The 1,153,433-nt window shown below is 45.6% G+C and overlaps 2 protein-coding genes across 2 annotated transcripts; both read left to right on the top strand.

Annotated features, from left to right (window-relative positions):
- The first annotated feature begins 360,063 nt into the window (after positions 1-360,063).
- On the top strand, positions 360,064-927,732 carry SCARB2 (scavenger receptor class B member 2). Its single transcript, XM_086961781.1, has 12 exons — positions 360,064-360,700; positions 474,655-474,812; positions 561,245-561,392; positions 609,700-609,891; positions 633,396-633,487; positions 687,124-687,243; positions 755,935-756,113; positions 812,098-812,216; positions 829,035-829,108; positions 871,960-872,011; positions 920,850-921,017; positions 922,761-927,732. Exons 1-12 carry the CDS (start codon positions 360,584-360,586, stop codon positions 922,800-922,802), a joined length of 1,461 nt encoding a protein of 486 aa, XP_086817907.1. The 5' UTR covers positions 360,064-360,583; the 3' UTR covers positions 922,803-927,732.
- Positions 927,733-1,043,422: 115,690 nt separating this feature from the next.
- On the top strand, positions 1,043,423-1,046,061 carry LOC147727771 (uncharacterized). Its single transcript, XM_086963173.1, has one exon. The coding sequence runs from the start codon at positions 1,043,423-1,043,425 to the stop codon at positions 1,046,036-1,046,038; it is 2,616 nt and encodes an 871-aa protein (XP_086819299.1). The 3' UTR covers positions 1,046,039-1,046,061.
- Positions 1,046,062-1,153,433: the final 107,372 nt, after the last annotated feature.

Raw genomic sequence — 1,153,433 nt, 5'->3', positions numbered from 1 at the left:
TAGTCCACCACATCAGTGCCCTCTTCTTTGGATGGTACGCCTTGAACCCGAATGTTGTTCCAGCGTGACCCGTTTTCCAGGTCCTCGGTATGGGCCTGGAGGTCCAGCTGCTGGTCTTTCAGGCGTATCACCTCCTGCTGCAGCTGCACTATCTCCTCATCTCTGGCGGTGTCCGCTCCCTCCATGGCGGCCACTCTCTCCCCGAGGCTGTCCACTTCCCTCAGCACTTCTCTAACCTCACCCGCCACCTCCTGTTTCAAGGTATGGAAATCCTCCCTAGGGGAGTTGAAAAGGGATTCCAGAAAGGAGCGGGTTATTGGTATTTCACCTGTGTCGGCTTCCTGTTGGGCCTTCGAGTGGCTCAGCGATGGGTGTCCCTTGTCTGCTTTTGCTTGGGTTTTGTTCAACATCTCCGGTAGGGTCTGTTCGCCCTTTTTCCCCCCTCTCTGGACAGCCATTCCGAGAGAAGCTCCTGGTACGCGAGGCTGACTGCAGCCGCGGTGATCCCGTTCCAGGTGCGTGCGGCAACCGTGGGGCCTCGTGGTTAGACTGCGCAGACCTCTGATCCTCAGGCCTCAACCACTCCCTAGGCCGGTCAGCACGGACAGGCAATGTGGACCTGACAGGGGCTGTGCATCTAGTGTCTTGTCTGCAGTGAAAGTGGCAGGCCGTGGGCCGTGACAGTGGGTGCATGGGCAGGAAGGCTGGGCTGTAGTCGCTGACTCAGGATACTCCCGACACACTGGAGTTCACCTGCCCGCACCCCGCTTGTCCCTCGGTGGTGAGGCAAGTCTCCTCACCGCCAATGCTCCTTCACCAGGATCTCCTTCCGATGCAGCCGGGCCTGCCAGAGAGGCCCACGTCCAGGGTCACAGGTGTAGGCGGCTGGTGGGTGTCTGCAGGCGCATGGCGCAGAGCCGCCCCCCGGGTCCAGGGGTGGGCCCCAAGCTTCGGCCTCAGAGCCGCGGGGAGTATCGGCCTGTTCAAGCCGGGCCGCAGTGTTGCTGAATGTCCTCCAGGCCCAGGCGTGCTTGAGTAAGATGACGGCCACGGGCCCCGGCGCAGGCCGCTCCACCAGGCCGCTCCAGGTAGGTCAGGGTTCCCTGCTGCCACTGCCTCTGTGGGGGACCCGGAGTTCAGGCTAGTGTAGGCGGATGAGGTGGCGGGCGGGGTGCTCTGGCGGGCCGCACAGGGCGACCTGGTGTCCGCCGGCAAAGGCCTCACCCGCATAGGCCGCAGGCGCGGCCTCAATTTGGCAGACCGGGCAGCCGTCCCTGCCGCCGCAGGGCCCCACGGCTTCCGCCCCAGTCAGATCACGGGGCCGCTTGGCGCCGCAGGGTCGGGCGCCTCTCCTCTGCTGCTTGCCGGGTGCTAGGCACGGGTTCCGATGAGTTCCGGCCGCCGCTCACCTCGGGAGGGTTCGCTGCTCACTGCTCCCGGCCCTGGCAGCTGCGGCGGGCCGCTGCGGTCACTGCTGCTTCTCCTCGCCACAGGTGCACCAGGGTCCCGATGGGCGAGTTGGCAGTCCCCGTTGGTTGCGTTCGCCTCACCCTTTCCCACTGTGCTGTAGCGGGGGGGAGAACGCTATAATTCAGTCTTGGGCCCAGTCGGATCGGAGGAGCTCCGGGGAGAAGCGTCTCACTCCGACATCTTGGCCACGCCCCAAATGGTGTACTTTTAAACACAAGTCCTCATCTGCATCGCTGAACACCAAATGTAAGAAAGTGGGTTATTAGCCGTGGTATATATGCATCAACCACTGGCAATAAGGGAACTAACACTGTCTAGGGCTCAGAATGGATCTCAGTAAATTATTCCCATGCTTAGCCCTTGGCATCTTGGATGCGAGGACGCAGGATTAACTTAAGAGACAGGTTTGTAAAGTATTTAAAAACACCAATGCAGAAATTAACATAAGATACAACACACAATAAAAATACCACACCATGTTAGAAGAATAGGAAATATTGTTATCTTTATAATGACGCCAAAGGACAAACATCCAATGTAGGGAACCGGAGACAAGAATTTTTAAGATTTTGCATTATATCACAAATAGAAACCTATAGCACCATCTTGGGAGATCTGGTTGCGCTTTACCGGGATGAAGTCAAAGTTTCAGGCTGACCATGATGGAGCCCTGCTTGGATACCACTCACGATAGGCTTTGGTCAAGAACCACTTTCCAAGACGACACCCGAGGAGACCACACGAAAGACAAATCTGGCGAAGGTGAACACTTACATCACCCGTGCGGATGCGTATTTGACATCCCTTTGCGCTGGAACATATTCATCTCTCAAAAATTCGATCAATCTACCACAAAATAAAAGGATAGCTGCCATCCTAGCATCTGGAGACTGGTGCAATCACAGTAGCTGAAGAAATTTGTTCCAACTGATAAAAATTCAGAATATTAAACTACATCTTATCCATTCGCCCTGAAGAAGTCCTTCGGACGAAACGCGTTGGCTACTTTGTGAAGATTGAAAATAAAGAAAGAAAAGAATACATAATGGCTTACTGATATATTTTTTGACCTCTCTGATATTACTCATTGTACATTATATGGTGTGCCGAACTATTTCTTTGAATTGTGTACAAGGCTTTGGTCAAGATATTACCTTCAGACTCAGAAACTTTTCTGGAGCATTTTCTACTGCGGTCAATCAATGCTCTTCACAAGTCTGGGTTTGGTGAGAGTTCGACGGCTTCTTTTCCTGGTAGCTCCCGGTCAAACTGTTGAAGTCGTAACCTAAGTAGCATTTCAATGGGACTAATCATCAAATCAGGACGGCTCGTGGTTAAAGGTGGCCGGCTTGGCTCTTGCCGTTGAGTCGACCCCTTATGGAGCTTTTTCCCAAAGTGGCTCCAAACTTCTGGAACTTCTTCCTGAAGTTCCTCTTGGGTGTCCAAAGTGTCCAAACACACTCCCAAGGGTCTGGAATCTCTAAGATGGTCCATGAAAGGTTGTGACTTCAGTTCCTACAATCCACTTGGACAAAACCCTTACAAATCCACTGGACACACTCCAGGCTGGGGATTCTTGGTGGTTTCAATTCAGTTGAGCTCTGTTAACCTGTAGGTTGCAGGGAGTTAACTCTTTATTCATCTTGAAGTAAGGTACAGCCAAAGGGCAGTAATTCCAGATAATGCAGCACACGCATTCAGTCAGAATGCAGAGACTGATGGCTCATATCAAGTTTACAGCTTGGGAAGCCTTCTTCTCCTTCTAGTTTCAAGCAGAAATCTGAGATACTCTGCAGCTCTCACATATTTATTCAGTGTTCCCTGGCGTCATCCAAGAGATAGGTCCTGCCCAGTGAGGAGCAGGAAAACATCCCAGATCCTAACTACTTCCTACAAATTGTGGCAAAATCTTCTCTCAGAAAGCACTATTCCTCTAAAATTCAGTATGGCTGAAATCCCAGCAGAGGAGCAAGAACTAGTTAACGAACCTCCAGTATTGCTCATTTCTCTATATTCTAGGATAGCAACAATAGCATGTTGTTGGATTTATCAATACCATTCTCCTAAGTCCTTGAATGATATTTTGGGTTAATTCCTAGTGATAGTTATGAGTTCATAAACAATTGCAATGTTATCCTATGAGTCTAGGCATCTACAATGGAGTATTTGAAATGTGCAATTTCTCCCTTATCAGGACATATAATACATATTTTATAAAGCCCTCGCTTATAGCTACAGAACCCCCACCACTGGGAAACCTGGGAAGACTTTAGGGGTCCTAAATATGCCAAAATAGTTTAGATCCTGACTCCACAGTGGTCATAGCACCAAGGGCGATTTTGGGAGGCACTTTACTACAGTGGGTAAAGTTAAATGTGCAATTTCTCTATCCCCAGGGCATATAAGACCTCATTTACAAGAGCCCTCTGTATACATACTTGACCCCCCTGTACACCTGGGATGACTTTTGAGTTACTAATCTGCCAAATTATTGTAGATTATCATTTTGTAAGACCTCCTACCAACAATGTCAAGTTTGAGCACAATTTATATTTAAAAGCAGAACTGCAACATAGGGCTGATTTTAAAATGTCCCCAGGCTCTCAGCAGTGCACACATGCAAGGGCAAAAAGTCCTGATGGCCTCTAAACTGCCATGCCCTATTTTATAATAGGGACTTAAAGGTAATTTTACCCCCCCTGCCCTATTATGTTCTAGAAACTTACAGGATAGAGCATGCCAATGATAACTGTATAACCCACTAGGAGCCCCACACTGGAGCTCACCAAAGTTCAACCTAAAAAATAATGCATCTTGGTCATCCTTCAATACTTATAAGGAAGAAACTATATTCAAAATGATCATGGCTCTGAATCCTACCAATCACTTCACTGACCCTCTCCGAGCAAACTGCATGAAAAAATGCATCCCGTTGATACTGCCTCTTTGGACCAAGATTATAAATATATCCCTCCTTCAAGGAACCATCCTTATATCCTTAAAACCAGGCAGGTATCCCCCATCCTAAAGAAGCCAATGGTTGACCCGGCGGACTTAAATAACTACAGCCCAATATCCAACATCCTTACCCTGGCCAAATTCTTCGCGAAAAGTGCACACCTTCAGCTTGTAAGACACATAAACCATTTCAAACGGCTCAACAAATTCCAATCAGGTTTGCATGCAGGACACAGCACTGAATCAACCATGACCCACATAATTGACAATGCGCTACAAATGTTAGACCAGAACGAAGCCTGCTTACTTATCATTATCGACCTTTCCTCTGCCTTTGATACCATAGAACGCGACAACCTGCTAGACCTTCTGAAACACAGAATGGGTCTATCCGGATTAGTTCTAAACTGGTTTACCTCATTCCCCCAAAACAGATCGCAACGATTCAAAGTTAACCATTCCCTGTCCACACCCATCCCAGTCTCCTTAGGAGTCCCACAAGGATCAACCCTCTCTCCGGCACTTTTCAATTTATTCATGGAACCACTCACTGAAACTCTTCTAACGTACAGTACCATTTGTACGCAGATAATACACAACTATACCTAAAGATCCATTCACTAGAAGACATCAAATCTCTCAACACACCTCTCGGAAAAACTCAGACCTGGCTAGCCAGAAACCATCTAAAACTGAATACCCTCAAAACCGAATTCCTCCTGATTGCTCCTCCTGCCCAAGTACCCATAATTAAAGACTGGATCAAACACTTAACAGCATTCAACTGTCAACCTCTTATCATTGACCCAGCAAAATCGTTGGGAGTAACGCTGAACAGAAATATCAATATGTAGAATCACATCAGCACAGCAACAAAAGGAGCAAACTTTCAGATGAATACCTTGAGAAAACGGAAACCTTTCCTGCCTTGAAAAAGGACTTCAAACTGGCAGTACAAGCTCTGGTTATCCCAAGGTTGGAATATGGGAGTGTCTCCCTCTATGGCCTTCCCAGATCCTCAACTGCCCCTCTTAGACCTTCAATCAATGCAGTAGCGATACTTATTACTGTCTCCAAAAGAAACTCCCACATATCCCCCGACCTAAGATCCCTTAACTGGTTACCCTTTGAAGTCAGAATTCAACTAAAAATAGCATGCATGATACATAAAGGCATTCATCACAACACTCCCAGCTATCTGGTACAGAAACAGGAGCCCTCATGTGGCAACAGAGATTCCAGAAGTGCCAATGCCCTCTTATTGAAACCACAAAGATACAACAAGAAGAAAACATACAACCGAGCCTTCTCGGGGATGGCACCCAGGATCTGGAATGCTTTGCCCCCAGAAACTAGACTTAATCCCTCTACTGCATTCTTCAAGTGAAATCCCGTCTCATGGCTAAGTTCACTTGAACATGGGTTACTGTGATTATTCAACTCTATTCTTGATCTATATGGAACTATATATTATTTACTACCTCTCTATGTATCTTCGTTACTGAGATTATGCTGTTCTTGATTTGTATGGAACTACATATCATTTACCATATGTCTATGTATCTTTGATATGTTGATTCTATTATTCGTGATTTTTATGGAACTATATGTTACCACCAGTATCACTCTGCAAAAAAGAAGGGTACACAGGTAAGACAGGATAATTTTGCAACAAGCAAAATATAAACAATATATATATATATGTATATATATATATATATATATATATATATATATAATTTTTTTTTTGACAAGGAAATCCGCTGGAACAGAGATCAGACGAGCCCACAGATCGATAACGCAGGTAAGGTATTAATTTTGGCAGCCATATTCACTTAAAAAACCATAGGTTTCAGGGACGTTATAGTTAATTGGACATTTTACTCACACAAAACCATAGAAATTCCGCCTCTATAGTTAGTTGAGCTAACTATAACTCACACCCCCACATTGCCCTGCTGATGGTGTCACATATTACATCATTCATGACATGGTCACTGACATCACTGATGACACCACTGATGACATCTCAAATGACATCACTGATGACGTTATCCAGTGAATGTGTTTTTCTTTCAAATGTAAATATGTATTATATATATGCCAATAATTGAAGAATGAGTGGATGTATAAGTGTGTGGATGGAAGATTTAGTAGGTATGTGACTGACTGTTTAAGTGAGTGATTAAATGTGTCTTACTGAATACATAGGTTAGCGACTAAACTGAGTGAATGTCTGTATCAGTCTGTTGTTGTACAACCTGCTGCATCGATTGGTCAGTAGCTACCTGGGTGTCTATATGGGTTATTTATTAGTTGCCTGAGTATTTGTATGGAAGACTGAGTGTGTGTGTGATTGGGTGTGGATGTGTGACTCTGTGCATAGATGTGTGAGTCGTTGATTGACTTGGTGTATGAGTTTAAGAGTAAATGTGGAAACAGTTGTATGGGTGAGTGAGTCTGTGTATGGATGTGTTGGTGAGTGAATGGATGTCTCAGTGGTAGATGTCCTAGTAAGTACAAAAGTAAAAGGCAGTATATGTGCGAGTTGGTGTATAAGAATAACTATAAATGAGAGTCAGTGATTTCAAGAGTGGCTGTATGGATGAGTGTATACTTGTATTAGTGATTATATAACAGAGTAAGTATGCATTAGTATCTGTATGAATAAATGAGGTGGTGTGTGTATAACTATGTAGGTGAGTAAATATAACTGTGATAGATTCTTTGCATGACTGACTAGGATGAGTGGTGGTGTGTGAGTGTCTGTATAGTTGTATGAGTGTATATGATAGTGTTGTGTTGATCAGTGACTACATGTATGAATGGTTGCATGGGTGAATGAGTGGATGTGTTTGTAGACCTAAGAATCAGTGAGTGCGTATGTAGTGACTGGTATTGGTGTGTCGATAGTTTTCAAAATGGTAGTCTGTATTTTACAGAGAGGGTATCAAAGGTTATATTAGAGTGTGAGGAGGTGCATCAGATTTTGGATGATGTCATCAGTGATGTCATTTGAGATGTCATCAGTGATGTCACTGACCATGTCATGAATTATGTAATATGTGACGTCATCAGCAGTGCATCGTGGGGGCGCGAGTTATAGTTAGCTCAACTAACTATAACGGCAGAATTTCTATGGTATTGTATGAGTAAAATGTCCAATTAACTATAACGTCCCTAATACCTATGGTTTTTCAGTGAATTACAAAGGTTTTTTAAATGCTAATTTGTAACTGTAACGTCCCTCAGACCTATGGTTTTGTCAGTGAATTTCAAAGGTTTTTTAAATGCTAATTTCTAACTATATCCTCCCTGAAAGCTACTATTACTAGTGGGAGCGGATACTTGTGTAAGTAGCTAGTCCACTCCATAAGTACATGACTAGTAACTGGAATAATTACAGTGCTGCAAACAGAGTGCATGGTGAATTTATAAGTGCTTACATATTGCCTGGATGGATAATTGGAGAAGTGCATCAGACTCACAGAAGGATTTCTAGACTGCATGGGTAATAACTGTGTATTTAGAGGAGTGTATCAATAGTATGTAGGTGGTTAGAGGTCTGCATGGATAGTGTACAGAATATTGTAGCTGTACTTGTATTAGTAATTTGGCCATTCCATAAGTATGTGACTAGTAACTGGATAATTATAGTGCTGTAAAGAAAGTGCATAATGTATTTATAAGCTCTTGGGTATTAGTGAACAGATTGTATTAGTATATAGTACTGGCTGGGTGACTGACGTTGGGCATGGGGAGTGACAGTGTCTTTGATAGACCGCAAGGGTAATACCTGGGTTAATTAATCTTACCTGTTTTCAAGTAGATGTCAAATTAAGAGCAATGTATATTCATTTCATATTTTAAACTTTAGTAGTAAGGTCTGTAAAAGAGAAGAACAATATTCTGTTATTACATATAATTTTATAGTTTTTGCAACACAGCATAAGTATAGAATTACATCACATATTCAATTTGCCTTTTGCAGTCTTTAGATTGTATTGAATTTCACCATGAACAGTGATTTCAATCTTAATCATCAGATGACAGCAGGCAGAAAAATACAATCAATCAGATTGTTTAAAAAAAACATATTTCTCTTCATAATGTCTATAACAAACGCAGCTTGGTATTTACATTTTCACAAATGAACATCCTTAATAGCATAGTATATAATACAAAGATCAAATATATGACCACCTTCTTTCGAACACAATTTTCCAAATACAATATGAAAGAACAGTATCAATATGTGAATCCGTAATAACCAACATCTTCCCAACTGGCCGAATGATGTTTCTGAAAATATTTCTATTAAGTATATTAAAAATAAACTTTTGAATTCATATACACACCTTCCCAATAGGCTGTCTGATGTTTCTGAAAACATTTGCAATGAGGATATCCAAGATGGACTTCTAAAATCATATTCACATTCTTCCAATAGGGTGAATGATATATCTAAAACAATTTGTAGAGGAAAAATCCAAAATATAGTCAGTAATTCATGCTGATATATTCTCAGAATTTTGGCATCAAAAACATTAAATATGAATTTAGTGATTCATTAGCAAGCAAAATATATACTCTAAGGGGCCGATTCCGATACGGTAAACTAATCCGTACAACAAATCGAATCCGTAGCCCTTTCCGTACAAATGGTACAATTCCATCTGAATCGCGTAGTACGATTTGTAAGGAAAATATACGACCGAATCGTTGTGTACCATTCGAAAAGCAAGGGAAAATCTGTACTATACGGACCCTCCGTCTGACCGGTTCAGGGCTCTCTCCTACCATCTGGGCCCTCCTCAGTAAAAGCTAAGTGGCACCCCTAGTGGTGGTCTTGATGGAATCCCAAATGATGAAGGGCAGTTCCGTGTGGTGACTTATGGGCATCCTTGCCTGACCACTATGTGGGTTTATCGAAGGCATGACCTTAGATAGATATACACATGGTAGGGATATTTAGGTCTTCCTGTTAGTTTACACTTTGCGCATACACTAGTTTTTCCTTGCTAGACCCTCTGATATTTTTGTGTTGTTCTAAATAATGTTGACAACATTTCTGATTTGAGTACATTCCATATTTTGATTAGCTGATTTTACTAGATCGTAAAAAGACACTGTTTTCAAATCTGGCATTGTCAAATATATAAATCGTTCAGTGTCTATTTTATAGTAGATGGAAATGAACAGCTATCGCATGTATGAACCCATCTGTAACGTAGTCCAAACAGATTTATTTGTATACCTTCATCTTCTAACACTGCAAGCATAAACATAGGAAATTCCTGAGCAGTACATTCTGTGTAAATTGTGAAGATCCAGAACATATATCCAGAAGATTCCGCACATCAGAAGCAGTATGGATTTTCGTTTTATCAGTTTTCAACTTATCAAAAATATAATGTAACAAAGAACAAAATCTTTTTTCTCGATTTTCCATAATTGCATGCTGTAGATTTTCTTTAAAAAAACACAAAGTTTACGATTACATTAGCATAGCAGTTGATACCTGAACTATTTTCAAACTGATATCCTACAATATTAGCAACTATGTTGTGGTATTCCGATTGCTATTCTCTATTATCAGAATTGTATGTGTGCTTAAGTTCCATCCTACCATAGTATGGAATGTTCTGATGATTAGGGGTTTGAAGGATGCTGCTCAGATGAAGCTTACTCTGGCAGCTGTTGGATGGGATCCTTTGTACCTGAATAAACTTCTGATGAAGTCTACAATGTTTCCTCATTTTTATGGAAATTCTACAATGGCGTAGTCAGCAGCTTCACCAAAGGATCTCAACTCAGGAACTGTCTTCTATATGATTTTATTACAATTTCATATTTGCATTTAAGGTGAGAATTTTAAAGTTCACCTTTCATTTGACTTTGTGGACACTTATTTTCAAATGATATTAAGCTACTTGAGTTTAGTGGGATTAGAGCTTCGCCACATATTGCTTTATATGGGATGTATGATTTTTAGCATATCGATGTGGGCTCATCCTAGAACTCATCAATTTGATTAAATGATAATAGTGGCTGTATGATTTTCCTTCATTCTCTGAGCTATAAGTTCCATTAAAATTTCTCAGAATGGTTGCTCGAGATTTGGTACTTTTGTGAAAATAAGAAGAATTCAAGGAAAACTACTTGCTGTGACTTTTAGCATTGGAAAGTGATTTGCTGAATGCCTTTATTTCGTCGGAAAGCGGCTTGCTGTGGGCTTTTATTGGCTTGATTCAGCTTTAATACTGTACGTGTTGTGACTCGAACTTTTCAAGGAAAAGATTTATCTTTGCATCAAATACCATTTGCTGGATGCATAGATTTGCTGATTGGTTGGAAATTTATACCTTTGAAGACTTTGTATTCACTCAGCACTGGTAAAGTCAAAGATAAACTCCTGCCTACTTATCAGGGACCATTTAACCAATTTAATTCCTGACTATGGCTGAGTTTTGCATATGTTTCACAATATAAAGGTACAGAGTGCTATTATTTATTTAGTGATTTCAGCAGGATACACTCTGTGGCAAATCATTTTTTTTGTAAGATATCGACAGCGATTTGCACGCTCACATCAATATTTTATTTCATCTACTGTGACTGTGATTTGCATGCTTATCAGAAGATAAAGGTACTGTGGGGCTAATATTACATTTTTTGGTCATAGCGATTTGGTGTCTCTTAGTAAGTACACTCTGTGGCAAATCATTTTTCTACTAAAACATCTCAACAGCGATTTGCACGCTTATTATTGATAGACTGTGAATTGCATATTTTATGAAAAGCACATCATTTTCAACAGCGATTCGCACGCTTACATTACTTGAGCATTCAGTTTTATTGAATTGTGGCCTATATCATTAAACGATGCAGAATGTAACCGTGGCACCTTTCTTCTTGGAGTCACCGGGTGATCCTCCAATTAGATGGAAGAAATGGAATTGTGTTTTTGAGAGATATGCCAAAGTTTGTGGGACATCATTAAGTACTGAAAGGAAGTGTTCGATCATTTACCAGAATTACCATCTTCTGAGGCTAATGGGTTGAATGAATATGAAATTTGAATTTGTAAATTGGATAAACATTATTTGCCTAAGATAAGCACGATACTTGAAAGGTATCATTTTGGGAAACGCACGCAAAAAGATGGGGAAACTGTTGAAACATACATAACAGACTTAAGAAAGTTAGCTTCATCCTGTAAATATGACAATCTAACTGATGTCACTTACGTGATCAATTTATGTTAGGCTGCAACATGGAAAAGGTGAGAGAGGAGTTGTGGCTTCAAGATGAGCCTACTCTAGAGGAGGTTCTTGGAGTTGCGAAGAGAATAGAACACTCGTTGAAGTGTGTTGATGTTCTTAAGAATGGTGATGTAAAAGAGGAAAAGGTTCATTCAGTTAAAAGTAAATTTCACAAATCTAATCCAGTTGTGGAAGTTAAAGCTAATGGAGAGATTAAAAATGAAAGATTTAAAAATAAGGAGCAGTTCACCACATTGAAATGTTTTAGATGCGATAAGTTAGGGCATTTAGCTAATGATAGCAGATGTCCTGCGCTAAATCATATATGCTCCAAATGCAAGAAAAAAGGTCACTTCTCTTAAACATGTAGGACGAAAATATCTCCCATGTTGAAGAAAGTAGAGGTGTATGAAAGTAACTCAGAGTCTTCTCAGGACGACTTTGAGTGTGGGCAGATAGTTGTCCAGATTCAAGATATGTCAAAGAAGAGAAATTGTCCTTTTGACGACATACTCATTGAAGGTGAATCAAAGCGAGTCCTTTTTGACTCTGGGGCAAAGATAACTATAGTTTCTAATGAATTCTATAACTTAAAGCTTAAGAATAAAATCAAACTTTTAAAACCTGATATTATTCCATTAGCTTATGGAAGTGAACCAATTAAGCTTCATGGATACTTCTTGGGTGTGATTGAGTACAAGGACAGAATGATTGCAGGGAAGATTTATATATCTAAGAGAGGAGATAGTTTAATAAGTTGATTACATCAAGGAGATCTAGGTGTGTTTCTGGATCCCAATGCGGATCCTCCTATACAAATCAGAGAAAATGTTTCGGTAATTCAGAAATCTAGTTCTAGTTCTAGTTCAACACTTGAAAGTGATAGCAGGAAGGTTCTAGATTTGAAGCATGAACATACTTCCACACCTGTCTGTATCAAGGGTAAGGAAAATGATTTTGTGTTATCCCTCAATGAAAACTTTCCTAATGTATTCAAACATGAGTTTGGATGCTTGAAAGGGTATCAACATAAAATCAAGCTAAAGAATGGCTCAATTCCCGTATGTTGCATAGTGAGGAGTGTTCATTTGTCTGTAAAAGATGATATGCAAAAAGAATTAAAGAAATTGATGAATGGTGGAATTATTGAGGAGGTTGAGGGACCGGAATGGTTGGCTCCGGTGGTGGCCACAAGAAAACCCAATGGCGATCTTCGTCTATGCATCGATTTGCGCCAACTAAACAAAAATGTGGTGATCGATAAATATCCTTTACCTAATATTAATGAACTGTTAGTGTTATTGGGTGGTGCTAAAGTATTTAGCACCATTGATTTAACATCTGCGTATCACTAGATAGAGTTGGAGCAAAACAGCAGAGACTTAACAGCCTTCATTACGCTTTTTGGCACTTTTAGATTTATAAGGATGCCATTTGGTCTAGTCTCTGCCTCATCAGTATTTCAGAGAGTAATGAAGAGAGTGTTGAAGGGTTTACCTGGTGTGTGTGTTTATCAGGATGACATTTTGGTATTTGCCAACAATATGGTCGAGCATGATAGTAGATTAAGGGCAGTGTTACGCAACCTGAATGAATGTAATCTCACGGTGAAAAAGGAAAAGTTTAAATTTCCTGCGGACTCCATAACTTATTTGGGTCATAGGATTGATGCAAACGGGGTTAGACCAAAATAAGTCATGGCTGACGTTGTTCAGAAAATGAGTCCTCCCAAGAATAAGGAAGAACATAGGCAGTTCTTAGGCATGGTGGAATACTATGCTAAGTTTGTAAAAAACTTTGCTGAGGGGACTGTCAATATGAGATGTTTTTTAAGAAAAGGTGTCAAATATTGTTGGTCTCCTGAATGTAATGCAGAATTTGCTGGTGTCAAGAAATGTTTAAAAAATGCTCCATCCTTACAAAGTTTTGATACCTCTCTCAAAGCTATTCTCACGACGGATGCTAGTGAGAGGGGTTTAGGTGCTGTATTGCAGCAATGCGGTCCATCTGGTACTAAAACCTTAATGTTTTTGTCTCGAAGTCTCAGGGATCCTGAGACTAGATATTCAGTTGTAGTAAGAGAGGCTTTAGCAGTTTTTTTGGGCTGTGAGGAAGTTGAAAAAGTTTATATGGGGAACAGAATTTCAGGTTAGGACTGACCACAAACCCTTGGTGGAAATCTTTGAGAAAAAGGGCCTGGATTTGATTTCTGGCCGAATTACCAAATGGATAATGGGGCTGCAAGAATATTCTTTTCACATTAGATATATTCCTGGGGTGGAGAATAAAATAGCGGATGCTCTTTCTCGCCTTGTTCCTGAGGTCAGTGTTGAAGATTCAGGCGTAGATGAAGAGTTTGAGGGTGTTGACAATGAGTTTGAAGAGTAATGGGTTTGTGCTTTGGATTTGGCAAGTATAACTGAAGAGAGATGGGTTAATGAAGTTGGTTCAGATGAAATGTTGAGTGAAGTTTTGTCTTTATTAAGTGGTAACTGGGTCAGTACTAAGGCAGACACTTTGTCTACAAGTCAGTTTTGGTACGTGAGGCATGAATTATCGGTCAATAGAGGTACACTGTTTCGAGGCACGAGATTAGTTGAAAGTGTGGATGGTCAAGATTCGAATGATAGAGAGGAACATAAGGCTCAGCAGCGGAAAATGAATTTTGATGCAAAAAAATCTGTGAAAAAAACGGTTGTTAAGGTGGAGATTGGGTAGCTATTAGGCGACCTTGTTTATTTGGTGGTGGGAACTCCAAATATCTCAAACCAATGTTAGTCATAAAGGTTTTTAATAACGCTGTGAAAACTCAGGATCACAGGATATGGAATCTTAATAGAGTGGTCATTGTAAGATTTAAATCAAATGGAAATGATGGTTGTGGTGATGGTTCTGGAAAAAAAAGGATGCTCACTCTGGGGAGGGTCAACGTGCTTCTACCAGTGGTATCGAAGGTGAACATTCTTATAATAACAGAGGTGAGCACAATTATCTTCGTCAAAACGTCCATCATATCTAAAGGATTATGTATAATGTTTTGAAGACGTTGGAATCTGTATATAGTTATTATAGTAGGGAGATGTGTGGTATTCCTATTGCTATTCTCTATTATCAGAATTGTATGTGTGCTTAAGTTCCATCCTAGCATAATATGGAATTTTCTGATGATTAGGGGTTTGAAGGATGCTGCTCAGTTGATGCTTACTCTGGCAGCTGTTGGATGGGATCCTTTGTACCTGAATAAACTTCTGATGAAGTCTACAATGTTTCCTAATTTTTATGGAAATTCTACACATGTTCCCTTCTATTTTGTTTCCAGACTCATAATTCTTTTGAATTCTTTTTTTCTTTGCAACCTCAGTAAAATCTTTATCATAGTTTTGTTTTGGACGTATTTAACATTTTTCATAAATTGGATATTCCCCTAAACTAGGAGCATAGATTCTTCTTAACCTATTGCACTTTTTTACACAATTTACATCTGCACTAATCTTTTCTTCATCAAATTCAATCAAATACAATCCAGATAACGTTCTTACTTGAGATGATGCAACATATGCCATAACCTCCTTAAACACAAAACTTCCAATATCTACCAAAGCACTGTTCACACTTAAACCTTTATGAATAGTCACTGCATATGCTAAACAAAAGGAAACTGTTTTCTACGAACATACAAATCTTTTACATGCAAGAAATGAACAGAACAGCATCCAATCTGTTTCACCTCTTTAATGTGATCAAATGTAATCTTCAAAAATCCAATCCCTTCTCTATTTGCATAACTAACAAAGTCAACAACTTTCCCCATGCTCCATTTACTAATCCTTTCTTAACATCTGAATTACGCCACAATAATACCCTGCAGTTTAGAGATACATATAAGGTCTTTTCTAAACCAGAAGTCTTAGATATTGATTTTTCCAAAGAACTGCAACTTATCTGACAAAAGAATACTCCTTCATGTTCTATTTTATCAATAGCTACCCTTTTCATTATCGGTTCATTCTCCAGTTTCAACAGTTCTTCATTGAATGTAGAGCATTCTTTCAGCGTTGGCATAAGGCAAATTGTAGATACTTTTCTGCAATTCTTCAGTAGATTGTTTCAGTGGCAATATTTTCCTTTGGAAACAAGTTTCTTAGTAGCCGAATTTCCAAAGCTTTTTTTCCATCCTTTGTTAAGACACCAATTCTAATATTTTGAAGAATATTTCCATAATCTTTATAATTTTCTTGTCGCATGTTCTTGATAAGTTCCTTATATTCAAAATATCTCAAAATGTTCAAATTTCCAATATTTCCCAAAGATTTTTTAGTGTCTTCATGAAGAAGGGTTTTAAAAACTGGTTGGCCTTTCACAGTTGTCAGTTGCAGTAGATCAACCAAATAAAATGTTATGTTTTCCTCCCAATAAAACATAGTAATTTGTTTTTAAAATCTACTCCATTCTCAAATGTACAAACACAAGCATTAAGTTTGAGACCATGCTTACTTTATCAATTACCAGATGTTTCATTTTCTTTAGTACTTTTGAAACTTCAAAACAAGCTTCCCCAGATAGCTTGTGGTATTCCAACTTATTTTCATGTTCTACTGATAACATAAGTAAACAATGTAATGTAATTGAGCATGGGCGAATTTTGCGAATTTGCGGTTTGCGAATTTGCGTATTTGCGAATTCGCAATCCGCAAAATCCGCGAACTCTCGCGAATTTGCAGAATTGTTATTTTTTTGTGTTCGCAAGGGTTTCTGCCAGTTCGCAAGGGTTTTGTACCAGTTCGCAATTGCGAATTTACTTGTCGGCTTGCAACGGCCGCGACTATGTTGTTTCTACGTCTGGTTCATCATCACAGGTTCACAGCACCTTCTGTTTCACCACTGCCACCCTCTGATCCACCCATGCCACCCTCTGGAACATCACTGCCACCCTCTGGTTCATCCCTGTAGATTATGGGGGTGAAAAGCAAGCACACCTGCCCTGTTTCAACTGACATGAATTAATTTGGGGTTGATTAATGTGTCACTGAATTTAAACTTCCAGTCTGGCACCTGCTTCCTTATCTGTAATTTGCTTTCTGTTGCAGTGCAATTTTTTTTCACAGGACCTTTGTGGCCTACTTGTAGCTATTCTATGAGCCTGCTGTGAGGGTCAGAGCAGGGTCATAGAATAGTTTCAAGTAGGCAACTGAACTCTGGAGGGGCCCCTCAGGAAGCACTACAGGGAATGGTTACTAATGATGAGTTTGAACTTTTGCACCTGCTGATTGCTTTCAGTTTTGCAAAATTCATTATTCTGCAATTTCGCGGGATTCGCAGGGCGCAAATTCGCGCGAGATCGAATTCGGAAGCCGCAAATTCGTGCGAATATGCGATTTGTTTTTTTGCGGCGTGTTAGTTCGCAAGGTTTTGTGCGTTTTAGCGAGCCGCTTGTAGCGCAACAGCGCAAAGTTACCCTCACGGTTGTTCATGGGCACAGCCATCTTGTTTGCATGACGTATTTCCGTTTCCGGGCGTGATGTGGAATCTCACAAAGTGTGCGGCTCGCTAGTACAAGTTTGCGTGTGATCGTGAGGAAAATCTTGCGCGAACTTACCCACGCGGTTGTGAACGGGCGCGGCCATCTTGTTTCTCATTCATTGCTATGGTTCTGGGCATGCTTCTGTATCCTCTTTGAATCTCTGCCATCCTTTGCTTGTTTGAAGTTTTTTTTTATCTATTTTACTTATTATCTATCCCTCTATTTTTCTAGCTCTATATTTTTGTGTCTTCTGCTACTTTTGGTTAATTTTAACCTACTTTTTTAAACTCTTCTCTTTTCTTCTTCCCCATTCTATATCTTCTTTATTATTTACCTTCCTTTCTGCCCAGACCATAATAAAGGGAGCCAGGAAGCATCCTGAGAAGGGGAAGAGTCCCGCACCCTTGCCCGGCTCCCGTGCGGGCGTTTGAGGGGGGAGCAGGTTCCAGCCCGGGAGATCTTCAGCACGGAGGAGGTGGCCGCACTAGTTTTTTATGTTCAGCGCCGCCTCCCCAGGACCATCATGGCAGTCGGCAAGATCGCTAGGGGGTACAGGATCCGGGAGCGCCGGAAGCGGTGGGAGAAGGTGTGCCGGGCCATGTACCAACACTCTTGGGTCCGGCGCACCTACAACTAGGCCACCCACCGTTGGACGGATCTCCTGGACCGGGAATGTGACTTGGGCTTGGTTAGTAGTAGTAGCTATTTCTTCACTACTCTGTTTTCTCCTGCTCTGTGTGTTATTATATTGCAAATTTTTGTTTTTTACCAGGAGCAATAATGCTGCTGATTACATTGTAGGTAAGTTATATTTCAAAATCTTCTGTGCATTTTAGGTGCACTGCTCAACTTCTCAGTAGTGTTGCTACTATGCTTATTTGTTTTCGATTTTGTGTTCATTTCATTGGCCTGAGAAATTATGTATGAGTGTAGTTTAAAGAACTGCGTGATGCTAGACACCAGGGGTCAGATTTTTAATTACCGGCGCTTCCCTGCAAAGTAGCAGGGATGCGCCAGTAATTGTGCGCCACGCACCAGAACCCATGGTACGCCGTATTTACAATGCGGCGCACCATGGGCCCAAAACGTCACCGAAGCGTTACGCATCTGTGCCGTAAAGGCAGCGCATTGCTGGAGCTGCGTCGCAACGATGGCGCAGATCCAGCAATGCTCTGGGGTGCCCTATCTCCCCAATGCTGCGTCACGCCGTACGTCTGCTTCAAGCAGGCGCAGGGTTTGAGTCACGTATCATTGTCCCAAAAGTGACTGATTGAAATCTTGTAGATTTCCCTCAGCCACTTTTAGGATGCGTTCCTGCGCAGGAACGCCCTCCCTTGCGCTGGAACGCCCCCTGATGGCACTGGGCTTTACAAGGTGATGCATCTCCAGTCCCATATGCGTCACGTTGTTAATATGCGCCGCACCATGGTGCCTCTTTTGTTCTGCCGCTGCGTCACAAAAGTCACGCAACAATGGAGCAAAAGAGCTGCAAGGGGCTTGTAAATCTGCCCCTACAGACTCAAGTCCAGTCATTGCTTTGTACACCTGGCAATAAGAAGAAATAGTGGTGGTGGATTGATAGTTTGAGTATTTTAATGACTGGTTAATGTAGTAGGAAACTTTTTAGTGTTGTTGCTGATCTGCAATCAAGATGGACTCTGTCTGTCACTTCGCGTGCTGCGGACTGCTGCCTGCCAGTCCTAGGCGAACCTTTTTAGTAGTTTGTTTAGTGAAATACATAACTTTCCAAGTCGACGGTCTGCAAATCAAGCAATACTAATATCGTAGTAGACCACATGAGATAGGTCAATATATCCCGTGGAATAGTTGTCTATTTGCTATTTCGCCAAAAATGTTTTGTTATTGTTCTTTTGAAATGTTTGTTCTGGTTGACAAATATCATCCATGTTTTCTGGTCTTTCTTTCTTTCATGTTGTACATCAGCTCCCCCCAGGGGCAAGAGGGCATTGGAGGAGGCTGCTGCTAAACAAGGCCAGGATCGGGCAGGCGAGGGCTCCTTTGCTGGCCCCGGTAAGTTAATTTTAATATAGAGTACCTATTTTTTCCTAGCGTTCCTCATTCGATTTTTTTCTACATCGTCTTTGATCTTCTTGTAGACTGTATCTAAATTATTATCCTGCCTCGACTATGACTCCCTGTGGTATTACTAGATTATTCTTATTAGTCTGTCTGTGTAGCTAACTAAGATTGCACATTTGGCAAAAGGTGTAAAACGAAACTCCCTTTCTAGTCAGCAATAGCTCTATGCACTTAGTGCAGTCCTCTGGGATTGTCCATAATGTCTTTTCAAGTCTTGTAAATGTTTATGCTTTGACAATTACCAACAATAAAAAGGTGAATGACCACCAAGAAAGAATAAGATACTACTTTACTTTTGGTTTGGATAGGAGGACAATCCATACTACTACTGTTGCAGGGACAAATCTGCGCAAACAGAACTATGGACACTAAATAGTGCATTGTTTATTAATTATAATAGGCGCAGGTAGACTTTCCACATACCTCAGTGATATCAGACTTTGAAGAGCCCCCAATCTCCTTACTGACTAGATAGTCTGGCAGAGTCATTTAGCTCACGAATTCATCGATGATTGATCCCCAATGATGATTATCCACCGCAGGACAAGAGTACGGAGTCAGAGTCCAGAAGTGACGGAGGCACAAACTCATGCTTGCAAATTGCAAAACCTTTTTGCACATTCACTCATGACCAAAAACCACAGAGTCTATTTAAGTTTTAAAGCTTTATTAAAAGTAAAAATATTTATTAAAATCAACCTTGTCATAAAACATAAACGGTTGATTAAAAATGGAAAAGTGCTTATAGTCATTTTTTATTTCACACATTTATTGTGGGCGAGCCGAGCCCTCACCTGGTTTGAACTTTCATTTTTCTTTTTGGTGCTGAATCAGTGGTCCCTTCGTCCTAATGATGTGTTCTTAGAAGTGAAGCTTCTGTCTGTAATGAGAAAAATGGTGCGTGTTAAAAAGCAAGCAGTCATCAGTTGTGCCAAAAAGTGCAGCAAGACAACACCCTTCCCTGGAAAAAGAGAAATTTTTACTTTAAAGTAGACAGTCACAAATTATTAGATTGGTTTCTGTATTCACATTTCTTCATTCCTAGACAAAATACTAGTGACTGGTGTATGTCTATGACATCTAACATTCTTAAATGTTCTTTGTAGGTGGAACATCTGGTGCTGGGCCCAGCGCGGAGGTGGAGGAGGAAAGCTCTAGGGAGGAGGCGGTGCAAGTGCCGGACCAAACTGCTGTGCGGGTTGCCACTGTAGTGGCGGGCAGGGGTAAGCTCTTATATTCCTTACTTATTGAGATTGCAGACTGCATAGTGTGCTGCTCCCCGTTAGAAAACGTAAGGTTTGTCCAGATGAGAGACATGAAGAAGAATGATTGACATTTAGGAGCCTATTATGATGGCGGACGGACCTGAGTCCGTCCGCCACCGTAGAGTAGGAGGGACCGTCCGCAGGGGCAGCGGCGGTCCCTCTGTGGTAATTAGGATGTGACTGCCACCCTGGCGGTCACAACCTGTATTTTTATCATTGCGGCGGGTGCTGCTTGAAGCAGCACCCGCCGCAATGGTAAAAATGTAGGTTGTGCATTTGCATGCACAAAGCGGCAGGCACCGCGCGGTGCCTGCCGCTTTGTGCAGGCAAATGCAGGGGGGTACGTGCACCCCCCACCCCCCCTTCACCTCTGGAGGCCCGCAACGGGCCCCCAAACTAAAATCCGTATCCCTTTGCACGTCGGAAATGCCGCCGTGAGAGGCATGTTCCTCCAGACATCCTAATATGGCTGGCGGTGTCAGATCTAAGTGTTACCTTGAAGAGCATGTAACACCGCACCCGCACGTCCGTCCCACTGTAGGAAAGGCAAGGAAAAGAAGTTGTAATTTTGTCCGAATACTACCATGAATAGTAGCAGTAGTTTGTATTGCAAGCACAGCCACAGCATATATCCGGCTATTACGATGGCCACTCACTACCTCTGTTAATAAGTTTAGTAGAACTCGGTCATTCATGTGTGGATGTATCACTGTTCACTCAATAAAAAGCAAAGCACCTAAAGTCATCGCATATGTAAGCAAATACATACCATGTACAGTGATAAATAATCAGATTATTTATCTTCTTCATTTTCCTTTTCTAGTATTCATTGGCACTGTAGGGTGAAGGTTAAATTAATTAAGCAGTAGCCCTTGTAACAGAGTATTCTTAGTGCCACCCGTAATAGAAAAGTAAGAGCATCACCACCTGCATGTACTGGACTGGTACAGTAACGCAAGTCTGTCTCACTCATCATGGCGGGCGTCTGTTTTTCTCGGGTGCAAGTTGACTGCGCAGGCATTATGCCGGCTTGCAGAAGTTAACATACCAATTTTGCTAAACAAGAGAGAAGAAGAAGAATAAGACTGGTGTACTGTCATAGTCGACTTTAATGGAGTGAGTCCATAGTGCTCATAGAATTGATTCCTTAAACTCCCAATAATGTTAGAGCAAGGGTGAAGAAGTGGGAGGTTAGGTAGATACTGGCCACAATGGTTATGTACTGCACTTGCAAGTTGCTACTTCTACTGTGACACAACTTTCTGCTGAATCATTTTGTGTTAATCTTAAAGTGCATTGGTTACAGACTATGGGGCAGATTTATGAGGCCCTTGCGCCACGTTTACGCCGCTGTTGCGTCACGCAAGGCGACGTAAACGTGGCGCATCCCTACGAACGATTTACAACGTGATGCATCTAGGCAGATGCGTCACGTTGTAAAGCACTGCGCCGCTTGTGGGCGTTCCGGCGCAGGGTGGGCGTTCCGGGGCAGGTGCGCCTCGCAAAAGTGGCTGAGTGAAATCTATGAGATTTCACTCAGTCACTTTTAAGCCAATGCTGCGTCAAAAGCCTGCGCCTGCTTGAAGCAGGCGTAGGTCTTGACGCAGCATTGTTAAAATGGGGCACCCCCGAGCCTTGCTGGAGCTGCGTCGCGCTTGCGACGCAACTCCAGCAATGCGCCATATTTCCGGCACAGATGCGTCACGCATCTGTGCTGTTTTTGCCCCATGGTGCGCCGCATTATAAATGCGGCGCACCATGGCTGGCGGAGCTGTGGCGCACTGTGGCGCATGTTAACTGGCGCATCCCTGGGGATGCGCCAGTTAACATAAATCTGCCCCTATGTCTTTCTTTCTTCATATAGATGCTCCTTCCAAACCAACCAGGAAGGAGCTGGCTAGACTGGCCCGGCAGCAGAGGCTGGAGGCCACTGTCGCTGAATATCGGCGGCTGGTGGCCCAGGAGGAGGGGGACACGCAGTCTACAACAACATCTACCGGCACAACTGCATCCTCCTCCGAGCTCCCTGGGTCACCCAGTCAGCGCAGCAGGTCTCCAGCGGTACGGAGCCGGGGTACCGCTGCCGCAGCCACCCGCCACCGCCGAGCAGCAAAGAAATCAGCTGCCCCCCACAGCAGTTGCAAAAAACGGATGCACCGCCTTTCCCTGAGGGTTTCCTACCTCGAGCAGGAGCTGCTCAACACGAAAACCCTGCTCGAGACCCTCCGCGAGGAGCATTCAGACCTGGCCCGGAAAGTCAACAGCAGCAGCCAGCAGTAGGAGGAGACTGTCCTTTGCCCCTTTTTTAAAGACTTCTGGGGGGTGGGAATTGGGAGTTGTGTTTTTTCACTTTTTTTGACTTTTCACTGACATTCGTTGGGGTTAGGGAGTGGGGGTGGGTTGGGTCTTGTGGGAGATTATTTTTGTCAGGGGTATAAATATACTTTAAACTTTATCTTAGCATACGTGTTTTTTTTACTGCTTTTGAGGCTGGTGGGGGGGGTTTAACAGTATCTTTGTTTTCCTGAAACTTAGGTGGCATCTTGATTCAAGTTGTGTAATTAATTGCCCAAATGTTTTCAAAACTAAGTGCCTCTCACAGAGTAAGTGATTTCAATAGTTCTAGGACTTTACTAGTACTAGCGTCAGTCTCTCGTCTCTCCTAATACTCCATTATACTTCCTCCCCCCAAACGCTTATCTTACCTGTAATTTGTGTTTGGAAATAGGGCTAGGCACAGGGCTGGCTGCACGGCAAATGGAGATTAAGGTTGGCAATCCTGGGTGGATGAAATGTCATCATTGCGTTGGTACTGGTGGTGTTACACAGTGGCAGTTGCAGCATCTGAAAAAAAAGAAAATGAAACCTTGTTTGTCCTTACCGTAGCATTAGAAAAGTACGATAGAGAATATAGCAGGTGACAGTACACTAGAACAGTGCCACAATGTAGACTAACAAATGGTAAAGTATTGAAAGTATAACTAGTACTTGCGTTGAATTTCTTTGACATTGGCTACTACTACAAGAAATAGTATCGAAGGTGAAGGACACAGCAGCGTAATAATTTGCCACGTCTAGGAGGAGAATGTTTTTGATGACCTATCAAGTTGATGGCGCACATGAAAATCTGCTTTCATTTGCCAATAGTGACTGAGTGTCAAGCTGAGTAAGAATAGAATATATCCTCGGATTCCTTCACCAGCCTGTTGCTATGTCCTTATCCTCCCCAGCAAGTGTGTGGAATTATTGCTGTCATTTAGTCACACATCAATCAAAACCACACAGCCCGGGAGAAGAGGGTTAGGGTTTGGAAAATGGATGGGAATGGGGGATTTTGGGGAAGTTTTGTTGAGAGTAGAAAAAAAAGCACAGCATGGACAAACAATAATTGAAGATAAAGAAATCTTTGGGTACAAAGCTAACCATAAATCTTTTAAGTGACATAAAGGAAGTGCATGCACTACTGCATGCATGGTTACTGAAAAGTAAGTAGTACTTTTACAACCGTGAATGACAGAATGCGACAGTACAGGGCTGCAGCATTTTCACTTGCCTATCTCTGTACTCAGAGAAACACTTTTTACATTAAATTAGGTTTAAAAAATAGCAGAAGTAAATCCTATAGAATGGCTGTAGGGATGAATTTAGAAGCAGAGAGAGATCCAAGAAATGCAGAGTCACACTCATAGAAGTTCACAGCAATAACATTACTTAAAAGATAATTAGAAAAGAACGGATACTGTATCTGTATGTTGTTGTAGTTGTCCTGCTGAATTTGGCAAGTTGCACGCATCAAACCATTCCTCTTATTAGCGGGACTCCTCCATTCCAGCTGACGCTCCGTCCATCAATGTTGGTGACCAGAAGACACCCTGTCCACTGCCTGCCTGGCGGATGCTGAATTGCGGCTCGCTAATGTGAAGCCTGACTTCATCCTTTTTTTTACAATTTCACAAACTGAAACCCGGCCTGTAATTATTGATGGAAAAACAGGAAGTGATATTAGAACACCACTGACAAATAAATATAAGGTATGACCGCTGTGTAGTGCAAAAAGTCACACTTTGAGTTTCCTAATAGAAGACAGTACAATATTTTTGAAAGTGCGTACTCTGTCTGAGTCTCCTTTTGAAGGATAAATAAGTATGGGCAAATTAATTTAGCGGATCTTTCCCCTCAAGCTAGGTGTACTGTAAACTGTGTTTTAGAACAAAATTAGACCTTCCCAGCAGTGCTCCCACCCAGACCCTTACTAAAGCCAGTATCAAAAATGTAGAAGACCCCCAATCAGATCTCAAAAAACGAGGACTAGTAGAAAACTGGTGACAAAACGTACTTTGAAAGTAAAAGTAGGCCCAAATACCCCCTTACCTACCGTAGATTGTATTCAAACCACTTGCAAGCAAGCAAAAGTATCCATACCCAGCATCGCTCCAAGACTCGCAAACCCCCCCACAAACAACCCCCCGACCAAACACATGCAATACAAATACTGCTAACCCTAACGAGCCCATAGTGGCAAACACTTTCTTTAACTATGCCAAGTCCCCCCTTTCCCACCATAGATTTTCTTCAAATCACTTGCAACCAAAATTACACAATCCCACGAGTGCTATAAGACCCCTGAACTCAGTTGCAAAAATCTAGAACACCCCCAAACACATGCAATCCTGCTGCTAGTGCTAACCCTAACGAACCCTAAGTTACAAAAAGTGCCAAAAGGCTTTTCCGCATGGATTTTCTCCAAACCAGTTTTATCCGGTATTAGACCTTCCCAGCAATGCCCCAAGACCCGCCAACCCACCCGCAAAAAAGCACAACACCCCCATACAGCCAAAAAGCAAAAATGGAAAATCTCATACTTACAATATTTTTCGGCCTTCTGTCCAAACGCGCTGTGCAGCTAGGTCATAACTCCTGTTTTCCACCATGGATTTCCTGAAAAGCAAATGCAATCCAATTTTTTTTTTTATAAAACCTTTATTTTCAGATTGCACAGTACACAGCGTCTGCCTACAACCCAATCGGGCCGGCCGCTGTGACAAAAAATCTGGATACCAGACAACACATTATAACATTAAGCCATAAATCGCAACATATCGGTGCACTGGCATCAAACACCATAAAGAAAGGATCGACCAGGTTTCGTTTTTATAATTTTGATGAAAACAAGAACAAACATCACAAACACTCACATGGTAAGAGCAATATCTGGGGTGCGAGGTGGAGAGGAGGAGGAAGTCAATTTCTAACGAATTTAGTGACTACTATCGAGGGGCGGGGGGATGGCAAAAGGGATCACAAAGACATTTTATTAGTCAGTCTTTAGGAACGTCAATTACGGGGACAAAGGAACATCAGCAGTGTACTTGAGTGGAGGGGTGCAGATATCTCCACGGTATTCATTCCACTGTGACCAAATCCTGCCCCACTTCCTGGGACGGCCCGAGCCTCACAGACCGTCTTCTCCCGAAACATGCACCAGTCCATGTTTTCCTTCCAGGCAATTATCCCAGGCGGTCTATGAGAACCCCAGAGTTGCGCTATGTCCCTGTTGGCAACCATGTTGCCAAGAGTTACCCAAAAGGTCTGAGCAGCCGTACAGTCCGTAGGCTCCCAGACATTAAGCAGGCAACGATGCGCCTCAGGTAGAAGAGAGACCCCAGTCACCCGTCCCGTCCAAACCAGTTTTATCCGGTATTAGACCTTCCCAGCAATGGCCACAGAGCCGTCAACCCAGGAGAAAACAAGTAGAAGACCCCCAAACAGCCAAAAAGCAAAAGTACAAAAATGGGGACTTAGTCATTTTCAGGGCAATTTCCAGAATCACTCCGCGCGCGCTCTGCAGCTAGGCCCTAACTCCCCTCTGCCACCATAGATTTGCTTCAAACCTCTTGCAATCAAAAGTATCCATACCCAGCAGTGCTCCCAGACCCCAAAACCCACCCACAAACACCAGGAAGCCCCCCAAACAGGCCCCCGAAAACTTGATAGTGAGCAAAATGGCAAAAACATTTTCAAGTCTGATTTTGTCCAAACCAGTTTTATCTGGTATTAGACCTTCCCAGCAATGCCCCAAGACCCGCCAACCCACCCGCAAAAAAACACAACACCCCCAAACAGGCAAAAAGCAAAAATGGAAAATCTCATACTTACAATGTTTTTCGGCCTTCTGTCCAAACGCGCTGTGCAGCTAGGTCATGACTCCACTTTTCCACCATGGATGTCCTAGAAAACAAATGCAATCAACATTAGACTGTGCCAACAGTGCTCCCAGACCCCGAAACCCACCCACGAACACCAGGAAGCCCCCCAAACAGGCTCCAGAAAACATGATAGTGAGCAAAAAGGCAAAAACGTTTTCAAGTCTAATTTTGTCCAAACCAGCTTTATCCGGTATTAGACCTTCCCAGCAATGCCCCAAGACCCGCCAACTCACCCTCAAAGAAGTAGAACACCCCCACAAGTGCAGAGTCTTTCTTCATTGGGCGTAATCCAGCCCTCTGCTTTGAGGGAAATAGGAGTCTGGAGGAGGAGGATAGAGGAGCATGTTCTTGTGAACTTGTGAACCTGAGGAATGCAGACTGCGGCACCTTCAAATCAATAAGCAAATAAGTGAAGACAGTTCTGCTGATGGGCTTGTTTTTGTGATTAGGTGATTAAAGTTTTAATTATATTAACTGTGCAAAACAAAGAAAGACAGACACACAGGAATAAAAGTGAATAAGGACGAAAAAGAAAGTTATTGATTCATTGGCTCATTTTCAGGGCTCGGTGTCAGGGAATAAGAGTTACTCTGCGAATTCAGGCGGGAAAAGTCACCTAACGGAAAAGAAATTCCCTCATCTAAGTTGCTGTCCTCCTCGTCTTCTTCTGGCGTGTATTCTCGTACTTTGCAATCGGGTGGTATGAGGTGCTGATTCATCTTGATCATTGTTAACCTCTCCACATTTTTGGGCGAGAGGCAGGTCCTTTTGCAAGTTACAATGCCACCAGCAGCACTGAAAACACGTTCAGAAGACACACTTGTGAATGGGCCAGACAAGTAGTTTATAGCCAGGTTGGAGATCTCTGGCCACAATTCTTTTTTCCCATGCCAATACGCCAATGGGTCAGCATGAACATAGACCTCTGTTGAGTCATTCAGATAGTCCTGCACCATCGACTCAAGGTTCTCCACGGTTCCTCCACTTTGCTTACTTTTTGCTGGGACCTTTTGAGAAGCAAACCCAAGCTTAGATAGCCAATCCTCTTCTTCACCCAATGTTACTGTTGTGTCTGGTGCAGATGATCCGGTTGCCGGTGTCTTTAACGGCTGAGAGGTCACTCTGCCACCACCCGGTCTTTTGACTGGGGATGGCCTGCTGATGCTGATGTACTGCCTTTTCCTTAAATTTTCTGCCGTTCTCTTTCAAACCTCATGGCTAACACAGCTAGCCAATGTTTGTACTTTGAAACTTCTGCGTCACCAAAAGGAAAGAATGCTCTGCCTGTCAGTGACTTTTTGTAGCGTGGATCCAGAATAGTAGCACAAATGTAATGCTGTTCTGAGTGGGTCATTTGAAGACGTTCATCGCCAAATAATTTCTCCGCCAAAACAAAAGCTTCTTGCTTTTCTTCATATTTTTCAAACATAGAAGACACCGCCTTCAGTTGGTGCTGTAGAATGCGCAACGATGGGATAGCTTTTCCCAAATTACAGTCCTCCCTGCTGACTGCACGCATGAAGACCTCAAAAGGACGAAGCATGTCTGTCAGGCTTTTAACTAGCTTCCATTGTGCCGCATCTAGCATCAGGTCCTTCAGAGCTGTACCCAGTGTTAAGAAATACTGATCGAGTACCGTAAACTGCTCATACAGATGCTCAAACATGTAGAAGGTTGAATTCCAACGTGTTGGCACCTGCTGGATGAGTGGCATTCAACGTTCATGTAGCAGGCCCCTCAGATGCTTCCGGGCCTTAAAAGAATGGCTGAAATGGTTGCACATTCTTCGGCAGGTGGTCACTAACTCGCACACTGCACTTTCTTCACTCAAGAATTTTTTAACAACCAGGTTTATACAGTGCGCCAAACACGGCACTCTGAAATATTTACCCAGATCCATGGCCTTAACTACATTGGCACCATTATCCGTGGAAACATAACCAATCTTGCGTTTTTTTGGGGGACAGCCATTGAAAGACCTTTGTGTTAAACTCCTTCAAAATGTTTTCTCCTGTATGACTTGTCTCCATGCCAAACATGGCTAGCGTTGCATGTTTCTGAGCAGCTTTAAAAACGTTGTCCGGGTCAACACCTGCGTTTAGCTGTGCTTTAACCCCTGAAAAAGAGACCCAGTGTGCAGTGATGCACATGTAATCAGTGCCTGCGCCACTGGTCCACATGTCTGTTGTCAGATGTATAGTGTGAACAGCACTCTTCTGCAAAGCTGCCCCAATCACCTCCAGCACATCTTCATGTAGTGCTGGAACCGCAACTCTGGCAAAATAGAACCGGCTAGGAACCTTCCATTTAGGGCTGAGCGTTGCCACTAATTCTAGAAAACCAACCCCTTCCACAAAAGAAAAAGGGAGAAGGTCCAGAGCTAGCATTTTAGCCAGCTTTGTGTTATACAGACGCGTCAGTGGGTGGATGCGATCAAATGGCGCTTCTGAAAACAACATGGTTCTAATGGTGGGCTGGACCATTTTACGGGATGATGATGACTTCTTTGACCCAGTTACGCTCGATGATGAACTTTTTCGCATTGGTGTCTCACTCTCTCCCACACTCTTAGTGTGGCTCACAGGGGGTGTGCTCCTGACAGGGGTACTGGCTGTAAGTGAAGTGTTTGACGCTTCTTCCTCCTTGTCATCATCAGATGAAACATCAATGTATACAGTTTGTTGACTTCCAATTCGGGCTTCCTTGATCTCCTTTAGGTGCGCAACCCATTGGACAGTGTGCTGTCTCTCAAGATGACCTCTCTGGCCTCCGCTACCATTGTTGGTACCAAACTTACCACGACTAACTGCAAGCTTACAAATGCTACAAATGGCTATGTTTTCCCTTTTTGGGCAAACACTAAAGTAGTCCCAAACTGCAGACTGGAAACGTCTGTGGGGGGCTGAGGAGGCGATGCTGGTGGTGGTCATGCTGCTAATGCCAGATGAAGTGGAGGATGTGTGTTGCCTCAGAAATGAATTCTGTATCCTTCGCATATTCTTCCAATGATGCATCATTGGAAGAATATGCGAAGGATACAGAATTCATTTCTGAGTCTTACTGATTAATTTGTTTATATTCTTCCATTTGTTTTCCTTGAACGTGTCTCTTTCATTGAGTTGATATACTGATTTTGGTTTATTGAATGTTCCAATATGTGCAGAGATTCATCGTTTGCTACCACTCAATATCCGAAAGGTGTATTATATAATTGTGTGTTTTGTAACTTCTCCTGTGATTTATATTCCCTTTTGTTGCATTGTTGTATAGTAGTTGTTACATGTTGAGTGTCTTTCTCAGGCAATTCGTCTGAGCTTATATGTTAAAATTTCTAAAGTAAAAGGTAAAAATAAATATACCGAACAAATCCGAAATTTAATTTTGATTTGTTTGCTCGCAGTAGAGAGCATTTGAGAAGTGGTGGGGTTGGCATCTATCTTTCCAAAAAACAGCACATGAAGAAAGCACTGGGAGGAGTCTGCTGGACAGGAACAGGAAGTTGGAGACTGTGGGGCCCTCCCTTCCCCCCCCCCCCCCCCCCATGGACTCCTTGCAAAAAAAAGTGCAGGCAAATGTCAACCTGAGGAGGTAATCTGATAAAAATCATCATTTTCAGAAGGTTTATGCTGCTTGCTGGTGGATTTCTTGTGCAGAATTGCAAATTTTGTAATTTCGCGAGTGCGAGATTGTTGCTGTCCGCCGCATCTACATGTTCGCAATTGCGAACTCCCGCGATACGTGATCACAGCGTACTAGCGTTGACAAACTCTCGCTGTGCAAGGTGGCAAGCCGCGATGACGCAATCGCGGTCGCCAAACTCCCTCGGGATCCCGCAGCAAGATCCAAAATGGCACAGCACTCGCAAAATATCGAGAAAAACAACTCGGCAAACGCTGAATGACAGTAAGTGAATGCCGCGCACAGCAATATTGTATCACCAAGCAAAAAAATCCGGCGCATGCGAATTTGCGGATTTTTGGCAAATTCGCGAGAGTTCGCGGATTGCGAATTTACCCAAAATCCGTGAGCGGAACGGATTTGACGCACATGCTTAAATGTAATCCCTTTAATGTTGTGTGCTGCTAACCCAGTTGGAGCAGTTACAACACAAGATAAATATGAATCCGTTGTTTTCAGTAGATGACTTAACAAACATTTAATAAAAAAACTTTTCCCCATTTTAGCTTGTTCACTGATGTACATAAGAATAGGTCTAAATGATGCTCATTGGCAATCATTATTTTCATGCAGTAATCCATGTTGTATCTGTTGTGTAACTTGGTGATATATTTCTTTCTGTACAGTATTCAGACGTTTCTCCAAATTTTCCAAATTAATATTGTCCTGTAGTGCTTGCTGCATCCCCGTTTCCACTTCACTCATTGCTATTGCCGCTTTATTTTCAAGTATGGCTTCTCCTAGTGGATCTTGACTTTGTGGAAGCAGAACTCTGACTACCTTGAGAACTATCTCTAGCAATTTCAGCTGCAATAGTTGTTTCTTGATTAATCTCTTCATTCAACATTTGGAGATAGTTTGGAAAAATTGTACATTCAATGCTATTGTTACATGCATAGAAAGAATCTTCATAGCAGTCAAAATCTCCAAGTAATTCCATGTCAGTCCGCCAAGGTTTGAAGAGATGCAGAAGAGCTAAATAGAAAAACTCTCTTTTTCTGGAGTATCACAACTTAATTTCCTGTGATTAATTACATTTCCTTTGTCAGGCTTTACCAAACATCCTTCAGATCCAATTAGAACATATTTTCCTTCATTTCTATTTTCTGCAATTTAAAAAAAAAACTATAATGTTACAATATTTTAGATAGACATATGTTTTCCAGGTATGGACGTCTATTCGGAAAGTATGTATCTAACATATTTGATTTCAGAATATCTGTACTTTCTGGTTCATTCAGTGCCAAGTATTCAATTTCTTGTACACATTTCAAAACTCGATTTCGTGCTGCAGCAAGGCCTAGACTTATCCAGATGATTCCTCTTGACTTCGAATATAAACTTGCAGATGTCAATCGATCTGAACATTCGTAGGATCCAATTTCTCGATGTGAAAGCATCTTCAAGCTGAAGCTGTATAATATTTTGCAAAGTGTTTTCTCCTGTGACATTTCCTCCCACATTTCTTTCAATTCTGTCTTCTCAGACTTGGTAATATATGACATGACATAGTGATAAGCATGGCTCAAATCCACCCGAGTGACTTACCACACTCACCTATAGTTACTCAGTAAGAAGTCAGCCGGACAGTGGAGAAGAATAAACAAGGTAATTTTATTAGGCCTCAAACTCCCATATGAGAGGGCCCTGTCCGACCTCACCCTAAAGAGTGCGCCAAGAGGACTGACTCATATCATCACAGCAATACATTATAACATGGTACAGTGGAATAAAAACACGCCCCTTCTGGAAAATTACTGAACCCCAGACAGAGGAACAATGGCATCATACAAGAGGCATCTGCACCTGCAGAGGCTACATTAGCTATCTCTGCCCAAGGCCGCGGAGCCGATTCCCAGCGTCTCTGGTGCATGAGAACACTACTGATAAGGAACTTGTTAGTTTCGGCCACAGTTAGCTGAGAAACAAAAACTGCTGCATTAGTAATTTTCTTATTCCTACTGGAGGGGTGGAGGAGCGAGTGTGACTCGCAGGCACAGAGGAATACTCAAAATAGAGGCACACAAGCTAAGCTAAGGAAACCAAGTATCACCACACGTATAAATGAATAATCACATGAGCAGTAAAAAATAACGTGAGAGCATAAGTGTATACTTCATCAGTTAGACACATGATGCTAACTTTGCATATGTAAATGTCAATGGGCGGGGCATCAAAAATGAAACCTATCAGACCCTCCTTTTAGCATCATTTGGCTAACTGGAGCGTAGCCTTTATTAGCTAAAAAGGTAGCGCCTTTACATTCTTCATTCAACATTTGGAGATAATTTGGAAAAATTGTACATTCAATGCTATTGTTACATGCATAGAAATAATCTTCATAGCAGTCAAAATCTCCAAGTAATTCCATGTCAGTCCGCCAAGGTTTGAAGAGATGCAGAAGAGCTAAATAGAAAAACTCTCTTTTTTCTGGAGTATCACAACTTAATTTCCTGTGATTAATTAAATTTCCTTTGTCAGGCTTTACCAAAAATCCTTCAGATCCAATTACAACATATTTTCCTTCATTTCTATTTTCTGCAATTTAAAAAAAAAAACTATAATGTTACAATATTTTATATAGACATATGTTTCCAGGTATGGACGTCTATTCGGAAAGTATGTATCTAACATATTTGATTTCAGAATATCTGTACTTTCTGGTTCATTCAGTGCCAAGTATTCAATTTCTTGTACATATTTCAAAACTCGATTTCGTGCTGCAGCAAGGCCTAAACTTATCCAGATGATTACTCTTGACTTCGAATATAAACTTGCAGATGTCAATCGATCTGAACATTCGTAGGATCCAATTTCTCGATGTGAAAGCATCTTCAAGCTGAAGCTGTATAATATTTTGCGAAGTGTTTTCTCCTGTGACATTTCCTCCCACATTTCTTTCAATTCTGTCTTCTCAGACTTGGTAATATATGACATGACATAGAGAGCAAAAGCAATTGAGTTATCTGCAATATATTGTATGTCCATATTTGCATTCCACATCTTCAAAATCACCGGATTGTAATCATTAATGTACTTCAATTCTTCAGTTCTTTTTATATTATAAGTATTTTTGGGTGATTTTCAATTGATAGTATGCCTCACTGCTGACATAAAACTGTTCACACTTCCTTTGGAAATTACTGGATGTGGAAAGCCAAATTGACATTTTGTGTAACATTTATCCTTTGACTTATATTTCTGTCTGCAATATTTTCCACATCGATGACTCTGAAACCGTAAACTTGCTGTCTTAAGATATTTTCTTCTCCTGTTTTGGAATGGCACATGTAACATACTCTTCAATGAAAGATAAAACAGCCTCATCCGAATCAGTTCCAAATTTGGGTGCATCCTTGATCTATAAAAGCATATGTAGATGAAAAGCACCTCTATCTTGGTATTCTTTTCTCCCCAAAAATCAATAACTTCTCCAACAGGTGGATTTTTTTTATTACAGATGAAAGACATCATAGCTTCAAATCTATGATTAAAATATCTGCAGACATTTACAGGATCTAGTGTATACAGTTCTCCAGGTGTCTTCAATTCAACATTTTTTATATTTGAATTTGCTTCTCGTAGATAATCCAGTAAATCATCCCATGCGTACTCAGCACAGCTAAGTGTAACAAACCACGTAGAGGTTCCTAAGTTTCTTAACATACATTTGAATTCCCCATGACGTCAATACCAATATTCATTAGTGCCATGTTGATATGCCATCAAATTAATTAACTGTGATACTAAATGTTTATCTCTTTCTTCAACTCTGTCCATAAATTCCTTTGCAGAAACATTTGAAAGATGCGTTCCAGTTTTAATATATGGTTGACTGCATATGAAAGTGCAGACAGATCACTCTCAAATAAAAGATGAAACAAGAATAGAATACACTCATGAAATCTTGGTTCTTTTGAGTACAGTCGTAAAGTACGATATTCTGAAGCTGGAATCTGAACTGGTCGTTCATCATATCGTCCACCTTTTCCAGTAGGAAACGGCTGTGGAAAATAACAAGCTTCCAAACTTTTTTCCCACACACTCATGGGAGTTCCTTTTGCTTTTGTCATCTGGAGCAATTCAATAGTATCTCCTATCAGTTCTTTTGAATGTAAAGGATGTATAGCATAATGTTCAAAACATTTTTCTTTTCAGGAATTCTCCACTTTTTCTATTTGTCCACTTGAAATATGTCTTTCATCTTCTAAAGTAATATCTTTATTTACAGTTTTATAGTAAATATTGTTTTGCACCAGACATAATATAGCCTTTTGGACTTTCGTGACATCTACTAACTCTTGCCATATTTTCAGACTCTTTGTGGTACACCATTAACAAGAATGACAGGATCAGTATCCTCTCTTTTTACACCAACAGTTTCAACATTTTTCTTAGTATCTAAAGGTAAATATACAACTCTTCCTTTTTAATCTCTTTGTAGATCTGTTGGAGACAGCTTACCTGTTTTAGGCTCCATACAAATTATAGCCAGAAAAAGGTGCACAGATTGTATAAGGATGGCCTCAAATGTATTTAAATCTTTAAGTTCAGGCGGTATAGATACTAATTCTAAGTCATTATGGACAGCGCTAGGTGGCATTTTCTTTTCTTCTAATTTATTGCAACAATATTTACAAATACATTGTACAGTACCGAACTCAAAACGACCTTCCACAAACAGATAAGCAGCAAATTCTTCCTTCTCATTGCTTTCCTTTTCACTTTTTAAAAGCACATCTACATTCCTAGTTTGAATTCTATAGTGAGTATGTCGATAACAAATACAAACATGGGGGCCGATTCCGATTCGGTAAAATCCCTTACAAATAGCAGTATGGAGCATATTTCCCATACAAATCGTACCCGTAATCGTCCTCGTACGTATGATGAAGTACGATTCAGATCCAAAGCAGATCTCCGTACAAATCGTACTAAACACCGTACGAATAAAAAATATGTGCGGATTGTATCCGGTACACGCATTGCGCGACGTCCGTACGTAATTAAGCATCAGTTTCCGTCCCAGCAAATAGGATTCGTCTCTGCGACACTCCGTACAACCCATTTTCTACGGGAGCTCAAAACGTCCATAAAAGCAGAGTCCTACCTGAACTGCATCCCCGGTAAGCGACATACACGCCATAAACCCCATTGTCCGTGTCATCCCAGTCCTGTACGCCTACGACCTGGTGCACAGAAACTGACGACGGCACATACGGTGAGAACAATGTACCGCAACAACGGAAGTGTACTTGTACGGTGCGTCTTACACGCTCGCGTATAGCATTATTGCAATAGTAATACGAGGCACACACACGCCTGGAATGTAGGGGTACGGTGCGCTCGCATATGGTACCATTACAATAGTGATACGAGGCACACAAATGCCATCAACCCCATCGTCCGTGTCACCCCAGTCCTGTATACCTAGGACGTGGTGCGAGGACAACAACCAGGCTAGGGGGGGGGTGAGGGGGGAAATATTACCCACACCAATGTCCCACCCCATAATCTGTGTGCCATATATCAACACCAATGTCCGGTTACCTGGGGGGCGTGTCCATCAACCCCTGCGTATCGCACAAAAAGGAAGGTTATGCGTAAATCTGGCCCTGCATATTACCTTCACATTCGTATGTGCAGGTCTGGGCCAGCAGTGTCCAGCTACAAGGGGTGGTGTACATCACTACCAGCAGTAGCCAGTCATATGGGGGTGGGTGGATATGACTCCCAGCAGTGGCCAGACATATGAGGGGTGGGTGGATATGACTCCCAGCAGTGGCCAACACTATGGTGGTGGTTACATAGGATTCCCAGCAGTGGCCAGACATATGAGGACTGGGTGGATATGACTCCCTGCAGTGGCCAACAGTATGGGGTGGGTGTACAGGACTCCCAGCAGTGGCCAACAGTATGGGCTGGGTGCACAGGACTCCTAGCAGTGGCCAGTCATATGAGGGGTGGGTGGATATGACTCCCAGCAGTGGCCAACAGTATGGTTGTGGGTGCACAGGACTCCCAGCAGTGGCTAGACTTATGAGGGGTGGGTGGATATGACTCCCAGCAGTAGCTTGCCATATGAGGGGTGGGTGGATATGACTCCCAGCAGTGGCCAGACATATGAGGGGTGGGTGGATATGACTCCCGGCAGTGGCCAACAGCATGGTGGTGGGTGCACAGGACTCCCAGCAGTGGCCAGACATATGAGGGGTGGGTGGAGATGACTCCCAGCAGTGGCCAACAGTATGGGGGTGGGTACACAGGACTCCCAGCAGTGGCCAGCCATATGAGAGGTGGGTGGGTATGACTCCCAGCAGTGGCCAGTCCTATAAGGGGTCGGTGGACATGACTCCCAGCAGTGGCCAACAGTATGGGGGTAGGTGCACAGGACACCCATCAGTGGCCAACAGTATGGGGGTGGGTGTACAGGACTCTCAGCAGTGGCCAGACATGTGAGGGGTGGGTGGATATGACTCCCAGCATTGGCCAACAGTATGGGGGTGGGTGCACAGGACTCCCAGCAGTGGCCAGACATATGAGGGGTGGGTGGATATGACTCTCAGCAGTGGCCAGCCATATGAGGGGTGGGTGGATATGACTCCCAGCAGTAGCCAACAGTATGGGGTAGGTGCACAGGACTCCCAGCAGTGGCCCGACATATGAGGGGTGGTGGATATGACTCCCAGCAGTGGCCAACAGTATCTGGGAGGGTGCACAGGACTCCCAGCAGTGGCCAGACATATGAGGGGTGGGTGGATATGTCTCCCAGCAGTGGCCAGACATATGAGGGATGTGTGGATATGACTCCCAGCAGTGGCCAACAGTATGGGGGTGGGTGCACATGACTCCCAGCAGTGGTCAGACATATGAGGGATGGGTGAATATGACTCCCAGCAGTGGCCATCAGTATGGAGGTGGGTGCACAGGACTCCCATCAGTTGCCAACAGTATGGGGGTGGGTGCAAAGGACTCCCAGAAGTGGCCAACAGTATGGGGGTGGGTGCACAGGACTCCCAACAGTGGCCATACATATGAGGGGTGGGTGGATATGACTCCCAGCAGTGGTCAGACATATGAGGGATGGGTGAATATGACTCCCAGCAGGGGCCAACAGTATGGGGGTGGGTGCACAGGACTCCCATCAGTTGCCAACAGTATGGGGTGTGTGCAAAGGACTCCCAGCAGTGGCCAACAGTATGGGGGTGGGTGCACAGGACTCCCAACAGTGGCCATCCATATGATGGGTGGGTGAATATGACTCCCAGCAGTGGCCAACAGTATGGGGGTGGGTGCACAGGACTCCCAGCATTGGCCAACAGTATGGGGGTGGGTGCACAGGACTCCCAGCAGTGGTCAGACATATGAGGGGTGGGTGGATATGACTCCCAGTAGTGGCCAACAGTATGGTGGTGGGTGCACAGGACTCCCAGCAGTGGCCAGACAAAATACACACCCTACCATAATGACACAATAGTGTATAGTGATGTAACAGCCTACCAAACAAAGAGAGCGAAAGGGAACACACAGTGTCATGCACATCCCAGGACTGATATGAATGTCCAGGTGGTGGTCAGACCACCAAGATGTAGTCTCTCATGGAAGGAACAGGGTTGAAACCCCTTAGATACAATGCACAAAATTGTGAGTAATGTGCCCAAATACCCTGCATAACAATTCCCATCATAGGGGTAGGCTGTGATTACACACATGCATAGTGGTGAAAAGGGTGAATGTGTCCCTGAAAGCATTTGTACATACTCAAAACAGAAGTACAGTGAGTAGCAAGGATGGCACAGATGAATGAGCAGTCGACATCTGTGAGCAGGCATGGCCATTGTTGAAGGGAACCGTCACCAAAAAAGAAAATGTGCACACGTGTCAGCTCAACAGCTCAACAAGTGTGCAACTGTTTGCAGTGAAGATGTCAGGTGCCACAGAGGAAGGAACACTCCTTGGGACAATGTCTCTAGCCAAACCGAACACACACAACCAATGATTAATTGCAGAGACATTATGATGGCACACAGAAACAATGGTCCACCTCATGACCATCAACAAAAAACATCTTTCAGAACCCCAAAACATTACCAGGACACCAATTCCAGGCCTCTCATCACAAACATCAAGTGCATGAAATGCAATAGTGTTGAACGTAAAATAAAAGGCTTTATTCAGCTGGAAAAAATAAGATGTTCAAAAATGAGTCCGTGCTCAAATAAGGCCAATGGCCATGTCACACAAATGTCCTTGGAGGGGACATTGGGTAGGCCTTCTACCCCTAACTTGCCTGCACATGGAGTACCTCATGGGATGTTGACCCTTGGGGGGGCATCATCGGGGGCAGGACCAGTCACCGCAGGGACAGGAGTGGGAAGGGTAGGTGTGGTGGGTGCAGGTGTGGACGTATCCACCTCAGTGGGTTTTACAGCGCCAAAGGTGGACATATACTCTGCGCTGCACACTGCAGCCAGTTCGTCCAGCCCAACCCCTGCACCTGAGGACACTATTGGAGTGGAGGGAGAGGGCTGTGAGGAGTGTGGACTGTGACTCTGGCTGCGTGTATGCTGTCTAAACCCAGCCCCTGTGGGTGTGCCTGCAGCCTCCAGAGTGTGCGTGCCAGTTGGTGTGCTCTTTGCCATATGTGGGGGTGTGCTGCCTGTGTCTGTTGGGGTGCGTGATCGTGTCTTACTGCGTGTGCGTGGAACAGGTATAGGACAGGGGAGTGTGGATGGGTCCGAAGGAGGGGGGACAGACTGCTGCAGGAGGGAAACTGCTGCCATCAGTGATGAGTACACGGACCGCATAATCCGACTTTGGTCAATCATCATTGATGACATGCCCTCCATGAAAGACAACAACTGTGTCAGGATTTGAGTGGGGACATGGAGGACATTCAGCATCGATGTCTGACCAACCTGTAACTGGCGGAGTAAGTCCACAGACTCCGCACTGAGGGCAGCAGGGGTGACAGGGGCAGGGGCTGCGGTGCCGGGGCTGAAGGAGACATGGGAGGCTGCAGGGACAGAAGGGACAGGAGCAACTGGGAGGGTGGGGATGGTGCTGGAGGGTGCGGGGACTGACTCGGTGCTGCTGTCAGGTGTTGCTGAAAATTCCCTCTCCTCATGGGAGTCAGAATCGGATCCATTGACGTGGTAAGTTGTGTCGCCTTCCAACAGGTCCGCTGACTGACTCCCCTCACCCTCCATGCCACTGGCTCCCTCGGACTCCTCCACGCTGGTGGCACTGTGGCTGAGTCCCTCTCCCGGTCCATGCAGCTGTCCCCTCAAGTTTCAGGTGATGATGCTGTGGGCAAGGAGAAGAAACAGAAATGCATCAGTCACCTGTACACACCTGACACAGGAGCTCGTAGGAAACCTCGCTAAACTTACCTGCGCACTTGTTCCGGGGGAGCAGTTACCACCACCGCCGCTGAGAGTCTATGGGGGCCATTGTTGTCAAACGAGGGTGCCGGAGGCAAGGAGAACTACGCCTCCCAGCGTCCCTTGCGGCACGCTCGCCGCACACGCACTCGGAGAGCACCAGGAGGCGCTCAAAAGGACACTTGGGCACCCGTAGCACGGGACACACGCGGGCGTGCCCGGGCCATTCCCGGGCCAACGGCGGGCCCGTCCATGCCCATCGGAGCCAGGAGGAGGCAGGGCAGGGCCAGCCCCCTTTCATCGGACTACAGATTATCACGTTGAACTTGGTCAGTGACTTTAAACTCATTAGTAACTGCTGCCTGTTTTATACTTGTCCATTACCCCTTCACAGCTTGTGATTGTATTGGCTATTTTAAGAATGAGTATGAGTAGGGCCAACCGTAAAGGAGTAGGGGGTCAAGGGGTTGTGGGAACTCTCATCGCTTTCCTCATTAGGACTGAGTTGGTCTTAATTGATGAAATAGAATTGACCGAAAGGAGACTTTCCTTAGACACACGTCAAACCTCCACAGAAGCCCCCATCGGTGGGCCCCTCCTTCATTCAGTTGTTCAGGTTGAATGTGATTTGGGTAGTACGCCTGAATTAATCCCTGAGCCTTTGATAGCAATCCCGGAAGACCTGCCTATTATGGATATGGATCCACCACTTACTCCCTCACCCTCACCTTTATCCCCCATTGTAACCTTGGGCGCAACCCGCCTAACACGACAATCACAGGCAAGGGCTATGAAGGGGACAGTCCCAGTCGCTAGGAAAAGAAAGGCGGGGGTTTATCTCTAACCACACAACAAACTAGCAAAGTAGCCAAAACAAAGGGTCCTCTCCGTGGTAAGAAAGGCCCCCCAGAAGAGATAGTTGCCATTAGTTAAACCAGCCCAAGTGTACCTAAACCCCCATGCCTTTGTAAGCAGCCTCCTGCAGACTAAGAAGACCGCCTTTGGCCAAATTAGAGGGGAAGTTAATGGTCATGTTAAAACCTTTATTAAATAAACTCACAGATATCGATGCTAGATTGAGTAGTGTTAGAATCGGGGATCTCTGGTTGGCACAGGTATGCACTTGTGGCAAACAGGGACCCTCTCCTCTAGTCAGGGTAAGAGAACTACTCCTTTAGAAATAACCCTTGCTTGCCCTCTAGGTAGTGTGGCACGAGCAGACAGGCTAATCTTCAGGGTGATAGTTAGTTAAGCATTTATGAGCACATACAGGAAACCCACTGACCCACCACAGATGGACACCAGTTGTAGGATTGTATCAAAAATACATAAAATGTATGTAAAAATATATGCAGAATTATCACAACACCATATAACGTTTAGCGATTGAAGGCCACCAGATTTAAATAGGCAATTGTTCTTAAGTGTTCTTGGTTAGCAAGGTACGATGACAGGGAAAACAAACGTTGCGGACCCTGGATCCGATGCGAACTCAGGATGGAGTTCATGTGTACCTTGCGATGAGTGTCCGAGGCATTTCAGGCACAGCTACTGGTGAGGGCGGACCCAGGACGAGGCCAACGGTTCTCCAAAGGATCTGTACGGCTCGGAGCACCCTCGAGATGTGAGGCAGGTGAGTGGGATGGTGTGGAGGGTTGTGGCGATCCGGGGTCTGATGCAGCTCACGGGGCGAGGCGCCATTCCGGCCTGCGCAGCGTACTACGTCTTAGCACACCAGATCGTACCTGTGGATCTGTGTGAGGCGTCGCATTCTCGGGCAGACTGGTGCAGCACCCGGCCTTTGGTACCGCAGTACGGAAGGCCTTCATTGAGGTGCGGCACAGCCTTGGTATGCAGGAGGGCAAAGCGAGACAGTCGGTACGTTACGACGTACGGACCGTCTGAGACTATCAGATGCGCTCCATGCAGATTCCGGCGGGAGAAGATGAGAGGCACACAGCATGCTCCGTAACAGGCAAGATGACAGGAGAGCGGGCGGCTCGGCTCTGAAGCAGAGAGCGACTCAAGCTTGAGCTGGGCTCTCTGTGGCGGGGCGACCAGGCTCCGAACTGTCACGACCTTGGAGGGCGAAGGCACCCGAGTCACAACTCTGGCGAGGGAATAAGAACTAAAGGCCCAACAGCAAACAGGCACATACAGAATAGAACCCAATGGTCCTTGGATTCCGTTCAGGGGGCAAGCTCGTGATCAAGCCCTTGGAGATAGTTTCAGGCACAAGTCTTCAAAGTCCTCTCTGGTCTTTTCCTCTCCGTCCTCAGCAAGGCACCACTGCAGGTTTCCTTTCCTCAGCTTCTCTTGGTCCATCTAGTCAGGCAGAGGTTCGTCGTGGTCAAAACTGGATCTCATTTCTTAGGAGCAGGGCTCCTACCTTTATACTCGGTTTCTTTTGTCTTGGCAGGCCAGGGGGCCTGAGCCTGGTTCAACCCGGTTTTGGAGTACTCTGTTGACAGGAAGCGGCCGTCTTCTTTCAGGGTGCAGGGCAGGGACATCAGACGCTCCGCAGGAGGTGGATCCAGTATTGTGGTGTTGGAGCACAACCCTATTCAGAGTCAAGGACTACTCCGCCCACCCATTCTGGTGTAAGCACCCTATTTACCAAGACTGTCCCCGGGAATTCCCCAGCCCTGTCACTCACACAAACCCAGACAACGGATACACATCCTGGCAGAGGCGGACTGAAATAGTCAGGCGAGCAAATGCTAACTCTCTAAAAGTAGCATTTGCAAACACAGGATATTAAAATAAACCTTGCTAAAGGAAGTATTTTATTATTCTGAGTTCAGGCATACCAAACTCGACATGCCACTGTGTTCCCTGAGCCAGCCGGGACTATAGCGTGTAATAGTTCCAGCAGCTCACCTTGGCCTAAGAGGCAGCCCTTCAATAGTGAAGAATAAGCATGGGCGAATTTTGCGAATTCGCGTTTCGCGAATTTGCATATTCACAAATTCGCATTCCACAAAACCCGCGAACTCTCCCGAATATGCAGATTTTTTCTTTTTTTTGTGTTCGCAAGGGTTTCTGCCAGTTCGCAAGCGTTTTGTACCAGTTCGCAATTGCGAACTTACTTGTCGGCTCGCAACGGTCGCGACTATGTTGTTTCTATGTCTGGTTCATCATCACAGGTTCACAGCACCCTCTGTTTCACCACTGCCACCCTCTGGTTCATCACTGTAGATTATGGAGGGGGGGAAGCAAGCACATCTGCCCTGCCTCAACTGACATGAATTAATTTGGGGTTGATTAATGTGTCACTGAATTTAAACTTCCAGTTTGGCACCTGCTTCCTTATCTGTAATTTGCTTTCTGTTGCAATTTTTTTTCACAGACCCTTTGTGGTCTACTTGTAGCTATTCTATGAGCCTGCTGTGAGGGTCAGAGCAGGGTCATAGAATAGTTGCAAGTAGGCAACTGAACTCTGGAGGGGCCCCTCAGGAAGCACTACAGGGAATGGTTACTAATGATGAGTTTGAACTTTTGCACCTGCTGAGTGCTTTCAGTTTGGCAAAACTCGTTTTTCTGCAATTTCGCAGGATTCGCGGGGCGCAAATTTGCGCGAGATCGAATTCGGAAGCCGCAAATTTGTGCCAATATGCGATTTCTTTTTTTGCGGCGTGTTAGTTCGCAAGGTTTTGTGCATTTTAGCGAGCCGCTTGTAGCGCAACTGCGTGAAGTTACCCTCACGGTCGTTCACGGGTGCGGCCATCTTGTTTGCATGACGTATTTCCGTTTCCGGGCGCGATGTGTAATCTCGCAAAGTGTGCGGCTCGCTAGTACAAGTTTGCATGTGATCGCGAGGGAAATCTCGTGCGAACTTACCCACGCAGTCGTGAACGGGCGGGGCCATCTTGTTTCTCATTCATTGCTATGGTTCTGGGCATGCTTTCTGTATCCTCTCTGAATCTCTGCCATCCTTTGCTTGTTTGAAGTTTTTTTTTAATCTATTTTACTTATTATCTATCCCTCTATTTTTCTAGCTCTATATTTTTGTGTTTTCTGCTACTTTTTTAACTCTTTTCTTTTCTTCTTCCCTATTCTATTTCTTCTTTATTATTTAGCTTCCTTTCTGCCCAGACCATGATAAAGGGAGCCGGGAAGCATCCTAAGAAGGGGAAGGGTCCCGCACCCTGTACCCGGCTCCCGTGCGGGCGTTTGAGGGGGGAGCAGGTCACAGCCCGGGAGATCTTCAGCGCGGAGGAGGTGGCCGCACTAGTTTTTTATGTTCAGCGCCGCTTCCCCAGGACCATCATGGCAGGCGGCAAGATCACTAGCGGGTACGGGATCCGGGAGCACCGGAAGCGGTGGGAAAAGGTGTGCCGGGCCATGTACCAACACTATCTGGTCCGGCACACCTACAACCAGGTCACCCACCATTGGACGGATCTCCTGAACTGGGAACGCGACTTGATCGACCTGCTCGGCCTTGAGATCCCCGGGCTTGGTGAGTAGTAGTAGCTATTTCTTCACTACTCTGTTTTCTCCTGCTCTGTGTGTTATTATATTTCAAATTTTTGTTTTTTACCAAGAGCAATAATGCTGCTGATTGCATTGTAGGTAAATTATATTTCAAAATCTTCTGTGCATTTCAGGTGCACTGCTCTCCTTCTCAGTAGCGTTGCTACTATCCTTATTTGTTTTCGATTTTGTGTTAATTTCATTGGCCTGAGAAATTATGTATGAGTGTAGTTTAAAGAACTGCGTAATGCTAGACACTAAGGGTCAGATTTTTAATTACCGGCGCATCCCTGCAAAGTAGCAGGGATGCACCAGTAATTGTGCGCCACGCCACCACCACCCATGGTGCGCCGTATTTACAATGCAGCACACCATGGGCCCAAAACGTAGCCGAAGTATTACGCATCCGTGCCGTAAAGGCGGCGCATTGCTGGAGTTGCGTCGCAATGATGGCGCAGCTCCAGCAATGCTCTGAGTGCCCTATCTCCCCAATGCTGCGTCAAGCCGTACGTCTGCTTCAAGCAGGCGCAGAGTTTGAGTCACGCATCATTGTCCTAAAAGTGACTGATTGAAATCTTGTAGATTTCCCTTAGCCACTTTTAGGATGCGTTCCTGCGCAGGAACGCCCTCCCTTGCGCCGGAACGCCCCCTGATGGCGCAGGGCTTTACAACCTGATGCAGCTCCCATATGCGTCACGCTGTTAATATACGTCGCACCATGTTCTGCCGATGCGTCACAAAAGTCACACAACAATGGAGGAAAAGAACCGCAAGGGGCTTCTAAATCTGCCCCTACAGACTCAAGTCCAGTCCTTCCTTTGTACACCTGGCAATAAGAAGAAAAAGTGGTGGTGGATTGATAGTTTGAGTATTTTAATGACTGGTTAATGTAGTAGGAAACTTTTTAGTGTTGTCGCTGATCTGCAATCACGATGGACTTTGTCTGTCACTTCGCGTGCTGCGGACTGCTGCCTGCCAGTCCTAGGCGAACCATTTTAGTAGTTTGTTTAGTGAGTTACATAACTTTGCAAGTCGACGGTCCGCAAATCAAGCAATACTAATATCGTAGTAGACCACATGAGATAGGTCAATATATCCAGTGGAATAGTTGTCTATTTGCTATTTCGCCAAAATATTTTGTTATTGTTCTTTTGAAATGTTTGATTTGGTTGACAAATATCATCCATGTTTTCTGGTCTTTCTTTCTTTCATGTTGTACATCAGCTCCCCCCAGGGGCAAGAGGGCATTGGAGGAGGCTGCTGCTGCTGCTGAACAAGGCCAGGATTGGTCAGGCGAGGGCTCCTTTGCTGGCCCCGGTAAGTTTTAATTTGAATATAGAGTACCTATTTTTTCCTAGCGTTGCTCATTCGATTTTTTCAAAATCATCTTTGATCTTCTTATAGACTGTATCTAAATTCTTATCCTTCCTCGACTATGACTCCCTGTGGTTTTACTAGATTATTCTTATTAGTCTGTCTGTGTAGCTAACTAAGATTGCACATTTGGCAAAAGGTGTAAAACGAAACTCCCATTCTAGTCAGCAATAGCTCTATGCACTGAGTACAGTCCTCTGGGATAGTCCACAATGTCTTTTCAAGTCTTCTAAATGTTTATGCTTTGACAATTACCAATAATAAAAAGGTGAATGACCACCAAGAAAGAATAAGATACTACTTTACTTTTGGTTTGGATAGGAGGACAATCCATACCACTACTGTTGCAGGGACAAATCTGCACAAACAGAACTATGGACACTAAATAGTGCATTGTTTATCAATTATAATAGGCGCAGGTAGACTTTCCACATACCTCAGTGATATCAGACTTTGAAGAACTCCCAATCTCCTTACTGACTAGATAGTGTGGCAGAGTCATTTAGCTCCCGAATTCATCGATGATTGATCCCCAATGATGATTATCCAAAGCAGGACAAGAGTACGGAGTCAGAGTCCAGAAGTGTCAGAGGCACGGACTCATGCTTGCAAATTGCAAAACCTTTTGCTCATTCACTCATGACCAAAAACCACAGAGTCTATTTAAGTTTTAAAGCTTAATTAAAAGTAAAAATATTTATTAAAATCAAGCTTGTCATAAAGCATAAACAGTTGATTAAAAATGGAAAATTACTTATAGTGATTTATTTCACACATTTATTGTGGGCGAGCCGAGCCCTCACCTGGTTTGAACTTTAATTTTTCTTTTTGGTGCGGAATCGTTGGTCCCTCTGTCCTAGTGGTGATGTTGATTTGTTCTTAGAAGTGAAGCTTCTGTCTGTTATGAGAAAAATGGTGCGTGATAAAAAGCAAGCATTCATCAGTTGTGCCAAAAAGTGCAGCAAGACAACACCCTTCCCTGGAAAAATGGAAATTTTTACTTTAGAGTAAACAGTCACAAATTATTAGATTGGTTTCTGTATTCACATTTCTACATTCCTAGACAAAATACTAGTGAGCGGTGTATGTCTATGACATCTAACATTCTTAAATGTACTTTGTAGGTGGAACATCTGGTGCTGGGCCCAGCGCGGAGGTGGAGGAGGAAAGCTCTGGGGAGGAGGCGGTGCAAGTGCCGGACCAAACTGCTGTGCGGGTTGCCACAGTAGTGGCGGGCAGTGGTAATCTCTTATATTCCTTACTAATTGAGATTGCAGACTGCATAGTGTGCTCCCCGTGAGAAAACGTAAAGTTTGTCCAGATGAGAGACATGAAGAAGAACGATTGACATATAGTTTGAATCGATGGATGCCTGGATCATGGTACTATCTGACTCTTAGATAGCATATGTGTATCTAGAGAGAGTAGACGGTCACTGGATGAACTAAGTGTTACTTTGAAGAGCATGTAACACCGCACCCGCACGTCCGTCCCAGTGTAGGAAGGCAAGGAAAAGAAGTTGTAATTTTGTCCGAATACTACCATGAATAGTAGCAGTAGTTTGTATTGCAAGCACAGCATATATCCGGCTATTACGATGGCCACTCACTACCTCTGTTAATAAGTTTAGTAGAACTCGGTCATTCATGTGTGGATGTATCACTGTTCATTCAATAAAAAGCAAAGCACCTAAAGTCATCCCATATGTAGGCAAATACATACCATGTGCAGTGATAGATAATCAGATTATTTATCTTCTTCATTTTCCTTTTCTAGTATTCATTGGCACTGTAGGGTGAAAGTTAAATTAATTAAGCAGTAGCCCTTGTAACAGAGTATTCTCAGTGCCACCCGTAATAGAAAAGTAAGAGCATCACCACCTGCATGTACTGGACTGGTACAGTAACGCAAGTCTGTCTCACTCAGTATGGCGGGCGTCTGTTTTTCTCGGGTGCAAGTTGACTGCGCTGGCATTATGCCGGCTTGCAGAAGTTAACGTACCAATTTTGATAAACAAGAGAGAAGAAGAAGAAGAAGACTAGTGTACTGTCATAGTCGACTCTAATGGAGTGAGTCCATAGTGCTCGTAGAATTGATTCCTTAAACTCCCACTAATGTTAGAGCAAGGATGAAGAAGTGGGAGGTTAGATAGATACTGGCCAAAATAGTTATGTACTGCGCTTGCAAGTTGCTAGTTCTAGTGTGACACAGCTTCCTGCTGAATCATTTTGTGTTAATCTTAAAGAGCATTGGCTACAGACTATGTCTTTTTCTTTCTTCATATAGATGCTCCTTCCAAACCAACACGGAAGGAGCTGGCTAGACGGGCCCGGCAACAGAGGCTGGAAGCCACTGTCACCGAATATCGGCGGCTGGTGGTCCAGGAGGAGGAAGACACGCAGAGTATGTCTACAACATCTACGGCGACACCTGCATCCTCCTCCGCGCTCCCTGGGTCAGCCAGTCAGCGCAGCAGGTCTCCAGCGGTATGGAGCCGGGGTACCGTAGCCACCCGCCACCGCCGAGCAGAAAAGAAATCAGCTGCCCCCCACAGCAGTTACAAAAAAAGGATGCACCGCCTTTCCCTGAGGGTCTCCTACCTCGAGCAGGAGCTCCTCAACACCAAAACCCTGCTCAAGACCCTCCACAAGGAGCATGCCGATCTGGGCCGGAAAGTCAACAGCAGCAGCCAGCAGTAGGAGGAGACTGTCCCTTGCCCCTTTTTTAAAGACTTCTGGGGGGTGGGAATTGGGAGTTGTGTTTTTTGGACTTTTCACGGACATTCGTTGGGGTTAGGGAGTGGGGGTGGGTTGGGTCTTGCGGGAGATTATTTTTGTTAGGGATATAAATATACTTTAAACTTTATCTTAGCATACGTGTTTTTTTTACTGCTTTCGAGGCTGGTGAGTGGGGGTTTAACAGTAAGTTTGTTTTCCTGAAACTTAGGTGGCATCTTGATTCAAGTTGTGTAATTAATTGCCCAAATGTTTTCAAAACTAAGTGCCTCTCACAGAGTAAGTGAATTCAATAGTCCTTGGACTTCACTAGTACTAGCGTCAGTCTCTCGTCTCTCCTAATACTCCATTATACTTCCTCCCCCAAACGCTTATCTTACCTGTAATTTGTGTTTGGAAATAGGGCTAGGCACAGGGCTGGCTACACGGCAAATGGCGATTAAGGTTGGCAATCCTGGGCGGATGAAATATCATCATTGCGGTGGTACTAGTGGTGTTACACAGTGGCAGTTGCAGCATCTGAAAAAAAAGAAAATGAAACCTTGTTTGTCCTTACCGTAGCATTAGAATGGTACAATAGAGAATAGCAGGTGACAGTACACTAGAACAGTGCCACAATGTAGCCCAACAAATGGTAAAGTATTGAAAGTATAACTAGTACTTGCGTTGAATTTCTTTGACATTGGCTACTACTACAAGAAATAGTACCGAAGGTGAAGGACACAGCAGCGTAATATTTTGCCACGTCTAGGAGGAGGATGTTCTTGATGACCAATCAAGTTGATGGTGCACATGAAAATCTGCTTTCATTTGCCAATAGTGACTGAGTGTCAAGCTGAGTAAGAATAGAATATATCCTCGGATTCCTTCACCAGCCTGTTGCTATGACCTTATCCTCCCCAGCAAATGTGTGGAATTATTGCTGTCATTTAGTCACACATCAATCAAAACCACACTGTTGTAAATTGGCAGAAATGGGTTAGCGTTAGCAGAAGCCATCTTGCATTTAAAAGTTATCTTATCTGCTGTTTAGAAGCCATGTTGTCTTCCTAGCAGCCATCTTGCTGCCATTTGCTCACCATGTGCTTTGTCCTACTTTCCTTTTAGCTGCGCCTGAAGTCTGCCCAGTAACAGGATATATTTAGCCTCCTCCACTTTCACGCATGCTCAGAAATGCCTGGTAGAGTCTGCAGCTGTTACTGATTAGTTTTACATAGGAATGTGTTCCCTACGTTCTGAAACTGTTAGCTCCTCCCACTTGGTTGAACAAAGAGAACTTGTATGTCCATTTTAGGTATTCTTTGCGTGCTCACTGGAGCCAGGACTGCCCCTTTCATTTATGCTTACTGTGTAAGTCTGAAATGTATTTAAGGCGCCAGCTTTCTGAATTCCTCAGACTGTCTCATTCATTTGCCATGGCTTTTGGGCGACGCAGCCTCACCTCATATGAGTGTAATAAACTGTCCTTTGATATTTCAGAGTTCTGTGTCAGTCTCTTACTGCTTCTATGGACTACGTATCAGTGACACCCCTGAGAGGCAGGATTTTTGATTACAACAGTTGGGACTCATCAGAGAGGTGACTATCTGAAGGAGTGTTCACCTTGTCAGGAGACAGAAAACTACTGAGCAGCATGGGACTGGTTTCTGCAAAGAAGGTATGCTGTGCACGGCGCTTCTGGTGATTCCTTGTGTCTGCAGCTCGGTGTGTTTCTGTCCTTCCTGATTTTTGATCCTCCCCATGATGTCACCCCTGACTGAGAACACTTTTGGCGTGAGTATTAAAATGTAACATAAAAAGATAGACTGTTAGGTCATTTAGAACTTGGCAGTTAGAATTTGGACAGCTTATGTTTGGTAGGAGTAATTTTGTGGCGCCTGTTCTAGGTTTTGGATGCCTTTGTATGGTAAGGTAGTCTTAGGAACGCTTACTGTGGCATATTTGTATTTGAGATAGACTTGTCTACTTTGGATTTTGTTTGACTTTTGAAGAATATGATGTGAATATGATTTGATATGATTTGATTTGATATGTATGTGTTGCAACTCATATAGGCAGGTCATGCGAGGATATTTCCTCAACTTTTGATAGTAGTGTATATTTTGCACTATTTTTGGCATGCCTGTTGTTGTCTTTGGTTAAGCTCACATGTTAAAATGTGTTGCTTTTGTGAAAGGTACCATAATGTGATGTGAAGTAAATGAGCCGGCTTCCCTTAGAAGGGATACCTAAATAGGTTTAGGTGTGAAAACGTATTTCTTCCTTGGTGATTTTGTATCCCCAGGGAATTAAAATATGGACATAATACATATAATGGTCCTTTGTTCTGTGCACTTTTATGAATGGGGAATGCAGAGCGATTTTTGGTGCTCTGCCAGTCAAAACTTGTGAATTGAAACACCATTGCCAAACGTTCCTTGTAAATATGACGTACAACTAGCATTTACAATTGGTTTGGTTTAAGTTCCGTTTGTGGGTTGTCTTTTGTTTCAGTCCTATGTGTTGATCTGTGGGTTCAATGTGTGTTTAAATGTGGTTTTTTTTCCTGTTAGTGTAACTTCTGTTTGTGAATAGCGTTGGCGCGAATTTATGAAACACATGCCTTAAGCGCTGTATTGTGTGTCCTGCATGTTTGAAATATTTCCGTTTCTGTGTGAAAGGAGCTCAATGCGTGATTGTGGATTTCTTGATGTTTTCAGTCTTTTAAGAAAAATGTTGGATTAATTGATATTAGGTGGAAATTAAATGAGAATGCAGTAATTTGCCATGTTGCCTGCTAAAATCGCTATTGGTTGCTTTTTAATTTATAGACTAAGCAAAGGCACATATGTGCAAAAATGTTAAATGCTTAAAATAGATAAAGTTAAAATTTACATTCACTAGGACTATGAAAGGCCTCAAAATTAAATTGTGTGTTCTGTAGGAAAACGAATTTGTAGCCTTTTTAACTTACATGCATTTTCATACATGTAAAATGCTAAAACTTCAGCTAAAGTGAATTTTTACTACGTTTAAATGCATCTTGTGGCACACGCATTTCTGAAAATGTCTGTTTTCAGTAAGACTGAAAGTTCTGGGTTTCAGCTTTGTGCAGGCCCTTTCCTGCCTTGTGGTTTTTTGAAAGGCCATAAATAACATCGGAATGTTTATTCAGCCAGAGCCTAGCCGTTAGTTCATCACGGTCTGAATTTAGCATTTCAGACTAAGTATTTTAGAGGGTTACAAAAGTAAGGTTCATTATTTTGTATCACAGGAAGACATTTCAATTGTGGTTTTCCTCTCTTTTTAAATACAGTAAAAAAAAAGGGGGGGTATATTCCTGGTTTTGTTGCTCAATGTCCTTTTAAATTTTAGCGCGAAAATATGTCTTGTTTTCAGTTAGGCTTTTGTGCATAGGCTCATACATGACTGCGTCTAAAAAGATTGGCGAGGGATGCAGTTTGTTTTTATATGGGGATTTCGTATTTCAGATTGGGTTTAGACACAAAAAATTATTAATAATGGAAAAATTATTTGAAAAAAAAATAAGTGCTTTTTAAAATCGTTTTTAGATATTCATAAAGCTTAATACTCATACTATGACCTCCTAAAATTAAAATTTGATTTAAGTAATGTGTGACTGCATAATTAGGACATTTGCATGTTGGGTTTTCACTTGGCGCAGGCGTAACAGCTCATTTTTCTAAGGCATTACATACGTTATGACTCATGTTCGCTCTTTGCAACATGTACAGCGCATTCTGAGGATGATTAATATGTAATACAATTGTAGGATTTTTATTTTCAAGTGCCCCAAAGTCAAAAGTTGAAATTGAGTTAAAATGGACTTTTTTACACAGCATTCTTGTCGTTTACAATAGCTTTGCAGTGTTTCTGGCTTTCAGAAAATGCATATTTGTGTATATTACAAACTTGTGGGTTGTTATTATTTGAGGTTGTTCTTCATAGCTCAGTGAACCACTGTGCCCGGTGCAGAGGTTTATGTTTAATATCAGGGTTGAAGGTTCTACCTTTTGGCAGGGCCCATTTTGTCTTTTATCTTTGTAGGATTGATAAATGAGTACCATTGCATAGGGTGGTAGCAAACATTTAATATAATGCTGGTATGCTATGTTATTATGTTCTGCAAATTGTTCACAGTAAATGTTTTATAATATAGGACTAAATGAATTTTATCCCTAAAAGAAGACATTTATATAACATGTGTTTTTCAACTGGTTTGTTTTTTGTAGCTTAGAATGAGTGGGGAAGAGTTTCTGGCTTTGTCAGTTTGAGTGAGGGAATAAGAAGAAGGGTCTGAAGGAGCGCACGGTTTGCCTGGCAGAGTTTGACCTTAAGGTCAGTGAGATGGGGGTTAACAGTAAGTGAAGACAGATGGAGCAATGACTGCTTGGTGAAAAGCTTCTCTGACTAGCAGAATTTCAAGCTTGCACATTAGACAGCTTGCGTGAGGCTTTTATGTCCACATCTGCAGCTCATTACATCAGGGCTTTGTCTCCGAGAAGTGCATTCTTGACCAGCCTTGAAGAAAAGGGAAACAGCAGGGCCTCGAGGGCCTCAGGGGCCTTGGGGGGGGGGGGCCACGAGGGCCTCACGGGCTCCCAGGGCCGCAAGGATAGACTGGTGCACAGGATGCAGTGTGTGTCTGTGAAAGTACTTTATTTTTGGACAGTCAATATTAAAGTGGGTTAGCATGTTTTAAAAGAAGGATGGTTGGTTAACAGTTGAGATTTAATCTGTTATGTGCTGTGTCAGCAGTATGTTGAAAAGAGATGGGTTTTTATTATGACCTTTTTGACAAGAAATGTTTGTGTGTTTTTTTCATGATTTTACATGTTTTCCCTTATGAATGGTTCTTGCTCATCCTGTGTGTCAGAAGCGACACTGTAAGTTTTTGTTTGCCAGTTGATCCCCAGCGACTGATGATCACCTGGCAAAAGTGGAGTGTGAGTAAATGAAAGCGTAATTTTGGTGTAATTTGGATTTTGATTTTGATCCTGACAAATTAAGCAGGCCTGGATTTTGGGTTTTGGGTTGCATGAATGCATGCGTTACTGCTTGATTACATGTGCCATTGTGCTTTGTCTATGCTTTTTGTGCTTACTATACTGCATGTATATCTGATGGCTTGAGATGTTTTGTTTAATGTTGCTGTTTTTTGTTGTTGATATTGTTACAAATTTGCCTGTGTTGTGAAGAGACATGTATGACGGTATGTGTCGCTCTACACCACGTGGTTAATATTTGCGCTGATACTAAATTTCGTGAATGTTAAAATTTGGCCATAATAGTATTGAAGTAAAATAAAAGAGATATACAGGAAGCCACAATACTGCCCTTCTCCCTTAAGGAACAGGCAGGCCTAGATTTATATACATATCCTTGATTGGACCTAAGGATGAAATTATAGATTTGTGGCTCTTGTTAAAGGTGATCTACACTCTTCATTTTTTTTCCCTTGAAGAAGGAACTGGACCATTAGCTGAGATTACGATATATGGTGTAGCGGCCAGCAGTAGAGTTCACATTTCTGCACTACTGTGACATTTTGTGTGCTGCTCATACTCTTGGTATTATGTCACAAACTTGACTATCACTTGAGTTCGTATTTCTTTTTACCAGTCAACTCATTTTTTTAATGATTAATGTATTGTTCAGGTTCAAACTTTTAGACTGCAGAGATGTAATAGGAATAACCACATTATGCATAATTCCCTTTTGTATGGCCTGACCAGACTGTTTCTTTCTCTTAAGACTTTTCTTTAGGCCTATATTTTTGATGCTTTCCAGTCAGACTGTCAGCTTAGTGATAGACTGGTTAACTGACTTAATAGTATAGTAAGACAAGTTTTCCATATCAATGGGAGATACTGTATGTTCATTCTTGAAATGTGAAAAATGTAATGCCCATTTTAATTAGGTTCTCAGTTCTTTTTTCTGCTGTTTTAATATTTGATAGACCACATGTGTTTTAATAATGGAAACACTAGGAGTTTTGTAGCTCGTGCTTTTTCTCTGCTTTCACATTTTTGATAAATTAGCCTTTTTCTGAATGTCCCTGATCATCTGTTTTATGTGATTTCGCTTTTGAGGTGTTCTAGATGAGGGATTTAGGAACACTTAGATTTTCTCATTGAGGAAAATGTTTACCCAATGAAATCATGCTACTATGTGTAAGGACATCCGTTCAGATAGAATTGAATGATAGTGTATTTTAGATCATGATAGTCCCATGGCGTATGACCACTCTCTTGAACATTGCAGGCCAACTGTTTGCAGTCCCCTTGTTAAATATTGAATTGTTTTTTGTGTGCTAAATTGAAGGAAATTAACAATTGTGTCACATTTCCTACATCACTAGGTTCTGCAGGATATTACAGAGTCAAAGGGTGAGTGACACCCTGCAGAACGAATGACAAAGATGAATTCTAACTCCTATCCTTGACAGCCATAGATGAAAGCAGGAAGTTTTGGTCTATAGTCCCAGCACCCAGTAAGGAATATGCACGCCATCAATGGTATTTCCAAGTCCTTTGTTTGCTTCATTGGCCAGCACTGCACGACAGAGAGAAAAGAGGATTTGGTTTTGCAACAGAATTTGAATTGGAAAAATGGCAAAAGCTACCTGTTATGTACTGGCAACCTCTGGCAGTGTACAGCCCCTGAGCCCCTTGGCCTGAGTTTTGGCCTGAGCCCCTTGAGCCCTTTGGTCTGAGTTTTGGCCTGAGTCTTGGCCTGAGTCTTTGCCTGAGTGTTGGCCACATCGTTCCCTTTTTCCCCTTTTGCCTAACGGAAGAGCAGTGAAATGGAGAATCCAAGATTGGCAAGAGGCACTATCTTATGGTGCCCATGAAAGAGCAGCTTGAGCGTCCTCTGACACTGAATAAGGAGTGTTGGAGTTTGAGAATGTAGTTCTGGTTGGCACGAGATGACCTGTGCTCATGATCAAAGAAGAGCATAATATCTGTAGTGTCTGCCGCAGATGAGAGACAATGTTGCACTGCCTTGAGACATTGAGACTTTCGACTGAACTATGAGTGTTTGCCAAAAGGGCACTCCAACGGATGCTGAGACACATTTCCATGGAAGGCCTGAAATGAAGAGGCCCATGCGGTGATGGAAGAAGAGATTCGATGAACAATAAAAGTCTGCCAGAGAGACTTGGAATTGGACTCTGGGCATAAGTTGTGATCATATAAGCGATTCCTGAACAGTTAATTACTGGGTGTTGTGGGATTAATTTGTATTGTCTTGCTTGCAGTATTTTAGAGTAGTATTCTGTTTAGTACAGGTAGAATAGAATATCATTCTCTGTGGAAGAGTATCCCTATTCAACTTGAGAGCATTGAAGGATTGCATTGCCACTGTTTCAAATGAGTATATAGTGTTTTCTGAAAGATTTTAGGATTTGCTATTGCTTAGGATTGTGAAATTGCTAATTTTCTCTGTAATAGTGGTCATTACTTTCTCCTACTGTTTGTATGTATGTTTATGACCTAATGTCCTCTTCTTTAGTATTTTTGGTCATACCCTTGCTGAAATGTTTAGAATGGAAATGCTTATCTAGCAATGAATTAGGAACTTGACGAAATTATGTGCAAATTAATGAGCACCTGTTTTCTATGTTCCTACTGGATCATATGAATGTCTTCAGCAAATGCTAAAACGGGCGACTGTTGTAAATTGGCAGAAATGGGTTAGCGTTAGCAGAAGCCATCTTGCATTTAGAAGTTATCTTATCTGCTGTTTAGAAGCCATTTTGTCTTCCTAGCAGCCATCTTGCTGCCATGTGCTCACCATGTGCTTTGTCCTACTTTCCTTTTAGCTGCGCCTGAAGTCTGCCTAGTAACAGGATATATTTAGCCTCCTCCACTTTCACGCATGCTCAGAAATGCCTGGTAGAGTCTGCAGCTGTTACTGATTAGTTTTACATAGGAATGTGTTCACTACGTTCTGAAACTGTTAGCTCCTCCCACTTGGTTGAACAAAGAGAACTTGTATGTCCATTTTAGGTATTCTTTGCATGCTCCCAGGAGCCAGGAATGCCCCTTTCATTTATGCTTACTGTGTAAGTCTGAAATGTATTTAAGGCGCCAGCTTTATGAATTCCTCAGACTGTCTCATTCATTTGCCATGGCTTTTGGGCAACGCAGCCTCACCTCATATGAGTGTAATAAACTGTCCTTTGATATTTCAGAGTAATGTGTCAGTCTCTTACTGCTTCTATGGACTATGTATCAGTGACACCCCTGATAGGCAGGATTTTTGATTACAACAACACAGCCCGGGGGAAGAGGGTTAGGGTTTGGAAAATGGATGGGAATGAGGGATTTTGGGAAAGTTTTGTTGAGAGAAAAAAAAAGCACAGCATGGACAAACAATAATTGAAGCTAAAGAAATCTTTAGGTACAAAGCTAACCATTAATCTTTTAAGTGACATAAAGGAAGTGCATGCACTACTGCATGCATGGTTACTGAAAAGTAAGTAGTACTTTCGACAACCGTGAATGAAAGAATGAGACAGTACAGGGCTGCAGTACTAATTATGCTTTTTCACTTGCCTATCTCTGCACTCAGAGAAACACTTCTTACATTAAATTAGGTTTAAAACATAGCTCAAGTAAAACCTATAGAATGGCTGTAGGAATGAATTTAGAAGCAGAGATCAAAGAAATGCAAAGTCACACTCATAGAAGTTCACAGCAATAACATTACTTAAAAGATAATTAGAAATGAACGAATACTGTATCTGTATCTTGTTGTAGTTGTCCTGTGGAATTTGGTAAGTTGCATGCATCAAACCATTCCTCTTATTAGCGGGACTCCTCCATTCCAGCTGACGCTCCGTCCATCAATGTTGGTGACCAGAAGACACGCTGTCCACTGCCTGCCTGGCGGATGCTGAATTGCGGCTCGCTAATGTGAAGCCTGACTTCATCCTTTTTTTCCCATTGCACAGACTGAAACCCGGCCTGTAATTATTTTATTTTTATTTTTTTTTATCTTTTTTTAAAGACCTTTATTGCATTGTTCCACAAGACACAGCTTCCAGCCTACAACCCTTCGGGCCGGCCGCACATTAATCAATTTATGCACTTCTTCTAGTGTACACAGCCCATTGCCGTCAACCCGGGGGTACGGTGGCGTCATTAAGTGCATGTGGTTCAGAGTATAAAGAAGGATAGTGAAGGTCTGGTTTTTATGTTTTAAAGCCATTAACCTAGTGTATATTTCCAAATCTCAGTTGTAAATGAAGGCTAATAACAGAACAAAAAGAGAAACAACCCTCCCCGAACACGGTCATCAAGTTAGGCATAGTAAAGTCCACCTCTGTACCGGTGATGCAGCAACAGCGCCCCACTACTAAATACCTGGAGCCATTGAGTCATTAAGGTTCTTATAAATCCTCTAAGCTGGTTTGCGTGGTGGGTGGAGGCTCGCAAATGTTTCCCCTGAAGTCGTTCCACCTAGTCCATATTTCCACCGATTTCCGGGGACACCCTCTCGCTACATACACGGTCTTTTCCTGCAACATACACCAGTCCATGTCACTGTGCCAGTCTGTCAATTTCGGTGGATTAGGGCTTCCCCATAGTCTGGCAATGTTTCTTTTCGCTACCATTTGCCCAAGCGTCACCCAAAGTCTTCCTTTTGGTGGCAGGTCCGTTGGCTCCCAAATATTGAGGAGACACCTCTTGGCCTCTGGGCGAATCTCCACCTCCCATACCTCCTGCATACACTGCACCACCCCTCTCCAGTACTTTTGTATCTTCGGGCAGCCCCATAATATGTGGAAGAAGGTACCTGTGCCACCACATCCCCTCCTGCAGAGCCCCGATTCGTCCCTCCCCATCAAGTGTAACCTTGTACATGAGATATATATTCTATGTAGTATCTTCAGTTGGATTAGGCGAAGTCTGGCTGAGATCGCAACCTCACGCGGTGAGGCCAAAGCATACATCCATTCTTCCTCATCTATCTCCAACCCATCTACAACCCATTTCTCTCTCAGGGGAAGGAGCATGTCAGGGGGTTATTGATTAGTTTTTTGTATGTAAGAGATATGGCGTGTTCTGTAATGTGTCCATCGAGTAGTCTGTCTTCGAGAGGGGAGGTTTGTGGTAGTTTAGTCTCTGGTGGGATATTAGCCTGTAGGGAGTGACGCACCTGCATGTATCTAAAATATTCGGTTTGCGCCAGTTCGTACGTGTCCTGTAAGTGGGCGAATGAGTGGAAACCTTTAGGGCCCCAAATATCCTTGATTTGGGAGATTCCGATTAAGTCCCAATTACGGAACCCCTTGGTACGTCCCAGATTACCCAGTTTTTCAGAGGCCCAAAGTGGAGTAGCCATTGTAAGGACTCCCGACCAACCGAGTTTCCTCTGAGCAATATGCCATATTTGTACAGAGTGTCCAGTGAGTCGCCGTGTGCCCAGCTTAGAGTAGAGTGCTATCTCATAGTTCCCCCCAGGAAGTAGCCATCTATCCATTCCGTAGTCGGGATCATTCCCATCGCCATACGTCCCTTGATTAATCGCTGAAAGGTGGGCTGCCCAGTAGTATTTTTGAATGCTTGGGAGGGCTATTCCGCCGTCATACCACCCCTACGTGAGTTTATTTAATGCGATTTGGGGCGACCCGGCCCAGAGGAGGTCGCGCTGCGCCGCCTCAATTGCTGTAGATTTTGGCATTAGGTACCAGGTCCGGATAGTTTTGTATCGCATATAGAAACCGCGGTAGCACTAGCATCTTAAATAGGGCTGCTCGGTCCAACAGAGACAGTGGGAGGAGCTGCCAGGATTTAGCCTCCTTTTGAAGCCGGCTTAATGGTGGCTTGAGGTTTCGATCGTACATTAGAGTCTTGTTCGTGGTAATGTATACTCCCAGGTACTTGAACCCGTCCTCCGCCACCGTGATAGGGCATGTGTCAGGGAGCCTAGGGGGGTCGCCCCGTAGGACGTAGAGATACGATTTGCTCCAGTTGACCCGAAAGCCGGAGTTACGACCAAAGCTTTCAAATATGTCCAGTGCCGCCATTAACGACCTGCGCGGCCTGCAGAGGTACAGGAGGATGTCGTCGGCATAAAGAGATATTTTGTCCTCCCACCCTTCCGCCCAGATTATACCTTTCAAGTAAACGTCCTGCCTTATCCAGGCTGCGAGCGGCTCGAGGGAAAGGGCGAATAGAAGGGGAAAGAGAGGGAAACCCTGTCTCGTTCCTCTTTCAAGTGTGAAAACCTCAGACACCTTGTTGTTCACCAGTACCTGCGTCAGGGGTTCTGTATATAGAAGACAAATCCAAGTTATAAAGTGAGGTCCAAAGCCCATTTTACGTAGGACTGCAAACATGTATGGCCACTCTAGGGTGTCGAATGCCATGGTGGCGTCCAGGGAGACCACCGCCGCGTCCTCCTATAGCCTGTGATGTTTCCCCAGTACTCCATTGAGCCGTCTAATCTTAAGTGCCGTGTTGCGGTGGGGCATGAACCCTGATTGGTCAGGGTGGACCAGTATAGGCAGCACCGACTTGAGTCTATTGGCAAGTGTTTTAGCCAGTATTTTGGGCTCCGCATTGAGTAGCGAAATTGGTCTATATGACGCGCATGATTCTCTGGGTTTTCCGTCTTTCGGTATCGCCACTATTGTCGCTATGCGCTGGTCACGTGGCAGCACCCCAGTCTCCCTACTTCTTTCGAACATGAGTTTCAAATATTTACTGATGGCGTCAGGTTTTAGCTTGTGGAGCTCGATTGGGAGGCCATTGGGTCCTATGGCCTTACCCGGGCGGAGTTCCGCTATTGCACGCTGTATTTCTGCCTCGGTTAGCGGGCTATCAATGGCCTCCCAATCTTCATCTGATAGGGAAGGCATTCGAATATCAGTAAGAAGGTCTATAGAGTGCTCCTCCGGACGGTCCGATTCTCGCCTGTAGACATGTTGGTAGTGTCTCGCAAACTCCTCTACTATCTCTCGGGGTTCGGTAACTACAAGCCCAGATTCCGTACTTATTTCTGGCACCACCTTTTTGGCCTGCTGCTTCTTCTCGAGCCAGGCTATGAGTTTTCCGGCTTTGTCGCCCTTGTCATATAGCCTGCCCATCTTATGCCGGGCCAGGGTCTGAGCCTCCTGAGTGACCAGTGCTCTGTACTCTGCTACCTTTATCTGCAGTTTGTGTCGGACTTCCTTAGCCCATTTTTCCAGCGCTTCCCTCTCTAGATCCTCTAGGTCCGCTTCAAGGGATGTGACCTGTCTCTGTTGTTCCTTCCGCCTGACTGAGATGGCTGAGAGCGCCTCCCCCCTGACCACGGTTTTAAACGCCTCCCACAGGGTGACAGGGGAGTTCACTGAGCCAACGTTATTTTCGAAGTACTGTGTGATTGAGTTGGATATCTTCTTCCTAGTGTCCTCGTGTTTTAAGTGCCATGCGTTTATTGGTGCTATGCAGCCTTCACGTCTGCTTCCAAACGTTATGTGCGTAAAGACCGGCGAGTGGTCTGAAATGCCATGAGTAAGGAGTGTTGCTTCCTGTATTGTGGTGTCGTGTTGTAGCAAAGTAAGGATATAATCTAAGCGCAAAAAGGAATGATGTGGCCCAGAGAAGAAAGTAAAGTGACTGTCTGTAGGATGGAGTAGGCGCCATACGTCCGTGAGCCCGAAGGCCTCAAGGAAGTCCGCCAACCACTTCTGCCCCTGGGGTAAGTCTCTTGGGGGTCGTCTCTCCGGTATCCCTGACACAACTGCGTGAAAGTCCCCTCCCAGAACCAACTGACCGTCGGGGAGGGAAATGCGTAATTCGCCCAGGTCCATGTAGGCCCGAGTTTGGAGGCCAGGCGGAATGTAGACAGAGAGTAGGTTAAGTGTGCGGCCCTCCCATCGTCCAGTTATAGCTATAAAGCGGCCCTGCGGGTCAGATTTAGTCAGGTCTATGTGGAGGGGTAGTACGCGACGCAGGAGGAACCCCACCCCCCTAGAGCCAGAGGTGAAGCCGGAGTGAGCTGCAAGAGTGTAGCCCCACCTGTTGAGGGCCTGACAGACATTTCCCATCAGGTGTGTTTCTTGCAGTAGTACTGCGTCCGGCTGGTGCCGCTTGATGAATTGTAGGACTATAGTGCGCTTAAGCCTGTCCCCCAACCCGTTAACATTCCAGCTTAGAATTTTCAGACTCTTCTCCCACCTCCTAGCCATATCCGTTGCTTTGGAAGGTGTTCCATCCCAGCACCCCGGCATCCCGGCAGACTCCATGAAAACATATTTTGTGTAACCGTAAAGAATCCCCAACTCCCCGTCCCTCCCTGGTTCCCACCCAGCCGATGTATTCAGTGCAAGCGTACATGGTTCCGTGAAACAGTTGACTCCACCCTCCCCCCTCACTTGTCCCCAACATCCCTACCCTCCTCTGCAAAAACAAGCCCCCCCTCCCTGCCCCCTGCTCCGTGGGTCCTGAACTACCCACCACCCCAATTAGCAGAACGCCTGTCGCCCAGCCCTACCCCGGGGAGATACCCCCACCGAGGAAACTCTACTTGGGAATAACGTGGACCAGCCCCGTCCCAGGCAGCCTGTCCGTTACACCCCAGTTCACTCGATCCCTCAGGTCATTAATGCATCAGATAAACAGTTAAACCGGTCCAGAGACCCTGGGCCAGCAGTCACGCTGCCTCCCCGGAGCCGCCAAGTCTTACGTTAAACCCAATTTTTATACTTTAGTGTTCGATGGCTTCTCATTCGAGTGTTCGAGGCTTATCTTGCGGTGTTGTCTCTGGCTAAGTCCCAGCGGGGACTATTAGACCTCGAACGCCAGGACCGCTGGCTCTGCTCATCACCTCCCGCTCTCCCTGCCGCCGACCCCGGGGAGGGGTGTTCGGTTTCTCGGCATTGTCCCCCATCTTGCATTGGGTGGGCCTCAGTCTCTGTTGTGTCGAGCCATTCCTGCACCGCCGCCGGCAAAGTGAAGAAGCTGGATTTACCTCCAGTTATGATTTTGAGTTTGGCAGGGAAAAACATCATGTACCGAATTCCGCGGTCTCAGAGCGCCGCCTTGACCCCCTGAAAGGAGCGCCTCTCCTGTTGGACCTGAAGCGTGAAATCCGGGAAGAAGCGGACTGTGGCCCCCTCGTATCGTAGATCTCCTTGTTGTCTAGCAGCTTGGAGGATCGCATTGCGGTCTCGATAGTTAAGTATTTTAGCAATGATAGTTCTCGGTAGGGCCCCCGGTTTGGGTGTCAGGATCGGGGCCCTGTGAGCCCGCTCGATAGTGAAGATCTTTGATAGTCTCTTGGGCTTCAGGTGGTGAAGGATCAGATCCTCAAGGAAGAGCTCCATACTGTCCCCCTCAAGCCCTTCCGGCACAACTACCACACGTATGTTGCTCCTCCGAGCTCTACCTTCCTGGTCCTCGAGCCGTAAGGCCATCTGTCTGTGTTGGTGTACAAGTTCATTGACCCTGCCCTCGAGCCGCTTCTCCGATACCTGCAGGGCTTTAATGGCCACTTCGTTGGTTTTGGACCTGTCCGCAGTTTTCTCCAGGTCAGCCCGGAACAGATTCACCTCGATAGTGATTTGGTCCATTTTTGTCTCAATGTTGGTGCCAAGGGTCTGGATTGCAGCCATTATGGACGTCAGGGAGGGTTCTGCCTGGTCTTTGCCCTCCTTCGCCGCCCCCCCCTGGCTGCGTCGGCGTTTTGGCTACCGCATAGTTGGTTTGGGTCACAAGTCCCCCTTTGGGCCGCATGCTTGATCTGGTGCTCCTGGGACCGGATATGTCTCTGCCCGCCCTTAACCTGGAAAGTTCGCGGGTCGACACCGTCTCCGGTCTCCCCCCTCCATCCGGTGCGCAGTAGCCAGCACCACTTGTCATTTCCATGGTATCACTTGGAGCAGGGCCCCCCCGGGAGTGTCTGGGGCGCTGTAGAACAGCCGTGTTCGTCAACGCACCGGGCCTGTGATCCTCACCCACTGCCGTACATTGGACCCTGCGTCACCAGCAGGTTCATAGATTCCCAGATCGCCTCATTAACCGTGCACGTGTGCCTTCCACCGGGCGGGCGTCCCGGGTCACCTCGTAGAGGCCGCGACGGCCAGTCCATCCACGGGAGTACCGCAAGGGCAATTCGTCTCCTCCCCCCGCTCAGGTGGCGGTTGCACAGGAAAATAGCTACGCCCTTGTAGTTATCGATTTAACAATGAGCCAGAGTACTTGAGATATCTGTGTCCTTTCAATTACTACAGCCCTCCTTCTTCCTAGGGTCGCCGCCCTGTAATACCTGTAGGGCCGATCTACAGGCCCTCCGAGGCTGCAGGCTTATGTTAGTAGCTCCGCTAAGCAGCATCAGGGCAGCGGTCCCGTAGCGCCGCGGGCGCGGCCACACCCTCCACCGAGTGCGCCACACAGGCCGCGCTGAGCATAGGCCGGAAGCCGGGGCCTCGAGTGATGCGGCTGGCGGCTCCGGGGCTCCAGGATCGAGTCGCCGGTCAACCGCCGAGAGCCGCGATCTCCGCGCCGAGCTTTCCCTGGGTCCTCGGACTCTGCGAACTGCTCTGATAACGCACAGAGCCTGAGGGAGCTGGGGGGCCTCTATGGCAAGCCTCCCAGCTAGGATGTTGTGCGGACTTTAGGGGGACACCAACGGTCCCGGCGGAGCTCGGGAATCAGGCGGCCATTTCTTACGGCGCCTGGCCATGCCCCCCGGCCTGTAATTATTGATGGAAAAACAGGAAGTGATATTAGAACACCACTGACAAATACATATAAGGTATGTATGCTGTATAGTGCAAAAAGTCACACTTTGAGTTTCCTAATCGACAGTACAATATTTTTGAAAGTGCGTACTCTGTCTGAGTCTCCTTTTGAAGGATAAATAAGTATGGGCGAATTAATTTAGCGGATCTTTCCCCTCAAGCTAGGTGTACTGTAAACTGTGTTTTAGAACAAAATTTGACCTTCCCAGCAGTGCTCCCAGACCCTTACTAAACCCAGTCGCAAAAATGTAGAAGACCCCCAATCAGATCTCAAAAACACGAGGCCTAGTAGAAAAATGGTGACAAAACATACTTTGAAAGTAAAGTAGGCCCAAATCCCCCCTTACCCACCGTGGATTGTATTCAAACCACTTGCAAGCAAGCAAAAGTATCCATACCCAGCATCGCTCCAAGACTCGCAAACCCCCCCACAAACAGCCCCCCGCCCAAACACATGCAATACAATACTGCTAACCCTAACGAGCCCTAAGTTAAGAATAGTGGCAAACACTTTCTTTAACTAGGCCAAATCCGCCCTTTCCCACCATGGATTTTCTTCAAACCACTTGCAACCAAGATTACACATTCCCACGAGTTCTGTAAGACCCCAGAACCCAGTTGCAAAAATCTAGAACACCCCCAAGCACAAGGAATACTGCTGCTAGTGCTTACCCTAATGAACCCTAAGTTACAAAAAATGCCAAAAGGCTTTTCAGCATGGATTTTGTCAAAACCACTTTTATCCGGTATTAGACCTTCCCAGCAATGCCCCAAGACGCGCCAACCCACCCACAAAAAAGCACAACACCCTCAAGCAGCCAAAAAGCAAAAATGGAAAATCTCATACTTACAATATTTTTCGGCCTTCTTTCAATTCTGTCCAAACGCGCTGTGCAGCTAGGCCATAACTCCCGTTTTCCACCATGGATTTCCTGAAAAACAAATGCAATCAAAATTAGACTGTGTCAGCAGTGCTCCCAGACCCCAAAACCCACCCACAAACACCCGGAACCCCCCCAAAGAGCACCTCAAAGACAAGCAAGCCGGCAAAAAACGCAAAAAAAATTCGCCTCCGATTTTGTCCAAACCACTTTTATCCGGTATTAGACCTTCCCAGCAAAGGCCCCAGAGCCGTCAACCCAGGTGAAAACAAGTAGAAGACCCCCAAACAGCCAAAAAGCAAAAGTACAAAAATGGGGACTTAGTCATTTTCAGGCCAATTTCCAAAAACACTCTGCGCACGCTCTGCAGCTAGGCCCTTACTCCCCTTTGCCACCATGGATTTTCTTCAAACCTCTTGCAATCAAAAGTATCCATACCCAGCAGTGCTCCCAGACCCCGAAACCCACCCACAAACACCAGGAAGCCCCCAAATAGGCCCCCGAAAACATGATAGTGTGCTAAAAGGCGAAAACGTTTTCCAGTCTGATTTTGTCCAAACCACTTTTATCCGGTATTAGACCTTCCCAGCAATTCCCCAAGACCCGCCAACCCACCCGCAAAAAAGCACAACACCCCCAAACAGCCAAAAAGCAAAAATGGAAAATCTCATACTTACAATATATTTCGGCCTTCTGTCCAAACGTGCTGTGCAGTTAGGTCATGACTCCCCTTTTCCACCATGGATGTCCTAGAAAACAAATGCAATCAACATTAGACTGTGCCAGCAGTGCTCCCAGACCCCGAACCCCACCCACAAACACCAGGAAGCCCCCCAAACAGGCCCCCGAAAACATGATAGTGAGCAAAAAGGCAAAAACTTTTTCAAATCTGATTTTGTCCAAACCAATTTTATCCGGTATTAGACCTTCCTAGCAATGCCCCAAGACCCGCCAACCCACCCGCATAAAAGCACAACACCCCCAAACAGGCAAAAAGCAAAAATGGAAAATCTCGTACTTACAATATTTTTCGGCCTTCTGTCCAAACGCGATGTGCAGCTAGGTCATGAATCCACTTTTCCACCATGGATGTCCTAGAAAACAAATGCAATCAACATTAGACTGTGCCAGCAGTGCTCCCAGCCCCCGAAACCCACCCACAAACACCAGGAAGCCCCCCAAACAGGCCCCCGAAAACATGATAGTGAGCAAAAAGGCAAAAACTTTTTCAAGTCTAATTTTGTCCAAACCAGCTTTATCCGGTATTAGACCTTCCCAGCAATGCCCCAAGACCCGCCAACTCACCCTCAAAGAAGTAGAACACCCCCACAAGTGCAGAGTCTTTCTTCATTGGGCGTAATCCAGCCCTCTGCTTTGAGGGAAATAGGAGTCTGGAGGAGGAGGATAGAGGAGCATGTTCTTGTGAACTTGTGAACCTGATGAATGTAGACTGCGGCACCTTCAAATCAATAAGCAAATAAGTGAAGACAGTTCTGCTGATGGGCTTGTTTTTGTGATTAGGTGAGTTTTTATTTATATTGACCTTGCAAAACAAAGAAAGACATACACACAGGAATAAAAGTGAATAAGGACGAAAAAGAAAGTTATTGATTCATTGGCTCATTTTCAGGGCTCGGTGTCAGGGAAGAAGAGTTCGTCCTCATACTCTGCGAATTCAGTCGGGAGTAGGTCACCTAACAGAGAAGAAATTCCCTCATCTAAGTTGGTGCCCTCCTCGTCTTCTTCCGGCGTGTATTCTCGTACTTTGTAATCTGGTGGTATGAGGTGCTGATTCATCTTGATCATTGTTAACCTCTCCACATTTTTGGGCGAGAGGCGGGTCCTTTTGCAAGTTACAATGCCACCAGCAGCACTGAAAACACGTTCAGAAGACACGCTTGCGAGTGGGCAAGACAATTAGTTTATAGCCAGGTTGGAGATCTCTGGCCGCAATTCTTTTTTCCCAAGCCAATACGCCAATGAGTCATCATGAACATAGACCTCTGTTGAGTCATTCAGATATTCCTGCACCATCGACTGAAGGTTCTCCACGGTTCCTCCACTTTGCTTACTTTTTGCTGGGACCTTTTGAGAAGCAAACCCAAGCTGAGTTAGCCAATCCTCTTCTTCACACAATGTTACTTTTGTGTCTGGTGCAGATGATCCGGTTGCTGGTGTCTTTAACGGCTGAGAGGTTACTTCTGCCACAGCCACAGGTGCAGAAGTGGATTCTTTTGACTCCGGATGGCCTGCTGATGCTGATGTACTGCCTTTTCCTTCAATTTCCTGCCATTCTCTTTCAAACCTCATGGCTGACACAACTAGCCAACGTTTGTACATTAAAACTTCTGCGTCACCAAAAGCAAAGAATGCTCTGCCTGCCAGTGCCTTTTTGTAGCGTGGATCCAGAATAGTAGCACAAATGTAATGCTGTTCTGAGTGGATCGTTTGAAGATGTTCATCGCCTAGTAGGCGCTGTAATAATTTCTCCGCCAAATCAAAAGCTTCTTGCTTTTCTTCATCTTTTTGAAACATAGAAGACATCGCCTTCAGTTGGTGCTCTAGCATGTGCAACAATGGGATAGCTTTTCCCAAATTACAGTCCTCCCTGCTGACTGCACGCGTGAAGACCTCAAAAGGACGAAGCATGTCTGTCAGGCTTTTAACTAGCTCCCATTGCTCCGCATCTAGCCTCAGGTCCTTCATAGCTGTACCCAGTGTTAAGAAATACTGATCGACTACCGTAAACTGCTCATACAGACGCTCAAGCATGTAGAAGGTTGAGTTCCAACGTGTTGCCACCTCCTGGATGAGTGCTTTCACTGGCAGTCGACGTTCATGTAGCAGGCCCCTCAGATGCTTCCGGGCCTTAAAAGAATGGCTGAAAGGTGTGCACATTTTTCGGCAGGTGTTCCGTAACTCGCACACTGGACTTTCTTCATTCAAGAATTTTTTAACAACCAGGTTTATACAGTGCGCCAAACATGGCACTCTGAAATATTTACCCACTTCCATGGCCTTAACTACATTGGTGCCATTATCCGTGGAAACATAACCAATCTTGCGTTTTTTTGGGGACAGCCATTGAAAGACCTTTATGTTAAACTCCTTCAAAATGTTTTCTCCTGCATGACTTGTCTCCATGCCAAACATGGCAAGTGTTGCATGTTTCCGAGCAGCTTTAAAAACGTTGTCCGGGTCAACACCTGCCCTTAGCTTTGCTATAACTCCTGAAAAAGAGACCCAGTGTGCAGTGATGCACATGTAATCAGTGCCTGCGCCACTGGTCCACATGTCTGTTGTCAGATGTATAGTGTGAACAGCACTCTTCTGTAAAGCTGCCTCAATCACCTCCAGCACATCTGCATGTAGTGCTGGAACCGCAACTCTGGCAAAATAGAACCGGCTAGGAACCTTCCATTTAGGGCTGAGCGTTGCCACTAATTCAAGAAAACCAACCCCTTCCACAAAAGAAAAAGGAAGAAGGTCCAGAGCTAGCATTTTAGCCAGCTTAGTGTTATACAGACGCGTCATTGTGTGGTTGCGTTCAAATGGCGCTTCTGAAAACAACATGCTTCTAATGGTGGGCTGGACCATGATTTTACGGGATGATGATGATGACTTCTTCGACCCAGTTACGCTCTGTGAGGATGAACTTTTTCGCATTGGTGTCTCACTCTCTCCCACACTCTTAGTGTGGCTCACAGGGGGTGTGCTGCTGACAGGGGTACTGGGTGTGAGTGAAGAAATGTTTGATGCTTCTTCCTCCTCGTCATCATCAGATGATACATCAACGGATACAGTTTGTTGACTTCCAATTTAGGCTTCCTTGATCTCCTTTAGGTGCGCATGCCATTGGACAGTGTGCTGTCTCTCAAGATGACCTCTCTGGCCTCCGGTACCATAGTTGGTACCAAGCTTACCACGACTAACTGCAAGCTTACAAATGCTACAAATGGCTATGTTTTCCCTTGTTGTGCAAACACTAAAGAAGTCCCAAACTGTGGACTTCAAATGTCTGTGGGGGTCGGAAGAGGCGATACTGGTGGTCATGCTGCTAATGCCAGATGTAGTGGAGAATGTGTGTTGCCAAACTTTACTACGTTGTGCACTTGCACCCCCACTAATTGAGGTCGAGGTGGATGGAGGTCCCTTCTGGCGAGAAAAAAATATGGAAGCGGTAGGTGGTGGTGAACTAGTTAACTCCAATGATGGTGTTCCCATTGCCTCCTCGTCGACAACATCACGCTCAGCAGATTTTCGGGCTAGGGTCAAAATGTCTGTTTGCTGCATGCCCGCTGAGGCTGGAGTGGCGTGTATGATGACTGCGTTGTCGTCGTGAGAGTCTTCATCAGCAGGAGTAGTATACGCCACTTCTTCAGCGTCATCATCACACCCCATAACTATAAGTCTTTCGGGGACCTTCCTTTTACGCTTAGCTACCTTTGTCAGATCATGGTATGCCTCATTCTCAGACGGTAGTGGTGGTTCCCAAGTTAGATCCATATCATCAGAAGGAAGGGGGCTTGAAGAAGATGTAGATACCATCCTTGATCTTTTCCTTGCTAGGGATGTGGAAGGCAATGAATGATCAGGAGGAGTGGCTTCCTCAAATGATAGCTCGGCTTGAATGTTGATTTCCTGATGTCTTCCTACTTCGGGAGGAACAACTATTGTGGGCACTTGTGCCCCTTTAATGCACCTCTGCTTGCGCATCTCCTTGCGCTGCCTCTCCTTCCACATGTACTTGGGCTTGTACTTGCACATGTGGTTGTTGTTGCGGCTGTGGTTGTTGAACACTCGTCAGATGAGTTACAACAACCTGTGTTGATTGAGGGACATTGCTGCTACTTTCTTGCGATGAGCCAACATCACTGGTCGATGATGATTGAACAACTAGACTAAGTGCCTCTGCAGAACTCAAGGGCTTGGACTTAAGTTGGCGTGGTGGTGGTGGCACTGAGCCCAATGGAGCGGGTGTGCTGCTCCCAGCCTGGTCCTCAGCAGATCCCGCTGCTGCTGCAGGCTTACTTTTTTTTTTATTCCCCAAAAATGTGGGGTGCTGCACACCAGTCTCCTTGCTAACTTGCTTCTTCTGCTCCTTACTGGCAACTTTCTTGCTAGAGGAGCTACGGGGAACTTTTTTTGGGGCCATCTTCTTCAGATGTCAGAACAGCAGGCCGCAGTTGCACGAGTTGCAGAGTTGTCTTGTCTGTGGCCACACGTGACTTAGCGTGATGTTATGCTGCACACACACCGCTGCAGGACTTCTTCCTGGCACTGGTGGTTCTCTTGTGCACCTAAAAGCAATGGAAGACAGAGGAACATCAGTTATACACCCCAAAAAGTCAAACAACACATAAAAATCAGCACAATCCCATGCCATCCATGCCCTCAATGATGTTTACATTAAAGAGACCCCACAGAAAGACTCAGTCCATGCACCACTCACTACCCCTGGGCATAATGGATGAAAGCTAGGCAAAATGGGTGCAGGCCTGAGAACACTGCCTGCTTTCAAAATGGCCCCTTGCCCCCCAGCACATGGCCAGGGCTTGCCTGTACTAGCACTCAAAATGGTCCCCACCCACATGGCCAGTCCCAAAACCCCCCCCAAAAAGTTGAAAAACACATAAAAATCAGCACAATCCCATGCCATCCATGCCCTCAATTATGTTTAAATTCAAGGCACCCCACAGAAAGACTAGGCCCATGCACCACTCACTACCCCTGGGCAAAAGGCCCCAACAGCAGCCAAAAAAATTGAAAAACACACAAAAATCAGCACAATCCCATGCCATCCATGCCCTCAATGATGTTTAAATTCAAGACACCCCACGGAAAGACTAGGCCCATGCACCACTCAACACCCCTGGGCAAAAGGCCCCAACAGCAGCCCAAAAACTCGAAAAACACACAAAAATCAGCACAATCCCATGCCATCCATGCCCTCCATGATGTTTACATTAAAGAGACCCCACAAAAAGACTCAGTCCATGCACCACTCACTACCCCTGGGCAAAAGGCCCCAACAACAGCCCAAAAATCGAAAATTTCAAAATTGTAGTTGCAGCAACTGTAATGCCCCAAACAAACTTACTTGTGAAATTTCTAATCCAAAAGTGATCCAAAGCAAGTCAAAAAGGCCTCAAATCCGAATATCCAGCAGCATCCACAAAAAGTAATCCTTCCAGGTCAAGATCCGAATGAAAGTGACCAGCACATGAAGAAAGCACTGGGAGTAGCCTGCTGGACAGGAACAGGAAGTTGGAGACTGTGGGGCACTTCCTTCCTCCCCCCCCCCCAAAATGGACTACTTGCAAGAAAAGTGCAGGTAAATGTCAACCTGAGGAGTTATTGTGAAAAAAATCATCATTTTCAGAAGGTCTATGCTGCTTGCTGAGGAATTTCTTGTGCAGAATTGCGAATTTTGCAATTTTGCGAGTGCGAGATTGTTGCTGCCCGCCGCATCTACGTGTTCGCAATTGCGAACACCCGCGATACGTGATCACGGCGTACTCGCGTTCACAAACTCTCGCTGTGCAAGGTGGCAAGCCGCAAGGACGTAATCGCGGTCGGCAAACTCCCGCGGGATCCCGCAGCAAGATCCAAAATGGCGCAGCACACGCAAAATATCAAGAAAAACAACTCGGCAAACGCTGAATGACGGTAAGTGAACGCCGCGCTCCGCAATATTGTATCACCAAGCAAAAAAATCCGCTGCTTGCGAATTTGCGGATTTTCGGCAAATTCGCAAGAGTTTGCGGATTGCAAATTTACTGAAAATCCGCAAATTCCGCGAGTGTAACGGATTTTACGCCCATGCTTAGTGAAGAACGAAAAAGGGCAGTAATTCACTACTAGGACATGCCACACACATCAGGGCTTGTCCTACTTTAAGCTTACAATGCACCCGGCCCGTAGGCCTACCAAAGCGGTGACTTATATGAAGGTTAGGGAAGGTTTAGGGACTGGCAAGTGTGTGCACTTGCACAGTCAGCGTGATAGTACCAGACTGTACACAGGGTCTGCGATGGCGGACCCTAGACATCTTTTATGAGGCCGCTTCGGTGGGCGGCCAACCAGCGCTGCAGGCCCACTAGCGGCATTTGTATCTACAAGCCCCAGCACTTCTTGTGCACGTTACTGGGGACTGACAGTAAACCAAATAAGCCAATCATGGAAATCAATTATGGATACACTTTATATTGGGAGCACTTGCACTGTGGCACGGATTGGCCGTGGTGCAGTGCCCTAAGCATCGAACACCAGCAAAAACATCTGAGGCACATCAGCAAAAAGTGGAAGGGAGAGTCACGCCAAGGTGCCAGGTCTAACACGTGTCCCCTCCAGCTGAAACGTGAGGAGAACTACCCTTCCCCAGGGAGTTCCTGATCACTAAGGCGGAAAAACCTAGACAGACCATCAGCATTAGCGTGGTCTATGCCAGGGAGGTGTTCCACCGTGAAGTCCATACCATGTAGGGAGATGGACCACCTCAACAGTTTCGGATTCTCACCCCTCATCTGCATTAACCATCTGAGGGGCCTGTGGTCTGTCTGAAGTCTGAACTCGGAAGTGAGACCCAAACAAGTAGGGTCTTAGCTTCTTCAATGCCCAGACCACAGCGAACGCTTCTCTCTCAATCGCACTCCACCTTCGTTCCCGTGGAAGTAATCTCAGACTGATGAAGGCTACAGGTTGGTCCCAGCCCTCCTCAGTCATCTGTGAAAGAACAGTCCCTACCCCATGCTCTGAAGCGTCTGTCTGTACTAGGATCTCTTTGGAGAAATCAGGAGCCAGGAGCACGGGCGCACATGGCTGCTTTCAGGGCGTCAGTCCAGTTCTTCGAAGTCAGCTCTGTCAAGGGGGCAACGATGCTGCCATACCCCTTCACAAACCTCGTATAGTACCCGGTGAGTCCGAGGAAGGCCCTCACCTCCGTTTGGGTTTTGGGGGGTTCCCAATTCAGTATGGTCTCAATCTTGGGCTGAAGGGGCGCCACCTGGCCGCTCCCAACTTGGTGCCCCAAGTACACCACGGAACCCTGCCCAATCTGACATTTGCTGGCCTTGATCGTGAGGCCTGCCTTGCGCAGTACCGACAACACTTCCCATAGGTGTCGCAAGTGTTCTCCCCATGTACCGCTGAACAATGCGATGTCATCCAGGTAGGCGGCACTGCACGCCTCCAGTCCAACCAACACCCGGTTGACCAACCTCTGGAAGGTGACAGGGGTGTTCTTCATTCCAAACATAACCCGGAACTGGAAATGCCCGTCTGGGGTTGAGAATGCTGACCTCTCTTTGGCCCCGTCAGTTTAGGCGATCTACCATTACCCAGGCGTTAAGTCAAACGTGCTAAGATACCGGGCAGCCCCCAACCGATCGATGAGCTCATCAGCTCTGGGGATGGGGTGCGCGTCGGTCTTCGTGACCGAATTGAGTCCTCGATAGTCCACACGGAACCGCAGTTCGGGTGTGGTACCCGGCGCTGCAGCCTTTGGGACCAAGACCACTGGGCTGGCACAAGGACTGCTGGAGGACTCAATCACCCCGAGAGCAAACATCTTCGAGACTTCCTCCTTGATGCAGGCTCTTACCCTGCCAGTCATGCGGTAAGCCTTGTGCTTCACAGGCAAACTGTCTCCCGTGTCCACATCATGGACACACCAATCTGTGATACCAGGAACCAGGGAGAACAAGTCAGGGAACTGCCCCAGCAGCTGGCAGCAGTCACTCTGTTGCTCAGGGGTCAGGGAGGGTGAGAGGTTGACTCCGTCCACTGACCCATCATGCTCGGAGGCTACCAAGAGGTCCAGGAGAGGTTCGGTCTCCTCCTCCATTCCGTAATCGGTTGCCAAGAGCATGCCCACTTCGGACCTCTCCAATTGGGGCTTAAGGCGGTTAACATGTAGGACCCTTAAAGGGTTCCTGGGAGTTTGCAAGTTCACCAGGTAGGTGACAGGACTCTTGCGCTCCACAACCTCAAATGGACCTGTCCACTTATCCTGAAGTGCACAAGGCTCCACTGGGGCCAAGACCCACACCTTTTGTCCAGGTTGAAGCTCTACCAGAGTGGCATTCTGGTCGAACCACCGCTTCATCTCTTCCTGGCTGGCTTCCAGATTTGCCTCAGCAAGTTGCCTGAATCACCGGATCTGGTTTCGGAAGGCAAGCATGTAACTGTATACATTCTGGGACGGTTTTCTGGGAGATTGCTCCCAGCCTTTCCTAACCAGACTCAGAGGTCCTCGGACCGGGTGACCATACAAAAGTTCGAAGGCACTGAACCAGAGCGACTTCTGTGGCACCTCTCGGTACGCTAAGAGCAGGCATGGTAAGAGGATGTCCCACTTACGCCTCATTGGTCCTTCTAGGCCCATGATCATGCCTTTTAGGGTTCGGTTGAATCTCTCAACCAACCTGTTTCCTTGGGGGTGGTAAGGGGTGGTGAACTTGTAGGTTACACCACACTCTTGCCAAAGGGATTTCATATATTTCAATATGAAATTGGTGCCCCTGTCAGACACCACCTCTAGAGGGAACCCCACTTGGGAGAAAATTCCCATCAGTGCTCGTCCTACCACGGGGGCCGTCACTGTCCTCAGAGGGATGGCTTCCGGGTGCCGGGTGGCATGGTCCACCAAGACCAGGATGAGCCTGTTGCCCATGGCTGTCTTGGGGTCCAGAGGCCCCACAATGTCAATTCCCACTCGCTGGAATGGGGTACTGACAACGGAGAATGGTTGGAGGGGAGCCTTGTTCTTCCCTCCACACTTACCACTTGCCTGGCAAGCTTGGCAGGTCCTACATTGAGCATCTGAGCTTCTGTGCATTTGGGGCCAATAGAAGTGGGTGAAAAGCCTGTCATAGGTCTTGTCCATCCCCAAATGTCCTGCTAACGGTACATCATGGGCCAGCCCCAGTAGGAAAGCTCTGAACTTCTGGGGTACCACCAGAATACGGGCTGACCCAGATTCAGCAGCCTTAGGCTCTGAATACAGGAGATTGTTCTCCCAGTAGACTAAGTTTTTTCCGGACTGAACACCATTGGCCTGGTCTGCAGCCTGCTGCCGCATACCCACGAGAGAAGGGCATTCTCTCTGCTCCTTGCAGAATTCCTCCCTGGAGGGACCTCCTTCTTGCTGCCAATGGGTCAGCTCAGGCAGGTCTCCCAGTTCGGCAATCTGTTCCCCGGTAGGCTCCAGGGCATCCCCCTCGAGGTCTGCCTCCTCCTGGGCCTGGGGAACAGCGGGACCAGCTGTCCCCGCCCCCTGCGTCTTCTCTCTAAGGCCGGTTCCTGAGCCTCTCCGTCAGGCTCCAGGACTTTTTCAACACCCCTACTGGCTGCCATGGACCGGGTAGTCACGCATGCCCAGTCGGGTAGACCCACCATCCGCAGATGGGTCGTTTTCTCCACCTTTCCCGAAGGGGAGTTCTCCAAATCGTTCACTAGCAGACAATATATAGGCATGGAGGTCCTCACAGCGACTTGCAGAGTACCAGAGACCCCCCCACTCAAAGGGAACCTGAGCCATCGGACACTGGCTCTCAGAATTGTCAGCATTGACAACCCTACAGGCGTGCAGTACCACCTGCTCCTGAGACACCAAGTGCTGCCGGATGGCAGTCACACTGGCTCCTGTGTCTTGAAGAGCCTCTGCCTTCTTACCGTTGATGGTCACTACCTGCTCATATTTTTTAGTTTTACTGGGGAGGTAGTTCTCTAGGACCATCTCACTGTCTCCTAGCGAGACTAGGGTCATCTGTACGGGATCCCCACCCCCTGGAACTGTTACGTCCTCCCCAAAATTAACGCTAGCTATTTGCCGTGGTGGAGCACCAGTGGGTGCGGGTTTTCCAAATAAGCCACACTTAGGATCAGTGGCAATGTGACCCTGGTCGCAGCACCTAAAACTGGCGATGGGCCCTCTTTGAACAGGTTTACCTGTCGGGCCCCGTTCTGCTTCGGGGGTGGAGGAGGCTGAGTACCTTTCCCTTGGTTCCCTTGGGGATTACTTTGGGGGGCCTCTTTGGAACCCTTACTGTTTTCCCCTGTGCCCCCCACTCTTCAGCTGGGGACCCTGCCCACCTTTGGCTGTCTCCCACTGGACCCTTGTGGACCCTGGTGCTGAGCCAGTGGTCCACTTCCTCAGCAAGCTTCCTCGGGTTGGACAGCTTGCTATCGATCAGGTGCTGGCGTAGCTCAGGAAAACAATTAGGGGAAAAGTGCTCCTATGCTACTAAATCAAGAAGCCCTTGAAAATCATCCACTTTGCTACCCTTCACCCAACCATCCAGCGCTCTGCAGAAAAAGGTCACATACTCCACATACGTACCCCCAGAAATCTTAGTACAACCCCTAAACCTCTGTTGGTACATCTCCGGGGTTAACCCAAACCTGGTCGTTAAGGCATCTTTCATGTGTGGGTAGGAATTATATACCTCGGAAGGGAGATCTAGCAGGGTGTCCCGCCCTTCACTCAGGAGCCTCCCCCACAATCCCGCTCCCCAATCCTTCCCAGGGATCCGGTGGGAGGACATGGCTACCTCGTAGGCCTGGAAACCATTGCCCTATGTCATCCCCCTTAACGTACATCTTCACCACATCTTTCAGTACGTAGAACCTTGACTCTACCTGCACTGGAGTTGTGCTGCCACCAGGAGCTGTGTCCAAGCTTTTTGATTTCAGCTCCAATTCTTTGATTGTATCTCATGCTCTAGCTGGAGTTTCTACTCCGCCATTGCCATCTGTCCGGTTAATCTTGCCATCTCAACTTCATGCGCTCTGGTCGCGGCCCTGTCCGCCAGCTCCTCTGGTGACAGGCCTCCGTGCACCTCGACAAGGCTATCTGGTGGATCCACCACCAGCTGATTCTCTGGCTCTCTAGATTCTTTCCAGGCTCTCAGTGCCTTGATGATTTGGGCTTTGTTTTTGCACCCGGTTTGGGCGACTCTGAACTGTAGGCAGACATTTTTCAACTGCTCTACTTTGTAATTTTCAAGCCCTTTCCAGTCGATGTCATCTAGTCCAGAGATGATAGAGGGTGTTCTCAAGGGGAGTGAACCAGGCATGGTTTGGTGATACGAGATCTCTCAGCAAGACAATAAATCTGTGGCTTCGGTATAGGTCTGCTCTCACTACGTGGTGATCAGTAATTTACTGTACATAAATCATAAATGCAAATTCGAAATCCTCACCGCTGCCACCAATGCTAGAATCGGGGGTCTCTGGTTGGCACAGGTATGCACTTGTGGCAAACAGGGACCCTCTCCTCTAGTCAGGGTAAGAGAACTACTCCTTTAGAAATAACCCTTGCTCACCCTCTACGTAGTGTGGCACGAGCAGACAGGCTAATCTTCAGGGCGATAGTTAGTTAAGCATTTATGAGCATATACAGGAAACCCACTGACCCACCACAGACGGACACCAGTCGCAGGATTGTATCAAACATACGTAAACTTTATGTAAAAATATATGCAGAATTATCACAAGACCATATAACATTTAGCGATTGAAGGCCACCAGATTTAAATAGGAGATTGTTCTTAAGTGTTCTTGGTTAGCAAGGTACGATGACAGGGAAAACAAACATTGCGAACCCTGGATCCGATGCAAACTCGGGATGGAGTTCACTTGTACCTTGCGATGAGTGTCCGAGGCGTTTCAGGCGCAGCTACTGGTGAGGGTGGACCCGGGGCGAGGCCAATGGTTCTCCAAAGGATCTGTCCGGCTCGGAGCCCCCTCGAGGTGTGAGGCGGGTGAGCGGGACGGTGTGGAGGGTTGTGGCGATCCGGGGTCTGATGCAGCTCACAGGGCGAGGCGGCGTTCAGGCATGCGCGGCGTACTACGTCTTAGCACACCAAGTTGTACCTGTGGATCTGTGTGGTACGACGCGTTCTCGGGCAGACTGGTGCAGCACCCGGCCTTCGGTACCACAGTACGGAAGGCCTTTCTTGAGGTGCGGCACAGCCTTGGTATGCAGGAGGGCAAAGCGAGACAGTCGGGTACGTTACGAAGTACGGACCGTCCGAGGCTATCAGATGGGCTCCGTGCAGATTCCGTCGGGAGAAGATGAGAGGCACACAGCGTGCACTGTAACAGGTGAGGTGACAGGAGAGCGGGCGGCTCGGCTCTGAAGCGGAGAGCGACTCAAGCTTGAGTGGGGCTCTCTGCGGCGGGGCGACCAGGTTCCGAGCTGTCACGACCTTTGGGGGCGAAGGCACCCGAGTCACAACTCCGGCGAGGGAATAAGAACTAAAGGCCCAACAGCAAACGGGCACAGGCAGAATAGAACCCAATGGTCCTGGGGTTCCGTTCAGGGGCAAGCTTGTGATCAAGCCCTTGGAGATAGTTTCAGGAACAAGTCTTCAAAGTCCTCTCTAGTCTTTTCCTCTCCGTCCTCAGCAAGGCACCACTGCAGGTTTCCTTTCCTCAGCTTCTCTTGGTCCTTCGAGTCAGGCAGAGGTTCGTCGTGTCAAAACTGGATCTAATTTCTTAAGAGCAGGGCTCCTACCTTTATACTCGGTTTCTTTTGTCTTGGCAGGCCAGGGGGCCTGAGCCTGGTTCAACCCGGTTTTGGAGTACTCTGTTGACAGGAAGCGGCCGTCTTTTTTCAGGGTGCAGGGCAGGGACGTCAGATGCTCCGCAGGAGGTGGAGCCAGTATTGTGGTGTTGGAGCACAACCCTATTCAGAGTCAAGGACTACTCCGCCCACCCATCCTGGTGTAAGCACCCTATTCACCACCTGGTACCCCCGACTGTCCCCGGGAATTCCCCAGCCCTGTCACTCACACAAACCCAGACAATGGATACACATCCTGGCAGAGGCGGGCTGAAAAAGTCAGGCGAGCAAATGCTAACTTTCTAAAAGTAGCATTTGCAAACACAGGATATTAAAATAAACCTTGCTAAAGGAAGTATTTTATTATTCTGAGTTCAGGCATACCAAACTCATCATGGCACCGTGTTCCCTGAGCCAGCCGGGACTATAGCGTGTAATAGTTCCAGCAGCTCACCTTGGCCTAAGAGAACAGGCAGCCCTTCAATTGTGTAAAATGAAAAAGGGCGTTAATTCACTACTAGGACATGCCACACACATCAGGGCTTGTCCTTCCTTACGCTTACAATGCCCCCGGCCCGTAGGCCTACCATAGGGGTGAATGATATGAAGGTTAGGGAAGGTTTAGGGACTGGCAAGTGTGTGCACTTGCGCAGTCAGCGTGACAGTACCAGACTGTACGCAGGGTCTGCGATGGCCGACCCGAGACACCTTTTATGAGGCCGCTTCGGTCGGTGGTGCAACCAGCGCTGCAGGCCCACTAGCGGCATTTGTATCTACAAGCCCCGGCACTTCTTGTGCACGTTACTGGGGACTGACAGTAAACCAAATAAGCCAATCATGGAAATCAATTACGGATACACTTTATATTGGGAGCACTTGCACTGTGACACTGATTGGCTTTGGCGCAGTGCCCCAAGCATCGGACACCAGCAAAAACATCTGAGGCACATCAGCAAAAAGTGGAAGGGAGACTCACGCCAAGGTGCCAGGTCTAACACATAGCATCGAACAAAAACTTTTTTCCTCAACTACTTCACTTACAAATAGAGGTACAACAGCCGAGGGGGGCAGGGTACATGTTTGGTTCCTGATTCAAAACGGGCGCTGATGGTGAAATAACTAAAGTAGGTATGCAGGTACCTGTATCTAATACTGCTAACGCTCACTCAGTGCAAATTAATAACCCCCTGGGGATGCACTACCCAGGGAAATTCATAAGGGCCCGAACAGGGAAGGGCGAGCTATTGCTTATGGTAAGGGATATCTCAACTTACCCCCTAAGTCTACGCCTTATACTGTCGTACTCTCTAATGTTCCACCTATAGCACCTAACTCTGAGGAACATTGGACTACACTAAGAAACAAGGTACTTCATTTGCTGGACACCAAAACAGGGCTGGGCAGTTATTTGTTTCAGGACTTCAAGATGATCTGAAGGGTCCCCTGGATAGGGAAATCAAACAAAACCAGCAGGGGTGACTGCATAGTCTTGAATTTTGGGTCCCCTGAGTAAGTAAAAACAATCCTAGAAAGGGCAGGCACAAGGCAATTGGGTAGGGAAGGGATTTTTATCTTACCTTTGGGCTTTTTTTATCGCAATCCTCCCATATTATCTGCACACAGACGCGATTACTGTGCTATTGCACATACCCAGGGGATCTATGAGTACAACGTGCCAACTCATAATCGATTTGAACAGGCCTTTTCAAATCTAGATGCACAAGACTGACAATCATATAGGTTGGCGAACACTAATGAAAGTGAGGGAAACATACCAAAGGACACATTAGTTTCTGGGGTATCAACCTGGAAGAAGAAACCAGACATCCAGGATTCATGGATTATGCAGTCAGGTGAATTAGTCGATCACCAGTCACAGGTAGAGGGTGATATAGGATTTGTACCAACTCCCTGTATAGATATATGTGTCGATACATGTATAACTGCTTTTAATCCCAAGAGAAGTAAAAACTAATTTGATCTCAGTGTCCTGAGCTGGAATGTTGCAGGCCTTGAACCAAGGTTAGCAGACATAGACTGGTTGCATCTAATATGGGATCAGGATGTTATAATGTTTCAGGAAACATGGGCTACACATGACCTGTATGTAGAAAGGTTCCATTGCTTTAGATTAACAGTACCCAAGGCCGACTTTGGTTGCGCATCTCTGGGTTTATTTATAGGGATCAGTATAGCATCTGAAGGGAGTATTAAGGTTATACCCACTAATAGTCCCAACATAAAAATATTGGAATATAAAAGACGGATCTCTTTTTATTTAATTAATTTTTATAATAATGATTACTATTCTTTTCCGAATATTGAGCTTTTTAGAAATACTTCCAATTTAGATAGACAGCAAGGTTCAGATGAATGCATCGGGATCCTTCTAGGGGGAGACTTCAATGCCAAAGTTCCAATTGAACCACGGAGTATGGATATATCATACGCAGATCCAGCTGTACGAAGGGGTTTGGAACTAGATACCTTTTTGAGTGAGTATATTCTCACAAATGTAATGGATTTGGTTGGTACTGAGTCTACTCAATCTCTTACAAATCATTTTTACACATAGATCTTAAGGCAAGAGTCAGGATTAGCATGGGTGGGGAGGTCTCGGGTGCCATCAGGATAGGAAGAGGAGTAAGACAGGGTTGCGTTCAAGCACCCCTGCTTTTTATCATTTACATTAATGGGCTGAGCAATTCCCTGAAACAGTCAACACCAGATGTCCTGATAATGAATGGTAAATCACTACCGGGACTCTTATACGCAGATGATGCGGTCCTTATAGGCCGCATGCCAAACGTTTTGCGTACTTTGGTTAAAACCTTTGTTGAGTACACGAACAGTCTGGATTTACGCGTGAATTTAAAAAAATCGTTTACCATGTCATGTGGACCAGGGAAACGCCAGCTTAACCCTTTCCATGCTCATGACGAGTTCAGCTCGTCATGAGGCACAGTTGAACTGTGCTGATGACGAGCTGAGCTCGTCATGAATAAAGGAAAATAGCAATTTTCAGCAAAGGGGAAAAATAACCACAGCAGCGATGTGGTTAATTCTATATTGGTAGGGAATGATAGATTAATTCCAACTGCTACTTTCCCTTATTTAGGGATGGTCTTTCCTGCAAACGGCTTGTGGACTGGGCATTTGGCCCACTACACTAGCAAGTTCTCAAAGGCCATCAATTCGATTTTAAGTCTCCCTAGCCCAAAGAAAACAGGTGCTATTTCAGCTATTTCAATTTTTTTTAAATTGCAATGCATTCCTGTCGCTACATATGGGGCTGAGATATGGGGTTTGGGCAAGACAAAGTGCATCCAGAAAGAAGAAAATCGTTTCTGTAGGAAGCTATTGGGTGCTCCAATCTCCACCCCCAATACATTTGTCTGTTTATTATGATGTAACAAAGTTTTTATTTTATATAAGGATTTTACAATATTATTACTGTAAATTTACTAATGTGCTTTTATGAATTCTTGGAATTCGAATAAAGATTTTTAAAATGAAATGAAATGACACATGAGCACTTAATCAATAGGTCACACTGCAAATCATGCCATGCATCATGAGTAACAGCCAGATAACTCTGCACATATTTGAGCCTTGTACTGCTCAGTCGGTATAGACACAATGCTACTTGGACACAAGGATCCAAAGAACACAACAGGCCACAACTTGAATGAAAAATACACAGAGAAGCTAGTGTTTGTTTACAGGAGAGCAGATCAATACAATGAAGTAATGCCACTTCTTGTTCACCAAGAAAGAAACAGTAGTGGTGCCCCTCAGGGCAAACTAACCCACCTCACTCCCCAAGGTGTCACCACACTCAGAGCCCTGTAAGTACATTGGGCAAAAAATAAATTTAAATAAATGTTGGTACCTTGGGACTCACAATACTTTACACAATCGACATGTATTGAATGTGGTAAATCGCCATTTTGGGAAAAGAATACTTATGTGTCTGCATGATGTCTCACAAGGAAATGCACACTTAAAAACATTACTGCATTCATTGAAAAAGCTGGCACCCTTCAAAATAGAACACCGTTAGAAACAAATGGCGTTGCAGATTGTCCATATACATGGTACAACAGAGGTCTTGATGTCTTGACACTCCTTAGTTTGTATAATGGACAACAAAAGACTTACAAGACCTCAAGACCACTGTGGGAACATTAATATGGAGATCAAGGCACACCATTTATCGCTAACACTGGCCTCTTTGAAAAGGTGCCAGCGTCTTAAATGAAAGTGGAAATGTCGTTTTGTGTGAGACATCTATCATGCTGGCACATAAGTGTTATTTACACTATTCGCCATATTAACACATTCTAAACATGAATAACTTTTAACAAGTGTTGTGAGTGCCAAGGTACAATCATTTATATGACACAACTTGAAATATGTCAGTCCTCACATGGCATCCATTCCCTGATAACACAGTTGCTTCCACATAAAAGCTACTGGCTGTCATGTGGAGTGGCACACATGTCCCAACTTAGGACAATGCTTAAGCTAATGGGCCTGCAATTGTGATGAACAAAATCATTGATGCATTGTGGACACACCGTTATCCCGAGGCAAAATGTTGACACAGATGTCTGCACACAAAGACAAAACAGCTTTGCATCCGAACTACATACATGTGGCAAAAATGTATGAGCCTGAATCATGTCTGTAACAAAATGACATAGGCTGCAAAGCCCCAACTGAAATCACTGGCCACCATCACAGGGGCAGTGCATGGTGAATCATTGTTCAGCCAATTCTCACCCACAATCAGACCTGGTAAGGCTAAATCAGGCGGGCCCACGTAGACCTCTCCCGCACAACACCCCCATACCTCAGTAAATGTGATTGATACAGCTCAAGAAGTGAGACCTCTGAATCAGGGTAACAAAAACTGTGCATTACCAATTCCAAAATTAACCCAACCTCACCTTGTAGGGCTGGCAATACATATTTGTGAAAAACAACCATCAACAGATTGTTGTGAATAGGCACACAGGCACTGCCCAGTGTGAGTACCAACAAGCCAAATGTTGTATCACTGTCCAGTGGACACATGTAGCAGACACAGGAAAAATACAAACTATGCCAGGACCAATGCCACAGAGGCAGACCCATGCTGAACCCACATAGAATGGGCACAGTGTTGGAAGACACACATGATTAGGAGGCCAGGGTGTCTCAAGGGACTGTAGTGGGCACACTGATCCGTGGGTCTGGAATGAGCTGACTGTACCATGAGCAACCGTCATGGCACTATGCAAATCTCCCTAAGGATGTACATCATGCCTGAGGACACAACATAGGTCATGCATGCTGCAAGGGTGTGTAGTTGAAACCTCACACTCCTATGTTGAGATTCATCATTAGTGCCATCAAATATGGAGCCCCAAAACAGTGCACAGGTCATGATGGTACAGGCAAGGTCCCAACATATGTCACAGACCACCCTCCCACATGGTGCGGAAATCAACGTGCAGTTTGATTTTCTTGCACCCTAGATAAACATGTGAAAATGTGATTACTCACAGACCAGGGGACACATGTTAAGGAGGGGAAGGGATGAAAATGAGTACCAGGTGACTATGGGGAGCCGAAAAGGCACTGCACATATAACCTGTCTGAGCTGACACCCCAACTGTGGGAGTGTAGCCAGGCTTCAGAGCACTTCAAAAAGCAGGTGACACACAACACAACAAACAGCTATGTACCTACCCCCTCCTTGCTGCTGTCTCTCCTGCAACTGCCCATCGAGGTCTGGAAATACCACCGCCAGGACACGGAGCATGTGGGGGGTCAGGCGACGGCGTCCACCATGCTGGCGTGGAGGTGACAACTTCAGCTGGACCCGGGCGATACGCCGGGTCCAGCACTGGATGTCCTGCCACCTCTTTTGCATGTTCCTCAGGTGCCAGCGAGGGCCCCCCGCAGACCTGACAGCCCTGACGATGTCCCGCCAGATTTCCCCCTTCTCGTATGGTGTTACCTGTCAGGAAGACACAGTGAGACAACATCACTACACCTGCTCCATGTCCCAGAGACACACACTTGCACATCTTTGATAAAGTGAACAGGGCGTAGGATGCTGACAGGACTTGCATCATTGTCCATGTGAATTTGGCCTGTGTGCAAGCCCCAATGCACTACATGGCATTGAAAGGGGAAGTACTGATGGTCGGGAGGGTTCCATGGGTTTGGTACATGGTAAAGAAAATAGGGGTGACTGTATCCTTGTAAGCTTTAGGAATTCCCAGATTGTCCCCCATATTTGTAACTGGCTGGGGTGCACGGGGAATACATCCATTGAATTGGTCCCACTGTCGTTTTTCTACCCAAGAAGCGATGATTCGCATCCTGGGGCAAATGACAGCTGGACTAGGGTGGGATTTGCCATTGATGGTTCAAGGTATAGGCCCCCATGCCATGACACAATTACACATAGTAATTATGTTCATGCTAACAGATATAGCTGCCTTGACCAGGTTACTGACTTTCGAGGGCTGTATGCACTGGGCATGGTGAAGGGGTGGTCCCTCACACTGTTCAGCTTGGGACAGGGATAAATGTCACTGACACTGGAAATTGTACCTTTGTCCCTCTATCACCAGAGCGGCCAATTACTATTAGTATGCAGGGCTTCCCTACTGAGCAACCACCAAGAATATTACACCAGAATATTATACTTCAAGAAGTAACTGATTCGGGGCAGGTAATTCTGGATGGGTTTCCAGTGTTATGTACAGATATAGATGGTGAGGGAATGAGGGGAATGGCATCCAAGCCAGGTCCGAAAAGGATGAAGGTCCTTTCATGGAACGTTGCAGGCATCGCCAATAAAGTAGATTCCAGCGACTGGGGGACCCTAGTAGATAGTAATGACATCTGTCTCTTTCAGGAGACTTGGGCAAGGGAAGCTTACCCCCAGGGTGGGTTATGCAACTTTCTTTGTCCATGCTAGGTAGGATGGCAAAGGGAGGCCTTCCGGTGGTCTCGCTATCTGGGTGGCTAGGCACATTGGTTGTATAGCAGAGATAATACCAACCCATTCGGAGGACATACAATGTGTTCTTCTTAAATGGCCAGATGCCTACAACCTGGCGATTGTCAATGTGTACTCGCGTCCAGTAAGTGTTTCCATGGAATCATCCACCCTAGACGATCTATCTTCATTTCTGTGACAACTACCCGTGGATTGCAAGATATTGATGGGTGGGGATTTCAATTGCCACTTTGAACCACTAAAAGGTTTAAAGGAGGGTGCTCTAACAGCTGAGGATGATTACTTGGGGATTCCCCCTGCCAATCTCCCAACCCGAAATCATGGTCCCCCTTAGAGTTGCAGATCACGTCCCTTACCTTGAACCATGCCCTGAGGGCCTGTAAGGGGCGCACACCATCTGATGCCCCTTCAGTGTGCACCTTCAATAGGAGGGACCAGGAATCGCGTTTGGACTACATTTTGGTAGATACAAGCATGTGGCCCACGGTTTTGGACTTCAGGGTGATTGAAAGAGCAGATAGCGATCAGAATGCTCTCTGCTTGGATATGGTACACCCAGGGCCCAAAGAAGGCACGCCACTCAATGACCCAAAGCAAGACACAGGGTCCCTAGTTCTATCTAATAACAGACGTAGGGTGAGATGGGGGAAACTAGTCAATTCATCAGAGTGCATTACGAAAATCTATGACTTGGCGTTCCCAAAGTTAAATGAAATGGATGAACTGATCAATAAACCCAAAGCTAATGACTTTAATGAGAAACTAGGTCAAATTCATGTAGACCTAGTGGGAAGCTTAGGAGAGATTTTCTACCCTGAGACCGTGAGCAGGAAAAAGAGGACACCAACCGCAGCTTGGTATAATTCCACGTGCAAAAAGATAAAAACAGAGTTGATCTCTATGGTCAAGTCTGGCACAGATAAACTTAAAGTATTTGAGATGAGATGGAAATATAGGGAAGCCATCGCCCATGCAAAGTCCGAATGGGATTGGGATAGATGGTATGGCCTATCATTGGCACTGGATACCAAGGACTCAAGAAAATTCTGGTCACTAGTTCATACAGGTACAGGGGAGCCGAAATCAGCTGTGGAGCCAAACATCGCTGTCTCAATATGGGAATCTCACTTCAGTAAACTGTATCAAGATACTTCTGTAATTCCCCCAGAGCCAGTTCTTGATAGCCCCTCTGAGCCCAATGAAAAACTAGAGTTTACACTGGGTGAGGTATTAAATGCTATAGGGAGACTGGCGTCGGGCAAGGCTCCAGGTCTCGATAAACTCCCTGGAGATTTGTTTAGACACTAGCCAGAGATCTGGGGTCCCTATTTGCTTATTATTTTTAACTCTATTTTAGGAGGGATGGAGATCCCCTGTACTTGGCTGGGGGCAGAGATAGTACCGATTTTTAAAAAGGTCTCTCCTCTGCTCCCAGCCAACTACAGGCCAATCAGCCTTATAGATGTACCTCCGAAACTCTTCGCCCGTCTCCTGCTGGACCACCTCCTGGACTGGATGGAGGACAATGTGATCCTTAGTCCGCTCCAGGCGGGATTCAGGAAGAACACGTCCACCATGGACCAGATTTTTTGCCTCCTCATTCTCTACTGGAAAACGGTGGGGATCGAGGGGGGGAGTCTGTACATGGTGTTCGTGGACCTGAGGTCCGCATTTGACTTGGTACCACGCAAGAAACTATGGGCGGTCCTTAGGGAGCTAGGTGTTCCTCCACAGCTACTACAGGCAATAGTTAGGCTCCATGATGGAAATTTTGCCCAGGTCAGGTGCGGGAGGGAGGGGGCGCTGTCATCTAGATTTCCAGTTCGCAGGGGTGTAAGACAGGGTTGTGTCCTCGCACCGACCCTGTTTTGCCTCTTTGTTAATGGTGTAATATCTCACCTTGACAATGTCAGGAACAACGATGCCCCCAGGCTGGCAGGCAGGAGGGTTCCGGCAATTATGTTTGCAGATGATACCCTCCTGCTCTCCAAATCCCTGATGGGGATCCAACGGATACTGGATGGGTTTGGGGATTTCAGCAGGGCGCATGGCCTTGAGATCAAAGCAGAGAAAAACAAATTCATGGTATTCAATCCCTCGTCAACCACTCGGCCTAATCCAACCTTGGAATTTGATAGGCTGGAAAGGGTTAGAACGTTACAGTATCTGGGGGTAACTCTACATGAAAATCTATCTTGGGGTCCACAGATAGCAAGATCCAGTCTAAAGTTATCCCAAATGGTGGGGGCAATTTTGAAGGTCTCGAATTCTTCAACCTTCAAACCAGTTAGTCCAGCCCTGGAGATGTACAAAACCCAAGCCAGAGCAGCTTCATCTTATGGTGGTGAGCTGTGGGGTCATAATGTTGGGACAGAACTTGTCAAGGTGGAAAATAACTTCCTTAGACGTTTGCTGGCTCTACCACAAGGCACACCCCTGCTACCACTGAGACTAGATTTGGGGCTCCCCTCAATAGGGGATGAACTGGCTCTAAAGCCATTGAGGTGTTGGCATAGGCTTTGGTCCACCAGTGAACTCTCCCACTATAGGCAAGATCTGAAGCACGTTCTGAGTCTTTACTGTTGTGACAGAATTCCATGGGTGGCATATGTAAAACGAGAATTCTACCGACCTGGACTGGCTGATCTGTGGGATGATCCCGAAAGAGGCTGTCTAGAGGTGTCCCCCAAAATGCTCACCAAGACTTTCAAGGACAAGAGCCTAACTTTGCTCGTGTGTGCCTCGAAAATCGGCTTACTTACTGAACAATTCCTGGCCACCAAAAGTTCTTTTTACTTTGAAGGATACATGGATATTATATTCTCTATCAGTGCAAGGAAACTTTTTATACAATGGATGTTTGCCACGCTGCCCCTTAAAGCCTTCACAAGTAAATGGGCAACGCTGGACGGCAAAATCTGTCCTGGGTGCAGCAAGAATGTGGAGGATGAACTACATGTGCTGTTTTTTTGCCCTGCTTACAGTAGACCGAGAAAGTACAGGCTAGTGCCACTGTGTACGAATCTGGGCTTTAGAAACTATCTACAATCATACAGCATTCTGAAGACAAGCACCCTGCACTTTATTGTTTTTGCTGTAGCCAAGTATCTAATGGCTACGTGGCAGATAAGGGGAAAAATACTGAAAGGGTAACTTTTACCTTTAAATGTGAAATGAACTGCATTAATTGGGTTTTTAACTTCCCAGATTCTTATATGTATTGAATTAATTAGTCCTTCGCTTCATTGCATTGCTTTTTACATTGTATGTTCGCATGTGTTTTATATGTTTTTATTGCATCTTTTATGGTCTCAAATGGCCGAAATAAAGAATTTTTGGATAAGCATTGAAAGCCAACAGATAGTGTAACGTGTGCAACACACTCACTGATCATGGCACACAGAGGGCAGCACATGCAACTGCAGGGTGTGGGACAGCACGTTTCAAGCAGTCACATAGCCCACTCCACTGAAGAACCCTCAGCAGACCAAACAGACACACCCTGGCACAGATCACTCGCCTGTCACTGACAACAGCGGATACAACCCTCACTTTGCACATGTGCCACTTGCCTGTGGGGTGTCACAGGTGTCGTGCTAGCTTTGCAAGTCAGGCATACAGCACTGATTACTTATCAAATTAGATGGGGAGAGCTGCTACGCCATGCAGCAGTGGTGCAACACATCACATACGCACTCACCCACATGACAAGGCACATTCACACACATCAATGTCCATGAGGTTGTGCACATCATTTGGACAATCTCACCACAGGTCCCCTCAAGTCAGAAACATCTGTGAGTACAGTCACCTGTCACTCAGGGGGGACCACTGTTCTACTTCAGGATATTTGGAAATGAACACAATTAAACAAAGGAGAGAGTGAGGGAATAAATTCACAAAAGTGAACGGAGAGTACTCCTGTTCCCCTGGGTATCAGTAATGAAAAAAACAAGAAAGGAGTACCATCAGAGGTAGCTTAGATAAAGCAATCTGAATGGAATGAGATGAGAAAAAGAAGAGAGTCCTTCCTTTTAAGAAACCCCTCACTCACCGACCTAGTCGGTGACATGCTTCATCATCGGGGTCCCCCCTGACAGCCGAGTGCCATCAGGGTGTGCTGCGACACCTGGACTACAGTGGAGCGGGTATTTTGTGTGTGAAGTGAAAAAAGTGTTAAAAATTGTCCTGGTATACCTGTGTGAAAATTTATTCTCAAGGAACTGGACAATATTAAAAGTAAGTGTGTGGATACGTTTAGGTGTTATGACCGTGTGTATCACTTATGTGTGTGGTCTACATGTTTCAACCCGTAGGATGGAAGGTACCGGGTTTTCGTCAGGACCAAAAAAGGAAAATGGGTGGTCAGGACACACTAACGCCCTGCCGGTCCCTAAATTCCTGTACACAACTGACAAAGGGTCAGAGTGAAAGTAGCTCCGAAACAACAATGGTTGAGCTAAAAGGAAAAAAGACAAAAGACCTGGAGGAGAAAAACGTAAACGGTCACAAGTATAATTAATACAAGCCTGTTACGAAGTGTCATGCTGGTTCTCACGTGTCTTCTGTTGTGTCGTGCATTCCATTCAGGGTTTTAATGTGATCGGTAGTGACTGGCTATCACTAAAGCTGGCACACTCTATTCAAAGTGATGTGCTCGGTGATCACTGGGAACTTAATATCGGCTTTCAATCAAACATGGCACTTACTAGTGCGTGGAAAAAATGCTCGCAATGCCATTAGCGTGCTAAAACAACGATGTGGATCTATACGTGTTTTATCTTTGACTCAGATTAGCACACTCAAGTGATACCGGTGTGCTCGGTGGTCGAGTGATTATTTAATTATACACAGTCGATCGCACTCAGTATTTCCGGGTGCCAGACACAACTACTCACATTTAGAAGTTAAAGTGAGCAGTGAACGGCGCAACATGTTTGTCCCATCAAACATACACTCACACTATGCAAACACACAGACAACTCACATACACAGATTTACAAATTGGAGAGAAAGAAGGCTTACTCCTAATTAGGATCTTTTAGGCTTCACGGGGTGGAGGGAAGGTAAAACACCCAAGCTGCCATATTCTGCAAGGGGAAAAAATCAGAAGGTAGCCATCATGGGTTAAGTTTAGGGGACTCCAAGTTGCCAGATTAGGGCTCAGAGCAGTCTAATTACTTACAGGTCAGTTGGGTACAGATTTCGGAGTACCTACTCGCCTCTCCGTGCCTCCCCGTGAATGATACAGGCGCCGCCGGAGTAGATATAGCGGTAGCCGTACTTCCGGGAAGGGCGTGGTCACGTAAATGCGTGTTGACGCATTCAGATAGTGGCAATTACGAGCGTTGCTAGGTAATGTATCAAGGTTGTTTACATGGGAGTGAAGGCAATGCTGGTATTTACAATTACTGGGTAGGAACAGGGCTATGAAATCGCCATTATTAGGCATTATGTGCAAATTACGGGGCTATGCTACATTTCAAAGGGCGAATTACAGAGATAATTAAGGTAACCTTAAATCTTGGGATTACTGGATTGGCACAGGGTTGTGAAAAGAACCATATGAGGTACCTATTAACTCTACACAGTTTAGTTGGGGATCATAATGTCTCTGGTGGAGTTAAATAATGCTGCCCCAAGGAATGTTATCATTCAGTCCTGTGACATATGTGGATAATCTATATATCCATCTTTGTTCTTTCTCGAACAGCCGTTTCTGCATGTTAGGTCCAGCCTTGACCTGTTCGATGACTGTCCACCTCATGTCATTTGGGGTGTGGTTGAATTCAAGAAAGTGGTCTGTCAATTTTGTAGCATTTTTTCTGCAGCGAATGGTGCTGCGATGTTTGCATATTCTTTGCTTTACTTTTCTTGTTGTCATTCCCACATAACGTTTGTTGCATGTACACTCAATCAGATATACCACATTGCAGCTATTGCAGTTCGTGTGTGATAGCTGCCGCCATGTTTTGCCAGTCTCAATGTTCAGGGTTTTGGTGTTACTCGTTAAATGGCAAACGCTGCAGTTTCCGCAGCGGAAGTGTCCTGTGACATCAGGTAAACCCCAAGTTTTTGTAATGGATTGATTGTCAGAAGGTTCTTTTGCTTTGGGTCTAGTATTGACCAGTGAGTCTTTTAGGCTTGCTGATTTTTTGTAGGAAAAAAGGGGCTTTTCCCAGTGAAGGGTACCAGTACTGAGAATGGACCAATGTTTCTTGATGCATTTAGACACTTGGTTGGAGACACTGTTAAAGGTGGTAACACAGGTCAATGGTATTTCATTAGCTGTGGCTGTTTTTGGTTCCAGCCGAGCCTCTCTTGGTTGGTTTCTGGCTCTTTTTTGACATTTGTTTATGATTTTAGCCGGGTACCCACGAGCTTGGAGTTTTTCCGTTAGATCAGAGGCTTGTTTTTTGTACTCTGTGAGCTTGCAGCAATTGCGCCTAAGTCTCAGAAATTGACCATAGGGAAGGTTCTCTTTGAGAGGGCGCGGATGGAAGCTATCAAATTTGAGCAAGTTATTTTTAGCAGTGGGTTTGTAGAATGTTCTAGTTTCTAGATGGTCATTCTACTTGGAAATCACCACATCGAGAAAAACTATTTCTTTTTCGCTGAAACAGTGTGTGAATTTTAGGTTCTGGTCACATGTGTTGATCCAGGTGATAAATTCTGTGAGTTGTTCCAGAGGTCCTTGCCAAATGGCAAGGACATCGTCAATATAGCGTTTCCAGAATTTCAGGTTGTCTCTGAAAGGGTTGAGGTTACTGAGAATGAACTTGAGTTCGAAGTCATAAACATAAAGACCGGCCACACTAGGGGCAAAAACACTGCCCATAGAGGTACCCCCTGTTTGAAGAAATAGGGTCCCCTCAAACTCAAAATAATTGCGTTTGAGTGCTAGCCTAGCACATTCAATGATGAAGGCTCTTGGTGTGGTATATGTCCAGTTTATGCTCCCTAGTGTTTTCTCCAAAACTCTCAACGTGTCATCTTGCGGTATGCTTGTATATAGACTCTCTATATCAAAGCTTAGTAGGATGGTATTGTTGTCCACAGTGATTTCCTGTAGAAGATTTAGGAGACTTTTTGTGTCCTGGAGGTAAGTGGTTGTTTGTTGCACGATAGTTTTTAAGAAAAAGTCACAGAATCTGGACAGTGGTTCAAGTAGTGACCCGATACCAGAGACAATTGGCCTGCCAGGTGGAGGTAGTTTCCCTTTGTGCATTTTAGGCAGGGTATAGAAATATGGTACCTTGCCTTCAGTGTCACATAAGTATTCTGCCTCCTGTTTGGAAATTCTTCCAATTGCTTCAGCAGTTTCAACTAGTCCTTTTATTTCTGACTGCAGTTCAGCTGTAGGATCTAGAGGAAGGACCTGATAGTTCCTTGTGTCACTTAGTAAGCGTAGACACTCCTCGCGATATGCACTGGTATCCATAACTACGAGTCCGCCCCCCTTATCGGCGGGTTTTATCGTTATGGTGTCACAATTGCGGAGGTCTCGTAGGGCATTGCATTCTGCTCGACTTAGATTTTGGAACTGTGAATCGTTGGTCATCTTTTCTACATCATTGTAGACAGCCTGTTCAAACGTAATCACTTCTACAGGAACTGCATGGGTTGGTGGTGTGAAAGTAGATTTCTTTTTTAGTCCACTCTCATTTGGATTATCACTTGCCACATTTGGTCCTTGTTTCTCGAAGAAAGCTTTAAGTCTAAGTTTCCTAAAGAAGCTTGCTAGTTCGCAGTGTAATTGAAACTTATCAAGGCGTGCGGTTGGGACAAAGCCCAAGCCTTTGTTGAGTACACACATTTCTGTCTCTGAAAGTGTTCTGGAGGATAAGTTAGTGACTAGGTCTTCGTGTTGCTTGGTCCTGCCTTGCTCCTGGTCTGACCGCTCACTGGTTCGTCCTCCTCCCAGTGTACCTGGTTTGTTTGTCTTCTTCTTCCCTTTCCCCGCCTGCCTCTGCCTAAAAAAGGAGGGCGGTATTGGTTTTGCTGGAATGGTGGTGGTGGGAAGTGTGGCTGAAAAGGTGGTTGCCAGCCGTACATGGGGAACTGCGGTGGATGGTTATAAGGGTCATGAAATATAGGTGGATTGAATGATTTCCAATGGTTCTGACCTCTGTAACCTCCCCTGGTTTTCTGTTTAGGAGTGCCTGCATTTGAGCCACTGCTGCTGTTGGATGAAACACTCGAGGCATCTGAATCAGATGTGGGTTTAGTTGTAGGTACAAAGTCTGGGTCAGAGTATGGGTAGGTTTTGACAAAAGAGAAACGCTTCAAGTCTTTTTGGAACTTAGTTACCTTTTGTTGTGTTAGGTTCTCTTTATACTCATTCATTTCCTTATTAATCTCATCTAGCTTCTTTTTGTATCCAGTTATGTTAGTTTTTATATGGGTTTCTGTTTTCTGAATGTCAATAAGAATGACTTCTGATAGTCTTAAAGCTGTCTTCAGGATCAGCATAATCCAGTCATGCGTGCAGTGCCACGCTATTAGGGCCCAGTCTTTTCTAAAGGTAGCATCCTCTAGAAAAATGCGTGGAGCATTGGTCACAAGGAGACCCTTAGGGGCCATGTTGTTTGTCACATATTCCTTCAAAATGGTGCCATGTAGTATAGTTCTGATTCTGTTCCTCTTCATTTCAGTGAGTTTTTCCCAATCTCCCGTCTGGGAGATTGTTTGTGAGATGCTCGCATCAGCGAACCCAGAAATGTCTTCCATGATAGCATCGATTTCCTCCGTGGAGTAGGAGAGCCCTTTATTCTCCGACATCGTGCGTCCGGTACGCGAAAAAATGTGTGAGCTAAGTGTGGTGTTGAGTGGGGAAGGACAACTCTCACAGCTGTACGCTGCCTAGACACAATTAAACAAAGGAGAGAGTGAGGGAATAAATTCACAAAAGTGAACGGAGAGTACTCCTGTTCCCCTGGGTATCAGTAATGAAAAAAACAAGAAAGGAGTACCATCAGAGGTAGCTTAGATAAAGCAATCTGAATGGAATGAGATGAGAAAAAGAAGAGAGTCCTTCCTTTTAAGAAACCCCTCACTCACCGACCTAGTCGGTGACATGCTTCATCATCGGGGTCCACCCTGACAGCCGAGTGCCATCAGGGTGTGCTGCGACACCTGGACTACAGTGGAGCGGGTATTTTGTGTGTGAAGTGAAAAAAGTGTTAAAAATTGTCCTGGTATACCTGTGTGAAAATTTATTCTCAAGGAACTGGACAATATTAAAAGTAAGTGTGTGGATACGTTTAGGTGGTATGACCGTGTGTATCACTTATGTGTGTGGTCTACATGTTTCAACCCGTAGGATGGAAGGTACCGGGTTTTCGTCAGGACCAAAAAAGGAAAATGGGTGGTCAGGACACACTAACGCCCTGCCGGTCCCTAAATTCCTGTACACAACTGACAAATGGTCAGAGTGAAAGTAGCTCTGAAACAACAATGGTTGAGCTAAAAGGAAAAAAGACAAAAGACCTGGAGGAGAAAAACGTAAACGGTCACAAGTATAATTAATACAAGCCTGTTACGAAGTGTCATGCTGGTTCTCACGTGTCTTCTGTTGTGTCGTGCATTCCATTCAGGGTTTTAATGTGATCGGTAGTGACTGGCTATCACTAAAGCTGGCACACTCTATTCAAAGTGATGTGCTCGGTGATCACTGGGAACTTAATATCGGCTTTCAATCAAATATGGCACGTACTAGTGCGTGGAAAAAATGCTCGCAATGCCATTAGCGTGCTAAAACAACGATGTGGATCTATACGTGTTTTATCTTTGACTCAGATTAGCACACTCAAGTGATACCGGTGTGCTCGGTGGTCGAGTGATTATTTAATTATACACAGTCGATCGCACTCAGTATTTCCGGGTGCCAGACACAACTACTCACATTTAGAAGTTAAAGTGAGCAGTGAACGGCGCAACATGTTTGTCCCATCAAACATACACTCACACTATGCAAACACACAGACAACTCACATACACAGATTTACAAATTGGAGAGAAAGAAGGCTTACTCCTAATTAGGATCTTTTAGGCTTCACGGGGTGGAGGGAAGGTAAAACACCCAAGCTGCCATATTCTGCAAGGGGAAAAAATCAGAAGGTAGCCATCATGGGTTAAGTTTAGGGGACTCCAAGTTGCCAGATTAGGGCTCAGAGCAGTCTAATTACTTACAGGTCAGTTGGGTACAGATTTCGGAGTACCTACTCGCCTCTCCGTGCCTCCCCGTGAATGATACAGGCGCCGCCGGAGTAGATATAGCGGTTACCTTCTGATTTTTTCCCCTTGCAGAATATGGCAGCTTGGGTGTTTTACCTTCCCTCCACCCTGTGAAGCCTAAAAGATCCTAATTAGGAGTAAGCCTTCTTTCTCTCCAATTTGTAAATCTGTGTATGTGAGTTGTCTGTGTGTTTGCATAGTGTGAGTGTATGTTTGATGGGACAAACATGTTGCGCCGTTCACTGCTCACTTTAACTTCTAAATGTGAGTAGTTGTGTCTGGCACCCGGAAATACTGAGTGCGATCGACTGTGTATAATTAAATAATCACTCGACCACCGAGCACACCGGTATCACTTGAGTGTGCTAATCTGAGTCAAAGATAAAACACGTATAGATCCACATCGTTGTTTTAGCACGCTAATGGCATTGCGAGCATTTTTTCCACGCACTAGTAAGTGCCATATTTGATTGAAAGCCGATATTAAGTTCCCAGTGATCACCGAGCACATCACTTTGAATAGAGTGTGCCAGCTTTAGTGATAGCCAGTCACTACCGATCACATTAAAACCCTGAATGGAATGCACGACAATACAGAAGACACGTGAGAACCAGCATGACACTTCGTAACAGGCTTGTATTAATTATACTTGTGACCGTTTACGTTTTTCTCCTCCAGGTCTTTTGTCTTTTTTCCTTTTAGCTCAACCATTGTTGTTTCGGAGCTACTTTCACTCTGACCATTTTTCAGTTGTGTACAGGAATTTAGGGACCGGCAGGGCGTTAGTGTGTCCTGACCACCCATTTTCCTTTTTTGGTCCTGACGAAAACCCGGTACCTTCCATCCTACGGGTTGAAACATGTAGACCACACACATAAGTGATACACACGGTCATAACACCTAAACGTATCCACACACTTACTTTTAATATTGTCCAGTTCCTTGAGAATACATTTTCACACAGGTATACCAGGACAATTTTTAACACTTTTTTCACTTCACACACAAAATACCCGCTCCACTGTAGTCCAGGTGTCGCAGCACACCCTGATGGCACTCGGCTGTCAGGGTGGACCCCGATGATGAAGCATGTCACCGACTAGGTCGGTGAGTGAGGGGTTTCTTAAAAGGAAGGACTCTCTTCTTTTTCTCATCTCATTCCATTCAGATTGCTTTATCTAAGCTACCTCTGATGGTACTCCTTTCTTGTTTTTTTCATTATTTGGAAATGAAGCCACCAAGGTCTGGCACAGCTGAATGTGTCATTCACTATGCAGTGAATGTCACAGTAAGCACAATGCAAGTGAGGAGTGAACACACATGAACTACATCATGCTCTGCATGAGAGACATCAGCATTTACACCCCCTGGGACTCACTCCAAACCACATTGCATGTCTCTCCCACCTGGACACAATGCCTGTTGTGACACTCACACAACAGGTGCACAGTCAAAGGTAGTAGAGTCAGCACTCACCTGCTCTTCTGGTCTCCCATACAGCTTCGGGTACTGTGGGTGGAGGCTGTCCAGCAGGGCCTGGTTCTCATCCTCCGTGAATGCCTGGGCCCTCTCCACAGTATGTGCCATGGTAGCCAGAGGATGCAGAGACAGCAGCAGTGTGGTCTACTCCAATGTTGTGCAGGCAAGTGCTCTCTCAGGGTTTCATGCTGCCTTAAATCAGTGCTGCTGAGGGGCATTCGATTCGAGGAGTACAGAGAGATAGGTCAGATTCATTCACATCATACGTTTCCTCCAATCCCTTTAAACATACGGCTCTTGGGGGCGTGGCCAAGATGGCGGGGTAGAAGGACGTGTCTGCTAGAGCTCCCGACCCCATCGGAGGCCCCAAGCCCTGAATTCAGCTGAATTTTCCCCCCGGAGCCACACTGACTGGCTCGATTAATTGGGGAACCGGTGACGGCGTGATCGTCGCAATCGGCGCCCAACAGAGTGCAAAACTCACCGTGTTCCAGGTGCCGAGCTCTGGATTGGCGCGAGCCGAGGCTGACGCGGTACCCCAGCCCAGACAGGATAGCGTGGCGCCGGACGGCAGGGAGGCAAGGTGTGGACACGCCGTAGTGAGTGGGGCTCTCTGGCATCGGCGGACAGCACAGCTGAGCGTGGAGGAGTGGAGCGGTGTGGTGTCCGGTATCAGGCTCCGCTTTCCGTCTTCCTCGGGGCAATGCTGCGAGTCCAATTCCCGCACCCTCTGGACTGCCCCAGAGTCTGAATACAAGAATACAGACAACTGGAACAATACAAACGCCGCGGGAAAGGAAGGGGACAGCGGGGAGGGAGATCTGAAATGACAAAGAACAAGGGATTAGAACACCCTACCTCCCTCACTCTTAAACGCTGTTTTCCTTGATACGTTCTTGAGGTAACCTCCCCCCCCCCCAGGCATTCAAGCTATACCTGTAAAGGAAAATACAACAGGCCACATCCAAATGGAGACAATGGTTCTGAAGAGGTATCGGGAACTTGTACCCAACTGTGAACGGAAAACAAACCACAATCAAGGTCTCTGCTTCGTAACAACAAATCCTAATACAGCGGTGAAAGCATAGAACACATACCCTTGGCTATGCACATATTCTCTTAATATAGGTACTTTTCTGTTCCAATACCCCTCCTGTCTCCTGAAGAAATGAGAATAAAGAAAGAATGATGAATCCTGTACAAACTATGAGAACACAGGAAATTAATGGCTAGTACTTCTCCTTAATGTTATGTAGTCACACCAAGGAATACTTGCCATCCGGAATACATGTACACACCAATGTTCGATACGCACATGTATAATGTTTTCTGATAGAATGCGAGGCTCAGAGATAATATCCCGCAAGTGAGTCCTCTCGCATCTGATGACCGCAATATTCAGTCTGAATAACTCTTGGTTATTCCCAACAAGATGATTGAAAACCGAGTCCCTCTCAGCCGAGAGAAACTCAAAAGCAGACCAGCAAGGGAGGTGCGCGGTTGGGATCGAAACTACCAACGCCTCGCACACCCTATTCCACACAGTACTCACGAGTTCGTAGGACTTGGGGCCAGAACAAGTCAAAGATCCTACCACGGCATCTGTTTGATCCAAACGGAATTATCAGCGTTTTCTCGCCGTTCTCTGCATCCTTTTATTTCCCGGTATGCGTGCGCATCACCTGTTTACGTGATGTCTGCACAGCCTGCCGGGAAATGTAGTTCGAGGTACTGAATGTCCGTGTTTACCGATGGCATCACGCCACCGACGATGCGGATCTTGACATCCGGGGCGAGTCCGCTGCCCCCCGGTGCTCCAAGATGGTGGCGAGCCGAGACGGAGGACCCCCGCCCGAACCCGCTGGAAGTTCACGGATTGCACAGTGAGTGCGCTGCCCGAGACAGACGATCCCCGCTGCCTGGCGAGCGCCCCCGACAGCGAAGCGAGTAGAGCGCCTGGAGCGGCCGCCTCACCGCCGGGACCTGGTGATCTCCACACCCCGAGGTACGGGCTAGACCGGGGGAGGAGTTACGCAACCGCCCGGCTTGGAGGCCTAGCCGGGCTACGTGGGAGACCGGACGCAGCGCTCAGTGGGGTGGCTCCCTTGCAAAGGCGGTCTGCTGCCAACAGGACACGGACACCCCCCAGACGAAGGGCACCCCTGAATCACCGGCACCACCTTGCACGCCCGACGGAGCACCCACGAGGCCCAAGGTGCTCAGGCTGCACGCCCTGAGGTACGCTATCTGCGGAGGGGCACCCCTGGAGGGGCCATAGACCGCGTGGGCACCCAGAACTGCCTGAGGGAAGACTCGACAGAGATCTGGGCGACGGCCCTTGTTGATGGGTACCGCGACTGTCCCCTGACCCAGACGAATGCACAGGCGCACCCGGGATACAGTGAAGGGGGAAAAGCTCAGACCACTGCGGGACGCCTGGCCAATAGAGAGCACCCAGAAATCCACGGTATCGGTTGGACGTCACGACTCATGCGGGGGGCCCCTGATCCAGTGTCCGCCCCTGAGAAGCTACTACTGGAACTCCATGGGGACAACTACGGCAACTCCCCCCTCTTCAACCTGAGGTGGGGCTACTGACCTGGGTCGGTGGTGGTCTTCCGAGTGGACGCGAGCCGACGTCCGCCCTAGACTGGGAGCAGGCTCCTTGGGGCCCAAATTCAACGTGCGGACAGGAGCGGACTGGTGGGGAAACCTGAATCATGGCGGGTCAAAGAGGGGGAAAACGCAACGATCGTACCGACCACACGCTCCCGGAGATGCTAAACAGACAGCAGACCAAAGGGGACAGGGCCTCATCTTCGCCTGGAGCGGCTGGGAGCTCGCAGTCTAGTGCAGCGGCGGAGCCTCCGGTTACCAGATCCTTTTTGGAATCTCTCTTTGGCACGCTGAGGGAAGACTTCCAAGCCCTGAAACAAGAAGTAGCGGGTGAGATGCGTGAAGTCCGTAAGGAAGTAGAAGGCCTAGGGGAGAGAGTGGACACTGTGGAGACCTCCGCGCACAGACAAGATGAAGAGATCACTCTTCTACAGCAGGAAGTACTGACCCTCCGGGAACAACACCTGGACCTTCAATTGCACAACGAAGATTTAGAGAATAGGTCACGAAGGAACAACATTAGGGTCCGGGGTGTGCCATCCTCAGAGGAGAACCCGGGCATTGTTCAATACTTGCAAGAACTCTTCCGCATGGTCTTGGGAGAAGGGGATGACTTCCCCATTAGAATCGACAGAGCGCACAGGGTGGGTCCCACCAGAAGGACTAATGGCCCCCCTCCGGACATCCTGGCGTTCCTCCCGGACTTCCCACTGAAAGAAAAGATCATGGCGGAGGCCCGAAAAGTACGCTCTCTCACTTTCCGGGATCACCCAGTGGCTCTATACCAAGACCTGTCCACGATCACGCTTCAGAAGCGCACATCGTTCAAGATTGTGACGGACTTCCTCAAACAGCATGAAACACCCTACTCGTGGGGACACCCCTTTCGTATTATCTTTAAATGGCAGGGTGAGACACACCATCTATCTACGAAACCTCCAGGACGCCTGCGAAATCTTGGGCATCACCACAGAGGAGGAGGACTCCCAAACACCTAGACGGCGGCGCACGACTGACGGCGGTTGGCATCGTGCTACAAGAAGGAGAAGAAGGACGGCGGAAGTGTCACGGAGGCCGGGGTCTCCAGCAATCAGAGCGGAACAAGAGGCCGCTGTCCGGACAGCGTCCACGGTGCTTGAAGGTCCAGAGGTGGTGGCACTGACCGCTTAACCACGCTCCGGGGGGAGTTCATCATAGCAGTATTTCCACTGCTGGCTTGGAAGGACGGTGGGGGGGAGCGAAGGTTTAACTACGTGTGGCTGGACGTCCACTAAGGTAACATTCCACGGACTGGTCCGTTCGGGCTTGTCCGGGACTATTTCAGGAAGTTTTGGGTACTCTGGTAGGTGGGGGGGAAGCATGACCCGAGGGTCGACGCTGAGGGCAGAGAGGGGGAGGTTGGGGACGTTGTGGTGTGTGTTGAGAGACATGGGAGGGAAGGTTTGTCCGGAGTTGGGAATGGGGAAAGTTGGGGGGGGAGAGTTGGAATTTGCTTTGTCCAGTGCTTCTATGATATCTGTGAATATTAGTTTAGACGCACGAATTTGCTTGGCAGTCATCCTGTTATCATGCACTCTGGTTCGCACACACAGACAGAGTAGTCCGAACCACCCATGGCAGAATTGAAGATAGTGACCCTGAATGTTAAGGGGCTGAACAATCCCACGAAGAGAAGGGCTATCCTATCCTTATTGGAAAACTCTCGGGCAGACATCTGTCTGCTCCAGGAGACCCACTTGTTAGCTAGTGATTGTCACAGAATGAGGTCCCACCATTTCCCTACACAGTTCTTTTCCTCCAATACGACCAAAACGGCGGGGGTGGCTATTCTTTTGTCCAAATCATTTAAGGGTGAGGTGTTGCACAAATTTGTAGAACAAAGGGGTAGACTTCTCGCCTACAGACTTAAAATGGGAGCCCTGGTGTTTACAGTAGGCGCAGTTTACGGCCCGAACGAACAGCAAGATAGATTTCTGCGCGCAGCACTGGAGGATGTCACGGCTTCGCCGGACAAACACATAATACTAGGGGGGGACATTAATTTGGTCTTTGACTCCTCAAAAGATAGATCGGCGCAGCGATATCCGCAAACTGGGGAACTCTCACAAGCAGTTAAGGCGCAGTTAGTTGAATCCGACCTGCACGATCTCTGGCGCGAACTCCACCCGACTGATACAGACTTTTCCTACTACTCGCACGCACACAAGACTTACGCCAGACTTGATTATCTACTGGTCTCTGGACCTGTTCGTAGCCTTGCCACCACCTCGGAAATGGGTGTTATCTCTCTATCGGACCATGCACCGGTCTCGGGGACCTTCCATCTCCAGCCGAGCTCTGCCCGGAGGGGGGTTTGGAGGCTTCGAGACACCCTTTTACATAGGAAAGAAGTGGTGTAAAGCATTACTGATTCGGTCAAGGACTTTCAGCTGCACAACTCTAACGCTGATACTTCCCTGTCGACTCAATGGGGGGCTCTTAAGGCAGTGATACGGGGAGAATTCATTGCGGTCTCGGCCGCGGATAATCGAGATAGGAAACTTAAACGGGACGAACTCACCCAGAAAGTCAGGGAATTGGAGAACGTACACCGTCGCACTGGAGCTCCGAGAGTTTGGAAGCAGTTGAAGGCAACTAGGAAACTCTTGTCCTCACTAGACCTTGATAGGGCGGAATATGCAGCACTGCACCTCAAACACGCATATTACACAGGTGGGGATCGATGTGGCCGCCTGCTGGCAGCCAAACTGAGAGTAGCTCATCAGAGTCGCCAGGTGAGGGAATTGACAGGAAATGCGGGACAAGAGATCACTGGTGACGCCGAAATTGCGGAGACCTTCCGTCGCTTCTATGCTAATCTATATAGAGCGGAAGCCGCCGGCTTGGAAGACTCGGATGTTTACCTTGATTCAGTGACCCTACCATCCCTGACTCAAGAGCAGGCAGATTATCTAGAGAGAGAGATTAAGACTGAGGAGGTGATAGCAGCGATTTCTAGGCTCAAACTAGGGAAAGCCCCAGGCCCAGACGGTTACACAGCCCTCTTCTATAGAACGTTCTGCGGGACGCTAGCCCCTATCTTGACCAAGCTGTTTAATTCTTTCTCTGATCCTGGGACTATCTCTCCGGATCTTCTACAAGCGACGGTGTCTGTCATCCCCCAAACCAGGGAAAGATAGGAAGCAGTGTGGCTCGTACAGACCAATCTCCTTACTAAATTTAGATCTGAAACTCTATACAGGGATTCTAGCGGCGAGATTGGCGCAGTACCTCCCCGGCCTGATTGAACCGGATCAAGCCGGCTTCGTGCCTGGAAGGCAGACTGTGGACAACACTAAGCGAATAGTTCACGTCTTGGAAAAAGCCTCACGTATTCCGGGGGAACGTATGCTGCTCTCGGTCGATGCAGAAAAAGCGTTCGACCGGGTGCATTGGCCCTACCTCAAACGAGTTATGGCGAAGCTGGGAATGGGGGAGAAGTTCCGAACCATGGTCTTTAATTGCTATAAATCCCCCTCTGCCGCAGTGCGAGTGAATGGCTGTGGCTCTCGACGGTTCGATATCGAACGCGGAACAAGACAGGGATGTCCCCTCTCCCCCCTCCTCTTCGCGCTCTACATGGAGCCCTTTGCTCAACGAGTGCGGCAGAACATAGGCGTAACTGGAGTACGAATGGGGGGTTTCACCCATGGAATAAGCCTTTACGCAGACAATGTCATTTTCGTGCTGGAAGACCCAAGGCAGGCCCTACCCGCATGCATGGCGGAACTCAAAGCTTTTGAGAGTGTGGCCGGCTTTCGGATGAATGTGGAGAAATCCACGGCTCTGGACCTCTCCCTGGCTTCAACTACGAGGACCGACCTACAAAGGCTCTTTCCCCTACAATGGTCGAAAGATCAGGTGCAATACCTAGGGATTACGTTAGCCCCGACGTTGCAGGCCATGGTTTCTATTAACTATGAGGCAGTGGGCAAAAAGGTGAGGGACGAACTCGGGAGATGGAACAAAGGGACGATTTCCTGGCTTGGTAGGGTAGCAGCGATCAAAATGACAGTTTTACCCCAAATTCTGTACTTATTCCGAGCGCTGCCCTTACAACCCCCCAAGGGCTGGATTCCACAAATGCAAACTGACGTGTCCCGCTTTGTGTGGCAGGGCCGCAAACCCCGAATGCGCCGCACCCTCACGACATTGACACCAGAATCGGGAGGGCTGGGAGTTCCCGACCTTCGCAAATACTTCCAGGCATCCCAATTGAGATACCTGGTGGAATGGAGCAGGTGGGAGTCCGATAAACACTGGCTCTTCCAGGATCAAGCAGTAGCCGGGCGCCCTTTACAAGAAATACCCTTTCTTCGCCGACCACACCGCCCCCTGAATCTCTATGCTTCTTACATCACGCGGGTTCCGCTGAAAGTGTGGGACGCCACAAATCACACATTCGACCTCACCACGTTTCCCTCGCCTTTCACACCGATTGTAGACAATCCCGACTTCACACCGGGAATGGAGCAAGGGGCCTTCTCACACTGGAGGGACAGGGGCTGTAGGGCACTTTTCCACGTGTACGCGACTGATGGAGTTATCCTCTTCCAGAGCTTTAAAGATACCTATCAGATGACCGAATCAGACCGCATGAGATATTGGCAGGTACGACACTGGGCCTTACAGCCGAGCGTGAGAGAATTTGCGGACAGGAAACTCCTACCGTATGAACGGTGGCTAATCACCCACGCTTCGGACTCCAAACTTATTACTTTTAAAGATATATGTGTTATATCTAAATAAAGATAATTGATTTGATTTATTACTGACCTATACAAGATGCTTCAGCTCCCGTCTTCCCACTTCTACATTACCGGTAGGGAGCGCTGGAGTAGAGAACTGGGAAGAACGCTTAGCCTTAAGGAGTGGGACCGTATTTCATACAGGGCACGACACTCGGCCTATCACGTGGGCCTCACAGAAACCTTCACTAAAATCTCCACCTACTGGTATCACACCCCAGAAAGACTACACGAAATGAACAGGCTCCTTAGCGACAGATGCTGGCGAGAGTGTGGGCAGATTGGTACACTAACACACATCCTCTGGGACTGCCCAGTACTACAAGCCTACTGGTCGACAGTGATAGACGAGATTGATAAAAGCTTTGAGATTGAACTACCTTGATTTCCAGCATATACCCTGCTGGGTCTCCCAAATGACTTAATGTATCCACTAAAATCTAGGAGGGGGAGGCAGATTGCCATTATGCTGGGTTCTGCGGTGCAGAACATACTGATACACTGGCGCACACCTACCATTCCCTCACGCACGGGTTGGCTGCACAGGTTGTGGCATGTTCTAGGGATGGAAAAACTGTCCCTCACGTTAGCAGGGGATGTGACTAGTTTTGAGGAACTGTGGCAACCCTTTCACTCACTACTGGCTTCAGAATTTACAGAAATTACGTGCCCAAGGTACCTCAGACTGCTGAGGCTTACGCCCCCTTCCTGAGGCATTGTTTCATTCAGGGGGGGAAAACCATGGACCCACAGGCAAGAAAAGGGTAGGAAGGATGAAGGATGACAGATTGCTTTCATGATATACAGCACTGGACAGGGAGGGTGGGGGGGGGGGGGGAGTTTGTTGGGGGATGTTGTTTACTTAATAGAGGTACAAGCCCATAGGGCAATGCTTTTTTTTTTTCTCTTTCCTTTCCTGGTGTACGTCTCCGTGCGAGAGGCAGGAAATCGAAGCAGCCTCAGAGCTGGGACATTAGAATTTTGATCTTAGGATGCCTCTCGCAGTAACCATTGCATATTTGTAAATTGCTTTCCACATGCAGCTGTACCTTTCTAATAAAATACTTTAAACATAAACATACGGCTCTGACATGCATTTGCATCGTTTAAAATTTGAGCTTCAGCTCAACAATCATTTTGCAACATTGTATTTTTCTCTTTCCTTTCCTGGTGTACGTCTCCGTGCGAGAGGCAGGACATCGAAGCAGCCTCAGAGCTGGGACATTAGAATTTTGATCTTAGGATGCCTCTCGCAGTAACCATTGCATATTTGTAAATTGCTTTCCACATGCAGCTGTACCTTTCTAATAAAATACTTTAAACATAAACATACGGCTCTGACATGCATTTGCATCGTTTAAAATTTGAGCTTCAGCTCAACAATCATTTTGCAACATTGTATTTTTTGGGCCAACTGACTTTTGCAGGACACCTGTTAGGCACATAGCTACTCAAAACTCAGTATCCATGACACCCAGGATGCATTCAGTGCCTACTACTTGTCACCTATGTGTCCCCTAAGTAATTTTGAGATCATCACAATTGTACGGTGCGTTTCACGTGCTCGCGTATGGCACCAATACAATAGTGATACGATGCGCACACACGCCCGGAAAGTAGGTGTAGGGTGCGTTTCATACGCTGATGTGAATGGAGGGGTTCAGTGCGTTTCATACACTGATGCGAATGCAGGGGTATGGTGCGTTTCACACACTGATGCGAATGGAGGGGTAGGGTGTGTTTCACATGCTGATGCGAATGCAGGGGTACAGTGCGTTTCACATAGTGTGTTTCACACGCTGATGCGAATGCAGGGGTACGGTGCTTTTCACACGCTGATGTGAATGCAGGGGTAGGGTGCGTTTCACACGCTGATGCGAATGCAGGGGTACGGTGCGTTTCACAGGCTGATGGGAATGCAGGGTTAGGGTGTGTTTCACACAATGATGCGAATGAAGTGGTAGGGTACATTTCACAAGCTGATGCGAATGCAGGGGTACGGTGCATTTCACACAGGGTGTTTCACACGCTGATGTGAATGCAGGGGTACGGTGCGTTTCACACGCTGATGGGAATGCAGGGGTATGGTGCGTTTCACACGGTGCTTTTCACACACTGATACGAATGCAGGGGAACGGTGCATTTCACAAGTTGCGTTTCACACGCTGATGCGAATGCAGGGGTCGGGTGTGTTTCACATGCTGATTTGAATGCAGGAGTACGGTGCATTTCACACGGTGCGTTTCACACACTGATGTGAATGCAGGGGTAGGGTGCATTTCACACAGTGCATTTCATACGCTGATGCGAATGCAGGGGTACGGTGTGTTTCACATGCTGATGCAAATGCAGGGGTAGGGTGCATTTCACACTGTGCATTTCACACGCTGATGCGAATGCAGGGGTAGGGTGCTTTTCACACGGTGCGTTTCACACACTGATGCGAATGCAGGGGTACGGTGCGTTTCACACGCTGATGCGAATGCAGGGGTATGGTGCGTTTCACATGGTGCGTTTCACGCGCTTATGAAAATGCAGGGGTAGGGTGTGTTTCACAAGCTGATGTGAATACAGGGGTACGGTGCGTTTCACATGCCTATGGGAATGCAGGGGTAGGGTGTGATCCAGCGGGTCTAAAGAAATTCAGTCGCATATATATAATCTCTACACCATGATACTCACCATTATTCATAAAACTATCACTAGGCCCATTCTTAGCAGTGATTTGTATTTTGACCTACTGAATCATATGACCTAATTAATTAAATCTAACAAACACTTTAATTAAGTCACATTTAAAGGCAATGGATTAACTAATGGTAACGCAAAGAAACGATCAAGACCAGCTTGTCATTTCAAAAATTCCTTTTATTAATTTTATTTCATAAAGAAAGCTTAACTCTTTATTAGCAATTTTATTTCAATGTTAATTCATTAGTGGCACAAACGTTTAACAAATTCAAAGAACCAACATCAGCATAAGAAAAGCTCAAACAGTTATTTATTTAAATTCTCCATAGCCTATTTCCCTAACTTAGCTAAAAGGAAAAATCTGTAAATAAAGAAAAATTCTTAAGTCTTACGTGAAAGGGAAAACTGGCAGCGTCTCTGGAGCACAGGATCGATCGAACCGTGCTCTTAGCAAGGGGGCAATTCTTTTAGTATTTTCTTATCTAAAACTAACTAAAAGAATACAAATATTCGAGCAGAACTGAATTTCATTGGCTGTCAAATGTCTTTCGATGCGGTCATCATCCATTTCTCACATAGCCAGAGTCACTTTTCAAAAGTACTATTGTTCATGAGTATGACACCGGCAGCTTCCGAAGAAAGTAACATTTAACTAAAGCAAAAACTTCCTTCATCCGCTCATGCTTTTCCGTCTTTCCGCTGCCGAACGACAAGTACGGCCTTGACCAAGGAACAAATTGAACCTAATGTCCTAAGCTTCCACACAGCCTTTGTTTGCAAGCCTCTCTCCAAGAATTAATGTAGAAAGATATATCTTTTTTTTCATTCCTGCGTAGCTGTGCAAGGCTCACTCTGGTCAGGCTTTCAATCATCCATTTTAGAAGTAGGCCACAAGCCTTTTTGCATGCAATGCAATGAGGGTGTCTAGTATGCAAAGAAACAAAAGACAATAATTAATTCAAGAAATGATAATTATTCTGTTACCCACCCTCTCTACTAATATTAACCCATTAGCTATGTTACCTAGTTTTGCATACAAACGAATAAACAAACACATACACATGAGATGACAATACATAAACAAAAGCACATTTAAAAGAATGCACATGCTATTATTTTCAAAACAGCTGCGTTTAATAAATAACAAACGAAAGACAAAGTAAATATATTAATCAAAGCTAGACAACAAACATAACAAGAGCACAAATAGTTATACCCACGTGTTCATGAAGGTGTATATTACTCTAGGTTGAATCAGTAAACATGTAAATCGTGCAACACACATTAGTAAAAGAATAAAAATCATGCGAGCTTCATCTGTCACAAACTTTTCAGAAATAAATCTGAAAGTCCGCTCCATCAACTCCCTCCTCTGGTGATTTTAAAATCACCAAACAAAACCCAAAAATGTATACTAAATTTAAAATTTAAAAATGTCATATAATGAGTTCTCTCAGAATTAGTAAATGTAAACTCCTGTCTCATCAGTCAGTCTTTGTCTGGGTCTATCATTTTGAGTCCTACGGAACTCATCCATTTCAATCTCCTTCTCCTGAGCTTTTCTGAGCTTATAAATCCTTTTCTTTTCCCTCACATGCTTCTTTCTTTTGTGAATCATGCAACTGATTTTTAGCAGAAGTGTCACTATAACAATAACTATAACAGGATAGAGTACTTTGCCAATGATTAAACTGCCAATGTCAGCGAACCATTCCTTGATTGCCCCAAATCTCTTTGCCAAACGTTCAGAAAAACTGTCATCTTCTATAGGTTAAATTTCTGTGTGGAATTCTGTAATATTCTTAATTAATGATTCAATATTCTGGCTTTTATCTGGGATATATGTACAGCAATGCTGAACATGCAAAATCCCACAGACTCCTCCCTCTTTTGCTAAAAGGATATCAAGGGCAAGCCGGTTTTGCATAGCCATACTTCTAGTAGCAATAAACTCTGTATTGACCAACTGGAAACCACTTGCAGTATCAGTGGACAACCTGTCAACAATTATGGAAACTTTTCTGATCTTTATTGCATTTAGGGTAATTCCCACCATAGGAATTATTGCACCAAATATATCTCCCATGATTTCTGAAAAACTTTCCCTTTTCAATCTATTCAGGTGTTTGCCAATTTCAAATGATCCTTCATTGTTTCTGTCAACATGGAAAATTTTAAGAAAAACAAGACCAAGGTAACATGTGCCATACCAATGGTCAGGAAGACTGAAATATGCCTTATTTCCACAGACAAAATAAATCCCTGGAAAAATTGGGTCTTTGCCACCTTTAAATCCCCAACCCCCAATAATTCGATAGGTGTCTTCACATTGACTTGCACCAACAAAATAATTATCATATAACGTATTATCTCTTCTGATACAAAGCTTTCCACTAACTGGTTCATCAATATGGATGGCAGCAAATCTGTTTTCTCCATTAAGTTTTTCGTCCTCTATCTGTCAAAACTTTGATTTAGTTTGTTTCAGCATTTCATTCCTCTTATATATTGCTCTCCTCTCCTCAACCTGATCAAGGAAAGATTTTTTTTCATCCCTCATTTTGCAAGTTAAATTATTCTTAAACACATATTCATAGGTTAATTCATTAGTAACCAGGAAAAATTCTCTCATTTGTTTAGCAGGCTTAACTTTGTTCAGACTATTCACAACTTTTAAATTTGCAAATGTCTCATCACAGTCTGAATAATAGTATTCCAGACGTCCAGTTTGATAAAACAAGCTCGATATAAAACTGCGAGTAATCCCATAGGTAAGGGGAAGCATATTATACTTAACCCCTTCAGAAACAGATGTAGGAAGCTTAACACAAACACAACAGTCTTTAACATCCATGACTCTAACATATTCTGAAAGAAGTCTGGAAAACGAATTAGTAGAAAAATCCCCAACTGATCTGTCCTGATGGACATCTGGTTTATGCTCAATGATTCTATTAGTTTTGCCTACAACATCATGATTAACTTGTTTTGATTCAGCTTTACTTGACATATTTGCTCTAAAATGCTCTTTATCAATGCCAAAAGGGAAAATGACTGCTAAAATTAACCAAACTAAAATAATCAGAATGACACAAATAGAAGACATTTTGCAACATCTTCTAAGAATAGCACATCTAGAGTTATCAGCGTTAGGTATTTTGCTCAATAAACAAAAAATGTTAAAAATATGTAAAATATAATATAATATTACCCTCCTCTTAAAGTTTTTTTTCAAAAAGAGAACCTTCTAACAGCTTTTCTTCGACCTTGCGTCCATAAAAAGTATTCAGCTAACACAATTTCTTCGACCTTGTGTCACCTAACACAATTTCTTCAGCCTTATGCCAGAAATAAAATCAACCTATCCTTAACTGAAATTTAAACTTCAATCATTGTCACTCTTTTCTTCCAAATCTTCCTGACTACTGCTGCTAACCTCAACTACTGGTGGTATGATGATATAGGCCCACTCTGGAGATTTATACTTTTGATTAGGCTTCAATGGTCTTTTACTTATCCTGCTTATTACTTCAATTTTCCTTTCAACTTGATCCTTTTTGTCTGTTTCACCTTTTTGAATTGAAATCTCGTTTACTTGCTCTTTCGACTTGTTGATCAATTTGAATTTTAAATCTTCTTTAGGCCAAACATCCCCCTTTCTCAGGAGTTTCTTTTTCGTCTCTACTTCATTACTTTCAGCTTTCCAAGCTCTTTTTCTGAATCTTCTTATTTCTGATTCTTCATCACTGTCTTCTGAGTCAGGTTCAGAGATTTCAATACTGTATTTAGGAACTTCTTTACTCAGCAGTTTCACTCCGTTAGGAACAACATCTCTGTAGCTGGTACTTGGTAATTCGTATTCTTCTTCTTCTTCAGGAATTACTTCTAACTTCCCAGTTTCAGAATTTTCGTTCCTGCTTTCAGAGTTTTCAACTGAATCAACAACAACGATGTCTAGATCTTTCTCATTAGATGCTTGTCTTGCTTCTGATTCCTCCAGATGTCGACTTCTGTGTCGATCTTCAGAATCTGGATTTTCAGGATTTTCTTCTTCTTCAGAATCTGAATCTGATGTAGTTTCGTCACTGTCTTTAGGATTATCTGGTGCAGGTACACGAATGGTATGACTAGGATGCACCCATCTTTTCAAGCCCTTGCATTTGATAGCATTAGTTGTTACCAGAATTACTTGCCTTGCTTTCTGCCACCTGGGTACCAAACAGTTCCTTCTTCGATGAACTTTTGATCTCACCCAATCTCCTGGCAAAAGATCATGAGCTTGTTCCTTTTCCTTTGAAATCACATCTGTTCCCACCTGATGGAATACAGAGGTTACCACGTCAGAGAGTTGCTTACAGTAGTCTAAAATTGCACTGTCATTTATTGCTAGCAACTTTCCAACTGGAACAAGAGCCTGTCTCATTACTCTTCCCATAAGTATATCATGAGGGCTAAGACCTGTTTTCTTATCTGGAGTACTTCTCAATGACATCAAAACAAGTGGAACAGCGTCTGTCCACTTAATTCCTGTAGCTAGACACATTTTTGAAATTCTGTTTTTAATTGTTCCATTTATCTGCTCTACAACACCTGATGCTTCTGGTCCGTATGCACAGTGCAGTTTCTGTTTTATGCCAAATGCTTCACAAATCAGTTCAATTAGTCTGTTTTCAAAATGTCTTCCGCGATCACTTTCAATAGTCACTGGAAAACCATATCTAGGTATGATTTCCCTCAAAAGCAATTTTGCCACAGTGATTAAATCATTGTGACGAGTTGGGAAAGCTTCAACCCATCTTGAAAACAAACAGACAATTACCAACACATATCTGAGCTTATTGTGTTGATGCATGTCAATGAAATCCATTTGCAATCTGGTAAAAGGACCACCTTCCCGACCTATGGTTCCCATGCTGACCACAGTTTTTCTGTTTGGATTGATTTGCTGACAGATCAAACAACGTTGGCAAAGTGACTCTGCAATGACCCTGAATTTTGGATTATACCAAGTCTCTCTGAATTGTCTAATCATTGTATCTCTTCCTAAGTGACCTGGTCCATTGTACATCTGTGCCATTGTCAGCAATCATACAATTAGGCATAACAGGTCTTCAATCTTTGTAAATCCAAATTCCATCTTCCTCTCGCTGTCTGCAATCTTCCCTGAGCCAAGTATTTTTCTCCTCATCTTCAGCCTCATCTTGTAAATCCTTTACTCCCTGCCATGTTTCTACCACAGATATCAGCATGAGAGAATTCATTACATGCTCATTGTTCTTTTCCCGATTCAGTGAAAGATTGTTCTTTGCACAGTAACGTGCAGTCTCATCTGCAAAAGCATTTCCTTTAGTGATGTAATCTTGACCCTTTTTATGCGCACCACATTTAACTACTGCTATTTTCTCTGGTAATTGATTCCATCAATTAATCTTTTAATCAATTTTGCATTCCTAATTGGAGTCCCTGCAGAGGTTAAATAACCTCTTTGAGACCAGAGCTGCTCGTAATCATGGACCACTCCATATCCATACTGACTATCAGTCACTATGGTAACTTTTTTCCCTTTAGCTCGTTCACAGGCACGAATTAAAGCAACCAATTCTGCTATTTGTGCAGAACGAATTCCTTCAAGAGTTGAACCCTCAACTATTTCAGAAACTGTACAGATTGCATATGCTGCTCTAAGGATGCCTTCATGCCTGAGCACTTTTCTCCCTCCTGAGGCGGAAGCCGGGAGGTTCTTAATACTATCCCTTACTTGCCTTGTTTTTAGCGTAACTACCTTGTACCCTGCTTGATCTACTAGGCAGTGGATTTTAACCTGCATTGGGAGCACTTATAATTGTATTTGGAAGCTTCTCCTACCTCCTCCCCTACTCGGGTCGCTCTCAGCTGAGCATTGACGCTGAGAGTTGGTCCCGAGTAGGCAAAGGGAAACGCGGCGGCCATCTTGGGGGTGAGACACGCTGTGACGCGCTCTAGTTCATTATAAAAGGGCTGTCCTGGGCTCGGCGTGTGTTGTAAGCCTGAGCACTTTTCTCCCTCCTGAGGCGGAAGCCGGGAGGTTCTTCATACTACCCCTTACTTGCCTTGTTTTTAGCTTAACTACCTTGTACCCTGCTTGATCTACTAGGCAGTGGATTTTAACCTGCATTAGGAGCACTTGTAATTGTATTTGGAAGCTTCTCCTACCTCCTCCGCTACTCAGGCCGCTCTCAGCTGAGCATTGACGCTGAGAGTTGGTCCCGAGTAGGCAAAGGGAAACGCGGTGGCCATCTTGGGGGTGAGACGCGCTGTGACGTGCTCTAGTTCATTATAAAAGGGCTTTCCTGGGCTCGGCGTTTGTTGTAAGCCTGAGCACTTTTCTCCCTCCTGAGGCGAAAGCCGGGAGGTTCTTCATACTATCCCTTACTTGCCTTGTTTTTAGCGTAACTACCTTGTACCCTGCTTGATCTACTAGGCAGTGGATTTTAACCTGCATTGGGAGCACTTGTAATTGTATTTGGAAGCTTCTCCTACCTCCTCCGCTACTCGGGCCGCTCTCAGCTGAGCATTGACGCTGAGAGTTGGTCCCGAGTAGGCAAAGGGAAACGCGGCGGCCATCTTGGGGGTGAGACGCGCTGTGACGCGCTCTAGTTCATTATAAAAGGGCTGTCCTGGGCTCGGCGTGTGTTGTAAGCCTGAGCACTTTTCTCCCTCCTGAGGCGGAAGCCGGGAGGTTCTTCATACTATCCCTTACTTGCCTTGTTTTTAGCGTAACTACCTTGTACCCTGCTTGATCTACTAGGCAGTGGATTTTAACCTGCATTGGGAGCACTTGTAATTGTATTTGGAAGCTTCTCCTACCTCCTCCGCTACTCGGGCCGCTCTCAGCTGAGCATTGACGCTGAGAGTTGGTCCCGAGTAGGCAAAGGGAAACGCGGCGACCATCTTGGGGGTGAGACGCGCTGTGACGCGCTCTAGTTCATTATAAAAAGGGACATCCACTCTCCGCGTAGCGGACGCGATGGGCGGGCGCGCCGGACTCACGCCGGAGTCATGCCAGAGTCCTGCCCGTCTGCGTCCGTCAGCGCTAAGGAGCAAGGGCCACGGGGAATATCCGAACTAATACAGATCCCGGTATGTCTCGAGCGTTTCTTCTATCCTTGAATAAGCCCTCGCCACATTGCCATGATATTGTTAAACCTGACAAATGGCATGGTCCTATTCATTGCCAACACTGTAAGAAAACTTTCTGGCCAGAGTCAACACACAAAAATAAAACACAATCCACCACTCTACGAGGGGGGCTCATCAACGCCAGATCTATGTGTAAAAATGCACAGCACATCTATGATTTGATTACAGAGATGAATTTGGATTGGCTTTTCATAACTGAAACGTGGTTAAAATCCTGGTGCACCCCAGACATAGTGGTAGCCCTCCCTGAAGGATTTAAAATCCAGCGTCTTGATAGACAAGAACAAAGGGGAGGGGGTCTGGCGATTATTCATCGCGACACCATGACCTGCACTACTTATGAACTATCTGATATAAAGGGAGCAGAGGCCATGGCATTTTGTTTAAATATTCATGACTCCCTGTCATTTTCTGGAGCCTTGGTATATCGCCCCCCGGGGCAACCCCAAGAATTCCTAGAGAGCATAGGAGATGTACTGAGCAATCTCACGCTCAGAGCTGCCCACTTCACTTTATTAGGGGATTTAAATTTCCACCTCGACTCCCCTAGCGACCCAGGAGTAATGTGTATCATGGATATCATTAACGTTCTTGGTCTTACCCTGTTAAACAAAGAATCCACGCATAGCGCGGGACACATATTAGACTGTATTTGCTCAAATCTTAACCTGCTGACCTGTACATCCCCAGTAGTCCAAACTTGGTCTGATCACAAACTTATCCCTTTTGAGGTGACTTTTAACTCACCTCTAAACACTCATAGACACACCAAAATAAGAACAACAGGAGAAAAAAAACCTGATTGGAAAAAAGTCCTCGCCCAACCAAATCTTTTAACCAATGTAATAGAGACTAAACCAATACTATCCGGCCACACCACAATAGACAATCAACATTTCTGTGATTGGATTACATCTCTTAGTAACCAACAAGATCTGCTTAAGGAAATGACCCCTATGAGCAATAAAATCAAAGGAAGTGCCCCCTGGTTCTCTTCCACTCTGAAGAATGAACTAGGCAAAGTAAGATCATTAGAGCGCAGATGGCGCAGAAAATACGCAGAAGAAGATCATAGAATTTGCAAAGTAGCGCGTAGACAGTATCATGCCGCCATTAAATCAGCAAAAAAAGCCCACTTCTCAGAGGCCATTGCATCTTCGGGAAACAATCAGAAAGAAATATTCAAGATTGTAAATAGCTTTACTGATCCTAGAGCGCTTGCCCAGGATATTCCACCCTCGCTACCTCTGTGCAATTCTATAGCAGATTACTTTGACAATACAATTCAAGCTATCGTCAACAATTTTCCACCTCCAACCTTAATTTCAATCTCGCTTGAAAACATATCTACAGAAGCAAATGGAATAAACAATCTACCAAAATCCCATTTTAATGTTTTTGCTCCCATTTCTTTGGAGGAATCACGTCAGGCCATTCTGTCTAGCAAGTCTGGATCACCATTTGATCCATGTTCTCCCATGTTCTTAAGAGCTCTGGTCAATGAGGTAAATGCCATAGTGAATGGAATCATCAATTCATCATTGGCAACGGCAGAGATTCCATCAGACTGGAAATTAGCCGCGGTTAAACCCCTTCAAAAGAAACCATTACCCGACCCCACCACTCTTTCCAACTTAAGGCCCATCTCACTGCTGCCGCTGTTATCCAAACTGACTGAGTCATTTGTCAGCAGCCAACTCACCACTTATCTGGAAGATAACAATGTCCTGCATCCGAATCAGTCGGGTTTCAGGTCTAAACACTCAACCGAATCTGCACTCCTATTCTCCACTGAATCCCTGCGCTCCGCTATGGACTCTAGAAAGAAGGCCGTCTTGATATTACTCGATCTATCGGCGGCCTTCGACACGGTCTCCCACACCATTCTGATTGACCGTCTCCGGAGCGCAGGGATAGGGGGAGCAGTGCTAGAGTGGTTCCAAAATTTCCTGAGCCTTAGACGACAAATCACAGTGCTGGGCCAATACAGATCTGAGGAAAAACCGATTAAAACAGGGGTACCACAGGGCTCTAATTTGAGCCCGCTACTTTTCAATCTTTATATGGTACCCCTGATTGAGCTAATCTCTTCGTATCAGATCAGCACTATTTCCTACGCTGACGATACGCAGCTCATTCTGGTACTCGACAGGGAGTCACCACAAGCTGAAGAAAACCTCAAAACATGCTTAACAGTGACATTGGAATGGATGAAGATCAACCACTTGAAGTGTAATTCTGGTAAAACAGAAATACTTCCATTTGGCTCGCAAAATCTATTCTCCCCTAAGCAGTGGTGGCCTGAAGGCGCTGAAGCTCCCCCAAACACCATTTCCTCTGCCCGTAATCTAGGTGTTAAGTTCGACAATGCCCTATCATTCAAGCAACAAGCCATTGGGGTAGCAAGTTCCTGCTTTCATATCATCAGAATGCTAAGGAAGTTTTTCGATCTCCTTCCTTTGTCCACGAGAAAGACGGTGGCGGTGGCACTTATCACATCAAGACTGGACTACCGTGCTCCACAAGTTGCAGATGGTCCAGCATGCCGCCGCCCGTCTTGTCCTGGGCTGGCCCAGGAAATCATCGGCTTCTGCCGCACTCCGTGCCCTCCACTGGCTTCCCATCCATAAGCGCTTGCTGTTTAAAATCTTGATCATCACCTTTAGAGCCTATCATGCACAAGGACCTAGATATCTTTCCAACAACTTTAAACAACATCTGCAAACCCGAAACCTGAGATCTTCCCACCTCAATTTACTAGTGGTCCCAAAATTCAGATTAGCGGCCAAAGGTGGAAAATCCATCGTAGTGTTAGGCTCCAGAGCCTGGAATAAACTTCCTCCCGCACTTCGTCAAATCTCAACAGAATCTCTGTTTAGGAAAGCCCTAAAGACCTGGGTTTTTACGCTCACCGACGCGGCCTGTAAGGATTTGGTGTAATGATCGATCTCTGAGAGTTGTTCCACCCTACTCACCCTTTTCTATTCTGGGGTGGCTCACAGTGCCAAGATCCTCCCTGGAGTGATAGTATGCGCTATATAAAAGCCATTTTACCTTACATTACATTACATTTCTTAAACAAGAGCCATCCACAAAATAAACAATGTCTGATTCTGGTAAGGGTACATCTTTAATGTCCTTCCTGGGTTTAGTGCAGTATTCTAAAACATCCAGACATTCATGTTCTACATCATCATCATCATCATCATCATCAGGAGTTACATCTGGCAAAAGTGTGGCTGGATTGAGATTCAGACATCTCGCAATAGATACATTATCTGATCCCAGAATAACATTTTCATATTTCGTTAATCTATTGCTAGACAGGTGTTGTGTTTTACTTCTAGTAAGAAGTGTTTCAACAGAATGAGGTACATATACCTTTACAGGAAACCCCATTATGATTCCTTCACTTTGCTCAAGACTTACACTTGTTGCAGCCACTGCTTTTAAGCAACCTGGCAGAGCTTTTGCAACAGGATCAAGGACAGCTGAAAAGTAAGCTATGGGTTTTCTCATGTTTCCATGTTTCTGTATGAGAACTGATAAAGCACAACCTTCTCTTTCACTACAATAAAGTTCAAATTCTTTGTCATAATCTGGCATACCCAGTGCAGGTGCTTCACAAAGGCTTTTCTTTAGCTTTTCAAAAGCCTCTAGTTCTGTTTTTGTCAAAACAATTGGATCTTTAATGTCTGCTTTTGTTAATCTTTGTAATGGTTTTGCAATAACTGAAAACCCACAAATGCATTGGCGACAATAACCAACCATTCCTAGAAACATACTGATCTGTCTCTGAGTTGTTGGTGGCTGTATTGCTCGAATCATTTTTATTCTCTCAATTGTAACTTGTCTGATGCCTTTTGCAATCCTGTGACCTAGGTATTTAACCTCTTGCTTGCAAAACTGAAGTTTTGCAGGCGACACTTTATGCCCTTCATCTGCCAAACGATTCAGAAGTGTAATAGTGTCAGTCACACAATTTTCTCTTGTTTTACCTGCGACAAGAAGGTCATCAATATACTGGACTAATGTTGACTCTCCAGGCAATTTTAGATCTTCAAGAGACTTTTTTAATAACTGATTAAAAATAGATGGACTCTCTGTATACCCTTGAGGGATACGACACCATGCTTATATTCGATCCTGGAACCAAAATGCAAACATTTGCTGGCTATCTGGATGCAATGGAACTGTAAAGAATGCATTGCAGAGGTCAATGACCGTGTACCATTCTGCATCTTGTGGAATCTGATATAGAATTACTGCTGGATTCTGTACAACTGGACAGCAAGGAACAACTATTTTATTAATTCTTCTTAGGTCCTGAACTATTCTATACGTTCCATTTGGCTTTTTAATACCCATAATCGGTGAATTACATGGGCTGCTCTCAATTTCCTTTAAAACTCCTTGCTTAATGAACTTTTCAATAACAGGAATTACACCTTCAATTGTTTCAGGTTTCATTTTGTACTGAGGAACATTTGGAAAATCTATTCCCTGCCTCACAGTAATTTTAACTGGGTCTACAAGTTTCATTAAACCCATTTCATCACCTGTCAAATCCCAAATTTTTGGATTCACTGTTTCTTTCAGTTCTTCTGGCAGATTATTTTTATCAAAAGCAGGAAACATTTTATTTTCTTCATCAACCATTAATAATGTCAATTTATACAGACCCTCTTCTTCTAGAGTCTGAAGCTCAATACCTTCAGGTGAACAGTATATTTTGCAATTCATTTTGTACATTAGATCCCGACCTAATAAGTTAACAGGACTGCTGTCACAGACAATAAATCTGTGTTTGTCTTTGTAGTTTCCTATTTCTACTTCTACAGGATTTGTCAAACTAGTTTTAATATGCTGGTTAGCTACACCAACATCCTGGATTGTGTCACCCGAGAGAGGAAGATTTTCAATTTCCACTGATCTAACAGTAGAACGGGTAGCACTGATGTGTTTTATCTAGGACCTCGATCAATATTGTGACCTCATGCCCCTATACGGCTATAATCAATACATATCCCTATAATGGCATAAGAATCAGAGCCATATTTCAGTAACTCGCCTCTGCAGTCCATGACAGTCCATGACACAGCAGAAGCCACTTCCTTAGATTCCTAGATAGTACACAGAGTTCTTTCGACATACCAAACCCCCAGAAACCTGGGAAAGCCCCGCTTGCTTTGTTTTGATTAGTAATAGAACTCCTGCGAGCACTGTAAGAACGACCAGTTCTTAGTGACATCTTTATTGACGTCTTATGTCCAAAAACTGACGTCAAACTCGGCACCTTTCAGGTATAAATACACCAACGTTGCCTTAAGCAAGCATGCGGTGGTGGTGAATACTGGAGCAGAACAGCTGTCCCCTTGCAGAGAGCCCAGCAGATGAGAGAAGCCCAAGGACGCTGCCCCACCTCCTTGACACGCTGAGAAAGACGCTGTCATTTCTCCAGCCGAGAAAATCCAGCTCCGGCGTTTCCAGCCTACCCTTGCGGGTGACTGGGATATCGGGTCCTGAGAGGAGATACCAGACCTCCTACATTCTATTCCAGAGGTACGGTGCTGACTAAACCCTTAGAGAGAATTCTTGAAACAAACTCTTGGCAAAACCAACTTAACTTAAATTGCTACTTACTTACTCCCTCCCATGTATTAGGCTTAGGTCAGGTACACGGGGGTAGGCGTATTTAGAAGCACCAGTTGAGGTTGTTAGCCAATGTATATATGAATGTATATATATTATTCATTTTAACTATCTCATGGCTAAGAAACCATATCAATGCTTTTACAGTATTATTTCGTAATACTCCTTTTACTGTACGCACTTTTCATAATAACAAGTCTTGCAATTGTGGCAATTCATTTCTCTTGCATGAGAAGGAAGACTGCTCAATAAATAATATCTTTTATTGAAAACGCCCGTCTCTCCATTCTCTGCACTCTGGTGAAAGTAAATCTGCACAACTGACTGAGTGAAATAGCTGTCTATTGTTTCACACGACTCAAGAGATTGACTCTTATTCTGGGGAACAAAGTTGTCATGTTTATGCGGTTGTCGGAAGCTGAATCCCTTCTTGTCTGAGCCAGGGAAGCTGATCACTTCCTATTCAGTCAAGAAAGTTTCCAGTGACATCTGAGCTAGCTGGCGAAACCTAAATTAAGTCTAGCATAGTCAGTAGAGACCTAGAAGACCGCAGTCCTACGTCTACACTGCTGTTTATGTTATTCCAATGCGCAGGGCCTATAGGGAAAATAGGAACTACACTACAGCACCAGTGTCCACAAGAAAAGTGATATCTTTTATCATTCACTTTACCATTTACAAATGGACCTGACTGATCTACCTCAAGAGTGGCTCCAATTACACACTCTTCTTCCCCTCTCAGGCACCGTCATGAGTAATCTTCCGAATCACTGCTCTCATTTTTTTAAACCAAAATTGTTGAGAAACATTTGACACATTTCGTGATCTTTTTACCTGTTCAGCTCCGCAGAAACCTGGTTCCGGATTGTATTTCTGTAAATTGCTGCAGTTTGGCAAAGGTGGCTGTGGAATTTGTCCTTGCTGAATGAATTGATTCTGTTGCTGTTTCACTAACTGTCGCTGTAGCTGTTGCTGCTGACTTATTTCATTTAACTGTCGCTGAAGCTGTTGCTGTTGCTGCTGAGTTATCTCATTCTGCATCTGTGGATTTAATGATGAACTCTTTAAATTTCTGGTCAGATTTTTACATTCTCGCTTCCAGTGTCCAATTTCCCCGCAATTAAAACAGGGTAGCTTTTGTTTCAATTCTTCAATGTTTATATTAAATATTGGCTTATTCGTAAAATTTCCTTTAAACTTGCCAGGATTCTGATTCTGCTGAAAACCTTTATTTTCTAAAGCTGCTATCTGTTGCTCAGCTACCTTCACTTGCGCCCACATTGCCTTTGCCTTGAGTTTCTTCTGCCTAGCATCTATTTCATCGCTGCAGTATTTTGCCTTTCTCAGAATGTCATCAACTGAAAGTGCTTGCCAACCTACAATTCCTGTTCTAATCATGTCCCCTATTTCAGGTCTCAGGCCATAAACAAATCTATAAATGAAGTGGCTCATGTCACTTTCACTTAATTTTTCATAGTCACTATATTGTTTAAATACCAGAAGCAATCTTTCATAATAAGAGTGAACTGATTCTTTTGGTTCCTGGTTAGTTCTGTCAATTTTAACCCAATCCACTTCTTTTGCAGGAATTTTGTTTTTTAACCAAGCAATTACTTTGTCATAATAATCCATGACAGTGTCTGAAGGAGCACCTGTTACTCTATGCCTTTGTGGTTCTTCTTTCGGCCAACCCACAGAAATTTTGCATTCTGTCCAGAGATCTGACGGGACAACAATGTCAAAGAAACCATCAAGATCAATCCACAGAACTTTGGAAACATGTCTACCTGGCGATACCATTCCACTGGCTTTTCTCTGAGTCTGGGAAAATCATTCGTAAATAATAATATATCCTGTCTTGCCCATGGAACATGAACATAACCTCCACCAGCTACTTCTCTCATTGGAAATTCACCAAAAACTTCTCCCCTGTCCTTCTTGTCGTCTTCTCTTTTTTTGTCCATTTAACTCTCCATTTACTTAAGTCGCCTAATCTTTTCAGGAACACAATTAATTATTTTATGTGAGTTATTCTTCCTGTAGTGTTAAGATTTTCTATGTCCCTTTCAGAAAAATCCACTCTGTAATGATTTAGTAATTGTTTTTGACGAGTTAAATCTATTTCCAATTCAGCAGCCACCTCTTCAAACTGATCATATTTATTCTTTGTTTTCCATTGAATACTTTTACATATAAAAAGCAATTCATCCTCCTGATATTGTTTCAAACAATCAGTACCAATTGTGCCAATAATCAATTCCTCTAAATCTGCTTTTAATTTAGCAATATCAAGCTGTCTTGATTCAGAAATTTGTGTTAACTCTGCTCTATTTACAGAGCCAGAATCTGATTCTGCAACAGATGGTGTGACATTTGACAAACCTTGATTTAAAGTTAAATTTGGCATTGTTTTATCTTTATGAATCTCTGTTAATTCAGAATAAAAAATTTCAGCCACCTTCTGAAACTCTGCATTCAAGGGATTTGCTATTAGCGACTGCCTACTTTCATTTTGATCAAAAACTGGTACAACAGGACCGATTGTAACTGGTACTGTCACAGCTTCCATTCCCTTTGTCAATTGTTGAATTAATTCCCCCTTTGCTTTTAAATAATCAATTATATTTGGAATATCAGGCAGAGTCTTTTTATCATTTTTCTGAACATTATTTCTAGAATTAGAATTTTCTCTTGGGGACCTTGTTTTGCTTCTCGACCTTTCTCTATCAGGTAATCTCATGAATCTGGGTGATTCCTCAACTTCCCTTGGTGCAGAAGGAGAAATACCTGAAAAACTCCTTGGAGTAGAGTGTGAACAACCTGGTTGTTGATATGGCGGAGGACTATTTAACATATCCTCTAAAACTGCATCAAATTCTTGATCTAATTCACCTTTCTCTTGAGAATTCTTTTGATCTGTTTCTAAAACCATTTCTAATACTGGATATAATCCTTCCTGCATATCTCCTTTTTTCCAACAACGTACTTTTTCCTGATGAGTTTCTTTATATAAACTCCTTGGTGTTCCCCAATTTTCTCGCTCAAGCTCCATCATTTCAATTTCCCATTCAACTAATGCTTCAAATTGAGTGGGTCTGGGTCTTGGTGAAAGAGCCATCATTTTATCTCTCAAATTTCTTAAAATTTTAACATTAAATGACCCATCCTCCGGCCAGGCTAAAACTCCATCTCCCCTTGTATATTGCATCCAATTTTCAAACCAGAGAACGGTATGATATCCATATTCTCCTTCCATATATGCCGCGGTGTTTTATACTTATGAATCAATTTTCCACTGCGCGCTTTAATTTTCTTGTCGGGACTAAATCAATTTTTAATTTTCTGAACCCATGAAGGCTTTTTCTCTTCTTTATACCAATAACTCATGTTTTAAAATGAATTCGTAAAGCTTAGAAAAGATCGTAAATAATTTTTATGTTGTTCCGCTACTCAGACCAATCCGTGAGCGAAACTCACCAACAAGCCAATGAGGTTAAGCTACATCACCACCTTGCTCAACCAATGAGAAACCAGTTTTCAGAAATGACCAATCAGCTAACAGCTCAATTTGATCACGTGAACCAATCAGTGCGATCGCTGTGACGTATGTTAGCCAATCACAGCGAGAACCCTGTGACGTACACTGCCGCTGCAGAGAAGCTGCACTTGTCAGTGTCACTCCGTGAACTCACCCCTCCCTTACAAAATAATTTTCACAGCGCCATTTTAAACAATCCTTTTCGAAGAGTTTCAATTAATAACTACATAAAACAAACCATTTGTCCGATTCGCTAGCAAAGTGATAGTTTTGCCAAACATTCAGAAATTCCACTCGCATGAAATAGACGACGCTATTTTCATAAAAACAATTTTTCAGCATTCATACAAAAATAAACCTAACCATACATACATGAATTCTTCAGTCGGACTTTAACCAACCAATAGAATCCCTGCTTATGCTAGTAAGAAAAAGCTATCTTACCCTTCACACAAGTTCGGAAAAATCCTTCTACTCTTTTCACCACGAGTTTTAAAACGTGCTCCAAGTCCCTATACTTCAATGTTACGATTTCATAGTTAATCCTCACTATTGATGCAATCTGTCATACCTAAATCCCTAAACTTGTGTTGTACGACCACAACACTTAGTGATGGATGTATGACGTTAAAACGCATACTTTTACCACGCATACCATTACAACGCAATATTTACAACGCAGGATCATTTACAACGAATACCTTTACAACGCATGACATTACATCGCAGATACTATTACAACGCATGCCATTACAACGTAAGTATAGGTAAGTATATTATTTTTTTATATTATTATATTATTATTTTTTAATGTAATTAATAAATATTTAATTAATTTTATTTATTAAATACATTTTTTATTTGTCATTGTAATTTAAAAATTATATATATATACTTTTTTAAATAAATATTACAATTACTAAAATTAATTTATTTAATTTAATTTAAGTATTTTTATAAAACTGAACCCTTAAAATACCCCTGTACCCCATAACACAAACCCAGCCCTGAACCCTAAAAATACCCCTGTACCCCACAACCCAAACCTAGCCCTGAACCCTAAAAATACCCCTGTACCCCAAAACCCAAACCTAGCCCTGAACCCTTAAAATACCTCTGCACCCCAAAACCCAAACCCAGCCCTGAACCCTAAAATACCCCTGTACCCCAAAACCCAAACCCAGCCCTGAACCCTAAAAATACCCCTGTACCCCAAAACCCAAACCCAGCCCTGAACCCTAAAAATACCCCTGTATCCCAAAACCCAAACCCAGCCCTGAACCCTAAAAATACCCCTGTACCCCAAAACCCAAACCTAGCCCTGAACCCTAAAAATGCCGCTGTACCCCAAAACCCAAACCCAGCCCTGAACCCTAAAAATACCCCTGTACCCAAAACCCAAACCCAGCCCTGAACGCTAAAAATACCCCTGTACCCCAAAACCCAAACCTAGCCCTGAACCCTAAAAATACCCCTGTACCCCAAAACCCAAACCCAGCCCTGATCCCTAAAAATACCCCTGTACCCCAAATCCCAAACCCAGCCCTGATCCCTAAAAACACCCCTGTACCCCAAAACCCAAACTATATATAAAATTACTTTAATTTATTTATTTTTAATATTTTGGTAATAAAAAAAAGTTAAATAAAATGATATACTTACCTATACTTACATTGTAATGGCATGCATTGTAATAGCATCTGCGATGTAATGACATGCGTTGTAAAGGCATGCGTTGTAAAGGATCCTGCATTGTAATGGTGTGCGTTGTAACAGTATGCATGGTAAAAGTTGCGTGGTAACGGTTGCATATCGATAATGCAAATAGACCATTAAAATGAAAAACTTGGAAACAAACCGATGAAAATGGAAATGAAAATACACATCAAGAGGCTGTACTTAGTATCTGATTTCATGTATGGCTCATGATTGTCAGCTGTGTTTGAATGATAATGGCAGTTTAAAGGTAACAGCTGTATTCTAGCCATTCATTGAGTCCCTTAGGCTGTACCGTGGATAAGCGATGTATCCAATGTAATTCGCGTCTGAGTAAATGTTGTGTATTGTCTCTTCCAGGTAATGAGGTCACCATCTCCAGGATACAGAAAATTAGTTGGCTAGGATTGTGGTTGAGTTCATTGAAATGTGTCGCCACGGTTGATTTGACTGCTTTCAAGCGTATGTTGCTTTTATGCTCAACGAGTCTTGTTTTAATCTTTCTTGCTGTTTGCCCCACATATGAGAGGCCACATGGGCATTTCAACATGTATATTAGGTTGGAACTGTCACATGTCCCATTGACTCTGAGTTTGATTCTTGTTCCTTGATCTCATTGCCTTTGATAATCGCGTTGCAATTTCCGCAGTTATGACATGGTAATGTACCTCTAAACTCTTTTGTTGGGGATGGTGTTTTTTGTTTCAATAGTTCTTTTATTTTTTTTGTTCTTTCATATGCAAAAATTGGATGGCTTGTGAATAGTCCTTTAAAATCCTCTTCCATCGAGAGTAACAGCCTATGTTTGAGGATTACTCTTTTGATGTGGTGGCTTCTAGTGGAATATTGCGAAACAAATACTGTCCTTCTTTCTTCCTCCTTGGCGGTGGGTATTACCAGTTGGTTCCTGTTTATATCCTGTACTCTGTCGGCCGCCTGTACCAACGTATTCTCAGGGTATCCTCGATTTTTGAATTTCTTCATGGTCACGATTTTCTGTTCTTGGTACGTTTTTTCTGATGATGCTATACGTTCGATGCAGAGTAATTGTGAGAATGGTAAATGTCTTTTCAGGGATGGTTGGTGAAAACTTTGAAAATGAAGTAGGTTGTTCCTGTCTGTTGATTTTTGGTATACAGAGGTTTGTATGGTACCTTGTACATTGGTCACCAAAACATCCAGAAATGGTAGTTGAGTTTCACTGTGGTTGTAAGTAAATTGTATTCGTTCATTCACTTGGTTGAGTTCTTGAATCTCTGTCTGGAGGTCTATGGTTGATCCCCTCCATAAGATGAAGATGTTGTCAATGTACCTCTTGTATAAGAAAATATTGTCTTTCCAAATTTGTTGACTAATGATGTGATCAGTTTCAAATTGGTGCATGAAAATATAAGCGTACGCCGGCGCCGCACAATTTCCCATGGACGTTCCTGAACATTGGGCATAAAATTCATCTTCCCATATAGTCATGTCTGAACTGGGGTGACAGAGTGGGCTAAAGAACGGTGATGGATTAAACCCAGATCTTTTGACTGGGTGTGAGTGTTCGATTGATTCAGGTGCTCCGTCCATCACCACCCCCTTTCAGCTGAAGATGGCTGGAATGCCAGAAACCAGTCCTCGGAAGCTTGTTTCCAGTCCAGGGAAGACATGGCTTGGCAGTTCGGGCTGGACTGTTCCCATGAGGCACAGGGTCAGACTGATTTGCATATAGCCATGTCTGAACTGGGGTGGCAGAGTGGGCTAAAGAACGGTGATGGATTAAACCCAGATCTTTTGACTGGGTGTGAGTGTTTGATTGATTCAGATGCTCTACCCATCACCACCCCCTTTTGTACCGTTTTTGGCCGCCATAAGTGTGGCAGGGTATGCTTAGACGTGAGTCCCTTGCTGACTTTGCCACTGGATTCAAGCAAGCCGGGCTGAAGACGGCTGGAATGCCAGAAACCGGTCCTCAGAAGCCTGTTTCCGGTCCAGGGAAGACATGGCTTGGCAGTTCGGGCTGGACTGTTCCCATGAGGCACAGGGTCAGACTGATTTGCATACAGCCATGTCTGAACTGGGGTGGCAGAGTGGGCTAAAGAACGGTGATGAATTAAACCCAGATCTTTTGACTGGGTATGAGTGTTTGATTGATTCAGATGCTCTATCCATCACCACCCCCTTTTGTACCGCTTTTGGCCGCCATAGGTGTGGCAGGGTATGCTCAGACGTGAGTCCCTTGCTCACTTGCCACTGGATTCAAGCAAGCCGAGCTGAAGACGGCTGGAATGCCAGAAACCGGTCCTCGGAAGCTTGTTTCCGGTCCAGGGAAGACATGGCTTGGCTGTTCAGGCTGGAAATATTCCCATGAGGCTCAGGGTTAGACTGATTTGCATATAGCCATGTCTGAACTGGGGTGGCAGAGTGGGCTAAAGAACGGTGATGGATTAAACCCAGATCTTTTGACTAGGTGTGTGTCAGGATCCGACCTGTGCCTACCCCTGGATAGCCCAGAAACTACAGATCCCAGAAAGCTTAGCATGCATCGGTTAGGAATGAGAACATAAAACTCCGCGAGAATAGGAGTGCGGTGCACGTAATTTTGTCTTTTCGGAGATCGGAGATTGGAAGCGGAACCTTCAGTGACTGTCTTCTGGATTACAAGCGTTCGAAATTGTGTTTCCGTAACCCGCGGCTGCGGGGTTACCTTGTCCTTTGGGTCGAGTCTACCCGACACTAGAGACGTGAGGATTGCACCCTCTCGTGATTTCAGGAACTGTGTTTAGAACTCGTTTTGTGGCATTCGGAGAGACGCCGGATTTCACCCTCTCGAGTGCGGTGTTGAGTAGTGTTTGCACACTGGTGGTGTGGTTTTTGGATTCACGTGAGAGACGCTGGATTTGCACCCTCTCGTGTGACGCATCCGAGTTGATCTGTTTCAGTAAACAGATCGAGTTCCTCTGACGTGAGAGACGCAGGATTTGCCCCCTCTCATGGTCGGTGTGCCATCTCATGGGTGTTGAACAGTAGCGGTCGCTCTAGTGCGGTGTGGCGGTGCTGTGTTAAAGAAGTTGGTTTCATGGGAGAATCCGAAACCAAGAAGGAAGAGGTATTTTCGGAATGACATTTAATTCCTTCTTCTTTTCCTGTGACTGGTAAGAGCAGCATAACTGATGGGGTGTTGTTCAATTAGTTACATCCTTGGTAGCTGGTGAAGAAGGGACTTGGTATCAAACCAGAACAGTCATAACTTTTACAGTTCTTGTTCCCTGAAAAAAACCTGTGGCTTTTGGTCTGTAAATATTAAGCCGAAGTAGAACCTTTTAAAATAAGGGACTGGAAAATATCGGGTAGGTATTGAAACCCACACCAAGGTCTATAGTCAGTGTTACGGGAGGGAAGTGAATTAACCCTGTGTGTGTATTCTTGTATTTTCCAGATAAATATCCGGGTGTTGAGAGACATTATCTCATATGTAGAAGGGAGAGGTCCTGAGAAGAATCAGGTAGGAAGGAATTCAGCAGAGGGATCTAGTGGGGCACAAGGAGAATAGGATTCTCCTCTTACTGTGTGTTCTTTGTGTCTTTACAGAGACCTCGTCTACAATCGGTTCCAGTCCCGGACCTTTTATCCCTCGCCTGCTTACTATCGTGCTCGGTGGTATTTATTCCCAGAGCACGGAGAAAGCTGGAGGTGGAACCCATATAGCATCTTCCGATCCTGAGGAGCCGTTGGACCGTGACAGAATTACGTGCCCACGAAATAGTCTCCTCCTGATCGGGTAGTCCAGTGATGGCTACCTTGGAAGATGTAATGGCCGCATTGTTGCTAGTTCAACAAGAGTTGGTTACTTCACGAGCAGAAGCTGCTGCTCTGAAGGAACAGGTGGAGAGACAGGGCAGGAATCCCTTTAATGCTTGTGCAGGTGTTCAGCAGGTACAGGTTACAGTCCCTCAGCCTATTCCGTTGGCCAGTCCGGAACGATATTCTGGTAGTCCTACATCAGTACAAAACTTTTTGACGCAAATAACATTACATTTCTCATGTCGCCCTGCGTCTTTCCCCACTAATTTATCTAGAGTAGCATTTGCAATCTCGTATTTAACGGGGGATGCAGCAAATTGGGCAGGGCCTCTAGTTAAGAATGACGATCCTCTCCTAACTGATTGGGGTGCCTTTAGGAGAGAATTTGAAAGGATATTCGATAGGAGAGCCACAACCTTAAGTGCAGACAGTGACATTCTTGACTTGAAACAAGGTCGTAATGATTTAATCACATACATGACCGCCTTCAACCGTCTGATCGCAGAAACGGCCTGGCCAGAGGAGAAGAGAATGGCATTATATTATCATGGTCTTTCAGATGAGCTGAAGGATGTTCTGGCTCAGATCGATCCACAGCCAGTTACATGTACAGATCTTATCAATTTGACACTGAGACTTGACCATCGTCGAGCGGATCGCTCGGGTGAACGGAGACGTGGGTATCGTCCTCCTGGGGGTCAGGGGAGAGTTGAAGGTGGTCTTCTCACGGAGAAGGGAGGTGGAGCCGAACCTATGGAAGTAGGAGCGGTTAGGGCTCCTTTATCGAGAGCAGAAAGAGAAAGTCGCCGTACCTTGGGTCTCTGCATGTATTGCGGAAAAAAGGGCCATTATGTCAAAGATTGTACGGTAAAGCCCAAGAAAGGCCGTCCGTATTCGATGGGAAGGACTCAGGCGGTCCCAGCAGCCATGGGGGACTCCGAGAATAAATCATTGTTGCTGGAAGAAAAACCCGAGGAACAAGGATGGCGGTTGCCGTCTCTTGCGGGTGTTTCAGCCACGAATACGGAAGCACACATAGTATTGTCTATGTTGTTACAAGTGCGAGGAAAGCTCCATCCAGTACATAGTATGGTGGACTCTGAGGCCACAGGAAACTTCATAGATGAAGGGTTGGTTGCTCGTTTGGGGTTGGTGAGAGTGGCTATGCACAAACCAGAGAGAGTGCTGGCAGTAGATGGCACTCCGCTGAAGTCCGGACCCATTACAGAACATACTGAAGAAGTGGAGTTGCATCTCCCGGGAGACCCAATGGAGCATGTGGAAACTATTGTGCTGAATATCATCGAAGCACCTCAATATGAGGTTATCCTGGGCATGCCTTGGTTAGGTCTGCACAATCCTACTATGGATTGGAGACAGAAAACCATCAGCTTTCAGTCGGCTGAATGCCAAGCTTCCTGTATGAAAGAAAAAGTCCATCATCTGCTTGCTCTAGCGCAGGGGTATCAGGTAGCTACGGCCGTTGAGAAAGATGTAAGCCTGCCATCGGTTTATGATGAGTATAGTGAGGTGTTTAGTGAAATCAAGGCTGCGTCGTTGCCACCTCACCGTGAATACGACTGTCGTATTGATCTGGTGGAAGGTGCAGTGATACCCTCATGTAGAGTATACGCCCTTTCGGAGCCTGAAACAAAACACCTGCAGGAGTATTTGAGAGAATTTTGTGCCATGGGGTTTATGCGTCCCTCTCGGTCCCCTGCGGCTACACCCCTGTTTTGTATAGCCAAAGCCAATGGGGAGTTGCGAACCTGTATCGATTATCGCCTGTTGAATAGGCAGACAGTCAAGAATCGTTATTCGTTGCCACTCATCCCGGTGTTATTGGATCAAGTAAGGGAGGCCAACATTTACACTCGGTTGGACCTCCGGGGTGCGTACCATCTGGTGAGGATCCGCAGCGGGGATGAGTGGAAAACGGCTTTCAAGACTCGATACAGGTTATTTGAGTACTTGGTAATGCCGTTCGGTCTTTGCAATGCCCCTGTGGCATTCCAGTACTTTTTAAATGACGTGTTGAAGGATTATATAGACCCGTTTGTCATTGTATACATAGATGACATCTTGGTGTATTCCAGGTCTATTCCTCAACATGCTAGTCACGTCATTTTGGTTCTGAAGAGGCTATTGGATAACCGCTTGTATTGCAAACTTAGCAAGTGCGAGTTCGGAGTAGATGAGGTGGAGTTTTTGGGAGTCATATTGAGTCCCTTAGGTTTCCGTATGGCGGATCGTAAGGTGGAGGCAGTTCAGCAGTGGCCAACTCCCAAGAGTGTGAAGGAGGTGCAGTGTTTCTTGGGTTTCTCAAACTATTACCGAAGATTCATAGCACAATTCTCGGCAGTGGCTGCTCCGATTACTCGTTTGCTGAGAAAAGGGACATCATTCGAATGGAGAATTGGTGCGGACGAAGCCTTCAACCGTTTGAAGACTGTGTTCAGTACGGCCCCCATATTGAAACATCCCCAAATGGACGTTCCGTTTGTGGTAGAGGCGGACGCCTCGGATGCCGCGGTCGGAGCTATCCTCTCGCAAAGGGACAAGAATACTGGACAATTACACCCTGTGGCCTTTTTGTCAAAAAAGCTGTCCTCCGCTGAAACCAATTATACCGTGGCGGAGAAGGAATTGTTCGCCATAAAGAAGGCCTTCATGGAGTGGAGGCATTATTTATGGGGAGCAAGACATACCATCACGGTGTATTCGGATCACCGGAATCTTGTCTATATGAAGACAGCTCGCCACTTATCACAGAGACAGATGAGATGGATGTTGTTTTTTGCTGGTTTTGACTTTGTGGTCACGTTCCGTCCAGGGGCGGACAATAAGAAGGCTGACTCACTGTCAAGACAGACAGAAAAAGAAACATCGCTACAAGAAACACAGGCCATCATTCCCTCAGAGAAAGTGCTGTGTGCGAATGCAGTAGAGCAGTTTGTGTCTCAAGTAGTGAAGCAGAAGAGTTCAATACAGTGGTCCGCTTGGGCGAATCAGGATCACAACAGAGTATTGAAACATGGGGTACCCTTGTGTAATGGAAAGTTATATCTACCCACGCATTCCCTTAGGTTGCAAGCCTTTAACTGGTGTCATAATGCAGTAGTGGCCGGCCATCCAGGTAACAAGAAGACCCTTCTCCTAATACAACGTCATTTCTGGTGGGGAGGTATGGGTAAAGACGTGGAGAACTGGGTAGGACAGTGTGAGGTGTGTGCTAGGGCAAAGGGGGAGCAGTTTAGGTCAAAGGGGAAACTGATGCCACTACCAACGCCTTCTCATCCCTGGCATACCATTAGTGTGGACTTTATTGTGGGGCTGCCAAAAGATCAGAACTGCAGCGCCATATTAGTGGTAGTGGATAGCCTTACTAAAATGGCTCATTTTATACCCTGCCATAACCTTCCAACAGCCAAACAAACTGCCCAACTGTTGTTAACCCAAGTGGTGCGTCTGCATGGTATTCCACGAGTCATCGTATCCGACAGAGGACCCCAGTTCATCGCCCGGTTTTGGCACATGTGGTGCAAAGCCCTACAAGTAGAGGATTCATTGTCCACCAGCTTCCATCCTCAATCGGATGGACAAACCGAGAGGATGAATCAAACTCTCAAGAAATATCTAAGGTGTTATGCGAAAGAGGCGGAACAATCATGGGTCTCTATGTTGTGGCTGGCGGAACTCTCATATAATAACACCTGGCATAGCTCCATCAAGGAAACGCCATTCAGGGCTAATAACGGTTTCCATGCAAAGACCTTGCCCATAGTAATACCAAGTGAAGTGCATAACCATCCCTCTGTGGCATCTCATGTGGAGGAATTGACAAAAATCCATAAAGTCATTCGGAAGACCTTGAATCAATCTAAGGCAACTTACAAAGCATGGGCTGACAAACATCGACAGGATGGGCCGGAGTACAAGGCAGGTGACAGAGTATGGCTCTCCACTAAGAATATCCGATTCCGCTATCATAGCGTGTTTCATCCACGTTTTATCGGGCCCTATACCATTCTCCGGAAGATCAATCCAGTGGCATATAAACTGAATTTGCCGGTACACTTGAGGATACATCCGGTATTCCATTGTAGCTTGTTGAAGCCAGCAGGGAGGGCGAAAATGTCGGTGGCTCCTCCTATTCTGAGGGATGATCAGTTGGAGTACGAGGTCCGGAGGATTCTGGACTCGAGATTCCGCCAGGGCACTCTGTGGTTTCTCATATCGTGGAAGGGATATCAGCCTGAAGATGATTCCTGGGAGCCGAGTACAGCTGTTCATGCTCCTAGGGCTGTTCGGGACTTCTATCACCTGCATCCAGGGAAGCCGGGCGCTAGGAGGCACGGGGGAGGGGGGCATACTGTCAGGATCCGACCTGTGCCTACCCAATGATAGCCCAGAAACTACAGATCCCAGAAAGCTTAGCGTGCATCGGTTAGGAATGAGAACATAAAACTCCGCGAGAATAGGAGTGCGGTGCACGTAATTTTGTCTTTTCGGAGATCGGAGATTGGAAGCGGAACCTTCAGTGACTGTCTTCTGGATTACAAGCGTTCAAAATTGTGTTTCCGTAACCCGCGGCTGCGGGGTTACCTTGTCCTTTGGGTCGAGTCTACCCGACACGAGAGACGCGAGGATTGCACCCTCTCGTGATTTCGGGAACTGTGTTTAGAACTCGTTTTGTGGCATTCGGAGAGACGCCGGATTTCACCCTCTCGAGTGCGGTGTTGAGTAGTGTTTGCACACTGGTGGTGTGGTTTTTGGATTCACGTGAGAGACGCTGGATTTGCACCCTCTCGTGTGACGCATCCGAGTTGATCTGTTTCAGTAAACAGATCGAGTTCCTCCAACGTGAGAGACGCAGGATTTGCCCCCTCTCATGGTCGGTGTGCCATCTCATGGGTGTTGAACAGTAGCGGTCGCTCTAGTGCGGTGTGGCGGTGCTGTGTTTAAGAAGTTGGTTTCATGGGAGAATCCGAAACCAAGAAGGAAGAGGTATTTTCGGAATGACATTTAATTCCTTCTTCTTTTCCTGTGACTGGTAAGAGCAGCATAACTGATGGGGTGTTGTTCAATTAGTTACATCCTTGGTAGCTGGTGAAGAAGAGACTTGGTATCAAACCAGAACAGTCATAACTTTTACAGTTCTTGTTCCCTGAAAAAACCCTGTGGCTTTTGGTCTGTAAATATTAAGCCGAAGTAGAACCTTTTAAAATAAGGGACTGGAAAATATCGGGTAGGTATTGAAACCCACACCAAGGTCTATAGTCAGTGTTACGGGAGGGAAGTGAATTAACCCTGTGTGTGTATTCTTGTATTTTCCAGATAAATATCCGGGTGTTGAGAGACATTATCTCATATGTAGAAGGGAGAGGTCCTGAGAAGAATCAGGTAGGAAGGAATTCAGCAGAGGGATCTAGTGGGGCACAAGGAGAATAGGATTCTCCTCTTACTGTGTGTTCTTTGTGTCTTTACAGAGACCTCTTCTACAATCGGTTCCAGTCCCGGACCTTTTATCCCTCGCCTGCTTACTATCGTGCTCGGTGGTATTTATTCCCAGAGCACGGAGAAAGCTGGAGGTGGAACCCATATAGCATCTTCCGATCCTGAGGAGCCGTTGGACCGTGACAGTGTGAGTGTTTGATTGATTCAGATGCTCCGTCCATCACCACCCCCTTTTGTACCACATTACAACACTGTGCATGCTTTAACCAGGCATTAGGATTGACACTGCATTGTGCAGATTGGCCCACCCAGAGCACAGCTGGATCTGTGTGGTGGTTGCGACACAAGCCACAGCAATGGCTCTGCCAGTCACCGTAAACAGTACCCAACATGCCAAGCACCCCTGAGCACATGTTAATCTCATCCCACAACATACCCATACACAAGTGAACAATTACAACAATCCAAAGCAGGTGGAACAGTGCTAACGGCAATGGTTTTTACAATGGATGTTGCATGATAGTGCATAAACAGTGTTTGTCTCTCACACCCACAGGGGAACGTGTGGAAACTACCCCCAACCAGGGGAGAGATGTATCCCAGTCCCAAGCTCAGCAGGACCCTGACCCCACCGACAGCGACGCCTGTCAACACACCGTGGCTGACCCCAACCAACCCGGCCCCTCTGGATCCCAAACACATGCAGCAGCTGGATCAGAGTGAGGAAATAGAAATTTTATGTGGCCAGTGTGTCCCCCACTCGCACCCTATCCATGTACCTATGTCCCATGTATGTCCATGTTATCATGTAATTCCCATCTCGTGCCTGTAATAGTAATGCCCCTGCATTTCCGCCTAATGTTAGCATGTCAGTTATTAAGCCTTCCATGAATGAAACGTTAATTCTGCACTGAGGCCTACGTTGCCAATGCATTTACATGGTACACGTTTAAAAGTCGAGATGCACACGTTTTTGTGGCCCAGCTGAGCCAGGCCCTGAATTCAGGCTCCGAGCCTTTTCTGACTCTGAAAACTGCAGTCTAGGTATGCATCCCTGACCTCTCCCTTACTCCCTGCGCAGCCGAGAGGTGCCCGGCCTGGCCTGCCTGCCAAGATGGTATTTTGCCTACAGTTATCTGCTCCGCTCCACAGAAAACACATTCCAGTCTAGTGAAAGGGGTAAACATATTCTGCCTGCAGAGCATAGGGCCTAGCCATCCTGTCTCCATGCAAGTGATTTACTGAACCCGTTGCCATAGAAGGCCCATGGCACCCACGCAATGCACGAAGAAATATATGCACACACTAGCATTTAGTGATGAACAGCCTTTACTCGAGAGACCTTTACTTCAGACAATACATCCTCCAAACACAAGATATCAGATATGCCAAAGGTGCAGGTCGTTCTGACATCCCAGACTCCTCTACTAGTACTAAAGTCAACTCCCCCCAGCTCTCCCCAGTTACGCGTCGATTCCACGTCATGACTAGTTTCGCGCACAAGTAGGGTAAAGGTTTCTGCTGACCCTGCAGACCTCCTCTATGCATCCACCCACCTATGACACACCTATGACCCATCAAGTGAACACCCACGTGTACGCCTCCTTACACGCCTTCTTTCACGCCCATGTGTTCTTATCTCTCTCTCTTTCACTTGCTCCGCCTGGAGCGTCCCGCCCTCTCTATTCATTGCAATTGTATGGTTTTACTATATATAATGTGTTATGTGAATAAAACGTCAGATGCCGATCCTTCCTGAACCTTAGTGGTTATGGAACCCGATTCTCCATTGACTCGAGTCATTGTATTAAAGCCCTTTTGACTCGGACACCACGGACTCTGCCTCTCATTTTATGATCTATCCTTATTCCTTATTAATGTATAGAAATTATGACAGGGTAATATTTTATTTACCACATTAATCTGGCGCCCGAATAGGGACTAGTCCCCTTCCCCACGCGCCGGCGATGTAAGCGCAGCCCCCTGACCCCTTCTATAGCCATGACGGACTTAATGTGTACACGTCAGCAGGATTTCCTGCCAACTCCCTCAGGCCCACGGAGGAGACGGAGACTGCGACCAGGCATCCACACGAGTTGGTGAGGATTGCGGACCATCCCGACCAGAGCCCAAGCCGAGAGAGCAAGGTCCGAGGTATCCCGAGGCCCACCTGTTCCAAGGCGCATGCGCAGCAAGGAGCAGTAGCAGCAAGAAGCCGTAGCAGTCCAGTCCAGTATCGAGTTTCCGAGGCCTTCAGTTTTGCTTCCCGGTGAGTACCGTTGTTGGGAACGCATATAGATGGGTTCATTTATTGAGCTCGGTCAAGACGGGTCTGGGTACACAGATCCGGTAAAGACGTGTCCATTTAGGTGGATGCGGTAAAGACGTGTCTCTTTATGAGACCGGTATGACTGTATTGTTCTAGCAGTGCATACAGTAAATGAGGTTTATTTAGGATTGTGTGTTTTTTCAATATAACTAATTAGTATCTGTTTCTAATGTTTTAATGTCGTGGTATGAATGATTGTTTTCAGTCCATTGTTGTGCTTACTGTGTTTTCGTTCAAGTTAGTCCAAACATGCCGCTGTTTCCGAAATTGCGTCAGATAGGAACCAGGAAAGGGATACTCGAAGAGGCAGTTCCCGTCCCGCCTAGGGACACTCCTGGACATTTTATGTACCAGAAGCATGGCCTAGATGCCATACTGTTCTTAGACTTATGGGTAGATTACACGAAGGATCTGGAAGAGAAATATAGATGGCCTGTCTCAGGAACATGGGATGCTGATTGCATCATGAGAGTAGAGGAAGCACTGTGGAAAAAGAAAGCTAGACAATCCCAGAAAGATGCCATAGAGTTGTGGCGTAAAGAAGCGCATAGAAGAACAGAGAAAGAAATCCATAAAGCAGAGAGAAGTAGAGAAGCATCAGAAAAAGCCAAAGAAAAAGAGCTAAAGGAAGAAGGTGAACGGGTCAAAGCCGAACAAGTAGAAAGACAAAGAAATGCCCTTATTAAAGGCATGTATCCCATCCTCGCCGAGGGCCTACCTAAAGTGACCCCGGAAGTACCCAGTAACTTGCCGCCACCACTGATCCCGACTAAACTCCGTAGTCATAAACAGACAGCAGCGGACATTTTTCTTTCCTCCTATTTAAACGACGCTGCTCCGGAGTATGTAAATACAGATTTACGTCCTCCTCCTGTCAACATCCCTACCAACCCTTTTCGCCAACCCGTAGCACAAGATCAACCCGCATTAGCAGCAGCACTGGCAACGAAAGACGACTCAAGCCAAGGCGACTCAAGTCTAGGGGCATCAGGAGGGGGGCCCTCTGGAGACATACCATACACACCGCATACCCCACCACCACTAAAACGAACGCTACGAGAATTAGCACTACAACGCACGCCAAAACCAATGACACCAGCATCTCTTAGACAATCACTTTCCGATTGTATATATGATCCAGTACCAGGTGAGGGCGTAATGCTCATATACTCAATACGTTTAAGACGTGTTGCAGACTATTTGGTCATTTTGCCAGGCATGAAGGATCATCTAGACAGAATATACCACTTCATTAGAACTGGGGAGGGACCAGAAAGTATACATGAGGCCATGTCAAATAGAAAGGTAGAGATTCAAGCCATGCTTTTACGATTTTTGATAAATTGTTTGATCAGGGAACAAGACCAGCCAGATAAAGAAGTGACTAAAAAAGGTATGAAGACTTGGAGTGACAATATAGCTATTTGTAAACATGATACACAGAACAGAATAGAATGCATGTACAGGAAAATTCGTAAAGAAATTCTTGATATACACAAGAAAGAACAAGCAGAGAAAGGGGACGACGAAGTCTCAGATGAGGATGATATAGTAACAGAGGAAATAAATAAAAGGAATTACGTAGGCAGGGCAAGACCGTTTGACAGACCCATAGGTCTAGATTACAATAAACGTTCCCTCTCTCCAATACCAGAGAGATATTCTCTCGAACACTTATTCCAAGCTACTGAAAATGCACTGAAAAAACGAGTAGGGAATAGTGAACTTTGTACTATGCATGAACAGGAACTAGCCCGGTCAGCAGTTCAATGGGCTTGTAATTCTAACATCTATAAGGATGACATAGTAGCGCAAACATTTTTAAGTCTTCCTCCGGAAGAGCAGCGTTTAGCTGGTATTTACATGGTTCAACATCTCATCACTTTGTATGAGAGTCAGCATTCTGATCCAGGTCCCTCGTACAAATTACTGGACGATTTACTCTTAGCGAGATGGAGAGGCCTAGGTACCGAATTAATTAATGTCATTCTAGATCAACGACATAAGTACTTGACTTTTCTGACCCCGCACTTGATCCCTGCCACACATCGAGAAAGAAAGACTTTCCATATAGACAGACAGAACCCCCTTCGGGAGGTTCATCCCGTTAGAACTACAGGGGGTGAGCTTCAACGAGTATATGTTTACACACCCTTGACGAAAATGGAATTATTGGAAATGAAACGATTACTGCCCTGTCATGATAAAGACCCAGGGGGGTTCCACCGTGAATTAAAAGACATGCTCCGTATGGTGGATTACACATACGCTGATACCATTAAATTGTTGAAAGTACTATTACCAGCAGGCATTTATGTAAAGCTTAAAGAAAAAGATTGGGAGGTGGGAGAGAAAAAGATTAGCTGGACAGAATTAGAAGACGAAGACAAACTCCGAGGCCCTGGTGTTGGTCTTGGGGACAAAGTTAAAGAACTACCCGAGCTATTAATACAGGTCTTGCCGAGATTATTGACTACTAAAAAGGAAGATTGGGATGCTATTTCTGCCTGCAAACAGAAACAAGATGAAGACACTAGTGATTTTTATTCTAGATTCGAAAAATGTTTTATTATTAACAGTGGCCTGAAGACAAGTAGTGAATCGTACCCACATCTTTTTGTGAGCAAATTAGTAGAGAATTCCTTACCCTCGATCAAAAATAGAGTACTGAAGGTTGAGAGTACCTGGCAAGCAAATAGTCCTTCCCAAATGTTACAAATGTTACAGTACCACCAGAACCGAATTAGAGAAGAACAGGAACACGAAAAGAGACGCATGAAAGATACGAAAATGAAAGTACTAGTTGCCCAATCAGTTCCAGCTGATAGCCATAAAAAGGGCGCAGCACCTGTCAAAGGGAACTGTAACTACTGTAAACAGCCAGGTCACTATATAAATGAATGTGCTGTCCTGAAACACAATATAGCTACAGGCAAGACGAAAGAAAGACCGCGTCCTCCTAGACAGGATAACATCCCACCGAATACGCAAACGCCACAGAACACACAACAGACAGTAGCTATACCCCAACCCATTGCTGCCACACAACATGTCACGCAACAAATGTACCAGTATGCGCAGTCAGACTACCCAGATTATCAACAGTACTCATGAAACAGCCTAGAGAGGGAGGTTGGCTTGCCCCTTATTGAGGTTCCTGTAGATCAAGAGGGTCACTATGTACATAGTCGTGTATTGGGAAAAGATAGAAAATTTCTGATTGATACAGGGGCGAGCAGAACTACCATCAGTCATGACGAGGTTCCAGGGGCACCCCTCTCAGGCTCACAGAATATTTCCCTGGGATTTTCAGGAAACCCTATTGTTAACGAAGTGTCAAAGCCAATTTCCCTAGGAGTTGGTCCATTGTCCCGCACTACAGACTTGTTGCTTACTAAATCATGTCCAGAAAACTTGCTTGGTATAAAGACATTGAAAGAACTAGGAGCAGTGATTTGTTGTTCTCCGGAAGGAGTGAGATTGTTTTTAAGTGATTTTAAAGGACATTATGTGTTGAGAGATTTTGACCCCAGACTCCAGAATGTACCACAGCATTTATGGGCGCAAGGTCCGACTGATGTAGGTTACATGCACATTACACCACACCGTCTCACACTCAAACAAGGAGTTGTGCTGCCACGAATCCGACAATACAAGTTACCACCTGATGCCGTAGTGGCATTACTGGAAATTGTTGACGAACTCATTGCTCAGGGAGTGGTTGTAGAAACTGACTCCAATGTATGTAATTCTCCTATCATTCCGATTCTTAAACGAACTGACCCAAATGCTCCATCAGTCTACAGATTAGTGATTGACCTCCGAGAACTGAACAAATGCATAATACCACAGTACCCTGTGGTCCCAGACATTTCTTCACTATTAACTGCAATTGATTCCGAAGCGACGTTCTTCACTGTCATAGACCTCAAGAACGCCTTCTTTAGTGTTCCAATCCATCCAGAGAGCCACTACCTTTTCGGATTCTGTTTAAATGGACGAAGCTTCAAATTTACGAGGGCTCCTCAAGGGTTCACAGAAAGTCCTAGTATTTACAGTCAAGCATTGAAAAGACAACTAGACAGTATTCACATGCCTACTGACACTGCATTGCTCCAATACGTTGATGATCTTTTGATCACAGCACGAACAGAACGAGACTGCGAACGTGCATCACTGACAGTCTTATATTTCCTGGCAGAAAAGGGGCACAAAGTGTCCCCTTCAAAGTTACAATTCTGTGCCCAGCAAGTGGTGTACCTTGGACACTTGCTGTCCAAGAGGGGTAGACAGCTGACACCAGACCGCATTCAGTTAATTGCACATCTTCCACAGCCCAAGACACAAAAGGAAGTGCGGGCCTTCATTGGCCTCACTTCTTACTGCAGACAATTGATTCCACAGTACGCATATCTAGCCAAACCACTCATACAGTTGACAACACAGGAGGCAGCGACTTCGACTGTCCTCCCTTGGACTCAGGAGCATACACTTGCATTTGATGAATTGAAGAAAGCCCTATGTCAAGCACCAGTTTTAGCGACTCCATGTTACAGCAAACCTTTTACACTTTTTGTCACTGAACGCAAAGGCACAGCATTATCTGTCCTTACACAGGATCAAGCAGGAAAACACAAGCCTTGTGCTTACTTTTCTAGTGCATTGGATCCAGTGGCCCAGGCTCTGCCTGCGTGCCTAAAATCAGTTGCAGCAACAGCTCTAGCAATCAGATAAAGCGATTCCATTGTGTTAGGACATCCCCTGACAGTACAGGTTCCACACTCAGTGGAAGTTCTCTTGAACAGGACACAGACACAACACCTGACTATAGCACGACTGACAGGATATGAACTGACATTGTTCCAGCCACACATAGAGATCAGACGTTGCAATACCCTGAACCCTGCTACACTTTTACCCTCAGTAGACCCTGCACCGCATGACTGTGTGGAAGTAATTAATACAGTGACGAAGCCAAGACAAGACTTGACAGACATCGCAATACCCGACCCAGACCTGACACTTTATGTGGATGGTTCATGCATGAGAACAAGCACAGGAGAGTTAGTGGCCGCATATGCAGTGACCACTGATACTGAAGTCATAGAGACACATCGAATTGACACCTTGTCTGCACAAGCAGCAGAGCTCATCGCTCTGGCCCAAGCCTGTATACGAGCCAAGAACTTGAAAGTGAATATATACACAGATTCACAGTATGCTTTCGGAGTCGTACATGACTTTGGAGTCCTCTGGCAGGAGAGGGGTTTTCTGACCTCTCATGGGGCCAAAATACAGCATGGTTCCCTCATTCAAGCTCTGTTAGATGCAATACACTTACCTACAGCCATAGCCATTATGAAGTGCAAAGCACGTACGAAAGTCACAGACACTATTTCCCAGGGTAAAGAAATGGCAGATCGAACAGCTAAACTTACAGCCCAGACTCAAACAGACATTCCAACTGACACGACAAAGACTGAAGTACCATCACTGATAAATTGCATGACAGTCAGGGATCCCTCACAAGATGTACTCGACATACAGACACATGCCACTCCAGATGAAATCAAGAAATGGACTGAACAAGGAGGGGTCCAGACAGATCAGGGATGGATGACAAAAGGCAAAGCCACATGGTTTCTCCCTGACTCCATGGTTCAAGTTATCATTAATACAGCACATAGTCCAGTACACTTAGGAGAAAAGGCCATGTTAGACAGTTTACAGAATATCTGGTTCAACAAGCACTTACGTGCAGCAGCAAAACAGAAAGTGCGTACCTGCATGATCTGTTGTCAGTTCAATCCAGGCAAAGGCATTACCGTGGTACAAGGTGGATTTCATCCTCCTGACCACCCTTTTGAAGTCCTCCAGATGGATTATATTCAGATGGACAGATGTTGAGGATTCAAGTATGTTCTCGTAATTGTATGTGCCCTATCTAGATGGACAGAAGCGTACCCAGTCCCAGATTACACTGCTGTGACCACTGCCAAGCAGTTGGTCCGAGAATTTTTTCCGCGATACGGCTTGCCCCGTGTCGTGTACTCAGATAACGGGCAGCCATTCTCTTCTGAACTGATGAAACAAGTATCCCTTTTGTTAAGGTACCAGTGGAAATTCCATTGCGTACGACATCCAGAGGCAGCAGGTCTCGTAGAGAGACACAACCAGACTCTCAAAACTAAGTTAGCGAAGGTCTGTGCAGAAAAAGGCGTGGATTGGATGGTAGCCTTACCGGTTGCCCTCTTTTACATGCGTATGGTAGCTCATTCCAGAACCGGACTATCCCCGTACGAGGTGGTTTTTGGTAGACCGCCGAATATGTGGGGTACGCCTATGCCGAGAAAAATTACTGATGTTGACAGTACTATGCTGACAGATTACCTGGCTTCCTTGATGTCTGCACTCCTTTCTTGTCGTTCACAGGTTGCAGCTGCCTTCCCCGACAACACCCAGGTGAAAACTCATGCAATTGTTCCGGGAGACCTGGTGTTTGTCCGCAACTTCAACCGTTCAAGCCCTCTGGAGCCCCGCTGGCGCGCACCCAAATTGGTCCTGTTGACAACGAGAACCGCCGTCAAGGTCGAGGGGAGGAAGGGCTGGCTCCACGCCCATCATGTGAAACGCTTCCATGGACTTGATTCAGTAAAAGACTCTAAGGACTGCCCCGAAAACATTGACTCTAAACTCCCTTTGCTAGAAAAGACTCCGCAACAAGAGTATAGACAAAAACTACGGTCTAGTAAGTCAGACAGCGTTTAATTGCTTAAGTCCCCCTCGGGTGAAGCGGTTAGACAGGTTCCTGACATGTATAAGATCGTAGACCCAAAAAGACAGAGAGATAGGCAGAAAGAGATGAAAAAGAAGTACTGCAAAACCTTACGCAGTAGATGCATAGTAACTCTGATCATTATGTTTTTTCTAAGTGTATCGATTATATGTATTAGCTTGACTCTACATGTTTTCTTTCCTCCTCTTGGTTCACATATACATTCTTCCTTCAATGACACTGTAGAGCACACATTCAGTGACCTGCCACCCCATGAATTGTCATATCGACTAGCACTGCGCAACAACACTTTTATTCGTATGTTACACCATTCTCATCAGACCAGCAATGTAACGAATTGCTGGGTATGTGGCCGACTCCCACCTTATCAGAAAATGAAGGGAGTTCTGCCTCTCTTTCCTTATCCGTTTTCGCACAATGGTTCGTGCGGAGCCTGGTTTGCTTTAATGTCATCAACACAAGACAGACAGTTCACAAATTCCCCGAGTGCATGGATTTGGGGGGATCTAAATATAGTCATGAATAAAGCATGTTTTCCCGATAAAGATGGTTTTCCCCAAAGGAAAGCAACAGACCTAGAAAATGAAGTGTACGAATTAGGGAATGTTTCCCTTAGCCTCATGATTCTGAATGTCCAGTCCGAGACCTATACAAGTTCACCGTTTATAACAGTCTTACCAGTGAAAGGTGAACTATGTGTTAGAAAGAACACATAGTTCAGTACACTTAGGACACAGTGATTGTAATACTGTGGTCGAATTCAATGATAAAGGAAAGTCTACTTTCAAAGCTTTCCGCCATTCCTATTTCATTTGTGGTCAGACAGCCTATGTTTGTCTGCCCTTAGACTGGGGTGGAACGTGTTATATTGCATTCCTACTGCCACCTGTTTTTCTAGCCCCATCCCATTATCATCGAGACTCACACCTAGTACATGTTAGACATAAGAGGGACCTTCCCCCGGTTGTCGATCAGACTGAGACAGCGTGGGAGCAATATACAGATTTCAATAAAGGATTCTTTTTCTTTGTAGGTCCTGTCCAAAACAGTAAATTTATACGCAAACTAACAAGAACACTGGAAGCAGTAGTGAACGAGACTACTTTTGCCTTAGGAAACTTAACCGAAGAACAGTCTGCTATGAGACTTGTTGTTCTTCAGAACCGCCTTGCTCTTGACGTCATCCTGGCCGATAGGGGCGGAGCTTGTAGAGGGATCGGCTCCAGTTGTTGTGTGTTTATTCCTAATAACGCACCATCAGTGTATGCAGCAATAACCAGACTCCATAAGATAGTTCATGAGATACACCAGAATTCAGGCACCTGGACTTGGTCCGGTTGGCTCTGGAGTGTGATATCAGCCTGGGGATGGAAAGTATTGTCATTCCTAGGAATAATACTGCTCGTAGTATTCAGTTGCTGTCTCTGTCTGCAATGTGGCCCAGCGATTTGCGGCTTGTGTGCCACTGCTTGTATTCCCCGTCCACGTTCTCGTTCCCGTGCACAAATGAAAAAAGACGAACAAATGATGCTATATGAACAAATAGATGTTCTCATGAATATAGATGTGTCCTGAAGGGCACAGTAGGGGACAAGGAGGGAATGAGGAAATAGAAATTTTATGTGGCCAGTGTGTCCCCCACTCGCACCCTATCCATGTACCTATGTCCCATGTATGTCCATGTTATCATGTAATTCCCATCTCGTGCCTGTAATAGTAATGCCCCTGCATTTACGCCTAATGTTAGCATGTCAGTTATTAAGCCTTCCATGAATGAAACGTTAATTCTGCACTGAGGCCTACGTTGCCAATGCATTTACATGGTACACGTTTAAAAGTCGAGATGCACACGTTTTTGTGGCCCAGCCGAGCCAGGCCCTGAACTCAGGCTCCGAGCCTTTTCTGACTATGAAAACTGCAGTTTAGGTATGCATCCCTGACCTCTCCCTTACTCCCTGCTCAGCCGAGAGGTGCCCGGCCTGGCCTGCCTGCCAAGACGCTATTTTGCCTACAGTTATCTGCTCCGCTCCACAGAAAACACATTCCAGTCTAGTGAAAGGGGTAAACATATTCCGCCTGCAGAGCATAGGGCCTAGCCATCCTGTCTCCATGCAAGTGATTTACTGAACCCGTTGCCATAGAAGGCCCATGGCACCCACGCAATGCACGAAGAAATATATGCACACACTAGCATTTAGTGATGAACAGCCTTTACTCGAGAGACCTTTACTTCAGACAATACATCCTCCAAACACAAGATATCAGATATGCCAAAGGTGCAGGTCGTTCTGACATCCCAGACTCCTCTACTAGTACTAAAGTCAACTCCCCCCCAGCTCTCCCCAGTTACGCGTCGATTCCACGTCATGACTAGTTTCGCGCACAAGTAGGGTAAAGGTTTCTGCTGACCCTGCAGACCTCCTCACTGCATCCACCCACCTATGACACACCTATGACCCATCAAGTGAACACCCACGTGTACGCCTCCTTACACGCCTTCTTTCACGCCCATGTGTTCTTATCTCTCTCTCTTTCACTTGCTCCGCCTGAGGCGTCCTGCCCTCTCTATTCATTGCAATTGTATGGTTTTACTATATATAATGTGTTATGTGAATAAAACGTCAGATGACGATCCTTCCTGAACCTTAGTGGTGATGGAACCCGATTCTCCATTGACTCGAGTCATTGTATTAAAGCCCTTTTGACTCGGACACCACGGACTCTGCCTCTCATTTTATGAGCTATCCTTATTCCTTATTAATGTATAGAAATTATGACAGGGTAATATTTTATTTACCACAAGAGACATCTGTGCCAACCACAACATCCATTCCCGCCACATCCCAGCAGACATCTGGGAGCCCTGACCATAATCCACAACAGAGCCAGACTGACAATGAGGGACAAGGTTCACCGGGCACCCACGAGGTGGCAGATGACACCACCACTGCCAGCACTCATGGGTCCCGTCGACCTTATGTGCCCAAAAACGCAGGCTGTGCTCATGTGGCCAAGGGTGGTGGGAGTGGCGCAAGGCGGAGGCAAGAACCTGACCAGCCAGCTGCAGGGACCGGTATGTCAGAACTCGGAGACTTCATGGATGTATACCGGCGGGACACCAGGGAGTTCAGCCTGGTAGTGGAGGCCCTCAACAAAATGATAGATCAGCAGGCCCAGCTACATGCCAGTCAAGAACAACACCAGGGTCGGATGGAGGCAAGACTGGATGAGCTCATGACGGTGCATAGGGAAATTAACCAATCACTCCGTCTGATCGCTGCCAACATGCAGCACCCTCCCTGTGTCACAAGGCCAGAAACATCTAGGCAAAGACCAACAACAGGCGGAGGGAGGAGGAGGAGGAAGATTTGTCAGACGGAGCATCCCATACATCATCAAGGCCTGCACGTGAGGTCCCCCAAGGAAGGTGGGTCGTCCATTGACAAGACGTTGAGAGGCATAGGGCCATGCACAACTCCCAGGTCACCTGGTCTGGCATCTTGCCTCCGTGTGCAACAGCATCACCTTATTGACTTTCTGACTCACCCACATGGACTTGCTGGTTGCAGTGTGCCCAATGATGCCAAGCACTGTGGCCGGGACTCTGTTGACTCAACCTGTAAGACATCACTTCTCCAGCTGTGAATTTTGGATTACCCCCCTTTTTGTACAGCAGCTACTCACTTCTCACACACAATATCTGAAAATAAATGTAAATAACATAATACGCAGTGGTGGAGACGTTTTGTACCCAGATGCAAAAACATATGTGTGGGGACATGGAAATAATACAAGAGTTTTGAAAAAACTGCAGCCATCCACACACTGGGATCTGAGTCCGGTTGAGGACACACATAGGTCACAATATTCCAACAACTACATACATGGATAGCAATACACACCTGTGATGGTTACAAAATGCAGAAGGGGGGGGGTTGGATTGCAATACTGCAATTACAGACCAGTACAGAAGAGTCAATTGGAGGTGTACAGATCATGGGTGATATATATGTGTCCACAGAGGGAGTACCAGGATATGTGTACAGAGGTATGAGAACTATCAACCGAATGCAGTTGTACTGTGGATGTCATGAATGGTGTCCAGGCCAAGGGTGGCAGGACGGACTGTGGGCAACGGGGCATTGGATGGTAGACGTCCATATTAGTGTATTGGCCTGGGCCTGTGGAGTGCCTACTGAGTGTGGCTGAGGATCATGAAGGAGAACCTGCAGTTGGACGGTCATGTGGCAGTAGCAGGGGATGTTGAGGATGAGGTGTGTTCATGCACCCTGGAGTTGCACAAGTACTCCTGGAGTCTGGTACTTGTACCTGTGTAGAGGTTCTTGCTGTAGTTAGGCTGGCTGGTGTCATTGACGGCGACCAGGCTGAACACCACCTCGTCAACAGACATCGCCATAGCCATCCCAGAAGACCATAAGATCTCCCGCAGACAACGCACCAGCAGAGTGGGAGGTGGATTCGCCATCATCCACATGAACACTCCCAGAGTCACTACCAACACCAACGACACACTCCACACCGCCTAGCACATGCACCTACAGATAAACACTGACGCCAACAACACCCTCAGAGGAACACTCATCGACAGACCACCTGGACCACGACCAGGATCTATCAACCCCATCCCTGACCTCATCAGCACGCACGGCCTTGGCTACATGGATTCCATATTCCTTGGGGACATGAACTTCCAGCTTGAGAAAAACAACAACGCAAGCTCCACTGCCATGATCGACAACCTCGTCAACCTCTGATTAAAAGTACTCATGACAACACCCACCCACACCGCTGGACACACACAGGACCCCATCTTCTTTGCAACTCAACACGTCTCCTTCAACCACACCACCTTACACCACTGGACAGACCACAAATGCCTCCACTTCATCTTCGGTAAACCCACCACACCACCCCGCACACAGTACATGCCAAGCCGCTGTTGGTGCAAGGCTACCGTGGACTAAGTGACCGCCACCCTTGCCCTGGGACCACCCGCTGACCACACCTACCCCGACTCTGCTGCCATCAACCTCAAACAGTGGATCAACAACTGCGCCGACATCCTCGCCACACTCAAGGCCTCCGCCACCTATCACAACAACAAGATAGCCGCTTGGTTCACCAAAGACCTCAGGACCTACAAGTGCACCTGTTGGAAGCTGTAGAGGAGCTGGCTCTGCAACCAAACACCATACAACTACACTGCACACAAGAGCGCCACATTCAGACACCACCAACTCATCAGGACCGCCAACAGGACAGCCTAGACAGCCTAGACAGCAACGCACATAATAGCAAATAGCACATCAATATCGTGATTGAACTCACAACTCCCACCTACAACACCAATGACATAGCATCATCACAAGACCTGTGAGACTCACTGTCCACCTTCTGACCCTGTAAAATCATCCACATCCACAACAGCTTCCACTCTGCTACCCCTCCCACAAACGAGTACACCCCCCTTTAGACCAACATCCATAAAAACAACCTGACCGCCCGGTACTACGTCAGCAATGAAGACACCATAAGGACTATGGACTCCATCTACTCCGGATCCTCATCTGACACATGGCTTCTCAACATTTTCAACAAATCCAGCTAAGCAAGCGTACCCCTTCTCCCAAAAACAATCCACATCACCTTCCAGACCGCTACCTTCAGTGGGAGCTGGTAGAATGCTGAGTGCAACGTCTTAGTGAATATACAAAATGCGGACCACAAATACCTCAAGAACTTGTGGGCCATCTCCCCTTCACAGAAAAGGTCACATAGAAGATCGTCAACAGACTGCTGACCCGCTACCTCGAAGACAACAACATCATGGGACCATCCCAGTCTAGATTCTGCTGCTGACACAGCACGGACACCGCCCTCATCACCGCCAACAACAACATCAGCATCCTCATGGACAAAGGAAAAACAGCTGCCCTCTTCCTTCTGGACCTATCACCAGCCTTCCACACGGTCTGCCAAGACACCCTAACAGCACGCATCCATGACGCTGGAATCAAAGAGATTGCCCTGGCCTGGGCCACATCCTTCCTCTCCTGCAGGGCCCAGAGCATCTGCCTCCCACACTTCCATTCCAAGACCACTGAGACCATCCGCAGCGTCCCACAGGGACCATCCCTCTGCCCGACGTTGATCAATATTCACATGGCAACACTCACCCATGTTGCACTACAACATATCCTCACCATCATCTCCTACGCCAATTACACATAGCTGATCATATGCCTCACCAAAGAGCCACAGACTGCCAAAGGAAACCTCCACAGAGGAATGAAGGCCGTTGCCAAATGGATGAAGGCAGCAGGCTGAAGCACAATTCTGACTAAACTGAGGACCTCATCCACGGCCCCACCACCTCAGCCTGTGATGACTCGTGTTGGCCAATATCGCTAGGAACTGCCCCAGAACCCACCAACCACGCACGCAACCTGTGGGTCATCCTCAAATCCTCCCTCACCATCAACATGCAGGACAACGCCATCTCATCATCCTGCTTCAACACCCTCTGGATGCCCCGTACAATCTTGAAATAGATCACCTCAAACTCTTGAGAAACAGTCATCTGGGCCCTCTCCACGAGCTCACTGGATTACGGGAACGGCCCCAATGCAGCTACACCAACCAAACACATTAGACGGCTGCAACACATCCAGAACGCCTCGTCACGTATGATTGTCGATTTCCCCAACACGGCCACATCACAACACACCTGAGAGACCTGCACTTTCTCCCTGTCAACAACAGGATCACCTCCAGACTCATCATCCACACACACAAAGCTCCTAACCACGCCAGACCAGCATACCATTGCAACCGACTCAGCTTCTACACACCCACCCGCAGCCTCCGCTCTGCAAACCTCGCACTTGCCACAGTCCCTCACTTCCAGAAAACCACTGTCAGTGACAGATCCTCCTCCTACCTTGCCTCAAAGACCTGGAACACACTCCCTACAAGGCTACAACCGACCCAACACCTGCTGGCCTTCAGAAGACTTCACCAGACTGGGATTTTCGATCTGTAGCAGCCCCCCCCCCTCCCCCAACGCATTGAGACCCTCACGGGAAAGTAGCTTGCTTACAAATTGAATAGATTGATTGCTTGATAGATGGCTTAGCCTAATTGTGTGTGAATGATTGGAGAGCTGTAGATAATAATTACAATGAGGGTGGACAGGCAGTTGGTGTGATCAAGGATGTGCAGATGTTTGACAATGCGGAGTGTGTCCTTGGTGTTGTATGTGACTCTGAGGGTGTACCTCCTTAAGTTGGACCAATCATAATCCTGGTTTTGGTCTCTGGTCCCTGTGGGTTTTGGACTATCCGTCTGTGATGGCTATGTAGAAGTGGTGTTCTGATGTTGCGTACTACTAGGTTACAGTAATGAAGGCGATGTGTGGTGCAGTTGTGTTGACGAGGTAACACAGTACAATGTGGTACTGCTGGAAGTTGTGTGTGTGCTGTACGAGGCCCACATCCTGGTTGCATGTAGACGCACTGTTAGGTGGGGCTGCATCGTGTTGCCAGTATGAGTTGCACACACAGGCTGAGAAGCTGTCATGGGTGTGTTTGTGGTAGCGTGATACCAGGTGGACGATTGTCTGGTGTTCACTGTGTGGAGAGTGGCTGGAGCAAGAGTCTGTTGTGTCACATGAGTCATAAAAAGAGGTGAGAGTCTTGCAGTGTGCTTGTTGCCGGTGCTGACGGACCTGCCTTTCTCATGGAGGTTGTGCAACAGTGGCATAGACACGCTGCGGCATGCTTTAAGAATAGATGGATGGAGGAATGTCTTGTAGGTGTGTGTGATGCAGGATCTGGCCACTCGGTGCTGCGTTGTGCCTGGGGATGCATGCAGCATGAATGAGTGAACACATGACGGCAGAAGGGGTGTGACAACATGCTAAACAAGCAAACAGATCCAAGGATTCTAGCAGGGCACAAACTGACATGTGTATGTGAAGGCTGGAGTGTCTGGTCACCCATGGCTCACCGCAAGCTAAATGTCTGAACAGTCGCCAAAGATCATGGGCACAGGATTAGGCAGCCTAAGGCCAAGCGGGGCACAGGTCACACAGCGTCAGCATGTGTAGCCTGCACGTCGTGTGTAGCAAGCTAAACAACAAATACACAACCATGTACATCAGGCACTAAATGGTACATTTGCCATTCCCAACAGCATGCATGTTGTCACTGTACACGTAATCACTTATGAACAACCTTCGTAAACAATGCCATATTGAACACATGCAGACTGGCAAGAGATGTGCGTTGACAGCAATGAGGCACAATGTACTGTGTTAAACACACTTACTACACAATAGGATAACGTTGTTTGTGAGGCCATGCTGCATTAGCCATTGTACATGCCCAGTGGCATTGCTCTGAAGACAATAACAGTCATGCAATGATGTCACCTGTAATGCGGCTGAAAGATTCTCCACACGACTGCCAGGGACTGGCCGTACCTTTGATCATCAGAGTGGTGCGATGCTGAAATGGTTCCATCTCCAAATAGCCTCTTGGTCTGAGTACAAATGACAGACACAAAAGGGAGATCAGGCGACGGAAGTGAGGTGCAGGGTTTTTAGGAACCCGGTGGTGCCAGGGGATAACACCCGAAGACCTCTGAGTTCTCCCTGTTCCGGACCACAGAAACACAGAGTCTTCTAGGTGAAGTCAAAGATCGAGTTTTATTGGCTGCAACCAAGTAACAAGCGTCCTAGAAGTACAACAGCACGGGTCGTAGATTCTCAGGAGACTGTTCGTTTTTACAGAACCAGCCTTCTCCTTTTATACAAAATATTACACTTCAGGCAAGAATTATTTGTTTTATGATGCAACCATAGACATATTTGTTAAACAAGGTGGTAAGTGGACTGTGGCAGCGTCCCTACCGCTTTTAAAACTAAAGCGCATCTGCGTGTAGCTCGCCTGCTTTGCGGCGCGTGAGCATTTCTATGCTATTTTAAATCTGCTATTTTAAATCTGCACATTATTTCTCCTCACCTGGCAGGGAAGCGCAGCGTGTTGGCAGCGTGTTGTGTGTGCCCCGTGTTTTTAGCTCGGCTGAGCTCTGTCAGACGGATTACGGAGGACTGGACTCGCCCCTCCCTCCCGCCTCGGTCTGACGCCGGTGATTAGCGCCGTTTGAGCAGAGGGCGTGGAGGGTCCGAGCCAGGCACTTCCGGTAGGGAACAGCAGCGCTCTAGTTGTTGGAACGCTGGGGGGGATATAAGGCACTGGATTCAGGAGCCTTGTGTGGTAAGTGGACTGTGGCAGCGTCCCTACCGCTTTTAAAACTAAAGCGCATCTGCGTGTAGCTCGCCTGCTTTGCGGCGCGTGAGCATTTCTATGCTATTTTAAATATGCTATTTTAAATCTGCACATTATTTCTCCTCACCTGGCAGGGAAGCGCAGCGTGTTGGCAGCGTGTTGTGTGTGCCCCGTGTTTTTAGCTCGGCTGAGCTCTGTCAGACGGATTACGGAGGACTGGACTCGCCCCTCCCTCCCGCCTCGGTCTGACGCCGGTGATTAGCGCCGTTTGAGCAGAGGGCGTGGAGGGTCCGAGCCAGGCACTTCCGGTAGGGAACAGCAGCGCTCTAGTTGTTGGAACGCTGGGGGGGATATAAGGCGGATGTGCTGTCGACAGCGCAGCGGGCGAGCGCAGCGGGCGCGACGAAGGCGCGCCGGAGTTGCGCCAGAGTTAAGCCCGTCTGCGCCCGTCTGCGGCCGATTGCGGCCCAGGGCCATAACCCCTGCCTCTCCCTCCTGTCAAGTCTCCTGGAGTCGAGATAATTTACTTCTCCTCCGTAGAGAGCTATGCGGGCTATGCCCCCACAGCATTGACGCAGGGACCAATGCGGGATGCAGCCACTGTGAGTACACCTTCAACACAGGTAAGGCGCTAACCGCAGGCCAACATACTTTGGTATGTGGCCTACTAAATGTTCGCTCCCTACGGAAACACTCCCTCGATATTCATGACCTCCTCACGGGGAAACAATGGGATCTGGTTTTCCTCACGGAAACCTGGCTTGACCAAGATTCCATGCCGGAGATCATTGAGGCCATCCCTGAAGGCTATTGCCTACAAAGGCTAGATAGACCACGTGGGAGAGGGGGCGGCATAGCCATTGTTGTGCGGCAAGATTATCAATGTCAGCTGGATCGCACTATGATCGACGACAGTGAGGCCGGCGCCTTCTCCATTTCTATTAATGGTTGCTTCACCTTGAAAGGCTTGTTAATTTACCGTCCTCCAGGCTCTTCTACAGCCTTTGTGGAAAAGTTAGTGGAAGGTGTCACAGAAGCCGCTCTACGCTCGGACAAATATCTGGTCCTAGGGGATCTTAACTTACACCTAGATACCCCCTCGGACAGAGTGGCGAGCGAGCTATGCCACACGATGGCTAGCTTACAATTTGAGCAGAAGGTACGGCAACCCACCCATAAGCTGGGTCACCTTCTGGACCCAGTTTTTGCTAACTGGAGTCAAGTGGACTCCCAAGCCCCGATTCCCATCGCATGGTCCGATCATTTCCTCGTCCCCTTTACCATCGAAATACAGGGACTTCGCCCCAATGACCCTCCCGCTGATAAACATCCGAGGCGCAGATGGTCAGCGTTCTCCCAGGTCAAATTCAACCTGGCACTTACCGAGAAAGGTCATCCTGGGGGCGACGGGGCTGATGAAATTAATTCCAACCTGGACCAGCGTATCCTGGAAGCCCTGAATCAGGTGGCAACTCTGGGTATGGCGAAATCAGGCGGCCGAATACAACGGTCGGCGCCTTGGTACAATGAGGATTTGCGAACGGCCAAAGCTGCATGTAAACGTGCTGAAAGGCAATGGAGGATTGCATACTCCATGCAGGCCAAAACTGTTTACACTGATTGCAGACGTGCCTATCACATGTTGATTAGGAAGGCCAAATCATCGTACTATTGCAATAAAATTGAGGAAGCTAAGCAGTCCACCAAGGAGCTTTTCTCTATCTACAAATCCATTGCAATAGGAAAATCCGCCGCAGCGCCGAAGAAACTTTGCACCACGGAGGGTTGTAATCGTATTGCGGAGTACTTTGCAACCAAGGTCTCCAACATATACAACTCCTTCCCCCAGAGGACTGACAGCGGCCTTGGCCCTTTGGAACTCCCAAGAAGGGAAGGGGAACATCGGCTAACCATGTTCGTCACTCCTTCCACTACGGAGCTTCTCCGCATTTGTGGATCCATCAAATCCGGTTCCCCCAGAGATCCGACCACCCCCAGCCGGCTCAAGGACAGCTTGCCAGTGCTAGAGCCCTATGTGCGTCAGCTGCTGGATACCTCCTTTGAGTCTCAGGTGGTCCCGAAGGCCTGGAAACAGGCGGTGGTACTTCCCCTGCAAAAAAAGGCCAACGTTAGCTTTGAAAAGCTGGATAACCTCCGTCCCATTTCCCTCCTTCCCTACATGGCGAAGGTGGTGGAAAAAATAGCCAACATACAGCTCATGCAGTTCGTGGAGACGGCTTCGCTACTCCACGACTCGCAATTTGGCTTCCGTCCCCGTCATTCGACGGAGTCTGCTCTCCTCGTGGCGGTAGAAGCACTCAGACAGGGAGTAGACGAGGGCCAGACGATGGCATTGATCCTTCTTGACTTAAGCGCAGCATTCGACACTGTAGCACATTCCACCTTGCTACAGTGTCTGAATGGAGGTGGGGTGACAGGAGCTGCGCTTGGCTGGATCAAGTCCTTCCTCTCTGAGAGGTGCTTTCAAGTCAGACTGGGTGAGTGCTATTCCAGGGAGATTGAGCTGGGCCAGGGCGTACCTCAGGGTTCGTCCCTGAGCCCAACTCTATTCAACATCTACGTCTCCCCCCTGGCGGCCATTGTGGAGGGTCATGGCCTCCGCCTGGTGTCCTACGCCGATGACACGCAGTTGGTCATCTCCCTATCACGCGCGCCAGGTCTTGCAGCAGACATCTTCAGGAACTGCATGAAAGACCTTGCTGCCTGGATGTCTGCCAACTGTTTAAAGTTGAACGGGAGCAAGACCGAGGTGCTCGTGGTGGGGGGTGCACCGTCGGCGTGGTCGTCGGCGTGGTGGCCACCTTGTCTGGGGGAAGTCCCCGCTCCCTGCCGTGAGGCCAGGAACCTGGGCGTGTGGCTCGATAAGGACCTCACCTTTGGCCCACATGTCGGTCGGGTGGCGGGGGTATGCTTCAGTGTTCTGAGAGCCCTCAGGAAAGTCTTAGACCTGCTTCCCATCTCTGCTCGTCAGACGCTGGTGCATGCCTTGGTCACCTCCCGACTTGATTATGGGAATCTGCTCTATTTGGGGGCCACAGGCAGGGTCATCGGCCGCCTGCAGGTTCTTCAAAACGCGGCAGCGCGGTTGGTCCTCAGACTCCCCAGGAGGTCATCTGCCAAGCCAGCCTTGCGAGCGCTCCACTGGCTCCCCATCGAGAGGAGAGTGAAGTTTAAGGCCCTTGCCACTTGCCATCGTATTCTGAACGGCAAGGCACCTCTTCCGCTCCAGAGCCTGGCAGCCTATTACGAGCCCACACGCAGTCTCCGGTCCTCGCAGACCGGGCTGTTAAAAGTTCCAAGAATATCTAAAGCTCGTATGGGAGGCAGATCCTTCAGATACCTTGCTCCCAAGTGCTGGAATAATCTGCCACTGGAACTTCGGCTTGAACCCTCCGAAATCCAGTTTAGGAAAAAACTCAAAACACATCTTTTTCAGTAGATAGCTTGGTTGGGAAGAGGGGGACAGTCACTCCACTTGTCATAGCGCGGGGACACGCCAGTGGCGTACCCAGGCGCTTAATAAATGTCCAATAAAAAAAAAAGAAAAAAAAGAAAAAGCAAAGTCATGACGACCAGCCTACAATTTCGTGTGTATAGTTTGTGATAGATTACCCAGCCCGGCCCAGAACTACCATCAGATATCGATGAAACCCCAATAAAATCGGGCACCTCCTCATCGTAAAACCGGCCATAAACAAGAGACATGGACAGGTGTATGTGTGTAGAAAACATGGTCTGTGTGTAGTGAATGGTTTATGGCATGTTGTGCCTTGATGCTATCTTACTCGGCCACTGGGCGAGGGACTGTCGAACAGGTTTGGCTGGAGGCAGTGGAGTCAGCTCGGCCAGGTCATGGGGGAGTCAGCTAAGGTGGACGTGTCCTTTCAGATCAAGCTCAGCCTTAATCAATTGACTATATGAGGGCAAGCCATAAGATGGATGCCGTTCACAAAATGGAGTCCGAGGGTTCAGAACGGAAACCACGATTTAAGGGTGATAGCATCACTCAATCAAGACGCAAATGCATGGGGATAATGTCCTAATCATTACCGGTCTGCCGATACCAAATTTGTCATGGTACGATGATATTTTGTGACACGAGTGTCGGACCTCGGTACCATATTACAGCAGGGTCCAGAATTTCAGAACCACAGACCCTCCTTTTGCCCTCATATTAGGCAATAACTCATGCTAATCTGAGTCCAAATCTGTATTCATGAAGTCACGGAGATGCTGCTGTAGCATCATTCTGTTGCTCAATTCGTCCCTTGACACATGATGCAGCACAGAGGCCACATATTGCAGGAGCACACTGCACAAACAGGCAGAACACAAACAGAATGGCTAAGATCACCCCAATGAATATCAGAGTTTTCCATCCCCAGGCAGATATCAGTTCCCAGAATCACCCTAGCAAGGACCAATCCCCTTTATCCACGTGAAGGGAGTCAGAGATTTTGTGCAGTTTGGAGATGGCCTGGTACACTGTCGGAGCATTATCAGCACTGTTCCCACTAACCTGCGCGGGTGGGCGCGCGCGCACGACGGTCACCCGGAGCGCGCAGTGTCCTGGATTAAGCGCGCACACACATCACAGACATCCCTACGAGACAGGTCGCGCCGCCGCTTTTAAAACGCGAGCGGCGCGAAATCCAGGCGGGAGGCAGAGTGTTGCAGGCATGCAAAGCCCAATGTGCTCAAAGTGCTTCAGCCCCCCTCCTCACCTCCACCGTCCTGTGTAGACCCCCAGGGTGAGACATCTTCGCGGCAACACAACAGCCGCCCGAGTACTTCACACGTCTTTAAGAGACCATTTGCACGTAAATGAGCTTTGTCTTTTTTTTCACCCCATCCATTGTTCCGCTCATCAGCTGTCACTTCAGCCCCTGCGGCCACATTTGCACACGTGAAATTACAATAAAGAGCAGGAAGGAAATGCCTTTCCAGACGTCCGAAAGAGTGAGTATTAACACTTCGCAGTGGTGTAGCTAGGGTGGGGCGGTGGGGGCGGTCCGCCCCAGGCGGCATTAGCTTGGGGGCGGCGGCCTTTAACTTATTTGGGTACACTCGTGCTCGCGCTGGCAGTAGATCACAGCGCTCCGAGGTGCACAACAGGACACGCTGCGCACCGAGCAATAAGAAACAATTCCTTTCAGCCCCAGTCTCCATAGATTTCAAGGTGCTTAGAAACACGCCAAATGGCACAATTGGTTCTTTGCTAAGGTTAAGGGGTTCTGACATGGTTGTCTCGGGCCTAACCTGCAAAATCATTAGTTTAACAGGTTTTACGCAGAAATAAATTAAGATTTGATTGGGTTTAGCAAGTCATCTCGGCAGCAGGTGCACAATACACTGAGCCATCTAATTGCTGACTTACTCGCGAGCTCCCGTGCCTTTGAGTAATAATTACAAGTAATATTAAGCGGGTGGTTTGATTATGGGCACCCTGGGGTAACAGGATTAGCAGAGGTTTCTCTTTCACTGCCTTGCTGTGGTCACCTGAGAAGCTACCCACCTCCTTCCACTCAAGTTCGGCCCCCTCCACACCGCCCTGGTCTGGCCCTTGTCAATATCAATGCCTCCGTGACACTACTGTAAGCTCGCAGCTTCAAAACTTCTGCCTGTGTGTAGCGCTACCCTTCGGAAGGACAGCTCGAGGAGCTGTGTGTGCGTCATTGACTCGTCACAAAAGTGTGTTGGTTGCAGGCTTTTTTTAGAAGGTGGAGCGGGCAGGTTTACTATGCAGATGCCCCTCCACCACTCACACTAAAACTATCTAGAAAACGAATTTCATTTGAAAATGCAAACACAGAAAATGTTACATCTGTGACGGTTTACTTAACTCTGTGTGATATGTTGCTCCTAAAGCCCACACACACATTTAGGGGCGTCGTGCCACTGTTGCAGATGCAGGGGCGCTGGCCGGGACCCAGGAATTTGAGGGGCACATGTGCCACAATTTTGACTGCTTTTCACTATCCAACTAGGGAGTGTATACGTTCGTCAAACTTGCACTCGGGCCTGTGGTCCCCTACTTTAGTAAGATATTGAACAGTAAGCAGGTGTTAACTGGGTTTCTGGTCATCTGTACAAGTTAAAAAATAATGTAGCTTTTATGCCTTGCAAAATGAGAATAATTGTACAATATTACATTAATTTTCAATAAAAAAGTTGACAGGGCACCTGATTCCACAGACCTAAAAAAGATGTGCGATGGTGGGATTCTAAGCCAGTAGGTGCAGTGGGACAGTAGTAGGTAAACAAAACATGAATGTGGAGTTCTCAGTCTGTGATTAACTGGAAAATGTTGATGTAAGCATAGCACAATAGTTTGATGTATTTATTGCATGGCAAAGTCGTAGATCGCAATTGGTCGTCGGAATCTAATTTTTAGTTAAAAAACCAAAAAAAACGAATCTTCTCTACAACGCTCCAAACGTTTATCTACCTTTTCAAAATTGAAGGCACATCATTGCAACTTTTATAGGCTGAAGTATGCAGACTGCAAACCAACCATTCAAAGCAGGCTGCGGCCCATGATTAGATACATGTACTGATTTTCCCGTTATGTTAACGTTTTGCTTCCCCACTGGCTCTCTTTGTGGTCGCAGAACCACCCATAATGTCTGACAGCAAATATTTCAAATGTTCCGTTAATGGATTGCAACTGCATCATTGTACTGTAGTTCGACGCTTGTTGCAAGAGTCCTTGAATGGGTTGTGTACAAGAATGTGTTAAAACTGTAGTTGTACACCCTCATAGTGTAAACCCCCAGCAGAGGTGCCAAGCATCGAATGGTTTTTTGTCAGCCCTTCAAAAGTTGAAATCAATTGGTTCCTTTCCTTCAGAGGTTGGGCGTCATTCTATTTGAGTGATTGTTTAGATAAGTTGTATTGCAATAAATTGCTTAATGGCAAGTTTACAATGATAATTTGTATGAGGTGACCAGGGCAGGTCCAGGAATACCTGAGCCATTCGAAATGTTCTGGACAATCAAATCTGTTCTTATATAAATGAGTTCCATTAGGGTTCACTGTGTGCAGTTGTAGTTTGTGTGGAACTTCTGAAAATGTGGCATGAATCCGGCCTTCCTGGGCATATGTTGGACCCCCGTCCCCTCCTGCCCACCCGATTTAAATATTTGACCACATTCTTTACTCCCACTAAATATTATTTTTGCATTTGTAGATTCTGATGTCAGAGTTAGTGAGCTGGACTCCCCATTTCCTTGGTCATTGTCCAGCGTCCGATAGTGGGTTAATCCTTTCATGACCGTCTTCTGTTTTTCAACAGCCTACTGACCTGGAATTACATAGCATGGATTTTGAGGAGCAGCCCAACGCATTTAATTTGTGGAGTGCAGTAAGCATTTTTACATGAGAAAAAACCATATACCTTGTCGTCATTTGACATGATCGTTGATCAGTTTCTGTAAGGGAAATTACAGACTGACACGTCTCCCTGTATGGTTTTGTAATTCTTTAACTCTTGTCTAAAGTCTTTAATCGTTTTGACCTAGATCAGGACCCATGTTCCATTATTTCAATACTCTTATTCAGTTGCTAAATGTTGATATTTTGGCGAATAAAAGAAACATCCCTTTTAATATTGACCCATCTCGTTATAATTCGGGTTTGATGACTTGGTGGACTATTTCATCCACTTTATTATTATTATTATTATTATTATGTTTCTTATATAGCGCCTGAATCGACCCCCGAAGGGGTATCTCCGCGCTTGCCTTGGGAACCCGTCCTGGCTTTTCCATGTGAGATAGCCCCTACAGGGTATCCCCAAGGTGAAAGCCAGGCATCCCGCCGCGGGGGGGGGGGCGTTGTGGAGATTAAGCAAGCTTAATGCCCAGAGTTGCAGAGTGTGAACCCATGATTAGGTCAGGCACCGAAGCGAGAATTATCGAGTCCATGGACATTTGAGCTCAAGACCCTGCCGCGTCGGGAATTAAACCCTGGTCCCGGGTCTGACCTCTGCTTCAGGGTCTGCCTGCTCTAACCAGTGAGCCACACTTCTCCACCTTCTCTTTAGCGTCTGTCTTTCACCTGAGTGCCACAGGTTCAACTCCTGGTTGCTCCACTTAGGCTTTCACCCTTCCAGTGTTGATAAAACGCGTACCACTAATTTAGGAATTCATAAACGCACAACGATACCACAGGGGTGAACTCACGCAGCACTTTACAAATGCACCTTATGCCATACTAAACCCTTCTTTGTAGGTTGATGGTGGATACGTAATCCAAACCTGTTTCAAGGATGAATGGATAGATGCCATTCAGGGTTGGTCTCGCCTCTTCGGCAATCAAGCAGTGCCCAACGGGGTGGTCAGTGTGTGAGCCGATTTTCTGGCTTTTTGTGGGCCTATTTTATGGTTTGGTGGGCCGGGTTTTTACTGTTGATTTCCCTGATATTGAAACAAACATTGCCTGCAGCAAGCTCAAATCCATAGTCTTCTGTGCCTTGCAAAACACTTATATAGAGTGTCTTTACAAGTCAAAAACTGCCCCAGTTGGCAGATATGGGCCACTTTTTAGAAATATAATTCATTAATGGGGGGCACTTTTACTTTGGTGCCTAGTTGTCTGTCCCAATCCAACCCTGATGCCATTACAGTGTAAGCAATGTGATGTGGAGGAGTCTGTAACTGTAACAGTGTGCGATTGAGAACAAAGACAGTGGTCCTCGGACCCCCCCACCGCATGGGACAACACCTGGTGGCTAACTGGCCTCAGCAGCCCGCCCACCCCCACGGACCACACACAGGAACCTAGGCATCAAACTCAACTCCTCCCTCTCCATGAGACGACAGGTCAATGCCATCGCCCCACCTGCTTCAACACCCTCCACATCCTTCGCAAGTCCTTCAAATTAATCCTCCCTGAATCAAGAAAGACCGTCACTCACACACTCATAACCAGCAGACTGGACTATAAAAGCGCCCTCTACGACGGAATCAACAAGTGTCTGCTCTGCAAATTCTAAACCATACAGAACACGGCAGCCAGACTCGTCCTCGGCATCCCTCAACAGCAACACATAACCCAACACCTGCGAGAGCTCCACTGGCTCCCCGTCGAGAAGAGAGTAACCTTCAAAACACTCACCCACGCCTACAAATGCCTCAATAACACTGGATCCCAGTACGTCAACTAGAGAATCTCCTTCCACGTACCCAAGAGAAACCTCTGATTCGCCGAACTCACCGAAATTCCACGTATCCGCAGAGCCAGAGTTTACTCGTATAAAGTGACCATACCTGACCAACAGGAATACCTTGGGTGCCTTCATTGGTCAATATCATCTCTGGTACAATGGAACAGTAAATGCAATTGGTTAGCTACCTCATGCAAGTGTCTGTGTTCTCTGTATATCCTCTCTCATGACGTATTACATTGACAGTGATATGTGCAGACCCTTGTGCCAAGTACACACTCTACAAATATTTATCTTGGTGTCTTAAACGAGTTAAGTCCGTCCAACAAGAGGCACCTGGATAGAAAAGAGGAAGAGAGCTTGAGGCTGCTTGAAAGGAAGAGATAAGAGTGAGGGGTCTGGGCATACTGTGGCTCTGAGTGCCAACTGCATCCCCTGCTATCTTTGAAAAGTGAGAAACACAGAGGGAGCTCGTGAAAGATATAAAAGATGTGCCTTCCTACCTACTGTGTAGCCTTGGACCGTGTCCTGTATGTGCCTGTAACTTGCATGATCGAGGTAACTATTAGCGGCGATACTACGTGTCTCTCAGACCTCTGCTCGCAGTCCTTTTTCCCCAGCACCTGCCTGCCCTCCCTGCTACCTGTTACTTTAATCCAGAAGTTGTTACGATGACTTGCTGTAGGGGACTCGTTTTTAGACTGTTGACAAACTATCTCTGATGGGGTATCCAGACATTACTCCGTAGATTGCACGTCTAATTGTAAATATGTTATGTAATTGTGTATATATGTGATCTTGTATAGGCTTCCAACATTCCCCACCCTATGAACAGTCCTTGAGCCGAGGATCTTCAGTAAAATCTTATTTTGATACCACCATTGGAGTCCTGTGTTTTTCTAAACCCAAAGTGTACTCCCCTGTGTAACCAATTCATGTAATTGCATGTATATCTAAATTGAAAACCTGCCATAAGACACTTCATGTGGCGCTACATGTGTGGAAATGCACTCTCTTTTCACTTTTTTAAGAAAAGGTTTGGAGTGATATTTGGCGCTGCGACCACATACGCAGTCTGGTTCCCGGCGCACATAGCCTTAGTTGCAGCGCACAGAGACCTTATACTGCCACACACAGAGGAAAAAAATTTGAGGGAACATTGATTATCAGGGATGAAAATGCAGCAACTGGATTGGATCACTCTACATACACCACCACGGTCTGTAAGTATGACATCTAGGGCAACCCTGTTCTGAAGAGTCATAAGTCGGTCCGACTGGAGCTCAGCTGTCAAGTTACTAAGGGCACCAGCCGTTTCGGTCACGGCGGATTCAACTACCCTTGTCAACTGGCGAATGTTCCTGCTGTTCACCATAGGCCCCCAAAACGGCAGAAAACCCTTTGCGAAGTCTCCAAACTCTTGACCCCCCAGTGTCGTCTTTACTCACGACACCCCTAACTATCCTTGTCCGATGGTAATCTGCCTCAGCTGTGTAGGTGGGCGGCAGCAGAAACGAGATAAAACATGTGCCCGAGAAGTCAGGGGGCAACCATGTATACGCTCTATCGTGGCAGACGAAGTAAGTACCCTTAGCCGCTAGCAATGAAGGGGAGATCTGAGACGAGAAAACGTAAGTCTCAGTGCAGACACTCTTTCCCAACTGAGCTCTAGGGTTTTTGCCATTTCCCTGCAGACATAAGTGACCTTGGTGGGGTACTATCCAGACTGGGGAGGATTTCTTTGCTTTCAGACTCTCAGCCAAAGAAATTCCATATTGCGTTATATTCCATCTGCTGTAAGGCATCAATTCATCTCTGGGGATCGTTTTGTATGTGTCGACATCCCTACTCATATTCCTAATTCCCGCCACTAGTGCCTTGTTGCTTGAGTTTTTCCCTGGAACATATGGTTCGAGGGCAAACAGGAACATTGCTCGAAATGCCCATAGAGAACCATGGTAGCCAAATGGCAGGACAAAATACGGAATACCCTTATCTGTCGTGTGTGGCATAAGTCCACATACCCAACAGTTCGTGGTGTTCATTACAGACTGGTGCTGGTGTAGGAATTGGACGAAAGAGTTATTTACAAATTCTAATCTTCTGGCAGACTTGTGTTCAGGTAGAGGGTGAAAAGAATGTGGGGAGACAGTAGGAGGAGGTGTGGGCTGAGTGTTGTGTACAAAGGTAACTCGAAAGATGAACAGAGCATAGCCCCTTAAAAACATTATTATGCTACACAACATTAAAATGCATACTACTAAAAATCTTTTTCTTGCCATCACAGCGCAAACTCTCTTTTCAAAGTTCGTAGATCTAGCAGGTCTCTCTACCCTTGGAAACTCCATCCTCTAGTTGCTGCCCGCGGTGGGAGATTGATTCTGCCAAGGAGTGCTTTCTGTTCAGCCCAGGGTAATTCCCTTGGACCAACCAGAACTGTTGAACTAAACGTCTCCAGCTGCACTCCCCAGACTGTCAACCGCGACCCTAGCAGCAGAACCGGATGGCGGTTCGAAAATCAAAAATGAGCAAGTTCCCTGGGCGAGAGAGCTGTAATATCAAAAATAGTTCTTGGGGGAAAAGAAAATACTGTAAGTTTGCTTTTATTAGTTCGAGTTTCTTGGCCTCAGATTATACCGTTGTTTCCCAGGTATGGTGTTGTCCTCAAACAAATGTATGTATAGGCATTTATATAGCGCACTACTTACACAGAGGGTCCCAAGGCGCTTCGACCGCTGCGAAACCCTTCCTGGCTTCCCTGAGAGATGGTCCCTTAATGGGTATCTCCAGGGTGAGACCAGGCATCCCCGGCGGTCTGGTGGGGCCGTTAGTGAAGATGAGGCAAGCTAATGCCCAGAGTTGCCGAGTGTGAACGCTGATCAGAGTGGGCACCGAGGCGAGAGAATTATCGAGTCCGCTGACCCTGGTCCAGAAACCTGCCGCGCCGGGAATCGAACCCTGGTCCCGGGCCATCCTCTGCTCTCGGGTCTGCCGCCTCTAACCAGTGGGGGTTCTGTAGTGTCTAACTGCATTGACGGTGGCACAAATCCTTGCAGAACTCGGTCACTCTCCTTTTCCGTACCAGTTCCTTTCACACGTGCATCACTGAAAGGCACGAAGCGTGGCACAGACTCAGTTTCTGAGTCAGCAATTCCCTCCTGGACCCACCGGTAATATGGAAGGGGCAGCGGGACCCATTTACAATGGGCGCCGTGCACCCAATGTTTCTTGCCGTGGACACGTACTGCAGAGCGGGTAGTTAGCAGGACCTGAAAGGGTCCGGTCCAGCGAGGCTCCTCGTTCTTTGTTCGCCTGAAGTTCCGCACCAGGACCCAGGAGCCAGGTTTGATGGCGTGTCCTGGATCGTCAGACCCTGGCGGAGAGGAGCTGTGGACCTGTTGGTGTAAAACACGCAATTTAGCTGTCAAATCGTGCAAATAGTCAAGCAATACAGGGTGCTCTATCTCACTTAGTTTCTTGGGCCTTGGCACTCCCCATATGTTTACTGGGTGCCCGAACACGATTTCGTGGGGGCTAAGTCCCAGTCTAGAATGCACAGTCATTCTTGTAGATAGGAGTGCTAAAGGCAGGGCGTCAGGCCACTTAAGACCTGTGCTGGCTTGGATCTTGGCTAATTTTAACTTCAATGTGCCGTTGTAGCATTTTACTAATCCGGCTGATTGGGGGTGATTTGCGGCGTGGAACTTCTGGTGTATGCCTAGACATTCACACACTCTTTTCATCACGCGTCCCACGAATTCACTTCCATTATCACTCCAGACAATTCTAGGCATACCATACCTAGGGAAGAATTCCTTGACCAGGGCTTTGGCAGTAGACAAGGCAGTGTTGTCTTTAAGGGGATATGCTTCCACCCACCTAGAGAAGGCGCAAACAACAACAAGCACGTATTTCAGATTGTTGCACCTTTCCATGTGGATGAAATCGAGCTGCAAAACCTCGAACGGATACGTTGGAGGCGCAAAATGACCAGCTGGAGTTGGAGTTCCCCTACCGGGATTGTATTTCAAACACACCATACAGTTCTTGACCACATTCTCTGCGCATTTCGGGATACCACTATTCTGCCATACTGGGGCCAACAACTTACAGATTCCTTTCATACTGATGTGAGCCATCCCATGAGCCATCGTCACCACTGCAAGTACATATGCATCGGGTAACAGCCATCTTTGATGCTCTGACAATTCGACCCAACAACCATTCGCATCCAACCTACCCTTGCTTTCTCTCCATTCATTCACCTCTTTCTCAGTCGCCTCGGACTGTATGGACTTCACACTTTCAATAGTGTCCTCACACATACCTACATCAGCAATCCATCTCGCAGGACCTACAATATACATTCGACTCATTGTGTTCCTTGTAGTCTCTTTCGCGACTTCATCTGCAAATGCATTCCCACGACCAACATCATCTTGAATCTTTCTGTGTGCACTGCATTTCACGATCGCAACTTGTAGTCGCAAGGTCAGTGACTCAAGAAGCTCGTTAACTAACTGACCATGTTGTATCTTTGCACCATGCGACGTCAGGAACCCACGTTGACGCCACAATCATCCGAAACTGTGAGCCACGCCAAAGGCGTATTGGCTATCAGTATACACATTCACTCTCTTTCCTTTTGCCAACACACACGCTCTTGTAAGTGCAATTAACTCTGCTGCTTGCGCAGAATTATGGGAATGCACGCCGTTTCTACAATCGTGTGCAATGTTGTCACCGCATATGCTGCAGTCGTATCACCATTTGGCAACTTGAAGCATGAACCATCAACCCAAAAAGCATCAATACATTCGGGAAGGGGAGTGTCCAATAAGTCTACTCTCCCTTTTGTCTCTTCTTCTGTCCTAAAACAGCAATCATGCATTTTGATCTCATCTGTCTCTGTTGGAATGGGCAATAACGTGGTGGAGTTGAGTGTAGCGCACCTCTTTATGTGAATGTGGCTCGCTAATAGTGTCAGTTCATAACTTGACAGTCGAGCACTAGTTCAGTGCTGTGTCTTCGTTCTGTTTAGCAAAACGTCTACTGCATGTGGGACCTTAACGATCAGAGTGTTATTCATTACTAACCCAGCAGACTGTCGAATACAGACAGCTGCTGCAGCAGTGGCCCTCAAGCAACTTGGTAATGCCTTAGCTACAGGATCTAGAGTCGCGGAAAAGTACGCGCATGGGCGCTGTTTGTCCCCAAAGGATTGTGTCAGGACTGATAATGCGCAACCTTCCCTCTCATGGACGTATAGTGTGAAAGGCTTACTGTAGTCGGGGTTGCCCAACACAGGAGCCGAACACAATGCATTACGCAACTCGTGAAAACTCTTCTGACAATCTCCAGACCAAGGCATGGGATTGGGTGTATCCTTACAGATTAGTGCCAGCAAAGGTTTAGCCAACAGCGAGAAGTTCGGTATCCATTGTCTGCAATACGATGTAATGCCCAAGAAAGCACGCACTTCTCTCTGTCACTCAATCTTGCAATTGCCTGTATTCTCTCTGGGGTCAGTCTCCTTCCCTCCTTCGATAAGATGTGACCTAAGTAGGTCACTTCTTGTCGACAAAATTGCAATTTTGAAAGAGAGACGTTGTGCTTCATGTCACATAAATGACGCAACAACGACAATGTGGCTTCCTTGCAAATCTCTTCAGTATCTGCAGCGATCAGCAGATCGTCTACATACTGAATCAGAGTCGCACCATCAGGTAGAACAATCGTGTCAAGTTGTGATTTCAGAGCCTGACTGCATATCAATGGACTTTCACAGTAGCCCTGAGGAGTGCGTTTGAAGCGGATGCTTCGTCCTCCTAAATTGAAGCCAAAAATATCTCTGCTCTCCTCAGCAATCGGGATGCTGAAGAAGGCGTTCTTCAAATCAATCACGAGAACCATTTGGCTGAAGCTGGAATCATAGTCAATAGGGCAGTAATATCGGGAACAACTGGAAACTGTGGCACAACAATCTTATTCACTTCTCTGAGATCGATCACAAATCTGTACACAGGTGGCTGCGAAGGATCAGTACGCTTTAAAACTGGCAGAATAGGACTGTTAAAAATGTTGCCTGTTGTCTCTTCAATGACATCTTTCTCAATCAGATCGTAAACGATCGTTAACAAAGCCTTTTCACATTCGTTGGAGATCTTGTATTGGGGAATACGTGGCAACCTAACATTGGCTCGCAATGTAATGACATATGGCGCTATCTCCAAAAGACCCACATCATTTGATCCACTAGCCCAAAGTATATCTGGAAGAGATGACAATTCAGTTGGAATATTCTCCTTTGCCAAATACATTGGAGAAATCACTTTCTTACCTAGGGTAAGTTGTACTCTCGAAGGAGAACAGTACAAAGTCGCATATAATCTCTTTAACAAATCCAAACCTAACAAATTTTCACCACAACCTGTTGTAAGAATGAGGGGTGCTTCTAATTCACATGGGCCAACAGAAAGGGGCATAGGACTAGAAATCGGGTTCCTAACCGGGGTGCCAGAAAAACCTACTGAGACATTCATTTCGCCAGACAAAGGTGCGCCAGGAAGTTTTGAGTGCATAATCGAACTTTTTGTAGCACCAGTATCCAGCAGAAAAGGTTCTGACACTCCTGATGTAATCACCTCAACATAAGGTCCATTCTGATCTACTGGAACTGAAACAACTCCCTCTCTTTGTCCATGGCTGTCTGTCACGTTTCAAGCCTTTACTGAGAGAACTGCATCTCCCAGAGTGCCTGTGGCTTAGTCTGTTGTTTGTGTTGTGCGTGATTCATTCCGTTTCCTTTATCTGTCCTTTTCCCCCTTCTTCTGGTGCTTGTCACTTTTGATTGCCTGTCTATCTGAAATCCGAGGACTGCTGAAGCCTTACGGGGCCCCTTGCCATTTCCTAGCGGATTATTTGTTGCTCGGAGGAACGGAGACCGAGCAAAGCCGTGCTGCGTGATTCTGCCCTTTGACCTGGAGCCGCGCTGAAGGCTTCAGAGGAGCCGCGCTGGAAAGCTGACGCCGCGGTGGAAAAGCCGAGTCGGCGTTTGTGGAACTGTTGGGTACGTGAGTTCTGCAAGGCGTTCCAACAATAGAAATAGTTATTGAACGCTAACTGTTCAGAGCTTCTTATCCGTACCTTTGTAGAAGCGGCTGCTTCTACTCTTCATTACGTTTTGGTGTTCTATGGACTGTGTTTTTTGAGCACCATTTATTTTTCTTGACAGCGTGTGACTGTTGTCGAAACAGGACGTTTGTTCCAGTGAACTGGCATAATTAAGTACTTTCTGCAGAAGCATATGCCACGGAGATCATTGACAGGCTATTAGATTTACGAGACTTCAGCAGAGAAAGCACATTAGTTAAGGAGATGTGCATTTAAAACTAAGGATTCTGCTTTCTTTCTGGAGCTGAAAACCCTATGGATTCGTTCTCTTTTTCTTCTTTTTACCACTGTCAATCTTGGATGATTGAGGCAGTTTTGACTAGTGAGTATTCATTGTGTATCTCTAACCCTATTTCTATTGGTTTCATATAGGGGAGGGGGTGTGTATTCACACATGTCTTTTTGTGTATCCCTACAGACTAACTACTTTAACTGACGAAGAAAGAACTCCTAACCTGTCTTCGCCAGCTGTAGATGGTTTCTGGCTGCCAGCCTGTTTTCTTTATTTTCTCCATTTTTTCCCCTTCCCTGGGAGGGGTTTCCCTAGACGAGTATTATAGTTATGGCTCGTCGGGGGAACTGTTCCTAGGGAGGAAGGAAATAGGCAACGACATCGCTCCTGCTGCATCTGACTATTAAGGTTAGTCATCCTGCCTCGTTCGTGACAGAGTGACAAGCCCACGTTCTCTTGCGGCCCGAACGATGGATACCAACACTGTATTGCAAACCGTGTTGGATTCTTTAACTGCTTTACGAGTAGAGGTGGACGCAGTGAGAGGGGAGAACCATGATATGCGGAATGAGATGGGGGCTCTTAGACATGAGGTTGAGGGATTGGCCCAAGCTAGGACTGCAGGAAAGCAGTACATTAGAGAGGCTACTTTACCCCCCCCCCCCTGTCCAAACATCTTCCCATTTAGCCCCAGGAGGGCAGGGTCCATCCACCATTCAGGTTATACAACCTGTTCAGCTACCATTGGCACCGCCTGAAAGATTCTTAGGGGATCCTAGGAAATTTAGTACCTTTTTAGGGCAGTGTAAGTTGCACTTCATGTGCAAACCTTCTGTTTTTCTGGATGACCATTCTAAGACCGCCTTTATGTTGTCCTACCTAGGAGGCAACGCTGCAAGCTGGGCCTTTCCTCTAATAAACAAAAACGATCCTGTGCTAGCTAGCTTTGATGATTTCTGTGATGAAATGCGTAAGTTGTTTGACCGCAAGGCTCATATGTTGTCCTTGGATCGAGAACTTATAACGCTCAAACAAGGGTCACTAGATTTGTTAACCTACATCACCCATTTCAACCGTCTTGTTGTCGAGACTGATTGGCCATCTGCCAAATGAGTTTCCTTGTTTTATCAAGGATTGAGAGGGGAACTTAAGGATGTGCTGGCTCAGGTGGTGAACATGCCCACCTGTTGCGAAGAATTGATAGATCTAACCATACAGCTGGATCATCGGTTACAAGAACGTAATGGCGATAAGCACGGCTATGATTTGCGGTTTCCAGTATCCAAACCTAGAGTGGCGACGGAGGGAGCCTCTACTGCTGATACCACGGAACCCATGCAAATAGGGGGAGTTAGAGGCCCATTGAGTACAGAAGAAAGAATGCGTCGACGCAATCAAAAGCTTTGCATGTATTGCGGAAAGCCTGGACACTTCATCAGAGATTGTAAGGCTAAAACGAAGAGTATCAGAAATATCCCTGCGGTTGAATACCCCTCTTCGGATTTGGGAAACGAGAAAGGTCAAACAAACCAGAGGCCCTTGGTTTGAGCTATGATGGAGTGAAAGAGGTCTCTCATGCAATAGCTAATACCATGCAACCGTCTGTGCCCCACATGAATTTGTGTGTTACCCTTACATGGCCTGGAGATATACCTGTAATGGTACATGCCATGCTTGATTCCGGTGCGACGGGTAACTTTATCGATGTACAATATGCTAGGAGGTTGGGAATTCCTTGCATCGAAAAAGAAGTACCTGAAGCGGTGAAAGCCGTTGATGGATTGGATCTGACATCTGGACCAGTGTGTTATCATACCTGTCCATTGGTGATGCAAGTAGGACATGAGCATTATGAACGCATAGCCTTTGATTTAATTGATGCTCCTCAGTTTCGATTGATCTTGGGTATGCCTTGGTTAACTCAACATGACCCGCTAGTTAAGTGGGCTGCTCGTTCCATCACATTGAGTTCAGCATATTGTGCAGTACATTGTATTTCAACGCATCCTCATGAGGAAATCAAAATGGAAACACCTGCTAGCACATTGTCTTCTGGAGGCAGAGAGTTGGGAGTCAACGCAATTACCACCCTTCCAGAGGTATATCAAAGATACCAAGATGTCTTCAGTGAAAGAGAAGCCAGTAAACTACCCCCACACCGGGATTAGGACTGTGTCATCGAGTTGGAACCCGGAGCTAACATACCGTGTAGTAGAGTATATGCTCTCACTGAAGCTGAAAATGTTTATTTACAACAGTACCTGAAGAAATTGTTGGAATCTGGATACATCCATCCATCTACGTCTCCTGCTTCGTCGCCTCTATTCTTTATTCCTAAGAAGGAAGGGGTCCTAAGAACTTGTATAGACTATAGAGCTATTAACAGAGTTACCAGGAAGAACAGGTACCCGTTGCCTTTGATTCCAGTCTTGTTGGACCAGTTAAAAGAGGCTAGAATATTCACCAAGCTGGATCTCCGGGGGGCATATCATTTGGTGCGTGTTCGCAGAGGAGATGAGTGGAAGAATGCTTTCCGCACCAGATACGGGCTCTACGAATACCAAGTGATGCCGTTTGGCCTTTGCAATGCCCCTGCGGCATTTCAATTCTTTATGGATGAAGTTTTGCGAGGCTTATTGGATGTGTCCTGTATAGTCTACATAGATGACATATTGATATATTCATCTACGGAAGAGGAACATGTCCGGCATGTGATGGAAGTTTTGGAACGATTACAACAACATGAGTTGTATGCCAAGCTGGAGAAGTGTTTCTTTCATACACAAGAAGTGGAGTTCTTGGGTTACGACATCGGCCCGAATGGTATTCAGATGGATAAAAAGAAAACGCAAGCTATTATCCAGTGGGAATCTCCTTCAAATGTAAAAGCCTTGCAGAGCTTTTTAGGATTTGCAAACTTCTACAGAAGGTTTATCAAAGACTTCTCTAGGATCATACAACCATTGACCTATTTGTTGAAAAAAGGAGCTACCTTTAAGTGGTCTGATCCAGCGGAAGAAGCCGTCCGGACTCTAAAGACATGTTTTGTTACTGTTCCCATTCTCCGACATCCAGATGCTAGTCAACCCTATATCATGGAGACGGATGCATCATACTATGCTATCATGGTATTTTGTCACAGAGAAATCCGGATACTGGTCAACTACATCCGGTGGCTTATTATTCCCGTAAGCTATCCTCCTGTGAAATCAACTACAGCATCACTGATAAGGAGTTGCTAGCCATCAAAAGGGCTTGTGAGGAGTGGAGACACCATCTCATGGGGGCTAGACATACAGTGGAAATTTTCACCGATCATAGGAATCTCCTCTTTCTGAAAAGTGCACGAGCATTAACACCACGGCAATTACGGTGGTCGTTGTTTTTCTCTGATTTCGATTTTGTAATCAAATATCGTCCAGGTCCACAAAATGGTAAGGTCGATGCACTGTCAAGACCAGAATCAGCAGTGAGAGATCAACCCCCAGATCTCGAGGATCCACCTTCCATTCTCCAGGAGGTTTCCTTTCCTCCGTCGGTTTCAGCTATTACAAGTTCTCTTGATTTCCTGAAACAAGTGGAAGAGGAAGTCAAACTAATGGATGCACAAACATGGATTGCTGTAGAACCACAGCAGAGAACACTTCGAAAAGGACTTCTTTTCAGGGATATCAGTTGTATGTGTTTACAACAGAATTACAAAATCAAGTTCTGAAATGGACTCATGATTCTACACTAGGAGGACACATGGGTGTTCAGAAAACCATGCAAACTGTCATCAGGTATTTCTGGTGGGAATCTATGAGAAAGGACATTGTGGACTATGTGGCTAAGTGTCCTGTATGTACCCAGGCGAAGGCTCAACATCAAAGAAGCAGCGGTTTGTTACGCCCTATACCGATACCCCCAGCGCCATGGCACACAGTCTCTATGGACTTTATCGTGGAGATGCCTCTCAGTCACGGCAACAATACCATCTTAGTGGTTATTGATCATTTAACCAAAATGGGCCATTTTATAGCACTAACTAAATTACCTACCTCTGCGGAGTTGGCCTTAATCTTCCTGCAAAATGTGGTTAGGTTACACGGGGTACCTTCTGTTCTCATCACAGATAGGGGAACACAGTTTACCTCTAAGTTTTGGAAGGCATTGTGTGACATCTTGGATATCGATGCCCGTTTGTCGACAAGTTATCATCCTCAGACAGACGGGAAAACTGAAAGACTTAATCAAACACTCGAACAGTATCTAAGGTGTTTTACTCTGCAACACAGTGAGGAATGGAGAACGTTGTTGTGGATGGCAGAGTTTGCCTACAATAGCGCTACTCATTCATCCTTGGGATGTTCGCCCTTCTATTGTCTTAATGGCTTTCATCCAAATTTCTTGCCTTTTGATCACCCTGGCATATCCTCCCTTCCTTCTATTCAGGAGCACCATGCTCACCTTACCACTATAGCACAGGAGGCCGGAGAGCAGCTGGTGGCAGCCAGGGACCATGACAAAAAGCAGGCTGATAGAAAAAGATCCCCTGAGCCTGAGTATACTATAGGGGACAAGGTATGGCTGAGTACGAAGTACTTGAAATTGAAAGGGAATACAAGATTACAGCCCAAATATGTCGGCCCATATTCCATTCTTGCTGTTATCAATCCAGTGGCCATGAAACTACGTCTTCCCCCGACTTGGCACATACACCCAGTGTTCCATGTGTCTCTTTCAAAGCCGTATGTGCCGGGTACTAGAGTTATGGGGAGACCAAAACCTGTGGAGATTGATGGGGACATTGAGTATGAGGATAGAGCTGTACTTGATTCTAGGAAAGTGAGAGGTGTGCTACAATACCTGATTGACTGGAAAGGGTATGGGCATGAGGAACGTTCTTGGGAACCTCGTTCTAATCTCCACTGTCCTTTCCTTTTGAGACATTTTCACGCTAAGTTCCTATCTAAGCCTGGTGGACCGCCGAGACGTCGGCCTTAGTGAGGGATTCTGTCACGTTTCAAGCTTTTACTGAGAGAACTGCATCTCCCAGAGTGCCTGTGGCTTAGTCTGTTGTTTGTGTTGTGCGTGATTCATTCCGTTTCCTTTATCTGTCCTTTACCCCCTTCTTCCGGTGCTTGTCACTTTTGATTGCCTGCCTATCTGAAATCCGAGGACTGCTGAAGCCTTACGGGGCCCCTTGCCATTTCCTAGCGGATTATTTGTTGCTCGGAGAAGCGGAGACCGAGCGAAGCCGTGCTGCGTGGCTCTGCCCTTTGACCTGGAGCCGCGCTGAAGGCTTCAGAGGAGCCGCGCTGGAAAGCTGACGCCGCAGTGGAAAAGCCGAGTCGGCGTTTGTGGAACTGTTGGGTACGTGAGTTCTGCAATGCGTTCCAACAATAGAAATAGTTATTGAACGCTAACTGTTCAGAGCTTCTTATCCGTACCTTTGTAGAAGCGGCTGCTTCTACTCTTCATTACGTTTTGGTGTTCTATGGACTGTGTTTTTTGAGCACCATTTATTTTTCTTGACAGCGTGTGACTGTTGTCGAGTCAGGACGTTTGTTCCAGTGAACTGGCATAATTAACTACTTTCTGCAGAAGCATATGCCACGGAGATCATTGACAGGCTATTAGATTTACGAGACTTCAGCAGAGAAAGCACATTAGTTAAGGAGATGTGCATTTAAAACTAAGGATTCTGCTTTCTCTCTGGAGATGAAAACCCTATGGATTCGTTCTCTTTTTCTTCTTTTTACCACTGTCTATCTTGGATGATTGAGGCAGTTTAGACTAGTGAGTATTCATTGTGTATCTCTAACCCTATTTCTATTGGTTTCATATAGGGGAGGCGGTGTGTATTCACACATGTCTTTTTGTGTATCCCTACAGACTAACTACTTTAACTGACGAGGAAAGAACTCCTAACCTGTCTTCGCCAGCTGTAGATGGTTTCTGGCTGCCAGCCTGTTTTCTTTATTTTCTCCATTTTTTCCCCTTCCCTGGGAGGGGTTTCCCTAGAGGAGTATTATACTTATGGCTAGTCTGGGGAACTGTTCCTAGGGAGGAAGGAAATAGGCAACGACATCGCTCCTGCTAGATCTGACTATTAAGGTTAGTCATCCTGCCTCGTTCGTTACACTGTCCTAGCAATTATTACCCTCATTCTCATTTTCTGCGTAATAGTCATTAGCATAGTACTGAGCTGACCTGGAGGACGCATTATTCTGCTGGTCAAAGCTGTTCATGGAATTTTGAGGCAGAAAAGAAGTAGTATTCTGGGGGAAATTTCCACGGCCCCTACCCCTAGGAGCCTGTTGAACACCTCTACCTCGTGCACCAGAAGCACCATTTAAACGTCGCAATAAAGCTGGACAACTATTGTTGAAATGACCCTCTTCCTTGCAATATGCACACTGATTCGGACCATACTGTAAACGCTGTTGAGAAGACTCATTTCTTTGTGAGTTTCTTGAATATTGCTGTGGTTGCTGATAATCAGGCTGACTGGCTGTGCGAGGCGGATAGGCTTGCTGGAGAAGGACTTTAGTTTTCAAATCTTTTGTCTTTTTGTCTGCCTTATCTAGCTCGTCTTTGCGTCTATTTTCGTAGTACTGGGCTGTGGCTAAAATCTGCGCTGGCGTGGAAACAGCCCAAGCACTCTCTGAATCTTTCAATTTATTACACAGTTCAGGAGGTAGGGGCCAGATGTAGGTAAATCCCATTTACCGATTTTGAAATACCGAATTTTACCGATTCGGTATTTCAAAATCGGTAAATGGGATGTAGGTCCCAACATCTGGATATGTTACCGAATCCTTAAAAATTCGGTATTTACCGATTTGGTAAATACCGAATCAGTATTTGCTATAGAATCCTATGGGCCTTGAAGCCCATAGTATTCGATTCAAATACCGATTCGGTATTTACCGAATCGGTAAATACCGAATTTGTCAAGGGTGCAGGAGGTGTCACTTTGACACCCTCTAGCACCCCCAAAACGGGCATGTGTGCAATGTGGCACACAGACATGCCCTAAGGGCACATCTGTCTGTCACATGGCACATGTGTACATGCACAGATGTGCATGTACACAGGAATCGGTATTTTACCATGGATTTGTATTCCATGGTAAAATACCGATTCTGTAAGCCATGTGCCAATGGAAAATTGGCTACCCACATAGCATTTTCGGTAATTTTACCGAATCGGTAAATATTACCGAATCGGTAAATATTACTGATTCGGTAATTATTACCGATTCGGTACTTATTACCGATTCGGTAATAATAACGATTTGGTAAAATTACCGAATATGTGCCCCTACATCTCCATAGCCCTTCACCGATCGGAAACGGCTGAAAATCGGTATTTTCGTCCGATTCCGATCGGTAAAGGGCTACCTACATCTGGCCCTAGATTATGTACGAACTTGTCTACAAACAATCTTTAGCCACCCTCGGTAGCCATATCCTGACCACTATGATCGACGAAAGTCTCTTCCAATCTCATGAAAGAGTCAGACACATTCTCATCTTTTTTCTGTTTGCACGCAGATAACTTATCCCAATTTACAGGCAATTCAGGCATTAAAGTCTTCATATAAGTAATAATTCTACCCGGAAGTTCAGCTACTAGAGGTTCAGGCTTAGAGCCACCAATTTGTCGAGCATCAGCAGTAGTGATATTAGCCCACGTGTCACCTACTTCTTGATCATGATCTGTATGACGAATCTTACTCCATAAAGGCTGTGGAACAACATTCCCAAACAACATGTCTACATCTGCTAAATTCATTATACATGAGCTGGCAGTCTGTGATAACTCCTTATAATACCCTGCAGGATTTTTACAGGGATCAGGCAATGTCTGCTTGAGTGCTAAAACTTCGGATCTTTTCCAGGGGACATGTACCCATACACGCTGGAAATGCGGTGGAATGGGTGGATTTGCATTCGCATCACCTTCCCTCCAAACTGGAGGAACCTCTCTCATGGGGTACTGTCGCGCCTTTTTCCTACATGACATGTCATCCTCATATAGTGATCTAGAAACGTTTCCCTTACTCCTATAAGACAACAACAAATCTATTGCTCTTTCAACATCTGCACCTACAATCATGCCTTCATAGAACTTGAAACGCATACGGAATATTTCCTTCATTTTGCGTTTTGGATCATTCGTCTCCAAATCTTCGCAAAGATAGACACACATCTCTTCAAATACATATCTCTGAGTGGGTGCGTCCCACTGGCGAAAGACTTCCATAACAGACTGAACATCATATTTTACAGTGTCGGTAACCCATTTACGTGCTAAATCATTCAGTACTTCTCTTTCCTCGTAATCTGGCAGTTGACTACGCAACTGTCTACGTCCTGTTTTAGGGGTCGTTTTAGGCGACCCAAAGAAAGGTGAGAACAGACCAGTGACAGTACTTGCCACTCTCTGTGGAACAGAAGGAGAAGCTTGCGGAGAGGCAGATGTGCCAGAAAAGACAGGCTGATGCAAAGAGGAAGTCGAGGCAATGGCAGAAGAAGTCGAGGCAGTGGCAGAAGTAGTATCAGGATAAACAGTTGGAGCAGTAGGCAAAGTTGTAGAAGAAGTAGATGGAGTATGTAGCAAAGGCGGCGGCCCTTGAGAGGGCTGCGCCGGAGAAGTAGGAACCAGCTGAAGAGGAGCTGGTGCAAGAGCTGCATTTCGCGCACCGGGGCGTGGTATAACAAAGCGCTTCGGGGGTGCAGTAGCATCTAGCGCATATGGAGGTGGTGAACTCAGTAAATGGGACATTAATGGATCTTTCTCGGATGTCCCCTTTGAACCTTGTCCTTCATGCGGCAACATTGGGTAGCATTTATCTACTGATAATTTCTTGCTTCTGAGCATTTGTTCACTCTCTTGCTCTTCCTCATTATCCCTGTATGCAACGGCAGCTTGTACCATTGACATACCTCGTTTATTTTTCTTTGCTAATTTCATTTCTTTCTGTTTGGCTTCTTTGCGCCACAAGCGAAAAGAGTCAAACATCGCTGGCCGGGCTTTCTTCTTAAACAGTTTAACCTCTAAATTATCTAGTGTTTCTGCGTCAAAGCTACCATATTGGGGCCATTTTAAGTTCCTATCTAAGCCTGGTGGACCGCCGAGACGTCGGCCTTAGTGAGGGGATTCTGTCACGTTTCAAGCCTTTACTGAGAGAACTGCATCTCCCAGAGTGCCTGTGGCTTAGTCTGTTGTTTGTGTTGTGCGTGATTCATTCCGTTTCCTTTATCTGTCCTTTACCCCCTTCTTCCGGTGCTTGTCACTTTTGATTGCCTGCCTATCTGAAATCCGAGGACTGCTGAAGCCTTACGGGGCCCCTTGCCATTTCCTAGCGGATTATTTGTTGCTCGGAGAAGCAGAGACCGAGCGACGCCGTGCTGCGTGGCTCTGCCCTTTGACCTGGAGCCGCGCTGAAGGCTTCAGAGGAGCCGCGCTGGAAAGCTGACGCCGCAGTGGAAAAGCCGAGTCGGCGTTTGTGGAACTGTTGGGTACGTGAGTTCTGCAATGCGTTCCAACAATAGAAATAGTTATTGAACGCTAAATGTTCAGAGCTTCTTATCCGTACCTTTGTAGAAGCGGCTGCTTCTACTCTTCATTACGTTTTGGTGTTCTATGGACTGTGTTTTTTGAGCACCATTTATTTTTCTTGACAGCGTGTGACTGTTGTCGAGTCAGGACGTTTGTTCCAGTGAACTGGCATAATTAACTACTTTCTGCAGAAGCATATGCCACGGAGATCATTGACAGGCTATTAGATTTACGAGACTTCAGCAGAGAAAGCACATTAGTTAAGGAGATGTGCATTTAAAACTAAGGATTCTGCTTTCTCTCTGGAGATGAAAACCCTATGGATTCGTTCTCTTTTTCTTCTTTTTACCACTGTCTATCTTGGATGATTGAGGCAGTTTAGACTAGTGAGTATTCATTGTGTATCTCTAACCCTATTTCTATTGGTTTCATATAGGGGAGGCGGTGTGTATTCACACATGTCTTTTTGTGTATCCCTACAGACTAACTACTTTAACTGACGAGGAAAGAACTCCTAACCTGTCTTCGCCAGCTGTAGATGGTTTCTGGCTGCCAGCCTGTTTTCTTTATTTTCTCCATTTTTTCCCCTTCCCTGGGAGGAGTTTCCCTAGAGGAGTATTATACTTATGGCTAGTCTGGGGAACTGTTCCTAGGGAGGAAGGAAATAGGCAACGACATCGCTCCTGCTAGATCTGACTATTAAGGTTAGTCATCCTGCCTCGTTCGTTACACTGTCCTAGCAATTATTACCCTCATTCTCATTTTCTGCGTAATAGTCATTAGCATAGTACTGAGCTGACCTGGAGGACGCATTATTCTGCTGGTCAAAGCTGTTCATGGAATTTTGAGGCAGAAAAGAAGTAGTATTCTGGGGGAAATTTCCACGGCCCCTACCCCTAGGAGCCTGTTGAACACCTCTACCTCGTGCACCAGAAGCACCATTTAAACGTCGCAATAAAGCTGGACAACTATTGTTGAAATGACCCTCTTCCTTGCAATATGCACACTGATTCGGACCATACTGTAAACGCTGTTGAGAAGACTCATTTCTTTGTGAGTTTCTTGAATATTGCTGTGGTTGCTGATAATCAGGCTGACTGGCTGTGCGAGGCGGATAGGCTTGCTGGAGAAGGACTTTAGTTTTCAAATCTTTTGTCTTTTTGTCTGCCTTATCTAGCTCGTCTTTGCGTCTATTTTCGTAGTACTGGGCTGTGGCTAAAATCTGCGCTGGCGTGGAAACAGCCCAAGCACTCTCTGAATCTTTCAATTTATTACACAGTTCAGGAGGTAGGGGCCAGATGTAGGTAAATCCCATTTACCGATTTTGAAATACCGAATTTTACCGATTCGGTATTTCAAAATCGGTAAATGGGATGTAGGTCCCAACATCTGGATATGTTACTGAATCCTTAAAAATTCGGTATTTACCGATTTGGTAAATACCGAATCAATATTTGCTATAGAATCCTATGGGCCTTGAAGCCCATAGTATTCGATTCAAATACCGTTTCGGTATTTACCGAATCGGTAAATACCGAATTTGTCAAGGGTGCAGGAGGTGTCACTTTGACACCCTCTAGCACCCCCAAAACGGGCATGTGTGCAATGTGGCACACAGACATGCCCTAAGGGCACATCTGTCTGTCACATGGCACATGTGTACATGCACAGATGTGCATGTACACAGGAATCAGTATTTTACCATGGATTTGTATTCCATGGTAAAATACCGATTCTGTAAGCCATGTGCCAATGGAAAATTGGCTACCCACATAGCATTTTCGGTAATTTTACCGAATCGGTAAATATTACCGAATCGGTAAATATTACTGATTCGGTAATTATTACCGATTCGGTACTTATTACTGATTCGGTAATAATAACGATTTGGTAAAATTACCGAATATGTGCCCCTACATCTCCATAGCCCTTCACCGATCGGAAACGGCTGAAAATCGGTATTTTCGGCCGATTCCGATCGGTAAAGGGCTACCTACATCTGGCCCTAGATTATGTACGAACTTGTCTACAAACAATCTTTAGCCACCCTCGGTAGCCATATCCTGACCACTATGATCGACGAAAGTCTCTTCAAATCTCATGAAAGAGTCAGACACATTCTCATCTTTTTTCTGTTTGCACGCAGATAACTTATCCCAATTTACAGGCAATTCAGGCATTAAAGTCTTCATATAAGTAATAATTCTACCCGGAAGTTCAGCTACTAGAGGTTCAGGCTTAGAGCCACCAATTTGTCGAGCATCAGCAGTAGTGATATTAGCCCACGTGTCACCTACTTCTTGATCATGATCTGTATGACGAATCTTACTCCATAAAGGCTATGGAACAACATTCCCAAACAACATGTCTACATCTGCTAAATTCATTATACATGAGCTGGCAGTCTGTGATAACTCCTTATAATACCCTGCAGGATTTTTACAGGGATCAGGCAATGTCTGCTTGAGTGCTAAAACTTCGGATCTTTTCCAGGGGACATGTACCCATACACGCTGGAAATGCGGTGGAATGGGTGGATTTGCATTCGCATCACCGTCCCTCCAAACTGGAGGAACCTCTCTCATGGGGTACTGTCGCACCTTTTTCCTACATGACATGTCATCCTCATATAGTGATCTAGAAACGTTTCCCTTACTCCTATAAGACAACAACAAATCTATTGCTCTTTCAACATCGGCACCTACAATCATGCCTTCATAGAACTTGAAACGCATACGGAATATTTCCTTCATTTTGCGTTTTGGATCATTCGTCTCCAAATCTTCGCTAAGATAGACACACATCTCTTCAAATACATATCTCTGAGTGGGTGCGTCCCACTGGCGAAAGACTTCCATAACAGACTGAACATCATATTTTACAGTGTCGGTAACCCATTTACGTGCTAACTCATTCAGTACTTCTCTTTCCTCGTAATCTGGCAGTTGACTACGCAACTGTCTACGTCCTGTTTTAGGGGTCGTTTTAGGCGACCCAAAGAAAGGTGAGAACAGACCAGTGACAGTACTTGCCACTCTCTGTGGAACAGAAGGAGAAGCTTGCGGAGAGGCAGATGTGCCAGAAAAGACAGGCTGATGCAAAGAGGAAGTCGAGGCAATGGCAGAAGAAGTCGAGGCAGTGGCAGAAGTAGTATCAGGATAAACAGTTGGAGCAGTAGGCAAAGTTGTAGAAGAAGTAGATGGAGTATGTAGCAAAGGCGGCGGCCCTTGAGAGGGCTGCGCCGGAGAAGTAGGAACCAGCTGAAGAGGAGCTGGTGCAAGAGCTGCATTTCGCGCACCGGGGCGTGGTATAACAAAGCGCTTCGGGGGTGCAGTAGCATCTAGCGCATATGGAGGTGGTGAACTCAGTAAATGGGACATTAATGGATCTTTCTCGGATGTCCCCTTTGAACCTTGTCCTTCATGCGGCAACATTGGGTAGCATTTATCTACTGATAATTTCTTGCTTCTGAGCATTTGTTCACTCTCTTGCTCTTCCTCATTATCCCTGTATGCAACGGCAGCTTGTACCATTGACATACCTCGTTTATTTTTCTTTGCTAATTTCATTTCTTTCTGTTTGGCTTCTTTGCGCCACAAGCGAAAAGAGTCAAACATCGCTGGCCGGGCTTTCTTCTTAAACAGTTTAACCTCTAAATTATCTAGTGTTTCTGCGTCAAAGCTACCATATTGGGGCCATTTTAAAACACCATCCTTTCTGGTGTATTTTATCCATACCTCATTATATGTGATAGGGCCTACTCCGTGCTTCACATAGAGTTCATATGTTGGAGTTCCAATCGGAGGAACCGGACACGAATCCTCTAATCGGGAGTCCTTACTACAACCAAGACAATACAAGTTTCCAAGTCTGCTAAGACCAAGCATCTTCGCTCACTAGTCTAGCTTCAAACTTCAAAGGATTATCGAATACGATATTTTCGTGAATACACGAATCCCTTGGTTTTGGCGCTTGCAAGTTCCAAACAAGGTGTATCTCAGGGATACCAAAACTAAGAACCAAACTAAGGACTGGGAGACGCTCCACTTATACTTAACTGAAGTATTGAAGATCGATGACGTCACTAGAAGACTCGTCTATCGTTTCGCTCTACCAAGGATCACTGGGTCCAAAACAGGGCGATAGTCAGGGCAGCAGTCCTTCGTAGCCGTCGGGACGCAGGGAACCTCGCAGCAAAGACCTTCGGAACCACGTCGACATACAGGGGTCGCTGAAGTGGCTGGCCGTCCTCTGGAATTTTCACACGAAGCTCCTCACGAACATCTGGCTTGGACCGATACCGCTTGATACCGCCCTACGTTGGGCGCCAACTGAGGTGCCGGGTTTTTAGGAACCCGGTGGTGCCAGGGGATAACACCTGAAGACCTCTGAGTTCTCCCTGTTCCGGACCACAGAAACACAGAGTCTTCTAGGTGAAGTCAAAGATCGAGTTTTATTGGCTGCAACCAAGTAACAAGTGTCCTAGAAGTACAACAGCACGGGTCGTAGATTTTCAGGAGACTGTTCGTTTTTACAGAACCAGCCTTCTCCTTTTATACAAAATATTACACTTCTGGCAAGAATTCTTTGTTTTATGATGCAACCATAGACATATTTGTTAAACAAAAGAAAAAGCAAAGTCATGACGACCAGCCTACAATTTCGTGTGTATAGTTCGTGATAGATTACCCAGAACTACCATCAGATATCGATGAAACCCCAATAAAATCGGGCACCTCCTCATCGTAAAACCGGCCATAAACAAGAGACATGGACAGGTGTATGTGTGTAGAAAACATGGTCTGTATGTAGTGAATGGTTTATGGCATGTTGAGCCTTGATGCTATCTTACTCGGCCACTGGGCGAGGGACTGTCTGAACAGGTTTGGCTGGAGGCAGTGGAGTCAGCTCGGCCAGGTCATGGGGGAGTCAGTTAAGGTGGACGTGTCCTTTCAGATCAAGCTCGGCCTTAATCAATTGACTATATGAGGGCAAGCCATAAGATGGATGCCGTTCACAAAATGGAGTCCGAGGGTTCAGAATGGAAACCACGATTTAAGGGTGATAGCATCACTCAATCAAGACGCAAATGCATGGGGATAATGTCCTAATCATTACCGGTCTGCCGATACCAAATTCGTCATGGTACGATGATATTTTGTGACACGAGTGTCGGACCTCGGTACCATATTACAGCAGGGTCCAGAATTTCAGAACCACAGAAGGAGAGGATGGGAACTGCATGGAGGGAGATCTGAAACAAAGTTAAACATGCATAAGGATTTAATACGTTTGTCACTGAATCACAGAATACCTTTGGACCTACACTGTACCAGTCACACCTGTGAAGTGTAACCACTGGCACTGTACCCTATGTGTGATCACAGATTTAGCAATGAGACTAGATCAGATGCTTCAACACCGACAGATAAATAGGTAGTACAGTTTCTCACCTGAACAAAGCAAGTGTAACGCTCATGAGGTTGCTACTATGCAATTAGATCCATGCGGCCATCAAATATTTCAGTGTATGATTGAGGGTCCTAATCTCAGAAAATGTAATGTATAGCAGTGCTACTGACACAAGGCCAACAATCTGTATGTAGCCCTGTGAATCTGTAAGGGCCATGACAGGACAGTAGACATCACCCACAAGAGCCGTTAGCAGCTCCTGAAATGAGGAAAGGAATGACCTAAACACAAGGAAGCCCCACAGGAGCCAGTCATTGGCTCTTGCAACTGTGCCCCACTATGCTAAACATGACAAGCAGGTGTGACCAAACTCAACAGCGAGTAATGAGGAACAAAGCCACAAAATTAAGCCTACCGTGACCATGAGATGCTGCATGGCACAAGATAATCCTGTGAATTACCTCACTCGGCTGATGCCACAGAGATTTAACATTTGCTACAGCCTAATGTAGTGATGACATCAGCGCAACATACCTGGCATCATGGGAATGGAAAGTGAACATCAACTCACCTTGAAGGCTAGCGAAGCAGTGTTCTCCACCGGCACTGAGGTAACGACATGACAGTGACATGACATACTGCCACTAGGGGCAATGCATCCACGGAAAAACACTCACGGGACAGTTGACAGAACATGTGGGACATACACTGGCCCATACCTACACAACATTGTTTTTTGGAAATCAAACTGTACTGGCCCACAGGTTGAGTGGATGATTCGGACATATCCTGCTCCACACAGTGAGGCTGCAATTCTCCACGGAGCCTGTGTTTGTGATGTCACACACAATGGCAAGCCGTGTTATCCGCAATGTTTCAGGGTCAATGTTACCACACATTGATGCATTCACCAAAGTCAATACTCAACTACAGATGACTGTCAAGAAAGGTGAGTGTCTTGTCATGGGAGAGGCACAACATGAAATTGATACATGGTAACGTGACAATGTATGTATGGGCCTACAACATGCGCATGAACAGTTTCCACACATTTATGAACAATACCAACAATAAACTGCCTGTTTGTAATCCTTACCCAAACTGACATTTCCACATGTCCGTGCAGGGAACGCAGATTCATCCGACGTTGCCATCATCAAGAGGAATTGCAGGAGGACCAAGATGACACAAACAGACAACAGGCAGGGCGACCTGGAAAGGACAGGCACACAAGGGGTCACTCCTGGATATATTAATTCTGACATGGTCATGTACAGAACACTAACAATGTAGTACACTTGTACATTCAAAGTTCACTCATTGCGCTCATGTGTGTGGCATCACATCGGCACTTGTGTGGCACTGTACCACAAACATCAAAGTGACATTGTAGACAGTCTACTGGACATACAGTATGCTACACATGTCACTCCATGGTAGTAGCATGAACACTATTTTACAGGTACCCACCCTTATGAGAAGAAGTTGCGTATGAGCTGACTCCGGATATCATCATCATCCTCCTCATCGCTAGCATCCTGGCCAAGGCCTTCATCCTCAACGGTTGGATGTTCCTCATCATCAGGATCCAGGATGAGTGGCACGTCCTTCTCCACTGCCATGTTGTGCAGCATGCAGCACACAATGAAGATGTTACACACCTTGAGAGGGGCGTATGGTAGGGATCCGCCTGTCTTGTCGAGACACCTGAACCGGCTCTTCAGGAGTCCAAACGTACGCTCTATCACATGCCTGGTCTGCCCATGTGCATTATTGTACCGCTGGTCTGCAGCAGTTCTGGGGTTGCGTAGTGGAGTCATGAGCCATGGCATGTTTGGATATCCGGCGTCTCCTACAACAATACATCATGGCAATGAGTGTGTAAAGAGAAGCCTTGAGAGAGACAAATCACATTAAGACATACATAAGAAACAGTGTTAACCCACCAACAAGACATGCATGATGGTTGCGCAGCTGCAGCATCATCTGTAGTACCCTGCTCTGCCTCATGATGAATGCATCGTGGCATGATCCTGGAAAACGTGCACAAACATGGGAAATCATCATGTTAGCAAGACACACCACCAGGGCATTTATGGAGTGGTAATGTTTCCTGTTGCGGTAGGCCTGCTCCTGAGCCTGTGGTGGCACCAGTCCAACATGTGTCCCATCAATGGACCCAATTACATGTGGCATGTGTCCCAGGGCATAGAATTCACCCTTGACATTGGTCAACTCTTCTGGAGTAGGGAACTTAATGAATTCATCAATGTGCTCCAACATAGCAGCTAAGACATCACGTAGTACACGACTGAACATGGTCTGGGACATCCCCCCACATCAGCTATGGTGAATTAGAACGTACCAGTGGCAAAGAAATGTAGGGCTGCCATCACCTTTACCTTGGGTGTCAGCGCAGTTGGATACCTGTGTCGCGGTTGGAGATGTGGTTCCAGCCTTTCCGTCAACTTCTGAATCAACTCGCGAGTGAATCTGTAGCAGCGTATGCAATCACGTTCCCTCATGGCATCCAAGTCAGGCAACAGCCCTGGCAGAGGGGGTGCCCTGCAGAACATGTTTGGGGAGGAAGGTGTACAACTATCAGCAAACAACAATTTCAATGTACATAGCACAATCAACACTGCTTCAACACATAAAATCACAAATGATTCTGCCATGAGCTAAACATCATGTACACTTATGCCAGCTAGTTGGCACTCCCACAACAAAACTGATTTACCTGTTGTCAGTGAAATGGACATGACATGCACTGAAATATTCAGCTGGGCTGGTCTGAGTTACCAGAACAATGTATCACGTCAGTGACACACGTCACGTGACCTGCATGAGAAGGTTGTCAACACATCCAGACAGCTGACTGCAAGGAACATACCCACGTCACATGTGCTATATTTGTTACATTTCTGTGATATTGCGCCTGCGTTGTGCATTTGACTAAACTACACCACACCCATCCTCAGAATGCAAATCTGTATGTCTGTGGAAAAATGCTCTATGATGCCATCACACACATGAGCTGTAGAAATGCCCCTGTGGCATGGTGTGCGTACATGTGAGACACTTGCAATCACAACACAGACCCATCACAGACGCAACTAAAGAGGATTACGTTTACCGGATACAAACAGCATGTCCAATCTGTTACATGGCACACACATTACATTGTCACACAGGGTAATGCTGAGCGTCAATTGGTCAAGTGAGACAGTGCCCCTGTCCCTGGCATCATGTGACAGATGCCCGTACTGAAGAGTGTGACATCCCAGTGTTCATGTGAATAACAACATGTTCATGATGTTACTCATGTGACAAGTGTCAAGGTAATGTGAAAGACATAGTGGCCCATCACAAATGTCATGTCTCCACAGCCCATCACATATCAACTGTGCCACTAGATCACATGCCCTCTGCTATAGAACTGTGTGCCAGACCTAGGGCCTGCTCATGTAAGTATGCCATGCCAACACATACATGAACATCCTCATGATGACCCCACACCCACGTCCCTGCCATGTGTTTTCCTGTTCTCACTATAGTAATGGTGCCATGAGTGAGCTTGTTGAATGCACTGTACACATGCATTCACTAGAGCGTGTGAAACATCCAGTACCCCAATAGTACATGCGTGTGTACGGGTCGTTTCCCTATTGCATTGTAGACATACGCAAGCAGAGTGTACCCTAATGGTACGTGCGTGTGTACGGGTCGTTTCACTATTGCATAGTAGACATACGCGAGCAGAGCGTACCCCAATGGTACGTGCGTCTGTACGGGTTGTTTCACTATTGCATTGTAGGCATATGCGAGCAGAGCGTACCCCAATGGTACGTGCGTGTGTACGGGTTGTTTCACTATTGCATTGTAGACATACGCGAGCAGAGCGTACCCCAATGGTACGTGTGTGTGCACGGGTCGTTTCACTATTGCATTGTAGACATACGCGAGCAGAGCGTACCCCAATGGTACGTGCGTGTGTACGGGTCGTTTCACTATTGCATTGTAGACATACGCGAGCAGAGCGCACCCCAATGGTATGTGCGTGTGTACGGGTCGTTTCACTATTACATTGTAGACATACGCGAGCAGAGCGTACCCCAATAGTACGTGCGTGTGTACTGGTCGTTTCACTATTGTATAAGTTGCATTCGCGACGGAAAACGCACCCTATTTGTGTGGGGATTCCAGATAATACATAGGGAACATCTAGGGGACGAGTAGAATGCCCAGAATGAAGGCTAGTTGTCAAGGAAACAGAGATTTGAGTGTGTTCTACAGGTGTTCTGGAAAAGCAGTTGGGCAAAACTATACAATGTTGCAAAATTTGTTGTGGTGCTCAAGCTCAGTTTTTAAACCATGCAAATGTGTGTCATGGCCTTAAGTGGAATGGGATTGGATGAAACATAGGATGCAAAGTTATCTGGTCTATCACACTGTACTCCTTGGGCTGACAGCCCCTCAGCAGCACTGATTTAAGGCTGCATGTGGCTGTGAGAGGGCACTTGCCTGCACAACATTGCAGTGGACAACACTGCTGCTGTCTCTGCATTACCTGGACCCTGATTTTGCTGAGCATGGAGAGGGCACCTGCATTCAGTGAGGAGGAGAACAAGGCCCTGCTGGATGCCCTCCTGCCAAACTACAGCAAGCTGTATGGGAGACCAGGGGAGCAGGTGAGTGATGACTGCACTACCTTGGACTGTGCACCTGTTGTATGTGTGACACTACAGCCATTGTGTATTAATGGAACTGAGATGCAATGTCATTTTGCGTGAGTGCCGGGTGTGTACATTGTGGTATCTCCCATGCAGTAAACGATGTGGTGAAATTGTGTTTACTGCTCACCTGCATTGTGCTAACTGTGACTTTCAATGCAATGTGAATCACACTTTCTGCTGTACCACACCTTGCATGCTTTTGTGGCATGATTTACTGAGGTGTGACAGTGTTCCCCCCAGAGTGACAGATGAATGTACTCACTGTTAATGATTGTTATTCATCACCTGTGTGGATGTTGGACAAATGCATGCTTTGAAGTCATGGACATTGAAGAGTGTGAATGTTCTTTGTCACCTGGCTAATTTTGTATGTGCTATTTAGCCACAGCTGTACCCATCTGATGTGACAAGTATGCAGTGCCGTGTGCATGACTTGGACAGTTAGCATGAGGCCTGTGTCACATCTTCCTAAAGTGTGACATGTGCAAAGAGAGGTTGTATACACTGTTGACAATGACAAGCAAATGATCTGTGCCAGGGTGTGCATGTGTGGTCTGCTGAGGGTTCTTAGGTGTAGTAGGATATGTGACAGCATGTCACGTGCTGTCCAACACCCTGAAGTAGCATATATTGTTCAGTGTGTGCCATGCTCAGTGAGTGGTTTGCAGCCCTTATGGCATCTGCAGCCTTTCTAAGACAAGTAGTGCATTGGTGTTTGCTCACAGGCCACATTAACATGGACCGGTCAGCATCCTATGCCCTGTTGTCATCGTCAATGTGGTGCAAGTGTGTGTCTTTGGGACTTGGACCAGGTGTACTGATGTTGTTTCACTTTATCTTCCTGACAGGTATCTGCCTATGAGAAGGGGGAGGTCTGGCTGGCCATAGCCAGGGCTGTCAGGAGTGAGGGGGGCCCTCGCCGGAGGATACGTAACATCCGCAAGAGGTGGCAGGACATCCGATGCTGGACCCGCCGTATCGCCCGGGTCCAGCTGAAGCTTAAAGCTCCACGCCGGCATGGCGGCACCCATCACCTCACCCCCCACATGCTCCAGGTCCTGGAAGTGGTTTTCCCAGACCTCCATAGGCCGTTGCAGGAGGGACAGCAGCAAGGAGGGGGTAGGTACATGTCTGTTTGTTGTCTTGTGTGTCACATGCTACCTGCAGTGCTCTGAAGCCTGGTAACACTCCCACAGTTGGGGTGGTGTGGTCAGACAGGCCCTTTATGCATTGTCATTTAAATGCCCCATATTCAGCAGATGCTCTTTTACGTCCCTTCCCCTCCTCCACATTTGTCCCCTGCTTTGGGGCTTTCATTTTTGCTCATGTCCTCCTAGGGTGCAATGTATTAGTATGCATATTGCTGTTTGATCACGAGCATCATTGAATATGGCCTGATATGTTTTGCACTATTCCCTGCCTAGTTTGCACATTGCTCATTTGCACTAGTGGCTGTTCTCCTGTACTTATTACAGTCATTGACCTTGCATTGTTGCATATTCAATTTTAAGCTTTGTATACTTTCTGTAATCATCATTTATTGTCTGATATTTGTATTACGTAATGTGTATTTATATGTAACATACAATGAAGGCTGATCATGTCATTTTTTATCAATTTTTTAATGATGTTTTACTGTGTTTCATGGACGATGTTGTGTTTTACATGTACTTTTATGGATGTTTTTTAAATCCGAATAAAGATCTTTGACTTGACTTGACTTAGTATGCATATTGCTTATGACATCATCATGTTGGAGGGAGGTCTGTGACACGTGTTGGTACCTTAACTGTGTTTGCCCTTCATGATATTTTGGCAGTGATCATGAGTATCTACATGGAGTTCAGCAGAAGTCTTTCTCAGTGGCCTTTGTCCCTGGTATATTTTGTACTTCTCATGTGTTAGCTACATGTGCACACTGTCCATGTATACAAAATGTGGCTGGTGCATACTCCCACTGGGCAGTGCGTGTGTGCATATTCACAAGAAATGTTGCAGGTTGTTTGTAAGTAATATTGATGGGCAGCCACACAATGTGACCTTAGCTTACTTGATATAGCTGCCCTGTTAATGATACCCAGAATATGAGTTCTCACTACTTGAGCTGTATCACTCACATTGATGAAGTGATTGGGGTGTTGTGCATGGGAGGTGTGATGGGCCTGCCTGTTTGGCCTTGTCAGTGGTGTGCTGTGTATGTTATTTCTGATGTGACATTGTCACTGTGCACTTAGCATGTGCTGCTGGTCAATGCAGTCATTGTTGGATTTACAGGCAATGTTATTGGCTTCCAGAGATGATTGTTCCACATCGTTTATTGCTACATGTATGGATTGGTGGTGCAACACAGTATTTTCTTGGTGTGCACACTACAGTATTCAGATTTCCCATGTGGTTGCGGGTGTGTCAAGAATGCATCAATGTTTTTCACATTCACAATTGTAGGCACATTATCTTTGTCATTTTCGGAATTTTGGACATGTGTGCCACTTCAATTGACAGCCAGTGTGTGTTCTGTGCTAGCAACTGTATGGTGTGGTGATAGTTGCCCCAGTGAGGAGTGTCACTACAGTGTGTGGGGATGGAGGGAGCCTCTCTACCAATCATATACTCACACAGAGTCAACAGGTCAGTTTTTTATCCATCACCTCTCTGTTGCCCACTCTGCCCCCCTATGTTCAAACATGGTCATCTGCAAATCTGTCTGTCCATGTGCCTCATGGGAACAGTCCATTTTTAGAGAACAAGGAAACCCGAAGGGGGCATTCAGACCATGGGTCATATGCTTATTAAAAGGAACAAGGGGCCTAAGGAGTTGCAGTACAAAAGAGGATGAAGGTATAGACCACAATAAGTACTATACTTTTTAGCTCCAAACCCAGCAGGGCGAGGAGTGTTTTTATTTTGAAGGATAACAAAAAGATTAATTGACCCGGAGGGGGTCAAATAAGAACATTTAGATAGGGCACAATCCTGTACCTATCCCAAGAACATAGAAAAAACCATAGATTTAAGAGAAATAGTAAGTGGAAAGAAAGAAGGTTTAACAGGCAAGTAGAGATTTTTGGAGCCAAGAAGTGGCTTGTGAATTAAATAAACAATTCCGCAAATCACAACCAACAGTGTATACAAATTAATATGTACAATAAGTTACATGTCACACTGTTTTTAGAGCGTCAACGTTTCGATCCCTATTGCTCCTAATGAAACGGGATCATCATCAGGACTGTTTTAAATCACTGCCTGTTTACAATACGAACGCCTGTGAAAGTAAAAGGGGAGAAAAAGAATAGAGGAACAACATAAGGCATCCGCCTGAGATCATAGAGTTAAAAACATTCAGCAAGGTCCATGTATAAAATACAGGCCACTCTTAACTGCATTTTATGGTGCTTTATCTGAGATACCGGTGAGTCGTGATGTCATATCGTGGTTTTATATACATGCGTGCATTTTCTTATAGCACAGTGAAAAAGACGGCGCGGTGACTTGGTGATTGAGTGGTCATTCCTTCCTTGGTTTTGTGCGCTAGTGTATAATAGGTTGGCGGTGATGTCTCTCATTTGAGTAAAGCGAAGACATAAGTTGTCTAAATTGTGGTGCTCGTGGCGGCGGTGAAGCAGTGAATTTCAAAATTGATTCTCCTAATTATGATCCTGCATGCCAGGCGATATTTGGGAGGATCGCAGTTGGCGTGGGCGAGGTGGGGTGGTGGTGAACGGAGGTGAGAGGAGCACTGACCTGCCAAGTCCTTGGGAGGCTTGGTTTGGCGTGAGACTGCCTACGGACGATTGCACGGCCGTCTAAAAACAGAAGATCATAAGTGGGGGGGTAGCTCTAATCATGCATTTGATGTTTTTGCTAGAGCCGGGGATAATTACCTTCACGTGTCCTGGGTCAGGGTCGTGAGGGCACAATTGTTCCTTTGTCAGGGGGATGGTTTTTACTCCTTTTCTATTAAAGTCTGGGAGTCGGGTGCTGTGTGGTAAGAAATTATTTGACCATTAGGGACGGGCACTCCATAGTCTAGGCTGGGGTGACTGGCAGGTGAAAATGGACGCTTACCTTGCTTCATAATAGAAGCTGCGGCGGGTGGGAGACAGGGTCACAAGGGTCTTCTCCCTTGTTATTTAGCGGAGTGGATTAGCTCCTTGGATTTTTTGGTCTGCAAGCTCGATGCTAAATTGTAAAAATGACATTTAGAGCGGCCCCATCATGGTGGGGGTTAGTGAGTCTGGGCGGATTTGGAAACATGCTTACCTAACTGCTCAGTGGAAGCGGCGGTGGGTGGGAGGAAGAAACATGATGGTCTTCTCCCTCTGCGATGGCAGCGCAAATCCGCTGTGCAAGTGTGCCTCGTGGGTTGGTTATTTGAGGCCGGTCAAGTGCCAAAACTGAGGGAGGACTAAATGCAGCTTCCTTGTGTTTGGCGGCCTTGATGGAGTGGTAGAATTGGCTGAGCAGGGGCTGTGCAGCCAGGACATGATAGATTCGGCAGCGGTATTGGGCCAAAAGTGATATACCAACGGTCAGTGGTTATCATAAGTTCTGTAGTGACTTGGAGTGCAGTTATGTGCTCATAACCATGAGGAGTGTGGGCCTTTAGTGCTCTACATTCATACACATTAGGATTATAAAACAATAAAAACAATGATTTACGGCTTGTAGTAGCAAGATTTTCAAAGTTAATCGGTTCTATATCAAATTCTGTTTTCTTCATAGTTCAAGGCTTATGTGGTTACAGAAAGAATATGTACGAGTCTAATGTTACTTGTCATAAATCACTTCATACATGGATATGTATTGCTGCTGGCAGCGCGTTCATGGACATTTTAGATTAGCGAAGTCCAATCCTCTGTCCTGTTCAGTCCGTTTCGAATAGAATCCAGCAGTGTTATGCACTTCAATTCTTCTTTGTTAAGGAGACTGGACATACTGCCCCCTCTTTGGGGAAGTTTCAATGCCTTTAGTACAGTCCACTGAATGTCGTCCTCATCATGATTTGCCTTCAGGAAGTGTTCTACTAGTGGGGCGTTTGGTGTCCGGCACCTGATGCGGCTCCTATGTTGGCAAACACGAGTCTTAATTTTTTGTGAGGTTTGGCCAACATAGTTTTTTTGTTGCACGGGCATTGGATGAGATAAATTACGTTGCTTGTGTTACAATTTGTGAGGGTGTTACATTTAAAGGTGACATTGTTGAACACAAACGTTTTACCCGCAATTGTCAAATTACATACTGTGCATCCACCACATTTGACATGTCCAACTATGGGGGACAGACCCCATGCTGTCTCAAGACTAGAAGAGTGGTTAGGACTGGGGAGCGCTGCGCGAACCAGATGGTCCTTTAGATTCTTACTTTTTTTTAATGCAAAAAGGGGGCGCTCGATTTCTAGAATGCCTGCATTAATCACCGGCCAATGTTTTAGAATCATTTTTCTCAGATTGTTGGAGATGGGTGAGAAAGTTGTGACGCATGCTATTCTGTCCATGTTTTTCTTTGGGTTTGGGACAAGGAGTGTCTCACGTGGGCGGTACCAGGCCCTCTTCAGGGCGTTTTTTACAATTTTCTTTGGGTATCCCCTGTCTTTAAGTTTATTGGCCAGGATTGTACTTTCTCTAAAGTAGTCCTCCCTATGGGAACAGTTTCTCCTGATTCGTAGGAATTGGGAAAATGGTAAGGAGTCCCTCAATGCCCTGGGGTGATTACTCGAGTATTCTAACAAAGTGTTCCTCTCAGTGGGTTTTCTAAAAAGCCTTGTAAGTAGTTCACCTTCCTGATGAAAGATTGTTAAATCCAAGAAATTTATGGAAGTGTTATCAGATGTGGAGGTGAATTGGAGTCCCAAACAATTGTTATTCATCCAGTGTAAAAAGTGGCGCAGTACATTGGTGTCTAATCTCCATATCATGAAGATGTCATCAATGTATCTGCGCCACATGATGATACCGGAGAAGAAGGGATTAGAGGGTAGTAGAATTACCTGCCTTTCTATTTCGTCCATGAACAATATGGCCAGGTTTGGGGCAAAAATCGCACCGGGGGGCGCTAGAGGGCACACTGCGGAATGGCTGGCTGCTGAGTCGGCTCCGCCGGACGGGCGCGCTTACTCGAACCCCTTGGCCCCCAACCTGCCCCAATTCCCACGCAAGTTAGCTGAATGGACGCCTGACGGCCCCGGCTCCGCACTGTGGAGGTATCAGCCAGGAGGTGAACGGCACGCCGGAGAAATCGGCAAATGACCGCGCGACACTGTGAGGCTGGCCAAAATGGCGGAGAGCGGTAGTGGCGACCACAACTGAAAAACGACCGATGTCGCCCCCAGGAGCTCTCAGGGCTGACCTCAACCCGACGCGCTAGCAGCAGGGACTGAGGGCTGGCGAAAATCAGGTACATTATGCCTGTACTGCGGGTGGAACTTACAGCGGACTGTGTGCGTTCCAGGACGGCCAACATGGCGGAGGCGGTGTAACACACGATCGGCGACCCTGCTCCAGACGCTGCCAGCTCCCCGCTTCAGTGAACCAGGGTGAGAAGCAACAATACTCGGCAGCAAAAGCGGGAAAGGGAGCGAGGCGACTGGAGGCGCACCGGCGAGTGTGTAGAAGTGAGGGGCTCCTCGGCGCTGCTCGGCGCTACACATAAAGGCACGAAACAGACCCGCCATCTACTACGGGGCTGTCTCTAACGGACAGGGAGATACCCAGGCGATGGCAAGACCCCATAATAAATGAAATACCACGGGACCCGCCTGCATAGAGCGCCGAGCTACAATAAGCGAATATGTGGCTGAGTGGAACGTCTGATGAGTAGATCCACAGCACAGAGGGCGGTTGGTGCACAGTTACGGCGCACACGGGCGGCGACCAAGCCAATAGCCCCACCAAGCCCGCAAGTTATTAGCCCTGCTATATCTCCGGGGGAGATGGGGAAGCCTGACAAGCAGCAGTTGAAGCTGCCCTTCGAGGCAAGAAAGCAAACGGCGAAAACAGGAGCGGCGCAGGAAGCGGACGGGGACCAGATTCTGGGGGACGGTGCCGGCATGGAGACAGTGCTACGGGCTATCCAGCAGAGTCTGCAAGATATGAATAACAAGATGGACAATGTCATGGCACGAGTGGACTCTCTGTCAACCAAGCTGGAAAACCACGAGGAGAGACTGGTGGAGGCGGAACAGAGGATCTCCTTGGTGGAAGACCACTCCAGAGACCTCACGAAAACACACAGCGCCATCGAGAAGACCCTGGAAACCCTGAAAGCGAAGGTGGAGGACCAGGAAGCGAGGTCCCGCCGCAACAACGTGCGCATCTCGGGCCTGCCGTAATCCACCAACACTGGCAGGATGGAGACGTACGTGGAAAACATGCTGAAGGATATATTCGGTGCTGGAAGCTTCTCCGACGTCTTCCTGGTTGAACGAGCGCATCGTTCCCTGGCCCCCACTCTGAAACCAGGGGCTCTGCCTCGAATAATCATTGCCCGAGTGCTCAACTACAGAGACAGGGATACTATACTTCGCCTGGCGAGGGAAAAAGGCGCCATCACTCACCAGGGCAACTCGCTGGAGTTTTATCCAGACCACACCATGGCGGTGCAGCAGGCTAGAAAGGAGTTTGCTCCAGTGAAGAAGAAACTTTGTGAGCTGGAAATTGGTTACGCGATGCTGTACCCAGCAAAACTTAAAATCCTAACGGATGGCAGGCCGGTGGTTCTCACGACGGTGCAAGCTGCGCAGGACTACGTCAAGACCCTCACCAAACGTAGGTAGGATCGGGAAAATGCGGGCAGAATGAGCGACAACGACTGACAACGCGATGGCTGACCTATGCGTACCATTGGATTGCTTCTTCGAAGTTGGCAGCAGGCGACGGACGCTACAATTGGAACGAGACTATAATTTGCACTCTATGAAGACGTGGTCGTTGCTGCTGGCGAACATTGGAAGGGGGCTGTGCATGGCAGTAACGCAGTGAGTACACTTGGGGAGTGTTGTTGTAGAACCCGCACACGGAATCAGTGGGTCAACTGACTAAAGACATGCGGCTGGCAGGCTGTACAAACTGCAAACTGCGGCCCTGCTTGTTACACAGAAGACTTTAGATAGTCGCCCACGACCACATGCTATTCCTACATCGTTTATTTGCAAATTATTGGAACTCTGCCTCACCAGAAATTTCTTCACGTTTCAAGGCCTCTTCTATCAGCAAATTAAGGGGACCTCCATGGGTGCGATTTTTGCCCCAAACCTGGCCATATTGTTCATGGACGAAATAGAAAGGCAGGTAATTCTACTACCCTCTAATCCCCTCTAATCCCTTCTTCTCCGGTATCATCATGTGGCGCAGATACATTGATGACATCTTCATGATATGGAGATTAGACACCAATGTACTGCGCCACTTTTTACACTGGATGAATAACAATTGTTTGGGACTCCAATTCACCTCCACATCTGATAACACTTCCATAAATTTCTTGGATTTAACAATCTTTCATCAGGAAGGTGAACTACTTACAAGGCTTTTTAGAAAACCCACTGAAAGGAACACTTTGTTAGAATACTCGAGTAATCACCCCAGGGCATTGAGGGACTCCTTACCATTTTCCCAATTCCTACGAATCAGGAGAAACTGTTCCCATAGGGAGGACTACTTTAGAGAAAGTACAATCCTGGCCAATAAACTTAAAGACAGGGGATACCCAAAGAAAATTGTAAAAAACGCCCTGAAGAGGGCCTGGTACCGCCCACGTGAGACACTCCTTGTCCCAAACCCAAAGAAAAACATGGACAGAATAGCATGCGTCACAACTTTCTCACCCATCTCCAACAATCTGAGAAAAATGATTCTAAAACATTGGCCGGTGATTAATGCAGGCATTCTAGAAATCGAGCGCCCCCTTTTTGCATTCAAAGAAGTAAGAATCTAAAGGACCATCTGGTTCGCACAGCGCTCCCCAGTCCTAACCACTTTTCTACTCTTGAGACAGCATGGGGTCTGTCCCCCAAAGTTGGACATGTCAAATGTGGTGGATGCACAGTATGTAATTTGACAATTGCGGGTAAAACGTTTGTGCTCAACAATGTCACCTTTAAATGTAACACCCTCACAAATTGTAACACAAGCAACGTAATTTATCTCATCCAATGCCCGTGCAACAAAAAAACTATGTTGGCCAAACCTCACAAAAAATTAAGACTCGTGTTTGCCAACATAGGAGCCGCATCAGGTGCCGGACACCAAACGCCCCACTAGTAGAACACTTCCTGAAGGCAAATCATGATGAGGACGACATTCAGTGGACTGTACTAAAGGCATTGAAACTTCCCCAAAGAGGGGGCAGTATGTCCAGTCTCCTTAACAAAGAAGAATTGAAGTGCATAACACTGCTGGATTCTATTCGAAACGGACTGAACAGGACAGAGGATTGGACTTCGCTAATCTAAAATGTCCATGAACGCGCTGCCAGCAGCAATACATATCCATGTATGAAGTGATTTATGACAAGTAACATTAGACTCGTACATATTCTTTCTGTAACCACATAAGCCTTGAACTATGAAGAAAACAGAATTTGATATAGAACCGATTAAATTTGAAAATCTTGCTACTACCAAGCCGTAAATCATTGTTTTTATTGTTTTATAATCCTAATGTGTATGAATGTAGAGCACTAAAGGCCCTCACTCCTCACGGTTATGAGCACATAACTGCCCTCCAAGTCACTACAGAACTTATGATAACCACTGACCGTTGGTATATCACTTTTGGCCCAATACCGCTGCCGAATCTATCATGTCCTGGCTGCACAGCCCCTGCTCAGCCAATTCTACCACTCCATCATGGCCGCCAAACACAAGGAAGCTGTATTTAGTCCTACCTCAGTTTTGGCACTTGACCGGCCTCAAATAACCAACCCACGAGGCACACTTGCACAGCGGATTTGCGCTGCCATCGCAGAGGGAGAAGACCATCGAAGACCTCCCACCCACCGCCGCTTCCACTGAGAAGTTAGGTAAGCATGTTTCCAAATCCGCCCAGACTCACTAACCCCCACCATGATGGGGCCGCTCTAAATGTCATTTTTACCATTTAGCATCGAGCTTGCGGACCAAAAAATCCAAGGAGCTAATCCACTCCGCTAAATAACAAGGGAGAAGACCCTCGTGACCCTGTCTCCCACCCGCCGCAGCTTCTATTATGAAGCAAGGTAAGCGTCCATTTTCACCTGCCAGTCACCCCAGCCTAGACTATGGAGTGCCCGTCCCTAATGGTCAAATAATTTCTTACCACACAGCACCCGACTCCCGGACTTTAATAGAAAAGGAGTAAAAACCATCCCCCTGACAAAGGAACAATTGTGCCCTCACGACCCTGACCCAGGACACGTGAAGGTAATTATCCCCGGCTCTAGCAAAAACATCAATTGCATGATTAGAGCTACCCTCCCCCCACTTATGATCTTCTGTTTTTAGACGGCCGTGCAATCGTCCGTAGGCAGTCACACGCCAAACCAAGCCTCCCAAGGACTTGGCAGGTCAGTGCTCCTCTCACCTCCGTTCACCACCACCCCACCTCGCCCACGCCAACTGCGATCCTCCCAAATCTCGCCTGGCATGCAGGATCATAATTAGGAGAATCAATTTTGAAATTCACTGCTTCACCGCCGTCACGAGCACCACAATTTAGACAACTTATGTCTTCGCTTTACTCAAATGAGAGACATCACCGCCAACCTATTATACACTAGCGCACAAAACCAAGGAAGGAATGACCACTCAATCACCAAGTCACCGCGCCGTCTTTTTCACTGTGCTATAAGAAAATGCATGCATGTATATAAAACCACGATATGACATCACGACTCACTGGTATCTCAGATAAAGCACCATAAAATGCAGTTAAGAGTGGCCTGTATTTTATACATGGACTTTGCTGAATGTTTTTAACTCTATGATCTCAGGCGGATGCCTTATGTTGTTCCTCTATTCTTTTTCTCCCCTTTTACTTTCACAGGCGTTCGTATTGTAAACAGGCCGTGATTTAAAACAGTCCTGATGATGATCCCGTTTCATTAGGAGCAATAGGGATCGAAACGTTGACGCTCTAAAAACAGTGTGACATGTAACTTATTGTACATATTAATTTGTACACACTGTTGGTTGTGATTTGCGGAATTGTTCATTTAATTCGCAAAACACTTCTTGGCTCCAAAAATCTCTACCTGCCTGTTAAACCTTCTTTCTTTCCACTTACTATTTATCTTAAATCTATGTTTTTTTCTATGTTCTTGGGATAGGTACAGGATTGTGCCCTATCTAAATGTTCTTATTTGACCCCCTCCGGGTCAATTAATCTTTTTGTTATCCTTCAAAATAAAAACACTCCTCGCCCGGCTGGGTTTGGAGCTAAAAAGTATAGTACTTATTGTGGTCTATACCTTCATCCTCTTTTGTACTGCAACTCCTTAGGACCCTTGTTCCTTTTCATGGGAACAGTCCAGCCATTATTGTCAAGCCATGCCTTCCCTGGACTGGGAACCACTTTCTGGCATTACAGCCCTCTTCAGCCATGCTTGTCTGTATACACATCTGTGTTTCACACAGGCCTGGCTGTAGACAGCTTTGATGCCAGTGAGAGGTGAGTGAAAACTGGTTTCAGGTCCAGGGATGGCATCACATGGCAGTTCGGGCAGGACTGTTCCCATGTGGCACAGGGTCAAACAGATTTGAACATGACCATGTCTGGACTTGGGTGGCAGAGTGGGCAACTGAACGGTGATTGATCAACACCTATCCTGTTGACAGGCAGTGGCTCATCATTGTGACTCTCATACAAGTGGTGGCCTTGTCTGTTACTTGATCTTTGTATACAATGAGCGTTGTGCCAATTACAATTGCACATTATTAGACTTTTATATGTGCTCAGTTATGTGGCATGTGACTCATGATGCATGCCATGATCAGAAATGTCCACAAAAGATTTGTTGCTGATATGTCTGCTGTGTACAGGCGACTGATATATTTGTCTTTTTCTACTTGCCAACAGCATCATCACCACAACCTGGAGGAGACACAGGCAGGGACCGGACAGAAGGACCCAGCAACAGTGCCACCAGCTTTGAGGAGTCGGAGGGAGGCAGTGGCACAGAGGATGAGGGGAGTCAGGCGGCCGGACCTCATGAGCACGACACCTCTTACCATGCGAACAGCTCAGATTCTGACTCCCAGGAGGAGGGGGAATATGCAGCTATGCCATCTACAACAACTTTGCCTGTCCCCTCCTCCTCTGGAACTATCTCCACCCTCCAATTTGTTAGGGTCCCTAGGGTCTGTGCTACCCCTGTGTCTCCTTTGTCCCCGGCACCGCAGCCCCTGCCCCTGTCTCCCCTGCTGCCCTCAGTGCTGAGTCTGTGGACCTGCTCCGGCAGATCCAAGTTGGTCAGACATCGATGCTGACTGTTCTCCATGGCCAAACACACATCATGACCCCGTTGTTGTCATACATAGAGGGCATGTCATCAGCCATGTCTGGCCAAAGTCAGAGTTAGGCAGCCATAGAGTCTTCACTGATGGCAGCACAGTCCATCCTGCAGCGTCAGTCCCCCCCACTCCTTCTGACCCATCCACATCACCCTCTGCCATACCTGTCCAACTTACACGTAGACACCACAGGTCAGACACCACAACAGACACACCCAGCACACCTACACGGCAGTCAAAACGCAAATCTCCATGCACCCAATCTCAATGGGATGTAGGCACACCCACAGGGAGAGGGGACAGACGCCACACACGCATCCACAGACACACAACACCTGACTCACAAATGAAGTCAGATATTGGTCAGTGCTATCCATGCTACTCACTGTGCTTGGGTTTGTAGTATGTAGTAATGCCTTCAGGGAGACCATCATACTTTATCAGACTATGCTTGACAATGTTATCAGCCTTGACGTTATGATTCAGATTGTACATTTCTAATCTTTGGACACACAAAATAGAATTTGTTTCTTTGTATCTAGGGGATTTATACCCTGTTACATTCATGAGGGAGTACATGTTGCACCACCTGGACATTCACATCATGTCCGTGATGTACATGACACTTTATTATTACCTTTGTGCTTCATTTGTTTGGTGGTCTTTTACATGACTGCACACTATTGAGTCAGGATGGAGGGTGGGTGTGCCAGCGAACTAGACGGGTGGATATACATGTGGGATCCGACAATACACCCACATGTGGTGTGTCACACAGTGTGTGACAGGATACCATTCTCCGTGCAGTAGGTCACTGCTGTGTGTGATGTGTTGCTATGCAACTATTATGAGTGTTCCCAGTTAGGGATGTACACATACAGGCATGTACTTAAGGTTTGCTGTTGGATATGCACACCCCTATGACTGGGCACTGCTGGGAGTCCTGTACACACCCCTCTCCTATGTCTGGGCACTGCTGGGGGTCCTGTACACACCCCTTTCCTATGTCCTATGTCTGGGCACTGCTGGGGGTCCTGTACACACCCCACTCCTATGTCTGGGCACTGCTGGGGGTCCTGTGCACACCCCCTCTCCTATGTCTGGGCACTGCTGGGAGTCATATGCACCCACCCCTGTCATGTCTGGGCACTGCTGGGGGTCCTGTGCACACCCCTCTCCTATGTCTGGTCACTGCTGGGGGTCCTGTACACACCCCTCTCCTATGTCTGGGCACTGCTGGGGGTCCTGTACACACCCCTCTCCTATGTCTGGGCACTGCTGGGGGTCCTGTACACACCCCTCTTCTATGTCTGGGCACTGCTGGGGGTCCTGTGCACACCCCCTCTCCTATGTCTGGGCACTGCTCGGAGTCACAATGCACCCACCCCTGTCATGTCCGGGCACTGCTGGGGGTCCTGTACACACCCCTTTCCCATGTCTGGGCACTGCTGAGAGTCATATCCACCCACCCCTGTCATGTCTGGGCACTGCTGGGGGACCTGTGCACACCCCCTCTCCTATGTCTGGGCACTTCTGGGAGTCATATGCACCCACCCCTGTCATGCCCAGGCACTGCTGGAGTCCTGTACACACCCCTCTCCTATGTCTGGTCACTGCTGGGGGTCCTGTACACACCCCTCTCCTATGTCTGGGCACTGCTGGGGGTCCTGTGCACACCCCTCTCCTATGTCTGGGCACTGCTGGGGGTCCTGTACACACCTCTCTCCTATGTCTGGGCACTGCTGGGGGTCCTGTGCACACCCCCTCTCCTATGTCTGGGCACTGCTGTGAGTCATATGCACCCATCCCTGTCATGTCTGGGCACTGCTGGGAGTCCTGTACACACCCCTCTCCTATGTCTGGTCACTGCTGGGGGTCCTGTGCACACCCCCTCTCCTATGTCTGGGCATTGCTGGGGGTCCTGTGCACACCCCTCTCCTATGTCTGGGCACTGCTGGGGGTCCAGTACACACCCCTCTCCAATGTCTGGGCACTGCCGGGGGTCCTGTACACACCACTCTGCTATGTCTGGGTATTGCTGGGGGTACTGTCCCTCTGCTATGTTTGGGCACTGCTGGGGGTCCTGTACACACCCCTCTCCTATGTCTGAGCACTGCTGGGGGTCCTATCCACCCACCCCTGTCATGTCTGGGCACTGCTGGGGGTCCTGTGCACACCCCTCTCCTATGTCTTGGCACTGCTGGGGGTCCTGTGCACACCCCTCTCCAATGTCTGGTCACTGCTGGGGGTCCTGTACACACCCCTCTCCTATGTCTGGGCACTGCTGGGGGTCCTGTACACACCGCTCTCTTATGTCTGGGCACTGCTGGGGGTCCTGTACACACCCCTCTCCTATGTCTGGGCACTGCTGGGGGTCCTGTGCACACCCCCTCTCCTATTTCTGGGCACTGCTGGGAGTCATATGCACCCACCCCTGTCATGTCTGGGCACTGCTGGGGTCCTGTACACACCCCTCTCCTATTTCTGGGCACTGCTGGGGGTCCTGCACACACCCCTCTCCCATGTCTGGGCACTGCTGGGAGTCATATCCACCCACCCCTGTCATGCCTGGGTATTGCTGGGGGTCCTGTGCACACCCCCACTCCTATGTCTGGGCACTGCTGGGAGTCATATGCACCCACCACTGTCATGTCTGGGCACTGCTGGGAGTCCTGTACACACCCCTCTCCTATGTCTAGGCACTGCTGGGGGTCCTGTAAAAACCCCTCTCCTATGTCTGGGCACTGCTGGGGGTCCTGTACACACCCCTCTCCTATGTCTGGGCACTGCTGGGGGTCCTGTACACACCCCTCTCCTATGGGCACTGCTGGGTGTCCTATCCACCCACCCCTGTCATGGCTGGGCACTGCTGGGGGTCCTGTGCACATCCCTCTCCTATGTCTGGGCACTGCTGGGGGTCCTGTTCACACCCCTCTCCTATGTCTGGGCACTGCTGGGGTTCCTGTACACACTCCTCTCCTATGTCTGGGCACTGCTGGGGGTCCTGTACAAACCCCTCTCCTATGTCTGGGCACTGCTGGGGGTCCTATACACACCCCTCTCCTATGGGCACTGCTGGGTGTCCTATCCACCCACCCCTGCCATGGCTGGGCACTGCTGGGTGTCCTGTGCACATCCCTCTCCTATGTCTGGGCACTGCTGGGGGTCCTGTGCACACCCCTCTCCTATATCTGGGCACTGCTGGGGGTCCTGTACACACTCCTCTCCTATGTCTGGGCACTGCTGGGAGTCATATGCACCCAACCCTGTCATGTCTGGGCACTGCTGAGGGTCTTTGCCACCCACCACTCAGATGTGACGCACCGTACCCGACATTTCAGACGTGTGTGCGGCACGTATCACTATTGCAATAGTGATATGCGCTAGCATGTGGCGCACCATGCCACCCCACACGTTGATGGCGTATGTGCGGCACGTATCACTATTGCAATAGTGATATGCGCTAGCGTGTGGCACACCATGCCCCCCCACACGTTGATGGCGTATGTGCGGCACGTATCACTATTGCAATGGTGATATGCGCTAGCGTGTGGTGCACCGTACCCCGACGTTAATGGCGTATGTGCGGCATGTATCACTATTGCAATGGTGTTTTGCGCTAGCGTGTGGTGCATCGTACCCCAACATTAATGGCGTATGTGTGGCACGTATCACTGTAGCAATGGTGATATGCGCTAGTGTGTGGCGGACCGTACAGGTATACTTCAGTTGTTGTGGTACGTTGTGCTCACCGTCTGCGCCATCGTCGATTTCTATATACGAGGTCGTAGGCGTACAGAACTGGGATAGCACGCTCGAGGGGGTTCATGTCGTGTGTGTCGCGTACCGGGCTGCAGTTCGGGCCGGACTCAGGTTTTACGGCTGTTTACAGCTCTCGTAGCAAAAGGGCCGTACGGAGTGTCGTCAACACGGATTGTACTTCCTGGTTCGGAAATGGCTGCCTATTTACATACGGACGTAGCGTACAGCGTCACCCGGAGACAATCCGTATGTAATTTCTAGTTGTACGGTATTTGGTACGAGTTGTACGGAGTGGCGCATTGGGTTCAGATCGTCCTTGCTCGTTCGTATGGGGACGTTGAAGGTGTACAATTCGTACAGGAAAAACGCTCCGTACAGCTAATCGGAACGCTTTTTCCAGATTCGGAATCAACCCCTTAATGTAGATTTTTGGAGATGGCGCCATATACATTGATTAAAATGATAATAGCAACCTTGTATTGCTGTGTGAGGGTATGTTTTCACGATACTGTTTATCATTGCTTTTTCAAAATCAATGATAATTCTTTCAGGGAAATAGTCATTAGCTTGCTGTTTGACTTGGGTTAGGACTTTTTGGGAGGTAGATTGCTGTTTGTTTGGTAGAAGGGCATATAGGAATGGAATATTAGCATTTTGAAAATGACCATGGATGGTACATAATTGGTAAAAAGGTTTAGGACATACTGCAAAAGTACCGTCCATCATCCAAGTTCTGCATTGGTGTAGCTTAGTCATGTTGTCTACAGTAAAACATATTATTACTCTTTTATCTTTAGATTTGTTGTCATATAGGATAAGTGGCTCATTACTGTGAGTTACACAGAGTTCAGGGGGAATTTCTACTTGTTCAAAAGTTGTAGGTGTGGGAGGAGTAGTTGATGTAGCTCTTTTTTGTCTAGCTATTGTTCTTTTTAGTGAATCTATAGATGGTAGTTGGCTAGAGGCATGTTGGGGCAGAACAGTTAAATACTGTTTTAGAATAGCAGTTGTTGTTCGATGAGTACTAGTACTAGCTTCTTTAAGGGAATCAAGTATTTCTCTAATCTCAATTTCTGTTACATTGGGTAGGTGGTTATGTTCCTTCGTATAAGTCACAGTGGTTTCCTCAGTTATAGCTCTACCATAACATTTTGAAGTATAGTATTTAGTGCACTTCCAAAAAACGTTCATATCTTTCTGTTTCTCTTAAGTATAAACATATCCCATGTAACAAAGAAGCATTTTCCCTTTCTGAGAAGTTACAAATTTTGCTCCTTCAATCATGCTTTGTTTTTCAAGCTAGAAGATATTAAACATTATAATATTAGGAAAGTATATACATTATGCATGTTGTATTAAAAAACACTGTTTTGCACATTCATTATTTACCAGTTTCTTTCTTTGTTGAGTTGGGGTCTTTATTTTCTTTTAAGTTTTCTTTTCTGTGTATTTCTTCAGTAACTGTGGAGATGGATAAAATGTGTTAGCATATTTTAAGTTTAAATCATTTTTATTGGTGCAACACAAGTAAAAGGAAACAGAACATACATTGCATAGAAGGTGCGGGACCGTTTTGGCCTGAGGCGCACACAAGACACAAATTCTCTTCAGGGCCTCGATTTTCGCCTCTCCCGGCTCGCGCCCCTCCGGCCTCTCGAGCAGGCGGCGGCAGCGGCCTCCGATTCTCCGTCTCCCCCTGGGACCTCGGCTGTCAACCGCTGGGGTTCCCTGTAGGTCGCCGTGTAGACAGATCGGCCCCCACCTCCAGACCAGTTTGCCGCTCAGGCTTCGACCTTCCGTCCCGGCGAGGCCCAAGACCAGGACCTCGATTTTCGCGGCCCCCCGCCGGCCCTCCTGCTCTCCACCAGTCGGGCGTCAGCGGCGGCAGTCGTAGCTCCTCTCCCTCTCTACTCTTGGGCCAGTGAGCTGCAGGGCCCCCCGGAATTCGCGCTGGTGGCAATCCGGCTCCTCCACCAGCCGGGGCCGTCTAGACGCGGGCTCTCAGTCAGTCACCGCGCCCGGCCGGCCGCCATTACAGAGATCCTGGCCAGATTACACCTCGTTTGTCCGCCGGCTCCGGGGGTCACACCAATCCAGAAACCACTCCCAGGGATCAGCGGCGCTCTCCAGTACCCCACCACCAGGATATGTGACCGTCTGGGGGGGTAAGAATGCTATTTAAGATGCTTTCGGGGAGATCGGGGCAGGAGCCACTGAGACCTGCGTCCGATCAGGTCGCCATCTTGGCCACGCCCTGTTAGCATATTTTAAAAATATTTTTGATTCTTTTGTTGTGCCCTGCTAGCTAGTTTTTACTCTTTTCTTGCATTTATTAGGGTTTTCAGTGATGTTCTAAATTATATACTTACTTTTTAAATTTTTTCTTTGAAGTGTAGATGTTGTGCAGGTCTTCTTTGTTTTATTTCTCTCTGTAGGAAATAGAGTAAAAACAAAAGAGTTGTTTTACTTATTTGTTTTCTAATATAGGTTAGAAGTTTTAGATTTACGTTTTTAAATATATTAAGGTGGTAGTACTTACTTTAGATAGGTGTAGCTGGTTTTCTGATGAAGTTAATCAGTTTTCTCTTAGCAATCCGGCAGAGTATTCCCCTCTTTTTTGTTGGTGGTTTGCAGTGTAATTTTAGCTGGTTTGATTATTCTTTTTATAGCGTTAGTTAAATTGTTTCTGCAAGTTTATTGGTGTTTTAAATTGATAGCGTTTTTTTTATTTGTTAATTTGAATTGTTTTAATTGTTTTGTCAGTTGGTTTTCTTACATGCCTGAAGTCAATTAATTTTTTTTAAAGGGGGAAGGTTTTTTTTCTGTTTTAAAGTGAAAGAATCTTTATAATGTGTATTAAGAAATGTTGTATTATTAGCAATATTGTTTATGTGGTTTAAATTATGTGTTTGATGCAAATGTTTATTTAGAAATTGTTGCAATATTTATTGTATGCTGTATTCATTATTTAAATTGTTTAATGTTTATTTCTAATGTGTATAACATGTTTTATTTAATAGAAACTGAATTTAGCCTGTATTTTGTAAAGTCGATTTTATTTAATTTTTGATATTTATGTATTCTATATTGTGGTGGTCGATATTTTGGCTGTGTTTCTTGTTAAGATTTGAGAGTCGATGTTTTTGACATGCGATATTATTGATGGTCGATATTGTTGTGGTCGATATTTTTTACGCTCGATATTTTGGAATCGATATTTGTGTATTTTCTTGTTTAAGTATAGGTATTCGATATTTGTGTAGTCGATAATTATTCATCGATATTTTTTCTACTCGATATTCGTTCTGTCAAGGTTATGTCCAACTGCTGTCTCCCGGCTGCGTCCTGTGCCGGTGCTGTGCCACCCAAAACCAACGCTGGGCCTGCCTTGCTGTTCCCGCGAGGGCCGGCCTGCTACATCTCTGGGCTGCGGCGGACTTCTGGTGCGGCGCACGGCCGTCTGCCATCGGGGTGCAGCAGACTTCTCCAGGTGAGTGGCGCTGCCCCTGGGGCTTTGCTTGCGGGGTTGGGGGCTTGCAGGCTGTTCTGCCTGGCTCGGTGTGTCATGGCATTGATTACACCATCATTTTGCCTCCTCTGCCGTTTTCTGCCATAGCCGCTGGCACCGAGGCTCGGTGAGGTGAGCAGTGGGCTCCCGCGTCTCCCTGCTAGTGCTGCCTCTGCTCGGCAGCCGTCCCCCCCCTCCATCAGTAGATCCCCTGTCCCACTGTTGCAGGTGCTGCCCTCCACTGACACCATCCTGCCCGGAGCCTTGCCCGCCTTCCAGATGCGTTTCCTCCGTCCCGGACATTCTCCCCGCAGACTGTGTTGCGGGTTAGGCCTTGATCCTGCGGCGCTGTTGACTCTGCCCTCAGCTCGCCTAGTCCGAGCTGTGGGGGGTGCAGCGGAAGCACAGTTGGCTTCCCCCCTACTCTTGGCCTGCACACGTCGGCTCCTGCGCGGAGCGCTCCTCTCCCTCTTCAGGCAGGTACGACGGCCCCTGCTGGTTCCGGAGATGGCATTGGCCCCAGGTCTCCTTGATCATCGCGTCTGTCGCCTGGCCGTGCATCCTCTGCCCGGCCTTGCCCCCTGAGGCCTGTCGGGCGCCGGGGTGCCCCTCTACCCATCAGTGTTTCTTGGCCTGGACTGGTGGCCTGGTTTGGAACGTATGGCCAGCTTTGGTTACCTTGCCTGCGTGTGGACTGCCAACCTCTTAGCTTCCCTCCCAGCTTTCCGCAACCTTGTGTCACTGCTGCTTCACTCGTGGTATGCCGTTCTGTTGCTTGCCTGGGCCCCTGTCGAACTACCTCATCTGCCTGCCGCTATGCCAATAAAGTGTCACTGCACTCTCCACAGACTCACTACCTTTGCCGCCCACCGTCTTTTATGCCGCACCAGGGGGGGTTTTCTTTCTGACTGAGGCAGCCACCTTGGTGGGGGTCCTGTTAGACTTTCATCTGCCTCTGGCCTCCTGCTGCTTGCCGACAGGGTGCCCCTCCCAACTACTTTTGCCTCCTGCTTCCAGCCTCCCGTGGGACTCCTCTTGCCAGCTGGGTCTCTCATTATGGGGAAATCAGACCCAAAACAGCTGAAGATCGCTTTCGAGCTCCGCAAGTCCTCCCAACATAATGGTGCTGGCCCCGAAGGTGGCGATTCAGCTGCCACTATGGTCGCCCCCCCTAACCGGTACGACAACCTCAAGGCCATAATGCTCAATGTCAAGTCGACTGTGACTGGAATTGCGGCCCAGTTGGACCAACTCTCTGCCCGTCTGGACTCGGTGAAGGCCCGTGTGGACTCCCACGATAATCACCTACTCCATGTCAAGACCAGGGTGTCGGACACTGAGGATGCTGCAACCCGGGATCGGCAGAAGTTGCTCCAGATGGATAAAATCTTGGCAGTCATCCTGGAGAAGAATGAAGATTTGGAGGCCCGCTCCCGCCGAAGTAACCTCCGTATCACGGGCCTTCGGGAATCCACCAATATTTCGCGGATGGAGGTATTCGTGGAACAACTAATCAGTGAACTTTTTGGCGATGTCCTCTCATCGGTGTTCATCGTGGAGCAGGCTCATCATTCCCATGGTCTGCCACCTGGTCCCAGGCTCCTCCCATGCCCCATAATTGCAAAAATCTTGAATTACCGGGACGCCATCCTCCATGCGGCACGAGATAAAGGCACCATTAACCACCAAGGTAACGCACTCTACTTCTACCCGGATTATACCCTCGCATTCTAAGTGGCCCGGCGAGAATTCCTTCCCACCAAACGCATCCTTCAAAAGCATGAAGTTTCGTACTCCTTGGCCTACCCAGCGAAGTTGAGGGTGCGTCAGGGGGCAAAAACACTTGTCTTCCTGGATCCGAGAGAGGCACTTGCATTTGCCAAGAAACTTGAGAGGGCAACCCGTTCCTCACCTTCCAAATCGCAGCTTGACGGTGCGGATCGTTTAAGTGACAATGAAAGAAGTTCAGACATTGTGTTATTTTCTCATTTACTCTTGTTCTGAACAATTCCTAACACCACCTTTGCTTGGCCACCCTGCTTAACTGCAGGGGTGTACGCCTAGCCCTGCCATGCCCCCATGGGATGATTCCCTATTCTAAAGCAGTTCTCTCCTTTACCAGTTTGGGGTTCCTGGGGTGGGGTGGATGGGATACTCAGCCAGATTGGGGGGTTGGAGTGGGTGCGGGTGGGTGGGTTTTCTTTGTTTGTGGGGATTGTGTCCTCTATTGAGGAGGTGGCTTCAGTCTTCAGACGAAAGGTTGCTCATTATTGTTTTTACATGTTTTATCATTGACACTGTGCTGTGCTCTTTGCTCTGGCTACTCGCATTTAGTGTCCATCTGCCCCCCTCTCCTTCTGCTCCTTGCGATGGTTGCGCTCTTCTATGAGGCCCGCCACTGCTGCGTATGTTATCAATGTCACGCTTGTCACCTCATGGCTGAGTTGGTGTGTTGGTCCTGGAATATTCGGGGATTGAATGATCATCGCAAAGCCCGCCTGATCCATACCCATTTACAGCGCCATAAAGTTGATCTTTGTCTCCTTCAAGAGACACACCTAATGCCGGGGGACTATTTCCAAGCTTCGATCCAGGTATATGGGGGAATGCCACTCCGCCACCTACTCTTCATACTCTAGGGGCGTCTCTATTCTGCTGCGTTGGGCCTTCCCTGGCAGACGGACAGGGCAATCCTTGACCCGGAGGGTAGATATGTGATTCTACAAGGCTTGCTACTGGCGCAGCCTGTTAGATTGCTGCAGTATATGGCCCCAACTGTGATGATGCAGACTTTTTCACCTATGTTTGGCACCTCATCTCCTCCTGCGGTCCTGCGGCGATTATCTGGGGCGGCGACATTGCAGTTACTCCCTCTGCCGCTTTGGATTGTGCCGGGCTTCCAATCCTTTCACCCACGCGCTGCTGCGGCTCTTTCGTCTATTTGCACCGAAAATGCCCTCTACGACGTTTGGCGACATTCCTTCCCTGAGGTGCAAGAGGGCACCTGCTTCACTGGCGCGCGGGGCTGTTGGTCCCAGATAGACTTTTGGCTGACCTCCCCCGGACGTCCTGTCCTGGCTTTCCGATGTGAGGCACATGGCTCGCACTTTTTCCGACCACCCCCCTGGTCCAGCTCCATCTACGTCCTTCCCGTTTTCTAAAGCAGGATTTTACTTGGCGCCGTTCCCCTACTGCCCTCCTAGACCCCGACTTCTGTGTGGACATCCAGACCGCGATTGCCACTTATTTCGATCTTAATGTGGACTCGGTGGAGTCCGCTTCTACCTTATGGGAAGGGTACAAGGCTGTCATCTGCGGCGTGTGTATATCTAAGCAGGCAGGCGTCCTTCGTTCTATTCGTTCTACTTTAAAGAATCTCGAGGGGGAAATTAGGAATTTAGAGGCCGTGCAGACTGCAAGCCCTAGTCCAGAGACACTGGTGAAACTTCGCCAGAAACACACTGAATTCTCCAACGAGGCTGGTCGTGAATTGTCATTCCTGTGCAGGGAGGGCCGGGTGCCACGTTATGGTTGAGGGGGACCGTCCTGGGCGCACCCTCGCCAACCTTCTGTGCCCACCACGTGCCGCTTCCTATGTCACGGCATTAAGTGATGGCGGTTCGGACAGGACTACCTCCCCGGAAATCATCAAGTCCAGTTTTCTTGACTTTTACTCACAACTCTACTCCGCTGGCAGGTAAACAGACATAATATCGATTCCAAAATATTGAGTAAAAAATATAGACTGGACAAAATATAGACTAGACAAAATATAGACAACAAAAATATTGAGTAATATCGACTAGAATAGCTAAAATATCGAATCAAAAATATAGACTAGACATAATGTAGACTAGATAAAATATAGACAACAAAAATATCGAGAATAAGGTAAGTTATTAATATTGAATAATATTTGTGTAATATAAATCTGTAGAGGGTTGTGGGTTTATAGGGGAATAGGGTGGGAAGTAATTTAATTATAAATAATTAATTATGTAAATTTATTTTCATTGTTAATTAAATAATAATTGGTAATTAATTAAAATATAATTGGTAATTAATTTAAAATGAATAATTGATAAATAAATAATTTTTAGTAATTGATTTTCTGTAGCGGGTTGTGTGTTTACAGGGGAATAGGGTGGGAAGTAATTTAATTATAATTAATTAAGTATGTAAATTTAATCTAATTGTTAATTAAATAATAATTGGTAATTAATTTAAATATAATTGGTAATTAATTTAAATATAATTGGTAATTAATTAAAAATAAATATTTGATAAATAATTAAATTTTTGTAATTTATTTTCTGTAGCAGGTTGTGTGTTTATAGGGGAATAGGGTGGGAAGTAATTTAATTTTAAATAAATAAATATGTAAATTATTAATATTTTCAAATTAATTATTAATTGGTAAATAATTAAAATTTAATTGGTAATTAATTTAAAATAATTAATTGGGAATAGTAATTTTCACCCCTGCGCTATCCAACTCTTTCCCTACTGTTGCACCCACTGGAGTTGGAATAGTAATTTTTACCCCTACGCTATCCAACGCTTTCCCTACTGTAGCACCCACTGGAGTGGGAATAGTAATTTTTACCCCTACGCTATCCAACGCTTTCCCTACTGTTGCACCCACTGCAGTGGGAATAGTAATTTTTACCCCTACGCTATCCAACGCTTTCCATACTGTAGCACCCACTGGAGTGGAAATAGTAATTTTTACCCCTACGCTATCCAACGCTTTCCCTACTGTAGCACCCACTGGAGTGGGAATAGTAATTTTTACCCCTACGCTATCCAGCGCTTTCCCTACTGTTGCACTCTTTGGAGTGGGAATAGTAATTTTTACCCCTACGCTATCCAACGCTTTCCCTACTGTTGCACCCACTGGAGTGGTAATAGTAATTTTTACCCCTACGCTATCCAACGCTTTCCCTACTGTTGCACCCACTGGAGTGGGAATAGTAAATGTTACCCCTACGCTATCCAACGCTTTCCCTACTCTTGTACCCACTGAAGTGGGAATAGTAATTTTTACCCCTACGCTATCCAACCATCTCTTTAATGTAGCACCCACTGGAGTGGTTACATTAAATTTAAACCTTTTGCTATGCTATGGTAAATATATTCTATATGTTTTATTAATAACATGTATTTAAATATATATATGTATTATTATTATTAATTTTTAAAGTTACATTAATTATGTAATAATGTTACATTTATTTAATAATTTTAACAATGTTTATATTAAATATATTTAATATTATAATAGTTTTAACTTATTTTAAATACATAAAAAAACGATATTTTGACAGTCTATATTTTTAACACTCGATATTTTAAACTCGATATTTTTGTACTTACCTTAGTGAAGATAGAAAGTCGATATTATGACCCTCGATATTTTGGCATCGATATTATGGCAACTCGATATTTTGGCAGTAGATATTATTTCAGTGATCCCCGCTGGCACACCTCTGCCATGAGTGGACTTTGACCAATATTTTGACTCCATCGCCCTGGTATGGCTAGAAGACCACGGTCGCAAATTTCTTGATGAACCATTCTCCAGAGAAGAAATATTGGCGGCCATCAACAGTCTGCCCGGGGACAAGGCCCCTGGATTAGATGGTCTACCGGCCTCTTTCTATAAGACGTTTGCCGGTCTTCTGGAGCCACATCTCACTGCAATGTATAATGACTTGTTTGATTCCGGCACCTTTCCGCCCTCCCTGCACAAGGCACTGTTAACCCTCCTTCTTAAACCCAATAAACCCCCGGACCACGGCGATTCCTACCGTCCCCTGTGTCTTATAAACATCTTAACAAAATCTTCGCTAAGTTGATTGCTTCCCGTCTTCTCTTGCTTTGCCTTCCATCGCTCTTCCCGATCAATTGGGTTTCATCCCTGGGAGGGCGACCTCCCACAACCTCCGAACGATTTTCTCGGCATTGCATCAAATTAACCCTGATCTACCGGCAGTGGCTGCCTTGCTTGACGCCACCAAGGCGTTTGACACGCTTGAGTGGCCTTTTTTATTCTACATCTTGCCACGCATGGGTTTTAGTGACCACTTCCTGCGCAATGTCAGACTCCTGTATACTAACCCTACAGCACGTCTCTGCATTAATGGCCAAATTTCGGACCCTATTGCTATCACTCGGGGTACGCGTCAGGGGTGCCCACTATTGCCCATGCTTTTTGCTATAGCATTGGAGCCCCTGGCTGCCAGGCTGCAGCAGCACCATCCCCACAGGGGCCTTGCTTTTTCGTCTCGTGCCTTACTTGTTTCAATGTATGCGGACGACATTATGCTTTATGTTCATCACCCCCCAGAGAACCTTAGCCCCCTCATCCACTAAATCATTCGGTTCGGTGGGCTGTCGGGGGTACCAGGTAAACTGGAGCAAGTCAGTACTCTTCCCCCTGACTGATGCCACGGTGCCTTTTCCCCTTGACTTTCCCTTCGTCTGGGCCTCCAGCCCAACGCGCTATTTGGACGTTTGGCTCAGCAGAGATTTGAACGAACTGTGGAGATCGAACTTTGGATGCATGGTTGACTGGCTAGAATCCAATCATGGAGTAGGCTCCCACTGTCTTTGGTAGGTTGCATCGCCATCGCCAAAATGGTGGTTCTTCCAAAATTCTTTTACTTGTTTTTAAATATTCACATCCCCCTTACCGCGCACTTTTTTCGCAAATTGTGTTCCCTAAATATTTCATTGGTCTGGGCAGGTAAACAACCAAGAGTAGCTTATGATATTCTTACTCTTCCCATGTCTGCTCAAGGAATGGGCGCGCCAGATTTTAAGCTATATGCACTATGCGCACAGGCTAGTTTCCTTCATTTCTGGTTCCACCCGTCTCCCTACCATCCTCATGTTGCCGTTGATTTAGCTTCCCCCTGGCCTCTGTCTATGGCTCTGTTCGCGCCCACAGTGCGCCCTCGAGCTGAGGTCGACACGGTTGCAGCGCTTCGATGGGCCTGGTCTGGCCTGCGCCAGCTGTCTGACGTCCCATTACTCTCCGCTAAATCTGTTCCCATAGCAAACCACCCGGATTTTCCCTCTCTCCAGGCCTCCAGTATGTCCAGGAGTGCGGCGCGCCTGGGCCTTGCAACGGTGGCGGATCTCTATTCAGAGAACACCTTTTTTCGCTCCCTGACGCATCGGGCCACGGGACACTCTTCTGTTCTACCAGCTACATGCCACATGTCAGAAGCTAGAAAACAAGTAGGGAGCCAGGCCCGGATGGACAGGTGAGGAGGCAGGGCCTTCTTTAAACAAACACACAAAAGAGTGCCCCACCACCTACATTAGAATCCACACTTAAGGAGAGTTAACCACGCAAGTTGTCGTAATCAACTGGGTATTTTTATTTATACCAACGTTTTTTATCAATTAATCAAAGTTTGTCGAAAAATCATGAATGAGAAAACACACAAAGACAGTTATCAGCAATACATATTTACACCAAAATTAATGGGCTAGTCATTAAGCAAATGAATTGTGGTCTAATGGAAAGACATTCAAGCATAAATGACAAAATAATTTCAAAAAACAAACAGAATAATTTAAGCATGTGCAGTATAAAACAGTGAATTTACACAAAATGGGAAATGGGTTTAGTGCCCAGAGAAGGTAAGAGAAAGGGAAAGAAATTAGCAATGAAGCAATTACAGTTTGCAACTCTTTTTACAACCAACAAGAGCTGGTGTGAGGGAACAGATCACAATAATTCTTTGCTAACTGGCCGACGCGTTTCGATTCCAGGTAGTGTTTTCCCGGAATCTCAGCAGGGCGAATGAATCTGTCTGTGGGGTGAAAGAGGGTAACCAAATTTAATTTATGGAATGGTAGACACTAGGCCCTATTTAAGAGACACCTCGTTGTTTATAATGAACCTACCAGTGTAGGCGTTGAAATGAATTCGAAAAAGAGCACGTTGGGTCAGAAAGTGCAGGAATGGGCTTTTCGTTATGCAGTCGCAGTGAGGGCGGGGGCCACCTGAAAGAGCGAAAGAGCCATTAGATTGCTGGCTCCAACTTACTGTGAACAGTCGGTGAATGGAAAAGAAAAAAGCCTACCGTCAGCTGGGAAGCTTTAAGGAAAGCTGGCGACTGGCATTGTACTCAATTAGTTTTCCATGACGATATTAGGAAGAGCCGTGCAGGGCGGGTACTAAAGAGGCAAGAGGGCATTCACATCAGGATCACATACGGGAGTCACTCAATTGCGCTTTGTAACCCTCGATTGGAAACGTACCTGACGGAATTAATCCCGGTACCGGGTGGCCTCGTGTTTTTAAATTTTTCTTATCCACGTGAAGTCAGGATATTCAACGGCATCTGCTGCAAGAATCAGCGGAGTCGGTTGGTAAAAAAGTTAAGCCAAGCCGTGAATTCAATGGCACAGTAAGAATGTGGAGGAGTGTATCGTACCTGTGTCTGCCTCAGTCCTGGTAAACGGCGTACTGCACTGGTTTCAGCGTGAAAGTGGGTGTGTGTACCTAATACAAGCCCTCAGATGGAGAGCTAAGCCTTATGGGAGATGTAGTTTTGTATGTGTCTGCACAAAGCAAGTAAATGGCTTGCATCAGTGAAGAGGGGCCCCGTGTATACGGGATTTCTGCAATACATTTTTTGAGGAGGAACGAGGCAAGGCGAACAGCGGGGGCTGCTGCAAACCGCCAAGGCACTATGGAATTAAAGTCTTGCGATTTCTGATAGGCTGTTGAGGCCTTTTTGTACACTGTTAAACTTAAGGATAAGATATGCCTCCTTTCTAAGGAGCATTCTGTCCACGTCTGCGTTGCGGTGTAAAGGTCGGAATGCGTGCAACACAGTCCATTTGAGGTCATTTTCGTTATGTTTGGCTTCCAAAAGGTGTTCAACCATCGGGGCATTCAGGGTTTTGTTTTTAATCCGGGACCTATGCTGGCAGAAGCGGGTGTTGACTTGTTGTCTTGTTTTCCCTATATATATTTTTTTCACAGGGACACAAGACCAGATACACAACATTCTTGGACTTGCAGTTGGAAAATTCGGTGTGTTTCCAGCTGGTCTCTCCATATTGGAACTCATCCCCTTCAATGGTATTGGGGCAGACAACGCAAGTGCCACACTTGTGGTGCCCTGTGACTGGTTTGAGATTCCACTGGGTTAATAAGTCATTTCTCTTTTTAGGTAGTGAAACATCTGCCCTCATGATTTGTTGTCCCAGATTTTGATTTCTCCTGTATGCGAACAACAGGCGGGGAAATGGACATTCCAGGTTACCCAGCAAGTGCCAATTGTTCAGTACAGTTTTCCTCAATTTATGTGTATCTGGTCCAAAAGTGGTGACGCAGACTAGCCTGTCCAGTGCTGGTTTTGGACGCACTTGTAACAGGGTTTCTCGAGGGGTAAAGCGCGCTCTTTTAAGAGAGTGCTTCAAAAGTTGCTTGGGGTACCCCCTTTCTTTCATTTCTAGACAAAATCTTTCGGCATGGGACGAGAAGTCTTCCAAGTGCGAGCAGTTTCTCCTGATGCGCAATAACTGCCCATATGGGATATTTGATTTTAGGTTTCGAGGGTGGGCACTCTTGTGGTGCATGATCGTATTTCTATCCGTGTCCTTTCTGTAGAGGGATGATTTGAGGTGACCGTTCATGCATGTTATTTCAACATCAAGGAATGTCATCCTTTCGTTGCTGTGTGCGATAGAGAATTTGATATCCCCATGCCTATTGTTCGGCCAATCGTGGAACACCAACAGAAGGGTCTGGCTCCCCTGCCACAGGAGCCAGACGTCATCTATGTAACGAAACCACTGCGTGACATGTTGTTCAAAAGGGTTGTTGTTGTAGATGAATTTTTGCTCGTATTGTGCCATATACAATACGGCCATTTCTGGGGCATAAGGGCACCCCATCGCGGTGCCCTTGACCTGCATGAAGAATTCCCCATTGAATGAGAAGTAGTTCTTCTTGAGGGCGATTTCTGCAAGCTTAAGAATGAAAGCAGTGGGTACGCGGTGTGGCCTTTCTCTCATATCGAGGTATATCTCCATCACCTCTAACGCTTCTTCCTGTGGGATCTGCGTGTAGAGTGAGGTGACATCCATTGTCACCATGAGTTGGGTGTCTGGGTTGAATTGGGTACCCTCTACCTTAAGAAGAAAATCCGTAGTGTCTCTTAAGTAGGATTGAACCCTGGTTAGGAATGGTTTAAAAAGAAGTCTACATATTGAGAAAGTGGTTCAAGGCAGGAGTCGCACCCGGAAACAATGGGGCGTCCTGGGGGGTCGTGGAGGCTCTTGTGAATTTTGGGCAAGAGGTAGAGAAACGGAGTTCTGGGGCATTTTTTGAGGAGATATTCATGTTCCTTTTTGCCCAAAAAGCCTTCATCTAGCCCTTTTTGTAAGATGTCAGAGATGAGCCGTTGGATTTCATTCAAGGGGTCATCTTGTAGGCGTCTATACCAGACTTGGTTATTGACGTGTTTTCTCCCTTCTGCCAAATATTTCTCACGTGCCCAGACAACCACTGCCCCGCCTTTATAGGCCTGTTTGATCACAACAGAGGTGTCTTCCTTCAATGCTTTTATGGCTGCGCGTTGTCTTTGGCCCATATTTTGTTGCACAAAATGTTTGCTTTTTTCAAGTTTGTCGATAGATGACAATAAGACCTGCTCAAACGCAAGGCCCTCTTTGGGGATGTTTTGATAAGGAACAAAATTGGACTTGTTTCTAAGACCCGTTACTTCGGTATTGGGTAGTGGCGGATGGTTACAGAAAAAAGTTTTTAGATGAATTTTGCGACAAAATTCAATCGCTTCTAGCTTTAATCTTGTATAGGCAGTCTTTTTACATGGGACAAACTTAAGTCCTAGATTTAAGACAGAAAGCTCGTCTGATGTTAACGTTCTCGCAGATAAATTGACTACAGTGCTCATGCTGTCTATGACTTGTAAGAGCGATTCCTGGTTCGCATCTCCCATGGTGGTTTGTAGCGGGATTTTGGCTGTTGGCCCTGCTCTAAAAAAGACACCTGCTTTTTTGTGGGGTTACGGTTGTCTGATCCAGATGAGTCAGATGAAGAAGTTTCCGAGAACGTTGTGAAGCGGTTTCTCGATGGTCCTTGATATGTAGATAAAGCCCTACGGGACTCTTGTTGGGTATAATAATCCTCTTTCAGAAAAGGATACACCTGCTCAATTTTGAATGACTTGACGTCCCTCTCATATTTGAAACTTTTATCGTTAATGGTGTTGTCTTTGAAAGTTCTAATTTCTTTGTCTATTTTTTCCAATAGTACCTTGGCGTCCGCCACAACCGGACTGCTCTTGATTGCCTCGATTAATTCCTCAATTTCTTTTTCCTCTTGTATACATAATCTTTGAGCGGTTTCTATGGTATGAACCATGAGGTCCCGGCTGCATTTTGTATTTATAAAGCTAAATCCTTTTTTGTACTCTGTGTCCTCAATGAATATAACAGGGACATTTTTGACCTGTAGGCCCCAAGGAATGGTCCCACCCTTGAGGTGCCTAAGGAGAAAATGCCTGTTTAGTTCTGTTCGTACATGCTTTTTCTGTAATCTTATCAGCCTATTTGATTCGTTTTGCTGTTTAGCAGTAGTACTGAGTGTCACATTGGAGAAGGGAGAAGTGTCTATAAGGTTCTGGATATGGTTTTCGCTAAAAGATAGCGTGTCTTTGTCTGCCATTGTGGAGGGAAAATGAGAAGTTTCCCAAGGATTGCTCCGTTAAGTTAAAGAACACGACAAGGGTGTCCTTAGGCTCTCGCGAGTGAAAACCTGCACTTTACTAGAAAACAAGGAGGGAGCCAGGCCCGGATGGACAGGTGAGGAGGCAGGGCCTTCTTTAAACAAACACACAAAAGAGTGCCTCACCACATACATTAGAATCCACACTTAAAGAGAGTTAGCCACGCAAGTTGTCGTAATCAACTGGGTATTTTTATTTATACCAACATTTTTTATCAATTAATCAAAGTTTGTCGAAAAATCATGAATGAGAAAACACACAAAGACAGTTATCAGCAATACATATTTACACCAAAGTTAATGGGCTAGTCATTAAGCAAATGAATTGTGGTCTAATGGAAAGACATTCAAGCATAAATGACAAAATAATTTCAAAAAACAAACAGAATAATTTAAGCATGTGCAGTATAAAACAGTGAATTTACACAAAATGGGAAATGGGTTTAGTGCCCAGAGAAGGTAAGAGAAAGGGAAAGAAATTAGCAATGAAGCAATTACAGTTTGTAACTCTTTTTACAACCAACAAGAGCTGGTGTGAGGGAACAGATCACAATAATTCTTTGCTAACTGGCCGACGCGTTTCGATTCCAGGTAGTGGTTTCCCGGAATCTCATCAGGGCGCAATGAATCTGTCTGTGGGGTGAAAGAGGGTAACCATATTTAATTTATGGAATGGTAGACACTAGGCCCTATTTAAGTGACACCTCGTTGTTTATAATGAACCTACCAGTGTAGGCATTGAAATGAATTGGAAAAAGAGCACGTTGGGTCAGAAAGTGCAGGAATGGGCTTTTCGTTATGCAGTCTCAGTGAGGGCGGGGGCCACCTGAAAGAGCGAAAGAGCCATTAGATTGCTGGCTCCAACTTACTGTGAACAGTCGGTGAATGGAAAAGAAAAAAGCCTACCGTCAGCTGGGAAGCTTTAAGGAAAGCTGGCGACTGGCATTGTACTCAATTAGTTTTCCATGACGATATTAGGAAGAGCCTTGCAGGGCGGGTACTGTAGAGGCAAGAGGGCATTCACATCGGGATCACATACGGGAGTCACTCAATTGCGCTTTGTAACCCTCGATTGGAAACGTACCTGACAGAATCAATCCCGATACCGGGTGGCCTCGTGTTTTTAAATTTGTCTTATCCACGTGAAGTCAGGATATTCGACGGCATCGGCTGCAAGAATTAGCGGAGTTGGTTGGTAAAAGAGGTAAGCCAAGCCGTGAATTCAATGGCACGGTAAGAGTGTTGAGGAGCGTATCGTACCTGTGTCTGCCTCAGTCCTGGTAAACGTCGTACTGCACTGGTTTCAGCGTGAAAGTGGGTGTGTGTACCTAATCCTAATACAAGCCCTCAGATGGAGAGCTAAGCCTTATGGGAGATGTAGTTTTGTATGTGTCTGCACAAAGCAAGTAAATGCCTTGCATCAGTGAAGAGGGGCCCCGTGTATACGGGATTTCTGCAATACATTTTTTGAGGAGGAACGAGGCAAGGCGAACAGCGGGGGCTGCTGCAAACCGCCAAGGCACTATGGAATGAAAGTCTTGCGATTTCTGATAGGCTGTTGAGGAATTAATCGAGGCAATCAAGAGCAGTCCGGTTGTGGCGGACGCCAAGGCACTATTGGAAAAAATAGACAAAGAAATCAGAACTTTCAAAGACAACACCATTAACGATAAAACTTTCAAATATGAGAGGGATGTCAAGTCATTCAAAATTGAGCAGGTGTATCCTTTTCTGAAAGAGGATTATTATACCCAACAAGAATCCCGTAGGGCTTTATCTACATATCAAGGACGATCGAGAAACCGCTTCACAACGTTCTCGGAAACTTCTTCATCTAACTCATCTGGATCAGACAACCGTAACCCCACAAAAAAGCAGGTGTCTTTTTTAGAGCAGGGCCAACAGCCAAAATCCCGCTACAAACCACCATGGGAGATTCGAACCAGGAATCGCTCTTACAAGTCATAGACAGCACGAGCACTGTAGTCAATTTATCTGTGAGAACGTTAACATCAGACGAGCTTTCTGTCTTAAATCTAGGACTTAAGTTTGTCCCATGTAAAAAGACTGACTACACAAGATTTAAGCTAGAAGCGATTGAATTTTGTCGCAAAATTCGTCTAAAAACTTTTTTCTGGAACCATCCGCCACTACCCAATACCGAAGTAACGGGTCTTAGAAACAAGTCCAATTTTGTTCCTTATCAAAACATCCCCAAAGAGGTCCTTGCGTTTGAGCAGGTCTTATTGTCATCTATCGACAAACTTAAAAAAAGCAAACATTTTGTGCAACAAAACATGGGCCAAAGACAACGCGCAGCCATAAAAGCATTGAAGGAAGACACCTCTGTTGTGATCAAGCAGGCCGATAAAGGCGGGGCAGTGGTTGTTTGGGAAAGTGAGAAATATTTGGCAGAAGGGAGTAAACACGTCAATAACCAAGTCTGGTATAGACGCCTACAAGATGACCCCTTGAATGAAATCCAACGGCTCATCTCTGACATCTTACCAAAATGGCTAGATGAAGGCTTTTTGGGCAAAAATGAACATGAATATCTCCTCAAAAAATGCCCCAGAACTCCGGTTCTCTACCTCTTGCCCAAAATTCACAAGAGCCTCCACGACCCCCCAGGACGCCCCATTGTTTCCGGGTGCGACTCCTGCTTTGAACCACTTTCTCAATATGTAGACTTCTTTTTAAAACCATTCCTGACCAGGGTTCAATCCTACTTAAGAGACACTACGGATTTTCTTCTTAAGGTAGAGGGTACCCAATTCAACCCAGACACCCAACTCATGGTGACAATGGATGTCACAATACGAGCAAAAATTCATCTACAACAATAACCCTTTTGAACAACATGTCACGCAGTGGTTTCGTTACATAGATGACGTCTGGCTCCTGTGGCAGGGGAGCCAGACCCATCTGTTGGCGTTCCACGATTGGCTGAACAATAGGCATGGGGATATCAAATTCTCTATCGCACACAGCAACGAAAGGATGACATTCCTTGATGTTGAAATAACATGCATGAACGGTCACCTCAAATCATCCCTCTACAGAAAGGGCACGGATAGAAATACGATCTTGCACCACAAGAGTGCCCACCCTCGAAACCTAAAATCAAATCTCCCATATGGGCAGTTATTGCGCATCAGGAGAAACTGCTCGCACTTAGAAGACTTCTCGTCCCATGCCGAAAGATTTTGTCTAGAAATGAAAGAAAGGGGGTACCCCAAGCAACTTTTGAAGCACTCTCTTAAAAGAGCGCGCTTTACCCCTCGAGAAACCCTGTTACAAGTGCGTCCAAAACCAGCACTGGACAGGCTAGTCTGCGTCACCACTTTTGGACCAGATACCCATAAATTGAGGAAAACTGTACTGAAAAATTGGCACTTGCTGGGTAACCTGGAATGTCCATTTCCCCGCCTGTTGTTCGCATACAGGAGAAATCAAAATCTGGCACAACAAATCATGAGGGCAGATGTTTCACTACCTAAAAAGAGAAATGACTTATTAACCCAGTGGAATCTCAAACCAGTCACAGGGCACCACAAGTGTGGCACTTGCGTTGTCTGCCCCAATACCATTGAAGGGGATGAGTTCCAATATGGAGAGACCAGATGGAAACACACCGAATTTTCCAACTGCAAGACCAAGAATGTTGTGTATCTGGTCTTGTGTCCCTGTGAAAAAAATCTATATAGGGAAAACAAGACAACAAGTCAACACCCGCTTCTGCCAGCAGAGGTCCCGGATTAAAAACAAAACCCTGAATGCCCCGATGGTTGAACACTTTTTGGAAGCCAAACATAACGAAAATGACCTCAAATGGACTGTGTTGCACGCATTCCGACCTTTACACCGCAACGCAGACATGGACAGAATGCTCCTTAGAAACAAGGCATATCTTATCCTTAAGTTTAACAGTGTACAAAAAGGCCTCAACAGCCTATCAGAAATCGCAAGACTTTAATTCCATAGTGCCTTGGCGGTTTGCAGTAGCTCCCGCTGTTCGCCTTGCCTCGTTCCTCCTCAAAAAATGTATTGCAGAAATCCCGTATACACGGGGCCCCTCTTCACTGATGCAAGGCATTTACTTGCTTTGTGCAGACACACACAAAACTACCTCTCCCATAAGGCTTAGCTCTCCATCTGAGGGCTTGTATTAGGTACACACACCCACTTTCACGCTGAAACCAGTGCAGTACGCCGTTTACCAGGACTGAGGCAGACACAGGTACGATACGCTCCTCCACACTCTTACCGTGCCATTGAATTCACGGCTTGGCTTAACTTTTTTACCAACCGACTCAGCTAATTCTTGCAGCGGATGCCGTCGAATATCCTGACTTCACGTGGATAAGAAAAATTTAAAAACACGAGGCCACCCGGTACCGGGATTGATTCCGTCAGGTACGTTTCCAATCGAGGGTTACAAAGCGCAATTGATTGACTCCCGTATGTGATCCTGATGTGAATGCCCTCTTGCCTCTACAGTACCCGCCCTGCACGGCTCTTCCTAATATCGTCATGGAAAACTAATTGAGTACAATGCCAGTCGCCAGCTTTCCTTAAAGCTTCCCAGCTGACGGTAGGCTTTTTTCTTTTCCATTCACCGACTGTTCACAGTAAGTTGGAGCCAGCAATCTAATGGCTTTTTCGCTCTTTCAGGTGGCCCCCGCCCTCACTGCGACTGCATAACGAAAAGCCCATTCCTGCACTTTCTGACCCAACGTGCTCTTTTTCGAATTCATTTCAACGCCTACACTGGTAGGTTCATTATAAACAACGAGGTGTCACTTAAATAGGGCCTAGTGTCTACCATTCCATAAATTAAATTTGGTTACCCTCTTTCACCCCACAGACAGATTCATTGCGCCCTGATGAGATTCCGGGAAACCACTACCTGGAATCGAAACGCGTCGGCCAGTTAGCAAAGAATTATTGTGAACTGTTCCCTCACACCAGCTCTTGTTGGTTGTAAAAAGAGTTACAAACTGTAATTGCTTCATTGCTAATTTCTTTCCCTTTCTCTTACCTTCTCTGGGCACTAAACCCATTTCCCATTTTGTGTAAATTCACTGTTTTATACTGCACATGCTTAAATTATTCTGTCTGTTTTTTGAAATTATTTTGTCATTTATGCTTGAATGTCTTTCCATTAGACCACAATTCATTTGCTTAATGACTAGCCCATTAATTTTGGTGTAAATATGTATTGCTGATAACTGTCTTTGTGTGTTTTCTCATTCATGATTTTTCGACAAACTTTGATTAATTGATAAAAAATGTTGGTATAAATAAAAATACCCAGTTGATTACGACAACTTGCGTGGTTAACATGTCAGAAGCTGCACTCCACCTTCCCTCAGCCCCCAGCCAATATGCCTGCTCTGGATCTTATTTACACTTCCTCGTCCCCACACAAATTGGTCACCAAACGTTATGCTCTCATTCTGGTGTCCATTCCCATCACCTCGGATCATGCTCGGGAGGCATGGGGAATTGATCTTGGAGCCAAGATCTCGCCAGCTGACTGGCTTTATTGCTGTAATCAAACGAGGAAACTGTCACCGAACTACCGGCTTCGCTTGATCCATTTTAAGTATCCGCATAGGTTCTACTGTACCCCGGTGCAACTCCGTAGGCTTGGGCTCATTCCTGGAGACAACTGCATGCGAAGTCCCGCTCCTGCAGCAGACTTCACCCATCTGGCTTGGCTTTGCCCAAAGGTCTCGGAATTCTGGATGGCAGTTTGTTCTGCTATTTCTGACATCACTAGCGTGACAGTGCAGCCTGATCCATCATTGGGCCTCCTAGGGTTTGTTAAGTTCTGCCCGGACGCCTCCTGCCGCTTGATTGCGATGCTTCTGGTCCTCGCTAGGCGTAGAAGTCAGTTCTGTCAGGGAAGCCAGAAGGCTACCATAATTCTGAACAAATATTCTATAATACTGAGTCAGACCAAAGAATGCTCTGACTTGTGTCTGGGTAGTAGGAGCAGTCCAATCCAAAATAGGTAGAATTGTGTCCTGGAAAGCCTGAACTTGGCCTCCATCTACCAGGTGGCCCAGGTACACAACATAACTCTGTCCTCTTAGGCACTTACTGGCCTTAACAGACCTGCCTGCTGCATGACCTGAAGCACTTCCCTCAGGTGGCTTAAGTGTTCCCCCCTAGGTAGACCTGACTAAAGCTATATGATCCAGATAAGCTGCACTGAACAGTTTCAATCCAGAGAGGACCATGTTCACCAATCTTTGGAAGGTGGCAGAGGTATTCTGTAAGCCAAAGAACATTACCTTCAACTGGTAATGTCCTTCTGAGGTGGAGAATGCTGACCTCTCCTTTGCTCCATCTGTGAGGGCAATCTGCCAGTAGCTTGACGTTAAATCAAATGTACTCAGATAATTAGCAGCCCCTTAACCTGTCAATGAACTCATCAGCTCTATTTATAGGGTGGACATTAGTCTTTGTGACTGCAGTAAGTCCTCTGTAGTCAACAAAAACCTTAACTATTGGGTCCCCCATGGGGTTTAGGTTTGGGCACCAGCACCAGTGGACAGTCAGAAGGCTCAATTACCCCCTAGTCCAGCACCTTAGCTACCTCAGGCTTAATGCTGGCTCTGACATGGTCAGACAACCTGTAAAGTTTATTTTTGACATGTGGGCTGTTATCAGTGTCATTGTATTGCACAAACCACTTAGTGATGTCTGGTGTCAAAGAGAACAAACCAGTAAACTGCTCCAGCACCTGCTTGCAGTCTCTCTGCTGCTGATTTGTTAATGTGGGAGAGAGCACAACTCCCTCCATTGACCTATCTTCCACATTGTTGGAGAGGAGGTTGGGCACCTGCTTAGTCTCTTCCTCCAATCCATCATCTGTGACTAGTATTATGGTCATGCCTGCCCTTTCATGGTGGGGTTTCAATCTCTTCACATGCAGGACCTCATGAGGAATCCTAGGTTTGCCAAGGTCGACTAGGTAGGTAACCCCACCCTACATTTCCATGATTGCATAGGCCCACTCACTTTGTCATGGAGGGCCCTGCGACCCACAGGCTCCAACAACCATACCAACTGTGGAGGAGTATACTAAGACATAGTAGCATTTTGATCTAACAGTGATTCATGAGCTCCAGGCAGCCCTCCAGTGTCCTGCCTGCCTTGTACATGCACTCTGCTATTCGAGATCTTAAGCCTAGCACATATTCCAGCACATTGTCCTTTGCTTCTTTGAGTGGCTTCTTCAGAAACACGCTCAGCAAGCATAATGGCCCTCTCACAGGGTGTCCAAACAATAGCTTAAATGGATTAAAGCCAACCACTTTCTGTGGAACCTCCCTGTAGGCAAACAGTAGGTATGGGAGGAGAACATTCCATCTCCTCCCGAGTATGTCATGTACCCCATTGAACATGCTCTTGAGGTGAACTTCGCCACCAGAAATTAGTCTGGGCTGATATGGAGTGGTGAACTTCAGGTTACCTGCACATTCATCCTGGGGCGTGGCCAAGCTGAGTTGTGGAATGGCGGCACATTAGAGCGGCTCCGCTGGCCGGGAAACAATTATAAGGCAATTATCTGTAAATAACACTTCAGAACTCAGCCCACTGAGGGAAACAAAACATACTTTCAGCCTGGAAAGCCACAACAGACTTGATAATGGTGGATGGTGAGGAGCTCCGGGGGAAAATTACATCGCCAACTTGGAAGCCTGCCTGCGGCTCTTCTGGAAGGCACCAGGACCTAATTTGATCACAACGCCCTGCGTGCTCCTCCCTTTCCCTGCCAAAGTCATTGAGAAAGCTGTCAACAGTCAACTATCCGCCTTCCTCGAATCCAACAAATCACTCGACCCATCTCAATTCGGATTCCGAGCCAAACACAGCACCGAGACCGCCCTCATCGCAGCTACAGACGACATCCGAAAACTACTGGACAATGGAGAAACAGTTGCCCTCATCCTTCTCGACCTCTCCGCAGCTTTCGACACAGTCTGTCATAACACCCTTATACATCGTCTCAGCAACATTGGAATACAAGGAAAAGCACTGGACTGGATCATCTCGTTCCTCGCCGGAAGAACCCAAAGAGTCCGCCTCCCCCCTTTCAGATCAGAGGCCACCGAAGTCATCTGCGGTATACCACAAGGTTCTCCACTCAGTCCCACCCTCTTCAATGTCTATATGAGTCCCCTCGCATCCATTGCTCAACAACACAACCTCAACATCATCTCCTACGCAGACGACACCCAGCTGATCCTCTCCCTCAACAAAGGCCCAAACACCGCCAAGACAAACCTACACGAAGGGATGAAAGAAGTGGCCGAATGGATGAGGAACAGCCGCCTAAAACTCAACTCGGATAAAACGGAAGTCCTCATACTAGGATCATCCCCCTCCGCTTGGGATAACTCATGGTAGCCTCCGGCCCTAGGAAACGCCCCCACACCTACGGACCACGCACGTAATCTGGGCTTCATCCTAGACTCCTCCCTATCTATGACCAAACAAGTCAACGCAGTCTCTTCCTCATGCTTCAACATCCTACGTATGCTCAAAAAAATCTTCCGTTGGATCCCCACCGAAACTAGAAAGACGGTTACCCACGCACTGGTCACAAGCCGACTAGACTACTGAAATACCCTGTATGCTGGAACTACAGCCAAACTACAGAAAAAACTCCAACGTATCCAAAACGCCTCTGCCAGACTCATTCTAGATGTCCCCCGCAGAGCTCACATCTCAAATCACCTGAAAGACGTCCACTGGCTTCCCGTCAACAAGAGGATAACGTTCCGTCTCCTCACCCACGCACACAAAGCCCTATACGATCTAGGACCCGAATGCCTCAACACGCGTCTTTCCTTTTACACCCCCACACGCAAGCTTTGATCGTCTAATCAAGCCCTCGCCGCAATACCACGCATCCACAGGTCCACCATGGGGGGAAGATCCTTCTCTTACCTAGCGGCCAAAACCTGGAACTCCCTCCCCACCCACCTCCGCCTTACTCAAAACCACCTCTCCTTCAGAAAACAACTCAAAACCTGGATTTTTGATAAGTAACTTCCCACCTTCCCAAGCGCCTTGAGACCCTATGGGTGAGTAGTGCGCTATATAAATTCCAAACTTGAACTTGAACTTGACTCCGGCGGTCCAGGAGACAAGGGTTACGGAAATGGAAGAAGGACAAATGGATATGGACAAGAAACTGCGAAGGATGGACGGAGTGCTGCAGTTAATAAGACAAAAGTACGAGGATTTGGAAGCTAGATCGAGGAGGAACAACATACGAATCAAAAGAATAGTAGAGTCGACGGACATCCAAAATAGTGAGCAGTACATAGAAGAGATGATGAAAGAGCTTTTTGGACCGGACCTTTCTGCCATGTTTCTAATCAAACTGGCGTACTGCACGTTAGGTCCCAGACCGAAACCAGGTGCACCGGCAAGACCGATCGTTGCAAGAGTCCTCAACTACAGGGACAGAGACACAATCCTAAGGCTTGCAAGAGAAAAAGGAGATATACAATACAAAGGAAATCACATAGCCCTGTACTCAGACTTCACTTTACAAGTTCAGGTCGCCCGCAGGGAATTCATTCCTGCTAAAAAAAGTAATTCAGCAGATCCGAACTAGACACGCCCTGATATACCCTGACAAGCGGAGAATTCAGGGCCACGGAAAGCCCACCTTCCTTACAGATGCCAAGGCTGCTCTTGCCTTTACAAAACACCATAAGCTGGTTGGGGCGGAAATGAGCCGCAGTCCGATAAGAACATGAGTGACAATGATTGAGGACCCGGGTTGCATACGCTGGAAACTCAGATTAGTGAACGCCATGGTAGAATTTACAGTTGTGATATTGGTTGACCTATTAGACTTTGGAAGTAAATGCATGTTAGCCCAAAGTTGAAAGGATTGGATACGTTAATGGGCTGTATCAGCGTAATAAATATAGTTGCTATCTTGGGCTGAGGGAAAGTGTAATATTCTCGGTCACCCCACCAAAAGATTGGGGGTGGTATGCCAGCGACCTCACGTTACCCTATGGGATGATTCCCTTAAGTTTAACATTATGTATTGTATGTTTATGGTTCCTGGGGGAGTGGGTGGGAGATACACAACCTGATTGGAGGTTTGGTGTGGGAGGAAGAAGAGAGGGGTTTTTGTTAAGTTCGACTTGCCTGATATGTCAGTGTTAAAATGTAGATCGCGCCTGGACTGCACAAGAGCATATGTTTTGCTGGATCAGAGGGGTTGCATTACCGTGCTGCAGACTACTGATATTCTACTGTTTGGTACACTCACCAAGAACACGAGGAAGAGACATAAAGATCATATTTATAACTCAACAATGCAGAGATTATGACGAACATCATATGTCTATTATGGAATATTAGGGGCTTAAATGGCAGGAGAAAGGTTAGACTGATCCATTCTTACTTAATTAGGCATGGGGTGGACATTTGCCTGCTTCAATAGACTCACCTAATATCTGCAACCACAAACACGCTCAGGCATACCAGATGGGGAGAGGTGGTGGAAGCTAACTACTCGAATTATTCGAGAGGGGTAGCAATATTAATACGTAGAGGCCTACACTGGAAGACACACCGCTCACTGATTGATAAAGAAGGTAGATATATCCTGCTCCAGGGGATGCTTTGTAATACTCCGGTAGTGATAGTAAACACCTATGGTCCTACCGTAGACTGCCCAACATTCTTCCAGCATGTCTAGCGGCACATCCAATCATTGGGGCTGAAGGCAGTATTATGGGGGGGTAGATAGACAGGGTGCAACTCGTGAGCACCATCCCAAGGCAGCGGCCATGTTGTTGGAAATAGTTGAAGACCTACACTTGGTGGACACATGGAGATCTCTTCACCCGAAAGCTAGAGAGGGCACTTGTGTGACACAGCATAGAAACGCTTGGTCCAGACTGGACTATTGGCTGGTCTCTGGGGACTTACATAATTGGGTCAAGGAAGCTACGCACCAGCCAAGCACATTCTCTGACCATGCACCCACTCAGATAAAACTACAGATTCCACTGCTGTACATTCAACCATTTAGTTGGAGATTCCCATTTAGTTGTGAGGCATTCAAGGTAGTCACTATGGGACATTGCATGGCATTGAAGTTGGGAGTATTGAGGGCTATATAAAATACCCTCCAAACCTTGAGCTAGATAATCAAAACCTGGAAAGGGATATTCTGGTGACTCAGTCTAATGCTGCTAAGGCGAAACTCAGGTCGAAATTGACTGAATATCAGGAGGAGGCAGAGAGAGAAATGGCGTACTTGCACAAATACGCTCAGGCTAGGCGATATGTAGAAGGAGACTGAGCTGGGAAAACTCTGGCCAGCCTACTCCATGCCTCAAGTGGCTCTGAGTACATCACTGAATTGCACACAGAGGCAGGGAAGGTAGTTAGAAATCCACTGGACATTCTTGAGACCATGGCCCAATTCTACCAATCATTATACACATTCACACTGACCTGTCACAATCGGACATCTCCGATTATTTGGATACCATTGCTCTGGCGTGGTTCAATAATAGCGCAAGACAATATATGGAACTGCCTATAATGGTGGAAGATGTGAGACCGGTTATCTCTGGCATGCCAGCTGATAAATCCCCAGGGGCAGATGGACTCATTGCGGCCTTTCATAAGGAATACATGGATATCGTTGCACCAAGTCTACTTCAGGTTTACATGGAGGCGATGGAAACAGGTACACTCCCCCATACCTTAAGAGAGGCCACAATCATAACATTGCTGAAACCCGATAAGGATCCCCCCAAACCAGACTCTTACAGCCCATTGTCTTTGAATAATCTTGACGCCAAAATGTATGCTAAACTTCTGGCTAACTGATTGCAGCAATGCTCCAGCAAATAGCACTACCAGACCAATCCGGATTTATACCGGGTAGGTCGACAGCACATAATTTGAGAGTGAAATTTGGTCAGTTGCATTACTTAGCACCACATGTTCAGGCGGTAGCAGCATTACTAGACGTTACAAAAGCGTATGACTCGTTTGATTGGAAATTCCTATTTGCCCTGCTGTCCAGGATGGGGCTCAATCCCATCTTCATTCGACAAATCCAAGTAATATACACTAACCCATCGGCGAGAGTGAGGGTAAATGGACAGATGTCGGAACAATTTGTCATAACTAGGGGGACGAGGCAGGGTTGCCCACTATCGCACCTACTATTTGCTATCGCTACAGAGCCATTGGCGGCGAGACTTAGACAACATCATAATCAGTAAAGCATCAGTTTCACATCCAGAGGATTATTGATATCTATGTACGCGGCCGACATGACAATTTACTTAGTCAATCCCAAAGATAATTTTGACATAGTCGTGAGAGAATTGATAAGATATGGGGGGCTGACGAGGGTACAGATCAACTGGCCAAAGTCAGTGTTATTACCACTCACGGATAATACCAATCAATGTGAAACTGAGTTCCCTATCCAGTGGGTTGCGGGCAAAACAAAATATCGGGACATTTGGATAAGCAGATCTATACAGGAAATATGGTTGGCTAACTATGGAAAAGTGATAGACTGGTTGGAAAGTAAGATACTGTAGTGGAAGCGCTTGCCGCTTTCCTTAACTGGCCGGACTGCAATAGCCAAAATGGTTATACTTCCTAAACTACTATATCTGTTTGTAAACATACCTATGAATACTCACTTCTTTAGACGTCTCCGTACAGGAATCCTCAACCTGGTCTGGGCGGGCAGACAACCCTGTGTATCATGTAATTTATTAACTCTCCCGTTCTCCCAGGGGGCACTGGGGGCCCCTGACTTCGAGCTGTATGCATATAGTGCACAGTCACAGTACTTGCATTTGTGGCAACATCCCACTCCGTTTCAACTGCATGTGGCGATAGAGTTAGATATGACTGCGCCCACCCCACTCAATACAGCAGTTTATCATCCTTATCTGAGGTTCCATTTGGACATAAATACTGTTGAGACAATGAGATCCGCTTGGAGAAATATAGCAAAAAGGGCAGGGCACAAAGAATTGTACTGAGGGTATTCCACTGATTCGCTCGCTAACGGATAATGCTATCACTAAGCGTGCAAGAGGTCGTAGTCTGCTGGTGGGACGGGATCTATACCCAGATGATGTATTCTTATCTCCACAGCAGCTGTGTGGGCCTGATCCACCGTCAGCCTCAGATATGTTGCTGTATTACCAGCTCAGGGCGGCATGCAGGACGAGATATGATGGATTCCCAAGGGCCCCAGCTCCGCTATCAGCTCTGGAAAACATTATATCCAATCAGTCCTCTGAAAAACTGATTACAAGAATTTATAGTATAACACAAGAATCGTCCCTAATAATTTCAAGCACATCAAAGCTGATTGGGAGAGGAAGGCTGATATAACCATCACGGACAAACAGTGGCAGTTCTGCTGTTCTCAATTAGAGCATCTTTCGCCGAACTATAGGTTACGACTTATACATTTTAATTGCTTACATAGAATATACCGCACACCACCTCAGTTACACCGTATGGGTATACAACAAGATGCGAGATGTTGGAGGTGTGGGGCACAAGATGCTACGTTTATACACTTAGCATGGGTCTGCAAACCAATAGCGCAATTTTGGTCAGATATTATTGGGCACATCGGGAACATTGTCAACATCCCATAGCAGATTACTCCACTGGTGGCATTGCTGGGCTTTATGCTTGACATTCCTAAGGGTCCCCGAAAACTGACATCTATGTTGCTCTTGCTCTCAAAACACCAGGTAGCAACACACTGGAATACTGGAACACTGGAAAAATCACATCCGCACACAATAGCAGAATGGATAAACGCAGCCACATATTGTAAAGATCAGTTATCAACCTATTGGGATCTTATGCCCAGCAGATCAAGACCTTTGGATATATGGGTGCCCTTTGTGACATGGCTAGACCAGGAGGGCTCAGACCTCAGGGCGGTACATGATACGTGAAAAGCCTCTCATCTAGGAAAATGTGGCAATTGATATTCATCATGTAGTGTTACTATGGCTAAGCTGTGGATTCCTGGGCAATACTGCAGACGGGACTCGTGAGACTGGGAATGGGTGAGTGTGTGGCTGTGGTTCACGGACAATTGGGTACAGAATGGAATCCAGGACACCAATATGGTGACATGGTGGGGTGTTGTCAGTTTTTATGAAAATATATGTTTTCCAAAAATGCTATTCGTCTTTACATTGAATCCATACAAGTTAGATTACATGCAATGAATCCTGTACCGCTACCGGTTCCCCGGGATGTCGGCATAAAGGCTGTGTGCTCTGAAGGAACATTATTTGATAACTTGCTACCGGACCCAGGGTTGTAGGCATACAGCTGTGTAACATGTGTGGGGCATAATAAATGTTTTAAACATAAAAAAATAACAAACAAAAAAACTGCACATTCATTCTGCATCACTTTTAGATAGCCGGACAGGAAGCTTGGGCCCTTATCGAAATAACATCAATTGGAAAATCTACCCTGGTACCCTAGCAACAGTAGGAGCAGCTATTGTCCTGACAGATATTGCCTCAGTGTACCTTCTGGTACTACAACCAAGATATACATATTCCCAGATGAGTTGGTGGTTCCAGCGGACAACCAATGTCCTTCCCCACCCTCTCAAAGGGAGACGCAAATACTGACAGTGGTATCAGGGAGCCTTTGACTTGCCCCCCGCCTTGTCATTGGCCTGACAGGGGACACAGGAGCTGCAAAACTCATTCACCTTCTCAGACATATGGAGCCAGCGGAAATGGTTCACCAACAAGCTCCAATTCTTAGTCTGTCTCAAATGTGCTGCCAAGGGGATATCATGACCGAAGGTCAGGATGAACTCTATGTAATTTGCAGGTACCACCAATCTCCTGATGACCCATTCCTTGAGGTTTCTGGCCTCAGTACAAAGCAGTTCATCTTCCCAGTAGATTCTGTGAAATCCACTTTTATTCCCCTTGTCTAGCTTGAAGGCAATCCGCCTCATGCTCTCAAGGGTGGGACAGTCTCTCTGTTCCTACCTCTCTGGAGGGTCCACCTGCTCCTGTCAGTTCTGTCAAATCTGGCAGCTCTGGCAGGGATAGAGTCCCTTCCACAGAGGTCAGATGCTCCCCCTCAGCGTCAAATTCATCCTGCACCTCGGGAGTTCCCTGGGTTGACTCACTAGACCCCGTGCCCTTGTACTTGGGTGCTTGGCCCTTTTTTCCAGGGTCTAGACTTCCAGCCTTCCCCTTCTGGATAGTTTGTGCCCTGGTCACAGACCATACCCAATAAGTGAGCTGCATTACTCTGATATGGGGCCCTCTCTTCACCTCTAACCACTCAGATGGTTCAAGATCAATGCCCAGTAAACACGGGACTGGAGGTACAGGAGACAGAGTTGCCTTCATAAGGCCTGTCACACCTCTCCATTCCAAATCCACCATAGCCCTGGGGTATAGTTTGGTACTAACGTCTGACTAGGTAAGCTGCTGAAACTCGCCAGGTAGCAATCTCTCTTGAGGCACCAGGGTATTTAGGACCATAGTCACAGTAGACCCTGTGCTTCTTAGAGTCTCAATCTTAGTCCCATTGACTTTAGGCCTCTGCATGTACTTATCCATGTGTGGAGTTAACGCAGCCAGGTTTGCAATATTCACGCCACTAAGGGACACTAAGGTTTCTTCTGCCATTTCCCTGCACCTTTCTGGGGTACTCTCCACCCCCACACTTACACTAGCAATCTCACAAGTGGTAGGGCTTCTTTATTGAGACAATATCTCCCTTCAGTGTGCTGGTTGATTACAGTCATAGCACTAGCCCACCTTTCAAAGAGCCTACCATTCTTAACCTGATGCCCCCTTCCTTTGAATTTGGTTTGGGTCGGGCCCCCCTCCTTGTTGGTTTTGTGGGGCTTTGAAGGACTCCTTCTGTTTTTGGGCTTTCCCCTGGGGGGGCTGTCCTCCATTCCTCTGATCACACCCAGCTCTGCCAAGTATCACGCATCAGGCGTGACGCTACCGCATTTCAGTGAGGTGGTCCGCATCACCGCACTGAAATGCGAAGCCAGGCATATAAGGGCCTGTGCCTATCATGTGCTGCTCTTATAAAACACTAGCATCAGTGGTATACAGGCTCGCGCTGCAGGGGAGACTTCTTGGTGGCTGGGTTTTGAGTTGCTGCGCCATGCTTGTTACAATGTAACAACTGTATTGAATCGCCACTGTAGCGTGGTATACTTTCACTTTTCCGAGTTCACAGCCTGGGCAGCAGCTTACTAACCTGAGGAAGGGCTCAAGGCTGGTCTTGATGAGGTCACAGCCGGTACGGTAATCAATCCCACGCCCGCTGCATCAAACGCGCCTGACCCAGCTCTATCACCACGATCCGGGCGGTGGCAGAGTCAATTAAGAAACCCCTGGGGAGACTGCCGCGGTCTGAGTGGTTGCTTCACGGCCCCAGAGCACCAGGAAATGTGCAACTGAGCCAGCCGGCCGGCCGGCCAGAGCAACCCGGATTTGGGCGGCCGGTCACAACACAGGGAGGGGCGAGCTAGGCGGCCGCCATGGCCGCGTGAAATGCAGCCCTGAGTGTTCGACTCTTTTCAAGTAAGTGTGTGTGCCCAGCCCCAAAGTTAGAGAGGGGCGTAAAGTAAGAGTACTTCCCTGTGGCAATAATTAAAAGATCCAAATTAGGTGTGCTCCCGGCTTTGAATTCTGACGTCCTCACCAATTTCAATGCAAACACGCGCCACTCTCCGCACTCGCAGCCACACAAAGACTTTCACATATTGGCCAGTCAGTGACACGCGCGCGCACAGAAAACATACACTGCAAGACACCTTTCGCAGGCCGGCTCAGCCGATGCAACACGATTTCTCTGTGCCGCATAAACACTCACTTGACATCTACTAATGTCACTACATGATCCTTCATATAATTGCCCACTGGCTCGAGGCTCCCATGCCCCAAATGCCCGGCGGGCATTCTGCAGTCTTCCGCAATTAGTTTTCCCTTCGCTGTGGGACGGCCAACAACTCAAACTGTGCTTTACTTTGGTCATGAGGCAATTAAATCCGGCGCTCAGGAGAGGCTGGCGGGTGTCTCTTGAAGGCAGTGCCCTTGCTTGTGAGGCATTTCTTGTTGCTCTAATTTAATTTATTATGTTTCCCTCGCCTTCATTGCTGGATTTCGCTCGCGAGAAGGTGTCACTCCTGGTCGTTGAAATGTCACTCATTATTACACTGACATTATGAAAATGTCACACATAGCCATCTGAAACCTTGGCAGCTATGCACACCCTGGTTCTAATTTGAAACCAGGGTTCTCACCCTCTCATCAGTTGCTTCCCCCACCTCTCTGGGGTTTGTCAGCCTAGAGTCCACTATGTGTTCTTTTGAAAAATAAATTATACAATCCCTCATATGTGTCTCCTTTATTACCAAGAATCCAGAATTCGAGTGCCTTCACTGAAATGTTCACAAAGTCTACCCGGGACTGTGTCCTCACTTTCTGGGTGTCTCTGAACTTCACCCTACAGGTTAAGGAGTCAGACCAAACGTTTTGACTGAGCATTGCTTCATGTGAGAATTACATTTTGCCTCATCCGTCTTCAGGAGCCTATCCCTCCCAGCTATTCAGTAGTAATCAGTTCCCACAAAAGGGAACCCTGGTGCTTGGGACCGACCCCCCACATCTCTAGGTCACTTTCAAATGCAGTCAACCATTTGTCAATGTCATCCTCCTCTGTGTGCCTGGATACTATACCCTTGGAAGGTTTATGGTCAAATCCACGTCTCCTGGACATCTCAATCTCTTCATCATTTTTACTGCCACCATTTCTCTGTGTCTTCTTCTCCTCCCACTGTTCCTTAGCTAGTTCTAGTTTCCTCTGCTCCAAAGCTGCTAAAGCTACTTGGACCTCCCACCACCTGGAATCACATAGCTAACACTGACAACAATGGAGGAGGCTTCATCCTCACCCTCCTCCTTGGTGATGTTGGCCAACCACCCCCCCCCCCCACACCCTTGGATCTCTTCAGCTGCCCCAGCACAGGCCTTTAGGATTTTTAGCAACCCTGTCTTCCTCACCGTGTTAGAGGCTAATCAGACCCCTAAGCCTTCACTGTACCCTTTGCTCAGCCATCTTGAGTACAGTCAGTTATGCTAGGTCCAGTTCCATGGTATTCCTAGTTTTTGATCACTACAACTAGATATCAGATTTAGAACAAATTAGGAAAAAACAAAATAATGGACTAAACATCAGTTTAGTCCAAAGTCCCAAAATTCTGAACTCAAAAGTTTTGTTCTAAGACAATTTAGAGCATTTTTACAATGTTTTCACAATGTTAATTCACTTCACTGAAAGGTGAACTTTTAAACAAAATTCCTCATCCACACCACTGAACACCAAATGTTGGAAAGTGGACTATTAGTAGAGGTAAATATGCATCTACCACTAGGTCTGAGAATTTGTCTCAGTAAATTATTTCCTTGATTAACCCTTAGAAGCTTGGCTACGAGCAGGCAGGCTTAATTTAAGAGACAGGTATTTAAAGCATTTAGATACACCAATTCAGTGAATTATTTAGACACAACACACAATAAAAATCCCACACCATGTTATAAGATTAGGAAATATTTGTATCTTTAAAATTACACTAAAAGTACAAACATCCAATGTAGAGAGCCATCAATATGGATTTTTGAAGACCATTTGAGATTATACCTTCAGAATTAGAAACTTTTCTGATGCATTTTCTACCGGCGGCCCTCAATGCTCTTCACCGGTTTGGCTATGGTGATCGGTGAGGATTTGATGGCTTGCTATCCAGGGAGCTCCGGGTCAAACTGTGGAAGTCGGACCAAAGGAGCATTTCAGCGGGACCAATCAGCAAGGCAGGGCAAGTCGTGGTTAAGTATGGTCGCTTGCCTTTGAAGGTTGAGTCATTCCCCTTATGGAGCTTTTTTCCAAAGTTGCGCCAAACTTCTGCAAACTTCTAGGACCTCTTCATGAAGTTCCCTTTGGGGGTTCAAAGTGTCCAAAACACATTCCCAACGGTCTAGAATCTCCAAGGTGGCCTTTGAAAGGTTGGGACGTCAGTGCCCACAATCCACTTGAACAAAACCCTTACAAATCCACTGGACACACTCCAGGCTATGGAATTACTTGGTGTCGATCCACGTGAGCTCTGGTAACCTGTAGCTTGCAAGGAGTCCACTATTTATTCATCTTGAAGCAAGGTACATCCAAGGGCTGTAATTCCAGATAATGTAGCAGGCGTAATCAGTCAGAATGCAGGGACTGATGGCACAAATCAAGTTTCCAGCTTGGTAAGCCTTCTTCTTCGCTTAGTTTCAAGCAGAAAATTGAGATGTTCTGCAGCTCTCACATATTCATTACATTTTCTCTGGGGTCAAGCAGAAGATAACTCTGTCCAATGAGTTGCAGGGCAACACCCCAGAGCATGACCACTTCCTTCAGATTGTGGCATAATCTTCTCTTGGAAAGCACTATTCCTCCTAAATTCAGAATGGCTGAAATCCCAGCAGAGGAGCAAAAACTAGTTAAACCAACATCCAGTATGGCTCATTTCCATAGATCCACAACTTTGTTGCCAATGCGCACACTAGGTTTGTAGTATTTAAACTTGAAATTTCTTTTGTTCCTATGCTGTGCTGCAACCACTATTACGCCCTGTCCCTTGGCGTCGGTATGGTCAGTCCAAGCTAGTATGCAAGCTGGAATATCCTTCTTGCTAGTGGGAGCACAATTCCATTAATACACAAGTGTTATTAACTGTTTTAAGTTGGACTCTTGTCTCCAATTTTAGTTCAAAAGTTAAAGGGTTTACTGAGTCATTTGATGTATTAAACAGCATACATATTCATTATTAGTAACCATCCAAAATTCGAATCCTTCGTGTGTCTTAATCCATCATGTTTTCACAACCCCAATGCATTTCGGGGCATTGCTTGACCCTTCCTCAGGGGTCATCAGGTAGAGTGCTACAAATAGAACAGAAGGCGATGCGTCATACAGTCCATAAGACTACTTTCTAACTCCTAAAATTGTGCTGTGTGTGTATCAAAACCTCGTGCCACATAAACAGTATTCATGCTACTATGTTATATAGTGAACAAGTCAAAGTCCGACATGAGTGCAGAAAAGTACAGTGAATGGATTAAATAAAAAGAAAGCAAACTGAGATGTGCATAATAATTCAAGTATGGGATTTATGCAAATGTGTCTTTGAGTCGGTACAACGTAGAAACCTTTGACCACTGTGACCATGCAAAGTTAATCTAAACCATAAACCATGATATGTGAAAGTTTGATGCAGTGAACCGTAATCAGCGGTTGCTGCATAGTGTGTCATGAACAATACATGAACATTCCAGAAGTAGTATTACACATGCAGACTTAGAATTAAAATTGTGCTCATCGGACAAAATAAGTGAGTATCAAATTCAACACGTGAACTTACTGGGAATTCTCCAGTTTTTGGTCTACCTCTACAGAGTGAATATGTGATGCGGTGCGGCATGTTTATTAGAATGTGTAGGTAGTGTCTTAAAGACACAGTATATAACTGTAGCGAGGTCTACTGCGCATGTGGTTTTACTCCGCACAGTGCAAGAATGACGCTGTAAGGCTTAGTGATGGCATCTTAAAGAAACCGTGAAAAGCAGTGTTAAGATTCAAAGTGCAATAAAGATACGTGAAAAAAATATGTATGTATAAAAAGAGATAAACGGAGGTGACATGTTTTCATGCTATGGTGAAACATAAAATGGAGCATCTCCATGTGTGGTGGACATATAAAAGGCTATGACAACATTAATCTCAATATTGGCACAACAATAATACTTTGAATATACGATAAAACACAAAATCATATAAAAGATATAAAAGCACAAAAATTAACCTAATTAACCAAATCTGTAAGATAATCAGAGAAAAGTCAAGACACAGTCAGTCCACGAATGACAGATTCACAAAAAGCAATTATATTCAATTCTGTCATTCATCCCTACGGGTTGTAGTGATTTCAATTTCTTAGTCCAATAAAATTCGGATCTGGCCATTGCTTTTTGAGAGTCTAAATCCTGTCTTGGTTTTTGCGCCTCTAAACCTGTGAAACTTAATTGTGCTATGTTATGCTTGGCTTCTATCCAGTGTGTTGCAATTGTAGATTTCTCATTCTTGTGGCGTATATTGCTTTTGTGTTCTACTGTGCGCATTTTGATTTTTCTCTCTGTTCTTCCCACATAAATTTTCCTGCAGGGGAATTTGAGTGCATAGGTAACATTGGTGGTATCACAATTTCTGGAATGTTTTAATTGTATGCTGTTGCCTTTAGTGGGATGAATAAAACGATCTCCAACAATGACGTTGGTGCAATGCATGCAGTTAATGCATTTTTGCATGCCTTTAAAAGTAGTTGGGGTTAACACTGACTTTCTTCCAAGTAGTTATTTGATGTTCTTTTAATTGCTGCATTGCGAAGGTGGGTTGTTGAGAAAACAAAGCTTCCAGGTCAGGTTCTGTACGAATAATTGTCCAATGCTTCATGATTATGGATTTTACCACATGAGAATGTGTTGAGTGTTTAAGAACACAGACCAAAGGGTTAGACTGTTTAGGAGTTGTACATTTTAGTAAGCAAGCCCTGTCTATAGTTGCAATTCTTTGGCTGGCTTGATCTAAGACAGATTGAGGATAACCCCGTTGTCAGAACTTACCAATGAATTTATATGTGATGACCTTTGTTTCTTCAGGATCAGATGTGATTCTTGAGAATCTAATTAATTGTGAATATGGTAAATGTTGTTTAAGCGTGTTTTGATGATAGATGTAAAAGTGAAGAGCGTTATTCCTGTCCATTGGATTTGTGTGTACACTTGTTTTTATAGTAACCAAGTCTATTTGAATTAAAACATCCAAAAAATTGATCTGAGTTTTCTCAATTTGGTGGGCACGAATCAAGTTTCCAGCTTGGGAAGCCTTCTTCTTCGCTTAGTTTCAAGCAGAAAGCTGAGATGCTCTGCAGCTCTCACATATTCATTACATTTTCTCTGGGGTCAAGCGAAAGATAACTCTGTCCAATGAGTTGCAGGGCAACACCCCAGAGCATGACCACTTCCTCCACATTGGGGCATAGTCTTCTCTCAGAAAGCACTATTCCTCAAAATTCAGAATGGCTGAAATCCCAGCAGAGGGGCAAGAACTAGTTAAACCAACCTCCAGTATGGCTCCTTTCTATAGCTCACCTAACCCCTACCAACGGCAAATTCCTGCCTTAGGTCTGTATCTGCCTGGGTCAGGGGAGTCTGTGGCTAAATAGGCCTGACATTCCCTGCCTGTCCTATTCTCCCTTAAAACTCCATGTTAGATGACCCCTCCCTGTGCTTTACCATTCCTGTGTAGCAGAGCTCTCTCTAACAGATATCCTCTCTCTGGGTGAGACACTGATCACTTCATCGAAGCAGCCTGGCTAATCCAGGAATTTCTGATCAATCAGAGGAGACCACATGAAGGCTGACTTTTGGCTTACAGACAAGAACGTCTTATAACTTGTTGTCTGTATGTTTTAGGATAAATGTAACAATAGCATATTGCTGGATTTTACCAATATATTTCTCCTAAGTCCTTAAATTACATTTTGGGTTAATTCCTAACTATAGTTATAAATACTTAAACAAGGTCCTGGTCACAAGATTTTTTACTTATTCAAGATGCATAACAAACTACCCTTACGACTTCAGGAAGCACCAGTTTCATGCAAATGTTGTCAAGAAAATATAGACAAGAGATAGGGGACAATTTATTTTTAGGTAATCCTTTTTTCATTTAATTTTAACCTGCAGGTTACACCGTACTTTTAGCCCTGACGAAAATCCCTTGATTGGTTATTGGGATTGGAAACGCGTTAGCAATTTCCACTTCTTATGCCACTAAGGAGTAACAGAGAAGTTCCTGATCTCTGAAGAGGGTTTTCAGAATTAATGTACCCCACAGAGTAACACTAATCCAGTGTGGCAGCAGTTCCCCAACACAGCCCAAGTTGTAGGGTGGTTTAGGAATTGCCTTGTATAATTATCAGTATCAATAATCTGCTGGTATAATTTTTGTTAAAGTTTTGTCTAATGTTTACAATTTTTGTATGTCACTTTTGATTACACATATGTTTCACTCACTGTGTTTATGCATTGAAATGTATTTGACTCAGACATGATTTAAAATGTCTTCACAAATGTTTTGAAAATGTTTATAAAAATGTGATTAATGACATTCAGAGTATAAGAGCGTTTCAGTCTTAGCTTTGGTCCTCCTAAATAAATAGCAGTACACAATTTGATAGCCAGGTTGCTCTCTCTTTTTTCTACAATTACAATCATACGTCCATACCTGGGGTTGCTTTTTCTGGACGATAAACCCCCCCCTTTTTTGCCTTATAATAGAGCGTGTAACTCCTGTGAGGGTTTAGCACTAACATTGCTTGTTAGAAAAAAGAAGAATCTCATTAATAAAAGCAGGCTTCTTTAGCCTAACAAATATTGTCTGCGAAAGATACGTTACCCTACACAGAGACCCACATACAAAGTCTAATAGAAGCACCGTCCCCTTTCTCACCTATAGCACTTAGCACTACAGCTAAGCAACACAATGAGTCAGAGAAATTAATAGGTTACATAAAAAAAACATCTGGACTGAACTCCATGGCCATTTCCTGCTTGAACACCTAAAAGCAGGTATGTTTCCATGGGGATTGCAAGTGAAAAACATACCTGTCATTTTTACAGAGGACCCAGCATATAAAAAAGGTTTTAGTTTCATATCGACCAAGTGTAGTCGGGACCTTATGGTCCACACCATTGAAACGGCACAAAGGATTTGTCCAAAAGAAGTTGAAGAATTAAATGCTTTGATCCAAGCACTACATTAAAACCATAATGTGACAGAAGCAAAAGGTTTGTTGGATAAGATTGACAAAGAAATACAGACTTTTAAAGACAACACCATAAACTTTAAAACAGCCAAATTCGAAAAAGATACAAAATCTTTCAGGATTGAAACAGTCTATCCGTACTTGGAAGAAGACTATTACACACAGGTCGAGGCATGGAGGGCCCTTACTCAGTATCAAGGTAGATCTAGAAATAGATTTCTCACATTCTCTAAAACTTCGTCCTCAGATTCATCGGGAGAGTCTGACCCCCGTGAAGGAACATCTAAAAAACAGAGTTCTTTTTTAGAAAAGGACGTGCCCTGAAACCGTGTAAGATTCAAACCCCAATCACAACCATGGGAAATGCTAACCTAAAAGAAATAACTATTGTTAATTTGTCTTCTAAACAACTGTCAAAACACAAAGAGACTGTACTTGAACTAGGAATTAAATTTGTACCAACTGCCACCACTGACTTAGTCAACTTAAAGATAGAAGTGTTGAAATTCTGTCGCAAAATCAGATTAAAAGCATTCTTCTATGATAAAGAAGATCAAAAAGTGCCAGAACCATCAGGATTGAAGAAAAAATCAAGCTTCATTCCACCCACACAGAGCATCATTGAAGAAATAATTGCTTATGAACAAGCAGTATTGTCATCAATTACACAACTTGAAAAGAAAAAGGCTTTCTTTAAAAGAACCATCTCTAGGCAACAAAAGGTAGCACTTAAGGATTTACAGAATATTGATACCATAGTGGTATAACCTACGGACAAAGGGGGAGCCCTCCTCTTGTGGTTTAAAGATAAATATCGAGCAGAAGCAAACAGCCAAATACTGAACACAGTGTGGTACAAGAAACTAACGGAAGACCCCATGAAACAAATTGGGAATGAAATAGGTACTAAACTCAAATGGGAATTTTAACAAGTAAATTTTAGCTCCCAAAGAATTTGAATTCCTTAATAAAAAACATCGGAGAATCCCAGTAATATACTTTCTCCCAAAAATACATAAGAATCTGGAACAACCACCAGGGAGGCCGATTGTTTCAGGGTGTGATTCAGTACTTGAACCGGTAGCCAAATACGTCGATGTCTTCCTTAAACCTTTCATGGACCACGCTCCATCATATCTTAGAGACACCACAGATTTCATTACTAAGATTGAAGGCTATCCGTTCAACCTGGTTCAGCAATGGATGGTCACATTTGATGTGAATTCTTTATAAACTCAGATCCCTCAATAATAAGGCCTAGAGACGATAGAGTCTTTTTTTGAAACACGACCTCAAAGGGTTCCAACCGACTATATAGTGGATCTGGCAAGAATATTGCCCAAGAAAAATTACTTCAAATTTGAAGACACGTTCTTCATGCAGGTCAAGGGTACCGCCATGGGGTGTCCCTATGCTCCAGAGATGGCGATGCTCTTCATGGCACTGTTTGAAGAGCGTTTTATCTTCAATAATAATCCATTTGTTGGAAATATTCTATCATGGTACCACTACATTGATGCTGTTTGGTGGCTTTGGGAAGGACTATTGTCAACCTTTTATGAGTCGCTCAACAGCAGACATGCTGACATTAAATTCAGCATGACAAAGGACAGGACCTGCTTAACGTTTTTAGATGTAGAGTTGTTTGCACATGAGCAAAAGTTAACTACTACCCTACACCGCAGGCCTACAGCCAAAAATACTATTTTGCATTATCAGAGCTTTCATCCTAGAAGTCTCAAGGACAATCTGCCGTAAAGTCAATTATAACGAATTAGGAGCAATTGCGCACGTAAAGAGGATTTCTTGATACACCCTGACGTCTTGTGTGAACAACTAAAAGAAAGAGGTTATCCAAAGAAGATGTTGAAACAATCAACAAAGAGAGCATGGCACACATCCAGAGAAGAGTTACTGATTAAGAAAAGTAACAAACCTCTCAACAAACTAGTATTTGTATCCACTTATGGCCCACATACCCGTAAAATTCGAAAGGTAATTTTCAACAACTGGCACCTGCTTAGGGGCCTTGAATGCCCCCATGGAAAGACCACTCTTTGCTATGCGAAAAAACAAGAGCATTGGCCAATGAATCATACGTGCCAACCTTGGAAGTACCAAAGCCAAGACAAACTTAAGAACAATGTGGAATTTAAAACCAGTAAAAGGACACCACAAATGTAGCACTTGTTCTGCATGTATTACCACTGTTCAAGGCACCAAATTCTCGTATAACTCCATCAAATGGGTACACAAAGAGTTTACGAACTGCAAAATAGGAAACTTTATGTATGCCATTATGTGCCCTTGTCCAAAGATGTACATTGGTAAAACAACCCAACAAATCAATATGCGGATTGTCCAACATCGCGTCAGAATAAAGCAAAACGTTCTAACAGCACCTATGGTACCCCATTTTGTCGAAAAAGAACACACTGAAAAAGAATTTGTGTGTACTGTCTTGTCAGGAATCAAACCATCATCTAGAGGTGGCGACACCGAAACATTCTTGCAAAAAAGAGAAGCCTATTTGATAATGAAATATAACTGTGCATTGAAGGTTTAAACGAGATGTCAGAGCTACACCAAATTTTACGCTGAAGTCCTCTGTAGATATCCCAGGTACCACGGAAGGCTCACCTGAGAAGTCAGAGCTACATGAAATCTAACAATGAAATCCACTGTAACAGTTCAAGAATTATGGCACCATCTCCTCTAGTGGATGAGAAACCTAGTTATGGTTTACCAATACATTTAAAATTTCACAGATCCCACACTGGCCAACAAACTGAAGGTTTGAACCGGATTTAAGAATTTGTACACGCTATGAGCAATATCACGCAAAAAGCGATATAAAAATTAATGATAAGACTGCTGACTTTCCTATATCAGCTTTAAATGCACTATGTACATCCAACATCGAGACCTGCAGTCTCAGCCCCCTGTTTAAAAAAGCACAAATCCCAGAATGCACTAAAGAGGAGCCTCCAAACATCTCCTGCTAAACAGGATATAGTTGAATCCGACGCTTTTGACCCTTTCTGATCGATTCAGGCATCGGTTGGATCACTGTTTATGGCGGTGACACTGACAGGACAGCCGGAAGTAAGTGTTTGGTCGTAGTGATAAAGGGGGTCCAAGTCTGGACGTCGCAATCGATGAGGTAACCTGGGTGGGACACTTCTCAAAAATCTTTGAGAAAGGCTTGGTGGACACAGTTGCCCAGGAAGCCATAAACCAGCAATAGCCGGAGGTCACGTACCCAATAGCATTAGAGGCTGACAACAAGGAGGTACTCTTAGCCCTTATGGCTAGCAAAAATAGCAAAGCACCGGACCCCGACGGGGTACCCATAGACCTCTTCAAATCAAATATGGATCTATGGGCCCCAGTATTAACCAGAGTAGTAAACTCAGCTTGTAGGGCGGGCTTATTGCAGTCCTGGTCACAGTCAATTATGGTACCCGTTTTTAAAAAGGGGAACTGAGAGGAGGTATCCTGCTACCGCGCGATCTCACTGCTGGACTCATTGGGGAAAGTGGCGGGGAGGATCATTCTATGCCGCCTCCAGCAGTGGGCGGACGATGGTGGGATCCTCTCGGACCTCCTATTTGGGTTCCGGGAGGGTCTGGGTACAGTTGAGCAGGCTTTAAACTTGACTCTATAGCCGGTAAATATGTGCGTGCCAAGGCAGGTAGTATATATATGGCGTACATAGATTTATCAGCAGCTTTCGACTGTGTGTTGCACGCTAAACTATGGTCCATCCCACTAGAAATGGGGGTCGATCGACCGCTACTCAACTTCATTCGGGAACTATATACAAAAGCATCAGCAAGGGTGAGATACGGGAAAAATGGCGAGCTATCTGCGCCGTTCCGGGTAGAGAGGGGAGTATGCCAGGGATGTGTCCTGGCTCCCTTCCTTTTTACACTCTATACAAATGGCTTAGAAGGAGCCATGTTGGAAGGGAGCCAGGACCTCCCTCAAATTAGACAACGGCGGATCCCCGCTCTGCTCTATGCGGATAACGCAGTGATACTCGCCCGCACCCCCCTAGAGCTCCAGCAGGCTTTGCGTAGATACTCTAAATATATGGGTAATCTGGACCTACACATAAATATAAAAAAGACCTTTGTGATGAATGCGGGCCCGGGTGGAAAAAGGGCAAGGGGCATATATATAAACAAGGAGAAAGTATTAACAACGCCCCAATACCCATATTTAGGTATCATAATAGATCACAAATTTAATTGGAAAGCCGCAATAGAGTCAAGAAAGTCTCACCTTGTCAGGGCAAACACGGCTCTAGTAAAGTTCTCAAAGAAATTGGGAAAGCGACCTCCAGTTGAGCTCACACAGATCTATAGAGCAAAATACCAATCAGTAGCCCTGTATGGGGCAGAAATATGGGGGTATGCGGACACAAAAAATGTACAAATAGCGGAAAATGTCTTCCTGCGATTTCACCTTGCGTTACCTAGGACTGTATCAACATTAGTCTGCCATATGGAATTGGGGTTACCATACATATCAGACCTAGCCAAGATACAGCCATTACTTTTATGGCATCGTGTCTGGACGACGGTTGAAAATGATCTCACCAAACAAATTATATTAGACTGTATGGGCTTGGAATACTCAGAAAAAATTACGTGGTTATCGTATGTAAAAAGTTTCTTTAATGACCTGGGTCTGGAAAAATTGTATCGGGAACCGTCCACGGCTAGTTCCATATCGAGGAAGAAACTAAAAGACATTGCACGTGCTCACTTAGAAGAAGAACTACGTTTGATGGACGAAGTTCATAAACCATCAGTTTAACACTGTATAACTGTACAAACTTCCCTTTCAATTGAGCCCTACTTAACCCCCAACTTTACAACATACAAAAGATTTCTCTTGATCAGGTTTCGATTGAATATGTTCCATCGCCTAGTCTCTTTCCCTGAAAGTAACAACTGGGCCTCGGAGTTAACACCTTGCCCGTGTGATGAGTCTTCTAAACAATCTACGATTCATACACTTTTCTTTTGTAAATATTACAGTGGGCATAGGAAAATGTGGCTGATTCCTTTATTGAAAGTAATGGGATATAGGCGTTGTCGTCCAGCCTTATTAGCACTACAGTTCTTGACCAATGAATGGTCATCGAAGTACAAAGTAACATTTTCGAAATGTGTCCGTCGCCACCGTTTTAATTTGTAATTCCCATAAAGGTCCTTTGCTATGTTAACTATATAACCCTTTATGTTAAGGTGTTCTCCTAGACAATAAGTTGTAATAGACTAAAATGCTCCTAAATGTTATTACATTTATTTTTAACTAAGTAAGGGGATTTGCCCTTTTTTATGCATGTGTTCTTAAGGCTTTTATATCTGGCATTTTTAAATTTGTATTAGGAAATGTATTGATTATTTTACATCCAGAAATGAATTTTGTACTGTAAACTGCTTTTATGGATTTTTCTGCCAAAAACCGAATAAAGAAATACTACTACACTAAAGAGGAGCCGCCAAACATCTCCTGCTAAACTGGATATAGTTGAATCCGACGCTTTTGACCATTTCTGATCGATTCAGGCATCGGTTGGATCACTTTTTATGGCGGTGACACTGACAGGACAGCCAGAAGTAAGTGTTTAGTAGCAATAGAACGAAGCGAAGGAAATACGCAGGCAGTCAAAGTGATTCTTTTCATTTTTCAGAACGATGGCCCGCGTTCTTTGAAAAACGTCAAATCTGAGGATTGGCGCACACATGCGCTCCCGTATTTAAGTAAGTGCATATTCAAACATCTCGTTTTCCATCAATAAAATAAAACGCGTGTATAATTCTTTTTGTTCCAGTCAATGAGGCACAGCTCTGCGTGAGCAAAGTCATTATTTGTTGGAGCGAACGGCGAGTACAATTGAATTCCTCTCCCTTCAGCTTCCTTCACCAGAAACATCCCGTAAGTGAAACGACCATAAATCTTGACATTTGTGGGACACAAAGCATTAAACAGCGTTATGCTTACACTTAAATGTCCTGGTTTTTCAGGTCCTGGACACAAGATTTTTTACATATTCAAGAAGCCCAACAAACTACCCTTAAGACTTCAGGTAACACCAGTCTCATGCAATTGTTGTCAAGAAAACATAGACAAGAGATAGGGGACAATTTATTTTTAGGTAATCCTTTTTTAGGTCTTGACCTGCCAATGCGCGTGCGCATTGCAGCTCGAGACATATAGAGGTTCACCAGGAAAGCTTACCAAAAGGGCTTTGGCAGGCGGATTACGCACCGTGCATGTGCTCCGTGCACGCGCTTGCCATTTGCTCCCCGAGCTTAGGCATGTGCCTCGTATCATCGCATCAGACCTGCCACAGCAATGCCGAGAGCTTCAGATTTCAAAGGAATGCTCTCCCCTGCCCCCTCTGCGCAATGCCAGAGTTTGCCACTTTACGCGCTCCGCATGAAAGGAAGCCGCTCGCACACCACCATTTGGCTGCCACTCCCCCCCCCCCCCACAGCAATGCAGAGATCTTGTTTTTGTTCGGTATTACATACATCTTCTTCGGCCCCACACACATCGACCACCTATCCTATCTCCAAAGTCTTCTATGCACACCCCTCCCTCACTCGTTTCACTATCTCTTCACTATCCTGAGGCGTGCATTTCTTCTATTAGTCCCCGTCTCTGTTCACCCCAGCTTTCATCCTTTCTCTTTCCCAGTTCCTGCGCTGTGCCTTTCAGTCGTGTACAACACGCACAGGCTGCGATCTTAGCAGGTAGGAGGAATCTACGAGCTCTTATTGTTTCTGCCCGGCATTATTGGACCTTAGTAGAAAATATTTAGGAAGGGCGTTTTCTCACAGCTAGCATCAGGTTCACCAATCACGCTATTAGTATTGTCTCTCGTCAAGTGATTTTAGTTTTATTTGACAATTTGTCAAATGTTTTGATATTTCCTCTTTTCATCTTTTAAACGCTTAAGCTAAATGTATTTAGTCCGTCTTAGTGGCAGTTTGGATGTTTTCTCGATCTTAATGTTTATTTATCTTGTAATTTATTATCAAATGATTCTTTTTTTCTATACAGTAAAGTAACTGCTGATACTACACTTCCCTCCCTCGACCATAGTATTCCATAGCAGTCAGTTTATGAGCATGTTGTCGGCTGACAAAAGAGGCCCATAAACAACGAATTCACCATTTCGTGTGGTCTACTTCACCAGCCCACCGGCCCAATGACAGGCCCACTTAAGGTGCTAAATCCCTGCCACAGCTCTAGGGGGTGTTGGGCTGGGCAACGAAGAACAAACTTTCAGAATCTGTTTGGTTGCTGGAAGCCCCTGCGGCACGGATTTGCCTGGGAGCTCGCCCTGGGTCTTGCCAAGCTGGTTACTTCCCGTTTGGAGGTACTTCAGTACAATGCTTTTTCCTAAAAAAATGTTTTTGGGGTCGACATTTTGACCCTTATGGCCGTGACCGAAAACTTCTCCACATTCAGATAAACACAGCATTCATGAAGTGTATCTAATGACCTGTGGCCGGATTAGAAAGAATATTGTCAGACGGTCTTAATCTGAAATCCTTTTATACACTATATATGATTTCATCTGTATCTTGTTTCTTCTCTGATCTATCCAGGAGTGCCCCTATCTACACCTACTTTCCACTCACTGTGGAGCTTCTGTGTTACATGAATATTGTGTCTAATAAAGTGATTTATCTTGTATAAACAACCTTTATATTCATGTCACAGTGTTTTTTCTTTTATTTGTGATATCGGGCACTAAGTTATACCAAACTTGAAGAATTCCTTGGGACCTCCTGTTTTGTTGTATCTTTGTTTTATGGCCCTTCCATACTTTAAAAAATATATATCTTTAATAGAAAGAAAAAGCTCGTCCTTACAAAAGTGAGCACAGCAGATCTCAAATTCATTAGGTCTTGGGTTACAAATGATCTTGCTTGTGCACTCTCTCTCTCACACACTCTTTCTCTCAAACCCTCTCTCTCTCACTCACTCTCTTACACACTCTCACTCTTACACACTCTCTCTCTTACACACTCTCTCTCTTACACACTCTCTCTTACACACTCTCTTACACACTCTCTCTTTCACACACTCTCTCTTACACACTCTCTCTTACACACTCTCTCTTACACACTCTCTCTCTCACACACTCTCACTACCTCTCTTTCTCTCTCCCTCACAACCTCACTTTCTCTTCCTACCTCACAACCTCACTCTCTCTCTCTACCTCACGCACACACTCTCTCACTCACACACTCTCTCTCTTACACTCTCTCACTCACACACTCTCTCTCTTACACTCTCTCTCTCTTACACACTCTCTCTTACACACTCTCTCTTACACACTCTCTCTTACACACTCTGTCTCTTACACACTCTCTCTCTCTTACACTCTCTCTCACTCTCTCTCACACTCTCTCTCTCACACACTCTCTCTCTCACACACTCTCTCTCTCACACACGCTCTCTCTCACACACTCTCTCTCTTACACACTGTCTCTCCCACCCAACTCCACCCTCCAACTCTAACATCCAAATCCACCTTTCAAATCCACCCTCTAAATCCAAATCCAACCTCCAAATCCACCCGCAAACTATAACTACAGACTCCAACTGCACCCTCAAAATCCAACTCCACCATCCAACTCCAACCTCCAAATCCACCCTCCAAATTCACCCTCCAACACAACCCTCCAAATACACACTTCAACTCCACCCTCAAAATCCACCCTCCAACTCCACCCTCCAACTCCACCATCAAACTCCACCATCAAACTCCACCATCAAACTCCACCATCAAACTCCACCATCAAACTCCACCACCAAACTACACCATCAAAGTCCGCCATCCAAATCAAAATCCTACATCCAAATCCACCCTCCAAATCCAACTCCACCATTCAACTCCACCCTCCAACTCCACCCTCCAAATCATCCCTCCAAATCAACCCTCCAACTCCAACCTCCAACTCCAAACCATTGTTGTTTGTAATATCAATACATGTAAGTCACATAAATACAACCCATATTGCATTACAAATGCTATAGGTGTCACATTTGCAAAAGTTATAACTATTAGCGTTGTAAATGACAAAGCAATTAATTTCACTATTTTTCACAACAACACATTAAAATAAAATTGGCCATTTACAATAGCAATAGCTCAAACATTCTGAATGAGAAACATATTGCATTGCATTTCTACTCCCTGTTAACTTCTGCTGATCTGATGCTCACTTTCACCACACCTCCTTCTCTAACTCCCTATTCTATTCTCTTTTCCTGTGCTGATCTGCTGCTCTCTTCCACCCCACCTCCTTCTTTAACTCCCTGTTCTCTTCAGCTGTGCTGATCTGTTCCTCTCTTCTAACAAACTCCTTCTCTAACTCCCTGTTCTCTTCTCTTCTCCCGTGCAGAACTGCTGATCTCTTCCACCCTGCCTCCTTCTCTAACTCCATGTTCTCTTCTATTCTCATGTGCTGATCTGCTGCTCTCTTCCACCCACCTACTTCTCTAACTCCCTGTTCACTTCTCTTCTCCAGAGCTGATCTGCAGATCTCTTCAACCCGCCTCCTTCTCTACCTCCCTGTTATCTTCTCCCGTCCTGTTCTGCTGCTCTCTCCCACCCACCTCCTTCTGTAACTCACTGTTCTCTTCTGCTGTGCTGATCTGCTGCTCTCTTCCACCCACCTCCTTCTCTAACTCCCTGTCCTCTTCTGCTGTGCTGATATGCTGCTATCTTACACCCACCTCGTTCTCTAACTCCCTGTTCTCTTCTTTTAGACCTCTGCTGTTCTCTTATGGTGATCTGCTGCTCTCTTCCAATTTGCATCCTTCTCTAACTCACTGTTCTCTTCTCCTGTGCTAATCTGCCGCTCTCTTCCACCCACCTGCTTCTTTAACTCCCTGTTCTCTTCTCCTGTGCTAATCTGCTGCTCTCTTCCACCGGCATCTTTCTATAACTCCCTGCTGTCTTCTCCTGTGCCGATCTGCTGTTCTCTTCCACCCGCATCCTTCTTTAACTCCATGTTCTCTTCTCCTGTGATAATCTTTAAGCTATCTTCCATCCGCCTACTTCTCTAACTCCCTGTTCTCTTCTCCTGCGCTGATCTGCTGTTCTCTTTCACCCGCCTCCTTCTCTAACCCCCTTTTCTCTTCTCCTGTGCCAATCTGCTGTTCTCTTTCACCCCGACCCTTCTCTAACTCACTGTTCTCTTCTGCTGTGCTGATTTGCTCCTCTCTTCCACCCACCTCCTTCTCTAACTCCCTGTTCTCTTCTCTTCTCCTGTGCTGATCTGCTGCTCTCTTCCACTCTGCCTCCTTCTCGAACTTCCTGTTCTCTTCTCCTGTGCCGATCTGCTGTTCTCTTCCACCTGCATCCCTTTTAACTTCATGTTCTTATCCTGTGCTGATCTGCTGCTCGCTTCCACCCCAACTCCTTCTTTAACTCCCCGTTCTCTTCTGCTGTGCTGATCTTCCCCTCTCTTCCACCCACCTCCTTCTCTAACTCCATGTTCTCTTCTCTTCTCCCGTGCTGATCTGCTGCTCTCTTTCACTCTGCCTCCTTCTCTAACTCACTGTTCTCTTCTCCTGTGCTAATCTGCCGCTCTCTTCCACCCACCTGCTTCTTTAACTCCCTGTTCTCTTCTCCTGTGCTAATCTGCTGCTCTCTTCCACCGGCATCTTTCTATAACTCCCTGCTGTCTTCTCCTGTGCCGATCTGCTGTTCTCTTCCACCCGCATCCTTCTTTAACTCCATGTTCTCTTCTCCTGTGATAATCTTTAAGCTATCTTCCATCCGCCTACTTCTCTAACTCCCTGTTCTCTTCTCCTGCGCTGATCTGCTGTTCTCTTTCACCCGCCTCCTTCTCTAACCCCCTTTTCTCTTCTCCTGTGCCAATCTGCTGTTCTCTTTCACCCCGACCCTTCTCTAACTCACTGTTCTCTTCTGCTGTGCTGATTTGCTCCTCTCTTCCACCCACCTCCTTCTCTAACTCCCTGTTCTCTTCTCTTCTCCTGTGCTGATCTGCTGCTCTCTTCCACTCTGCCTCCTTCTCGAACTTCCTGTTCTCTTCTCCTGTGCCGATCTGCTGTTCTCTTCCACCTGCATCCCTTTTAACTTCATGTTCTTATCCTGTGCTGATCTGCTGCTCGCTTCCACCCCAACTCCTTCTTTAACTCCCCGTTCTCTTCTGCTGTGCTGATCTTCCCCTCTCTTCCACCCACCTCCTTCTCTAACTCCATGTTCTCTTCTCTTCTCCCGTGCTGATCTGCTGCTCTCTTTCACTCTGCCTCCTTCTCTAACTCACTGTTCTCTTCTCCTGTGCTAATCTGCTGCTCTCTTCCACCCGCCTCCTTCTTTAACTCACTGTGTTCTTCTCCTGCGCAAAACTGCGGTTCTCTTCCACCTGCCTCTTTCTCTAACTCCCTGTTCTCTTCTCCTGTGCCGATCTGCTTTTCTCTTCCACCCCACCTCCTCCTTTAACTCCCTTTTGTTTTCTCCTTTGCAGATCTGCTGTTCCTTTCCACAACCTCCTTCTCTAACGCCCTGTTATCTTCTCACATGCGGATCTGCTGCTCTCTTTCTTCCGCATCATTCACTAACTCATTGTTCTATTCTCCTGTCATAATCTTTAAGCTAACTTCCATCCGCCTACTTCTCTAACTCCCTGTTCTTCTCTCCCGTGCTGATCTGCTGTTCTCTTTCACCCGCCTCCTTCTCTAACTCCCTTTTCTCTTCTCCTGTGCTGATATGCTGTTCTCTTTCACCTGCCTCCTTCTCTAATTCCCTTTTCTCTTCTCCGGTGCTAAACTGCTGTTCTCTTTCTCCCGCCCCCTTCTCTAACTCACTGTTCTCTTCTCCTGTGCTAATATGTTGTTCTCTTCCACCCGCTTCCTTACTTAACTCCCTGTTCTCTTCTCATGTGCTAATCTGCTGTTCTCTTCCACCCCGCCTACTTCTTTAACTCAGTTTTCTTCTCCTGAGTTGATCTGCTGTTCTCTTTCACACGCCTCTTTCTCTAACTCCCTTTTCTATTCTCTCGTGCTGATCTGCTGTTCTCTTTCACCCGCCTCCTTCTCTAACTCCCTGTTCTCTTTTCCTGTGCCGATCTGCTGCTCTCTTCTCACGCCTCCTTCTCTAACTCCCTTTTCTCTTCTCCTGTGCTAAACTGCTGCTCTCTTTCACCCTGCCCCCTTCTCTAACTCCCTATTCTCTTCTCCTGTGCTGATCTGCTGCTCTCTTCCACTCGCCTCCTTCTCTAACTCCCTTTTCTCTTCTCCTGTGCTGATCTGCTGTTCTCTTTCACCCGCCTCCTTCTCTAACTCCCTTTTCTCCTCTCTCGTGCTGATCTGCTGTTCTCTTTCACCCGCCTCCTTCTCTAACTCACTTTTCTCTTCTCTCGTGCTGTTCTCTTCTCTTCTCCTGTGCTGATGTGCTGCTCACTTCCACCCCAACTCCTTCTTTAACTCCCTGTTCTCTTCTCGTCTCCTGTGCTGATCTGCTACTCTCTTCCACCCGCCTCCTTCTTTAACTCCATGTTCTGTTCTCACATGCTAATCTGCTGCTCTCTTACAACCCCCTCATTCTCTAACTCCTTGTTGCCTTCTCCTGTGATAATCGTTGCGCTCTCTTCCATCCGCCTCCTTCTCTAACTCCCTTTTCTCTTCTCCGGTACTGATCTGCTGTTCTCTTTCACCCCGCCTCCTTCTCTAACTCCCTGTTCTTTTCTCGTCTACTGATCTGCTGGTTTTCTGCACCGCCTCCTTCTGTAACTTCCTGCTCTCTTCTCCTGTGCTCATCTGCTATTCTATTCCACCCTGCCTCCTTCTTTAACTCACTGTTCTCTTTTGCCGTGCTGATCTGATGCTCTCTTCCACCCACCTCCTTCTCTAATTCCATGTTCTCTTTTGCCGTGCTGATATGATGCTCTCTTCCACCCACCTCCTTCTCTAATTCCCTGTTCTCTTCTATTCTCCTGTACTAATCTACTGCTCTATTACACCGACTCATTCTCTAACTCCCTGTTCTATTCTCTTCTCCTCTACGATCTGCTGTTCTCTTCCACCGCCTCCTTCTTTAACTCCCTGTTCTCTTCTCCTGTGCTGATCTGCTGCTCTCTTCCACCCCACCTCCTTCTTTAACTCCCTGTTCTCTTCACCTGTGCTGATCTGCTGCTCTCTAAAACCCGCCTCCTTCTTTAACTCCCTGTTCATTTCTCCTGTGCTGATCTGCTGCTCTCTTCCACCCGCCGCCTTCTTTAACTCCCTGTTCTCTTCTCCTGTGCTAATCTGCTGCTCTCTTCCACCGGCATCTTTCTCTAACTACCTGCTGTCTTCTCCTGTGCCGATCTGCTGTTCTCTTCCACCCGCATCCTTCTTTAACTCCATGTTCTCTTCTCCTGTGATAATCTTAAAGCTATCTTCCATCCGCATACTTCTCTAACTCCCTGTTCTCTTCTCATGTCCTGATCTGCTGTTCTCTTTCACCCGCCTCCTTCTCTAACTCCATTTTCTCTTCTCCTGCGCTGATCTGCTGTTCTCTTTCACCCGCCTCCTTCTATAACCCCCTTTTCTCTTCTCCTGTGCTAATCTGCTGTTCTCTTTCACCCCGCCCCTTCTCTAACTCACTGTTCTCTTCTCCTGTGCTAATATGTTGTTCTCTTCCACCCGCTTCCTTACTTAACTCCCTGTTCTCTTCCCATGTGCTGATCTGCTCCTCTCTTCCACCCACCTCCTTCTTTAACTACCTGTTCTCTTCTCCTGTGCTGATCTGCTGTTCTCTTCCACCCACCTCCTTCTTTAACTCATGGTTCTCTTACCCTGTGCTGATCTGCTGCTCTCTAAAACCCGCCTCCTTCTTTAACTCCCTGTTCATTTCTCCTGTGCTGATCTGCTGTCCTCTTCCATCCACCTCCTTCTTTAACTCCATGTTCTCTTCTCCTGTGCTGATCTGCTGCTCTCTTCCACCGCTTCCTTATTTAACTCCATGTTCTCTTCACCTGAGCTGATCTGCTGCTCTCTTCCACCCGCCCCTTCTCCAAAACCCTGTTCTCTTCTCCCGTGCTGATCTGCTGTTCCCTTCCACCGTCTACTTCTCTAACTCCCTGTTCTCCTCTCCTGTGCTAATCTGCTGATCTCTTCAACACACATACTTCTTTAAATTCGTTCTCTTATAATATACTGATCTGCTGCTCTCTTCCACATACATCCTTCTGTAACTGCACACACACATACATACCAACCACGCACACACACACACATACAACCACACATACTCTATCTATCGCCCTCACTCTATCTATCGCCCTCACTCTATCTATTGCCCTCACTCTATCTATCACCCTCACTCTATCTATCGCCCTCACTCTATCTATCGCCCTCACTCTATCTATTGCCCTCACTCTATAGATCTATCACCCTCACTCTATAGATCTATCGCCCTCACTCTATAGATCTATCGCCCTCACTCTATCTTTCCCCCTCCCTCTAGCTATCTATCGCCCTCACTCTATCTATCTATCGCACAACAACAGCATCACTCAGGGGCACCACAGCATCACCCAGGGGCACCACAGCATCACTATGCACTACCACAGCATCACTGAATGCCACAGCATCACTTGTCGCCACCACAACATCACTCAGCTGCACCAATGTATCAATCTGTGCAAACATTTAACAACAACTGGTTCAAATATGTTCTCTCAATGTTTCAAGCTTTATTACAAATGTCACAAAAAATGTTGATATTTCCCTTCTGTTCTTATATTTTAGTCACAATAAAATACACTGAACATAATCTTCACAAAAGTTAATTACAAAAGTGTTAAGAAGTAGTCAGCAGGCAGTAATCAGGTGAAGATGGGTTTATTAATACAGCCCCACACAGTGGTCATGCGTGGGTGAACGGAACATGAATAGTGACAGTTGGTGTCAACAGAGTCAGCTGGCGCAAGCCATGGAATGCGGGGAGAACCAATGGGAAGGAGAGCAGCTGGGGAGGGTCACGCGCAGGGGAAGGGGAGGTACCATGCGCATGGGTGCAGGGGGGTGGCAGGGGTAGGATACGACTGTAGGATACAACACATCTTCCTCTCTATAGAGAATTGGCAACAGCGCCTAGAGGAGCAGTGGCAGGTAAACAGGGGGTGCGTAACTGTAGGGTAATTAGTCACATTCATAATCATCCAGACGCTTAGGTCTGCGAATGGTCCTACCAAACCTACCAGAGGTCGCAGGTGCGTGTGGTGCACATTCGGTGTCTGAATGAGGGTCAATGTCAGATCTGCCGAACCTACCACTGAGACTGTGACCATCAGACACCACTTCAGAATCCGAATGAGGGTCATCCTGACAACTCCGATTACAAGTCGAAGTGCTGGGATGGGCACCTGCAGCCCGATCTGTAAAATGGCCGTCATCAGAGTCCGAGTCAGGTTGGAGGTCACGTGTGCTGTTGTTTCTAGACCTATTATACACTTCAATATTGGATTTATCAACATCTACCCACAAGTCATTGTAGACAGTAACATGCTGCTGGTGACTCTGGGCCTTGTCGCTGGGATGATAGTTCGCCAGTCTGCTCATGTGCCAGACTTTCCCATCACTGAGTCTTGCCGCATTGTTAAACAGTTCATCAATGTGGAGTGGAGCGGTGAATCTGCTTTCTCCCTTCTTTACTTTTTTTTCCAAACGAACTTTAACAAGATCGCCAACTTTGAATGAATGATCTTTTGCACTGTGTCTAGAATCATACCAATCTTTGTAGTACTTCTGTGCTTTGATGATGTTTTTCCTTATGTTTTCGGGAGACCATTCGATTTGCTTAGATTCAGACATCCATCCTAGATCGACACTCATAGGCTGCCTGCTTCTCATGAGAATGAATGGAGCAGTGCGAGTGCTTGCACATGGAGCAATTCTGAATGCCCAGATGAGTTTGTATATTTCCTCTTCCCAATTCAAGTTTGCATTTCTAGATAGTTGAATGTGTCCTTTCAAGACACGGTTAAAGCGTTCAGTGAGGCCATTACCTTCAGGGTGATAAACTGAAGTGGTGTGATGGGTGATGCAGTTCCTAGCCAGGAACGATTTGAATGCCTCGGAACAGAATTGCCGGCCGTTGTCGGTGAGGACGGATTTTGGTAAGCCTTCACTGAGGAAGAGCTTGTCCAAGAATTCAATGCATTTGGAACTGTCAATTTCTTCCACAATCTTGATTTCCGGCCACTTGGAGAAGTGATCTATCGCCACCAAGATGTACTTGATTTCTCCCCCATGACCTTCAACAGGCCCCACAATGTCCAGACCCAACTTCTCCCAGGCCATTTGCGGGGGTTGAATCGGAGAGAGACTGACTTTTGACGTCTTGAGTGTTTTGTCTGAGTCACAGCATTCCAAGCAGTTCCTGACCAGGACTTCTATTTGCTTGTCTATACCCGGCCACCAATAACTTGCTCTGACACGCTGCTTGGTTTTGGTGATTCCTAAGTGGCCCACATGACACAAACTTAGGATTTTGTCTCTGAGCGTGGCAGGGGCTATGGCTTTTCCCATTCTGTACAGCACACCGTTTTCCAAACTGAGTTCATTTCTGGTTTCCCAAAACATTTTGACAACGTCTTGTAGGTTGCGCTTGTCGGGCCATGCGGAGTTGATGAATTGGCATACCATTTGCAGAGTGGAGTCGCGCGACATGTGTTGATCCCATTCTTCTGCTGATATTCCATCCAGGTCCGTGTTGAAAAGTAGAGCAACCTTCTCCTCCTCTTCTTGAGCGACTATGCTTTCTGTGTGAGGCAGGGGTAACCTGCTGAGGAAGTCCGCGATTTTGTTTTTCACTCCTGGCCAATATTCTGCAGAGTAGTTGTAATCCAGCAGCTTGATCGACATTTTGCTGAGTCTTGGTGAAGCATTTTGTAGACCTGAGGCTGTCAGAATCTTAACCAACGGTTTGTGGTCTGTGCGGAGATGGATTTTGTACCCCCACACATAAGCTCTGAAGTAGTTGAGCGCCCACGAACAAGCCAACATTTCGCGTTCTATGACAGAATACTTTTCCTCCGCAGAGGTGAGCGACCTGGAGGCAAATGCTACTACCCACTCTTGATTAGATGAGTCCTTCTGTGCTAACACAGCTCCAATGCCTTTGTTGCTTGCGTCTGTGGTGAGGTAGATGTCTGCTTTGGGGTCAAAACCCTTAAGAAAAGGTGCTTCACTGATTTCTTTTTTGATGGTAACAAAGGTGTTCTGACAGTCCGATGACCAGACAAATTTGGTTTTGTTTTTCAATAGTTGCCTTATGCTGTAGGTTTTTTCAGAGAAGTTCCTTATAAATTTTGAGTAATACTCCGTCAAGCCGAGAAAAGCTCGAACATCCTCTTTGCTTGAGGGACATGGGGCATTGAGGATGGCATCCACTAGACCCTGTTTGGGTTTGATCCCCTCACGGCTGATAGTGTGCCCAAGGTAAACCACTTTGTCCTGTGAAATCTTACATTTGTCCAATTCTACTGTCAAACCATGCACTTTAAGTTTGCTAAACACTAGCCTAAGGCGTGTGTCGTGTTCCGATTGGTTGCTGCCCATGACCAGGATATCATCCTGGAAAAACCTGATGCCATCAACACCCTCCAGGATGGATGTCATGACCCTCTGGAAGAGTGCAGCGGCAGAGGCTAATCCGAAAGGTACCCTGGTAAAACGAAAGCAACCAAAGGGTGAGATAAAGGTGGTGAATTTTTTACTATCTGCATGCAGTGGAATTTGGTGATATGCAGATTTTAAGTCAATTATGGAAAATACACTCATATCATTGGTAGCACTGAACATTTCACAAATGCGTGGTAGGGGATATTGGTCAACAATAATGTTCTTATTGAGGTCCCTGAGGTCGATGCAGAGTCTGATTTTCCCATTGGGGCGTTTGACGACAACCAAGGGGGAAACCCACTCCGCAGATTCCACTGCTTCTATGATGCCACTCTTAACCAGCTTGTCGAGTTCTGCTTGTACTTCGCTTCTCACCGATACTGGTAGATGTCTTACCTTGTGAATGCAAGGAATAGCTGAGTCCTTTAATTCAATTTTGTGTTCGAAGCTGTTGAGCAGACCAACTTTTCCTGAGAACACTTCGGGAAATTCTTTTTGGATGGCCAGTTTACAGGAGCTCTCCTTCCCATTGGTTCTCCCCGCATTCCATGGCTTGCGTGCATTATAATTTGATCTCGCACAAACTCCTCTTGCAGCGCCCCGAATCTGCAGGTCAGGGCCAGGTTATTCAGAGCAGCCACATAATCCTCCACACTCTCATCTTTTCCCTGCTTCCTTCTAGAGAACTTGTATCGATCAACAGCGACACACACAATGGGCGTGAAGTGATCGTTGAGATCATCAAGGGCATGTTGGTAAACGTCATCACCTGCTCTCACTTTTTTCTCAATGTTATTGTAGGTCTTAAGGCCCCCAGGACCCAAACAGTATAAAAGCACTTTTTTCTTCTTTTCCGCAGTGAAATCCTCATCCTCAACAGTCTCTATGTAATTGACAAAATACTCTTTCCACTCTTTCCAAGGCATGCACGGTGCACCTTTAAGAGGTAGAAATGCTTGAGGTTGTGAAAGATTCAAGGAACTGAGAGCACACATGTCGGTTGATTGAGTAAGGCCAAAGATGTACCCAGCAGGAATTTCAATGCTTTGAACACAGTCCTTGAGACAGGTGAGCCTTCAGTCAACAGATGGGGTTAATAGACGTGCTGCTTGCAAAGTGTGACACTTATTTATTTGAATGCATGGATATGAGCATGCCCCGTTGTTTGCAACACTTTTGAGACTTTCTTGTAACAGACACAATAACACGAAGGATGGGCCAGGCTCGAACACCAGCTTGCTGAAAACGGGAATTTTTTGTTTTCAAAATGGCACCCTGCGCTGCGTTTCAGTGACGTCACGCGTCACCAGGCATGCGCAGATGCGAAGAGTCAGAGGCGCGAAAACAGCTGACTGAAATATGCGCAATGACAACGCCAGGAAAAGACAGCGCCGTTGACAGGAATCAGAATGCGTCATGGACAGCTCAACCCAGGAGGAGCGTCGACGCGCGAAGAAGGCACACACGAAGAGTAATCCCCACAACACAGCAGCGATCCTACCTCCGTGTGGCGCGGCAACCGGTCGTTGCGAGATATTCAAATCTCGAAGGAAGATGCGCGGCCGCTACACCCAGGGCAGCCGTGCAGTTCAGTCTTCAAGAACCGCGGAGAGAAGGCACAGGGTTCTTCAGGTAAGAAGGTTTGCCTGGATGAATCGTAGAAATACCGGATGCAGCAGAAGAAGAATCAATCAGCTGTGCCACAGTGTGAGGCTGTAGTTCCTCCGCTACTCGTCGCCACTGTTAAGAAGTAGTCAGCAGGCAGTAATCAGGTGAAGATGGGTTTATTAATACAGCCCCACACAGTGGTCATGCGTGGGTGAACGGAACATGAATAGTGACAGTTGGTGTCAACAGAGTCAGCTGGCGCAAGCCATGGAATGCGGGGAGAACCAATGGGAAGGAGAGCAGCTGGGGAGGGTCACGCGCAGGGGAAGGGGAGGTACCATGCGCATGGGTGCAGGGGGGTGGCAGGGGTAGGATACGACTGTAGGATACAACAAAAAGTTTAAGCTATTGCCATTATAATTACAATAACTTGTATTTAAGTATTAATTATTCTTTTTTAAACATTGTTATTTGTAAAATCAATACTTCTAAGTCATGTAAATACAAAACATGTTGCATTAAAAATGCTATAGGTGTCACATTGTCAAAACATAAAAGTATTAGCATTGTAAATGACAAAGATATTAATTTCACAATTTTCAAAAATAACATAAATAACAAATTTGCCATGTACAAGACAAATAACTCAAACTTTCCTAATGCGAGACCTATTGCATTGCAAATGCTTGTTCATTTAATTTTAATCTGCAGGTTATACTGTGCTTTTAGCCCTGATGAAGATCCTTTGATTGATTATTGGGATTGGAAACGCGTCTGCAATTTCCACTTCTTATGCAACAAAGGACTTACAGAGAAGTTCCTGATCTCTGAAGAGGGTTTTTAGAATTAATGTACCCCACAGAGTAACACTAATCCAGTTTGGCAGCAGTTCCCCGACACAGGCCAAGTTGTAGGGCGGTTGAGGAATTGCCTTGTATAATTATCAGTATCAATATTCAGCTGGTGTAATTTTTGTTAAAGTTTTGTCTAATGTTTACAATTTTTGTATGTCACTTTTGAGAACACATATGTTTCACTCACAGTGTTTATGCATTGAAATGTATTTGACTCAGACATGATTTAAAATGTCTTCAAAAATGTTTTGAAAATGTTTAAAAGAATGTGATTAATGACATTCAGAGTATAAGAACTTTTCAGTACCCACCTAAATAAATAGCGGTACACAATTTGACAGCCAGGTTGTTTTCTCTTTTTTTCACAATTACAATCATACGTCCATACCTGGCATTGCTTTTTCTGGACGATAACCCCCCCCTTTTTTGCCTCATCCTATGGGGCTAGGCATCTACAATTTAATAACAGAAATGTAAAATTTCTCCCTCATCAGGGCATATAGTAACAGGGCCCCTGCACCACTGGGACACCTAGAGAGACTTTAAGAGTCCTAAATATGCCAAAATTGTGTAGATCCTCACTCCACAGTGTTCATAGCACCAACGTCGATTTTGGGAGGTACTTTACTACAGTGGGTAAAGTGAAATGTTAAATTTTCTCTATTTCCAGGTCATGTAAAACCCTTTTACAAGCGCCGTCCTTATGGGAATATGACCCCCCTAACCCCTGCGACACCAAAGGGAGAATCCTGGGGGTACCTAATATGCCAACTTATTGTAGCTTATCGCTTTTTGAGTGCCCCTACCACCAAAGTCGAATTTGGGTACAGTTTTCATTTAAAAGCAATGCTGCAACTCAGGGCTGCTTCTAAAATGGCCTCAGGCTCTCAGTGATTTGTGTGACTCTGTGCTGGCCCACGCACCTCCCGTGGATTTGTACCTGTCACGACCAGTGGTGGCTGGTGACCCACAAAAATGGTGGGTCAACATAAATAAAATGAAACAATATTAAGGTAAACATTTAGATTTTTAAATGGAAAAAAGTTTCACTTACCTTCTTAGGCTGCAGTATGTCCTCGGTTATCTCCGGCAGGCTCCCGACTCGAGGTTGAATCACGCATGTCTGTTTGGCTGTAATAATGTAACGGGCCAAACCGACATGCACAATTTACACTGAAAGACGTCGTCATTGCTGCCAATGTTTCACTGGCCCTGCCCTCTCGTTTGGCAGAATGCCGTAAAACTAAAATGGCAATAAGATCCTTTTATTACCATTTTATTTTTCCAGCTTTCTGCAACTGTGTGGGGAAGTGGGCAGTGCTCCTCCGCTCCTATGCAGAAACCTTCACTGGTCACAATGTTGAGATAGCCCCCATTGGAGCTATTACCTTTGAAGTGCTATAATTTTTCCACAATCGTTTTAATAGTGAAATCTTGATTTATGTATGCTGGATTTGTGTAGCTTTGGGCTTGTTTGGATCAGATAAATATTGGCTATTGTCTAAAGTGGTCTGGAGTCCTTTTGTTGTGTTTTCACTGTGGGATTGTATGTGTGCACACTTTCTTTACACATTGCCTCTGTAGTTTAGCCTGACTGTTCTGTGCCAAGCTTCTAGAAGATTAACATGGGCAGACTTATGTGTGTAATTTACTCATCCTGACTAGGTTGAGGGTTTCTGCTTGTACAGTGTGCAAACTGTCTGACAACCAGAACCCCATTTTCTAACAGTCATCATGTGAGAAAGAGCCAGGTTTTGACTAATCTTCTGAAATGGAAATTGTTGTCTGTGGATCTTATGTTTGCAGGTAGGGAGTTCCAAAGTTTAGCTGCTTTGCAAGGTAACTCTCACATTCCTCCTGTGATGGAGGAGGGTGGTGAGACAAAGCCCCTGGTGTGAATCCTTCATCCTGGGAAGGTGTGCAGAATTCCATAGAAGCCCCACTCCTCTCACCAACGACTCTGACTATGTCACACAACTTGCTGGTACTGGTGACCTCCTCTGGCATATGGGGTCACCGTATTCACACGATGCACAGGCTCTGTCCCAATTGACAGCGTAAAGTCCAATGCAGGCTTCTCACGGTGGCTCCTCCTCACATACGGGGTTGCCTCTCCCCACTACTCAGGGGCTACGGCCTGATTGGCGCAGTGATGGACACAGATCAATTCACAGGGGCCCTGCTCTGGCATACAAGGGTTCCTTACTTTGTTCAGCATAAGGGCAACTTCTCAATCAGTGCAGTAATCATCTGCTCATACCTAGCAAAGGGCATTCATTCATCAGAGCTACCCATTCGACTTTGCTCCCTCCAAGGCTCTTTTCTTCCCCACAGGGCACACTGGTCTTAGCAAGCAGGCAGGTGCTGGTGCTCCAGGCTCCAGGGGCAGGTGGTCTTGGATTCCCTGGGTGATGTTCCTTCATCTAGCAGGGAGATTAGCAGGTCTTGGCTCCACGTCTTGGTCACAGTAAGAGATCTCCCAGAGCTTCTTCTCCTCACACCTTCTAGCTGCTTGGCAGATAACAATTTTTTGGGTCTCAAGCTCCTTTTCTTATCGTTCATTTCCAGACACCAACTATGATTTAGCGATTGTGTCTTTGAAGTTTCCTGTTTGGGGTCTGTTTTCTTTATGTACCCAAACCTCTACTTTTTTCTTCATCCTTGAAAGCAGTCTGTCAACACAGGAAAGCGGCTCCCAAGCTGATTGCCCCACAACACTGGCCATGGGAGTGACTAGAGGTCACACCTGAACGTCAGCCATTTTTTATCAGCCTCAACTCCTTCCTGGGATTTGACCCGGCATCTTCCTTCTGACCTTTCACTGAATCAAAGTCCTCTGAAAATCAGTGAGAGGTCACAAGGAAGGGGCCTGGGCACATCTCAGGGAGGAGATGGTGTTCATAGGAGAATAATAGATAGTACCATTTGAAGTGTACAGGGGAAGCCTGGCTCTCTCCCTATCCAGTGTGTATCCCACCCAGCTTACTGAAATGCAGCATTACAGAAATATGTCTGGGGGTTTCTCTACCTCCTCTTCATGTAGGTCGTTAGATGAAACCCAGGACGCTCCATGTATTGTCCCTTCCATGGGCGCACATACACCCAGTTCATGTATACAACCCATATACACTGCAAAGCACTGCACCCTACATGTACTGTACCACTCATTGGCACACATGCATGCAGAACATACATTTAAAATGCATGCACCGCACAGCACTGGATCCCTCATGTACTGTACCCCTCATAGGAACACATACATTCAGCACATGCACTCAACGTTCACGCATTGCACAGCACTATATCCTCCCTAGATTGTACCCTTGCCAGGTACACTTACACCCAGCATAGATACACCACTCCTGTGCAGCACTTCACAACAAACTGGAGTAGGTCAAGGTTAAAAAAAGTACCTGTTCACTCCTATTGATCACTACCCGGTATGCTGTCACTACTGCACTCATGTTGCTGGATTTCTGGTGGAGGCAGTAGCCTACCTCCATTATGGCAGTAGGGATTTGTGTGCCTCTCTTGGTCCAAGAATACCGCAATCCTTGAGACAGGTCTATTTCATGGCACAACTGCATGATATGTGTTTTCCTAGTGCCAGCGTTTGGGATGTAGACATCAGTACAGTTGGGGATTCAGGGCAGGAGTGCATGTCAATTACCATGCCAAGGAATTTTCACGACCCAACAGAAATCGGGTTTTCTTAACATTGTCAAGACAAGGCCTAAACTAGGCCAACTCCCTCTTGTATTTCTTTGTGTCCATTTTTCATTGCTCACTGTTTCGGCATGCTGCAAAATCTACACAAATTAAGGGCTCTGCATACTACAGTTACCCTCACTTTTTGCTGGTGTTTCACTGTTTTTGGACTTTAATCTGGCTGGGGCACTGATATCCAGGACCCCAGCCTAGCTGCTTCCTCTCTAAAATGATTGCATGTACTTTAGGTACACTCCAGTTTGGTTACTGGGGTGCCCATGTGAGTCCCTAGTATATGGTACACTAGGTACTAAGGGCATAGGTACCCCAGAGGCCTACTAGGAGCTGCAGAATGTATTGTGCCACCCCTGGGAAGCCTTCCAAAATTACACCACAGGACTGCTACTGCAGCCTGGGTAAGGTGGTGCACGCACCCCGTACTAAGATGTAGGTTACCCATATCTACCTTTAATCACTGACACATTTGAACCTATCAGTCACTCCTATGGCAGGCCTTATCAATCCTGAAGGCAGAGTGCTTGATTTTGTGTGAGAGGGTGCCCATGCACAAGCAGGACCCTTCTGCAGCATTCAGAGCCTTATCTCTGAGGCTGTTCTGTGATGCAGCCAGAACATATAGTCTTAAGTGCATTATAACCTTGGGGTAAATGCTAACTTTGGAATGGCTGCATGGAAACACGTTGTGTTTGGTTTTATTCACATTGGAATCCTACCCCCCCCCCCCGCCAGGCCTGGCAGTGGGGGAAGAATTCCACCCTTCTAGAGGGAAAGACATGTACACAGTGGTCTGCAAGGTAATAGTTTAAACGAGCCCCAGCATCACAAAATGGATGCTGCAGCCAAAGACACACATGTGACCTTCTGCTGTTCGACGAAGCTCCGGCAGGGGAGGTCTGCACTGGGCGCACATTTGGTGTCCCTGTGCATAGTCCAGTTCAAACTGGTAGCTGGGACATTCAGCCCCTGCTCTGGCGTGAAACTGGAGAAAGGAAACCCTCTTACCAGACCCTCCCATAGGTGGGTCCCCAGAGTATGTCCAACCACTTTTCTTAGTATAAGTAAGGGACCCCTGGCAACAAGACTGAATCCTGGAACTTCAACGCTCTACTAAAGACTAGAGGACAGAAGAATCTCCCTTGCGGTCAAGGAGTGACTCCCCTGCTCAAGCAGGCACCAATGAAACATCTTGCCGGTCTGCATTTCCGAAGCTCCCGCCAGACTCCAAAGTATTTGCGACACAGAATGAGGATTTCCAGATTTCGCAGAGGCCGACCCGAGTACCCAGCAAAGCTGAGACCCGCAGCCCTCGCGAGTGTCATGGATCCTGACCTCCTGGACACCGGCCACATTTGCTTTGGGTTACTTGTAGCTCAAGCCCCGAGCACCTTCTGCATCGAAGATTGTGGGCCTCCACTCCACGAGTGTTCCGTGAGCCCGCTTCTTGCATTTCTGCTTGAGGCTCCTTCGAGATCCCTGGTCCATTGACTGGTGAGTCCCCTTGAAGGTAACTACTTTTCCTTGGGCCTCCCTGGTTGCTCAAGATGTGCCCTGACTCTCCACCATGTGTTGAGTCCCTCGGACCTTGCTGGTCTGCACTGAAGAATTTCTTTGATTCCTGTGTGGGTTGCTGTTGCCAAGGCTTGTTGGGTCCAATTCGGGCACCGACACCACAGTACTCGACATCCTTTGTGAGACAGCTCGAATTCAGATCTTGGTTGTTTTCGATGCCTCCTGGTCCTCGTGGCTGAAGAGTCAAGCTTCACCTTCTTCACCTGAAATCACCTGACATCGGTGGGCATCCGCCTATTGTGCTCCTGGTCACTGGCAAGTGACCCAGACTCTGTCCCCTCTGCTTTCAGGTTCTTCTCATCTTTGATCTAGGCTTGGATCACCCAGGACACTTTCCACTTGGACACCAGCAACACTTTGCAGCAGATCGCCATTGAAAACGACGATGAAACCCAACACCAAAAGACACCTATGCACCCCGCTTCCCTGGGTGAGGTAACTCTAGAACTCTGGTGATCCCTTGGGTGTTGGCTCTAGAACCCCTAGTTCTAAAGGGATTTGCTCCAAGTCCTCTTCTAAGTGTCCTTTATCTTTAAAATTCCAACCGCGACTTTCCCCATAGAAGTTAATGGTGAATCACGGGTGTGTTCACACACTGCACGCATCCCCCGTGGGTCCCCTGTGTCACTATCTTGGGTGGTTCCTGGTGGCCCCAGCGGTTCTACAGGCTCTAGGCCTTGTGTCTATGCAAGTCGTGGTTCTTATACCACTTTCTTAATATATGGTTTGGTACTCCCCTAGGGCTCAACATATATTGTGCTAATTTGCTGTGTGCTATTAAGTTTTCCTTATGTACTTCTCCCACTAGCCTCATAAAGAGACTAGTGGGATGTGTTTAGAATAAATACATATATTTTATATATACCTGGTGTGGTTCTCCTTTCATTTGGTCATTCACAAGATTATAGACTGGTAAAACAAGCTGCTTTACATTCCTCCAAGACTTAGCCTAAAGGCTGCTCTCCACAGCTACCACTAGGATAGCTTTCTATTAAAGTTGTCTTAGCCTACCATCAATAAGGGCTTGCTTGGATTGGTGCAAGGTGCCCACTAGAATAGTGCACAACTTTTGGCAGGCCAACTTCTCACATTGGTGGCAGCAGTGGGATTCCAGCTTGCCATTGTTTTCTATGCCACATAATCCACAATAAATGTTAGACTTATAAAAGAGCAAAATTATTGAACAAAAACATAAATTAATCAAAAACACACTGCTCCCCATAATTGGGGTATGGTGAGCCTGTAACACTCCTCGGCCCCATTGCAACTGCACCTGCTGCAGTAATGATAACTGTAACCCTGGCTAGCAAGAAATCTCCTCCAACTACATTACACAAGGTGAGAGGTTTTTAAGGCTCAAAATTGAGAGAATCCCCAAGAATCACAGGATGTTGAGTGCACTCTGTGACTTGAACATATTTCCCCAGTTCCAAAGTCAGCAGCTCTTATCATTAGGCCACATTTCCTCCCTTTCAGAATAAAATGAGCCCAATGTGTTGCCCCATCCTGTTTTGCAGCATAGGTGACCTCAGCTCTAATGCTACCAAAGAAAATGAGCCCCCGTACTTTGTTTCTTTTTTTTAAAGAAAGACATAATTGAAGTATAGTGAGCCCTCAGACCCCTGGACCCCAGTGCTGCTGAACCTTCTCATCTATGATAGTTACTGCCTTGCCAAGTAGGATGTCTCCTCTGCCCATTGTAAAAAAAACCTCCCAGTTTACCCCAGCCAAGTCACTGTAATCTCTCTGATGCCTAAAGTAAGGTATCTCCTCTGATGCAGTTTTCCCCACCCCTGGACCATTACTCAGAGGCCCAAAGCAATACTGCCAAAGTAAATAGCTACTGGGCCCTAATACAAATTAAGAAGAATAGTAAAATAGACATGGGGTTTAGCTCGCCCCTCATACCACTGCGACCTGGTGCCCCAGCACCGGCCGCACTAATCATACCTGCAATTCTGCGAAGCATGTAGGCTGCTCCGCCTACTCCACTGAGCCATCACTCCTGGGACTGAGATACAAAGCACCCCTAAAACAAGAAATCTCCTTTCACCTACCTGAAAGGTAACTGTGCAATTGGTTAATCACAAAATATAAAGGATGCATGAGAGCTAGTATAGACTTTGACTGGTGGAGTTACTTAAAGTTCCAAGTTGGAAAATATTTGAAGATTGTGGGCCTACACTCCACAAGTGTTCCGTGAGCCCGCTTCTTGCATTTCTGCTTGAGGCTCCTTCGCGATCCCTGGTCCATTGACTGGTGGGTCCCCTTGAAGGTAACTACTTTTCCTTGGGCTTCCCTGGTTGCTCCAGATGTGCCCTGACTCTCCACCATGTGTTGAGTCCCTCGGACCTTGCTGGTCTGCACTGAAGAATTTCTTTGATTCCTGTGTGGGTTGCTGTTGCCAAGGCTTGTTGGGTACAATCCGGGCACCGACACCACAGTACTCGACATCCTTTGTGAGACAGCTCGAATTCAGATCCTGGTTGTTTTCGATGTCTCCTGGTCCTCGTGGCTGAAGAGTCAAGCTTCACCTTCTTCACCTGAAATCACCCGACATTGGTGGGCATCCGTCTATTGTGCTCCTGGTCACTGGCAAGTGACCCAGACTCTGTCCCCTCTGCTTTCAGGTTGTTCTCATCTTTGATCTAGGCTTGGATCACCCAGGACACTTTCCACTTGGACACCAGCAACACTTTGCAGCTGATCGCCATTGAAAACGACGATGAAACCCGACACCAAAAGACACCTATGCACCCCGCTTCCCTGGGTGAGGTAACTCTAGTACTCCGGTGATCCCGTGGGTGTTGGCTCTAGAACCCTTAGTTCTAAAGGGATTTGCTCCAAGTCCTCTTCTAAGTGTCCTTTATCTTTAAAATTCGAACCGCGACTTTCCCCATAGAAGTTAATGGTGAATCACGGGTGTGTTCACACACTGCACGCATCCCCTGTGGGTCCCCTGTGTCACTATCTTGGGTGGTGCCTGGTGGCCCCAGCGGTTCTACAGGCTTTAGGCCTTGTGTCTATGCAAGTTGTGGTTCTTATACCACTATCTTAATATATGGTTTGGTACTCCCCTATGGCTCAATGTATATTGTGCTAATTTACTGTGTGCTATTAAGTTTTCCTTATGTACTTCTCCCACTAGCCTCAAAAAAAGACTAGTGGGATGTGTTTAGAATAAATACATATATTTTATATATACCTGGTGTGGTTCTCCTTTCATTTGGTCATTCACAAGATTATAGACTGGTAAAACAAGCTGCTTTACATTCCTCCAAGACTTAGCCTAAAGGCTGCTCTTCACAGCTACCACTAGGATAGCTTTCTATTAAGGTTGTCTTAACCTACCATCAATAAGGGGTCGCTTGGATTGGTGCAAGGTGCCCACTAGAATAGTGCACAACTTTTGGCAGGCCAACTTCTCACATTGGTGGCAGCAGTGGGATTCCAGCTTGCCATTGTTTTCTATGCCACATAATCCACAATAAATGTGAGACTTATAAAAGAGCAAATTTATTGAACAAAAACATAAATTAACCAAAAACACACTGCTCCCCATAATTGGGGTATTGTGAGCCTGTAACACTCCTCTGCCCCATTGCAACTGCACCTGCTGCAGTAATGATAACTGTAACCCTGGCTATCAAGAAATCTCCTCCAACTACATTACACAAGGTGAGAAGTTTTTAAGGCTCAAAATTTAGAGAATCCCCAAGAATCAAGAATCACAGGATGTTGAGTGCACTCTGTGACTTGAACATATTTCCCCAGTTCCAAAGTCAGCAGCTCTTACCATTTGGCCACATTTCTTCCCTTTCAGAATAAAATGAGCTCCAATGTGTTGCCCCGTCCTGTTTTGCAGCAAAGGTGACCTCAGCTCTAATGCTACCAAAGAAAATGAGCCCCCGTACTTTGTTTCTTTTTTTAAAGAAAGACATAATTGAATTGAATTGAATGGAGATTTATAATGCGCAAGAACAATAACCCGCAGGTATCAAGGCGCCTAGCAAAATGATCAGAAAAAAAGACATGAAACCTTACATATATGCTTGCCGAAAGAGAAGAGTTTTTAAAGCAGTGCGGAAGTTCTGTAAGGACGGGAGAGATCTCAGGTCCAGGGGAAGTTCATTCCACCACTTAGGAGCAAGAGTGGAAAAGGCTCTGCCACCCCATTTGGCTCTTCGTACACGGGGGGCTGTCAGACGCAATTTCCCAGAGGAACGCAGGTTCCTTCCGGGGATATAGTGGGAGATGATGGACCCAATTCCAGTGTCGCTATTTTTGGCGATGGCTCTATAGGTCATGCATAGAACTTTGAACCGGATTCGGTGTTCTACCGGCAGCCAATGCAGGGTTTTCCTGGCTGCAGTGGCCGAGGAGCGTCTGGGAATATCCAGGACAAAGCTGGCTATGGCGTTTTGGACTACCTGTAAGCGCTGCAGCTGGCCTTTGTTAAGCCCAGCATACAGTGCATTACAGTAGTCCAAACGCGAGCCAATGAGAGCAACGGCTATTTGTTTTCTTGCCTGCAAGGAGAGATATTTCCTGATCCTTCGTAGAGTGTGAATCAGACCCCAGCAGGTGGAGACGGTTCTGCTCACCTGGCTGCCTAAGTCAAGGGCAGGGTCTATCAGCACCCCGAGATTCTTGCCAGATGTTGTAGGGGAAGGGCATGTTCCTAGTGAGTCAGGCCACCAATTGGCTGACCAGATGTTTTCTTTCCCCCCAAACACCATCACCTCAGTCTTCTCCCCATTCAATTTAAGAGAGTTCTGGATCATCCATTGACCAACCGCCTCCATACAAGATCTAAACTTGGAGGCGATTAGGCCATCTGAATGGGGAAGAGAGACGAGGATTTGAGTGTCGTCTGCGTACGAGACTACCTCCATCCCGAACGATCTTATTAATTTGGCTAGTGGGGTAACATAGATATTGAAAAGGGTCGGGCTGAGTGCTGACCCTTGAGGAACCCCACATAGCACTGGTCGGGATGGAGATAGGAACTCCCCCAGCTTGACTCTTTGTTCCCTCCCCGTGAGGAAAGAGGTCAAAAGATCCAGAGCTGCATTCTTCACCCCCACCTTCCTCAGCCGAGATGTAAGTACTGAGGGGGAGAGGGTATCGAAAGCCGCAGTTAGATCGAGCAGGACCAGGAGAGAGGTCTGGCCCTCATCTACTGTCGTGCGGATCTTATCGAGCACGATGGTGAGGGCTGACTCGGTGCTAAATTCTCTCCTAAATCCATGCTGGGAGGAGTCTAGGCATCCCAAGCTTTCCACAAAAACGGCGAGATGCTTGTTAAGATGTGCCTCAAGCATCTTCGCTGGGGCAGGGAGCAGGGAGATAGGCCGGAAGTTTTTTAGGACCCCCGGATCCAGGGAGGCCTTTTTCAACAGGGGTTTTACTACCGCCTTCTTCCATTCTATAGGGAAGATACCATCTCTAATGGCTAGATTCATTACCTCTAGCAGCGGTGGTGGGAGGGTCTCCCTACACTGCTTGATGACTTTCAGTGGGCAGGTATCCAGAGGAGAACCAGACTTGGTCTTAGTTAACAGTAACTCAAGATCTTGCAAGACCAGCGGGGGAAAAGAGTCCAGGGTGCATGATGGGGAGATTTCTGTGGTGATCAAACTCATCTCTACCCGAGGTGTAGATGCACTGAGACCAGCTCTTTGTTCCTCGAGGGCCAGGTGGATATCCTGGATTTTAGTGTGGAAGAAGGAGGCAATCTTATCACATAGATCCTGCGAAGGAATGACAGGGTCAGGGGCTTGCAGTTTGACCAGAGAGTCAACAGTTTTAAAGAGCTCCTTCGGAGAGGAGAGCGAGGTGGTCACGGTAACAAAGTATTCTTGTTTAGCCTGCACAATTTCAGCTTTGTATTTTTTAACAAGGAGTTTATGGGCCTCCTTGTTCTTGAGGTCCCAACTAGCATGCCATAGCCTCTCCTTTCTTCTCACTTCTTGCCTAAGAAGCCTGAGGGAGTCGGAGAACCAGGGGGCAGATGGTCTCTTTCTGGCTCGGCGCCGAGGTTGTACTGGGGCCAGTTTATTCAAGGCCTCGGTAGTGACCTGTTCAAAGTGAGCGACTGCAGTCTGTACGCTATCTAGGCCAGTGATAGCAAGGCTTGCAGCCCAGGGCACGAAGGAATCGCTATTAATATTCATAACATAATTATAGTATAGTGAGCCCTCAGACCCCTAGACCCCAGTGCTGCTGAACCTTCTTCACCTATGATAGTTACTGCCTTGCCAAGTAGGATGTCTCCTCTGCCCATTGTAAAAAAAAACTCTCAGTTTGCCCCAGCCAAGTCACTGTAATCTCTCTGATGCCTAAAGTAAGGTGTCTCCTCTGATTCAATTTTCTCCACCCCTGGACCATTACTCAGAGGCCCAAAGCAATACTGCCAAAGCAAATAGCTACTGGGCCCTAATACAAATTAAGAAGAATAGTAAAATAGACATGGGGTTTAGCTCGCCCCTCATACCACTGCGACCTGGTGCCCCAGCACCGGCCGCACTAATCATACCTGCAATTCTGCGAAGCATGTAGGCTGCTCCGCCTACTCCACTGAGCCATCACTCCTGGGACTGAGATACAAAGCACCCCTAAAACAAGAAATCTCCTTTCACCTACCTCAAAGGTAACTGTGCAATTGGTTAATCACAAAATATAAAGGATGCATGAGAGCTAGTATAGACTTTGACTGGTGGAGTTACTTAGTTCCACGTTGGAAAATATTTGTTCTTCTTGGGCCAGATGTATCAAGGTAAATTCGAAGAATTTCAGCGTTTGCTATGTAGGTAGGCAAAAACCTACTCGCAAAATAAGGAATCAGAAAAATTGTGATTCCCTAATTTGCGCATGCATTTAGAGAATCGCAATTTGCAATTCCCCAAATGCTATGCTAGTAGGCATCGCAACTTGCGATATTGCCTTAAGGAATCGCAAATTACCACCAACTTGAAGTTGGTGGTACTTTGCGATTTCTGGGAAAAAAAAACACTTTTTTGCTTTTTTCAAAGTGCCATGTGGCACACATACAGACCCTTAGGGCATGTATGTGCGCAACATTTGTACACATGCACATTTCAGGGGTGCAACAGGGTGTCCTTTTGGAACCCTTGCACCCTTGAAATTGTGTGCGCAATTTGCGAGTACCTTTTGGGGAAATGAATGGGAAGGGATTCCTTAAAATATGACTCACAATTTGCAAGTCGCAATTAAGGAATGCGTAGGAATCACAATCAAAATTGCAATTCCTACATACATAGCAGTTTGCGAGTCCTTAATAGCGATTCCCAAAAAATAGCTATCAAGAACTCGCAAATCTGTTTTTTGATACATATGCCCCCAAGAGAATTAATGTGAATTCTGCAATATGCCCTTTTAATTTAAAAATATAAAAATGTAGAAATCGTGTTTTGATTGTCACTTTTTGGGAAATTGTGCCATTGGTTTTATACCTAATAGGTGAGGTAATTAGGTTGTTCACTGTTTATATTAAAATCCAACGTTTTTGTTGAGAATTCACAACAAGAAATTCTCAAATTCCTTCATAGTTAAATGATCAAAGTTTTATTTGATTTTGTTTTGGTATTCCTCCTATGTGCAGTAAATCTATTGTATGTCGCTATTCACCTTACATCATGTGATTTCTAAGATAAAGACATAATTCTCCTCGGGTTGCAACCTTATGCCTGACATCATGTTTGTAAGTGAAGAAGAAAGTCCTAAAATTTGTCAATAACATTACTTCACCCTTATTTTCTGTTCTCCAAAGGGGCCATGGTGGAGACAAAAAAGAGTAAAAATTCAAAAATAAAGTGCACAAATGTTGCTTCGGAATTAAAATTCCCTAGCAAGAGGGAAGGCAAGAGGTTTATCGGAAACCTGAAGCAAAGCCACAGAAGTTAGATAGGAATCTTCCAATGGAAGGGCTTTGCCACAGATGCCTCTTCAGGAATCACACCTATAAACTAACCAAAAAAAATCTTTATTGCGATCAAAAAAGATCATAAAAGATATATACAAAATAAATTGATCGTTAAAATGCGTGTAAGACACAATAAAAGCAGTATACAAATATACTACATAGAGTACAGTTCTAGAAAAATAACTGTGCCAAATACTATATATAGTACAGGTTTAAAAAAAGATAGCTATGCCAAATACAAGGGAGGTAGAAGAGGTGTTTCACGAAATTGTAGTGTCCTTGATTATTCGTGCACGTGCCCGCCACATTGCAGTCAGGAATTTTGCCATAGCAAACACTGTTGGCGAAGATAGATCCGTCTTTAGGACTCTATAAGCCGGAGCATATGTTCTGAAGCCCAAATTTTTTAGATGAGGAACCAGCCAATGTCTCCTAATTCTGGTATAGGCTCCACAAAACAGAACCACATGCAAGTCGCTCTCCAGTTTATATGCACAAGCCGGGCACGCCCCTGTCTCTGATCCACCTACCCAAGACTTTGTAAAGGACCTTAGGGGGAGAGACCCATACCTCCATTGCAGGAAGATCTTCCGTGTGAACACCGGTGTCATGCCATCCAGAACACATTCATGACTGTATGAGTCTTTGATTTTAATGAAGAGACCAGTTAGGGACCCTTCCCGGGTGGTATCCAGTGTTTTTTTAAGCATAAAGTTGTAAAAGAAAGTGGACAGTGCTTTTCTGGAGATCCTTGCGTACGCACTTTCCAGATCTGACCATAACTCAGGCACTCCGAGAGTCACACACATTCTCCTTATGTACTTTAGCCAAGGAATTTTAGTGGCGTTGGGTAACTTGAGAAATTCCTGAAGCTCCACTCTATAGTTGGCAAGGTCCTGGCTACTCCACAGGCGACGCCAGTAGGTCAGGGGTTTGAGGCCCAGTTCTTCCGTAATAGGTCTCAGAGCCAGGTCTAGTCTTAACGGGAATAGTGGAGTACTTGGGGGGAGGGCAACCAGCTGTCTAATGAATTTGTTTTCTATGATTTGAATAGTGTGTGTCGAGGTGTGACCCCACAGCTCGCTACCATAGATGATTCCCCCCCGAGCCTGAGCTTTGTAAATATGGATGGTAGGTGCCAACGGGCGAAGTGGGGATTTCCTAGCAATTCTCGTGATGCCTCCCGCCCTCTGAGCTAATTTCGTGCTAGCTTTTGTTATGTGGGCCGACCATGTTAAATTCTGGTTTAGGGTTGTTCCAAGATATTCTATTGTATAAACCATTTCCAGACATGTTGTGCCCAGGCGGGGATTTGGGCGATTGTTGGCCTTAGGGTTAAGAATCATACATTTTGTCTTTACAGGGTTGATTTTAAGCCCCCTTTCATTACAGAAGCCTAAGAAGCCATCTAGGACCCTCTGTAACCCCATTGGCGATTTGGACAGCAGCAGGGTGTCGTCCGCAAACATAATCGCGGGCAACCTGCTGCCGTTCAATTTTGGTGCATCAGTGTTGGCAATCCTCCTCATATGTTCTATCACCCCGTTCACAAAGAGGCAAAACAGGGTCGGGGCTAGGACACAACCCTGCCGTACCCCTCTGCGAACGGGGAACCTGTCAGTCAGCTTGCCACCTTTCCCGCATCTAACTCGGGCGTAGTTATCTTTGTGGAGTCTAATTAGGATTTCAAGGATGTCTCCCGGGACGCCCAGCTCGGCCATTACCCCCCTCAGTTTTGCCCTGGGGACCAAATCGAAGGCGGCACGTAGGTCCACGAAGACCGCGTAGAGAGTGCCGCCCTCGATCAGTGCTGTCTTCCAATAAATGATATTTAATCGAAATATTTGGTCGACTGTGGAGACTCCTTTTCTGAATCCTGCTTGTAGTGGACTAAGGGTGTCTGTCTCGTCCAGCCAGGTCTGTAGCCTATTCAGTATTAGCCTGCCAAATAGCTTCTGCGATACATCAATGAGACTTATTGGGCGATAGTTGGCTGGAAGCAGGGGAGATCCCTTTTTAAAAATCGGGACCACCCCCACCCCCAGCCAAGTGTCAGGTAGTTCCATCCCCTCAAGAACTGCATTGAACATCAGCAGAAGGTAGGGCACCCAGATGCCTGGTTCCTGTTTAAATAAATCTCCCGGCACCCCATCCAGCCCCGGTGCCTTACCAGAAGATAACCCTGCAATCGCCACCCTTTCCTCTTTTTCAGTGAAAGGCTCCGGTGCCTGGTTAATTTGCATGATAGGGGGTGGGGATTCCAACATTCCAGCATCCGGGGCGTATAAAGACTGGTAGTGGTTTTGCCACACGCTCGGGGCAATGTTTGGTTCGATTGCCGATGGAAGATTTTCAGAACCATGATTAACTACACGCCAAAATTTGTGGGAGTCCCTAATTTCTAGTGGCTCAGAGAGGTTCTCCCAGTGTTCGAGATCCCACTCTATCTTGGCGTTTGCCACGAGTGTCTTGTACGCCCGCCTTCTAGCACGAATCTCCTCCCGCGATCCTCCCGCTTTAATAGTAAGCGCAAGGTCAAGTTTGGCGTTTCGGCATGAGTTGTTAAACCAGGTATCTTTATGTGTTCCCCTGGTCCTAGAGGGTCCACTACTGAACAGATCCATCTCCAAAGTTTTAATTAATTGTTCATGTAAGCTCCGGAGGTGCTCTCTATTTTCCTGCGTACTCAATGGCGCACACGAGGCGAATGCCTCTGCTAAAATCTGTGTGATCCTAGCGTAGAGGATAGCTAGCTTATTATCTCTAGTAGACAGCTTTTCCCATCTTATTCTCCTTCTGTTATTTTCTAGGAGATGATCTTCCCTGGGCTTTTGTTCGTTTGATACCCTGTCCTCAATACGGGGAATAACGTATTCCAGTTCTAGGACATTGTGGTCGCTGTCTTCTCTGGGTATTACTCTGAAGTCTATAACCCTTTTCCAAGCGGATAATTGTACCAGGAGATAATCTAATCTTGATTCTCTCCCTGTTTTGTTGTATGTACATTTACTCGGGATATCGGATTTGGCACGGCCATTGCAAGCCCTGAGGCCGTGGGTAAGGGTGAGCGTATTTATCTGCACGGCTAGTGGTGTCCAGGCTCTCGGAGGGGGGGCCTCTGTGGGAGGAACCTGCCAACTTGAATCCTCATCTAGGGAGGGTCCATCAAGTAGGCCCGGTAATGGCTCGAAATGCTAATTAAAATCCCCCCCCCCCACTACATATGATGTACCATCCGGAATGGCCTCCAGAAAAGAGGACAATTCTTCTATGGTTTTTGAGATACTGGATATAGGGAGTGTTCTGGAATAGACATTTAATATAAGTAGTTTGAGTGATCTGGGCCATTCAAGGAGGACGGCCAATGTGTCTTCTGAATCCACACTTTGACGTGTAGCTAGGCAACCCAAGTGCGATGCCACCCAGATTGCAAGACTAACCATGCAAAGAGGCAGAGCTGAGGCAATTCCAGTTAATTATGCACCGCATAACTCTGCAGGACCATACAGGTAGATTCATCAAGCATTTTTGCGAGCGCAAACGGTGCGAATCGCAAAATTCGGCCGTTTGCGCCCGCGAAAATGGCATTTGAGATTCATCAATGGTTCATGAACTCGCAATTTGACAATTTGCAAATAATTGCGAATTATCAAATTGCGATCGCATTTAAGGAATCTCAATTTGAGATTCCTTAAATGCTATTCATGAACCTTTTAAAATGTGCGAATTCGCAATTTCTGGCCTATATTTACCGCGAAGTCTGACTTTGTGGTAAATAGCAAAAACTTGGAAAAATGCACTTTAGTGCATTTTTCTAAGTGGTATGTTATACACACACATGTCCTTTGGACATGTGTGTGCGCAACATCAGGCTACATGTCCATTTCAGGGGTGCTACAGGGTGTCCTTTGGACACCCCTGGCACCCTTTAAATCGCATTCTTATTTGCGATTGGCAAATTTTTAATCGCAAATAAGGATTGACTCCCCATTCATTCCTATGGGCCTTTAGGCCCATCTCTTTGCTCCACTTCCCAGCCAAGGTCATCAAGAAGGCTGTGAACACCAAACTCTCTAAGTTCGTTGATGCTAGCCACATACTAGACCCCCTCCCAATCTAGCTGCTTAAGCAACCACAGCACCGAGAATGCCTTCCTTAACACCATAGGTGATGTCCATACCCTTTTCAGCACAGGCGAAATGTCTGCCCTCATCCTCCTGGACCTTTCGGATACCTTCAATACAGTCTCCCACTGAACCCTATGCACAAGACTTCACAATGCTGGCATCTGCACTAAAGCCCTGGAATGGATCCACTCCTTTCTCACCGGCGGAACGCAAAAAGTCAGACAACCACCATTCCGCTCTGAACCCACAGAGATCAGATGCAGAGTGCACCGTCCCTGAACCTAACTCTCTTCAACATCTACATGGCCCCACTCGCAGCCATCGTCAGGAACCACAGATTTAACATTGTCTCATATGCCAACAACACCCAGCTGATCCTCTCCCCCAGAAATTAACCCAAAGTCGCCAGGAGCAACTTCCAGAACAGGAGGAAGGCTGTGGCCACCTGGATGAAGGACAGCTATCTCAAGCTCAACTCAGAGAAGACTGAAGTCCTCATCCTGGGCTCCATCCACTCCCCCTTGGATGAGTCCTTGTGGCATGCATGCTGGAAGCCCCCCCCCTCCCACACCCACGGGCAAAGCACGAAACCTCAGCATCATCTTAGACTCATCGCTCACCATGAACTGCCAGATCAACGCCATCTCTTCATCCTGCTTCCACATGCTAAGCCTACTCCGGAAGACTTTCAAGTGGATCCTGTCACAATTCGCTCTCTGTGCTTTCATACCCACCACCAGGGGACCACATAGTGGGACTTTCCAGTCTTCTAATAAGCTTCCAGACCCTCCCCTGCATGCATATCCTGACTTCCATAGCGCCAAAAATGGGTGACCTCTGCACACCGTGCTGCTGCACTGCTGTAGATGAGTATTCTGACCTCACAAAACAAACCTGATTCACCACTTTTTTCCAAGTAATCCACAGTGCTCTCTGTTAATCCACAACATTAGTCAACAGTTCATGCATTTTTGTAGTAATCACTCTGGTGACAGCAATGATGATTAAGAATGCTTTCATTTTATTTCGCATTTTCAAATATGGTTTGTGGCCATAAGCTTAAACAAAGACATGTGCTTGTAACATTCCATAATCCAGTGTTTTCAAATCAACCCAATGCATTTCGTACAAAAGTTCTTTTTTATTTTGTGAGGTCAGAATCCTCATCTACAGCAGTGCAGCAGCACGGTGTGCAGAGGTCACCCGTTTTTGGCGCTATCTTAGATTAGCTGTGCAGGACATGCGCAGCGCTTTTATGCACGCATACAATTGGCAGTCAAAGCTAATAATTAATACTAAAGAAGAGAAGGTGTGCACTCGCTACTCCTCATATACTGACTTCCAGCCATTTGGACACTTATTGGGAACTGACATCCATTCCCAATCCATGCCGGGTTTTGTGAAAACCAGCCTGCTTATACTTGAAGCCAGCCTACTCATGCCTGTAACTCCATTACCCAGAAATCCCTGCTCACTGCTTTGTCTCCACCCCTGCAGGCCAAGGATGGGTGGAAGAATTCAGCTCACCTGTGGCTGGCTGCTGCTAGCCTGCTCACACCAGCTGCATGTGATTACTGTGAGCTCTTATAAGCCCCAGCTCCCTTCAGGCGGAGGTTGGTCATTGTAGCTGTTTACCGGTAAGACCGATCCTTGTTTCCAGTGCCCCCTGAGCTTTTGCTATTCTTGTTTCCAGTGTTTCCTGAGCATTAGTTATGCCTTGTTCCTGACCTGCTGTGGTTTTTCTTGTTCCTGAATTAGCACTGCCTGCAGTGCTACCTTGATCCCTGAGCCTTAGCATTCCTTGTTCCTGAACTGAAGCAGTTTCCCTTCTCCTGAATTAGCACTGCTTGCAGTGCTACCTTGTTTCCTGAGTTCCTGAGCTATAGCTATTCCTTGTGCCTGAATTAGCACTGCCTGCAGTGCTCTTGTTTCCTGAGTTCTTGAGCTATAGTTATTCTTTGTTCCTGCCCCCCCAGCCAGCTGATCCCATAGTGGAAACCCAGGAGCTGTGTGAAACTTTTTTGTCTTTCTTCCACTTAAAAATTGTGGACATCTACGACACGCTCGAATCACTGAATCTGGAGTTGGGACTTTCTACTACTCCCGCTTTTCCTCCAGTGGGGTGTTTGTCTGATGGACCTTCTACAAGTCTCCTCTACTTCCCCCTCCTTACCCCCGAAAGGATTAATCAGCTGCTTGATAACACCAGGTCGGGCTCCCCCTTGGACCCTTGCCCTCTTAAGGTCTTAAAGGCATGTCGGGAAGTAGTTATTCCCCCACTCATGGAGATTATGAATGCTGCAATTTCGGAGGGAGTTTTTCCTCTCTCATGGAAGATGGCGGTTGTTAAACCTCTTCTTAAGAAGGCCACTTTGGACCCAGGGGTTCTGAAAATGTTTTGACCCATCTCTCTTCTTTCTGCTCCTGCAGAAATGTTGGAATCGTATCTTAATCGACATCTTAGCACTTTTCTTGATGATTCCGGTCTCTTAGATGTTTCACAACATGGCTTTACGAGATCCCGCAGCACTGAATCCGCCTAACATCCGCTCCCAGGTTGATAAGGGCTACACTACCCTTCTAGTCCTACTTGCCCTCACGGCGGCCTTCAATACCCTGTCTCCCTCTATCTTGGTTACCCGTCTTAGGGAGATAGGGGTCAGAGGCCCTGCTCTGAGCCTCTTAGCTTTCTTTCTTAACCAAAGGGAACAAAGGGTGAAGTTGTGCCAGTTTCTTTCTCCCCCTAAGCCTGTGCATTGTGGGGTCCCTCAGGGCTCCTCATTAAGCCCCACATTGTTTAACATCTATGTGGCCCCACTCGCCAGGGTAGTCAGATCCTTCGGGCTTGAGGTGTTGTCCTATGTTGACGACACTCAAATAATGGTCTCCCTAACGCAGCCCGTGACGGATTCTGCCCTGAACTTCAGGAACTGTATGGAGGGGGAGTCTCAATGGATGATACAGAATTTCCTGAAGTTAAATGGGGAGAAAATGGAGGTGTTGATTTTTGGGGGTAATCAGGATATCTGGTCAAATGACTGGTGGCTACCCTCACTTGGGGATTGCCCCCCCGCCAGTTCGCTAGGAACTTAGGAGTGCTAATAGATACCACGCTTTCTTTTGATCGTCAGGTCAGCAGGACGGTCTCTACCTGCTGCGGCATCATCCGGGTTCTTAGAAAGATTGCTCACTATCTTTCCCCTGATGCTCGGAAACAAGCCACTGTGGCATTAGTTTACTCAAGACTGGACTATTGCAACGCCCTCTATGTGGGTATAAATAAGAGCTTTATCCATCGTTTGCAAATGGTCCAGAACGAGGCAGCAAAGATGGTTCTTGACCTCCCCAGGCTTGCCTCTGCCTCGTTAGCAAGAAGAAATTTACACTGGCTCCCCATTCAGTCCAGGATCTCCTTCAAGATTCTTTGTTTGCACATGGGGCTGTTCATGGGACGGGCCCAGAGGGGATTAGATTGCTTTTTCATTCCTACTCCCCCAGTCGAGCTCTTTGCTCCTCTAATAAAAATCTTCTTGTGGTTCCCAGATTTGTAAGAGCATCATGGGGAGGTAGAGATTTTTCCTCGGTTGCACCCAGGTTATGGAACTCGCTCCCTCATAAAATTGCAGGGCAATCTTTCCTTGCCCTGTTTCGTAAAGCTTTAAAGATCTGGCTTTTCTCTGAGGCATATCTGTAATAGTACACATTAGCGGTTTACAGTCTGGACGACCTGTTGGCGCCTTGATGCCCTTGGGCTAAGTTGCACTGTATAAGACTCAATTCATTCATTCATTCTGTTCCTGGGCTTCATCTATTTCTTGTTCCTGATTTGATTTGCTTGCAGTGCTCTCTTGACTCCTTGTTTCCTGAGCTGTAGCTAATTTCCTATTCCTGAACTAGCACTGCCTGCTAGACTCCTGAGCTTTAGCTCAATTCTTGTTCCTGCCCCAGCACTACCTTCGATGCTACTTTGTTTTCTTGATTCCTTAACCTGCACTATTCTAGTATACCCTTGTAGCCTCTCCTTCTGTATATCCCTTTCCAGTCCCTGCCTTTCTTCCCAATTCCTCGGTTCCAGTTCCTAGTTTGCTGTCTTTCTATTCTGCTGTCTTGCTTCTGTTGCCTTGTATGTTTGTTACCTGCTTTCTGCCAAGTTTGCCCTGTGATTTCCTTCCTTTCCTGTTAAGCACTCCTTCTTGCTAGCTCCTTGTCTATTGTGCTTGTATTTAGTTCTACCCTCTTGCTGTTACTGCCTTGCGTGTTCCTGTTTGATCAGCAGGATGCGTGGGCACAGCTGACTACCTAGGTGGTATTTCTTGTTCACTGTGTGTTACATTTATAACATCACCATAGGTATAAGCTCCACAGACCCTGCCTTTGCATGCATATTATACATGTGGATATTTGCAGTCAGTATCTGTAACAGCAATTGTGGGTGAGAAACTTACTGAGCTTCAGACTTACCGTATGGAGCTCCTGAGTGCTTTACCCCACACTCCCCCTTATTGGTATGTTGTATTATATATATGTCCTGCACGTCCGTACTGGGTGTAGTTAGTCTGAATGCTAAATTGCCTTGTGAGTGTCCTTCCTTTTTGAGTCCTACCTATCTCGTTCACTTGTACAAGCTTCACCTTTGGATCCCTTTTCCTCCTCTGACTCCCTGTATTATACTGGGCAGCGCTGTACTCCTCTTTCTGTGTACGTTTTCTACCTAGTTCCCAGTCCTTGCTCAAGTCCCTGACTGTGTTCCCCACATATTCCCGGACAGTCCCTGACAGATCCCCACAGAGTCCAGAATGTCGGTCACCCACACGCTCATCAGCGACAGACTAAACTACGGCAATGCACTCTATGCTGGCATCACACTGAAACTCAGTAAAAAACTTCAGAGCATACAGAACGCCCCAGCCAGACTCGTCCTCAACAACCCTGCCGCAGCCACATATCCAGTCACCAGAGAGACCTCCAATGGCTCTCAGTCACCAAAAGAATCACCTTCCAGCTCCTCATCCACTTCTACAAAGCCCTACATGAAGAAAGACCTGGGTACCTTAACCACCGCCTTGCATTCCACGTACCCACCAGAAACCTCTGCATCTCCCGGCTGGCTCGGGCCACTGTCCCATGCATTAAGAAGACGAACGATGGAGGAAGATCCTTCTCTTGCCTCGCTGCAAATACCTGGAACACCTTGCCTCTCTACCTCAGGCAATCACCATCACTGCCTCAATTCAGGTAGGACCTCAAGACCTGGCTCTTTGACTGAACCACAGGATCCTTGACGGATCAGAAACACACCCCAACCTACCCCATTTCCTTGAGACCCTTTCGGTTGAGTAGTTTTGCTCACCAAGATTCTTATTGATTGATTGGTTGATTGATTGATTGATTGTATATGTGCTGCCAGATTCCTTTATGTTATCTTCACAATGAAGCTGCTGAATAGGGTAGGCCCTTTAGAATTCATGAGACTGACTCTAAAGGGCCTAACCTATTCAGCAGCTTAATTGTGAAGATAACATCGGTTAATGCTCTCTTGAGGATAAGATGAAAGAATTGTTACATGCTATGTTTCATCACTAGGGTGATGTAGGAAGGTGCATACCTGACTATGGTTCCCCAGATTTTTTGCCTAGTGTTTAGCTGGTTTTCGACTTAGTTGGCCTGGGATCCTGCTTATCAGGGCCCCAGGCTATCTGCTCTCTCTTTAAAATGGACACCATGTACCCTAGGTACATCTCCAATTGGATATTGGGTCACCTTATCAGCCCCTGTACAGTGTACTATAGGAACCCAGGGCATAGGTGCATCCAAGGCCTACCAGGGGCAGCAGCATATCTTTTGCCATCCCTGGCTGGCCATCCAAACTGACACCACAAGCTGATCACTCAGCTGGGGCAAGGTGGTGTAATCACCCCTTGCTTAGATATAGTATACCTATGTCTAAAACCTATATCTGGACACATAAGTCACTCCTATAGCAGGCCTTAACAATACTGGAGCAGAGTGCTTGGTTTTATGTGAGATTGTGCTCTAGCATGAGCTGAGCCTGTCTGCAGCTTTCAGAACCATGTCCCTTAGCTGTTCTGGGATAGTGCCATACCATATACTCTTAAGTGCATTATAATCCTCGCGGTTACTTGCTAACTTTGGTTTGGCTTTATCAAAACATGTCGTGTAAGGTGTCATGCGCTTTGCAATACTTCCCCCTCGCCAGTCCTGGCGACGGGGGTAGCATTCCACCCTTCTAGACATGTTACTTTCCTTAAACGCGGTTAAATCTAACCAGAGCCTCAGCATCACCAAATGGATGCTGCTGCCACAGACACGAGTCTGGCCTCCTGCTGCTGACCGTAACTCCGGCAGTGGAGGCCTGGACAATAGGTTTCCTGTCACAGGGAGGTGTTACACCACCCAAGACAGGAGATAGTGGATTGGGGCAGGGAGGACTGAATGAAACGAGACACTGCCTGGGGCACACAAGGTGTCCCATGCAAAGTCCAGTTCAAACCGGTGCTGGGGCACTCCAGCCCCAGCCCTGGCACAAAACTGGACAAAGGGAAAGGGGTGTAACCCCCCCTTCTGGGTCCCACCCATAGGAGGGACCTATCAGGTGATCCAGCCCCTTGGTTTGGAATAAAGGTAGGAGTTGTGCCATGGCACATCAGATCATCCTGATTGAAACTTTCAAACAAAACTCTGGACCCTTCGACATCCTACTTGACGTAGAAGACTGACGAATCTCCCTTGTGGTCAAGGAGTGGCCACCCTGTGCAAGCAGGCACCATCAGCGCTCAAAGGTTTTCTTTGCCGTTGCTCCCACCGGAGCTCGAACAACAGAGACCAACAAGACCTGGACTCCTAGACTTCCAACAGCCAGATCCACAGTCCTAACAAAGCTGAGACCCGTGGAGGCGACGTGAGACGTGGGACCGGCCATCTTGGAAAGCCAGCGAAGTGCTTCCTGTCCAGCTCCCGAGACACTCTCGAGGCTGTGCTTAGGGGATTGAGAAGCCCCAGACCCGAGTAGCTTGTGCTCCGAAGCTCCGAAGCTCACTTCTCCACACTCACCGAGTGCTGCGTGGGGCCCTTTTGCACTTTTCCTGCTCAACGCATTGTCCGGTCACTTGCCCGTTGGCTAGTGGCCTCTGAGACGATGAACCTTCAAATTTAAACTGCTGGTCTGGTTGCTCAAGACTGGCCCTAGTTCCTCTGAAAAGGAGTCACCGATCAGACCTTGCCGGTTCAATCCAGAAGACATCTTCGAGACCTGCATTGGTTGCATTTGCCAAGGCTTGGTGACTTCGATTTGAGAACCGACACCGCCGACAGCAAGAGCCTTCATGGGACAGCTCATGTTCACAAGCTGGTCATCCTAGATTCTTCCTGGTCCACGTGGCAGCAGAGACAAACTACTCAACAGCACCTGATCGCAACCCGACATTGCCTGGTTCCGTCCTGGTTCCATCCTGGTCACTGGCTAGTGACCTAGACTCTGTCCCCTCTGCTTTCAGGTACTCTACATCTTCGATCCACCCTTGGATACAACCGGACTCTTCTCTCCTGGCCGCCTGCAGCATCTTTTCCTTCAGGCTCCATAGAACTCCACGATGAAACCCGACGCACTTTTGGCACCTATGCACCCGCTTCCTGTGGGTGAGGTAACGAGGGTACTCCGGTGCCCCTGTAGTGATTTACATCCCTAGTGTCCTAGTTTCAAGTGGCTAAGTTCTAGTCCAGTGGGAAGTCTCCTAAACTTATAACTTTATGATTTTTATGCACCATTGACTTGTATGGTAAACGCAGTTGCCGTTAGACACTGCACCGGCATTGTGTGGGCCTCCTATGTCCTAACCTTCATTAGTCCAGTGTAGGCCCAGCGATTGCCAAGGCCCTAGGCCATACCATTGTTCGTGACGTGGTACTTATACCACTTTTTTAATATATGGTTTGAGTGGCCACCCGGCCTATCCATAATTGTGCAGCTTATTGTATGTTATATTGAGTTCATTGTTTAACGCTTGTGCTTCTGTGCTCATAAAGAGTATAGGGGATTATTCTAGAAATAAATACATATATTTTGTAATATATAACTTGTGTGGTGTCCTTTAATTTGGTATTTAAAGGATTGCATAAGGTAAAACAGCTGGCTTCACATGCCCTCTTGAGTTTAGCCTAAGACTGCTTTTGTCCATGCTACCCCTAGTATAGCTGGTCTATAAGGTTGACTTACAACCAATAATAATAAGGGTCGTTTGGACTGGTGCAAGGTGCTCACTAGAATTAGTGATCATCATATACCAGGCCAACTTCTCACAGGAGAAATAAATCAAAATGGATTACTACTACCCACCAAGCCTAATTTGTAGTATCCCTGTGGGGCAAATTCTAAAAGACAAACCTGAAAGAGAATTCTGGGAAAAATATGTAGGAGCCACGACCATTCGAAAAAGAATAGGTTCCATTGACTTAACTGTGCCATTACAGAAAAGCAAAGATGATTTACAAAAAAGCACACCTACAGCACACTGCGCTGTAATACCTTTAAAATCTGTAACGAGGGGGAACCGAGAACATTTTGAGAACGGGGCAATTCATTGGATGACTCAATGAGCCCTGCAAGGGTAATTAGGTTACCATGATTATATGTAAGCAAAAAATCTTGGAGTGGGACTACAACCACCAGAACCAGCTGGGTTTCTGATTTTGCAATCACGGTAACAAAATTAGAGGACAGTATCCTAATGATTCTTAGAACAGGGGCATTGGGAAAAATGGCTTTGTCCACTGTGTACATATGCAAGTCTCACCCAGGGAATTTCAGATTGATGGAAGGGGTTGGTATTACCATTCATATTTAAGTAGGCAATCCCTTTGGAAACATCAAATTGCCACCTAAAAGGTCTGTTCGATATTGAGGCAAATTTGTTTGCCATGATAAACTAAATGAGTGGGTAATACCTTATAAACAAATTAGCTTTCATCTTAAAAGTAGATAGGCAATGCAGGCACTTTGTCAATCATAATTCGTGTTCGCATAATACATAAGACGTCAATACTGTGCATACTTCTTAGAGTGCAAAGTGGCATTTGATGTTACTGATAAAGGATTGGTGGGGCATGGCTAAGATGGCGAGTGGGTCGGGCAAGCAGAAAGAGCTCCACATCAGGCCCGCCAATAATCCTGATTCCTCTTCTGCACAATACCAGTTCCTGCACCTAGCTGGTGCTCATGTTGCTGCATGATTGCACCTGACAAAGCCTGGTGCACTACTGCTTCCATGATCACACTCTGGCGGCTTGGAGTAAGTAGTGGGACACCAGTACGTGGATTTCAGTATAGGGACTGGGTGAAATTTAAGGAGCGCATGGGACCGTTCGTGCAATCTGACGTGGCAGATGATGAGAAATAAGTAATAGCCAATCAGACTGCACAGTGGGCTTGTAATCCTATTTTTAGAGTAGAGGATGTCTGGGCGGCTATGAGAGTTTATATACAGCAGCATACCCTTAAACGCATGTCCGCTTCTTTGGCAACAGTATTTTGAAGCAGAAACACCTCCAATGTGTATGACATTAGAGATCGAGTGCATATTAGTGAATTGGGGCCAGAAATGTTTTTGCTAATGTTACGACAATAATAGCTTATAGGGGTAGACTACATGAGAAAAGTTCCAGGTCGGTGTCTCAGTTTTTAATGTGGGAGGTTCATCTATTTATCTTCCAGAGTTGCCGGATTAATGGATGACCGTAGTAATATTACTAGGGCGAGGGTGGAGCCCGTTTTCAGGAGCAATGGTTCATACTCCATTGAAAATAAGTGACATTTTATCTCTAAAGACTCATTTACCTGACCCTAGTATTATCCTGTCGCATATTATAAAGAATTGCTTGAAGCTGCCTCCTCCACTTTAATGACTCTTACTGATATTGAAATGTATTTTGGTCTTCTTGTTCTGGTTGATATTTGGAGACCGGTCCATACCCGAGAACATGTTCCTGAGTTGGGGGGGGGGGTCGGTACTTGGGATCAAAATAAAGCATGGGACCAGGAAAGAAAACCAGGTGATAAGCCCCAAGCGGAAATGTTCACATTGCCTGGCCGCATTATTACATATATTTATCAAAGTAACAAGTGGTCCTTAGCATATAGGGATAAGAAAAGACAAAAATACTGTATAGACCACAGTGGGCTACTATATAGTTCTCAATTCCTTGTCCAGCCGGGCAAGGAATGTTTATTGATTTGATAGATTGTTGGATTTTAGAAATACAACACATAACCCAAAACAGTAGGGTTATGGTAGGGCACAGTCCTGTGCCGTACGTGGGGAAGACGGGAGAGTGGGTGAAAGAAATATCAGGCAAACATGGTGAGCTTGCAGGTCACTGATATAGATTTAAAATGACAGTGTATCCTGGAGTTACTCATATAAACAATAATACAATAGGATCACATGTATGAAATACTCTACAAGGAGTCGACGTTTCGATCCCAAGCTCTGTTATAGAGGGATCATCTTCAGGACATGAACATAAATTTGCCTGAATGGATCTTTTTTTTGTTTTTTTTTTAAATTTTTGAAAACCTTTATTGTGCATGAAGTACATAACAAATACGGGCCTACAACCATCCGGCCGGCCACGAACTCTCATTTAGCACTATAGCTTACATTATGGCGACACAGTAATGCAGCGGAACCGCGGGCATTCAGCAGAAGTAAAAATAGGAAACGTCGCAGTACCGTGACACAGGAGGAATGAAGGTTACATTTTAAGTTTTTATGCAACTATTGAGTTCAGGTCGTGATGTTCCGTACTAATAAAATAAGAAATTAAGAACAAGGTCCATGCAGGTGGGACACGACATTGGCTACAGTGTCGAAGCAATTCACATATCGATAATCGAGTCCCCGCCAGGCAGGATGGCCTCACAATATCCACGCTACAAGGTAGCACCCTACATCCCAATCGTATCTCCACTGCCACCCATCACCCAACATGCCTGAACACGGGCAGGAGAAGGTAAAATCATAGAAGAAGCAAAAACAGGTCCCATAGAAACTAACAAAAAATGAAATATAACCCCCCACCCTACACACATGCAGAGGCTATGGCCTACCCCCCCCCTAGCAGCGTGCCTGTCGCCCTATAAACCCGAAATATAGTAAGAAAGAGAAGCAGGAAGAAAGGGGAAGAGACAGCAAGAGAATGTAGAAAGAAGGAAAAAGAAGACAATAAGAAATGAAAAATTATCACTCTTGAATATAGGGAGGAAGAAAAGAACAAGCTGATCTACCACTCCCAAAAGAAGGAGGCGGGGAGGAGCCCACACAGTAACCGATCTCCCGGACTCCCAGCCACTTGCAACCCCATCACCTTGTGAAATAAATGATCAGCGTCTTGCGGAAGGGGAGAAACAATTCTGATGGAACAGGCAAAGGAAGCCAGGGACAGTCCCCACCCAATCCCCGCCCGCCCATGCATCCATCACATCAAGTAAAGCCTAGCCCTGGCCCGATCTGGGACGTCCCCCTGCGCCCGCCCACCCAGAGAAGCCTGAAACTGCGAGAAGAAGGGGAGAGCCCACCCCCACAAGAACAAAGGGACAAAATGGCCACACTCGGCAATGGAGAAAAGTCCGAGGACTGAGTAAAATTCGCCAGTCCCAACCAAAGTCAATACTTAAGTAAAGCAGCATGATGAAAGCCACAATATCACACATCACGGAAGATAATGAAGTCCCCACAAGAGAAGCACAGTCAGGCAGGATAGGCAGACATCGTAGCAGCAGCCCCTGGAACTCCGTGGGAGGGGTTGCTCTCCGTGTTGGGGAGAGAGACACTGTAGCAATACACATGCGGGAACATTGTAGCTCGTTCTCCTGAACACCGCGAAGCTGTTGATTAGTTCCACACGTCCCCGGCAACAATGTTTCACTGACCGGGATCAGCGGAGGCTGTTTAGCAGAGCAGGGAGAGAGGATGGGCAGGATGTATTCCGATCCAGACAGGCAGCCATCGACCTTCTCCTCCAGCTGTAGCAAGTACGTGCGCCATTCACACCGCAGTTCAGTTAGAGCCAGGAAAACAGAGGCGAGGGTAACTTGAGAGTGTACCTCCATTACCTCCGTGGTATGAGCCTCTTCAGTCAAGTCAGCTCCCCAAGTAGATACAAGCCGGGGCTGTCGGGCAGAAGGCAGGGCGCCACCCGCCATTATCACAGAGGGGCCGACCCTCATAGTCCCACCATCGAGCAAACAGTGATTCCAGGCAGAGCCGGCGCCAGGAGAAAATGATCCGCTCCCCCAAGGCAGGACAGGCCCGCAGTCGCAGGCTGCAAGCAGTGGGGGGGGCTCTTTGCCGACCGACACAGGAGAGGCGAGGCAGTGAGGGAGTTATGGCTGCTGAGGCGCCCTCGGCATGCGATAAACAATGAGTAGGTATCCTACCGCTTTTCTCCGTGGGAAGGAGCAAGTCAGGTTTACCAACGGCCAGCAGTCCCAGTCACCAGAGCGCCTATCGTAGAAGCCAATTCTCCCGTCGGCCAGCCCAGGATATCTGCGCCGCTCCAAGGTAGTCGGTCCCTGTGGCCACGGCAGTAGCAGGCGGCGCTGTGTGAAGCAGGTCCCGGGTCCAGGGCCAGGGTCGTCCCCTGCACGACTATCGACGTTTCTCAGGATGCCGGGCGGGTAGAAACACCGGAGGGACACCTCCGGAATCAGGAAGCTTCCCCCATCAATCCGCCGGTACACAGGTACAGGATAGGGAGCAGGATTGTTGTGCGGGAAGCAAGGGCTCAGGGAGCCGGGAGATCACACGTCCGTCTCCGCGGCCATCTTGGCTCCTCCCCCCTGAATGGAGCTTTTTAAATGCCAAGTTATGGTTATGGTTGTGACCGGCGCATGCAGAGTACCCACGCACTTCCCGTGGACCCGCTAGCACGAAACTCTGAGCTAATTTCGTGCTAGCTTTTGTTATGTGGGCCGACCATGTTAAATTCTGGTTTAGGGTTATTCCAAGATATTCTATTGTATAAACCCTTTCCAGACATGTTGTGCCCAGGCGGGGATTTGGGAGATTGTTGGCCGTAGGGTTAAGAATCATACATTTTGTCTTTACAGGGTTGATTTTAAGCCCCCTTTCATTGCAGAAGCCTAAGAAGCCATCTAGGACCCTCTGTAACCCCATTGGCGATTTGGACAGCAGCAGGGTGTCGTCCGCAAACATAATCGCGGGCACCCTGCTGCCGTTCAATTTTATTGCACCAATGTTGGCAATCCTCCTCATATGTTCTATCACCCCGTTCACAAAGAGGCAAAACAGGGTCGGGGCTAGGACACAACCCTGCCGTACCCCTCTGCGATTGGGGAACCTGTCAGTCAGCTTGCCACCTTTCCCGCATCTAACTCGGGCGTAGTTATCTTTGTGGAGTCTAATTAGGATTTCAAGGATGTCTCCCGGGACGCCCAGCTCGGCCATTACCCCCCTCAGTTTTGCCCTGGGGACCAAATCGAAGGCGGCACGTAGGTCTACGAAGACCGCGAAGAGAGTGCCGCCCTCGATCAGTGCAGTCTTCCAATAAATGATATTTAATCGAAATATTTGGTCGACTGTGGAGACTCCTTTTCTGAATCCTGCTTGTAGTGGACTAAGGGTGTCTGTCTCGTCCAGCCAGGTCTGTAGCCTATTCAGTATTAGCCTGCCAAATAGCTTCTGCGATACATCAATGAGACTTATTGGGCAATAGTTGGCTGGAAGCAGGGGAGATCCCTTTTTAAAAATCGGGACCACCTCCGACCCCAGCCAAGTGTTAGGTAGTTCCATCCCCTCAAGAACTGCATTGAACATCAGCAGAAGGTAGGGCACCCAGATGCCTGGTTCCTGTTTAAATAAATCTCCCGGCACCCCATCCAGCCCCGGTGCCTTACCAGAGGATAACCCTGCAATCGCCACCCTTACCTCTTTTTCAGTGAAAGGCTCCGGTGCCTGGTTACTTTGCATGATATGGGGTGGGGATTCCAACATTCCAGCCTCCGGGGCATATAAATACTGGTAGTGGTTTTGCCACACGCTCGGGGCAATGTTTGGTTCGATTGCCGATGGAAGATTTTCAGAACCATGATTAACTACACGCCAAAATTTGCGGGAGTCCCTCATTTCTAGTGGCTCAGAGTTCTCCCAGTGTTGGAGATCCCACTCTATCTTGGCGTTTGCCACGGGTGTCTTGTACGCCCGCCTTCTAGCACGAATCTCCTCCCGCGATCCTCCCGCTTTAATAGTAAGCTCAAGGTCAAGTTTGGCGTTTCGGCATGAGTTGTTAAACCAGGTATCTTTATGTGTTCCCCTGGTCCTAGAGGGTCCACTACTGAACAGATCCATGCTACAGGGTGTCCTTTGGACACCCCTGGCACCCTTGAAATCGCATTCTTATTTGCGATTGGCAAATTTTTAATCGCAAATAAGGATTGACTCCCCATTCATTCCTATGGGCCTTTAGGCCCATCTCTTTGCTCAACTTCCCAGCCAAGGTCATCAAGAAGGCTGTGAACACCAAACTCTCTAAGTTCGTTGATGCTAGCCACATACTAGACCCCCTCCCAATCTAGCTGCTTAAGCAACCACAGCACCGAGAATGCCTTCCTTAACACCATAGGTGATGTCCATACCCTTTTCAGCACAGGCGAAATGTCTGCCCTCATCCTCCTGGACCTTTCGGATACCTTCAATACAGTCTCCCACTGAACCCTATGCACAAGACTTCACAATGCTGGCATCTGCACTAAAGCCCTGGAATGGATCCACTCCTTCCTCACCGGCGGAACGCAAAAAGTCAGACAACCACCATTCCACTCTGAACCCACAGAGATCAGATGCAGAGTGCACCGTCCCTGAACCTAACTCTCTTCAACATCTATATGGCCCCACTCGCAGCCATAGTCAGGAACCACAGATTTAACATTGTCTCATATGCCAACAACACCCAGCTGATCCTCTCCCCCAGAAATTAACCCAAAGTCGCCAGGAGCAACTTCCAGAACAGGAGGAAGGCTGTGGCCACTTGGATGAAGGACAGCTATCTCAAGCTCAACTCAGAGAAGACTGAAGTCCTCATCCTGGGCTCCATCCACTCCCCCTTGGATGAGTCCTTGTGGCATGCATGCTGGAAGCCCCCCCCCCCCTCCCACACCCACGGGCAAAGCACAAAACCTCAGCATCATCTTAGACTCATCGCTCACCATGAACTGCCAGATCAACGCCATCTCTTCATCCTGCTTCCACATGCTAAGCCTACTCCGGAAGACTTTCAAGTGGATCCTGTCACAATTCGCTCTCTGTGCTTTCATACCCACCACCAGGGGACCACATAGTGGGACTTTCCAGTCTTCTAATAAGCTTCCAGACCCTCCCCTGCATGCATATCCTGACTTCCATAGCGCCAAAAATGGGTGACCTCTGCACACCGTGCTGCTGCACTGCTGTAGATGAGTATTCTGACCTCACAAAACAAACCTGATTCACCACTTTTTTCCAAGTAATCCACAGTGCTCTCTGTTAATCCACAACATTAGTCAACAGTTCATGCATTTTTGTAGTAATCACTCTGGTGACAGCAATGATGATTAAGAATGCTTTCATTTTATTTCGCATTTTCAAATATGGTTTGTGGCCATAAGCTTAAACAAAGACATGTGCTTGTAACATTCCATAATCCAGTGTTTTCAAATCAACCCAATGCATTTCGTACAAAAGTTCTTTTTTATTTTGTGAGGTCAGAATCCTCATCTACAGCAGTGCAGCAGCACGGTGTGCAGAGGTCACCCGTTTTTGGCGCTATCTTAGATTAGCTGTGCAGGACATGCACAGCGCTTTTATGCACGCATACAATTGGCAGTCAAAGCTAATAATTAATACTAAAGAAGAGAAGGTGTGCACTCGCTACTCCTCATATACTGACTTCCAGCCATTTGGACACTTATTGGGAACTGACATCCATTCCCAATCCATGCCGGGTTTTGTGAAAACCAGCCTGCTTATACTTGAAGCCAGCCTACTCATGCCTGTAACTCCATTACCCAGAAATCCCTGCTCACTGCTTTGTCTCCACCCCTGCAGGCCAAGGATGGGTGGAGGAATTCAGCTCACCTGTGGCTGGCTGCTGCTAGCCTGCTCACACCAGCTGCATGTGATTACTGTGAGCTCTTATAAGCCCCAGCTCCCTTCAGGCGGAGGTTGGTCATTGTAGCTGTTTACCGGTAAGACCGATCCTTGTTTCCAGTGCTCCCTGAGCTTTTGCTATTCTTGTTTCCAGTGTTTCCTGAGCATTAGTTATGCCTTGTTCCTGACCTGCTGTGGTTTTTCTTGTTCCTGAATTAGCACTGCCTGCAGTGCTACCTTGATCCCTGAGCCTTAGCATTCCTTCTTCCTGAACTGAAGCAGTTTCCCTTCTCCTGAATTAGCACTGCTTGCAGTGCTACCTTGTTTCCTGAGTTCCTGAGCTATAACTATTCCTTGTGCCTGAATTAGCACTGCCTGCAGTGCTCTTGTTTCCTGAGTTCTTGAGCTATAGTTATTCTTTGTTCCTGTCCCCCCCCCCAGCCAGCTGATCCCATAGTCGAAACCCAGGAGCTGTGTGAATTTTTTTTGTCTTTCTTCCACTTAAAAATTGTGGACATCTACGACACGCTCGAATCACTGAATCTGGAGTTGGGACTTTCTACTACTCCCGCTTTTCCTCCAGTGGGGTGTTTGTCTGATGGACCTTCTACAAGTCTCCTCTACCTCCCCCTCCTTACCCCCGAAAGGATTAATCAGCTGCTTGATAACACCAGGTCGGGCTCCCCCTTGGACGCTTGCCCTCTTAAGGTCTTAAAAGCATGTCGGGAAGTAGTTATTCCCCCACTCATGGAGATTATGAATGCTGCAATTTCGGAGGGAGTTTTTCCTCTCTCATGGAAGATGGCGGTTGTTAAACCTCTTCTTAAGAAGGCCACTTTGGACCCAGGGGTTCTGAAAATGTTTTGACCCATCTCTCTTCTTTCTGCCCCTGCAGAAATGTTGGAATCGCATCTTAATCGACATCTTAGCACTTTTCTTGATGATTCCGGTCTCTTAGATGTTTCACAACATGGCTTTACGAGATCCCGCAGCACCGAATCCGCCTAACATCCGCTCCCAGGTTGATAAGGGCTACACTACCCTTCTAGTCCTACTTGCCCTCACGGCGGCCTTCGATACCCTGTCTCCCTCTATCTTGGTTACCCGTCTTAGGGAGATAGGGGTCAGAGGCCCTGCTCTGAGCCTCTTAGCTTTCTTTCTTAACCAAAGGGAACAAAGGGTGAAGTTGTGCCAGTTTCTTTCTCCCCCTAAGCCTGTGCATTGTGGGGTCCCTCAGGGTTCCTCATTAAGCCCCACATTGTTTACCATCTATGTGGCCCCACTCGCCGGGGTAGTCAGATCCTTCGGGCTTGAGGTGTTGTCGTATGTTGACAACACTCAAATAATGGTCCCCCTCACGCAGCCCGTGACAGATTCTGCCCTGAACTTCAGGAACTGTATGCAGGCGGAGTCTCAATGGATGATACAGAATTTCCTGAAGTTAAATGGGGAGAAAATGGAGGTGTTGATTTTTGGGGGTAATCAGGATATCTGGTCAAATGACTGGTGGCTACCCTCACTTGGGGATTGCCCCCCCGCCAGTTCGCTAGGAACTTAGGAGTGCTAATAGATACCACGCTTTCTTTTGATCGTCAGGTCAGGAGGACCGTCTCTACCTGCTGCGGCATCATCCGGGTTCTTAGAAAGATTGCTCACTATCTTTCCCCTGATGCTCGGAAACAAGCCACTGTGGCATTAGTTTACTCAAGACTGGACTATTGCAACACCCTCTATGTGGGTATAAATAAGAGCTTTATCCATCGTTTGCAAATGGTCCAGAACGAGGCAGCAAAGATGGTTCTTGACCTCCCCAGGCTTGCCTCTGCCTCGTTAGTAAGAAGAAATTTACACTGGCTCCCCATTCAGTCCAGGATCTCCTTCAAGATTCTTTGTTTGCCCATGGGGCTGTTCATGGGACGGGCCCAGAGGGGATTAGATTGCTTGTTCATTCCTACTCCCCCAGTCGAGCTCTTCGCTCCTCTAATAAAAATCTTCTTGTGGTTCCCAGATTTGTAAGAGCATCATGGGGAGGTAGAGATTTTTCCTCGGTTGCACCCAGGTTATGGAACTCGCTCCCTCATAAACTTGCAGGGCAATCTTTCCTTGCCCTGTTTGGTAAAGCTTTAAAGACCAGGCTTTTCTCTGAGGCATATCTGTAATAGTACACATTAGCGGTTTACAGTCTGGACGACCTGTTGGCGCCTTGATGCCCTTGGGCTAAGTTGCACTGTATAAGACTCAATTCATTCATTCTGTTCCTGGGCTTCAGCTATTTCTTGTTCCTGATTTGATTTGCTTGCAGTGCTCTCTTGACTCCTTGTTTCCTGAGCTGTAGCTAATTTCCTATTCCTGAACTAGCACTGCCTGCAGTGCTACTTTGACTCCTAAAGCTTTAGTAATTCCCTATTCCTGTACTAGCACTACCTGCAGTGCTACCGTGACTCCTTAACTATAGTAATTTCCTTTTCCTGAACCAGCACTGCCTGCAGTGCTACCTAGACTCCTGAGCTTAAGCTCAATTCTTGTTCCTGCCCCAGCACTACCTTCCATGCTACTTTGTTTTCTTGATTCCTTAACCTGCACTATTCTAGTATACCCTTGTAGCCTCTCCTTCTGTATATCCCTTTCCAGTCCCTGCCTTTCTTCCCAATTCCTTGGTTCCAGTTCCTAGTTTGCTGTCTTTCTATTCTGCTGTCTTGCTTCTGTTGCCTTGTATGTTTGTTACCTGCTTTCTGCCAAGTGTGCCCTGTGATTTCCTTCCTTTCCTGTTAAGCACTCCTTCTTGCTAGCTCCTTGTCTATTGTGCTTGTATTTAGTTCTACCCTCTTGCTGTTACTGCCTTGCGTGTTCCTGTTTGATCAGCAGGATGCGTGGGCACAGCTGACTACCTAGGTGGTATTTCTTGTTCACTGTGTGTTACATTTATAACATCACCATAGGTATAAGCTCCACAGACCCTGCCTTTGCATGCATATTATACATGTGGGATTTGCAGTCAGTATCTGTAACAGCAATTGTGGGTGAGAAATTTACTGAGCTTCAGACTTACCATATGGAGCTCCTGAGTGCTTTACCCCACACTCCCCCTTATTGGTATGTTGTATTATATATATGTCCTGTACGTCCGTACTGGGTGAAGTTAGTCTGAATGCTAAATTGCCTTGTGAGTGTCCTTCCTTTCTGAGTCTTACCTATCTCGTTCACTTGTACAGGCTTCACCTTTGGATCCCTTTTTCTCCTCTGACTTCCTGTATTATACTGGGCAGCGCTGTACTCCTCTTTCTGTGTACGTTTTCTACCTAGTTCCCAGTCCTTGCTCAAGTCCCTGACGGTGTTCCCCACATATTCCCGGACAGTCCCTGACAGATCCCCACAGAGTCCAGAATGTCGGTCACCCACACGCTCATCAGCGACAGACTAAACTACGGCAATGCACTCTATGCTGGCATCACACAGAAACTCAGTAAAAAACTTCAGAGCATACAGAACGCCCCAGCCAGACTCGTCCTCAACATCCCTGCCGCAGCCACATATCCAGTCACCTGAGAGACCTCCACTGGCTCTCAGTCACCAAAAGAATCACCTTCCAGCTCCTCATCCACATCTACAAAGCCCTACATGAAGAAAGACCTGGGTACCTTAACCACCGCCTTGCATTCCACGTACCCACCAGAAACCCCTGCATCTCCCGGCTGGCCCGGGCCACTGTCCCATGCATTAAGAAGACGTAGGATGGAGGAAGATCCTTCTCTTGCCTCGCTGCAAATACCTGGAACACCTTGCCTCTCTACCTCAGGCAATCACCATCACTGCCTCAATTCAGGTAGGACCTCAAGACCGGGCTCTTTGACTGAACCACAGGATCCTTGACGGATCAGAAACACACCCCAACCTACCCCATTTACTTGAGACCCTTTCGGTTGAGTAGTTTTGCTCATCAAGATTCTTATTGATTGATTGGTTGATTGATTGATTGATTGTATATGTGCTGCCAGATTCCTTTATGTTATCTTCACAATGTAGCTGCTGAATAGGGTAGGCCCTTTAGAATTCATGAGACTGACTCTAAAGGGCCTAACCTATTCAGCAGCTTAATTGTGAAGATAACATCGGTTAATGCTCTCTTGAGGATAAGATGAAAGAATTGTTACATGCTATGTTTCATCACTAGGGTGATGTAGGAAGGTGGATACCTGACTATGGTTCCCCAGATTTTTTGCCTAGTGTTTAGCTGGTTTTCGGCTTAGTTGGCCTGGGGTCCTGCTAATCAGGGCCCCAGGCTATCTGCTCTCTCTTTAAAATGGACACCATGTACCCTAGGTACATCTCCAATTGGATATTGGGTCACCTTATCAGCCCCTGTACAGTGTACTATAGGTACCCAGGGCATAGGTGCATCCAAGGCCTACCAGGGGCAGCAGCATATCTTTTGCCATCCCTGGCTGGCCATCCAAACTGACACCACAAGCTGATCACTCAGCTGGGGCAAGGTGGTGTAATCACCCCTTGCTTAGATATAGTATACCTATGTCTAAAACCTATAACTGGACACATAAGTCACTCCTATAGCAGGCCTTAACAATCCTGGAGGCAGAGTGTTTGGTTTTATGTGAGATTGTGCTTTAGCATGAGCTGAGTCTTTCTGCAGCTTTCAGAACCATGTCCCTTAGCTGTTCTGGGATATTGCCATACCATATACTCTTAAGTGCATTATAATCCTCGCGGTTACTTGCTAACTTTGGTTTGGCTTTATCAAAACATGTCGTGTAAGGTGTCATACGCTTTGCAATACTTCCCCCTCGCCAGTCCTGGCGAAGGGGGTAGCATTCCACCCTTCTAGACATGTTACTTTCCTTAAACGCGGTTAAATCTAACCAGAGCCTCAGCATCACCAAATAGATGCTGCTGCCACAGACCCGAGTCTGGCCTCCTGCTGCTGACCGAAACTTCAGCAGTGGAGGCCTGGACAATAGGTTTCCTGTCACAGGGAGGTGTTACACTACCCAAGACAGGAGATAGTGGATTGGGGCAGGGAGAACTGAATGAAACGAGACACTGCCTGGGGCACACAAGGTGTCCCATGCAAAGTCCAGTTCAAACCGGTGCTGGGGCACTCCAGCCACAGCCCTGGCACGAAACTGGACAAAGGGAAAGGGGTGTAACCCCCCCTTCCTGGGTCCCACCCATAGGACGGACCTATCAGGTGATCCAGCCCCTTGATTTGGAATAAAGGTAGGAGTTGTGCCATGGCACATCAGATCATCTTGACTGAAACTTTCAAACAAAACTCTGGACCCTTCGACATCCTACTTGACGTAGAAGACTGACGAATCTCCCATGTGGTCAAGGAGTGGCCACCCTGTGCAAGCAGGCACCATCTGCGCTCAAAGGTTTTCTTTGCCGGTGCTCCCGCCGGAGCTCTAACAGAGACCAACAAGACCTGGACTCCTAGACTTCCAACAGCCAGATCCACAGTCCTAACAAAGCTGAGACCCGTGGAGGTGATGTGAGACGTGGGACCGGCCATCTTGGAAAGCCAGTGAAGTGCTTCCTGTCCAGCTTCCGAGACACTCTTGAGGCTGTGCTTAGGGGATTGAGAAGCCCCAGCCCCGAGCAGCTTGTGCACCGAAGTTCTCTTCTCCACACTCACCGAGTGCTGCGTGGGGCCCTTTGGCACTTTTCCTGCTCAACGCGTTGTCCGGTCACTTGCCCGTTGGCTAGTGGCCTCTGAGATGATGAACCTTCAAATTTAAACTGCTGGTCTGGTTGCTCAAGACTGACCCTAGTTCCTCTGAAAAGGAGCCACCGATCAGACCTTGCCGGTTCAATCCAGAAGACATCTTCGAGTCCTGCGTTGGTTGCATTTGCCAAGGCTTGGTGACTTCGATTTGAGAACCGACACCGCGGACAGCAAGAGCCTTCATGGGACAGCTCATGTTCACAAGCTGGTCATCCTAGATTCTTCCTGGTCCACGTGGCAGCGGAGACAAACTACTCGACAGCACCTGATCGCAACCCGATATTGCCTGGTTCCGTCCTGGTTCCATCCTGGTCACTGGCTAGTGACCTAGACTCTGTCCCCTCTGCTTTCAGGTACTCTACATCTTCGATCCACCCTTGGATACAACCCGACTCTTCTCTCCTGGCCGCCTGCAGCATCGTTTCCTTCAGGCTCCATAGAACTCCACGATGAAACCTGATGCACTTTTGGCACCTATGCACCCGCTTCCTGTGGGTGAGGTAACGAGGGTACTCCGGTGCCCCTGTAGTGATTTACATCCCTAGTGTCCTAGTTTCAAGTGGCTAAGTTCTAGTCCAGTGGGAAGTCTCCTAAACTTATAACTTTATGATTTTTACGCACCATTGACTTGTATGGTAAACGCAGTTGCCGTTAGACACTGCACCGGCATTGTGTGGGCCTCCTATGTCCTAATCTTCATTAGTCCAGTGTAGGCCCAGCGATTGCCAAGGCCCTAGGCCATACCATTGTTCGTGACGTGGTACTTATACCACTTTTTTAATATATGGTTTGAGTGGCCACCCGGCCTATCCATAATTGTGCAGCTTATTGTATGTTATATTGAGTTCATTGTTTAACGCTTGTGCTTCTGTGCTCATAAAGAGTATAGGGGATTATTCTAGAAATAAATACATATATTTTGTAATATATAACTTGTGTGGTGTCCTTTCATTTTGTATTTAAAAGATTGCATAAGGTAAAACAGCTGGCTTCACATGCCCTCTTGAGTTTAGCCTAAGACTGCTTTTGTCCATGCTACCCCTAGTATAGCTGGTCTATAAGGTTGACTTACAACCAATAATAATAAGGGTCGTTTGGACTGGTGCAAGGTGCTCACTAGAATTAGTGATCATCATATACCAGGCCAACTTCTCACAGGAGAAATAAATCAAAATGGATTACTACTACCCACCAAGCCTAATTTGTAGTATCCCTGTGGGGCAAATTCTAAAAGACAAACCTGAAAGAGAATTCTGGGAAAAATATGTAGGAGCCACGGCCATTCGAAAAAGAATAGGTTCCATTGACTTAACTGTGCCATTACAGAAAAGCAAAGATGATTTACAAAAAAGCACACCTACAGCACACTGCACTGTAATACCTTTAAAATCTGTAACGAGGGGGAACCGAGAACATTTTGAGAACGGGGCAATTCATTGGATGACTCAATGAGCCCTGCAAGGGTAATTAGGTTACCATGATTATATGTAAGCAAAAAATCTTGGAGTGGGACTACAACCACCAGAACCAGCTGGGTTTCTGATTTTGCAATCACGGTAACAAAACTAGAGGACAGTATCGTAATGATTCTTAGAACAGGGGCATTGGGAAAAATGGCTTTGTCCACTGTGTACATATGCAAGTCTCACACAGGGAATTTCAGATTGATGGAAGGGGTTGGTATTACCATTCATATTTAAGAAGGCAATCCCTTTGGAAACATCAAATTGCCACCTAAAAGGTCTGTTCGATATTGAGGCAAATTTGTTTGCCATGATAAACTAAATGAGTGGGTAATACCTTATAAACAAATTAGCTTTCATCTTAAAAGTAGATAGGCAATGCAGGCACTTTGTCAATCATAATTCGTGTTCGCATAATACATAAGACGTCAATACTGTGCATACTTCTTAGAGTACAAAGTGGCATTTGATGTTAGTGATAAAGGATTGGTGGGGCATGGCTAAGATGGCGAGTGGGTCGGGCAAGCAGAAAGAGCTCCACATCAGGCCCGCCAATAATCCTGATTCCTCTTCTGCACACTACCAGTTCCTGCACCTAGCTGGTGCTCATGTTGCTGCATGATTGCACCTGACAAAGCCTGGTACACTACTGCTTCCATGATCACACTCTGGCGGCTTGGAGTAAGTAGTGGGACACCAGTACGTGGATTTGAGTATAGGGACTGGGTGAAATTTAAGGAGCGCATGGGACCGTTAGTGCAATCTGATGTGGCAGATGATGAGAAATAAGTAATAGCCAATCAGACTGCACAGTGGGCTTGTAATCCTATTTTTAGTGTAGAGGATGTCTGGGCGGCTATGAGAGTTTATATACAGCAGCATACCCTTAAACGCATGTCCGCTTCTTTGGCAACAGTATTTTGAAGCAGAAACACCTCCAATGTGTATGACATTAGAGATCGAGTGCATATTAGTGAATTGGGGCCAGAAATGTTTTTGCTAATGTTACGACAATAATAGCTTATAGGGGTAGACTACATGAGAAAAGTTCCAGGTCGGTGTCTCAGTTTTTAATGTGGGAGGTTCATCTATTTATCTTCCAGAGTTGCCGGATTAATAGATGACCGTAGTAATATTACTAGGGCGAGGGTGGAGCCCGTTTTCAGGAGCAATGGTTCATACTCCATTGAAAAGAAGTGACATTTTATCTCTAAAGACTCATTTACCTGACCCTAGTATTATCCTGTCGCATATTATAAAGAATTGCTTGAAGCTGCCTCCTCCACTTTAATGACTCTTGCTGATATTGAAATGTATTTTGGTCTTCTTGTTCTGGTTGATATTTGGAGACCGGTCCATACCCGAGAACATGTTCCTGAGTTGGGGGTTCGGGGGGGTACTTGGGATCAAAATAAAGCATGGGACCAGGAAAGAAAACCAGGTGATAAGCCCCAAGCGGAAATGTTCACATTGCCTGGCCGCATTATTACATATATTTATCAAAGTAACAAGTGGTCCTTAGCATATAGGGATAAGAAAAGACAAAAATACTGTATAGACCACAGTGGGCTACTATATAGTTCTCAATTCCTTGTCCAGCCGGGCAAGGAATGTTTATTGATTTGATAGATTGTTGGATTTTAGAAATACAACACATAACCCAAAACAGTAGGGTTATGGTAGGGCACAGTCCTGTGCCGTACGTGGGGAAGACGGGAGAGTGGGTGAAAGAAATATCAGGCAAACATGGTGAGCTTGAAGGTCACTGATATAGATTTACAATGACAGTGTATACTGGAGTTACTCATATAAACAATAATACAATAGGATCACATGTATGAAGTACTCTACAAGGAGTCGACGTTTCGATCCCAAGCTCTGTTATAGAGGGATCATCTTCAGGACATGAAAATAAATTTGCCTGAATGGACCACTTGTTACTTTGATAAATACTTGATACCCATGGTACCGAGCCATTTACTGGGTTCCCCTTGTCTTCCTTTAATGCATTATTACATATATGCATTCTCTTATTCTGCTGAGAAAAATAGACTGGGATAAACTGACGGCTTGTCGACAAAAGAAAGATGAGAGTGTGTCTTATTTCTTCACCCAATTTGAAGGTACCTTTTTGGATTGCAGTGGGCAGGATTTGTCTATTGAGGGAGGTGTTCAGTTGTTTGTTAACAGATTTGTTTCTAATCTGCTTCCTGAAATTGCGACTAGATTGCAGGCCTCTGAAAGTACTTGGTCCACCTCTTACCCCTCTGTTATTTAGAATATGGCACAGTATTATGAGCATAGGGATAATGAGGAAAAGGAGAGAACAGAGAAAAGGCATAAGTATTTAAAGACAAAGGTGTTGTTACAGCAGGTTTTTAGAGGGAATGGCAGAGAACGTGGTGATCCTGCCTGACAGCTTCCACGCACTAGTAGGCAGCCTAACACTTTTGGGTCTGAAACAGTGTGTATACTGTAAAGAGTAGGCACATAGGCTTAGCGAGTGTCCGGGTTCGCAGAAGGTAGCAGTCCCTAGAGGACGAGGTTCTTGTGACGGGGTTGTGGCGACGGTGGGACAGACCAGGCTCAGTCTCTGCAGCCTCACAGGGTTGTTCTGGCAATAATTACTTCAAAGGCCCTGGGGATGGACAGTACTGCCATGATGATTAGGATATGGAGGAGTGACAGGAATGTTTTACAGCAAGGACACCCAGGGACAGAGTGCGGGGCCAGTTCTGTTACCTGTAGACCAGTGTGGTCCTTATGTAGCAGTGGAACTGCAAGGTTCGACTAAGACATTTTTGGTGGACACAGGTGTGACAAAAAGTTCTGTTTCTTGAAATAGCATCCCTGGGGTTGCTCTGTCTGGAAATAATAATGTTTCTATAGATTTTTCTGGTGTACCGGTTGTAAGCCCCATTTCAAGACCACTTGCATTGACCATTGGTCCTTTCACTGTGGATACGCCATTCTTGCTGACATCCAACTGTGGTGAAAATGTGATGGGTCTGGATTTGTTGAAGAAACTGCATGCTACTATTTATTGTTCCCCGGAAGGTGTTTATAAGACAATGGGAACAGATGTAGTATGTGCTAAACAGTGTTAGTTCAATGATGTGCCTCTTCCTGTTGAATTTGCTGATGTACCACCCACTTTGTGGGCGACAGGTGATACAGGTGTGATACTACTCCAGATACCTCCAGTCTTGATACAAGTTAAGGATTGTGCTATTTTGCCCTGTATCCCTTAGTACAAAATACCACAAGCAGGAGATTGAGTCTTATTGCAAATTATTCAGGGTTTGATTAAGAAGGGCGTGGTTGAAGAGACAAAAGCTAATGTTTGTAATAGCCCTATCCTTTCGATTCTTAAACGGACACCCTCAGGTTCCCTTGATGAACATGAAGATGTTTATCGTTTTGTTATTGATCTGCGAGAAGGTAATAAAATAGTGTTTCCCTAGTTTCCAGTAGTCCCTGACATTACTACTCTTTGGACTAATAGTCATTCTACTGCTAAATTCTTCTCTGTCATCGACTTGAAAAATGCATTCTTCAGTATTCCTATTCATCCAGATAGCAAGTACTTGTTTGGGTTTATACTAGCTGGCAGAAACGTTAGGTTCTGTTGAGCACCTCAAGGCTATACTGAAAGTCCAAGTATTTATAGTCAGGCTTTAAAGGGCTAATTAGATTCCCTTGCACTTTGTACAGGTAATGTATTGGTACAGTATGTTGATGATCTCCATATTGCTTCTGACACAGAGCAAGGTTGTAGAGATAGCACAGTTAAATTATTGTTGCATTTGGCTCACCATGGACATAAGGTTTCTATTTCTAAATTTCAGTATTGTCGACAGGAGGTCACCTATTTAGGTCACCTACTGTCGAAGGAGGGTAGTAGATTGACCCCTGAGAGCATCAGTACCATTGTTAAAATGCCCATCCCACAGACTCAGAAAGATGTGTGCGCTTTCATAGGTATCACTTCCTACTGTAGGCAGTGGATACTTAACTACTCCTTACCAATCAAACACTTGCTAACACTAACCACTAAAGATGTGCATGAACCCCTGCCTTGGACACCTGAATGTCAGAAGTCTTTTGAGCAATTGAAAGCTGCGCTTTGTTCAGCTCCAGTACTTGGCACCCCTGACTATAACAAACCATTTGTGTTGTTCATCCATGAGATGGCTGGTTGCGCGCTTTCTCTTTTAACACAAACATTTGGAAATAACCAACAGCCGTGTGCTTATTTCACTGCTGTTCTTGACCCTGTCATAAGAGCTCTCACAAGCTGTCCAGGGGCAGTCTCGGATGTGGCCACCTTGAAAAGACAATCGGCAGGACTCGTACTTGATACTGATCTCACAGTAATGGTACTCCATGCTGTGGATACACTTTTGAATAGGGTTATGACACAGCACCTCACCAGTGCACGTCTGACTGGCTATGAATTAATGTTGTTCTCTAAACACATCACAATCAAAAGATGTGCCACTCTGAATCCAGCTACGTTACTGCCCCTCCCTTCTGAGAGTGATGAGATTGATTAACATGTCTGTATCTTTTGAACGGAAGAAGAGAAGAAAGGACAGGTAGACTTGACTGATGTTCCCTTATCTGACCCACAAGCGGAACTATATGTCGATGGCTCTTGCTTTAAATCACTAGATGGTACTACAACTGCTGCGTAGGCTATCACCACGCTGCAAACAGTAGTTGAGACATTACGAGTTGCTGAGCTTGTTGCCTTAATAGGAGCTTGCGAATTGAGGGAGGGATTGGTTGTCACTAATTATACTGACAGCCAGTACGCCTTTGGAGTTGCGTATAACTTTGAAGACATACCTTTGGCTGAGAGAGGGTTTCTTACTTAGCATGCCATCAAAATTCAGTATGGGCACCTTATATTGAGGCTTTTGTCTGCTTTGACACTTCCTAAGAAATTGGCTATAGTAAAGTGTAGTGCCCACCGGAAAGTCACTGACAATGTAGGTAGGTGAAATGCTTTTGCAGATCAGACTGCTAAGGAAACAGCCCGAACTACAATGAAAAGAACGTTCATAGCAGGTCCTGATAAGCGGGTGCCTGAAGTTACCATGTTTGAGGATATACTCGAGAATGTGAACAAGATACAAAGTGAGGCCACAATAAAGGAATTAGCAATGTGGCAAGAAAGAACAGCACAATTGATTGATGTGGGATGTTGAATTGATAAGTTAGGGAAGCAGAGATGGATTCTGCCAGATGCACAAGTTCTTCCTGTAGTCAGGATGACTCATGGCCCAGCCCATCTTAGTGCTAAGGGTATTTGCAAGTTGTTATACCCTGTATGGCAGAATGATAACATCGAAAACAGCGGCACATTTAGTGAAGTATTGCATGGTGTGCATGATGCACAATCCTGGAAAAGGTACCCCTACACCACCCAGCACTTTTGCACCACCCACTTTTCCTTTTGATGTCCTTCAGATGGATTGCATAGAATTAGCTAGGTACAATAATTTGAAGTATGTTTTGGTGGTTGTTTGTGCATTCATTAAATGGGTTGAGGCTTATCCCGCTAAAGTAGTAGTAGTAGTAAAAGCTTTTATTCGACATTTTTTGTCATAAAGCCAACACACATATAATACACATGCTTGTCGTTAGAAAATTAATTACAATGAATAAGACTTTACAAACATTCATATTGTGCAAAAAACGCTGATCGGTGCAAAATACAATTATGGGCAAATTCATTAGTCATAAGTTTTAAGGGGAATATACATACCAGGGTTTTTTTACTAGACCAAGTCAATTTTTAAGAACAGTTATATACAATTATAGTTATAAATAGTTAAAAAGCCAGAAAATAAAATCAATTAATCCTAAAATGACATTCCAAGCTTCTTTCTAATTATACAAACACCATGGAGAAACCTACACAGACCAAATACTATTAGCCTACTGTTCGAGGATCTAAGTATACGTTCTGCCTCTTTGTATGAACGTATCCCCCGATTTTTACACAGAGGTATGATCCATTTTTTACGAGATGAACCATACAACGGACAAAAAAAGAGGATATGAGCCTCATCTTCTTTCAGTTTTAAGTCACAAGAAGTACAATAAGGATCTTTACTTGCACCTCCCCACCGGCAAGAATTCGATTTAATCTGTAGAACCCCATACCTGAATTGGAGGAAGACAGATTTAGCCAGGGGTGGCTCAATTTCGTCCATACAAGGTTCAAAGGAGGGTTGATCCTTGAATTGCAAAAATGTGGACGTTAATGTTCCAGTGGCACGTTCGTATACGTGACTGTTCACATAGTTCCAGTAGGCAGATTTTACTTGATTCTTACAGCTATTTGGCAAAGTAATAGATATAGCTGGTGTTTCCCAGAAATGTGATAGACCTATTTCTATAAACCAGTAAGATACATGTCTCAGCCACTTGATTGAGTTAAAAGAATCCAACTCCCTGATTTCCAGTAAACCTGCTCTATAGTCAGCCAGTTCCGGGGTAGACCATAATCGCACCCAGTAGAGCAGTGGTCGCAACCGGCATAAAAAGTCAGTGCGCTTTACACTAATGTCTAGGTAGACAGGCACTAAGGGTGTTCTTAAGGGCAGTCTTAATAGGTGTCTAAAAAACATATTTTCTTCAACGTCAAATGTTTTTTTGGAGTGGGGCCCCCAAATCTCGGCCCCATACAAGGCAGCAGATTGAGCTTTTGCTTTGAACACATCAATCGCAGGAGTTATAGCTTTAGATGTACTCCCACCGTGAATCTTTAAAATAGGGAGTGAGTTCTGTTTAAGTGTTAACCTGCTTTTGTCGAGTTGGTTTGTCCAAGACATTCTGCTATCCAACCTAATGCCCAGATAGTCAAAAGAATCTACATACTCAAGTTTGGTATTATTTAGGGCCAGATTCTTCTTAAAAGATTTGGAGGGATTAATGGCCATATATTTCGTTTTGGATGAGTTAATTTCTAACCCCTTCATTACACAATAGCTGTTAAATTTATTTATTAAGTTTTGCAGGCCTTTAGGAGTTTGGGATATTAGGATGGTGTCATCCGCAAATAGTAGTGCTGTGACTGCCTCGTTGCACAATTTAGGTGAATCATGGTTGCATTGAGCTAAGTAGTGGGGGATGTCATTTGCAAACAGTGAAAAGAGGGTTGGGGCCAATACGCACCCTTGTCTCACCCCCCTTTTCACTGGGATGGATCGAGTAAGTTCTCCATTTCTTCCCCACCTTACTTTAGCAAAGTTATCTGTATGCAGTTTTATAAGATTAACCAACAATTCATCCGGGACACCCATCTTCTTTAAACATTCCCATAATAAGTGGCGGGGAACAAGATCAAACGCTGAGCGTAGGTCCATAAATGCAACATATATGATACTCTTCTTTATCTTAACATATTTCCAGCATATACACATAAATCTTTACACTTGATCCACAGTGCTAGTCTTAGATCTAAACCCTGCTTGGAATTTGGAGAGGATTTCAGAATCATCAATCCATATTAAAAGCCGATTTAAAATGTGTCTGGCAAAAATTTTCTGTAAAATATCGATTAAACTAATCGGTCTGTAATTACCCAGGTTGTAGCGATCCCCTTTTTTAAAGATGGTTATTATTTCTGCCCCTTTCCACGTTTCAGGGATCGGGGTTCCCAGTAAAATTGAGTTGCACAAGTAATTTATATAAGGGCACCATACCTCAATATTATGGGTGAATAGATCACCAGGTAGTTTGTCCGGACCTGGAGCTTTACCTGACTTTATTGCTTTTATTGCACACAGAGTTTCATTGGTGCTAAATTGCACGGGATTAGTGCACTGGGTAAAAAACCCGGAGTCATTATATTCGCCAGGGGACCCTGCTTGATCATACAAAACCACAAAAAGGTCAAACCAGACCTTTTCGTCCAGAAAGAAATCCCTATTGGAGCAGCCTTTTTTGTTGTTTTTGGCTATTAAATTCCAGAAAGTACATTGGTCATGTCTCCTGGCGGCACTCAAAAGGTCTTCCCAGATTCGATCATCCCATTCCCTTTTTGCATTAAGCATAAGGTTTTTGTAAGCTTTTCTACACTCTCTGACCCTCAACTGGTCTTTGGATTTCACGGCAATAATTAAGTTGGTTTTGGCTAGATGACACTGTTTGTTGTACCAGGGCATCTCTAGTTCCAAATGCCTGTTTACATTAACTTTTTTGTTTGTACAACTTTTACTCAGGAGGGGAGTTAGTGATTCCACTAGGTGGTAATGCATTTTCAAAACCTCGTGGGATCCCAGCTTTAGATTTTCATACTGAGGGATGATATCTGAGAAAGTGTTATAAATTCCCATGAGTGTCTCTTCTTTTGTTAGGATATGGGGCCATTTGATTGCCTTTCTATTGTTGGAAACAACAACCTCAGCTACCCCACACACACTTTCCATCCTGCTATCATGGGCCAAGAAAGGATCAGATAGTAATCCTAACTGTAGTGGAAAGTGGTCACTCTCTGGTCTGTTCACAACCTTAAAGGCCAACAGTAAATACCAGAGATTGGTTGAGATTAGCATGAAGTCGATCAGGGATTTAGACAACCCCTTGCTAAAGGTGAAATTGGCCGGTTTATCTGGGTCTAATCGACCGTTACATGCCCGCAATCCATGGGATACAGTCAGTTCGTATATTTGCGATATGGGCTCGAATTGGCAATTGAAATCCCCACCTATATATATTTTAGAATCAGGCTCTATGTTAACTAAATAAGAACTGAGTTGTTCGATAACCATTGATGCCTTATTTTGTGGGGAAGGTCTATTATAGACATTTATCATATGAACGTCTCCCAAATTTCTCGTAGTTAACTTAACACCGAGTAAATCATTAGAAGCAAAGTACAGTGACGATACAACAACATCCAGGGAGATACTTGTCCATATTATTAGGCCCCCGGAGGGTCTACCTCTTACTGATGCAGTTGCCCCCTTGAAAAACGTTTTGAAACCAAGTCTATGTATAATGTTAATAGCCCATGTTTCCTGCAAAAGTATGATGTCATGCTCCTCTATAAAGGAGCTCCAATTTCTATCGCACAGGTTTCTAGACAGCCCTGCGATATTCCATGACAAAATCTTTAAGTCTCGGTTGGGCTTGCAGGGTTCTTGGTTGATTGGTTCTTGGTTATTTGGGTGGCTTGTGATCAAGGGATCTCCCTCGTTGGAAACCTCCGGAGTTGTCAGTGCGGGTACCTGATTCCGATGAACTTGGTTCAGCAAGGAACATGATGATGAACCATAAACCTCGGTACTGCCTTCAGCAGTTAAGACTGGCCCTTGTTGGTCGATTACGTTGCTTCTGGATGTTTTCCTTGTTTGCTTTAACTTAGAGTATTCGTTCCCTACATGCTGGTCCTCACCAAAAGAGTGGGCAGACGGACCTTTAGGTGCATCCTCTTTGTTTGTTTGTCAGTAACCCCACCATGACCAATTCTTGTCCGATCCCGAGATTATCGGTGGTATTCTTTCGATTGGTGTCGGAGGATCAAAAAAGGAATATTTGTTGGCCATCAAGCCTTGCTGTAGTGGTACTCTGCTATCTTGTTTCCATTGCATTGGGTAGAAATAACTAAGATCGCAGGTCCCAATTCCTCGATTGTTACTACGTGGCTGTTGGCTATATACAAGCTGGGCAACAGAGGGATCTTTAAAGTTGACCAGGATGCAATCCCCTTCAATGTCTTTTGATCTTGTTCCTACCCAGCTGACTCTTCGGACTTGGATGACTTGGCAGTTTACTGTATAGGGTAGAGGTCTATTTTCCTTTAGCCAATATAAAGTCTTGTTTTTTAACTCGTCGTAAGACTCCCTTTTATTGGGTTTCAATGGTGGAACCCCAGTGAGAACTACCACATACGGTTGACACCCTGGTGGAAGATGTGCATTATGAACCCTTTTGGGCATCTGCGAAACAGTGCTACAGTCAGATGTTTGAGCATTGGTGTTATTGCTAGTGGCTGTAGAGTACATTCCATTTGTTGGTTTAGTGGGTGCCTTGGTTTCTAGGGTGGTAGTGTTTGATTGTTTTATTTTACGCGGAGCCGGCTTTGGTGGGTCAGCCAGTTTCGATTTATCACTGGTCATTAGGTTTTTCCGGGACTCAGTACTCGGTCCTCCGAATGCAGTATTGGACTTACTCGAATCCACTGCCCTATTTGGATTCACTGCCCTATCTTTCTTGGCTGGACAAGGTTGTTGAGCTGGTCTAGTTGACATTGGGCTTTTCTCAGATCTTACAGTTTCTTGGCCAATCTTTGTATGAAGTTTTACCAGCGTTTTTAGGGCAAAAAAGTTATCCAAAGAGGTTTGTTCAAATTTGTCCAAGCGGTCTATTAACCCATCCAGTTTTTCTGTTACTGGCTGCAATATGGATGTCATGAGGGATTGAATCTGTTCCATCAGCTTTCCTGGTGCCGGTATGTCTACGGAATTGTTAGCTGAATCGATAGTCACAACTGTATCAACAGGATCTTTTGGTTGATTGCATTCCAGGAGTTCACTGTGTTCGTTCCCGTTATTCGTAGGTTCATTTGCTACTGTTTTACTATGGGCTCCCACATTCATATAATTCTTACGAATTCTTTTTAAGGCTTTTAGTCTATAAGCTTTACGTGGAGTGACCAGTCTTTTCCGTTTAACAGCAGCCCGTCCTGTCACCTTGGGGGGTGATTGAAGGGTATGGACTAAGGGAGCATCATGTATCATTACTAGAGGCAAGGCCGGTGGTACTGAGTTTGTGATATTTTTGATTTCGGCATTAATTGGAGTTTTATTTTGAGGTGCCTGATCAGGTGTAATTTCGTAAAGGTCGCTGGCCCGTCTTGTATCTATGACACATGGTTGCGTAACGCTAGGGATAATGGGAATGTTTGACTCAGCTGGCATGACGTTATTTGAGGGCGATTTAGCCTGTGCAAGAGACCCCATGGAGGATCGTTTCTGTGCCAGATATTCACGTGACAGTCTGCGTTCAGCTAGAATAATCTCCTTCTCTACCACTGAAACCGCACGGGTTATAAAATTGTCCATAGTCCCCAACGTGGTGTTTCCCCCTCTTCGTGAGCATCTGCCTGAACGGGTAGCCATAGGGGAATATGTAGACATGTACAACAACTTAGCACAGTTTAATGTGTAGTGTAATCACTCTACGCAATAGTCAGTGGGCTTACCGAGGTTGTTAGGGGGATGGCCCGACCCGGACCCTGCTGGCCCCGGACGGCCACAGACGGCCCGCCCTTTGCCCGGGCTTCGCCCGGCGTCCCGCTTGCGTCCCGCAAGACGGGCTCTCACTTGATGATGTAGGCGAGGCAGTGGTGGGCGGGGCACTCAGGGGGGCGCTGACCAGATGTCAGGTGGTCAAGCAGGGACTCCTGGGATAGTGAGTCCCTGCCGCGCTACCCCTGCAGCCTCCTCTGATGATTCTCCCACTGTGCAGTCAGGGCAAGCAGGCAGGGTCAGCGTTGTTTGAAGTTGGTGGGTCCACCCACAAAAGCGAAGCGGCTCCCGCGCAGCGTGAGCGGCGAGTTGTTGGTTTCAAAATCCGAGGGACAGGGCAATCTTCCACAGCGTCTCTGGCTCGGCAATGGGACACACAAGGCAAGTGAGTCCGCTTCCTTTTACCGGTCTGCCGGTGGTGGGTGGGGCACTCAGGGGGGCGCTGACCAGATGTCAGGTGGTCAAGCAGGGACTCCTGGGATAGTGAGTCCCTGCCGCGCTACCCCTGCAGCCTCCTCTGATGATTCTCCCACTGTGCAGTCACGGCAAGCAGGCAGGGTCAGCGTTGTTTGAAGTTGGTGGGTCCACCCACAAAAGCTAAGCGGCTCCCGCGCAGCGGGAGCGGCGAGTTGTTGGTTTCAAAATCCGAGGGACAGGGCAATCTTCCACAGCGTCTCTGGCTCTGCAATGGGACACACAAGGCAGGTCAGTCCGCTTCCTTTTACCGGTCTGCCGGTGGTGGGCGGGGCACTCAGGGGGGCGCTGACCAGATGTCAGGTGGTCAAGCAGGGACTCCTGGGATAGTGAGTCCCTGCCGCGCTACCCCTGCAGCCTCCTCTGATGATTCTCCCACTGTGCAGTCACGGCAAGCAGGCAGGGTCAGCGTTGTTTGAAGTTGGTGGGTCCACCCACAAAAGCAAAGCGGCTCCCGCGCAGCGGGAGCGGCGAGTTGTTGGTTTCAAAATCCGAGGGACAGGGCAATCTTCCACAGCGTCTCTGGCTCGGCAATGGGACACACAAGGCAGGTGAGTCCGCTTCCTTTTACCGGTCTGCCGGTGGTGGGCGGGGCACTCAGGGGGGCGCTGACCAGATGTCAGGTGGTCAAGCAGGGACTCCTGGGATAGTGAGTCCCTGCCGCGCTACCCCTGCAGCCTCCTCTGATGATTCTCCCACTGTGCAGTCACGGCAAGCAGGCAGGGTCAGCGTTGTTTGAAGTTGGTGGGTCCACCCACAAAAGCGAAGCGGCTCCCGCGCAGCGGGAGCGGCGAGTTGTTGGTTTCAAAATCCGAGGGACAGGGCAATCTTCCACAGCGTCTCTGGCTCGGCAATGGGACTAAAGACAATACAGCCATTACAACTGCAAAGGTATTCCTGAACGACTACTTTCCTCGTTTCGGCTTGCCCCACTTGTTTTGGTATAATATGGAAGTAATTTCAATGCCAAAAGTTATTCAATTGATTTGTGATGGTTTGAGTATCAAGCAGACGTTCCATGCTGCCAAAACCCCACAGTTAGCAGGTCTGGTTGAGAAGTACAATGGTACTCTCAAATAATAAAATTTGGCAAAAATTCAGAAGAAAACAGGGTTACAGTGGACAGATGCTTTACAATTAGCTCTTTTTTTAAAAGAACAACAGCACTGTCTAGGACAGGAGTGTCACCATACGTGGTCGTGTTTGGATACCAGGCAAATGACTGGGGTGTCCAACGCCCTTGGCGATTCCCTGATATTGAGTATCCATTGCTGGTTGAAGACCTTGCTCAGTTCACTGAAAGTTTGATTTCTATTCACCAATAGGTCTGGGAAGCCCTGCCACCTACATCAGAGGGGCCCAGACACGATATTCAGGCTGGCGGTTTCGTGTTGGTAAGGAACTTCCAGCGGAAGAAGAGTTCATAGCTGCAGTGGATGGACTGGAGCAGGTCCTCCTGGCTACGAGAACAGCTATCAAGGTCACTGGCTGAAAGAACTGGGTGCAAGCTACTCACCCTTGCCCTAGGATCAATGGATGAGGGATGGATTAGAGGAATCCGAGTGTGAGACGGTGACTCAGTTTGTCTCCTTCAGCGACGCTGGAGTACATGGATGAGGAAAATGATGATATGTTGAGTGCAGCAGTTCCTCTGGAAATACAGGCTATCCAGGAGCCTTTTATCACTGATCCCTCTATGTCTGGAGTCACTAGGTACAATCTGCGCCCTCGGCTGAGGAACGGTGCACCGAAGGAGAAGTCAGATTAGTTAGGGATGGACTGTGTAAGTTAAGGTGTACTTTGCTATAGTACAAACGGAGTTAGTTTAGGGTGAGGTGAGATTTGTACACTGTTTTAACATTGGACAGGATAAATCAAAAGTATCCCCTTGGGGGTACATTATCCTGGTGTAAGAAAGTGGCTCTATATATACTGGGCCAAAGTAAGGTACAGTGTGTATAGAGTCCTCAATCTCCAGAGGTATAACAGAGGTTAAAGTCAGATATGTCCTTACTATCTAAAGTGGCAGCTTGGTCGAGCAATAAGACAGTATCAAAGGACAGTGTTAAGCATTTGTTGTACACACTCAGTCAGCAAAAGGTTTCACACACTTAAGAACTGAACTCTAAGCCAATTGTTTTTATATCAAAATATATAGTTGTTTTATTTTTAGAACCAACAGGTATCAAAATATACTTTTCTCAACATGAGTGACTTTAGATAATTACTTTGCAGAAAGGCAATAGACTTGGTAAGTACAATAGCTACAGCGGTTGCAATTAGCAACATAATTCTAAACACAATTTAACATTGAGCTCAATGGGTTTTTCTACATAAATGCAGTTGATTACTTTATAGATTACTTTTGGAAGTCCAGGACTGGATCCTAGATTCAGTCCCGGGACCTAAGCTGAAAACAGTCTAGTAAAAGCGTTTTGGGTATTGCAGTGACTTTTAAAGAATATAACTGTATTTTAAAAGTTCACACTTAGAAACTTTTCAGTGAAAATCCAGCACCGTTATCCTATGGGAGGAAATTCAGGTCACAGGTAAAGTACGCTCTCGTTACTTTTGTAATCCAGTACTGGGCTCCTAGGTACAGCACTGGGATCTCGACTTAAGACAGGTATGTAATTACGTTTCAGTAGGTGGTATGAACTTTAAGAAATATTTGAAGTTTGCAGAAATAGACAGTAGAAATTTCACAGAAAAGCAGTCAATGGTTTCCTTGGAGAAAATTCAGGTTACTAGTAAACCACGGTTAGGAGTACTTTTGCGGTTCAGTACTGGGCTAAAAGGTACAGTGCTGGCTTCTCTCCTGATCACAGGTGAGTACTTCAGAATTCGTTATTCGGCTGATTTTAAGTGAATATTTTAAAGTTTCAAATCTTCACACTTAGAAGATTTTTCGAGTCAAACCAGTCAATGTTATCCTATGGAAGGAAGTGAGTTATCGATTTGCAGGTGAGTACTCAACTAGCGAAGTTAAAGTTCTGGGCATAGACTCCGGGATCTCCCAGGGTTGAAAAGGTACATTAGTTACAGACTCAGCGGCACAGGGGTAGCCGGGTGCAGAGAGGGTAAGCACAATGCAATCCAATAGAGGGTAGGGGGTCTGTGGTTGGTGGCTGTGGGAGCTGAGCTCCTGCTCACTTACTCAGGGCAAATGGGGAAGTAGAGTAGGGTAGTAGTTGCACTTCTAGTGGCACTTCGGCGGCTGGATGCAGGGTGCTTTTGAGCCTTCGGGCGCTCAATGTTATCCAACGGGAAAGTTAAAAAGTGAACAAAGGATGCAGACTCGGGACGGAGATTCTTCAGGTGTGACCACCACTTCGAGAGGTAAGTTGGGATCTTGGAGAAAAGGTAGGTACCCCAAAGGAAGGCACAGGGAGCCGCAGGGCGCCAGGAGCAGAGGTGTCTTTTGGTGTCGGGAAATCTTACCCTCAGCTGGGTACGGATGGAGGGGTCCCTGGTTCTGAGGCTGAAGGCATCGTCTGGGTCGTCGAGGATGGTCTTTGGGCACTGGACTTCGGGTCCCAGTCACTGGGGGGACATTCTGGCGGTCTTGGATCACTCAGGCAAGAGCCGGGCTCGGCGGTTGCAGAGTGGGTTGGATTTGCGGGTCCTGGCAGGCACCAGGGGTATTGCTGTTGGAGCAGAGCCTCTGCTCATGGTAGTCCCAGACTGTTAGAGGGTCAAGGCAGGCAGATCCTCCGGGTGTTCCAAGGTTGTTGTCTGCAGGCGTCACCGGTATTCAGCAGGAGCAGGTTCCAGGATCGACAGGCCGGTAGGGCTGGGGCCAATTCAGTTGGTGTTGTCCTGTTGTTAGCAGCTGCACGACGGATGTTCTTCTTCTTGATCTTCTTTCTTGTTTTTCTTATCGGGATCTGAGGAAGGAATGTTGAGGGTGCCCCTAAATACTGAATTTAGCGGCGTTACAGGTAGGGCAAGGGCAGGGACAATGAGGTTCCTGTCCTGGGGTGGGTACACAACCTAGCCTGCTCCTCTCCTGTGGGAGGTGGGCAGGAGACTAACTGTGAATGGGCCGGGCCCCCCATCTGCAAGATGGCCCGAGCCTGAGGTCGTGCTTCACCTCTCCTCCCCCACCTGAGGGGTGGGGTTGGCACAGGCTGGCATACCCCCCTTCCTGACGTAGGGTTTCCCGCCAGTCTTCATCCCAAAGTGGGGGTCAGAACTGGTGGGGGCCAGTTGCTGAGTACAGAAAGGGATTTGGAGAAGCTCACAAGGGCGGTAGGCCTTAGAAGCTTCCCCCTGCCCATCCAGGGGGCTAAGACCTAGCACCTCGCCCAGGATGTGCATTGTTGCAGGCCCAGGAGACCTGGGGGATCCCCACCCAGGGGTCCAGCAACATGTTTGCTATGTGGCAGTCTAGGCAGCCTGTCAGACCAGACGTGGATTGTAGGTTAGGTTTTCAGGGGGCATCTCTAGATGCCCTCTGGTGCATTTTACATTAAATCCCACCCTGGCATCGTGTGGGTTTAATGTGCTGAGAAGTTTGCTATCAAACTTGTCCGTCTTCAGTGGAGCCATTATGGTGCTGTGGAGTTCGTAATGACAACCTCCCAAGACCATATACTCCGAATGGCATCACTGCACTTACAGTGCCCAGAAATGGCCCTGGGTACTGTAGGGGCACAGGACTAGTGTACCTGTGCCCACACCACTGGCATGGGGAACCCAGCTAGATGGGTGACTTAGGTATGCCAGGGCAGTGGGTCTTGTGGACATGGCACACAGGGATGTGTGCATGTCGACTCTTTGTTTAGTTTTGTACTTAGACACTCAGCCTGCAAAGGTAGTGTGTTGGTGTCAGGGTACAGGGCCCCTAAGGGTGGCACAATAAGTGCTGCAGCCCTTAGGGGTCTTCTCTGGCCACCATGCCCTGGGTACCTAGGGTATCATTTACTAGGGGCTGATAGGTGGCCAGAGATGTCAATTAGGGTTTAGTTTCAACACAGTTTTAGAAAAGGAACACAGGCCCTGGGCACCTGGTTGGCAGGAGCCCAGGGCACACTCAGTCAAGGCACATCAGTAGTTCAGCAAAAGGTGGGGGCATACCAACACAATAAAGATGGCACTTTCTCACACAACCCCCCTCCCCCCCAACGAAAGGTGATGAGACTAACCTTGCCCTAGGGAGTTTTAATTGTCTAAGTGGAAGAACCTAGAAAGTCCATCTGCATTGGCATGGGCAGTCCCTGGTCGGTGTAGGGAGATGGACCATCTTAGTAGTTTTGGATTTTCCCCTTTCATTTGCATTAGCCATCTGAGAGGTCTGTGGTCAGTTTGGACCAGGAAGTGAGTTCCAACCAAGTAGGGCCTCAACTTCTTCAGGGACCAAACCACAGCAAAGGCCTCCCTTTCAATGGCACTCCAACGCTGCTCTCTGGGGACTAGCTTCCTGCTTATAAAAGTAACAGGTTGGACTTGGCCTTCCTCGTTAATCTGGGATAGGACCGCTCCTATCCCTAGCTCAAAGGCATCAGTCTGCACTATGAACTGCTTGGAGTAGTCTGGTGCTTTTAGAATTGGTGCTGAGCACATTGCTTCTTTCAGGGTGTCAAAAGCCTTTTGGCAGCTAACAGTCTAGTTCACTTTCTTGGGTATTTTCTTGGAGGTGAGTTCTGTGAGGGGAGTCATAATGGACCCATATCCCTTCACAAACCTCTTTTAGTACCCAATCAAGCCAATGAATGCCCTGACTTGGGTCTGGGTTGTTGGATCTGCCCAGTCCATGATGCTCTGGATCTTGGGTTGTAAGGGTTGTATCTGGCCCCACCCACAAGGTGGCCCAAGTACACCACAGTGCCCTGCCCTATCTGGCATTTGGATGCCTTAATAGTTAGCCCTGCAGGTTGTAGGGCTTGTAAAACCTTCCCAAGGTGGATCATGTGATCCTGCCAAGTGGAGCTAAAGATAGCAATATCATCAAGATAAGCTGCACTAATGGACCCCAACCCAGTCAGGACTTGATTCACCAACCTCTGGAAGGTGGCAGGGGCATTCTTTAACCCAAAAGGCATTACAGTAAACTGACAGTGCCCATCAGGTGTGGAGAATGCTGTTTTCTCTTTTGCTGCTGGGGCCATGCCAATCTGCCAGTACCCTGCAGTTAGGTCAAAGGTACTGAGAAATGTGGCTGCCCCCAATTTGTCTATCAACTCATCTGCTCTTGGAAAGGGGTGAGCATCTGTCTTGGTGACAGAGTTGAGCCCTCTATAGTCCACAAAGAACCTGATCTCTCTCTTTCCACCCTGGGGATGAGGTTTGGGGACCAGGACCACTGGGCTAGCCCTGAGGCTCCCAGGAGGTTCAATAACCCCTAACTCCAGCATCTTGCAGACTTCAGCTCTGATGCTTTACTTAACTTGGTCTGATTGTCAATAGATTTTGTTTTTGACAGGGTTACTGTCACAAGTGTCCACATCATGGGTACACCAGTTGGTCAGACCAGGTGTCAGGGAAAAGAGACTAGCATACTGTTGCAAAACTCGCTTGCAGTCAGTCTACTGTTGGGCAGAGTGGGTGTCTGAAAAGAACAACTCCATCCACTGGACTGATCCATCTTCTGGGCAGCAAGAGAGGAGATCAGGGAGAGGTTCACTCTCTGCTTCCTGATCCTCATCAGTCACCATCAGCATATGTCATGGTAGAGCTTAAGGTGGTTCACAGGGATAACTCTTTTGGGTGTCCTGCTTGTGCCCAGGTCCACTAGGTAAGTGACCTCACTCTTTTTCTCCAAGATAGGGTAAGGGCCACTCCATTTGTCCTGGAGAGCCCTTGGTGCCACTTGCTCCAAAACCCAAACCTGTTGCCCAGGTTGAAATTCAACCAGTGCAACATTTTGGTCATACCAGTGCTTCTGAAGCTCCTGGCTGGCCTCAAGATTCTTGGATGCCTTTTCCATATACTCAGCCATTCTGGACCTTAGGTCAAGCACATAGTTCACAATGTCTTGCTTGGATTTGGAGAGGCCTCTCCCAACCCTCTTTCTCAAGAAAAACCTGTCCCCTTACAGGATGGCCAAACAGAAGTTCAAAGGGGAAAACCCCTACTCCCTTCTGTGGCACTTCCCTATAAGCGAAAAGCAGGCATGGCAACAGGACATCCCATCTCCTTTTGAGTTTTTCAGGGAGTCCCATGATCATACCTTTCAATGTCTTGTTGAATCTCTCAACAAGGCCATTGGTTTGTGGATGGTATGGGGTAGTAAACCTGTACTACACCACACTCCTTCCACATGTGCTTCAGGAAAGCAGACATAAAGTTGGAACCTCTGTCTGAAACGACCTCCTTAGGAAACCCTACCCTGGTGAAGACACCCAGGAGGGCCTTGGCTACTGCAGGAACTGTAGTAACCCTAAGGGGAATTGCTTCAGGGTACCTAGTAGCATGATCCACTACTACTAGAATGAATTTCTTCCCTGAGGCCATGGGAGGCTCAAGTGGACCCACAATGTCCGCCCCTTCCCTTTTAAAGGGGACCCCCACCACTTGCAGTGGTATCAGGGGGCTTTGGGTGGCCACTTGTCTTGCCATAGGCCTGACAGGTAACACAGGAGCTCACAAACTCCTTCACCTTTTGGTGCATCTGGGGCCAGTAGAAGTGACTGACTAGCCTTTCCCAAGTTTTGTTTTGCCCCAGATGTCCAGCTAGGGGGATGTAATGAGTCAAAGTTAGGAAGAACTCTCTGTACTTCTGTGGCACTACCACTCTCCTGGTGGCTCCAGGAGTGGGGTGTCTTGCATCAGCATACAGTAATCGCTCTTCCCAATAAGCTCTGTGGGTATCACTGACATCTCCCTGTGCTTCTGAAACAGCTTGCTGCCTCAGGGTTTCAAGAGTGGGACATTCTTGCTGACCTGGGCACAGCTCTTCTCTAGTGGGTCCCCCTGGGCCCAAGAGTTCAACCTGGTAAGGCTCAAGCTCCATGGGCTCAGTTCCCTCTAGAGTTTCCAAGTCCTCTCCCTGAGGAGAGGGGGCCTTGGGGCTTTTCTGCGTAGCAGCTGGTCCCCCAGTCTTCTGGTTCTTTCTCTTGGTTGGTTGGGCCATACTTTCCGGCTCCAAACCTACTTGTTCACCCTTCTTTTTGCTCTGTGCTCTGGTTTGCACACACACCAGTCTAGGGATACCCAGCATGACTGCTTGGGTTACTTGCTCAACCTCAGCCCAGGATGAAGTTTTCAGGTCATTTCCAAGCAGACAGTCAGCTGGTAACTGTGGAGAGACCACTACTAGTTTCAGGCCAGTAACCTCCCCCCAACCTATTGGGGAAACGTTTCTACTGAGGAAGCTTACTTGGGTGCTGCCGGCTGCCGCTGAAAACGCCAACTCCTTGTCATCCAGCCTCCCCGTATCCCTGGAGGGATTGACTGCCCTGCCGCCCGTCAACAACTTGCCGCACCCGCTTCGCGGGTGCCGCTGCGCGGCGTGAGGCGTGGGGTCGAGGCTACAGAAGGGCTTCTCAGTTGCAGGAAGGAGGAGGGAGCTCCGTGAGACTAACGAGGGCGCGAGCCGCAGGGACTCTGAAGACCAGGAGTCCCTGCGCTGCACAGGTGTGCACGGCCGCGCCCCCAGCAAGACACGCCCCCCGGCTGACCAGGAATCAAAAGCGGGAAGTCTCCCAACCTGCAGTGGGATCCGTTTCTACTGAGGAAGCTTACTTGGGTGCTGCCGGCTGCCGCTGAAAACGCCAACTCCTTGTCATCCAGCCTCCCCGTATCCCTGGAGGGATTGACCGCCCTGCCGCCCGTCAACAACTTGCAGCACCCGCTTCGCGGGTGCCGCTGCGCGGCGTGAGGCGTGGGGTCGAGGCTGCAGGAGGGCTTCTCAGTTGCAGGAAGGAGGAGGGAGCTCCGTGAGGCTAACGAGGGCGCGCGCCGCAGGGACTCTGAAGACCAGGAGTCCCTGCGCTGCACAGGTGTGCACGGCCGCGCCCCCAGCAAGACACGCCCCCCGGCTGACCAGGAATCAAAAGCGGGAAGTCTCCCAACCTGCAGTGGGATCCTTTTCTACTGAGGAAGCTTACTTGGGTGCTGCCGACTGCCGCTGAAAACGCCAACTCCTTGTCATCCAGCCTCCCTGTATCCCTGGAGGGATTGACCGCCCTGCCGCCCGTCAACAACTTGCAGCACCCGCTTCGCGGGTGCCGCTGCGCGGCGTGAGGCGTGGGGTCGAGGCTGCAGGAGGGCTTCTCAGTTGCAGGAAGGAGGAGGGAGCTCCGTGAGGCTAACGGGGGCGCGCGCCGCAGGGACTCTGAAGACCAGGAGTCCCTGCGCTGCACAGGTGTGCACGGCCGCGCCCGAAGCAAGACACGCCCCCCAGCTGCAACGCCCCTTTATAACCAACGGTCTGCCGCTCAGCGGGACGCGAGCGGGACGCCGAGCGAAGCCCGAGCAAAGGGCGGGCAGTCTGTGGCAGTCAGGGGCTGACAGAGGCTGGGCTGGGCCACACCTCTTACATCCATCGTCCTTGGTCCTAGGGTCTGGTCAATAACCGCGGGCCTCGAGGCCACTATGTGAACCCGCTCTGGTAAAGCTCTGAGGGTTGGGGGAGAAAGTGCCACAGGGAACACAATAATTGGCACAATGGACAAATTCATCACTAGGGTAGCTGCGGTTATTGAAAAGGAGATTGTGATGACGGAACGTCGCCTCTCACAAGACTCCTTTCCTTCCAAACACTCCTCCTTGGGAGCAGTTGCACACGCCCTGTCCCCAATCTCCAACTACCCTATCTCCCCTTTGCCAGAGATTTTGTCCGTAGAGCCACGGATTGTAGCTATAGAGGCAGGCATTGACAGGATAGAGAGCCTAATTACTAATTCACCCAATCCGAGTCACAGCCCAGCTGCCGTGGGTCCTAGACCTACATTACCTACGGCTACCCCTCCTGGTTACAACTCCCTACCTCCCAACGAGGCTCCTACTCCAAGCCTCAAATCGTCACCCCCGGCTCGAGTTTCTCGGGCCCACAAGAAAAGGAAAAGGGTTATCAGCAATATGAAAGGAAGCTATTCATCGTTCTACAAGCGCCCAAGGACACAGCCCCATAAAAGTCTTACGCACCTAGAAGCTGGAGGGCCAGCAACTTCAGGGAACACTATCCCTCCGGGGCCAGTAATAGAAATGCCATCGCCCCAGCATCCGGCTACGGCACCACCTACATCCTTAAATGAGGGGTCTTCCCTAGAGCACTTCGAGAAACTGGTTAAGGCTCTGTTGGTACCGCTCATTTACCAAGTTAAGAGTCTGGGGGATAGGCTAGATAGATTTGAACAGACCACCCTGGATAATTTCTTCTCCTTGAAGTCCCTCATTAAATTGCAGTCAAGGCTCAGAGAAGATACTGCAATTGGGATCGAGGGGAAAGTAAATTCAGTAGGCCCTCCACAGGGACACATACCGGCCCCACCCGCTTTTGCACAAGCCAGTGGAACAGCTCCAACACCAGCACCACTGGCAGCTGCAAAACCGGCCAAACAGACCACTACTACCCATGTTGTTCAGGTCCACGCTAGTAACCCCCCAGCAGCGAGAACAGCTAAACCTAACCCCGCTCCCAAGAAGCAGCAAGATGGAGGGGTAGGTCCCATTTCTAAACCACCTCCCGCTCCATCCACTGTTGCCAGGGGAGCAGCCCAGGCTCCAAAGGCAAAAATAATTACAAGCCCACCGAAAAACCCAAATTCAGTGGCTATACCCCAAAAGGCGGTACGCAAGTGTCCCCCAGTCAATCTCCCCCCGAGTGCCAACCATATGTTGTTGTCCTTATTAAGGTCCCTACCCTGAAGGACAACCAGCAGGAAACCCACCAGGCCCTAAAGAATAAGGTCATCCATTGGTTGCAAGCCAACAGACCCCTTCCCGTGGGTGTGGACGGCCTGATTCTTGGTGTGCGCTGGGTGGGATGGATTGGCCAGAGGAAGAAAGTGTTTGAGGGGGATTGTGTGGTGGTCAACTTCCAAGATATAAGAGCTGCCCACTCAATATGTAGTCTAGGACAGGCTATGACCGGTCCCGGAGTTGAAGCAGTAGATTTAACATTCTTCTACCCGCGGCCGGTCTTGAACCCTATAAATAGCTTCCCTGTGATACCAACCCCAAACTATGCTTACGGACATTGGCACCCAGCAACAACCGTTGTGCAATCGCATGCAGCTCTGCCATTGCCAAACTGGGGTGCCATGGGTTGCTGACTTCTAGACCCCCCAGAGGAGGCTCGGATGACTTGGCTCTCTGACGCCCACCCCTTGATAATTGCTAAACCCAAAGATCCTTTGACTATCTTAGATGACCAGGTGGCACTAGCATACTCAGGGGAAACTAGGGTGGGGAGGACTCCACAGGAGCCTGCCACCGTCTGCCCCACTGCGGGAGAGACGGGGTCATCTGGCCTCGTCGAGACCTGCAGCATTTCGGCTGTGGCGGACCCATCCATTAGGGTTCTCAGCTGGAATGTGGCCGGTCTGGACAGGAAGCTGGCCCTGCCTGACTGGAACGCACTGGTGGAGCAATACTCCATTTGTCTGTTCCAGGAAACCTGGAGTAAAGAGCCCCTACATAAGGCAGGATCCTCTACGCATTACCTACCAGCTGTCCATTCTGAGACAGGCAGGGGTCGCCCTTCGGGCGGCCTCCTTGTCTGGGTAGCCTCCGCACTCAATTGCAGGGTGGATGAGCATGATACTCATTGCCAGGATCTTCTTAACATCACACTGAAAAACGCCAAGGGGCATGTTGTCGTTAATATCTTCAACATATATGCCCTTGGTATGAAAGGGGGTAGAGAATCCCCCACCATAGCCTGTCTGGAGGCCTTGCTCCGATCCTCTCCATATAAGAACCGCACCCTGGTTGCGGGTGACTTTAATTGCACCTTCGAGCCTCTTGGCCCTGAAGTATCACAGGACCAAGAGGAAGACGATAATAGGTGGGGGATCCCATCCCTAGAACTCAGACCAATTAAAAAATGGACAGAAGTGGTGCTCCAGGTCAATTCCCTAACAATGGAATTTGACCTGAGGGCTCTTAATGGCAGGACTAGTTCCGATAAAGAGGGAGCCCATACTTACAATAGGCCCGAGCATACGTCAAGAATCGATTATTTCCTCCTTGACGTCCATCTATGGAGCTTGGTAAAGGATATGGTGATTATACCCTCTGTCGAGAGTGACCACAATCTCCTCTCACTTACCCTGACCGATAGATGGTTAGATGGTTTAGGGAGCAGAACTGCTTGTCCCCCCGCCCCGGATATGTCAGTGGTCTCTAACTGTGGTCGACGGCTAAAGTGGTCTAAGCTATCGCTCTCAGTGGAGAAGATATCTTCCATAACACAGCTTCTAGCTACAGCCCTGGAAAATCTTGTCTCTCCTGAGGGTGGGTTGGTGGATGTGCCTGCCAGGTTCTGTAACCTGACACAGGCTCTTAGTGATCTTTTTATTGTCCGAGGAAGTGCTAATAGGAAGAAACCTTGTTCCCGGGCCAGACAAGGGTGGTTTAATTGCAAGTGTAGGGAAGCGAAGAAACTGCTTGTTGAAGCAGTTAAATCCAAATCCCCAACTAGGACCAGGGAGGCCAGAAGGTTATACTCTCACTGCCAAAAAAACGCCAAGAAGGAGTGGGAGGACAATTTTTGGCAGGACCTCTTGGCTGCTAGTCGAGGGAGAGATGCGAAAGGGTTTTGGGACCTGGTGGCCAGTAGGAACCGTCCTGATGACACCTTGAGGACTTGCACAATTACTGCCCAGTCGTGGTTCAATCATTTTATGGCTCTTTATTCCGCCGTAGAAGGAACGCTAAACGACCCCTTTACTCTTCCCCCCTATACCTTGGACAGAGACTTGGACCTCTTCTCTGCACGGGAGGTCACGAACTTGATAAAAACTCTCATACCACTAAAAGCAGCTGGCCCGGATGGGTTACCTGGGGACCTCCTTCGAGCTTATCCAGGCGAATGGGGGGTGCTGATCTCTGCACTTCTGAATGCTATTATTGAGGGAGGATCAGTGCCAGAGTCCTGGAAAGGGGCAGAGGTAGTCCCGGTTTTTAAAAAGGGTAGTCGGGACCTACCAGGGAACTACAGGCCAATAAACCTCATAGACTCCACACAGAAGCTGGCGGGGAAAGCTATTCTGGGGGGGATCCTCCAATGGGTGGATGATAACCACATACTGTCTGAGATGCAAGCTGGGTTCCGCTCAGGCACAGGAACAATCGAACAAGTCTTTAGACTTTTGTTACTATACTGGAAGGTGGTGGAACTGGGCAAGGGCAGACTTTACCTGGCCTTCATAGACTTGAAGACTGCCTTTGACCTGGTTCCCAGGGAGGAACTCTGGAGGGTGTTGTATGGTCTCGGAATGCCCCCTTACATTCTAAATCTCCTCATCAAACTGCATAACGCCAACTATGCCCAGGTCAGATGGGGTTTAAACGGGGAAAAGACCGACAAGATCCCGGTTGAGAGGGGTGTTCGGCAGGGCTGCGTTCTAGCCCCCACCCTATTCTCTCTCTATGTGAATGGGGTGGTAGAGCACTTGCTTGAAGAACCAGCAGACGCCCCCACACTGGGTGGCGTAAAGATCCCAACTCTGTTGTTTGACGACGACACCCTCCTCATTTCGAAAACCCCTCAAGGTCTACAAAAGCTCCTAAACCGTTTCCAGGATTTTTGCGTAAACAGAGGACTTGTCATCAATGTGGTCAAAATGAAGTATTTAATCATGCACCCTCCCCGCAAACTTGGCCGCCCACCCATCCTGAACTCAATCCCCCTTGAAAGAGTGTCAGAATTTGACTATCTGGGAATCCGTTTGAGCGATGCATTGAGCTGGACCCCCCACATTAACAAATTGACTGTGGGCCACAAAAGGGTGGGGGGAGCTCTGTTAAAGGAGTACAACAACTCATTAAAACATTGTGTAGCTCCGATAATAGATATCTACAAAGATCGTGCAGTATCCGCATCACTCTACGGAGCAGAGCTATGGGGCCTAGGCAACATGGAGTCCCTGACCAAGGCAGAAAACAAATTTATCAAGGACCTGTTGACTATCCCGATAAGAACCCCGACAGTTCTGGTGCTCCTGGATGCAGGCTGTAAGCCAATCAAGGACCAGGCCCGCCTCCGACCACTCCTGCTTTGGGCCCGCTTGTGGAGGGTCCCCGAACTAAAATCTTACGCAGACGGGCTGGCAGAGGTGATGCACTCAGATGGTTGGCAAAAGATTAAATGGCTTAGGGACATCAAACATCTGCTTGGGGACCTGGGCTTGGGCTCCTGTTGGTCTACACACTCATCACCCCCAAAGGAGACCCTGAAAAAACTTTACTGGGAATGGGTTTCAGCCAAGCTCATCAGCAACCAGCGTCACTGCAACTCTACCGCAGCTTTTTTGGAAATTAAAGACGTTGCTGCCTTTGAGCCATATTTTGACATTATTACCATCCCCATGGACCGGACTCGCTACATTAAATTTAGACTAGGGACCCTACCCCTTGCCGATCTCCTCTCCAGATGGAACACGCCCAAGCCGGCATCACGCCACTGCGCCTTATGTACTGATAGACCCGAAACTGTGGCACACTTTCTCTTCGAATGCCCGGACTACGTGCGACCTAGATCCCACTGGCTCAAACCAATTTGTAGAGAATTGGGCACTCGAGAGTGTTTGGTGGCTCTACGGATTTTATTAACGGACACTGCCCCTCCTATTGTTTGTGCAGTATCTAAATTTTTTAAATGGGCTTGGTTGATCCGCCTAAAAAGACTGTCTATTTCAATTTAATCCCTTTTTAACTAATTTATTCTGATCAATTGCCATTTTTTACTTGTTGATTTTAATGTTCAGTCTTTTTGCCTTATCGATGTGCTGTTTTAAATTTGTTATGTAAATGCTTTTATGATATACGCATATCGAAATAAAGCTATCAACCAACCAACGAACCAGCTATTGTCACCATAGCCATAGGATGATTAGTGGTAACACTGTCAGCATTGGTGACTGGGTAAGTTTTCCCAATCAAGTATTGCTCTGTGGAAACCAGTATATCTTTCACCATAGTGACACTGGCACCTGTATCCCTCAGGGCTTCTACTCTAGTTCCATTAATAGAGGGGTATTGCAAATACTTTTTCAAGTTGGGTGTTAACCCAGCTACATTGGCAAACTCCACCTCCCCCCCAGGAGACTAGACTAGCTTGAGCGTATTCCCAGATTTGCTCTGGGCAATCCTCTGATCTCATCTTTAGACATGCTGTCCCTGGAATAGCTGTACTGGATGCCTTAGAGCCTTTATTGTAGGGGCAATTTTTGTCTACAGTTACATGTCCCAACTTCTTACAGTTGTTACAATAGGCCTTGTTAGGATCAAAGTTCTTTCCCCTATAGGGCTGAGGCACATAGGGAGTAGTTTGGGACCCACCCACCTGTACAGGTTTTTAGGGTCCTTTGGAAGACTCAGACTATTTATCTTGGGGATTCTCACCACCTTTCCCTGGGGAGGTTTTGTAACCACCTTCTTTTGGTCACCCCCCTTGTCACCCTAGTGTTGACCCAATGGTCTGCCTTATTTCCCAATTCTTGGGGAGAAATTAGACCTAGGTCTACCAAATGCTGATGCATCTTTTCATTTGTGCAATTACTCAAAATGCGTTCCTTCATAAACAAATTGGAAAGTCCAGAAAAATCATGTGCATTGTGTCCAGTTAACCAACCATCCAGTGTGTTTACTGAGTAGTCTACACAATCTATCAGGGATTGGGTCTGGGTTTTGTGAGCCCCCTGAACCTAATTCTGTACTCCTCAGTAGTGAGCCCAAATCCCTCAATCAGAGTCTTCTTCATTAGGTCATAGGACCCTGCATCTGGCCCAGAGAGGGTCAGAAGCCTGACTCTGCAGTTACCAGAGAACAGTTCCCACAGGAGTGCCCCCAGAGAGGTTTCTTAAATCTTCTCATATCACAGGCCCTCTCAAAGGCTGTGAACCACTTGGTGATATCATCACCTTCCTCAAATTTAGGGACAATCCTTTTTGAAGATTTTAGGATCATAAGATTGCTCTTGATCCTTATTATTGGTATTGCTGCCACCGGAGATGGAGACTAAACCCATCTCTTTTCTTTCTTTTTCCAGAGCCAGGAGTCTGGACTCTAGATCTAATCTCTTGGCCAACTTTGCTAAGAAATTGTACTCTTCATTGGGCTCTCCCCAATGTGTTCTCTGGGGCCTAGCCCACCTGTGTTGTTTCCAGGCTCCCAGAAGCTTACTCTTGGAGTTAAGGGTATGGGACCCTTACTTCCCTAGAGATGGGGGGTGGATTATTATCATCCTCCTCCTCCTCCTCCTCCTCCTCCTCCTCTTCTTCCTCTGACTGGGTGTCACCCTGTTTAGAGGGGTGGTCTTTTGCATAGAGCCCTTGTTTGGTTGTATGCAGGTCCATGACTATCTTTTTTATTTTACATAAGGACCTCAATTCCTTGAAGGATAAGTGTAAGTAAGGTGTGAGGTGGAGTTCCTCAACCACCAGGTCCATGATGTTATCTTAACTAATAGCTGGGTTCTGTTGAGACATTCTAACCTGACCGTTCTAACCCTCTACCCTGATTATAGTGACTTTTATTTTTCTAAAATTCTAATGGGACTTAAGCAAGGCCCTACCAGACTTTTAGTATTTTGGAAAATACAATTTCAGAATTCTAAAGGCAATTTATGAGTTCTGTCGTGTGATCAGATTGTAACCAAGTAGTCCAACAAATGCAAGTTGGTATCCCACCGCTGATCCACCAATGTAAGTAAGTGGCTCTATATATACTGGACCAGAATAAGGTACAGTGTGTATGGAGTCCTCATTCTCCAGAGGTATAACAGAGGTTAAAGTCAGATATGACCTTACTCTCTAAAGTGGTAGCTTGGCCAAGCAGTAAGGCAGTATCATAGGACAGTGTAAAGCATTTGTTGTACACACTCAGTCAGCAAAAGGTTTCACACACTCAAGAACTGAACTCTAGGCCAATTGTTTTTATATCAAAATATATAGTTGTTTTATTTTTAGAATCAGCAGGTATCAAAATATACTTTTCTTAACATGAGTGACTTTAGGTTTGCAGAAAGGCAATAGACTTGGTAAGTACAATAGCTACAGTGGTTGCAATTGGCAACACAATTCTAAACACAATTTAACATTGAGCTCAATGGGTTTTCTACATAAATGCAGTTGATTACTTTATAGATTGCTTTTGGTACTCCAAGACTGGATCCTAGATTCAGTCCCGGGACCTAAGCTGAAAACAGTCTAGTAAAAGCGTTTTGGTTATTGCAGTGATTTTTAAAGAATATATCTGTATTTTAAAAGTTCACACTTAGAAACTTTTCATTGAAAATCCAGCAATGTTATCCTATGGGAGGAAAGTACGCTCTTGTTACTTTTGTAATCCAGTACTGGCTCCTGGGATCTCTACTTTAGACAGGTAAGTAATTACGTTTCAGTAGTTGGTACGATTTTTAAGGAATATTTGAAGTTTGCAAAAATAGACAGCAGAAATTTCACAGAAAAGCAGTCAATGGTTTCTTATGGAGAAAATTCAGGTTACTAGTAAACACGGTTAGGATTACGTTTGCGGTTCAGTACTGGGCTAAAAGGTACAGTACTGGCTTCTCTCCTGATCACAGGTGAGTACTTCAGAATTCGTTTTTCGGCTGATTTTAAGTGAACATTTTAAAGTTTCAAATCTTCACACTTAGAATATTTTTTGAGTCAAACCAGTCAATGTTATCCTATGGAAGGAAGCGAGTTATTGGTTTGCAGGTGAGTACTCGACTGGTGAAGTTAAGGTTCTGGGCATAGACTCCGGGATCTCCCAGGGTCGGAAAGGTACAGTAGTTACACCATCAGCGGCACAGGGGCAGCCGGGTGCAGAGAGGGTAGGCCCAATGCAATCCAATGGAGGGTAGGGGGCCTGCAGTAGGTGGCTGCAAGCAGGCAGGCCACACGGCTGTGGGAGCTGAGCTCCTGGTCACTTACTCAGGGCAAGTGGGGAAGTAGAGTAGGGTAGTAGTTGCACTTCTAGCGGCACTCGGGCGGCTGGGTGCAGGGTGCTTTTGAGCCTTCGGGCGCTCAATGTTATCCATCGGGAAGTTAAAAAGTGAACAAAGGCTGCAGACTCGGGCCGGAGATTCTTCAGGTGCGACCACTACTTCGAAAGGTAAGTTGGGATCTTAGAGAAAAGATTGTTACCCCATAGGAAGGCACAGGGAGCCGCAGGGCACCGGGTGCAGGGGTGTCTTTTGGTGTCTGGAAATCTTAACTCATCTGGGCGTGGTTGGAGGGGTCCCTGGTTCTGAGGCTGCAGGCGTCGTCTGGGTTGTCGAGGAGCGTCTTTGGGCATTGGACTTCGGGGACCAGTTCCCGGGGGGACGTCCTCGTGGTCTTGGATCACTCGGGCACAGGCCGGGCTCAGCAGGTGCAGAGTGGGTTGGATTTGCAGTTCCTGGATGGCACCAGGGGTTTTGCTGTTGGAGCAGAGCTTCTGCTCATGGGAGTCCCAGTCTGTTAGAGGGTCAAGGCAGGCAGGTCCTCCGGTTGTTCCAAGATTGCTGTCCACAGGAGTCGCCGAGATTCAGCAGGAGCAGGTTCCAGGATCGACAGGCCGGTAGGGCTGGGGCTAAGTCAGTTGGTGTTGTCCTGTTGTTAGCAGATGCGCAGTGGATCTTTTCTTCTTGATCTTCTTTCTTGTTTTTCTTATTGGAATCTGAGGAAAGAAGGTTCAGGGTGCCCCTAAATACTGAATTTAGGGGTGTTACAGGTAGGAGAAGGGCAGGGACCAATAGGTCCCTGTCCTGGGGTGGGTACACCCCCTAGCCTGCTCCTCTCCTATGGAGGGGGGCAGGAGCCTAACTGTGATTGGGCAGGGCTCCCCATCTGCAAGATGGTCAGTGCCCAGGGTCGTGCTTCACCTCGCCTCCCGCACCTGAGCGGTGGGGTTGGCACAGGCTGGCACACCCCGCTCCCTGACGTAGGGTTTCCTGACAGTCTTCCCACCAATGTGGGGGTCAGAACTGGTGGGGACCAGCAAGTGGTCTGGAGAAGCTCACAAGGGCTGCAGGCCTTTGAAGCTTCCCCCTGCCCATCCTGGGGGAGGAGACCTTGCACCTTGCCCAGGATGTGCATTGTTGCAGGCCCAGGAGAGCGGGGGGCTCCCCACCCAGGGGTCCAGCAACATGTCTGCTGTGTGGCACCCTAGGCAGCCTCTCAGACAAGACGTGATTTGTAGGTTAGATTTTCAGGGTGCATCTCTAGATGCCTTCTGATGCATTTTACATTAAATCCCACACTGGCATCAGTGTGGGTTTATTGTGCTGAGAAGTTTGATATCAAACTTGTCAGTCTTCGAGGAAGCCATTATGGTGCTGTGGAGTTTGTAATGACAACCTCCCAGCACCATATACTCTTAATGGCATCACTGCACTTACAGTGCCCAGGAATGGCCCTGGGTACTGTAGGGGCACAGGGCTCATGCACCTGTGCCCACATCACTGGCATAGGGCACCCAGCTAGAGGGGTGACTGAGGTATGCCAGGGCAGTGTGCATTGTGGACATGGCACAAAGGGATGTGTGCCATGTTGACTCTTTGTTTAGTCCTGTACTTAGACACTCTGCCTTCAAAGGCAGTGTGTGGGTGTCAGGGTACAGGGCCCCTAAGAATGACACAATAAGTGCTGCAGCCATTAGGGGTCTTCTCTGGTCACCATGCCCTGGGTACCTAGGGTACCATTTACTAGGGGCTGATTGGTGGCCAGAGATGTCAATTGGGGGTTTAGTTTCAACACAGTTTTAGGGAAGGAACACTGGCCCTGGGCACCTGGTTGGCAGGAACCCAGGGCAAACTAAGTCCAAGCACATCAGCAGTTCAGCAAAAAGTGGGGGCATACCAATTCATGAAAGATGGCACTTTCTCACACATGGTCGATGTGGGAACACAAGCTTAGGACTGAGCAAGCTCCATCGCTGGTGCTCAAGAGCACCAATATTTTTTTGGGACAATAGGAGTCCATACCTGTTAGGCTCTGACAGACACTGGGATCTTGTACATTCTTTTTGCTAGCATTTCGCCCCCTTGCTTTATCATTTGCTATGGCAGAATGGTTGCTGATGAAGAGCAGCCCGTGATTCCCCATGTTCATACATATATATTTTGGTCAACCAAGAAAAAGATATTATGGGTTATTGTTGTGATTTTACTGCTATTAATTCTGGGTGCGGTGTACTGGGATTTGGAATGTGATCAGGATGCACCTTCATGTACTAAACATAAGGTTGTTTCTCACATCTGCACATAAAGGACAGCCTGAGTAAGTATTTCTAGACACACATAACCGATTTTTGGGTAAAGGTATAGCTTGTTATCCCACCGAATCTGTTACAAGTTCATGGACTGCTTACCCTTTGTCACTTTTCAATTATACGTATACTCGCCCATCCCAATTCATAGAGGTAAGGGGTGATTTTGGAATGAGATATCCCGACCCGTGTTTGTATTATCGAAATCCATGAGGAAAGGTGTATCTGGAGTGTGACAATAACACTAATTGTGATAATTTGTACATGAGAGAGTAGAACATTACCTTAGTGGGTTGGCATTACCACGTTTTAACGGTTACCCGGAAACCTGGTTATTATCCTGCATGTTTTCCGATAGTAAACAGTACTGATGCACTTTTTTATGTCAATTGTTCTGGAATAATATTGTTTAAAAATACGATGTCCCTAATGAAAAGTAGGAATGAACACTAAATATGCTCCAGTATATTATCAAGGTCCAGTCTATGCACACCCAGACTTTTATTTTCTGAATAATGGTACTTATTCAAATGTTTATAATGGTGCAGATGATATTGCTCTAGGAATAGTGCTTCCTTTGGGTGTGCCTTGCAAGTACAGTAAGCCAACTGTAAGGTGGGTAAAAAGAACGTTAACTGCCGAGTTTTGTGATCAGGTCACAGATTTGGACGTCAACAATTACAGTAATGGGATCACTTTTGGGTATATTGTCTCCTCCATCATTACCTTTGGTGGTACTGCTATGGCCAGGAGTGAGAAAGCTAAAGACAATTTTGGAAATAAGCTGCAAATAATGTCTAACTCTACGGTAGCAGCTTTGCTCGATATCACCACCCAATTGGAAAGTATGCAGATCTATTCCAAGCAAACTAGGAATGCCATTAACTTCATCTTGTCAAAAAGTGGTGGTGTGTGCGCTGTAGTAGGAGACCATTGTGTAGTCAGGATCACTAATATGGGAAAGATCATTACCCAACACATTTTAGACATCCTAGAAAACGCTACAGGAATGAAGAGTGGGAACTGTAGTTGGTCACTTTTTGGTGGATGGGGTTAGATCCTTGATAAGGTGATTAATTTCATTGTGATTTTGATTTCTTGCTGTGTTCTGTTCCAGTGTCTTCCCTTATGTTGCTCTTATTGCACCACCCTTATCGCTCCTAAAGAGAATATCGATTCATGATTCTGATGCAACAATTATGATTCAAAAGGAAGTAAAAGACCTCATGCAAATAGATGAGGGTATTTTTGAGACTTCTTCCTGAAGCTGAAAATATGGAGTACTCCTAAAACAATGTATTCATGATTTACATGTCTTTTTACTATTATACAAAATGCATAGCTCATGCTAAAAGGAAGGCCTGTTGGAATAGAAAAATATGCTTTAGCATTGTTTTATGTAAGTTAGCATTTGCAGTGCTATTTTGTGTATGGGAGCCATTTTAAATCATGATCAAAATTAATCCTTTGCCATTTCCAAGAAATGGCCTTCTCTAGGTTATGTTTCTGCGGAGCTGAGTTCTGCTACACTAATGAATGCACTGTTATTAATAGCGCATACCTTTCATGTTTGTTATAGGCCTTCTCCCACTTATCTAGTGGTGGGTACAGGCAGAGTGACCTTGAATAGTAGATCATGTGTGCCCGGCTTCAGAATCGAAACATACTCCTTAGTAATTTACTGTCCAGCTGCATCTCCCTGGAAAATTCCATGGTGTATGTGCTTTCATTGGTTTCGAAGTGTACATAATGTATTGTTATGCTTGCTGATGCCAGTCCCTCTGCAGCACTCCTAGTGACTGGGCAGACAGGACACCGCTCTGAGTGTTCTTTGAATAAACTGTTATTGGTCTGTATTCTCTACTGTCTGACCAACTCTTCAATTGGTACAGAAGGCTGAGAGGTGGTCCTGAGTGACCCGGGTGACCCTAATTGGGCCACTTTCTTCAGAGGCCTCTAGCAGGGGAACCACTTTACTCCCAAAAGGCCCAAAATTATGGACAAAAGGTGTTCATAACAGAGATCCTCACTGAAAACGGATTTGAGGTCTAAAATATGGACAGTCCATGAAATTTATGGACAGTTGGCTACCCTACGCACTCGAAGGGTGGGCTTGATTTGCCTCAGCTGCACAGCTGGGAAACATACTGTGCACAGTGGCGTGCCTGAAGCTGGCAATGCTGTGTAACGAAGTCTATGTGCTGACAAACCTAAGACTCACACTGGGACCATCATAGGCCCAGGTACTCCTTGGGATTAATACTGGGCTGTCCTTCCCTGTCCAAGTCCCCATCGTGCTGATTCTCTGACGCTGGCAAGCACTCTCCTGCATTCCAGACTGTGCTTCCTGGTACAGAGCCCCAGACGCTGCACCCTGGCACCAATTGACCTGATCTTTGCCACGTGGCAGCATGGACTCTCCTGGTGAGTTCTGGGAGCCCCCTCAACCTTCCTCCACCCACCTCTCCCTGTGGGCAAAGTATAATCTGAACGAGGGGCTGGCATTCATGCTTCTTTACTTAAATTGAGCCTATGAACTTTGGCATGAGAGCAGATTTTTCTGGCATAGGGTCATGCTGGGTCCTGCTTTGGTGTAGAGATTGCAGGCTGGCGGATGGGATAACCCCTTCAGTGACTGGACGACACACTAAATTGGGGACCGCAGTGGCCTGGTTGCTGTGTTGTTACCATCATAGATGCCTCATTATGACTAACAAAGGCAAGGGGCCACAGATAATTATTTTCCTCCACTGCGCCTTCTCCACTGAACAGCTCACCCCGATTGTATTTCATAACTTCAGGGTATGGTGCCTCGAGGCTATCTGCACTTTGATTGGAGACCTACCCAGTACTTCCTTACACATGCTGCAGGCACCAGGCAGGCATTGACTAACAGTCTGTACTGCACCTACAAGAAGGTAAACTAGTCTTCCTACTATCTGTTCAGTGTAAACACCCCCCAACTATCGCATACATATGACATGGCTGTTTACTCAACTACACCCACGATGGCGAAGACTAAATCAGATAAGACCCCGAGGATGGGCAGAGACACACAAGGGATGGAGGAGCACCCAAATGTCTGAGACTTTACACATGAAACACCGGCAGCCAGGTTCTAATTAGTAGATAGCAACATGAGCAAAAACCCATATACTACTTTGAGATCTCGGTACGTAAGCAAAAATTAAAAACAATGTCTCAACTGGTATTAATAAAAAAGGCAAATATACATGTATGTACATGACATTACACGAAGGAAGAAGGGAGGCTCGTGTTATTTTGTTCAAAAGTGCTCATGGAATCATGTATTTGGTATAGCAGTTTATACCATATAGTGACATCAGCACTGTGGGCATAAATCACAAAGGTAACGCAAAGAAACTTGGTGCACGTTGTGCTCATAACATAAAAAGTGACAGCGCAAGTGACACATGGAAAAGAACAGCGTAAGGCGCAAGGTGACAATGTGAAGAAAAATATATACAAAGTTATATGGTTCAACATAAAAAGTTTCTGGCATTAATTAGTTTTGTGCAAAGCATTTCAATGAAGCATAAAGGAATATGCGCCGCGAATTGCGAGGAAAGTTTGGTCGACAGTGTTTCGATTCTATTGAGTCAGCATCATCTTCAGGACCGGGTTGCCAATTAACGGGTGCTAAATGCCAACCGAGTGAGGTAGGGTTTGGCAGGTGAAGTGGTCGGAGCCCCAATCCACTGTGGGTGGAATCCACGAGGGGATTCTGCTGTTGATTGGAAAAATTCAAAGGGAGCGGAGTGAATCAAGCCGCTGAGGCATGTGGAGATCAGCGCCGAGCCGACATCATGAGGGGAATCCGGGGTTGTTACGGCGAGTAGTGGGACGCTGAGTAAATTCAGGCAAAAGTCTTAAAGTTAGGATTTTAGAGTTTAGGAGTAGTAAAGTCAGGACTCCTAACTTTAGGACTCCTAAATGCCTTCCGTGAATACCAAAAGTCTTAAAGTTAGGATTTCTCTCAGTTTAGGAGTAGTAAAGTTAGGACTCCTAAATGACTTCTGTGAATACCTAAATGAGTTTGTGCCTTCTGTGAATACCAAAATGAGTAAGTGCCTTCTGTGAATACCAAAATGGTAGTAAGTTTAGGATTTTGTCTTAAGTTAGAGAGATGAATCGGGCCCAGAGATCTGGACATTGGGGTTATAATGAATTTTAACTAAGTGTTCTTTTATCACTGCTTACAATAAACAGACCCATGTTGTGAACATGATTGTTTCTAGTTTATTTATTGCATAGTCATGGCATATAAACTGCTAGTATATAATATACACAACTTCACTGGAAAAGATACCAAGTTAAATTGAATGATTTTTGGAAACATTGCATCAACTCGCTTTTCCCAGACTCACAGGATGTTGAGCCGACGCCAGAACTAAAGCCCCGTTTTCCCGCTCCAAAGTCAGCAGCTCTGACCCCTATGCCAGATCCTCTCCTCACGTTACCATCCATTCAAAGACCATCAAAAGGATAGGACTCAAATGGGAATACACACTAGAGTGTGTGATTGAGCTTGGTATGCCTGTATATAACTTACAAACATAGAGGAGACTGGAAGATTAAGTGATGGTCGTCAGGTGGTGTCAAGAATGTTCAAAATAAACAACATGAAGCTGCTGTGTGAGCAAATGTGATAGTGCCTGTCTGGGTGTCACATGAAGTGCCTATGTGTACAGGCAGCACAGTGCGCCTGGGTGCCACACAAATTCACAGAGTAAGTATTTGTGTGAGTGTAAAGACAACAGAGTCTACTTGGGTGCCACATGATGTGGCCATGCTGACATCGAACAGGGCAATACTATGCACATACACCAAACCAGGGACAGCACAGACAGCAGGGGAGGATAGAAGTGAACGAGAAGGACTGCAGACCATGCACTTTCAAGGAGTGAATGCAGGAAAGAATTTAAAAAACAAGTACCTGCAGGAGCTCCTGGCCAATGGAAGGACACTGGCCACCGAGAGCAGTACTTGGTTCAAGCTCCATGTCATGGACGTAGACGCAAAGCCCAGGAGGAACCCGAGGCAAAGAGGAAGCGCTGACCAACAGGAAGCATGGAAACCAGCGTGATGTAGGAGGCAGCCAATGGTAAATAAAAGTAAGTACTGGGTGGATGCTAAGCCCTTGCAAGATTTCTTTTCCCTTAAAAGAGATTTCACAAGCACTGTTCGGGCAAATCCTAAAATGGTTTGGGTTTCAGTGGAAAAAGACAATGTCTCCATGTTGCATTTTGGGCCCGTTTCCGTTGTGGGGGCAGGTCCACCCAAACAAGTGAGGCACCATTTTAAGCGGGAGCCCTGGGGGAACACTGGGTGGTAGGAAATTTGTGGCTTCCAGAAGATTCCAGAAATTTCAAACTCAGAAATATGAGGAAAATAAGTATTTTTTGCCAAAGTTTGAGATTTACAAGGGCTTCTGGGAAAATTACCTGGTAAGAGCCGAGCAAGTCATGCTACTCTGGGATCCCTTGGTTTTTAGTTTTCAGAAATGTGCAGGTTTGGTAGGTTTCCCTATGTGCCAGCCGAGCTAGGACCAAAAATTCACAGCTATACAAATTGCTAAAAAATAAATAAATTTTTAGTGGAAAAAAGTGTCTTATCTATGTTGAGTGTAATGCCCTTTCCTGTTGTGGGGGCTAGACCCACTTACACAAGTGAAGTGCCACTTCTATTGTGAGACTTGAGGAACCGCTAAGTGGTAGGAAATGTGTGGCTCCTGCAGATTCCAGAACCTTCCATCACAAAAATGTGGGGAAAATCTATGTTTTTGGCTAAAGATTGAGGTTTGCAACGGCTTCTGGGTTAAATTACCTGGATAGAGCCACTAAAGTCATGCTACCTTGCACTCTGTAAGACATCTAGTTTTCAGAAAGGTTCAGGTTAGTTAGATTTCTTTAGGTGCTGGCTGAGCTAGCATCCAAAATCCACAGCTATCCAAATTGCAGGGAAAGGGCAGTTTTTTTTGTGGAAAATAGTGACGTGTCCATGTTATGATGTAGGCCCTATCCTGTTGCGGTGATTAGGTCCACCCACACATGCGAGGTACCATTTGTATTGGGAAACTTAGTGGAATGCTGGGTGTAAGAAATTTGTGGCAGCGAGCAGATTCGATAACTTTACAACTCAAAAATAGGAGGAAAATGTGTGTGTTTTAGCCAAAGTTTGAGATTTGCAAGGACTTCAGGGAAAATTAACGGGGGAAAGCCAAGTAAGTCATGCCACCCTGGACTCTCTTGCTTTTTAGTTTACAGAAATGGGAAGGTTTGGCAGGTTTCACTAGGTGACGGCTTAGCTATTACCCACTATTCACAGCTATTCAAATTGCAAGAAAAGAGACGGTTTTCAGTGGAAAAAAGTGACGTGTGTATGAAGCGATTTAGTCACTATCCTGTTGCGGGGCTTGGCCCATCCACATGAACAAGGTATCAATTTTATTGGGATACTTAGGGAAATGCTGTACGGTAGGTAATATGTAGTTTACCCCTAATTAAAGAACTTCCTGTCATAGAAATTTGAGGACAATATGTGATTTTAATCAACGCATGATGTTTGCAAGGGCTTCTGGGTTAAGTTACCTGGTGAGGGCCATGCAAGTCATGCTACAGTGGACTCTCTTGGGTGACTAGTTTTAAGAAATGTGTGTGTTTGGAAGGTTTCCGTAGGTGCGGGCTGAGTTGGGCCCAAATCCACAGCTACCCATCTGCAAATAAAGGGTCCGCTTTTAGTGGAAAGAGGTGACATGCCCATGTTGTGTTTTAGACACTTTCCTATTTTTTGGGACTAGGCCCATTCACACAAGTGAGGCACCAGCTTTATCCTGAGATTTAGGGGAATAGGAGACATGTGGCACTACAGAATAGTAAATATTTGTTATTGACAATAGTATTTCTTTGAATTGGTGCCTTCCTAATGAAAGTCTGAGTTTAAGAAAGAAGATATTTTCCAAAAAGCCCGCTCAATGACATGCTTGTATGGGCACAAGCACTGCTCCTTAACTCAGCATCTGGTGTATATTTCAGAAATACATAAGTTTCCTTTACATTCATTTGTTGCTGTTTATATTTTCTCAATACTTGGTACACAATGAAAACCATGGTAAGGTGCAGCTCAATGGTTGATTTGGGCAGTAGAGTAACATTGTCCCTTGTGGTGAGGAGGCCCCCTCTGGCACTGTGCACGGGTGGCAGGACCCTGGCCTGAGAGCTTCTGCCTGGGTCCGGGTCATAAGGGCCCCCTCTATGTACTTTATGGGGTGGCCGCCTCAAATATTGTTACACCACTGGATATGGATAACTCGAGTTCTTGGAGAATCTACAAACCCGATATATCCTCGCAGCGAGAAGAGCCTAGCAGATGGACCGGTGTATTGCATTTGTAAATCGACCATCATGACAGTAGGTTACAGAGAAAAGTGTTGTCACAAATGGCTTTGTTTTTCCTATCCATTTTGCATAGTTTTTCATTTCAACGGTTACCTTCATTGGAAAAACATCTATACATCTATACAAAAATCAGCTTGCTGAATTCAAACTAATGTCTACTTTTCAGAAATGTATAGTTCTCAGGCATCAAACATGCGTATCACACCTGTTTCCATCACAAACTGGGAGTAGGTAAAAATTACAAAAACTCTGAAAAATTAGCTACCTCTTTAAAAAATGCCAAAACTGCACTAAACAATTTTCCTATTTTTATACAACTCTGCATGTTCCTGAAATCTGGGAAGATTGAGATTTGAGCACAGCAAACCTTTTCTCGGTGCTATCTGTAGGAAAAAGACACATTTTTGCAGAGCACTTTTTGCCCATTCTTACTAAAAATTACTACCAAGGTTATCTATATATTGGCTATTTCTTGGTCCCCTCCAGGGGAATTCACAAACCCTGGCCTACCTTTAGAATCCACATGGTGTTGGGAAAGAAAGGATACACATTTGGTTTGGATACTTTATGCAGTAAAAAGGTTATGGAGGCTAAGCACACTCCAAATAGCAGATAAAGGGCTCAACAATGTGAGTAGAAAAGCCTCATCAGGGACAAAAAGTTCAGTTGCATACATTTCCTCATAAAATATCTGTTTGCTCTTACAAGTGGACATATTATTCTGCACTGTTCAGCCCAATGAAGGTTTGAGGGGCGTCTCTTGTGCATAGTCATGTTTTACTGGACTGTGACAGAGGTATGCAGTAGTGTAATTTTGGCTCCACCCTCACACATCATAAATATGTCCATAGCTCTATATGCGTTTGTGTCCTAACGTATTCAAGTTATAAGAATAGATAGGATGCGGCCCACCAAAAATAGATACTTTTTGAGGTCAAACACAAATAGGGCAACCCAGGGCAAAGAGACCCATTAGCACAACACCATATTAAGTGCTGAAGCAGGAGTTCTTTTCCAGTGTCTCCCAATGGTAAGCAGACGGTCTTATCAGGCAAGAAGGTGGCGCGTAGGCAACCACTTATAAAAGTACCCAATTGAAACAATGCAGAGGACACCTGTTTCCATAAGTGTATGATCCAATACATCCACCAGAGGATGAGCATATATACATACATCCTAGCTGGTCACGGAGATATATAAAATCAATTCTCTCCACTAACCATCAACGCGTTACATAGCAGTGTCATACCAATAATGGACTGGCTGCTCCACATGTAAAGATATCCAGTCTGTGGTGATCTCTGTATTCCATCAAACAAATTGTAATTGTAGGAGAGTAGGGTCTGCTTCCTAGGGCCAGCTGTTCTTTCTCTAAATTAATACCATGCACTTTAGGTGCATACCAGATTGGTTACTGGGTCACCCTTGTGAGCCCCTGTATGGTGTACCATAGGTATCCAGGGCATAGGTGTACCCTAGGCCTACCAGGGGCTGCAGCATGTATTGTGCCACCCCTGGTTTGTCTTCCAAACTGACACCACAAGTCTGTTCACACAGCCTGGGTAAGGTGGTGTAATCACCCCTTACTTAGATATAGTATACCTCTATCCACCTTAACATATAGACACATATACACCTATAAGCCACTCCTATGGTAGGCCTTGACAATCCTGGAGGCAGAGTGCTTGGTTTTATGTGAGAGGGTGCCCTAGCATGAGCTGAGCCCCTCTGCAGCTTTCGGAACCATCTCCTTATAGCTGTTTTATGATATAGCCACACCATATACTCTTAAGTGCATTATAATCCTCTCAGTTAATGCTACCTTTGGTTTGGCTTTATCAAAACATGTCATGTAAGGTGTCAAACACTTTGGAACACTACCTCCCCTCCCACCAATTCTGGTGGCGGGGGTAGTATTCCACCCTTCTAGAGGGAAAAGACATGCAAGTTACTGCTTTACCCAGTTAAACAGAGCCTCAGCATCATAAAATGGATGCTGCTGCCACAGACACGAGTCTGACCTCCTGTTGCTGGACAAAACTCCGGCAAGGGAGGCCTGGACAATAGCTTTCCTGTCCAGGGAGGTGCCAGCACCTCCCCAGACAGGGAGTTTGTGTATTGGGGCAGGGAGGGCTGCATTCAGTGAATGCATCTAGACACTGCCTGGGGCACACAAGGTGCTCCATGCATAGCCCGGTTCAAACCAGTTGCTGGGGCACTCCAGCCCAGGCTCTAGGGCGAAACTGGACAAAATGGAAAGGGGTGTAACTACCCCCTTCTCAGGTCCACCCATAAGAGGGAACTAGTCAGGTAATCCAGTCCCCATCATTAATATAAGTATAGGAGCTGTGTCCCTAGGACTTTAGATTATCCTGGACGAATCTTTGAAAGACATATCTTGGACCTTCGACATCCCATTCTGACTGGAAGACGGAAGACATTTCCCTTGTGGTCAAGGAGTGACCACCCTGTGCAAACAGGCACCAACAGCAACTTTGCCGGTCTGCAGTTTCAAGGCTCCCGCCGGAACCCGAAAACTCTGCGACTCAAGAACTGGACTTCCACATTTCTTTGACCCTGACCCACATCCACAGCAAAGCTGAGACCTGTGGCGGACACGAGAGACGTGGGACTGGACATCTTGGACATCCTGCATTTTGCTACCTGCACTCCTTTCCTGAAGCCTCAGTAAGTTGTGCATTGGATTACGAGAATCCCCAGCCCCGTGCATCATTTGTGCAGAAGCCCAGGCCCCCACACTCCGCAAGTGTCCCGTGGGCCCCACCTTCACATTTGTGCTCAACACATGTTCCCAGTTCCTTGCCCGTTGGGTAGTGAACCCCCCCAAGACGCAATCTTGAATTTACTTTGCTATCTTGGTTGCTCCAGGCTTGCTCCAGATTCCCTCAAAAGGAGAAGTACCACAAACCTTGCTGGTCTGCAACAGAGCCAATCTCATCATCCTGCGTGGGTTGTAGTTGCCAAGGCTTGTTGGGTCCAATCCGAATACCAACACCGCAGTCATCTAGATCCATTGTAGGACAGCTTGAATCCAGCTTCTGGTCATCGTCGATGCCTCCTGGACCTCGTGGCTGAAGAGACACTGAGGTGTCGGGTTTTTAGGAACCCGGTGGTGCCAGGGGATAACACCGGAAGACCTCTGAGTTCTCCCTGTTCCGGACCACAGAAACACAGAGTCTTCTAGGTGAAGTCAGAGATCGGGTTTTATTGGCTGCAACCAAGTAACAAGTGTCCTAGAAGTACAACAGCACGAGATGTAAGTTCTCAGGAGACTGTTCATTTTTACAGAACTAGCCTTCTTCTTTTATACAAAATATTACACTTCAGGCAAGAATTATTTGTTTTATGATGCAACCATATACATATTTGTACAACAAAGAGTAAGCAAAGTCATGACGGCCAGCCTACAATTTTGTGTGTCCAGTTCGTGATAGATTACCCAGCTCGACCCAGAACTACCATCAGATATCGATGAAACCCCAATAAAATCGGGCACCTCCTCATCGTAAAACCGGCCATAAACAAGAAACATGGACAGGTGTATGTGTGTGGATAACATGGTTTGTGTGTAGTGAATGGTTTATGGCATGTCGTGCCTTGATGCTATCTTACTCGGCTACTGGGCGAGGGACTGCCCGAACAGGTTTTGGCTGGAGGCAGTGGAGTCAGCTCGGCCAGGTCATGGGGAAGTCAGCTAAGGTGGACGTGTCCTTTCAGATCAAACTCGACCTTAATCAATTGACTATATGAGGGCAAGCCACAAGATGGATGCCGTTCACAAAATGGAGTCTGAGGGTTCGGGACGGAAACCATGATTTAAGGGTGATAGCCTCACTCAATCACGACGCAAATGCATAGGGATAATGTCCTAGTCATTACCGGTCTGTAGACACCAAATTCGTCAGGGTACGATGATATTTTGCGACACGAGTGTTGGGCCTGGGTACCATATTATAGCTGGGTCCAGAATTTCAGAACCATAACAAACTCACCTTAAATCACCCAACCCCGCCTGGTTCGTTCCTGGTTCCTTCCTGGTCATGGACTAGTGACCCAGACTCTGTCCCCTCTGCTTTCAGGTTCTTCACATCTCCAATCCACCCTTGGATCCACCCGGACACTTTTCCTCTGGTTGCCTGCAGCACTTCTTTGCAGCTCTCCATAGAAAATGACGACGAAACCCGACACGAAAAGACACCTATGCACCCGGCTTCCCTGGGTGAGGTAACATGAGTGCTCCCATGGGTCTTGACTCTCGAAGTGTCCTAGTTTAAAAGGGTGCCATCCTAGTCCATCCAGAAGTGTCCGTTATTTGTAACTTTGTAAGTTTTACGAACTCCATAGAAAGTCCACTCTAACCTTCCAAATAGGCCTAACAGTGGAAACAGAAGGCGCAGATCACTCTCCAGTGGTTTTGATGATTCTGATTCCTCAGTAGGGTTCAATGCCTCTGCTCTGAGGAGGATGACTTACCCTCAGAGGAGAGAGCACAAAGCTAGAATGAAAGAGGTGAAGCTGAGGATCAAGAGGCAAGAAGTTGCCCTTGCAAAAGAGATCCTAGATCTTGAAAGAGAGAAAAAGTTAAGTGGGCAAGAGCCCACTGGTGGCAGCATAATACCTAGAGATAGGGAATGACCATAGAAACCTGAACAAGACTGTCCCTCCCTATCAAATTGAGGATGACATCCACAAATGGATAACTGCTTTGGAGAGGGCTTGCAAAGTACAGCAGGTACCCCAAAGTCAGTGGGCAGCAATCTTGTGGCTCTCCTTTTCAGATAAAGGCAGAGACACCTCCTGCCAGTTAATGAACAGGATGCTAACAATTACTATGTCCTGAAGAGTGCTCTGGTAGGTGGGTTTGGCCTAAACACTGAGCAGTACAGGTTGCTGTTCAGGAATACCCAAAAGACACAGACTCAGGACTGGACTGATTTTGTAGATTGTTCTACTAAGGCTCTGGAGGGCTGGTTACTGGGCAGTAGCAGTAAAGTCACTGACTACACAGGATTGTATAATTTGATTATAAGAAAACAGATCCTTAACAACTGTCAGAACCAGCTATTGCATCAACACCTGATCGACTCTGATCTGACCTCTCCCCAGGAATTGGGAAAGAAGGCAGAAAAATGGGTCAGAACCAGGGTGAAGCAAAAGGTGCAGAACCAAGGTGGTGATCAGAAGAAGCAAGACCAAAAGGGTGGGGAGAAAGCAAAAGACCAGAAGTCTTCTCAAGGTTCCCAAAAAGCTTCTAATGGGGGGGGGGGGTGTTCCCAACAATCTAAAAAGAAAGAAGGCCCAAAGAAACCATGGTGCAAGATTTGTAAAGTAAATACTCACTGGACCAGTGATTGCACCAAGAAGTAGGCAGCTCCAGCCATTATTGCCCCTAAGGCACCTGTTCCCCCTAGTTCAGCTCCAAATGGTGGTTCTCAACTGAAGAGTGTAGTAGGGGTAACCCTGGGAACTGAGATGGATTCTGGCCTACTCAGAATACCAACTCAAGCTGTTCTTGTCTGTGATGTGGACATGGCTATGTCCTCTACAGTGAGTCCCAATAACTTGGGCAAGTACAGACAGACTCCTTTAATCTATCTATCCTAATATGATAAAGAGAGAGCCCAAACCTTTGAGGCTGGTAATCTCAGGAACCACAGCACCAATCACAACACCCAATACAGCGTTGGAAAGGGCAGTTGCAGCAGAAGGACATAGGCTATGCATACGCCCACCATATACATATGAAAGGTAAAAGAACCGTGCCAGCAAAGTAGTCCCTTGTGGGCGTGTTTGCATTGTGTTGTGGGCGTGTGCTGGGGCATGACAAACACTGGGGGCGTGTGGTACGTTCCGCCCTTCATGCCATGTCTCATATTGTGTGCTGTGGGCGTGTGCTGGGGGCGTGGGCGTGTGCGGGGCGTGGGATTACTGAAAAAAAAGCGAGCGTTGTGCCCAATTTCATTGTTTTTTCTTCCCAGGTTCTGTACATTCGAGCTCCGGGTGTCCACCCTGCTTCCTTTAAATACCCCTGCACCACATAATCAAAACCCACCCTTACTCCTTAAAATACCCCAACACCCTTAAACACTAACCCATCTTAACCCTATAAATATACCCTGTACCCCAAAACCTACACCTGTCCCTAAACCCTAAAAATACCCCTGCACCCCAAAACCCAAACCTAGCCCTGAACCCTAAAAATACCCATGTACCCCAAAACCCAAACCTACCCCTGAACCCACCCCTGTACCCCATAACCCAAACTATATCTGAACCCTTAAAATACCCAAATACCCCAAAACATATACCTCAGTACCCCAAAACATTTCCCCCTATACCCATACTTACCTTATCCACACATTAAAAAAAACATGCTTTTACCATTCATGCATTTACAACGAATTTTGTTGTAAATGTATGCGTGGTAAAAGTATATAAAATGTAATGACATGCATTATAATGGCATTGCGGAGTCATGGTACTTCGTAATGAAAGTATGCGGAGTAATGGTATGCGGAAAGAAAGTTGCGGAATAATGGATGTTTACCCTCCCCTGGTAAGTACATTGGTGGCACGGTGGCCCACATCTCCAGCAACATACTCATATTTTTTCACCACTGATTTGAAAAATGCACAGGTCTCTCTCATTGATGGCCAGCACTGACATACACTTTTAGACATACCTCCCGCCACAAGTTCTAGAATTGCGAACTTTAAAGCTGGGGAGCTACGTTCGAATCTCGGCATCAGCTCAACATCCTGTGATTCCAGGTAAATTGCTTTGTCTCCCCGTGCCTAACACAAATGAATGTGTTCTTCTGTAATGTAAATTGTGCTCATGCCATGTTGTCGAGTTCGCGCTATATAATATTGCTAAGAAATATAAAGTAGGGAAACTCGAGTTCACACCCTACTGAACGCGCACTCTTAAGTGCATCAGCAGTGCACTGTGAATCGGAGCGTTTCACAGGCCTGTCACAGATAAGAAATGCTATCAAAACGAATTCCTACAAAACAAAATACTACTGGCCGGCAGCAATTCATACCCGGACAACGTCGGGACGGGCTGCTAGTACTAAAATAATAAAGAGAGAGCCCAAACCTCTGAGGCGGGTAATCTCAGGAACCACAGCACCAATCACAATACCCAATACAGCGTTGGAAAGGGCAGTTGCAGCAGAAGGACATAGGCTATGCAGACGCCCACCTTATACATTTAAAAGGTAAAAGAACCGTGCCAGCAAAGTAGTCCTTTGTGGGCGTGTCTGCTTTGTGCTGTGGGCGTGTGCTGGGGGCATGACAAATGCTGGGGGCGTGTGGTACGTTCCGCTCTTCATGCCATGTCTCATATCGTGTGCTGTGGGCGTGTGCTGGGGGTGTGGGCGTGTGCGGGGCGCGGGATTACGGAAAAAAGAGCGAGCATTGTGCCCAATATTTCATTGTTTTTTTCTTCCCAGGTTCTGTACATTCCAGCTCCGGGTGTCCACCCTGCTCCCTTTAAATACCCCTGCACCCCATAATCATAACCCACCCTTACTCCTTAAAATACCCCAACACCCTTAAACACTAACCCATCTTAACCCTATAAATATACCCTGTACACCAAAAATCAAAGCTATCCCTAAACCCTAAAAATACCCCTGTACCCCAAAACCAAAACCTAGCCCTGAACCCTATAAATACCCCTGTACCTCAAAACCCAAACCTATCCCTGAACCCTAAAAATACCCCTGTACCCCAAAATCCAAACCTAGCCCTGAGCCCTAAAAATACCCCTGTATCCCAAACCCAAAACTAGCCCTGAACCATAAAAATAACCCTGTACCCCAAAACTCAAACCTACCCCTGTACCCTAAAATACCCCTGTACCCCAAAACCCAAACCTACCCATGAACCCTAAAAATATCCCTATACCCCAAAACCCAAACCTAGCCCTGAACCCTAAAAATACCCCTGTACCCCAAAACCCATACCTATCCCTAAACCCTAAAACTACCCCTGTATCCCATAACCCAAAACTATATCTGAACCCTTAAAATACCCAAACACCCAAAAACATATACCTCAGTACCCCAAAACATATACCCCTATACCCATACTTACCTTATCCAAACATTAAAAAAACATGCTTTTACCATTCATGCATTTACAATGAATTTCGTTGTAAATGTATGCATGGTAAAGCACATAAAATGTAACGCCATGCATTATAATGGCATTGCAGAGTCATGGTACTTTCGTAATGAAAGTATGCAGAGTGATGGTATGCAGAAAGAAAGTTGCGGAATAATGGGTGTTACCCTCCCCCGGTAAGTACATTGGTGGCCACATCTCCAGCAACATACTTATATTTTTTCACCACTGATTTAAAAAATGCACAGGTCTCTCTCATTGATGGCCAGCACTGACATACACTTTTAGACACACCTCCCGCCACAAGTTCTAGAATTGCGAACTTTAGAGTTGGGGAGCTACGTTTGAACCTCAGCATCAGCTCAACATCCTGTGATTCCAGGCAAATCGCTTTGTCTCCCCGTGCCTACCACAAATGAATGTGTTCTTCTGTATTGTAAATTGTGCTTATGTCATGTTGTCGAGTTCGCGCTATATAATATTGCAAGGAAAAATAAAGTAGGGAAACTCGATTTCACACACTATTGAACGCGCACTCTTAAGTGCATCAGCAGTGCACTGTGAATCGGAGCGTTTCACAGGCCTGTCACAGATAAGAAATGCTATCAAAACGAAATCCTAGAAAACAATATACTACTGGCCGGCAGCAATTCATACCCGTACAATGTCGGGAAGGGCTGCTAGTCAATGATAAAGTGGTTCAGGCCTACAGGGACACATGTGCTAGTGTCACAATGGTGACGCCTGGCTTTGTGGACCCTGGACAGATCATACTAGGTGAAAATGTTGCTGCTCCCAATATAAGAAAGGAATAGATAATTGAATAACTGATGGTATGAACCCAGAGGATTTGTGTGGCATGAAATGGGGCTCTCACAGGTTTATATTTGCTCCTTTTCAGTTGGAATTTGAAAGGTACATACTTCTATCTTTAACCCTCTCAATCTTTGCTGAGTGTGTCTTAGGCTAACTCTTATTTCCCTATCCCTAGAAGACTCTTGACCAAGCTTCTGAAATGCTGACTGACACTTTCCCGCACACCTCCTGACATTTTCTCTAATCCTGCATTTCCCCAACTTTTTGAGACTCCTCTAGATTAAATCATTTTTGATAGTCTTGGACTTTAAATTTGATGACGTAAGATATTGCTCATGCTTAAGTGAGAAGACAGAAGACTCTTCTCTGAGTACTATATTCTGCTGTTAATTCTTTGTATTGCTGGGACTGAATTTCTTGTTTGTCTCCTGCTGATGCGTCGGAACTTCTTTAGGAGGTTTGTCTATCCAATTGTTATTCTGCATCTCTACTCTATAATATTGAGATTCATTTACGTTAACCTAACTGCTAACCTATAATAAAACACCTTGACTTTATTTACTGATTCCTAGTTCTTATTGTGTAGATAAATTGGTTACACTGGTAATTAGATGTGTTTAACTAAGTGCTAACTCCCTTCACCTCTAAGTCGACAAAGAAAAATCAGTTGGATACCAATGCTAAGAGGATGGTCCAGTGCTGGAAGAAATGCATGACCAAACTTCTAGAGTGGGGTACATAGCCGTCTTCATGATTAATCTGCAAGTGAGAAACTTTCACGGAGTGTCTGCTGAGCCCACTTACAAGATGGAGGCTTTATATATGTTTATAAAAGGTGTGTGTTTTCGCCAGATGTACCTAAGGACCAGGTTGTGAGCCCACTACTGCACAGCATACCACCAATTTTCCAGGCCAAGATATAGATCCCAAAGTGGTTGGCTATTGCAAAGGTGGGAAACCAGAGCAACAACTGAAGATGTAGAAAGCCCTCTCTTTACAAGTTGAGAACAGCTGCAGAAGAGTTTTCAGTTAAAGGGAGGACTCAATCGACTACATGCCAAATCTAAGCTACTGCTACTTTTTTTTCAAAAAACGGCTTGCATTCAGCTTTCTATCACTTTAAAAAAAATCTCAATTTCAGTGCAAGTCAAAGGTGGAATTAGTTTCCCCGATTTGTTTTTTCAAATCTACCTTTTCTGTTTTCCCATATGTTAACATGCAGGCACTCTGGACTCATCAAAGCTCTGCTGCACTACGGAAAAGGTGGGGGCCGTCATCGGCCCAGCTGCAGGTATGGCGGGGCACCAACCCCCTCCCCCGTCACCTACTCTCCTGGGTGGGGCGCGCCCCGCTGCGTCATCATGACGCGGTGGACGAGCCACATCAGGGATTGGCTCAAAGGGGCTCCCCATTTGGCCCGGAAGCGATTGAGCCTCTTCTGGGTCAAGGGGAAGCAGGGGTCAGGCCGGTTAGAACCGGCCTGGCCAGTATTGAGGTTTAAAAGGCCGGGGAGCGCGGGAGACGGTCTTTTTTTCCCGCGCTCCCAGGTCTGCCTCACCCAGCCTCTAGGAGGCTGTAATCATTTTCCCCACCCACCATCCCCTAAAGCAGAATTGGTTATTGTATTATATGGTTGTCAATATGGTATTTTGTTCCTTAGAACTTTTTCACGATTGCAGGTCATCAATCATCGTATTTATTGCTATTCCTTGGTCAAGCGGTAAGGTCATGATTGGTGAGCAGTAAATTTAAGGTCCTTATGGGGCTGCGCCATTCTTGAATGGGGTCGCCCAGGGGGAGGGACAAGTGGTATCTCCTAGAACTCCAGGGGCGGGACATCCAGTTGGCTGGATGGATGCGGGTGAGGGGGGAGTCAAGCTTTCTTTAGGCTGGTTGGCCACCCCACACAGGCACGATGATGTCACTAAACGGCGCAGAGTGCAAATGCCCCCTTTTTAATGGAGTTCATGGAGCGTACGGGGGTAACGGGGGGGTACCCTCTCGGTAAACGGGCCCTCTGCGCATGCGCACTCCTACGGGAGGGAGTGGTGAATTGATAAGGATCTGACACCAGTTAGCGACCCGTAGGCCCAAAAAGGATACGCAGAAAGTAATTAATGTATGATTATGATTCAACTATTAGACTCGGATAGGAAATACTTTGTGAAACCAACCTTCCTGTCTCCCATCCCCCCAGCAAACAGGGATTTTTCTACATCATGGTTTGTGCACTTCGTTTTTTGGTCAGCAGGGGGAGTAAAGCTTTATTCAAACAGTATTTAGATTTCAAGGTAGTGAGACCCTTTACCTGCTGAAGTCCAAAGTGTGGATTGAGCCTGTCTGTCTCCTATGAGATTTTGAACAGGATAGGCAGCTGCCCAGCTCTCACCCCCAGGCCAGCAGACCATTGGCTATTCAGCTACCAGGCAAGTCTGAGCCCTCCTCTCACACATACCCAGGCCCCTTAAGGCCTTGCTGGGTGCACCCCAAATCATTCTCCTCCATCTTGTGAGTTGCAGCCTACCTGTGCCCCAGATTGCAGAGAGCAGAGTCCAGGAAGTGGTAAGGAGACAGACTAGTGCTGTCTCTTCCCAAGACAAAAAGTTGTTTAAAAAACGATTTTTACTTTCTGTGTTTACTGTCTATGCCTGTGGTTGTTACAGTTAAAAATTGTAGTTTAGCCTGCCTGTAATTGCATATTTTATCACCTGTGTTGTGTTTTAAATTTGTAGTTTTCCCTGCTCATTATTGCCTCCATTAAGTGTGTTGTATTGTGGGATTTGCAGTCCAACCTCTGTAGTTTGTCCCTCTCATTCCTTGGTGACAATTCTGTTTTCCCTCCAAATTTCTCCTTTGCTCTGTGCTAAGACCTACATGTTAAAACAGTGCACTCCCATCCACTAGTTTGTGTTCACAAGCCAGTGAAACCAGCCCCCCCTCCAGCAACAGGGATTTTTCTACATCAGGGCCTGTGCACTTCGTTTTTTGGCCAGCAGGGGGAGTAAAGCTTTATTCAAACAGTATTGTTAGATTTCAAGCTACTGAGGCCCTTTACCTGCTGAAGTCCAAAGTGTGGATTGAGCCTGTCTGTCTCCTAGGAGATTCTGAACAGGACAAGCAGCTTCCAACTCCCTGGCCAGCAAACCTTGTCTGAGGTCGCTGGGACCTTATATGGTCTGCTAGTGGTTGGTACATGTCTACACTGATTGGTGGTTGTATCTGGTGTTTCTATTGGATCAGGGTTAATGTCCTCATTGGTTGGGTATTTGAGGGTTCTGATTGGTTTCTGGGGCTGTGATTCAATCATTGTAGGGTTGGGACTAGGGCTAGGGTTAGGATTTCTATGGAAGTAGGGACTAGGGCTTTCTATGTTATTGGTTGTTGGGAGTAGGGTGGGACTAGGGCTAGGGTTAGAACTTTAATTGGAAGTAGCGATTAGGTCTTCTGGTGTGATTGGTTGCTGGGCTAGGTGTGGGACTTAGAGTAGGGTTAGGCTTTCTATTGGAAGTAGGGGGCTAGGGCTACCTGTGCCATTGGTTGCATGGACTTGTTTTTGGGACTACTGGTAGGGCTAGAGCCTTTATTGGACGTAGAGGTCCGGGTTTTTTAACTGATTGGGTGCTTGGACTAGGGCTAAGATTGGCTGTAAGGTCCTGGTCTCCTATTGGTTCTAGATTTTAGGGCTAGTGTTGTGATTGGATAGTCTTAGGGCTAGGGTTCCCATTGGCTGAAGGGGTCACCTGATTACTAGGGCTATAAAAAAGGCCAGACTTTGGGCGTCTCAGCCAAGGCGTCGAGGCTAAGGGCAGTTTCCTGTTTGAGCCTGTTAAGGGCAGAGAGGACAAGGGCAGTTTCCTGTTTGAGCCTGTTAAGGGCAGAGAGGACAAGGGCAGTTTCCTGTTTGAGCCAGTTCGAGGCTGGGAGGGACAAGGGCCAGAAATACTGCCCAATATACATACCTCCTTTATGTATCTATATACTTTCAATGTACTCATGGATCAATATATTTATCACTTTCTTCTAATTTAGAATTTCCAATGCACTTTCCTATTTCTCAGCCTATACTTCGCTCAATATATCTTCTAGCCCAACCTTCTGACTCGTCTCAAACTTCTTTCTAGTACTCTTTCCAGTGCACTACCCTATCTCTCATCCTATACATCTATCAATATATCCTCTACATGCACTCTCTCATTTATCCCAAACCCCATACCACTACTATGATCCCCAAAATAACCCTTTCTAGACTCTCCCCTACACTACCCCTCATTGCATCATCTGACACCTCTTTTACTATACCGATTCCCCAAAACAAACCTTTCTAAACTCTTCCCTCTTTTCTACCCCTCCCGAACCCTTCTCACTCCAAATAACTGACTAACATATCCACCACTAAAATTACTTTGATGTTTCATCATACTAATTCAACACTAATCCTGATGGGTTCAAGAGTAGCGTGCTACTTGCGCTTCAAAACCCCATCAGGGGTAGCAAGCGCTATATAAATACAAACCTCTTTCCCTTCACTATCCTGCCCCTTACCCTTCTCTACCCAAATAGCTGAAAATCATATCCACTATACTAATTTTCAACACAAATCCTTTATGGGTTCCGGAGTGGCGTGTTACTCGCCGGAAAAGCGCTTCAACATCCGTCAGGGGTAACTAGTGCTATATGAATGCAAACCTTTCTTCCCTTTTATCCCTCCGCTATCCTTCTCACTCCAAATTACTGACTAATATCCACGATTGAAATTAATTTTTATATTTCACCATACTAATTCACCACTAATCCTTTATGGGCTTCCAGAGTAGCGTGCTTCAACACCCCATCAGGGGTAACAAGCGCTATATAAATACAAACCTTTTTTCCTCCTCTATCCTTCTGCTATCATTCCAAATCCAAATAACTGACTAACCTATACACCACTTAAAATGTACTTGCATGTTTCACTATACTAATTCATCACTAATCCTCTATGGGTCCCGGAGTAGCGTGCTACTCCCCGAAAGCGCTTTGACGCCCCGTCAGGGGTAGTAAGCGCTAACTGCAATTACAATACAATACAATACAATATGAATTGTAATCAAATGTCATGCTACGATTTTTACGTAAAAATGTGTAAATATTGTTTATTTAAATTTTTATTTGATTTTATGTTTTTAATAAATAGGGCCGGGGGTTGTACGACACCCGCCTCCAAAGAAATCCACTCTCATGCCCATCTTTAATGAAGGTTGTTTTTACACAAGGCGGGGAGGGGGATGTTCAGTAGTCCTGGTTGGCAAGGTGATCACTCTTTCCCAAATTAATCTGAACGGCTAAGTATCAACCCACATCATCCACTAATTCTGATACATTTTATGTCATTATATGTACCGGTATTCGATTTGTTTTAACTCATTCTGCGCATGTTACTTTCCAGATTGTCAAAAGCACCAAATGTTGTGTGACTCTTCTTTCTTTGTTGTCATTAGATATTGCACTTTCTCATACACAGTCGGGAAAATTGAGAGCGCTGTTTAGCTGAACTGTGAATAACGAGCGTGTAATGATAACAAGCAGCGCATTGTTCTGCATGAACAATGTTCTGGCCCCGCATTTCATTAAATAGTGATATCCCAGCCGTTGGCATTAAAAACCGGAACCATAGAGATGCCACGCGTTATGAACCCACACTTTCATGGCGGATCCCTGCCTGGAAAGATAGGAACAGGACAGCAGGAAGAGACAAACGGAAGGGTGCGTCCCACGCGGGGGTGGCGAGCTATAGTGTATCGGACTCGAAGGAGGGCGTAAGCAGCTCCTGCCTGCCAGTGTGTCAGCTGCAAGAGCAGCTGGCGGCGTAATAGCTCCGACTTCACAACAACCCTCGCGTCACAGTCCTGCGACCGACAGCGGAGCCTGCAACGAGATTCTGTTTTCACTTCTGTGCTCCCTTGCCTCAGCCCAGGCTGCATTCATTGCTTCTCCTCGAGACCTGCGAGGAGACGTAGCACATTCTTACGACGCCAAAAACCAGCAAGCCGAAACGAAACACAGCCCTGGACAGCAGCCACTACTCGCTGGGAGGGATTTATTTTTGGTTCCATCGAAAACGAAACTGACAGCCTTTGCAAGTGAAGGAGTGTTGTGCTCGGGCACTGGTGCTCTGTAGCTGCCGAGGAAGCCTGGGGTGGGAGTCCCCGAGCAACCATGGGCCGCTGGCTGCAGTACACGACAGGGACGGTGTCCGTGTTGCTGCTGATCGCCAGCATCAGCCTTCTCGTAGCACACGTCTTCGAAAACACCGTGTCCCTGCAGGTGAAGGAGGTGAGTTTTTTTTGTGTGCAGTCAGTCTTATATAGCGCGAACTTGACCCGAGGGCATCAGAGCGCTTTACATGAGCACCCTGTGCAAGCAACTAAACTACCTTGCTACTTCCAAACAGCGCCGATGGTTGTGAATCAGTTGGTTAGTAGTTCATGGCTTGGTGGAATGGACGTTGACAGTGGAGGTGAGAGATTCAGGAAGAAGTAGCGCTCTGAGGCGCCTTGAGGCCCTATGCAATCAAACTGCCCTAATTTCTCAAATGTACGCCGACTCTATTAAAGCTGTACTTTACATGGAAATACAGGCGGTGCAGGTACTCACTGTCCCTGCATACTTGTTGCTAAGGAGATCTGCCGGTATTGGAAAACATTTAGTCCGAAACCCCATAAATAGGGTTCAAGGTGTGGCAAGGGGAATGCAGTCTCAAGGCATGATTTTTAGAGCCGGCAGTTGACTTAGAAATGTATTTTTAAGTAAACTCTATCCAAAGAAATTGACAACGAAGACTAAGGTGACCGTAAATCTGTTCTGGCTTAATTGGTTAGAAAGGGTGCATTTTAAAATATCTGATGGAGTTAAGGCACCAGTTGTAGTGATCCTCACAAAAATTTAATCTCTTCATTTAGTGTGATTTCAGTGTTTAAAGTGGTATTTATTTACTATTAAGTTGCAGTATTCATTTAGTATGCATGAAGACTATGTAGTATGCCTACTTGCCGAAATATGCAAATGAGGGAATACTAGTTCTTTTCAACTACCCTTCAAATACATGATGAACATTTCAATTGATTGCTAAATGCAGACTAGTAGTATTCCAGAAGAATAGTATTTGAAGCTTAGGAGGATTATGGTAGAGTTTATTTGCAGCACTGTTATGCTATTTCAAGAGCAAAAAGAAGGCTAGTCTCATTTATTGAGACTTCTAATTAAAGACTAGTGGCATTCTATGTGAGCAGTATCTGAAGACCAACAGCAATGACTGTCAAAGTAAGACTAGCAAAATTTAAAGTGAATGTTAAGTGAACACTAGTTGCATTCATTCTGATTAATTTATAGTAATTTTATTTATTTGGTTACTTGCACAAAAAAGGGTTATTTCAACTATTGCTTTTAAACTACATTTTATTTGTTACATATCTTGGGACTCTGATTATAATACGCCTGTTACAAACTCAGTCATCCATTCAGTAAGCATGTTATGATTGTGGTATGTGAGAAGACCAGAGTAAGAGATCGTAGGAGAGGCACAACCCAAAGGGACTGACCCAGACATATACAGGATTGTACCAGACGACCCCCCCCCTCCTTGCGAGGAGAGAGCCACTGGAATGGTCAAGAACCTGACTGCATTCCCCCATAGTCCATGACAAGACAGGAGATAGCACTTTCATTTGTTTTTGAGATTACCAGAAGTGAAAAACTGTGCAAAATTGAATTAGTTGTCAGATACAAAAAGTAATTGTTCTAATTCCTCCTGTGTTGATTGTCCACCAGACTCTATTAATGTTACAACTTAGAAAAACAATTCGCTAAACCTATTTGAACAAGGCGTTTATGGCATTGACTTGTACAATATTTATTTTTTTAAAGAAAATGCAGTTGGACACAAAAGTGTGTGATATGAAATTTCAATGATATTCACTTATACAAGAGCGAATGGCTTTGCCAATGTGTTTTAGCCATGTTGTGCACTAGCTAGTGGTGTGGAGTGTTGTAGTGTGGAATGGCGAAGAGTGGAATAGAGTGTGGAAAAAGTGGAGTGGTAGAGTGGAGTCGCGTACAGTGGAGTGGCTTAGAGTAGAGTTACTAATCTGTTGCTGCATGGTGGAAGTCCTTACGCAAAGGTTGATGGGTCACCTTCCTATAGCCCAGCATTTCCCAAACTGTGGTCTGCGGATCCCCAGGGGTCCGTGAGACATTCCCAGGGGGTCTGCAGGATTCAAGTGCCTGTCGTTGTAGTGATAAATGAAACGCCCATGCGTCCTCGCTGCACACAAGAGCTGTGAATGTTGGCACAGGGGCGGCGAGACCACAACAATAGAATCGGGAGGCGGGGGCAGCGAATGGGCAGTGGGTAGTCAGGGGGGCGGGGCCGCAGCGGCTGGGGAAACAAGTGGAACAGAAGGCAAAAGGGGCACGAAAACAAGGAAAAAACGAGTGGCACAGAAGGCAGAAGGGCACAAAAAACGAGTGGAATAGAGGGCAGAAGGGCACAAAAAACGAGGGAATAACGAGTGGAACAGAGGGCAGAAGGGCACAAAAAACTAGGGAAAACAAGTGGAACAGAGAGCAGAAAGGCACAAAAAACAAGTGGAACAGAGGGCAGAAGGGCACAAAAAATGAGGGAAAAACGAGTGGCACAGAGGGTAGAAGGGCACAAAAAACGAGTAGAACTGAGGGCAGAAAAGCACAAAAAACGAGTGGACCAGAGAGCAGAAGGGCACAAAAAAAGAGGGAAAATGAGTGGAACAGAGGGCACTAAGGCACAAAATACGAGGGAAAAACGAGTGGAACAGAGGGCAGAAAGGCACAAAAAACGAGTGGAAAAGAGGGCAGAAGGGCACAAAAAACGAGAGAAAAATGAGTGGAACAGAGGGCAGAAAGGTACAAAAAACGAGTGGAACAGAGGGCAGAAGGGCACAAAAAATGAGGGAAAAACAAGTGGAACAGAGGGCAGAAAGGCACAAAAAACGAGTGGAACAGAGGGCAGAAGGGCACAAAAAATGAGAGAAAAACGAGTGGAAAACAGGGCAGAAAGGCACAAAAAACGAGTGGAACAGAGGCAGAAGGGCACAATAAATGAGGGAAAAACGAGTGGCACATAGGGCAGAAGCGCACAAAAAACGAGTGAAACAGAGGGCAGAAGGGCACAAAAAACGAGGGGAAAACGAGTGGAACAGAGGGCAGAAAGGCACAAAAAACGAGTGGAACAGAGTGCAGAAGGGCACAAAAAACAAGTGGAACAGAGGGCAGAAAGGCACAATAAACGAGTGGAACAGAGGGCAGAAAGGCACAAAAAACGAGGGAAAAATGAGTGGAACAGAGGGCAGAAAGGCACAAAAAAATGAGTGGAACAGAGGCCAGAAAGGCAACAAGCATTTGCAATGCAATAGGTCTCGTATTAGGAAAGTTTGAGCTATTGATATTGTAAATGACAAATTTTTTATTTAGGTTTTGTTTTTGAAAATAGCTAAATTGATAGCTTTGTCATTTACCATGCCAATAGTTATAACTTTCGCAAATGTGACATCTATAGCATTTGAAATGCAATATGTGTTGTATTTACGTGACTTACATGTATTGATATTACAAATAACAATGGTTTATCATTTTTTTAAATAATTAATACTTAAATAAAAGTTATTGTAATTTATAATGGCAATAGCTTAAACTTTTGTAAATAACATTTGTGAAGATTATGTTCAGTGTATTTTATTGTGACGAAAATCCAAGAACATATTTCAAATATTTACATCTTTTTCTTACATTTGTAATAAAGCTTGAAACATTGAGATAACATATTTGAACCAGTTGTTGTTGAATGGTTGCACAGATTGATGCTGTGGTGGAGCTCAGTGATGTTGTGATGCCACAGAGTGATGCTGTGGTGGTGCTGAGTGATGCTGTATGCTATGCTATGTTTTGTTTTGCTATCCTATGTTTTGTTTTGTTATGCTATGCTATGTTTTGTTATGCTATGCTATGTTTTGTTATGCTATGCTATGTTTTGTTATGCTATGCTATGTTTAGTTATGCTATGCTATGCTATGCTATGTTTTGCTGTGCTATGCTATGTTTTGCTATGCTATGTTTTGCTATGCTATGCTATGTTATGCTATGCTATCTTTTGTTATGCTATGCTATGTTTTGCTCTGCTATGCTTTGTTATGCTATGCTATGTTTTGCTGTGTTTGGTATGCTATGCTGTGTTTTGCTATGCTATTATATGTTTTGTTATGTTTTGTTAAGCCATGCTATGTTTTGTTGTATTTTGTTATGCTATGCTATGTTTTGTTGTGTTTTGCTAGGCTATGCTTTGTTATGAGATGTTTTGTTATGCTATGCTTTGTTTTGGTATGCTATGTTTTGTTATGCTATGCTTTGTTATGCTATGTTTTGTTATGCTATGTTTTGTTATGCTATGCTAAGCTTTGTTTTGTTATGCTATGCTATGTTGTGTTATGCTATGCTATGTTTTGTTATGTAAGCTATGGTTTGTTGTGTTTTGCTATGTTTTGTTTTGCTATGTTTTGTTACGCTATGCTTTGTTATGCTATGCTTTGTTGTGTTTTGCTATGTTTTGTTTTGCAATGCTATGCTTTGTTTTGCAATGCTATGCTTTGTTATACTATTCTATGTTTTGTTTTGCTATGCTGTGTTTTGTTATGCCATGTTTTGTTATGCTATGGTATGTTTTGTTGTGTTTTATTATGCTATGCTTTGTTATGCTATGCTATGTTTTCCTATTCTATGCTTTGTTTTGTTATGCTATGCTATGTTTTGTTATGCTATGCTGGTGAAGGTGAGTGAGGGTGGGTGGGTGAGTGGGTGAGGGTGAGTGAGGGTGGGTGAGTGAGGGTGGGTGAGTGAGTGGGTGAGGGTGGGTGGGTGAGTGAGGGTGAGTGTGTTAGAGCGAGGGTGAGAGGGTTGTGAGGTTGCGTATCCTATGCTTTTTTTGTTATGCCATGCTATGTTTTGTTATGCTGATGAGGGTGTATGAGGGTGAGTGAGTAAGGGTGAGTGAGGGTGTGTGCGAGGGTGTGATGGTGTGTGAGGGTGAGAGGGTTGGGAGGGTGAGGGGGTGTGAGGGTGAAGGTGTGAGGGTGAGTGAAGGTGTGTGAGGGTGAGGGTGTGTGTGGGTGAGGGGGTGTGAGGGTGAGGGTGAGTGAGGGTGTGTGCGGGTGAGGGTGTGTGCGGGTGAGGGGGGTGAGGGTGTGAGGGTAAGGGTGTGTGAGGGTGTGAGATGGGGTGTGAGGTTGAGTGATGAGGAGGTGTGAGCGTGAGTGAGTGGGTTGAGGGTGTGTTAGGGTGGGTGAGGGTGTGTGAGGGTGAGAGGGTGTGAGGATGTATGAGGGTGAGAGAGTGTGAGGATGTGTGAGGGGAGAGGGGGAGTGAGGGTGAGTGAGGGTGTGAGGGTGAGTGAGGGTGTGTGAGGGTGAAAGGGTGTGTGAGGTGAGGGTGTGTGAGGGGATGTGATGGTGAATCTGCGAAGAAACAGCAAATACCTACAAAACGTACCATTTCTAAATAACAGTTTAGATAAAGGTTGCTCTCCCACACATAAAAAATAACCACACCACCCGAACCAGCTTTAGTATTAACTGCAGACATTTGATTTACAAATGGCCACTGAAGCAACCCTTTATCAGCGCAGCTCAGTCTGCAGCACACATCACATTTGCACCTACACGCTGGCCTGCCGCTTTTCACGAAATCGCTATTCTTGGCACGAAAAGCAGGACATATTGTAGGGTGGAGGGAGTGACTGATGGACTGAGAGCCCCTCCCTGCGAGGAGGAACCAGACCTTCAGCTATTGCAGAAATGCGGTAGTAAATGCAGCACTCACTGCTATGGAGCCCGGCATTGCTTTCCCGCAGATCGCTCGCGGTGCACACGTCCATTTTGGACATTCTGTTTTTGAAGAAATGTATAAGGCACTGCCGCTCACTTAATGTCAGAACAAACCAAAGAAAAGGAATACAATTAGATGGGGTAATACAGACGAGGCCCCTGGAAGTGGAATAGTGTCATGTCAACATGGACACAGTCACAGTGTTGGCGAGTCGCACATTTTTTGTTGTTGTTAGTTATTTATTTATTTTGTTATCTTAACTAAGGCCGACAATTCAAAGTAGAATGGTTTTCTGTTATTCTCGCAAGAAATCACGATGTGATCAAATACCAGATATGCGCCTTCTCCGGTATAAATATTCCAGTTTAAATGGTTTTAAAATAATTTCTGTACATGGCTGTTACAACAATGGCATTTTAGTAGCTAGTCGGATGCTTGAACTAAGTCTTAATTTCTGTCATCTTTTCTCCTACTCAAGTCTCTCCCTTGTCCCTTCCTTATTTATGGAAAACAAGGCAGCGCTGGGAGGGGGGCTGGGCACGAAGGAAGGAGAAATGTGAGTCACGGCGGCCGTGAAGTGTGAAGCAGATCCCTTTGAAGCTCTCGGAGGCAGGAGCAAATGGTAAGGGGAGGAGAAATGCTGCTGGGGTGAATGCCTGAGGCCAAATCCGGATCGTAAAAGTCAGCTTTGTGGATGGACGGCATTAGGTCTCTCTCTACGAGACCTAAAAATGAGGGGAAAAACTAGTGGAACAGAAGGCTAAAGGGGCACAAAAGCGAGTGGCACAGAGGGCAGAAGGGCATAAAAAACGAGGCGAAAACGAGTGGAACAGAGGGCAGAAAGGCACAAAAAACGAGTGGAACCGAGGGCAGAAGAGCACAAAAAACGAGGGGAAAACGAGTGGAAAACAGGGCAGAAAGGCACAAAAAACAAACGAGTGGAACAGAGGGCAGAAGGGCACAATAAATGAGTGGAACAGAGGGCAGAAGGGCACAAAAACGAGGGGGAAAGGAGTGGAACAGAGGGCAGAAAGGCACAAAAACGAGTGGAACAGAGGGCAGAAGCACAAAAAACAAGTGGAACAGAGGGCAGAAAGGCACAAAAAACGAGGGGAAAGTGTGTGGAACAGAGGGCAGAAAGGCACAATAAAGAGGGAAAACGAGTGGAACAGAAGGCTAAAGGGACACAAAAACGAGGGGAAAACAAGTGGCACAGAGGGCAGGCGGGCACAAAAATTGAGTGGCACAGAGGCAAAATACAGAATACAGAAATATAGAGGCAGCTAAAAACAGAAGGCAGAACGGGCAGAGATGCACGGGGGCAGCGAGGGGTACAGAAGGAAAGACCGGGCAGAGGGAGCACAGGGACAGAGAGGGGAACAGAGGGAAGAAAAAGGAGCACGGAGCATGTACAGGCAGCGGGGTAAGACAGACAACAGCAGTCACAGACACAACAGATGCAGCCAGGATCAGCAGTAGGATTTTCGTGCTGCTGTTCGATGGCTCACTTTCCACAAGCCCTTGGGTGAATTATGTGTGCTGTCAAGGTTTAATATTCAGACATATCAATCTTTTATTCTGTGTAGCCTTTACAGTTTGTTGTTGGCAAGGGACTGGGCAGTGGGCATCCTAACAGGAGAGGGTCATGTCAGGTGCCACACAAGGCCTCTCTGAAATATGCCTTAACTGCACTGCTCACCCATTGGTGGTAAAATGTTGTTCTGCTGTCTGTGACTAAAGATTATGTATAACAGGGGTTTATGGTAATTGGCATAGCATTGTTCCATGATCTTGCTGAAACAATATGCCTCCTGTAGAGATACGCTCCTGCCATCTCTTGCACTTCCTTGATGAACTCATAATATAGACCTTGAAATTGCTCTGTACACTGGACTCATCGCTTTGTGCACTATCTTGTTGGAATTTTCACAATATTCGTTGCTCCTTGGGTCATGTCTTCATTATAAAATGTTTCATCATTGTATAATATTTTAGACCTTCTTAAACTGTTAATAGGTAAAAATGCTAATAATTCACAATCATTCAACCTGTTGCTGTAAGGAAAGGTCCCCACTCCAAGGCTCTGGGATGAGAATGTAGAGGTGCTGCTGTGGCTGAGAGCAGACTTGTACCACTAAATAATACACTGCTGTATGCATACATGTCCATGCTAATAGACCCAATTCAGGTTGTCTCCCTCTTGAAATTGTCTCTGCTTCCAAAGGTGTTTTTAAAAATAAATTTACATTGTACAAATTGCTTGGGGATCCCCGGCTTCCAGTAGTGATTCAGTGGGGGTCCTCAGGAGTCAAAAGTTTGGGAGCCACTGCTATAGTCTATTGCTGTATTTGAGTTTTAAAGTAGTACTAATGGAGTTAAGCCTTTTCTAAGACTGTGTCAACATGGATAGAAATATTAAAATAATAAATGCAAAAATGTCACAAAATATGCAGCATTAGTCTACAAAACGTGCATTTTCTTGCAACATAATTTAGTCCACTATACCTCATGATTTGGTCCTCTTCAGCTGCATAATTCCAGTGGCCCAACATAGATTGACAATTTCTTGATGTAATGGAAATACAATTGCCAGTTGATTCTCTAATATTTACAAGCCGCAGCGAATAAGAAGAAAAATGTTTAGTGGTGAGTAGTGTTACTAGGATGTTTTGTGAATGTGAGTGGGTGATGGGCTAGTGAGCAAGAAGCACAGTGGCTTTGAGTAGAGTCTGGTAATACTGAGAAGGATATTGAGTGGTTTTGTTAATGACTGCAGATTAGTGCAAATGTAAATAAAGCATATAATATATACATAGGAACTAGTTCTGTGTGCGTGGAAGGTTGACGAGGTGTAGTGATTAAGAGGCATGTGATGCTGGGGGAAGGAGAACCATGGAGATTGCATCATGTTTATCAGATGAAACTATATTACAGTAATATCTTATGTTGAGTACTAGGCTTCATTTAAGACATCAAAGTATTTTGAGAGTTGTAGTTTTGGATTTATTTTAGCGAACTAATTGAACTTACGAAGTGAATTTGTAAAAGTAAAACCAAGAAACAACAGTGTGTCAAGGTAACATGGTGTTTTATGATGACCTTCTGCAAGTGCTTGGGCTGAGTATGGTTGGCAGTATTAGTGCGGCCACAAACGAGTTGGGTTTTCCTGATGAGGAATACAGAATATCTGGGGATGCTTGGTGTAAGGTTGCTGGGTGGTGTTGGATGCGCTGCTTCTAGTACTCTGGTTGAGTATTACTGTAGGGCTATTGTGTACTGGGCCAGAGGTTAAAGGGTGCAGGCAAAAGGGTTTTCTAGTTGACTGGGGTATAGTAGGCTGGGTGATGGGGATATGGTAGGTTGTAAATAAAGGTTACAGTGATTGCGAGATGCAAGGTATCTAGGGGTGGGTATTGGTATGGCTGTTACAGTGATCTAGCTGAGTGACATGTGTTGTGGGTGACGAGGAGCAAGAAAAACTGGATAGGCTGAGGTGCCACCACTGAATCTCCTGGGGACATGCATGGGGTGTAGGAAGAGTCTAGGTCTAACAGGTTTTAAAATGATATGGACCCTTGAGCTGTGCATGGTGCTGGGGGCAAGAGTGCACTTGGTGAGGCTTGGCGCAACCAATAGATTGCTCCTAGCCAACTCTTCAAAAAATCAAAAACTAGATGACAAGAAGCAACCTCAAACTCAACTCGCTCAAAATGGAATTCCTCTTAATCATCCCACCAAAGGGATCCCTTGACATCAAATGTTGGATGAAACATCTAACAGCCTTCAAGTTGTCGATATCACAGGATCACTAGGAATTGCACTCAACAAGAATCTCAGTATGGAAGAAAACATCAGCACAGCCATCCAAGAAGCCAACCTTCCAAGCAGCATTTTAAGATGAATTAAACCCTTCCTCCGCTTCGACAACCTCAAAACAGCTGCACAAGCACTTGTAATCCCTAGGTTAGAATATGGAAGTACTACCTCATGTGGTCTGCCTAGATTCAAACTGGCTCCACTAAGGGCATCTCTTAATTCTGCTGCAAGACTCATCACTGGATCCAAGAAAAACAACCAAATCACTCCCGATCTGAAGACTATGAACTTGCTCCCTTATGAGGCAAAGATACAGCTGGAAATTGCTTGCTTGATACATGAAGCACTACACTTTAACATACAGAAGTACCTAGCTGTAAAACTGGAACTGTCCGGTGGCTGCAGATCCTCTAGGAGTGCCAGCACCTTACTGTTAAAACCACAGAAATTTCTGGGGGAAAAAAACGACAACCAAACCTTTTCCATAATGGCCCCCAGAATCTGGAACTTCCTTTACCCTGATATTAGACTGAATCCATCAATTGCCGCATTAAAAAGAAGAAGTCAAACTGTTTCTGATGAACAATTATCTACAGTAGAACACTCTGACTCAGCATATGGAATGTAACTGACACAATGTCCCAATCTGGACTCAAAGCTGCCGTTCGGCTGGGTGATTAACTCATGGACCACCTCCCAATTTGCAACGGGTATTGACTGCATCTGTTGCTTGGTTGTCATATTTACGTTTTGTCTAACCAAGTGTAAAGCCCTCTGATACCCTACTCGGGTCAAGTTGTGAGGATAGAGGCGCTAAAGATTTCTGGGTTTTGCAATGCTTGAACATTCTGTGGCTGTGGATGCAGACCTATTGCAATAAAGAGTTGGGGACAGTGTGATGAAGGCTGTGCGAGGCCTAACTATAATGGGTAACTCAGAAGGAACAGAGTAGAGTGAAAAGTTGAGGGTGTCTTTGAGATAAATAGAGGCACTGGAGAGAAAGTGGAAGAGGCAACTCATTTAATAACAGGATGGAAAAATATGATATAAAAGAGAGGGGGAAGAAGAGGACCATGGGGAAATTGGGAGACAGAGGAGAGGAAGGATAATGTGTCATGGAGAATGGGCAAGCAACACTGAGGGAGGAAAAATGGAAAAGATGATGAAAAGGAAATAAAGCCGAGCGGTAGGAAGAAAGCATGGGTGAATGGGGTTCTTACTGTTTATATGTACTAAGTAATTAGAGGTTTGAGCATTGTAAAGAGCAACTGGTGAATAAGTAGTGTACTGTCTGAAGGCAAGCATGCATTGTCAGTCGAGAGTGTATGTCTAGTGTTTTGTAAATAACTGCATAAGATGTTCAGCTAGGAGAAACTGTGAATAGGGTCCGGGTGAATGGTGTAGTGATTGACTGGCTCGAGTGGTGTTACAGATAGTTTTTCTAGTCATTATGGATGTTTGTTGTATATATGATGGCAAATGAGTGCAGCTGTAATTGAGAGGTTTTAGGACTATGGAAAGAGCTGTTGGTTTTGGAGGAACTGGTAAGGGTTAGGTTGCTGTGGGATGAACATTTTGTTGTTGGAATGTCTGGCATGGAGGTGCAGGTTGTGTTGTGCATGGCTGGTGGTGATATATATAACGGTTACGTTAATTTGATGATGTAGATAAACAGTGGAGGGTCTTAGGATGGAATATGGAGAGTTGCAGGGTTGGCGCAAAGTTTTGTGCTGGGTCATGGGAGGGCATTACTAGGGAGCTGAGTTTAAGGTGGAGAATCGCTAGAGGAGCAGAAAAATAGGGTGCTGCACACGAGTGGTACAGGAGAGCTGTGCAGATTGCTGGGGTAGTATGTAGTTGGTTACTGGGGGCTGATGTGTGATGCAGCCAAGATAAAGATTTATGAGCTGGCAAACTGTGGTTGTTTGTAAGTCCGTAAGTAATTTTGAATGAATCTCCTCAGGTAGGTGAGCTAAAAGCTAAAGTTTCAATTTGAGAGGGTGTACTCACCACTATAGCCAAACCTTCCGATGGCTAGACTTTGTAAGAGCCGTTGGAGAAAAGGCTACATGTCTTTCTAAATAATTTATGTGTAGCCATTTCTTGTACTATCCGTCACTACTCTGCAAACCTTGCTGGTGAGGGACTGTACATTTTAAATAATGCTTTGGATTTTCTCTTTTAAAATAAAAAAATAAAACTGATGCACGTATGTGCGATATGGATTGACAGGAACAGATGAGACAACGCTTCCTGCCAAAAGCTTAATACATTACTGCCAGCTTGAACGCCATTTATAAGTCTGTCGGGCGGTCCCTCCACCAGGGACACAGAGTCATTTATTCTGCCCACCTGGGGGAACATGCGGTCCACTGTTATAGAAATTGGCCCAATAGTGACTGAAGAGAAGAGATAAAGAAGGCGGTCTCTTAACTGCTGGCTAGACTACCGAATTATGCCTACAGCTGTTCTATCATCTTTTGCTTATATTTTGCTCACGTAGCGGTCACTGAATGTACTCGCTGCTTTGACACTTTTTTAAAAAACGATGTGGGGGTTTTAAATACAATATTTTACTTCTATTTCCTAACGAGGCCCCCGACTCAAAGGCTCTACTGGATCTTCTGGGCCTGACTCAGCTGACCCAGTGGGTCACCAAGCCCACTCACCTAAGGGGCCACCTGATTTATTTGGTGTGCTCCATCTTTGAATTACATGTCAAAGAACCTCTGCCGGTGATTTGGTCTGATCATGCTTTGATCATTTTTTCTTGGGACTTAGAAAAATCTTCCCGGTGGACATCTTTGTCACCACCTCCTACGGTCCGCAAGATTTATATCCCTGGGCTAACAGAGGCCTTAATTCACTTGCAGGTGGCTCCTGCTGCGGACCTGGAGGGCGAGGTTATCCATTTTAACACCTGGATCAGACGGGTAGTTGAATCTACATGCAAACCTTTACCTAGCATGGTTCCTAGATCAATGCCCTCTCAACCCTGAGTTCCCTGGTGCTAAAGGAATTGAAACTGGGCTGTAAGAAGTTGGAACGCCAATGGAGGGTTATCTACTGCCCATTGGCTAAATCCGAATTGCGCTCGGCTCAGAGAATCTATTATACAGCTGTCAGAAAAGCTAAAAGTGAGCACTATGCGACTAGAATAATGAAAGCTAATAACAACAGTAAAGAAATGTTTGCTATTGTTCAAAGATTTACGTCGCCCCGAGCGGAGCATAAGTCCATCCCTGCTTCCTTGGGGTGGTGTGAGGAGCTGTCATCATTCTTTATTGATAAAATCCAATTAATCCAAGAAAGCTTGGCCTCCTCACTGACTCCTCCGAAGCCACGTCCAGCACCAACCATCTGCACCCCTCCTAACCAGTTATTCTCTCAGTTTGCCTTGGTGGAGATGCTAGACATTCTTATTATTCTTAAATCACTTCAGTCAGGCTCTCCCTCGGATCCATGCCCGGCCAGAGTCTTGGCCGGGCTGGCCGATGTTGCTTTCACGGAAGTAACGTCCTTTGTAAATTGGTCACTTCAGTCGGCGAGGGTGCCAAAACAATGGAAATAAGCTAAGCTTCTACCGCTTCTAATAAAACTGACAGCGTATCCTCTGACACCTGCCAATTACCGTCCCATATCCTTACTCCCAGCATTGGCCAAAGTCTGTGAGAAGGTGGCCTTCCGTCAACTGAATACCTTTGTGGAAACCTCCGGAGCTTTGCTTCCGGCACAGTCAGGCTTCAGATCATCTTATAGCACAGAGACTGCACTAGTGGAGATGACGGAGACAATTAGGCAATGGCTTGATGGAGGCGGCAGAGCGGCTCTGATTTTATTGGACCTCTCTGCCGCCTTCGACACGGTACCCCATCAGCATCTGCTCTCCCGCCTGTCTGCCATCGGCCTCTCGTGCAGTGCTGAACTGGCTGGAATCATTTTTGAACACCCGCTCTCAGCAGGTCTGAATGCCTCCTTTCCCATCCTCGGCCAGGAAGGTCTTGACTGGAGTTCCTCAGGGTTCGACCCTGAGCCCGCTGCTTTTTAACATCTATTTGACTCCACTGATCTCCCTTGCCGAAGAGTTGGGCGCTTAAATTAAGACTTAGGCCAACGACACCCAGCTTCTGTTTACCTGGAATGGCCCTGTTCTATGTACGGAGATGGCACAAAGCTGCCTAGCTGCCGTGTTTACATGGCTTGCACAGGCCAAACTCAAATGTAACGAGGGGAAATCAGAAATTCTACTCTACGGCCAATTTCCCCGTTTCTTTACAGAAGCCTTGTGGCCCTCTGACTTCCCCCGTCCACTCTCTGAGGGTGTCCCGGCTAAGAACCTGGGAATTTGGTTTGGGTAGGATCTCAGGTTCTCGGAACACATCAAGAGACTAACGGGCGTCTGCTTTGGAACTCTTACAGCCTTATTCATGAAGGCTAAATCGGCTCGCAAAGGGCCGGATTCTGAGAATCCGGCCCTTTGCGAGTGCGATTTTTGCTTTTGGGATTCAGCATCCCAAAAGCAAAAATCGCTAATTGCGATGTCGCAAATGTGCGAGGAAATGACATTTAAGGAATCTCTATTTGAGATTCCTTAAATGCTATTCAACATCCTATTTCAATTTGCGATTTCGCTATTTCTAGGCGCAATTTACCGCGAGGTCAGACCTCGCGGTAAATTGCGAAAACTCAGAAAAATGCATTTAAATGCATTTTTCTGAGTTGCATGTTACACACACACACACATGTCCTTTGGACATGTGTGTGTGCAACACCTGTGTCACAGATCATTTGAGGGGTGCTACAGGGTGTCCTGTGGACACCCCTGGCACCCTTCAAATCGCAATCTTATTTGCGATTAGCTAATTGCTAATCGCAAATAAGGAATACTCCCCATTCATTCCTATGGGCCTTTTGGCCCATAGGAATGAATGGCGAGTTATTCCTTATTTGCGATTAGCAATTTGCTAATCGCAAATAAGGAATCAGTAGGAATCGCATTTTATTATGCGATTCCTACATGATTACCGTTTTGCGAGTCCTTAATAGCGAATCGCTATGATTCGCTATTAGGGGCTCGCAAAACGGCCCCTTCATGAATAAGGCTGATAAATCCTTAAGCAGATTTTTCCCTCTACTCCCCCAACCGGCCAAGGAAATGGTGGCTCGGGCGCTCATAATATTCCGCCTGGATTATGCTAATGCGCTTTTTCTTGGCATACCCAGATGTCTGGTCAACAAACTGCAATTAATCCAGAACGCGGCTGCCAGACTCCTATTTAACATCTCTAAGCGTTCTAGTATTAGATCACACTTGCGCGACCTTCACTGGCTGCCCGTGGTGCAGCGGGTGCAGTTCAAGGCTCTCATTTTAGTTCACAGAGCTTTGCACGACTCTGGTCCCTCCTACATTAGGAAAAGGGTGTCTTTTTACACATCTAGAAGATCCTTACGATCTGCTTCCCATCGGTTGATGACCACCCCCCACTTTCGTTGTGCTAGGATGGGTGGCCAGTCACTTTCAGTCAAAGTAGCCTCCCTATGGAATGCCCTCCCTGTTGTGCTTCGTCACACCCAGGATTTCCAGCGTTTCAAGAAGCTTCTCAAAACTCATCTTTTTAACCAGGCTTATTAATTCTTGTTCTAGCCACATGCTTGTGATCACATCGCGCCAGGATACTCAAGAGTAATTGTGGGCGTTACAAACTCCTTATAACATAACATATGAAAAGCACATTAAAGGTTATGTTGGGTATGAACAACTGTGTGTAAAGCGAATTGAAAGAGATGTGGGCTTTTCAAACCACCAAATAGTACATTTTTTTTCAATATATACAATAAATAAGCATGAGGTAAATTTTACCTCAAGAGGACCCTTAAGCCTTTGGCCTATGGGTCCTTTTGAGGGTCATCCTTGGCTTCAGTGGCCTCACTTTCTTGCTCAGGGTCTGCTCTGACTCTCCTGCACTTTGTGAGTCTCTTGCACCTTGTTGGTTCCAACGCTACAACTTTTTAGTTTAACACATCTGTTGCTGCTTGCAAGCCTTTTTGGTTCTCCAGCTGGACACCGAACCCCCTGCTGCTTGACCTCCGACGTGGGACAGCTCGTGAACAGCTCCTGGTCTTCCATAGTGTCACCAGGTCTTCCACAGCTACAGCAACTTGTTTACAGCTATTACTCCTGCATCTTCCGTCATTGGTCTTCCATGCCCCCAGTCACTTCCAAGTAGCATAGATTCTGTCTCCTCTGCTTGCTGGCACTCCTCTTCAAGAATCCATCCTTGGATTCCACCAGACTCTTTCACCTTCTTTGCCAGCTGCATCTTTTCTGAAGTACTCTATTGTGATCTATGGTGGTTTCCGATGGCACTTCACACCTTTGCCCCTGGCTTCCCTGGTGTAGGTATCCTGGTTTCTGGGGTATCCACAGTTACAGTGACTATCCAACCGTCTGTCTTCCACTGTGTTTCTTCAGGGTCCACTGGGAAGGGTCCATCTTAAAAACTGTGACTTTCCCATTGACTTGCATTGAGTGCACTGGTGTGTTTCCACTCTGCACACAACCTCTCTGGGCTTCCTGGGCACTTACCTCGGGTGGTTCCATGTGTTCCCAGCTCTTCTTAGTCTTCTGGTCCAAGTTCCAACTTCGGTCACAGTTTGCATTCCACTTCTTTAGTATATGGTTTGGTCTTCCCCTGTAGACCACTGTGTATTTGTGCTTACATACCTGTTTTACATTTGAAATATTGTGTGTGTTGTGTTGATATCTCCAGGTAAGAGATATAACCATGTGTTATAAATATATTATGAGTGTGCATAATAAATAGAACTATTGTTATAACTACACTATGTGGTTGTTTTTCGTTTAACCTACACTGTATGATTAGTTCTGGTAAAACAAGCTGCTTAACACTCCATCTGGACTAAGCATGAGGGCTGCTCCCCACAGCTACCACTTAGAGAGCTTTCTAACGTTGTCTAAGACCACTAAAATCACCATAAGGGTTGTCTGGATTACTGCAAGGTACTTCACTTAAATAAGTGTGCACCATACACTAAGCCAGCCTTCTACATACACTTTACCAGATACTCGCAAGCCTCTTTTGCACCCAGAAAGGCAACAGAATGCACTAATATAATTATTAAGGCATAAAATGGCACACAAACATATACAAAATGCTCCCCACAGAAATATATGGCTAGTGCGCAATTCAAAATGGTATACAAATCATGCAGGACCACATTGTCTACAATGAGCGTAGAGCTGAGGAATTGGAATCCACTAGCACTCATTTCTGAGGAAATAAGAGCACACAAGGGAAGAAGCAGCATGCCAGCCACAAGTAGGGATCGGCTCTAGCTTCGCCTACCGGGCCAGGAGTACACATTCGATCAACAGAACCTGATGGAGCTGCTGGAAGGGAACACAAGTGCACGTGGTATGATAGGGTATAGGCCCCAAAGTAAACCGGTTTAAAGATACTGCCAGCACATGAACTCAATAGGAGTACAGCCCAGGCAAGTGCCACTCATTTGGTGTAGAGTAACACATTCTTGGAAATTCCTCACATTACTGCAAGGTCCCAAAATGCATATGCATATCAGCTGGTTGAGCTGTAAGAAGTTCTTCTCTCCTATTACAGCCTCTTCCACCTTACTCTTGACACTGCCGCTTGCTGCCTCATAGCCATCTGGGAAAATAGTTAGAGCTCTGTGCTGATGGCCCTGCCTCAGACTGTGCCTGCTATAAAGGCTGAATGTGACATTAGGCTGAATCCCGGGCAGGCAATATGGCTGCTGCTTCTGCTGCGTTGCGGTGCCACCTCCTCCACAGACTGCTTCTGGGTAGGAACACTGGGTCAATGTCATGCCCAATTGGTTGTTGCATGTCTGACACTTGCACAACTTCAAATTCCTCCTCTCCCACAACATGGTCCCAGCTCTGAGCAGCAGTAAGAATGGGACCCATAGAGAAAGCTGCCAAGCTGTGGCAATGGATTACTGTCTGCACAGTTTCTCATTGCGTGCACCTTGACTCAACCCTGATTGTACCAGTGCCGTGTTGAGACCGCAATAAACAGGCTTTCCTGGTGAATTCATTTCTTGGTTAATGCATGCACATGAGGTGTGATTAATCAGACAGACAGAGGCCTGCCATGCTGCACAAGAACCAAAGCGTGGTTTCACTGCATTTTATTTTTAACTAGTACTTTTGGGCCGAGAACCAGGTTCTCTGGGAGCAGATAGAAGAGACAGAGTTTTGGGTGGAGGACAGGGATGCAGGGAAGCATGACTTGGTAGTATACAATTAGAGAACAAAATGTAAGGGAAATGAGTGAGATAGAGAGGAAAGTGGAAAGAAGAAAATAGGGAATTAAACTTTCTCACGTAGTCTGTATGACTGCTGAGACAATATAGCACTGTCCATAGACTGCATGATGTAGCCTGCCAGAGTGAGAAGGGGCTGTGCAGCAAATTGAGGTTCATATGTACAAGGGGATTGTGCCATGGAACACAACTTTTTTTATGTTCCACTAGCGCAATGCCCTGCACCATATTTACAAAGCGGCTTTAAGCCACTGAGCATGGCTTACCGTCACTTAGTAAATATGATAAACTTCCACGCAAGTACCTTTGTGAAAAGGGTGTGCAATGGGTGTTGATGTGGGTGTTCCGCTGAAAAAGCCATTGCTTTTTGGTGCCCCAGATTTACAAGGATGTGTAAATCTGAGGCAGCACCAAAACTAACGCCGTGGAAAAGCAGATATTAGATTGGCGCAAAGCTGCACACAAAGAAAGGGCGATTTGCTTCTTCTATGTGTGATGCAGAATGCAGCCCACATAGAAGTGGAAAATCACCATTATTGATTGTTTATGTGCAGTAAGGGACAACTACCTGCACATAAACAATCATCCCTGCAACGCAGACCCCTTGCACTATGGCACAAGGGTGTCTGTGTTGGCGCTAGGCAGCTATTTGTAATGCCAGCACAGGGGAAAACACAGGGGGGCGCATTATTCCTGAGGTTTTTTAAATGACGCGCCACCGCTGATTTCGCAGCAGCACCACTATGGGCCATTTCCGTGTACATATGCGCCATAGTTTCTCTTTCAGGCAGAGCCTGAGAATGAATGCAATATTTTCCATGACAACGACTATGAATTGTGTTAAATAGTGAATTTCACAATGCCCTGGTTAAGTATGTCGCTAAGGAAGGTTTGGGTTTCCACGAAGACAAACACGTTATAAATGTGTGGTGTTCTTTATACTACAATTATATTTGTTGTTTTCCAGCCCTGATGAAGTCGCAGGGAACACCCTAAACGATGAAACACGTGTTGGCTGGCTGGGAAAAAAAAGAAAGAAAATTAACGATGAAGAGGAACACAAGGAATATGTGTCATATAATTTGACTTGTTTAACTTGATTGAGTGTGTGCTCAGGCAGTGTGTTAATGTTTCAATTTTTACAAAGTCTGAGCTAATAATATCGGTAGGAACCATAATCTGTGTTAATTTATCCTCGCATGCTGTTGAGTGTCGGGCTCTGCGGGGAATGCAGGGGCTCTCTCACTTGCTCCAGTGTCCAAGACGGGGGCATGCGCACCCCCCTGTGCCATCCTCCCACTCCCAGTGATATAATTCAACACCCCCACTGCCCTCCGAGATCTTTCTCTCTGTCCTCCCTCGTGTTGTTCACAGCATGTTTTTAGAAGAAGTGGACATTGAGCTTTTGCTTGCCCCTTCTGCTGTGCTCTGTTAGCAAACACCACACTTGGAAGTCAAGCACCAGACTCCTTTGTTTTTCTTGCTGCTAGTCTGTGGCTTCGCTCCTTCCACTGCCATGCCTGCCCATCTTCACTTCCATGTCCTACAACGGAACGCTCGGAGCTTAAATATCCATATTCCTATATGGGATTCTGTTTTTTATCCTTCCTGATGGAGCAGCCAGCTCTGAGGAAAGTGTGGATGCAGCCTATTGCACGCAGCCTGGAGTACATGGATCCTTAGTCAAAAACATATTCAATGATTGCTGGCTGCTTGTTTCCATTATTGTTGTGTTAAGTGTTTTCCTATTTGATGAAGCAGACTGTCATTCAATTTGGATGTGTGTCGGTTATTTTAACATTTGAGCAGCTCATCTACACTCGGAAGCACTTTGGCTAGCAGCAATATGGATTTTATTTTTCATAACTGAATGAAAAAATTCAAGGCTCACGGACATCTGGCAGATCTCCTGGAGAAAGCAGGAGCGCATGCTCACAACTCATCTTCTCTTTCTGGCACCAAAGCATCACTCAGCATCACCTCAGTATCACTCAGCACTACCTCTATCTAGAGTTCATTCACCATTTCTTGCACAAACTACCTATCCCTCTCTGTCTTCCTTTCTGTCTATTCTGTGCATTCTATTCACCATGTCACGTAATTCCATTACACAAATACGCTTCACACCACTATTCCACCGCACCCAAATCCTCAACAAACAATTCCAATACAACCCACATAATTCCACTCCAAGCCAAAAAACATAGATAAAAGACAGTGTCATTTACAATGTAATAGCTCTAACTCTCGCAAATGCGAGACCTATTGCATTAGAAATGGTTGTTCCTCTGCTGTCCTCGAGACTCAAGTTGAAATTCAGGGGGGAAATATGGCGACGTTTCTGAGTATGTTTGTCTATGGTCTCCAGAACAAAAAAAATGAGGCATCCAGAGCACACATATTATGTATGTATGTATATATATATATATATATATAATATATATATATATATATATATATATATATATATATATATATAACAATCTCAGCTTTCTCTCGCCTGGAGCCCAGTCCTGGATACCGTCGGCGCAGAAGAAGAGAGGAGACCCAAAGTGCAGGTGAGCAGTGTTTTTATTCAATAATGGAAACGGCGCACCTCAGCATATATATATATATATATATATACAATACTTTAACACCTTGGGTGCTAAGGATTTCCCCCCCCCCCGGTGCTGGATTCCCACATTTACCATTGTTTGTGACAAGGTCAACTCGTCATAAGCACAGGGCAGGTAAAGCCCATGACGAGTTGACCTTGTCACTAGCATGGAAGTGGTTAAGCACTCTCACCCAGCGCGTCGGTGCCTGTTTTGTGGATGAGGAACAGGATTGGAGTACACAAATAATATATATATATATATATAGATATATATATATATATATTTATATATATATATATATATATATCACAGCTCCCACATCCCTTCAGGTAATCGTCCCGATAAAGAAAAGAACTTCCAGGGGGGGTTTCCAGTCAGATGTATTCCAAACCAGGAAACCTGGGCACTTCAGACGCGTTTCGGCACTCAGCCTTTGTCAATTGTTGCACGAAAATGCTGTGGCCATTATTGTTTTTTATACCATTTACACATGTTTTCAGCACATCAACCTAAAAAGCGGACTTAAAATCAAGTATTTTCTAATGCCGCCATCTTATAGCGTGCAAAACATAGTCATATAGAATCATCCAATATATTGTACATCTTATGTCAAACATCTTTTTAACAAAGTTAAAGTCAAATGAGATGTCATCAATGATGTCATTTGAGATGTCATCAGTGATGTCATCAGTGATGTCATCAGTGATGTCACTGACCATGTCATGAATGATGCACTATGTGACATCATCAGCAGTGGATTGCGGGTACGCGAAATATAGTTAGTACAACTAACTATATAGGAGCAATTTCAATGGCTTTTTAAATGCTAATTCCTAACTATATAAGGCCTGAAACCTATGGTTTTTTTAAGTGAATTTTCAAGGTTTTTAAAATGCTAATTCCTAACTATATAAGGCCTGAAACCTATGGTTTTTTAAGTGAATTTGCAAGGTTTTTTAAATGTTAATTCCTAACTATATCCGGCGTGAAACCTATATTTTTTTTCAATACATCTCAAAGGTTTTGTAAATGCTAATTCTATTAGCAGATAACGTTTATATATGTTATTATCCTTCTGGGACCACCTGAGCAGCCATCTTGTTTCTCAGGAGAAGTGAGGCACAAGAGAGCACAAAACAAGAGTGGAAAATGCGAAAAGGGGACAGGGTTGAGACCCCTTGACCCCCTAGCCCTTCTCAGGGGGTCCCAGAAGGACCACCAAGTGCAAAAAAATGTTTTTTTAAAATCGCGGGGTACGCGCACGGTATGCGTAGCGTACGTGTACGGTGCGCGTACCCCGCGATATATTAGAATTTTTTATTTTTTTTTGCCCTTGGGGGGTCCTTTTGGGACCCCCTGAGAAGGGTTAGGGGGGTCTCTACCATGCCTCCTTTTCGTGTTTTCCACTCTTGTTTTGGGCTCTCTTGTGCGTCAGTTCTCCTGAAAAACAAGATGGTGGCCAACACTTCCTGGTTTGGAATGTTGACAGTTGACTGCCAGCCAATCAGAAACTCGCTCTCGCACGTAAGGGTACGCGCACGTACGCGTACGGTACGCGTACCGTACGCTTACGGTGTGCGTACGGTGAGCGCATATAGATATATAATTTGCTTAAATTCAATTTTCTCAACAACTACTGGAGGGATTTTCACCAAATATAGAAAAGGCACTACTGCATACCTGTCCCTGCCATTTTGCCAAGTTTGGTGTAATTCCGTTCAGCCGTTCGGGCTGTAGCCGTGCCTGAAGGTCCCATAGAAAATACAATTTGAAAATGTTCAAATTCAATTTTCTCAAGAACTACTGGAGGGATTTTTACCAAACATAGCAAGGGCACATCTGCATACCAGGCCCTACCATTTTGCCAAGTTTGGTGTAAATCCTTTCAGCCGTTCGGGCTGTAGCCGTGTCTAAAGGTCCCTATGGAAATTAACATGGGGAAAACACGTTTTGGGACCCCCCTTTTTTCTCGGCCCCCGCTTGACAAATCCCCCCCGAAACTTTCAGGGAAGGAGCGGAGCAAAGCAATTTTAAAGAAAATTACACGCAGATTCCTCAATCGGCGCCAAAGTTATTCCCAATGGTAACTAGGTCCTAACTATATATACCTACTGGCGACCACCAGTAGGTGTCTTATATTTATATATATATATATATATATATATATATATATATATATATATATATATATATATATATATATATTTTTTTTTTCATTTGCCAATAACTTTGGCGCCGTTTGACCAATCTTCACAAAATTTTCAAAACTAATTGTTCACTCAGGTCAGTTCCTGTCCTGAAAGGTTCAAGGTGATTCGTCAAGCGGGGCTGAGAAAAAAGGGGGGTCCCAAAACGTTTTTTCTCCATGTTAATTTCCATAGGCAACTTTAGACATGGCTACAGCGGAATTACACTACATTTGGCAGAGAGATAGCTCTTGGTCTAGAAAGCACACTTTTTTTGGTGTAATTCTGTTCATTAGTTTTTGAGATATTTATAGATTTAAAGATATCGATATTTGAGAATTGTGAAATCAGATTAGCTGAGCCCTCCCGAGCATGAGCTTGTCTCTGATTGGTTGCCAACACTTCAAAACAGGAACTGTTGGCAGCCATCTTGTGCCTCGGACCGAGGGAGAAGGAATAAGGTGACAGTAAGATTAAAGAACATAAAAGGGGGCAGGGTAGGGACATCCTGACCCGCAGTTCTGCTCATGGGGTTCCACAGGGACCCCCCAGGCCTAAAAAAAGCATTTACAAAAAAAAATTTGGGCCGGGTCGCGCTTGGTACGCAAACCCTGTCGAAAATGGAAAGAAAAATGAAGCGTGGACTCCAGTGCTGTGATTTTAAAGCCCCAGGTGTGACAGGTCCCAGAGGCAATCCTTAATTCTGTAGCAGAGGTCCACGGGGCCCCGAAGCCCCGGGGACCGCTACCTCTCCGGGGCTTTATAATTTATTCGCCGGGGGGCACATGGCCCCCCTGCAGCCCCAGGGACCGCCACCTCCCCAGGGCTTTATTGAATAAGGGTGGGGAGGCCTTGTGGGCCCCCCAAGCCCGGGGACCGTCACCTCCCCGGGGCTAAAATAAATGATGTGTTGCCCTGGGGACAACCACTTCCGCGGGGCACTGTTTATTTAAATACAGGGGTCCGTAATGGACCCCGGGCCTCAGGGAACACCAACTCCCCAGGGCTTTAAACACGTGGGAGGGGTCCCTTGATGGCCCTGGGGACCGCCACCCCCCCAGGGATGGCTCCTGCAATGTCCCGGGGTGCCCACCCCCAGGACATTGCTGTTTGCTATGGCAGGGTCCCCCTCCTGTCATGGCAAACTCTGCTTTGGTTTTTCGACGCGAGCAGGAAACCTGCTCTTGCTTCCAAAAACCAAAGCAGAATTGCTTTTGCACAAGGGGAGATGCATGTCAGCAGCTCCCTGTGTGCAAAAGCAATGCTGGCTTCAGCAGGAGGTGGCAGGAGGTGTGGAGCTGGCGAGACTGTGGGGTCATTGGTGCTCCCCCCACGGTTCCCAACGGTGAGGCCAGGCCCCTGGGGATGGGGTCCCGGAGGCCATAGTTGGCCTGATGAGGGGCCCCACGCGACCCATCTCCAAATTTATAAATAGATTTTTAAAAAAGTCTGGCCATGCCCTTTGGTATGGAATCACTGGGGCCACAATTGGCCTCTGGAGGGGGGGGTGGGGGGGCAGGCGGCCCCATTCCTGTTTTTTTTGTTATAAAAAGGGATCAGGCCCTGGGGACCCAAAAATGTACAAGAAGGGGGCCACACAGCCCCCCTTCTAAAAATAAATATTTTTTAAAAAGCCGGCATCTCACCGGAGGCCCCGCCCCTCCCTCCACCACTCTGCAAACGCACGCCCTGGCACGTTCTAAGTTTGGGAATTAATTCCCCTTGAATACTGAGGTCCCTGGGGGCCAACAAGCCCACCAGATACCTCCAGTAAGCGCCACACAGCTGGATTGCAGAGGGGTGGTCTGAGGCCACGCCCTTTTTTATACCACTCTGCAAACACGACTCTTGGCCACTCACACATCTGTACACAGTCACACACCTCCCACCCACCTATACAGACACTCAGGCACCCATACAGATAATCCGACAACCCATCAATAACCCATATAGGCACTCATGTAGCTACTCACCAACCCATTCAGCCGCTTACATACTAACTGGGAGACTGATACAGACATTTACACAGTTTACTCACTAACCCATGATTCAGTAAGACAAGTTGAATCACTCACTTATACAGTCAGTCATGCACCTACTAAATCATCTATTCAGACACTCTTACACCCACTCATCCTTCAATACACCATGGCATTTATATGTCTAAAACATATTTAAACTTAACAGGAACACACAGTCACTGGATGATGTCATCAGTGATGTCATTTGAGATGTCATCAGTGATATCATCAGTGATGTCACTGAGCATGTCATGAGTGATGTAATATGTGACGTCATCAGCAGTGCATTGTGGTGGCGCAAGTTGTGGTTAGCCCTACTAACTATAACAGCTGAATTTCTCTGGTTTTGTACGAGTAAAATGTCCAACTAACTATAACGTCCCTGAAACCTATGGTTTTGGTCATATATATACACACACATATATATATATATATACATATATACACATACACATATTACCTACTGGCAGTCATAGTTAAAACCTAGTTTCCATAGCAAATCCGCAACATTCTATTTGGAATTACTTTGGCGCCTGGAGTTTTTGAACTTTAAAAAATTCCTCAAAAATCAGCCGAACTACAAATTCCGATTTACTCACCTGTTATCAGTAGAGACCTCAGTGCTGCATCTTTCAGCCCACTATTGATCCTGAAAAGTAATTCTAATCGTAGTTACAGTAACTTGAATTTCCTTCCATAGGTTTTACACATGTTATAGTTACAAATTAGCATTTAAAAAACCTTTGAAATTCACTGAAAAACCATAGGTTTCACACACGTTATAGGTAAAAATTAGCATTTAAAAAACCTTTGAAATTCACTGAAAAAAACATAGGTTTCACACACGTTATAGTTAAAAATTTGCATTTAAAAAACCTTAGAAATTCACTGAAAAAACCATAGGTTTCACACACGTTATAGTTAAAAAATTTGCATTTAAAAAAACTTAGAAATTCACTGAAAAATCATAGGGTTCAGACGTTATAGTTAAAGCTGGACATTTCACTCATACAAAACCATTGTTTTGGATGATGGCATCAGTGATGTCATGGGTGATGTCACTGACCATGTCATGAGTGATTTAATATGTGACGTCATCAGCAGTGCATTGCGGGCGCGCGAGTTATAGTTAACTATAACGGGGGAATTTCAATGGTTTTGTATGAGTGAAATGTCCAGCTAGCTATAACATGTGTGAAACATATGAGTTTTTCAGTGAATTTCTAAGGTTTTTTTAAATGCTATTTTTTAACTATAACGTGTATTAAAAAACCTATGGTTTTTTCAGTGAATATACATATACATACATTTTTTTATTCAGTCATAAAAATTACCATAAAAGTACAGTTTTAAAATTCATCCGACCTCAGTTAAAACATAATTTACAATGAAAGATCATACTTTAAAACAGCGAGAGATTGTGTCATAAGATGATCAGGCACAAATTATTATCTGTTCAAACACATAGAAAAGCTTCAAATCTTTCAAATGGGTTAACACAATCTCACAGAGACTGGGATAACACATTATTATGTAGCATACCTTTTCCTCAACTTACTTGCAGGCAAATGTAATTAAGAACAGAGAAACAAATTATTGGTGTATTAAACATTAAAAATTACAGTCCTTCTTTATGAGATTTAAAGTACATGTGGTTTAAAATCAGTTGTAAAAAACTAACTCTCAAGCAGCTATATAGGGGACAGAAGAGCATAAACTGCACCGCTGATTGATTATTTATTTATTTTTTTGCCATTTATAGAGTGAACTATAACCCTGCAGGCATCCTAGCGCTGGGACAGCAAGAGGACCGGAGTACTAGACTGCTGAGCTAAATGGAAGCGGCTGATATAGAGTTAGAATCAGGGATCAGACTTTGGGAAACAACCAGGTCTTTACTTTCTTACCGAACTAAAGACTCTTCCCCCCTATGGTTGTTCTCTTAATCCTTGGTATCCTTTAAAGAATAAAAAATATTTTTATTCAGCAATTTTACAACATTTATTGACCACCCCCCCACCCCCGCACAGGACATTTTAACACATATACAAATATTTGGACAAGATATATGCATACAATTACTGTGTAATACTGCAGAAAAAAAGAATGTGAAAAAACCTACCCAAACTAATTAAAACAACCAGGGCTACACAACCAGAAAAATAACCCAAAAGGTGCGACAGAGAAAAAAAAGGGCTCAGAATAAGAGAATAAACCTATGTCCTCTCAGTCCTATTTTTCCACTCTATCGGCCTCCATACACGCAAACCTTATGTTCTTCCCTTTTTCCCCTTTCTAGCATATATCGCTTTTTCCAAATTATAAATATATAGCAACCTTGCCTTCCATTGCTGCATAGTAGGTGGGAGTCTGTCCCGCCAGGCAGAGGCTATACATAAACGGAGCACAACCATAGCCACAAACACGAAGTATTCGAATTGCGGTTGAATTATGCTCTGCCCCACTCCTAATAGTATCACATCAGGCGTTAGTCTTAGTTTGCAGCCCAGAGATCTATCAAAGAAAACTTCGATATCTCCTATCAAGGGGAGCAAGTTCGAGCACTCAGCAAAGATGTGCGATATATCTCCTTCTGTGCTATCACACCTTGGGCAGTTAATCCCCTGCGTACCTCCCCACTGCGCAATTCTGGCTGGAGTATAATATAACTTATAGAGGGTTTTATAATGTAGAGCTTGTAGAGATGATGAACAAAGAACCTCCTGCCCTAGCTGTAAAGACTTAGAAAACACCCCCTGTGGTACCCCTAGTTTATCCATCCATTTTAATTCAAACTTTCCTACATCATCCCCTTTATTCACTATGAGCTCTGCATACAATCTTTTTTATCGTACACCTGTGCCCCCCCCTCAACAACTCGTAGTATTACATTATCCTCAAAATCTTGTGGACCTCCGTTCTTACTAGCTAGGAAACTTCTCATCTGCAGGTACTTGTAGAAGCTCCTTGTGTTGATACCAAATTCCCATTGTATTTCCGAGAATTGACGCACCCCTGTTGATCCTATCAAATCTTCCATTTTTTTCACTCAGAGTCGACCCCATTCCTTAAATATCGAATACGTAAAGATCTTTTGCGGTAGTGTAAGATTATTACCTAATCTAGTATATGCATTCCATCTTCCCAGGACGACGCTTTTTTTAAATGCCTTCCAGACCCGATACGCCGCCTCTATTTTTTAAATCTGGTTCTCTTGAAATAACTTAGTTCCGTATATCTCAAAAATACATTCTCATCCTCCACCCCTAGAACCGTTCCGTATATTGCTGTTAATCCTGCGTGCGCCTCTATTTCCATCTCGGCTCCACCCATAAGACCTGTCATTTGCTGTATCGCTGCTGCCCAATAATATAGTCTCAGATCTGGTAGCGCCCAACCCCCCCTATCTCTAGGTAATGACATGAATCTTATCGCTCTTCTTGTGTTACCCTGTGACCAAACAAAACGAATAATCGTGTGCTCTATCGTGCCAAGCCATATGGAACTAAAAAACAGGCGAATTGTTCTAAACGGACACAGGAATTTTGGCAGTAGATTCATTTTAATAACATTTACCCTACCTACTATTGACATATGCAGATTGTGCACCCTATCCAGATCGTTCTTTACTTTCTTAATAATTGGGCATATGTTTATTTCCACCAACTTATCTAAAGCCGCTGTAATAACCACACCCAAGTAAACCCCCTCCACCACCACCCGTGAATCTGTACATACAGCATGCGTATTCTTTATAATTTGCGTCTTTGCTTTATTCAATGCCTATCCTGCCACCCGTCCAAATTGCTCAGCCTCCTGTTCTATTTCTCTAATAACCTCTGTGGGTGAAGGTGTAATGACCGCAATGTCATCGGCATACGCAAGAACTTTTATGGAACCCATTTTTGTGTCTAATGGCCGAATTCGATTATTTTGCTCTAGTTTATAAATCAGTGGATCTATATATATCACAAATAGTAGGGGGGAACACGGACACCCTTGCCGTGTACCACAGGTGATTGCAAAGGGAACAGTACGACCTGTATTCACCCTGACACAAGCAATGGGACTTTTATACAATGTCCGTATCGCCTTTCCAAATCCTGCCCCAAAACCCCCTATCATTAGTACGGCCCATAGGAATTCCCACGACACGCGGTCGAAGGCCTTTTCGGCATCCAATAATATAGCTACCATTGGCTTCCTCTCTACCCCTTGTGCATCAAATAAAGTGATCATCTTCCTAACATGTAGTGTGGTACCCCTTTGCGGAACAAAACCATGTTGGTTTGCGCTCACCAACTTCCCTATTACCTTGGAGAATCTAGCAGCTAATGCTTTTGAAAACAATTTTAAGTCAGCATTTATAAGGGTTATTGGGCGATATGATCCTGGCTCCGTTGGGGATTTTTCTTTTTTAAGAATTATTATAATGTCTGCCCCAGCCCAACTGGCTGGGATAGATGACCCTATCTGTGCCTCCCTGATTGTTCTAACTAGGTCCAGATTGATAGATGTGAAGAAGACTTTATAAAATTCCCCCGGAATCAAATCTGGCCCGGCCGCTTTGGCCGATAGTAAGCTCAGCATAGCCTCCTTAATCTCCTCTACTCCTAGATAGGCATCCAGTGAACTCGCTATCTTCCTCCTCTAATACTTTACTCGGTGTATCCTGTAAATACCTCTGAGTTTCTTCATGATCTCTATCCTGCTCCTCCTCATACAGCTTGCAGTAAAACTCCCTGAAGACTTCCAAAATTCCCCCCCTATCTGAAATCAAATTACCATTACTATCCTGTATTTCTTTAATTTCCCCTTTGGCTTCCCTCTGTCTTGCTCGTACTGCTAACGTGCGACCAACCCTTTCACTGTATTCATAGCATTTCTCCCTCTGGGCAGTGAAAATGTTGGCCGCTTTTGTTGCTATACTTTCCTCTGCATCTGTGCTTAGCTGATCTGTCCTAACCTTCTATTTTTTTTGTTTAGCTACACTGAAACTAAGAGTATCACCACGCACCCTGGCTTTAAAAGTGTCCCAATCATTCCCTGTACTGGTGCTCCCCCTATTTATATCCCAAAACTCTTTTGTCCATGAGTGCATGTGAGTAACATATTCCGCATCCGACAATAACTCCCTTTCAAACGTCCAAGACCTTGTCTGCCATTTAAGTCCACTGCCCATTATTGTTAAAGTCAGAGGGTTTGGTCCGACACAATTCTTGGAAGTCTTTCCACCTTAAGGTTAGCTAGCAGTGATCTAGAGGTAAAAAAGTAATCTAGCCGGACACATTTTTTATGTGGGGCTGAGTAATAGGTAAAACCAGCCTCAACTGGCTTCAGTTCCCCTAAGCATCCCACAGTGCATTATTGCCAGCCTTGCTCAGGATTGCTCTACATACCCTCCTTTTCCTTCCTTGATATTGGCCCTTAAACTCCAAACCTAGGCCTGAAGCCCCATTGATATGAAAATCACCAGCTAAGATAACCCTTGGTGCCCATGTGGCCAGTTCTATATCTAAAAAATCAAGTAACTCCGGGTCATCCTCCGTTGAACCATAGACCGACCCAAGTGTGATCCAATCTTCTCCAATCAGACATTCAATCAGGGCCCATCTCCCCCACTGGTCCACCAGCTTTTTCCTTGTGCTGATATTATACAATTTCGTTAGGATGGCCACCCCCCTGGTTTTTGCCCCTTGTTTTGAGTATGCTAACAAACGCAACCCTAGTTGTTATAATAAAAAGGGTTTATTGCCCTCTATGTGAGTGTCCTGGAGACATATAAAATCAGCATGTGAATTTTTCAATACTAGTGCCACTTTTTGTCTTTTCAGCCTGTCATTGAGCCTGCAGACATTCATCGTCAATATCTTAATGTTTGTATTCATACTGGGTCTTTTTTTATTTTCCTCAACTGGCCCCCCAGGCTTGCACCTACCCTTTCTTGCTTACCCCACAGTTGTTTATCATTGTTCCTAGCCCCGATTTTTTTGTCTATCCCTGGTTGACTTCATTTCCTCCTTTGCTTCCCTTTTTTGCAACCACCCACCTTCCTGTTTTACCTCTCCGTCCTGTAGTGTCCATGTCCTTATTCCCTGTCCTGTGCTTCCCCCATCCCTCCCCTTTAGCCCCCCCCGGCCCCCTTCACAGGCAAATAGGTCAATTCTGACCTATGTGTGACTGCTTCCTAGCCCCTAGAGTGTCGCAACTGTCCCCCTTCCTATTTGTCTGAACCAAAATCCATAAACCTGTGCATTTTCAACCTTACTAGTGCAGAATAAACAGTTTTAGTAATACTTTTAACACAGTAAATAATAAGTGATAAGCCATTGGTTATACAGTAATACATATTTTGATTTAACGTGAAGTTGGTTGTGCATTCCTATGTATTCTGCTTTTAACATGGACTTTATACAAAAAGCCTGGCGTTTCCCCGACTCCTTTTCTCTTTGAGCTCATCCAGGAAACCCTGTGCCTTAACCTCTGAAAAAAACATTCTTGTATGACCGTCTAGTATTACTTTCAGTCTAGCAGGAAACAAAAGATATGCCTCACATCCTATCTTCTGGAAAGGATCAATCAATTGTCTTAACCTCCACCTCCTCTCCACGGTGATGTGACAGAAGTCCGGGCGTGCGAAAAAAGATATTCCTTTAAAAGTTCGACGGTCCTGAGGTTTAGCTTTGTCCATGATCTCCTGTCTAGCCAGATAGTTGCCCACAAACACCAACATTGCTCTTGGTCTATCATTCTGGGAGGCACCGTAAGTTTTCTTTTGAGTCCGCGGGAAGCACTCGCTTGTGTTAACTATGGTGCTATCTTCTGGAAGGGCGGACTACCAGGCCCAGAAGGCACAGGGGCACAGACACTCCTTCCTGCACCGCCCTGCCCCTGGTGCTTTAAATCACCACCTGGACGCACACCGCAGGACGAGCCGGGCGAAGCCCGGGCCAAGGGCGGGCCCGTTCTAGCCCGTTTGAGACCGAGCGAGACTGGACTGTGCCCCCCCCCGAAACAACTCCTGGCATATCGTGCCCTGTTAAACTTTGGACTTCTGATATTGGAGTAAGTGTGCTTTGGTTGTACTTTGGTCACAGAAATGCCTGCCCGGGAGAAAAGGAACAAGACTGTTGACGGGCCACTGTTATTAGGTACCTTAGATAGTTTTATTACTAGAACAAACTCTGTTATAGATCAGGAGATAAATTTGATGGAAAGGCGGGTGTTGCAGGATCTGGCATTTGCAAAAAGGTCTTCTATGGGCCACCTGGTAAATGCACTTACGCCGAAACCCACCAATAGAATGATTACCATTGACATCGAGGTGCTCATGCATAGTCCTCCCAGCTCGCAGGGTTCTTTCTGCTCCCTGCCAGCTCCCAATACACACTCAATAGTGGATCCGCTAATAGATTTAGAAGTTGTGAAAGTGGTAGCAGAGGCAGTAGAGGACAGTCCCCAAAATTCAGGAAATACTAGACAACTACGAGGAAGAAAGGAAGGGGCAATACCAAAAAGGAAACAGCCAGTGCCTGTTGCTGCAAGTAGTAAAACATCTAAATCCATTAAGGGTTTGGATCAAAATGCAACAACATCTGCTGCAAAACTAGTGGCTGTTTTTAACAATCAACATTCCAGCGTTGAAGGCACTGGTCTCGTAGGCTTAAGTCAGGACAAAACACCAAGAATCAGTGCAGACAACTACATAAATAACATACGGGGTAGATCAGGTCCTGAGGGATTTGATGAGAACTCCCTTTTAAATAACTTGGCGTCCTTATTAAAATCCTTACTCGCCCCTTTGGAAGAGAGACTTCTTGGAATAGAAAAATAGTTTACTAAGTTGGAGGTAGAGGTAAAGAGCAATAAGGCGGGTGGGAAGCCCAAAAACAATTCAACGGGTACACAAAAAGTAATTGTGGCACCCGATGTACAGCCTACACAGCAACACACGCGACCAGTGGCGCAATCCAGTTTAAGTCTCCCAAAGGTAGTAAAAGGTCCCATAACCTCTCAACATACTCCTAGTTTTGCGGGCAAAGAATCTACGCCACTTGCATTACAACCTAAAGCTGGTGAAAGGGACACCTTTGATGAAATCCCCAGGCGGGCGAAACCGGTATACCTGCCTCCACAATCAAACCCGTATGTTATAGTTTTAACGGGAGTGCCCGAACTGAAAAACTGTAGCCATGAGCCATTTATCTGTTTAAAAAACAAAGTAGTACACTGGCTCAATACAAATAGACCGCTACCCCCTCAGATGCGAAGTAACATCATGATGGCGCGCAGGGTACCCTGGGTGGGACACACACTGAAAACAGTCGCAGGAGATTGCGTTTTGGTTAATTTTAGAGATCCCCGCACGGTGGAGTACATTTGCTCTTGGGAGCAAAACAACTTCAACCCCAACCAAGGGACAGCGATAGAAGTTAGACCTCTATCGTTCTTTTTTCCACCACCCATTTACTCGGACACCGCAGGAGTATGGTCATATGTGGGGCATGGACAGGGTAGGGTGGCTGGACATAAACAGGGCCCTCCATACTTAGAGAATTACCTACCATTACAAAATAGGTTTAGTCCTTTGGAAATGGTTGACTGACTGAATAAGCCTAAAATCAGTTTCAAGTCTCCAAAAGGGGGGGGATATGGAGCAACACTCCGTCCTCTTGAAGCAAGATCATTACACTAATATGGTCTGCTACCCCCAATGGAATTAATACACTGGATTCTAGTGTCAGTACCAATCCAAGAACTAACTTGTCAGATGCAGTGAACAGTGACAGAGTTCCAATTTCTTTGATTAGTGAAGGGGACCATTTGAGAAATGAGCCTGTTTCACGTTTTATAGTAAATAGGGAGTCCACAGGTCGGGAAGATCTAACTAGGAGCCCCACAGTGGAAAATGGGGCAGTTAATATAGTAGAAACTGATACATTGTAAATAGGGAACCACAACTTCAAGGAATCAAGACCTACTGCGTCTGAGAACAAGTTGGCTATCCTGTCATGGAATATTGCTGGGTTAAGATTAAAAAGGGGGGACACAAACTGGGAGGCTTTTCTTTCAGTCCACCATATCATTGCTCTGCAGGAAACATGGGAAGCTAGAGATAGTTACTACCTGGATGGTTATCAATCATTTATTAAACTTGCAATACCATCCACGATGGGGAGATCCAGGGGTGGCCTTCTGTTGTTATTTAGCATGAAACTCTTATATAAAGCTGTGTTAGTAGTAACAAGTTCCCCAAATATTTTAGCAGTAAGATTGGAGGGGGACAATCTGCCTACAATTCTAGTGGTAGATTTTTATAATTCTTTCACCAGGAGTGACGAATTAGACCATTTAAGAGCATTATTGGGGTTTTTGGATGATTATGATGAACACAACAATAGTTTTTATTATTTGTTAGTGCTTGGTGATTTTAATATTTATGTTTGTCACATGCAATGTTTGCAGAATATGGACTTTGAAAATGACCCACCTGGGAATACTCATTTTGAGCACACTAGGAGTGGGTTGTATCTGGAGAGTTTTTTATCATCATATTATTTGTTTGCCCCAGCGCAAGGGGAAACTCTGCCTTGGCCATTGAACGTTGGGACAGAGCGCAATTAGTCTATTATCGACTATATCTTAGTGTCATGTCTTCTGATGGATAAAATAGATCTTTTTAGAGTCGAACAGAGAGGCTTTAGTGACCACAATCCACTCATGTTGACTATTAATATTAGGGCCCTTAAAAGTGAAATTGTCTCATCTAACATTTTAAATTCTAACATAGCCTCTAAATGTCAAGGCCGCAGACTAAGGTGGGAGGTGAAGTCTTCTATCGACTTCCTGGAAAGCCTGTACAGGAGTAAAAATGAGGATCTGACTATGTGTAGGTGAAAACTCAGACCCAAGGGATATCTTGGATGCTTTTAATCGTATTACAGAGCAGGTAGCAGCTAATTTGACTAGGAAAAGTAAAATAAGGCCTAAGAAATTGAAAAATCAGTTTAATCAAGCCTGTAGTGACACCCACGCGGCACTTTTAGAAGTGCTAAAAGAGTCTGGTAAGGACGCGCAGAAGATAGCGGAGGCAAGAAGGGACTATAAAAAGGCTATTAAGCGGAGGAAAATTGACCTCAAGGACATGGCTTGGGAGGAACTGACCAAAGTGAGTGTTCTGAAAAGTAGCACTCAATTGAAATGTGATTAATAGTCCCTTGTTTAATGAGACAGAAAATACAAATCAGGACTGTCTCATCCCACCTGAAAAGTGGGTGGACCACTATGGTGGTCTTTATGCGGAAATAAATAATTCATCTATTGTGACTCAAGGTGATTTTGCACAGGCAGGAAAGATCAATTTTACCAGAGAAGAAGTCTTGGAGGTTATTGAGACCACAGCACATGGGAAAGCCCCAGGTCCGGACGGGGTCCCGGCAGACCTGTATAGAGCAGATCCCCATTATTGGGCACAGATTTTAACGTCAGACCCACCGCTCTCAGATGAAATACCTGTTTCGTCATTCACAGAAAAAAAGTGCTCATCATTTGGAGAACCTGGTATTGGCAGCCCCTTTTCTATCATAGTCTGCGATTCCTGGGCACTTGAAACCTCTTGTGGGCCTCTCTCTACTAGATCCCCCTCCAAGGCCGGGTCTATTCCACCTTCTTGGTTTGAGTCAGTACCCAGAATGATCTGAGGCCCTCGGGTGGACTGGGCCATGGGAAGGGTTGTCCACCTCCATTTTGCCTGCTATCGCTGCCATTAGAAAAGCCCGTCATGACTTTATGCATATCTTGCCCTTCTGCGGTATTTTCCGCTATTAGAGCGTCTTGCATAATCAAACTTCTGGTTACAGCCTCACTTTCAGCGCGGCTTACCTTGCTGCGCGCATCTGTGCCCCCATTAGAAGTTGCCGCTGCATCTCTGGTATGTTGCTACCCTGCCGGCTGCTCCTTACCCTTCTCCAATGAATCCCCCGGATCTGTCAGGTCTGACGTCTGCCCATCGGGAATCACCCTGCTCTGCGTTCCCTGTGCGCACACCGCCACCTCTGATGCCGATGCAGCTGCCGAAGATGAAGATGCCAGTGTATAAGCGGTGCAGCCATTCTGCTCCAAACTGCTTTGGCTGCCGCTTTGAATCACCAGACTCCCGGTACTTCTAGGCGCCCCTGAGAATACCTCTGTCAAAGTGGGTTGCCTCAGACTGTTCACCCTCGATGCCTTAGGGTTTGCATCTCTCGGTGTAAGTGCCATTGGTTTTACAGTTCTCCTTTCCGCGGCTGCCGCTGCTATTGCCTTTTTTCCCGACCTTTGTGCAGCTTTCAGCTTGGCATCTCTTTCCTTTTCTTTCTTTCTTAGCTCTTTCCTTTACGACGCTGAATCTATGGCTATGTCTGTGCTTTTCGCTGCCGTCTGTTATTCTGGTCACGGCGTGTGTATCTAGTGGTCTCAGGGGCTCGTCTACCTCCTTCACATCCTTTGCATCCTTCTGTTTCGCTCCACGTGGAGGCATCTCGGGTCTGGCACCTCTGGCGTGTCTATACTTCCGAGTGTCTTTTGTGAAGAACCACGCAGTCTGCAGGGCCTTGCTAAGAGTCTTATGCTGCAGCAGTGCTACTGTTTTAAAGAGTATATTTCTAATCCAGATGATTTGCTGCATTATTCCTGAAAGCTGTAGTCATTTTCCTTCATGTCGGGAGAGAGAGCTTGTAGCGACTTACTCCTGCGACTGGTCCGCGGCCATCTTGCCCCGCGTTCACTTAATCCTTGGTATCCTAACAGAGTACGCAGATGCAGAGCGAAGGTTACAAGTGGGTACGTACCATTTGAAATCTGGCTTGGATTGGCTTTGGTCCCTGCCCATGAAATGCTTTGAACGTAACGCACCAGGCTTTGAACAGGATCCTTTGCACCACATGGAGCCAATGTAGCTCCGCTAATGCCTGTGTTGTCGAGGAGCGACGTGGACGGTTCAGGGCAATCTTGGCTGCTGTTGTCTGGAGTTGCAGTAATCCATTGCGGCTTAGAATAATGCTCCTGACTACTGTGGTTCTTGCCTGGACTGGCAGCAAAGGTAATATTTTACGCAGTCCTCGAATGAGATTAAAACAGGCTCCCACTACTTTATTAACGATGGACTCGAAGGTCATTTTCTCATTCCCCCCCGCCCCCCCCCAAAAATGTGTACTGAGCTTACTAGTGTCAGCGAGCCGTTTGTGTTTGTTGGCCAGAAATCATTTGGCAATCCTCGAGAGATCTTACCCACTTTGCAGTGGAGAATATCTGTCTTCTCGCCATTGAATTGAAGCGAGTTACCCTTCAGCTATTTTGCTATTTCGGACATGCAGGAATGAAAGTTTTCCAATGAATCTGCTTGGTCACTATCCAGGGACACCATGAGCTGGGTGTCATCAGCGTAGTTGATTACTCTTAACCCTTGGTTACCCTGCTCCGTAGACTACATGTGGCCACAATTGTTGCCATAAGATTCGGGCCAGGGGGGGAAAAACAAAATCCATCCCCTCAACCGAGGGTGTGCGGCAAGGCTGCATTTTAGCACCTTTTTTGTTTTTAGTATATACTAATGGCCTGGAAAAGTTTTTGTTGGAGCATTGCACGGATTTCCCAAAAGTAAACGGCAAGAAGATACCTATATTTTCTTATGCCGACGATATGGTATTAATGACCCTTACAGCTAATAGTATGCAGACCTGTTTGGATGCATTTAACAACTTTATGCTGGACCTGGACCTAAAGGTAAACTTTGCAAAATCTTTTGCAATGGTCTGTGGTCCCAAAGGGACAAAAACTCGTAGGTTCATGGTAATGAATTCCACCATCGATAAAATCGAAAATTTCAATTACCTGGGAAATTTTATTTAATAATAAACTGAGCTGGGTTCCTTTGATGAAGGTGCGTGTACAAAGCACTAGCCAATCAATTGAGGGTCTATTCCGTTTTTGTAGCAAATTAGGGCAAAAACCAGTTCCACAGTTAAAAACTTTGTATAGAGCAAAGTGCTTATCAGTGGCAACCTATGGGGCAGGGGTATGGGGGACAGAAAACCCAGCTATGATACTGGTCATATAAAATAACATTTTAAAACGCTTGTTAGCAGTCCCACTAGGTTCATCTAACACTTTTTGCCATACTGAGATGGGATTGGAATATGTATCTGACATCATTTGCGTTTCCCCTCTAATATTATGGGGTAAAGTATGGCTATCAGAAGATCTACAGCTCTCAAAAGATATCCTTCGGGATTGTAAAAATCTTGAACAAGCAATGCAGATTCCATGGCTTTCATATGTTAGTGATACTTTGCATAAAATTGGTCTGGGCCATTTGTATGATAATCCCGAAACCATGCAGGGGGGATATAAAAAACTTAATTAAATCAAGTTATCGTAATAGCTTAAATGTGTCACATTTAGACCAGCATACAGAATGCTTGGGTAAATCGAAAGTCCAATTTTATTTAACGTTTACTACCCATGTGCAATGGCGTTTTTATTTGACAAGATTTAGATTAAATGCTCTTCATTTTCTTTTTGCCTTCCCAAAACAAGGGGGTTGGTGTGAGAGGCTGCCCCCTTGTCCTTGTGATGACAAAACCAGACAAAATACCATCCATCTTGTTCTTTTTTGTCCTCTTTATAAGGAACCAAGAATTAGGTTTATTAAGCCTATTCAAAACAATCGGCGTCCATGTAATTATAAAGAGGGTTATGATTATTTGTTGTCATTATCCTCACCTGGAGTATGTTCTGCCATGCTACGTTTTATTGATTGTCATTGCAACTTAGGAAACGGTACTGTTAGTCTGTCTGGTTAATACCTTCCTTTCTCTGCTATCTGCAGAACATGAACTACAACTTCATCCTTTGGTATAGGGTGTGATCAATTGTCAAATGTGTTGGAAATTTTTATTTTTAGCTTTTAAAATGTGTAAACTGTAATATGAATTAGTTTGATTTATTGATGTTAATATGTTCGTTCTTAAACTAAGGTCTGTATACTTTTATGATTCTATTATTTTGAATCGAATAAAGTTTATGAATCGAATCGATTACTCTGATGTTGTGCATTTTAATGATCCCCAGCAATGGTCGCAAGTACACATTGAACAAAATCGAGCTGATGGAAGACCCCTGTGGAACTCCAAATTTATTTTTTGCAAATTGTGATTGATATGGAGGGAGCGCTACTGCTTGCCACCTATCAGATAGATGGGAGAGCATCCATCTCAGTGCCACACCTGTCACTCCTAGGGATTCCAGCCTTGCCAAAAGAATGTCATGGTTGACCGTGTCGAATGCGGCAGATTGTCCAAGACGGTCACCAAGGCTATCTCCATTCCGTGCCCCGGTCTAAACCCAAATTGCTCCCCAGCCAGTTTATTATTTGTCTCCGGAAAAAGAGACAGTGCCCTACTGACCAGACGTTCCACGATATTGGTCAGATAGGATAAGAGGGAGATGGGCCTGTAGTTCTTATAGCACCCAGGATCTAGTGTGGGTTTTTTCAGAAGTGGTGTGATAATGACCTGCATCCAACTGGACGGTACCATTCCATTGTTGAGCGATTGGCAGCACAGTTGATAGCAGTTGATGCAGAAGGGGGAACAGCTCTGATTGAGGTGAGGTTTTGTTACATGGGCAGCCTGGGGAGCTTCAAAGCAAGGGCCAGAAATGGGGAAAGCTACTCAAATGAACTAAATGTAGCCTAAGCCTCGTAAGGCCTTCACTTCCAAGACTGCTTCTCCCGTGAACAACGGATTTCTTCAAACTGCAGCTTCTGGCTCCGGCCGGATACCGTGAATCCAGCCCACCCTGCACCCGCCGAACCCGGCCCAAGCGCGAGTGCAAAAGCACAACTAGAAGGTCCCCCCGGTGATCCTGACCCGAGATCCGGCGACCCCTGATCTTCCTCAAGCCTCCAGCTTAAATCCAGAAGGCCACCTGGACGCGACTCGGAGTTGGTAAGAAGATCCGACCCCAAAAGGCACCCCTGCACCCGACTCCCCAAGGCCTTGTGTGCCCAAACCAATGGAGCCTAACCAACCCTTACCTTTCCAACTTACCTCTCAAAGTGGTGGTCGCACCCAGAAGTCCTTTGTCTCCCTGACTGCAGTGCTTTTGAAAAATGGAGGTTCTCCATTGAAAACAACAGGGAACCCCACCTCAAAATAGCACCCTTCACCTGGCCACCCTAGTGCCGCTGAGGGTGCACCTTTGGTGCTAATTTGGTTCCCAATTTACCCTGACCTAAACCCTAGGAGCTTTGCTCCCCCAGCAGTGTGACCTGTTTGCCAGCAGCCACCAACCGGAGGCCCCTTATCCTCCATTGAATAACAATGGGCCTCAACACTCTGCACCCGGCCACCCTAGTGCCGCTGGGGGAGAAACAAAAGTGCATCACTGGCCTTGGGGGGCCCCTGAGTCTAACCCCAGAACCTTAACTCCCACAGACGATTACTTACCTGTGAACCGATAACCTGTTTTCCTCTATAGGATAACATTGACAATTTTCTTCCAAAATGTTTCTAAGTGTGGACTTTTGAAATCTAAAAATATTCTTAAAAAATCGCCCAAATAACCAAAACTTATTTACTCACCTGTTTACACAAAATGTCCCAGTGCTGAATCCAGGCATCCAGCACGGAGTAAGAAAAGTAATTTACAAAGTAACTTCATTTCAATGTACTGTATTTGCTAAGTGTTGCAACCTGCTGCATCCCCTGTAAATCAAACTAAGTACAAATTTTATTGCATTTTCAAACTGTTCTATATCCAGTAACATATTACTGAAAAGTATTTAATGCTTACCTTTGCCAGGCTTGTTTGGTTCTAAAAATAAAACAGTATATATTTTATCCAAACACAATTGGCCTAGAGTTCAGTTATTGAGTGTGTGAATTCATTTGCTGACTGAGTGTTATGTTATATGTTATGTTATAAGGGTTTTGTAGAGCGCTCGTTCACCGGTTGGTTTCTTGGGACTGGTTGAGGAAGGGGAATCGCTAGACCGTACAGATTAGTTGTATGCGCATGAAAAGAGCCATGTTTTGTGTGACTTTCTGAATTTGGTGAGGTTATTGCTTAATGTGATTTCCAGTGGAATGGAATTCCTAAGTCGTGGGGCCAGGGTTGAGAACCTGCAACACCCTTGTCGCTTCATTTTGAAGGGAGGTATTATGAGGAGGTGAAGGTGGGCTGAGCGTAGGTTGCGTGAGGGTGTGTAACACGAGATTATAACACAATTCTCCTCCTGAGCAAATACTAAAACCTTATCGCAGAATCAATCCATAGGTCAACATCAAAAACAAATTTATAGAAGAAATGGAAGATAAGTCCAATATATTTCAAAACTTCTTCATTTTCTTCTTTTCAGTCACTCTGTACTTTTCATTCTTTTTTTGCTTTGCCAACACGTGTTTCGTCCTAACTTATACAGCTTATGGATTTCATCAGGGCTAGAAGCAAATTAAACAAATTTAAAATTACTAAAAATGTATAGAAATTTAAGTAATTAAAAAACCATAAGTACATAATCTCAACAAGAGGATCAATTATCTATGATTGTAACGCTTGATTGATTAGTCTTAATTAGGAGATGCCATTTTTCAAGCGAATACAAAACACTAATCGTACTGTCAGTTCTAACTTTTGCTCAATTTAGGGCCAGTACATCTTTGAACAGTTTACATTGATCCTATTTACAATTTACAGTACCAATTCCTCTTTTAGCACTTCTTTTCAAAGAAATTCTATGTAGCGAAACTCATTAAAGCGATCAAGGAAGATCTTACAACGCATGGGAGATTAATTTGGGGCTGTGACTGTGTAAAGATTTGAATGCCAGCCAGGCGACTTTGAAGGCACAGCGCTGGGGGATCGGAAGCCAATGCAGTTTTTTTAGGAAGGGGGAAGTATGTTGCCATCTGGGTTGTGGGAAGATAAGTTTGGCTGCTTGATTTTGCACCAGTTGTAGTCGTTTGGTAAGTCCGGTTGGTAGTTCCAGAAAGGTAGCATTTGCATAAACAAGCCGGGATAGGACCAGGGCAATCACGACCTGAATCAGGGTGGTTTGGGATAGAAGCCTACTAATTTTCCTGATCTTGCGGAGTTGCAGGAAGCAGGAGAAAATCACAGTGCCTATGTGCGTTTTGGGGGACAGATAGTTACTTATGGTGACCCCGAGACTATTTACTGAATTGTCGGGCGTGGGGGTAGGACCCAGGTTGCTTTGCCAGTAGTGTGGGCCCCAGTGGATTTGTGCCGTACCTATCGGAATTAGTTCAGTTTTGCTGGGGTTCAATTTTAGGTGATTGTGATCCATCCAAGAGTGGATGAAGGTCATTGTGTCTTTGAAGTCCGAGATTGACTGGGTCGGGGGGTTTTCGATCTGGAATAGGAGTTGGAGATCATCGGCGTAGTTGAACATGGTGATTCTTCTCTCCTTGAGGGCTCTTATTAGTGGATGAAGGTAGATGTTGAACAAGTGGGGGGAGAGGGACGAGCCCTGTGGGACCTCAGAAGTGGTTGTTAGCTTGGGGGCAGTAAATGGACCAGAGCAGACTGCCTGGGAGCGATTGTACAGGAAGGATTTGATCCAGCTGGACTGGGCCTCTGAAGCCAGCCTGTTCCACTCTGTCCCACCCTGTCAGCCAGGATCCCGTGGTCGACCGTGTCAAAGACCGCCGAGAGGTCAAGCAACACCAAGGCCAGTGATGTGCCTGTTTCTGCTTTTTCACGTAGGGAGTCAAGCACGACTAGTATCACTGTTTCAGTTGAGTGTGCTGGGCAAAAGCCGGCTTGACAGGGGTCAAGGAATCCTGTCTGTTCCAGAGAGTTAGATTGGGATCTGGCCACATGAGCTTCCAGTAGCTTGGCCATGAACGGGAGCAGAGAAATGGGGCGGGAGTTGACCGGTAGTTGTGGGTTTGTGCCAGGTTTTTTGAGGAGAGGGACAACGATGGCCTCCTTAAAGGCATAGGGGAGTGTGTACATCAAATGCTTAACACTGTCCTCTGATCTGCCTTACTGCTCCACCACTCTACAACAAATAGAGAGTAAGGTTCTATCTAACTTTAACCTCTGCCTACCTCTGGGGTCACTTGGACTCTACACACTATACCTCCATTTTAGTGTAGTATTTATAGAGCCAGTTTCCTACATTGGTGGATCGGCGATGGGATATACAACTTGCATTTATTGGACTACTTGGTTACCACCTGATCACACAACAGAACTCTAAAATTGCCTTTAAAATTCTCAGATGTTTTCAAATTGGCATTTTCTTTACCAAAACTACTAATAGTCTATTTAGGGCATTGCTTAAGTCCCTTTAGAATTTTAGGGGGAACAAAGTCACTATAGTCGAGGGTAGAGGGGTTAGAGCTTTTTTGTTAGAATGTCTCAAAAACAGAACCCAGCTGTCAGTGAAGATAATCATAATGGTTTAGAGGACATCCAACCAAACAAAGGCTCCAGGAGCTATTGGCTGAGTATGTAAAGGCCCACCCTTCTGAAAATGGTGATGACCAAGCAGAAGAGGAAGGTTGTAAGGAGGATGGAGATAGATACCCACCTCCATCACTTCCTAGGAAAGACAGGGTCCAAGAGTTAACCTCTGGGGACCTAGAGGCCACACAGGTGGTTCAGGTCTTGGTGAGGACATTGAGGGCAGCCTTCAATGAGGACAGCCCTTTAGCAAGGCTGGCCAAAAGATTGGATCTAGAGTCCAGACTCCTGGCTCTTGAAAAAGAAAGAAATGAGATGGGTTTAGCACCCATCAATGGTGGCAGCAATCCAAATAATAAGCACAATGAGCAATCCTAGGATCCTAAGATCCCCCAAGGGATTGTCGCCAAATTTGAGGAGGATGATGGCATCACTAAATGGTTCACAGCCTTTGAGAGGGCGTGTGACATGAGAAAGGTGAAGAAACCTCTCTGGGGGTACTCCTGTGGGAACTGTTATGAAGGAACATATTTTAAGTAATTACATGCATGAAAAGTTACATCAGCATTTGGTAGACCTAGGTCTAATTCCTCCACAAGAATTGGGAAAGAAGGCAGACCACTGGGTCAAGACTAGAGGGACCAAGACTACCACTGGGGGTGACCAAAAGAAAAGGGTTACAAAACCTCCCCAGGGGAAAGGTGGTAAAAAGCCCCAAGATAAAAAGGGGTGGGTCCCAAAACCCTCCCTAAACTCCACAGCCCTATAGGGGAGGAACTTTGATCCTGCAAAGGCCTGGTGTAACAACCGTAAGAAGTTGGGACACTTAATCGGAGACCAGGCTTGCCCCGGCAAGAATGCCCCTATTCCTACAGCTACAGCTACACCTGTTGTAGCCAGTCTCCAGATAGGATCAACAGTGTGCCCAGAGAAAACCAGGTTGCACACTGAAGCAGTTCCAGTTTCAGAGGGGGAAGTTGAGTTTTCCACTGTAGCTGTGTGGCCACCCAACTTAACGAAATACTTACAATACCCTTGGATAAATGGAATTATTATAGAGGCTCTGAGAGATACAGGTGCCAGTGTCACTATGGTGAGAGACACACTAGTTTCCCCTGGGCAATATTTGATTGGGCGTGCTTACCCAGTCACCAATGCTGACAGTGTTATCACTAACCATGCAATGGCTATGGTGACATTATACTGGGGGGAGGTTACTGGCCGGTAACAGGTAGTGGTCTCTCCGAAGCTACCAGCTGCATGTCTGCTTGGCAATGACCTGGAAAACTCAGCCTGGGCTGAGGTTGAACTAAAAACCCATGCAGCAATGTTGGATATCCCTGAATTGGTGTGTGTAAAAATAAGAGCACAGAGCAAAAGGCAGTGTGAAAAATAGTGTTGGAGCCTGAAAGAATGGCCCAACCTACCAAGAGAAAAGGTAAGAAGACCAGGGAACTAACTTCTATTCAGCAAAAGGATCAGGACCCCTCTCCTCAGTGAGAGGACTTGGACACCCCAGAGGGAACTGAGCCTATGGAGCATGACCCTTACCAGGTTGAACTCTTGGGCCCATGCGGACCCTCTAGGGAAGAGCTGCGCCAGGGGCAGCAGGACTGTCCCACTCTTGAAAGCCTGAGGCAGCAAGCTGTTTCAGAAGCAAAGGGAGATGTTGGTGGTACCCACAGAGCTTATTGGGAAGAGGGATTACTGTAGGCAAGAGACTCCAATCCTGGAGCCACCAGGAGACTGGTAGTGCCACAGAAGTAGAGGGAGTTCCTCCTAACTTTAGCTCATGACATCCCCCTTGCTGGACATCTGGGCCAAACCAAGACTTTGGAAAGGCTAGTTAGCCACTTTTACTGGCCCCAGATGCACCAAAAGGTGAAGGAGTTTGTCAGCTCATGTGTTGCCTGTCAGGCCAGTGGCAAGACAGGTGGCCACCCAAAGGCCCCCCTGATATCACTTCCTGTGGTGGGGGTTCCCTTTGAAAGGATAGGTGTGGACATAGTGGGTCCACTTGAACTTCCTACAGCCCCAGGGAACAAATTCATTCTAGTGGTAGTGGATCATGCCACTAGGTACCTTGAAGCAATTCCACTTAGGACTACTACAGCTCCTGCAGTATCCAAGGCCCTCATTGATGTCTACACCTGGGTAGGATTTCCTAAAGAGGCGGTTTCAGACAGTGTCTAACTTTGTGTCTGCTTACCAAAAACACAAGTAGAAAGAGTATGGAGTGCAGTACAAGTTTACTAAACCTCATCACCCACAAACCAATGGCCTTGTTGAGAGATTCAGCAAGACCTTGAAAGGTATGATTATGGGGCTCGCTGAGAAACTCAAAAGGAGATGGGATGTCCTCTTACCATGTCTGCTTTTCACTTACAGAGAAATGCCACAGAAAGAAGTAGGGTTTTCCCCCTTTGAACTTCTGTTTGGCCATACTGTGAGGGCACCACTCGGTCTTGTAAAGGAGGGTTGGGAGAAGCCTCTCCAAGAACCCAAACAAGATATTTTGGACTTTGTGCTTGGACTAAGATCCAGAATTGCTGAGTACATAGACAAGGCATCCAAGAATCTTGAGGCCGGCCATGAGCTTTAGAAGCACTGGTATGACCAAAAAGCTGCACTGGTTGAATTTCAACCTGGGCAAATGGTGTTGGTTTTGGACTCAGTAGCATCAAGGACTCTCTAGGACAGATGGAGTGGCCCTTACCCTATCCTAGAGATAAAGAGTGAGGTCACCTACTTAGTTGACCTGTCTCAAGCAGGACACCCAAAAGGGTTATCCATGTGAACCACTCTACAATGACAGGGCTGACATCACCATGCTGATGGTGACTGATGAGGAACGGGAAGCAGAGAGTGAACGTCTCCCTGACCGCCTCTCCTACAGCCCAAAATGATGGTTCAGGAGACGGAGTTATCTTTTCAGACACCCTCTCTGTCCAACAGCAGACTGATTGCAGTGTGCTTTGCTCTTCTCCTTGACCGCTGGCCTGACAAACTGGTGTACCCGTGATGTGGACACTGGTGACAGTGCACCTGTCAAAAACATAATCTATCGACAGTCAGACCTAGTCAAGGAAAGCCTCAGAGCTGAAGTGGGCAAGATGCTGGAGTTTGAACCCTCTGAGAACCCCTGGGCCAGCCCAGTGGTTCTAGCCCCCAGACCTCATTCACAGGGTGGAAAGAGAGAAAGGAGGTTCTGTGTGGACTACAGAGGGCTCAACTCTGTCACCAAGACAGATGCCTATCCTATCCCAAAAGCAGATGAGTTGATAGACAAATTGGAGGCAGCCACGTTTCTAAGTACCTTTGACTTAACTGCAGAGTACTGGCAGATTGGCATGTCCCCAGGAGCAAAAGAGAAAACGGCATTCTCCACACTGGATGGGCACTATCGGTTCACTGTTATTCCCTTTGGTTTAAAGAATGCCCCGCCACCATCCAGAGGTTGGTTAATCAAGTCCTTGCTGGATTGGAGTCCTTTAGTGCAGCTTATCTTGATGATATTGCTGTCTTTAGTTCCACCTGGCAGGATCCCCTGATCCACCTTGGGAAGGTTTTAAAAGCCCTGTAAACTGCAGGCCTAACTATCAAGGCATCCAAATGCCAGATAGGGGAGGGAACTGTGATGTACTTGGGCCACATTGTGGGTGGAGGCCAGGTACAGCCCTTACAGCCCAAGATCCAGCCCATTCTGGACTGGGCAGCTCCAACCACCCAGATCCAAGTCAGGGCATTTCTTGGCTTGACTGGATACTACAGGAGGGTTGTGAAGGGATATTGGTCCATTGTGACTCCCCTCACAGAACTCACCTCCAAGAAAATTCCTAAAAACGTTAACTGGACAGTTAGTTGCCAAAAGGCTTTTGACACCCTGAAAGAAGCAATGTGCTCAGCCCCAATTCTGAAGGGTCCAGATTATGCCAAGCAGTTCATAGTGCAGCCTGATTTCTCTGAGGTAGGGATAGGAGTGGTCCTATCCCAGACCAATGATGAAGGCCAAGACCAACCTGTTGCTTTTATAGGCAGAAAGCTTCTCCCCAGGGAGCAGCGTTGGAATGCCATTGTGAGGGAGGCGTTTGCTGTGGTTTGGTCCCTGAAGAAGTTGACTGCATACTTGTTTGGTACTCGCTTCCTAGTTCAAACTGATCACAGACCTCTCAGATGGCTAATGCAAATGAAAGGAGAAAATCCTAAACTGCTGAGGTGGTGCATCTCCCTACAGGGAATGGACTTTGAAGTGGAACACACACATGGGACTGCCCATGCCAATACAGATGGACTTTCCAGGTTCTTCCACTTAGACAATGAAGACTCTCTAGGGAAAGGTTAGTCTCATCGTCTTCGTTTTGGGGGTGGGGGTGAGAAAGTGCCCTCTTTCTTGCATGGTATGCCCCACTTTCTGCTGAATTGCTGATGTTCGTTCACTAAAATTGTATTGAATCCTAAAACCCAATTGGCATCTCTGGCCACATGTCAGCCCCTGGTAAATGGTACCACAGGTGCCCAGGGCACTGTGACCAGAGAAGGCCTCTAAGGGCTGCAGCACTTATTGTGGCACCCCTAGAGGTCCTGTACCCAGACTCTCACACACTGACTTTGCAGGCTGCGTGTCTTGATGCAAAACAAAGTGAATAGTCGACATGGCAGACATCCCTGTGTGCCATGCCCACAAACCACTGCCCTGGTATTCTTCAGTCACCCCTCTAGCTGAGTGCTTTTTGCCAGTGGTGAGGGTACAGGTGCATGAGCCCTGTACCCCTACAGTGCCCAAGTCCATTCCTGGGCATTGTAAGTGCAGTGCTGCCATTAAGAGTATATGGTGCTGGGAGTTTGTCATTACGAACTCCACAACACCATTATGGCTACACTGAAAACTGGGAGGTTTGGTATCAAACTTCTCAGCACATTAAACCCACACTGATGCCAGTTAGATTTAATGTAAAATGCAGAACAGAGGGAATCTTAGAGATTCCCCATGAAACTCGACCAACTTCTAGTGACCTGACTGAGTGGCTGCCTAGGCTGCCACCAACAGACATGTTTCTGGACCACTGGGTCGAGAGCTGCTGCTCTCGGGAGCCTAAAACTATGCACATCCTGGGACGAGGTGCCAAGCCTCCTCCACCAGGATGGGTAGGGTTCACAAAGGAGAGGCTTCAAAAGTATGCCGCTTTTGTGAGCCTCTCAGAACCAATTGCTGCTTTCAGCAACTGGTCCCCACTGTTTTTACCCCCAACTTTGGGTGGGAGAATCGTCGTGGAAAAACAAGTGAGGAAGAGAGGTGTGCCCACCTCTGCCAACTCCTCCCCTCAGGTGGGGGAGGTGAGCTGAAGCACAACCTTGAATCCCCACTATCTTGAGAATGGGGGGACCCAGCCAACCAGGGACCGGCTTCTGCCCCTCCTACTGGAGAGTGGCAGAATAGGGGTTTACCCACTTCAGGGAAGGGACCCATTGGTCCCTGCCCTTTACCTACCTGTAACGTCCCTAAAGTTAGTATATAGGGGCGCCCGGAACCTTGCATCCTCAGATCGAGCCTGACAAGAAGAAGAAAAGAACCAGAAGAAGGAACAAACAGCTGTGTAGCCAGCTAACAAGAGGAAGACGGCCACAGACTTGTCCTCAGCCCTACAGGCCTGTCTTCCCTCGAACCTACTCCTGCGAAATCCTGGTGTGTCCTGCAGCCAGCAACCTTGAAAACCCCGGAGGACCTGCCTGACTTCAATTCCAAGACTGCTTCTCCCGTGAACATCAGATTTGTTCAAAGTGCAGCTTCTGGCTCCGGCCGGATTCTGCGAATCCAGCCCACTCTGCACCCACCGAACCCGGCCCGAGCGGAAAAACACAATGAGGAGGTCCCCCTGGCGACCCTGACCTGAGATCCGGTGACCCCTGACCTGCCTCAAGCCTCCAGCCAACGCCTGCAGCCTAAGTCCAGAAGGCCACCCTGAACGCGACCCGGAGCTGGTAAGAGGCTCGATCCCAAAAGGCATTCCTGCACCCAACGCCACACAGCCTTGTGTGCCCAAACAAACGGTGCCTAATCAACCCTTAGCTTTCCAACTTACCTCTTGAAGTGGTGGTCACACCCAGAAGTCCTTCGTCTCCCTGCCTGCAGTGCTTTTGCAAACCGGAGGTTCTCCACTGAAAACAGGGAACCCGACCTCAAAACAGCACCCTGCACCCAGTCGCCCTAGTGCCGCTAAGGGTGTACCTTTGGTTCTAATTTGGTTCCCTATTTGCCCTGACCTAAACCCTAGGAGCTTTGCTCCCACAGCCGTGTGGTCTGCTTGCCAGCAGCCACCAACCGAAGGGCCCCTATCCTCCATTGGATAACATTGGGCCTCAACACTCTGCACCCGGCCGCCCTAGTTCCGCAGGGGGTGAAACAAAAGTGCATCACTGACCCTGGGGGACTCCTGAGTCTAACCCCAGAACCTGAACTCCCACAGACGATAACTTACCTGTGAACTGATAACCTGTTTTTCCTCCATAGGATAACACTGACAATTTTCTTCCAAAAAGTTTTTAAGTGTGGAGTTTTGAAATCTAAAAATATTGTTTAAAAATCGCACAAATACCCAAAACTTATTTACTCACCTGTTTACAGGAATTGTCCCAGTGCTGAATCCAGGCATCCAGCACTGAGTAAGAAAAGTAACGTACAAAGTAACTTACCTGCAATTTACTGAAAAAGCATATTCATTTCAATGCACTGTTTTTCTTCCAAAAACAATTAAGTGTGGAGTTTTGAAATCTAAAGATATTCTTAAAAAATCCTTTGAATACCCAAACCATATTTACTTACCAGTTTCCAGGAAATGTCCCAGTGCTGAATCTATGTATCCATCACTGAGTTAGAAAGGTAACTAGAAAAGCAACTTAACTTCAATTACTGAAAAAGCTTATTGCAACACTTAGCAAATACAGTACACTGAAATTAATAAAAGCGTATTAATTTCAGTGTACTGTATTTGCTAAGTGTTGCAAAATGCTGCATCCACAGGCAAATCAAACAAAGTACAAGTTCTATTGCATTTCCAAACTGTTCTATATCTAGTAACTTATTACTGAAAAGTATTTAATGCTTACCTGTGCCAGGTTTCTTGGTTCTAAAAATAAAAAAAAACAGTATATAATTTAATACAAACACAATTGGCCTAAAGTTCAGTTATTGAGTTTGTGAATTCATTTGCTGACTGAGTGTGTACATTAAATGCTTAACACTGTCCTCTGGTACTGCCTTACTACTCGACCACTCTACCACGAATAGCGAGTAAGGTTCTATCTAACTTTAACTTCTGCCTACCTCTGGGGTCACCTGGACTCTATACACACTATACCTCATTTTGGTGTTGTATATCTGGAGCCAGTTTCCTACAACCACTATGCTACATCCCTTTCGCAGTGACTGCATGCTGACTGATACAGGAAACAAACATGTGGCATGCAAAACGTGGGTATATCATGTGTGCAGTCTACCAAGATTACAGCATAGTGACCAGTACAAGTGAGGGTGTGAAGAGGAGAATGGCGTGCATTACGTTGTTACTGCAGGTCGAGTAGTACACCAAAATCACAGACATACATTGCAGACATGTGTGCCTAGGCATTGTTCTGTTATTACTGTATGCTGATTGGTGAAGAAAAATTAAAACATGAAGCGCAGAAACTGTTTACATTTTTGCTTTACTTTTCTTACAGCATTCTGGCTAGCACACTGCATTTTGTTTCGAAGGGTAGAGCGCTGTGAATTGTAAGGTGTTTTTCTGTATGCCCAGTGACACGAAAGCAAATGCGAATCACTAAGGCTGCCGCCTGATAAGATTCCCAGAACATTATTTGTTACAAATTCAACTCTAAAAGCTCATAAGTCACCAACACGAAGGAGCTACCTCGGTTTGCGATACCGGGGGTCTGTTTCCCTTAATCTGTTTGTGGAGAGCATGTGGGAGCATAATGCTAATCAGTGCAGAAATCATCGCAACACAAATGCAAACATTAAAACTCACCGTGCACTGAAGGGATTTGCGGTACCGGGGGCCTGTTTCGCTTAAACTGATTGTGGAGAGCATTTGGGGACATTATGCTAATCCGTGCTAAAATAATCGCAACACAAATGCAAACATTAAACCTAACCGTTCACCCCCAAACAATACCATGCACAAACAAATTAAGAACAACACCAAAAATAGTTCCAAGACAAATACTTCAGCACATTAGTGGCAGGTTTACAGTAGTTAGGCGGTGCTGCATAGGCGTTTCCATACTATTAAAGGAGGAACTAAAAGACAGATTAACCGGTCAAAAGCAAAAGATTTAAGCGGATAAGCGACCAAGCCAATAAAACGGCAATAGGCGAAGTTTCACCACTGATACGGATTACTGGATGTCTCAGAGGGACCGTGCATGCCCGCTGCCTAGGCGAGACCTAAAAAGGAGCCCATCTCCCCACAGCCCCAGGCGCTTTGCCCCAAGTCACAGTGGCCCAACCTGTACATAAGTGTTCATGAGGAGTAGGATCTATGATCCACAATTGAATGAGGCGGAAGCGGGCCAGGATAACCACCTCCCAGAGACTCTGGAGCACCTCTACCCAGTCGTTCTCCTCAAGCCGCCACACATCACTCTCCCACGCCTCTCTTAGGGGCCCCAGGGAATCCGGTGAATTGTTAAGCTTCTTGTATGTTTATGAGGTGGCTTTAGCTATCATGGGTCCAACAATAATCTGTCGTCTAAGGCTGTGCATTCGGGTATCGGGTACCCCTTGAGCAGATGCCTGCACAGAGCGTGTCTGATTTGTAATTATTTAACCCATTCAGTTTCTAGCATCATGCATTCTGCTCTCAGTTCTTCAAAGGACATCACTGGCTGGCCCCTCCAGATATTGCCCAGGCAGGTTTTGTCTAAACGTCCCAACTTAATGAATCCCTTTAGATTCCCTACCTTATTCAACAGGTCACTGTCCCAAAGGGTGGTTCTCTCAGTCAACTTGCCCTTCCAGCCCAGTAACACAAACTTTTATTGAATATAAAAAGAAAAAAGAAATTAAATAATTGTATACATATTAATTTATTTGAAGTTTTATTTATAATTAGTTTAATATTACTGTAGCTTTTTTACTCTGGTTTTACATGTAAAATGATTAAATAAAAGTATTTGTATTAGTTGTTTATACACAAAATAATTCTACAAACGTTTTACAAGTTTCATAATAGAAGAGTGCACAAGTTTATCCCCATGTCACTCTAACTGGCTGGAAGAAAAAGTTTGGCAAGGGAATTCTTTGCCTTGTCTCCCTTCCTTTGTGTGGTACTTGCCATTGACTACACACACGCACATGGCACTTCAGCCATCTGGACACAAGGCCCAACTTCTCCGCACGAGACACTGCCGGAACTCCATAAACATGTAGGTTATCTGTGGTGCCAAGGGCTTCTTCACTGATGCGTATGCTCAGTTTCTTGGAAGCACACATGACTGTTTCATTTTCTGACAGTCGCTTCTTAAATGCCATTTGGTTGCCACAGATTTGGTGACACATGACTTGGTAAAACATCGTTTTGTACTGGGCCTGCATTTATATCTGGGGTGGCATATCTGAATCAATCATTAACAAGTACAACACAATGCCCAGACATTAACCTGGCACACACTGCACATAGGTGGGCATCATGTAGTACAATTACAAATAGTGTATTTCCCAGACGTTGTGGTCAAGATTGTTGTAGCATGTTGTGTGTTGCACATCGCCATACGACAGGACTTTTACATAGATGTTGACCATGACCTCTGGTCACATCCTTTGACCTGGGGTGGGCTCAGAACACAGGCCAAGACAAGCAGGTGCTGGGTCGGTTAGTCAACTGCTTTTTTAGGTCGAGCCTAGACGAAAGCAAAAGCGAAGCTTTTGCCGTCTAGGGCGACAACTTATGTTATCACTTTTGGGGGAATGTGGACAGCAGACTGTCACACGCTTCTCCTTCCGGAGATTTGACCTCGTGGGCGCGCTTTGGCGTCATGGCTGCTTGTAACGTGCATCGCGGTGCACGCGCTACACTCACGTGCACATACACACGCATACACAGACACACACACACTGCATACACACACGCACCCCCCCTTAAACAGACCCACGCGCACACAGACAGACACACGCACAGACACACTCGAACACACACAGACACACGCGCGTACACCCCCCCCCCCCCCCCAACCCCACTCACCAGGCTCTTTCGGCGTGTTCCGTGTCCCCTCCGCAGCGCTGGTCTTCACCCGGGCCCCCTCCTGGGACCCGGGACTTCAGATGCCGCACTCCGCACCTTCTAACGCTGCCTGCTGCGGGGTGCCGCCCTCCTCCTCCTGCTCCCTCTGGCAGCAGCGTTCCGGGAAGCTCCGGCGCACCCGCAGCTCCCGGTCTACCAGGGTCTTGTCCCAGCTGCGCTGCCGAGCCCAGTTGGAAATGCGTGTGCGGCAAAGCGGGCAGCACAGGCTAGCCAGCTCCACGGTGCGCTGGAAGCACAGCAAGCACATTGAGTGGCGGCACGGCATAGTCACCGGCCGCAGCAGGATGTCCAGGCACACCGGGCACATGGCCTTCTCTCGGGAGAGGGGCTCCAGCCCGCTCTCCGAGGCCTCCCCGCAGGCAGCTGCGATGCTGCCTGGGTCCCCATGGGCGCGACTCACCGCCGCCATTTTACGCCCCGCTCAACGGCCGGCAGACCTCAGCAGGGCTTCAGCGCGCCCGGCTCCGCCCCGTCGTTAAACGCGCGGGAGGTGACACCTGGCTCTCTGAATAGGAAACAGAAAGCACAGTGCGTGACCCGCAGGTCACCCCGCTGCACGCGAGTCAGCCCGAAGCAGCTGACCGTTAAACAAGTATCCGCCGTAGTGATAGAAATATTCCCTGTAACAACATGGGGTAAAAAGTAAATGCAGTATTCATCTTCTGTTTAATACAACTGTTGTTGGTGATACTCAAATGCACGTTATTTTTTGCCCATTTTTTTTTTCATAACCAATTTTATTATGAGTTCAAGCATAGCTCAACACAGCCCTCCACAGTCAGGAGGAGACTGTCAAAGACCGATAAAAAAGAGACATATCATTAGTACAGCATCGAACCCATCGTTATACAGTAAATGGCATCGAACTACCCCACCCACCCAACCCCAAAAACACCAACCAGCCCCGCCCACAGCTACCCACCCCTTATCCCACCCTAACCCAGTGCACGCGATCACAGTCTAGCAACTTGGGACAATCTACAAATGTGGAGCCGGCCAGCGGCCTAGAGTGCGGGATCCACATCCAGCTGTAATGCATCATCAATGTCCACAGGGGGGTCAAGGAGCAGGCCCCGGTAATCCGCCCACCGCTTCCAGATTTTGTAATGTTTGCGGGGACATCCCCGGGCTTCAAAAACAGGCTGTTCTAGACCCATGAGGAAATCCAGTCCCGCCCTCCAAGCCCCGAGGGGGGGGGCGCGCTCGCTCTTCCAGGCCTGCGCCAGGTCCCTCTTCGCCACCACCAGCCCCAGCAACAGCAAATGGCGCTTGTAAATATTGCCTCCAACATTCTCTAGAACATGAAGAAGGCCCAGCCTGGGGGTACGGGGCAGGTCCCAACCCAACACCTCTGATAGGCAGTCCCACACCCCAGCCCAGAATCGAGTCAGTCTCTCACAGGACCATACTGTATGAAACAGGGTGCCCTCTTCAGAACCACACCGCAGACATTCGGGAGACGCGACAAGGCCTGCCCGCCATAGACGGTGTCTAGTATAATACGCCCGGTGGAGGTATTTGAACTGGATGAAGCGAAGGCGGATGGCTATAGCAGTACCTCTGGGAGATTCCAAGGCCTCACGCCAGTCGTCATCATCCAGTGGACCTACATCAGCCTCCCAAGAGGCCCGCAGTGCTGCGAGTGAAGGGGAACAGTGAGTGACCAGAGAGCGATATATCTGCGAGACCTTCTTGTCACCCAGGTCTCCCATAAACAGTTTAGCTTCGATAGGACTAAAATCAGGGAGCTGTTCCAGGCCCACCAGACTTGGGGAGAGTGCGTGGCGGAATTGAAGGTAGCGGAAAAACTGGGTCTTGGGCATGCTAAATTCGGAGCTAAGCTCCCGAAAGGACTTCAGGGTAGTACCAGAGAGGACATGACCTAGGGACGAGATCCCAATCGCATCCCAGCCGTCAAATCCGGACAGGGACGCCAGCTCCGGTAACAGACCATTTCGCCACAACGGGGTCTCGGCTGTAAGCCGACCCCACCAGCCCACCCGATGCAAGGCCCGCCGCCAGACAGTGAAGACCACTTGGGTGACTTGCGGAAGCAGTCGCCTCCGCCTAGCCGAGTACAACAGGGTGTGAAGGGAGGCGCCACCCATCAGGGAATGCTCAAGGGCATAAGCCGGGTCACTACGGTCGCCATACCACCACTCGTTGAGTACAAGAAGATGGGAGGCCTGATAGTACGATAAAATATCCGCGGCCGCCAAGCCGCCGCAGTAGGTAGAGAGGAAGCATGTGCGCAGCGCCACCCTGGCGGCACCGCCAGCCCATAGAAACCGGCCCAGCACAGAATCAACTGTACGGAACCACTGCGGGTCAACCTGGAAGGGATGATTCTGCAGTTGATATAGCAGACGGGGCAAAGCCACCATCTTGAAGATGGCCGACCGGCCGTAGATATTAAGTGGCATGCGCGACCATGTCTTGACGTCCAGTTGGACCCGATCCCATACAGGCAGAATGTTCCGGTCCCATGCCACTGCAGGCGAGGCAGAGAGGAAGACACCCAGGTACTTCACACCCTCAACCGCCATCTGAAGGGATGCAGCCCACGGGCAGTCCACTGCGGCACCCCCCAGCACCCACATGGTCGACTTGCGCGGGTTAAGGAAGAGCCCCGATGCCCGGCCAAACTCCTGCATCAACTCCAGGACACGAGGACCCGTACGCTGCAGGTCGGTCATGAAAAATAGCACATCATCCGCATATAAGGCTATGCGGTCCGAGTGATCCGCACCCCAGACGAAGCCACGGTAGAGCTCATCGCGGCGCACCCTGGCGGCCAGCGGCTCCATGGCCAGTGCGAAGAGGTAAGGGGAGAGCGGACACCCCTGACGCGTGCCCCTGGACACCGGAAAACGAGCAGACGTCGTTCCCGAGATGCGCACCGAGGCCGTGATCCCAGTGTAGAGCAGCCTGATATAGGAGAGGAACACCGGGCCGAGATTCAGCAGCGGCAACAGGGTAAAAAGAAAGGTCCAGCTGACCGAATCGAAGGCACTATCAATATCAGCCAGCAGGAGCGCCGCCGGGTCCTCCGAAGACTCAATCGCCTGTATCGCGGCCTGCGCCCGTCGTATATTGTGTCTCGTTGCCCTGCGCGGCATAAAACCGGCCTGATCTGGGTGGACAAGGGCCGAAATGTGTGGGAGTAAACGGTTCGCCAGCGCCTTTGCCAGGAGCTTGGCCTCGAAGTTGATAAGGGATATGGGGCGATAAGAGTCATGGCGATCGGGGGGCCTACCTGGCTTCAGAAACACCACGATTTCGGCATGACGCCAGTCCGGTGGGAGGCAGCCACGCTCTCGTGCCTTTTCCAGGGCCCGCAAGTAGTGCGGCCCGAGCTGCAGATGGAACTTCTTATAAAATTCGCTGGGGAAACCGCTCGGCCCCGGCGCCTTGCCTACATTTAACTGACCCAGTGCATCACCCAGCTCCTCAGCCGACAGGGGAAGGTCTAGGGCCTCGCGTACCTCATCAGATACAGCAGATGGGGGAACCGAGGCAATATAGTCTGCGATGATGGCAGGGGAGAGAGTCTCCCGAGAGGCATACTGGTGCCCATAATAGCGCGCAAAACTCGTTGCAAGAGCCGCCGGATCTGTGATTGCCACTCCTGCACCATCAACAAGGCCCGGCAGCGTAAGAGGCTGTAGGTTCTGTTGGCACAGCCTATGGAGCATGGTGCAAGACTTGTCGCCCCACTGATAGACCCGACTACGGGTGGCTAGCCACGCCTGACGAGCCTCATCCATCAGGACCGAGGAATAAGACTGTTGCGCCTGTAGGAGTAGCCGCAGTGCCACATCATCGGGTGCCTCGCCGTGCCGAGCCTCGAGCTCCTCCACCCGCTCCGCGGCCGCAGCAATGCCTCCCAGTCGAGTCCGGCGAGCAGCTGCACACCAAGCAATGTCTGTGCCCCGCAGGGTGGGTTTCATAGCCTCCCAAACTGTCACCGCATCCATCCCTTCGGTAAGGTTGTCCCGCCAATAGTGGGCGATCGCGCTGCGCAAATGTTGGGAATAATCAGGGCGTTGCAGATGCCACGCGGACATTCGCCATCGGAAGGGGGAGCGTGCTTTGCACAAGTCAATTTGTACCGCCACTGGGGAATGATCAGAGAGCCCGCGGGGCCGAATTGCTGCCCCCTTCACTCTGTCAAGGAAAGCCCGCGGGACGAACACACAGTCCAAACGTGAAAGGGAGCCATGGACAGCCGAGACAAAGGTGTACTCTCGCCGTCCCGCATGCAAATGCCGCCACACATCCGCCCAGCCCAGACCATCAACCATAGCCCCCAACCATGTAGGGGAGGATACAGGTGCCACTCCTGGCCTCCTCTGCCGGTCCAAAGCCACATCCATCACATCGTTCCAGTCTCCGCCAATCACAGCCATGGAGCGGGGGAGCTCGGCCCATACAGCAAACAAACGTTCAGCTAAGGCCCACTGCAGGGGGGGGGGGGCATACACACAGCCAAATACAACCGGCTCCACCCCGACCTTCCCTTGTACAAAGACAAAACGGCCCTGGGGGTCAAGCCACTGACGCTCATGTACATACGCTAGCCGTCTATGAATGAGAATGGCCACACCTCTGGAGCCCCTGGTAAATCCGGCATGGAACACTTGATGGAAGCCAAAGCGCTGCAAGCTCAGGGCTTTTGTACCTAGCATGTGCGTTTCTTGAAGAAGGAGCACATCTGCCAAGTCCCTCTTAGCCCATCGAAGCACCGCTCCCCGTTTAATCTTGTCCAATAATCCCCGTACATTCCAGCTAAGGACACGCATGGAAGCGCCATTGGGCGCCAAGTGAGGAACATCAACCATTATCACAATGCTCCCAGCCCCACACTCCCCGACCCCCGGCCCACCTCCCAGACCCCACAGTTGCAAAACACACAGAGACCACGTGCACCCCCAGAACCAGAACCCCAGACCCCACAAATCCCGAAGCCCCAAACCCTACTACCCCTCCGATCCCGACCCAACCCACAAGTAACCAAACACCCAGGTTCCCCCCACCCCCACCCCCATACTTCAAAGAACAATGAAGTACCTGTCGCGGTATACGGTACATCAGGCCCAAAACACTGCACCCAAAGCCAGCCATACCAATGGATCCCAACTAGTCCCCCCTTTAACTAATCAGACACACCCAGAACCACCACCCAGTCCCAGCAGGAGGAGGCAGCCCAAAGTACGTGCCCTGAACCCCAACAAACACACATTAGAGTCATAAGCATAGCACCACCAGAAGGTTACAGCCCATGATGGCCCCGGCATTCGCCAAGAAGAAAGCAATACTGCACCAGCCAATGTATGTCCCATCGACCACAGCTCAGCCTTCGCCAGGGATAGTCACATATAGAAGGCAACCAGCAGACAGTCCCCATGACGGGCGATCAGGATCCTCCATCAGATTGGTCCGCATCAGGCTGTGTGTCCCCCAAGAGGGGGTCCCGGGACAGGGACCGCCGCCGGGAGCGGGACTTGCGATGACGTTTTCCTTTGCCAGACGGGTTGCTCCTGTCCTGAGACGAGCTACGCGATGATCCAGAGTGCAGCCCCGGTTGGACGTGAGGTCGAATCCTGACTGTTTCATCGGTCCAGTTGAAGACGGCCTCCGGTGTATCAAAGAAGATGGTCTTGGAGTTGAAAATCACCCGAAGGCGGGCCGGGTAGAGCAGCGAGTATTGAATTTTTAGGCCACGCAGCTTGGCCTTGGCATCCAGGAAGGAGTGCCGCTGTTGGTGGACCAGTTTGGTATAGTCCGGGAAGATCATTATTTTATGATTGTCATACAGCAGGGTGTCCTTCAACCGCGCTTCCCGGAGGATGACGTCCCTGTCGTGGAAGTTGAGGAGCCTGGCGATGATCGGGCGAGGCCGCTCCCCGACTGGCGGCTTCTGTGTCAGGGCGCGGTGGGCACGCTCCACTACGAAGCATCGCGACAGGGAGTCCGGAGGTAGCCAGCTCTCCAGCCACCGGGACAGGAAGGCGTCCATAGGTCCATTCTCGCAGCCCTCCGGAAAGCCAACGAAGCGCAGGTTGTTTCGCCTCGCCCGCCCCTCGGCATCCTCCACACGAGTCGCCAGGCCCCGTTGGATCTGTTCCATGTCGGCAATCTTCTTCTGAAGGGCACCAACATCGCCCTCCACTGCTGTGACCCTGGTCTCAGTTTCAGTAATGCGGGTGACTGCATTGCGAAGATCTTGACGCAGCAGCATCACATCGGCCCCCACCGCGCCGATTTTCGCATCCAGCATGTCGCGGGACTGTGTAATGGCCGCCATCAACGCCGCGTTGTCCGGTCCAGCAGGGTGACTCCCACTAGCCGCCCCGGCTCCTCCACCATGGCCGGTGAACTTGTCAATGGGTCCTGTCTTAGTGGCGGCCGAGCCCCTCGTCATGGCGGCCGTGAGCAGTGACACGCACCTGTATCAGGGCCGCTTCTCGCAATAGTCCACCAGCTAGGTCCCGGCCTAGGCGTCTCGAACACACCAGGCCGCCCGAGAGTCCCTCACCACCGGCCCACAGATCGGGTTGCACCCCAGGCAATGCTGCCCCGCCAAGGTGTAGGAAATCGTCCTCGCGCCCACCGGTGCTCCTGGCACGGCGCAGATATGGGCCACCCCAGTGCGAACTACCAGTTCTCCAGCCACCGCCCCAGGTACTACAGGAGCAGGATAGGGCAATGGAACCGGGCCAGTGACTCCGGGTGGGGACCACCAAACCAGAGGTCCCGGCTGCACCAAGGCCCGGCAGGCCGCAGAGCTTCCGACACCCCCTCCAGTCGCAGCGAGGAAGGGCCGAGGATCCCACTGTAGGTCGTCAGGAGCATGGGACCCCGGATCGTGGCCAGCCCAGGTTGCGAAAATCAAGGTCCCGACTGCGCTCGGGCCACCAGGCCAGCCCTGCTGCTCCGGCCCCTTCGCCGCGTCCACACCACTTGCAGGTCCAGCCAAGCCCTGGGAGGATAATCACTGGTCAAGGGTCCAAGGTATGTCGCGACCCCCTCTGGCACAACTCTTCGCAGTAGCCCCCACTGCGCCGGTCAACAAGAGTGGAGGACACAGTTCTCACCGGTAATGGAGCCGCTGCCAGTCCCAGCGGAGGGTAATGCGCCAGCTAGTAGCGGGGGACAGCAGCAGCAGAGTGTCCGGACACCAGTGCGAACGTCCTCGGGTGTCGCCAAACTCGAGGCCCCGGCTCCAGTAAGGCCAGGTAGGCCGCCGCCCCTCCGAGGGCCCCCACCGGCCCAGGCCCCCGCCACCGGCAATGTAGGGACAGGCAGGGCACTCCGCTGTGAGCCGCCGGTAGCAGACAGCCCCGGAACGCGATCTGGGAGCGGCAGCGCCGGCCCCCGGCCAGGTCCCCCCGTCGGGAACGCCAAAATCGAGGCCCCGGCTCGTCCGGCGGGCACCAGGCCGCTCGCTGCAGTCACTCGCCCCACAGCCGTAGGTGGTCTCGGCGCGGTATCTCCCGCACCGGATGGTTCCCGGTGTCCTCCGCCAACACTACCCTGGATGTGGTGCACTTTCTGGGGTTCAGGGCCAGGATAATGCCAGGATAAACGGCGGGCCGGCGGGAGCTCTTAGGCAGCCACGTCCGCCATGCTCGCCCGCTAAGCCACGCCCCCATTTTTTGCCCATTTTAACTGGCAACTGTATATATTTAATGCTAAATTTTAAGAGTTGCAGATTTTTTTTTTAGAAGTAATTATAAAAGTAACCATATTTTGTGCGGAATGTGGCTGACGATGCTCAGTTTGCAGGCAGCACTTCACATTGTATTGTGGCTATCTCGTTCCTGCACCGGCTGGATGCCACATTTTGGGACACGTCTGACTTCAGACTAGTGAGTTCCGGACCGCTGCCGGTAAAAATAAATACATTTATGTATTTTATTGCGGTTTTATATAGCGCGAACTCTACCCGAAGGTGTTAGAGCGCTAAGCATGAGCAACAGTTATGTTACACAAGGCCACATTTATTTTAATTTGGTAGGAGATTGATTTGCCTAGAATCACAGGCTGTTGATTGCACAATCCACAAATAATACATGTAGCGATAAAAAAAACGAATACGTTCTTGCTTTTTAAGTTCGTTTGAGTCGTTTAGAAAGCAATGGTGATAGAAACGATTATTTCTTTTACGTAATTGACACACTCGTGGTACATTATTAATCCCAACGGAAATTGTTTTATTAGTGCGTTCTTAAAAAGGAGAAAGTGCCCAGTCCCCCACTTCGTTGAACACAGGTCGGTGTTCTAAACGTTCTGTCAATATAGGATTGAACACGACAAGGGTTCCAATTTCCATAAAAAGACAGGGTTGTCCTTTTCTTGTGTGTATTCCCCTCGAAAGTAAACGTGATCTTCATATCAGGTACGTATCCAATATCAACCGAGCATACTGCTAAAAATATTCAGGTAAACAACCTACTACACCCTTTTCTAAGAAAAGTTAAAATGCTTGTTTCTCGATTGGCCTCCCTGGCCCGACGAAAACTCCTTTGAAAGGTTGATGAGCTTCAGCCAATCGCAGTGGTGAGGGATAATTTCAAAGAGACTAACAGTGAAAACGGACAGAGGCCTGGCACGATCAGCCGCCATCTTTGTAAATGAAACCGAGCCCATGGGTTGAAAGGAAAAATTGTTCAGCTATCAATAGAGCGCGATACCGTACGCTCGTATTGCGCACATCTGAGCCGTCAACCATTATATCAAAAACACATCTTTATATGTCTAATATATATGAATAATTAACATCATAACATTGCACCAATATTTCACTTCTGTTCTTGGATTTTCGTCACAACAAAATACACTGAACATAATCTTCACAAAATGTACCTACAAAAATGTAAGCTATTGCCATTATAAATGACAATAACTTTTATTTAAGTATTAATTATTAAAAAAATAAAAGCCATTGTTATTTGTAATTTCAATACTTCTAAATCACGTAAGTACAACACATATTGCATTACAAATGCTATAGGTGTCACATTTGCCAAAGTTAAAACTATTGGCATTGTAAATGACAAAGCTATTAATTTAGCTATTTTCAAAACCAACACATAAATAAAAAATGTGTCATTTAAAATACCAATAGCTCAAACTTTCCTAATGCGAGACCTATTGCATTGCAAATGCTTGTTACATTTTGTTTTCTCTTCAGATGCTGGTTTGGTTACTGCATTTATGTGCTTTGACAGTCTTTTGTCACTGACGAATGGTGGATATCTAACACACTGTAAATACATAGCTTCCTAGAGCAACTCTTAATGATTTTCATAATGTTTCTAGCTAACATGCTGTGCTCAAGTGAAATAAAAGTTGTATTTATATGTTGTCAAACATTTTATCACGTAACACAACCGCATTCAAATTCAATATCTCATTTTCAACACTCATGGTTTAAGGGAAACATTATAAAATCGTACATTATATTAGGTCTAGAAACCACCTCTGCTTAAATCCTATTACTCTTTAACATTTCTGTGTCTTGGCCTGCATGTATGGAGTCTCCCTCCCGCATGTGGAATCTCTGCCCTGTGTTCTAAGGTTCTCCCCTGCACGCATTGTGGTGTCTCAACACCCAGAGCAGAGTTCTCTGTATACTGCAAATAACCTGGAAATGACTGCAGCCCCTACCACCTTGGAGCTGTTATGGCCTCTGAGCATGGGTGCTCCTCCCACTCCCAGAGATAATATAAAAAGTCTGGGAGTGTGGCTGGATAAATCGTTGAATTTTAACACCCAGGCAACCAAGGTTTCGGCGGTCTGTTTCGGCCTCCTTAGGTCGATTAAAAAAATCCTTCCTCTTCTCCCCTTTGAGGCCAGGCAGATAGTGATTCAAGGACTAATTCAATCCCGCCTTGACTTTAGCAACTCACTATACCTTGGGGCCCCGGAGTACAGCCTGCAGAAATTGCAGCGGACACAAAACTGTGCAGCCCGCACTCTGTTGGGACTCCCACGTAGATCCTCGATAAGGCATGGCCTAAGGACTCTACATTGGCTTCCCGTCAGGGATAGAATAAAGTTTAAGACTCTCTGCATCGCCCATAAAGCCTTTTGGAAGACAGGCCCTGAAATCAATCACGCTCTAATCCTCCCTTATCAGCCCAGCAAATCACTTCGTTCATCAAATGCCTTCTTGGCAAAAGTCCCTAGGATCTATAGGGCAAGAGCAGGAGGCCGCTCTTTTACATACAATGCGTCCAGACTGTGGAACACTCTTCCATGTCATCTGAGAAGTAACTCCAACTTGGCAAGTTTCCGCAAACAGCTCAAGACCTTTTTGTTTAACTAACTCGGATCCTTCCTGGACCGTCTCCCTGGAAGACACTGTTCTAGCTTTAGCGCCTGGACGCCTCAGGGCAACTGCTGCGCTCTATAAAATTGCTTTTCATTTCATTTCATTTCATTTCATTCATTTCATTTCATTTCATTTCATTTCATTTCATAAGTTGGCCATTTTGTTTTCATTCCGAGCCATTCGCTCTTCCAAGAAGCATCCTCCGCCATCCTGCTGCTCCTAGCCACATTCTTGCCCCAAAATAGTTAAGGGACTTGAAGAGCAGGCTGCTCCTGATCCTGAATCTGAATTAAACACCATTGTGCAGGGGGTTGTAGACAAGTACCATAAACTTTATGGGGGACCTGAAACACAGCTGAGCTGTGCAGTGCAGGCCAAAATGTGGCAGGACATTTCCATGTGCTGCAGTGCAGCGGGGGTTAACAGCTGGCGGGGAAAACTGTGCCTAGGAGGATCTGCACCGCTGGGCCCGTATTAAGGCTCAGGACAGTATGGGCTTGGCCTTGTCAGTCAAATACATAGCATCACATATGACACAATTGTACCAGAGGGTCCTGAATGTTGCCTGCCCGACCACCCATGCTCGGATGAAGGAGTTTGAGCAACAGAGAAGACAGTAAGTATGTGTATATTAGTCTTTGGCACAAAGGTGTATGTGATTTTTGAGAGTTCATTCCTGTCATGTATTCTCTGTGGGCCAGATGTACAAAAGCATTTCGCATTTTTTAACTGGCCAAATAGCTATTTCGGGGATTTCCTATTTGCTTAGCACACGTATATAAGATGGTACCCATGTGAAATTTAAAAAAAGGACTCCAAGATACTTTTTTAAAAGTGCTGCTTAGGGCACACATACCCCTAGGGCATGTGTGTGCATTACGTGTCAACCACTTTTTTCGGGGTGCAATAAGAGGGGGAGGGGGGGGGGGCTTAGGCCGGCAGTCACCCTTGGTTTAGAATTTGTGATTTTTTTTTTTATTAAAAAAAAAAAAAAACATTTTTAGTAAATTGCAAATTAAGAAACCATTTGTCCTATGGTCCTTTAGGTTATAGAATAGGTATCTTGGGGTAATCGTGTTTTATAAAGCAATATTCCTCCCATTCGAGAATGCGCTTGTCCCTCCAATCAGTCAATTTGCCCAATATGCTGTTAGTGTAACTTTCCTTACTGATGTTGATGTAGTATAAGGGGTCACTGAGTTGTCTGAGCGCCCCCTTTATAAACATTTCTCTGCGGAGCAAGACAACATTGCCTCCCTTGTCTGCCGGACGTATGATAATACTCGTGTCCTCGGCTATTTGATAGCTAGTTTCTGTGTGGTGAAGAGATTATGTTGTAATATTTTTTTTGTTCTTGAACCAGGGTTTGAGTCTGAATCTGGTATGACTTTTGGTCACAGTGTCTTGAAAAGTATCGATGTTCTGGTGAGGCATGTTTGGGAAGAAGGTAGAGCGTGCTTTAAAGTCAGTGGAAGATGTTTTGTCATGCACTATGTCAAGATTATCTAACACGGTGTGCAGATCAGTTACATTCTCAGCCCCCTCACATTCGAGTTTGTGAAGGGTGAGGAGCATATCAATGACTCCAATGTTCAGTTCGCTGTGGAGTCCCACCTTGGAGATATTGCCTCCCTCTCTGGGTGCTGCAGTTCTGAGGCTATGCCATTTTCTTAACTTGAGCTTCCAGATAAATTTAAAACAGCCAGTCCATGTTTCTGCGTAATTAAATGGTTTAGAGGGGGGCAGAATGACAGTCCTAGGCATAAAGTTCATTTATCTAGGTCTGTGAGCTGTCTGTCAGTGAGGTTGATTATGGTTTTATTTACTATGTCATTCTCCAACATTGTAATTTCTTGAAGTTGGGTCAGTTATTTCCCAAGCAGCTCTTTCCTCGTCCTCTTTTCACGTCTTAGCTTGAGTCTCCTCCTCCTCTTCTGAGATCTCCCCAGCCTCGTCCCCTGTCTCTGCCCCGTTCCTCATGTTTTGTTCTTGGGTGTTTGGGTCATTCTTGTGGTTTGGCGGACCTTGCAGAGGCGCCGATACTCATCTAAAAAATGTGTGGATTTGATACTGCCCCCATTGCCAGATGCTGAGCTTCCTGATGTTTCAGCTGTATACTTGTCGACATCATAGGAGGTGGCGAGTTTGGTGCCTGGTATCTTTAGTGCTGTAGTAGTCTTGCCTGTTTCGAGGGTCTGTACATTGTATATGTGATCATACTTATGGCTAATGGTCAGGATGCTGCCGCTCTCGTTGTCAGCCCGGTCTCTGTGCAGCTTTCTTTGTTTCCTTGCCTTTATATCATCTTCCTGTTTCTTTGGACGGTTTCTCATTCTTCCGTAAATTTGGAGATAGTGTCTTGATCACTCCTTTGGCTTAGTTCGTTTTTGATGGTCTTGGTTTCTTTAATGATTGTTTCCCTGTCTTGTCAGGCATATTTAACTAAGATGTCCAACATGCATTTGGAGCTTCTGGCAGAGCTATTTTCCAATTCCTCCAGCATCATTGGGTTGGGTGATTCATAGCACGGTGTAGGGTATATCCGCAGTCCCTTGGATACCATTTCTTTGTCAAGATAGTCTTGGAAGTGAGATGGCTTCCCACCACTTTGAGGCTTCCGCCATGCTTATTTTCTAAAGTTGCTTAAGTTTATCATTGAGAGAGATTTCATTATTGTTAATGCTGGTGGCTGTGTATCCTTTGGTGCCCTTGCTAATAGGGTCTGCGCTGCTGCCCTCCTTTCATTCTCGTCCTCCATATTGGTGATCTTATGGGTGTCCTCTTGCTGTTGAAGTATAGAACTGCCTTTGCTATCTTACCCCCTAACAGAGAGTTCCTCATGCCGTCCATTCAGGTAAAGATGCTTGGTTGCTCAGTGCCGGGAGAGTCTGTACAATTATGCCTGATGTTGTGCGTAATGCTGCAACAGTACATAAAGCAGTTCAAGCTGCGCTGGACGTTGGTGCCTATTGTTGTGTCTCGAGCTGTGCCGCGCGTGTATAGCCGCATGTTAACCTAGTTGCAGTCTCCGTTGACAGCTCGTGTGCAACACTAGGTTGGTATGTTTTGAATGTGTGTGGGGTTCGAGGGTTTAACGTTGTGTTGTAAGGGACACAGTTAATGAGAAGTCTGACGTTCGGCTGCGCCCGCAACCTCTGAATGCTACGTGGATTCAAGCTATTAAATAGATATTACTCTTTAATGATTCCGAATAATTCTTCTCAACAATGGCGACGATGGAGCTTGAATCCTCTTAAAGAACCTGCGCATAATGAATTTGGATTTATCCATTTCTACAATTTCGGGATTTCAGTCCATTTCATGGAACCTCGTACTATTTAGTTTCTACGTTTCTTGGATTGTGACTTTTGTGAACAGCATCCAGCGAGGATATATTTACACCTCCTTAAGGTATTTCGCATTTATTTCAGCTTTTCAAAAAGTAATTCAGACGAACTTGGCAGTGTGATTTTCTTTTCAAAAGTGATTACAGTTTACCGTGGTTTTCTGACACCTGCACATGTTTTAAACGTGATAATTTTAAGCTATTCTATCGCGTTTTACTTACTGTGCATCTTTTAACTTCCACCGGTTCAACGGGAAAGATTCCACTGTCGTCTCACCGCAACTGGAAGCTGCCTAGTACGCACACGCATGGAACTCTCTTATGGCGTGTTAGTCTTCCGTTCTCTGAACACTGCAAGTTTATTCTACGTATGTCGTCTGCACGTTAGGGGTCATGCAGCGTGACTCCATTTTGGAAAATATTTCAAAAGTGGATCTTGAGGTTTTAACCACTCGCATTTGTTTTATTAAAAAGTATTTCATATAAGGATCGGAAGTCAGATTTCATTCTTCTGTGACACGCACACAGTGTGTCATTTAAAGGTACTTTTACGATTAATTCCATTCAATTTCTGATCTGTTCTTCGAATTTATTGGATCTACACTCATTTATTATTATTTTTTTTGAGCTCAGGAAAACGATTTTGTCCTGTATATTCAACGTGTTAAAGGAATTTGGGGCATATTATTTTTTCCTGATTGTCTATTTCAAATTCTTTATTACCAATATGGCAACTACCACCATGAATCTTCCTGCTCCCCAAGCATTTTTCATTAAAGACTGTGAAGTGTCCAGCCAGAGATGGGAGGAATGGAGGGACTACTTAATCAATTACCCGGATACATTCAAAAGTAAGGAATTGCCCCCTGAGAGGAAGAAGAAAATGTTATTACATTTTCTAGGCCCTGGAGGTTTGAGGGTCTATAACAGAATTGAAAAAAGAACAGTAGCTGTTGGTGAAGTAAACGTGTTCACACAAGCCATAGCAGATCTTAATGCTTACTTTGCTCCTACAGTCTGCAAGGCTGTACATCGTTTTAATTTTTACCATACGAAGCAAGAAGCGAACGAGAAAGTTGAAGACTATATTGCTTCACTAAGGAGACTGGCGCTGTCTTGTAAATTTGGTAATATGGAAGAAGAAATGCTACGTGACCAGCTTGTTATGCATTGTAACAACCAGAATTTACAGGACAAGTTGTGGATTAATGGGGACTCTAGCTTAAGGGAAATTTCTGCCATTATATGTAAGGCTGAGCTTACTTTTAGATGTGCTAGAACTGTAGTAGGCAAAGCAAAAACAGAGGCTGGTGATGAAATTGTTAAGATTGTTAGAATTCCTAGTCAACCTAACTTAGAAAAAGGAAAAAACAAACCTGTTTTTAAGCTCAAGAATAAGTTTAAAGAACATGTTACCTCTAAGTTTGTAAAAGGTAATTGTTACAGACGTGGAAGCTCTTCACATCTTGCCAATGACAAGAAATGCCCCGCACTTGGCCAAAAATGTGCTTATTGCAAAATGACTGTTCATTTTGCAAAAGCATGCAGGAATTCTAAGTCTGTCAAGTGTGTTGTTGAGGAGTGTGAAGGCGATGATGAATGTGCTGATTCTGAAAATTTTGAATACAGTGTGTGCACTATTTATGATGATGACGTGATTGAAGTTCATGGTAAAAAGAGGAAGAAACCTGTGTGTGAAATTGTGATGAATGGTGTCCCGGTCAAATTAACAGCTGATTCCGGTTCCCCATATTCTATTGTTAATAAGAATAGATGGGAGGAGGTCCTCTGTCCTAAGTTAGGTTACTCTTTGGATAAGCCAGACATCCGTCCCGTGGGATATACAGGTAAACCGATTGAGCTATTAGGTGTACGTGTACTGGAAATTGTATTTAAAGGAAGGTCTGCTTCCTGCAAACTGTATGTATCTAAAGCTGGTCCATGTGTTTTAGGCTGGTGGGACCAAGGCGAGTTGGGCATACGTTTGGATCCTAACAGTTCAGACCCTGTCCTATGCATTGATTCTTTGAAAACTTTTGATCCTAATGACATTTTCTCTAAATTTCCTAAAGTCTTTTCTTGTGATGTAGGTAAACTCCAAGGTTTTGCACACAAGGCCATTCTTAAAGACAACGCAAAACCTGTGATTCACGAGGTTAGGAGTTTTCCTGTTGGGGTTAAAGATGAGGTCAAGACTGAAATAAATAAGCTAGTTGACAAAGAGATCATAGAATGCATAGAGTCATCTGATTGGGTCGCCCCCTTGGTGGTCGCACGAAAAGCTAATGGCAAAATCCGTTTATGTGTGGACCTCAGGGAGCTTAATAAAAACATTTTTATAGATGTATTTCCATTGCCCAACATTTCGGAGTTATTGTCAGCTACTAAGGACGTGGAGTTATTTTCTAGTATTGATCTAACCTCCGCTTACCACCAGGTTGCTCTTCATGAGGAAAGTAGACACCTGGCGGCTTGTTTGAATTCAAGTGGGTACCTTTTGGGTTAGCCTCAGCAGCTGCCATGTTCCAACGTATAATGTACAAGTTGTTCAGTGATTTCAAAAATGTGCTCTTTTTCCAGGACGACATCCTGGTAATGGGTAAAGAGAATCAGGATCATGATTTATTGCTGTGCAGGGTTTTACAAGTTCTAGAAGACAGAGGTCTCACGGCTGAAAGATCTAAATGTAAGATTGGTAAGAAAAGCGTCACCTATTTAGGTCATGAGATAAGTGCTTGTGGTATCCTTCCTAAATCTGATCTGGTTGATGCCATACTCAAAGCTCCTGTTCCTAAGAGTAAAGATGAGGTCAGGTCATTCTTAGGACTCGCAGAGTACTATTCAAAATTTGTGCACAATTTTGCTGACAAAATGTATCCCATCAGACAGTTATTAAAAAAGGGTTCTACTTTTGAGTGGTCTGATGCTTGTCTTTCTTCACACCATCTAAACTTAGTTGACATCTGTTCAGCTCCAGCTCTTAAAGGATTCGATCCCAAACTCAAGAGTTTCATTACGACTGACGCCAGTGGTAAAGGCCTTGGTGCAGGTTTGTCACAGCTGCAGAGTGACGGTTCAGAGTGTGTAGTAGCTTTTGCTTCAAGAGCTTTGACTGTCACTGAGGAAAACTACTCAGTGATCGACAAAGAGGCCATGGGTTGCCTTTGGGGTCTTAAGCATTTTAGGCAGTATATTTGGGGTTCAAGTGTCACGCTTCGCACAGACCATAAACCGCTCACAAAAGTTTTGACTTCTTTTGGTCTTAGAAATGTTTCACCTAGAATCTCCCGTTTCTCTGAGCAATTGTTAGATTTTATCTATGATGTGGTTTATGTCCCTGGTGTGCGGAACAGGATTGCTGATTTTTTTAAGTAGATGTCCTTTACTTGTACCTGATAGCACTGACTGTAAATGGGATAATTGGTTTGTTGCTAGTATCTCTAGTAATGAGCTAGCTAGTATTCCCCACAGTAAATGGGTCAAGAACATTGGTTTGGATGCTACATTAAAAATTGTTTGTGAATTTGTTTGTCATGGTTGGCCTAACAAGTTAAGACTTGATAGTGTTTTTTTTTTCCATTTTGGGAGATTAGGAACGAATTGTCATGTGAGGATGGTTTGCTACTCAAAGTTGGTAAGCTCATTCCCCCTTGTGTGTTCCATGAGAAAGTTATCAATTTGTGTCATGAAGGCCATCTTGGCATTGTAAAGACTAAAAGGAGGATAAAACAGTTTTATTGGTGGCCTGGAGTCGATAAGGACATTGAAAAAGTTGTAAAGAATTGCGTGGACTGTATTAATTCAGATAAGAGTTTGTCCACCTGTGGCACGACTCTTCATCCTATTGTTGTACCGGGCATGCCTTGGGAGAGGTTAGGTATTGACATTTTTGGTCCAGTTAAGAGCGTGGATTGTGTGCAGAAATATGTGATTGTCATTATAGATCACTTTTCTAAATGGCCTGAGTATGAAATTGTGGATGTAGTAGACTCTGACTGTGTTGTACGATTTATGTAAGATGTGTTTAGCCGTGAGGGTCTCCCTAAGGACATTATTTCTGACAACGGGGGACAGTTCACTAGTGTTCTATTTAAGGATTTTGACACGGAGTCTGGTATTACTCACAGGACCACTTCTGTTTATCATCCCGAGGGTAATGGAAGCGTGGAACGCTTCAACAGGGTGGTCAAAGGATGTATTGAGTTATCCAACAGTAATGGGAGGAATTATGAGGACGAATTGAGGAAGACTGTTGGCGCGTACAGAATCACTAAGTGTGATTCTTTAGGTTTTTCCCCTTTTGAAGTCATGAGAGGGCGCTCTCCACGTACTAAAGACAACATGGGTTGGCTTGCACACACCAGTAAGGTGAATTGGTCTATGGAGGGTGTTAGACAAAATCTGGAAAAAAATCAGCAAGTGTTGTGTAACAAGTTACAGAAAAAGAAGAAGTGCGTACTTTTGAAAGTTGGTGATGTTGTTAAAGTGAAGAAGGGGAGGATGGTGTGTAAGGGTGAAAGTAAGTACTCTACACCCCTCAAAGTTATTAGAGTCCTATGTAATTCTGCTCTTCTCAGTGATGGCAAAGTTTGGAATGCCAACAGGATTGCCTTGTTTAAGGGGCAGCTCAAATCTAATGAGAGCACTGGAAAATTTGATTGGATTGAGGATGTTGATGACAGTGTGGATTCTGAGGATATGGGGGTTTCGGAACAACCTTCTTGTAGCAAGATTCCCACTGAGAACTGTGATTTGGGTGTGTGTGCTGATCCTGCTGTAGTACCATTTAATGGTGCACACAGTGGTGGGACCACAATTTTTAAACGCATTAGTGTCAAACCTAAGAGGTTTGATGATTATGTAACACATATATGCGATATTAAATGTACTAGTTGTATTTCCTTTATTTCACTATATTGTGTTTTCTTCTGTTGTGTATTTTGTAGGAGAGGGGAAGTGTTGTGTCTCGAGCTGTGCCGCGCGTGTATAGCCGCGTGTTAACCTAGTTGCAGTCTCCGTTGACAGCTCGTGTGCAACACTAGGTTGGTATGTTTTGAATGTGTGTGGGGTTCGAGGGTTTATCGTTGTGTTGTAAGGGACACAGTTAATGAGAAGTCTGACTGGCGATTGGGGCCTCAACCTCTGGATGCTATGTGGATTCAAGCTATTAAATAGATATTACTCTTTAATGATTCCGAGTAATTCTTCTCCACACCTATCAGAGACGTGGAATCCCTACCCACAGGTCCGCCAGAGTCGGACACGCCCTGTATCCTCCAATAGCTTTTGTGCCTTCACCTAACTCACACCTGAGCAGCAGATTCCCCTGAGACATGTCTGCAGTGTCAAAACTCCTTCGGCAGGAAATTACCACTGCTGGTGTGGAGGGCCAATCTGTTGAATTTCTCCTTATGTACAATTCACGAGTCGTTCCTTCTGAAATCTCAAACCGCAGAAGGTGGTACCACAGCCGGCGGAGCCTGCTGGTAATCAATATGATTCACAAATCTAATAAGGCACACACTCAGGCAGGTTATCAACTGCAGTGAAGTTAATTTATTATTCTTAAATCTTGTTACGCGTTTCGACTGAACTGGCAGTTTTGATCACAAAAGGGAACAAACAAACCGGTGTTGTTACATAGCCTCTGGAAACATAGTTGAAGGACTACAAGACAAGGTCATTACCTGGAGATACAAACAGTGGTGGCCATCTTAGTATGTACATCAGAATCAAACGAGTAAATCAAAAAGAAGTGTATGGGCTCAGTACCAGAAGTTCATGAGGAGTTTGCATCATGTATAACAAATGTGTATAAACTGTCGCTGAGACAGGTATGTGGGCCTTGTTCCTAGAAAAGGTCTGTGTTGCGCAAGTGCATGTGCATGCTGTAGATTCATGTACCACAGAGGAAAGTGCTCTGTAATCATGCAGAAGAGCCATAATGTGTACAGTACATAAAACGTAGATGTGGCGGTCAGCCAGGGTGGGAGAGAGAGTGGCTGTAGCTTGCTAGGGACAGTTGTGAGAAGCGTGCCAGAGCCACAGTGGAGCAAGAAAACTCTTGGGATAAGTGCTAGCGGCTGTAAGTAGAAAGGCTAGTACTGGTAGCTACGGGAGTCCCAAGTGCCCAGTTGGAAGGATGCGGCATGAATATATCCCAAGTGGCATGTAGGAGGACTGGAAGAGGTCTGGAATTCCCATGTAGACAGATGTTGTGGAAGCCCTTTAAGTAACGGTGCAGTGCAGTCTCCTAAATGAGTAGAAGAGCAGAGAGGGCCTGTGCCAGTGGCACACAGTTGTATGAAATTCATACAACGCCTTTTTGTTTGTTTCCTTGTGTGATCAAGACTGGCAGTTCAGTCGAAATGTGTAACGAGATTTATGAAGCAATACGTCCACTTCACTGCACTTGATCTAGGGTGGGTAAGGGTATTTGGATGCCAAGGGTATTTTTAGGGTGGGTAAAGGTATTCGGGAGGCACATGTATTTATAGGGAGGGTAAGGGTATTTTTTAGGGTTTAAGGTAGGTATGGTTTGGGGTCGCTAAGGTACTATATATGGATATGTATTTTTAAATATATGTATTATAGATACATATCTACACACATACATACATACATCCAAATATATATATATATATATATGTATATATATATATATGTATGTATATGTATATATATGTATGTATGTATGTATATATATATGTATGTATATATGTATGTATGTATGTATATATGTATGTATATATATATATATATATATATATTCACAGAAAAAACCATAGGTTATAGTGGATATATAGTTAGGAATTTGCATTTACAAAACCTTGAAAATTCAATGAAAAAACCATTGGTTTTAGGCCATATATAGTTAGGAATTAGCATTTACAAAACCTTATTTTACTCGCATAAAACCATTGAAATTCCATATATAGTTAGAAGCGCTAACTATATATCGCGCACCCGCAATCCACTGCTGATGATGTCACATATTACATCATTCATGACATGGTCAGTGACATCACTGATGACATCACTGATGACATCTCAAATGACATCACTGATGACATCACTGATCACAACATCCAGTGATTGTATGTGTCTGTAAAGTTTAAATATGTTTCACATATTGAAGAATGAGTGGATGTATAAGTGTCTGGATGAAGAATTTAGTAGGTGCATGACTGACTGTATGAGTGAGTGATTAAATGTGTCTCACTGAGTGCATGGGTTAGTGACTAAACTGTCTTAATTTGTGCATCAGTATGTTTGTTGTTGTGTAAGCTGCTGCATGTGTTGATCAGTAGCTATAAGAGTGGCCATATGGGTTATTGATTGGTTGCCCAAGTATTTGAATGGGAGGCTGAGTGTGTGTGTGGGTGGCTGGGAGGTGCGTGACTCTGTGCATAGATGTGTAAGCAGTTGATTCACTAGGAGTATGAGTTCAAGAGTGCATGTGGAAACAGCTATATGGGCGGTTGACTATGCATGGGTGTGTTGGAGAGTGAATGGATTTCTCATTGCTACATGTGCAAGTAAGTACGTATGTAAAACACAATACATGTGAGAGTTGAGATATATAAATAACTGAACATAAGAGCCAGTGAATGTGTGAGTGGCTGTATCGATCACTGTGAGCTTGTATCAGGGATTATATAAGAGAATAAATATGTGTTATTATATGTTTGAATAAGTAAGATGTGTATAACTTTATAGTTGAGGAAATGGAGGTGTGATTGATTCTTTGCATGACTGACTAGGTGTGTGAGTAACTCCATGGATGAGTGACAGTCTGTGAGTGTCTGTTTATACTGAGTGTATGTAAGGTTATATTAGAGTCTGAAGAGGTTCATTGTATTATCACATGAGTGATGTGATCAGTGATGACAAATGAGATGTCATCAGTGATGTCATTTGAGTTGTCATCAGTGATGTCATCAGTGATGTCATTTGAGATGTCATCAGTGATGTCATTTGAGTTGTCATCAGTGATGTCATTTGAGATGTCATCAGTGATGTCATCAGTGATGTCACTGACCATGTCATGAATGATGTAATATGTGACATCATCAGCAGTGGATTGCGGGTGCGCGATATATAGTTAGCGCTTCTAACTATATATGGAATTTCAATGGTTTTATGCGAGTAAAATAAGGTTTTGTAAATGCTAATTCCTAACTATATATGGCCTAAAACCAATGGTTTTTTCATTGAATTTTCAAGGTTTTGTAAATGCAAATTCCTAACTATATATCCACTATAACCTATGGTTTTTTCTGTGAATTTCATTGGTTTTTTAATAGCAAATATGAAAAGCTTTAAAATGTCAAGTACGTGATAGATAAAAACATTTTCGTATTTATGCACGCTGATGTGCTTTGAACGCTGCACCCCCCCTCCCCCTCCCCTCTTTTGTCTTAGTAGTACTCTCTCTTTGCAGATACTGAAGGGTAGTTAACGCAGGCCTTTACCCCCGTTGTAATCCGTCGTGCCTCCTTGTCTCTCCATTTGATTGATTGTTGTCCAAGCATTTACTGTTTTAGAATTGGTTCTCTTTGGATCATTCTCTATTTACAAACAAGCACAAAGTCGCAATACTCTGTTTAGTCTTTGCAGATAGTGAAAAATCGTGTAAAAAAATAAAAGTAATCGAGCAAAATCAGTAGGCCACTAATTGGATCTCTTTTTGACCTCGCTAAAATAGAAATATTAGGAACAACCCTTCATGAGAAATACGAAAATAGTGAGATGAACTGAGCTCCACACCATGAGGGCTGCAAGACAGCTCGGCTCCATCACCCATCCCGCACAAAATAACGACAAACCCTATGCAAATATTAAAAATATAGACAACACACCAGCAAAGAAACAGGGTAAAACATTTTATTAAAAAACTATTTACATAACGTTGGTTTATAAGATGATGTCAGTAGTGGACCGATGTGTGAATAGATCGAAAACAGCACAAGGCTCCAAGATCCGGATGGCAAGCTCCTGGATGTTGGGTGCCATAGTTTAGAGTTCTGAATTTCAGCCTTTTTCAATGCCTGTGCTTTGTTGAATCAAAATGGCGGCTTGACACAAAGCTGACTCAAGCGTTGCTACTGATGCTATGCAGACCAAAACTGGTTTTCAGTTTGTACATTTTTCTAGATTTTTCAATCCAAGTTTGGTTGACTTTGTAGAACGATGGCTTCAGATTTTCAACATACGGTGTGGTGGCGCTGACTGGGAGGGGGCGCTTCGCTCCTGCCCCCTCCCCAAGTAAGATTTTCATACGTGAAAGTACGTTAATGGTTTTGGTCCCTGAGATGCTTCGATGTCACTACCATTCTCAAATAGCATAAGTTCTGGATGTTGGGTGCCATAGTTAAGAGTTCTGAGCAGTGCTTGTAACACTGTCTGAAGCTTATTTCCACCTACTGCAGCTTCACTATTCTCAAAGTAAGTGAGTGTCGTTTGTGGACCTGACTGCATTAGAAAACAATGTGATATGTTACCTTCCTAAACAGCTTGACGGAGGCCCCTGAGGGGCGGTGTGATGGCCATGGACTCGGAGAAGACGCTTGGCTCCGACACCCTCCCCAAGTCTTATAGCACTGGTGTAGCCTGAGATCGCCCCCGACATAGGCGGCCGGCTCCCGGGGTCCGGCGGAACTTTTTGCCTTTTGATGACTCTTCAATTCTGGACCTTGTCCCACAATCCGTTTGACCTGAAGACAAGCTGTAGTGGGGCGCCCCTTTATCGTTTTAGTTGCCATTCCGCCCGCTTTTGCTACACTGTGCCTCTTCCGCCATTCAGCTGTTTACCGCCCGCTCTTGCGACTACAGCGTCTCGCTCACCATGTAGTTGAGATGCGCCCGCTCTTGCGGTGCAGCGATAGGCGGCTGCCACAGGACTCTCAAAATGGCGGCCGGCTCTTCGGTTTTGGGCCTGGTCCACTAAAATGGCCCTGGGACACCTTGGAACTCGGACGCTTGTCTGCTAGGGCTTGGGTCCCATTCTCGAAAAGCGTCCCCTCAGCCGTGAAGATTCTACAAAAGTCTTGGGGGCCTCCGACTCCCGCAGGCTTCTGGTGGGGAGCGGCTGCCATGATTGCTCGTGGAATGGCCACGACGGAGCTACGAGATGGTAGTGGTCTCATGCTGACGCCAGCTTTAGTCTGAAACATCCAGAAACACTATAGACTACCAATTCGATCAGTTCTGGTAGCGCCCCAACATGACCCGGAAGAGAAGAACTTGCCCTCCCCTCTTTGACTGATGGTTCTTGTTGCCTGTCCCCTCTGTTGTCATTTAACAGAACTTTTTGGACTGCTGAAAGGGGTTGTGTTCTGAACGCTGGTTGGTGGAGACATTTAGACTATATTCTTGACCTACGTTGTCGCGTAATGCGTTTTATGACACGCCGCGTTAGCGCACCCGGAAGTGATCCGAGGCGCGGCGCGCAGCACGTAACGTAAGCATAACAGGTCATGTGACTTGTTAATAAAACTTTTCATTGGTTCATTTTACTTTTGTTAATTTAATGATGAAAAGCTTGGTCATATGACCTAAGAATTACGCTTTTTATTATTTTCGAACAATATTTTTTTTTCAAACATATGTTATAATATTCCAGGCTAATGTACTTTCCCGGAAAATTTACAACTGTCTTGCAAGTAAAATATATTCCTTTTTCGAGAAAAAGGGCGTTTCTTCCTTCCATGACGGAGCCGTTGAGTAAAAGAGATTCGGCCTGCTGTCTTAGTCGCCGATACGCCTGATTATCAGATTCTTATCGATCACTTTATGTTGCAGACATGAAAAACACAACGGCCCTTGACCATTTATCTTTACTGCGTTCCTACATATTATACCTTTTATCCGTCATGTAATTGGACTGCTTTATTTCACTTGCCTTTTACTGATTCGAAAACAGTCACTAAAAGTAAAAACTTTACAAATGTAAATACTACTACCGTGTTTTGTTTTAAAAACCTTTATTGTGAAAATGTCAGTATACAAATACGGGCCTATAACCACGTGGGCCGGCCACGGAGCAAACTGAAATCGTATATGATGAGGAGACATTTACACTGTAGAAGAACGTAACGAGCGGGCCATTAGGTGACAAGAACAAAGGTGTCTAACAGTTGCGGAATCGGTGGACGTACATTTTGTAATTAAAATACGACAGGGCCACTTACAATAACATTTTCTAGATATACATTTGCGGGCAAGGAGTTACGAGTCCCATTTATACCGGCGCCATTTTGGGCGAGGCCGGGCAGGTCCAAGATATAGTCAAAATGTCTCCACCAACCATCGGCCAGACCAGAACCCCTTTCGGCCCTTTATGCTACAAGATGGTGTCTTCCATTCAGAAAATATTGGTGGCAGCATTTTGAAAGGAAACAGAAACAGCCGTTCTCCTAGTGAGTTTCACATTGTTACATTTAGGAAGAATGTTGAAGAGTAGTATGTGGAAAATCTGAAGCCATTTTTCTACAAACTCTCAATCAGACTTGGATGGAAAAAAAAAACCTGAAGAATGTACAAACTGAAAACCAATTTTTGTCTGTATAGCACCAACAGTAACGCTTGAGTCAGCTTTGTGTCAAGCCGCCATTTTCATTCAATCAATAGCGTCCCCCTGCACACATTCAGGGACCTGGTCGTGTCTTCAGATGAAACGCATTGTAGGAAAAGAAGCAGAAAGGAAAAGGAAAAAAGTTCCGCCGGACCTAGTGAAGCTGCAGCAGGTGCAAATAAGCTTCAGACAGTCTTACAAGCACTGCTCAGAACTCTCAACTGAGGCACTCAACATCCAGGACTTGCCATTCGGATCTTGGTGCCTTGTGCTGGTTCCGACCTATTCACACATCGGTCCACTACTGACATCACCTCATAAGCCAACGGGGCACCCCACGCCGACTTTCGGCGCAGCATTGTAGGATGGCCACACCAGTGCGGCAACTTGCTGGACACAACATCGGGGCCATCCAGATCTCGGCGCGTTCGACTCACTGTACCGCAACAGTGACCGCAAATCAGCTGGACACGCCGTCTTTCGGCGCAGCATTGTAGGATGGCCACACCAGTGCGGCAATTTGCTGGACACCACCTCGGTGCCATCCGGATCTCGGCGCGTTCGAGTCACTGTACCGCAACAGTGACCGCAATTCAGCTGGACACGCCGTCTTTCGGCGCAGCATTGTAGGATGGCCACACCAGTGCGGCAATTTGCTGGACACCACCTCGGTGCCATCCGGATCTCGGCGCGTTCGAGTCACTGTACCGCAACAGTGACCGCAATTCAGCTGGACACGCCGTCTTTCGGCGCAGCATTGTAGGATGGCCACACCAGTGCGGCAATTTGCTGGACACCACCTCGGTGCCATCCGGATCTCGGCGCGTTCGAGTCACTGTACCGCAACAGTGACCGCAACTCAGCTGGACACGCCGTCTTTCGGCGCAGCATTGTAGGATGGCCACACCAGTGCGGCAATTTGCTGGACACCACCTCGGTACCATCCGGATCTCGGCCCGTTGTGCTGCCTTCGGCCTATTCGCACATCGGTCCGCTACTGACGCCGCCTCACGTGCCAACGGATTTTCTACGCTTTTTGTAGCCCTATGCCGCATAACAGGTCATGTGACTTGTTTATAAAACTTTTCATTGGTTCATTTTACTTTTGGTTTCCTAAAGATGGAAGGCTTGGTCATATGACCTAAAAATAACACTTTTCATTGGTTTAGAACATTTTTTTTTCCCAAACGATGAAAGCCCCACCTTGTTTCTGGATCATTCAGACTGAAGCTGGCGTCAGCATGAGAGCACCACCATCTCGTGGCTCCGTCGTGGTCATTCCGCGAGCAATCATGGCAGCCGCTCCCCACCGGAAGCCTGCGGGAGTCGGGGGCCCCCAAGACTTTTATACAATCTTCACGGCTGAGGGGACGCTTTTCGAGAATGGAACCCAAGCCCTAGCAGGCAAGCGTCCGAGTTCCAAAGTGTCCCAGGACCATTTCAGTGGACCAGGCCTAAAACCGAGGAGCTGTCCGCCATTTTAAGAGCCATGTGGCAGCCGCCTATCGCTGCACTGCAAGAGTGGGAGCAACTCAACAACATGGTGAGCGAGACGCTGTGGCCGCAAGAGCGAGCGCAACTCAGCTAGATGGCCGCCACCTGGGGAGGCCCGTTCACGCCGGCTCCCCCACGCCCCCCCCCGGGCCGCCGCACGCCAATTTTCGGAGCAGCATTGTAGGATACCAAAACCAGTGCGGCAGTTTACTGGACATCACCTGGGTGCCTGTCGTACATGTTGTGTCAGCCATGTGACACTGGACACAGACCACTACTGACGAGGCCTCCCCCCGCACCACCCGGGACGCCCCACGCTGTTTTTCTGTGCTGCATTGTAGGATCCCTAAACCAGTGCGGCACCCAGGCGACATCACCTGGGTGCCGTCCAGAACTCTGCACGTTGTGCTGCCTTGGGACTATTCGCACAACAGACCGCTACTGACGAGGCCTCCCCCCGCCCCACCCGGGACGCCCCACGCCAATTTTCGGAGCAGCATTGTAGGATCCCTAAACCAGTGCGGCACCCAGGCGACATCACCTGGGTGCCGTCCAGAACTCTGCACGTTGTGCTGCCTTGGGACTATTCGCACAAAAGACAGCTTCTAACCATTGTTGCTTTTTGTGTTGAGAAATGTTTAAATGTTTTTAGTTTTTGTTCCGTTTGTTAAAGTTAGTAGTTAATAAAGTTTTATAACCTTACTTTGTTGGAGTGTTATCTATTTTTTTTAAAACGGGTGAATGGGGCCTTGAATCGGGTTATTGTCATGTGTGGGCTTTGGAAGTGTGCTGCTGCAGGATCGGACATTTCAAACTCAAATGCACGTTCTTTTTCTTACCTTTCCGAAGCATGGAGCGCAATAGCAAGCAGAGAAAGGGTGATGCACGTGTTGAACACTACCTGACCTGGCAAGTTGCTGGCAGTGCCCCCCCGCCCGCTCCTGAAAGAGGGCACACACACACCGCCGCCCCGAGTACTTCACAAATCTTTAAAAGACCATGCGCTTGTTCATGAGGCTTAAATGGTTTATCACCTCTTCTAGAACCCCTGCATCGACCCTCTGACGTTTCATGGAAAAATTACCATGTAACACAATACCAAGCCCTGTCAGCTGAAACCCCCAAGGAATCGTGGGGCATATTATCAAGGGGGTTTATCTCCGCTTTTTTGGCTTTAAAAGCCATGAAAGCGGAGATAAAATTATTTCCCTATTACCAAGCTGTCGCTAACACCAGTTAGTGACAGCTAAAAGGAGATAGCGACCATCTTGGGCCCCGCTTTGCATGTCAGTGATACTTATCACTAATGACATGCAAAGTGGCGTGCCAAGATGTTAGCGACTGGAAACAGTCCCTAACATCGCTACCTTCTATTACCAACTTTTGGAGATATTCGCGCTAAGCGCGAATATCTCCAAAATCTAACACCTGCCCTGAGCAGTTCTTAGCCATGTTATCCAATGGGAGGTGGATAACATGGCTAAGAGCATTAGATCGATAATACATGAATATCGCTGACTTTTCTGCGATAATAGCAAGGTTTATCTGCGATAAAAATCGCCGATGTGCGGCGATAATTTTTGTCTCTAAACAAGTTAGAGACAAAAATTATCGCTAGTTGTTCGTAATATGCCCCCGGGTTTTTGCTTGCATAAATCGGGAGGCGGGAGACTAGCACTGAAATCAGTACTCACACGCCTGAATCAGGAGGATTGGCATGTCTGAATTCTCTACAGCTGGGGCCATAAACTACATCCGCAGGGTTAGGTGATAGCCTGGGACCAGCCTGGCATCTAAAATGGCTGCCGTGCACGACAAAATTGTGGCATTCGAAAAAAGGCAAGATGGCGCAGCCGCTGGAAGAGATGTATCAACATATATCAGCCTCCTCAGCCACCCTCAGGAAACATAGGGGATTAGGATACGTCTCCCGCACCCCCTTATACCTAGTACTTTAATTAACGAAGCACAAAATGGCGAATTCCCGTTTCGCTACCAGTTTGCGGCCCAGTTCGCGGCCCGTGAAGCGCTTCTACCGTGAAAAATCATTTTTTTTTTATTTTCCCCACGGGACCCTTTAATAACCCCAACAACATTCCTAGGGGGTCAAGAGGGGGATACCTTGCCCCCTTTCATTAAATTCCCCCTTAGTTTTTCACCTTTTCTTCTCTCTCGATCCTACCGAGAGACAAGATGGCGGCCGCTCCGGACTGTCACGCAGCAAAAAAAAAAAAAAGCTCACGCACAGCCGCTGGAAGAGATGTATCAACATATATCAGCCTCCTCAGCCACCCTCAGGAAACATAGGGGATTAGGATACGTCTCCCGCACCCACTTATAACTAGTAATTTAATTAACGAAGCACAAAATGGCGAATTCCCGTTTCGCTACCAGTTCGCGGCCGCGCTTCTACCGTGAAAAATCATTTTTTTTTAATTTTCCCCACGGGACCCTTTAATAACCCCAACAACATTCCTAGGGGGTCAAGAGGGGGATACCTTGCCCCCTTTCATTAAATTCCCCTTTCGTTTTCCACCTCTTCTTCTCTCTCGATCCTACCGAGAGACAAGATGGCGTCCGCTCCGGACTGTTTAGAATGTTGACAGACACCGGAGAGCCAATCAGCTTTCTGCGCGCAAAGTTCCGATAAGCGAAAAGTAAGCGGACCGGATCGCTGCCCAGAGCGCTGTTACAGATATATATCTTGGTTTGAACGTTAATTTCTCAAAAACTACTGGAGCACATATATTGAGACCTAGCAAAGGCACATCGGGCTAACAGTCCCTACAATTTTGCCAAGTTTCGTGCAAATCCATTCAGCCGTTCGAGCTAAAAGTGAGTCCAACCGCCCTATGGAAAAATGAATGGAAAAAACGCGTTTTGGGACCCCCCTTTTTTCTCAGCCCCCCCTTGACGAAACCCCCCTAAATTTTCAGGGGCTGCTCAGAATCAAAATGTGCCATTTTCCTGAAAATTTCAGCCGATTCCGTCCACAAACGCCAAAGTTATTAGACATAGAATTTTCAAAAGTCCCATAGAGAAAAAATCCTAACTATATATACCTACTGGCTATCGCCAGTAGGTAATATATATATCTATATATATATATCCTGGCTCACTGCTCCAAAGTCCGGGGCACTCTTACAGCGGGTGCTAGTCCAAGCGCGTCATAGCTTCGCGCTTCAAAATGTGAAGGCTCTCTCCCTCCCGATCCCGGGTGGAAATAAGGACAGCACACACGGGAATTCTCCTTAGAAGCAACTTTACTCGCACAGACGCGTTTCGGAATCCACGCTTCCTTCCTCAATGTTTGTTACACCGCAACGCGCGATTAGGTGCCATTTTATTTCAAAATACACAATCAACTCACGATGGTAAGCATAGACAGAGGACTGACGCGTGAGCGCCATCTTGCTAGTGCATATAATTCTACAGTAGCATGACTGTGATTAAACAACACTCATTCATCTAGTGATTGCTCATATTCATAATCATTTAAAGACCTCACACATTTAAAACGAGGAATTTACAAAGTAATGTTGCCTTTACTTTGTAAATTCCTTGTTTTAAATGTGTGAGGTCTTTAAATGATTATGAATATGAGCAATCACTAGATGAATGAGTGTTGTTTAATCACAGTCATGCTACTGTAGAATTATATGCACTAGCAAGATGGCGCTCACGCGTCAGTCCTCTCTCTATGCCTACCATCGTGAGTTAATTGTGTATTTTGAAATAAAATGGCGCCTAATCGCGCGTTGCGGTGTAACAAACATTGAGGAAGGAAGCGTGGCTTCCGAAACGCGTCTGTGCGAGTAAAGTTGCTTCTGAGGAGAATTCCCGTGTGTGCTGTCCTTATTTCCACCCGGGATCGGGAGGGAGAGAGCCTTCACATATATATATATATATATATATATATATATATATATATATATATATGTGCCTCTGTGGTATCTGAGAGTCGGACCAGAACCCTACGAGTGCTGCCAGTCCCAAGAAAAGAACCACCACCATAATCTTCAGCACCTGGAGGCGCTGCTTTGGACCATAAGGGCGCAGGGCCACCCTTTTCCAATGTGCTCAAAGCACTCCCCGGCCTTCCCTCAGTGAGGACTTCTGTAGTATCTGAGAGTGGGACCACTACCACCAGTAATCCTCAGTATCTTAAGGAACTGGATTGGACCAGAGGGTGGTGGGTCTGCCCTTCCCCAACATGCTCAAAGCGCGCCCTGGCCTTACCACAGCGCTGGACGCACCGGGCCAAGCCTAGGCATGTCGTCTTGGCCTGGGGATCAAAACACACTCTGTAAGAACATTTTCATAATATTTACGGCCATGGCGATTGGGGCTGCAATATAAGGGCGACTTTCATCATGGGCAAACTAAAATTATCCCAAGGCCCCTCTGAGAATTGTGCCAAGATTGTGAAATCCACTAGTGCCATAATTAATTATCTCACTGATGCCATGGGCATAATCTATGATGACATTGTTAGCGCAGAGGTAAGACTGGCTGCTACAAAGAATGCCTTGCACAGTGTGATTGTGGGGGTCACTGACGAGCCCACACTACCAACTTTGGCCTGTGCCACGTGGCAAACAATTGCATGAAATTCATACAATGCCTTTTTGTTTGTTTCCTTGTGTGGTCAAGACTGCCAGTTCTGTCAAAATGTGTAACAAGGTTTATGAAGCAATAAATCCACTTCACTGCACTTGATCTAGGGTGGGTAAGTGTATTTGAATGGCTGCTACAAAGAATGCCTTGCACAGTGTGATTGTGGGGGTCACTGACAAGCCCCCACTACCAACTTTGGGGTCCCATATCCTACCGGATACCCCACAATCTACAACAGACACAACCAATTTAAAATCACCGCCCTCATTTTTCGGTCTCGGTCTAGCGTACACTGCGCAGCAGTGTCGCGCAGCCGAGATTTTATGTTTACAGTATGGGGGGCTTGAACACGCCCCTCTTCTCCATTGGCTGGCTTCCAAAACGGAGGACAGCCATTGGAGAAGAGGGTTGTCACTCCGTTCAAGCCCCGTATTTTTGGGATAGAAGGGTGCGTTTTTACTGTTCTTTCTCTCCCTGACGTCATTGGGGGCGAGCACGCCCCTCATCACGCTGCCTGCACGTTTAAGCCAGCTCTCTGATTGGTGTTCCTTATTAACCAATCAGAGGGCCGACTGGCGCATGCAGTCAGTGTGAGACATGAAATCCCTGACTGTTCTCGTGTTGCTTCGTCATCGTAACAAACACGGGGGGTGGGAGGGCACAACGTGCCCCGGCAGCGCTCTCCCACTCACACGTCCAAGGGTGACGGTGTCTGCCCTGACGGCACCCACAGGATTTGGGCAGCTTCCTACAGAACCATGCGCGCCCTGATAGCACAGCACGCAGTGAATATATACATCCTTTGTCCTACCCGGCCCCCCCTGGGTAGCTGCTGCTTTGCCACACCGTCATGCCCATATACCATGGGTTCCACGATATATGGTCCTTGATGCCGTGATTCTTCGTGCTGAAGGGAAATTGTTACTGATTTGGATTTACTATGATCGTCTCCACCTACTGATAAAAGGACCCACAGCTTATTTCCCTGTGTGGTGCACTTTATCATAAATTACTTTAACTTCGCATGAAAAAATTTGTGTTTTTTGAAGTCCGCTGTGATCGGCTCCAAACCCGGGATAGAGGAGACACTTATATGTACAGGATTGTGAAAAGAATTTAGCCTTTTTTTTAAACGCTTGTTTGGGTACAAGTTTCAAAGATACTGATACGAAAAAAATTGGGACTATTATGTCCATGTCGAACACTCTGGGACAAGTCTAGGAACCCATTTAATGATGGTTTTTTGCCCTGAGGAAGTTCCTAGTGTAGGAACGAAAAGCGTTGGCTTTGTCAAGTTTTTACACTAAGAAGAATAAAGATTTTGTTTCACAAAATGTGACCAAGTTGTGACTTCATCCCTGGTGCTGTCTCCACGTTTTCTTTGCGAAATGTAATTTTGCGTTTGTAATATGGTGTTGCCTATATATTCAATATTGTGTGTGTTGGGCTGTGTGTGTGTATGTGTGTGTAGGGGTGTGTGTGTGTGTGTCTCTGTGTGTGTGTGTGTCTCTGTGTGTGTGTGGCTCGCTGTGTGTGTGTGTGTGTGTGGCTCGCTGTGTGTGTGTGTGTGTGTGGCTCTGTCTGTGTGTGTGTGTGGCTCTGTGTGTGTGTATGTGTGTGTGGCTCTGTGTATGTGTGTGTGGCTCAGTCTGGCTCTGTGTGTGTGGCTCTGTGTGTGTGGCTCTGTGTGTGTGGCTCTGTGTGTGTGGCTAGCTTTTTTTGTAGGTGGCTCTGTGTGAGGGTGGCTCTGTGTGTGTGTGTAGGTGGCTCTGTGTGGGTGGCTCTGTGTGTGTGTGTGTGTGGGTGACTCTATGTGAATGACTGTGTGGGTGGAAAGCGTTGGCTTTGTCAAGTTTTTACACTAAGAAGAATAAAGATTTTGTTTCACAAAAAGTGACCAAGTTGTTACTTCATCCCTGGTGCTGTCTCCACGTTTTCTTTGCGAAATGTAATTTTGTGTTTGTAATACGGTGTTGCCTATATATTCAATATTGTGTGTGTTGGGCTGTGTGTGTGTATGTGTGTGTATGCGTGTATGTGTGTGTGTGTGTGAGTGTGTGTCTCTGTGTGTGTGTGTCTCTGTGTGTGTGTGGCTCGCTGTGTGTGTGTGTGTGTGTGTGTGTGTGTGGCTCGCTGTGTGCGTTTGTATGTGTGTGGCTCGCTGTGTGTGTGTGTGTGGCTCTGTGTGTGACTCTGTGTGTGTGTGTGTGGCTCTGTGTGTGTGTGTGTGGCTCTGTCTGTCTGTGTGTGTGTGGCTCTGTGTGTATGTGTGGCTATGTGTGTGTGGCTCTGTGTGGGTGGCTTTTTTAGTAGGTGGCTCTGTGTGTGTGAGGGTCGCTCTGTGTGGCTCTGTGTGTGTGGCTCTGTGTGGGTAGCTTTTTTTGTAGGTGGCGCTGTGTGAGGGTGGCTGTGTGTGTGTGTAGGTGGCTCTGTGTGGGTGGCTCTGTGTGTGTGTGTGGGTGGCTCTATGTGAATGACTGTGTGGGTGGCTCTGTGTGGGTGGCTCTGTATGTGTGTGTGTGGGTGGCTTTGTGTGTGTGGCTCTGTGTGTGGGTGCAAATGCAATAGGTCTCACATTTGCCAGAGATTAAGCTATTGGCATTGTAAATGACAATGCCATTTATTTATAGGTTTTAAAAGCAAAAACATAAATAAAAATAATGTCATGAGCAATGCCAATAGCTCTAACTTTAACAATGCCGAGACCATTGCATTGTAAATGCTTGTTAACTACTTCCCTCAAGATAACTAAGCTCCCGCTTAGTAATAAGGTAACTTCCCCACCAGTAAAAAAACGCAGACTGCATACAGAAATCATGGGTCTCAAGCCTGAAAAAGCTACTAAACCCACTAAACCATCAGGCACCAGGGAAAAGGGTCACGCCCAACACAGAGTAAGAATCCTCTCTCCCCTGAGGTTTGGAATGGATGGTAGAAGGGGTCCATGCCAAGCTAGACCACATTGCAACAAAATTATTATTGGAGACAAGGAAAATAAAGGCTCAAGTGTCTACAAGACTTTTAGGTACACATAAGACGGCTGACCATATTCAAATGATCCCAATGGCCATGCAAAATAGAAACAAGTTGGAACTGCTGCCCAGTTAACAAGGCACCACCCCATAAACCGCAGACCCCCAATCCTATGGAAAGACCCAAGGAGGGCCCTTGTGCCCCATCTATAACCCAGGAAATTAATTCCTTCAAGTTTTGATTTTGTAGGAGGAAACTCTTGCTTTCTAATTGTTCCAGAAACATTTAGTAAACCTAAAGTTTATTTTCTTAAAGGTAGTTTTGGGAACATGGACCATAATCATTGAAATGAAATAGAGCTAAGGAGGAGAAATCATCATTTTAATAGAGTAGAGATGACCCCACCAAGAGAAAAAAAAGATTCCAAGAATGGAGTAAACTCTCAATTTTAGTAAAGAGTTGCTTAATTGTATTAGATTCTTGCACCGATTTTGTAAACCAAATACCGAGTCATTTAATCTTGGAAGATGATGCCCTCTGTAGTAGTAAATAGCTTTATTTCAATGTATAATTCATATCATAAAAAGCAAAACATTTACATTAAAATAGTAGAAACATCATTTAGTAAAAACATATACAATGTACAAGAATTCTAAAACTTTGTGGTCCTAGGATGCTTCTCAGACAAGATGGGAGAGTCTATTCAGTCTAATACGCCAGGCCCAACCTAAGAATTTAGCCATGCCACTAGCAAACAATGGCTGGGGGTCTGTTTGCAGGATTCTTAGGGCCTCCTTGTGGGATCTAGTTTTGAGTTCTCTGCACAATGGCTTCAGCCATCTTTTGCGAGGGGCTGCATAAGCTGGGCACTCAAACAATAAATGCGGGACTGTCTCTAATCTCTCCACACAGCAGGGACAAAGAGGGGTTGTCTGCATCGGGACCCTCCAGCTAGCAGTCATAATTCCTAGAGGGAGGACCCCTACCCTAAATTTGAAGTAAAGTGCCCTATTCCACGGGGTTCGAATACAATCCAGGTAAGGCTCACGAAAGTGCACCTCCTTAACCTGGAGAAATTCAGCCGTAGCCCTACACAATTTAACATTACTTTTTCTGCCCTCAATCACCCATGCCCAATATAGTTGTTCCAAGGTTAACTTGGGCGGGGTAGATCGAGTGAACCAGGTATCCTCAAGGCACATATCTATTAGGAGGCACTTAACTTCCCGTAGCCACTGGATCTTGGCCCAGGCAGGCATTAGGAGGATCTCTTTCAGCCCCTCTGCGTAGCTGGAGAGTTCGGAACTCTCCAGATACGAGCCCATAAGAGGAGTGGGCGCAGCTTTGCCTGGTCACTGATAGGACGTGTACCCATGTCAATAAGGAGAGGTAAGGTTGGGGTACTATAAGGGAGAATGATGCCCTCTGAAAACCAGCCGCTATTAAGGAATGTTTAACAGTGTATTTATTTAGGGGAAGAATCTCTGTTTTATCTTTGTTGATTTTATAACCAGAGACTCCAGAGAAGAAGGCTATATCATTAAGTAATGCTGGTAAAGATGTTTCTAGGGATGAAAGAAATAGGAGCACATGATTCACATAAGCTGCTTGTTATAGATGACAATCTTCATATCGAAAACCAGATATAGAATAATTCAGGTGGATTTGGGAAAGGAAAGGTTCAAGAGAAAGGACAAATAATAATGGGGAAAGAGGAGATACCTGATGGACACCCCGTTAAGAGAGGAAAATATGGCAAAACCACACCTTTAACAAGTACAAACGTATGTGGGGATTGATATAGATAGGAGATTAGAGCTAGTATTTTAGGGCCAAAACCATGCCAAACTAAATATTATAACATAACCTCCAAATTGATCCTATCAAATGCTTTCTCTGCATCTACTGTTATTGCTGAAAGTGGAATTTTTGAGGAGAGAATTACTAAGTACGTTAAGAAATAATCTAGTGTCATCCACCGCTAATCAACCTTTAATGAATTCCGATTGCTCCTTTCCAATGAGATGTGGAAGAAAAGATTGCAAGTGGCTTGCTAAGAGTTTTGCAACCTATTTGTAGTGTACATTTATTAATGAGATATGCCTATAATTTTTACATATAGTGGGGTTTTTGCCATTCGTATGTATAGGACATATTGTGGCTTTATGAAAAGTACAAGAAGTAGAACCAGAATCAATGAAGTGATTTAAATAAGTGTGACAAGTAAGGAGGAATAATATTTGAAAAATGTAAAAAGAATTGTACAGTAAAGTCATCTGGTCCTGAAGTTTCCCCTTTTTTGTGGTATTTTTAATGCTTTGGAAAAATAGCACTTGTTACAACGCATGCGTTTTCTACGCAAGCCATTACAATGTAAGTCGTTACAACGGTGCTTTGTTACATCGCATGCCATTACAATGCAAGCCATTACAGCGACTTGCTGTAGGGGGCACTGGAGTTTGGAATAGTATAATTTACTATTCCAACTCCAGTGTGTTCAACAATAGGGAAGGTGTTGGATTGAAAATCCAACAAATCCAACACCGTCTGCCCCCTACAGCAAGTTGTTGTAATGACTTGCGTGGTAATGGCAGGCAATGTATCGCATGCATTGTAAACGCTGTTTCCCCTTGGGAATGTCATGGAGGGTAACATTTGTTTCCAAAGAATCAAAGACTGAGAGGGATTGGAGTGAGGGGTTCAATGTAAATAGTCCTCAATGTGAGAATGTTCTACTGGAGTTTCAGGATTATTTTTTAAATGTTATTGAAAGTAACAAATTAATTTAGGATATCCTTGTTTTTAGTTAGTGAGGCTGCCTGTGAGGTACTCAATCTATCTTGAGTCACTGTTTCTTCACTTTCAAATAATTAGCTAATAATTTGCTAACTTTATTCCTTTCACCATAACAATGAGCATTACGTCGGAACAAGATGCATGAGGTATCATTAGTGGATAGAGTGTTGAAATGTAATTCGGCATTTAATTGATTTTGAAGTCAATATTTGATTTAGACAATAAATATTTCAATTCTGAGGTCTTAATGAAAGATAGTAACAATGTGTATTTTTTGTTTCAGGTTTCATTTTTTTTGGACACATAGGGCCCGATGTAGGTCACCAAATACCGGTCGGTAACAGCCGAATTCGGCCGTTACGACCGGTATTTGGTGATTGAGATGTAGGGGGCTATATTTTACAGAATCTGTAAATTTACCGATTCTTTAAGATACCGAATCGGTAATTTTACCGATTCGGAAAATTCCTGATGTAGGTAGCACTGTTTCCAGTGATACAGGCCTTTCAGAATCAGTATTTTATCACCCAATCCAATTGGGTGGTAAAATACCGAATCCAGGTGTGCATGCACATGTGTGCATGCACACCTATGCCATGTGACAGACAGACATGCCCTTAGGGCATGTCTGTGTGCCACATGGCACTCATGCCTGTATTTGGGGTGCTAGAGGGTGTCAAAGTGACACCCCCTGCACCCTTGCTGGAATCAGTATTTACCGAATCGGTAAATACCAATTCGGTAATGCCCATTGATTCCTATGGGCTTCAATGCCCATTGGAATCAATGGGCATTACCGAATCGGTATTTACAGAATCGGTAAATACCGAATCTTAACGATTCAGTATTTACCGATTCTGTATTACCTACACCCCCCCCCCTCTATTTTACCACTTCTTAAATACTGATTCGGTATAATTTGGTATTTAAGAAGTGGTAAAATAAAATTAACTACATCGGGCCCTTAGTCTATGATAAAACCATGTGCAGCTGCTTTAAATCTGTCCCATAATAGAGGAGGGGGCGGTGGGAGAATCATTAATCAAGAACAATTTAGAGGTGAATGAGATAAAGGATGTGGAAAATATTGCATCTTTTAACAATGAATTGTTAAATATGAGAATTGGGTTCGGGGGAACCAAGTCCAAATCTGTGATAACAATGGCGTGATCTGAGACTTCTGTAGGACAGATGGAGGATTGTACTATACGTTGTGACAAAGGCTTAGAATGAAAGATATGCTCTAATCTTGTAACGATACTCTGTGTACCTGAATAAAAAGAGTAGTCTGGGGTAGTATGATGAGAAAATCTGTAAAAGTCAACTAAAGCACCATGGGAGACAGTGGAATTAAATTGCTTATGTATTTTATGTGGAAGCAAACTGAACTGGAGATTGTCTATCCAAAAACAGATCCATAACTTGGTTACATTCACTTCCTGGAATAAAGTATGTGTCATTATATTGCATGCATTTTTGTGCTACTGCGGGCCAAAAAGTGTTGTCAGGCTTGTGCCCTGTCTTGTATATTGTGTGTTATTTATGTTTTACATTGACTGAAAAGTAAATACCAAGACCTCTGCCCGGCTGGGCATGTCGTTTTCAAATATAGCAACAACTTCGTCTTCGTCTATATTTATTGATTAAGCATTATTATTTGTAAGGGACCACTGCTGCCTTAATAATATGGACACCCACTTCTTTGGGTTCCCTTGTAGTTTTCAAAAAGTCAGGTTGTGTTGGGGCATACATATTAAATTAAGTTGAAGGTATTGTATTGATTAAGAGTTTCATAACAAGCCATCTACACATATTGTCTTTTTCTTGTTAGAGTTCAACAAGATTAAGGGGTTTCCCATATAAAATAATACCACCATTCTTTTTATTGGAGGTAGGAGACACAAATACAGAGCCCACCCAACTATGTCTGAGTTTTAAGGCTTCAGATTCGGGAAGGCGAGTTTCTTGAGGTAAGGCTCAATCTGGAGCAAATGTGGCCAAGTAGGATAACACTTGCTGTTGCTTGATAGGATTTTTTTCGATAATCAACTCTATTGGTTTTTGAATAACAGTAAAATTCATCGGTAGCAGATTCAGCATCGTAACAAAACAGCACATCCCATACACTCGACAAGACAATGTAGTTGGCCCATTTGGACCTGGCATGGAGTTCCCGTTGCTTGACAGGATTAATAAATCCTTTTACATTCCATCTAATTACTCCGAATTTTACAACAGTAAATAAGCAATGAGGGCTATCCAATATAAGACAGTTTCGCAATAAGGATATGAACTGTAAATAAGAAATGAAAAATGGGAATCAGGGTATACAGTTGACGCAGAGGGGAGAAGGGAAAAAGGAGGGGGGAGGAAAAGAAGAGGAAGATAAGATGGCAAAATGAGACCATATGTGTCAAAAACGGATGTCTGAAAACACATACCTGAATATTTGACAAGAGGGAGAATGAGGTGGTAACTGACAGAATGATGACACATCCAACAATGGTGCCATGCATCCCAACAGAACCGTATATAAGTAGGAGGAGGATGAAAATGGTGAATAAATACTGAGATCTGTAAGGAAAAGGAGAGAAAATGTTAACATAGATATAACATCAGCAGTGTAAATACTTTATCTGAAAGCACAAAATTAAGAGACAACACAGCATTTCTGAAACTATTAATGTGTAGAGGGACCAGCTGTGTCCATAGTGTCCACCAACTGAGAGATTATACATTATCTAGGATCAGCTGGTTCTTTATACAAGATAGTTGTATTCTGGTAAGTGGGCTTAAAGAGACATGGATGAAAAAGGCCACATCATGCATCCAGATAGAGGACAGAAAGTCATTCTTTCTGGTAGCCGCAGCATTGAACACATCCTGTAAAATAAAAATCATCCTCTCTGACCATGTGATATGTTTTTTCATTTTAAAATATACATTCCATTGAGATGATGGGATTAATATTTTAGACAGTCTAAAACAAGCCCCCACTCTATGTGCTCTTTGAATATTGACATTGGTGAAAGTAGGTAAATCCAGTAGTTGTGGGAAAAAATATTATGTCTGTTCCTGCTTTCCAAGTCCTCAGAGTGTTTCTGTAATTGAGAGACTTCCTTCTCCAAAATGCAATTTTATTGGACTCATCATGTAAGTCATTACCTGTTGCTCCACCAAAGACATTCTTCTTCTTTTTTAAATTATTTATTTATTATTGATTGTTTTTTCAACAAGAAGATTACAGTACTGGAGGCACAGTGGTTTGGTTGTACATTGGTAAGAACGTAAATTAGAACATGCATTGCCTCACAGCACAAAGAACAATTGATGTCGGTCTCTGGGTCCGCACATAATATTTTTAAGTAGTGGCCTTTGAATATGCACGGTGTGATTTTTGGGAATGAGTCCAACACGCCCACTGTGTGTACCTGGTCAGTGTAGAGCAACAATGTATGGAGTCGGGCTATGTGTGCCCATGAACGTTATATGCCTGAGGTCTTGTAGGCAGCCTCTTTGCACCCTTGCAGCTGTTTAATATAGGTGCAATCAGCAGGTTTCTGCATATTCTCTATATGAGTATCAGTCTGGGAATCCTCTCAGATAAGCCAAAAGGGTTTCCAGATGTCTCTTGGGCGGGAGGACACCAGCAAAAACTCTGCATATGTTGTGAACTGGTCCTTACAATATAGAAGGTCATTCAGCCACTCTTTGGGGTCACTACCTCTACCCAGAATCTGTGGATTGCCTCGCACTGCCACACTAGGCACAGAAAGCCCACCTCTTCTTGTTTGTATCTGTCGCAGCTATCACGTGGTCTTAGTTTATACCTGTACAACATCGCTGGTGTGTAATACATACTCGATGTATATGAGTAAAAACACCTAGGACATCAGCATAAATGAGTGACCAAATTAATTTAAGCCAGCAGGTGTGAAGAATAAACAAAAACTAAAATGTATACAATATATAGATTTAATAAGTATTGATTAAAAATCATATAGACAGACAAACTATATGATGGGGCTAAAAATACAATTCATTAAAACCAAAGAATGTCATACTACACTACACTTCCTCAAAATCATACATATAGTGAAAAAGCAATACATTCATATACTTAAATGACATAAAAAATACAGTCTTAAAACAACTCGACGCGCTTTTCGGCAGAAAACCGCCTTCCTCAGGAGTCTCTGCTGATTATCTAGAGAAGCAATTATAAAGAAAAAAATGTGTCACACAAGACTAGATATCTTTTCACATATTTAACATACTGGTTTAACAAATTCTGAAAACTGCTAGTTTCACTATAATCTTCTAACATATGAGTACGTATTCTACATCGTGACTATGTCTAAACTCACACCTTCTAACATTAAAACATTGTACAATTTTGGTCACCCTATGTCAATTGATTGACAGATAATCACAAAAACACATTATACAGTACTTATCCATGTTAGCATACTGTTGTTAATACATAATTTAACATTGTAGAAAAAACTTCATAAGTACATAAAGCCAGAGCCACTTGATTAAATGCTGATACCTGATTAGTGATAGAACCTTTATATAAGCATCTTGGATGGAATAGTGAGAAAAAAGGGGGAGAAAAAATATATTATGAACTCATAATGGTAAAGGGACCAGTCATGAGAAGTGAGATGAATATTTTACCTGATAACATATATTGCTTACTTTGGTACATCTTCACTAGCGGCTTAATTCAACTAGAAAGGTTGCAGACTGATAGCTTTTTTTTAAATTTGTTTCTCTCACATATACATACTCGATGTATACATTTAAAATATATCATGCGTAGATGGCTGCTGGCTGTTACATTTCCCGTTTGTTTACAGCAGTATAGCCATTGTTTGTCAGTGAGTGGAGTATCTAGGTCTTGATCCCATCCTGTTTGTGAGCCACTACGCATGTCGGGGCATTCTATCTGTGAGGCATGGAAAAATCTGGACACTGCATGCGCTGGAACTGTCATTTGTATAAGGGTGTGAAGGACGTCAAGAGTAGGGGGTTTGTAATGATGTTTGTTGCCCCAGTAACCACGCTGCAGTCGCTGTATATTTGAAGCCTTTTATTAACATTAATTATCCCTATAGAGCGCCGAGCCTGTCTTGCTCGTACCGACTCCTTCGCGCCAATCTAGTGCGGGTGCGCGCGCAGCCAAACATGGCCGCCGGCACGTCACGTCAGACCGTGACGTGCAACCACTACATATCTCCCCTTTTTTATCAACAAAACAATTCTTTACTTACAGTCCACTGTTCATATCATAGTCTCTGAATCTGGCTGGCCTGATCACAGCTCTGCCCCTTTGAGTCAGTCTTACCGGGGTCTTGGGGGTGCCTTCTTCGCTCCTTCCTTTACTCACTGGTGTGGCGGGGCCTCTTTCCTCCTCGCTCAAACTTCCTCCCGCCGTCTGCTCCTGATCACCCCTTCCATTTGCTTCAGTCTCTGTCTCTGACTGGCCTTGCAGGCCAATTTCCTGCCCTTCATCTCCTAGGTCCATTTCGCCGTGGTCCCAGTTCAAAACCTTGTTGCATCTCGCCATGCGGTCCTGTGACCATACATTTCCATCGCTTAGTAGGGCCGCTCTGCCCATTATTTCCTGCACCTGCATGGGCTCGCTATATTTGCTTTCTCCTTTTTTCTGCAATGTGGGCAACTTTACTCGTACCCATTCTCCCTTTTCTAATCCGGTGTTCTTCACATTTCTCCTGTTATCGTAGTGTTTGGTGTATATTGCTTGTGCCTTTTCCAAGTTCGCTCTCACCACTGCCGGGGACCACTCACTTGTTATCGTTTTCTCCTTCCACACTCTATTGTCTTGAGTGAATGGTACACGTCCTCTCAGTATCTGGAATGGACTGTATCCTGTGCTCGTTGGGGTGATTCTGTATGCCCACACCATGTGCCATATTTCCACTTCCCAATCCTTGTTGTCTGATATTGTCGCTTGTACCGCCCCCATCACCACTCTGTTAAAACGCTCTACTAGTCCGTTCCCAGCGGGGTGGTATATGGATGTGTGTCTCGCCAGGATGCCATTCCTTTGCATGAAGTTGTTCCATTTCTCTGATCGGAATTGGGGCCCATTATCACTGAGAATGGCCTTTGGAATACCTTCCCTCACAAAAGTATCTGCCAGGAACTTTACAACAGTCTCTGCGTCCATGGTTTCTTCTATTTTCAGTTCCGGCCACTTCGAGTACCTGTCCACCAAGACACATACGTACTTCTGGACCCCTCGGATGTCCAGAATCGGGCCCAATATGTCCACTGACAGCTCTTCCCATGGGTTTTTTGGGTGATCAAATGTTCCCATTGCAGGACGCAAGGGTTTGAGAACTTTGTCGGCGCCTTGGCATCGAGTGCAGCTTCTGACGTGCCTCTCAGCTCTCAGGTCCATTCCTGGCCACCAGTAGTCTTGCCTGGCTCTCAGTCTCAGTTTGCTTATGCCTAGGTGTCCGTCGTGGAGCAGGTCCAAAAGTTTACCAATAATGTTAGCCGGGGGAATCACCTTTTCCCCCCTGTGCACGAATATCCCTCTGTCGTCCATCGACAGCTCTTCTCTTATTTCAAAGTAGGGTCTCAGGTCTCCATTTATCCACCTTTCGTCGGGCCATCCTTGGGTGATGTGTGCTTTTACTTCTTTTAGGGACTGATCGTCCTCGTATGCTTGTTTCCACTCTTGGAGGCTGATGGTGGCCTCTTGGTCAGCTGTGAGCGCCACCCATTCTTCTGTTCCTGTCTTGTCCTCCTCACTCAGTTCCATGGCTGCCGCCCTGCTCAAATAGTCTGCCACTGTGTTCTTGCTTCCGGGGATGTATTCCACATCGTACCTAAATTCCAGGAGTTTCAGCGACATCTTGGAGATCCGGGGCATTGCCTCTGCCTGTCCACTCCACGTCAGCACCTTCAGTAAGGGCTTGTGGTTCGTTCTTAGTTGGAACCTGGTGCCCCATAGGAACTGCCTGAACCTGGTGGTGGCCCACACCACCGCCAACATCTCCTTTTCTATCACGCTGTACTTTTTTTTCGTGTCCCTCAGCGTGCGTGATGCGAAACTAATCGTGTCCAACTGTCCTTGTCCTCGGTCCTGCATGAGGACGGCGCCTAGCCCTTTGTCGCTGGCGTCCGTGGTTAACACCGTCTTCCCTTGCGGGTCGTATCCTTGGAGTGGGATGGCTTCCACTATTTCCTTCTTGACTGCCTCGAACTCTCCTTGCGCCTCTTCCGACCAGTGGAACTCTGTGTTTTCTCGCGTCAGTTGCCTCATATGGTGAGTTTTGGAGGCGAAGTGCTGGACGAATTTGCCGTAGTATTCTGCCATGCCAATGAAAGACCTGACTTCGTCTTTGGTGGTCGGGGGGGCGCTTCACATATCGCCTTCACGTTGTCTGCCTTTGGGGTCACTCCCCGTACTCCGATCTCATGCCCCAGATATGTCACTGACTCCATCCCTATCCGGCATTTGGACCACTCCGCCGTGAGGCCTTTCCGTTCTAGGATCTGCAGCACCTCCCCAAGCTTCACGTCGTGGTCGTGTCTGTCCCGCCCCATTACCAAGATGTCATCCTGGAAGTATTGAACTCCCGTGGTTTTCTGGAAGAGTTGATGCATCAATTTTTGAAATACGGCTGCCGCGGAGGCCAGCCCAAATGGCATGCGGAGGAATTGATAGCATCCGAATGGGGTGATGAACGACGTGAGGCGGCGGCTTTCCGGGTGCAGTGCAATCTGGTGGTATGCGGAGGTCAGGTCAATGGTGGAGTACCATTTGACGCCCCTGGTGCTAGCTAGCATCTCCTCTATCCTGGGAAGGGGGAATCTTTCTACAACAATGTTCTTGTTTAACTCGCGCAGGTCGACGCACAGCCTGACCTTGCCGCTAGGTTTCTTAACCACTACCAAGGGTGCGAGCCACTCGGCACACGTGATGGGCTCGATGATTCCCTTCTTTTCCAGGTCCTGGAGTTCCTCCCGTACTGCATCGCGCACTGCTAATTGAACGTTTCTTGCTTTATGGGCAACTGGTACTGCGTTTTTCTTCAGAATGATCTTGTGCGCGAATTTTTCCAGTTTTCCCACTGTCCCACCAAATACCTTGGGGAATTCATTCTTCCATTTGTCTGTGTCCGGCCAGGTTTCGGGTTCCGTCAGCAGTATTTGTTCTTTGCCTCCCGGGTCCAGCTTGATCCCGAGGTCTCCTTGGTCTAGCCATCCCAGAACTGAGGGACCTTTCTCCGACACATAGAGTTTGCAGAAGGCGGATCGGCCGCGGAATTCAAAGTTTAGCGGCCTGAACCCCGTCATGGGGATGCGGTCCCCATTGTAGGTGACAGGGCGGATGTCGAGCTTTTCTAGTTCTGGGCCTAGGTGTGGTGCAAATTTGTCTTCCCATACGGCTCTCTGGACGATGGTGTAAGGTGATCCGGTGTCTGCCACCACGCTGATTGTGATGCCTCCTATCGTCATTTCCAGGACGGGCTTCATTGTTCTCTTGCCGTTTATGCTTAGGACTTGCCCATTTACGCTCATCATTTGATCGTATATACAAAGTACCGTGACAACCTCCTCTTCCTCTGCTGTTTCTTCATGGTCCTCGTCGTTTTGGCCTACGTATTTTACCATGCTCTTGGAGGCCTTTTTTCTGCAAACCTTCTCGTAGTGTCCAATGATGCCACAGTACAAGCATTTGGCGCGAAATGCTGGGCATTTCCTGTCGTGTGCCTCGTGCGACCAGCTTCCGCATCTGTAGCACGACTTCTTGTTGCCACCTCCTTGCTTCCCTTGGTGACTTGCGTTGCCGTACCCCTTGCCTTGCCCCTTGTCCGTTGTCTTCTTATTCTGGAATTCTCTGCAGGGCTCTTCTGTATCAATCCTATTCACCATGGCGCTAGGCGCAGCCTCTTTCTTTGTCGCATCTGCGCACCTTCTTGCCAACTCTGCCCTTTTAACGATGACCACTACGTCTTTTAGAGTGGTGTCTCCGCTGGCCCATAGTTTGTCTTGCACGGACATGCACGTGGTGTGCATAATCACCTGGTCCTTGATGAACTCTTCCTCCCAGTTGTCGTATTTGCACGTGGCCGCGAGGCGTCTCAGTGCCTCCACATACTCCTCTATCGTCTCTCCCTGGCGCTGCTTCCTTTGTTGGAAGTTGAACCTATCCACTGACACGCACACTGCCGGTCTGAAGTGTTCATTAAGGTCATCTATTGCATGTGCGTATACATCGTCGTCTGTGCTTGCCGTTTGCTTCGGTACCAGGCTTTTATATACGCGCAGCCCTTCGGGGCCTAAGTTCAACAGTAGGATGCGTTTCTTTCTCGAGGGTTTGGAAACTTCTTCATTTTCGTCTTCTAAGACTCCAATGAAATTGTCAATGTATTCCCTCCAGTCTTCCCATTTCATCAATGGTTCTCCCGGTCTGGGTAGGAACTGCACCGGCGCCGTCGCGTATCCTGCCTGCGCACTCATCCTCTCGCTCTTGACCTGGGGTAGCGCACTTGTTTGGCCTCTGGGGCTCCCTGGTGTGCTGTCTTGCTCTTCTTTGCTGATTTTTTTTTTTTTTTTTTTTAAATATATTTTTATTGCAGGAATTAGTAAATCGTTACAGTATCGACCAGCTTTGTATCATAGGCAGTATCAACAGTATAAAACCCATTGGACCCCCACCTTCAATCCCGAACACAGCCATCCGGCCCACAACCCTGGGGTCGGGCGGCGAAATACAGAGGGGGATTCGTAGGATGCTTGAGCTGGTCCGGATGATACACTGTCCGTCATCTGCTTTTCTAAACAAGCCTATAAACCCAAAAGAAAAGGAAAGAAAACCCCCACCCACAAAGAACTACTAAGCAAAGAAACCCCACCCCACCCCACCACCAGCGCTAGGGAGCCACCTATATAGGATCTGCCTTGGGACCCTCGGGGAAAGCAATAGGACCATCAGTACAATTGTTTACTGGGACTCGGGGCGAGTCGCTTCTTCACTTTCCGAGTCGCTGGGGGCACAATAATCCCTGAGGGCCTGAACCAACATTTCCCATTCCAACGCGGCCTCCTGCGCCTTCTCATTACGCTGCCTCCAAGCTAGTTGATATCTCAGCGCGCTCTCCCCCGCCGCCCATTTCAAAAGCTCACTGTGCCATCTGCTGCCTGTCGGACCAACCCGTGCCTTCCAGTTCCTGGTCACCTCTCGCTTAGCCAGGAGGAGCCCTAGGTCGATAAATTTACTAGAAATTTTATTTCTGGGGGTATGGGGGAACCAGTGCAGGAGCCCCACCGCCGAATCGAATGACAAGGCTCTCCCCGTCACCTCCTCCAGGGTCGTCTCTACTTCCCGCCAGTAAGATGACAGACCTGGACAGGCCCATAACATATGTAGGAGGTCCGCTTCCGGAGCCGGACACCTAGGGCATGCCGCCGAATTCGTGGCAAAATATCGCCGGATTTTCACCGGGGTTAGGTACGCTCTATGGAGAACGTAATAGTGTACCAGCTGGAAACGGGCGTTGCGAGTGCCCTTCCAGGCTCGTCTCACCAACTGGGACCAAGTCGTCTCTGGGATCTCCCTACCAATGTCCTCCTCCCAGCGGTTTCTGAGAGTGGTGAGAGGAGCTAACCCTTCGTTGATCAACCTGCCGTAGAGGCAAGTGACCGCCTTCACCGTGCCCGCCGACATCATCACGTACTGGCACACCTGAGATAAGGGGGGTTCCTCCTGCCCGTTCTTCCAGTGTGCCTGGATCGCTCTCATAATGGCCGAGTGTAGCAGAAAGTCACCACGGGGGATCTCGAAGCGGTCAATAAGATCTTGAAAGGACAAAAGCGCTCCGTCCTCGTATAAATCCCCAACCAGCTGTAAACCGGCATCCTCCCAGGCCGCCAAGCGCGACCAATCCCCGCCGTGGGGGAGGGCCGTCAACATCCCCAACGGTATTTCAGGCGCGTACGGGATCCTCAATTGGCCCCGGGCGTGGGCCCGGTTCCAACACAGGCGGATAGTCCGCTCCTCCATCGACAAGTCCCGAAGGGCCAGTCGCTGTCGCAGCGCTATAAAGGATAGAACATGCCTGGCCATGCCCGTTCCCCTCCCGTCTTCCGGGCCCCGGAATTCCCTGGCGACCTCCTGGGTGAAGGTCTGGAGCTGCGCCGCCAGATAATACTTTTCAAAGTCCGGCACCGCGAGCCCCCCCTCGTCTTTCGGTCTCATCAGGGTCTTGAGGGCCACCCGCCGGCGGCCCGATCCCCAGAGGAATCCGACCACCATGGAACGTAGCAGTTGAAACGTGGCCGGTGGGACCCAGATCGGTAGAGTCCGGAAATAGTACAATAGCCGGGGAAGCGCCACCATTTTAAGCAGGGCGATCCGTCCCGCCACCGAAAGCGGCAGCGTGGCCCAAAAGGCCATGCAGCCTCGGAGTGCCCGGATGCTGCGGGCAATGTTCCCATCTAGGAGGTCAGGTTGGTCGTGATAAACAAACACCCCGAGGTACTTAAAACAGTCGGGTTCCCACCTAATCTCCCTACTTAGGGCAGGGGCAGGAGTGCCCCTGCGTACCGGAAAAAGACAGGTCTTGGGCCAATTCACACGGAGACCCGAGACCTCCCCGAACTCTGTAAGCGCCTCCGCCGCTCCACGTAAAGCGTCGATCGGGTCCTCCAGGAAGAGCAACAGGTCGTCCGCATATAGTGAAACATAATGCGGGCCCGCAGGCGTCCACAAGCCCGTATAATGGGCTCCCGATCGAAGGTGCAGCGTGAGTGGCTCCACCGCCAGCGCAAAGAGGAGTGGGGACAGTGAACACCCCTGCCGCGTGCCTCGTTCCACCGGATACCGCGAGGAGACCAGCGGTCCCGCTCGGACCCTGGCCGACGCGGAGGCATATAGAACCGTAGTCCACCTGACAAAGCCCTCCCCGAGGCCGAATCTCCGCAGTACCGTGCAGAGGTAGTCCCACTCCAGGCTATCAAAAGCCTTCTCTAAGTCCACCGACAGGACGACCGGGGATGGGGCATCCACGAATGGTTCCCCTAGCAAACGGAACAACCTGCGGATATTCATAGTCGTGTTCCGTCGTGGGATGAAACCAGCTTGGTCCACATGTACTAGGGAACTCATGTGTCCCAGCAGCCTCGAGGCCAGGATGTTGCTCAATATTTTATAGTCCACCGTCAGCATCGATAGAGGACGGTAAGACCCCGGGTCGGACGAGTCGCGGCCTGGCTTCAGGAGAGGAACCACCAACGCCTCACACATCGAGCACGGGAGTCGCCCCAGCCTCTTCGCCTCCCTGTAGACCACCAATAGCCGAGGGGCTAGGAGGTCAGCGTAAGCTGCATAACACTCCACCGGCAGACCATCTAGGCCCGGGGTCTTGTTTCTCGCCATCCGTTTGATGGCCCCACGGATCTCTCCCAGCTCAATGTCGGATCCCAGGGCTTTCGCCACCTCCTGCTCCACCGTGCGGAGCTCCAGTGGACGTAGATAATCCTCAAGTCGGTCAGGGTCTCGTGCGGAGCGACTACGGTATAAACATTCGTAATAATGCCGGAAGCAGCTAAGAATCTCCGGTTGGGTGTGCACCTCGGTGCCGTCCGCCTGTCGCATACTTGTCATCAAGTGGGATTGGCGCGTAGGGTTCGCCAACCACGCCAACAACGCGCTCGATCTGTCCCCCTCTGCGATGGATCGGACCGTGTAGGCCTTATAGTCAAAACAGCGGAGCCGTTCGACCTCTGCCGCCACCTTTTCCCTCGCCTCCGCCGTTGGTACTTGCAATTCCGGGTGCCCGGGGCGCCGAAGTTCAAGCTCGCGGAGTTTCCGATCCGCTGCATCTAAGTCAGCCAGGATAACCCGCCTCATGCCCACCTTTTTAGAGATACAGTAACCCCTCACCACTACCTTAAAAGCATCCCACTCTAACGCTCTGGTACTCGCGGTGCCGCCGTTGGACGCAAAAAATTCCACCACCTTGTCCCCCAGGTCCGCCCTGAAAACACTGTCCTCAAGGGTCTCGGGTTGCAGCTTCCAGGTGGGCACCGCCGGCCTCCCGGGGAACCAGCGAAGGTCCAGCAGGAGGGGGTTATGGTCCGAGATGGTCCTGGATAGGTACTCGGATCGGAGCGCCGCCGAGACCAGTTTGGGCGACCCCAGAAAGCCATCTAGTCTGACATGTAACTCATGAAGGCTCGAGAAATATGAATAATCCCGAGCTGCGGGGTGGTGCGCTCTCCAGATGTCCGTCAAACCCCAGCGAGTCTGCCAATCCTGACGACCCTTAGCTGTGCGACGAACCGGAGAATCGGGAAGCGGTGGATGCGAGCGATCAATGTCTACGTCCACTACGGAATTGAAGTCTCCGCCAAGCAGAAGGGGCCCGGAGAAGAAGTGGGCCAACGAGCCCGATAACCTGGAAAGGAAGGCAGTCTGGTCCATGTTAGGAGCATACACACAGCAAACGTTCAAGTCCCTCCCTCCCAGTGTTCCCGAGATGGCCACGTATCGCCCCTCCGGATCTACCACTGTTCTCGTGACCTGGAAGGGGACCCCCGCCCTGATCCATATTAGCGCCCCTCTGGCATAGGCGGAGTACGAGGTGGAAAAGACCTGCCCCCGCCATCTACGCTGTAGCGCCGCCCCTTCCGCCTTGTTCAGATGAGTTTCCTGCAGCAGCGCCATTTGCACTCCCCTACGCACTAAATAAGCGTGGACCTTGTGGCGCCTGGACATAGTATGAAGCCCCCGTACGTTCCAAGTAACACATTTCAAATTAGCAACATCAGCCATTGTCCCATAATGTTCTCGCACAGTCTCCCCATCCGGGTCCCCACAAAAAAAAGACATCATTCTTCCCAGCACTGATGGCGGCCATTTCCCCCAACCAAAACCAAACCACCCAAGAACGAACCAAACCCTCGCCCACCCACCCCAGAACAGGACCCAAACTATACCATCTAGATCCCATCCAAACCTCGCCTTCCATCAACCCAATAACCCCAACTAATCCCACGGTCGCCACCGTGGGAAGGCCTTAAGGGCCAGGTGCGGGCTGGGCGGAGGCAGTGGGCCCTCGACGCTTAGGCCACCAGGACCATTGCGAGCCCTGAACAGTGTCGACAACCTCTCCCGGGGCAGAAACAGGGCCCCCCCCCCTCCTCGTTGTCAGCAACTTATGGACGGCAACCGCCTCCCCCCTGCCGGGCCCCCACCCAAAATAAGGCAGCAAACCCCGTTACCCTTGTCCATCCAAAAGGTCCTCCACCGATTTCGGTGTGATCACCGGTGTATGGGCACTATCAGTCACTGAGTCCTCCGAGTCCGATGGTGCCACCTCTTCACCCAGGTTTTCCTCCTCCTCGATGGCTTCGTCCCGTGCACCCGATAACTCCGACAACACTTCCAGCACTCCCCTCCGCTCCGATGATGTCTCCGCAGTGGAGGGCCCTCCCGTGCGGCCGCGGCGATTCCTGATCCTCCTGGATCGCCGCCTCTGTTCCGGCTCATCTGCCTGTTGGGACGAGGAGCTGAAACCATCTTTCCCTGCCCTATAGAGCTCGAGCCAGGCAGACACATCCTCCGGGGTGTCGAAGAACTGAGTTTTGTCGTCGATTATGATGCGGAGCCTTGCAGGGTAGAGAAGTGAGTACTGGATGCCCTCGCTCCTGAGCTCGCGCTTGACCGCCAGGAAGGAGAAACGCTTGCGTTGAGTCTCGTAGGTGTAATCCGGAAAGATGTTCACCTGACTGTTCGCTACTTTGTATGGACCATTACGCCTGGCGGCATTGAGGATTAAATCCCTGTCCCGAAAGTGCAATAATCGCGCCACCACCGGCCTCGGGGGGCGTCCCTGTTGCGGCGGCCGCGCCGGGACTCTGTGGGCACGCTCCAGAGTGTAGAAGGAGGATAGCCCCTCCGGAGCCACCGTGTCGCGGAGCCAGGCCTCCAAGTATGTCACCATGTCGCCATCTTCGATTTTTTCCGGGAGGCCCACGACACGAATGTTGTTCCGCCTGTTGCGGCCTTCCGCATCCTCCGCCCTCTGCTCCAGGGACGCAATTCGGGACAGGGCATCCTTCATCGTCGCAGCCAAGGTTCGCTGCGCCGGCTCCAGGGCCTTCACCGAGCCCTCCACTTCTTTGACCCGGTCCGAAAGTTTGCCATGGTCCGCCCTGAGGAGACCAAGGCTCGTCGCCACCTGGGCAATGTCTTGTTGGAGGGCCGATCTCGTGGTCGTTATCGCCTCTAGGACGCGGTCGAACTGCCGTTGCATCGACGCGCCATCAGAACTCTTTGGGTCCCTAAGCTCTTTTTTGTCCTGGGCTTCCGAGTCCGAGGCGGTCGGGGTGGGCCCCTTGGCTCCTCTAGGTTTCCCCATGTCGCCGGGGGCACTCCGTGAAAGTCCCGGAGTAGGTGTCTCCGGGCGCAGGTGTCGACCACGACCCTCCCGGCTACTGGTCCTCAGATCGAATACAGGAGATCTCCGTCTCCAGGGCCTGTGGAGACTTCTCCGCTTCAACTCACGCCACCGCCACGGCGTCCGAGGGCACCGATGAGGGGGCGGAGACAGCCGTCGCCGTGCCAGGCAGGCCCGCTCACCCGCTAGAGATCCAGGGTGAGGGTCTCCAACTCCACTGGACGATGTGTAGCGCCAAGGTGTCGCGCCTCCCATGGAAGTGGGCTGGCCGGGAAGACGTAGCTAGGTGCGGAGTCGCGAGACAGGCCACCGCCCGGATCACAGGGCGTCCGCTCCCGGGGTCCCCTACAACGTGGGCATCAGCCCGGCCACCCAACCGAGTGCAAAGTCGTCGTGAGAGATCCGATCCAATAGACAGCCAGTGCACAGAGCAGTCGGGGAAGGCGAAGTCGGGCGCAAGTCGCCGCTCGCGACGCTCCTCCAAGTCAGTGGGTCCGGGCAGGGGGACAAAGAAGTCCGGGCGCCATGTTGGGACGCACTCCGCGACTCCGCAAAATTCGGTTGCGCTCCGGAGCAACCCTCGTCCGAGCTCCACCAAGGGCCCCGGCAGGTCTCCGTCGGTCCGCTCAGCCGAATGCGGGGTCTGGGGTGCCCCGCAGCCTCCGATTTACAGGATAAATCCGGGCTCAGTCCCGGAGCCGAGCTCTCAGGCGACCATCGCCATCGGCGCCCAAGCCACGCCCCCTTGCTCTTCTTTGCTGATGTGGGTCTGGGGACTCCCTGCGTCAGCCCCCTCGCGCTTTGGTGAGGTATCCAGCGCGCTCCTCTAGGCTTCAAGGTTGTGCTAGGTTCTGGCGCACTTTCCTTGCCACCCGGGGTCTGTCCCTTCCTGTGGTGGCCTTCCTGCGCCTTAAGGTGTTCTAGTGCTCTGCCGCGCTCTATAGGGTACCTGCTCAGTAAGCGTCGTCTTCCTCGGCCCTCTGGTTCGCTGGGCGCTGTGGTTCTGCTGTGGTTCTGTTTGGCATGTGTTGTACTTGCCCACCGGTGTCTTGCTGGTTCCCTCGGTGTGGTCTCTCATTGTGGGGGGTGGGGGGTCTGGCATCCCACCCTCGTCGCCATTGTAATGATGTATGTTGCCCCAGTAACCACGCTGCAGTCGCTGTATATTTGAAGCCTTTTATTAACATTAATTATCCCTATAGAGCGCCGAGCCGGTCTTGCTCGTACCGACTCCTTCGCGCCAATCTAGCGCGGGTGCGCGCGCAGCCAAACATGGCCGCCGGCAAGTCACGTCAGACCGTGACGTGCAACCACTAGACTGCGTCTCTACAGGGATCTTGAGGAAAGTTCGGGAATTAGCCCATACGTCCTGCCTAATTCTGATGTATTAGAAAACTCCAATTGCATGGTAGACTCCCCTCTGAGAAACGCCTCTTGATCCTTGAACAGCCCTTCATGATATAGATCACCCCAGCTGCTTATTTTCCTCTTACTAAGCATGTTGTGGCATAAGGCTTCATGAGCTACTGGAAGAAGGTGCTGATTTGGCTAGTGGTGCAAGTAGTGAATATAATCGAGATTTATTCATTTTTCTTGCAAGTCGGCGCCATACGAAGTTAGTGCATGGCACTGTGGAGTGTGCTTAGTTCTCTCTGAGAGTTCACGTTCCTAAGGAAGAGGCGGTGGGGAGAGGAGCCAGTTAGCCTTCTTCAATGGCCAAGTGGGGGCATAAAAGGTGATGGTTGGAACCAATAGTACATATAGTGAGCATGTGCACAGAGGCCTAGATCTTTGTACTGGGGTGAATGTAAGACATTGTTCTGCATTCTGTCCATCAACTGTGTTGTTTGCAATTTTCACCCCGAGTGGGCTGGGTATGCTCAGACGTGAGTCCCAGGCTCTCCACATCACTGGAGTCAAGCTATCCAGGCTGAAGAAGGCTGATAGCCTGAAACCGGTCCTTGGATGCTTGATTCCGGACTAGAAAAGACATGGCTTGGTAGTTTGGGCTGGACTGTTCCCATGAGGCACAGGGTCAAGGCTGATTTGCATATAGCCAGTGTCTGACCTAGGGTGATGTGGAGTGCAAAACAACGATGGATTTAGGCCCAGATCTTTGTACTGGGGTGAATGTAAGACATTGTTCTGCATTCTGTCGATCAACTGTGTTTTTTGCAATTGTTATACATTACAGCCAGGATGCTCAGTGTTCTTTTAATAATGTGCTTTTATATATTTTCCACAAACGAGCAAGTTTTATTTAAATTTGGACATGTGCGTACCAGCACAGACACCAGCTTAAATTAAGGACCGGAGAGAAACTGTCTCACGGCGTGGAGACAGGGAGTGCATGCTAAGGAAAGAAGGGGCAGACAAAGGTGCCCATGGGGTTGAGGGGAGAGAAGCCGCGGAAGCCACAAGTGCTTAAAAAAAGGCAAGCTGAGAAAAAAGAAGGCCAGGAGGAGGCCCTGTGGTGTGGAGGAAGAGGGGGCGTAAAAACACAGTTTAGAGACCAAACCCCAGGTTGTGGCGGCAGCAGAAAGGACATTCTCCTGTACCTGTGCATTTCACATTGAGCCATTTTTAGGTCTCGGCCTGATCCAGCGCATCGCTGGTCTCGGCCGAGACATTTAGTAGCTCTGAGAAATGCTACTTTGCCGGCGATCAGCTTGCTAGAACGCGCACAAGAGCGCGCGCATGCGCGTTATAGCAAGCTGATCGCCGGCAAGGTAGCACTTGCGGTGACGTGCGTGCCTCACCAGCGCCTCACAATCGTGGTTTTTTTTTTACGCGCATGTTTACCCGGCGCGGCACACTCGCGTTTTATTTATTTTTCATTTCGCTGCCGCCACTGCTTGTTTGTGTTTCTTCTCCGCAGTTGACACAGTTTTTCATCTTTTGTGAATCTCTAAATAATCAGCAGATTCCATAAGTCGTTTAGCCTCTTGAATTTGGATTCAATAATACAGTTTCAAGTTGGACAAAAACCTTTCATAATGCTTCTTCTTGTCTGTTGCAGACCACCCTTTCGAGCAATAGCTGTAAGCGCAAGCTGTGTAGTTGTTATACTTTTAAAATAACAGACGCTATGAGAGCACAACTAAGTTCCAAGTCATGATCAAAGAAATAAAATAGAAGACTTTGATATTGCTGAGTTCATGCCTGATCTCATTGACACATCTGTTTGTACAGTGAATTCCAGCAGCACTGTTCACTTAACAACTGCATTCTTTCCTTCTCTCTGAGCCCTTTGATAGGAGCAATGTGTGTGTTTTTATTATGGGCAAGCAATTGATAAATGCAAGCCATGACATAGCAGCAAAATCCCCTGCAATAAACAATTATAAACACACTATTTTGAGTATTTTCGGGTGACTTTGTGTTTTTTCCTGAATGATCAAGTCATAGCGGAGATTTGTGACTTAACCCAACATAGAAAAGGCATGCCGTATTCTAGCACGGGGCTTAGGAGAATCATCAGCAATCTCAGGTTTCCGCAGGCTTTTCAACCGAGCAAACAAACCCCACAATTACTTCCCATACCTTGTTCAGAGAGCAGCTGGCAGGTTTTTTCTTGTGCCCCAGCGAGCCAGTTCTGCCGTGCCTACTGAAGGGCTTTTCTCAGACTTTGCAATGATGCCGAAGGCTGCCTAAGCGCCCCTGCAATTCAGCGGATTTTATTGGCAGTCTGATGTTCATTATTGATACAGATTACAGATGAACAGTTAAATGCACAAACGCTACAATTAAACAGCCTGGCGCATGCTTCCCCCTACCTCTCCCACTTGTTTACAGCTGCCATCTTTCAGTGTAATTACATTAACTAAATAGTGAGTACCGGCATGTCTAAATGTCCGCCCCCAACGCCCAATACCTCTGACCACTAGCCACCCCCCCCCAACCCCACCCCAACGAGTACTGAGACTTCCACTTGGCATGGGCGAGTACTGCTACTTTAGAGCAGTGGACACACCTCGGGTTAGGTATGTGCAGCATCGCACGGCAGGTGCTGCAACGTCAACTAGATTGCCACTAAACGAGTATGTTCGCCACTCTCACGCGAAGGCATAGAGCGCCGACTTCTGAGGCGCAGACAAATTGTTCAGCCACAGCTCTTTTGAATTACATCAGGCTTGCCGGGGTACTCTGCCCATTCAACCCCACTTTAGGCGTACGCGGGTCAGGCCCAACCAGTTATCGCAACGCTTTCACCAGGCACACACCACCAGCCGTCAGTGCACGTTTTAACCAGGCACACACACCACCAGCCGTCGCACGCTTCCACCAGGCACACACACCACCAGCTGGCAGTGCACACTTCCACCAGTGCACAATTTCTACAGGCACACACACCACCAGACATCAGTGCATGCATCAATTGTTAACGCAGCCACAATTAACTATTGTAGCAATCGCAGTATGGCGCACTTTACTTTTAACATATTCATCTAACGCGCAGCATGCCACCATTGCTACAAAATAAATGCAAATTTTTTTGGCCTACAATTTATAGACTTTTGTTGCAATTGGTGTTGCAATATTTAGCAATGCCAATAGCTCAAACTTAATTAATGCGAGACCTATTGCATTGCTAATGTTTGTTAATTTGTGCACTAAGGTAATCATTATAGTGCCTGTCCTGCGGGATGGAGATGTTTATTTGTGACGCGAGCCCCCGGGCAATGGATGCTGATAAGAATTCAACTTCCTGTGAAGAAAGCCCAGGAGGATGCCCCGTGATGTGGAAAAAGAGGGGCCATAAAAACACATAAATGTGATGAAGGTTCTGGCGTAAGGCAGAGCTCTTGACTCAGGACGCCATCATAGTTGGCGTCTGAGCCATGCCCCCACATATTGACATTTGTGATTTGGGTACCCAAAATAAGTCCTCTATAGGCTGTTATCAAAAGACGTGGCAGAACACATATTGACATTTCTGATTTGGATAGCAAAAACAAGTCTTGTTTGCTAAGGGACAAACCAGTCTCTGTAGGTGGTTTGCCCAGTGTGTTGTTCTTTTGGGGTGGCATTGATGTCTGCACAGCGGAAGCAATCAATCCGGCTATATAAAGAAAAGTGTTAGAACCCCCTACAGAGGGCCACATGGCAAGCAGGGGTTACTAGGCCCAGGTGTGGGGGTTGAGGTCTTTTACTCCTCATGTATCAGGGCCTGACTTACTATGGATCTTGAGCAAATGGGCCAAGTACCTCTTCTGCACTTGACTGTCAGTTTTAGCATGGTCTGAGCAGTCCTTCCTCCCTCGGGTCGGGGGAGGTAGACACAGGTCCACAGCTCAAAATACTTGCAGCAGCAACAATACATTATTGTCCAGCCAAATACTCAATTTTATAAAGTATTTTTATTTTGCTGCTACTGACACTAAGCTAAATAAAACTGTTATATTTAACCTGTCTTCTTTCTACCTCTGGGGTTTCATGGTCACTCACATGATGTCACCACTAGAACCTTGGGTGACATCATGGAGTGTTTGTGGCTTGGCCTGGTGACAACTGGCAGTTGGAACCAGGCAGGCTGAGTGGCAAGCTAGTCACTCCTGGTGGGTCTTCTCTGTAACTTGACTTATCATCTTGAAGACTTGAATAAAGTAACCTACATGATACCAGGCTCCAGCTCCTATTTACAACAAAAACATTCAGTCACAATAACTTAATCCTCCTGAGGTCAGGGCTCTAGTGTTTCATAGGCAGTTCCCTGTGTCACACTCCCTCCTCTCTCTAGAAATCGTGGTTATTCCTCAATCACTTAAGCAAACATCCAGGGTAAGCCCCACTATTGTAAAGTCAAAAATGTTCTAGTGCTGAAGTGCTATCTAGCAAGCAAGTTTCCCAAGGCCGACATGGCCTGCTTTTAGTTTTACTCCTCTCCTGAGGATAAAAGCATCTGAAGTTCCTAAGTGCACCTCCTTTGCAGGTGCTGGAGCGGCAGCAATTGGTTCAGTTGTGTTTACTGCACGCGTTCCAGGCTGGCAGCAGTTGCCGGTCCTCAAGGACCTCACATGCTATTGCACACTCGCAGTGACCGGAGGCTATTTGCAGCTCTTCCTTGCAGGGTAAGTCTTTGGTCAGTCCCATAGAGTGGGGAAAGCGATGCAAAATTCCTGATGCGGATCCCTCATCATTGTGTATGTGTGCAGTGTTACTCACAACTTTCTGGGCCAGGTCACACTTCTTGCTGGTCCTGATGACACCCCCCTTTGGCATAATGGTCATCTTATCTCCACTGCACACGGGCACCAAGACAATCTGTACAGCAGATACCTGCACGGCTACCCCTCCCCGCATACAGGATTGCTGGCTATTCACAGTTCAAGGGCTATGGCCCACTTCACAAGGCAGTCTGTACACGAGGGACTCCCTTGGCGTACTGGGTTGCTGATCCTACACTGTACACGTGCTCTAACCTGATCAACACCATGTTGGTTACATCTCACTTTCTGGCGGCCCTTCCTGGCATATAGAGTCTCCAACTTCTCACAGCACACAAGCTCTGGCTGATTGACACAGCGATCTTCATGGCTCACTTCACTGCAGCCCTCTCCTGACATACAGGAGTTGTCAATATTGTCTTGCACATGGGCAATGACCCGATCAGCACAGCATCAGTTTCGTCAAACCGTGCTCAGCAAATCAACTCAACAGGATTCCCCACTGAACCTCACCCCCTCCAACACTTACATCTTCCTCACAGCGCACACTGCTCTTGGCAAGCAGGTAGTTGCTGGTGCTTCAGGCTCCAGGGTCGGTGCCCTTGGACTTCCTGGGTGATGTCCCCTCAACTAGCAGGGAGACTAGCAGGCCTTGGCCCCCAGTCCTGGTCACAGGCAGAAGTCTTGCAGAGCTTCTCCTCCTCGTACAGCCCATCTGACTGCTTGACAGTTTTTGGGGTTTCAAGTTCCCCTTCTTATAGTCCATTTCCAGACACCAAATGTGATTTAGGGTCTGACTCTTTGAGGTTTATGTAGGGGGTTTATTTCCTTTGAAGTGCTCACCCATCTGCCCTTTCTTCCTTTAGAAAAAGGTCACAGCAGAAGCATCTCTAAAGCTGGTAGCCCCATAATACAAGCCATGGGGTTGACTAAAATTCACACCTGGATGTTAGTCACATTGATGTGTGCATCAAAAGTTTAGCTCGGGCCTCAGCCCTCCTCTTTATGATCCCTTTTCAACCCAATCTCCCTCCTGAGGTGTACGCAGGCCTCTTTCTTGTGACTACTCTGAATCAAAGAGCACCCTTTGAAGTGTACCGGGGAAGCCAGACTCTCGCTTCTCCAGTGTATCCCACCCAGCTTAAAAGAATGCAGTCATGCACAAATATGGTGGGTAGGGGACAATTCTGTACATCCTCATATTTCACCTCACAGCCCTGGGACTCCCAAAATGGAACTCATAGTCAACCATGTATTGCACCATTCACAAACTCACATACACCTACATATACAAGCTTTGATAGGCCTATACGATCCCATTCCACCAAGTCTCTGGTCTTATCTGAACTTGTTAACCAGTCTCTGTCCCATAGTGAGGTTTATTGTGTTTTTAAAAAAGTATATATTTTTTTATTCCATTTCAAATAATGCAGGCCATTTCTCCATGCTAACAGCATTGTTTTTGTGACCTCAGGTAACCAGGTGGGACCATGGAGCTGAATGTGACATGTAGGACCCTCTGCTCCCTCAATCGCTTACTTCCAGTTGTGGGGCTGGGTCTTCTTTATCTCACCAAATAAACATTCATTAAATACAGTCTTATGTGCAGCCGAATAAGCTTTCATTATCTTGCCATTTTTTTTCTTACTGTCCACCATGGTCTGGGCCTCCCTTTCCAGTGCATTGACTTAGTCAGTCCGCCAGCTCCTGCCATAAGGCTGACCTTTGGGTTCCACCGAATTTGTCCCACTTTTTTCCACCTCATCCTCTTTGAAGCTTCTTGGAAGTGAAATCATTCTTTCTTTTAACCTCATATTCCCTCCCCTAACCTCCGTCCCCACTATCTGGAAAGTTGGCTGTGGAACCAGTGATCATTTGATAATAAATCCCCTTTGTCTTCTTTCTTTCAGGCCGCAGTGTTAAAGAATGGCACAGATTCATTTGACGTGTGGAAGAACCCTCCACCGCCTGTTTACATGCAATTCTATTTTTTCAATGTTATGAATCCACAGGAAGTGCTGGGTGGAGACAGGCCAGTCGTGGAACAAAAAGGTCCCTACACCTACAGGTAACATTTCTTGTACATAAAATGGATTCATTATGTTGTTGTGTTAATGCAAAATAAAGAACAGCACATAAGTCTTAATCTATATGAAGGCCCTCTCACGGTATCAGTTAAAATACACTCACTGAATGATATTTACCCATTCAAAATTGGAATATTAGGACAACCAGTTATTTTCTTGTGTGCTAATATTTGCACCCATTCCAGTGAAGGAAATTAGTTTAGGTATTTATGAATTATTCGAGTAGCATATTGTATAATGTTTAATATTTGGTGATGGATTTAAAACTCTTTCAAATATTCACTGTTTTCTGAGGGGTATTCACTTATAGGTGCCTTTTTAGTGGTCAGCGCAGTGATCCTTCCTCGAACACTGACTTAATGTTTTGTTAAGGGGGATTTCACAACTGTTGATGTTAATTATGCTGAAAATGTGGCTGATGCAAAATAGCCCTATCATCCCTTTTGTGTTCCAAATGGCTGTATGAGCTATGCATATTAAAGTGATTTTCGTGAATTAAATTTTCGTCTTCTGATTATCATCAGATTAACTCTGGAGGAAAAGGAATCCACCCTCAAATACACTGGATGGTCAGATCTAACTGCTGTGAGTTACCAAGTGAAGGGGGCAGCAAGTGACTGCTGAAGGGTACCAGTGAGATTCTGTGGGTAGCATAACATTGAATTAGAAGAAAAATAATGTGTTTGTGCATTGACCAGGAGTTTGAAGTCCGTTAGAGGTATTGACTGCATGGCACTACACCAAAGGAAATGTTACCTACCATCCTCAGGCTGCAAGTAGATGAATCTGAAAAACAATTGTTTAAGCTCCCAGGTATGAAAAAAAAACTTCTAAAAGAAGTCATTATGTCTGAACTTGTGAAGGTATAACGAGGTTGGTCAGTCTGTGTGGTTATTTTACAGTAAGTTCCATGCCAGTGGTGTGCGTGTGCACTGCTCTGAATATGCCACCCTATGTGTGGTACCAGACTAATGTAGTCCGAATAGTGCCTGATATAAAAAAAATGTCTTGATTATAGTTATCCAAAATATTGCCTCATTTGAGTTAATAGTAGAAAAAAAATCTACACTCAGCAGGATGATATTTTTATATCCGATTTTGAAGACAAAATATGTAATGTCGGACCAGGACACACTACCGTTTTTCGTTAGTGTGTTTGAATCATTTCTTTGGGTGCTTAGAAATATTTCAATAATCTGGATAAAGGAAGAGGCCTAGAGGGTATTCTACTAGTTAGGTACTTTCCTAATAGTGTGTTTGTAATGTATGGTAGTTTTATCACAGGAAATGTGGCTTCCAAAATAAATGTGTGGTTCCATGGTTTTGTGCATGGAATTGATAGCTATTCAATGTTAGGGATTCTCCCCTTCGTTTCTGCGAGCACCAGTACACGAAAATGAAGCAGAAATAATTTCAGGGCTTTTGTTAAGGAAAATGTCACTTCTATCAAGGAAAGGTATTCATTCTGAGGCCACGAATAGAAGACTGGCAGTACATCCAAGAGTGTACCTAGGCTCTGGGCACATGAATCAATTTGCACAAAATCAAGTGTTCCTAGATGGGCAATTTGTTATTTTGACAGGTGTCCTGCTGAGTTGGCCTGTTTGAATGTACTGATGGCTATGTTGGTATTGTGATTTGTGTACATGGTCACATTAGTAATTTTGTGTATATTTCTTTCCACCCAATATTTAGGGATTCATGTATTTGTAAATGTGGCATTTGGTATGTACCTAGGTTCCCCTTTCCCTTCTGTCATAGTGCATTCCATTGTGTTCCACCTGGAGAGCCGTGACAGTTAAACAAACTCCGCCTGTAGATTTGTAAGGGGTTGAGGTTGTGTAAGTTTGTGACAATAAGTAACTCTTCTTCCAATACGAGTTCTTTACTTTCATCAACGGCGACAATTTATGGGCGATTAATAGCGGGGTATAGCTGACAACCTCTCCCAGGCATACCACGCCCTAGGGCTGAAAGGGCATCGGCCCCTACCCTCGTCGTGCAACTCAGCCTGGGCTGCTGCAGCTCGAGCAGCTGGGGGCTCGGTTTGGCAGTGTCCGGAGTCTTATCTCCAGCACGCCCAAGTTTTTCACAGGTCTTTAAAGACCATTTAAATATTTCCATACCTTTGTAAACTGGTTACTGAGGCTTAGTTTTTTTCCTGGTTCCAGTGCCCCCTGGTCCTCCACTCTGCCTATTCATTATATTGGTAACTTACATTTACTGCCGTAGTGTTAGAATGATTTTCATTAATTGGAATATAAAGTAGGGTTGCCAAAATAAAAATGCCAGCTATGTGTTGTTTAAAGAGCCTGCAAAGACCTCGTCTTAACACTAAATAGGGTTAAAACATTTTTTTAAAGTATCTATTCATTTTTTTGTGAACGTTTATTCAGAAAGAAACAATAAATTTCAAGGAATAACAGCATGTACAATAAAGTACGTTACATTGAGATAATTTATCAATAAACATTGTATGAAAATGTGAAGAAGGAAAAAAAGGATTACATGGGGGGAAAGGCAGTGAAGGAAATGTATATATTATAATCCTAGCACTATTATCTTGGAAGAAAAAATAACACATGGAAATAATTCCTGTATGCATAAATGACAATTCAAAAAGTGAAAAGAACAAATTGTAATAAAGAAGAACATCAAAGGGAATATTGATGAGAGCTTATTTAAATGAACAAAAGACAGCAAGTGTATCAAGGAGGCTTCCGAACTTCATCAGAAGTTTTGACTGAAAGATCACTGTGTGGGGCCATATAAGTTTAAATATGTGGATATAGGGAGCCATAAAAGATCAATTTTAATAGACACAGGGGTAATGTAATTGGTATCAAGTCTATGATGAAAACAAACGGCATTCCACCACGCTCTAAATGTGACTTTGTCGGCCTGTTTCCAATTAGAAGTTATTAGGTGAAGAGCTATTGCCAATAATAAATGCACTAGTTTAAAATTAGATGAGGATTGAGGCCAGGAAGGTGATAGGGAACCTAGAAAAACGTTAGAATGGGAGAAAGGGACCTTTGTTTTAAAATTTTGTTCATTTGAGACCAAGCTAATTGCCAAAAGCGATGCACGGGAGCACAATCAAAAAGCATGTGTTTTAAATCTGCATTTGTGCAGGGGCAAGATCAGCAAGTAGAAGTAGAATTTGTAGAGAAAGAGGCTAATATTGTGGGAGTAAATAAAAGGCGTTGGTACACAAAATAAAGCGATTGAGAAGTGTTAGCAGCTCTGGAGGTTTTATGTATTTTTAGCCTCGATTTCTTTTCCCAAGCCAATTCAGCCTTTGTTTTGTTCCTATCAGAAGAAAGAAATAAGCATTTAAATAAAGATGAAGCTGAGAAGGACATATTAAGGGAAAAAGCATTGAACATTTAGAGGGGAGAGAAGGCGTGGACAGTAAGGATGTAAGGTACTGGGAAAGGGAAGGATATAAAGATCATATTGCAGTCTACCTGAAGATGGTAGAGAAAATTGTTTTTGAAGATATGAAAAGGATAAAGGGATATTATTAAGTAATAGTTGTGAAATCCAAAGCAGACCCTTATTTCTCCAAGACTTCCAGTAAATGGTGCGATTTTTAATTTATAGTAAATTAGTATGGCAAATGGGCTGTTGATCTAACAAAGAATACGAAGGGTATGAGGAGGGTAAGAGAGGAGCAAGAATTTTACGAGTATGAGAAATGACTGGAGTTTGAAAGGAAGAAATATTGTTGGTAAAAGCAAGAGATTCTATAAATTTGAAAGGAAACATACAAAAAATAGTTTTCTATAGACAACCAGATAGGAGGATGTATAAACTGATCATGAGAAAGCCAACTGGAAGATTGCTTTAAAGAGAAAGCATAGTGATAGTTTTTGAAATTAGGAAAATTAAGACCGCCAGAAGTTTTATACGCCTTCAAAGTGGACAGGGCTATTCGGGGGGATTTGTTCTACCAAAGAAATTTTGTTAAAAGAGAGTCATTTGTTTTTAAAGTAAAAACCAGGAATATGCACAGGAATCATAGAAAGAATATATAAAACCAAAGGAGAAAGCATCATCTTAATGGAATCTTAACGTCCCCACCATGAGAGAAAAGAGGGTGCCAACGATCAATAGAGTCAGATAAAGTTTTAATAATATAGTCAAAATTTAGTTTTAGCATTTCTGGAATGTTTGAAGAAAACCACAGGTCTAGATATTTTATCGTAGAAGTTTGCCAAGGAAAACAGGTAGAAATGAAATCTTGTTTAAGGCAAAACACATTCAGGGGAAGGACTTCACACTTGTCTGAATTGAGATGATAACCGGATAATTGAGAAAATATATCAACCTGATTCATAAAAGACGGAATGGACGTAGAGGGAGAACAATATAAAAGAATGTTGTCTGCATAAACAGACATTTTGACATGAGCAGTATCAAGTTTGAATCCGGTAATCTGAGAATCCTGCCTGATTTTAGTTTAAAAGAGTTCTAACACTATTATAAATAAAAGAGGAGTGATGGGGCAACCTTGACGTACTACCCTAAGAAGAGGAAAATAATACAAGATTTTTCCATTAACAAAAATAGAAGCTTTGGGACCTGAGTACAATAAGGAAATAAGAGATATTAATTTAGGAGGAAATCCTATCCATTTTCGCGCCTGAAACATAAAATCCCATCCAATCCTATCAAATGCTTTTTCTGCGTCCAACGCTATAGCTGCAAAAGGGTAATCAAGAGAGGAAACTTTACTAAGGATATTAAAAAAGACTCTGGAATTAACGGATGATAAACAACCTTTGACAAATCCCGATTATTCGGGGGCAATGAGATTAGGTAAAATGGGATCAATACGAAGAGCAAGAATTTTTGCAAATATCTTATAATCAAGATTAACTAAGGAAATTGGACGGTAATTTTTGCAAAGAGACGGGTCTTTGTTGTCTTTGGGTATTAAATAGATCATGGCTTCCTGAAATTTTCCCGAAGACGCGCCTGTTGTAATAAAAGAATTAAAAAGTAATAAAAGACGTGGGAGAAGTAGATTAGCAAACTGCGCTTAAAATTCAATAGTAAATCTGTCCGGATCTGGAGCTTTCCCCCTTTTTAAGACTGAAACTGCATGAGTAATTTCAGAGTGTTTGATATCAATTTCTAAAGATGTAAAGTCAGTATTATGGGGTGGTCAATAGACTGAAAATAATTAGAAAGATTAGTTGAAGTTGGTTGTTGTTCATGAGTATATAGATTTTTGTAAAAGGTAACAAACTAGTTTAAAATATTGTTATCTTTAAATAAGGAAGTACCAGCATTGTTCCTTATAGACTTTATTTTAGTCCGTTTACACTGTATTTTTCAAGTAATTTTGTTAAAAATTTTACCATCTTATTTTGACCTCCATAATAGCGAGCACTGCTCTTTAAAAGATATGAAGAGGCAGCTTCTGTAGCTATTTTATTAAACTTTTGCTTCAATACTTTTTTTTAATGAAGATTCAGAGTTTGAGTGATAATAAATATACTCAAGATGTTTAATCTCAGCAAGCATTTGGGTATTTTTAGCTTCAAAAGATTTCTTCTGAGAAACACATTTTATATTAAAGCCTCTGGCTGCAGCTTTAAAGGCGTCCCAGATCATAACAGGAGAAGAGTTCGGAGTAGAATTGAGGGAAAATAATTCAGAAGCTAAGGAGGTGAATTGGCTTGTAAAATTAGATAATAAAATATTATTGAAACGCCATCTACGTGCATGAGGAGTAAAGGGTAACAAATCAAAATCAACATAAACTGGAGCATGATCTGATATTAAAATGGGTTAAAAGGGACTAAAGGTATTTGATTTAAGAGAAGCTTGACTATTATCTAACGACCTTCCGAATCACATTCTTGATGAGTAATAGATACATAGTATTTTTTTATGACCGAGAATAGAGACTCAATTTTTCTTACCTAGAGCTTGGGAAGAAAAAACATTACCTACCCAACATCTTTTTAATTTAGACGCCTCAGTATCAGACAATGCATCTCTTGAATGAATGCTATGTCAGTATTTAATTTAGCCAAATGGGTTAATACCCGTTGTCTTTTTATAGGATTGTTTATTCCCTTAACATTCCATGTAACAACTCTAAAAGTAACCAATCATATTTAACTTGAACAGTTATTATGCAAACAATAAGGAAACAGAATTAATTACTGAGATACTGATAGAAAGTAGAACGACAAAGAATGAAATAGAAAATCTGGTTTAGAATACGAAAAGAGTATGGAATGAAAAATGTATCAACAAAAATAAGGAAAAGAAAAGGAAAGGTATGAAAAGAAAAGAAGAAGAAAGGGAAGAGAGAAGGTCAGGCAAGGAGAGAACACTGAACAGGAATACAAAACAAGTCAGACACTTGATGGTGCAAAAGAATGTCATCTCTGCAGGTGTTCAGGAAGTGTTGAAGAAGTGCAGGATCTTCATAATTTGTCGTTTTGTTCTTATAAGTCACTTTGAAGAGGCAAGGATAAAACAATCCATAGCGGGCATTCAGGGTGCGGAGAGCAGGCCTCATGTCTAAAAATTGTTTGCAATGATCTGCAGTAGCTTTGGCATAATCTTGAGCAAAAAAGAGATTTGTAAGTTTTCCCTTCTGTTTGGCAGCCTGGATAGCTTTAATCAGATCTGTGTATTCTAGAAAGTACAAGATGACACCTCTAGGATTCCCTGAAGAGGATGAAAAGTTGGATGAGCGAGAGAGTCGACCTAAACGATAGGCTCGCTGAATATTTACTGGAGGAGAGTTTGGAAGACGAAGGAGTGTTGGCAGGAAGGATTGGAAGAAGGATATAGGATTAGGACCTTCGAGACCTTCCACAAGACCGTAAATACGTAGGTTATTGCGTCTATTGCGGTTTTCTACATTTTCAACCTGTTACTTAAGATATTGTATTTCTCTGTGCATACCTAGAACCTGATCTGAGACTTCCTGCACTGAAGCCACTCTTTTGTCAAGATCTGCAACTTTTTGCTCTGTAAGAGACCAATTAACTTCAAGGCTTTGAAGACGAGCATTTCTTTCTGCCATGTATAGTTTGAGTGAACGTATTTCTTCAAGTAAAAGCTCCATGGAAATGGAAGAGGAAGAGTTAGTTGGAGAAGGAGGATTTGTCTTCACTTGTTTTCCTGATGTGGAAGGTATATTTGAGCTAGCTTTAGAACTTGAACGAGAAGTATGAGGAGAGGAACTTTTTATTCCAACAGAGTCAGTTGTAGTTTCATCCATAATATCCTGTAAAACACTAAATGGATTATTGTCCTCTAACAATGTGCAGTTAGTGTTAATTTGCTGTGCATTACTGCGATTTGAGCGAGCCACTATCGCAGAAAAATATGTATAAATAAAAGAACAGAAAGGTAAGCTCAAAAATCTAAAATGGCGTCCAAGCGTAAACTGAAAGCTGCTAAGGAGAAGTGAAAACCCGACAAATACATGCCAGTAACCAACATACTATCTATATGGATTCAATGAAATAGAAAGCCAAATGAAATTGTTATGTGGAATCCAGTGAGCATATTATAAAAGATCTGGCAGGCAGATTAAAAAAATCTAAAATGGCGTCCAGGAGTGTACCGCTGAGGAGATATGAAAATCCAGTCAATGTGTGCCAAAAACAGACAAATTGTCCATATTACTTGCGTGACAAGAACAAACAAGAAGAGAGTGCTGTTTAAAATTCATTGTTTGACACAAAAATTCCATTGAACATGTTTCAAGGTATATTATTATGCAGAGGGATACAAGGGGAGTGACCAATACTTAAAATGGCGACTGCGACTTAATAGCGAGCCGCGGTCGGTATTTGAAACATCAAAAAGTATCCTTTGCGCTGATCCTGGTTGAGGCAGGAGAGGTTCTGCTGCATGGAAAAGCGGCTCTGAAGACTTCACATCTATGAAGATGTCCGGAGGAGTCCCGCCGCTCTACGCTCTCGTGGAGCTCCTCAGAGTGGCAGCCATTCTCTCTGGCTCCTAAGCCACGCCCCCTATCTATTCATTTGTAATGTGACTTTTCTGTCTTTGTTCCCTTTAATTATCAGTCGTGGATCATTCAGGCAGCCCTAGTGCTAAAAATACATTTGTAGGTGACTGCTTATTTTTGTACCGTCTGGGAGATCAAAATAATGAGCTGGCAACCATAATCATAAGATTATTTATTTCCTCCACCCTCGATCCCTGATGAATGCCATAATAGCAAGGCTATTAATGGGCAGGGTCCTGCTGGTGCAGATCTTAAAAGCAGGTGCCGCGACGGGTCCCTATCAGGCTCTCCATTTTCACCCTCACACTCAAAATGGTTGAAAAAAATCTTGACTCTGCAGCAGTTCACTGTTTTGATGTCATTTTTATTTTTTTTGCAGTTCTGTATTTCTAAGCTCTAAATACTTTACATGAGCACCAACAGGGACATCTTCAAGGCACGGACGATTAAGTGATTCACCCAGAAACACAGGATGTTGAGCCGACGCTGAGATTCCAACCTGCTTCCTCAGCTCCAAAGTTGGCAGCTCTAGCCATTACGCCAAAAACTCTTGCGCAAGAACTAAAGCATTTTCAATGTTCTATACATAATATGCAACTAACAACCTTTGACAATTCTAATAGTCCTGGCTTTTTGTAGGTATAATGTTACTTATGTGGAGGCAATAACAGAAGCAGTGAAATACCAGTCAGGCGGCACATGATGCTGAGCACAGATTTTTTGCATACATGTTTTAAGCCATGCCCTTAATTAAATCGGCCCATCCAACATAAAGCCCTGCATAATAGCAGTAGTTTACCTTGTATCTGAAACCCTACACCGCTGTTGAAAACATGCTGAGGTACTTCAAGTGTCTGGGTATGCGCCCTGCATTCAGACAAGTGACTTCTTATTCTTGCCTTTCACTTTCATGCTCACCCTGCACTCACAGCAATCACAGTGCACTCATGCTGATCACCATGTACTCATAGCATTCACCCGCTCACCCTGCACTCAGTGATCACTCTGCAGTCACAATGCTCTTGCGCTGTTCACCCTGTACATTACCCTGCAGCCACACTAGCACACTACTCACCCTGAACTCATATGACCCTTCAATAACCTTCCCCCCCACTCCTCAATCTGCAATCTCACTCAACCAAGTCCATCACTAACAATGCATTCATTTGTCCCACTCTGCATTTACATCTGCACCCAAATTCATATGGTCATGTCCCTCACCCTGCAGTCACTCCTCTTACCCTACTCTCACACTGTTGCATTGCTTACCGTGCACTCACATGGGCACTCCTGCCACCCACACAGCACAGAGGGTTAATGTGTCTGCTAAAAGGATTGTGTACCATGCAGATCACAGAACCTAAAGTGAGTAAACTGGGAGTAGCCAGGCATAAAGGGTACCTCTTAAGAGACCTATATTGCTTTTGTCACAAGAATATATCCAGAAAACATTTACATAAGAAAGGATGTTATAGACAAAAGCCAAGACTTGTAGATATTACAAAAACATTATTTTATTTTATTTTGTCTTTTTTGAATTTTACTTTTTTAGATATTTATACATGTATACATTTTATTTTATCACATAACAACACAATCAGAAATTGATAAATATTCATTATACATTTTATAGGTTTCAAAAAGTGCAATTGAAAAAAGTACACCCCAAAAAGATCTGGACAATGCACTAAGGATTGGTCAATAATACACAGATCAATGATTAACTGGTGGAATCCCTAATTTCATGTACCAACAGTGAACCACCATATGCACCTTTGGGTTACCGTTTCATTTTGTAAAGTCATGTTTCTATGTATTTTTATAGAGAATAGTGAATGTAGATGTATGACCGGTATGTGTGAGAGTATGTATGTTAGTAAGACACAACACTGTTAGGGGCACACTTTTTTCAATTGCACCCTCCATCTACAAACCTCATCGGCCTTTTAATTTAATTTTCTAACTTTAACTTTCTCAACCATACCATCACCACCACCCACTAGCAGATCAAAAAAAATCTGTTGGGCGACACAGGCAGCTAGAAAGGCTTACGGGCACAGGGAAGGTAACCCTGAGGCTCGTTTGCCAGGAGGAGACAAGCAGGGTGGACAACACGTTAATAGCAATCAACCGCACCAACCACACGGGCCCAAGAAGTCAAAGATAACTCCTGTTTTAAAACCTGCTTCAAAGGTGTATAATTCCTCTCCACCCCCTCCTGCTAATGGATCTTCTTGGTCAAACTGACAGGAGTCTTCATTACATAAGCTACTGCACGAGCGGATGCATCACGTCCCGAGTAATTCCCAACTCCACCGAAGCCACTGATTGAAGCTCATAGTCACACCCTCGAGGTAACTGCCGGACAGAATTCTCCGCAGTCATTAGCACCCAAAAAAGGGTATGAGAAGGGGCAATCAAGCTCTTGCGCAGCAAATCTTGAGCCCTTCCAATTTTGCAACAAAGCCAATCAGGGGTATACGCTCAGCTTGTGGTATAAGCCAAGGTACACACAACGGAGCTGGCATCAAACCATCAAAGACTACCAAAGGGAAGTTCAAGCAACCTGCACATAGGGACTCCTGGCGACTCTCCAGGCAGTCCCTGCCAACAGGATGGTTTTCAGTGGCAGTCCTGGACGAGCCCCACATGTCAGTTTCACAACAGACTAAACTATGCTCTGATGGACGAGGCTCCTGAAGTTTCCACAGTGTGGCGGGAGATGCTTTTAAGTCTGTTTGACCCGTCCAATGAACGTCCCAGTGGTAACCATAGCATATCCCACATCTCTCGATCAGGGCATTATTGTAATACCTTGCTTTCACCAATCAAACTGCCACTTGGTGCTCCAATTGCCCCAATGGTAATAAGTCCGTTTAGCAGGTGGGAGCATCAGAGAAAAATCTTAACTCGCTCTCAACACCACTACAACCCAAGGAGGTGCAAGACAAGACATCCAACATGCTTCACGTTAAGATGGAGACACTCTTCTCAGACAATAAATTCCCCTCCACTTACGACCAATTGGTCCCCTTTGCTTAACACCATGGAGGTGATATCATCGGCCCTAACCTGTCATGCTGCCAAACTGGAAATACAAGTGGACCTCTTAAATGCCCTTGCAGTCCATGTTCAGGGTACTGACCGAAAGTTGCAGGTTTTGAATAACATGAGCAATACAACAAGACCCAGATACAACCTATTATTCCTGCCAATGTGCATCGATGCTTGATCTACACACAATTGTTCCCATAATCCTATTAGAATGAATGGATCAAGTTAAGGATTTAAAACCCTGCCCATTCGCTCATAACTCCCTGGCACCTGACTTTGGGGTAATGCCAGCAAATTGAGTGCTCAATTACAGGCTCACCTATTTTTGTTCTTAGAGAACACAAGCCCATGGAAAGCAATTAACCAGATCTAGAAAAATAGTCCACTCATAGGCTCATCGACTTCCCTTCCTAAAGAACACAAGCTAATGAAAAGGAACTATCAAGATCCAGATAATGAGCCAAAACTATCAAAGAGGACACAACGCAATCAGTGCCCGACTCCTCAGCAGATAAACAGCCATCTCCTCAAAAAGATCAAGATCCAGCTCCTTCTCAACCTGGTCCCAGAAGATTTCTCTCAAAGAGGGAGTGCAAAAGACTCAGAAAAGCAAGGAAAAATTGGGGAGCAAAAGCCATGAAGTGCAATAACAACACGCAACATCGAGCACAAGACAGCCTCCTCAAAGAGAAGAAGAGCTCTTCCTGAGATCAAGAACCAAACTTTAATCCTCTACTGTACTCAATATTTCTGGCTTTGGAAGGCCACATAAAGTGGATCTGACTGTTTGAGGCTCCATCTAGCAATCCAATGCCCATTCCACATGATACAGCATTGCTCAAACCCAGAGAGCTCCCACAGGGGATTTTAGTAGATAAAGATACCTCATCAGCATCTAATCGTGGTAAAGATTCCGCAATTGTATCACCACCATCAGCCAGAGCACCGACCTTACAAAACACTTCCAACTGTGATGCCTGGAATTTTTTTCACCCCAATAATAATCAACACAGCAAGCTATGCTCCACACTGGAAGACGATGACCTTAGCATGGCGGTGTCTGCCATTCCTCACCCTTTCTAACAAAATGTCCATCGGGACACAAACCCAGCCGTAATAGCCTTCCCTCTACAAGCAAAGCCTAATACGGTGACATCACAAATGGCTGTAAATATAGACCAGGCCACAATGGGCTAGTGGCACCCTTCGGGGTACAGTGAGGCTGGATCTGAAACCAGGTTACAAATCCAGAAAGCATCATGACATTTTAAACAGGAGTGCAATACTGAAGCTGACTGGAGCGTTGCAAGGCCTGAACCATATAAGATCGAATAACATAGAAACTGTTGAATTAATGTCAATTCCATTGATATCTGGTAACAAAATCACCATCATCACCAGGTCGGATGCACCAACACATCCCATGTCTGGAAACCTAGGGAGCAATTTTTATCATGTGGCATTGGCATGAGGAAATCTGAACCTGTTTACTATCCAAGCCCAGTGCTCCTGCAATTGCAGGTACCACAGCAGATAAACAGTATAAATCACGGGTTGTTAATGGGGGGCATTGACCCCATCCACCCAGAAGCAGCCCGGGAGGGCCTACAAATAAGACCCCCCACCCCCCCCCCCAGTCAGGCTGCCTCAAAGTACAGTTAACCGCTAGACCTTGAGCACAACAGCTAGCACTGTATTCAAGCCCCAGGGCTCATAGATGCATGAGTCCCACACCACAAGTCTTCCACCTTGGCTCAGCTGTTAAAATTCTTCTCTTGGAATGTGAAGGGCCTTAGTAGTATGATTGGGGAGAATGAGTCCATAAACATCTTACAAACTTCGACCTCCTGTTGGTTATGTGGTCGTTTTCGTTTATCTAAGAAAAATGGAATCACCTCCAATCCTGCTTCTTGTGGAATTTTGGAGTAAAGGCTGACAATGTCGAGTGGAACTAGTAGTTTGAGATCTTCTTCATAAGGTAGACCTTCCAGCAATGTAATTGGTTGAATGGTGTCTCTTTTCAAGCTCAAGGCTTCACATACCAGTGGTTTAAGAAATGTATCCACATATTTCGCGGGTCTTTTTTTCTTGGGTAGTTTCTCTCCAGTAGTTTATTCACCAAAATGTCTGCATTATTAAAATAGTCTTCCTTCTTTGTGCAATTGCATCTTATCCTTAAGAACTGACTGAGTGGTAGATTTTCACGAAGATTTCTTTGGTTAAAGTTTTTGAAATCCAGAAATGTATTTCTATTGGTTTCCTTTGTATACAACGTGGTGTAAAGAAGGCCATCATCATGTCTAATCCATAGGTCTAAGAAGTTTATCTCGGTCTTACTTGAATTTCGGAGGTGCCTCTCCACAGCATAAACACGTCATCGATATATCGATTGCATGTTTTATATGGCCTTCAATGGGGTTACTCTGGTATATCCATTTGTCTTCAAAAAGTACCATAAACATTATGGCCATTTCTGGGGCAAAAGGACACCCCATAGCAGTACCTTTGATTTGTAAATACTGCTTGGTGTTAAAGGTGCAAAAATTGTATTTAAGACAGGCCTCAGCCAGTTCAAGTATAAAGTTCATTGGCACGTTATGTGGTCGTTCTCGTTCATCTAAGAAAAATGGAATCGCCTCCAATCCTGCTTCTTGTGGAATATTGGAGTAAAGGCTGACAATGTCGAGTGTAACTAGTATTTCGTGATCTTCTTCGAAAGGTAGACCTTCCAGCAATGTAATTGCTTGCATGGTGTCTCTTTTAAAGCTCAAGGCTTCACATACTAGTGGTTTAAGAAATGTATCCACATATTTCGCGGGTCTTTCTAGAATGGAGTTCACTCCCAAGATAATTTATCTACCTGGTGGATTAATGGGGTCCTTGTGGATCTAAAGTAGTATGTACATAAGTGGTGTCCTTGGGTTTTTATTTATCATGTATTTGGCTTCCTTTTTTGATAACCAGCCTTCTTCTTCTCCTTTTGCTGATAAAATAGTCAATATTGATTCAATCAATTTGTTCCAGTCTTCATCCGTTCTCCTATAGTACCCTGCATCGAATACGGGGCGTAGGACTTCAGTCTCATACTTGTCACGTTGTAAAATTACAATGGCACCCCCTTTATCTGCAGGCTTTATGATAATTTCTTGGTTGTTAATTAATTTGTCTAAAGCCTGTTTTTCATTTTTTTTCCTTTTTTTAAATTGGCAGGATCCACGCACCCTGCGCGGATTTTGCGGATTAAAAAAAAATAATAATGTTTTGGCATTGGGGGTCCTTGTGGGACACCCTGAGCAGGCCTAGGGGGTTAAGGTGTTTCGCCCCTGCCCCCTTTCTTGTGCCTCGGTTCTACTGAGGCACAAGATGGCTGCCAACACTTCCTGGTTTGAAGTGTTGACAGCCAATTAGCATACAGCTCGTGCTCGGCAGGGTGCGCGGATCCTACGCGGCCATTGATATATCACGGCCTGAGCGAGCCGTACATATCCAAAACAGAAGAGTTGCCCCAACATGAAGAGGCCACACACTTGGAGCTTTCACCTTTTATTTGGAAATTGCAGGAACCTGCCACCAGTCCATCAAAACACAATGAGTGCTAGATGCATTTCGAGCACAACAGCTCTTGTTTACTGGTATGCACTCACAGACAGCAGAAAATGGAAAGCGCGCCACAAACCAAGCTTAAATGTCCTACCCCCGTGGGCGTGTCTGATGTTGCATCTTGGTTATTGTAGTCTGCCTTGTAAGCCATACCCCAGCGGGTTCCTTCTGCCTGTATTTTCCAGAGTGGGGGTGTTCCGATACAAACAGGCACAAGTTCCGCCAATACTGCATCCCCAAAATGGACTCCAAGTTTCAACAGCGTCTAAATGTTCACGACCCTGCGAACCTGCTTGAATCGGCAGTGGGGCTCCTTCACGGCCTGAGCGAGCTGTACATATTCAATACAGAAGAGTTGCCCCAACACGAAGAAGCAACACACTTGGAGCTTTCACCTTTTATTTGGAAATTGCAGGAACCTGCCACCAGTCCATCAAAACACAATGATCGCCAGACGCGTTTCGAGCACAACAGCTCTTTTTCACTGGCATGCACTCACAGACAGCAGAAAATGGAAAGCGCGCCACAAACCAAGCTTAAATGTCCTGCCCCCGTGGGCGTGTCTGATGTTGCAGCTTGGTTATTGTAGTCCGCCTTGTAATCCATCCCCCAGTGGGCTCCGTCTGCCTGTATATTCCCAAGTGGGGGTGTTCCAATACAAACAGGCACAAGTTCCGCCAATACTGGTGGCGGCAACTGCCGGTGATAGTGTGTGGAAACCCTTCCCGAGTGAGATTTCCATTTGGGGCTTCCCTTTGTTTTTGATGTTGAGCGGCTCATCCGGCCGCGGAAAGGTCCCGCTGCTGCATCACAGCGGATCCTGGTGCTCGTGATAATGGGCGCATTTTGGGAGCGGAAGGGGCCTCATCTCTGGATTAAATAGGTGTGCCACACTGCGGTAATCACGCAAGCGCTCACCCACTTGGGCTAACATTGTGACACTATGAGGCACCCAAGCCACTGGGTTATATCTGGAACGTCAGGTCCTTAGCAGATGGACTACATTTACCATGATGCCATGCCTTCTCATGCCCCTTGGGGCGGGACTGTTATCAGCAAATAAAAGTTCCTATGTTTAATGGGTGCCTCTTTGTGTCAATTGCAGGCCGGTGATCAAGGGCTACGGCTTGAAACGTTTGGCATTCTGCAATACGAACGATGCGCTGGCTGTGGTGGCAGCAACTGCCGGTGATGGTGTGTGGAATCCCTTCCCGTGTGACCTTTCCATTTGGGGACTCCCTTTGAGAGAATATATATATATATATATATATATATATATATATATATATACACAAAAAGTTTGTAGCTATTCCCGAGCCTCTGCTTCGGCGGGCTCACGGCCGGGGTAGCCACCCCCAAAAATTTTGCACGTACAATCCGGCGCAATCCTTCCAAGATTGGTCAAAAAGGAATCACACAGGAGCCGTGGCCTCTATTCAAGTGCAGGTTTATTGCAGACACAACGTCCTACGCGTTTCGGAGTGGAACACTCCTTCGTCACGGGCAAACTTTGTGCATTTCATCTTTGTTAATAAAGTAAATCAACATGTCACGTGATACAATCAACATAAACAAAATACTATTTGATATTATAATTCATATGAGTATTTCAGGTTTTAAAAAAAAGGTTTTATAAAGGGAAGGTGAATGACTAGCATATCTTGAACATTGTTTTGAAGTTCCCACTGGGGCGGGACTGTTATCAGCAAATAAAAGTTCCTATGTTTAATGGGTGCCTCTTTGTGTCAATTGCAGGCCGGTGATCAAGGGCTACGGCTTGAAACGTTTGGCATTCTGCAATACGAACGATGCGCTGGCTGTGGTGGCAGCAACTGCCGGTGATGGTGTGTGGGATCCCTTCCCGTGTGACCTTTCCATTTGGGGACTCCCTTTGAGAGATCATATATATATATATATATATATATATATATATATATATATATATATATATATATATATATATATATATATCCCCAAAAAAAACAATTCCACACGATACAAAACAGGAATGTCCAGGCCAGCTTTGCAGTTATCAAAGAGCTTTTATTTTAGCTCCTACTCAACGCGTTTCGAGGTACAACCTCTTGATCACGAGCTCTTTTCGTGTATTCTTTACCATTTTGATACATTGTCACATTAAAAATTCTTTGTCCGGCTGGACATTGAATATATATAGCACCCAACAAGGTCTATATCGAATTTTTCTCTGAATATAATTGTTTACTTAGGACCATTATTTTCTCAAAAAAGTCCAACTGTATCGGGCACAGTGATGAAAGACTTTAACATATAGGTCACGTCCAAGACAGCACAATGCACATAGATGATGGTGCATTTACCACAATGCAAAAACCACCCACTAGCACTAAAACAATTGTTTGAATGACTCCCTGTTTTCCAGTTCTCAATCGCCAAAAGATGCATTGAAAGTACCGGATTAATCAAAAAAGTGGAACTTAGACTAATATCTGTGTCAACCAAACCAGAACCGGTATGTCTATTACACTTAGAGCCTTTGAGCATTAAAAGGTTTCCCACTAAGTTAGTGACGCCATGCTATATTGTTTTCATTAATACAGGCTGTGAAATACTGTCATCAAACATTTCCAGCACAACAAAAAACAAGGAATTGGTACATAAGTTGCAGAACGCCACTGAATTGTAAATAATGACAGCAGAAAGTACAGCTTTTTGAATACATATATCTTTATTTATACAGGCATAATGTCTTACGTGAAAACTTCACCCCCCTGATGAAGACCTCCGCATACCATTGAAAAAATGGGGTCTAACCCAGAGAAAGTCACAGGACCTGGGAATCAAACGGTATAGTGAACAAGGTGGTCCTAGACTTAATTTAGTCAAAACATTAAATGTAGCACTTTCTTGATTTTTTGTTACGTACAGGACTTAATCCTGTAAAAGAAAAAGAAGACATACAACAGCCAAATGCGTATCTGATATTAACAGTACCCAATATAATTTAAACACACAGTAATCTGGGGCAACATAAATTTGCAATTTATTTACATTATATATACAATTTGAGACAGTAAAGGTTTGGGATTGCTGCCAGGTGCAGTAGGAAGTGCAAAGGTAAGTACTAAGTGGAGAAGTGCTCTGTGTAGATCTTGATTTGATCGACTGGCGGTACAATAAGTTATGACCCCCCTTGGTTTTCTCATTCCGGCTTCACAGAGCGGAATCATTTGGAATTCATTTCCTGTCGGGCACTTCTCCGTTAAGGCCTGAGAAAGAGATTAATTTTTTCCTATGGAATATTGTGGCACATCATTGACTGGTTGCCTACCTCATTGCTGAGGCGTTGTCTCACTGCAACCTAGGTTCTCTCACCCCAACCACGTCCTGAGGAAGACCCATAGCTGAGGTGTTGATCCTCCCTACAGCTCAAGGGTCGAAACTTCGACGATCTCCCCCAATTTGGGGCCTGCACCCCTGCTCCCCTCTCCCCTTGATTATCTACACAGATGCTGTGACACTGTGACAAAAATGTTCTGTAAATCCTATGAAAAGACCCGTGGGGCAGGCCTTCCTCTTTGCTAAGAGAGTAGAACCTTAGCTTGTTTAAGAATTATTAGATTCTCCTCTCAAATCTCCTTTCATTCCTTTCCCTTCTCCACTTGAGCACTTACCTTTGCACTTCCTACTGCACCTGGCAGCAAGCCCCAACCTTTACTGTCTTAAATTAAATATATAATGTAAATACATTGCAAATTTATGTTGTCCCAGATTACTGTGTGTTTAGAATTACTTTGGGTACTGTTAATATCAGATACGCATTTGACTGTTGTATGTTTTCTTTTTCTTTTACAGGTTTAAGTCCCGTACGTAACTAAAAATCAAAAAAGTGCTACATTTAATGTTTTGACTAAATTATGTCTAGGACCACCTTGTTCACGAAGAACTTCGCATAAGCACTCTGTTGTGGTCCCCCTCAACGAAGGTCGAAACGCGTTGGTATTCTATAATTGAGAGGTTCAGAGTTAATATGGACGCAAAATACATTCAGTAGAGAATATTTTAAGAACTTAAATTCTAGCCTTTGAGTCTCCAAAATTGAGTATATAAAATTCTCTGACCTCGACAGCACCTCGAGTAAAGTTTCAGCTGAGTGCTTAATAGGAAAGGGTCCAACAATGATTAGAAATGTGTAGGACAAAAATTGTTCTTGTAAAAGAAAAAAAGTAAATCAGTGTATATGTTTCTTTTGTATACAAAATTGAGTGTTGTTTTTTGCACTGTCTGTATTGTACATACGTAAGTATTGTAATTATTGATACATTTGTAACGCAATTCTAAGGGTATGTTCAAAACTTTTTGGTTTAAGGAACAGAAAATTAGATAAAAAAAGACATGAGAAATTACTCAACGCCCATAGTTAATAAAAGGGACTAATGAGGCAAAAGTAATAGCCTGATTTATGGTTTCAGAGGTATCTTGTTCACATTTATTTACTTTGATTCAATCCTCTGAATCCCTCAATAGAACCACTCCCCTATTGTTTAAACTCGGTAAGGTGAGGAGAACCACCAACCTCCCCAAAATAGCGGCCAAAGCCAACAAAATATACAACGAAATCCCCAGCACACGTCATAGGCGCATCAACAATTCTTTAAATGCACAATGTAAGTACAAATAAAACACAAGTGTTCGAAATGGGATTTTTGGCAGGCTAGGGCATGTTCCAAAGCCAGGCAGAAACCACCACTCTAGTCAGGATAAGGGAGTTACACTCCTAAAATAACCCCTGCTCACCCCCTTGGTAGCTTAGCACGAGCAGTCAGGCTTATCTAGGAGGCAGTGTGTAAAACATTTGCACATAACCAACAGTAATACAGTGTAAGCACTACAAAAGGACACCACACCAGTTTAGAAAAATATCCAATATTTTTATATACTCAAGACAAGACCAAAAACGATAAAAGAATCCACAATACAGTACTTAAAAATCTTCACTGATCAAAATATGCTTTAAAAATAGTTCCTTGATGTCCATAGCTCTGTCAGGGGCTATTACAGCGTTGTGAGCAAACAAATCCAAACAGTTCTGGCTGACCGCGGTTTTGCGGGCCAGCTACGGTGTCGGAAAGAAGACCTGCAAACAGCACATTTTAGAAATGCGGGGCGTCGGTGACCTCTCGTTGAGCTTCCAAAAACTCGGCTTGCGCAGGCGTCGGTTCCGGAAGTCGGTGAAGGAGTCGTCGGTGCCCTAGAAGGCACACGCGTTGCAGGTCGATCTCTCTGTTGAAGTCAGGAGCACTGGCGTTGGCAGGCATCGTGTGCTGCCGTACGAAGTTCAGCGGTGTGGCGTGCGGTGCCCTCAGGTCGTGGTGCGAGCAGTTGCTTGGTGGCGTCGTCAGATGGCATTGTCGGTGAGACCAGGGTTGCATTGCGAGATGAAGGCGGTGCTCGTCACGGTGCTGGCAGGTCACAGTGCAAGCAGTCTCATCGTTGCTGAAACACTGTCGTTGGCTGACGAACTGGAGTTGATGGTGCCGGCGTTGGTAGGCCAGGGCTGCGGGTCGAGATGAGGGCGGTGCATCATGTAACTTTACGATCGATGCCTTCGAACCACGGTGCAAGCAGCAGTGTCGATTTCGGTGTGGAACGGCATCGTCGGGGATACCAAAGTGTCGTCGTGAAGCGAGGCGGTGCGGAGCCCACAAGTTGCGGTGCAAGCAGCGGCACGGTGGCGGCGTCAGCAGGCGGCGTCGGTGAGACCGAAGTTGTGGTGCAGCGGTGCCCTCTGCAGTGCCGTCAGGACATGTAGTCGGCAGCGGCGTCATAGACGTCGTCTAGTGGCTTTTCATCTGTTGCAGCACAAAACACACAGTCCCCAGTGCTGCGGGCAGAAGAGCTTGAAGATTTTTTTTGCTGTTTTTTAAAAAGTTTTTATTAAGATTTATGCAAAGTGCAAGTACAAACAATTGGAACAGGTGTTCGAACCAAGAAACCAGCCAGCACGTCGTTACATTAATATACAAAGCTTCATAGGACAAGCCATAAGAGTTACACATATGGAATAATACATCAAGCAATCAGCATGTGCAGGTCAGGTAGCAATATGACCACATATAGCACAGTTTTATTGCTGTCCATTTCGTATATATAAAAAAAACACATGAAACGTCGGAGTCCAACAATAAGCATAATATAGCCATACCCATCAGTTCAAAGGCATGCATGGTGGAAATTATACAAACACATTGCAAACTAAGCTAGTGTATAAAGGCAACCCAGCATTAGGTATCCGCACCGGGACTGGACACAGGGGACTCCGCTCTAGCATGAGCCCAACTCAGGAAGGGCGCCCATATGTCACGCGGTCTTAAAGTCGGGGCATCAGGTCCCTGAATATACCAAGTTGTGTGTGACCATACGTCACATCAGATAGCCAGTCCTTGAACCTGGGTACCCTCTTTCTCCCCCAACGAACAGCAACCTGTCGTCTTGCATATAGTAAAAGAAGTGCATGTAGTTTGCGCTGTTTTGGTCGCGTGTCTTTCACGCAACCCAGGAGGCCCAACGCTGGGGAGGGGGCATCTGTTTTGCTAACAATCTGATTTACTGCAGTAAAGATTTCCTGCCTAAATGCAGTGATTCGTGGGCAGTCCCAGGCTATGTGCAGAAAGGATTCCGATGCATACCCACAGCGCCAGCATCTATCATCCTCCCTCAGCTTCATGCGGTAAAGGCTGATTGGTGTCCTGTAATATCTATGCAAAAATGTTAAATGTATTAGGCGAAGTCTATCCTTTGTGGAAAGCTCAGTTAGCTGCCTGCAGCAGAATTCCCTCTGTTCTTCTGTCAATGGAGAATCAAGTTCACTGTTCCACTGATGTAGGGACTTTGGCTGGACTACTGGTGCAGTATTTTGCATGCTGGTATATAAGCGCGTAACTAGTTTGCGTGGGGAATGTGTTTTCAGGATAAGCTCTAAAGCTGGCAGTATTGGGGGAGCTTCGGGAAAACCTAACCAGAGTGCGCGACATGCAGTTTCAATTTGTGATATAGAAACATCTCTGCAAAGGACACATCGCGATCATCAGTCCTGGCAGGGGGGGCCTAAACTCACCGTTTGGATGCAGGTCTGCAAAGGTGTGCAGCGTGTGTTTAACAAGAGTCTTACTAACCCCACCCTTGATGCAAAGTAACATGGGGTTATGCACCAGTGGTAAATATGGTACATACAGAACCCGGATGTCCGCCCTCTTCTGGAGCGCGTTCCACGCCCAGCGCAGGGTGCCTGCTGTGTCCACAACTTCCCTAGGGCGTTGTGACTTCTGGTACAGCACCACCTCAAGCGGCACTTGGGACACCGCGTCAATCTCCACCGCCACATGAGGCTGATATGGCGTCTCGTGCACCCAAAAATGGAGAAATTGAGCCTGGGCACATAGGGCATAGAGCTGCATGTCAGGGGCGCCTAAATCCGCCCTGTCGCAATGGAAGCGCCAATAGGTCCCATGAAATCCTGGCCTGCCCTCCCGCTCATACCAGGGATAGCAATTGTGATCTTAAGCGTGAGAAAAAGTGTTGTGTAAGGGGGATCGGCACGTTGACAAACAATTATAGAAATTTCGGCAGAATAACCGTTTTTGTCAGTGCCACCTTCCCGGCAATGCATAAGGGCAGTTTAGACCAAATTGCAACCTTACCCTCCAACCACGTGTATGCCTTGCTGAAATTCAAGTTTCAGATCTCCTGTAGGTTACGACTTAGCCATACCCCCAAGTATTTGACTGTCTCAGCCTCCCATCTCAGTGGGAACTCAGATGTCACCATTGGAGTACCATCTGTCAGTGGAAAAATGACTGATTTTGTCCAGTAGAGACACCTGCCAGCCCTCCAAATCTGATGAACTCTCTGAGAATCGGATCTAGATTTTCTATGGGGCTGAGAATGTACAGGGTCACATCGTCCGCATAAAGCGAAATCAGGAGGCTACGTGTAATGAAACCAATTCCCCGTGCGGTATGATGTTGCCGGATTCTGGCTGCCAAGGGCTTCATGACAATGGTAAAGAGTAGGGGTGAAAGGGGGCAACCCTGCCTTGTGCCCCGCGATATATGGAATGGATCAGATAGTAAACCATTGACCCTGATCCCGGCAAGTGACTTAGTATATAACAACCTGATACGATTTATAAACTGAGGGCTCAAACCCATGCGTGTTAATATTGTAAACAAATACGGCCACTCAAGCGTGCCAACCGCTTTTGTCGCATCTAAAAAAATGGCGTCGGCATGGACACTCAGGTGAAGATAGTGCAACACCGAAAACAATGTACGCAAGTTGTGTGACGTCGACCGACCGGGGATAAACCCCGGCTGATCTGGGAGCGCAATCATCGGAAGGAGCGGTTGTAGTCTATTTGCCAGCAATTTAGCATAGATTTTTACGTCTACATTAATCTAGGATAATGGCCTGTAAGAGTCAACCTCCGTTTCTACCTTCTCAGGCTTCAACAGCGTCATTAATACTGCTTCCCTCATAGATGGTGGAAGAATCCCCGCCTCTAGTGCTTCTTCATATACTGCGAGCAATCTAGGGGCCAGTTCCTCTGCGTATGTTTTGTAGAAGGCAGTAGTCAGGCGATCAGGTGTGGGGGCTTTATTAAGCGGCAAACTTTTTATAACCTGTGTTACATCTTCCACCGTAATGGGGAGGTCCATGTAGACCCTGTGTGTATTATTAAACCATACTAGGGCAATAGAGTCTAATAAATCCTGCAGTCCCTCTGGGTTCGATGCCTGGGTGGCCGTATACATGAAAGAATAAAAGCTGGAGAATTTGTTCAGATTCTCTGATTGGCCCCTAATAATATCTCCACTATCAGTGTTTATCTCGTGTACAAAGGCAGTGGACCTGGATGGATGAACCATACCCGCCAGCGTGGGGCCCGGTCTGTCACCTTCGCCATATCGCCTTGCCTCTGCATATTTGCCTAAAAATGTAACCTCTCGCTGCGATTCCTCAGCAAAGTCCAACAGTTTCGCCTTTAGCAGTACAGCTGTAGCAGAGTCATTAATGGAATAGGATTGTCTCTCAAGTTCCTTTATCTGTCCCTCTAAGGCAGCTATAGTGCCCCTGATGGCTTTAAGCACACCAGCCTGCCTTGTTATAGATTGTCCCCTAATCACAACCTTAAAGGCTTTCCACAGTGAAGCTTCAGTGTCCACCGATCCAGTATTGAGAGTAAAATATTCAGAAACGTCCGATCGGATTTCCTCTTAAAAGTCCTCGTCTAGTAGTGCATGGGGGGGGGGGGGGGGGGGGGTAATCGCCAAGTGAAAGCGTGCAGCAGCACACCGGCAAGCGCAGTTTAAGCATACATGGAGCATGATTTGATAGCAAGCGCGCCAGTTGGACCACCTCTAGTGTCCAGGCGGCAACATCCTGCGACACCAACCAATAGTCCAAATGGGACCAGGCCGCATGGTGGCTAGAAATACATGTCCTTTCCCTAAATCCCGGATGACTGACCCGCCAAATATGTAGCAAAACACTGTCAGAAATAATATCCTGTAATGCCGTACTAGCCTGAGGATGTAAGGGACGAGCCGAGCCTTGTCTATCGGAATCATCATTCAGTATGGCATTGAAGTCGCCGCCCCATATTATTGTATGGCAGCCAATTGCTCTAATCCGGGACCAAAGGTCGCAGAAAAAGTCTGGGGAGTCGGCATTTGGGCCATAAACAGCGACTAGTATTATGGATCTGCTGCCCAGCCGCCCATTTAGAATCACACACCTCTCTTCAGGGTCAACATATGCAGTTTCTTCTCGCCAGTCTACCCCTTTTCGAATTAGTACCACCCCTCCCCATGCGTAGTTGGAATAAATAGTGGAGTGTGTTTCTCCCCATCTGCTGTGACCCAGTTGATTTGATGGCTTTATATTAAGCAGGACACTGAAAGTGCAGCAACGAAGTTTGCAGCTGCACAAGGGGGCTTCTGACCTTCTCGAGTCCCTCCTGCCATCACCAAAGACCTGGGGAGCAATTTCGCTGCCATCGGACCTTGCGTGGGGGCCACTGCTGCACGGATACACTCTAGTGGGACTCCTAGTCCCAGAGTGCTTAGGGTGCTCACCCCCACCTGCAGCTGACTGGGCGCCCGCACCTGTGCCTTTTAAGCACCTCTCACTACCTGCGGCGCGGGACGCTGAAAGTGCGGCAGAGAAGTTTGCACCTGTGCCTTTTAAGTGCCCGTCATCGCCAGGAAGAGGCAGGGCAGGGCGACCCCTCTTGGTCGCTCTGACTGGAACCGCAGAAGCATCAGCTGGCAAGACTCGTACCAGTTTTTCTCCCTTGCCGCCATTTCAGCACCTCGACTACCCTCTTGGGATTTCTCCACCACAGACAGCTTACGCTCGTGACTTGAGGGGACATAAGGATCAGCAGACTATAGTGACTATTTTTTATGTGTTAAATGGGTTGCTTGGGTCATAGCGGGAGTGTTTAGAGCTCGCTTTACTACCACTAAGTCTACAACAGCAGATTCTTCCCCAGGCAGCAGAGGCCTACAGGTCTTAAGATTTGGAAGAGCGACGCTGCAATTTTTAAAAAAGAGTCGGATTGGGAACTAACCTGTAAACAGCTAACAAAATGAGAAGGAGGGTAGGCCCCGCTCAAGCAAAAATAACGATAAGTACCGCCCCACACTGGCCAACATCCATAGACAAAATGCTTCAGTGGGCATTAGGGGTGGTGGTTTCTGAAATCGAGCAAACTGAAAGGAAGCTATCAATTACTCCCGATTTGTTTATTCCCCCATCCACACCCGCCCAGAGCATTCAGGCAAATCCGGTCCAAATTCAGGCAGACGTTCACCCCCCACCACCCACTGAGACAGCATCCCACAAAAAAGCGACGGGTCAAAGCAAAAACACTCTGAGCATCCCTAAGAATGGAAAGAGTAAATCAACATCTGAGTCTGGATCTAAGAATAAGAAACACTGTGAGGATATCACTGTTAGCACAGAGGGGCTAGAAGAGCAAGAACTTGGATCAGATAGGTTGAATACAGCCAGTGTAGATATGACATACCCACCCTGGGCAATTAATTTAATGGTAGACTTGCAGAATAATTTGAGGGCTATAATTACAGAAGAACTGGCACCACTTGCTAGCCGCCTAGCCAACTTGGAGAAAACATTAATTTCAGGGTTGGCTAGTCCATCTAACCCCCGAACCATGGAGCCCACACGAGGGACTGACGCATGGTGCCAGGCCGAAAGTGAGGACATAACAACCCTGTTGGGGCGGGAAGGGAAAATAGACAAGGGCCCCAAGCTCAGCCGTGAGACAGGGAACCAAAGTGCCCGTAGGTCACAGAGAGAGAGAGAAACACTAGTCCCTAGATCAGACCCTATAGTAAGACACCAAGACTGAGAAATCGGGATGCTTTTAGCCCCCTAACTTTAGACACTGATAGCAAAGAGAATAGACAAGCAGCACAAGGTCTGAGCGAAGGCAGAAATGTTTGCCCAAGCTCAAACCTTCAAGATATAAATCTCCCTCCTGCCTGCTCCCCGTATGTAGCCATTTTGACACGCATACCGCCCACTGAACCCAGCACCAAAGAAACTCACCTTGAGCTGAGGAACAAATGCCTGTTCTGGCTTGCAAGACACAAACACTTTGACTATGCCAGAGCAGAAGAGATCATAATGGTTCGTAGAGTAAGGTGGGTGGGAAATCGGAAAAAAAAGTGAAAAGTGCGTAGTTATAAACTTTAAAAACCCTCACACTGTGACCAATCTTTTCAAAACTCCCATTAATTGCCGCAAATCTATAACATCCATGAGTTTTCGACCTCTGAACTTTTTTAACTCACATGCACAACCACTTTTAAGAAGCTGTGCTCCACCCTTATGTTTAGAAGCTGGTGCAGGGCCCTCTCTAGATGGTAGCTGGGTTGCCCATAGTAGGCATCCTCTTTTTAATGTACCGGTGAACAAGAGATTTGATGCACTGGAGGAGGTGGACTGACAGAAAGGGACTACCCAAGGTTGGGCTTACACAAGTGGTAGGACACGGACGCATGGATATAGACAGGCGGGGCTCAAAACAGTCCATGGTGGGCACCAGCCTATGCACCCCTCTCATGACTACCCAGAAAGGAGGAAGAATAAAACCACCTGTGGTCCTTGATGCCCAATCGGATGCTCCCCTGGGAGAAGCGAGCATAGAAAGTACATCCAGAGGGGAACTAGGCGAGGGCTGTGTGGTTGACCCTAGTAATCGTTTAACACAAGATGATGTAACCAGAGGGGTCACGAGAAGGGTGAGTGGGCATGCCAATGGGTTGAAGATACTCTCATGGAACGTGGCAGGTCTTAAAAACAAACTGCCATTCACGGAATGGGGCGACTTTGTCGATAAATACGACATTTGTTTATTGCAAGAGACCTGTGCGAGGGAAGACTTCCAACGAGTGGGTTATGCCTCTTACAATACCTTAGCTACCACGGGGGAGAGGGAGACCCTATGGTGGCCTATCCACTTGGGTAGGCACCCACCTCGGTTGCAGGGTGGATCAGTTGCCAACCCCTACAAGTGACATCCAGTGTGTGTTGCTTTTCTCTCCCCCCCCACGGCTGAAAATTGCCCTTTTAAATGTATATTCTCGCCCTGACAATAATAGCCAAGAATCGACCACTATTGTCCTGCTGGGAGATTTTATTCCAACCCTGGATTTGGGGATATGGTTGATTATGGGGGGCAATTTTAACTACCCTTTCGAACCCCTCACCGGTCCTTTAAACTTTGCCCCAACGGAAGAAGACCTTTATTGGTCAGTTCCCAACCCCCTCACTACACCTATTAAAGCATGGTCTCCACTAGCAATGCAACCAAACTCACTCACCATAACCTACTCATTAAGAGTATGCAATGGCCGGATTAAATCTGACCAGCCAGGGCAGTTCACATTTACCAGAGTAGGCCAGGCTTCTCTTATCGACTATATTCTGGTGGAAACAAGACTCTGGGGAAAAGTCCTTGATTTTTGAATTGAACAAAGACAGGATAGTGACCACAACGCCTTGATCTTGACCCTCAAACATTGGGACCTAGGCATTGCCAAACATTCCCCTCTAGTCGTCCATTCCCACAGTGCTCTAGTGGCGACTAACAACAGAAGAAACGTTAGATGGGCCCACATCCAACAGTGTCCTGCGAAGCTAGCAGCGCCATCACGAGTTGGAATGTGGGAGGCAGTCTATGCGGAGGATGACACAACGGATCTAGATAAGATAGGGAAAATACACTCTGAGCTCTCCATGGAACTGGGGGAGGTTTTCTTCCTGGTGGTCTGTGTCAGAGAAAATAGTCATAATAAGTGCCCCTGGTTTAATGACCAGTGCCGCAAGGCATAGAGGGATTTCCTGGAGGCAGTTGAGGGTAACGTCAGGCCGCAAATCAATTCTGCCAGGGCTAGATACAAAAGGTCCATCCAGCTGGGGGAAATGAACTGGGAACAAGAAAGGTGGGAAATGCTCAGGAGTGCTTTGAATGATAAAGATTTGAAAACCTTATGGGCAATAGTGAGCACGGGTGACAGGGAAGGGAGACCGGCTATTGAGCCCAATATAGCCCCAGAAGCTTGGGAGACCCACTTTGGGTCATTATATTCTCATAGGGACACTGGCTCTGATATTAGCTCCACCAGCACGGTATCCGAGGCACCCCCCATGGGGGAAATGGAGATCACTAGCACCGAAGTGAGGAACGCCATTAACAAGCTCCAATGTAACAAAGCCTCAGGTTTAGACAAATTGCCGGGGGATTTGTTCCGCGAAGAACCCTCAATATGGGTTCCATATCGGTGTGCCTTATTTAATGCAGTTCGGAAGGGTTTGAATCCACCCGACACTTGGCGCGGGGCTGTGATTGTTCCCATATTTAAAAAAGGTTGTCCCCTCACACCCTCTAGCTACAGGCCGATTAGCCTAATTGATATCCCCCAAAAACTGTTTGGTCGCGTGCTCCTGGACCGCCTTCAGGGCTGGCTGGAAGAAGAGCAAATATTAAGTCCCTATCAGACCAGCCAACCGTTGACCAGATATTTAGATTACAACTACTCTACTGGAAAACAGTGACTATAGAGGGTGGAAGCCACTTTCTAATATTTGTTGATCTGAAGTCAGCCTTCGACCTTGTACCTAGAGAAAAACTCTGGAGGGTGCTGTGTGACCTAGGGATTCCTCCATACCTTTTAAATGTCATTAAAAGGTTACACCTCGACAACTTTGCACAAGTACGCTCTGGTAGGCATGGGGAACTCACTTCTAGTTTCCCTGTCCAAAAGGGGGTACGGCAGGGATGTGTTTTAGCTTCTACTTTATTTTGCCTTTTTATAAATGGTCTTATCAATTATCATAAAACAATTAAGACAACGATGCCCCAAAGTCCCTGCGCTGATGTTCACAGACGATACTCTGCTACTTTCAAAATCGCCTATGGGCATTCAGCGTATTTTAGAGGGTTTTGAAATTTTTTGTAAGTTAAGAGGGCTGGAGATCAATCTAGCCAAAACAAAATATATGGTTTTTCAACCCTCCCCACACAACTCACCCAAACCCTTCCCTACATGGCACTCCTCTAGAAAGAGTTAAGATATTAGATTACCTGGGAGTTACCTTGGCAGAAAATTTTGAATGGGGTCCACAGTTGGATAAAGCAAGGCTTAGATTAACGCAGACAGTGGGTGGCTTAATGAAATTATACAGATCCTCAACTTTTAAACCAGCCGCCCTGTGGTGGAAATCTACAAAGCCCAAGCAAGGGGTGCCACACTTTATGGGGTGGAGTTGTGGGGGCATTGCCCTTCTGGCAATCTGATAAAGGTGGAGAACAACTTCATGCACCAGCTATTAGGCTTACCCTGCAGCACCCCCCTAATTCCCCTTCGCATGGACCTCAGAATGAGGCTGCTTGATGAGGAAATTGCCCTGAGACATCTAACTTTTTGGCGGAGCTTGTGGGTGACCCCAGAGTTGTCTGATTTTAGGGCTGAGTTAACTGAGCTTTTAAACATCTGTACTACAAAGAAAATCCCAAGGGTATGCCATATAAGGGACCTTGCCTCCAAGTTCGGCAAGCCGCATCTCTGGAGTATGCCCGAGACTTCTTTTACTAAGCTTTCCAGGTTGAACCTAGTTAATTCCTACAGAGCAGCTAACCTAACGTCCATCCGAGAATGCACCTTAAGTGGTCGTTTAACAGCAGAATTTCTAATGGTAAAGGATGTATACAGTAGGGAAAGTTTTTTAGACTTTGTTCAACCCGCACTGGCCAGGAAACTGTACATACAATTGAGACTGGGGACTCTGCTACTGGCTGCATACAAGAGTAAATGGGTGAGAGACCAAACTGGTGAATGTCCTGCATGTAAATTCAAGGCAGAATCTGAATTACATGTTTTAATCCTCTGTCCCGCCTTTTGGCTGCAGCGCAAGCGTTGATTAATCCAATTATGTAACAATTTAGGTTTTGTGCGCGCTATAAAGGCCCACAGAGTCTTAAAGTATGACACTCACCCACCAATTGTTTTTGCTGTTTCGCGCTTCTTAAATTGTATGTCGCACATTCGCCGGGTTTACGTAAAGTAGTTTTCAGGGGGTTCAAGAGTTGTATGAACCGCCGATTGGCGAGCATGCTTGTAGTCAGGCCTTACGCCTAGCATCGTTGTCCCATCGTCCCTTTTTAGTATACATTTTATAATTTGTCTATTTCTATAGGGATGGTTGCTTTTAATAATTTTATCAATGATGGTTCTATTTTAACTGGCTTATGTTACACCATATGATTTCACATCCCTGCTGTACCTATGTATTGTGCGTTGTGTCCCTTTTATTTGTGGGCGGACTATTGTACAGAGGATCCTGGTCAGCACTTACAGTTTTTAACCAGACGTGTATACCATATGTTTTATTGATGCACTTTAATGGCCCCAGAGGCCGAAATAAAGTATTACTGATGACATTCAGGTGTGTTTCCTGCATGGAGAATATTTCAATGTTGTTTCTTTGCTAGATAAGCATGTACCAGTCTGGCCTTCCTCCCATCGTTCAACCCCCTAACGTTCCATGTAAGGACATTCAGTGCGTTAGGTTGTGGTCCCACAAGAAACGTTTACTACCTACTCTTGTGCCTGACCCCCGCAGTGGACTAGTATTCCAGTGTAGCACTCCAAAGTATCCGGCATTGCCATGCTGGCATAAAACCAAATAATCAAGCCCCTTCCTTCACCCCCCACCCACTCCAACCCCAGAATCAGGTTGTAGTAAACCCTCCCCAATTCCAGCTGTGGAAAACTGCAAACATAATATAGGGAGACTTCCGATGAGGGCGATGTAAAACAGGCGAACTTCCCTGTCTGCACAGGGTGGCCAGGAGTAATGCGGACAGGCATTTAGCGGTAACTAGGGTAAATGAAGGATTGATTATATAAGCGCCCCCGGGCTGCCAGGGCCCAGCATTAAGCAGTATGGAACCAATCAAGAGCAAATAACAACAAGGAACTAACCTTGCTCTACAATGTAAAATATCAGCACAACTTCTTAAAAGTGCAACAACTAAGCTAAGCAGAAGTTAAGTAATAGATCAATCATTGTCACTCAGCCGGCCTCTGGAATGTCCCTCCCAAGCTCTGGCATCCTTAGGTTTTTTACCGCCAACATGTTTAGCGAGATTCAGAGCAGATTTGGCATCCGTGAAATAGTGGGCAGTGCCATTGTGCAAGTCCTTTAGTTTAGCAGGGTAAGGCAGGGAGTAAGGGATCAGCGCCTGCATGAGAATGCGCTTAGCTGGGAGAAATTCACTGCGCGCTGCCTGCACCGCCGGGGTGAAATCCGGGTAGAAGGAGATGTTATTTCCTTTGTTATTTATTTGTCTTTTTTCCGTGCAAGACGCAGGATAAAGTGTCTGTCTTGGTAGTTAAGTAGTTTGGCCAGTATTGGTTGCGGCGTTCCTCTGATAGGCGGTTTCGGGCCCAGAGATTTGTTAGCCCTTTCAATCATGAATACAGGGGACAAGTGAGGGTCAAACAGCTCATGCAGGAGATCCAAAACGAAAATTCCATTTTGGATATAGCGGTGGCCTCCGGAATACTAGTAATTCGGAGGTTGTTCCTTCTAGACCCCGCCTCCAAATCATCGTTCTTGGCCCTAATAACACACAACAGTTTATCCATATGTAGTAATTGTTCCTTGGTTTCGGCTTGAAACTCATGGAATTCAGAATGTCGGTTCTCCAAACTGTCCAGTCTGGTCTCGTGTGTGGTCACCTGGTTCCTCACGGAGTCTAACTGCGTGGCCAAATTATCCAGCTTTGTGTCGATGTTTCGCAGGCTGGAACGCATGTCCAGCATTAATATCCGCAGATCTTCCCCCTGATCTTCCACCTGCGATCCCTGGTTCGAGTCACCCTGTGTGTCAGGGTCGGTGTGTCTAATAGAACATTTGTTAACAAAATTTAACTTGGGCTGCTTGGTATCGGGTTTACCCATATCGCCGTCAATCAGCAGTCCGCCCAGTGTTCGCACCACACTTCTGTAACTCCTCCTACCACTCAAGCGGCTGCAGACCCACAGGGCAACCTCAGCTTCAAAGCTCAGGGCACCCCAACTTCAGCTCCGCACTCGGCAGCACCTGGCCCTGATGAACAAGGCGCAACTGATCTGATGGCGAGAATGCCTCAGGATGGGCCTCATCTCAAGCAGAGCCAGTGACCCAAGTGAAATATATCTTCAGTCGTTTGGGCAATTAGACAATTCGTATGCTTGTCAAGTCAGGGCTCCCATCCCTTGCTCGCTCTCAGTCGTCCAGGAACCAGCGCGCAAGCACGTCTCCGACTCTCCCTCCTCCACACCTCCTGTCGTCCCCAGGCGCAGTAAGTGGGTCTTTCACACTTAAACCTGGACTTGTGCACTCCTTTCCCTATGTAGTATGAGGAAGCACCCTGGCCTATGTGAATTGTGCAGGCAGTGTGGCATGAAGGTACATCCACAAATGGCATACATCCCCCAGTGCTGTCACATCTGACTTGTGCTTCCACGTCCGGTGCGATAAAAGCCAACCCAGGGGTCCTGTACGCCTGGCTCAGGCTCCAATCCACAAAGCATTCCCATCCGTGCCTCCTCAATTAGTCGATGCCTCCCGCTATCGCCGCCTGGCTCATCGTACCTGCAGGGGGATGGTGTGCAGATCTCCGCCACTCACGGTCACCAGCACCTCTGTTCGCCGTCTCGCGGTGCGCTTCAAATTCAGCTTGCCGCCGCGGGTCCAGGGCGCCGCACACTCCGACCTCCACACAGATCAGGCCGGAAGGAGTCGGCTGCCACAGAGCGCGACCCCCCGCAGCTGCCGCAATTAGTGCGCTCCACTCACAAATGCGGCTCACCAAAGGATCTGGTTTCCCCGCCACTGGGGAGGGCATTCAGTGGAACCTGCTGCGTGGCCTTGTGATCTCGGCTGCCACTTCGGGGTATCACTCAATCGGAATCAAGTGCCGACCATTAAAATGGCGCCTGCTGTTCTCCGTTCCACAATCCTCCGTGGCACCCTGATGAACCGCCGACTCCCGGTGGCGCCGCCAATCCTCTCGCACCTGAAGGGGTCCCCATGCAGGCGGCAGCCGCCCCCGGCTCCCAGCTCCACCGTCTTCCGCCTCAAGCACCCCAGGCACTTTAGGCCCATGCAGACGCGGGCTCCATTTTCAGGATAGCCCGGCCCTTGCCTGGAACCAGCTGCGGTGAATCAGCTGCCTCACAGCCTATCCGCTCATAACTTCAGCAGTCGGGATGCTATGCTCATAGTAACAGCCTCACCGCATGCACCGGTGTCCCCCCAGCCCGGGAAAGTATTTTGATACCGCTGTAGCTCCTCTGTGTGCAGGATTACAGTAGGATTGTCTCCCGGCCGGCGGAGCTCGCTTACAAAGCAGCCATTCTGCGGCTCGGCTAGCCACGCCCCCCAGAGCTTGAAGATTTGTTGTTCCTGAGACTACTTGAAAAGGGGGGCAAGCTCTACCTCAAGCCCTTGGAGAAACTCAAAAAGCAGATTGCAGAAAGTTCAGTCCAGTCCTTTCACTGCCCAAGACAGAAGCAGCCACTGCAGGCCAACACAACCAAGCACACTGTAGTGGTAGATCCTCCTCACAGACAAAAGGAATTTTATTTATTCATTTATTTATTTTATACATTTGTTAGGCGCACAGCTACCCAAAAAGGGTTTCCCGGCGCCGAGACTTGTTTTTAATTTTGTTTGATTGTAAAAACTGTATTTATTTAATTGTGATTTATGTCAAAACAATTTTTCATCACTGAAGGATTATCTCAAAGTCGTGAATTGCAAATGAATTGTATAGGACACGAAAAGCACTGACCTGAGAATATAAATGTAACATGTGTTGCTAAATATGTATGAATGTATTTTAACCACCACAAATCTTTTTTTTATATAAAAATAAAAATTTGCGAGATATAAGTAATTCCAGTGTCTTGTAAGATCAATAATCTGTGTCACTACGAAGTATGATTAGCGGGTATCTGTGTGTAGGCCTATAGGTCACAAAGGGACTGAATAACACAGAAAGGAATCTTGTTTTTGTCATTGTAAATTTCCCAGTCCTTTCTGTTTTTTTGGGAAACTCTCTTCTTTTGAAGATAGTCAGAGAAAGCTGCCCTGTAATTTTTGGTGTTAGTACCAAACTGGCATGCACGACAGGTTAAACATTTATAAAATCCCTTTCTAGAGGGCAGCCAACTTTCTTTTCTGAAACTCTCTTTACTGTTAATAGGCAGCGCATTTCCCATACTTTTAGATTTTCGGAAAGTTATAGCCGGGTTCGAAGGCATAAGTTCGCCAATCACTGAATCATCCTGGATGAAATGCCAGTTGCGCCTTATAATATTCCTCAACTCCATTTCTGTTTAGAATATGTTAAAATCAAACGAACCGGCTCCGCCTTTAAACTCTCTACTCCTTGACTATATTTGACTATGTATTGGAGGAGTTCTTCCCTGGGTTTTAACACTTTAGCAGCGCCGAACGTTCAGCGCCCAGTGCTGAACGTTCGAATAACGGGTGCTGGCCCGTCGGCCAACGGTCGGGCGCAGCACTGGCAAGGTAGTGCTCGCGACGACCGTTGGCCGACGGCAGCACTTAAAGGGTTAACTGGGATTTCTTCATGGAGGTTTCCACTACTTTATGGCTGTATCCTCTATTTAAAAACCTTTCCAAGCTTTCCATCTGCTTTTCCTTCGCTTCCAGTGGGTCACTACATATACGACGGATGCGAAGCATCTCCCCATAAGGTATACTTCTTATTAAATGTTGGGGTTGTGCACTTGTGGCATGTAATATTGTATTGCCCGCTGTAGGTTTTCTAAAAAGGGTAGTTGTTAAAATTTTATTTTGTATTAAAACCTGTACATCTAAAAATGTTACTGTCCTGAGTACCTACTGATGGTAAAAGTAAAATTTAAATTAAGATCATTGTGATTGATATCCTCCACAAATTTGAGCACATTCTCCTCAGTTCCACGCCAAACAATAAATAAATCGTCAATAAAACGCGGCCAGGAGACTATATTGTGGGTGCAGGTCTGTTCATACTTTCGTTTAAGGACCAGCTCCTCCCACCAGCCCATAAAAAGACAGGCATAGCTGGTGGAGAAACTGGCCCCCATTGCTACACCCTGCACCTGTTGGTAAAATTGGCCATTAAAAAGGAAATAGTTATTCTCTAAACAAAAAGACAACATATAAAGCAACATCCTAGTCTGCTCTGCATATTCCATTGGACTATTGTTCAGAAAATATTCTACAGCTCTAAGCCCATCTCTGTGCTTTATACAAGTATAAAGTGAACTGACATCCAATGTCACTAGTAGTAAATCAGCACGCCACGGAATATCCTTGATTTTGTCAAGGAAATCACAGGTGTCTTGTACATAGGAGTCAAGGTTTTTCATATGTGCATATATATATATATATATATATATATATATAATGTCCTTCCATAATGAATTAGTCAATATGCCGCATGTAAAATGAATTAATTTTAGGTATTTTATATTTTCTATTTTTGTTTAAAATATCTTGGGTTTGGGTGGTGAATACACTATTTTGATATATATCAAGTTGGTGGATGATTAGAAGTATGCCCACTGGGGCTTTATTCAAGAGAAATCACTCTCATGTTCCTGCAGGGGCAGTGGCTAAATACAACCCTCCTCATGTGCCAGTCACGGATGTGACTCATGTTTTCGAGTGAACTAGACCCATTATTTGAAGCAGCCGTGGAGGACTTTTGTAGCATAGATTTTTAATCATGCGTTTATTTTAGAAAGTTCCTTTTATTGTGGTTGTTTTTTAATAATGGGATGCTTTTATCAGAAATAATGAATTTAATTATTTATTGTTTTTTTACTCGATGTAACGAATATTTATTGCAAATGTTTACTCGAATTGCAAATTTGCACATGATTTTGGCACGCTTTGCACTTTATTTGTATTGTATTTAACAGCAATATTTGCACAGGAGGTTAGCACAACAAGCCTAAGCCAATTAGTACTGTATTTTACAGTTATAACTGCATTTAAGCAGGGACTGAGTCTTTCATCCATGTTTAGCACATTGGTAATTGCACTGTCACTTTAAAAGGTGTTGATCTGCCCATGTGATGTGTCATGTGATCAAGGTCCGAGAGGGACCGAAACGCGTCATGGCGGTGGTGTTGGGCGAGTAACTACAATAAAGAAATATTCAGCACGATTTTGGGTCTGCATCGTCTCTTGGGATTCGAATCCTGTGTGCTAGAGGCGAAATCAGGATATATATATATATATATATATATATATATATATATATATATATATATATATATATATATATATATATATATATATATATATATATATATTTTTTTTTTTTTAGTTACACTGACGAAGCCTGCCAAGGCGAAACGCGTCTGTAAGGGGTGAAGGGGGGTTCTGGTGATTAAATTCTTGAAAACGGATACCAGTGTGCCGGCCTTTTCTTTTTCTGGTAACCGTATGGATGCAGAAAACGTGTAGCTATATATATATATATATATATATATATATATATATATATATATATATATATATATATATATATATATATTTTCTCCAATCCTGACGAACACATTAGCAATCAGGCGCTGACTCCGTGGGGTCTTGTTCAGAAACAAATATTTATTTTTCTTAGTGCTTTAGGATTGACGCGTTTCGACGGTCAGAGCCGCCTTGCTCACAACATATATATAGAACATCCCTGTAACCTTTGTTAATTTCAGTGAAAAAATTGTATATATATATATATATATATATATATAATTTTTTCACTGAAATTAACAAAGGTTACAGGGATGTTCTAGTTCGGCTCGAATTATACACACACACGAAACCATAGAAATATGGCAGTTCAAGTTACCTGAGTTAACTTTCCCTTACGCCCCAGCAGTGCACTGCTTATGATCTCACATATTGCATCTTCTCATGACATTGTCAGTGACATCACTGTTGACATCTCAAATTACATCACTGATGACATCATCCAGTGATTGTGAGTGTGTTCTAAAATATAAACATATATACTAAGGTACTACAAAAGATATATTTGTATACTTTGTGTACAAATACTGATTAATACTATTTCTAATACTATTTCTAACATATTATGTGACTGACTGTGTGTCTCCACGTGTGTCTATCACCCTCCTGCCCAATGTTATCAAAGTCCCTACCCCATTCCTTCTGTCCTCTGTGATCCCAGTGTACTATACATGCCAACTTGTTGAACTAGGTAAGAGGGAGATTTTGAAAACAAAAAACCTGAGGAATTGATTTTCCCCATTGACTTACACTGAAAATGAGGAGATTTTAGCCGGGAGACAGATAAAGCCGTTTTGGGTATAAAACATCAGAAGTCCTCTACCTGAATCGGGTCTGTTGGCATGTATTGTTGTCCTGCCACTGCCTCTTCCTTTTGCCCTCAGTGGTCTGGTATATTGCCACAGCCTCTCTAGCTTGTCCTGCATGGTTCGTTTGTTGCCCATGACCTCTTTTCTTCTGCCCTCCATGCTCCATTGTGCTGCCTCTCCTGCCCACCCAGCGTGGGCAACTTGTTGCCTCTGCACCCTCCTGCCCTCCCTCAATTATCCTAGTCATTGATTTGGATAATTCATGTTTGAACCTAAAATGCCAAATATGTCACACATATGGAAAAATTGCCCTCATGTCCTACATTTTCTCACTTGAGAAGTACAATTGAGAACTTTACACAGTGGTATCACAAGCAAGTCTGAACAAAGGCATTGCAGGAGGCTTCCTGAACGGTCTATAGAGTCTTATGCCTTTGTCTGGGAAAAAAAATGAATAAGGTGAAGGTATCTGCATTTGTGCATACATTCCTTCTGCACGGACATCTCCTGTCCTACAGTGTAGTCCTCTCACTGCAAAAGGCATGTGATTCCCGACCAATGGCTGTGAGAGTGCTTGTTTGGCGTTGTATGTTGAAAAGTGTCTTTCTGACTCAGTCCTTGAGGTCTACGATGCTACATTTGAAAGGTTTGCATTCCGACAGGAGCTGGCAAGGTATCGCGCCTTCGAGGGACTCTGGGCTTCAAGGAAACGGCTCTCCCTACAATTCAAAACAGAAATCAAAAAGTCAATATTTGCTAACGCCTGCACATACAATACACGGCATTTTGTAACTTTTACATACGAGTGCTCACACCAGTTTAACAAACACAACTGTCCAATACATGCTGAGCTTTTAAATTGTGCTTTGTCCTTGGGAAATACCACCAGAAAACATCGGATAGGTACTTATTTAATGCTTTATATCAATCATAATGCAGTACTTCGATTCTTCTGAAGTAGACTTTTTTATCTTTTCTGTGCATATGAAGAATTATATTTTATTCGCTGTGAGAGAACAGGGAAGTAAAATAGGTTCACTATCACTTTTATATGTGTAGGATGAGAAGTGCATTATTTCTGTAGCCGGTTACCGTTTTAGGCAGGCCAACACGATGCTCCGCTCATGTCTAGACCCAAGGTCACACTGTGATTAGTCGTTTAAGAAGGCCTTTTTCGAGAAGTGAAAGTCACAGGACAGCTCTAACATGATGAGTTTTCCGGTTAGATAGACCACAACCAACGGGCCGCCCAGGAAGCGACATAGTTTATGGGGGAGATATCCTTAGAACTGGACAAGAGTGCTGCATCGGTCATAATTTTCTTTGTTGGTTAACATTTTTTTTTTTAAAAGTGTCCAGTGTGCTTTCTTCACATTACACATGACTGTTCGTGTTTCCCTTTTTCTCCTCTTTCAACTTTAACACGATTATCTTTTTGCTCCTTTTGTCGTGCCTCAACTGCGCCCCGTGTTTGAGGTTGTCACTTCGATTCTGCTGAAGTGCTGTTCTGAGAACAACAGCTGCAGAAGCGTTTTTTTTGTTGTTGCTGTTTTAGGTGCTTACTCACTCTCGTGTGATAAACTAAAGTGAACATGCGCGCTGAGGGTTTGGACTTTGGGAGGACGAAAAATGGAGGGTGCACGTTGGGCCGGAAGGAACGTGGAGTGCGGCAAGAGACAGGAATGTCTACCTTGTTGGGAGAATGTTATAAATTACTTGTTGCCATTCCTCTTCCCTACTTCTCAGCCAGGATGAGTGTTGGAATGTGTGATGATGTCACGGAATGCTTTGGTGTCTGCTTATGTCTGGAGTGTCAGTTGGTGGATGCAGGCTGAGCAGCAGGGAGGCTGCTCCTGGTGGGGATACACTTCCATCTACCTATCTTCTTCTACTAAACTTACCCTTGGAAATAAGCCTAAATAAACCTATCCTGTTTTATACATCTGGTCAATGGACTTTTATTTACAACAGAGAAGTGCACAGGCGAGGGATAAGAGCATGGTGTGCGGCAGAGAGAATTGTGAGTGAGACTGCCTGAAAACACACCCACTCTCATGGAGTTCTTAAACAAAAAAGAAAACACACATTTGCAAAGCAATAGGTCTCGCATTTACTAGAGTTTGAGCTATTGGCATTGTGAATGACAATGCCTTTTATTTATCTGTGTTTTAAAAAACAGATAAATAAAAGGCATTGCCATTTACAATGCCAGTAGCTTAAACTCTCGCAAGTTTGGGACCTATTGCATTGAAAATGCATTAGGAGAGAGCGTATCCTGCCTTTTTTTGCAGGCAAGAACAAGCAGGACAAAAGCTCTTTTGGAAAATAGTGCTCGGAGGCTGTAATTAAAGCCTACTGAGCAACAACACATGTAACAAGGAATGTCCTCATGGAAGGTTGCAAAATGGGAAAAGGTGTTACTAAGGAGGGACTAATAAGCCTATTTACTAATGAAAAGCCACAATTTACAATGGACAGTGACACAGGCCAATGAAAAAACTGGGCAGTGAGTGGGCGGACCATCCTGCCCATACCTTAATACAGTGTGCCTTGCAGAACAGCGCATTGGCTGCCCGGGCTTGACCTATAAACGTAGTGCGTGGAAAGCAAGCAGTGTAAAAGACACCAGTAATGGGCCCATATTCAACGAAGGTACAAACCCAAGTAGAGGAAGCAAAGCCTACACCAACTGACAAATAAGATTCAAACAAATGAGAATAACAATAAAGTCCACCAGTGAAAACCAATGGGCGGGCTCTTAGGACATTGTAATCAAACAATACATCTTGCAACAGACAGCGCATGTGCTGTGTAGTAGTAGAGACCTAAACATGTGTATCCTATTTTACAGTGTATCAAAGGGGTGAGCAGTTCCTAACTGGATGCGTGGGGAAAGTGAGGTCTTTCTTCGCGATGCCCTCACACACCCCGGAGGATGTCCTGCTTCATCGTTGGGCCTTGCTTCTCCTCGGGCCAGTGCTGCAATGCCTGACTGGCTCCCCTAAATGGGGCACTTTGCCAGAGATCTTTTGAAGAAGCCGTTGGGTGTGAGGGTTGGGTAGTGCACAGATAAGTGAGATAAAATAGGTCTGGAGCAATCCTACTCTGTTCTGGTTTATTGGTTTAGGTAGCTCGAGCCTGTTTAAAAGTGGTGTGGTTGCCCCCTTACTGGATTTAATGTTCCTAAAGAGCTGCCAAATTGAAGTGGGTCAACATGTTTCGAGCCTCATTAGCCCCGAACAAGTCAAGTGACACTTCATCAGGACCGAAAAAAATGAAAATGTGAATGTTACAGTATCGTCTGATACTACAATATTATGACTACTTACCAGACACGGTAGGGGGTTCCCTAGTAGGCTTGTACTTGGGTGTATTGTAGGCTAGTTGCCAGACACAGTAGGGGGTGTCCTAGTAGGCTTGTACTGGGGTGTATTGGAGACCACTAGTACTGAAGCTTAGGGTTGACGGCGGAGGCAGAGCACGTTGTTGCTTTAGAGAACGGGAGGCTGGGACTGACATTCATCGCAGCACGGGTCCGGAGCTAAGTGTAGGATGAACGCCAGTTGTCAACCTCCCATTCTCCAGAGCAACAACGTGCTCTGCCTCCCCTGTCCGCCCTAGGGTTCTGTACTAGGGGTCTACAATACACCCCAGTACAAGCCTCCTAGGGAGTAAGATTGTTCCATACTTATTTTATCTCACTTACCTGTGCACTACCCAGCCCTCAAACCGCATGCACCCAACAGCTTCTTCAAAAGAACGCTGACAAAGATCGCCATTTACGGGAGCCTGTCCGGCATTGCAGCGTCGGCCCGACGAGGAGCAAGGCCCAATGATGAAGCATGACATCATCCGGGGTGTGTGAGGGCATCACGAAGAAAGACCTTCCTTTCCCGAAACGTCCAGTTAGGAACTGCACACCCCTTTGATACACAGTCCCTCTCGGGAGCTAGTATGCAGGACCCCATACATTTAGCTCCCAGTCCCTCTATTTTTGAAATATCCTATTTTACAGACCATAATTTGTTTGTTGCATAGTGAATGCAGCACGCGCGATTGAGGATTCGAGCATGGAGTACAGACTTCTATAGTTGGTTCCTCCACTCACTAAGCTATCTTAGGGACTTGCGCTATGTTACTGGTTTGGAGTAAGGGTGAACCAAAAACATCACAACCTTTTCACTCAACCTTTGGGAGAATTACTTGCCAAAGCTTCAAGTGTCTTATTTGAATGTCAAACCTCCACAGCACTCTGGTTCTTCTGCTTGCAGAGAGCCAGGGAAGAAGACCATGACCTCTGTAGTCACGTGCAGTGACAGCTGTGCTCCTTGGCTTCCTAGCTTTCAGTTTTCTGTTATGATTCCATGAAGATTTTGAAGTCATTTTTCGAAACAAGGAACAACAGAAAAACATACGTTTAGTGCGTGCAGTAAACACGCACAGAAGAGTTGTAAAAACAGCAACTGACCAACCACGTGTTAAGCTGCTGAAAATGTACACAGAGCTAACTGTCAAGATGGGCCAGCTCATTTCTTTTTGTACATTGCAGAAATGAGTCTGTGTATCACACACCCTACCAGAGCGGATTCCAAGAGATTTTGTTTGAGGTCTCTACCCACTCAAGCTTTTCCGTTGACAGTCTGGTGGTGGTGGTCTTGTTCCTAGGAACCTAGAGTCTACATGTCCACTCCAATAGGATATGGCTAGCTGTAATTCAAGTTGATTTTTTTATTTTCAATTCTCTCCCATTTGGGGACACTTTTATAATGAGGTCCTGGGTACAGTATTACCTGGGGCTCAAACCTTTTCCCTTCCTCCTGTATTTTTTCTGACCTGTTTTTGTTGTCCTTTTGACTCTGTGCAGTTTATCACTGTAAATCAGTGCTAAAGGGCATGTGCTCTCTCTCCTTTAAACATGATATGATTGATTAACACCTTTTTGACACATTTAAAGTACCTGTTAGTCCCTTGTACAGGTGCATGACATATACCCAGGACCGGTAAATTGAATGCCACAAGTGGGGTGCAGCGTTGCTTGTGCCACCCTCAGAAGTAGCCTTTTCAACTTGTCACATGTCGTGCCACTGCAGGGCCTGTGTTTGCAGTTTCCTTCCACAGTGACTTGGCATGTAAAGTTACTTGCCAAGCCTGAAAATCCCCTTTTACTACATAAAGTTCACCCCTTAGGTAGGCCCTAGGTAGCCCTGTGGGCAGGGTGCTGTGTAGGTAAATGTTATACATGTGCCTTTATTGTGTGGCATGTCCTGGTAGTGACAAACACCCTATATTGTTATTCACTACCGTGTGTGCTGCTACTCTCATAAGTTTGCATTGGGAATTCCCTTAAAATTCTTTAAGTGGTAATTTCTGATGTGAAAGGAGTAGAGTTGCCAGGTTTGGTATGTTGGAATATTGGTGATAAATCCTGCTCATTGGTGAACGTGGATTTTGTATTACTATTATAGAAATGCCACTGTTAGAAAGTAGTGTTACACACAGGGGTTGGCCCTAAGACATACAGATAGATTATGCCAGTAATATACATAATACAAAAGATTATCTAGCTCACAATTTTCATGCTGCTTCCCATTATCAACCTTAGACCAAACTTCTGAATGTGTTTATCTACATAGTTTATTATGTTTTTTCTTTACACAATTTTTGTAAATTGTTTAAGTAGTTTACTATAGGACAGAGCAAAATTACACCTCTTGCTTACATCAAAACATAAACAAAATAACACGAACCTTGAACATAATTAACAGAATAATTTCATATGACAAAGAATATACAAATAGCAAGACAGTTTTCAAATATTAGACCAGTCAAGTTTTGCAAAGCAACGCTACTCTTGAATTCATTGCCAGAATTAAACAATGTTCGGTGGTTGCCAACCAAAGGGAATAGTGTTCTTGCACAAAGGGTCACTTATTCAGAGATGATTTCCCTGTAAGACTCTCTCTGTTTGTAAAGAAAATCCCTTTTGTTTCCCTTGGGTAATGCGTGCCAACGCGTTTCATGTCCCAATATAATTACGGGACTATTTTCTAACTCCCAAGCACACGTAATCTATGTAAATTATTTCAATTTATTCAAAATAATACATATATCTTAAACACAAAACACAAGTAAATCAATAATTTCAAATTCCAAGTCAGATTCTTGTCTTGTTTTAATTCTGATTTTTCTCCAAACAGCACAACAGCCTGAGTGCCACTTAACCTATAATCAAACCACGTCGCTATTTGTTTAATTACGGGACTATCTTCAGGGCAAGGGCTGGGTGATGTCTAAAGGAACAAAAAATAAGGAGGATTTTTTAGTATTGCCCTTTCGTTTCTGATATATCATGATCACTCAATGGTTAAAACAAAAAGAATACCTGCTGAGGTCGTCTTTTCTTTTTCAACAAGTGCCAAATCACTCGTGTTGCCGACCGTCTGGTCTGAAAACACAAACAATTTATTTAGCAAACAATTTGGGTTTTAAATTAGTATTACATAAGGTGTGGAGGCGCACATTCATAGACTTATTATTATTCTTGGATTAAAGAAGTCTTAAGGGTGGGCCTCAGGTTTACAATGCATGCCTTTGTGAGCGACTTCCTTATTTGAATTATGGAGTTAGTTTGGAATTCTCTGTAACAGGTACACAATTGTTACATTTGTATCCGCTCTGTTACAGTGTTGAACAACAATTAGCAGTTGCGCTCACTTACTTTGTAGTACGGAGCGTGTCACTGCTACAACTCTTGGCTCGCTGCGTGTGGCTGCATCGAGTCAGAAGGTTGCGGTTTCTGTCTTCCTATATACATCCAGTTTCAGAGGGGAGTCCTCTGTCCAACATCTCGCAATGGAGCCTGGTTCTTGTAGCTCCTGTTTATTAAAATTGATGCAATCTTCCTTAGTTTTGAATTCTCTGGGCTATGGCTTTAAACAACACTTAGAAAGTGCCACTGCTACAACTCTTCACTCGCGGAGTGTGGCTGAATCTAGTCAGAAGGTTGCGGAATCTGTCTCCTCATATACATCCGGTTTCAGAGGGGCGTCCTTTGTCCAACATCTCACAATGGAACCTAGGTTCTTGTAGCTCCTTATTATTGAAATTGATCCAATCTTTCTTGTGGCAAATTTCTCGAGGCATTCACACTATTCTCGACAATCCAGCCTGAAGTATTTTATGCCATATACTTAGTTCTGAGGATTATCGGTAATAACAATTAAGGCGCTGTTTATGTTTTAGAAATGTCCGACAGTTCGTTCAGGCCTGTAACACTGTTAAATTTCAAAATCAAGTATGCCTCCTGGTGCAATAATTGAACCTCAATGTTCCCACCCATGGGGCTTTGTTTTATGCCACTCAATACTGTCCATTTGAAGTGTTTCTCATTATGATTGGCCTAAATGAAAAGACTAGCCATTGGAGTGTTCAGGACCCTTGTCCGGATACGTGAACGGTGTTGTACAATTCGCAACCTAACCTCTTTGTTGGTTTTTCCATTATACATTTTTTGACAGGAGCAAAAAATTGTATAAACAACATTCTTAGTTTTGCCATTTGAGAAGGTTTTGTACATCTATTTGACACCATTATGCTCGAATTGTAGTCCTTCCGTGGCGGATTCGCAAAAAACACAGTTTCCATATATGTGGTACCTTGAATAGGTTTTAACTTATTTATTTATTTAATTCATTTATAGAGCGCATGGTTACACCACCGGTGTGAAACCCGCACTGAGAGCTAACTCTGAGAGAATAGATTACAACATGCCAGGTCTGTGGCCATTTCAGCTTCTATCCTTGAATAGGTTGTGTAAACACCCAAGTCTCTGGCTGCCTACGGAAACTGTTTTCACATGGTTCAATTCTTAAGTTCATCAGGAGGCTGTTTGAGATTCTTGCTGCGCGATGTCTAGATGAACGCTCCCCCATTTCTGGCTCTGAGGATTCTTGGTACAATCAGCAGAGCCTTTTCTGATGATCTTAAGCTGCGTCCTAGTGAATATTTGGTGATTAGAGAATGCAGATATGTGGGTCCTTTCGTTTGCAAAATGCAGTGGCAGTGGCACATTGCCTTAAACACTACCCAGTTTTCTACAGGAAGCCAGTGTAGGGCTTCCAAGGCTTTCTTAGTGTTAGATCTTCTCATTAGGCCCAGTACCAGACGTGCTGCTGTATTCTGCACTCTCTGTAATTTGGACAGACCCTTTTTAGTAGCTCCAAGGTACAGGACATTCCAGTAGTCCAATTGAGATGTTCTTATCAAGTGTACAATGGTTTTCCTGACATTTGGTGGTAGGAGATCTATTATTTCCGTAGCGTTTTCATGGCCCCCAAACATTTTCCAGTTATCTTTTGTATTTGATTCTCAAACGTCAACTCTGAGTCAAACCAAACTCCAAGGTTTTTCACTACTGATTTGGGGGTAGGTAGTTGGTCTTATGTGTCGGGCCACCATACAGTTGACCAGATGGAAGATGTTCTACCAACTACCAGTACCTCTGTTTTATTCCCATTTAACTTGAGGCAGTGGTTAGACATCCAATCTGCTAGTTCTTTTAGGTGTTCTGAAAACTGTAAAGCTGCTTGGTCCTTATTCTGTGAGAGCAGCACGATAAGCTGCATATCGTCAGCATAGGAGACAAGGGACACATTGTATTTCTCTACTCTTTCTGCCAGTGGTCCTACATAAATTTTAAATAAGGTAGGGCTCATAATGGAGCCATGTGGGACCCCAGAGACAAAGAAATGCTGTCAGATACAAATTTTTGTTGTGCGACTTGAAAGCTTTGTGCTGAAAGGAACGAGGTCCGCCATCTTAGTGCCCTCTTTCTGACACCACATGTCTCTAACCTGTAGAGGAGCAGTTTATGGGAGATGGTATCGAACGCCGCACTGAGATCTAATAAGATCATTGCGGCCGTTTGTCCTTCATCTGCATACTTTCTCAGGGTTTCTGAGGCCAAAAGTAACAAAGACTCCGTGGAGTGAGCTCTCCTGAATCCTGATTAGGATGGATGCAGGATATTATTCCTATTTATATGGTCTTCTAGCTGTTTGTTTGTTACCTTCTCTGCTATTTTTTAAACAAAACGGTAGCAGTGCGATCGGACGTAGATTTTCTAGCACTGTTTGATCTAGTGATTTTTTTTTTGAGTGGCTTGACAATGGCCTGTTTCCATTTAAAGGGAATAATACCAGTTTGGAAGGAGTGCAGGATCAGCTCTGAGACATAAGGCATAATTACCGTAGCTCCCTCCATCATTATTTTTGGTCTGGCTGGGTCCAGCGGAGATCCCGATTTAATTCCTTTCGCTATGGCGGTAAGTTCCTCTATGTCCAGGATCTTAAGTTCGTCCAGTGTCAGCCCTGCAAACTTGGTCTGGCTGTCGCGGGCTAAGCCTGTTCCTAGTCGTGCTTCCACCGGAAAAGTATCATATATATTAGTGACTTTATTTGCGAAAAATTCTGCCACCTATTACAGCTCTCAGTAGAGGCGATAAAGTCCTCTCTGGTTTCCTGAGTTCTAAGGGTCTTAAGTATGCTGAACATCTCTTTGGAGGAGTTGTTCACCTTTTCGATTCTCTCCATGTAGAAAGTACACCTAGTTTTCTTAATTAATAAATGGTAGTGTTTTAGTTCTCTATTGTAGTTTTTTTTAGAGATACTACAGTATTCCTTCCTCTAAATTCGTGTACGTTTAAAAAAAAATGTTGGGGCCATTTTTAATTCGGCATGAAACCAAGGTGCCATTTCCATTTGTCTACTAGGGATCCTAGTTCTCAACGGTGCAACCTTGTCTAGTGCTTCAGTGATCCATAATTCAAGATTACTGTTTGCTAGGTTAATGTCCCTATCTAGCGTAAGCATTTTTTCCATCAGTGCTTTGGTGAAGGTGGAGGAGTTAAAATTGTTCCACTTCCTACTAGTGAGTTCCTTAGGCTGTTGTTCTGATTTCTTCCTATGAGAGGGTACAGTAAATTGGATAAGGTAGTGGTCTGACCAGGGTACCGGCCATGGAGTGGGTACCTTTATCTCCGTAATGTTTGAGAAAATGCGGTCCAGGATGTGACCTCCTTGATGGGTTTGGGTTTCTACTTTTTGTATTAGTGTCAACAAGTCACTGCATATTGTATTCACTTCTGGGTTATGTTTTTTATCGAAATGTATATTGAGGTCACCTATTACCAAAAGCATTTTTGTGTCGTAGAGCTGTGAGTACTATCTTCTCTTCTAAGCTTTTAATGAATTGAGATGATGGACCTGGCGACCTGTCATTCGCTACTGCTAGAGTGAATAGAAATGCTTCACAGTTTTCAAGGTCTGCTTCTTTTATCTCACACTTCAGTGTTGATTTATATATTATGGCGATACCGCAACCTATTTTACCTATTCCCTATGCGGTCCTGCCTTACTAACTTAGATTCATAGGGAATTGCATCCAGGACATCTGGAGCGGAGTTTTCGTTAAGCCACGTCTCGGTCAGGAAGAGAACGTTCAATGCCTGTTCCCTAAGCAGCGGTATAAAAGGGGGTGGTGATGGACGGAGCATCTGAATCAATCAAACACTTGCACCCAGTCAAAAGATCTTGGTTTAATCCATCACCGTTCTTTAGCCCACTCTGCCACCCCAGTTCAGACATGGCTATATGCAAATCAGTCTGACCCTGCTCCTCATGGGAACAGTCCAGCCGGAACTGCCAAGCCATGTCTTCCCTGGACCGGAAACAAGCTTCCGAGGACCGGTTTCTGGCATTTCAGCCGTCTTCAGCCCCGCTTGCTTGAATCCAGTGGCAAAGTGAGCAAGTGTTGATTTATATATTATGGCGATACCGCCACCTATTTTCCCTATGCGGTCCTGCCTTACTAACTTAGATTCATAGGGAATTGGCTTCTTTCGGCACCGGTGGTTGTCTCCAGCACGGTTTATAAGTTTGATGCTCTGCTCCCTATAAGAAATGGTAGTCCCACAAAATATACAAGTAATCTTGTATTCTCCAAACTGGCGTTGGATGCATGGGATCATCTCTCTAGTTTCAGGACCCGATGGAGTGGGTTGTTTAGAGGTGCTCGGAGAAGATTGGGGAGGGTTTTTGGTCAGTTCTCTGACCTCTGCTGCAGAATAGTTATTGGGGTGCTTTCGTTGCATGTGGCGTAGCATTGTGTGATTCCCAAATGAATATTTTTTGCAGGGTTCCCCCTGGAAAGTTCAGTGCCATAGATGACGGGTCACCTTTGCAGCATTAACTTTTTTGAAACCCCTTGGGATTTAAAAAAACTCCCATATAAAGTGCTCCTTAGGTTTATATGGGGGATTGTCTTCAGGCAGGAACTGCCTTCTCTCCTCCTCCTCCTCCTCCTCTTCTTCTTCACCACCAATGTGATGATGTGGTGGTCCTTGTGGTGGTGGTGGTGCAGATGCTCCAGCTGCTGCTGCTACTGTAGCAATTTCTCTATCAATAGAAGCAGGTCTTCCTCACTCAAAGAATAAATTGAGAATGAGGAAAAAAGGTGGGGGCTTTCATCATTTGGAAAACAAAACTGTTCTGAACCAATGAAAAGTGTTATTTTCAGGTCACATGAGCCGGGCTTTCATCATTTGGAAACCAAAACTGTTCTGAACCAATGAAAAGTGTTATTTTCAGGTCACATGACCCGACGCGCTTACTCTTCGCGCCCCGGTGCGCGCCCCAGGGCGCTTACGTAGCGCGTTCGTATGCGCGTGGGTGCTTTCGGGTGTGCTTACGCCGTGCGTATCACGCGGACGCGGCTACGCGATACGTCACAATGATGTTTTCGTTCGCGGCAATAGCGCTAACGGGACGCTCACCGGTACGCGCCCTGGGGCGCGGCGCAAGACTGCGCTTACCGGTGCGCTCACCGGGACGCGCACCGGGAGTGCTCCAGGGCAAAAAAAAAGAAAAAACAAAATGAAGAATATACATATAAAAAAATTGTATTACATAAATATACAATGTAGGATTCATTAAAAAAATATATTTCATAGTTATAGAAATTTGCTATTAAAAAACCTATGAAATTCACTGAAAAAACCATAGGTTTCACATCAGTTATAGTTATGAATTAGCATTTAAAAACCTATGAAATTCACTGAAAAAAACACAGGTTTCACACCAGTTATAGTTAGGAATTAGCATTTAAAAAACCTTTGAAATTCACTGAAAAAACCACAGGTTTCACACCAGTTATAGTTAGGAATTAGCATTTAAAAAACCTATTAAATTCACTGAAAAAACCATAGGTTTCACACCATTAATAGTTAGCTGGAAATTTTACTGACATAAAACCATTGAAATTCCCACGTTCTAGTTAGTTGGACTCACTATAACTTGCGCGCCTGCAATGCACTGCTGATGACGTAACATATTACATCACTCATGACATGGTCAGTGAGATCACTCATGACATCAGAGTAATTGAAGATAATTACAGTTTGAATCATTTTTTTGTATTAAGTTATTCAGTCTATTTAAAATGAGTCAGTTTCATTTGCCCACTTGGGCTCAATTCACAGACTCGAGAAGTGTGCCGAATTACATTTGGTTCATCATTTGAATAACACTAGTGTTACATGTAAATTAACATGTTAAATTATATTTTTCAAATGCACTGTGTACAGCAATCAACAAACTTTATTGTTTCAAACGCGATTGAAATGGCAACAATGTAACTCTTCTACTTTTATTGATCACGTGCACTTGTAAGAAACACTGTATCTTTAAATCGAATGGCCGCGAATTCCACCTCACCCATGAGCAAGAAGTCCTAGTACTTCGAAACGCGTAGGGTGTTTTCTTTTCTTGTGTGCCATTAAATCTTCGCACTGAGCACTATTTGGGCCTCTGCTCTGGTTTTTTCTTGGGAGAAGGAACGTGTGTACCAGGAGTGTGCATATATATATATATATATCACAATCTAGCCGGTAGCCGTGCCATAGATCCAAGCACAGAACCCAGCGCGTAGACACAGAAATACGCCAGAGCCAGTCTTTAGTTTTTTTCCGCTTTATTAAGCTTTCAAGTGCAGGGTGAAAATGCCGAACAGACGTGTTTCGGACAAGACGTCCTTGCTCACTGTTGGCGGGGGTATGGACCACTATTAACATTTATAGCATACAGAGTGCAAAACGCGCCCAATTCAAAAACATGTCATTGAGATAGAAAAAGGACTCACATATTGCCTAGGCCTATACTTTAACAAGAACGGGCGCCATTTTGAAAGAGTAAATCTACAACGCTTTCAATGCACAATATTAAATCTTAAATAGATATGTCACAACAGGCAAGCATGCCTGATACTATCTAAGCTCCAACAATTTATGTATGTACATGTGTGGGCACTTAGCGCAATTTGTCTCACCAAAAATAAATTGACATACCTTAATAACGATATAAATATCAGTTGCGAGAGAGATGGTGGTAATACAAAATAACCGTTCAAATACATATAAATATATTGTCCACAAGATTACATAAGGGATCATCAATAGGTCTACACTTAAAATTATTGGGTGAGTTGAGCATACGATATATCAAATAATAATTTTAGAAATTAAAAATATAGTCATGTACAAATGTTAAACATCCTGATCAATGAGATTGGTGACACTTGATCATAAAGTGCCTAGTGCAATATGTAAACTTTCATATGTGCAAAATTCTGCAATAATAAAGTGCAAATGTGCCTCTATATCTTACTGTGCAAATACTCATGGGTGCCCGCCTATGCTGTCAAATCAGCTGAACATGATATCATAACGTTCCGATGTACATGGTACAGATTTATGCTCATAATCCCAATTTTTTAGACAGAAATAATAAAGTGAATTCCCTGTAGTCTACACACCATAAAACGCATGAAAGACTGCACGAGTTTATAACTTCCATAATGTACTCTTATTATGTACACCATGCAGCTCACGAAAGCTGCATGTCTGCAATGCACTGGCTCAAACAACATACGAATATTGTGTTTTGTCAGAGCGAATATGTGACAAAGTCTCTATGTATGCTAACGTTATTACGGAAGTGGTCCTTATAAGAATGTAATGCAAAATAAATGGTGCAATAAGGGGAGAAACGCGACACATAAAAAATAATGATAAAGTAAGGTAAATCCTTTACATAATGAATCAAACAAAATCTTGTTACAAGGGAATAAAAAAGAGAAACATTCAAAAAATCTGCTCTCAACAGGACATCTGATACATACGGTAGTGTTCTTTGAATACAAATGTCTATTGATTTCAATAGAGACGCCAAAGAGAATCTATGACATAATTTTACTATCAGAAGTCCCTGTGTTAACAAGGGATAGCAAGTGTTGTAATTTCCAGAGATAACCTCATTTGTCATGTAACATCACGAAGTCAATTGGTCAATGAATTCTCACAGGAAATTACTTAAATCTTCTCCCATGTTCAGGCCCCCCGGTGTTTTACTATTAAGTTGCACAATGTATCTTGATTCAAGCTGCCTTAGTTTTGTCTCATAGTCTCCACCTTTTTTAGAGGTGCTTACAGCATCAGTTACAAAATACTTTAAATGTGCCAGATTTTTATTGTGAAACTGCTGAAAATGTCTGGCTACAGGGTAGCTTTGGTCAGCGTTCACAATGGCCCTCAGATGTTGTAATATACGTTGGTACACAGGTAATTTGGTGCTGCCAACGTATCTCAGGTTGCAACTGCATGTAAGCACATATACTGCCAGTTCTGTCCTGCAAGTATAATGTGCTTTAAGAAAAACAGGTTTTGCACTGAAGGGGGTTATGTATGACTTAGTATTAATTCCAAAAGTGCAGGCCCTGCACAAACTGCATCGGAAAAAGCCTTTACGTGGGGATAACCAGTCAACACTCTTGGAAACCTCTGGACTATTGGTGACTAGCTCATTACGCATATCAAAAGCTCTCCTGTAGGTGATGGTTGGTGTATTGGGCAAAATGTCTTTGAGTATTGGGTCGGTAAGTATAACAGGCCACTGTTTCTTAAACATAGATGCAATCTGTCAGGCTTGACGACTGAATCCAGTGATAAGTCTAATGGTATTGCAGTCTTGGCCCTCACATACTCGTGAATTTGATATCCTAGAGGGATCAAGTAATTCAAGACAATTGAGGCGATTGGCCTTCTGCATCGCCACATCGAGAGTATGTGAGCTATATCCTCTCGCTATTAATCTGGCTTTCGCTTCAAGTTGATGATGGTCCCGGAGTTCAGTGGAACTACAGGCCCTATGAATCCTCAGGAATTCACCATAGGGAATAGCTCGAATAGTGTGCTGAGGATGGAAGCTTTGCGCATGCAGTATGGAATTGCCGGCGGTGCTTTTCCTAAATAAACTGGTAGTAAGAATGTTATCTTTTACTTGCACTTGCACATCAAAGAAGCTTGCTTCTTTTGCACTGATGTTAGCAGTGAAGGTCAGGTTTAAACTGTTGTTATTTATGTTCTCAACAAATTGTTGTGCCAATTCACTGGAGCCCTTCCAGACAATAAATACATCATCGATGTATCTCCAATATCTGACAATGTTGTTCTGCCAGAATGTGGAGTGTAAACTAATACAAAGCTCCCCCCACTCGGGTGGAGACACCCTGTTGCACAGCGTGAAACATAGACTGTTGTCTATAAACAGTTCATCAAAATTTCATCTCATGTTGGGGTTCCAAAATGTTTAATGTTTCATCAAAAGTTCAAAATAATTCAAAGTTCAAGTATTTCATCCATTGTCAACATAATCCAATCATATAACTTCCCCAATGCATTTCGGGCTGATGACTGAGCCCTTCCTCAGGGGGTTACTCTACAAAAAAGGAACAAATCATAGTATCACTATATCAATCTCAACATGTATCTATACAGTTACCCAGTAAAGTCATTAACTGCAAGAAACCAAGATTACACGAACGGCAGTGTGTTCAAAACTGCAATATATCTAACCAATATTATGTACAAACTCTTAAAAAACCGAGTGAACAATTAACTCCATAAGTGAATCCAGAACGTGCCTAAATGATATCCATGCATAACGTGTAAAGACTTGTGTGAAGTTTATCCCGCTCACCAAACCGTGCAGCATCTAAAATACCGGTGTAAAACAATAACGCTCACGTGAGACCCATACTCACGGCTTGTTTAGACAGTGTGCGTCGCGTTATCTAAAAGGGTAAAAGAACGTGTCAAAATTCTAGCAGTGCAGAAGTGCCGAAACTGTATCGCGGTCCCCGATGACGGGGTACTTACATGAACAGAGACTGTAGCGGCGTGTGATCGCCTCGGTGTCGGGAACCCCGCGGGTGTGTTTACTCGTCGGCGCTTATACCACAGTGTGTTAGTATGTGAAAATAAAAAACGGACTCTCATTCAAAAAAGTGAAAACGGGCTGAAATGAAAAAGTGTGGCCATCTTGGATAAGGCAGTGAAGGAAAACGTATGAAAGAGTATATCAAAAAATAGAGTGTCATGATTAGTGTGAATTGCGTGTAAACCCATAACTAGGTACAATCGTTCACCACTAAAGGTACAACAACACTGTTAGAGACATATAGAGTACATGTGAAGTTCAACAATGACATTACAGATAACACAGAAATTCAATCCGGTCATTGAGACCGTGTGGCTGCATCGTTGCCAGGTAGCGAATCCAGAAATTCTCTCTTTTGAGTAGAGTTTGTTTGTTGTTGTGAGTGGGGTTGATTTGTTCTAATACCAAAAATTTTAATTGGGCTACAGAGTGTTTTTGTTCAATGAAATGTGAAGCAACGGTGGATTTCAGGTTTCCCGTCCTGATGTTGCTTTTATGTTCAAGAACACGTGTCCTGATCTTCCTTTCTGTGTGGCCAATGTAACACTTGCCACACGGGCATTTAAGCATGTATATTAGATTAGCTGAGTTGCAGGTGGCATTCACTTTCAATTTAACCGGATGACCTTTCATGGGATGGCTGACAACATTGCCTGCAATACAATTGTTGCAGTTACTGCAATTATAACAAGGTCGCAGACCTTTGTATGTTGTTGGTTCACTTTGCTGGTTAGTGTTCTTCAGGATTTCTTTAAGGTTGCGTCCCCTGGTATACGCAAACATTAGAGGTTCAGTGAAAATTCCTTGGAAGTCCGGCTCCAGACTCAACAATGGCCAGTGTTTGAGAATTATGTTCTTGAACCGGTTGCTCAAAATGCTGTATTTCGAGACCACCACCATTCTGTCATTCACTGGTTTGACTGTAGTTTGCAACAGTTTCTCTCGTGTCATACCTCCAATGAGGTTAACTGCTGCATCCAAAGTTTGTTGTGGGTAACCACGGTTTTTGAACCTTTCAACCATGTTGTTGACTTCCAGTTGACATCTTTCTTCCGAGGACACTATCCGTTTGACTCGCATCAGTTGTGATAATGGTAAATTACGTTTCAATCCAGGTCTGTGGAAACTCTGATGGTGCAAAAGTGAGTTCCTGTCTGTGGGTTTCCGAAAGATAGTAGTATTCCACTTGCCATTGTCAGATTGTATCTCAACATCTAAAAAATGTATACATGCTTTATTCATGTTCCAAGTAAATTGGATTCGGTCGTTGATCCCATTCCAAGAGGTTAGAAAGTCTGTTAGTTCCAACTCTGTTCCTTTCCATAAGATAAAGATATCATCTATGAATCGTAAGAAAAGTTTGCCATGTTCGAGCCACGAACTGTGGTTCAGGATGTGTGTTTCTTCAAACATTTTCATTACAATGTTCGCCTAGGACGGCGCTGCACAATTTCCCATGGCTGTTCCATTCAACTGGTGAAACCATTGATTGAACACCGTGAAATAACTGTGAAACAGTGTGAAAATCATGAGTTCCATGATTAGTGCTTTCATGTCAGAATCCAAATCAGAATTCGCCAATTCATGTTCAATGGCTGCTATGCCCATGTCATGTGGTATTGATGTGTAGAGTGAACAGACGTCCACCGTACACAACAATAAGTTTTCATCCACTGATGTTCTGGTAACCAACAACCAGAACCAACCAGAACCAACACGCTAGAACTAGAGGTGAGCACGTTTAAACTGGTTCGAAACATCAGACTGCGACATTATTTTCAAAACATAGTATCACCACCTAACACAGATGATGACCTGTTATGAGGGCTGAGACCACGCAGCACATTCATGGCTCCAGTAAGCCACAAAATTATTGACATGTTTGAAAATATGGTTAAAATTGATTTGCTGAAGATGCCATTTCAAGCCAAGGCAAGACGTGAGAACCTAACTAATGCTGAGAAGAACACTCTACAAAAGATTGCCAACAATCCTACAATAGTCTGTCAGACAGCGGACAAAGGTGGCGCCCTAGTCATCATGGACGCTAAATTCTACGAAGAAGAAGTCTTGGCACACACCAGTGATACGAACACCTATGCCCCTCTGAGGGCTGACCCAACAGGTGAATTCTTAGCAGTATTACTTGAGATCATTAAACAAGCATTTGAGAATGGGACTATTAACGATCGAACACGACGATACTTAACACCAGAGAATCCTAAACCACCGACCCTGTACATGTTGCCTAAGATGCACAAGCATCCTACCAGACCACCATTCAGGCCGATAGTATCCACCAAGGGATCCATGCATGAACATATTGGCAAATTTCTGGACAGATATCTCCAGCCCTTTGTGCTTAACACCAGATCACACATCCGGGATACAACGGACTTCCTTGTCAAGTTGGAAGAAGTTACCAGAACATCAGTGGATGAAAACTTATTGTTGTGTACGGTGGACGTCTGTTCACTCTCCACATCAATACCACATGACATGGGCATAGCAGCCATTGAACATGAATTGGCGAATTCTGATTTGGATTCTGACATGAAAGCACTAATCATGGAACTCATGATTTTCACACTGTTTCACAGTTATTTCACGGTGTTCAATCAATGGTTTCACCAGTTGAATGGAACAGCCATGGGAAATTGTGCAGCACCGTCCTACGCGAACATTGTAATGAAAATGTTTGAAGAAACACACATCCTGAACCACAGTTCGTGGCTCGAACATGGCAAACTTTTCTTACGATTCATAGATGATATCTTTATCTTATGGAAAGGAACAGAGTTGGAACTAACAGACTTTCTAACCTCTTGGAATGGGACCAACGACCGAATGAAATTTACTTGGAACATGAATAAAGCATGTATACATTTTTTAGATGTTGAGATACAATCTGACAATGGCAAGTGGAATACTACTATCTTTCGGAAACCCACAGACAGGAACTCACTTTTGCACCATCAGAGTTTCCACAGACCTGGATTGAAACGTAATTTACCATTATCACAACTGATGCGAGTCAAACGGATAGTGTCCTCGGAAGAAAGATGTCAACTGGAAGTCAACAACATGGTTGAAAGGTTCAAAAACCGTGGTTACCCACAACAAACTTTGGATGCAGCAGTTAACCTCATTGGAGGTATGACACGAGAGAAACTGTTGCAAACTACAGTCAAACCAGTGAATGACAGAATGGTGGTGGTCTCGAAATACAGCATTTTGAGCAACCGGTTCAAGAACATAATTCTCAAACACTGGCCATTGTTGAGTCTGGAGCCGGACTTCCAAGGAATTTTCACTGAACCTCTAATGTTTGCGTATACCAGGGGACGCAACCTTAAAGAAATCCTGAAGAACACTAACCAGCAAAGTGAACCAACAACATACAAAGGTCTGCGACCTTGTTATAATTGCAGTAACTGCAACAATTGTATTCCAGGCAATGTTGTCAGCCATCCCATGAAAGGTCATCCGGTTAAATTGAAAGTGAATGCCACCTGCAACTCAGCTAATCTAATATACATGCTTAAATGCCCGTGTGGCAAGTGTTACATTGGCCACACAGAAAGGAAGATCAGGACACGTGTTCTTGAACATAAAAGCAACATCAGGACGGGAAACCTGAAATCCACCGTTGCTTCACATTTCATTGAACAAAAACACTCTGTAGCCCAATTAAAATTTTTGGTATTAGAACAAATCAACCCCACTCACAACAACAAACAAACTCTACTCAAAAGAGAGAATTTCTGGATTCGCTACCTGGCAACGATGCAGCCACACAGTCTCAATGACCGGATTGAATTTCTGTGTTATCTGTAATGTCATTGTTGAACTTCACATGTACTCTATATGTCTCTAACAGTGTTGTTGTACCTTTAGTGGTGAACGATTGTACCTAGTTATGGGTTTACACGCAATTCACACTAATCATGACACTCTATTTTTTGATATACTCTTTCATACGTTTTCCTTCACTGCCTTATCCAAGATGGCCACACTTTTTCATTTCAGCCCGTTTTCACTTTTTTGAATGAGAGTCCGTTTTTTATTTTCACATACTAACACACTGTGGTATAAGCGCCGACGAGTAAACACACCCGCGGGGTTCCCGACACCAAGGCGATCACACGCCGCTACAGTCTCTGTTCATGTAAGTACCCCGTCATCGGGGACCGCGATACAGTTTCGGCACTTCTGCACTGCTAGAATTTTGACACGTTCTTTTACCCTTTTAGATAACGCGATGCACACTGTCTAAACAAGCCGTGAGTATGGGTCTCACGTGAGCGTTATTGTTTTACACCGGTATTTTAGATGCTGCACGGTTTGGTGAGCGGGATAAACTTCACACAAGTCTTTATACGTTATGCATGGATATCATTTAGGCACGTTCTGGATTCACTTATGGAGTTAATTGTTCACTCGGTTTTTTAAGAGTTTGTACATAATATTGGTTAGATATATTGCAGTTTTGAACACACTGCCGTTCGTGTAATCTTGGTTTCTTGCAGTTAATGACTTTACTGGGTAACTGTATAGATACATGTTGAGATTGATATAGTGATACTATGATTTGTTCCTTTTTAGGTCTCGCCTGTCGATGCGCATGCGCATCGAGCAAGCGAGACTATAGGGGCTCATCGACTCTTTATCTAACTTGCAAGGAATCGTGGCGATTCCTTGCAGTGCCCGTGACTTTTAAGGTCAATGCGCATGCGCATTGAGCTTATGCGCATGCGCATTGACCTTAAAAGCGCGTGCGCGTGCACGTCCGTCTCCTAACAACACACACACACCCTCTCCCCCGCTCCGCCCCCTCCCGCCGTGTCGCATTTCTCTTTCTCCTCCCCCTCCCCTCTCTCCCCTCCGTCTCGTTTCACACACACCCTCTCCCCCGCTCCGCCCCCTCCCCGCCAACACCGCCTCGCGAGCTCGTCATTCCAAACCCGCCCTCCCCCACCTCCCCCCTCCTCCTCTCCTCCCCTGCCTGCCGCTAGCCTTGCCTACTCTCTCGCACCCTCCCCCAGCTCCGCCCCCTCACTACTTGTTTTCTTTGCCCTTCCTTCCTCTTTCTCTTGCTACTTTCAGTGTTTAATACTCTGCCCCTTTCTTTTTCCCGCTAATCTTCTCCCTCTCCTCTTCCGTGTGCCCCATCTCGTTCCATTCCTCTTGTCCACCCTGGCGCTTTCCTCCGTCACCACCTGCCTTCTCTCTGTGTCCTTCTCCGCTTCCGTGTCTATTTGGAGAAGGACAGACGGAGATCCCACTAGCTCGCGGTACTCCATCCGAGGACGGCGGCCGAAACGGGCTCCAACATTTCCACCAATCATGTGTACCTTCTGGCTTCTGGTAACTCTCTGTTATTCCGTCTATGACAAGAAGTTGATACCGTTTGCTGCAGTTGTGTGATAAATGCTGAGACGGGCCAAGCTCCGGTTCTGCGTGTGTTTCTCTGCCTGTTTGTGAGCGCGAAAGAATTGAGATGGTTCTATGTTCCCTGGCTGCTCTTTTCCTAAGCACCTTGAATGTCGAAACCCGACCAGTTTCCCCATGGCCCGTTGCAAATGAGCAACCGGTATTGCATTTGTTACAGACTTATTTTTTTTTTTTTTTTTCCAATCATATTCCGGTTTTTGGTCGTGCCTGCCAGACATCGTAGCTTTCTGGTTGCAAAAGACTTATTGTTGGTTTGCTATGAAAATACATATCGGATTGAAGCCTGCCCGTTGGTTACCACTTGTTGGCATTCCTGTCACCCTCGTTTTTCAGCGTCTTTGTGTCCCAGCTTGTCATTTGTGTCTTTGTCCCTCTCATGAAGCCAAGTCTCTTTACCATCTCTTTTGATTGGATTTTTTGCCCCCACCCCAATTGCTTTTCAAGCACTATTTTTTTCTTTTTGGTTGAGCACTCCATGAGAGTGTACGTGTTTTCCACCTGTCTCCGTCATGTACCTCTATCCCTCTGCAGTCTTTGTAGTTATCTGTTACCTGTGTGCTTCTCCCTGCCCCGCCTCCATGTTTTTGCACACACTCTTGTGTCCTCCCCGTTGAGCTTTTGCTCGTGTGCTTCTCCCCCATCTACTCCACATTGCTTACTTGCCCCCTGCTTCTCTTTCCCACCACGGCTTTCTGTGTTTGTCACCCGGCCCTTCATGTTGCTTCCCCACCTTGCCCTCCTTTGTTGTCACTTGTTGCTTCTCTTGCCCACCCCCCATTGCTTCCCCTCACCTGCACTCTGTGTTGCCACACCAGCTCCCGCCACCTGCACTTCAAAAAATCACAAAACACTTGCATACGTATTTTCTTTTAACTTGTTGATCCAGCTCGGATCAGTAATAAAAAGAACAACGGAAAAAAAAACCTGAAACTATCTGCGTCATTTTGTAGGCATGCAAGTGTGCGGGCACAGCAACTAAATGATGCAACTGGTCACATCAAGGTATTTTTTTTTATTTAGCCATGCTGCACATTTCATGGTGCCGTTCAGCCTGGCTAAAATCCATTGACAAAGCCAATTGGTCTCCAAGGTTAGACCTATTAGCTTAGCGAATGCTTTGTATCTTGTGCTCTTAAAGGTAGAGTTGCCAGTGTATTATAGGCCATAGCTGCTGCCGATTACCAGGGCAGCCTTTCGTTCAAGTGGAGCATTATGTGATCACTACTTCTGGCCATAAATGCTAATCCATGCACTTTGTTCACAAAACACGTTTTCCCAACTCCTCTCGAGATTTCAGGCTTAGCCTCTGACAGTCATTGTCCCATGTTCCACCCTCTCCCCCACCCCAGCTCAAGAGTCCTCCTCTGGTTCATCCCACCTGTCATTCATCTACTGCCTTACATGCTTCTGCGTCGGAGGGCAACTATTTGGAATCATTTGAACAGGAATGCTTGGTTTTATCTACGTATCGTTTACATCAAAATGAGGTAAATTTGGTACCAGTTAGCCTCTCTGTTAAAAGTCTACCCTTTTTTGATGCGGTGTCTGTTAAAGTGCTGAAAACAACTGCACACCTCACCCTCACTCACCCTCAACCCCTCACCCACCCCCAACCCCTCACCCCCTCACCCTCACTCACTCACCCTCACTCACCCTCACTCACCCTCACTCACCCTCACTCACCCTCACTCACCCTCACTCACCCTCACTCACCCTCACTCACCCTCACTCACCCTCACTCACCCTCACTCACTCACCCTCACTCACCCTCACTCACCCTCACTCACTCACCCTCACTCACTCACCCTCACTCACTCACCCTCACTCACCCTCACTCACTCACCCTCACTCACCCTCACTCACCCTCACTCACCCTCACTCACCCTCAACCCCAACCCCTCAATCACCCTCACTCACCCTCAACCCCTCAGCCTCACCCTCACCCACCCTCAAAAACTCACCCTCACTCACCCTCAACACCTCACCCTCACTCACCCTCAACCCCTCACCCCCTCACCCTCAACCTCGAACACTCCCCCTCAAACCTCACCCTCACTCACCCTCACTCACCCTCACTCACCCTCACTCACCCCCTCACCCTCACTCACCCTCACTCACCCTCACTCACCCTCACTCACCCTCACTCACCCTCACTCACCCTCAACCCCTCACCCTCAACCCCTCACTCACCCTCACTCACCCTCACCCTCAACACCTCAGCCTCACCCTCACTCACCCTCAACCCCTCACCCTCACTCACCCTCAACCTCATGCTAAAGATTTACAAAAAAACCCATAAACAATTCTAAAAGCACTAACTCTAATGCTGCGAGACCTATTGCATTTCTAATGCTTGTTAGTAGAGTAACCCCCTGAGGAAGGGCTCAGTCATCAGCCCGAAATGCATTGGGGAAGTTATATGATTGGATTATGTTGACAATGGATGAAATACTTGAACTTTGAATTATTTTGAACTTTTGATGAAACATTAAACATTTTGGAACCCCAACATGAGATGAAATTTTGATGAACTGTTTATAGACAACAGTCTATGTTTCACGCTGTGCAACAGGGTGTCTCCACCCGAGTGGGGGGAGCTTTGTATTAGTTTACAGTTGACCGCTGTGAGGTACAGACAGCGTTTGATCCTGTTGGCACGCTACAAATCTACACTGCGAGAAAACTATTGAATTATCCAGCTGTGCAGGTCCTTCCCTCATTGTTTAGAATGTGGAGTGTGTCACCCTGAGGACATGTTCCTCCCACCAGCCAACGTGGAGCCCCGCGTAGCTGGGGGAGAAACATGCCCCCATGGCCACCCCGCTCAATTGTTTATATACCTGGTTCTCAAATAAGAAAACATTATTGTTTAAACATTTCTCCACCATGGAAATGAGCATGTTATTATGTTTATTATGTTTATACAATTCAAGTGGTCTTTTACCCAGGTAAAACTTGATGGCATTGATACCATCTATATGAGAGATACTCGTGTATAAAGTGGCTATGTCCATGGTTATCAACAGATAGTCAGCCGACCACATACATTGATTCAGGGAATGCAAAAATTCATTAGTGTCTTTGATATAAGTAGGAAGGGAAGTCACAAAATCCTGTAAATGAAAATCGATGTATTTTGAGGTGTTTTCATATAGGCTGTTAATCGCCGAAACTATGGGCCTGCCAGGTACCGGAGTTTGTCCCTTATGCACCTTAAGAATGAAATAAATATTAGGTAACACCGGGTTCTCCTTGTACAGAAATTTCATTACATCTCTCGATAGCAGTCCTTCCCGTTTCCAGCGATTCAAGTCATTATAATGAGATTGTTGTATGGATTTAGTCGTTTTCACATTGGATAAAGCATAACAGGAATGATCATCAAGATGTCTATGGGCTTCCTCTATATAGGCCTTTTTCCCCCAAAGTACTATGTTGCCTCCTTTATCGGAGTGGTTGATGATTACATTTTGGTTTGTTTTCAGCTTCCTCATTAAGTTATTATATGATCTCATTTTCACATTAGTCAAACCTTGTGATTTCATAACTTTGGTTTGTAGTTGTTTATATATGTATGTATGTATGTATATATATATATATATGAAGAACGCGGCTCCTCTCAAAGAAAGGAGCAGGAACCTCTGCGGGGATTTTCAAGGCAAAACATCTTTATTGCAAAATAAAAGGCGGATGCATTTCGGCCGGTGTGGCCTCTTCAGCGCCTGCGGTAGTGGAAACGGGAGTCCTCACGCTCTGCAGTATAGAGTGCACCCCTCCGCACTGGATTGGTGCAAATGTTAGCTCCGCCCCTCAGCAGGATCCTCAGGTGATAGTGTTCAGGGTCCGAGAAGATCAGCGGACTCCAAAGCCCAGGATGCAACAGTGGCTCCCAGGTGAGTAATGCTGGGGGGCGGTCTGTGTGAGGGGGGCTCTGCAAAACGTTGATGCCCGCAAGATGAAACAAAGAATCTCGCCCTGGATCCTCTTGACCCCAACAACCGAAAGTCCAAGCACAAAGTGTAGCGTGAGCAGGAGGTGCATACAACCCGCCCTGGCTGAGAAAATGTCTCGCAATATCGCTGCAGGTGCTAGGGCTGTCGGCGGGTCTGGAGACATTCAGCAACCTGAAGAAACAACCAGTGCCGGAGCAAAGTCCAGAAGCTCCAGACCACTAGTGAAGAGGGGGCTCCTGAATTGCGCCTCTGGGAAGCGCGAACAATGTGAAGAACGCGGCTCCTCTCAAAGAAAGGAGCAGGAACCTCTGCGGGGATTTTCAAGGCAAAACATCTTTATTGCAAAATAAAAGGCGGATGCATTTCGGCCGGTGTGGCCTCTTCAGCGCCTGCGGTAGTGGAAACGGGAGTCCTCACGCTCTGCAGTATAGAGTGCACCCCTCCGCACTGGATTGGTGCAAATGTTAGCTCCGCCCCTCAGCAGGATCCTCAGGTGATAGTGTTCAGGGTCCGAGAAGATCAGCGGACTCCAAAGCCCAGGATGCAACAGTGGCTCCCAGGTGAGTAATGCTGGGGGGCGGTCTGTGTGAGGGGGGCTCTGCAAAACGTTGATGCCCGCAAGATGAAACAAAGAATCTCGCCCTGGATCCTCTTGACCCCAACAACCGAAAGTCCAAGCACAAAGTGTAGCGTGAGCAGGAGGTGCATACAACCCGCCCTGGCTGAGAAAATGTCTCGCAATATCGCTGCAGGTGCTAGGGCTGTCGGCGGGTCTGGAGACATTCAGCAACCTGAAGAAACAACCAGTGCCGGAGCAAAGTCCAGAAGCTCCAGACCACTAGTGAAGAGGGGGCTCCTGAATTGCGCCTCTGGGAAGCGCGAACAATGTGAAGAACGCGGCTCCTCTCAAAGAAAGGAGCAGGAACCTCTGCGGGGATTTTCAAGGCAAAACATCTTTATTGCAAAATAAAAGGCGGATGCATTTCGGCCGGTGTGGCCTCTTCAGCGCCTGCGGTAGTGGAAACGGGAGTCCTCACGCTCTGCAGTATAGAGTGCACCCCTCCGCACTGGATTGGTGCAAATGTTAGCTCCGCCCCTCAGCAGGATCCTCAGGTGATAGTGTTCAGGGTCCGAGAAGATCAGCGGACTCCAAAGCCCAGGATGCAACAGTGGCTCCCAGGTGAGTAATGCTGGGGGGCGGTCTGTGTGAGGGGGGCTCTGCAAAACGTTGATGCCCGCAAGATGAAACAAAGAATCTCGCCCTGGATCCTCTTGACCCCAACAACCGAAAGTCCAAGCACAAAGTGTAGCGTGAGCAGGAGGTGCATACAACCCGCCCTGGCTGAGAAAATGTCTCGCAATATCGCTGCAGGTGCTAGGGCTGTCGGCGGGTCTGGAGACATTCAGCAACCTGAAGAAACAACCAGTGCCGGAGCAAAGTCCAGAAGCTCCAGACCACTAGTGAAGAGGGGGCTCCTGAATTGCGCCTCTGGGAAGCGCGAACAATGTGAAGAACGCGGCTCCTCTCAAAGAAAGGAGCAGGAACCTCTGCGGGGATTTTCAAGGCAAAACATCTTTATTGCAAAATAAAAGGCGGATGCATTTCGGCCGGTGTGGCCTCTTCAGCGCCTGCGGTAGTGGAAACGGGAGTCCTCACGCTCTGCAGTATAGAGTGCACCCCTCCGCACTGGATTGGTGCAAATGTTAGCTCCGCCCCTCAGCAGGATCCTCAGGTGATAGTGTTCAGGGTCCGAGAAGATCAGCGGACTCCAAAGCCCAGGATGCAACAGTGGCTCCCAGGTGAGTAATGCTGGGGGGCGGTCTGTGTGAGGGGGGCTCTGCAAAACGTTGATGCCCGCAAGATGAAACAAAGAATCTCGCCCTGGATCCTCTTGACCCCAACAACCGAAAGTCCAAGCACAAAGTGTAGCGTGAGCAGGAGGTGCATACAACCCGCCCTGGCTGAGAAAATGTCTCGCAATATCGCTGCAGGTGCTAGGGCTGTCGGCGGGTCTGGAGACATTCAGCAACCTGAAGAAACAACCAGTGCCGGAGCAAAGTCCAGAAGCTCCAGACCACTAGTGAAGAGGGGGCTCCTGAATTGCGCCTCTGGGAAGCGCGAACAATGTGAAGAACGCGGCTCCTCTCAAAGAAAGGAGCAGGAACCTCTGCGGGGATTTTCAAGGCAAAACATCTTTATTGCAAAATAAAAGGCGGATGCATTTCGGCCGGTGTGGCCTCTTCAGCGCCTGCGGTAGTGGAAACGGGAGTCCTCACGCTCTGCAGTATAGAGTGCACCCCTCCGCACTGGATTGGTGCAAATGTTAGCTCCGCCCCTCAGCAGGATCCTCAGGTGATAGTGTTCAGGGTCCGAGAAGATCAGCGGACTCCAAAGCCCAGGATGCAACAGTGGCTCCCAGGTGAGTAATGCTGGGGGGCGGTCTGTGTGAGGGGGGCTCTGCAAAACGTTGATGCCCGCAAGATGAAACAAAGAATCTCGCCCTGGATCCTCTTGACCCCAACAACCGAAAGTCCAAGCACAAAGTGTAGCGTGAGCAGGAGGTGCATACAACCCGCCCTGGCTGAGAAAATGTCTCGCAATATCGCTGCAGGTGCTAGGGCTGTCGGCGGGTCTGGAGACATTCAGCAACCTGAAGAAACAACCAGTGCCGGAGCAAAGTCCAGAAGCTCCAGACCACTAGTGAAGAGGGGGCTCCTGAATTGCGCCTCTGGGAAGCGCGAACAATGTGAAGAACGCGGCTCCTCTCAAAGAAAGGAGCAGGAACCTCTGCGGGGATTTTCAAGGCAAAACATCTTTATTGCAAAATAAAAGGCGGATGCATTTCGGCCGGTGTGGCCTCTTCAGCGCCTGCGGTAGTGGAAACGGGAGTCCTCACGCTCTGCAGTATAGAGTGCACCCCTCCGCACTGGATTGGTGCAAATGTTAGCTCCGCCCCTCAGCAGGATCCTCAGGTGATAGTGTTCAGGGTCCGAGAAGATCAGCGGACTCCAAAGCCCAGGATGCAACAGTGGCTCCCAGGTGAGTAATGCTGGGGGGCGGTCTGTGTGAGGGGGGCTCTGCAAAACGTTGATGCCCGCAAGATGAAACAAAGAATCTCGCCCTGGATCCTCTTGACCCCAACAACCGAAAGTCCAAGCACAAAGTGTAGCGTGAGCAGGAGGTGCATACAACCCGCCCTGGCTGAGAAAATGTCTCGCAATATCGCTGCAGGTGCTAGGGCTGTCGGCGGGTCTGGAGACATTCAGCAACCTGAAGAAACAACCAGTGCCGGAGCAAAGTCCAGAAGCTCCAGACCACTAGTGAAGAGGGGGCTCCTGAATTGCGCCTCTGGGAAGCGCGAACAATGTGAAGAACGCGGCTCCTCTCAAAGAAAGGAGCAGGAACCTCTGCGGGGATTTTCAAGGCAAAACATCTTTATTGCAAAATAAAAGGCGGATGCATTTCGGCCGGTGTGGCCTCTTCAGCGCCTGCGGTAGTGGAAACGGGAGTCCTCACGCTCTGCAGTATAGAGTGCACCCCTCCGCACTGGATTGGTGCAAATGTTAGCTCCGCCCCTCAGCAGGATCCTCAGGTGATAGTGTTCAGGGTCCGAGAAGATCAGCGGACTCCAAAGCCCAGGATGCAACAGTGGCTCCCAGGTGAGTAATGCTGGGGGGCGGTCTGTGTGAGGGGGGCTCTGCAAAACGTTGATGCCCGCAAGATGAAACAAAGAATCTCGCCCTGGATCCTCTTGACCCCAACAACCGAAAGTCCAAGCACAAAGTGTAGCGTGAGCAGGAGGTGCATACAACCCGCCCTGGCTGAGAAAATGTCTCGCAATATCGCTGCAGGTGCTAGGGCTGTCGGCGGGTCTGGAGACATTCAGCAACCTGAAGAAACAACCAGTGCCGGAGCAAAGTCCAGAAGCTCCAGACCACTAGTGAAGAGGGGGCTCCTGAATTGCGCCTCTGGGAAGCGCGAACAATGTGAAGAACGCGGCTCCTCTCAAAGAAAGGAGCAGGAACCTCTGCGGGGATTTTCAAGGCAAAACATCTTTATTGCAAAATAAAAGGCGGATGCATTTCGGCCGGTGTGGCCTCTTCAGCGCCTGCGGTAGTGGAAACGGGAGTCCTCACGCTCTGCAGTATAGAGTGCACCCCTCCGCACTGGATTGGTGCAAATGTTAGCTCCGCCCCTCAGCAGGATCCTCAGGTGATAGTGTTCAGGGTCCGAGAAGATCAGCGGACTCCAAAGCCCAGGATGCAACAGTGGCTCCCAGGTGAGTAATGCTGGGGGGCGGTCTGTGTGAGGGGGGCTCTGCAAAACGTTGATGCCCGCAAGATGAAACAAAGAATCTCGCCCTGGATCCTCTTGACCCCAACAACCGAAAGTCCAAGCACAAAGTGTAGCGTGAGCAGGAGGTGCATACAACCCGCCCTGGCTGAGAAAATGTCTCGCAATATCGCTGCAGGTGCTAGGGCTGTCGGCGGGTCTGGAGACATTCAGCAACCTGAAGAAACAACCAGTGCCGGAGCAAAGTCCAGAAGCTCCAGACCACTAGTGAAGAGGGGGCTCCTGAATTGCGCCTCTGGGAAGCGCGAACAATGTGAAGAACGCGGCTCCTCTCAAAGAAAGGAGCAGGAACCTCTGCGGGGATTTTCAAGGCAAAACATCTTTATTGCAAAATAAAAGGCGGATGCATTTCGGCCGGTGTGGCCTCTTCAGCGCCTGCGGTAGTGGAAACGGGAGTCCTCACGCTCTGCAGTATAGAGTGCACCCCTCCGCACTGGATTGGTGCAAATGTTAGCTCCGCCCCTCAGCAGGATCCTCAGGTGATAGTGTTCAGGGTCCGAGAAGATCAGCGGACTCCAAAGCCCAGGATGCAACAGTGGCTCCCAGGTGAGTAATGCTGGGGGGCGGTCTGTGTGAGGGGGGCTCTGCAAAACGTTGATGCCCGCAAGATGAAACAAAGAATCTCGCCCTGGATCCTCTTGACCCCAACAACCGAAAGTCCAAGCACAAAGTGTAGCGTGAGCAGGAGGTGCATACAACCCGCCCTGGCTGAGAAAATGTCTCGCAATATCGCTGCAGGTGCTAGGGCTGTCGGCGGGTCTGGAGACATTCAGCAACCTGAAGAAACAACCAGTGCCGGAGCAAAGTCCAGAAGCTCCAGACCACTAGTGAAGAGGGGGCTCCTGAATTGCGCCTCTGGGAAGCGCGAACAATGTGAAGAACGCGGCTCCTCTCAAAGAAAGGAGCAGGAACCTCTGCGGGGATTTTCAAGGCAAAACATCTTTATTGCAAAATAAAAGGCGGATGCATTTCGGCCGGTGTGGCCTCTTCAGCGCCTGCGGTAGTGGAAACGGGAGTCCTCACGCTCTGCAGTATAGAGTGCACCCCTCCGCACTGGATTGGTGCAAATGTTAGCTCCGCCCCTCAGCAGGATCCTCAGGTGATAGTGTTCAGGGTCCGAGAAGATCAGCGGACTCCAAAGCCCAGGATGCAACAGTGGCTCCCAGGTGAGTAATGCTGGGGGGCGGTCTGTGTGAGGGGGGCTCTGCAAAACGTTGATGCCCGCAAGATGAAACAAAGAATCTCGCCCTGGATCCTCTTGACCCCAACAACCGAAAGTCCAAGCACAAAGTGTAGCGTGAGCAGGAGGTGCATACAACCCGCCCTGGCTGAGAAAATGTCTCGCAATATCGCTGCAGGTGCTAGGGCTGTCGGCGGGTCTGGAGACATTCAGCAACCTGAAGAAACAACCAGTGCCGGAGCAAAGTCCAGAAGCTCCAGACCACTAGTGAAGAGGGGGCTCCTGAATTGCGCCTCTGGGAAGCGCGAACAATGTGAAGAACGCGGCTCCTCTCAAAGAAAGGAGCAGGAACCTCTGCGGGGATTTTCAAGGCAAAACATCTTTATTGCAAAATAAAAGGCGGATGCATTTCGGCCGGTGTGGCCTCTTCAGCGCCTGCGGTAGTGGAAACGGGAGTCCTCACGCTCTGCAGTATAGAGTGCACCCCTCCGCACTGGATTGGTGCAAATGTTAGCTCCGCCCCTCAGCAGGATCCTCAGGTGATAGTGTTCAGGGTCCGAGAAGATCAGCGGACTCCAAAGCCCAGGATGCAACAGTGGCTCCCAGGTGAGTAATGCTGGGGGGCGGTCTGTGTGAGGGGGGCTCTGCAAAACGTTGATGCCCGCAAGATGAAACAAAGAATCTCGCCCTGGATCCTCTTGACCCCAACAACCGAAAGTCCAAGCACAAAGTGTAGCGTGAGCAGGAGGTGCATACAACCCGCCCTGGCTGAGAAAATGTCTCGCAATATCGCTGCAGGTGCTAGGGCTGTCGGCGGGTCTGGAGACATTCAGCAACCTGAAGAAACAACCAGTGCCGGAGCAAAGTCCAGAAGCTCCAGACCACTAGTGAAGAGGGGGCTCCTGAATTGCGCCTCTGGGAAGCGCGAACAATGTGAAGAACGCGGCTCCTCTCAAAGAAAGGAGCAGGAACCTCTGCGGGGATTTTCAAGGCAAAACATCTTTATTGCAAAATAAAAGGCGGATGCATTTCGGCCGGTGTGGCCTCTTCAGCGCCTGCGGTAGTGGAAACGGGAGTCCTCACGCTCTGCAGTATAGAGTGCACCCCTCCGCACTGGATTGGTGCAAATGTTAGCTCCGCCCCTCAGCAGGATCCTCAGGTGATAGTGTTCAGGGTCCGAGAAGATCAGCGGACTCCAAAGCCCAGGATGCAACAGTGGCTCCCAGGTGAGTAATGCTGGGGGGCGGTCTGTGTGAGGGGGGCTCTGCAAAACGTTGATGCCCGCAAGATGAAACAAAGAATCTCGCCCTGGATCCTCTTGACCCCAACAACCGAAAGTCCAAGCACAAAGTGTAGCGTGAGCAGGAGGTGCATACAACCCGCCCTGGCTGAGAAAATGTCTCGCAATATCGCTGCAGGTGCTAGGGCTGTCGGCGGGTCTGGAGACATTCAGCAACCTGAAGAAACAACCAGTGCCGGAGCAAAGTCCAGAAGCTCCAGACCACTAGTGAAGAGGGGGCTCCTGAATTGCGCCTCTGGGAAGCGCGAACAATGTGAAGAACGCGGCTCCTCTCAAAGAAAGGAGCAGGAACCTCTGCGGGGATTTTCAAGGCAAAACATCTTTATTGCAAAATAAAAGGCGGATGCATTTCGGCCGGTGTGGCCTCTTCAGCGCCTGCGGTAGTGGAAACGGGAGTCCTCACGCTCTGCAGTATAGAGTGCACCCCTCCGCACTGGATTGGTGCAAATGTTAGCTCCGCCCCTCAGCAGGATCCTCAGGTGATAGTGTTCAGGGTCCGAGAAGATCAGCGGACTCCAAAGCCCAGGATGCAACAGTGGCTCCCAGGTGAGTAATGCTGGGGGGCGGTCTGTGTGAGGGGGGCTCTGCAAAACGTTGATGCCCGCAAGATGAAACAAAGAATCTCGCCCTGGATCCTCTTGACCCCAACAACCGAAAGTCCAAGCACAAAGTGTAGCGTGAGCAGGAGGTGCATACAACCCGCCCTGGCTGAGAAAATGTCTCGCAATATCGCTGCAGGTGCTAGGGCTGTCGGCGGGTCTGGAGACATTCAGCAACCTGAAGAAACAACCAGTGCCGGAGCAAAGTCCAGAAGCTCCAGACCACTAGTGAAGAGGGGGCTCCTGAATTGCGCCTCTGGGAAGCGCGAACAATGTGAAGAACGCGGCTCCTCTCAAAGAAAGGAGCAGGAACCTCTGCGGGGATTTTCAAGGCAAAACATCTTTATTGCAAAATAAAAGGCGGATGCATTTCGGCCGGTGTGGCCTCTTCAGCGCCTGCGGTAGTGGAAACGGGAGTCCTCACGCTCTGCAGTATAGAGTGCACCCCTCCGCACTGGATTGGTGCAAATGTTAGCTCCGCCCCTCAGCAGGATCCTCAGGTGATAGTGTTCAGGGTCCGAGAAGATCAGCGGACTCCAAAGCCCAGGATGCAACAGTGGCTCCCAGGTGAGTAATGCTGGGGGGCGGTCTGTGTGAGGGGGGCTCTGCAAAACGTTGATGCCCGCAAGATGAAACAAAGAATCTCGCCCTGGATCCTCTTGACCCCAACAACCGAAAGTCCAAGCACAAAGTGTAGCGTGAGCAGGAGGTGCATACAACCCGCCCTGGCTGAGAAAATGTCTCGCAATATCGCTGCAGGTGCTAGGGCTGTCGGCGGGTCTGGAGACATTCAGCAACCTGAAGAAACAACCAGTGCCGGAGCAAAGTCCAGAAGCTCCAGACCACTAGTGAAGAGGGGGCTCCTGAATTGCGCCTCTGGGAAGCGCGAACAATGTGAAGAACGCGGCTCCTCTCAAAGAAAGGAGCAGGAACCTCTGCGGGGATTTTCAAGGCAAAACATCTTTATTGCAAAATAAAAGGCGGATGCATTTCGGCCGGTGTGGCCTCTTCAGCGCCTGCGGTAGTGGAAACGGGAGTCCTCACGCTCTGCAGTATAGAGTGCACCCCTCCGCACTGGATTGGTGCAAATGTTAGCTCCGCCCCTCAGCAGGATCCTCAGGTGATAGTGTTCAGGGTCCGAGAAGATCAGCGGACTCCAAAGCCCAGGATGCAACAGTGGCTCCCAGGTGAGTAATGCTGGGGGGCGGTCTGTGTGAGGGGGGCTCTGCAAAACGTTGATGCCCGCAAGATGAAACAAAGAATCTCGCCCTGGATCCTCTTGACCCCAACAACCGAAAGTCCAAGCACAAAGTGTAGCGTGAGCAGGAGGTGCATACAACCCGCCCTGGCTGAGAAAATGTCTCGCAATATCGCTGCAGGTGCTAGGGCTGTCGGCGGGTCTGGAGACATTCAGCAACCTGAAGAAACAACCAGTGCCGGAGCAAAGTCCAGAAGCTCCAGACCACTAGTGAAGAGGGGGCTCCTGAATTGCGCCTCTGGGAAGCGCGAACAATGTGAAGAACGCGGCTCCTCTCAAAGAAAGGAGCAGGAACCTCTGCGGGGATTTTCAAGGCAAAACATCTTTATTGCAAAATAAAAGGCGGATGCATTTCGGCCGGTGTGGCCTCTTCAGCGCCTGCGGTAGTGGAAACGGGAGTCCTCACGCTCTGCAGTATAGAGTGCACCCCTCCGCACTGGATTGGTGCAAATGTTAGCTCCGCCCCTCAGCAGGATCCTCAGGTGATAGTGTTCAGGGTCCGAGAAGATCAGCGGACTCCAAAGCCCAGGATGCAACAGTGGCTCCCAGGTGAGTAATGCTGGGGGGCGGTCTGTGTGAGGGGGGCTCTGCAAAACGTTGATGCCCGCAAGATGAAACAAAGAATCTCGCCCTGGATCCTCTTGACCCCAACAACCGAAAGTCCAAGCACAAAGTGTAGCGTGAGCAGGAGGTGCATACAACCCGCCCTGGCTGAGAAAATGTCTCGCAATATCGCTGCAGGTGCTAGGGCTGTCGGCGGGTCTGGAGACATTCAGCAACCTGAAGAAACAACCAGTGCCGGAGCAAAGTCCAGAAGCTCCAGACCACTAGTGAAGAGGGGGCTCCTGAATTGCGCCTCTGGGAAGCGCGAACAATGTGAAGAACGCGGCTCCTCTCAAAGAAAGGAGCAGGAACCTCTGCGGGGATTTTCAAGGCAAAACATCTTTATTGCAAAATAAAAGGCGGATGCATTTCGGCCGGTGTGGCCTCTTCAGCGCCTGCGGTAGTGGAAACGGGAGTCCTCACGCTCTGCAGTATAGAGTGCACCCCTCCGCACTGGATTGGTGCAAATGTTAGCTCCGCCCCTCAGCAGGATCCTCAGGTGATAGTGTTCAGGGTCCGAGAAGATCAGCGGACTCCAAAGCCCAGGATGCAACAGTGGCTCCCAGGTGAGTAATGCTGGGGGGCGGTCTGTGTGAGGGGGGCTCTGCAAAACGTTGATGCCCGCAAGATGAAACAAAGAATCTCGCCCTGGATCCTCTTGACCCCAACAACCGAAAGTCCAAGCACAAAGTGTAGCGTGAGCAGGAGGTGCATACAACCCGCCCTGGCTGAGAAAATGTCTCGCAATATCGCTGCAGGTGCTAGGGCTGTCGGCGGGTCTGGAGACATTCAGCAACCTGAAGAAACAACCAGTGCCGGAGCAAAGTCCAGAAGCTCCAGACCACTAGTGAAGAGGGGGCTCCTGAATTGCGCCTCTGGGAAGCGCGAACAATGTGAAGAACGCGGCTCCTCTCAAAGAAAGGAGCAGGAACCTCTGCGGGGATTTTCAAGGCAAAACATCTTTATTGCAAAATAAAAGGCGGATGCATTTCGGCCGGTGTGGCCTCTTCAGCGCCTGCGGTAGTGGAAACGGGAGTCCTCACGCTCTGCAGTATAGAGTGCACCCCTCCGCACTGGATTGGTGCAAATGTTAGCTCCGCCCCTCAGCAGGATCCTCAGGTGATAGTGTTCAGGGTCCGAGAAGATCAGCGGACTCCAAAGCCCAGGATGCAACAGTGGCTCCCAGGTGAGTAATGCTGGGGGGCGGTCTGTGTGAGGGGGGCTCTGCAAAACGTTGATGCCCGCAAGATGAAACAAAGAATCTCGCCCTGGATCCTCTTGACCCCAACAACCGAAAGTCCAAGCACAAAGTGTAGCGTGAGCAGGAGGTGCATACAACCCGCCCTGGCTGAGAAAATGTCTCGCAATATCGCTGCAGGTGCTAGGGCTGTCGGCGGGTCTGGAGACATTCAGCAACCTGAAGAAACAACCAGTGCCGGAGCAAAGTCCAGAAGCTCCAGACCACTAGTGAAGAGGGGGCTCCTGAATTGCGCCTCTGGGAAGCGCGAACAATGTGAAGAACGCGGCTCCTCTCAAAGAAAGGAGCAGGAACCTCTGCGGGGATTTTCAAGGCAAAACATCTTTATTGCAAAATAAAAGGCGGATGCATTTCGGCCGGTGTGGCCTCTTCAGCGCCTGCGGTAGTGGAAACGGGAGTCCTCACGCTCTGCAGTATAGAGTGCACCCCTCCGCACTGGATTGGTGCAAATGTTAGCTCCGCCCCTCAGCAGGATCCTCAGGTGATAGTGTTCAGGGTCCGAGAAGATCAGCGGACTCCAAAGCCCAGGATGCAACAGTGGCTCCCAGGTGAGTAATGCTGGGGGGCGGTCTGTGTGAGGGGGGCTCTGCAAAACGTTGATGCCCGCAAGATGAAACAAAGAATCTCGCCCTGGATCCTCTTGACCCCAACAACCGAAAGTCCAAGCACAAAGTGTAGCGTGAGCAGGAGGTGCATACAACCCGCCCTGGCTGAGAAAATGTCTCGCAATATCGCTGCAGGTGCTAGGGCTGTCGGCGGGTCTGGAGACATTCAGCAACCTGAAGAAACAACCAGTGCCGGAGCAAAGTCCAGAAGCTCCAGACCACTAGTGAAGAGGGGGCTCCTGAATTGCGCCTCTGGGAAGCGCGAACAATGTGAAGAACGCGGCTCCTCTCAAAGAAAGGAGCAGGAACCTCTGCGGGGATTTTCAAGGCAAAACATCTTTATTGCAAAATAAAAGGCGGATGCATTTCGGCCGGTGTGGCCTCTTCAGCGCCTGCGGTAGTGGAAACGGGAGTCCTCACGCTCTGCAGTATAGAGTGCACCCCTCCGCACTGGATTGGTGCAAATGTTAGCTCCGCCCCTCAGCAGGATCCTCAGGTGATAGTGTTCAGGGTCCGAGAAGATCAGCGGACTCCAAAGCCCAGGATGCAACAGTGGCTCCCAGGTGAGTAATGCTGGGGGGCGGTCTGTGTGAGGGGGGCTCTGCAAAACGTTGATGCCCGCAAGATGAAACAAAGAATCTCGCCCTGGATCCTCTTGACCCCAACAACCGAAAGTCCAAGCACAAAGTGTAGCGTGAGCAGGAGGTGCATACAACCCGCCCTGGCTGAGAAAATGTCTCGCAATATCGCTGCAGGTGCTAGGGCTGTCGGCGGGTCTGGAGACATTCAGCAACCTGAAGAAACAACCAGTGCCGGAGCAAAGTCCAGAAGCTCCAGACCACTAGTGAAGAGGGGGCTCCTGAATTGCGCCTCTGGGAAGCGCGAACAATGTGAAGAACGCGGCTCCTCTCAAAGAAAGGAGCAGGAACCTCTGCGGGGATTTTCAAGGCAAAACATCTTTATTGCAAAATAAAAGGCGGATGCATTTCGGCCGGTGTGGCCTCTTCAGCGCCTGCGGTAGTGGAAACGGGAGTCCTCACGCTCTGCAGTATAGAGTGCACCCCTCCGCACTGGATTGGTGCAAATGTTAGCTCCGCCCCTCAGCAGGATCCTCAGGTGATAGTGTTCAGGGTCCGAGAAGATCAGCGGACTCCAAAGCCCAGGATGCAACAGTGGCTCCCAGGTGAGTAATGCTGGGGGGCGGTCTGTGTGAGGGGGGCTCTGCAAAACGTTGATGCCCGCAAGATGAAACAAAGAATCTCGCCCTGGATCCTCTTGACCCCAACAACCGAAAGTCCAAGCACAAAGTGTAGCGTGAGCAGGAGGTGCATACAACCCGCCCTGGCTGAGAAAATGTCTCGCAATATCGCTGCAGGTGCTAGGGCTGTCGGCGGGTCTGGAGACATTCAGCAACCTGAAGAAACAACCAGTGCCGGAGCAAAGTCCAGAAGCTCCAGACCACTAGTGAAGAGGGGGCTCCTGAATTGCGCCTCTGGGAAGCGCGAACAATGTGAAGAACGCGGCTCCTCTCAAAGAAAGGAGCAGGAACCTCTGCGGGGATTTTCAAGGCAAAACATCTTTATTGCAAAATAAAAGGCGGATGCATTTCGGCCGGTGTGGCCTCTTCAGCGCCTGCGGTAGTGGAAACGGGAGTCCTCACGCTCTGCAGTATAGAGTGCACCCCTCCGCACTGGATTGGTGCAAATGTTAGCTCCGCCCCTCAGCAGGATCCTCAGGTGATAGTGTTCAGGGTCCGAGAAGATCAGCGGACTCCAAAGCCCAGGATGCAACAGTGGCTCCCAGGTGAGTAATGCTGGGGGGCGGTCTGTGTGAGGGGGGCTCTGCAAAACGTTGATGCCCGCAAGATGAAACAAAGAATCTCGCCCTGGATCCTCTTGACCCCAACAACCGAAAGTCCAAGCACAAAGTGTAGCGTGAGCAGGAGGTGCATACAACCCGCCCTGGCTGAGAAAATGTCTCACAATATCGCTGCAGGTGCTAGGGCTGTCGGCGGGTCTGGAGACATTCAGCAACCTGAAGAAACAACCAGTGCCGGAGCAAAGTCCAGAAGCTCCAGACCACTAGTGAAGAGGGGGCTCCTGAATTGCGCCTCTGGGAAGCGCGAACAATGTGAAGAACGCGGCTCCTCTCAAAGAAAGGAGCAGGAACCTCTGCGGGGATTTTCAAGGCAAAACATCTTTATTGCAAAATAAAAGGCGGATGCATTTCGGCCGGTGTGGCCTCTTCAGCGCCTGCGGTAGTGGAAACGGGAGTCCTCACGCTCTGCAGTATAGAGTGCACCCCTCCGCACTGGATTGGTGCAAATGTTAGCTCCGCCCCTCAGCAGGATCCTCAGGTGATAGTGTTCAGGGTCCGAGAAGATCAGCGGACTCCAAAGCCCAGGATGCAACAGTGGCTCCCAGGTGAGTAATGCTGGGGGGCGGTCTGTGTGAGGGGGGCTCTGCAAAACGTTGATGCCCGCAAGATGAAACAAAGAATCTCGCCCTGGATCCTCTTGACCCCAACAACCGAAAGTCCAAGCACAAAGTGTAGCGTGAGCAGGAGGTGCATACAACCCGCCCTGGCTGAGAAAATGTCTCGCAATATCGCTGCAGGTGCTAGGGCTGTCGGCGGGTCTGGAGACATTCAGCAACCTGAAGAAACAACCAGTGCCGGAGCAAAGTCCAGAAGCTCCAGACCACTAGTGAAGAGGGGGCTCCTGAATTGCGCCTCTGGGAAGCGCGAACAATGTGAAGAACGCGGCTCCTCTCAAAGAAAGGAGCAGGAACCTCTGCGGGGATTTTCAAGGCAAAACATCTTTATTGTAAAATAAAAGGCGGATGCATTTCGGCCGGTGTGGCCTCTTCAGCGCCTGCGGTAGTGGAAACGGGAGTCCTCACGCTCTGCAGTATAGAGTGCACCCCTCCGCACTGGATTGGTGCAAATGTTAGCTCCGCCCCTCAGCAGGATCCTCAGGTGATAGTGTTCAGGGTCCGAGAAGATCAGCGGACTCCAAAGCCCAGGATGCAACAGTGGCTCCCAGGTGAGTAATGCTGGGGGGCGGTCTGTGTGAGGGGGGCTCTGCAAAACGTTGATGCCCGCAAGATGAAACAAAGAATCTCGCCCTGGATCCTCTTGACCCCAACAACCGAAAGTCCAAGCACAAAGTGTAGCGTGAGCAGGAGGTGCATACAACCCGCCCTGGCTGAGAAAATGTCTCGCAATATCGCTGCAGGTGCTAGGGCTGTCGGCGGGTCTGGAGACATTCAGCAACCTGAAGAAACAACCAGTGCCGGAGCAAAGTCCAGAAGCTCCAGACCACTAGTGAAGAGGGGGCTCCTGAATTGCGCCTCTGGGAAGCGCGAACAATGTGAAGAACGCGGCTCCTCTCAAAGAAAGGAGCAGGAACCTCTGCGGGGATTTTCAAGGCAAAACATCTTTATTGCAAAATAAAAGGCGGATGCATTTCGGCCGGTGTGGCCTCTTCAGCGCCTGCGGTAGTGGAAACGGGAGTCCTCACGCTCTGCAGTATAGAGTGCACCCCTCCGCACTGGATTGGTGCAAATGTTAGCTCCGCCCCTCAGCAGGATCCTCAGGTGATAGTGTTCAGGGTCCGAGAAGATCAGCGGACTCCAAAGCCCAGGATGCAACAGTGGCTCCCAGGTGAGTAATGCTGGGGGGCGGTCTGTGTGAGGGGGGCTCTGCAAAACGTTGATGCCCGCAAGATGAAACAAAGAATCTCGCCCTGGATCCTCTTGACCCCAACAACCGAAAGTCCAAGCACAAAGTGTAGCGTGAGCAGGAGGTGCATACAACCCGCCCTGGCTGAGAAAATGTCTCGCAATATCGCTGCAGGTGCTAGGGCTGTCGGCGGGTCTGGAGACATTCAGCAACCTGAAGAAACAACCAGTGCCGGAGCAAAGTCCAGAAGCTCCAGACCACTAGTGAAGAGGGGGCTCCTGAATTGCGCCTCTGGGAAGCGCGAACAATGTGAAGAACGCGGCTCCTCTCAAAGAAAGGAGCAGGAACCTCTGCGGGGATTTTCAAGGCAAAACATCTTTATTGCAAAATAAAAGGCGGATGCATTTCGGCCGGTGTGGCCTCTTCAGCGCCTGCGGTAGTGGAAACGGGAGTCCTCACGCTCTGCAGTATAGAGTGCACCCCTCCGCACTGGATTGGTGCAAATGTTAGCTCCGCCCCTCAGCAGGATCCTCAGGTGATAGTGTTCAGGGTCCGAGAAGATCAGCGGACTCCAAAGCCCAGGATGCAACAGTGGCTCCCAGGTGAGTAATGCTGGGGGGCGGTCTGTGTGAGGGGGGCTCTGCAAAACGTTGATGCCCGCAAGATGAAACAAAGAATCTCGCCCTGGATCCTCTTGACCCCAACAACCGAAAGTCCAAGCACAAAGTGTAGCGTGAGCAGGAGGTGCATACAACCCGCCCTGGCTGAGAAAATGTCTCGCAATATCGCTGCAGGTGCTAGGGCTGTCGGCGGGTCTGGAGACATTCAGCAACCTGAAGAAACAACCAGTGCCGGAGCAAAGTCCAGAAGCTCCAGACCACTAGTGAAGAGGGGGCTCCTGAATTGCGCCTCTGGGAAGCGCGAACAATGTGAAGAACGCGGCTCCTCTCAAAGAAAGGAGCAGGAACCTCTGCGGGGATTTTCAAGGCAAAACATCTTTATTGCAAAATAAAAGGCGGATGCATTTCGGCCGGTGTGGCCTCTTCAGCGCCTGCGGTAGTGGAAACGGGAGTCCTCACGCTCTGCAGTATAGAGTGCACCCCTCCGCACTGGATTGGTGCAAATGTTAGCTCCGCCCCTCAGCAGGATCCTCAGGTGATAGTGTTCAGGGTCCGAGAAGATCAGCGGACTCCAAAGCCCAGGATGCAACAGTGGCTCCCAGGTGAGTAATGCTGGGGGGCGGTCTGTGTGAGGGGGGCTCTGCAAAACGTTGATGCCCGCAAGATGAAACAAAGAATCTCGCCCTGGATCCTCTTGACCCCAACAACCGAAAGTCCAAGCACAAAGTGTAGCGTGAGCAGGAGGTGCATACAACCCGCCCTGGCTGAGAAAATGTCTCGCAATATCGCTGCAGGTGCTAGGGCTGTCGGCGGGTCTGGAGACATTCAGCAACCTGAAGAAACAACCAGTGCCGGAGCAAAGTCCAGAAGCTCCAGACCACTAGTGAAGAGGGGGCTCCTGAATTGCGCCTCTGGGAAGCGCGAACAATATATATATACTTGAACACACATCACAATATGTTGGTTTTTTAAATGCTAATTCCTAACTATAACGTGTGTGAAACCTATGGTTTTTACAGTGAATATATATATATTTAACCAAAACCAGCAGTAAAAACCTTGTCCCAATTTTCTAATAGCTTGATTGCTAAAGTGCGGCCTCAGTAAGCCTAGAGTTAGCAGCAGTCAACTTATAAGTCGGTGTGCCTTCCCTGAATGACTGATGTCTGGTCTCTCAGCTCTCGTCGAGTCTCAGTATGTAGAAATCTGCCCTCAAGAGGCCCAGAAAAAAGAACCCCATGCAGTATCTTTGTAGATTAACTATTTTGTAGCCTTGCCTAAGCTCTCCAAAAGTTCATCTGCTTCTTGGACTGTTTTTAGGTTGTACATCTTGTTATACATAATTTTCAGGAGTGCAGGGAACTTTAACTGTCCACCGCACCCAGTTTCTTAAATTTGTCTATTTTCTTGCCCAGCTCCCACTGTCTGTCTAGTGTTGCACAGGCTAAGTCGGAACGAATTTCGTAAGAAAAGTTCCTGGGTTTCAAGGATTTTTGCTTCAGAGCACAGTTTAGAATTTTTATTTCAAGGAGAACGTGAGGAAGTTTATGAGGATCTTCCTTGGTTTGGACCGATTAGGATGTATTCTAAAAGGGTCCCTATGAATTCTGGGAATATCCTTTTTTAAGTCCTTCTCTGTTTCTTCTATCTTCAAAGAGTCTTTTAAAAGAGTCATGATGACGGACTTGATGTCATCTCCTTCTCTCCCCTCTGGGACATTCAGGAGGCGTAGATTGTTTCTCTGTGAATTATTTTCAAGCTTCTCAAGCCTGTCCCGCAGTGATACTTCATCTTTCTTCAGTTGTGTAATTTCTAATCTTGCAAATCTCGGGTCATCCCTTAATTCTCCTACTGAACTTTCTAAGGCCACTGTCGTGGAATTTAGGAGTTCAATTTTCTTCTCCAATGATTCACAGAACACCCGACTCTCCCCTTGATTTGCTTCTGAGATAGAGAACCCCTTCCTGATATCCACAGACAAAGAAGAAAAGAGAGCCTTCATAGAGGCTGCCAACGACCCAGCAATTTCCTGCTCCTTAGAGACCAAGGCTAGCTCTGCGCTGTCCTTGTCACCCTAGTTTGACAGACTGGATTTATTTCTTGCAAGTTGTCGCTATTTATATCCAAGTCCCTACTTTGAGCTGCACCAGAGACTACCAATGCCATTTTAAGAGAAGACTGTAGTGCGGGAGGAGGACTGTTTTGTTCTTCCATCCTACTTTGGGAGGGTGCCAACTCACCCTGCCCCTTTGTGCGCTTTCTTAAATCCTCTCCTTGTTTAGCCACGTCCAACACAAATGGCTGAACTCTGAAATAGGACAGCAGGGATGGAGTTATCTTGAGCCTAGAATCTGAGGAGAAATTGGCTCTAGCGGACCTAACTGCCTTGATATTCCTGCCTTTGACCTCACAGTGCTCGAAAGTAGAGTGGTTACCAACAGAAGCTATATCTGAGGTTACACAATCCCTTATTTCCTCTCCTGATTTGGGCTATTACCTATGCTCAATTAACCTTCTTGAGGATGTTTGTTGCTTCTGCTTCTGCTTCTGCTTGTAAACTTTGCCTTCGTTGACCCACCGCCTCTCCTCCTACCTCTCCTGCTGCCTGTATTTGGAAGCTCATCCCACCCTCTTGGAGCTTGTGGTCAGGGTTAAAACTAGAATGGCATAGGGAGCCAAAAAACTATGGGGCAGATTCACAAGCTCCTTGCTACACTTGTACGCTGCCGTTGCGTCACTTTTGTGATGCAGCGGCGGCGTAAACCATGCTCCACGTTGCAACTTATTTACAACGTGACGCATATAGGCAGTTGCATCACGTTGTAAAGCACTGCGCCACATGAAACCTGTGCCAGGTTTCATGTGGGCGTACCCTCGCAGGAAAGCCCCGTAAAACTGATGCAGTGAAATCTGCAAGATTTCACTGAGTTAGTTTTACGATGCTGCTGTGTCAAATCCTTACGCCGGCTTGAAGCAGGCATAAGGAGTGACGCACCACGTTAAGTATGGGCGGCCCCTGTGCATTGCAGGAGTTGTGTCGCCCTTGCAACGCGACTCCAGCAATGCGAGGCCCGTACGCCACAAGATGCGTCACGCATCTGCCCCTCCTTGCACCATGGTGCGCCTTATTGTAAATGCGATGCATCCGTGGTGGCGCAAGGGGGGATTGCGTGACGCATCTGTTATGGCGCATCCCTGCTGATTTGCAGAGATGCACCAGGAGTTGTAAATCTGCCCCTATGGATTTAGGCCCAGATCGCTGTACTGGTGGGAATGTATGACATTGTTCTGCATTCTGTCCATCAAATGTTCTTTTTGCATTTGTCGCCCAGAGTGGGACAGGTATGCACAGATGTAGGTTCCATGTTCTCCATGCCACTGGAGTCAAGCTATCCAGAAGATGTTATGTTATGCTATGTTAACTGCCATTTATATAGCGCCAAAATCACCAATGATATCTAAGGGCCATATGTATCAACAAACCCTTTTGCGATTACTAAATAGCGATTTTTAAGGAATCGCTATTTAGGAATCGCAAAATGGTATGTATGAAGAAATTCGCTTTTTTTTAGCGATTCCTTAATCTTCCTTATTTGCGAATTCGCAATTAAGGAATAACTTCCAATGCATTCCTATGGGCCAGGAGGCCCATAGGAATGATTGCGAAATAATTCTCAAATTGCGAATTTGCAATTTGCTAATTGCAATTTGAGAATTATTTCAGGGGTGCAGGGGTGTCTCAAAGACACCCTGCTGCACCCCTGAAATGTACATGAGTGTGCATGTGTGTGCATCACATGCCACCTCCAAAAATGCCAAATTGTGCATTTTTTGAAGAATTCGCAAGTTACCATCAACTACAAGTTGGTGGTAATTTGCAAATTCTTAACCATAATTCGCAGCCCAAAAATGCTACATACATAGCATTTAAGGAATCGCAAAATTGTGATTCCTTAAATGCTATGGCAAAATAAGGAATCGCAAATCTTTGCTATTCCTTATTTTGCGAATATTTCATACATCCCAACACAAGCAAAAAGGCCGTTTGCGATTCGCAAAGGCCGAAATTCTGCGAATTTAGGCCTTTGCGATTCGAAAAAGGCTTGATACATAAGCCCTTAGTGATTTTGGTACTAGGGTGAATGCATAACATTGTTCTGCATTATGTCCATCAATTGTTCTTTTTACAGGGTCTCTCTCTCTCTTGCCTAGGTACGATTCAAAATTCGAACCGCCTTTCGATAACAAAGTCCCTCCCAGGGCGTGCTTTAGAACATATTTAGTCTAGCGTCTTCTTACCATTGTAGTACTATGTTCTATCGTCTTCGCATCCGGTTCAAAAGGGCATCTCGATTTCAACCCCCTCTCCATACTACTCTATTTATAGTCCGACCTGATTACATTGTTCTCACCGTTTTGCAGTTTCTAAGCACTGTACTTAACAGATGTTATCATTGCCCAATTTATGGTGCCTCACCAAGCAAAGAGCTGCTACAGCATTACCAGCCTTCCCAACCCATCATGTACATGTGACTGGTGGGTTGGGACACTGCTATTTCGTTTAGCTGTTAGCAACCAATCTTAGTGCTCTAAAACCAGATATCAGTTGTGATATGCTAAAAAGATGGCTATTCATATTGCTGAAACAGCATTCTGTTACAGCTGCTGTGATTAGAAGCCATTCAATTTGTGAGTAAGTCCTTCTCTTTTTTCCCTATTTTAACTGGCTACTTGGCAGCAAATCAAAATAGAAATTAGCTACTGTACCTATTGGGTAATGGCATTTCAAACACGTGAAGTTTTGTGCGTTCAACACATGTCTTCCGCTTTTTTTATATAGTTGTCGGGATGGCAGGGTCCTCTGCATGGTATATAGTTGTATTCTCCTGCCCTAAGTGGTCAACAGCATCTATCTGGTATCCTGTTTTTTTTATTTTATCCGTAGCTTCACTTATCTAGCTTGTATGCAAAGGCATTAGCCTGTTTCTTTGACATGAGTGGATACTCAACAAATCTGTGCCCTGTAGTATCACACCAAGTGTGCCCTCATTGTACAGACAGTGACCTACTGTCCCTATAATGGGTTTTGTACATAGAGTTGTGGTGACAGCATACTATGTTTCCTGAATCCACAGTTGAAACCACACCTTTTTCTGTGTCACTGGAGTTGGTACTTATGTAAAGATCGGACTGTATGTGTTAACTTAGGCCGCAAGTGTGTGTTACATGCATGGTTTATATGAGTGAACCAGAGTAATGGAGATCTGTGGGATCCATTTCAGACCCCGCACTCCCAGCATAGTTCACAAGATGGAGAGAATGTTTCTTTATCAGACAGTGGAATTGCACTACTGGCCTTCCTTAAGCTGGAGGGAGGATACATATACACTGAAGTGGGGCAAGAGGACACAGCTCTTTTAGAAAATCGATTAGACCTGTTACTGAGAGTAGGTACTGATTAATGTTTTTGAAGGACTCCAATTTGACAGATGATGGGGATGAAGGATAGGACAGCGGTGTTTGTTGCTCCTGATGAAAGGGACCCCTTGGGTGAGGCCAGCCTTTTGTCTTTTTTTCTGATCACTCTTAAGTGTGGCTCATGACAGTCAGGTGCAGAAAGCTCACACCACTTTGTGCCTCTGTTGTGGTGCTCCAGACTAGAGACTAGTATGCTGTGAGAGCTGTCTGGATTGGACACTATAAGAAGAACCACTCAAACTATTTCTAAAAGTGCACCTCCCTTCTTCTTTGACTTTGATTACCTGTCCCGAGGCACCTAGAATCCAAATTGCCTGCTGAGAGAGGGAAGCAGCCTGCCCACCATGCAGGACGTTTGACTGTTCAGGAGGACCGAGGTGGAGCATGACCCTAGTGAGGCAAAAGTGGACAGCTTTAGAGAGCAATGTGTATGCACTACTCTTGGGAGGCCCCAGACTCTCAAGTATGATTCCTGGTGGGAATCTTGAAGCGGAAGCATTACTAGAGCCAAAATGCCCACTATGTGAAGCTGAGACTTGACCCAAACAGCAGTGCAAAATAAGCAAAGCTTCAGCGTAATCTGAGCTGCTGTGCCTAATCTGTGAAGTTGCAGTGTTATCTGAGACACTTAACCCAATCTGCATAGTTGCTGTGTGACCTGATCCACTGCGCCCTTATTGTGAAACCGCAGAGTGACCCAAAGCCACTTTACCTGCATCCGGTTGCTGCATGACCCAGAGCTGCTGTGCAACTTGTGATATTACTGTGCCAGAAGTCATTGTCCTCCATCCAGCATTCGAAGTTTGTGCAAGACCTCACCATTTGCTGAGCCCGACCATGCATGTCTGATGCTGACCATGCATGTCTGATCCTATCTGGACCTGACCAGCTCAAGTGAGGCTGCACCAAGCATTTGCAGGACAAGCACTGAGAACATTCAGCACTCCACTGAACATCTGTCCGTGTCCGTAGTGGCATCAAGCAGATGCCACTTGTGTGTGTCTCGCCCAGGAGAATTGAGCTCTCTCTGAGTTCTGACTTGTTGACTTGTATGCTTCCACTGCTGCTTGCATCCAGGAAACTGAAGAAGCTGGGAGGAACTCTAGGCTCACACTTCACCGGGAAGAGGCTGAGCAGGGAATCAGCGAAAGAACCAGGCAGCCACTTGAGAAGCATTGACCTGTTAAGGGACTGAAGGAGTCCAGTTGAGTGAGAACAAGTGAAATGAGTTAACAAGACGCTAACAAAAGAGTACTGGGGTTATCTGCACCTGGGACTAATCACACTAAAACCAAACCTAGGGAGCGGACCGCCTAGACAATGGGGGTGGGAGAGAAGGAGGGGGTTGGGGGCAAGGTCAGAATCAGGATGAGGCGGCATTCTCCTCTAGCCCCTGGACCTTAAATTACATTTTCCTATATTTAGAATTATGTTCCAGGTTGCATTAAAGTAATTTTCTTCTTTAAAGTGAAGCACTAGGTTGGGCAATCATTTAATATACTAATGTGTGTTTAAATACTGCGCTCGCACACGCCTCCCCTACTTCCCTGAGAAACCAGCGATTGCTTACCATTGCCACCACTGAGGGTCAAGTACTGACGGGGTTGTACATAGAAGGACAGACCCCGAGACATCAGAAACAAACGATATTAACCCCACATTTGAGACTCAGTAGATAGTGCTTTCCTTGTGGCCACTAAACAGGGTCCGACACTAGTCCACAAATGGCCCGATTTGTGGCACTCTTCTAAAACAAATTGTATTCAGGAGGCAGGCTAAACAAACATGGCAGATTCATTTTGGTTACAGTTTTGGCCCAAGGTTTGGCCCACCCTAACTGTTAGTAGGTCTCATGTATAATTTGGGTCATTTGTTGACAGGGACCTCCTTGTCCAGTTTTCCATTTGAAACGTTTGAAGTAGATGCATGCAATGAGCACAATTTGTTCTTTTCTTTTGTGTGTGTGTGTAAGGTGAACATGTAAGAGACCTATCAAACGAAGGCAAAGTGTTTTGTGTCAGCAATTTTTAAGAAATATGTCGACATATATTACGAAACTCACTATTATTATAATGTTTTGCTGCTCTTCTTTTCTTAGGGAGTACAGACCAAGGGAAGAGGTCGCATTTTTGGACAATGGCACAAAAATATTTGCTGCTACTACAAAGTCGTACATCTTTGTACCTGAAAAGTCCATTGGAGACCCACACGTTGACATGATCAGAACTGTTAACATACCTGCAGTGGTAAGAATGTGTTGCAATAGTGTGAAGCACTGTCGCTATTGAAGCTTTGGTTTGATATCTAATAACAACAATGCCTTCTAATGATTATTTGACGCAATTTACATCATCTACAGTGGAGTTAATTCATTGTGTCCAGATTTTCTTTTGGGAACACAGCTACATATTTTTAGCTTTTTGTGATTGAACCACAGTGAAGTTGCTAACATAGCACAGAAATTACACCACATTTTTCTCGTTTGAAAGGATGGGGGCATTCCAAGTAATCTCGCTGACTGTGAAGCCTATTCTTTTTATTATTTTGAACGGCCGCTTCCTTAAACATGCAGACACAAGTAACTTGCATCACTGAAAAGAACAAGCATTTACAATGCAATGGTTTCACCTTTGGAAAAGTTTGAGCTATTGGCATTGCTTATGACATTTCTTTTTTTTTTTACTTATAAATAAATGGCATTGTTATTTACATTGCCAACCTCAATGAAGGTCGAAGTCTCACAATGCCTGTCTCTCACAAGGCACACAGATACACAGCAGTCACCTACTTCACAAGGCATAACATACACTCAACTTCCGGCATCACAAGATACACAATGCACTGCAGTACCTTATGCAAAATGCACAAAGTGGGAGGGGGGCGGGAAAGGCACGGACAGCGGGAGGGGGGCGGGCAGGCTCACGGACAGCGGGAAGGGGGCGGGCAGGCACAGGGACAGTGGGAGGGGGGTGGGCAGGCACACGGCAATCTGTCTAACATATAGAGATTTCATATCAAAGTGGTGTGAGGGGGAGAAAAGTGTTGATTGAGACACTGAAGAACATTTCCCCTTCCACAAATATTAGTATTGTTTGTTTCACAGTCTCATATTTTCAGAACAAAAACATGTTCGATTATAATTATCAATAGCAATGTAATTGTGTTTACTCATTCATCTAACACTGCTAACAATGACTGGTGAAGTCAAAAAGTCCTGCATGTTTTAGGCCTATGTTTGTTGTTTTAAGTCTCATCTTTAATTGCGAAGGCCACACCTCTTTGAAAGGATTCCTAGTTATGGGTCCCTGGCCACGCCGCTTTTTAATAAGCCCCTAACATTTTCATTCCACTCCAAGCCCTGAATTTAAAAATATTGTTATGGAACCTCTGCAGGTTTGTGCCATATGTACTAATCTGTGCGGTTATCATAGATTGCCACCGCATACCTAACCATCTCATCGCTATAATGCGGCAAATCCAGTGATATCGACTTCATGAACATGCATTAAGGTGTACATGCCGTTTCGTGGCACACCCTTTAATGTGGTGACATAAGTTGTGTCCAGGCGCTACCGCATGACTAGTGAGATCTCCCTAAAATGTAACTTAGGCTGGACACTTTAGAGCTAGATAAAGGCTTTTCGCATTTGTGAGCTTGTCGTCATTGATCTACATAACCTCTGTGCAAAACCCCCATATGTTGTGCTTTTTATAAAGTATGAACCCCAATATTGAATTTAAGCACTGGGAATACTCCACAACCCTTTTCTAAACGATTTACATGCGGCATACAGGCTTTCATGGCACGGGAGGGGGGCGGGCAGAAACAGGGACAGCGGGAGGGGAGCGGGCAGGCACACGGACAGCGGGAGGGTGTTGCGGGGAGGCACACGGACAGCGGGAAGGGGGCGGGCAGGCACACGGACAGCGGTAGGGGGGCGGGCAGGCACACGGACAGCGGGAGGGTGGAGGGAACGGCAAGAAAGGCACTCACCTGGACTTCCTCCGGCGGCGGTCGGCCGCTGAATGACCAAATGAAACCTCGACGTCGGAAAAAATAAACCCCGCCCACGGCCGCGATGACGATCGGAGAGGGAAGAAATGTTCTCAGTGCTTGTCCTGCAGCCTTCGACGAGGCGAAACCTAAAAATGACATCATAGATTCTATTATTATTAATAATTAATCATTTGCCCACTTCTTTTGCCATTTGTTGAAGACACTACTGGACATGATGGCTGCAATGCTTTGGTAAGAATTAGCAATGCTAAAAACAGTTTTACACTAAAATACACCAGTGATCTTTCCAAACTGCTGTTCAACATTTTCCTGGTGAACTTCAACTCTATGTCAAAAGTGTCGACCATAAAGAACAGGAATATACCCAGTCCCCCAAATTCGAGGTCGACCGCCCTAGCCTTTAGGCCAACTCCTCTCCCCAGTTGATAGGGATATTTGCCATTGGCAGTAAAACCATGCTCCTGCTGGGTTCTTAAATGTTATGAAATCGTGCTTTTCCCTAGCACTTGACATTTAATAGGCATTCCATGTAAATAAGGAGAGTTTTCACAATTCACGCGAGACACACCTCTTTAGAGTCGCCCTAGTCTCTCGTTTAAAATGGTATGAGGTTGGTCGATTTCCTTGAGTGCTGAGCAACAGTGGGGCCGCAAACTACAGACATATCACTTATCAGCTCTCACTGACAAGCCATGCATCCAAAATGCTCCTTATATTGAAGCGGTTTATGGCTAGGAAAAAAACACCTTTTGCGAGGAAGCCTGATTCCCCACTTATTGTGTCTTACTCGACAAAAATCTATCCCTCACATCAATGTCCTCAGACCTGCGACTCAGGGAGTTAAAATACCTCATCTGTACCTACTTTCCAAATATGCCACTGTTTTGAATGTGGCTTCTCGCCAATAACCCACACCCAATCACTGCATTCCCACCTGGGAGGAAAATATATCATTACACCTTTGAATAATATACACTTTTAAGCATGTCTTACCACCCCTGGCACAGCAAGACTGCAACACAAAACAAACAGCACTTTTTGGAAAGGAGTTTATTTAACAAAATGCAAAGACTCTCACATTTAGAATAAGGCTTGGGGTTTATTACATAATACTCTCTAAACAAAGGCTGTCTCAGATACCAAAGGCATTCGATTCAAATATATGTAGAAAACCTATAATCTAAAGGCATGAATCAATAACTGAGCAAATTCATAATCTTAATGGCATGAATCAATAATTATACTGATTAATAAACAAGCAATAACTGATATAAGGTAAGATACACTGGACGTCCTGCGAGAGATCAGAAAGATATATATACAGAGTAGAGGATCACTCTGGATGTGCACCTCCCCACACCACAAAGAAAACACCTCAAACGATCACAGCCACTGGCTCACATCCCAATGGCAATAACCACAAAACTCAATACATCACCTAATGCATACACTGCCCACTTCTGGCCGGGGGAAGTCTTCACACAGCCAGGGATCAGAGCTCAGCAATCAGGGTTCAATCCGAGATAGGCACGCCTGCCCTCACTCTGATTCCAAACTCCCAAACTTCCATTTATTTATTTATTTATTTATTTTATTTATTTCGATTTATATAGCGCGTTATAACCCAGGGGTCTCTAAGCGCTTTATCAGGGTCCAAACATCGAGTACTGTGGAGGATAACTGTTCATAAAAAAGGTTACAGACTACCCCATGCTTGCTGGAAAAGCACTGTTCTTAGTTTCTTTCGGAAGGCCAACAAATTAGTCTCCTTCCGTAATTCGATTGGCAGCTTGTTCCAGGCTGTAGGGAGCAGATATGAAAAGGCACGTCCACCTACTGTGGCCAGTCTGCACCGTGGTTGAACAAGAAGAGAGGCGTCAGCAGATCGAAGTGTCCGTGCTGGACTATAGGGGATGAGGCGAGATTTCATGTACATTGGAGCCTTTCCGTACAGGGCTGTGTGAACAATGCACAATCCTTTAAACATCACCCTTTGCTTAACCGGCAACCAGTGCAGTTCTTGCATAAGGGTAGATGCATGCGTATTCCTAGGTTTTTTAAAGATAAGCCTGGCAGCGTCGTTCATAACAACCTGCAGCTTACGCAAAAGTTTTTGTGGCAGTCCTATATATAGCGAATTGCCATAGTCAAGCCTGGCCAAGATCGTGGCAGAGACCGCTCGCCTCAGAGTGGAAAAGGACAACAAAGGTGAAACTTTCCTCAGTTGTCGAAGGAGGCCGACGCAGGTCCCTACTACCGTCCTCACTTGTTTTTGCATAGACAGCCTGCCGTCCACCTGGATGCCCAAACTCTTGACCACAGTAGCTGGTTCTGGAGGTGACCCTAATTCTCTAGGCCAGAAATCCTCAATCCATGGGTTCCCTGCGATGGTGATTGGCAGTACCTCGGTCTTATCCGGATTGATTTTTAATGAATTCCTGGACATCCAGTTGGCTGTGTGCTTCAGGATGTTCTGTAGTCTTACGAGGCCACCCGGACCCTGATCGAGTTGGATCACTAATTGGGTGTCATCCGCATCGTTGTATACATAGCAGTCCATCTGATTAAGCAGTCTGATCAGGGGTTGTAAATAGATGTTAAAGAGTAGGGGCGACAGGGCAGACCCTTGTGGCACTCCGCAGGCGATCGATGTATTGGTGGAAAGGAGATCACCGAGCTGTACTCTCTGGAACCTCCCTTCAAGAAAGGAAGAGAGCCATGCGTGTGCTGTGCCCTCGATGCCGAAATCCATCATCCGCGACAATAGTTGTTTATGACAGACGGTATCAAATGCCGCGGAGAGGTCAAACAGCACTAGGGCGCTTGGAGTTTTCTTATCTGCCCTGTTCCTCAAATCATCCAGAATAGACAGCATAACGAGTTCCGTGCTGTGATTCGCACGGAACCCAGCTTGGTTTGGCTCAAATAAGTTGTTATTTTCCAGATGTTCCGACAGGATAGTGAGTACGTGTTGCTCTACCACCTTCGTCAGGAACGGCAGCTGAGATATGGGCCTGAAATTTTTTATGCATTTCACATCCGCCCCAGCTTTTTTCAATAGGGGAATCAGCCGGGCTTCCTTAAAAAAAGACGGGACTTGGCCTGTTTGTAACGAAGTATTTAGTAAATTCAACATTTCGTCCTCTATACCTGGCAGTGCCAGTTTAAACACCTCTGGTGGACACGGGTCTGCAGAGGAGCCCGATTTAACCCGACTCAGAAGAGCTGGCAGCCTTTCCTTTGTAATCAAGGAAAAGGCTGTTAACAGACTAGTCACCGATGTCCTGTCAGGTATGTCCAGCAAGGGACAGTCAAACTCAGGGGTTGTGCCAATTTCCGCTACTAAGTCAGAGATTTTGTTGACAAAGAAATCTTGAAATTTTTGGCAGTCCTCTTGAATGAACTCCAAAGTTTGTTCTTTGTTTTTCCTGAGTTCTGTGAGGACATTTCCACCAGACCAGTGGAGGCTCCCCCTTTTAATACAAGTGGAAACGTTGGTCGAAGCTTCTAGCAAGCCTCGCCTCCTTTTCCCATCAGATTCCGTACCACTCCATGCCAAGGACACAGCATCGGCTGATCAGGCCTTTGCTATGACTTTGAGAAGGAGCCTGTACATTCCTCTGATCAGAACGGGGTTCTACTAGCACACAGAGTGCAGAAACAAGTGAAAGCAAAACATTCCCTCTTCAGCTCTGCAGCTCCGTGCAGGACAGAAAGGCCCAAAGCAAGATGGAATTGAAAAGCAAGATGACATGAGAGTATGTCAAAGGCAATAGTCAGAAAGCAAGGTAAAGTCAGAAAACAGAATGGTTAAAGCCAATAGTAAGAACTCCTAATTCTCACCAATGCACACACATTCCTGCACACCTTCAAATACACATCCCACACGCTCTGCTAAGACTGTTCCACTCCGTAATAGCTCTCACTGAACGATAGCAAGATTACAGAACAGAAGAAAAGAAGGCATATGCAGGACCATCCTACATGAAGGAACACACTAAAATCAATTGAAATGGTGGTGGAGAGGGTCATCATAGGTTGCCAAAATCACAAGAGTAGCTCATTTATTACAGCCACTTTTAACAGAAGTTCTGTGCCGGACTGCTCCAAAGGGACATTCACAAGCAGAATTATTTTCACATGGGTGAAGGCTCTCTGAAAAGATACTTCCCCAGGTATCATCGCCCTGCTGGACTAGTCAGGCCAGAATCATTTCAGGAGGGGCACCTTTAGACAGCAGATGGTCTTCGTTTTCCAATGGCTTTTTCTACGCCCCCCCCAGCTGTATTTCCAGTGAAACAATGTATTTGTCTGTTTCCTTTTCATGGCTACCTGACAACCTTTCTGCACCCAGGGTGAAGGTAGAAGAGGGAGTGGCGTACACAATTTCATCACAAGTGACCTAAATAATGAAGGAATTGCTTGTCTGGGGTTTCTTTTCGGTCAGAATCCCAGTTCAGGAGTCAATGGAAGAGAGGCATAATAAGAAAATGGAGTCTCTCCCTTTCCAGCTGTGCTTCTACCATGCAAACTGGGGTCCAGAGAGAAAGGTTCTAGCTCCCGGAGCTGCTGCTTATATGATCCTGTTTTTTTAAGTCGTGGAGGCATTTTTCGCATTACCTGAGGTGAGCTGGGGTCACTGACAGGCCGTGCCAGCCCATGTGGTTATTATTGAGAGCACTTCAGCCACAGCCCTAGGATAAATCCTGGAAGTCCCTGGTGCGAGCATTGCATAATTTCCCTGCTTTTATCCACTCTCCCGCTGTTAGGGCATTTAGGTCTTGTCTTCACCAATACAGAGGACATTCTGCTGGTGTAATGTATCTATTCTTAGCACTGAGAGGGTTAACATCAGAATGCATTTTCAATAGCACAAAGCATTCCATTCTCTGCCCTCTCTACCACAGACATTGCTCTTGACACAATTTCCAATGTTATGCTCATTTCTCTGATGTGGCTGGCTACTTTCTTTTCTAGGATGACCATCAATCAAACTTCCACGATTATTGGAGCCATAACTCAGCCCCTAACTTACAGAATTTCCTATACATTTTTCTATTCCAGGTCACCATACAATATTCTTGTATGATTTACTTGGAATGACCCTCCACTTGTAGAACCTAGCCAAGAAAACTGTTATCATGGGGGGTTTAAATTCAAGGGCTGATGGAAAGAAATCTAAATTGGCAACCAACTTTTTGGAAAACATAGCTGCCCGTTGCTCCAGCCAGATATCGCGGGGTCCAATACTCATAGCCAGACACAATATGGACCTGGTGTTTACGCTCAGCCTTTACCTCACCAGCACAACGGTCTAAGCACAAAAATGGGCAGTTCCAGGTTATGAAATTCCTTAAAATATCTACTTGCCCAAAGGAGGGAATGCGTTATAAATCTACATACCCTGTATAAAAATCCACTTATACTATTTGAGGCTATGCAGTAAGATTATAGCATTATAGACCGCCGTAGCGGGCTATACCGGCTGTTAAAATGGCCCACTACCGCGTTAAAGGCCCGAGCCAAAGGCACAGGACTTTAACAAGGTAGCGGGACTTTAATAGCTGGTAAAGCCCCCTACGAAGGGCTATAAGGCTACTAGAACATTCTGCCACTAGAGGGCTGAATGTTCTAACAAATAAAACAAAGCCTTCAGGGAGCTCAAGGGGATTGAAATCTCCTCAGGCTTCCTGCAGCCTATGTTCACAGCCACAGCTGTGAACAAAGAAGAATTGGAATGTTGGAGCTCCGGACTTATACCAGCCGTTATAAGCCAGGAGCACTGCATTGTTTTCAATGGAGCTTCCAACATTCCAATGTTCTAATACAAATTATGCCAGCATTATCGCATCAGAGCCCTGAAAATATCCTCTCTGGTTATGCCAGGGTTCGTGTTATGCAAGGGTTTGGATGCTGGCTAGTCTCTGATAATGACACATTTCTGATTTGAGCAAACATTGAACGCACCAGCGTTCTCTTTGTCAGTTGTTTCAATAGTCAAAAGCTAGGTTTATGAATAACTGCTGGTGAGAGCAGTGTTTTGATCACAGCAGGGTTGTGAATATGGCAGTGCTTTTATTATTATACAAGATTTCTAATTACATCAGAATTCAGTCTTTGCCATTGTTATAACACTACTATTACTCACTCTCTTGCTTTGTTTTTTGAAGAATCATCTTGTGAAATGCTTTGGAAAATGTACTTTCTAGTATTCCCTCGGATTCCCAAATGCTACTGGAAACGAACCCAGACTATATTTGGAGTCCAGTGCCTGTGTTTCCCTCCGAGAATCAGTGCGACTACTCACAGTCTGAACTTCTCCGCTTGAGTGCAATGTGTAATTTCTTGGGCGATCGCATCATCTCCCTTCTCCTCAGCTCCCTTGTTTGCCATATTTGTGATTATTGACACGATTGAGGTATATGTAAGGATACCCTTATTATAAGAAAGACAGGATGCCTTGGCAGGTTAACTCTGGTTTATTCTCGGAGCGCCGGGACCACGTCTTAACTCTACGCGGTTGGCGCCAGCACAAAATGACCGCCTACCACTTCTGCTTCACCCCTTCCGGTTCCGGTCACCTGAAACACTAGACCGATACCACATATCTCCCCCCCTTAATGCACAACAGAATGTATCAAAATTTTAACACTGGAACAGTCTTACTTGTAGTCCATTTCAAAGTCCTTGAATTGCTCCGGAGTTCTTATAGTTCTTCCTGCTCTCGTCTTTATCGCTCCTTCTCTTCTCACATTTCCTTGTTCATCAGACCCTGGTTCACTTGTCTCTGTTCCTTCATGGGTGCCTCCCGCCTTTTCCTTCACCGACCTACTCTTGCTTCTGTCCTTTGTACCGCTGGTTCCTCTGACTTCTCCGTCCTCCCCGATAGCTCTCTCCTCTACTTGCTGCGTACTTTCATCTACCTGCTCCGTGCTCCTTCCACCACTTTCTTCCTCGTCTCTCTCGACGTTCTCTTTCCCTTCGTCAGTCTCTGCTCCCCATTCCAAGATTTTGCTGCACTTCGCCATTCTGTCTTGCGGCCATACTTTTCCATCGCTGACTAGTGCCGATCTGGCGTATGGCTCTAGGACTTGGAGGGGTGGTGTGAATTTACTCTCCCGCTTTCTCTTCAAGGTCGCCACCTTCACTCTTACCCAATCTCCTTTCTCTAACCACACTCCTTGTACGTTTCGCCTCTTGTTGAATTGTTCAGTGTACGCCTCCTGTGCTCTCTCTAGATTTCTCCTGAACACCGCTGGAGACCACTTGCTTTGCACAACCATCTTCCTCCATGCAGTATTGTTTTTGGTAAATGGTTCTCTCCCTCCAAGTACTTTGAAGGGGCTGTACCCCGTGCTTCCTGGTGTGATTTAGTATGCCCACAACATTTTGGGCACTTCCTTCTCCCAGTCCAATCCATCATTTATGGCTGCCTGTATGGTGCCCATGATCACCCTGTTGAAACGTTCTACTTGTCCGTTGCCGGCTGGGTGATATATGGGGGTATGTTTGACTTCTATGCCGTTTCTGGCTACAAAGGCTTCCCATTTCCCTGATGTGAACTGCGGCCCGTTATCACATATGATGGTTTTTGGAATTCCTTCTTTGACAAATATGTCCCTCAGGAACGCTATCACTGTGTCAGTGTCTACTGCCTCCTTTATGACCACCTCGGGCCACTTGGAGTATTTGTCGATCAATACCATGGCGTACTTTTGAATGCCCTTGATGTTCAGAACCGGTCCCATGATGTCGACTGATACCATTTCCCATGGTCCCTCGGGCACCGGGAACTTTCGTAACGGAGGTCTCATCATGGACTGGGACTTGTCCGCTTTGGCGCACGACTCACACTGTCGTACGAATCGTTCCACTTGTGTGTCGATAGCTGGCCACCAGTAGGCTTGTCGGGCCAAGGCTTTAGTCTTGGTGATCCCCTGGTGTCCCTCATGTAACAAGGTCATTAGATGTTCGATGACTCCCTGGGGAGGAATCACTTCGTCGCCTCTCAGCAGAAACGGGGGATTTTCCCCTAGGGACAACTCGTCCCTCACTTCCCAGTATCTCCTTAATGTCTCCTTAAGATGTCTCTTCTCGGGTCATCCGTGGACCACATACCCTGTTATCGCCTGCAGGTCCTCGTCTGCTTTGTAGGCCTCTTCCCATTCCGGAGCTCCGATCACCTTCTCCATGTCTTCTACTGTGGTCACCACATAGCTGTCCCACTGTGAGGGTTCTTGTCTATCCGCATCTTCCTTTGCTGCCTCTCGGCTCAGGAAGTCTGCTACCTTGTTCTGTGGGCCCGGTATGTGTTCCACGTCATATACAAAATCCAGCAATCGAAGTGTCATCTAGGCTATCATTGGCGTTGCATGGGCATGGCCATTTGATGTTAAGACCTTTACCAGGGGTTTGTGGTCGGTTTTGACTAGAAACTTGGCGCCCCACAGATACTGTCTAAACCTTTCCATCGCCCACACAACCGCCAGCAACTCCTTTTCGATGACGCTGAATTTTTCCTCATTGTGTGCCAGCGATCTCGAGCGAAGCTGATCGTCAACACTTCTCCCTGACCTCTGCATGAGCACCGCCCCAGGCCTCGATCACTTGCATCTGTAGTAAGGATGGATTCGGCGTCCAGGTCAAACCCTTTTAGGGGTATCGTTTCGCTCATTTCCTGTTTCAATTTGACAAATTCCTCCTGCTCCTCCTAGTTCCATTTGAAACCATTCTTTTCTTTGAGTAATTGGCGTAAACAGTGTCTCTTGGTGGCAAAGTGGGGAATGAATTTGCCCTAGTATTCAGCCATTCCCAGGAATGACCGGACGTCCTCCTTTTTTCCTTGGGCTGGCGCGTCTAATATAGCTTGCATGTTGGATTTCTTGGGTTCTATGCCCCTTTCGCTGACTTCATGGCCGAGATATGTAACCGACGGTACCCCAGATTTGCACTTGGACCACTCTGCCGTCAACCCATTCTCTTGCACCGTGCGTAGCACTGTGTGTAGCTTTTCGTTGTGTTCTTGTTTGGACGCACCCATGACCAGGATGTCGTCCTGGAAGAACTGGACGCCTTCCACCTTGCGAAAGTCTGTGCATCAACTTTTGGAATACAGCGGCTGCTGATGCCAGCCCGAAGGGCATCCTGACAAATTTGTAGCACCCAAAGGGTGTGATGAATGATGTGAGGTGGCTGCACGACGGGTGGAGTTTTATTTGGTGGTAGGCAGACGACAGATACACCATCGAGAACCATTTTACGCCCTTGGTCTTGGCCAGGATTTTATTGATGCGAGGAAGGGGAAACTTGTCGATCAGGATATTTTTGTTCAGCTCCCTGAGGTCGACGCACAGCCTCACCTTGCCGTTAGGCTTTTGGGCTACCACTAACGGTGAGAGCTATTCTGCACACTCGATGGCCTTTATCACCTCGCTTTTCTCCAACCTGTCGATTTCCGCCTGCACCGCCTCCCTGCATCGGAAGGGGATGTTCCTTACTTTGTGGATGACCGGGTCGGCTCCCTCCTTTAGCTTGATTAAGTGTGTGTACTTGTTTAATTCACCAATCAACCCGTTGAACACTTTGGGGTATTCCCTCCGCCAGGCCTGAGTACTGACGGTCCTTTCTCCGCGACGTACAGCTTGCACTCCGCCTTGCGTCCTCTGAACTCAAATAGTAGAGGGCAGTAACCCAACATTGGTATTTTCTGTCCTGTGTACGTGACTGGCCTTAGGTCCATGGGACGCAGCTCCTCCTTAATTTCAGCTCAAACTTCCCTTCCCATACCTGTCTTTGTACAATGGTGATGGGGGCTCCTGAGTCGGCAATGATCTCAATGGGCACTCCTCCAATTTGCATGTTGAGCCTGGGCTTGTCCGATTCTGCTCACCCCACGTCCAAGATCTGGGCATCGATGTAGAGGACTTCCTCTAATTCCTCCTCCCCTGTCTGGTTTCCTTCTTCTTCCTAGGCTTCCTGGTCTATGTACCTGACCGTGGCTCCTTTCGATCTCCTACAATACACACCTTTTCATAGTGTCCGAAGACGTGGCAGTACGCACATTTTGCCCTGAACGCTGGGCATACTTTGTCGTTTCCCAAGTGCGACGTGCTTCTGCATCTGTAGCAGCATGGCTGTCCTCCTCTTCCTGTCTTGTTGGCCGTGCTCCCTGGGTGTGTGTTCTGTCTGTGATCTTGCCCTTTTTGTGGTTCTCTCTGCTTGGCCTTCTCATTCTTGCTCTGCGTCACAATCCTACAGACCGTCTGCGTCGCTCCGGCGTCCTTCCGAGCAGCTTGGGCGCATCGCTTAGACAATTCCGCTTTCTTCACCAGAGCCCAAACTTCCTTCAGGGGGGCCTCTCCATTCACCCACAGTTTTTCTTGCACGTGCGTGCTGGACGTGTGCATTATAATCTGGTCCCTTATCAGATCATCGTGTAGCGCGCCAAATTTACATGTTAGCGCCAATTTCTGCAATGCACTATGTACTCATCAATTGTCTCTCGGCCCTCCTGTTTCCTCTTGAAGAAGTTGTGCCTGTCTATGGCTACGCACACTACGGGTCTGTAATGTGCGTCAATGTCCTCAATCGCGTGACTGAAAACGTCTGTGTTGTTCGCATCCATTTCCTTTTTGACGATAGTGTCATATACTCTGAGCCCCTCTGGGACTAAATTGTGTAGCAAGATCTTCCTCCTTCTTGGGCCTGCGCAGGCTGCTCCATTCTCTTCCTCCAATGCGTCCAGGTAATTGATAGAGTACCGTTTCCAGTCTTCCCATGGCATTGTGGGTTCTCCTCTTTTCGGGAGGAATGGTACCAATTGGGTTATGGAGAAGGACTGTGTCGCCATCTTGCGTTCCCTCTGGGGCCTGCTTGTGTTGGGACGGGTCTGCCCGGCGGACTGCCTGGAGCTTGTCTCTCGTCCGCGTCTTCTTCGCTGTGCTCGCTTCTGGCTGGGCCACCTCCCTCCGCACTGTCCGTGTGCTGTAGCATTTGTGGGTCGTCTCGGACCGTGCCGCCAACAGCGTTCGATCCTTCCCCTTTTCCTCGCAGTGCCCCCCAGCGTGGTGCGCGGGGTAACACTACAGTGGGGTGGGGCCTCTCGTGTCCTGGACGGCGAGTCGCTTTTATCTTCGCGTTCTCACGCTGCCGCCTTTACCGCTACCGTCGTAATAATTGGTATCGGCTAGCGGTTTTGCTTACTTTTGCTTAACCACGCCGTTGTGGTGAGGGCGTAGTTGCTTCTTCTTGGGATTCTCCCCCGTCCTCTTCAGCGCTCCGGATTGTTATTTTCACCTTCCGCTGTCTTCGTTGTATATGCACAATGGACTCTCTTTGTCAGATCCCTTGCCTCGTCGCCATTGTAAGGATATCCTTATTATAAGAAAGATAGGAGGCCTTGGCAGGTTAACTCAGGTTTATTCTTCGGAGCGCCGGGACCATGTCTTAACTCTACGCGGTTGGCGCCAGCACAAAATGGCCGCCTACCACTTCCGCTTCACCCCTTCTGGTTCCGGTCACCTGAAACACTAGACCGATACCACAGTATACATTTTACAATCAGATGAATACCACACGAGGTCCTAACTGATTCCAAACATTATTGGCCTGATTCTCAAAGCTATTTATACATGCAACCATGGCTAAAACGTGCAAAAGACATGTTTACACCAATAAAAGCATTTACTCACATGAAGATTTTCCTGAGAGCAAATCTCATAGGGGCTGGAAGCAGTTGAGAAGTGGTACTTGAATGCTTCGCCGCCGAAAAAAATGACGCGTGTGCAGTTTGGACGGCTGCCGGACGTCCTCTGCACACGCCCACTGTGACATCAGGCGGCCGACGGGCGTCCGACGCATAGAAAAGGTTAATGACTGGAATCCACTGTGAGTTTGTGCACAATTTCAAACCTACATATTTAAGGACATTCACCAACTCCTTTTCAATTAAGTCCCACCCTAGAAATGTAGTCGTTACTATTGCAGGAATACAATGATCTTCATGAAATGAAGGGCCATTACCTCCAAAACATATGGTGGGGTGTAGGAAAGCAAGTTTTTCAATTGAGAAAATATATTCCCACTGAAAAGCACAACAAAATGTATTTTAATTTTTGGGTTCTTGTATAGCGCATAGTTACCCTTGGGGTTTCCCAGTGCTTTGTGAACAGGTCGCACAACTAGGAAAGCTAAAAGAGCCAGGTCTTTAGGTCCTTGCGGAAGACAGAGAGGCAAAGCCTCTTAGAGGCTCGGGAAGAATGTTCCATATCCTGGGGGCAAGGAAGGAGTGGCCACCCATTCAGGTGCGTTTAACTCTAGGGACTGAAAAGAGAAGATGGCTACTTGAGCGTAGGGTACGAGAGGAAAGATAAGGAATTATCAAGTCTTGCAGATACAAGGTATCGAGCAGGATCTAATTTGGTGCATAAAGCAAAGTGCTTTAAAATGTATTTGCTTTTCCCCTGGGAGCCAATGAAATTGACTTAGAAGGACAGATGCAGAGGTATGTTTGGGAGGCAGGTCAGGAGCCTGGTGGCAGAGTTCTGAATCATCTGAAGGTACCTTATCACTGTCTTGTCTGTCCATGTGCAGGATGTTACCATAATCAGGTCTTGACGATATCATGGTCTGGATGACTGTTCTTTGAGCAGAAAAAGGAAGTATCTATAGGATCCTCTTAAGTCATTTCTTGATAGCAAAGCATATAGAGGTTATTTTGGCCACCTGTGGTTTCATAGATGAGGTGGAGTAGAGCCAGCAGCCCAGGCACTTCACTTTGTTAGTGGGAGCCGGTGGCGCACCTAGCAATGCAGGCCAGTGTTGAGGGTCCCAAAACTGTGAATTCTTATCCAGGACCATCACCTTGGTCTTGTCACCATTTAATTTCAGGGATTTGGTGTTCATCCAAGTGCAGACAAGGCTGAGGCAGAAGTGAATTTGTTTTGCAGGTTTTCACATGAACAAATGTACATGTGTACATTTTCTCATTCCAACCTCGAATTCATATAGTGTGCTATGGGTATTGTTTCCAGGCGGCTTTTGTAAACTCTTCTGTGAATTCTTGCAAGCCATAAATGTGCACCACTTCTATTCCTCTTTATGCAGCATGGACCAAGCACAGATTGATTCAACTTAATTATTGCCTGCCTTCTGCTCTCCCTGTGACTGATGTGATTGAGGTACTATGTCCTCTTCCCCCTTTCAGCTCTCTCTGCCCCTGTCGGGTGCACTCTCCCTCCTCCCCCGCACATCCCTCGTTTTGCTTCCCCCTTGCACCCTACTCCTACTGTCCATTATTTCTGCTTCTCTCTTGCTTTTTGTCAACATATTGCACAGCAGCATGGGCTGCTTTGTAACATGGGATTAAAAAAAGCGATAAAACGAGGTCAGCGCTGACTGCATTGTTGCGATTTTATTCTTGACCTTAAGATGTGTTGCACAGCAGCTCGCGCTCCTGTGCAACATGTGTAGCAAGAAAAATACCTCCACTGAAAATAACAGTGTATTCATTCTTCTCACGCTAAAGTTACTTTGCCAAAGTTGTTTTCGTTTAATTTGTTTGCTTTACTTTGAACTGTAGATGGTGCTGCACGCCAAATGTAATATGTTTTAAGCTCTACTTGTTCCTGGGGTTCAAGCAAATCGTATTGGTGGGATTCACCAAAGGAGTCTGGTAGTACTGAGGAAAATGTATGCCAGTTGCCTATGCTGGCCCCCGAAATGTGCACACTGGAATCTGCCCATCAGGAAAAGTGTGCCTACGTCAATGGAACGCAATGTTAATTTACGCTTTTAACTTTTATTGTATATCTCCAGCGGGAAATAATTTTCCATGGAGAACCCCCCCCCCCTTTAAATATGGGAGTACTCTGTCCCTGTCTGCTGCCCGCCCCTATCAGCTGGAGCTCCTTGAACGCCCCTTCATTTATGAGGGTGCGGATGATGACCCACTTTTTTCTGGCATGGCCAGCCAGAGCCACCCAGAAACCTGCATCACATGCTATGTCTGTGATTACGTCATTCCGCAATGCTGGCATCATTTCTTTACTTGCCCAGTCATTAGCAGGGGGCACATTTCAGCTGGTCGTGATTCTGGGACACAACATCTACACTTGTAGTTGCAAATACATTTTTGGTGAGCCCTTCTATAATTTAGGCGTTCAAAAAATGGTAATGAATTCAGCCGAAACGTATTTGCAGATCTTTTCATAGTCATTCCAAAGAGGCTACCTTTCTACCTTCCCGGATCCATGTTTAAATAAAATGTGCTTTGATCGTTCAAACTGACATAATGGATTCATTAATGGAAATGGGAGGTAAGGGTTCTCTTCACTTTTTACAGTGAAGGCATGTGCTTTCCCCGTGCTTAAAAAAAAAACACATATTGCACAGGAGCACAGGCTGCTGTGAAACATGGCTTAAAAACACTCTATGACGAGATCACAGCTGTCTGTCATTGAGCTTTTTTTTAAATGTTTACTTTAGCTATATTGCACAAAAGCTCGCGCAGCTATGAAACCTTGCTAAGAAACATTAATAAAAGCAATAGATCGTCCACAGGCAGAAGTACAGGTATTCATTGGATGGGGAGAGCTGCGAGTGGGCAGGTGCTCCCACTTCTCATGGAGGCCATGCAGGGTCATTCTATGAGTAAGTGCCCGACTCCAGGAAAAGTCATATTTGCCATACTTCCATCTACCGCTCCCCACACTTCTGATCCAGCACCGTGCCCATGTTGGAAGAGCACAGGTTTAAAACACTCACTCCTGGTCTATGATAGTCTGTAGACCACGAGTCCATAATAGAGGTTAGCCAATGACTAGTCTATGCATTAGCATAGCTGCATGCACCCACCACCAACTGTGCTATCGAGGCCAGCAGCATAAAGGACTGGGCTTGCCAGACTACATCAACCCCTGACATTAGGAGCATCTTTTCTGCACACCATTGCATAGCCACTTCAGCGAGCCAGAGGGAATACAGCAAGTCCTATTGGCTGGTCAGCCTCTGACCAGAAGCCAGGCAGGTGGAGGCGAAGTGCACCCCAGTCATGCTAGCATCTAAGTGCCTAACCCGGATCCACAGGCCTACATTCATTCCCTGCATTGTGGCCTACAGCAGACTTGCACGTCAACTGGGCTCGGCTGTTAAAAACGTCTTTGACTGGGCAATGGCATGATTGTATGCAATATTTCCGATAAGTACCCGAGTCGAGAGTGTACTAAACTGTGTTAATTATGTATGCATAATGCATAATAATTTTGTGCAAAGCATGAAAGGTAGTATCATAACTCGGGTAAAGATCATTATGCAAATTTGGAATGTTAAAGATGCTTACAATGCAAGTTAGAAGCGGAATATCCTTTTCAACGCAACTTTTACGACGCATGCCTTTACATCGCAAGTTTTACAACGCATGTCATTACAACGCATTGCGCTGGGGGCACTCTAGGATAGGGAATAGATTTAATTTACTATCCAACACCTTCTCTACTATCCATGGGAACTGGAGTTGGAATAGTAAATTAAACTATTCACTATCCAGCACCCCTCAACACTATGCGTTGTAACAGCATGCGTTGTAAAACATGAGATGTAAAGGCATGCGTAGAAAAATCATGCGTTGTAATGTCATACAACCAAGTTAGAAAGATAGTTACGTTACTTATTCATTACAGAGATCAGTTTGAAGTCTACAGTCACATGTTTGAGGCATAGCATAGATGGTTCAGTCATTCCACCTTATGAGATTTAGAAATGAAGTATTGTTGAATACCAATGTCCTCTGTTAGTACAATTTTTGGAAGTAGGAGAACTCTTACATGAAGCATTGTGCAAAAATATTAGGGGAAAAAAAGTGTACTAATCGAGCAAAAAATATAAATAAAAAACAATTGGCATAATTGCTGTGGAATTGTGTATCGTTGCAAGGGAGGCTTAATATTGAGGAAAAGTGTTTTTCTGATCGGCATCATTTGTACCGGGACTACATTGTTTTTTCATTGCCATCTCGTGTTAAACACTTCAACACGACCCACCTGGTCGTTTCTGCTGATGCCTGAGGAAAATCTGAACTGACACGACAGAACCATCTTGCAGCCTGCATTTCTGCCCAGGAACTGTCGCACACCCAACCCCCTGTTCTTTGCAGTTCAACAGAAAGCCATGAGACACCCACGCCCTGTGTAAACAAGCTTGTTTTCCATCTCCTGCTCCCAGCCTGGTAAACATCCTTGACACCGTGATCAGGTTATCTGGACAATGGTCTGACTGTTGGGCCCTGATCAGGGTGATTAACTAATGACTTGAAAGACCAGCTTTGATCAAGCTGAGTGAACAATGATCTGTGTACCAAGTCTTGCCCAGGTCATCAACTACAAACATCATCTGAATCTGGTTATCAACTTCAAACACTGCCCTGATTGAATAATGGACTAACAACCAAAAGACTGGGATGAAAAAATTACAAAAGGCTTGTAAGCTACAGATTGAATTAGCAGCCTCCTCTGTCTTGTCTCTGACTAGCTCGGGACTTTGTTCCATGGCCCGGGCTATTGAAATAAATCTGGGTTCCTCCTGCAGACGAAGGCTCATGTGTCTCCTTTTACTAAGTATGGAAGGTATGGAAGACTTGGGCGGTTCCTCCGCCGCCGAGACCCAGTAAGTCGGTTATCCCGGTTCTTCAATATGACACGATGCAACTTTGGGAATATTGTTAATTCTGGCACTGATGGGTTGAAGTAGAATATTGCATTCTTCTGTATTGCTAGCTGAATTTCCTACTGGCTTGAAATCTTTTAGAGGCAAACATTAACACACCATTGTATTGCCCTGCATTACATGATTAATCCTAAGGGGGTTTACGTACTTTGTAACAAGTCTAGTCTGCTTAGAAATGCACACTTTTCCAGTGCATTTCCCAATTAGTTTTAGGAATGGAGGGGACACCAAATACCCTACATGTGGTCTATAAATTCTACTACTTTGTGTCCAGTGTTACTGGCCTAATGAGCCTAAAATGCACAATTTGACAATTCCTTTGTTAATAATCATCTGGGGAGAACCCACACTCTTACTTTACGATGGTGTTCAATTATTTGGAAATCTTGTTAACATTTATTCTTGTAATGTGTTTACAAATATTTTAGGTGGCACTAAAGTACCCCACAATTCCTTGGGCAAAATTCTGAACAATATTTCTGGCCTAGTTTACTTGAACATGCCAATGTACCATTAAATGTTTTGGATAACACCTTTTAAGTCCTATAAAGTACTTTTTAAATTGTATCAGGTCTGGGCAAATGGTACTGTTCTAATGTGCTTAGAGAATATATATGCACCATTTGCTACATTATTGCTAAAATGTCTAAACTCCCCTAAGTTGTCTTTAAATCCTAGGTGTTTGACTAATGCTACTAAATGTTGTACCATTTGCTAATAAGTACCTCAAAATTCCTTGAAGAGGAACAGTGAGCCCACATGCTCCCTTGCAAACTGATTACGGTTTGGTTCTACAATTTGTTGCCCAGCATTACTCATCTAAAGTACTTAAAATCTGACCTTCTCCACTAAATTGTCGAAGACCCCCTTAGGGTTTCATCCACTCCCACTAGTTGTCTTAATCATAGAATACTATCTCATTTGATTAAAACTTTTTTTATCTATACTTCTGCTTCTGATTAAAATCCAGCCTTAATGACCAATTATGCAAATTTCAATTTGTGTTGTAGTCATCTGTGCACATGCATATTCATTTAGGTTTTCGATGTTGCTCACCAATTTGTTTCATATGCATAGGTTGGTTAGTGGTGACAAAATGTGGGGACCCCTGCCTTAACCCCTTCGCTGCTAGGCCTTTTTTGTGGCTATTTGGGGTAGTAGGCACCTAGGACTCCATAACTTTTTGTCCACCTACGGTATCCATGCTAAATTATCATCTTTATTTTCTAACACACTGGGGATTCTGAGACCGGGATCAAAAATACAAGTGCCCCTGTTGTAAAACCAGGTCATTTTGTGATAGATAATTTTGATGTCCCCACAATACGTTTTGGGCCCAGCCCTGTCGCTGCACCTTAGCCCCCTTTCAACATCAGTGAGGTAAAGCGGATTTCGCAACTTAAAATAGTGTGGTGGCTAAATGCTGGAATCAGCGTCGGTCTCAGAGAGCAGCAAAGAGTTCTGGGCAATAATTAATGCACCATATTTTAAAACAAAAGGTGACCCTACCTTAGACTTACATATATCTGAAGACGACTGGGTGACCCATTATTCAAGTATTTTTTCCACCAACTTACCTGACCTCAGGCCTAACATTGTAGGACCCACGAATCCTGAAGAGAGTTTAGTATTCTCTATGTCGGAGGATAAGTTGTGCCTAGAAGCCTGCAGTAAGGGGAAAGCACCAGGTTCGGACGGAGTCCCAATTGACTTTTTTCAAACTGACCCAGTTCTGTGGATCCTTTTGTTAACAAATGTTTTTAATAAGATAGCGGCATTGGGTCCCTTCCTGTCATGGAAGATGAGCCTAATAGTCCCAATTTTCAAAAAGAGAGATGAGGGAAATCCTAAAAATTGATGGATCGTCTCCTTCTGTGCAGGCTTGAATCTTGGGCGTCTGATAGGAATTTTTTAATGTCAACCCAGTAGGGCTTTCAACAGGGGAAGGGCACCATGGATCAGTGTTTGAACCTTGCTCTTATTACAGAAATAAATGTAAGAGCCAAGGGTGGGAAACTATATTCAGCCTTTATGGATTTAACTGCAGCGTTCAACTGCATTTCCCACCTGAAACTCTGGGATATTATGTCACAAATGGGATTGGACCAGACCCTAATTGATTTCATTGGGCAACTGTACTTAGATGCTTCTGCATCTGTCCGATATGGAAAAAATGGGGAGAGGACCCGCTCGTTTAAGATCCTAAGAGGGGTCAGGCAGGGCTGCGTCCTCGCGCCGTTTTTATTTTCTATTTACACAAATGGTGTGGAGGACACGCTTGGGGGGGGGGGGGTGTCTTTGGATGTCCCCGTGTGTGACTGCCATCGGCTCCCTATCTTGGCATATGCCGATAATGCCGTACTCCTTTCAAGAACTGGGATGGGGCTCCAACGGCTGATAACAGCATATGCAGCTTTTGAGTTCGCTGGACCTAAAGGTAAATGGAACAAAGACATTCATTTAAATTGCAGGGGCAGGGAAAAAACGATAAACCTCCACAGTTTTATATGGACTCCAAGAAAATCAAAGTGGTTAATACTTTCTATTACTTAGGAGTTCTCTTCAATACCAATCAGTCCTGGAAACAGAAGGTGGAAAGTAGAGCATTTACGATGAATAGGAGCTTAATGGCATTAAAAAGTTTTACTAAGCTGTTGGGTGCCAGACTTCTGGGCACTACATAAAGATCTATCAAGCCAAAACAATGTCGGCTGTGACATACGGGGCAGTTGTATGTGTGAGAAGTTGGCCCGATATACAGCGTTCGCTATTCTAGTGACCACTATGTATCGTTCCAAACGACCCTTATGGTGATTGGTTGTAAGTCAACCTTATACCAGCTATCCTAGTAGCGTGGATACGAGCAGTCTTCGGGCTAAACTCTAGAGGGCGTGTTAAGCCAGCTGTAATACCATCACATACCCCTTGAACACCAAGTGAAAGGACACCACACAAGTGTTATGAAAATAAACAGTATATCTATTAGAATCACAACAGCCCTGTACTCTTTATGGGGACAGGGTACTAAGCACAGAACCAAAGCTCTTAGAAAATACTTCAAGTGCACAATTAAAACAAGTGCCCGAGGGCACGGAAAGTTTAGTGGTCTCGGGCGGACCCGATAAGGCAAGTCGGAAGCGAGGGACTCGGGACCCTAGAGTAAGGAGGCTATGCAGGCACCGAAATGCCAAAGTTACCTAGCCACGAGGGCTGCGGCTGCACAAGTCTTACAGGCGTCGGGGGTCTTCGCTGACGAGCCAGGAGCCGGAAGAAAAGGAGTTGCTGGCCGGCGACCAGTGATGAATAGTTCGTAGAGATCCAAGCCTGGATCAGTGATCGTTGATACCTGAAAGCAGAGGGGACCAAGTTCGTACTACTAGCCAGTAGTCAGAGGGTACCAGGAAGGCACCGGATGGCCGTCACCTCGACTAGGTGAGTGGGCGACGCTAGGCTCTGCAGTCTCACGGACCCGGAGGCGTTGTCGGCGACCAGGATGGAGGGGCGAGCTGTCCCACGAAGGTTGATGCTGTCGGCGTCGCTGGGCCCAGGATTGGGGCAACAAGCCTTGGCAGATTTCAGGGCCACGTGGTGGGCCTAAAATGGCGTCTTGAGTGGACCAGGAGGGTCCGGGGTGCTCCTCTCGAAAAAGGGAGCAAGGGCCGATCTGGAGCAACCAGACCAGCAGCGTTGGTTGTCGGATGTCGTCAAAGAAGGGCACAAGCCAGCGGCTAGTGACCAGACAACGTGCTGAGCAGCGAGCAGAAGGGCCCCACGCAGATCGTGGAGATGCTGGGAGACTGCACTTAGGTGCTGGAGCTGCTCAGGGTCGGGGCTTCTCGGACCCCAGAGCACTCACCAGAGAATTGCTTCGATGGTCGTGCTGGTTAAGAAAGCGTGCAGGTTTTGATGATGGCCGGTCCCTCGAGGTCTCGTCGCACCCACAGATCTCAGCTGAGCTGACGACGTGGGTAGAGGTCAGAGGTGCCAGGGAAGCCGGTTCTCGTCGAGCTGGGCCGTCGGATCCTTGAGGGAGGACTTGCAGCAAACCGCAGAGTTCTTAGATGGTGCCTGCGGATGCAGGGTGACTACTCCTTAGTCACAAGGGAGAAATCTTGAGAAGAGTCTCGAAGTCCTTTCGTAGAAAGTATTCTTGATTCAAAGATGATCTAATTTGGAAGGGTCCCCGCTCCGGCCTTTATCCTAAGGAAAGGGATGGGTACATGACTAGGTCCTGCCCTAAGGGTGGGACCAGGAAGGGGGGTAGTTACACCCCTCTCCCCCTGCTGGACTTTCCCCAGGTCAGGGGCTGCGCGCCCCTGGAACTGGTTCTAGCCGGCAGATGCGTAGTGAACACCGGGGTGCCACTCCGCAGTCACCTTCTTGCAAAGCCCTACCTACCCAGAATACACAAACCCTGTCTGGGACGGTGCGAACACCGCCCTCGACAGGAAACCCTTTGTCCAAGCTCTCCTCGCTGGAAGGACTCCCAGCAGCAGGAGGTCAGACTTGTGTCTGTGGTGGCAGCGTCTATTTTGTGGAGCTGAGGCTTCAGTTAACTTTAACCGGGGTTCACAGTTACGTACATGTCGTGTCCCTCTAGAAGGGCGGGATGCTAACCTCGTCGCCAGGGTTGGTGAGAGGGCAGCACCCCGATTCGTATGACACCTTACTCGACATGTCTTGATAACGCGATACCGAAGTTACCGATATGATACGCGTTATCATGGAACAGCCATTGGGTCTTGGTTCCGCAAGCTGCAACCGGGCTCGGCTCGTGCCAGAGCCCAATTCACACGGTTCCATGCACTCTGCCTTCAGGATTGTCAAGGCCTGCCATAGGAGTGACTGAGAGGAACTCGGGTGTCCATTTTAAGGTTAGGTATAGGGATACTACACCTACAGCAACGGGCGAGTACGCCACGTGGCCCCAGCTGTCGTGCAGCCAGTTGTGTCAGATTTAGATGGCCATCCAGGGGTGGCATAATACAGGCTTCAGCCCCTGTTAGGCCCTGGGTACACCGATGCCCTGAGTTACAGGGTCTGACAAGGTGGCCCAGTCCCAATTGGAAATGTACCTAAGGTACATGGAATCCATTTTAGAGAGAGAGCAGCAGGCCTGAGGTCCTGATTGGCAGGGCCCCAGGTCAACTAAGTCGGAAAACCAGCAAAACACCAGGCAAAAAGTCGGGGATAACCATAGTCAGGTATCTACCTTCCTACAGTATGGGGCATGGCTCAGATTGAATTACTTTAGCTAGCTAAAAACGAATTCCTTTAATCTTTGATCTCCCTTCCACAGTCTTACTTAGGCTGTGGGGTTTTAGGTTTAAACCTATAATAACTGATAAAACCTCACTGAAAGAGAAATAGCCCTCACCAGTGAAAACATATAAACACTGAAAAACACCTGCACAACCACAAACTAAATGCCATTCAAAGGAAGGAAAAAGAGAGTGAAAGAGTATTTTTTTTTCATCCTGAATGGGCCAATGCAATGTAGCTTTGTTATACGAGCTAGCAGTAAGAAAGGCTGCTTGAGTTTTGTTGTGTAGGGATTTCACTAAAATATTGTTTCTTCTACCTTTTTCTTTTTTCAGTTTTGTGGTCTTTGGTCTGAAGATGCAGGATTTAGAAGTCTCATTTAATTATTTTATAAACTGTAGAGAATCAAGAATTATCAAAATCATATTTGATATTTTGGCTGCATTTGATTATTAAACTGATAGGTAAAATGGCTGGTTTCATAAGAATCTTTCCTAATATGTGTCATCACATTTACCCACAGAAAATGGGTAAAAACCCTTAATACAGCAGCCCCCATATTTTAGTGGGTCAGTATTGATAGTAGGTGAATTGCCAACTCCTCAGGCTTTAAACATTCAATGCAAGATCTAGTGATGTATGAGAAATGGCTTGCAATGATGCATAGCAATGTCCCTTCACCACCAATGGCATTTGAAGTCAAGGACATCTCACTGTGGTACTCTGTACAAGTTCTAGATCCCATCAGTAAAGGGGAATTTCCTCCATAGCTTTAAAAGTGCTGTTTAATTTTTGAACGCTTCAATAACTGAGGGTATAAGCGCCCAACTTAATGCAAATGTTGCAGAACCTGCCCTGAGAATCGCAATCTTCAAGTGCACTAGTATTGGCACGGAAAGCTATGTCAGTGGCTAGAGTTAACAAATTGTGTACTGGCTGTTTTGGCGATGTCTGTCCCAAGTGCCGCTGATGAGAGGGCCTTTTCTCAGAAGTTTACATGGGAAGGAAAGAGAGAGCACACATGACTGAAGACTCACTGAAGAAGTCTTGTATGGTGTACTAGAATAAGTTTAATTTGCAAAAATCTATTTGGACCTCATATACACGATACGTACACTGTCTATATACCATGTTCTATCAGTGCAGAAAGAAAGCAATAATAAAAGCAAAACGTTTCATAAACACCGGAAAAACACCTTTTCTGTTGTTTTTAGTGGTGCGAAAATGTGTAACCACTGATAACAACTGTTTTTTTAAGGTCTTGAAATCAGTGAAAAAACCCCACCAGAATTTACCAAAAATAGAAACTGAAAACAGGAAAGCCTAGTCATACTCTAATTATATCTCTCACATCAAATCAGATGTCCCATATATACCTGATTCAATTTGTTTGGCCCAACGTATGCTGTGGTTCTCGATCTGGCGTAAGGACACAGTCCCCCTGAATCAAGGGATCATTAGCGACCTCCTCAAGTTGGAGAACCATAGCAAATGTGGCTTGATAAGTTATGTAGAGCAGGAATTTAGCGCCTTAGGCTTGTCGAACCTCTTTAGACTTCGATGACATCAAATCCCCCACCCTGCCGATAAAAATAATAACATTACATAACAACCATATTACACAATATTGCATTTACAAATCCTGCCCTCCAATGACCCAAACCCCTACCTGCATTTGTGCAAATGTAACTACCAAACATCTAGTCTAAACTTAGCCTACCTCCCTACCCTTTCCCTGCCCCTGCTCTCAAACTTCTGCCAATCTTGGCCAATTTTTAACATCCTCGCCACCCAGGAAAAGGTGGGAGATTAGGCGGAAACACCACCTCTCCATTTTCCTGCCCTCCCTATCCTCATAGGAATGCCTTCTTTAGCGCCCCTGGACATTCAACATCCTAGCTAGGACCTTTCTGATTTCCAACAAATGCAAATCCATGCCCATCTGCGACAAGTGAACGCCATCACCCCTGAAGAATTCCACTATGTCAAATCTGATGTCCTTATGTGCAATCCTTGCAAAACCAATCTCCTTACAAAAATGCACCATTTCTAAATGGAGTTTCTTCCGGGCACTGTCCACTGCCTCTGGATTAACAGCGCCTCTCCAAACTCTACAGGGAACAAACTCTGTCCAAATGACCGAACATCCAGACCACTGTCGTTTTATCAAGGCCAGGTCCCGCTTCATGCTCCTCATTAATACAAGCCCCGTTTCCCTGACCATGTCGTTCTCGCCCAGATGTAGCAACAAATGTTGGGGCACCTACCAGCCACCAACACGCCATTCAAAACCTACACCAGCTCTTCCTAGAGCATGCCCCGTCTTCCCCTCCAAGACACTTAAAACAAATCTTTATTGAAACCCACATTTTCTCCTAAGTCACGGGCGCGGGCCTGGGCCTGTGCCCACTTCACAAATGAATATCCCAATAACTAAATTGACATCTCCCTGGCGTGGGGGCCAATCACCGAACCTGAAACAAGAAAAATGATATGAACGTGTGAAAGAAACAGAACCGCGCTACACCCCCCCCCCCGGGATGCTCCGCGAACATATAGCTTGTAATAATCTGAGGACCATCTACCAAGCCTCCTAATGCCCCCCCACTCCCACCCCCTGTTACTTGCTTCCGATGGCACCCCAATCCTGAAAGAATGAGTCCCAAAACCCCTGCCATCAATCCACAACTCTGCAAGCGCTTTCCACAAAACTGCCAATACTTGAAAAGCTGTGGCTTTACGACCATTCACATGCACAAAAACCAACTGTCAGCTAGCCCTGTGGAAATTAGCAAAATTAATGTACCTAAGCGGCGTTCATTTGCCCTCTCCCGTCCCCCTCCCTGTAGGCACCACGTATACCCTGAAATGTTGGCCGCATCATTCTGCCAATAAAAGCCCGTGCCCATATGTACATGACAGCCATTTTAGGCCATGGCCTCTCTGTCCGTTTTTATAAAATCCCCGGCTTCCCTCCTGCGTGCATTTGAGCACCCCCCTCCCACTCTCACATGCATAGACCATGAAACCCAGCACTCTGCGCGACCCTGCTATGAAAGGGGCAACCCTCCTGCTTGACCCAGGTACCCCCCCCCCCATTTCCCTCTTGAAGAAGCATCCTTCGCCTCAGCTGACGTAGCCCCCCCCCCCCCAGCTGTTTCTGACTGCCCCTGTTCTCTCATGTACGGGTCATAAGATCTCTCTCTCTCTCTGCGCGACCCCGGCCCCGCACGCACCCTGGCCCCCTCTTTCTCCTCACATGAACTAGTCATAAACCCTCTTCTTACGCAAAGCCCTGTCCTTGAGGGTCACGGCCGCGCCTGACCCGCACCTCCTTCCCTTCCATGAATGCCCCTCTGTTGACAAGCCTTCCCTCCGCACTCAATTGTCCACGCGGCATTAATACCACTCCTCTGATGACCCTTTCCCCCCCCCCCCCCTGAGTCCAGCTGACCACACATGTCCGAGGCCATCGCCTGAGCCAGGAGATACCCTTTACTGCCCTTATTGTATGAAGTCACTCCTCTTCAATGGATCCTCTATTGGTCTTGGCCACCCCACCCCTTGGGCTATGATTAGGCGTACACATCCTACAAAACACTCAGTTGCGTGATTGCCCTCCCCTCTTATCAGCAGGTCAAGGGTCCCCATTGTGAATGTATATGGGTAGGATCACCACGAGGATTATAGGGATGTCTTTCCTTTTGCGTCACACCGTCCTGATTGTGTTATCCTGTGTTCTGTAAAGTATAAAAAGCCAGAGTCTCAGCTCACTTGTTAGAGCACCTCCCGAAAGACACTGTGTTTCGTGTCCGAAATGACTGGCTCTCCTCATGAGTAATAAACTCTGTTCTTGATTCCTGCTTCCAGCACCCGTCTCTTTATTTTGGTAATTACTCAACATGAGAACTCAGAGGCGGTTTGCGCCAGCAGCCTGGGCATCGATAGGAATATGGTTGCATTTCCCACAATTGGCGTCCCAACGCGGGGCCCATCAGTGACATAGGGTTCGGTAAGAGAGATCCAGACGAAGAAGTGAACGTCTAAATGATCGGGGCATGCCTGCCTTGAGAGGGCCCTCGCCCGGCGGCCGATCAGCAGAACTTCACCAATTCTGAACGGACCTCTCCTCAGTGACCTATTGTCCTGACTGGAATCCCACAGGAATGCTACATGGAGTAAGAGAACGATCGGGCGCTGGAGGAGGAAGTCGAAGAACTATCCGTATGGTCCGATCCGGGTAAGATTAAGTAGGGTGTTTTTACGCCTGATTGGTAGGGTGGCTCTGTCCACCTGATTGATTGATTGTTTGTATTGAAAACCGGTATTTGTATACTGGCATTGTTGGTATTGGTTCATTTAGCTCTGAGGGCTACTTGACATATTGGTTCTCTTTTGAGAACGAGACATTCTCTGTTTGCAAACAGCGGCGAATAGGAACGTCGTCCCTCTTTGCAGATAGAGAAGGGTAGGTAATGTAGACTTTTGTCCCCGGTATTAAGCCGTCATGCCTACCTTTCTCCCCACTGGATTGTTTGAAGTCGATTAATAATCGATTGTTGTTCTTTTGAGATCTTCCCTGTCTACAAACTGAGACGAGTAGAAATATTCTGTCTTCCTTTTTGGATAGCGAAGGGCAGGTAATGCAGACTTTTGTCCCCGTTGTAATCCGTCATGCCTGTTTTTCTCCCCACTGATTGATTGAAAACCTGGACATTGTTGTTCCAGGCATTGTTTCGTTTGAGGTATTTTCCGCCTGCAAACAACGAGGAATAGAGATATTCTATCTAGTCTTTGCAAGCAGAAAAGGGTAGGTTATGCCCCTTTGTGAATTCGTCAGTCCTACCCACTCCCCACTGGTTGGTTATTGTGGGGTAGCTCGCATGGTCCGCCCAGGAGACTACTCTTATGGAGGACATATGCTCTCTACTCATGGGCCATTTAGTAGAAATAGACCGACTGGTCCGTCCAGGAGGCTACCCTGGTAAATGGAAGTACATCGCTCGGTCCGTCCAGGATGATACCCTAATGAAGGAATATATGTTCCCCTTTTGATCGATAATCTCGTTCCACCCCGGACCATTTATTGGAGGGGACTCGTCTGGTCCGTCCAGATGTACCACCCCCCCCCTCAGTGAAAAGGACACATAAAAATATGAAGTGATCACCGTTCCCTACTAACAGAAAGCTTTAGCTCGAAACACGCTAAGGAAGAGAAAGAAAAATAAAAGGAAATCAGGCTAAGTCAGTAACCCCCTGATGAGCTTTTGACTTCACTAAAAATAAGAAACATTAGAAATAGTTCGTAACAAGAAATATAAAATGGCGAAAAGTTTGGCAGCAAAAATAGCCACGAGGTAGCTAGGCTTCACTGCCTGTTCCTGCTCCCAACATGCCTGCCTCATTGCCCGCCACGCCCAAATAACGGTCACATGAAATAGAAACAATCAAATAGGTACCTACCCCCATTCCGGAAACTCCCGAAGTGCAACAGGTCCGCAGTTACGCCCATCCGGAAGGCGAGGCCTCGAGGTACGAGGGGCCCGCCTGACCACGGTCGGGAGGAGATGATGTTGGGCAGGCGGTCCAAAGAATGGCAGAGTCCTCTCCTTCTCTCCTCTTCCGCTGCCCTGCAGGCCACGGGGGGGGGGGGCTGTCTTGCCTCAGCCACCGACCACCCCCCCCCTTTCTGTCTCTCGCCTGGTCCGACCCACGAAGAAGGCAGAAGCCGAAGGCGAGAACGGCGGCGAATCAAGTAGTCCCGCCACATTTCAAATTCGCCGCATGCCATCGCCTGCTTGTTAAAGGCCGAAGCCAAGGCGAAAACGGCGGCAAATCAAGTAGTCCTGCCACATGCCAAATTCACCGCATGCCGCCGCCTGCATAGGCACAGGTAGTCCCGCCACATGTCAAGGGAAAGGGGGGGCTGTCTTGCCTCAGCCGCCGACCACCCCCCCCCCCATCATCAATGGCTGGCATGGCCGATATCGAAGACGACGGAGCCGAGGAACGGCGCGGGGTCGCTGGAAGGGGGAGGCGGCGCGAACGACCCTCCCCCACCTCCCTCCAGGTGGAGGCTTCCAGCGACACCCCAATACTCTTACTTAAAGAGGGTCAACATCATAAAGCGGTCTTCTGCCCAGGACGGGCACTCGCTCCATATCGCCTCTCCTCGACCTTGAAGATTCTATAAGAGCCGGGGGGCCCCCGACCCCCTGCATGGGTGCCCCCGCCCCCTTCACCGGGAACCACGACATCGGTGCAACTCCTGCCGGCACCAGCCTCGGATTAGAAATGGCTAAAATGCAGCCACGGCACAGACTTGTTCAGTTCCGGAGGAACACCAGGATGACCCGGTAGGAAAATTGTTGCCGCCCTTCCCACTCTTTGACTCATGGTCCATATTGTTAGACTGTTAGCCTTATAGCACGAAACTTTTTGAATTCCCAACGGAAGGCTCTGGGCCAACCATGCAAGACTAGAGACATCCTGACTGTGCTGGAACTCGCCTGACCCCACCCAAAATGGCGCCGACACAAAATGAGACTTTTTTTGAATGAACTTTATTGTACCATGACCATGCAACTTTTACCCCGAGATATATATATATATAACGTTTTGGATAATGAAAGTAGATATGAAGGATATTGAGTATGTGTTTGGACAATGAATTGACTTAGGGTGGGTACTGATTAGGAGTGGGAAAATGAATTTGTGTGAATTAGGTAAAGAATGAGTATTGGATAATGAATTATGAATTGATTAAAAATGAATTTTTGACATGCATCATGTTTGCTCTGTAAGGTAATCTCAATGCGATTTTATTTGCACTGCTGCACTTTATGCAATGAACTGCTACCAATTCCGTTTATTAAAAGTATTTTGAAGAAGAAAGCATGGTCGTTGCAGTTGCAATTAATGAGTTTTGTAATGCCTTACTACTGCGAGCGAAGAGTAAGTATGATGAAGGATGTAGATCAAAAGGGATCAGATATTTGGCAGCTACCTTATGTGCCACAAGCAACCGGAAAAGTGTTTCAGATACCCTTAAAAATGACACCACAGAAAATGCCTTCTGACCGTCACCCTTGCACCCGATAAAGACGGTTACGACCAGGTAGCTCATGTAGATACTCAGATCGTCAATGATTATCTATATGACACCACTGGTCCCTCTGGGCTGAAATGCCGAAAGGGCAAGGGAATGCGGTACGAGGAGATAGGGCGAGTATATGGTAGGTAAAAACATTTTCGAACTACTGCATGATGATGTGCTTTGACTGCTGCCCCCCCTACCCCTTCTTTTCCTCCCTTCTGCAGGTCACGTCAGAACGTCGACTGAAGTGCGGAAGAGCGACGGTCGGATCACCGACTAAACAGGAAAAGAGGGAATATGTGTGTGGTCGTTATAACGATAGGTTTCTAAAAGAAAAGACGTAGACTTAACATGACTATTCCTCCTTAGGACATAGCGACTGGGAGGATAGACTGACACAGAAACTGGACAGGTACTGAATGACGAAAAAAAAAAAAAAAAAAAAATTTGACTAGAAATGACGTATTAAATAATGTAACTGGACGTTTGACTAGGTAGGGAAAGGACAAAGAAAAATTATACAGGTAAGGGTTGCCACGGCACCACCCGTCTAGGAAGTTAGAAATATTGCTGATGTTCAAAATGCACTACCCCCTTTCTCACACTCTTATAGATATAGCCAAGCTGTCCGACTGTTCTCCCGATCAATGCTTGCCGTTGCCTCAGCCTGGAGAACTTCCCACCACAGGAGGGAACAGAAAAATGGCTTAAGATCCAACCATGGGTAACTAGCGCGACCAGGTTAATTACTGATCGACCAGCCGAGGTGTGAGTATTGGTAATTGGGAACGTTCACAGGCGTGACAAGCGAGAAGGGAAAGGGGGGAAGGGTAGAAAGAGCTAAGCACATAGATAAATAGGATAGTAAAGATACGTAGGATATATATGTATAAATAGATCTTGTAAACTAACAATTGTTTCCTGTCTTGACGTGAATGTCTTGTATACGTATCATATATGCGTCGTCTTCCCTGTCTGAGTTTGTGTGTGTAAATGTACGAATTTATGTCTTCCCTCTGTCCGTATCTGCATGTTATCCAACCTTTACTGTTCTGTGTTGTGAGCGCACTAAATGACCTATTTTTGTACACGTCTCTCTCTCTCTCTTTCCCTCTCTCTCTCTCTCTCTCTCTCTCACTCTCACTCTCTCTCCTTACATGTCATACGTGTACCGAATGGCTTGTTTAGATTGCGGACGACTCTCACTCTCTATGAGAGTCTCCCTATTTTTCCTCCCTCTTATTGGTAAAATTGTGCCCCACCGGCACCAGTCTGATTTGATACATGTTTGAACGCGAAGGTGTTCAGCGAAATTGACCGAAACTAAAATGACTGTATCTCGCCACGTTACTGCCTCTCCTTTCCGTAAAATGAAATGAACTTGAATTGGCTGAGAAGGAAAGGACAGGTAAGACGACTAAAAGTCCCCCAAATCTGGCCATTTATAGGGGAACTGTATGTCAATGGCATCCTATGTCTGTTCTTCAGAGACGAACGCCAACGTCTAGACTGACATCCAATACCCAGATTGCCCCACCCCTTTACACCCAAGCACAAGCGCCCGAAGCATCCCCGCCCCAATTTTTTTTTTGATAGAACCACTCCTGTTATCCTAGGTATAAACGTAATGATCATGGGTAGCTGCTGACCCTTGAGGAAATCTCGTTTTGCCCGACTCTCGACGATAGCGCCCCCGCCCTGTCTGAAAATGTTAATAAATTCTGGAGGGAAATGCTGCGCTAATGTTGAAAATGATGTAATGAACAGTTGATGGAAATATTATCTTGTAATCAATCGAATCATAAATGGGCCGATGAATGTACCTGCCATAAACTCAGTAGGAATGCTGACACGTGCACTACTTGGCAATGAACATCTGACTGTGACCAATGAGCGTATCTCCCAAATGCGTAGAATTAAGGGAGGAATTCACATGCATAGATATCTTCTTTTGCCATTTCACTGAAACTTTGTCTTGTACCTATTCAAAGATTCGCGATCACCGAAGGAGATGGGTCAGAAGTGGCGTACAGCCTGGCTGTGGATCTTGGGACTCGTGTGACCTCGACCGAAGGTGGAGCCGCAGAGCAACAGGAGGGTACGGGACGAGACCGCAACTTCAGCGTGGAAAATGAAAAACGGCGAGCCACCTTGAAGCCACTCGCCTGCTAAACCCACGTGTGCCTGGAGTCCCCGTCCCCCTTCCTTGAGCCCGATGGATGGGCCTGCCTGCTTGTTATCCTTTGCTCCCTTGGTCCCTTTTGCGTGTCCCAGGAACTCTGACCCAACTCCACCCTCTCCCCTATCGACTATTTTGGACTTCACTCACCCTCTTCTCCACGTGACTTTTTGTCAAAGGAACGAACTGCATTTCACTGAGAATAGGGTGCTGCCATAGAACTGTGGGTGCCGAGCATAAAGCACCGCCAACCGGATTGTTTAGGGAACAGGACTGTGGTCTAATAGCAGAGGACTGACCGCACCCTGCAACGCGTAAGGATAAGACCCGAGCTGGACCTGTAGCTCCACCGCCGGTGCTCAACAGCGCCAACGAAAGGACGCGGACTAGAGCCTACCAGTGATGGCTCACTACTAAGAGACACTGGAACGAAGAAATCTTGTATATTGTACTGAATTCCGCCCTCAACTACTTGGTCAAAATGTTCATTGGTCACACTTTTTAAACATTTATGCTATGTAGTGCTTTTGAAATGATAGGAACTCGACAAATACAATTTCCTATGTGCTGCATTCTGCCCATCGCATCAACTGTTCATGATTTTTATGCAATATGTTAGTATTGACAAAATGCTATTTCATCAACCACATGTTTATATGTACGCCCCGTAACTAGGAAGGATAGGAAAATGAACTCGCTTATGTTAAAAGCGGCGACTGTGGAAATTAGCAAAATTAATGTACCTAAGCGGCGTTCATTTGCCCTCTCCCGTCCCCCTCCCTGTAGGCACCACGTATACCCTGAAATGTTGGCCGCATCATTCTGCCAGTAAAAGCCCGTGCCCATATGTACATGACAGCCATTTTAGGCCATGGCCTCTCTGTCCGTTTTTATAAAATCCCCGGCTTCCCTCCTGCGTGCATTTGAGCACCCCCCTCCCACTCTCACATGCATAGACCATGAAACCCAGCACTCTGCGCGACCCTGCTATGAAAGGGGCAACCCTCCTGCTTGACCCAGGTACCCCCCCCCATTTCCCTCTTGAAGAAGCATCCTTCGCCTCAGCTGACGTAGCCCCCCCCCCCCCCCCCAGCTGTTTCTGACTGCCCCTGTTCTCTCATGTACGGGTCATAAGATCTCTCTCTCTCTCTGCGCGACCCCGGCCCCGCACGCACCCTGGCCCCCTCTTTCTCCTCACATGAACTAGTCATAAACCCTCTTCTTACGCAAAGCCCTGTCCTTGAGGGTCACGGCCGCGCCTGACCCGCACCTCCTTCCCTTCCATGAATGCCCCTCTGTTGACAAGCCTTCCCTCCGCACTCAATTGTCCACGCGGCATTAATACCACTCCTCTGATGACCCTTTCCCCCCCCCCCCCCCCTGAGTCCAGCTGACCACACATGTCCGAGGCCATCGCCTGAGCCAGGAGATACCCTTTACTGCCCTTATTGTATGAAGTCACTCCTCTTCAATGGATCCTCTATTGGTCTTGGCCACCCCACCCCTTGGGCTATGATTAGGCGTACACATCCTACAAAACACTCAGTTGCGTGATTGCCCTCCCCTCTTATCAGCAGGTCAAGGGTCCCCATTGTGAATGTATATGGGTAGGATCACCACGAGGATTATAGGGATGTCTTTCCTTTTGCGTCACACCGTCCTGATTGTGTTATCCTGTGTTCTGTAAAGTATAAAAAGCCAGAGTCTCAGCTCACTTGTTAGAGCACCTCCCGAAAGACACTGTGTTTCGTGTCCGAAATGACTGGCTCTCCTCATGAGTAATAAACTCTGTTCTTGATTCCTGCTTCCAGCACCCGTCTCTTTATTTTGGTAATTACTCAACATGAGAACTCAGAGGCGGTTTGCGCCAGCAGCCTGGGCATCGATAGGAATATGGTTGCATTTCCCACAGCCCCCTGCACTTCGCTTCTCACCTGCAAGGGCAGTCAACTGTGGATCAGAAGCCTGGAGGTACACCCATTTTCCCCCGCCCCTCTGATCCGTTTTAGATTTTCGCAGCCATATGGAAACTCTATCCTTAATCGATACTACATCACCCCATTCAATCCCTCCCCCAATTTTTTACCCAATAATTCTGACACTAGAAAAGCCCAAAAAAACATCAAGACCATCATCGTGGACAAAAGGCACGACTCATAACTGTCTGAACATACCCCTGGCAATACCAGTATCGCTCAGCCCAGTAGAGTCCATGACAGACCTACCTGGCCTTGCTCCCAAGCCCACCCCTCCAACATCTGCAAGCCAATTTCTCTTGCGGACGGAGCATAACCCCATGAGAGCTTACCTACAAATACAATTCCTGCTAGCTTACCCACAATCTTCACCCTAGAAAGCCCTTTGTCAATCAAATCCAGAATGAATTGTATCACATCTTCCCTTCTATGCTCTACTATGGTCCACCGCCGCGCTCCAGGCAGCAGAAATTCATCCCAAGCTAGCCTGTATGCCATCATCATGGCTAGTTACAACATCTTATGTTGCCTAGGTACCATAACCGCTGCGGCATGGGGGTCGGAGTCCTGTCTTCGTCCTTGGCTAGCCCACGGAATCTCCCCCACTGTGAACGAGACAAAGCATCCGCTATGTCATTGTCCACTCCTGGCACATGCAAGGCTCTAAAAGCTATATCATGACGTAAACAGCCCAAAACGAACACCCTCAATAACTTCAAGACCTGTTCATCCCTGGCAGACTGGCAGTTTACAATCTCCAAAACCGCCATATTATCAATCCTGAAATACACCTTTGTGTGTGCCAGTTGTTCCACCCCATAATGGTACTGCCACCACCAGGGGAAAGAACTCCAAAAATGCGATACTCCTACCCCTCCAACGCACTCTAGAGGCCACTGTTCTGCACAACACATTCCTTGCCAATAGAGGCCAAAGCCCTTGCTGTCCGCTGCATCTGAAAACATTTGGACATCTCACACCATGTCACCCTCCCACATCAAAGGAATGCCGTTGAAATCTTGTAAGAAAAACTTCCATATCCGCAAGTCTTCACAGACTCCCTAAGTGTAAATAGGCTGTGGGTAAGTTCGATTTTGTCATTTTTTTATTCCTCCCACAACCCTCATCATCCAATGTTCCCTCCTTGGACCATTGGTCTAATTCATCAACAGAGGCAGATTGTTGCATATCCAGCACCTCTTGCCTGGCATCATGCCAACGTTCAGTCTGTGATTTAACTATATACATAGATGTGGTACTTCGCTGCATTGCGGTCTCCCGGGCTGTGTAATCTGCAAAGGCATTGCCTGCTCCTATTTTATCGGTCACTTTCTTGTGTGCGCCTCATTTAACAACTGCCACTTTCTTAGGATAGGTCAAAGCAGTAAGGAGATTATGTACTAATTCCCTATGCACTATTTGTGTCCCATTTGAAGTGGGAAAGCCTCTTTCTTTCCAAAGCGACCCGAAGTTATGTGCCACTTCAAAGGTGTATTGGCTATCAGTGTAAATGTTAACAAGCAAATCTGTACTAAGCTCACATGCTCTTGACAATGCTATCAACTCGGCTGCTTGAGCTGACTTCTGTGGGATGGGAGCTGTCTCAACTACTGTTTGAAGTGTTGTAATTGCATAAGCAGCAGATGTAGTGCCATCAGGCAACTTCAGGCAAGATCCATCAACCCACAATTCTCTATCAACACTAGAAAGAGGTGTATCTTGTAGGTCAACACAGCCCTTTGGGTGTTCTTCAGTTAGGGATATACAATTGTGTAGCTCTTGTGACTGAGACTGAGTAGCTGGAAGTGGCAATAATGTAGCTGGATTCAAGGTCAAATATATTTTCAACGTAATATGAGGGGCCAAAAGTGGCAATTCATATCCTGTCAAACAGGCACTAGTCAGATGCTGTGTCTGTTTGATTTAACAAGTCATCGACTGAATGAGGTACTAACACAAATAATCTATGTGACAAGACTATTCCCTCACTCCGACGTATGGATACAGCCGCTGCCGCCACTGCTCGGAAAAAAACAAGCAGCGCGAGGGCAACCAAGGACAGCCGAAAAATATGCACAAGGACGTTTTTTTATCACTGTGTGTGTGTGTGTGTGTTAAAACCGAAAGGGCACAACCTTCCCTCTTATGTACATAGAGTGTGAAAGTCTTCGTGGAGTTCCTAATATTGGTGCCGAACAAAGAGCTTGACGTAGCTGTTGGAAGGCATTCTGGCATTCAGTAGTCCATGGGAGAGGCATCGGAGTGTCTTTAGTTAAACGGGCCAACAAGGGTTTAATAATGTATGAGAAGCTAGGGATCCTCTGCCTACAGAAAGAAGGAAGGCCAATCAATGCACGAACATCCTTCTGAATACGGGGCACAGGAGTATCTAAAATGGTCTGAATGCGGTCTGGTGTGAGTGCACGTCCTTTCTTAGACCGGAGGTGACCTAAATAGGTAACCTGCTGTCTACAACATTGCAATTTCTTCTGAGAGACTTAGTGATGATGAGAGGCAATGAATGCTAATAATGACTATGCTCCCTCTTTAAACTGTTCAGCGGTATCGGCAGCCACCAAGATTCCGTCAACATATTGAATAAGAGCCACCCCTTTCGGCATAGGAAAAGAATCAAGCTGCCTTTTTAATGCCGGACTATAAATGCTAGGACACTCTGTATACCCTTGTGGAGCTCTACAGAATCTTTATGATCTATTATTCAAAGTGAAGCGGAACAAATAACTGCTGTCAGGGTGAATAGGTATTGAAAAAAAGAATTCTTCAAATCTATTACACTAAATGTAGTGGAAATAGGGGGAACTATAGTAGTCATTCATAAACTTTTATTCGATTATAAAATTTGCATAATCATAAAAAGTACAACATTATTTAAAAACCATCAGTGTTAAGCTAGAGTTCACATGAAACGTTTTATAAAACAATGTCCTGTCGTATTTTCATTACTTTTTTTAAAAAAGTCACTGTCATTTTGGCTTCATGAGGGTTTAACGGCGGCTGGAGGTAGGCAAGCGCTGGATATGTGTTTCTAAGACCGCTTGAGCGTAAGAGGGGGAGAATCCATTTTTTCCTAGCCGCACTGTAATATTTGCAGAACAATGTGACATGGACCGTTGTTTGCTTGGAGGCCCCGTCACATGGACAACAAATCAAATTCCGTGACCAGTTATTCTGTTCTGGGAATGAGACCAGGCGAAAGAAAAGGTCAAACCGGAATCTTGTCAGTAAAAACTTTTCATAGTTCGATAGAAAGAACGTAAGGTAAGGCTGTATCAATTTCCCTATTTGCAATTGGGAGATTTTTTCATTTTGCGTTTTCACTATCTCCGCCTGGTTGCGGAGTTCTCTCAAGTGGCCTAAGCATAGATCTTTCAGCCGTTTCTTGGATATGTCTTCAATTGAGGGTGGATCAAAAAAGTATTGTTCACAGTTAAGGTCTTTAAAAAATTTGAAGACATAGTTAAGCCAGGGAATTTTTCTCCAATGTGCTAGGCTCAGGCAGTCTGTGATGAGGGAGCGTGTTACGTGACTTTCAGGATTGCACCAAATGCGATGCCATAGAATGAGAGGCTGGCAGCGTATGGTGTCTGTCACGAATTCCATCCCTAGCTCTCGATGTGATGCTAAGATCGGGGAGCTTTGGGGAAGGGCCAGGACATATTTAATGAAGGCGTTCTCGGTTGCCTGTATTTGTTTGATGTTTCCGTGACCCCAGATGCCTGCTCCGTAACTCGCCACACTATGGCATTTTGCGTAATATAGTGTTAGTAGTTCCGACGGAGCTGGTTTTCCTAGTTTCCTGGAGAAAGCGCAAAGCGCTGATGTTGCTCGGCGAAAGTTTAGATTTCTGGCTTCGATGGCTTTTCGCCAGGTCATTGAGTCGTCCACGAGTATACCCAGATACAGGTAAGCTGACGTTTTTTCCAACTTAGTGTTGTTTATATGTATGGATTTTGATTTTCCAGATTTGGGGCCTAAGGACATTGTGAATGTTTTCTTTGTGTTTACTTTTAATCCTAGGGAGTCCATGAACGTCACATATTTATTCAGTTGCCGTTGGAGTTGGTTGGCTGTTCGGGCCAGGATGACCGAGTCATCGGCGTAGAGTAGGATGGGTATAGGCCGCCGATCAATTTGCGGGAGGTCCTGGCTTCCTGCCAACATTGCTTTTTCAATCCCGTTGGTATATAGATTGAATAGGAAGGGAGCCAATACGCACCCTTGCCTTACTCCTCGCGTGATTTTAAAAGGACGTGACAGGTCGCCGCCAATGCCATAGCGCACTCGGCCTTCTGCGTTGGTGTATAGGCCCCTGAGAAAAGCCAGTATCGCCGGATCTACTCCAAGATTCGACATGATTTCCCACAGCTTTGCGTGCTGAACGCAGTCGAAAGCTGCGCTCAAATCAATGTAGACCAGGTGAATTATCCCATCTTTTGCGTGGACATATTTGTCGGTCAAGAGGGTCAAATTTAGGGCTTGCTCCACTGTACCGAGCCCCTTCTGGAAGCCATATTGCAGGTCTGTAAAGATGTTGTTTTCCTGGGCCCAAGATTGTAATCGGTCCAGGAGTAGTCGACCTGCAATTTTTCCCGTGGCATCCAGAAGGGAGATCGGCCGGTAGCACGCTGGGTCGTTTCGGTCCCCCTTCTTGAATATTGGCAAGAGTGTAGATGATGACCATGATGGAAGGAGACCGATCTCAGCAACTGCGGACATTACCCGGGTTATTATTAGCGACCAATAGTCACTGTTGTGTAGGAATATGTCCATGGGCACCCCGTCTGGGCCGGGAGCCTTGCCAGTTTTTGATGCTGCGATTGCTTTTCTAACCTCAGTTACTGTGAAGCGTAGATTAATGGGTAAGTTGATAGGGCGAAGGTGGTTCTCCGCTTCTGCCTCGTGTTCTGGTCGAGACGTGGCAGGTAGTGGGTCAAAAATTTTTGAAAAATGGCGAACCCATTCGCACTCAGTTACTGCTACGTCGAGTGGATTCGGATCGGTATCTTTGTCAAAAAAGGGTGATCTAATGGTCTGCCAAAAAGTTATGCTGTCCTTTTTTAGTGCGCTCTCGTGTAATTGGCACCAAAGATCTCTCTTTATCTGGGACCTGCGGTTTTTCCTGGCTTCGTTGTACGCTTTCCTCCGGGATGAGATTAGTTGGACGTCTCTTGGCTCCTGCCGGAGGGCTTCTTTTAGCAACGAGAGGGCCTTTCTGCAGTCTGAGTTAAACCATCTTTTAGTTTGGGATATTGGTTTGTTTGACCTTTGTTTAACTAGCTCATCTCTTATTGTCCCTTGAATGTTATGGAAGGAAGTAATAATTAATTCAGGCGAAGCCTCTGCGGAGAGACAGTCCCTTAACCAGGGGTACGTTTTTTCAAATATTCTTTGCGAGGTCACCTCAGGATCAACTTTGGCCCATTTGATTGCGAACCCATTTCTTTTCCTCAGTGATATTGTTTGTTGGTCAAGAGGACTGATTTTTGTTATAAAAGGACCTGGTTTCTCCAAAATAATCTCCACACTTAGGGGATAGTGATCACTGATCGGGCAAGACCCTACTTTATAGTTAATTAGCGAGTTCTTACTGGTGATGGAGGCTAGGATAAAGTCAATAGTGGATGTGCTACCTCGCCCATGGAAAGTGGGTCGGAATTCCTGGGCTGGGTGCACTAGCTCATTTACAAAGTCAAGGTCCAGACTGAATACTATTTCGTTCAGTTTATTTCCACTTTGGGTATGAGCGAAATGGGGAATCGGGTTGCCAGTTTCGGATTGTAGGCCACAGGTCCCGTTTTTGTGATTTGGACATATATGATGGTTAAAGTCACCACCCCAAATATATTTTATTGACTCGCTCAAATTCGAGTTTTGGAGTGTTGATATGTGGGCTGCCATTTCGTCCAAGTTTGTACAACAATCCTGTGTGCCTATGTTGTTGTAATAATTTATGAGTATGTGAACGTTCTTTGATGCAGTGTTATGGTGCGTGATCTGAATGACTTGAAAGGTTGGTGTTTCTTTCGTGGTTTTTACCTTAACTGCTAAGGTGTTGGAAATATAAATCAAGAGGCCGCCTTTTGGTCTCCCCATTGTGCTTGGCGTTGCTTGGATAAAGAAGGTTTTGTATCCCGCTAGATGGAGGGGGGATAGGAGCCAAGTCTCTTGTAAGCACAAGATTTGGTGGCTTCGTGCGATTTCCAACCATTGAGGGCATGTTATTTTTCCGGTCAGGCCTGCAACGTTCCAGAAAACTATGCCTATGGTCGTGGCCTTGTTGACTGTCGAGGTTACACGTGCTGTTTTACTGTTGTTCGAGATTTCAGTGGTTGGGGTTTGTACTGTGAGTGATCCATTGTTCGCGGCCAGATTCATTGGAGCCGGAAAGATAGGCAGATTGTTATGTTGGATCATTCGGGTCTCTGATACTTCAGACTGTTTGAAAGGAGTTATCTGGTATGTGTCAGGAACTAACGATTGTAAGACGTCGGCTGGATGTGAGGAGGCAGCTTTGGGTTGTTTAAGGTTAATGGTGGATGGTCAATCGACCATGTCGAGACACTCGTAACGGTTTTGGGTCGGAAAACCCTGCCACCCCTCATATGTTGGGTAAGATCTGTCCTGCCAGTATGGAATTTGGCTATCGACATACCTTTCTCTTGACCCCCCCCTATCAAGGTATTCGGGTGGGAAATCCCTCCGGGTCCATGGTGTTTGACGCCATGGGTCCTGGTTCCGTGGGCCTTTGTGATGATGATGCCATTCCCATGGTGGGGGGTTGTGTTGATGTTTCATTGGGGGATAAAAGAAGGAGAGGTGACGAGTGTCTATTCCCCCTTTTTTCTCGAGTTGTGGCCAGGCACATATATAGTCAACCGTTGCGGGATCTTTGCAAGTTACTATAATGCAGTCACCGCGTGTTGTTTTCCTGGTTTTGCCTATCCAGGCTACCCTACGTGCTGACGTAATTCCTCCTGATAGATGGGATTCAAGAGGTCTATTTATGCTAAGCCACTGCATGGCCTTGTTTTTAAGTGACCAAGCAGTTTCTGGGGTGTCATCTACTAACTCGGGTACTCCTGTTAGAACTATTGTATATGGAGTAGCTTCGGGGGGCAAATGGGCAGGGCGTCTCACTGCTGGGTATTTTTTCTGGGCTGTTTCCGTTACGTTCTTGAGTGTTTTTTGAGGGGGTGGGGAGTTCATGGGCTGGGAATCAGGATTCTCCTGGGGGACCCTACTAGGGTCTGAGGCTTGTGCTGGACATGGGGTTCGTACCGTGGCCTTCCCTTTATTATCTGCCTGCTGCACTTTTTGTGTTGTCTTCTGTTGCGGTGGTTTGTCTTGCTGGGGGTGAGATGTATATTCTGTTGGTTTGGGTATAACAGACAGTGAATTGGGGTTCTTTTGTATTATAGCTGTTGCATTTGTAGGATTTGCTGGTTTCTGAGTATGTTTTTGGGTTTGCTTTTTTGGTGGGTGTATGGTATTTCGCTGGCCCTTTACGTCTATCCTGGTGTTTGTATCTAAAAGAGTAGCTGATATTATTGTTAGTTGGGCCTCGAGATTTCTTACGCTCAACTGGATAGGTTTAAGGTATTGGTAAAGTAAGTCTTTTGTAGTGGTTAGCACTTGTGACGTAATTCTGCAGGTCTTGCATTGCTCGGCTGCGTTGCTGTTGCTGGATATTGGCTTGTGCGGGAGGGTGCAGTCGGGAATGTGCAATATGCTGTTAGAGCATGGAGAATTTGGATTGGTCGTTGGTGCACTTTGTGTTTCACCTCTGAATGAAAGTCGGGTTTCCGATGTTTCCTTTTCTTTCTCACCATATTGGGATAGAGTGTTGGAAATTTGGGTGCCTTCTTGCGTGTGACAACCAACTAGCTCTGGGGTTGCTTCCAAGTCATCTGATGACAATGAGGGATCCGATTCAGAGTGCGTAACTGACAGATCTACTACTGATGGTACGGTGTTAAGTTCAGTGGTTGGAAGGAGCACTAGAAGTGAACTGTTTTGGGAGGTTGGATTAATTGGGGATGCAGCGTTCGCTATGGCGCCGAGAGATGAGCGCTTGGCTTTTGCGCTCATGAGGTCCATAGAGACTCTCTTTTCCATCAAGGCTATGCTTTGGTCTATTGTTTCATGTACCCGCGATATGAATAGGTCGATGGGGCCTGTTACCTGAGCTACCTCCTGCGCGTGTTTGGATTTCGGTTTGGGTTTGGAGGTGCTTCTGGTTTTTGGCGGCATGTTGTTTATTGCCGGTTCGTTGATGTAAGAGAGACGGCCCGGTCCGGTCTCTATCGGGCACTAACGGGCAACAACGGGCCCGCCCTTGGCCCGGGCTTCGCCCCGGGCTGCGTCCCGCGCGCGTCCCGCGCAGCGGGTGCCGCGAGAAGTTATTGCGCTTCGCTGGGGGCGGGGCACTGGAAGGGGGCGCGGCTCTCACAGGAAGAGGACCAGCTGGAGATGGTGAATGCTGGTCCTCGCAGTCCTGGGGCCGGCGCCTCGTCCTCCTCTGCGGCCCCCTTCTCCCAGTCGCGCTGCGGGCTTCTGAAGGTGTGATACGCTACTCCTGTAGCAGGAAACGGGAGCTGGATCAAACAGTAAGTCCTCAGACAGTCGGGCTGATTCCACGAGTGGCACCCGCGCTGCGGGTGCCGCGAGAAGTTATTGCGCTTCGCTGGGGGCGGGGCACTGGAAGGGGGCGCGGCTCTCACAGGAAGAGGACCAGCTGGAGATGGTGAATGCTGGTCCTCGCAGTCCTGGGGCCGACGCCTCGTCCTCCTCTGCGGCCCCCTTCTCCCAGTCGCGCTGCGGGCTTCTGAAGGTGTGATACGCTACTCCTGTAGCAGGAAACGGGAGCTGGATCAAACAGTAAGTCCTCAGACAGTCGGGCTGATTCCACGAGTGGCACCCGCGCTGCGGGTGCCGCGAGAAGTTATTGCGCTTCGCTGGGGGCGGGGCACTGGAAGGGGGCGCGGCTCTCACAGGAAGAGGACCAGCTGGAGATGGTGAATGCTGGTCCTCGCAGTCCTGGGGCCGGCGCCTCGTCCTCCTCTGCGGCCCCCTTCTCCCAGTCGCGCTGCGGGCTTCTGAAGGTGTGATACGCTACTCCTGTAGCAGGAAACGGGAGCTGGATCAAACAGTAAGTCCTCAGACAGTCGGGCTGATTCCACGAGTGGCACCCGCGCTGCGGGTGCCGCGAGAAGTTATTGCGCTTCGCTGGGGGCGGGGCACTGGAAGGGGGCGCGGCTCTCACAGGAAGAGGACCAGCTGGAGATGGTGAATGCTGGTCCTCGCAGTCCTGGGGCCGACGCCTCGTCCTCCTCTGCGGCCCCCTTCTCCCAGTCGCGCTGCGGGCTTCTGAAGGTGTGATACGCTACTCCTGTAGCAGGAAACGGGAGCTGGATCAAACAGTAAGTCCTCAGACAGTCGGGCTGATTCCACGAGGACGTTTTTTTATCACTGTGTGTGTGTGTGTGTGTTAAAACCGAAAGGGCACAACCTTCCCTCTTATGTACATAGAGTGTGAAAGTCTTCGTGGAGTTCCTAATATTGGTGCCGAACAAAGAGCTTGACGTAGCTGTTGGAAGGCATTCTGGCATTCAGTAGTCCATGGGAGAGGCATCGGAGTGTCTTTAGTTAAACGGGCCAACAAGGGTTTAATAATGTATGAGAAGCTAGGGATCCTCTGCCTACAGAAAGAAGGAAGGCCAATCAATGCACGAACATCCTTCTGAATACGGGGCACAGGAGTATCTAAAATGGTCTGAATGCGGTCTGGTGTGAGTGCACGTCCTTTCTTAGACCGGAGGTGACCTAAATAGGTAACCTGCTGTCTACAACATTGCAATTTCTTCTGAGAGACTTAGTGATGATGAGAGGCAATGAATGCTAATAATGACTATGCTCCCTCTTTAAACTGTTCAGCGGTATCGGCAGCCACCAAGATTCCGTCAACATATTGAATAAGAGCCACCCCTTTCGGCATAGGAAAAGAATCAAGCTGCCTTTTTAATGCCGGACTATAAATGCTAGGACACTCTGTATACCCTTGTGGAGCTCTACAGAATCTTTATGATCTATTATTCAAAGTGAAGCGGAACAAATAACTGCTGTCAGGGTGAATAGGTATTGAAAAAAAGAATTCTTCAAATCTATTACACTAAATGTAGTGGAAATAGGGGGAACTATAGTAAGAAGTGTCATAATGTCAGTGACTACCTGGTATTGGGGCACCACAATTTTGTTAACCTCTCGTAAATCAATAATGAATCTATAAATTGTAATATCGGTGTCTCTTTTCAAAATAGGAAGGATAGGGCTGTTACAAATGTTATAAGGAACTACTTCCACACCTCCACCTTGATCAAATCCTAAACAATGTGAGTCAATGCTTCTTCGCCTTGCCGAGATATTTTATATTAAGGCAATTGAGGCAATGAAGCACATTCCTTCTCTTGAATATACACCTGGGAAATAACCATTTGTCCCACATCGATATCTGATGTAGCCCATAAAGTAAGAGGTAATGACGTCAGAACAATATCCTCTTTAATGAGACAAGACCTCTCAAACATTGAATAGTTACCATTTAAGATAATACACACACCTTCTGGGGAACAATCTATTGTAGCGCGAAAATATTTGAACATATCGATACCCACAATGTTATCCGGCATGTTAGAGGAAAGCAAAAATGGACATGCTGCAGTGTCTGTGACAGTGGTCTAGATGTAGGTGTCCCATTGAATCCTATCAATGTTATCATTGTGCCAGATAAGGGAGCCCTAGGAACCAATTTTTTAGAGAGAGCACTACGAGTAGCTCCTGTATCAACCAGAAACCGATCAGGAGGGCCCAAGACATTTGCATCAACATAAGGATCTTTCTGATCTAATTGGACCTCAACCGGTTCCTTGCCCCATCCTAGGCATTCCTATGCATAATCAGAATCCCCAAGACCATCTTCCAAATAATCAGACATTTGATATTGATTTTGTCTATCATAGGTATTAGAATAATGTGGTCCGTGTTCAACTGCCTCAAACTGTGGGCGAGGTCCTATTACTCCCTTATTTCCTGAATTCTCTGGGCATCCTCTCATACTTCCTCTACCCCATTGATACTGCTGACGGATCACTGAAATAATATCGAGGGACAAAATATCGACTTGCAAAAATATCGTGGACAAAATATCGTTTACAATAATATAGTTGTAAAAAATATTGACTTTATTAAAAACAGTGTTAAATTAAATTGATATTCAAATTTAATTACTAAAATATACTTAAAAATAGTTAAATTAACTTATAATAATTAAATAATAAATGAAAATAATAAAAATAATTTTTTACAATCTTATTTGTTAAAACATATATATATAGTAACATACTATAATTAAATAAGATACTATTATATTACCGTACGATACCAGAAGTGTAAAAAATACTATTCCCACTCCAAAGAGTGCAAGCGTAGGGAAAGCATTGGATAGCGTAGGGGTTAAAATTACTATTCCAACTCCAGTGGGTGCAACAGTAGGGAAAGCGTTGGATAGCGTAGAGGTTAAAATTACTATTCCCACTCCAGTGGGTGCAACAGTAGGGAAAGCGTTGGATAGCGTAGGGGTTAAAATTACTATTCCAACTCCAGTGGGTGCAACAGTAGGGAAAGCGTTGGATAGCGTAGGGGTTAAAATTACTATTCCCACTCCAGTGGGTGCAACAGTAGGGAAAACTCACCCTGAACCCAAAAAATACCCCTTTACCCAATAACTGAAAACTGACCCCGAACCCTAAAAATACCCCTTTACCCAAAAACCCAAAACTGACCCTGAACCCTAAAAATACCCCTTTACCCAAAAACTGAAAACTGACCCTGAACCCAAAAAATACCCCTTTACCCAAGAACTGAAAACTGACCCTGAACCCAAAAAATACCCCTTTACCCAAAAACTGAAAACTGACCCTGAACCCTAAAAATACCCCTTTACCCAAAAACTGAAAACTGACCCTGAATCCTAAAAATACCCCTTTACCCAAAAACTGAAAACTGACCCTGAACCCTAAAAATACCCCTTTACACAAAAACTGAAAACTGACCCTGAACCCTAAAAATACCCCTTTACCCAAAAACTGAAAACTGACCCTGAACCCTAAAAATACCCCTTTACCCAAGAACTGAAAACTGACCCTGAACCCTAAAAATACCCCTGTACCCAAAAAACCAAAACTGACCCTGAACCCTGAAAATACCCCTTTACCCAAAATTAATTAATATTATTTAATTACCAATTAATTATTAATTAAAAATAACAATAAAGTAAATATATTAGCACATTAGCTGTAATTAATTTAATTTAATAATTAATAATATGTTTTCCCAATTAATTAATTAACAATAACTAAAAATTATATATATAAATAAATTACTCTAATTAATGTAATTAACTAATATTATTTAATTACCAATTAATTACTAATTAAAGATATGCACAAAATTATATTAATTAATTAACTAATTAATATTAATTAATTACCAATTAATTATTAATAAAAAATATTTACAAACATATAATAATTAATTAATTATTATTAAATTACTCCCCACCCTTATCCCCTATTAACCCAACTTCCCGCTCCTAAACATTAACTACAATTTATATTACTATTAATAATTTTTTTTTTAAACCTTTTTTCTACATATTATCGATATATTTTACTTTGACTATTTATCGATATTTTGTCTTGTCGGTTTCGGCTGCCCCTCAAATCCCACTTCTGTGACAGAGTAGCATACACCTGCAGACCTACTATGGAATGGTTTCAAATTCCCTTCAAATACATCCCGCCTGACTTCAGATGTTCATTCTAGAGATAAATCCTGCGATGAAACTGAATACAAATAATTAACTTCCGAGTACCCGTACAAACACCCCAAACGTGCTCTCACAGGAAAGGTTCAGACTCCGCTGTGAAACGGAAATGTTGGAATGTAGCCTGTAGGCATGGGATCCAGAGAACCCATAAGTGCTGCAACCGCCGCACTGTTGTCAGATTGTGTGCTATTCAAATGTAAGTAGCAAATACATTGTATTGCAATATGCATTTCTGCACGCTCTTCCTTGCATTAATAGTCATGCCGTTTATGCAGTGATTAAACGGCCGCAGTGGTCATTCAGCTTATTTTCCTTGATGTTGTATGTATGCTATACTTCTGATGATGGTGACTGCCTTCTTGGACTTGTGCTTCTTCATATCGGCTTCTCTTCTTCTAGACTTTGATGGAGCGGACTGAAAACTCTGGCTGGAACAGGACAGCGGCGGCGTTAATGCTCATAACCTGCGGAGAAGGAATGTTTCTGACACGCACAGTCCACGAATTGTTGTGGGGATACAAAGACTGCGCCCTCTCATATGCTCACATTTTTGACGCATCCATCGATTCAACTTTTGGATTGTTTTACAAGGTATGCTTGTTTCGCTGCAGTTTGGCGTTTTTTTTTATATTCCTGCTTATTTCTTTCAAATGTCCCTAATTGTTTCATTGTTGAAATAGCATGCAGCACAACTATTTAATTTTTTGTATTTACCTTTCCATCACGGACTGGTAAGGAAAAATGTATTGCGTCATTTTGTAGGCGGGTGGATATGCCATAGCACTTTTGTTTCGTACTGTTTAGCCATGCGGCACAAAAACTGGGATGTTGTACAGCAACTCTAAAAAAAAAAAAAAAAAGTTGCTTAAAGCAATATATATCCTAAAGGATAAGCCATATTGGCTTTACCATTGTTTGTTACATTCTATTTATATTTATAAGAATGTTTGTGGGCATCATGATGACTTTAAATAATACCCGGTCAGCATAACCTGACCGGTTAAGAATCTTCCCTGCTCACTGAATTCAAGGTTTTGTACAGTCTCATTTGGGGTATGTGGTCTTTGTACACTGCGGTGACTTCTGCTCAAGAGCAAGATTGGGAGTTTGCACCAGCATGATCTTTGGTTACCTAAACAAGTTTGTGACTGTTGCATGTAGACACCAGTGGGTTGGTTACTTGTGTACAATGCAGAAGTTTGTTTGCACGTAAGCAACCCTGTCTGTTCGCACTTGCACGAAATGACAGCCTGGACAATTACATCTGCACATTCTAAGCAGCCCTTCTTCCCCCACAACACAGCAACTAAAGTACATCACAAATATACTAGCCTGTCCTCAAAACCGAACACAATTTAATATTGAAACACTATCGCTAGACAGAGAAATCACATATTTGTTACCTGTTAAAACAAGCACTGGCGTTGCCAATAGGTCTCGCAGTAGGAAAGTTTGAGCTATTGGTTGTGTAAATGACAAAGCCCTTTATGTATTCTAAATGATAACAGTGAAAGGCATTGTTATTTGCCATTGTAATAGTTCCACCTGTCGTACTGCACGATCAATTGGCAACGTGAGTGTTGTTCGTGTGTGAGTGGCGTTGTGTGTGTGAGTGGCGTTGCGTGTGTGAGTGGCGTTGCGTGTGTGAGTGGCGTTGCGTGTGTGAGTGGCGTTGCGTGTGTGAGTGGCGTTGCGTGTGTGAGTGGCGTTGCGTGTGTGAGTGGCGTTGCGTGTGTGAGTGGCGTTGCGTGTGTGAGTGGCGTTGCGTGTGTGAGTGGCGTTGCGTGTGTGAGTGGCGTTGCGTGTGTGAGTGGCGTTGCGTGTGTGAGTGGCGTTGCGTGTGTGAGTGGCGTTGCCTGTGTGTGAGGCGTTGGCTGTGTGATTTGTGTTGCCTGTGTGAGTGGCGTTGCCTGTGTGAGTGGCGTTGCCTGTGTGAGTGGCGTTGCATGTGGCAGTGGCGTTGCATGTGGCAGTGGCGTTGCATGTGTGCGTAGTTGAGTGGTGTTGCGTTGTTTAGTGGCGTTGCATGTGTGAGTGGTGTTGCATGTGTGAGTGGCGTTGCATGTGTGAGTGGCGTTGCGTAGTTGAGTGTCGTTGCGTAGTTGAGTGTCGTTGCGTAGTTGAGTGGTGTTGCGTTGTTTAGTGGCGTTGCATGTGTGAGTGGTGTTGCATGTGTGAGTGTCGTTGCGTAGTTGAGTGGCGTTGCGTAGTTGAGTGGCGTTGCATAGTTGAGTGGCGTTGCATAGTTGAGTGGCGTTGCATAGTTGAGTGGCATTGCGTAGTTGAGTGGCGTTGCGTAGTTGAGTGTCTTTTAGTAGATGAGTGGCGTTGCGTAGATGAGGGTGAGGTGTTGAGGGTGAGTAAGGATGAGTGAGAGTGAGGGTGAGTGAGGTGTTGAGGGTGAGTGAGGAGTTGAGGGTGAGTGAGGTGTTGAGGGTGATTGATGGTGAGGTGTTGAGGGTGAGGTGTTGAGGGTGATTGAGGTGTTGAGGGTGAGTGCGGGTGAGGAGTTGAGGTGGAGGCGTTGAGGGTGAGTGAGGGTGAGTGTGAGGTATTGTCATTGAGTGTGAGTGTGAGTGAGGGGGTGTGAGGGTGATGGGGTGTGATGGTGAGGGTGTGTGAGCGTGAGGGTGTGTGAGTCTGAGTGTGAGTTATTGTCATTGAGTGTGTGTGAGTGTGAGTGAGGGGGTGTGAGTGTGTGAGTGTGAGGGTGAGGAGTTGAGGGTGAGTGCGTGTGAGGGTGACTGTGGAGTTGAGGGTGAGTGAGGTGTTTGAGGGTGAGTGAGGATGAGTGAGGAGTGAGTGTGAGTTAGGGTGAGGGGTTGAGGGTGGGTGAGGGTGAGGGGTTGAGGGTGAGTGAGGATGAGTGAGGATGAGTGAGGATGAGTGAGGGTGAGTGAGGGTGAGTGAGGGTGAGTGAGGATGAGTGAGGATGAGTGAGGATGAGTGAGGATGAGTGAGGGTGAGTGAGGGTGAGTGAGGGGTTGAGGGTGCATGCTATTTAGAAAACAAAAATATGCTATTCCCTCAAAGTTATTACTAGCAAAATACTGGTAGTACGTGTGAGTGAAAACCGCAAGTGTAGTTTGCACAAAGCTCTAAAATAGCACTGGAAACAAAGAAAACAAGTGAAAGCAAGTTACGGTACCATAAAGTGGGTTTGAACTTTCATTTAATGTTCTTCCCGAAATGTGCTCCAGGCAACACGTTAATCTCTTTGTACGCCGTGTTTGTGCTGCACATTTGGAGGCTTAACAAAAACATGCTAGTTGGGGCAGAGCAACTCCATCGCTGCCGTACCAAAATGGTTAAAGGGACTGTAAGAAGGGGCGGTGCAAGGAAAACAAACTGCGACGTGCTGAAGGAGACTGTAAATAAAAAAAATTCTAATGAAAAGAAGCGGGACAGGTATAAATTACAACAAACTGTTGTCCAGCACCACAGCATTTATATTGGAAATACTGTGCTTCTGTCAGACGGTGGTCAGAGGGCGGAAACAGCAGGGGTCCCGGACAAAAAAACAAGCGTTAAGAGCGGCCGGGAAACTGAAAGCACGGCCGGCCAGCCATGATTAATTAGGGGAGGAGAAGCCGCTGAGCGCACGCTGGGCGAAGCCCTTTGATGTGCTGGTGGCAAGAAAGTGCATCATTTTCGAAGAACTGCCGCTTTAAATATGTGACTACATAAAGGATGAAGGCGGAAAAGAAAGTTCTCTCTTTCTGACTTCGGCTCCAGGTGGCGTTAGAGTCTTACACTTGTATATGCAACTGTTAAAGTAAATGGCAGAAATAAAACAATTATCTCGCATCTATACAGAGCTGAACTTTCTAATTTGCGAAAAGTCTCCTAGAAGCCAGACGTGCCGTGTAGTACAGATACTTGGAGAGGTCGCTGCCATTGGGAGATAAGAAAAGCTGACTGTATTTATAGACTACAGTGCAGATGATAGCTAGTGCTTAGCTCAAAATAAATGTTTTATTTTTCAAAAAGATCTTTTAAAACTTAGAATGTCGGGATTTACATGGTAATTACGCATGCTTGAAGTTCAAAATGTATTACGGAAAAGTCACGATTTTTATTGTTTATTGAATCAAAAGTTCCACTTTATGCGCCGTGGCCTGAATGATAAAAGGCACGAGACGAGTCGACCTCGCAAGCGTTTTACGCTCTGTGAACTCCAGGTTATATAAAAGTTACCAGCATACACTGCGGTTTCTCAGGATAAACAAACACCAAAACTGTTGTCTGAACATCCAGACACTGTAGAACTCATGAATAAACCTCCCCTCGAAAGCCGCATATCTCAGACATACAACTATTCCAGACCTTTCCGTTAAAATGGAGGGGATTTGTTGAGACAAATATATCAGTAAACAACCTGGGAAGCCAAAACGAGCACTCGGACAGGAGAAACGCGACGTGCACCAGAAACAAACAAAAAAAAAATGAAACGCCGGATGGGGGCGGGAAAGCCTGGTGGGAGGCGTGAATGCGCGAGGGGAGGCAGGCGGATTGGGAGAGAAGCCTGATGGGGCGGGAGAGCCTGGTGGGTGGGCGTGAATGAGGGGAGGACTGGGCTGGGCTTGCATGCGGATTGGGAGAGAAGCCTGATGGGGGCGGGAGAGCCTGGTGGGTGGGCGTGAATGAGGGGAGGACTGGGCTGGGCTTGCATGCGGATTGGGAGAGAAGCCTGATGGGGGCGGGAGAGCCTGGTGGGTGGGCGTGAATGAGGGGAGGACTGGGCTGGGCTTGCATGCGATGCGCATGCATGTTGACGGGCACTGCATGAAAACCGCGGGCTGAAAGCCCTTTGGTTTGACGAGAAAATAGCCGACTTGAATTCTCCCCATTTCCCATTCCTGCGGAATGGTAAAGGCTCGACCTAAAAAACGCAAATGCGTCTCCTCTCAATGTCCTGGAAACACTTAAGCTTAGCACTAGCACATGCTTGAAAGAAAATGTAATTATCCCAAACCTCCTGTCTACTATGAACTCCTAAACAACATTCTCAATCATTCACCCTTCCTTTTAGCAACGCCACTCAAGTAAAAAGCAAACACGACCATTACTTACAGAACAACTCAGTAGTTTCCCTTTTCAAATCCACTACCATAGTTCTATCCCTACCCCAAACTCTACTAAACTCACAGGAAATCATGAGTACAATTTTAACACAACTAATGCACACGAAAAAAATAAAACAGAAAAAAATTGGACTAGCCTACTCATTTTGGCTAATCGCCGAAAACATTCTTCAATGCTTCATCAGGGGTGGTAAGCGCTATATACATATATTTATAATTAGAATTTCCAGAGGGTTTTGTAGAATTAAGGCCTAGGCAGAACTATGGTAATAAATGCTTATTTAGTTTAAAATAACAGTTTCGGTAATAAGGTAGTGAAATGTGTATTCTGTCCTAAAAGGCTGCACTTCCATTTAAACCTGATCTGGGTAACTACAAAACACAAATTTCCATGGTTTTCCAAAGAATGCGTTGTTGGTTTCTATTGTGTTTTATGTGTACTTTCATGATCCTTGGAGATATTAATAAAGATATTATGAGTACGAAAAAGTCAGCGAGGAGTGCACGCATTTTAATAGGAAGTTAAACCAGCATCAGCCATCACTTTGCTGACATCAGGTGCCAAGAAAATACTCGCCTTAACATCCTAAATCGAATTTGGACGTTGGAGTATTACTGTGGATATCTTTGTCATGTGACACAAATGGAGTCCCCGTTATGCTTTTGTAAGGCCTATTGAGTACTCCCAAATCTATCAAGTCAACGAGTTTAAAGTAAAATTCCTTCACCGTGTCTCCTGAAATGTGTAATAGAGTCACAATAATATGCACATACCGATTCATACACCAGAGAGTGCACCAAGCCTTGACATATAACTTTTTATTGTGCTGTGGTGCACAAGACATCGTTGAAAACAGCAGCCCTTTTCAAAGTCCAAGGTTCAGTTCGTGAGCCTTGGAATCAACATGCCCTCTAAAGTGAGGCATACGTAACACTTGGATATCTACCACAATTTGAAAAAAATATATTAACTCAGCTATTAAAAGTTCCAGTAGACCAGTACACTTTGTTTGAGACGTCCACAGAGGTCTGGTCAGCATTAGCTTTGCTCCCCGTCTCCTGATTCTATAAACTTGGATATGTCGCAGTGGGATGAATATATACTTACTCTGACCCCGGTCTTTGCTTGCAAGAGATGTAGTCCCTCTTTCATTAAGTGTCAGTATGTTGGCCAGCCAACAAATGGGTGCATATTGATGACTTCCCTCCTTTCCAATTTTCTGTTGTCCTACATTTATTTTTTGTTTTACAAATCAGATTGCTCACAAAGCCGCTTAGATGAAGGAAAATGACGCTGTTCAGTCTCTTGCATGGTAGTTGAGCCATCACGTTGTCCACCAATTCTCATTCCACCTGGGAAGAAGTGTGGGAGAATGGGCATCATCCTACCACCATGTCCCGAAAAAATCCATCCCGAAGAATCCTGTGAAAATGTATAATCTTTCTGCAGAAATAGGGCCACCCATCCAGCTACTTGAGGGTTTTTCCTCTTTAATTCTATTTCAGTGCCAATGTCCTCGTTAAAGGATACCTGGGGGAGCCTTGGCAATGGCTTGCACAAGTGGGAAGACCATAGCGTCTTCACTGGACAAACTGTCTGGGCCTGACCCTAGAATCCCTTCATGACTCAGTGTCCAGGCTTGGATCATATGAGGATTTTATTGTGCCATTGACCTTGGATACTTTAGAGTATTTATTCATAGCTTTCCTAATCACCTTCCAGTCAAATGGTGCAAACACAGGGTTTGTCTACGGCGGAGAAAAAGCTACTGCCACTTAATTGATTTTAACTGCTTCCTGTTTCCCAAGACTTAGATTTTTGTTTCCAGATGCTCTACCCAAGACATTCCCATATCCCTTAAATGGGATTAATTTGGTCACGAGCCAGGCCTTGTTTTTGTATGCGCCTGACATCGATCCTGCTTTAGAAAATTCCTTCGAAGTTGACATTGATGTTAAAGACTGGTGAGTAGTGTCCTTTATTGTGGGAAACGTTCACTCAGCTCGTCCCTAAAAAGGCAGGACCCTTTTCCTCTTAAATACATTTTCCAAGTCCAAAATCGCGGTGGGTTCAAACTCATCCAGGGATTCTTTTGTCTGGCAGAGACCGTACGCGCATTTTGGGGATGTCCGTTGTCAGGAATGATACTTAACTTAATTCCTTCTGAATGGCATCTAAGTGGCAGTTATAGGGAAAACTTAATTCACAAAAGCCCATGTTTTTTCTATCACATCACACATTTTTCCCGTGGCTCCTTTTTTGACATTGTTGCCATATGTTATTTTTAAATTTCTAAACAAAACTTTTTCAGTACATTTTATGAGCTACTCGGGTGAATTTCTGTTACACAAACAGTTTTTCAAACAGAAAAACTAAACTCCAGCTTTTTGCTTCTATTTCCCAGGCCTTCCACTTAAAATTTGCCTTAGTGCATTGTACAGTGTTATTCTAAGATTTTAATAAATTGAATGCTTCTTCGCCCAGTCAGTAGACCATATTATAGAATCAGTGGTTTTAACCAGAAAACGTGTAAACCTTCTAAAGATCATAACTGATAATGAAAAGTGTGACTCATCTTCCACATCAATTCTAATAATAGGCTCTCCAAAACAACTTCATAGCATCTTTAAAGTGAATTAGGAGCTGACAATCCTCACAGAGAACATTATATCCACTGTAAACGAGCTACAGAATGCCCTTGCAGCCCTCACATACACACAAAGCATAGACTGCTAGATTTAAGTCCTAAAATCAAGCCCCCCCCCTTCCCCAGTGCTCCTCTCTATGGCACTGGGAAGAGAAAGCACAGCAACAGAAAAATTGATGCGGTCAAGGGCTGCCCGTCGCTTGCCGACAATCGCAAAGGTCACTGTGGCCAATGGAGGAAATATCCTATGACGCTGGTCTATCCTAGCATTCTTCCATTCCAATGTAGGTGGATTGGAGTAAGAAGATTCTCTTCCAACCTGCTGCAAATCTGAAAGGCTATCCTGATGTGTGCTTATGAGCCGATAAGTGAATGTGTGTTGCGGTACACCTTTGAGACAGTGTTGTTCATCCTGACTATCGCAGCCTGTCTCAGGAGCTTAGGAGGAAAGAAGAGAGGTATTCTGAAAGTTACAGCATGTCCATCTTGAAATGGATCGTTTTCACTGAAAAAGTGAGTCTTTAAGTTACTTATCCCATATTCTCTAGTACAGTCCTGCACATGATCCTCGACCTTGCTCACCCAACAAATTCCCCCCAACCTTATTTTGAATCAGTTTTAAGATCACTTGTAAAATAGTCTTTTTTTTCAGATGCTTATGGTCAATGATTTTGACCCAGATTGGAGTCTTGTGATGACTGATTCGGAAACTGCGGCATATTCCTGTATGATCTTGAAACCCAAAACATCTGCCCGTTGGCCTGCAGGGACTGGGCAAATGAGAGAGTTGCCCATGTTTGTGGCACAGGGGGGTATCGTCTGGACTGCTTCCCAGCTTCGGACATGGAACAGGAACTTTCATGTGTCCTGGAAGATTCCTACTGTTAGTAACCTTTAATTGGAAGAGGGGATATTTTTCGGTCTTTTGAAATGCTTCCTGTACAACTCCTTTGACCTTTTTTCTGCCCCAGTACATGTGAGCATGTTTGTGGTTTATAAGACATTAGAAGACGTTGTTCATGTTAATTACCATATAACGGTTTACCCTGGATCAGAATCTATAGTAAACCAATCTTCAGCACTTGTTAAGCCTTAGACAAATTGAAATTGACATGGCACGGTCAACAGTTACTTATGTGGTTACTAAAGAGTTTTGCTTAGAGATATTTCAAGAAGCCGCTTCTATAAATCTTGAGTAAACTGGATACATTCCTGCTATAGATGCCAACTATTGACCAATTTAGCTCTTTTTCAGGGACACCTTTACTTTCTTGTTGACCTGATCTGTCACTCCAGCATCTTTTGTTAACTACTGATAAATGGCTTGTGAGGTTAAATTGCATGGGAGCCAGCACCAGAAACCGTGGAAGCTCCACTTCAGAAGAGGATATTGCTTATTCAAGAACTTTTTCAAAGAGTCCTTCTTTCGGTTCTTTTTTCTTGTAACAGCATATTATTTACATTCCAATTAGAGGGCAGTGGAAAGGTAGGGGACAACACTGGCCATCAAGTGGGTGCTACAAACAGTTTGACAATTGCTGCAATATTACTGAAAGTTCAGCTCTTTGAACAAACATCTATGTAGGTAGCAGGTCTTAACTGCTCTTTTGACTTCTTCATAAGACAGGAGGTGGAAATTAAACCAAATAAGGAGCCAGAGACGAAGAAGGGAAGATATAAAGCACATCTTTTTCGAATATCCTTATATTTAGCTCAGTGTAAGGACTTTATGGAGGTTAGGGGTAATTAGTCTGTGAATCAGGGTGTCTGAAACAATAGGTGAGTATTCTAAATATTTCTTATCTCTCTTTTACTTTCTGCCCCGCTACACTTAGATCAATGATGCTTGTGCTCCGTAATATCCAAACCACAACAGGCAAGAAAATTGGCGATGAAGAATGGCCACTTTTTAAAATTCAAGTAATTTGCTTGGACCCATCAAGGCAGCTCAGTCAGTGCCTGTGTCCAATATTTAATTAATAAAGAACGTCAGCATTGTATCTATCATACCATTCCACAAATTAACTACAGATAGGTGTGTACATACATGTAATCCACCTGCATCTTTGTGGCCCAGTGTAGACCTGCCTCTCTTCATCCATGTCCTGGCTGTTGAAACTCAGCAGTGTGAGTAAGCACTATGCATCTCTCTTCTTTAAATCCATACCACAGTTATTTTGAATGGCAAGGACAATTTTTTAACCAATGCAACGGCACATCCATGGGATTTGGGGGGGCCCCCTCATATGCGAATATATTTATGCAGAAATTTGAAATTGATCATATTCTACACAATCCTGATTGGATGGATGGACTGACAATGTTCAAATGTTACATTGATGACATTTTTTTAATTTGGCAAGGTCCGAAAGAACAATTGGAGTCGAATATTCGTACTCTCAACACCAAAAATGCACGCATCAAATTTACCCATACTATTGAAAAAGAATCAATTTCATTTTTGGATGTACAAGTGATGGTAAACAACAACATCATTAGCACCAAAGTGTTCAAAAAAGCTACTGACAGAAATACCAGTCTGCTTTTTCAAAGTTTTCACCCAGATTCTCTGAAGAAACATCTTCCCATGTCGCAATTTATCAGGTTGAAACGCATTACATCTCATGATACAGATTTACAGATTGCCCTAAATGAACAAGCGATGAGATATCAAGAGAGAGGATATCCGGAAAACATTATATCCACAGCTTTGGCAAAAGTAGACAAATTGGAAAGGAAATCATTGTTACAAGCACAAGTAAAAACTGACAGTAACAAGACAGTGTGTGTGTTGAAATTCTCTACTGAATCCAACAAAATCAAGGGCATTATCAATAAACACTGGCACTTAATCCAATCTGAACCTGATCTCAAGGATTTATACAGTGACAAGGTCACATTTGCTTTTCAGAGGTCAAAGAATTTAAAAGAACTCCTCAAAACACGCAAGAAAGACAATGTAAACTGGAAAGGAATGCTTAAGTGCTCTAATTGCATTCATTGCAACAACGTAATGTCAGGAAGAACTTTCACACATCCAACCAAAGGCTATCCCATTGAACTCAATCATACAAGCACTTGCGACACCACCAACTGCATTTATGCTATCAAATGCCCTTGCGGGAAAGTTTACGTTGGCCAAACTGAACGAAAAATAAAAATACGCATTACAGAACATAAGAGCAATATCTGCCAGTTGAACATGAAATCATCCATAGCTAACCATTGGAATGAAGCCAGACATCAGATATCTCAATTAAAATTCACGGTTCTTGAGACCATCCCACAACGCCCTGACTGGGATCCATTGAAACAAAGACTGCGAGCGGAATTTTATTGGATTAAAAAACGTAATTCTACACATCCTTTTGGGATGAACGATCGTGTGGAACATTCATGTTTCCTTTAATGTGGCATGTAGTTTCCCAGCATTGGTCCAGGACCTACTCTGGTCCTAATACATTGTGATATGGCTTAGTTTATTTTTTGTTTGTACGGTATTCCATTAAGTTGTACGTGGTTTCGTATGTACATTCGTTGTCACCCATTTCCTATTATGATGCCTACACACTCATATCACATGACTGGAGCTTTTTGGTTGCACCCGTTTTTCTATACCCTTTCCTGATTGGGCTATTCCATCTCATTTCCGCACTATTTTACTCTACTGTTCACCGATTGGATCATTCTCCGATCACATGACCGCTTTTTAAACGCTTGCTGCACACACCGCTCCCTACTGAGGTTTACCGCGACTTGCTCGAGGTTACGGCGCCTGCCGATTTTCTGTAAGTGTTTGTGGCACTGACGCTTTGGGTTCCGGTTTTTACACATGTACAGGTAACGCGTAGACAGCACTGGGTGTTTTCAAAAACACATTCTTGTGTTTATCTTTTGCATGTCATTCACCGCTGTTAGTTTCGGATTTAACGCATTCATCACTACCCCGATTCCCCATTTGTTACCTTGACTCTGCTGTCAACTCCTTTAGTTTGTTTTCGTTAATTGCTCTAGCAGATTTTTTGAACCATCATCTTTGATTTTACTATAGTTGTGGCAGCAACTAATTTGGTCCTGTCTTATCCCTTGTCCACAGACCCCTGACGAAGGGTCGTGTTTAATGACCCAAAATGCATTGGGTGGATGAGAAATGCAAGTAAAATGATATAATTGCGACATAAGGAGATTATTATGCTCGTATAAGAACAAGATTGATACAATTTGACTCACCAATGAACTTGTAATTGGTTGAATATCATCAATAATAAATGAAAATCTGAGAAGAAACTCACCTGTTTCATTGATAATTGAGCGCATAAACATGAGGATAGTTGATTCTACCCACACCACTCGTTTGATGCTTTAGATAGGGCCATGCTTGAGACTCAAATTAAAACTAAGAGTGATTGGTTAACCAAAAGAAAGGGGTTCTATAAATGCAGCTCGTGTAGAGCGTGCACATTTGGAATTAATATAAGGGAAATTCAAGATGCATTTTCCACTGATTTATTTCAATTGAGAGGTTTATTTTCATGCAAAACAGAGTTTGCTGTTTACGTTCTGGAATGCATGTGTAAACTAAAATATATAGGCAGTACAAAGTTACCTGTATCTACACGCATTTTACAGCACTTGCGTGCTGTTGTCAATTCGGACGCCAGCTACCCTGTGGCCCGCCATTTTAAACTTGTACATAAGAATAATCTTAAAGATTTAACTTATTTTGTACTAGATGCGGTGCCCAAAGAACTAAGAGGAGGTAACAGGGATAAAAAATTAAGACGGCTGGAAAGTCATTATATCATGCAATTTGACACCAAAATGCCCAATGGATTAAATACAGGGGAAGATTTGTACAACTTTTTATAAATAAAATATTTTTTTTAACGGATTCTTTTATAAAATTTATACCTTTATACATCAAATCACAGTCTGCATAGTTGCATTCATTGGGATCAATGGATGGACATTATATCTTTTGGATCCGGAAATTCTTTTGTATGGCTCCCTCCCCCTTTTTTTATTCCTTTTATGTGTGTAGATATTATTTTATGTGAACTTTTAGCTTCATTTATACTAGAATTTAGCTGGTTTTACTAACTAGTTTGGTTTTACTGGTTTTTATCTGGTGTCTTTGGGTGGAATGTTTACAGTTATTTGCTGTTTGCACATATGTGGGGAATATAAATATGACTCATACCCAAGTTCATTTTGTGAGATGATCATCATAACATTTTTGATTTGCACTAGTCACTTTCATTCCAGCACTCACACAATGACATATGCAGGAAGCTTGGTGAATTCATAAGGATGTATATAAGCATTAGTTTACATTGTCAGGTGAAATGAAGTAGTGCGATGGATTAAATATGCTTATTATCTGTTAGAATCGATTTTAATTTTTACAAACACGGTTTTTTGTATAACACAGATCAGGAGAAACAACTGTTCCATTTGTACAGCTACCTAAGGGATAGGGCTAAGCAACAGACTATGTATAATATAATGTCTCTATCGTGATAATGTAATAATGTGGATAATTAGGGCACTTGCCCATTATTTTGTTGAACCTATGGTTTTAAAAAAATGTATTTTAATTTTTTTTTTTTTAAACATCTTAGCCAATGTGGGCACTTGCCCATTACCAATTTCATACTATAAGTCCCTTCAAAGCAAATTTTGTCATTTTTAAAGGTTACATTGTGTAAAGATAATGCAATTGCTTTTATGAATTTGAGACATATACACATAAAAGGGAAAATAAAGCACTTTGATACTGACTTGCCGTGTGGTCCGCATCCTGATTTGGAGCCGTTTTGAAGCGGTGGAATTGGGAGTTTGTTTGCCATATATATATATGTATATATGGTATATATGGCACCGGTAAGCGCAGTCTTGCGGCGCGCCCCAGGGCGCGTACCGGTAAGCGTCCCGTTAGCGCTTTTGCCGCGAACGAAAACATCATTGTGATGTATCGCGTAGTCGCGTCCGCGTGATACGCACGGCGTAAACGCACCCGGAAGCACTCGAGCGCATACGATCGCGCAACGTAAGCATCCGACGTGCTTACGCTACGCGCCCCTGGGCGCTCCCCGGGGCGCTTAGCGTAAGCGCGTCGGGTCATGTGACCTAAAAATAACACTTTTTATTGGTTCAGGACAGTTTTGGTTTCCAAATGATGAAAGCCCTGGTCATGTGACCTGAAAATAACATTTTTCATTGGTTCAGGACAGTTTTTTTTCCTAATGATGAAAGCCCCCACCTTTTTTCCTCATTCTCACTTTGTACTTTGAGTGAAGAAGACCTGTTGAAAGACCTCTGTACCTTTTTGGACTGAAAAATGGCTTCAGTAGCAGCAGCAGCAGGAGCATCTCAGCCACCACCACCACCACCACCACCACCACAAGGACCACCACAACACGGAGGAGGAGGTTCCTGCCTGAAGACACTACTCCATATAAGCCAAAGGAGCACATTATCTGTGAGTTTTTTTCATTCCCAAAGGACCAGAAGAAAGTAAATGCGCCAAAGGTGAATTGTCCAATCTGTGGCATTCAACTTTCAAGGGGGAACCCTAACAAAAAATACTCTTTTGGCAACAACACCATGATTCGCCACATGCAACGCCGGCACCCTAACAATTATGCTGCGGCAGAGGTCCGAGAAATGACCAGGAACCCTCCCCAATCTTCTCCCAGCACCTCCCAAAGTAAGCAACCCACTCCATCGGGTCCAGAGGCAAGGGAGATGGTCCCAAACATACAAACACAGTTTGGACAACACAAAATCGTTTGTATATTTTGTGGTAAAACCATTACCTATGGTGAGCAAAGCATTGACCTCATCAACCTTAATTTTTTCCTGTTTTTTTTTTGCTCCAGTTGAGCCGTTTACAATTCCCTGTTTTTTGTTTTTCCCCATAAAAATAACAAAAGAAATATAAAATTGTTCATAAAAGCCAAAAAATGTACAAAATGTACCAAAAAACAATAAAAAAAATTGTCATAAAAGCCAAAAAAAGTACAAAATGTTCCAAAAAACAATAAAAAAATATAAAACAACAAAAAGAATAAAAAAACAGTTCTTTTTAGAACTACCTTCAATTTATAAAAAAATGCTACATTTTTAAAAAAACATTGTCATTCATTTTTCCCCATGGTAGGCTCCCCGGTACGCTCCCCGGTGCGCGTACCAGGTGCTCCCCCCGCGCAAATTGAAAAAACCTTGGGGGTCAGAGGGGTCTACCCTGCCCCGTTTTGATCATTTCCCCCTTTGTTTTTACCACCTCTTGTGTCTCGATCCAACCGAGACACAAGATGGCGGCCGCTCCGGACTGTTTGGAATGTTGACAGACACTCGAGAGCCAATCAGCTTTCCGCTCGCAAACTCGCGTAGCGCGATGGTGCGCGCCCTGGTGCGCGCCCCGGTGTGCGTACCGGGGCGCGCTTATAGATATATATATATATTTTTTAACCTAAATTACTCAAAATCCACTGGAGCACATATCTTGAGACATAGCAAAGGCACATCGGGCTACCAGTCCCTACAATTTTGCCAAGTTTGGTGGAAAACCATTCAGTCGTTCGGGCTAAAAGTGAGTTCAACCGCCCTATGGAAATTAACATGGGGATAACACGTTTTTGGACCCCCCTTTTATCTTGGCCCCCGCTTGACGAATCGCCCCCAAACTTTCAGGGAAGGAGCGGTGCGCCACGAGGCAAATTTGAGGAAAATTTCAGGCAGATTCGTCAACCGGCGCCAAAGTTATTCTCAATAGAATGTTGCGAATTCCCTATACAAAATAATCCTAACTATAACTACCTACTGGCGACCGCCAGTAGGATATATATATATATATATATATATATATATATATATATATATATATATATATCCATATATATATCCATTACGAATAAGAGCTTTCAGCCAGCCTTCCTCTCCCATTTGACCATTTTATCATTCGCATTTTCCTCCCTCCAGCTATAGCATTGAGCAGTAGATCAGCCCACATCAGCCATTGACTAACCTCCGTGTGTGTGATGACATTCCACTCTTTTACAAGGTGCATATCGACACAAAGGTTTGTACTCTGGAGTATTGAGTATAAGAATATTGTGCTAAAATAATGTCAAGGAGCAAAATACTGAAAGGTAAGTGAATACAAGGAAGTCTACATTTACCATACTTAACTCCACTTCTATGTACTACTACTGCGCCACTCACTCATCATATGTGCACATTGCATTCATAACTCATTTTTAGGTCGAGCAGACCTAAAAAGCATGCGAAGCATGCTTTGTCTGCTCGACATCTTTTGCTGGCGTGTCTGGGGGAATGTGAGACAGCGATCGCCCACGCGCCTCGCTGTCTCAGATTCCTCCTCGAGGGCGCGCACGTCGCCGTGCACATCCCCTGCCTGCCATTCACTCTCAATCACACACAGCCACACTCATGCATGCGCGCACACACACATACACCCACACAGGCACAATGCATACACACACACACGAGCGCCCATGCACGCACGCACATACATACATGCAGAGACACCCCCCGCACACATACACACACGAGAGCACTGAGGCCCCCCCAGCCCTTTGGAACTTACCGGGCCAATCTCGGGGGACTCCACTCGCAGCACGCTCCTTTCCCGGGGCTCCTACTTGGCCAAGGGAGCCCCGCAACACTTCCGCAACCTCCTGCTGGTGGCCCCGGGGCTCTCCACCGCTCACAGGAGCCCCGGGCCGCAAGACGGATTTACGCCTCCTGCCTCCTCTTCCGGTCCGAACGCGGCCACGCCCCCGTCACAAGGCGACCTTGCCTGACTTCCGGTACGGCCGCGCGCAGCGTTTTTGCATAGGATTACGTTGGGCATGCGGCGCTGACAAACAGGCAGGCTTTGCCTCCTCCCGCCCGCTGTCCGTGTCCCGGCCGCTGTCGTGTCCAGGCCGCTGTCCGTGTCTTGTTTTATTAAGCCTTTTACAGTGGTTAAGCAGTAAACTCTAAAAACAGTCCTGCCTATGCCAATCGACATATTTCATCATAAAGTAATGAAAAGGGGGACAGTTTCAGCGGTTTTACCACAACTCGGCTTCCGAGTAAACATCCTCGACCCCAGATATTTTTTTTTGTGTACCTCCCAGAGGCCAAGGTTTGCAGTGCCCTCATGTTTGCGTCTGTTTGCGAGGTACTGTCAAAGAGCTCAGGGACTTGCAAACAAAGATGCTGACGGGGTCAGCGTCGATAATGGGGACGCCGAGCCAACATATTAACAGGGAGCGCCGAGCTGAGGGACTGTCTTGGCTCTGAGAGCCCGTGCTCGATACGAGCCATGAAAATGTTTGTCATCAAACATCAACATAGTGCAACGAGCAGCATACAAACATATTGTTGTCTCCTCATAACTCAAGAGTATTTCTGTAGCATGCAGAAGTGTTTTGTCTGTCCATTCTTTCTCCTATACATTCAACTGACTGACTGCTCACAAACCTAGGGTGACCCCTCAGTGCGACAGTGCTGGAGAGGATACACAACAATCTGAAATGAATGTGTAGTCGCCTGCCCTTGCGAGAAGCTGGGTAACATGAAAGTAGGGGAAGAGGAAGTGCTTTACGCAGTTGAAAGTGTTGCCCCTTTTAAGAGCCACCATGCTGCCTCACATTGTCACCCTCAGAAATGTAAAGCTTAAAGGCCTCTGAAACTGAAAGCTTGAATGCATTTATTCACACAGATGCATTAGGTTTTTAACTCCCAACACGTATTTGCTGAAAGAGAAATGTTTTACTGTATTGTCCATCCTCCTAATGCAAAACATATTTCGCATCTGAATATGATGATAACTAACGTGGTCATGTGACCTCGTATGACAGGAAAAAACGTACATCATGCCGAGCAAGCCAATACAACTTCTAATTTAGCAGCAGCACTTGGATGGGCTTTAAAGTTTGTCATTTACACCTAGTAGATTAAGAAGCTCTGTCTCGCTCTTAATCTTGTTACTTCTCGCTCCCCACTCCTCCCTGCATACTTGTTTTATTGCTGACGAAGCGCGCAGTTTTCAGAAGTCTTTTTTTTTACGTCAACGAAAGTATTGCCTGAACGTAATGTTTATGTACAAATGCCTCATTGCAACAGAACATGTAACGTCACGTAGAAGCAAATGGGGGCTTAGCTTCTCGTCAGGCCGGCTTCCGCCCCAGGCACTCTACCGAATCTGTCGTTGTGTCGGTCCTGGACAACCTCAGGGAGGGTATGGATCATGACAAACACCAGGCGCTGGTGCTCCTCGACCTCTCCGCCGCCTTGGACACGGTGGACCATACCATCCTACTTTCACGTGTCAGGGCGGCGGGAATAGAGGGCTCAGCCCTGGTCTAGCTATCCTCCTTCCTGAGGGACCGCACCCAGGCGGTTCGGTTGGGAGACTTCACAACCACACCCCTACAAGTCACCTGTGGTGTTCCCCAGGGTTCTTCTCTTTCTCCCTTATTGTTTAATCTTTATATCTTCCCTCTTATCTATGCACTTCAGCAGCTGGAGGTCACCGTGTACAATTATGCGGATGACCTCCAGCTCATCTTCAACCTTTCCTCTTCTCCCCTTTCCATCTCAAACTTTCAATCTATTATGATTTTCATCAGGGACTGGATGAACCACAACCATCTCAAACTGAACCCGGACAAAACCGAGTTGGTTCTCACCGGTGGTTCTTCCAGTCCCTGGAATTCTCTCTTCTGGCCCTCTTCTTTTGGTACTCCCCCTGCCCCTTCTTCCACAGTTAAAACCCTGGGTGTCAAAATAAATAACCAACTTACTTTACATTCACAAATCAGTTCTGTTGTCTCTTCTTGTTTCCTCACCCTTCGAACCATCCGCACTGTCTCCCGTTTTTTCTCCCCCCAAGCACTTAAGCTGATCATGTCCGCACTGGTGATTTCGCGGCTGGATTATGCCAATGCCATTTACAACGGCATCCCTGCATACAGCCTGCGGAAGCTCCAGATGATCCAGAACCAAGCGGCCCGGTTGGTGTACGGTCTCCCCCGCTTTCACCATTCCACACCCCTCCTCAAAGAACTACACTGGCTTCCTGTCAAGCAACGCTCCCTTTTTAAAACTGGTTGTACGGTTTTTCAGGCTCGCCAGGGCACTGCCCCCGCCTTTATTTCCTCTCTGATCCACGATTAGGTCCCTACCAGAGAGCTTCGTTCTTCCTCTAAATCCCTCCTGCAAACTCCGCGTTTTAAACGTAAAAAGTGGGGTGGAGCCAATTTTTCAACTCTGGCTCCCACCTTTTGGAACTCCCTCCCGGACCACCTACGTTCGGCCACACAATATACATCCTTCCGCAAAGACTTAAAAACGTTCTTGTTTCAACAGGCTTTCCCCTTGTTATCTGTCCATCCTGTTTTTCGCCTGGCTCACTTCGTCCTCAGTTGCTGGATTTACCACTATAGCGCTAAGAAACCGTACGGTGAACGCTGCGCTCTACAAATATTTTAAATTAGAAATTAGAAATCAAAGGGGTGCATAGGCCCTGTCCGTCTTTCTGCTTTCTCTAAAAACCCAAAACTCACGGTGTCTCCACCACCTACCAACGCAACTACCCCAGACTATGTATCTTTAATGGAGTTTTGGTCTACCACAAACGCTGGCTGACGCTCACAGGCGTTCACTCCCTCACGTGTGGAAAAAGTCATGTTTTTTAACCGTCCCCCCTTTGTAGTTCTATTCACTTCTAATTCTACTCACTCAACACTGATAAATAAATGCCTCAGAGAATGTACGTGCATGTTTCACCCTTTTCTCCCGCCTCTCCGTCCCAAGCTCTTTGTGATCCGCAGCCTTATTGTATAAAGGGTGAACCTCACTTGCATCACAGTGGTGAAAAAAGATGAGGAAGGTGGCAGGAAACGACATATTGCATTTGTTATTGAATATTTGCCATGGGGAGGGTAAGGGTGAAGAATGTGTAGGAAAGTGGCCAGATGACAGGTATATTAATTTGGGTGGTGAAAAGGGGTGATAGTAAGAGCGTGGTAGGAATGGATGGCAGGACACTAGGTATACTTGTTCATGCACGTACAACGGGGGTAGGAGTCCTGAGGGTGGTTGTGGCCGTGTTGTGCATTGCTCTCCCAGGACTCCTCAACCCATGCACTGTGTATCGTAGAAGACAATCTGGGGTGGAAGTGCATAGCTAACGCAAAACTGTAGATACTTTTGATAAAGGAGAAATGTTTTGTTCCGAGAGTCTGAGTGACATCACAGACAACTTGAGCTTTGCTCTTATCTCATTGTCTAGTTGATATCTCTCCCACCGCCTTGATCAAAATAATTCTGTACAGACATTTACCCATCTATTATTCTCTATCTTCTATCACATCAGTATATTTAAACCTGAAATGTGTAGTTTCTTGCTAAACCCCTGACCTGTTCAGTACTGTTTCTCTGGTCCTTGTTAGTCGCACCACCATTGTTCAGAGAATGTACCCTACAGAATTGGCATCACACAGTCAAGTATGTAAAACCAAAAGGATCATTCATTGGAAACCAGAATGCTTTTACTAAGCGGCCAGTATTCCACTTGAATGTGGGTTTAGGTGCAACTCGTATAATTTCCTAAAGTGAAATTATACAAAATACAGAAAAAGTATGCGTGATGCAGCTTGCGTTCAAAAATTACCCGAAGGGTGTGGTGTGTTCAGGTAAAAAATTGAAAATCGAATTTCGAGTTGATTTTCAGTTGCTTGCAGTCAAAACAAGGCTGCTTGTATTCAAATTTGTAGTGTTGCACTCAAAAAAATACCCAAATGGTTCACTCAGGTAAAAATCTACCTGAAGGTTTGTCGACAGCCCACGTTAAAAGAACTGCTGCTAGTGTTCAAAACGCTACTGGTCGCATTCAGATCTGTAGTTCTGATCTAAAAAATTACCCAAATGGTCCACTCACGGAAAAAAATCTTCCTGAAAAGCTGCTCATGCTAAACAATTTACCGAACTGTATATCTTGTGCTAAAATTTAGCCCTGAAACTACGCAATGTGGCATAATCTGTGTAATTTTGTGTAAATGTTGTTATTGCCACTAGGCAGATACACAACGGCAGCTGTCGGTGCATGTTTTAACCAACACACTCCTCCAACCGTCAGTGCACACTTTCACCAGGCATACACACCACCAGCCGTCAGTGCACGATTCCACCAGGCACACACACATCACCAGCCATCAGTGCACGCTTCCACCAGGCACACACACCACTAGCCATTAGTGCACGCTTCCTATAGACACACACACCACTAGCTATCCTCACCAGTCAGTGCATAATTCCATCATGCACACACACCACTAGCCGTTAGTGCACGCTTCCATCAGGCACACATCACCATCCGTTAGTGCCCGCTTTTAGCAGACAGACACACAACGCCAGCTGTCATTGCACGTTTTAACAGGCACACTCCTCCAGCCGTCAGTGCACGTATTCACCAAACATACACACCACCAGCTATAATTACATGCTTCCACCAAGCACACACACCACCAGCCGTCAGTGCACGCTTCCACCAGGCATACACACCACCAGCCGTCAGTGCACACTTTCACCAGGCACACACCACCAGCCGTTAGTGCACGCTTTCACTAGGCACATGCACACCACCAACTGTCAGTGCACGTTTTAACAGGCACACTCCAGCCGTCAGTGCACGCTTTCACTAGGCAAACACACCACCAGCTATAATTGCACGCTTCCACCAGGCACACACACCACCAGTTGTCAGTGCACGCTTCCACCACTCACACACCACCATACGTCACTGCATGCTTTCACCAGGCATACACACCAGCAGTTGTCAGTGCACGCTTCCTCTAGGCACACACACCACCTGCCATCATCACCAGTCGTCAGTGCACACTTCCACCATGCACACACATTACTAGCCGTCAGTGCACGCTTCCACCAGGCAGACACAAACAGCCATCAGTGCACGCTTTATAGGCACACACACACACCATTAGCATCAGGCATCCACAAGCGTCAGGCATTCACAAGCTTCAGGCATCCACAAGTGTAAAAAATCCAAAAGTGTCAGACCTACACAGGCACCCACAAGCGTCAGGCACCCACAAGCGTCAGGCATCCACAAGCGTTCCTTTCATAAGCTCTCTGCCATCCTCGTTAGCTTCAAATGTTTCTGGTTCCTCACAAGGCCCCTCCAGCTCTTGCCTTGCTACATTTTAAATTGCCACAGCACCACTCAATGCCACAGTACCACTGAACGCCACAGCATCACTCAGCATCACTCAACGCCACAGCATCACTCAACGCCACAGCATCACTCAACGCCACAGCATCACTCAGCGCCACAGAATCACTTTGCGCCACAGCATCACTTTGCGCCACCGCATCACTCAGCGCCACAGCATCACTCAGCGCAACAGCATCACTCAGCGCCACTCAATGCCACAGCATCATTCAGCACCACTGAACGCCAGAGCATCACTCAGAACCACTAAATGCCAGAGCATCACTCAGCACCACTAAACGCCACAGCATCACTCAGCACCACTAAACGCCACAGCATCACTCAGCACCACTGAACGCCACAGCATGACTCAGCACCACTAAATGCCACAGCATCACTCTGTGCAACCATTCAACAACAACTGGATCAAATATGTTCTCTCAATGTTTCAAACTTTATTACAAATGTCACAAAAAGATGTTAATATTTCACTTCTGTTCTTGGATTTTCCTCACAATAAAATACACTGAACATAATCTTCATAAAAGTTATTTACAAAAGTTTAAACTATTGCCATATATTACAATAACTTTTATTTAAGTATTAATTATTAAAAAAAATAAAAAGCCATTGTTATTTGTAATATCAATACATCTAAGTCACGTAAATACAACACATATTGCATTACAAATGCTATAGGTGTCACGTTTGCTAAAGTTAAAACTATTGGCATTGTAAATGACAAAGCTATTAATTTCGCTATTTTCAAAACCAACACATAAATAAAAAAATTGTCATTTACAATACCGATAGCTCAAACTTTCTTAATGCGAGACCTATTGCATTGCAAATGCTTGTTTTGGTTGTAATCTAAATTGTCAACAAGAAGAGAGAAGACCCCACATGTTCCAGGGAACAGGGTACTACAGACACTGAAAAGTCTAAAAACAATCCCTGGAGAAGGTGATTCACTCACTCACACTCCCTATTCTGAGTAATTTTTTAAAACACTGGTCACAAACTACTTTATACCGTTCACAGACTTTTTATTAAAAACATACATAAAAGGAAAATTCATTACACATTACAATTTATAATACATGTAAAATCAAAGACATATCATTTTGTGCACGAAATAAAAAGCAACTTTAAAAAGTATTCATTAATATATACAGATAAAGCAGAGAAAGAAAAATTTTAAAAAATAGCGTTCTTTAAAGGGAATCATAGAAATGGTAGACTGTTGACCCCAGCAGGCCATCGTCTCTGGATTTTAGCGATTTCCAGTAGGTCGCAAACCGAGACCTACCTCATTAATAGTCATGAGGTAGGCCTTTTGCCGACCCACTTGGAATCGCAAATGAAACCCAAAAGAGTTTCATACATTTGAGATTCCAATTAATGAGGTAGGTCTCGGTTTTTTTTTAAATGCAGCTAGTTTTCCTTAAGGAGAATGGGATGCGTTTCAAAAACAAAAACGAAAAGTTTACTTGAAATTTTTTAAGAGAAGGCAGTGGTCTTGAAGTCCTCTTAAAAATGCTTTTACAAGCATTCACCAAGTGCAAGGGGTCCCTTGAAGACTCCTTGCCATTTGCAAATGGGTTATGGCCTACTTGAAGTAGGTGGTTAAATGCAAATGTTTTGCAACGGCATTTTGGTCACAAACATTCCTACATACCAATGTGATTCGGTATTAGGAAGGGACAGCATGAATACGCCCTTTACTAATAGCTCATTGCTAACCCATTTTGTGATTTGGTAATAGGGTACCAAATCTCAAAATAGTGTTTGGCACATTGGGAAAACCTTTTTCTGGTCATAAATGGCCTGATTCTGCGAATCGAGCAGTTTGCGACCTTAAAAAAGGTACATACATGCGGCCCTAAATGTTGTTAAATACAAGTTATGCATATTTGGTTTTCTCGATTATCATAAAAATAGCAAAAAAAAGAAGGAATATGAAGTCACATTTGAATCGTTAACATAATTGAGAAGAGCAATGTGAATGAGGAGCTTTGCCACTATTACGGTCACGTCAGTTTGTGCTATGATCGATTTGAAATGCCAGCAACTTGCACTATTAAAATAAAAACCTATTCGTATTCCCCCCTCTGCCAGATGAATGCAACACACGATGAGGAATATGTCGTCTTGAGTGGAGCAGAGAATTACCAGGATGTTTCGAAAATTGTGGAATGGCGAGGGCTGCAGTAAGTACGCCATTCAATCTTGCAGCCTTACGGCTTCTAACCCTCTAGATGGAATGTGAGGGCAGGAAGGAGTCTCCAGGGCTGCTCCCTTTGTCCACAGCCCTGCCTATTGTTAATGTCACAGCCCCTTCTTAGCTTCCTTTAGTAATTGTTCTTTTCTTAATCCTGTTGTTCTTCTGCCTCTGTAGTCACTATTTTTGTCGCACCCACTTCTCATGGAAAGGAATCTTCATTCAAATCATAAGCAGTGAACAAATCTGGAAAAATGTTGGATCTGTGAGCGTTTTTAATAAACCTACACATGAATTACTTTTGTCTTAAACCTTACTCTGTTGAAGGCTTATATTGGCAAGATTTTTGTTTTAAGTAAATAAAAAAAAACAGTGACCAGAAATATGTTCCTTAAACCTTTTTAAAAGGAAACATGCAAGAAAACCTGGACAATATAGCTAGGAAGGCAACGTCCTGTAGTGCCTGAAACCTGGCGTAGATCCTTTAAGGGAGTCCATATCTACAGTTTTGTTTGAGTGGCAGCTACCTCAGTTAATTTCTTTATGTAAGCTTATAATTATGTATAAAGACAAATTATTTTCCTGTTCCATCACCGGCCATCCATGTGAGTGGATCCAGGGACAAGTGTGCAGCATCTTTAAGGTATCATTAGTGCAAAGTCATGGCCGTGTACCAACGGCAAACACTTGTATGAGTATTATTTAGAATTTTAAGGACTTTGGCATTGCACTTGTGATTGGATTTTTTTGTAAAAGCTCCAGGATTCAACAGGTTCACACTAAAATGTTTTGTTTATGATTTCATAAAAGATCATCTCTTGAGATGTGGAAATAGGTGTGAGTAACATTTCCTTCTGCTATGAGATTTTGTACCCTCACTGTGAATTTATTTTTGAATTAGTGACGTCTGATGTTGTGTATCTGTCTACTTCACAACTTCTTGCTCATGGTGCTACCACGAACTCTTTGGGTACACTTTATTTGTATGTTTTCCTCTCCTTTGGGGTTTTCAATATAAATTGTTACCACTCCGATGAAACTTCCTTTTTGGTAACGTGTTAACGTTGCACTGCATTTTCTCACCTGTCTGTTATTTATACTTCACAGAGATCTGCCTTTCTACCATAGTCACTATGATCCTGAGGAGTGAATTGTGCCTACTAGAGAAATGTGCCTCTGTGCTCACTATATGTAGCTTTACCTGAATTTACCCGTTATTGTGTGCAAATTTGATGCTATGTGAACATTTTTGGGCCGACAATAAGTTCTCCTGTAATTTCAATGCAGCCTGCAATGGAAGTTACTGGCCTCATCAGAAATATGAGCTACTCATGAACACAGTACATGTATTTAGTTTCGCTTTGAGATTTTGTGGATGAAACTTCAGTGGAAAATTTGGAATTACTAAGAGAAATAATTTTCGATAAAATTACCAGTTCATCTAATACTTTGTCATTTCTGAGGGGACCTTCAGGACCACTGCCACACTGCGGCACCGTCCGCCGCATTAAGAGTGTGGCAGTCGGACCACTGCAGCCACTGGGGATCTGTGATCCCTTGGTAGTGGCACAGCGGTCAGAGGCAGTAATATGCTGGTGTTGCCGCTGCTGCAGCACAGAGAATATTGCGTTACCTCCCTCCCATCCTTTCAATGGAGGTAAGCCTTCAATGGAAAGGGTGGTAGAGAGGCAACTCAGAGTGCCCGGTGCATGCGAGGGGGGCATATGTTGTGCCCCCCCTTCTATTGCACCCCCAAATCCTGTACAGGGCGCAATGCACAACATGGCGCATTACTTCCCGTGCAGGAATGTGCTGCAGCTGTCCCATGGTGGTGCCTGTCTAGGGCTCTCCTATGAACCTTAGACAGGCACCACTGTGGGACCGTTCTCCTACTATGGACTTTAATCGTAATACGGCTGGCAGCGTGAGAACTGCTTTGCTGGTCCTGGTGCGGAGTGCTGCCAGAGCGCTCCGCAGGAGGACCGCCAAAGTTATATTCAGGCCCTAAGTGAACAATTTATAGAAATACAGTATTCTCACAAATGCACAGCTACATTTATTGAGCTCACGGTTCAGATTTACAGTTGTAATCTACCAGTTGAGGGAGGGTCTGATCTTCTGTGCATATAAGAACAGCAGGTTTGCGCCTGCTGCTCTGACCTGCATTTGTTCCAATATGCCACATAGGTGAAGAGTTTGCAGCCTGTAGATCAGGGCACAAGTCCTAAAATAAGAAGTGGGGGGACTAACCTAATTAATCAGTATTCAAGCGCCATCACAGCGCATTAAATCACGGCACGTGACATCGCGGTGCCTGAGGCGGGTGACATCACAGCATGTGGTATCACAAGAAGTGATATTTCTTGTTCTTTTATGATTCTATGAATCGAATAAAGATGTTTTTGACTGATATCAGATCTTAAGCCCTCACGTATAAGTTTAGCAGGTCTATCAGGAGTACATTTGAGCACATGTCGAGTATACATGCAAACTCTCCTGATTTAGGCAGCAGATTCACACTTTTGTAAGCTTCACAGAAACCAATGTTTCCTTTTGTCAGCGTAAAGCTTCCTCTGCCCATAGTGCTATAAAATAAAAAATAGTGTTAATTAAATTATTACAACGCTTTCTCAGGTTTAGTAAGCGCTTTATAAATGTTATTTATTTTGTGCAAATACTGGGAAAGATCAACATCTGACTTCTTATTGTGCATGCATATCTCCTAAACAGAGTCCTGAACAAAGTAAAAAGCTGCCTCTCTTAGGAATGTTTGAAGTGCTAACAAGGTGTGAGCCTTTGTTTCCCCTCTGCTGCATTTGGTCCTAGGTGTGAGGCTCCTGACTGCTGCCAGCCAGGAGACTAGAACAAAAGGAGGCCTGAGGACCCTTCAGATCTTTGTTCTGCCTACTGTAATAAACTTTATTGTATAGTTAATAAAAACCATTACAAAAGAATAAAAACATTGGTTAAAACTAATCAGTATACATTCCTGATTTGGACTTAGCAACATTAGTGAGGAAAATGATGTCAAAAGTGTCCAGTGCCAAGTCAATTTATTTATACATTGTCCGTTAACTAGTTGTGGAGCGGTGAGTTAAAAACAACTTCCTCCACTGTATCCATTGACTGGCTAGGGAGAATGGTAAATGCAACTTCTAGCATGGCTACAATGAGTAAGACCTATTCTTAGTTTTCAGCTTTGTGCAGTGACACCCCTTTTGTATTCAAACTTCATGACAAATTTAATTAATTTGTAAATGAATTGTGGATCCGCTGCACTCAGGGTTTGTATAGTGGTGGAGCGACAGGTACGTATTCCATATGCAATGAACTTTGCCTTTAACAAGTAACGTCGTTCCTGAGCCAGTGCAGGGCAGATGCAAAGTAGGTGGATAAAGTCTTGTTTTGTGTCGCCACATAGGTCACACTCCTTTGTGTCAGGTTTCCTCCAGTCTGGTATATCAGCGTTTGTCAGCAGATTACCCATCCTTAAGCTGAGGTATTTTGATTTGATATATGAAGAGAAAGAAACCCCGAGATAGGCTGCAGGTTTGAGGACGTTGTATGATTGAATTGTCATCCATGCGTGAGCTCGGTGACTGAAGAGCGATTTGTCGCTAATCAGCGAATGCCTGTTTACTGCCTTTTTAACAGCTAGCTTAAATGATGGTACCAGTAGCTTAGTTTGCCACAACGATGCAAGTTCAGTGGTGTCAAGGGACTGTTTTAAATACTTAGCATACTGGGAGTTAGGATTATTTTGCATTGCTTCCCACGTGGCAAGGTTGATTTCTGTTTCCCTGTTCATCCATATATCATACCAGAATTTAATGGTCTCATACTTTTTTTTGAGTTCTTGAGATTGTAGGCCAAACTCCAGTCGGACCTGCGCAGGTGAGGCATTGGATGGTAAAGTGAAAACCCGCTTCTAGACCCTAATTTGAATTTTGTCAAGAAGCTGCGCACTTCTGCCATGATGTAACACACTGCCATAGCCTATTGTAGGAAGCAGCTTGGCCTTGATGACTGTTAGAAGTGGGTTAAAAAGAGGACCTTTTAGCTGCTTGGAGATACTATTTAATGCGTATAACAGGGCTGTTCCCTTTTTTTCGATGACATCAAAGTGCAAAGAAAAGTTAAGGCGTCTGTCCAGCTGTATTCCCAAATACTTATAATTGTCCACTACTTCAAGCTTCTTGTCGTCTATGATAAAAACTGGCAGAGTGTTACGCCGACATTTCAGTATCATGATCTTTGTTTTTTGACTATTTATTTCAAGACGATTACGTTTTGTGTATTCTGCCAGGCCATGCAGGAGGCGTTGCAGACCTATTTTTGTCTGACTTAAGAGCACCACGTCGTCGGCATAGGAGAGATGTGTCAGGAGTAATGCTCCTAGCCTCGGCGGATGGGCGTTAATCCCGTCCAACCTTATAGTTAGGTCTGCCATGAACAGATTAAAAAGGTGGGGGGCCAGGACGCAACCCTGTTTTAATCCGTCAAATGTGTTGATATTCCATGTTAGACAGTGCCCACTAGCTATTTTTACCTGCATCCAGGTGTCAGGGTATAAGTCCATTATGGGATTCAGAATTGCATCTTGCAGGCCCTGCTGCTTTAATTTGCACCTTCGTAATTGACGGCTGGCACGGTCAAACGCCGCCTTGAAGGCAACAAAACAGGTGTACAATGCTTGGTGGTTTTGCATACTCTTTTTGGCGATTAAACTCATTGCCATGGCGTTAGCCATAGTGCCTGTACCCCTACGAAACCCAGTCTGGTTTACCGGAATCTTCTTATTATCCTCAGACCATTTAAAAAGGTCGATTAGCACCAAAGATGCATAGTATTTAGCTTCGGCATCGATGAGTGCTATCAGACGATAGTTAGATGGGTTTTTACGGTCTCCTCCTTTATAGATCGGATTTATAATCGCCCCTCTCCAGCTTTCTGGAAGCCGACTCATGTTATTTATTGATCTAAATAAGGTGTTTAACTTGCGTGCCCAAAATTGGGGGTCCTCCTTGTAGATAGCCTGGGGAACACCATTTGGTCCTGGAGCACAGTCTTGCCTGCTTCTCTTAATTATTTTCAATATTTCAAATTCTGCAACTGTACTGGATGTCTGATCTCCACAAGGCTGATTGACACTCAGGTTCTTAAATTTTATAGCTGCTTGGGTCCTCAGTTCCACTGTTTTAAATGTGTTATTAGATGTTGTTGTGGGTGGCACCGATGGGTTTACTGAGAAGGTGTCAAGTAAATGTTGAGTCCATGCATTTTCCGTGACACAGGTCTTGCTTATTGTTTGTCCTAATCTATTTAATGAATTTACCTGTGCCCAAAATGCTCTTGAATCTGATTTTTCTGTGTTGTATAAGAACTTGGTCCAGAAATCGGTGACTTGAGTTCTTTTTTCAATCCAAAGTAGTTTTTTTATATTGTTTCCTGATTGATCTGACTGTTTGCCAGATGTGAGAGTTTGAACTGCGGCCCTTTGCTTGCCTCATACACTTCCGCAGGCGCATTTTTTGGAGTTGGATTTAGTGCTCAAGTTGACTCTAGTTTTTGGTAGCTTATTCAGAAAAGCGGTCCATGCTTCTGCACACAGTTCACTTCCATTGGTTGTGGTTTGAAATAGGTGTTTGGCATCTTTGGATATTTGTGGTAGTGAATTAGCCGTCCACCTTAAACACTTCAGGTTGATCGTTGTTAATTCCCCAGCTATCGATTGTGCTTTTGGATGTTTAAAAGGTGCCAAATTAATCTCAATATGTTGCATTGAATGGTCACTATCCACTGTACATTGAATTTGGAAGCTTTTGACTAACCCCAGCAGAGGGAGCGAGACGATGGTATAATCCAGAATTGTGTTTGTACTCGGGCCTATGTAGGTGGTTAAGGGGGGTTTATCCTGTTTAATTCTTCCATTTAATACGCGCAACCCCTGATTTTCCAGGACCCACATCAACTGTTTTCCCACTAGGTCGGTCTTTTTGGCTGGGGGGGATCTCCTGCGTTTCCACCGCCCAGAACTCATTGGCAGCCATGATATTGTCTTTATCTTCTGGGAGCTGTGTAAGGTTGGAATTGAAATCGCCCGTCAGAATTATCTCCCATTCTGGATGTTCGAGGCGGAAACCTGATATTACATTTTTAATGTTGTGAAATAATTCTTTTTTTACATTCATTTTTGGATGGGCGTATATGTTGATTAATATAATGGTGCCAATACCAGCCTGGGACACCCTCTCAAATTTAATTATTTGCATATCTGCCTTGGAGGCTGCCAGTTGGGAGGCCTTGACGTTTAATGCAGTGCTTATATAAACCGACCTGCCCCCCTTTGCTCGACCATGGTGCTGAGTGCGAATTGCACGGACGTGAAAACTGATTCTTCCCGGAACATCAATTGGCTCTATGAGCCATGTTTCCTGCAGGGGGATAATATCATAGCTATTCCATGCGTCCATTTCCTATCGTTATTCAGGATTTCTTTGGCACCGGCGATGTTCCAGGAAAGGACTTTTACTATGCCATATCCGGTGTTACAGTCCCTGCTTTGGATTGAGTCTTCAGTTGGGTGGTCTTGCATTGGTCTGCTCAGTTGGTTGAATTTGGAAATATCTGTGCCCCTTGTCCCTTGCAGTACTGAATATGTATCTCGGCTAGCCCCAGCGTGGTCTCCTAATTTAGCGCGCTTCCTTAACAGGGGCGAGGGATAGCCTGTAATTACCTCTTCCTTGAGCGAGATCCCCCACTCCTCGAATTTCTTAGTTTCATTAAGTAACTGCTTGACAGTTTATATGCTCCTCCAGGTTGTACGGGTGCCTTCCTTGACTGTGTTGTTTCCAAGGGTGATGAATTCAATTGCCAATAGGTCTGCAGACGTTATATGGTTGAGGCTCGAGGTGGCCGATGTTAGATGTAAGATGTTTCCTCGGTTAAGATAGTCTTGTATGTCTTGCATTCTATAATTAGGTATAAAAAGTAACTTTCCAGTTATTGTTGGTTTTGTACCATGGATTATGTCATGCGGCCTTGCTCTCCTTATTTTGTTACTTCCGTTATTCCTTGCCTCATCCGTTGTGTGTTTGACTTGTTGAGTATGATCATCATTCCCTGGTGGTTCTGATTGTATGCTGTCCTTAGTTTTTACTCTCAGGATTGTTCTAATGTGTCCGCCTAGATCTATATTAGGGATGGGGTCGTTAACGATGTTCGCAAAGTTAGGACCTCGCCTTGTAGGTCTCAGCCCAATGTTCTGGTATGAGTCATGTTGCTCTGTAATAATCTTTACTTGTGGTTGATCTGGCTTAATCTGGACAGTTATTGGTGTAAGTTGCATTGCTTTGATTTTATCCCTGTTTGAGGTAACGTTGATACTCATGACCGTTTCTGGGTTTAAAGTGACTTTGTGTACATTGTCTGGACCTTTATGCATGATGTCTGGACCTTTAGTCACTACCCTTTGGCCTCTGTGCTTAATAGATTTGTGTCTACAGCGCTCATGTTTCCTTATACAATAGTTGGTACATTGTTGCTTAGCCCAGTTTTTTTGTCGTGAATTATTCCCATTCTTGTTTGATTCGTCCTTAGGACTTCCTAATGTTTTATTCAATTGAGGCTGATTATACTTCCCAGACTCCAGTCCGCCCCACTTAACCACATCGCTGCGGCGACTATTCCGCCGCAGCGCTAAGTGGGCGGGGCGGCCGCTCGGCGGCCGCATGCTGATGCCGGAACTGCTCCGTCATCAGCCGTGGTTGGGCTGTGCTCATGACGGAGCGGTTCCGTAATGGCCCCGCCCGCTCAATAGAACACGCCGCGCAGGCGCGAAATTAGCGCCGCGCAGGCGCGGCGGCAGGGCCATGACGGAACCGCTCCGTCATCAGCACAGCGCCACCACAGCTGATGACGGAGCGGTTACGTCATCAGCATAGAAAGGGTTAAAGATGTGGCTAGAATTTCCTGTTCGTCCTTATTTGAATGGTCTGTGACTGAGTTTGTTGCATAAACGATCTCCTCAAATTTTGTTGGTGCTCTTGTTCTTTTTGCTTGTGCTACGTTGTTGCAACATTCGTCTTTGGCGGTTAATTGCTGCCCTTTTTCAATAGCTCTGTTTTTCCAAAGGCTGCGTTGGGGGTTTGGTTTTGGTTTTATTGACAACTGACGTAATCCCTCCACATTTTCCTCTGTGGCTTTAGATGATGGTTTTCGACAGTCGAAGATCGGGAAATTAATCAAGGCCTGATTGGTTGCAGGCATGCGGTTTGATGGTTGGTTTCTATTTTTTCTCGCACGTTTTTTCTGCCTTTTGGTTAGGGGTTGTTTGATGTGCGTTTTTTTTTCGCTGTCATGTTCGTGGTGATCTTTTTCTGACGTTTCATGGTTTGCGCTAATCGGGGCTCCTGAATTGTTTCCTGAGATATTTTGTTCTTTCTGTTTATCATCAAGTTTGTTTTTGGGTAGCAAATTGTGCTTCAGTTCTTTATCTGTTATCTGTTGCGTTACTAATGTTGTCAGGTCTACCGTACTCTTTTCACCATTTGATGTTGGTTCTTTATGTGCTTCTTTTTGCCGAGCGATAAGGTCTCTTTCATTTAGTGTACTGTTCGGTCCCAGATTTGCATACTTGCATTCATATAGAATGTCTCTGAGTATTAACGGCATATTTTTTAACTTTCCCAGTATTGGGCTACAGGTGCAGTTTGGGACCTGGGTCCAGGGACGAGACTGCTCCCGAAAAACGTTAAACAGATTTCCCAAAGTATCCATTTTTTTGTTTATACTGAATATGTGTTCCGCTATTGTACTCATTAAATGGATTTGAATGTCAAGTTTATCTGACTGCATGTTCAATGTTTTGATTGTGGTTTCCAAGATATTACCCAATGCATTGCGTAGTGTGATTATGGATTCCAGATTTTGGCTTAGAACATCCATTCCTGCTTGCTTAGATGCATTTGAATAATCGATATTCGTCGTAAGTCTACTGTGTGCATGTTCATCATGACTCGCAGGTTTATGATGTTCCTCATGTTGTGTGTATGGGGGACCTTTGTGTGTTGACCTTTTTGCAGGTGGTGGATAGCTTGGCACTGACAAACTCAAAATTTCTATTATTGTTGGTTCCTGACGATGCTCATTGTCGGGGCCATTGAACGAAGTTGGACGTCCTTTGTTTTCTACATCCTGATTTGACCCACTGGATATCTCAATTAGGTTATTTTTATCTAGCTCCTCGGTTGATAGGTTGCCTTGGTGCGATTTGCTAGAAGTTTTTCCTTGGACCTCTGTTGATACAGCTACTGGCTTTTTGTGTAATTTAATTTGCTTTGAACTAGTTTCACCTGTTTGCTTGTCTTGCTTTACATTACAAGATGTTATGCTTTGATTTTTTTCAAGAAAGATTTGGGAGCCCGACCAGGAATCGCACCTCTCACTCTCTTTGCTGAGTTTTCGGTTTAATTGATTTAAACGGGAGTCCCATCTTGGGGTCGAGTGATTATTTGATTGTACCTTATACGCACCCTCTGTGGTGCTAGCATTATGGCTGCTTTCATCATCTCCAATGACCAGTAAACTGCTGGCCCTTGGTTGGGGTTTATTTGTTCCTTTTGCAGTTTGGGCTGACATTTTTGGTATCGTTGTGGTCCCTTGGTGTCATGTATTTAGTGAGCTCACTTCCAAAAGTTTTTCACGGGGACTATCCGTTATCCACTCTATAACACTTGACGAAATGTGGTTACTTATTTGTTCTTGCGCCGAGTCTTGGACCGAACAATGTGCCCTGTGTGTACTTGAGCTTGTATTTGGAACATTTTGCTTGTTATTTTCCTGAGTTGTTTGTATGCGCCCGCTTTGATCGTCTATTCCAAAGCCCCTTGCTAAAGTGTTGCTTACGCTTGGCGATGGTAGTTGTTGGTCGGCTGGCTGCGTAATCGCCTTGCTCGGGGTCATGGGTTTTTGTAATCCTTTTGAGGTTGCTGGTATGGTATAAATTGCTGTTACAGGATCTTTCAAAAATGTGAATTTTCCATTGGGCTTTATTGGGCCAAAGATTGAGTAATCGGAGTGTAAGGGTGGGCGATCTGCGGGCCGGAAAAGCAGGCGAGGAGGCCGTATATAGTGGGCTATATTGTAGGTTTATTTTACAAGGAGGCAGAATGAATGTCACAACCACAGAAAAACAAGGAGGGGTCCAGGTTCGCTCTCCACTCCGGATCTTGGGTGTAGTCCTGGGTCTCGGATACTCCAACGACAGCTCCGATGTAGGGGAGGTCCACGGAGGGCAGTAAGAGAGGAGAAACAAAAGGACGTTAGATCTATCCTTATGATCCGAAGCTATATACTGAACACCGTCACCCGGGCAGTGAGGGGGGGGGGAAGAAGAGAGGTCGTGAGGAAAGGAAGGTACAGGGAGGTAGGAACACAGGGGGGTTTTTAGAAAGGGTGTCGGGGCTGGGTGTGCGGGGATGGGGAAGCGGTCGTCACTCAAACCGTGCGGATGCTATACATTTATATTTACAGTGTAGGGGTCGTGAAATGCTAAAGAGAAGGGTTTATTTACAGGGCTTTACAGGGACTCCTATTGAGTGGGGTTAGGGAAGGCTTCAGACACTCACCCGGTCCGCCGTAACTCTCCAAGTGAGTTACGGCCGCTCTTCAGCCACCTCCTGTGGGCTCCACCACTCTTCAGTCCACACCTCGTCGTCACACGTCGGTTCTCCGTCTTCAGCTCCAGCCCAAGTCTCCTGCCACGATACTCCGACCTGGTTCTCTTCGCGTGTCCCGGTTTTAACCTGTGCTGACTCTGCCCCTAGGGCGGGACTTCCGGGGTCGGAGGGATATGCTTCCTCCGGGCTCGTGGTTCTGGTTGGTCCCTGTGGGAGAAAGAAGGGCGGGGATCCGTGGATTATGGCTGGATTGTCGATTCCTGTCTTCCTCATGGGGTTTGGCTTGCGCGTTTGAAGTCCCGGTGGAAAAGACGGAGGTATGTGCGGGGGAGGGCGGCCTCCGTTGTGGGGCGGCGGGGACGCGACCTCACATACCCTTCCCCTAGCTGTCCTTCCTGTACAGGATGGAGTATGAGGGTAGCGTGAAAGGAAATCGGCATTGCCCTGGTCAGTCCCTTTTCGGTGTAGTGTTTTGAAATGGAATGGCTGAAGGGAGAGAAACCAGCGGAGGACCCGGTCGTTCTGACCTTTGTTCCGAGCCATCCACTCCAAGGGGGCGTGGTCAGTGTAGAGGACGAAGTCTCTGCCCTCCAAGTAGTATCGCAGGTTGTCGATTGCCCATTTTATGGCCAGGGCTTCCTTTTCCACCACCGCGTAATGTTTTTCTCTGGGAAACAGTTTGCGACTCACATAGAGGATGGGTCTTTCATTCCCTAAGGCATCCTTCTGGGACAGCACTGCCCCCAACCCATGCTCGGAAGCATCAGTTCGTAGAATAAAGGGCAAGGTGTAGTCAGGGGGTACCAATACAGGGCTTGAGGTCAAGGCGTCTTTCAGGTCCGTGAAAGCGTGCCATGCTTCGGGAGAGGGGTTCCGTTACATCTCATCTGAGCGGTTCGTCTTCTTCAGTAGATCCGTCAGGGCTGCGGCTCTCTGTGAGAAATTGGGTACGAACCGCCGATAGTACCCTAGAAGGCCTAAAAATGCTCGAAGGTCTTTTTTTGTTTGGGGAAAGGACAGGGACTGGATAGCCACGGTTTTACTTTCCTGGGGCCTTATTAAACCATCCCCAGTAGATACCCTAGGTATTTGACCGTTTTTGCCGCTAGAGTGGTTTTGGCGAGGTTGATGGCGAATCCAAAGGAGCCCAGGGAAGAGACAACACTACAGAGATGCTTCACATGTTGGGGCCAGCTATCGCTAAAAATGACGATATCGTCCAGATAGGCACCTGCATACAGTGCATGGGGCCTCAGAACATGATTCATAGCACGCTGAAAGGTGGCTGGCGCGCCATGAAGACCAAAGGGCATGACTAGGAATTGGTATAACCCCTCCGGGGTGGAGAAGGCTGTCTTTTTTTTGTCTTGTTCCCGGAGGGGTATCTGCCAAAACCCTTTGCAGAGATCCAAGGTTGAAATATATTTCGCTTTCCCTATCCTCTCAATCATTTCATCCACCCGGGGCAAGGGATAGGTGTCAAAAGTGGACAGTTTATTAACCTCCCGAAAGTCAATGCAGAAGCGGACCGACCCATCTGGTTTTGGGACAAGGACGATAGGGGAGTTCCAGTCACTAACTGAGGGCTCTATTATTCCCATCTTTAGCATGTCTTCTATCTCCTGCATTATTACTGCCCGACGGGCCTCGGGGACTCTATAGGGTCTCAATCGGACAACTTTTCCTGGTTCGGTTTCGATGGCATGTTCAGTGACACTGGTTCGACCAAGAGAAGAAGAGAAGACACTTCTAAGAGGCCCTAGGGCTTTGCGTAGTTCCTGGGCTTGTATAGGGTGCAGTTCAGGGTCAACGCAAGGGTCAAAAGGAAAAGACAGGGGGTTGCTGGTTCCCGAGAACACCGGACGGGGTCCCTCCCACTTTTAAAGCAGATTCACGTGGAATATCTGGGAGGTACCGCGCGTGGCGTCCAGCTCTACCTCATAGGTAACCGGCGTCACCTGCCGGAGAATGGTGTAAGGACCTTGCCACCTACCCAGGAGTTTCTGGTCGGACGAGGGCATCATGAGGAGGACCAGATCGTTGACAGCAAATACCCTGGGACGAGTGCCCTTGTCGTATTGCTTCTTCTGGCTGTTTTGGGCGCTCTCAAGGTTCTGTCGGACTATGTCACGGATCATGGCTAGGTGAGTTTTTAGGTTTTTCAAATATTCCGGAGTGGCCGTGTACGATCCGGCTCTGCTTCCCAGGCCTCCTGTGCCATGTCTAGCAGGGTACGAGGAGGACCCCCATACAGCAGCTCATAAGGGGAGTAGCCTGTGCTGCTCTGCGTCTTACAGCGTATGGCAAACAGGGCTAACGGGAGCATGTCTTCCCCCCTTTTGGCTTCTAGGCCCAAGAGTTTTTTTAGAGTCTGTTTGATGGTGGCGTTATAACGCTCTACCAAACCATCCGTTTGCGGATGGTATGCCGAGGTACGGATTTGCTTTATTCCCAGCTCAGCACAGAGCCGTTTCATAAGTGCTGAAACAAAAGGGGTACCCTGATCAGTCAGGATTTCCCGGGGAAATCCTACCCGAGAGAACAGGGTGATCAGGGCTTTCGCTATAGTCTGGGTAGTGGGTTGGCGTAGGGGTATGGCCTCTGGGAAGCGGGTGGCATAGTCGACTATGACCAACGCATAGCGATACCCGCTGCGGGAGGGCAGGAGGGGCCCTATGATGTCCATACCTATCCTGCTGAAGGGGATGTCAATGAGAGGAAGGGGTTGTAAAGGTACTCTGGGAGGTATGTGACGGCTGTTTTTCTGACAGATCACGCATTCGCGACAGTAGGTTTTGATCCTCTGGTATACGCCCGGCCAATAAAACTTCTCTAAGACTGCTTGACTGGTCTTCTCATCCCCAAAATGGCCTCCTAGAAGGTGGCTATGAGCGAGGAAGAGGACTTTGTCTTGGAAGGGGCCGGGGATGAGCAACTGTGCGTTCTGTTGTGTCCCCCCTCCCCGGTACAGCAACCCGTTTCTCTTGAAGAAGTAAGGACCTACTTGTAAGGGGTCTTCGTGGTCAAGGGCCCTTCCCCAGGCTTCCTGTCGGAGGGGATCCTCCTGTTGTGCCGCCCTGAACTCTCTATCGGTCTGCCAGGGGTGTTCTTTCATTAATGCGGGATATGCGCTGACATACTCCTTCTTTTCTTTTCTCTTCTGGCTTTTGGGTTTATGCGGTTTGGGCAGTATATCCGGATGAGTCTGTCCCTGATAAGGAGCGTCCTTCCACCACTGGGACAGGGAATCAGAGGCGTCCTGGAGTAGCGTAGGCAATCCCGGATAATCACTACCTAGAATGGGCTGCTCAGGTAGTGCGGGTACGAGACCTACGGTGAGGCTGGTTCCGGGATCCCTCTTATGTTGGACTCGCACTTGAGTAGTAGGGTACCGCTTGGTGTCTCCATGTACACATTGGATGGCTACTACTCCCGTAGGGTTACGGACAGGCTGGGCCAGGTCTTGTGGTCTTATTACACTCTGACGGCACCCGGTGTCAGCAAGGGCCATGAGTCGTTGTCCATCCACAGTCACCGGACAGTAGAACGGCGGGGGAGTGGTCCCGGGAGGGTTGCACAGGTAGTTCCTTACAAGGCCGATCTCCATCGGTTCCTCCTTCTGTGGACACATCCGGGCGATGTGTCCGAACCCACCACATGAGTAGCACTGGGGTCCAGGGTTGGGGGGTCGGAACAGGACAGGAGGGGGCAGAAGGGGAGATGGTTCCGGTCTTCGCGCTGGTTGGGGACGAGGGGGACGAGTGGCCATAGTGTTTGAATTCCTGTTTGAATGTTCCTCCTTTCCCCGCTGGAGTTCCTGAGCCCGGCTATAGGCGGAGGCTATCTCTATGGCTGTTTCAAGAGTGAGTCTGGAGTGTTGCCTCACCCAGTGCTGGGTGGCCGGGTGCAAGGAGTTCAGGAATTGCTCCAGATATATTTTCTCTAGGATATTGTCTTTGGTAGACGTCTCGGGTCGGAGCCATCTGTTTGCGAGATCCCTGATCCGAAAGGAGAGGGCCCTTGGATTCTCCTGGGGCCTCTCCTTGGCTTGTCGTAATTTAACCCTATAGGTGTCATCATCAATGCCAAGGTGTTCTAATATGCACTGTTTTATGTCCGCATACGGGGTGTTGCCTTGTATGTTGGCCTGCTGGTAGGCGGCCTGCAAATCGCCGGTTAAAAGGGGACCCAAGTATTGACCCCAACGGTCCACAGGCCAATTGGCAGCTTGGGCTAGCCTTTCAAAGTTAGTGAAGAAGTAGTCCGGATCCTCTCCCGGGACATACTTCTGCAGGACAACTGACGGGAATGAAGTGACCGGCCTTGGTTGTCCCAGGGCCGTAGTTAGCTTTTCCATGGTTTGTTCGTGGGCTACCCCCTGACCCTTTAGGACGTCGTGGAGCTGTCCCCTGTCGGTCTCAGCGGTCTTTAGAAATTGTTCCATAAGTTTACCGAACTGCTCCTGGGATTCCGCCATCTGTTTTACCACGGCCTCCATGCTTCCAGCAGATCCCACTTCTGACACCAGATGTAAGGGTGGGCGATCTGCGGGCCGGAAAAGCAGGCGAGGAGGCCGTATATAGTGGGCTACATTGTAGGTTTATTTTACAAGGAGGCAGAATGAATGTCACAACCACAGAAAAACAAGGAGGGGTCCAGGTTCGCTCTCCACTCCGGATCTTGGGTGTAGTCCTGGGTCTCGGATACTCCAACGACAGCTCCGATGTAGGGGAGGTCCACGGAGGGCAGTAAGAGAGGAGAAACAAAAGGACCGTTAGATCTATCCTTATGATCCGAAGCTATATACCGAACACCGTCACCCGGGCAGTGAGGGGGGGGGGAAAGAAGAGAGGTCGTGAGGAAAGGAAGGTACAGGGAGGTAGGAACACAGGGGGGTTTTTAGAAAGGGTGTCGGGGCTGGGTGTGCGGGGATGGGGAAGCGGTCGTCACTCAAACCGTGCGGATGCTATACATTTATATTTACAGTGTAGGGGTCGTGAAATGCTAAAGAGAAGGGTTTATTTACAGGGCTTTACAGGGACTCCTATTGAGTGGGGTTAGGGAAGGCTTCAGACACTCACCCGGTCCGCCGTAACTCTCCAAGTGAGTTACGGCCGCTCTTCAGCCACCTCCTGTGGGCTCCACCACTCTTCAGTCCACACCTCGTCGTCACACGTCGGTTCTCCTTCTTCAGCTCCAGCCCGAGTCTCCTGCCACGATACTCCGACCTGGTTCTCTTCGCGTGTCCCGGTTTTAACCTGTGCTGACTCTGCCCCTAGGACGGGACTTCCGGGGTCGGAGGGATATGCTTCCTCCGGGCTCGTGGTTCTGGTTGGTCCCTGTGGGAGAAAGAAGGGCGGGGATCCGTGGGTTATGGCTGGATTGTCGATTCCTGTCTTCCTCATGGGGTTTGGCTTGCGCGTTTGAAGTCCCGGTGGAAAAGACGGAGGTATGTGCGGGGGAGGGCGGCCTCCGTTGTGGGGCGGCGGGGACGCGACCTCACACGGAGGAATTAGTGGGGCGGTGGGGGTGTTGGCTACAGTGTCCGCAGTGTCTCCAGAGGGGGTGGGGAGTCCTTTCGTTTTGGATTTCCGTTTTGTGGTCTGCGGGGGGGTTCCTCTGTGTCCTCCCCGACCTCATTATACCAACAGTCTTAGTTCCAACGCTGATCCAAAACTTATTTATTTCCCTTGGAACCTATGCGCTGGGTGTTCGTGGAGTGGTTACTTGTGTGGTGGTGTAATCAGCGTAGGGTGGAGTAAAATGACTTTGTTAAGACCTCCCTTCACACTCCACTATGCTCCTCTCCGAAAAAACCTTCCCAGCCAGTGACTTCCTTTGCTGGTGCTCACCTCTTACGCCGCAGCCACTCAAACCCCTCCACCACTCCTCACCGTATTCTGCTGCTCACTTGCAGGATGGCACAGCTCCTTTGATGCTCTTTTGCTCCTTCGCTGGTCAAATTGCTACCTGAGCTACTGTCAATGTTGCTGTCATAGCCAATGCGCGGCTCTACCCGCCATGGCCTCTCCTCTCCTCTGCTCTGCTCTCTGCTCCTGGCTCCGATTCGTGTGCCACTTCCAAATACTTTAAACTGCTATTGCTTGGGTCTCCTGCACTTTTTTACGGCCAGAAAGTGTGTAGTACTAATGCCTCAGGCTTTCGGGGGACCTTTCTATGCCCTGCGGTGTACCTCCAGCGCTTCGATTATTCTGCCTATTCTGCCTGCCCACCTTCGCACCCGGCCCGCTTCTGCTTTTTTTTTTTTAAGCGGTGTAGTGCGCTATGCCTCGGCTCCTTGCAGTGCTTTGGGGGGGGCTTTTAGGCTCGCGGCGCTTCGGGAGAGCTTCAGGGGCGCATCAGGGGTTTTTAGGGCTTCAGTGCTATCGGCCTGTCCCCGCCCCACCCTGGCCCCATGCACTCGGCACCCGGCTCACCGCTTTCCTACTCGCAATGTGGCACGGTGCGGTGAGCCTCAGGCTGCGTGGGAACTCGGGATGCCAGGAAGTTTTTTGCTGCTTTAGATAGTTAGGAACCTACCAGCTCACAGCCGCCAGCTCACGGGCCGCTTGTTCCGCTCCCAATTCCCGGCTTGCGGCACCCGTTTCAACAGCCGCTTTTCCACCGCTTCAGCCACAGCTCTTACGATGCTCGACTGCTCGTGATGCTCGACTGCTCTGCTCCACAGCGCCACTCCTGTGAATAACCGAATCAGTCCCATCTTTGTTATGGGCCCAGCAAGAGTCAGAAATAAGAGAGCCCCATCCTGTCCCCACGTAGTTGTGGATCGAGAGCAGACAACAACGTGCAGGCGCTACTGAAAGCGCCCCAGTGTTTGGAAAGTAGACCGGGACGAATTCAGCATCTTTTTCAGTGGGTCCCAACTTCTTGGCAGGGAGGACGGCGTCCACTCTGTGAAAAATGTGGGTGGACGCCATCCACCCGCTTGTACCCCAGACTCGTGCCCTGCTGTAGATGATAGATGGCTCCTAAATTTTCATCCTAGTCACCCTTGGAAGCTCACTGACAGTACTGTTTTTACGGAGTTTGGAAATACCAATTCTTGGAAATTCATGTTTTTCCTTCTAATAGAGTGGAAATGTAATTCTGTACTCCTCTGCTCATGAGTTACTTAAGAATTACAGTATGGATCTTGCAATGCTTTCCCAACCTGCAATGCTTTTTTCATTTTGTCAGAATAGTGCCAGCTCAAAACTCTCAGGGGCGGGGGGTGTTGTGTGACAAATTTACCATGTGCTTAAATCTCTCACATCCCTGTTTGGATGAGAGATGGGCTAAGATTTGAGGGCAGATTTTGCTCTGCAGGCAGATCCATGTCTGCATGACCGTTTTGTGAATTAGCACAAGCGCACATGTTTCATTAGTGTTGTCCTGAGAGTAAAGACATTGGAACCCACTTCCCTATCATTCTAACGTTGCCTTATGAATAGAGTCTGGTCACATGCATTGAAGCAACATTCCGTTAGCTCTCTCGTGCTTTGGCCCTAATTCTGTTGTAATGACGTCACTGACTGCATAGCTATAGGGAAACATGATAAGGGCAGAGATATGCACCCAAAGGAATCACACAAAAACGACTGGGTGTTTTTCCGTTCGCTTTGTGTTTGATGGAAAGACCAAACACAGTGGTAACTTGCAGGCTGTGCTGAGGTTCAAAGTGCATTTCAAAAGAATTTAAAACAGGAGAATGGTATACAGACAAATGAGTTCTGAAAGTTACTAGAAAAAATATAGACACCAAACAGTACTGGCGGAGTAAAATGCAATAGTTCAGCAATATCTGAACAGAGCCCAAAAAAGTCAAGTGTTAGGCACATAAAATAAAATAAACTACCGGTAGGCAGTGGGAATGATTTGAGCATTCGACAGACGTCTTTGAAAATGTTCATATATAAAACTTTCAGAAAATACTCCAGTGGGGGAAGTATTTTGGGGATATTCTGGCTCCTCAGACTTTCGCCAGGTATCAGTAGGGGGTGTACACGAACTTCAGTTCAAATTCTGGTGTTTCCAGAACAATACGATGTTGAGCTAAGGCCTAAACTTGAGCTTGGCGCCATAGCTCCAAAGTTAGTCACTGCTAGGCCACATCTCATGCAAGTTAGATATATGTCTTGCTTTTCTATTCAAAAGGGCGAAGACAAAAACACATGCTTTAAAGCAAGCATTGACAATGCCATTGAGTCTGCTTATGATTGAAAGAGTCTTTTGTGTCACTGATGGGTGTACACACTTAGTAAGTCATCATACATGAACTCTGTCGCTCATCTTTCCACTCATGCATCCATTCATCAATCCACTGGCTTATCCTTCCATCCACCCCCTACACAATCTCAATAAAACACACACAGTTAGATTGTATAGTTCTGTGTGTGTTGCTTTTCAATCCAAAAGGACATACGTAAAAACGCACGGATTCCAGCAATCATTGGGAATGCCAAAAGGTCTTAAATAATGAATGAAAGTGTCTTTTGTGTCAAAGAAGAGTGTAGACACTCAGTAGGTCATATACTCGCACTCTGTCACTCACCTTTGCATTGGTGCATCCATTTATCAATCCACTGACTCAGCCTTTAATTCACCTTCTAACACAACCTCACTAAAACACACAAATTCAACAACATTTGCAAGATAATTTAAAAAGATACAGATAGAAAAAAGAGAACATGCTGCCTCGGAAAAACAGACGGGTGCATCTGAGAAGCTGTTCTCCATGCTGTGTCCCGGGTTTTCTTCGGGATCACTACTGATCCTCCGTCCTTACCGTATCTCCTCGAAGGCAACTATCTTACCTCGAGTGAATTGTCCAGTTTCTTGTTTACCCACATGTCTGGAGGGTCGTCTTCTACAAATACCTTTGTCATCTGATTCTTTTGGAACCTTATTTTTATTTAGAATTCTCCGATCACAACATCTTTACTCAGTCCTAGGCCCTGTCGGGTCGGAATTATCACCGACGGAGCGACTCCATAAACGTCACATCATATATCGTTGGCCCTGAAGAGTCGCGGGAAGATTGTTCCACACGCGACGAAACACATGTCGGCTGGTTCTGATGAACATAAAAGTCACACTATCCATCAATTGACTACAAGGAATCTATGTTTTGTTGATGAATACAACGCTTTGTCTCAACTGTTTGAATTTTGTCTACCATGACAACCTTGTTTTACAACTAGAGTGTGCATAGGTTTTTGTCTTTCATTTGTACATAGTGTCAGCACTTGTGGACACTATTTCGAGGGGTTACAGAGCTCATCCCCTCAACCTGTTTTGCACCTCACAACACTCGCTGGACACACCTAATAAATCTTCGCTAATACTTAGCTGTGCGCCCTTTCTCTTGACCCTTACTAAAAACCCTTCCTTTGACGCTTATTACAATTGTAGATACATAGTTGTGATAAAAGATTTACTTATTTATGCAGTCACTTATATAAGATAAGGGCGGAAACGTCATATTGTGGCCCCTTCAGATGTATCTGGATGAGGCAATGGGCCAACTGAATGACCGCACATGTTACCGCAGGGTAGATACCAACGAGATTACTCTGGCCAAAAACCAGGTTTACTCTAAACGTATGGCATGGAGGAGCGCCGGAGTAATAACTATGGACGAATTTAGGTTCATGAAGAATGACAATCCTATCACTCCGGTCATATACTTCATACCCAAAATACACAAAAATAATCAAGTGCCTCCTGGTCGCCCGATTATTTCCGCATGTAACAGCTTACTGGAAAACACCAGCAAATATGTGGACTTCTTTCTTCAAGACTTTGTGAAATCATTACCATCTTTTGTGTTAGACAGTAGCGATTTCCTTAAAAAGGTGTATGATATAAAATGGAAACCGAGCTATTTGTTGATATCTTTGGACGTGTCTGCACTATACACAAGTATACACCACAGGGACGGCTTTAGAGCAGTACAGCATTACCTCAACTCCAGACCAGAGGGATGTAGAGAACACACGCGCATGATCATGGACATGATCAGCCTATGCCTGGAGAACAATTTCTTTCTGTTTGGGAAACAATACTTCCAAAAGATAAGAGGAGTTGCGATGGGGGCCTGCTTCTCTCCCAGTTATGCCTGTTTGCATATGGGTTACTGGGAGGAGCAGGTCCTGTCGCTCAACTTTGCAGACACAATGGCCATTAAAGTTGTGAAATGGTTAAGGTACATAGATGACCTTTTCGTGATTTGGGACGGATCCACACATGAAGCCGAGGAGTTCATCAATATTCTGAATGACAATAGTATGAACCTCCAATTCACTAGTCAGATCAGTGATACATCAATCTGCTTCTTAGATGTGGAGATTTTTGTGAGTGGGGGCAAGCTCGAAACCAAGCTGTTCAGAAAGCGACAGCCGGCAACAGCATCCTCCACTCAGGTAGCCATCATCCTGCCCACCTAATTAGGAGCATACCCTATGAAAAATGCTCCGCATTAGGCGGATATGCAGTACACAAGCAGGTTGCATATCGGCACAGCTAGAATGTGGGGACAGATTCAGGCAGAGAGGCTACAGTAGGGCCGTGATAGAGAGAGCTATGAATCGCGCAAATGCACAAGACAGAACATCTCTGTTAGCAATTACATCTTCTGACCCTACTGAACCACAGGGAACAACAAGCAGTGTAGAGCAGTCCAACGACCGCAAGGTGGAAAGTGAAACTCGCTTGATTTTCACTTTCAGTAACCAGCATCGCACCATAAGAAACATTGTTAAGCGCAACTGGGCACTCATCACAAGAGATCCAGTATTAGGCAATCAAATTAAGGGGGCTCCCAAGATTGCCTACAAGCGAGCTAGAACACTTGGTAATTGTCTGGTATCAAGCAGCCCAGAAATACGTACTAAGATTCCCTGGCTAGAGAAGAGCAAGGGGTTTCTGCGTTGTTCAACTTGCAAAGCTTGCAAAAATGGAGTAAGCAGGAAAGACTATGTCACGCCTTTCAACAACATACCTACTACCATCAGGTACAAACTGACCTGCCGCACCGAGTACGCAGTGTATGTGCTGGAGTGTCCCTGTGGCCTGCGCTATGTTGGTAGCACAAGGCCACAGGTGTTCAAACGTATACTCCAGCACCTACGGGCCATTACCAACGGCGACACTGCGTACCCGGTAGCCAGGCACTTGGCTTGGTTCATGAGAAAAAGGCTTCTGAACTGCGTTACTTTGTAATAGACATGGTGCCACCCCAGAGAAGAGGAGGAGATCGTGATCTATTGCTACGCAGGTTAGAGATACAACATATAATCCTGCTTGACACAAAGAATCCTAATGGACTAAATGCGGGAGAAGACTGCCATACATACCTCTGAACACCAAACATGCTGAGTACTTAATGAGCTAAGAATTTTAGTAACATAGCAGCTGCCTCTGCCAAATATCACATTTTAAATATAACATTTTAATTTGCACTATTTACAGATTGTATTATCACGGGGTTGCACGTAATTGCTCTGAAGCCAATGTTGGTCAGCCTATAGTAGATTCATATGTCCGTGGGGCACACCAGCATAGCTCACTTTGGGCTTTATTAAGTGGAGAAACAGTTCTTCATGCAATAATGATTTTTAAGTATATGGGGAGCCTATAATGAACTATTCAATCTTAATGATGATTGAATATCTATAGTTATATCTATTCCTGATGAACCTAGTTTATATTTATATGCACATATTTATATATTTATATATTTATATGCGATATTATGCCTGGTTTTAAGAATATTTATTGATAGCTTTCCTTGTTGCACTGGATTCTACAATATTGCGAAGTTTTGCACAGTGTTTTTATTTTACCTGTTGCTGCTTTGGATGTATATAGATGAATTTTAAATAAGTATGTATATCAATGTATTTATTTATTTATTTATATTCAGTGCATAGTATGATTCAAACAACTGGGTCATCACAAACTAAACTTTTCTTCATGCAAACAAATTGTCACTGTCGTGTCCACTACGGACATTATTGTATTTCTGCATTTAAGCAGTTAGTTGAATATGTCAGTATTTCTTTCATTTCTATACATTTGGCATGCGACCGTTGGCTCTGAACCCTTTAAATTGAGCACACCCGCCTAGTAACGTTGTCATGTGATCAAAGTGCTGTTTGCACCGAAACGCGTCATGGTGGTATGGTGGTGAGCAATTAAATCACTATTCACGATATCCGAGTTTGCCTCGTCTTTTCTGCTGCTGCATTGCTGCGAGACATCTTTATGTTGAATATATATATATATATATATATATATATATATATATATATATATATATATATATTGATACACGCTCGTTTGTTCTAAAGAAAGCAGACGGCACTCCAAGCTGGTGGTGTTTCGTTCGATTTAATGACAGACCCCCTACCCCATACAAAGACATATATATATATATATATATATATATATATATATATACATATATGTTAAAACATAGAGTAATGTGACTATCAGTAATATGTGGGGCGCTAGAGGGCGCACGGACAGAATGGCCGCCTTCTGGTGAGGCTCCTGTAACCTGGGACTATCATCCTACAGTAATCCTACATAACTGGGTCGCATTTCGGCAGTAATACAACCAGACTGCTAAGTATACTGCCCTCGGCGAAAGTTTGACTCGGATCGGCTGTTGCATGTCCGAGAACGGAGGCGAGGAAGTTCTGCCGGGGACGACACTGGCGCTGTGACCATCAGGCAGAGCGGATTCGAACGTCCGGAATCTCCGAGGTCCCCCACGGGGTCAGTAGGCCTCAACGGGTCGATTTGCACACTGCGGAGGCGGAGGCTACGGACTTCCAGCATAGAACTACCGTAGTTGGTGAACCACCGGTCAGTTGCGACGCTGCAGCGCAGCATTTCACATGTGCACGGTGAGAGAGGGGCGATATCAGGCGTCAACATGGGGACTTGGGCAAGGCGGCTGGTTATCACGGTGTGGGCTTGAAGCGGGACATGCAGGCTGCGACACCGCCGCAAAGCGGGAGAAAGTGAAGTCGGACATAAAGCCCCCCCGCACCGATATAAAGGACTGATCGTTTTAGGCGCCAAGCAGCTCCGTGCAGCACCGTCTACCCCCACTGCGGCGGAGGCTGCCCGTGGTGCTGACTGATCCGGGCCTACACAACGAGACGGGAATATACCACTGCCGGTGTCTGGTGCCTCATAAGTCTGTATTGACTGGGCATGCTGGTGCGCTGGGGCCCTACAACTGTGGTGGGGTAGTGTAGAGTTGCTGATCTAAGCTACTGCCAACAGCGACGCAGGAGCTGCAACCTCATACCAAAGAGCGACTGCACTGGCTCTAATTTGCTTACCTGTGGATATGTTGCAGCTGAGGAGCCACACAGTGAATGAGTGCCCCTGATAAATAGGCTTCCGGTGCTAGCTATTTACAACCAAGGGACTGCTACACGCCCGGATATCATATAGTAACTGCCTGTCTCTTTGATACCTCTACACTGGCGGTGGTGCGCCCACGAGGCCCTGGGACCAGCGACAGGATGGTGAGACAAGATAATTGCCAATTGAAGCTGTCATTTGAAGCAGGGAACAAAAGTTTGAAAACTAATCCAGCGGGTGCCGAGAAGGTCACTGGTGAAATGGCGGGAGGCAGCGACGCATCCTCGGACCTGGATATGCGGCAGCTTCTGCAAGAAATGAGACAGGGGTTCGCCACAGTGGTTGATACGGTGGATAGAATGTCCTCCAGAATGGATGCCATAGTCCACAAATTAGACCAGCATGAAGAGAGACTCGCGGAAACCGAAAGGCGCATCTCTGACAATGATGACACCACTGCAAGACACATAACACAACTAGCGCGTATGGATAACCTGCTCCGCACCATAGCTGCGAAATATGAGGATTTGGAAGCTCGCAGCCGGCGTAATAATATATGCGTTACGGGAATACCAGAGTCCACAGACACAGACCGGATGGAAGAGGCTCCTAAATTACAGAGACCGCGATGTGGCACTGATGGCAGCGCGTACCAAACAACGCGTACCAAACAACACTTGGCATATAACAGAGTGACATTCTCGATTTTCCCGGATTTTACTCCTCTGGTACAAGAAGAAAGGCGCAAGTTCCTAGGCGTTAAAAAGAAACTGCGTGACGCTCAGGTCGATTCATGCGCTGCTATACCCTGCACGATTGCGGGTGACGCACCAAGGGAAACAACGCTTCTTTACAAATCTGCAACAGGTGGAGGACTATCTACGTACTCTGAGGAAGTCGCAACGTGGAGTGAATTATTGTGATCGGACCCAGCGGGGTGCTGCGCGAGACATGGATGAGGAAGCTTGATATGATCTTGCACGTGCTGCATCTTAGTCACACCTGATAGCTTACACGAACTAATGCAGAGCGGAGAGGTGGGGGACTATACAAAGAGGACTTGCTGAGGAATACGTGATGTACCCAGTGGTAATGTATCCCAGGGCCCACTATCCCTCCTCAGGCATGGTCAAGGGCCAGGACAGTTTTGGAGTCTGAGGAGGAGGTAGTGGTTGTGTTGCACTCTAGAAGTTCCCCCAACGGGTAAACCCCTATGTTGAAACGTGTCGCTCGGGGTCTGTTGAATAATGTTTGGGGAGTGGGCGGGTTGTTGGTGGGGATTGTGGGGAAGGGGGTGGGATACTGTTTCTGGCAAGTTGGGGATGCTTCAGTGGGTGGAGGGTAGATAGTGGAAGGGATGGAGGGTGGCGGTTGGGGATACGTGGTAACCATTGCCAATTGCTACGCTCCCAATACTGATACCCCAGATTGTTTCACGCTACTATGGGGTAAAATCCTTGACATGGGTTCTACACACATAATCTTCGGTGGGGACTTCAATGTAGTGGTAACTCCTACGTTGGATAGGGCGGACGGGCTGGCACAATACCACCCAAAGGCGAGGGAAGCCCTAAAGGGTATCATAGAAGAAGGCTCAATGGTGGACGGTTGAAGACATAAACATCCGACACAGCTGGAGGGCACACACTTTACGTCATACACAGGCACATGGGCGCGTCTGGACTACTTTCTATTGACGCAGGGGTTGGCGGCCGGGGTGCTAGCTGCGGGACATCTCGCACGCACTTTTTCTGATCATTGTCCTGTATGGGTCACACTGGTAATACCTGGATTTGAATGCCCGAGGCCGCCCTGGCGGCTACAACCCTCGGTTTTGCTCGATACAGCCTTTAGAGAAGAACTGCGTACAGATATACAGGATTTCTTCCCACGCAACAAGGATACTGTGGATAGCGTGGAAGTAGTTTGGGAGGCTTTTAAAGATACGGTGCGGGGGGCATGGCCAAGATGGCAGAGTGAGAGGACGCTTCTTCTCGCAGCTCCCCGATCCGAATAGGCCCAAGCCCTGAAATATAGCTTTCCCCCCCCCGCCAGAGCTCGGCGGCGCAGGGAGAGGTGGCGGAACCAGGCGGGAAGACCCTGGTCTGGAACTGGTCTCAAATTGGCCTCAGGACAGCCCGTCGGACGGCATTGGAGATCCGGACCGGGAGTCGGAGGAGAAAGAGGCCGGCTCCCGAAGCATGTAGGAAGGCGACGGAATAACCACACGCCGCTCCCACCATCGTTCGGCGTGCACCGCTGAAGGAAAGATTGCCTCACAGCGCCCTGACAGCCCTTGATACTAGCCGAGACCGGCGGGCCTGCTCTACCGGAGCAGCTGTGGGCGGCACTCGGGGTCGTGGCTTCGGCCTGCTCGACTGAGCGCCCGCTGGGAGAGAACTGGAGCGGACGGGGCGAGGGCCCGGGGCTCCGCCTCGAGTCTTGCATGCTGGGTCTCCCCTGGAGCCCCTCCGGCCTGGTAGGCGAGCACAAGACTCAACAGAGACCCCGATTCACCTGGAGGTTCCGGAGCACGAATTGACGCATGCTGACCGACCGCCGGCTGCTGCTTTCGCACCACACGGCACGGCTGGACTGGATTAGACGGCGAGAGGGGCGGCTTGAGAGGCCTCCGTCAGCAAGCGCAACTGAGGGGTTCTAGGGCGATCCGGTAGACCCCTCGGCGCTGACCCCATCCGGGGCGATCGAGGTCTGGCGGAGACGACGGGCGTGGAGGCACCATCGAGAATCGCAGTTGCGGCCCACAAGCCAGTGACCGAGTGGGGTCTCATCGGGGCGACCTGACCTCTCCATGCAGCGGAGTGCCCAACAGAGCTCGCTACAACCGGAGACCAGCGGGGCCTAACGGACGGGTGAGCGGTGTAATGGCGCCCGCCGTCGCAGCCGTGGCTGAAGCCTAGTACGGAAGTGTTGGAGGCGATTTTTTCGGACGTACTCGAGACTGCCGCTGGTGACGACCGACAGTCCCCTACTTAGCCCAGGAAGGCTAAAGAGCCGGGAGTGTCGAGCAGAGGAGATGGGGAGAACTAGTCTACACTCGTTCCAAGATGGCATCCGGCAAAGGCACCAAACGAGGGGATCGCACTCTCCCGAAATGCTTAACAGGCCTCAGCAGAGAGGAGATAGGGGGCAACCGTCTCCAAGCTCCGCCGGGGGAACCGCCTGTCACTAGATCGTTCCTTGAATCTCTGTTTAGCACCCTCAGAGACGATTTCCAGACACTAAAGCAGGAAGTGGCGGGAGAAGTTCGGGAGGTGCACAGAGAGGTGAATGAATTGGGGGAGCGAGTGGCCACAGCGGAGAGCATGAACCACCAACTCGACGAGGACATTGTGCAGCTGCAACAGGAAGTGTTGCGCCTCAGAGACCAGCATCTGGATCTGCAAACGCACAATGAGGACCTTGAAAACAGGTCACGACGAAACAACATCCGAGTCCGGGGAATTCCATCTACAGAAGAGGGCTCGGATGTAGCTAGTTACTTGCGAGACCTGTTTAGGGCTATCTTGGGCGAACCGGCGGAGTTCCCAGTCCGCATTGATAGAGCACACAGGGTAGGACCGCCACGACGAGCATCAGCGCCACCACCGGACACCCTAGCGTTTCTTCCAGACTTTCCGTTGAAGGAACGCATCATGGTAGAGGCGCGGAAGCAACCCGCATTCACTTTCGTGGTCACTCTGTGGCCCTGTATCAGGACTTGTCCGCCATCACCCTCCAGAGGCGGAACTCATTTAAGATAGCAACTGACTTTCTGAAAGAGCATGAAACATCCTATGCCTGGGGACACCCCTTCCGCCTCATCTTCAGATGGAATGGCACGATGCACCAACTGCGATCACTGCAGGAGAGTTGCGAGGTTCTGGGGATCACGGCGGAGGAGGAAGAAACGACTACACCAAGCCAGAGACGCGCCCCCAGAGACAGCTGGCAGAGGGTATCGCGAAAAAGGGTGCCCGCCACCCCCAGAAAACTGGACTCGCCCACCATTAGAACTGGCATGGCGAATGCAGTTTTTCCGAAGCGGCCAGAGACACTGCTTCCAATGGTGATGTAGCGCTGACAGCATAACAACGCTCCGGGGGGAGAATACCACAGCCTTACTGATGTAGCAGGTTTGGGCCCTGGGAAGAGGGGGGCCATGGGGAGGAGTAAGTGGCCGGACGTCCACTTTGGTAAATCACCCCAGACTTGTCCACTGGACATGACTGGGACTAAAAATTGTTGGGGTTTCAGGGGACTGAAGAAGGGAGGGGGAGGAGGGTGCTTGGTTGGTTGCATGAGGGGTTTGTTGGGGGTAGAGGGAGACGGGGAGGGGGGTGGAAGGGGGAAGGCAGTTCGGGGGAAGTTCGGAGGAAGTTCGAGGGGAGTTGGGGGGGGGGGAGGGACAGGGTCCGTCCAGTGCTTTTGATTCATTTGCTCTAGCATTCCGGTGCTCCTACGCACTATCTGCACCAGAGCCGCCCCTCCTGGGCCATGATTCACTGCTTGAACTCTGTTTTCACCCACACAGATGACAGCCCTTAAAGTAGTCACCCTTAATGTGAAAGGGTTAAATAACCCTGTCAAGAGTAGAGCAGTGCTATCCCTACTGGAAAACACACACGCAGACATTTGTCTCCTGCAAGAGACTCATCTCCTAGCCCGAGACTGTAAGAGGATGCGTTCTCACAAATTCCCCACACAATTTTTCTCCTCCAACACTACCAAGACAGCCGGGGTAGCAATCCTAGTGTCCAGAACATTTAAAGGGGAGGTCCTACATAAATTTGCTGAACAGAAAGGTAGACTACTAGCTTATAGGGTTAAGTCGGGAGGTCTGGTATTCACCATCGGGTCGGTATATAGCCCCAACGAACATCAGGAACGATTTCTTAATTCGGCCATAGTGGATATCACCGCCACCCCAGACAGGCACATAATCATAGGGGGGGACCTGAACATGGTCTTCGATTCTTCCTTGGATAGGTCAACACAGAGACACCCGCAGACGGGGGAAATTTCGCAGGTGGGCAGAAGCCAGTTGGAGGAATTAGATCTCCACGATCTCTGGCGCCGTCTCCATCCCACCACCCGAGATTATTCCTATTACTCACACGCACATAAGACCTATGCACGGCTGGACCATCTGTTAGTCACGGGGCCGGTCTGTGACTTAGCCACAGCCTCCGAGATAGGGGTTCTCTCTCTGTCGGACCACTCCCCTGTCACGGGAACGTTCCAATTGCCACCGGTGTCACCCACGCGTGGGGTCTGGCGCCTCAGGGATACTCTTTTGCATAAGAAGACGGTGGTGAAGCACATCCATGACTCGATACGTGATTACCAAACGCACAATGATAATGCTGATACCACCCAGGCGACACAGTGGGCGGCACTGAAAGCAGTGCTCCGAGGGGAATTCATTGCCATTTCCTCGGCGGAGAATAGAGAACGACAGCAAAAGCGGGACGAACTTACCAGTAAAGTGCGAGAGCTGGAACAGGTACACCAGAGGACGGGAGCTCCTAGAATCTGGAAGCAACTTAAAACAGCGAGGAAACTCCTGTCGGCCTTAGATATGGATAGGGCGGAATATACTGCATTAAGCTTGAAGCACGCGTATTACACGGGTGGAGACAAATGCGGCAGGCTTCTGGCGCACAAGCTCCGGGAGGCGCATCAAAGGCATTTGATAAAGGAGCTAGCGATATCTGCTGGGGTGATGGCTACGGAGGATAGCCAGATAGCGGAGGGCTTCCACCGATTCTATGCTGACCTATACACGGGCGAACCCCCTTTGGCACAGGCAGAAGCGGATTATTTGGCCTCGGTTAACCTTCCCTCTCTCACTCCAGAACAAGCGGAATACCTCGAAAGAGACATTCGAGTTGAGGAGGTGATTACAGCCATTTCCAAGCTTAAACATGGGAAGGCTCCGGGCCCGGACGGCTACACATTACTTTTCTATAAAACGTTCTGCCCTGTGCTAGCCCCGATCCTTACGCGCCTCTTTAACTCCTTCTCCACTCCTGGAGCTATCCCTCAAGATCTACTCCGAGCAACAGTGTCGGTCATCCCTAAACCGGGGAAGGACCGGACGCAATGCAGTTCCTACAGACCGATCTCGCTTTTGAATATCGATCTCAAGTTGTACACTGGGATCCTTGCGGCCCGTTTGGCACTTCATCTACCGGGACTGGTGGACCCAGATCAGGCGGGGTTTGTCCCCGGGAGGCAAACAGTGGATAACACCAAGAGGGTGGTCCATATCCTAGAGAAGGCCTCCCGGATACCTGGGGAGAGAATGCTGCTAGCGATTGACGCGGAGAAGGCCTTCAACCGGGTGCATTGGCCATATCTGGAGAAATCCTATCGAAAGCGGGCATAGGTGAGAAATTTCGCGCCCTAGTGTTCAATTGCTACAGATTCCCGTCGGCAGTGGTGCGGGTTAATGGCTGCAGCTCGCAAAAGTTTGCGATAGAGAGGGGCACCAGGCAGGGGTGTCCATTGTCCCCGCTTCTCTTCGCACTTTATATGGAGCCCCTTGCCCAGAGGATACGCCAAAACCCGAATGCGATTGGAACACGGATGGGGAGGTATACCCACACCATTAGCCTCTACGCGGACGACATCATATTGACACTGGCAGATCCAGAGAGGGCACTTCCGGCATGCATCGCTGAATTAGAGACCTTTGCTGCTGTCGCAGGCTTCAAAATGAATATGGGTAAGTCGGCGGCACTTGACGTTTAGTTGACTGCTGCCACTAGAACCGACTTGCAGGACCAGTTCCCCATGCACTGGTCTAAAGATCTGGTGCCGTACCTGTGCATACTTCTGGCACCCACATTACCCGCCATGGTGACCGCTAACTACGCTGCCCTGGGTAAGAAATTAAAGGAGGAACTGGGTTGTTGGAGCAGGGGCACCTTGTCCTGGCTGGGCAGGTTTGCCGCGGTGAAGATGACCATCCTGCCACAGGCGCTATACCTGTTCCGGGTTCTGCCGCTTCAGCCTCCAAAAGGATGGCTCCAGCAGACTCAGGCGGACCTTGCACGCTTCATATGGCAGGGTCGCAAACCCAGGCTCAAGAGGGCTCTGACCACACTGGCACCTGAGGCTGGGGGGCTGGGGGTACCGGACTTATGCAAATACTTTCAGGCAGCACAATTACGCTATCTGGTAGAGTGGAGCAAGTGGGAGTCTGACAAACACTGGCTTTTTCAAGACCAGGCGGTGGCGGGCCGGACTCTACAAGAGGTGCCCTTCCTACGTAGGGCTCATCGTCCATCCAACTTATACGCGTCTTTTATCACACGGGTCCTGATGAGGGTGTGGGACGCCACCAACGCGATGCATGCACTCACTACCTTCCCCTCGCCATTCACGCCATTGGTTGACAACCCGGATTTTCATCCCGGAATGGAACCTGGGGCCTTTGCGCGCTGGCGAGCTGCGGGATGCAGAGCGCTATTTCACATATATTCTCAGGACGGCGTCCTTCCGTTTCCAGACTTCAGGAAGGAATATCAATTGCCCGAAACAGAACGGTTACGATACATGCAGGTGCGCCACTGGGCGCTGCAGCCACAGGTGTGTGAGTCGGCCGACAGGAAACTCCTGCCCTATGAGAAATGGGTTGTGACACGCACCTCAGACACGAAACTCATCTCAGATCTATATAAATTCTTGCAGCCTTCCTCCTGTTGTCTTTATAACCCAGGTAGGCTGCTAATGGTTTTCCCCTCCTGTGCTTAGAGGCTTTGAAAGCCATTGTTCATGACGAGCTCAGCTCGTCATAAGCACAGCTCCACTGTGCCTCATGACGAGCTGAGCTCGTCATGAGCATGGAAGGGTTTAAGTCACACGGAGTGGGACCATATTTCTTACCGAGCACGTCATTCTGCATATCACACTGGGCTTACAGAAACCTTTACTAAAGTGTCCACATATTGGTATTACACACCTCAGAGACTGCATGAGATGAATCGCAACATCGAGAACACTTGTTGGCGGGCCTGTGGGCAGATAGGCACACTCACTCATGTTTTATCGGACTGCCCTCTACTGTGCCCCTATTGGAAGGAAGTCCTGGATGAGATTGACTCAAACTTCAACATTGAACTGCCTCGCTTCCCTGCATATGTATTGTTGGGTGTTACCCAATGGGCTAATGTATCCTCTGAGGTCTCGTAGAGGGAGGCAAATTGCGATAGCACTGGGCTCTGCAGTTCAAAATATACTTATTCACTGGCGCACCACCACACTCCCTTCCACAACAGGTTGGTTGCATAGATTGTGGCATGTCCTGGGGATGGAAAAGTTGTCGCTTATGGTGGCGGGAAAGGTAGAGCAGTTTAATGACCTGTGGCAGCCGTTTCACTCACTACTCGTTAAGGAATTTACAGAACTTACATGCCCCCGATATCTTCGATTGTTGAGCTTGACTTCACAAGCGGATTCAGATAACCAACGAGCCTAGGATTGTGAGCAGCTGAGAGGGAGGGGCGGCTTGGGGAGGTTGATGCGGGAGGGCGACCTTAGCACTGGACGGGAGGGGAGAGGGGGGTTTGAGGGGTTGGGAGGGGGAGTTTTAGGGGGTTTGTTTACTTCTGAAGTTTTTATTGCAGCATATGCGCCAGGCATCACACTTGGATGGACATTACGTTTGCAGAGCCCTTATGCGCTGGTGCGCTACTATATGGTTGTACCATAAGCAATGATTCTTTGTGACAACTGTTCCTTTTTATTTGTGAATGTCTCAATAAAATGCTTTAAACTTAAAGATACGGTGCGTGGATGGGGTATAGCGAAAGGGTTTGGTGTACTACGAGATATCCAACACGCTCTTAAACGATTGGAGGGGGACCTAAGAGATTTAGAGAAAAGAATGCGGAAAGGGGACGAGGGTGAGGTGCATGCCGAGTTCCGGACTAAATTGTCGGAATTTGAGGAGGAAGCAAACCGGGAATTGAAATTTCGACACAAGTATTGGGTCGCTCGTAAATATGGGGAAGGTGAGCGCCCAGGAAAGGCTTTGGCTGGCATCCTCAGGAACACACGGGGCTCCAGCATTATACTTTAGCTTGCTGACGCTAATGGGGGGTTTTGTGGAGATAATGCACGTATCATAGAAACACTTGTTGAACACTATCAGAGACTATACACTTTGCGAGCCTCAGGTAGCAGAGATTTCGATGGCTTTCTCGGTGACGTGGCTTAGTGCTGGCTAAGCGATGTACACAGGCGGTTTTTAAGTGCTCCTCTGAATGTATATAAGATTAGGGATGCGATTATGTCCCTGAGCAACAAGAAAGCACCGGGATTAGACGGTATACCGGCTGAATTCTACAAATGCTATATAGATATTATGGCCCCGGTGCTGCGCGAAGTGTTTGTAGACTCCTTTGAGACGGGCGTTTTACCACAGTCTATGCGGGAGGTGGTGATCACTTCTCTCCTGAAACCAGGTAAAAAAACTCAAGGAATGTGATTCCTACTGCCCCTTGTCTCTGCTAAATTGCGACGTTAAAATACTGGCCAAAGTCTTGGCTACAAGGCTGTCGTTGCGGATGACTCAAATAGTATTACCAGATCAATCCGGATTCGTCCCATCCAGAGCAACCAGTCATAATCTCCGGACCCTCTTGTCTCTCACGCAGACCGTAGCGCTGGAACTCCCCCTGGCTGCTATCTTTTTGGATGCCTCTAAGGCGTTTGACTCCGTGGAGTGGCGATACCTCTTCACCATGCTGAACAAAATGGGCTTTCCGCTTGTGTTAATAGCATGGGTCCAATTATTGTATAATAAACCTACTGCGAAAATCCTGGTTAATGGTCGGCTCTCGACTGCAGTCTCTATATCCAGAGGCACACTACAGGGGTGCCCGCTCTCTCCCCTCCTCTTCGCTATTCCGATAGAGCCACTGGCATGTAGGGTACGGCAATTGCATAGTGATAGTGCCTTCCGTTGTCTTCAAAGACAGATATCGATCTCGCTATACGCGGACGACATGACGCTATATGTCACTGATCAACAGAATAGATTAAATACCCTGTTGAGGGAATTCTTGGTTTTTGGTGGGCTGTCGGGCATTACAGTAAACTGGAACAAATCACAGATCTTCCCACTTACACCAGCGGTGACTGAATTTCCATTAGACTATCCCATTGAATGGTGCCATTCTGATCTCAAATACCTAGGGATCCGAGTATCGAGAGACAAAGATGAGATGCTACGGAATAATTATGACACGGCGATGATGAAATTAACGGACACCATTACCAGGTGGATAGCACTGCCGCTTTCTATGGCGGACAGAGTCTCGCTCATTAAAATGGTTGTACTGCCTCGGCTCCTATATTTCTTCCTTAATATACCGTATTATCCTGGGGCATTCTTTTTCAAAATGCTAAAATCGGAAATGATCAGACTAGTCTGGGGGGGAAAACAGCTGAGCCTGCGATGGGAAGTTATGACACAGTCGTATAGCAAAGGGAGCTTCGATATTCCAGATTTCGAAGCATATTACCTGAACTGTCAGGCGCACTACCTCTATCATTGGGTGCGGCCGACAAAGTATATGCCCCAGATAGCGGTCGAAGATTGGGTTGTCCAGCCACTACCCCTCAGTGGGATTGTTCACGGTCCTGCCACAGCCCTGGAGACACCACCAACCACGGCATCGTGCACAATTGACGCCTGGCAGCGGATCGTGCATAAGTTACAGCTCCCCATGCTGTACGCGCCGAAGCTGCCCCTGACGTATTACCTGACAATGTCTGTTATACAGGAGACTGGCTTCCAAAAACTATGCAAGCGTCTTTGCCTGGCAACGTGGGGAGACTTATTTGTAAATGGAACATTTCGCACTCAGGAACAATTCTTTGGTGATAACGCACAGAGTCCTCTAGACCGTTTTTATTATGTAAGGCTGCGGGAGGGTATGAAGGCCCTCATACCTGACAATCCCCGGGAGCCGGAGGCTACACCATCACTGAAAGTTCTACTGGGTAGCACTGACGGCAAACATCTGGTATCAGGCATGTATAATAGCTTCCAAAGTCACATCCTTATCGTTCAGAGCTCGGCCAGGCGGCACTGGAATACAGACAGGACATTACAGACGACCAGTGGGAGTACTGCTGCGAGACGACGGGGCGCATTACAACTAGCAGTAGATTCAAAATCATACATTACAAATTTCTACATAGAACTTACTATACGCCAGTCCGGAAGTATAGATTTCGGCTCTCAGACACAGATTGTTGCGAGCGATGAAAATGTCCGGGCGCAGGATTCTATCACCTGGCTTGGGACTGTCCACAGATAGCGCTATACTGGGACATTGTGCATACCGCATTGGAGAGTATGCTGGGACTGAGTTTCGAGAAAAGGCCCCTCGCTATGCTACTAGGTTACATGACAAATATACCCAGGAATGACAGGAAATTTATGGACACTGCGTTATTGCTGGCTAAACGGAAAATCGCTTGCAGCTGGGGGGAGGGGGAGAGCTCCTAAATTTAAGGATTGGTTAGAAGATATGACATATTGTCAGGAACAGATTGGCATATATGCTGAAACACAATCAATGTCCTCTAGGCCCAAAGACATATGGGGACCTCTACGAGAATATTTACATCAACAGGCACACACTGATACAGAGGAGGAGGGTGGAGAGAGTGGGGAGAGAGAGGGGTGGCGGCTTCTTCAGATTGTCATTGAGATGCACAGGGTATATATACCCGGAACTCCTGACGGAAAACAGACGCAGGGATCTGATTCATGAAGTTCAGGCACTGACATGAGATAGATGAACCCACTATATGCTTGGTACCATGGATTATATGATGTATCAGGGTCCAAGAATATGTCTATACTGCTGATGATGTTGACAAATTGCCACAAGGCTTACTAGAACATACTACTGCTCAAGTCATGAAGGATTAACAGATGAGCTATTGTGAAGTCTATGTGCTTTTTGTGCTGCTATTTTGTAACGTATTTGATTGAAAAATGCAAAACAAAGTAAAAAAAAAAACTATCAGTAATATGTACATTTGTTAAGCGAACTTATGGATATCTATATTTTTTTTAATCTAGTCATTCTACACATTTATACAAAGCAATACACATATATAGGTACATATCTATAGCACACATAAATGCTTATATAAAGAAGTATATGCTGTATATTTCTGTTTGCGTATGGTGGGTATGTAGGGAAAAGCCAATTCTTGAGTAGTTTTCTGAAGATAAGGTGTTTATCTGTGGATCTTATGTTGAGGGGTAAAGAGTTTGGCTGCTTGAACAGTGAAGGAAGTGCCACCGGTGTTTTTTTCTTGTACGTTGGGATTATGAGACGAGGTCCCACTCTAGAGCGGATGTTCCTTTGTTGAATGTGTTTGGTGATTTTATTCCTGATGAAGAGCGGTCCCATTCCATGTATAGCTTTGTAGGTGATAAAAAGCAGCTTGCACGTGGATCTTCTGTCAACTGATAACCAATGCAGGGCTTTCAAGACAGGGGAGATGTGTTGTGTAGTTTCATATGTAAGAGTAGTCTGGCAGCCGAATTCTGAATCCATTGTAGTCTTTTCATGGCCGTTGAAGGTGATCCATGGCAGAGGCTATTGGCGTAATCTAGTTTGGACAGAACAACGGAGATGGTAGCCAGGATCTTGTTTGGAAATTCCAAATGGGGGAAGATTTGTCGCAGAGTTTTTTTAGTAACAAAGCTTGATCTTGCTAGTTTGTCCACTTGGGCATTCATTGTTAGCTTGGAGTCCATGGTCATTCTGAGGTTTCTTACTTCTTTCGATACTTTAGGCGTTGTTACTAGATCATCAGGCCATGCGGTGAGCGAGTCATAATGTTTCAAATCGCCACATGTGATCAGTGGCAGTAATGACTTCATGTGGATGTTGAAAAGCATGGGTGAGACGATCGTCGTGAGGGACCCCTGCTTTTGGGAAGTATGGTTTAGACGAGAAATGGGGATATGGATGATATTAGTTCTGTTGCTAAGGTATGATGTGATCCAGTCTAGAGCAGTCCCCTCTATGTCGGCTTCGTAGAGTCTTTGTATCACAGTGTCATGGTCCACCTTGTCAAAGGCAGCTGAGAGGTCCATGAGAAGTAACAGAGCAACCCCGTTGCGGTCAACTGTGTTCTTCAGGTCATCCCAGGTGGCAAGGCTGGTAGATTCTGTGCCTCTCAGGGACGGAATCCTGTTTTGAAGTCTGAAAGTATGGCATTAGCTTCAGTGAATTTTAACATCTGGGCGAATGCTGCTGTTTCTATATGTGTGCCCAGGAAATGTCCATTTGTAATTGATCTGTAGTTGTCAGGGTTCAGCGGGTTCAAGTGTTTTTTTCTTCAGTGATGGTGTATGTCGGACTTTGTAAGCTCTTTTCGAAATATTCCTGTAGTTAAGGAATTGATGATGATTCTTCTTACTGGAGTGGCAGCAGAGGTTAGAAGAATTTTCTTGAAGGTTTGCGGTGGACTTGGGTCAGAAGGGCTGCCAGCAGGCCTGCTTGCTTTGACTAGGTCCATAAATACATTGTGTGAAATGTGTTGGAAGGAACGAAGAGGGTGGGATAGAGTATTCTTGTATTGTTGTTTTGGAAAAGGGTCAGGGCTGGTGCTTTGTCTTTGTTTTAAGTATGAGTCCAACATGTCTGCTTTGGCTGTGTAATGATGTGCCAGTTTGACTGTGAAATCTTGAGTAACAGGATGAGCTTCTTCTAGGCAATTTGGTTTTCGAAATTCATTGAGAAGTTTATAGAATCTTTATTTGCACATTTAGCATTTTGATTTCTGTCTGAATAGTGTCTTTTCTTATACTTTTTGATAGCTGACTTGTATAATCTGTTAATTTTCTGTAGATAAGTTTGTCTTGATAGGTGTTTGCTTTGAGCGAGGCATGTTGCAGCTTTCTAATTTGATGTAAATCTCTTAGATCTCTGTATTTCTCCAATGTGCTTGTTTTCTTTTGATCGGTTGTGTGGTTTATAGTGGTATTAGGCTATCAAAAGCTTCCTGTAGCCACTCATATTGTTTTTTCACAGAATGTATTGTGTCTAGATCGGTACTGGATGTTAGTTGTGTTTCAAATTGAGTTTTTGCCCCAGTCGACAGCTTGATGCACGTAAGGTGGTTTTCCGTGCGTCGCTTAGTGTTGTTTTATGTTGGAAAGCAAGCAAATGGTGGTCTGACCATTTGACCGGAGTCATCGTTTCTAAGTTACCTAGTTTTGTATTTGCAAAAATGACATCTAGGATGTGTCCAGAGATGTGTGTGGGTTTTCAGACGATCTTATGCAGGTTCAGTGCGTCTAGGTCAGCATTGATTGTTTTCTGATGGGACATATTGTGTTGTCAAACCAAATATTGAGGTCACTCAGAATGCATAGGTTGGAGTTTAGCGCTATCAGGTTTGAAACCGTGCCTAGAAGTGTGTCTGGGAATGTTGCATTGCTATGTGGAGGTCTGTAAAGGAGCAGGAAGTTACAGGAGGAAGACGGTGTAGGATTGCATCTGTTGAAGAGGGACTCACAATCTTTTATGGAGACTTCGTCAGCTTTAGTGCGTGTATATATGCAGTCAAATGCCTCGTAATTCAAAAGAAAGAGACGGAACCGGTACTCCGAAGGTTTTCAATCTGGCTTTTTTTATTTTTTGAGTGTGATTATCCACGCGTTGGCTGCCAGCCGCAGCCTTGTTTACGATGACTAGCCCAGTTCATTTTTCTCATTAACCCCTTCCATGCTGGTGACGAACCCCAGCCGTCATGCACTACGGTGCTCGTGTGCTGATGACGGCTGGGGTTCGTCACGGCCCGCCCGTGTTCGTCCGGCGGCCGCACACGGGGGAAATTGCGGCCGCACGGAAGGGGTTAAATACACAATAGCTTTCTTAGGAAATACCCATAGAAAGAGTACTAAGCTTTTCAGTACTTAAGAACACTTTATGCAGCAACTGTCACAGCCATTTTGGAACATACAATTATGCCTAAATGTTGCAAGATATTTATCTCAATGTATGTAGTCACCACTCATTAAACCTTTTGTTTAAGACAATTGGAAAGTTCCATTTGTACATACATAGATACGTTAAATACAGTTTATCTGAGAATCCTTATGGACTTTTTTCTTTCAAATTAAACGGACAGTTGCTACGGGTGAAGTATATATTTACCTCGAGATTATAAAGCGCACAAGTGCTTATATTCCATAGCTGCTTTTACTTTATTGCGCTTATTAGATCTTACAGTACTTTATGGCTGTGTGTGTAAAACATACTTTGTATCTACCATTTAATGTGGAAGTGCCTTCTAAGTGCTATGAATATTGTCAAAAGTGCCCAATTCTCAACAGTCATAACATTTTAAATACTTTAACCCACATTAATTCATTTAAATCCCTCTCCCCTAGTTATCTGGAACATTTATTAATACCAGCGTTGTGCGGTATGATGAAATAAATGTGATTCTCCTCCTCCCTCAATTATATTGTTTTAATTTAGGTTAAAGTCCTTATTCTCTGGAAGTTAGTAAAAAAAGGTTGTTATTAAATAGTTCCAAAACTGTTCTCTATGTGAACTAAAGTGCTACCCTTATAAAGTGCTATTTCATGTCTTCCTTGACCTTAGCTCTATTGATAAATGTGCAGGTCTAGATACAAAATTTAGTATAAGAAAGTAAACAATTCTTCATCCATTTTAAAACCCCATGTTAAAAGCAGTAGGTTCCTTACTATCCAGTTCCAGGATGACGTATGTTTCTAAGTTCCTCAACTCCCTTTCTCTGTCTCCACCTCTTCTTCTCCTAGGCCCTTACGCAATACAGCTGTATTTCATTAATAATGGATTACTCTGTTGTTCCTTCACAAAGTGCCTAGCCATGGGGTAGCACCGATCTCTGTTGATAATGACTCTCCTATTCTGCAGTAACTGTGTGTGTGTGTGTGTGTGTGTGTGTGTGTGTGCGTGTGTGTGTGTGTGTGTGTATGCATATGTATTATATGTATGTGTATGTGTAAATATGTATATGTATATATATGTGTATATATGTATGTATAAATATATGTATATATATATATGTGTGTATATATATATATATGTATGTATGTATATATATATGTGTGTGTGTATATATACATAACCGTGAGCAAGTTATCAGGGGATAAAGAAACGAGTTGGTTCTTCTTTGCTGACCTGGGAGTTGCTTTTCGCATGGAATAAGCAATAAAGAAGCTGTTGGGACACATTGTGAAACCTGCGAGTGCGGTATTTATTACTTTGTCTGTGTCAGGGAGTGTTGGTATATATATATATATATATATATATATATATATATATATATATATATATATATATATATATATATATATATATATATATATATATACATAAATATATGTATATAGCTATAGTTAGGACCTAGTGTCCATAGGAATAGCTTTTTTTTTTCCCAATAACTGATGCCCGATGACTTATTTTTGCGAAATTTTCAAAACTTGTGGGGCGCTCTGGTCAGCTCCTATCAGTTTAGGGGTGATTCGGCAAGTGGGCCCGAGAAAAATGGGGTGTCCCAAAACATGTTTTCTCCATGTTATTTTCAATAGGAAACTTTAGACACAGCTACAGCTCGAACTGCTGAACGGAATTACACCAAATTTAGCAAAAAGGTAGCCCTTCAGAAAGAGACCTTTTTGTTAAATGGTGTAAATCCGTCCAGTAGTTCCTGAGAAATTAAAAAAAAGAGGTTGAAAAATCAATGTCCCATAGGAAATTTTAGACACGGCTACAGCTCGAACTGCTGAACGGAATTACACCAAATTTGGCAAAAAGGTAGCATTAGGTTCAGAAAGAGACCTTTTATTGAATGGTGTAAATCCGTTCAGTAGTTGCTGAGAAAATCAAAAAATAAAAGTTTCGATATCTAGAGGCACGGTGGATCCGTGGACCCTCCTCATCACAAGCTTTATTCTAATTGGCTGTCAACACTCCAAACCAGGAAGTGTTGGCAGCCATCTTGTGACTCGATAGAACCGAGTCACAAGAAAACAGAAAAAAAACGTGAAAAAACAGAAAAGGGGGCAGGGTAGAAACACCCTGACCCCTAGGCCTGCTTTGATGGTCCCACAAGGACCCCCAGGGCCAAAAAAAGTATGTTTTTTTTTAAACACAAAAGTTGCGGAGGACCAGCGGATCCTGCCATGAAAATTGAAAAAACTAAGCTTGGGCTCCTGGGCTTCATTATTATTTAGCCCCTGGGTGGGCCAAGTCTCTGGGGCATGCTATATTGTAATTGGAGGGGCCCAGGGGGGCCCTCACAGCCCTGGGGACCGCCACCCCCGGGGATTCCCTTAAATATTAGCGGGGGCACACAGGGAAACCAGCTCTCGCTTCAATGAAGCAAAGCAGAATTGCTTTTCCACAAGGGGAGCTGCATCTCAGCAGCTCCCCATGTGGAGAAGCAATTTCTTCTCCGGCAGGATGCAGGGAGCCTACGGGACCGTGGGGGGCATTGGGGCTTCCCCCACGGTCCCCAACGGATAGGGCCTGCTCTGGGGTCCCAATGGCTAGCAGTGGCCCGGGAGGGGTCCACGCGGTCCCCCTCCCCCAAAAAATTAAATTAAATAAAATCTGGCCCTGGGGGATGGGGTCCCTGTGGCCAATAGAAGCCTCAGGAGGGGGCCATGCAGCCCCCTCCATAAAAAATAAATATATGTGTGCCCATGCCCCAGGGGATGGGGTCCCCGGGACCGGAATTGGCCACGGGAGGGGGACCCACGCGGCCCCCTTCCCGTTCATTTTTTTTTTTAAGTGGTAAGGCCCTGGAGGATGGGGTCCCAAGGGCCCAAAATAAAGGAAACAAGTTGTGATTGTGCCTGAGGCCCCGCCCCTTCCAGCAACACTCTGCAAATGCACCCTGTGGCGTGTTTTAAATTGTGAAATTAATTCCTCTTCAATACTGGGGGTCCTTGGGGCCAACTAGCCCACTAGGTACCTCCAGTAAGCGTCGTAGGGCATTGTTGCAGAGAGGTGGTCCAGGCCACGCCTCTTTTTACACCTCTCTGCTGTGCAGCTCTGTGGCGTTTACTGGAGGTACCTAGTGGGCTAGTTGCACCCCAGGGACCCTCAGGATTCAAGGGGAGTTAATCCCCCAACTAAAAACGTGCCACGGGGTGCGTTTGCTCAGTGGTGAAGGGAGGGGACGGGACCTGAGGTGACCTGTGTGCAAGCACACCCTTTGGCACGTTTTAAGTTGGGAAATTAATTCCTTTTCAATCCTGAGGGTCCCTGGCCGCAAACTAGCCCACCAAGTACCTCTTGTAAGCGCCACAGGCCTGCGTTGCAGAGATGTGCTCCATTCCACTTTCCTTTTTACACCTCTCTCCAATGCAGCTCTGTGGTGCTTACTGGAGGTACCTAGTGGGCTAGTTGGACACCAGGGACCCTCAGGATTCAAGGGGACTTAATCCCCCAACTTACAACATGACAGTGGGCCTGTTTGCAGAGTGGTGAAGAAAGAGGGCACGCCCTCCAATCCCACTGCGTTTGGCTTACTTGAGGTAAAAGGTAGGCTAGTTGGCCTTTATAGGACCCCCAGCAGTGAAGGGGAATTCAATCCCCATCGAAGAGCGTGCCAAGGAGCGCGTTTGTCTAGTGGTGGGCAAATTGGGCGTGGCCTGGTACGAATACCAATGCTGCTGTGTGGGACTCTGACTGGAGACAATAGTTTGGGAATTTGGCCCCCAAAGATGTCCTTGGGGCCAACTACCCCTCTTGTTACCTCCAGTAAGTCCCACACAATGGGATTGCTAAGACGTCTTCAGAGGCCAGGGCCCCCTTTCTATACCACTCTGCAAACGTGCCTCGTGGCAGACTACAGGATGGGGGAGTAAATCCATTTTAGCCCTGAGGGAATTTGGGGGTCAAGAATCCCTGCTGGCACCTCCTGTAAGTCCTATGCAGCGGAATTCCTGAGCGTTTGTTGGACGCCCAGCACCCTTTCTCCACCACTCTGCAAATGCAACTACTAGTTAAAGTAGCATATTTCTGCACCTCTGACTTAGAGGTAGTTTTAATCCCCCTCCCCTATTATGTACTAGTGCCTTACAGAGAAGATCATGCTAATCACAGGGGTACCCCAACGCATAGTGTTCCCTGGTGTATGTAGGTGTTTTCACTGTATTCAAAGTGTCTTTTAGCATAGCACTGGCTCAAGGCCTGGTAAGTCAGAGTCGGTTACCACCAGTACCCGTCTGAAAAAGTTGTGGGCACAGGATAATTTCGCAAGAAGGCCTCCTTCTGCTCTTCTGTTAGTTCTTTCTGCACATCTCTTCTTCTTCCTGCACTTTTCTTCGTCTTTCTGGACTCCTGTTGCCTCTTTCTGCATTTGTCTTGCTTCTTTCTGCACTTTTCTTCCTCTTTCTTCACATGTCCTACCTTTGTTGGCATAGTTGGAAATCAGCATTTAAAAAACCTTTGACATTCACTGTGAAAATCATAGGTTTCAGGCACGTTATAGTTAGAAATTAGAATTTAAAAAACCTTAGAATTTCACTGAAAAAACCATAGGTTTCAGTGACGTTGTAGTTAGTTGGAGATTTCACTTGTATAAAACCATAGAAATTCAGCTGTTATAGTTAGTAGACCTAACTATAACTCGCGCCCCCGCAATGCACTGCTGATGACGTGTCCTATTACATCACTCATGACATGATCAGTGACACTGATGACATCACGGATGACATCTCAAATGACATCACTGATGACATCATCCACGTGATCATCAGATGTGCCTCCTCATACCCTAATGAAACCTTTCATACACCCACTCTAAAATACAGACCACCAGTATTGAAACCATAGACAGACCAATAGCAGTTAGTACACATCCACCCACTAACCCATACAGTCACTCATACACACAGTCATTCATCTATACAGCCACTGATATATCCACTCATAAACCCATATAGACATTCAAGCACTGCCACTCTCCCAAAGAGTCACTCATACACCTGGTCAGTCATGCAAAGAAACTATCACACACCCATGTCCTCGCTTATACAGTCATACACACACACCACCACACTTATTTATAGAGATACTAACACATAATTAGTCTCTTAAACAATCACTCATAGAAACACACACTCATCCATACAGATACTCTTGCAATCACTCACTCCCACATATAGTCATTTATATAACCCAACACTCACATATACTGCTTTAAAACATGTAGTTACTCACACATGTACCACTGAGACATCCATTTACTCACCAACACACCCATACACGCACTCACTCATCCATACTGGTGTTTCCATATGCACTCTTGAACCTATACACCCAGTGAAACAACCATTCATCTATCTATGCACAGAGTCACACCCCACCCATCCACCCACAAAGACACTCAGGCACCCATATAGATACTTAGTCAACCAATAAATAACCCATATAGACACTCGTGTAGCTACTCACCAAGCTATGCAGCCGCTTACACACTAACTAACCGACTAATAAAGACATTCACAGAGTTTAGTCTCTAACCCATGCATTCAGTAAGATGCATTTAATCACTCACTAATACAGTCAGTCACACACATACTAAATCATCTATTCAGACACTCATGCACCCACTCATTCTTCAACAGACCTTGGCATATATATGTATAGAATATTTTTACACTTTATAGAAACACGCATTCACTGGATGATGTCATCAGTGATGTCATTTGAGATGTCATCAGTGATGTCACTGAGCATGTCATGAGTGATGTAATATGTGACGTCATCAGCAGTGCATTGCGGGGGCGCGAGTTATAGTTAGGTCTACTAACTACAACGGCCGAATTTCTATGGTTTTATACTAGTGAAAACTCCAACTAAATATAACGTCCCTGAAACCTATGTTTTTTTTCATTGAAAATGTGTGTGTGTGTGTGTATATATATATATATATATATATATATATATATATATATATATATATATATATATATATTGTATTTCCATTTGGAGGTCATGTAACATTGCGTATTTTAAACCAGCACAACGCACTTTGCTTTTGATTAACTTTCCCACCTGTGACCAAGGCGAGAGCTGAAACGCATAAGGAGAGTGGAAGGAGTGCTGTTGCCACAGCAAATAAATTGTTTCATATCTGGAAAGGGCCTCGGTGTTTGTGTTTCCTGTCGTGCTGACTTTGGTGGGCTGCTCCATGCCCACTGTGCAGAGGCGGCTCTAGGCTCATGGTGGCCCTGGGCAGGGAGCGTAGGTAGGGGGCCCCGGAAGAGGGGGTCCGGGCAGGGCGGAGCGCGGAGGCCAGTGAAGAGGGGGAGTCAGGGTTTTTGGAAGTTGAACAGTGCCAAATCCCTGCCAGGGGCCGCCACAATATGTATCCACCCTCAGAGGATTATTATAGTAAGGATATATAGTGGCGTGGTGGCCCTTGGGGTTTGGTGGCCCTGTGCAGGTGCACAGCTTGCACATGCCTAAGGCCGCCCCTGCACTGTGTAATGAGGCCGCCTTGAAGGGTCGAGGCTCCTTGTAATTGGAGAAATGTGCTTGGATATATATGTATATATATATATATATATATATGTATATATATATATATATATGTATATATATATATATATATATATATGTATATATGTGTGTGTGTATATTTATTATTTTGTTATTTTTTTATTATTACAAGATCCCGGCAGGCATCTAAGAAGAGATTCTAGCAAAAATGATTTCAGCACAAATATTCTCCACTAAGGTTTGTTAGAGGTAGTAACCAACACCAAAAACATTCGATTCAAGGTTTCTTTAACATTTCATGAAACAAAAAACCTGTTATCATTGGCTTGTCACCATAACCAATTCAGGCCTACTGTACTAAGCATAAACTTTCCCAAACGTTGCCATAAGTTATCCATCAGTCACACAGTTTTAGTGTTTTACTTGTATTCAAAATACATCTGGCTAAGCAATCTCACTTCTTTAAGGGCTTTAACACACCTACAGGCTTTAGCACAGTGTAATAACAGTCCATCCTTAAAAGCCTATTGCTTTAATGCATGATTTTTGCAGTAAGTAGGTCAGGTCTATTTGCTTTGTGATAGTGTTTCGTTATAAACAGATCACACCTATGAGATATGGCGTGTTTTTCCCAATGAATTGATGAAGTCTTTAACCTTTAACGCTTTTCCCAACACCGGCCTATTCAGGTGCACATAAACCAGCAGCCGTCATGTATACAGTAATAAAATAAAAAATATGTGGAAAAATGCAACTTGCAAGACAATATACAACCCCTCTCAACAGGGCTTAGTGAGAATATTAACAGCAAAACCCCCCAAGACTTGTCAGCATGGGTTACCAGCGTCTAAACCCATGCCTACTACAGTAATCTTTGAGATTTCACTCAGAAAAATACCTGCCTGCAGGCAATAACAGTCAACACCTAAATGCCTAACAGCTTTTATATATATTTTTTTGCAATACATCAGTGTGATAGTGTGCAGTCTAGTAGTTGGGTGTGGGCGGAGTGAGAGGGGCTGAGGGGAAGAGGAGGAGTCGGGGACAGGATGGAGTTAGAGTAGGGACAGGGTCGAGACAAGTTGTAAGGAATAAAGCTCTGAGATATGAGAACCTGTGTCTGTGGTTCTTTGTAGCAGGATGCTACAACTGGCGACGAGGGTGGGATGAGCATGACTGCAGCCCACAGAACCACCTGAACGTGCCCTGTCCCCTGCAGCGTCGAGAAAAGAGATCCGCTGCCGTGTGGTGCTGATGCCCTGAGAAAGAAGCCAGCAGTAGGTGACCCTGACGCTCCAGCGACGTTGCGGAGCCCTGAGGGAGCCACTGCGGCGAGCGCTGAAACGCTCAAGAAGAAGAAGCTGTTTCGCGCCGAAAGCGCGAGTCCCGCCAGATGCGTGCAACGTGGCATCCTGGAAGAAACAGGAATCGGGAGCCCACTCCGACCCTGTCCAGCACCCCAGAGTAAAATAAAGGTACCTCGGTGTAGAGGACGCTGTCCCCGAGAGCCTACTAGCAAGCGCGGCCGAGAGCACTGAAATCGGAGCCTGGGTGCCGTCGGAGGTCGGAAAACCTCACACCCGATGCGTGAGCTTCAGCACGCTGTCGGCGAAGAAGAGCGGGAACTTGAAAAGTAAGGAGAAATCGGGAGCCCACCCCGATCCTGCCTAGTACCCTGGTGACCAGAAGGTGCCTGGGGCACTGCGGAAGCCCCGTGGGTGTGCCCAGAAGCAAGAGCGCTGTTCGCGCCAAACGGAAGAAAAAGCTCACCCCCGATGCGTGAGACATTGCAGGCGCGCCTACCGAAGAAAGTCGGGAACTCACCCCAATCGTGCCTGGCTGCACCGGTCCCCGAGGAGCGTCTGAAGAATTGCTGAAGGTGAGCTACATGAAGAAAATTGGCTGCCGGTGAGTGCCGAGGGACTTGTGAGCCTGGAGAGTGAATGGCAATCAAATCTCGTGGAGAACGAGATTTCGAGTACGGAGGCCATTTTGAAGTCAGGCTGTCCCCACCAATCCCCTGTCGAGGCCTAGGAGCGGCCATCTTAGAGTCAGGCAACCTCCAGTTTAATAAACAAACATTGGCAACCGTGAAAAGCAAGCATTGGCAACCGTAAGGAAACAAACCTGGGGAAATGTAAAGAACAAGCACTGATAAAGACAAGAAGAGAAATGACAAACAAGCATTGGTACATGCAAAGAAACAAACATTGATACATACAAAGAAACAAGCATTGATATACGCAAAGAACCAAGCATTGGTAGGTACAAACAGACAAGCATTGTTAGGAATCAGTAAGCATTGGCAAAGACAAGCAAATAAGCATTGGTACATGCAAAGAAACGAGCATTGGTACATACAAATAGACAAGCATTGGCACCTGCAAATCAACAAGCATTGGACAAACATTGGCAAAGGAAGAAAAGAAGCATTGGCGAAGACAAAATAAACATTGGAAAAAGAGAAGCAAGAAAGCAAGCATAAGCCAATGCCAGAAGAGTAACTAAGCAAGCACAGTCAAAGGCCAGAAAAGATAATACAACAAGCACGCGAAAGGGATGAGCACTGATAAGAGAAATGGGTGACAAGGAACCAACCTTGGCATACGTAAAGAAACAAACAAACATCAATAATTATAATGAACAAACGCAGGCGAGCATAAATGACCACACCTTGAGAAATACAAGTGAACAAAGAACAAGCATTGACTGAGCTAAGAGAGGAAAAGGCAACAAGTACGTATAAACACAAAGGTGAAGCAGTAATCAAGCACGAGCAAATGCAAGGAGTGAATTAAACAAATAAACAAGCCTAAGCAAATGCAAGAGACAAGTAAACGAAATAAAAGAAACAAAGCACAACACAAGAAGGAAGAACTGACAAACAAGCCACCAGCAAAGGGACAAATCAGCCCATGTAAAGGCAAGAGACTGAATTAGGAATGAAACCGTGGTGACTGAAACAAAGCAAACATTAGCAAACATTAGCAAGTGTGGAAGCGAAAACATTGAGAAGAGCAAGCGAACACGTAGTGGCATAGGTAATGAAGGAACCCATGTTGGAGAAACCAAATAAGCACATACAAACACCAGGACTAAGCAAAGTGAACAGCTCAATGACCCGCGACTACAACAGACCAGAATCTCCCTCTCTCATGGCGGGAGGAGACACAGCACAGCGGTTCACTCCACACGTTGAAGTACCGCCCCCATCGATGCGGACTGATGATTGGATCTCGGATCTCAAACGACACCGGTGGCTGGAAGCATTGGAGGATTTCCTAAAAGCCAATGGTGAGCAAAAAGAGAGAAAATGTCTGATATTACTCCTCCATCTGGTGGGTCCTGAGGGCCGATGCCCAATAAGGACATTCTCCAAAGCGGATACGGAAATATATAAAAGACTCCAAGGGGAGCTCTGTGCCCATCTCAACGCACAGGCAGATGTGGATCATGATCGCATGGTTTTCAACACAGCACGGCAGGAACCAGGCGAACCGTTGCCAAATTTCATCACTCGGTTGCAAAGCCTGGTACGAGGCTGCCACTTCCACACTTTTACAAACGAGGATGCGGTACGACTCCGGATAATTGAAGGCTGCGCGAACCCTGACACAAAGCGCAAGATCCTGCAAGGGCATTGGTCGTTAAAGGAGATCATCAAAAAAGCCGAAATAGGAATGCAAATCAAAGCAAGAAACAGATTAAAGGACGTGCACCTGATAGCAAACCATCAAGGCACCTGGGGGGATAGAACTCTGAAAACAAACACAACTGAAAGGAGAGAGAGAGAAGACAGACCAGCAAAAAGACAACGGGAGAGAGACAGTGACAAGGAAAGTGACAAGGAGTACTCAGAGTCAGATTACTCAGCGTCCGACTACTCAGAATCAACCAAGGATTACTCGGAGTCAGATTACTCAGAGTCAACCATCCAAAAACAACTCCCAGGAGTTATTCATCCCCCAGGAGGCAACCATGACGACTCCAGAAGGCGGAGATGAAGGGACAACCCGGAAGTATCTTAGAGCGGGCCATGAGTTGGTGGACAAGAAGGCCACACGAGAAATCATGCAGTTTCAAAGATGCATCTGTGTTGTCAATGAGACTCTGGTCAGGGTAAAGGGAAACCACACTGCGGAAAAGGATAGGTGTCCCCATGGCTCAAAAAGGGATAACTGCCGACCTGTGTGGCTGACGGTACATTCATACCATGAAGAGACTCTTGACAAGACCATGGAGCATCAGTGTCCTGAGAGGCGTGATCGCACAACTGCAAGGCAAAATTGGAAATTCAAGCAGAGAGTGATCCGAACGACGGAGTTGTGAACCATGACAAAACATTCTGTGATCTACTTGATTGATAGAGCGATGATGATCAAGTTGATTTGTTCATTTTGTTAACGAGGGGGGAGATGTGATAGTGTGCAGTCTAGTAGTTGGGTGTGGGCGGAGTGAGAGGGGCTGAGGGGAAGAGGAGGAGTCGGGGACAGGATGGAGTTAGTTAGAGTAGGGACAGGGTCGAGACAAGTTGTAAGGAATAAAGCTCTGAGATATGAGAACCTGTGTCTGTGGTTCTTTGTAGCAGGATGCTACAATCAGGCCCAGTGCCTTCATTACAAAAGTTCAAATTAAACAGGTCAGGCCTATAACTATAATCATTGGCTTGACATCATAACCAACTAGGTACTCTACATTGAATATAAACATTGCCACAAGCCAAAAAGTGAAGTACATGCAATCTATTTAGTAGAAGCACACAAATTCAAATCAAACAAATCTGTTACTCAGGAGGACCAACATGTGGGTGGAGCCTAAGTTCCTCTCTCACTAGATCTCTGACGGCTCTTTTTTGTTGATCACATAGGGTATGTGAGGGTTGCACTGTCAAGCCAGACCTAATAATCTGTGTTGGTAAATTAGTGCCTTCCTTCTATTGGTCCTGCTACTAGAGAAAAACATAATTAGTATCTAAGACACTTTAACAATATTATAATATCATTTGTGTGCCCCTGAAAGTTGAAGCTTCAGCAGCTGAATAAACAAAATGATCACAGCTGTGTGGAAGGTAAGCACCTTTTTGTGGAACCACACGTTTGCCCACTTGAAACATGTATTCCAGATTCCCAACATGTGGGCAGACCCAAAGCCCCTCTCCAGGTGATTCTTACATAACTGTGACAGCTTCTCTCTAGAAATGCTGGAGAGAGCGATATGGTGCCTGAAGACAGAACAGGCAGAACCTTACCATATATGCCAACAGACCTGATTCGGGCGAAAGACTCCTGATTTTTAAAGTAAAAAAATGACTTTATTTTAGCTGCCTTATGTCTAAAATGACCTCTTTTTCAGTTAAAGTCAGTGGGGAACATACATTTTCCCAATTTGTTTTCAAAAGCTCCAACTTTAATGTTCTAAAATGTTGGCATGTATGCATTATCTAAACTGCTCATCTCTCTCGATGGTGACCCAATAAGGTATGCGTGCTTAAAATGCAGATTTTATGGTAATTCAGAAGGCCACAATAAGTTGAGGGTCAATATCTTGACATAAATTTGAGACAATGCAATATCAGTAACCAGTTGTCTTGAACATTTCTACATTTTGTTGCCTTTTAAAATGAACGGGGAAAATAAAAATACACAAGTAAATAAAAGGCAAGTGGACAGTTAACACATCTTACTGTAGAGCTTTTACAAATTTCAGTGTGTGCAATTAAAAGCTTGCCTTTAAGCTAGAATTGCTAAGACAGCGACATGGGACGCAAAGAGCAGGCTGATTGTAATTTAAATGAAATAACTTGAGGTATGGCAAAAAGCAGATGCTTTTACCAAGCAAGCTGTGTGGTATCTGTCTGTCACCTATGTCACTTGCACTATAGAAATACCAGAACATGGTAGAAGAGACTACAACAGTGGAACCTTGCGGTCACGAAGTTCTACATTGTAAAGTGAGGAACGTTGGCATGCTGTGGCTGAGGTATGTGGAATAAACCTGATGCTTCTCTTCACTCGCTGGTCTGCCTGCTGCATAATCCTTTTATCTTGCATTGGACACAAGCATTTGCTAATAATCCACGCCTAATGCCTAAATTCAACAAAGTTCAAAATGTTTTGAGGTACGGAGGCATCGGCCTGCATGGGCAGACAAAATAAACTGAGCAAGTGGCATCTCTAACTTGCTTACAATGAAATTGGTTCTATTAATTGATCTAGCACCTTCATAAATATGCCTTTTCATTTCTTATCTTCGATTCTCTGAAATATGTTCAAGGAGAGTAAGAAGCGTTCAATACACTTTCCAACTTTCCCTTCCAAGAGGACGGTGGAACCGGCGACTCTGTTGCCCCTCGCTGTATCGTGTGTTGACTTTCACTTGAGCAAACCATTGCTGTATAAGAGGAGAAGATAAGGGGAATGAGTAGGATTCTTAGACAAGACTGTGGGCCTTATTATGAGTCCCTATGAAGTTGGTTACATTCAACCTTACGTGAATTTGTACCCTGAAGAGAAGGCATAATATCAATCAATCAATCAAGGATTTTGCGTCAATCACATGTGAGGGTCTCAAGGCGCTAGAGTTGCTGCTTGCTCCATTGTGATCTTATTGCAGATTGTGTGTGCTTCCTGCAGCAAAATCTTCATGTCTTGGACTTGGTATTCACTGGCCTTCCTCCCCAGGCACATTTTCTGCCGTTTTTCCTCCCAAATTGTCACATGGGTGCGCACTTTGTCGCATCTGATAATTACCTGGTGCTTTAAAGTCCTTACAACTCGTAATTCTAGCCCCTGCGCTCAGTAGTTTGCTCAGGGGCTGACATTTTCTGGGGCACTTTTATCCAGGTCCATACTAAAGATGACATTGCCAGTTTTGGACTATTTGAACAGCAAGGGTCCAGTTCACAAAAAAATGCATATTTCTTGAAAATTCAGTAGTGCTAAAAAAACTCACAACTTACACAAGAACAATTAATGATGTGTGTCTTTTTAACCGTTCGTCGCACCTTTCTCGATTGCACACATACAAAGGGATTTTAGCTGCAAAAGAGTAGTGAGTAAAGGAGTGCTACTTTTTAATGGCCCTGTCTTCGCACATTTAAAAGGGCCATTAAGCGGGGGGCGGGGGGGGGGGGGGGGCAAAGATGGGCAACAGAAATTATGGGCACACCTGTACAAGGCCAACCGCCTTTGCAAATGTGTCTCCAATTTTCTGGTTACTGAACTGCAAACAGAGACATTTTAAGACGTGGGCGATTGCCCAGGACCCCACGTTCCAAGAAACTTTCTCTTTGTTTTGTCTCCATTTAACCTCTACGTATCCTATTCTCTGTAACCCTCTTTCTAAATAATCCTACCTCTATCTCGGTCTCTATTTCTCTAGCCTGTTTCATTTTAAGGACTTTATGGTTTATCAGAAAGACCTATTTCAACGTTTTTGTTTGGCCGTGTTAAAGTATTACATTTAATTTAGTACTGTTTGGTATTATGCAGGCTTGATTTAGCAAGAACTGGGAAATAAAATTAAAATTTGTTCTGGATTTGGGCCCCCCAAATTTGTCTCGCCCTGAGGCCCCTAAATCATAAAGTTGACACTGACTGCAAATCTACCAGAGAGTCACCAAGCGGGTGATTTCACTTGGGAATGGCTCCAGTGTACCGAAGGCGGCTTTTGCAGATGTATTATAATGAATCTTTTTTCTTTTTTCGTTTTTGTTTCTAGAAATATTAAAAACCTATTCCCAATATCACCAACCTATTGTAATTGAGTCTGCTCTTAACACATCATGCACTTTACACTGCAATTGCTCTTGTTAATTCATATACTTTTCTCCTTACACATTACTCTATTCACATTTTTGTTCACATGCATAGGAATGATTGAGAATTAGTGACAATTTACTGTAAAATCTGAATGTCGAAAAAAATATTGCTTTGCATGTTTACTGTGATGACACAGTTTGCTGTAGGCATTTATATTTATTGTTTAAAATGTTTTCCTTTCTTAAGGGGACTTAAATGGTGGACATCAGATACATGCAACAAGATAAACGGAACAGACGGGACCTACTTCCATCCGTTAATAAGCAAAGATGAAACTCTGTACATGTTTTCTTCAGACCTTTGCAGGTAAGGAAGAATTATACAACAATATAAACTATCTTTCAATTGCACAGTTTGTTATGCACCTGAGCCTCTCTCTAATCATAGGTAAATCAATTAACTTTTTTTTAATATATATTTTTATTGAGAGTTCATGAAGACAAAATCAACATTTCAAAACACAGTGATAGAAAAGATCATACAGTACTGGACACATAAATACAGAAACATGTTCAAATTTCATCCGTTCAAAGCTTGATTTTAAAGTGCAATGTGCATAAGTAAAAACAATCAAGCAGACTAGTATTAAAAAAAAATGTAATTCAAATTGGATATTGTCGGAGAACAAACTATGATTCGAATACACTACAGAATTTTTCATATTTCTTAAGAGCCCCTGATCTCAAAACGTATTTTCTTTCCCTGCCCTGGATTCGTAATAATTTTGCCTTCCATGCCTGAAATGTTGGTATCAGATCTGTTTTCTAGGACTGCAAAATAAGGGATTTAGCTATTAGAGAAGTTATGAAGAGGGGCTCGTCGTGTGGGGTGTGAATTGAGGAACAACCTAAGACAGGAATTAAATTATCAAATACTATAGAGTCTTTGAGCTCGATAGAGAGGTATTTTTCAATTTCCTTCCACAGTGGCTGAATTTTTGAGCACTCCCAGACAATATGCTTTCAGGTACCTTTTTCTTCCCACCGAAAGCATTTGTCGGCAATTTGGGGAAAGATATTGTGAAGGAAAGAGGGGGTTCTATAAATTAGCCATTTATTATAAAATTGCATTCGTTTAAAATTGGCACCGCGGGAGATGGTTTTATTAAATTTGTTTATCATATCCCATAACTGCGGGCTAATTTCAATTTCTTCCCTCTTTTTCCACCTTTCAATGATCTTACTGGAGGATTCCTGTCCATTGTTTTCTTTTAGGACTATAATCCAGCTGCTCAACCTCTTCTGTATTTGAGTATTCAAAGCTGTGGAGACATTTTGTTTTTGAAATAGATTCCCTATATCAAGCTCTCTAAGTTTTGGAATAAGGATAAGAAAAAAATAGTTTAGAATTCTGTGGGAGTGTTGTAACTGTCTATAAATTTCATCTCAAGACTTCCACCTGTTTCCCATAAGGAAGTCTCGATTTTCACGAAACCATTCTCCTTCCAGAGATTTATTGTATTATTATCCATACAGCCCTCTTCTCCTAAGCTAAAGTTGGTTAAATCAGTTGTATTCCCTTTTATAGGGATACAGTAGAATTTCAGAAACTGAGATTTCTGTTTAAAAATCCACTGAAGAGATTTATATCGGACTTTTTTGGGATCTTTCGTGATTCTAACTGGGTTGATGATTTTTGATTCTGACAGCATCCTCTTCATGAAAAAACTATCTGCCTCATGAGTTTCTGAAAAAAACAACCTAAAACTGTGGTGTGCAAAAGACGCAAAGTAATATTCTCTAATATTCAGAAGAGATAGCCCTCCTTGTGCGGATGGAAGATATAAAGTGCTAAGTGCGAGCCTGGGAGATTTTTTTGCCCAAAGGAAAGAGGAGATCAAAGCGTCTACTGTTTTAAAAAAGGAGACCTGAATAGCACAGGGTGCGGCGCTGAAGAGAAAGTTAAAAAGAGGCAGAACCGACATACGTACTAGGGCTGCCCGTCCCTTTAAAGACAAGGGTAATAAATTCCAGCGATCTAAAAGGGACCCCACCTTCTTTAACAGAGGTAAATAGTTCAATGAATACAGATCTTCCAAATTATCCGATATGAATATTCCCAGATATCGCTTTGGGGATGTGTTATATATCTGTCTAAATTCTGGAATTAAAGTGTCTATAGTGCAATTGGCTAAAATAATTTCCATTTTGTTAACATTAATCTTGTAGCCCCCTAATCTTTGAAAGTCCGAGAAAATTTTTTAAATTTTCAATTGACTTGCGAGATTAGAATCTAAAAAAAGGGCAATGTCATCTGCGTATAATTGTATATTTGTCATACCAGCTACTGGGGCTGTGTCGGACCTTATGTCCCTGATCGCGATTGCCAAAGGTTCAATGAATAGCGTAAATAAAATTGGCGACAGGGGGCATCCTTGACGGGTGCCTCTAGTGACCCGACACGTCCCAATGTTAGTATTATTAATGATAATTTGTGCCCTAGAATTCATATAAAGTTGTTTTAAAAGAGAAATAAAAATAATCGGGAAATTAAAACTATGCAAAATAGCAAAAAGGCAATCCCATGACACTAGATCAAAGGCTTTTTCTGCGTCTAAAAGCCAAATTGAGCCTTCACCTTGTTGATCTTAAAAAAATCTAGTGCCTCCAATAAAAATTTGGTATTTGAATCAAGATGTCTGCCTGGAATAAAACCACACTGATAATAGCTACTAGAGATCCTACTATTTTGTTCAATCGGTTCGCTAAAAGTTTTGTAAAAATTGTATATTCTGTGTTTAAAAGACTTATGGGTCTATAAGAATTTATGTTTTCCTTGTCCTTTCCTTTTTTTTAAATGCTGACCACCACAGCTGAATGAAAAGAGTCCGGAGGGGACCCTCCTATAATTAAATGGTTAACTAACAGCAGTAATTCTTTATGAAGGGTTCCTCCGAATTTTTTTAAAAATTCGATAGGAAGACCATCCTCACCATTAGCCTTACCGTTGGGGAGGGAGGCAATCACCTCGTCTAATTCTAACATTGTGAAGTCCTCTGTGAGGAATTTCTTGCTCTCATCATCTAATTTAGGTATTGCCAGTGGCTCTAGAAACTCCCTAATGGAATCAGATGTAGCTCCTTCAGTTGATTGGTAAATTCCCTCATAATGTTTCAAAAACAGCTCACCAATGGAGGTGGTGGTCTTAGCATGAAATTTAGTCATAGGGTTAGTTAGTTGATCTATCCTATTTCGGACCTGCTTTTCTTTGGCTTTCCAGGCCAAGAACTTCCCTGTGTATTCACTCTCCTCATATATCCTTTGGGCATAGAGATTGCTAGTAGTTTCACCTAAGTTGTAGTAGAAGTCCTTCATCCTGGACTTAGCCTCAGTCAAGTTTTTCCCAGTGAGCGTTGATCTAACCCTATAATGTTCTTGGGTTGCCTCAGTGAGTTCGATTTGTAGACTGGCTTTCTCCTCCTTACTTGCCTTCTGCTTTGGTATTCCTTTAGATATAATTATCCCTCGCAGTGTAGCCTTAAATGCGTCCCAGGTCGTGTTTAATGGGGCAGTACCTTTATTCTGCTCAAAAAACTGCTCTACACCATTGTTGGTCTAGAAGGTTCAATTTATTAAAAAAACTTCTTCTTAAAGTGCTTGCATCTTGTAATCCCAGTTTTACCTCCATGTAGAGTGCCGCGTGGTCAGGGAAAGCATTTGGTAGGTGGACATAATATTGTGGCTCTAAAATATGGGAAGTTAAAAAAAAAATCTAATCTAGATGCAGAGTTGTATTTAGCTGAATAGCATGAGTATTCTCGTTTGAGGGGATTGGAGACACACCAATAATCAATAACATCAAGGTCAATTTTACAGCTTTGAATGGCCATAGCGACTTGAGGTTTGTTTTGGCGGCGATCTTTTTTGGAAGAATCCAATAAAGGGCTTTGGAGAAGATTGAAATCTCCCCCCCATATTATAGGCCCGGGAAGTCCAGTTATAGCATTCTTTAACTGTAAAATTGGTAGAGGGTCATCAAGAATAGGTGCATAGATTGTGGCAAAAATTATGTTTGCGTATCTTAATTTGCCATGTGCAACTGCCCATCTACCTCTGGGGTCTGTTAGTGTCCCTTCCAGACTAAAGCCTACATGTTTTCCTATTAAAATGCAAACTCCTCGCTGTGCCAGTCCAGCTATTGACGATATCTTGTGGCCAACCCAGCTCTTGAAAATTTTATCTGACTCAGCCTGAACTTTATAATGAGTCTCTTGTAAATAGATAACGTCTGGAATAAGATTTTTTAGCCAGCACTCAATAGCATTTTTTCCCGAACATTATTAAGACCATTTGCATTGAAAGAAATAAACTTCAACATACTACTTGTTCTTTAAAATGTTAAAAGCATCTTATCAGAAACAACTAGTAGTAAATCAATATATTCACTGAAGTCTTAAATCTCAGCATGTGCAAAAAAAGCAATAAGCAGCATATACATAAGCCTCTCTTTGTGCAAATATGCAAAAAAGCAACACATATGTGCATTAGCAGCAAAAGAAGTGGAACTAAACCTCCCCTTGTGCAAATAATCAATATTAAACCTCATCATGTGAAGATGTATATTAAGCAGCATAGGTATATAAAAGCAGCAAGTTGTCAGGGAAAAATAACAGCAGCATTTTTTATGCATAGGGCAGATAAGTACGTAACCAGCACAGTTGTGCAATTCCAGCAGCACTTGTAGTAGTAAACCTCACCTTGTGCCAATATGCAAATAAGCAGCGCAATTGAATATTAGCAGCAAAGCAAAGAAGAGAAGAGCGTAAACATATTACTTGGTCTTTAAAGTGACAAGTGCAAGATAGTGAAATTGAAAAGTCTTTTAAGGATAACATTGTCCGTACCATAGCTGGGTTGAAACAAATAAATCTTCATAATATGAACTCTTTTTTCCCCCTGCGACACCCCCTTCACCTCCCTTCCCCCCCCCCCCCCCCCTAGAGTGGACGAAAACCCCCCATGTCCCGCTTCCGTCCTTCTCTGATATTTCTTCTTTTTGGATGCCATTTCATTGCACCCTTGTGTGCTTCCTGTCTTCACCATGTGTCTGCCAATCAAGAAGATGAAAGCCCAGCTGCGAATTTGTGGGCCAAGACCTTCAAGGAAAGACTGAGCCTCGTGCAGGATTGTAAAAATAAAATGTTTTCCTTTGGGCAACACTTTAAGTTTTGATTGCTGCACCATCATGGCTTGAGCTCCCTTGCTTTTAAAGCATCGATCAATTTAACGAAATCCCTGCGTCTATGTGCAGATGCCACCGACATATCAGAGAAAATCCGAAAGTTATTCGCCCCCTCCACGTTAAATGATCTCTTGGAAAATGCAGTATTTAGAATTTTCTCATTCACCCTAAAGTCTGAAAAATTCAGTAAATTGTACGGGATATTTCAAATTCTTAGGTTGATACGCCGGGACTCTGTGCGCCCTTGTGATCCTTAGATCGCCCTGGAGCTCAGGCATCGCTTTTTTCAAGAGGGACTCTGACCATTTAACTACGTCCTTATATTCCAGCCCCTCTGGTATGCCTACTAGCAGTAGATTGGACCTCCTATTGTAGTTTTCAAGGTCCTCCATTTTTTCCGCTAGTCGAGCCTTCTCTTTGTTAGACTCTGGAAGAACTTTCTGCATTGCCGTTAAGGAGTCCTCTAAGGTCGAAATCCGAGCTTCAGCTTGGGAGACTCTCAAGGGAAGGCTACTGAGGCACTCCTCCATTTTCGTGAGCCTTCTATGCAGCTGTGATATTTCCTTAGCCTGGGAATTCTTAAAATCTCTTAGCTCCTGAAGAATGGTTCCAAGTATGTCTTTAATACCATTCTCTTTTATGGTATTCAGAAGGGAAGACGAGCCGTCCTCTTGGGAGACCTGAGATGTTTGTGGACTAAGGTCTTGTCCGGGAGCTTTCGTTGTTCGCTTGTGGCTAGTAGTCAGCTGAGCCGGTGGTTGTGGTTGTGGTTGTAGGTGGGACTGAGGTAGGGCGGCACGGGGGGGGCGTAGTTGATGTAGATTGTGTAGCTGGGGTTGCATCTTCTGAACCTACTGCCACCCCTTGCGTTGCCACCCCTAGCGCTGTCGCTGGTGTCTCAGGCGTTATGAGGCTATTTATATTCCCTCCGGTATTAGAGACAGCTCGGTCCGGAATGCCATTCCCTCCCTCTCGGTTGATCTCGCCCGGCATGGGGGTGCTCGACAGTTGCCCCTGTTGGAGGAGGGGTTTAGATAAAAGAGGGTATTGCTTAGGGGTTGATTGACTTTGAGAGCCCTTAGCTATAGGTGTTCTATCAGCCTTGGCCCCTCTGTCCACCACTTTGTCCACCACTTTGTCCACTTGACTTATCTCCACTCCCTTGTCCTTTCTCCCTGCCTATCCTTTCTCACCGACAGCCAGCATACTTAATTCTGCTGAGAGCTCCGACAGAGAAAGACTCTCTGCGTCCCCATCCTCCTAGCCCTCCTCCAAGTCATCATCGATATCAAGATCTTCTTCAACCTGCTTTCTCAACACATTATATTTATTCACAGCTCAGCAGCAGTTTCATTTGATTTTTGTTTCAGGGCATTTCTTTGTTGTGTTTTCCTTCTTTTTTTTCTCTCTCCCCTGGTCACCGGTGGAGATTTAATTACCGCTGGAGATTTCAATAACTCCCTTCCCAACTCTGGCTTAGCCTGCTTGCCCTTTGCTCTCGCCGCCATAGTTAATGTAACCCAATAGGAGGATCTAAAACTTGTGCGCCTCACTCCGACCGCACAAGTCCGTTTCACCTCAGGGCGTTTCTCCTCAGGACGTTTCACCTCTGTCCGACACTCTGCCCCTCCCCTTTGTGTGAGAACCCTGCCTCAAGCGACTCTGAGGTTTCAAAAAGTTTCAAAGTTCCAAAGGAGGGGGAGGGGGTCGGTAATGAGGCACTACTCAGCAGCGAGGATCAGCGAGGGACAGTGTATATTGTTACCCCGCCCGTGCTACAGCTGCGTGCTGCTCAGGAGCAGGTGGAGTCAGAGGTTTTGAAAGTTTGAGAAAAAGAATGAGTACCTCACTCGGGCGTCGGACTGGGGTACTGGATTTGAGCTCGGAGTCACGGCGGGAGAACAGGGCGGCAGCTCGAATTTCAAAACTCGGGCCTCGGACCCCGACAGGCAGGGCAAGGCGTCCCTGAGAATCAGCGGCGAGGCAAGGCGTCTGGTGGTTTTCGCGGAGCGGAGGCAGCGTCTATCAGAGAGGCAGCGTTTCGGCTGTGGGCGGAGCCATGTGGGACAGGCAGCACAGCAGCGGCGTGTGCGGGCTCACGTCAGCCGCCCATCAGACCGTAAATCGATGAACTTGTGTTCAGTAAAGGAACATAAGCCTCCATGTCTCTCCAGTGATGCAGTGATGACAGTAAAACAAATCAGTTCAATTGTCACAATTTTATTATTATTTGTTTTTTGCAGGAAAATAATTTTACAGATTCACATGCTTTAAAAACTTCGATCTAAAAGGTAGATCTAGAATAGGTATGTAGAAGATTGAAAAACCATCCATCGAATGATGGTGTGTGTATCCAGACTTTTTGAGGTCCAGCTGAACTTCTGAAAACCTGCTACATGATAGCGCTTTTTCCAATCCTCTTTGTTTGCCACTAAGTTAATCCAGACTTTAATAACTAAGGAATAATTGCTTTGAAACTTTAATGGCCCCTTTCTAAGCACTAGCCTAAAAGGAGGAGAAAGAGTAATTTGGTGATCTGGCCAAAGATTGATCGAGCTATGTCATGAACCATTTTGTGATTGCGAACAAGTCCAATATCCAATAACAGCTTGTCATTATGACTAACGTGAACAATGCTCCTCTATACGAACCAGGCTGCCAGAGTCCGCACAGGGGAAAACCATCCGTGAGTCAGAGGGTGGAGAGAGAAACACAGCAGGGGTGCTCTCTGACCCCCCCTGCTCTTTGCGTTGGCTATGGAGCCTTTAGCCAGCTATGCTTGAATGGGTCGTGGAAATCAGGGCTTAGACATTTGAGGTTCACAACACCACATTGTGTTGTTTGCAGATGACCTCCTGCTTTGCTTTCACTATACTGAGAGGATCGAATGGGGATAGGGATATGCTGGAGAGCTTTGGCCTACCGTCTGGCTTGAAGGTAAACTGGCAGAAGTCCAGGCTTTTCCCTACAGCACGAAATAGAGGCCCACGAGGAGATCTAGAAAACCTACAGTGAGAACTCCGATTCTTGGGGTTAGGACCTTCCTCGACCTGCAGATCTTTTAGAGGGCAACATAGGTAGGGCAATCTGCTTCCTTAACATTCCTGTGGATTTTCGAAAGACACTGCCACTTTTAGTGGCAGGCAGGTGTTTTTTCTGAAGATGGTGGCCTTTCCGCTGCTACTTTACTTTTTTGGTGTGCTCCCTGTCTGAATCCCACGAGCAATGTTTTGAGACTTGGATTCCCTGATTACCTTCTTTATATGGAGGGGCGGGTAGCATACAGGTAGCGTTGACCACGGACCAGCACTCCATGGAGAATGAGGGACTGGCGATCCCTGACTACGAGGTATACTATATAGCGACTCAATTAAACTGGCTGATCCAGTGGTTGGCGACCAGGAGCAACCCGGACAGGGCTCCAAGCCCATTCGCACCAGCGACTTTGGACCTTATTAAAGTACTATTAAGAGTGCAGTGGTGAACCTTATGAAGGTACTACTACTTTCGGCGACACTGGGGAGCTGAGGTTAATTGTTTGATGCTGGACTAGGTGTATGCAAAAAACAAGTGGTACAATCCTATACTCCCCTGATCTGCTTCTCCCCATGCTATACCAGCTGCCCCATGGCGGATGCTGGGCAGGACTTGATGCTTGAACTGCACCGGGAGCAACAAAGGTGAGATAACTATTACAAAATTCTGAACTTCTCTTGTTTGAAGAATTTAGAGCAGAATTTGACTTGCCGCAGGGTCATTTCCTCTTGCAAAGAGCTCTCACCTTGGTGCTAAGGAAGCACTGAGGACCACCGGCACTCAGATGCTGCCAATATGTAGGCTTATCGGTGGGCATCATTAAGACGATCTCATGTCTCTATAAAACAATACGCAGTGACCACCTGTGCCATTTGGAGCGCCTGAGGAGACAGTGTGAGGAAGACTTGTGGATTCCAATCTCTATCGAAGACTGGGACATTATTGTGGAACGGAAGCCAAAAGTCTCAAGCAACGTGTCCTTTAAGTTAATTAACTACTATATCCTGGGTAGATAATATCTTACTCCTCCGAGGATCAGTTGATACTTTCAGGTAGAAAAGGCGGCTTGCCCCCAATGTGGGAAAAGAAAGAGCACGTATTGCATATGTTCTGGGAGTGCTGAGGTGTATCCTTATAAACCAGAAGACACACCAACACGGGGAAATTAGGTGTTTATTCATGTACCTCAGCCCCCAACAACAAGCTCTCCAGCTGCTGAGCCCAACATTTTCCTCAACTGACATCATGGCATTCCTTTACGTGTCCTGTGATGTCAGCTAATATGCCACTCATCTCCCTCTCATAACATGTTTCATTAAACAATTAAAAAAACATATGAATACCATGTATACATTTAACATTTTCTCTCTACCAATAAACTTAATTCAATGAACATAAATGTCAGACTAAAAAAACAAATATTAATATGAACCATAAGTCTGTAAGTATGAATACAACAAATATAGCATGTAAACACCATTTGGTAAATTGAAATATGAATGAAATATAACAATTCAATGTAGTACTTGCTGTAACACCAAAAGGTCTTGTAATATTGATCCACAACATCCTGTAAATAGGAATGTTTTTTACATACTCTGACTTCTTCTAAAACCCTATACTGAGTATCCATTATGTTCATAGTATTTGGAACTTCCTCTCTCCCTTTATTATAACCACATGATCACCATCACCATATAGCTTCCTCTCTTGAGATAAATGTACAACAATACCTCTACTCATGTTCCAGATTATTCCATCATGTGTCTTAACGACATTTTTGAACAGTTCCAAGTTCCTTGTGAACTTGGACCATTCAGCACATCCCTTGGATGCTCTCACTCTTACATAGTCACCAACCTTAACTATCTGTTCTTTCACTTTTTTGTTCCGATTATGCACATTTATCCTTTTATTCTGTAGATCAATCTCTCTTTCTCACCATTTACCTACTGTATTGTTTACACAACCTTTGTCCTCAGTGGATGGGTTGGAACAAACCTTGGTAAAGGGAACTCTGCCCTTGTACAACTAAAATGGAGATTTTCCAGTTGTTGAATGTAGAGACCTACTATACCATAGCTTTCCAAACTTTTTATGTGAGTGACACACCTTTTAGACAATCTTGATCTTGTGACACGCTAATGCGAGTGCTGCGCGCGAGCCTGAACCACCTTAGGGTGGTTCGGCGGGGGTTCTCCCCCTGAGAAAATTTTGAAAAAATAGTGGCCAAATGGTGCATTTCAAGCAAATTTGAGAAAGCTGGATGGCTAATAAAGCAATTGTAAATCTCTTCTAAGAAAGACAGTGACTCGCTAAACTGGGTGTAAGCAAAGTTAAGTTTGTGCCTGAAACAAGAATATAATCATGCACACATTGACACATGCCCACAACCATTGTTCATGCATAATAACGTCCGTGCTGCTGATCCATTGCGGAACTGGTGGCCTCTTGCCACCTGCGCCACTTAGTATCGCTATAATAACATGAACATATAACATGATAAAGTCAATCTTAGAAAACATGTTTCACCTGTAGCCCATATGAATTATTTTCATGCACACCGTACCACAGAAGCGGGTACCTGGGTTATGTAAAAGTGTCTCTCACACCTCCACCTCATACTTTGCTTATAGTGCTGGAGTATGTAAATGTCTCCCATACCGCCCCCTCACACTCTGCCACAAACATGCATAAATATACAAAGGATGACCGACATGTTCAAAAACAATCACGTGCATAGAAATATGTGACATTTCCAGCCTCGAGCACACACTCTCCCACACATATACACACACTCACACACACACAGAGAGGACTCAAAGAAGCACCGGCATGGTGAACGTAAATTCTCAGACACTCACATACACAAAAGCTTGCACTCTCCTAGACACAAAGGGCAATTGACTAGCAAACACACAATGCTGAAACTAGACAAACTCTCCGGGAGCACCCCAAAGCAAAACTAGACGCACCTGCACTTTTGACAGTACACGCTCAAGTAACTGAAACCACGTCTGCCCTGCTAGATGTTTCAAATACAACTGGCTTTAAACTTGCACACAGCTGTGAAAGAAATACGCAAAGTAAATGCAGAAACCATCACAGGCAGTCAAACACACTCAAGAACTCGTACGCAAAGAAAAAGATTCAGAAACAAAAAAAACAGGAAGGCAAACAAAAATGCAAGTTGGAAAGCCTAAACATGAATGTAAACAGACATGGTCCCAGGAGCACACAGTACAAACCGGTGCAAACACACGCAGACAAACTCCGATAAGAAACAAGAACACAAAAAGAAATCGGACCAAATACACCTAGACAGAACAGAGGAACTCACACAGAGAGTGTAAAAATACACAAATCAGTGCACGCACATGGGCAGATGTGCATAAAAAAAACACACAATCACAGACACAAACACACATACAGTGGCCAATGCATCCAGGCAAGTGCAGGGAATAAAGTACCTGACATAAAAATTATAGTCACAAACATGCTCATAAACTGTCAAAGAAATGTCTGGATCAAACAAACCTGAATGAGCAAAAATGAAAAAGTGTGCCGACTTGCTAACACAAACATACAACATGCTAAGAAAACAACATACCACCACAAAAAAACAGGTAGCGTAGGGATGTGCATGTTAAATACTACCAAACCACGCCAGAGGCAATTGGAAGCAAATCTGAAGGTACAAACTCATTGACGCACACACGCACACAAAAGTATGAAAGCACATGTAGGGAAAGACACAGGGATGCGCTCACAGCCATTCATCCCGACCCCACCATCTGTACGTGCAGCAGGTGCCAGTAGATTGCAGGCAGGGTGCGGCTCCCAGAAGCCCGTCCTTGCGATCTCCTGCCACAAGGTGAGTAAAGCCCCTGGCAGCAGTGTCACTTAAATTATGGACAATAATCGGAAATCTTGTCAGCTATGTGGCGTTAATCTTGGAGTTGTAGTTTGTATTCCCTGGTGCTAGGTTAGTGAACTAGTATGGCGTGAATCTCAGAGGTGTAGTTACAACGACACCTCCGAGATTGACCCCATACTAGTTCACTAACTAACACCTCTGTCACTTTATTATAGCAGGCACAGCGTGGGCATAAGCAGAAAGAGAGAAGAGGGAAAAAGAGAAGATGGGAGAGATCAGAGAAAGAGCGAGAGGGAGAAGTAAAAGAGGAGCAAAGTAGAGACAGAAAATGGATGGATGGAAACAGGGCTGCTTGAAACATATTTACCAGTGCTCTTTTTGGTTCTTAGTCTGGCCTGCTAACTAAAAGTGTATGCAAGGGTACAGATATTTGTTTATAGATAGGGATCAACTTAAGACTGCCGACCCTGTGGTTCACTGGTTAAGGACCCCCGCTTCGGTGATCTCCCGCCTGAATCGGGTCTATTGGCATGTATGAATGGGCACTCCAAAATGTAAGCAATGTATGGGTTGTACATGTAATCAATTCCCTGATGTGCCTGTACTTCTTTATGCTTAGAACACCACCTGCAGTTATATATATATACACACAGGCTTTGCTGCTGCGGCATATGTGAAACACCTCAGTGGTGTTCACATTGATCCCGAGAGCGTCAGTGGCATAACAAAGGCCCCCGCAGCCCTCTGCAGTGCACAGTACGCTGGCCTGATATCTTCTGGTGGAGTTTGGAGGGGGGCCCCTCCATGTACTTTGCAGGAGGGCCTCCTCAAATGTAGTTATGTCTCTGAAGAGCATGACATCTAAATAGTTTCTCACTTGTGTATGACTTAATCAACGTATTCTACTGATGTGACAGTGGGTGTGGACCGTATCCTGCTAATTCGGGAAATCTCAGTACCTATTATATTTCAGTTTTTCTTGATTATCCCTGTATCGTACTCCACATGTAGACGTATTATACTCCTGTCCCTGAAATTAAAAGATCGATTGATGTAGAAAATCAGACATTTTGCATCCAAAATAATTTAAATCTGAAATTATGTATCAGGAATTATGAGGGTAGCAGACGTGACCCGACGTGAAAGACTTGCTGTCATCCCTCTAACGTCGCAGAAGGGATTCCAGCAGATACAGTTCTCTATTTCCATAAGCAGAATTGCTTCCATTTTGCAGGCTTTGTCAATAAAATGAAAAAGCATGATTTGCTTACAATGACATAACTACTCTCTCATTTGCTTTGCTTCATATTCAGTGTGAATGAGCAGGGAAAATGAGCTAGGCACAATAGAGGTGGTCTTATAAATGGCAGAATTATATGCGTTATTTGGCAAAGGTTTTTGATTGCAACCTATATTGTCTTCATTTAATATATGAGGGTTGTTTGCTCCTGATTTTAATTACTCCTCCCCCTTTCTTCTCAGGACTCATGCCGCATAACTTATTTTTAGATACTATTTTCGACAAATGCCAGAAGCAATGATCTGCAGGAAGCTGCAACTCAACCGGGAAATTGCACAGGTTATGTCTGAATGAAATTAAAGTATCAGAGTGAATAAATGAATTCCTCCGAATCGATAGATGCATTCCATTCACGATTAAGTTTTCAAAAGGACGACATTGCTACCTGGCACGCCTGCTTTTCTTAACAATAATAGCAGGCACAGCATGGGCATAAGCAGAATGAGAGAAGAGCGCAGACATAACTGAGAGAAGAGAGGAAAAAGAGAGAATTAGAGAGAGCAAGAGGGGGAAGCAAAAGACGAGAAAAGTAGAGCTGGATGCCAACACAGTTTAACAACTTTGAAAATCTCCCTTACCGAGCGCCTGGGATGGGGTGCAGAGGCAGCTCCTCGTCACTGCATCATAAAATAAACAAGGCCACACGCTCGCCTAACACTTCTCCTTCCTCCTCCGTGTACTCAGCCTTTCTGTAGTAGGGGATCTCTGTGTATAGTCATAATCTAGTGAATAGTCCCGTCCATGTGCGTGAACCCCGGAGCAATCAAAAATAATCTCTTAAGGTGTCGAAAAATGCAGAACTGCACAGACACTTAAGAGAGAATTAAAGACAGATAATGCAGCCTATATAAACAGGCTACACTGTCCAGTACTTCAACTAGAAATTCCACCAAAAATCCACAAACAGCAAAGTCTGTCCAGATTTCCCTTGCTTCAACAGCAAAACCCTCTGAAATGATAGAGAGGAAGACATGGACAGACAAGCCCCCTAGGCTGCTATTATGTGGCTCAGAACAGGATACTGTGCCCGTAAGAGAACTTTCTAGAACTTCACAGTATCCCAGAATGCACTGCAGGTCCCTTTTACTTTCAGTTCTTTTTTCCGGCTCCTGCAAGCAGGACCCTGGAGCATTGAGCTCTCCCTTTTCAAGGGTTTATTGGTGATTTTTCACTTTTGTTTCAAGTTCAGTGCTTTCTAAATTACTTTGGTGCCTTTCCTCTAGTTTATTGCACCCTTTTGATGTCAAATATGCCTGCATTATTTGACAAATGTTCGTAGTGCTCCAGGAAGAAGGCCAAATCAGATCCCCATGAGGTGTGTATCCTCTGCCTTCCCTATTCCCATGTCCCAGAGGAGTGTGTGATTTGTCAGGGCTTCTCTTGCAGGACCCTGAAGGACAGAAAGAAGATCAGGCTTCAGGGCCTTGAGGAAAGAAGGTTGAAGGCGCAAGGTGGGTCTGGAGGGGCTTCCTCTGCCCGTGCTGAGGCCTTTGGGGAGCTCTCCAGGGGCAGGAAGACCAGCAAGCGTCTCCATTCTCCGTCTGGGTTGATTGAACCGACTACGGCGTTGGGAGGGATGACTACAGTCTTCCCCCTCGTCTGGGGCGAAGCGACGTCGACGCTCGACGTCGAAGGAACTGAACAGACCGCCGTCAAAGTCTCCTGTGACGATTTCGTCGTCGTCCTTGTCGGAGTCATCATCGAGTGATCGACGTCGAAAGGCCCGGCGTCGGCGCTCGCTGTCAAGGCGACACCGCCGTTCGCCGTCGGCGAAAAGGAGAAGATCGTCATCGAGGGGATCCTCGTCATAGAAGAGAAGATCGCCGTCGAGGTGCAGGTCGCCGTCGAGGCGGAGGAGGTCGCCGTCGAGGCGCAGGAGGTCACCGTCGAGGCGCAGGAAGTCGCCGTCAAGGCAAAGGAGGTCGCCGTCGAGGCGGACGTGGTCGCCGTCGAGGCGAAGGCACTCGCCATCGAGGGTGAGACGGTCGACGCCGAGGAGAAGACGCTCGCCGTTGAGGGACCGACGCTCGCCGTCCGGTCGCCGTTCTTCGAAGCCGAAGAGACGTGGAAGGAGGTCTGGCACCTTGGGAGGTTCGCCAACGTCCCAGGCTGGAAAGGAAGGCGGATCACCGGGCTCGGTGTACTCGGTGGTGTATACCCCGTCACAGAGGCCGGTTACACCCCCGCCTCCGTTACCGAGGGGGCTCCCTCCGAGGGCCCCTACTCCTCCTCCTCTACCACCACTTCCTCAACCTATACCTCGACCTCAGCTGCCAGCAGACAAGCCGCCTCCGGTCCCTCCGAGGTCGTCTCACTGCCCAGACTTCCAACAACTCCCAAGGGGACCCCTAAGCCGAAGGCCCCGGCCAAACAAAAGTCGCCCACTTCGGTGGAACCGGCGGATCGACCGAAGCCGAGGAAGTCATGATCATGCTCCGGACGGAGAGGGAGATCGAGGAGTCGACGTAGATCCTCCAACAGGTCAAGACGTCACCATAGGAGGCGTTGATCTAGGTCTCGCACGGACTCCTCCAGGTCCAGGACCAGGACCTATTCACTGACCTTGTCGGAATCCCCAGGGACAAGGGTGTCTCCGGTGGACAACATCAGCACGTTCCAGGATGTTCTCCTGAGGGGGGCGGCAAAATTGGGAATCACAGTGACGGCTCCAACACCCACGAAGTCCCTGATATTTGAGATGCTTCACAAGAAGCATTTGTCTCGCCCTCTACTGCCACTAGTGCCTGGTTTGGTAGAGGCTGCGGAGGAGCTGTTCCTCACGCCAGCGGTGGTGAAGGCCGCTCCCTCCCGACTTTTGAAGAAGTACAGGGCCCCGGATTCGGACCCGGCATTTCTGCGGATAGACCCGGTGCCTGACTCTGTTATAGTGACGGCGGCCAGGAAGTTACAATCTACCTCCCCGTCCTCAACCGTACCGCCCAATAAGGAGAGTCGATGGATCGACTCAGCTGGTAGGAAGGCTTATGGGACGGCATCCACGGCCATGAAGGCGTCCAGCGATGCGGCGTTGCTAGGGCGCTATGACCGTGCCCCGTGGGAATTCCTGCAACAGTTCACGGAACTTCTGCCACAAGACAAGAGGGAGGACTTCCAAGAGATACTCCAAGAGGGGATGCTGGTTTCAAACCAGGTCATCAGCGCGGCTGCGGATGTCTCTCTTTTGACTGCCCATGGGTACTGTCATGGGATCAACCAGCGGCGCCATGCTTGGCTCAGGCTCACATCACTCAAGCCGGAGGCCCAGCAGCGGGTGGCCAATCTGCCCTTTTCCGGGGAAACCCTGTTTGGAAAGCATGCCGATGATGAGATGGCCCGCATGAAGGCGGAGGCAGAGACCTTGACGGCTGTGGGCTTGGAGAAGCCCAAAGAAAAGAAGGCCTACCGCCCATTCCAGAGACGGTTCGGTGCACAGGGAAGAGGACGAGGGCAGTCTTCGGGACAGCAGCAGCAACAACAGCAGCAGTTCCGGAGACCCGACCCTTCCAGAAGCGCCAGAAGGGTAAAGGGGGACAGCAGTCCCCTACAGCGAACAAGGTCCCGGCCGGGTCTCGACCCTGAGCGGTTACTTCCCCTACATCCGTTACCCGCTCCGGTGGGGGGAAGCATTCAATTTTTTCTGGCAGAGTGGAGAAAAATTACTCAGGACAAGTGTGTGCTGAATATTGTTTGCAATGGATACAGTCTTCGGTTCACCAGCCCGCCTCCATCAATTCCTCCGGTCAGCTTGTAGTTTCAACTGCTTGAGCTGCAGGCAGAGGCCGATATCCTGTTAAGGAAAAGGGGCGATAGAAGACGTACCTCTGTCTCAAAGAGGAAGAGGTCTGTACTCCCGGTTCTTCCTGGTTCGCAAGAAGGACAAGACCGAGTTCAGGCCCATTCTGGACTTGCGACAGGCAAACAAGTGGATTTGCAGAGAAAAGTTTTGCATGCTGTTGTTGCATCAGATTTATCCTCAGTTGCAACAGGGAGACTGGCTATGTGCAATAGACCTACAGGATGCGTACTTCCATGTGCCCATTGCACACAAACACAGGAAGTTCATGCGATTTCAAGTTGGCACCAATCATTATCAGTACACAGTACTGCCGTTCGGACTGAAGTGTGCGCCCAGAACATTCTCAAAGTGCATGGCAGTGGTAGCAGCACACCTAAGGAAGAACAAGGTGTTTGTCTACCCGTACCTGGACGATTGGTTGATCAAGGCCTCCTCCTTCTCGGAAGCTCAGGCACACTTCCAGAAGACGTGCATTCTCTTGAACAAGCTGGGGTTGCACATCAACATGTCCAAGTCTGTCCCGACTCCGGTACAGGGCATTCAGTACTTGGGAGCCAGCATCAATACGCTGTCAGCTAGTGTGTCTCCTTCAGAGGAGCAACGATTATCACTTCTTGAGAAGGCTCAGGCTCTTATGACCACTCCATCTACAACAGTGAGGACGGTGTCTTCTCTAATGGGATCGATGGCCTCTTGTATCTTCCTAACGCCACACGCACGGCTGCACTTGAGACTGTTGCAGGAGTGCTTGGAGGATCAGTGGGATCAGAGGAAAGGGTCTTGGGACGACAAGATACGACTGTCTCTGCATGCTCTTCGGTCTCTGAAGTGGTGGTGTTCAGCGGAGAATCTCCTCAGAGGGGTTCCCTTCCACAAAGACATTCCCACTCAGACTATCGTGACTGATGCTTCTCTCCACGGTTGGGGGGCGCACTCCGGAGACTTACAGATTCAAGGAACGAGGTCCCCGATGGAGTCCACGTATCACATCAATTTCCTGGAACTCAGAGCTGTTCACTTTAGCACTGAAGGCCTTTCATCCGTCCTTCCAGACCAACTCTCTGATTGTACAGAAGGACAATACGACCACAATGTATTACCTCAGCAAGTAGGGGGGCTCGAGAGCATGCACTCTGTCGCAGGAGGCGCAGGCGATCTGGTACTGGCTTCTGGCCAGAGGACTGACGATACCGGCTACCCATCTGCCATGGGTGCAGAATGTTCAGGCGGACGCACTGAGCAGACTGATTCAGGAAAACCACAAATGGATCATAAACGAGGAAGTACTAGGAGAAGTCTTTGCAAGGTGGGGGACTCCAGATGTAGATCTGTTCGCCACCGCCGAAAACAGCAAATGCCGAGACTTCGCCTCCAGGTACTACCAGCAGTGGACGCTGGGGAATGCGTTATGGATCAACTGGTCGAACAGCTTTCTGTACGCTTTTCCACCCATTCCCCTGATTCCGGCGGTGCTCATCAAGCTGTCCCAGTCCAGGGCACGGATGATCCTGATTGCCCCGGAATGGCCCAGGCAGTGGTGGTTCACAGACCTGCTTCACCAGTCTCTCCTTCCGCACATACGGCTGCCGTGTAGGCCGGACCTTCTCACGAAGTTCGGGGGCAGATGTTGACCCAACCTCTCATCTTTGAGTTTGGCGGCATGGCTCCTGAGATAGTGCAATATGGCCATTTGAATCTACCAGAAGATTGCATGGACATTCTGAAGGAGGCTTAGCGACCTTCCACTCGGACTTCCTATGCTTACAAGTGAAAGAGGTTCTGTAACTGGTGCAAGTCCAAGAGCTATGACGCGACGACGTGCAAGAAAGACGTCATCCTTCCTTACCTTCTACATTTGCCGCAGTCTGGCCTTAATGTTCATTCCATTAAGGTTCATCTCGCTGCATTGACTGCCTACTGGAAATGCCCTTCACAGAATTCCTTCTTCCAGATCCCTGTGATCAAAGATTTTTTGGAAGGCTTGTAGAAAGTATTCCCTCCTGTCAGGCTTCCTTCGCCTTCATGGGAATTGAATGTGGTGCTGTCCAGATTGATGAAGGAGCCTTTTGAACCTATTCATAAGGCTTCGTTGCAGGACCTGTCCTGGAAGGCGGCGTTCTTCGTGGCCGTTACATCGGCCCGCAGGGTGAGTGAAATTCAGGCGTTGTGTTGCCAAGAACCTTATACTGTATTTCATGCTGCTAAGGTTGTTATGCGTACTCACCCTAAATTTCTTCCCAAGGTTATTTCTGATGTTCATGTCAACCAGACTATAACTTTGCCTACGTTTTTTCAGAATCCTTCATCTCCAGCGGAAAGGAGGGTGTTAAAATTTTATCTGGATAAGACCAAAGATATTCGTAGGTCAGACCAATTGTTCATCAATTATGGATCAGTCAGGACGGGTCTTGCTACCTCTAAGCAGTCCATCTCTAGGTGGATTGTGTCCTGCATACAACTGTGTTACCAAAAGGCTAATAAGACCTTAGCGGGTAAACCTAAGGCTCATTCCACCAGGGGCAAAGCTGCCACGACGGCTTTGCTCCGTAATGTTCCAATTGCAGAAATCTACAAGGCCGCCACTTGGAAGTCGGTCCATACCTTTGCTAACCATTACTTCCTGGACACTGATGCCAGGGCAAATGCTCAGGTTGGGCAGGCTTCGCTGCAAAATCTGCTCGCACAATAGTGGTGTTAATTTTCGTTTCTCCACCGCCGCTTTGGTGTGGGGATGGGCTTGCCATTCTATTCACTAGATTATGACTATACACAGAGATCCCCTACTACAGAAGGAGTAGTTTCTGTCCTGTAACTCCAGTTCTGTAGTAGGGGTATCGCTGTTATACCAAAACAAAAGGGGAAGTGTAGAGGCAATGATAGAATCACCCTCCTAAAAAATCTTGTATAAACAAAGAGATTCTATCAACGTGTGATGGTTTTTATTTTGATTTTGATATATTTCAGTGAAGGAAGCTCTCTCTTATGCAGTGGAAAGATGAGAGCATTTATGTGCTTTTTAAAATACCCCTCACACACTAAAAAAATCCAATAGTGTCATGCTTCTTCATGGGGGTCTTCCTGTCCCTCTACGGGGCGGGGCGTGCTACGACCTACGGACTACGCGGGAGCACTAGGTATTCGTGACAAAGGCTATGTGATGGTGCGGAAGTGTCAGTGAAGTGTAGGGACCTAACTAGTGAAAGTGATAAAAAGAAAAAATTAAAAATTCCCTGGCTAGTAGAAAAAAATTATTTATTCGCTTCTCTGGCTGGGAATATTAAGAGGAGGGTTTTGTGGTAGAGCAGTTAGCTTGCTACCTGGTCAACATGTTTCGTAGGCAGTCCCCTACTGCCTACTCATCAGGACCTTCTAATGGTCCCTCCTGGAAAATGTTCGGTTATAAATTGGTAAGCCTATTGTCCTACAAACTGGCAGCAAAAATAGGCTGCTAGTTTGGACTATGGGGCATGAGCTGGCCCCATTGAAAACATAGTAGTTTCTCAATTTTTAGTCAAAAATATTGACCTATTGCGGTCTCTGTAAAAGAAAATGGAAAAAGAGACAAAGCACAGTGAATACACTTGTATTGGATACTTATGCACATGATTTAGTATCCAAAATACCACTGTTTGTTGGCAAAATTACACATAGGAAGCACGCACTACAGGCTTCATATGTCAAGGGGTGGAATAATGTCACTCCCCTGATTCTTCAGGTCGTTAGCCTCATTATTATGAGGACTATGTCATCTCTAAATACACACACACACGTCACTCAATGCAGACAGTTAACATCCTTAAAAAGGAAAGGGTCCTAGGAGACCGAATGCACTCTCGGTTTAAAAACAATGCACATCTTAGCTTTGTGCGCAAATTCACCCAGCTAAAGTAAAGATGTTAATACATACTCGTTGAACACAAGTTTCATACCCCATGAGTCGGCAGACAAAGGGTTTTTCTTTCGGTAGACTGTAAAAGAAAAACAAACCCTTTCGTGATTCACCGATCCCTACGTAAATAGTTTGTTGTCTCCAAAGCCAAAAGGATGCAAGGTGTGTTGCTTAACCAAAAAGAGTAAGACACTTACTTTTAACAATGGAACGAAATGGGAACAGAGAGGCTTCAGTAATTTCAATAGTCTCAATGTTGTGTACTTAATCACCTGCCCGTGCAAACTTGAGTATGTCGGCATGACTAGCAGGGCTGTGAAGATCAGAATAGGCGAACACAAGAGTACCATAAAATGCAAGAAAACCAGCACTAAACTGACCAACCACTTCATAGAGAGGGGTCACAAACCTGAGGACATCTCTTGGACTGTCATAGAACAGGTGGATAATGGGAACTACCTTCTCGAAAAAGAACAACGGTGGGTTTTCCGAATCAAATCAAACAAAAATGGTCTGAACGATGAAATACCCTAGGGCCAATTATGATCAAGGTCGCAATCACCCTACAACCAATCGGATGTAAAAAGTCCCTAGTGACTCCATAAGGCCTGTCCCAATGCCCTCCCTGTGCCAAACATATGTGTAACACTTTGCCTTGTTTTATTTTAATTTATTTTTTCTCAATCATTCCACATCTCTCAAAATACATGGGTGCCAGGTCACCTGCCGGCATTAGCATACAAATGCTTTTTTCTCCACCTTTGAAAAACGGATAATGAACCATGTGCATCCACAGACTTTGTAACACAACGCGTTCATCTACCAAGCCACGTTTTTCCAATAGCGGGCATTCAACATTATTTTCTCATTTGGCCCCGTAGTGACATTTATTTTACAGGTTCTTCAAAATAGAAGAAAGACTACCGGGAACCAACTTCCCGTTCGCCCGTTGTCCCATAGAAGGCGGCCATCTTGGGTTAGCGGTTTAGCGTCTCGTTGACACGAGACACACTGGATGACAACGCAACCTGCTTGTTTTTAAAAACCGCGAAGAGCGAGACGCCAGTAATCCACGGAGCGGCACAGGGGTAGGAACGAGGCATTGAACTCGGGCGGTAAATGTAAGTAATAGACTCTGGCCACGAGTCTCTAACAATTTTGGCTTTGGAGACAACAAACTATTTATGTAGGGATCGGTGATTCACGAAAGGGTGCGTTTTTCTTTTACAGTCTACCGAAAGAAAAACCCTTTGTCTGCCGACTCATGGGGCATGAAACTTGTGTTCAACGAGTATGTATTAACATCTTTACTTTAGCCGGGTGAATTTGCGCACAAAGCTAAGATGTGCATTGTTTTTAAACCGAGAGTGCATTCGGTCTCCTAGGACCCTTTCCTTTTTAAGGATGTTAACTGTCAGCATTGAGTGACGTGTGTGTGTGTATTTAGAGATGACATAGTCCTCATAATAATGAGGCTAACGACCTGAAGAATCAGGGGAGTGACATTATTCCACCCCTTGACAAATGAAGCCTGTAGTGCGTGCTTCCTATGTGTAATTTTGGATACTAAATCATGTGCATAAGTATCCAATACGAGTGTATTCACTGTGCTTTGTCTCTTTTTCCATTTTCTTTTACAGAGACCGTAATAGGCCAATATTTTTGACTAAAAATTGAGAAACTACTATGTTTTCAATGGGGCCAGCTCATGCCCCATAGTCCAAACTAGCAGCCTATTTTTGCTGCCAGTTTGTAGGACAATAGGCTTACCAATTTATAACCGAGCATTTTCCAGTAGGGACCATTAGAAGGTCCTGATGAGTAGGCAGTAGGGGACTGCCTACGAAACATGTTGACCAGGTAGCAAGCTAACTGCTCTACCACAAAACCCCCCTCTTAATATTCCCAGCCAGAGAAGCGAATAAATCATTTTTTTCTACTAGCCAGGGAATTTTTAATTTTTTCTTTTTATCACTTTCACTAGTTAGGTCCCTACACTTCACTGACACTTCCGCACCATCACATAGCCTTTGTCACGAATACCTAGTGCTCCCGCGTAGTCAGTAGGTCGTAGCACGCCCCGCCCCGTAGAGGGACGGGAAGACCCCCATGATGAAGCATGACACTATTGGATTTTTTTAGTGTGTGAGGGGTATTTTAAAAAGCACATAAATGCTCTCATCTTTCCACTGCATAAGAGAGAGCTTCCTTCACTGAAATATATCAAAATCAAAATAAAAACCATCACACGTTGATAGAATCTCTTTGTTTATACAGTATCTCTGTTATAGTCATAAGCGCCCGCCCGCCTCCCCGGTGGAGAGAGATATTCATGTAAGGAATGCTACAGGTCTGACGTGTTACGCCTTCAAAAAGAACTGAAAGTAAAAGGAACCTGTAGTGCATTCTGGGATACTGTGAAGTTCTGGAAAGTTCTCTCAAAGGCACAGTATCCTATTCTGAGCCACATAATGGCAGCCTGTGGGGCTTGTCTGTCCATGTTTTCCTCTCTATCATTCCAGAGGGTTTTTGCTGCTGAAGCAAGGGAAATCTGGACAGACTTTGCTGTTTGTGGATTTTTGGTGGAATTTCTAGTTGAAGTACTGGACAGTGTAGCCTGTTTATATAGGCTGCATTATCTGTCTTTAATTTTCTCTTAAGTGTCTGTGCAGTTCTGCATTTTTCAACACCTTAAGAGATTATTTTTGATTGCTCCGGGGTCCACGCACATGGGCGGGACTATTCACTAGATTATGACTATAACAGAGATACCCCTACTACAGAACTGGAGTTACAGGACAGAAACTACTCCTACTGCGTCATCGAATACGTCCGGCCAGCGAGCATTCACTCTAATCTGCAGGGATACGCCCGGAGACGTCATGGTCACGCGACACACCCACAAATTGGAGGCGACACACTAATGTGTCACGACACCCAGTTTGGAAAGCACTATACTATACCCTGCTATCCTCCTGGATAACTCCTCCTTACAGTCAAGACCATTCACTCTTGCTATCTGTATTCCCTCAGAGCTTTGTTTTCTCTTTCCACTGTACCATTGGTTTGAGGGTGATATAGCACTGATATTTTTATGAATTATCCCACACTCCCTCAAATATGTTTCCATCCATGGATAACAAAATTGTTCTCCATTATCAAATATCAAATACAGTGGAAAACCTTCTCTTCTGAATATAATATCAAGAAATCTGATAGCTGCTGTTGAATATATATGTTTCACACATGATACTTCAAACCATCTTGAGTATAAGTCTAATAAAACAATTACATAAGGTGTAGCATGTTCACCTCTGATGGGTTCCAAAATGTCTAAGGCTACCTCTTCCCAGGAATTAGTAGGCAAGTCTCTACACATCACGGGGACATGGCTTGTTCTCAAAACCTTATCAGACACTACACATTCAACACATTCTCAAACCATGAGTTTCACCTCATTATTCAGTGCAGGCCATAACACCCAAATGGCCTTCATGTTCCAAATGTAACAGTTTCTTCTGCAAGCCTTGTGATGGAACCAAATGTGTGCCTCTCAAAGAAAACCCTTGTTAACTGACATTACATGTCGTACCATCTACCAACAACCACCACAATTTATGAATTCCTTGTCACGTGGTATTTCTTTCTTTACCAACTTTATGACTTTCTTTACTTCTGAATCCTTCTCTAGTTCTGAAAACCATTCTTCCTCATTCACAAATCTTTGAGTAACTTCACAGACATTGAGTAATTCATCAAAGATTTCCTCCACTCCATCTCACTTGAATTCTCCACATTCACCAATCTTGATAAGCAATCAGTAGAATAGTCACCTGCTCCTGGTCTATATCATATCAAGAAATTATACACTTGTAGACTCACTACCCATCTGCGTATCCTTGATGAAATCCACTTCAACCCTTTTTGAAAAAACCTCTACTAAAGGTTTGTGATCACTTTCTACTAAAAACATCCATACCCATAATACATTTTTAAACCTAGTTATTGCCCAGAAAACTGCGAAAGACTCCCTCTCAATTACTAGATAATTATATTCAGCACCTTTCAGAGCTGTCGAAATGCATGCAGTCAACTTTTCCTGAGCCCCTACTCCTTTTACGCGTGCATCACAAATTACTTTGGCATTCCATTGTGAATCAAATGACTGCAGTGAAGGAGCTTGACTTAACTCCTTTTTTGCCACTTTGAATTCCTCCATGCACTCTTTACTCTATTGAAATTCAACCACCTTCTTGAGAAGACCCTTCATGTGATATGTTTTACTGGAAAATTTCTGCACAAGTATACTATGGTGCTCCATCATACCCAAACAGTAAGCTAACTCATCTTTGTTAGAAGGTTCTTTTAAGGCCATGATAGTATTACTTAGCTCCTGTTCGGGATGAATACATTCACTTGACAATCTGTAACCAAGATAATCCACCTCACAAAGGCAAAATTTACATGTTTCAGCTTTTAATGTGAGCTCGTTGTTTCGAACCTTTTAAGAACTTCCCTGGACCCTCACATTATGCTCTTCTGTGGATGATCCAAAAACTATAATATTGTCTTGGTAGCATTTGGCCCAAGGGATGCCACTAAGAATCTTTTGCAGAGCCCTCTAAAATACAGCTGCCGCTGAGGTGAGACCAAACTGCATTCTTATAAATGTGTACATCCTCATTGGGGTCACAAATGCCATCAGCTCTTGAGATGACTCTTCCAACTCTACTTAATTGTATGCTGATACCAAATCCGGAGTCATGAAGATCTTTGCATCTGAAAATGTGGAATGATTTCTTCTTTATTAGGTAAGGGAACCCTGTCTACTAATATTTCTTTATTTAAAGCTCTTAGATCAATAAAAAGACAAACATCCCCATTCCTTTTGCGTGCTGTTACAATGGGGGAAAGCTATGTAGTGACCTCTATAGATTCAATGACCCCTTCATTACTCAACTTTTGTAACTCCTTAGGTACTGCATCTTGAATGCATTATGGATCAGGTCTCACTTTTGCTACAACTGGTACTGTTGACTTTCTCAACCTGATTTTATGTTTATATCCAACTAGTTTCCCCTGTCTCTTCTCAAATAAACGGTTACATTCCTCAAAGTGCAAATGTTTTGGGTGAAACATCTTCTGTCTGCACTTGTGGAATCTTGTTGGGGTTTAGACTAACTCCCAAAACACCTTGGTGTGCCCAACCTAATAGATCATCTCCTTCATTTAAAACATAAACTTTTCCTTTTGTGAATTTGTTTCCAATTTCAATATTGGCTTCAAAATACCTGATCATTTTGATCTCTGAACAGCCATACCCTGCAGGTTTTATATCTGTGCTGCAGAGTTTTTTCTCCATAAGAACATTTCTTCCTCAAAGTTTCTTTTGAAATGGGGGGGGCGTGGCCAGCATCATGGCCGGCTAAGATGTGCAGCAGCGGAGCTCCTCGCAGACTGCATCCTGATACGTCGTTTAAACCCGTCCTGCAGCCATGAGAAACCTACTGCAGTGAGGCCAAAGGGGCACTGAGCCGGTACACGAGAGAAGACAGCGAGTCCTGTGCCATAGCTCGAGAAAAACATCCCGGAGTTTCTCCTCCGTGCGCCCGACTGCACCAACATGGCAGCTGTCCCACCCCGAGTGCACGGAGCGCTCTGAGCTCGGCTCCCACACCGGCCCTCATCAGGTGCGTTAAGAGAGCGGACAAGACTGACGGCGGAAAACACCCGAAGCAACCCCCCGGCACCGAGTTTTCCCCCTCCCTTCCCCGCCGCCCTCCCCTGTCCATCTGGAGGATCGGGCCGGAGGGGGAACTGCACCAACATGGCGCCCGGAGCGGCATGAGTGAGCCGACTGCCTTGGAGGGCGTTACAGGGTCGGCGGGCGGCCTAGAGGAGGAAGCTGAGGTCCGCGGAGGACGAGACTGACCGGTGCGGGGGAGAAGAGGTCTACCCACCCGACAGGAGCAGCCCCGAGGAGGTGAGGACCCGGACCCAACCCCAGGCCCTAGTTTGGACCTGAATCCCCGGAGGTCTGGTGGGGGGTGCCAGAGAGTGGCGGAGACCGGACCGGGCCCCGGGAGCAGGAATCCCAGCTGTGGCAGTCCTCCTGCCGCCCCGGGTGAACCACACTGCCAGTGAGGCTACTGCCTGCGCAGACCGCGCCATTTAGAGAGGGAGCCGCCACTGAACCCTGCTGTAGACCTGCCTCGCAGTGGTCCACCGGGAGGCAGGGGATCGCAGTTGACGGACCCTCCGCCAGTGAGAGGGGAGGCCTGGGGTATCCGGAGCCACGCTGTCTGCTCCCGGGTGCCATCCACGCGTGGCCCGGACCAACCAAAAAGCCAACAGGAAAGGAAAGGGAGTGAATATGAGCCAAACAGTTGACGGTGGTGGGAGATAACTGCAGTCACCCCAGGGGCACCCAGAGCCGCGAGAGTCCGCCGCTCCATACCCCCACGGACGTTGCTCCTAGATACTGTGGAAAACCCCAAAGGCCACACCGCCTCGGTGTGAATGCAACAGGAGGACACTTACCTGGGGGCTCGCTCACGGCGGATAGGGGCACGAACACAGACAGCGGTGTGAGATATCGGAAGGCCTTAACTGGCGGGGAACGGGGTGGAGATAGATCCCTAGCGGGCCGGAGAGACAGCCACGGCGTCTGAGGTGGGCCACAAGGGCCGGAAGTGGTGAAAGACCCGGTCATAGAAGCGCCTGGCCAGAGTAACGCTGAGAGAGCCCACGCTCCGACACCGGGACAGACGCACGAAACCAGAGGGGGAGATACTACCGGTGGAGCCTGAGCGGGCGAACACGAGAGACCGCGGCGGCCCAGGTCTTGGAGGGAGCGCCCGGAGACCCCCTTCGGGACCGGCATCCGCTAATCAATACCCAGAGGCGGCTGCTCAAGGGGAGACAACAATGGTGAAAAAGGACAATCCGGCAAAAGGTCCCAAACAGGGTCCAATGGATAACTTTGCTGCACCGCGTCCTGCGGCGGAGGGCCCCCCGGCGGCCCCAGCCGGTCGCTCCGACACAGACCTGCTGATGGCGGCGATCCAGGCCTCCCGCACCGATATCCAGGAGTCCAGGGCAGCATTGGAGGTCAAAATCGGCGAGGTAGGGTCAGATGTGACACTCTTGAGGCAGGATTCCCGAAATCTGTCCGACAGGGTCGCCTCGGCGGAAACGCGCATGGGTGAGGCAGAAGACTCGATCACGACCCTCCGGAGAGACGTGGCGGAGCTGCAAGCCTCTAACCGCCAACTAGCCTGGAAAGTGGATGATGCCGAAAATAGGGCCAGGCGTAACAACCTGCGCTTTGTTGGATTTAGAGAGGGAATTGAAAAGAATGACATGACATCCTTCCTCCACGTGTGGCTTAGAGAAACGTTCCCACAGGCACAATTTTCGCCATGTTTCATAATCGAAAGGGCGCAGCCACCAGAGGGGGCGAGGCCAGAGGGGGCGAGGCCCCGGCCGGTCATCGCTCGTTTCCTGAACTTTGCCGACAGAGACCTCATACTGAGAGAAGCAAGGAAGTTGGGCGAGATTCGTCTGGAAAACTCTCAGATCATGATCTTTCCAGATTACAGTCAAGAGGTGCAAAAACAGCGACGGTCCTTTGATTCGGTAAAAGCGAAACTTAGAGACCTAAAAATATCATACATGCTGTTGTTCCCGGCAAAACTTAAAGTGATCTTCAATGAACAGACTCTTTTTTTCACCCATCCGGAAGACGCTTGGCAATGGCTGGAGGAGCGCCCCATCCTTAACAGTAGGGAGACAGCGAGGCGTGATGCATTGGATAAGTCACTGAGAAACGCGACACGCTGGGAACTCCCGAAACCACAGAGACTGAAACCCAGACGCTCAAGAAGGCCAGCCCCAGCAACACCATACAGAGGTCGTGATGCCGCGAGGACTCGGAAAGGACGTTCAGCCTCCCCAGGAGGGGCAACATCGCAGGGATTGAGATTTACAGTTTTGCGCACCACGGCAAGGTCGGAAGGAGAAGAGGAAGAAATGCCCGACAGCCCCACATCGGGCGGAGACGGAGAGGAGGAAGAGGGGCAATCGGATCACCCGTTGGTGAAGGTGATTAGAGTGCTGGAGCGGGACATGTTGGGACAACACAGTGCTCCGGAGTCAGACACTCAGGACTCTAAATCTTAGCAGTGTCGGGTCCACCATACACAGTACACCAGGCGTGCAACGACAAGGCGACGTGGTTGGATGATCGAGGAATCGATGGATTGCAGGAATGGAACGGCAGTCTATGGCGGGGAAGCACGCAAGTTGACACCTCCCCCCCCTTTTTGGCAGTTTCTGTTTGCCTTGTTTATAGATTTGTTGGGTGTTTACTAGGGTGGGTGTGGCGGGAGGGCGACAGGCCTACTCCTTCGGAAAGCTATGTCTGACAATCGGGCACAACTGGAAGGGGAGGGAGGCGGGGCGGGGGTGGGGGGATTTCGAATCTGTTGGGGTAGGTTAGGGGAATGGTATTGGGTGGGACAAATGAAAACTCGGTTAAGGGAACACTGTAATGAGTTGTGTCTTTGCAACGCCGCTGATAGTGAGAGTTGGGCCATTCATGGTCACTGCACTTTCCCATGGCAGGTACCGTAGTAGCACCACAGGTGACAGGCAAGGGGCTGGACATACTGACCTGGAATGTTAATGGGCTGGGATCCAAAATTAAGAGAGGGCTGGTAACCGCATACATTAAAAAGACGGACCCCGACATCATCTTTCTGCAAGAGACACACCTCAGGGGTACTCAGTGCGCCTTCATTGCTAGGGGCAAATACAGGGTGTTAGCCCATGCAGGCTATACCTCTGATTCCAGGGGAGTAGCAATCATAATTAAAAAATCCCAACCCTTTGCCATTACACGCACGTGGCTCGACCCACAGGGCACATATGCGGGAGTCCAGGGAAATTGGAATAGACGCACATATACCTTGATCTCTGTGTATGCACCACCGAAACTACAGACACGCACGAATGCCGCGGTAGCAAACATCCTCCTAGACACGGCAGATACAACACAGGTGGTAGGGGGGGACTTCAATGATGTAATGGACGCTACCCTTGATAGATCCAGCACCGCAGTCGACGACCAACACAGGACTGCTTTATTTGGCATGATGTCCTCACTGGGGCGGACAGACACGTGGCGGTGGCTCCACCCATCATTTCGCGCCTACTCCTATTATTCCGGGGCGCATCGGACATTCTCACGACTCGACTATATTTTCATGTCTAGACAATGGCTGACAGTAGAAGATCTAGCTGAATACAGAGCCAGGGGTATCTCTGATCACTCACCTTTGCATGTACGAACGGGGCGAGGCAGGGCTAGGGACAGGGGGTGCTGGAGGCTCGCGGCATGGGACCTTCAGAATAAAAAGCTACTGAAAGACGTGAGGACAGACATTAAGATTTATTTGGAAGACAATGTAGGCTCAGTTACCTCGAAAGTCACTTTGTGGGAGGCCCTGAAACCAGTCATAGAATTCGACTTAGGCTGGGGTAAGACAGACGGAGACTTCAGGCGGAGGTGACAGCCCTGGAACAGTCGAACCTCAAGTGTGAAGAAGAATATTTAGCCCTCAGGTCCGAAAGATCCCTGAGGCGACTACTATAGGCTCAAAAACTATATCGGGAATTGGTGACTAATGAGGCCAAGACACAGTCACTGGCCACCCTGCACAGATTGTATGACGTAGGGGATAAGTCAGGGAAACTACTGGCATGGCTCAGCAGGAAAGAAAAAGCTGATAGGTGGATAGATAACATAGACACACCAGGAGGTACAACGGTCAAAACGGACGCAGAGATAGCAGACGCCTTTGCGGCCCATTATGTAGCCTTTTACGCAGCACGTGACCTGGCGACTCACGAGGAGGCCCTTCTATATTTAAACGGTACCACCCTGCCGATTCTCCCCCCGGAAGAAGCGGCTACGCTTGACGCAGACATCACGTTAGAGGACATCGCTAATGCTATAGCCAGGCTCCGGCCTGGTAAAACTCCAGGCCCAAATGGGTTCCCCGCTGAACTATTTAAACGCACATCGGACCTGCTGAACCCCCACCTTCGGGGCCTCCTAATCGATGCCCTTGAAGCGGGAGAACTCCCACCGGATCTTACTATGGCCACGATAATACCAATCTATAAGGAGGGCAAGCCACGGAACGAATGTGCCTCCTACCAACCGATATCTTTACTCAACACGGAAGTAAAAGTGCTGGCGACCATACTGGCGGTCCGCCTAAGGGCGGTCATAACCGGTTTGGTCCATATGGACCAGTCTGGCTTCCTACCCGATAGGGCAACGAAGCTCAACCTCAGAAGAACGCACAACTGGCTCCAGGAGGTAAAGGGGAGGAACGACCCGCACTGGTTCCTCTCACTGGGCGCCGAAAAAGCGTTTGATGCGGTGCATTGGCCCTTCCTGATGGCAGTGCTCCGGAGGTTTGGGTTTGGATCAAAGTTCTCGGCGTGGATCAAATTACTGTACACCGGCCCAAGGGCGAGGGTGAGGGTTAATGGAACGCTCTCCTGTGAATTCCCCATCTGGAGGGGTACTAGGCAGGGTTGCCCCCTGTCCCCGCTTCTCTTTACACTTGTTATAGAAGTACTGGCGGCCAGAATCCGCCATAATGAAAGTATCCACGGCTTCACGGACGGGGCAGGGTCGTTATCTCCCGAAAAGATTTCGCTATATGCGGATGATGTCCTGCTCTATATAACAGAGCCTGAGACAACAGTCCCGGAGCTCTTCAGAGAATTGGAACACTACGGGGAGATGACGGGCCACAAAATCAATTGGCACAAATCGGTATTATATGATCCGAAGGGAAGGGGCTACCGGAGGAACTACCGACAACGACCGAAGGGTTCCAATACCTGGGGGTTTACATCACGACGAATGTCCCTCTTTCGTTCCAAAAAAACGTGGAGCGAGTTGCCGCAAGCGCAGTGGCGGATATGGATCGCTGGAGGCGGCTCCCATTAACGATCCTGGGCAGGGCGGCCATGTATAAAATGGTTATACTGCCAAAATTCCTGTACGCCCTCCAAGACGAGTACTATCCGATACCTACTGCGGTCTTCACTAAGATCCATGCAGATTTACCATCTTTCCTCTGGCTCGGCAAACAGGCAAGGGTGGCGTTGGCCACACTGCAACGACACCAATATAATGGGGGAATCTCGCTTCCCAATTTGGAGGCCTACTATTGGGCGGAACACCTGACTCCAATTAATGACTGGCTTCATGCGGCGGTAGATCACCCGACGTATTCCCTAGAAAGAGCCAAGCTGGCGCCTAGAAACATACTGCGGTATCTCTACGGGGATGTGAGAAGGGCCCATCTTCTCCCTGCAACACTCATAACACTTGGGGCTTGGACGAAGGCCACGAAACGCATGGGCTGGGAACAGAAACCTACACGGCAGACACCACTATGGCACTGGAGCTGGTTAAGTGAACTACACAAACTGCGCAGATTCCAGCGATGGGACGACATTGGCATCCCCACCATTGGAGACGTAGTAGCTAAGGGGGAGCTCAAGTCCTTCAGGGCTCTTCAAACGGAGTTCGGGTTACACAACACGCAACACTTCAAATACTCCCAGCTGCGCCATGCCTGGAGGGCCCAAAATATCTCATTGCTTGGCATCCCAGAATATGCACCACTGGAGGGGAGGCTGCTCCAGGAGCACATGGTGGGACAGGCGGTGTCCCTTACATATAAGACATTGACCAATCATACGTTGGGAGACCTAACAAAACTTAGACAGGCCTGGGAGATGGAGGTAGGGGAAATGGAGGACCTGGACTGTGAAATAGTCTTGACACACCCCCGGGAGGTGGCCATCAAATCCAGACTGCGCCTAATCCAATTTAACTTTCTCCACAGAACATACTTTGACAGGGTACGCCTCTGCAAAATTGGGAAGATAGACGAACCAACTTGCCTTAGGTGTAGACAGGGTGAGGGAGACTTCTTTCACACGGTATGGACCTGCACGGTAATACAGAAGTATTGGGCGCAGATCTTTCGGGAACTCGAAGAGATCCTAGGGGCCCCCATCCCTCTGGACCCCAAGCTGGCGCTGCTGGGTATGACGACAGAGGTGGATCTGACTCACCCATTACTCATTTTCCTTGTACTGGCGCTGGTGGTCGCCAAACGGGATATTGCGAAACATTGGGGGGTGCCAGAACCCCCGGCCCTGGAGGAGTGGAGGAGAGGGCTGGACCTGTACATGGCGGCGGAAAGGGTCACATACAAGGCGAGGGGCTGCCCCCGGAAATTTAGGAAGGTTTGGTCAAAATGGAGACAGTACCATGGATTAGATGGGGGGCTGTAGTGGGTGGTGAACGAGGAAGGGATTGCGTCACAGATCCTGCCTGGATGGGGAACGGGAGGGTCCGAACAGCCATGCCTACGATCATGTGGGAAGGGGAGGCCACTGGTAGCGACAGGCTTCGTTTAAATGTACTTACCTGGCTGAGAGTGGAGGGAGGGGGGGCGGGAATGTAAGCGATCAGGACACGTTCTTAATATCAACTAATGTACTGCTGAAACCTAACTTGAGTTTTCTACGGTTTGACCACCTGGGGATAAGAGTGGGGGGCGGGGGGAGGGGGGGGGTGGTTCCATTACCTACAAATAAAAAAGAAAAGCAGAAACACTGGACGTTTTGCAGCGGATCAGGGTTGACATTCACTGATGTAACTACTATATTGGCAATGCACGCCGCCCGACCTCCGGGGTGTGGGCTAAATGGCCGTGTATCCCTCAGAGTACGAGATATCACCTGCTGTTGTACACAGAGATCCATATACAGTTTCTATCTTGGCCCCGTGTGTATCTGCAATAAAAATAATTTTAAAAAAAAAAGTTTCTTTTGAAATAATGGTGATTTGTTAGCCCCGTCAATCATAGCCATTCCCATTGGATGTCCTGTGGAAAGACTCTTCACTTATAGCACTACTTCTTCACATACCTCAGGGACTTTAGATCTAGAGAACCTCTTGTTTTTACTTCTACAACATTTACTAAAATGCCCTTTTAACCCACACATATTACATGTTTGGTACAATGCCGTACATGTTTTATAATTCGCTTTGTGTCCGTCTAGACCACATCTAAAACGTGACATTTGAACTCGGTGACATTTTCCTCTGACTGTTTTTGGTTTTAACTACACAAACATCAATAAAAGTGTCTTTTGCATCCTTTAAAAACAAACTTCTTCAGTACCAATCAATTTCCTCTCCTTGTTTTACTCCTCAACATATTTTGGCATATGTTCTACTCTTTTTGCCACAATAAGCACCACCTACAAAGGTGGTTCATCCTTCATCTACAGTTCTTCGCAGATTTTGTCCCTGTTACATCTTGATAAAAACTGATCGTAAATTCTTTCTTCTAACTTTCCCCTAAATTTACACATAGATGCTAACTTTCGATGGCTTGTTACAAGTTCTTCTAATCTCTCATTTTTTCCTTGGCACCTAAGGCCGAAGTGATATCTCTCTAATATCGTGCATACTCTTGGTGAGTAATGTGCATCCAATTTTGCTATTAATATTTAATATTCATTCAAGTCTCTAGCTTCATTGGGTGGTAAGTCTGGCAAAAAAAGAATCTCTTGCCTTTCTGCTCCAAGACAATGCAACAGAAGTGCATGTCACCTTTCTGCACTTAGATTTGTGCCACAATCTCTGGAGTAGTTCAATAAAACTATTTTTCCATTTACTCCATTTAAATGCAGGTTCTCCTGATGACTGTAGACAAAATAGTGGCACGTTACATTTTGCATCTTTTCCATCATGCATGGTCTTCTCCTAATTGTTTTGAAAACTAATTTGCCCAAATAGGTAGTATTTGTAATTTACAGTTCAAATATCCAGATTGGTAACTTATCCTCCAAGAAACCGTGCTAATACTACTCTATTTAATCTTTTTGTATTTCCTAATAATTGTTCTTGGCCATAAACGTCTATAAATTATGTGACAAGCACAAAGTTTAAGATGGTAGCCAAAATAAAAACTTCACCTGTGCAGAGACATTGAATTTCTAAATGTCTGATGGGTGACCCTCTTTTATTTCCGCCCACTGTCCAGATATCTCAGATATTTATGTCTCCACCCCTCACAGCTACCAAAATATCTAGCATCGCCTCCCACTGTACATTAACTTGACAAAAAAAAGGCGTAGAGCGTTGTCACGCTGTGAGAAACGAGAAAATATGGCAGGGTAGCAAGTCGCACTGTAGCTGGAAAGCGGAAAACGATTTGCGCTGTGAGGCCCACTGTCTTTACCTACATTTGCAGTAGAACGAACAATGAATTTCTCTGCAGAGAGAGAGAAAGATCGTGCTGAAATATGGAAACTAAGAACGAGTTTGGCTGAGTGAAATCAATTGATTTTCACATAAGGCAGAAAAGTTAAAACAGATCACACTGTGAGAAGCTCGCTATGTCTCAGACACTGACTGAAAATACGGAGAGCAAGTACAACTTTTCCCTGTCACCTGAACAATAGTCTTGGACAGCCTGCTACTGAATGAAAGATGCCCTCCATGTCAATGAAAATACAAACATATGGGGAGTTAAACACGTCTGATCTCAGTAAGAGGGGCATATGCGTGGTTTTTTGAACACTCGGACAAGCTGACCGCCCTCCGATTCCTCCTTGTTGTATATTTACAGATGGCGTCCTCACATCTTGCCCTTCTCCATCTCACAAATTAGGCAAGTAAGTCTTATGTTATTTCTCTTGTTTTCTTTCACAGTAACACACTCCCGCGTATAGCTGATTCCTCACCACCGGCCCAATTTTAACTGAAAAACTCAACACAAAACTGTTGGTCACATGTGTTGAGGTGCCAGATCCCATCCTTGTTGTCCAAATGTGGTGTATCCTTATAAACCAGAAGACATACCAACATAGGGGAAAGTAGGTGTTTATTCATACACCTCTGCCACCAACAACAAACTCCTCAACTGCCAATCCCAACATTCTCCTCAGCTGACATTATGGCATTCCAATACATGATCTTATGATGCCAGCCAATATGTCATAATTGTCCATCCCTGCCTACTTTTTGGGGGTAGGTCGCAACAGCAATGGAGACTGTCATTGAGAGGGAGGTCCCCTTTTCCCTGGGCCACTGTCTTCTAGGGTGGTGTCCACATACAGCTAAAACCAAAGTTACTGGAAAGTTTCAAGACCTGGCCTATGTACTAGCCAAACGCAAAATTTCCAGACACTGGAAGTCAACGAGAAGACCTCAAATAAAAGAAATGGAAAAATTAGCAGGATGTGAGGGAACATTACTACTGAGGGCGGCCTGATGATGCATTAGCAAATTAGAGCCAGCCAGGGATTGGGAAGCGCTGGTGGACGGTTCTGTTGCCCTGGAATCAGACACCGAATGACATCGCCTGCAACTTTGCAACAACTAGACAGAGACAGGATGCATTAGGCCCTCACTGAAGGTCTGGTGAGCCCCCTGCTACTTCTGCACACTGCCAAACATTACTCTGAATACTTGCGTATCAAAATATAGTAACCTCTTAAGTGCACGGATATATTGCCCATACTACTAGTACAGAATGCCGTATTGACTCACCGGGGGAAAGTGAGGGAGGGAGGATGGGAATGTTTGATACACTAAGGGTCCAGAGATACAATCAATACATGCTCTAGTGCTATAATCACTTAAATGCACCAACTGTATCACTGCAATATGATGTATGCTAAGCAAAACTAATAAAGTTTGTTTTGAAAAGAAATAACTTGTCATTATGACTATTGATGTTCAAAGGTTTGAGCTTTGTTCATTTTGGCATCATATGTATTTGATCAAAGATTTCAATCTCGAATGTTTTAATTGAGTATTTTGTCTGCTAAGGTATCCTTTTCATCATGCTTACATGATTTGCCGCTGTTTGGTCGTTAAAAGCCTCTAATACTCAAGAGTACTTTGATTGGGACAGAAAAAAACTGTAGTGAAAGCAGCGATAGTTAGATGTTGAAGACTTTAAATTTCACTCGTGAGATTTCGATTTGAAACAAATTATTTCTTAAAAAGAAAGTCACCAGTCGTGATTTCTGAATTAGGGAAATCAGATCAAAGGTAGAGGAACTTTAGTCATGTTCTGAGCAAAGATTCAATATTATTGGTGACAACATTTCAGAGACTCTTAGGTACTTGAAATGGGCAACCGATTTTACATTAAACACGAATTGTTGTCATAGTGGATTTTGAAAACATGAATCCCTTAAATAAATAGCAGTCAGCTGTAAACACTTTGGTGCCCATGATTTACGCCCCTTTGACACAGATAATTTAGACACCTATAATCGGTATTCCGATGTTGATTGAACATGTTCTTCGAAAGATCTGAAAGATGATCAGTATTCCGGAAGATTATATATTTTCTGTTGTTGTAAATTAGCCTCCGGGTAAAGACTACCATGACAGTGAGCATTTTGCAGACATTAATCCTGACTGCACTTAGTAGAATTATGAAGTTGGTGTGTGATATAAATGAGCAAAAAACATACAGATTAGCTGGATAGAACCAAGTCGAAGTTTACCCATAAACTGACTTTGCCATGTTGGTGATACCTACAAAAAAGACAACCTAGTGTTTAGATGTCTGAGGAAGAAACCTTTGTACCTCTGCACAAATGGCTTAAAGAATAGCAAATGATATGACTCTGTATCGCAATTGACTAGAAATCAAAGAAACAAAGTTCTAAAACTCATTGATGTAAGCAACTTGAAGCATTAGTTATTGTTGGAAAAGTAAAAGTGGCCTCAAATAGGTCTATTATGACAGTACTAGATGTCGATCAGGATGCCCCAGATTAAATGTCCATGGGTTTTAGGCCAAGTAGATGCCTGAGAAATAAAGACTCAGACTTGAAAGCAGAGACACATGTTAAAACAAACCAGCCATGTTGGCTGACCCGGAAATAGAGCCTGCCTGTGTGCAAGGTGAGCTATGCTGCTATCCCACAATGCATGGCTTCAATGAGCACCCTCTGGCTGATTGGAGGAGGCTCAATCAATAGAAAGTGTGCTAACAGAACCTAGGCGGTGGACTCTGAGTGCCCTGCCTGGAGTACAGCATTTTCTTAGGGAGATGAGAGGATGGAGAGGCGCGCTTTGACTTCTGGTCTCAATTTTGGCAGAGCCCTGTAAAAATGACCCCTTTGGGGGTGTAGGCCAGAGGGTCCCCTACAGAGGGCAGCAGCAAGGCCAAAGTGTGAGCACCATCCCCGGCAGGGAGGACCACCGTATTGATGGCATATGGTGGGTTTGCGGTGGCAGGTACGGTGTACAGGAGTGAAGAGACTTAGGCTGGTGCATGGACTGCCAAGAATGGATGCAACGTGAGACCAACTGCCGGACCAATGATGCGACCCCGCCTGTGTCTTCACTGACTGGTGCCACTGGCGCAGATAGTCCTGGCACAGAGAGGGCAGTAGTGGGGCATGCCAGACTTATAAAAAGCCACATATGCCTCCCTAAGTCCTACACTGATAAGTCCTGAACTGGTATATTTGAGGACACAAGGCATTCAACTTGCTATCTGTGTTAGAGAGGCTGCTGTACTGTGGCATTCGCCCCTGATCCTGCCTGGGACCTCAGGGTGGGTGTTGTGAGACTAAGCCTACCGGACAAGTTGATGTCTGAAGAGGGGCCCATTACTTGTCCAGGTTTCAACAGCTCAGCAGGGGCCTCTGGTCACTTGTGGCCTATCAATGGCAACCAGTGAAGGCCTCACTGGGGTACAGACTGCATGAGAGAAGTTATCTTGGACATCCTCATATTTCTTCAATGTGAGCTAGGTGGACTCTTATAAACCTTGACCTTGAACTTGTTTTTTAAACCAGTGCTCCCTCTCAAGCAAACAAGTGTACCTCAGCACCATATCATTTGGCAATTGAATAACACCCTCCATTGCTTTACTGGGGCATAGAAAAGTGGGGGCTGAATCATTGGTTGATCTGCTGCACCTGCTGGTCTTTGCATTTCTTTTTGAAATGCAAAATGGTAGAAATTTGTAAGGCAATAAAGCTTAAAGGGACCCTTTGAAGAAGGAACATGTAACCTCAAAGACTGCCAAGGTGACAATGGAGACGAGCCTAGAGGTTCAGTTGGAGTCTTCTCTAAGGGATCAATAGGTACAAATGTTTTGCCACCCATGTCACAGCAATATATACAGCAGTTCCTGAAAGAAATAAAAGGTGTCTGCACAACTCGGGTGGATCTGAAAACAAGCCTTCATGAATTGCAGCAAACCCAAATTAAGGTCAAAGTGGTTTATTCGTTAGGTCCCCTCAAGATTTCTTTTTCACTGTATATTGTACATCAGCCATAATGCTCCATTCCGATTATGCACGGATCACTTTAACGCATGGGGGTCTCTGTACTCTTGGCCCTGGGAAGACTGGAAGACATTTTGACAACCTTCTTCATAATCCATTGTTTTTCAGAAACATTGGGATTGTATTTGTCATTAACAGTCCAAAAATGACAAAGAGCATGTGATAATACCAGTGATTGGCTTCATGCTTGAAGTTCTTAGTTGCTTCACTATTTCAGCTGTTGGCCACTTGATTAAAGCGATGGTCAAGAGCAGAACAACTGCAGACTTTAGAGATCGACCGCAAACAGACTACCAAGAAATGGCACAAGACATTGCCACTCTTATACCAGGTGCATGCTTTAGACCTTGAGACGGCGGAATGCACCCTTAAAAAAAAACGCAGAAATACTACATCCCTGTAAAATGGTAGTTTTCTTTTTCCCAATCCAACTAAAACAAACATTTCTATACAACGATTGCAAGAAATTTAGGATGACAAAGTTAGTGCTCTAACAGGCGACAAGGCTAGATCAGACTTCTGTGTCTTCTATCAACATCTGTACGATAAAGAGTATCTATTTGCCAACATGGCAGATGCTTAAGGAGATACAACGCTAGGCTGGAGAATCCACGAAGACCAACTAGCTTGTCTACACAGCCTGATATACTTGAAAGAGGTGGATTGTAAGCATGCGAAGACAGAAGATATAGAAATCCCTGGGCCGGATGGTTCAATCAGTCAATCAGGTAGTATTTATAGAGGGCTGCCTGTCACCCCAGAGGGTTTCCAGGCACTTGCTGCTGGTTTCAATAGAGCAGTCAGGTCTTGAGTCGTTTCCTAAATTCGGTCAGTGATGGTGCACTGTGGAGGTGGAGGGATAGGGTGTTCCATGTTTTGGTGGCGCGGTGGGAGAAGGAGTGTCTTCCGGTGTGGCTGCGATGAATGTGCAGAATCTCTGCAAGGGCTAGGTGTGCTGACCATAGGTTCCTGAGTTGCTGGTGGAAGTGTAGGCAGTGTTTCTTGTAGGCAGGTCCTTGGTTATGGAGGACTTTGTAGGCATGGGTCAGGAGCTTGAAATGGCATCTCTTCTGAACAGGGAGCCATTGGAGGTCCTTCAGGTGCTGGCTAATGTGGTTTTTTTTCTGCAGGTTGAGGATCAGTCTGGTCGCCCCATCCTGGATCGACTATAGTCTTTGCATGAGTTTGGTGGTGCTTGTGTAGAGTGCTTTGCCGCAGTCCAGTCGGCTGGTGACGAGGGCCTCTGTTACCTTTTTTCTGGTGTTGATGGGGAGCCACTTGAGGATTTTGTGGAGCTTGCGCAGCGAGTGGAAGCAGGCTGAGGAGGCAGCATTGACTTGATGTTTCATGGGTAGTTCACTGTTGAGAATGATGCCAAGATTGCCGGTGTGATCTTTTGGAGTGGGGGTAGTCCAAGTTCCAATGGTTATATCTTCATCCATACTAATATAATAAAGAGAGAGCCCAAACCTTTGAGGCGGGTAATCTCAGGAACCACAGCACCAATCACAACACCCAATACAGCGTTGGAAAGGGCAGTTGCAGCAGAAGGACATAGGCTATGCAGACGCCCACCATATACATTGAAAAGGTAAAAGAACCGTGCCAGCAAAGTAGTCCCTTGTGGGCGTGTCTGCGTTGGGCTGTGGGCGTGTGCTGGGGGCTTGACAAACGCTGGGGGCATGTGGTACGTTCCGCCCTTCATGCCATGTCTCATATCGTGTGCTAATCCCACCCTGCTCCCTTTAAATACCCCTGCACCCCATAATCATAACCCACCCTTACTCCTTAAAATACCCCAACACCCTTAAACATTAACCCATCTTAACCCTATAAATATATCCTGTACCCCAAAACCCAAACCTATCCCTAAACCCTAAAAATACCCCTGTACCCCAAAACCAACCCTGAACCCTATAAATACCCCTGTACCTCAAAACCCAAACCTACCCCTGAACCCTAAAAATACCCCTGTACCCCAAAACCCAAACCTAGCCATGAACCCTAAATATACCACTGTACCCCAAAACCCAAACCTACCCCTGAACCCTAAAATACCCCTGTACCCCAAAACCCAAACCTACCCCTGAACCTTTAAAATACCCCTGTACCCCAAAGCCCAAACCTACCCAGGAACCCTAAAAATATCCCTGTACCCCAAAACTCAAACCTACCCCTGAACCCTAAAATACCCTGTACCCCAAAACCCAAACCTAGCCCTTGAACCCTAAAAATATCCCTGTACCCCAATACCCAAACCTAGCCCTGGACCCTTAAAATACCCCTGTACCCCAAAACCCACACCTACCCCTGAATCCTAAAAATACCCCTATACCCCAAAACCCAAACCTAGCCCTGAACCCTAAAAATACCCCTATACCCCAAAACCTAAACCTAGCCCTGAACCCTAAAAATACCCCTGTACCCCAAAGCCCATACCTATCCCCAAACCCTAAAACTACCCATGTACCCCTTAACCCAAAACTATATCTGAACCCTTAAAATACCCAAACACCCCAAAACATATACCTCAGTACCCCAAAACATATACCCCTATACCCATACTTACCTTATCCAAACATTTAAAAAAAACATGCTTTTACCATTCATGCATTTACAACGAATTTCGTTGTAAATGTATGCGTGGCAAAAGCATATAAAATGTAATGCCTTTCGTTCGTAATGAAAGTATGCAGAAAGAAAGTTGCGGAATAATGGGTGTTTACCCTTCCCCTTTAAGTACATTGGTGGCACAGCGGCCCACATCTCCAGCAACATACTCATATTTTTTTACCACCCATTTAAAAAATGCACAGGTCTCTCTCATTGATGGCCAGCACCGACATACACTTGTAGACACACCTCCCGCCACAAGTTCTAGAATTGCGAACTTTAGAGCTGGGGAGCTACGTTCGAATTTTGGCATCAGCTCAACATCCTGTGATTCCAGGCAAATTGCTTTGTCTCCCTGTGCCTTCCACAAATGAATGTGTTCTTCTGTAATGTAAATTGTGCTCATGCCATGTTGTCGAGTTCGCGCTATATAATATTGCAAGGAAAAATAAAGTAGGGAAACTCGAGTTCACACACTACTAAACGCGCACTCTTAAGTGCATCAGCAGTGCACTGTGAATCGGAGCATTTCACAGGCCTGTCACAGATAAGAAATGCTATCAAAACGAAATCCTACAAAATAATATACTACTGGCCGTCAGCAATTCATACCCGGACAACGTCAGGACGGGCTGCTAGTCCTCTATAAAAACCCTTTTTCAGATCCTTTCCAACACTGCTACTTTGGCTTCTAAATAACTTCAGGGAATCCATCGATAAGGTTGCATTTATTTTAGACCTGGCAGTGACTGTTATTCCTAAGCCAGATAAAATTCCCAAACTGAATTGTGCTCATATAGACCTACATCACTTCTGATACCAGATATTAAAATATTCACAGACATCCTAACCATGTATGTGGGACCCTAAACCAGAACCAGAGCATTTGGACATTATTTACGGCCTTTGATGCAAAGACAACATGAAGAAAAACCTATATTTTCAAAACTTGAACAAACCATTTCTGTATGAAAGCAGAAGAAAGAGAAATGAGGACAATTATGCTGTTGGTTATATTCTGCTTATCATGAGCTTGTGCTCTGAAGAGAAGGAAGAACATGTAGATTTTTTGAGATTTCTGCACCGAAATCCTCATGTCGGGTCTCCTTTCCTGGGTAAATTGTCAGAGGTTTGACCTCACAAAATGTAACCGGGGTGCGCTCTTTGGTGACACCTGGTATTTGCCTTGTGCTTGAAAGTCTGTGCAATTTGTATATTTTGTTAAACACTCAGAGAACGCTTGAAAATATTTTCCTCTTCACCAAGGAACGCAAGAAGGCATTCTACACATTAGCGAGACATGTATAGCCCTTGTAGTACACATTAAAGGACATGGGCCTAGATGTATCAAGATTCCATTTTGCGAATCTTAAATAGCGATTTTTTGCGAATCGCTATTTAGAATTCGCAAAATGGAATGTATGTAAAAAATTGCATTTTTTTTGCGATTCCTTAATTATCTTTATTTGCGAATTCGCATTTTGCGAATTCGCAAATAAGGAATAATTCCCCATGCATTCCTATGGGCCAAGAGGCCCATAGGAATGATTGTGCAGTAATTCTCAAATTGCGAATTCGCAATTTGCTAATCGCAATTTGAGAATTATTTCAAGGGTGCAGGGGTGTCTCATGGACACCCTGCTGCACCCCTGAAACTTACATGTGTGAGCATATGGCACACATACATGCCCTATGGGCATGTATGTGTGTCACATGCCACCTTCAAAATAGTCATATTTTGTTTTTTAAAAGGATTTCGCAAATTAACACGAACCTCAAATTGGTGTTAATTTGCGATTCCTTAACCCAAATTCGCAATTTTAAAAAGTTTCATACATGCCATTTAAGGAATCGCAAAATTGCGATTCCTTAAATGCATAAGCAAAATAAGGAATCGCAATTTTTTGCGATTCCTTATTTTGCTAATTTCTGATACATCCCAAAAGATGCTAAATGTCCGTTTGCGATTCCTTAAGGCCGAAATTCTGCGAATTTCGGCCTTAACGAATCGCAAAAGGCTTGATACATCTAGGCCATGGTCTTTCCTTGACCAAATGGCTCCTTCCTTAATATGAGACCCAGTGAGCGCATATCAGGGTCAATTCTAAAATCCCAAAACATGTAACTAACAACTACAAAACACAAAAGGGATGCTGACTGTCGTTCCTATTTGTTCTCATGCTGGAATCACGTGCAAATTGCATCCAAAACAGGATAAATATCAAGGATGTATGGAATGGAGGAGACATTGTCAGAAGGGCCATGTGCGCCAGCATCTTTGTATTATCACTCACATATTGCTGTCATCCATCCCTTGCTTATTGAATGAGTAGGACCACTTTCGGAGGATCTCTGGCTTCAAGATGAACAATACAAAACCTGAAGCTCTGCTTCTAAGTTTCGACTTGAGCCAAAGGACTGCCATACACACACTTTTTCTTTTCTGATGGGGACCGAAGGCAGTGACGTTTTTAGGCATACAGAACCTGCCGTCTGTGCCCAAAATCATTGTGCTGAGCAAATACCTCCATCAATGGCATGAGGCTCTTCTCATGGGCTGGTAGGGAGGCAGTGTGAACACGAAAGAGGTTCACCTTGTACACCTCCCCGTTCACTTCCATATTTCCATATGTGATAACTCTGACTTCTCCCCAGCGTGGGAGGAGCTAAATGCTTGATGATGGCATCTTTGTTTACTGAGGGGGAACATTAAAACTTTTGAAGAAATTAAAAAAGACTGGTCTATCTGAAGCAGAATGGTTTTAATGTAACTATTTGTGACACTGAGTCTTGCAGCCCTCGATCATTGACAAGGTGTTACGTACCCTCACCAACTTCCTGAGGTACCTAGAGGATAGTAGTCATGATAAGCACATAATATTGGTATTGTACACGTTAGTATACTAGGCAGTGCCCTTTGACAGATCCATGGGGCAAAGGTGATGGGAGAGGGAGTTTAACAGAGTTCACAAGAAAACACTAACAGCCATACACAACATGAAGTGGAGAAAAACGTGAAAAAAATGCTCGTATTATCGTCCTGTGACAAAAGCAAGAGGAATACCTGCTGGAGATGATGGGGTTTGGGGCGAAGGTAATCTTTTTATACTTACTCTGGAGTTGTCCAGGGCTAGGTAGCTACTGGGATGAGGTCTTTTAGGAGATAAATGTGATGTTTTAAATGAAATCCCATCATAACCCAGAAGTGGTTCTTCTAGTCCTACATTGTCAAGTGAGAAGTCTCTCCTCTCCAACCCCCCATTACCCCCACCCCTCCAAAATCACAGGGTGGCAAACAATTACCCTTGGCTTCACTCTCCATATTACCCAGAATTTGGAACGCCATCCCTATTCATGTCAGGACAAACCCTTCCTTCAAAGAATTCAAATGCCAGCTCAAAGTGCTCCTCCGCAATCGATCTCTCAAGAAATGACGATGGTCACACAAGGGCAGATCTGCCATCTACTGAGGATCTAGGCACCACGACTAGACTGACTTCCTACAGCTTCTTACCCTTTCCCGCATCATTACCTCCTCCTCAATGACTCTGCACTCGTATGCAACAGGTCCTTCACTGATCCCCACCGTTGAATAATGTGTTTAATGTTACCTAACTGTTTTTCGTCAAATGCTGTAAAGCGCTCCGATACCTTTGGGTCTAGCTAGCGCTATAGAAAACTCCAAAATAAAATAATAAATACCCCTCTTGAGAAAGCAGGTGGGGCCACAGTTGAGAACTTAGCTGTTTCGGCTTGTTGATTTCCTTACAATAGAGGTGGTTTCAAGTCATTTGACACAAGTTGGTTCTCTTTTGCCATCATATCAAGAGAGTTTAAGGAACTTGTGTGTCCCCAAAATCTCTGAGTGCTAGGCACACTCCCCTCAGAACTTCCCCGGCTTCCACAAGCCGGAAGATTCCAAAGAAACACAGCTTGCCCAGAATTTGCCCCATTCTATACTTGAGTTTTGAAAGAAGCTGCAAGCACAACCTAAACTATACCCTGATACCGGCTACCAGCTATCTTTCATCTACCAATCATCTGCAGGAGCATTGAAAACGCAGTCTATGATCAACTCTAATATTACATCAATGCTAACCATCTCCTGCACAACTATCAGCCTGTCTTCAGACCATGCTGCAACAGAGAGCCTGCTTTCTTACAGGTCATAGACAATGCCCTTTTAACTGCAGATGAAGATGACCACTGCCTTCTGATATTGCTGGACTTGTCAGCTGCCTTCGACTCATTTGACCATCCCACTCTCGTATGTATACTGGAGTCTTGAACCAAATTCACTGGTGACGTCCTTGTCTTCCTATATTTCTAACTCACACCCATTTATTCACATGCTCACTTCCATGTCTTAAATTATCACTATCACCTATGAGGTCCACCAGGGTTCCATATGGTCTCCTATCATTTTCATTCTCTACATAGAGTCACAATGTGCTTTAATCATAGATAGTACCATCAAGAGTCATCAATATGTCAATGATTCACAACCCTACTGGAAAGTCTGTTTGCTTCAAAGAGCCAACAATTTGAACACTGCCTGCACAACACACAGACCTGAATGTTTCCTACACCTACCTGAAGCTTATCCCACTCAAGACAGAATTCCTCTTATTTTCCAAGAACAACAAATAAGACACAGTACAAACCTAGCTCAAAGGCGTGAGCCTTCCATACACTTTGATTCACCCTGGACACCAACCTGAGCCACAAGGAGCAAATTGCGGGAATAACAAAGACTGCCTGGTACCAGCTCTCTCTTCTCAAGAAAGTGAAACAATTTCTTCCACAAAGCACCTTCAGAACTGCTGATCAAGCCCTCTTACTTTCGCATCTGGGTGATGGTAATATCTTGCTCCATGGCCTCCCATACTCCACACCGGCACCTAATAAGGACATCCTACACTTCACAGCGCATCTCAACCAGGGCCTGAAGAAATATAATAACATCACACCTATCCTGATGGAACGCCATTGTCTCCCCTTGCCAGCCCACATTGTCTCCAAAACTAGCTGCAGCTGGTATAAAATCGTCAAGACAAGCACCCCCGCTTATCTTGCAGGCAAGCTCGTTATCTCTGGTGGTTTTTCACACAGAACACCTTCAAATTGCAGACTGAGAAATGTAAAAAAGAAAAACGACATCAGACTCCAGACTAGAAAATGTAAAAAAGGAAAAAACAAGACAGCAGGCCCTCTTCCATCTAGACGTGATCTGGAGTAACATCCCCCATATATATCAGGGCCGCCCGAGTGCTGTTCCAATTTAGGAAAGATTTGATGCCCCACCTCCTTAAAGAACACTATACCACAATGCATTAACCATCCACAACACAGCTACCCTCCTATGACTTGTTGACTTGGTTTGCCTTCGACCCTGTGTTGTGCTCTGCTGTTTTTTGGTAGGGTTGCTCTGTAGATAATGCCATAGTCGTACATGGACACATGAAATCTATCCTTAAGGTTAACATCTTACTGTGTGTCCCATGTGTGAAAGGGCAGACACAGGCATTTGATTATCCCAGGAATTTCCAGATGTGATTACTCGCCGACTTGTTGAATTTAGGCAACAGTATGTATAACACAAAAATGATTCAAAAAGCTTGGCCCTAAACAAACCATTCAATGGAAATACATTAAGTCTAGCTTTGTGGGTTGAATGTTCATTTCTGGAGGCATTATTCAACTGGCATATCACAGATTCGAACCTCTACAATACTGATTCAATAAGTTCATGATTCTGTGGTTGATGAATTAAATACATTTACACTGAGTAGTGGCTAATTCTAATTAGCATGAGAAGGCTAAATTCAGTATAAATATAAAAACGTGAATTAAGGGAGGATTGTTGTTTTTAATGGCACTGCAATAACTCAGACTTACTCATTGATAGTTATGCTTCCTTCATCAGTTTTAGTAACTGGGAAAGAAAAATATATATCAATTATGTTACAAAGGTCTAATCAGCAGAGAAAAACATTAAAAAGAATAGAGACTGCTTTTCTTCAACACTTAAAAGAAGCACTTGTGGTGCTGCAGGAACCTCTGACGTGAATGGTGAGCTTGTATTATACCACAAACTACTGCAGTATTAAGATTGAGAGGTCATCTGAAAAATTGGGTTTATGTTCTAGAACACAGCAAAATTTGGGTTGAGCTGAGGTCTAGACTATATCAAAAATCCCTTTGTATGTCTTACTGGACTTAAGTTCCTATCCAAACACAAAGTGGTATTTGTGCCAAAAAAAGTCCAACCTCTCTGCTCATGAAGCTTTGCAATTGATAGCACGAACCTAGGTTTTAGTAGCAATGATAAGAGTAAGAGAACACTTTACAAAATTAAATCTGTGTAGACAGGAGTGAAAAAGTTAAAGTACTGCAGTTTTAAGAGTTTTGCTCCCCTCATTTTATTTGTCTTCTTTTACAGAACATAAGAGTAATTTAACAAGCATTGACATTGCCAATTGATCCGGCTTTCTAATGGGCAATTCTTCTCACGTATTTCTCCCCTTATGAACATCTTAGGTACCAGACTGGATGCAGAAATTCTCCAAGCAGTCAAACTCCAGTGTTGTCAAGTAGTGCATGTGGTTGTCATGGCTCCGACCTCCTCAAACATAAAACGTTTATGTGGGTGCAGATTTTTAAGTACCTACCTGCCATGTGTCTGAAACTCTTCTTTGGTTGATACTGATTTTCTTTCCACAATTATTCTTGACATCGGTAGGAGGTTATGTCAAATATCCCCTCCAGGAAGTCAGTGTTTAAATCTTGCTGAAAGTATTGTCTCCTTCCAATGTCCATGACCGCTCCATGTGATGTCTGGAAATGAACCTCAACCCTTTTTCCTGCGAGCTATTTTTATCCATTAACACCAACACCATAAGGGAAATAGGGCCAGGCTGTTGTTGCTCAGGCCCATAAGGAAACTCCAAAACAGTAAGTCACCAGGTTGGGAGAAGCCCAAGTTTCCTCTTACAAAAAACGCAAAAAGAGTCACAGAAAGGATGAGTCCTCTTCTTCCTCCTCATGAAAAGATTTTCCTGGCATCATCACCCGATTCCACCATCCTCTTTCTCCCACTACAGGATTTCCAGTTCTGTCAACTAACCTCTTACAGGTGGAGGGCTTTCATAAAGCCATGTTAGATTTCCTGTGGTCTTCCTCTGCCTGGGCACCCTGTGACATACAAGGGTATGCCAGATACCAAGCGTTGATACATCCAGACTGCTTGCTACATCAAAAACTCGCCTCGGCGCTGTTTCACAGTGCGACTTTCACTCCAGTGGTGAGAGTGCACCCACTGTCGACATTTTCTTTGGCTCAGGTGCTCCTCCTGGGGATTCACCCACAGATGTTCAACTGTGCTTTGAAGGCAATCCATTGGAAGATCATCATCCTAGGGCTCAAAGATTGCCCCACCTAGTGGAGCTTTCTGGCTTTGAGTTCCAGCATACTGATGAACACGAATCAGATCCTGCTGTCAACCTCCTTCCACCACAGTGTACTGATGGAGGGCTTTATTTGGACCTCCAGAATGCCAGTGGCTATTCATGTTACTTCAGAGTTCCATTTGGAAGACATTTCTTTCTTAACTGCTGCGGTGGCCTAGGCTGCGGAGGCTAACATCCTGACATCAATCTTTTGATACTCCGAAGCACCTTCTGCCTTCTAATGAGGCCCCCCCTTGAGCCTGTATTTTCTGCATGGAAAACACTTTCTCACTGGCAGATTGCATGCCACCACAGTCCTTGACATACCAATCAAAGTTTTCTTACGACCCATCCTTCACTGTAAGGCTTGGTTGTCCACGCTTCCACTGCAAAATTGAATGCATTGCATTTCAAGTGCACATCCGGAACATTTGCCCAAGCATTTGGAGGTTAGAGAATAGAACGTGTGTCAGGCAGGATCAACCTGCATCCCTACAACCAACCTACTTCTTGGACAGGTATGTCTATACACTTTGGGAGATAGGTTAGCTGTCTATCATCAGCATACCGCAACAGATGAACCCCATATCAGTGGGTAACTCTTATTGGCATCTCTGTATGTATGGAAATACTACTTTCACATCCCAGTCCAGCCGGCTCTCAGAACTATTTGTCTTTTGTGGTGAGATCCTCAAACTACTCATTTGTGATTCTGCGTTTTAGCCTCATGGTTGTGGATTTCCAGCAAGGTTTTGGTTGTGTTAGCCACCTTTCTCAAGCAGTTTGGCCATCCATTGTTTACATACTAGATGACTGGCTGGTGAAAACAACCTTATTGCTGTTGGTCTTCAACCACTTGGGATGCACTCCTAAGCTCATTCATCAGTTTATATTTTCCCAGCTGCTGAACTCAAAATCAGGCTCTTGGTCGTTTGTCAGTGAAAATTTGTGTTCCTTGACTGAGGAGTTGACATTTGTGATGTTGATGGTGAAGTCGGTGATGATGAGAATAAGTTGGCAGTTGGATGTAGAAGTACTGAAGGGGTTTGGAGAGACTGCAGCTACGAAGAATGAGTAAATGGTTGGCTACTTGAATTTGTCAGTGCGTGGATGGAAATAGCAAAGTTGCCCCAGTTTAAATAACATCACATACAACTTCAGCAATATAGAGGACCACCTTTCGTGTAGCATTGAAGGGTGAGGTGGAGAATCTTTTATTTTTTTTTATTATTTCTTTTAACATCTTTAAGGTGGTTCTCTGGACGGACTTGCCAAATTGCTACATGGAAACAGTTAATGGCTTCTTTCATTGACCATATGTAGCAGCTTGTCAATTCCTCCCTTGCAAAGTGTGTGGTCCCAAATATGAGGCTTAGGGAAGTGGTTTTTCAGCCCCCCTAAAAACTGTTTCCGCAAAGGTGGTAAATTATCATTTACCAGAAAGCATATTGCCTGAAAGCATGCGATCACAGGATCACCAAAGGCAAACAGGCTGCTGGGAGTGCTCCCAGTCCACGACACACCTTCCTTGCTGCAGCTCTAGCCCCCTTGTAAAGAAATGGCGGCCTTTTAATGAAGCTTCCACACACCTCATATGTATATTGTACCTGGGTGCTGCTGCACAAGGGACCACCCACCTGCCCAGTTTAATGCCTCTGAGATCATTCTCATGTCACCCTCTGATGTTTATCTGCACAACGCAGAAGATGAAACCATCTAAAGGCAACGCTGTCCAGTCTCTGTATTACAGTGAAAGCAAACCCTATGCCATCTGCACTAATAGCAGCAACTCTGCAAAGGATGAGGAGCGTGGACATGATCAGGTCAGTGACACTGACGCACCCATAGTCTTTTGCAAACTCACCTTCTTAATTATAATCCTAATTAATGCTTGCACCAGTAGAACAATGGTAAATCTTTCCATATTGAACGGCTTATTGGCACAATGGTTCCCATTCATGGAGTAAAGCTTCAGCTTGCGTAGTGGTGCCAATATATTGTGGTCACTTACCACAATGGTGCCAACCTCTGCAGCTACTGCTCCAATGGTGTAACAGTGGTAATTCTTGGTATATTGTTGTACCCTGGCAGGATCATGTCATGCCTGATATAATGCTTTTGCTGGCTGACCTTGGTAAGTCTCAACACATTGTGGGTGTCCGTAGGCCAGGCCCACCATATTGTGTAATGCTAGGAACGGTCAAAGTGATTATAACTCATACCAAGGTGACCACCCTGCATTAATGTTGGACCTCACTTAATATTTGCCATCCTTGATACATTGTGGGAATTCGTTATATAACTGGGACGGCTAAACAAAGTGGCTCCTTTCTTTAACATGCAGGCATCTGTTTGGTCCGTAATTTTCTCTCTTTAAAAAAAAAAATATTTTTCTTGTCAACAAGTGGGCATAAAACATAATTACATATATAAACCAGATAAAGAAAATGACAGTAAGGAGAAAACTGACTTCACAATACTGATGTAAAAAATTAAATTATCGTTGCCTTAAATAGAACAGAATTACAGATATACATAAATCGAACACCAGATTCAAACCTCATTGCTGTCACAAAAGACAATCTGTAGGATAAAAGCCCCCATATAGCATTTCATGTTGTCATAGAATGAGTGCCTCTAGCATTTTTCAATACATATTCTATCTTGTACGTTTCCCTAACCAACATCCACCAATCACTTATAGAAGGAAGATTCGGACTAATTCATACCCGGGCGATTACTTACCTGGCAACAACAAGTAGTATCAAAAGTAGACAAGCAAGTCTATAACTCAAGTTCTCTGGACCAATCATGATTTCCCTAATCGAAAAAGATGGATCTATCCCCAAGTCTCTGAGAAAATACTTGACCCACTTGCTGCGGGAATATACCCAGTTTTGGACATGTTACGAAAATATGCGTTTTGCTTGCTGCGTACAAATCACGTCTAGGACATTTTGTCCGAGCATTGACTGAACCTGGCAGAGCCCATTTAGCTATTTTCTCTGGCGTGTAATACAGCAGGCATAAAGTACGAAATTGTTGTAATCGCAAATTAATGGAATGAACTGAGTCACCAATAACACTTAGAGCTTGTTCTATAACACCTGCCGTAACAACTATTCCTAGCGTCTTGCTCCACCGTTCCGCCAATCTTTCGCCATCACCTTGTCTATGGCCTATAAAGCATTTATATATATATATGGCTTATAAGAGATTTTGTCTTCTCCTTATACAGATAATCCCAGACCTCTGAGTTAGATGTTTTTGTCAATTTTAGATGTTTCAACAGATGATCCCTTATTTGGAGATACTTAAACAACATATCGTCTGGTAGCTTAAACTGTAACTGTAAGTTCTCAAAAGATGCAAAACCGCTATGATCATAGAGATCCCCAAGGGAGATAATCTCATAGCTGGCCCAGGGTTTGCTAGCAGAATCTTAAAATACTTCTGGAAATATCGGGATTACCCCACAAGCGGAGTTTGTCATGATAAAGTGATAAATTGCATCTTGAAAAAATAGCACGCCATATGTGCGTAGTGCCTTGTATAGTCTTGAACTTGACTCTTTTAAAATAATTTGGATCATTGATTCGAAATACATACATACCACTGTCCTCTGCCAGCAGAAATCGATGAAAAAAGGTTGTAAGTATAGGATATAGAAGGCTACGAAAACGATCCATAAAGCCAGCCCAAAAATAGATTTTGAAATCTGGGAAGTCAACCCCTCCCTGTTTATATGGGAGCTTTAACAAATTACCAGCTCACCAAGCTTTTTTGTAGACCCAAATAAAACTACTTAAGTCACCCTCTAATCTCTTTAAAAAAATAAAGGGAACTTTTTTCGACAAATATGGTCTAGAATTAGAGCGTTGGGGTGTCGAACTGTCATCTGGGGGGGGGACTTTAATGCTGTTCTTTCAGACACTGCTGACAGGCGGGGTACGGCTCGGTCACTTCACCCCCAGGCGCGTACTGCTTTGCATGACATAATGACTGATGGAGAGCTCTTAGACATTTGGTGGGTGAGGCATCCTGGATTGAGTGAGGGTACATGTATCTCCAGCCAACATGCGGCCTGGTCTCGGTTGGACTTCTGGCTGGTATCGCGCAATGTAGCTTCCTGGACTGGGGAGGTATTGCAAATGGCACGTTCATTATCAGATCACGCACCTTGCCTACTGAAGTTGACCCTGCCCTGGATGCCCCGCGCGCATTCGCCTGGAGACTGCCTCCTAACGCACTGCTAGACAAGGCATTCAAAGAGGAAATTAGGTCGGATATTACAATGTATTTTACCACAAATTCGGGATCGGTAAGCACTGAAGCAACGCTATGGGTCGCGTTTAAGGTTGTAATCAGGGGGCAATGTATAGCCAGACTAGGGGGAGTGCTGAAAGCCATTAGAGGCACACTTGCTGAGCTAGAAAAGCAGATTAAAGATTTGGAGGGGCAGTTTTATTCGCAGGCAGATCCCAAATCAGCAGGACTTCTTAAATCTAAACTACCTGAATTTGAGGAGGAGGCGATTCGTGAGGTGAAGTTCCTTGGCAAATATGCAGAGGCGAGGAGGTACGGTGAGGGTGACAGGCCGGGATGCACACTGGCGAACATGATTAGAAGACCTTGAGATGCCACTATTGTGCATGAAATACGAGGTGCAAATGGTGATACTGTCAGTGGTCACAGAGAAGTGTTGAATGAGGTCTACACCTTTTACTCTACACTTTACAGTGCGGCTGAGATGTCAGGATCTTAGAATATGCTTGAATTCCTAGAATCTATTGCACTTGTATGGTTTAATGAAAATCACATGACATATATGGATCTATCCATCACAACAGAAGATGTAGTACAAGTAATAAAGAGTCTCCCGTTAAACAAGGCCCCAGGACCGGACAGCTTAACAACCGCATTTTATAAAGCATATGCGGAAGAGTTGGCTTCCCGGCTACTTGCAGTATACAAGGAGGCACTTGAGACGGAGATTTTGCCCCCATCCATGAGAGAGGCAATGATCATTACCCTGTTAAAGCCGGTAAAGGAGGAAACAGAGTTAGACTCTTATAGACCACTATCTCTAATAAATGTTGATGTAAAGATCTATGCTAAACTGTTGGCTGACCGTCTACAGCCGATGCTTCCAATGATAGCACTTCCTGACCAGTCAGGATTTATTCCAGGGAGATCGACGTCACACAACTTGCGCATGTTATTTTCAGTAATATATTATCTACATCCAAGTGTCCAAGCTGCAGCAATATTCCTTGATGCAACAAAGGCGTTTGATTCCTTGGAATGGCTGGATCTATTCTTAGTTTTACAGCGCATGGGATTAAGCCCTCTATTTATTAAACGGATAAAACTCTTATATGAGAACACCACAGCCCGCATCAGAGTGAATGGCATGGTGTCAGACCCCTTTCAAATCTCGAGAGGCACTAGACCGGGATGCCCGCTGTCACCGTTGCTATTTGCCATAGCAATGGAACCACTAGCAGCCAGAATAGGACAGCACCTCACCGCAAGAGGTATAGGGTTCAGTACTCGAAGCCTTCTGATATCCCTATATGCCGATGATGTAACGCTATACATTCTAAACCCGGAAAAAAATCTCGACCCAGTACTGCGCGAATTCATAAGATTTGGGGGATTTGCTGGTATATCCATAAACTGGGCAAAGTCAGTGATTTTCCCACTAACGGATGGCACAAAGGAGGTGTCCTCTGAGTTCCCCCTACGCTGGGAGGCCACTGAGGTCAAATATCTGGGTGTGTGGTTGAGCAGAAATCTCCAGGACATTTGGAATCTTAATTTCGGAAGAGCTTATTCATGGCTGGAAGTGAAAGTCGCAATATGGTCAAAGCTACCTTTATCTTTAGCTGGAAAGGCGGCGCTAGCAAAAATGGTTATCCTGCCCAAATTTCTTTATTTATTTGTGAATGTGCCGATTCCCCTAACCAGGTAAACAAAGGAGTTAGGTCCTTGTCGGGACTGAGGGGGGGCTGGACCGTTATACTATTTATACAAAGAAGATGCCCGAACCCTCATATCTTGATCTAACAATTATTTGATGCAAACCAAGCACAAATTCATGAAACCTGGTAAGGTACTTTTATTTATACCCATCACTCATATTTTTTAACTTTTTCTTTAAAGAGCTTATTCTTATAGGCAAGAAAAGATATACATTTACACTTATCACAAAATTAAACAATGTTGACAAAACATAAATCAAACAACATTAAATTGGCACAGAACAATGAACATTAAAAATACATTCCATCAATGTTTACAAATCAATTCCTATTTGGAGAAAAACAAAGCGACGTGAAAGCAAGAGCAAAGACAATATGTCTTATATTTTAAGTAAATCACTCAATGATATAATTGGCTCTTGTGGATGTGCCGACGCGTTTCAGGTTCGAATGACCAGTTTTCGAACCCTCATCAGGGCTTTGTAACTTGTCTGTGTAGGACATAAAAACAATTCAGTTTTGTTGAGAATCTGTGTGCCTCGGGGCGTGGCTTGGACGCCGATCGGGATGGCGGCGTGAGCTCGCAGCTCCGCGCGGAATCCCGCTAATTCTCCTGTTTTTCGGGACCCTAGGCGACCCGGAGACGACGCTCCTGCCCTCTGAAGTGTGAGGGGACAGCTGGGCGAAATCGGAGAGTCACTGGGGGACTGCTGGCCCCGAGGAGATCGAGAGAGGAGGCGGCCGAGGTGTAGCCCAGGGTGTGAAGAAAATGGCGGCGAGGAGGTCGGACGGTCCCGAACTTCAGCCCTGAGTCCGGTCGTCGCCAAGTAGCAAGGGACCCTGCGCCTGGCTGCCCGACACACTGGGATTGGCGACGCGATGCCCTGAGACCAGGGGACGCTGACCCGATTCACCCAGAAGATCGGGGGCCCTCGTCGGCCACCGCCCTAAGACTCATCCTTCCCCCCGCAGGCCAAAGGGGGGTGACGGAACGGAGCTCGTCCGCCTGGCCATTGTTCCTGAGAACGTCGGCGGGGACATAGCACTGCCCGGTGCCCGGTGGCCGGCACGGATCCACGGGCATACTCGCAGAACGGGTGACCGGACTTGTGACGCAGCGCCCTGACATGGCGGCGATCGGAGGGCCGATGCCCGGGAGCCGCGAGGGGGACTCGGCGACATCGACTCGGCTGAGTGAAAGTCCCTCCCCGGAGCTTGACCAGGAACAGCGGCTGAACCGGCGTTTGGATGCCATCCTTGAGGCGATCACCTCCACTAAGGAGGCATTGCACAATGACATTGCCCAAGTGGCCACGGGCCTGGGGCTGCTACGTGCGGATCACGCGAAGCTGGCGGATCGGGTCAAGGATCATGACCAACTGTTGCTGGACCTGAAGCCATCGGTGGTGACCGCGGAGCACAGGATCACAGACATTTTGGCCCGACTGGACACACTGGAGCGGAGGGCGGAGGATGCCGAAGGCCGCAATAGGCGGAACAACGTGCGGGTCGTAGGCCTGCCGGAACGGATTGAGGGGGAGGATGCGGTGGCCTACATGGAGAACTGGTTCCGCACTGTGGTGGCGCCGGAGGGGCTTACTCCATTTTTCACTCTGGAGCGAGCTCACCGGGTGCCCGCTCGCCCGCCGGGGCTTGGCCGCCCCCCCCGACCAATGGTGGTGCGGCTCCTCCACTACAAGGACCGTGATCTCCTCATCCAGCGGGCCAGGATGTCGGGCCCCTATGAGGTGGAGAACAGCAAGGTAACGATCTTCCCGGATTATACGCAGGCGGTCCAGAAGGACAGGGCGTCGTTCCTTGCTGTGAAGAAGGAGCTCAGGGAGGAAGGCATCCAGTACTCCTTGCTCTACCCGGCCAAGCTGCGGATTATCATGGATGGCACCACGCACTTTTTCCGGACTCCGGACGAAGTTTGGCAATGGCTTGAGTCGTACAGGGCGGGGACGGACAGGTCGCACCAAAGTCGGCGAGACCAACCCAAGCAGCCCCGGGTGCGGCAGTCACAACGCATCAGATCCCGCAACAGGCGCCAGCGGGAGAAACGGGAGGCTCAAATGGCGGCGGAGAAGAGGGATGCACTCGCAGCGACGGCGGCCATTACAGGGTCGCGACAGAACAGTGAACGGGCCGAAACGGACTCGGGAGGGGAAGGCAGCAGGACAGGAGAGGAACTTTCGGAGGCAGAGAGCCAGAAGGGGCCGATAGTAACCCCACAGACTTCGGATGTTGTTTTCTGCAGCTGAGATAGAACTGGGACTAGATCGGGACTTCATGGTAGGGTGCTATCCTGTTGCTGGGGGGCGGGTTGCCGGGAGGGAGAGCTGTGTGTCTTGGAGGGGATGAAGTGCGGGACGCGGGCTCCGCTAGCTGGGGTCGGCGGCGACTCACCCCCCTTAGGCCCTTAAGGTCGACTGTGGTGGAGACCACAGGGTAAGTGTGTGAGAAGTTGGATCAAGGTTTGGATGGGGGCGGCCATTGGGTTCGTGTGCTCTGTCCTGGGGAGTGGGGTTTGGGGAATGTTTCAGTTTTGGGATTGTTTGGGGGGGGGCAACTGCATTGGGGGGGCCATGGACCGTTGTTATTTGATTCGGACTGTACGGAGTTGGAATGGGGACATTACCTAATTTGAAATGCCTAACGTGGAATGTCCGGGGGCTGCGGACTATGGTGAAACGTCACAAAGTACATGCATACCTGGTACGCAGGGGGGTTCAGATTGCTATGCTCCAGGAGACTCATCTCACCAAAAAAGAGTGCGCTGCCTTGCAGAAAAGATGGCGGGGCCAGGTCTTTGGCACCACTTACTCAGCGTATGCCAGGGGGGTCTTGATCTGGGTGAGGGCGGGGATACCCTTCCAAGTGCTGAATCAGGTAGTAGACCCGGATGGCAGGTTTGTAGCGGTGGAGGGGAGGTTATATGGACGGGATGTGGTTTTCTGTTGTGTCTATGCACCGAACACTGACCAAGGCCGATACTTTGATAGCCTCTCGGGGTCCTTGGCCTCTTTCCTGGCGGGTCCGATAGTGCTAGGGGGGGACTTCAACTCGATTACGGATGTTGCTCTGGATAGGTCCCATCCCCCCCTAGTAGACTCTCCTGTGCGCAGGCTGGCCGCGCACAGGAAGGACTGGCAAGAACGATGGGGGTTGCTGGATGTCTGGAGGGAGAGGCACAGGGGAACCAGGGATTATTCCTTTTATTCCGCTCTCCATGATCTACATGTCAGGATCGATTCGGTGCTTTGCGGGGGATCCCTAGCCCCATTGATTTCCCATGCGGAGTACCTGGCTAGGACTATATCCGATTATAACCCCCTATTGGTGCATATTCAGTGGCAGAGGGAGCGCTCAGTGATACCAACATGGCGGCTTCGGCCGGAGACGCTAGAGGATTCTGTGTTTGACGATGCGGTCCGGCAAGGCATTGATAGTTATTTCGGTGTGAATGAAGGCACGGCTGCGAGTAGATCTACTGAATGGGATGCAATGAAAGTGGTGGTGAGAGGGGTGTGTTTGGGCAGGTTCTCGAATGCTCGTAAGACTGTGCTGAATGACCTAATGAAAGCGGAGGAAACTTTGAGGGACTTGGAGCGCCGCAGGCCAAATAGGCCAGGTCTACAGGCCCAGTTGTTAGAGGCGAAGGAAGTGGTAGCCGCGGAGACGGAACGTTTGAGATGCTATGATTATAGGCAGTACATTGTCAGGGCACACGTGGAAAGGGACAAGGTGGGTACCCTCTTGGCCAGACTAGCTAACCCAGAACTTAGGGGCTGCCCGATCCTCAGCATTGATAATGCGCAGGGAGAGATGGTGTACTCCCAGGCAGCTGTATTGGACCGCTTCAGGGGATATTATGAGGAACTGTACCGGAGTCAGCTGGGAGTGGGGCTTCAGGACATCGCGGAGTACCTGGGGGAGAGGCCGCTTCCGGTCCTGGACGAGGAAGACGCGAAGGAACTGGGTAGCCCGATCACGCTCACGGAAATTCGGGCGGCCATCAAACATATGGCCCGTAACAAGACGCCCGGGGTGGACGGACTGCCAATCGAGTTCTATCAACACTATGTGGACATTCTGGCGCCCAGGCTGCTGGTGGTGTATACGGAAGCCTTCGAGAAGGGGGCATTGCCTGGCTCCATGCGGGAGGCCTTGATAGTACCGCTTCTCAAGCCTGGCCGGGATGCCACGGACGTGAGGTCTTATCGCCCGCTATCCATGCTGACGGTGGACTATAAGATCCTGAGTCGCATCCTGGCCACCAGACTGGCCCCACATATGACGGGCCTGGTGCACAGGGACCAGGCCGGGTTTATACCCACGAGGAGCACGGCGATGAATATCCGCCGCCTGGTGGGAATAATGGACGCCATCTTGGATGGGGAGGGAGTGCCGGCGGTTCTGTCTGTGGACATTGAGAAGGCCTTCGATAGCTTGGAATGGCCTTTCCTGGATGGAGTGCTGGAGAGGTTTGGCATGGGCGACGGGTTTCGAAAGTGGACGAGGGTCTTATATACCTCGGCGACGGCGAGAGTACGATTGGGCGGCCTGGTGTCTGCAGCGTACCCGGTGGGCAGGGGAACACGACAGGGATGCTCTCTCTCCCCTCTGTTGTTTGCCCTGGCGATGGAACCCTTGGCGGTCCATGCGAGGTCAGGCGACCGATACGCGGGGATAGTGAGTGATGGGCAATGGCATTATATATCGCTCTATGCGGATGACTTGCTCCTGTACCTAGCTGACACCTCGGGGGCATTGGTTGGAGCGATGGATCTGTTGTCTGAGTTCGGCCGGCTATCGGGCCTTAAGGTCAATTGGGCGAAGACTTGCGTGTTTCCGCTGAGAGCGGGATCGCCAGCCCCTAGCAGCGATTTGGGTGTGGTATGGGAACCCTCTTGCATCACCTACTTGGGTGTCCGCATTTACCACTCGGCTGCTGACCTTTTGGAGGGTAACATTGGCCGCTGTGTCCGGGCGCTGCGGGGCAGCTTGTCTTTTTGGTCGACCCTCCCGCTGACAGTACTGGGCAGGATAGCACTGTTGAAAATGGTGGCGCTCCCCCGCTTCCTCTATTACTTCCGAACGCTGCCTGTCTGGATCCCCCAGGGGGTGTTTAGGGAACTGCGGTCAATGATAACTGGCTTTCTGTGGGGGCATGGCCGCCGCAGAATAGCCCTGAGCACGCTACTTCGCCCCAAGCTGGAAGGGGGCATGGCCGTGCCCGACCTCGAGCTGTATTATCTAGCGGCACAGTTGCAGGTCCTTACGCAGAACGTAGCCAGGGTGTTCCGGGGACCGGAGGAGGACCGGGATCGGGGGATACAGCGCCACGTGCTGTCATACATCATTATGCAGCAGCGGCTCGAGTTACGGGCCCTCACCATGGAAGAGCGGACGCTCCGGCTGTGCTGGCAGAGGAGTCTTCGGAGAGCGGGGGCATCGCGGCCTTACGCCCCGGAGATCCCGATCGGGATGTTGACGGCATTGCCGCACGGAGGAGATTGGTCCCCGTTGTTGGATTGGGAGGAGGCGGGGTTGCAGGTGGTGGGCGACTTGTACATAGATGGGGCTCTGGCGCCGTTCGAAGTGCTACGGGACCAGTTCGGACTGCCTGAGGGGGGCTTCCTCCTACATGCGGCAGTTGTGGCTGCCGTACAAAAGCACTGGAAAGAGGGGCTCTTGGAACCCGCGACGACTATGGCGTGCCAATATGTGGTAATGGCGGCTGGTACATTCAAAGCTGTGACGTGCCTCCATAATAGGATGCTGAACGAAGGGCTGGAACCACTCCACGGGCTCAAAGCTAAATGGGAGGTGAGCGTTGGCCGGCCCATACCGGATACGGCATGGGGCCATATCCTGCGACGCACGTGGAAGGGCACTAGGAACGCGCGCTTTCAGCAGGTTCATTTCTATGTGCTCCATAGGGCTTATTTAACTCCTGAGAAACTACAGCGGTACTTTCGGGTGCCGGATGCCTGTTGCCCCCGGTGTTCGTCCCTAGGGGCGGACATGGACCATTTGTTTTGGGGGTGCCCACAACTGGGGACCTATTGGGCGGAGGTAGGGGAACTCCTGAATGAAGTGACTGACAGGGAGGTAGAATTCGACATGGCGGCGTGCCTATTGCTCTGGTTCCCGCATACTAAGCACACCAAGGTGACAAGTAAATTCATAGACCTGGGTCTGATATTGGCACAGAGGGAAATATCGTGGCACTGGAAGTCCAGGGGAGGTCCCTCACTGCGTAGATGGAAGAATGAGTTGCTGCGGTGGTCTGACTGCGAGAGTGTGCTCCGGATGAAGCAAGCAGTAAAGTTGGGGAATGAGAAGGCACTGGATGCGGCGCGTGCATGGGAGTTGGTGGTACAGGCTCTGCGTGATTCTTTGGTTGAGGATGAGGAAGGCGAGAACTAAGCCGCTGGACACCGCGGGGCGAACACAGAAGTATGGTATTACGCACTGTAGTGGACCCATCCAACTCGATAGGGCGAAGCACACACCTTAGCAGTTGCCAGGGGAGGGGGGGGATTTGGGGGGGTTGGTTGTGGGGGGTTTGGGGAGGGCCGGAAGCCATTGGAGGGTTGCCTGTTAGGGCCTTGGACCTACTGGGGCGGTGGGCATTGAGTGGGGGGCAGCTGACTGGGTGGAACGGCCAGGTGCGAAGACCCATATAGCCTAGGGCAGGCCCCGGCAAGGGCGATTTCATTGATTATCACGGAGATGGCTGACGGGAGTGTTGTTGTGGGTGGGGGGGTAAAAGCAGATACACAAAACGACCTTCCGCCAGGGTCCCACTGGGACGTACACTGTGATGTGTTCCTCTTGAGCGATGTGATACGCCGCCCGGCCCCCGGGATGCGGGCTGAATGGCTGTGTACAACTGTGAACTGTCATTGGACGGGGGGAGCCCACAAGTGCACTGGCTTTTTAATTGTATCCTGTGGTTTATAACTCTGCAATAAAAATATAATTAAAAAAAAAAAAGAATCTGTGTGCCTCAATTCTACCTCTTTTAGTTTGTAGAATCAACAAAGAGTACCTGTATCTTTCTGGCTGGCGGAATTTTCATTAATGGACCTGGGGGACGATGCCCCAAACTTTACTTCTACAGTGAACTAAGCAAGGACTAGAAGAAGAATTTTAGCGACATTTTGCTAAAATACTCAGATGTACGTATCTTAATTCTAATTCTACCTACCTCCGTGTGCACCGTCCGGCGCCTCGTGGAGGAAGGAGGTTGTGATCACTATGGCAGGAACCCTAATTGAAAAGAGAAGGGGAGTTGTTGTGCGATCATGCTACCCATTTGGAAGGTCAATATGTATTCATTAAAGTGACCCCATACCTTATGTCTTCATCCTGTGTTATGAAGGCATTTCGAATCTCTCTTTCAATAAATGGCAGTTTGCTTTGTGCAAGACGACCTAATGGGAAATGTAGAGCCAATCAGAACGGGGGAACAGCGGGACTAATGATTTAAAGCGCCCGAAATTCGTCATTTTTAAATGCTGAAGCGTACCTGGATATAAGGCTGCGTTTATTCTCCAGGTATCTTTACGCGTGGCCCAATGGATATTCGATGTTTCCCTCTCACCCCAAAGCGCACTATGTGGGGAAGCAATAAAAAAGAGGAAGAGTGTTACAATGGATGTACGGGCCACTTATGGTGCCGGCATCGTTCTATGGAGAGCACCCTCTCATTCGTACCTGAATGCGCTCGCTTCATTGATGCGGTCGCTTCCTCCACCGTCAGGCTCCCACTGGAATGCCTAACCGGTAGTGGCGGCCATCGTGCCTAATTAAAAAATCATGTGCCGCGTGCAGAGGCATTCTGGGACGTGTAGTCCCGGAGCACCGTCACGATTTCAATGGTGCTCTGTTTAATGTCAATAACTCGGGGGTGTCATAAGAACATGTCGGGGATTGTGATGCTGGTGATGCCATACTGTTGAGCTGCTCACCCGGATCGTTTTCCCCATAATGTTAATCACCGTGCTCTTTTGGTAAGGTGTAGTTCATATATAGCCATTGTGAATAACGGATACATTCAGATTCTGGATAATTCAGACATGGTATTCAAGCCTGTCAGTGTGCTGTTGAATTTAAGAATAAGGTAAGCTTCCCTTTGAAGCAACACCCTGTCAACATCCACAGGGCGCTGTACTGTACCCAATGTGAATAATACTGTCCATTTGAAGTCGTGTTCAGTGTGGAATTTCTCTATAAAATGTTCAACCATTGTAGCATTTAGGACCTTCTTTTTGATCCGAGACCTATGTTGGCTGATGCTTAGGTTGACTTGCTGGTTTGTTTTGCCAATGTAGATCTTTTAGCACGGGCAGACGATTACATATATAACATTTTTGGTCTTACAGTTCGAGAAGCCCAAGTGTTTCCACTTGACCCCCTGGTGTTCAAATTCGTTCCCCTCAATTGTGCTCGAGCATGCAACACAATTGCCACATCTATGGTGGCCATCAATCGGCTTTTTGTTTCAACAGGACAAAATGTCATGTTTGGGTTTGGGTTGCGCTACATTGGCCCTCACAATTTGCTGTCCAATGCTTTTATTCTTTTTGTACGCAAAGATTGGACGGGGAAAAGGACATTCCAACCCTTCTAACAAATGCCAATTTTTTAGAATCGTTTGTCTCATTTTGTGTGTATCGGGGCTGAAAGTGGTCACACAAACCAAGCGATCAAGTTCTTTCTTTTCTTTTGTTTGTAGCAGGCACTCCCGTGGCGTGATTCCCCTAACCAAGCACTTTTTCACAATGATACGTACACAACTGCTATCTCTGGTGTGGGCCAGTGGTCAAGCTAGAGTGTCTTGGAACCTACTGACCCTTCCCTTAAGGCAGGGCAGATTGGGCGCCCCGGACATGCATTTATATGCCCTATGTGCACAGGCACAATTTCTTCACTTTTGGGTGCACAAGATGCCATTTCAGCCGCATGTTGTGGTGGAGGTGGATGCGGTAGCCCCAGTGCCCTTTGCTGTTGCTCTATATAAAAAATCGAGGCGCCCGAGAGGGGACGTTGATACCGCTGACACATTGCGCTGGGTATGTCGTGAATTGCAAAAAAAAGCGGGAGACCCGATACTTTACGCACCGTCTATGATGCTGGAGAATAACCCTATGTTGCCGTGCATGGTAGAGGGTGTGGGCAGGGGCTTGGTTGAACACATGAAGTTAAAAACTGTTGCTGATCTCTATCCAGATGATAAATTTAGGCCTCCCCCGCCTGAAACAGAAGAAAGTGAGGTTTTATTTGCTGAAAAATTCCTGTATCACAAACTACGGGCTGCGTGTCGTGCACTCTGCACGGACTTCCCTGAGGCCCCCGACGATGCTGGCGTTAGAAAATATACTTAAGACACAGTCGGCTCGCAAGTTAGTCACACGCCTTTACACAACCATGCAGAATGCCTATCCGATTGTAAAACCCAAATCACTGGAATTATGGAATAGTGAATTAAATCCGCAGATGATAGAGGAACAATGGGAATATTGCTGATTGCTGCGGGCAGTTGACTGCCTTGTCCCCCAATTGTCGCCTGAGATTGATCCATTTCAAAGTCCTACATACATATTACCGGACACCAATTAGTCTGAAACGCATGCGTCTAAGAGAAGATGACAGGTGCTGGAGGTGTGGATATGCGCAGGCCACATTTCTGCATATGGCTTGGGAGTGCCCGAGATTGAGCATATTTTGGCAGGAGGTGTTTGATGCAGTGAATTGCAGTGTTGGCAGGGCTGATTTACCGTCCCCATTATTGGGACTTCTGGGGTTTGTATGTAGCACAATGCCCAAGCGGTGGAAATTGCACGTGCTTCTGTGGCTTTATGCTCGCCGGCAGGTGGCGGTCCGGTGGGGAAGAAAACGGGTTCCAAAATTTACGGATTGGTTATCTGATGTTATTTATGGGCACACCCAACTGGGCTTATTCTGGGACCTAATGCCATCAACTTCCTGGCCGAAAGATATATGGGAACTCTTTCTAGTATGGTCACGGAAAAAGGACGACCAGCCTGTGCAAGACGAAAATCATGGAGATTAGAGGAGCACGGTTGGTGGGAATGTAGAAATGCTGTATATGATGATGTGCAACTGTGTGCTAGATATTCTGAACTGTCCAAAGATTAGACTGGCTTTTGTGTATAATGTTTTTTCCCCCTATGTCATATAGTACTGTATTTCATTTGCTGCCATGTATTTTTACGTCATCTGCTGAACTGTAAACAACATATGTCTAACCTCTACAAGTTGTATGTGCGTGGAATGGATATTGACAGATACCAGGATAATCACACTATGTCATGGTAAAATATATATTTTGTGACTGCGATACTACTGGCTTTTGGTTGGCACTTCGTGCCTTTGTTACGATTTTCATGTTGAATAATCAATAAAGACAATTTTTTGAAAAAAGGAAGCAAGAAAAGAATCTAGACATGGGGATCAACAGGCTGAAGAGCCAAGCATAAGTAGTTCTGCAGGTCCAGTTTCAGCTCCAACAGAATGTAGCCATGATGTTGGTACTCCTGTAAATAAAATTGCATTGTATTTTAATCATCAAAAAAACCTAACAGACGATTTTAAATACAATCTACTAATAAATACGTATACCCCACCAGAAAAGTATGACTTCAAGAAGGATTCAGGTGGACCACGCTGTTTCCGTCATGTTTTGGATTAAACAATATTCAACTTGGCTCAACCACTCTCCCCAACTGAAAAGCGCGATTTGCAAGTATTGCACGGTTTTTCCACAGCCAGTTTTTCATGGGGAACAAAGAGCATTCATAACTATGCCTTTCACAAAATATAAAGACTTCCATGAAAGTACACACAACCATGTTTTATCACTTTGGTATAAAAACGCACAAGTGGATGCCACTCACATTCTGTCAATATGAAAGAATTCAGAGACAAGTATTGTTGGCCAAGGAAACAGTGTTGTGAAAAGGCATGTTGAAGAAAATTGTAAAAAGTTATTTCCAATTTTGTCCACCATGTTATTTTGTGGCACACATGGCAATGTTTTATGTGGGAAAAAACTACAACTGAAACGTGCTAAGACTGTTCCAATTTGGCATTGAAGCAGGAGAAGTGATCCTAAAGAACAATCTGGAAAATACACCAGTTACTGCATGTTATACATCAGTTCGAGTTGAACATGAATTGATTACATTATGTGAAGAAACATTAAGAGAATATCTGGTATCCTTAGTCTATATGTCAAAAGGATTTTCAATCATTGCTGATAAAAGTGCTGATATATCCTGAAAAAAACAATTGTCATTTAGAGTACATTTGGTAGACACAAGTAGCACCGTAGCTGTTGTCAGAGAATAATTCCTTGGATTTGCAACCTTAAAAGAAATGGATGGTATTTCAATTTGAAATATGATTATGGATACCTACACTCAGAAAAACTCCATGGCCAAGGATATGATGGATGCTCTACAATGGCAGGAAAGGAAGGTGATGTTCAAACCATAATAATGAGAAAATATCCTAAAACTGCTTTCGCTCACTGTGCCACACATAACCTTAATTTGGTTGTTATTGACCTGAATTCTGTTCCTGATATACGAAATTCTATTGGCACAATGAAAGCCATCATCTCATTTTTCTGTGACAGTCTAAAAGTATGATATCTTATTCCCAATGTTCCCATGCTGAGTGAAACACAATAGACAGCAAAATACAAGAGCACCAGAATTTTTAGCTCAAACTTTGAAAAGATTTTCAAGCAATTAAGCTTCCTGGTTACTATATCATCAGAAAGAACACGTCAAAATGCGTATCAATTGCAATGTTCCTCAAGCACAGTGAGCTTTCTCTCTTGCTTGAGCATAATTTCAGAATGCTCCCTAAGTTTGGAATCTATAAGCTAGGCTCTCCAAACTGTTCAGCTTGATATTCTCAATGTGTGTATTCATGTTGTGAAACCATCTTACTGTGTGATCACAGGCAAAAAGCAGAAGAGCAATTTCATCAACTTTTTTCAAATGTTTAACCCCTTCGCTGCGGCGGCTATTCCGCTGCAGCGCTAAGGGGGGTGGGGCGGCCGCGCGGCAGCTCCATACTAGTGACGGAACCGCTCCGTCACGGCTCGCAGGTGAGCTTTGCTTGTGACGGAACGAAGGATGAGCAGTTTGACAATGGATTTCTGGATATGCTAAACCACACAGATTTATTTCCATCAGTCTAACAAGCAATTCTCATCGCTCTCACATTACCAGTGACAACTTGAACAGTGAAACCGTATTTCAGCATAATGAGAAGGTGGAAACCTGGTTGAGCTCGACAGTGGCAGATGATCGCTTATCGGGTTTGTGCATGATGAGTATACATCAAGCAAAAATTTAAGAAAACTAACAACAGCTGATTTAGAAAAAAAAAATGATACATTTGCACAGACGTTTACAGTTCCTTTTATGAGATCACTTACCAGTGAACAAAAACTGTATTAAACTACTCATTGATCAATGTGATCGTTAAATTTCAGCAAGATTGTAGATGCCTGCAGTTGCTAACCTGCAACAATTATCCAGGTTAAATTTATATGTTTTATTTTCCAATTTGGATGAGAACAGTTGGTATTTTATTCAAGGTAATACATTTAATTGTATTTATTTGTATATATTTAAGTTAATATGTTTCCACAATAAATACATTTGTCATATATGTTAATTGTCATTTGTTTTCACAGGAACACCAAATGCAAATTCTACATTTGTTTTTAATCATTCAGTTATAGTGCCTTGATCATGTGTGTATGAATAATGTGATGCATTCAATAGTGGTGACATAAAAACAGATTAGAAATTGCTAATCAGACAATGGGAGCTTGATGCTTCTATTAAGGTTTTGCATCAGGTTTCCCAACCCTTTGCATGCCTGAGCCTTTTCACCTTTGGCCAGAAGCCGCTCCTGCCTGCAGCACAGCTTTTTTCTTTGCAAACTGCTAGAAGGTGTGATATCAACCAAATACCACAAAAGGAAGATATGACTGTGGCAAAACAATCTTATGGTGTAAGGGAACATATGCTTCCTGCGCATCAGTGTTTCTTGTACCCTACCTGATGCACATTATGCCTGAGGATGGATGATGTTAAAATATCCTCCCTCCCTGCACCCCCCCCCCCCTCCTCCCTCCCTCAGCCCTTGGAAAAATTGCTCTTTATTGTTAGTTTGATTATTGATGGTTATTCTTGTCCCTGAACCTTGGGATAGCATGCAAGCTGTTTGTGAGGCAGCCAAAGGGAAGTCAGGTTTTTGTGTTTTTACTATCCCAATGTGTGGGTGCTTTTATCTTTACTACTTTATGGTTGTATGATGTTTTCTTCTCTTGGTCTGTCAACGTAATAAAGGGCCTTCTTCTCTTTATTGTCCTTTACAGATCTCTGTATGCGTTATATGAGAGCAACGTGAATGTCAAGGGAGTCTCAGCTTTCCGGTTTGTGCCGCCAGCGAAGGTGTTTGCCAATGCAACAGAAAATCCGGACAATGCAGGATTCTGTGTACCGGCGGGTAATTGCCTCGGTTCCGGTGTTCTGAATGTCAGCAGGTGTAAACAAGGTAATAAGTTACAGAATAATCATTATTTTGTCGGCTCTAACATCTTGCTTTTTTCCAATTTAACTAGAGTTACAATGCTTCTGCAGAATCCAAAAGCATTTATTAGCCCAGCAATGGGAATATGAGTTGGCAGTGATTTGGGGGCTGTGCCTTTTTGACTTCAGGTGTGCAAAGTTAGACAAAATCAAAAGTTTGGAGAAAAAGAAAAATTCTTTCACCAGCTCCAACGACATCCCGCCATCGCAAGCCCTGTGTGACTCCCTCGCCACCTTCTTCCACCACAAGATAGCTGACATCTACGATAGCTTAAAAACCCAAATAGCCCCAAAAGACAGCAACACAACAGACCCTCCGCACACCATGGACCTCAACCCCCTGCTAGTCTGGGCCAGCATGAGCATCGATGACACCTTTAAGACCATGCGCACATCCCACTCTGGCTCTCCGTCAGACCCATTCCCGCACCACGTCTTCAACAGAGCAAGCAGCTCCATTCCACCCCACCTGCACAACGTCATCAATCTCTCTCTCGAGTCCGCGACCTTCCCAGAGATCTGGAAACACGCCGAGATTAACGCCCTACTCAAAAAACCTAAGGCAGGCCCAAGAGACCTCAAGAACTTTCGGCCCATCTCTCTGCTCCCCTTCCCGGCCAAGGTCATAGAGAAAACCGTCAATAGACAGATAACCCAATACCTCGAAGAAAACAGAATCCTGGACCCTTCCCATTCAGGGTTCCGCAGCAAACACAGCACCAAGACTGCCCTCCTCGCCGCCACCGATGACATCAGGACCCTGCTGGACAACGGCAAGACCGCAGCACTCATCCTCCAAGACCTCTCTGCTGCCTTCGACACCGTCTGCCACCACACACTATGGGCACGCCTCCACGCCACAGGGATCCGAGACAAGGCTCTGAATTGGACCACCTCCTTCCTCTCTGGCAGAACCCAGAGCGTCTGCCTCCCCCATTCTGATCCAAAGCCTCCGTGATCATCTGCGGCGTACCCCAGGGATCCTCCCTCAGCCTGACACTGTTCAACATTTACATGGCCCCGCTCGCATACGTAGCTCGACAGCACGACCTCAACATAATCTCCTACGCCGGCGACACTCAGCTGATCCTCTCCCTCACCAAGGATCCCATCACCACCAAAGCCAACCTCCACGAAGAAATGAAGGCCATCGCCGACTGGATGAAGACCAGCCGTCTAAAGCTGAACTCGGACAAGACAGAGGTCCTCATCCTTGGCTCCAACCCTTCAGCCTGGGGCGACTCCTGGTGGCCGACGGCACTGGGGGCAGCCCTGACACCCATCGACTGAGGTAATAGAAATTTTCAGGTAGCTAACGTGTCCCCCACTCGCACCCCATCCAAACACACGTGTTCCATGTATGTCATGTAATTCCTTTTCCGTGCATGCTAGAAAGACGCATATGCATTTGCGTCCAACGTTAACATGTCAGTTATACAGTTCTCCAAGAAAATCACATTAATTAGGCTTCTAGGCCTATGGTGCCAACGTCTTTACATGGTACACTTTTGAATAAAGCACACGTTTTCTCCATGTTTCCTGGCCCAGTCGAGCCAAGCCCTTAATCGAGGCTCCGAGTTCTTTTCTGCCTCTGAAAGCTGCAGTTTAGGTATGCATCCCTGACCTCTACCTTACATCCTGCACAGACGAGCGGTGCCCGGCTCGGCCTGCTTGCCTGCCAAAACGTTATTTTGCCTACAGTTATCTGCTCAGCCTCCGCGAAAACACATTCCAGTCTAGTGAAATAGGTAAACATATTCCCGGCTGCAGAGCAAAGGGCCCTGCCTTCCTGTCTCCATGCAAGTAATTTACTGCTCCCGTTACAATGGTAGGCCCATGGCCCCCGCACTCTACATGAAGATCCATATGCACGCACTAGCATTCAGTGATGAACGGCCTCTGCCTGAGAGACCTTTTACTTCCGACACTACATCCTCCAAACATGAGATACCAGATATGCTATTGGTGCAGGTCGTTCTGACATCCCAGACATTAGTCTCCTCTACTAGTGCAAAAGTCGAAGCCCCACCTCTCCCCAGTTACACGTCATGCTCAGTTGCGCGCGCATCTAGGCCAAAAGTTTCTGCTGATCCTGCAAACTTTCTCTAAGCATCCTCCCACTTGCGACGTTTCATGTGACGTTTCTCTGACATGTCAAGTGCACACCCACGTGTACGCCTTCTTACACGCCTCCTGTTACGCACATGTGTTCTTATCTCTCTCTTTTCACCTGTTACGCCTACTGTATTCGATTCAATTATACTGTTTTACTATATATAATGTGTGATGTTAATAAAATGTTGAATGTCCCTTCCTGAACCTTAGTGGTGATGGAACTCGATGTCCCATGCCTCGAGGCATTTCATTAAAGCCCGTATGACTCAGATACCACGGACTCTGCCTCTCATTTGATTGAGCTATCCTTATTGTCATTTAATGTATAGAAAAATAGTCCGGTAATTTTATTTACCACATAATCTGGCGCCCGAACAGGAACCCCCCCTTCCCCACTCGCCGGCGATGTACCGCAGGCCTTGACCCCTTCTACAGCCGTGACGAAACCAGTGCACTCCTGCGGGTTTTCCTGCTATCTCCCTCAGGCCTACGGAGGAGACGGAGACTGCGACCCGGCATCCAGACGAGGCGGTGAGGAATGCGGAGGATCCCGACCAGAGCCCCAAGTCGAGAGAGCAAGGTCCGAGGTATCCAGAGGCCCACCTGTTCCGAAGCGCATGCGTAGGAGAAACCGTAGCCTGACGAAGTCCAGTCCAGTCCAGTTTCCGAGGCCTTCAGTTTCTGCTTCCCAGTGAGTACCGTTATTGGGAACGCATCTAGACGGGTTCATTAATTTGTGCCCGGTCAAGACAGGTCTGGGTACACAGACCTAGTCCAGACGTGTTTACTTAGGTAAATACGGTATGACGTGTCTCTTTATGGGACCGGTATGTCTGTACTGTTCTAGCAGTGCATCTAGTAATTCAGTATTCTAGAATCTCGAGAATTTTCCAGTATTATGTTTTCCTGTACCAGGTAGTAACTGTTCGAAAATGTTTTAATGTGTTTTTATGTCGTGGTATGAATGATTGTTTGCAATTCATTACTGTGTTTATTGTGTTCACGTTCAAATCAGTCCAAATATGCCACTGTTCTCGAAATTACGTCAGATAGGAACTAGGAAAGGGATACTCGAAGAAGCGGTTCCCGTCCCGCCTAGGGACACTCCTGGACATTTTATGTACCATAAGCATGGCTTAGATGCCATACTGTACCTAGATTTGTGGGTGGATTATACTAAGGATCTGGAAGAGAAGTATAGATGGCCTGTCTCAGGGACATGGGATGCTGATTGCATCATGAGAGTAGAAGAAGCATTATGGAAAAAGAAAGCCAGACAATCCCAGAAAGATGCCATAGATTATGGCGTAAAGAAGCCCATAGAAGAACGGAGAAAGAAATCAGGAAAGCAGAGAGAAGTAGAGAAGAATCTGAAAAAGCTAGAGAAAAAGAGTTACTAGAAGAAGGAGAACGAGTCAGAATAGAACAACAAGACCGACAAAGAAATGCCCTTATTACAGGTCTGTATCCTGTTCTTGCCGAGGGCCTGCCCAAGGCGACCCCGGAAGTATCACGTAACTTGCCACCACCATTGGTCCCGACTAAACTCCGTCATAAACAGACTGCAGCAGACATTTTCCTTTCCTCCTATTTAGATGATGTTGCTCCAGCATATACTAATGTACCCGTACCACCTGCTAATAATGTACAGCAGCCTATTCAGTCTGCTCAAGCCAGGACCCCTCCACGTCTCCAAGACGCGACTCCCGCACCTGTTGTCACTTCCCCTACTGCTACTGTTACTGTTCCTCCTGCTATTGGTCCTACCAATCCTTTTGCGACAGATGCAACCCAGAGTCCGCCTCCATTACATATACCTACTATACCAGCTATGACACCAGTAGTTACAACATAGCCAGTTCATGCCTTCGCTTCCGCTTCAGGAGGCGCAACAGGAGGTCTCCTTCTCACCCCGCCTCAAGTAAAACGAATGACGCTTAGAGAGTTGGCATTACAACGTACACCCAGAGCAGCGACATTCTCATCCCTTAAAAAGTACATTACAGATTGCAGATATGATCCAGTACCAGGCGAAGAAGAGATGATGCTATTCTCACTACGTCTACGACGACTCACAAACTATCTGTCTATTCTACCACATATGGAAGAACATCTAGATAACATATACCATTTCATTAGAACAGGGGAGAGACCAGAATGCATTCACGAGGCCATGGCACACAATAAGGTTGAGACACAGAAAATGATCTTACAGTTTTTGGTAAATTGTTTGATAAGGGAACGAGATCGGCCAGGTACAAGCAAAGAAGAAATGGACATTTTGGTTAAATGGAGTAACAATATAGCTGATGGTAAACATAATACACAAGGTTGTATAGAAGTCATGTACAGAAAAATCTGTAAAGAAATTGTATTAATACACGAAAGGGAAAACGAAGCTAGGGAAGCTGAGAGAGAGAATGAAACTACAGAAGAGGAAGAGTTAGACGATACAGAAGAAAACCGAGAGATGATAGCGTACGTAGGTAGAGCAAGACCTTTTGACAGACCCATACGCCTAGAAAGCAGGAAACGTTTTCTTTCTCCCATACCAGAACAATGTTCTCTTGAGCATTTATTCCAAGCCACTGATAAAGTACTGAAACAACGAATAGGTTACAGTGAACTTAGTACCATGAGTGAACAAGAACTAGCACGGTCAGCAGTACAATGGGCTGATAATAACAATGTATATAAAGATGATTCAGTAGCGCAAACATTTTTGAATCTTTCCCCAACCGAACAGCGTTTAGCTGGTATGTACATGATCCAGCATCTCATTACACTATATGAGAGTCAGCATTCTGATCCAGGTCCCCTATATAATATATTGGACGAGTTACTCCGAGGTAGATGGAGAGGCCTAGGTACCGATTTGATTAATGTCATTCTAGAACAACGACATAAATACAAAACTTTTCTGACTCCACATTTTGTTCCTGTTCCACCCCCAGTAAGGAAAACCTTTTACATTGACAGACAGAATCCCTTACGAGAAGTTCACCCCGTCCAGATCCCAGGGGGTGCGCTTCAATGAGTATTCGTATACACACCCTTAAGCAAAATGGAACTATTGGAAATGAAGAAAATAGTGCCTTGTCATGATAAGGATTCAGCAGGGTTTCACCGTGAATTAAAAGACATGTTACTCATGGGGGATTACACATATCCCGATATTCTTAAAATGTTAAAAGTACTGTTGCCAGCCGGTATTTACGAAAAACTGAAAGAAAAAGAATGGGAGGTGGGAGATAAAAAGATTATCTGGACTGAATTAGAAAACGAAGAAAATACACGAATCCCAGGTACTGGTCTCGGGGACAAAACTAAAGCATTACCAGGATTATTAGTACAGGTCTTGCCGAGGTTAGTGGCAATTAAAAAGGAAGACTGGGATGCAATCTCAGCCTGCAAACAGAAACAAGATGAAGACACTAGTGATTTTTATTCCAGATTTGAGAAATGTTTTATTATCAATAGCGGCCTGAAGACAAGTAGTGAATCATATCCACATCTTTTTGTGACCAAATTAGTCGAGAATTCCTTACCACAAGTTAAAAATAGAGTTCTGAAAGTCGAGAGTACATGGCAAGCAAATACCCCTTCTCAAATGTTACAAATGTTACAGTACCACCAGAACCGAATTAGAGAGGAACATGATCATGAACAAAGACGTATGAAAGATACGAAAATGAAAGTATTAGTGGCTCAGTCTGTTCCAGCAGACGGTCAGAAAAAGGGTACAGCACCGCCAGGTCATTCTGCAGCTCCCGTTAAAGGGAATTGCAACTACTGTAAGCAGCCAGGTAATTATATAAATGAATGTACTGTTCTGAAATTCAATATTGCTACCGGCAGGACGAAAGAAAGACCGCGTCCTCCTAGACAAGAACATGTTCCACAGCATATTCCACAGAACACGCAACCACCACAGCAAGCACAACAGACAGTAGCTGTACCCCAACCCCAACCTATTGCTGCCACACAACATGTCACGCAACAAATGTACCAGTATGCACAGTCAGATTACCCCGATTACCAGCAGTACTCATGAAACAGCCTAGAGAGGGAGGTTGGCTTGCCTCTTATTGAGGTTCCTGTAGATCAAGAGGGTCCCTATGTACATAGTCAGGTATTAGGGAAAGACAGGCCCAAGAGACCTCAAGAACTTTCGGCCCATCTCTCTGCTCCCCTTCCCGGCCAAGGTCATAGAGAAAACCGTCAATAGACAGATAACCCAATACCTCGAAGAAAACAGAATCCTGGACCCTTCCCATTCAGGGTTCCGCAGCAAACACAGCACCAAGACTGCCCTCCTCGCCGCCACCGATGACATCAGTACCCTGCTGGACAACGGCAAGACCGCAGCACTCATCCTCCTAGACCTCTCTGCTGCCTTCGACACCGTCTGCCACCACACACTATGGGCACGCCTCCACGCCACAGGGATCCGAGACAAGGCTCTGAATTGGACCACCTCCTTCCTCTCTGGCAGAACCCAGAGCATCTGCCTTCCCCATTCTGATTCAAAGCCTCCGTGATCATCTGCGGCGTACCCCAGGGATCCTCCCTCAGCCTGACACTGTTCAACATTTACATGGCCCCGCTCGCATACGTAGCTCGACAGCACGACCTCAACATAATCTCCTACGCCGGCGACACTCAGCTGATCCTCTCCCTCACCAAGGATCCCATCACCACCAAAGCCAACCTCCACGAAGAAATGAAGGCCATCGCCGACTGGATGAAGACCAGCCATCTAAAGCTGAACTCGGACAAGACGGAGGTCCTCATCCTTGGCTCCAACCCTTCAGCCTGGGGCGACTCCTGGTGGCCGACGGCACTGGGGGCAGCCCTGACACCCATCGACCACGCACGTAACCTGGGAATCATCCTCAACTCAACACTCTCAATGACCAAGCAAGTCAACGCCGTCTCCTCCTCCTGCTTCAACAGCCTCCGCATGCTCCGCAAGATCTACAGATGGATCCCGACAGATACAAGACAGACAGTCACCCAGGCCCTCTTCAGCAGCAGACTCGACTACGGAAACGCCCTCTACGCGGGAGACCCGACCAAGCTCAACAAACCGACTACAACGCATCCAAAACGCCTCGGCATGAATGATCCTTGACGTACCACGCCACGGCCTCATCACCCCCCACCTGAGAAACCTGCACTGGCTCCCCGTCAACTAGAGGATATCCTTCAAGCTCCTCACCCACGCACACAAGGCACTCCAGAAGACCGACCCAGCCTACCTCAACAGACCGCTCTCCTTCTACATCCCCAACCGCCAGCTACGCTCCGCCGACCTCTCACTCACCACTGTCCCGCGCATCCGAAGAACAACTACCGGTGGGAGATCCTTCTCACAGCTCGCCGCCAAGGCATGGAACACCCTCCCACTGAGCCTACGACAGACCCAAGACCTGCTGACCTTCAGGAGGCTACTGAAGACCTGGCTGTTCGATCAGTAGCGCTCCCCCAGCACCTTGAGACCCTTGTGGGTATGTAGTGCGCTTTACAAATGATTGATTGATAGTAATCATCAGTTCCCCAACAGTACCCATACACTCTAGACTCCACCCAAGCTGTCCTGGGCCAGACCCCTCCCTGCCAAGTCAACAATAACAGCTGTCAGTTTGCACGTAACGCGGGCCATGCTTGGTTACGAAAGTTGGAACATAAAGTAAGATTTGAAAGTGTGGAGTGCCGTCTGCCCTCTGTTTTGATCTCTGCCTCTGGCATCCTGTGTTGTGTGTCCCTGTCTGGAATATGTGGGACCCAAAGAAGGAGGACGGTAGACCCACCCAGCGGAGAGCTTTGCTTATAACTGCCATGAATTGAAAGTTGCTCATAAGGTCTTCGTGCCTGAAGCTTGATCCCTAACCCTAGCTGCAAAGTTTAACTTTTCTAATAAACTGTGCAGTTCCCAGAGCGTAGCTTTTTTGTGCTGCACATGTCCCTTAACTACTTTCTCAACTTATGGGCCTTGTCCTCTGGTATCCTAGATGTGCCTGCTATGGAGTCTAACTCAATCCAGAGAAACACTAGTTTTGTTGTCAGGCACACTGTTTTGTCCGCTGCTAACGGAACGCGTATGTCTGCAGCTAGTTCCTGGAATGGCCTCAATGTGCTCATGCACTCCTCCGTCCCTGCCTGCCCCATGAATAGGAAGTCATCAAGGTAGTGTAGCTTGCCTACTCCGTGTGTCTTTTGTACATTCTCAAAGTGTTCTCTGGAAGGCTCGAAATAGTGCAAGACACAAAGCACCCTATTGGCATCCCTTGGTTAAGTTACGCCTTGCCTGAAACGCAGATTCAGTGTCTGCTTATGCCATGAGGGGCCCTTGCCTGTTGCCCTTACTAAATCATTGACTTTCTCCACTGTTGAGTATCCCACCGAGCATGCCTGTGGGCTGATCCCATCATACATGCAAGCTCCTTCAGGGAAGGATAGATGCTGTATGAGTCTGAACTGGCCTGCCCATTTCTTGGGTACCACCCCAGAAGTCGAATCACCAATCCCCTGGAGAATTGTAGGGATAGAGGGACCTCTATTCGACACCCAGGCCCTCTTCCTTCTTAATCTTTTATTGAACTATCTATGGGTGCTCTTGGGCAGACTTCAGGTTCCTCACTGTGCGTGTGATGATGAAACCTTCAAACAGGATTCTAAAACCTTCCTCAGAACTTTTCACTAGTATAGTGGCATCCTTTCTGTTTTTAGAAATTGTATCTAACCTTCAGGACTGGTGTGTATTAATGGGTGACTTGGCTAGCTGAAAATCCTCAGTTCTCTGCGCCCCCCCCCCCCCCCCCCCCCACCACTCCTGCACCTCCTTATTTTACTTTTCTTTTTTGTCACCATAGCCTATTTTGCACCTGCAGTCTGAGGCCAAGTGGCTACCCCATACATGCCTGAATTTGCATGGCACAACCAATGTGCACTTGTCTGAATGATACTTCCAATATATTGCTTTTTTCCATGTCTGCTGTACCTTTCCAACTGGGGTATTACTTTTTCCTTATAATGTGAGCTCTGCTTATCTTGGCTCCCCTTAAAGGGCATGCTCCAAAATGACGGCTTCCTCTTTCTTGGCAATCTTTTGGTCCCTTTGCAACCAGATTCATCCTCCTCATTCCACTTCATATCAGGGTGTATTTTCATCTTTAATCTAAAGCTCTTGTCATACAGAAGCCATACCTCACAAGGGAATTGTCTGTGTGCCTCTTGTATCTACACCTCATTCTCCCATAGATCTTGTGCATAGTACAGGATTTTTTTTACAATAAAGCACTCCATAATCCTGAGTGCATCAATCCAATTATCAAGAAAAAAAATCTGTCTTTACACTGTTTCTGCCCCTCCTCTTTCTTATTGCACACTGTCAGATCCAAGCCCTCTGGCTGGATTTCCAATAATGTAAAGCTATCAATAAATTCCTTTCTCTAAATTCTTTCCTGTCGCACTAATGCGATGAGACTCGCTAACATGTGACTATTGAGGGCTGCCCTAGCGTGGACCCGGCGTACGCCTTTGGTGCCTTCCCCATCAAGGATGAGTTCCTTCCCCCCTGTGTGCTGCTCCCTTCAGTGCCACCCCAAGCCGCCATGGGTGATGGGAGCCCCCCAAGGATTGCTCTGCTCCTTGTCCACTGTCTCCACCCTGCCAGAAATTCTTACACTAATGCCCCCTCTCCATGCCTTCTATGGGGAGCACCTTTGTCCCCTTCGCTGGCCCCTGGAATGTGTGCCTTTGCTCCATCAAATGCCATGGGAGCCCTGACACCCCCTCCCTAACGCATTAGGACACCTGGTCTGTGTTGCCCTTGTGCTTCACCTGAGCCATTGAATAACAATGGTGTAAATCATTTCAATCATTCTTATATGATAGCACTTATATGCTCACGATTTGCCTCTTTGCTGTTGGCCAATTCCCGCCTTCCTGGCAGGAATTGTGCACCCATTTGGGTTTGAAATCATAACCTATGCCGACGACACCCAATTAGTGGTAGCCCTGAATCAGCCAGGCAGCACTCCCCACAATCTGAGTTGCCGTCTAGAAGCGATAACAAAATAGAAGGCCCTGTCCCACCTGAAGCTAAATGGGGACAAAACAGAGCTAATGTTTCTGGGGAATACAACAGTACCAAGACCTACCATTGACTGGCTGATCTGCATGGGTATTCCACCAGAACCTAAAGATCGGATTAAAAGCCTAGGTGTATGGCTAGATGACACCTTAAGTTTCAATCAACAAGCCACAATACTTTCCGCCACATGCTTTGGCCTGTTAAGGATGCTGAGGCTTTCCTCAGCATCCTCTCCTCCCTTTTCAAGCATGAAAAATAATGGTCCAGGCCATTGTTCTGTCCCGTCTTGATTATGGGAATGCCCTCTACTTGGGCGCACCGTCCAGCACAATAAAAAGACTCCAAGTAACCCAGAATGCGGCAGCCCGCCTTCTTCTTGGACTGCCCCGAAGACACTCAGGAGCCACCGCCTTGAGGAAACTACAGTGGCTGCCTATCCAGAGCAGAGTAAAATTCAAGGCAATGTGCATAATGTACAAGGCCATGTGGAATAAAGCCCCCATAATGATCTGCTCCCTAGCTACTCCCTACCATCCGCCGAGATCACTACGCTCAAGCACAGCTTTTTTGGCCTCAACTAAGAAAATCAAACGGGCTAGATGGGGTGGGCGCTCCTTCTCATGGAACGCGGCCTCAGTCTGGAATTCCCTGCCACCCACACTGCGCAGCGAACCTGACCTACAAAAGTTTAGGAAAAGCCTGAAAACACTTATTTTCCATTAAAGTCAGATAGCAGCCTCCTAACCCTACCGTCCCACAGCGCTACGAAGCCTCCGGGTAGTAACGCGCTTTACAAAACCCAGTTTCTTTTCATTTCATACCACCGTTGTTGGGATGGTGGCAGGTCCCGGTGTTAGAGTCCTTTCTTAGCGATGGCTTTCTTTTCTTTCCTGCTCATGGTCCTCTGGCGCTTCTTGGGGATTTGCACTGCCTCCAGCTCATTGCACACATCCCTGTGTCTCCCCTGCCACATGATGAACCACTGTCTAGCTGGCTGCTGTTTCCCTTGCCTTGATCCTCCCCTAGCTGGCTGGCACTTTACTACTGCTAATTAGTGCTAAAGTGCATGCACTCTCTCCTCTAAACAAGGTATGATTGGTTTACTTTGATTTACTTGCTAGTCTGTTGTAAAGTGGTATCCCATATACCCAGGGCCTGTAAATGAATCCTACTAGTGGGCCTGCAGCACTGCTTGTGCAACCCAGTGAAGTAGCCTTTCAAACGTGTCTCAGGCCTACCACTGAAAGGCCTGTGTGCACAGTTTACTGGCACTGTGACTTGGCATTTAAAATGACTTACCAAGCCTTAATCTCCCCTTTTATTACACGGAGGCTACCCCAAGGTAAGCCCTAGGAAGCACTATGGTCAGGGTGCTGTGTGAGTAAAAGATAGGACATGTGCCCTATGTGTTGCATGTCCTGGTAGCGACAAACAGCCTATTTTGGTTCTCACTTCTGTTAAGCCTACTCCTCCCATAGACTATCATTGGGAATTCCCTTATATACTTTCAAGTGGCAATTCTTGATCAGAAAGAAGTGGCATTGCTTTGTTTGGTATGTTTAGAATAGTGGTGATAAATCCTGCTTAGTGGTGTAGTTGGATTTTACATTACTATTTTATAAATGCAACTTTTAGAAAGTGGACATTTCTCTGTGTGTTTGGCTCTTATTGCTTTGCAGTCTGACTCTAGTACACGTCTGAGCTAAGTGATAGCGTCACTTAGTGTATACTTTCCAGTCAGTCAACACAAAAGAAGGGCTGGGTGTGATTGGGGATACATCCGTATTCATCTGCATATTGTTGGTCCTCATGGGCTGGGAGAGGGAGAGGTGGTTTACACTTGACATTTGTATAGGTTGTGTCCTACCCTCACACAACGGTACTAAAGGGGGTGGTGATGGGCAGAGCATCTGAACCAATCAAACACTCACACCCAGTCAACAGATCTGGGTTTAATCCATCACCGTTCTTTAGCCCACTCTGCCACCCCAGTTCAAACATGGCCATATGAAAATCTTTCTGACCCTGTGCCTCATGGGAACGGTCCAGCCCGAACTGCCAAGCCATGCCTTCCCAGAACCGGAAACAAGCTTCCTAGGACCAGTTTCTGGCATTCCAGCAGTCTTCAGCCAGGCTTGCTTGAATCCAGTGGCAAAGTGAGCAAGGGACTCACGTCTGAGCATACCCTGCCAACGTAACAAAGCGGTACAAAAGGGGGTGGTGATGGATGGAGCATCTGAACCAATCAAACACTCACACCCAGTCAACAGATCTGGGTTTAATCCATCACCGTTCTTTAGCCCACTCTGCCACCCCAGTTTAGACATGGCCATATGCAAATCAGTCTGACCCTGTGCCTCATGGGAACAGTCCAGCCCGAACTGCCAAGCCATGCCTTCGCTGGACCGGGAACAAGCTTCCTAGGACCGGTTTCTGGCATTCCAGCCATCTTCAGCCAGGCTTGCTTGAATCCAGTGGCAAAGTGAGCAAGGGACTCTCGTCTCAGCATACCCTGCCAACTTATGGCGAACAAAGAGGTACAAAAGGGGGTGGTGATGGACAGAGCATCTGAACCAATCAAACACTCACACCCAGTCAACAGATCTGGGTTTAATCCATCACCGTTCTTTAGCCCACTCTGCCACCCCAGTTCAGACATGGCCATATGCAAATCAGTCTGACCCTGTGCCTCATGGGAACAGTCCAGCCCGAACTGACCCTTAAAATGTAGTGGTGAATAATGTCTACTCTTACCTTTCGGAATGTGGCTGACATTTTTTTGTGTGCGAACATCTGGTTAATTCTCACCCCTTTGGCTGGCTGTTAGCCATGAGTTGCTCAACGCAGATTTTTTTTTTTTTATAAATCTTTTTATTGTTTTAAAACAAGAAAAAAGAAATAGACATATCCAGTGCCATACATTCATACATAATAATAGGGAGGACAGGTACAATGACAGGATAGACGTGAAGCAACAGAAGAATCGCTGAGACGCCTGCGGTAGTAAGTACGAAGCGGGATTGGTAGCATTACAATTGACAAACAATTTAAGCGCAGGCCCTCAGAGCCCGCCCACCCATAAAATCAGAATAGTAGAAAAAGCATGGCAGCCAGACACTGGAATTTAAACAAAATCAGGATATTTTGCCAATATTCCTAATAAGAGAGAGAGACTAAAGAGAAGATTGAAGAAAAGAAAACCATAAGAACGAGAACAGAAATAAAACAATAAACCCATCCCCCCACCCTGCACCCCTGCATATGGCTATCGCCTAACCCCAACTAGCAGTGTGCCTGTCGCCCAAACTAACTAGGTTCTAAAAATAGAAAAGAGAAAACATGGGGGACGGCATTTCCGTATGGGCTCCAGGTCCCCTTCCCCCCGCTCGAGAAAAGCACCCCTATGATGAAAATACAATTTTATCAGAGATCACAGATAAAGTAAATTAGGGGGAGCCATGATACACCGCCCAGCCTCTCGTTAGACCAACAGTTACGATTTCCACATCCATTAAAGCCATAGTACCAATGGCGGTCAATCGATCTCAGCCTTGGCCCTCACGAACCATCATGCGAACCCCTCCCGGTAAAACCACTACTTCTACAGGAGAATCAAAGTGCAGAAAGAGTCCGAAAAAATTCAGTCCAAAACAAATCAAAGTCAGTGATTCCTCAAGAACTCCATCAGCACAGAAACGCTCCCTCATGGACGGATAGTCCCAATGTTGTTTTCTCCACGATCGTACGGTCACCAAAGAGGGAAAGGATGAAACATAAGTCCAAGAACAATCACCAACAGGAGTCTCCGGAAAGGGAACGCCAATCGATTCCCCCAAAGTCAGCAATGATGGTGGACGTAGTAACACGTTCGAAACACCGGGTTCAGGATTCTCCAGAGTACCGACCGAGGGCTTCGGCGCCTATTGTTGCACGGGGTCCTCGTCCAGAATCAAAATGGTTGCCTTGTAAATCGTAGCTGGCAGTAGTTCCTGCAGTGGAGCAGGGTCCAGTTCCACAAACTCCTTCTCAGATAGGCCCGCAATCATTTTGTGAATCAGGGCATCCATATGTGAATGAAATGTTAATGTTAGTTGGGATTTGTTAAGCGCTCGTACGCCCGGAGGCTTCATGGCGCTGTAGAAGGAGCCAAACAAGACAGTCAAAGGATAAGCAGTGCCCCGATTGCTGCCAGTACTGTCTTCAACGACGGCTCACGCTCCGTCTGGTCCATTTCTCCCCGCTCAGTACCGATCATATTCACTTTCCCCATAGAGCCCGGTTTATCCGGGGGAGCAGACCCGTCGGAGAGTGACTGATCGGTTTCTGCAGCAGTAGTCTGCATTTTGCTGTCGCGAGCGAAGACCCCGACTCACCGTGCCCCGGCGGTGGCAAACCGGGTCCGCTGGACAGGGACCTCCACCCACAGCCACTGTCGTGCCACGTCACTCCTCCCTTGATGTTAGTCAATCAGAATAACCGCTGTCAAAATCGGGCAAAAAAGACCTCCGCTGCGGTAGACCGGACCCTGCTTGATACTCACGGCCGATGTTGTTCAACTGCAACCCGGCTGGGTCAAAACTCGAGGCCCCGGCTCTCCTGCTTGATTAAGCCGCAAACTTCAACTCGACACTACTCAGTCAATCAAGCTGATTAAGTTTTCGGGATTGCACCATCGGAGTGTGCATCGGTTCATCTACACGGAGGTCGGGCGTAAAAACAAGATTATCGACAGGATCATCTGGCAGGATACGGAGGTCAGCGGAGCCGGGAGCCTAAGCAGCCATCTTGTTTGCTAGCGTAGCTCCTCCTCCAGAACATTTTAAATGATGTGTGGTGAGCCTTGAGGTCGGTGCATAGATTTGTGGCAAGAGAGTGGATGTCATTGAATTGTGGCCTTGTTGAGTGGTTATCTTAGGCAGAGAAGCCGGTGTTTGTTGCGGAAGCCAGCAGCATGATGGGATCATATGCATATGTTCCTACATCATAGTTGGAAGCTAGTGTATGCGTCTCTGTATTGTAGCAGGCAGAAGAGGGGTCAGGGACACACAATGCGTGTGTCACATATGCTCTGTCAAGGCACGATTGAACTGTGTGCACAGTGGACGCACTTTTTCGGCATGTAAGGAGTGCTAGGCAACTCTGCACACTTGTGGCTGACAACAATAACTGATGCATTTTCTTGCTGACATTGTTAACTGTCACATTTTACAAGGAGGAAGAAACATTTTCAAACGGTGAGATAATCTGCCCAAGAGAATGTTTTTTTTGCTTATATTCCAAATCGTATGACACCTTACTCGACATGTTTTGATAAAGTCAAACCATAGTTAGCATCTGACCGCGAGGTACATAATGCACTGAAGAGTATATGGTATGGCAATATCCTAGAACAGCTATAAGGACATGGTTCCGAAAGCTGCAGACAGGCTCAGCTCATGCTAGAGCACCATCTCCATATAACCAAGCACTCTGCCTCCAGGATTGTCAAGGCCTGCCATAGGAGTGACTTATAGGTGTATATGTGTCTAGATATAGGGTTAGATATAGGAATACTATATCTAAGCAAGGGTGATTACACCACCTTGCCCCAGCTGAGTGATCAGCCAGTTGTGTCAATTTGGGTGGCCAGCCAGGGGTGGCAAAAGATATGCTGCAGCCCCTGGTAGGCCTTGGATGCACCTATGCCCTGGGTACCTATAGTACACTGTACAGGGTCTCATAAGGTGACCCAATATCCAATTGGAGATGTACCTAGGTTACATGGAGTCCATTTTAAAGAGAGAGCAGATAGTCTGGCGCCCTGATTAGCAGGATCCCAGGCCATCTAAGTCGAAAACCAGCTAAACACTAGGCAAAAAATCTGGGGTAACCATAGTCAGGTATCCACCTTCCTACAACTTTGTTACTTTCATTTTAGTTGCTGGGATGGTGGCTAACATGAGCCAACCTCCATTGTTCCTGTTAGAGAGTAGTAAGCCATTGTTGCCCTGGAAAAATGGAAACACGCGTTTGATTCATATCTGGTAGCAATCGGGCTGAAAAGTTCTCTATGTCCAGGAAACATGGCATACTACTTCAAAACCTGGATGTGGAGGGTCATATTATCTACGAAAGTTTAGATCTTTTAGCAGTGAGTAACCTCCTAGGTGAACCTGGAGACCTCTATCAAATATCAGCGCTCATGTTACAAATACACTTAGGTGCACATATTAATGTTGTTATGGAACGTCATACACCAAAAGTAAAAGGCTTATGAATTACGTCGTGGCAATGAAGACCCTTGCTCAAACTTGTGATTTTGCTGACTTAACAGACTCCCTCATTTGTGACAAAATTGAGCGGTGTCCAAATTATCCCTAAGTGCAGAAGAAGTTGCTAGCCAAAATCCATCTTTGAAGGAAGCAATTAACATTATTGAAAGCATGGAACATGCTTCTTGTTGGGTTAAGGAGATGTGCAACACTCCAAGTACAACAAATGCAACATCTCTCAGTGTTTCAGAAGTTATTGAATGTGGTGACGAGGATGAGGGTAATGAGGGTGGTACTTACAATGAATGGTACAGAAGGTTAATGCAAAGATTGAGAAACATAAGCCTAGCCCAGGAGGAAGTAAAGAGAGTCCAGGACGAAGGAAATGACGAGGATGAGGGTAATGAGGGTGATAATTACAAGGGAATGGTACAGAAGGTTAATGCAAAGATTGAGAAACATAAGCCTAGCCCAGGAGGAAGTAAAGAGAGTCCAGGACGAAGGAAATGACGAGGATGAGGGTAATGAGGGTGATAATTACAAGGGAATGGTACAGAAGGTTAATGCAAAGATTGAGAAACATAAGCCTAGATCAGGAGGAAGTAAAGAGAGTCCAGGACAAAGACTGACTTGAAGTTTAAGTGTTTAAAATGTGTCAGTCCCAACCATTCATTCAACTATTTGAAGTGTTATGCCAGGAATACCACCTGCAGGAATTGTGGAAAAAAAGAGACACTATAGACGTGTTTGCAAAACTCTAAAAGTGAGCAGTATTGTCTGTGACTCCGAGTTGCATCAGCATGAAATTCTGCATGTAACTGGCAGTATTTGTATACCGGATCCATTTTGCAGGGAAACACATGCAGCAGCTCTACTTCTAACGGGGCCAGTGATGTTCAGCCAGGGCATGGGTGTCACAGTGGGGGAGGTTAGGGTGGCAAGGGGTCCCAAAACAATATACAGACCAGAAGATTAGCATTATTCCACTAACTGTTACTGAGAATAAGGCTCAAGATCACACCTGCTTGATTCCACTCCTACGTGTGATGAATAGGAAAGGGTGGGATCTATGCCTATGAATAAGGAACAGCTGCTCTCACACAGGAATGGAGACTTCAACACCCGAAACCATGACGCTGAATGCGTCACTGGCCTCCAGTGGATACTGCCATAGAATAAAATGGCAAGGATTCATTATGAAGGGCTTTAGAACAGTAAGGCCTGCGTCGTACATCACAGTTCAGAAAGTTGATTGACTGCCTGACTTCCGTCTCCTGCTTCAGAGTAAGGCAGGGCAGGCAGCAAGGGACACACAGCCGGGACTGAAATACATTGACTTGTTCTCTCTAAATAAATCTATCTATTTCATATTTGTACAGGAATGTGAAGAAATTTCAAAGGGGGCCAGACCCAGAGCCCTAATGGAGAATCGGTCCCTGGGTGAGGGGGCTTACTCTTAAAAGAGAGAGTTGCAGATTTAGTGTTGGTATGGTCTCTGCGGTTGATGCCATTAGCCCTAAATGGTAATTGGCAGAAGCCATATCTAAAGCACCGGAGCCATGCAACAAAGACCAAGTTAGATCATTCCTGGGTTTATCTATGTATTACACTAAATTAATGTGCAATGTTGCCAGTAAGGCTCTTGCTTAAGAAGGGTGCTGAATTCATGTGGTCTTTATGAATGTACTGAAGCTGTTGACAAGGTAGAGGAGCAAATAACCCGTATGCCAACCTTGGGACATTTTGATGTCACCAGGAAAACAATTTTGACCATGGACTCCAGTTTGAAGGAATTGGGCACCGTACTCTCCCAGATGGGGGATGGCGAAGAGAGAGTGATAGCTTTTGCCTCACATTCCCTCAAGGGTGCTGAGGAACTCTACTCCATAGTAGAGCCTGAGGCATTCGCCTGCATGTGTGCTGTCAACCATTTCAAATGTTTTCGTAGGATTTACCGTTGAAAGTAAAGACAGATCACAGGGCTTTGGCTTAAATGTTTGCATGTAGATATGTAGAAAACTCCACTCCTAGGATCGAAAGGTGGGTTTAGGGTTTTATGGAGTACAATTTTGTGGTGTAATAACTACCGGGTAACAGGAACATTCCGGCTTATAATTTATCCAGGATGTCATTGGATAAAGAACTGGTTTATATACCTGCGGCACCTATACTTTGGGTCAGAGAACTGGCTCTTAACAAACAAGAATGGGAAGCTGGAGTGTCCAGTGACAAGACAAGGAAACAAGTTTTAGATTTTGTGGTGGGTCGTTGGCCTAACCTAAGCAATGTCCAAGAAGGAGTAAGAGAATTCTGGGATGTAAGAGAAGAATTGAGCATTGTCAAAGATGAACATTTCAGTGGTGAGAGATTGATTCCCCTGAGGATTTGCATGGCAAAATCATTAATTTGGCCCATGAAGGTCACTTAGGACGAACTTTAACCAAAGAACGTGCCCCTAGAAGGCAGTGTACAACATGTACCTTCCTTGGACACCTTGAGCCTCACAATAACTGTAGCCATAACCCTAGCCCCTAGCGGGCACTGCACTGCCAGCTGAAAAGCAGATGCACTTTGGGTGTGTTTGAAAAGGCTCTGGGTGGTTGTGTTTCTGTGGACCCCACAGACGTAAGGCCAGTGCTGCTGAAAAGATCCTTGGGCCATTGGGGGTTTGAGCTCTGGTATTTCTGCAACTCCCTTGTGCTCTTTTTACTTTGTTGGTAGGGGCTTTGATGTCCTGCGGCCACCAAAAGCAGCAGAAGTGCCTTCATCAATATCAAAACCCGCAGTGCATTCTGGGGCTCTCCTCCTGGAGCGTGAAAACCAAATGAAAGGCTCTCCTAATGAGCTGGGGAAAGCCAGTTCCTGTCGGTTTATTTATTTTGCTGCGCTGCTTTTTCTTTTATATTCGAGGTTCCCGGTCCCACTAGGCCACCTTGACAGTCTCTAGCAGCACAGGAAGGCCCCCCCCAGGCAACTCCCCACACATGCAGCACTCATTTGTGCTTCCAGAGAAGCCTGCTGTTCTTTTTCCCTGCCTGCTCTTGTGGCAGGGCGCTTCTTATTGGTGGTGGCCGCTCACAGGCAGGGGAAGCGGGGCAGGTCCTCCACTGAGGGAGTAGTGCGTCAGCACTCTCCTGACTTTTTCCTCTCTGCTGGGGGCCTTGAGTTGGGTATCCCAGGCTTGCCTATTGTTATCTCTCAGGGGAGTATGACGGTGCTCCCCCACCTCTGTGGCACATTGGGGTACCCAGAGTGGGGTCCCACGTCCCCCAAAACAAGGAACTGTCCTAGGGCTAGTGAACCCCAGGCCTCCTGAACTCAAGAGGGTACCCATTTAAATAAGTGGTGGATGCTTCTTGCGGCAACCCCGGGCCCTGGACTACCTTGGGGAATTCAGAACAGCCGGCCAGCAGAGATACATGGGCATTGGGGGACATGCTAGGGGGGGCTGGGTTCAAAGGTCAAATCCTTTTCTTGCTATTGTGTGCCCCGTTGGGCTGTTTGCCTCCATTTTTTACATATTTTGCTCCTGGTGGCAAGCCATAGTTATATGGACCATTTTCCTCAGGTCTCCGGGCATCCAAGGCAACAACGTTTGCAGTGAGCTAGTTTCACTGGCTCTCTATGCCAGCCTTTCTACTGTGTTTCCTCAGAGCTTCTCTCCTCCTTGGTGCAGAAGCCCAGTCTTTCCCCCAACTATTCCTCAGTGAGTCTACGGGGACCAGTTTCCTTGGTTCTGGGGAGAGCCTCACTGTTCCTGGGGGCAACTGAAAGCAGGGTCCATAGTCCAGATGGATCTCAGGAGGTATCCCACTTCCAGTTGTCCATGGCTGCTGCCTCCAGTCCCAGTGTTCAGCAGAAAATCTCAACCAACAGAGAGCTCTCCCCCTTGCACAAGACCTTTTAGACGGAGGAAGAAGCTCCAGAAGCAAAGCACTTTTGGCCTATCCAGTGGTGCCACATCACCTCTCCACCCTTGTCCCAACCCTATTGCACAGCGTGCTGAGGCATTTGAAAATGGTGTCACCAAGTATTCACTAGTAACATCTGCTCTGAGGTCCTCAACTCCGCGTCTCACTGACATCACTGTCAGGGTCTTTCCCACCGAATCTCAAAAAGGAGCCCCCTCCTGTGATGACTCCAGAGATCTGGGCTCCCTTCTTTGTTTATTGGGCTTGCGCTGTACCATCCCTCACACAATTTGACAGCTGATTTAATTATGCCGATTCTTCATCCCCACCCCTTTCCTCCTCAGGAGCTGAGTCTGGCGCACTGTTGATTGCTCCCTTTGTGTAGGAAAGATGTTATTCCTGCTGCTGGAGAGAAACGTAATTAACTTGGTACAGCAGTGACAAAAGGCCTGGACTCCAGCGCTTGGACGCCTCCGGGCAGCAATTTGCGCTCTACAAATGCACATCCATTTCCATTCCATTTCCATTTCCATTTCCATTTCCACTCTAAGCCTGAGCTGAGCCAGAGAAATATGACAATCCTGGATGACCCAAAAGTTGTACAGATATCTTCTTGGAGCTTTCATATTTGGGTCTGGCAATACAGATTCCACCACAGTTTGATACTTCACTGGTCTCTGTAGGCCAAAGGGAAGCAAAGCAGCTTCCTAAGGCAGTCTTCCCCATAGGTGTATAATGGAATGTCACTCCAAACAAGACAGTAAACCACACTTACTTTCCCTATTAATGTACACTAACAGTTAGGCTTACACCAAGTCAGTATCCAATCCTGCTGAGTGCCCTCTGTGTCAGACATTCTGTGTGCAATTACCAGGTGGTGCACAACAGGACTCCCCTACGTGCAGCCCTCACACATATGTATGCGTGTTTATGTGTAGCCAGCCAAGTGTCCCTTACCCATGCTGCTTTGCAGCTCCCTTAACTCAGAAGGCGGACACTGGTGGTAAACACATGCAGTCCGTTTGCCGTGAGTTTAGTGTGGGTTAGTCACTGGTTGTGAGGTTCATCCACAGTAAAAAAGCCAGAAACCTCGCAGTCAAAAAGCAAAACATCTGGGCTGATGAAATGGGCAGAACCCATTTACTTACATTTGTTCACCAATACAGCTCTCATTGTCATTGCCACAGAATTGACTGATTTATCAGTGGGAACAGATACTCTCACCACTTTGGGGTGAAAGTAAAAAAGCTTGTACCCTACAACAATAGCCAGCAACTCTTGGTTGCGTCTTGGCCTGATCATGGAGATGCTAGGTATCAATGTTACATGGGTTTCCAGTTTGGTTTGACCTTTCCACTCCATCAGAGTCCAGAACTCTGCTGGTGAGCAAAATGAAAATTGTGGGACAGACCTGTCAAGAGTAGTACGACATGGGTCATATTCACAGGAAATAATATCTGGCTCCCCGGTAAGATGGAATAAAGAGCATGAGGGTACATTGCTAATGCACCAGGGATTTCAAACCTTCATCACCCATTTTCACTCCAGAGTCTGTAACCTACCTGGTTAGTTTTCAGCACAGGTTTCCCTGGTGTTCCTTAACTTGCATCTGGAGAGGTTGTATTTAGTAATTGGAAACTGAAGGAGGACAGGATACTATACTTTGATTGATTTCCACATCATGTGACCCCATAGTATCATGCTGATATAGCAGCTGGTAGAATTCCTGGAGATATGGTTGCAACTCACTGTTGCAGGCTGTACCTTTCTCCTCTACAATTGTCTGCGGTGTTTTTGGCTTTAGTCCTTGATTAGTGAATAGGATTGCCCTAAGCCAGAAGCCACACTGCTTTTTCTGAGAGCTCATTTATTTAGAGAGATCCTGCTACTGAACTTCTCTCCTCAGACCGATTTCATATTATTGAGAGATGTCAAAAAGATGGCTTGTGCAGGACTTGACCTCCTTGTTTTACAGTGTGCAACCATTCACTTTAATCCTCCTAATCTTGAAAATTAAAGATTTGTTACCTCCGTACTCAACCAAGGCTGCCAGTGCCTGCTGACCCTGCCTCATCATTTCTTCTACAGGAAATGCTGGATGGCACTTCATCTTTCTCCCTTAAGTAGGATTTTCAATTGAAGCATATAATGAGAGACTCCATTAAATGGTTGCTTAAGGGGTGTCGGAAGCAGAGATGTGATCTTTGAGGTAGCACACCACCCCAGTACACTGCAGAGATGAGAAGGCTGCTTTTGAGGGTCTGGTGCCTCTGGAAGCAATGCACTGCTCAACCTAGTTACATTTGAGAAAGGCTGATAAGGTCAGAGCTGCAAAAAGTCCCATCGCCACAAGGTATGCTTGCCTACAGCCCTTGATCAAACAAGTAAAGCAGTCTCTCATTCTGCCAATGGCTACTTTCTGGTAATGTTGGGCTTTGCTGGGTGCACTAAGGTCTGAAGCAGCGATGGCTTGTAAAATAACATCTACTGTGGCATTGCAGCAGAAGCTAGTTGGGGGATTGTGGCTGTTCTGGTTACTTTTTGTGCAGGTAGGCTAATATGTGGTAACAACCGTGGACGGCTGCCTAAACATGAAGATAATGTGCTATGCTGCTCACATTATTCCTGTCCTTGGAAACTGAAGTATCCAACACAGCCACTTGTCTTAAACTAATAAACCAATCCTGTGCAGCACATTGTAAGCGCCCGGTAGAAAGTCCAGCCTGCAGAATTATACACGGCTAACGTTCTGCTGCCTTGGTATGGGTCTAAAACTGTGACGTCGGAAGACAGAAGGCGGCCCTGAAAGCTGCTGTCTAAAACCCAAGGTAAAATTTTGAACCATAGCTTGGTGAGTTTTAGTGGTACTGCACAGAGCCGAAGAACGCTAGTTTTATACACCGGCAGGGCAATAAGGGCCAGATGTATCAACATTAAGAATTGCCATTTCCAAATTGCTTATTCTTACCTATTTGGGGATTTCCGATTCCCATTGTATGAGAGTTGCAATCTTAAAATGGCGGTTCATAATTGTTTGCAAATCGACTTCCCTTATGAATATTGATACGATAGGTTGCAATTTGCGACCCTCTAGGAATCACAGCTATCTCAGGGATGGTGGTCTGCTGGGGTCAGGACACCTCCATGTCTGTGATTGCTTTATAATAAAGCAGGCCTTTAAAAAAAAATGCAGCGTGTTTACTTTAAAGGAAACCGGGCAGCACTTTAAAAGAAACGTTTATTTCTTTTGTATTGCTGTTTATTTAAGAAAGAGGCAGTGGTCCTGTAGACTATTACCTCCTTAAACAAATATTTCATTTTGCATTCACAAAGGTGAAGGGACCCCTTCCCGTTTGTGAATGGATTACCTTTTACTTTTGTAGTCAGTAAAGTAATAATGATCTGCAACCAGAATTCGGTTGCAAAACATTAAAACATACCATGCCAATTCTGTATTTATAAGGTATGCCCTAAACACACCCCTTATAAATGCCGAGTTGGTATGTATTCATAATGCCAAATCGCTGAATCACAATTTGGGATTAATACATACCAAAATGCTTTTTTTGCTATCAAAAACGGCCCGATTCTATGCATCAAGCCGTTTGTGAACACAAATAGGCATTATACATCTGACTCGGAGTCCATTCATTTAACTCACCATTTCTTTGACTTGACTTGTTGCTTTATTTTCAGATAGTACAGCTCAGAAACTGTGAGCAAGGTTTTTGCTTTTTTCAGTTTCTTAATAAAATTCCTTTTATGCAAGGTGGAAATACCGGCATAGAGAGGTGCGAGAAAATAAGTTGGAAGTGAGAACACGAAGTGACTTGCATGCATGTTTTGAGGTGTAAGCGCAGTCATTCACTCTCAACTAGTAGCGACATTTTAGTAGTGCATTTTTGGGGAACTAACAGGCATACATTAGTTTGAGAACATATTTCACGGCACAAGGATTTACATAAGTGAGCCTTGTGTATGCGTGTGAATAACTATCAGTGCAATTATTTGCATAGAAAGGTGCGAGAGGTGAAAAAGCACGGAGCGACTTGCAAACAGGGTTGGCGTGCATTGTGTCAGGGCAGTCATTCACTCTCAATTTTCCTAAGTTAAAATTACGACTCAGGTCAAGGAGTGACATAGAATTTGATCGGCGGAAATAAATGCTGAAGTGCAGGGACGTGAGGAGCGGACAATTGAATAATGACAAGAAGCCGAAAACCTCAACTAATGGGCGAGTGTAGCGTCCAAGGGTTATTGGCGTATACATTAAACCCTAAGAAGGAATGGTGGACGAGACCATTAGCGATGTGCTGGGGATACGGGGGGAAATACAAGAAAAACAAGACTCTGGCTTACCTAATTTGCACGAGTTAAGTTGGGACCCATTTGGAATACTCTTCCCCCAGATACCAGACTGAATTCCTCTACCGTATCTTTCAAAAAGGAAGTAAAAGTGATTCTCATGGCAAAATTTACTTGACTACTCTACCCTGCCCTGGACTTTTTTCAATCAAGACGCTCCTGTTATGTTCTTTGACAACTTTACTGTGTTTTTTGTCCTGTGATCCCATGCTTCTGTACTTTACGACTTTTCCTGTGTATTCGTATTTTCATCCCATGCTTGTTCCTTCCCTCATATTACTGCATGTATAATGTGTCTTTCTATTCATTATGTATAATCAGCTTTGTTCATTGGAAAGCGCTCTGATCTCCGCAAAGATCTTGTTTGCGCTCTATAAAACCTTCAAAATAAATAACATTGAATAACAGCCAAGCCTGTCGGGGGTAGGGTGGTGTCGACGGCGTTCAGGGTAAATAAAAGGCATCTTGCAGCAAAAAAACGAGGTCAAAATTGATGTGGCGTGGGTTGCTGGATGGTAACCGGGAGCCACAGAGGATGTCTTACCGTGAGTTCTGGCAGCAACTATGAAGCGGAATCGCTGGTGCTGGGATTGATGGTGCTTGCGGCTCATGGGAGGGCGGCTACAAATGTGTGCTTATGGTCACGTGACCGTGACCGTGAAGTGGTATGACATAATGCCATAACGTGTTGGACGTTTTGGGCAACAATGTTGGGCGGGTAAAAGGGGACCGTACGTGGTGTAAGGATGCGCAGCTGCAGCAATATTAATCTGCATACTCAGTCATACTCAATGTGCACGGGCGATGTTACATTATAAGGATGCAGACAGGTGAAAAAGAATGGTTTGTGACTTGTGAACACAATGTGTCCTTTGTAACGTCTTATGGATGCAGTAAGGTCAAAAAGGGTGGTATGTGACTTGGAACATATTAGAACCTGTACATATAGGGACACACGTGAATGCTAGCAGTCATACTAAGTGAGGTAGGTCAAGACAAGTGACAAAGTATATTTTAACATGGAATTTAGAAAAAAGTTACTAAGATGCAGTTAAGTGTACACAGGTTAGTTTTGTGTCATAAAAAGGTACATTCAGTGAATTCTTGACGTGCATTTGATCAATCCTTTTGCTGGAGATAAAACCAGGATAAAACGCAATTCGGTCAGTAAGCTTGGAAGCAAGGAAGCCAGGAGGTGGCTAATTTTATCAAAGTTGCCCAATCTTAATTTCTGTTGAGACCATTTCTGATAGTGTCCAAGCGAATAATGAGTTTCAGTTCCTCTTTATTCAGAAGCTGTGCAAGATCAGCGCCTCTTGCTGGCAGTTTCACAGTCCATTTGATGTTATCTTCCTTGTGGCCTGCAAGGTTGAAGTGTTCGACCAGTGGTGCATTGTTTAATTGTCCGCTTCTCACGTCCCTGCAGTTCAGCATTATTTCCGCCGATCAAATTCAATGTCACTCCTTGACCTGAGTCGTAATTTTAACTTAGGATAATTGAGAGTGAATGATTGTCCTTACACAATGCACGCCAACAGTGTATGTAAGTCGCTCCATGCTTTTTCACCTCTCGCACCTTTCTATGCCAATATTTGCAACTGTAGTTATTCACAAGAATACACAAGGCTCACTTATGTAAATCCCTGCGCCGTGAAATATGTTCACACTATTGTATGCCTGTTAGTTCCCCAAAAATGCACTATTAAAATGTCGCTACTAGTTGAGAGTGAATGACTGCGCTTACACCGCGAAACATGCATGCAAGTCACTTCGTGTTCTCACTTCCAACTTGTTTTCTCGCACCTCTCTATGCCGGCATTTCCACCTTGCATAAAAGGAATTTTATAAAGCATATACAAAGCAATACAATGTAAATATTTCCGCCAAGAAATACATTTAGGCACTATGCTTACTAGTTTGTCTAAAACTGGAAATTTTAAATGCATTATTAAGATGCCTATACTAGCCGCTATAAATTGTACCATCTTTAAACATGGTCTTTTCTATGGAGGTCGCACATGTCAAACTTCGTTACGCTTACCCGTGATTATTTCTAATGCCTTGCTTCCTGCCTCCCTCCCCGTTCTTCTAATTACAGGCAGTCACATTTTCAGGCGTGCCAAATACTTTCATCCTGATGATGATCTATGTATCTCGTTCTAGATCGAAACGTCGTCGACTCTTTAGACAAAATGCATGTTAAACCTATGTGTTAAAGCCTGTGCATTATTGTCTACTTCTCAAAAAGCTTGCCCTCACTATTTTGTATCGGTGAAAATCTTCTGTTCTGCCTGAAAAATGTTTGTGAATGTCTTTATGTTCGCTCCTTGAAGGATTACAGGACTGTGTCCCACTCTATCACACTCTGTTTTGATCTTAATATACTCAATTTTTTTTGAGTTTCAAAAATAAGTTTATCAAAAGGAATACAAGGTAATAATACAAAATAGGAACCTAGTATTGTGAGGAAAAACAATAAGGGGATGAGAAGGAAAAGGGAAACATATGATGATTAAGTGAGAAAAAGAAAGAAAAACAATGCAATTTGAAATGAGCAATTCGAAACAAAATGACGCCAACTAGCTCTGACGCCAACCTCGCCAACTCTGAACACCTTCACTTCCAGATCCACATCGATCCCAAGACCACACTCAGAGGCACCCTCCTTTACAGGCCTCCAGGACCCCGCGCACAATTTAGTGAGGACATCACGGACTTCATCACTCCACACGCGCTCCCCTCCAAAGATTACATCCTTCTAGGAGACCTCAACTTTCACCTTGAAAAGAACAACGACAGCAACTCCACCACCCTGCTGGACAACCTCGCCAACCTCGGACTTAAACAACTGGTCACTTCCCCCACCCACATCGCAGGTCACACCCTCGACCCTATCTTCACCTCCAGCAATCATGTCTCCTTCAGCCATACCACGAATCTCCTTTGGACTGACCACAGCTGCGTTCACTTCACCTACAACAAGCCCAAACCCAACAACCACCCCCAACCAACTCTGCAAAGAAACTGGAACAAAATCACCATCGACCAGATCTCCTCATCGCTCCTTCTAAACACCCCAGCCCACTCTTCTAACCCAGACCAAGCCGCCACCAACTTCACCCTATGGTTATCCAACACCGCCGACATCCTAGCACCACTGAAAAAACGTCAACGCAAACCTGGCAGCAAGAAGGCCTCATGGTTCAATGATGATCTTAAGAAGTCCAAGAAACTCTGCCGCTCCCTTGAAAAGGCCTGGAAAAAAGACCCAACCACTAGCACCAAGGACGCCTTCAAAAACGCCACCCGCACACACCACCAACTAATCCGAAAGGCCAAGAAAACAGCATTCAAAGATCGACTAGACAACAACGCCCACAACAGCAAGGAACTTTTCAACATCGTCAAGGAATTTACCAATCCCTCGGCCAACTCCAATGACATCACCCCCTCTCAAGCCCTCTGCGACTCCCTGGCTTTATTCTTCCACAACAAAATTGCAGACATCCACAACAGCTTCGACAACCAACCCGGAGACCAACCCACCCAACAATATGCTGAACATTCTCCCCCCTTGAACACCCTTAACGACTGGAACCCAATCTCCACTGAGGACACCATCCGCCTGATGAACTCCATCCACTCAGGATCCCCCACAGACCCATGTCCTCACCACATCTTCAACAAAGCAGACTCCGCCATAGCACCACACCTCCGAGACGTCATCAACTGCTCCTTCAACTCCGCCACCTTCCCGGAAAGCTGGAAACACGCTGAACTCACCGCCCTTCTGAAAAAACCCACAGCGGACCCCACCGAACTCAAAAATTACCGCCCCATCTCGCTCCTTCTTTTCCCGGCCAAAGTCATCGAGAAAGCTGTCAACAACCAGCTCGCCGCCTTCCTCGAAGCCAACAAATCCCTCGACTCCTCACAGTCCGGCTTCCGAGCAAAACACAGCACTGAGACCGCCCTCATAGCAGCAACAGACGACATTCGAACTCTACTGGACAATGGAGACACAGTCGCCCTCATCCTCCTCGACCTCTCTGCAGCCTTCGACACAGTCTGCCACAGCACCCTTTTACAACACCTCAGAAACATCGGAATACAAGGAAAAGCACTTGAATGGATCACCTCGTTCCTCACCGGAAGAACCCAGAGAGTCCGCCTTCCACCATTCAAGTCCGAGGCCACTGAAGTCATCTGTGGCGTTCCACAAGGATCCTCACTCAGTCCCACCCTCTTCAACGTATACATGAGCCCCCTCGCGGCCATCGCCCGCCAACACAACCTCAACATCATCTCTTACGCGGATGACACGCAACTGATCCTTTCTCTCACCAATGACCCCAGCACCGCCAAAACTAACCTACACGAAGGAATGAAAGAAGTTGCCGAATGGATGAAACATAGCCGTCTGAAACTGAACTCAGATAAAACAGAAGTCCTCATCTTAGGTACATCCCCCTCTGCATGGGACGACTCTTGGTGGCCGGAAGCCCTTGGAAAAGCACCCATCCCGACAGACCACGCACGGAACCTAGGCGTTATCCTAGATTCTTCACTTTCAATGAACAGACAAGTCAGCGCCGTCTCCTCATCCTGCTTCAACATTCTTCGCATGCTCAAAAAAACATTTCGCTGGATCCCCACCGAAACCAGAAAAACAGTCACCCATGCTCTGGTCACGAGCCGACTGGACTACGGAAACACCCTCTACGCAGGTACTACCGCTAAACTCCAGAAGAAACTCCAACGAATCCAAAACGCTTCAGCCAGGCTCATATTAGACATCCCGCGTAACGAACACATCTCTGGTCACCTGAAAGACCTCCACTGGCTACCCGTCAATAAGAGGATCACTTTCCGACTGCTAACCCACGCACACAAATCACTCTACGACATCGGACCAGAATGCCTCAACTACGTTCTTCCAGCCAAGCCCTCGCCACTGTACCTCGCATCAACAAGACCACCATGGGAGGCAGATCCTTCTCATACCTGGCAGCTAAAACATGGAACTCACTCCCCACTCACCTTCGCCTTACCCAGAACCACCTAGCATTCAGAAAGCAACTTAAAACGTGGATATTTGACAAGTAATCCTCCTCCCCTCCCTAAGCGCCTTGAGACCCTCTGGGTATGTAGTGCGCTATATAAATTCTTTGACTTGACTTGACTTGACTTGACTTGACAATTAATCATGGGTATCAAAAGGTAAAAAATAAAGGGTGTAATAAATATGCAATAGAAACAAATGCAATTAGAGCTATGCAGTTAAACAGTTTAGCCGAACATGAGGAAATGGAAAGGGTATCAAGGGGGTTTAGGAACCTCCTGCTGAGCAGGTCGTGGACGAAAGGAGCGGGTTGTACAATTATCTAAATACAACGTAATAGGAAGCCATAACTCAGCACGTTTAGCTGCCAACTGGGCAGGAAAAACAAAAGCATTATCAAGTCTATGGTTGTGACAAACATTATACCACCAAGCTTTGAAAGTGATACTGGACGTAGACTTCCAGTTGATAGTAATTTGTTGAAATGCAACCGCCAATAATAAGTCAACAATGCGAACATTGAGATCATTCTGGTCCCAACAAGGGGAGAGACTTCCCAAAAAGATTCGAGCATGGGAAAATGGAATACTAGTGGAAAAAATAACATTAATTTGAGCCCAAACTTGTAACCAAAAGGCATGTACCTCCTTGCAAAGAAACAACATGTGAAACAAAGTAGCATTAGGGGAAGAGCATGACCAACATGTATCTGGTGTGGTAGGGAAACGTTTGTGAAGGGTGGAAGGAGTATGTAATAAACGATTATAAATAAAAAATATAGATTGCGTTAGAGAAGCAGCTCTGGAAGTTTTACGAATCTTCATCCAAATCTTATCCCAAAAAGAAGTTGGCCAAGACATGGAAAGATCACTCTCCCAATGCTCCTCCGCTTTGCTTTTGAGTCTGGGAAGAGTGTGTTAATGAAAGTGTTTATATAGAACAGAAGCTTTTGGAAGGGTTAGTAAAGTAGAATGAAGTTGAGTAATAGGATCAGGGGAGGATGAAGAGGGGTGGGATTTGGGAAGTTTATTATAGGCCTCCATAACTGATGCTTTAAGGAGGAGATATTGGGGAGCAGAAGAGAGGGGTAAGTCAAAGGTGGAGCGAAGAGTGTGAAAAGGCAAGAAAGTGGATTGTGAAAACAATTGTGAGATCCAAAGCAAACCTTTGGCTCTCCAAGATTTCCAGAGAATAGGCTTACCTCAGAGTAAAAGGTATTTATTGTGCCAAATAGTGGAGGAAAGGAAATCAGTAACACAAACAGGAGGAGGAGGATGAGAGGATAAGAGGAGTTTGAGAGTAAATTTATGTATAGGAGTAAGCCCCACAGTTGCTCATAGCGCTGGTTGCCGCCTCCCACCTCCCATGGTAGCAAAGGGGTGGTAGGCATTTGACGCACTTCCGGTCCCACTAGGAGCGGTTAGCGCTCTAGTGGCTCCACACAGGGCTATATAGGCGGAGCGCCGGAGGAGCTCGCTGCGGGAAGGAGATGGTGGCAGTGTCTCCAACCCGCTTGCCGGTCTGCCTCGCTTCTTAAGGTTTTAAAAAGATCGTGATACTGATGGTATTATTTTAAATGGAAATTGTATTGCAACTTTTAAAGTGTGTATCATTTTTTAAAATTGAACCGCATTTCCCGCACTCACTTTGCAGCAACACCTGCCTCCAGCCACACTCGTGTGCCCCACAGTTGCTCATAGCGCTGGTTGCTGCCTCCCACCTCCCATGGTAGCAAGGGGGTGGTAGGCATTTGACGCACTTCCGGTCCCACTAGGGGCGGTTAGCACTCTAGTGGCTCCACACAGGGCTATATAGGCGGAGCGCCGGAGGAGCTCGCTGCGGGAAGGAGACGGTGGCAGTGTCTCCAACCCGCTTGCCGGTCTGCCTCGCTTCTTAAGGTTTTAAAAAGATCGTGATACTGATGGTATTATTTTAAACGGAAATTGTATTGCAACTTTTAAAGTGTGTATAATTTTTTTAAATTGAACCGCATTTCCCGCACTCACTTTGCAGCAACACCTGCCTCCAGCCACACTTGTGTGCCCCACAGTTGCTCATAGCGCTGGTTGCCGCCTCCCACCTCCCATGGTAGCAAGGGGGTGGTAGGCATTTGACGCACTTCCGGTCCCACTAGGAGCGGTTAGCGCTCTAGTGGCTCCACACAGGGCTATATAGGCGGAGCGCCGGAGGAGCTCGCTGTGGGAAGGAGACGGTGGCAGTGTCTCCAACCCGCTTGCCGGTCTGCCTCACTTCTTAAGGTTTTAAAAAGATCGTGATACTGATGGTATTATTTTAAACGGAAATTTATTGCAACTTTTAAAGTGTGTATCATTTTTTAAAATTGAACCGCATTTCCCGCACTCACTTTGCAGCAACACCTGCCTCCAGCAACACTTGTGTGCCCCACAGTTGCTCATAGCGCTGGTTGCCGCCTCCCACCTCCCATGGTAGCAAGGGGGTGGTAGGCATTTGACGCACTTCCGGTCCCACTAGGAGCGGTTAGCGCTGTAGTGGCTCCACACAGGGCTATATAGGCGGAGCGCCGGAGGAGCTCGCTGTGGGAAGGAGACGGTGGCAGTGTCTCCAACCCGCTTGCCGGTCTGCCTCACTTCTTAAGGTTTTAAAAAGATCGTGATACTGATGGTATTATTTTAAACGGAAATTGTATTGCAACTTTTAAAGTGTGTATCATTTTTTAAAATTGAACCGCATTTCCCGCACTCACTTTGCAGCAACACCTGCCTCCAGCCACACTCGTGTGCCCCACAGTTGCTCATAGCGCTGGTTGCCGCCTCCCACCTCCCATGGTAGCAAGGGGGTGGTAGGCATTTGACGCACTTCCGGTCCCACTAGGAGCGGTTAGCGCTCTAGTGGCTCCACACAGGGCTATATAGCCCTCGCGCCTTCCTGAGCGCGCAGCGATCGCGCGCAGCCCCGCCTAAGACCCGCCTAAGACCCGCCAAAGAGCTGCCCGTCTGCGCCCGTCCGCGACAGGACGGGGCACAGGGGCCATGGACTCTGCCTCATCTCGCCCACTTCCAACAGGTATGAGGAAACAACACATAACATACTCTGCCCAAACCCTATCAGATTTAAAGTCGTCTTTTGTATGCAGCACTAAAATACCATGGCAGACAGTAGAGGGAGGTTTTTCATGTCTAGAGTGCCGCCGTCAAACAATAAGCCGCAATATCCATTCTGAGGTAGACACTCCTTTAGATGGGCTGAAGAGTTTTCTTCTAAATGTGCGATCCCTGCCCAAACATCAGCATCAGGTCTGGGATCTAGTAAATACCATCCAGCCGGACATATGTTTTCTCACTGAAACATGGATGAAGCCCCATACAATTACAGCTATAGCAATGGGGATCCCATCTGGATATAGGTTTAAACACCTAGACAGAGAAGTGAAGACAGCCGGTGGTCTGGCGATAATACACAAGGACGACATAAAGGTCACTATACTCGAGCAACATCGAAGTCTACAACTAGAAATCATGTTTTTTAAAATCGACCTAACCAGCCATACCTCCTGGAAAGGTGCCCTGGTTTATCGTCCACCAGGACCAAACCCTGATTTCCCGCTCACTCTTCAAGAGCTGTTAGCTCCCCGTCTTAAATCTAAAGAAGACTTTATTCTCCTGGGGGATTTTAACATCCATGTAGACCAGCCAACACTACCTGAATCCTATTCCCTTCTTACGGATCTATTAAACTTAGGTCTAGAATTACAAAATAATGGACCTACACATAGGGGTGGCCATACGCTAGACCTAGTTCTTTCCAATTGTACCAAACTAACCTGCCTTCCAGCAAGAGAGATTCTATGGACAGATCACTTCCTCTTAGAATTTAAACTATTGACTCCTAAGAGATCTACCAATAAAGCACCATCCCCTCCTACCTGGCGCCGTCAATGGCATAAAATTTCCATAAGTAATCTACAGGAAATTTGGATACAACCTACCATACTGGCAGGAGACACAGTAGACATAGCGCTGGCCAAACTCAATGACTCAATCAAGCGAGCCATTGATATCCTGGCCTCTCTAAAATTACATAAAGAGTATCCCTCTTCTAAGCAGGAAAGCTGGTACACATTGGAGTTAAGGGAAGAAAAGCAGAAATGTAGGCAAGCAGAGAAAAAATGGAGAAGAAATAAGACTGAGGAGACTCGAGCAGTTTTTCTACATGCTCAACTAAAATACTATAAAAACATTAAGCAGGCTAGGAAAAACCGCTTAATGCAACAGCTAGTGAAAGCGGGTAACTGTCCCAAGGAGCTTTTTAAAATTCTGCAAAATTTTGTTAAACCCGCCGCATGTGAGAGCTCTGATGAGTTTTCACAGACTCTATGCGATGAAATATCGCTTTTCTTTGAGAATAAAATAAACACTATTTATGAAAAAATAGTGGCAGCCAGTAACAGTATGGGTGACACTAATAAGCCTACATCCTCGCCCCTGCTAAAGCATAACACACATCTGCTATCATCCTTTCCTCCAATTGATAGTACAGAGCTCCCTCCTCTTATCACTCACATCAAATCTGGATCTCCGAATGACCTCCTCCCTGCTAAGATGGTTCCCCCTCTGATTTCTCTCCTGGGGCCCTCCATACAGAGTGTTATTAACATCTCCCTCATCAAAGGACAGGTCCCAGCAGATTGGAAAAGAGCGGTGGTAAACCCAATACGGAAAAAAGCAGCATCCCCATGGACCGACCTCTCTAACCTGCGTCCTATTTCACTCTTGCCATACATCGGCAAGATAGCTGAGAAGCACGTAAACACCTATCTATCAGAACATCTTGAAGCGACGGAGGGCCTGGACTACTCACAATCTGGTTTCAGGCCGAACCACAGCACCGAATCAGCCCTTCAAACAGTGACCAATAACATCAAAATGGCACTGGATGAGGGCAGCTCTATGATTCTGGTGCTGTTGGACCTCTCCGCCGCTTTTGATACGGTGTCTCACAAGGTGCTTCTCCATCGCTTAAAGGACGTAGGTCTGGAAGGAGTGGCTCTGTCATGGATGGAAAGCTTTCTATCTGGCCGCTCCCAAGAAGTTAGGCTGGGCTCCCACAAATCCATCCATAGGGAGCTCAATAAGGGAGTGCCACAGGGCTCTTGCTTAAGCCTGACACTATTTAATGTGTATGTGGCCCCCTTAGCCAACTTAGCAAGATCATTTGGGTTTACCCCGGTGTCGTACGCCGACGACACCCAACTCCTCTTTCTTTTTAAAAATCTGACACCTGCAATAAAAAGATCTTTCGCAGATGGTATGAGAGCAATATCTGAATGGATGTCATCAAACTGTCTTCAATGTAACGTAGGAAAAACGGAGGTCATGCTGTTTGGACAAGCAGCAATACACTGGTCACCTGAATGGTGGCCCTTAGAATTAGGCCCTGTTCCCAGCCCTAAGAGCACGGTCAAAAATCTTGGAGTGTTATTAGATCAGACACTCACTTTTAAAGACCACGTAAATCAAGTGGCTAGTACCTGCTTTCGGGCAATTGGGATGTTAAGAAGAGTGTTCCCCTATCTGCCAGACTGTCACAGGAAAACACGTGTGCAGGCGTTAGTCATCAGCAGAGTGGATTATTGTAACGGCCTTCTATTAGGAGCAAATGAAGGGCAGTTAAAAAAGTTACAAGTGATCCAAAATACGGCAGCAAGGACAGTCCTTAATGTTCCCCCTAGGACTCCCTCTCGCCCTCTGCTGACTAGACTCCATTGGTTACCAGTGAAGAAGCGAGTGCAGTTTAAGACCCTATGCACTATTCATAAAAGTGTGATAGGTGAAGGTCAAAAATATCTGGCCAAAATCTTTCAGCCGTATGCCCCTGGGCGATCCCTGCGCTCTGGTAACCTGCAGTTTCTGCAGGTGCCTAGAATAAAGAAGTCCAGACAAGGAGCGCTGGCCCACATTGGACCAAGGCTCTGGAATTCTCTACCTCTCGAGGTGAGATCACTCACCAGCCATCTGACTTTCCGAAAGATCTTAAAAACACACCTATTTTCCAGCAACTGATCTTCCCCTGATAAATTGCACCATCCTCTCTGACTAGGGATCATCTGGAGTTATGTTCTTACTGGCAAAGCGCGGAGATACCCCTTCGGGGGTCTATTCAGGCGCTATATAAGAATATAAAATAAATAAATAAATAAATTGAGGAGGGCTTGCGTGAAAAGGAGATACATTCAGCAAAAGAGAAAGGTGAGAGAAAAAGGCGCTCCAGCTTAGTCCACAAAGGGCAAGGAGAATCAGGATCTTGTAGCCAAAAGGAGGATTGACGCAACAAAAAAGCCCTATGATAGGCCCGGAAATTCGGAAAATTAACACCACCTTCAGAAGCAGGACGAGTGAGTCTAGCAAGGGACATTCTGGGTTTATTCTTATGCCATAAAAAGGAAGATAAGACTGAATTTATTTTTTTTATAAACTTAGCTGGAATAGCGATGGGAATATTGGAGAGAGTATAGAGAACAACAGGGGAGAGCATCATTTTAATAGTATCTAAGCGACCCCACCAAGACAAGTAAAGAGGGTGCCACTTAGCCGTAAGGTCGGATAATTTCTGGATGCACTTGGTTAGGCGAAGGGAAACAGTATCAGGGATGGAGGGGGTAATATGCAATCCTAAATATTTAATATGAGAAGAACTCCAGGTGAAATTTGAGGCGCTGAAGTCATTCTTAAAAGTGAACTTTGTCAGAGGCAGAATTTCGCATTTATCATGGTTAAGTTTATAACCAGAAATTGAGGAATAATGCTGTACTTCTGCTAAAAAAGCGGGGATGGAAACAGTAGGGTTCGAGATGAAAAGTAAAATGTTGTCTGCATACGCAGCGAGTTTTATGGAAAGATCCTTAGTCTGAAAGCCATGAATATCAGGATTTTGACGTAGCCTGGACAAAAAGGGTTCCAGGGCCAGGTTAAATAGAAAAGGTGAAAGAGGGCATCCTTGACGAACACCTCTACCAAGATCAAAATAAGGAGAAATTTGGCCATTAGCAAAAACTGCAGCTCATGGACGGGAGTATAATAACGAAATTAGGGAAATAAATTTAGGGCCAAACCCAAACCAATTAAGAGTATGAAAGAGGTAAGGCCATTCTACCCTGTCAAACGCTTTTTCAGCGTCTAAGGCTATTGCCGCGAGGGGGTATTGGAGATGTGAAGATTTTGTTAAGATGTTAAATAAGAGTCTTGTGTTATCAGTGATGTAACGTCCTTTAACAAAGCCTGATTGTTCATCTCCTAGAAGGTCAGGAAGCAAATGATCTAATCTAATCGCTAATGAATTAGCAAACATTTTGTAGTCTATATTAACTAGGGAAATGGGTCTGTAGTTTTTACAATATTGGACATCTCTCCCGGGTTTAGGTATTAAACAAATGTGTGCATCCGAGAAAGTGCCAGAGGAAGAACCTAATTCAGCAAAAGAGTGGAGAAGGGAATGGAGTTTTGGAATGAGTAATTTTGAAAAGTGAAGATAAAACTCAACAGTAAAACCATCAGGGCCAGGAGCCTTGTTGAGTTTTAAACGTTGAAGGGCAACAAGCAATTCTTTTTGTGAAACGTCAGATTCTAAGGAAGAAAGGTCAAGAGGGAAAGAAGTAGGGGTTTGAATGGTAGAGAAAAAGTGAGCAAGAGATTGAGGAGATGATTGGGTGTCTGAAGTGTATAAGGTCTCATAGAAATGGGAGAAAGTAGCAAGAATGTCAGCATCCTTATGTTGTAAGCGTGCATCATCATCGTAAATCGATTCAATATTTATTTTATTGTGCTTGACCTTTAAGTAGTTAGCAAGAATCTTCCCAGCTTTGTTCCTACCACCATAAAATTTGGCACTGGATCTTTTGGGCACCTGCTCCAGGACCAACACAGGGGCTCATGTGGATAGGATGGTGTGCCGAGGCCATCGCCCGGCCCACCCCTTTTTCCTCTCCCAACACCCTACCCCTGAGAGCTTGGTGGTCCAAGCCTCTGAGTCCCCGAGTGCATTCCCTTCTGCACTTCCGGACAGGGAATCCAAGAAACTAAAGCAGTTTGGGAAGAAGATTTTCTCTTCCGCCAGTTCAGGGTTGCGGTCTGTGAACACTGCATGCCTCTTGGGCCGTTATTCCCACTCTGTGTGGGATACGATGGCGCAGGTGCTGCCTCAGTGTCCGGAGGAGGCCCGGACGGTGTTTTTCAGGCTTTTGCTGAGGGGAGAGATGCAGCCAAGTTCACAATTCCTTGTTGCCTTGACACTGCTGACTTGCTGGGCAGAACGATTTCCACAACAGTGGCGATAGGCCGTCACATCTGGCTGAGAACAACTGGCTTTTCTGGGGATGTCCAGAATACTCTGATGGACATGCCTTTTGATGGCACTCGCCTTTTTGGCGACAAGGCAGACAGTGCGTTGGAGCGTTTTAAGGACTTGCGGGCTACGGCCAAGTCCATGGCCCTTTCGGCCACGTGCACTCCTTCGGCTTCTTCTTTTCGCTCCTTTTGTGGCCAAGGAAGGGGCACCCAGGCACGTTTGTTTCAAAGCCACAGGCCTGTGCAGCACCAGTCTCAGCACAGCCGCGGACGTGGGACCTGCCGAGGTGGACCATAGGCCCAGCGGGCGGGTCAGTCCACCACCTCCACTGCCTCCAAACCTTCCTAGTCCGGTGTTTCAGGCCCACCAAACGCCAGTGGGCGGAAGTATTGGCCATCATCCCCCCCACTGGCACACCATCAGATCGGACAGGTGGGTTTTACAGATAGTCCGAAGGGGCTACTCTCTCCCCTTCTAGACTACCCCTCCAGCCATGCCACCTCAGTACCACCGCATGTCGGGGTTCACTTGGCACTTCTCCAGCAGGAAGTTGCAGCCCTCTTGGCCAAGGGGGCCATCAAGCATGTTCCGACACCAGAAAGAGGTCTTGGTTGTTACTCCCACTACTTCTTGGTTCCAAAGAAGGACAAGGACCTGTGTCCCATCTTAGACCTTCGGAACGTCAATCGCTTCCTCTGGAAGGAGAAGTTCAAGATGCTCACACTTTCTCAGGTCTTGTCTGCCCTAGACCCGCAAGACTGGCTTGTAGCATTGGACTTGCAGGACGCTTATTTTCATATCCCCGTCCTGCCGGCCCACCGGCGTTATCTGCGGTCCACGGTAGGCCACAAGCACTTTCAGTTCACTGTGCTCCCCTTTGGCCTTACCAGCACCCCTCGGGTGTTCACGAAAGTGATGGCTGTGGTCGCAGCTCATCTGTGCAGATCAGGGGTTTCAGTCTTCCTCTATCTCGACAACTGGTTGTTGAAGGCGGGCTCGCCCCAGACAGTCATCTCCCACCACCAGACTATGGCCGACCACCTGCATTCACTGGGGTTCTCCATCAACATGCCGAAGTGGCACCTGATTCCCTCTCAGAAGCTCCTCTTTATTGGAGTGGTTCTGGACACAGCACAGTTTCAGGTTTATCCTCCCGAACAGCGAGTCCGGGACATTTGGGCTATGATTCCGATCTTTCAGCCCTTGTCCTGGGTTTCAGTCAGGATGACCTTGAGGCTGCTGGGCCTCATGGCCTCCTGCTGACCAATCATGCTGGCTCTGCAGTGGGACCTGAAGTTCCAGTGGGCGCAGCATCAAGGGGACCTATCAGAGTACGTCCAGATCTCAGAGAGCACTGCACAACAGTTGCAGTGGTGGCTCATGAACCAGCATTGAGTGAGCAGCAGATCACTCTCCCTTCCCCAACTGGAGCACACTGTGGTGACAGATGCATCTCTCCTGGGATGGGGCGGCCACATGGTAGAGGCGGAGATCAGAGGCCTCTGGCGGAGTCCAGGCTCCATATCAACCTTCTGGCGCTCTGGGCGATCCTCCTTTACTGAAGGTATTCCTTCCCTCTGTCAAGGGGAGCGTAGTGCAGGTGTTCACAGACAACACTCTCGCCATGTGGAACTGTAACAAGCAAGGTGGGGTGGGGTCTTGGACACTATGTCAGGAAGCGTTATGTTTCTGGACATGGCTGGAACGTCAAGGCATTTCCTTGGTGGTTGAACACTTGGCAGGTTCTTTGAACGTCAGGGCGGACAAACTCAGCCTCAGGTGCATGATGGATCACGAATGACGCTTTTGCTCGGAGGTGGCGCAAGGTCTCTTTCAACAGTGGGGAGAGCCTTTGTAAGATCTATAAAGAGAACGCGCAATGTCAGCAGTTCTGCGCGTTGGAATTTCCAAGGCGGCACTCGCTCGGCGACACTTTTCGTCATCAGTGGAGTTGTGGTCTATTGTACACCTTTCCGCCTATACCATTTCTACCCAGAGTGCTGAAGGCGATTATGCACGACCGGGCCCAAGTCATTCTTGTGGCCCCAGACTGGGCTCGAAGAGTTTGGTATCCCGAGCTACTCAGTATGAGCTTTGATCCCCCAATCCGACTGCCTCTTCAGGAGGATCTTCTGTCGCAGCAGCAGGGGACGGTCCTCCACCCGAACCTGTCCAGCCTCCACCCCCATACGTGGAGATTGAGCGGCAACAGTTGATTCCATTTGACTTGCCTCCTGAAGTCTGTGATATAATTCTGGCAGCCAGGTGTCCCACCACTAAATCGGTATACGCCTGCAGGTGGAACAAATTTGTGGCATGGTGCACAGCAAAGGCTGTGGATACCCTTTCTGCCCCTCTCTCAGAAGTCCTTTTGTTCCTTCTTTCTTTGGCCCGGCAGGGCTCTGCTCTGGGCACTATTGAGGGCTACCTTTCGGCAATTTCAGCCTTCCTCAGGCTCCCTGATCAGCCCTCTCTTTTCAAGGCCCCTGTTGTAAATAGATTTCTCAAAGGCATTACTCACCTTTTCCCTCCTATTCCGTTTGTGATGCCGTAGCTTGACTTGAATTCAATCGCTGATACAACGATTCAAACCCCAACACTCGCTTCCAGCGCGAGTGTTCATGCAGTTGATAGGCATGATGGCCTCCTGCATCTCCATAGTCCCGCACGCGAGACTACATATGCGTCTGCTTCAGGAGTGCTTAGCACGTCAGTGGACTCAGGCTCACGGGCAGTTGAAAGGCCTAGTGTTGGTGAGCGGTCGGGCATACAACTCTCTGCATTGGTGGAATCCACGAAACCTTTGCAAGGGACGACCGTTCCAAGAGCCTGTGCCACAGATCATCCTGACAACGGACGCTTCTCTCCAGGGATGCGGAGCTCATGTACTCCATTACACTGTGCAGGGACTATGGACGTCACAGCAAAGGAAGATGCACATCAATGTTCTGAAACTGATGGCAATCTTCATGGCACTAAAGGCCTTCAAGGTCGTGTTGATCCGGACGGAAAACATGACTGCCATGTACTCCATTCAGAAGCAGGGAGGGACACACTCTCCACAGCTCTCATATCTGGCTCAGAGCATGTGGAAGTGGGCCATTCAGAGAAACATCTTCCTCATGGCAGAACACCTCCCAGGCAAGGACAATCAGATGGCGGACCTGCTCAGCAGGTACAGCCACCAAATGCACGAGTGGGAGATGTAGGAGAGTAGGGTCTGCAATCCTATGATCACCCAGATTTTTTGCTTTTGTTTCACTGGTTTACGACTTTCTCTGGCTGTGGGCCTGCCAATCAGACCCACAGCCTAGCTGTTCTCTCACTAAATTGACATGTGTACCTTAGGTGCATTATCCAATTGGAACTGGGCCACCTTATCAGACCCTGTAACTCAGGGCATAGGTGTACCCAGGGCCTACCAGGGGCTGAAGCATGTATTATGCCACCCCTGGATGGCCATCTAAATCTGACACAACTGGCTGCACGACAGCTGGGGCAAGGTGGTGTAATCACCCTTTGCTGTAGATATAGTATACCTATATCTAACCCTAAAAATGGACACACAGATTCCTATCAGTCACTCCTATGGCAGGCCTTGACAATCCTGAAGGCAGAGTGCATGGAATCGTGTGAAATGGTGCTCTGGCATGAGCCTTCGCCCGTTTGCAGCTTGCGGAACCAAGTCCTAATAGCTGTTCCATGGTAACGCATACCATATACTCTTAAGTGCATTATAATCCTCGCGGTTAAATGCTATCTTTGGTATTGCTTTATCAAAACATGTCGAGTAAGGTGTCATACGAATTGGAATACTAACCCCTCGCCAATTCTGGCGACGGGGTTAGCATTCCACCCTTCTAGAGGGACACGACATGTATGTAACTGTGAACCCCGGTTAAAGTTAACTGAAGCCTCAGCTCCACAAAATGGATGCTGCCACCACAGACACGAGTCTGACCTCCTGCTGCTGGGAGTCCTTCCAGCGAGGAGAGCTTGGACAAAGGGTTTCCTGTCAGGGGCGGTGCTAGCACCATCCCAGACAGTGTTTTGTGTATCCTGGGTAGGCTGGGCTTTACAGGAAGGTGACTGCAGAGTGGCACCCCGGTGCTCACTACGCATCTGCCGGCTAGAACCAGTTCCAGGGGCACACCAGCCCCTGGCCTGGGGAAAGTCCGGCATGGGAGAGGGGTGTAACCACTCCCCTTCCTGGTCCCACCCCTAGGGCAGGACCTAGTCGCGTACCCACCCCTTTCTTTAGGATAAAGGCAGGAGCGGGGACCCTTCCAAATTAGATCATCTTTGAATCCTGAAACTACTTTCTGCGAAAGGAACTCAAGACTTCTTCTCAAGATTTCTCCCTTGTGACTAAGGAGTAGTCACCCTGCATCCGCAGGCACCATCTAAGAACTCTGCGGTTTGCTGCACGTCCTTCCTCCGGAATCCGACTGACCAGCTCGGCGAGACCCGGCTTCCCTGGCACCTCTGACCTCTACCTACATCTACAGCTAGGCTGAGAACCGTAGGTGCGACGAGACCTCGAGGGACCGGCCATCATCAGAACTGCACGACTTCTATCCAGCACGACCGCCGAGGGATCCTCTGGTGAGTGCTTTGGGGTCCGAGAAGCCCCGACCCTGAGCAGCTCCAGCACCGAAGTCCAGCCTCCCAGCATCTCCACGATCTGCGTGGGGCCCTTCTGCTTTTTGCTGCTCACCGCGTTGTTTGGCTACTAAGCCCGCTGGCTTGTGGCCTTCTGAACGACGCCCGACGACATCACTGCTGCTGGTCTGGTTGCTCCAGACTGGCCCTTGCTCCCTTCCAAAAGAGGAGCACCCCGGACCCTCCTGGTCCACTCCAGACGCCATTTTGAGTCCACCGCATGGGCTTGAATTTGCCAAGACTTGTTGCCCCAATCCTGGGTCCAGCGACGTTGACAGCATCATCCATCGTGGGACAGCTCGCACCTCCATCCTGGTCGCCGACAATGCCTCCTGGTCCGTGAGACTGCAGAGCACAGCGTCGCCCATTCACCTAGTCGAGGTGACTACCATCCGGTGCCCTCCTGGTGCCACCTGACTACTGGCTAGTAGTCACGAACTTGGTCCCCTCTGCTTTCAGGTGTCATCCATCTTCGATCCAGGCTTGGATCAACTCGAACTATCTTCACTGGTCGCCTGCCAGCAACTCCTTTCTTCAGGCTCCTGGTTAGTCTACGAGGATTCCCGACGTCTTTTGAGACATATGCAGCTGCAGCCCCTGGGCTAGGTAAACTCGGCATATCGGTGCCCCAGCATAGCCTCACTATCCAAGGGTCAGGATCCACTGTCGTTTTTGATCTACCTTATCGGGTTCGCCCGAGAACACTAACTTTGTCTTTACTAGCTTCCATAGACTTTGTCCCGCATCCCGCGTGAGAGTGCACACTCATCACCCGAGTCCCCTAGGCCTCCTACTAGTAATCTGAAGGTTCAGTAACGTAGTCCTAGCGATTCCAAAGCCTATTAGTACAGTACTTACCTGCTAGTAATTTCGCATTCCACTTTCAGAGTATATGGTTTTTCGTGCCCCTCGGGCATTTGTGTAAATTGTGCAACTTAAAGTATTTTCGTAAGAGTTTTGTTGTGTGCTTAGTACCCTGTCCTCATAAAGAGTACAGGGCTGTTGTGATCTAAATAAATACACTGTTTATTTTCATAACACTTGTGTGGTGTCCTTTCACTTGGTGTTCAAGGGGTATATGTGATGGTATAACAGCTGGCTTAACACGCCCTCTAGAGTTTAGCCCGAAGACTGCTCGTATCCACGCTACTAGGATAGCTGGTCTATAAGGTTGACTTACAACCAATCACCATAAGGGTTGTTTGGACTGATACAAAGTGCTCACTAGAATAGTGAACATTATATATCAGGCCAACTTCTCACAGGAGATACATCCATCAGTACTCCACCCGTACTTCCAAAAGTGGGGTCATCCAGAGATAGACCTGTTCGCCACAAAGGAGAACGCAAAATGCCAAAGCTTCGCCGCCAGGTTTCCACACCCACAGTCGCAGGGCAATGCGATATGGATGAACTGGTCAGGCAAATTTGCGTACGCTTTTCCCCCAGCACCTCTGATAAGGCTGGTGGCACGCAAGCTCAGGCAGCACTCGATGACTCTCATCCTGGTTGCTCCAACGTGGGCTCGCCAACCATGGTACACCACATTTCTAGAACTGTCCTTGGTACCGCATCAGAGGCTACGCCTCACACCCAGCCTTCTGACGCAGAGCCATGGCGACATTCAGCATCCAGATCCGCAACAGCTCAACCTGGCGCTCTGGCTCCTGAGGTCTTAGAGTTTGGCTACCTAAACCTGCCTCCTGACTGTATGGACATCATCCGGGAGGCAAGGAAGCCCACCACAAGAGCATGCTATGCGGCTAAGTGGAAGCGGTTTGTCATTTATTGTGCAGACCACAACATTAACCCCCTAGATGCATCTATTCAGAACATCATTTGTTATCTTTTCCATCTATACAAATGTAATTTGGCTTATGCTTCCATTCGCATACATCTGTCCGCAATGGCTGCTTATCTCCAAAACAGGCAGCACCTCTCACTTTTCAGGGTGCCTGCCATTAAAGCCTTTCTAGAAGGACTCAAGCGAGTCATTCCTCCGCGGACTCCGCCAGCTCCGGAGTGGAACCTCAATGTGGTCCTCACCAGGCTGATGGGTCCCCCCTTTGAACCACTGCATTCCTGCGAGATTCAATTCTTGACATGGAAAGTAGCTTTCCTTATAGCGATGACATCGCTGCGACGAGTTAGTGAGCTCCAGGCACTAACTATCTAAGAGCCATTTATTCAAATTCACTCTAACAGGGTGGTGCTTCGCACTAACCCTAAATTCCTTCCTAAAGTAGTGTCTCAATTCCATATTAACCAAACTATTGAATTACCTTTGTTCTTCCAAAATCCTGAGTCATTGGCGGAGAGAATGCTCCACACCCTTGACGTCAAAAGGGCCCTGATGTATTACATTGATAGGACCAAGGATTTTAGGAAAATTAAACAACTCTTTGTTGCCTTTGCGCCACAACACAAAGGTAACCCCATTTCCAAGGCTGGTATAGCTAGGTGGATCGTTAAATGTATTCAGGTCTGCTATCTGAAAGCCAAGCGTACTCTCACCATTCCACCAAGGGCCCACTCCACCAGAAAGTTGGGGGCCTCCATGGCTTTCCTTGGAAATATTCCTTTGGAAGACATATGTAGGGCAGCCACATGGTCTACCACACACACATTTACAAAGCATTATTTTGTTGATGTGCACTCCAAACAGCAGGCAGCTGTAGGGCAGGCTGTTCTAAAAACACTTTTCCAAACTGCTGCAGCTGGCACGGGCGGCCGCCGTTAAAGGAGGGACTGCTATGTATTCTATGCACAGATATGAATTCAGCAGCCCACATGCCTCGAACCGAATATGCTGCTTACCAGTATGCATCTGTTCTTGGCATGTAGGGCTGCTGACATTCATATCGCCCGCCCTCCTCCCCGGCACCTGTAGCAGCAGCAGAATTCACATATACTTCTAGCATGGTCATCATTCACTTAGTTTCACTCCATCTTGGCCACAATGGCTAAAAACAATCTGAGGATGGAGTCGATGCCCATGCGCACTGTAGTCCAGGGGAGGAGCCACCTATCTCGTGATACTTCAAAGACTCTTCCAGGACAACAATGTGCGATCATCCGGACCCAACACTAGGCGGCGATCTATGCACAGATATGAATGTCAGCAGCCCTACATGCCAAGAACAGATCCATACTGGTAAGTAGCATATTCGTTCTACATTGGGCAAACTATCACCTTGCCCACTCTCTTTCCGCCTCCGCACCCTTTTCCGCCTCCGCACCCTTCCAAAGAGGAAGAGAGGCTCCACAGTCTGGACCCAAAACGTGCGCTCTCATTTTACCTGAATCGCACACAACAGTTCCGGGTGGATGACCAGCTCTTTGTTGGTTTCGTGGGCGCCAAGAAAGGCCGGGCTGTACACAAGAGAACTATCTCCCGCTGGGTCGTCTTGTGTATAAAAGCCTGTTATTATCTGGCTAAAAAGGGACCTCCGGAGGGGTTGCGCACCCATTCTACCAGGGCAACAGCAGCTACTACTTCATTGGGACATGGTGTTCCCCTGCAAGACATCTGTCAGGCGGCTACGTGGGCCTCGCTGCACACTTTTACAAAGCATTATTGCCTTGACAGCCAAGTCTGGAGAGATGGCTTCTTTGGCCGTTCTGTTCTCCATGACTTTCTGGTGTGATCTTGGTTCGCAGCCCCACCACCGGAATTGGTATTGCTAGGGTATCTATTCTAAGGTAAGGAATCTATCACTAACGTGTTTTTTTCAGATGCACAAGTTACTTACCTTCGGTAACAATATATCTGTAAGAGACATTAGTTAGTGATAGATTCTCTACCTCCCCAAAGTCATCCCTTTCAAGGCCCTAGTTTCAATGCACCAGTGGTCAGTATCTTGCATGGCTCTGCGTTCCTGGCCCTGAAAGTCGTGTACAGAACTGACGTCAGCGCGCAAGGGTGGCGTAGAAGTATCTGCTGCGACACTTAATCAAAGCGGACAGTCACATCAATGTACCCAAAAGTGACCTTGTTGCGCAGTGGAAGCTCAAACCAATTTGTGGGCACCACAAATGTGGCAACTGTGTGTCATGTTCCAACACGCTAGAAGGCGACACATTCATCAACAATGGTATCAGATGGAAGCATGAATGCTTCACAAATTGCAAAACTCGTAATGTCGTTTATGCGGTGGTATGCCCGTGTAACAGAGTCTATATAGGCAAAACTAATCAGCCCATCAATGCGCGGATTACCCAACATCGATCCCGCCTAAAGAGAAAAGTGCTGACTGCTCCCATGGTGGAACATTTTATCAGCAATGGCCACACTGAGAACGATTTCAAATGGACCACACTAGCATGGATTGATCCTAAACGCTGCCAAGACGTTGACGCGATGTTGTTGCGTAAGGAAGCGTATTTAATCCTCAAGTTTGACAGTGTTACCAAAGGCCTAAATAGTCTCAGCGAAATTAATAGGGCATAAAAACCTTTTCCTGTTCAGAGACTACATGCCCCAGAATGCACTTGCAATTTTTTCAAAAAACTGGAGCGGTCTGTCCTAAACTACATGTCCCATAAAGCATCAAAACGCGGTTGGTTTGTTTGATTGGTCCGCCAAGAACCACATGGTCTGGGATCTCCAAACCGGCTTTTGCCAGGGACATTCACATCTCTCTGTCTGCTGTTCTGTAGCGAGTACGCTCAGCGAAGCACCGGAATAATTGCGGTAAGCAAGGAAACCATAAATTGTGAACTCTGCTGCTCCCAAGCATCGAAAGATAGCGCCCTAATGAGCCCACACGTTCCTCTGTTTTAACCCCACAGATCCACTAAACGGGTCACTATTTTGGATAAAACGTTTGCAGAACTAGAACCCCAACTGCGGTCTTCGCGGACCGATGTCCAAGTAAGTGATCGTAGTCACGTGGTTTTCAGTCTTTAACGCATCAGTGTGTGCAACTGTCTTACACGCGCCTAGTGTGTGCAACCGACTTACACGCGCTCTGTCTACTTGTTGCAGAAAATGAAAAAAAAACCCCAGTGGACTAAGATATCGCACAGATCCATAAAGCTAACAAAGGTAAACAAATAGCAGTTTGACATGCATGCCTTGGGTAGTCTGCCCCGTTTGCACATAGGACTCAATATACCTATTACTCTGTTACATTGCAGACCACTGAGCCTTGACGACATTTCTTCCTAAACAAGACTGACCGTGGGCAGGATAAACATAAGGTATGCTTTATTCTGGCACTCGAGTCGGCCTAAGAGTAGTGGCTAGAGGACCCCCCCTTTTAACAAACATTTTTTGCTTTGTTCTTCATTTTAAACAGTTCCCATGGACTAGACTGACACTGCCCTGAAGAGAATCCTGTAAATCCTCAATCAGGATTCGAAACGCGTCGGCACCCCCTCTTTTCTTGGCCAGGTGGCCATTGCTAGTGACGCAGAAATGGGCTATATTCCTGATATTCTATTGATTATATCTTGTTCAGGCTGTGGGAGTTGAACTAATTTTTGAAAACAATTTGTTCTTTTGTTTTCTCCCCGTGTTTCAGTAATCGGTTGCAAAAAGTGTTCCTTCATTCATAAATGCATAAGGTTATTTATGTCCATCTGTTTGAATTTGTTGTGTTGTTAAGAAGTCAATTTTCGTCAAATGTCAAATATATGTTTGGTTTACTGTCTGTTTTCTCTAAATGTTTGTGAAACAGCATATGGCTAAGACGTAAAGTTGATAGCGATCTTAGTTCTGCATATTTTGAACTTCTCCTTTGTGTTTGTAAAGTAAATGTAAATTGAAAACATCAATTGTTTAGAGTAAACTAATAAATTGTGGTTTACTTGTACCTAAACTTGTGTGTACTTTAACTAAGCTGTGAGGCATAGGCAATTTTTTCTAATTCATAATAGTGTGGCCCTGCCTACCCTCCTTCCCATTGGGCCCAGCCACCCCTGTTTTTTCAGATATGAATGTCAGCAGCCCTACATGCCAAGAACAGATCCATACTGGTAAGTAGCATATTCGTTCTACATTGGGCAAACTATCACCTTGCCCACTCTCTTTCCGCCTCCGCACCCTTTTCCGCCTCCGCACCCTTCCAAAGAGGAAGAGAGGCTCCACAGTCTGGACCCAAAACGTGCGCTCTCATTTTACCTGAATCGCACACAACAGTTCCGGGTGGATGACCAGCTCTTTGTTGGTTTCGTGGGCGCCAAGAAAGGCCGGGCTGTACACAAGAGAACTATCTCCCGCTGGGTCGTCTTGTGTATAAAAGCCTGTTATTATCTGGCTAAAAAGGGACCTCCGGAGGGGTTGCGCACCCATTCTACCAGGGCAACAGCAGCTACTACTTCATTGGGACATGGTGTTCCCCTGCAAGACATCTGTCAGGCGGCTACGTGGGCCTCGCTGCACACTTTTACAAAGCATTATTGCCTTGACAGCCAAGTCTGGAGAGATGGCTTCTTTGGCCGTTCTGTTCTCCATGACTTTCTGGTGTGATCTTGGTTCGCAGCCCCACCACCGGAATTGGTATTGCTAGGGTATCTATTCTAAGGTAAGGAATCTATCACTAACGTGTTTTTTTCAGATGCACAAGTTACTTACCTTCGGTAACAATATATCTGTAAGAGACATTAGTTAGTGATAGATTCTCTACCTCCCCAAAGTCATCCCTTTCAAGGCCCTAGTTTCAATGCACCAGTGGTCAGTATCTTGCATGGCTCTGCGTTCCTGGCCCTGAAAGTCGTGTACAGAACTGACGTCAGCGCGCAAGGGTGGCGTAGAAGTATCTGCTGCGACATCATCCCTGCGATCACGACGCCAACGACGGACGCGGAGCCACACAAGGCCAGCCTCCGACGCGCAGGGGTACTGCTGACGAAAACTTTCCAGATCCAGTCTGACGCCTGGGGGTAATTCTAAGGTAAAGAATCTATCACTAACTAATGTCTCTCACAGATATATCGTTAGCGAAGGTAAGTAACTTGTGCAATTGGCATTGCCACTCTAATGGGTTCCTCGAAACTGCTCTCATTTTTTTTCTGCTCTTCCCCCTTTTTCCGTCGTGATTTTCAGCCGCTTTTAGTTGTTCGCTAAAGCATGTCTCAGCTCTTTCCAAAGTGCAACATGTACATGTCGCAGCCCTTTTCAAAATGCAGCATATCTATTTTGCAGCCCTTTCCGAAATGCAGCATGTCCATTCTGCAGCCCTTCCAAAAATGAACAATCTTGCCAGCTTCAATCTCCTTTCCTGCAGTGGGCTCGGAGATTTCTGCCAGGAAGGGCAGGGCCATACCTCATGCCGTTTGTGTCACAGTGGTAAAAGAGATCCAATTTTTTTTCTGTATGTGTGTTTTTATTAAATATAGATGGGTAACATTAGGATATCAGGAATAATAGCTGTTTGAGTAGGACACAACAAAGATATAACAGCAAGAGTAGCACGCACGTCATTAAGCAGTTTCAGGGTGCTGGGCAAAGTGTCTGCATATTTAAGCCCAAGAAGCACTTTGTGGAACAATTTAAGAGTGCTGTGTACGAGCTTTTTTAATAACAGGAGGAGTGCAGGAAATGCAACAGTGGGGCATTATCTTGAAGAGAGGAGTGCAGAGAGGTAATAGTTTCTGCACCACAGACATGGATCAAGCAATAATTGTCACACAAGAAATACTCACATGTGCGATATTGTTTGCCACTCCCCCTTTAATGCTCTTGCGCTACTAGTACCCTTATCCAGCAGCGCAGGGAGATGCCATGAAGTATGCTTCCAACCAGAAATAGGAAGTGAGTCTTACCTAACAAAGTTATCATTGAATTGACGCTTCTCACTGCTATTAATCTTAATGCCCCTTGAAGGATTATTATTTTTAAACTGGCTTAAACTGGCTTAACCCTCTTTCTCTTCCTATTACCCACATAGTCCTATTTCACCTTTAAATAACAACTTCTACATCCTCGTTCACTTACTAAACATTAGAACTGGAAGGTGGGCCTTATCTAACAAAATTACCCATATAGCCACATTAGTACTGTACAATTACTGTCCATTGCTGGTTTATTAATTTAAAACTGTTGTTATTCTCCACCTCTCCCTTTCCCTAGAAAAGTCCTATTACTTTTTTATATATCCCAACTTGAACACTCTCATTCACTTACTACTCTCTAGTATTGGTTTGAACTTTATAATAGTTTAGCATTTGGGCAATCTGCATGGTACAAATCAAAAGTGTATTGAATGCAAATCAATTAAATCATAACTGGTTTAAAAAAATAAACAATGTTTTGGTATTTTACCATTCAGTGTGGATTGTGTTCCTCTAAGCAAACATCATGGCGCTAAGTGAATGAAATGTACTTATTAGCTAAGTCAGCAGTGGTGAGCCATTTGCTACTGCTAAGAAGGCTGCAGAATTAGGCAGAACTTTTTATAAGTGAAATGAAGTGTTACTTTTCACTAAAGAACCATCGAATAGCAAACATCTGATACTAAATATTGGAGTCTGCCACCAAACCTGCTGATTTGATTTTTATTGACCTACCCACAATAGTATAGCATGTGTGGAACAGTAATCAACTATTTTGTCACAAGAATCTCTCCAAAGTTATGTGTTCCTTCAGGATCCTGCCTTGGAGATGTCGAGTCTACATCCTGTGTTGGATATGTTTCCTCTTAGGCTACATCCCATCTGCATACTATCAAGGAGAAATCCCCTGTTGGATAATTCCTGTCTGGCATATACACCATCTGCAGCCTGTCTTAGGGGTGTTCATGATGCCTGCTTCCTGTCTAGGTTTACATTCTACCCTCTTCCTTATTTTTAATCCATGCTTTCCTTACAGGAGTTAATCCCCTCTGCTTCCTGTTTTGCCTTTTTTAGGCAAGGCCACTGGAGTTATAAGAGTGTTGCAGCGGCTTAATTTTCTGCATGTTTATGAATTTGCCACATGACCCCACCATGTGCTTCATAATCTGAGCATTTTAACAAAATTATGTTCTTACCTCAAACAGATCAAAAGTTACTGAAAAGTCAACAACACATGTTGCAGCACAGTGAAAGGCCTTGCGCAAAGGATGCCTGGTCACCTTTCTATTGCTTATTGCTGTATTTGTGTCCTAAACTGCTACTAATAAGATAAAACCTTTGCTCGGACAGTGTTAATATGTGTAACAAGCATTTGCAATGCAAAGGTCTTACATTAGTGAAAGTTGAGTTATTGACGCTGCAAATGTTAATGTTAGGGGTTTTCTTTGTTTAAAAATATCCAAGCTAAAGCATAAGTAATATAATAAAGTCAATGAAGCAAGAAAAGGGTGCAGTACCACAGGCTGGTACTAAGTGTCCCTGTTGAGTTGTAAAGGGACTTAAATTAACCACCTAAGATACTCCACCCTTATTTGTGCTACTGCTGGGATATTTGTTAACAAAAACAATCTAATAAACATTATTATTTGCAATGCCAATAGCTCAAACTTCCAGTAATGCAAGACCTATTGCATTAAAAATGCTTGTTTATCTGTCTTTCCAGATAAAGTGGGGCTTCGGACAAAACCTTCATTTCTTCCAAAGGTCATCATGCCTTTTAATGCCCGGCAATCTATCAATCTTCCCACCTTTTACCCACCCCTGCATCCCTCCATGGAGGATAAGAGACTCCACCGTCTGGCCTCAAAACGTGCATTGTCTTTTTACCTTGATTGCACAACAGACTTCCCAGTGGATGATCAACTCCCGTTAGCTATGTGGGTACCAAGAAGGTCGGGCTGCTCAAAAACTGACCATGTCACGAGGGGTTGTCCTTTGCATCACAATATGCTATGCTTTGGCGAAGAAGGACCCTCCAATGGGATTGTGTGCTCATTCCGCCAGAGCAACGGCAGCAACCACTGCATTAGCACGTGGAGTCCAAGTCCTTTACACCTGTCAGGCAGCAACGTGGGCCTCCTTGCACACGTTTACGAGACACTACTGCCTGGACAGCCAAGCCTGGAGGGAGAAGTACTTTGACCATTCAGTCCTCTAGGACTTTGTGGTATGATCTTGGTTTGCAGACCCTCCTCCGGGGATGGTATTCCTGGGGTATCTATTCTCAGGTAAGGAATCTACAACTAATAGTGTCTATCAGATGAACAAGTTACTTACCTTCGGTCACAATGTATCTAGTAGATGCATATATTATTTGTTGATTTCTTACTGCCCCACACATCCTCCCGGCTATGCGAACTGATTTATAGAGATAGGGAGTCCCCTATAGGGTCCTAGTTTTGACGCACCAGTGGTCAGTGTCTTTCATGGCTCTGCGCTTATGGCATGGAAAGTTGTTTTAAGAAGTAACGTCGGTGCGAATGGGTGGCATCTATGTAGGTCCCGCAACGTCATAACAACGCCCACGATGACGCAGAGCTGGCCAACGCCACCTAATCACGCGTAGGGGGGACTGCTGAAGAAAGAATCTATGGATTCAGACTGACGCCTGGGGGAAATTCCAGCCTGAGGGAAATTCTAAGGTAAGTAATCTACAACTAATATATGTCTCTACCAGATACATTGTTACCAAAGGTAAATAACTGGTTCTACTGTTACTAGCATGTAGAATGGTAATTTGAGCCTTAAGATCTCTAATTAACTGAAATATGCACATCTCTTATGGTCCAAGTAATAGTGGTGTAAGAGCGAAGACGCCTAGAGTATACAGTCAACATTTAAAGTGGAGTGGTAATGTTGTAAGTGTGCAGGATCAGTATTTTTTGCTTACAACTACATTTACTCTGATTTTCAGAGAGGCATCGTCACATCTTGGAAATGCCATACATGTTTGCTACCAGCCAAGTGCTGATAAATGTGAATAAATGCACTGTCATGTTTAGGACTGTGTTATTGTTGCTTACTGCATCTGTGTCTTACTGCCACTTTTAGTGTGGCACTGTAAATGAGGGGTGTAACTTCCTCTTGCAAAGAAATGGCGAAACTAAGCAAGACTAATAGTAATTCTTTGGCTTAGTCTCTTTTGATCTATTTGTTATATATACGAGAGCACGTCAATAGTAGTATTAAATGCAGAGTGAATTGTAGACAGTGGTTGGGGTAATGTGGTCATATCACTTCAGGCCCTTGATTAAGTCCTCCTGCTACATGCAGGATCCCCTTAAGGGTCTGGGATGTAGTGGGGCAGGACATTGCCACCATCCAGATGCGAGAGTATGAGGCCTGTTCTGAAGTTGCTATCTGTTAGGAATGACTTCAGTTTCTGTAGTAGAGAGATATGTTACCTGGCTGTCTTAGTTTTCATGGGGATGTGTTCCCTGTGGGTGCGGAAGGTGTCCAGGAAGACAAGGGGACTTGGCAATGTCAAGTGTCAACATCAGTTTGAACCTGAATATCACCGACAGCAGTTCCAGTGTGCATAATAACAAGAGCCTATGGAGTCTAGCGGGCATCAATAGTAGGGTGAGACCAGATTTGATGAGGAAGGTAAACAGCGTTAAGAACGCATGCGAAACAACGCATGGCATTACAACGCGGTTGTTACAAGGACTGCGTTGTTGTTAGTTCGCATACCGTTGTAAGGGGCAGAAGGTGTTGGATTTAAAATCCAAAACCTTCCCTACTGTCCACACAGACTGGAGTTGGAATAGTAAATTATACTAGTCCAACATCCAGCGCCCCTTTCAACGCAAGTCGTTGTTCCGACTTGCGTTGTAACAGTATGCAAACTAACAACACAGTTGTTGTAATCGACTGGGTTGTAACGCCATGCGTTATCAACGCATGTGAAATAAGGTGGCATTTTCGATCAAGAACAATGTGAGTCAGGACAAACGGGAGTCTGGATTTTATCTGAAAGTAGTTTCAGTCCGCATATAACAATGGCAGAAGAATTCGTGTCAGATCAATTTTACCGTAAGTCCAACTATGATCATGAGAAGAGTGAATATGGACAGTTTCAAGAGCTGAGTGAGTCTGTGCACTGTATTACATCAGTGATATAGCCAATGCTAGAGTTTAAACATCGTCAAGAGCTGTAGAGCTTGGTGTTTTTAAGAGCTGGATGATTTGGGGTTTTGTCAACTATAAAGAAACTTGTGGCAATATCCACCAATGCCGACTGACCGACTCGAGGCCTGTTCACTTGTGTGCATTTAGAGAGGAGTCTGTCCTGAATTTGGCAATATTGGTGTGCTCAGTTGTTGCATCACCAGTGAAATCTGTGCTGTTGCTCCATCTACAACAGTTGCTCCATCTCTGTTTGTTTCAGGGAAGTCGGGCTCACTTGATGTGCTCTCTCAAAGCAGGGCAAGTGTTGCCCTCACCCCCTTCAGAGACTAGCAGCTGCCAGTGCCACAGACCAAAAGTATCTGCTCTGTGGCTTGCAGTCCATCAAACGCCGTTTTTAAAGTGGTACAGCACAGTACAGCGCTTCTCGCTTGTCACTTCATCATTTACACCCTCTTTGAGGCCATGATAAGTGCTGAACTTTTGCCCCTGGGGTCTCCTCTGCGTGCCCGTCACTGACATACGGTGCCGCGTTTCTGTGGCCATCCTTTACCAATAGGCTCATACTCTGTATATATTCAAAATACTCTTTTAGACAGCATTGATCAAACATAGTATCAGACGGTGGTTCCTCTCTTCAAATAAATGACTTATTCGCTTCTCTCACTCACTCACTCACTCTGTTGGTGACATGGGAGCTGCTCTGAATCCCTGTGCCTTCCCTGGCATCAGTCCTCGCCCCCTTTACAGCTCGTTACAGTGCCACTGCCTCGCCCTGCTGGGCTTGCCCTGCTGCCTCTTACTTTAAACTGAGTGACCGAGCCCTGAGACGGAGATCACACCCCTCCCTCCCTGCCTGCTAACCACTAATCCGTGCCCACATAGGTCTACTGCTGGCAGTCACATCACTCCTACTCTGACTGCGCCGTACTCAATCAATCAATCGGACATTCTTCATTTTTTAGTGGTACACTTTGCTCGTCCCTTCAGGGATGCCCAACTGCACTCTTTATCTTGTTTTTTTGGCTTTTTAGGCATTTGTTATCAAAATTAGACCTGCAAAAAAACCAAAAAAAACAGTAAAGGCGTAACACGTTTTCACGCTTGACAAAATGAAATGTGCAAGACAAAATAGTTGCTGGAAATATATATATTTTTTTATTAAAAGTTTGTATTTTCCTTCTTTTTTTCAACTCTAGGTGCGCCAATTATTTTATCATCTCCGCATTTTTATCAAGCCGATAAGAAGTTTTTGGAAGACATAGATGGCATGCGCCCCAACAAGGAAGATCACGAAACCTTTCTGGACATCAATTCTGTAAGCATATGTATAGCAAACTTTGAAGCATCCGACTTGTGTCTATTTACCTTTGGTTCTCTGTAGATTGTGTTGTTTTAGTATAAGCTAACTAGCAACGGCGAAACATTGTAGAATGGAAACTGAAATATTCCTGTTTGTATGTGATAGGCGTCATTGAAATTGAACATTACTTTTTGCAAGTTGGTCTGAAATCAGACCCCCTCTTCTGGGTCCAGTGGTATAACACGAATGGATGGGGACCCATGCAGAATGGGATGCCCCCCCCTTGAGTATCCCATATCTCAGAGATACTCGTAGGCCTTGGACTTAACAAGTGCCCCTGAATGGAGGCTGCAGGGGCCTGTTTTACGCCTCCTCTGGGGGTGTGACATGAGGCAGTTTCTTTGTACGCCACAAACCAAATGCCGCTATCTAGGTCTGTAGAGTAAATTAACGGTGAGCCTAGCTTGGGTGCTTCTTCCAAACCACAGCTTTCAGCATTGTGAATTTGGAATTGACTGAGCTCCTTAGTTGCGATTCTGGATGGGGGAATCATTGTTTCCTGCTGTCCTCTGGGCCACATCCTCTTGCTTGGATCTGAAGGATGGAGGCCTCCCCATAGCTACTGGGACTGACTTGGGAGTTGTAGCGGACAAAGAGCAGGACAGGGTGTGGAGGCTATTTGGTCTCTGTTTACACATTGCGTTTTAATAATTCACAAGCATTACAACTAGGCTCACAAAGTTATAGACTCCACGTGGCATCTCCTATAAGAAATAGCAGTATACATGTGGCTGCCCTTCATAGAACAAGTGTTCATATGCAACACTAGTTAGGAAGGTAGGAAGGAGAGAATTATATTTAAAAAAAAATTAAAAATCTTCAATGGAGAAAGATTTGTGAGGGTTGGGAGAAGCTTGAAGTGAGTCGCTTCTTAGGTCCTATTGGAGTAGCGGAGGAACTTGACTCAGTGCTTCGTCTGGTTGGAATTCTTTGCCGCTGTCCCTCTTGTCATCCTAAGATAAATGAATGAAGCAACACCTTGTACCAAACATTCTCCCCTATAAGTCCTGCTTCCCCAGTGATCCTGGGTTAGAATGTATATATTCAAATATGCTTAAGACCCGTCTGACAGGTTTTAGTGGGTTGATTATCGATAAGTACCCTTTGCGGGAACAGGTTGTGAATGGCAACACCAAATAGCTGTACAGTTAAAGATAATTTCAGTTCCAAAATGACCAGACAACATGGTTCATGACAGAATTTGACTGCCCTGTGCCCCTGAAGATGCACCCCTCATTCACTCCAGTAAATTGATTCAGGGTAACAAGCAAGTTATCAGTGGGGAGATCTAGAGGATTCTCTTGGTAACCACTTTTAGGCAATTGGGGGAATGAGGCCTCAAACTGGCAAGCTGACTGATTTGTCAGACAGTTCTTCGGGATGTAAAATTCACTTCCTGGGCTCGCCTGACCTAAGAGATATGCAGATGCCTCTGGAAGTGCTCCTGCCTATGATTTTCCTAGAATTCTAAGACTTGAAATGATCTGTGGTAGCCATGTACACTAAAGGCACCTAAATATACTGTATGGTGTATGAGGGGAACTCTGACTTAGTCACTCAATAAATTTAGAGGCCCAAATGGGGTAGCTGAGTAACAGTATGGTTAGCGATCCTTCTTTTGAAATACAACAGAACTATTGGTTATTCTGTGATATTAATATTTGAATGATGCAGCAGCAGAATCTAAATTTATATGCAGCTGCTCAATTGTTTTAGATTCAGAAAAGGGCAATGTAATGTTGCAGAGCGCATGTGATTACTACTTGAAGCTGCTGAATGCATATCCTATTGGATAAGACATAGGCATGGCATGGGACAGTTAGCTCCTCAAGGTAACCTATTTTCCTTGTTCTCATTTTTGGTGCCATCTATAAAGTCTACTGTATAATACCAGAGATATGTTTGAGTATAGGCTGTAAACAACATTTTGCAGCATGAAATTGCTTATAGATTCACATACCTTACAGAATTCCGCCATCTAGTGTTTGGGTCTGGAAGTCTTTGTTTTCCTAAAACTATTTTTTAGGTTGAGCATTCAAGACCACTTGTATATACTTTAGTATGTACTTATATACTTTAGTATATACTTGTATGTACTTTGTGGGCTCTGGAGATCAGCCCTAGCACTTGTCTGCTTCTGCTTAGGCACTTTTTCTGTTCAACTGCCTCTATTTAACTGCCTTTATAGAAAACAACCAGTAGAGTTCAGTATAATACCAGAATTGCTTTCTGCAGAGGGACTTTATTCATTTTTATTTTTTCTGGCAACTGCCTTCATTTAACTGTCTTGATAGAAAACAACCAGCAGAGGTCAGTAAAATACCAGAATCACTTTAGCATTCTCTAGATTCCAGTCCATAGAAATTGTCTTCAAAGAGGACCCGTAGACAATATTTTTTTCAAATCTTGTATTGTCAGTGATGTGAATGACGAACACCCCATATGTATGGTTTGTCACCCACAAGAATATAGGGCTGAGGACTTCCTCCCATGCTTGTACGTTAATTCAAAACTATGGTCCACAGAAATAAAATCCTTCTGGCTCTTTGGGCGAATGTAGACATAGCAAGCCTATCAGAGATGGAAAAGCACGAAAGTGGGGGAGATGGGTTTCTCAGACAATACGGTAGAGCCAGATGAAGCTCAGGGAGGACACCAAAACTTGCCTACATGCAAGGTCAGAAAAGGATTATGTAGTTAGGGCACTTACCCCACAATGCCACATGCCCGAAAGCCACTGGATGTGCTGAAGTAAAATACGTCCAAGCATATGTCCAAGACACTGAAGCACAGGTCTTCAAGCAAAAGCACAATTCAACTGACGGACAATTCCTCAATGGCAAAACACATACATTTTGAACGAGCGCAAAAAACTTTCCATCCTACCGGAAAGAAAAACTCACTGGTAAGTATATTCTGAAAGTCATCGCCTCTGCTTACTATGAGGATCATTCACAGAAAGGGAAAGAGAGATGCACTCTCTCCGGAAAAAACGGTCCATCAGCAGCCTTAAACTTCTGACGTCATCAAGGTTGAGTGGAAGAAGAGGGCATTGGAAGCAGACGTTGAGTACCTGTATAAGAAGAAAACAAGCTTTTGACGAATCCATGTAGCCTCTGCAGGAAACAAGACCATTTGGGATTATGAAGCCAACACAAGAGCTTCTGTTGCCAAAACAGGAAGAATCACTTGCAGTAGGTCAAAATGCAAACATGGGGGAAGAGGAGGAGACCCTGCAGACTTTGGGTTTGACAACCAACAGGTGGAAATGTTGGAAGACCTGCAGGTAGACTCATCTCAAGAGGAAATTGAGGCATATCCCTTGAAGCTATCCTCTCCCGTTGATATCTCGACTTACCACGCAGTCATGAAAAAGGCATAAGAGGCCTTCAGGGTAGAGACAGTGATAGAGAAAGGGAATGATTTTCTCTTGGAACCACAGTTTAGTTTATGAAATAAACAAGGTCCTCCCATTGCTTCCCAACATTGTTGAGCGTAGTAAGGCAGTATTTTAGAAGCTGGTGATGGTGAATGTAGTCACCCCTCATATTGAGAAGAAAAACGTGAGCTTCCAATAAGGATCCAGAATACATCAGGGCCAATTCAATCTCAGCTCTCATGTGTACAGCAGCAAGGAAGCTGACTGCATGTCCCTGGCAGCAATGGAGCCTCCGCCTGACAAAGAAAGCAAAAGGTTGAAAGCTGTTGGGAGGGAAATGGAGAGAGCAGAAGCCATGCAATGCCCTATTAAACAGACATGCCCATCAGTTTTAGGAGGACGTGGAGGATCTTATGGTGTATCTTCTACAGGAATACCACCAAAAGGCAAAAAGTGTAATTGAAGGAATATAAAAACATTGCCAACTCCTGCATCAAGTCTGCTGTAAGCAGACAGGTGGCAACATGTACGATCTTGAGAAGGCATACATGGTTGCACATCTCAAGTTTAAAACCCTAGGTACAATTCAATAATATTGACATGCCCCTGACTATGAATAACCTCTTTGGACTAAAAGTGGACCTAACTCTAGAAGAAATAACAAAGGCTAAGGAAACAGTAACATCAATGGGAGCCCATCCAAGTTTACAGGCCCACATTTAACAGAGGACATCCCATCACCCCATCCGAGGGAGGAGAGGTCAGGGGAGGCATAGTTTTGGTTCACAGGGACAAAGACATGAGTCCACTCAGTTCGCAGATTCTGCTCAATGAAAACAGCATACCAAACCCTTTTTTCGAGGCCTAGGTAGTAGAGAGGCAACAAACGGTAGGGGTTCTGGCTCTAGCTCCTCCAAGTAACTCAAACATATCTCCCTTTCACACACAACACATCAGGGGGGAGAATATCGAAATTCCTAGGAAAATGGGAAGCCCTTTACTCGGGCAAGTGGGTTGTAAATATTATTTGTCAAGTTTACTCCACCAAAGCATCACCATTACAAAAAGTACCAGTTGCAAGTTTTACAAAAAGAGCTGCAGGAACAGTTGTTAAGGAATGAAATAGAGAAGATGCTACAAGAGGAATAAAACACAGGTGTGTACTCTGTTTACTTGCTTGTACCAAAGTAAGACCCAAGTATGCAACATATTCTTAACAGATTCATAAAGAAACAAAAGGTTCAAATGACAGACTTGCAAGATGTTATTACTTTTCTAGACAAGGGGACTATTTAGCAGCAGTTGATTTTCAACGACGTTTACTTCCACATTACCATACACATCACACATAAGTGGTATCTTTAAGATATAAAAGGGGAGCATTACCAATTCATAATCAAAATACTTTATTCTGTTGCCATAACCATCAAAGTGTACAATAAAACATAAATATTAGCAAATTAAGAATCAGTTAGTATAATTATAAAGCAGACAGTCTAAAAATGTTGATTCTCATTTCACTTTTCATCACATACGGATTTGCAGAAAATAGTCACAAAATAGCACAGAACGGTGCATATATAAAGAATAATCCTCAGAAAATGTAAAATCTGATTAAACAGCTGGTTAAAAGTGTGTCATGACAAAACCAACAGCACAGGAACATGTGGGATGCCAAATACCTGGACACTTATGACCCGCCATAAACAATACCAACATATAGCCACCAGCCTAGTACAGCATACCTCAATTTTAGGGAGCTGAGACGATGGCAGGAATAGCAAACTTCTTGTATCTTTGCTTCAAACGTTCTACTTTCTCCCTCTTTCCTCCTTCACACCCCCTACCTAATAAGGGGACAGTTGGATAAGGGGGTCAACCTTGCACGGAAAAATCTGTAAAGTTGCGCCATACAAATCGGCGTGTCTTGGGTGAAACCCTGTAACGAGTTTTCCATGAGAAGTGTATGTTTTATGTTCTATGTGTACGTTTATGTGTATGTAAAACAATAAAAAACTTATTGAAATTAAAAAAAAAACATAAAATGAGAAAATAGGAGATGGATCAGAAGGTCACAGAGGATTCAAACAAAGTGGAGTATATGACACGCACAGTGCAAAAATTGATAAAGTGCGAATATCTACTGAGTTTATAAAAACCAAGATTTATACATTCAAAAGGATCTTTATAACCAGTGCAAAGTAACTGTTCAAGTGAGCCAGCTGGGTCGGAAAAAGAAAGTTTAGCACCACTACATGTTTTTGGGACAAGGACAAGCTGCTATCAACAAATATGGCTAAAAGATTTAAGATTAAATAGGATGGTTTGATCTTTAATTAACCTCTAATTGACAATGTGGTTAGGTCAAGAACTTCGCTCGTTTAAACCAAAAGCTTAATAGGGAAATGACTAACTGAGAATACAATTGGGCCAGAAGTAGCAGTTTTTAAGATTCGCTGGGCAACTGAATAGCAGACGACCCCCAGGTTCAAGAGCACTGGGTATATCCACTTTAGGCGTGAGGCATATACCAGAAAAGAATAACAAAATGGGTTCCTCTGTGTCAGCGGCCGAATTGTAGGCTGGATACATGTCGGAGGCCTGGTCTTTTTCCCACTTACTGCTAAATGCTTTCATGGGCAGGCTGACTAGACGGAACCTCACATAGAAGCTTCTATCTCAAATGTGTGCTTGGTTTGAACACGAGAACCTGTTGTATCAACTAGCCATAGATACCTCTTGTAGCTTGGTGGCCATGCACGTAGACCCAGTATGTTGATTTCAAAAGAGCAATCTGCCTTGCAAATGTTTTCAGGATCCTCCCATCATTTAAGTAAGCCTAGTCTCTTAAACCAGCTAAAAAGAAACCATAGCCAAGAAACCTTCATTGCACCACCCATTTTCATCAGAACCCCTAGGGAGTCCCTATACTCTAGTAGCTTGGGGGTTGACCAAATACGAATCCAGTATGTTAATGGTTTCAGTTGAACCACATACAAAATACGTTTTAAACCTAAATCAAGGCAAAGTGGGATAAGAGAGGTGCTGGTTGGGACCGAGATAAGTGATCTTTAAAACTATTCTCAGCTACAGCCAGCTTCTGGTGTCAGTATAACACCAAACTTTGGTTCCAAAAAGTGCTGCACTTTGGGCTTTAGCGCAATATGCTTTAAGGGCTGGTGAGATGGAACAGGAATAGGTCCTCTTAATGCAGTCGGAGTATGGAATTAGCTCTATGGACTGTCATAAGAGAACTTTTGTTAATTTGAGATTCACATTTAAACTTGTCAGACATTTTGACTCTCAAATAATCAAAACAGAAAACCCTTTCAAGGGGTTTGCTGGCAACCTTTACATTGCTACTTCTAGCTGTGCCTTTACCAAAGGCCATATATATTGTTTTTGTCACATTTACTCCTAGACCACTTACCATGCAGAATTCCAGAAACCCATTAATCAGGTTTTGGAGACCCATAGGGGTTTTCGAGATGAGAAGCGAATCATCTGCAAAAAGGAGTATACAGATATTTTCCCATTTAAAACACAACAATAATTCTTGCATGCTGTTGGTTCCTTCACCACATCATTTATATAGAGGGTAGAATGGGTAGGGGCGAGGGTTCACCCCTGACAAACCCCACAAAGAATTGGAATACGGGTAGTTAGTTCCCCTCCGTTACCCCAGTGGACTTGAGCATAGTTTTTTTCATGTAATCTGGAAATGAGACTGATCAGGCTACTGGGGACCCCCATTTCTACAAGCACTCTCTGGAGATTCGCACAGGGTACCAGATCATATGTGGCCCGCAAGCCTATGAAGGCTTCATATAATCTTTGGTTGCTAAACTATGCTTATTTCCAATATATGAGTGCAAACCTAAGGACTTAATCAGAGGTACTTATTTGAGTTCAAAAGCCCGCTTGGAGTGGCGAAGAAAAACCAAAGGGGATGATGGACGGAGCATTGACAATACAAACACTCACCCCCAGTCAACTGATCTGGGTTTAATCCGCTTGGAGTGGCGACAGAATGTGTTCATTATATATCCAGTTTTGCTGTTTATCCACAATCTGTCTTGAAAAAAAATTCTGGAGGTTTTCTATTAGGCTTATGGGCCTGTAATTGGATGAACTGCAGGCGTCGCCCTTCTTAAAACCTGGAATTCTTTCTTTTCCCTCTCCAAGTGTCTGTGATTTCTCCCACAGCAGCTATTTCATTTGATAAGAGATTAACATAGCTAGCCCATATCTGTGGTTCAGATTTATATGTGTCACTTTGCAAGCTTCGAGCCTCGGCCAACCACTATGGATGCAAGTTGAAGGGCTGCATTGGGAAAGAAGTGTTGGGGTTTACCAGATTGATAAGGTATATCCCATTGCTCATCTTCTTGCTCAGTTAACACACTGATAGATGGGGAGAGCTCATAAGATAGAACTATCAGTATATTTATCTAGAATGGTCAGGACAGGTGATTTATTACAAACAGTTATTGATCTAGCATAAGCATTAAATATTTCCGTAGTCAATCCAGAGGGAAATTTAAGCCACATTAGATCAGCAGGATCTATTTCTTGTATTTTATGTGAACATGCAACACTATGCCTTACCAAAACCACCAGCCGCCGTTGGAAAAAACTGACATTATGCTTCCCTATGTAAGGGAACCATTCAGAATCAATACGTTTGGGAAAAATCCCAGCTAATTCCGAAAAAACATTTAGAAGTCATCCTGTTGATCAAGTGTCAGTTGGAATTCATAATTTTCAACCAGTAGCTCATTAGATGTCGTAGTAATGCAAATGGAATTAGGAGCCACCATTTTCATTTGTGCCTCCTGATTTCCAGTCTCAATAATACTGTTAGAGAACAATCAGTCATTATCTAACAAGCCTGAAAGTGGAGCAAAATGACTAAGACAGGCAGAGGGCTCAGAAGGGGCAGTGAGACAGGGAGGCCATCTCCAGAACTAGATGAACTTGCTGCCAAGGGAAGGTATGGACGGTAGAAAAACCCTAGTGGGAGAACATGGATTCTGCTGTTCGTACGAGGTACAAAGTTAATCCGCTTTAGGAACAGCAGGACTGGGACATTAAAGTTAATAGCAATGCAGACTCCTTGTGTGGTTTTAGGGAAAGGTCCTAACCAGTACACCCTAAGGGCCATTATGAAGTCATCCACTAGGTCTGTAGACCAATTTGAGTTCTTCTTACACCCATGGGATGCCTTGAACCTTAAGCTATCCTAATCTCCTGAGGCGCCTTCATCCATTTGGGGAGTCACTCTCCAGGATGATGACATATGGTGTACAGTCATGGGGGAGATGTAAAATGCTACGGTCGGCACCTGTGTAAAAAATCTTTCATCCGGGGTGGCAGCAAAAATTAGAATGTGGGAAGTCAACATACCCCCTTCTATCAACTGTGCTAGCCAGGCACATATTAGCAGCGAGGAATCGAGGGCTGGCTCCAGCTCTTACCTTAATGGCGGTGGCGGAAGTTTTTTTGAAAGGGGATGTTGGCCCAGGAACCGAGGTTGGCATCTTTGAATACTGCTTAGAGGCAGGAGTGTTGATCTTGCATAGCTCAGCATCAGTGGGCACCAGGCGATTCTATATAGGTTCCAATTTGCTCACCACGGCTTTAATATGACTATTGCAAAGTTCCTGGGCGGGAAACCGCTGAGAATAAGCCCACACTGCAGGATCCTGAATGCCCTTAGTAGCGCACTGTTCCCTTCACTGGCCCTCCTCGCCGTGTGGAAGACTGGTGAGCCTAGTCTCACCCAAGTCAGTAAACAAAGTTCAGTGTTGCTGTATGCTGACTGGGAAACTGCTGAGAAAACGCCTACGCTGCAGGATCCTGAACACGCGTAAGAGCGCGATGTTCCCCTGACTGACCCCACCTTGCCTCTGGGAAGACTTGGGGATTTACACTCACCACTGTCAGTAAACAAAGTTAAGTGTTGCTTGTATGGGGCGATAAACCACTGACAATGAGCCCGCACTGCAGGATTCTGAATGCGCTTGAGAGCGCAGTTCCCATCACTGGCCCCGCCTCACTGCTGGGAAGACTCTTGGACGGAGTCCCACCCCAGTCAGTAATCAGAGTTCAGCACTGTCGGTATGCGGGTCAGGAAGTCGCTGAGAATGAGCCTCAATACATAGTTCTACGGTTCCGACCAAAGTCCTTGCCAAAGTGTCTTTTCCAAGTTGCTGGCAGTGGGAGCAGCACACCTCAGAAGACAGCTCATACATGTTTACTCATACCTGGATAACTGGCTCATGAAAGCAAACACATTCCAACAGTGTTAAGAGAACATGACAACAAACACACTAGAGTTCACAGTAAACTGTGGGAAATCCTCTCATCACAGAAACAAAGAAAGCTTTTCCAGGGGAGAAACTTGATGCACAGTTAGAAATGGCATACCCGACTACATGGAGGGTCTAAGCCATGCTATCCCAGGTTCACCTCTGCCAGACGCCACAATCTCTGGCTGTAAGGACAGTATTGAAACTCTTAGGGATGCATCCACCCCATTCCAAACACTAGTACACATGAGACTAATGCAATAATCAATGGATTAATGCAACTGTAACTTTTGAGGATCTAGTCGTTGCAAAAGATACGGTCAGTAGGGAACTGAGGTGGTGGAAAATGGTGAATATTCTGAAAGGGAGATACTTGAGGACAAGCCTACCACAAGCCAGAATCACCATAGACACCTTACTTGTGGAGTGTGGTGGGTGCACATGGAGACACTCAGGATAAGGGGATTGTGGTCAGCACAAGACACGAGCTGACTCATCAACTTCCTAGAGTTTAAGAAAATCTTTCTAGCACTAAGGGCCTTCCAGAGCCAGGTACAGGGGAACACTGTGCAAATTCTAATGGACCCCATAACAGCAGTGCTTCCCTTTAACAAACAAGGGGGGCAGCATCATGCCCAATTGACTAGAGCAGGACAAGAATCTATGTTGAGGTCCTCAAAGGCACCTATGAGTATTGCATGAGGTATGAGGGGAACTCTGGCATAGTCACTCAATAAATAGGAGGACCAAACGCGGTAGCTGCAGAGCAGTATGAGCACTGATCCCTCTGTTGAAATACAGCAAAACTACTGGTTATTCTGTGATATACATTTTTGAATGATGCAGCAGCATGGCTCCTCCATATTATTTGTTTCAGAAAAGACGGAATGTAATATAGCAGAGCACATGTGGTGGGTACTTGAAGCTGTTGGATGCATAGCTTACTGGCTAAGACCGAGGCACAGCATGGGACAGCCAGGTCCTCAAGGTAACCAATGGCCCTTGTTTTCAGTATCCCGTGGGCAGTATCAATTCACTCAAAACATTTGGAAATGGGATATTTTTAAGGAAATTTTACTAATAGGAAATCGTGTCCCAGGAGTGGAAAACCTACAAACCAGCGAACTAAGCAGACATACAAGTTACACACACAACAGGGAAGTAAAGCAATCTGTAGTAGACACACTTTTCCAGCAGTGGGGGAAGCCAAAGGTAGATCTCTTCGCAACACCAGAAAATGCCATTACTGTGCATCCAGGGCATCAAGTGATGGCTGGGATGCTTGAATTAATCTCAGCAACTGGTGATCTCTCAGGGCTGCATCCCAATCCATAATTTTTCACCCACCATGCTACCTCAATTTAGACCCAGCCATATGCAAATCAGTCTTGATCATGCTCCAATGGGAGCAGTCCAGCCTCACTGCCATGCAAGGTCCTCCCTGAACTGGAACACAAGCAATCCAGGACTGTTTTCGCCCTTATTATGGGCTCATCAGCCAGGCATAGCTTGATTACAATGGTATAGTGAGCATGAGACTCACGCCTGTGCATACCCGCCACATAAAGGGAGTAAAAAAAAAGTGATGGCTGGGGTGCTTGAATTAATCTTAGCCATTGGTGATCACTCGGGGCTGCATCCCAGTCCATCATTTTTAGACCCAGCCAAATGTAAATCACCCTTGGTATGAACTAAGACAGGTAATATTTGCTGCATGGATGGTTCTGACATCTTAATTTCACTAGTGCACATATGGAAGCAGACAAAATAAAACAAGTACATCATATTTGTGTTATGATTTACTGTCAGGGGAAAGTCACATTTACCTACGCCGAAGCCAGGTGTATTGGTTGACCTGAAGTGCAGCAAGCTAGTATGCCTTCCTCAAGATGGGTCTCTGGGATCTTCCTATGGACCCACAACATTTTTGAAAAATTGGATCAAATAGTGCATTTTACAGCACCTTATTGCAACATGTTTTCACGACAGTAGGGCAGTTGTGGCAGTTTCAATTCAGCAGTCGGGACTTCATATATTTCCGCACTTGACCAACTGGCCAGTGAAGACAGGGCCTCCATCTCGGCCAGGAACAAATTCAACTCTTATGACCCTTCTCCTTGGTTTTACCAGGTTGCCTGAAAACTCCTTGCAACCCTACACAGAGACACTACCAGAATGACTGCTTTACTTTCTCCTCAGTGGATTGCGCCTAGCCAGAATGTTATTCCCATGTTTCTGGCTCCATTTCTGCTCACCTTACCCTTGCTGGATTTAATGTTGATCTTGTTATTGCTGCATGTCACATTGCGGATTAGAGCCCTTCAGTGACGTCTAAGAATCCAGTATCTCCAGTACACCATGGGATATTATTAGCTGGGGTTCAGATCTTTACGTAATTCCTCCCAGGTGGGTGTCCTGCACCCCCTAAACTCCCATCCCTATACCCTTCTGCAGGTGCAGACTAGCATGTTTGTGGATGTGACCTCTGCTCACTGGGCTGGGCAACATGTCTGTCATGGAACTTTTGGTCACCATCAGCAACAAGGCACTTTCCCAGCAGCACACACGTCGTAGGCAATTTCAATGGATGAAACCCCTTCAGGTGACTTTCCTTAGAGGACCAAGAGTGTGAACTTCAACCCAAAGTGTGGAGAATGAAATCCAGATGTCCTTCCGCGGAATTCTTCATCACGACCCAGAATGGGTAGTGTCTCCTCGGTTTTGTACAATGCAAAAGCTGGTTTTAATATGCAGATGTCTTAGCACTCAGCACTATACCCCCTCTTTCTCTTCCCCACGAGGGGGGACCTACTTTTGAAACAGGCTGGTCAGATCTTCAACACCATTTCCCAAACACTGGCTGCACGTGTGGTGATTGAGTGGTGCCAACCATAGCCCTTTAGTTACCATCTGAAATCACAGACAGCATCTTGCCTTCCAGGAAACCTGCATTAAAATCCACAAATTTATACTTTTCTACTGACCTTCTGACACCCCGTTGAAGCTAATTGTGGGAAGCTGGCTCTCTATATACTATACCAAAATGAGGTATAGGGTGCACAGAGTCCAGTGGAACCCTAAAGGTAGGCAGAGGGAAAAGTAGATAGCATCTTACTCTCTATTTGTGGTAGTGTAACGAGCAGTAAGGCTTTATCAGAGGGTAGTGTTAAACCTTTGTTGTACACATTCAGGCAGCAAATGATCTCACACACTCAAAGACTGAACTCAGACCAATTTGATTTCTGTAAACATATTTAGTTATATTTATGTTCTAGAACCAAGCAAGCCTTGTACAGGTAAGTGTAAATGGTACTTTTCAAGGCAAGTTGAACAATACAAACATGCTAAATGAAAATTTAGTCGTTACAGGTTTGTAAATGCTATCAATACAGTGGAAATTACTGTGAGATTACTTTTGATTACTTTATGGATTACTTTTTCTACTCTGTGTGATATGCCTAGATATCACACTGAAACTGGGACATTTCCTAGAGAAAAGGTAAGTAAATCAGTTTTTAGATATTTACAGTTTTTCAGGTTCTCATACAAAACAAACTCCACACTTAAAACAATTCTCACAAGAAAGCGGTCAATTCAATCCTACGGGAGGAAAAGGAGTTCTTGGTTTATAGGTAAGTACTTGTTGGTGGGAGTTGGTATTCTGGGGTTACACCCAAGGTTCCCACAGAGTCAAGGGTGCCCTCTCAATGCACCCTCAGTGGCATTAGGGCGGCCGGGTGCAGGGTGCTGATACCCATAGTTCTCCAATGGGCGATAGGGGGCTTCCCGTTGGTGGCGGCTCACGAGCAGGCCACAAGGTTGTGGGAGCAAAGCTCCTCATATTAGGCTCAGGGTAAAGGGGATCCAAGTTTTTCACCCAAAGTACACCCACAGCGGCGCTGGGGCTTCTGGGTGCAGAGTGCTGTTTTGGCCTCGGGTGCCCTGTTGTTTTAAATGGGTATTCTCCGGTTGCATCAAAGACTGCAGGCTCGGTACAAAGATCTTCTGGAGGTGACCACAGGTTGGAGAGGTAAGTTGGGATGCCTGGGGATGCTGGGACACCGTCGGTTGGGCCAACCAAGGCCTTGGGACATCGGGTGCAGGGGTGTCTTTAGACGTTGGGTTTTCTAACCAGCTCTGGTTGTGGTCAGGGGATTCTCCAGAAAGGGGCTGCAGGCCTCGATTGGAGATTCTAGGCAGGTCAGAGATCACCAAATCTCGGGTCAGGACCACTGGGGAGACCTCTTCATGGCGTTGGGCCACTCGGCCGTGGGCGTTCGATGCAGAGTGGTGGAGATTTGCTGATTTAGCCAGAACCAGAGTCTGTTGTTGAGCAAACCCAGTGCTCACAGGAGGCAAAGACTTGGTTTTGGAAGGCAGGGTAGGTCCTTTGGGAGCTTGAGGGCTGCTGGCTGCAGGACACACCAGGATTTTGCTGGAGCAGGTTTGAGTTGTGGACTGGCCGGTAGGGCTGGGGCCAAGTCAGTGGGCGTCCTCTTCTTGTTAGTTCAGCACTTCTTCTTTGGTCCTTCTTCTTTTCTTCTTGGTTGGTTCTTGTCTGAGGAGGCAAGGTTCGGGGTTGCCCCTAACTACTAGATTTAAAGGCTTTAAAGGGAGGTAAAGGTCGGGACCAATCAGTTCCTTCCTTGGGGTGGGTACACCCCCTATTATGCCACACTCCAGTGGGGGGAATATGCCTCTCTCTGGTTGGCTGGGTCCCCCCTCCTCTGCAAGGTGGCGGGGACTGAGAACTGTGCTTCTCCTCACCTCCCCCACCTGAGGGGAGGGGTTGGCAAAGGTGGGCACACCTCCCTTCCTCACTTGGTTTTCCAGCCGATTCTCCAGCCCAAAGTCTGAGTCAGGACCAGTTGCTGGAAACAGCAAATGGCTGGGAAAGCTCACAAAGGTGGCAAGCCTTTGACGCTTCCCCTTCGTGGACCCTGTCCATCCTGGGGGAGGAGGTCTGGCACCTCATCCCAGGATGTTCATTGTTCCAGACCCCCCAAAGCAGCCGGCCCTCGACCCAGGGGTCCATAAACTTGTCTGGTGGTGGCAACTGGTGAGCAGCCACTCAGCCAGGAGTCTAGAATTAGGTCGGTTTTCAGGGGGCATCTCTAAGATGCCCTCTGAGTGCATTTTTCGTAAAAAATCCCAAACTGGCTTCAGTTTGGGTTTAATGTGCTGAGAAGTTTGATACCAAAAATTCCCAGTTTTCAGTAAAGCTATATGGTGCTGTGGAGTTCGTAATGACAAACTTCCAGCACCATATAGTCTTAATGGCATTACTGCACTTACAATGTCTAATAAGTGGCTTAGACGCTGTAGGGGTACAGGGCTCATGCGCTGGTGCCCGCACCACTGGTATAGTGCACCCAGTTAGAGGGGTGGCTGACCTATGCCAAGGCAGTGGGTTGTAGGGGCATGCCACATAGGAATGAGTGCCATTTCGACTCTTCACTTTGTTCTGCACCAAAACATGTAGGCCTGCAAGGGCAGTGTGTGTGTGTGTGTGTGTAAAGGTAAAGGGCTTCTAAGGGTGGGACAATAAGTGCTGCAGCCCTTAATTGCCTTCCCTGGCCACAGTGCCCTTGGTACCTGTGGCACTATTTACAAGGGACTGACGTGGTAAAAGAGTGTCATTTGGGTTTTGTTTTAATGCAGTTTAGGGAAAGAACATAGGCCCTGGGTACCTAGTTGGCAGGAACCGAGGGCATACTCAGTCAAAGTACAGCAACAGTTAGGCAAAAAATGGGGGTGACCATGCAAAAAGAGGGTACTTTCTTATACTAATGGAACGTGTTCCAGTTTGACTTATATGTCTGAAGCTGCCTTTTTGGGGGCAAAGACTTCAGCTCATAGGTTTAACAAACTTCAGCCCACTCAGCTTTGTTGTTTGCGTCTGCCTTTCTTCTTTTTTTTTTTACCAAAAGCAGTAGCTGTTATTTGTATATGAAACAGTCCATCACCCTTCTCTCTCTTCCCTTTTTCTTCTTATTAACCCAAGGAGGAGGAGCAACTACAGGCACTTGTCCAGACCCGGTGCCATTTCCTATATTGACCTCACTGGACAAGACAGAGTTGATGAAGAGCTCTTCCCAGATTTTACTAGTGCAAAGTGCTAACTAAACACACCATTTCACATTAGGTTAACTTTTTGTATTAAGATCTGCTATTCCTCTGCAATTAAAGATCCTCCAGCCAGAATTTGGGGTCTCTCCATTAGTTCCATAGCTGCTCCTGTGGTTCTCATCAGCAGCATCGCCATGGTTGATATCTACTTGGTTGTCACATGGGGATCTTTACATACTATTCTAAACACTACTGCTTCTCAGCACAAGCATGTGTAAATTAATATTTCCATAGCTTTCTTGGTTAATTGGCAACACTCAAGCCGAGCTCTCGTAGAGTATTGCTTTGGAACTCATTCATAAGATTAAGAATCTCATGGAAGGGTCCGTAGAAATTTTGCATTGTATGGAGTAAATGGAGGACCTATAATAGCCTGGATGTTGAGGCGGGAAATGTCTAGATATCCCCAGAGGGGTGCTTCCTTTAAACCTAAAGACAGGTAATGGTTACCTAGCATCCAAGAGAAAGAGGAAGTCCGAGACATTACAATGTGGCTATGTGGTCATTTTGAATTTGATTTCTCAGGAGGCCCGTTGTGGCTATAACACGGTAATGTATGGCCTAAAAATGTATGTTGCTGCATGACTGTAACCGATTTTGTTATGGTTCGTTTTCTTTTGTTTGACAAAATACAAATAAGAACATTTAAAAAAAGAATCTATTGGAAGGTATACTATCAACCAGAAATATTGTTAAGAAAAATAAGTTACTTTTTTAATTGGTTCAGCGAATGGGTTGTAGTGTGTCAATTTGTTTTTTAATTAAAGAAGTGATCTGTGTGTATTTTGTGGAAACAGTAGCGCATGCAAAGGAAAAGGTAAAGAGAAAATTTAATAGTGAACCATTGTCCTTAAACAAAATTATTTAGTTAATACATTCAGATTTTGTGTAAAATGTTAATGCCAAACATTTTGGGATTACAGTTTGTTTCATGATATTCCTTTTGCTTCATAGCTGACCGGGTTTCCTGTACGAATGGCCAAGCGACTTCAGGTTAATGTTTATGTCCGCCAGGTTCATGGTTTCATGTAAGTATCAAGCACAGGGACATCTTAACGATGTTGGGGACCCTGGGCCAAACGTATTAGGGGGGCCTTGTTTGGAACAGATTTGAATTTATGAGCCAGTTACAGCTCTTTCTTGCCCTCTTTGGCCGGGTGAGTGCACAGGCACACTCGTTCAAATTCCAAATGTGGAATAGTGATGTGTGTTTTCAATATTGTAATACAGCAGCAGCTAATATTACTTCATGTAATCTCTGTGACACCCTCCCATTTCTCATATGTCAGGTCCTGTTTTAATCTAAAAGAAACATTTGTATGGATGTTGCATGAAACAAACACAACATTTCTCTGCAAAATGTCTGCAATAGACACTCCCTCAGCACCCACATTAAAAAAAACTATGTGTTTAAGAATTATTCAAAGTTATCAGGACACAGCTCTCTGCAGAACAGAGCTGGCTGTGTCAAGGTACCCCCTGAAAGGCATGGGCCCTGGGCCAGAGCCCACTTTGCCCCTGCCTTAAAACGTCTCTGAATTCAAGCATGAAATTTCACTGCTGAAGGGGGGTTATTTTTACTGATAACGTTTGGAACAGTAATGTGGTGTATGACTTGACAATTGCTTTAAGTCTTTATGATGGGTTAGTAGTAATCAAGATGACAAAAAGTGATACTCGAGAGGTGGCAGAAATGGAAAGAACAAAATGAGATGTTTTGCTAGAATAGCAGGGAAATCAGTGATGCTAATCAATTGGAACTGCTTCTAATTACTTTTTAAGACTATTTCAACGATGGTGGCTTCCATGCTATGAACGTTTTGTGATTAATAATGCATTTCTTATGGAAAGGTACACACGTGGGTGAGCTTGTGTGTTTGGTTTGGGTGTGACTTTAATTTCTAGACTTCTGAAAGTGCCATATAAAGTAAAAACATTGACAAAGCCAATAGGTCTCGGTTTTTGTAGGTGTTAGATGACCATATGGCCTTATCACTGCTTTTTGCGAAAGCTAAACAGCATTGATAGATGAGCATCTGCAAAAAGAGACAAAGAAGTACTTATTGCAGATATTCTCAGAGGCAGGTAAAAAAGCTTTAATGCTTGTGACAGTGTGATGAAGTAGGTGCACGCATACAGGGCCATGCTTGGAACTGCATATGTCATGATGATTCAATTGGCATTGTGGATTTTTTTTATTTATTATTTCAAGATGGCAGATGCCCACGTGGGAGTGGTCAATTTAAAAACAGAAAAGGTGAGTTAAAAGGCATTTTCTAATTACTTAGTTTATTGTGGCAATGAGAAAATACATGGGAAGACATATATGTATGCAGAAGTTGGTTTGCTTCCGGTAACAGACCCCCTTTCTGCAAACTGGTGGCCGCCATCAAACCTTTCTTCGTTACAAATCCGTGGTGGAATCTCCGCGGTCGCCCCTGAACTGCCGAAAGACTACAGAAGCTGACAGAAGGATTACGAAGGACGACTGGGTCGGAGGACCTGCGGACAAATGTTTTCCTATGTGCGGTGAGTGGAATAGGTATACGTTCAGGTGGGAAGGTTTACAGGCAGGCAATAGAAGATGGTAGCTAATCACATTCGAGACTACCGAAAACCCGCTATAATACAGCATGTCAGCAGAAACTGTACTAATGCGAGAGGAGGCAGCAGAGGAGCTGTTTGGCAATACGCCAGTGATGACAAGAAATACTAATAAAGTATCAAACGATAATGATAACGATGGAGGGATACCAAGTATCGAGACACTATTCAAAGATTAATAAAAAAATAAAACAATTGAAATAACCAATTGGTGGGAGCGCCGATCTTTAAGCAAATATGCAGAAGTGAGCAGAGTCCCTCGTGGACTTCGTATTCTTTTGGCCCCCAGCTTTGACAAAACAAATCAAATCCTGCAATGTTGAAGGAATGGGGGGAAAGTAACCTGGCAGCTTCTATGAACTTAGTCCACAGCTTGATTAAATATGCGTCCATTGACCTTGACATGATATTGGAAGTGATTGACACATTGAATAATGAAATTTAGAAAAGAGGAGAAAGTGATGAAACCAAAAGATTGACTGACACTATGAATGAAGGCCTGAAAAAACATGAGGAAAAAATAAAAATTTGAAAGGCACACAAGTTTGCATGTGACCAGGCAGATTACAACAATGGCCAAATCTTTACCTTTGCTCGCAAATATAATGCAACAAAAATACAAGAATACAGCAGAAAAGGTAAAAGCTCCACACTTTTTCAAGCTATATCTACAAGCGCCAGATCAAATGAGAATGAAGAACTTGTAAGTGTTGAATCGGTTTCTCTCACAAGCGAATCTAGCTTTGATTCAGACTCTTCCAAGCAGCAAGCACCAACAAAATAAAATATGGAACAAGAGATGGATTTTTTTAGTGGAGGAGGGACTCCAAATGTTGAGACCGAGACAACAAAAGCAACAAACAGACAAAAAAGGAACAAACGGACACAGGAAAGAAGACGCCACTGCAAACAAAAATCTAAAAAAGAAGAAAAAAAGCATTTGGCAGAACAAACGACAGTAGAAAATAGAACTATTATTAATTTGTCTACAGTTGTCCTAACTAAAGTGGAGGAACAATTGTTATCTTTGGGATTAAACTACTGTCCTATTCAAGGTGTTAACTATGCTATGACTCGCATAGATCTGTTCTGTTTCATCAGAAAAATAAAATTAAAGAAGTATTTTGCAATGAAAACTGCAAAAGATACTATTGAATCCGAAATGGTCATGAATAAAAATGAAACAGGAAGGAATAAACTACTATCCTCAGATGTTTCTACTTTATTGACCATGCATGACCTTAATGAAGCCTCAGGATCTCAACAATCTGGACCAGATTTTAACTTAGCCACACAAGAAAGACTGAGCAAAATTAATATGCATCAGTGTACTGAAGGACCAGAGCCCTAGTATTTATACCCAAAAATGGCTTTGATTTAAGAGGGTGACTTCCGAGGAACTCTCTGAAGTGACAAGGATCCCTTTCAGCCCAGCCCTGTCTCCAGAGAGCCAGTAAGGGGTAAATCAGTTCTTAGTTTGAGGGCAGGACACAACCTATTCAGATATACATGCAAGCCACCTCTCGCCCTTCCTGCACAGGAAGGCTATCAGTATGCAGAATAATCTCCTGTCACACCCAGCCCCTCCTGTGTTGTGGCTGTGAAGAGGAAATGTACAACGTGCAGCTGTCATACAGCACAGATGTGTTTTGGAGACAGGCTGCAAGGCACACAGAGCTGTAGGAGCAGGGAAAAGTCCACTATCTGATAGAGACATCTAGTCGCAGAGTCTGTACCTTTCAACTTCCCTGTCGTCAGACTGGATCCATAAGATCTTTCTTGAGCTGCTCCTCTGCGTGACGGCATCGGTCCATTCCGTGTGACGTTGTGTTCATCCTTATGATATCTGTGTCATCTATGTAGGTGCCGCCTGGGAATGTTGGCATCTGTTCTTTTCTTTGCACACCAGCCAGCATAGATCCGTCAGAGAGAACTACCCCTGTAATTTTTTGGCAGACTTTTTCCAACTTTTTGTCAAACTTTTTTGGTGGTGTGTGGGTTTCCCTATGTCTAAGGGGACCTCTGGATTCAAACCATGCGTCATCGCCATGTCGGTCACGGATCCCAACCTCATAGGTATTTGGTGCCAGGAGTGCGACCATGACCCAAAGTCGCGCTCTGACTGCCTTGGCGCTGAAAGGTTTTAGTGAGTGCTCCCTAAAGGTGCGTTGGGTGCCTCGAAGGTCTTGCTCCTACTCCTGGTATAGAGGAAGGTCCGAGCACCACTCCAGGGGCTCCAAGTCTTCGTTCTTCCACTCCAAAAAGTCAGGTAATAAGCACCATAAGAAGCAAAAGAGGTAGAAGCGTGTTTCCACTTCACCCCGTCTGTCACCCGATGTGACGGAAGAGTCTCAGCGAGCAAGGCCTCATTCGCGGAATGGGTGCCAGTCGGTTCCGTATTTCCCTCCCTTTCCAGGGCCGGGAGTGACCCCACCCAAATGAAGGAATTTTATTACACCATATGCTAAATTTTTAGGGCTCAGCAGAAGGAGAACCATTGGGTTGCATGCAGGGGTCACCGCCGCCCATGGCTCCTCTTGGATCTGTTCATGGATCCGGACTGGTGCCAGCCATACCTCCTGGTCCTTCCCTGATGCCATGTCAGACGCTGGGTCTCCTGGTGGCGCAAGCCTCATTCTTATCCACGATGACATGGAGCTGGTTGGGTGTCCACCAACACCAAAGCTGATGGAGTCTTTGGGCTCTGTTTCCTCAGCCTTTTTCTGAAGGCCTAGGATTGGAGGAAGATTGGGGGGATGCTGGATCCCTTAGAAATTGCGCTTAATAATAAGGAAATGGACTGGTATCAGAAACTAGCTGATGGTAGTGGCTTGGATACCTCTCCAGAGCTATGCATGCTTTACCCTTCTAACCTGGTTATGGAGGAGGGAGCTTACTTTGCCATGGTGATGTGTGGGGCTGCGGAGGTCTTGAACCTGCAGCTTCCCATGGTGGAGATCAAGACCAATATCCTGACGGAGGTCTTGCAGCCTGGCATCTCCACATTAGAACCCTTGCAGCCTTTCAATGAGGCCTTAACAGACGTTCTTTTGGGGACTTGTCCAAACACAGCTCAGGGGCTTCTGTGAATAGACTGATCGCCTGCTGGCACCGCCCTGCTCTGGGTGGCTTAGCCTTCCTTTCATCACATCCAACGTCTGTGATGCATTCCCTTCTCTGCACCCCCTGATAGGGAATCCAAGAGGCTGGATAGTTTCAGAAAGAAAAATGGCTCTTCAATCAACCTACCACTGCAGTCACTAACCACTGCATGCCTATTGGCCCGTTACTCCCATTCCCTATGAGAGTGACGGGAGAGACACAGCAAAGTTTACTACTCTCTATGGTCTCAACACAATAAACTCCCTAGGCAGAGTAATTTCCTCGATAGTGGCCATTTGGCCCCATGCCTGGCTGAGCATGTCTGGCTTCTCTGGGGATGACCAAGCCAACCCTGTGGATTGGGCAGCAAGAAGTCAGGTCAGGCCACAACCCCCCTCACTTCTCCACCCCCAAAGCCTCTTAGTCCAATTCTCCTGGATCATGGGCGTTCAGTTGGCGACAGGATATGTCATCACCCCCACCACTAGCGTGCATTACCCCCACCACTAGCGGGGCATCACCTTAGACAGGTGGGTTCTCCAGATAGCCCCGAGGGACTACTCCCTCCCCTTAGAGACTACCCCTCCCTCCAAGCCTCTTACATACAGTCGGCTAACTGAGGATCACCTTACTTTACTTTGGGAGGAAGTCGCAACTCTCTTGGCCAAGGGAGCCATAGAGAAGATTCCGGTGCCAGAAGTAGGCTGTGGTTGCTATTCCTGTTACTTTCTGGTCAGCAAAAAGGACTGAGGCCTTCGTCCTATCCTAGAGCTCTCAACTACTGCCTCAAAAAAGAGAAGTTCAAGACGCTCACTCTTGCTCAGGTTCTGTCTACTCTAGACCCAGGTGACCAGATGGTAGAGCTAGACTTGCAGGACACTTACATCCATATCCCTTTCCTGCCGTCCCATTGTCACTACCTGTGGTTTACGGTGGACTACAAACATTTTCAATTTGCCATTCACCTCTTCGGCCTCACCAGGGCACCTCGGGTGTTCAACAAGTTGATAACAGTGGTCGCAGCTCATCTGCGGAGGTCAGGGGTTCAAGTCTTCCCCTATCTCTACGACTGGCTGTTAAAGGCGGGCTTGCCCCAGAAGGTCATCTCCCACCTCCAGACAACAGCGAACCTCCTTTATTCACTGAGGTTCACTATAAACGTGCTGAAGACACGCCTATCCCCTTCCCAGATGCTCCCTTTCATCTGAGCTGTTCTGGACACCAGGAGCGTCTCATGTCAGAGAAAAGAGGCTGGAGGGGTGAGGTGGTAGATGGGGGGTGAGGGAGACAAACACAAAAAATGTAATACTTACCTCCCCGCACAGGTTCCCAGACTGCCCTGGGGCCAATCCTGAAGCTGCTCTCATGCATGAGTGCTGATAATTTGTGCTCCAGGACACACGTCATCACCCAGGCTCCACCCCCAAGACTCTGCACAAGAAAAATAAAATGGGTTTAAAGCTCCTTTTAATATAGTTTTATTTTTCATGTTTTAAGGGTGCTATAGGGTGGAGACGCTCCTCCGCCATATTGGAGGAGCCGCTGCTGCTGGACGGAGTGCAGTTTCAGGCATATCCTCGCGAACAGCATGTCCAGGACATTCAGGCTATCATACGGATGTTTCAGCCTCTCCTGGCTTTCAGTGAGACTGACTCTGAAGCTGCTGGGCCTAATGGCCACCTACATCTTGATAGTGACTCATGCCAGATATCACATACTTGCTCTGGAGTGGGACCTAAAGTTCCAGTGAGAGCAGCATCGGGGTAGTCTTACCCACCTGGTCCAGATTTTCGAGAGAACTGCACAAGATCTGCAGTGGTAGCTGACAAACTCCGATTGGGCTAGGGGCATACCCCTCTCCCTTCCCCAACCAGATCTCAGAGTAGTGACAGATGCGTCACTCCCGGGATGGGGTGGCCATATGGGAGTGGTGGAGATCAGAGGATTTTGGTCTCCAGCAGAAGCCACATCACCCGGTCAGAGCTTTGCATGATTTGACTGGCACTGATCACCTTCTTACCATCAAGGGAAGGCCGGTTCAAGTATTCACAGACAACACTACCGCTGTGTTGAACTGCAATAAACACGGCGGAGGGTGGTTGTAGACACACTGTCACGGGGCCTAGCGCCTCTGCATTTGGCTGGAACAACATAGCATATCCCTGGTGGTTCAACAGCTGACCAGTTCACTGAACGCCAGGGCGGACTGTCGTAATTTGACAATGAGCGGCCTCGTGGTCAGCATGCCTTTTAGTCCTTTGTCCGTGCCGCTGACCACTCGAGTTTGCCCAGCAACAGGCTATTGGGAACCCAATACCACAGGACAAACTCAGTCATCAGTCCCTAGTAGTTCACAAGCGGTATCTCCATCCAGAGGTGGTCCAAGGTCTCTTTTATCAGTGGAGACTCCCTTGATTAGATCTTTTCGCCTCCATCAAGAATACGTAATGTCAGCAGTTTCCAAGGCAGCTCTCGCTCTGCAACACTTTTCTTCTCGAGTGAAGCTCAGGCCTCTTGTACGCCTTTCCCCATACCACTCCTGTCCAGAGTGCTCAAGAAGATCAGTAGTGACCGGGCACTAGTCATTCTTGTGGCTCCGGACTGTGCACAGAGAGTTTAGTATCCCGAGCTTCTACAAGTGAGCATCGACCCTCCGATCAGGCTGCCTCATCGGGAAGATCTTCTGTTGCAGCAGAGAGGGTTCTCCACCCAAATCTATCAACTCTCAGCCTCCTTAGATGGAGATTGAGCGGTGACAGTTGACAGCATTTGAGCTTCCTTCCGAAGTATGCAAAGTTATTCTGGCAGTCAGGCGTCCCCCCCCCCACTCAGTCGGTATACGCCTGCCAATGGGAACATTTTTGTAAATATTGTACACAAGAGTCTCACTGAGTTCACAAGAATCCAGCACATAAATCACACTATAAATAAAGCTTTAGAAGCTGTCAATGCATTCAAATGATTTTCGAACAAATTTGAAGGTGAAGCAATAGGTACAACCATCACCGCCATATCAACAAAAACCATCCCAACACTTTTATTTAGTGGTTTGGCTTTTCATCAATAAGGAATAAACAAACTGGAGAAGCAACCCCTGAAAAATGTACGGTTAGTGATCAAATGTAGAACTACTGCTTCTCACTTCCGTGTAAAACCTGACCTTGGAGTAACCTCACTAGTATCTTTGAATGATACAAGCAAAATCAATTAGATTTGTGACTGTTTGGACTTGAAGGAAGACACACTAAAAGATTGAATGGGAAGTAATACAACCTTCAGGAACTTAGTTATATCCGATGAACCTGGATCTAACGTCCCTGCAAACCAAGTATCAACCACCTTCAATGCTGGAATTCTCTACCAAAAACAACCCGGAAAGGAAAGGGCTAATTAAAAAAAGAGTTTGACAATATAATTTTGAGGAGAATATTGCCTGGCTAAAACTATACAAAAACTCTCAATAGCGTATTGATACAGATGCAATGAAACAGCAGGCCTACGCGAACTCCACTCTTGAACCACAAATGAAAATCTCTTTCCTTGGATTCAGATTACTATACATACCACTTTTACAATCTGAAGGTGTATAGGGTGGACGAGAGAACAACAGTAAACTATGCTGTTCATGTGGTTTAACAGAAAAAAACTATTGAGCACATCATCGGTTTATACCCTCATCTGATAGATTGTACTTGAAGCCCATATTTCCAACACTAGGCATTAGAAACATTATGGAAGCTGTACAATCTAGTTTGAACGGCAATAACACTAAACAGATTGGCTCAACATTGACATTTTCAATCTATTTGTACAGTAGACTGAAATCATTTTATTTTTATTGCTACCGTCATATGCTAATATGTTTGGAAAACATCTTTTTACCTCTTCTGTATAAGAAGCTAGACATTTTTATTGTAAATTGTTTAAAGTAACAATGTGCTTACATGTTATTTGCTGTAATATCCAAGTAATATTTAACACTCTACAAACTGACTTGGGTTGTCATGATTCAAAACATTTGCTTGTGCTCATGTAATGGGGCATGGATAATTGTTTTTGCTTTTACTAAAGGCTACACAGTTTTCAGTAGTATGCAATTGCAATGTACTGTGACATTTCAAGACAAATAATACATGCAAAACATTAATAGAACTGTTAAGTCCAGTGCTTCCAGCACCATGACCTGTGCTGATGCCTACTTCAGTGCCTGACAAGTTGGCCCCAATTGTTCTCTCCGATGCCGAGATGATGCCTGTCAGACCTCGACTGATTACGCCGAAATCCACCAGAGGCACCGGTTTCTCCTTCTTGAATTACCAGAAAGTCGACAAGACTGTCTGCATTGACTTCTTGTGACTGATTCGGATAGTGACTTTGACCTGGGTGGTAAGTTCGCTCAGCCTTACCAGGTTGACAGTGGGTATGAGAACATACAGGAAGCTTGTGGCCACAATCCCTCCTTCAAAACCGGTCTTTTTTCTCCCTTTGGTACAGCCACAGATGTATCTGCTACCTGCACCATGGTGATGCTTAGGGCATAGAAGTTTTTGACCTTCAGCTCTTCACCTCGTAGATTAGGACAAATGTTGTGACTGAGGCCCTTCAACCAGGGCAAACATATTTGGACAAAGCCTTGACAGATACTTTTTTGGGCTCTTTGGCTAAACCATGCTAGCCACCCATCAATCGACAAATTGCTAGACGCCATCGCCCTGCTCCAGACGACCCAGCTTTTCTTTCTCAGCACCTCTTACTAGAGAGCCTAGTGGTGCAGACTTTGACCAGCCGCTCTAATCCCCACATATTTCCCTCCACTCCCCCTGATAAGGAATTAAAGTAGAGGGAAACATTCAACAAATGTGTCTTTTCTTCTACCTGTTGGCCCTCTTCTCTGTTAATGCGGGCTGTTTGTTTGGATGCTACTTCCACACCCTTTGAGATTCAGTGGCACAAGTCCTCCTAAGTGTGCCTGAAGACCTTTGCTCCGTTGTCTCTCTGGTGATTCAAGGTGGTTGTGGTGCAGCCAAGATCACGATTTATTATGGCTTGGATAACACTGATTCCAGATGGCAGGCCATAAGCACCAGCATTGCCATTCGCCACCATGTGTAGGTGCGATTGATTGGGTTCCCCAGCGATACCCAGATCTCTTTGATGGTCAAGTTCTTTGTTGGGACTTGAAAGTTTGAGGACTAATCTGATTCTGCCCTTGAGCATTTTCAGTAGAGCGGCACTACTACTCAGTCTCTGGCCTTTGTGTCCGACTGCACTAACTACAACAGTTTCATCTCTCTTTTCGCAGCTTCGGCCAAAGCACCCCTTACCGCCATACTGTCCAGCCCCCACAGGGAACCCAACAGTTTTGTGGTGGAGGCTAAGGTCTATGGGCTGCCCAACCTAACAACCCCCCCCCCTCACACACACACACACTCCACACCCCCCCAAACCTCTTTACCATGCACTTGCAGGGACACAGCCTCCCAGAGGCCGAAGGCAGCGATTTTTATCAGCCCGCAAGTAATCACATCCGACAAGTGGGTCCTTCAGATTATTGGATACGCAGTACCATTTCTTTCGTCCCTGTCGCACCTTCCAACGTCCCACCAGCAATTGATGGAGGACCATCACTTCATTCTGTGGAAGAAAGTGCCAGCCTTTTTGGGAAATGGGGGTTGTAGAGAGTGTGCCAGCACCAGAAGTATAACATTATTCCTGCTATGTTCTGGTGCCTAATAAAGACTGAGGTCTTTGGCCTATTCTAGACCTAATCCTTCTCAATGCTTGTCTCCGGAAGGAGAAATTCAAGATGCCCACCCTGGCCCAGGTCTTGTATGTACTAGTCCCTGGAGACTGGATGGTGGCATTGGACCTTCAGGAAGCCTATTTTAAAATACTTGCCCTGCCGGCCCGTCGTCACTAAATGTGGTTTGTGGTGGGACAGGAGCATTTTCAGTTTATTGAGCTTTCCTTTGGTCTCACGAGCCCCCCCTTAGATGTTCACAAAAGTGATGGCAGCACACCTATGGAGGTTGGGTGACCGTCTTTCCTCTATCTCGACAACTGGCTTTTAGGGTCAATTCTGTTACACAGTCCACATAAAAAGAAAAGAACACAGCATGCTGCCTACAACCCAACATGGCAGACCTCTCTCATTCAGTGGTTTGGATCATTGATAGAAGTACAATACAACAAGTTGCCTACAACGCAACAGGGCTTGTCGCATCTATTCATTGTTTTAGATCGCTGTCAGTAGTATAAATAAGTATCGCGAGGTGGGACAAAAATGTGAATACTGTAACTAAACAAAACACAAAGAAACTCAAACTACCCTACCCCACCCTCCTTCCCTCGAAACTGCTATTAAAGGGGGAGACAAACAGAGGCCTAGTGGCCCCCAACTCAAGACCCTAACAAGGCCACCTCAAACAGCTCCCCTCAACACTCAGTAGGGGAGATCTCTGGAATCAGGCGTAGAATGCAGAGAGGATGGGCAGGTCAACTCCCTAAATTCGCTGGAAAGAATTGAAATGAAGTAGTTCTGAGTAGGAGGAACCTTCAGGAGTGGCAGCCAAGGTTAACTTTCCTATCCCCAAGAAAAGCCACCATCGGTGAAACCACGCATTATGGTCCAGTGTTTTGTCAGTGGCCCAGAATAAGAGTATTACCCTATGAGCTGCATTCAGTGCTAGGGCCATCTGCCTCCCCGGAGGGAATGCAGGGGAAATGTTAATGCATTTTTGGAGGCCGAGAATAGCGCAAGATGGCAATTGTGGAATGGTAGTGTTCAAAGCGATGTCTATGTCATCTCTGAGGCGTTCCCAATATTTAGTGATTTTTGGACAGTGCCATAGGAGATGAAGTAGGGGTCTGGCACCCCTGCAGCCCCTCCACCAATCTGGTGTTTATTATCATGTGTGCTGTGTGATGAACTCTATAAAATAGGTTCTCCCACTCCTTGTCTGAGAATGATCTACCTATTTCGGCCTCCCACCGCTGCTGACCCAGAGTCCGCAGACGGCCTCTGTCCTGCCCAGATAAGCGTAGATCTCCAAAACCAGCCACTTATTGTCAGCTTTAAGAAACAACCACTTGTCAAACCGAGTTATCGGTCACCTGCACCTGGGAGCGTGTTGGGACCCAACACCCAGTGGCGTAGTTGTAAAAATGAGAATCAGTCTTCTTCTGATAAGGAGAAGTCAAGTTTAAGTGGGTTGAACGAAATAAGACCGTCCAGGTCAAATAGGCAGCCAAGGCGCTTACCGCCCCCATCCACCCGTCTTTGAAAGCTACCTTGCTCCATCCCCGGAGGAAAGTCTGGGTTAGCACAAAGAGGTGTCATGGGTGAAGTGAAAGTGGTTAGGCCAGCTTTAACTGCCACTCTGTCACATACTTTCAGGGTTACACTCATCCCCAAGCCCTATGGCGGCGAGGCAGCCATATCTCTTTCCAAATGTGGGTGCCAGCCATTGCCCGGTCAATGAAGACCCAGTGCTTCTCAGAGAGGGGCCTAGTCCACTCAGTGAGGTAGCGGAGCTGTGCAAGTTGGTAGTAACGCGACTACAAGGGCTCCGCCAGTGCCCCCTACTGCTTTGCTCAGTACAATAAGTGTTTCTGGAGTCTGTTTCTTGGCTCCCCATATGAAGTTGTTAATGTCGAATTGGAGGGAGGAAATTGTGCCAGCAGGCGGAGCCAGTGTAAGAGTTTTAAAAATATAGAGGATGTGGGGGAGAGTGGCCATCTAAACCACTGCAATCCGGCCCAACCATGAGGAAGGCAACCAGTGCCATATCGCTAAGTCCTGGCGAGTCTGGGTGGTTAGCGACACGTAGTTTGCCGCCACTGTCCTAGGTAGCATTCGTGCCAGGGAGAGACCAAGCTAAGGAAGGCCCTCAGTCACCCTTTGGAAAGCGAACTGCGCCTTTAGATTCCGCCCGGTCTCCTGGGTAACCGTGAGATTCAGAATCTGTTTTTTTTTTTCATAATGACCCGAAAGCCCGAAATTGAGCCAAATGTCTGGAGTTATGCTGGTAATGGCTGGAAGAGAAATTAAGGGCTGTGTGACCGCCGAAAGAGAAATTAAAGACTGTGTGACCGAGAAGATAATGTCATCTGCATATAGGCTAACCAAATGGTGTCCAGGGCCGAATGGGATCCTAGTGGCTATCAGGTTGTCTCTCAACCTTTGCTCCAGCAGTTCTATGAGGAGCGCAAAAAGCAGCAGGGAGAGTGGTCAACCCTGACATGTGCCCGAGTGGACGGGAAATCATCAGGACTGGATACCGTTAACTCTGACCACTGATTGTGGAGCGCTATAGCTACATTGAACCCACCTTCCAGACCTCTCACCAATGCTGAATCGCAGCAAGGTCTCAAAAAGATAAGGCCAATAAACCCAATCAAACACCTTCTCCACGTCTGTAGAAAGCAGACACGCCTCTTTGCATGAGCTTTCACATCTATGTTGAGCAGCGAGATGGGTCTGCAGGACCCGCATTGAGTTGGATCCTTTCCTGGTTTGGAGATCACAGAATAGGAGGCCTCAAACTTGGACTCCGACAGAGTGCCCGAATCAGAGAAGCAATTGAAAAGTTGCGTAAGCAGGGGCGCCAGGTCGAAGAAGAAAGTTTTGTAGAACACAGTGCTAAAATCATCCGGCCAAGGGGATTTCAGGGGTTTCATTCTGGCAATAGCTGCGATCACCTCCTCCAAGCAGAGGGGCCTATCAAAAGCTTCCCCTTTGGTAGGAGGAAGTGGAGTAACAGCAACACTATTAAGATAATCCCGGCAATCAGTCGAGCCTTCCGCTGAAGAGAACAATGAGGCATAAAATGCCTGAAAAGCTGAAGCGATGCTCTCAGAGTCTCTGATCTCACTCCCAGAAGTCTGTATCGATTGCCCACACCAAGCATGCATATTGTTTACTGTGAAGTCCCCCAGGGTTGTTACCCAGATAGACTCTGTGCTTAAGGCTCAACATAGCATATTCGGCTTGGTCTAGGCCTAGTCACCATAGCTGTGAGCACTCACTCTTCAATTCTCTCCACACCCTGGGGGCACCTGACTTCTTATGAATGGCCTCTAGCTCAGAGACCCTCCTTTCCAGAGTCACCCGCTTATCGCGCTGTCTGTGGTTCTCAGCCCTTCTAGAGCAAAAAGCTCTCCTCGGGTGATCTGCTTAAGGGCCTCCCACACCAAAGCTAGTGAAGTTGCCCCATTATCGTTAAGGCCTAGATAATTCTTAAGCATCACGCAGACTGCATTCACCATAACGGGAGACTGGAGCATGGCGTCCAGAAGGCACCAGCCCAGAGACTGGGAAGCATAAGAACCCATGCAGGGCGTCAAAGTGATAGATGCGTGATTGTAGAGGGAACAGGGTTCAATAGTAGTATTAACCACCCGATCTAACAAAGCAGGTGAGGCCAGGAAGTGCTCAGTATGGGCGTGTGTCTTGTGAGCCACGGAAAAGAAGGTATAGTCCCTATCCCCCAGGTGATGCCAGCATCATAAGTCGCGCAAACCACAATCAGCAACTTAGCGGTGCTTTGGTCTGGTCGGATCTCTGCCCAGAGTGATCGATTCCAGAGTCCATCACCAAATTAAGATCTCTCCTCACCACCACAGCTGCATCCAGGGACTGGAGGACCTTGGCCAGGGAATCAAACGGGAAGGGCTCTTGGCTCTCTTTCAGTGGTTAGATGGTGGTAAGTGTGAAGTGGGACGTGCCCACCTGCATTCGAAGGGCCAAGAGACGACCCTTAATCTCCGTGACCATGCTCGGCACCAACCCAGGGAAGGGTTAGTGAAGAGAATGGCTAGCCCGCCTTTCTTAGTGGTAACTGAAGACTAGTATTGCTGTGGGAAGCGCATAATTTGCATCCTGTGGACATTCTTAGGCAGCAAGTGGGTCTCCTGTAGGAGGCAAGTGTCCCCTCGCACATTTTCAAGCAGGGAAATGATGGCTGATCTCTTTGTGGGGTTGTTTAAGCCTTGAACGTTGAGGCTTCGCAGAGTAAGCGCTATAAAAAGTGTGTGGAGGATATTCACTATCATCAGGCCACTCACTTAGCCTAGCCATTGGTCGGGAATCAATATACCAGCTTGTTACCCTCACCCCAGGCACCCCCCATATGTGTGTACATGCGTATAGGAAGGAAGAGACCCATCTAAACCCAACATACCCAACAGTAAAAAACAATCATCGTGTGTAGGTAAATGGTCCATCAAATGTGGAAATGTAGAGTTGGGGGTGGAACCATTAAGGGTGATCATCAAGGAAACCTACATGGGTCTTGTCGCCCACCCCTGCCCTCTGTAGTCCACCCACTGCATTCTGAATATTCTGTTTTCTCCCTAGAATGAGGATCCAGAGTTGTCCATCCCTTCCCCAGACAGGAAGTGAAGCACATCACAGCTGAATGGTCCAGTGTAATGGTGTCCGAATCAGGATGTTGGCCGTCCGGGGTTGACTGGTGACATGCTCTGCGCCAGCTCCGTCTGGCTGCGTGGTCTCGAATAGGGGCGACCTGTGACCCCTGCTGTGTGAGATCAGTGTCCATGGCTTTGTCAGCCTCTTCCAGTGAGCGTTATTGGTAAGTCCTACCTTCCAAGCAGAATATGAGGCAAAAGTCCTACCTTCGGGGCGTGGCTAGCAGCCGATGATGGCGGCAGCAACCTAGAGAGGCTCCCGTAGCGCGGCGGCTTCCCGCATCAATCCGCATGCCTATCCGCTCAATAATCGACCCAGAAGGGGTGTCCTGGGTTCGGTGACCGAACGACGGTCGCAGGAGAAATTTGGGAGCGTTTACGCCCCGGGAAGAGGAGGAAGGAACTACTTTGACTTCTACAGAACTGCGGCCTGGTGGCACGAGTGCAGCCGCGGTGGTCTAGTCGAGCTCCATCCGGGCGGAAGTGGACCCTCATCGGCGCAGCCGACAGGAAGTGCCCACTGCGAACACAGATCGACACCAGCGGACCTCCGGACTGGCGGGTCCCTCTTGAACACTCAACTTCTAACTCTGACTCTCTGGCGACAAGGCGGAGCAGTGGACTACGGCGACGAATTGCCACGACTGAAGTTCGAAAATCACTGCGCAGTCGCTGCCATCTTGCACCTCGGCTGCCAGTGCTGGTGCAGACCCACTGCCGAAGGGACTAAAATGCCAGTAGCGGTCTCCAAACTGTGCCTAGCAAGACTCTCCGTCAAGACGCCTTGGTGCCACTGGACGTAGGCGGCCTACTTGCCCTTCCACCGAGAGTGCCCTGGCGTCGAGCCAAAATGGTGGGGAAGGGACCCCGACAAACCGCCGCTCAGGCGAAGCTCGACAAATTCGCCTACGACAAACAGGCACTTTCCCAGTCGGAGCAGCGCAAATCTCTGGGCAAAGGTGCAGACAGTGACGGGGCTAAAAAGGCTACCCTGGATGATGTTCTACACGCCCTGGAGCAGGTTCAGGCAACGGTGGGCTCGACTGCTACCGAGGTGACCCTAATACGAGCTGACCTCCAAAAGATGAGCGAGAGAGTAAAGCAAGTGGAGGTGGTAGCCAAATCGCTTGTGGAAGATGTCTCGGATCTACAGGTAGCGATGGAAAAGTTGCAGGCTGACAATAAACTCCTGAAAGACATGCTGGACGATCACGAGGGGCGCTCCAGGCGGAACAACGTCCGCATTTTGGGGGTCCCGGAATCTGAGACTAAAGGGGCCATGGACCTGTACGTGGAGGATTTGATCAAGAATCAGCTAGCCCCTAAGGGGCTCTCCAACTTTTTTACTGTAGAACGAGCCCATAGGGTACCCGGTGGAACACCTAAGCCTGGGGCTCTCCCTCGTCCTATCCTGGCGAGACTTTTCAATTTCAGGGATCGGGACACGATCCTCCAAGCGGCCAGGGTGGCACCACCTATCCAGATCCAAAACTCACGCATTTCCTTTTTCCCGGATTACACAGCGGAGGTCACGAGAAGGAGGAGAACTTTCCTGGAGGTGAAGAAAACGCTCCGCGAACAGGAATTGCCGTACTCCATGCTGTACCCGGCCCAGCTACGAGTGGTGGCCGACAAGAAGGTCTGGTTTTTTGACTCTCCGGAGACAGCAAGGGACTGGCTGGAGAGATGGCGCACAGTGGACCGCACGTCTGGCCGTCAACGCAACAGGCCCCAAAACGACAGCCGGCCCGGCTCACAGACGTCGGCTAGAAGGAGTGCGAGTGCATCGCCAACGCAAGATCGATCTGGGGCTGCCGGGGGCGATTGAGATTCACAGGCCACGGAATAGTTAGACTCTGACTTCCTCCCGCAAGAGTTGCTCAACCTCGTCGTTATTGGACTCCGACCGGGACATCCCGAGGGCGGCAAGGGGGCCGCCTGCTTTGGGGGACACTCTCCCCTGACGCGCAAGTACTCTGTTTGTGGGATGGATTAAGCGCTCTGCTAAGTTGGGGTGGCGGGCAGTTGAAGGTCCCTTAAGCAGGGAGGCAGGGTGGGAAGGGGTGGGGAGGGGTTGGTTCATTTTCATGGGAACTTCACTAAGTCGATCAAGAACTGTAAAGTGTGTTACAACTAGAATTGTGTTATTGCAGGTGCGAATGATTCCTTCTGGACGTTTTGTGTGTTTGATGATTGAAGATGGCGGATGAACGACTCAATGCCGTGAGGATGGATGGGGCGCAGACTAGTGGCTCCGCCCTCCGGATCCTTTCCTGGAACGTGCGGGGCCTAGGAGATAAGGTGAAACGTGGCCTAGTTCTGTCTGAATTAAAGCGCCATAAGCCAGACATAGCACTCCTGCAGGAAACTCATTTGGTGGGTGGGGCTACCAAGGCCCTGGACAGGAGGGGGTATAGGATGATGGTCCATTCCGAATTTTCATCTGGTTCACGGGGCACGGGTGTCCTGATTAAAAAATCCTCCCATTTCATCACACTGAGCACTAAAGCCGACAATCAGGGGTGCTTTGCGGCGGTGGTGGGGCAGTGGGACGGTCGTCCGTTAACAGTGGTCTCGGTGTATGTTCCGCCGTCCCTACACTCAGTGATGCTTCCAGCCCTAGGCGACTTCTTGCTATCTCTCCCGGACGGTGACGTGATCTTGGGTGGGGACTTCAATGCAGCTGCGGACCCGCAGCTTGACAAGTTTCCGGTAGCTGCTTTGCCGGGGGGACCCTCCCGGTTCAGCGGTTCCTAGAGGCACTGGGACTGATAGATATTTGGCGCCATGTTCACCCCCTGGTCAAACAATACACGTTCCACTCCACAGTCCACAACAGTCTCTCCCGCATTGATTACTTCTTAGCATTGGGGGGGGGGGGTTACAGCGAGTGGACGCGGTAGACATACACCCTCGAGGCATTTCTGACCACTCTCCGTTGACCCTCACCCTTTCCACCCAGACACAGTCTCGTCGCCGCATATACCCTATTCAGCCCCCTTGCCTTAAAGTCCCGAAAAATCAGGAGGGCTCTCCAGAGGGCCACGGAGCAATACTTTGTTGAGAACGAATCAACTGTGGCGTCCGCCGAGGTTCTCTGGGAGGCCTATAAAACAGTGTTGAGGGGACAGACTATAAGCTCAATATCGGCGCATAGAAAGGAACAGGCAGCTGAACACTCTGCTCTCGAACTCCAACTGCGCGAAGCCACAACCACCCACGAAGCCGACCCCACAGAGGACACAGCACACAACCTTGCACTCCAACAGCGATTATACAAGGACCATGCACGCCTCACGGTACAGGGACATTTCACTGAGACACAGAATCGGGTGTATGATGTAGGGGACAAGGCGGGGAAGATGCTGGCCTGGCTTGATAAGAGAGGGGGTAGCTCAAAGGGGATCCAGCAGGTGAGGGATGGGAATGGCACGATGCTGACTGACCCCGAGCGGGTGGTGGAGGCGCTGGCGACCCACTTCGAAAAGGTGTATACTTCCGAAAGGGAGGTGACTGCGATTGCGGCCCAGTGTGCGCTGAGCGACATAGATATCCCAACGCTGCAACCGGAGGCTATGGCCGACCTGGATGCGGCACTGACTACCGACGAACTACGGATAGCCATAGGGGCACTCAAACCCGGTAAGGCACTTGGTCCGAACAGCATTCCGGTCGAATGGTTCCAAGCACGCTCTGAGGACCTTTGTCCCTACCTACTTAAGATGTATGAAGAATGTCGAGAGCAGGGGCAACTCCCACTGGACCAGCGAACGGCCACGATCGTGGCTATACCAAAGCCCGGCAAGCCTCCGGAGGAGTGCTCGTCCTACCGCCCCATCTCCCTGCTGAATGCAGAAAGTAAAATTTTGGCGAAGCTTCTGGCCAACCGTCTGCTGCCTCACCTGCCTGATCTTATCCACCCAGATCAATCGGGGTTCATGCCTCATAGAAACACTGCGCTTAATCTTCGTAGGGTTCATGGGGTGTTGGCGAGGGCAGACCAACTTAGCGATAGTGCAGTTATATTGGCACTGGACGCGAAGATGGCTTTTGACTTGGTGGAGTGGGTCTACCTTTCGAAGTTCTGTCTCACATGGGCTTCGGCCCGAACTTCATATCTTGGATAAAGCTACTCTACGCAGCACCAGTGGCGCACGTGGTGGCGAATGGCCACATATCATGCACGTTTCCGCTTGGAAGGGGCACCCGGCAGGGTTGCCCTCTATCTCCCCTGCTCTTTGCGCTTACCCTGGAACCTCTGGCTATTCGCATCAGACAAACTCCCTTACTCAAGGGAATTCAATGGAAGGAGGGATGGGAGGACCGCTTGTCCCTCTATGCGGACGACATGCTGGTGTATCTGACGGATCCCGAGCATGGAGTTCCGGCCCTTTTGCACTTGTGCGACGAGCATTACAAGGTTTCTGGTTACACCATAAATTGGAACAAGTCGGAGATGTACGTGTTGGCGGGTCAAACCCCGACACTCGGGCCAGACTGCCCTCTGAGACTGGCTGGTTCCTCCTTTAAATACTTGGGCATCCATGTCACGAGGGACCCATCTGAATACAAGAGACTAAACCTGATACCACCACTGGGGCGTCTCAAACAGGACGCCAGCTTCTGGGCAGGGTTGCCGTTAACAATGCTGGGGAAAGCAGCGTTGTACAAAATGAAATCGCTGCCCCGCTTTCTGTACATCCTGGATAACACACCATTCCCGGTGGCAGCGGGATACTTCAGGAAGGTTGCAGCGGTGGTTTCCGGGCTGTTGTGGGGCAATCGGCCTGCGCGCATAGCCCAAGCTAAACTTTGCAGAGGCTGGTATGATGGGGGCATTGCACTTCCTAACTTGCACTTGTATTACTGGGCAGCACAACTTAGGCCCATTCATCAGTGGCTACACGCCCCACAGTCTGACCCGGCATTCCAAGCGGACAGGGCACAGTTGGGCACCAATAACATACTTGCCCCACTTTATGATCGGAGAAAGCTGAGGCTGCTCATAGGACCCACTAAACTCACTGTGGGCACCTGGCACGCGGCGACAGCTGCGCTAGGATGGAAGGGTACACTCACTAAGCTCACCCCGCTCTGGGACGCGCGCGCTTTGGGCAATTTGAGGACCAGTAAGGGGTTTTCCCACTGGGACTCCATTGGCATCTCCACAGTGGGGGACATGTGGGAGCGGGGGATGTTATTTCATTCGCCCGCCTGAGAGAAATATATGACCTTGGGCCGCACGAATCATATCGATACGTGCAGATTCGCCATGCTCTGCTCTCGGCCATCCCTTCCGGATCGACTCTCCCTGAGTCATCCCCGCTGGAGGATCGCCTTCTGACCGACTTCATGGTGGAGAGAGCAACCTCCTTGACGTAGCGTAAGCTCCTAAACAATTCACCAGATCCTCTGGCACCCCTCAAGGAAAGGTGGGAGCAGCAGGTGGGCGCCCTAGATGAGTACGAGTGGAATGAGGCTCTGGCTTCCCCAAAAGAGGCGGGCATATCGGCCAGGATGAGGCTAGTCCAGCTAAAAGTCCTCCACAGGGTATATTACACGAGGACACTGCTACACCGCATCCACATAACTCCACACCCTTTTTGCTTGCGTGGCTGTGGGGATGAGGGTACCTTCTTTCACACGTTTTGGGAATGCCCACGCATACAAAATTATTGGCGCCAAGTCTTGCGTACTGTATCCCAGGTGCTAGAGGTCTCGGTTCTCCCGGAGCCAAGGCGGTGTCTCCTCAACATATGGGAACCGACGGATCTGTCTCGGCATGGTCGAATTTGGGTGACACTGGGAATGATGGTAGCGAAGCGGGACATTGCGCAGCGTTGGGGGGCGGCAGACCTTCCAACAACGTCACAGTGGTGCATGAACATGGACAGAACAATGGTAACTGAAAGGGCGGTGTACTTGAGTCGGGCTTGTCCAGGCAAGTGGAATAAGGTGTGGTCCCCATGGAATGTGTACCGAGGCGACATTTGCGATCCACTGCCAGAAGACGATCCGCTAGACTCAGAGGATGAGGGGGGATGGAATGAGGGGTAGCGGTTGAGGTAGGGGGACCTTCGGGAGGGCAGTGGGGGGGTGGCAGTTTCTACACACTCCACATTGGTTCCTAGATAATACACGGCACTTTATCCTGTCCTGGGGTTCTTCCTATGGCTATCCTGCAATGTTCTTTATCAATGATTGCATTGTGATTTCCCAATGTTCTTTTGTTTCCTTTGTTATTTTCCTTCAAAAAATAGAAAACGAAAACCTCATTTACTCTGTATGAAACGTGTGCTAGTGACCTTCATTCATTTCCGTGGCGAGCCTTTCACTACAGTGGCTTTTTCACCACATGGACTTTAACTTCACGAGGCTGTCATTGCTATTTTTTTCATTTAGCGGCCGGCCCCTCGGGGTTGTAGGCGACGTGCTGTGTAACTGTAAGAAGGTACAATAAAGTTTTTTTTTTTTTAAACAAAAAAAAAACAACCAAAAAAAAAAGTCCTACCTTCCAAGCAGAATATGAGGCAAAAGGGATAACCCTAGGAGTAATGAGTGCCTGTGTTCCGCAAGTTAATCATGACTGGGTGGAAGTCCCTTCTTTAGTAATCGCTGCCAATTCTGGATATAGCTGGGGAGTGTGCCCCGAAACTACAGTGGCTGGACATCACCTGCTTTACGTAGGTGAGATTCTTTAGACTTGAAATCATAGACACAGACCAGGATGTCATTTGGAGGTTTCTTCACCGCTCTCGGTGGCCCTACTCAATAGCATCTGTCGAGTTAGATTTCTTCTTCCGCTGAGGAGCCCAGAATCAAGCGAAACAGGGCCTGAAAGTATTCCACCAGATCAGAGCCTTCGGAGACAGTTGGCACCCCCATATAAGAATGTTATTCCTCCTGGACTTGTTTTCAAGGTCTTCCGCACGTGCTTGTAGGTTAAGTCTGCTGTTCTTGGAAATGGATTTCTTCGCTCTCCTTCATCTGAGCCATTCTGGAAATAGACTGGTTTTGTGCCTTTCCCCTGGTAAACAATCTCCAATACATTCAAGCTTTGATCCCGATCTTTAAACCGGGTCCTGGATTTCAGTGAGGTCTGCTCTGAGTTTGCTGAGACACTGCCCCTGCAACCTGCTAGTCAAGCATGACAGGTGGTATATGCAGGCTCTGCAGTGGGATCTGAAGTCCCAATGGACCCAACATCAAGGAGACCTCTCCGACCACATCCAAATCTCAGAGGAGACTGCAAAAGATATGCAGTAGTGGTTACTGAACCATGATTTGCTCAGCAGCAGGCCCTTCTGCCTTCCCCATCCTGAACTGACAGTGGTGACCAATGCATTACTTTTTCGTTTGGGCCGTCACCCGTGAGAGGCAGGGATCAGAGGCTTCTGTTTTATGGCATAGTTCCAGCTCCATATCAACCTTCTGGAGCTGTGGGCCATTCCTTTGGCATTGAAAGCATTCCTTCCTTCCTTCCTTCCTTCCTTCCTTCCTTCCTTCCTTCCTGGAGAGGCTGGTACAGGTGCTCATGGACAACACCACCACTATCTGGGACAGCAACAAACAGGGTGGGGTGGGATTGCATACCCTGTGCTAGAAGACCTTGGATCCCTGGCAATGGCTTCACCACCGGGGAATTTTCCTGGTCGTGAACTACCTGACAGTATCATTGAATGCCAGAGCGGACGAGTTCAGCTGTCGACGCTTAGCAGATCATGAATAGCAGTTACACCAGGTGATAGTGCAAGGTCTCCTCCGCAAATAGTGAGAACCTAGGCTCAGTCGGTTTGCCATCGCCGAGAAAGCGCAATGTCAACATTTCTCCATGTTGGAGTTTCCAAGGAGTCGCTCGATCTGACTCACTTTGGGCACACTTAAAGGTTATCTTTGATCCCTTTGCACCTTCTTATGTTTGCCAGATCAGACATTGTTATTCAAGTCACCAGTTGTTCTATTATTTTTTATTAAAGTGCTGCAACAAATTACCCCTCCCCCTTCTCCCGTTTTTTATGCCCCAATGGGACCTGAATCTTGTCCTGACTTACCATTCAAGCTGCTTCATTTCAGATGTCCTTTAATACTTCTTACTATAAAGACTGTGTTTGTCATCAACATCAACTTTGCATGGCGCGTGAGGGAGCTTTTTCTCATTGTGTCAGCCCACCATACACTTTCCTCTTCTTCACAGACAAACTTGTTCAGCAGACTCGAGCATCCTTCCTGCTGAAAGTTTAGAAGCTGGACCAAGAGAATGCTAAGCTTCAACATAGCTCATAAGAGAGACCACCTGTTTGTAGGTTTCTCTGGATCGAAAAATGACAAGGCAGTACAGAGGAGAACCATCTCCCATTGGATCATGCTCTTCATTAGAGTATGCTACACTTTGGCCAAAAAGCAGCTTCTGGAAAGCGCTGCACGCTCATTCAATCAGGGCCACTGCACTTGCACGTAGAGTCCCTGTCCTAGACATTTGCTAAGTGGCTATGTGGGCACCCCTCCATATGCTCACAAAGCACTATTGCTAGGACAGTCAGGTTTTGAGATGTCATCATGTTATGAGTGATGTAATATGTGAGGTCATAAGTAGTGCATTGCTGAAGCACAAGTTACAGTTATCTCAGGTGACTAACTGCAGAATTTCTATGGTGTTCTGTGTGTAAAATCTAAGCCTAACTATAATGCCCCTGTAACCTTTAGTTACTGCAAATTACTGCAAGTCCCAGCGTGCATTGGGAATGCTGATGGAGCGAGAGAATGCTGATGCAGCTAAATGGCACACGAGAGGCCAATTGTGAATATAAACAGCACGCAGGGGACATGGCAGCCATATGGAAATCGAAGTTGTTCACGCTAGCCTCCGAGGAAGGGGAAGAATTCTCCGAAACGCGTCAGGCTAAAGGACACAAGAAACGGGATGGGAAGCTGCTTGTTTTTATAAATAAAGGTTGTTACCTACCTTGCCAGGGAGTGCGGACTCGTCTCTGAAGCAAACCTTTGAGATATATATATATATATATATCCATCCACGATCCTGAAGCGCCAAAGACACCAAACGGACACAGCCAGGTACAGACCAAGGATTTCAGAAGAAAATAATGTGCTTTATTCCATCAATGGGGATGGCAGCATGACGCGTTTCGTCCGGGGAACCCGGACTTGATCACATGACAAGACCCAGAGACATGAGTGGTTAAGTACTGGTACAATAACGGAACTCCTCCCACATAATAATAGACATGGAAGAAATATTTTCCAGAATATAAAGTGGACCATCTAAATAAACTGTACAGTGCAATTGAGTACATAAATGCAACAATATTAAAAAACACTATACAATGGTATAAACAATTAAAAACTGTTAACCGTATAAAGGGCAAGTGCCCAATGGATGACCACAATGTAATAACTGAACAATACAAAAATTAATGTCCATGGGACATGTTATATGACCAGTAAATAGATGTCAAAAACCACTAATAAATTTGTAGTGCAAAGAAGAAAAGTGCAGGGTGCAAATCCCAAAAATTGGGAACAAACACGATTTACTCAGGTAAAAACCTGGAGCAGAATAGAATCTAAGTGATAAAGTGCAAAATAGCAAAAAAGTGCAAAAGTGCGACAGTGCATATATCTGAGTAGGGGGGAGAGAAAAAGGTAATCACCTCTCATTATATTCATATGTAGCAGCAAAAACTCGGGAATACCTAAATTTCATAATGATACAGCTGGATTAAAAATAGAAAATATATATATAGACACAGTATTGTCAATGAATTGATTTGTCAGAGTAAACAGTGTAAATTTTCATAAACCATCCTCAACATGAATAAATAGATTAAAACCATATAAATAGGTATAAAATACATTATAAAACAGTCATGCAATTGATGGAATAAAATATTTACAAAAAGTTGTTAAGATCTTCTCCCATGTTCAGGCCATTAGGGATCTTACTATTTAACCTCAAAATATATTGACTTTCCAATTGTCTAAGTCTTTTCTCTCTATCACCACCCCTTTTATTCGGGGGGACCGCGTCAATAACAAAGTATTGCAGGTCATTAAGATTATTACTGTGCACCAGCTTAAAGTGACGTGCCACTGGATAGTTGGGGTCAGAATTAACAATGGCACGAAGATGCTGTAAGATTCGATTGATGCTCGAACGGCTGAATGGATTTGCACAAAACTTGGCACAATTGTAGGGACTGTTAGCCCGATGTGCCTTTGCTAGGTCTCAATATATGTGCTCCAGTGGATTTTGAGTAATTTAGGTTCAAAAAAAGATATATATCTGGGCGGAGCCTAACCACACATCTGATCTGATTGGCTGTTAGCACTTCATCCAAGAAGTGTTGGCAGCCATCTTGGGACCAATATACATGATAGCACCTCATTAAAAAGCATTGTAGTTAATAGAGGGTTTTAGGACTTTAGTTACATTATAAATCATTTGTTGATGGTACCATACTCGTTTTAGGAATTGTGGTGGGTTCTAAGGTGATTTTACCATGTGAAAAAACCTTCTGCTGTGATATCATGAATATTGTTTGAAAGAAAACTAATATCTCATGATTTTCCCACAGTGGTTTGGAAGGGGATCTATAAACTAAACTGAAAGCATATTTTCTGTAAATTCACATTATCTTTCTCAGTCATGTGAAAATGAAGTCTGACATTCTCAGTAAAACATGTACATCCAACAAGGACAGAGACTGTCAGTTGATTCCTTTGTGTTCTACTGCAGCCTCCTAGAGTGTTCTAAAGAACAACTAGAGCGCTAACAGTCCTACTTATTACAAAGGTATGGCACACCTGAAGCCATCTTGATTGGAATAAAGTGGTAACTCTTAAAACATTTAATTTAAAAAGAAACAACATGAGGGGGTATATGTTGCCATAGAAAGTATGATTAGTGCTGCAGAATGAAAAATTAGGGCACATTTTGAGTGACTTCTCAAATCCTTTTCTATTTCATTAAAACATTCTGACATGCAGTCTCCCAAAATGGCCACCAGAGACAAAAGAGCCCAAATGTAGCCCAAATATCACCCAGATGTAGCCCAAGTATAGCCCAATGACAGAATGTCCCAGAGTGTTCTAAAGAACAACTAGAGCGCTAACAGTCCTACTGATTACAAAGGCATGGCACACCTGAAGCCATCTTGATTGGAATAAAGTGGTAACTCTTAAAACATTTAATTTAAAAAGGAAGAAAATGAGGGGGTATATTTTTCCATATGAATTATGATTAGTGCTGCAGAAAGAAAAATTAGGGCACATTTTGAGTGACTTCTCAAACCCTCTTCAATTTCATTAAAAAATTCTGACACACAGTCTCTCAAGATGGCCACCACAGACAAAAGAGCCTAAATGTAGCCCAAATATCACCCAGATGTACCCCAAGTATAGCCCAATGACAGAATGTCCCAGAGTGTTCTAAAGAACAACTAGAGCGCTAACAGTCTTACTTATGACAAAAGTATGGCACACCAGAAGCCATCTTGATTGGAATGAAGTGGTAAGTCTGAAAACACTCAATTTAAAAAGGAACAACATGAGGGGGTTAATTTTGCCATAGAAAGTATGATTAGTGCTTCAGAAAGAAAAATTAGGGATCATTTTGAGTGACTTCTCAAATCCTCTTCTATTTCATTAAAAAAATTCTGACATGCAGACTGAAACATGCACTTTGAATACCAGCAGCAGACGTCCCTGGTGAGCAGTAGCTTTACTACAGTGATCTAATGTGCAACTAGAGTGCTAACATTCAGAATTTTTGGCAAATGTGTGACACATCTGAATGCCTTCTTGAAGGAACCAAAGTAAACAAGCATTGAAAATGCAATAGATCTCGCCCTCGTTTAAGTTAAAGCCATTCTGTTTGTAATGAGGTGGCTTTTTAGCTTTGCTTTTATTAGTGTTTTTTCAACTTTCATGTAAATAACATGCATCTGTATGCATATAAGTATATGTATGCATGCATTTATGTTGGTATTTATATAGATATACAGATGATATATGTTTATATATGTATGTATATATATATATTCACTGAAAAAACCATAGGTTATAGACCATATATAGTTAGGAATTAGCATTTACAAAACCTTGAAAATTCGCTGAAAAAACCATAGGTTATAGACCATATATAGTTAGGAATTAGCATTTACAAAACCTTGAAAATTCACTGAAAAAACCATAGGTTATAGACCATATATAGTTAGGAATTCGCATTTACAAAACCTTATTTTACTCACACAAAACCATTGAAATTCCATATATAGTTAGTTGCACTAACTATATATCGCGCACCCGCAATCCACTGCTGATGATGTCACATATTACATCATTCATGACATGGTCAGTGACATCACTGATGACATCACTGATGACATCTCAAATGACATCACTGATGACAACATCCAGTGACTGTATGTTTCTGTAAAGTTAAAATATGTCTTACATATTAAAGAATGAGTGGATGTATAAGTGTCTGGATGAAGGATTTAGTAGGTGCATGACTGACTGTATGAGTGAGTGATTAAATGTGTCTCACTGAGTGCATGGGTTAGTGACTAAACTGTCTTAATTTGTGCATCATTATGTCTGTTGTTCTGTAAACTGTTGCATGTGTTGATAAGTAGCTATATGAGTAACTATATTGGTTATTGATTGGTTGCCCAAGTATTTGTATGGGAGACTGAGTGTGTGTGTGGGTGGCTGGGAGGTGTATGACTCTGTGCATAGATGTGTGAGCAGTTGATTCACTAGATGTATGGTTTCAAAAGTGCATGTCGAAACAGCTGTATGGGCGGTTGACTGTGTGCATGAGTGTATTGGTGAGTGAATGGATATCTCAGTGCTACATGTCAAAGTAAGTACATATGTAAAACACAGTACATGTGAGAGTTGACATATATAAATAACTGTGCATAAGAGCCAGTGAATGTGTGAGTGGCTGTATGGATCATTGTGAACTTGTATCAGGGATTGTATAATAGAGTAAATATTTGTTAGTATATGTTTGAATAAGTAAAGTTTGTATAACTGTATAGTTGAGGAAATGGAGGTGTGATTGATTCTTTGCATGACTGACTCGGTGTGTGAGTAACTCCATGGATGAGTGACAGTCTGTGAGTGTCTGTTTACACTGATTGTATCTAAGGTTATATTAGAGTCTGAAGAGGTTCATCGTATTATCACATGAATGATATCATCAGTGATGTGATCAGTAATGTCAAATGAGATGTCATCAGTGCTGTCATCAGTGATGTCATTTGAGATGTCATCAGTGATGTCATTTGAGATGTCATCAGTGATGTCATCAGTGATGTCACTGACCATGTCATGAATGATGTAATATGTGACATCATCAGCAGTGGATTGCGGGTGCGCGATATATAGTTAGTGCAACTAACTATATATGGAATTTCAATGGTTTTGTGTGAGTAAAATAAGGTTTTGTAAATGCGAATTCCTAACTATATATGGTCTATAACCTATGGTTTTTTCAGTGAATATATATATATATATATATATATATAATTACCTACTGCCAGTCGCCAGTAGGTATATATAGTTAGGATTGTTTTCCATAGGAAATCCCCAACATTCTATTGGGAATAACTTTGGCCCTGGTTGATGAATCTTCGCAAAGTTCTCAAAGAAGATGGCTCGCTCCGCTCCGCTCCTTCCGTGAAAATTTGGGGGAGATTCGTCAAGTGGGGGCTGAGAAAAAAGGGGGGTCCCAAAACGTGTTTTCCCCATGTTAATTTCCATAGGACCTTTAGACTCGGCTCAGCCTTTAGACTCGGCTACAGCCCCGAACGGCTGAACGGAATTATTTGAAATTTGGTAAAATAGAAGAGACTGGTTCGCAGATTACGCTTTTCTTTAAATGGTGTAAATCCGTCCAGTATTTGCTGAGAAAATTGCATTTGAATTCAATTATATATCTATAAGCGCGCACGCGTGCGCGCACTGTCCTCGCCTGCCTGCCTGAAATTGGGCCGCCGCACTGCCCGCGGCGACCCGGAAGTGTTGCGCGGCCGGCTGGAAATGTCCGCTCCCGCCGCAAGGGGGAAGAAGGATGATGGCGGCTGACTCTGCAGGGCTCCCGTGATGGGAGGGAGCCCTCCCATTCGCAAGAAAAGCGGCTCGTTTTTCTCTCCGCCTGCCTAAAATCGGGCCGCCGCGCTGCCCGCGGCGACCCGGAAGTGCTGGGGCCGGCCGGGAATCCCAGCGCGGCCGGCCGGGAACGCCCGCCCCCCGCCGCGAGGGGAGAAGAAGGAAGACGGCGGCTGACTCTGCGGGGCTCCCGAGGCCGGAGCTGCTGAGCTGTCCGTTGCAGCTAGAGCCTTCGGGAGCCTTCGATACACTTGGTCACTTGTGAGCACCCGAAATATATATATATATCCATGGTGTCACTGTGGGAGGTGGTTGTTTGTTTCATTGAGATGCAGCATGAGCGGTCGTCATGCTTTCACGGAACACCAGTTGTGTGTGGCTCTCCCTTCAGACCGGCTTTTTGGAGGAGTACTGGAGTGCTATTGGGGGAGCCCCCAGTTGTGTGATCAGGAAGAGGAACGAGGATGACTGTGGTAGAGAATGTGGGTCTCGTAGCGGGGCGGTTCTTGCAACTGCCAGCATGAGAACTGTGTTTTCATCAGCAATAAATCAGCAATAAATGCCTTACCCGGAATCTGACACCATCTGGTTACAGGGCACTGCAGGGGCAAATGCCGACGTAGTGAGGTGGCTTTGGCGCTATCGATTTTGAGGATGGGTCCGCCTCAACCCCGAGGTTGTGCCGTTTTTTAAGTTATTTTATTTTGACCGTTTTTCAATATGATTTTCGAATAATGATTGCCATTTGCCCCGGTATAAGACGCCTTGGACATTGACCCTGCAATTATAACAGCATTTGGACTGCTTATGGAGTAGATGACTGTGCAGCTGCATTATGGGATTCGAAGTCTCGAGGGGTTTGGAGCACGTGCTCAATTGACTTGGAGGTACAAATTTACACTTTGTTTTAATATGTAACCCCGAGATGAGAGAAGACTTTATCCGGGCCCGTGCCACTTATCAGTAGCAGCGCGATGTCAGTAACACGGCAGAATTCACTGTGACTTTGCTCTTTGGATCAGAGGTCATGTTGATACGGAATTGTTAGCAGCTCTGGAGAGCTTTACCCGGGGCATTGGCAAAGGTTCAGAGACAAGAACAGCAATGAACGGCAAAATTGATGTTTTAATTTTGTTACCAGCTGGACTCGCTCCTCGACGGTCGCTCTCTGCCTCACTTCCCTACCTACCGGCACCCCTCCTGCTGATTTCAGAGTGAATTACAGTTTGCTGCGCCAGACATCGCCTGCAGTTCCATCGCCTCAACGCTGTCTTAGTGCCCACTGCCTGTCCTGTGAGAGCGCCTGGTATAGTTTAATAGGAATTAATATTTTATGTTCATTGCGCTGCATTTATTGTACTTTATTTGTCCCCTCGCGGCTCGATGTGGGTCGGGACTCTGACCCTTTGGGAGCCCGGAGGAGCCGTCCGTCCATCTGGGGACTGTTTGCTGTTTGCTGCTGTTTTGCCCCTGTTTGCTCTTTGTGTCCGGGGAATCGGCGGGTGCGGCGGCCGGGGACTGCGAGTACCAGCATTCCCTTGGACCATCAACAGCTGGTACTCTTCCCCTGCCGGCCCCGCCTCCTGCCTGCCTGCCTGCTACAACCTCTTGCCGCCCCCGCTTCGCGGGAGCGACTCGCGGCTCGAGGTGGGTCGGGACTCTGACCCTTTGGGAGCCCGGAGGAGCCGTCCGTCCATCTGGGGACTGTTTGCTGTTTGCTGCTGTTTTGCCCCTGTTTGCTCTTTGTGTCCGGGGAATCGGCGGGTGCGGCGGCCGGGGACTGCGAGTACCAGCATTCCCTTGGACCATCAACAGCTGGTACTCTTCCCCTGCCGGCCCCGCCTCCTGCCTGCCTGCCTGCTACAACCTCTTGCCGCCCCCGCTTCGCGGGAGCGACTCGCGGCTCGAGGTGGGTCGGGACTCTGACCCTTTGGGAGCCCGGAGGAGCCGTCCATCCATCTGGGGACTGTTTGCTGTTTGCTGCTGTTTTGCCCCTGTTTGCTCTTTGTGTCCGGGGAATCGGCGGGTGCGGCGGCCGGGGACTGCGAGTACCAGCATTCCCTTGGACCATCAACAGCTGGTACTCTTCCCCTGCCGGCCCCGCCTCCTGCCTGCCTGCCTGCTGCAACCTCTTGCCGCCCCCGCTTCGCGGGTGCGACTCGCGGCTCGAGGTGGGTCGGGACTCTGACCCTTTGGGAGCCCGGAGGAGCCGTCCGTCCATCTGGGGACTGTTTGCTGTTTGCTGCTGTTTTGCCCCTGTTTGCTCTTTGTGTCCGGGGAATCGGCGGGTGCGGCGGCCGGGGACTGCGAGTACCAGCATTCCCTTGGACCATCAACAGCTGGTACTCTTCCCCTGCCGGCCCCGCCTCCTGCCTGCCTGCCTGCAGCAACCTCTTGCCGCCCCACTTCGCGGGTGCGACTCGCGGCTCGAGGTGGGTCGGGACTCTGACCCTTTGGGAGCCCGGTGGAGCCGTCCGTCCATCTGGGGACTGTTTGCTGTTTGCTGCTGTTTTGCCCCTGTTTGCTCTTTGTGTCCGGGGAATCGGCGGGTGCGGCGGCCGGGGACTGCGAGTACCAGCATTCCCTTGGACCATCAACAGCTGGTACTCTTCCCCTGCCGGCCCCGCCTCCTGCCTGCCTGCCTGCTACAACCTCTTGCAGCCCCTGCTTCGCGGGTGCGACTCGCGGCTCGAGGTGGGTCGGGACTCTGACCCTTTGGGAGCCCGGAGGAGCAGTCCGTCCATCTGGGGACTGTTTGCTGTTTGCTGCTGTTTTGCCCCTGTTTGCTCTTTGTGTCCGGGGAATCGGCGGGTGCGGCGGCCGGGGACTGCGAGTACCAGCATTCCCTTGGACCATCAACAGCTGGTACTCTTCCCCTGCCGGCCCCGCCTCCTGCCTGCCTGCCTGCTGCAACCTCTTGCCGCCCACGCTTCGCGGGTGCGACTCGCGGCTCGAGGTGGGTCGGGACTCTGACCCTTTGGGAGCCCGGAGGAGCCGTCCGTCCATCTGGGGACTGTTTGCTGTTTGCTGCTGTTTTGCCCCTGTTTGCTCTTTGTGTCCTGGGAAATCGGCGGGTGCGGCGGCCGGGGACTGCGAGTACCAGCATTCCCTTGGACCATCAACAGCTGGTACTCTTCCCCTGCCGGCCCCGCCTACCTGCCTAATAAATACACTCCTTGTTTCCGTCCCGCGGGACGCACGCGGGACGAAGCGCGGGGCTAAGCCCGGGCAAAGGGCGGGCCCTCTGTGGCCCTCCGAGGCCTGTGGAGGCCGGGACGGGCCATCCCACTTGGTTCCATCAGAGACGGAGGTATCGTGCTTTAATATTATTTGTTATTCAGTTATTACATTCACGATGTCCATATGGGAGGAACTCAACGCCCTGTGCGGTACCAAGTACGCCCCTGATCTTATAACCTCCCCAGCTGTGGATTCTTTTTGTCCTAAAGCAAATGGCCCCGCTGATAAAGCTCATAACCAAGAAAATGTCGCTCCCCTGGGTTCCTACAATAGATGGAAGCATGACATCGAAACTAACTTTGGGAACAATTTACCATCACTTGCTAATCCAATAGCATTTATCGAGGACCCGGCCGCGGACAAACTAGAGGACCCTCTTTTGTCACTCAACATGACCCTATTGGACAGAATTGAGCAACTGCTGGTTGCTACCATCTCTCCCTTGGTCATAAAAATGAATGATTTAGGGGATAGGCTGACCAATATCGAGTCAGCAATAAGAAAGCTCCCGCTTCCAGCTACTATTATGGCCACATGCGCCTGTCCTAACCCTACCACCGCCCCCGAAACGCATGATTTTGGCAGTGGGGCCACCCAAATACAACCATCATGCACATCTTCTCAAATAGGCCCCAAAGTTTTTGTCAAACCTGTACCAAAAACCCATACAGTGGCTAGATCCGCCTTGGCAAGAATGCCATATATCAACCTGCCCCCTGAGGCCGCACCGTATGTGTCTGTCCTCTCTGGGGTCCCTGCCCTCACCCAGGGAACACGCGAACTTCAGCAGGATTTGCTAAACAAGGCCATCTATTGGCTAACAAAGAATAGACCGTTGCCGCCGTGGCTAGACGGGGGTATCTTGAGTGTCAGAAGGGTGGGATTTAGGGACGCTGCCCAAATGCATTGCTGGGGACCTGGTACTAATTAAATTTAAAAACACCAATGTTGCCCCCTTTTTACGAGCTTGTACCCCCAATGAAAGACAAGGCACAATTCGCACATGGGATCTACATGATTTTTACCCGTGCTCCTCTCACATTACATAGGTCAAACTGTTAAGTTTTTTTTAATGGTAACTGAATTTTGTACAATAATTGTTGAATGATGGTTTTTTTTTTTTCTTTCTTTTTACTGTGTCTATGAAATGAATTGTTTATGGGTTTTTTTTTTGTTAGTATTTCTGTATTGTCGATGCTTTTATGATTTTTAATTTAAAAATCGAATAAAGCTTATTACTACTACTACTACTTGTTATTTTTTGATAAAATGGCAACACAGGATTTAGGTTTGGCTGCATAAGTTTCAATGCCTGCATTAATCCCACTGTGCTGGATGTCGATATAATTCACATGTACAATTGTTTATGCTGTATTTATTATTGGTATTACGAGCTAAACCAAACATGCGCACTGCGCGCATTATTATGTAAGATATGGCTTACCTGCATTTAATGCTGCTTTTCAGCTGTAGTCAGCATGCATATGAAGTATTTTAGCTGTTAGTGGATTGCACACCTTATAGTATGTTTTCTATGTTTACTCATTAATACAGTGGGAAGGGCTATATAACACAGAGCTATTTTAGTGCCAAACTAGATTGACAAAGGCCCCTTGGAGGCTGAAACGCGTCTTTCCTTGTGCTTGGGATTGAGGGTGACCTGAACAAATAAAGAAGATGCCGAATCCTGAGCCACTTCGTGTCTGTGCCTTCTTCCATGGTGTCACTGTGGGAGGTGGTTGTTTGTTTCATATATATATATATATATATATATATATATATATATATATATATATATATTTTTTTTTTTTTTTTTTTTGACGGAGAGGAAGTGTCAAAAAATTCGACTTTTTATAAATATATATATATATATATATATATCAGCTTTTAAAAAACCAATGAAATTCACTAAAAAAAACATAGGTTTTAGGCCTTATATAGTTAGGAATTAACATATAAAAAAACATTGAAATTCCTCCTATATATATATATATATTGTCCACAACACTGCTCCTGCTGCAACGTGGTGACCCGTGGGCAAGTGGCGTATACTCCGGCGAAGCAACCGGAAATTAATATCCCAAAGAAAAGATGCAATAACATGGACACTTGTCAATAATACCCCGTTCCTATTTTGCCGTCAAAGATTTTATTGACTAGACACTCTTGACCTTTTCAGTGGTCTCGATAGCACTGCATGTGGCACCATAGCACTTGATTGCACATATAGTATGCTCTGGGTACCTTAGGAGGACCTGACCCGCCGATTTACCCTTTTGTTCAAAGATGAATTGTCATTTAGAGTTTGGGACTTTATTCTCCCGGGCGGGGGCAGATGTGCAGCGTGCGTAATGTGGCAAGCGCATATTAGAACGTGGTTTACCGTCCCATTGCCAACTTACAAATTAGATATCATGTTTGGATATGTGTGATGGTCTGGATAACACGAATCTATTCTATTTGAAATGTCATTTTTATTTTATTATGATATGCTGGGGCTGGATAATGTCAATATGATTGTGATACCTGACTTTGATGATAATTGTCGGGTGACATCGTCTGCAGTACCAACATGGCCGACTCTGTATGTTTATGTTTATGCTGCATACTCATTCAATACGGCTGCTATATGCTGGTTTAATTATTGATTTCTCGTTCTTTGGGAGGTTTTTAATTTCACCTATTCAATATGAATTGCATGATAGTATTGCATATGATGGATTGTTATTTCTAACTGTGTCTACATATGTTGACCTTTCCAATATGTCTGACACTTTTTCGTGCTGAGAATGACCTAGTCCTACCTCGATTTTGTTATTGTTTGTAAATAGCACACTTTTTTTCACGAAGATGTCACACGTGATCAAGGCAGGTCGCCGAAACGCGTTGTGTGATTAAAACCAAGGTCTCAATATACTTCTGGTCTGAGCTTGATTCCTGAGAGCGTATGTTATTGCATCTTTTCTTTGGGATATATATATATATATATATTAGCATTTAAAAAACCAATGAAATTCACTGAAAAATCCAAAGGTTATACACTATATATAGTTAGGAATTAGCCTTTAAAAAACCAAGGAAATTCACTAAAAAAAACATAGGTTTTAGGCCTTATATAGTTAGGAATTAACATATAAAAAAACATTGAAATTCCTCCTATATAGTTAGCTGGACATTTTATTGATATAAAACCAATGAAATTCGACATGTAGTTAGGCCACTAACTATATATTTCGCGCATCCGCAATCCAATGCTGATGATGTCACATATTACATCATTCATGACATCACTGATGACATCACTGATGACAGCTCATTTAACATCAATAATTACACCACTAATGATATACTTCATGTGATAATACAATGCACCTCCTTACACTCTAATACACCTAGTGTAAAATACAAAGTATCATTTTTTAAACTATTGACACACCAATACCATTTACTACATACCCACTAACTAATTCCTACGTCTATGTGATAATACAATGCACCTCCTTACACTCTAATACACCTAGTGTAAAATACAAAGTATCATTTTTGAAACTATTGACACACCAATACCATTTACTACATACCCACTAACTAATTCCTACGTCTACATGCACATTCATTCATTCACCCATAAGGTCATTCGTACATACTGTCACTCATCATTGCAACACTATCATATGCACTCATACACCTTTGCAGACACTCACACACTGCCACTCATCCATGGAGTTACTCACACACCTACTCAGTCCTGTAAAGAATCAATCACACTTTGATTTCTTGATCTATACAGTTAAACACAGAACAGCTTACATTTTCACAGATATACAAACACATACTTACTCACTTATACAATCAAATCCTTCATCCATACTCTTATACATCCTCTCATTCTTCAATATGTAAAACATATTTAAACTTTACAAAACCACACAGACACTGGATGATGTCATCAGTGATGTCATCAGTGATGTCACTGACCATGTCATGAATGATGTAATATGTTTCAGAAAAGGGGGTGGTGATGAACAGAGTGTCTGAATTGAGCAGACCACTCTTACTCAGTCAAAAGATCAGGGCTTGAGTCATCACCATTATTTGTCTCACTGCCCCATCCCAGCTCAGAACCTGGCTATATGCAAATCAGTCTGTCCCTGGCCCAGTGCATCATGGGAACAGGGCAGACTAAACTACCAAGCCAATTCTTCACCAGAAAGGAGACAAGCTACCGGGGACCGGTTTCTGGCATTTCAGCCGTCTTCGGCCTGGCTTGCTTGAATCCTGATGGAGCAGTGAGAAAGGGACTCATGTCTGAGTATACCCTGCCACACCTATAGTGGCCAAAAACGATTCAGAAAAGGGGGTGGTGATGAACAGAGTGTCTGAATTGAGCAGACCACTCTTACCCAGTCAAAAGATCAGGGCTTGATCCATCACCATTATTTATCTCACTGCCCCATCCCAGCTCAGAACATGGCTATATGCAAATCAGTCTGTCCCTGGCCCAGTGCATCATGGGAACAGGGCAGACTAAACTACCAAGCCAATTCTTCACCAGAAAGGAGACAAGCTACCGGGGACCGGTTTCTGGCATTACAGCCGTCTTCGGCCCGGCTTGCTTGAATCCTGATGGAGCAGTGAGAAAGGGACTCATGTCTGAGTATACCCTGCCACACCTATAGTGGCCAAAAACGATTCAGAAAAGGGGGTGGTGATGAACAGAGTGTCTGAATTGAGCAGACCACTCTTACCCAGTCAAAAGATCAGGGCTTGATCCATCACCATTATTTATCTCGGGCCCGTGATGAAGGAGTAAGCCTACTCCGAAACGCGTAGGACGTTGTGTCTGCAATAAACCTGCACTTGAATAGAGGCCACGGCTCCTGTGTGATTCCTTTTCGACCATCCTTGGAAGGATTGCGCTGGGTTGTACGTGTGGAATATATATATATATATATATAATACATTTTTTTAAAATATTTTTTTTTTACTGCGGGCGAGGTTTTGTTAGGAGCTTGCTAACAGTTGCCAGGGTTGCTGAATACCAAGGGTGCTTATGTTGCCACTGGGTAATCTATAGTTTGCTTATGTTTCCATAAGAAATTCCTTTTTGTGTTGCACATACCTTTAACACCCTTTGACAAATCTCCACAAAATGTTCCAAAAGCAAGATACTTTTTTCTAGTTAGTGCATGGAAAACTTTGCGCTGATCTCTCAAGAAGGGGTCGAGATCCAGGGGGGTCCCAAAACCCATCTTCCCTACTCATTTTTCCATAATTATGTTAGACAGAGCTAGATACTAAAACGCTAAACGGATTTACACCTTATTTGGTAGAAATCAAGATCTTGTCCCAGAATGAGGACTTTTTTGTGTAAATCCTTTCAGTAGATAAAGGTTCAAAATATTTATCTCCGCAGAGGATCCATGGATCCAACATATCTAAAGATAACATCTGATTGGCTGCCACCACAACACTGTACCCACACCCATTTTAGGCTCAGAGACTCTCCTTTCCTGAGATAAAGGAGTGGGTTATCCTACCTCGCTATCGGGCTCTCGATCTTGTACCTCACCCTCCAGGTGAAACCAAAATCTTAACTCTGCAGCAGTACCACCCTTCACTACCTTTTATGGTACTTCAAAGAGACTCGTTCTTGTTCTTTCATAGTATTATCATGTCAGAACTGAAGCATGTTCCATGTTATGTACAATGAAGCCAAAGTTGCTGCTTATTTATCTTATGCAACTAACAACCATTGACAAAGGCAATAGTCCTGGCTTGTTGTAGGTGTAATGTTAATTGTTGTACCATATATCTGGAAGCAATGATAGAAGCAGCTAAATAGCAGTTGGGCAGCACTCTATGCTAAGCACAGATTTTTAGCTTATGTGTTTTTAAGCAATGTACTTAATTATATCGGGCACGCCACTTAAAGAGGCCCTTCCAGTTTTTTCTTCCCACTTAAAGCCCTGTGTGCGTTCATGTTTGACTGGGCATAGCAGCTAATGACTGCCCCAGGACTCCACAAGTAAACTGACACATGTAAGGCCAGGGAACACTTTATGAGCTACAAAAGGCGCTCAGCAAGTATTCACAAGCCTTGCTTCGGCACTTGGCCCGCGGACGGCCTGGATAGCAGTATAAGTTTTTCATGTTAATGTTTTTGGTGAATGTATTTAGAATAATTATTATACACGTTTGTCCCGGTTTAGACAAGCCCTGACCCGATATGCCCAGTTTATACTGGTCACTTTCAGTGTAGGCCTGGACCTGCGCCTAGTTTGTGGAGTTTTGCTACGCGGAACTCCACGAAGTTACATAAAACTTTGCAAACCTCCACAAGTGGCGGAGTGCAATGCGAACTGAGTTTGTGCTGGTATTCCTACAGCTCGGGTAGAAATTCTCCCCTAGTGGCAGCTCACGCTCGTAAACTTATCGTTCGCGATTGCAAACTTTCTGTTTGTGATTGCGAGCGAGGAAAAGACTTTGCTGAACATCACCAAGCAAAGTTTTCTGCACTTCGTGAGCTCCGCAGAGTGCAGAAAACTCCGCAAACTCCACGAACGGAGTGAAGTTCACCACCCAGGCCTATTCCAGTAGCGCAACAAAGCCTCCCGGAGTGCGGAGCGGCGAGCTCCAAGGGCTTCCCTCAGCACAGTGCTTTGCTTGAGAGCTCCAGAGTGAGTCCAGAGGGGGGCCCCTCCATTTACTCTGCAGGGGGGTCTTCAAGTTTTGTTACGCCGCTGGTCACTCATGGAGTGTGGCCTTTGGCTGTGCCCTGAAGCCAGTCCTTCTGTCCCCAAATGCAGACAGGAGGTTTTCTCTGCCACGTCCAATAGATTCTAGGTTGTCCAGAGCGAGAGAGAGGTGAGGATAATTATAGAACCCGAGGAAGAGAAACATGATTAGAGAGAGAGAGAGGGAGAACGGTAAAGTTAGCAAACATTAATATATATATGGCGAGTGAACAGTAGTACTCTTTTAGGTTAAAAGTGAAAGGAGAGGAAAGTGAAGTATATAAATGAGACGCTCAATCCTGAGGAGGAGTGTGGTAGCAGACGGGAGGGAGCAACCAGAGAAGACTAAGCAAAGAGTTGTAAGAGGTTGAACTAGAAAAAGGGTGCTCGAGAAAAGGGGGAGAACAGGAACATGCGTAGGGTTGTAAAATAGCTGATTGGTTGGTGAGGGCTTAGGGCCGTGATTCTGTGCAGCCTTTCCATTGTGGCACTGGGATTATGAGCCACAGTTTCTGTGGCACTGGGATTATGAGCCACAGTTTCTGTGCTGGCAGCTTCAGAGCTACTTGCATCACATTGGTCGTACCAGTCATTTTGGCTGCAGGAATTCTAGTGAATCGTCTCAGGATTTCTCTTATTTCTTATAGCGATTTGCAATTTTTTTCAGTGCATTTCACAAAGAAAATTGCAAAATTCAGCATCTTTTAAGTGCATTATGAGTGGGTTCTTAGATTAAAGCAAGCCTTGTTTTTTCCAGGTATTTGTTGCCCAGCGCCATTGTAAGGTATGGGTGGTATCATGAACCAGTTTCGCACCTGCGCACATGCTCAGGATGGAGATGTGTACTTTTTTTTTCTTTTTCTAAAGCTATTGTGCTTTCTCTGGTGCATGCTCCAATATGGTAATTCTGCGAGCAGGAGCATGCTCCAGGCACATCTCAGCATGGAACATGGAGATTCAAACATCACCCGCTGTTTCGGAACAGCTATAGCAGCAACACCTGTTGTAACTCCTCTAGTTACCTATGGCCGCATTACCATCTCTCTGTTGGCTCCCCTGGTGATCACGCCCCTTGGAGTTACCCAGGCTGGGACATCTGTAGCTCACCTAGCGAGGACAGAGTTATGATAGATTTACAAGTGGGAACTTGAGGGTGCTATAAGAAATGAAGAATTTCCAGTAGAATTGGTAATTCCATTGCTTGATTTCCCTGTTGACTCCTCCTTTTCCCGTTTTTTCAGTCAGAGACTCCGTCTCCCTTCAGAAAAATTAAGCCTAAAGGTGAAACACCAGATATCAGCAGTTTGCGCGAATCTTGTAATCCCGATTCACCTAGTAGCTCTTGTTATTATTAGTTTAGGTAGGTGTTCTCTTTCCAGTGCAATGTCTTCTAGAAGAAGGTTTCGAAAAGCAAGGTGCATTTTGGTGATTTTTAGCCCCTATTTATATGGACTTTTAGCCTGCCCTCTTCATCCATTGGTCTGTTGTCGTATCATTACATATTACTCGCAACCACTACAGTGTACAGTATTGGGCAGTGCTATAAATGGAAATATAGAAGTGCTGGCCTGATACTCTCTCTTTAGAGTACCTTTTGCTCCTGAGAAGTGCTGGTGCGCTCCCATTAAATCTTTTGCAGCAGTGTTGAGAAGTGCAGGTACTCTCCCTTTCAAATGAAAGAAGTGCAGGAACTCCGTACCCAGGGGCATAGCTCCAGGGGTGTGTTTGGGGTGTTACACCCACCACACCTCTAAAAACTTTGTGTAGTAAATAGTTGGGTGCATGATCTTCCATTCGGGTATGGCGAGGTGTCTGCGAGTGATTTCAGCCGGCCGCACAAGCTCCCATTGAAAATGTGAAGTTTGCGACCGCACCATGTGCTGTCTGATCCTATTGGCAGTGTCTTAACCGCCGACCTGAGGTCGGTCGGTTCCCAATCCACAGAGATGTCAGTCGAAGGCAACTCCTACCAGCGTCGTCATCAGGGCCATTGTGTTTTAAGTACTCCTAACGTACTGCTCCTTTAACCCCTCTCATGACCTGCTTCTCTTTTTTCACAGGTACAGTACCGTGATATTTGGGAAATCTGAAGTCCGCCCCGCACCCCCACCCCCCCACCCCCTCTTGTCTTACTGACCAAGCTATACCCCTGTCTTCACCGGACAGTACCTGCCCACTTTAAGGACTGGTATGGTGGGGCAGTTTGTTAATCTACTTCAATCACTGACTAACTTCACTGTGTGTGAAGGCATTCTGCTGTTTCACAAGTGGCGCATCACACATAAAGTAGTACCCTTAATGCTTGATGCTACTATATCCTTTTTCAGTTCAAAAAAATATTTTTGCTCGTAGGCATTTTTTTATTTCAGCAACAGCCCTGTAGCTCCTCTAACAATTTTTTTTGCAAACCGCTAAACTGCACTCTCGCCTTAATGACAAGCACAAATTCACTACTCGGCCCTATGCCAGTATTACAAAATATTCCAATAGTATTTTAAAAATAGCAGCACATCGTAGCATGACCTATCTAGAGCCCCTAAAGAGGAAATTGTTGGCCCTCAGGCTAGGGGTCTTGCCATCCTTGGCTGCCCAACCAGCATAGAAATCCAAATGTACTAAGTCATGCAGATTACGCGGTGCCCAGAAGGCGGCTATTATACATCTGGTTTGCATATATATGTCAAGCCCTAAGAAGCGACGCATTTCACTGCTAAAGTCTATTTTTAATGAACAGGGGATCCAAACTTGTCATATGGCTATCATAGAGACTCATCACTCCAAACCCCAGATTAATTGTAAAATGTTGAAATTCCTGGTACTACATGGAAGACTTATCTCTGGAACTGGATAAATTATGGAGGCTCTAGTCAATTTTAGCAGCTCAATGGCATTTTAATGGCCAAGTAACTTAGATGATCCTTTTAACATGTTTTGTACTTTAAATATTATTAAGTAGTACAAGACCCGATGTTCAATGCCTAGCATCCATTATACCACTAGAACTAAAGAAAATGGTATTTATTTATTTATTTTATCTTCCTAAGGTTGCCCAGATTTTAGAATCAATTGCTAAATACTTCTTTCAATATAAATGTTATGAATGTTAGTACCTCAACTTCAGAGTATCGGTATAAAAAGTGTAGGATCACTTTTAGGTATAACAGCTGCATGGTTGGTACTTATAAGCAGGAAGTTTGAAATCGTGATAAGCACTTTACTGCTTCCTCCAGGAGCTAAGGCTGAAAGGACTATTAATAAAGCTTGCTCCTGCGGATTTTTTATATTTTGATTAATTTCACTGTTGTATTGAGCTCATCCTGGCTGATCTTGATATGACATTGCTGTAATAGTTGTCAGGTTCAGTGTACATTGATCGCATGTTATTTGGAACTGTTGTAATGTGTTTTAGACATGTGATGGGGTTTTTATTAACTAAGCATGACAAATAAAATAGATAAACCTTCAAATTTTGCAAAAGCAATGATGATAGAAAACAAGCATTGGCAAAGCCAAAAGGCTGGCAGCCACCACCTGCAGTATTGGTTTTGCCAGTGCTTGTTTAATGTAGGTAGTCTAGCCAGTGACTTTAAAATAATCTCAAAATGACAGTGCCTTACTCTTTTTTTTCTTAGCATGCCTGAAAATATAAAGAGTATGGTGTTCCCTGTGATGTATCTGAATGAGGTAAGGCATATTTATTATAATTGTACTTATGCATGCTTTGACTGTATGAGGAAATATAAATTTTTGGTCATGTTATGTTCCCTAGCGCGTACCCCACCGACTCCATGTACCAGCTTAAAGTGCATGTAACTTCCCTCCTGTGCCAGCTATGAAGACGCAAATACATTTGCGTCCAACGTTAACTTGTCCTCTTTCAGATCCACCCTGAATGGACCATATAGTCCGTTCCTAAGTATGCCATGCCACCGTCTTTTTGTAGTACACTTTTCATGTTTTTCCTGCTCTGGCAGAGTAGGCCCTGAATTCCTGCCATCAAACCTCTTTTTGGCTCCTGACTCTGACAGCCTCTGCCCAGGCTACCTCTGTACCCGTGAACTCTGACTTACTTTCAGCGCGGCCCCTCGCGCTCAGCTCAGCCTGCTTTCTGCCAAGACTGACTATAACCTTCGAGTTATCTGCTTAGCTCCTCGAGAATGCATTCCTGCCTACTAGCTCCAGTAAACATCCTCCCCAGCTGCAGAGCCAAAGGGCCGACCTGTCTCAATGCAAGTAATTCATAGCCTCTGTTACCATGCTTCCATGGAGGGCCCTGTGCCCCACGCTTCTCATACAGACACTTAGGCGCTTATACACGCATCCACAGTTAGCATAAAATAGCTTCTGCCCTAGAGACCTTTCCGCCCAGATAGTATGGTTCCTAAACATCAGATATCAGAGACGATAAAAGTACAAGTTGATCTGACATGCCAGACTTCTGTCTCTTTCCGTCAGTGTAAATGTCAAGTCCCCTGCACCCCGTCAATCACACGTCATGCAGCTGCGCGCGCATCCAAGCTTCCGATTTCTGCTGACATTGCAACAATTCTGTTAGCACCACCCCTTGGTGCCACCCACTCACGTCACCTATCAGTGACGTTTCTAGCACACACCTCTAGTTTCACGCCTAGTTCACGCCTCTCAATTACGTACTAGTACCACGTGTATACTGTTATCTTGTCTTCTCTCAGCTGTTACGCCTCTTGCACTATTACTTATGGTATAAATCAAGTATATAAGCTATGAAATGTCAATAAAGTTTGCTCTATCCCTTCTGACACCCCTGTGGTGGTCAGAACATGATATCCTGGTCAAGACCATTCCTTTATGAGGAATAAAACCCTTAGAAACTCTAACACCACGGACTCTGTCTTTTTTCATCCGATCTGAGTTATTATTGATTAAGTACTTACCTGCATAGAAATTAAGAGAGTAAATTAATTATTTACGTCATTTTGGCGCCCGAATAGGGACTCCTCCCCCACCTCACGCGCCGGTTGGTGCGTTGCAAGCTATGTCCCCTGCCATCAGTTAGATGGAGCCTACGCGTACTGGCAGGATTTCCTGCATCTCCCTCTGACCCAAGGAGGTGACGAAGACTGCGATCAGTGCCCAGACGAGGCGGTGAGGAGTGCGGAGGATCCCGACCAGAGCCTAGCCGAAAGAAGCAAGGTCCGAGGTGTCAAGAGGCCCACCAGGTTGCCGAAGTTTTCCGAAGTTTTCCGAAGTTTTCCGAAGTTCTGAGTCGAGTCCAGTCGAGTTCTCCGAGGCCTTCTGTTTTCCGTGCTTCCCGGTGAGTACCATTGCTGGGTCGTATCTAGACGGGTTTGGGTACACAGGTCCGGTCTGCACTGTTTTTAGGCAGTGTATCTGTACTGTTTAGCAGTATATCTAGTATTCCGAATTTCTGCACTGTTACAGCAGTGTATCTGTACTGTTGAGCAGTACATCCAGTATAGGGGGTTAGTCATCTATGTTTTAAATGTCTTCTTATGTGATTAATGTCGTGGTATGAATGTGACTGTTTAATGTGCATTTCTGTGTTTCTTGTATAAAGTAGCTGTAACCAGTATTAAGTAATAAAGATAGAGTATTCAGTAATAAGTAAGCAAAATGCCGTTTTTCAACAAGTTAAAGCAGATAGGAACTAGGAAAGGGATACTGGAGGAAGAAATTCCTATTCCCCCTAGGGACACTCCCGGCAACTTTATGTACCACAAGCATGGCATAGATGCCATATTATACCTAGATCTATGGGCCGATTACACCAAACACCTAGACGAAAGACACAGATGGCCTGTTACCGGAACGTGGGATGCCGAGTGCATCATGAAGGTATAAGAAGCATTATGGAAAAAGAAAGCTAGACAATCCCAGAAACTGGACTAGACATAGAAAGCCTATATACTAGCCTACCACAGGACGCTACACTCCAAGTGTTACATGATGTCCTAATGACAAACCCCTGGGAGTACAACACCCCCCGTAGCTTCATCTTAGACTGCGCGGCTCTGGCTCTCAAAGAGAACTATTTTGAATATGAAGGCACGCACTACTTACAGACGAATGGAACGTCCATGGGCAGTGTTTTTGCCCCTAGTGTGGCAGGATTGTACGTGGCCCACTTTGAAGACACCCACGTACAACAACCCACTAACCCCTTCTCTGCCAACATACGGATGTGGCGTCGGTATATCGACGATATACTCTTAATATGGAAAGGAGACCAAGAATCACTGGACAGCTTAATGCTCTGGGTCAACCAATTGGACCCCTACTTACGCTTCACATGCACCAGCAGTACCACTGAACTACCCTTCCTGGACCTGAACATCAAACCTGACAATGGGAAGCTAACCACCACCACCTACTACAAACCCACAGCAAGGAACTCACTGCTTAGGTTTGACAGTTTTCACCCTCTACACCTGAGGGAAAACTTGCCCTACGGGCAGTTTTTACGCATTAGGCGCAATTGCAGTAACATCCAGGATTATAAACAACAGTCCAATGACCTAGTTCACAAACTGAGAGACCGTGGTTACCCCACCAGGATAATAAACCAAACCCGCAAAAGAGCAAGGAATCAAAATCGAGAAGCCCTCCTGGAAAATTACGACAAACCTGAGGAAGAACCAGTCCTCACCTGTGTAACAACGTACAACACAGCATCGAACCAAGTTTCCAACATTATACAACGGCACTGGAAAATTATCAACTCTGGCACAAGACAATGGGAAAAACCACGCATTGCTTACAAAAGATCGACCAACCTAAGAGACCAGCTAGTCAACACCAGGCCACGCACCACCAACCAGAACAGAGACAACACAATTGTTAACGCATGGGGCCTGCCCAAGATCATCGGACACCAACCCTGTAACAACTGCAGCGTATGCCACCTAACATCTCCGTCCAAAACCCTCAATCTGGAACCGGGCAAAACCTGGACACAACGAAATTTCACTAACTGCAACTCTACCAACCTTGTCTACCTGATAACGTGCAGATGCGGCCTGAGATACATTGGCATGACCACTCGTAAGGTACGCACAAGAATGACCGAACACAGGAGTACAATAAGATGTGGGAAAAATATAAGTAAACTTACAGATCACTTCCTGACCCACAACCACACACCAAATGATTTCTCCTGGACTGTCATTGAGAAATTTGACAATGCCAAAGACGAAAGATTCCTTCTACAAAAAGAGCAACGCTGGATTTACCGCCTAGCCACACACATCCATGGCCTGAACGATGCCATTCCATGGAATAGCCTAACAGTATAACCATATCATGCCCACCCATACAGCTTGGGCTGTGAGCCAGTAATAACCTCCCCGGTCCTACTCAGTAGCACCTAGCACTTCATGTGAGACACTTGTGCCCCTGTCCCCCTGCATGAGCGTCCTCCCTGACCCCTTCTCTCCAACTAGTGATCCCCCCCCTCTACTTAGTATTTCCTAAGCTTGATGGGCATTACCCATTCTCTACACAGTGGCCCCATATTTCGTTCACAATGTCCCTCTAGGTAGCGCATAGTCAGCGCTACACACACCTGTTAAACTCACAGGTTGTTCTCTTTGCCCAGCGCTTGTGTTTATTTACTTGTGCCAGAGCTTAATACTTTGTCTATTACAACGCTCGGGCCAGCGCACATCCAGCGCTATGCACACCTGTTCTCACACAGGCTGCTCATACATCCCAGCGCTTGCAGCGCTCACCCGGCGATGCCCCGCGCATGCGCACCAGAGCCCCGTTTCTTGCGCATGCGCATCGACGCGCCCAGCCTTCCGCGCATGCGCGAGCCCACGCGCTGCTCCCCTGCACATGTGCAGTTGGTCGCAGCATGATAGGGCGTTTTACGCGCATACCGCCTTCTCTTTCTACTCTAACCAGGTGAAATAGATTACGATTAGAGCATAAAAAGACAAACATTGCGGCCCAGTCACTGCATTTCGGGCGCCGCGGATGGATGAATAGGTCCTAGGAGGAACCAGACCGAACTACTCGTGAGTAACCCTCTAAATCCGGCAAATGGGGTAAGAACTTTCTCTCCCTACAGGTTAGAAAGCCTTGTATGTCTCATTTTTATCCCTACAGGGTCTCTTTCTCTGCCAGGCGACCCATGAGGCTTTTTACACTGAAATAACAGAGTGAGGACTTAGTACTATTACTTCCCTGTACCTCACCTTGTGATTTCGTTTTTAGCCCACCACCCCTCACTAACGGTTGAATATACCCTCACAAGCTCTATGGAGTCCCCAATGAGCTCACCTTAGCCGCATATAGGTCGAACACCACCTTACAAGTCGGCTAAAAGTGGTTCTTTTACTCAATGTAAACCTAATATGACTCTTCCTTGTACGTCTTGTCTTTGTCCTATGTGTTCTGTGTAGAAAAGCTTGAGGGAATCCCCCTCTAACAGTTACAGCGCCTTAGCGTGCGCGACACATAGAGAAAACAACAACACTCACTTAATATAGTTTATTATTATTTGCACTTTTCACCCTTTTTGGTCCTGAGGAAAGCCAGCTTATAACAAAGGCACTGGCTGAAACATGTAGACCACACTGGACGCTGGAGGTCATTGTAACTCTCCCTTAAAACGTCCTATTGCCTTTTAACCTGCTAACAGAGGCCCAGTTCATTAAATATTGCTAATACCCTCGGGTGCTGGGACCTCCTGGATAGCATTTTAATTTCTCACCTTCACACCCCTTCACTGCACACTCAGCAACATACCAGCTCCACAGTCACCTGGCGTTGAAGCACACCCGGGGCACATTCGGTGCCACTGTGGTGGGCCCGATGATGAAGCATGCCACCGACTAGGTCGGTGGGTGAGGGCTTTCAAAGGAAAACAGTGTTTTTCCCACATATTGTCACTGCTGACGTACCAGAGTCTCCTTAATACTTCCCTTAAACTAGCTAGCCTTTATTGATTTACATATATAAACTGGGGATACAGGCTAGCTTATCTAGTCCTCTCTCTCTTGTTGTTCTGTATAAAATCCCAGAAAGACGCCATAGAATTTTGGCGTAAGGAATCACATAAGCGTGCTGAGAAAGCACTCCGTAGAGAAGACAGACTTAAAGAATCAGAAAAAGCCCAAGAAAACGAATTAGTTATTGAAGGAATCCGAGTAAAAACAGAACAGATAGACCGTGCCCGAAATAATCTTGTAAACGGTATGTATCTTGCAGCAGATGGCACATCTGAAGCCCTATCAGAAATACCGAAAAACTTACCGCCACCATTAGTTCCAACTAAAGTAATGCATAAAACTACTAAAGACATATTCCTAAACTCATATTTAGAGGATGTAGCACCAGCTTACACCAATCTGCCTGTTCGTGCCCTGCCTACTGACAGGGACGGGGGTGGCACTACACCCCCAGATCATGTTCCGCCGATACCCCGACAGACCTCCCCCGTTCCGCCAGCTCCGCCACTTCCCACACCCAAGATTGACCGACCGAAAGCAGTCCTACCGGATCCTACGAAAAGACAAATTCAAGTACAGATACAGACTCCGCAAGGAGATAATGCCCAAGCTTCCGCTTCAGGAGGTGCGACTGCGGGTCTTCGGACCCCGCCATTGACACGCAGATTCAATTTCAGGGACACGCAGAATCTCCCTACGTTCCAGTCCCCCCGCCTTGACGCATTAAAAGAAAACATGTCAGTTTGCAGATATGATCCAGTACCTGGAAGAAACGATCTAATGATGTTGGCATCCCTACGGTTAAGATCTGCCACTGATATCTTGCTATGCTATGTAGGAATGAAGGAGCGTCTACATAGAATATATGAGTTTGTTCAGACAGGGAAAGACCCTGACAGTATCAAGGATGTCATGCATAAACAGAAGGTTGACATTCAAGCACAGATATTACGATTTTTTATAAATTGTCTAATAAGAGAACGAGACAGGCCTGAGACAGATCAAAGTGAATTAGACGCATTAAACAAGTGGGGTCAAAATATTGCCGAAGGAAAACATGATAGGGGGGCTTGCATAGCCAGTATGTCCCAGAAAATTAGAAAGGCAGTGATAACTGCACACCAGGAAGGGAATGACAAAGTTTCCTCCGAGGAGGAAGAAGAACATGAAGAGCCAGGAAGGTCTACAGATACTATAGCATATGTAGGTAAGGGAAACTACCTTAGGAAAGGCATCCGTCCGGAAAATAAGAGAGTTTTTCTCTCTGCTTTAACAAATCCGAATTCTTCTGAACACCAGTTCCAGGAAACTGATAAAAGGCTTCGAGACCGAATGGGGTACCATGTACTCAATTCTATGGATGAACAGGAACTAGCCCGGTCAGCCGTGTTATGGGCCGAAAACCCAGACATATATAATGATGATACGTTAGCGCAGACATTCTTGAACCTTTCCCCAGACGAGCAGAAATTAGCAGGTGTATACATGATTCAGCACCTCCTCATCAAGTTCAGAAACCACCATTCCGATCCAGGTCCCTTACATGAAACATTGGAAGCACTACTCATGGATAGATGGAGAGGTTTCAGTACCAAGTTAATACAAATAATTCTAGAACAACGACGTAAATATAACACCTTCATAAGCTCCGAATATGTTCCCGCCCCGCCTCCAGAAAGAAAAACGTACCACATGCAATGCGGTAGTGGCATTGAAAGTCAGAACCCCTTACGAGAAGTGCACCCAGTCATGGGTGCAGATCAGGTCTTGAAACGTGTATATGTACACACGCCACTGACTAAGTTAGAACTGTTAGAAATGAAGAAACTAGTTCCGTGCCATGATAAAGACCCTGCAGGTTTTCACAGAGAGCTTAAAGACATGTTGCTGATGGGAGACTATACGTATGATGATATTATGAAAATGTTGAAAGTACTGTTGCCCACGGGCATTTACGAGAAATTAAAGGGAAAGGATTGGGAGGTGGGGGACACAAAGATAGCATGGGCAGAAATAGAAGACGAAGAAAGCAAACGAATCCCAGGGTTAGGCCTTGGGGACAGGACTAAAGCATTACCCGGATTAATAGTACAGGTTTTGCCAAGATTATTGACAACTAGAAAGGAAGATTGGGACGCAATCTCGTCCTGTAAACAGAAACAAGATGAAGATACTAGTGACTTTTATTCAAGATTCGAGAAATGTTTCATTATAAATAGTGGCCTGCAACCAAGCAGCGAGTCATATCCACATCTTTTTGTATCAAAACTAGTCGAGAACTCCCTACCATTAGTGAAAAATAGAGTGTACAAAGTTGAAAGTACTTGGCAGGCAAATACGCCATCCCAGATGTTACAAATGTTACAATATCATCAGAACAGAATTAGAGAAGAACAAGATCAGGAACAGAAACGTATGAAGGACACAAAGATGAAAATGTTAGTAGCTCAGACGGTCCCAGCCGACGGTCAGAGAAAGGGTGGGGCCCAGACAAATCACAATACAGCTCCCGTTAAAGGGACATGTAATTACTGCAAGCAGCCAGGTCATTACGTACATGAATGTCCAGTTCTGAAACATAACATCTCAACAGGTAAAACTAAAGAAAGACCGCATCCGCCTAGACACGATCAGGTCCAGCAACAGACCTCACCAAATGTACAGCCGATGCAGAACACACAGCCTATGCATGCTTCATCCCATACAGCACAGACAGTAGCAGTACCACAGCCACAGCCCATTGCCGCGACTCAGCAAGTCTCACAACAGATGTACCAGTATGCCCAATCGGCATATCCAGATTATCCCCGATATACATGAAACAGCCTAGAGAGGGAAGGTGGTTTGCCTCTTATTGAAATTCCTGTAGATCAAGAAGGTCCTTATGTACACAGTCACGTATTGGGAAAAGACAGAAAGTTTTTAATTGACACAGGGGCAAGTCGCACTACAATCAGTCATAATGAAGTCCCAGGGGCACCCCTCTCAGGCTCACAGAATGTTTCCCTTGGTTTTTCAGGACAGCCTATTGTAAATGAAGTATCGGAACCAGTACCATTGGCTGTGGGCCCATTATCACGAGTTACAGATTTGTTACTTACGAAATCATGTCCAGAAAATCTGTTAGGAATTAAAACACTGAAGGCTCTAGGAGCTATAATATGCTGTTCCCCGGAGGGAGTTAGACTCTTTCTACGGGATTTCAAGGGTCATTATGTTTTACGAGATTTTGATGTCAGATTGAAAAACGTACCAGATCACCTATGGGCAAAAGGCCCAGCTGATGTAGGTTGTATGCATATCACTCCATATTGTGTTACACTCAAGACAGGTGTTGTTCTACCCAGAATCAGACAATACATGTTACCACCCGATGCTGTAGTGGCTTTACTGAAAATCATTGAAGAGCTTATTGCCCAGGGAGTGGTCGTAGAGACCGACTCCAATATCTGTAATTCACCCATCATTCCAATTCTTAAACGTACAGACCCCAATGCACCGCCAGTATATCGGCTGGTGATCGATCTTCGAGAGCTGAACAAATGCATTGTACCACAGTATCCTGTGGTCCCCGATATCTCTTCCCTATTGACTGCTATTGATTCCGAAGCAACGTTCTTTACTGTAATTGATCTCAAGAACGCTTTCTTCAGTGTGCCTATTGATCCGGAGAGCCAATATCTCTTCGGATTTAGTTTAAATGGACGAAGTTTCAAATTTTCCCGCGCACCTCAAGGATTCACGGAAAGCCCCAGCATCTATAGTCAAGCACTGAAAAGACAACTAGATTGTATTCAAATGCCAGTTAACACCGCTTTACTGCAATACGTCGATGATCTACTGATCACCGCACGAAGTGAGCCCGAATGTGAACAAGCATCATTGACAGTTTTACATTTCCTGGCCGACAAGGGACACAAGGTGTCTCCTTCGAAGCTACAATTCTGTGTTCAGCAAGTTGTGTACTTGGGTCACTTGCTGTCCAAAGTGGGGAGACAGCTCACTCCCGATCGTATTCAGTTAATTGTAAATATGCCACGACCCCAGACACAAAAGGAAGTGCGGGCCTTCATAGGCCTCACCTCGTACTGCAGGCAATGGATTCCTCAATATGCATTTCTAGCTAAACCACTCATCCAGTTGACAACACAGGAGGCAGCAACTTCGACTGTCCTCCCTTGGACTCAGGAACACACACAAGCCTTTGAGGAATTAAAGAAAGCATTATGTCAAGCACCAGTTTTAGCGACACCATGTTACAGCAAACCGTTTACACTTTTTGTTACAGAACGTGATGGTACAGCGTTGTCTGTCCTCACTCAAGACCAAGCAGGTTCACATAAGCCTTGCGCTTATTTTTCAAGTACATTGGATTCCGTAGCCCAGGCACTCCCTGCGTGCTTAAAGTCAGTAGCAGCAACAGCGTTAGCAATAAGACAAAGTGATTCAATTGTTTTAGGTCATCAGTTAACAGTACAAGTTCCACATTCTGTAGAGGTTCTGTTAAACAGGACCCAGACTCAACACTTGACTATAGCACGACTGACAGGTTACGAATTGACATTATTCCAGCCACACATAGAAATCAGACGCTGCAGTATCCTGAACCCAGCAACACTGTTACCTACAGTTATGACAGATCCAGCTCCGCATGATTGTATAGAGATCATTAATACAGTAACAAAGCCCCGACGAGATTTAACAGATGTTCCATTGACAAATCCAGACCTGACACTTTATGTAGATGGTTCATGCATGAGAACAAGTACAGGAGAATTAGTGGCCGCGTATGCCGTGACCACTGAAACCGAAGTTAAAGAAACACAGCGCATTGATACACTGTCTGCTCAAGCGGCAGAGCTCATCGCTCTGACCCGAGCCTGTATTCTAGCCAAGAACAGAAATGTTAACATATACACTGATTCCCGTTATGCATTCGGAGTTGTTCACGACTTCGGAGTACTCTGGCAGGAACGAGGTTTTCTGACCTCTCATGGTGCCAAGATACAACATGGTCCCCTCATTCAAGCACTGTTAGAAGCAATACATCTGCCTTCAGCCATATCCGTCATGAAATGTAAAGCACATACTAAAGTCACAGATTCTGTTTCCCAGGGTAACGACCTGGCAGACCAGACAGCAAAGCATACAGCACTGACTCACACTCAGACAACTGATACGACAAAGACAACAGAACAGACAAACTGTATGACAGTCAGGGATCCCACACTAGATGTTATCGACATTCAGACACATGCTACTCCAGAAGAAATAAAGAAATGGATTGAGCAAGGAGGGATCCAGACAGATCAAGGTTGGATGACGAAGGGAAAATCTACATGGTTTCTCCCTGACTCTATGGTTCAAGTCATGATAAATACAGCACATAGCCCAGCACACCTAGGAGAGAAAGCGATGTTAGACAGTTTACAAAATCTCTGGAACAATAAACACTTACGAGCAGCCGCAAAACAGAAAGTGCGTACTTGCATGATCTGTTGTCAGTTCAATCCAGGTAAAAGCGTCCCTGTAGAGCAAGGTGGATTTCATCCTCCCGATCACCCTTTCGAAGTCCTCCAGATGGATTATATCCAGATGGACCGTTGTCGAGGATTTAAGTATGTTCTCGTAGTTGTTTGTGCTCTGTCCCGCTGGACCGAAGCATACCCAGTCCCAGATTACACTGCTCCGACCACTGCCAAGCAGTTGGTTCGTGAATTTTTCCCACGATACGGCTTGCCTCGTGTCGTGTACTCAGATAACGGTCAGCCATTCTCATCTGCATTAATGAAAGAAGTTTCCTTACTACTAGGATACCAGTGGAAGTTCCATTGTGTCCGACATCCAGAAGCCGCAGGCCTTGTTGAAAGGCATAACCAGACACTAAAGATCCGCCTTGCCAAAATATGTCAGGAGAAAGGGGTCGACTGGATAGTCGCCCTGCCAGTGGCACTATTCTACATGAGAATGGTTGCCCATTCGAGATCAGGGCTATCCCCGTACGAGGTGGTCTTTGGCAGACCACCGAATATGTGGGGGACGCCCATTCCGAAAAAGATTACTGATGTTGATTGTAATATGTTGACAGATTACCTTGCCTCCTTGATGTCTGCACTCCAATCATGTCGTTCACAGGTTGCCGCAGCCTTCCCTGACAACACTGATGTAAAGCCACACGACGTCCGTCCTGGTGACATTGTGCTCGTTCGTAATTTCGACAGGAAAAGTCCGCTGGAGCCCCGCTGGAAGTCCCCGAAGACCGTTCTTCTCACAACAAGGACGGCCGTGAAAATCGAAGGGAGAAAGGGGTGGGTTCACACGAGTCATGTGAAGAAATTCTTTGGACTGAAACCTGATCGAGACTCGTCCACCCCCACCAAAGACTGTGTCGAACAAAAAGACTTTACAGAATCCGAACGAGAAAAAACTCCTCAAGAACAATATCGCATGAAACTCCGATCTAGCAAGTCAGACAGTTTAATTGTTTAAGTCCTCCCCTAGGTGAATCGGTTAAATAGTTTCTGACATGTATCCCCTAGATCGAGATAGAGAGAGAGAGAGAGAAGCAAAGAAACGTACATATTGTAAATCACTTCGTAGTCACTGTATAGTGACACTATTAATCATGTTTATTCTAAGCATTTTAATTATTGTTGTCAGCATCGTTTTGCCCATCTATTACCCTATTTTCAAGCGTGAACAATCTGCCTATAATGTCTCTGCTGAACACACTTTTAGTGAGTTACCTCCGCACGAGCTTTCCTACAGACTTGCGCTGCGCAACAATACATTCATTAGTATGCTACATCACTCTCATCAAACTAATAACGCTACAAATTGCTGGATATGTGGCCGACTCCCTCCCTACCAGAATTACAAGGGAGCTCTGCCCCTCTTTCCGTACCCATTCACTCACAATGGCTCCTGTGGAGCATGGTTTAAAATACTTAATTCCTTAGATCCTGATATTGCTGTTTTCGATGGGGGTTGGGTTTGGGGAAACCTGAACTTGGTCCTACTCGACGTCTGTTACCCAGATAAGGAGGGACTTCCCACTAGAATAGGAACTGATCTAGAAAATGAAGTATATGGATTAGGTAATTATACAATTAGCCTTATGATTCTTACTGTTGAGTCCGAAACTACGCCAGTTCTACCCATTATGTCAGTACTGCCAGTTACTGGAGAACTATGTATCAAGAAGAAAGGTTCAGTACACTTAGGTCATAGTAAATGCACTACTGTGGTCGAATTCAGTGATCAAGGTAAATCGTCCTTTAAAGCTATTAGTCATTCTTACTTTGTTTGTGGTCATACCGCATACATACGCCTCCCTCCAGATTGGGATGGTACCTGTTACATTGCATTCCTTCTGCCACCTGTTTTCCTACCTCCCCCTGATTACCATAGAAATACCAATCTAGTAAAGAATAGACCCAGAAGAGATATCCCACTTGTCGACTACACAGAAACGGCATGGCAACAGTACACCGACTTTAATAAAGGATTCTTTTTCTTCTTAGGACCTGTCCAGAATAGTAAATTAATACGCAGATTAACTAGAACACTTGAAGCAGTAGTGAATGAAACTGCCTCCGCCTTAGGTAACTTAACAGAAGAGCAGTCCGCCATGCGGGTTGTTGTCCTTCAGAATCGTCTTGTAATTGACGTCATCTTGGCAGATAGAGGTGGAGCCTGTAAGGTCATCGGGTCAAGTTGCTGTGTTTTCATACCACAAAACGCACCATCTGTATATCAAGCTATCACCCGTCTCCATAAAATTGCAAATCAGATACATCAGAATCCAGGCACCTGGACTTGGTCCGGTTGGTTCTGGACAACGTTAACAGCTTGGGGATGGAAGATCCTATCCTTCCTAGGCATTGGCCTAGTCCTAGTATTCAGTTGCTGCCTGTGCCTGCAGTGTGGGCCAGCGGTTTGTGGACTGTGTGCCACCTCCTGCATTGAACATTCCAGTTTTCTCTCAAAACGTAAACGAAAGAAAGAAGAACAAATGATGTTACAAGAACAGACTGATCGATTCATGAGGATCGATATTTCATGAAGGGTCCGTAGGGAACAAGGAGGGAATGAGGAAATATAAATTTTTGGTCATGTTATGTTCCCTAGCGCGTACCCCACCGACTCCATGTACCAGCTTAAAGTGCATGTAACTTCCCTCCTGTGCCAGCTATGAAGACGCAAATACATTTGCGTCCAACGTTAACTTGTCCTCTTTCAGATCCACCCTGAATGGACCATATAGTCCTTTCCTAAGTATGCCATGCCACCGTCTTTTTGTAGTACACTTTTCATGTTTTTCCTGCTCTGGCAGAGTAGGACCTGAATTCCTGCCATCGAACCTCTTTTTGGCTCCTGACTCTGACAGCCTCTGCCCAGGCTACCTCTGTACCCGTGAACTCTGACTTACTTTCAGCGCGGCCCCTCGCGCTCAGCTCAGCCTGCTTTCTGCCAAGACTGACTATAACCTTCGAGTTATCTGCTTAGCTCCTCGAGAATGCATTCCTGCCTACTAGCTCCAGTAAACATCCTCCCCAGCTGCAGAGCCAAAGGGCCGACCTGTCTCAATGCAAGTAATTCATAGCCTCTGTTACCATGCTTCCATGGAGGGCCCCGTGCCCCACGCTTCTCATACAGACACTTAGGCGCTTATACACGCATCCACAGTTAGCATAAAATAGCTTCTGCCCTAGAGACCTTTCCGCCCAGATAGTATGGTTCCTAAACATCAGATATCAGAGACGATAAAAGTACAAGTTGATCTGACATGCCAGACTTCTGTCTCTTTCCGTCAGTGTAAATGTCAAGTCCCCTGCACCCCGTCAATCACACGTCATGCAGCTGCGCGCGCATCCAAGCTTCCGATTTCTGCTGACATTGCAACAATTCTGTTAGCACCACCCCTTGGTGCCACCCACTCACGTCACCTATCAGTGACGTTTCTAGCACACACCTCTAGTTTCACGCCTAGTTCACGCCTCTCAATTACGTACTAGTACCACGTGTATACTGTTATCTTGTCTTCTCTCAGCTGTTACGCCTCTTGCACTATTACTTATGGTATAAATCAAGTATATAAGCTATGAAATGTCAATAAAGTTTGCTCTATCCCTTCTGACACCCCTGTGGTGGTCAGAACATGATATCCTGGTCAAGACCATTCCTTTATGAGGAATAAAACCCTTAGAAACTCTAACACCACGGACTCTGTCTTTTTTCATCCGATCTGAGTTATTATTGATTATTATTGTAAGTACTTATTATTGATTAAGTACTTACCTGCATAGAAATTAAGAGAGTAAATTAATTATTTACTCGGCGGGGCAATGCATCACAGCTAATAAGGGACATTTTTTTTTTTGCATTGAGTGACAAAGATCAATTGGTTTTGTCAGCAGAACAACGTTTCCCCAGGAATAGCTATTTATTGTACCTGTTCTTTTTTACTGTTGGTGTCTCAATATAACCTTTCTTTGCAGCTGTAGTCAGACTTTTGTACCTTTCAGTTGAGTCATTCTTGGTAATAGTAAACATGACAAACACTTGGACCTTCTGTCTTTGATGTGAACAGTAAAAGTAAGACAACGAGAGACAGCATATCAGCCCTTGCTCTTATACATTTTTTCAAAGTGACTGCACAACAGTAGATGTCACCAATCGTTGGTGCACTGGTATCTCTATCCCCGCTCTGCAAAGGTTGGGTGTAGTAATAAAATACCATGTAACTGGACGTGATGTGTGTTCAAGATGTCTAGACCCCATTAAACTGTGAAATAAAAAAATATCATGATATTAAGCCAGTCAAAAGATATACCTTTTCTATACTTTTTTAGCTTTATTTAACCAAGGGTGTTTGCACACTCCCAAGACTAGAGGCTTTTCAAAATGTTACTGTCGGGTGTTTCAGAGAGGTTATCAGGTTTTTCAGAGATGTCACCTACCTCTGCTTGCTGCACACACAAAAAATATGCATTGTTTCCCCTGCACATGCAGGTCATATTTAGGTGCCTGTTTTTTAAGGTTTGGCCCCACAACATATTTAATTGTCTCACCAGTTACATGTAATAAAAACATCACAAACAAAAACTACTAATGGTCTTCGTGATCTTTCAGGTTGACAGCCATTTTGCCCCTTGATTTTAATAGGACATATTGAAAATGAACCTGAAGAATATTTTCTTCAGGTAGGGAGTTTTCTTTATAATTGTATTTTTAGGTGCGGAGGGATCAAATGTAGCTGGGTTCTGTAATGACTGCACTTCTTCGGGCTGTAGTAAGGGGTCAAATTTCTAGCAAAACGAGGGTCTCCTGAAGACTTTTTCAGGTTTTTCTAGGGTTTGCGCAAGAAGTGGATCTGCAGCAATCTGGCAAACATTGGAACAAAGATGAGTTAGCCGGAGGATCCTGGTGTGTCTAGTACGGGCATGGCATTGATAGAGGCCAAGACAGTGCTGATGCTCCTCATTTGGAAACTGTGGAGCATATGGACAGTGGTTGATAATGATGGCCATGCTTAGAAACTAATTAGAAAGAAAGGAAGGAATCCAGGAAAGCTGCAGCTTAGCTTACCGTAGCAGCAGCACACTCAGTATGTAGTGTTGGTGGTAGTTTGGAAAAGAGTTAGGGGTAACTAGCACGGAAAACAGGTATGTTACATTGAGCTGTCATCCGTGGTAATGCGATGCAGTTCATATGGAGTTCAAGAGCCCCTTGATGATCAGCTGCTTGACGGGCATCACCCAGCAGTGGAAGGAGCAGCACAATAGGAGGCAAAACACCTCTCTGTTTTCAGCACCACAAGCAACAAAGAGACTTTTTAATTTAGACATTCTGGGAGAGGGAGTATTTTGCCTTGTGTCACTCAAGGAGTATGAAATTGGGCATGCCGTGTGCGTGGGTGGGGCAGTGTTTCCTAAAGCACAAGCCCTTGGTAAGTGATAACAAAAGTGAATAAGAAGTACTCAACTCTCGTTTTTTGAAACTTTATTTTTCAATTTTATAACAACTAAGTGGTTGAACACGCCTGAAAAACAGCATTGAATCAGCCAGAGTTCCGGCAGGCTGAATATACCAGTGGCACATTAATTACAAATCTCAGTAAATTACAACATATATGACCATACACTTTCAGAACAATTGGATAGCAAGGAGGCACACACTCAGCAGTATTAGAATTCAACGCCACCCTTACTATTTATCTTGCTGTCACTAGCATTTGATTCACTTAGCACAGTAGCATTCAATTCTGGATTGAGTAGATCTCTACATAGTTCTCTCCAGCTTCTGATGTTCTCTTCCAACTTTTCATCTTTTCTGCTTGCTTTCATGTCTACCTCTTCTGCCGGAGACCACTTGTGTACATCTCTCAACCAGCTCTCAACTCTTGTTTATCTGAAACACACTGAGAGGTCTCATGGAGAAATCTTGCTCATGGCTGCCATGAAGAACCTCAAGTAGGTCTCTTATAATCTTGAGATGAAGGTGATAGCCACGGAAACACAACTTAAGTACATGTTGGTAAGAGTAGCTCTAGTCAAAAAGAATTTGAGGCAGTTTGGAGCAGAGTGGGGCCTTTGATGCAAAATCTAACAAAAATTGAGCGAAACCTGTTGCGCTGCACATCACACCCTTTTCTGGAGATCAAAACTGTGTTTTGGGGGTTATCGTCCAGGTAGAATCAAAGAAAGCAAGAGTGGAAAACCCTGAGGTTAGCATACCTTAGAATACTGGGATTTTCCTAGCTATCAGAGGGTGAGGATTTGAGAGAGCAAGTCCAGTGACTCCTAAAAGAAGAGATCTTTTCAGCTCCAAAATGCTTGGAACAAGACTGACTAGGGCTTTCTGATGGATACGTCTAATCGCAGATTCCTCACCTCAGAATCTTTTCTTCAACAGTGCTCTCGCGCAATGCAAATGGCGCTGTGTGGCTCCATGTTGGCTCCATTCTGCCTCGAGGTGACGTACCATAGCAAAGCTGCGTGTAAGCTCCATTTCTGAATGCTTTCGTCAGTTCCTTTATTTCTGTGTCTTCTGATGCAGATTTGGACTTCCCTTTCCAATCTTATCAGCCTTCCGATGATGTCTAAAATGAATATGAATGTTCTATGGAATGATGTCCCCACCCAAAATAGACACGAACCTGCACGAGGTGTGTCCCATGTGTCTGGGCTCAGGCCACGGCAATCTGGGACTGGGATGTGAACCTGCATGTCGCAAGACACAAGAAGAAGTTGTATCTTTTGTGCAAATCCACCTCCTGGTTAAATGCACAGGCCTGACTCTGCACGCAAGGCTATTCCCACAGTCAACCTCATAGTAAAAGTTCTCCTGTAAGTCAAGTGGAAATCCAAACACAACAAAGCGAAGTAGAACTTGACCCCCTTCTACCACTCTGACCCTGAAGAAAAGGTGCAAGGCTGCTACAATGTCAGGCTTTCACCTTTGAGGTCCCTGTTCATGGAGCTGATTCTTCAGCTGATCTCAGTTCATCATGTGCTCCCCAGATCATCTGTGACACCGCAGCAGATTGAAGACTTTAACTAAGGTGGGCTGCATATTTTTGGTAGTTTTTCAAATTCTCTGGTGTACCTTTGGTCCCCAAGGAACCACAATGGCTCCTAGTAAGGTTACCACCAGCTTATTCATCTTAGCACCGTCTGATCCCTTGGGACCTGATACAGGCCCGCACTGACATTGTGCAGACGTACATTATGGCTACAAGACCTGCACTGGTCTTTTCCACATCAATGCAGTGATACCGATGACGGAAACCGAACCAAATTATTTACATAGGCCAGTGGGCTTGCCACATCTGAGGTGGGGCTTGAATTGCCACTTGGACATTGAACAGTAAAAAGTGCCTCCATTGCCATATTGGTCCGGAGGGCAGCTGAGGTACTGGATTTACAGCTACATTCAGTTGAAACCAAACGTGTCCTGAAAGGAAATTTGCAGCCTGGTACAAATACATGTGAGCCCTTGCTCCCTTTTAACAAGGCCCTCTTTGATACCTTGATGGCCACTTTGTTAAAGTCCTGTTCCTGCCCACCTGTAAATAGGCAAATGGCCAGGCATCTCAGATGCGACCCTGATTTTCTGTCCAAATATCCTACTCCAGAGATCCATATGGTCAAGCCTAAACCAGTAAATAGATTCCCAACTCAGCCTCGCCACTATCCCGGATAAGAATCCAAGAGGATTGAGACATATTTTCCTCTGCCAGTCTAGCATTGTGATGAGTAAATGCTGTCTGGTTACAGGGAAGCTATTCAAATGTCCTGTCTGACATGGCCAGCGAGATCTTGCTGGTGGTTTCGGAGGACCTTAGGACCTCTTTGACTCAGACTATTCATGGTGGAGAAGAAAGAGCCAAATATGGTATCCACACTGGTCTGGGACGCAAGCTGAGTAAGGCGCTGTTTTGCTATGCCTAACGCCTTGCATGCTGTATTTTAACTCTGTTCTTAAAACTAGCCTTGAAAGCCTCACGTTGCTGCTATTTGCCAACTGCCTACCTGTGTTTTAACTTTGCTTTTAACAATAGCTTTTCAAGCCTCACGCTGCCAACTGCCTACCTGTGCCTCAGTTCCTCACTCTCTTCTCCACCGCGGGGCTCCCGTTTGTACGGAAAGAGTGTAGTGTAATCTCACGGTCTATCTTAGGGGTAGGGGGTTGGCGCTCTAGCTTATTCGCCACTTCCGAGGGGAATCACATTTAGCCCTTGCAGAGCCAGATGCGCAGCAGTCACAAGCTGCGTAAGGCACTGATTTGCTTTGCCTAACGTCTTGCATGCTGTATTTTAACTCTGTCATTAAAAAGAGCCTCACGTTGCTGCTATTTGCCAACTGCCTACCTGTGTTTTAACTTTCAACAATAGCTTTTCAAGCCTCACGCAACAAAATTGCCTACCTATGCCTAAGTTCCTCACTCTCTGGTCCGCCGCTGGGGCTCCCGCTTGTGTGGAGAGACTGTAGTGTAATCTCACGGTTGCCATTTTAGGAGAAGGGGGTTAGGAATCACATTTAGCCCATGCAGAGCCGGACGCGAACAGCGGGCGCACCAAAGGCAAGCCCTTCTGCGCCGTGTGACAGAACTCCTGGTCTTTTTTCTATCTTAGCTTACTTAAGAGAATAGTTACTATTTCTCAACAATGGTAGGTGTGGTTCGGTCATGTTTTCGAGTGATCAAATCAACAACAATGCTTGTCCTCATTGCAAGCAAATCCCTGCGTCCTATCCACCACTTAGCTTTTTAGAAGAACTAAGTCTGCAAACCACTATTACTAGGAGCGTTAAGAACAGCAATCTCCTGTGCATATTTTTGCCAAGGTGAGGCTTCCTCCAACAATCTTCCTCAAATTGGGGGCAATGGTCTTAAGGCCATACTACTTAATGCAAGGTCTGCAATCAAGTGCAAATACGAACTGGAATACTTGCTCCAATCTGAAAATCCTGATGTAGTGTTTCTTACGGAAACATGGGCCACCACCTCTTCGGAACCGGACTGGGTGACAGCGCTTCCTTGGGGTTATTCTTTAGCTAGTCTAACCAGACTGGAACAACTGGGAGGTGGAATTGCTATTACTTACAGATCAGAATCCAACATAGTGTTTGCACCTTTTTCGCTGTCAGGTACCGAAGCCATGACGTTTAACATCAAAGTCAAGAATGTGACAGCCTTTTCTGGGTGGCTCCTCTATAGACAGCCAGGCTCTAAATCCCTGTTTGCACCATATTTACAGTCCCGGCTGGAATCATGCTTAGGCTCCCCTACATTCACGATACTGGGGGATTTCAATCATCATCTAGAACTCAGGGATGATGCATATACTGCTGTACTGATTGACACTCTTGAAGCCTTTGGCCTCACGCAGATTGTACCCATAAGGCTCTCCACACGCTAGATAGGATTTTTACTAATAACCCCTCCATCATTATTAATAGAATCCTGCCGATAACTTGGTCCGACCATAGGGCCATCTTCTTCAATTTTAATGCTGATCCTAACAATAATTCCTCGCCCCCTCACCCACCCCCAATGTAGTTGCTGTCTTGGCGCAACGTTAGCTCTGAGATGCTAGCAGAATTACTGGACAGTATGCCCATTTTAACTGCTGATTCCAACGTGGCAGCTGTGAGTTATGATGACTGGATCAGGTCAGCTGTTAATAAATTGGCCCCAAAACGATTAATGAAACAGCGTAGGTAGAAGCTCACTGCCCCATGGTATAGCCTTGAGATGAAAACACTAAAATCTACGTGTCGATGTTTAGAACGAGAATGAAGGAACTACAGTGTGTCAGCCAAAAAGAACCACCATCTAGCATTGACAGACTATAAAGCTGCCACTATAAGATCAAAAAAGAACTTCTTCTCTAGCAAAACTGAGGGGTTCAAAAACTCAGGTAGAGAGCTCTTTAAGTTTGTCAACACACTAGCCAAACTTCAACAGGGCAATGGGTTATCCTCTGATCAAGAGCTTGTTGATAAAATGGCCACCTTCTTCCAGTCTAAGGTCCAAATATTTATACCAGGAGATAGAAAGGCTGAATGTTGGCTATCCTTTACCTCAGCCCTCTGCTTCATAAATTCCCCCACCTACCACCATAACTGTTTCTCCCTACTGACTATTGATGGGGTAAATGATTACAGGTGATCAAGTCAGGCTCTCCAACTGACCCCTGCCCTCCAAACATCATCCATGGGGTCTCGAACAAAGTCAGTACCATACGTGCCCCCCTCTTGAACAGTGTTATCAACACGGGTGTCTTTCCAACATCTTGGAAGAAAACATGCGTCAGACCTATTTTAAAGAAACCCTCCTTGGATCCTCTTGAAGTTACAAATTATCGCCAGATTGCATCTGTGCCTTTAACAGCAAAAGTTCTGGAAAAGCCAATAACTTAGAACTCATGGAATACTTAGATACCAATAATCTTCTCCATCCACACAACATGGCTTTCGCTTCGGCCACTCCACAGAGTCTACCTTAGTTATGGCTCCTGAAGAAATTTGCCAGCAAATCAATGAGGGGGGAAGGGCCATCCTAATCGACCTCCCAGCCGCCTTCAATACGGTAAACCATGCTGTACTTATGCAACGGCTGGAGGCAGTGGGAATTGGGGACTCCGCGCTCACCCTTCTTACTTCCTTTCTCTCAGCTAGAGAACAGAGGGTGTGCTGGGACACCCTAGAATCAGGAAATGTTTACCTTCCTTTGGGAGTCCCACATGGGTCTGCCCTTTCTCCTACTCTGTTCAACATATATATTACTTCCTTAGCCAAACTCATTGAGAACCACAGCTTCTCACTTGTATCGTATGCGGACGATACCCAACTTATTATCTCCATTTCAATGATGACCAACTCGGTAGCAGACAAATTCCATAGCTGTCTAAGCCACATCACGAAATGGATGCATAAGAATTACCTCAAATTGAATACCACCAACACCGAGGTCATGGTATTTGGGAAGAGCCCCCCTATCTGGTCCCCATCTTGTGGAAGAAGTGTGGTTCAGCGGGCAGGGTGACTGATGCCGGACTCTAGGGATCACGGTTCGATCCCCGGCACCGGCGGCAGGGGTCTGCCCAGCACCATGTGACTCTGGGCAATAGCTTGCTTATTCTTCCAGACGGCCCCCAGCGCCGGGAAACCTATGGGGAGCTGTGCGCTTTACAAATACGGGATTATTATTATTATTATTATTATTGGTGGCCAGCATCAGCGGGACCCTGTCCGATCCCAACTTCCAAAGTGAGAAACCTTGGTTTTCTGTATGACATCAAGCTTAATTTCTCAACTCAAATGAACCAGCTTACATCTGCTTTCTACTTTCTTTTAAAGGTGCTGTGTAAAATCCTGCTGTTCTTACCTATGGACCTGAGGAGAACAGTTGTTGTGGCCCAGGTTCTCTCACGCATAGACTACTGTAATGCCATGTACCTAGGCATTGGCAAACGCCAGCTCTCGCAACTTTAATCCTTACAGAATGCAGCGGCGCGCACTCTGTTAAATATTCCTAAATTTGGTCATATATCTTGTGCCATTAGAACACTACATTGGCTCCCCGTCAAACAGAGAACAGAGTTCAAGGCACTCTGCCTGGTCCACGAAGGACAAATTCAAAATACACTGGCCCCAATTCCATCTGCCCTGGGCTTGGGATAGTAGATGGTGTTCTTGGGCCTGCAGGACTCATACTTTCCTACAGCCATCATGCTGTCCCACTGGCATCTACAGTTCAAGCTATTCCAGGTGTATTTTCAGTTTGTTGTACTTTCTGTCGTCCTCACCAACTCCCCTCTGGTGTTCATGAAAGTGATGGCAGGGGTTGTTGGCAACCTTCAGAGGTCTGGGATTCCATTCTTCCCCTACCTCAACAATTGGCTGCCACAGTCTGTTGTAGATCATCTCCAGGTGTTGGTGAGGTTCCTGATATCAGTGGGTTTTTGTATTAACAAGCTGAAGTCGCACCTGACCACTTTGCAGAGACTTCCATTCATTGGCATTGTCTTTGACACAATGCAGTTCCAGGTCTTCTCTCCACAGCAAGTCCATGACATTTGGGTTATGATGTCAATGTTTCAGCCTCTGTCCTGGATCAGGGTGAGAGGAGCTCTAGGGCTTATTGACCCCTTAGCCTCCTGCTTCCTCATTGCAAGCCACACCAAGTGGCACACGTGGGCTATGTAACGGAACCTGAAATTCTATTGGGCCCAGCTTCAAGGAAATCTGACTTAAGTCATCCATGTCTCAGAGGAGGTGTCTCACTATCTGCAGTGATGGGGGTGCAACCAACATTTTTTCTGTGATTCGCCCCTCTCCCATCCCCACCTAGAGCTGAAAGAGGTGACTGATGCATCCATTCTGAACTGAGCATGTCATTTGGGGGAATTGGCGATAAAGAGACTCAGGTCTCCTGTGCATCAGTCTGTTAGAGTTGAGAGTTATACATCAGGCTACAAAGACCTTCCTTCCATCCATCAGGGAGAGGCTGCTGGAAGTTATCACTGCAACAAGCAGGGTGGAGTGGGGTCATGGGTCCTGTACCATAAGGCCTGGCGCCTCTGAGGTTGGTTGGTGAGCCAGAGCATTTCCCAGATCGCAAACTATCTGGTACAGTCCCAAACTGGCAGAGCGGATGAGATGAGAAAGCAGCTTATCCAGTATTATGGGTATCTTTCATAGATTCACATGCCTGAATCATTCCCCGTCGTCGGGGTGGGAGTCCCCGGTATATAAAGAAAGTAATGTCATAAAGACATATACATAACAATAGGCCAGAGGCCTCTCATTAGTAACATATCCATGTCCTTTTGTAAAAAGGACTGAACTTTGGCCAAGAGCCAATCAGATCTCACTACCCTCTAGAACCTTCCTGGAAGGAGCCCTAGTCCCTCAGATTTTCTACCGCACGTCGTGCTAAGGGAGTCTCCTCTGAGCTCTGCTCAGTTTTCTTTATATTCCTGGATTTATCTCCACAATTTTACTCAGAATTTCATTCCTGTGAGGAATCTTCTGCTTTTGTCATGACTGATTCTCCAAAGAAAGGACTTTTCAGACCTTGTGCCTCTTGTAGCAAAAAGAGGCTTCATGTGGATGACAGGCATGAGGACTGCCTGTACTGTTTATATCCTGACCATTCAGCTAAAGACTGTAAAATCTGCCATACTTTTTCGGCCAAAACTCTCAAGGATAGAGAGGGCCAACTGCTGATATGGCTCCAGAAACTTAAGGAAAAAGATCAACCAGTCTCTTCAGGTGAGAGTGAGTGTTCCATGGGGAGTGTACACTCTACTCCTAAAAGGCCTAGAACTTCATCTCCAGGACCATCTGTACAGCCCCCTCAAAAGAAGACGCCCAAGTCTTCAGAGGATCGTTCTAAGGCCACTGCTGTAAAGGTTTCTCTACAGGATCCTACCTTCAAGAAATCTTTGATGACATCTTCAGCCCTGCCGGTAACAATGTCGACAGCCACGATCTCCACTACGGTGGCGTCCTCTATATCATCGACGTCGACGACTACAACATCCTCGTCGTCGACGGGTAGGTCTGTTCCATCTATTATTAGTATTAAAAAGACCTCGAGAGCGCCACCGTCGACGAGTACCTCGTCGTCGACGAAGCCTAAACTGTCATCGTCGACAAAATCATCGACGCCGACGAAACCGCCTTCGACGGCAAGTTCATCGTCGATAAAGTCATCGTCATCGACTCCAGCGTCGACGACAACACCAGTGTCGACTAAGCCGTCGACGACACCAGCGTCGATTAAAGCAGTTGATGACGAAGCCGTCGACGACGACACCAGCGTCGAGAAGCCGTCGACTACGAAGTCGACCACGAAGCAAACATCGTCGACGATCCTATTGTCGACGACGTCGTCGATTAAAAAGACACCGTCGACGACTCAGTCTCAGTCGACTATCGACGATTCCCCGTCGACGACCATTCCGTCGACGACTGAATCACCTCCATTGAAGTGTATCTATTCACACTTCAGGATGACTGCGCGTACACTCACGCCAGAATTAACATCGCCGAGCAGGGTACGACCTTTTCCCCCGGCTAATATCATGGACACTGAGGACTCAGATGAGGGCTCTATGTTTCAGCAAGCGACAAGCCCATCTGAACTGCAAGTCAAACTTCACGAAAGTTCAGACTATGAGGAACAGGAGCAGGAACAGGATGTGGAGTACCAGGAAGAGATCCATCCTCCACCGCTACCACAACAGCCTATGGTGTGTCTTCCTGCTTCTATTGTGACAGACCTGCAGTTTCTCATTGCAGATTATAAACAAAGATTCCCGTCCACTGCTCCGCCTCAGCCAGTGGTGACACAAATACCTGCCACACCTACAGTGGTCACACCGCCTCCTAAATCTCGACCGGCTCCTTTGATTCTCCATTCCGAGCCATCTCGCTCACGCCCTCTGCCGTCCTCTGATGAGGAGGAGGAAGAAGAGGAGGAAGAGCAGCAATGTGAGGAAGGCGAGCTTCAGGAGGACGAATATGATGAATATATATTTTCAGGTCCCGCATCCCCTGTGCAGGCGCAAGCGGATTCTCCCCCGGAAGACATTGGGGGTTTCCACAACATCGTAGAGAGAGCGGCGTTACGCTTCAGCCTCAAAGTCACTGCAACACCACAAGATTGTTTTCTTTACGATTTTAAAGACTCATACCAAAAGGCAGTACGATCTATTCCCATCATTGATCACGTCTGGGACCAAGCGGAGAAGATAATGCAGACCCCTGCATCTCTGATGCCAGTGCTGCCCAGATTGGATAAAAAATATAAAGCTCCGGACACTGCCCCAGCTTGCCTTATCGGCCATCCGAAGTCTGATTCGGTAATAACCCAAGCGGCACAACGCAAGTCAAAAAATTCTTCAGCTGTTTTGACTGCGCAGCCAGATAAGGAGGGCCGGAAGCTAGACAATATAGGAAAAAAGTTTTCGTCCATGTCAGCTTTACAAGTGCGTGCAGCAAACTCTTTGGCTCTACTGGGGCGTTATAACCGCCAAATGTGGGCAGACGTAGCTCCGTACTTGGGTTCACTTCAAGAGGAGCAAAAAGAAGAAGTGAGGAAGATTCTCCTCGAAGGCGAGCGCTCCGCCTCGGAGATGATTGATGTGGCACTGGATATCGCGTCCACAGGTTTCCGACAGCTGGCAGGAGCTGCACTCCTGAGACGCCAAGGTTGGCTTAAGGCAACGTCTTTTCGGCCTGAAGTTCAAGCCAAGGTGTTAGACATGCCTTATGACGGTAAACTTTTGTTTGGACAACACATCGATGACATGCTTCAAGGTATCAAAAAAGATACAGATACCGCAAGGGCTCTAGGTACTCTTCAATATAAAAACCCTTCCTTTCGTGGCTCCAGAGCGAGAGGTCAGTCCTTCAGAGGCAACAATCAAGGATACAAATCCTCTTACAGCTCAGGCCAACAATATAAAACCCAGTACCAGCAAAGGCAACCGCAAAACCAGTCGTCCTACAACAAATCTTCCTTTCACGGACGGGGGGGGGGAAGAAGGACACAGGCAGAAGACAATGACCTTTCTCTGCCACAAGTCTCCAGTTTCTCTCCACCTTATTACGACAGATCAGTGGGTCCTCCAACTTGTTCAATTCGGACATTCTCTGGAGTTTGTGGAACATCCTCCACAAACGCCTCCGATTCCAATGCAACACAAAAATCTAACACAACTACAATTGGAAATCTCCCTCATGCTCAGAAAAGGAGCGATAGAAAAAGTTCCCCGAACTCAGAAAAACAAAGGGTTCTATTCCCGATTCTTTTTAATTCGGAAAAAGGTAAAAAAAATGGAGACCTATATTGGACTTACGAAACCTCAACCAATACCTCAAAAAACTGTCATTTCGCATGGTTTCCATCCAGGAGGTGCTACAACTCCTCAATGCAAACGATTTTATGGTGTCTCTCGACCTGCAAGACGCTTATTTTCATATTCCGATCCACAAGAACCACAAGAAATTTCTCAGGTTCAAGGTGGCGGGCAAGCACTACCAGTTTCGAGTTTTACCCTTCGGTCTAAAATCAGCCCCACGCATTTTCACCAAGTGTCTGTCTCCAGTAGCAGCATACCTTCGCCAACAACATCACCAGGTATTCCCGTACTTAGACAACTGGCTAGTCAAAGAACCTACTCACGCAGGCGTGACCAAGTCCTCCGATGCCTGTCTGCAACTCTTCAATGCTCTGGCACTCACACTCAACGAAGAAAAATCTGTCCTTCAACCGTCCCAATGTATCACGTTCCGCGGAGCTGTCCTAGATACTGCTCAAAGGAAGGCCTTACCTTCAATAGAACGACAAGTGAAACTAAGGACCTTGGCCACCCGGATTCAGTCCAAAAAATCTATCACCGTGCGCCTCTACAAGTCCTTGCTAGGGATGATGTCCTCGAACATCCTCTTGATCCCACACTGCCGCCTTCATATGCGCCCACTTCAGGAGGTGCTATCTGCTCAGTGGACTCAATGCAGAGGATCCTTCGACGACGTCGTCCGGATCACCCCTGCCATAGTCCAGGCTCTGGATTGGTGGCTTCAGTCTCAAAATCTGCGACGAGGCCTATCCTTCATACTTCGAACCTCACCACACGTAATAACGACGGATGCATCCTTGGAAGGATGGGGGCGTTTCTTCAGGACCTCCAAATCAATGGGCAATGGTCCCTAGCAGAGAAGCAACTACACATAAATCTCCTCGAATTGAGAGCGGTATACCTGGCACTAAAAGCGTTTCTACCCAGGATCAGGAATTCCCCAGTGCTTGTGAGAACAGACAACACCACCACAATGCACTATCTAAACAAAACAGGGGGGAACACGCTCTCTGTCGTTGTCTCAAGAAATTTGGAATTGGCTTGTACAACACAACATTTCCCTTCGGGCGGAATACATCCCAGGGACCGACAATGTCCTGGCGGACTCTTTCAGCAGGCAACGTTCCATGTGCCACGAGTGGGAGCTAGATCGTCATCTTCTCAGCTCGGTATTCGCCCGATGGAGCAAGCCATCTGTGGATCTGTTTGGGACTCACCACAACGCAAAATGCCAACATTACGCAAGCTGGCATCCCCAACCAGGATCCCTGGGGAATGCATTTTCGATCAGTTGGTGCAACGTATTTGCTTACGCATTTCCGCCATTTCCCCTGATTCCCAGGGTTCATCGGAAACTGAAGGCGGAGCATTGCACCCTGATCCTAATTGCTCCAGCGTGGCCGCGCCAACACTGGTTCACGGAGCTTCACCTCCTATCACAGGACCCGCCAATCCAATTCAAACCTGGCCCGACTCTCCTGACAATGAATCAAGGTCAAGTCCAGCATCCGGATCCAGCATCTCTCAGTTTGTCGGCTTGGCTCCTGAGTTCAGAGAGTTTCAGAATCTAGACATTTCTCAAGAATGCAGGACCATCTTAGCCCGGGCTCGGGCAGAGAGTACAAACAAAATGTATTCTCTTAAATGGAAAAGGTTCTGTGTATGGTGTAAAGCAAATAAGATACATCTTTTTTCTTCCACTCCAGCACAAATCCTTCCTTACCCGCTCCATTTAGCGCATTCAGGACTGGCGCATGCCTCTATTAAAGTTCACCTGGCTGCGATTTCTCGCTTCAGGCGTTCATCGACTGGCTCTACTCTCTGGTCCGAGAGACAAGTTAAACAGTTTCTAAAAGGCCTTTTCAGGACATTTCCTCCGGTGAGAGCTTTACCACCCACCTGGCAATTGAACATCGTCCTTGCTCAACTCACGAAACATCCATTTGAGCCAATACACAAAGCAGACATCAAATACCTGTCCTGGAAAACCGCTCTCTTGCTGGCGCTCACATCTGCAAGGCGGGTTGGTGAGCTACAAGCTTTCTCCATTCAGGATCCTTTCTTGCAATTCCAACAGGACAGAGTTATTCTACGAACCAATCCTAAATTCATCCCTAAGGTTCCATCTAATTTTCACTTGAATGAGCCTGTAATTTTGCGGACTTTTTTCCCAAATCCAATTTCTGCAGCGGAGAGGTCTATCCACTCTTTAGACCTCAAGCGTTGTCTAAAATTCTACATTCATCGAACAGAACAGTTTCGGAAATCCAACCAACTGTTTGTTGCTTTCAGTATGCCTAGAAAGGGCCTTCCTCTGACAAAACAGAGCATTTCCCGTTGGATCTCGACAGCAATAACTTTCTGCCATCAACAGGCAAATCATCCTCTGCATTCAAGAGTGAGAGCTCATTCTACCAGAGCTGTCTCTACTTCAATGGCACTCTTTGCAGGAGTGCCCATTCTCGACATATGCAGAGCAGCGACGTGGAAGACACCACATACGTTCACCAAGCACTACTGCTTGGATTCTGAACTCATGAAAGAGGCAGCTGTGGGTCAAGCAGTACTTCGTCATCTATTTCACTAGAGGTGAGCCTTCTCTTTCATCCCACCTTCCTACTGCATTCTTGCACATTTCTTTATTTCAATGTTTTGAGGTACTTGTTCTATTTCACTAATGGTATTCTTAAATCGGGTGATTTTACATGTTGTACATTACGAAATGTGCTGGATATTGCTTGTTACTCTGATTCAGCCATGTGAATCTATGAAAGATACCCATAATACTGGATAAGAAATGCGTTACTTACCTGTAACTGCAGTTATCCAGTATTGGTATCTTTCATAGATTCACATGCAACCCACCCACCTCCCCTGGAAGGGCTCACCTTAGTTCTCTCAGTAGGTACTATTTAGCAATGTGCTTACGAAAATCTGAGGGACTAGGGCTCCTTCCAGGAAAGTTCTAGAGGGTGGTGAGATCTGATTGGCTCTTGGACAAAGTTCAGTCCTTTTTACAAAAGGACATGGATATGTTACTAATAAGAGGCCTCTGGCCTATTGTTATGTATATGTCTTTATAAAATTACTGAATTGAATTGAAACAAGCTTTATTTCGATACATTGCACATATCTTGAAAAGCATTACAAAAAATACATATATATATTAAAAAACTCAATACAATGTTAAAATCTTTACAAAGATTACATGCAGCCAAAATGAGCATTAATACGGGGTATACAGCTGGCTATTGGGGTAATGCTGGTAGCCTGAGAGATCGGATCCGCCATGCCCAAGCCAGGAATTTAGCTAAACAGAAAGCAAACAGGGGGCGGGGGTCAGATCTTAAAATACGCAGAGACTCAAGATGGGATCTGGTTCCGAGCCTCCTACACAAAGGCTTTAGCCAGGTGCGACGCGGGGCGAGATAGGCTGGGCACTCGAAAAGTAGGTGGGGCACAGACTCTGGCCTACTGTTACAAAAAGGACAAAATATAGATGAATGCGGCGATGCCCTCCAACTGGCTATCAATCTACCCACTGGTAGTAACCCCAACCTAAATTTAATGTAGAGTGCCCGATCCCAAGATTTGCTAATCAGGTCTAAATATGGTTCACAGTAAGGGACATCCTTGAACAAAAGAAATTCGACAGAGGTTCTACAGAGAATGGGATTACAATTTCTGGTGTCCGTCACCCATGACCAGTATAGCGACTTTAATGTCTGTTTGGGCGGGGCAGATCTGTTAACCCACGCATCCTCAAGGCCCAGTTCGATGAGAAGGCGCTTGACTTCCTTAAGCCAACGGATTTTGGACCAACCTGGTGTTAAAAGAAGTTCCTTTAGCCCATCAGCATAGCTAAACATTTCTGGTACTCTCCAGATACGGGCCCAGGGGAGAAGAGGGCGCAACCTCGCCTGATCCCCTATGGGTCGAGTACCTGCGTCTAGAAGGATTGGAAGGGCAGGAGTGCTATACAGCAGTCCCAAAAGGTCTCTGTGAAATTTGTTTTCCACTCTGGTCAAAAGGTCAGTGTTCTGAATGCCCCATAGTTCGGATCCATAAAGGGCTGCACTCACCCCCCTTGCCCTGTAAATGTCCAACACAGGACTGATAGGTTTGAGGACAGAGGCCCGTTGTTCCTTCAAAAGTGCCCTTACCACCTTCTTGTGGGCCAGCGATGCCTTTTGTTGGTGGGGTTGCCAGCTCATAGAATCGCTGAGGCGAATGCCCAAATAGTCAAACTCCTTCACCCTTTCAAGTGGAACAGAATCCAGAGACGGTGGAATGACAGATTTCTTGCGGGCGTTCAAGACCAGGAACTTGGTTTTGTTCACGTTTATTGATAGACCTCTTGCGTCACAAAAGTCCTTAAAGCCGGAAAGTAGGCGTTGCAGACCTGCTGGTGTTTTTGAGATCAGGAGGGTGTCGTCTGCGAAGAGGAGAGTAGGGATTTTCCTACCAGCCAGGGAAGGTGCGTCAGCAGGATGTTTAAGAAGATGCTCCACCACTCCATTAATGTATAGGGAAAATAGTGTGGGGGCAAGCACGCAACCCTGGCGGACTCCCCTTTTCACAGGGATTCTAGGTGTTTTTTGGCCCTGATCTCCCCACCTGATCTGAGCAAAGTTGTCCTCATGTAGTTTTATGAGCATGTTTAGTAAATACTGGGGAATGCCCATAGTGTCCAATACGCGCCACAGTTGGTCTCGTGGAACTAAGTCGAACGCGGTGCGTAGATCAATAAAGGCAAGGTACAGGCTGCCCTTACCCAGGACTACCACTTTCCAGGCGATCATTAAGAGCTTAAATGTTTGCTTGATGGTGCCAGTGCCTGATCTAAACCCCGCCTGATAGTCCGAGAGGATATTCTCCTCCTCAATCCACTGTTGAATCCTTCCTAGGACTACTTTGCCCACTATCTTCTGCGTGGAATCCAGCAGACTGATTGGGCGATAGTTTGCAGGGTCGTCCCGGGCCCCTTTTTTAAAGATAGGGACGACCTCCGCTCCCTTCCATGAGTCCGGGAGGGACCCACCCTCAGAGCAGTATTCAGAAGTTCGGCGAGTAGACTGCTCCATACACGTGTGTTGACCCTTAAAAGATCGCCTGGGATTCCGTCGGGCCCGCAGCCTTATTCGGGACCAGACACTCAAGGGCTCACCTTAGTTCTCTCAGTAGGTACTATTTAGCACTGTGCTTACGAAAATCTGAGGGACTAGGGCTCCTTCCAGGAAGGTTCTAGAGGGTGGTGAGATCTGATTGGCTCTTGGCCAAAGTTCAGTCCTTTTTACAAAAGGACATGGATATGTTACTAATGAGAGGCCTCTGGCCTATTGTTATGTATATGTCTTTATAACATTACTTTCTTTATATACCGGGGACTCCCACCCCGACAACAGGGAATGATTCAGGCATGTGAATCTATGAAAGATACCAATACTGGATAACTGCAGTTACAGGTAAGTAACGCATTTCATCTGGCAGATAATGAGTGGCATCTACATTCCGATGTGGCTCAGGGCATCTTCCAACAGTGGGAAGAACCCTGGCTAGATGTGCATGCCACTATTGTAAACTTGCAGTGAGAAACATTATGCACTTTAAAGTTTCTGCTTGAGATGTATTCTGGTCAGAATGGAAAACAGGACTTCTGTATGACTTCCCACCTCTGCTCTCCTGTCCTGGGTTCTGAAAAAGATAAAGAACTTTAGTACCCAAGTCATGCAAGTGGCTCCGGATTAGGTCAGGAGAGTGTAGTACCTGGAACTTCTGAGCATGAGCATCTGTCCTCTGCTCAGGTTACCATTTTACATGGATCTTCTGTTGCAACAACAAGGCAGGGGTTGTCCACCCGAATTTGCTCAATCTCCACATTCATAAGTGAAGATTGATCGGCAGCAACTGACTGTGTTTGGTCTGCCATCTGAATTGGTTGATGTCATCCTTGCCTCCAAGCACCTGTTGTTGAAATCCATTTATGCCAGTTGCTGGGACTAATTTGTGGCTTTGTGTATCACTCGTAAGACTGATCGCTTAGAAGCAAAACTGCTGCATTTCCTTGTGTTTGTTTTTTCCCTGTCCACGCAAGGCCTTGTAGTGGGCAGCATTAAAGGTAATCTGTTAGGCCTTTCCACATTAGGCAGACCAACTGGCCTTATCTAAATCACCTGTTGTGATGAGATGTGTTAACGGTTTGATACACATTTCCTCTCAAGCCATTTGTGATGCCACGCTGGAACCTTAACTTGGTCTTGAAGTTTTTTATGTGCACACATTTCAAACCAAAGTATAGTTGCTAACTGCATCTCCTTCCTTAATTTTTTTATCATTGCAATTATGTCAGTTCTTCGCACTTCTGAACTCTAAACACTTTCAGTGCAACCACCATACACCACCTTTTCCCCAGGCAGGTTAGAGCCTTCGGGCGGCATTGTTGCTAAACTTCATGACTCTGTCCCATGTTGGGGAATCCATCACTCTATCATCGTTATTTCCCCCCCTCCCCTCCCCCACTACTCAAAAGATGAGAAACTCCATCAGCAGGACCCTTAAAAGGCTTTGAGTTTTACATTAATAATGCCAAAGAGCAACATGCTTTTTGTGGTGTTCTCGTGAACGAAGAAAGGGAAGGTTTTTCATAAGAGGAACTTATCAAGGTAGATAGTCCTCGGCATCTATATTTGCTGTATACTAGCCAAGAAGGAGCCCCCAGAGGGTCTGAAAGACATTCTACCAGGGCATTGGCTCGTGAGGTGCCTTTCCTTGTCATTTGCCGGGCTTCTGTATGGGCAGCATTGCATACGTTCACAAAGCACTACTGCCTTGACAGCCAGATCTGAAATGAAGGAAATGTTGCCTTCTCGGACCTACAGGGCTTTTTCGTCTGAATCCGCTCAACAGGCCCTTCACCTGGGGTGATACTCTTTTGGCATCTATTCTAAGATGAGGAATCTGAAGCTAAACGTACGTATTCATCAGAAGAACAAGTTACTTACTTTCATTACACTCTTTCTCGTTGATACTCTGTCTAACCGCAGATTCCTAATTACTTTGCCATTTCACTGTTTTGTGGAAAGCCTCTTTTTAACATTTAAAGAGTTCCCAAGTTAGTATTCAGTACACTTGTGCCAGCCTTTGCTCATGCTCCACGTCTGTGTGCACAAAAGAGAAAACTGAGAAACTAGTATCAGCGCATTTGGATGGCGCCTTTATATGATTCTGCTCTGTCACTTCCGGGGCGGTACTGAGCAAACACAGACCCAACTAGGAGTGTGCAGGGAGACTGCTGAAGAAAAAAATTCAGATTCAATCTTGCTCCTGCAGCGTACTTTAAAGTGAGGAATCTGCCGTTAGACACCATGTCTCACAGGGCAAGTGTTGCCACAGGAAAGTTCTTTAGGCTTCCTACCAGAAGTGAACTGATCCTGAAGAAGGCCCAGAGGTAGCAGATATAGCTAATGCCATATACAGAGAAATAATACTGGAAGGGATGACTAAGAAGAGGAACTTCACGTTAGTGTCGCAACAGGGTGTTTATCTTCCCTGATGTCATTTGGGAGACCCATACATGGCTCCATGGCATTCATGCAGTTGGGAATGTGCAACCAGATATCCGTGTGTAAATATCAATTCTATACCTCAGCAGAATCTGAGTCTCTTGAGAGGAGTATAGTTGCGCTGGTAGAGTATCAGCAGAGTTTAATCAGAAGGCAATAAAAAGTGTGACACTCACTTTCACTTTCACTTTCAATCTTTATTTCGGCATGAATACCATAAAAGAACAAATACATCAATACAATAAAACATTTCTTTTAAAAATGCACGGCGTGCTATATAAAAACAATCAATTTTCATGTCGATATTAAGATTACATGCAATTGAGTCAAGATGTTCAAAGCATACATAATACTTGGTGAGAACATTTATGGGCAACATGGATAGAATTTCATTAATTAACCCTCAATTAATACTGGACAGCACTTTTAACATAACCACATTTTACAGTTTATAGCCCATCTTTCTTCTTAGGAAAAAAATACTGTGCAAAAATCTGCTTACGCTAAATACAATAGGTTGGCTGGTATTAGACAAAAGAATCCTTAAAGCCTGGGAACACGATCTTACACCTAATGTTAAACATATAGGTTTAATCCATCTTTTTCTAGCCCGGACATATGCTGGGCAGAAGAAGAGGATATGTGATTCGTTTTCTTTTTGGTTACATCCACATATGGTACACAGTTCGTCTTCTACATAATTCTCCGAGTTTGCACCACCAGACCAACGGACTAGTGTTGAACCAATCTGAAGATTTCCATATCTGAACTTCAGGAATAGGGTCTTTGCTAAGGGTGGTTCTATTTCATCAAGGAAGGTCTCGAAGGATGGATCATCTTTAAAGGTAAGAAACCTTGTTACGAGTGACCCATTTGAAGAAGCGTTTTTGATCATTTCCATAATGTACGACCAAAAACACTTTTTTACCATGGTTTTTGATTGGGACGAAAGTGAATCAGGATGTTCCCAGTAATGCGACAAACCTAGTAAGGTAAGCCAGAATTTAATATGTTTAAACCAGGGTATCACCTTAAAGATGTCAAGCTCCATAATTTCTACTAACCCATCCTTATATGCTTTCAGCTCGGGTACACACCACAACCTAATCCATAACAATAAAGGACGTAGAATGATATGATGGTCCGTTCTACGAAAGTTTAGGTCGAGCTGGAGTGGGACCAACGGAGTACTTCTAGGGACTCTGACCAAACTTCGCAAGAAGTTATTGTCCAAGACCCTAAAGGTATCTTTAGACCCTGGGCCCCAAATTTCCGAGCCATATAGCACTGCAGGTTGGACCTTAAATTTAAAAAGTTCAACTGCAGGGGACACGGCCTTGCTTGTACTTTTGCCCTGCTCCCTAAGAATGGGTTTTACGTTCTGCTTAAACATCATCTTGCATTTTTCCAATTGGGCTTTCCAAGTAAAATTGGAGTCCAGGGTTACGCCTAAATATCCAAAGTGTGGGACTGATTCCAATTTTAGTCCATTCAAAGTTAGGCAGCCCTTATCAGTTTTAGTTGGATTTAAGACCATACATTTTGTTTTCTTCCCATTTATCTCCAATCCTTTCTTGATACAATAATCATTAAAGGAATTTAAAAGGGCTTGGAGACCTTTTTTTGTCTGGGAGATTAAAATAGTATCGTCCGCAAGCAATAGGGAAGTAACTTTTTCGCCATTCAGCTTAGGGGAGTCATTTTTACATCCCTCCAAGTATGTAGGGATGTCATTCACAAATAGCGAGAACAAAGTGGGGGCCAGTACACACCCCTGGCGCACACCACGTTCAATTGGGATTTTTGGAGTTAGTTCGCCTTTAGGGCCCCATCGTACTCTGGCAAAATTGCCTCTATGGAGTTCTTTTATTTGTGCTATCAGGGTGGGTGGCATCCCTACTAGGCTTAATGTTTCCCACAGTAAATTACGTGGGACTAAATCGAACGCCGCCCTTAAGTCGACAAACGCGACATATAGTTGTCCCTTTTTGATCTTGATATACTTCCAATAAAGGCAGCAAAAGCGAAAAATTTGATCAATGGTACTCACTTTAGCTCTAAATCCCGCTTGATATCTAGACAAGATTGCCTTTTCCTCCAACCAATCGTTAACTCGGAATAGGATATGTCTAGAATAGATTTTTTGTAAAATATCCATAAGGCTTATTGGACGATAATTTGAGGGATCCATCCTGTCGCCTTTCTTATATATTAAAACTATTTCAGCCCCCTTCCAACTCTCTGGGAATTCTAGACTCCGGGATAGCTCGTTGCACAGATGGTTGATGTATGGAGCCCAAATTTCTACTTCATGCTTGTATAGGTCTCCCGGAATCTTGTCTAGCCCAGGGGCTTTACCCGACTTAATCTGGGTTATTGCCAGTTCTGTCTCACCTAAAGTAAAATCCAGGGTATCCCCCGGGATAGCCTTGCTTAGAGTTCTATCTAAAATGGGTGCCTCATATTCCTTGTAAAGGTTAGAAAAGTGGTTTACCCATGTCTGTTCGTCTAGGTAGACGTCCTTGACCACTCTGCCTTGGTGGTTTCCATTAGCTATCAGCCTCCAGAACGCTGTGTTATCTCTAGTTTTTGCTGCATGCAGGAGATCTGCCCATTTTGCTTCTTCCCATGCCATTTTACATATTCTTTGGACCAGTTTATAATTATTCCTGGCTGACAGAATGTCTAAACGATCCTTTGATTTTATTGCGGTTAAAAGTGCCCTCTTGGACTCCCTGCAGTCCCTGTTATACCAGGGTTTACTATGGGGCAAATTTTGTAATTTTTGCTGCCCCTTCTTGGGCATCTTAGTGACTAGGGGTTTTAAGGCATCAAAAACATTTTGGTGTAATTTCATGAAAAGACCACCACTCCCCTCCTTTGGGCTGTTATTTAAATATCCTTCAAAGATGCTAGCAAAAAGCTTATAGATTTCTACAATAATTTCACCATTATCCAATATTAGTGACCATTTGAGGGAACGTCTATTGTTGCTAATATGTATCTCATTTTGGTCACAATTGGTTGCTTCTGTAGTCAAAGGAAAAACTGAATCCCCTAATAGGGAGTCCTTGATCTGGAGAGCTAGAGGGAAATGGTCGCTTTCTAGTCTTTCTATTACCTCCATGTCAAGGAGAAATTCCCAAGATGGCACCGAGGCAATAATGAAATCTATATTGCTTTTATAGTTCCCTCTAAAGAAGTAGACTTTTTCTTGGCATCTGAAGGTAACCGCCCGTTACATGCTCTAGTGCAATATTCCGCACATAGCCTGTTCAATTGGAGGGCCTGGGGGCAGCATTTAACTGTTTTAATGTTATCTAATACAGGGATACCATTTGCCTCGTCTTCTTCTAAAAAGATGTCACTGAACCCCACAACAGGCTCAAAATTACAATTAAAATCCCCTGCCATGATCACATAATTCTCTCTAGTGTCTAAATTACCCAGTAGGAGATCTAAATGGGTTAGTAAGGGAGATTCTTTTGATTTAGGAATTGGTCTGTTGTAGACGTTCACCAAATAAAGTTTTTTCCCTCTGGAAGCATTAATTTCCAAGATTAGTATATCAGGGGAATTGGTGTCCACAACTTCTATATTCACTTTTAGATTAACCTTTACCCAAATCAACAACCCTCCCGAGGGTCTTCCACTTCTGGAGGGGATCGCACTGATACCATAGGATTTATAGCCTAGCCTGTGAGTAATTTCAACTGACCAGGTCTCTTGCATCATACAGAAATCAAAGGTATCAATGAAACTTGACCATTCCGGGTCCCTTAGGTTTTTTGTAATCCCGGCTATGTTCCAGGAAACCAATTTGATAGTTTGCCATGGTTCCTGAATTGGTTGCGTCAATACATCTCCCACCACCTCAGGCACTATGATATGACATTCTTGGCTGGTTACATCAGATTCTAAAAGCAAATCATTTTGTGGTAAAACACCTCCCCTTATTGTTAAGCTGTCCCCAGTTATAGGGACCAACACAGGTAATACGATTGCATCCTCCGGAAAAATAGTTTCAACAGTGGTAACATCAGTTCTTTGAATACGTGGTTCACTCCCTATTCCTCCCCCCCCCCAACAGTTTAACATTCAACAATTCATTTCCATCCAACCCCTTAGACCGCTGGCATCAATCACAGTCATCTAGACCGTTGAAAATGTCAAATCTGTTAAAGGTTTCTAAAGGGGTAAAGGGCTTTAGGTGGTCCATTCTTCTGTTGGGGTTATTTTGCCTTTGCGGGACATAGTTCCAACCAAAAGCTCCAGGTGCAGGTGGAGGATTTGGGGGATAAAAGGGCTCCATGGGATTAGGTCTAATAAGTGGTTGCATCATTTGTTGTGTGTTACCAGCCCTCTGCATAACTGGTGGATAAATGCAGGATGTAGTTTGGGGTGTTACATGGGAGGCTAGTTGTTGCTGAGAGGGAAAAACCACAGACCTAGGGTAGAAATATGTCAATGGCCTGGGTATTATGCAATTATTTGTAATTCCCGGGGGCCAATTTAGTACAAATTGTACTGCATTGGGATCCCTGAAATTTACAACCACCACATCTCCCTCAATATTTTTCGATCGGCTTCCCAACCATTGGAGGCGGCGGACATGCACAATTTCTCCATTTATATGAGGTGCTATGGGCCTATATAGACCTAGCCAATGCATGATCTTATTTTTAAGTTGTGCAAAGCCCTCCCTTTTGTTATTTGGTAGCACTGGAACCCCCGTTAGAACTACCACAAAGGGCACTGCCTCTGGTGGTAATTCTGGGTTTGGAATCGATTTGGGCCTTCCCCATCCTGGCTTTTGTCCCCTTGCTTCCATCCGTTGATTTTCATTTGGAATGCTAGCTACTTCATTAGATGAGTTGGTTGTGACGGTAGCTGACTTAGGAGCAGATTTGTTTTGTGGGTTTTTTGGCGGTGGGATTAATTGAACAGTTGTTATAGTGTTCCCTTTGGGCACCAAATTAGGGGGGTTCACCAACGGTGTGAGACTAGCTGATGGAACTGGGGCAACTGTGCTGGGCTTGGTCACGTTAGAAGTTTTGTGCTTTATTATGTTTGGTGTTTTTACAACCAGTTCACCCTTGTTTCCCAGTGCATGTTCAAGTGAGCTTAGTCTAGATTCTACTTCGAGCAACCTCTCCAAGATAGATGCAGAGTAGGTTTTAATTAAGTTTTCTATAGAATCTAAAGTAGCAGAATCGCAGGCTATAATAGGCGCCTTAGACTGCATAGAGACTTCCATAATATCCTCCGTGTCTATGGCCACAGCAATAGGTGGCGGAGAGGCAATTGTAATAGGCCCTTCATTGTCAACAGGTGTAATAACGGGTGTAATGACGGTGCTGACAGCAGGGCCTTTGGCCTTTTTCCCAAAATCTGAGTGACTTAATTTTGATTGAACTTGAGCCCCACCTTTCCGTCGTTTTTTACATGGGGGTGGCCCATGTACCCTTGAAACTAACGACGGTTTCTTAGCTCTACTATGCACTACTTTTGATGGTTTAGGCGTGGACGGTCTTGGGGCATTAGGGGTACTCGTATGTTTAATGCCCTCAAGGCCAATCGTATCCAGTTGGGGAGAGTTAGTTGTACAGGGGGTACTAACTACTGATACCACATGTTGGCTGTCCATTGTGTGGACTATGACGTCGGCTAGCTGGGAATTTACATTGATATTCGCGAGAGGTGTGGATACTGGCGACAATTGCCGACTTTTTAAGCTTTCCACAGAGCGGCCACGCTCTGCACGACGCTCTGCCAAGACTATTTCCAAAGGCATGTCTGGGGAAGCTTTAGAGAAATAATCATCAAGAGTTTTGTTTAACAGGGTTCCCTGTTTTTCAGACATGTCGGCCACGAATATTAAATCACTACGTGAAATCCAAGGGCACAGAGACACAACAATTTAAAAACAAAATGTCACAGGATAAATACCAGGATTATATGTCCAGTCCGGTCTCCTCGGTTCTCGGAGGGTCTCAGAGGGTCCGCCCTTAGTCCGGGCTTTGTCCCGGGATATGTCCCGCACACGCGTCCCGCTAACGCGTTGTGCAACAGTACTTATACCAGCGAGGAGTCTTTAAAGCGCTGGGCGGGAGGCGGAGACACGGGAAGAGGCGGCAGGTGTGCTAGGTGTTGCACGCACAGCCTGTTGGTCCTCGCAGTCCCGTCCTCCTGGTCACGAGCACTCTACTCCCTGGGCAGGTCCTCCTGGATACTCCACAGAGCGCAGGCAGCAGCACAAGGTCCAATCTCCCACACGAGCGGCTCCCGCGGAGCGGGGGCCGCGAGGAGTCTTTAAAGCGCTGGGCGGGAGGCGGAGACACGGGAAGAGGCGGCAGGTGTGCTAGGTGTTGCACGCACAGCCTGTTGGTCCTCGCAGTCCCGTCCTCCTGGTCACGAGCACTCTACTCCCTGGGCAGGTCCTCCTGGATACTCCACAGAGCGCAGGCAGCAGCACAAGGTCCAATCTCCCACACGAGCGGCACCCGCGGAGCGGGGGCCGCGAGGAGTCTTTAAAGCGCTGGGCGGGAGGCGGAGACACGGGAAGAGGCGGCAGGTGTGCTAGGTGTTGCACGCACAGCCTGTTGGTCCTCGCAGTCCCGTCCTCCTGGTCACGAGCACTCTACTCCCTGGGCAGGTCCTCCTGGATACTCCACAGAGCGCAGGCAGCAGCACAAGGTCCAATCTCCCACACGAGCGGCTCCCGCGGAGCGGGGGCCGCGAGGAGTCTTTAAAGCGCTGGGCGGGAGGCGGAGACACGGGAAGAGGCGGCAGGTGTGCTAGGTGTTGCACGCACAGCCTGTTGGTCCTCGCAGTCCCGTCCTCCTGGTCACGAGCACTCTACTCCCTGGGCAGGTCCTCCTGGATACTCCACAGAGCGCAGGCAGCAGCACAAGGTCCAATCTCCCACACGAGCGGCTCCCGCGGAGCGGGGGCCGCGAGGAGTCTTTAAAGCGCTGGGCGGGAGGCGGAGACACGGGAAGAGGCGGCAGGTGTGCTAGGTGCTGATACCAGTTGCTACCGAAAGCGCTGTTGTCTCTAAGGGAAGCAACATATGGATGTTAATTATAAAACATATTTCTGCTGATAATATTTGACATTTTAGAAAGTTGTGAAGATTGTAGGGGAGGATGCATGATTTGTCATTAGTGAGAGCATTTTGCAATTCTGTTATAATCTGACCTTTAATATAGTGTTTTGGATTTTTTGGCTCAACAGTATAGTACATTCCTTCTGTTACCCGTCACGAGGGTAAATTAAAACATTGATGAACACGTTTCTCAGTTAAAACTGCCAGATAATAACAGACGAGAATCCAAAGTAAATCTGTTGAGCAGAGGACAAACTTGTCAATGCAGCTTCATTTGGCGTTGGCTGCAAAGGAAATTTGTGTGTAACAGAGACAAAGTGGCCTTTATCGACAACTGCTTGACTTCTGCGAAAAATTAATACGTTTTAAAGCCATGGTTACTTTTTCTTTGCTGATAAATATTACACAGTGAACACTTCACTGTAGATGTGCTGTCACTGTACTTGATTGAAATACCCCAAACAAAATTTAGTTGAGAGTTAATACTAATGCCTGGTGTGGAGGCTCTCCATAAGCTTTTCCCCAAGCAGCAGCAGATCTGTAGGTGCTGTGGTCATTGTCTTCAGTAATCCTCAATACTTCTAAGTCAAAGACAATTATTCCTAAAGCCATGCTCAAATCTCAAGATATCACGGCATTAGAAGGAGCATTGTCTTCTATGTAAAGTTAATGGATTTCATTGTGAAGTTAACATGTATATAGTGAAAGGGCAAAACGAAAAATCCAATCACACTGAGAGAGAAAGAGGATAAGAACCAAATCATGTCCTCCTAACTTGAAATATATGTCACAAATAGTGCCTGAATAGCCAAAGAACAATGATGTAATTCACAGAGTAAATCACTTAGAAAGTCACCAGAAAGGAGCAAAAAACTAATTTGAGATGTCGCCTTACCCACAACTTAATATGACATGCTTCATTCTTGGTGCTTCCCACCCACACCAGAGTAAGATAATACAAATATGGTGGACTCAATCTTAAAGAAAGTTCTTAAATATTCTTCTTCAGGGCAGACACACTAGTCTAAGTGCAATGAATAAAAATACCTAAGGGTATACCCAAAAGATTTCCTTTTAATCACCTTGATATACTTAAAAACAGATGGGTGTGGTTCAATGGTGAGAAGCAATTGTTCACCTATTCGCATATAACTGCTGGCACGTATCGACCGATGTCTAAGCCTGTACAGGTCAACGGTCTTTTTTTAGGGTTTAGGAACTTCCTGGCAAAATGAAGCGCACATGTTATGCAAATAAATGAGGCATAAAGCTCTGATATATGTCTACTATAGTCCAGCAATGATACCTACAGGTGAGGATTACATGTGAGCCGATGAAAATGTACATTAGGAGTCCTGTTCACCCGTGGTAACTTTATTCAATTCTCGTTGATGATGTGTTCCCCAACTACAGGACTTTCACAACATACTCACCCCACTCGTGGGCACTGCAAGACTCTAAAATAGTGCATGTTTCTTGTGTCTAAATTCATATTGTAAAACATAAAAACAGTGTCTTTCCATGCACAGTGCATAGAGTCCACTCATGCTTTTCAAATACGAGACATACCCTATTCTGCGGTACTTATAGACATCATGTTCATGATAGGGGACACCGCCCTTGTAGTCACACACTAAGGGGCCGAATATGATGTCGGTCAGAAAGTGTCCAACTGGCTTTCCGACCGCAGTTGGAGGGTTTCCCACTGGCACGGTCGGTATGCGGTCTGACTGCTACATTATGTCAGTGGTCAGAGCGTAAACCAGCCGGTCATTCTGATGGGGTTCTGACCAGCTCCCGGAGTCTTCCAGACGGTCGGACCCGCACCGTAATCCCCTATGCACGGGATTACATGTCCATCTTGGACAGCCTTTTTGTGCCGGCGTTTCTGAAATGGAAAAGCTGTCGGAAAACAATTTTGGGGTCCACTAGTAGAGCACCTTTGCTTCCACAGCCTACGGTTGGTGGCCGAAGGGGTACTAGGGGGTCCCCTGTGAATTTCTGCACTTTGTGGCAGGCCCAAGGGAGTGCCTGCCACAGGGTGCAGGGTTTTATACACACACCATTTCTTTATGGTAGCCTGTATTATGGCCAGTTTACGGCCTTAACGCACACAAGCTCCCAGAGAGAAATGGGAGTATGCAACTGAGCAGTGTTCGGTCGCATCGTAATCAGGAGGTCTTGACCGCCTAATGGAGGGTGGTCCGTACCGTTTCCGCCACAGTGTCAGTCGGAAGAAAATCTGACCAACGTCGTAATAGGCCCCTAAGTATATGATAAAAATCATATGAAAAAATAAAGAATAATAACAAACACTTCGGTCCTTCATTGCTGCTCTTTGGCGCTGGTAGTAAGTGTGGTCTAGGAAAGATAAGTAGACTACTTGTGTGAACAGTAACCAAATCAGTAATTACATAATAGTGTCTAAGTATACACAATGCATTCAATATTAAGTCTTGTGACATTGATGCAGTTTGAATAAATTCCCTATGAGGCCAAAATAGTAAGTGACACAAGCTCATGTCCCATATAACATACAACAGTAACAAAAAAGGATCACATTTGTTCAACCACCAACCCATGCACACAGCAAAACAAATTATCATCTTTAATCATCATCATCAATCTTTCTTTATTCAGTCATCCAGTGACCATAAAAGATACAAAATGCAACAAACTCACATAAAATACATACAAGGCATATTCAAATCCATTGTCACATAAGATCAATTAAAAACATGGCAGTAATGGCTAAAAGCATACTGTACAGAAGTGACAATTCATATAACGGTTGCAGAACGCAGTCCTATCGATCACTGTGTATAAGTTGCGGTCGCAAAGCATATTTTTACAGATGGTAAGATTTGTAAGAAACTCCATGGAAGTCCTCACTGTCTATAATTAACTTTTCTCAGGACGGGTAAATTAAGAACTTTTTTTTGTGAAGAATAAAATTGACCAAAAAAAAAGGATCAGGTGCATTGTTCTTTGTCCAAATTGTCCATCACATGGGCAAACAGGCTAATTGTCAGCAAATGTGCCCAGCCTCGGGTACACTACAAGGCAATGGATGGTATCCAGATGCAGTCTCATAAGAAAGATCCTATGACATAGGTTTCCAACCCCGGTCAAATAAGGCTCAATACCGCAATAAGTGCAGCTTTGAGCATGGAGCGTGAGCAACTGTAGGCATTTCAACACTTGTTGGCATTCTTTCATGTGCACATCTGGCAAAAATAATTTCTTCAATGGTCTAGAAAAGCTGGAAGTAAAAACACGGGGATTCAAAAACAGCTCATCTAGATCCAGCCAGTTGCAAATCCTACATAATTATACAATCCACAGGTTTTTTTAAAACTTTTTTCCATTTGCAATCAATCATCTAGAAAAGTGGAGTTCAATACAGTTTCTTCCTTAGACCAAATTTTCAGCCATAGCAAAAGCGGGTGAAGCCTCACTGAGTCACATATGTACTCTGGTCCATAAAGTTGGTGGTGGACTTGGGGACAGCTAACAACCTTTTTATAAAGCCATTCTCACTTTTCCAGACCTGATTGATAGCAAAAGCCCCAGACACCTGCCCTCAATGTGGTGCTTGAGCAACACTTGGCTTTATACATTTTTATCAGTTCATTTGTTGGCTTTCCATGTAGTCTGGTTGCAAAAGCCAAAACTGCTTCTGTACTTCTGGCTAGCGCAGCTGCACTTAGAGGTGGGGAGGGTGCTGTGGTGCTGAGGTTGCGGAAGCAGCTACATAGCTGTGGTGCGGCCTACGACCATTGAAACCATTCAGGAAGAAGATTGACACTCTGTATGGAGAATGAAACGTATTTCTAGGGACTCAACAAGTAAACCACGTTTTGTCAAAACGTCAGTCAAAACTACAAGCAAGCAGCGTAAGGATCAGGAGAGTATGGCAGTCGCCTCACCATTTTCTTCAACATCAGATCCCTTTATGTCTATGAGCTCAGAACAGTCCCTGGGAAGGGGCTCAAGTCCTCCACAAGGAAACCCTGCTGACAAGGGTACGACACCCCCAATATTGGCTTCTAAGTTGTTTAGCTTGATCCTCGACTCTGCAGTTAAGGCTGTGGATTCATGTATTTCGATAGAAGGGGGTATTAAAGCACAGACCTTTCCTCTCTTTGTGGTATCTGGATTAAAAGAACCTTGTAAGGATGCTGTCACCTACTCAGCTGGACAGGCGCTGGGGCAAGGCAAAAATAATGACATAGCTGAGATATTGGGCGAAGTCATGAACTCGCCACCAACTGGTCCTGCTGCTTTGAATTTAGTCTCTACCAGTTGCGCCCCATTTTTATCAACCCTCAAAGCAGGAGCACTACAGCAGGAGGGAGATAATAAAACATGCCCGGAGTCTGATTATGTTTTGCCACAGTCAATTGCAGATTCTCAATTGTCAAGCGTCGGGGAAGAGCATGCTTCTACAACCGAACTACTGCTACATCAAATTTTAAATGAACTTAAACTTATAAAGGTCTCCCAGGTCGAATCGAGCAGAAAGATAGAACTACAAGTAAATTCAATTAATCAGAATATGTTGAATCTAACTGCAAGATTGTCTGAAGTTGAACAGCGGGTTTCGGATATAGAAGACACTAGACCCGGACAGGAAATTCTAGTTTATAAACTCCAAACTGAGTTAGAAGACCTGCAAGTGAAAATTGATGAGGCTGAAAGTATATCAAGGGTGCCTGCGAATAAAATGTTTTTGAGTATACCCTTGGGTATTTTTTATTTCTTGTAGTTGGTCCCTGCGTTTTTCCTGCAAAAGAATATTTTAAAACTCCCTTCTCTGGTGTGGTGGGGTTTCGATGATGAAGCTTGCCATGGTAAGTTGTGGGTTAGCGACCTCTCAAATATTTTGTTTGATTCCTCCAGCTGATTTCATTTAGTGACTTGCTCAGTGATTTACACCATTGGTAATTCACTACTCAAGCACCATTTGTGAAATACAAAGCAAAAACATGACAATTGTATGAAAGTAAATGTGTTTTAAGGATGTGAATTACTTTATTATGTGATGGGCCATGGCCATTTAGTTGTATTTATTACCAGACCTACAAATTGAATTGTGGCTAACCGTGTCTGACTTAGAAAGACACGGTACACAGGCAGCATCTTCTAACTGCATTCCCATGCCTGCTTCTCCCCCTCCCCCAGCCTCTGAAGTGCAGCTTTGAGTAATGAGGTGACTGAGCAAGCTGGGAATAGCTTCAATAGCCCCCCTTTAGCTCTCCTGCTTTGAAAGCACTTCCAGTGTGGGTTCCAGTAGGTTTAACCTCACCTCAAGACGTAAGCTCTACCTCTTTGCATGGCAGGAGTTTAGTTTGTATCTTCACTGGCCGCTTTTTGGATTTCCCGTAAGTTAACCCATTGCCTTATTTAATAAACCTACAAAATAATTTAGTTCCATCAAAAAAACGATGTCCGTGGGCTGCATGTGTTACACGCAGGTATTAGATTGAGTTAATGGGTTTGAGGAGTTACTTGGCTACAGTATATCAAGACAATATTTGCATGGTTTGTTTGTTAACCAATGACAAACTCTGAATTTTTGTATTATCTTTTTATACTACACAAATTTTAAAAGAATAAGGAAAAGTTAAACAGGGTATACTCTACTGAACAGAAGAGTTAAGTGTTAAGTCTTGAAAAAGCAATAATTACATGTAAGACGTTATCCAATTTGTTTTGTTTTTTACTTGAGATTTATCATAGTGAATATAACTTTCGTAGGAAGTCAACTAAGATCCTGTCAAAGACATTACACAGACAGAATTTATTGTGGTGTGTATCTCAAGCATGTCATGCTTTATTGGCTCAGAGATGATATGCCCATGTTGCAGAGTTGGAAATGAGAACTGTCGGAGAAGGGCACCTATTTCAAGTTGAAAGAACACTACTTCCGCTACCAAAAGAACACCAAGGCTTGTAGCTCTGATTTCGTCATATATTTTAGAGTCAAGGAACCGAGCAATAAACCCTAACAAGTTATTTAACTGTTGTCAATGCCCTGAAAACAGAGTTCCTTCTGATCTCACCTCCAGCGAAGATATCCACCACTCAAATTTGGCTTAAACACCTAACCGCACTCAATGTCCAACCCACCATCATGGACTCAGCAAAATCTTTAGGCATAACACTCGACACCAATCTCAACATGCAGCAACATATCAGCAAGGCAACAAAGGGAGCGAACTTCCAGATCAGTACTCTGAGGAAACTTAAACCCTACCTCCCAGCCAAAGACTTCCAAACCGCAGTACAAGCACTAGTCATCCCACAAATTGAATACGGCAGCACCGCCCTCTGCTGACTCCCCCTAACTACAACAGCACCACTAAAAGCTTCTCTAAATGCTGCAGCGAGACTCATCACTGGGTCAAAAAAGCACTCCCACATTACCCCTGACTTGAAATCCCTGAATTGGCTGCCTTTTGAAGCCAGAATACATCTGAAAATCGCCTGCATGACACACAAGGCGGTACACCTAAACTCACCCGGCTACCTCGCTCAGAAATTGACAATCTCTGGGGGAATTAGAAACACGAGAGGCACAAATAATCTTCTGCTGAAACCTCGAAGATTCCGGAAGGAAAAAACATACAAGCGCTCCTTCTCACGAATGGCGCCTAGGATTTGGAACTCACTCCCTCCCGAAACCAGGCTTATCTCTTCCACTACACTCTTTAAAAAAGAAGTAAAAGCTATCCTCATGGCTAAATACACTTGAACTACTATCTTGAACTCTGTTAGCACCCTGCACCGATCTGTACTACATGTTTGACCCCTTTACTTATTTGTATGAGTTGTCTTATTACTCACATGATTGGCTTTGCAGCCACCTATTTGTACTGTGTGATCTATTGATTTACTTGTTTGACTATGTTCCCTCATGTACCCCTCTATGTAAAGCGCTCTGATATCTGCGAAGATCTTGTTTGCGCTATATAAAACTTTGAAAATAAATAAATAAATATTGAAACATTTGTTTTGGCTTATTTAAACCAGTCACTTTTAATAAACCTCATCAGTATGTTAACCGGATTGATTCAGACTTGTATTGGGTGTATTTCGGTGCTTCTGTGGAGTTCAGCCTTCCAGTTGCCAATGCCCCACCTCATGATTCTGGTTCCTTTGCTTTTTGTTCTCGTGCTCTCTACTACCTTGAGTATAATACAATCCTACTCGTTTCAATTTTTTGGGTCCCCTTCTAAGACTTTTTGCTTCCTGAAACTCCTTAATTTTCTTTATTCTGACTCATGTAAACTTTTGTAAGGTAAAAGCACTTTTTGATATTTAAAGGGTTATGATTATAGGCCTGTTTGTTGTCTATTATTAATATTTATTTCATAATTGATATAAGTATATACCACTATATGTATTACTATTCTGTACAAATAACAGCAAGGTAGCTTGTCTTAAATTGTTAACTGTTGTACAGTTAGGATGAATATTCACATTGTAAAGTTTATCATTTTTATTATGTAATTGCCAGAGCGTCGAGATTGACGATGAATCTGCAAGAAAACTAATGTCAATTCTGAGAGAGAGCAGCGTTGTGGTGAACATCCCCTACATGATAATGGCGCTGGGAGTTGTATTTGGCATTATCTTTATTGTGATCTCATGCAAAACACAGAGACTTTACCCTAGAAGGGAAGAGGTTTGTATTTCTCGATTACAGTTTTACTCTTTAGTCAGGGTTAATGTCTTGGTCACAATCAATTTAAAAGGGTTTCCATTGTTTATTTTTCATGTGCCTGCATTTAAACGGTTTCTAAATGTACCAGTCAGGTTTTTCTTCTAGATGTATGGAACAGTTTTTTCCATACTTTTCTAATTTTCACACTCTGGCACTCCTTTTACTTATGCGTTTCTTTTAATTACTGCAATACACCCTCTATTTTGTATTTTTTAATTATCAGCTACTTCTGTCACAACTTTTCCTTCATTTCCATTCAACGTTTCAGCAGTTGATTTCTACTTTTCCATAACTCTCTGCTAAGAAGGAAAAACATGAGAGTGATTTGTGTTAGCCTCAGCTTTGGAAAGTACAGTATAGGTCTGAGATGCTTTTTTTGTGTGCGGTACAGTGTCTGTGTTTAAAACGCCTCATGAAGTGTTTGTTGAATTGGATTGGCAGTAAAATAACTGGTATTTCCAGTCAGTCACTACAGACTTAACCTGGTCAGGTTGTCAGACTTGGGCCTGATTTACAGTTTGGCAGATGTACTTTACTCCAGCAAGAAGGTGTAGGACAATACCTATACTGTCCCAAGAGACCTCCACCCACCAAATTTAGAGTTATCTACAAGCATTGCATATAGCTTTGTACATTGACGGGAACTACTGTCATGGTGGCTCCGGTCAATGTAGGAAAGGTGTGACAGACGGGACCGTCAGCAAAATAATCAGCTATCAAACTTTTTAAAAGTTCTTTGTTTTTAAAACAAAAAGCTAAGAAAGTAGGGGTTTCTTTTTGAAAAACAAATTACCCCCACACTCGAGGATATTCTTCCAGGATGTGGTGGTAATTTTTACTGGCAGGTTTTTCCTGATAGTGACAGACAGATAAAAACAACTTTACACCATCCATCTTAAATAGGGTAGACTGCATAGTCCTTTATCTGACAGCCTTTATTCAGTCAGAGGAAGAATTTCTTTGGCGGAGCCAGCTGGGGCTCCATCAACAATATATTTGCAGTGTACTTGACTTTACATGAGGCAGGGATACCGCACATTTGGCGGATATTTGCTCCGAAATACCATGTCCGCCAAAACATCCAGTTAAGCCCTTCGTCTTTATCAACACAGCTTTGGGGCACTGAATGAATAAAACAATATTGTTTTGTTTTGCATGAATGAATTACATGTTACCTTGTTTAATTTAAATCCTGTCTTTTTCAACATACAGAGTCAAGGGCCCCTTTCTTATTTTAAGACACTGAAGATAATATTATAAAATGTTCTCTAGATATTAAAAGGAATTGCTGGCCCAGATGTACCGTGGGGGTGCTATTGTGTTTAATGCAACCTAGTTTGAACATCCTAATAGTTTATATTTATTTTTCCCGTATATCACCTTGATGGGGAAAACAATATAAACTTTTCATATTAAACCAAAATCAGTTTACTTTGGAGCAGTTCTCCTTATCGCTTACTGGTAGCTAAATTTGGATAACACTTATCTTCTCTAACACAAGGGCCCTGATTACAAGCACCCTTCTAGGGATATTTATCGCACCTGATTTATTTTGAAACTGAGAGTATTTTATACATTTTCTGGGTGAGAATAACCCAGCCTTTTTTAAAGGTGTTCGGGTGTGTTATTTACATTTAGTGTTCATGCTTTATATATATATGTTTTAAAATTCTAATAAGTATCCCATATCTTTTTCCATTTCAGGGCACCCCAGAGGAAGCTGGACCACTCATCCGGACGTCCTAGTTTCTTATCTTTAGCAAAGTCAAAAAAACTATACAGACTGAAAAAAATGTCAACCACTTAGGAGCCTACAGCGATACCTAACCCTTTGCATGCTAAGCGTCATTCATTGTAATCACGGAGTGATGCAAATCAAAAACCGGATCAAAACTAATTTTTTAAACCGTTTTAAACTAACTGAACTTTGACCGTCACATAATTTTGTGTAGGTATAATCATGTGACTCAAAGGAAGTTTTCCAGCCACGATAATATGTTGTTTTTTAATCCCCTAACAATTGTATGAAGCCGTTCAGCTCGGAGTGTCCAGCTGTCCATGACAATTTAGGAGACAAATTTCACTAATAATTTTAATAATAAATTGATATTTAAATGTGAAAATGAAATAAGTGACGGAAGAAGGGAACTTTGCTCATAATGTTTTCATGAGGAGTTTATTTACCTGCAGGTTACATAAATAAGATATATATTTTCTTAAAGAAGTAAGAAAGTCAATACATATGTAACCTTCTGCTTCACGTGTAAGATGCGAGCGATCGGAGTGATTATATGAACTCCCTTGATGTATATGCTTGCATTGACAGTTGTTATAAGTAGAGGTATTTACAAAAATCACACTCTAATTATTAATATTGTTTTGAAAAAAATACAACTATGACAAGATGTACTAATGGACATTAAGCTGGAATAAGTTTAAAACACAATTTACTGGAATGTTTTGTAAACCTCCCAAATGGTTCAGAAGAATGTGAAAGTATGAACCTGGTTGTCGATCAACCTCTGCTATGGCCAATTTAGAAATGATAGTGGCAGTGCATTTCAGTAAATCAGCTGTTTTAACATTAAGCAGCTATTGTGTATGTACAGAAATATTTTACGTCAAGCAAAAGACGAAACATTTCACAATTAGAAATTGATGATTCATAAAATATATGAAACTCTTGAGACCTATGATGAAAGTCCTGCTTGCCAGCAATAATTTGGATGTAGTCAACTTTGAATTAAGCACAGGATCTGCTCAGGTGGGCACATACATATTGTATGGAAGAGAACGTCCCATTTCACTGTTGTGCTTAATTAATATTTTAGCACAGTGCAGCCTACACTAACAGAAACTGCATATTACCTGCACCTGGGTACTGATTTCAGTTGCGATAGATGCCCATGAGTATCCCAAACTTAAATCTGAAATTATGTAATAGATTTTGCTCTGAATTTAAATGTATATACACGTCAGTTCAGCTACGAATACGTTTCTTTTGGCCTAACATGGCTCCAGTATTTGGATGAAAAGGGAAGACCTAATTCTCTCGTTTACCCTGTGTTATGTTTGACAGTTCGAGTGACCTTTAGTCCGAGACGTGCTATTGATTGGTACTTGGTACTAACGCACCATAGCAGGCTTTTTTTTAATGGTACTTTCTACAGCCAGTTTAGATTGAAATAGATATTGTAATCAAGAAAATGTTTAAGTTATATTAAAATTATCCATTTCAGTAGTGAATGGTATGTTATCAGTAGACAAATGAAATGCTCTTGTGTCAAACTGGTCTTTTTCTGATTTCTCCGTGGCTAGTTTCTGCCCAAGATAAAAACTCTCTTTCTCCTTGATAATAGCTCACATTTCCTTCACCGATGTTAACATACGTTTTTTGGGACGACCTCAATAATGACCTAAATTGCCAAGGGATTGGTGGAAAAATTTCGATTGCATAAATTGTAATAGAAAATATGCTCTCCTTCTCAAGCTTTACTTTAAGAGAAGCCAAACTCCTAGATTTCTGTTCTGGAAACTTGGAGGATTTTGAATGTTGAACACTAGTGTTAGCACTAGAGACATGTTAAAGGGACTGTATTCATTCTCAATCTGAGAATCATAAGTACATGCAACAACATCTCCTCCTCTACGTCCATTATAGCCATGATCAAATAGTTTATTTTTATTCTCTTCTATCTTGTAAATAAATTACTGTTTTAGTCTAACTTTAATATGACCATTTTTATACCATTATTCTACACCTCTGTTCCCTTTCACATGTTGCTGCTGTGGATTAGTATTGTTTAGTGACTGAGAAAACAAATTAGTTCATTTGTAAAACTCAAGAAATAGCAAATCTTTGCTTAGCTTGTTGGTCTTCAGAGCAGAAGCCACTTTTGACTATAGTGGTTTAAACTGTTTGACCATATAATGCCCCCACTAAAGCACATTATTTGCCTGTTATTTTTCGATCATGCCTTTGCTCTATTTTTATGCCAGATTAGTTAACCGCTTTAGTTGCTTAACTTTCTTTCAACTGGTTCCGTTAATCTCTTGTTTTACTGACTGCGTGGTATTGCTTCCACGATGCCTGTGCTCTTGTACCTGAGCTTTTGGTATTCTGTAGCTGCTGTTAGCTCCGTCTGATTGTCCCTAGTCTTTTTCTTGTACAATTGGTAACTTTTTGTGCCATGAAAAATGAACTTATACCAACCATGGAATCTTTCTGAACGCCAGAATATAAATTGTGTAACCCATGCAGTTCCCACTTGACCTCAATTTGATTTGCAAATTGGTTCAAACAACAAGCATTTTTTTGGGCGTTAACAAGAGTTTGATAACCTCAGGAAAGCAAATATGCACTTTAAATTTATTTACAGGTAGGGGTTTTAAACCGTTTAGTTAGGTAAGAAAAAATAAAAATGGAGGAGTCTAGTTTGTTTCTGAGAGAACTTGATAATGTCATACATTGTGTGGTACTTCATCCATCTTCAGTAAGATGTGCATTCTTAATGTCAAATACTCGGAGCTTGGTACGTGGAAGCCTTTTAAGAATCATTTGAATGTTTGTGTAGAAAAAGGACTCTATTGTCTCTTATATGGCACAATTTGACTTATATCATATCGGAGTACTGTTGCTTTATCAGACATCTTTTTCTTACTGATTTTATTAGATTTTCAAATGTGAACACTGCAATTCTTTTCCTTTGAAGATCAGTATATGGTCCAGAGATGACTGATATGTTCATATGTATGGGTTGATTTTTGGTTGTTGAAACATCGGAAGATCACAAGAAGATGGAATTCAGATTGGAAAGACTAAATATGTGCAAATGGTTCTCGATTGGATCAAATCTCAATCTGGATTCATTTGGAAATAATTGTTGTTTTACATGGGTAATTGTTATTAGTATTCTATTTTTTAAACACAACACAAAAATGGCTTCTGCTCACTATCAACACACGCACTTGTGATGGTGACTAGAGGGAAGCTGTCTCTTGCAAGCATTTCTTCACTGGAGTTGTTTTCAAATGAGCCAAGCATGCTTTGAGTCAGTAGTCACTGTTGCTGCTGAATTAGACAGATTTTTTTGTATAAAGATTTGACAGCAGAAAGTTAAATATGAAGCCATGACTAATCCAAAATAAGATGGCAAATAATTTTTGGGAACAGTAACGGTTCATGAGAATTCCATGCTTAGACCTTGCACTAAAACAAGAGCAACCCCTATGTAATTCAATGTCTTTCACCTTTACACTCTTTGGTTTCTTTGCTGCACAAACATTTGCATGTGGGATGGTCATTTCATTACGGACACTGTTTCCTGGCCTGCACTTTTATGTGTTAGCCTAATTTTTCTGGGCGTTGTGATCTTGTTTTACTTCAGTTGAAATAATTGGAGTAACACACCTGAAATCAGTGATACGCACGTGAACTCTGGACTCAAGATAGTGTCTATAATGACCTGGAGTGATGTGGTCCATCTATGTGCACAGTTTCAGAGCTCTGAATATTAGTGTCGTACGAGTTAACTAACAGGGTTAACGGATTTCTGTTAGCCATGTCAGTTAACCACTTAAGGAAGAAAAGGTAGGTTTTCCCTCAATGGCAGAACTTAGGAAGTTACCTGCAAGGGCCGTCCAATGCAGTAAACAATTGACATGCTCAATGCTTTACCCACTTTTCTGATTTGTTTTGGAAGGATAGTATAGTGAATTAAGCTGGTGGGTGGGGTTTAAAGTTCATGTCTGAGGTTTGGCTGTCCTGATTCTTCATCACTATTGAATGGCTCATACTTGTGAAACTTCCAGCGTTTAAAAAACATGGGGTTTTGAAACAAAACCTAGTTTCTGATATGAAATCAGTTGTGATTTGTGCACAAGGGCAACTGTCACAAGTATGAGGCACTCTTTGTGTACTAGATTACATGCCAAACAGAAGTGTAACACACTACAGTGCTAGAGAATTTGTTTTCATTGAGACCAAAATTGTTAATGTGAAGCCAGTGTTCAGTAGGAAGGATGGCACCAAGGTATTTTCACTCCTAGTAGCTTGTAGTAAAGTTTTAAATGTTGCCAAGGGCTAGATGAAACAGCTCCTGATTTGTAGCCATCCTTGAATCCGGTTATGTTTTCTTTAAATTTTGTTCTTCATGTGTCGCTTAGCATTGTAATTCCTGCCTGCCAGTTAGCTGTTTCCTCCCAGTTAATTGTTGTATCCTTACACAGTATACTGAAACTGGTCTTCTTTGATTGCCAACAAGGTTTTTTGGTAACCAGGATTTGGAAGTGAAGCTCCTTTCACTCCTACTAGCATCATTTGTTTTGTTAGAAAGGAAACTTCTAACAGTGGTTTGAACAATGATCTACCATTATTGCATTCCTTAAGAAAATGTTACTGTCTAATTTAGAATTTTGAACATCTCTGCCTATGAAACACAATTGAAATTTGAGCATGGTTTTTGAGACTCAGTTTTGATTTGCAATATGTTATGCTGCTTTAAATGGATCATGAATTTTGTTATTACAGGAGACGGTGGTTCTGCTTTTTTCACTGTAAGCATCATTCAGGCTTGTATTTTCTGTGTTGTGTGCACTTTTTTGTAATTTTATTTCAGGTCCTCCTTTGAAAAGAAATGATGCCTTAATAAAACGTTTTTACTTTGTTTTCAACAAATACTGTGTTTGGAGTATTTCCCTTTGTCCTTTAAAGTTACTTTGATGTGATGTAAAGCAACTATATTCCTTTCTTATCATAATTATTTTGGCAAATGTTTGTACATTTTCCCTCAGCTAGCTTCTATCACTTGGATTAGGTAATTTTATGTTATTTTAAATAAAATTGTTAAGTTATTCAGTAATCTAAACTCGACAAGACCTTTAATTGGATATTACCACTGGCATTCTCACAGGAAGATAAAACGTAAATAATTCTATATAATTTTGCAAGTCCATAAATATTATAGATTTTGCCTCCCAAAATATCCCTGCCTTCTCCTTAGTCTTCATTCTCCCTGCTCATCTAAGTCACCACTACTCCTTAAAATTGTATCGATATTGAGTCTCTGACCTAACTGACCAGATCTCAGATCAATGTGTTATGGAACCATATTGTCTGATTGGTGTTTGTCTTCGACAGAGCTTCTCATCCAGCAATGTAGCAGTTGGTCAAACACGGTACATCAAAATCTCCTTGCAATCTTTGACCAGCCAGAGTATTTCCTTTTCCTAATGCCCCCACTTGGATATTTTCCATGTCACTAAGTATTTGATCCAGACTTGGGGTAAGCTAGTTTGCCATTTCGGCTTAAGCTTGCTGCTGTATGCCCAGTAAGGCTGTTCAAGACGAAAATGTAATTGGATACTTCCCTGTCATCTAAATAGTAATCAATTGTAATAAGCCTTCAAAGACATATCCTTTGATTTACTTTATTGCCTTGTGGTGTTCTTCCTAGAACGTACCATTTTGCTGCATTCCTACATCATGTGTATATCAACAGCTCTTGCCCTTAGCATTGTGGGAAGGTCTCCAATACAGAGGTTTTTAGCCTAAGTAATAGTATGCGGGTGAGGAATGTTCTAAGCAGATATTAAACTGTATCCATTTTCAGTTTCATGTTTCTAGAGAACTTTCTTGTGCAGTCACATGACCTCCCCATTCCACAATTGTCAGGGCTATTTCTAGATTTCCTTCCCCAAACTCATTTAAAACAGCTAGTTGAACTGTGCAGACATCTCGCATTACCTTATTGATAGTGGTGATAAGTCTGATATCCTGATTCGCCCATGTTTATGCTGTCAGCACTCCTGTCACCTCTCGCCTTTGTAGCTACACACACATGTCTTTTTGGGTGCACATGATATGCCCTCGTGAGGAGGAACTGCCCATGCTAGTCCACTATTCTTCATTGACTCTGATAACAGTTTTCAGTCTGTCACCTTTAATATTCCCTCATTCAGTATTAATATATTTGTCAATGTCACTTGTTGTATCTTATGTTGCCTTCACTACATTAACTTTCCACAGCTTATTTCCTCTAGGCCGCTGTCACCAGTAAGCAGTTTTATATGTTAGCTTGTTACATCTTACACATTTATTTTATTTATTTATTTATTTTGATAGTTTTATATAGCGCGAACAAGATCTTTGCAGATATCAGAGCGCTTTACAAGGAGGAGATGAAGTAATAGAATGTAAATAGTTGAGGTAGTTAGGTACAAGGTGCATAGTTACATAGGTAGGTCAAAAAAACAGGAGGTAGATCATAGGTGAGGTAGTGTCAGTACAAGGTGCATAGTCAAACCGTTGCGCCAATAATATAAAAGTACAAAAGTAAGCATATACTTATTTAAGCGTGCTGCACGTGTTTTTGGAGATAACATAAAGGTGGGCATAGTTGAGGTAGATGCGTGCAGGATGTATAGTCACACAGGTGCATCAGTAGTACAAAAGTAGGGATGGTTGAGGTGGTGTAGGTACAGTGTGCAAGTCAGACAGGTGCGTCAGTAATACATCAAAATACAAAGAGGGAACATATACAATCAAAATAAGTCATAATACCAGTAGTACAAGTAGTACAAAGAGGGAACATATACAATCAAATAAGTCATAATACAAGTAGTACAAGTAGACCAAGGGGTCAGGCAGGTATTACGGAGCGGATTCATGAGAGCTACAGGATAATAGATCATGTGTATTTAGCCATGAGGATCGCTTTTACTTCTTTCTTAAACAGTTTGTTGGAGGAGATGAGCCTGGTTTCAGGAGGGAGTGAGTTCCAGATCCTGGGTGCCATTCCTGAAAAGGAGCGTTTATAGGTTTTTTCCTTCCTGAATCTTCGAGGTTTCAGCAGAAGATTGTTTGTACTTCTAGTAGTTCTAGAGCCACCCGAGATTGTCAGCTTTTGAGTGAGGTAGCTGGGTGAGTTGTGGTGTACAGCCTTGTGAGTCATGCAGGCGATTTTCAGATGTATTCTGGCTTCAAAAGGCAGCCAGTTCAGGGATTTAAAGTCAGGGGAAATATGCGAGTGTTTTTTTGAGCCAGTGATGAGTCTCGCTGCAGCGTTAAGGGACGCTCTAAGGGGTGCCGTTGTTGTTAGGGGGAGCCCGCAGAGGGCGGTGCTTCCGTATTCTATGTGCGGGATGACTATAGATTGTACTGCAGTTTGGAAGTCTTTGGCTGGAAGGAAGGCTTTAAGTTTCCTCAAGGTATTAATTTGGAAGTTCGCTCCTTTGGTTGCCTTGCTGATGTGCTGCTGCATGTTGAGATTGGCGTCAAGTGTTATGCCTAAGGATTTTGCTGAGTCTACGACGATAGGTTGTACATTTAAAGCTGTTAACTGCTTAAGCCATGTTTGAGCTGTGGAGATTTTTGCGGGAGGTGAGATCAGGAGGAACTCAGTCTTCAGGGCATTGAGTTTGAGGTGATTCTCTGCAAGCCAGGATTGGGTGTTTCTGATCGTGGTGTTCAGTAGCATGATGTCCTTGGGGGATTGTATTTTGAGATAGAGTTGGTTGTCGTCGGCATACATGTGAAAGTTAACATTGGATGTCTGTAGCAAAGTAGTGAGAGGTTCCATAACTAGGTTGAACAGTGTAGGGGAGAGGGAGGATCCTTGTGGGACGCCTAGTGATACAGGTACCGGAGAGGACATCAGGTTGTTGCTTTTGAATCTTTGTGAGCGGTTGTGTAGAAAGGAGGTGAACCACTTGAGAACAGTCCCTGATATGCCCATTCTTGTGTTTAACAGTTTGAGTAAGTTCTCATGTTTAACTGTGTCGAATGCTGAGGAGAGATCCAGAAGGATGAGGAGGCAGGTTTCGTTTTGGTCTAGGATTTGGAGGGCGTCGTCCACTATGTGCGTCATGGCTGTTTCGGTACTGTGCCCTGCACGGAAGCCTGATTGATGAGCGTTGAGGAAATCAAACTTGTCTATGTGTTTAGTCAGTTGTAGCTGTACGCATTTTTCCAACAGTTTGGCGAGGGTGGGAATATTTGTAATAGGGCGGTAGTTGTTTAGATCAGTGGGGTCTGCTGTTGGTTTTTTTTAGTAGAGGTGTGACTTGTCCGACTTTGAGGGCATCAGGGATGGATCCTTGTTGAAGAGAGCTATTGATGATTTTAGTCCAGAGTGGGAGGAGCAAAGGGGTAAAGTCTTTTACAGCGTTTGCAGGAAGGGGGTCAGTTAGGTGATTGGATGGTTTCAGGGTGCTGAGCAATCTGCCAATTTCTTCTTCGGAGTAGGTGCCAAAGGATGACCATGTAGCGTTGTTCTTTGGTTCAGGCGCTGCTGTGAGTTGGGGGTTGGAGTAAAGGATTGCGTCATTGAGGAGATCGCTTCTTATGTTGTCGCTTTTTTGGTTAAAGAAAGCAGAGAATTCTTCACAGGAAGGTGTAATGCCCATGGTGCTGATTGTCTGGGGTTGTCTTTGGATTGTGTTCTGATTAACTCAAACAATTTCCTTGGGCGGTTTTTTGCTTGGGCGAGCTGGAGGCTGAAGAAATTTCTTTTTGAGCGTTTTATTTTCCTGAAGTAGGCGTTTCTCTGCTTCTTCAGGCTTTTTAGGTGCAGTGCAGAGGGGTCTGACCTCCAAGTGCGCTCTGCCATACGCATGGCCCGTCTATCCTCATTGAGGCTCCCGTCATACCATGGGTTGGAGATCTTGGACGAGACTCTTTTCAGTTGCATGGGTGCAGCCTCATTGATTATTGTGGACATAGCATTTAGATAGTGGTCAGTCAGGAGTTGAACGTCCGTAGCGCCGGACGGGGGAAGTAGTAGATTGCAGCTGTTAGGCGGTAAGGAGTTTGGGTTGAGTTTCTTCATGTCCCTTTTCCAGACTTTGGGCTTAGAGGGTTGCAATGGGTTAAGTTTAATTTTTTCATTGATAAGGAAGGAGACAATATGATGATCTGACCAGTCACAAGGTTGAATTGACTCCAGTTGAATAGCGTCCTCTTTGGCGATGATAAGGTCGAGGATAGAACCTTTCTCATGAGTCGGGCTATTGCATATTTGGGTGAGATCAAGGGCATTGAGGAATCTTTTGAGGCTATTTACCACTGTGTCACTGCTGTCGTTCCAATGGAGATTGTAGTCGCCAAGGAAAACTTGGGTGTTTTGCCGTCCTGAATTGGTTGTTATTGTGTCCATGAGTTGTTGGCAGAAGGAGAGCTTGTCTCCAGGTGGGTGGTATATGATGTGAAGTGAGCAGACCGGTTTGCTTTCGCTGATGACATCAAGGCAGAGGTATTCACAGGAAGTAAGAGAAGGGGCGGATGCTTTAGTAACTGAGAGATTGCTTCTGTAGATACAGGCAATTCCACCGCCTGTCTTTATGGGCCTGTCAAGTCTAATTATACAGTAGTTGGGGGGGACTAGTATATCCAAGATAGGTGTAGAAGAATCTGACAACCATGTTTCAGTCAGAATGGCCAGATCCGGTTCCTGAGACATGATGAGCTCGGCGACCCCCGCGGAATGTTTTTGGGCCGATCTGCAGTTGAGAAGTAAGCATTTGAGGCTAGGGGCGCAGAGGGTGGAGGAAGGTTCTATAGTGATGGGCACATTAGTGAGGTTGTTAGGGACGGCGCCTCTGTTATCCTTTTGGTGCCTGAGGGGGTTAGAGATAATCGTTGGGATGGGCAGGTGGTTGGTGGCTAGGCGATTTTGGGGAGCCAGGGCGCAAGATTGGAGAAGGGCGTGTGTCTCATGGTCTGTGATCGTATTGGCAGTGCGTCTGGGGCGGTTGGTGGTATTGCGAGAGGGGATAGAGGTCCAGTGTGGGGGGAGTTGTGTGATAAGGCGAGTAGGCGGTGAGGAGGAAGCGTTGTTAGGTGTAGAGGGAGTATTGCGATTGGTGGTAATGCGATTGTGATTGGTATTGTGATTGTTGGAATTGCGAGAGGGGATTGAAGTCCGGTGTGGGGCGTGTTGTGTGGTAAGGCGAGTAGGAGGCGCGGGGAGAGTGTTATTAGGTGTAGAGGTGGTGGTGGTAGAGGGGTGTCTGGGGTGTGTGATGAGCAACTCTTTGATGGAGTGTAGTTCTTCTTTCAATTGGAGGAGGGAGGACATGATCATGTCGAGCGTGGTGTTCGGCGCGGAGTTGGGGAGGGGTACAGGCGATGAACCGGCAAATAGGTTGTTGGAGACGGGTGAGGATTGGGGTGGGGAGGTGGAGCTGGTGAGGGGGTTGGAAGTGTTAGAGAGAGGATAGATGTTAGGGATGGTGTTGGCGTTATCGGGAGGGGCATCAGTGCTAGGGGGGAAGGGTGAATGAGGGCGGTGTGGAGGCTGGTGGTAGTGGGGGAGGAGGTGGGATAGTGGGGAGTGAGAGTGGGGGGAGAAAGGTTGAAGGAGGGGTGAAGGCCAGTCGGGACGGGAGTGCTAAGAATGTGGGTCGAGATAGGCGGAGAGAGAGCCAAGTTATGTTGGAGCAGTTGGGGGAGGAGGGGTGTTCTGAGAAGATTGGTGTGGAGGACGGGACAGTCATGCAAGGTGTAGGGGGGGATATGGGAAGATGAGCGGAGGGTTGAGGGTAGGTAGGGGGGATGGCGAAGTGGGTGGTGTAAGGGGGGGCAGGGTCTGTCTGAGATTGAGGGGTGGTGAGGGGTAGCTGCAGCAGGTGGGTAAGTGACTATGGTGCTGGGTGTGAGGGTGAGGCGAGTGTCGTTCTGGTGCTGAACTTGGTTGGGGGTGCTAAGGGTGGGTGCTGTGTCGTCAGGGGTGGTAGGACAGGAGGTGATATGAGTGAAAGTCCGAGGATTGGATAGGTGCTCTTTGAAAGTGGGAAACAGGTTGTCAAGTAGTTCCAGGTTCCTGTCTGTCGCTTGAATTAGGACAATCCCGTTATTGTAAATAGTGATGGTGGTTCTGCCTGGGAAGAGTTGGGATGGTGTGATGGAGAATGTTAGGCCATGGGTGGATTTCCTGGTGGTGGAGACGTTGAGTAGAGTGAGGAACGCTTTTTTCCACTGAGCTCTGCGTGTAGTGTGGAAGATGATATCGGTGTTCAAGGGTCCATTGACCGACGAGAAGTAGGTGTCGGCAAAGGGGGTTTCTGGGTGGGACTTAAGGAAGCCGTGTTTGAAGCGTTTGGCGGCTTTTTTGGTGAGCACGGGTGGGTAGTTGATTTTATATGTGTGCTTGCCGATGAGATCCATGTTGCAGGTTAATAAATAAATGTGCTGAATGCACGCTACAAATGCCAACACAGTTTACAAGGCTCCAGAGTGCCCCTAGGGCGCCAACGTGACACTAGTGCGCCTACGTGACTCTAGTGAGCGACCAAAATACTTGAGGTAGCAGTTGGTAAATTACAGGAGAGGAAAGCGAGAAATGGGTGCAGGTTGCAGAGTTTTGCAGAGTAGTGCAGAATACAATTGGAGGTATAATTCTGATAAAAATAAGAGCAGAATACAGATGCAAAGCAATCAGTTACATGAGACAGATAGGTGCAAGTTGCAGAGTTTTGCAGAGTAGTGCAGAATACAATTGGAGGAATAATTCTGATAAAATAAGAGCAGAATACAGATGCAAAGCAATCAGTTACATGGGACAGGTAGGTCCCCTAGGGCGCTAATGTGACACTAGTGCGCCTAGGGCGCCAACGTGACACTAGTGCGCCTACGTGACACTAGTGAGCGACCAGAATACTTGAGGTAGCAGTCGGTAAATTATAGGAGAGGAGAGCGAGAAATGAGTGCAGGTTGCAGAGTCGAGCAGAAGACAATTGGAGGTATAATTCTGATCAAATATAAGAGCAGAATACAGATGCAAAGCAATCAGTAGGGATAAAAGTGAGATGGGTGCAACTTACAAATTATACAATATGCAAATAAGAATGTATTACTATAGATCTACTGGAATAAAATACAAAAGATATACTGGAACCAATATAGGTGCAAACATAAGGCTACAATAGACACATATGACTCTAGTGAGCAACCGGTAAAATATGACGTCGCGAATCTGTGCACTACCGGTGGGGAAAAGTGAAAATGGGTGCAGGTTACACAAAACGTATAAAATACCATGAGGAGTATAATACTGCAGTAAAAGGCAGACACTTAATCACACGAAGATTTAGATACAATGCTATGTTAAGTCTGTGGTGGGAGGGATTGGTATTAAAAAGGCCAGTACTTAGGTTATGTTTAGATGGCCGCCCGAGTAGCACATGCAGAAACAGGCGTCCTTTGTAGTAGTCCTTTGTCTGTTGTTGAAGTTTTTAGAGAGTTAGGTTTCCCTTTCTACTCTAGGGCAGGTCGTGTTAGTCCATCATCTGTGTTAGTTGTTGGGGAGGAGAAGGTCCAGCTCCAGTGTTGCAAGGAGGAGAGGAGCGCGTCTTATCTCTATATTGGTGACCCCTGAGCTCATTGGTATGTAGCCTCATGGTCGTCTGGTGGGCAGTGGAGGCGATTTATGGCTCTTCTTTATGGCCCCCGCCATTTTAGTTAGTGGAGAGTGCAGGGACCGCTTTGTCCACAGAATTAATTCTGCATGCCAGTACCACTGTGATAGTACATTCAGAGCATTCACAGTAGTTATTTGCGTGCATAAAACTTCAGGAGCCTCATGAACATCGTGTTCACCATGCTGCAACAGTGTTTATCAGGATAGGTGATTCACCAACTCCCCTGTGCAGACGCGGCATTTGGGAGCAGACTCACTTAAATATTGGGGGGGGTGGCAGAAGGGCATCCGACTGAGAGACACGGTGTGAGCAATGATCCACAATCTCACCGAGAGTCTCACAGGGGTAGGGTTGCCCTCGCTCACCTGCACTCGTTCAGACCGCTCCCCCCCCCCCATCTGCAAAGTAACATCCCCGATCGCGGCTCAGACAGTGGAGTGGGGGGGACGCAGAGCTCAGCTTGTAGAGTGGGGGGGACACAGAGCTCACCTTGGCAAACAGTGCGCTTGCTTTCACTGGTGTCCAGAGTTGTGTAGATTCCGTCCCGGAGCCCTGGAGCCCCGGTGCAGCAGTCAGGCAGGAGCTCAGCGAGCAGGACAGCCTATGGGGCACCGGGGGTCTCTGCGATGATTGCAGCTCACCTTGGCAGTAGGGTGCTTGCTTCCCCTGGTGTCGCCGCGTTGTGTAGCATCCGAGCCGGAGCCCTGGGGCCCCGGAGCAGCAGTCAGGCAGGAGCTCAGCGAGCAGGACAGCACAGCTCCCAGCGGGGCACCGGGGGTCTTGATGGTGATTGCAGGCAAGCAGGAACACTCCGCAGCGGGGTTCCCGTCATCCGTCCGGCGTCAGCATTGATCCCGGTCAGGCTCTAATTCCACGATGACCGGCGCCAGCGGTAATGATTGCAGGCGGGTCCGGCACCACTTCCTCGTTGACCGGCGCTAGCTGTGGTGATTGCCGTCAAGTCGGATACCTCTGTTGCACAGCCACAGTTCCTCACGCAGGCAACCACTGGCTCACAAGCAGCCACAACGTGCACCAGTCGAGCGCGGCGGGCTCCGGCACTAGGCATCCGTGTCGTGCTCTGCAAAACTGGCCAGGGGGAGCCCAGGGACCGCAGAGGAAGGTGTGATTGGCTCGTCTTCTCCTGCGAGGCTCAGCTTCCAGGCAGGTCGGGGATCCTCAGCAGCTTTCGTCCGCCGCCAGGCTCCTCAGCAGCTTTCGTCCACTGCCAGGCATGTAAGGAAGTTACTGTTACTTCAAATCCAATTACTTGTTCCCGTTACTCTTGCGTTGCTTAGCACAAAACGGAGGGGTGGCAACTGGGTGCTGACGGGGATAAAAACCAAAATTGGGATCCCCAGCACTTGGAGCTCTCAGCAGGAGCTCCTACCCGGCGGCCATCTTGCCCACATTAATTGATTTTTCTCCGCTTCTACCTTTCCCCCTTCCTCAGTCATTCATTTTGCTCAGAATTATTTTGTGAGTGTTACTCCATATCCTACTGATCTACTGTTCCCTTTTTGTAGGGCACATTCAGTGTTTTCATCATAATTCTGACCTAGACTGCCCAATCCCCAAATTTGCGTTATCAGTAGAACATTTGGTGTCTTGAAGAATTTTGCCCCTAGGAACACAAGTATAGTCTAGAAAAGATACAACAGTTGAGTTACCACAACCATCTTATTCATTAGTAACATAACACAGACATCATTAGAGATACACAAGCATGAACTGTCCTTTCTGTGTTATATGGGAAGACAATTGTAGGAAAGTAGGATCTGCTTTCATGGTAACCCACACTTTTTGCTGGTGTTATTCTGTTTTCTTACTAGTCTGACTGGGTTCCTGCTAATCAGGACCCCAGTCAGTGTGCTTCCTTCCTAAATTTGTTATGGTAAATACTTTGGTACCTCCACAATTAGCTTCTAGTAAGTCCCTAGTATATGGTATAGAGATACCCAAAGCATAGGTACCCCAGGGGTCTCTCATGTGCTGCAGCATGGGGAAGAGGTGTGGCGCGCAGCCAGGGCGACTGGCGCTGGGGATCATGGTTCCGTCCCTGGCTCCAGCAGCAGGGGTCTGCCCAGCACCATGCGACTGGGCAATAGCTCGCTTAATCTTCCCAATAGCCCCCAGTGCGGAGATACCCCTTCGGGGGTGATTTATGCTCTATGCAAGTACTGGATTTACTTTACTTATATTTTTTCACATTATGCCACTCATGAGAGACCACTCAAACTGTGACTACAGGCATTGCCATTGCAGCTTTTGTAAGCTGGTGCTAGCACCACTTACGACAGATATAGGTTTCCTTAGATCTGAGGTCCCTGCACTTAAAACCTATAAGTTACCCCGAAGGCAGGCCTTTCAATCCTGAAGGCAGGGTGGTTGGTTATAAGTGTGAGGGTGCCCTGCATGAGCAGGACACCCACTACAAACCCTGGAGTCGATTTTCGAGGCCTTGTAAGTGTGATCAGCCATTTAAAATTATACTGGACATCAAATCAATTACGAGATGTCTAACTATACAGTGGCTGCACCGAAACCAGGCGTATTTGGTATCAAACATGGTGGAATCCTACCCCAACACCGATTCCAGTGTTGGATGTAGGATCCCATATCCTGGGGGGGGCTCCCCTAGGGAACCACCCTGTATTCCTGATACCAGCCTTGCAGGGTTTAACAGCAAGCTATTGCTTGCTGCAGACCACAGACACGATTCTACCGTCCTGCTGCTGAACTGAGCTTGAGCAGGGGAAGGTAGAACAAAATAGGTTTCCTGTCACAGGGAGGGGTAACCACCTCCCAGGCATGACTTAGTGTATGGGGCTGGGTTGGGGACGCTTGCCAGCCCGGTCAGACTGCTTTGAAGGGCACATTTGGTGCCCTCCTTGCATACACTAGTTTGAGCCAGTTCAGGGAGCTGTTGGCTTGCGCTCCAGCGCAATACTGAACAAAGGAAATGGGAGTATTCTCCCCTCTGTCCAGCTCTTCCTATGGGAGGGGACTCTGATTTGTCCCAACCCTTTCCCTGGGCTTACCTGTGGATGGCTCTTCAGATTAATTGTGGGACACAATTCAGATCCGAAACCACTTCCACGTCTACCGTCTGGGCACTTTGAAATTCATTGGACAATTGACTGAGGAACTGAGACTGCACCAAGGAAGACTCCTGCTGCTCCTGGTCTCACCGTCCTGCCAGTCTTCTGCGTCCTCTGTGCCTGTGCATCATTCTGAATCTTCTCCAGGCCTGTGAGCATCAAAGACACTGAAGGAATCTCCCTTTAAGTGAAGGTGTCACTTCCCTGCATCTACAGGCACCGCAACTTAGATGACCTGTCTTATGCTCCTGACATCCCACAGACTACGAAAGGCTCAGCAACACAGTTGGCGTTCTGCAACTCCCTTGAGGCCTGCACTGTCTTCTCAGCAAGTTTGAGGCCTCTATCCCTTGTTCGAACCACTAACACAGCACCCCTGTTCACTGCATCAACTTGCTGTTGCCAAGGCTTGTTGATGCTCCCGCCAGACAACGATCCCCTGGTTCTCGACTTCCAACGTGAGACAGCTCGTGAACAGCTCCTGGTCTTCCACAGTGTCACTTGGCCCTCACATCTGCAGCGATATGGTCAACGCAAACTCTCCTGCATCTTCCATCATCGGTGGACATTTTTCTTCCGTGCTTCCTGGTTAGTTCCGAGTGGCATAGATTCTATCCCCTCTGCTTGCAGGTACTTATCTTCAAGAATCCATCTTTGGATTCCACAGTACTGGTTCACCTTCTTCGCCTGCAGCATCTTTTCTTAAGTCCTCCATTGTGGTGTCATGCGGTTTCCAACATCAATTTGAGCCTATGCACCCAGCTACCTTGGTGTAAATATCCTGGTTCTTGGTGTATCCAACGTTCTATCTTCCATAAGGTTTCTTCAGGGTCTTACCTCGAGTGGTTCTTTGTATTCCCAGCTCTTCTTAGTCTTCTAGTCCAAGTCCCTACTTCGGTCGCAGTGCGCATTCCACTTCCTTAGTATATGGTTTGGTCTCCCCCTAGAGATCACTGTGTATTTGTGCTTACTTACCTGTTTTACATTTAAAGTATTGTGTGTATTATATTAATATCTCTGAATAAGAGATATACCAATGTGTTAGTGTGTGTATAATAAATAGGCTTATTTTTATAACTCAACTTGTGATTCTTTTTCTTTTAATCTTCACTATATGATTTGTTCTGGTAAAGCAATTTGCTTAAAACACTTTCTGGACTAAACCTGAAGGCTGCTATCCACAGCTACCACTTAGAGAGCTTTTCATGGTTGTCTAAGACCACTAAAATAACCATAAGGCTTGTCTGGATTAGTGAGAGGTGCTTCCCTTAAATACGTGTGCATCATATACTAAGCCAGCCTCCCCCAAAAGTTTCCACATCTTTTAGTAACAATTGATAAAAAATGTCAGTGCATTCATGATTGAATTCTTCATTTAACTCATGCATCATATTATAAATACATGCTCATGCCAAATGTTGTAAAGTCTATAAGTAAGCATTATAATGATATTGGAGAAAACATAAACAAATTTATTTTAAAGATATTTCAGGAAACTGTGAAAAAATGATCAGAGATTGAAAGAAAGAAAAACAAAAGTAAATGTGATTGTAATCAAAGTAAAAATTAATTTCTAGACATTCAGTCAACATGTAAGACTTTTGAAACATCTGAAAAACAAATATTAAAAAATACTTTGACAAAACAGAAAATAATTCACAACAATTACCGCATAGCAAAAAGAATGTATTTATAGCTCACAGGTGAATGTATCTCATCAGTGAGGTGTAGCTTGTGTTCTATAACACGGTGAGCACAGGAGCTAGGTCTGAGCATACTCGTCTCACTTAAAGCATAAGCTGCAAACATTCAGTCCATCACCTTGTTGGTGCAATTTATGCCCTAAGTGTGAAAGATTCCATGTTCACTGTGCCATAGTACTCATAAATCACTGATGAGCCTTAAGTAGGTTGAAAACTACAGTTTGTTACACTGCTGTTAACTCTATATTATTATTGAGTCAATATTATAGGATATGAGTAAATCACAGCTTTATGATAAAACAAACTACAATTTGTTATACTATTCTATCTGATAGAGACTATTAGTGGTGGATTCCTTACCTTGGATTTTTTTTACAGGCATACCCCTGAGCATCATTAGGTGGCGTTGGTCAGCTCTGCATCCGTTGTCAGTGTCATGGGCACCTAGATGACGAAATAGGACCTACATGATGCTGTGCATGCTCACTGACGTCAGTTCTTCTTAGTCTTCTAGTCCAAGTCCCTACTTAGGTCGCAGTGCGCATTCCACTTCCTTAGTATATGGTTTGGTCTGCCCCTAGAGACCACTCTGTATTTGTGCTTACTTACCTGTTTTACATTTAAAGTATTGTGTGTATTATATTAATATCTCTGGATAAGAAATATACCAATGTGTTAGTGAGTGTGTATAATAAATATAATTATTTTTATTACTCCACTTGTGATTCTTTTTCTTTTAAGCTACACTGTATGATTTGTTCTGGTAAAGCAATTTGCTTAACACTCTTTCTGTAGTAAGCCTGAAGGCTGCTCTCCACAGCTACCACTTAGAGAGCTTTTTATGGTTGTCTAAGACCACTAAAATAACCATAAGGGTTGTCTGGATTAGTGAGAGGTGCTTCACGTAAATAAGGGTGCAGCATATACTAAGCCAGCCTCCCCAAAAGTTTCCACATCTTTTAGTAACAATTGATAAAAAATGTCAGTTGATTCATGATTAAATTCTTCATTTAACTCATGCATCATAATATAAATACATGCTCATGCCCAATGTTGTAAAGTCTATAAGTAAGCATTATAATGATATTGTAGAAAACATAAAAAATGCATTTTAAAGATATTTCAGGAAACTGTGGAAAGAATTATGAGATTGAAAGAAAAAAAAACAAAAGTAAATTTGATTGTAATCAACGTCAATATTAATTTCTAGACATTCAGTCAACATGTAAGACTTTTGAAACATCTGAAAAACAAATATTAAAAAATACTTTGACAAAACAGAAAATAATTCACAACAATTACCGCATAGCACAAATAATGTATTTATAGCTCACAGGTGAATGTATCTGATCAGTGAGGTGTAGCTTGTGTTCTATAACACGGTGAGCACAGGAGCTAGGTCTGAGCATACTCGTCTCACTTAAGGCATAAGCTGCAAACATTCAGTCCATCACCTTGTTGGTGCAATTTATGCCCTAAGTGTGAAAGGTTCCATGTTCACTGTGCCATAGCACTCATACATCACTGATGAGCCCTATGTAGGTTGAAAGTTACAGTTTGTTACACTACTGTTAACTCTGTGCCATTATTGAGTCAATATTATAGGATAAGAGTAAATCACAGCTTTATGATACACACACTACTATTTGTTATACTATTCTATCTGATAGAGACTATTAGTGGTAGATTCCGTACCTTAAAATTTCTTTTCAGGCATACCCCGGAGCGTCGTTAGGTGGCGTTGGTCATCTTCGCATCCGTTGTTAGCGTCATGGACGCCTGGATGATGTCATAGGACCTACATAGATGCCGCACATGCTCACTGACGTCAGTTCTCTCTTTTTCCATGCCAGCCTAAGCGCAGATCCGTAGAGGGCTACCTCTTAGCCATATTTTTGGTAGTCTTTTTTTTACTTTTGTCAACTTCTTGTTTGAGTTCTCGAACTCCAGGTGATGTTGAGGGATGCCCCGACATCAGACCAGCTTCAAGCCTTGTGGCTCTTGTCATTGGGCAATATCTGTTACGGATCCGCACCTCGTTTGCCTTTGGTGTCTGAAGCACGACCGGAAGTCGTGCTCCAAGAGCTGGGCCATGAACCCGAAGGTTTTGCGGGAGCGGTCCCAAAAGCTACTGGATACCCTGCGCTTGGCTTTGCATCATTCTCATTTGAGAGAAAGGCTTTGAGGATGCTTGCAGAGCACACACTCCTCGCAGTTGAAGTTCTTGGGTAGGTCAGGAAAACAAGAATAAGCACAGGTGTTCTACAACTTCTCCCCATTGGGTGGTCGACGCGATGCGGGATCCCAAGCATCCTCTCTCGAAACTCTGTCTCCTGCACCTACTTCTGAGACGGCTCCGCACTTCCCTGTCTGAACTGGGGTGGCAGAGTGGGCTAAAGAACGGTGATGGATTAAACCCAGATCTCTTGACTGGGTGCGAGTGTTTGATTGATTCAAATGCTCCGTCCATCACCACCCCCTTTTGTACCGTTTCTGGGAGCCAGAGCATCTCCAGCCCAAATTCATACGTTTTATGAGGCCCTGTACCTCATTTTTGGGCAGCCCAGCTCTACTTTCTTCCCTTCAGGCCCAGTGGAGTTGGTTGGGGCCCTGGGTCTTCGCCAGTGACTCTGGAGGGTCCCCCTGGATCCAGATTGTCGCTGATCGATCTCACTCAGCTTTACCCATGTCGACTCTGTCCCCGGTTGGCTCTGATCCCATCCTCATCCATCCTCCTATGAACTGCTTTCGGTTCCAATGCCGGAAGGAACTTTCGTCCCTGTGGTCATTCCTGGCATCCCTTTTGGGGCAGAAGGTGAGGAAGAGGACTGGGAGGGACTGCTGAACCCTTTGACTAACCAGCTTGAGGAAACAGACTGGTGAATGGTGCTCGGTAATGCCTGTGGTCTGGACACATCCCCTGACACTGTCTTGCTTTCCCCCCTTATGGCTAGCTGTAGAGGGTTTTTTAGAATTTCAGAAGGTTAGGGCGCTCTGCCTAGAGTAAACGTTACAAGGTCATTAAAACAAAAAGTAAGGGTGCGGTGCGTGAAGAGCGAGCGGAGAAGCCTTTAACCGTTCAATTTGAAAATCAACAGACTCTCCCAAACTTAAATAAGCAAAGCTCTCGCAACCACAATTTACAGTATAATCAAAAAGTGTCTCAATGAAGTTAGTGACAGTTTAGTAATAAGCAACAGCAGATCTTTGTATCTTTATCCTTTAGGAAGGTTGTTTAATTGGTCCACATTCAGCCGACACGTGTTTCGTCGTGTTAAAGTTGAGTCAACACAACTCTTCACGTCGGTACCTTACAACCATACAATCAACCAAGTTTTCAAGTTCTGTAATATCTCAACGATACTACTTTTCCCAACATGGATTATTGCATTTCTTATATAGCGCCAGAATCGACCCCCGAAGGGGTATCTCCGCGCTTGCCTTGGGAACCCGTCCTGGTTTTTCCCTGTGAGATAGCCCCTACAGGGCATCCCCAAGGTGAAAGCCAGGCATCCCACCGCGGGGGGGCCGTTGTGGAGATTAAGCAAGCTTAATGCCCAGAGTTGCATAGTGTGAACCCACGATTAGGTCAGGCACCGAAGCGAGAATTATCGAGTCCGTGGACATTTTGAGCTCAACACCCTGCCGCGTCGGGAATCGAACCCTGGTCCCGGGTCTGACCTCTGCTTCAGGGTCTGCCTGCTCTAACCAGTGAGCCACACTTCTCCCTGACTAGGAGATGACCCTGATTAGCCAGTGAGCCACACTTCTCCCTGACTAGGAGATGACTAGGAGTCGTCACTCGCGCTCTAGTCTTTCAGGCGAATTTCATATATAGGCACTTCCTGTTTCCGGTCACATGTCCGTCTTTCGAAACACGGTGACCGGGAACACACAGAGGAGGGATACCACAACCTTGGTGAGTCAAGATATGTTTTGACCGGCCTACACGCTTGTAGATTCAAGACCTAGACAGCGGAATTCACTTCGCTCTTGTCTCTTACCGTTTCGCGTTGTCTCATTGTCCCCACAGTTCGCAATCCACAGAGGGATCGAACTTTAACCACTTTTTTGAACTTTTAATTGGATCCCCTCCCGGTACGGCTTGGTACACACACGTATCCAGGTACGTTTCTGTTTTTATTGACATGTGACATCATCACAACTGAGGCTAACCAGCTTTATACAATGTGTTTTAAACCTATCACAATCCTCTTAATACTTAAATCTCCTTTGTTACACAGTATACCTTTGTGTTCATCCACCATACTTGGTTTGGAGAACTTACATATAGATGAAAAACCGTTTGCTCTAAACTCAGAGCGGAGAATCATTACTTATATTCCAACGTTCATTAACATCACATACGGGTAAGCTGAACATCCAAACAATTCTCAAAGCACCCCACCATATTCAATTGCTTGCCCTTTTCTTATGCCTCCCTTTTTCAATACACAGAACTATCCACCTGAAGCTAAAGTGTCCATTATTTCCGACCTACTGACCAGTGGGTCACACCACTAGGTATGCATTTATCTGATTTTGACAGATATATCAAATTTAGGCACAACTTTATCACAAGTAATCAATGCACCTTGAATTATTTGATCATCACGGACTCATTCACACCGTTCACCAACCAATAGTGACACTTGTCCACCCTGAGTCTTTCCAAATGTAGGATCGTCGTGAGCACGATATTTTAGAGAGCACCATAGATTTTGTTCACATCTTTGAATGCGTTCTCACCAATCTACTATGCGCCGCAATTGATTGAATAAGAGTTTTGAAGATGCATGTCTCAACTTTCCGGATAATTGACGCTAGACACTAAGACAATTCGTGGGCAAATAAAGGCTTCACATTCATGCACTTCAAGACCTATCTTCGTCACGTACCGTATAAAATGTTAACATGTTATACATGTGAGAAATGCTATACCCACGTTGTTTTCTGTTTTATCAGCCCTGAAGAGTCGTGTTGACTCAACTTTAACACGACGAAACACGTGTCGGCTGAATGTGGACCAATTAAACAACCTTCCTAAAGAATAAAGATACAAAGATCTGCTGTTACTTATTACTAAACTTCATTGAGACACTTTTTTGATTATACTGTAAATTGTGGTTGCGAGAGCTTTGCTTATTTAAGTTTGCTTTCCCCCCTTATTGTGGCTATGAAGGAGGGTGCTTCCTATCCTGTGGTGGTGAGGAGGGCAGCCGAGGTCCCCGGCCTCGGGCTTCCTACAGTAGCAGTCAGGAATAACCTCCTGACGCAGGTGCCTCAGCCTGCGGCTTCATCTTCTGAGTCCCTTTTGCCGTTCAATGAAGTCCTCACAAACATCCTTCTGGGCACTTTGTCCAAGCCTAGCCCAGGGGCTCCTGTGGATAGGACTATTGCCCGCTGCCACCACCTGCTTCAGGTGACCCAGTGTTCCTGACTCAACACCCCTCCCCTGAGAGCTCGGTAGTCCAAGCCTTATCATCAAAAGGCGCCTTCCCTTCTGCTCCCCCAGATCGGGTATCCAAGAAACTTGACCACCTTGGGATGAAGATGTTTTCTTCCTTCAGCTTGGCATTGCAGTCAGTGAATACTGCATGCCTCTTGGGCCAGTACTCCCATACTATCTGGGATACGGTTGCACAGGTGCTACCTCAGTGCCCGGAGGAGGACCGGGCTGTTCTCTCTCAAGCTTTTGCAGACTGGAGAGACACAGCCAAGTTCACCATAAGATGTGGACTGGATACCACCGACTCACTGGGTATAACAATTGCCATACTGGTAGCTGTTAGACGATACACCTGGTTGAGGATTTCTGGCTTCTTGGGGGATGTCCAGTCTTCTTTGATGGACATGCCCTCTGATTGCACTTGCCTTTTTGGCACCAAGGGAGACTCAGCACTTGAGCGCTTCAAGGATTCTTGAGCTACAGCCAGTTCCTTGTGCCTCTCGTCCTCCTCAGTCGACCTTTCATGGCTGCGGAAGGGGCGTCCAACCAGGTCTAGTCCAGCCTAGTCACCGAGTTATGCAAGCTGTCCTAACTCTGCGTTGCCGCAGACGTGGGACCCAGCATCCTCGTGGCCCAGGGAACCAGCAGGCTGGCTAATCTACCCTTTCCCCCCTGCCGCCACCTCCAAACCTTCCTAGTCGAATGTTCCAGGCCCATCACCAGCCAGTTGAAGCCAGGATCCTCCATCACCTCCTCCACTGGCCATCCATCACGTCGGACAGGTGGGTTCTGCAAATAGTCAGATGGGCTACTCCCTCCCTTTCAAAATTACCCCTCCCTCCACACCACCTTCTTATGATCACATGTCGGAGGATCATTTGGCACTTCTCCGCCAGGATTATTGGCTCTCTTGGCCTAGGAAGCTATAGAGAGGGTCCCTGTGCCAGAAGTATGTTGTGGTTATTATTCACGCTACTTTCTTGTACCCAAGGAGGACAAAGGCCTGCGTCCTATTCTCCGAGCCCTCAACTTCATCCTCTGGAAGGAGAAGATCAAAATGCTCACACTAGCCCAAGTTCTGCTGAACTCAACCCAGCTTCTCGCCCGCCTACGCCCCTCCCCTTGGCTTCCTACCAGTCCGATTCTCCAGCCGTTCACCCCTGCCCACGCTGGCTCCTCCCTTCGTCCCATCATTCCAGGCACCTTATTGATCCACCTATTGGCACCATTTTCACCCTCTGCCGCGCATGTGCATACGCCAAGTCCTTCACGCTCTTTATTGCCCGTTACCCAGTCCCTTCTGGCAATAACTACATCTGGCATTACCACACAATTACCGGCTGGAGACCTCGCATCCCACGGGCAATCCAACTGTCCCCGTCATGGTCTCCATACTCGCCACCTACCTACCCGCTCATCGCACAGTGTTTATTCTGGTTGCCAACTGACATTGGCCTTATTGTCCTTCTTGATTCCGGACTCACCACCTTCCTACCTGCTTAACATGCAGTGTTCTTCCCTGGTTGCCAACTGACATTGGCCCCCGTCCGTTCCTTGTTACGCTAGCGTTTTTCCTTCCCCCTCCTCCACCCCTCACCCTTTTTCCTTCTTTGTACTATACCGTTACCCATTGCAACCTAGTCCTGAGGATGATCCCAAATAATGTGGATCGAAACGTCGTCGACCCGTCAGCGCAATAAGAGGCGCAACACACAATGTGGCCCATCCTAATCACAATCAACTTAACTCAGAATTTAAGCTTTAAGATCCCGCTGGAGCCAAATTGTTTCCAAGACATTTTGTTCACTGTATATATTCCAGCACCATTCACTATGCGCCGTTTATGCTGATCACAATTTTCACTTGCGTCGCCACCCTGTATATGACTTGCACACCCTGAGCACCAAGTACAATTTGGGTTTTGTTGTTATTCAATTATCTACAGTGCTTTTACAACTGTAAATTGCCTAACTATCTCCTTCTAATACATGATGCCATGAGCACATATGAAAAACTTATCGAGTCTCCTTATATCTCTTCTCATAATGCTTTTTGCATATCTTCTCTACTTGTCTTATTAACAATACCAGTTGGGATATTGTATGTTTATTTTGATTACCTACCCCAATCCCAACGTGGATGATGAGTCTTTCTCCTGTAGTATTTTATAGGAGTTTCCAAGATGGCACTTGCTCTGCAATGCTTTTCGTTGTGGGTGGAGCTTCAGCCTCCTGTACGCCTTTCTGCCTGTACCACTTCTGCCCAGAGTGCTCAAGAGGATCAATCATTACCGGGCTCAAGTCATCCTTGTAGCTCCGGATTGGGCACAAAGAGTCTGGTACTCCGACCTTCTGAGCATGGTCATTAATCCTCCGATTAGACTGCCCCTTCGGAAGGATCTTCTGTCGCAGTAACAGGAGGGTGCCCTCCACTTGAACCTGTCCAGTCTTCACCTCCTTGTGTGGAGATTGAGCAGCAGTTGACAGTTTTCGACATTCCTCCCTAAGTCTATGATGTTAACTTGGCAGCCAGGCGTCCCTCCCCTAACATGGTATACGCCTGTAGATGGAACACATTTGTGGCATGGTGCACAGCAAAGGCTGTTGACGCCCTTCCTGCTCCTCTCTCCGAGGTCATTTATTATATTGTATTGTAATTGCATTTGTATAGACCTTACTACCCCTGACGAGGCGCCAAACCGCTTTTTCGGCGAGTAGCACGCTACTCCGGGAGCCATAGAGGATTAGTGTTGAATTAGTACAGTGAAACATGCAAGTACATTTTAAGTAGAAGATGGGTTAGTCACTTATTTGGATTTGGAAGGATAGTAGAAGGATAGAAGAGGAAAAAAGGTTTGTATTTATATAGTGCTTGTTACCCCTGATGCGGTGTTGAAGCACCCTACTCCGGAAACTCATAAAGGATTAGTGGTGAATTAGTATGGTGAAATATGAAAGTAATTTGAATAGTGGATATTAGTCAGTATTTGGAGTGAGAAGGATAGCGAAGGGATAGAAGTGGAAGACCGGTTTTCATTCATATATCCCTGTTACCCTTGATGGGTGTTGAAGCGCTTTTCTGGTGAGTAGCAAGCATCTCCGGAACCCATAAAGGATTGGTGTTGAAAATTAGCATAGTGAAATATGGAGTAATTTGTGTGGTGGATATGTTATTCAGTTATTTGGATAGAGTAGGGTAGGTGACGGGATAGAAAAGGGAAAGAGGTTTGTTATTTATATAGCGCTTGCTACCCCTGATGGGGTTTTGAAGCGCTTTTTGGGTGAGTAGCACGCTACTCTGGAACCCATAAGGATTAGTTTTGAATTAGTATGGTGAAACATGAAATTAATTTGACTGGTGGATATGTTAGTCAGTTATTTGGATTGAGAAGGGTTGGGGAGGGGTAGAAAAGGGAAAAAGGTTTGCATTTATATAGCACTTGTAACCCTGATGGGGTGTTGAAACGCTTTATTGGCGAGTAGCACTCTACTCTTAAACCCATAAAGGATTAGTGGTGAGTTAGTATAGAGAAATATGGAATTTGAGAAGTGAACATGTTAATCTGGTATTTTGATTGAAAGGATAGTGGAGGGATGGAAGAGTGAAGGACTTTTCTTTTTTCTTTCTTTTTTTAGGTCATATCAGTAGGAGGAGGCTTTTGGATGAGTAAAAAGGGTTTTTGGAGGGGAACAGTCAGAGGGAAGAGTTTAGAAAGGTTTGGTTTGGGGGTTCAGTATAGTAAAAGAGGTGTCAGATGATGCAAGGATGGGTAAAGTAGGAGAGAGTCTAGAAAGGGTTATTTTGGGGATTATAGTAGTGGTATGGGGTTTGGGATAAATGAGAGAGTGGATGTAGAAGATCTATTGAGAGAAGTATAGGCTGAGAAATAGGGTAGTGCAATAGAAATGCCAAATTAGAAGAACGTGATAAATATATAGATCCATAAGTACATTTAAAGTATATAGATGCATAAAGGAGGTAAGTGTATGTAGAATGAAGATATTGATAGAGGTACAGGATGAGAAATAGGGTAGTGTATTGGATATGCTTTTTCAGGAGAAAAGTAACAGTCACACAGATCCAAGTACATGGAGGTATATAGATGCACAATGGAAGCAAGTACATGTAGGCCAAAGATGATTTCTTTTTTTATAACATAATTATTCTACATGTTTATACAAAGCAATGCACAAAGATCGGTGAAAATAAATTGTGGGTGGGTATTACTGAATGGGAACATGGGCAGCATTTCTGGTCCTGGCCCCGACCAGTCTCGACCAGGCTGAAACAGGCAACTGCCTTGTCCTCTCTGCTCTTAGCCTCAACGACACCCTAACCCTGGCCCTTTATAGCCCTAGTAATCAGGTGATCCCTCCAGCCAATAGGAACAATAACACTATTCAATCAGAACACTACCCCTAAAATCTGGAGCTAGTAGGAGACCAGGACCTTACCGCCAATCTTAACTCTAGTCCAAGCAACAAATCAGTTTAAAAAAACCCTGATCTCTACCTCTAATAGAGGCCCTAGCTCTACCAGTAATCCCCACACAAGTCCAAGCAACCAATGACACAGGAAGCCCTAGTCCCTATTCCAATAGAAATCCTAACCCTATTCTTAGTCCCACACCTAGTCCAGCAACCAATCACAACAGAAGCCCTAATTGCTACTTCCAAATAATGGCCTAATCCTAGCCCTAGTCCCAACAACCAATAGCACAGGAAGCCTTAGTATCTACTTTCAATAGAAATCCTAACCCTAGCCCTAGTCCCAATTGTACATTGATTGAATATCAGACCCAGAAACCAATCAGAACACTGTGATACCCAACCAATGACAACACTAATCTAATCCAATAGAAACACCAGATACAACCACCAATCACTGTACACATGTACCAAACATTAACAGACTATATAAGGTCCCAGCTACCTCAGACAAGGTTTGCTGGCCAGGGAGTTGGAAGCTGCTGCTCTATTCAGAAATCTCCTAGGAGACAGACAGGCTCAATCCACACTTTGGGCGTCTGCAGGTAAGGCCCTAACAAACTTGTCCATTAACAATAATGTTTGAATAAAACTTTACTCCCTCTCCTGGCCAAAAAACAAAGTGCACAGTCCCCATTAAATACAGTTTAAACAGCACACAGCAGAATACTGCTGTCTCAGAGCACCCTCTGATGTAGAATATCCCTGTTGCTGGGGAGAGGGTGGGCTGATTCCACTGACTTGTTAACACAAAATATTTGCTGGAGGTGCACTGCTTAGCATACAGGTCTTAGCACAGAGCAAAGGAGACATTTGGAGGGCAAAACTGGTAGTCACAGGGAATGAGAGGAAAAAACGACAGAGTTTGGACTGAAAATCCCACAATTCAACAGGTTAATTGGAAGCAGTCATGGGCAGGAAAACACAAAACAGGTGATAATTTAGGCAATCAAAGGCAGGTTAAAACTACATTTTTAAACTGAAACAACAACAGGCAAAGACAGTTAAAGACATTTTAAAAAGATGATGCAAGCACAGGTAGGGAAAAATGTTTTTTAGGGAAGAGATGGAACTAGTCTGCCTCCTTACCACTTCCTGGACTCTGCTCACTGCAATCTGGGGCACTGGTAGGCTGCAGCTCACAAGATGGAGTAGAATTCATTCTTTGGCCTGGCATGGATCTGCCTTGGGCCTTCTTAAAGGATATCTTGCGGCTAACTCTGCTTTTCTTTGGCTACCAGATCAGCCTTCTTTATTCAAATCTCCGATTGTTCACAGGTTCTTTAAGGGCATTGCGTCCCTCCTTCTCCTTTCCCCAATGGGACTTAAATCTGGTTCTCACTTTTTGTATGTGTGCTCCCTTCAAACCTTTTCATAAATGTCCCCTCAGGTTGCAGTTGCTCAAAACTGCCTTCCTAGTTGCCATCAACTCTGCTCGCAGGGTGAGCGAGCTGCAGGCTTTATTTTCTAAGCCCCCTTTTCTATCTGTCTATTTAGATAAAGTGGTGCTACGTACCAAACCTTCATTTCTTCTTACGGTCATCACATCTTTTCATGTGGGACAATCTATCCCTCTGCGTCCCTTTAACCCCCTCCCCCCCACAACCCTCCAAAGAGGAGGAGAGATTCTACCATCTGGACACAAAATGTTCATTGTCTTTTTAACTTGATCGTACAAAAGACTTCCGGGTGGATTATCAACTCTTCGTTGGCTATGTGATATCCAAGAAAGGTCGGGCTGTTCAAAAACGGACCACCTTCCGATGGGTTGTGCTTTGCATCAAAATATGCTGTGCCTTGGCAAAGAAAAGTCCCTCCTGTGGGATTGCATGCTCATTCCACCAGAGCAATGTCAGCAACCACAGCATTAGCACGTAGAGTCCCAGTCCCAGTCCTTTACATCTGTCTGGCAGCAACGTGGGCATCCTTGCTCATGTGTAACAGACACTACTGCCTGGACAGCCAATGCCGGAGGGAAGGGTCCTCTACCTGTTTGGTCCTCCAGGACTTTCTGGTGTGATCTTGCTTCACAGACCCTCCTCTGGGGATGGTATTGCTGGGGTGTCTATTCTTAGGTAAGAAATCTACAACTAACAGTCTCATTTACATGTATCTGGTAGACAGATGTTAGTTGTAGATCCCTTACCACCAACCCATTCTCCCCACTCCGTGAACAGATTTCTTGGGATTGGGACTCTCCTAAAGGGCCTTAGTTTTGACACACCAGTGGTCAGTGCCTTTCATGGCTCTGCGCTTATGGCATGGAAAGTCATGTTAAGAACTGATGTTAGCGTGAATGGGCAGGGTCTAAGTAGGTCCTGTGACATCATCCTGGTGCCGACAATGGACGCGGATCCACCTAATGACGCACATGGGTAGTACTGAAGAAAAATCTCTGGATCCGGACTGATGCCTGGGGTAAATTCTGATGTAAGGAATCTACAACTAACATATGTCTCTACCAGAAACATTGTTCCTGAAGGTGAGTAACTTGTTCATCTGTTACTGATACTGTGAAAGTGCAGATAGAGAAAAAGATAAGGTAAATTAATTGAAATTTACAATGGTGATGGAAAATCAAATCCTGCATTGATCTTTTCATAGATAATAGCTGAATGTACTGTACTATAGTGTCAGTAGGGTGAAATCTGGAGAATTGATGTTTAGGGCTGATTCTTTTAAAACATGGGGAGTGCAGCTGCAGGATATTTGACCTAACAGTGTAAAAACTCACATTGGTGATGCAATTTTTACTATGGAGGGGGCGCTTAGGAGGTAGGTGACAATTGTCAAGTCAAAGTTATAAGTAGCAAATGGGCTATGATTCATAGTTCATGTGAAGAATAATGGTGAAACAATCTTCCTATAATTAGGAAACCTCAAAGTTGGGCTCACAGTATCAAGAAATATTTCTAAATAGAAATTATACATGTTGAAAATTAATGGAATTAAACTCATGGGGTAATACATTGTGGGATCAAGAATATTAATATCTAGATATTTCCAAAGGGAGTGTGCAGGTTGGAGGCAGTCCACAACTGTTTCATAAAATGCAGTCTAGATTCTTGCAATCACAATAAATATGTCATGAAGCATAGAGCCTCTTCATTAAGCGGATTCATAGACCCCTTCTAAAAGCCCACTCCTTTCCCGTGCACCCAGCACGCTACAAAAATCAGTGTGATTGTGTAATGTAACGTTAGATTCATTGGCATTTTCAGCATAATGTATTTTCTGTAATTCTTGATACTCCTTTGTTCTGTTTGCTATTATGATACCTTTGCTTTTCAAGTATCCCTTAGAGGTCGGATAAATCTTCAATATAGAGCTATGAAAGAGAGCCTTTGCCTGTGCGCAGCCTGGGAGTACTAATGCCAGCCTCCATGCAGGTAAGGAGCCCTGAGTTCAGATCCCAGCTTGGTACGCACGCACGTTGTCTGTGCGCGGCTGGGTGCGGTTTCCTATTTAAACCGCACCCAACCTTCCAGAAGACGCTTTGCCTTCCGCCTTGCATTGAGGAAGGATCGCGCTAGGGACCTCGCAAAAGGACTTGACAGATCGGATGGAAAACCGGCAATCAGCAATCACCAAAGCGATTCTTCTTCGAAAAGGAAAGCTAAGTAGAGTTCTTTAATTAGTTACACGGCGCCCTTCGCAATAAAGGTCAAGAATAATTTTTGGACAACACTTTCCCAGAAATTCACAGGAAGGTTACTTTTGGGACTTAAAGCTGAGAACCAGTTGTGTTTTAGAGATTTTCTTATAATACAAATGATATTGTGATATTTAGGTTTTTCCGTTTTGCAAATGTTTTGAGCTTGATGTATCTTAACTCGGTTGTTTAATTTTAAAAGCGCTAATGTTATCTTGTGAAAAGTGCAAAACCTCATTTTAGTTTTCAATTCAAAATTATAATAGAAGTTTGTGATGTTAAAGAAAGATACTTTTGGGAATGTCTTTGTATCTAGCATCAGTACTCTTCAACCTAAAATAGGAGCCCTATTGGAAGGTGAACAACAAGAAACCATACAGTAAGTGAATGTTTAGGGTGCAATTGTTTTGAGGAAAGTAATTGAGAAATACATTCTAATTTAGGTTTCTTTGTTTCAAAACCCTCAACGGTCATCTCCCAAGAAAAGACAGCTCTAGACAGACAATAAGAAGTATCTGACGCCTAGACCATCACGACACAACAAGACAAGACAAAGAAATACTGGACAAAGACAAGACAACACTGATCGCAGGTAGGCGCTTAGGAAGACAAGACACTCACTCCTAAAACTGAGGAAGGGGGTAGGTTAGGAAAGCTAGTGCTTTAAAACTTAGGATAGTTAGGAGAATCAGTGGTTAGCATTTGAGTAATATCTTGGTGCTTGTTGTTTCGCAGGTCGACAGCAAGAACAAAACCAACCACTCAACTTCCAGTACCGGCCCTCCTCCCTAATTTCTAGTTTAAATCTTGCTGTGATTAGATATTCAGTAAGGTTTTAGTTAGTAGTTTGGGAAGTTGGTCCCTTGCGTCTCTGCGAAATCTTCTACGTCATCCAAGAGGCTTCAGCTTCAAGACAAGGTAAGGGACGACGTAGCCAGTCTTGACAAAATATAAACTATAAGAAAATAACTTACTGGTAGCACCAGTTTGAGGCACCCACAAATTGTTTCAAAATAGGAGGTTTGAAAGTTTAATTTAGAATTGATTCAGAAGGTTTAGAAAAGGGTAAATGCTGCACCTGTTTTCACAATGGGGGCTAAACGAAGGTTGGAAATCCTTTCAGCAATTAGATACAAAGGAATGGATATTTGGACAAAATATTGGAAAAAAATATCATGATACCGAAATATCGTGCCAAGAGTATCGGGATATCAAAAGTTTCATAAACAGGAATATCAAAAGTAAAATTATAGGGGCCCATTATGATAGTGGGCAGATCGCCGGCCGGGTGGTGGACACTGAAAAGAAACCCAATATCCATGTTAGGATGCATGCCTTTCCATGTCGGAGACTCCGCCATGGAAAGGCATGCGGGAAATCTCTGCGGGGCCCATTGCGGGCCCCCGGGTGTGGAGGTTGTGGGTGGCTGCACTGGGGGGTACCCATGGTACCCCCCTTCATTGCTATGCACAAGGTGGCAGGCACCGCGCAGTGCCTTTCACATTGTGCATAGTAATGTACTACAAGTGCATTAACATTGCGGCGGGTGCTGCTTACAGCAACGCTCGCCGCAAAGTTAATATCGAGGATGCACCCAGTGTATTGTGGGCGCATCCTAATTGCATGGCGGGACTGCTGCAACTTCGGCGGTCGGTCCTGTGCTCTGTTGCAGTGGAGGGTGGACAAAGTCCACCGGCCATCGTAATAGGTCCCTTTGTTTTAAGTGTTGTTTTTAATATAGATGTAAACATATCAATATAGGAAATAATATTGTATGTAATTTCGTTTGCAAGTGTTAATTAGTATGTAGTTTATTGTAGTTTGAATATGTATGTTTATTATTTTTTTATTTCTGTTTTTAGTACGATAATTTAATACTTATGAAATTGTTAATAATTTGTATTTTTAGTTTTATTATTGTTGATAAATAATGGTTCATAATAATTTTTACCAGAGGGATATTGGGGTTTTAGGGGATAAAGATGGGGAGATTTTTAAAATGTGTATATTTTAAAGTACATTTTCATGTTCATTATTCTATTGATATGAACATTTATGTTTTTCAATTTTTTTTGTGACATTCATATTTTTTAAAACTTTTTATTTTTTTATTAAATGACCAATATAATAATCGTATAACAAAACGTATAAACTTGCAATAGGAAAAAATTATATGATACAAATATTTTCACAATTTGTAGAAATGTATTTTAATAAACTAAAATAACTAGAATGTATTATATAAAAGTTGTACATTTTAGAATTTAAAAAAAAATACATTTAAATACACATTTTTCATTTTTTTCGTTCAAAAAGTTTTATTATATGATTCAATTTTGGAATTTTTTATTTTATGGTTTATAGTTTAGGAATGATAGTAAATTTTCAAAAAATATGTTAATTATTTATAGTCATTTTATATGTTAATGTTTAAATATGAATGCACAGGTTTGTAATTTTGATTAGTGTGGTTTTAGATTCAATTTAGGTTTATTTTATACTTACAAACTTGTTTGAGTATGGAGTATTGATTGTGTGCATACAATGTTTAGTGTAAAATTGTTTAAATTACAATGCAAAATGTAAATTTTACCTCTTCGGCTTCCAACAACTTCTTCAGGTAGGCTTGGATTGGAGTGGGAATAGTAAATGTCACCCCTTTACTGTTAAACACCTTCCTCTAATATGTTTAGATTGGAGTAAGAGTAACACATTTCACTCTTTTAGTGTCCAACACCTTTCTCCAATATGGTTAGATGGGAGTGGGAATAGAAAATGTCACCTCTTTACTGTAGAAAATCTTCCCCCCAATATGGTTAGAATGTAGTGGGAGAAGTAAATTCCACCCTTTTAGTGTCCAACACCATCTTCCAATATAGGTAAATGTGAGTGAGAATAGTTAATGCCACCCCTTTAGTGTCCAATAACTTCCCCCAATATGGTTAGATTGGACTTTGAATAGTAAATGTCACACCTTTATTGTGCAATACCTTATTCAAATTGGTATAGGTTGGAGTGGGAATGGTAAAGGACACCGTTTTAGAGTCCAACACTTTACTCAAATTGGTTTAGTTTGGAGTGGGCATAGTATATTTCACCCTTTTAGTGTCCAACACCTTCAATTTGCTATAGATTGGAGAGGGAATAGTAAATGCTATCCTTTGAGTGTCCATCACCTTCCATAAACTGGCATAGGTTGGAAGGAGCATAGTAAATGACACCTATTTAGTCTCCAACACTTTCCCCTGTTGTGTAGTTTCCACCTTCCAGTAGGAACTGCACGTTTGCAGGGCAACATAAACCCTGAGATGGGGCCAGACTGGTCCCAAGCACTCCCTCAGGATATGTTGTCCTATAGACCAGCTAGCTCACAGTGCCACCATAACACTCCTAAATCTAGACAGGGAGCGAATGGTTTGGGCAACCACAGAATGTGTACAAATACAAGTGGAATCTGGTGGTCAACTAATTACAGTGAAAGAGAAAAAATGCAAATTCCGTAGATCCATTCACAGAAAATGTGTTACATCCAATAACTACTCATTACAATGAACTCCTAATAACACAGAAAAAAGGCTATAGGATTTCCATCAACTGCCCATCATGGCCAGTGTCATCATCTGAAATTCCTGCATGCCTACCACTGCACCACACAATCAGGAGGGGTGCCACTGTAGATTGAATGACATACTAGTCGGACAGCAGTAACTAAGTTATTCACCATACTAGATAGGAAAACACCTACTGACACATGTTCAGGGTAGTCAATGGAATGAAAAATGTGCAGTGCAGAAAAATGTGAAGATTAAAAAGGATATGGAAGCAAACAGACACTTATATTCGCGATTTGTTTCCAAACCTAATAAAACAAGTGCAGGAACAGCTTTTCTCAAATATGCCGCTGTTCTAATCGGTCAACTAGTTTCAGCCTTAAAGGGCCACTCGCCCTGGCTTTCTTCAGGACCTTGTTATATTCAAGCTACTTCAAATTGTGAATAAACTTATAGTGATTGAGCAAATACCTCCATACAGGCAGGGTGATCTTCAAACCTGTAGGGATAGATGACACATAAGAAAAATAGTGAACAATAAAACCAGAAAATGCATTCAACTCATAACTCTGTATGTTCATAAGGACAAGTCCACTCACCTGTCCTCTATGAGGTACCTGGTAACCACTCAGGTATATAGGAGACCCCGCCCTATAAGAAAATTAATGTCCCCTCATTCGGAGGCACCGTTATTCCTACTGAGATGCTTTATGTCAATACGCCAGTATTCATACGTTTACATAAAAAAATACTTTTTCGAATAGCAAAACAACCTCTAAAAACTACTGGACCACCCAATAGTTGCAATAAAGCCCCTCTGATGTACAATGAGCGTTGTTACTGATTCCTGTATTAGTGTTATGCCCTAAGTGCAGGTATAAGACGAACATAACCGTATAGTAAGAGTTTGAGGAAGTGAGTCTCAACCAATCATCTCTGTCATTTGCAAGGTGGAACCAAACTTATCACTGACCAACTTATTGGTGTACTGCCGGTCTACCAGTTAGGACCGATTACCTTTATTACTTCATTGCATATGCGTAATGGACTTGAAAGAGTGGAAACATATGGTGCAGCCTGCTGCGGGTATGACCCAAAGCAAATCGCGATAGTAGGGTATTCCATAACGGTAAAATGCCTTCCCAAGATCTTATCAGCCAATGTTATTAAAACTAAAACTCAATATCAAATATCGTTTATTCACCTATTAAGTGTGCAGGTGCACTGGTTATCTTGGGAAGGGTTTAACTGTAAACTGTAGAACTGCCCACCGCTAGTCTATCTGCTGATATAAAGTAACCACGTGCTGCTGAAAACAGATGGTGCCATATACGTTTTGCAGCCCAACTAACCTTTCAGTCGGTGCCTCGATCCTGACCCAAGTTCGTGAAAGGTACCGAGGCACAGGAAAGGGATGTATTTACGCGGTGAACCTTTAGTACAGGGCACGCCTATTGGTGGCATAGCATCACGTGTAAAAAAACGTGGTGTGCCGGCGTCCTAGATGTATACTACAGAATGACGTGGAGTCAAACAACATTGGTAGTTCTTATTCACAAGTCAGGAACATTGTAAACCGTATACGTAATAAGCACGACCGGAACTACAAAGTGACATCATTTGGGGGCGACCTGTAGTTCTTAAGTCCATCGGCACATAATGTTTTGAATAATTCTTTATTTATACGGTAGGCGATGTATTTTGTAACATAGTCACATTATTCTCGAGGCAGGGAAATGCAGGATAGCAAACATCAAGGAGTGATCATCAGTTTATCAGATCGCTCTGCAATTCTATTTTAACTGCTATTGCCGAAGTGATAACATGTTACATCTAGGTCCTCCTTCATGCTGATAACAGCACGAGATATCCGCTAAAAAAAGGGTAAAATGTCAGAACAAACCTCTGCCCAGTCAGTAACAATGCTTAATCAATCCATTCCCCCCATTTGCAGGAATACTACTCCATCATACAAGTGTACATCAAAGAAAGTGCCACTGTGTCTAGGAGTGCCCTATCATTCTAAACAATGTCGGCACTGGATCTTCATAACTTTATTAAGGCCAAACAGGTTCAAACATTAACCCTTAGAGATGTTCTCTATTACAGGCCATGTATTGAACCAACAGTTGTTCCCTGTCTTGAGACCAAATTCTTAAAACCTCAAAATCTTGGTCAGTGCCCTCCCTTTGTTAACAAGTGTGGACCAGCTTTTTCAAATCCAAGAGCTAAAACAAGTGTACCAAGGATCAGAAAGCTATGTTTGGATGAAAAATATCAGAGCGGTCTTTGCTCTAAGTCCTCATTATAAAACATGATCAATAAGACCAGTATTAATACATATCTATACCTCCACCTAAAGCATAAGGAACAAAAAGGTGCTATAGCGATGTCCAAGGAATAGAATCATTCAGTCCCAATGTGTCGCTGTGCAACTTGAACACCCATTTTTGTTCCATATAAAAAGAGGAATTTAGCTTTATCTTTGACATGAGAGGGTATATATGGTTTTCCAGTACTGTCCACGAGAAATTGTCTGGCAGATGATTCAACTCAGTATAGTGTCTCGTCAGCTTGGTGTTACTCTTTCTACATCGAAATGTGCTTTTATGTTCAAGCATTCGCAAACTCACTTCGCGAGTATACTAGACGACCAGACGACCACATGTTTACGAGACGCTGATACCAGACATATGGCATTTACTTCATCTTTCTGTTTCTGATTGACAACAACCAACTGATGGCATATCTTGAGCATATAATCTGTTTCTTCCACACTTGAAAGCTTTTGCTGAAAATACAATTCACAAGACCAACTGGAAGCTGTGTTTCAAGATATATTTGATTCAAGCCCTGAAGAAGTCCGGTTTTCGGACGAAACACGTTGGCTATTGTTTTAATCCACCAATTTTGAATAAAAGGAAAGAATAACGAAGAAACGTGACTTTGGACTTTCTTGGGAGAACATTTGGATTTCTTTTCTCTTGTGAATAATATGCATACTGAGCATTAATACTATGTTTACTTACTGGTTTTGGTGTGCAGGGTCAATCTGTGAAATTCACTTTGCGAGTTGTCATTCCAACATATTGTTGCCCACATGGATACTCAATTCGATAGATCAAGTTCCCACTATTGCAATTCGAGAAACTCAATTGTATCCATGGTCTTGCTGTCCCAATGTCAATTGTTTTAGCATGTTTAGTCTGGGGAAAGATAGAACAGCCCCCACAAGGCAAATGGCCTTGCACAGGTGGCAAATCCCATAGTGTGTTAGTCCTACTATGATCTATTTGTCGTGGACGTGTGTGTATCAAATTATCCCGTATGTTTCGCCTTCGCTTGAAGGCAAATAATGGCATAGGTAACTTCTCTTTCTTCGTATTCAGAAAACAGCAGTTTTTTCGAATGCACCTCTGTATGCTATTATTAAGGTTACTAAATGTGTTTACAAAGGTCAACCTGCCTATGGGTGGTTTCTCAATTCTGGGTTCTAACAAAGACTCTCTATGATTGTTGGAGGCACGTTTGCAAGCTTGCTTGACCAATTTCCGGGGGTACATTTTATCGAGTAGTTGGTTGGACAGATTCCTCGCATTTTGTTTGTATTTGTCCATAGTGGAACAATTTCTTCTCAACCGTAGAAATTGGCCAAATGGCAAATTGTCTCTCAGCTACTTGGGATGTTGACTATTGTATCGTAAGAGAGAGTTGCATGCCATAGGCTTACGGAATAATTCACTTGCCAGTCCATTTGGTGTAACAAATAGATAGATCTAGAAAAGAGATCCTGGACTGGTTTACTTCCAAAGTGATACTGAGGTAATCATTACAGGTGTTCAGCCCTGTATGAAAAAGTTTAACTGACTCCTCATCCCCATGCCACACCACCAGAATGTCATCAATGTAGCGTTTCCATAGTCTAATAGACTTATTGAAGGGGTTCAGATTTGACAGTATGTATTTCTGCTCGAAGTTATGCACGTACAGGATCGCCAAATTAGGCGCATATACACTCCCCATGCTAATTCCGGACACTTGAAGGAGTACGTGTCCTCGAACTGGAAGAAGTTTTCCTTCATGGCCAGGTATGCTAGCGTCATAATGCAATTCACTGGAGTGATGGAATTTAACTTCGTATTGTTCAAGATATCTGAGATGGTTTCTAAAGTTTCATCTTGAGGTATAGATATATAGAGAGATTCCACATCCAGTGAGACCAAGAGGTCGCACTCGGAATCAAAGTCAACTGTTGGCAACAATCTCAATACATCCTTGGTATCTTGTAAATAAGTTGGCATTTTTTGCACAATTGGCCTAAGGAAAAAATCTACAAAAGTAGATAGTGGCTCGAAACAGGAGCCAATGCCCGATATAAATGGTCTACCCGGTGGTGGCCTTTGTGCTTTATGCACCTTAGGTAGAATATAAAAATAGGGCATCACCGGGTGACTTGTCTATAGGTAGATGGATTCTTGAGATGTTATCCATCCTTCCCGAAAGGCTTCCTCAACTGCTTCCTTAATGACCTTACTGAGTCTGGTAGTAGGGTCCTCTTTCAAGGGACGATAGCTTTTCCTGTCGCTTAGTTGGCGTACACATTCTGCACAATAAACTTCCGTGTCTAAGATGACTGTAGCACCGCCTTTATCTGCGGGCTTGATTGTAATGGAATGATCGTCCATTAATGCTTTCAAGGTGCTTTGTTCCTTCTTCAGCAGATTCTGATAATGGCTCTTCTTGTTCTCACAGAGGGTAGTGATTTCTTGATGTACAGCCCTCTCAAATGCCAAAACCTGTGGAGGTATGCTGTGCAGTGGAGGATTGAAAGTGGAGCGGTTCCTAAGTCCAGTATTAGTAATATCGGACTGGCTCTCAGGCTGGTCCTTCTCTTTGAAAAAATGATGAAGGCAAACCTTCCGGAAAAATTGGGCTAGTTCACATTGAACTGTGAAAGCATCTCCACTCGCTCGATGTTATCACAAAACCAAGGCCCCTATTAAGTACCGCAATCTCGTCTTTAGTCAGAATCTTGTTACTTAGATTGACTATCAGTTCCCATCTTGCTGCACCCTCTGCTCTTGATTCTGGTTCTGTTTGGTCTTGGAGCGAGTGCTTATTTGGTTGGGTGCTAGCGGAGGCTGATTCCAGTGTACCTGTCGGCCTCTGGGTCTTCCTGGGCCTACCCCTAAAAAAGGCTGATTTGAAAAGTCTGGTATGGTTGAAATGACCCTGGTGGTTGAAAATGTGCCGGAGGAAAACCCCATGGTGTGGGTGGCCACCGTTGTTGGAACAGTGCTACTGTGTGCCTTCTCCAAAATCCACAGTGACAACCCTGACCCCCCAGGAATTGTGGTAAGAGATCTAAGAAGCCTTTTGCTCAGTCACTCGTGTTCTCTCAGAGAAGTATACAAGAAATACACAGATGGGCATTTTCAATATTTATTGAACCATTGTGATTCTTGTATAAAATATATGTGATGCAATGATCAATAGACAGAAGCAGATAAAAGTGAATAGCAGTGTAAGGACAGTAAACAGAATTAATAGTCCCACCAACTTGCTAAAATAATGTATATATGTGAGTATACAAGAGCGGTGTATAGTGTACTCCTACTATGTGTCCCCTAACCTAGGTGTCTAGGGAGTATGTGTTCTACAAAGATTCCCCTATTGGATAATCTAATCACCCATAACCTGAAGGGAAAGTATGTAGGTCCCCATCTTGTTCACAGTTTGGGCAACTCTCCTCGCAGTGGAAACAGCAATCAGCGGGCCTGAGATATTAGCGTGCAGCGACCTCCGAATGACAGCAAGTGCCTAAACCCGAAAATGCTTGTTTATTTATAACTAAAAGTATCCTTGCTCCCAAGTTGAGACCTTAGCCAGGCCAGCATTGTTTATGATCTATTGATAGCACCTCGTGGACAAATAAGAAACAACCACATTTGCACAATGTATGTTCAGGCCTTGTATGAGATGTTCATGCTGTCGTGATAGTGTTCATAGAAGTGCACTTTTTAAGCAATGTAGTTTCAGAGAAAACAATCATGCACTGTCATGCTTGCCAATGTGTGTCAAATGTCATTGTGTGGAAGAGAGGGCAACTTAAGAAACCTGTACATGTTAAAATGGCAGTGTTTTTCCCAGGGCCTAACTGAGCCACTTGACACCCCAAATTGGTTTAGATTAGAGGGATGATAGTTAATGTCACCCCTTTCATGTCCAACAGTACCCCCAAATTGATTTAGATTGGAATCAGAAATAGTATTTTTCACACCCTCTTCACATTGTTCTAGATTGAAGTGGGTTTTGTAAACATCACCCCTTTAGTGTCCAACACTTACTTAAAAATGGTTTATGTTGGAGTGTGATTATTTAGTTTTATAATTTTAGTCCAAAATTGTTTCTTGTAATTTTATTTGTATGTAATAGAAATAGTTTGTGTTATTTTATGAGTATTGTTGGTGTTTAGAAATATAACAAAAAAAGGTGTATGTTTGTAAGTGTTAATATCATTACCTTCATGTTTTTATTGAATAAAGACATGACACCTTTCTCATTTTGTTTGTTCTCAAATTTTATTTAATGTATATTTGTAAATTTTAAACATATTTTAACTTAAAAATAAACATTTACGTAGGTAAATAAAACAAACATTTTTTAAGTACGTTTTTAATAGTATACACAAAATGTAAATTATATTTAACTACTATTGGGGGGGCTATCACCATACCTGCGGGCTTTGCTGTATCGCCTGAGGAGGTCCAGAGGCACGGGACCCGCGGTTTCCATTACCGCTTTCCAGCGCCGCAGGAGCGGCTAAAGACTGCACTTCCCAGCGTCCCCTGCTTCTTCCCGGGGACGCCGGGGGCAGCGTCAGCCCACAGCGCACGGAGGCGCATAAGAAGAGGAGGCTCCAGCACAGGAGCGGGGGCTATCACCATACCTAAGGGCTTTGCTGTATCGCCTGAGGAGGTCCAGAGGCACTGGACCCGCGTTTTCCATTACCGCTTTCCAGCGCCGCAGGAGCGGCTAAAGACTACACTTCCCAGCGTCCCCTGCTTCTTCCCGGGGACGCCGGGGGCAGCATCAGCCCACAGCGCACGGAGGCGCATAAGAAGAGGAGGCTCCTACCGCATCGCGGGACGCGCGCGGGCGGCGCCGGGCGAAGCCCGGGCAAAGGGCGGGCCCACTGTGGCCCTCAGAGGCACGAGGAGGACGGGGCCACCCCTCTAACTTTACCCCCATAAGGTACTTTTTCAATACTAGCCTTTGTGCCCAGGCTGCTAAAGCTAAAAGTCATAATCTTCATGAGGACCTTTGGTTATTGACATTGTTCTACACTGCAGCTGGGTGTACCAGCATGTTGGCTTATAACTATTTTGCACTGTACATTGATTGGTAATCCACCTCCCCTCGTAGTTTCCTGTGGTTATATCAGCTCTGTTTACCATTACTGTTTTGTCCATTAGACGCCATCTCATATTGTTCTTGGACCCGTATACGCTTCCTTCATTATGTCTCCAAGAGGTAGTCGCAGCAAAACAGCTGCTGCGGGGGGTGGTTCAGTAATTGGCCCTATAGATAATTTTATCACCAAGGCCAATGATGCTATAAACCAGGGTATTTCGCTCTTAGAGCACAGGGTCTCTCAAGATCTGGCCCACGCTAAACGTTCATCCCTTGGTCTTATTGCTGCTGCCACCACACCTGTTCAGGTCCTGCCAAACAATATCAGACCTTTAGTAAGCGTCTGTGCTGACATTCACACCATCCCAAGTGAGGTAAACTTATCAGCCTCTATCCCTTTCATAGACTCAGAAACAGACTGTAGCAGGGTTTCCGTTCTCCCACAGAACTGTGCATAGAGATCTAGAACCTTAGTGAGTTAGGATGATCCAAAAACTCATCTCAGTGTCAGAAATCTAGTTACCTAGCTAGCTACAGTGTCTCATGGATCATTATGGAATGATACATGTATTAGACAAACCAGAACATGATCTTTAGAATACCTCAGGAGTCGTGGAACACATGAACACTCTTTCGTTCTATAATCATTTCAAACCAAAACTGAGAGTCAGAGAACACAAGTGTAAGTTTGAAATATTTATTATTCAATGCAAAGTTCTCAAACGCAGTATCTTGTATAATACCAAAATGCAGATTATAAAAATCAGAGTCAGCAGCATAGTCACTAATCCATAGTAATCAAAAGGTGCTAGCATGTTATAATGCAATTTCAATAGAAATCTATATCACCTATATTTCGCGCACCCTATCTAGCATATTATATTATATCTAAGAAGGTCTCATTCGGGCTTTAGCAGGGCGACCCCATACCTCTCAATGTCAGTAGGAGCAGTTCACATCAGCATCTACCAGTTCTCTTCATGCGCAGCACCAAGTGTCTGCGTTCATTCCGTGTAACTCTATCTTAAACCCGCGTAGAGCCCAAAATGTTGGCATCAACATTATTTGTGTTATGTCTAATGTCTAATGTGGTGCGAGGATCAGACTTCCCAGCAACCTTGTGTTAGGTTAATCTTAGAGTGTGCAGCTCTCAGTGTGCAGACAGTTGTACCAAGTGTACAAGGCAAAGCTGATAGCTTAGGAATAACATATTTATTCTCAAATAAAACACCTCACCACTTCTAGGCTGAAAGCTACAACAACAAGTACGTGTTGTGTGCAAAACTGAAGCCTGAAGGAAAAACGGCTGTTTAAACATGTAATACACTCATGCTAACTTAACGCAATATATGTAATGAAGTATCCATATGACACCCCCCCATTGGTCCGAGCACCGCCAATCATAAGGGAAAAGGCAATACTAAATCAGATACACAATTTGAAAGCAAAATTCAATAGTTTTGAGCTAAAATAAGCTAAAAATATGTATGAATGAATATGTATGAATGAATATGTATGAATGAATATGTATGAATGCCTACAGTGGCATTAAATCTAAAAAATATCAAAAGTCTTGAACCAAAAGTCTTCCGCCCGGTTCAAAAATTATGAAATGTATGACCAGTTCGCATCCATTCAAATGTTTGTAAGAGAAAAAACCAAGGCACTCATCCGATATCCAAAGTCATGTGCCACTTAGACGTTATCTCCAGCAACATCACGTGAGCGAACTCTCCATCAGCTGAACATAGTCCATCCCTCCAATTCAGCGAGGGGAAAGTCATATTTCACAACAAAGCATTCCTTCCAGGCATCTCACGATTGGAAAGTATATGCAAAGAAAGTTGCAACAGCCTCCAGTATGAAATCACTGCCATCATCCGAAAATAGTTCAGCCATCCAATTTAGCAATGGGAAAGAACATACGTGCTCCTCCAGCATCGGATCCTCTTGCAACGTCAGAGGACAACTCGGTGGGTTCACCAGAACGCTGTGTGTCAGAAAGGCATTCGCCGCTGCAGAGATCTCCCATTGGCCCAGAACTCCATTTATCGCTGCCAAGGCCATAACTCTCTCGCCAGAACAGATCAGCTCGTGAGCCACAACGGGACGCATTAGCTGATCAAAATCGACGTCAGGAGCAGTCCTCAAGCATAGACACAAATCAATGGCCCAATCGAACTCGCAGTTTAGGCAGTGAAACACAGGTTGGACACACGTGAAGTCGGTGAACCGAAATGACAATCTATAGGCCGTGCTTAATGCTGCAAGCGGCAAAGTTCCATAGTAATTGAGCATCCGATTACGGCACAGTGTCAGGAGGCGTTGAACGGCGTCTTGCGCAGGATGGGCATCCATGTTTTATGAAGTAAAACACCAACAGAAAGCCTGCGGCCACAGCCAGCAACACAGGTATTCCACCAAACAAACTCCCAAAAATAGTGTGGAAAAACGTGGGAATGATACCAAAAACTTTTTCAAACGTAGTCACGAGTCCACTGCTTACTAGTTTGAAAAAATGTGCCAGCCCAGTCGTTGAAGAAGCATTAAAAATCTGGTGTACCAGCTCGCAGAAATGAAATGGCAAATCAGTGTTTAAAAGCGCCTGCACCTCTGTGCGGGTGTTAGCTATGTGAAGGACATAAGTTTCCCGGGCCGAACTCAGGGTCACTTGTTTTTGAGACAAAAGAGCCCTTATTCTGCTTAAACCATTGAATTTCGCTTCCAAGGTTGGGATCCGTGGCCAGATGGAGACATCTGAAGAGCCATGCGTGGGTGGGTAAAGCACGTTCTTGCAGCACACTACACGCTCTGATACAGTAACTATATAAGCCACACCAATTAATAAACCACAACATAATTCGTTGTTTAAAAGCAAATAACTACCATTAGCTAATAATGTAAATGTGGGCACTACTGCTGGAACTGGCGTGCCTTTTAAAACACATGCTAAATTTGGGCGGTCCTGATTACAAGAACCGTGTAACTGAATGTGTCTGCATATTAATGAATGGTCAGGTGACTGTGTGCATTCCTCACCATTAAGATTCACTTCTTTTCCATCTTTCAAACATCTGTATGTGTATGGTAAGGACCATGCCTCATGTAGGAATGCATTGCCTAGTGGCTCATATCGTCCTATAGCAATATATCGCATACAGTTAGTAAATTTATATAAAGGAAATGGTAATGTAATTAAACCATGAATAAGCCACGTGGCAGTGGTTGTTTCAGCAACAGAGAAAGGTAAGGATTCTAGTGTCTCAATATGTAACATAGAAAACGATGCATCACGCATTGAAAGCATGCGCTGTTTATCAGTAAGATTAAAAGGTGCAAAAAGTGATGAAACGTTCAATGAGGTCCAGGGAACTCGACCAGCCTTAATTGTCTGTAGAGTCCAGGCAAACTGCATTACAGAACGTAATTGATTTTGACCATGGTATAACGTGGACACTTCATCATGTACAATATCAACAACAGAAGAAACAATATTATCCAATGTGTAAATTCTGGATGAAAGCGTGTTAATACTATTATCGACCACTGCAAGCACTTTTTCCAAATTGGCTTGATCAATAGCCCTCAGGCGTTTAGCTGCTTCGACTCTTGAAAATTTCCAAATTTCATTATAAATAGCATAAATAAAGCGTTTAGACCTACCCATAGTTGGGCCTTTTATAAAATCATTTAACTCTATGTTTTCATTCAACTGGGACAGATGCAGTTTAACTGCAGCTAAAGTGGAATGTTGTAACCAGTTCTGACACAATTTGCCTACTGAATAAGTTGTAATAGTGTGATCTTGGTCAAACCTGGGATCTGGCCTGATGTGTGTAAAACCCTCAGACAAACCCAAAAAACGACTCTGGCAAGAATCAGAGCTTCTTTGCCATAAAAGCCACCCATCCGGATCAAAACTGGAAATATTAAAGGAGGAATTCTGCAAAAGTGTTTGTATCTCACTTATGGACAATGTAGTGAAATTACTCCAACCAGAATATTCTTCCAAATCAGGGATAGTAGGGGTATTTAATTTTTTAGATGTGGCCAATCCAAAACATGTTGTTTGGGAAATAGTCGAATTTAAAAACAACATGTGATTTGGGATGAGACATGCACGATGCAAAGCCTCAGTGCCTTGTACCTGCCAATCTTTGGTACCCCAAACCGATTTAAGGTCAATAACATCCTTCCATAACTCATAGCCATCCACAGATAACCTTTCTAGAAAGGACTTTGAATACAACAATTTTGTGTCAGTCAGTCTAAATTTTGGCATTGATTTTTGTTTCACCTTGAAGTAAAACGACTCAGGATTTGATTGATTAAAATCTGTAAAGTAAGAGTATTTTCCCAAAAAAGTACTTGAGCTCCCCTGTAAAGGAGCAGGGCAATGTTCCCACTGAGTGTAATTCACAGGAACCCGCCTGGAGCTTGTCTTGTGCAAGAAATGATTTCCATAATGTTGGTAACAAAATAAATCACCATAATTGACAGAATCTAAATACAAATCCTCATCATCAAAGGCCGCATAATATTTTAAATCAGAGAACAATGCTTCTACTGCCTGAAGATCCCAATCATCAGAACGAATATTTTGCTTAATCACATCTCCCATGTTTACTCTAAGCACATTAGGAACATTAATAACTTCTGTGGGGCCATGTATCTGAAACCTAACCGCATCCCACACAATCCCATCAAGGACAGGCCAAGCAGTAATTTGTACTGAATGTAAGTCTCTCTTTAGTCTGTGTGCTGAATGCGAGGAGGAGTGTGGGGCCAATGTTCCATTAAGGTACCGAATTCCTGTTCTTTCTTTCACATAATGGCCATCAATCAGGCGGAAAAAATAAAACACAAAACCAATTGACATAAAAAGATAAAACGAAAATAGTATCAGCCAAACGTATGTCCAAGGCGGAATTAAAAAATGTTTTTTAAACAACGTGGCATATTTTGCAATACTTGATGGCTTCTTTGAAAGTTCCGAATCAGAGTCAAAAGAGAATCTGGACTGGTTAGCCAAACGTGCATGTAAATCGGACATGGATAAATCAGCAGGATCTGCATAGGTCACCTCATCAATGTTAGTAACTGGAATAGTATTTAATAAAGGACTTGTGATGGCAGGCATCTCGAGGGACACCTCCTGATCTGCACCGGATGTAATAGCCAGCACAGAGTGCCTCACCATGGAAGGACAGGATACAGCCGGTGTCATGCTATGAAGAATCGGCCACCCTGTGTGTCTTGACATTGTCAATAGAAATAAATCTGTTTTCTTTACGACCTGGAAGTGGTGGTAAAATGACTGTTCTTGTGCCCTTCACTCCAAGGACCCGAACTGGTGCTCGATATGAGGGACCAAATTCCTTTTTGTTATCGATCTTCTCTCGAACCAGTTCTCCAACTTGGGGTAGCCAGCCAACTACCGGGATCTGCAACGCATCATCCGACGTGGAGGGCAAGTGTTCCTTTGCAAGACTGTCTCTGGTCTTTTGTAGATCCTGTAAAACATTGCAATGTTCATCTACGTCAAAGGCCGCGGCCTGGGCCTGGCAGTCTGCACCATCAAGGTCAGGGACGTACATCTTGATACCAAAGAGCATTTCGTATGGGGTCCGCCCACCCAGAGACCTTCTAGGGAGATTATTAAGCGCACGCTGCACGCCATAGAGGTGGGTCAGCCAGTCTCTACCAGTGCCTATAACTCGGGCTGTCAAAGATTGCTTTAAGTCGCGGTTCATTCTTTCTACCACAGAATTGCCCTCAGGCCTGTAGGGGCTTGAAAACTTCACCTGTACTCCCAACGAAACCATAGCATCCTTATACGCCTTAGAGGCGAAAGCCGGACCCTGGTCCGAATGGAAAGCACCACAAGCAAAGATTCCCACAAAGACACGCAAATCCTTAATGACAGTCCGTGAATCAGCGCTGCGATGCGGCCATAACCACACAAAGCGTGTGCATGAGTCAACCGCTACTAAGATGTATTTATACGCAGTATCAGAAGAAAAAGGACCGCAGTGATCCAAATAAACACAACCAAGCGGTTTATTAGAAATGTACAACTTTGTCTGAGGCGGACGCGCAGCAGTAGAAGGCTTAATCTGCTGACAAATGTCACACATAAGGACATAATCGCGCGTCTGTTTGTACAGTCCCCGCCACCAGAACCTCTGTTGTAGCTGAGATACAGTGGCTGAGACGCCCGCATGCGCAGACGCCACACCTTCATGAGCCGCTGTAATCAGAGAAGCTCTGCGATCCGAGTTGGGAATCAGACGCTCTCCAACTTCAGGAATTTTCACATAAGGAACCTTATCGGGACTTAAGTGGTATGTGTATTTCGAAGGGAACCCCGCAGGATATTTACCTCCCTTCGCCGTGGCAGCAACAGCCGCCAAGATGTCGTCATCTATTTTGCTCTTGGACCTCGTGACCGCTGCAACTAAGTATTTTGATACCGCAGACTTCGCTGCCTCATCAGCAAGCGAATTGCCAACAGCGTGGACTCCCACGCGCTGGTGGCCGAGAGTATGAATCACAAACACGAGCGGCAGCTTTTCTTTAAGTTCCGCCACTCGGACCCAGATCATTTTATGTTTTATTGTGCTACCTTTGGAATCACGAAAATCATTCTGAATCCAAAAGAACAAGTTCTCATTGTAAGACTGGACACAGTAGTAAGAATCACTTACGATTAAAGTTGTCACACTAGGATCTGCGTACTCCAATGCAAGCATAAGAGCACGGAGCTCTGCTAATTGTGCGGTGCAGTCTCCAAGTGTCTGCGTGTGCACGACACTGGACTTGAACTCATCGTTCACCATGGCACCGACCACAATGGCGCAAGCGGAAACGTAGGCATGTTTAGAGCCATGCGCAACCTGCGCCGAACCATCCGTGTAAATGATACAGTGGAAATCCTCCAACGGCCGCATTGCTAAAGGAGCAGGATGAACAAATTCATACTGTAAATACTCCTGCGACCGTAAAGCGGCGTCAAAAATAAACGTGACATCCTGAGATGTCAAGGAAGTAGCCCACTGAATCCACCGAGGGTGCAAAGCTTTAGAATTAGGTACACTGGCTTTCGTGACCGCCTCCAAGGCAGGACACGGGGTTACAACCAACATGCGCTTTCCCTGCGACAGGGCACGTTCTTTAAGAATTGCCATCTGCACAGCCGTTAACACTTTCTCCACAGTGGAAAAACGCAGTTCAGCCGAAGTGTACAAGTGTGACTTGTAAGCAATAGGTACAGTATCCCCCTCATTAAAAGTCAGGTACGTGAAACCCACCGTCCCAGGGATTATTCTTATCACCAGGTTGGTCCGGTTATCACGGGTCTGTAAGTAGTCAGAAGTGAGCAAATCAGCCTGCAAAGACTGCAGAATGGCTGAATGCTCAGGCAGCCAGCATGATTTAGAAAAAGATGGTTGTACCAAGGCATATAAAGGCTTGATACGCTGGGCATATTCCGGAATGTATGTCCTCCCGAAATTTAAAAAACCCAGTAAAGACTGTAATTTTTTCAGTGTTGTCGGAGAGCGCAACTGCGCGCACTTCTCCAGGAAGTGAGGAGCCAATCCCTTTCCTTCATGGTTAAGTTCATAACCCAGAAACAACACTGTGTACTCCGCAATGTGTGATTTTGCAAAGTTAAACTTGTAACCCATGTCTGCAAAGTTACAAATTATGCTGTTTACTCGACACAGATGCACCCAAAGCTCGTCGTCTGTGAGATAAATGTCATCCACATACGAACATGCAACTGGGTCGAAACTCTCCAAAAGAGAGACAATGCGAGCGGAAAACACTCCAGGACTATTTTTATATCCCATTGGGAGTCGTTTAAACTTTTTTTGTACGCCGCCGCATGTAAAACTGGTCCATTGGGAACTTAGACCATCTAATCTATGTGCATAAAAACCATTGGAAATGTCAAGCGTGGTTTTGAACCGTTTACGCTCAAGACTATTCACTAGGGCAGAGCCGTGAGTATTCTGTACTGCACAGTTACGGCAATGCGAGTTCAAATGCCGGTAATCCAAAACTAGACGATATGAGCCGTCCGGCTTGTTAACAGTAAAAAGGGGATTATTCATTGGTGACACACACGTTTCAATTACACCTTGATATTCCAATTGTTCAAGGATAGCCGCGACCGAAGCTTTAGCTTCACGCCGTATGGGGTACTGGGGTTGTGGCTGAGGCTGTGACCGTAATGGAATCTCATGGCTAGGGGACAATTTATCCCAGCCACACTGATTTCGGTACACAGCCGGCGCAAGCGCCAGAGCCCACTCTTCTGCAAAATGCAGCGCTTCCACTCTCGGTACAGTGTGCGCGAAACTGGGGAGGATTACCTCCTCCCCTCGCGGAGCTGCGAGAACAAAAGGTGGGGGCCAGTCAGCCTCCGAAAGCAAAATGTCATACGTATCTGAAAGATTTTCCCAAAATACCCCTTTTACAGTTCGCTGCATGTCACCTTCAATTAACAGGACAATTTCAAAAAGTCTTTCAGGGGGAGCAACATGTGTATCAGCTGTTTCGATCACAACATAAGTGTCAGTCGCTGTCACCTTCAACAGTGGACGGAGGGCCTCTCTCACTATGGTAATCTCCGCCGCGCTGTCCAGCAAGGTCAGAGCCCACGTCAGATTCCGAAGCCGCGTTCTCACTATCTGGGGCATATCGATGCGCCGTTAAGGCAGCGACTTTCTTCTTGGCAAACTGCGGTCTCTTTGGCGTAGAGTCGTCCCGCTTGTCCCCTTCACTTCGCGTGCGGGGCTGGCCACGTCCTTGCTGACCACCCCTGCCCCTGCCGCCCCCTCCACCACCGGTTGACGGAGCCGATGAGTCCTGAAAGGAACGAGGAGAGCGTTGGTCAGTTGCCTGATATCTGTCAGGCGATTTAATCGTAGCGCGATCGCGCAATTCATAAACTCGCTCAGACTGCGCAGGTTGCGAAGGTGTCGGACTAGAGACCTGTGTCTGTTGTTGCTGTTGGTTACCCCTATTCTGCTTTTTCGGCCAAGTTTGTTTTTTGGACTTGGGCTGTCCACCTGTTTCCGAAGACTGCCCCTGGGGTTGCTTCTTTTCTTTTTCAAGAAAAACTTTCGCACCCCTTGAATTGCGGCCAACCGTTTTATAAGCCGCCACAATAATTTTTGCCAGCTGACGGGGTTTTTCGGCATCGGGTACTAACGCCAGACCATTGGCCACTTGAAAGTTCATTGCATCCCCTTTTACATTGGCAAGGATAATACCGCAAACTGTCTCAAATGAACCGTTCAGGCGCATACCCAACTCAACCGCCGACTCAGGTCCGTGATCATCCTGAACACGCTTGAGGATCGCAGACAGGTTCGAAACTGACGGTGTGCCAAAGCACCTCGAGTAAACCGCTGCAAAAGTCTTACCCCATGTCTCACAGTCAGCAAGGTCCGGGGCTATTTCCTTCGGTAAACTAAGCGTAAGAATCCGGTGTTTTTCACTCGGAGTCGTATTAGGAAACACAGCCTCTAACTGGTCGAATTTCTCGGCTAGCCAGTAAGGAAATTCATCCGTACTATCTGGCTTTCTGCCCATAACGGAATTCACCAAGACAGGACTGATTTTCAAACCAGCCTGTTCTGCTCGAAGCTGCGCACCTGCGGGGGCTGCGCCTTGAATATTACGACTAATGTAATGAACAAGCGCTCTAATCACTCCAACCGAGACCTCATGTAGACGTCTCAGGTCGGCTACGTTACACGTGGCGCGATTAGGATGAGGAGTAAATCCACCCAAGGCGGGCCAATTTGTGCCCGGAATGGACAAAGGACCTAACCTCGTAGCGTTCAAAGAATGGGGTAGGGCGCCACCAAACCAAACACCGTGCTGCCAAGCGTCAATAGGTACTTCCAGTGCCCTGTACGGAGCATAAGCTGCCGGTACTGCTGAGGCAGTGTATGTGTGATAGACACCCGAATTAGCGTCTACTTCCGGAAATGTCACCCAGGAATAAAACAATTCGTACGGGTACGCATGTTCCGCACTCACAACTAGAACCACAGCTAAGCCTTCAGCGGGTACATTATATCCCCGCAAGTGATCGCGAACCGCGACGCGGCTATGCTGCGCTATTTCCACTGCCATGTTAGCACAGGAAGATGAAAAACCAGACAAAGAACTGTGTGTAGCACAACTGGGTAGTAATTCAAAGAAACCGTTTTTTAGAAGAATTCAAGCTTGAAAACACCTATCACATAAATAGGTAGGTTTTTCCGACACCACCGTTTTCCGGAAACGGGAATGAAGGTGTCAAGGTCTGAATGTTATACTACTCGAGTGTCATGAAATACGGCCAACCAATCCGTTGGGCGCCATGTAGCAGGGTTTCCGTTCTCCCACAGAACTGTGCATAGAGATCTAGAACCTTAGTGAGTTAGGATGATCCAAAAACTCATCTCAGTGTCAGAAATCTAGTTACCTAGCTAGCTACAGTGTCTCATGGATCATTATGGAATGATACATGTATTAGACAAACCAGAACATGATCTTTAGAATACCTCAGGAGTCGTGGAACACATGAACACTCTTTCGTTCTATAATCATTTCAAACCAAAACTGAGAGTCAGAGAACACAAGTGTAAGTTTGAAATATTTATTATTCAATGCAAAGTTCTCAAACGCAGTATCTTGTATAATACCAAAATGCAGATTATAAAAATCAGAGTCAGCAGCATAGTCACTAATCCATAGTAAGCAAAAGGTGCTAGCATGTTATAATGCAATTTCAATAGAAATCTATATCACCTATATTTCGCGCACCCTATCTAGCATATTATATTATATCTAAGAAGGTCTCATTCGGGCTTTAGCAGGGCGACCCCATACCTCTCAATGTCAGTAGGAGCAGTTCACATCAGCATCTACCAGTTCTCTTCATGCGCAGCACCAAGTGTCTGCGTTCATTCCGTGTAACTCTATCTTAAACCCGCGTAGAGCCCAAAATGTTGGCATCAACATTATTTGTGTTATGTCTAATGTCTAATGTGGTGCGAGGATCAGACTTCCCAGCAACCTTGTGTTAGGTTAATCTTAGAGTGTGCAGCTCTCAGTGTGCAGACAGTTGTACCAAATGTACAAGGCAAAGCTGATAGCTTAGGAATAACATATTTATTCTCAAATAAAACACCTCACCACTTCTAGGCTGAAAGCTACAACAACAAGTACGTGTCGTGTGCAAAACTGAAGCCTGAAGGAAAAACGGCTGTTTAAACATGTAATACACTCATGCTAACTTAACGCAATATATGTAATGAAGTATCCATATGACAAGACATTAGTATGGACTTGGAGAAGACCCCATATTTGCTTATTAACCCTACCCCTGAAGAAATATCTGTTGACAATACAAGGCAACTAAGAGGTAGACGTGAGGGAGCTATCCAAAAACATAAACTAAATGTATCAAAGTCCCGGTCCACAAAGGTTAGGAAACATGGTCTGACAAAAAGAAAAACTGGGAAAGGTATTAACTCCAACCTTAACCAAAATATGAGTAGAGTTACGGAGACTATCCAGGAGGATGACAGAGAGAAGGAGCAGGAGGGTGGAATGTTAGTTAACAATGACACTATTAATGATAACACTGAAAATGCTAACGACCGCATGTTGGAAAGGTTGGGTGAACTACTAAGTATCTACTTATCTCCCATTGAGAGTAGGCTTACTCGGATTGAAAAGCAAATAGCCGAACTGAGTATCCCTATCAAGAATCTACTTAAAGAACGTGTTGTAAATGGTGCAACAAATTCTAGCTCCAACAAAACAGTTGGCACCAAACCTAACACTTCTCAAACACAAATCATAAATACTAATGTTGCACCCAAAGTTCCATTAGCTATATCAGCGACACCAAAGGGTCCATCCATCAGCCAGCCAACAGCTACTCTTAGTACCAACAATGTAGCCTCGGATAAAAGGAAGGACCAGAATACCCAAAAATTAAATGCGACTATTACTGGTCAACCCGCAAATCCCGCAAGTAGCTCCTCCGTGGCTCAACCGCCACAAAAACCAATTAAGCAAGTTCTCTCTCGCATTAATCTTCCACCGGAATGCGGAGCGTATGTATTGGTGTTAGTGAATGTCTCTAAACTAAGGAAGGGCCAGGATGAAACCTTTTCATCTCTTAAAAATAAAACCTTGCACTGGTTAATTGCAAATTGCAATTTTCCCATAGATGGTGCAAGCGAGATTATTAACACTCTGCGAGTGGGCTGGATAGGCCCACTCAGGAAAAAGTTTGAGGTTGATTGTGTTACTATAAGTTTTAAAAATCCCCAATGGGCGGAGAAAACACTTGCTAGCGCCCCATCACCCTCTCCCTGGGAATTCAACACCACACTCCTTCCATTAGGCTACTTTTACAGACATCTGATACCTCCCGAACAGGCTATGGTGAGCCACCCTACAATTCCTTACCAAGACTTGAATTTTGGAGCAAGGATTAAATCACCGCTCTTTATTCAGAATCAGAAGCCCAATGCCAATCACATGAAAAGTCACAATTGGCGGAACCAGGCCTCAATGTCAATCCCCACCCCCCACTTTCCGCACTATCCACAATTCCCAACCATGCACCAATACAATTATAGAGAAAGGTCTTATCCAGCTCCTGACCCCTATCAGTTCACACCAACAACTGAAGTTAGGTCAACATTCAACATTCCTACTTATAATCGATTTGAATTCTTTTCTAACTTAGATGAACAGGACTGACTGGGAACACCGGCCAAAAATGAATTGTATGGACAAGCTGCAATCAGTAAATCAGAGGGACCTTCAGTCCCAGTTGCAGCTTGTCATGACTTTCATGACTTGATTGATCTTATAGAAACCATGCCTACCAACAGTATTTTGCCCATTTCCCATAAAACAACCCATCAAAAAACAGGGAATACTGGGAGTAGATCTGGTAAACGTTGTAATACTTATGGTTTGTCAATTTTAAGTTGGAATGTTGCAGGACTGGAAGCTAAGTTGTTGGACCCTGCATGGATTGAGACAATTAATGATGTGGATATTCTTATGTTCCAAGAAACATGGGCCGTGGGGAATTTGTATATAGAGGGATACCACTGTTTTAGTCTAACATCACCCAAACCTAGATTTGGTCGAGCAGTGGGTGGCTTATTGATTGGGATCAGAATTCTGGCAGGTGGTACAATCAGAGACCTGCAGATTGATAACCTTGCTAATCCCAACATCCAAATTCTCGAATATAAACTAAGGTCAAAGACCACGATCTATTTAATCAATTTTTATAATAATGATTTTTATTGTGTACCGAACAAAAATTTTCTGGCATTATCTAAGGTTTTAAGTATGCTTGAATGTTCTTCATTAGTAGACACCAAGACTGGTATTTAATAGGGGGCGATTTCAATGTGAAATTATTAGAGAATTATGGGTCTGATGATCCTATCTGTCCTGACTCAGTAGATCGCAGGGGATTAGAATTGTCTAAAATATTAACTGAATTCGACCTTGCTGATGCCATGAGGGTAGGGCATAATATGAATTTTCCTTATGCAAATTCATTAGCAGGGATTGTAGTTCCATTATTGACTATGTATTTACGTCACCACTCTTAACAGACTGCACAGTAAAAACTTCTGTGGTGCAAACTTCTTTCAGTGATCATAATCCATTGCTGGTGATTTTAAATTTTGCATCCAGCCAAATTTATATGAATTTAAACGGGGCAAGGGATATTACACCCTCAGTTGATGGTCTCCGACTAAAGTGGAGGGGAATTGATTGTGGGGCTATTCTAGACAGTGTACAAATGACACACCCACATCTGATAAAATCTTGCCTGTCCCCCAGTGGAAACCATGAGAAATTAATTGCAGATTTTGAAGTATTATGTCATACCATCAAAACCCTCCTGTCAGTCCCACTCCCCAAAGAATGCAAAGAGCCCAGGTGGTTTGACTCATCCTGCTCCTTGGCCAACAGAGAGTTAAGAAAGGTACTCTCTGCCAAACCAAGGTGCAGAGTTGCGGTTCAAGCCGCCAGGAAAAACTATAAAGAGAAAATATCTGTAAGGAAGGCTAACCTACTTTCCGATCACTGGGACTCCTTGCTAATTAGTGCGAATTAGGGTGGCAGTGGCCCATTTTGGTCCGCTGTCAGGAAAACGAGGGAAATGGGTAAAGAGCTCACCCAAATTAGCTGTAACATAACATGTGCAGCATGGGAGAGCCATTTTTCCAAAATTTATGCAACCCCTTCTGATGAGTATTTTCTCCCTAATCCAGGCCAATTGGATGGCTTAAAGATTTTGGATCATGAAGTTAAAATGGCCATAAAAGAAAGCCTAGGAAACAAAGCACCCGGACCGGATGGTCTCCCCATCGATATCATTAAATATAATGTCGATTTGTGGACACCTATACTTCTCAACATCTTTAATAGTCTTCCACAAGCAGCCATGCCGGCTACTTGGGCTACTAGTATTATTGTCCCAATATACAAAAAGGGAGACAGGTCAGATCCAGCAAACTATCGTCCCATCTCTCTTTTGGACAACACCCTAAAAGTCTTAGGACGTATAATCTACAATAGGGTATTGGAATGGGCGGTTGATACTGACTTCCTAGATCCTTGCCAGATGGGGTTCAGGAGCGGAGTAGGAACAGTGGAGCAATGTTTAAATTTGAAATTGATAATTGATAAATACTGCGTTGCCCGCTCATCTCCCACCTACCTCGCCTTTATGGATCTCTCATCCGCTTTTGATCTTGTGAATAGATCTAAGCTATGGTCAATTCTCTCATCCAACGGTCTTGATGACACTCTTGTCAGATTTCTAGCCTATCTCCATACTGACCTGAAAGCACGGGTACGTCTTGGGATGGGTGGAGAGGTCTCGGGAGCCATCGAGATTGGGAGGGGGGTGAGACAGGGGTGCGTTTTAGCACCCCTGTTGTTCATCATCTATATCAATGGCCTATCCAATTGTCTGAAAAAAGCCACTTTAGATGTTCCAATGATTTTAGGTAATCCCTTACCCGTGGTTTTATATGCAGACGATGCGGTGCTTATGGCCCGCACCCCTAATTCCCTTCGTCTGCTGGTACACAGCTTTGTACATTTTATGGAGGGTTTGGACTTGAAGGTAAATTTTTAAAAATCTTTTATCATGTCCTGTGGCCCGGGCAAAAGGAAACTCAATACAATTCGAATAGGCACAGACAAACTAGAATCTGTTCCTAAATTTCCATATTTAGGGTTGGTTTTCGCTGCGAACAGCTCGTGGCGTGGGCATTTGGCCCACGCCACGAGCAAGTTCTCGAAAGCCAACAATTCTGTGTTGAGCCTCCCTCGCCCAAAGAAAATTGGTGCCACTAAGGCTATTTTAAAGATTTTTAAACTGCAGTGTTCACCTGATGCTACATATGGAGCAGAGGTATGGGGGTCGGGAAACAGTACTTGTATTCAAAGAGAGGAAAATCGCTTTTGTGGAAAAGTGTTGGGTGCACCGATTTCCTCATCTGACTTTATTTGTCATAAAGAACTGAATCTTCCTTACATAAGTGATTTTATTAGAGCAAGACCAGCTCTTTTCTGGATTAGAATCTGGAGGAATGATGCTGCCGTCCTTACACAAAATATCATTAAGGACTGCTTAAATTGCGAACATGGTATGAAGATTCCTTGGTTCACAGAAGTTTCCAAATCACTTAATGAAGTAGATAGAGGTATCCTGTTCACCGACCCAACGTCAATTGAAACAAAGGACAAAGTTGAGGTACAAAATGCACTCAATGCACTTTACAGAAATGGTCGCACAGTAAGAGAATCCCAGAAATCAAGTGTTATGAAATATATAGGAAATGGACTGTGTGGGCAAACTGTCCCGCCCTATCTCTCCCTCCCTATGTCCAGTTGGGAGCGAGCTCTATTGTTTCGTCTAAGGGCAGGAACTGTTAAATTTTTGCTGTCATTTCCTTTGGGGTATCGATATAGTGCTGATCTCACCCCATGTCCCTGTGATGGTGTGAGTACACAAGATGACTGCATTTTTTATTCTTCTGTAAATTTTATCTGAGATTTATCAAATGGGTTTTAACTCCCTATTTTAAAAAATACAGACCTCTCACCCTCAAAGAATCATATATAATGCTGCTTACTTTGGACACTGAAGAATTGACTTTTCGCACTAGCACTTTTTTAAGAACGGCTATTAGAGCGCGTAAGACAATGGAAAACCCCTGAAATTAAAAACTAGCCTAAATGGTGTCACTATGTATAAAACATAATGAAATGGAATTTATTGTGTAGTTATTGCATAATATCATGGAATGTTCTTTTGTATAATTCTTTTTTATCTTTTTGTATGTATTATATTTTAATGTATTATTGCTGTAATCGGTACTTTTATGAATTTTATGAAATTCGAATAAAGGTCTTTTGAACTTGAACTACTATTGTATGTTGTACATTTTCAACTTTTTTCCATTGTGTAACACTTAATTAACATTACTTAAACTGTTTTATATACATATTACCAACGTCATTTTAACATATGTTTTTTCAGGATATTTTAAATAATTGTATATATGTTATACTATTATTTAATTTATACATTAAAAAATATTCATTTTTTGTACAACATATTTTGACATATTTTGCATGTTTATTAATTTTGTACATTTTTCATGCATTTTTCCATTTTTTTCCATTATTTGTCATTAATTTCTATAGGGAGATCGTTTTTTTTGTTTGTTTCATTTAGCAGCCATTTTGTTTTACCGCCACCTTCTAATCTGTTTGTGTTAATTTTACTCTATTTTCCCAGAACAAGGTCGCAATAAGGTGCTGCTGTTCATTGAAACAGGGAAAACCTTTTTTAATCATTATTTTTAGTGATTTGAGTGTATGGGGGACATACAGTGGAGGTCTTGAGGGCAGTTATAGTGTTTTTGTGGGTTTGTTGCATATTTGGATGTTTTACTAGTACTGGTATTCCCTAGTTTGCAGTTTAGGGTTTTCGTACAGTTTTAGTTTTGTATTGTTATGTTAAATTGGGTTATACTTTGATGAATACGTGTGATGAATATGTCATTTTTGTATTGCACTGTGTTTTGCAGGTGGGTCTTATTATTTACTTTATTTGTTTTTGCCTGCAAGCATGTCCAATGTGCATTAGGAGTTTCCGTTTAAAAAAATAAATAAATCAATGTTGGTTTATAATAAATCAATTTGTTTTGCATTAATTACCTTTTTTGGGGGTTTCCTGTACAATTTCAGTTTTTTAAACACTTTTTTGGAGTTTTTGATTCCTAGATACTTTGGATTGCTTCAAGGGATCTTTTGGATTTGTTTGGTTTTTGAATTTTTAGGGTATTATTTTTACCCGTTTTCGTGGAATACTATTTTTGACTAAGTGGATACAGAGGAAGATCTGTAGCTACACAACATTAAGGGCCTGGTAATTAGTTTGCCACTCCGTGGACAGCCAAACTCACAGTGGAAGGGGGTGGTAGTCTGGCCACCGTTGCACCAGAAGTCTGACCGCCGTATGACAACTTTGTGGGTCAGACTGCCGCAACCGGGTGATGCAGCAGACAGGGGTTCTCAATATGCAAGTTTCCTGACCACCAGCAGTCTCATGGATATTCTTACTCCATGAAACTGCTGGCAGTCAGGAAACAAAGGGGGCCCTACAGGGCCCCCCTTGCCCAATACGTGTTGGTGCATGCAGGGGGGACATGTTGTGTCCCCTTGTGTGCTTGCACTTCCAGTTCCAGCATGGCATGGACTTCACACTTCATATCATGCTGGAACACTCTGTGCCAGTCCTGCTTTGATGCAGCATTAAGGCTCACATTTGAGCCTTATTTCCTGCACTGCAGTGGAACCGCCAGACCGCCCCTCCACCAGACCTCGATAATACTCATACTCTAGCAGGCAGGCGGCAGCCCTGTTTGGCAGTCTGAGAGCAGAGAGGTGGCATGGCGGACTGCTCCCAAACCGCCAAACTCATAATTGGGCCTTAACTCTTTTTTATTTCATTTCTTTTCGATGATAAATGTTATAGTTTATTGTTTGTGTAAATATTATATGACTGTTACTTGGAATTGTGTGATTTGTATTGTAATTATCTTATCTGATTTGTTTTTTAGTTGTCGACAGTTACATTTCTTGTTTAAATAATTTATAGATCATGTTATTATCTCAGTCTTCATTAGGATTGGACTTTTATTTAATTTTTAGACTGATCTAGTAAAATATATTTATCATTTAAAAAAATGATTTGTCATGTTGGTTTAGGTTTTGTGATCATTTCTTTGGTCTTTGGTAGATTAATATGATTTTGGCTATTATTTTTAAGCAGTCTACTCCTTTGTTATTTATGAATAGTTTGACTTTAAATTGTGGCATGTTGTACATTCTTTTGGTGTGTTTGCAAAGTTTAGGGGCAATTTTCCTAACAGATTGCTCCATCCGTAGTTGCTGGTAGCTTTGCTCTTTTTCAAATGCTTCTATTCGTTTATAGAGCGTAAATTTGGTTCTGCCTAGTGTGGATTGGAAGGCATTGGGCCATCCTTTCACTGCGTTGTTTGTTTTGGCTTCCTGCGCCAAGGTGCTGTCATAGACATTCCACCATGGTATTTGGAATTTCAATTAGCGTCTGTGTCCCAAATGATTCTGCCTGCCTACCAAGTCTCTTTGAAATAGTCCATTAGAGGGCTTAGTTTGTCTTCATTGTTGGTAGAGCTTTCTATTAGTAAATTGTAATGGTTAGCCTCCTCTGTGAGAGGGACATAGGCTAGTGCTATAATTTATTATTGCAAATTGACTAATTGTAGAATATTCTACACTGAGTGCAGATTTATGGAGGTGTCTCCATTGCTTTGATTTAAATGATAGTAACAGTCTTGTATGCATGTGTGGAGGTAAATTCCTAAAATATTGTAATCATGGCTTGCTCAAAGTCTATGATTATTTTTTGGGAGTAGTAGTTGTTTGTTTTACGTTTAATATGTTCAGGAGGTCATAGTAAGTGCTGCTTTGTTTGTTTGAGTGTATGGCATATATAAAAGGGATATTTGTGTTTTGGTATATCTGAGTAAATGGTTTGGGACACATTTTGAAGGTCCTGTCCATCATCCAAGTTTGACAATGGCTTGGGTTTAGTAAGTTATTTGTTATGTAGAAAATCAAGATCTGTTTCTTATTGTTTACATTATCATTGTGTGTTATTGTTAAATGTTCAGGTATTTCTTTGTCTTGGTAACTGTCAGGGTCAGGAGGAGTATCACTGGTGACTTTTGTAGTTTGTGCAATTAAACATTTTGAAGTGGGTATAGGAGGTAGTTGACCTGTGACGTATTTGGGGACTTTAGGTAGTATATATTTGAGTATTTTTGTTGTGAGCTCGCGGGAGATTGTGCTTGCCTCTCTGATATCCTGCAGTACCACGTGTACTTCTATTTCTGTCACATTTTGGGGGTAGTTGTGCTCTCCTAAGTGAATTATTGAAACAACAAACTGCCAACTGCACACTTCTTTAGATCCTCTATTTTGAGAGGAAAAAACCAAGTGAAACTCCTGGGTTGATTAGGTATATTTCACTCTTACCCTTTTGTTTTATTGTTTTCGATTTTTTAAACTATTTCACGCGTGAAAAGGACACTTGACGTTTTACTTCATTTACACATAAAAACATTTCTACAACAAAGATACACCATTTATATGTACATGACTGTTCTTTTTGATATATATACACAACACAAACATTTGTTTTCTTGCAGAGACAAGAGTCACGCTTTGGACTCAAAGTTTAAATAAACAACAAGTTAATGCAACCAAAAATTCTTTATACAAAATAAACCGTAGGTTAATTCTGTGGTCTATTAGGCAACTAATGTCTATTCTCTTTGTGTGCCGACGCGTTTCGAACCCGGTGTGTTCACTTATCGGGTTCTCCTCAGGGATCTGTCTTTTTAGATTTATCTAAAAGTGTATAAAACAAAAAGATATTTTAGGTTTTTGTCTATGACTTATGTGCTTCCCTCCATCTAGTGCTAATGTCACTATTATTACCTGTTTTCCAGCGTTCGCCGGTCCGCAAGTACTATTTTGTATTCGACTGGGTTTCTTTAGCTTTGGACCTATAAACAAGTAGGGACATAGTGTCATTCTCCATTTTGCTCTGACAGTACAGTGATGGACATACTCTCGCTTGACATACCTCAAAATGTCGAGTTTTAAGTCTTTTAACGATCTTCTGTTTTATGTCCTGTTATTAATAGTATTTATCCTGGCCGGTTGTTCGCAGCCTACAATCAATAAAACACTCATTTAGTTTTCTTTCAAAATGGTTTGAAAGAGACAGCGTTCGCTACTCTCGAAGGTATACCTGGTGTGTTTTAATTTTCACTTGGGCTGCAAACGCTCTGCGTGCGCTCTACGCGTTTTAGTCAGGCTGCTATTCTCCTTCTATGCCAACAGTCGTTCTCCTAAACACATAAGATTACTTTACAAACTGGACTTTCAATGTGGTACAAGACTTATTATTCCAGTATTCCGTATTCAAACCTACTTGATTTCGCGGCGATCCGGTGACTTCCTCGTCAGTCTATGGATGCGGCGGCCATCTTTAGATGGTGATTTTTAACCTAGAAATGCGTGGTGGAGATCCGGGTATTCTATGGCGGCCATCTTTTAGTGGGGTTTGTTTTTAAAAAATATATATATGTTCCTGTTATCTATTTTCGAAGCCTAGGCAATGGAAAAGGATTCGTGTTTGATACAAAAAGAAGGTGAATTGCAGTTCTAAATTCATTGCATTGGAAAACCTTTACAATATTGCACCATGCGCTTGTTTTTCCAACCACTTGCTTTCTAGCTAGTGAAACTGTTTCCGATGGTCATTATTTTTTCTCAATATATGGAGTACAAGTGATTCCCGATTATTACAGCCTTGATACTTCAGATAATGAGTTTAGACCAGTGAGTGCGCTATTAAATTTTAGTATCAAGTACGCCTCTTTTTGTAACAGGATTTTGTCAGGATCCATTGGTCTAGATTGTTGCAACACATACAGGATTGACCACTTAAAGTCATTTTCAGTGTGATTATTTTCTATGAAGTGTTCAACCATGGGAGCGGTTAGAACTTTATTTTTCAATCTTGATTTATGTTGGGTTATACGCATATTGACTTGCTGTGTTGTCTTGCCGATATAGATTTTAGAGTATGGGCAAATAATTACATACACGACATTGCGTGTCTTGCAATTGGAGAAACACAAATGTTTCCACCTCACACTTCCATGTTGGAATTCCTTCCCTTCATTTGTCGTCCCACATGCTGCACAAGAGCCACATTTGTGATGTCCCTCTATGGGTCTCATCCCCCACTGGGACAATAAGTCACTTTTGGGTTTGGGTAACGCAATATCTACCCGTACTATTTGTTGCCCAATACTTTTGTTTTTCCGGTACGCAAAAAGCAGACGTGGAAAAGGGCAATCCAGATTTTCTAATAGGTGCCAGTTTTTTAGGACTACCTGTCTCAATTTGTTAGTGTCAAAATGACAGAGCCCTGAGGAGAACCCGATAAGTGAACACACCGGGTTCGAAACGCGTCGGCACACAAAGAGAATAGACATTAGTTGCCTAATAGACCACAGAATTAACTTACGGTTTATTTTGTATAAAGAATTTTTGGTTGCATTAACTTGTTGTTTATTTAAACTTTGAGTCCAAGCATTAACTTGTTGTTCATTTAAACTTTGAGTCCAAAGCCGGACTCTTGTCTTTGCAGGAAAACAAATGTTTGTGTTGTGTATAAATCAAAAGGAACAGTTGTGTATATATAAATGGTGTATCTTTGTTGTAGAAATGTTTTTATGTGTAAATGAAGTAAAACGTCAAGTGTCCTTTTCACATGTGAAAAAGTTTAAAAAATCGAAAACAATAAAACAAAAGGGTAAGAGTGAAATATACCCAATCAACCCAGGAGTTTCACTTGTTTTCTTCCTCAAAATAGAGGATCTAAAGAAGTGTGCAGTTGGCAGTTTGTTTTTTCTATAACTATAACTTATGGTCCAGCCGACTACACGTCGCAGGACCTGACTGCCCCATTTTCCTCCTAAGTGAATTGGCACATGATCTATTGTAGTTGCCCTTCCATAGCATGCATTACAATAATATTTTGTACATTTCCAACTTGTATTTCCTGTTGATGCCCTGGATTTTGCTGCCTGTCATTTTATCTGAAAGTAGTGTAATAGTATGAATATATACAATATTTTAATGTTTGTACGTTGGTTATTTACATGTCAAATTATGCAACTACCTCTATTGTATATACTTACATATTTCTTTTCTGTTGGTTTAAAAAACATTAGTTTCATTTTTTAATGTTTATTTGTTTGTAGAGGTTGAGGTGGTTAGGTTTATTTTCACTTGCTATTTGGGTGAGTTTATAGTTTTCTATTAATTTATTTGTACTTTCTTTTTTCTCTTTTTGCTGGTTTGTGACAGTATTTTTTTCTGGTAGTTTATCACTTTTCAAGGTTTTAGTGTTTTCTTTTAGGAAGTCTTTGTAGAGAGTTAATAGTTGGGGGTGTTTCATTAATTATTTGCTATTTTACAAGTACATTTTAATTGAAATATGTTTTACTTACTCAGTTAGGTTATTGTTAAGATGTATATATTTCTTCTTTAATGGTCCAGTCGGAGAATCTGTCAATTTCCTCATCTTGCAGCGTTTGTTGTTTTTAATGTACTAAGTTGTCTAAATTAGTATGCCTTTTATATTGTTGATTTGTTTTTCAGATTTTATTGGTCAAAGTTGTTTATACTTTGATTTTATTGGTTGGTTTAGTTTTAGTTTGCATTTTTTCATCAGTTTTGTCCTTCTATGTTAAACCCTAATTTAGGTTTTATTGATAATACATTAAATATGTATATATATATATATATATATATATATATATATATATATATATATATATATATAGAGTGTGATAGATTTGAATATAATGTATTTATGTAAATGTATTTAATAATATTTAGGTTGTTTTCTAAGGGGCCGATTACTATGTTGTTCAGTAAGACTCTGAATAGGATTCGTAATCTCAGAATCTGATTCGGAACCTATATTTCCAACAGAATCGTACACATTTCCAACTGACGGATTATGATGCACGGAAACCGTTCGGGCAGTCCAAATCGGTTCCGAAAGGCATTCAGACAGCCTGAGTCTTTAGTAGCTCATTCGTACACCTCTATGGACACAGTTTCAGAACGTGCGATTACGATGAAGGATTCGGACAGCCGTTCTGATTCGGTATGCCCAACACAAAATGGCTGTTGGAATCGGACTTTGGGGGCCCGTAGGAGGTCCCCTTCACCCTGAGGTCTGTGGTTGGGTCCCGTGGTGGTTCCCAAGGGACCCCCCCTCTTCCCCATGCACTATGTGTGGCAGGCACCATGGGGTGCCCACCACAGGGTGCCCACCACAGGGTGCAGATTTCCCCCAACCACTCCTTTTTTCAATAGAAGCCTGTGTTCATGTTCGGAACACAGGCTCCCATTGAAGTAAATAAGAGTCCGACCGAACGATGTTGGAAAGCATCGTAATCAGTTGGTGGAACTCGCAGTACCCAATTCGGTCGGAAACGATTTCCAAACCGTTTCAATTGAAAGAGTTTCTATATTACATTGTAATCAGCCCCTATGTGTCTATAGTTATTGTTATTATTTTTTGTGGGTGTTTATTGCTATTATCTTAGTTATATAATGTATTGGGGTAAATTGAAAATATTTTGATCATGGAAATAATTTGTATGTTAGCATGTATATTAAATGGTCTAAGGTTTTTTTCTAATAATTGTTTTACACAAAAAGGGTTTTCTAATATTTATTCATGAAAATGTAATAATTTGACAATATTAGTGTAGTTGATATTGTGGAAATCAATATTTTTGCCAATTATGTTAATTTTAATGTGATGGTATTTTTGTTTCCGATATTTGTGTTCCCCGTGTAAGTAAAAACTATATTTTTACCAACGATATTCTCAATATTTGTTTTACAATTTAAGTATAAGAAGTCAATATTTTTGTTAGAGATATTTATTTTCCTATATTTCTGTGTTTCGATACTGTATGTATTGATATTATGTTCGTGATCCAAAGGAAATAATTACATTCAAATTCTGTCTTTATCATTTGCTGAAAGTTTACTATCTTTTTAGCAAATCTGGATCATGTAAATACTGAATGCATGTACACTAAAGAAAATAGTTAGAGAAAGCTATGAGTCAATGATACGAGAAAACTCAAAATGTTGTGCATCTCATTATCTAAATATAAACCGAATGAATATAATCACAGTTTATAGATCCAAAACCTTCTTTCTCATTTAGTGTCTGTTCTCCTTCTCATGATACCGTGAACTGCAGAGAACTTTAACTGTTTGAATTCATGTTTACAGTTTGTATCATGTATGTGGATAGCAGTAGGGTATTTTAGACTGTAAAGTGCTCTTTCCATCATTCCTTGACAGGTTAAATTGTCGATCCAACATATATTTTGGAGCTTGAGCTAATTATGATATAGACACAATAACTGCTGTTGCAGGTAAGGAATTCGTTGATCTAATAGTTTATTCTTTTATGTTTGGCATCACAAAACCTCTGTTGTCTGACTGCAACATAAAGACAGCAAATGCAAATGCTGCGTTTATAGACGCCATGTAGGTCAATCAGAGAACCAGAATGCTGTATTTAGCAGGGTTTTAGAAATATTTAACGTTACCCTATCCTTGTTTGAACTTGTTTTGTTATGTTGTAACTGTATTTATTTCTAAGTAAGACTTGCGGGTGGTAGAGGAAGAAGTGCACCCATTGCAGCGTGTGTATTGTCTCCCCAAGGTCTTCCATTTTATGATATCGAACCAGTTTAATCTATCTTGAATGCCTCCCTCCAATAAGATTTCAGAATCATGTAGATTCTCCTTCTTTCTCCTTACACTGCCTCCCTCTCCTTTCTCAGTTCAATATCATCTTGTTTTCAGTCTTCAAATGGGTCCGCAACTTTGCTTCTCCATATTTCCCCTCTTGTATCCTTGTCTGCTGATTTGTGCCCTCTGCTCTACATCTTAGTTTTCACCATGCTTCTCCCCCCTCAACTTTTCCCTCCTAATTTTTAATACCTCTCAGCATTGGAACTCTGCTCCGTTGGATATATTCTATTCTAACACTACCAATATTTCATACTCTCAAGTTCTCTCTTAGCTTAATCAATCAATCAATCAAAGACATTTATAGAGCGCACTACTTACCCGTAGGGTCTCAAGGCGCTGGGGGGAGGGGTGTGCCGTTACTGCTCGAACAGCCAGGTCTTCAGCTTCTTCCTGAAAGAGAGGTGGTCTTGGGTCAGGCGCAGGTCGGTCGGTCGGGAGTTCCAGGTCTTGGCGGCCAGGTAGGAGAAGGACCTTCCTCCTGTCGTTGCTCTTCGGATGCGGGGGACGGCGGCGAGGGCGTGGTTGGCTGATCGGAGGTGGCGTTTGGGAGCGTAGAAGTTGATTCAGTTGTTGAGGTAGCTCGGGCCTTGGTCGTGTAGGGCTTTGTGTGCGTGGGTGAGGAGGCGGAAGGTGATTCTTTTGTTGACGGGGAGCCAATGCAGGTCTCTCAGATGTCCGGAGATGTGGCTGGTTCGTGGGATGTCGAGGATGAGTCTGGCTGAGGCGTTCTGGATCCGCTGGAGTCTCTTCTGGAGCTTGGCGGTGGTACTGGATAGATTTTTTTTTGCTATATATTTTGTTATTGTGTGTCATATATATTGTGTCAAGTTGCTTCTGTGCCCATCCTCCTCTTCCTATTCATTACATAAGGTGATCCAAACACAACAATTTTTTGACCAGTTACCCACCTGTAGTTTCTGTTTTTTTGCGGGAATCTATACAAGTTCTGTTGTCGATGCTTCAGCCTGTAACCAACCATGCCTGCAAGTCCCAGTCAGCCGCAATGGAAGGCATGGTAGTTTTTAAGTGTTGAGAAAAGGTTGTAGGCCTCTTGTTAATAAAGATTATAGGCAAGTAATTCCCAAAAGTATGTCTTGGTAAGCACTTCCTCATCAGATTCCTAACTCATGTGGGCTGGAGCAGAACAATAAAATTCAAACAGACATATGAAAATGCAGCAGGGTGCATACATCTTATTGTGCAGCAACAGACCCTATACAATAAAGCATATCAAATCATGCCAACAGTACTATCTTAGTATCAAACTCTATCTTCCACTCTCCCTATTATCGCAAAGTATATGAAGAGTCGAAGTGGAGAAAACATTCCAGGAGGTAGTTTTGCAGATATTGGAAAATAAACCCCCTTGAGCTTATGCCTTATTGGAGAACATGGCCTTGCTATCCGCCGCTAAGATCAGGTGTCCAATGCCAGGCAAATGAAATACTGGCCTCCCCCATCGGCTTGAAGTGGCCACTTATGTGAATCCATTTCCAGGTCATCCCAAATTTCTGAAACAGGGAAATGCAATGTCTGAACTCAGCCATTGTAGCCAAATAAGGATTAATAGCTCTAAACATAATGTGATAGAAGAGAAGCCTCAGTAAAGGGGTTTAGGAAGGAGGATCACTATTTTACGATCTTGACTAGAAGCAGAAGCAACTTCGCCAGAAAGTTTGATCCAGAGGAAATACTTTAAAATAAAGGGTGAGCAAACCAGCGAATCTGTATCCCCTTACCATTTACTAAAAATCATTTTTACTACGAATAACATTCAGCAGTAGAAAATTCTATGGAAACAGATTCAAGTGTTTCAAAAGGGGAAGACTGTAAGTCCTGGAGTACTAGGGGAGGATTGAAGGATGGAACCACATTTCTAAGTGAGGGCCTACATAAGGATCAACTCCTGAGGTGATGAGTATATAAGGTTAAATGGAGGACAGCCTGTTCAAGGTTTTCACAAAACAATGCTTTGTCCAGAGTCTGCCACACTCTTAGTTTACCCATTTTGGTGAAATTGAAGAATCACATCACATTTTTAAGAACAAATCTACTTGTCAATGCATCACTACTTGAAGAAGTTAAGTGAAGTGTTTTTAGGCTTTGGCCTGGCTTCTACATTGTTATCCACCTCAGGCTGCTTCATCAGATAATATCAAATGTGGCAGTCCTACCCATGCAAGCGCCAGCATAATTGTCAAAACCTGATGATGGATTACTCCTGGTGCCGCATTTCACAAGCTCGCCATGGTGCAACGGGCATTTGCGACTGCTTTATGTGCCATAGGGCACTTTGGTATTACAGTAGGGTCAGCAGATGCTTGTGCAGCCCATATTGTAATACAGATAACGCTGGCACACATAAAGCACCTGCGCTATCAAAGGGAGGACATGCTCTCATTTGCATGGGGGTGTGCCCATGCACATGTGTGAATCACTTTGCCTCTGAACCCCCACCATCTTACTGACGTGGGCGCAGAGGCAAACATGCCTTTAGAAGATGCACTGAAAGAGTGCCACAAAAGGTGGCACCTTTTCAGTGCGCCTTCTAAATGGAGACCTCTAAATGGATCAAAGCAGGTCCTATGTACTGCCCAGACATCCCCTTGCAGACATGTGAAAAGTGCAGGCAGTGCCGCCTGCACAGAGAAACACGGAGCAGCTTTTAAACAGCTGCTCCGTATTTCTCTTGAGTGAGCTGCCCCAGTTGCAGCGCAAGTTTGCGTCTGCCACTTATAGGGCGCACGTTCCATGTTTGCGCCCAGTGCACCTGCTTTAATATGCGCAGTGATTAAAATTTAATGTGCGCCCTTTCTGTAATAAAGGCCCTGGTAGGCACAAAACCTAACTAGGCACAGGTACTCTGGGACCGATTTCTGTACTCCTCATCAGTAAATGTACCATTGGGAGTCACCGTATCTCTGAGCATAAAGGTGAAAAAAAACTCTTTTAATGCTAACTGCCTCATAAGATTCGTGAGGACGTGCTACATTTCAGAAGTCTTTAATACCTGCTCTCTGAGGCAAGGACAGAAGATAAGAAGAGGAGTTGGCCTAACGGCTAGGGAAGTCGACCTTGAATCTGGGGAGCTGGGTTCCAGTCTCAGCAATGACGCTGAACATCCTGTGATTCTCGGCAAATCACTTAATCTCCCCGTGCCTAACAAAAAATGAATGTGTCCTCATGTAATGCAACTGGTGCTATATAAAACGCTCTGATACACAATTAGGGTGAAGTTCGCACTATATAAAACTCTGTAAAAAAAAAAAAAATTTAAATGGTGTTCACGAGAGGCCCGTCGGACCATTCCCCAGTGCTACTTCATATAGGGGCCCTTCCTCATCCTCCCAACTGCTTTGGCGACTCGATGCTTGGTTCCTCCAAGACAAGGAGTTCAAGGACCGCATTGATGCTGATCTCGGTACCTATTTTACCACTAACCAAGGCTCTGTGAACTCCTCTCGCACCCTCTGGGAGGCTGGTAAGGCCACTATTAGGGGGTTCACCGAGGGCCATTAAAACTCACTCACGCGGAACGTGACTCCCAGCGTACACATTCGGAAGCACAAGCCACCCTGATTGAGGCGCTGGACCCCAAGGAGAGTTCTGAAGTCCAGGAATGGAGACTGGCGTTCCTACGAGATAAGATTAGACAGACCTCCCTGGAAGCTGCGAAACATTAGCCCTCATCCTCCTGGACCTGTTGGTCGCCTTCGACACGGTCTGTCATCGCACTCTAAAGACACACCTCCTAGAAGCCGGAATCCAAGAGAAGGCCCTTAACTGGACCACGTCCTTCCTCTCCGGCAGAACCCAGAGCGTCCGCCTCCCACCCTTTTGATCCGATGCCACCGACATCATCTGCGGGCGTCCCCCAGGGCTCAGCCCGACGCTGTTCAACATCTACATGCCTCCCCTCGCACAAGTGGCCCGCCATCACGACCTCAACATCATCTCCTACGCCGACAACACCCTGCTCATCCTCTCCCTCACCAAGGACCCACACCGCCAAAACCAACCTCCACAAGGGAATGAAGGCCGTCACCAACTGGATGAGGAGCAACCGTCTGAAGGTGAACTCTGACAAGATGGAGGTACTCATCCTCGGACCCACCCCATTAGCATGGGATGACTCCTGGTGACTGACCACACTGGGAACAGCACCAACACCCACCGGCCATGCACGCAACCTAGGATTCATCCTCAACTCCTCCCTCTCCATGGCTAAGCAGGTCAACGCCATCTCCTCCTCCTGCTACAACACCCTTCGCACGCTCCGCAGGATCTACAAGTGGATCCCGACCGAACCAGGAAGAACGGTGACACAGGCCCTCGTCAGCAGCAGACTGGACTACGGCAACGCACTCTATGCAGGAATCCCAGCCAAACACCTACGACAACTACAACGCATCCAAAACGCCTCCGCCCGACTGATCATCAACGTCCACCGCCGCAGCCACATCACCCCTCCACCTGAGAGACCAACACTAGCTCTACGTCGACAAGAGGATCACCTTCAAGCTCCTCACCCACGCACACAAAGCACTCCACAACGCCGGACCAGCCTACCTTAACAGCAGACTCCCCTTCTACACCCCCACCAGCCAGCTCCGCTCCGCCAGCCTCGCCCTCGCCGCTGTCCCCCGCATCCAACGAACAACCTCCGGTGGCAGATCCTTCTCCTACCTCGCCGGCAAGACCTGGAACACCCTCCCTACACACATACGGCAGACCCTAGACCTACTCGCCTTCAGAAGACTCCTCAAGACCTGGCTCTTCGAGCAGTAGCAGCACCCCCTCCCCTCAGCACCTTGAGACCCTCACGGGTAAGTAGCACCCTCTACAAGTACTTTGATTGATTGATTGATTGAAGCTGCAAAGCTTCTTTGGCGTTCCTCTGTGTCCCGAGTGTATGGCTGGGGAGACAAAAATGGGAAGCTCCTCCACCACTTCGCCACTTACCCTATTGCCAACCGTATCATACCCGAAATGGCAGATGTAGATGGAATGCTCCACCGCGCCCCAGTGGCAGTGGCCCAATGCTTTGCCTCCAACTACGCTACTCTCTACTCTGTGCGGTCGCCTGGTCTTTCTCTCTCTGACCTCCTCCAACGGGAGGAGCTCCCTCTTCCCCGCCTTAGTGACTCTGACGCTGCTGCATTGGATCTCCCGCTCACCCCTGCGGAGGTGTCTGACGCTATTTCGTGCCTAGTGGCTGGTAGGACTACTGAGCCGGACGGACTCTCTCTCTGGAGTTTTATTCGTCCTATTGCGATGCCCTGCTTCCACCTCTAGTAGCGATGTACAAGGACGCGGTGGAGTGCGACTCATTTCGGCCGGAGACGGATCTCGCTACCAACGTAGTGATCCCTAAGTCCCAGCCGCCCCTGCAGCGCTGCTCGGACTACCGTCCCATTTCACTCATCAATACGGAGATCAAGATCTTCGCTTCCATATTGGCCAATCACATACGGCCTCATTTAGCCCAACTTTTCCACCCTGACCAATGCTGCTTTATGCCTCTCTGAGGGACTAGACACTGTCTCCAACTCCTTCACCTTGCCCTTGCGAATCGACACCTGCTAACTCAATACTTGTCCCTTCTCCTTATTGATTTTGAGAAGGCTTTCAACTCCGTCGACTGGAGATACTTGGATGCGGCGTTGGACCAGATGGGCTTTGGCACTCCTTTCCCCAATCTGGTTCAACTACTCTATCACTGTCTTTGGGTGCAGGTCCTCGTTAATGGTGCGCTATCCGGCCCCTTCCCCATTGTACAGGATACCCAGTAGGGCTGCCCTCTTTCCTTAATCCTTTTTGCTCTGGCAATGGAGCTGTTCGCTTGCCTTGTCCGCAATGATCACTCCCTGACTGGCTGGAGGTGGCCCAGCCTTGCGGAGGATAAAATCACGTTATACGTGGATGACATGCTGCTGTTCCTGGCAGGCCCAGCCCAATCGGGACCTTGCTGCCTTCGGGTGCTGGCCATTTTTGAACAAGCTTCCGGCCTGCGGCTTAACCCGTCCAAGTCCGTCCTTGTCCCCTTACACTTATCATGCGAGTGCTTCGATTGTCAGTCGTCGATTCCGCTATTGCGGCTGTCTTTCAAGTACTTGGGGATTTGGATCTTCCTTCTCCCTGACCTCGCATGGGAGCTCAATGTCACCCCGCTGGTTAAGTGGATCCGCGCCGACCTCTTTAAATGGTGCACGCTGCCCCTGAACCCTCTGGGCAGGATTGCCCTATACAAAATGATGACCCTACCCCGTTTTTTGTACATGCTCCAGAACACACACCTCTCATTTGATAGATCTTGGTTCCGGGACATGGATGGCATGGCCACTAAATTCCTTTGGGGGGGGTCGGAGGTCCAGGCTGGCCCTGGCCCAATGCCGAAACCCACCTTTTGACGGAGGTCTCGGAATGACGAACCTCTACTACTTAGCGACTCATCTACTCACGATCCACGACTGCTTTTATGGCGGCTGGTCTTACCCGGAGTATCGCTTGGAGCTTCACATCTTGGGCTTCTCCTCTATCCAGGGGATGCTTTATGGGGCTGCGGTTCCTCGAGCTCTCCCCGATGTCACGCGCTGAGTATTCCTGGCTTGGTATGCATCATTACGTCATACTCAAAGGACAGGCAGGCTGCCTTGCTACACTCCCTTGTAATGTGGCACCAGGCTTTGTGAAGTTGCCTCCCTGTCTGGGTTCCGGCAATGGGATCTCATTGGGGTAACCTTGTTGGGTGATGTCTGGAGCGGTACTCATATCCAATCCTTTCAAGACTTACAGGCTAGACACTCAATCCCTCTCAATTCTTTTGCTACTTACAGATGTGCCTCTCCCTTCACTCCCACATTCCAGATGGCACGTCCATGCCCAAATATAGCCCGCCAGAGGCTGGCTCAAGTTCTGACCGGGGATTTGGGGAAGGGTGGAGGCTCTCAGATCTACCGCTCACTCACCAACAATACCCCTAACTCCCTTTCCCTGCTCCGAGAGAAGTGGAAGTGCTGGCTTGGGGCTCTGGAGGCTGAGGATTGAAGGGACGCCCTGATGGCCCCTAGGATTATTGCGGTATCGGCAAGACTTGGCCTGGTCCAAGTCTATGTTCTGCACGTCACCTATCTTATACCCCTGCGTCTCCACCGCGCTGGGCTTTGGCCTGATTCTCACTTCTCCCGCTCCCACCCCCACGCTGACTTCTATCATATAGTGTGGTTATGTACTTCAATTCGGGGGTATTGGGAACCGTTAACACAAGATCTGACAGGGGTCCTGGGCTGGGAGGTGCCTCTTGATCCTATAAGTGTTCTGCTGGGTGTCACTGACGGATTGGATGGCTCCAAGGCTGAGAAGCTCTTCCTCAATACTGCGTTGGTGGTTGCCAAGAGGGACATTGCTGCTTACTGGCTGGACAATGTCCCTCCCACTCTAGGGCACTGGTGCCGGGGGGTGGATTGGTGTGCTGCGCAGCAGTGGCCTCTATACGTAACAAGGGGGTGTCCCAAGAAATGTAGTTGCATGTGGGGGAAATGGGTTGGAATACTCGATAACTGAGATGGTGTGGTCCGCTCTTCAGGTGCACGCGGAGACGCTATTCTTGATTTCTTTATGTAGCCTTGATGTCACTGCTATGTGTTTTACTCCCTATTCTGCCAATGTACAATGTAGCTTCGAATGGTGCTGTTTGTTGTTAAATTCAAAACTCAATAAAATTGATCGTCAAAAAATAAAGATTGGTGTTCTGCCTGGCGGCACAAATGACCAGAATACAATTCCTGAACCATATGCAGGGTTTGCCCAAAGACCGGAGACACGGATTATAGAACTGAGATGTGAGAAATGGCATCCAAGTGTGTCTACCTTTTAGTGGTCTAGACCTTACTATGGCTAGTGCTACTGAGATGATAAAGGTAGTCTTCATTGTAGTACTGTCTATGCAATTGAACTCAGGGATCCCTCTTTACTGATCTTGAAATGCGCACCCTGAACTGTTCTCTTAACCTTCTGAAGAGGTGATTTCAGAGACCACCAGCATCTGAATTTCGCAATATTTGAAGGTTGAACCCCAGTCACAGCTTCTGATAAACCCTTTCAAAATGCTTTATGGAGAAGAAAGAAGTGGCACAGCATTTCAAAGGTTATCAGTTATCAGACTATTCAATATTATTTGTACTTTTTCAGGTATGAGGTGAGATCAGATCAGAAGAACAGGAGCTGGGGGAGCAGGATTTATATGTATAGATTGACCCAGGGTAACAGAGTAGACCATCCTTGACTTGTTCACACTCTCACCCTATGCACTGAAGATGCTGAAGTGAAGATAGGTGGAATGTTTCTCTGTTCAGCAGAAACCTCTTTCCTGTAGCAGCTTGCAGAATTTGGGCCCATACTGTGCCCACTCTTTAAGCCATGCCCCTCTTAACAGTTTTCAGCAGCCAATTAGCCAGAAGATTAAAGGGGACTATGCTAGCAGTGTTCACCAGCTGGTCCATCAACTTGCAGAGGGAGCATGGAGTTTAACACACACATTACATCCAATAACCAATACTGACTCTCTCACTCATCCACATTTGTGTTTGTGAAAGGTAAGGCATTCCAGCTTCCTTAGAGTATTTTGTGATACATTTTTTATTTTTTTATTTTATGGAGTTTTATATAGCGCAAACTTGACTCAAAGGTATCGGGTATCAGAGCGCTTTACATAACACCAGTTGCGTTACATGATGACACATTGTTAGGCACGGGGAGATTAAGTGATTTGCCCAGAATCACAGGATGTTCAGCATCATTGCCGAGACTCGAACACAGTTCCACAGATTCAAGGTCGACCACCTTAGCCGTTAGGCCAACTCTTCTCCCCCAATTGTGTTCTGTTGTCTATCGGCTTGTCTGGTCGACAAGCCCACCCCGACTTTGATCTGGACTTCACATTTGGATTTGTTTTCTGTTCTGGAGGACATTTTCCCAGCACCAGAGCCTGGTTTCATTCTGGCTCTGCCCCCAATTCTGCTGGACCCACTTCTCACTTTTCTTGTGCCTGGTGTTGACCCTGCTGAAAATAGCAGCTTTCACCCAGTACTGGTTGGCAGTCTTCCATCCTCCTGAGGCTCTATCCTGTGCAGCATACAGTCCCAAGTTGTCTATAAGTGCTTCAACCAAGCCTTTACCTGAACTCTATCTTGGCTTTTTGGTTGATGCTTCAGACATCATTTTAACCCAGGCCCCCTTGCCTTGCCTCCACTGTTGTCCCGCATTGGTGCTGGTGTAGATATCATTCATGGTGCTGGTTCTTAGTGCATTGTAATGTATTCCTGGCGCTGTCTCTTTCCGATCAGGTGAGAGGCAGCTATTCCAATATGGCCACCGAAGTGGCCCAAACCGGAAGCAGCGGTGGCAGTAAAGAATCCTCGACTCAATGCGAGGAAACAACGCCCATCGAGGACGGACAAAACCCTGGAAAGGAAGAACACGGGGGTCGCTGGCGAATGGTGGATGAAGCGGCCCAGAACAAAGCGAGAAGTAACACAGCACGGCTGAGGGAGAAGAAAGAAGACGTGATCCACCCAAGGACGCCCCAAGGCTCGAGGACGACTGCGGAGAGATAGAGAAACCCAGGACTCCTGGAGACGACCTCCACAGCACCGCAAAGGAGACCGGCACTTCGAGTAGGCAGGATCTGACTCTACCAGGGCCCCAGAAGGTCGTGGGCTCAGGCAAGTGCCAGCTGCATGCAATTTACTTTAAGGGGCTGGTAGGCAGAGTTAAAGGCCACACCAAGCTCAGCACCTTAAACATCCCTCATTTAGGCACTGCATCAATAGGGACACTGGTGGAGGTGCACTTCCCCCTCCCTCTTTTTGTGTGATAAAGGCAGTAGCCTGAAGTATTTATTTTCTTTTCCCCTCCCGAGTGCCACAACCTGGACCAGAAACCAGTACCAGCAGTGAAGACACGGAAACCAAAGTGGACGAAGAGACTGTCTAGAGGCATCCTGTAACAAGGAGAAGAGAAACTCTATTTCAGTTACCATTTATAAATAAATAGAAACCACTCAACCGTCTGTGTGTCATACCAGTTAGGGGGGGGGGGGGATCGAGAAAGTGTCCCACGGGCACACAACACCATGCATTTTTGTAATTACTCAAGGACTGGGCCAGTTTGTCCAAGGTGAAACGCACACTGAAGGCCTGCTTTGAGGCCCCTGCAGACTTTGTACAAGCTTCAAACAGGGGCTTTTGTTATGAAGGGAACATTAATCAGGTGGACACCCATCTCTTTAATTTGGGATGGGTGGAATTTTGTGGATCCACGCAGATGCCAGATTTTCCATCACAGAAATGTGAGTTAAATGTGTTTTTTTTTTACAAAGTTTGAGGTTTACAAGGGACTCTGTGTAACGGAAACCGAGTGACCCCATCCTGGATTCCCCTGGGTATTTAGTTTAAAAAAATGTATAGGTTAGCTAGCTTTCCCTAGGTGCCGGCAGAGCTAGGGTTTAAAAAGTACAGCTAGGCACTTTGCAAGAAAGGGTCAGTTTTCACTGTAAAAATGTGGTGTGTACACATTGTGTTTTGGGCTGTTTCTTGTTGCATGCACAGGCCTACCCACACAAGTGAGGTATCATTTTTATCGAAACACCTTAGGGAATGTGGCAAGGGAAGAATTTTGTGGATCCACACTGATGCCAGAACTTTCCATCCCAGAAATGTGAGGAAAATGTTTTTTTTTGGTTTTTTTTTTACAAAGTTTGAGGTTTGCATGGGATTCTGGGTAACAGAACCAAGTGAGAGCCACACAAGTCACCACATCCTGGATTCACATGGGTGTGTAGTTTAAAAAAAATTATAGGTTTGCTCCGTTTCCTTGGGTGCCAGCTGATGTAGGACCCAAAGTCCACAGGTAGGCATCTTCTGAAAAAAAAATCTGTTCCTAGTGGGCTTTCTGGCGCCCTAGGGGGGAAATCAGGGGCTATTGCCCCAATATTTTTTGGGTGGGTGGGGACATTAGGATGCCCATTCTGTGAAGCCCCCGCCCCTACGTATAAAAAAGCCAGTATAATCGCTGGTGCCTCTTGGGCTTTTTGCCCCCCCCGGTGGGTAGATCAGGGGCTACTGCCTCCTGGAGGGGCAGTCAGACTGTGGAATATTTTTTAAGGGGATGGGAGCATTGCCATACCCATTTTGGGCAGCATCCACCCCTGAATTTTGAAAATAATTTACCCCTGGTGACTAGTGGGGGGGAGACTGGTAATCTTTTGGGATGGGGGCCTTGGCATGCCCCTTCTGGGCAGCCCCAACCCCTACATATATATGAAAAATCCCAAGTGCCTAGTGGGCTTTCTGACCCCTCCAGAGGGGGGCAGATCAGGGGCTACTGCCTCCTGGGGGGCAGAAAAACTGGCATTTTGTGGGGGTGGGGGAATTGGCATGCCCATTCTGAAGTTTAAAAATAAATCCCTTGTGCCTAGTGGGCTTTCTGCTCCCTGTAGCATTTTAGTTTTTGGGTGGGTGCATTCTGGGCAGCCACAGCCCCTATGAATATATAAAAAAAATCCCTTGGGCCTAGTGGGCTTTCTGCCCCCCCGGGGGACAGATAAAATGTAAATGGGTTTGTATTTATATAGCGCCTTCTACCCAGCGGTCTCGTAGCGCTGTATTCATTCCCCTGTGGAACCCTTCCTGTGAGATGTCCACTCCTTGGCACCCCCAAGGTGAAGCCAGGCATCCAAGCGCTGCTGGGGCCGTTGTGGAGATTAAGCAAGCTATTGCCCAGAGTCACAGAGTGGGACCCATGATTAGACTAGGCACAGAGGCGAGAATTATCAGGTCTGGGGGGGGGTTTGAGTCCAAGAGCCGCCGAGGCGGGAATTGAACTCTGCTCCCGGGCCAGACCTCTGCATCAGGGTCTGCCGCTCTAACCATTGAGCCACGCTTCTCCACAAATCCGGTCAGATCAGGGGCTACTGCCCCCATCTGCCTCCCGGGGCACAGAAAGTCTTATGGCTTCTTTGAGGGGTATGGTGGGGGTTTTGGCATGCCCATTTTGGGCAGCCCCCACCTCTGGCACATAAAAGGATACCTGGCATATAGGGTGCTTTCTACCCCGCCCCCCCCCAAGAGGGGAGCGGAAAGGCTGTCTGGCAAAATGTAATGGGGGAATAAAGGCCATTGCCCAAGGGGCCGCTCCCCCCTCCCTGGTGGCTAGTAGGTGGGTCCCTGCTTTGGGAACACCCTCCTGGGGAATGGTCCCATTGGAAAGGGGAGATTCTCCCCTTTCCATTGATACCTCTACCAAGTCTTTCAGTGGAATTAGATAGCCCCTCGAGCACCGAAATATTGAAACTGAAACATAGTTTCAGTTTTGGTTTCAAGGTAATGACGACACACTACATGCGCATGATTGTCATTACTTTGAAAATCAGCAAAGGGCCTTGGGAGGTTGGGGAAGCTCTTCCCCCAACTCCAGAGGCCCCCCCAAATATGGAAATCCCTCTGCTGTTTGCAGCAGAGGGATTTAGTGCCCCTGTACTTAAGACGGAATGGTTCCGTCATGAGCACAGGAACACTAGTGCTCATGATGGAACCATTCCGTCATAAGCACCTAAGCAGGTAACACCCTCTTACATGCACTAGAATTATTAGGAATACATTGGGCTTGGCAGAACTTACATTCAATGAAACAATTTAAAACTTAAAAATCAATTATGTTAACAATCTTGATTTTAAAGTAAAGCTTGTGGGACTTGTTTGAAATTCATTTATCACACATGGACATTTCACTTATAAAAAACATTGAAATCCCCTGTTATAGTTAGTTCAGCTAACTATAACTCGCGGGCCCGCAATGCACTACTGATGAAGTCACATATTACATCACTCATGACATGGTCAGTGACATCACTGATGACATCTCAAATGGCATCACTGATGACATCAAACTTGTGGCAGATCTCCTCTCACCGTAATATAACCTTTGATACACACATTAAAAAATAGAAACTAACATTTTCAAAAAAAAGGAGATACCAATACCAGTTGCAACAACCTGTTCAATAATTCCAACATCTACATACACATCCGCTCATTCACCAACAATTCTATATAGTCACTCATACATGTACTCACTCATCATATGTACTCATACACCTATACATCCTGTTACACACCTACACTCATACATAGTTACATAGAGTTACTCACACATGCAAATAAACTATCAAACATCCATTTACTTGCATATACAGCTATACACACACCACTACACTTACTTCTACAGAAACGTACACATACTTACTCTCTTAAATAATCACTTATAGAAACACAATTATTTATACAGGAACTCTTCCAATCTCTCACTCGTACTCCCTTATATACATCAATACTCATATATACTAGTTTAAAACATATGTAGTTACTCATAAAGATACTATTGAGACAGTCATTCACTCACTAACACGCCCATACACACACTCATCCACCCATACCGTCTTGCACACATGCTGTCTTCAAAACACATACAGAGTCAATCATTCATGAATCTATGCACTAAGTAATACCCCCCCACCAAACCATACAGACACTCATTCGGATACTCAAAAAAACAACTAATAACCCATATAGACACTCATGTAGCTACTCACTAACCCATGCAGCCACTTATACACAAAGTGAGAAACTTATACAGATATTTACAAATGTAAACATTACTCACTAATACATGTATTCACTAAGATACACTTAATAAGTCAGTTATACAATCAATTTTACAAAAAAAACTACATTTAGACACTTATTTACCCATTTATTCTTCCATCCACCTTTAGATATACATATATAAAAAATATTTATTTTTCAGAAAGACACACATTCACTGGATGATGTCATCAGTGATGTCATCAGTGATGTCATCAGTGATGTCACTGACCATGTCATGAGTGATGTAATATGTGACGTCATCAGTAGTGCATTGCGGGCGCGCAAGTTACAGTTAGCTGAACTAAATATAACGGGGGAATTTCAATGGTTTTGTATGAGTGAAATGTCCAGATAACTATAACATGTGTGAAACCTATGTTTTTTTCAGTGAATTTTTAAGGTTTTTTAAATGCTAATTCCTAACTATAACGTGTGTGAAACCTATGGTTTTTTCAGTGAATTTCCCAGATTTTTTAAATGCTAATTCCTAACTAGAACGTGGCTGAAACCTAGGGTTTTTCCAGTAAATTTCAAAGGGTTTGTAAATGATAATTTTTAAATGTATTAATTATTATATTTCTTTTTTATACTAATTTCCTACATTTTTATAATATTTATTTTTATTTATTTTATTTTTTAAGTTACAATATATATTTTAGTGTAAAATAATAAAAAAAACAAAATTCAAAAATAGTATTACTTTTATTTTTTTTTCAATATATTAAAATTAAATTCTATATATTTTCTTTTTCCATTTTTTTTTGGGTAATCGTACTGTACGAGTACGGTGATCCCGCCATCCTTTGTATGGGTAATCGTACTCTGCCTGTACCCGCACATAAGTTACGAATACAATTTGGCGTTACGTGTCGCTTCAGCGAGTGACGTCATGTACGTTTGTACGGCGCCCGGTACGCGCACTGCGCGAAAGTTTCTAATTGTTTAAAAAGATAAATTTAAGTATTTAATGTAAATATTAAGGGAAGACATTATCTGGGATAATCATGAAAATATAGTTTTTTTAACTTTCAATAAGCGTAGATTACTTTTAAAAGCAATTACGCAAATGGCGGCGGTACGTCGTCCGTATGTGCACCGTAAGTGCACCCTACGCGTACACAAAGACATGTGACTTTAAAAGAACAGATTTGATTGGTTCATAACACTTCCTATTCCAACTGTTGAAAGACCCCACCCCTTTTAATCATTCTTCTTTGACTTTCTCAGGAGAAGCATCTCTTCTGTGGAGCTCTAGTCATTTTAGAAACCAAGTTCAATATGGCTGCACGTGTGGAATCCTCTTCTGAGCACTCATCAGAGAAGGAATTTGTTGCAGAGCAGCCTCAGGGAAAATGGAAAGAGGCTGTCATTTGGACATTCTTCACCTTTCCTGAAGGACAAAAAGAGGTGAATGCCCAAAAAGTCACATGTAAAATCTGTGAAACTACACTTTCCAGAGGCGACCCCAGTAAAAAGTATTCCTTTGGAACAGCAAGTATGGTGTGCCATGTTAAAAATCTCCACCCTCGTAATTACACGAGAGCTTGCTCTCAAAGGCTGTGGGACAACCCTACACCTGCTACTCCCAGCACTTCTACTGCACCACCACCAGAAGCAAGCAGTCCACACCCGGATATCAGACCGGATTTTGCGGATCTTATCATCCATTGCAAATTTTGCAATGAGGTTCTCTGTTATGGGGAACAGTCAATTGACTTGATTATCCGGAGGAAATGGGAGCACTGTTGCTCACGTCGTGAATTTTTTTTTCTTGATTTGTTCCTAATTGGACACTTTTTGTGGTTGCAGTTTCTTTTGTTTCGTAAAAAAAAATTCAAAAAATCAAAACAAAATACAAAACCAAAAAGACAAAAAAACAGCTCTTTTCAGAACTACCTTCACTGGTCTAAAAAAAGAGCTATATTTCTATGATAGTCTGTAAAACTTTGTTTGAATGAATGTGTAGTGCATACATGAATGAATGAATACATTAGTCGTGTATGGAGAAAGTGCAGAACTATAAGGAAGTGCTACAGCATAAATCTGTAAGGTGTTTACTTATAGTATACTGTAGTACTTCCGAAGCACTTGAATGTAACATATGTGCATAAATATGTTACAAGTCTATGCTTCCCTTTGGACTGCTGGTGAAACTGCCTGGGTGAATTTGTAAGTGTTAGGGGCAGATTTACAACCCCCATCTGACTCTTTTACACCGCCATTGCATCACTCCTGTACCAGAAGGAGACATTCCTACGCGGGGGCGCTCCCGCACAGAAACACCACCTAAAAGTGGCTGAGTAAAATCTACAAGATTTCACTTTGTCAGTTTTGGGCTCATACATCAAAACCCTGCACTTGTTTGAAGCAGGCATAAAGATTGACACAGCATTCTGAGCATAGGGCCCCCAGAGCATTTCTGGAGATGCATTGCACTTTCTAGGAGTCTATGGGAGTAGCCTTGCCGTATTTGGACTGCATTGGCTATGTCTTAATATGGGTATGATTCTTATACCTATATACGGATATGATTTGATATAACCACATAAGGGCATGAAATCGGGAATATTTACTAGAGTCCTAGCATCGTCTACAACACCCACTCCACGTATAATGTCCATCATTACTAAATACTAAGCAATGTTTAAGCATGACTAGGCATGTATTTTCCATCCCACCCCGAAATACATAAAATGCATTTGAAATGGTATATACACGAAAATGAGTATTATACTGAGCGTTTCTTTGTAAGCAGTGGTGTCATTCAGATAATGCATATATTTTACATTTAAAATGTTGACTGAATGAATCACGAAATTTACATTTATGAAATGGCTCTTAATACAGAAGAGAAGGTTGAGACCATTTCATCACATAGTTATACAAGACTGTACATGTGCTGGAGACTAAGTACAAATATTGTTTCTAGAGTTTCTAAAAATAGAAATCTTGTTCTCTAAGAATAGTTCTACTTTAAGCAGAGTATCATGTGCCAAAAAAAAGTAAATATTTTGGGAACTGAAAAAAATAAATTTCGCTCTCTGGGGGGAAAAAAAAAAGTTCCAAAGTTTTTTAGGTTCTGTTTACCAAAACTGAAGGCCGAATTCAGATTTCAGGGAACGCCATGTGCTTGCTTTTTCAACAGTTATTCTCGTTGATAGGAGGGAACATTAATTCAGATAGGCTGGCAAAAAAATCGTCTACAACAGTAGGTGAAAGTTGGGCCATTTCCCAAAAAGAGGAAATAGTGCATATATGAGATGCATTACCGTCAGCGTTATCTGGATCAGCAATGTTCACAGGAGGTTGTACCTGTGTGCCGCTTTCATCTCGTACCTCACCGCCACCTAATCGTAATGGTGAGGTCTCAACGAATGCCGTCATCAGAATGGGTAGCCGCTGGGGACAACACGTTGCATGAGCCGTTACTGAACAATTCAAAGTATCGATATCCATAGATACTGCTGATGGAAGTGTGAGACAGATGTCTAACACGCATTCTTCTCCGCATAGCAAGCATCATAGAACAGGTAAGATGCAATCTTGCCAGATTGGTCTGAATGAAAGAAACCAGGTAGTATTCAGATCTCTTAGCCAAGCCAAGCCGAGGACTTTAGTAATCCGCTCTCGGTATTGCATTGCTAGGATCGTGTCTTCCATTGTAGCCTGAGCTCTGTCTGTGATTTGACTTGCCATATCGGAGCAGAAGGAACAAAAATAAGATTCCTGCTACGAGTCCCAAGATGAGAGGCAGTCCGTCGAACACAGAGTGCACGAAATTCGGGAAGATGCTCAGGACTGCTTCAAAGGGTTCTCACAGTCCCGAAAAAATTGTCTTAAATGCATGTGCGATGCCACTGGTATCAGACATGTTTAAGATTTGGCATAACATTTCTGATAAATGTACGGGGCAATTCGTTGATAATAATGTATGTATCTCTGTTGCTATCCTTGCAACTTGCAGATCATTTGTTTCTCTGGATGAGGTTAAAGACACAGTTGTTTGTAAAAGAATAGACTTCATTCTGCTTAAAGTATCCATTCGAATAGAAGAGATATTCAAAGAGGGCCATATTGCCGCCTCCACGTCTGGCTTGTTGTTTGGATACAATACTTGCATACAACAAGTGACCCTGGAAGTAACGCTCATGAGATAGGCCGTTCCTGGCACCATGCCACAACAGCTGTGGTCACTTATTAGAAGGTAGCTGCTGTTGGAAAGCTGTCTGAAAAAAAGGCTCTATCTGTGTAGCAGGGGTGCCGTGCAGGTGGCATGAAAGGTTATTTGATGAACCTTCGCAGGCTCCATGTAAGTTAATTCCTTGAAACAGAAGTGTACCGCTTAGTGAATTTTTACAGTTGTTACCACTAAGGAATACCTCTTTCTTGCCCCCACTCCAACATCTATCTGTATAAGGTAAATTCCAGGTTGACTTGAAGTACCCTTTACCCAACCTTTCATACAGGCCTGCTGGTATATACTTTTGGAAATATTGAAACTGAAAAGTCGTTATCGGAATTGTAATGGTGCCATGTATTATCCATTCAATGACAGGTCTTTCGGAAACTGTCAATGGTAATCTTTCTAGTTTTTCAATGCTCAGCAACGTATAGTCTGCCCCTCTTTGTGCCAAAGAGATTTGTTTATCAGTAAGGTTAAAGACAGAAAATAATGACGTTGTGTTTATCAGACGTCATGGCACGTAGCCTGAACGCAGGTTTTGTAACGTCCAGCCCAACTGTACAATAGAACGTAATTGATAGTGGCCATGTTGTAACCTTAGCATATCCTGTTATATTATATCAATAGCAGATGATACAATGCTGTCCAGTGAATCAATTCTGGAGGACAGAGTCGTTAACCCATTGTCCACTACAGACAGTAATTTTTCCATATTAATACAATCAATTTCTCGTATTTTTTCTGCAGTTTCAATTTGCGTTACTTTCCAAGCTTCATTGTAAGCTGCGTATATACCAGCGTATATGAAACGTTTTTGACGCTGTTTGTGAGGTCCCAGTAAGAAATCTCGCAAGTCAGCACCTTCTTTAAGTAAAGTCAAGTGTTGCTTAATTTCAGGCAGTGTGGATTTCTGTAGCCATTCTAGGCATAGTTTTCCTACACTATAGGTTGTTATTATCCCTGGATGTTGTCTCTTGGAATATCTTGGGTCTGGCCTATTCTGTTTGAACCCCTGTATTTTGTTCAGGAATCTATCTTGACAGTTATTAGTGTCTGTGGGCCAGATCAACCATTTGTTCCAGTTAGGAAGTGTTCTGTTATGTTTTACAATATGGGATACGTCTATCTCCACTTCTGTAGTGCTATTACTATCAGGTATGGGTTTTGGTATAGACGGTTTGTTTAAGTCCTTTATTCTGGCTATGCCAAGACAGGTCATTTGTTGAATGGTGTCATTCAGGAACATTATTTGTTCTGGGATACTGCAGGCTCTGAATAATGATTCTAAACCATGTACCTGCCAGTCTTTTGTACCCCAGACAGTTTTTGTCTCAATCTTGTTTTTCCAGAATTCAAAACCAAACATAGACATTTTTTCATAAAATGTTTCAGAATAAATCAGTTTAGTATTTGTCAACATGTTTTTCATTGCTGTCTAATTCATAATTTTAAAATAAAACGTTTCTGCATCAGTGATATTAAACCCTGAAAAGTATGGTAGTTTCTCATAAAATGTTTTTGAGCAACCTTTTGGCGGAGTTGGACAATCTTCCCATTAATTATACATAAAACATTTCTAGGATTTGCCGATTTATGCAAATAGTGATGCCCATAATGATTATAGCAATACATTTCTTCATAATATGATGAACCCTGTAAATAATCATGTTCTGTATATTAACTGTATATTTAGCTGGCATTTCTAAATCTGACATCATATTGTTAATATTTTCAAAGTCCTAATCATCAGAGAAACTACTAGGTGATACAAAGTCACTTAAAGAAATCTTGCATTGATGTAGATACTTCAAGAGTTCAACCGGGCCATAGATGTCGTAATCAGTAGCGTCCTATGCTACACCACCAGGTATAGGAATGGCTGTGATGTTCACTGATGATAGTTCTCTTTTTTTCAATGTGTGAGGATCTGTGAGGTTTTAGAACCAAGTTGATGTTCTGACTTGCTGTGTCCATTGTACTGTATTTTCCATCAATCAATCTTCCCAAGTTTAGAAATAAAATGAGCCAGAGCAGGAGGAAAAGTACAACTAACACAATCCATAATTCAATCCACGATGAAATCAGATATGTTTCCCCAAGTTGATGAAAGAGTTCTGTAATTTTGTCTTTGAAACTTTTGTTTGCTGGCTTGTCTTCATGTTCACTTGGATCATCAGAGAAGTCATCGAAATTGATGAAGTAGCCAGATGCAGTTCTGTCAATTGTTTGGATGGCATCAGGATTGTTATTAATCTTTGTAGTTGCTTCTTCCTTTGTAATGTTAGTATAGACAGAGGCTACATCATTGTAGACAGGTGTTTCTTGACGAACTGTTGCAATTTGGGTTGCAAGAGGCACAAGTTCCATGGCTTTGTTGCATAGTCCTTTTTTATTCACTGCAGGTTTATTGAATGTGATTAGTCTCTCAGTTTGAACCTCTCGGATTGTAGCAAGGTTTGGTCTTCTACAACTTCATGGGAGTCCACTGGGCCTACTACTTATTATTGGCCACATGGTTGTGGTTTTACCAGGTCGATTGATACAACTCTGTTTCCCTTTTTACCAGCAAGTGGCGGTTGTACGACTGATCTTGTTCCGCTGATAGCTAAGACAGGTACTGTTTTTCTGTAAGAAGGCCCAAATTCCTTCTTTACTGCGATTTTTTTCTACGACCAGTTTCCCAATCTTTGGAATCCAGACAGGTCTTGCTGGGACAGAAGGTTTCTCTTCAGTGGCCGTTGGCTTTAGCTTTGTGTTACTTAGACTTCTTCTTGTTTCATTCAAGTCCTGTAAAACAGCCAAACGATCTTTGATATCAAAGACTTTTTGTTCCACCACTGAAGTCTGACAATCGAGATCTTGGATTATCATTCTCGTACCAAACAAAAGTTCATACGGAGTGATTCCACCTAGAGAATTTCTTGGCAGAATATTAAGACTACGTTGGACACTTATTAGATGTTTGACCCACCCATCACCCGAACCTAATACCCTCGCTGGTATAGATTGCTTTATGTCACGTTTTTTTCTCTCCACTACCGCATTTCCCTCAGGATGGAATGAACTAGAGTACCGCAATGCAATGCCCAAGCTGGTCATGGCCTCCTTGTAAGCTTGAGAGCTAAACGCAGGACCCTGGTCAAAATGTAGCATGCCAATTGCGTATGTACCAATAAAGACTCGCAAATCTTTTATTACAGTTCTGGCGTCAGCAGAGCACTGGGGACCACATCCAAATGAATCTCGTCTTAATATTTATGGGATCGCATTTGTCTGGTCGGACGTTTGCGTGTAGATAGTCTAATGCTGTCTAATAAAGGTGTCTGGCTGGTCTTACTGTGCTAGAGTCAGATATCTGGTCCTGTTCATAACTGCGATCTCTATTGCAGTCCTCACAATCCATTGCAAAGTTATAAACTTGCACACTCATTCCCGGCCACCAGTATTTTGATTGCAATTCTATTACAGATTTCAGGATCTCTTGGTGCTTCAGACCCATTCCCATGTGTGCTTCTTGAATCAAGAAGACTCTCCGGTTCCTTTTTGGAATTACTCTATCCCCCACTCCAGGGATTTGAGCAAAAGGAACGGAGTTCGCATCAATTATGTATGTATTTCCGAGTGGATAATTTAGAGGTAACGCCGCATAATTGCCTTCCATTGAGGCTTTTACTGCTTAGTAGCGTTTCTCCATCTATTTATTTTTTAGAACGCTTTTTCGTAGCTACGGAAGTCAGTTGACCAGCTGCCGCTGTGGCTTTATTAACCAATGAATTCCCTGCAGCGTGAATGCCATCACGTTGAAGACTCTGCGTATGTATCACGTGAGTATTTAGTAGTTCTTTCTGTAAAAGAACTACTTGTTCCCAAAGCTTTTTATGCTTTATTTTGCCACTTTTTTCATCTTTGTGACCATTTTCAATCCAGGTCTGCATGGAATTATTGTAAGATTCGACGCAGTAATGCGAATCGCACACTATTAGTGTGGGGAATTCGCGATCTGCATTTTCAAGCGCCATCTTAAAAGCTTGTAGTTCAGCTCGCTGAGCTGTACAGTTCCTGAGTGATTCAGTTTTAGTGATTAACGGTCTAAATTTACCTATGCGCCAGCGACCTTTTACAATCGCGCACGCAGCATTTTAAACTTTTTTATCCACAACGTAGTGTTGTGCAATTCTGTCTGTGTATATTACACAGATGTACTGTTTCAGAGGTAGAATTTCAGCTGGCAGAGGACATTCGTATTCGTATTGGAGAAATTCTTGATATTTTAAGTTAGGATAAAATTTGTATACTACGTCTGATGCAGCAAGAGAATTAACCCATTGTATCCATCTCGGATCTAAGGCTTTAGCATTCGGAATGCTTGCTCTTGTTACTGCTTCTAGGGCAGGTATCGGTGTAACGATTACTATGCATTTACCTTGTGCCAGGGCTCTTTTTTTGCTACAGCAGTTTGTACCGCAGTTAGAATCTTTTCAGTGGAACTGAATTTCATTTCGGCTTGTGTGTACAAGTGTGATTTGTAAGCTATTGGTACAGTTTCTCCCTCATTAGAGGTTAGGTATGTAAATCCGCATCTTCCTGGGATGACTCGGATTACAAGTTTGCGTTCGTTTACCCGTGTTTGCAGTTTTGTTTTAGTTAACATGTCTGTTTGTAATGATCGTAAAATTTCTGTGTGTTTCCGAGTCCAATGAATTGATTTGAAATCATATTTCATTAGTTCGTAGAGCGGTTTAACCCTCTCTGCATAATTTAGAATGTAAGTTTTTCCGAAATTCAGGAAACCTAGAATTGATTGTAAGTTTTTCTGCGTTTTTGGAGCTTGTTGTACTGCACACTTCTCTAAGAAGTTGTCTGCTAGGCTTTTGCCTTCACTTGATAACTCATATCCTAAAAGAAGGACAGTGAGGTGGGCAATTCGTGACTTTTTAAAGTTAAATTTGTACCCTTCAGATGCGAACCCAAGTATTATGGTGTTCACTCTTTTTAAGTGTGTCTCCAGGTCATCATCTGTTAGATAGATATCGTCGACATAGGATAATGCCTCATCATCATACATTTGTAGTAACTCTGTTACTCTGGCTGGAAATAATCCTGAACTATTCTTGAATCCCTGTGGGAGACAACAAAATTGCTTTTGGGCCCCCATACTAGAAAAAGTGGTCAAATATCTGCTTTCTGGTGCAATGTTTTGACAGAAGAAACCATTTGAAATATCTAATGTTGTTTTATATTTTTTGCGCACAATGTTATTCATCAGTGCTGCACTGTGTGAATTTTATACTGTAAATTTTTTGCAACAGGAGTTTAAGTGTCTGTAATCCAATACTAGACGATATGAATTGTCTGGTTTGGAGACAGGAAACAAAGGATGGTTCATTTGTGAGGTGCATGTTTCAATCACCCCCTGGTACTCAAGTTGATCTAAGATCTCCCTGACTTGTTTTTTAGCTTCTTGCTTAACAGGATACTGCCTTTGTGAAGTAGGTTGATTTTTTAACTGGATTTTATGGTGAGGAGAATCCTCATCCCATCCTACATGATTTGTATATGATGCAGGAGCTTGGGCTACTGCCCATTTTCTAGCATATGTGTATTTTTTATGAATTGGAATGTGATTTGAGAAGGCAGGCAAAATCCTTTCTTCGCCATGTGGGCACTCCCTGACAAACTCTGGTGGCCAGTCCTTTTCTGCTAGAAGGATATCATAACCTTTAGATAGGTTCTCCCAGAAGAGACCTCTTATTTTCCTAGTCTTGTCCCCCTCTATACTTAATGTTATTTCATATAATTTATGAGGCACACTGACTCTGGTGTCTGCAGTTCCCACTTGAATGTATTCATTCGTTTCCACTGTCTCCAGAAGATTCATCAGGATCTTGCGAGCTATGGTCACTTCTGCTGCGCTCTCTAGCATTGTCTGGGCCCATTCTCCTTTCTTGAGTTGTGTCCTCAGGATCCTCGGCATGTTTTACTTTAATACTGGCTACCTTCTTTTTGGGAAACTGCAATTTTTTACTTTGATGAGCAGGTTCTTTGTCTTTGGACTTGACGCGCTCTTCTTTATGTTCTGATCGTCCTATTCTTTCCGATTTCTGTGAGGAAGTCTGAAAAGATCGAGAGGGACGTGTATCAATATTTTGATATCTGTCAGGTTTTCTCAAATTTTCCCTATTTCTAAGGTTATATCTTTTCTCAGAGGGCTCCCGTTGTGGAGACCTACCCCCCCCCCCGGTCTGGAGATCTTTCTCTCCGTTGGGGAGACCTTCCTGTGGTCTGAAACTGTTTTTCTCTGGGAGTGGTTTGCTTATTACCCTCCCATTTCTTTTTAGGAGTTATTAAGTTATTTTTAATGAAAGTCTTTTCAGGATTTTCTGTTAGTTGTGGTTTTAGTGGTTTCCCGCCTAAACTATCTCTACCTAATTCTTCATAGGATTTTGTAATTATTCTGGCAAGTTCAAAAGGTTGTTATGCTATATATGTTTCTTTTAATTTCTGGCGGATCGCCACGGATGATGCTTCTCCTTTTATGTTGGCTAGTAGTATAGCAGAGACTTGCTTAAAGTCTTTCAGTAATTTCATACCTAGATTTAAAGCAGGCTCTGGACCGTATTAATTTTGAATCTGTCTTAGTACGTCTGGTATAACTGCCATAGACGGAACACCATGTGTTTTTGTATAGATTGAAACAAAGACTGTTCCCCAAGTGTCACAGTCCTCCACATGTGGTGCAATCCCCATTGGTAGGCAGATTGTCAGAATTCTGTGTTTTTCGTGAGGGGTAGTATCAGGAAAAACTGCCTCTATTTGAGTCATTTTTTGAGCTAACCAGAACGGAATTTGTTCCTGTTTTACGGGTAATTTACCATTGACTGATTGTATAGTCTGTGGTGTAATTTTGTTAGTGTTCCCCTGGTGAGGGGTGTGCTGTGGAATTTTTACAGCAGGTTGGACTCTTAAAGTCTGCATGATATATTGTACCAATTGTCTATGTATTTTAATTAATTGTTTTAGTTGAATTAAAAGTTCTCTGTCTGACATTTCTTCAATGTAAGGATGTGGTGTATAGCTGGCTAGAACCGGCCATGTGGCTCCTGGTCTACCTAGTGGACCGAGCCTGGTAATGTGATTTTGATGTTTTAGGGCGCCATTAAACCAGAGCTGATGCTCCTGGTAAGTTAGTGGAATTTCAACGTCCTCGAAAGGAACGTATTCTGCTGGAGGTTCCCCTGCTTTGTAGTAGTGGAACTCTTGTGTTACAGCATTTGCTGCTGGAAAATGTATCCAAGAATAGAATACCTCTGTCTGCCGACATTCATGTGCCTCTACCACAAATATAACTGTACCACCTCCCGATGATACACCATTTTCTATACGTTTTATAGTTACACTCTTCCTTACATTTACCGGAATATTTTTCGCATCCGGGTTGTTTTGCTGAAGACTTGTGTCTTCCTCTAATAGTTGAGTTGCTATTCTAGCTCTCTTCCTTTCGTCATCACTTTCTGTCATTTTGCTGACAGAAAGTTTGCAGAGCAAGTTTCAAGGAAATCAAGATTAGGTGCACAATTTTTTGGAACACTGTATCCTTTAACGTTGAATAAAACAAAGAAATATTATATAGGAATCTCTTCCTACTAAGTTCTGGCGGATATTAACCTTTTACCCACTCCAGACATCTATTGGAGTTTTTGTGGAAAAAGGGGTCTGTGTGAAAAAGCACGACTGAGTTACTCTAGTATCTAGCAATAAATTATCGCCTTACCAAACGTTGGGCACCATGTAGTGTAGTTCCTATATTCCCAATAGGCTCTGCGCATTGGAATAACATAAACAATAGTTTAGACGTAGAACTTAGGTCGACTAGGTCTCTATTGAATATGTTAGACTTAATTATGAAATGCCAGCTAGCTCAGAGGTCACTAGAAACTTTCTCGAGTAAACAAGAAGGTGTTAACTTTCCTGAATAGACAAGAAGGGATTAGTTTCTGACAACTGCATAAACATGACAACTTTGCTCCCCCAGAATAAGGAGTATATCTCCAGAGTCGCGGAAACAATAGATAGCTATTTCACTCAGTTAATCGTGTATGCTTAGTTTCACCAGGAGTGCAGAGAAATAGAGGGACAGGCGTTTTAAATAAAAAGGTTATTTATTGAGCAGTCTTCTTTCTCATGCAAGAGAAGTGAATTGCCACAATTGCAATACTTGTCATAAAGTAAAAGTGCGTACAGTAAAATGAGTATTATGAAATAATACTGTAAACGCATTTATATGGTTTCTAAGCCATAAGATACTTAAAATGGATAAAATACATACAATGATAAAATAATGACTAAACATACTCAACTGTTGTTTCAAAGATACGCCTACCCCGGTGTACCTAACCTAAGCCTAGTACAGGGAAGGAGTAGATGAGTTATTGTTTTTGCCAAGAATCTGAATCAAGAATTCTCTATGGGTCTAATCAGCTCCGTACCTTGGTTATAGAATGAATGAGGTCTACTTTGCTCCATGAATACTTGGGTACTGACTGGATGATTACAGTTCTGCATGGAGAGTGACTGACTAAGTTTATAAGAGCTTCAGTTTTAGCACAGTGCATAGATAAGGACCTTCTGCTAAATGGCTCAGTCCAATACTGAATCAGCAGTGACAGAGTGTTTGGTTGAAATGTAAGTATACAGGTTGGGCAATTGAAGGTATAAAAGACAAGTTTGCAGGTGCGTAGAAGACTGCATGTATAGTCTATAGGGGTTTGAAGCAGTCCATGTCCTAAGGCCTACTTTGCTGCATGAGTACTTAGGTACTAACTGGATGAATACAGTTCTGCAAGGAGAGTGCCTGACTGAATTTATAACAGCTTTAGTTTTAGCACAGTGCATAGATAAGGACATACTGCTGAATGGCTCAGTACAATACTAAATCAGCAGTGACAGAGTGTTTGCTGAAAGTGTAAGGATACAGATTGAGCAATTGAAGGTATAAAAGACAATTTTGCAGGTGCATTGAAGACTGCATGCATAGTCTCTAGGGGTTTGAAGCAGTCCGTGGCCTAAGGCTTACTTTTCTCCATGACTACTAGGGTACTGACTGGATGATTTCAGTTCTGCAAGGAGAGTGCCTGACTGAATTTATACCAGCTTCAGTTTTAGCACAGTGCATAGATAAGCACATACTGCTAAATGGCTTACTACAATACTGAAACAGCAGTGATAGTGTTTAGTGAAAGTAAGAATACACACTACAGAATTGAAGGTATAAAAGATAAGTATGCAGGTAGATACCAAAATTCATACATTGTCCATAGGGATTTCAAGCAATCCATGTCCTAAGACCCAATTTTTCATATTTTGAATCAATAGAATAATGTAAAGAATGTATAAGTGAATCTATAAGTGCTTCACTTTTAGTACAGTGAATACATTAGTAAATAGTGCTCAAACCGTTATTATTATTAAACAATAAATGTATTATTCTAACATCTCATAATTTAACAGAGCTTCTAAAAGAAGTTCATCAGGAATTTCATTGACATCAATTTCCTGGTTAGCAATTTTTGAATTTATATGTTCGAAAATTTCGATATAATCTAATGCTTCCACAAAATTTTCATCAAAGCTTTCATCTTGGAAATCACAGTTCATATCTGCATCACTAATTTCTTGTTCTTCAGTCTCACTGCCTGTGAGAGATACGTTTAGTTCTTCTATGACACTATTGGTAATTTTGAAAGTGTCCTCGGTAATGTTCTGTTCTCTTTCCATAATTAATCTCTTATGTTGTAGGTCCTTGTACAAAAACATAAACACTTTATTTTATCAGTTTTCTTAATACATAATACAAAACTAGCTTTAATAACTATTTTAGCCTCAAACAAATATTATATAAATACCATTGTCTAATAACATTCCAACAGTAGAGTTTTAGTACTTTATAAAGTTATAGTAATATACTTACTTATAAGGATATCCTGTTCTTACATTTTCTTACATTTTGAAACCAGTCAATCCTTATGACTATAGGAAAAGACTCAGGCTGTTATAGTAAAATGCAGTACTAAAAAAGTAGAATATGTCTATTCACCTTACCCGTTCCAAACTAGTAAATGTGTTTTAGTAAAATGCTAGAGATACTGTTTGTTGTCCAGAATAACACTGTGTATCTGTGTGTATTTAGGTACCATTATCACACTAGTTTTTGAATACTTTGTGTTTTCACACAAATCAATTCTTAAAGTCCTATCCAGTACTCACCTTTTAACATAATTAGAAAGTAGTGATTCCTTATATAGGTCGAAAATACTCACAGCAACAGGTATAGAACGCCACTTCAACACCAAGTATTGTGTATGATGAAGACATATTTACATAGAGAAGAAAAACTACACACAATAACTTATCCTGTCCTTCTAAACATAAGAGTATTTGAAAACACTCTCTGTGACATATTTTATGTAGAACAATTTGGTCTCTTTTAATCCTGAAACTCTCTGATCTCTACTAGCCTAGCATGTCTTTCTATTCAATACCATAGCGGTACGTTGCAAAAAGCTGTTCTGAAGCCATGTTCTACTTTATACATCTCTATAATAAAAGTCTCTGGCATTTTTTAAATATATGTTCAAAGATAGTAGGTCCTCAAGGTACACTCAGTATATATGTTAACTTTCTCAAATGCCTTTTAAAGATACAAACTTTCTTTGCACAGATATGTACTCCATCCATCTCTTGTTCCTTCAGCTCTGTAGAAGACCATCCATTGACCATTTTTATAGTTACTTATACTTACCTTAAAAATAATAAATAATAAAAAAGTATATATTATAAAATTAGCATCTGTGGAAGACAAGAAAAAATACAGTTACAATATATATTTTACAACACAAAATAATTTGTGAAGCATTTCATGTGCCTTTTTTGCTGTTCTTAGAATATATTGAATTTCATTAGAAACAGTGAGTTCAATAGTACTCATCACATAACCGCGGGCAAAGAAAAAGGCAATCAATTAGATTATCTTAAAAAAACATTCAACAATCTCAATAACAATCTAAAAAATAGAAATAAAACATATCTTAAATGTTTTTTTCTAAGAGCAATTTCTTACGTAAATATGAGACATCTCAAACAATCATAAAATAACAAAACATTATGATTAAGTTTCATACACTGTAAATAAAGTTACTTACAAATATATGCTGACAAAATATACAACAAAACGTCCTTAATGGTTTCAGATACTTTTCCTCATGGCCAAATAGTATGTGTCAAATTCTTAGTTTGGAAGTTGTTCAATAGTAATCCTAAGCGTCCGCCTCCCAGCCTTCTGATCCGAAACCACCGACATCATTTGCGGCGTCCCTCAGGCTCATCCCTCAGCCCGACGCTATTCAACATCTACATGGCCACCCTCACACAAGTGGCCCGACATCACAACCTCAACTTCATCTCCTACGCCAACGACACCCAGCTAATCCTCTCCCACACCAAGGAGCCACATACCACCAAAAGCAACCTCCACAAGGGAATGAAGGACGTCACCAACTGCATAAAGAGCAGCTCTCTAAACCTGAACTTGGACAAGACGGAGGTACTCTTCCTAGGACCCACCCCCTCAGCCTGGGACGACTCCTGGTGGCCAACTACACTGTGAACAGTACCAACCCCTACCGACCTCGTACAAAACCTAGTATTCATCTTCAACTCCTCCCTCTCCATGTGTAAGTAAGTGTATACCATCTCCTTGTACTGCTACAACACCCTCCACATGCTCCGCAACATTTACAAGTGGATCCTATTGTTAAGAAGAAGAACAGTGACAAAAGCTTTCATCAGCAGCAGACTGGACTATGGCAACACACTCTACGCAGGAATCTCAGCCAAACACCTACAACGACTACAACAAATCCAAAACACCTACGCCCAACTGATCCTCAATGTCTCCTGCTGCAGCCACATCACCCACCACCTGATACACCTACACTGCCTCAATGTCGACAAGAGGTTAATCTTCAAGCTCCTCACCCTCAATCACAAAGTACTCTACAACACCAGACCAGCCTACCTTAACAACAGTAATGCTGAAAGGCCACATTTTGTTCCTAACATTTTGGCTTTAAAAATATTAGGTAAGAATTTGGTAATTCTTTAGGCAAACGTTGTTTAAAAATCAATTGACTATCATTTCAATGTATCCAACATTTTGTACATTTTAAATAAACAGTGTAATGTCCAGGGGTTGTAGAAACACCATCATGAAAAATAATTGCTATAGCTACAAAAGCTCTTCCTGATATTGATACTTGAGTAGCTACAACATTTTTAATTAAAGTTTCCAATTTTCTTCCATCAGCTCTACAACGTTGCAGCGTTAAAATTACATACTGTCCATATCTTTGTAAAAATAATCTTGATGACATTTGGAATTGACATTGGCTACACTCCATGTTTTGACTTGCTCCTCTTACTAGATTGTTAAAAGACACTGATTCACAGTCTGGTAAAGTCAAATATATAAATCTTTCAATGTCTATGTTAGCGCTGCATGTAAACAAACAATTTTCACGGTCATGTTCCCATTTATAAGAAAGGCCAAAAAGATTTTCAATATCTATACCTTCATCTTCTAATACAACAAGCATATACATTAGAAATTCCTGACAATCTTGCTGAATATTCTGCGTAAACTGAGTAGAACCAGAACATATGTCCAAAACATTTTGAATATCAGAAACACTTTGTATTTTACTTTTATCACTACTACGTTTTTCATAAACAGAATACAACAACAAACAAAATCTTTTTTCACGATTTTTAACAATTTGCTGTTGCAAACTTTCAAGAAAAAAAACATTAACAACTACATTAGCATAGCAGTTGACACCAGAACTATTTTCAAACTGATAACCAACAATCTCTTCAACAGTGTCCTTTTTCTTTTTGCTTTCAATCACAACTTCATCTTGGTTGTTTTCTTTCTCTACAACTTCACAACAGATATTCTCATATCTTCTTTTTCTACCTACCACACGCTTTTCAATTCTGGATATTGACCTAAATTGGGTGCATATTCTCTTCTTAACCTATTATACTCTTTCACACAATTTGCATCTGCACTAATCTTTCTCTCACCAAAATCAATCAAATACAATCCAGATAAAGTTCCGACTCGAGACAAAGCAACATATGCCATACCCTCTTTAAAAACAGTACTTCCAATATTCACTAAAGCAGTATCTACACTTAAACCTTGGGATTTATGAATGGTCACCACATCCGCCAAAGAAACAGGAAACTGCTTTCTACGAGCATACAAATCTTTTATAAGCAAAAACCAAGCTGAACAACTACTAAATTGTTGTACTTCTTCAATATGATCAAACTTGATTTTGAAAAATTCAATACCATCTCTATTTTCGTAATTAACGAAATCAACAACTTTACCCATTGCTCCATTTACTAAACCTTCTTCCACATTCACATTACGTCGTAAAATTACCCTACAGTTTACACATGCATATAGATTCTTTTCTAAACCAGCAGTTTTAGATACCGATTTCTCTAAAGAATCCAATTTCCTCTTTAACTTTTCTGTCAAAATAATAGTGATTCCTTCATGCTCTATTTTATCAATAGGTTCCAATTTTATTATTTTTTTTAATTTTCCAACTTTAAAATGTCTTCATTAAATATAGAACATTCACGCAGTGTTGGCATTGAGCAGATAATAGATTTGTTTTCTGCAATTCTCATATATATTTCCTCTGGAACAATATTTTCATTTGGAAACAAATTGGAAAGTAATTGTCTCTGTAAAGCTTGTTTGCCATGTTCAGTCACTTTTCCAATTCTTATATATTGAAGAATAGTTCCTTAATCCGCATCATTTGCCTGGCGCAAATTTGTAATAAGTTCCTTATACTCAAAATATGACCAAATGTTAACATTTCCAATGCTCCCCAAAGACTTTCTGGTATCTTCATGCGCCAGTGTTTTAAACATTTGTTGGAGTAAGAATTTTTAGCTACACAGCTATCCAAGGACACACCTGTCACCTGCACAACATGACCCCTGTGTAGGCCCTACTGTCTAGAGGTTACAGGCCTCAGTTACATTGCCCTGAGCACTGCCATTTTCTCTTAGCTTAAACAGAAGCAGAAAGCAAGTCTGACCCAAGATTCACCCAGCTGCTCTGGTCTGCAAGGACCCGCACCCCTACCAGGCCCCACCTCATTGTATATTTCTCACAAACAGCAGAAGTCAAGTTCCTCTATAAATCTTGCAACATACCCCACGTCCCCCACCCAGGCCATGAATAGAATAAGGGAAGTTCCCACCACAGCTACGTCAAGCCAGATATCCGATAAACTGAGGCTAAGTGTGGCGAAATAGTATCGCAGATTGCCTGATTGACACATGAATAGAACCCCTCGAGGCAATACTAACACATTTCTGTCGTCCATTGATAGTTTATTATTAAACTTCCAGTCAAGTGGCAGGTCTCAGTCTAGACTGAAGTATGTACCACAATTACAGGAAAAAGGCCATACCTAACCCTATGGGTGAGAAAGGTAGAGAGCAGGCCAGTAAATGACAATGGACGGGTATGTGATACGTGGTGGCGTGGGATGACGTAATTATCGTCTCAAGTGTTTTAGACAGTATAAGAAGGAGCCCCGCAAGAACATCAGCGGGCAACTCCTCGTCTGTTTGTAGGTATTCAGACCGAGAGTTGTCTCCAAGGGCCCTTGATCAAATGTTCATACTTTTGTGCATGTAAATATTTTACTTATGTTATGTTTTAAACTGCTTTTTAGATAAAATCATTTTATATGTGCATATGTACTTTTTAACTTGTTCTCTACATTTAAGCATTTATACTGTGGTCTTAGGACATCTCACTGATATAGCATTTTGAGTGTACCTAATGATGATAACATGTATATATATGCTATCACTGATTATTTCTAGAAGCTGTGTCTTCAAATAAATTGTACAACTCCAAGCTTCAGTCTCCAAAAGCTCATATGTATGTTTTTTCCTGTTTTAGAGCAAGAGGTCCAGGACTGCCCCGGTGCAATTTAAGCCGCCCTATTCCCCTTAGTTCTCACTCACGGTCTCGCCAGCGCGGCTTCTGAAAGCTGTGCGCTGAGTTCCCCTGGCCCCTCCTGCCCCTAGTAAATCATCCCCTCCAACAAGTGGTGACCTCGACGTGGCAGGTCTCTCAGCTTAGTGAAGCCTCTCCGCAGGGGGAGGGCCTTTGATGCATCTGCAACAGGGTGTCAAGGAAGGAAAGGGTTGCGTCTAGCATCTTTTTCAGTATATTCGTGCAAGTGATCCTCTGTTTGATAGGAGTGACAGAGACGAGGTAATCTCTCATGTCAGTAGTCCATGAGAAAGAAGGAGTTTTCAGCAGGTCCGATTAGCTACCGTGACCTTTGATCTTTCCTTAATTTAGCTGTGATATCCCCTGCTGTATGTCAAGGGAAGAGTTCTGTGCGGGACTAAGAAGTTTATATGCTCATGTTGTAGGCATTATATTTTTTGTCAAGCTAGACGTGGTTTATTAATTATTTTTGGTTTGCCTCACGTGTATAAGGAGCACTCTAGCACACTCTAGTGGCCATAGAGCGTGATTTTTGTAAAAGAATTGTTGAAGTATTTACATTTTATTTTTCTCTTTTTAGATATCTGTTCAGGCACGGACCTGCATGTTAGCGCCTAGTGTTTAATGTTGAATATATTTTATAGGTTCATAGAACGAACTTGTGTGATCCTTACTATTTTCATGGTCTCTTTTGTTAGGAGTTACTGGCTGGCACAGAGGCTGACTATACTATACTATTGATATATAAGCGCATTGTGATTGTTCATCTTTCCTTGGCTAGATTATAAACTGTGAACATCGAATTTCTGTTTATCACTGTGGTGTCTGGCCCCGTACCATCATTTTTACTTAGGGGGGGGCCCGCTAAGTAGGGACTGCTATGCACAACTGTGATGTCTGGTCCCGTACCATCATTATCATTTAGGGAGGGGACCCGCTAAGTAGAAGCTGCTGCTAATATATTTTGTGACCATCATTCGAAGACTGTTCTTTTAGCGAGATTCAATAACTAGGGAGATTGTAAATGCATTTCTGTGTTTCCCATGTATATTGATCTGCCACTGACTAACTGAAGAGAGTCTATAAGCTACGGCATTTCGAGCCCCGCGGTTGTCACATATATATATATTTATTGTTTTCCTTTTTTCTTGCTGCTGTTAAACTGCGTGCACTTCTGGCATTCAGGATTTCCCCTTCCCTCTACAAGCAACTGCAGGCTTCACAAGGGAAGTCTCAGGGAATTGCGCTGCGTTATTTTTAGACTATAGATCGTTTAGAATAAACAAGAAATGTTTCTTTTTTAGCTGCATTCCACGCTAGGAATAGGATACATGAGTATAAGAGGTATCCAGTCATCATAGAAGCATTGTGCTTGTGGTAAACTACCCCGACCCCGAAAAAAAACTGACAGGAGGTCAGCCTGTTTCTAATACATATATACACATATAAACAAAAGGAAGTACAGATGAGCCAGGGTGGGCAGAATCAGATTGAGGTGGTCCTGCACATATTGGACGATAAGATAGTGGCAATACAGAACACTGACGCACGAACTATAACTAAACTTGACAGACGCCAGATCCCCTTGGTAGCTAAGGCGTGGACACTGCTGGGACTCCCACTCACGCAAGGCACAGAGATAAAAATATCTACACTACATTTGACGCGACTGTGCCTCCCAGTGCAGACTCACACACCCCTCATTGACAATAGTCAACTCGTACGTGAAGTGTCACAGAATTCCACTTCATTGGTAGAGACACCACACATACCCTTGCAAGCGTCACGAGTGACCCCACCAGCACCACATACTGTTGAGGAAACCTCTATAGAATTAAGTCATTCAGTAGAAAGTTTAGTGAGTTGCAGAACTATTGACCTCACCGTCCCGCCCTTGGTGACCTCATCGTCCCTGAGCTCAAGCTGCCAGGGAAGACAGGAAGACCCACACGTTTCCCGTACCTCATCAGACTGCGAATTCTACACATTGCTCCTACAGGGACTGTCCATTCCTGACTTGCCCCTGGCCTGTGAGCAACACGCCCAAGAGCTGCACGTGCAGCTGGGGCAGCAGCCTTCATCCAGCATTGTTGAGCAACTGCAGAGACACCCCTTCACAACACATTGCCCCTTATTGTGGACATATTTACAAAACCGCATAGTAAGCAGTGAGCACAGTTGTCAGACTTCTCCGCCACCACTTGCCCGCCCCCCAAGATAACGTTAGGATATGAACAAACAGCCCGCACAAAACAATAGATTTGAAGTCACAATACATTTAGAGAACGGGCGCGTTACTACCATTACTGAGGATCCCTCAGTATCCTCAGCCCAGGTCCCACCACTAGTGGGTACAGTTATATTGGCACTAATATCTACTCTGGGAATAGACACAACAGATTTACAGAAGGTGACTCTGACTTTAGCCACCAGTGGAGGTACACCTTTTATCACTTTCCCACCCCACTCTGAGTAACAATGACAACGCCCCTGGAACACGTGATAAAAAACTTTACAGACCAGGAAAAGCGCATTAAAAAACATTGTAATGAATTGCATGAACTTACACGAAATGCGCCACATTCCTGGCCCAGAGAAGGGACTTTTGACAAGATAGTGCTAGACCATGCGAGAACTTTCTTGGAAGGTAAATACTCTGGTAATAGACTCAAAAAGCGTAAGGACACCCTCGCTATGTGGGCTGTCTTTAGGGAAAATGACACAAGTACCCAAACACCTGAAGTACCCACAGCCCAAGCACCCACAGCCCAAGCACCCACAGCCCAAGCACCCACAGCCCAAGAACCCGAAACGCCCACAGCACCCCCACCTGCCTACTCCGAATCTCGAATTTATCCCGAACTGGTTCTTAAAACGGACCTAGAACAAACTACAAATGATAGGGCAGCCGTAGGCTATGAAGATATCTCTGTCCCAGACCGTGATGCCTTCTCCCCAGACTTTTTAAATAGTCCGCAAGGAAGTAGACAAGATAGTGCGCAAATGCACCAAACACTGAGACCCCAAGTCCAAGTGATGCAGGGTGCCACATCTGGAACATCAGGTCAGATTGCAGGTCAGATTGATGCACAGTTTACAATAAAGATGACTCCTGCATCCAGTCCCCCAGGCCCCCAGCTAGATGAAGATGGAGAGAGTGATAGGGTCTCAGGTGGTTCACAGCACAGCTCTCACATGCCTCTCCCCAGACCTCACGGCCCAGCCCCGATGTCCATTGGAAGGGAACACAACACATCTGAGGCCAGAATTAGACATTATGGCCCGTTTCTGACCCCCATTCAGCAGAATAGCGAAGCACAAACACTCCAAGAGGAGTGGCGACCCCTTAATACTGGTCCCAACAGACAGGAAGAGCGCCAGATACAGTTTCTTGAAGAGAACAGGGATGGCGAACAACGTATCCCTGGCATAATGAATGAAAGAGATATCGTTAGGTGGAGGACAGAACAGGACTTATACCATGGGGCAGGTAGAACAGTTGGGGACATGCCACTCGAGCATTGCTTAGGAAACGCCACTGACAATGCACTAACTTATCAGCAAAGGCCCTTACAAAATGATAGAAAAAATGAAAGAATGACAGAACTGATGGGTGGGCTGGGCCAGCTGAGTGAAAGGCAACAACCACCGACACTCAATGAATTGGCAAGAGGTGCAAATGATGCAAGGCAACACAGTGATGGGATCCTAACAACAAGGCCACAGCAAAGGCCATGGATACAATTAGACTATGAGGCCCAGGGTGAAGCCCCACCACAGAGCAACACAGCAGCTAACATAACACAAGCCCCTCGCGCATTCCCTAACTACAACCCCCAGAGGTCACTGCCACAGACACCTGTGCGCCAGGCATCACCTCCTGTAGCCGCACCACGCAGGGCCCAACTCAGAGAGGTAGACATTGATAACTTAGGACTGTCCAATGTGCTTGAACGGGCAGAAAGGAGGTACAGGCAAAGAAGGACAGAGGTAGAGAATCTCGCAGTGTTAGGAAACCATGGGAGACCTGACAACCTCCTAGAAGAATATGATGTAACAGGTAAAGCACGCCTGCGCACCACCAGATCTGGAGCACTGTACAACATGGCCGTTAGTAGGCCAGGACAGTTGTCATCCAAAGATCTGACACCATATGAGATAGTGGTGCTAGGAGAAGGGAGTAACTATTATGCCGACAAATTCACAGATGACTTGGCAGAATGGACAGAAAATAAAGCCCCCCAAATGATGGTGTGGCCTCGAGAAGGGTCTTTCCACCCTGAGGACATGGCAACAGCTGAAGACTGTATCTTGAGGGGGGAGGGAGATGAAGACTGGGATTACAATTACATGCGCAGAGGCTTGAGAATATGGCAGAAATACGCACGCAGGTATGACAGCACAAGGCCCACAGGGGTGCTGCGCCAGCTGCCACTGCTATATAAAAATATCGAGGACCGTCCCATCTACACCCCTTGGTCCCTTATGGACAAGGACAATTTAAAAAAGCAACTTCCGCCCCTCACAGAGGGTGCTGGGAAGTGGATACAAGCCTTTGAGAAAAACACTGCAGGGGTGCCATTGGCTGCTCGAGATGTGAAAAGTCTGCTCGTTTCCCTGATTGGAGAGGATGCAGAGGAAATGTTCACACGTATTGACCACAGACTTTCCATCACAAACTCGGAATTGGATGGTAATACTTTTAATACAATAAGGTCTGCCTTGTGGAGTGAGATGCGTAGAAAGTTCCCTGATATCCCAGATATCGGGTCCCTAATGTCTCAGACAATGCAAAGCAATGAAGATCCTGCACAGTACATTACTAGAATGAAGGAAAAGTGGCAACAGGAGTTAGGAGAGAAATGGGATATAACGGGAGGTAACTGTAGGTTCTTCTACCATACAATTAAGAAGGGACTGCCAACTGCTGTGCAAGAAAAGTTAGATGGAATAGTAGCAATGGAATGCAAACCATGGGCAGAAATACAACACCATATCATTCACTATTGTAAAAAGGAGCAAGAGCAGGAGAAAAAGAGGCAGGTGGCAATTGAAAATGCGGCAGCTAAATTGGTGCAACAGAAATTAAAGAAAAAGGAGGCTGTGGACACAATAATGGTAGCCACACCAGTGGGTCAAATGACTACTGTCACCCAATTTCCACAAAATACCCAGAGCGCATTACAAGGAGACACGCAGGCAGCAGTCCAGCAGACACAGGCACAGCACCCCAGAAACAATCAGAGGCAACAACAGTATTATGATAACAGACAAACAAGGTCATCAGGAATGCGAGGAAGAGGTAGGGGGATGGGCTATCAAAGACCCACACAGCAGCCAGGACCCCCACTATGCTACCACTGTCAGCGACCAGGACACATGATAAGGGAATGCCGCACTAAAATGTATGAAGAATCAGCAGGCAGAGGCCAACCACAGCAAGTCCAGGTACCAGTGCAATACGTTCAGCAGCAGACACAGCCACTGCAGCCCAACGTAGTGTACACCTACCCGTCTGCAGGACAGCAACAGCCAATGTTGCAGCAAGTACAATTACAGACACCAGTCCAACAGGTACAGCCACAACTGGTTCAACAACAGGGGCCTGTGTACCAAATGGTGCCACAGACACAGGTTCTTGTACCTCAGGGAGCCACAGTACTGCAGCCCGCCAATCCGGTTCTGCAGGGTACAATCCAGCAACATCAGGCTGGAAGGTACACCAGCTAGGATAGCCCACAGAAGACCCTAGTGTGTCCCTTGTTATCGTGCCTCACAAATATTAGAGAGGACCCAGTTGTGTATGTCACGATCAACAACAAAACGTATAAATTTCTGATTGACACAGGTGCAACATTTTCCTGTATAACAGAGGGAGCACTGCCTATTTCCAATCAAAGTGTAGACACACAGGGTTTCTCTGGGGCAATTACAAGGGTCCCTTTCACCAAGCCAGTACCAATGAAAATAGGAGGCAAAAGCATTCAGCAACGACTGCTTTACTCGACAGAATCCCCCGTAAATTTATTGGGCCGTGATCTTATGGCCAAATTAAACATGACAATTCATTTTGATGAAAAAGGCACAATGACTTGCTCCATCCCTGGCACATCACTGACAAGAATGATGGCTGTCACTGTGGACTCTTCCATGAGAGACCAAATTAGAGCTCGCCCAGTGGATGAACTAGCATTCTCCACAGCTGTGCAAATGGTCATTGCCAACTCACCAGAGATGGCGGGGCGCACTGTACAGCTACCCAAATAAATTCTTTTCCGTCCTCAATTACAGGACATGCCAGGCCCAGACAAAAATATGATCCTAGGAATACAATGTTTTAACATGACACCAACATATGGTGTCTTTATAGCATGTGATGACTATGGCCAGTCATGGGCCTGTGTCATTTTTATTGAGCCTGGACATCGGGTAAGAGACATTACAGATCAGGAAATATTCGGTGATAGAGAAGACATTGTATACCAGATTCCAGTCCCCGTGTCAGTGACAGTTGAAATAAGAACACCAACACAACCCACAGTAATTGATACAGCACGTGACTCAGACCTAGCTCAGGTGCCCAACATCCTTTGGACTACAGGTCCCAATGATGTGGGGCTCATTCGATCAGCAAAACCATTCAAAGTGACGCTGAAACCTGACGCCATTCTTCCCAGAGTGCGCCAGTACCCTTTGTCCAAAGAAGCCGAAGAAGGAATAGCCCCAACAATTCAAGCATTACTGGATCAAGGTGTGATATATCCTTGTATCTCACCTTGCAACACCTGTCTTTTTCCTGTGAGGAAGCAACAAACAAATCAATGGAGGCTAGTACATGATCTTCGCTCCATTAACAGCATAGTGATACCTGAGTTTCCCATCGTCCCTGACCCTTCAGTGATCCTTACTAATATTCCACAAAATGCAAAATACTTTTCCGTCATTGACCTGAAAAATGCTTTTTTCAGTGTCCCACTGCATCCTGAAAGCCAGTACCTATTCGCATTTTCATTCAGGCATAGGCAATTTTCGTACAAAAGGCTCCCTCAAGGCTACTGTGAGTCCCCCAGTGTATTTAACAGAGTTGTCAAGGATGACTTATCAAATTTCCAATGTGACAGCACCTTGCTGCAATATGTCAATGACATACTCCTCTGCAGTGCAACAGAGCAAGAGTGCAGAAAAGATACAATTGCCCTGCTTACAACATTAGCACATAGAGGATACAAAGTAAAAAAGCAAAAACTACAATACTGTCAGGAAGAAGTACAGTATTTAGGTCAACTGATTTCAGCATCAGGACCTTAAGAGCTTTTTACTTAATGTGCGATCTCTACCCAAGCATCAGCAAGAGGTTTGGGATCTGATTCACACTATGCAGCCAGATATTTGTTTCCTTGTTGAAACATGGCTAAAACCCCACACTGTCACGGCTATCGCTATGGGGATTCCCTCTGGGTATAAAATCAAACATGTAGACAGAGACATCAAAACTGGAGGGGGTCTGGCTATTATATATAAAGATTGTATAAAAGTGATTATTAGTGAGCAACACATGCACCCACAGCTAGAAACAATGATTTTTAAACTCACACTTACCAACCACATCACCTGGAAAGGTGCTCTGGTCTATCGACCTCCAGGACCGAACCCTAAATTTGCACTTACTCTGCAGGAAATTTTAGCCCCTCATATTAAATCCAAACAAGACTTTCTTCTTTTGGGTGATTTTAATGTGCATGTAGACTTGCCTATGCTCCGAATCCTCTGACTTGATTACTGACCTTTCTAATTTAGGTCTAGAATTACAAAACCAAGGTCCCACTCACAGAGGAGGACATATGCTGGATTTACTCTTTACTAATTGTGCCAAAGTTATCTGCTCTCCAGCAAAAGAAATGACATGGACAGACCACTCAATGTTAGAATTTCTACTAGTAATGCCTCCAAGCACTGCAAAGAGCGTTTCTCTTCCCCCCATCTGGCGGCGAAAATGGCACAAAGTCACTGTTAATAAAATCCAGGAACTTTGGAAAGATCCGGAAATTATGATAACAGACACAGCTGATACGGCTCTAGCCAAACTCAACACCTCTATAAAGCTAGCCCTTGACATTGTAGCCCCCTTGAAAAAGCATAAGCAGTATCCTATGTCCAAACAAGATAGCTGGTATACTTCCGAACTGAGAGCAGAAAAACAAAACTGTAGGCGAGCCGAGAAAGCTTGGAGAAAAAGGAAAACCGAGAGTAACAGAACAGCCTTCTTAGACGCTCAATCAAAGTACTACAAAAACATTAAACTTGCCAGAAAACAGCATATCACGCAACAGATATCACAAGCAGGCAATTGTTCTAAGGAGCTTTTTAACATTCTTCAGAATTTTATTAAACCGACCGCGTGTGAGAGCTCAGAGGACTTCTCACAAGATCTATGTGATGAAGTATCGACTTTTTTTGAGGATAAAATAAATAACATCTATGGAAAAATAGTGGCAGCTAACAGCGCTATAAATAAAACTATCAATAGTAATCCTCTGACTCCGACAACAAACAACAATAAAACACTTCTAACAGCCTTTCCCTCAATCACTAATACAGAGCTTCTCTCCCTTTGCGGCCAAATTAAATCAGGGTCCCCAAATGATCTTATTCCCGCCAAGATGATTAGCCCCATGATCTCTCTCCTGGGTCCCTCCATATTAGAATTGGTGAATATTTCACTAACAAAAGGTCAGGTTCCAGCAGACTGGAAAAAGGCGGTGGTGAACCCGATTAGAAAAAAGGCATCTTCCCCATGGACAGACATCTCCAATTTACGACCCATCTCCCTCCTACCTTACCTGGGCAAGGTTACGGAGAGGCACGTGAACACCTATCTCTCTCAACATCTTGAGGCGACGGACGGCCTGGACCATTCTCAATCAGGGTTCAGGCCAAACCACAGCACAGAATCAGCTCTTCAGACAGTGACCAATAACATCAAAATGGCACTGGATGATGGCAGCTCAATGATTCTGGTGCTGTTGGACCTCTCCGCCGCTTTTGATACGGTGTCTCACACGGTGCTCCTCAAGCGCCTAGGCGAGGTGGGAGTAGAAGGAGTGGCTCTGGCATGGATGAAGAGCTTTTTGACTGACCGTTATCAAGAAGTTAGGCAGGCTCCCACAAATCCACCCTTAGGGAGCTCAACAAGGGAGTGCCGCAAGGCTCGTGCTTGAGTCCTACACTCTTCAATGTGTATGTGGCCCCCCTAGCCAACTTAGCAAGATCTTTCGGCTTCACCCCTGTGTCGTACGCCGACGACACCCAACTCCTTTTTCCCTTTAAAAATCTTACACCTGCAATAAAAAGATCTTTTGCAGATGGCATGAGAGCCATTGCAGAGTGGATGTCACCTAACTGCCTGCAGTGTAATGTAGGGAAGACGGAGGTCATGTGTTTTGGACAAGCGGCGACACACTGGGCATCCGATTGGTGGCCATTAGAGCTGGGCCCTGTCCCTACTCCCAAGAGTACAGTCAGGAACCTGGGAGTACTCTTCGATCAGCAGCTCACTTTCAAGGGCCACGTCAACCAAGTTGCTGGAAACTGCTTCCGGGCTATTGGTATGTTAAGGCGTGTCTTCCCCTACATACCGGACCATCATAGAAAGACGCTTGTACAGGCTCTTGTCATCAGCAGGGTTGATTACTGCAATGGTTTGCTCCTCGGAGCAAACGAAGAACAACTCAGTAAACTGCAGGTAATCCAAAATACAGCTGCAAGGATTATCCTGAACGCCCCCCCAAGGACACCCTCACATCCCCTGCTGATGAGACTCCACTGGCTTCCAGTGAGGAAACGAGTCCAGTTTAAAACACTGTGTACTATCCATAAGAGTATGACAGGGGAGGGTCCAAAATACATGACCACGATTTTTCAGCCCTACGTTCCTGGGCGCCTTTTGCGCTCCAGTCATCAGCAGCTACTGCAAGTACCCAGAGTAAAAAAGACCAGACAAGGTGGCCGTGCATTAGCTTATGCCGGACCAATACTCTGGAACTCTCTGCCCCCGGAATTAAGATCTCTCTCCAGCCACCTGACCTTCCGGAAAACTTTAAAAACCTACCTGTACCCTACAAATAATGCCCTGTAGTTTCCTTTTAGGTTGGACGCTCAATTTATTCAGAACTCTCCCTGTTGCAGCAATAGCGCGGAGATACCCCTCCGGGGGTCTAGTCTGGCGCTTTACAAGAATATAAAATAAATAAATAAATAAATAAAGGAAGAAGAGTTACACCAGGAAGAGTAGAAGCAATAAGGAATACTCCAGAACCACAGACAGTTAAGGACATGCAAAAGTTCCTGGGACTAGTGAACTATGTCAGACAGTGGATCTTTGATTATGCTACTATAACTGGACCACTCTTGAAAGCTGTCAAAATGGCTAAGGACAGGCATAACAAGATTGACTGGACACCTGAAATGACATCAGCCTTTGTAAAGTTAAAAGATGAGATTACAAATGCACCAGTGTTGGGATCTCCTGATTATACAAAGGAATTCTATCTGTTCACACATTGTAATGGACAGGTCATGACAGCAGTCCTCACCCAGAAATACCCCTTGGCTCCCAAACCAATTGCATACTTCAGTGGCATGTTAGACTCAGTGATGAAAGGCCACTATCCTTGTGAACAGGCTCTTTCAACAGCAGCATTCGCCGTTGAGAAAAGCACCCCCATAGTCATGGGCTCCCCTCTGACGCTGTACACTGAGCATGCTGTCTTTGCAATAATACAGAAAGCAAAAACAACTCTTACCACACAGAGAGTATCAGGATATGAAGTCATACTGTCATTACCTTCGTTGAAGGTTGTAAAATGCCACACGGTGAATCCAGCCACGTTCTTTGCACATCCGATTGCGACAGCTGAGGATGACACCCATGATTGTGCCACATACTGCCCAGATGAGTCAGGCACAGCAAAGGAAGACCCATTACCAGACAGTGTAATTTACTTTGTTGATGGTTCTTCTACGATTGATCAAGAGACAGGGATCAGGCATACAGGGGCAGCTGTAGTCAGAGCACAACAGAATAACTCCTCAGATACTCTGGACATTGTACAGCAGATAACATTACCGCCCCATTACTCAGCCCAGGCAGCTGAGTTGGTGGCATTAATAGCCGCCTTGAAGCATGGAGCTAATGAAAGAATTACTGTGTACTCTGATTCAGCATATGTCACCACAACAACGCATTCCAGCATATTGAGATGGAAAAGGCGCAGGTTTCTTAAAACAGATGGCACGCCTGTAATGCACAAACAGTTACTTGCAGAACTAATTGACTCCTTGACACTGCCAGCAGAAGTAGAAGTAGTGAAATGTGCAGCACACACGAACGGCCAAGATTTTGTTTCCAGAGGAAATGCAATGGCAGATTGGGCTGCTAAAGCAGCAGCAAAAGGCCAAAGTTGTACACAACAACCATCCCCGACACAGACTGACTGCACCCCCATCTTGCTTGCAAAAAATACACCCCCAATAGCGCAGGAAGATATGCAAAAAGCAGATGAGGACACCAGCAAGTCACCACTCCCAGATACACCCGACCCAACACTTCCATATACAATTGATGACACACAGCAGTTTGACATCATTGCACAGTTGCACCTCAGAGAGATACAAGAAAGTGCCCAAGCTGAAGAAAAAGAGTTATGGAAGAAGAGGGGAGTACAACAGGATGCCTCAGATTTTATTTACAGACAGACAATGACAGGGAAGCCTGTCATGCCACAGGCTCTTTTGCAAATAGCACTTACCCAGCTGCACCTTCCTACACATGTCCCTCGTGATATCATGTCCTCTAACCTGCAGGCAGAATGGTTCATCCCCAATGCACATGAACAGATACAACTCTTTGTCCATCAGTGCCTCATCTGTCAGCAGTATTCACCCAACCCAGCTATGAAAACAGTTGCTTCAACAATACCAAGGCCTAAGGGTCCCTTCAGGGAACTCCACATTGACTATGTGGACATGGTGGCTAAGCACGCAATGGCGGAGGACGCACTAGGGTAGAGCTCCGTGCTAAGCTCCCCTTCCCTGAGCCGTTTCTCCGCCACATTTAATCCTAGCCGCCCGAAACTGCTGGCAGACCTTCCCGGAGCTCTCCTCGGCAATCTGGCCGACTTTTGATTCGGGGCTCCGACGGGGCTGACCCGACCTATCCTGCGGACCTCCCGCGGGATCTGCTGACACCTGGCCGGCGGGGCAACTACGGGAGACCGAGGCTTGGGCCCAGCATACAGGCCCCAACTGGTAGGCCACACCACACTGTCTGCGGCCCCCTGGCCGGCTGCTGCCGCTCTGGGAACGACCTCCGGTGGCCCGGCGATCGCCTCGACTCGTTGCAGGACTCTAGCGGAGGGCCCGGACCAAGCGGAAAGCGGGCCCCCAGCCCCCACATCGCGCCCGTCGCGCGACTGCTGCCCTGCGAGCTGGCGGGCTCCCTGGTCTTCCTGACGGCACACATGGGGCACACCTGGGGCAGGTGAGGCATGGAGGTCGACCCCGGAGAGGCGCCGGTGACGTGGCGGCCCCGACCAGCGGGGGCTCCTCTCCGAGACACTGTGCAGACATCGGAGCCACGCGGTGAGTCCCTCCTGCGCCCATCAGCATAGAGGAGCCCGCGCGGAGCGACAGCCCAGGCATTGCGACCCCAAGACCCGCAGAAGGGCAGACCGCCCCCCCCTCACCTGGTCGCCACACCACTGCCGGAGGCAGACTGACTGCACCCCCCTGAGACGGAGACACGCGACGGTGCGCTCCACGCCGGGCCCGCCTGCGGGGCCCCCCCACGGGGATAATAACTGCCTGAGAGACAGCGAGGCACACGAGAGACTGTGGCCCGGGCCGGAACTGGTGACCAGACCCGTTCACGACGCCTGGACCCTTTGGACCCGCACACTGTGCTGGCCCCCCCGGCCCCCACTACAACTGGGGCGGAGTGGCAGGGCCGTGACCCGCTAGCGCTCTGGAGGACACCCGGCGCGGCCACAGACCGCCAGGGGCGACGGGGAGGACAGGACTCCCCCATCCGCGCCGAGGCCCCCACAAAGGGCCACCCGCTGGAGGACCCCCCCCTTAGGGGACAACAACGACGACCTAACCTGAGGGACCAGCCAGCACTCGTGGGGCCCCAACCCAGGAGCGCTGCACTTCAGGGGACACCATCACTGGAGTAGCACCGGGGGCCGACACTGCAGGACAGGCGCCACCCGCACATGTCCGGGGGAGTGCGGACCCGCACTGGGACTGGAGGGGCCCCGCCGAAGGGGAAGACGGGCAAACAGGTACACAAAATGGCCGCCGAGCAACTGGCCGCGAGGCTCGACAGCGTGCTGGCAGCGGTGGAACGGATGGAGCAGTCCCTCCAGCAAACTAGAACCTCCCTGGAGTCCAAAATTGATGGGGTCGCAGTGGACTTGACCCTCCTGCGTGATGACCATAGGAAATTGTCCGACCGAACCAAGACCCTGGAAGGCGCAGTGAAGGAGATCGAGCCCAAGGTCACTCAGACAGACAGGCAAGTGCAGGACCTCCTGAACAGAGTGGAGTTCCTGGAGGACAGGGCTGAGGACGCGGAAGGGAGGGCGAGGCGCAACAACATTAGACTTGTGGGGGTTCCTGAGAAATGGGAAGGGGCCAGCCCGGCCGAACATGTGGAAGACTGGCTGCGGACACTTCTGCCCGAAGGCTCGTTGTCACCGCACTTCGTCGTGGAGCGCGCACATCGGGTGCCAACGAGGCCCTATACCACCGGCGCCAACCCGAGGCCGTTGCTCTTCAGGATACTGAACTATCGGGACAGAGACACGGTGCTGCGAGAGGCACGGCGATTGGGCGAGGTACGCATAGACAACGCGTCGATCATGTTCTTCCCCGACTACACCATCCAGGTGCAGCGCCAGAGGCACGACTTCATGGAAGTGAAGAGGAGACTACGCACCGCGGGCCTCAAGTACTCCCTACTATTCCCTGCCAAGCTGAGAGTGGTGGCGGGAGACAGCACCTACTTCTTCAGCACACCTGAGGAGGCCAACGAGTGGCTGGACGGGGGCACGGACACAGCACCGAAACACTCTCGCGGAGGCGAGACGAGGACCAGGCCGCGAGGACCACGACGACGCCGCAGGCACAGGACCCAACAGTCCCAGCACGCGGAGGGGGGGGCGGGACTCTCCCACACACAGGACCAGATGCTCCGAGAACAACGCGATGCATTGCGGAAGGTCTCCCAAATAAGCAACTCATCCTCCCATGAGACGGCCCAGGAGGACGGCCAACAGCCGGTACCTAGCGACGACGACGAGGCCATATACGGGATCCCGAACTCACAGATCTCGGTGGAACTGCCCATTGTCACGCCGCAAACCTCAGACCTGATCCACTGATCCTACGGGGGATGTCTTCACTTGCCTTGCCGCGACGAGGGAAGGGCTGGCAGTGGTCGCCTGGACGATGATGCGCAATTGACGCCCGCCACTGCTGGAGACACCTACCCCCCCCCCACCTGCCAGCTGACCGAACTGTGGACACCTGGAACAGTGAGTAATGCCCTTAGGGCACTGGTGGTAAGTTGGGAGGGCACTGAGGGGGTGGTCTTTTAGCACGCATCTGCGCCTGGCCGCACACAGGATGGGCAACTTGGAGCATTGGACAGCAGTGGGCGGCCACTAACGTCCTGTATTGAATGGCTCAGGGAAGCGGCCTGCTTCCCCTAAACTGACTATATATCCATCCTGCCGAACTTGTGCTTAGCACACACTGACCCTTAAACGAAGTAAGAATGTTCCTCTCTCCTGAGAGTATGGACGGTGGCCCGTTCCGCCACTGCCCTTTTGGTATTTTAGTGGGGATAGCCCGCTGTTGGTTGTTGTTCTTTACTGTTTTTTTTCCATGTCCTTATGTTTTCCCAAACTTTGCTGAGTGTACTGTGGGGGGTGGGAACGGAAGAGCTGGGAGAGCCGCTGCTGGGGCCTTTGGTGGTGCCGCTACTATTGGGAGGGTCAGGGGGGAATGTGTATTGCTGAAATGTCTGCCATAAAAATATGCACATGGAACATTAGAGGTATGCACACACCCGCGCGCAGGTACCAAATCTACTCCTACTTGAAGAGGCAGAACGTGCAGGTCGCGCTATTGCAGGAAACACACCTGAATGGGGCGGAGGTGACTGTGCTGAGGCGGAGATGGAGGGGACAACTGTATGCCACTGAATACTCCTCGTACGCCCGCGGGGCACTGCTGTGGGTAAAGCCGGGAACCCCCTTCGTGATGTCGGACGTTCACATAGATGCGGTGGGGAGGTATGTCCTGGTGAAGGGTCGCATAGACGGGCAACCAGTGGTCCTGGCGTCCATTTACGCTCCAAACACGGATCAGGGCACCTTCCTGGCGCGTATCTCAGAGAAATTAGCGCCCTGGCACGGCGTCCCATGGATCCTGGGAGGCGACTATAACGCGGTACTAGACCCAGTGCTGGACCGTTCGGTCCCGCCGAGGCCAGAGGCGACATCCCAGGGGGCCACGAGGACACTCACACAGTGGGCGATGCAGTGGGGTCTGAAAGATGCATGGCGTGCGCACAATCCTAACACTAGGGTGTACTCATACTTCTCGGGAGCACATGCATTACATGTTCGCCTCGACAGATACATGGTGTCAGCGGACATGTTGCCCCATATCACTGACTCTCAATACCTGGGTAGGACACATTCAGACCACAACCCCCATACACTGCACATGGCCTGGGAACGCCCGCGCCCACCAATCCCCACGTGGCGATTGCAACCTGCATTACTGCTAGATGGCCCCTTTAGAGATTCCCTGCAGGCCAGCGTAGCGCAATACTTCGAAGACAATTCAGACACAGCATCCTCCCCGAGAGTAGAGTGGGACGCATTCAAGGTGGTGGTACGGGGACATTGCTTGAGCACTCAGGGGAGCATACGGTGGAAGCTGGAGGAGGACTTGCGCAGGGTGGAAGCGGACCTACTCGGCGGGGAGCAGGAGGCGGTGGGGGGTGCAGGTGACCGGCTGCAGGCGGCCCGGGCGGAGCACGAAACGCTACTGGAACGGCTGCGGCACGTCAACTTTGCGGCCCATTCGGCGCGAGTGCACCAGCACGGTGACAAGCCCGGTAGGCTACTGGCCTGGTTAGTCAGGCAGGAGGAACGCACGGAGCCGGTCTCCGTCATCCGCACGACTGAGGGAGAACTAGTGTACACCCAAAACAGGATACACCAAGCGTTTGTGGGACACTATCGGGCCCTATACAAATCGCAACTGAGAGTAACTGCGGCCTACATAGCAGAATACCTGGCGGACATCCCGCTGCCCTCCCTTATAGGCTCGCAGCAAGACGCTCTGGGGGCGCCATTCTCCGCGGAAGAAATACGCGAGGCCATTTTCGCACTGTCCAACGGCAAATCACCTGGCCCGGATGGACTGCCCGCCGAATTTTTTAAGGCGTGTTCAGACACGCTGGTTCCGGAGTTGCTCAAATTATACAATACTGCAATGGAAGAATCAGCACTCCCAGACTCGCTTAACGAGGCAAACCTGGTCTCGCTGCTGAAGCCGGGCAGAGATGGCCCACTCATGGGGTTCTATAGGCCGTTGGCCATGCTAAATACTGATTATAAAATTTTCACCTCCCTCCTGGCCCGCCGCCTGGCCCTGGAGGCACCAACTCTGGTACACGCAGATCAAAACGGCTTCATGCCGGCGCGGAGCACGTCTCGTAATCTACGCCGCCTCTTCCGGATACAGGAAGCGGCTCTGACGCATTGGCCTAGATCGGGGTGCCTGGTCCTGGACCTGGAGAAGGCCTTCGACTCGGTAGAATGGCCATACCTGGGAGCCGTGCTGGACAGATTCGAGGTGGGAGATGCATTCGCTGACATGGTCGGACTGCTCTACCAGAGACCCAGTGTCCGAGTGAGGACGGGAGGGCTGCTGTCGGAGAAGATCGGGGTGCGTAGAGGCACCAGGCAAGGCTGCCCCCTGTCGCCCCTCCTCTTCTCCTTAGCCATTGAACCACTAGCGGCTCTGCTACGGGACAGAGGAGCGGAATGGGGGATCCCATTGGATGACGGAACGCACATAGTCTCACTCTACGCAGACGACCTGCTGCTTTATGTGCGGGACCTCACCGCGGTGCCAGCCGAGCTATCGGACGTCTTCCAGACCTTCGCAGAGGTCTCGGGCCTCAGGGTCAATTGGGCCAAGTCCGGGGCATACTCGTTCAGCCGTGACCAGGAGGAATGCGATGTGCATCTTGGAGGGGCCAGGCTCGCTTGGTACCCGACCACGTTTAAATACCTAGGACTACACATCTATAGAGACCCACAGGACTTACTGGAGGGCAACCTGGTGCGCGCCATTTCTTCTCTGCGAGCTCAGATGTCCTTTTGGAAAACCCTTCCGCTGAACGTGCCCAGCCGCATAGCTCTTACTAAAATGATAGCGCTCCCTAGGCTGCTATATCACTTCGCGAATATCCCCACGTATGTCCCCACGCGGATATTCCGCGATCTGGAATCAATGCTTCGTGGCTTGATCTGGAACTCGGGGCGACCTCGAGTGGTGCTGGCTAAACTGTACTCCCCGACAGCGGAGGGAGGATTGGCTGTCCCCAACATGGAGCTGTATTACTTGGCCGCACAGCTCCAATGGGTGACGTACTGGCTCAGCGATGCACATTTGGACGATACGGCCACTGCGGACTACCAATGGACGCATCCCCAGACCTGCGCCCTGTTTCACCCTTTGACCAAGGGACCCCGTCCCCTGCCCTTGCATGTGGCCGTGGCCCGCAAATGTTTTCTCCGCAGCCTGAAGCTGACGCAAACTACCAGACCATATGCTCCTGCCCTCCCCCTGCTGGGCACCCCCAGGAGGAGCGGGATGGTTACGCCGCGCAATCTGGACCACTGGGTCACAGCTGGAGTAGAGACCATGGGTGACCTGTATGTTGACGGGGCCCTGCTCTCATTCGCGGAGTTATCTGACACCACGGGATTCCCGGCCGGGCAGTTCCTACTCCATGCGTCGGTACTGCGGGCATACGCTGACTCCTGGGGTGACCTCCAGGATGAGCCGCCGATGCACCACCTGGTCCAATATCTACATGTAATGGGCAGAGGCTCGCACATCATGCATTGGTTAGCGCAGGCGCTTCTCATCCACACGCAAAAACCCACACAGCAGATTAGGGCTAAGTGGGCGGCGCACCGTGGGAGGGATTGGACAGATAAGGAGTGGAACCTGGTACTAGCTAGCCCCGTAAACATCCCCCGCAATTCCCGCTTCCGCATCATCCAACTGTATATATTGCACCAGGCATACCTAACGCCAGATAGAATAAACAGATACTTCGCGATCGACACTGCCGTTTGTCCCAGATGTGACCTGTTGGGCGCAGATATCCTGCACATGCTTTGGCACTGCCCAACCCTGACCACGTACTGGGGGGAGGTGACCTCACTCCTGAATCACAGCACGGGCCCGGGCCTGCCGGACACGTGGGAGGCGTGCATTCTAGGACTCTATAAAAGAACCAAGCTGAACAAAACACAGGCACGATTCTGGGATTTGGGCCTCATCACGGCCAAACGGCCGCTTACGCGACACTGGAAACGGCGGGAACCACCTACCCCAAAACACTGGTTCACATCCTTTACAAACTGGGCCAGGGCGGAAGGCATGGCGCTCCACCGGGAAGAAATAGCGGGCCTGCGGCAGTTCCCGATAGCACAGCTCTGGGATGGCATCCTGGGGTCCATGCAGGGGGAGGGCACTGTCAGAGGGCTCACGTAGAATGAGTGACACCGGAGGTGGGTCACAGAGGCTAATGCTATATCGCAGGAACCACCGCAAGCGGCGCCCCCCCCCCCCCTGACACAGACAAGAATCAGCCAGCACGTAGACCTCGGACACGACCCAACGCCCACACGGGCGCCCATCAGCGGCCATTGCCCAGCAGCGCGCCCCAAGCACAGAGTTGCTGACATCGCCCCCGCAAGCACACTCCACCCCCCCCCCACCCACTTTCACATATATGTTTGCATGTTTGCAGTATCGGACCCCTGCTCACAGACAGTGGCCTCTCTGACCCCCCGTGTTGAAGTGGGTAGGAGCCGCTGGCGGCACTACAGACGGCGACTGCAGGCGTAGACGCCGATAGCCACACCGACAGCGAGGCTCCTCCACCTGATTGCCACATGCTCCACTAGCAAGGCCGGCGACCGATGACACACCATGGCCCACAGGGGCTGTCCCACTCTAAGTTCAGGCACACTTGCCCACACACACCTCTGACCTCCAGTTGCATTGTAACAGCATCGGCAAACAACACACCGATCAGAGGTGGCTCCTACTAACACCGTGCAAGTGGGACGGACTTCGAGTGGGGAAGTCGCGATAGGAACATTGGGACATACCGATACGAACTGTTTTGTTTAGTTTGCCGATTTCATGGCTCAGTTCTAGAAAAAAAAAGAAAAACAAGGCGTCATTTATGGACTTTTCCTTTCTAGACTTACGAAAATGTGACTATCTTATCCATGTCCTAGCACACCGGGGACACAAGGGACGCAATGACATGTCCTTTTATGATGGCCCACACCCTCACGATTCACCGTTCATTTGCAGCCGGCCCGCAGGGTTGTAGGCTTTGCTATATGTACTGTACCTTTGAACATTAATAAACGTCTTAAAAAAAAAAAAAAAAAATTGACTATGTGGACATGCTTGACAGATGTAACAACTACCGATACCTCATCGTGGTAGTATGTCCCTTCTCACGATGGATTGAGGCTGGACCTTGTGTCCATTGTGACGCTAAGGCCGCAGCTACCTTCCTACTTCGTGAGGTCATATGTCGCTGGGGATTACCAGAATCTATCCGCAGTGACATTTTTCAAACTCCATCTTTGAGATAATGGCCACCATGTTAGGACTAAAACATAAACTTACTTCAGCCTATCACCCACAGAGCAATGGTATTTGTGAGCACCTCAACGGACTGCTCAAAGCCAAGATCAGCAAAATAGGTGCCACTATTGGAAAGAAATGGCTCTATTGCCTCCCAATTGCTTTGTTTGCACTCAGGAACAGCCCTAGCTCTGATCATCACCTCACACCTCACCAGCTTGTCACTGGCAGATCAATGAATATGGTTGTTCCTTCCACCAGACGTAAAGTAGACAATGAAACGTCTTCTGAGATTGTGAAAGCTGAATTATATGATTATTTGTGTGCCCTAACCCGTGCTGCTAGGTTTCTTTCCATTCAGACATCCAAGACAAAGAGAAAGGACAGCACCTGCAAGGACGGCACAATTTCCGATGAACTTTTGCCTATCCGCCCTGGAACACAGATCTTCATAAAGAAGCAAGTACGGAAGTGGAGAGACCCTAAGTACGAGGGACCATACCTGGTCATTGACTCTTCACCCACTGCGGTCCGAATTGCCGAACGCAAAGCATGGGTTCATTTGAACCATGTGAGGATCCACCCGGCACCAACAGAGACTTGAACATTTATAGGAAGGAGGGCGTTCTATTTCCCTTGACGTTCCAGGATAAAGACTATGGAGAACATATGAGAGTCTACGGGATAAGAAACAGCAACTGGCCAACGTCTCCCTCCAGGATCTCTATTAAAAAGATATGTATATTATCATTGTTATTCTTTGTTATGTTCGTTGTTTCAATGGCTATATTCCATTGGCTTGCATTACAAGCAGAGAGAGAGAAGGCTATATCAAGCCAAGTTAGGCCTACCATCTCAGTAGGATATCACATGCCTAAAACAAGTCCTGGTAACATACTAGATGAGGAATACACCAGCAATGGCTGCACCACCCCTGTACCCACGACACCTTCCACACCCTCTGTAGACCACACCGAGTGGGACGGGGTACTTGATATCACTGTGAATGCCCCTGGGAAAGGTGTCCCTAGACGTTTCCGTCAGCATAAAAGGAGTGTCAGGTATAAAATGGGTCGCAATAAAACACCAAGGATATATACCCCTCGCACACAACGTAAGGAGAAAGACACAGAACAAATATCAAACTGGGTTAGTGATCTCCAGGACACAGTTGTGTACACATTCGAACAACACTCTATGCCTGATTTTCTCTCCCAGCGCCCTGGCGTGTCAGTACAGAATGATGGTACCCATAATGCATTGTTAGATAATATGTGGTACAGAGACATGAGGGAGGTGGGGAGGAAAGCCACGAATGATTCCTGCTTTGTGTGCTCATACATTCCACATGCTGTAGGTGCAGATAAATTGCTCATTCCCAAAGAGATTCCACCGGCCACTGCCAAATGTCTCCTACACCTGTTCCTTTGCCGCATACATGGTCAGATACAGCTCCAGTCAGCAAAAATTAATACAGCATTTGTAAACGTCTCAGACTGGGACTACAAGTATGTTACGTTCACTGTTGTTTCTGACCCAGTAGAATTTGAAAGAAGAATGGAAGTTTACCATGAAATGGGAGTACCTGCTAATATGATACAGGTCTGGGAGTATCAGTTTAGAAAATTAGGATACTTCACCTTCCCAACACCCCCATCAAAATGCCACTCACCCAAATCCCAACAGACTAACCATACCCATAACGCATGCCCTTGTCAGTGGAGACCCATTCTGCGCCTGAGGGCCAATATATATTTTAATAACAGATGGAATGGGCCACATGATTTAATATGCAAGGCAGCATCCTTAGGTAGCCCGGTTGAAGGTCAGGAGCATAAGCATTATACAAATGAGACTATTGGGAGGGAATGTGCTGAGGTATGGGCACAAGAAACTAGAAGATACACTCTCAATGAGGGTACAAAGTACAAACCTAAAAGAGCATACAAACTTAAGTCTCCTCTCCTTTGCTTCCTAGGTACCGGAACAGTGCCTGTGGGCCGAAACACAAATTGCAGTCACACAGTGTTTAATTTTGACCTCCAGCACGGTACCTCTAGTCTCATGGACATCTACTGGGCATGCGGCGAGCACATCTACCTGCAGCTGCCCCCCCACTGGCAAGGACTATGTTCCATTGTGACAATGCATGAACTACATCTTGTTGTCCCTGCAGCGAACATTTCCCACATCCACACACACCCAATGGCAGATGACGTTACCCTGCTTCATCATGGGAAGAGAGAAATAATGAAATACTTCTCAGATGGCCCTTTTCATAAAATACCTCAGGATTACAGACTCTTCAATGATGCCGAACTTTTCTTTGGGGGAGTTATCCCCATGTTCCAGACTAAAGCCAATGCTCGCTGGCTGCAAGTGACCAGATATGAACTAATGCAGCTTATCAACAACACCCGGGATGGGTTCAACGCCGTGAAAGAAGAACTTCGACCTCTACGACTTATGGTTCTAGAGCACAGATATGTTCTAGACCAGCTAACAGCAATGAATGGTGGTGTGTGCGCTAAGGTGGGAAAATCCTGCTGCACGTTCATTTTAGCGGCCGACGCTGACAACGGAACACTCACGAAGGCCATCGAGGATTTGGACAACTTGGGGAAAGAGATGCATGAGGAAGGAGGTGCTGAAGCAGATCTCTTAAATGGCTGGTTCAATTTGAACTGGATGCCTTCATGGCTGTCTGCAGTGCTTAAATTTTTAATGCCAATTTTCTGTGTACTGTTATTGTTGTGTTTTGGATCACAGATACTGATATACTGTGTAAAGAAATGTAGTTCTAAAATGATAGGGATGAATTATGCAGGCTCAGGTTCATATACTGGAATTCGTAGGGCTAAGGGAGATGATGGAGAGACGACAATGATGAGCATAGTGGAGTTGACCATTCCTGACTCCCGCCCATTGCCAGACATTCCTGTAATTAGTCAATATCAGGCCCAGGTGCATAGAGTCCCACCACGTTCACCACAGGGGGACTTGATGCGTCCCTATGAGACAATGTGTGATAATTTAGGGAAGACAGATGCAGATTCAGGAAAAGTGCAGGACAAAGATTCAGAGGAACAGCCTCTTTGCGACTCGCCCTGGCCTCTTCCCCCATCTCCAGCTAAGTATGCAGTTCGAATGGTGTTTAAAGATGTTTGATTAAGTTCGAATTTCGAACTTGAGGGGGGAATGTTGGAGTAAGAATTTTTAGCTACACAGCTATCCAAGGACACAACTGTCACCTGCACAACATGACCCCTGTGTAGGCCCTGCTGTCTAGAGGTTACAGGCCTCAGTTACATTGCCCTGAGCACTGCCATTTTCTCTTAGCTTAAACAGAAGCAGAAAGCAAGTCTGACCCAAGATTCACCCAGCTGCTCTGGTCTGCAAGGACCCGCACCCCTACCAGGCCCCACCTCATTGTATATTTCTCACAAACAGCAGAAGTCAAGTTCCTCTATAAATCTTGCAACATACCCCACGTCCCCCACCTAGGCCATGAATAGAATAAGGGAAGTTCCCACCACAGCTACGTCAAGCCAGATATCCGATAAACTGAGGCTAAGTGTGGCGAAATAGTATCGCAGATTGCCTGATTGACACATGAATAGAACCCCTCGAGGCAATACTAACACATTTCTGTCGTCCATTGATAGTTTATTATTAAACTTCCAGTCAAGTGGCAGGTCTCAGTCTAGACTGAAGTATGTACCACAATTACAGGAAAAAGGCCATACCTAACCCTATGGGTGAGAAAGGTAGAGAGCAGGCCAGTAAATGACAATGGACGGGTATGTGATACGTGGTGGCGTGGGATGACGTAATTATCGTCTCAAGTGTTTTAGACAGTCTAAGAAGGAGCCCCGCAAGAACATCAGCGGGCAACTCCTCGTCTGTTTGTAGGTATTCAGACCGAGAGTTGTCTCCAAGGGCCCTTGATCAAATGTTCATACTTTTGTGCATGTAAATATTTTACTTATGTTATGTTTTAAACTGCTTTTTAGATAAAATCATTTTATATCTGCATATGTACTTTTTAACTTGTTCTCTACATTTAAGCATTTATACTGTGGTCTTAGGACATCTCACTGATATAGCATTTTGAGTGTACCTAATGATGATAACATGTACTCTGCATTCTGATGTATCTTGCAGGATTACACTTATGAGCAAATGTGAGTATTCATCTATGTGAACAAGCACAACCGTTTTTAATCTGCCTCAGTGCTCATAGGTGTACTTAAAGCAGAATCTCTCTCTCTTAGCAAATGTTAAACTGTACTTTGTAAACTAAAACTGGTCCATGTGACTTTCAAGAGAATGCTGGGTACAGGACCAAGTACTATATGATTTTTATGCTATCACTGATTATTTCTAGAAGCTGTGTCTTCAAATAAATTGTACAACTCCAAGCTTCAGTCTCCAAAAGCTCATATGTATGTTTTTTCCTGTTTTAGAGCAAGAGGTCCAGGACTGCCCCGGTGCAATTTAAGCCGCCCTATTCCCCTTAGTTCTCACTCACGGTCTCGCCAGCGCAGCTTCTGAAAGCTGTGCGCTGAGTCCCCCTGGCCCCTCCTGCCCCTAGTAAATCATCCCCTCCAACACATTGGTTGTCCTTTTACAGGAGTAAGTTGTAGTAGATCTCCAAAAACAACTATCACATGTTTTCCTCCAAATAATACGTCATACTTTGTTTTAAGAATTTGCTGCATTCTTAAATGCACAAAGGCAAGCATTAGGTTTGATACCATGCTTACCTCATCAATAATGAGAAGTTTCATTTTCTTCAAGACTCTTGAGACTTCACAACAAGCTTCTCCAGATAGCTTGTGGCATTCCAATTTGTCTTCATGCTCTACTGGTAGCATTAATAAACGATGTAAAGAAATTCTTTTAATATTATGTGGTGCCAACCCAGTCGGAGCAGTGACAACACAAGACAAATGGGACTCAGTTCTTTTCTGTAGAAAAGTTGTAATTACTTTAATTAAAAAACGTTTTCCTGTTCCAGCTTGTCCACTCACGTACGTTCGGATAGGTTGAAATGAAGAGCATGAGCACTCTTTGTTTTCATGACGTAATCCATGGTCAATCTGTTCTCTCACTTGGTCATATATTTCTTTTTGCTCAACATTTAGTTGTTCTTCCATCTCCTTGAGCTTGATACATTGCTGTTTCCACCTCATCCATGGCAGTTGCTGCTTCATTTTAAACAATTGGTTCTCCTAGTTGATCCTTACTCAACGGAGCAGAGGTTTGACTGTCTTGAGAACTGTCTCTAGCAATCTCAGCTGCAATTGTAGCTTCTTGCTCAATTTCGTCATTCAACATTTTCGCATAATTAGCAAAAACAGGACATTGTATAGTATCTTTAGTTGCGTTGAACGAATCTTCATAACTCTCAAAATCTCCAAGTAATTACAATTCTGAACGCCACGGCTTGAACAGTTGCAAAAGAGCTAAATAGTAAAATTCCCTTTTGTCAGTAGTTTCGCAACTCAGTTTCCGGTGATTAATCAAATGTCCTTTTCTTTGTTTCACCAAACATCCTTCAGAACCAATCACTGCATATATACCATTATTTAGGTTTTCTTTTATATTCCATTTAAAAATATAGTTTTGCAGCACTTCATAGAAACAAATGTTCTCAAGATGATGACTTCTATTTGAACAATGTGTATCCAACATATTTGTTTTCACAATATCTGTACTTTCTGGCTCTTTTTCAGCTATGTATTAAATTTGTTGTACAGATTTAGGTACTCGATTTCGGGTTGCAGCAAGACCTAGACTCACCCAAATGATTCTTCTAGATTTGGAGTATAGACTTGCAGATGATAAGCGATCTGACCATTCATACGCTCCAATTTATAGATGAGATAAAATCTTCAAACTGTAACTATATAATTTCTTACTTAGACTTTTCTCGTGGGAAATCTCTTCCCACATTTTCTTCAATTTCGTCTTTTCTGATTTATTTATGTAGGATGTTACATATCGAGCAACAGCAAAGGAATTGTCCGCAACGTATTGAATATCCATGTTAGCATTCTACATGGACAAAATGACTGGGTTGTAGTAATTTATGTATTTTGACTCTTCATTTCTTCTTAAGTTGTAGGTATTTTTTGGAGACTTTCTTGTGATAGTATGTCGCAACGATGACATAAAACTGTTCACTCTTTCTTTCGATATTACAGGACGTGGAAATCCAAAACGACATTTGGTGTAGAATTTGTCCTTAGATTTGTACTTTCGACAACAGTATTTCCCACAACGATGGCTTTGGAATCGTAAGACTTGTTGCCTTAAGTCCTTTTCTTCTGTGCTTTTGGGTATAGCACATATAGCATATTCTTTAATAAAAGACAACACCGTATCATCCAAATTTGTTCCAAATTTAGGACCGTCCTTAATCCCTAACAGCATATGTATGTGAGGAGCACCTCTCGCTTCATACTCCTTTCTCCAAAAGAAATCCAGAACATCTCCAAGACGAGGATTTTTTTATTGGTGATGAAAGACATCATAGCTTCAAATCTGTGATTGAAATATCTGCATACATTAACTGGATCCAAAGAGCACAAATCCCCAGGTGTCTTATATTCAATATTTACTATATTTGGATTTGCCTCTCGAAAAAATTGAAGTAAATCATCCCAAGCATATTCAGCACAGCTTAGAGTAAGGAACCATATAGGATTTCCTAAGCTCCTTAGCATACATTTAAGTTCTCCATGACGACGGTACCAGTACTCATTAGTACCACACTGACATGCCATGAGATTAATCAGCTGAGATTCCAAAATATTATCTTTCTGCTGTACTTTATGCATACATTCCTTTGCCAAAACATTTTGCAGATGTACACCTGTTTTCAATATATGGTTGACTGCATAAAAAAATCCAGACAAGTCACTCTCAAACAAAAGATGAAACAAATATGGAATAAATTGTCGAAATCTTGGATCTTCTGCATACAATCTTGTTGTCCAGTATTCAGATGTAGGAATCTGCACAGGTCGTTCATCATATCGTCCTCCTTTTCCTGTTGGAAACAACTGAGGGAAACAACGCGCTTCCAAGCTTTCTTCCCATACACTAATGGGACTTCCCTTTGCTTCTTTCATTTGAAATAACTCAATAGTATTCCCCATCACTTCTTTGGAATGAAGTGGATGAACACTGTAATGTTCATAGATTTCTTCAGTTCTGGACACATCCAATTTTTCAATTTGTCCAGTTGACAAGTCACTTTCTTCTTCTACAGTTATTTCTTCTTCTCCCACATACACATTTTTTTAGTACTGATTATTTTTTACCAGATACAATGTTGCCTTTTTCACTTTTCTAACATCCACTAATTCTTGCCAGATTTTCTTATTCTTAGTAGGAACGCCATTAACAAGAATAACTAGAGGTTCATCTTCTACATTTTCTACACCAATTGTTTCAATATTTTTCTTGAAATCTAGAGGCAAGTATACAACTCTTCCCTTTAATCCTCTCTGTAAATCTGAAGGAGACAATTTCCCTGTCTTAGGCTCCATACGAACAATAGCCTGAAATGGATGCACACATTGAATAAGAATAGACTCTTAGGTGTTTAAATCCATCAGTTCAGAAGGAATATTTACCAAGATTATTATGCACAGCTCTAGCAGGCATTTTGTTCTGGTCTAATTTGTTATAACATTATTTACAAATACGCTGATCAGAACCCAAATCAAAACAATTCTCTACCAACAAATAAGTTGCAAATTCCTTCCACTCATTATTATTTTCCTTTTCACTTTTTAAATACAAATCAACAGTCCTGGTCTGATTTTTATAATGAGTTAGTCGACAACAAATACAAGAATAATTTGTCCTTTCACCTGAAATCACCTTAAACTTCGTAATTTCTTGCTCAGAATGTTTTTTACTACAATGTTGAACATTCTCTTCTACATTTCCTTCTATTAATGTATCAGTTTCTGCATTGTCTTCCTCAGGACCAAAGTAACTAACCTGAATTTCTTAACAAACATTCATTACATCTGATACAGATCCACGCAAAAGAGCACTGTTCGACTTTTTTAACATTAGTGCTGGACTTTTTGCATAATACAATGTTTTGAATAATTTCCTCATTTGAGTATGATGTACTGATATCATCCTGAAATGGGGAAAAACACTTCTACATACTTTTTTAGAAAGACAAGCAAGAGAATGACCTTGTAAACCAGTATTTTCTCTCACTCTGCAAGGGTCTAGTCCTTGCAACATCGGACTCTTTTGTTTAACACTTTTCTTAGTATAGTTACCTGAGAAATTGCGTAATAAATCAATAGATTCATGCCGTACACTACAACTACTACTGCAATTCCAAGTGTACACTGGAGCTTTAGGACGTCTCCCTAAAACTTCATCAGCTAACACCTCTTCTTAATTTCTAGGAACAATTTTCTCTTTGTCAATAGGACAACCATTTCTAACCTCATAAGATCGACCACTAGTGTCAACTGCATGCAACAAATCATTACTCTGAAAATAACTCTCTTCATTAAAAAAAGGCTCTGAACTTGAACTATGTTTCCATTCACCCAAAAAAAATCTGAAAAATTACTTCTGTTAATTACTCTTCTCCACTTACTTTTGGATTTCATTAAATGGATTGGCTTATCTAGTGATTGAATTCTATTGATTACTAAAATAAACAACTTCTTTTTCAATTCAAAAGCCTTTTTAACTATATTTTCTATGTGTTTCTTTTTCTTATAAAATGCGGTTTTCTTTTACATTTCTTCATATCTTGCATCAAATTTAAAACAACTCTATTATAAAACATTCTTTTTCTAATTTCCTGAAATTGATTCTTCCTTCTTTTACCATACAGTGTTTGTGTAGAAGACGATTTCGCATCGTTTTTGTTTTTTCCATGGTTTTTCTTTTTTCTTGCAGATACACTGTTTGCATTTTTCACATTTTCCACACTACTCCTACTGTTTGACAACTTCTTTAAAAAATCTTTTGTTGTCTTACCAGGAGTTCTTTTTCTTTTTGTTCACACATTGTTGTTCAGGTAAAACTTGTGGATGACTTCTCTTTAAATAATAAGCTTTATTATGTTGTTTCCTCTTTTCACTTTTTGAAGGCATGATGAATTTCTTTTAGTGTTGAAAAATAGAATCTGTTATAAAAAATATATATAACATTATAAAAATAAATATATGAAATATGCTATTCTATTACTAAATAAATGTAATGTAAAATGACTAAGTATAAAAAACAACTGTGTAACTGATAACAGAAGTGCATACATACTGCATACAACGTTCAAGAACTACATCTGGAAGAAGAGTACCTTAATGAATTTATCAGGAGTTGGACTTTTCAGCAGTGAATGGATGAGTACATGCTACTAAATGTATCACTAGAACAGTACAAGGGGTAACATATACTATAACACCGGAACTGTAGGTATAAAAGAGAAGTGTACAAGTGGATAGAAGAGTGCATGCATGCAGCACAGAGGTTTGAATCAGTCCTTGTCCTAACATGTACTTTACTACATGAGTATGGACAGTGAATGGATTAGCACAAACTGCTCAATGAGTCACTACAATAGTGCAACTGCAATGGCCGAGTGCTTGGTGGAAGTGTAAGGATACATACTACGGAATTGAAGGTATAAAACACAAGTTTACAGGTGCATAGAACACTGCATGCATAGTCTATAGGGGTTTAAAGCAGTCCATGCCCTAAGGCCTATTTTGCTGCATGAGTACTTACGTACTGATTAGATGATTACAGTTCTGCAAGGAGAGTACCAAACTAAATTTATAACAGCTTCAGTTTTAGCACAGTACATAGATAAGCACATACTGCTCAATGGCTCAGTAAAAAACTGAAACACCAGTGACAGAGTGTTTGCTAGAAGTGTAAGGATATAGACTGGGGAATTCAAGGTGTAAAAGACAAGTTTCAAGGTGCATACAAGACTGCATGCATAGTCTATAGGGTTTTGAAGCAGTATATGCCCTAAGACCTACTTTGCTGCATGAGTACTTGGGTACTGGCTGAATGATTACAGTTCTGTAATGAGTGCCTGACTGAAATTATAAGTGCTTGAGTATTACTGCACTGAAACAGTTATCACAGACTGCTAAATGGGTCACTACAGTTGTGCAAGAATAGTCACAAAGTGTTTGGTAAAAGTATAAGGATACAGAATGGAGAATTGAAAATGTGAAACACAAGTGTGCAGGTGGGTAGAAAAATGAATATATACTGAAAAGGTGTTTGAAGCAGTTCATGCCCTATGGCCTGTTTCACTGCATCAGTATTTGGGTACTGACTAAATATTTACAGTTCTGTAAGGAGATTGCCTGACTGAATTTATAAGTACTTCAGTGTTAGTGCAGTAAATGGATTACCATAGACTGCTAAATTGGTCACTACAGTACTGCAAGAACATTCACAGAGTGTTTGGTAGAAGTATAAGGATACAGAGTGGAGAATTGAAGATGTAAAACACAAGTGTACAGGTTGACACAAGAATACATATATATACTGGATAGGGGTTTGAAACAGTCCATGTCTAAGGCCTACTGCACTGCATCAATACTTGAGTACTGACTAAATGATTACAATTCTGTATGAATAGTGCCTGACTAAATTTATAAGTGCTTGAGTATTAGTGTAGTGAAAGGATTATCACAGACTGCTAAATAGGTCACTACAGTAGTGCAAGAACAGTTTAGAGTGTTTGGTGGAAGAATAACAATACAGAATGGAGAATTCAATGTGTGAAACACAAGTGTGCAGGTGGATAGAAGAATGCATTTATACTGGATAGGGGTTTAAAGCAGTTCATCTCCTATATATGTATTCTTCTAATGAGTGATGTAATATGTGACGTCATCAGAAGTGCATTGCGGTCGCGCGAGTTATAGTTAGCTGAACTAACTATAACGGGGGAATTTCACAGGTTTTGTATGAGTGAAATGTCTATAACGTGTGTGAAACCTATGGTTTTTTCAGTGAATTTGCCAGTTTTTTTCAATGCTAATTCCTAACTTTGACGTGTGTGAAACCCATGGTTTTTTAAGTGAATTTCAAAGGTTTTTAAAATGCTAATTTCTGTATCAATTTTTATATTTATTATGTATTTATTTTTCCACAAACTGCCTTTGTATATTGTAATACATTGACTGTATCCTGTAATATGCAACGGCACAGCTAGTTTTTATGATTTGGATACATTTGAACAGTATAGTCTAAATTTTCAATCAACATATAAACACTCAAACTTGTTATTTAACTTTTTTTTTTAATTTTCCGACGTGCGCGCATCTCGTGATTTAAAAAAAAACAAACATTTTTTTGGCCCTTTGGGGTCCTTCAGGGACCCCCTGAGAAGGCCTAGGGGGTCAGGGAGTCTCTACCCTGCCTTCTTTTCACGTTCTCCACTTTTGTTTTAGACTCACTTATGCCTCAAGGGTGCGAGCAACGTGCGCGCATCTCGCAAAGAATTTTTTTTTAATGTTTTTTTTGCCCTTCGGGGTCCTTCTGAGACCCCCTGAGAAGGCCTAGGGGGTCAAGAAGTCTCTACCCTGCCCTCTTTACACGTTCTCCACTTTTGTTTTTGACTCTCTTTTGCCTTGGGGTGCGTGCAACGTGCACGCACCCCGCGATTTAAAAAAAAGTAATAATTTTTAGGCCTTCGGGGTCACTTAGGGACCCCCTGAGAAGGCCTAGGGGGTCAGGGAGACTTTCCCCTGCCCCCTTTTCACGTTCTCCACTTTTGTTTTAGGCTCTCTTCTGCCGCAGAGTGACAAAATGGCGACCAACACTTTCTGGTTTCAACGGATTAGAATGTTGACAGACGTCTAACAGCAAATCAGGATTCCGCTCACGCACACCCTATTCACGCACGGTGCACGCACGGTGCGCGCTTATAGATATTTGTATTTTTTTCTTTTGATTTTCTCAGGAACTACTGGATGGATTTACACCATTTGACCAAAAGCGTGATCTGCAAATCAGACTCTACCACTTTGCCAAATTTCTTGTAATTCCGTTCAGCCCTTCGGGCTGTAGCCGTGTCTAATCGTCCAATGGAAAATAACATGAGGAAAACACGTTTTGGGACCCCCCTTTTTTCTTAGCCCCCACTTGACAATCCCCCCAAAACTTTCAGGGAAAGAGCGGAGCAGAGCGGGCCATCTTCTTTGAGAAATTTGCGAAGATTCAACAACCGGCGGAAACTAGGTCCTAACTATAACTACCTACTGGCGACCGCCAGTAGGTTTTATATATATATACTAGCAGCCCGTCCCGACGTTGTCCGGGAGCAATCATGGGTCAGGGCCCCCGCCCGCCCTGACGTTGTGTAACCTGCCCACGTCACTTTTTCCTGCTGTAATGCCCCGTTTGGTACCTGCCCACGAGACACATTATTAGGACTTGTTGACTGTTCTCCGCAGAGGGGTGACCCGGGTGCTCTGCGTGACGCACAGGCTGTGTCCACTACCTTTTTATATTTTTAATCCCCTCTATTTTCATTGTGTTGAACGTTACCCATCCACCTGCCAGTGATTAACATAACAGAACAGATTGTCTATGTGTGCTTTCTCTTTCTTTCTTTATACATTCTTTGCTTCTTTTTTTTTTTATAAATGCTCTTTTTATTGAGCCTCCTTTGTCTCCTTAATGGAAAAGTGAAGGTAGTGAGCGTCACAGAGTACCCGCTTGCCCCTCAGAAGTTCCTGTACTGTCCCGTCACTTCCCCCGACAACTAATTGATTCAATTTCAAAGGAAATGCCTTTTCTGAACAGCAGTCATGTTTTATATTCACTGTGCTCATGGGCCTGATAGCAGTGCTCTGCGCGTTTCACAATTCCATGTTATCAGTGTCAAGGTACGCTCCACAGGATCCGGATGGTGAATATAAGGCCCACCTCCAAACGTCACAAACACTCTGATATATATATATCAACAGAGGATTTGAGCCATTAGGCGAGGGGTAATTGCAAAATAATAAACAGGGAAGGGAAGGAAGGGGTCTGCTGGGAAGGGATGTACCTGAAACGACAGAACATACAGAGGTAAGAACACCATATACCCAACACATCCAATATGCCACCAGCACCCCTTGAAACTAAGTACCTGTGAGAAAAAACATAAACTCGGCAAACGGGTGATCTCGGATTCCCCCTCTGAGGATATACGCTTGAGCCCTATAGGAAATAGGCATACGTTAAGAAACCATCCCATACATAAGCTCACACATATGAATTCATCATGGTGCTTCCTTATACCTTAGTGAAAACTCAAGCTATCCGAAATAAGGAGTTCTGGGTGAAAGCTTGATCAAAGAGTAACTGAACACAGGGAAAATAATATGTAGAAGCTGTAATGTTAACCCAACAGATACGGTAATGCGTGGGAAGCAAAAACCACAGCACTCCGCTCTGCTAAGTGGAAGCACACCAGCCCCTGTTAGAACCACAGGCACTTGAAAGAAACTTTCATTACACTTGGCGGTTGTTTGACCAGTAAGAAATCCTCTGATACGGTTTCTGCACAACCTTTATAATTCCTCAATAAGTGCTTGCCACGGCAACACGCAGTTGCGACCACCGCCGTGCTCCGCAAGCGTCACGTTTATCCAATGTTCCACAATACACAAGCGCTTGCACTGGCTACACGGAGCAGCTGCTACCACCGTGCACCACCTACCCAAGGTAGAAGAAAACAATTGGAAACAACCAAAAGAGAGACGGCAGCGTGTGGCTCCTTACACCACTACGCTCCGCTCTAATGTCCTGAACAACCAACTCTGATCATTTGCCAAGAACATCGTTTGTCCCACGGAAGCGAGTATAATACTCCACCACGCTCCGCAGAAAACTGCAATAAACAAATAGACAAGCGCCGCAGTTCCTTCACTGCGCGCTGTGATCACGGCAACGCGTGGGAGCCCCCACAGCGCTCCGCTCAATGGCGGTCACGTAAGGGCGGGGAACCGCTCCTACCTGGAGGCGATCTACAGCAAAACCAGAGACCTCCCTGCTGGTACGAGATCCTCCGACACCTTCCTCCTTCGTTCACGAAAGCAGCAAAGCGGAATAACACGCAACAGGATGCGTGTCACAGGAACTAAAATAGCCTTACCCGGGGCTTCTGGGTAATGTAGTTTGTTCGGCGCCCGTTTTCATTCACTGTACCTCGTCCCCCCCAGACACAGTAATGCAGGCGCAAGTATGAGTTCTGACAGTAGGTCCTCCTCTCAGCGCCTACTAGGCCCAGGCCGCGTAGGAAACCTCCGATGGAAGGACCGGATAGCATCAGGGGCATGGATGTTGGACACCGGTTCCCAGGAGTCGTCTTCCACTGAATACCCCTTCCATGACACCAGATACCACAACACACCCCTCCTGTACTTGGAATCCTTGATGCTCCGCACCACATATTCAAAACCCCCATCACACAACACAGGAGGGGGAGCCCTGCGTCTGTCCGAAAATGCAGGTTTCAACAAGCTACAATGAAAGACAGGGTGTATGCGAAGGGAACCAGGCAGTTTCAATTTGTAGGCCACCGGATTAATCTTCTTTACCACTACATATGGCCCAATGAACCGGGGGTGAAAAATGCTACGGAGTTTGAATTTGATATTCCTAGTCGAAAGCCATACCTTGTCACCCACGGCATACGTTGGTCCCTGTTTCCTGTGTCTATCTTCATAGATCTTATACTCTCTCTTAGCCTTAGTTAGGTGAAACCTTATTTTCTGGTGAATGGCTTGAACTTTCCGCATCTGACCCAAAACTGTAGGCTGATTGTCTATTGCCTCAGGGATGGAAACTGGAAGGATCCTAGCATCATACCCGTATGTAGCACAGAACGGGGACACCCCCAGAGAACAGTGCCAAGCATTATTATAGGCTACCTCCGCCATCCACAATAAGGAAACCCATGAATCATGAGCCTCCGCAGCATAGCACCTGAGATACTTCTTCAAGGTTTGGTTCAACCGTTCCGTTTGTCCGTCCGTTTGCGGATGGAAGCTGGTTGAAAGGGAGGAACGGATACCTAAGGCCTGACACCAAAACTTCCAGAATCTGGCGATGAACTGGGGACCCCTATCTGATATGATGACCTCGGGCACCCCGTGTAGCCTAATGATGTTGGACAATAGTAGTTGTGCCGTCTGTCCTGCCGTGGGCAGATTCACACAGGGAACAAAATGACCCAATTTGGTAAGACTATCAATCACAACTAATATTGCAGTCATCCCTTGATCCGGAGGCAAACCCGTGACAAAATCTAAGCTAATGGTTTGCCACGGTTTTTTAGCAGTGGATGGGAAACCATTGAAGTCAGGAAAGATCACGGAACATACAGACACGCTTGTCTTGTCCGTGGACATTTCAGAGGGATATCACAGAGAGGAACTGATTCTGAACATAATCGAGGCGCCTCAATATGAGGTTATTTTAGGAATGCCCTGGTTGAGCCACCATAACCCCACGATTGATTGGAGAACGAAGGAGGTCCGGTTTGAGTCCGAGGAATGCAGAGAGCATGTGGTTTCCTCTTGTGGAAGACCGCTGCTAGTACGTCCTCAGGAACATCTCTTGGCACTCGTACTAAGGACAAAGCAGTCACCAGCCCGCTGTCGATAAAATTCCCCGTGGCTCCTGAGTCAATCATCACTTTCACCTGATGACTCTGTGACTGACTCTCCAGATACATGGGAAGGAGTATGTGAGCCTCTGTTTCTAATAGCGTCAGCACAGACAATGATGGAATCTGATAGAGGGGGGCCCTGGTTTCTAGGGGAGGGTCTACCTTCGCTTCTTCATCCCCAGACCCCCTTACAGCAGTAATGGCTAGTCTTTTGTTGCGATTCCATCCCCCGCTCATCTTGGGTTTAGTAGGACAGTCCCTAACATAGTGGCCCTTTTTCCCACAGTAGAGACACAGACCCAAGACTCGACGGTGTTCCTTCTCTTCTTTGGACAGAGGGGTTTTTACGGCCCCTAACTCCATGGGTTCGGAACTTGACTCGGGGGATGGTAGCGCCCTACGTGGACTGTAATCGGACCCAGAATACCCCCGATCCCAACGTCTCCTGTCACTCATTCTACCATCCAGACGTAAAGTCAGATTGATCATGTCTTTACAAGTAGCTGGCTGAGGGTCTATTTGAGCTATGATATCCTTAAGCCCCTCTCTTAATCCTTGACAAAAAAGAGACATCCTCTTTTCCTCAGGCCAAGCCGTTTCGGCTATCAGCCTATTAAAATCCGTCAAATATGATATCAAATCTCTTTTTCCCTGTCTCAGCATCAGTAGCTCTCTGTCCGCACTAAACGTAGTGGCCCTTCGGTCAAACACACGCTCGAATTCCGCCCTGAATGCATTCCAGTTGTTTAACACAGGGTCATCATTGCGAACCAACGGAACTGCCCAATTAGCCGCATCACCTATTAAATATGAAATGGCAAAGGCGACTCTGGAGTGGTTGGTTGGGAAGGAGGCCGGCTTGCACGAGAAATGCATCAAGACTTGTGTCAGGAATATCTGTGTTTTAGCTGGGTCTCCCGAATATCTTTCTGGATTTGCAAGGGGAATGGGAGGCGGTACAGTGACCTGAATTTGTGAGGGAGAGGCATCGAAGGGGTTTCTGGTTAGCCTATCTACCTTTTCTTTCAGAGCAGTGGCCTCGGCCTTAGAAGCAACCAGTTCCTATTGCACCAACACCAAGGCCTGAAGCACATCCTCTAAGGTAGCCATATAGTCCCCACCCGGATCGGGTGTAGCTAATTTCGTGGGCGTGTTATTCTGTCAAGGTACGCTCCACAGGATCCGGATGGTGAATATAAGGCCCACCTCCAAACGTCACAAACACTCTGATATATATATATATCAACAGAGGATTTGAGCCATTAGGCGAGGGGTAATTGCAAAATAATAAACAGGGAAGGGAAGGAAGGGGTCTGCTGGGAAGGGATGTACCTGAAACGACAGAACATACAGAGGTAAGAACACCATACACCCAACACATCCAATATGCCACCAGCACCCCTTGAAACTAAGTACCTGTGAGAAAAAACATAAACTCAGCAAACGGGTGATCTCGGATTCCCCCTCTGAGGATATACGCTTGAGCCCTATAGGAAATAGGCATATGTTAAGAAACCATCCCATACATAAGCTCACACATATGAATTCATCATGGTGCTTCCTTATACCTTAGTGAAAACTCAAGCTATCCGAAATAAGGAGTTCTGGGTGAAAGCTTGATCAAAGAGTAACTGAACACAGGGAAAATAATATGTAGAAGCTGTAATGTTAACCCAACAGATACGGTAATGCGTGGGAAGCAAAAACCACAGCACTCCGCTCTGCTAAGTGGAAGCACACCAGCCCCTGTTAGAACCACAGGCACTTGAAAGAAACTTTCATTACACTTGGCGGTTGTTTGACCAGTAAGAAATCCTCTGATACGGTTTCTGCACAACCTTTATAATTCCTCAATAAGTGCTTGCCACGGCAACACGCAGTTGCGACCACCGCCGTGCTCCGCAAGCGTCACGTTTATCCAATGTTCCACAATACACAAGCGCTTGCACTGGCTACACGGAGCAGCTGCTACCACCGTGCACCACCTACCCAAGGTAGAAGAAAACAATTGGAAACAACCAAAAGAGAGACGGCAGCGTGTGGCTCCTTACACCACTACGCTCCGCTCTAATGTCCTGAACAACCAACTCTGATCATTTGCCAAGAACATCGTTTGTCCCACGGAAGCGAGTATAATACTCCACCACGCTCCGCAGCAAACTGCAATAAACAAATAGAAAAGCGCCGCAGTTCCTTCACTGCGCGCTGTGATCACGGCAACGCGTGGGAGCCCCCACAGCGCTCCGCTCAATGGCGGTCACGTAAGGGCGAGGAACCGCTCCTACCTGGAGGCGATCTACAGCAAAACCAGAGACCTCCCTGCTGGTACGAGATCCTCCGACACCTTCCTCCTTCGTTCACGAAAGCAGCAAAGCGGAATAACACGCAACAGGATGCGTGTCACAGGAACTAAAATAGCCTTACCCGGGGCTTCTGGGTAATGTAGTTTGTTCGGCGCCCGTTTTCATTCACTGTACCTCGTCCCCCCCAGACACAGTAATGCAGGCGCAAGTATGAGTTCTGACAATCAGCACCTTACGCTCTCATCCGAGAAGAACACGACAGCTGCTCCACTCTGGCGCACACCTGAGGATTCAACATGATTTTCAGTGGTTAGAAGCAATCCATGGCTGCCACAGGTGCTATACAAACAGCCTCTACCTTAACATAAAACAGCATACCAAAACAAGGCAAAGATGGTATGCTTGTACCTTCCCAGCACTGGTGGCGATGTCCGGACGGCTGCAACGGGGGGCTGAAAAGATGGCAGTGGTACAGTGGTTGCCATGGGTAATAAAGCATAAGAGCTCGCAGTGTTTGCAGCCTTAAAAAGACCGGTGTGGGCCCTTTAATAGGAGAGCAAGTGCAGCTCCTCCGATAGGCCCCGGTACCAGCTCTCACTAAATTATTAGAGCCGTACAGTACAGTGAATATTCAATCTCTGCAGCCCCTCACTGTCTACCCGCCGATCCTCACTGCCTGTCCGCCGGTCATGTCCGCTGCTCCCCTGATCTCCGCCGCTCCTCGTCACTGCTCCTCCCCTCGCTGATCTCCGCCGCTCCTCCCCAGGCTGTTCTCTGCCACTACTGTACGCCGCTCCTCGCGTGTACGCCGCTCCTGATGTCAGCAGGCACGTCGCGGCTGGCGCTACTTTGAAGGGACTACTTTTTTTTAACTTATATTTTTTAAGAATGTATTAATTTTTAATTTATATAGCCTATGTCCACCTGCACACCCTGAGGATTACAACAATGTATCGGGTGTGTGGATTGGCGCTGTGGTTCCCGAGTTTACCCGCCTCAAAGTTCTTCCTTTATAATAGTAGTATAGATATATATATATATATATATATATATATTCACTGAAAAAAACATAGGTTATAGACAATATATAGTTAGGGATTAGCATTTACAAAACCTTGAAAATTCACTGAAAAAACCATAGGTTATAGACCATATATAGTTAGGGATTAGCATTTACAAAGCCTTAATTTACTCGCACAAAACCATTGAAATTCGCATATATAGTTAGTTGCACTAACTATATATCGCGCACCCGCAATCCACTGCTGATGATGTCACATATTACATCATTCAGGACATGGTCAGTGACATCACTGATGACATCACTGATGACATCTCAAATGACATCTCAAATGACATCACTGATGACATCGCTGATGACATCTCAAATGACATCACTGATGACATCACTGATGATATCTCAAATGACATCACTGATGACATCTCAAATGACATCACTGATGACATCTCAAATGACATCACTGATGACATCTCATTTGACATCACTGATCACATCACTGATGATATCTCAAATGACATCACTGATGACATCACTGATGACATCTCAAATGACATCACTGATGACATCTCAAATGACATCACTAATGACATCACTGATGACATCTCAAATGACATCACTGATGACATCTCAAATGACATCACTGATGACATCTCAAATGACATCACTGATGACATCTCATTTGACATTACTGATCACATCACTGATGATATCATTCATGTGATAATACGATGAACCTCTTCAGACTCTAATATAACCTTAGATACAATCAGTGTAAACAGACACTTACAGACTGTCACTTATCCATGGAGTTACTCACACACCTAGTCAGTCATGCAAAGAATCAATCACACCTTCATTTTCTCAACTATACAGTTATACACACCTTACGTATTCAAACATATACTAACTCATATTTACTCTCTTATACAATCCCTGATACAAGTTCACAATGATCCATACAGCCACTCACACATTCACTGGCTCTTATGCACAGTTATTTATATATGTCAACTCTCACATGTACTGTGTTTTACATATGTACTTACTTTGACATGTAGCACTGAGAAATCCATTCACTCACCAATACACTCATGCAGACAGTCAACCACCCATACAGCTGTTTCCACATGCACTTTTGAACCCATACATCTAGTGAATCAACTGCTCACACATCTATGCACAGAGTCACACACCTCCCAGCCACCCACACACACACTCAGTCTCCCATACAAATACTTGGGCAACCAATCAATAACCCATATAGTTACTCATATAGCTACTGATCAACACATGCAGCAGTTTACAGAACAACAGACATAATGATGCACAAATTAAGACAGTTTAGTCACTAACCCATGCACTCAGTGAGACACATTTAATTACTCACTCATACAGTCAGTCATGCACCTACTAAATCCTTCATCCAGACACTTATACATCCACTCATTCTTCAATATGTAAGACATATTTTAACTTTACAGAAACATACAGTCACTGGGTGTTGTCATCAGTGATGTCATCAGTGATGTCATTTGAGATGTCATCAGTGATGTCATCAGTGATGTCACTGACCATGTCATGAATGATGTAATATGTGACATCATCAGCAGTGGATTGCGGGTGCGCGATATATAGTTAGTGCAACTAACTATATATGCGAATTTCAATGGTTTTGTGCGAGTAAATTAAGGTTTTGTAAATGCTAATCCCTAACTATATATGGTCTATAACCTATGGTTTTTACAGTGAATTTGCAAGGTTTTGTAAATGCTAATCCCTAACTATATATGGTCTATAACCTATGGTTTTTTCAGTGAATTTCAATGGTTTTTTAATAGCAAATATCAAAAGCTGTAAAATGTATTCTTATTCTAATTCAAAAATATATTTTATATATTTTTGTGTTATATTTTTTTTATTTAATTTATATTATAATTTAAATTATTTTTTATTGTTTCGCTGCCAGTACGCGAACCGGTAAACGTTCCGTTAGTGCAAGTACCGCGTTAGAAAGCCACATCGTGACGCGTCGCGTAATCGCAACGTATCGCGTTACTGCGTAATGCGCCTTATGACGCGCTGCGTTAGCGCACCCGGAAGCGCTCGGGAACACGAACCAAGGCGCGAAACGCAGAGCCCCGGAAACGTAAGCATAACAGGTCATGTGACTAGTTCATAAAACTTTTCATTGGTTCATTTTACTTTTAGCTTCCTAATGATGGAACGCTTGATCTTATGACGTAAAATAAACACTTTTCATTGGTTTAGAACATTTTTCTTTCCCAAATGATGAAAGTCCCACCTTTTTTCCTCACTCCGTCTTTCATTTTTATGAGAGAAAGACCTGTTTCTGCTTGTTTAGTCATGGCATCTGTAGTAGCTGCAGCTGGTGGATCCCCACCACCACCACCACCTCCAATGAAGAGAGGACCAACTCCACAGGTCATCTTCCAACAAGAGGAGGAAGAAGAGGAAGACGAGGAACAGGAGCAAGGGACAAGGGTGTTTTTGAAAGAAAAGCCAAGGACGTCCCATAAATTTTATTTGGCAATTTTTTTAATTTCCTCCACATGAAAAAAAAGTAAATGCCAGGTACGTTACCTGCCTCATCTGCCACGATGTACTCTCCAGAGGAACCGAAAAAAAATATAGTTATGGTAATTATACCATGCATCGTCATATGGAGAGGTGGCACCCAATTAATTATAGTGCTGCCCAAATTCAAGATTTGGTGGATAACTCCCGACCTGCCAGTGCATCCACCAATGAAGTGGCAATGACAGAATCAGAGGCAAGGGAAACGGTCCCAAATCTTCAGAAGAACTTTGGACAGATGAAAATGACATGTTTAAGTTGTGGCAAATTAATTTCATGTGGAGAGAGGAGTGTTACTCTAATAAGTAGAGCATATGAACATCATCAATGTTCAAAATGTCCCAGAAACTAAATTTTCCTTTTTTTTGTTGCTCCTGTTGAGCCCTTTGCAATGAATCATTTTTGTTTCCCCCCCTCCAAAAAAACACAAAAAAATATAAAACAACAAAAATAATAAAAACAAGTTCTTTTCAGAACTACCTTCCCTTTAAGAAAAATTGCTAGGATGTTTACAACTCTAGCATCCTCTATTTTTTTTTTTTAAAAAGACAAGTAAATAAACAGAGAGTAATGTGAAAAGAAAGACAAATAGAGGGAGTAACACACAGTTACTGTTGAAAGAGGGACTGATAAAAGGAGTGAAAAGAGTAGTATAAATAAATAATAGAAAAAGAAATGAAGGAAGTAGCAAAAGCAGGAAACTAAGGGTTAAAGAAATGAAGCAGTGGAACTAATAAAAGTTAAATGTGATAGACATGTAACGTAAAGAGTACTAAACACTTACCTTATAATTGTCATTAACGTAGTCAATTATCATTTTTATACTTTTAATCTGTGTAAGAAAGAACAAAAAAAATGTAATTAATAGAAGGTAGTAAAAAAAGAGTGAGCATGAGACAAAATGAATACATATTATAAATCACAATTCAAAGTACAAAATTAATTATACATATTTAATGGTTTATTTTTGCTGTTATCAGAAAATATCAAATTTCACTGAAAACAGTGAGTTGAAGGTATTCATCATATAACAGCGGGGGAAAAAAAACACAATCAAAATGATTGTGTTTAAAAAACCCAAATAATATAACTAATCAGAAATCAGAACTCCTCAAAAGTAACTTACTTTCTATGACGTCAAAGGATGTCCTATGAACAGCTTATACTCTGTTGTGCTGTTACTATTTTCTGCCCGCCACTTTCTGAAAGATAAACTCCATCGTTTTAAGAAAAATGAGACATACAAAGCAATTTAAAACAGCACACTAAATTACAGCAACACCTAGAATCATTATAGTCCAGTTACCTACCCTAAATTCTCACTTCAGTAAACAAGTCAAAAGGCAACATTGCTTCATACTCAATTGGTAATGTTTGCTGAAAGACTAGCCTTTTTTATATTTCAAATAAGCTGTGTAATATCCTGATGTTGTCAAAGGACCATCATAATATATAATAGCTGCAGTTGCAAATATTCTTCCTGAAATCGATGACTGTGTAGCCAAAACATTTTTAATTAGACTTAACAACTTTTTTTCATCCAGTTTATGTAGTTGAAATTGTAAAATGACATTTCACCCATAGGTTTCCATAAATAATATGGACAGCATTGCAGACTTAATTTCCTCTACTCCTTATTTTGATCTGCTGCTTGACTTAGCTTATAAACACAAACAGTTTTCGCTCTGTACTACAATTATCCACAAGGCCATATAGAGTAGGAGCCATTAGAACCTCTGGAAATTCCTCTAAACAAATCCCATGATTCCTTTCCTAAAATCTTGGTTGTAAGAACACCAGGTAAGAATTTTGAAGGTGGAAAGGCAATCTTTTTTTGAAAGTTAAAACAGAATCATTGCAGAATGACCAGCCGTTTCCAGATTTTAAATAAGCTGTATAATGTCCTGAAGTAGTTGAAGGACCTTCATGATATATAATTGCTGTAGTTATAAAAGTCCTTCCTGATATTGACAACTGCGAAGCCACAAAATTATTAATTAAAGTTGTCAATTTAGTTCCATCAGGCCTACATCGTTGGAACATTAAAATGACATACTGGCCATAACTTCGTAAAATTAACGTGGACAGCATTGCAGACTTACATTGGCTACACTCCATGTTTTGATCGGCTGCCTTTACTAGCTTATTGAAGGATACTGATTTACTGTCAGGCAAAGTTAAATATATAAATCTTTCTGAGTCTACACTAGTAGTACTTGATAGCCTACAGTTCTCGAAATCATGCTGCCATAGATAAGAAAGGCCAAACAGATAATCTACATCTACACCTTCATCTTGCAATACATCAAGCATATACATTAAAAACTCCTGACAATCCTGCTGAATATTTTCAGAGAATTGTGTTTGACCTGAACATTCGTCTAACAGAAAACGAATTTCAGACACACTTTCTACTCTTGTTCTATCAGCGCTACATTTCTCTAACACAGATTTCAACAAACAGCATAAACTTTGTTCCGAATTGATCACAATCTGTTCTTTTAAAGTCTCTAGTGAAAAGAGAACATTAACAACTACATTAGCATAGCAGTTGACACCAGAACTATTTTCAAATCCAAAACCAACAACATTTTCAACAGAATTCATTTTATTCCTGCTTACAATTTTTGGTTCATCGACTTTTGGTCTTTTTGCTTCAACCTCCCTACTATTACTGATATTTCTTCGTTTCCGGCCTACCACACGTTTCTCAAACAAAGGATATTGAGGCAAATGTGGCGCATACTCTCTTCTTAACCTATTGTATTCCTTAACACAATCTAGATCCGCACAAATGTTTGTGACATCACAGTCAATCAAGTACAATCCCGATAAAGTTCTGACTCGTGACAATGCTACATAAGCCATACCCTCTTTGAACACAGAACTGCCAATATTCACTAAAGCAGTGTCTACACTTAAACCTTGCGATTTATGAATTGTCACCGCATATGCCAAGCAAACAGGAAACTGCTTACGGCGAACATATAAGTCTTTTACAAGCAAAAACCTTGCTGTGCAACGACCAATTAGCTGTACTTCCTCAATGCCATCAAATTTAATTTTTAAAAATTCAATTCCATCTCTACATCTGTATTTCTCAAAATCAACAACATTACCCATTGATCCATTTACCAGACCTCTTTCAACATGTAAATTCCTTCTCAAAATGATACGGCAATTTAAGCACACATTCAGAGTCTTTTCAAAACCCGCAGTTTTAGATATAGTCTTCTCTAATGAATCCAATTCTGGTGTCAGCTGCAGAAGATCACCAAAAACAATGATGTGTTTGCCACCGAATAACACATCATACTCTGTTTTAAGAACTTCCTGCATTCTCAAATGCACAAAGGCAAGCATGACATTGGAAACCATGCTTACTTCGTCAATGATAAGAAGTTTCATCTTCTTCAACACTCTAGATACTTCACAACAAGCATCCCCAGATAACTTGTGGTATTGTAATTTGTTATCATGCTCCACTGGCAGCATCAGTAGCCGATGCAAAGTAATCCCTTTAATGTTATGAGCTGCCAGTCCAGTTGGAGCGGTCACAACACAAGACAGCGATGACTCAGTCCTTTTCTGCAGATAACATGAAATTGCTTTAATAAGGAAACTTTTTCCAGTTCCTGCTTCTCCACTTACGTATAGTCGGACAGGCTTCAACGACGTACATGAGCACTCTTTCTTCTCATGACTTAATCCATGCTCAATTTGGTTGGTAACTTCGTCATATATTTTCCTCTGCTCAACGTTGAGTTGTCTTTCCAAATCTTCTAAGTTAACCGCATCCTCCTGAGCATGTGCCATGGCTCTTTCCACTTCAATCATGGCAGTGGCAGCTTCATTTTCGATAACTGGTTCTCCTAGTGGATCCTGACTCAATGAAACAGAACTCTGACTGCCCTGAGAACTGTCTCTAGCAATCTCAGCTGCAATTGTTGCTTCCTGCTCGATTTCTGCATTCAACATTTCTAGATATTTTGGAAAAACAGGACATTCTATGGACTCCTTGGCTGCATTGAAAGAGTCTTCGTAACAGAGGAAATCCCCAAGCAGTTCCTCTTCTGCACGCCAAGGCTTGAAAAGTTGCAAAAGAGCTAAATAGAAAAACTCTTTTCTTTCTGGTGATTCGCAATCCAATTTTCGATGATTTACCAAATGACATTTTCTTTGCTTGACCAGACTTCCCTCACTTCCAATTACAGCATACACTCCTTTATCAATATCTCCTTTGATGTTGCTCTTGAAAACGTAATTTTGAAGAACATCATACAGACAAACATTCTCCAGGTGACTGCTTCTATTTGGATAATATGTATCCAACATGTTGGTCTTCAAAATATCTGTACTGTTTGGCTCCTTCTCCACCAAATACTCAATTTCCCGTACAGGTTTCAGAACTCGATTACGCGTTGCAGCAAGACCAAGACTCGCCCAAATGATACTCCTAGATTTGGCATAGAGACTTGCTGAAGATAACCGGTCAGAACATTTGTAAGCTCCGATTTCTCGATGCGACAACATCTTCAGACTGAAACTATACAACTTCTTACTGAGGCTCTTTTCATGGGAAATATCCTCCCACATATCCTTCAGTTCTGTCTTTTCTTTTTTGGTGATGTAAGACGTCACATACCGAGCCACAGCCATACAGTTGTCAGCCACAAACTGTATATCCATGTTAGCATTCCACATGGGCAAAATCACTGGGTTGTAGTCGTTAATGTACTTGGACTCTTCGTTTCTTTTCAAGTTGTATGTGTTTTTGGGTGATTTCCTCGTCACATTATGTCGCAGCGAAGACATCAAATTGTTAACTCTTCCTTTTGATATCACCGACCGTGGAAATGCAAAACGACATTTGGTGTAGTACTTGTCCTTGTTTTTGAATTTACGACGACAGTACTTTCCACAACAATGGCTTTGAAACCGTAAAACTTGTTCTCTTAGACTTTTGTCTTCATTTGTACAGCACATGTAGCATACTGTTCTATGAAACTCATCACTAAGTCATCCGGATCTGTTCCAAATTTGGGTGCATCTTTGATCCATAGCAGCATATGTATATGAGGAGCTCCTCTTGCTTGATACTCCTTTCTCCAGAAGAAATCCAACACCTCTCCAAGAGGTGGATTTTTCTTGTTCATGATGAAAGACATCATAGCTTCAAATCTATGATTGAAGTACTTGCATACATTCACTGGATCCAAAGAGCACAGTTCTCCGGGTGTCTTGAATTCGATATTTTCAATGTTTCCATTTGCCTCTCGTAGAAATTCTAGTAAGTCTTCCCAGCCATACTCAGCACAGCTGAGAGTGAGGAACCATGTGGGAGTTCCTAAGTTCCTCAGCATATATTTTAAGTCACCATGACGACGGTACCAATACTCATTAGTAACACGCTGACATGCCATCAGATTAATCAGGTGAGAATCCAAAATACTGTCTTTCACATTGACTTTATCCATAAAGTCCCTTGCCGAGATATTTCGCAGTTGTACACCACTTTTCAAGATGTGGTTCACTGCATAAGACAATCCAGAGAGATCACTTTCAAACAGTAGATGAAATAAATAGGGAATGCATTGACGAAACCTAGGATCTTCTGCATACAACCGTCAAGTCCGGTATTCTGAAGCAGGAATTTGAACAGGTCGCTCATCATATCGTCCTCCTCGACCTGTGGGAAATAACTGTGGGAAACACCGAGCTTCCAAACTTTCCTCCCAAACACTAATGGGACTCCCTTTGGCTTGTTTCATTTGAAACAAATCAATAGCATTCCCCATGACTTCCTTGGAATGCAAAGGATGAGCACTATAATGTTCATATATTTCTTCCTTTTTAGAGGCTTCTACTTTCTCAATTTGTCCAGGACACAAATCGCTGTCCTCTTCTTCACTTACTTCCTCTTCTGCAACACATACATTCTTGTAGTACTCATTATTTTTTATCAAATACAATGTTGCCTTTTTGACTTTCCTAACATCCACTAAATCTTGCCAGATTTTCTTACTCTTTGTCGGAACACCATTAACTATGATAACCAGAGGTTCCTCTTCCACTTTCTCTACTCCAATTGTATTAATGTTTTTCTTCAAATCCAAAGGCAAATAAACAACCCTTTCCTTTAATCCTCTCTGTAAATCTGATGGAGGCAACTTCCCTGTCTTTGGCTCCATTCGTACAATAGCCTGAAAGGGATGGACACTTTGAATCAAAATAGATTCATAAGTATTTAAATCCTTCAATTCAGAAGGAATGTCAACTAATTCCAGATTATTATAAACCGCTCTAGCAGGCATCTGGTTTTGGTTTAATTTGTTATAGCAATAAGTACACATACGTTGGTCTGCTCCCAAATCAAAACAATTTTCTACCATCAAGTATGTGACAAAATCCTTCCATTCACTATTGTTTTCCATATCACTTTTTGCATATAAATCCACTAACTTATTCTGATTCTTATAATAAGTCCGTCGACAACACACACAAGTGAAATTAGGCGTCTCACATGTTTTCACCATAAACGTGGAAATTTCCTTGTGAAACTTATGTGTACTGAAAATCTGTATACTGTCTTCCACATTACCTTCTTCTAGTGGTTCAATATCAACATTGTTCTCATTACCAGCAAAGTAACAGAACTCAATTTCTTGAAAATATTCTTCACATCTACTTCAGAACCATGCAAAAGAGCTCTGCTTAATTTTTTAAGCATAATTGCTGGACTCTTAGCATAATACAACATTCTAACTAATTTCCTCACTTTATTATGATGCACTGCTAGCATCCTGAAATGATGAAAAACACTCTGGCATACTCTCCTAGAAAGACAAGCCAGTGAATGACCATGCAAACCTGTCACTTCTCTCACTCTGCAAGGATCTAATTCTTGCAACAACTTTATTTTTTGTTTTAAACTTTTCTTATTAAATGTCCGTATAAAATCACAAAGCAAATTGATGGAATCCTGTCGCACACTGCAAATAGAACTACACTTCCAGGTGTACACTGGTCCCTTAGGACGTCTCCCTAAAACCTCATCACTTAACACCTCTTCTGCATCTGCAGACTCAAGTATTTCTTTTTCAACCGGACGACCATCTTTTACCTCATATGCTCGACCACTGCTGTCAACTGCATGCACCAAATCATTGTCCTGAAAATAACTCTCCTCATTAAAAAATGCCTCACTATTTGAACTATGCATCCATTCTCCTAAGAAAACTTCACAAAAATTATTTCGATTAACTTCTCTCTTCCATCTACTATTTGATTTGAAAACATAGATTACCTTGTTTAGTTTCCTAATTCTATTAATTACCAAAATAAATAACTTTCGCTTAATTTCGAAAGCCTGATCAATAATTTTCTCTACATTTTTCTTTTTCTTATAAAATGCCGCTTTCTGTTGACCTTTCTTAAATTGTTTTAGCAAATTGACAATTACCCTGTTGCGGAACATTCACCTACGAATGTCCCTGAATGTATTTTCCCTTCTACTGCCATGCACAGAGTTATCTCCTGCTCTAGCAGAAACTTTTTCGACGGGCCTTTCCTTTCCATTTAAATTGGCTCTCTTTTTCTGGACTAAAACTGGTTCTGTAGTTATACTTTTGTTTCTACAAATGTTTCTAAGGAATGATTTCGTTCTCTTACCCGGAGCTTTCTTCGTGCGTTGAGGTGATTTTAATGTAGAGGACTGCTGCAAGCATTTAGTAATCTGCTGTCTTTGACGTTTCGTAGCCTTTCGGATTCTATCCTTAGACGGCATTGTCTAATTTCTAAATAATCTGCAGTTGAATCTGTGGTAAAATATAATAAAAAATTTTATTAACCACCATTACCAAACAGTAAATCAATAACAGTAAGAATTTGATTCAGCAATGCTATAAAGATGATTCAGTAAAATGTTCTTAATTTTACTGTGATAGTGATAGTATTACAGGGCTTTCATGCAAATGACTGCCCACCCTGCAACAAAAAGCCCACATGAAACTTTACGCACATTAAATTGTGTACTTACCTGCAATAATCCATATGCCAGTGTTTAGGTCCCTCCACCCTGCCCCTCCCCCTCCCCGCCTGCCTGCCCCACTGTAACTCCCTCCACGACCCGCGGCTGCTATCTTGCAACATGGTGCATCTTGTAAATCTCTCCTGCATTATAAAAGTGACGCAACAGCAGCACAAAAGAGGCGCACAACCATCATAAATCTGCCCCTAAGACTTTAAATGATTGATTCAGGATGACGATAAGGTGTGGACTATCTAGAAGTTTGTTTGAGGTGAGGCCTACTCAGGGTTGCAGATGAAATTTAGACTTGTTGAAGAGTACAGAGGTGATAAGACATGTATAGGCCTACCAAAGAAGTGAATCATATCCACTGCACTCTTGAACAAAGGCCAGACCTCCTCTATCTCCCTGAACATGACTAAATATCATCTGCACAATGTGATTCGTAATGTCAGGAAACACAAGTGATATAATTGAAAAACGTGAAAATATTTTTGCACATTTAACAATCACATCACCTGCATTTCTTCAGCTTACTTATCTCATTATGCAGATGTAGTCTACGTCGTATGTAGAAGCACACCCTATCAATAATTAAATTACCCAAGCACACATGGGAGCGTATTTACAAGGACCTTGCTCCAGGGGAAATGTCTTAAATTAAAATTTGAAAAATTACATCAAAGGGACTCAAAGGCCTTGTAAATATGCCCCAAACAACCTATGAAACACTAGCAGTACATATCAAGAAACCTAATTGATTTAAAAAAACGTTTTTAAACCTTTTATGTAAAACAATTATATACCTACATTCATGGGGAACTGACTTAAAATGCCCTAATACACATGAAAACGTTTTTTAAGGTACTTGCACCTTTTTTTCAATAACTTTTAACATGGCTATGTAACTCAAACAAACAAAATCAAAATTTTTCAAGCACACATGGGGCCGTATTTACAAGGGCCTTGCACCACGGGGAAAGTGACTACAAATGACCAGACACACATGGGGACGTATTTACAAGGCCCTTGAACCAGGGGGAAGTGACTTGAAATGGCTAAGCACACATAGGAGAGTATTTACAATGCCCGTGCAATACTTATGCATCATTTTTTATATGTACACTGTAGAGCAGCATGGGGCAATAACAACACAGATGCATCATGCATCTGTTCCGCAAAAACGACGTATTGCAGGAGTCACATCACAAGTAAATAAATTCTCATAATTTTTTAAAGCATTCCTTTTCCTTAAAAACGATTTTCTGATCATAATTTGAAAACACAGCACAGCTCCTATGTACAACCACACCTTGTCAGTACTAATACTTTACATTATCTGCAATTACAATAGGAAAAAGAATGCAAAATCGTCTTTGAAAGCATAATGCAAACACTTGACTCAAAACATCATTTTAAATACACAGCTGGCTTTCTTATTTACGCAAAAAAGCATACTAGTCTTTATCTAAAATATAGAAACGATAACTCACCTTTACAAATTCTTTTTGAATTTCAAAACAGTCTCAGAAACACACCAATTTTTCTTTAGCAGAATTAAAGGTATGCACTCCGGAGGCTGCAACCAACAAAGGCACTGAAATGCTGATATTCATCACACATATCTCTCATGTCAGCCAATCAAAACTCTTCCCTCACTATTTTCAAATCAACACCCTTCCCCCCTCTGCCCTTTCTGCCCTTTTTCCATAGCAACTACCGCCTGCCAGACCTCTCATGTTTACAAGTTCACACAACAATGTTTCAAATGAACTCTGAACTCTCAGTACACCTGCTAATCCACTGCAATGTTTCATAACATCATTTTTAAATAACCATTCAAATTACATCTTTCAAAGAACACATCCATGCACCCTAACTTTCTGTTTTCAGCAATGGAAATACACCAATCACTACTTATGAATCATTTACACTCAAACCCCACAGTTTTTTTTCATTACAAACTTCACTATTTCAACTGCCATTTCATTCCCACACTTCATCTGACTGCAGCAAAAACTCCTCTAGCCATGTTTTCAGTCTGGATTCTTGGACATAGCTACATCTACTGGGCTCACAAGTATGCTGATAACAGAAATTTACACAACCTCAATTTACAAAATGTGGAAATCAAATGGATTGGCCGAAGAGGATTGAAATGTCACCAATTGATACAATTGGTGAAAAGCTTTTTACATTTGCCAAACCCTGACCTCATAATAGTGCACTGTGGAGGAAATGATTTGGGCACTTTGACTGGGGTAGGTCTGGAAATGCTCTTAAAAGACACCTTTGAGCAATTGATGGCACTTTTTCCTCAAACTGCCTTGGTATATTCCAATATATGCCAAAGACAAAAATGGAGGTGGTCCAATCAATTTTGTCCACAAATTGAGAAATCGAGGAAGCATGTAAATAAGTCTGTTTCAGCTTACATGAGAGACCATGGAATGGGTGCTATCTACAACAATAACTTGCGTTACTATATGCAAGATATCTACAGAGGAGATGGCGTGCATTTCTCAGATGAGGGGAACAGAGTTTTCATACTAAATTTAAGAATGTGTATTGGTTCCTACTTATAAGTACCTAGAACGTACACAGAACCCAAAAGCTCTTTTCAGAGCTACCTTAACTTTATTTACTCTTTTGAAATTTCGAATGTACCTTTTTTCACTAATTTTCACTTATGTTCGCTTCCCGGTTCGCTACCCGGTTCGCGTACCGGCAGCTAACCGCGCGAAAAATTCAAATTTTTTTCCGACATATATGAGCCTCCTCAGCCACCCTCAGAAAACCTAGGGGGTCAGGATACGTCTAAAGTACCCCCTTCTACCCATTCTGAACATTATTTACCCTCCATCTTGTATCTCAATTCTACCGAAACACAAAATGGAGGACTCCCGTAACGCTGCAGGTTCGCGTACCGGGACACGCACTGACAAGCACTCGCTCAAAAAAGGTGGGAAAGTAATTTACAGAAAAACCACTGGAGACACTTTCACCAATTAAACATTAGCTCATACTACATACCAATCCCTACCATTTTCACAAATTTGGTTGGAATTCCATTTAGCCATTTAGCATGTAGAACTCTCTAAATTCCCTGAGGTAAATTACTTCACAAAACATATCGGAAGTGTTGGAATTGACAACCAATTAAAATATTACTTTCAATTTCTACTATTATATCATGACATTTGATTGGTTATGTACCTGAATATATATAAAGAAAGAGAGAGAAACACAGCCATTTTGACTACTACTTCTTGAAGTACATATCAACTACATTTCAACTGATAACTTCAAGTTCTTTTTAAAAGGTAAGATATTATTTTAAAAACTGAAGTATGTTCTGTACTGTAAGCTAATTAGGAAAACATTTTCTGATAGTTATATTCTATCACTCTGTAATACTTATAGAATAAAATAGACTTCTCTGTTTTAGTTATGGATGGAGTTAGACTTGTCTTGTATAATTAAGAATTGACTTAGAGTTTATTTCATAATTTTTTCCATATTTCTACTTCCAGTTTGATACCATACACTGCCCAACGAAAAAATCACTGTTTAAAAAACCAAACTACCTGTCTGTACTTAAACCCAACAGTGCCCTATCTGTACTGATATATTTTTTTAAAATTCATTTTACAGCATACAAAATGGAAGGACAACAGAAAAATAACTTGGAAAATGTTGCAGGAACCAAAACAGATTCAGAAATTGACCATGAATTCAAGGATGATTCACGGAATAATGAACTTCTGCAATGTGTGGAAGCAGTAGATTTCCTACTTGAAAATTAAAAAAAAAATGATAATGAATTATTAGAATTTCTTTTAAATTTAGAAAAAGAATCAGAAAAATAAATTTTTATTTAATAATGCAAAAATTGTTTGAGACATTATTCATTTTTATATGTATTTTGTAAACTAGTAGCAAATTGATTATAATGTAAAGTCAGACTTTAAATATACTGTGCAACTTTTTTGTGTTACATACTAAGTTTGCTCATAGTTACTTCCTTCCTTACACTATATTATCTCCAATGTGTATTTAACATCTCTTTATCATCTCCTACCTCCATATTGTTTCGGCTTTCCAGACAGACTATGGTATGAATTCCATATACCACAAAAACTTCAGAAACAACTTGCAAGATATCTACAAAGGAGACAGTGTTTATTGATTTTTAGACTCTGCATTGGTACCTACATGTTGCTACGTAAATAAAAATAAACAAAAAAAACAACAAAACGAACAATCAATAAACATACAATATTTTAAAAGTCAATCAATCTTGTTTCCTTATAGTACGCTCCCCGGACCGCTTTCCGGTGCGCGTACCGGGCGCACCCCACGAAAAAAAACGTTTTTTTTTTTGTTTTTGTTTTTGGCCCCGCGGGGCCCTTTTAAAGCCTCCACATCAAACATAGGGGGTCAGGGAGGATCTACTATGCCCCCTTATGGTCATTTGCCCCTTCGTTTTTCTCCTCTTCTTGTCTCTCGATCCTACAGAGAGACAAGATGGCGGCCGCTCCGGACTGTTTAGAATGTTGACAGACACCGGAGAGCCAATCAGCTTCGCTTCGCAAAGCTCTGTTACGCGAAAAGTACGCGAACCGGAGCGCTACCCGGGACGCTGTCACAGATATATGTTTTTTTAAACGTTAATTTCTCAAAATCCACTGGAGCACATATATTGAGACCCAGCAAAGGCACATCGGGCTGAGTCCTACAATTTTGCCAAGTTTCGTGCAAATCCATTCAGCCGTTCGAGCTAAAAGTGAGGCCAAACGCCCTATGGAAAACTCAATGTTAAAAACGCGTTTTGGGACCCCCTTTTTTTCTCAGCCCCCCCTTGACGAAACCCCCCCAAATTTTCAGGGGCTGCTCAGAAACAAAATGTGCCATTTTCCTGAAAATTTCAGCCGATTCCGTCCGCAAACGCCAAAGTTATTTGACATAGAATTTTCAAAAGTCCCATAGAGAAAAAATCCTAACTATATATACCTACTGGCGACCGCCAGTAGGTAATATATATATATATATATATATATATATATATATATATATATATATATATATATATATATATATATATATATATATATATATTCCAAACGAATTGTGCTCATGCACTTGAAGACTACACGCACAACGTTAAGTTAACCCTTCCTTATTCTGGCAGGCAGCAGCTCACTGAAAACCACTCTCGTAGCGAATATTTCACCAAGTTGCCTTACGCGTTTCGGGGATGGTTTCCCCCTTGCTCACTGGCTTGGCTTCTGGGGAAGTGAACAGCACGGCAGTTCTCAGCAGGTGTTTGAATGTTAATTAGTCCCGCCCATCTTGGCGTGTCTGCACTCGGGCATTATGGTTCTCGCAGTTGTTTACCTCGATAGTGGATGCCGCTGTAATTTTCCTCCAACATTGAATTTCCAGTTCGGTCGCTAGTATGAGCTCTACCAGTTCACTGCTCACTTGTGCCACTCAGAACAGGTACGTTGCTCCATTGTATGTCTCCAGGTTCAGAGACACACGGACCCGTTTGTCAAGCGTTGGGATGTCTTCGTGGCCAGAGCAGGCCACATATATTCCAAATGAATTGTGCTCACAGAATTGAAGACTCCACGCAAAACGTTAAGTGAACCCTTCTTTATTCTGGCAGGCAGCAGCTCACTGAAAACCACTCTAGTAGCGAATATTTCACCAAGTTGCCATACGCGTTTCGGGGATGGTTTCCCCCTTGCTCACTGGCTTGGCTTCTGGGGAAGTGAACAGCACAGCAGTTCTCAGCAGGTGTTTGAATGTTAATTAGTCCCACCCATCCGGGCGTGTCTGCACTCGGGCATTATGGTTCTCGTAGTTCATGTTTACCTCCATAGTGGATGCCGCTGTAATTTTCCTCCAACATTGAATTTCCAGTTCGGTCGCTAGTATGAGCTGTACCAGTACACTGCTCACTTGTGCCACCCAGAACAGGTACGTTAATGCTAACTTTGGGTTGGCTTCATCAAAACATGTCGTGTTTGATGTCAAACACTTTGGAATACTCCCCCGCCAGTTCTGGCAGCGGGGGTAGCATTCCACCCTTCTAGAGGGAAAAGACATGTACACACTGGTACACCCTGTTAAAGTTAAACAGACCCCCAGCATCACAAAATGGATGCTGCTGCCACAGACATGAGTCTGCCCTCCTGCTGCTGGACGAAACTCCAGCAGGGGAGACCTAGCACCTCCCCAGACAGGCTTTAGTGAAGTTCAAAGTTCAAAATTAGCTTTATAAGATTTTTAGTTGAAAATCATAAAAGCACACGTATATAATACAATCAAATTGGACATTTAAAAAGCTTTTTAAAAACAATGACAATCATAAATATTTACACAAGCTAAAAATAATCATTATCAGCAACCATCAAATTATCTCCTATTAAACCATGTTAGAAAAAAGCAACTGGAATGATACACATATGCGCATCCCTATTGCTAGCATTTTCTAAGCTAAAATTAAACAAGGGTAATCAATTAATATCCATAAAATCCATAAATATATTCGTTATCAAATGAAAAAATTAAAAAGAACAAGTTACAGACCCTAAAAAACAGGGGTCGCCCAGATCCCATGGTATTCCTCAAGGAAATTAATATTCTCAAATAGGAAGAAACTGCTTTTACCACAAACTCTGTTTCCAATTGTTTTAACTTGCAATAAGCCGCTCTGCATCCCCTAATTCCCCACTTAGTGAGGATCGGCTTCAAGAACCTTTTCCTGGGGGTCACATAAAATTTACAAAACAGAGTAGAGTGGATATTAGATTGGTCGGATGAATCATCACAGGGACACTTCACTAGATGTTTGGACCAATCATTACAGTTGGGAAATGTTACCAAGCGAAAATAAGTGTCCACCCGAAACCTAGTCAGTAACATTCTCAAGAAAGGACTAGAGTCTATCAATAAATAGGGCTGTATTCCTACATAAGAAAAAAGAGACTGGTTTACCTTGGCAGTGCATTTATCCTTTTCAGCGTGCCACCTTTTATGATCTAAAAATTCCAAGATCTGTTTTTTAAGCATACGCCTTGGGACCAATTCTAAGCACGTTGGGTTATCAAAGTATTCTTTATGGCCCATATCCGATGCCATGGTTTTGATGTAATGTAACCATTTAATGTTTACTGCTCCATCTAACTGTAGGCAATCTAAGACGACATCCCTATTTAAGGATTTCTCCGGGGTAACCCAAATCTTATGCCACAAGAGAAGAGGGGATGATTTAATCGTATCCTCGATTTATGGAATCCCAAGTTCACTATGGCTAAAGTAAATAGGCATGGATTTAGGGGTTGCCAATAAATAACGAATAAAATAGTTTTCAGAGCGTTGTATCTTTTCCGCTTTGACAATTCCCCAGAGCCCAGCCCCATAAATGCCGGTGGGAATGCATTTAGCTTTATAAATTTGGATAAGTTCCCTAACTGGTCACCGACCTAATTTCCTGGAGAAGTTTATCAAGGCACCATTGGCCCTACTAAAGGCCAATTCTCCTGCATGGACTGCCTCTTTACAGCTCCCCCTGCTGTCAAAATTAACTCCTAGGTAAGAGAAGCTACTAGTGTTTTCAATCTTATTTTTTTCCAAATAGATTGCCTCACTAGATTTTGGCACAATGCTACATGTCATAGAATATGTTTTGGAGACATTAATTACTAACCCACGGGTACTCATGCAATCTGAAAATTCTACTACCGCCGTTTGTAGGCCAATGACAGTGCGTGACATTATTGCAGCGTCATCCCCATACAAAAGGATGGGGATGGGTATTCCACCTACAGCAGGATAGTCAAACTGAAAATCCTTGAGGTGTTGTCCCACTCTGTTAATATATAGGATGAAGAGAAAGGGTGTCAAGATGCACCCTTGTCTCACTCCTCTCTTTATGCTAAATTTATTGGAACAGGCCCCCCCTCCCGTACCGTACCCTCGATCCTGCATCCCTATACAGTTCTTTAATAAATAATAGGATCTGATGGTCTATACCCATATCGGTGAGGGTCTTCCATAACATAGAGTGGTCCACACAATCAAGCGCGGAACTAAGGTCCACGAATGTAATAAATAGGCTTTCTTTCTTCGCTTGAGTATACTTTGCAGTTAGCAATGTTAAATTTAAACACTGTTCTATCGTGCCCTTACCCGTACTGAATCTGTATTGTAAGTTAGAAATGATTTCTTTTTCCTCTGCCCATACCTGCAGCCTATTAAGAATTATCCTCCCCGCTACCTTCATTAAGGCATCCAAAAGAGATATTGGTCAATAGCAAGCGGGGTTGTTCCTATCCCCTTTTTTGAAGATTGGTGTGACAACTGCTTCTGGCCAAGTTGAAATAAAGCCAGAAGCATTGGCGCAATTTAGGACATTTGTTAACAGGGGTGACCATAACGATAGATCAGATTTATATATGTCAATCGGAACACCGTCCGGGCCCGGTGCCTTCCCCGAAGCACTGTCCTTAATTGCCTTAACAACCTCCACATGATCAAAAACAATCCCCAGTGAGAACAACTCTAAACGCTCATGATCGTCAGTGGCATTATTAATCTCCAGTGGACTGGGGTTCTTATACAAGTTGAAAAAATACTTAGCCCAAACGTCCCCTGGAACTGCTATGTCAATAATGTCTGTGTCTTTATCTGACAAAAAAGGGACGTTAACTGCTCTCCAAAAAGCTATATTGTCATTTTTTAGACAAGCCTCATGAAGATTCTGCCAGATTTCATTTTTTAACTCTTGTTTCCTTCTGGCTAGGGCAGAACGATACAATTTTCGTGTCTGTCTTACCAGTTCTAATGATCTGGGGGTTTCATGTAAGGCCGATTTCAGGTTTTGGTGAGCCTTTGAGCAGTCTTTATCGAACCAACCCTTCACCTTTTTTGAATGTTTTTTATGTGCTCTTGTCAGCAGTTTTTTTTATTTCGCTCATGATTTCCCCAAAGGAGTCAAGAACTTGCTGGTTACTTTCAGATGGAGAAAGGTAAGTTTGTAAATGGTCAAAAACTTTGGTGACCAGTTTATGCATAAAGATTTCAGGATCTACCCTTGCCCATTTGATGGAATAGCCATTAGTACTTGCCAGGTTTATTGAGGTGTTATAAATCACTTCAATAGTTGGTTCTTGTACCTTTATTATCAAGCGGAATGAAATCGGATAATGGTCGCTCTAGGCGGCATCTAGTGTCTCCCAAGACAAAACTAAAAACCGATATCTAGAGGATAAAAGAGTAAAGTCTATAACAGAATTCACCCCTCTCCCATTGAAGGTAGGTTTAAACTCCTCCACTGGAGAACAGCTTTTGTTGATAAAACTCAAATCAAACTCATAAATCAGTGAGTTTAACAAATCCCCTAATCTAGAGTGAACAAAGTGGGTAGGTGCAGCTTCCCTGTTCTCCATCAGAGGACAAGTTCCAGTATCATAGGTGGTGCAAAGAAAACAATTAAAATTGCTCACCCATAGGAGTGCCAAATCCCCATCTCCTGTCTTTTCAAGTTCCTTTATTGATCTTCTGAGACTAGTAATGGTCCCTTTTCATAAGGAGGCATGGGCGTAATTATAGAAATGTATGATAGCCATCTTCTTTATACCGGGCCAACTAACCAATAAGATCTGATAGCATTCTGCTGAAATGAATTTGATAGCTGTTATCCCTGAAGTATTTGAGATATAGGTGCATAAACCCCCTTTATTTCTGCCATGCTTACTTACAATAGCAGGTGTATTAAAGGTTTGATATCCCCTTATGTGAGTCTTGTGGGCTATCCATGTTTCTTGAAAACACAAAATATTGTGTTTGTTTATTATTTCAAGCCAATCTGGACGGTCCACTTTATCCTTCAGACCCGCTAAGTTCCAAGTCATGATCAGCTGACCTTTATGTATAATCTTATCAGTGATGTCAGTTGCTCCCACCCTGGGACTAATATCAAGTTGACCTACTTCCTTATTTATTATGTCATTACCTATATTTGTGGATATTTCATGCTCCCTCGCGGTCCCATCAATCCCGCTTGAAAGTCAATCTACCCCCTCCAGTCCAGAGAGAGAGGCAAAATGGTTAGAGGTGGCAATATTAAACATGGGGCCCACTATAGTCCTGATATTTAAATACCATGGTCTCATGGGATTTCCTACGAGGGCCTTTGGGTAAAAATAACTTAAAGCTCGAGTAGATATGCCTCCCTAATAGCCCCCGGGGAACTAGTCTCTAATGTGATTTGTTGCCCTATAATCCCTGAAATTGATGATAATGATATCCCCATCTACATCCTTAGGTCTTCGGCCCAACCAGCATAGTCTTCTGACATGTAAGATTTCGCCATCTAAGTTTGGAGGTAGTGGCCTGTTCACTCTTAGCCAGTGCATAACCTTGTTCTTAAGAATCCGATGACTTTCAAATTTCCCTGTTACCAGCTCTGGTACCCCAGTAAGTACAATAACATAGGGTTCTGCCTCCGGTGGAAGATCTATATGCTGATCAGGACCTTTTGGGTTATTATCCAAATGGGAAATCCTCCCAATGTTAGCATATTCCTGACCTCCCTTGTTTGCTTGCCCTCTGTCTTTTGCTTCCCTGAGATTAATAAATTCAGGGACTGTATTGAAAATCTGTGTGGCCGTGGTGTTATCATGGGCAGAGGGTAACAGCTTATCACTATTTACACAGTTAGTTGGTTTTGATATTGTCACCGGCACAGAGTTAGTCAGAGAATGCCTGTTAACTGACAGTTCTTTAAGTAAATTTGTGTTAGCAATGCCAGTATCTTGACTAGACCCAAGTTGCTCCGCCATTCTCTTTACCCTCTCTACGAGAGGTAGTAATAAAGATTTGACCAATTGCTCTATGCTTCTCATTAGGTCTTGATGAGAGTATGTAGTCAAGTGATCTTGGTCAGTTTTACTTTTTGCAGAGCCTCAAAAATCATGGGACTCGTGGCAACTTTGGAGGATTTTGCTCGGGATCCTTTTTTGCTTATTTCCATCCGCTTTTTTTTTGTTGAGGGGCCTGGCCCTAGTATTTTTGTTGTGATGATCTTCTTAGTAGTAGGTTTACTAGGTGTCACTAATAATTGCTCCTCAATAGAGGTTTCAATTAGTGATTCTATACTGGTGTCTATGGAGTTAGATTCCCCCGATCTCGCTGGTTGTTCAGGTAGGTCTTGTAGCTGTGGGGGGACAACTATGTCACTTATTTGTTCTATACTAATACGAGGCTGGGATGAGGTAGTTACTGACTGGATAGCCCCTAGGGAGGAGCGTTTGTTCTGCCATACAGAGGATATACGCCGCTCAGTGTATGCGATTTCACGTTCTAACACTGAAGCGGGCCTTGTGATGAAGTTATCTAGAGTCCCTCTTACAGAACCCCCCACCAACGATTTCCTGCCTGAACTAGGCCTAGTATTCATATTCTACAAAAACACAGCGGCTAAATAAGCAGATGAGAAAATGGCAAAATACCCTACTTATAATGCATATAATGTCCAATGATGGTATGTTCTTACTTAAGTGTTCCGGATATTCAAAAGCAAAAGCAAAAGGGGGTGGCCCAGGCCAGCCCCGGACGGCCACAGATGGCCCGCCCTTTGCCCGGGCTTAGCCCGGCTGGTCCCGCACGCATCCCGCGACGCGGAGGAAGTAGTGATGTTTTTAGCGCCTCCGGGCGCGGAAGTGGGTGTGGGTGGGCGGGGAAGAGTCGCCAAGGATTCTTGGGGTTGTAGGCGGCAGCGGGGGGGACCAGCAACCAGGGACACGGCGCGATCATGGCGCAAGAACAAACAGCTGAGGGGCTCCAATTCACTGTCAGAACTCCAACGTGGGTAAGCAGCACTCCAGCAAGGTCTCCCGCTCCACCTAGGAAGCAGCGATGTTTTTAGCGCCTCCAGGCGCCGAAGTGGGCGTGGGTGGGTGGGGGAGAGTCGCCAAGGATTCTGGGGGTTGTAGTCCCCCCGCTCGGCGGCCGCTTGGTGATGGACATGTAGGCGGCAGCGGGGCGGACAGGCAACCAGGGACACGGCGCACTCACGGCACAAGAACAAACAGCTGAGGGGCTCAAATTCACTTTCAGAACTCCAACGTGGGTAAGAGGCACTCCATCAAGGTCTCCCAGGCTTGAGTGTATTGGGGGAGGGTGAGTTGCATTTAGTGAATGCTTTTCAGATACCGCCTGGGGCACACAAGGTGCTCCATGCATTTCCCAGTTCGAACCGGTTGCTGGGGCACTCTGCTGCTAAACTGGACAAAGGGGAAGGGGTGTGGCCACCCCCTCCCCAGGTACTCCCATAGGTGGGACCCTAGAGTTTGTCCAATACCTAAACTTACTATAAGAATAGGAGCCCAGTCCATAGGACTTTCGATTACCCTGGATGAATCTCTGCAGCATATATCTTGGACCTTCAACATTCCATATCGACTGGAAGAAAGAAGAAATCTCCCTTGTGGTCAAGGAGTGACCACCCTGTTTAAACAGGCACCAACAGCATCTTTGCCAGTCTACATTTTTGAGGCTCCTGCCGGATCCCGAAGAATCTGCAACACAGGACACGGACTTCCAGACATATTTGAGGCTGACCCGAGATCCCAGCAAAGCTGAGACCCGTGGCTGACACGAGAGACGTGGGACCGGAACTCCTGGACATCCTGCATTTTTGTAACTGCACCTACTTCCAGAGGTATCCCTCAGTTGTGCATTGGGGTATTTGAAGCCCCTACCTGGAGCACCTTTTGCACCAAAGATCAGAGGCCTACACTCTACATGTGCTCCGTGGGCCAGCTTTGTGCATTTCCGCTTGAGGCTCCTTCGCAGTTCCTAGTCTTTTGGCTAGTGAGCCCCACAAAGGATAATCCTTTGTTTCTTGAGCTTTCCTGGTTGCTCCAGATGTGCTCTCACTCCTCTCCAAAGGAGGAGTCCCCCAGGCCCTGCTGGTCTGATCCGAAGCCAATCTTGTCATCTTGCGTGAGTTGCTGTTGCCAAGGCTTTTTGGGTCCAATCCGGATTTCCGATGCTGCAGCACTCGACATCCTTTGTGAGACAGCTCGAATCCAGCTCCTGGTTATCGTCGATGCCTCCTGGTCCTCGTTGCTGAAGAGTCAAGCTTCACCTCTTTCACCTGAAATCACCCAACATCGGCTGGCATCTTATCCTCGCCATCCTGGTCACTGGCTAGTGACCCAGATTCTGTCCCCTCTGCTTTCAGGTTCTTCACATCTCAGATCCACCCTTGGATCCACCCGGACACTTTTCCTCTGGTCGACTGCAGCATTTCTTCGCAGCTCTCCATTGGAATCGACGACGAAACCCGACACCAAAATACACCTATGCACCCGCCTTCCCTGGGTGAGTTCCATTATAGTTCACCTCTAAGTGCCCTTATTCTTTAAAATTGTAACTTGTTCTTTCTCCATAGAAAGTCAATGGTGATCCGCGGCTGTGTTTAGGCACTGCATTTGTCCCCCGTGGGCCTCCTGCGTCTCTACCTTGGGTGGTTCCTGGTTGCCCCAGCGGTTCTACAGGACCTAGGCCTGCTTTCTGTCCCTCACGTGGTTTTTATACAACTATTTAAGTCTATGGTGTGTGAGGCCCCTAGGGCAAAACGTATACTGTGCAACTTATCGTATGCTAATTAAGTTCCTTGTATTATACTTTTACCTCTGACCTCATAAAGAGTCCAGAGGGGTTGTGTTTAGAATAAATACATATATATTTGATACATACCTTGTGTGGTGCGCTTTCATTTGATCATTTAAGAGATTATAACTGGTATAACAACTTGCTTAACTCGCCTATAAGTCTTAGCCTGAAGGCTGCTCTCCACAGCTACCACTAGGATAGCTTTCTATAAGGTTGACTTTACACCGTACCATCAATAAGGGTCCTTTGGACTGCTGCAAGGTACCCACTAGAATAGTGGACATCATATACAAGGCCAACTTCTCACATTGGTGTGCAGCGTGTGGGGTTACACCTTGCATTGTTTTACCAGTTAATCTTGAGAATATCATTTGAAAAATCACATTAAGGTACCAGCAGGTACATATAAATCAAGCTTAATATACATAAGTTCTACTGAACTTAGAGGTTGTAGGTGAAAAGGGCTTAGTACACCCTAACTACAACTACTAGAGAGGTTTAGTAGGAAACCAAGTAGTGTAGGTAGGTGCACACACCACACCTCACTAGTCATGGCTTTAAGGGCACGAGCTAGTTTATCTCTTCCAGATGGCAGCCAGGGGCAGACATCTAAATATGACACTTTCACATTTCAAGAGTTAAGGGGTCTGTGTGCCATAAGAAAATTAAAGCAAGGACAAAGTCCCAACACCTGATAGATATCTTACTGTTAGATGACTTGGAAAAAGCATCAGATCCGGATAGACTAAGTAATGGGGATGGGGTGCAACCATCAGCAGAAGAGGATCATAGTGGGATGCCCCACCAGACCTCTGATGATGATGATGATGATGATGAGGATGATGATGATGCAGCAGAATAGGCTAATGTCAGTAGACTCAACCTGGGGAATCCAAGTCTACCTGGAGAGGAGGTGGGCCAGAATGGGCCTCCTTCCATCCCCCCACTTAGACCTGGTGGTGTGCCTAGAAGGGAAAGATCACCTTCAGTGGAATCTGACCATTCAGGTACATCTGTAGGATCCTCTGCCTCTACTCATAGAGGAGAACTTCTCCTGAGAAGAGGGAACATGAACCTAGGATGAGAGAAGCCAAGCTTAGGATAAGGAGACAAGAAGTAGCCTTAGAAAAAGAGACCCTAGCTCTTGAGAGCGAGAGAAAAAGAATGGGGCTAGAGGCCCATGGTGGCAGCAATATCCCTAGTGGTAGGGATAGGTCTTATGACCATAGAAACCTAGGCAAGATTGTCCCTCCCTATCAGACTGGGGATGGCATCCACAAATGGATAACTGCACTGGAAAGGGCCTGCAAAGCACAGCAGGTACCACCAGGGCAATGGGAAGCAAACCTGTTGCCTCCTTTGCAGATAAGCTCCTCACTGTAAGAGAAGAGGATGCTGACAATTACACTGTCCTGAAGAGTGCTCTGATAGATGGGTTTAATCTAACCACTGAAGAGTATAGGTTTCAGTTCGGAGATACCCAGAAGACACAGACTCAGGACTGGACTGACTTTGTAGATAGTGCTACTAAGGCTCTGGAGGGCTGGTTGCTGGGCAGTAAAGTTTGTGACTATTCAGGATTGTATAATCTAATCATTAGAGAACAGATTTTTAATAACTGTCAGAACCAGTTGTTGCATCAGCACTTGGTTGACTCTGATCTGAACTCTCCCCAAGAATTGGGAAAGAAGGCAGACACATGGGTCAGAACCAGGGTGAAGCAGATGGTACAGAACCAAGGTGGTGACCAAAAGAAGCAAGACCAAAAGGGTGGATAGAAAGGTAAAGACCAGAGGTCTTCACAAGGTCCCCAAAAAGCTTCTAATGGTGGGGGTCCCCAATCTAAAAAGAAAGAAGGCCAAAGAAAACAATGGTGCAAAGTTTGTAAGGTTAATAGTCACTGGACTAGTGATTGCACCAAGAAGGAGACAGCTCCAGCCACCATTGCACCGAAAGGCAACTGTTCCCCCTAGTACAGCTCTGTGAACGGGACACAGCCCCTACCTCCCCTAGTCCGCCATTTCCCTCAAGGTCCCGGACATCACCAACCGATTCTCCGGCCTCCCAAGCAAACCGGATTCCACCCTTCTCTCCTTCTTTGCAGGACCCAATCACGACAAGCGGAAAACTGGAAAGACTCCCAAGTGACCCCGGAAGTCCCTCCCCCTACTCTGAGCCGGAACACGGAAAAGCCGGAAGCAAGGACGGCAGTTTGTTCAAGGAGTTGGACTCGTGGCAGGAGACGGCTTGTGGTGAACCTGAGAAGAAAGTCGGTGGAGACGAGGAAGACGAGGAAGTCTTGACCGAGGACTGGTGGAATCCGGTGGAGGACGCTGGAGAGCAGCCGCAACTCACGGGAGAGTTGCGGCAGGGCACGTGAGTAACGAACCCTTTGTATATTCAAGAGTGTAAATAGTATAAATCGGCGTAACTTAAACAATCACGATCGCACGTTTTGCACTTCTCACTGTATATATTGTTTAGTACCCGTTCCATCACGGACGCCACTGTACAGACTCCCCACACTTGTTCACGCCAGCATCAACCCCTCTTTTGCCCTGATACTCTTCTTCCTTTCCCTCTTGACCCGTTCCCTACCCTCCTCACGGTCCGTTCCTATCCCGCACACCTGGTGACGGTTTTCGGTACCAAGACAACTTACAACAGTTGAACTAACGGCCCTTTCTCTTTCTCTCCTTCCCATACCTCCGAGGAACCATCATTCCGGTGACCGGACAACTGGACCTGCTGGACGAACCCCAACCGACGTCCACCCAAGAACCAGCACTTCCGAGGAACCACTGTGACGACTTACGACCAAGCATCGCCCGGAGCTACCCCTGTCCCTTTTTCTCTCACGAACTGTTGAAACCTCTCTACACTAAGAATGAAAACTGGCTCAGAGATAGCCCACTATATACGGCCTCCACGCCTGTTATTCCGGTCCGCACACACCCCACGACCACAAGCTCCAAGTGGTGGTTCTCAACAGAATAGTAGGGTTAACCCTGGGAACTGAGATGGACTCTGGTCTAGTCAGAGTACCAACTCAAGCTGTTTTGATCAGTAATGGAGGCTTGGATATGACCTCCTCTGTGAGTCCCAGTAATCTGGGCAAGTACAGACAAACTCCTTTAATCAAAGAGAAAAAGGCTCAAGCCTACAGGGACACAGGTGCCAGTGTCACAATGGTGATACCAGACTTTATGGACAATGGACAAGTCATACTTGGTGAAACTTACCAAGTGATAAACGCCAGCAAAGTCAGTACTACCCAGGCAGTTGTTAATTTTTCCTGGAGAGGGGTAACTGGCCTTAAGAAGGTCATGATTAGTGCAGACCTCCCTGTAGAATGTTTGCTTGGCAATGACCTAGAGACTTGAGCCTGTTCTGAAGTGGAGTTTAGGACATATGCAGAAATGTTAGGAATCTCCACACATGTTCTTGCAGTGACTAGGTCACAGGTCAAAAAGTCTAACACTGGACAGGCACTGGATTCTGTAATAATGGACCAGTTGCTTACCAAGAACAGAAGCTGTAGGGTTAAGGCAGTGCCTTCCCCCCTGACTCAGAGTGAGGATCAGCCTACTGAGGAAGCTGATTGTGAGCCTGAAGAAGGAACCGTCCCAGAGGAGCTTGAACCTGATCAGGTTGAGTTCTTAGGGACAGGGGGCCCTTCCAGTGCAGATCTGAGTCAGAGCAAGTTGAACTGCCCTTCTCTTGAACCCCTCAGACAGCAAGCTGCAGCTGAGGCTGCTGGGAATGCTAGTGGCACCCATAAAGTATCTTGGGATAAAGGGCTCCTGTATTCAGAGAGTAGAGACCCCAATCCTGGTGCTTCCAGGAGGTTGGTCATACCTTTGGCATTCAGGGGCTTCCTTTTGTCATTAGCCCATGATATTCCCTTAGCAGGACACCTGGGCGGGAACAAGACTTGGGACAGAATTGTCCCTCACTTTCACTGACCCCACATGTCTGAAGACACCAAGGAGTTTTGTCGCTCCTGTGTCACCTAGCAAGTCAGTGGCAAATCAGGTGGCACTACAAAGGCCCCCCTTATACCACTACAGGTGGTGGGGATTCCCTTTGGACGTGTTGGGATTGACATTGTTCGACCAATGGATCCCCAAACTGCATATGGGCACAGGTTTATCCTGGTGGTAGTGGATCATGCCACCAGGTACCCAGAGGCAATTCCCTTTAGAACCACTACTGTACCTGTTGTGGCAAGAGCCCTCTTGGGAGTTTTCTCAAGAGTGGGTTTCCCTAAGGAGGTAGTTTCTGACAGAGGTGCAAGCTTTATGTCAAGTTACTTAACTGTGGAAGGAGTGTGGAGTGAACTACAAAGTTCACCACACCCTATTATCCACAGTGCAATGGTCTAGTTGAAAGATTTAACAAGACCTTAAAGGGTATGATTAAGGGTCTCCCAGAAAAGCTCAGGCGGAGATGGGACATCCTGCTACCCTGCCTTTTGTTTGCATACAGGGAGGTTCCACAGAAGGAGGTTGGCTACAGCCCATTTGAACTTTTGTTTGGAGACCCTGTTAGAGGACCACTTTGTTTGGTGAAGGAGGATGGGAGATACCTCTCAAACCCCCTAAACAGGATATTGTGGACTATGTACTTGGTCTCCGCTCCCGGGGTGCTGAGTACATGAAAAAGGCATCCAAAATCCTTGAGGCTAGCCAGGAATTACTGAAAGCCTGGCATGACCAAAAGGCTGTACTGACTGTTTACCAGCCAGGACAGAAAGTGTGGGTGTTGGAGCCTGTGACCCCAGCAGCTCTCGAAGACAAGTGGAGTGGACCCCACACGATTGTTGAACAGAAGAGAGAGGTTACCTATTTGGTAGATCTTGGAACTCCCAGGAGCCCCCATAGGGTGCTTCATGTCAACAGACTGAAACCATATGTTGACAGGGCAGACATGAGCTTGCTCATGGCTACTGATGAAGGAAGGACAGGAGGAAAATAGTGACCCTCTCCCAGACCTGCTCTCCCAGAACCCTGTTGATGGTTCAGTAGATGGAGTAGCCTTGGCTGACAGCCTTACTGATCAGCAGCAGACTGACTGCAGACACGTTCTACATCAGTACAGACTAAGGTTTTTACTGACTTCAAGTCAGACTACCTGGTGCACTCATGAAGTGGACACTGGGGACAGTCTGCCTTTTAAAAGTAAGATTATTTATAGGCAACCTGATCATGTCAGGGACTGTATGAGGACTAAAGTCCAAAAAATATTGGAATTGGGACAGATTGAACCTTCAGATAGCCCTTGGGCTAGTCCAGTAGTCCTAGTAACCAAACCTCACACCCAGGGTGGTAAGAGAGAAATTAGGTTTTGTGTAGACTACAAAGGTCTCAATGCAGTCACTAAGACTGATGTCCATCCAATACCCAGAGCAGATGCTCTCATAGATAAGTTGACCTCTGCCAAATTTCTGAGCACATTTGATCTAACAGCTGCCAGACTAGCTGAGGCTGCAAAGCCAAAAACAGTATTTTCAACCCCTAGTGGACATTATCAATTTGTGGTAATGCCCTATGGGCTGAAAAATGCACCTGCCACATTGAAAAGGTTGGTGAATACAGTCATAACAGGCCTGGAAGACTACTGTGCAGCTTATCTTGATGATATTGCTGTCTTTAGCTCCACCTGGGAGGATCACCTGATCCACCTGAAAAATGTTTTGGAGGCCCTGCAAAAGGCAGGCCTAACTATCAAGGCTACTAAGTGCCAGATAGGGCAGACACAGGTTTTGTACCTGGGCCACCTTGTAGGTGGGGGCTAGGTTCAACCATTGCAGAGCAAAATCCAGACCATAATGGACTGGGTTGCTCCAACCACCTACACTCAGGTCATAACTTTATTGGGCCTGACTGGGTACTATATGAGATTTGTCAAGGGGTATGGTTCCATAGTGACACCCCTGAATGGCTTAACTTCTAAAAAAAAATGCCTAAGAAAGTTCAATGGACAGTCAGCTGTCAATAGGCATTCAATGACCTGAAGCAGGCCATGTGCACTGCACCAATTCTGCAAAGTCCTAACTACTCCAGAGAATTCATTGTACAAACAGATGCTTCTGAGTTGGGGGTAGGGGCTGTGCTATCACAAGTAAATGATGAAGGTCAGGACCAGCCAGTAGCTTTTGTTAGCATAAGGCTGACCCCTAGAGAGAAACTTTGGTCAGGTATTGAGAGGGAGGCCTTTGCTGTGGTTTGGGCTCTGAAGAAGCTGAGGCCATACTTGTTTGGTACTCACTTCACAGTTCATACAGGCCATAAGCCCCTCTTATGGCTAAAACAGATAAAGGGTGAAAATCCCAAACTGCTCAGGTAGTCCATTTCCCTACAGGGGGTGGACTATACAGTGGAACATAGACCTGAGAGAAACCATCCCAATGCAAATGGACTCTCCAGATATTTCCACTTAGAACATGAAGACTCAACTGGTCAAGTTTAGTTTAATGTCCCTATGTGGTTTGGGCTCTGAAGAAGCTGAGGCCATACTTGTTTGGTACTCACTTCACAGTTCATACAGGCCATAAGCCCCTCTTATGGCTAAAACAGATGAAGGGTGAAAATCCCAAACTGCTCAGGTAGTCCATTTCCCTACAGGGGATGGACTATACAGTGGAACATAGACCTGGGAGAAACCATCCCAATGCAAATGGACTCTCCAGATATTTCCACTTAGAACATGAAGACTCAACTGGTCAAGTTTAGTTTAATGTCCCTGCATTGGGGGGGGGGGGGGGGTGTAGGAGAGTAGGGTCTGCTTCCTATGGTTACCTCCACTTTTTGCTAAGTTTCACTGGTTTTTCAACTTTAGTCTGGCTGTGGCCCTGCTAATCAGGACCACAGCCTAGCTGTTCTCTCTCTAAATTGATACTATGCACTTTAGGTACATCCCAGATTGGTTACTGGGTTACACTTGTGAGTCCCTGTATATGGTACCTTAGGTACCCCAGAGGCCTACCAGGGGCTAAAGCATGTATTATGCCACCCCTGGTTAGCCTTCCAAAATGGCACCACAGGTCTGCACTTGCAGCCTGGGTAAGGTGGTGTAAGCACCCCTTACTTAGATATAGTATACCTATATCTACCTGTACATATGGACACATATTAACCTATAAGTCACTCCTATGGCAGGCCTTGACAATCCTGAAGGCAGAGTGCTTGGTTTTGTGTGAGAGGGTGCCCTAGCATGAGCTGAGCCCCTCTGCAGCTTTCAGAACCATCTCCTTAAAGCTGTTCTATGATATAGCCATACCATATACTCTTAAGTGCATTATAATCCTCGCAGTTAATCCTAACTGTGGTTTGGCTTTGGGGGCGGACGCATAAGCGCGAGGCTCCTCACCATCACCGGAGAATATCCTGTTAAATATCCTTCTCCTAACGTGGCCGAGCAGTAAAAGAGTTGGGAGTTGCCTCCAGAAGCCCCGCAGCTGTATCGGTGGAGAACGCAGATGGCGGAACCACCCAAAACCGACGTGTAAAGGTGAACCCAGCTGACGGCGGACTAGGCCGCAGTCCCCGGCCTTTCCTGCGAAGAGATCCGACGTGCGTCAGTTTGCGTGCGGGCGGGGATAGGGCCTGCGCCCGGGGCGCCTCGGAGTCCTGAAAGAGTGGCGCCAGGTCTGCACAATACTATTGGACTCGGACCCGGCTGAGGGGTGAGAACACTTCCTGCTACCAGTGGGACTGACACACCCTGAAACCAGCACACGTAGCCGGGGAACGGAGACGCGGGCGCAGCGACCGGAGGTGATCCTGAGTGCTGGAGCGACGCCAGAGTTCCCCCGCTATCTCCTATAAACTGTCGGAAAGAGCGGTGAGCGGGCAGGAGAGTCCCAGCGCTTTGCAACTCGGGGGTGGATCCTAAGAGTGGGACGATTGCCCGAGTTCGGACTGTGTGCACGCTGCTGCGGAGAGGGGGACAGGCACCTTGGGTAGCGGGCCGTGGTTTGACCCGCCACATAGCACGCGGGGCACTGAGCCGGTGAGGCAAAGAGGATCTAACGCCATTAGCCGGTGGGCGGCTGTGCTGAGAGACCTGCACCTTGGGACTCAGTGGCAGTGGCGTCTGCGGCTCCCCTCTTCCTCTCTCGAATTTAGAGTTGTTGCCTGGTCTCACGGCCCAGCGGGACGAAGCCCGACAGAACAGCGAGCCAGAATCCATTGCGGGGGACCCGAGTGTGAGGGGTTACACTGCATCGAGCGTGTGTTGCTGCTCGACCGCACTCAGGACGGCCAGCGGTAACACCAAGGTTGGAGCCTCCTGTGGAGATACTGAAGGGCAGGACACCTCTACCCACACTGAGCAATCATGGGCAAAGGGGATAGAACGCAGACTAAGTTAACGTTTGACCAACGCCAGCAGAAGGAGCCAGAGACACGAGCAGAGGCGGCATCGCCGCGAGGCGGAGAACTGGAGGGCTTACTGTGCGCGGAGATTAAAGACATGCTGACGACAATGGAGAAAGGCTACAGGAAGGGCTGACGGCGATTGGTTCCAAAATAGATGCGCTTTCATATCGCATGGACCGCATGTCCGAAAGAATGGACAAGCATGCTGAAAGGCTGGACATGTCAGAGAGGCAATTAACTGAAGTAGAGGAGGCACAAACAGAATGGGATAAAGACCGCAAACAATTCGGCAGACTGCTCCAGGTTATCCAGGACAAGTCCGAGGATTTGGAGGCGCGCTCGAGTCGCTCGAACATTCGAATTACGGGGTGGCCGAAACGACCCAAACTGGTAAGATGGAGCTGTTTGTCGAGAAACTGCTAGTCACCCTCCTGGGGGAGGGCGTCGTTTCCCTGATGTTCATAGTGGAACGCGCACATCGCACGCTGGGCCCGTGCCCGGGGGCACACCCAAGACCGATAATAACCTGAAATTGCTAAACTACAGGGACAGGGATGCGGCACTGAGAACGGCTCGGGAGAAGGGGAGGCTGCAGTATGAGGGCATGGACATCTCGCTGTACCCGGACTTCACGGCGAAAGTGCAGGAGGAGAGAAGGCACTTCGCCCCGTATAAACAACAGCTCCGAGATCTTGGCCTGGACTACGCAATGATGTACCCGGCGAGGCTGCGTATTAACAGGCAGGGGCACTCGCATTTCTTCACGGACCCCAAAGAACTTCAGAAATCGCTGAAGATGTGGGCCAAGGAACAAAGGAGCAGCCCAAGGAGTCAAGCCGGGGAGCCAGAGCACAACAACGACCTCGACGAACAAGACTAGGTGGGAAGTACGAATCCGAATGGAACAGTGGTGGAAGCCATCCCGAACGATCTATAATTGGCACCCCACTGAAAGATGGACTACGCCGCACCGCGTACATGTGATGGATCGAGGAGCAAGCGACAGTGACAATGCTGGGTGAGACCTTTCCGTGTTGTTTCAGCACTGCTGATGGGGAGTAATATTAGACAATTGGAAGATACTAGACCCTCGTAATACACTGTGTCTCTTACGCTGGAATAGAACAGTTCTGAGTCTGTGTGCAGGGGTGGGGTGGGAGAGGACTCCACATATCAAGTTTCTAGGAAACACACATGGCCTACGTTAGCACGGATGGGAAGGGTGATGGTGCAGGGGCAGGTTCATAACCTACCTTCAGAGGGCCACACTGAAGGAGCAAGACTTCAGGAAATGTTTGGCGACCTCTGCCCTAGCGCTGTCAGCACTTTTGGTCCATAATGGGCCCTAGTCGGGGATTGGTTATGGGCGCTTTAATGGGAGGAGGGGGGGAAGCAGGGGTGTCGGTCTGACCAGGTTGGGGGAGGTCGGCTGTGGGTGGAGGGGGGGAACGGGAGTTCTGTTGTTGTTCACTCATGGGGGGGGGGGGAAGCCAGCGGGAGGGAGGGAGGCTCAGGAACTGTTGGCTGTTTTGCTCATGTTGGGGGCTCTGAGATGTTTGAGTGCTGGAGTGCAAGTACCTGCTCACCGAGAAGGACACTGCGCGAATGTGGGCCCGTATAGCGCTGCCCTGTTTGTAACTCTACCCACTGTGGAAATGGTCTTGCCTAACAGGTATACACAATTGCGACCTAGGATAGGTCTAACCATTATAATGGAGTCTGGGGCTGATCGGGTCCGCACTGTAACAATGCTGAGTGATGGGGATTCTAAGGGGTTACTGATGAAGCTTCCCATAATAGAGTACCACTGTGAGCATAGCTGAAGAGCACCACAGGAGTTCGGTAGATGCAGCCGAATCCTTTAAAGCCATGACCTGGAATGTTAGGGGGCTCAATGATTACCGCAAGCTCCACAAAGTGTTACACTATTTACAGAGACATCACGAAGACTTGGCGCTACTTCAGGAAACGCATCTGCCCCCTACGAGCAAGATGCTCTCTTTCAGGGGGCTGATGGGTAATATCACACAGGCGGGCTTCACGACACACTCTAGGGGCGTCCTTACGTGGGTGAACCCTAGGTCCAAATTGCAACTCTCGCTACTGAGTGCCGACCCAGAGGGGCGGTATCTGCTGTCCAGGTGTGTGGGTAAAGGACATGACTTTGTCGTGATGAATGCGTATGGCCCCAATTATGATTCCCCTGGTTTTTACGCGGCTGTGGCTAGACACTGTGTAGAGTTAAACACCTCTAGGATGCTGTGGGGGGGGGGGGGATTTTAACCTGGTCTTCAACCCAAAGCTGGACAGATCAGCAGGGCCCCCTAGACGGCCGGCAGCTGCTGCCTTACAAATGCAGGCAGAGATGGTAACATTGGATCTGGTGGACGTCTGGAGGGATAAACACCAGGGCAGAGGGGGATACACTCACTACTCAGCTTACCACAATATACACACTAGAATAGATTACTGGCTGGCTACACGCTCTCTACTGAAGTACGTGCAGACCTGCAAGATATTACCACGCACCCTGTCGGATCACTCCCCAATATTACTGATACTTGACTCCCTGAAGAGGAGAATTCCACCATTCACATGGCGCTTTCCCCCTTACTCGCTGCTGGATGAGGTGTTTAGAGGGGAACTGGGAGAGGAGATAGATGCGTTTTTTTAAAACTAATTTATGCACGGTGGACAGTTTCCAAACTGTCTGGGAAGCATTTAAGGTCTGCATTAGGGGAGTGGCAATGGCAAAACACTCCAGTGTACCAACATCTATACAACTGAGATTGACACACTTGGAGCGACAGATAGCTGACCTGGAGAAGCAACAACTAGAGAGCATAGTGGCAGTTAAAACTAGGGAACTCCAAGAGTTGCTCAAAGACTTTAATGAAGAGGCAGACAGAGAAGTACGTCACATGGGCAAGTACGCCACCGCACGCACATATGGGGAGGGGGAACGCCCTTGCTCCCTTTTGGCCAAGATAGTGAAAGTCAGCAGGCGGCAGCAAACGGTAACCGAACTGGAGTCAGAAGCAGGTGTGCGACTCACAGAGGAAGGAGAGATTCTAGCAGAGTTCAAAAACTTTTACTCAGACCTATACACTACCAAGCTATCGGGGGTGGAGGAGCAGATAGATAACTACTTGAGTTATATCAAGATGCCGTTTCTATCGAATTGGCAAAGGGACTTCATGATGTCACCTATACAGCAGGAGGAGATATCAGACGCACTGGAGAGTATGAGACCCGAAAGTGCGCCCGGGGCGGATGGCCTGACAGTAAGCTTTTACAAAGCATTCAAAGACAAGCTTCTCCCGCACCTATCCGCTCTATTTGACGACATATGTGAGGTGGGATCCATGCCGCCATCCATGCGGGAGGCGATACTGGTTACCATTCTTAAACCGGGAAAACCCCCCGCTCTTTGCGGTTCATACAGGCCACTGTCACTGTTAAATGTGGAGGCCAAACTATATGCTAAGGTACTTGCCGCACGGTTAGCGATGGTTGCCCCCGAATTGGTAGCCCCAGAACAAGCGGGATTTATACCTGCACGCAACCTTACTTATAATATCCGCACGGTAATGGGGACTATACAACATACGCGCCAGGACACCAAGGCGATAGCGTTGTTCCTAGACATGGAGAAAGCTTTTGATTCTGTAGAGTGGCCATTTATGCTGAGAGTCCTCAGGAAATTGGGTTTGGGAGAACCGTTTCTACAAATGCTGGGTGCACTATACTACAGGCCCACGGCACGGGTTCGTCTGGGAGATGGGGTCTCGGAGTCGTTCGACATTAGTAGAGGCACTAGACAGGGATGCCCACACTCGCCCCTGCTGTACGCATTGGTGGCGGAACCTTTAGCCTGTGCATTCAGAGAATACCATGCATAAGAGGCCATTAGCTACCCAACGTATAAGATTGGAATATCCACCTATGCCGATGACAGGCTGCTTTATGTCAGGGATCCGGTTAACAACTTATCTTCGGTACTGAGGGAAGTGGTGCACTTTGGTGCACTTTCAGGACTTAAGGTGAACTGGTCGAAATCGGTGGCGTTCCCACTGATCCCTGTCACTGACAGTTTTGAAATGGAGTACCCTCTACAGTGGTCTACTGAGCCGGTGCGATACCTTGGCATCATGCTGCACACTGACCCCAACGTTATGGTCAGAGAGAACTATGGGGTGGCCTACAGCAAACTAGCTGACGACGAGGAGACCTGGTGCAAACTACCGTTGTCCCTAATGGGACGAATTGCTATAATGAAAATGGTGGTGCTCCCCCGCTTTCTATTTCTCTTCAATAACATCCTGATAGTGTTATCTAAAGCCTTTTTCAACATATTGACCAAACTTCTCATTCGCTTGGCCTGGGGCGGCAAACAACCCAGAGTGAAGTGGGAGGTTCTAAAGCTACCGTATGAGCAGGGGGGTCTGGGAGCCCCAGATATGGAGAGGTACAACAGAATTGCGCAGGCTACTCACCTACACACCTGGATACACGGGAGTCCAGATATCCCGCATGTGATCATGGAACGATTGTTTGCAGACCCCACGCCTCTCCCAGCCAAGATATGCGGCCCTATGGATCGCAGAGTGGGGACACTCGACTCTATTATGACCACTAACCATGCCTGGCATTCCCTACTGCGGATGCAGGATAAAGTACTGCTGTACTCTCCGCACATGCCTATATACTGGGCGACCTGGTTGCCTACTTTAGTGGAAACAGGGGTCTCCGGAGCCCTCCGCAAGCTGGGTATACACAATATGGGAGACTTGTTTGAACAAGGACGTGTTAAGACATGGGAACAAATCAAGCGGGGAGGGGCACAACCCACATTGCTGCAGCAATTCCAATTCCACAGGGTTCGTAGTGCATTACTGGAATCATTGGGGCCGGACCTGGAGGAGCCACTAGAGATCCCGGAACTGACGTACGTCATTAACACTCCCGCGCCCCAAAAACTTATAACGAAGCTCTACAAAATAGGCCATGGTCACACTGCACTATGATACACCAAGGCACGATTAGCATGGCAAAGCGACTTAAATACACATATAGACGATAGCATGTGGACATACTGCTGTGCGAACTCTAGAAGAATATCGCTGAACGGGAAGCATCGCCTGGTACACTTTAAATATTTACAGCGTGTATACTACACGCCAGGGAGGCTGCACAGATATGGCCTGCGAGAAAGCCCGGAGTGTGAGAGATGTCATGCCCCAGTGGCAGACTTTATGCATATGGCCTGGGAATGCCCAGGCGTACAGAAATTCTGGCACTTGGTATTCACAGAATTGAGCACTATAGTTGACTCAGAGATGACCGCAGACCCTGCGCTGGCCTTGCTTGGATACTCGAAAGGGGTGCCAGTGGCATTGCGCAAGCTAGTGGACATGGGCTTGCTTATAGCAAAAAGAGTGGTAGCAATGTGCTGGATGAGGGGCCCCTTGCCAACTCTGAAAAGATGGTCCAGTGATATGTTGTTTTGCAACACGCAATCAGAAGCCTATGGTGAGCTGCTTCCACCCAGGAGCCGGCCTAAGAACTTCTGGGGTCTGTACCAAACCTACATATGACAATTGATATGTAACAATCTAGGCAACCAAGAAGAAATAATTTAATAAAGGAAATAATACAAGGAAGGGAACTTGAGCTACCACATTGATTTTTGTTCAAAAATTCCACAGTTTATTAAAAGTTGACAAGCAAAATACAAAGACACATTACCAAGTTTGAACAGTGAAGAACATTTTTTAACATCATACATAAATCAAATTACATACGAGAATACATGTAAGGTTAAAAAGAGAAAGAGTGGCAGATATTTTTCTCTACGCGCGTTTCGGCGAACCAGCGCCTTCTTCTGGAGCAGCCATGAAAAGTTTCTAAAAGTAAATTTGCATAAAAAGTAAAATGTTTTTACACACAGTAAATGTATTTATATTTCACAAAAATTAAATAAAAACAGTTTACAGATATTGACAATAGCTTCAAGTTCAACCTTCCTATCTACAACAGTCATAATATTTTCATGTGTCAACATTTTTTATTTCATTTCCTTGTGTTACTAACTTTTGTCTAAATAAAGGGTATATGGCAGAATAATAACAGATACAAAAATCTCTTGGTGGCTAGGGGTAAGAAATATTTTTGCGGAGACATGAATTCCCTGGAAATCCATAACGAGTACACAGACAGTCTGATTTACCTTCATATAATAATTCTAAATATAGTGTACACTTACATAAGATGATGTTGTGTAGTATACTTTATTTTCTTTGTTTCTATGATTAGTGGTTCCATCTGTCAGGTTACAGGAGCTTTAAAAAGAATGTATAATAGAGAGTTGCTAGATACCTTTCTAGATTTTTTTTTATAAAAGATGGTAATGTGCAGCTAATAATTATAAGGCACTTACATGATGTGAAAAAAAGATAATATGTACAGCCCAATAGCAGAGTCTTAATCTGGGTCAAAGGTTAATGTCCTATTTCCTGGAGGTAACACTGTAAATAATAAAGGATGGAGATACTATTTTACAAAAGTCAATGTTTAGTGTCTCATTATCAAGGCATTTATATCGATGTTTTATACCTAGTTGAGAAAGTGTCCTTGATAGACTCGCAAGTTCAGTTTTTGTGGATTGATACTTTTAGATCAGCGTTCTTTGGTTTTCAGTGTCCTGAGAACAGAAATAACGATTTTAAAGAATTTTGGGGTTTAAGAATTCTTTGCAGTCAAGTAGACAACAAGTGATTCACAGATACTACAGTCGGTATAATTATCTGATCCAAAAACAATCCAGGAATAGGCTATAATAGTTATATTCAGGTCATGAATATAGGTCGATCACGGATCTATCTTTTTACTTAAATATATCTAGGATCCATGTTGTTCTTACAGTTTATTCACTAAAGTCAATGAATTACCTGAATAGTTAACGGGGTATAATTTGATCCCGCCGACCGGAACCTATAGGTCACTTGGGCCAAGGGTGGGCTTAGTATTCTCAGCGCTACGATAACGCAATCCTCCTGATATGGAGATCTTGTTGGAGGTAGTCTCCTGTATATTAAAGTGAAATGTTGTGAATTTTAGTAATGAAGAGAGCGGGAGGGCGGGTTTGGAACACAGAACCTGATGTGATAGCATTTCAGTGCAAAAAAGGGGGGGTAAATAGGTTTAATTACCTTGATAGTTTACCTCCAATGGATTTGGAAAAATGAAGATTAAAATAACTCCCTGTCTGAAAGATAGAGAGGGGCAAATAGTATAAGTAGATAGTATACCAATGGTGGAAATATCACGCTAAGTGATAAAGTAATCTTACCCAATATAGATTAACAGGGCTCTCGATTTCCGGCGGCGGGACACGGAGTTTCTGTAGTCGTGCGAGTAAGGATAATGCCTTGGCGTGTCAAGAGTCGCGTTTTTATAATGCCATCAATGAGCCGATGTGTTTCAGGTGTGTTCAGTATCGAGAGAAAGAAAGGACTCTCTCTTGTAGCGAGATAGAAAGAGGACTATTTCCAAGGGAAGCCTAGTAAAGATTTTCCCTATACTTCCTGCTAGTGCGTTCTATGTGGAGAAAGAAAACGGACTCTCTTGTAGCGCGATAAACAGAGGACTATATCCCCGAGGGGAGTCGGGTAAAGATACTCCCTATATTTCCCGCTAGTGCGCTCTATGTGGGGAAAGAAAACGGACTCTCTTGTAGCGCGATAAACAGAGGACTATATCCCCGAGGGAAGTCGGGTAAAGATATTCCCTATACTTCCTGCTAGTGCGCTCTACGTAGAGAGAGAAAACGGACTCTCTTGTAGCGCAATAAACAGAGGACTATATCCTCGAGGGGAGTCGGGTAAACATACTCCCTATGCTTCCTGCTAATGCTTGAACGTTACCTGGAGTTGGTAGTGCGACAAAGTATAAAGATTAAAAAAGGAAACGACTCGCTATTAGTAGAAATAGAGATAGAAGTGGGACTATAACCCTTCTACGAGTATAACACTTCAATACTCATTTTGTGTATCCCTGAGGATTTATTTAAAAAAGAAATAGCTAATTTACAAAACAAATAATTTGTAATGGGAATAGTCACAGAAGGTTAGCGCTAAAATATTTAGTTTATGTAACCTAGGTGTTTTGAGCGACAGAAATAGCTGGTATATAGGGCAGGTAATTTACATTAAGATGGTCACAGAAGATTAATAGGACTATTACAGAAGATTAATCGGACTGTAAGGGACTCAAGGAGACTTAGCATATGGCATGTTCCCATGGTATTTCGCTGTACATTCCCTGACGGAAGGTGTTAAAAACAAAGATCCAAAATACCTCCCTTTTCTTTCTGATGGCTAATCCGCCACTAGCATCTGAGGTGTGAATTTTTCCCAAAACTCGCCAAGTAAAATCTTCAGCCTTGTGTCCCTTTTTTATAACACTTCAATACTCATTTTGTGTATCCCTGAGGATTTATTTAAAAAAGAAATAGCTAATTTAGAAAACAAATAATTTGTAATGGGAATAGTCACAGAAGGTTTTTTTTTTAAACCTTTATTAGTTGCAGTCAACAGAGACACATGACAGTCACAGCATCAACAATCCATTACAGTATGATACTTATGGTGCATACATCAGAGAGGCATCAACGTTACATGGACTGGTGCATCACATTTAGGCAGGCCAACAATACATTCCCCAGTGATCTACGGTATAAGGATATCCGAGTCATGGCACTCCTCCTACACAGCCATGGTCATAAGGTGGATGGGGGGCCTTCAGTACTCTTGTGTACAGGTGTAGTGCCATTCAAGGGGGAGAGGTGCAGCGAAACCACCCGACTCCCGGCAGTCCCAGTGCTTACAAGTCAGCCAGCATCATCCCTGTGTATTGAGACGTGTAACATGTGTATCAAGGAAAGGTGGCCTCACCCGACACCCCAGTAAACGTTCGGTGTATAGGCAATAGGGGTGTAATGTTGTCATAACACGGTGCACAGTATTCAACCACGCAAACGCCATCTCTATCGATGCGCAGTCACAGGTTCCAAAGTGTATGTCTACCCCCTGCTGACCCGCTGTAGCAGGATATCTGGAGGATTAGAAATGTGTGTTCTGTGAATAGCAGCACACGACTTGCTAGTATCCCAGCATTCCCAGCACCACGCCAACGTTAAGCCTACCACCCCTGTCCAAGCAGGGGGGGCGAGTTCCCACCCGTCGTGCGATATATAGTATGGTGAGTGTATTACACAACATCCACTCGCTCAGGGGCCAGCCAACAGACCTTCATCCCCAGGGGAGTCACTGTGAGTCGCCTCGGACATCCAATAAACCTGTAAAGGGGACCAAAAATCACTGGGTCTACATCGGGCGGGAAGTAATTCCGCATATACGCCATGCTGGTCCTGGCAGTATGTGAGGTCGTCCAGCCATTCCTTAAACTTTGGTGCCCTGCCTCTCCCCCATCTGCAAGCGATCCTCCTTTTAGCCAGCAGCAGCGTGATATTTACAAACCTACGGTCCGCTTTGGGTACATCCTTGGTATACCCCAATAACATCACCACCGGATCCAGAGATAGAGGGCCAGCAATCATGACTTGGAGCGCAGCATGGACCTGCGCCCAGTATGCTTGTACCGCTCCACACTCCCAGGCCAAATGAAGGAAACCTGCGCCTTCCACACGACATCGTGCGCACCTGTCGTCCTCTGAGAGGTAAAATCGTAGCTTCCGAACTGGAGTGTAATAATATCTCTGTACAAACTTGTAATGAATGATTTTCAATCGGCAGCTGGATGATATGTTAGCCGTGACCGAGCAGCAATATTTCCACTGCTCGTCGGTGATATCATCATTTAGTTCAGAGCTCCAGTCAGCCCGTGCTTTAGACAGAGCCGGTGGACGCTGCTCGCGGATAGCAGCATACAGTGTTGACACCAAGTGTCTGCCATCCGACACCAGCAGCACATGCAAAGGCAGCACTGTCCCCGGTTCCTCTGGGAAGCTAGGGAGTATGTCCCGCATACCCTGCCGAAGTCTAATATAATAAAACACCTCCATCGGTGTCGGGAGACCAGTCCAAAATATCTGATCTTTGGTGCGGAACAACCCATCCTGGAACAGGTCACCCCATGTGTTAAGGTGAACGTGGTTGCACATGGACCGAAACCCATTTTCCAGCAGTAGTGACAGCTTCGGGTGGTACGCAAGGGGCATCGCCGGTGAATAGAGCATAGGCGCTTCAAGCAGTTTAGTTACTCTCCTCCAAGCGTCAATAGTACAAGTCACAGTGGTAGCAGGCGTCTCGACATCTCCAATCTGTCCCATAAGCATGCCCTTGAGCGGGAGTGGATGTACTATCCAATCCTCGGCAGCAACTTGCGGCATGAAGGGGGTGGGGTTAACCCAGTGATAGGCGTGTTGCGCCTGAGCACTGAGGTAATACACTTCTAGATCTGGTACATCGAAGCCACCCCTGTCATATGGCTGTGTAAGCACAGCCCAGCGAAGGCGCGGTTGTTTTCCGCCCCAAAAAAGGCGAAGCAGCTCAGTACCAAGCCTCTTAAAAAAATAGGGTCCCGGGTGGTAGGGAATGTTCTGGAACAGGTATAGGAAACGCGGAAGGATGACCATTTTTATCAGGGAAGCCCTGCCTGCCATCGAGAGCGGGAGGGCCAACCAGCGGGTCACATTGTCAGTCAATTGCGAGATAGCCACTCCATAATTCAGCCGGATCGTGTCCTCTTTATTGAGCGATATCTCAATGCCCAAGTATCTCAGGTCTGAGTTACACCACTCTAAGGGGTAGTCTAACGGAAATTGGGCAACTGAGGCCGTAAGGGGGAAGAACTGCGATTTCTGCCAGTTAATGTGCACTCCAGATACGCCGCCAAACACGATGAATTCTCTCAGGAGTGGATTAAGGTGTTGTTGTGGGTGCCGCACATACAGCGTGACGTCATCTGCATAAAGGGAGATCCCAATCTGCCGCTGGTTACAGTTAAAGGCGCTGTCCTTATGCAATTGCCGGATCCTGCACGCCAATGGTTCAATCGCCAAGGCAAAAAGCAGGGGCGACAGTGGGCAGCCCTGTCTGGTCCCTCTCGTGATCGGCATTTGGGCAGAGAGCACCCCATTAATGATGATCCTGGCGACTGGAGAAGTATAGAGTAGTTTCACCCAAGCAATGAATATCCGAGGGAATCCCATCCTGTCTAAGATAGCCATTAGATAGCCCCATTCCACTGAGTCGAACGCTTTGGTGGCGTCCAGAAACACAGCAGCGACCGGCAGCTCAGGCGCTATGGTGGGTATGAGGGAGAACAATGTACGAAGGTTATGCGATGTGGCTCGCCCCAGGACGAATCCAGATTGGTCTGGGAGCACCAGGGTATTCATGAGCAGGGACAGCCTGGTCGCCAGGACTTTAGCTAGTATTTTTGCGTCGCAATTTAGCAGCGAGAGGGGTCTATAGGCGTCGGGATCAACCGGGTCTTTCCCTGGTTTCAGAAGGGATGTTATCGCCACCTCCCTCATTGAGCCCGGCAGTATCCCCACCTCAAGCGACTCTTCAAAGACTTCCTTCAGCACCGGTGCCATGATGTCTATGTAGCACTTATAGAATTTGGCCGGAAGGCCGTCTAGCCCTGCAGCCTTGCCATTGCTGACGGACATGATCGCTTCTCTGATCTCATCTAGTTCGAAAGGGCATCCCAGGAATGCCCTGTCACCGTCGCTCAGCCAGCACAGCGCTATGTCATCTAGGAAGTTCCCGAACTCCACATCGCCTTCCTGCTGTGTGGAATACAGCCGTTTGTAGTGCTGCAGGAACGTGTCTTGGATTATCTTAGTATCCTGATAGGTCCCGCCTTCGCCATCAGCGATCTCCAATATGTGGGTGGCATGGCGCTGGTGTCTCGTGAGCGCCGCGAGTACCTTTCCCGGACGGTCCCCCTCGCAATAGCGCCTAGCCGTCCAGTACTTGCCTCGGAACTTCACCTCTCTGGCCGCTTCCTCCTCAAAGGACAAGAGTTTGGCCCTGAATTCCTCCGCCAGGTCAGGGCCAGGATTTCTGACCATCTCCGCCTCTAGCGCTTTAAGCTCTAATTCAAGTTTAGACAACGTGCGCACTATGTCCCTGAGTATACCACAGCTCTTGGAAATCGTGACGCCCCTTACAGTTACTTTAAAGGCTTCCCAAATCGTTTCCACCTTATCGACCGACCTCTTATTCCTAGGGAAAAACGCTTCTATCTCCTCACCGAGTTCATGTTTAAAGATAGGGTCAAGCAGGGCAGAGGGGAAGAGCCGCCACGGCGGACGCGCTCTGGCATATCCAGGCAGCTCCAATACAGCCAGTACAGGGCAGTGGTCTGAGTAAGTACGAGGTAGATGTTTCACCTGGACGACGCCCCCAGCCAGACCTCGCGAGATAAAGCAGTAGTCAATACTCGCCCATGAGCGTGCGTGCGCCGTGAAATGCGTGCCCTCCCTAGTCGTTGGGTGTGTGTGCCTCCAGCTATCTAATAGGCCTGCCTCCTGCAGTATACCGTGTAAAGTGTCCCGAGCTTTCGTGTTGTATTGTCCACTACCATCTGATCTATCTACCCCAGGAATCAGTGACAGGTTGAAGTCCCCCCCCCCGACAATGTGTGTAGCTTCGATCTCCAATACATGACCCCACAATGTTAGAAAGAACCCAGGAGTGTCAATATTGGGTGCGTAACAGTTTACAAGCATAATCACATCAGTGCCCAACCTGCCCCAAAGGATCACATACCTCCCCTCAGTGTCCACCCTCGCACCCAACCTCTGGAAAGGCAGCACTTTGTTAATCAAAATAACCGTACCCCTCGAGTAGGTAGAATAGGAGGAAAACTCCCTCACAATCGCCCATCTACTTGCAAACTTAGGGGCGCTACGTGGGTTTAGGTGGGTTTCCTGAAGCATCGCTATCTGCACATGATGCCTGTCCAAATATGCAAGTACATTTCTACATTTCCTGGGGTCATTAAGGCCTCGGACATTCCAGGACATTATGGAGACGTTACTCAAGGCGGTATCACCCATGCTCATCATCGCATCCCTGAAAAAATCCCATGGCCAGTGCCCCAGCCCTCATTCGGATCGCACCATTCACAAGACTCGCTACTGTTCGGAACAGTCGCATCAGCCATCCATCAATGCGTACATACAATTTGACACCGATCTCTGCCGTCATATCATGAACATTTCCCGCAAAACTGCCTCTAGGCTCAACAACGCAGACCCCAACAGTCATACACCCATACACCCCCCACATGCAGCAACTCAATCCCCTCGCCCCAAGTCCTCCCCCCTCCCACTGAAGCAACCCAAACTTGCCAGTACTGTACTCCCTCCCCCAACCCGAACCCCGTACTCAAGAACCATAGAAGAACTGTGTGGGGAATCCCCTTCTGGGGGCATCAGCGGTACACACCAATACACCCCGACCATCTCCTCCCGCCCCGCACAGACCATACGGGAACAGTCAGAGAAGGGGGGGTGGCGCCTGGTATATATTACCCCTGCGGGTCAGAGCCTGTCCATCCCACCAAAGTCTCTCGCAGCGCCCTCCCCAGCCGGGGAAGATGCCAGTCAAGTCAAGCGAGCTGCCCCTGCATCTGCTGTTGCCCAGCTCCCCTCCAATATCGTCACCGTCCTGGACATTCCAACAACAGCCTCAACCCCGGAGTACATTGTTCATCCTGTCCGCCTTTCCACAGCCAGTTCACTCAGTGATGATACTGCAATACAGTTCCTCATCTCAGATCAGGATAATCAAGGCCAAGACAGTCCACAGGATTCGGATCAAATGTCAGTATTACCCCGGGAGGGCAACTAATCATCAACAAAGAGGCTACCTCATCCTTCAGCGTGCTCCTCTGGGTCTCCGTCCTCATCTCCATTTTCCGCGTTACGTCTGCCTCTCCTGGTGGCTCGGAGACTCTTTAGGTAATCCTCCACCTGCTGCGGATTTGTGAAGAAGTGTTGTTTGCCCTGATGGGTCACCCTAAGGCGTGCCGGGTAGAGGAGTGCGTAATCCACTTGCATGTCTCTCAACTTTTTCTTCACGTCCAGAAATTTCTTCCGCTGTTCCTGTACCAGAGGCGTAAAATCCGGGTATACTGAAAAGGGTACTCCATCGCAAGACAAGTTTTGATTCATCCGAGCTGCTCGTAGTGCCGCATCGCGGTCGCGGTAGTTAAGCAATCGAGCGATAATAGGCCGCGGCTGCGCTCCGGGCTTGGGCACCGGACCCAGAGAGCGGTGCGCTCTCTCGACAATAAATTAACCCGAGAAGGCCTCCCTGCCCACTGCAGCAATCAGGATTTTCTCGACATATTCTTCCATGCGACCAGTGTTGGTGGACTCTGGCACGCCCGTGACGCGAATGTTGTTGTGCCTACTCCTCGCCTCCAACTCCTCATTCTTTGCCGCTATCACCCGCAGTATGTTGTCCATACGGGAGAGGCGCGCATCGTGGGATGCCGAGGAATCTTCCGAGGCAGAAATACGTCTCTCAGCTTCCGTAAGGCGTTCTTCATGGACCTCCAGCTTCTGCACGACCCCATCCATCTTGGAGGACAGGCGGTCCACCTTATCCACAATCGTGGCGAAGCCCTGCCGCATCTCTTCCAGCATCACTCGCATCTCAGGGGCCATGGATGTGGAGGGGGCCTCAGCGCTCGATGGTTCGTGGGCACCGCCAGCGCCAGTCGTGCCACGCAGCTGCTTCCTGGGGGGCGCAGGCTCAAAAGAAAGCTTAGGTTGCCTATTATCGTTCTTCCCCATTGTGCTCCGTCTGTAGGGGCCTGAGGTGCCCAGCAAGAGGCGATCAGTGTGGCACTCACTGCTCCTCGGCAGTCCCTTGCGCATTCGCGCCCCCCTGTATTATGATTACGCCTGTTGTAGTGCCCTCCTCGTGTGGAGCAGGTCCGCAGTGACAGGGCGTCTCCCGCACCTCGTTGTATCCCAGTATTAATGTCCAGTGCCAGTCGATGTCTCTCACGAGGGGGGACTGAGGCCCCAGCTGGCCACGTTATGTGGGTGACGGGCAGCGACGCGCAGGAGAGGAGCAAGCCACGTCCGCACTCAAGAAGCCCTGGGGGGCGGTGGGTGAGGGCAGGGGGAGGGAAGGCCCAGCGCACCCCAACAGGACAGCAATTCTCACTGCCCGACCAGAGTTTATGGCCCCCAGTGGTCTCCTGATGTCCGTCGATCCTCAGGCCTCAGGAGCGGCAAGCACACAGTTGGATCAAGGGCCCCGACGGAGGTCCGCAGCAAGAGACCGGGGTCCCGGTCTAGCAACCCCCAGCTCAGGCGGCAGGTCTCGGTACCACCTGCACTCCCAGCAGGATACAGGGCCGCCGGCCAGCACCACCACACGCTGCTGCAGTCATGGAAGGGGGAAGACTCACCGCCGCTGTCGTCCTCCGGACTCCGACAGGTCCCGCACCCCCCGGGCAGGGCACTTCGTTTCTGAGGCCTACCTGCCTCGTGGCAAGCCCCGGCCTCGCGTGGCACCACGCGCCGGCGCACGCTCCGCTCCTCTTCAGCAGCACACCTCAGACTGAGTTCTCGGTCGGCCAGCTCCAGCGCCGAGCGTCGGATCGTCCCCAAATTTGGACCGGAGCTGCAGGATAGGAAGACTTACACTCGTTGGGATTTGCAGGCGAAAAACCGCAGGTAATCAGGAGAAATGCAGAATAGAGCTGACCAGGCAGCCAGAGCCTCACTGAAGTGCGGCCATTAGCTCGTGCGCCCTCTAGCGCCCCCATAGTCACAGAAGGTTAGCGCTAAAATATTTAGTTTATGTAACCTAGGTGTTTTGAGCGACAGAAATAGCTGGTATATAGGGCAGGTAATTTACATTAAGATGGTCACAGAAGAATAATAGGACTATTACAGAAGATTAATGGGACTGTAAGGGACTCAAGGAGACTTAGCATATGGCATGTTCCCATGGTATTTCGCTGTTCATTCCCTGACGGAAGGTGTTAAAAACAAAGATCCAAAACACCTCCCTTTTCTTTCTGATGGCTAATCCGCCATTAGCATCTGAGGTGTGAATTTTTCCCAAAACTCGCCAAGTAAAATCTTTAGCCTTGTGTCCCTTTTCCAGAAAGTGTTTTACCATTGGGGCAGCAAGTTTCTAAGTTCTAATTGTGGAGCGATGTTTATTGAGGCGTGTCTGAATCATACGGGAGGTTTCTCCTATATACCCCAGAAGAAAGGGGCATTGTATGAAATAGATCAAATTCGAAGATCTACAGTCCCACATTTCTTTTGCAATTGTTTTGTGTCCATTATGAGTGAATTCCTCTTCTCTCAAGATATTAGTACATGAGGAGCAGGAGGAGCAAGGAAAGGTTCCTTTGATTGGGTTATTAGATACTATCGATCTTTGTGTTGGATTTCTGCCAATCACTGCATTTGTAAAACGCGAGTGAACAATGTATTCTTTTATGTTTTTATTTCTTTTATAGGCAAAGAGGGGATTAGCTAATTTCTGTTCAGGGGAACAATTGCTATTCAAAATGTGCCAATTGGAGTGTATTACTTGTTTAATTTTGGCATCAATTGTTGAATGTTTTGTTATACACACAACCTGCTCATTTGGTTTCAGGGGTTTAGTTTTAAGTAAGCAATCCCGGTCATAGTATCGGGCACGTTTGTAAGAATGTCTTACTAGCCGATGAGGGTAGCCTCTCTCAATGAATTTAATTCTCATAGTTAGAGCTTGTCGATCGAAGTCATCTAGATTGGTACAATTACGTCTGACCCGTAAGAATTGGGAGAAAGGGATGCTGTCCTTTTGTGATCTTGGATGGAAGCTGCTATAATGCAAAAGGGTGTTCCTAGCCGTGGGCTTTACAAGTAAGTCAACTTTCAGGTTACCAGCATCATTTATTATCTCAATATCCAAAAATTCTACTTTATTGTAACTGATGTGTGACGTGAAATGGAGATTAGAGTCTGCTTTATTTATCCAAGAGATGAATTCCTCTAGAGTTTCCCTCCCATCAGTCCAGACAAAGAAGATGTCATCTATGTATCTGGACCAATGGGAGACGGACTCGAAGAACGGAGCCATATCGTTATGGATGTATTTCTCCTCAAATGCCGCCATATATACATTTGCGATCGAAGGTGCTACTGAAGCGCCCATACTTACGCCTTTAATCTGGCGGTAAGTATTGGATCCAAATTCAAAGAAGTTATCTGTTAAAACAATTTCCAAGCATGCCAACAGAAATGTTTTGGGGCAAGAGGTGTTATGCAGGTCTATAAATCAGGAGGTAGTTTTCATAGCTTCGGCTAGTGGAATATTACTGTAAAGTGACTCTATGTCCATGGTGACCAGAAGGTCTCAGTTGGAATTAAAGGCAAGTCCTTCTGTCTTTTTTATTATATCGCCTGTGTCCCGAACATAGGATTTGATTCTTGGTATAAACGGACGCAGATAGTTATCTATGTATTTAGATAATGGTTCTGTGGCGGTACCTATGGGTGAGACAATAGGACGATAGGGTGGATCATTCAGGTTTTTATGGATTTTGGGAAGCCCATATATGCATGCAGTTTTGCCTAGATTATGATTTAAAAAATCAAATTCCTTTGTACTGATAAATCCGTCTTCTAATGCTGTTTTTGTCAAAGATTTTATTTTTTTGTATAAGTTTAGTGGAGAATACGTTTGGACTGGAGTATAAAATACTCCGTCATCCAACATTTTCAGCCTATTTAATTCATATTGGGTGGTGTCAATAAGCACGATACCGCCTCCCTTATCGCAACTTTTAATAGTTAGGTCTTTATTAGAGGAAATAGCTATTGAAGCTTGATGTTCTTCTTTATCTAAATTGTACAAGGGTTTGGGGATAAATCTCAGAGCCTGGTCTAGCTTTTTTAACACTACCAACTCAAAGGTAGCTACCTCTGGTCCCAGTTGTTCTAAAGAGGGACTAAAAGTTGATGGAAGACTCAGAGGTTTTATAATGGCAGTTTCTTCATTTATATGATTATTTACTGCAAAAAACTTCCTTAAACGGATTTTGCAAAAAAAGGAAATGATATCGCAATAAAGTTCAAAGAGATTAGGGGTAGAGTGAGGGACAAAGGAGAGACCTTTAGATAGTAGTGTAATACTGGATGTATCTAAATCAATTTTTGAGAGATTAAAGATGGGAATTACATTCCTTGCTTCCAGTATTGCCTGTTTCGGGTCTCGCGTATGAATTGGGGTTCCTCCTGTTGTTGATGGTGGTGTTGGGGGTTGTAATTTCCTCTCGGTTGTCCCTGGAAATGGACCCGGGGGCGTCCCCGTCCCATCTCTCTGTTCCCTAAAAAAGGTTGTCTACGTGCTCCTCTACTTTGAGCCTGGTTGTAGTTTGATACTGGTTCATAATAACTTTCACTCTCATTTTCCGAATCAGAACTTTGTGAGAAAGAATTTACTCTCTGTTGTTCATCCCTATTTTCTGCAGTATAATGGTTTTGTTTATAGAATTCTGGTTTTAGGTAGGGATAGGTGTTTTCAATGGTGGCAAACCGTTTATCTTTTAGTAGTTTATCATTCTTTCTTTTGTCGAGATAACTAGAGAATGATTCAAGTTCTTTATTACAGTCTACAATCTTTTTCATAGCATCCTCTATGTTTCCCATTTTTTTTATTTTATCCTCGAGTTCATTGACTTCCGATCTAACCTCTGCTGCTAGCTCTTTAGCAGTTTCGACGATTAACATCATGAGGTCTCTTGAACACCTGCTAGCAATTCTACTCCATTTATCTACGAATGCCTTGTAGTGAACAAAGAGGCCAGGAATGTTTCTTACACGGAGACCCATGGGTATGATGCCTAGACGTAAATATGCCAACATGAATTCGCCGTGGGCTTCAATGCGTGCAAGCTTCTTTTTGAGATCTAATAATTTCGTGGTATCGTCATTATGGCGATTGGATTCACCTGTGGTGTTATTAAAAGAACTCGAGGTGCCGACAAGCAATTCGAATTCTTCGTTGGTGAAACCATACGTTTTATGAAGGGCCATGATATTCGCTTGGACCAAATTACAGTGATCTCTAGGGATAGATGATATCTAGACTGTGGTTAGCTAGTAAGACAAGGAAATGAATTACAATTATAGTAATTAATAGCAAAGAGGAAAATTAGCCCCGCACAGACAAGCTGTGGGAAAATTAGCGTATATTTAACAAGGACCTCCTGAGTTCGCTGAAATAAGGTTCCTAGACCAGGGAAAAAGAAAACAATTGATATGTAACAATCTAGGCAACCAAGAAGAAATAATTTAATGAAGGAAATAATACAAGGAAGGGAACTTGAGCTACCACAGTGATGTTTGTTAAAAAATTCCACAGTTTATTAAAAGTTGACAAGCAAAATACAAAGACACAATACCAAGTTAATAAACACAATAAGGAAATATATATGGTTTGCGCAGTGAAGAAAATGTTTAAACATCATACATAAATCAAATTACGTACGAGAATACATGTAAGGTTAAAAAGAGAAAGAGTGGCAAGATATTTTTCTCTACGCGCGTTTCGGTGAACCAGCGCCTTCTTCTGGAGCAGCCACGAAAAGTTTCTAAAAGTAAATTTGCATAAAAAGAAAAATGTTTTTACACACAGTAAATGTATTTATATTTCACAAAAATTAAATAAAAACAGTTTACAGATTTTGACAATAGCTTCAAGTTCAACCTTCCTATTTACAACAGTCATAATATTTTCATGTGTCAACATTTTTTATTTCATTTCCTTGTGTTACTAACTTTTGTCTAAATAAAGGGTATATGGCAGAATAATAACAGATACAAAAATCTCTTGGTGGCTAGGGGTAAGAAATATTTTTGTGGAGACACGAATTCTCTGGAAATCCATAACGAGTACACAGACAGTCTGATTTACCTTTACATAATAATTCTAAATATAGTGTACACTTACATAAGATGATGTTGTGTAGTATACTTTATTTTCTTTGTTTCTATGATTAGTGGTTCCAACTGTCAGGTTACAGGAGCTTTAAAAAGAATGTATAATAGAGAGTTGCTAGATACCTTTCTAGATTTTTTTATAAAAGATGGTAATGTGCAGCTAATAATTATAAGGCACTTACATGATGTGAAAAAAAGATAATATGTACAGCCCAATGGCAGAGTCTTAATCTGGGTCAAAGTTTAATGTCCTATTTCCTGGAGGTAAAACTGTAAATAAAAAAGGATGGAGATACTATTTTACAAAAGTCAATGTTTAGTGTCTCATTATCAAGGCATTTATATCGATGTTTTATACCTAGTTCAGAAAGTGTCCTTGATAAACTCGCAAGTTCAGTTTTTGTGGATTGATACTTTTAGATCAGCGTTCTTTGGTTTTCAGTGTCCTGAGAACAGAAATAACGATTTTAAAGAATTTTGGGGTTTAAGAATTCTTTGCAGTCAAGTAGACAACAAGTGATTCACAGATACTACAGTCGGTATAATTATCTGATCCAAAAACAATCCAGGAATAGGCTATAATAGTTATATTCAGGTCATGAATATAGGTCGATCACGGACCTATCTTTTTACTTAAATATATCTAGGATCCATGTTGTTCTTACAGTTTATTCACTAAAGCCAATGAATTACCTGAATAGTTAACGGGGTATAATTTGATCCCGCCGACCGGAACCTATAGGTCACTTGGGCCAAGGGTGGGCTTAGTAACTCAGCGCTACGATAAGGCAATCCTCCTGATATGGAGATCTTGTTGGAGGTAGTCTCCTGTATATTAAAGTGAAATGTTGTGAATTTTAGTAATGAAGAGAGCGGGGGGGGTTTGGAACACAGAACCTGATGTGATAGCATTTCAGTGCAAAAAAGGGGGTGTAAATAGGTTTATTTACCTTGATAGTTTACCTCCAATGGATTTGGAAAAATGAAGATTAAAATAACTCCCTGTCTGAAAGATAGAGAGGGGCAAATAGTAAAAGTAGATAGTATACCAATGGTGGAAATATCACGCTAAGTGATAAAGTAATCTTACCCAATCTAGATTAACAGGGCTCTCGATTTCCGGCGGCGGGACACGGAGTTTCTGTAGTCGTGCGAGTAAGGATAATGCCTTGGCGTGTCAAGAGTCGCGTTTTTATAATGCCATCAATGAGCCGATGTGTTTCAGGTGTGTTCAGTATCGAGAGAAAGAAAGGACTCCCTCTTGTAGCGAGATAGAAAGAGGACTATTTCCAAGGGAAGCCTAGTAAAGATATTCCCTATACTTCCTGCTAGTGCGTTCTATGTGGAGAGAGAAAACGGACTCTCTTGTAGCGCGATAAACAGAGGACTATATCCCCGAGGGGAGTCGAGTAAAGATACTCCCTTTATTTCCCGCTAGTGCGCTCTATATGGGGAAAGAAAACGGACTCTCTTGTAGCGCGATAAACAGAGGACTATATCCCCGAGGGAAGTCGGGTAAAGATATTCCCTATACTTCCTGCTAGTGCGCTCTACGTAGAGAGAGAAAACGGACTCTCTTGTAGCGCGATAAACAGAGGACTATATCCTCGAGGGGAGTCGGGTAAACATACTCCCTATGCTTCCTGCTAATGCTTGAACGTTACCTGGAGTTGGTAGTGCGACAAAGTATGAAGATTAAAAAAAGGAAACGACTCGCTATTAGTAAAAATAGAGATAGAAGTGGGACTATAACCCTTCTACGAGTATAACACTTCAATACTCATTTTGTGTATCCCTGAGGATTTATTTAAAAAAGAAATAGCTAATTTACAAAACAAAGAATTTGTAATGGGAATAGTCACAGAAGGTTAGCGCTAAAATATTTAGTTTATGTAACCTAGGTGTTTTGAGCGACAGAAATAGCTGATATATAGGGCAGGTAATTTACATTAAGATGGTCACAGAAGATTAATAGGACTATTACAGAAGATTAATGGGACTGTAAGGGACTCAAGGAGACTTAGCATATGGCATGTTCCCATGGTATTTTGCTGTTCATTCCCTGACGGAAGGTGTTAAAAACAAAGATCCAAAATACCTCCCTTTTCTTTCTGATGGCTAATCCGCCATTAGCATCTGAGGTGTGAATTTTTCCCAAAACTCGCCAAGTAAAATCTTCAGCCTTGTGTCCCTTTTACAGGAAGTGTTTTACCATTGGGGCAGCAAGTTTCTTAGTTCTAATTGCGGAGTGATGTTTATTAAGGCGTGTCTGAATCATACGGTAGGTTTCTCCTATATACCCCAGAAGACAGGGGCATTGTATGAAATAGATCCAATTCGAGGAACTACAGTTCCACATTTCTTTTGCAATTGTTTTGTGTCCATTATGAGTGAATTCCTCTTCTCTCAAGATATTAGTACATGAGGAGCAGGAGGAGCAAGGAAAGGTTCCTTTGATTGGGTTATTAGATACTATCGATCTTTGTGTTGGATTTCTGCCAATCACTGCGTTTGTAATGCGCGAGTGAACAATGTATTCTTTTATGTTTTTATTTCTTTTATAGGCAAAGAGGGGTTTAGCTAATTTCTGTTCAGGGGAACAATTGCTATTCAAAATGTGCCAATTGGAGTTTATTACTTGTTTAATTTTGGCATCAATTGTTGAATGTTTTGTTATACACACAACCTGTTCATTTGTTTTTAGGGGTTTAGTTTTAAGTAAACAATCCTGATCATAGTATCAGGCACGTTTGTAAGAATGTCTTACTAGCCGATGAGGGTAGCCTCTCTCAATGAATTTACTTCTCATAGTTAGAGCTTGTCGATCGAAGTCAGCTAGATTGGTACAATTACGTCTGACCCGTAAGAATTGGGAGAAAGGTATGCTGTCCTTTTGTGATCTTGGATGGAAGCAGCTATAATGCAAAATGGTGTTCCTAGCCGTGGGCTTTACATGTAAGTCAACTTTCAGGTTACCAGCATCATTTATTATCTCAATATCCAAAAATTCTACTTTATTGTAACTAATGTGTGACGTGAAATGGAGATTAGAGTCTGCTTCATTTATCCAAGAGATGAATTCCTCTAGAGTCTCCCTCCCATCCATCCAGACAAAGAAGATGTCATCTATGTATCTTGACCAATGGGAGACGGACTCGAAGAACGGAGCCATATCGTTATGGATGTATTTCTCCTCAAATGCCGCCATATATATATTTGCGATCGAAGGTGCTACTGAAGCGCCCATACTTACGCCTTTAATCTGGCGGTAAGTATTGGATCCAAATTCAAAGAAGTTATCTGTTAAAACAATTTCCAAGCATGCCAACAGAAATGTTTTGGGGCAAGAGATGTTATGCAGGTCTATAAACCAGGAGGTAGTTTTCATAGCTTCGGCTAGTGGAATATTACTGTAAAGGGACTCTATGTCCATGGTGACCAGAAGGTCTCAGTTGGAATTAAAGGCAAGTCCTTCTGTCTTTTTTATCATATCGCCTGTGTCCCGAACGTAGAATTTGATTCTTGGTATAAACGGACGCAGATAGTTATCTATGTATTTAGATAATGGTTCTGTGGCGGTACCTATGGTGGAGACAATAGGACGATAGGGTGGATCATTCAGGTTTTTATGGATTTTGGGAAGCCCATATATGCATGCAGTTTTGCCTAGATTATGATATAAAAAATCAAATTCCTTTGTACTGATAAATCCGTCTTCTAATGCTGTTTTTGTCAAAGATTTTATTTTTTTGGATAAGTTTAGTGGAGAATACGTTTGGACTGGAGTATAAAATACTCCGTCATCCAACATTTTCAGCATATTTAATTCATATTGGGCGGTGTCAATAAGCGCGATACCGTCTCCCTTATCGCAACTTTTAATAGTTAGGTCTTTATTAGAGGAAATAGCTATTAAAGCTTGATGTTCTTTTTTATCTAAATTGTACAAGGGTTTGGGGATAAATCTCAGAGCCTGGTCTAGCTTTTTTAACACTACCAACTCAAAGGTAGCTACCTCTGGTCCCAGTTGTTCTAAAGAGGGACTAAAAGTTGATGGAAGACTCAGAGGTTTTATAATGGCAGTTTCTTCATTTATATGATTATTTACTGCAAAAAACTTCCTTAAACGGATTTTGCGAAAAAAGGAAATGATATCGCAATAAAGTTCAAAGAGATTAGGGGTAGAGTGAGGGACAAAGGAGAGACCTTTAGATAGTAGTGTAATACTGGATGTATCTAAATCAATTTTTGAGAGATTAAAGATGGGAATTACATTCCTTGCTTCCAGTATTGCCTGTTTCGGGTCTCGCATATGAATTGGGGTTCCTCTTGTTGTTGATGGTGGTGTTGGGGGTTGTAATTTCCTCTCGGTTGTCCCTGGAAATGGACCCGGGGGCGTCCCCGTCCCATCCCTCTGTTCCCTAATAAAGGTTGTCTACGTGCTCCTCTACTTTGAGCCTGGTTGTAGTTTGATACTGGTTCATAATAACCTTCACTCTCATTTTCTGATTCAGAACTTTGTGAAAAAGTATTTACTCTCTGTTGTTAATCCCTATTTTCTGCAGTATAATGGTTTTGTTTATAGAATTCTGGTTTTAGGTAGGGATAGGTGTTTTCAATGGTGGCCAACCGTTTATCTTTTAGTAGTTTATCATTCTTTCTTTTGTCGAGATAACTAGAGAATGATTCAAGTTCTTTATTACAGTCTACAATCTTTTTCATAGCATCCTCTATGTTTCCCATTTTTTGGATTTTATCCTCGAGTTCATCGACTTCCGATCTAACCTCTGCTGCTAGCTCTTTAGCAGTTTCGACGATTAACATCATGAGGTCTCTTGAACACCTGCTAGCAATTCTACTCCATTTATCTAAGAATGCCTTGTAGTGAACAAAGAGCCCAGGAATGTTTCTTACACGGAGACCCATGGGTATGATGCCTAGACGTAAATATGCCAACATGAATTCGCCGTGGGCTTCAATGCATGCAAGCTTCTTTTTGAGATCTAATAATTTCATGGTATCGTCATTATGGCGATTGGATTCACCTGTGGTGTTATTAAAAGAACTCGAGGTGCCGACAAGCAATTCGAATTCTTCGTCGGTGAAACCAAACGTTTTTTGAAGGGCCATGATATTCGCTTGGACCAAATTACAGTGATCTCTAGGGATAGATGATATCTAGACTGTGGTTAGCTAGTAAGACAAGGAAATGAATTACAATTATAGTAATTAATAGCAAAGAGGAAAACTAGCCCTGCACAGACAAGCTGTGGGAAAATTAGCGTATATTTAACAAGGACCCCCTGAGTTCGCGAAAATAAGGTTCCTAGACCAGGGAAAAAGAAAACAATTGATATGTAACAATCTAGGCAACCAAGAAGAAATAATTTAATAAAGGAAATAATACAAGGAAGGGAACTTGAGGTACCACATTGATTTTTGTTAAAAAATTCCACAGTTTATTAAAAGTTGACAAGCAAAATACAAAGACACATTACCAAGTTAATAAACACAATAAGGAAATATATATGGTTTGCGCAGTGAAGAAAATTTTTAAACATCATACATAAATCAAATTACATACGAGAATACATGTAAGGTTAAAAAGAGAAAGAGTGGCAAGATATTTTTCTCTACGCGCGTTTCAGCGAACCAGCGCCTTCTTCTGGAGCAGCCACGAAAAGTTTCTATAAGTAAATTTGCATCAAAAGAAAAATGCTTTTACACACAGTAAATGTATTTATATTTCACAAAAATTAAATAAAAACAGTTTACAGATTTTGACAATAGCTTCAAGTTCAACCTTCCTATCTGCAATAGTCATAATATTTTCATGTGTCAACATTTTTTATTTCATTTCCTTGTGTTACTAACTTTTGTCTAAATAAAGGGTATATGGCAGAATAATAACAGATACAAAAATCTCTTGGTGGCTAGTTGTAAGAAATATTTTTGCGGAGACATGAATTCTCTAGAAATCCATAACGAGTACACAGACAGTCTGATTTACCTTTATATAATAATTCTAAATATAGTGTACACTTACATAAGATGATGTTGTGTAGTATACTTTATTTTCTTTGTTTCTATGATTAGTGGTTCCAACTGTCAGGTTACAGGAGCTTTAAAAAGAATGTATAATAGAGAGTTGCGAGATACCTTTCTAGACTTTTTTTTATAAAAGATGGTAATGTGCAGCTAATAATTATAAGGCACTTACATGATGTGAAAAAAAGATAATATGTACAGCCCAATGGCAGAGTCTTAATCTGGGTCAAAGGTTAATGTCCTATTTCCTGGAGGTAACACTGTAAATAATAAAGGATGGAGATACTATTTTACAAAAGTCAATGTTTAGTGTCTCATTATCAAGGCATTTATATCGATGTTTTATACCTAGTTCAGAAAGTGTCCTTGATAGACTCGCAAGTTCAGTTTTTGTGGATTGATACTTTTAGATCAGCGTTTTTTGGTTTTCAGTGTCCTGAGAACAGAAATAACGATTTTAAAGAATTTTGGGGTTTAAGAATTCTTTGCAGTCAAGTAGACAACAAGTGATTCACAGATACTACCGTCGGTATAATTATCTGATCCAAAAACAATCCAGGAATAGGCTATAATAGTTATATTCAGGTCATGAATATAGGTCGATCACGGACCTATCTTTTTACTTAAATATATCTAGGATCCATGTTGTTCTTACAGTTTATTCACTAAAGTCAATGAATTACCTGAATAGTTAACGGGTATAATTTGATCCCGCCGACCGGAACCTATAGGTCACTTGGGCCAAGGGTGGGCTTAGTAACTCAGCGCTACGATAACGCAATCCTCCTGATATGGAGATCTTGTTGGAGGTAGTCTCCTGTATATTAAAGTGAAATGTTGTGAATTTTAGTAATGAAGAGAGCGGGGGGGGTTTGGAACACAGAACCTGATGTGATAGCATTTCAGTGCAAAAAAGGGGAGGTAAATAGGTTTAATTACCTTGATAGTTTACCTCCAATGGATTTGGAAAAATGAAGATTAAAATAACTCCCTGTCTGAAAGATAAAGAGGGGGGCAAATAGTATAAGTAGATAGTATACCAATGGTGGAAATATCATGCTAAGTAATAAAGTAATCTTACCCAATATAGATTAACAGGGCTCTCGATTTCCGGCGACGGGACACAGAGTTTCTGTAGTCGTGTGAGTAAGGATAATGCCTTGGCGTGTCAAGAGTCGCGTTTTTATAATGCCATCAATGAGCCAATGTGTTTCAGGTGTGTTCAGTATCGAGAGAAAGAAAGGACTCTCTCTTGTAGCGAAATAGAAAGAGGACTATTTCCAAGGGAAGCCGAGTAAAGATATTCCCTATACTTCCTGCTAGTGCGTTCTATGTGGAGAGAGAAAACGGACTCTCTTGTAGCGCGATAAACAGAGGACTATATCCCCGAGGGGAGTCGGGTAAAGATGCTCCCTATATTTCCCGCTAGTGTGCTCTATGTGGGGAAAGAAAACGGACTCTCTTGTAGGCCGATAAACAGAGGACTATATCACCGAGGGAAGTCGGGTAAAGATATTCCCTATACTTCCTGCTAGTGCGCTCTACGTAGAGAGAGAAAACGGACTCTCTTGTAGCGAGATAAACAGAGGACTATATCCTCGAGGGGAGTCGGGTAAACATACTCCCTATGCTTCCTGCTAATGCTTGAACGTAACCTGGAGTTGGTAGTGAGACAAAGTATAAAGATTAAAAAAGGAAACGACTCGCTATTAGTAGAAATAGAGATAGAAGTGGGACTATAACCCTTCTACGAGTATAACACTTCAATACTCATTTTGTGTATCCCTGAGGATTTATTTAAAAAAGAAATAGCTAATTTACAAAACAAATAATTTGTAATGGGAATAGTCACAGAAGGTTAGCGCTAAAATATTTAGTTTATGTAACCTAGGTGTTTTGAGCGACAGAAATAGCTGGTATATAGGGCAGGTAATTTACATTAAGATGGTCACAGAAGATTAATAGGACTATTACAGAAGATTAATGGGACTGTAAGGGACTCAAGGAGACTTAGCATATGGCATGTTCCCATGGTATTTCACTGTTCATTCCCTGAAGGTGTTAAAAACAAAGATCCAAAACACCTCCCTTTTCTTTCTGATGGCTAATCCGCCATTAGCATCTGAGGTGTGAATTTTTCCCAAAACTCGCCAAGTAAAATCTTCAGCCTTGTGTCCCTTTTCCAGAAAGTGTTTTACCATTGGGGCAGCAAGTTTCTTAGTTCTAATTGGGGAGCGATGTTTATTGAGGCGTGTCTGAATCATACAAGAGGTTTCTCCTATATACCACAGAAGACAGGGGCATTGTATGAAATAGATCAAATTCGAGGATCTACAGTTCCATATTTCTTTTGCAATTGTTTTGTGTCCATTATGAGTGAATTCCTCTTCTCTCAAGATATTAGTACATGAGGAGCAGGAGGAGCAAGGAAAGGTTCCTTTGATTGGGTTATTAGATACTATCGATCTTTGTGTTGGATTTCTGCCAATCACTGCGTTTGTAAAACGCGAGTGAACAATGTATTCTTTTATGTTTTTATTTCTTTTATAGGCAAAGAGGGGTTTAGCTAATTTCTGTTCAGGGGAACAATTGCTATTCAAAATGTGCCAATTGGAGTTTATTACTTGTTTAATTTTGGCATCAATTGTTGAATGTTTTGTTATACACACAACCTGATCATTTGGTTTCAGGGGTTTAGTTTTAAGTAAACAATCCCGGTCATAGTATCGGGCACGTTTGTAAGAATGTCTTACTAGCCGATGAGGGTAGCCTCTCTCAATGAATTTACTTCTCATAGTTAGAGCTTGTCGATCGAAGTCAGCTAGATTGGTACAGCTACGTCTGACCCGTAAGAATTGGGAGAAAGGGATGCTGTCCTTTTGTGATCTTGGATGGAAGCTGCTATAATGCAAAAGGGTGTTCCTAGCCGTGGGCTTTACATGTAAGTCAACTTTCAGGTTACCAGCATCATTTATTATCTCAATATCCAAAAATTCTACTTTATTGTAACTGATGTGTGACGTGAAATGGAGATTAGAGTCTGCTTCATTTATCCAAGAGATGAATTCCTCTAGAGTCTCCCTCCCATCAGTCCAGACAAAGAAGATGTCATCTATGTATATGGACCAATGGGAGACGGACTCGAAGAACGGAGCCATATCGTTATGGATGTATTTCTCCTCAAATGCTGCCATATATATATTTGCGATCGAAGGTGCTACTGAAGCGCCCATACTTACGCCTTTAATCTGGCGGTAAGTATTGGATCCAAATTCAAAGAGGTTATCTGTTAAAACAATTTCCAAGCATGCCAACAGAAATGTTTTGGGGCAAGAGATGTTATGCAGGTCTATAAACCAGGAGGTAGTTTTCATAGCTTCGGCTAGTGGAATATTACTGTAAAGGGACTCTATGTCCATGGTGACCAGAAGGTCTCAGTTGGAATTAAAGGCAAGTCCTTCTGTCTTTTTTATCATATCGCCCTGTCCCGAACATAGGATTTGATTCTTGGTATAAACGGACGCAGATAGTTATCTATGTATTTAGATAATGGTTCTGTGGCGGTACCTATGGTGGAGACAATAGGACGATAGGGTGGATCATTCAGGTTTTTATGGATTTTGGGAAGCCCATATATGCATGCAGTTTAGCCTAGATTATGATTTAAAAAATCAAATTGCTTTGTACTGATAAATCCGTCTTCTAATGCTGTTTTTGTCAAATATTTAATTTTTTTGGATAAGTTTAGTGGAGAATGCGTTTGGACTGGAGTATAAAATACTCCGTCATCCAACATTTTCAGCATATTTAATTCATATTGGGCGGTGTCAATAAGCACGATACCGCCTCCCTTATCGCAACTTTTAATAGTTAGGTCTTTATTAGAGGAAATAGCTATTAAAGCTTGATGTTCTTCTTTATCTAAATTGTACAAGGGTTTGGGGATAAATCTCAGAGCCTGGTCTAGCTTTTTTAACACTACCAACTCAAAGGTAGCTACCTCTGGTCCCAGTTGTTCTAAAGAGGGACTAAAAGTTGATGGAAGACTCAGAGGTTTTATAATGGCAGTTTCTTCATTTATATGATTATTTACTGCAAAAAACTTCCTTAAACGGATTTTGCGAAAAAAGGAAATGATATCGCAATAAAGTTCAAAGAGATTAGGGGTAGAGTGAGGGACAAAGGAGAGACCTTTAGATAGTCGTGTAATACTGGATGTATCTAAATCAATTTTTGAGAGATTAAAGATGGGAATTACATTCCTTGCTTCCAGTATTGCCTGTTTCGGGTCTCGCGTATGAATTGGGGTTCCTCCTGTTGTTGATGGTGGTGTTGGGGGTTGTAATTTCCTCTCGGTTGTCCCTGGAAATGGACCCGGGGGCGTCCCCGTCCCATCCCTCTGTCCTCTAATAAAGGTTGTCTACGTGCTCCTCTACTTTGAGCCTGGTTGTAGTTTGATACTGGTTCATAATAACCTTCACTCTCATTTTCCGAATCAGAACTTTGTGAGAAAGTATTTACTCTCTGTTGTTCATCCCTATTTTCTGCAGTATAATGGTTTTGTTTATAGAATTCTGGTTTTAGGTAGGGATAGGTGTTTTCAATGGTGGCAAACCGTTTATCTTTTAGTAGTTTATCATTCTTTCTTTTGTCGAGATAACTAGAGAATGATTCAAGTTCTTTATTACAGTCTACAATCTTTTTCATAGCATCCTCTATGTTTCCCATTTTTTGGATTTTATCCTCGAGTTCATCGACTTCCGATCTAACCTCTGCTGCTAGCTCTTTAGCAGTTTCGACGATTAACATCATGAGGTCTCTTGAACACCTGTTAGCAATTCTACTCCATTTATATAAGAATGCCTTGTGGTGAACAAAGAGGCCAGGAATGTTTCTTACACGGAGACCCATGGGTATGATGCCTAGACGTAAATATGCCAACATGAATTCGCCGTGGGCTTCAATGCATGCAAGCTTCTTTTTGAGATCTAATAATTTCATGGTATCGTCATTATGGCGATTGGATTCACATGTGGTGTTATTAAAAGAACTCGAGGTGCCGACAAGCAATTCGAATTCTTCGTCGGTGAAACCAAACGTTTTTTGAAGGGCCATGATATTCGCTTGGACCAAATTACAGTGATCTCTAGGGATAGATGATATCTAGACTGTGGTTAGCTAGTAAGACAAGGAAATGAATTACAATTATAGTAATTAATAGCAAAGAGGAAAACTAGCCCTGCACAGACAAGCTGTGGGAAAATTAGCGTATATTTAAAAAGGACCCCCTGAGTTCGCGAAAATAAGGTTCCTAGACCAGGGAAAAAGAAAACAATTGATATGTAACAATCTAGGCAACCAAGAAGAAATAATTTAATAAAGGAAATAATACAAGGAAGGGAACTTGAGCTACCACATTGATTTTTGTTAAAAAATTCCACAGTTTATTAAAAGTTGACAAGCAAAATACAAAGACACATTACCAAGTTAATAAACACAATAAGGAAATATATATGGTTTGCGCAGTGAAGAAAATTTTTAAACATCATACATAAATCAAATTACATACGAGAATACATGTAAGGTTAAAAAGAGAAAGAGTGGCAAGATATTTTTCTCTACGCGCGTTTCAGCGAACCAGCGCCTTCTTCTGGAGCAGCCACGAAAAGTTTCTAAAAGTAAATTTGCATAAAAAGAAAAATGTTTTTACACACAGTAAATGTATTTATATTTCACAAAAATTAAATAAAAACAGTTTACAGATTTTGACAATAGCTTCAAGTTCAACCTTCCTATCTACAATAGTCATAATATTTTCATGTGTCAACATTTTTTATTTCATTTCCTTGTGTTACTAACTTTTGTCTAAATAAAGGGTATATGGCAGAATAATAACAGATACAAAAATCTCTTGGTGGCTAGGGGTAAGAAATATTTTTGCGGAGACATGAATTCTCTGGAAATCCATAACGAGTACACAGACAGTCTGATTTACCTTTATATAATAATTCTAAATATAGTGTACACTTACATAAGATGATGTTGTGTAGTATACTTTATTTTCTTTGTTTCTATGATTAGTGGTTCCAACTGTCAGGTTACAGGAGCTTTAAAAAGAATGTATAATAGAGAGTTGCTAGATACCTTTCTAGACTTTTTTTATAAAAGATGGTAATGTGCAGCTAATAATTATAAGGCACTTACATGATGTGAAAAAAAGATAATATGTACAGCCCAATGGCAGAGTCTTAATCTGGGTCAAAGGTTAATGTCCTATTTCCTCGAGGTAACACTGTAAATAATAAAGGATGGAGATACTATTTTACAAAAAGTAAATGTTTAGTGTCTCATTATCAAGGCATTTATATCGATATTTTATACCTAGTTCAGAAAGTGTCCTTGATAGACTCGCAAGTTCAGTTTTTGTGGATTGATACTTTTAGATCAGCGTTCTTTGGTTTTCAGTGTCCTGAGAACAGAAATAACGATTTTAAAGAATTTTGGGGTTTAAGAATTCTTTGCAGTCAAGTAGACAACAAGTGATTCACAGATACTACAGTCGGTATAATTATCTGATCCAAAAACAATCCAGGAATAGGCTATAATAGTTATATTCAGGTCATGAATATAGGTCGATCACGGACCTATCTTTTTACTTAAATATATCTAGGATCCATGTTGTTCTTACAGTTTATTCACTAAAGTCAATGAATTACCTGAATAGTTAACGGGGTATAATTTGATCCCGCCGACCGGAACCTATAGGTCACTTGGGCCAAGGGTGGGCTTAGTAACTCAGCGCTACGATAACGCAATCCTCCTGATATGGAGATCTTGTTGGAGGTAGTCTCCTGTATATTAAAGTGAAATGTTGTGAATTTTAGTAATGAAGAGAGCGGGGGGTTTGGAACACAGAACCTGATGTGATAGCATTTCAGTGCAAAAAAGGGGGGGTAAATAGGTTTAATTACCTTGATAATTTACCTCCAATGGATTTGGAAAAATGAAGATTAAAATAACTCCCTGTCTGAAAGATAGAGAGGGGCAAATAGTATAAGTAGATAGTATACCAATGGTGGAAATATCGTGCTAAGTAATAAAGTAATCTTACCCAATGTAGATTAACAGGGCTCTCGATTTCCAGCGGCGGGACACGGAGTTTCTGTAGCCGTGCGAGTAAGGATAATGCCTTGATGTGTCAAGAGTCGCGTTTTTATAATGCCATGAATGAGCCGATGTGTTTCAGGTGTGTTCAGTATCGAGAGAAAGAAAGGACTCTCTCTTGTAGCGAGATAGAAAGAGGACTATTTCCAAGGGAAGCCGAGTAAAGATATTCCCTATACTTCCTGCTAGTGCGTTCTATGTGGAGAGAGAAAACGGACTCTCTTGTAGCGCGATAAACAGAGGACTATATCCCCGAGGGGAGTCGGGTAAAGATACTCCCTATATTTCCCGCTAGTGCGCTCTATGTGGGGAAAGAAAACGGACTCTCTTGTAGCGCGATAAACAGAGGACTATATCACCGAGGGAAGTCGGGTAAAGATATTCCCTATACTTCCTGCTAGTGCGCTCTACGTAGAGAGAGAAAACGGACTCTCTTGTAGTGCGATAAACAGAGGACTATATCCTCGAGGGGAGTCGGGTAAACATACTCCCTATGCTTCCTGCTAATGCTGGAACGTAACCTGGAGTTGGTAGTGCGACAAAGTATAAAGATTAAAAAAGGAAACGACTCGCTATTGGTAGAAATAGAGATAGAAGTGGGACTATAACCCTTCTACGAGTATGACACTTCAATACTCATTTTGTGTATCCCTGAGGATTTATTAAAAAAAGAAATAGCTAATTTACAAAACAAATAATTTGTAATGGGAATAGTCACAGAAGGTTAGCGCTAAAATATTTAGTTTATGTAACCTAGGTGTTTTGAGCGACAGAAATAGCTGGTATATAGGGCAGGTAATTTACATTAAGATGGTCACAGAAGATTAATAGGACTATTACAGAAGATTAATGGGACTGTAAGGGACTCAAGGAGACTTAGCATATGGCATGTTCCCATGGTATTTCGCTGTTCATTCCCTGACGGAAGGTGGTAAAAACAAAGATCCAAAACACCTCCCTTTTCTTTCTGATGGCTAATCCGCCATTAGCATCTGAGGTGTGAATTTTTCCCAAAACTCGCCAAGTAAAATCTTCAGCCTTGTGTCCCTTTTCCAGAAAGTGTTTTACCATTGGGGCAGCAAGTTTCTTAGTTCTAATTGCGGAGCAATGTTTATTGAGGCGTGTCTGAATCATACGGGAGGTTTCTCCTATATACCCCAGAAGACAGGGGCATTGTATGAAATAGATCAAATTCGAGGATCTACAGTTCCACATTTCTTTTGCAATTGTTTTGTGTCCATTATGAGTGAATTCCTCTTCTCTCAAGATATTAGTACATGAGGAGCAGGAGGAGCAAGGAAAGGTTCCTTTGATTGGGTTATTAGATACTATCGATCTTTGTGTTGGATTTCTGCCAATCACTGCGTTTGTAAAACGCGAGTGAACAATGTATTCTTTTATATTTTTATTTCTTTTATAGGCAAAGAGGGGTTTAGCTAATTTCTGTTCAGGGGAACAATTGCTATTCAAAATGTGCCAATTGGAGTTTATTACTTGTTTAATTTTGGCATCAATTGTTGAATGTTCTGTTATACACACAACCTGCTCATTTGGTTTCAGGGGTTTAGTTTTAAGTGAACAATCCCGGTCATAGTATCGGGCACGTTTGTAAGAATGTCTTACTAGCCGATGAGGGTAGCCTCTCTCAATGAATTTACTTCTCATAGTTAGAGCTTGTCGATCGAAGTCAGCTAGATTGGTACAATTACGTCTGACCCGTAAGAATTGGGAGAAAGGGATGCTGTCCTTTTGTGATCTTGGATGGAAGCTGCTATAATGCAAAAGGGTGTTCCTAGCCGTGGGCTTTACATGTAAGTCAACTTTCAGGTTACCAGCATCATTTATTATCTCAATATCCAAAAATTCTACTTTATTGTAACTGATGTGTGACGTGAAATGGAGATTAGAGTCTGCTTCATTTATCCAAGAGATGAATTCCTCTAGAGTCTCCCTCCCATCAGTCCAGACAAGGGTACCCCCCAGGCCCTGGTATTACTAGACCTGTCAGCCGCTTTCGACACGGTGGATCATAACATTCTTCTCCGCCGTGTCGAGCAGGCTGGCATCCAGGGCCTGGCACTGGCCTGGGTCAGATCCTTCCTGACTGGCAGGTCTCAGACCCTAAGCCTGGGCGCCTTCAGGGCCCCTAGAGAGCACTCGCTCTGTGGGGTTCCCCAGGGTTCTTCTTTGTCCCCTCTTCTTTTCAACTTTTATCTTCGCCCCCTTCTATTTTCTTTGAGGCAGTGGGACGTCACCGTGTTTAACTACGCCGACGACCTGCAGCTCATCTTCTCTCTTAATTCCCCCTCTGCTATCCCTAACTTTCAGTCGGTCATGTCCCACATTCTCCAGTGGATGGGCCTTAACCAGTTAAGGCTGAACCCCGGTAAGACGGAGCTCCTCCTTCCCGGTAGGAGCGCCACCTTCTGGGGGCCTCAATTTTGGCCGGTGGAACTGGGCCCCTCTCCCACTCCCGTGGCTTCGGTGAAGAGCTTGGGGGTCACTATTGACTCCGCTCTATCCCTAGGGCCGCAGGTGGGGACCGTGGTCTCGTCCTGCATTTACCAACTGCGCAGGATCAGGAAAGTGGCATACCTCCTTACACCTGATGCCCTCCTGCAGGTTATCATGGCCCTCGTCATTATGGTGATTGGATTCACCTGTGGTGTTATTAAAAGAACTTGAGGTGCCGACAAGCAATTCAAATTCTTCGTCGGTGAAACCAAACATTTTTTGAAGGGCCATGATATTCGCTTGGACCAAATTACAGTGATCTCTAGGGATAGATGATATCTAGACTGTGGTTAGCTAGTAAGACAAGGAAATGAATTACAATTATAGTAATTAATAGCAAAGAGGAAAACTAGCCCTGCACAGACAAGCTGTGGGAAAATGTGCGTATATTTAACAAGGACCCCCTGAGTTCGCGGAAATAAGGTTCCTAGACCAGGGAAAAAGAAAAGAAAAATTTTGTGAAATATAAATACATTTACTGTGTGTAAAAACATTTTTCTTTTTATGCAAATTTACTTTTAGAAACTTTTCGTGGCTGCTCCAGAAGAAGGCGCTGGTTCGCCGAAACGCGCGTAGAGAAAAATATCTTGCCACTCTTTCTCTTTTTAACCTTACCTGTATTCTCGTATGTAATTTGATTTATGTATGATGTTTAAAAATTTTCTTCACTGTGCAAACCATATATATTTCCTTATTGTGTTTATTAACTTGGTAATGTGTCTTTGTATTTTGCTTCTCAACTATTAATAAACTGTGGAATCTTTGAACAAAAATCAATGTGGTAGCTCAAGTTCCCTTCCTTGTATTATTTCCTTTATTAAATTATTTCTTCTTGGTTGCCTAGATTGTTACATATCAATTGTTTTCTTTTTCCCTGGTCACTTGGACTACTCAAGGGGGTTATGTTGGCCACTTCTGTGAGGCATGTAAAGAGCAAAGACCAGGGAAGGCGACTTAAATGGAGCAAAGTATGTCCAGAAGACTTTTCGTATCTTATTGAACAAGAAATGATGGCGGAAATTCAAACCTGCAGGGACCCGGCCAGGGGTGATCATGAGACTATCGCTGCCTTTGAGGCTATTTGCTCAAGGGTGAAAGAAGAGCTTACACTTAGCCCCAAAAGGGGTCCTGCCTTAGTGTCTGGTTGGTTCGATCACTCCTGTTCCAAAGCTCACCGCGCATTGATAGCAGCGCTAAAACAGTCTCCCAGAAATAAGTCTGTGGTAGCGCAGCTAAGGAAAAAATATGCTGAGGCGCTAAAGATACGTAAAAAAGCAGTAAAAGAAGAAGCCTGGGAGGCTTTAATGGACTCAACCACCCTGAGAAATAGCTCTAAATTTTGGTCCATCATAAACAGCCCCTTATTTGCCGAATCATGCAACACAGACTTGGAGGCAAATATAACAGAACAAGAGTGGCTCAATCATTTTTCAGTTATCTATGGAAGCAATCAAGTCTATGAAACTTTTTGTATACCTCCCTACTTTGAAATGCAATCCATGGTAGTTTTTACTGAGAATGAAGTCAAGGTTGCGATAATTGGGTCCGCTAAGAATAAAGCTCCAGGTCCCGACGGCGTCCCGCTGGACTTGTATAAATCAAACCCTGAGATGTGGGCAACCCTACTTACAAATGTTTTTAACCATGTTCTTAAAGGAGGATTTCCCAACACCTGGGCATGTTCAATCATTGTGCCAATTTTTAAAAAAGGAGTAAGAAGTGACCCTAAATGTTACCGCCCCATATCCTTGTTGGATTCCTCTATGAAGATCCTGGGAAAAGTACTGTTGGCAAAAATTAACAAGTGGACATTGGAGAATGATATCTTGTCCAATGCCCAGTATGGATTCCGGTCAGGTAGAGGGACTGAGGATCAATGCCTGAACCTGCATATGATTATTTCCAAATATACGAAGGCAAAAAAGGGGACAATTTTTGTTGCTTATATGGACCTGTCCACAGCGTTCGATTTGGTGAACAGAGCTAAGCTGTGGGGCATGTTATTAAAAATGGGTTTAGATCCCCCGTTGGTCCACTTCCTGGCTGAACTCCATAAGGATTTAAAGGCCTCCATCAGAATGGATCAAGAGGGTCATTGTACAGCATGGTTTAAATCTGGCAGGGGTGTTCGGCAAGGCTGCATCCTTGCCCCTATGCTGTTCACTCTATACATAAATTCTCTGGAAAAACATCTGCTGGCTGCATCTGTGGACACACCACGTGCAGGAGATTCTCAAGTCCCAGTGCTCCTGTACGCGGATGATGCTGCTCTAATAGCTAGGACACATTTGGGCCTCCAGAGACTTCTTGATGCATTCAGTGATTTTATGTCTTCCCTTGATCTTGTGGTAAATAACGCCAAATCTCACGTTATGGTGTTTGGGGCAGCAAAAAATAACACTAGATCTTTTTTCTGTAAAGGCGAAGTGATAACTAACGTAAAGGCTTTCACTTACCTCGGTGTAATTTTTGATACTAAGGGCAGTTGGTCCCCGCAGATAACAGCTAAGACCAAAGCAGTGAGGAGCTCTGTTAATGCTATTCTGAGCTTCTCAAATAGACTTGGGGGAAAACCAATTGGTGCACTGTTAGCTTTGTATAGGGCAAAATCACTGGCTATAGCCAGGTACGGAGCTGGGCTTTGGGGATATGTTAATACTGAATCCATCCAAACAGAGGTAAATAAGTTCTTCTGCTCAATATTAGGACTCCCCTTTTCAACTCCCACCTTCTCTGTCCATCAGGAGCTTGGAGTAGGATACATCACTGATATCCTCTCTATGGCACCCATTCTTCTGTGGATAAGAATTTGGATTAACGAAAATTTAGGCCTTAACCATAAAATTCTGACGGATTGTCTAAAACTTGACAAATTTAAAGACATCCCTTGGCTGGCGTATATACACAAGTGCTCTGTAGTACTTGGACGGCCGGAGATTTTCTCCTCCCCGCTTGACCTAAGAAAAGTAGATCTAGCTTGGGTCAAGGAAAACTTTTATAAACTTAAGTTTCTGGAGAGAGAACAAGTCCAGTTAACAAAACCCATGGTCAGAGCACATTATATGTCAATCACTTGTGTAGCCATCCAACCATATCTTGCCTTAGTCAACATCCCGTTCCACAGATGGCTCCTGGTTAAGTTTAGATTTAACCAGATTTATTTGGTACTTTCTGACAGACAGGGATGGTTTAAGCCTGAGGATGCGCCTGTATGCAAATGCGATAATTTTACCCCACAAGATAATATGCACCTTATGTTATTCTGCCCTTTTTATCATGTACCTAGGCAAAAGTATTTGTTACCGTTGTTGAAAGCGAAAGCATTTACGCAGGCAAAACCTGCCCTTTTGTTTTTACAAATGCTTGAGTCACCTCTGGTAATGTTTAGTGTTGCAAATTACCTCGTTGCCTCGGTGCGGATTAGGAAGAGGAAATCACAAACCCAGTAGTGGGGTCAGTGAAGAATGTGGTATATACTGCTTTTTTGCACAAGATGATAGCTTATTTGCACTTGATGAGTTCATTTAATCTGATTGTTTTATTGTTTTTAACTGTAATGCACTGTATGAAATATTTTTACCGTATTTGGATTGTTTTTAAATACTGTAGTATGCTTTTATGATTTTTAACAAAATCGAATAAAGTGGTTTTTGACTTGACTTTTTCCCTGGTCTAGGAACCTTATTTCCGGGAACTCAGGGGGTCCTTGTTAAATATATGCTAACCAAACCTACATATATACAAAAGATTGGGGGGAGGAGGCCCCAGAGCAGGTACGGGAAGAGCAGTCGGACCAGGAAGATATCGAACCACAGGCAGCGCAGGAGTGGAGGGACAGGGCTGAAGAGTATACTCGGGTATGGGACCCGGTGGGTGGCCTCGAGGGTAGCCCTTCGCCTACAGAGGAGCGGATTAGGAGCATCTCCTGGGGTGGAAGCAACCGGGAGTAGATTGGGGCCGGGTAAACCCACGATGAGACATTCGGAGCGCTCTCTCTAGGGCTAGGTACACCACGCAGGTTTGTTAGACAGCCACAATGATTGAACTTCAGTAGGGACATTAGGGTGCTGGGGCAGGGAGTTATTGGGGGGGGGGGAAGTTAAGATAAAAGGATGTATGTTTCTAAAGATATGATAGAACTGTGGCTGCCATCGGTAGCGCCATTTTGAGTATGTATCAAGGACGCTTTTTGCCTTTTCGTTGTGTATTTTACAGACCAGTTTTAATGTAATGCCGGCCTGAGATGGGTTGTAGGCGAGCAGCTATGTACACATTATATCCTGTGAATAAAATAAATAAATCAAAAAAAAACTTTGGTTTGGCTTTACAAAACAGGTCATGTTTGGTGTCAAACCCTTTGGAATACTACCCCCGCCAGTTCTGGCGGCGAGGGTAGCATTCCACCCTTCTAGAGGGAAAAGACATGTACACACTGGTGCACCTGGTTAAAGTTAAACAGAGCCCCAGCATCAGAAAATGGATACTGCTGCCACAGACACAAGTCTGCCCTCCTGCTGCTGTCTGAAACTTCGTCAGGGGAGGCCTGGACAATAGGTTTCCTGTCCAGGGAGGTGCTAGCATCTCCCCAGACAGGCTTTGGTGTATTGGAGTAGGGTGGGTTGCATTCAGTGAATGCTTTTCAGATGCTGCCTGGGGCACACAAGGTGTTCCATGCATTTCCTAATTCAAACCGGTTGCTGGGGCACTCTGCCCCAGCTTTGGTGTGAAACTGGACAAAGGGGAAGGGCTGTAACCACCCCCTCCCCAGGTCCTCCGATAGGTGGGACCCTGGAGTTAGTCCAACCCCTAAACTTACTATAAGAATAGGAGCCCAGACCCTAGGACTTTAGGTTACCCTGGACAAAGCTCTGCAACATTGTGACGAGGAGGACCCGGACTCGGGCCCTCCAGGCTTACCTTTACCTGTGTCCCCTCTTTTTGCACAGCACCCCGACACATGGAAGACGGCTGACGACTGGTTCAACCCCACACGGAACCCTGAAGAGCCGTGTTACTTTAATTGGGCGGAGCTGGACCCTGAGCCTGCCCACTTGCCGGAGGTAAAGCAACGCCCAAAGCAGACTCAGGTGTGTGTTACACCCGGAGGGAGTGGAGAGTGGTGGCGTGAGGAGGAAGCAGAGTGGCAGATGGAGGACGGAGAACCAAAGAAGAAGATTGCGAGTGAGGAGGAGGCGGGAGAGCAGCGGAGGAGAACGGGAGAGGAGAAGAGCGTGGAACATCAGCAGGAGGAGGCAGGAGAGCAGCGGAGGAGGACGGGAGAGGAGAAAAGCGTGGAACATCGGCTGGAGGAGGCAGGAGAAGAACAGCGGAGGACGGAGGCAAGAGACGAGGAAGGCAGCGAATCACCGACCTGCGGAGCAGAGGGGCGAAAGAACCGAGACGACTGCTACAAGCCGGGAGGCCAACGGGAAGGCGCATCGCCCCGCCACACTTCCCACGAAGTGTGGCTAGAGCAGGTACGGTCACGGTTCACGGGGTGGGCAGGGCGTAAGTGGGGCAAATCACTGAGAGACGATACACCCGACCATCTGTGCACCAAATCCTCACCCTTCACCTTATTGGCACCATAACCTTTGTGAGCACGTGTGGTCCCTCACTTCCCTACCCTAAATAGCCATCTAAATCTTTGCCTAAATATTGGTTTCTTTCTTTCTGGGGCGGCGTTCCGGACGGGAGTCGAGACGGCAGAAGCAAGGCCTACAACACCCAGGAGGCACCGGGAATCACGGCGGTTTGGAACTGCGAAACAAGCGGCAGAGGACGCCGAAAACCCGCTCCCTTTCTACAGAGTGCCAGTACAGAAGAGACGGCAATATAAAACAATAAAACCCTTGTTACCAAGATCCCCTGTGTCCGTGAGTTTATTCGATAACCCGACCGAAAGCTCACAAACATATATCTTGGACCTTCGACATTCCATATCGACTGGAAGACGGAAGAAATCTCCTTTGTGGTAAAGGAGTGACCACCCTGTTCAAACAGGCCCCAACAGCATCTTTGCCGATCTGCATTTTTGAGGCTCCAGCCGGATCCCGAAGAACCTTTGACACAGGACACAGACTTCCAGACATCTCTAAGGCTGACCCGAGATCCCAGCAAGGCTGAGACCCGTAGTTGACACAAGAGATGTGAACTCCTGGACATACTGCATTTTTGCAACTGCACCTACTTCCAGAGGTATCCCGAAGTTGTGCATTGGGATATTTGAAGCCCCTGCCCCGAGCACTTTTTGCACCGAAGCTCAGAGGCCTACACTCCACAAGTGTTCCGTGGGCTTGCTTTGTGCATTTCCGCTTGAGGCTCCTTTGCGGTTCCTAGTCTATTGGCTAGAGAACCCCCACGAAGGCCAATCCTTGATTCCGTGAGCTTTCCTGGTTGCTCCAGAGGTGCTCTGACTCCCCTCCAAAGGAGGAGTCCCTCAGACCTTGCTGGTCTGAACCGAAGCCATTCTTGTCATCTTGCATGGGCTGCTGTTGCCAAGGCTTGTTGGGTCCAATCCGGATTCCGTCAACCGCCTTCGTGGGACAGCTCGAATCCAGCTCCTGGTTGTTGTCGACGCCTCGTGGCTGAAGAGTCAAGCTTCACCTCTTTCACCTGAAATCACCCAACATCGACTGGCATCTTCTCCTCACCATCCTGTTCACTAGCTAGTGACCCAGACTCTGTCCCCTCTGTTTTCAGGTTTTTCACATCTCCGATCCACCCTTGGATCCACCCGAACACTTTTCCTCTGGTCGCCTGCAGCATTTCTTTGCAGCTCTCCATTGGAATCGACAACAAAACCCGACACCATAAGACACCTATGGACCCGGCTTCCCTGGGTGAGGTAGCACGAGTACTCCGGTGCTCCTGTGGGTCTTGACTCTCGAAGTGTCCTAGTCTAAAAGGGTTCCATCGTAGTTCAACTCTAAGTGCCCTTATTCTTTAAAATTGTAACTTGTTCGTTCTCCATAGAAAGTCAGTGGTGATCCGCGGCTGTGTTTAGGCACTGCATGCGTCCCCGTGGGCCTCCTGTGTGTCTATCTTGGGTGGTTCCTGGTTGCCCCAGTGGTTCTATAGGCCCTAGGCCTGCTTTCTATCCCACACATTGTTCTTATACCACTATTTTAATATATGGTTTGTGAGGCCCTTAGGGCAAAACGTATACTGTTCAACTTATCGTATGCTAATTAAGTTCCTTGTATTGTACTTTTAACTCTGACCTCATAAAGAGTCCATAGGGTTGTGTTTAGAATAAATACATATATATTTGATATATACCTTGTGTGGTGTGCTTTCATTTGATCATTCAAGAGATTATAACTGGTAAAACAACATGCTTAATTCGCCTCTAAGTCTTAGCCTGAAGGCTGTTCTCCACGGCTAACACTAGGATAGCTTTCTATAAGGTTGACTTTACAACCTACCGTCAATAAGGGTCATTTGGACTAGTGCAAGGTGCCCACTAGAATAGTGGACATCATATACCAGGTCAACTTCTCACAGGCTGTTCGGCCCCTTATTCATGGACTCTGCACAGAGGGAACTGAAGACTCAACTCTGCTTTCTTTCCAATCCTTTATTGAAGTAGAGACCGCCCCCAGTGGGCGTGGCACATTTCAAGACAACCAGCAGCATACCATAAGCAGTGAGTATGTTAACAACCTTAAGTAGGCTCATTCCCCCTGTTGGTTGCAGCTTTCATTCATCCTTAAGTAGGAAAGAAAGTCCAGTTTGTGTGCTTTTGTTCACCTTGGCAGAGCGTGCTTGAACGAAGGAAATCGTTTCCCTTCAGAAGCCCTTTCAATCCTCGACTTCACTTCCAGCTGGAGATGAAAGTGGTGCTCCTCCCCACGGCCAAGGGTAGCTGGGCAATTATGTGTTCCAACAAAAGAGCCCTTGCACTCTGACAGAGCACACAACGCTCTCCCCTACCATTTGGTTTAAAAGCCTTGCTAAGAATGATGCAGGAACATATACATTAAGTACTAGGCAGGCCTGGTATAAAATCTTTTTAAATCTGTTTTATTATTTCTCCCTCTCTTTGCTGATAGGCATGTTCCTTTTTTAAACTTTTTAATGTTCGAGGGTTATGCTAGTTTCTTCATATCCCTCCCACATATGCTGTTTTGCTTGAGTGCTTTCACACAAGAGATCCTATATGTTGCCTCTTAGCTTTCAGCCTGTAACAGCTATACTACCAGTTTTCTCATTTGAGGTGCATTGAAATAGATGAATCCTGTGGGCGGTGATGCCAGAATAGTGGTCAATATTTTGCTTACAAAGAAGGTCATACATTGGAAATGAGGGTTACATTTAGTGCTCACTTTGTAAAAATAAATATAAATGTAAGGACAATACCAGAGCTGCTTTGTCTTGATTCCACCTCATGCCTCCTTTCTCCACCACCCTCCAATTCATGTCTCTTTATTTTACTCTGCAGGTTCCTTTTTATCCCTGCTTTCTCCTGATTTGGTATCTTTTTCTTCATTCTTTCTACTTTTACTGCCTTTTTCTTTCAGTCTCTAGGTCAAAGTCTGATGATGAAAAATAAGTATACAACTCACTAAACAAGAAGGACGTCTAATTAGGGGTAATGAATACTCGAATACATTCCCCATTATAATAGTTGGCTTGCTTGCCCCACAATGATTAGAAGGAAAAAAGAGAAAGAAAAAACGATAACCGGACCCTAGACAGGGACTGGAAATTATAGTGTCCGAGTTACCTCTGAAGGTAAAGAACCAATTTGGGAATCCCAAACGGTTGTATATACTGCCCTCCCCCACTCAATGAGTGGCATGCTTCATCATAGGGCCGCTACGACAACCTGACGCAGATCAACGTCCAGGGAGGATCAAAAGGAAAAATAAAGGGCATAGAAAGAAAGAATTTGACAGGTAGGGATCCCTAATGCAGAGAAAAATCTAAAACTGCCTAAGTGGGTATTTAAGACTTTTATTATGGATCCCTCTTGGTAGGATTGAAAGGAAAAATAATATGGGTATATGGGAAAGTACAGTCACCATTGCCCTGTCAGCTGTATCAATATGTTTCTGCCCATGATTGCCGCCCGTTAGGGTCGTTGGCATTCATCAGGATACAGATCCCTAAAGAAAATCCTAATAATGTTCCCTCCTAGTCTTATCACTAACTAGTATGAGACTTATTAATGGCAATCCTTGCCCTTTTTGTAGACACACTTCGACACGACCATCGAACGGATCAGAGTGGCCAATTTGGAAACACCTGTACCTTGAAGTAAGTGTGACTATAGGACGGTGTCTCACACTCTGTAACCAAGTGAGGATCATCATTGATGAAACTCGGATATGCAGACGATGTGTGTCTACAAAAAGTTTGACTTCAACAATAGATTTGTTTGTAGAATTAAAGTAGATGTCCACCTCCGCATGGATTCACACACTTTCCAGAGAATACTCCAGGAAATCAACAACAGTTGTCAATTTCCATTAGTAGTCTCCTACTGGCCCATGTTTACTCCTATGAATAGGTCAGATAGGAGCATGCATTTTCAGAATTAACCTATTTTCACCATCTGGATCATATATTTTCTTGAGGAGAAATTCCTTCACCTAGGTCACATGAATATTGCAGGTTTCCCAACTCATCCAGGACCTGAAAATAGTTACTTCTACCTTTTGTTTAGTGCATATCTTTATGCGTGTTGTCAGTGTTAAAAAGACAAGAAACAAATGTATGCGCATACTGACAATCATATGAGTTTTTGGCTGTTCCATTAATTTGGCCAGGCCGCCCTTACACCTCTTCTTTGATTCCCCTGACTATGGGCTAGATGTTCAAACAATTGGTGGTATGGTTTCCTTCATTGCTGCAGCTCATAATGGAACCCTACACCATTCATTACATAGCATCATGAGCCGAATCTAACAACATGTTGTTCACTACTAAATAATTGCCTGTTTCTATCTAGTTGGGATTTAGTTAGGTCTTTTTATATGTCCTCTCTTTTCAAAGAAAACTGAGCGTTTCTATTGATATTTCTCTTGGTTTTAACAGTGCCAAACTACCCTAGTTGGAAGGTCATTAAGCTTTATAAATTCAAATCCTAATATCTAACACAAATGATTCAGTTTTGTGAGATACACAAACATAATTACTTAAATCAATATGGGTGGCAGAGATGAACAGGCAAGACTAGTTGAAAAAACAGAAGGCAGAGGAAACCAAATGAATATAGTTCCTTAATAGGTTTTCGATGTTAACACAAAGGCAATTGTTTTCATCACCACACTGTACAGTGCTATATTTGCTACTGTGGACAGATGTTTACTAGTCAGTCTATGTAGAAGCATTCCTTGGAGGTCCATGTGTTTCTACGGGTGTGGAGCACTGAAATGGGTTTCAATGGGACATCTGAAGATGCACGTCCATATGTTGAGAGCGCCCAATGATCCTTCAGTGGAGCATGTTAGATCTGCTGGTATTTTTTCTGGTTAGGCAGAAAACGTTTGCAAAGAGCATTTTCCAGCCCTGGAGAGCAAAAGATACAAGAAAAGTAAATTATTTTAAACTTTCAATATAATGCAAATCATGATTTTTTAAAAGTGAATAATCTGAAGATACAAGCAGCACAGTGGTATTAAAAACCGAGAGCAGTCTCCAGAAAACAATCAGGTAATTTTGGAAATCTAGAACATGAACCTCTAGTCCCCAAGAGTATTGTGGAAAACAGATCATCACCTTTTGTTTTTCACTCATGCATGTCCATAGTAAATAAAAGAAAGACACAAAGGAAGTTTACAATATATTTCTTGAAACTATCGTAGTCTATTTTGAAGCAAGTGTTCTGCGATAAGTAAACAATTACAACTGCGCAATGTAATCTGCATTACTAGCATGGCAACTAATGTATCTATCTAGGCCTACCCTCACTATGTGATATATTAGTAATCTCTGGGATAAGCATTAAACCCCATGAGTATGCACCCCAAATCCTTCGATTCTGCCAACTCGAAGCAGGCGGCCTTCCAGACACAGTCCGTTTGTCAGAACGCCAACTTGTAATTCAGACAGCAGTGAACTTCTGCCCTATGACAGCTGCTCTTCTCTTACCGATGACGACCGACAAAATTTTAATACGGCGGTAGGACCGCTAAGTCAGTGGCGAAGAAACCAATGCCAACGTGACAGCATTCCCAAGATTGCCAAAGTCGTAATCAGGCCCTTAGTGACTAACAAAATAATAAAAAACACAAGCAAAGCTAAGCAAACTCAATGCGATGCTTACAATTATATTGTTACATTTTGTAATTATAATGTAAAATGTCATTAAAATTATAAAAACGTGGCCAAATTAGGTTGAGCAGGAGACACCTAAGATTTGTTTCACAAAACCAATGTTTAGTTAGAATGGATTCTGTCTCCGCAGACGATGATTCCACGATTGCCCTATTTAAAAGTTCAAATGAACAGAGAGGATCCTTGTTATCAGCTAAAGCTGAGGAAGTACCCTGGTGTCCTGCATTCGCATTATTAGAGCCATTGTTCTGTAATCCAGGTGCTGAAGCACCCATCTCCCCAGTAGGGAGCAGCTCATATCATGCATCTTGAAGCAGCCACAAGTTCATGGGGTAACTCCGAAAATGGGTCGTTATCAGATTCATCAACTGATTAATGTCCACCAAAACAGGCAATTGTAGATCCAGTGCCCGTTTAAAGGGGCACTAAAGGCAATGAAACACAGATTTTATGCAGGTAAACGAGGCAGGTCGGAATGACAGTGACCAGTCAGTGTTCAGTTCCTAGAGCAAACAGACTCTAAAGAGTCATATTCTGCACTCACAGCACACATGTACCAGTGCCAGTTCCATTACCAATGGGCTTCCAAACAGAACATCCATTGCATAGTAACGAACCAAAATGTCCAAATTTGGAATAATACCAAATATATGCCTCTGAACACTCTGGAAAACAGGGAATGGATAAAGGCCAGTATTCCTATAAACAGTTTCTGGGCGTTAGTGACTAAGCCAGTCCTGATTACTTAAAACAGTGGTATAGATGGTATAGGAAGCATACAAATTCAGTGCACAAGCTTGCCGAAATGTAATGGAAGATTTGTGTTTAACAAGGACTGTATTTTACTGTTTTTCCTTGCAACCTGCAGTACAAAGGTTTCTCGGCAGATGATAATGCCACATCTTTTTGAAACAATAAGTTTTGAGTTAGCTTAGCTTGTTAAAGTCTATCTTCAAAGTTAGGATTGAAGGCCACAACGAATTATCAGAAACTGTTCGCATAGGTGGAAAGAGCACATTATGGCAGCAGGTGACTATCTGGGAGACCATTAAAATACACAGAATCTCAGCCTTCATTCTGCAGGAGTACTGGCCGCTTAACAATAAGTAGTGTCCTTTTGTAAGAACAGTAATGAGCTGGAGAATTCAAGGGGCTCATATTTTCTTTGTAGACAACAGACCAAATTCGCTACTGAAGCATTGTATGAGCAGTGAATGGTAACCTGTTTACAAACAAGTGAGTGACCAACAGAAGCGTTGCATTCCTTTCCAGTAAGACATACCACTTTCTCAGCCTGCTCACATTGGTAAGAGAATGGTAAAGACCATAACTCATGAATAATGCTCCCTCCTAGGGCTTGATATCTTCCCACTGGGAAATATTTCATGCAAGCTGTGAACTGGAATGTTGAAATTGGCAAAGATATTGTGCCATGTGTTAACAATACCGCAGAGGGTGTCTCTGCTATTGTGAATGGGAGCTGTTCTAACTTCTCAAGATGTAACATTGTGTAAGTAGTGTCATTCTTGGCCATGAATCATTGTTTACATGTCAAGTTAAAAGGCAAGAATAGGTGCATAGAATTCAGATAATGCCATGGCACGCGGTCACTTTTGAGAACATGAAGTGTCTAACTAAACTACATGATCGAACTAAGCTGACTTTGTCCATAATATAAAGAAGACATATCACTTTGCATAATATTGATAACAGATGACACAATGTTATCAAGTTATAAAGAGAAGACAATGTATGTATATTTTTAGCAACAACAGAAAGTATTTATCCAAATTATCTTGATCAATACGTCTTAATCGTGCAGCAGCTTTTATTTGGGATAGTTTCCAACTTTCATTATATGTGGCATACATATATTGTTTTTTAAAGTGGAGGCATAGGACCCAATAAGAAATTGGATAGGTCTATGTCTTCTGAAAGGATTACACACACTGTCTATGTTCCAACCATTGCTGGCATGATTTCCTTACCAAATAGGTGCGACTATCGCTGAGTTTTGCCAATGGCATTAACAAGGGTCAAGTCTGATTTCCTTAAACCCGAGTGTAGAATTTTTAAAAGTAAGCCTATTGACCATTTGTGTCCACTGGCCACAATAACCACCCATTTCAACCTGAAATAGTGGAGTTAAATGTATAATTCTGTAACATACTATTGAGCTGTTCTTTGCTGTCATTTGTTAAATGTTGTCACGTCAAATCGGGCAATGGAAAGAATGTTTGGTGAATTAATGTCTTTAGTTTTGAACAGTCATTTACAAGTAGTATGCTGAACTGTATCATTCAGAAAAATCAACTGTGTTGGAATTAAGCAGGCTTGCCAAGGTTTGGTACCCCAAGTTGATTTCATGTCAATGGTATCCTTTCAATAATCATAGCCTTCCACTGCTAATTGTGTGCCAAAGCAGTGTGTATATATTAGCTTGGTTTGTGTGAGCATACATTTCATTGCTGGTGTAGAGAAAAGTTAAAAATGAAATGATTTTGGGTTTAATGTATTATGTCCAGAAAAGTATGTGAATGTTTCTCTTTATGGTTTGGAACTCCGTTGTGGGGAAGTAGGACAATGATCACAATGTGTATAGTTAAAAAGTGTCTGTTGGATACTAGCTTGATGTAAAAAATGATGTCTATAATGATCGTAACAGAACATTTCACCATAATTAGCGGAATTTAGATACAACTCTTCATTCTCAAAACCAGTGTAATATTCCCCCTCTGAGAGCATGGAGTTTAAACAGTCTCAACATCCCAATCATCAGAATGTAACCCAGGTAGAATAACATCACCTATAGAAACCCGTAAAACATAAGGTATCTGCACTATATCCGTCGGGCCAAAGATATCATAGGAGACCTTATACCCAAACAATTCCATCAGTTTCTGGGACAGCTGAAATGTTCACAAGGGGCAGGTCTCTGTTTAGCTTTAGTGAAGATGACTGAAGCATTAACTCCTTATTGATCAGTTCTGTGGCAAAGCATTCTGGAAGGTAATGGCAATTAATCAGCAAGATTAAAACAGTCACAAATCCAAAAGAAAAACAAAGGAAAGTGCTATCTAAATATATAACCAAGGAGGGACCAGATAAGTGTTTTTCAATCATGAAATGAAAACACAGGCCCCTTGTTGGTGGAGTGTCTAGACCAGAAGAACTGTCAATAGAATGAAATGAAAAATCATCAGTGATAACAAGACACAGTTTGTTGACAAATAGGAGCCAAATGTGCAGTTAAAGAGCTGGTAGCTTCCACAAGGGGTGGATCAGTACAAATGACATTAGCTGCAGAAGAAGCAGTAGTAAGTACAGTACTCACTTCAGTCGAGTGACTGGAATTTTTAGCAGTATCTGGAATGCACTGCAGTTCATTCTTTACCCCTCTGAGCTGGGGAGAAACCGCTTCAATGGTTCTCACAAGCTGCAGAGGAATTTGCTGTATGGTAGTGAGAGGAGTTAGGGAACTACCAAGAAATCCTCATGACCTACTGTTTATAATTGGCCACATGATGTAACTTGATTTGATCACTAGAAACAAAACAGTTTTCTTCTTAACCAGCAAGTGGTGGCAGTATTACAGTTCTTGTACCTTGAATGCCAAGGACTACCACAGGTGCATGGTTTTATGGCCCAAATTCCTTCTTTACCGCAATCCTTTCTCAAAACAGATTCCCAACTTGTAAAATCCAGCCTGAAGGTGCTGGCTGCTCCTTAATTCCCGCAGAGACAGACATCTTCAACTGTTCATTGGATTGTCCATTGTTGAAATGGGTGAATACAATGTCAATGAATTCCTTCATATGTGCAGGCCCGACAACGGCAATACCAATAAATACAATGTCAATGTATGCCATGATCTACACCCGCACAACAGTGTCAATAGCTGCAGTAACAATGTCATTGTGTGCCATACTCCATGCAACCATAACAATTTTGTTACCAGTAGAAACAATTTTGATGCACGCTATTATCTAGGCATCCATAACTATGTCAATATTTGTAAAGACAATGCAGATGTACGCTGTCACAAATGAACGCACAATGTTGGGAGTGTCGATAAAAAAATTCAATGACTGCCATATTATTTTCAGAGGTTCTAAATAACTCATATCATTGCTGTCAGAGGGGGGGCGTGGCTTGGGCGCCGATGGAGCAGGCGGAGTGAGCCGATAGCTCCGTGCTCGATCCCCCAACTTATCCTGAGAATCGGGGTCTGCAGTGGCCTGGGGACGTGGAACCTGTGTCGAAATACCTGCGGCACAGCTTGGACCCGGCGTTCCGGCTGGCGGGGCCTCGGTGACGGAGTTTTCTTTGTTGGCGCCGGGGCAGGGCGATCCGCAGCGGAGCTCCCAAGATGGCGGCGATGCCTGCCCGATAGCCCTGCGAGGAGCGGACTCGTCCCAGGTGCCGGCGGGACGAACAACTGAGGCGAGGCTGGAGAAGGGCGGCAGCTGCCGGGCGCCGAGACCGGCGTCTCCCGGGGAGAAACTGCGGAAGTGACCGCTGCTGGCCGGCAGCCGGCGAGACCGGCTGTGACCCTCAAGATGGCGGCTGCCAGGACGACCAACGAGGAGCTGTGGTGACCCCTGGCCGGAGATCCGGGTCCCGGAGAGGTGCGGAGCAGGGCTCGATCGGGAGCGGACTTGTGCTGAGAAGCCCTCATTGAAGCAGTTCTCAGGGTTACCGGAGTGCAGGGCGGCGCACTGAGCTGGGGCTTGACGTGGGAGACCGCTACCTGGAAAGCCGGGTGCGCCCCTAGAACCTACCGCGGAGGAGAATCACGAGGCCACGAGGGTGTCGGCCCCCCCGGTCCAGGACACAAGCGGATGCCCAGAAGGGTGAGGTAGCGCCGGTGGGGTGTTCAGCCCCGGCGCACTCCGGGGGGGACTCCGAGTGGAGCGCCGCCGGCTGGCTGCGGAGGAGGTTTGCTGGGGGCCCCGAAACGGGGGTCCCAGATTGGCTGGAGTGGGGGAGCCTTTTCTTTGGAGCTGCGGCCGGCCGCCGAGGTTGTGAGAGGTTGGCCTGGAGGCCGGACAATGCATATGTTTGGGGGCCCGAGGCGGCCTGTTGGGCGGACTTCGGGCACACCTGGGTGCAACGGCTAGAACAGACTGAGTGCCCAGTACGTGCGGGACGCCTGTGAACGGCCTAGGGGTTCCCGCGTCCGCCTAACTCTCAGGGGGCCTACTGCTGTAGTGGTGCCGCAGAGACTGATTGGAGTGCGCTGAGTGGAGAGGGGGCTGCTGCGGAGGGACTGCTATTCCGTTGATACGACGAACAGCCGGGGATCAGTGTCGCCCTGCAGGCACTGGGTGCGGAGGCTCTCCCTGCAGCTTGGACACGGAGGGTCAAGCCGGAGAGCATTGTTGCGTGGAACAGTGTGTGGTGCGGCCTGCACGATGAAGCCGGGTGCAGCAGGAGGAGGCGAGGTAACACAGACTGCCGCCCCGGCGGTTGAAGAAGCGCTGGGGAGCTCAGAGACGGAAACGAGGTTGAGCAAATGTCTGGATCAGATCCTGGAGGCCATCACTGTGACCAAAGAATCCCTACATAATGACATCGCGTAGGTTGCTACGGGGCTGGGCCTCCTGAAGGCTGATCATTCAAAGCTGGTGGACCGGGTGAAGGACACTGAATTGACGGTGCAGGACCTGAAACCGGCGGTGGTAACTGTTGAACGGAAGTTGGAGGGTGCACTGCAACGGCTGACGGCGCTGGAAAAAAGGGCGGAGGATGCAGAAAGTAGGAATAGGCGCAATAATGTGCGAGTGGTCGGCCTGCCGGAGAAAATTGAGGGGGCGGATATGATTGCCTACCTGGAGAACTGGTTTAGGACGCAAGTGGCCCCGGAAGTGTTATCCCCCTTCTTCACGCTGCAAAGGGCTCATAGAGTCCCGGCCAGACCACCGTCACTGGGGCGCCCTCCCAGGCCTGTGGTGGCACGTCTCCTCCACTACAAGGATAGAGATCTGTTGATTCAAAATGCACGATCACTGGGACCCTTCAAAGTGGAGAACAGTTCGGTGACCATCTTCCCGGATTATACCCAGGAAGTCCAAAGAACTAGGGCATCTTTCCTTGCGGTCAAAAAGGAGCTTAGAACTGAAGGGATTCAATATTCGTTACTGTTTCCGGCTAAACTACAGATCATCCTGGATGGCTTGACGCAGTTTTTTATGATGCCTGATGAGGCCTGGACTTGGTTGGAGACCTACAGAGCGGGTACTGATCGCAGACATAAGCCTGAGAGTGACCGCCCTAAGCCGGCGAGGGTACGCCAATCGCAACGTATTCGTAAAAGACACAAGACTCAACAGGCACTGCTGCTCGCGCAACTGGCGGCGGACAAACAGGGGGCCCTGGCGGCGACGGCGGCCATCACGGGATCGCAGAGAGAGGAGTTGGTAGGGGGTTCGGCGTCTGAAGACGACAAGAGACATTCTGGGACTGAGATTTCAGATGTGGATAGTAATGTTGGGCCGGAGGTGACTCCCCGCTCGGCAGACGATTTGTGACTTGCACGGCCTCTGGGGCGAAGTGCGGGGCACAGACAACTGTGGTAGAGGATGGACTCCATGGTATCCTCCTGGAGTACGGTAGCTATACCAGGCCACGGGGGGGGTCATGGGGCGGGGGCTGGGGCGAGAGCTGCCGCTTGTCGGGGCACAACCGCGCTCCTACTGCCCTTAAGGCAGCCTGCAGTGGCTACTGCAGGGTAGATCTGTTTGTTTGGTGCGTGAGGTTTGGATGGGGGCTGATGCGCAGTTGCTGGTTCCTGTTCTGGGGGAGTGGGGGTTGGGGGTTCTGGGGGTTGTTTGGGGGGAGGGCATTTCTGATGCTGGTGTGGGCTGGCGGGCTGCGGTAGGGCTGCTGCGACTGACGGGTAGAAATGGGGACGATGCCTGAGCTGAAGTGCCTCACGTGGAATGTGTGGGGACTTCACACCATGTCCCGACGCCACAAAGTGCATGCGTATTTGGTGCGCAGAGGGGTTCAGATAGCGATGCTCCAAGAGACCCATCTTACTCAGCTGGAGTGTGCAGCGCTTCAGAAGCGGTGGAGAGGGCAAGTGTTTGGTACAGCATACTCTGCGTTTGCGAGGGGGGCATTGATTTGGGTGCAGGCAGGGATTCCCTTTCAGGTGACGAGTCAAACGATTGATCCGGAAGGTAGATATGTGGGGGTGGCGGGGAAGCTATATGGTCGGGAGGTGGCGCTCTGCTGTATTTACGCCCGAACACCGACCAGCCCCGCTTCTTTGACTCCATCTCGGGCCTCTTGGCACAGTATCTGATGGGGCAGGTAATACTGGGAGGCAATTTTAATTCCATTACTGATGTCACCTTGGACAGATCCCATCCTCCACTGATTGCCTCCCCGGTGCGCAGAGTGGCGAAACAGAGGAGAGACTGGCAGGCTGAGTGGGGGCTGATTATGTGTGGCGAGGGCAGCATCCTGGGGACAGGGACTACTCCTTCTTTTCTGCACTCCATGAGCTGCATGTCAGGATTGATACGATCCTTTGCGACCCCACCACTGCTTCTTTGGCAAAACACACTGAGTACCTGGCTAGGACCATCTCTGACCACAATCCATCTTGCTATTTTAAAAAAGCCTTTTTTTCTATTTGCTTTATATTAATTTGGTTCTCCCCTGCTTTTAATCCCCCTCACTTGCACAATAATCGGTTGCTCACCGCCGCTTGAGCGGGTCCGGTTCTTGGGGTGGGTTGCCGGTTTTGGTCGCCATCTTGGAGTGGGGTGAGTGTTTGGTGTAGGCACCACTTTCTGCCTGCGCTTTAGTGCGCAGTAGCCAGCGAGGGAACACCTACTTAAGGCGAGTCCCTCTGTAGCCTCGCCCTGACAAGGTAGCGTACTGCTGCTGGAGCGCTTTGCGCGCTTTCGCGGAATCTTGCTATTTTAAAAAAGCCTTTTTTTCTATTTGCTTTATTTTAATTTGGTTCTCCCCTGCTTTTAATCCCCCTCACTTGCACAATAATCGGTTGCTCACCGCCGCTTGAGCAGGTCCGGTTCTTGGGCTGGGTTGCCGGTTTTGGTCGCCATCTTGGAGTGGGGTGAGTGTTTGGTGTAGGCACCACTTTCTGCCTGCGCTTTAGTGCGCAGTAGCCAGCGAGGGAACACCTACTTAAAGCTCCTCCCCTAGCGCAGCGGGCATGCCTTCGCGTGGCTGGAGTCGTGCCAGAGTCCTGCCCGTCTGAGCCCCTCCGCGCCAGGACGGGCTGGACAGGGCAGGAGCCGGGCCTTTTCCGATGGTCACCGCTAAGCACACAATGTTGTGCTACAACAGGGACACACTGCTGGCCATCGGCCGTTGCTTCAGGTCTTGTGTCGCTCCGCGGGTTGGCCCGTTGTGTGGCCCTCACTCATGTGTTTGCGGGATGCTGGAACTCCCCGCTCCTTCACCATGTTTGAGTACTGTCTCTGCCGCTAAGGTAGACCGCGCAAGTCCATCTTTCAGCATATGGAACCTGAATGTCAGGTCGATGGTCAAACATCATCAAGACATCTCTGACCTGATAGGTAAGGAGGCGCCGGATGCCTTTTGCTTGACGGAGACCTGCCTACAAGATACGGACACGGCCGTTATCAATCTGGCCTTCCCGCCTGAGTACTCGGTGTACACGCTTAACCGAGCCTCTAGAGGTGGGGGAATAGCACTTGCAGTTAAGTCATGCTACCCGTGCACTTGGCAAGGGCAAAAAATCACCGGTTGTGAAAGTGCGCTGTTCAAGATTGCCATTAAGCCTAATTTCGCTCTCTCGGCCCTTTTGATCTATCCCCCCCGCCCCGGGAGCGATGTGGCCTTCAGGAAGGCCCTCCCTGATGCTATTAGCACCTTGGCAGCTGGCTGCTCTAATTTTTCCATTCTCGGAGATTTAAATCTCCATTACGACAACTTGTCTTTGCCAACGGTATACAGCTCTGTCGCTGATCTTGAGGCTCTTCAGCTGGTCCAGCTGGTGTCGCAGCCTACCCATGTGGGGGGTCACACCCTAGATCCTTTTTTCACCAATCTAGCGGAAGTCAGCATCTCTACTCCATCTCCGCTGGCCTGGACCGATCACTATCTGGTATGTATCCAGTGCCCCCTGCATGAGCCACAATTCAAACCCATGGTGCGCTCCATTCCTAGACGGCGTTGGAATAAATTACAGCTTGATGACTTTTTCCATCTTTTGTCCACCGACCCGCTAGGTCCAATTGTTAACGTGGAAGTGGGCTACGATAGTTTTTGTGAGTGGGTTACTCGGGCCCTTGACTCCCTTATCCCGATAGTCTCCTGTAAGTGTGGGTCAAGGGATCCGAGCCCGTGGTACGATGACTCATTGCGGGCGCTTAAAAACACCTGCAGGCGTGCTGAGCGGGAATGGCGCAAAACCTACAACAGCGACAAAAAAGTTTTGTATTTGGCCTCTGTAAAACTTTACCACCGTGCAGTTTGCAAAGCCCGCGCGGCCTTTTATGCCCTGCAATTTCGTACCAGCACTAACCCGTCCAAAACTATTTTTAAGGCCCTAAAAGACCTCATCGCTAAAAAGGTGAATGTTACTCATCAGAGCTCCACCGCGCACTGTGAAACCTTGGCGCCTTTCTTTCTGGAAAAGGTTAAGGCAATATACAGAGCCTTTCCTTCGACTGCATCTCCTGTACGTAGACCTCTTAAGCCCCTCACCCTGGAGGTATTACAATCCTTCCCGAGTCTCACTCCGGAAACTTTTAATAAAACGGCCCTGCAGGTCAAGTCAGGGTCTCCGGCCGATCCTCTACGGCCAGCTCTGTTCAAAGATCTAGCATCCCATGGCCTCTCGCCGGTTTGCTCTTTAATCAACACCTCATTAGCATCCGGCGAGGTCCCGTTGAAGTGGAAACAGGCAGAGGTCATGCCTATTCTTAAGAAACCATCTCTGGACGCCGGTAAGCCCGAGAATTATCGTCCAATACCACTTCTCCCGTGGCCTGCCAAAGTTGCGGAGATGCATGTCAACTCTGTCCTCTCGGACCATCTTCTCCAGGCGAATATTTTGGACAGCACGCAGAATGGTTTTCGGGCTGGGCACAGCACGGAGACTGCTCTACTATATAAGGTGGAGCATTTACGCTCCGTGCTGGATGCGGATCAAACGGCGGCGCTTGTGCTATTAGATCTGAGCGCCGCCTTTGACACCGTGTCCCACCCCATCCTTCTGCTTCGTCTGGAGGGAGCTGGTGTCACGGGGACTGCTCTCCAGTGGTTCCGTTCCTTTCTTGCCAACCGCTCCTTCTGCGTGGCCGTCCCGCCCTATCAGTCCAAACTCCATCCTCTGGATCTGGGGGTCCCCCAGGGCTCCTCGCTGAGTCCCACGCTTTTCAATCTGTACGTGAGACCGCTAGCTGAGGTGGTCAGGCACTGGGGCTTGACCATGGTGTCTTATGCCGATGACACCCAGCTAGCGGTCACGATCAGCGGGGATGCGGAGGTGGATGCCCCCAGATTCCAGAATGGACTGCGGGCGGTTGCCAGCTGGATGACCTCCAACCGTCTCCAGCTGAACGCCAGCAAGACGGAGGTTATGATCTTTGGCAAACAAACGGAACTCTGGGGAGACAGGTGGTGGCCGTCGGATTTAGGACCTATGCCAACCCCGGTCGCTGAGCTAAAAAACCTTGGGGTTTGGCTTGATCCAATGCTCTCTTTTGTTTGTCACACCAAACGTACGGCGGCCTGCTGTTTTGGCATTTTACGTGGACTCCGGCCTGTTCTTAAATTTTTCGACGCCACCACCAGGCAACTTGTGGTTCAAGCAACCGTGATCTCCCGGCTCGACTACGCCAGTTCCCTGCTAGCGGGATTAAATCAATCGGAAATCATCCGCCTGCAGCGTGTCCAGAATGCCGCAGCGTGAGCTATTGTGGGACTTCCTAGACTCTGTCCGATCGCTAACACCTTGCGCACGCTGCACTGGCTGCCGATTGCACAAAGGATCCAGTTTAAGGTCCTGTGCGTTGCTTATAAAATCCTTAAGGGATCCCCTGCTTTGATCCTCTCCAATCTTTTGTCCCGCTATGTCCCGACCTGGGCCTTAAGATCTTCGGACTTGGAACTCGCGGTTGTTCCCCGTTTTCAGCGCTGCAGGGCTGGCGGCCGTTCTTTTCAAGTTCGTGGCGCAACGTTGTGGGATTCTCTTCCCCCTGCTTTTCGCGCCTCCGGGATTTGCTTTCCTTTCGTCGTGCCCTAAAAACCTTTCTGTTTCCTTAAATTTTCCTTGCTTTGCTCTGACCAGTTGTGTTGTGTTGCTACCTTGTCGGGCGCCAGGACGCTCCTTTGCTGGAGCATCTGTGCGCCTAATAAATGAATCTAACATAACAACATAACATAACATCATAACACACTGAGTACCTGGCTAGGACCATCTCTGACCACAATCCTCAGTTGCTTTCCCTCCAGTGGCAGCGAGTGAGGACAGCGAACCCTAATTGGCGACTGAATCCGGACTCGTTAGAGGATCAGGTCTTCCAGACCGAGATCCGAGAGGGAGCGGAGTCATTTTTTGCGATTAATAAGGGAACGGCCTCCACCAGGGGGCTAGAATGGGATGCGTTCAAAGTGGTTATGAGAGGCCTATGTATTGGGAAACACACTGGGGAAAGGAAGGTGGTATTGGAAGAGGTCAGGAAGGCGGAGGAGGCGTTAAGGGAGGTAGAGAAGCGGAGTCCAGAGCAGGGGGCGCTACAGGTACGGCTCTTGGAGGCGAAGGAATTAGTGGCATCGGTGACCGAGAGGTTGAGATGCTATGATTATAGACAATATATGGCGAAGGTCCATGC

The sequence above is a fragment of the Lissotriton vulgaris genome, chromosome 3_1 (assembly GCF_964263255.1).
Source record: "Lissotriton vulgaris chromosome 3_1, aLisVul1.2, whole genome shotgun sequence".
In the NCBI taxonomy this organism is placed as follows: Eukaryota; Metazoa; Chordata; class Amphibia; order Caudata; family Salamandridae; genus Lissotriton; species Lissotriton vulgaris.
The sequence above is the reverse complement of the archived record's forward strand: the minus strand, read 5'-3'. Positions and strand labels throughout refer to the sequence as shown.

What these genes read in the sequence shown, in the direction of transcription:
- SCARB2 (XM_086961781.1), top strand. Translation starts at nt 360,584, where the DNA reads ATGGGCCGCTGGCTGCAGTACACGACAGGGACGGTGTCCGTGTTGCTG. An exon ending in CTTTTGGATTGTTTTACAAG is followed by an intron (nt 609,892 to 633,395) that starts GTATGCTTGTTT and finishes CCCCTCTGCCAG; the next exon opens with ATGAATGCAACACACGATGA. An exon ending in CGCCAGGTTCATGGTTTCAT is followed by an intron (nt 829,109 to 871,959) that starts GTAAGTATCAAG and finishes TTTTTTTCTTAG; the next exon opens with CATGCCTGAAAATATAAAGA.
- LOC147727771 (XM_086963173.1), top strand. Translation starts at nt 1,043,423, where the DNA reads ATGGGTTCATTTGAACCATGTGAGGATCCACCCGGCACCAACAGAGAC.